This window comes from Schistocerca cancellata, chromosome 3 (genome assembly GCF_023864275.1).
Source record: "Schistocerca cancellata isolate TAMUIC-IGC-003103 chromosome 3, iqSchCanc2.1, whole genome shotgun sequence".
Lineage (NCBI taxonomy): Eukaryota > Metazoa > Arthropoda > Insecta > Orthoptera > Acrididae > Schistocerca > Schistocerca cancellata.
Window position 1 is genome coordinate 524,772,085 of NC_064628.1, and position 1,153,433 is coordinate 525,925,517.

At 40.6% G+C, this 1,153,433-nt stretch overlaps 7 protein-coding genes and 1 non-coding gene across 27 annotated transcripts; 4 read left to right on the forward strand and 4 right to left on the reverse strand.

The window, feature by feature from the left end:
- Positions 1 to 284: 284 nt before the first annotated feature.
- LOC126175349 (ubiquitin-conjugating enzyme E2 W) lies at positions 285 to 82,451 on the reverse strand. 3 transcript variants are annotated; one of them, XM_049922078.1, is made up of 6 exons: positions 82,320 to 82,451; positions 74,210 to 74,301; positions 55,429 to 55,531; positions 42,726 to 42,881; positions 13,821 to 13,896; positions 285 to 1,257 (listed from the first exon to the last, which is right to left on the reverse strand). In XM_049922078.1, the coding sequence occupies exons 1-6, from the start codon at positions 82,341 to 82,343 to the stop codon at positions 1,244 to 1,246; spliced, it is 465 nt and encodes a 154-aa protein (XP_049778035.1). In that variant the 5' UTR covers positions 82,344 to 82,451; the 3' UTR covers positions 285 to 1,243. The 3 variants fall into 3 exon arrangements, with proteins under 3 accessions (XP_049778035.1, XP_049778039.1, XP_049778036.1); XM_049922082.1 differs by lacking the exon at positions 82,320 to 82,451 and adding an exon at positions 82,243 to 82,265; XM_049922079.1 differs by lacking the exon at positions 82,320 to 82,451 and adding an exon at positions 81,884 to 82,089.
- Positions 82,452 to 82,610: 159 nt separating this feature from the next.
- LOC126175348 (inositol monophosphatase 3) lies at positions 82,611 to 123,548 on the forward strand. The gene is made up of 5 exons (XM_049922077.1): positions 82,611 to 82,967; positions 83,248 to 83,401; positions 109,381 to 109,535; positions 109,613 to 109,721; positions 122,376 to 123,548. Exons 1-5 carry the CDS (start codon positions 82,617 to 82,619, stop codon positions 122,621 to 122,623), a joined length of 1,017 nt encoding a protein of 338 aa, XP_049778034.1. The 5' UTR covers positions 82,611 to 82,616; the 3' UTR covers positions 122,624 to 123,548.
- Trnag-ucc (transfer RNA glycine (anticodon UCC)) lies at positions 103,147 to 103,218 on the forward strand. Its single transcript has one exon. It is a non-coding gene; the product is annotated as a tRNA-Gly (tRNA).
- A 127,832-nt stretch (positions 123,549 to 251,380) lies between the features above and the next one.
- Positions 251,381 to 522,515, reverse strand: LOC126175353 (disks large-associated protein 2-like). The gene is made up of 4 exons (XM_049922103.1): positions 522,356 to 522,515; positions 522,144 to 522,277; positions 271,746 to 271,850; positions 251,381 to 251,635 (listed from the first exon to the last, which is right to left on the reverse strand). Exons 1-4 carry the CDS (start codon positions 522,492 to 522,494, stop codon positions 251,471 to 251,473), a joined length of 543 nt encoding a protein of 180 aa, XP_049778060.1. The 5' UTR covers positions 522,495 to 522,515; the 3' UTR covers positions 251,381 to 251,470.
- On the forward strand, positions 522,209 to 548,062 carry LOC126175351 (mpv17-like protein 2). Of its 18 annotated transcripts, none has more exons than XM_049922089.1 (5): positions 522,209 to 522,338; positions 528,763 to 528,902; positions 530,655 to 530,918; positions 533,185 to 533,423; positions 547,135 to 548,062. In XM_049922089.1, exons 4-5 carry the CDS (start codon positions 533,404 to 533,406, stop codon positions 547,760 to 547,762), a joined length of 648 nt encoding a protein of 215 aa, XP_049778046.1. In that variant the 5' UTR covers positions 522,209 to 522,338; positions 528,763 to 528,902; positions 530,655 to 530,918; positions 533,185 to 533,403; the 3' UTR covers positions 547,763 to 548,062. The 18 variants fall into 18 exon arrangements, with proteins under 18 accessions (XP_049778046.1, XP_049778044.1, XP_049778043.1 ...); XM_049922087.1 differs by lacking the exon at positions 522,209 to 522,338 and adding an exon at positions 522,735 to 523,013; XM_049922086.1 differs by lacking the exon at positions 522,209 to 522,338 and adding an exon at positions 522,735 to 522,971.
- Positions 548,063 to 559,879: 11,817 nt separating this feature from the next.
- On the reverse strand, positions 559,880 to 829,775 carry LOC126175350 (N-acetylneuraminate 9-O-acetyltransferase). Its single transcript, XM_049922083.1, has 14 exons — positions 829,397 to 829,775; positions 768,810 to 768,906; positions 747,460 to 747,721; positions 732,933 to 733,052; positions 726,848 to 726,988; positions 724,528 to 724,647; positions 703,882 to 703,997; positions 686,975 to 687,163; positions 663,206 to 663,354; positions 623,348 to 623,517; positions 621,588 to 621,824; positions 599,375 to 599,481; positions 581,846 to 582,062; positions 559,880 to 566,335 (listed from the first exon to the last, which is right to left on the reverse strand). Exons 1-14 carry the CDS (start codon positions 829,536 to 829,538, stop codon positions 565,991 to 565,993), a joined length of 2,412 nt encoding a protein of 803 aa, XP_049778040.1. The 5' UTR covers positions 829,539 to 829,775; the 3' UTR covers positions 559,880 to 565,990.
- Positions 829,776 to 926,712: 96,937 nt separating this feature from the next.
- On the reverse strand, positions 926,713 to 1,019,950 carry LOC126175354 (protein phosphatase 1 regulatory subunit 16A). The gene is made up of 10 exons (XM_049922104.1): positions 1,019,510 to 1,019,950; positions 1,019,174 to 1,019,418; positions 1,018,757 to 1,018,827; positions 1,011,602 to 1,011,747; positions 989,362 to 989,590; positions 975,250 to 975,375; positions 948,937 to 949,012; positions 941,427 to 941,641; positions 941,085 to 941,289; positions 926,713 to 937,267 (listed from the first exon to the last, which is right to left on the reverse strand). The coding sequence occupies exons 2-10, from the start codon at positions 1,019,412 to 1,019,414 to the stop codon at positions 936,966 to 936,968; spliced, it is 1,611 nt and encodes a 536-aa protein (XP_049778061.1). The 5' UTR covers positions 1,019,415 to 1,019,418; positions 1,019,510 to 1,019,950; the 3' UTR covers positions 926,713 to 936,965.
- A 198-nt stretch (positions 1,019,951 to 1,020,148) lies between these two features.
- Positions 1,020,149 to 1,030,252, forward strand: LOC126175355 (transmembrane protein 42). The gene is made up of 3 exons (XM_049922105.1): positions 1,020,149 to 1,020,416; positions 1,029,487 to 1,029,633; positions 1,029,723 to 1,030,252. The coding sequence occupies exons 1-3, from the start codon at positions 1,020,309 to 1,020,311 to the stop codon at positions 1,029,855 to 1,029,857; spliced, it is 390 nt and encodes a 129-aa protein (XP_049778062.1). The 5' UTR covers positions 1,020,149 to 1,020,308; the 3' UTR covers positions 1,029,858 to 1,030,252.
- The last annotated feature ends 123,181 nt before the right edge of the window (positions 1,030,253 to 1,153,433 follow it).

Below are 1,153,433 nucleotides of genomic sequence, written 5' to 3' on the forward strand. Positions count from 1 at the left end.
TGTTGCCAGCAACTGACACGATCGACGGGTCAGAAAAACATCATACATGCACACAAAGGGTCGAGGTCAGCTCATGCAAGCACGCAAGATTCAAATCCATCAGGTGTTTACAAAAACAAACAAGGTCAGATTATTTTCTAACAGACCTTGTAAATGTGTACTTCCAGTTAGGAAGTGCTGAGCAGAACCAATTCACTTTATGGTATTTCATATCAGAATTTCTACTATTGACTACACACTGGAAAATCTGGGATCAATCAAACAAAGTGCAATACACAAGTAGATTAAAAATATGATTTCATTTATACCCTTAAAGTATTAAATATCTAGACAGAATTAGTGTATTTACAGTTTAAGAAATGTACAAAATTTAAAATAAATTTACACTGGACTTCTTTTTCCTCTTATACATCAGCAATCTTATTAGTTACAGTAATCATACAATTTGTAATAAGGCAATGAAGTATATTGAGAGTGCAAGAACTTCTTGACTTATCTGAAGTCACACATTTAGCCTAGGTACAAAACCAATAAAACAAGCAAATAATTCTGTATAAAATATAACTGGCTTCTGTAAGAAATTAAGTAACATGTCAATATTAAACCCACTGGTGCATCGTATGTTAACCAGGGTTCAAAATATGAGAACTTTTTACATCTTGAGCTTTCACACACCACAACATTGTGCAATGAATGCTGCTTATTATGTAAAACTGATTCTAATCCAACATCACGTGAACACAACATACATAATTCAAAAAGCAGCTCTCTGTGGGCTAGTGAAAACACTTCAAGATACCTTAGATACTAAAAATGGTGATTACTCTCAGTAAATGCAGAAGCTGTGGATTAAGTAATTCCAATTTCAGTCTTTTGAAACTGAACTGAATAAAATACAAACAACAACAATGAGAAACAACAAAGGTAAATCCACACAAAAGCCACTAATGTTCCTTAAATTATGAAAACGTCTTGCTAGTACATCACAACACAGATTTGTGGCAACATACACAAAAACCCTTCTCACTCAATGACCAAAGCTGTATTTTGTGACACAGGTCAGTTACTGTAGTATCACAAAAAACTGGTGAAATTTAAACGCAGACAGTTTCATGTTTTACACATTAGATATCCATGTTTGTCCACCAACTATTCACTTTTCATAGATGATCACAGACAAAAATCATCTGGTTTCACACTTTAGAGTGGTACTCTTTAATTTAAAGATGCTATAAAGTTCATCCTATACATCATCATCTGTAAAAAAAAAAAGAAAATAATGATGAGATAACCATATTAGCAGTAATAACTACATACTTTTAATATCAAGAAGCAAAAATCACACGCAACATACTCCAACCAGGGACAAAAAATCATTTATTTAAAAAAAAAAAAAAAGAGGAGCTGCTGCACCACAGAGGCACATGTAAGGCAGTTGAGAAATTAACCATTACCTTGAACCTAACAGAAGATAGCTGGTACAACAAACCATGTGAAACTACATGGCAGACAAGATGATATTTGCTGTGCCATAAAATAAGAATACCACAGCTGACAAGGGAATGCTCCAATCCCTGTCTTGAAATTTTTTATACAGGAAGAAAACATTGAGAGAAACATGATGTCTAAAGTTTAGCTGCTAAGACATACTGCAATTATTTTTAAACAATGCTGAAAATTGCCAAATTTGTAGTTCACCAGGTGGTGGGTGAAATGTACACCCCTACTGTAGTTTTAGCAGGTAGCACACGCACAACACGGCAGGCGCATATCCTGGGTTGTTGGTACGTTGTTGAATAGGTGACACAGCATTACACAATCATAATGTGTAAAGTGAATATCAGTTTTCATTGATAGTTTCCCTGTCACAACTCTTCAAAGTTACTATTCACTAGAATTTGCAATTCATGTAATATCCATAACACTCAGCAGTTCCCTTTGCAGTATTGCCAAGTGTTAACAATGGAGAGGAAACTGAATTAATTTTCTTTGTACATGTTTTCTAATAGCATCAGTCTTTGTGCAGCTTCCAGAGTTTCACACTAATGTGGAATCCAATACTGTTTTAAACCTTGCAAAGATGAAATATGAAGACTATGATATGCAATCAGAGTCACCTGGTTCTCCTGAAGACCTACATATGTGTCATTTATTAGTTAATTTGTGTCAACATGAGAAGAAAAAAAAATACAATACCTTTCTTTCAAGCCCAAAGAAAATATGTACAGTAAGAGCTTTCAGTGGCAAAGAAAAGGCCATACATTTTTTAGTTAAACAAAGGGGTGGAGAGGAGGAGAGACAGAAAGAGAGAGAGAGAGAGAGAGGGGGGGGGGGGAGGGGGGAGGGAGAGTGTTAATAGGTGATACTACAGAGAAATTTGTAGCTGACGTAAAGATGAAGCTTCTTGTAATCCCTTAGAATGCAGGGTATAATGCAAATCAGCCAGGTTTCATTGAAGATCTACATGCAAACCGCACTTTATCATTTCAAGTGAAAGAAAGACAAAGTCACTTGTGCAGTCGATGAATGCCATGACGCATTCGTATAAAATAATGCCAGTAATAAGTATCAGTGGAATAATTAATGTATTCACAGCTTTATATATGTCTTTGCAAAACTCACAGCAAATAATTAGGACCACAAATTAAAAAAAAAAGGACTATTTAGTTGCAAAAATCTGGCATAGCAAAACATGGGAAAAATGGGAGAGAATAATTTTCAATATTACTGCTGAAATGTCTTCTTTTCAGTTGCAGAAACTAATTCACTGCTTTTGTTGGACTCTTGGCCTGGACATAACACTCCTTTGTCTTTATGAGGATGGCAAAAAGACTGTTAATATAATTCTGATTCCACTCTGAACTAATAGCATGATTTAACCTCTACATAAAGACATGGTTCCACAGTGTAAAGCTTTTTTTTTAAATTATTGTCCAAATATAATTTCTGATAGTTCTGTTAAATGTCAGTCATTTGTGTATTGTCAGTTTGTACCACCATGTTTTACGAATTTGATCAAGTGTGCCTGGTACGGAGTACTATACGCAGGACGACCAGGACTTCACCCAGTTCTGCCTAAATAGGACTAATAATTACAGTGAAGTTCCTGAATGCATCAATTTTTCTTTTATCAGGTGTGCCTCATGTAAGTCTCTCTCTCTCTCTCTCTCTCTCTCTCTCTCTCTCTCTCTCTCTCTCTCTCTCTCTCTCTCCATCCAATAGATCAAAATTGGTCACTGGAATTAAAAATAAATAATTTATTACAATCTGGCTTTTTTAGTTAAAAATCATATACCATCAATAGAAAAACAATGTAACAGAAGTGAGATGAACTACTGAGCTGGAACTTATCTCATATCCACGAGTATTAAAAAGTTATATTATTACGAGTGATTGATGAATTTGAAGTGAAAGTAAATATATTGCTTGTTAAGCCAGGAATATGTGGGAAGTTTATTTTTAAAATGTGATGTAAATGAGAAAACATTTTTTTGATCTAAAGAAGTTATTACAGCTTTGGTGATACAAAGTCCTGAAGATCAATGTGGAAAGTACTGTTATACAAATATAACAACAAATGATGACTAACTGAAAACCCTCAGCTGCCGACAGGTGTTGATATACCTCGATGTGGACAGTTGAAAATGTGTGCCCCGACCGGGACTCGAACCCGGGATCTCCTGCTTACGTGGCAGACGGTGTTCATTGTAAATAAGTATTATAGCAGTCGTATTACACGTTTATTACCTTATAAATAAATAAAAAACTTTTTTATTTTAAATTCAGTGCATTAGTATTTGTAAAATGACTTTCATATAGTGTTCATTAAAAATGACGATCATTCCACTTGGAACCTGTGGAATGGTACATTAGCTTATTTGTTTTAGTTGTAAATATTTGTCATGTATTGTTGTTTTTCTGACATGTTCCACATCCTGGAGGACCTCCTCACTACAGATCAATTGGAATGAAAGTAAATCCAATCTTTTTAAAAAAAAAAAAAAAAAATTCTGAGGCCCCCCCCCCCCAGTTTTGTTTGTAAGCTCAGGAAGTTTTTTCTTTTTTTTTTTTTTCTTTATGTATCAATCCTCATTTACTGTCCTCAGTCCTAGTGAGATTGTTAGGATGTGTATGCAATCAAAGAAAGTACATAACACACAACCTGTTCTATCCGCTTTTCTCAGACCACATTTTCGGAAGATCAAGACATGATGTTCTCTTTATATCTGGTTAAAACAGCACAATCACATTTTGTCCCCACTTAAAATGTTGAATATCAGTTTCAATCCACCAGAATGAAATCTATTGCACAATAATTCTTCTGTTTCAAAATTTCTTGGTGTAGTATCCAATTAATGCAAATGTAAAGTCTTTCAACAAGGCTTTTACAGACAGCTGATATCACAGTCTCGACAGTACACTGAATGTGCTGGGAGGGGAAGTAGGCCAGCTTGACCATTCTCTCAAAGTGAAATTTGCATTATTCAACAGGATATGATGGTGACCAAGTGAATAGACTTTCATCTTATGAAGAACTGTTATGTTTATGTGTATGATCATAATGAAAGACTTAGGCTATGGAAATAGATTTTCTAAATTGCAGATGCAAATACCTAAGGTAATGATTCACACTAAGCTCCAATTTGAAATAATAAAACAAGGACTGCCCATCAATGTTAACATTTAAACTTTATGGAAGGAGATCATATGATTACTTCCAAAAGTCACAAATTAATGAAACTTGCAATAAAAGATTGGACTGGCTGATGCTATTACATGTCTTGTTTGAAAATGTGATCAATGAGTAGAAACAACATTGTAAAAAGTTTCACTGTTACCCTCCTAATTTTTGATGAGTAGACTATAGTGACAAATAATATTATCCAAATCTCTCAAATATTTTGCATTCTTAACAAAAAAGTGAGGTAAGAGAACACAGCCATCGAGAAGAGCAATAAACTATAAGCTTAATTTAAAAAATTAAAAATTTTTAAAAATTAAAAATAAAACCATTTTAAACTGAATTAACAAGCCACTGAAGTGGGCAAACAGGAAGATATAGCTAAGGGCAGGTAGTGCTAGAAAGGATTTGGTAAATGACAGGTGGGTGATGCTAGACAACTTGAGTGATCACTTAAGTTTGACCCTGAACAATGTGCAAGCAGTTAATGGATGTGTAAACACATACATGGTTGTGACATTTGTGGAAGGATTCTCAACTGGTGTTTGTTGAAGTTACATCAACATATGCAACAGGTGAATTATATGATTAATAATATAACCAGGAAAAATGTACTGTATAAATGGCAACTTTGACAGCACAGTGCACTTTAGTTATTGTCAATGATTCACACATAAACAGAAAATTTCCTCAATACTGCTTGCTGTTCCATGGATATCACAGCATACAATTTATAGTATATTTCAAACACATAAAACGCTGTATTATGTTCTGGCTGGTATGTGGCAGTTTTCTCGACAGCATGGAATATGATGATTCTTCCCTGGCCCACTACTGCCATTGATTAATAACGTATAGTGGAAGTCAAAGGAAATCATTTCCATGGTTAGGATGTTCTTTTATTTTGAAATAAACACTTTATCTCATTATTTAGCAATCAGTTAATTTCAGCCTCCTGTGCACTATGAAGCTACAATCACAATTACAATTTTTATGCTCACGGAATGTTATATTACACACATCAGAGTGTGTGGAGGGGGGGGAAGCAACATGTGATGGCAACCCTAGTAAGTTTCACACAACCATGATTGATATGAACACAACTATCACAGATGTGAAGTACATAAATGTAAAATGAGAGAAGTGCAACCTGTATGTAGGTTTCGTCATTGAATCAGCACTGTTTCTTTATAAATTTACAGCATATGTGGACCCATACATAAAAAGGAGGAGGTCAGTTGGCAGTGAGGCCACCAGTATTTCTAAGTACTTGGTAAAAATGACTTGTGATATGAAGAGAAACACAATAATTGTAATATCACTCGAAGTGACCAAACACATACCACCTCAATTTCTTGCTATTGCAGCTCAGTATGCAGACAGAAGATAGAACATTCCTACAGTATTGTACAATTTGTTTTATGTGGTATACACACTGTACTAGTCTGATGATTCCAGAAGGTATTTACTTTTTCCCCCCTGCTGCATATTATTTGAATAGTAATGTTGTGAGGACAGTCAATTTATACCATTTTCTGTTTACGTGTGTCTACAGTCCTGCAGTATTTTAGAAATGACAACTTTTCTGCCTAAACTCTTATTGAATGTATTTATTTCTTTAGAAGGAAGGAAGATTGGGTTTAATGTCCTGTCAACAACAAGGTCATAAGAAATGGAACACAAGCTCGGATTGTATCAAGGATGGTGGAGCAAATTGGACGTGCCCTTTCAAAGGAACCATCACTGCATTTTCCTGGAGAGATTTAGGGAAATCACGGAAAACCTACACCTGGATAGTCGGACACAGGTTTCAACCGTCGTCTTCCCAAATGTGAGTCCAGTGTGCTAACCAATGCACCACCTTATTTCTTTATGATAGTGATTTTAGGTATTGTGTCATTCTCAACCAACAGCTGTAACAACATTAAGTTGCTAAAAACAAGTACATATTAATGGGTTGCTGGACAGCATGAGTGTGGTGGTGGTGTTGTAGGGGGAGGGGGTAGGTGGGTGGGGAGGGGGGAATTAAGGGACCAAACTGTGAGGTCATCAGTCCCTTCATCCTATATATATAGAATGAGGAATAATCCTTAGAGGAAGGAAACATAAAGCAAATGCGAGGAAGCCTGACTGTAGCCAAGATACAAGAAGACAGAGATAAAAGAAAGGAGAAGTAGGAGCCAAGGAAGAGGTAGTAAGGTGGGCGTGTTGCTCTACTCTGAATGCAGCTGGAGAACCCCTGGGCATGGAACAAGGTGAGAGATGGAGAGACTCCATCTGACCATCAGTACTTTGCCCTCTCCCAAGAACATTGGCAGCACAGACAAGATATTAAAATTTTAGGAAAGACAAATATTAAAAATGGTGAATACAAAAGAATAAGGAGAATAAAAACGTGGGAAGGGTAGGAGACAGACTGGACCACCGATCTAAGGCCACCTTACGTGTCCTGGGACAGAGCAGGCCAAAACCACACCACCTCACAGAGACTAGTAGCAGAAATCACATTTGTGGGTAAAACATAAAACCAGGTCAGCCATTAGCACCAGAGGTAGCAATCATGAAGTTTAAGATACCGCTGGAAGGCATCTAAATTTGGGCAGTGTAATAGGGTGTAGGCCACCATTGGGTGGGCAACTCATTGGCAAAAGGGGGGAAGGGGGCAGCTTCACTTCGGAGAATGTGCCCATGGGTCAGCCAAGTAAGGCCAATGCATAGCTGAAAAAGGACAGTGGATTCCCTGCACAAAGGGAAGAATTGCCATGTCATCATGGTCTCCTTTATTGCCCTCAGTCTGTTGGGGAGTCCAGGGTGGACCATACTCAGTTCCATGCCGCTACAACTAATGGTGTAGAGTTGACTGAATGACCAGTTCTGAAACACCATTTCCAAAATTGACAACGTCCTGGTAGCCAACTTTGTCAACCAGTTGGCATGTACATTCCCTGAGATCCCAACATGACCAAGGTTGCAAAGACGAGCTGCTGTTGTTCAGCTTGGTGGACATCAGGAAGAAGATCCCAGAATGTTGTGACTAATGGGTGATGAGGGTAGCACTGGTCTACAGCCTGAAGGCTGGTCAGAGTGTTGCTGCACCTTAGAAGCATCTTGCCGATGCAAGAACAGCTTGTTTGATGGCTGCCAATTCAGCTGTGAAGACTTTGCATCTATTCAGCATACAGCATAGTTCACTGCATCCTGCACATGTGTATGCAAAACCGGTTGATCCATTGAACATTGAGCCATGAGTGTATACCACTTCAGAACCCAGAAAAAACATCGGGGACACCCCGGAACAGGTGATGAAAAACCAGATGTCAGCTGATCTTTCAGTTCAAAGGATAAATCGTGACAGATCCTAGGTCAAGATACATGCCATGGGGGCATATGCGATCGCTCCCTGGCAAAAAGCAACAGGGGGGGGGGGGGGGGGGTTCGATTAAGCAGAGACACTGTATTCAAACTGCAATTGTGACCCCAGTTCTGGGTCTCTGTTGTGGGAGGTGGATCTCCCCACTGGGGAAAAGTGCACAGTAGTTTCAATGCTTAGGGGAGTTGCAAATGTGTATAGCATAAGTGAGTAGCTGTTATTGGTGCCTGATCCATAATGGAGAGACCCTAGCCTCCTAAGTAGGCTGTTCACAGGTATAGTTCAAAAGGCTCCTGTTGCAAGCCGGACCCCACAGTGGTGTACCAGATCCAGTGACCACAATACTGAGGGCAATGCTGGACCATATGCCAGACTCCCATAATCAAGACAAGACAGGATCAAGGCTTTGTAAAGCTGCTGAAGAGTAGAACAGTCTGTGCCCCAGCTGGTGTTACTGAGGTAGTAAAGTATATTAAGATGTAGCCAGCACGTTTGCTTAATTTGATGAAGATGGGGAAACCAGGTCAGTAAGGCATCAAAGAACAGTTCCACAAAACAATAAATCTCCACCACATTGAGTAACTGGTCATCAACGTAAAGTTCTGATTGTGGGCGAACAGCAGAACATTGAGAAAAGTGCAGGACACCAGTCTTGGTGGCTGAAAACTCAACGCCATGGGTGAGGGCTCATGACTGCGCCTTTTGAATGGCACTGAGCAACACCCACGCAAGAGGAGCAATAGTAAAAGCAACAATCGTTAGCATATAAGTAGGGTGATACTGAGGACCCCACAGCTACTGCTAGACCATTGATGGCCACTAGAAAGAGAGGGACACTCAATACAGAGCCCTATGGCACCCCATTCTCTTGGATATGGATGGGGGGATGTTTCTGTGGGAAGCATTAACTTGAACCTGGAAAGTACAGTGCTACAAGAAATTCTGGGCAAAAACTGACAGCTATCCTACTCATGTAAGGTACTGAGGATATTGTGTTGCCATGTGGAGTCATAATCCTTCTGCACATCAAATAAGATGGCAATATGGAGTGGACATTGGTCACAAGCTGCCCAGATGGCAGAATCCAGGCAAACAATGTTGTCAGCAGTGGTAAGGCCTTGGCAAAAACCACCCTGGGAAAGAGCCAGAAGGCCCTGAGACTTAAGGAGCCAACGCAGCTGCCGGCTCACAATGCCTCAGAAAAGCTTACAGACAACACTGGTGAGACTAACTGGGTGATTAGCTGTCCATTTCTAGGGTACTGAGCAACACCCACGCAAGAGGAGCAATAGTAAAAGCAACAATCGTTAGCATATAAGTAGGGTGATACTGAGGACCCCACAGCTACTGCTAGACCATTGATGGCCACTAGAAAGAGAGGGACACTCAATACAGAGCCCTATGGCACCCCATTCTCTTGGATATGGATGGGGGGATGTTTCTGTGGGAAGCATTAACTTGAACCTGGAAAGTACAGTGCTACAAGAAATTCTGGGCAAAAACTGACAGCTATCCTACTCATGTAAGGTACTGAGGATATTGTGTTGCCATGTGGAGTCATAATCCTTCTGCACATCAAATAAGATGGCAATAAGGAGTGGACATTGGTCACAAGCTGCCCAGATGGCAGAATCCAGGCAAACAATGTTGTCAGCAGTGGTAAGGCCTTGGCAAAAACCACCCTGGGAAAGAGCCAGAAGGCCCTGAGACTTAAGGAGCCAACGCAGCTGCCGGCTCACAATGCATCAGAAAAGCTTACAGACAACACTGGTGAGACTAACTGGGTGATTAGCTGTCCATTTCTAGGGTGTTTCAGTACCGGGACAATGATGCTTTCTCGCTATTGAGATGGTAACTCATCCTCATTCTTTTTATGGTTGAAGATAGTAAGGAGATGATGCTGACAATCCACTGATAGGTGTTTTAGCATTTGGTTGGGGATGCAGTATGGCCCAAGAACCGATCAGTGCAAAAAGGGTAGGGCACTAATGGGTTCACACTCATTGAATGGAGCATTAGAGGGCTCCAGGTGGGTGTAGTGGAAGATAAGTGCATTCACTCCATCCACTGTTTGAAGACACAAAATGCAGATTGATAATTCTCAGACGCAGATGCTCAAGCATAATGCAGAGCAAAATGTTCTATGACAGTGTGTGGTTCAGTGAAGACAGTACCGTTCATGGAAGAAGCACATACACCTGTAGGGGGCTGTTATCTCTAGAGGAGGCTTACCTTTGCTGAACCTATGAAGGAGTGGTACATGGTCCAATGGTTGACACATACAGTTCCCTGCATTCTTGTTTGTGCCATTTTATTAGGCGGCACACCCAGGCATGGAGCCATTTACAGGCAATAAGGTGCTCTATAGATGGATTCCACTCAGGGCATTGGAGCCCTGCCTTTGATCTATAATAGCCTCTATGATTTCTGAGGTCCATCAAGGTACTGTCTTCCAACAGGAGGATCCCACAGAATAGGGGATCGATAAGTCAGCTGCCGACAGAACGTTTGCCCTTGTACTCTTGACAGCTGTGTTAATACCTCTATGTAGTGGAGAGCTAAAGGACAACAGTGGAGGTGAAAGTATCTCAGAACCATTGTTGAAAGCACATCTGGGAGGACATCTAGGGGAATGATACTGAGGGAAGAGCAGGAAGATCAGGAATTGGTCACCTACCACGCAGGTCATCACAGGCTCTCCATTGGATGGATGAGAGAAGACAAGGGCTGCAAATGGGAAGATCAACAGCTAAATAAGTTCCATGTGCAACACTGAAATGTGTGGAGGCATCAGTATACATGAGAAAAGTCACGACCTGCCAGTAAGTTTTCAATGTCTTTACCACGGTCAGTGATTGTGGTTCCACCCCACTAGAGGTTATGTGCTTTGAAGTCACCCAAGATTGGGAAAGGGGGCAGAGGGGGGGGGGGGGGGGGGGTGGGAGCTGAGAAACCAATGCAGACAATATGTTCTGTGACACACCACCACCACTGGGATGGACATAAACAGTACAGACAGAAAATCCTGAGACGCCCTTACCTGAACAGCCACAGCCTCCAAAACTGTACCAAGAGGCCCAAGTTTGCTAGATACAGAGCCCAAAACATATGAGCAAACTCCACTTGACACTCTACCATAGCCAGCGTGATTCTTAAAATATTTCTGGTAACCACAAAGTGCTTGGGTCTGCATTGCTAGAAACCAGGCTTCCTGAAAGGCAATGCAGAAAGTAGGAGAGGTGCTTAAAAGATGTCGTAGTTCAGCCAGGTGGTGGAAAGAACCACTATACTTCCTCTTGGGAATCTTTCTGTTAGTATAATGAGTGGGTGTGTAGGGAACAAGGAGGCAGGTTATACCCCACGATCAGCTGATGACACTCATTGAGAATTTATGGTTATCAAGATACATAGGTTCTGAACTCATTGCGTGGTGCAATCTGGAACCTCAGGGGCCACTAGAATCGCCACCTTGGCCACAAAAGCAGAACACAGAGGATTGGTGGCATGGGAGCCACCTGTATCTCCTCCTTCTTAGAAGACTTTTTTTTATCTTTGGTCTCCTTAAGGGGTTTAGATGATGGAGGGTTTTTCTGAATTAGTTTTAGGGACTGAAGTAGATTACAAACCCTTATGAACAGCAGCCTGTGTCTCCTTCAGCCACTGGTTGGTATCCTGCTGCAGACCGGCAGAAACTTTGGAGGGAAATGTTGTGAGGGACACCTTCCTGGCTTGAGAAGCCAGACGAGAGGGATGTATCTCTGGCCGGAGGATGGGGATTGATGGCCCTGGTGGATTGGCGAGCCACTGCTCCCAAAGTGACTGTGTAGGAAGCAGCAGCAGGAGGAGAGTCCCAGACCACGATGGATTCAGGCATGGTCAAGTGCCCCTGAGGGCCTGCTGTAAAAGGCATAATGGGTAAACATATCGTTGTCAGAGAGGGCGATGTCATCATAGCTGTAGCACACAACATTGTTCCGCATGGAGACTGTAGATGCTTGTACTTTTTCTTAGCCTCTTGGTACGCTAGTTTGTCCAGTCTTATATTCCCCTATTTTCTCTCTCTCTGAAAGACAGTGCAGTCTGGGGGGCAGGGAGAAAGTGCTCTCCACAAATGCCACAGTCGTTGTGAGGGACACATTTGCATGCAACTGTTGTCCACAATCCCTACAGACTGGGGTGGCACAGCAATGCAAAGACATGTACCTGACTTTTATGCTTCTGAAGCACTGCATGAGCAGGTGGGGGGACTTATGGCTTCACATCACATCAGTACACAATCACCATCTTTCCAGCAATGGATCATGTTAAAACAGGCCAAGAGGAGGACCCCAGTAGCAATACTATTGTCCCTTGGTCTCCAATAGACATAATGGACAATGTGTACACCCTGTTGCTCTAATTTGGAATGTAGCTCATCATCAGAGGAGGCCATGCAAGAAAATGATGCCCTGAACCATATTTAGACTACTATGGGATATGATAATCACTGGACTGTCACAAGCAAGCAATGCTCGTGCCTGGGCAAGGAATGTGTTTTAATCAAAACTGACCCACTCTTCATTTTGGAGATGGCTGCAGCTTCCCCAAATTTGTCCTCTATATTCTCCACAAAGAGTAACAGTTTTGTGACAAATCCCCATCAGTACTTATATAAACCAGGTATTGGGATTGAGTATTTCTCTGTTGCTTAATACAGAGTTCCTACCAGGGCATAGCCAGGGAAGGATACATTTCGGGGTCATATCTCTCTGTACTGAACAAATTGTTTCCTTCTGAAGAGACTGTTGGGATTGTATGACCACCAGCAGGAGAAACTCATCTGCTTCATATGCAAGTCATCTGTCATGGTGCCACCCATTGCAAACTAGGGTTCACCCCTTGGGAGCCACCCTTCCTCAGCAACAGCTACCTGGTCATCTATTACTCTGTTCCTGTGCCCCAGACATGATGAGCGCATACTCCTTGGGGAGTTTCCACTTCAGGCACCAACAGAGAGATCCCTGGGTAGTCCAGCAGGCTACCACCGTGCAGGTACTTGACGACGACACTCCCCCCCCCCCCCCCCCCCGTTCCCCCCCACACTGGGATGGCAACCAAATTGGGTTTTGGGCATACTACCTCACTAGAAAGGAAATGGTGCTAAGGTGGAAAGGCACAAAGGTCGAACATATACAATAATGGGCAACCTTTCCTGCATGATTCGTACTTCTGAAAAATTTGGGAAAGTGTTGGCAGGTCAGACCCAATAATGGGGACAATGTATTGATTACTGAGAAAGTGCAAAAAGCACAGGAAGTGAAACAAAAAAAAAATAGGGTGCAAAATAATGTACATGGTGCAAATGAGGTCTTCAGCAGGAAAAACCATCTGATGAAAAGACAGAGGGGGAAAGGGACAGTGGAAGTATAGGTTTGCAGCACAGGAAGGGAAGCAGTGCTGCAAAGGCTGAGGCCCTCTGGTAGCCAAGTACATACTTGCAAAAGAGTTGTGGGCTCCCTGTGGGACATCAGTGTTCAATGTAAACTGCTAAAAGACCATTTTTCATGTTGGTGGTCATGTAAACTGCTAAAATAATTCTACAAAATGGTCTCTCGAGTTTATGTTGTTACAGCTGTTGCTAGAAAATGGCACAATAACTGAGATCACAAACATAAATAAATACATTTAATAAAAGTCCTCGTAAAAAATCTTGTCACCTCCATTTGTCAAGTTATATTCCCACTGCAGAAGATGCAGCATGCAGTCAAGATTCTCAGTTTTCATACATACCATGATACCACCATTTTGTCTTCTTTGGATTCTTATTACACGTTTTGACATAAAATGAGTTGTCAGGCGGCCTTTTCTGAAAATAAAAGTACATAATCTTAGCTTCTTTTATTCTATGCATGGAATTCTAAGTACTACTACTACTACTACTACTAACAATAACAATAACAATAATAATACAAGCTACTGAGTTAGTTGTACAATTTGGAGTTAATTAGTCCTTAGCATGTGGAACAAGTCAGATTTATAGTTATAGTACGCTTTCTCATCAATAAACATGGCAACCTGCTGACCATTTACACGATTCCTAAAGTTGTGTGTGTATTTCCCTTCCCTTACAAATGATTTTTGATTCCTTTTGTAAGCTAGGGTTTTCTTGTGTCTTATTAGTGTCATATTTCATTGTTTTGTAATGAATGCAGCTGTTAAAGACTGATGGAAACCCATCAACAAATACACTGAATTTGGAATTGACAATGTGCCACATTATACACATTCATCTAGTCAGCTTCCTGTATGACTACCTTGAAACTTTCTGTTGTCTGTTCATTAATTATCCTGTTTTCCATAAACCACTTCATTGGAATGCGACAATTCATTTCGTATGGCTATGCTCTGATTAAAATTCAGGGTGTATACGTGGACAAGGAAAAAAAATTCCCGGATTTTTCCTGGATTTCCAAGTTAAAAATACACTTTCTCCCGGGTGAAAATACACTTTTTCTGTGTTAAGTGACAGTATACTCTTCCTAAACACTGTAAAACTCATCAATCCTGTGAATGTTTATGGTTTTATATACCGACATAGAATTTCCCAGCACTTTAGAAAACGAAACTCAGGGGGGAAAAACACATTTTGAAAGACCTTTGATATGCAGCAACATGTACGCTGCTTATATTCGTATTACGAAGGTATATATTTGAATTCCATCAAACACCGCATGTCACTTTCCGAAGCATTGAAATCGAGATTGCAATGCACTTTTGTAAGCCAGTCATAGCTCATGTCACGCGGTCTCACCAGCCGATGACAGCATACGACACATGATGTAGTCAGCCAATAGCAATATCACTCTTAAGTAGCGGGAAAACACAAGTAAGAAAAGGTAATGGTTTAAATTAATATACACAGCATCCACATATAATATTGGTCTCTAAGATTAATAATCTAGAAGAGAAGCTAAGCTTCCACATATAATGTTCATCTTTTTTGCGTGTGTTACACTTTAAGATACATCGTACAAATGTGCCAGTAAAATTTTTAATAACAACGTAATGTCTGATCTTCTGGGCTCGAAATTCTTCTAAATTGGCGTCCTCAAAGAGTTGATTTTTAAATGAGAGTCAAACACTTTGTGATTTACGAAATTCATTGTGCATTCTCACACATAATTCATCTTGTGTAAAATGAAATTTGCTTTGAATGTAATGCTTTTCAAACCACCATTCGCAATATTTTCCCGCGCCCTGTTAGAAATAGGTTCGTTTCAGCAATTTCAAGAGAGTGCTAGATAAGAGGCGTCACCGCACTGGCGCAGCTACGATGAAGCAGGAAGCCCATATGTTTGGACATGTAAAACATTAAAAGATCTTACATTATGTCATAAAGGAAACAAGACATCAGAGGATACTTCAAGAGCATCGGAATTTCGTGAAACGTACTAAAATGCATAATTCGGCTTAAAGTGCACATTCGTGTGTCCAGATTCGGATGTAAATTTTCTTGGAGAAGCAGTACTGCATTATGTCATGTTTGGTTCTCTGTTATGGCATAATGCCATACACGGACTTGAAATGCAGCAAACAGTTGAAAGTAGCCAGTGTGAATTTAACACTTTGTTTCAAATAAATTGACTGTCAGCAGAAAAGATTAATAAAAGCCAAATCTCTTTAGCAACTGACAAAAATAACTTCATTGTTCTGCAAGGCTGGCTGTGAGAAAGATGGAAATAAATTCTGAAACTAATAACATATTTTTGCCTTCCGTAATTATGCGAACGTATTTTAATTCATTTGATAGCTCCTGGCTACAGAAATCCGTTGTGTTTTCATTTAATGTAAGAGCAATAAATGAAGAGTAAACAACAAAATCACGAAACGTAAACACACGTCACGTGGAGACGACCCACCTCCCCACCACAACTCAGACTACTCTATGCATCAGCCCCAGATTTACTATATTTCCGAACCGGGGCAGTATGAGGTGATGGCACCCAGCCACACTTCCGTAACCAGAAGTGGGAGAAGGTACTTCTCATATGTGACTCAACTGCGAATGCGCAAGAGCCCGCCCGCAACTGCTCAAATGAATCTAATTTAAACAGTTGTCATGTCACGCTCATTGGAGGCAATTTGTTGTTAAGAAGCATTGCATAGTATTCCTAAAGCCTTTGACACATTTTGTTGTTGGCAGACACTTGTATGAGCACTGTATTTTGTTGTTGTATACGGCGCATTTCCTTTGCAACTTAAATTTTATTTTCATTTATTTTTCTTTTTTCCTCTCTCGTTGCTGCAGTATTATTTTTCAGTAGTGGGATACAGTAATTCCTTTTTTAGAGTATTGGTTCTTACCAGTCAAAATTACAAAAAATTAACTGAAAACTAAAACAATGAAAAATTCTCGGAATTCTAAACAATTCCCGGGCTTTTCCCGGATCTCCCGGTTGTCCCAGGTCGTATACACCCTGAAATTACTTTGTGACTGATGTTTCAGTGAGTCTAGTGGTAGGAGCCCTGAGTGTCAGGCAATCACACCTGCAACTCGGGCTCCATTTGCTTGCTGTGTTACCTGTTCTGCTGGCACGAACAGCAGAGCCTTACCAAGTGACACGGCTTGCAGGTTTTGGCCGGGGCCAGGCAGTAGACTGAATGGGCAGGAAAGGGGAGGAGAAGAAATGCCAAACATGCAGTGATTTTTACATTTTCTGTTGGGCCATTAAAATATATTTTTACGCAAATAAGACAAAACTACATCTACTGCTGAAGTTGGTATTTTGATAAGTGCTTTACGTTCTGCACAAATATACTGGAAAGAACATATCACACTCTCAATTTTTATCAAGTGATCAAAAATAAACAATTTGGTTAAAAACTTTGATTCTCTTGCATCTTATAGTCCCACGTTGTAGCTTGCCATTACTGGTCAACTGGTTACCATTAGATCACTGAATTTAAGTGCTATTGGACTTGACTAGCTCCTGGATGAGTGACTGTCTAGGCCTGCTGAGTGCGATGGGTGACTGTCTAGGTCTGCTGAGTGCTACTGGCAAGCGGAGCACACTCAGTCCTTGTAAGACCAAGTGATTAAGAAGTAATGGCTCACGTCACAAAACCTGACAATGGCTGACCACATGCCCCTCCATTTCCACATCTATACTACGTGATCAAAAGTATCCGAAAGCCCTCAAAAACATATTTTTTCATATGAGGTGCATTGTGCTGCCACCTAATGCCAGGTACTCCACACCAACGAACTCAGTAATCATTAGACATCGTAAGAGAGCAGAATGGAGTGCTCTGCGGAACTCACGGACTTCGAACGAGGTCAGGTGATCGGGTGTCACTTGTGTCATACATCTGTATGTGAGATTTCCACACTCACAAACATCCCTAGGTCCACTGTTTCCAATGTGATAGTGAATTGGACACATGAAGGGACACATACAGCACAAAAGTGTACTGGTCGACCTTGTCTGCTGACTGACAGAGACCGTCCAGACCATCACACAAGAATTCCAAACTGCATCTGGATATACTGCATGTACTATGAAATTAGGTGGGAAGTGAGAAAACTTGGGTTTCTTGGTTGAGCAGCTGCTCATAAGCCACACATCATGCTGGTGAATGCCAAATGACGCCTTGCTTGGTGTAAGGAGCGTAAACATTGGACGATCGTACAGTGGAAAAATGTTGTATGGAGTGATGAATCATGGTACACAATGTGGCCATCCGATGGCAGGGAGTGGGTATGGCGAATGCTTGGTAAACATCATCTGCCAGCATGTGTAGTGCCAACAGTAAAATTCGGAGGCAGCAGTGTTATTGTGTGGTCATGTTTTTCATTTGGGGGGGAGGGGGCTTGCACCCCTTGTTGTTTTGCAAGGCACTATCACAGCATAGGCCTACATCAATGTTTTAAGCACCTTCTTGCTTTCCACTGTTGAAGAGCAATTCGGGGATGGTGATTGCCTCTTTCAACACAATTGAGCACCTGTTCATAATGCACAGCCATTGGCGGAGCAGTTACACAACAATAACATCCCTGTAATGGACTGTCCTGCACAGAATCCTAATCTGAATCCTACAGCACACCTTTGGGATGTTTTGGAACACCGACTTCATGCTAGGCCTCACCGACCAACATCAATACCTCTCCTTAGTGCTAATCTCCGTGAAGAATGGATTGCCATTCCCCAAGTAACATTCCAGCACCTGACTGAACATATGCCTGTGAGAGTGGAAGCTGTCATCAAGGTTAAGGGTGGGCCGATACCGTATTGAATTCCCACATTACCGATGGAGGTTGCCACGAACTTTTAAGTCATCAGCCAACTGTCCAGACACTTTTGATCACATAATGTAGTAATGCCTATTGGCTGAGGACGACATGGCAGTCGGTTGGCACCATTGAGCCTTCAGAGGCCTGTGAAGACAGAGTTTAGTTTTTATTACTTTAGTGGTTATAGATATTATGATGTTTTGAAATTAAGAAATCTATGGCATTTAATTCAGGGAACTTGAAGTAAAAATGTGGTTACTTTATAATTTCTGTTCAGTGGACTTTATATCATATCTTACTGTACATGAAATGCAGCCATCCAACCAAAATTGTTTTTAAGGTGGAAAGAGAGCCATATCTCACTACAAAGTGAAGTAAATATAATTGATGTAGTTGTAATACACCACACGGTGCCACAATCATAGTTGTACCTGTGCACTGTGCCAAATTTATTTATTTGTTTGTGCTTCTTACACTATTTATCAAATCCATCAGTAATCTAAGTTGTCATCACAGTTACAATGTACTGTAATGAGATAAAATAAAACAAAACTTTTTGCGTGACACATTAGGATAAGAGTAAAGCATTGGAATGTGTTGCAAATCTCAGTCCCGCCAAACATATACATTAGAAAATTTGAAGATTATTCCACTGAGGCAGTCCAGAAATTGTTTACAGGGAAGCGAGGAAGCATTGTCTCAGTGTTTGAAATATGACAACAGCGCAAGCCAATCTCAAGGTACCTTGTGATAAACAGAATTACACTCAGGGCTAGATGACCAGCTGCAAGCCTAGACGCTGCCAAGAACGGGAAGGAGTCTCCAGACATGACCAAATATAGTAATGGAAGAAACACTAAGTACACCACCAACAGCTCAAGAGTGTTCTGGAAGCAGGTATTGGGACCATATAAGAAGCAGCACACAACACAAAGGTAAGAGTAGACACTGCAGTCTCCAGTCGACACAAACTCTGAGTCACGTGTCGCTGGATTTTTTTTTTTTTTTTTTTTTTTTTTTTTTGGGGTGGGGGGGCGTTAAGGGCACTCAACTACTGAGGTCATTAGCGCCCAGTCACAATTGTTAGACCACATAGAATCTAGTAAAACTCAAGGGGGGGTACACCAGAAAGTTCTTACTAAGAGGCAGATAAAATAAGTGAAAGAGTTAGATGTCTTTGGACAATCCAGTCAAAATAATGAAACGAAGAACACAAGCAGCTGCTCGAGCGTCATCTGCTAAAATATCCTGTAAAGTAGATGGCAGGGACAGGACAACACGAGATTGACTAAAACGGGGACACGACAATAAAACATGGCGCACTGTCAATGCATGACCACAAGAGCACTGCAGGGCTGGGTCACCGGAGAGCAGGTAGCAGTGGCTAAATCGGCAATGCCCAATCCGCAACCTGGTCAGAAGGACCTCTTCTTGCCGAGATGGTCGGGAGGAGGTTGTCCAAGCAGTTGGGAATGGTTTTACTGCCCGGAGCTTGTTTCCTTGAAGTGAGGACCAAGTATCCCACCACAAGGACACAAGCCTCTTACAAACAACCCCACTAACGTCAGATGACGGGACACAATGGGAGGCTGGCCGAGGCAGGACGACTGCAGCCTTGGCTGCAGCATCAGCAGCCTCATTCCCAGGCACTCCTACATGGCCGGGAACCCACAGAAAGCTGACAGGAGAGCCACCCTCAGCGAAAGAATGGAGGGACTGCTGGATCCGTTGCACCAAGGGATGGACCGGATATGGAGCTCCAAGGCTCTGAAGAGCACTGAGTGAATCAGAGCAGAGTACATACGATGAATGGTGGTGGCGGCGGGCATACTGAACGGCCTGATGGAGAGCAAAAAGCTCGGCCGTAAAGCTGGAACATTGGTCGAGGAGCCGGTATTTAAAGGTGACGGCCCCGACGACAAAGGCACAGCCGACACCATCGTCAGTTTTGAAGCCATCAGTGACTGGCAAGTCGCGCATGAAGTTCGACAAACCGTGAGCAATACATTGCAGCCGGAGTACCCTCCATCGGGAGTGAGCTGAGGTCGAGATAAACATGAACCGGAGCCTGCAGCCAAGGTGGTGTTGGGCTCTCCTCCCTCTCTGAAGGTGGTAGGGAGGGCAAAATCCAATTGTCGAAGCAGGCGACGAAAGCGGACTCCAGGGGGCAGCAGGGCAGACACATACAACCCATACTGACGGTCGACAGAATCGGCGAAAAAGGACCGATAAGAGGGGTGGTCGGGCATTGACAACAGCTAGCAGGCATACCGACAAAGCAGTACGTTGCGGCGGTAGGTCAATGGTAATTCGGCAGCTTCAGCATAAAGACTCTCGACGGGACTAGTGTAGAAAGCTCCGGTTGCAAGACATAACCCCCTATGGTGGATGGAGTTGAGACGGCGTAAGAGGGATGGCCGAGCAGACGAGTAGACGAGGCTCCCATAATCCATCTTTGATCGGACTATGGACCGATACAAGCGAAGCCGGACAGTGCGATCCGCTCCCCAAGATGAACCGCTAAGAACTCTGAGGACATTAAGGGAACATGTACAACGAGCAGCCAAATAAGAGACGTGCGGAGACCAACAAAGTTTCCTGTCCAGTGTGAGCCCTAGAAACTTAGTTGTTTCCACGAATGGGAGAACAACGGGACCGAGATGTAAGGATGGCGGAAGGAACACTTTATATCGCCAAAAGTTGATGCAAACCGTCTTCTCTTCAGAGAACCGGAAGCCATTTGCCACACTCCATGAGTATAGGCTGTCTAGACAACGCTGAAGGCAGCGCTCCAGGAGGCATGTTCGCTGGGCACTGCAGTAGATCGCGAAGTCATCGACAAAAAGAGAGCCTGAGACATTAGGTGGAATGCTATCCATAATTGGATTGATCGCTATGGCAAAAAGGGCTACGCTCAAGATGGAGTCCTGAGGCACTCCGTTCTCCTGGAGGAAGACGTCGGACAATACGGAACCCACACGTACCCTAAACTTTCAATCTGTTAAAAAGGAATCAATAAAAAGGGGCAGGTGACCGCGTAGACCCCACCTGTGCATAGTGCGGAGGATACCTCCTCTCCAACAGGTATCATAAGCCTTCTCCAAATCGAAGAACACGGCGACCGTTTGGCGCTTTCGCAAAAAGTTGTTCATGATGAATGTAGACAAGGTCACAAGGTGGTCAACCGCGGAGCGGCGACGACGAAAGCCGCATTGAACATTGGTAAGTAGCCATCGAGATTCAAGAATCCAAACTAACTGAGCGTTAACCATGCGCTCCATCACCTTACAGACACAGCTTGTAAGAGAAATTGGGCAGTAACTAGAAGGAAGGTGTCTATCCTTCCCGGGTTTGGGTATAGGAACAACGACGGCGTCACGCCAATGCATGGGGACTTGACCTTCGGTCCAGACGCGATTGTAGGTACGAAGAAGGAAGCTTTTGCCTGCTGGGGAAAGGTGTGCCAGCATCTGAACATGAATGGCATCTGGCCCCGGAGCAGAGGACCGGGACAGTGCAAGTGCACGTTCGAGTTCCCGCATAGTAAAGGGGGCATTATAATTTTCCAGATTCAGCGAGTGGAAGGAAGGTCGCTGAGCCTCTTCTGCCTCTTTCCTGGGAAGGAAGGCAGGGTGGTAATGGGCGGAGCTTGAAACCTCCGCGAAAAAGCGGCCGAAGGCGTTGGAGATATCCACAGGATAAACAAGGACCCCATCACCTGAAGTCAAGCCAGGTACCGAGGAGTGGGCCTTAATGCCCGTCAGCCGGCGCAGGCCACCCCAGACGACAGAAGAGGCATAAAACTGTTAAAGGAGCTGGTGAAAGAGGCCCAACAAGCTTTTTTGCTGTCTTTGATGACTCTACGGCATTGCGCTCACAGTCGTTTGTATCCAATACAATTCGCCAACGTAGGATGGCGGCGAAAGGTGCGTAAAGCACGTCGTCGAGCACGGATAGCGTCTTGACAAGCCTCATTCCACCAGGGGACGGAAACGCGACGTGAAGAAGAGGCAGTACGAGGAATGGAACGTTCGGCCGTGAGGTATTCGACCTGACTGTCACAACTGAGAAAATCGTGGTCCGGAAAGGTCGCCAGGGAGGAGTAAAGTCCCCAGTCAGCTTTCGGTATGTTCCAGCTCGAAGGACGTGGGGATGGGGTGTGGTGCAGGAGACGAACGACACAGGGGAAGTGGTCGCTCGAATAGGTGTCAGAAAGCACATACCACTCGAACCGACGGGCAAGAGTGGTAGAACAGATCGAGAGGTCCAAGTGGGAGTAGGTATGAGTAGAGTCCGAGAAGAAAGTCGGGGCGCCGGTACTGAGACAGATAAGATTGAGATGGTTGAAGACATCCGCCAAGAGGGAGCCTCTCTGACAGGATGCAGGAGAGCCCCAAAGGGGATGATGGGCATTGAAGTCGCCAAACAATAAAAACGGCGGAGGAAGCTGAACAATCAGGTGCATCATGTCAGCCCGACTAACTGCGGATGACGATGGAGTGTAGACGGTACAAACAGAAAAAGTAAAGGCAGAAAGAGTAATACGGACAGCTATTGCTTGGAGTGGGGTGGTCAATTGGAGGGGATGGTAATAGACATTGTCCCGAACGAGCAACATGACCCCACCATGAGCTGGAATACTGTCCACAGGGGGGAGGTCAGACCGCTCCGAGGTATAGTGGGTAAAAGCAATATGGTCAGTTGGGCGCAACTTGGTTTCCTGGAGATCAAGGACGAGCGGACAGTGAAGGCGGAGGAGCAGTTGTAATTCCTCCCGATTAGATCGAATACCTCTTATGTTCCAATGTAACAAAGCCATCGCTAGTCAGAAAAGAGGGGGAATGAAACGGGTGAAGAGCTGGTCACCTCGACGGCCGCGGAGGGCCAGGTGTCGAGGGAACAACGCTACAACCGGTGGGAGGCGGACCTGTTCCATCGAGTCGTCGGCAGTGGCGGCCGCTTTCCCGGGTTGTGTAGGAGGGGCAGCATCATTCGCCGACGAGAGGCCAGCTGAGCGCCTGGCAGCAGAGCGTCCCGGCGAAACTGAGGATGGCCGGGAGCAGCGACTCACGGATGGAGCGTCAGACGAAACGCGCCGGGGTGGAGAGGGGGATAAAGATTTCTTCTTGGAGGCCGATGAGGCAAGGGGATGGTGGGCTGGACCCAAAGAAGGTCCTCTCGCGCAGGGCCCGTTTTGGAACGCCGAACCTCGGAAGCTGGGGACCGGAACGTTTCCCCGACGGATGCCTGAGAAGAGGATCGCTTCTCAGGCGGCGGAGGGGGAGGAGGAGGAAGGGTGGCCCCCGGGGCAGAGGGGGCAGGGGCTGCGAGGGAGGAGGATTGGGAAGGGAGGGATTTGGGAGGCGGAGGCATAGACCCCGGATGGGGTGAGGAGGTGGAGGGGGGACAGGATAGGGGTGAGGATACTGTGGAAGGAGTGGACACGACTGAGGCAAACGAAGTTGTCAACGTCACGGGATGGAGGCGGTCATACTTCTTCCTGGCCTCAGAATAAGAGAGACGATCCAAAGTTTTTAATTCTTGAATCTTCTTCTCCTTCTGATACGTGGGGCAGTCTAAAGATCTAGGCAAGTGGATGCCAGGACAATTGACGCACCATTTGGTGGGGTGCATGTATGTTCCTCACGAAGAGGATGTCCGCAATCGCCACAAAGGGGCTCAGCCACACACCGTGATGACATGTGCCCAAAGTGCGAACACCGAAAGCAGCGCATAGGAGGTGGGACGTAAGGTCGCACGTCGCACTGGTAGCACACCACCTTTACCTTCTCCGGGAGAACGTCCCCCTCGAAGGCGAGGATAAAGACTCCGGTGTCGATGCGACGGTCTTTGGGGCCGCGCTGAACTCGCCGGACGAAATGCACGCCTCGGCGCTCCAGGTTGGCCCTGAGCTCCTCATCAGATTGCAGCAGGAGGTCCCGATGAAAAATAACCCCCTGCGTCCTATTCAGTGCCAGATGCGGGACAATAGACACTGGGATGTCCCCTAGTCGGTCGCACACCTGGAGCGCCGCCGACTGTGTGGCGGAGGCGGTCTTTATAAGAACGGACCCCTAACGCATTTTACTGAGAGCCTCGATTTATCCGAAGATGTCCTTGATGTGCTGGACAAAGAACATGGGCTTGGAGGTGGCGAACGTCCCCCCATCGGTCCGAGAACAGACTAAATAGCGGGGGAAGTACTTCGCCCCAAGCCGGCGGGCCTGTCCTTCCTCCCAGTGAGTGGCCAAGGGGGAAAGGGCAGGAGAACCAGAACCAGAGACAGTACCTTTCTTTTTAAAAGACTCGGCCGCAGAACGACCTGATACATGTTGACGTTTCATCTAGCAGGATGACTGTTGCCAGGAGTCCCGATGCCCCAAGGAGACGGGCATCTACTCCTTGGCCGACGTGGGGAGGGTGCAGCTCAGGTATCGGCAGTACGATCCCTGTTGTCAGGGGGCTACAACCTAGACAGTACATGACGACCCCACCACAACGGGCTGGCTACCGTGCTGGATTTCGGGTGCCATGGAAAGTCCATCGTGATCGTAGGTGCAGATGGGGATGCACTATGGGCGTAACTTGTGCAACCCATCAGGAGTTTAGGCCCAATCTGAGGAATAATGGGTGTGGTTACAACGCCGTTACAATGCTGAGTGCCAAGGTCGTAGTGCACTGAGGACCAATGATACACAACGTAAGGCGTCCTTCCCCAAAAGGCTCGTACTTCTGTAGAATTTTGAAAAAAGGAGGTCAAACCCCAAGGGGGACCATCACATGGAAGGCCGAAATGGTTGAAACTCCTTTTAGTTGCCTCTTACGACAGGCAGGAATACCTCGGGCCTATTCTTACCCCCGAACCCGCAGGGGGGATATCGCTGGATGTTGGACTTTGACTATTTGACTAGCCATGGCACCAGCCATTGGTATGGAGATTGGTTTTCAGAGCAGCAGATGGGCTACTGATGAGATGTTAGTTGGGAGATAATGCAAGACGAGTCTTCAGTGGTATGTAGCAAGTGTGGGCACTTAGCATTTACAACCTTATTATCCTCACCAAGTTCTGTACTCTGCAGTATTTATAGCTTACATCTAGCAGCTGTCAAGAGTTCTACAAGTGGCCCATGCAATCTTCCACTCATTGAGTATTCGCCTAAGGAAAGACCCCAGTAACTGTAACTGTGTGTCCCTTGCACTCCCTCTCAGGTCACAAGAGGAGCAGAGAAAAAAAAAAAAAAACTGGCTCCAGTTGTGGGGTGTTTTGTATATGGTGAAGCAGGGATGAGACACAGATGCGTAGGGAAGATTGGCAGGATCAGCCCAGCTCTGAGTGAGGAAGGGGTACCATTCAGGCATTGCCATCTGCAGCCAACATGGGCAAGAGGCCCGCTGTACCAGTGGCTTTGCTACTTACAACCGATGTTGTTGTCGTCGTCGTCGTCGTCGTCGTCGTCGTCGTCGTCGTCTTCAGTCCTGAGACTGGTTTGATGCAGCTCTTCATGCTACTCTATCCTGTGCAAGCTTCTTCATCTCCCAGTACCTACTGCAGTCTCAGGGTGTATACGTGGACGACGAAAAAAAATTCCCGGATTTTTCCCAGATTTCCCGGTCAAAAATACACTTTCTCCCGGATGAAAATACACGTTTTCCTTGTTAAGTAACAGTATACTTTTCCTCTGAACTGTAAAACTTATCAATCCTTTCAGTGGTTGTGGTCTTACACCGGTGTAGAATTTCCCGGCACTTTAGAAAACTAAACTTAGGGGGAAAAACACGTTTTGGAAAGATGTCTGACGTGCAGCAACATGTACACTGCATATTTCATATAACGAAAGTATAAATTCGAATTCCACCAAACACCACATGTTACTTCCTGTAGAATTGAAATCAAGATTGCAATGCACTTTTGTAAGCCGGTCTTAGCTCATGTCAAGCGATCTTGCCAGCTGATGACAGCGGATATTCAGAGCATAGGACACATGATGTAGTCAGCCAATAGCAACATCACTGTTAAGTAGCATGAACACACAAATCGGGAAAGGTAATGGTTTAAATTAATATACATAGTGTTGCTAAAAGAAAAGAAAAGAAAAGCTTTCACGTACCCTATAATATTGGCCTCTAAGATTAATAAGCTGCAAGAGAAGCTAGGCTTTCACATGTAATGTTGATCTTTTTTGCGCGTTTCACTTCAAGATACGAGCTGCATTCAAGTTCTAAGGCCTCCGATTTTTTTTCTCCGGTCTGGAAAGAGATAGAAATATGCGCATTGTTTTAAAATGAGGCCGCGTTCATTGTCAATACGTCCCAGAGATGGCAGCACCGTATGGCAGATGGAATTTTACCGCCAGCGGCGAGAATGAGAACTGTTTTAAATACTTAAAATGGCGACGTTTTCCTTACTTGAACAGCGTGCAATCATTCGTTTTCTGAATTTGCGTGGTGTGAAACCAATTGAAATTCATTGACAGTTGAAGGAGACATGTGGTGATGGAGTTATGGATATGTCGAAAGTGCGTTCGTGGGTGCGACAGTTTAATGAAGGCAGAATATCGTGTGAACAAACTGAAACAACCTCGGGCTCGCACAAGCTGGTCTGACGACATGATCGAGAAAGTGGAGAGAATTGTTTTGGGGGATCGCCGAATGACTGTTGAACAGATCGCCTCCAGAGTTGGCATTTCTGTGGGTTCTGTGCACACAATCCTGCATGACGACCTGAAAATGCGAAAAGTGTCATCCAGGTAGGTGCCACGAATGCTGACGGACGACCACACGGCTGCCCGTGTGGCATGTTGCCAAGCAATATTGACGCGCAACGACAGCATGAATGGGACTTTCTTTTTGTCGGTTGTGACAATGGATGAGACGTGGATGCCATTTTTCAATCCAGAAACAAAGCGCCAGTCAGCTCAATGGAAGCACACAGATTCACCGCCACCAAAAAAATTTCAAGTAACCGCCAGTGCTGGTACAGTGAGGGCGTAATCCTTACCCACTGCGTTCCAAAGGGCACTACGGTAACAGGTGCATCCTACGAAAATGTTTTGAAGAACAAATTCCTTCCTGCACTACAACAAAAACGTCCGGGAAGGGCTGCGCGTGTGCTGTTTCACCAAGACAATGCACCCGCACATCGAGCTAACGTTACGCAACAGTTTCTTCGTGATAACAACTTTGAAGTGATTCCTCATGCTCCCTACTCACCTGACCTGGCTCCTAGTGACTTTTGGCTTTTTCCAACAATGAAAGACACTCTCCGTGGCCGCACATTCACCAGCCGTGCTGCTATTGCCTCAGCGATTTTCCAGTGGTCAAAACAGACTCCTAAAGAAGCCTTCGCCGCTGCCATGGAATCATGGCGTCAGCGTTGTGAAAAATGTGTACGTCTGCAGGGCGATTACGTCGAGAAGTAACGCCAGGTTCATCGATTTCGGGTGAGTAGTTAATTATAAAAAAAATCAGAGGCCTTAGAACTTGAATGCACCTCGTACATCACAGAAATGTGCCAGTAAATTTTTTAACAACGACATAAATGTCTGACCTTCTGGGCTCGAAAATATTCTAAATGGTCGTTCTCAAAGATTTGAAATTTGAATGAGCTTCAAACGCTCTGTTTTAAGAAATTCATCGGACATTGACGCACAGAGTTCATCTTGTGTAAAAGGAAATTTACTTTACTTGAAAGTAACGCTTTTCAAACAACCATTCAGAATATTTTCCCGCAGCGTTATATTCGTTTCAGCAGTTACGCCAGATGACAAGGGTCGCCGTTCTTGTGCAGCTATGACGACGCAGGAAGCCCATACGTTCGTACGTGTAAAACATTAAAAGATATTACATTATGTCATAAAAGAAACAAGACGTTAGAGGGTACTCCAAGAGCATGGAAATTTTGTGAACCCTACTAAAAATGCATAATTCGGCTTAAAGTGCACATTCGTATGTCCAGATTCAGATGTACCAGTACCGTATTATCTCATAATTGGCTCTTTATTATGGCATAATGCCATACTTGCTAGACGATGAAAACGTGCACTTGAAACGTAGCGAACAGTTGGAACTATGCAATAGTGTGGAATTAAACACTTCGTTTCAAATAAATTGACTGCCTCAGCAGAAAAGATGAATTAAAGTCAAATTTCTTTAACAAACCGACAAAGATAACTTCATTGTTCTACAAGGCGATTAGCGCTTGACTGTCATAAAGGTAGAAACAAAATAAAATCTGAAACTAATAACTTATTTTAGCCTTCTGTAATTATGAGTATGTATTTTAATTCACTTGATAGCTCCCGACCACAGAAATCCATTTTGTTTTCATTTGATGTGAGAGCAATAAACGAAGAGGAAACAGCAAAATTACTTAACGTAAACACAGGTCACGTAGAGACTACCACCTCCCCACTAGAACTCAGCTGCTCTGTGCACCAGGTCCGGATCTACGATATTTCCCATCCCTCGAGCGTTTGAGGTAGGACGCCAAAAATTTAAAAAAACCGACTTTTCAAAAATATCTTCATATTGTAGCGCACGTCTTTCTGAAGTGTCTGATACATAAAACATACATGATCAAGGCAACGTAAGACACGTTATTTGGTCTTAAGCGTGTCGAAGTCCAGTGCCACGCCTCTTCATACAGCATTCTTCTACGGCACGTCACTGTATTTCGCTCTGTGGAATTCAAATGTGTAATATTTTGTAATGGATGTCATCAAACCTGTACTGAGGACAGTGGAAATTAAAATGCCCTGTGGTGCCTGTCCTGATCCCAGTTGACCGGTTTGACATCTTACCTCTCTTTTTTTAAAAAAAAAAAAACAAACAAAACTCGCAATTAATACTGGGTGGGATTATTTGTGACCGGCAGAACAAGAACTCTTCAGAAAATTTGCAGTCTCAACTGCCTATTAGCTAATAACTTGCTGTTCTGTGTGACATAAAATTATATATAGGATACATAAAACAAGTAAAGACAAGAGACAAGCAAGACAGTACACATTTCTTCAATCCTTACGTCCTAGCTTTTTTTTCCTCTCTAATCTTGCTGCAGCTTTATATGGCGTACTTTCCTTTCTGGGAAAGAATCTATTACACCATCAAAGTTCAGCAACGTTTTGCTACATGAAAAAAGGAAATGTCGTTGTCTTATATCAGAAAAGCTGTTAATACAAATAGTATCCAAGACTGGTGTGGTTTCTCGATCTGATTACGTGTATTTTGTCACTGTCTGCTAGATAAAACGAAATAGGCCTGCCTAATATTGCAGCAGTTGTTACACACATCAAATAAACGAGACTGTTTTGGCACAAATTGTCATTTTTATAACACGACAGAATATAATTCAGGAAGCACCAATATCAAAAGCCCATTAGACCTACTACAAGCAAAAAGTTTTATGTTAGGAAATAATTTCACATTTCATTCATACTCTCTAGCTTCAGAAGCACGAGATCAAAAAGGAGTAGTATGCAATTTTTATATAAATTTGGAATCGTCATATACTTCTGTAATTTGTGACAGTCTCTGTTTGTTCTCCTTCCTCGTTCTAACAATCTTGTCATCACTAATTCTGTAACTATTCCTGCCAGTGTCAAAATTTATCTCTGGTTAACTTCACTAACCCTGCCACAATCACCAGTTTAGTTATCCCGCATTTGTTCTCTGGTCACGCGTTATTAAGAGCTCGTACAACGCGTTTTCCGCGCTACTCCCAGAATAGAACTTTAGCAGCTGCTAGCCGGGGACTGTAGTGTACGGGTCTGGCCAAAAATTTTCTGTCAAAATTTCATTTTCTTGGATACACGGAGAAGACAACATGTAATCTTAGTTGCCTGTTATTCCTGTTAGTCGTTTATTTCCACTCTGGTAGCCTGAATCGATGTAATTCGCTAGTAATTATAACAACGCTGATGATTTGCAAACCCAGTCAACCAGGAACAGTTTACAGCGATTGTCATTCACCCTTCTGGCTTTATTCGCTCAGCTCGTATAGACCTGTCCCCTTTTGTCTGCAGGAAAGTATGTTTCTAGATGCGATGGGGATTCCCCTGGCAGAGACATCACGTACACTACGCACGCATTCAAAAATCAGTTTACGATTCATTCAGAAATCAACCTAGAATTTGATCACAAAAGGGATGCGTTCAAAATCATATGAGTAATCGATAAACCAACGTGCGCTGGATGCTAGGTGCTTTGTGAAACAAGGTCTTTTTCTTCAATAATATGAATTTGGTGCCCCCCCCCCCCCTCATCACCCCCTAAGTCAGATGTACACAGTGTAATTCACACCTGTTGTGTTGAATTACACTTTGTACATCTGACTTGGGGGTGGGGGAGGGGTGGGGGGCATCTCCTCTGTACTGTCGAACATCATTATCAGTAACAGCGCACGCGTGTACACGCTCATGTACACAAGCAAAGCCAGTTACTTGCTTTACATGTCACTGAACAGGGCATTATGCGAGAGACTGGAATGAGAGCTGGTGGGTGAACCTACACAGGAAGAACACATTGGGAAACAAACAGCGAGCACAGTGCAGCAGTCACATCACGCTGTGTTGGTGATAATATATACAGCAGACTGCACAGTAAAGAATACTGCATACAATTACAAAGTGTTAACACTAACAGTACTCAAGTGAATTTATGAATCAATAGTGGAGCCCACGTGAGTTTGATTACAGCCACCACTTTAGAAAGAAAAAATGGGGGCCTGAGAAAAACTGCAACAACTCAAAGTATAACAAACAAAGAGATCTGACCCAAAACACAAGTTAAGCTGAATCCACATAGCAAGATGGGCATTGAATATGCTCAGGATTTTCAGATTATAGGCGCACACACACAGATTTACCTTTTGAGAGATTACTAGGACAAGATTTCCTAGGAAGCCATAAAGTTGTAATTAACTATGAACACACGAGAATTAGATTATGGGAAAGATGGGTAGAGCTGAGGGAAGCCAAAAAGGCGGCAAAGATATCAAAACAGAATTGGCAATAAATACAACTGTTGAGACCTGGGGAACCAGTTACGCATTTGTAACCACACATGGACGTACAAGGGACTGCGAACCAATAGATAGCAAGACAGAGGCATTTTGAGACAGGAAAGTCAAATAGCCCAGGGTTCAATAACAGAGCCACCAGCTGCTACGAACCATATGAACTGAGTTTTACATAAGAGGACAAATATAGCTCCATTATGAGACCAGTCTACTCATGTGCTGTCACCTTCCACCATCAGCGAACAACAGAAGGAAAGCTCACAAGAGAATGCATTCTAGTCAATGATGACAAACAGAGAAATACGAATGCGAAGGATTCCAGCCAGCAGAATTTACCAGCAATTACACACAGAGGAGAAACTGTAATCTGATCTTGGGAAGAATGTTTAGTGAAGATGTGCATAGTGCAGGTACTAGTGGCAGAAGTTCCAATTCCCAAGCAAGAAATTCAACATGGTTTAAACATTTCAGAAGTGCTAGAGACTGTTCAATAAGAAACTCAGTGTATTTAACACTCGGGATCAAGACATTCGATTAGAGTTGCCTGAAGCATTCACAGAACAAACCCACCCACCCCCCCCCCCCCCACCCGACCCTTCCCCAGTAGTTACAAAATTCAATAAGTAGCAACCAAACAGAAGGTCATAACGAAGTCGGGACTCAGTCTGCTTAAGGAAAATATTTGACTCAAACATTTAAGTAGTGAATAAAAATCATCTTCGGTGGGGGTATTGTTTGATGGTTTCTGCTTTGGCAGGGTCAGGTTGTAATCCCGAAGCTGTTAATATGTGACCTAAGAAAGTGACTTTGATTTGCACGAATTTGCACTTATCTACTTGCGACTTCAAATACCCTTGCCTCAATCATATAACCTTGAGGGGATATGTGCTGCATACAATGATACATTTCACTTGCCTCGGGATGTGTTACATCACACCACATTGGTGAAACACAGCATACCTCCAATACAGGAGGCAGAAGACATGATCATAAATCAGAGGCCATACCAAATACCACAAGCTCAGCAAGACGTTCAGAGGATGCTAGCAAATGGGATAATATTCCATCATACCAGTCCCTGGTATTTTCCTCTTCTCATGGTACCTGAAAAATCAGACACCAGTGATCGACAAAAGTGGTGAGTAGTAGCTGATAAAAGAAGACTCAATGATATTTCCCTCAAAATGGTATTGAGGATCTGCATAGTAAAATTGAATCTCAGCAAAGAATTACTTTCTGAGGATGGTCAGTGAGTCACTGTTCCATATGGGGATATTCGCGATCTATTATGTGCTGTACAAAAATCTGCGTAACCAATACTGTCATGAACAGAAGTCCATCCAGGAAATTGCCCAGATATATGCACATGGATAACTCCAAAATCTATGAAGTTGCAGAGGAGGAAGAGAGATCTGTTAGACTTTCACCATTTCCAGTCAAAGAAATGTGGAGAGAGCGAAGTCAGACACCACAACCCTCCAGTGTGATGGAATCAGGTGTGCCAATGGAAGAATCCCCAAAACTGTGCACAGACAAAAGAAAAATCTCACTTTTAGCAGAATGAAACTAAACTGTGAGCGAAATGGACTCATCATGTAATACTGTAATGTAGTACATGTGTAAAATGATAACACAAAAAGTTTAACAATTATATACTCAAAAAGTTTAATAATTATATACTCAAAAAGTTTAATAGGTATATACCCAGTGGTAAAATGGAAATTAAACTCAGAGCAAAATGGACGCATCAAATACCAGTGTAACGTAATAAATATGTTAAGTGTTAACAAAAAGTGTAATGACTGTACACACACAGTGATAAAATTGAAATAACAATGATGGAAATGAATAAAACCGATAGTCAAGAATGACTCACTACATGAGCATAGAGTATTGCTGTTGCGTAAAATGTGTTAAATGTATTCAAGAAAGATTTTGCGTATATTTTATGAACTGTGTATCATGTGAAATGGACTTGCCACCAGGGTAGAACTATATAGTGTTTTTCAATGTACACTTTCACCATGTAAACAATGTAACTTGTTTTGTGGGTGCAATAAAAAGAAGACTGCTCCAATGGCACAGGAAACAGGAACAGAAATTTTATAAACTCTGAGGTCAGAGCTTATAAAATTTCCCCATGGGGATGGGAGGTGTTGCAAACCTCAGTTCCATCAAACATCTTCATTAGAAAATTTGAGAATGATTCCACTGAGACAGTCCAGAAATTGGTTACAAGGAAGCTCAGTGTTTGAAATATGACAACAGCGCAAGCCGACTTCGAGGCGCATTGTGACAAAGGCAGAGTTACACTCAGGGCTATTTGGCTGACCACATGCTGAGATGCAGTCAGCAACAGAAAGAAATCTCCAGACATGACCAAATATGGTAATGGAAGAACACTGTGTGTGTGACCAGTGGCTCGGGGTGTGCTGGAAGCAGGCCTAGGGGACATACAAATAGGAGCACATCAACACACAACTAAGAGTAGATACCTTAGGCTCCAGTCGACACCATCTCTGTGTCACATGTTGCCAGATATTAGACTTAGATTATTTGACTAGCTTCGGCACCAGTTGTTGCTACGAAGATAGGTTTTCTGAGCAGCAGATTGGCTACTGATGAGAAGTTAGGTTGGGAGATAGTGACAGAGGAGTCTTCAACTGTTATGTACCAAGTAGGGACACTTAGAATTTATACCCTGATTTCTTAATTATCTTCACTGAGTCCCATACTCTGCACCATTTATAGCTTGTATCCAACAGCTGTCAGAGTTCAACAAGCAGCCCATGCCATCTTCCACTTGTTGAGTACTCACCTGAGGTAAGACTCCAGTTACTGTAGCTACATGTCCTTGTAACACCTTCTCATGGGATGACAAACAGCAATGGAGTGCTTTATTTCCATGTGCATGAACATAAAAAACTGAGAATTTATATAAATCATTATTCCTTGGTTTTAGCTGTTGATTGATGTATTCACATCAAATGGAGATTTTTCTCAGCTAAAAGCAAACAGAATTGGAATCTGTGAATTATTCTGCAGATAATTGTAGAAAGAGAGAATAACTGGATCTCGTGCCTCAAAACAAGCTACCTTTACCTCTACTATGTTGCAGATGAAATTACATAAAAATATGGTCATAGGATCCTCAAACTGCCACCAAATCACTGCCACTTCAGTTCCACCAAACTCATAAGAGCTCCAGTTAAAAGTTAGAGCTCCAGTTAAAAGTTATGTAGAAAGAAACAACAAAACATATACATCAGCAGAGATGGAAAGATTGACAAAAGATGCTATAAACTTTGTTGTCATATTGGCAGACTCCTCTACGACATGCAAAGGAAGTAATAATGAAAGCATCGAAGAATGAAGAAACTGAAGATGTTATTTCATCAAATTCTGACAGCAGTTTCAATGACCACACAGTAAATATGGAAAATTATGAGATACAAGTGGCCTGCATCCATTAGTGGTATAATGTGTAACCAAAACTTCAACTGTGTACATCACCTACCATTTTCTCCACTTATTTAGATTATTTGTTACTTTGCAATGTGTGACAGAACGCTCATCTTATTGCAGTTACTCGCCTAAAACATATGATTTTGATATCTTAAAGCATCTCCACCCCTATAGCAGCAGCAGCCCCACCACTGCCCGCCCTACTGCCACAAAGATGTTTGCACAGTCATCAAGTAGACTGTGTGATCTTAGGCTTTCCAAGTGAATCAGATGTTTGTACCATTGTCAAGTGTCCAGCCAGGTGGAGTCCTTTTTATAACAAAAGGTTTCTACAGCACACCTTGCTGTCATCCTTAGATGATACCTATCGAGTAAGTATCTTGGCTATATCCTACCTCCTTTATACTCTAATCACCCACCACCCCTTCCTCCATTACCAGTTGCACATCACAACAGGTGGAGTTGTGAGTGGGATAGTGCTGCCAGATGCTGGGTGTGAAATCTGTTAAAAAAAAACCACCGGCCGGCAAATCTGTTTCCTCAGTATTCCTGTGGTTTACATTGGGTGCAGAAGTTGCTCTCAGCTGACATTGTGATTTTAGTTGGCTGAGTGCTGAGTCTCAAGTTTTGCTGATAGTGAACCTGGCATCTCTGTTGGCCAGCCCCTTGTACTGTGTGGAGAAGAAAGTCATCAACACTGATTTTTAGCTGCCAGCTGCCATCATTTTTCACAGTGTGAGGATGTGCTATGTACACTTGTACACAGGGCCCATACAATACTGGACCAAAAAAAGACTACGAAGGGAGCTCAACTATGTCAAGCATGTTTTCAAGAAGCACAGATACAATGAGAAACAAATCAATGTGCTTTCAGGTAGGAAGTACTAGCCCAGCAGACAGAAAACAATGAAAGACAATGTCTTATCTGCCATATGCTGGCAAACTATAAGAAGAATTGGTATAAAGGTTCAATGTAAACATTAAATGCATTTTCCATCCACTTCTGAAAATGTGTGCCCTATTGGGTATGGTACAAGATGATTTGGGGATCCGTAAACCAAGTAAACGCAGTAAGGCATGTGTCGAGGACACTGTACGGACAATCAAAGAAAGATGCAAGGAATGCAGAAAACACACCAAATTCAAGCAACCAGCAAAATCTGTTGTTACAGCACATGGCATGGCTACAGGGCACAAAATGAAGTATGAAGAAATTGAAGTGCTAAGACACACCACATTATTTTGGGACAGTATTCTGAAGGAGGCTATTGAAATGAGAGTGGCTGACAGGCTGAGCAACAGGTACTGTCCTCGCATCCAGTGGTACTGTCCTCCACCACTCCACCTGTGACCATCCTTGTGACCATCAGTGGATGGCAATAAGAGTATAAAGGAGGTCAGATGTAGCAAAGACACTCATTCTACAGGTATCACCTGAAGATGATGGCTAGGTACGCTGCTGAAATATCACGCTACGAAAAGGACTGCACCCAGCTGGACAACACTACAAACAATAAGTAGACGACTTGTTTCTTTTTTTGGTGCATGTGCAACCATTGAGTGCATGAACAAGTAGTATGTCATTTATGAGCTGCCAACTCTGCTCCCCAGCCCTGACATCTGTCAGTCACAAAGTAATTTTAATGGGAGTCTAGTGCAGTATCATGGGTAGAGAGGCCATTCAGTACTGGACAAACATTTATATCATTTGGGGTATAAAAAAAATGGTTCAAATGGCTCTTAGCAATATGGGACTCAACTTCTGAAGTCATTAGTCCCCTAGAACTAACCTAAGAACATCACACACATCCATGCCCGAGGCAGGATTCGAACCTGCAACTGTAGCGGTCTCACGGTTCCAGACTGCAGCGCCTAGAACCGCACGGCCATTTCAGCCGGCTCTTGGAGTATAGTTCAGTACAATGGATAGAGAGACCATTCAGTACTAGACAAACATTTATATCATAGATTATGTAACCATCTATAAAGAATGTTGAGTATTAATGTATTGCTTTCCTGAGTACTTCTGGCGAGAAAATTAACAACATAACTAATGTTGATTCTCTATTCCCAAACAACACAGTTTGTTTTTGAAGTGCTACTGCCAAGCATAGTTTTTCAAGTCTTTATTCTCCCTCATTAAAGTTTATATTGTGAGAGTTTTAACAGACTTAAAATTACTCTGTACAATATGTGTGCACATCAGCTTCTGTGTTAGTGATTAATGGGGAGCACATTACGTAAGAGAGAGAAAACTGTAGATAAAATGGAGGCAATACCACTACAAAAAGTAAACAATAACACAAGCTAGTAGTTTTATAGCACACACTTCAAACGTTTTGGTTGAAAAAGGAAACCTCACACTAAATCTAATGTCAATAATATTATAAACAATACTAAAAAGGACAGATTGCTACTCTCTTTGAAGATGACATGTTGAGTTGCAGACAGGCACAATGAAAAGATTGTTACATGTTTAACTTTTGGCCTAAGCCTTTTTCAGGAACCCCCTCCCCCCCCCCCCCCCCCCCCCCCACACACACACACACACATATGACCATCATCTCCAGCCACTCAGGCCAGAATGCAATTGTTGTGATGAACAAAAGCAGAAATCCAGAGAGCGGCGGGGAAGGGGCAAAGTTTCAGCCCTTCCCAGAACCTCTCCTCTGAATCAATTTGCCTCCTCATCCCTATGAACCACCATTCACTCACCTTCAACATGCTCCACAAACCAAACAATCCTGAACACCCCCCACTGTAGCAACCATCCCCACCTCTTTGTCTCCCGGATCCCTAATCTTCACTGTTGATGCCACTTCCCTATACACCAGTATCCCTCATGTCCATTGTCTTACTGCTATCTTTCTCAATGACCTTCACACTCCAAACTCACTCCCCCTTTCCTCTTACGCCCTATTAACTTTATCTTAACTCACAACTACTACCCCTTTGAAGGGAAGGTATACAGACAAATCAGCAGCACAGCCATGGGCACCCACATAGCATCATCCTATTCCAACCTGCTTATGGGCCATCCAGAGGGAATCTTCGTAGCCTCCAAAACCCCTGGTCTGGTTCAGGTTCACTGATGACATCTTCGTGAGCTGGACTCAGGGCCAAGACACCCTATTCTCTTTCCTTCACAACCCTAACTCATTCTCAGCCATCTGCTTCACCTGGTCCTCCTCAACTCAGTGTGCCATTTTCCTGACGACCTACTCTTTGATGGCTCCATTTGCACCTCTGTGCACATCAAACCCACCAACAGTACCTGCTTTTTGGCAGCTGCCATCCATTTCACATCCAAAAATCCATCCCATACCACCTGGCCACCCAGGAACAGTGTATCTGGGAAGATGAAAACTCCCCTGCCCAGTTTGCTGAAGGTCTCACTTCACAGACAGGCACTAACCCACCCACACACATCTGGTCCACAAACAGATCTCCTGTGCCATCTATACACACAACCCGAATCCCCCCACTACTCCCAAGAACCAGCTATAAAGGAGTGCACCATTCGTCACCCAACACCACTCTGGATTGGAACAACTGAATCAAATCCTTCATTAAGGTTTTGCTGATCTATAATTATTCCCTGAAATGAGGGACATTGTACCCAGGATCTCTGGCATTTGATATAACATGTAATTACAAACATTTGGACAAGGCTTTTTAGTAAGCTGCTGACAAATGCTGATCACTAATCTATAGAGCCAGAAGAACACTGACATGCTATATGATTTAAGTCACTGCCACAGGAGCATACTGTTTATAAATAGAGATTATTGTAAGTTAAAATGAAAGCTCTAAATTAATAATACATCTTGAAGTGCGTGCATGGAAAATTGAACATACAAGTGAAGATGAGGAGGTTCTGTTGTCCTTTCAACTGGTGAGTGGTAGATATAGAAACAATTTTTAATGGAGGATAAACAAATGTGTAAAATCCTTCAAAAATTAATTATTTTTGTAGCATATAAAATACTAACTGACCTACAGAAATCAGAAACATCAAAACAGAACACTTACACTACTGGCCATTACAATTGCTACACTACGAAGATGACGTGCTACAGATGCGAAATTTAACCAACAGGAAGAAGATGCTGTGAAATGCAAATGATTAGCTTTCCAGAGCATTCACACAAGGTTGGCGCCAGTGGCGACACCTACAACGTGCTGACATGAGGAAAGTTTCCAACCGATTTGTCACACACAAACAGCAGTTGACCGGCGTTTCCTGGTGAAACGTTGTTGTTATGACTCGTGTAAGGAGGAGAAATGCGTACCATCACGTTTCCGACTTTGATAAAGGTCAGATTGTAGCCTATCGTGATTGCAGTGTATCGTATCGCGACATTGCTGCTCGCATTGGTCAAGATCCAATGACTGTTAGCAGAATATAGAATCGGTGGTCTTCAGGAGGGTAATACGGAACGTCATGCTGGATCCCAACGGCCTCATATCACTAGCAGTCGAGGTGACAGGCGTTTGCAGCAGCATGGACTATCAGCTCGGAGACCATGGCTGCGGTTACCCTTGACGCTGCATCACAGAGACGAGCGCCTGCGACGGTGTACTCAATGACGAACCTGGGTGCACGAATGGCAAAAAGTCATTTTTTCGGATGAATCCAGGTTCTGTTTACAGCATCATGATGGTCGCATCCGTGTTTGGTGACATCGTGAACGCACATTGGAAGCATGTATTTGTCATCATCATACTGGCGTATCACCCAGCGTGATGGTATGGAGTGCCATTGGTTAATGTCTCGGTCACCTCTTGTTCGCATTGACGGTACTTTGAACAGTGGACGTTACGTTTCATATGTGTTACGACCCGTGACTCTTCCCTTCATTCAATCCCTGCGAAACCCTACATTTCAGCAGGATAATGCACGACCACATGTTACAGGTCCTGTACGGGCCTCTCTGGATACAGAAAATATTGAACTGCTGCCCTGGCCAGCACATTCTCAAGATCTCTCACCAACTGAATACGTCTGGTCAATGGTGGCCGAACAACTGGCTTGTCACAATACGCCAGTCACTACTCTTGATGAACTGTGGTATCATGTTGAAGCTGCATGGGCAACTGTACCTGTACACGCCATCCAAGCTGTGTTTGACTCAATGCCCAGGCATATCAAGGCTGTTATTACAGCCAGAGGTGGTTGTTCTGGGTACTGATTTCTCAGGAGTTATGGACCCAAACTGCGTGAAAATGAAATAACACATTTATCATCTGCATTTGTTCTTGGTGTAGCAATTTTAATGGCCAGTAGTGTAAATGTGAGAGGGCCTATCTATGGCGCATTGCCTGTCTGTGTGTGTGTTCAGGTCCGAAGTACTACGTACTACGTAAGAAGACTGTAGACACAAATGAGAATAATTATTGTGTGTGCTGCTCTGATACGTATTCGTGTAAATATATACAATTCACTTCACCACAGATTTCCCCCTTCATTATTTAACTATAACACAGCAAACATTCCAGAAATAAAAAATTATTAATGAACAATATAAAATTCAAATCAGCAATTAATTTTAAGTTTTTGAAAATAGTATGATTTACTGAATTAAACATTTAGTAAGATTCATAGAAAATGGAAAGAAATTGGTAAGCCAGTCAACATTCTAATGCTAAAAGAGAAAAGTGACCCTGGAATCAGAATGAATTCTTTTGCTTTTGCAGTACTTTTTTCAGTCACAGTAGGGTTATAAACACCATTCCACAATGAATAAAGCTTGACTTCAACAACTAATTAAAAAAAAGAGAATTTGCACTCATTTATTAACTAGACTAGGACTTTTGAGGAATATTTACAGTTGTTCCCATCAAATCACACACAAAAATGCTGTCTGACACAGTTTAATCTGATTTATTTATTTCTTTATTTTTTTAACTGATACGGGAAAATTGTGGACTGAACATAACAAATGGCACAAGGGAAGACACTTATTCAAACCTGTGACTGACACACGATACCACCAGAGTCTGGGTGACTTGTTAAGGTAGCCCCAACTTTTACTCCTTTGCTGAAAGTACTACACACACCTTTTTGCGTATGTGTTTAAATCATTGAAGAGCTACTGTCGAACAGTTTGACAAGTTTGGTGGCCCAGTTGCAGAGACTATGCAATTTTGCAACATTCTACATCATAATGTTTGACCTTGCTGTTTAATTATGTTTTTGGTTTTAGTCTCTGTGTATCTTCTTACTACAGTTTGGGGAGACAGCCTCTTATTCTGTTTTCCCTGTTATCCTTTACAGTGTTTTCCTAGCAGTCACCCTGGGTATTGCAACTTTCCCTCCACCTGGCTTCCTATGTGGAAGCTATCACAGACTAATCTTATTCCTGCATAAGCTGTCCTTATTCCCATATTCCTTATCATCCTCCTCTACTGTTCCTTCCTCTAACTATATTGTTCCATCCACATCCACATTTATTGATCATGGAAACCACACATTTTTGTTGTACCACCAAACATCGAGACCTTCAGAGGTGGTGGAACAGATTTCTGTACACAGTGGTACCTCTAATACCCAGTAGCATGTCTTCTTGCATTGGTGCATGCCTGTATTAATTGTGACATACTATCCACAAGTTCACCAAGGCACTGTTGGTCCAGATTGTTCCACCCCTCAACGGCGAATCGGTGTAGATTCCTCAAAGTGGTTGGTGGGTCATGTTGTCCATAAATAGCCCTTTTCAGTCTATCCCAGGCATGTTCAGTAGGATTCATGTGTGGCGAACATGTTGGCCACTCTAGTCCAGCGATGTCGTTACCCTGCAGAAAGTCATTCACAAGAGGTGCACGATGGGGGCATAAATTGTCGTCCATGAAGACAAATGCCTCACCAATATGCTGCTGATATGGTTGCACTATCGGTGAGAGGATGGTATTCACATATCACAGCCGATATGGCGGCTTCCATGACCACCAACGGTGTATGTCGGCCCCACATAATGCCACCCCAAAACATCAGGGAACCTCCACCTTGCACTCACCGGACAGTGTGTCTCTGACGATTGTCTGGTTGAAGGCATATGCGACACACATTGGTGAAGAGAACATGATCCCAGTCCCGAGTGGTCCATTTGGTATGTTGTTGGGCCCATCTGTACAGCGCTGCATGGTGTTTTGGTTGCAAAGGTGGACCTCGCCATGGGCATCGGGAGTGAAGTTGCACATTATGCAGCCTATTGCGCACAGCTTGAGTCGTAACATGAGGTCCTGTGACTGCACTAAAAGCATTATTCAACATGGTGGCGTTGGTGTCAGGATTCCTCCAAGCCATAATCTGTAGGTAGCGGTCATCCACTGCAGTAGTAGCCCTTGGACAGCCTGAGTAAGGCATGTAATCGACAGTTCCTGTCTCACTGTACCTCCTCCATGTCACAACAACACTCCGAGGTGCCTGGACACTTCCCTTGTTGAGAGCCCTTCCTGGCACAAAGTAATAATTTGGATGCGATCGAATTGCAGTACTGACTGTCTACGTATGGTTAACTACAGACAACACAAGCCGTGTACCTTCTTCCTGGTGGAATGACTGGAACTGATCAGATGTCGGACACCCTCTGTCTAATAGGCGCTGCTCATGCATGGTTGTTTACATCTTGGGTGGGTTTAGTGACATCTCTGAACAGTCAAAAGGACTGTGTCTGTGATACAAATCTCTTTAGCACAACACTTCCCTCTTTGCAATGCTTTTCTGCATAAAATTAGAGCCCACATCAAGAAAGATAATTAGAAGTTGTTGGTTGCTTTTATTCCTAGGTCCCATAAGGGTCAACAACTTATATGTTATGTGTAACACATTCCAATAGTAATCTCAAATATATTTCAAGAATGTTACACTGATTTTCAGTATGTGAGCTTATAAAGAAATGGTAAAAATGCTAGTGTTTACTACCTTCTCTTTACAACTGCTAAGCATGGAGACTATGCTAAGGCAGACCGACTGTACTGAAAGTGCTGGCGACCAGTCTTCAGTCAAAATTGACAAACAGATATGTCCGTTACTATACACATGTGGATGGACTGGAATATTTGGTCCTATGAATGTAACCTGCAAGAGAGCAATAAATTTACCAATATGTAAAATTTTTTAAATTTTTTTCCACAGTAAGACCCACAATATTTTTCCTGAATACATTATAAGAGTAAAGTCATTCAATATATCAAATGCAAGCATTACCTTAAATTTTTATAACTAAAACAATACCTAATTAATAAAAGAGTAAAGTACTAATTATCTATAAGGATTTCAGATCAATAACCAGTATGAATGAAGCAAGCCTATTTAAGTAACACAACTAAGTTAAAATGATTAATCAATTGAAAATTTGTCATAAGAACAAGAGTGTTGCAGAATGCAGCCAAATTACATTAAGAGAATATGATCACACAAAATTATGGGAATCGAAGATGTCAGTCCACAGAGAGGCATTACCATAATTTGACAATGAAGCATACAATTACTGAAAAAGTTTTTTTTATGCTGTCAGATGTGTGGCATTTAATTGGTGACCATAGTGCTGCAGGTTATTATTGAAATGCCCATTAGTAATTACAGCAAGTGTGAATCATGGTCATTATTCTTCATTTAAGTTTTCCTTAACTGCTTCTTTGAAACCCATTTTCCTATTTTTTTCTAAGGAAACACTGTTCAGTTCAAAATTAGCAGACTATTCTCAAGAAACACATCTCCTCCTCCTCCTCCTCAAGGTTTCATATTTTCATCAGTACTAAAATCAGACAAATCACTGTAATTTACATTTTATCCAGCAGAGAGTTATCTAAAAGAAAGTAACTTCTTGTCACTTACTGGTAAAACTTATACTGTTCCCATGTAACCTTCTTGACTTATCAAAGATGAATCAGAATATGGCAACAGCTGCTTCTTCTGCTACACAGACTTTTGGGAACTTGGCCATCCTGCCAACTACTGATATCCTTATTGTATGGATAGAGAGATTCTAAATAGAGTCAATCACAATTACAAAACAAAATGTGAAGCCTCAGAAAACAGTGTGGATCTCAAAATAAGAGTGATGATTAATCAACACTACTATATAGAGAATCTAAAGATAAATTTGTACTAACACGCTGATGGGAGAATTATCCTACCACCGTAAAATACTTCAAGTGCCAAAGTAAGTTTTTTCTCTCTTTTGAAAATGAAAGATGGTGTGTTACACCCAGCTAATGTAACTCACCCCAAACCCCCATCATGTCAAATCTCATCTCTAGCTATTCTTCTGCCCACTGATGGACAGCTGTAACTCCATAAGGACAAGAACGGATATGGAAATAGAACAGGCGAAAGCCTCCTGATTTCATATTAACTGGAGTGATCACATAGGCTCAGTAAAGCATGTGGCAGGCTTTGGTTCATTCGTAGGATACAGGGATAATATAAAAGTGTGACTACAGCCTAAAATAAGCAGAAAAAATTTCTGACGCATGTAGATATTGTGTTAGTTTTCTTATTTACGTGGCTGCGGTCTGCTGAGAGTCCAGGGAAACAAGAAAATATAAGAAAACTCCTCTCACAGTAATGCTTCATCTTCTTTGCTGACATGAGATTTGTATACATAATGGTGCCAAATATTGTAATATTTGTATGTAAGACAATTCCAGCATACATGGCCATGGAGGGGGGGGAGAGAGAGAGAGAGAGAGAGAGAGAGAGAGAGAGAGAGAGAGAGAGAGAATCAGTGAATAGTACATTTGCACTAATTATCTACAACACTACAAAATCAGGGCTTACAAACTATTATGGAGTGTTTTCCTTATTGTCAATGCAATTCTGGACTTCCTTCTCAAGTAGATGGTTGTGACTTCACCAACCTAATATTAAAAAAAGATATACAAATCTTTCTTGGAACCATGAAATTCAAAGACTTGCACAGAAAATGTAAGCTATGTTCTTCACTATAAAAATAATCTCCAGTGCTGCTGTGACTGAAAAGCAACATCTTGTTTACTTATTTTCATTTTATACTTTTCTATGACGATATTCTTTGGGGCATCTCTGTGCATTCATGAAGAATATTCTTTACCCATAAAAGGGCAATTCCAATGATCTGCAGGGTCAGTTAGCATACTACAAGCTTGATGTGGTTTAAGCATTTTGGAATTAACTCTACTGTTCTTGCACACATATCACTAGCCCCCCCCCTCTCCCCAATAGTATATAGTATAATATGGACTGATTTCTAACGGACTGGAGCACTTACTCAGTTCCATCAAAGTTCTATGGCCAAGGAACTTAACCATTCAATAACCTTTTGGAGCAGCCTTTACGAAGTCATTCCAGTTCCTTTCCAAATAATTCTGCTGGGCAAGATGTGTAAACCACCATGTCACTATCACACTCTTGGTTGTGTATAAAATACCCCATTTATGATGGGATACCTGGCTGGTATCTTGGGTACTTGTTCTTATGTTGTTGAACTGACTCCAGATTTTTCTTGGCAGTTGTATAGCTGTAGTGATTGTTTCTGTCTGATTCTTCAGGCCTTGTCCAGAAAACTGTGTCCAATTAGCTCTTCAGGCCACCCAGGCTTTCTAGATTTAAGCCCAGTAAATGGAAGATAAGAAATATATTTTTATTGCAATGTTTTTAGTAACCGGTCTGTAGCAAAAATTATTCCATTCTTAGTCCACTCTCTGTTGTTATACAAGATCTGGTGGTGCTATATTACACAAGACATGAAACATGGAAACTTGTGTTTATTTTATTTTATTTTATTTTCAATATGTTGTTTGGATGACATAAATCTCACTGAGAACTTGCTGCAGTCATATAGAAGCTCAGTATCTGCTTACAGAAAAAACAACTGATAATATTGCTGTATATTAAAGTGTCTGCTTGTGCTCACCCCCCCCCCCTCCCCCTGTTCCAGTAAACTTTTGATAATGCTATTTCCTCTAAACATTGGAGAGTGATCAAGTATTTCACCTAAATATTTAGTACATAGGTTGCAGTTTAGCTGTCAACTGCAGCAACTGATACTAAGTTTTATTTCAGTGACCTTGCTCTTTAAGTGGAATATACACATCTTCATTTTACTGGGGCTCGGACAGGGCCTTCACTGTTTATAATGTGCACTTTGTGTACCTTGATCTTTGGAGGGTTTTCTTCTCCTTCTTTTGAAATTACTTGTATGGCTAGAGCAATATCGTCTGCATCACAGTATTTTTGGCATGTTCTTGCCAATATCTTGGTTGTATGTAATTCGAACAATATGGGAACTGGAACCACCTTGTGGCAGTTCATTTTCTGTCTTACATGATTTACTTGAACATTTTCCTACAGCGATTCTGAATAAGAAATTTTTAAACAGATTCCAGTAGTTTAGTGAGTTCACAACACAAATGACTAAAATTACATAACTGTATGTGCAATGGAATAAGATGTTTATAGGGAGTCTCACTCCACGCAGTTATAGTCAAGGCCACAAAGCTGAGTAGTTGCGGAAGGACCATAACAAAGACATTGACCAACCACATCCACAGGCATTTAATGAACTACACATCAAGTAAATACGCACTTAAGCAAAGCAATGGAAGCAGTCTTTCTTTGAAAACAGCTTACAAATTCCTCATCATATATGCCAAGATATTCTCCTGCTGAAATATCGTAAATGAATTCAACTGACCTTTCTGTTGTAGTGGATGCTCTTCAGAATCCATCAATATTCAAGGTTCTATTCTATACTGAATCCAAACTCACTCAAAAGAGTCCACTAAGCTATTGAATGATACAGGCTACCAAATTGTAGTCAACATTATTGTATCTAACACCTACACAGTCATTGCTACACAACAGGTGAAAGCATGATTTGCCGGAAAATGACAAGAGGGGTCACATTAAGTTTTAATTACCACCTCAAACACATAGTGTTAAATAAGTAATATTTTGTTTGCTTGCAGGTGCATGTCTGCTCTCCTGGTACACACTGAAATCCCATGGCTCTGAGCTGTAGCACACTACTCTTAAGAGCCAAAAGAAAATGGTGCAGCCTACTGACAAAGTAGTGTGTCATGCAGAAATTCTTTTTCCATTTTTGAAGGGGAACAATACATGCTTAGTTGATAGCAACAGTGTAGCATCATATGACAAAGTGGTTAAATGGAAAAGACACTTCCAGTGTAGTCAACCACATTGGAATGATGAACAAGGAGGCAGACCATTTCTGTCAAGAACCAGGAAAAGTTGAGGTCCTGATGCTCGAAGATCAGAGTAACACAATCTAGGCAACAGTGAAAAAAAATGAAAGTCAGTCATAAACAGTTTTCAAACCTTGGACGACATTTTGAATATGATGCATGCTGTGAGCTCACATACATTAAAACTGTCAGTCGAACTGAGGTGGAAGTGGAAATTTTATGCTGTGTCAAGGAGCGGTCTTTTTTTAGCGATGTAATCACCACAGATAAATGCTGTATGTATCACCATAAACACAATGAATGAGTAAAGCAAGCATGGAAAAAACATGGATAACCACCACCATAAAAGGTGAAGACCCAAGCATCATGGGGCAAGGTGATATCGAGTATTTTTTGGGACTGCCACTGTGTGGTGCTGACAGATTATGTTCCAATGGGCAATCAGTCACAGGCACATACTACTGAATTACCCTGACAAGAATATAAGAGAGTGTCAAGATGTTGTATTGCTGGAAGCTGTCCAAGGGGGTGTTTTTGCTCCATAATGACACCCCATCTCATTATGCAAGGGCATAATTACACATGCTGTTTCTTTGGGCTATCAAATTTTGCCTCACCATCTTCACCTGACACAGCGCCTAGAGACTTTTTCCTCTTTCCTTGGATGAATAAACTATTGTGGCAGGCATGTATAGTAACCAAAATATAGATTTCTAAAAACAAATTCTCTACCATGTCATCAGTAAATGGGAAAATCTGTCACATTGAAGGATGAATACACAGATAAGAATTAAGGCATCATCAAGCTCCACAGCTGCAACTTGATCTTTTTGAGGTAGTAAATAAAACTTCATGGCCACCACTTGTACACTGTTCTACAAATTTACCCCGTTTGGACTCTGTCAGGTTATTCCTACCAGGTCTTGGAATTTTTCATTAAAGCATAACTGACATACACCAAGGTGACCAAAATCATGGGATAACAATATTTGTGCATGGTAGTGCCACATACACTAGGTAAAAGAGGGCAGTGTGTTGGAGGAGCTGTCTTATGTACTCACCTGATTCATGTGAAAAGGTTTCAGATGTGATTTGGCCATGCATGGAACATTTCATTTTGAAAATCATTAAAGAACTCAAGAGACTGCTGAGAATAACAGATTTCAGGCATTACCTCTAACCATGGACAATGCAGTGGCCAATGGCCTTCACTTAATGACAGAGCAACAGTGTTTGCATAAAGTTGTCAGTGCTACAAGCAATAATGCATGGAATAACCACAGAAATCAATGTCGGATGTACCACAAATGTATCGACTAGGACAGTGCGGTGAAATTTGGAGTTAATGGACTAATGCAGTAGACGACCAATTAGAGGGCCTTCACCAACAGCATGATATCGCATGCACCGCCTCTACTGCGCTCATGACCATAGCCGATATTCCCTACACATGACTGGAACACTGTGGCCTGGTAGGATGAGTCCCAATTTTAGTTGGTAAGGGCTGTTGGTATGGTTTGAGTGTGGTGCAGACCCCATGGATGGTAGTTGTCAACAAGGCACTATGCAAACTGGTGGTGGCTGTGCTAAAATGGTATGGATTGAACCAACCATTGACTGGAAACAGTTTGGCTACTCAGAGACCATCTACAGCCATTCATGGACTCCATATCTCCAAACAATGATTGAATTTTTATGTATGACAATGCACCATGTCACCAGGCCACAACTGTTCGCGACTGGTTTGAAGAACATTTTGAGCAATTTGTATGAACGATTTTGTCACCCATTAAACATATATGTGATATAATCGACATGTCAGTTTGTGCACAAAATTCTACATTGGAAACACTTTTGCAATTACGAACAGCTATAGAGGCAGCATGGCTCAATATTTCTGCAAGGACTTCCCACAAATTGTTGAGACCATGCCATGTCGAGTTGCTGCACTACAATGGACAAAAGAAGGTCTGACACGACATCATGATTTTAAATCACCACAGTGTACTTCTCTCCTGATGCTAAATGAATCCACCCTTAAACACTGGTTTTCTGACATAATTATAGTTTTAATCTCTGCAGTCCCAACCAAAATTAGGTACTGAACTCTGAAATCACTGAGTGATGTAATCACATTATGAAAAGGATAGTTGCTTCTCACCATATAGTGGAGATGCTGAGTCGCAGATAAGCACAAAAACAGACTTGGAAAATGAGGTTTTAGCCAACAATGCATTTGTTGGAAAAAATGAACCCATGCGCGCACGCGCGCACGCGTGCACACGCGCACGCACGCACCCACACAGTATCTGGCACCTGAGGTCTGACATTTTGGCTTCAGCTGCCAGAGACTGTCGTGTGTGTGTGTGTGTGTGTGTGTGTGTGTGTGTGCGCACGCATTTTCAACAAAGGCCTTGTTGGCCGAAACCACAGTTTCCAACAGCCTAGACTCAGCATCTCCTCTATACGGTGAGTAGCAACTATCTTTTTCGTAATATTATTACAGTCCATCCTGGATTTTCAATTGTTTGAGTTATGTAATCATCTTCAAATCAATTTAAAAGCTCCACTCTACAGGTCTAGAAAGGAATTTTTTTACCAGCAATTTCATGTTAATAATGACTGACTAATGCTTGCATCCACAATCACCAACAGAAGAATTACGTTGCTCCCATTGTAGGAGGAGACTTTAAAATCAGTTATGGTACCATGATACATGATCAATTTGACACTGTTCTGAACACATTTATACTTCAGAACTTAAAATTGGAATTGTCAATGTTGGTTTTTCTTTTTCATAACACAAACCAGACAAAATCATTAATATGTGAAAAACTCAAGGATCTAATGAATTACCTGTTTCAGCCATAATAATGTGGGCAAAACTGTGCTGGCTAAGTTCCAGTATGAAACAAATATTTCATTCTAAGTGGTAGATTGGGATATTTAACCGTATGATAAAACTGTAGCTTTTGGGATTGGCGTTTTTCAGACTATCATTAGTAAAGTTCACAGCTGTTTGACAAACAGCATGATATTTTGGCTTTGAGACACAACTTGAGGATGACTAAAACCGTTTTCAAATACATCCATCCTGGAATATCTGTAGGAAAAATATTACACTATGTTAATATTTTAATGCTATTAAATAAAGTGATGCACTGGGAGGATTTCCAATCATTCAGTACAGACTGACTGCTCAAGAAACGTCACTTTCTGAAACAAGCACATCACAATACCATATGCACTTCTTATCTCACACATCTATGTATACCACTAATTACAAGTATATCATATCATGGAAAGTCATTAAAAACAAAACAAAACAAAAAAAAATCTTCAGGCTACAGTTATAATGGAATGATTCTAAATGACCACAGCAGCACGACAATCAGTGCAGAGCAGGACTGGTGAAATAAATCAGTGATACTGCATGCATGTGTGCAACAAAGAGCAGAACGGTGTAGCAATGAAGGGATAAAACATGTTTGTCACAAAGCAGTGACAAGGGCAGCACCAGCAGCATTCCACTACAGACAATAGCTTGCTAGCAACTGTACTTTTTTTGCATGATTGTCAGAAAAAAAAGACATCAGCAGACATGTTAATATCAGTTGCTTTTACCTGGCATCCTATATAGGATCAGCAAGACGATTGTCAGAATAGATGAAATTTTTGGACAAATTGTTGGATTAGATGGCAGGAGAATCACTAACTATTTAACAGATCTCCGTTTTCACATTTCCTTAGTCTTTTACTTTTACTGACGTAAATCAAGAGTCAATAGTGAAGTTAAAAGTAGCATAGCTGGTAAACACACTGATATCATTTATTTTGTAACAAATTTTGGAATAGCATCTCTCACTTGGATAACTTCATTTGTCACAATATCAAAGTTGTTTCCTGTTTCAAAACTACCTTGCATGAATGCTTGATTTCTACTGCACATTGCTCTTTATGTTCCGGGATCCCTCTAGGATAATAAAAGCATTTTGCACAATATCACAAGTAAATTACAGTAAAGTTTCTACTGACTTCTAACATATTTTTCACTTAATATTCATTGTTTCAAAAGCATATTGTAGAAAGATATTTGTTGAATTTTTTTCTCTGAATCTAAACTCTACTGAGAAAATGCCATAACAATGACTATGCCTCATCTCCAATGAGCATGTAAGGCAGTACAACAGACATCTGTAGCAGTCAACATTATGGCAGTATATTAAAGTTCTCTCATTGCATCAAGTGACACTCACTTGAAGACCAAATGGTACTGTTGCTTTGTTTCCTATTTCTCCTATGGTGATTCTAATGAAACTCCTATGAACATTTGTAACTGTTTGTTCTATGATTGAGTAAAACTGTTTACAGTTGAAAAACAACTGTGTAGAATTTTATGGGCATTTTAATGAATGTTCATTTCTTCTTTTGAACTACATGGGTCACAAATAAAGTTAGTCCAAGTAGATTGTAGTTCGTGTCTTTTGTACTGCAAGCTGTAGTCAAACATGGTAGTTTACTTTCTGAAGTGATATCCACAAGTACAACATGATGAAACTTTCAATTTCTCTGACTGAAAACGCTGACTGGATGGATAGACGATACACTCAGTTCCTTTTAGACACACATTGACATAAATGATAAAATCTAACAGCACTGTATCCTAAGTACACTCATGATAGTAACACATTTCAAACTTCAAGGAACTGTAGATAACAACTCTTCCCACTCGTTGGGCAATTTTTTTGGTCAGGATAATGTACTGCCCTGCTCAGTTGCCCCACTATACATGGATGAGAAGTGCTGATGTGGTGCCAACCCAACACTGTGCTGCACTACTCTCGAGCATCACTCCACTACAACCTGGGGCTCAAGCATGGACTGAAATTATCTAACAAGGGGAGGCAGTCAATTGTGAAATTCAGATTCGATTCATACTGTGCATAATAAAAGCTCATGGCCAGAGGTGTAATGTGGCAAGCACCAAGATGCACTTCTCAGCCATTGTCGAGAAAATCGACAGTTAAAAGAAACCGTTGCGGTGAAATACTCTCTACGATTAACAATTTTCTACAGCGTTGTGGCGCAGCGGTAAGCGCTCGGGTTCGTAATTCGAAGGTCGCCCGATCGAGTCTCGTGCCATGCAACCTTTTATTTTAGTATTACACACACACACACACACACACACACACACACACACACACACACACACACACAGAGAGAGAGAGAGAGAGAGAGAGATAGATATCTTATATATTCCACGTGGGAAAAATATATCTAAAAAGAAAGATGATGAGACTTACCAAACAAAAGCGCTGGCAGGATTTGGGTTTTAAGGGAGAGGGTAAGGAGTCATTCCAATCCCGGGAGCGGAAAGACTTACCTTAGGGGGAAAAAAGGACAGGTATACACTCGCACACACACACACATATCCATCCGCATATACACAAACACAAGCAGACATTGTGGTGCTGGACGGACGTGTGAAGCTGACGTTTCCTTGACGTTGACCTCCACCTGTCCAATGGCCAGCTTCACACGTCCGCCCACATCAAACCCACCAACAAGCAACAGTATCTCCATTATGACAGCTGCCACCCATTCCACATCAAAGGGTCCCTTCCCTACAGCCGAGGTCTTCATGGCAAACGAATCTGCTCCAGTCCGGAATCCTTGAACCATTACACCAACAACCTGAAAACAGCTTTTGCATCCCGTAACTACCCTCCCGACATGGTACAGAAGCAAATAACCAGAGCCACTTCCTCATCTCCTCAAACCCAGAACCTTCCACAGAAGAACCCCAAAAGTGCCCCACTTGTGACAGGATACTTCCCAGGACTGGATCAGATTCTGAATGTGGCTCTCCAGCAGAGATACGACTTCCTCAAATCCTGCCCTGAAATGAGATCCATCCTTCATGAAATCCTCCCCACTCCACCGAGAGTGTCTTTCCGCCGTCCACCTAACCTTCGTAACCTCTTAGTTCATCCCTATGAAATCCCCAAACCACCTTCCCTACCCTCTGGCTCCTACCCTTGTAACCGCCCCCGGTGTAAAACCTGTCCCATGCACCCTCCCACTACCACCTACGCCAGTCCTGTAACCCGGAAGGTGTACACGATCAAAGGCAGAGCCACTTGCGAAAGCACCCACGTGATTTACCAACTGACCTGCCTACACTGTGAAGCCTTCTATGTGGGAATGACCAGCAACAAACTGTCCATTCGCATGAATGGACACAGGCAGACAGTGTTTGTTGGTAATGAGGATCACCCTGTGGCTAAACATGCCTTGGTGCACGGCCAGCACATCTTGGCACAGTGTTACACCGTCCGGGTTATCTGGATACTTCCCACTAACACCAACCTGTCAGAACTCCGGAGATGGGAACTTGCCCTTCAGCATATCCTCTCTTCTCGCTATCCGCCAGGCCTCAATCTCTGCTAATTTCTAATTTCAATTTGCCGCCGCTCGTACCTCACCTGTTTTTCAACAACATCTTTGCCTCTGTACTTCCGCCTCGACTGACATCTCTGCCCAAACTCTTTGCCTTTACAAATGTCTGCTTGTGTCTGTGTATATGCGGATGGATATGTGTGTGTGTGCACGAGTGTATACCTGTCCTTTTTTCCCCCTAAGGTAAGTCTTTCCGCTCCCGGGATTGGAATGACTCCTTACCCTCTCCCTTAAAACCCAAATCCTTTCGTCTTTCCCTCTCCTTCCCTCTTTCCTGATGAGGCAACCGTTGGTTGCGAAAGCTTGAATTTTGTGTGTATGTTTGTGTGTCTATCGACCTGCCAGCGCTTTTGTTTGGTAAGTCTCATCATCTTTCTTTTTAGATATATTTTTCCCACGTGGAATATTTCCCTCTGATTTTTTTTATATATATATATATATATATATATATATATATATATATATATATATATATATATATATATAAAAAAAAAAATCAGAGGGAAATATATATATATATAGGCACGTGTGTATATACATTTGAATTACAAAAAACAAATAATAAAAAAAATTGCATGGCGCGAGATCCGATCCGGCGACCTTCGGATTACGAACCCGAGCGCTTACCGCTGCGCCACAACGCTGTAGAAAATTATTAATCGCAGAGAGTATTTCACTGCAACGGTTTCTTTTAACTGTCAATTTTCTCGACAACGGCTGACAAATGCATCTTGGTCCTTTGCCACATTACACCTCTGGCCATGAGCTTTTATTATGCACAGCATAAATCGAATCTGAATTTCACAATTGGCGGTCTCCCCTTGTAAGACAGACAGTGCATTACAAATAAGTAATCATTCTACACTTCAATTTGGAATTTTTTGTGAAGTTCTAAACTACTCTGTTTTCTTGTGGAAATTGTTACCAGAGGCAGTTTTGCTTTTGGTGGAGGTGGTGATTGGGGGGCGGGGGGGGATACTGTTGGGGAGGTAGGGGGTGCTGGTGGTGGTGGTGATGGTGGTGTGGTTGGAAGCTGGCAGTGGTGGTGCTCATGGGGGAATGGTGGTGGTGGTGGCAGCAGCAGACATTATCACCTAGAACTCTCTTACCCATATATTTTACTTCATTTTTGCTTTCATTTTTTGACTGTCTATCTTCTATTAAAATTAAAAATTTGACTCACACACTCGTCTTGTATTTGGATGAAGTAGTGCCCCACCCCTACCAGCCATCCTCACTAATGCTTACCATGGGTTCTTCAAAATCTTCTCAGGTGATTACACCCTTACTCAGATCGCAGCTCTTCTGTATCTCTGTCCAGATTACTGAGTTATCCATTTGTATTGTAGGACTTTGGCAGAATTAGAAACCCAAATTGAGCTTCCTTTTACGTTACTTGTGACCTATCACATCTCACTTTATATACTATATGTAAAGTAAAGATTTTGTGATAGGACAATTCACACCTCTAATGACAGTGTCTTATGTTGTTGATTTCACTGCTTTTACTACTGTATTTTTCTGCAATAAGGAAGAATTGACTATTCAGTCACTGTTCTGACTGAACTGCTCTTCATCTCCATCTTCCATGCACTTTAGGTCTGATCCACTCTCTTAGAAAGAAACTTGCAGTTCCAAATCAATGAACTAAGTATTTATTTTCATGTTTTCTAGTCGACCTTACTACAGTTCCCTTCCAGCCTGATGGGCATTAATAATAAATAAAATTATTTTATTGTACTTCTGTACTGATGTTAAGTGAAGATTTCTCATGAAAGTTAAACCATCTTACTGACAACAATTACATATTGTCTCTGACACTGTAACTGGTGACCTTTGTTGTTATTAACTATATTTTATATAAATTAATTTTTCACATTCCTTCATGATCTTGAAATCTTTGCAAATATTAGCCTTTAAAGTGTTTAAATCAAGGTTATGAATGTCATATTTAGAAAAAGAACCCGAATGTTAAGTACCTCTGGTGAGTCAAAGGGGTATTTTGAACTAAATTTGAACTGGAGTTGGAACTGCTCGCCCTCATATAGTGTACCTTGTGCACCATCCATCTGAATAATCCATCTGGAAAAGAAAAGAGAGAAATACAAAAATAATGATTAATACAAATGTAACTGACTTCCAATGGCCCTTGCTGTCTATAATTCAACAAATATATTTCCAGCCTTAATACATAAAACACAGGAAAAAATATCTACAAGTAAGGATACATGAATATAAGAAACATTGTGTTTGCCATTCCACTCCAAATGGCCATTTCAAAAACAAATCATGTAACGGCTGATACAATAATGAGGTAGAAACAGTGAAGAATGAAAAAGCACTAGAATCCCATTGAAGTCACAGTACAGTGACATACACAAAAAAAACTGAATGCAAATCGAGGACTATAATATATATATTACTTAAGAATGATTCTTCTATGACATGGACGGAGTTGTCAAGCAGATATTGATTTATGTTAGTACTTTTGCTTTCAAACTGTAACTGATTGTTTTCAGCAAATTTCATAAGAAAGTCCTGTGAAGTTACGAAGAGAGAAAGGCTGGCCATTACTGCCAGTAACTACATTTAAAAGCAAACATCTGTTCCTAGCCTTTGGAACTATTAGTTCTTTCCTCAAGAAGGAAAGCAGGGTAGGTTGGGGACGGTCAGAAAGGAGAAACAGGTCACTCAGACCCATGCATGGGAGGAACCCACCTGTAGACCCACCTTTCCCTACAAGGAGAAACAAAAATCAAGATCACTTTTAAATGTGTTAATCGGCAGTACTGGAATTTCACCTCCTAAAGGTAAGCAGTGGCCAGCCACTCAGTCTCTTTGCAATTTTATTGATTTCTAATGCGAATTTTTCTTCTGATACTATTAATGTACTGTCACGCTTTATTTGGTATGCCAAATTATTTGAAAACCTATCCTCAAAAGATTCTAGAAAGAACATAATATATTATCATTATTATATGCTACTGTTGAATGAACACTTTCTTCCTCATCTATATCAACATACATTGTGCTCAGACACATGTAATACATCAAATCCCTTTTCAAGCAAAAAGAAAGGAGTGAAGCTCAGAATTCAGTAGCCCCCTCCTTCTAATCTACAAGACTAACACGACCTGTGCATGGAGATTCGATGCCATCTACTCCTGTCCACATACTACATGTGTGTAAAATCCATTATATCAAAAGGCACTACACTCAGATCAATGTTTTTCTAATGAACATATTTCATCCATGACATGAACTTCTGAATGCCTTGCAAACTACATCAGCTGACACTAAAACATAACTAATGGGTTCACAATGTTATCCAGACACAAATTTCTTACATGTGGAAAAAGGTGGAAGTCAGAGGGTACAAAATCTTGTAAATCAGATTAGTGTTCTAACAATTTGTATTTCAAACCCCTTTGCTTTACCACTACACTATATTCACTCCAGGCCTCTTCTCACACATTTTCATCCAGCTGAGGTAATAAATAAAAATAAATCCTTTTACATCCTAGGAAATACTGGCTACAAACTTTCTGGCAAAAGAAATCAACTTCATCTTTTATGACGGAGGTCCATCAGTTTCCAAAGTTATAATCACGAAGTTCATTCTGGTTGACTGATGCTTCAGCCACAGTTTTAAACTGGCACTAGAAACAACTTTAAAAAGTTTCAACGATGCTGATAAATTGGTCTCCACATATGCTTTTGGTCATATTTCAACAAATTTTGACACCCAGCTTGGGCAAAACTTTATCCTATTTCTAATTTGAAAACTAATATGCTATTTTTATTGATATGCCTATGGTTCAGCATGTCATACACATTCAGCAGCTGATCAAACAGATGTGTTTCAAGTATTGCCAGAATCAGAAACAAAATTCAGTGTCAATGCAAAATAAAACCTACTTTCAAATGTCTACTGCAGCTGCTTGTTTTACTGTACAATGACACTGAACTTTGGGTCTGACTATGGCAGTAACTGAAAGATGCCATGGCATAACATAATTAACAAAAAAATTGTGTTCTTGACTATGGGATTAAAAAATTAAATCACCTATCACTCATCCAGGTCTAGCATGTGGTGGGAGGCTCCCAACCCCAACCATATTTACCTCATCTCAAAAGCAGTTTAAAACATTAGAGCTGCAAATAAACCAGAGTTAGTGACCACAGACACAATACTAAGCAGTGTTCCAGAAGCCGATATCAAAAAATGTCGGTGCCAATGATGAAGGCACACCCGACACCATGATCAGTTCAAGAGCCATTAGTGTATACAAAGGTATTCCGCGAAGTTCCGTGCGAAGGTCGTGAAAGTGAAGGCGATAGAGCGAGGCTGGAGTAGTGTCCTTAGGAAGCAAATGATGGCCAAGGTGAGCACGAACCGCCGCACGAAGCCAAGGTGGTGAAGGGTTCATACCCATCAGGAAAGTGGAAGGCAGTGTGAAGTTAAGCTGCCGGAGCAACAGCCGAAAGCGAACTCCGGGAGGTAACAGAAGAGGGACGTGCCCCATACTGACGATCAAAGGAGTCGTCTAAGAAGGAGGTGTATGATGGGTAGCCACGCATGGCAGACAAATGGCATGCATATCTGCTGAGGAGAAAGTCATGGTGGTAGGACAGAGGTAGTTCGGCAGCTTCTGCGTACAGACTCTCAGCCCGACTAGTATAACAGGCACCAGTCGCCAAACGGATGCCACGGTGGTGCATAGAATGAGACGGCATAAGAGGGATTGATGTGTAGATGCACAAATGAAACAACCATAGTATAGTTTCCAATGGACAAGGGACCAGTACAAATGGAGGAGGGTGGTTTGATCTGCTCTTCAGGAAGTACCACAGAGGATACTTAGGACACTGAGGGACTGCGTACAGCAGGCTGCCAGGTACGACATATGGGAGGACCAAGAAAGTTTACTATTGAGCGTAACCCCCAGGAATTTCGTACTTTCAATGAATGGAAGAGCAACAGGCCCAAGATGTAAAGACGGTGGAAGAAACCAATTGCACCGACAGAAATTCATTCAAACGGTTTTGCCAGTGAAAATTGAAAGCCTCTGTCAATGCTCCACGAGTAAATATGATCAAGACATAGCTGAAGACGAAGCTCAATGAGACAGGTCAGTGGAGAACTGCAATAGATGGCAAAATCGTCAATGAAAAGGAATCAGGAGATACCTGGTGGGAGACAGGCCATAATAGGGTTACTGGCGACAGCAAATAGGATGACACACAGGATGGAACCCTGAGGCACACTATTTTCCTGGATAAAGGTGTCTGACAGTGCAGAACCTACACGTACCTTGACAAGTCGGTCTTTTAAAAATTCCTGATGGAAATGGGGCAGGCAGGCATGGAAGCCTGACTTGTAGAGAGTGCAGAGGATACCAGTCCTCCAGCAGGTATCGTAGGCTTTCTCCAAATCAGAAAACATGGCCACAATCTGAGATTTCCACATAAAACCATTCATGATATGGGTGGACAAAGTGACAAGATGGTCAACTGCAGAACAACACACTCGAAATCCACACTGTGCAGTGGTTAGTAAATTGCAAGGCTGAGCCATCATACCAGCCAAGCATGAATCATATGTTCCATCACCTTGCATACACAGCTGGTGAGAGAAATGAGGCGGCTGCTAGAAGGAAGGTGTTTGTCCTTACCAGGGTTAGGTATGGGTATGACAGTGGGTTCACACCATGGTCTGGGAAACACGCCCTCTGGCCAGATGCAGTTGTATGTATGAAACAGAAGATACTTGCCCATACGAGAAAGGTATTGCAACATCTGAAAGTGAACATCGTCTGGCCCTAGGGTGGAGGATCGGGATGAAGTGAGAGGATGATCTAGCTCCTTCATAGTTAAGGCGACATTGTAGCACTCATGATTCTGAGAAGAGAAGGGTATCGCCCGAGCCTCCTCCGCTCGTTTTCGATAGAGGACGGTGGGCTGATAGTTGGAGGAGCTCAAAATTTGCACAAAATGGCAGCTCAAGGTATTGGAGATAGCAGTAGGGTCCACTATGACATTGTCTGCTACTGTCAGGCCGGAAATTGGGGAATGGACCTTGGTCCCAGAGAGCCGTTGGAGGTTTGCCCACACAACAGAAGAGGGAGTGGAACTGTTGAAAGAACTAGTAAATAAAATCCAGCTAGCTTTTTTGCTATCACGATGACCGCGATGACACTGTGCACGCAACTGTTTATAACGAATGCAGTTTTCCATCGCAGGATGACGGTTACAACTGCGGGGAGCACATCTCCACACGCGAATTGCGTCGCGGCATGCCTCAGTTCACTGAGGGACCATTACATGATGCAGTAAAATGAAGTGTGAGGGATGGAACGTTCTGTGGCGGTACGGATAATGGTTGTAAGATATTCCACTTGGTCATCACAAATGGGGAAATGTTGTTCGTCAAAGGTCGCCAAGGAGGAGTAAAGCCTCCAGTTGGTTTTAGAAAGCTACCATTTGGGTGTGCATGTACGTGGGGTAGGAGTCAGCTAACAGATAGTACACGAGAAATGGTCGCTCGAGTATGTGTCAGAGAGAACAGATCACTCGAGATGATCGGCAAGCTGGGCAGTGCAGAAGGATAGGTCCAAATGGGAATAAGTGTACATGGAGTCTGAAAGAAAAATGGGTGACTCCCGTGTTAAGGCAGATGAGGCTAAAGTTGACTGAGAAGGTCAGCTGAAAGGGCAACTCTTCTAAGAGAAGCCACCAGGTTTGGCAGCGAAAACACGGCAGCCATCAGGCAAGGAATGCTGTTCAATATGTCCTCCATGGACATATGCGAATCCGATGTGAGCATCAGCCATTGAGCTGCTGGTGTAAACCACTTCGTGGCCTCGGTATTTGTCAAGAATCGAGTGGAAGTGGCAGCGGAAAGCCGCGGGGTTAACTGAGTCCTTAGGGCCATGCGAAACGACCAGGCGAAGTTGCGGCCCAGGTGTACGCCATGGAAATGTACATGAATGGACCTCAAATACACGTGGTAAAGGCAAGGACTCCAGTTCAGAAAGAAGGGATCGGACACGTACTGCAATTGGAAGCCGTGACTGGGCCTGTGGGAGGCATCAACTTGAAAGTATGAAGCAACAGGAAATTCTGGATAAAAATCAGGAGTGGGCTTCAGAGACCCCACTCGTATAATGTGGAAAGGATATGATGTCGCCAGGTTGTGTCGTACGCTTTTTGTAAATCAAAAAAGATGGCAACCAGGTGTTGATGTCTGGAAAAGGCTGTTCAGATGGCAAACTCTAGGGACATAAGATTATCATTGGTACAGCGACCATGGCGGAAGCTGCCCTGACATGGAGCCAGTAGGCCATGTGACTCCAGTACCCAACCCAACCGCCAACACACCATACACAGCATATAAAGAATGTTGGTGAGGCTAATGGGCCGATAGCTATCCACATCAAGTGGGTTTTTACCGGGTTTGAGCACCAGAATAATGGTGCTCTCCCGCCACTGCGATGGAAAGTTGCCATCGCACCAGATCTGGTTGAAGATGACAAGAAGATGTCGCTTGTAGTCAGATGATAGATGTTTAATCATTTGACTGTGAATCCGATCTGGTCCAGGAGCTGTTTTGGGGCAATGTGCAAGGGCATTGAGGAGCTCCCACTCAGTAAATTGTGCATTATAGGATTCACTGTGGCATGTAGTAAATGAGAGGACTTTCCCTTCCACCCACCGTTTGAGACAGCGAAAGGCTGGAGGGTAATTCTCCAACACAGAAGCTCGAGCAAAGTGCTCAGCAATCGTGTTTGCAATTTATGTTAACACCAGGAACACCTGTTGCGGTCTGGTACCCGAAAACACGTTTGATCTTTGCCCAGACTTTGGAAGGTGATGCATGGCAACCAATGGTCAAGACATCTCTCTCCCAACACTCCTGCTTAAATCATTTGATAAGTTGGTGAACACGAGCATGGAGCCGTTTAAAGGCTATGAGGTACTGCAGGGAAGAATGCCACTTATGCCACTGTAGAGCTCGTCAATGCTCCTTAATTGCTTCAGCGACTTCTGGAAACCACCAAGGGACTGTCTATCGCCGGAGGCACCCTAAAGAGCGAGGGATCATTTTCTGCCACAGAAACGATTGTAGTCACCTGCTCAACCATCACATTGATGTTCCCGTGTGGGAGGGATTCAACGGTGACAGCAGAGGTGAAAGTTTCCCAGTCTGCCTTGTCTAAAGTCCATCTGGGCAAGTGTACGTGAGCTTGACACCAGGGCAGTGACAGGAACAAGGGGAAGTGGTCACTACCCCACAGGTCGTCATGTGCACCCCAGTGGATAGATGGGAGAAGTCCTGGGCTGTAAACTGATAAATCAATGGCCGAGTAACTACCTTGAGCCACACTGAAATGTGTGGCCCCAGTATTTAAGAGACAGAGGTTGAACTGAGACAATAAAGTTTCGACATCTCTGCCTCGGCCAGTAAGCACGGTGCTACCCCACAAGGGGTTATGGACGTTAAAATCACCCGAAAGTAGGTAAGGTTTAGGGAGTTGATCAATCAGTGCAGCTAATACATTCAGGGGTACTTCACCATCTGGACGAAGAATACATTGCAGACAGTTATTTCCTCAGCTTCATCAAGAAGAGTTTGAAGGGGCGCAGGTTCACTACAGACTGAGTTTAGGACATAAACGCAAACTCTACCTGACTTTCGATTACAGTCACTACAGCTCCTGTAGTATCCCTTATAACTACGGAGGGCAGGGGGGTACATATTGCCAGCAACCAGGTCTCCTGGAGGGCAATGCAGAAAGCAGATGTAAAGCATAACAGTTGCCGTAGCTCAGCCAGGTGGTGGAAATACCACCACAATTCCCCTGGAGGATGGCATCATTGTGAGACTGGGAAGGCATGGAACATTCAATGAGGCAGTTTACGCCTCAGGGTCACCTGCTGCCACTGACTTTTTGCCTGCGCAGTCTATATCCATTTCGTCTGAGGGTCTGGCTAGATCTAGGTCGTCAGTGGACGCCAGAATCTCCACCTCATCCGCAGACGCAAAGCTTCGAGGTAGTGGTGGTGTGGGAGCCATGGCAATTCCCTTGGTATTGGGGGCCTTCTTTTTGGATTTCTCTTGCTGCTCCTTGGGTTTCCCTGGCTGGGAGGACTTCACTGATTCAGTCTCTGGGACTGAGGATGAGTGTGAAACCCTGCGACCAGCTGCTTTTGGGCTCTTCAGCCACTGGAGGGTGTCATCTTTCCCACTAGCAGAAACCTGGGAAGCGAATTACCCAAGAGACCCATTCCTAGCGAGAACAACTGAAGATGTACTCTTCTCTAGCTTAGAAGTGGGGACGGCCATTCCCGATGGTTGGAGGGGTGTTGCTCCCGAAATAGGTGGCGCAGGAGTAACAGGGAGGGAAGTGCTCCCCACCATCAAGGGTTGGAGCTGATGGGGCTAGAACTGTTGTAGCAGCGGCATAAGACGATGTCATGCATACAGGATGTAGGTGTTCAAATTTCTTCTTAGCCTCAGTATAGGTCAGTCGGTCCAGGATCTTGTACTCCATGATTTTCCTTTCTTTCTGGAGAATCTTGCAGTCTGACGAGCAAGGCGAATGGTGCTCTACACAGCTGACACAGACGGGAGGTGTGGCACATGGAGAATTGGGATGCGATGGGTGACGCAATCTCGACATGTGAAGCTGGTAGTACAGCAGGAAGACATATGACCAAACTTCCTACATTTAAAGCACTGCATTGGCGGGGGGATACAGGGTTTTACATCATAGCAGCAGGCCATCACGTTGATCTTCTTGGGTAATGTATCACCCTCGAAAGAAAAGATGAAGGCACTGGTGGCAACCAGATTATCCTTCGAACCCCAGTGGACACGCCAAACGAAATGTGCACCCCGCTGTTCTAAATTGGCGCAGCTCATCGTCGGACTGCAAAAGACAAATATGACCATATTTAAGCTCTTATGGGGTGTGATGGTTACAGAAACATCCACCAGCTTGTCACAAGCAATTAACACCCGTGACTGGATGCTGTTTTGATCCAGACTGATCCAGATCTCATTTTGGGCAAGCCCTCCATCTCCCAAAACTTGTCCTCTAAATGCTCAACAAAAAACTGAGGCTTCATCATCTTAAAAGATTCCCCATCAGCTCTCAAACATACAAGGTACAGGGCCAATAAGAGCTGCTGCCATGCTTAGCCTGACATTTCTCCCATGGTATGGCCAAAGAGGGGAACAATTTGGGATTGTACTTCTGTGCACTGAATTGAGCCCGTGAATGCTTAGAGACTGCTGGTGCTTGACCACCAGCAAGAGATGATGTACTACGCTTCAACCACCCTGATGCCACCCACTCCGACCAGGGGCCCTCCTTTGCTGGAGCCCCAATGCCCCAGGGGGGCCCCTGGCATATGTGGAGGGTTAACGGTGCAGGCATCACCAGAGTGATCCCTATGTGGTCAGGTAGCTACAACCAACAGGGTACTTGGCAGCCCAACCTTAAAGGGCTGGCTACCATGCTGGGTATCAGGTGCAACCAAGCAAACAAGTCCACTACCTTGCAACAGGTCTCAGCACATGATGGACACAATGCACCATGTAAGGTACCCTTCCCAATTGGCTCATTCTTCACGAAAATTTTGAAAATGGAGGCCAAACCCTACAGGGCACCACCACAAGCGCCGAAACGTGAGAGTCGCATCTTACACAGGCGTGAATACCTAGAGCCTATTCTAACCCCTGGACCCACAAGGGGCACACATACGGGCGATGGGCAGCAGCGAGAGGGGTGTGGCGCAACATGGGGATGGGGCGCAAGGGCGAGGTGGGAAGAAGGAGGCGGGAAGAGGGGGGGCAGAAAGGGCTGAGTGAGCCGGAGGGGGTAGGGGGTGAGCGACCGAGAGGAGGTAGGGGGTGAGCGAGCGAGAGAGAGGGGGTAGGGGGGGGTGCACGAGGGGCAGGGTGTGAGTGAGGGTAGGGGTTGGCAGAGGGGTATGGGTGTGGGCGGGGGGGGGAGTGGCAGAGACCGGCGGGGGGGGGGAGGTAGTGGCAGAGACCGGGAGGGGGGGAGTGGCAGAGACGAGGGGGGGGGGTAGTGGCAGAGACCGGCGGGGGGGAGTGGCAGAGACCGGCTGGGGGGGGGAGTGGCAGAGACCGGCGGGGGGGGGAGTGGCAGAGACCGGCGGGGGGGGGAGTGGCAGAGACCGGCGGGGGGGAGTGGCAGAGACCGGCGGGGGGGGGGGAGTGGCAGAGACCGGAGGGGGGGGGAGTGGCAGAGACCGGAGGGGGGGGAGAGACCGGCGGGGGGGAGAGAGACCGGCGGGGGGGAGAGAGACCGGCGGGGGGGAGAGAGACCGGCGGGGGGGAGAGAGACCGGCGGGGGGGAGAGAGACCGGCGGGGGGGAGAGAGACCGGCGGGGGGGAGAGAGACCGGCGGGGGGGAGACACCGGCGGGGTGGGAGAGACCAGTGGGGGGGGGGGACCGGCAAGTGTGTGTGTGGCAGAGGCCGGCGGGGGGGAGTGGCAGAGGCCGGCGGGGGGGGGGGGGGGGAGTGGCAGACTCCGGCGGGGGGGGGGGGAGTGGCAGAGGACGGCGGGGGGGGGGAGTGGCAGAGGACGGCGGGGGGGGGGGGAGTGGCAGGGACCGGCGGGGATGGGGGGGAGTGGCAGGGACCGGCGGGGGCGGAGTGGCAGGGACGGGCGGGGCTTGGGAGTGGCAGGGACCGGCGGGGGCGGAGTGGCAGGGACGGGCGGGGCTTGGGAGTGGCAGAGACCGGCGGGGGGGGGGGAGAGTGGCAGAGACCGGCGGGGGGGGGGAGAGTGGCAGAGTCCGGCGGGGGGGGGAGTGGCAGAGGCAGGTGGGGGGGGGGAGAGTGGCAGAGTCCGGCGGGGGGGGGAGTGGCAGAGAGCGGCGGGGGGGGGTGTGAGTGGCAGAGAGAGGCGTGGGGGGGAGTGGCAGAGAGAGGCAGGGGGGGGGAGGAGTGGCAGAGAGAGGCGGGGTTTTGGGAGAGAGAGGTGGTTGGTTGGTCAGTTTGGAGTGAAATGGGCTATACTGCAACGTCTTCAGTCCGATGAACCACTAAGTGAGGAAGCAAGTGTGGCCATCAAAATAAGGAAGTGAAAGGCAAATTCCGGAAAGGCTAAGTGTAACTAACACAAAAAAGACAGAGATAAAAGGTCAGAAAAAATACAGCACACAGAAAATCGGTCAAGACCTGGCATTAAAATCAAGAAATAAAAACGTCTAAAGAGAATAAAAAGATGGGAAGGGTATAGGTCAGGGTGGGCCACTGATCAAGGCTGACGAGACACCTGGGGCAGAGGGGGTAGGGAGGAGACTGGAGTGCCCCACCAACCCCTCAGGTAATCAATGCAGCCAAAAAGCCCTACCTTTGCAAGCAAAATGTAACACCAGATTAAGTATTAATAGCCCATCAGGAAGATTAAGATGCTGCATCAAATCACCCATGGGTCAGCCAAGTAGGGCTCATGAGAAGTCAACAGAGGATGGAGAATTTCTTTCGATAAGGACACGGGGGAAAATTTCAGGGGGTCATGGTCTCATAAATTGTTTTCAGTTTGGGGAGATCGGGGCAGCCCATTCTGAACTTCCATCTTTCAGCAATCATTGGCATATAAAACAAAGGTCAGTTGTGAGACCCCATTTTCCAGAACTGACATCCTTGTGGCCAGCTCATTCATTTCCCAAAGTCATAACATGACCGGGGGTGCAAATGATAATGACTGTCTATACAGTTTGATGGAGGTCAGAGACAAACTCCTGGATAACAGTAACCAGTGGGTGATTAGGGTAGTACTGGTCCATAGTCTGAAGTCCGCTAAGGAAGTCACTATGGATTAGGATACTCTTGTAAATGCAAGACTGTACATGGCTAAGGACTAGTCATCCATTTAGCAGTGAAGACACTATGGCCATTTGGCTGCAAGTGAAGTTCACTGCACCATGCATGTGTGTATGCAATGACTGTTCATCCATTGACTGTTGAACCATCTGTGAATACCACTTCCCATCTGGATGCATTTCAAGGGCAGGCAAGAATAGGCAGGGAAAAATTTTAAGTTCTATGAATCTTTTGGCCCAAATGAAACTTTGAGACAAATCCGAGGTTGGGGCACAAGCCATGGGGACAGATGCGATTGCTCACTGACCAGAGGCAACAGTTGAGGAAGTTGCAGTTCCAAACAGACACAATGGAGGTGTTGAGAGATTGTAAACCCAGTTCTGGGTCGCTGTTTTGGGAGGTGGAGCTTCCTTCCAGGAAAAAAGACATGGTAGTTGGGATGTTCAGAGATACAGAAAATACATGTAGCATAATTCAGCTGCTGTTACTGGCACTTGATAGGTAATGGAGGGACTCTACTGATAGGCTGTTCACAAGGCTAGTTTTCGACCGACCTCAAAATGATGAATGGTGTCCAGTACCCGCAATAATGAGGGTGATGCTGAACAATAGGCAAGATTCTTATAATCAAGTCGGGACAGAAACAGGGTTTTATAGGAGCCACAAAATGGTAGAGCGATCTGCACCCCAGCTAGTGTTATTGAGGCAGCAAAGTGTCTTGAGGTGTCGCCGGCACTTTAACTTAAGTTGGCGAAGGTGGGGAAGCCACATCAGCCAGGAATCAAAGACCAGCTGCAAACAGTGGTGCGTCTTAGCTACAAAAAATTGACTGGTTAGGTAAACTCTGGGTGTGGGTGGGCAGTATGATGGCGACCGAACAGCATGACACGAGTCTTGGCAGCTGAAACTGAAAGCCATGGGTAACAGCATATGACTGCACCTTTTGTATTGCGTCCTGTGGACACTGCTCAGCATCACCCATGTTGAAGGAGTAACAATGAAAGCAAAAGTCATTGGCCTGTAAGGGGGCAATACCGAAGACCCCACAGCTGCCACTAAACCACTGATGACCAGAAGGAGGGGGGCCGCTCAGCCCAGAGAAATGCAGGAGCCCGTTCTCTAGAATGTTGGGGGTACTGAGTAAAGCACCCAATTGAACATGTGAAGTTCTTGGAGGAGGAAAAAAAAAAAAAAAAGGGGGAGGGGGGGGGGCAGAGACCACACTCATGTTAACATAGTAAGGATGTCGTGTCATGAGCCTTCTGTAGGTAAAAAAAAAAACATAGTGATGAGGTGCTGATGAAGTGCAAAGGCCGTCCGGCTGGTTGACTCCAGCTGAATCAAATTATCAGCAGTGGAGTGGCCTTTGCCGAAACCGCCCTGAGATGCCGCCAAAAGGCACCGAGACTCAAAGAGCCAACACAGCTGCTTGCTCACCATGCAGCTTACAGAGAATGTCGGTAAGGCTGACTGGCTGATAACTATCTATGTCTAGGGGGTTCTTACCCTGTTTCTGTACCGAAACTATCCACTTCCTCACCACTGAGATGGGAACTCGGCCTCATTCCAGATCTGTTTAAAGAGGGCAAGGATCTGACACTGACAATCCACTGAGAGATGTTTCAACATTTAGATTTGGATGTAATCTGGCCCTAGGGCTGCATCAGGGCACTGGGCTAGGGTACTGGAGAGTTCCTACTCAAAGAATGGAGCATTATATGGCTCCAGGTGACAGGTAGTAAGAGAAAAGCACATTCGCACCAGCCTCAGTGTCATGAGCCGAAAGGTGGGGTCATAGTTTTCAGATGCAGATGCGCGAGCATAATGCTCAGCAAAACATTCGGCAATATGTCAGGATCAGTATAAACAGCACCTCTAAAGTACTTGATAGACCTGCAGGGGACTGGAAGCCGTAAAGGTGTCTGATCTTTGCCCATACCTATGATCCAATGATGGAAAGATACCATTCACAGGATTCTTGCTTTTGTTGTTTTATGAGGTAGCAGACATGGGCACAGAGCCCTTTAAAAGTAATGAGGTGCTCCAGTAAAGGGTGCCTCTCATGGAGTTGGAGAGCCTGCCTACGATCTCTAATGCCACAGCAATCTGTGGGATCCACCAGGGCACCATCTTCCAATAGTGGGATTCCTAGGAAGAGGGGATGGCTTGGTTGGCTGCCAAAAGAACAGCTGCTGTTGTATGCTGAACAGCTGCATTGATACTGCCTTGTGGTGGGGAGCTAACGATGACAGCGGTGATGAATACATCCCCATCAGCATTACAGAGAACACATATATGTAGGCATCCAGGGTTGCAATGCTGAGGGAGAGAAAAGATTGTTTAGTGGTCACTGCCACATAGGTCGTCATGGACCTTACAGTGGATAGATGGTAGAATACGAGGGCTGAAAAAGGAAAGGTCATTGGCCACCGAATAAATTCTGTGGGCCACACTGAAGTGCATGTTGGAACCAGAGTTCAAGAGGCAAAGATCAAGCCTTACCAGTAAAGATTCTATGTCTTTACCACACCAAGTGATCACTGTAGCACCAAACAAAGAGTTACGGGCTTTGAAGTCACCCAAGACAAGGAACGGTGGGGGGAGCTGAGAGAGTAATGTAGACCGTACGTCCTGGGACATGACAGCATAAGAGGGAGATTAACATTACAACGGTAAAATCCTGATGTGTCCTTACCGAAACAGCCACAGCCTCCAAAGGTGTATCTAGAGGCACAAGGTCACTGTATATAGGACCCAGCAGATACGAGGTGTGTTCAAAAAGAAACCGAACTTTTGAAATAGCGCACCAACCATCAAAGAGCGCACTGTGGATACTGAGACCACTTAGCAGCAGGTTTAGACAGCTAACTGCAATTTGCCTCGTGTCACTTGGACAATTAGCCGCTGAAGTAAGTAAGTGTACAGCCTGCTCGTCGGATTAGTGCAATGAAGGAACTTGAAGAACAAAGTGTATGTGTGAAGTTTTGCTACAAACTTTGCAAAACTTTCACAGAGACATTTCAAATGCTTAGCCAAGCATACAGGGAGGGCTGTGCGAGTTGCATGTAGTGCTACAAGCAGTTTAAACATTTTCAATAGGGCAGAATGTCGGTCTGTGCCAATTCCAAGTCTGGACGCCCATCCACAACAACAGATCACGGCTATGTGGATAGCATTTGTGCTGTGATTCACGGAAATCATCATTTAACAATTTGGGAAGTTGCTGAAGAGGTCGGCTTCAGTGAAGGATTATGCCACCAAGCTTTGAGTGAAAAACTGTAGATGCATCATGTCAGTGCAAAATTCATACCACGTTTGTTGACAAGATCAGAAACACATCCATGTTGAAATGTGCGAGGAACTGCTTGCCACTGTTAACGACAATAAAAACTTTCTTGAGAACATCGTAACAGGCGTAGAGACGTGGGTGTGATGAAAAACCTGCGCACTATCCGACAAAAGGTGGTCCAGGAGGCATTCCAAACCTGGAAGACACAATGGGGATGGTATACTGTCAGTAGAGGGGACTATTTTGAAAGGGACAGTGCTTAAAATGTTAATAAGCAATAAAGCTAATACAGCAAAAGTTCAGTTTCTTTTTAAACACACCTTGTACATAAAAACTCCACCTGATACCCTCTCACAGTCGGTATGATTCTTAAAATAATCTCAGTGGCCATGAAGGGCAGGGGTCAGAGTTGCTGGATGGCGATACAGAATACAGTGTAAGTGCTTAAAAGCTGCCATAGCTCAGCCAGTTGGTGGAAAAAATCTTTTGTAGTTCCACTGTCTGTTTACTGTAGGGGCATGAAGCGACCATGGAGGGAAGGCGGAGGGGGGGGGGGGGGAGGCATGACCCAGGGTCATGTGCTACCACCTGTTGAGATGTCAGAGGATCCCACTGACACAGGTTCTGCAGCACACCGCCTGGGGAGATCTGGTGCCTCAGGGGCCACTGGGATTGCCACATTAGGCACAGGGTCATGGGGGCCACCAGAGTTTCCTTCATCTCAGAGGACTACTTCTTGTCCTCCTCCTCCTCATAAGATGGGGACTGAAAAGGTCCCTTTCAGGGACCGAGGAAGAACGAGAAGCCCACAGCCAGCAGCCTGTGGTTCCTTCAGTCACTGGCTCCTGTCTGGCTATAGAGCAGTATAAACCATGGGAGGTAGAGGCCCTCTGGACCTCTTCTTAGCTAGAGAAGCCAGAGGAGGATGACACCTCCAGCTACGGGATGGGGACCAGAATCCCCGGCAGGTGGGGAGTCAATGCTCCTAAAGCGAGTGCAGTTTAAGCACCAGAGGGGCCTTCAGCCATAGGGGGGGGGGGGGGGGGGGGAGATATTAGCGGGCAGCTTTGAGGGCTCACTGTAAGAGGGGCAACAGATGAAAGCACTGTAAAAAGCTATAGCATACGACCGAGTCATTTGTATGGGATTAAGACACTCCTACTTTTTTCTGGCCTCTTGATATGTGAGCTTGTCCAGAGTCTTATACTCTTGGATTTTCTTTTTACAGTTAAAGATGGAGCATTCTGGTGAACAGAGAGAGTGGAGCTCACTGAGGTTTACACAGGTGGGGGACGGGCATATGGAATGTTCAAGTGCAGAAGACGTCCACAATCCCTGCAGACAGGGTTGCTGGCACAATGGGAAGACATAAGTCAGAAGTTTGTACATCCAAAGTGTTTCATAGGAGGAGGAAGATAAGGTTTCACATCACACTGGTAGACCATCACCTTGACCTTCTCAGGCAACTTATCACCCTCAAATGCCAATATGAAGGCCCCAGTACCATCTCTGTTTTCTCTTGGTCCCCAATGGACACGACAGATGAAGCGCACACCCTAGCTCTCTAAGTTGGCCCACAGCTAATTGTCATATTGTCAAAGATCACAGTGAAAGACGATGCCCTGGGCCTTATTGAGACACTCGTGGGGAGTGACACGTCACAGGAATGTTACCCAACTTTTCACAAGAGAGCAGTGCCTGTGACTGGGCAGGAGACAACATTTTAATCAGGAGGGAACCACCAGTTATCTTTGAGGTAGCTGCTACTTCCCATTATTTGCCCTAAACAAAAAGTAAAGATTTTGTTGCCAAAAAGGTGTCCTCGTCAGTCCTGGTACAAATGTGGTATTGGGGGGAGGATTTTGCCCCTTGTCATCTAGTCCTGTGTTCCTCCCACAGTGTTGCCAGGGAAGGGAACACAATGGAATCGTACTCCGTTGCATCATACGAGGCATTTCCAAGCGGAGACAGTGCTTGGGAAATGTGACAACCAGCAGGAGAAAGTTTAAGTCGCTTCATGTGCGAACTATCTGCCATGGTGTCACCCACTCTGAATGGGGGCACTCCCCAAGGGTGCCACCCAGCCACAGCAATGGCTACTTGGCCAGTAATCCACTGCCGGGATTCCGCGTGCCCCTGTCATGATGGGCACATACCGTATTTACTCGAATCTAAGACGCACTCGAATCTAAGCCGCACCCGAAAAATGAGACTCGAAATCGAGGAAAAAAATTTTCCCGAATCTAAGCCGCACCTGAAATTTGAGACTCGAAATTCAAGGGGAGAGAAAAGTTTTAGGCCGCACCTCCAAATCAAAACAAAGTTGGTCCATTGTAATACGAGACACAATTTAGGTCGAATGAATGACGATACAGCTACAGGAGTTTGGTTCGAGTCGTAAGCTTAACAGTTAAGTTTTACCAGGTAGCCATTGCTATACGTCAGGCGCTCCGTCCATATTTATACGGGTACCCTTCCTTTTCACGTGCTTCGTCTGGTTTGAATCGATTGCTTATTTTGCTTTGATCTGATAAGTGCCGTTTTCTTTGTTATAGGTGTTAACGTCACTCTGAGCTGAAAATGCATTACTGTACTGTGTCATGCATTGTTTGTCTCATTCTGATAGTGCGTGTTTACGGCCTGTCGCCGCGCGCGGCATGGCTTGCTTTTGTGCGCGCTACCGCCACTTACAATTAAAAAAAAAAAGAGAGGAATCGTCTCACTAGCGAAACAATGGCAAGAGACTGCTATTTGTTGTTACTTACACTGCTTTCTTTGATAATGATCAACAAGAACCAAATAATAGACTACATATGATAGAATATGTTCTGAACGAGAGTTAGGCGAAAATTTTTCTCCGTTTGAAAATCTTTGCGGCCGCTTCTCTAGTACGTCAAATTCTGCACAGGAATTAGTCATCTTAGATTTAAAAATCTAATCAGTTGCCGTGCTTAATTTCTGACTGTATCACTATTAGGCATAAGAAAAATACGAATGTAAACATGACACGATACGTATATTCTTCCGCGTTTGCTGTTGTCTCACTCTAGTTTCGTAGTTTATTAGGCAGATAGGATTTAAATGAAATAGCAGCAAACACGAAAGAATACGTGGCATAATGTTTACATTCATATTATTCTTATGGTGAAGAGAATACTGCATGTGATTCACATTTCGTCAGGTTCCTATTAGCAACCACCTCTTCTCACAGGTAGTAAAAAATTCAACACGTAGAGTTGGCCATACTGACAAACATCCCAAACAGTCTCGCCAGTCGGATTTTCGTAGTACATTGAAATTCTGCTACATTCGAAGATGAACAATACGGAATTTGTATTTACTTCGTTGGATAATGTACGAAAATGCAGTGGTCGAAACTCGGGGCGGAGAAAAAAGCTCGTCTTCCACCTTTTTTTTTTTTTTTTTTTTTAATTTATTTACTGACGCAGAGATTTTGGCGCCAGTATTTATCTCTGTGCCTACAAAGCATCCCCTTGTAGTGCTACATATATTCGACGGCAGAAGTTAGTTGTGGCGGCACCTACCAACATTTTTCAGAACTTCCGCTTGCTTTGCACTTGATTCTAAGCCGCAGGCGGTTTTTTGGATTACAAAAACCGGAAAAAAAGTGCGGCTTAGATTCGAGTAAATACGGTACTTCATGGCATATATGGGGGGAGTACAGTGGAGGCACCTACAGTATGAGCCCTGCACGTCAGGAGGCTACCATCGTGCAGGTTCTTGACAACCCTTCCCTCCCAATCACACAATGAGATGGCTACCATGCCAGGATTTGGGTGCATGACAACCAGAAGGAAGGGTGCCAGGGTGGAAGGTCATAGAGACAGAACACACACCACAGTGCGCAACCTTCACTGCACGATACACACTAATGTAAAATGTGGAAAAAATGGTAGGTGAAACCCAATAATGGGCACAATATAATGGTTAATGGAAGGTGAAGAGTGAAACTGGAAATCAAGTCCAAAATCATGAACAAAGTCCACGATGTGTCTGCACCAAAAGGACCATCTGATTGAAAGTAAGAGCTGGTAAGAGATGGTCTAAGTGTAGGTTTGCAGCAAAGAAAGAGGATGCAGTGCTGCAAAGGCTGGGGCACCATAGTAAGTGAGTGGGGAGGGGAGAGGAGCGGAGCAGAGGGGAGAGGAGGGCAGGGGAGGGGAGGGGAGGGGAGGGGGAGTTTGGTGGCAGCTCACAGAGAAAAAATAAGTGGTCATTTTCCACCATACTGATGAGCAGACGAGATGAAACGAAGTGATTTTTTATGTTAGAAAGGATAATATCACAATATATGTTGTGAGAGTTTTAAATCAGCAGTGTGTAGATTATTTAAACATTTCATTCGCTAATATAAAAAACTTGTAATTTGCACAAAGAAGAGAAGTTAAGAATACAGATCTCATGACAGAAGAGAAATGAATGTGATAGAAGATTACCTAGCAACTGGGAACAGTTTTTTCTACTTTTAAAAGTGGCTACTGGAAGTTCTTGGAATTGCATCTCTTGAAGAGAAGTACTGGGTTGTTGTAATAACTCCTCATGAAGTGTATTTTTGTTTTGTATTTTAATACATTTGAACTTACTGATTGAGGTTCTGTCCTGCTCCTTCAGCATCTACAGTAACTCCTGGAGGGGGCTCTTTCATAAGTGACATAAGTTCTTTCTGAAGGCGTCTCTGAAACAGAAGATGGGAGTCAACTTTAGATATTTTCTTAACAGTTTTTAAGACACATGATGAAAGTTAAGAAATTAATCATCACTCATACAGTATAAATAATATAAAAACAGAAAAATGGTTCTAACTATTAAAAATTGATTGTTTTACGTGGCTTCCCCAATTTGAGAAAGCCTGGTCCAAAAGATGGCATGTGAAAGTCAAATTTCTTATCCACCAGACTTCTGCCTCTATGAAGACTTCCATGTGCCTGCTAATCACTACTTCCCATATAAATATGGCAGGGAAGTCCTTCATGGAATATCACTACTTCCTGTGTTGCTGCAAACAAACAACGTTCTTGTCATCTGCATGTTTCATTTAATACCTCTAAATTCTTCACTATAATCCTCATTTTGCTTGGCTGTCTACATTTAACATCATGGGTGCCAGCTTGATAGAATTTTAAAATTTTGTTGATGAATAGAAAACTGTAGCACCTATAGGAGAACATGGAATAGTTGCCACATACGACCAATAGAATCACAACTAAATGACTGAAATTTGAAAAATTTGGACAAATCACTGCTACGAAAAGCATATTTTATGACACAACATAGATCTGAACTAAGAGCTTCCACACTTCAAAACATGGAATTGAATGTCTATTAATGAGACATTTTTGCCAATATATTTCTGTTCATACTAGCAGTCAAGTGACAAAAAGTGAAATGTCTGATAAGTGATGTGACAAACAAGTAGATCAAGCTTGTAGCATCACAAATATTGCATTGAGACTGACTATTCTGTAGTATGCAGACTATTCTACATAAATATATACTCTGCAAGCCACCTTAAAGTGTTGGTGGAGGGTATTTCTAGCACCACTATCTGTTCTTTCCTTACCGTGTTCCAGTTATGAATGGCATGCAGGAAGGTTTATTGTCAGTAAACATCAGTATTAGTTATAATTTCTCATGTTTCATATTGTGGTCATTTTGCAAGGAAGTAATATGACTGCCTAACTTTTCCCAAAACATGCTTTCTATGAATTTCAATAGGGAAACTCTCTGAGAAGCACAATTCCCCTCTTGTAGAGTCTCCCACTGGAGTTTGTTGAACATTTCCACAACATTCTTGCAACTACTACATGATTCAGTGACATAATGTTCTAGTCTTCATTGGATGTTGTCTATCTCTATTGATCCAACCCGTGAAGGGCCCCAGACTGGTGAACAATACATAAGAGTGGTTGAACACGTGTTTTATTTGATGAAGATTATTGCTACAAATCTTAGTCTGGCATGTTTTCTGACTACCTGTTTTATGTGGTCATTCCGACTCAACTGCCAATTCCTACAACAATCAAAAATTCTCTGCAGCTCTTTCAGTTCGCTATAGTCTTCTGGTGTTGCTACCTTCTTAAAGACAACAGCATCATCTGCAAAAAGCCTCACAGAGCTTCTGATATTATTCACAACATTAGCCAACATGTACAAAGTGTACATAAAGTCTGGGAACACTTTCAATCATTTATTGCACAAGAACCAAACATTGTTTAGATATCATACACATGTCCAACATGTACAAAGTGTACATAAAGTCTGGGAACACTTTCAATCATTTATTGCACAAGAACCAAACATTGTTTAGATATCATACACATGTCATTTTGAAGAGAAAACCTGAAAGTTTTTTTTTTTTTTTTATGTATACTGCCACAGCGTAGTTTGGTAATTTGTTGATAGTTAGTGCCAGTCGCAAACATCGCAGAATCAGGTGCGGAGCGAGTTTTCTGTGTGTCGGAGTTTGACAAAAACAAGTGTGCTACAGCTGTTCAATGGATGTTTAAACCAAGTATATTAAGAAGCCATCAACAAGGAAGGCCATTTACCATTGGCACAACAATTTTGTTAAGATGGGTTGCTTGTGCCCAGCAAAGAGAAGTGGATGTCCCAGTGTCACTGAAGTGAATGTGGAGTACATACAAGAGACATTCATAAGGAGTCCACAGAAACTGGTGCGTCATACATCCCATGAACTTTAAATGCCTCCAATGACAGTGTGTAAAGTCCTGTGACTTCATCTTTCAGCAGGATGGGACTCCACCCCATTATCATCGTGAAGTTCGTGGGTACCTGAACACAGAGCTGCCGCATCAATGGATCGGCTGTGCTACATAAGGGGACAGCTGTTTCACGAAATTTCCTCCCCAATCACCAGATCTCACTCCGTGTGACTTTTTTCTGTGGGGACAAATTAAAGAGCTGGTGTATGTATCACCTCTACCATGTGATGTAGCAGAGCTCCGGGAGAGAATATGGGAAGCGACTGCCACAGTCGATTATACCATGCTGGGACAGGTATGGCAAGAATTCGATTATCATACTGATATCTGCTGGGTCACTCATAGTTCACATAACAAATGTTTGTGAAAAACACTTTCAGAGTTTCTCTTCGAAATGCAATATGTATCTGTACAATGTTTAGTTCTTGTGCAATAAATAATTGAAAGTGCTCCTGGACTTTATGTACATCCTGTGTATTGTCAATAGTAATAGTCCTACAATCCTTCCCTGGGGTACTATTGAAATTACCTCTGTATTTGTCAATTTTGTTCTGTTGAGTGGCAAGTCGAGTTCTTTCTGCAGTGAAGTTCTGAATCCAGTCATAATTATGGTTAACTATTCAGTGAGCTTGTATTTTTTTCATTAAATGACTGTGTGGGAGCGTAGTAAGTGCCTTTCTGAAGTCAAGAAACATGGCATCAACATGAACACCAATATTTATGTTCCTCTGGATCTCATGGATGAAACAAGTGAGCTGAGTTTCACAACATCTTGTTGTTCTCCAAAAAGTCATAATACATGAACATAAAGTATGTTCCACAATTATAATACATGTTCTGTACAATGATATCCAATGCACAGCAGATAATGACCCCTGACTATGAACCTGGTCAGGAAAATCTTATTTATCTTATGGTAAAATTCACACTTCTGTGTACCACATAAGACAGGCATTACTGTATTTTATGATGTGCAGTTTATAAGTAGTAGCTACACCATACCACTTCCTATTCAATGACACTGGAAGTTTTGGTAAAGGTTCCTCCACAAGTCAGGGTCCAGTACCTTTAATTCTAGCACATCCTTTTTGGTAGCCTCTTTAACTAAATGATATGTGTGAGTTTGTTTCCTGCAATTCTGACATGGCTACACATCTGTAGAATTATGATCTACTTTCCCGTGTTTTAAAGCTAGGAGACAAACCATAATCCAGTGGCTGTTGGGGACAGCTGTAAGTTAAATCTTGTAAACAGCTCAGAGACTTGCTGTAAATAAGAAAGACTTGTGTACGCAGGACAGGAAGACTCCAAAAACTCGACTGTTGTTCACTACCGCATGTGCATGTAGGTATAGACCGTTTGGCCCTTAATACATGACTGATCATTGTAAATGATTTCTAAACTCTGGAATTAGTTCATCACTGAATAGTAATCATAAAATAATTGGGTCTTTTATGTCTTTTGGCCTGAAGCATAAATCTAAATGAAGTTGTTGGCTAGTGACCCTTCATGTAGATGTCCATAATAATACTTGTGAGAGACGATTGAATGAACTCATTAGCGATTTCATCTCAAATCGTACTGGTCAACAGTGAACGTGTCACATCACTATTTCAAAGTTTGCAGGAAAAAATGAAGTTCCACATGACACCTCTTGAAAAGTACAATATTTTGGTTTTCTGACGATTTGTTGAAATGCTACAAAACTCTCTAAATTAGGGTATTTGTGAAAATGTTGTAACGAAAGAGAAAATTGAAAAACTGTAATAAAGAAACCAAAAGTGATAGATATCTGAATTTATTTTCAATTAATACTTTGTTCCCAATACTGTGAGACGTGATTAATATATACACACACTTCTGAACTCTTTTTCATTTTTTGGAAAAATAAACTATGAAAATTTGTAACCTTTCGGAAAATTCAAAATTATAGTTTGAAAATACGGATAGTCACAAGATGTTAACTGTCTTGAGAAATGATAAAATGGAAGGACTGCTGTCAGCTATGACATTAATGCATGAAATTCTTGAACAGTCAAAATATCTGAACATAAAGATGAAAGAATGTGATATTTTTTGGCTATTTAGAAATTATTTTCTCCAAAGCCCCCATCCTAAATGCTCAAAAGTTTCATGGTACATTAGTTGGTCATTGTACTCAGGAAATGTACAATCAGAGTACAAAATGTTAGAAATTTTTTAGGTATACCTAGCTCTACTCTCAAGGTCAAAAAAAAAAAAAAATCATGGACATTTAAATATTTAAACTGACCACTCAATTTTAAGTAAATGTCAGGTAAAACTGGTATTTATGAATCAAAATAATTACTTTACAACATTAAAAAAGAGTGAGAAAATGTACAGTGCGGTCTCTGCCTTTCACACACAGTAACAGGTTGTGTTTAAGGGAGAACAGGTCTTGCAATGTATGTGATATTCTGGTATGCAACCCAGTAGTGACTTGATTGAATTCCTACCACAGGTTTCATAGCAGACCACTCTTTTCTCCTTTTTAAAACAGAAGTCCCTTAATGTACTTTCATTTAGAATTAAGAGTTTCATGTTTGTTACTAATGTTGATGTGGTGTGTACAAATCCAGTAGCATCTCTCAGTTCAACAGTTTCTTGCTGGAGATTAAATCTTGTTGCTAGATATCTACAGAGATCTCCTGCCCCATCACATGCACTTTTTCCATGGCCAATTGCTGAAAATATCAATTTTTTTTTGTCTTAATTCCAGTACTACAGTCTTCACCAAGCTCATAAGGCTGAAAGCAGTTTTTAAAATGAGATGCTACACCATCAGACACATACATGTTTACAAAATGCATGGTCTCTAGATTCTGTGTCATCAATCATCATGCTGACAGCGTAGCATGCATGTGGACTGTCATGAATGAGATCGTCACTGACAATAGCAAAACAGTGTGGTATTTCAAGGAAATGAGCATCCCATGAGAATACTGATATGTGTGATGTGTGCCAGTGGTAACTTTGAATTTCATTCTGCAAAGCAACTGACCAGTTCTCAGCAAAGTCGAAATGAAGAACTAATGTGTGGGTACAGTGACAGGGGCAGGAGCCATAAGGCTGGGGGTAATTATGTCCAATGAAGGCAAAGGTGAGGTGAGAATGGTGGTGTATCGTTGTACAGTATCTGCATCCGAACAAATATGTTTGCCTCGAATGTCAAGGCTGTATGGGAGGGAATGCCCGACATGGAAAGGATGGAAACATCGAAATGTAAGTACTGTTGTTTGTCAGTAGGTTTAATGTGGACAAAAGTGTATAGCTGGCACCTGGTGATGACGAGATCAACAGCAAGGAAAGTGGCATGGGATTCGGCATATGACCACATAAAATTTGAATGGGAGAAGGTATTTGGAGATTCAGGAATTTTAACAGGTCAGTCACACTGTGAGTCCATATGGTAAAGATGTCATGAATTGTACTATACCAAACCAGGGCCTGTAGACTTACGTATCCAATGAAAGTCCCTTTTCAAGCGACCCAGGAAAAGGTCGGCATAGGAAGGGGCCATCCTGGTTCCCATGGTCGTATCCCTGATCTGTTTGTAAGTCTGCCCCTCAAAGGTGAAGTAGTAGTTGGTCAATATAAAAAGTTGATTAAGATGAGTACGAAGGACTTCATGGGTTTGGAATACGGTGGCCTCTGACTGAGGAAATTTTCAGCAGCAGACAGATCATGTACATAGGGATGTTGGTATAGAGGGAGGTGGCATCACTGGTGAAAAACAAGGTGTGTGGAGGGAGTAGGACAGGCACGAATTTCAGACGACCTAGGAAGCGGTTGGTATCTCTGATATAGGAGGGAAGTCTTTGTACTATGGGTTGCAGCTGCTGATCAACTAAGGCAGACATATGTTTGGTGGGTGCTTTGAAGCCAGCAACTATAGGACGACCAGGATGATTGGGTTTGTCGATCTTAGGAAGAAGATGAAAGGTGGGTCTGCGGCATTGGGTGCGGTGAGGCATTGGAGACAAACATATTTGTTCGATGCAGAATCTTTACAGTAATACACCACCATTCTTAGCTCAGTGAAGGAAGTATGCACACATATTTACTGCACTAATTTCAAACTTGTTTCACCATCAGCAGTGTCACAAGAAAGAAGTACACAGCAGAGATGGATCTGATTCTTTTATGTATATGTCAAGAGCCGCAAGATAAATGTTGGTTACAGGAATGTGCAATGTGCCCTGGTGCTGAAATGACAACTGCTGAAGCATTAATGACATAACCTATGCACTGTGTGAGGAAGTAGAGTTGGTGAAGAACACAGTAGAGCCAGAGAAGTTTGTGAAGACATTGGGTCATCAAAGGAAGAGCTCACCTTCATATCTACAACAATGAAAGCAATCAATTTTTGACAAACTAATTTAATTGGATAGATATAATTAGGCCTATGACTTGTGCTTTTTTTCCAAGAAGTGTGCACCTTTTTTTCCTTCAAGGGATCTACAATAGATTATTGTTAGATGAAGGGCTAACTCAGCCGCAAATTCAGTATACAATCTTATAGAGATTCCATTGGGCCCTGGTGCTTTTTTCCCATTTCAATGATTTCAGCTTTTTCTCAATACCACTGACACTATTTCATCCATCTTTTCAGTACTATGAGGAATAAATTGGGGCAATTCTCCAGGTTTTTCCTTTGTAAAAGAACATTTGAAAATTGACTTAAGCATTTCAGTTTTTACTTTGCTACCCTCAATTCCAGTTCTTGTCTCATTCGCTAGGGACTACACACTAACTTTTGTGCCACTAACAGTCTTTACATATGACCAGAATTTCTTTGGGTTCTGTAAAAGATCATAACAGTTACTTGTCAAGAATAATACATATGTTGAAGAAATGTATCACTTTAAGAGTACATAAAAACATAATTTTTTCAGTGTGTTCAAATACATGGTTTAATACAGAGGGTAGCAAAGCAAGAAAATGATATTTTCGTAATTGACAAGAAGGTAGTCAGAGTAATGGCATTGGTAGACATTCTACAAATCTTTTATTCATTAAATACAAGATATTAATGGAAATAATTCATATATTTTTGAGAGTGTTAGTTACATATTTTGGAACTACATAATACAATTTTAACAATCCAAAGACAAGACTATTAGGGCTATATTAGAACTTGTACGCTTCCACCCTTCTCACACACTAAGGGAAAAAAGCAGCCATGTTTATATGAGAAAAAACAGTATAACAAATTATCTAATACACCGACGGTACCTGTGTGACGTAAATTGTTAAGGGAAAAGCCGCAACGCCTCTTTTCGCCAAACCCATTTTATTCGTTAGAAAAACTGCTACAAATAACCAACACAATCATGAATACGCAACAAATATATTATGTAAATTTTCCTATTAAAAATAATCAAAAAGTTAAGCATTCTGACAAAGTCTATTGGACTGAATCTGAGGAATCAAACAATGTCACTATAGCATTCATATTCGTTTGTGTAATTATTCACCCATAACGTATTTACTAACAAACCTATTATGACTCACATTGTTTGCAAAGTTTGCCTGTTACAATATAATGTGTTGCATCACAAACAAATCAGTTCTTACACAGTGCGAAACAGAGCAACACCTGGACGCAATTAGAACTTCGGGCATTTCGCCAACATTTTGAGAAATACGCTTCGAAGCCAAGCACCGATTAACTGGGAGATCATCAATTATTCCCCAACTTCACCAAGGGACACAAACTTGATATCTGCGAGGATTTTTGCACGAAAACATTCCAATAATATTAACCTTAACTTCACTTGTTTTCCCATATGCATCAAACATTCGCTTTTACGACATTCGCAATACATACTAACATTCGGGCAAACAACAAGAATTATAGTAAAATGCAATACCCAATGTTACCAAGTACAATACTTCGTATATCGGAACATCGAGTACGCGCTACTTTAATTGTAAATCACAACAGTACCTCCGACGGTGACATCGACGCCATGCTTCTCCTTCCGGTCAGCTGAGATCTGTGACAGAAGAATTGCCTATCACGCCGCGTTAAGTAAGTTGACGCGTATGCGTGTCATGTGTGATCAGAATTACTGTGAAACGTAACGTTAGACTTCTAGTAGTAAATGGTTTCATCCAGCGAAGTAATTTGTCAAGTGTACCGCCATTGAGTTTTCCATTCAAACTAATAAAATGTTTTTAAACTTTGAAATGAACATTTCAAAACTGATTTCGTTTAATATTTTTTAAGAGATACTACATAACAATGTTTGGTGGGACTGTAAGGCTCAATCCATTAGGAGTATTTATTATTGTGGCCTTGTCGATTTTATTCTTCGTATCATTAAACACGAATCTTCTGAGGTCTTATGACAGCAGTAAAAAAGAACCTACAGTGTCGCAAAACAATATTAGTCTTCGAAAACTCCTTAGTGATTGTATATTGCTGGCAGAAGGAGGAGGTAGAAAAGTTGCTGAAATCAGGAAGGACACTGACATTGGAGAAACAAGCAAAGGAAAAACCAAAGAAGGCGCAAAAAATGTTGTTACGAAAGCAGATTATAATTCCCACTGTGTAATGTATTATGGTTTAAAAGAAGAATATCCGACAATAAAGGTAAATGAGTCTTTTTATGAAAGAAGGGCCAGGAAAAGCAATGACTTAGTTACCAACGGTATAATTAGGTTAACTCACCGAATTTTTGAACAATGAAAAATTTTTATCTGTAGTTAGACTAGATTCATGTTATGTAGTCTACGCATTTTATGGAGCGAATTACTAAGTCTTGGACTTGGCAGGAAATAAATACAGTATAAAATTGTTGGGATAATTTTTGTACAGATATGTCTTTGTAATGGTGCTTAAAATTTTTAAATTCATATTTTATGCGTTACAGGTTATTTCTGAAGAGAAAAACAAAGACTGTACAGGTATCCCTTCGCTTGACAATTCGAAAATCTTAGAAACAGTTCCTTCGAGTGATGAGTATGTTCCTGCAACTGATATTTCCGTCTGGATTGATCCTCTGGATGCTACATTAGAATATACTGGTAAATAAAATTTCCATTTACGTTATCTATTTTCTAGTGGCAGTAGTAAACCTTTCATTGATTTACTGATTTTTATTATGCCACAGTTGATGGTTATGGACAGAATGTGTTACTCTCCCTACTCACAACAAATTTTAACTTTCAGCATAATCTGCAGCATTGCATCAGTCTTGTCACCACAGCCTTAATTCCTAACGAATAATATAAAGACAAAAAATATTTTCAGACTCCTGTTCACTTCCTGTTTTCCTGTGTATAATGTCTTGTGCCACATCATCAGTAAATCATCAGATGAAGCCCATAGAAATCGTAAACAAGGATTTCCACACTCAGCTGAATCTCCATCCACCTAAAACTGACATCAATGTCTTAACAAGTGCACTATGTACTTCTGTCAGTTATAACGAACATACGGTTCTTTTAATTTTGTATGTCTTAGGACAATTTAGTTTAGTAATATAAAAAAATAATTACACATTGTTCATTTAGCCTCTTCACATTTTTCACTGCACACAGTGCCATATACCTGCAGCTGACTCTAGGATAACAACCATGCTGCTACACCTCTGTTAGATTTCCATGTCTTCCTCTCAATCTGTCTGAAAAAGTGGTTTGGCATCTCCTCATGAGTGAGAGACTGAAATTGAAAAGAATGGTGAGGCATTAGCAGGTCTATTATGCACCAGCAATCACCTTTTTTGCACTATTAACCCTGCTTTGAATTCTGGAAGCAATCTTTAACTGTATAGATGCAATATTTAAGAGCTACACTTCGGCTGTCTTTTTAAGTAGCCTAAATGTATTTTTGCTTCTCTCATTTCCGTAGGCAAATTTTCATACAGTCTAATTCTTTGTAAAAGATACTGTTTAAAATTTTTTATGTGTTCTTTCGTGGCAAATGTAAGTCCAAACTAGCTCTTGTGCCACGGTTGTGTGTAGAACTATTTATGACTTTTGTACTAATGTTTTTTTCCACTGTGTACAACAGACTGGTAGATCAGTTCTCTTGGTACAGTAAAAATACCTAGGTTGTTTTTTTTTTTTTTTTTAATTCATGACAGTGAACCCAACTACAACTTTTAATTGTTTCCAGACAGTCCTTTTCTTCAATTGGAAAATTGTTCGTTTTGTGATTTTGATCCCCAGAACAGAACTCCATAGCTAAAAATTGAGTTACAAATTAATATAAAAATTGAGTTAAATTAATAGTATGTCACTGCAAGGCATAACATGCTGATGACATTCTCTTTGTCAATACCTTTATGCGTTCATTCAGTGCCAGTTGATAATTATTAATCTTCCTGTTTCTAAATTGTTTGTGAATGATGATAGTTCAGTATTGACCTTAGTGCTTCGTGTTACTTACTGTTGTGGGAGTTTGTTTTTTGCTGCCTTTGCAGTATGTTATTTCAGTGTCATTAGTTATTGACTACTGACTTATTTTTTGATTTGAAATTGTTAGTTTGTCATGTTGCTCATGGTTTGAAAGTTTTTTTTATACTACCTACAGATGTTACAGCAAAGTTTATTAGTCATTGGTTGGTTGCTTCTATGGGTGACAATATGGCCAGTCGACAGAATGTTTGAAGTATCAGCAGTGCACAGAAATTATGACATTGAGCCAAGTCTGTGCTTCTCAAACTAGGCATGAGTGTGTGTGGCAATGTTTTCAGCAATGGTTATTTTGGTTTTTGAGGTGGAAGAGGGGAAGGGGGGTGCCTGGTATCTTTGTTTTCCTTTGTGCTATGTAGGTCTAATATTCAGTTCCAGATTTTTTGGTACTTTTTGTTCGGTTTATTCTTAAGGATTTCGTGTTTGTAATTTTCTAGTGTCTGCAGGTCCACTTACTATCTCCAAATTACAATATGTAAACTCAGATAGCAACTGTGAACCACAAATAAAAAATGACAGTTGATAAATAAACCCATAACAACCAAAATACCAACATGTAAAACTTAAGCACCAACCTATTAATTAGTAAGTAAGTTACCAGAATCATTAGATTTTTGTGGAAGAGCCTTCCAAGGCAGCAGAGAAGAGTCAGGGGAAAACTTAAACTTGGAATCAATTTGTAAGCGTTATTTTTATTTATTTGCTGTGAGAATGTTCTGTAGGTCCTTACTAAGATCCTCTCACCATATATTATGACAAATGTTTACAATATATCATTATAATACCAGGGTCGTTCAATAATTAAACATACAAATAGCTGTACAGCAAAAAATGAAGTCAAAAGTATTATTGTCTGTTTTTCCACTAGTCCCTACCAACTTAAGTACATATCTCATCTTCTTATGAGTCGTCTTATCACTCCAGCAAAGAATTTATATTGATGTCATGATGACTTCTGTACTTTTTTTCTTTGGTCCTTTATTGTCATTGACGTTGATGCCACCCAAACTTTCATCAGACCAAACAGATAAATATCTGGAAGGGGAAGATCAGGGCTGTAAGCAGCATGAAGTAGAAACTGCCATCCCTCTTTGCTAATATTTCCAACATGATATGTGCCTTATGAGTCCAAGCATTATTTTTAAGAGGTACCACACCTTTCCCCTACCATCCCAATCGTCTTCCCTTCAGTTGACCCCCCAGGGGGACCACATTCCTTTTGTGGGTACATTTATGGTGCGCATGGGACCCCAAGCTATTGCAGTCTCCTTTCCTTTCCTTTGAAGGCTTTATTACCATCCCTGTTCCTCTCCCTCTCTACCCTTGCTCCTTTGTCCCTGACCCCTCTTTTCCCTCTTGGTGGACTTTTTTATGTTGGCGTGGCTATCCTCCTGGCTTTCTTTTGGTCTGTGCTCTTGTTTAGTTTGCTGTTTCCATGTTCTTTATGGCGGTTTTGGTCTCCTTGGGGTTTGATCTCCATTTCCAAAATTTTCCATTCAATGTGACCCATTTGGGGATGAACTCCCTTCCTAGCTTCCATGGTGCAGGTTCCTTTCCCCCTCCCCTCCCCTTTCCCTTTGCACCCTGGCTCGCGCCCTCCTGCTAGGTCACCAGCACGGTAGCCAGTCCATGTGGTGGGGCTGTTAAGTACCCACTTGGCTGAGCCCCCTGAAACTGCAGGGATCACACTACTAGTACTGGAGCTGTTAATGCCTCGTGTATGCCCAGGAGTCGATCCTAATCGTTTTGGGGCACCAGAACTCCCGGCAATGGCCGCTGTGCTAGACGGCTCTTGCTGTGGCTGGGTGGCGCCCGCGGGGCAAGTCCCTGATTGGAGTGGGTGGTACTAGGGCAGACGCCTTGTGCATGAAGTAACAAAAGCTTCACCATCCTGGCCATTCCATGGCCGTCTCTAAGAATGGTAGCAGATGTGACACTCCTTCTAATCGTTCGGCCTTCCCCTCCCTGGCAACCTCCTGGGAGGAGGGACAAGCTCACCAGCTTGGGTTGAAACCCTTCCCTCGGTACCTGGTTTGTACCAGGACGTATGGCGGTAGTTTTGCCATGACCAAGCCTTTGTTTTTTGTGGAGACGATTGAAGATAAGTATGGCAAAGTTGAATCGATGAGTAAAATGCGATCCGGTGCTTTGCTCATCAAGACATCTTGGGCTGCCCAATATGGCGTACGTGCTTGTGACCATCTCAGTGACGTCCCAGTCTCCGTCATGCCCCACCAATCTTTGAACTCTGTACAGGGCATTATTTTCCGCAGAGATCTTCTTCTACAAACTGACAAGGAGCTCCGTGCTAACCTCGAGCAGTGAGGGGTTCATTTTATCCGCCGTGAGCAGCGAGGCCCTCCAAACAATCGCATCACTACAGCCGCCTTTATCCTGGCCTTCAGGGGGGATGTCCTCCCAGAGACGGTCAAGGTAATGGTGTAGCAGTGTGATGTAAAACCTTATATTCCACCACTGATGAGATGTTTTAAATGCTTAAGGTTTGGACATGTCTTCCCGCTGCACCACCAATCCCCTCCATGAGGGGTGTGCCTGTGCTCCCCCGCCAATGGGTGTAAGTTGGAATGGACAGCATTCACCACGCTCATCTACATGCCTGGTGTTTGTGAAAGAAAGAAAGATTCAAGAGTACAAAACCTTAGATCGGCTCACCTAAACTGAGGCTGGTCAAAAATATGACCAGCTCCATCCTGTGTCTATGACCTTTACTTTTTCTTCAATTACGTCCATTCCCTCTGCTACTCCCTCCTCTTCCCAACCCCTCCCCATTCGCCCCATTCCTCCAGCCCCCCCTCTTCCCCTCCTCCCTCTTCCCCTCCTCCCTCTTCCCCTCCCCCCTCTTCCCCTCCCCCCTCTTCCCCTCCCCCCTCTTCCCCTCCCCCCTCTTCCCCTCCCCCCTCTTCCCCTCCCCCCTCTTCCCCTCCCCCCTCTTCCCCTCCCCCCTCTTCCCCTCCCCCCTCTTCCCCTCCCCCCTCTTCCCCTCCCCCCTCTTCCCCTCCCCCCTCTTCCCCTCCCCCCTCTTCCCCTCCCCCCTCTTCCCCTCCCCCCTCTTCCCCTCCCCCCTCTTCCCCTCCCCCCTCTTCCCCTCCCCCCTCTTCCCCTCCCCCCTCTTCCCCTCCCCCCTCTTCCCCTCCCCCCTCTTCCCCTCCCCCCTCTTCCCCTCCCCCTCAGTACCCATACCCACCCCTTCGGGTGCTGCTCCCCCGCCCCCGCCGGAGAAGTGGTCCCCTCCTTCGGTGGCCGCCAGTACTGGAGCTCCCTCCTGGGACTCCTCTTCCCGGCACCCCCCTGAAAGGTGATCTACTGCTCCACATCGGCAGCGTGATCTGCAGCTGGTGGGTGCCAAGATTGCCCGGTGTAATTCTGTGCCTGCCCTCACTTAAGTCTGCTCTTCTCTTCATTCCCAAGAGAAGAAGCAGAAACGCAGGAACAAGGGCAAGGCCCCTCTGGTACCCCCTGAGGTGCAGCCTTCCCCTCCTACAGTTAATGAACCAACAGTTTCTGACCCCACCTATATTGATATTACCCCATCCTTATTGGTGACGCAAAGCGACTCGGTGGCGTGACAGACTCCAGTCCATTCACTTCCACTTTGGTCTCCGGTCTGAGAATCCTCCAGTGGAATTTTAATGGATATTTGTGTCACCTTCCAGAGCTGCAGCTCCTTCTTTCCTTCTACTCTGCCACTTGTATTGTGCTCCAGGAGACCCATTTTGTCAATTCGTACTCACCCACCCTTCACGGGTTCCACACTTTGTCGGAACCGAATTGACCCCTTGCGGGCTTATGGTGGTGTTTGCACCTTGGTCTGCAAGGACGTTGTTAGTAAATGGGTTTCCCTCCATACCACTCTGGAAGCAATTGCTGTCAGGGTCCATCTGGCCACTCCAATCACAGTCTGTAATCTCTACCCCCCACCTGACAGGCCGCCCACATCCCATGCCCTCACCACCCTTCTTCAGCAACTCCCTTCTCCCTTCCAGTTATTAGGGGGCTTTAATGCCCACAACCCTCTTTGGGGTGTCATAAGACTAATGCCCTTGCCAGGACAGTTGAAGCTGTTCTGGCAGGGCTTGACCTCTGTTTACTTAACACAGGTGCTCCCACACACTTTAGTGTGGCGCATGGCACTTTCTCAACCATTGACCTCTCCATCTGCAGTCCCAACCTTCTTTCCTCCATTCAGTGGGGCGTCCACGATGACTTATGTGACAGCGACCCTTACCCAATTGTTTTGACCTTCCTTCAGTATCTCTCTCTCTCTCCGTCACCCTCCCAGGTAGGCAATATCTAAGGCTGATTGGGGTGCCGTCTCCTCTGTTCCCATCCCCCCTGTATTGCCACACAACAGTGTTGATGAATCTACTCAGACCTTGACTGCCTCTACCTTTTCACCAGCTGTTTCAGCAATCCCTTCTTCTACAGGCTTCCCCCCCGCCAGAAGATGGTCCCTTGGTGGACTCCAGAAATTGCTGCAGCCATAAAAGACTGTCCCCGTGCTCTTCAACACTTCAAGCGGCACCCTTCTACTGCTATTCTTCTGGTCTTTAAACAACTCCACGCCCGGGCCCGCTACCTAATCAAATTTCAGAAACGGATTTGCTGGGAACGATATATAGCTGTCACAGGACCCCACTCTCCCTCTTCACAAGTCTGGGGGAAACTCCAGCGAATTTTTGGCCACCATCCTCCCACCAGGGTTGCAGGAATTTCTGTGCATGGTGTTGTGCTTACCGGATGTTGTGGCAGAAAATTTCGCTCAACACTTTGCTCAAGCTTTGGCATCGGCTCAGTATCCGCCCATGTTCCTTCTCCTGGAAGAGTGTTCAGAATGACTCCCTTTGTCTTTTTTTTCTCGCTGCTCAGAACCATATAATGCCCCATTCAGTTAGTGGGGATTTGCCAATGTCCTTGCCCTTTGTCCTGACACGGCTCCTGGACCGGATCGGATACATAACCAAATGCTCCGACACTTATCAGTGGCTGGCCACCATGGTATACTGACCCAGGGTTCTGTGCTGAGCGTCCCTCTCTTTCTCATAGCCATTAATGGTCTGGTGACAGCTGTTGGAGCGACAGTGTCCCCCTTTTTTGTATGCTAACGATTTTTGTATCTACCACGCCTCCTCCGTAATGGGCACTGTAGAACGCTGTCTACAGGGGGCAATCTGTTGGGCCCACTCATGGGCTCTCTCCCATGGTTTTCAGTTTTCGGTGGCCAAGACTTGTGTTGTGCATTTCTGCCGTTGCCGTACAGTCCATCCCCGTTCGGAACTGTTCCTCGATGGTCAGCCCCTCGAGGTGGTGGACACTCATCACTTCTTGGGTATGGTCTTCGATGCCCGGTTGACATGGCTCCCTCACCTTCGCCAGCTGAAGAGGATGTGCTGGTCCCATCTCAGTGTTCTTAGATGTCTGTGCAATACCACCTGGGGTGCAGACCGCTCTGTTCTCCTGCAATTACATCAAGCATTGGTCCAGTCTTGTTTAGACTATGGAAGTCCTGTCTATGGTTCTGCATCACCTTCGAAACTGCAGATACTAGACCCCAACCACAACTGTGTGGTCCGACTTGCAACTGGTACCTTCCGGACTAGCTCCGTAATTAGCATTCTCGCAGAGACGGGGATTCCACCACTGCCAGTTTTGTGCCAACAACAGCTGATATCTTATGCGCTCCGCATTCGCTGCACCACAAAGCACCCTAATAATTGTCTCCTTTATCCAGACATTGAGATCACCCTGCCACAGCGGTGGCCACGATGTGGGTTTACCATGGCTGTCCGCATTCAGTTGCTATTTTCTGAGCTCTAGCAGTTTCCTTTTCCACCTCTCTTCTCCGCTCATGCATGTACCCCTCCATGGTGCGTCTCTCGGCCGCAACTCTGTCTTGACCTCTCAATCGATTCAAAGGATTTTGTCCCTCTGATGGCTCTTCGCCACCAGTTCTCTTGTCTCCTCAGTTCTTTTCAGGGTTCAGAAGTGATCTGTACTGATGGCTCCATGGTTGCTGGCTGCACTGGTTTTGCTTACACCTATGCGCGACTCGCGGAACTTCATTCCTTCCCAGATGGCTGTAGTGTTTTTACTGCAGAATTGGTAGCCATCTTGTGCACACTGGACCATATCTGCTTCAGCTCAGGACTATCCTTCACTATCTGTAGTGTCTCATTGAGCGGTTTGCACGCTATTGGCCAGTGCTTCCATCACCACCCGTTGGTCATCGCTATCCAGGACTCCTTTTCTCTCCTTGCTCAACATGGATGCTCGGTGGTTTTCATTTGGACCCCAGGCCATGTTGAGATTCCTGACAATGAACTTGCTGATCGACTGGCTAAATTAGCTACTACCCATAGCTAATAGCTATGCTATTGGCATTCTGGAAATAGTCCTTCACTCAGCATTATGTCAACAGGTTTCGGGCCTTTGGGATGCAGAATGGAGCACTTTTTCTTTGCCAAACAAGTTCATGGCAATTAAGGATTCTACAACTCCATGGTGGTCCTCCTTACGGGCCTCTCGTAGGGCCTCTGTCATCCTCTGCCAGCTCCGCATCGGCCATACTTTTTTGATTCACAGTTATCTCCTCCTTCATGAGGACCCCCCCCCTCTCTGTCGTTGTGGATCAATGTTGACTGTGGCTCACATCTTATTGGACTGCCCCAACTCAGCCACCCTACAATGGACTTTTAGCTCTCCAGAATCACTATCCCTGGTGTTGGCTGCCATTGCCTCAGCGGCGGATCTCGTTTTACGTTTTATTTGTGGTAGGGGGTTTTTATTGCTTTATTTAAGGGAGGGACCTTCCACATTATCAGTGAGTGGAGGGGATTACAGGCCCTCTTGTTCCCCTCTTCACCCCAACTGGACTGGCTTCAACTGGGCTTGGTGGTTTACCCCAGCCCTCTGCCTTCCCACTCCTTTCATTACGGGGTCTGTTATGTCTTGAGCGTCTCTCTTGTCTCCTGTGCTTCTTCCTTCCCACACCTGTCATTAAGCACTTTCTTTCCCTCACATCTTCTTCCGCCATTTTCCTTCCTTCCCTTAGTTTCTCATTTATGGACATTGTGGTTGCCTCTCCTAATGTGGGATTTTATCAGTTTTAGTTAATCCAAGGTCGGAGGGACTGATGACTGCATAGTTTGGTCCATTCTACAACCAACCAACCAATCTTCAGTTGAGGCATGACCTTGTTTTCAATCATGCCCGAGTTGTGGATGCTGTTAGAAGCACATTTCTCCTCCTCCCTCCCCCCCCCCCCCCCCCCCCAAAAAAAGAACAACAGAAAATGGTTAACATGACCTTACTAGTCAATGGTTGTGTTTTGAATTTTCTACAAAAAGTCCAGAAGTCAGAGACAGCAAAGGAGTGGTAAAAGCAGTTGAACAGAAGGGATGGCGTCTTGAAAGGAGGATACAGGATGAACAACAACAAAATCAAGACAAGGATAATGGAATATAGTCGAATTAAATCAGGTGATACCGAGGGAATTAATTAGGAAATGAGAAACTGAAAGTAGTAGACGAGTTTTGCTATTTGGGAAGCAAAATAACTGATGATGGCTGAAATAGAGAGGAAATAAAATGTAGACTGATAATGGCAAGGAAATATTTTCTGAAGATGAGAAATTTGTTAACATTGAGTACAAGTGTCAGGAAGTCTTGTTTGAAAGTATTTGTATGGAGTGTAGCAATGTATGGAAATGAAACACAGAAGATAAACAGTTTAGTCAAGAAGAGACTAGAAGCTTTAGAAACGTGGTGCTACAGAAGAATGTTGAAGATTAGATGGGTAGACCACATAACTAATAAGGAGGTACTGAATAGAATCGGGAGAAAAAAAATTTGTGGCACAACTTGACTAAAAGAAGGGATCGGTTGGTGGGACACATTCTGAGGCATCAGGGGATCACCAATCACCAATTTAGTACTGGAGGCAAGCATGGGGGGACCGGGGGGGGGGGGGGGGGGGGTGTATAAAATTGTAGAGGGAGACCAACAGGTGAACACAGTAAGCAGATTCAGAAGTATGTAGGTCACAGTAGAGATGAAGAGGCTTGCACAGCACAGAGTTGCCTGGAGAGCTGCAGCAAACCAGTTTTTGGACTGAAGAAGAAGAAGAAGAAGAAGAAGAAGAAGATGACGACAGGTGTTTCCACTACATGCTTTGACACCTGGAGTCTGGCTGAAACTGATGTATCCACCATTGGTTAAAATTATACCCAAAAATGCATCAACTTTGCTATGGAAATGATTTTTTTAGCTCGGTGCAAATGCGAAATCTCTGCCTCTTTAATGAACAGAAAGCTCTCTGGGAACCTAACTTGCGCAGTCTTGTGGTAGTTCAGTTTGTTTTGAGTGAGAGAATGAGTTATGCCAACAGTTACTCACCATTTATCAGCAATTTCTTCTACTGTAAGTCACCAGTCTTCTTCAGTAAGTGAAGTAATACAAGCTTGCAGTATCAACGTTGATATTGCTGTAGGACACCAAGAGCAGTGTTCATTGATTATGCTTTTATGGCCTGTTCTATACTTTTCCACCCATGTGTAAAAACTTGAGCCGATTGTGTAACCAATGCCCCATTGTGTGTTAATCCGAGATGATATTTCCAACAGTTGTACGCATTCCCAAAGTAAACACCTGATCACAGGATACTGTTTTTCAAAAGTATTTTTTGAGTGGACACACAGTTGACACTAAGACGTTAGATGTTATGTTTATGTATATGTTAATCAAACAAATGACTAAAACTCTTCACAAGGTTTGCAACTAACACAAAATTTTCAGTTTTCTTACAGTATGTATTACATTATTTAATGGCATGCCTATTTGACTAGAATCTCCTTGTACATACTGTTATATAACAAAAACAATGTATATATGGTGGCATTCAAAACCTCATGTATCAGTACAATAAAAGTGTGTACGGAATATGCAGTCATTCAATTACAATACCATCTACGTCTGCATTTCGGAAACTGCTGAGAAGTTTATGGAAGAGAGTACCAGATATTGGGGTTTCTTTCCATTCTGTTAACGTATGAAGTGTTGGAAAAATGATAGCTAAAATGTGTGTGTGAGTAATGGTGCTAGTCTTGCCTTGTTGGTACATATGAGAGCAATCTTTTGGGTGTTGCAGTATATTTCTAGATCCTCACTTAAAACTGGTTCTTGAAACTTAGTAACTAGGTTCTCATGGGATAGTTGGCATCTCTCTTTAAGTGTCTGTCAAGTTTTGGTTTTTCAGCAACTCTGTGACTCTCTCTCATATGTCAAACAAACTTGTGACTATTCATGTTTCCCTTTGTATACTCCCAGTACTCCTGTTAGACCTATGTAGTGTAAGTTTCACACAATTGAGCAATATTCTAGGATGGGTTGCACAAGTGTTTTGTAAGCAATCTCCTCCGTAGCCTGATTGCATTTCCAAGTGTCCTGCCAATGAACTGAAGTGACCCACCTCCTTTACCTATGCTGAATTATGTGATCATTCCATTTAATATCACTACAAACTGCTATACCCAAATATTTGTATGAGTTGCCCGATTCCATTCCATTTTGTGAAATGCAGCTTTATGTTTTTTGAACTTTTAAAGCATGTTGCTCACAAATTTTGTTTGCTACACACAAATATATTAACATATGAGAAGAATTACGTAACTTTATTGTGACTGTTTATTTCGTAAACTTATGTACACTCCTTGGCTTTGTCAGAAAGTGGAAACTCTGCAGTGGCTGGAGTTGATGTCATTGTTGAGCTTTCTTTGGTTGATTTGAGGAAGGTTAACTCTGATGGAGTTTGCTGCTGTAGTTGTTCAACCGATTGTTGGACGACTTTAGTGGTTCCCGTAACCAATATTCACCTGATCCAAGTCCAATGATATTTCATGAGTGTATCATAGCAAACTGCGTAGCTCAAAACAGTAATATAAATGTCTGACATAACAAGTTTCTTGTTGCCAGCTTTGTAGAGGGCACTAAATGTTTATTTTTACATGAAACTTGAAACAAGCATATGAAACAAATGTAGCATCACAAACTTTGGAAACAAACATGTTCATCATAAGGCAATGCAAGGACGTTATGAATAAATCCATAATCTTACATTCAGGCACCAGTCTTGCAGCACTGGATACAGAGGATGTCCAAAGAGTGAAACATACTAATCGTAATGAAAGGCGCACAGATATTGTAAGATAGGAGCATGTGTAAACACTGAAGTGGCTTAAGACACACTGTGGTCATTCTTTTATTGGCCAGGCAGCTGGCTCACAAGGTACATAGCCACATACCTCATGTCAAATGGTGTTCATGTCATCTGTTCTGCCACTTCCACATATCTATAATATATTTTGCATATTGATGTTCAGTTGGGCTATTAAGCTGATTTTCTGCTCCCAAAGTTGAAGCAGTTTGTCCCAAATTCAGTATCCTGTTTAAAGTGTCAACTTGAGGCATGCAAGAAATGTGTAACATGCAGGGAATGTGGTAGTGGAAAATCCTGGTGGACTGAAAATAAAGGTAGCAACTCACTGGATGTAGAGCCACAGAGTCTTACAAAAGCATGTTAAAGAAACTGTGAGCTTTGCTAGTTTTCAGCTGAATCTTTCTTCAGAACTATAGAGAGCAGGTGCAAACACCCCCCCCCCCCCCCCCACACACACACACACACTGTACTGGCTTACTATTTGGTGAATTGTGAGCTTAACATCCAGAAGAAAATGTATCCAATCTGCATTTGAAATGAAAGTTCATTTCCATTCCCTCTATTTTGTGTGAACTGTTCTAGTAAACATGAACTATGCTGTTTGGTAATCTAAGTGCCAGACATATAATGATTCATTGCAGAAAAGGGAACATCATTGTGCAATGCACACTTCATTGTCTGAAACTGGCTTTAATAGCTACATTTTTAGTGAGGAACTTGAGATAAAATCATTTTTTCCCCGTGTACCACCAACAAACATAATAGAATAACATATATCGCAAACTCCATGTTCATCACTAGAAACAGATGTGGAACCATCTCATTGTAAGGAAAACCTGTTGAATAACCAAAGATATAAAAGAATGAATCAAAAGTCATCAGATCACACATCATCTGTCCTATATGGTCAGTCTGAAGAAGAGACAAATGCCTGATGTAGACATTAATGTCTGCATAATGTAACAAGCATTGGTCTGTTACAAACCTGCTCCCACTGCAGCTTTTGATGGGAAAAAAGGGGAAATTAAATAAAGTGTCACTGTAATATGGCTTATGTTTTACAGAGAAACACACACAGATTTAGGATACATTTGGAAGAACTTGGATACCTAGTAGGTGGTAAACCTTTGTTCTCGTGTTTTATATTATCAGATGGCGTAGCGTTAAGGGGATAAAATTTCACAGGAAAGGTGACTGTAGTGAATAAGCAAGTTACAGGTAACAATAGATATCACTCGTCACCTCTCATCATTGCCACTTACTTGAGAGCATTCTGTATTTGTGTCCACACATCATACTGTGTGATGGATCATAATTCCTCTCATACAATGTTCCACGTATTAATTGGAATCCTTCTTTCGGTCAATTCATCCTTCTTTCGGTCAATTCATCATTCTTTGGCGTTTCTGTGGCGTTCAGTAGTGCTGGATCTTCCCTCTGTTCAGCAGTGATATGGTCTCCCTACCAAAGAATTCCTTAAAAGTAGTCGACGTCCTTGTGTTTGTGTCTTTTTTTGTATACAATTGTGACTTCATACTCCTTAAGTCTCCTTGCTCCCTCACCAGTCAACTCAATTTATCTTCAGGCTAGTCAACCAGTGCAGACAATGATGATATCTCACAATGTTGAATTATTTGCCAAATAAGTACTGTCAGAACTTGTTAATTGCCCAAACAACTTCAAAGTACTCCTTCTCAGTTGTATAGTAGTTCATCTCGAAATAGGAGAGGACCTGGAAGTTTAGCTGCCTCCTTCTTAGCACCTTCCTGAATTTTTATTAGAACTGATTCTAGTCCAAAGCTGCTGGCATCGGTGTGAAGTTCTGTCTCACCATTCTTGTCAGACAATACAAGAACCGGAGAGAATGTTAGTGTCTCCTTAAGGAGAAAACAGAGACCACTAGGAGCTATGAAGGCAGCCTTTCCCCAATCAGCCTCATCAACCTCCATTTGCCAATAGCCTTTCTGCAATTCAATAGTTGAGAAATACTTTCCCCTCTCAAGCAGTCCAAGTTTTCATCAATGCATGACAGTGGATAGATATCTTTTTTTTTTTTTTTTGTTCAGTCCTCAATAGTTGATGCAGAAATGCCACGCATGGTTCTCCTCCTTCACAAGCAGCACTAGAGGGGACCAAGAACTCTTTGAAGGTTCAGTGGTGCCGTCTTGCTGTTCTCCAATTTCAAGTTATGTATGCTTCAGCCAGTGATACCCTATACGAATGCTAGCTAATTGGGGAATGATCCTCCATGTTGACATGGTGTTTTACCATGGATTGCTTGGTCTCTCTTATCACCACTATCCTATTGCAGCACAATTCTTTGTTAAAGATACTAAGGTGCCCTTCCTGGGTAGGTTCGGCTGCCCTATGCATGATGATTAGGGAAGAGTTGTGGCTGCTCATGACATTTAGTGATCAAAAGTTCTCCCTGAACACCTGCAATGCTTATGATCATTGCTGACATGTAGGCAACTTGTGTGAGACATGCACAGCTTTTTGCATTCGAATGTTTAGTTGTTTAGTTGTGAATGTCAGTTAATGACTGGAACTCGTCTCATTGATGATGGCATGATAATAAAGCCTTCAGTGGCAAACAAAAAGTGCCCAAAGCAATCTTTGTTACTTGTGCGTATTGTAATTGCTTTGGGGATTTTTTGGGGAAAACTTCAGTGTGTATTGAAAGTATAGGATTATGGCAAATGGAGGTTGTGGGTTTGTCACATTAGACAAGACACTGTAATCCATTGAGTTAGAAATTGAAGCTGCATGCGAGATTGATTGGGCTAGATATATCATAATTTATTTTTTGTCCTCTGAATCAAAACTGTACATAACATGCACATGGTGATGTACATACATACATTTGATGTTGGACATTACAATAATTTGCTGGCAGGAAGTAATATGCTGAAAGTTTACACAAACATGAGTTTACTTACATATTTTCTGAGAAGTTATGAACACACAAATTACATACTCAGTTACACATTTGTATTTTAGTGCTGTATTCCTCTCACACTTACACACAACAGTAGCTGGTTGGATATTCTTTCTGCACGTAATTTGCTTAGTAGCAGATGATATAGCTGCAAGATTTTTGCACATACTTGCATTAATGTTTTACTCTTTACAAAAATCTTTGCTGCACTTCGTTTCATGTTTCTTTCCACCCATGTGGAGCAAAAACTCACTTGCACTGTAGAAAAAATGAACAAGTAGGAATGATTTTAATTTTTTATTAAATACAGTCAGGGACTTACTGTTTGTTATTTCTGATAGCAGCCTGATGATGTATATTTTAATGCCTTTGTTGAAAGGAAAGTTTTTAATGGCAGAGGTGCGCATGTCTTTAACATGGAGTTTCATTTTCTGCCTTGTACGATAGGCATGGGCATTTACATTTTTATTAAATTTTGTAATATTACTTTTTACAAATTTTCATAGGTCTAGTATACACAGGCTGCCAAGAGGTAAGATGAGCAACTTTTGGAAGAGAGGTTTGCAGCTATCAGTCGGCATTGCCTTATTCATTATTCTTATAGCTCTCTTTTGGGTGAGGAGAATGTTTGGGCTATGTGTAGAGCCTCCCCAGAATATAATACCATACTGCATTACACCGTGGAATTGTGCATAGTAGGCTGTGTGAACAGTTTCTGGGCTTGTGCAGTATGCAAGGATTCGTAGGGCTTAGCACACTTTGTTTAGCTTACTATTAGTTTTATTAATGTGTGTTTGCCATTTTAGATTTTCCTGGATCCATAGGCCTAGAAATCATGTTTCTGTATTTGGGGATATTTGGGAACTGTGTAATTTCATATCGGGCATAATTTTATTTGTTCTTAGGTGGAAGTTTAGGTAAGTGGTTTTCTTTGTGTTAACTATGAGCTTGTTTTTCTCAAACCAATCACCAAGTTCGTCTGTATTTCCATTTATGGCCTCTTGGAGTTCATGTTCATTTTTGCTTGTTATGAGGATACTGGTATCATCTACGAAGAGTGTACTGGTGCTGGCATTGATGTTTGACAGTAGGTCGTTTATCTACACAAGGAAGAGCACTGGTCCAAGTATTGAGCCTTGGGGCACACCTTGTGTAATATTGCAATAGTCAGAGTAGTATGTTTCGATATGTCCTTGATTGTTATGTTTTATTGACACTTTTTGTTTCCTATTTGTCAGGTGTGAGCTGAACCAGTTTAGTGGGGTGCCTCTTATGTCATATGACTCCAGAAGAATCTTGTGGTGTATGACATCAAATGCCTTGGACAAATCTAGGAAGATCCCAACTGCTTTTTGTTTTTTGTCTAGAGCATCAAGGGTGGAGTGTAAACACTCATATATGGAGGATGTCGTGGATTTGTTTTTTCTGAAACCGTGCTGGGCATCACATAGTATCTGGTTCTTATCAAGAAAATTTATTAGTCTTTGGTGAACTAATCTCTCCAGAAGCTTACCAAACACAGGTAACAGCGATACGGGTCTGTAATTTTCTGTGTTGAGTTTTTCACCTTTCTTAAAGATTGGGATGACTTTAGCAACTTTCGTGCAATTTGGAAATGTACCTGCCATCAACGAAGAGTTGTACATATTTGAGAGTGGGAGATTTATTTTGTTTATGCAGTGTTTGATGATAAAATCTGGGATGCCATTGATTCCAGAAGAATTTATTATTGAGGTACTTTGCACTTAATACAATTTCTTCAGCAGTAGTTTCCCAGAAGAATATAGATTCTACAGGAGTTGTTATTTTGTCTTGTCTTTTGGGTGTGGGTTTGTTGATGCTTTGTAACAGATTTTTAACAATATTTTCATAGTAATTGTTGAACATATTTGCAATTTCTTGTGGATTAGTAAATCTGGTGGTGTTGTGGATCAGAATAGCGTTTTCATGTCTAAGTGGCTGTTGATTTGTTACGTTCCTGGGATGTTCCACACTGCCTTGGTTTTGTTTGAGGATGTTGCCACATAGTTGTCATTTGCTATTTGCTTTGCTAGTGCTAGGACTTTAAGGATTTTGACATATTGCTTGATATATCTTTCTTGAGATGGGGTGGGGATGGGGTTGTTATTTTTTAGATAAATGTGTTTAGGAATGATTCCATTTTGTTGTCTGTATTGTCTGCTTCATATACTGTGTTCTATGTGTCTGCTGCTAAGGAATCATTGAAGATTTTCATGTTTTCATTGGTGTAATTTCTTACTTTAGTTGTGTATTTGTTGTTGCAGTCTAAGGGGAGAACATTTGTAAGGTATAGGACTTGGCCACAGTGATCACTATAGCCTGTGTCCAGAGGTTTGACTTCCTGATAGGGACAGTTTACAAATATCTGATCAAGTATGGTTTGGTGTTGTTTTTGCACCTTGTGGGGAATGTTACTGTGGGATTCAGACTGAATGAGTTAGTGAGATTCAGTCAACAACTGGAAATCAACATTGAAATAACCACATAAAATTAGTACCTTTTTGTTTTGGTGAAGTTTGTTTAGGATTATTTCAAGGTTTTTTAGGAAGACACATACATTGCCTGTTGGAGGTCGATAGATACATGTTATGATTATATTTGATTCTAGAATTTCGATTACAGCTGCCTCAAAATCGTTTTCTTTATTGAAGTGGTCAAACTGGTCAAAACTTCTATAGTTTATGGATTTTTTTTTTTATAAATATGACAGCACCTCCACCTTTTTGACCCGATGGTGTATGCTGGAGGGTACTTCTGGTACCATTAACTGATCCCCACTCCCTCCTGTAGTAAACCTCTCCGTGATGTGCAACACCTCTCTAGTAGCGTTTGCCACTGGAGTTTGTTGAGCATATCTATAACACTCTTATGCCAACTAAATGGTCTCGCTATGAAATGCAGCACTGGATCCCAGATTGATGACTAGTACTCAAGAATCGGTCGAGTTATACTTCCTTAAGATTCTTGCTATGAATCTCAGTCTGGCATTTGCTTTCATTACTGTTTGGTTTGTGTGCTCATTCCAATTAAGGTCACTCTGGATTAGTTAATCCTAGATATTTTAGAATATATACTCTTCCCAACAATTTTCCGTCAGTAGTGTAGTTGTGTAGTAGTGGATTTCTTTTCCTATGTACAAGTAATATTTTATGCTTGTGTTCAGTGTTAACTATCAGAGTCTGTACCATTCATCAATCTTCTGTAGGTCATTTTGCAGATTGATACTGTCTTGTGGCACTGCTACGTTCTTACAGACAACCATTTCATTCGCAAATGGTTTTACAGAGCTTTTGACACTTTCTACTTGAACATTTATATACATTGTAAACAGTAGCGTTCCTATCATACTACTTCGAAGTACTCCAGAAAACCTCTACATCTCTAGGTTTTGCTACATTAACAGCAACATGTTGAGTTCTATCTGTAAGAAAATCCTGAATCCAGTTGCAAATCTGTTCCGATACTTGGTAAGCTCACTAGAAAGTAGTGTGGGTGGAGTGTGGTACAGTTTCAAATGCCTTCCTGAAGTCAGGGAACACTGCATCAATCAGAGCAGTGCTGTGGCTCTCATTGTGGAACAGAGTGAGCCAAGTTTCCCAAGATCTCTGTTTGCAGACTATATGTTGGTTTGTATCGAGGAGATTTTTGTTCTCCAAAAACGTTATAATTCTTAAACATAAAACATGTTCCATAATTCTGCAACAGTTTGTTATCAATGATATTGGTCTATAATTATGTGCATCTATCATACGACTCCTCTTGGAAATGGGAATTTGCACTTTTTTTTCCAGTCGCTAGGTACCCTGTGTTGCTCCAGCAAATTACTATAAACTGCCGATTGAAGGGACGCAAGTTCTTTCACATAATGTTTCTACAATCTTACAGATATGTCATTTGGTCCTGATACCTTTCCATTACTAAGCGGTTGTAGGTGCCTTTCTGTTCTGCGATCTTTTCAATATCTGCCATTTTGATGTTCATATAATGATTAAAAGGAGGGACTGTTTCATGATCTTCATTGGTGAAACAACATCGGAATACCGAATTCAGTATTTTGTCCTTCTTTTGGTTATCTTCCACTTCTGAGTTTGTATGGTCACTTAGATTATTTTGAACCACTTACTGATCTTATGTAAGACCAAAACCTCTTAGGGTTTTCAGTCAGATTGGTCGACAAAATTTTACTTTCAGAGTCATTGAACACTTTTCTCAATGATCACGTTACGCACATTTTCGCTTTATTCAACTTTTGTTTGTCTCCTAGGTTTTGACTTCTCTTGAATATGTGATGAAACTCTCTCTGGTACCGTGCACTGCGGAATTTGAATCCGCGCCACACGTCCTGGACGTCGAAGACCCATAGAATCCTCTGCACCATTGCACCGTAAGCTGTGGCGGCATGCGCCTCCTGGCCCGCTTTTAGTGTGAGGGCGCCACAGTGAAACACGTGGTCCCAGTGGCCAATAGCAGTGCCCCCGATAGCATATTTAAGCGTCTGCCTCGCGCTCAGCCAGCAGTCTAACAACACGTGAGTCTCAGGACATATCGCCTCGGACAGCGTATTGACTTTCGTGTTTCTATTCCGGTGGACGTGGTTGTCTGGTTTGGTTTGTTACTCTGTTGTCTGTTCTTGTTGTGACGTAAGGTCCTCTGTTGGTCGTGTCTGTCCTCTCCTGTTGTGTTGTTGTTCGTGGGTCGCTCCGCGGGTCCCGCCGCGTTTCCGTCACTACTACCCTGCGACCATTCTGGTCACTGTTACAACACTCTCTTTGTTTACAGAAGTTTTTTAACATGCATATTAAACCACAGAGGGCATTTCTCATCCCTTTAGGCTTTACTCGGAACATAGTTATCGAAGGCGTATCGAATGATGCTTTTGAATTTTTTTCCATTTGTGCTCCACCTTGATCCTTAGCACTGCATATTTGTTGTTGACTACTCTGATACTCTACAATTTGTATCCTGTCATTTTTGCTAAGCAAAAATATTTATCTGCCTTTCTTAACAGTTCTTATAATACCCACAGTCATAGTTGCTATCGCGGCTTTATGATCAGTGATACCTTTCTCTTTGTTAACTGATTCAGTAAGTTCAGGGGTGTTTGTAGATAGGAGGTCTAAGACATTTCACACAGCGCGGCTCGCGAGGCGCGGAAGGAAACCGTGCGGTGGTGGTGTAATGGTCAGCATAGTTGCCTTCCAAGCAGTTGATCCGGGTTCGATTCCCGGCCACCGCAGCAGGCTTTTACTTTTGCGTATGAGTACTTTTGCCACGCGTCCTTAAATTAATGTTTCTTTCCCCATCTTACTCGCTGCAGGCCACCCTATAGCGTGTGCGTCGATTCTCCTTGAGTCTCGACTTGTCTGGCATGATCAGGAACGTTACTAATAATATTCTGCAAGTTTTCTCTGAAGTGCTTCTGAAGTGCTCTACTGCTGCAGCTCCTGACCCAAACAGCTTATGAAAGCATCGTATTACTGTTTTTGACTGACCTTTGCTGCCTAACTTCAGCAAGAGCTAGTCACATTCCGAATCCATGATAATCCCGCTAGATATTATTGAATTCTCGACTGCAGTGAATACGCGGCCATCATGGATGGTTAACCTATCAATCTGAACTTAGGACGTCATCAATCTGAACTTAGGACGTCATCCAAATTTTTGCTTTCTAACACTATCTGTGCGTTATAACTTTCAATAAGCAATATTAATTCTGGGACCTTTCTTTCGATAATCCCGCTATTTACAATTCTATTCATCTCTTCTATACCTTACCTGTGAGGAAGAGCATTCTCTGAGAACATGTAACTGATGTATCTTTGATTTTGGTAGTCTCTTTCATCTCTGGTCCCACGGACAGGTTCCTCAAACCTAAAAGTAGCCCCTGTGCACACCACACGTACTCCGCTACACTAGGAGCTGCTTCCTGTGTGTTGTACACCTGACCTGTTTAAGGGTACCCTACAGTTCTTCACCCTATAGTGGAGGTCGGGAAATTCGAATCCAATTCTGTAGCAGAATCTTAGAACTTGCACTCTGCTCAAAGTGAAGGATTGTGATTTACCCTGGTACAATGCATCAATTAGTCAGTTTAGCCTAAGTATAGAAAAACAAAATGAGAAATGCTTAACTCAATTTTCAAACATACCTTTACAAAGGAAAACCAGAACATTGCCTCAATTTAATCCTCATACCACTGAAAAGCTGAGTGATATAAGTGGTGTTGAGAAATAGCTGAAATCATTAAAACTGAACAAAGCTCCAGGACCCAATAGAATCTCTATCAGTTTCTGTACTGAATTTGTGCTTGAGTGAATCCCTCTTTTAACTATAATCTATCACAGACCCCTCGAACAAAGGCCCATGCCCAGTAGTTGGAAGAAAGCGTAGGTCACATCCGTTTGCAATAGGAGAAGTGATCCACAAAACTACTGTTGAATATCTTTGACACTGATTTGTTGTAGAGTCATAGAACACATTCTGAGCTCAAACATACTGAGGTATCTTGAACAGAATGATCTCCTCAATGCCAGCCAGCATCGATTATGAAAACATAGATCATGTGAAACCCAACTTGCACATTTCTCACTCGACATACTTAAAGCTTTATATCAAGGCAGTCAGGTAGACACAGGATTTCTCAATTTCCAAAAAGCATTTGACTCAGTACCACATCTATGCTTATTATCCAAAGTACAGTCATATGGGGCATTTAGGATCTCGTGGTAGGGAGGATGCAGTAAGTTATCTTGTATGGATAGTCACTGACAGAAGTAAAAGTAACTTCTGCCCCAAGGAATTGTGTTGGGATCTTTGCTGTTCATGTTGTCTGTTAATGATCTTGTGCTCAATTTGAAAATAGCAACATCAGACTCTTTGCAGTTGATGTAATTGCCGATAATGAAACAAGTCGAATAAATATTCAGTTAGATGTTGATAAGATTCAAAGTGGTGCAAAGATTGGCACTTTGCTTTAAATGTTTAGAAATGTAAAATTGTGTACTTCTTCACAAAATGAAGAAACCTGGTTATGATATCAGTCACAATTAGAATTGGTCAGCTCTTACAAATAGTTGGGTGTAACACTCTGTAGGGACATGAAATGGAATGATCGCATAGGCTCAGTTGTGGGTAAAGTAGGTGGTAAACTTTGGTTTATTGGCAGAATACTGTGGAAATGTCATCAGTCTACAAAGGAAATTGCTCGCAAATCACTTGTGTAACCCATCCTAAACCTTGGCTCAAGTGTTTGAGACCTGTACCAACTAGAACTAACAGGGGATATTGAACATATACAGAGGAGAACAGCACGAACTGTCACAGGTTTGTTTGATCCTTGGGGCAACCTCACAGAGTGCTGAAGAAACTGAACTGGCAGACTCTTGAAGACAGATATAAACTATCCCGACAAAACCTACTTACAAAATTCAAGAACTAGCTTTAAATGATAGCTCTAGGAATGTACTACAACCCCTTCATATCTTTCCTGTAGTGAACTTTAGGTCAAAATTAGATTAATTGCAGCATGCAAGGAGGCATCGAAGCAATCATTCTTCCCATGCTCCATATGTGAATGGAATGGGAAAAAGCCCTAGTAACTGGTACAGTGGGATGTACCCACTGGCTTGCACATCATATTGGTCTGCAGAGTATAGATTTAGATGAAGATTTGTGAAGCTCTGATCTTTCGCAGTATATGAATGCTTGTGATGCCAGCAAGTCCAATGTGAGATTATTATCATGATTAAATTATGTTCAAATGACAAATTCAAGGGTCTGTGCTTTATCCCAAATAGTTATTCTTGCAATGCATGTTCTTTATGGCTACGGCATTTTTGGGAACAACCTTGCCCGCTGTGCAGTGATGAGTTTTGCCCGCAGATCAGCTGTAATCATTTGCAGTTGGTTGGCATGAGTAGGACCGTTGTGATCGTTGAGGTCTTGCAGTGTAATAGCCTTGTGACAGTCATCTTTCTCTGCAGTTGCACACAGTGTGTTTAGGGATTCCCCAGTGAAAACAGATTAGTGTGTTGTCCTCTCTTAGCCGGCTGCTGTGGCCGAGTGGTTCTAGGCGCTTCAGTCTGGAACCACGCTGTTGCTATGGTCGCAGGTTCGAATTCTGCCTTGGGCTTGGATGTGCGTAATGTCCTTAGGTTAGTTAGGTTTAAGTAGTTCTAAGTCTAGGGGACCAATGACCTCCGATGTTAAGTCCCATAGTGCTTAGAGCCTTTTGAACCATTTGTCCTCTCTTCTCCAAACCTCAGTTTTTCTGCAGGTCATTTTACTTGATAGAGAAGTTGGTTATACTTGTATTCATCGGATGCTAGGTTGCATTTGACAGAGATGGCTTAAGTACAAGTTGGCTGAGTCCATTGTGGAGATCGCTGCGAAAAATCGATACACCTCTTCTTCAACATTCTGTATTACCTCATGATTTGTGAGGTCGATGTTCATGGCCATTACGTCTTCTGTACTCTGTCAGACATTTCTGGCTGCCATAAAATGCTGTATCTCTTGTCTTACACTCCAGCACATTGAGTTCTTGATAGTGGTAGTGGTTTAGAACTAACATAGGGATCAGATTTGTGAGTTGATCATACCTCTTTCTTCTGATGCTTTTTCTGTTTCATTTCCTAGATGTGCTGGCACCACTTGATGAATTCTTCTGTTGCATCATCCTTTCTCAGAAAAGCTTGGTACACATCTGCTGTGACTGTTTTTATCAAATACATGAAATATATTTACAGTTGCGAATATGGACAACCATCAGCTGTGTAATGGAATGACGACGAACAAGGACTTGAAAACGGATTTCCCCTTTATCGCAAGTTGTTGCCTTACCATTAAGCTATCTGAGCACATCTTACAACCAGACCCAAATTTCCATATGTCATCAACCATGTGTCTACAACCTGGACACGTACATCCATTATGTATGTTCTCATACAAGGGGGACATTTTACTTGAAACTTGCTCCCCCGGTATTGAACTGGCCGTGAGTTGTGCCCGGATAGCCTAATGGTAAGGCGACCTACTAGTAATAAGCGGAAAATCTGGGTTTGAGTTCTGGTCGGGCATAAATTTCATTGTTGCCATTCCTTTATACAGCAGATGGTTGTCTGTATTCACAACTATGAATACACTTCATGTATGTTATAACAGCTGTAGTTGCCATAGTGCCTGTTCCTTTGGACAAGCATGTATGTACGTCCGAAGGAACATTGCATTGTATTTCTGAACAACACGGGCACTGCAATTACTTTTGTCAAATGTGAGATTTTGTCAGCTTCTGTCACATTTGGCTTCACAGTGTTGCAAAGGGCCAAAACTTTCTGTGTATATATATAGCTGTATCATTTTGCCATGACATTGGCCCCTGTTCTTCAATTGTTCTACTATTAGTTGTCACCATATCTTATTTTCAGTTCATTCTGGAATTTGTCCAATATGTTGAGCCTGTGTTGTTCTCAAACCATATCTGGGCTGTTCCATCCTTGTAAAAGTATACATGCCAAACACATCTTTTCATCCCACTTGTTATCCGCCCCGATAGCTGAGTGGTCAGCGTGACGGATTGCCCTCCTACGGGCCTGGGTCCGATTTCCAGCTGGGTCGGGGATTTCCTCCACTCAGGGACTGGGTGTTGTGTTGTCTTCATCATCATTTCTTCCCCATCTGGCATGCAGGTCGCCCAATGTGGCGTCGAATGTAATAAGACCTGCACAAAGGTGGCCGGACTTGCCCCGCACTCAAGTGGCCTCCTGGCCAATGACGCCAAATGCTCATTTCTGTTTTCCATCCCACTTGTTGTACTTGGCAACTCAGTTGAATCATTTCAATCATTTTGTCAGGTCCTTACCAGCATCTCAAGATAACACTGAGGGATATCTGATGTGCAGCTGACTTACTGCTGTTTAGGAATCCAACTCTCCCCTCAATATACAGCTTTTGGGTGTGATGTACTGCTTGTATTTCAGTTCCTGTACATGTAGGTGATGGCTTTTATGTTGTTTAATCGGAGCCGTGTAAATGTTTTGAAGTTTCTGGTATCTCCACCAAACAGTATCATATTGAAACCAAAGTCAAGTCCAAATCTGAAGGCATGGTCATCAGTGAAGGACAGCACAGAACTGACCTCACTGATGGATAGTGCAGCTATTTATACAAACATTAAATAGTCCAGAATGTACAAATATTACAAACAAGATAATTTAAGAAAAAACGGAGACTTAAGTTTTATGGGCACATTATAATAATGGCACGCACTAGATTGACAAAACAAATAGTAGAATTCTACGAAAACAGAAGTAAGTCCAAAACTGAGCCAATGAAATGGATTGCTGCAATTAAGGAGGATCTTAAAGCAGCTGGCATAATTCAGGCAGACCTTACAGGTAGGAAAACATTCAGACAAAATATATTTGATTGGAAAATTGGTCAGAGGGATTAGAAAACAGACTGGAACACCGTGGTCTGGTGAAAGAAAAAGACTTCATTCTGAAAGGATGAAATAAATTTGGGCACAAAGAAAGGCCAACCATCAAACGTGACATTGATGGATTGTATCTTGCATGGTCCTACTGGGTCCATACGTAAATAATAATAAATAACAAATAATTACTGGTGGTTGGGTTTGAACTGGTGACCCGCAACTTGCCAGCCAACAATGCTAATAGTACGCAATACTACATGCACCACAATTTAAGGCTATATTTTGACAGATGACCATCTTGTCATCATTAGGAACTCTGATGAACAACTCACTGCTTAGGGGTGCAGGGCTTACATCTCCTTCCCCCTCCCTGCCTGGTGCTCTGTGGTCAATGCTCAGGCTTGGGTGTGCAAGCAGTTCTCCTCCTCCTCCCCCCCCCCCACACACACACACTTTCTTCCGCCCTCTCTCAGCACCACGTCGCTGACCTTCATTTGTGCCAAAGATGTAGACCATAGATGTAGCAAGTGTTGGTGAGAGAAGTAGGAAGAAGGTGCTAGTTGCTCAATAACACCGGGTGGGAGGGGAGGAGGGGTATAAGCACTGCACCAGCTCCTAGTCAATCAGAGCACCTGGACAACATGGGCACCTGCTAAAACATTCAATGGCACTTTCTTTAACCACATATAGTTTACCATTCTATTGGCCATCAGTATCTGCTGTAAATTTATGGCCTTATTTTAATGCAGAGCTTTAAAAATTGATCTGTTTTAGGTTTTCGTGCACATGTGTCTGGGGAGGGGGTCTGTTCACTTGTTTTTATAAGTGTACAACATTGTACTCCTATAGCTACGTCTGATAGGAGATTTTCATAACAGACATATGTTATATTTGTTGGTTTTTTGTATTACTATGTGAACTTATTCCATGTACAAGCTTTCTTCATTTTGTATGTTTATTTTGCAGAAAATTTGTTACAGTATGTGACAACAATGATATGTGTTGCTGTGAAGGGGAAACCCATCTTGGGTATTATCCACAAACCTTTTGAGCAGGAGCCGAACACGTACTGGGGTTGGGTTGGGAAAGGAACATCTTCCAACATTAAATATGTTCCTGATGTAAGTACAGAAACATTCATCAAACACTTCATCCTCTTTTTCAAGGCTTTATTATTAATGTTTTATTTAAATTCCAGAATAATTTGAACAAGATAATTATTTCTCGATCTCACACTGGAAATACAAAGAACATTACACGTTTGGCATTTGGAAATGATGCTGAAATTGTTGAAGCTGGAGGAGCAGGTATTTATTCACATAGAAATTAAGCTTAAGTTTTTTTTAAGTGATAGACATTGAATCGTAAGTTTTGAGTTACAGTTTGTTGTAATAAGGGCGATGAAAAAATAAGGGAAGGTGAAGTTGGATTATTGGGTCTTCAACTCCCTCAACTCAAGGGGGAAGACACCCCTTTCCTTATATTTTTCACCAGATTTCAAAGTTACTTTTACTTTCTTCTGTATTTTTAGTTGCAGTCTGCATGTTCTTGACATAAGTCTAACAAAGAGATATAAATTCTCTCTGAAAGTTTTACTATCTTTAGATATTCAGTATTTGCAATAATATTTTATGTTTGGTTCAGTTACATTACCCATTCAGGAAATATGTTTATTTGTCACTGATGCTATAAAGACAGTGTCTTTGTGTTTGGATCTACTTCTGACGTATATTCTTTTTAACTTCTTCATTTCACCATTACAGTTTCTATCAGATACTTTGCTTTCTCGTATGACTAACATATCTTCATACATAAATGTAAACTCAGCACCCATGAGTCGTCATTGGGGTTTGCAATGAATATATTATAATATAGGTTCCAATATTAAAAGCCAGAACTGAGCTACTGTTGTAGAAGAAACAATTTGGGACTTGACACAAGTTTTTGATGAGCAAATCAAATTTGGGTATGTAGATTATGGAGACTCTTTGGCTTCTTGTGTGCAATGCACACCTCAGGTATTGAAGAGAGCAGTGGGAGCAAGGACTGCAATTCTCGACACAAAAACTGAGATAAAAATATCAGTGTCATTACAGATCTTAAAACCAGAAGATTGCATCAGTTCTGTTGTCAGTGTGAACTTTTTTTTTTTTTTTTTTTTTTTTTTTTTTTTTTTTTTTTTTTTTTTTTTTTTTTTTTTTTAATATTTTCACATGAATGAGAAACCAATGATTCTCATTTATAGAAGGAAAAAATCATTAAATGAATTGTTACATTTACAAATAGAAAACAGGCTGGCCATAATTTGCCTGCAGGAGGTGCAGCTTGCACTACAGCTGATACAAACGTACGTAAAATACAAAAAATAGGTAATACAATCCTAGCTCTGGGAATCACATATTCCTATAATGTGAGGAGTGGCTGGGAGGGGGGGGGGCAGGCATTTGTGAGAGTAGAGGACAATGATAGTATATGAGGTAATGAATGCTAAGTGTGTACAGCAATTTAAATATGTAGGGAAAGGATAACAGAAGCAGGGCTATCAGCTAACGAATAATGAGTGTACAGATCAATTTAAATACAGAGGGGGAATGGATATCACCAGCTGGGCTATCAAGTACTGGATTACAGGGAAGAGCAAAAAAGATGTAAATGGTATACCAGTTTTATGAAAATATTTGTAACGAAAAACTAATTTCATCATAAAACTCTGGCACTACAATCCAATGATTAAACCAGAAAGTGAAGTCTGTATATAGTTTAATATATCCCATTAAAAAGAAGTGTCTGCTAAAGAACATGAAATTAAAGGAGAGACAAATTCTAGGGGTTTAAGAAAGACGATCAAGAATACAAATTATGACCAATTGAAGGACTGTATGAGAAAATTGAAAATCTCACAACATTCTTTAACAAGAGAGGACTAAACCTATATGGGAACAACAACACCATAGAAAATAGATCAAATCGTCTTGGATACATACAGATTGGAAGACCAAAATTAACTGGCTGAAAGAAGCAAAGGAGTATATTTACAGAAATTAACATCATACCAGAGGCAATAAACAACATAATAACATGTAATAGTACCAATGACAAAAATAATACAGTAGAATATAGGAGTATCATTAACAAACAAGATATTTCAAAGGCCACAAATGCTAGAAGATTTTGGAAACTGCTTGATTGCAGAAGCGCAATGAGGCCCACTCAGGAAAAATGGAGAAATATTGGATAGAACTCAAGAATAAAAATTAGATATGGTTGATGTGTAACATAGTCCATAGTAAATTTGAACAAAATAAATTCATTTGTGTCTCTAGAGTTTGACTGTAATGAGTGCTCAGCAACTCTGTACTAGATATCCCTTAGACCAGGCTGCTACCAGCAGTGGACAAATACCTGTTGTGTGGGTAGTCAGTCAGCTGGCCATAGCCTAAGCGATTGTATTGCATGATTGATCTCCCACGGGCAGGCCTGACCAAGTGGCTCATGTGGGCATAATACGGTGAAGCAGAACCACCTGGTTGGTTGTGTATACAACTTGTGCCTGCTTATGGGCAAGCTGATGGGTATTTGCAGGCACCCATGCCTTGTGGGGTACTGTTGGAACACCTGCCATAGTCAGTTGTCTGTTCAGGCATTGTGCCAGTTTTGTGGTGATCCATCCCCATGTAGAAAGCTGCACATGTCAGCTAGTAAACAACATGAGTAGTATTGCATATTGAACTACATTTAACATTGTATATATTGTCAGTGGTGAGGCTGGAAATGGAAGAATGTACTGCAGAGAATGTTGTAGGGTCAAGAACATTGAAGTAGGAATGGTGATCAGATTATCTCATATGGTTTCACAAGAGCATTGTCGGGGTGAGCAGGGCAACAGGAGCTGACCATAGGTGCCACAGGGAAGAAATTACAAAGACATATGGTGTGCCTTATTTGTTGTATACTCTCATCAGTGTGGCTTTCCTTTATCCGTGGCCTGATTCCTCTCAATATTATGTAAGTCATTCTTATCCCTGGTTCTGTGTCGATACTCTGACTACCATTTTGAAGTGCACGGCTGAGGATATTTCCCATTGTACCAGTTACTAATGCATTTGTCTGTTCTGTTCACATACAAAATATGGGAAGAACGATAGTTTAAACACCTCTTTGCACCCTGTAATTAAACCAATCTTGTCCTTGCTGCAGTCCCTGCAGGAGCAATACAAGAGAGGTTCTAGTACATTTATAGATTTATCATTTCAAGCTGGCTCTTGAAACTTTGTAAGTAGGCTTTTTCAGAATAGTTTTTGTCTATCTTTAAGTGTCTGTCAGTTCAGTTTCTCCCAAAGGCCAAACAAAACTGTGACTCTTTACTGAATATGTTCAATGTTCTGAGAATACCCATCCCCGTTCTCCCGTAAAACTTCCCCAATTCCTTTTACTTCTATTAAAAAAAGAAAGTGGTGTGTGCTGTTATCTATTTTTATGTGTTTCTTTCAGCTATACTAGAATATTCCCCTTCACAAGACAGGTACTGGCCTGCCCAGCTCCCAACTGTCTGACCATTTTTTGAGATTTGCTTTAGTGATGTTATTTGGTGTCAAACACTCAGTTTAATTCTCATAAAAAATCTGTTTCCAGAGAAGTAAATTTTGATGCTGGCTGTCCTTTGAGTGTTGAAACTCAAACCTGTAGTTGAATCTATGTAAGTTGATCCCTGGCAGCTAGTAATGCTGTTGCCAGCTTTCAACTATGAAGTGCAGAGGGATGCAGCACTGTGGCAACATTGAGGCATTATTATAGAGACATTCACAGAATCATATGATGTGACTGGTTGCAGTAGGCATATGGAGCTACTGCATGCAGCACACTGCAACCTGTCGGGGATCTTCTTACAGCAGCTCAACTGTAGGCCGCTCAGTTACATCCACCTCCAAATACTGACATGGAGTTAGTCTGGTCCATTTACCTCATATGACCAAACCACTTCAGTCTCGCAGCACTCATTCTTTCCTCCCTGGTCAAGGTCACCTGGAGATCTCTCATTACAAATTCATTCCTGACTCCCTCCCCCCCCCCCCCCCCCCCCGCCCCCTTCTCTCCCCCCTGGGTTTTTGAAGGAATGACCCAAGAAATGTTATTTCATATGCGTGTATTTAATCTCTTCTCTCTTATATCTACATCTACACCTACATACATACTCCGCAATCCACCATACAGTGCGTAGCGGAGGGTACCTCGTACCACAACTAGCATCTTCTCTCCCTGTTCCACTCCCAAACAGAACGAGGGAAAAATGACTGCCTATATGCCTCTGTACAAGCCCTAATCTCTCTTATCTTATCCTTGTGGTCTTTCCGCGAAATGTAAGTTGGTGGCAGTAAAATTGTACTGCAGTCAGCCTCATACGCCGGCTCCCCAAACCTCCCCAGCAGCGATTCATGAAAAGAACGCCCCCCCCCCCCCTCCTCTAGAGACCTCCACCTGAGCTCCTGAAGCACCCCCACAACACCCGCGTGATGATCAAACCTACCAGTAAAAAATCTAGCAGCCTGCCTCTGAATTGCTTCTATGTCCTCCCTCAATCTGACCTGATAGGGATCCCAAATGCTCGAGCAGTACTCGAGAATAGGTTGTAGTAGTGTTTTATAAGCGGTCACCTTTACAGATGAACCACATCTTCCCAAAATTCTACCAATGAACCGAAGATGACTATCCGCCTTCCCCGCAACTGCCATTACATGCTTGTCCCACTTCATATCGCTCTGCAATGTTACGCCCAAATATTAAATCGACGTGACACTGTCAAGCGCTACACTACTAATGAAGTATTCAAACATTACAGGATTCTTTTTCCTATTCATCTGCATTAATTTACATTTATCTATATTTAGAGTTAGCTGCCATTCTGTACACCAATCACAAATCCTGTCCAAGTCATCTTGTATCCTCCTACAGTCACTCACTGACGACACCTTCCCGTACACCACAGCATCATCAGCAAACAGCCGCACATTGCTATCCACCCTATCCAAAAGATCATTTATGTAGATATCCCTGACAGATATATACTATACATATCTCCAGACTATATGTCATGATTGGCAAGAGATATGTTTTATATATGGTTTGTTTAGCTCTTAGAGGAACTCCAATGTCCCAGATTAGGTTTCATAGTTGGTGGAAGAAGCTGGGTCCTTTTGTTACTCTATTTAAATCTTCTAATTGGGCGCTTCCATCACTTGAAATGACAGTACCCAGATAACTAAAACCTTCCACACATTCAACATTCTCTCCTTCCAGTATGATGTTGCAACTGTACTCGGGCTCGTTCACTACCTATTTTACTTGTGGCTCATCTGCGAAGTGGGATGGGTGATCGGTTGCATTTGCACCCCTAATAATGAGTCATATATTGGCTAGTCTTTGAACAGCATTGAACTGAATACCCAATTGTCTATACCACAACCTTGTGCAAAATGAGGTGCACTATACAATTTCAGATTGAAACTTATCTGTTAAACTTCTAACTTTGTGGCCATGCAAATTAAAGCTCACAAATAAATCCGATCTGGATAAATAATAATCGATGGAGTTTGTACACATGGTTTACTGTCTCGCGCCTACACACTTTCAGGTTGTTCCTTCACAGTTTATTTGCATACACCGGCATCCATGCTTACACTCGTGGCACTTTGCCGCTCCAAGCTTACTACCACAACAGACAACCACCAAAGACCTCACTTCCTGCTCATATCCTCAGTCCTGAGTCGGGTCACGTGACACTACATTAATCAAAATAATTCCTAAACATGGCCAAAATTCGTTTACAATTTTTATAAGATTTAAATACTTAAACCTAAATACATTGTATAATTTTACACACATTTATCACCACATAATTTTATAATTCGTTGCAGTTAAAAAAAAATGCACTATGCAATGGAACTATGACGCTCATCAAAACACAAAACAAGTATTTTCATGTCTATTTTGCATTACACTATTTTCAACTTGTAGTTAATACATACTTTTATTCTTAAGCATGGAAAATTAAAATCAGAACTAATTTGTGACATGCTATCGGATTTACATAATTAGAAATAATGCCATGTTTTGACACAGTTTCACCCTCTCACTTCATTTAATGACGTCTTTGCACGAAATATGGCACATGCAAATACTTGTCTGGCACTGCAAAGATCAAAACTGAATGGTGTCTTCTTAATAAAATAATGACTTACTTTGCAGATGTTCTAAACATCTTTATAACTTAACTCTACTATAAAACATTTTGATTGAAGTACACCAGCCCAACATACACTCCTGGAAATTGAAATAAGAACACCGTGAATTCATTGTCCCAGGAAGGGGAAACTTTATTGACACATTCCTGGGGTCAGATACATCACATGATCACACTGACAGAACCACAGGCACATAGACACAGGCAACAGAGCATGCACAATGTCGGCACTAGTACAGTGTATATCCACATTTCACAGCAATGCAGGCTGCTATTCTCCCATGGAGACGATCGTAGAGATGCTGGATGTAGTCCTGTGGAACGGCTTGCCATGCCATTTCCACCCGGCGCCTCAGTTGGACCAGCGTTCGTGCTGGACGTGCAGACCGCATGAGACGACGCTTCATCCAGTCCCAAACATGCTCAATGGGGGACAGATCCGGAGATCTTGCCGGCCAGGGTAGTTGACTTACACCTTCTAGAGCACGTTGGGTGGCACGGGATACATGCGGACGTGCATTGTCCTGTTGGAACAGCAACTTCCCTTGCCGGTCTAGGAATGGTTGAACGATGGGTTCGATGACGGTTTGGATGTACCGTGCACTATTCAGTGTCCCCTCGACGATCACCAGTGGTGTACGGCCAGTGTAGGAGATCGCTCCCCACACCATGATGCCAGGTGTTGGCCCTGTGTGCCTCGGTCGTATGCAGTCCTGATTGTGGCGCTCACCTGCACGGCGCCAAACACGCATACGACCATCATTGGCACCAAGGCAGAAGCGACTCTCATCGCTGAAGACGACACGTCTCCATTCGTCCCTCCATTCACGCCTGTCGCGACACCACTGGAGGCGGGCTGCACGATGTTGTGGCATGAGCGGAAGACGGCCTAACGGTGTGCGGGACCGTAGCCCAGCTTCATGGAGACGGTTGCGAATGGTCCTCGCCGATACCCCAGGAGCAACAGTGTCCCTAATTTGCTGGGAAGTGGCGGTGTGGTCCCCTACAGCACTGCGTAGGATCCTACGGTCTTGGCGTGCATCCGTGCGTCGCTGTGGTCCGGTCCCAGATCGACGGGCACGTGCACCTTCCGCCGACCACTGGCGACAACATCGATGTACTGTGTAGACCTCATGCCCCACGTGTTGAGCAATTCGGCGGTACGTCCACCCGGCCTCCCGCATGCCCACTATACGCCCTCACTCAAAGTCCGTCAACTGCACATACGGTTCACGTCCACGCTGTCGCGGCATGCTACCAGTGTTAAAGACTGCGATGGAGCTCCGTATGCCACGGCAAACTGGCTGACACTGACGGCGGCGGTGCACAAATGCTGCGCAGCTAGCGCCATTCGACGGCCAACACCGCGGTTCCTGGTGTGTCCGCTGTGCCGTGCGTGTGATCATTGCTTGTACAGCCCTCTCGCAGTGTCCGGAGCAAGTATGGTGGGTCTGACACACCGGTGTCAATGTGTTCTTTTTTCCATTTCCAGGAGTGTATTTCTGCTGCTGTGCTTTAAATTTAAATTACGAACTACTTGGAAGAGCTCGTTTTCACATGACTTTTATTTCAAGGACTCATTACAAGCACACCCTACATTTTTTACTTAAGTGCAAAGTCATGTACAGTAATTATATGCAGTTATGTAACCAAGTAATTTAAACCATCTGAAACTGCTGAATGCTGTCTTCTCTTTATCAGGGAAAGATGAGTCTATAAATATATGACTTGTCTTTGTGCTTTTCACATACCATCCATTTTTTCCATAGCTGTTATTTCCGTTGCCAGCAAAACTGCTGTATGGCCATATTATTCCCCGTTACCTTACAATGTTACGAGGTGTGGGTGTCCAAACATCTTCCTTATCACTGTCTTGCTCTTACTCACAGTCAACTTGAATTCTTGAAATCTTTTATTCCAGTAAACTAGTCTCCTCTGGACCTCCCATTTCCATCTCTCCCCAAATGGCAATGTCATCAGAAAATTCAAAAGTGCTGAGATCTTCTTTTTCTACTTTCTTGATTTTTTTATGATTGTGTCCATAAGTGTAACAAAGAGTAATGGGGAAAGCAAAGTGCCTTGCTGAACACCTCTCTTTGTTCTTCCACCTCCTACTTGTACAATGCTTTCACAACCTCCATACATTATCTGCTTTTTTAGTTAATGAATTAGGAACATTATGTTTTCTCAAACATTCTCATATTGTACCCATTGGTACACTATAATATGCTACGATCAGGTCCTTTCCTTTCCTCCAATTCTCCTCTTTAACTGATGAAGAGAAAAAAATGAGATCTATCATTCCCCTTTAGTTTGGAATCTATGCTGTTGTTCCTCAAATTGACATTCTAGGCTTTTCCTCAGTCTCTTTTCTATATCTTTTCCGCTGACAATGTGATATCAATGTGATTCTTCGGTGGTTGATGTATTTCTTTTTTCTTCCTTTTTTTAAACAATTATATTATAATTCCTTTTTTCCTATCATCCAGCACTTCGTACGCTTTTTGTATCACCCTCCAGCATCCGATGTAACCATTTGGTTCCAGGTGTCTTTAATTGTTTGCACTGTTAGCTCATCTACTCCTGCACTTTCCCACCTTTCATGTGTTGGAGGTTAATGTGAGTGTATTAAAAAAAAAAGAAAAAGAAAAATCTTGTATGAATCGGTTCAAACTTTGCATGAAGGTAGGTAAATGGATAAAGTTAAAATGATTTTTTAAATCCAATGATCTTTATCCATTGTTGAGATATGATAGTGTAAAGTCGAAGTACAGTGGAACTCCCATTAACCGAATTAATTGGGAATGGACCCATTCGGATAGTCAAAAATTCAGATAATTGGGTGCTTTTTGAAAAAAGGGTCTGCAAATTTTAATTGCAGTAATTACGTATTGTATGTACAGTACTGTATTTTAAAAATGGGAGGAAAAAATTTTTAAAGAAAAAGAGGTTTTAATTAATTAATTAATTAATTAATATGAAAATGCAACACTTTGACGTACATGTTATATAGCGAACTGTACAGTACAGGTGCTGAAAGAATTTCTTGCTGAACATTTTGGTCAGAGTAAGCAGTTTGACTGTCTTCATCCATTTTCAGGTAGCCAAGTCACACAGTAGGTTGACATTGAGAAGTTGCATATGGTCACATTTGAGCTGATGCTCCATCCACTTCAACGCAGTTTCAAGTCAGGCAAACACTTCACTATGTGATGGTCCCATGTCTGCTACAACTTCAACATTAAAATCATCTTGCTCAACACTTTCCTCTCTCATGTTTTCAATAAGTTCGTCATCATTTAGAATTTGAAACCCAGGATCTGACAAATCACACACTACTGACTTCGGAACATCCAGGAATTTTCAATAGAATGTTTCTTAATTCCTCAAGTGACAAGTCATCCTCATCTTCTCCTGTCACATCCATTTCCTTTTCTTGCGTTTCTTTTTCCTTTTTCTCCTTTTCCTTCTCTTCCTTCTCTTCCTTCTCTTCTTCATTTGGTATGCCTTTCAACTTGTTTCACATGCATCTTAATGTGACTGCTTTAACCAAGCTCCGAGCTTCCACCCCCATGTAAGCACAGTCTTTCAAATTTATTTTTTTTATCGTTACCCAACACACCTTCTTTGTCTTCGCTCTCTAACAAATGTTTCCTTAAAAGTTGCCTTCTGGAATGGTATTTCATGGTTTCGATAGCAGATTGGTCCAGTGGTTGCAACAAGCTTATGATGTTTGTCCGTAAAAAGATTGTTGTGAACTGGCCATTCCCTCTTTCCAACAATTCTCCAGTGGGCTTAGTTGCTGCATTATCAACAGTCTGAATCACTTTACTGCCTTCTTTTCCCAGAGATTTTTGTTGCTTTTTCACTTCAGGGATGAAAATTTTTTCGTACCACTCAGTAAACAATGGAAGCTTTTTCACATTTTGAAATGCTCTTGGCTTTTGACTTCCCTATCAACAGAAGGGGTATTTTGTGGCTTCCCGTACAGTTTGCTAAGGTAAGTACTGTAGCACGGTCTGTTGTAGCTTTATGTCCTGGAGCACTACACTCATTTTTAGATGTTAAGGTGGAGTTATGTAGAGCTTTCCAAACAAGACTAGTTTCATGTGTTGTAGCAGACTCCTATGATCCTGAGTTTTGTACAACTTCAATTTTTTTTTATAAAATTTTTGGCAGCCTTGCTGACAACTTCTTGCCACTTAAATCTAATTCATGGACAATGTGCCCGTTTTTAAAATTTCTTAGCCAGCCCGTACTTACTTTGAAGGATGAACAGTCAAGCTTCTGAGTTAAGATCTTAGCTTTCTCGCAAAGAATTAGACCCAAAATTGGTTTCCATAGAACATTACTGCAAAACCTATTGAAAATAGCATCTTCTACATTTTTGTTTGTTGCTGGCTTCATTATTTTCTTGAAGAATGCCCATCGTAGTTTTCAAGCACTAATACAAAGTTTAAAAGCATAGGTTTGCTCCTTCTGATGTCTGAAATCGTTACTTGTGCAACTCTGAACATCTCAGCCAGCTGTTTACTTGTAACTCCTTTGCTGTATAATTTTTAGATTATCCACTAATGATAACACAACACATTTTCTTTTGGAAGCCTTGGTGAATGATGAAATGCACTCACAAACAAAACAACATGTACAGTCAGCAGGTCCAAGACACACAGACTGCCTAGAAATCAAAAGGAGCAGTAACAGATGGGCCAGGCCAGCAACGTGGTGATGGTGACTCATTATCCCCATAATGTTCGCAGTGCGCTTACACTAGCTTCATGAAGGGAAGATCGATACTGCACGTTGACAGAATCACTATTTTGTGATTCAGATAATCAACGATACAGGTAGCCGGAGTTCAGATAATTGGAGTTCTACTGTTAATGTAGCACGTAAAATTAATTCTTATGCAAATTGAATATAAAGTTAATGGTTTAAAGTGATTCAAATTAATCATTTGAATCGCTTTAAACCATTAACTGTGCATTCAATTCATGAAAGAATGGATTTTACATGCTACATTTACCTCGATGTTACACCATCATATCATGACAATGGATAGAGATTATTGGATTAAAAAAAAATAAGTTTTGACTTCATCAATTTATCTATGTTCGTGCAAAGTTTGAACCAATTCATACTAGTATAAAGTATGGAAGTGGTACACTTCAAAAAGCTGCCAGAAAACTTGTTGTTTGCACATATTTACATTTGAAATCTGAATGGTACACATACAAATCGTGCCATTACCTGAGCATTAATTTCAGACTAATTAACATCTTTCGCAAGAGGAATTCATCGGTTCGCACAGTTTGCCTGATTGCTAGCATCGGTTCATCCTTCAAACCTTGCTTAGTGTACTGTAACATAGCTACAATAAGACAGATGGTTGAATGATTATACAATGGCCACTGCTCTGGACTAAACCAAAAACTTTTTACCCATCATTCCTAGCTAAAATAGGAACCAAGCACCAAGAGCAAGATCCCCCCACCCCCAAAAAAAAAAAAAAAACCACACACACACACACACACACACACACACACACACACACACACACACACACACACACACACACAGTCCCACACATGTCATTTCAAATATACTTGTTACAGCAGCTCCATGTTGTAACAATGATATCTTCATGATAGCATTTCTTGAAAACTAATGTTGACAGACAATTGAGCCGCCACTCTTTTATCTTGCATTAAGCATCTTTCTTGTCTGAAATTATCATGCAAAAATAATCCACTAACATATAAGGTACAAACTTTCTTTCATTGTGCCTTTTTATAATACATTTTATAACAGATGTTTCTTCTTCTTCTTCTTCTTCTTCTTCTTCCTCAGCTGACAAAGTCGTCTGTTACTTATTTAAACATACCATATATGCATTCTTTCATATGGAGTTTGCTGTGCTCCAAAATGTCATTCATCTGGAGCTCCTTAATTCCAGGACCCACAAAAACAACTTGCCATATCTATGCAATTTAGACATGAGGGAATTTGCCAGCAAGTTGTGCAAATGCTGTGCCTGTTGCACCAGTGGTTTTTATGAGTTGTTTTAGTAGCCAAATTTGGTGTGAAGTGGGTAAGGAAGTACATGTTCATGAGCAACCTGGCTATCACATTGCACATTTTTCATCCACTTTCCATTACTGCTCAATTCAGTTCTCTTTCTTATAGGGAGATTACTGGTCACAATTGTTCACTTGCAAAACAAATGTGCGTAGTTTCTTGTAACCTTACTACATTCCTAATGGTGTAGCAGTTGAAGTTACCTCATATTTTTCTTTTTCCATTATATTGCAATGAATTTAGCATATTCCTCCAAGATCTTGTAACCCTCTTTAATTAAGCTGGTGTATGCAGCTGAGACAGTAGGCATTTCGTTTTCATTGTAAAACAAAACACCACGACATCTATCAAAAGTCTCAATTCCTACAAACTGTACACAAAATAGTCCTGTCAACAAAATTACGTTTTCAGATTATAATTTCTCATTATAAACCTGTTTAGAATAAACCACTTTCATTTGACAATTGTAAACCAGTGTAATTTGTTAAGTTTGTAGATTGAAGTAGAAATGGGTAATTTATAGCCTTGTAGGTACATCTTAACTGCTTGTAAAACAGATGTTAGGAATATGAGTGTAATATTTTCTGCCTTGTAATGCTTCTTCCAGCATGCTGCTGTATATTAATCACAGAGAAATATGTTGCAGGTTACAAGTCATTACAAGTGGCTACTGGAAATTTTGACGCCTATGTTCATACCACTGCCATAAATAAATGGGACATTTGTGCTGGAAATGCTGTTATCAAAGCCCTTGGTGGACAAATGACAACATTAAGTAATGAATCAATAGATTATTCATGGGGCAGTCAAGCTGAAAACACTGCAGGCCTACTCGCTACTGTGAAGAACCACAACATCTTTTTAGAAAAGCTTAGTCGTGTGAAGAAACAGTAGCTTAAAATTTGTGAAAAGTAGAGAGGTACAAAGCTGAAAACAATTGCTCTCTATGGCAAAATAATTGTATAACATTATAAACTATTTGATATGTAATGTTTTAGTGGCCAAGAGAATGGAAAGTCTTGAGCAAAGTCTAAAGTAAAAAAGAAAAACCTGTAAACTAATGAGTTTGTACCTAACTTGGGATGGAGTTTAGGAGTACAATTATGCTGCCAGTTATGTATGATATTAATTAAAGTTTTGAAAGCACTACACTTTAAATAAATCTACAATGGTACTGTTCATCACTTTTAAAGTTCTAAAATGGAGTTCTTTGTACCATGCAAGTCTTAATGGACTTAAAAAGAACAAGGATTATATCTCTACTTCATATTTATTTTGTCTTCTTTTGAGACTGCCCCTTTATTCTCTCTTCTCTCCAGTAAGTACCATCCCCATCTTCTATTTATGTTTGCTCTTTCTCTGTCTTGACTTCTTTCAGGTCTTAATAATGTGTTTCGTCTAACATTTTCACAGGTTCTTTTTCACTTGTTTCTGTCCACTGTCATTTCAGTTCTGTGTGTGTGTTGACTGATAGTAGCTATTTGTGTTTGTTATCTCTTCTTCATCTCTTGACCCGAGACTTGATATATCTGTCTCCTTTGCATTTTCTCTTTCACACAGATTTTATCTCCTCTTTTTTTTGATAATTTTCATAGGATAAGGCTTTTGTACTAAAATATCAAGATTTGATACAGACAGCTGTGCTAGATTTTACTCTTTATGGGCAGCTATTTTTATTTATAAATATGTATGTAGTAGTCTTGTGGATGTGAGATGTGTATTATTTGTAATGTAATGTTGTGAAAACAAAAGTGATATACATTTATAGGTGGATGTTGCAATCTTTATTAATTGAAAATAAATATATGAACTATCATAATTTTTGTTATTTCTGGAGATGTTTGCAAAGCAATAACATTATTGATAACACATCCCACTATATGCATTGAATTTAGGCATTGAAAATGGTAAAGTGTAAGTCACCACCTGCAGGACAAAGGAAAAAAATAACCAGATGGAGATCAATATTGTGAAACAGATATGCTTATTAAAATGCACTATATATTACACAGAAATATGTATTTGGGATGTGTCAGCTTCAGATCTCAGTACAGCCCATATGGATGATTTAGATTTGTGTCTGATTCCCCTAAGAAAGAAAATTTTTGGATTGTTGAAAGAGTGGGACAGAATACAATTCCTTCTTCGTACACATCTTTGCCACTCACTCAGCCACTCACTCACCCCCACCCCCCACCCAACCCACCCACCCACCCTCCCACCCACCTGCCCACCCACCCACCTGCCCTCCCACACGCCCACCCACCCATCCACACACGCACGCACCCACCTTCCCTGTTGCACCTGTGGACAGTCCAGTGGTGGGAAGCACTGTGTATAATACAGTTTTACGCTGCAGTTCACAATATTCAAGATGTATTCGTGCTGTGGTAGAAAGCATAGTGAAAGTACATTTATCAGCCACTCACTTGTTTATAAAAGGAAGTGTCTTCAATAATCTCTAAGAATATACATTCTATTACAAAGTCTTTTGCTGATCGCACTCCACAGCAGAATTTTTAATTTTGGTATCAAGAGATACTTTCCCAAGTACCTCATTGCATTGACAGCTGCATACAAAATAATGGAACTAATTGCCCTACTTGACACCACTTTGCAGTAGGTGCCTTATTTTTTAAATTTTTGTTTTTATTTATTTATTTATTTATTTACTTTCATTATCAATTGGTTACAATCAATACACAAATCGCCATGTGCCTCAATTAATTAATGTGCTTGTATGATACTTTCACATCACCTGATGTCCAGCAATATCAGGTCATGTTATGGTTAGGATCCAAGTCTTTCTAGGTTTTGAGCACAGAATGCATAAAATCATTACAGTTCATCACACAATGAATACTGCATATTGGTGTGATAATGAGGGGAAAGGGGGAATTTTAGACCATCTCACAAAAAAATACATCTTTCAGTTATTAGTGCTACATTCAGACATCTGCTCAAGAACCACTTTTACCTTGCAACCAGGAGTAAGTTATGTGTATTTCTGAGCTAGTCTAAACAAACAGATGCAGAATTTTATTGAAAATGTCAGTATAACAGTTAATCTAAGCTAAGCAAATTCCACTTATTCTGAAGTAGGTGCACCAAATAAAAGATATCTACGTATGAATATGTTCTTGATATGAATATAATAGAGGGAAACATTCCACATGGGAAAAATGTATCTAAAAACAAAGATTTTGAGACTTACCAAACAAAAGCGCTGGCAGGTCGATAGACACACAAACAAACACAAACACAAACATACACACAAAATTCAAGCTTTCGCAACAAACAGTTGCTTCATCAGGAAAGAGGGAAGGAGAGGGAAAGACGAATTTGTGTGTATGTTTGTGTTTGTTTGTGTGTCTATCGACCTGCCAGCGCTTTTGTTTGTTAAGTCTCAAAGTCTTTGTTTTTTGAATATATTCTTGTAACAATGTGTTTGGTTTGTAAGTTTTTGGAGTGAATATATAGATGACATTACTGACATTACATTTAAGTGTCAGTTGTAACAGGGCCCTGAACGCTTCCACTGGTAAGAAACAACCAGTCAGCATGAACGGAGTCCACCCGGTCGAGTACAGTAGGCACTGGAGTGAAAAGGTACATTTGGGCCTGCAAACCAATGGTTAAATGTTAGGAAGTACCAGACACACACTAATGTGACCCACTGTGTGAAGGGCACTGGTCAAGAATTACACAATTACTTCTCTGTGCAAAAATTCTATACCAATGAATCAGACACACGAATTTCACCATGTGAAAGTGATGAATGCGGTGAAAGTAAGATTTCATCTGTACTCCCAAATCTCTGCAATGCTACAAACAATTTAATTTAATTGTGTATTATTTCTAACATTTGTATTTACCGGTCTACTGAATAATGATACAATATATGAACACAATCAGTAAAAATGAAGGATGTTAATCAACAATATGTATTCAACACAGCCTTGTAACAACTAGACCATGATAGAGGCTTTTAATTGAAGAGACACATGAATCATAGTATACCCCATTTTACAGGTAAGACACTACAGGCTTTAAGATGCACCATAATTTTTCTCATCATCATCATCACCATCATCATCATTTAAGACTGATTATGCCTTTCAGCGTTCAGTCTGGAGCATAGCCCCCTTATACAGTTCCTCCATGATCCCCGTATTCAGTGCTAACATTGGTGCCTCTTCTGATGTTAAACCTATTACTTCAAAATCATTCTTAACCGAATCCAGGTACCTTCTCCTCGGTCTGCCCCGACTCCTCCTACCCTCTACTGCTGAATCCATGAGTCTCTTGGGTAACCTTGCTTCTCCCATGCGTGTAACATGACCCCACCATCTAAGCCTGTTCGCCCTGACTGCTACATCTATAGAGTTCATTCCCAGTTTTTCTTTGATTTCCTCATTGAGGACACCCTCCTGCCATTGTTCCCATCTACTAGTACCTGCAATCATCCTAGCTACTTTCATATCCGTAACCTCAACCTTGTTGATAAGGTAACCTGAATCCACCCAGCTTTCGCTCCCATACAACAAGATTGGTCGAAAGATTGAACGGTGCACAGATAACTTAGTCTTGGTACTGACTTCCTTCTTGCAGAAGAGAGTAGATCGTAGCTGAGCGCTCACTGCATTAGCTTTGCTACACCTCGCTTCCAGTTCTTTCACTATGTTGCCATCCTGTGAGAATATGCATCCTAAGTACTTGAAACCGTCCACCTGTTCTAACTTTGTTCCTCCTATTTGGCACTCAATCCGTTTATATTTCTTTCCCACTGACATTACTTTCGTTTTGGAGTTGCTAATCTTCACACCATAGTCCTTACATTTCTGATCTAGCTCTGAAATATTACTTTGCAAACTTTCAATCGAATCTGCCATCACAACTAAGTCATCCGCATATGCAAGACTGCTTATTTTGTGTTCACATATCTTAATCTCACCTAGCCAGTCTATTGTTTTCAACATATGATCCATAAATAATATGAACAACAGTGGAGACAGGTTGCAGCCTTGTCTTACCCCTGAAACTACTCTGAACCATGAACTCAATTTACCGTCAACTCTAACTGCTGCCTGACTATCCATGTAAAGACCTTTAATTGCTTGCAAAAGTTTGCCTCCTATTCCATAATCTTGTAGAACAGACAATAACTTCCTCCTAGGAACCCGGTCATATGGCTTTTCTAGATCTATAAAGCATAGATACAATTCCCTGTTCCACTCATAACACTTCTCCATTATTTGCCGTAAGCTGAAGATCTGGTCCTGACAACCTCTAAGAGGCCTAAACCCACACTGATTTTCATCCAGTTTGTCCTCAACTAGTACTCGCACTTTCCTTTCAACAATACCTGAGAAGATTTTACCCACAATGCTGATTAAAGAGATACCTCTGTAGTTGTTACAATCTTTTCTGTTTCCATGTTTAAAGATTGGTGTGATTACCGCTTTTGTCCAGTCTGATGGAACCTGTCCCAACTCCCAGGCCATTTCAATTATCGTGTGTACCCATTTAAGACCTGACATTCCACTGTATTTGATGAGTTCCGACTTAATTTCATCCACCCCAGCCGCTTTATTGTACTGTAATCTATTGACCATTTTTTCCACTTCCTCAAATGTGATCCTGTTTCCATCATCATTCCTATCCCATTCTACCTCGAAATCTGAAACATTACTGATCGCATTTTCACCTACATTGAGCAACTCTTCAAAATATTCCCTCCATCTGCCCAAGGCATCCACAGGATTCACCAGCAGTTTTCCTGACCTGTCCAAAATACTTGTCATTTCCTTCTTACCTCCCTTTCGAAGGCTGCTAATTACACTCCAGAATGGTTTTCCAGCAGCTTGACCCATAGTCTCCAACCTGTTTCCAAAGTCTTCCCACGATTTCTTCTTGGATGCTGCAATTATCTGTTTGGCTTTGTTTCTTTCTTCAACATAACTTTCTCTGTCTACCTGGGTTCTGGTATGTAGCCATTTTTGATACGCCTTCTTTTTCCTTTTACAGGCTGCCTTGACTGTATCATTCCACCAAGCTGTTTGCTTCATCCTACTTTTACACACTACTGTTCCAAGACATTCTTTAGCCACTTCTAGTACTTTGTCCCTGTACCTTGTCCATTCCTTTTCCAATGACTGTAATTGACTACATTCAACTAACTGGTACCTTTCTGAGATCGCTGTTATGTACTTGTGCCTGATTTCCTTATCCTGAAGTTTCTCCACTCTTATCCTCCTACATATGGACCTGACCCCCTGCACTTTCGGCCTCACAATCCCAATTTCACTGCAGATTAAATAATGATCAGTGTCATCAAAGAACCCCCTGAATACACGTGTGTCCCTCACAGCCTTCCTGAATTCCTGATCTATTATTATATAGTCAATGACAGATCTGGTTCCCCTGCCTTCCCAAGTATACCGGTGAATGTTCTTATGTTTAAAAAAGGAGTTTGTGTTTACTAAGCCCATACTGGCACAGAAATCCAAGAGTTGTTTCCCGTACCTGTTGGCCTCCATATCCTCTCCAAATTTACCCATAACCTTTTCATACCCTTCTGTTCGATTTCCAATCCTGGCGTTAAAATCACCCATGAGCAGAACACTGTCCTTGTCCTTTACTCTAACAACTACATCACTGAGTGAGTGCCTCATAAAAACTATCCATCTTATCTTGATCTGTCCCTTCACAATGCGAATATACTGACACAATCCTAATTTTCTTGCTAGACACTGTCAAATCTATCCACATCAGTCGTTCGTTTACATACCTTATTGCAACTACGCTGGGTTCCATTTCTTTCCTGATGTACAGCCCTACACCCCATTGTGCTATTCCTGCTTTGACACCTGACAGGTAGACCTTGTATTCTCCCACTTCCTCTTCTCACCCCTTACCCGAATGTCACTAACAGCTAAAACGTCCAGCCCCATCTTACTTGCAGCCTCTGCCAGCTCTACCTTCTTCCGAGAGTAGCCCCCATTGATATTAATAGCTCCCCATCTCATTACCATTTGTTTGCCAAGTCGTATCTTAGGAGTCCCTGGTTTGTCAGTTAGAGGTGGGACTCCGTCACCTCCAAAGGTCCGAGGCATTTTGCTCTGACTGTTGCCAGCATCATATTTAAAGTACCAGGGAAGCAGGTTGCTAGCCTTACTTGCCCCGAGTCCCATTGGGTTTTACCTCTAACGGCTGAGGGACTAACCGGTGGATTTGCTAGTCTTTGCCGTATTTACCGGTCTACTGAATAATGATACAATATATGAACACAATCAGTAAAAATGAAGGATGTTAATCAACAATATGTATTCAACACAGTCTTGTAACAACTAGACCATGATAGAGGCTTTTAATTGAAGAGACACATGAATCATAGTATACCCCATTTTACAGGTAAGACACTACAGGCTTTAAGATGCACCATAATTTTTCTCTGAACGAATAATATGTAATCAATTAAAAAAGTACAATAAAGAAGGTAATATTATTCACAATAACCAATATGGGTTTAGGAAGTGACGAAACACTTTGTAAATGAGTTGTAAATGAACTAATCTCTGAATTAAGTAAATGCCTCGACAACAAACAAAGTGTATCTGGTATTTTTTGTGACCTCTCAAAGGCATTTGACACAGTAAACAATAAGCTACTGCTCCAAAAATTGAGTACCTATGTCTCCCATGGAAAATCTATAAGATGGTTTTCATCTTATCTCAAAAACAGATACCAAATGGTGGTGATACATCAAAAGGGAGAGAAAACTTGCTCTAGCTGGAAAGAAATTCAAGCAGGTGAGCCCCAGGGCTCGATATTAGGACCACTTCTGTTCTTATATCACATAAATGACATGCGTAGCAAAGTAAATACAGATACAACACTTTACACAGATGACTCAACTGGTGTAGTCTGCTGCAAAAACACTGATGAATTAGTATGGACTGTATACCATGTGTATTTCATAACAGTTATAAGATATGGAATAATTTTTTGGGGTGCTGAAAAGACAAACCTCCTTCGAATCTTCAAACTACATAATAATAATAATAATCATCATCATCAGAGCAATGACAGGAACCTATAGTAGACATTTGTGTAAACCACTATTCGAAAGCCTGGACTTCATGACAATCCCTTCCATCTTCATATATGAAGTACTTCTCTTTGAACAGAAAAACTCGCATCTGTTTGAAGGAAATACATTCACACATGGCTATGAAACTAGACATAAATTGAAATACATGCTACCTTGTCACCAACTCACATTATATGAAAATAATCCATATTACATGGCTCTGAAGATCAGAAATAAGATAAGGTCAATATTTGGGGAACCCACATTAGAGACCATTGGCACATGCCTAAAAAGCAAATGTTATTATAGTCTAGAAGAATTTCTAAATGAATAAAAAGCAAATGTTATAGTTTAGAAGAATTTATAAACAGGAATAGGGAGTAACGATACAAGTGCAAATGGTATATTTTCGAAGCCATATAGATACAAAGTATACATGTTCACTGTATATTCATGTTTATATATAGAATTATAGTTTGAATGGCAGTTTGTATTCCGTTCAATACATTCATACTTCATATAGGTGTGTAAAGTCTATGGTAATGATTTGATGAGTTACGAAAAGATTTAAAATATATGTTGTATTTTTATTATAATAAGCAATGTGTGTCACATTTCCTGTAGTATATAAAATATTGGGACAACTTAGGTTAAAGACTGACGAGTCACCAATGTTCTCAATCGAATGATTGTATAAAAACATGTTATGTGACAATAAAGTATCTTATCTTGTCCAAGCTTTTTTTTTTTAAACAAATAAAATTTTATTGTTAATCAATGAAAACTGCAGGTAGGAATATCAACAGTGTAGGGAAAGGCAGATTGTTACTTACCATAAAGAAGACACATTAAGTTGCAGACAGCACAATTAAAAGACCACATATATAAAGCTTTCAGTTACAGTAAAAGAAACACACACCATTTGTACACTCAAGCAAGCACACCTCATACACACATGACCACCAACTCTAGCATCTGGCCCTGGATGCTGGAGTTGGCGGTCATGTGTGCAGTGTGGTTGCATGTATGTATGTATGTATGTATGTATGTCTTCTATATGGTAAAACGCAATGTGTCTTTTCCTACATTTTTATTATTAGATTTCAAAGTGAGACTAAAAAAAAAAAAATTCTTTGTTTATAAAACCAAACTGACCTTTAAAATCACTGAAATTCGTCATCTGAACTTTCTCATTCTTCTTGCTCCTCTTTGTCATCATTGTTGTCCTCTTCATATATAGGAGGATTTTCACTGCCATCGAGAACATTACTTATGCCGCACTGCCTGAAAGATTTAACAATAATGTCTTCTTTTCATTCTAGACCACAGCTGTTACATTCGTTGACAAACTTGCTTGATTGTAGATTGTTTTAAAGCTCCCTTCAGCATGAATTCATGATGGGTTTCATCAATCATCCATTTTTTCCATTCCTCTCTCATACACACCTTAAATGGTTTATTTATACGAAGTGGATGCAATTGTGAAGTAAGTCCTCCCAGAATAACGGAAAGCTCTGTATTTCCTTTCTCAATTTCTCCTTCACAGAATTTTTCAAATGAGTTCTAAACTGATCTAACACAAGAAGAGAACTTTTCTTCAGTGAAGCACCTTTCCTTCTCTTCCAAACTCTGTTAATCCATAATTTCATACCAGCCTCCTCCATACAACACTTGTCATGTACGTGAACACCACCACCTGGTAGTATTTCAGAAGGTTTTGGCATTATTTAGCTCTTGAAAATGATCACTGGAGTAATTTTAGTACCATCAGCACAACATGAAAGACGTATTGAATCATATTTTTTCTTTCTATTCTTTTCCTGTATGTAAGCTGTATACAGGGCTATTACAAATGATTGAAGCGATTTCATAAATTCACTGTAGCTCCATTCATTGACATATGGTCACGACACACTACACATACGTAGAAAAACTCATAAAGTTTTGTTCGGCTGAAGCCGCACTTCAGGTTTCTGCCGCCAGAGCGCTCGAGAGCACAGTGAGACAAAATGGCGACAGGAGACGAGAAAGCGTATGTCGTGCTTGAAATGCACTCACATCAGTCAGTCATAACAGTGCAACGACACTTCAGGACGAAGTTCAACAAAGATCCACCAACTGCTAACTCCATTCGGCGATGGTATGTGCAGTTTAAAGCTTCTGGATGCCTCTGTAAGGGGAAATCAACGGGTTGGCCTGCAGTGAGCGAAGAAATGGTTGAACGCGTGTGAGCAAGTTTCACGCGTAGCCCGCGGAAGTCGACGAATAAAGCAAGCAGGGAGCTAAACGTACCACAGGATGGTGCTCCACCGCACTTCAATCATGATGTTCGGCATTTCTTAAACAGGAGATTGGAAAACCGATGGATCGGTCGTGGTGGAGATCATGATCAGCAATTCATGTCATGGCCTCCACGCTCTCCCGACTTAACCCCATGCGATTTCTTTCTGTGGGGTTATGTGAAAGATTCAGTGTTTAAACCTCCTCTACTAAGAAACGTGCCAGAACTGCGAGCTCGCATCAACGATGCTTTCGAACTCATTGATGGGGACATGCTGCACCGAGTGTGGGAGGAACTTGATTATCGGCTTGATGTCTGCCGAATCACTAAAGGGGCACATATCGAACATTTGTGAATGCCTAAAAAACCTTTTTGAGTTTTTGTATGTGTGTGCAAAGCATTGTGAAAATATCTCAAATAATAAAGTTATTGTAGAGCTGTGAAATCGCTTCAGTCATTTGTAATAACCCTGTATAAACAGAAAGAGCTATAAACCAGATGCCACTAAAAAGTAAATTAGCAAGTTGTTTTGTGGCAAGAAAATGTTTTGATACATCTTTAAATACCTGTATGAAACAAAGTAAGAAATACACTCTCCAATTTGTTAATTCATGTATTTTCCCCTTTTTGTTTTCGGGAAGTGACAGCGTCGGGACGTATGCTTGGATCTGTTGTACCAGAGTTTTTAAAAGTGTATTTTAACCATTCATTAAAAGCATTATAAAAAGTTATTAGTAAAGGAATATTTATTCGCGCAGTTATAAGTTCAACTCCTATCTGTTCATCATTTCACTCACCACTGAGATCCTGCATCAAGAGGTCCAGTGCAGACAATAATAATTAACACCCTATCTGGAGGAGCATTCCTGCATTGACATTGTCACACTCAAGACTAAACACAATGGGATTAATGTGAAGGTAATGACTCTAGACTTGATAGGCAAGTATTGAACTTGGTTTATTTATGCTAAAAATATTGTGCTTCGTGTGTTTAAGAACTTATAGATAGATGAGCAGTTTCAGTGGTTGCGGTGATTATTTGGTACCACACAGTACTGGAGCAGCAGTATGTAATGCAAATTATGTTTTTTGACCTTGAATGTAATGATATTCAAGTTAAAGTTCACCCAAGATTGTGCACTTTTTCATAAATTACCTTCAAAATTTCCTCAGCTATTCTTTCCGATCAATTTTTCCAATTATTCAAGCAATTATTATTCCATTTCCACATCCCTATTCAAAGGACAATATTGTAGTGCATTTGTTTGTGTCTACTTGTTTTTATAGCTACAGTTTTAGCACCTTTCATGGCAACAGTTCTGTTACTCGGCATATCAGATGTCAGGGAAGTTTCATCCATATTCACTATTTGGCTTAGATCCACACTGGTTTTCTTTCGCTGTTGAATAATAAAGTGATGGGAAGATAATATTTTCTCTTCATACTCTTGTGGCATTTTCTGAGATATTTTGGTTTTGGTTTGCATGTTAAGTCCACGATACTTCATGAACATGTAGCACCAACCAACTCAACCCTTAAAGTCTTTTTAAGTTCAACAGTAGCACTAGCTTACAAGTGTTTATTTGAATCATTTTTGTATTAATTCCAACATCATTTTGACAGTGTCCTTGAATTCATTTCACTACGTCATCTAGTTTTAGACATTTTGCATTCACCCCTCTATTTGCACATTTAGTCTTCCTAATTATTTTCAGTTCTTTATTGGCCCACCAATTGCGAATGGTTCTTTCCTGTTGGTGTAGGGCCAAAATGCCACTCAGCAGCTCCATTTCCAAGTTCTTCAGCATATGCTATTACCTTCAGTTTATAGCCCACATTGTATGAATTCGTTTTATTTCTTCCATTATAAAACAAGCTACTAACAAAAATATTGTACTGTTACCAATAACACAAATCACTTTCAATTCAAGTTCACTGGCACCGTAGGCTGCAATGATGCATCTTAGGCTAGACAGTGTTCTGGGTTTGTCATGCTGAGGTGGAGGGAGACAGTGTTGGCAAGCTTGTGAACCCCTGCAACTCGTGTTCATCGCATTGGTGGACTGCTGCTGTCAGTTGAATCCATTGTTGCCCGATAGAGACAGGTTTCCCAGAGCACCGAATATATGGCCATTTTTAAGGCTAGCAGGAATTTTAAATCAAAACACTGAATATTTTTACATTGAATTCGAGTATAAACACACCTGAATTTTGGAGGCAGTTTTTTGAAGGGGGAGAAAAAAAATATAGTATTAAGCCAATCGCGAGTGAATGTAGACACCAACAACCATGGCTTAAATCTCTCTCTCTCACACACACACACACACACACACACACACACACAACTGCAGTCTCAGACAACTGAAACCACACTGCGAGCAGCAGCACCAGTGCATGATGGGAGTGGCGACTGGAGGACAGTGACTAATGAAGGTTGAGACCAGGAGGCAGACTGTGAAACTAGTGATGTGATCTACAAGCTAAGCTGCAACCACTGTGCTACATTCCAACAAGCTCTCTGTCCATATGAATGGCCACTGACAAACTGTGGCCTAGAAACAAGTAGACCCCTGTTGCTGAACGCACTGCCAAACATGACATCCTTCATTTCAATGACTGCTTCACAGCCTGTGCTATATGGATCTTTCCCACCAACACCAGCATTTCTGAGCTGCGTAGGTGGGAACTTTCCCTACAATACATCCTATGTTCCCGTAACCCTCCTGATCTCAATCTTCGTCAGCCACTGTCCTCACCCATCCAGCCCGTTCCCTGTCCCCATTCCAGAACTACACAGCCGTCATTCCACAACCAACCACATCCAGTCTTTTTATTTCTCTCCTTTTCTGCTACTTCCCTCCCCACCTTTCCCCTGCCCTCTGTCTAACCTACGCTTTATTTGTGACAGTCTTTTTGTTGTGCCTATCTGCGACTCAGCACCTCTGCCATACGGTGAGTAGGAACTTCCCTTTTCATAATATTGTTACTTTCCATCCTGGATTTTCCATTGTTTAATAAGTGTAAGTAGCACCATTTAAATTTTAAGTGAATTGTGTGTCACTCAGATTAGATTACCTTTCATTTAAATTCAACAACAATATGGAAAGGATGCATTGCCCTTCACTGTATAGAGGAGGCGTTGCCGCAGACAGGCACAATCAGAAAGAATGCCAGATATATTCAGCTATTGGACTAAGTCTTTCATCAGGCATAGATAACCCTCATCATGCAAGCACAACTGTCACATGTGGTCACTGTTGTCTCCTGATGCTAAGTCCCAACTGCAACTGTGTATGAAAGAAGCAGCAATCTTTTCTGGTGTGGGTAATGGAGGTACTGAAGAGACCTGTGGTGAGAAGGGGGCAGGAGGGGGGGGGGGGGGATGGCAGAGTAGAGGTGGGAGAAGATGCTAGGAGTGCCTGTAGGGGCATGTAAGGATATGGTGAGGACAGGATAGGCTCGCACTGCCTTTGATCGTGTACACCTTCTGGGTTACAGGACTGGAATAGGTGGTGGTGGGAGGGTGCATGGGACAGGTTTTACACCGGAGGCTGTGCTGGGTGACTGGGGAAAGGAGAGGTGGAAATAGGTCAGGAGCGAAGTAGAGAAAGGGAAAGGACTAAGGACTATGAGTGTGCATTGCTGTGATAGAAGGTATGTATAATACTGAAGTGGGAGCAAGAAAGGGGATAAGCCAGTGGAGGACAGGGACCAGTGAAGGTTGAAGCCAAGGGGTTTACAGGAATGAAAGATACGTTCCAGGGAGACTTCCCACTTTTGTAATTCAGAAAATCTGATTGTGCAGGGAAGAATTCAGATTGCACAGGGTTTGAAGCAGTCATTAAGCTCAAGCACATTGTGCTGAGCTGCATGCTCAGGTACTGGGCTGTCTCTCGGCTGCCGGTGGCCATTCATGTGCACAGACAATTTGTTAGTTGTCATTCCCACATAGAATGTGGCCCCATTGTTGCAGCTAAGTTGGTGGATTACATGGCTGCTTTCACAAGTGGGCCCTGCCTGTGATGGGGAGATGCCAGTGACAGGATTGAAGTAGAGGTTAGCGGGGGATGTATGGACAGGTCTTGCATCTAGGTCTATTGCTGTTAATATGAGCCATGAGGTACAGAGTTGGGAGTATGGATGGACAAGGATGTTGCGTAGGTTGGCGGGGCAGTAAATACCACTGCAGGGAAGCAGGGACTGATATTCATGGCTCAATGAGTGGTAGTGGAAAACCTGGTAGAGAATGTGATTCTGTTTCTTCAGTAGTGGGTGGCATTGAGTCACAAGAACAGTGCACCTTTGTGGTCGGACAGCGAGTATGAGGGAAATGGTAGGTGACTGAGAAGACAAGGCATAGATCTGTTTCTGGACAAGGTGGGGAGGATAATTTTGGTGAAGTCCTCAGTAAAATTCATGGCATATTTAGGGAGAGCCTGATCATCACTAAACATGTGACGACGCTGGGTGGCTATGCTGTATGGAAGTGACTTTTTTTCTGTGGAATGTATAGCATCTGTTGAAGTGGAGGTATTGTTGGTGGTGGGTAGGTTTTATAAGGACAGAGGTACTGATGTAGCCATCCTTGAGATTGAGGTCAGCATCAAGGAAGATAGCTGGGCTGATGATAAACGGGTGAAATAAATGGGAAAGAATTGTTGAGGTCGTGGAGGGTTTCAGGTAGGGTTTCCTCACCATCACCCTCAGCCCAGATCACAGTGTCATTAATGAACCTGAACCAGGTGAGGGGTTTGGGTGATTAGGAAGGATTCCTCTGGATGACCCATGAAGAGAGTAATCAGCCACTGTGGAATGTGCTCGGTGGTCAGGTTTATGTACTTTCAGAAGCATTCAGAAGATAAAAGTTATGGGAGTGGTGAATATTAGGAGAGAGGCTCAAAGGAAAGTTTCTGGGATGGACTTAATTATTTTAGGAGGCACTGGAGGTCCTTCTGGATTTGTGGAATGGGTCATTGTGGCAGGGTAATGGGTGGATGTATCAGACAGCTGGTGGGATCCCTCCACCAGGTAATCGGTGCACTACAGGGGATTATTTGGGGGTGAATCAGGGATAGATGGAAGAGTAAACCTACCAGTAACAAATCTAACAGCCTGCCTCTGAATTGCTTCAATGCCATCCTTTAATCTGATCTGGTACGTATCCCAAACACCTCAAACATACTCAGCAATACGTCTCACTATTGTCCTATATGCTGTCTCCTTTTCTGATGAACAGCACTTTGCTAAAAGTCTCCCAATAAATCAAAGTTCAACATTTGCCTTCCATTCTACAATCCCCATATGCTTGTTCCATTTCATATTGCTTTGCAAAATTACACCAGGATGTTGAAATGGTGCAACTGTGTCAAGCAGGACACTACTAATGCTGTGTCTATACATTACGGGTTTGTTTTTCCTACTTATCTGCCATTCTTCACACCAACTAGAAATTTTACCTAATCATCTTGTATCAACCTACAGTTACTCATCTTCGACACCTTCCTGTACACCACAACATTGTCAGCAAACTTCAGACGTCTTATTCCTCTTCTTCTTCTTCTTCTTTTGCTTCTGCCTTTGTCCTGCAGTTTTCATAGGGTCAGCATGGTTACAATCAGATTTGCAAGGTTAGTTTGAAGGGGTGGCTGCACTTCCTGCTGCCACACCATACCACCCCCCCCCCCCCCCCCCCCCCCCCTCCCGGGATGGAAGGGTGGAATCAGTGCACCCCAGCTGTCTGCGTCTAGTGTAAATTGTGAAATAGTGCAAATGTGTTTCAAATCTCTGTGAATCATGTAACTGAGGTGAGACATGGGGACCAGCCTGGTATTCATGTAGCGGGATGTGAAAAACTGCATAAAAACCACAATTAGGCTGACTGGCACACCGGCCCTCGTCATTAATCTGCTAGGGGGATTCGATCCGGGGCTGGCGCGCCTACCCGAGTTCAGGTAGCAGAGCATTAGCGCTCTTGGCTAACCTGGTGGGTACTGCTGCCCACCCTGTCTGCCATATCATTTATGTATACAGTAAATAATAGTGGGAAAAATATATCTAAAAAGAAAGATGATGAGACTTACCAAACAAAAGCGCTGGCAGGTCGATAGACACACAAACAAACACAAACATACACACAAAATTCAAGCTTTCGCAACCAACAGTTGCCTCATCAGGAAAGAGGGAAAGAGAGGGAAAGACGAAAGGATTTGGGTTTTAAGGGAGAGGGTAAGGAGTCATTCCAATCCCGGGAGCGGAAAGACTTACCTTAGGGGGAAAAAAGGACAGGTATACATTCGCACACACACACACACACACACACACACACACACACACATATCTATCCGCATATACACAGACACAAGGAGACATTTGTAAAGGCAAAGAGTTTGGGCAGAGATGTCAGTCAAGGCGGAAGTACAGAGGCAAAGATGTTGTTGAAAGACAGGTGAGGTATGAGCGGCGGCAAATTGAAATTAGAAATTAGCGGAGATTGAGGCCTGGCGGATAGCGAGAAGAGAGGATATGCTGAAGGGCAAGTTCCCATCTCCAGAGTTCTGACAGGTTGGTGTTAGTGGGAAGTAGCCAGATAACCCGGACGGTATAACACTGTGCCAAGATGTGCTGGCCGTGCACCAAGGCATGTTTAGCCACAGGGTGATCCTCATTACCAACAAACACTGTCTGCCTGTGTCCATTCATGCGAATGGACAGTTTGTTGCTGGTCATTCCCACATAGAACGCTTCACAGTGTAGGCAGGTCAGTTGGTAAATCACGTGGATGCTTTCACACGTGGCTCTGCCTTTGATCGTGTACACCTTCTGGGTTACAGGACTGGAATAGGTGGTGGTGGGAGGGTGCATGGGACAGGTTTTACACCGGGGGCGGTTACAAGGGTAGGAGCCAGAGGGTAGGGAAGGTGGTTTGGGGATTTCATGGGGACAAACTAAGAGGTTACGAAGGTTAGGTGGACGGCGGAAAGACACTCTAGGTGGAGTGGGGAGGATTTCATGAAGGATGGATCTCATTTCAGGGTAGGATTTGAGGAAGTCGTATCCCTGCTGGAGAGCCACATTCAGAATCTGATCCAGTCCCGGAAAGTATCCTGTCACAAGTGGGGCACTTTTGGGGTTCTTCTGTGGAAGGTTCCAGGTTTGAGGAGATGAGGAAGTGGCTCTGGTTATTTGCTTCTGTACCAGGTTGGGAGGGTAGTTACAGGATGCAAAAGCTGTTTTCAGGTTGTTGGTGTAACGGTTCAAGGATTCCGGACTGGAGCAGATTCGTTTGCCACGAAGACCTAGGCTGTAGGGAATGGACCGTTTGATGTGGAATGGGTGGCAGCTGTCATAATGGAGGTACTGTTGCTTGTTGGTGGGTTTGATGTGGACGGACGTGTGAAGCTGGCCATTGGACAGGTGGAGGTCAACGTCAAGGAAAGTGGCATAGGATTTAGAGTAGGACCAGGTGAATCTGATGGAACCAAAGGAGTTGAGGTTGGAGAGGAAATTCTGGAGTTCTTCTTCACTGTGAGTCCAGATCATGAAAATGTCATCAATAAATCTGTACCAAACTTTGGGTTGGCAGGCCTGGGTAACCAAGAAGGCTTCCTCTAAGCAACCCATGAATAGGTTGGCATACGAGGGGGCCATCCTGGTACCCATGGCTGTTCCCTTTAATTGTTGGTATGTCTGGCCTTCGAAAGTGAAGAAGTTGTGGGTCAGGATGAAGCTGGCTAAGGTAATGAGGAAAGAGGTTTTAGGTAGGGTGGCAGGTGATCGGCGTGAAAGGAAGTGCTCCATCGCAGCGAGGCCCTGGACATGCGGAATATTTGTGTATAAGGAAGTGGCATCAATGGTTACAATGATGGTTTCCGGGGGTAACAGACTGGGTAAGGATTCCAGGTGTTCGAGAAAGTGGTTCGTGTCTTTGATGAAGGATGGGAGACTGCATGTAATGGGTTGAAGGTGTTGATCTACGTAGGCAGAGATGCGTTCTGTGGGGGCTTGGTAACCAGCTACAATGGGACGGCCAGGATGATTGGGTTTGTGAATTTTGGGAAGAAGGTAGAAGATAGGTGTGCGGGGTGTTGGTGGGGTCAGGAGGTTGATGGAGTCAGGTGAAAGGTTTTGTAGGGGGCCTAAGGTTCTGAGGGTTCCTTGAAGCTCCGCCTGGACATCAGGAATGGGATTAACTTGGCAAACTTTGTAAGTAGTGTTGTCTGAAAGCTGACGCAGTCCCTCAGCCACATACTCCCGACAATCAAGTACCACAGTCGTGGAACCCTTGTCCGCCGGAAGAATGACGATGGATTGGTCAGCCTTCAGATCACGGATAGCCTGGGCTTCAGCAGTGGTGATGTTGGGAGTAGGATTACATTTTTTTAAGAAGGATTGAGAGGCAAGGCTGGAAGTCAGGAATTCCTGGAAGGTTAGGAGAGGGTGATTTTGAGGAAGAGGAGGTGGGTCCCGCTGTGACGGAGGACGGAACTGTTCCAGGCATGGTTCAATTTGGATAGTGTCTTGGGGAGTTGGATCATTAGGAGTAGGATTAGGATCATTTTTCTTCGTGGCAAAGTGATATTTCCAGCAGAGAGTGCGGGTGTAGGACAGTAAATCTTTGACGAGGGCTCTTTGGTTAAATCTGGGAGTGGGACTGAAGGTGAAGCCTTTGGATAGGACAGAGGTTTCGGATTGGGAGAGAGGTTTGGAGGAAAGGTTAACTACTGAATTGGGGTGTTGTGGTTCCAGATTGTGTTGATTGGAATTTTGAGGTTTTGGAGGGAGTGGAGCTGGAAGTGGGAGATTGAGTAGATGGGAGAGACTGGGTTTGTGTGCAGTGAGAGGAGGTTGAGGTTTGCTGGAAAGGTTGTGAAGGGTGAGTGAGTTGCCTTTCCGGAGGTGGGAAACCAGGAGATTGGACAGTTTTTTAAGGTGGAGGGTGGCATGCTGTTCTAATTTGCGGTTGGCCTGTAGGAGGATGCTCTGAACAGCCGGTGTGGATGTGGGAGAGGAAAGATTGAGGACTTTTATTAAGGATAGGAGTTGATGGGTGTGTTGATTGGCTGCGTGGATGTGTAGGTGAAGGATTAGGTGGGTGAGGGCAATGGATTGTTCAGTTTGGAACTGGTATAGGGACTGATGGAAAGAAGGGTTGCAGCCAGAGATGGGAACTTTAAATGTGAGGCCTTTGGGGGTGATGCCAAATGTTAGACAAGCCTGAGAAAATAAAATATGGGAGTGTAATCTGGCTAGGGCGAAGGCATGTTTGCGGAGGGAATGTAAATAAAACTTAATGGGGTCGTTGTGGAGGTGTTGTGAGGGTGACATGGTACTAGAAGGTGGAAAGTCTAACACAAGGCTGAAATGAAAATGAAAATAAATATAAAAATACACTCCTGGAAATGGAAAAAAGAACACATTGACACCGGTGTGTCAGACCCACCATACTTTCTCCGGACACTGCGAGAGGGCTGTACAAGCAATGATCACACGCACGGCACAGCGGACACACCAGGAACCGCGGTGTTGGCCGTCGAATGGCGCTAGCTGTGCAGCATTTGTGCACCGCTGCCGTCAGTGTCAGCCAGTTTGCCGTGGCATACGGAGCTCCATCGCAGTCTTTAACACTGGTAGCATGCCGCGACAGCGTGGACGTGAACCGTATATGCAGTTGACGGACTTTGAGTGAGGGCGTATAGTGGGCATGCGGGAGGCCGGGTGGACGTACCGCCGAATTGCTCAACACGTGGGGCATGAGGTCTCCACAGTACATCAGTGTTGTCGCCAGTGGTCGGCGGAAGGTGCACGTGCCCGTCGACCTGGGACCAGACCACAGCGACGCACGGATGCACGCCAAGACCGTAGGATCCTACGCAGTGCTGTAGGGGACCGCACCACCACTTCCCAGCAAATTAGGGACACTGTTGCTCCTGGGGTATCGGCGAGGACCATTCGCATCCGTCTCCATGAAGCTGGGCTACGGTCCCGCACACCGTTAGGCCGTCTTCCGCTCATGCCACAACATCGTGCAGCCCGCCTCCAGTGGTGTCGCGACAGGCGTGAATGGAGGGATGAATGGAGACGTGTCGTCTTCTGCGATGAGAGTCGCTTCTGCCTTGGTGCCAATGATGGTCGTATGCGTGTTTGGCGCCGTGCAGGTGAGCGCCACAATTAGGACTGCATATGACCGAGGCACACAGGGCCAACACCCGGCATCATGGTGTGGGGAGCGATCTCCTACACTGGCCGTACACCACTGGTGATCGTCGAGGGGACACTGAATAGTGTACGGTACATCCAAACCGTCATCGAACCCATCGTTCTACCATTCCTAGACCGGCAAGGGAACTTGCTGTTCCAACAGGACAATGCACGTCCGCATGTATCCCGTGCCACCCAACGTGCTCTAGAAGGTGTAAGTCAACTACCCTGGCCAGCAAGATCTCCGGATCTGTCCCCCATTGAGCATGTTTGGGACTGGATGAAGCGTCGTCTCACACGGTCTGCACGTCCAGCACGAACGCTGGTCCAACTGAGGCGCCAGGTGGAAATGGCATGGCAAGCCGTTCCACAGGACTACATCCGGCATCTCTACGATCGTCTCCATGGGAGAATAGCAGCCTGCATTGCTGCGAAAGGTGGATATACACTGTACTAGTGCCGACATTGTGCATGCTCTGTTGCCTGTGTCTATGTGCCTGTGGTTCTGTCAGTGTGATCATGTGTTGTATCTGACCCCAGGAATGTGTCAATAAAGTTTCCCCTTCCTGGGACAATGAATTCACGGCGTTCTTATTTCAATTTCCAGGAGTGTATATGGGGAGAGATAAAGGTGAACTAGAAAGCAAATGGAGATCTGGTGTGAAAAAAGGCGAAAAAGGGTTGGTTAGAGCTGGGCTATGTTGATCCTGTGGTGAACTTGTGTAGGTAGATAATGATGTGCATAAAGGTTAGGTGGTTGTGTTGCCGCCAAAACACGTTAAAGGGTGGAGAAATTCGGGAAAATTTCGAAAAAACTGCGTGAGGATGTATTAAAAGGAGTGGTTTGGTGGTGGCAGATTATGGAAATGAGGCTAACAATTGTCTGATGAAGAAATAATGACGTTAAAACCTGTGGGAAGCGGCTAAAAATGATCCGTGATGTGAGAAAAACGAAAATGTAAATAAAGCAAAAGTTATTAAAACTAGCCGAAAAGGTTGTTTAATAGCTGAAAGGAACTATTTGTGAACTAGAAACGGTGGATTTTATAGCAGCGGTAGTGTTGAAAGCGGAAATTTTTTTTTTTTGGTTATGGTTTGGAAGTGGGTTACGTATTATTACGTATTATTGAGTATATATCGGCGGGATAAAATTGTGTACTGGATTACGGTAAAAAAGAAGAAGGTGAATACAAAGTGAAACTACTGGCAAAAACAGAAGGAGGAAATAAGACGACAGAAAAGATTACGAAATGTGACAGTGACAATAACAAACGTAATTGTTGGGTTCAAATTAATGATATGAATATAATAGAGGGAAATATTCCATGTGGGAAAAATATATCTAAAAAGAAAGATGATGAGACTTACCAAACAAAAGCGCTGGCAGGTCGATAGACAGACAAACAAACACAAACATACACACAAAATTCAAGCTTTCGCAACCAACGGTTGCCTCATCAGGAAAGAGGGAAAGAGAGGGAAAGACAAAAGGATTTGGGTTTTAAGGGAGAGGGTAAGGAGTCATTCCAATCCCGGGAGTGGAAGGACTTACCTTAGGAGGAAAAAAGGACAGGTATACATTCGCACACACACACACGTATCCATCCGCATATACACAGACACAAGGAGACATTTGTAAAGGCAAAGAGTTTGGGCAGAGATGTCAGTCGAGGCGGAAGTACAGAGGCAAAGATGTTGTTGAAAGACAGGTGAGGTATGAGCGGCGGCAAATTGAAATTAGAAATTAGCGGAGATTGAGGCCTGGCGGATAGCGAGAAGAGAGGATATGCTGAAGGGCAAGTTCCCATGTCCGGAGTTCTGACAGGTTGGTGTTAGTGGGAAGTAGCCAGATAACCCGGACGGTGTAACACTGTGCCAAGATGTGCTGGCCGTGCACCAAGGCATGTTTAGCCACAGGGTGATCCTCATTACCAACAAACACTGTCTGCCTGTGTCCATTCATGCGAATGGACAGTTTGTTGCTGGTCATTCCCACATAGAACGCTTCACAGTGTAGGCAGGTCAGTTGGTAAATCACGTGGATGCTTTCACACGTGGCTCTGCCTTTGATCGTGTACACCTTCTGGGTTACAGGACTGGAATAGGTGGTGGTGGGAGGGTGCATGGGACAGGTTTTACACCGGGGGCGGTTACAAGGGTAGGAACCAGAGGGTAGGGAAGGTGGCTTGGGGATTTCATAGGGACAAACTAAGAGGTTACGAAGGTTAGGTGGACGGCGGAAAGACACTCTAGGTGGAGTGGGGAGGATTTCATGAAGGATGGATCTCATTTCAGGGCAGGATTTGAGGAAGTCGTATCCCTACTGGAGAGCCACATTCAGAATCTGATCCAGTCCCGGAAAGTATCCTGTCACAAGTGGGGCACTTTTGGGGTTCTTCTGAGGAAGGTTCCGGGTTTTAGGAGATGAGGAAGTGGCTCTGGTTATTTGCTTCTGTACCAGGTCGGGAGGGTAGTTACGGGATGCAAAAGCTGTGGGGCCTGTCATACTTGCCTGGGGCATTCCTGACTATACCCATGTCTAATGAACGTGCACCATCGAGGACAACACATTGAGTTCTATTATTTAACAAGTCTACAGGTTGCTTGCACATCTGGGAACCTACTCCATATGCTTGTAGCATCATTAGCAGTACGCAGTGGGGTAGTGTGTCAAATGCTTTTCAGAACTCTAGAAATACAGAATCGACCTGTTGTCTTCATCCATAGCTTGTGGTATATCATGAGAAAAAGGCAAGCTGAGTTTCAAATGTGTGATGCTTTCTATAACTGGGCTGATTCGTGGACATAAGCTTTTCAGTCTTTAGGAAATTTATCTTATTCAAACTCAGAATATGTTCTAGAATTCTGCAGCAAAGCAGTGTTAAGGATATTGTGCAGGTCCATTCTTTTACCCTCCTTATTTACAGGAGTCATGTGCACTTTATTCCAGTTGCATGGGACTTCGTGCTGGGTGAGAGATTCACGATAAATGCAAGCTATGCAAAGGGCCAGTCCTTTAGAGCACTCTTTGTAAAACTGAAGTGAGATTCTGTTGGGACCTGGCAACATTTGTTTTCAACTTTTTCAGTTGTGTCCTGTTTGAACGATTTCTTAAACGCAGAGTTTAAAACTTCATTTTGGTGTCTTCAACTCCTGGTCAACAGGTGGCTGGATGGAAGTGTTAGATCTGCTTAGCAATTTTTCTTAGGACCAGAATTTTCATGGTTTCTTGGTCAGATCTCCTGCTAAGGTATGAGGGTGGTAGTTGTCATATGCTTCATGCATAGATCTTTTCACAGGTACACGAATCTCTACTAACCTTTGCCTGTTGTCATTTGTGCATTCACTTTTGAACTGAGAGTTCAGCAGCCACTGAGTCTTCAGCATTTTAAGAATTTTGTTGCTAAACAAAGGTGGGTCTTTTAAATCCTTACTGGGCACATAATTGTCCGGAGCAAAATTTATGATGTGTTTAAATTTTGCCCATAATTCCTCTATATTCATCATACTGTGACTAAATGTTCGCAATTCATTGTCTAAGTCAGACGCTAACAACTGCTTATTTGCTCTTTGTAGCAGAAACACACTCCTAACCTTCTTGATTGATTTATTAACTTTCATCATGGTCACTAATCCCCATCTCTGGACTGATACCATCAATAGATAAAGTCTGGCCTGCTTCTAGGAACAAGGCCTAAGACTTCCATTGCATGTGGGCTGCTGAACAATCTGCTCAAGACAGTTTTTGGAAAACACGTTCGAAAGTCTTCACAAGACTGTCTGTCTGCACACCCTGCAATTAATCCATACACATTCCAGTCTATACTCGATAGATTAAAGTTACCTGCAACTAGTATTGCATGATCTGGGTATTTTTGCACTACTGAGCATAGACTTCCTTTGACTGACTTTAGAACTGTCACAGCAGAATTGGTTGGGTGGTGAAAACATCCAACAATTAACTTGGTTTCATCTAGAGCTGTTTTATATGACCAGATAACTTCACTGTCACACTGAGTTCCAACCTCAATTGAAACAATGTTTTTATCACAGTGCACACTCCCCCTTCTGTGACATCTAATCTGTCCTTCAGATAAACATTCCATGACTTGCTAAATATCTCAAAGCTTTCTACTTCAGATTTTAGGCACATATTATACTACACTATACCTGGGCCAGTGAAACATGTCACTTGACAGCTCACATGTAGTTAGCTACACTGCGATTGTGAGGTTGCAATAGTTGCCACCGCACACGCCCACAGTTCTGAAGTACCGGGTGATCAAAAAGTCAGTATAAATTTGAAAACTTAATAAACCACGGAATAATGTAGATAGAGGGGTAAAAATTGACACACATGCTTGGAATGACATGGGGTTTTATTAGAACCAAAATGCAGGATGGCGTTCCACCCCATATTGATAGACGCGTGGAAGATCTCTTGCGCGCGCCATTTGGTGATGATCGTGTGCTCAGCCGCCACTTTCGTCATGCTTGGCCTCCCAGGTCCCCAGACCTCTGTCCATGCGATTATTGGCTTTGCGGTTACCTGAAGTTGCAAGCGTATCGTGATCGACCGATATCTCTAGGGATGCTGAAAGACAACATCCAACGCCAATGCCTCACCATAACTCCGGACATGCTTTACAGTGCTGTTCACAACATTATTCCTCGACTATAGCTATTGCTGAAGAATGATGGTGGACATATTGAGCATTTCCTGTAAAGAACATCACCTTTGCTTTGTCTTACTTTGTTGCGCTAATTATTGCTATTCTGATCAGATGAAGCACCATCTGTCGGACATTTTTTGAACTTTGGTATTTTTTTGGTTCTAATAAAACCCCATGTCATTCCAAGCATGTGTGTCAATTTGTACCTCTCTATCTACATTATTCCGTGATTTATTCAGTTTTCAAATTTATACTGACTTTTTGATCACCCAGTATATTTCATATATGTAAGCTACAATCAACATCTATAGGTAAGAACAACAAAGTACGTTTTTCTAACAATGGAGAGAATGATGATGACAAAGACTAAGTGTTTGATAGTGTATGAAACTGGGAAGTAAAAAGACCCAAAGTTTATGACAAAAACTATGAAAAGTCATTCCAAATTGTGACCATTATAGCTGCATGTAAAACATTGTACAATAATGTAAAACTAAGCATACCAAAGAACACACTATCCACACTCAGAGAAAATTATAGTGAAACATGCATAGCCTAGTCGATTGCAGAGAGAAAGAATTAATTCTGTATACATTTACACTCTCCAATTTACAATGACAATGGCGCAATTCCATCCAGTTCTCTTTCACTATCATGAGAATCAGCACCAAAACCAATGTCTTCATAATCGTCATTAAGAGAAATCATTAACTGTTCATTTTCATTTATAATCCTTTCTATAGTCTGTGCTTCTCTTATGAGTTTATCAATATGGTCTACTTTCTTCCTCCATGAGGCAGCATCTACAGTAGTAAGACCGTCATGTAGCTGTCTTTTCACTTATGTTATAGTAAAAGTCCTGTTACTTGTAATGTATGCCTTGACTTCACTTCAAACCAATTCAATTTGATTAAATTGACAGTGATAAGGTGGTAGCCTAATTACCAAGTGATCCTGTTTGCTTGCAATTTCATCTGCAACGTATTTAGGCATCACAGGCTTATTTTGTTTTACGACCGAGTATAAAAGCAGCTTTGTCATGCTCACATTCGCAGCAATGTCTCTCGCCTACGACCACTGCACCGTAGTTTTCTTATGGTCACAAATGGTGGGAGTTTGGTCTAAAATTATGGAATGGTACAGTGCATTGTCTATCACAAATACTGTTGGAACAATAAACTGGAGCAACAAATTTTTAAACCACTGTAGAAAACGTGGGTGGTCCATATCCTCATGATAGTCACCAGTTTTTCTCAATCGAAAAACTAGAAGTTGTTCAGGCACGAAACTGTCTGAAGATCCTGTATGAGCCACAATCAATCGGGACCCTCTTCCTGTTGGCTGATGACTGGTGTTATTCAGAGTATCATCTGTCCAGCATTTATCAACTGATTCTCCAGTGATGACCCATGTTTCATCTAACCACGGGACTGAGAGTATATTCTTTCGTACAATTTTGTGTAAGAAAATGCTACGAACTGTAATGATATGAGCTTTTCCACGTAACAGTTTTTGTCCATTTAACTTTTAGAAATGGAAGCCCATACTTTTTAATACCATCTTAGGCTGGCTGGCTGATGTTGGTTGGTTGGTTGGTTTAAAGAGGAGGGGAGGAGGGGGGGGGGGGGGAGGGACCAAACTGCTAGGTCATTGGTCCCTTGTTCCTATTAAAATAATTCCACAAGAGAAAGAAGAGAACAAATGACACTCACAGCACAAAACTGGGAGAAAAGGGAAAAACCACAACAACGACAAAAGGGCAACAAACACTACAATGAACAAAACAGGACAAGAAAATCAGAGAGAGATGCAAGAAACAGGTAGAATGGATTAAAACAAGAGAGCAGATGACTGTGGCTAGCTGACCATGAGAATAAAAAGAATAAGCGAGCCACTCTGCAACACATTGAAACCTCCAGCCTAAAAGCACTAGGGTGGAGGACACAGAGGGACAAACGACATGCACTAAAACTTAGATAGAAGGATGAAACCCCCCTTAGGCATAAAACGTAAAATTAAATCAGCCAATGAGACGTTGTCTGCTAAAATTAATGATAACGAGTCTGGTAACCAAAGATTTCATCGCAGGGCAGCCGGAGTAGGACAGCGCAACAGAATATCATTTTAAGTGACGTTTTCCCCCCTGAGAAAAGTTCACTTTCTTTTAAAGAAGTTAACAACTGCGCTATTGTGGGGTATTATTTCCTTCTATAGTATCTGTATATGTGTCAACGAATTGCACTGGTTTGGAAAGAATCAATATCTGTAACAGGACAAGGCTACTTTCTTTCCTTTCTTGGAGTACTTAAAAACACATTGTTTATCCCACAGGGGCATTGTTCCATACTGTTTAATTTAGTGTATAGTGAGTCTTGAAGTAGCACCCCTTTCCTTATAACTGTTCTTTGAATGAGTCCTACAGTTTTTGAGGTACACTCTAAGATTTTATTGGCAGGAATCCACGCATGCCCATGAACAGAAACAAATTCTTTTTCTTGCTCATAAAACTCACGCGTCCTCCATAGCAATTCCAAAGCCTGACTATTTAATGGCACTTGGTGAATGCCATCATTTTGTTGACATTGTTTAATAAACAGAAACTGTAGTTGAGTTGGTAACACAACACAATACAAATGCAGACGGTCGTGCACTAACATACAATGTTTACAAGGAAGCCGGCAACATGGTAGTGTCGACGCCGGAACTGGCTTTTGTTCGGTGCTGTTATTGGTTCAGAAGATGCAGCACCTCGCGTTCCTCACTTATTTGTCAGTTATATTGCCGACTTAACAGCGCTTGGGGAGTGACATTGAAGTGGCATGTTTCAGAGGCCCGGGTATACACTACACAAAACTACCCTACCCTATAGTATCGTTGCTCTAAACTATTGCTGGCAAATGACTGATATCAATAATTAATGAAAATAGAATAAACAGAAACTTTTCAAGTCTTTTTAATTAATCAAGAAGGGTTGATCAAGCTTTCCATGACAAACAAGAAATTAACTACACTCAGCAAAGATGTAAATAGTGAAGTGGAATCAAAGATACAGCTTCACAGAGTTGTGGAACAATTGGAGGAGCAAGTAATATCCTTCTCAAATAGAAAAAGAGCAGAACAATTAATGATCACACATGGTATAACTGTGAAACTGAAGGAAGAAAATAAATATAATTAGCACAATGTACATGTAATATGCAGTGCATGGTGGAGAACAAAGTGGAAACTGAAGACTAATGAGTATTTTGAAAAGGTACATCCCTACAAGGACCAGTAGTGTGAAGTCTATGGCTGGAAGTCTGGAGAAAAAAATTAATGAATTACTAAATGTATGTGATTATTATGGGCTCAACAGTTAGGCACCATGCAATGACGGCTATTTGTGATACTGTGTGGCACTACACCACCACCACCACATCCTAACACTGTTGGCTGCTGCCTGGGCAGTTAGGCATTGCTCATTATGAACATTATCTACTGCATGACCATGCTGCTGTGACAGACAGGAAGGTTCCTTGTGTTTAGGAGAGCTACGTAGAGTTCTTTGTTATTTAAGTTTATGAAAAATAGTTTTTAGAAGTTTGATGTTAGCTAATTATCAATAATATACATTGATGTAGCTTCAAGGAATACAGCAATGGCTGTTATTGAGCAGTCAGCAAGAATATTGCAAAAACTACTAAATAGTAGCTAGATACACAGTCCCATGGCCATGAGACATGCATTTGCATGTCCATCTGGTTGTGTGTGTGAAATGTGTGTACTATTGCCAGAAAAAGAGCTAGTGCTCAAAATCTAGTGAGAATGCTGTTTTTTGTTAGGTGTTTCTGTGACCCACACATTGATCCACGTAAGTGATTGGTTGCCTTTCTCGTATTTTACACACTGCCTCATCCAGGAATATTCATTATTGTTAACCAATAGCTAGAAAATTAGAGAATACAATAGATTGCTTCAAAAATTGTAGTTAATGATGGGTTGGAGGAAATGAAAGCACACTTTAATAACTGGATGGATCATTTAGGGAGCTGAAGTCTTTCTTTCTGAATAATTAATAGAATATTCCCCAGATGTTTAATTGATGCTAAAAGACATTAAGAATTTTCTCTGTGTAAATAAATCTGTAAAGCAAGGGGTGAGGGTCATGATTTAATACAGGGGATGCATTTTTGCACTGTTCCCACAAAGAATGTTCCAGGGAAATGTTTATATATCAGAACTTTTACTCTCTGTATAGCAAGTTGAAGGCAGTCACCGAGCAGGAGCTGTGAACGCTCTCTCTCTCTCTCTCTCTCTCTCTCTCTGCTCTTGTATCTGTAACCTTGGGTCAAATAATTACGTTAATTTAATTATAATAAGCATGTTTGAATCAAGAAACCTACTTTCCTCTTCCGTTAATGCCAGACCTCAATTTATTGTGTTGCATTTTAGAACTTTTTCAGGCTGCAGCAAAGGAGAGTTGCTGATGAATTGCTTCTTGGCCACAGCTAAACACTACTAGTGTTCAACTGGCATTTATGTTATCAAACTTCTATTTCAGTGTCCCTAAGATCTGTTTTACCAGACTTTTCTAGCAGTATGTGTCCAATTTAATTATGCAAACTGCATAATTTTGAAATTGATCGCTGGCGTCTGGACAATGCCATCCATCAACATTCTCATATGTCTGATGGGAATCTGATGCTGGATGGGAGAATACAAATCTACTAATAAGCAAGTAAAATTTTTCTATGTATCATTTCAGAAGCTTTACCACCAGCATAGATAATTTAAAAAGTTTTATAATACTTTTTTTTCAAATATCAGTAATATTTTATTGGTGCAGCCAATGTGCTGCTTGAACAAAAAATTGTATGATGTTAATTGTTGATTGTTTGTTCTATTTTTCATGAATCAACTGTATTGTTGGAGTCAAGGAAAAACTGACGTTGGCCACACAAAACATAAATGAAATTAACTATGTAACGGCAATTAACAGCAACATGGGAAAAAAGGGTATGGTTATCAACATGTTACCAGTTGCCACTGCTTTTGTAGTCTGCAATGTGTAGCTCATTTAATTCATGGTGAGTAATTTGCAGTAGGCATTATTACTAAATGCTATACCAAAATGGCTACTTTTGCACTGCCCGCAAGCAAGATGAAAACACGTGATAGTGGATTGTTTTAGTTTAAAGCATCCATCTTGTCATTTCAGTGATACAGAAATTAGTTTCTGGTCAATTTGAATACATAGATTCTGCAAATGATAGTGTTTCTGAAAATAACATCGATGGTGGTAACAGTAGTACTGATCTGACAGTGGCAGAATCCAATGCTCAAAATGTGGAGGCAGAAGCTAATACCCAGGCACAAGCAATTGAAAGTGCTAAGCAAATACCTCCTCCCATCATAGAGCCCTCTTCTGTATTAGTCAATAAAACTGCTGAGACGATTAATACTCATGAAGTGCTTGCTTCACATATTAACGACACCCATTCTGAAAGGGACAAACAACTGGCATTACAAATCTATATGCAGGGCACTACTACTCTTGGTGAGAGAGATGTAGCACTGACATCTCAAACAAATAACACCTTGGCTGAACGTGACAAACAGTTGGTCACTCAGATTCTCACTCAGGTAAATGAGGAATTAGTAAAAACAAATTAAACACTGGATTAGAAACAATAGCATCCAAAACTACCAGCCTAAAGGACGCATATAAGGATTTACCAGAAACAAGATGTGGAAACAATACAATCAGTACACAAGGTGATGGAAGATACAATGCATAAATAAGCACATCCTGTCGATAGCCTGTCCGTAGAACCACAAGAAGTAGTGTCAAAAACCAGGCTAGATGAGCAAGGCACAAAATTAAACCCGGAATTCACCAAGTGGCTTGAACAGGAAGACAAAATGCTCACCAATTAAATAAATTCAGAGTGGAAAGGCACAGTCCAATGCACTGGGAGCAAAGCGATGGTCAAACTCAGCACTGCACACCAGATGCTCCGCTTGGAAATAGATGACATGAAGCACATGATATATCACAACCTTCCACAATGGTGAGACAAAGTTTTGTAAAAGAGGAAAGAAGTGTACCGTGCAGTGGAAACAATACCACAGCCATCACGCAAAGCACTGACTATCAATACGCAAATGCAGGGGTGTATACAACTGAGATCGACAAAGCCCAGACAAAGCCCAGGGCCATACTTTGATGTGTATAAGCCTGTTACCCTGCAGTACAACAATCGCCTGATGAGATGGGGTCAGGTACAACCTTAACGTAGATCTTTCAGGAAGAAAGCCTGTTAAAACACTGACAATTTCAGGTCTTTATCCCAGTCAAAAGATGTGTCCATCCTGTAGTTTTTAAACATTCATACCACAACGTATTGCCTAGGTCATGGAATGAGAGGCAGAGAATACATTTGTTGCCTCTCATGTACAAGGAGATGGTGCCTGATGGGCTACTGATGCCGCAGAGAGCTGTATACGTTATGAACAATTTGAAAAGGCTTTTCTTGCTATGTACTGGTCAGTGGGCATACAACATCTTAGAAAACAGGTCTTCAGCCCAAAAATTTACAACTCAATGCAAGGTGGACTTAGGAAGCATTTTGAAAAATACAGTAATTTAACAAGATACTGGGATGAGCCAGTCAGGCACAAAGATGTATTACAGTTCTTGAAGGGAAATTTGCCTGTGCACAAAAGGAAAAGTTAATAACAGTCCCTGATTTTGACCTTGAACACTTTTTGTCAGTGCTCGATACTATGGACCCAATACAAGAAGATGCAAAAAGCAGCACTGGCAACAGTGGCTCACAGTCCACAAATAAGAACAGGCATGGCCACAATAATAGCCATAACGATGAGTTGTGGGGTAATGGAAGCATGTCGCAAACTGAACACACAAATCAGAATGACAACAATGGTGACCCACAAAGCAGACAGACATTCTTTCAAAGGCAGAGATGAAATAATAATCAGTACCATCACGGTTATCAAAGTAATCTAAATGCAAACTGACAAAACAACAATAGGAGTCAAAGCCACAATAATCAAGGGCAAGTTACACATGTAAACCAAAACAGGAATAACTATATTCAGGATGTCCAGATAATCAAGTTGGTTGAAGCACCACCAACAACAATGTCTGGGACATAAAACTAAACACAACTGTATTGAGCTCCCTGATGGTAGTCGCATGACGGAATGGGGGCAATAGTTTGAATGAACAAATAAGCATGCTCTGATATAACAATGAGACTGACATCAGTCAAGAGCTATTTAATGAGGTAGACAATAATATTGAAAGCCCCTCGGAGTATGTACAAGCTGCTGTTCAAGCATTTGTGGGAGGTATTCCCACAACATTGATTTTAGATACTACTGCAAGCATAAATGCAATAGAAGCTAATTACTTTAAGAAAATAGTGCAGTCTGTAAAAATTTCAACTTTGCCAGTTCAGAACTGCGTGGTATCTGGTGCTATTGGCACCAGAGGCCAGACTATTATGTTACAGGCACAGATAGGTGTTGAATTCGAGAACGGAGTGGATCGATGCACGTTTCTAGTCCTGAAAAATTTAAACATGTCCTGTCTCATAGGCATGGAATTCATTCAGTAATGAGATGTTAAGATCAATCTCCCATGTGGAAATACCATATAAAGGTACAAGGTGAAGAGTTTGTTTTGAATTTGATAAAGACAAAAGCAAAACGCAACAGAGTGTGCCAAGGAAAGCAAGTTAAAATTATTAAGAATAAAGTGCTGTGGGTGCAAGACCATTCACAGTACACAAAGATTTCACCTGAGCTGAAGAACAGTGGCCAAAATAAAATAGATTATTTGCTCATACGATGCAAATCCAATGAGACAGAAATCTTATCGGATGAACAGAAAATGAAATTATGTATGTTACTGGAGAAATGTATCCAGGTGTTTTCATTCAAGCCTGCTGTGATTGAGGATTATGTTTACTGAATGGAAGTTGTACTGCATAAAACTTATTGCCAAGAAACCTATTCCATCCCATGGTCCAAAAGGGAGGCTATCAAATGGAAGCTCCAGAAAATGGTGCAGTGGCATATTATAGAGTCTTCCCTTTCACCATACAGTAGCCCATTATTAGCTGTGGGCAAGGCAGGTGGAGGGGTGTACCTTGTTCTTTATGCATGATTCATCAACAAAATAAGTGTTATGGTAATAACCAGGCCAGAAGTTTTATTACCACCAAAAGGGTCTGAAGAAATATATTCAGTAAGGATGTTTGCCCAGCTGTAAAAGTCTGTTGTCTTTTATATTTTATCTACCACTCTGTATTGGGAATGTATACACCTTTTGAAGTTTTATGCTGAACCTGTCATACCGTGAAAGACTACTATACAATAAAGAATGTGTACTAGTGTACCAGAACTAATTGATATAAATATTAGCCTATAAGGTGCATAAGACTACTGACATTTGTTTGATATCACAAGCAGTAATGATCTTTTAGTTTTAAGTATTTTCTGACTATAAATAGTAGTCAGGAAGTTTTGCTGTGTGTTTTCATGGAAGTATGTTCATGTTGTCAAAGGTGATGGGAAAATATTTCACTGCAGCACTAGAAATGTGAAACATGAAAATGAGGACTGAGTATTTTGTTAGTAAAAAGAATATTTTCAGCATTAGTTATATGAACTCTAGAAGTCTGGCAAGTTTATTCTGGAAGATATTCCTGTACAGATCATTTAAAGTATAGGATACAGGAAATTGATGAACAAAAGCCAAATGAGAACTAAAGTTACGCTTTTATACTTTGTTGCCTAGTACAAATATAAACAGCTGAACTGTTACTCACAAATAAGTGTATATAGAGCAAGAGATAGTAATATTCAGTGTAACTACGTATCTTTTGATAAGCAATTTTTTAAAGTTTAATTTCTATGGCATAAATAGATGATACACATATACATTGAATACTACCAAGTAAAGAACAATTAGTAAAACCCGGTAGTGAACTGTATGTAAACAGAGCGCATTCTCTAGTTACACTTGTGCTGCATAGAGTGATAATAAATTGAGCTGATCATTCATTGAATGGAAGATGTAGAGGCCATGCAGTATAACTATATTTAGACTGTAAATATAAATATTTAACAGCAGAATGAAAATAGCATTTCTCTTTGATAAATCAAGGCGCTATTGGACTGATATTTTATTTTGTATGTAAATATTTATGTGCGTGCTAATCTCTTACTTATCTATTTCATGTGAGTTGATATGAATTCCATTTTGAATTAGTGAACTGCTACGCAAAGGTATACTGGCACAATTTAATCAGCTTGATTCCTTATGTATTAAGTGATGCAGGACCATGAGTTATGTGAGTTAATGCAGAGCAGGAGTTTAGATTTTTGCCACATGCGACATTGGAGACATGTGTTAATTTCGTGATAGTGGTCTGTGTTGTGTGGATTTTGTTTGTGTTTTTCTCTTTGCTGATCCATACCTACAATAGGATTATTTCATAGGTACATGGCAACATGACAATAACCTAGGTAATGGTACTCAATGTATCAACTATAAAAAAGAAAGCAGTAAAAAATTTTGTGAACATCATATCATGAGCAATGCATTGTAATGAACATGGGTAACAAACCAAAAATACATGAGTGACACATTATTCATGTAAAATACTCCATTCATAAGAAAGACAAATGAAAAAACTATATCAATTAATTTGTACAAGAAATAATGGGAACTAGGGAACAGACTGACTTGTGTGAGTAAGAAAAAGGGACTTATTTGTTTGTGAGTATCTTTATAAGTAAAGATTGCAACATGAATTGGTGGACAATGGTCACAATAGGACGCTTGAGAGAGTGACATTGTGAATCCAAAATGTATAAAGTGAATAAGTGCTATGTGAAGTGAACAGTTTGTTTGTCAAACCCACTGTTGTGAACTGCATGCCAGCTGGTGCAGTGGGAGGGTCCTGTGCACATGACTTGTCTTCGATTTATGCATGCACGGTGCTGCATGTACCTGCACACAGGATTGACTTAGTGAACTTGTAAAAGGTATTGTTGCGCTGGTGATGGATGGGTGAAGGACTGCCTTGTCAATGGATGAGTAACATGTGAAAGCATGATTCATTGTCAGCATGCACAAATTTTGCAATTGTACAATGAGTGAAAAAAAATTTTTTTTGTTTAACAACTCCAGGCAGTGACTATGCAAGGACATTCTTGAGGTGCCTGTGTTGAATGCTGCAATGCGTGAATGAGTGCTGTTTGTTGGCAGACTTAGCAGACAAGAACTCGACTCATTTAGTTTGAAAATATGACCTGTAGACAGTGATGCCAACTACAAGTTAGTGAGAATTAAAGTTCTCTAAAGATAGACCTTGATCACAAGAACAACACACAAAAGACAATAAAAAAGGAAACTCTGTTGTACCAATCAAATTTTTCCCTATGGCAGATCTGCAATATTGAACTATTTTTTGTATAGCTGATACTCATTTGCTTTGATTTTCATGTATCAAAGGAAGCAGCCTGTCATCATATGTATGGAGCAAGCAGGAGTGGGGGTGTGACCAGCCGCCAGAGTTGTTCACATACGTTCCAGCTATGATTTGACATTCAGCTGGGCTGCGGATTTCCTGCAATCCCCACCAGAGGTTATTGTGTGAGCTGACAGGCCTGCCTCCTCTTCAACAGTGCATCCCAAATTGAGAACGTGTTATGATGTGTCAATCAGATGCACCGCACATGTTTCATAGTTACAGACAAATCCGTCAAGATTCTTAAAGAAGAAAATTAGTTAAAAAAAAGACAAAAGATAAAAAAGGAGATAACAAAGTTAGAAAGAAATTATGTCTGTAATGTTGTATTGCTGTATACTTACTAAAAGTTTATGAACATTTTCTATAAAGACAAATGTATTTAAACAATCTTTAAGAAACAGCTGTACAAAGACAGTGAAATGTAAAGTATATGAACTGAACATTTTCTGTAAAAAAACTGCCATGCAAACGGTGTATTTTGTTAATGATTCTATTGGAATATGATATTTATTTACTCCTCTGCAGCACAATGCATGCTAATATTACCACAGTTGAACCCCTGTTCTGCATTTCCTAAGACAAAATAAGAAACAAGTGTTCAAGGTGGCAATGAAATTTTGTTTTCTGAATAATTAATGGAATATGCCACAAATGTTTAATTAATACTAAAAGACATTAAGAATAAATTTTCTCTGTGTAAATAAATCTGTAAAGTAAGGAGAGAGGGTCATGGTTTAATACATGGGATGTATTTTTGCACTGTTCCCACAAAGAATGTTCCAGGGAAATGTTCATATATCAAAATTTTTACTCTCTGTAAAGCAAGAAAGCAAGTTGAAGGCAGTCACCATAATTTGTTTTGGACTGTATAAAAGCAGGAGCTGTGAACTCTCTCTCTCATTTGTTTTCAATGGCTGTTTCATAAAATGTAAGTGTTGCTCTCTTATCTGTAACCGTTGGTTAAATAATTACGTTAATTTAACTATAATAGCCATGTTTGAATTAAGAAACCTACTTTCCTCTTCCATTAATGCCACATCTCAATTTATTATGTTGCATTTTAGAACTTTTTCAGGATGCAGTGAAGGAGAGTTGCTGACAAATTGTTTTGTGGCCACAGCCGAACACTACTAGTGTTCAGTTGGCATTTATGTTATCAAACTTGTATTTCAGTGTCCCTGAGATCTATTTTCCCAATCTTTTCAATCAGTATCTGTGCAATGTAATTATGCAAACTGCATAATTTTCTGATTGGTCACTGGTGTCTGAACGATGCCGTCAGTCAACATTCTCGTATGTCTGACGGGAATCTGATGTTGGATGGTGGAATGCAAATCAACTAATAAGCAAGTAAAATTTTTCTTTGTACCATTTCAGAAGCTTTGCCACCAGCAGATGTGATTAAAATAGTTTTACAATACTTTTTTTCAGATATCAGTAATATTCTAGAGTGAGTTACAGGATACCATCACTTGAGGAGAAAAGCTTTAATGAGAGATGAAAGGAAGTTGAATAAGTGGTATCTCACAAAATGGAACAGTTATGAGTATATTCTTTGATAACAGAAATTGGCAAATTCCAAAGTTATGGAACCTGTATTTTCTCTGATATGAACCAATGTGAAAATTGATGGGAAGAAATAAATACATGAGGGCATGCTGTAGATTAATGTCATTTTATGTGAAAAAGCTTTTTACATAAAACAAATGCTATTGTAATTCTATGTCTTTATTCTTCATATTTACATATTTATTTCTCAACATAGTCACCCTGGGGACAAATACATTTCTTTCAGTGAGAGAGCACTTTGTTGATACCATCACAGGAAAATATTTGACTTTGTCAACTGAGCAGAACCTCACTTCTGCTTGCACTACTTCATCACAATCAAAGTGAAGTCCTCAAAGGTATTTTTTAAAGTTTTGGAAACAGATGAAAGTTGGATGGGACCAAGTCTGGGCTGTATGGAGTATGTTTGACAATAGTGAACCCGAGTCACCAGAGTGTTGGAGATGTCACAGCACTTATGTGATCTGCCATTGTCATGCTGAAGGAGTGTGTGTTCCATGTGTGGATAAACTCTTCAAATTCAAAACTTGATTACAGCATGCTGCTTCTCATGTACCAACATAATTACGTTATACACCATTATGTTACATGCTACAATTCAGAGCCCTTTAGCAGCAGACAGCTGCAAATATGGAGAAATGAAGAATGAAGATGTAGAATGTTAATAATATTTGTTTTATTTAAAAAGCTTTAAGAGTTTTCCCATTAAAAACTCAGTGGCATTTTCTTTTTTTCAGCTTGCCCTTGTACTTACTTTGAGGGTAGATAATGGGGATACAAAGTTGCATGAAATTAGGGAACATGTATAATTGCAATTGAAGCAAATTGTGGATAAACTAGATATCATAGTAAACAGCAGAAACCAGAAAATATAGGTAGTCCTGAAAGCATTCAACAGCTGGTCCATAATGTGATAAAACAGGTAACAGAAAAAGTTTACACAAAAGTCTTGGATCAGGTTAAAGTGCATATAAATGTCCTCTGTGGACACTCATTGCCATTACCCATACTCAGAGAACAAATGAAAATTGATGATTGAAAAATTATTAATAGAGCTGCTGTTCTGGAAATAATTTAAATTAAAAATTGGCAGATGTGGTGCAAACACATTTCCTACTTTCAAACAAAATGAGGGTGATCATTCAGTGCTATTTTTAAAATCATTTGAGATACACTTTCCAAATATCTAACAATAGTAAGAAAATTAGTTAAATTCATTACAAGGCATTTGGAAGGTGTTGCAGCCATGGGGAATATTACAAAGAGATGAATTTAGAAAATCCTAATGATTTTGAGACCTGACTTAATAATACAAATCTTTTAGAGCCTGGCGTAGGCTAAGATTAAAATTGTTAAAGTTAACCCCTTAGTGTATGGAATGGGAAGATTTGTGCCATTTCCTTGAATGTGATTTCAATAATTAAAAATATTTAGTGGCAACTATTAGCAATAATATCTCATTGAGATATTACTAGTGTATTACCAGTTCCAGTACAGCAAAAACTTTTTTATTGGGGTGGGGGGGATAATGGGGAAAGATATCTTTGTTACTGAAATATTTACATTACTTGCACACCAGAGAAGCTGGAGAGTGGAAAAAAGAGGTTGATATGAGCACATAAGGAAATGAAAACTAAAAGAAGGAAGAAAGCCCCACTGTCGGTAGTGATGTGGGCAATGCCATTTATTGCCATACAGAAAACTAAAATCCATATGAGAAACACAAGTTGGTGGGAACTCATTAGGTCTGCAATATTACAGTCATAACAAAACAGCCTCATTTAAGAGTCATAATAATCTACTACATAGTAATAAGATAACTGTGTAGGTTTTTGCAGCCAGATTCAGTTAACATTCAAGTTTTCTGGCAATGGTACTGTGTCGTAATCTAATAACTATACTGGAGGAATTGAAGCTTTTGCCAAGGCTGCAGCGGCCTTCTTCTGGTTGTACTGGTGTGTTTCAGCCATGCAGAGATATTTACAACTTGACATTGCTGCTCACTGAGCATGACATTACATCACAGTTTTAAAGATCATTATTATAATTGGTCTTCTAGTACATTCCGCCACGGAAGTCAAACACGTGCCAGAACAAATGGACGTGGTCAGCCAATAGAGGGCTCTGTGTCAGCAGTGGCTATTCCGCGCAATGGCTCTCATGCAGCGAGGGCGCCACCGCTACGCTACGTGCAGACCGCGGTCAATAGCCGCTCCCTCCGGTTTTGTATATAGGAACCTGCTCTGCCCTAGTCCAGCCAGTCTGGTACTCGCTCTGGATTGCATCTCTATCTCGGCGATACTGCGTTCTGGTCGTTGCTCATTGTTGACATTTGCCTGGCTCTGGTTCTGAGTGGATTTACTGTTGGTGTTTGGTGTTGTGGTTTCTACAAGCCTCCGTTGTTTATCTCTTCCTGGTTGTGTCGGTCACTGTTGGTTGTTGTAGGTTGTCGTTGGTCTGTCATCCAACTCATCCTTGTGTTTACCCGGTGGTGCGTGCTCCACTGTCGGTGGCTTTCCTGCCTGGTGGCTCCGATCCGCAGCCCAAGGCGTTCCCGCAGTTGGTTTTTATTACTACAGGTCTCTTAAGGTGTGAGGATGGGAACTTTATTGTTATAGGTTACTTCAGTGGATGGAGTGGGCATCTATTGTTATCTTCAACTTCATTGATGAATGAGGTGTGGGTTACTGTTTTCCTCCTGCTGGCGCAGGCCGTATGGTGACAGTTACCTGCTGGTAGTGCTTGCATTTCATGTTGCTGGTGCAACCTCTTGAATTCGGAGGGTTGTCAACCAGGATGGGACAAAACTGAAGCCATCCTCTCTCTTCATGTTGTTAGGGTGTTTTAGTAATTCCATGGCTTCTCTGATTTTGCACTGTACCAAGCTCGGCCAGTTGGCAAGTACAGAGGTGTCATTACATTTTTTATTCTCTTGCCACAGTATTGCTAATATTTGGTCACTGCAGATCTGCTGTGTTGCTGTAGACAAATGCAGCACTCATGTTTCCATATGCACATTGCCATTGTCCTGTCAGTCTTGTCAGTGTAGACTTCTCCACACTGATATTCCACCTTGTACATACCCGCAGTGTGTAGAGCATTTACCCTGTCCTTGGTGAACCATAGCATTTCCTGGGTCTTGTGACTGCTGTAAAAGATAAGCTGGACCCGCAGCAGAGTGAAGGTGTGTACTAATGCAGTCACTGACATTCTTCATTTAGAGTAAGTGCACTGATGGCTGCAGTTCATTGATTTAATGCCTATCTTGCTTTCTTTTGTTTGTTGCCATGGCTGAGTGGATTGATTAATATTGGTAACAATTTGGCCAAGAACACTGCGTGCTGCTGTTTGAGCTCAGGTGTTAAATTGCGAGTGTCAGTTAGGTGCTGTGCATGGATAACTAAAGAACAAATAACTGAGTTGTTCTGCACTTCGTGGTGTTTGTATTGGGCATGCAAGTATCTGTCCACATGTGTAGACTTACAAAATACCCCTTGCCCTAGCATGCCCTCCACATCCTATAAACTTCCACATCTAGGAATGGAATTGTGCCGTTCTGCTCTACCTTAAGTGTGAACTCTTATCTTCTCATGCATTTCATTCAACTATTTGAGAAAGCTGTGTGTCTCAATTTCACCATGAGGCCACATAGCAAATGTACCATCTGTGAATCTGAACCAGCGCCTAAGTATAAAGGAATGCAACAAAGTGCAGTTGCTTCAAAGGCCTCCATGAGTATTTCACCTGCTAATGGGCACTGATGCCATTGCTACACTCTCTGTCTGCTTGTAGTATTTTCCTTACAATTTAAAGTATTTTGAAGACAAACATAACTCAGTGAGGTTGTGTAAGATTGGTGAGGTGTGCTCTTGTAGGATGTGAACGGTTTTATCTATTGGCACATTTGCAAATAGTGACTGTGCGTCAAAGCTAACATGATGTCTGTAGGTAAAATTGTTTTTTCCTTTGCATTCTATGAAGTGTGTTGATTTTGCCAACTAAAGATCTCAATTTGTAGATTTTTGCCATATTGTATGTAGAAGAGTTGATCCTGTTAATTATGGGCCTTCATGGATATTTTCCTCATGTATTTTTGGCAATCCTTAAATTCTAGGAGCAACTGGTACTCTGGGAATGAGTCTCTTGACTGTGTCAGCATCAATTCTTGAGTCCTCGATTGAGATAAAACACACCAGTAGACCAAGTAGAAGACCACTGCAACCACAGCCAAAATGTTGGTTTCTCTAGTATATTTTTTTACATGATGTGGTACCATATCCAGAAAACTTTTATGTTAATAGTAGAAAGATTGCAGAAGCTAGGAAGACTTGAAGGGAAGGTCATAACATACATTTGATTGATGTCAAGGAACATCCCATTAAGAGGCAAATTGCTTGAAAAACCAGTTACAAAAACCATAAAACAATACCTGCATCTACATACATACTTTGCAAGTTACCATATGGTGTATGGCAGAGAGTACCTTGTACTGCAGCTAGTCATTCCCTTTCCTGTTCCACTTGCAAATGGAGCAAGGCAAAAATGACTGTCTATAAGTTTTTGTATGAGCCCTGATTTCTTTTGTTGCTAACCATTCCACCAAAAACCTCAACTTCATGGAATTTTGGTCCTGTCCAAAGGCCTCAGCTTCTGCCCCAAACCCAAGTTTAACCAAGTTGGACTTGTCAAAGGTCTCCTCCTCTTTTCTCAGTCAAAGCCAACCTAATCTCACGACTTAACCTTGCCTTTCCCAGTGCATATGAAAATCCAACTGTAAACCTGCCTCCTCCCACTTAACCACCCCCTGGTCACCCCCCAGGGGACTCGCCACTCTTTAGCAGATTCGTGCTTGGCTACCACAGGGCCCCAGCCTTTGTAGCATTTTTCCCTTCCATGCTGCATGTTTATCCTCTTGCTATTCTTTTTCCCCTCCCTTGGGGAAAATGTCTGTGATTTTATTGGTAATGCTCTGCATTGTCTGTTGCTGATGTAAGAACAGTCTCACCATTGTTTTTTGCTCCCTTCTTCCTTTCATTGTTTCCCTTCTCCTCTCGTTTCTCCACTTCGGTTTTTGAGGTTCCTCTTTTTCTTCTTCCTCCCTGTGCACTCCTGAAGGCTGGCCCAGTTGTCTGACACATAACAGGTGACTGGGTAATGCATAATTCCCAACCCCAGGTTGACAGGTAGGGTTCGCACGTACCTGCTGGTACAGGCTAGGCCCAGGGAGGGGTGATTGCCTGAGCTGCAACCTTCCCAAATTACTGATTGGTCCCTCTGTCAGGTGTTCAGGAGGTGTGACCTGAGCTGCGAACAATGATCTAAGGCGGGTGCGCCCCCTTGGAAGGAATGCGCCCTCGAAGATGCTGGCAATCACGGGGGTTTTCTTGCAATGAGTCAATCATCTTCGCAATCAACATCTACGAAACATAAGTATAATGAGGCTAATAATTCAAAGACCCTTCCCACTGCACCAAGGTTCCTCGTGGTTTCACATGCTGAAGACGGTCAGTCCTTCACCATGGTAAATTTGCTTATTGTTCAGAAAGGTGTTGATGCAACTGCCGGGCCTGTGAAATCCTGCTCTTGTTTACAGAATGGCACTTTGCTTTTGGAGAACTTCCGATTCTCAAGCACAGCAACTGCTTGCCACCTCGCTTGTCCATGGTTACCCTGTTCGTGTCGAGGCCCATAGAACTTTGAATTCTTCCCGTGTTGTTATTTACACACTCAATGGCGTAACTGAGGCCAAAATCCAATCTTACCTCTCTGATCAGGGTGTCATTGTCATCCACCAGCTAATAAAAAAGATTCCTCCTTAGTGCCCACCAGCACTCTTTTTCTCACCTCTGATAGAGTGGTGCTTCTGTCCAAGATGAAAGCAGGCTATGAAATTATCACAGTCCAGCTGTACATTCTGAACTTGATGTGCTGCTACCAATATCATCATTCAACCACACTAGAATGACTTGTCGACACCCAGTCAAATGTGTAACCTGTGGTAGGGACACACATGTGAACAAATGTCCACCTCCTCCTCCCCACTGTGTCAACTGCAATGGCAGCCATGCCGCCTCCTCTTGGGATTGTCATGTGTATCTTGATGAGTGGGCTATGCAAGAGATCCAGGTAAAGGAAAAAGTGCCTTACCCAGTCGCTTGCAAGTTATTGGCTAATCACAAACCCTGCATTATATCATCTGGCACCTACAGTTCCATTCTTGTTACCCCCCACTCCATGAAGGACATGGCCACACAGACATGCTTCCGCCAATTCAGCTCTGAGGTGGTGAAATCACCCAGTGTCAAGGTAGCATCGCCATCCCCCTGTCCAGCTGTGGAACAAGCGATCAAACTCTCACCTCAAGAGGCTAAGCCACCAGCTACACAACCAGTAGACCGGAACTCCCATGAAGACCTCTTATGTCCCTCCACCCTCCAACAACCAAATAGTCTTCTAACTGGAAAAGCTCAAAGAAGTCCACCAAAGGCAAATGGTCTTCTCCTTCACTAACTCAAAGATCCCCTCCGATGCTGTCGCCACATGATACCTTAGCCCGGCCAATTTCTGTGTCACCGGCACACACTATCGAGCGTTTTTCAGCATTGGAGTCCACAGACTAACAGCACAAGGAAGCCATTGCTTCTGTGGACCCCATGGAGCAGGATCCTCCTACTTCTGTGCCCTGTAGCAGCGACGCTTCACAAGCTGTCACTTGCAGCTGTCAAGGTGACACCCCTACATCTATTTCTCATCATGACTCTCCTCCATTGGAACATTAATGGCGTTTGGTCCCGCAAAGAGGATTTACAGCTGCTTTTAGCATCACAGCATCCACTTGTACTCTGCCTTCAGGAAAGGAAATTGTGCCCTCATGACCACTTTAAACTTTCACATTTCTTCCTGGTTCGTTTTGACCTTCCCCCTGAAGTTGGCATCCCATCTCATGGGGGTGTCATGCTGCTCATACGGTATGATGTTCATAGTCAACCCATCTCCCTGACTGCCCATCTTCAAACTGTTGCATTTCACCTTTTCCTTCCCCACCTGACTTTTTTCCTCTGTACCATTTATGTCCCTCCGTCATTCAATGTCACCAGGGCAGACATCCATCAGCTTATTGGGCAGTTACCTCCCACATTTTTGCTACTCGGTGAATTTAATGTTCATCATCCCCTTTGGGGTTCTCCCAGGACCTGTCAGAGAGGTGCCATCTTGGCTGATCTTCTTAACCACCTTAACCTCTTCTGCCTTAACACTGGAGCACCCACTTTCCTTTCCAACTCCTCACACACCTATTCCCATTTGGACCTATCCTTTTACACCGCCCAGCTTGTCCATTATCTTGAGTGATCTGTTCTTTCTGACACCTACTTGAATGACCATTTCCCGTGTGCTATCTGTTTCCCGACTCCTACCCCACCTGTGTGCACACCCAAAGGGCAGCTTACTAAGGCTGACTGGCAGCTTTACTCCTCCCTGGCAACCTTCGAAGAACAAGATTTCCCCAGTTGCGATGACCAGGTAGAATATCTCATAAACATTATCCTAACTGCTGCAGAACTTTCCATTCCTTGCACTTCCTCTTTACCATGCCATGTCCTAGACCCTTGGTGGACTGAGGCATTTCGCAATGCAATTTGCACATGGAGACATGCTCTCCACGTTTTTAACTGTCATCCTATGATGGCAAACTGCATTCAATATAAACAGATGCATGCAAAGTGTCATTGCGTTCTTCAGGATAGCAAAAAAGCTTGCTGGATTTCATTCACTAGATATTTTAGCAGTTCCTCCCCTTCCTCTGTTGTGTGGACCAATATCCGATGGCTCTCTGGGACCAATGTCCATTACTCAATTTCTGGCCTGACAGTAACAGATGATGTCATTGTGGACCCTATTGCTATCTCCAACACCTCGGGCTGCCATTTTGCGGAAGTTTCGAGCTTTTCCCACTATCAACCTGCCTTCTTCCATCAGAAACGAGTGGAGGAGGCTCAGGCAATACCCTTCTCTTCTTCGAATCATGACTGCTACAGTACCGTCTTTACTATGAGGGAGCTAGTTCATGCTCTCAGTTCATCCCGATCCTCCACCCCAGTGCCAGACACCGTCCACATTCAGATGTTGCAGCACCTTTCTCTTGTGGGCAAGCTCTTTCTGCTTAACACGTACAACCACATCTGGGCAGAGGGTGCATTTCCCTGACATTGGCGTGAAGCCACCATCATACCCATATCTAAGCCTGGTAAGGACAAAAACCTTCCTCCTAGCTACCGTCTCATCTCTCTTACCAGCTGCATTTGCAAGGTGATGGAACTTATAATTCATGCCCAGCTGGTATGGTGGCTTGAGTCTCACAATTTACAACGAATGCACAGTGTGGATCTCAAGCACGGCGTTCTGCAGTTGACTATGTCATCACTTTTTCTACCCATGTCATGAATGGTTTTCTGCAGAAATCCCATACCACGGCCATGTTTCTTGATTTGGAGAAGGCCTTTGACACCTGCTGGAGAACAGGTATCCTCCATACTCTTTGCATGTGTCTACCTGCCCTGTTTCCTTCAGCAATTTTTAAAAGACTGAGTTTTCCAGGTGCATGTGGGTTCTGCCTTGTCGGACACCTTTATCCAGGAAAACGATGTGCCTCAGTGTTTTGTCTTGAGCATCATCCTCTTTGCTATCACCATTAATTCAGTCTGTCTCCTGCCAGGCATTTCTGGACCTTACGATTTTGCCATCTATTGCAGTTCTCCACGGACCTTTCTCACTGAGCAGTGTCTTCAGTTATGTCTTGATCATCTTTACTCCTGGAGCATCAACAATGGCTTTCGTGTTCCTACTGACAAAACTGTCTATATGAATTTCTGGTGGCGCAATTGGTTTTTCCCATTGTCTTTTCATCTTGGGCCTGTTGCCCTTCCGTTTGCTGAAACTATGAAATTCCTGGGGCTCATGCTCAATAGGAAACTCTCTTCATCTGCCCATGTGTCTTACTTGGCAGCCTGCTGCATGTGGTTCCTCAGTGTCCTCAACAGTACTTCCCAGTGTGCCAATCAAACTACCCTTGTCAGTTTGTACTGGCCCCTTCTCCGTTCAAAACTTGACTATGGGTGCTTTGTTTATGCATCTGCATGTCCATCCCTCTTACGCCGTCTCAACACCATCCATCATCATGGCATCCATTTGGCCACTGGCTCCTTTTACACTTGCCCAGTTGAGAGTCTGTATGCTGAAGCTGTGGAACTACCACAGTCTTACCGCCATGACTTTCTCCCCAGCAGGTATGCATGCTGTTTGTCTGCCATTTGTGGCCACCCATCATATGCCTCCTTCTTTGATGATTCGTTTGATCATCAGTTTGGGGCATGTCTCTCTTCTCTGTTATCTCTTGGAGTCCACTTTTGACTCTTGCTACAGCAGCTTAACTTCACACTACGTGAGGGTGTGAACCCTTCACCACCCCTTGGCTTTGTGAAGCAGCCCATGTTAACCTTGGCCTTCATTTGCTTCCTAAGAACACAACTCCACCCTTGCTCTATCACCTTCGGTTTCATGACCTTCACATGGAACTTCACGATAGTACCTTTGTATACATTGGTGGCTCTCAGACTGACGATGGGGTCAGGTTGCCTTTGTTATTGGCACCCATGTATTTTGATGTCAGCTTTCAGCACACTGCTCAGTATTTACAGCTGATCACTTTGCCCTGTATGAGGCCATGTGGTACATCAAGCAACACAGACTTTTCAACTGTGTCCTCTGCTCAGACTCACTCAGTGCCATTTAAAGTCTATATATGCAGTACACTGCCCATCCCTTAGTGCAGAGGGTCCAGGGTAACTGTCCCTTGCTCACTCTTGGTGGAGCCACTGTGATGTTTATGTGGGTACCTGACAGAATGCCCACTTTTTAACTGTTTACGTTCCTGTTTGGGTTTGCCATCTCAGTTATCGGCTATTTTAGCAAATGATGCATGGTCTGTTGACTGCGGTTTACTTTTCATCTGCAAAAGCAATATGGCAAATGCCATTTAATTTTTAGTTTTTGGACCTCTGTTTCTGTATGGTGTCTTTTTTAGCTCTTTCTCCACATCCCTGTTTGTAGCTGTCTTCTATTATATCATTTGGGACTGACATATTGTTTTTTAACTCCTTTCTGTCTTCATGTTGTAATGTAACAGACTACTGAAACTATCAATACCACTGGCTGGCAAGGTGTGCGGTGCCGTCAATCAACTTGAAGGAGCAAGTGAACTTTAACTACGTAAACATAAACTGAAATATTATTATTTTGTTACAAAGCTGTTAATATGAGGACAATCATGAGGTATATCGCCACAGAACTATATTTGAAACACTTTTCATTTTTCATACTATGTTTTTCATATATGTATACATGCAATGTGTAAAATATCAATATACAACCAAGGTTGGCAGTACCGCACAGTATGTAAGCTCTGTGAACAGGAGCCAGTTGTTGGTGGGTGTAGAGACAATGGGCAGTTGGTGTTGAGATGTCTTGTAATATGCTTGCTTTGAGGTCAAGAATAGAGGTAACAAAATGATGTATTGGAAAATCTGTTACATTGAAAATTATTGAATATCATCACAATCAGCATTTATAAAATAAAAGTTGGAAGTTTTAATATGTGTCAGTTCTTACGCAACAGAATACACATCCTGGACCTCAAATTGATTTAACAAACAGTGGATGGCGAGATTCATCACTGGACCACGAGCGTGCAACAACAACCACGAGCGTGCAACAACAACCAATAAAGGTAAGAAAGTTATATTACTCTAAATTCAAATTGTGATGATACCTTTCTTTCTCCATGTCTTCAACCCTGTATGTACTCTGTTAGAGTGAACAGTGTGACGGGGGCTTGTGGTCGATTAGGCACACCAGGGAGACAGACCACACAGGTTTAAAATGACAATTTGTAGCTTAATATATTACTACTGATAATAATTAATATTTGTCCCCTGGAGAAAGAGGTGCATTACAATGTTCTATAGTTTTGACTTGGGCACGAATGACCCCAGTTGTTTTTTGCGCCCTAAAGCAAAACCAAACCAAATCCCTTGGTCATCTTCGGGGTTCCTTTTCTTCAACTTAGCATCACCTTACTGCCCCAGGTCCATTCCTAAGAACACTAATCTTTCAGCAGGAGAAAGGACAGCCACACACAACTTCAAAACAGATCCTGACCTTATCACCCCTCCTACAGAAAAAGACTCCACTACAGTCATGATGAACTGCAATGACTGTCTGACAGAAGGCTTCCGCCAACTGTCTGGCTGCTCCAGCTACGAGTTCTGCCATAGTGACCCTATCCCAGAAGTCCAACATAAGCTCCAATCCCTACTGAAATCCTTAGGCCCATTCCTACTCTCTCTCCTGAATACATTTTGTTCCATGCCCCAACAACACAAGCACCTACTACGTGCTCCCTAAAATCTATAAACCCAACAATCCTGGACCCCAATTGCATCTTGTTATTGTGGTGGTACTGAAAGAATTTTCACTCCTGTTGACCAATACCTCTAACTAACTGCCTGAAACCTAACCTCACACATAAAAGATACTAACTGCTTCCTTCACTGACTCTCCATAATCTTCGCCCCTCCATCTCATAGATCCCTACTCGTCACTGTTAATACCACCTCCATAAACAGCAATACGCCTTATGTCCATGGCATTGCCACTATTGAATACTCTCTCTCCCAAATTCCTCCAGCCTATAAATTCATAAATCCAACAATCCTGGACACACCATTGTAGTTGGTTATTATGCTACTGCTGAAAGAATTTCCACTCCTGTTGAGCAATACCTCCAATCTATCACCCAAAACCTAACCTCTCATGGAAAAGATACCAACTGTTTCCTTCACAACTCTCCATACTCCCCACCTCATTAACTTCTGGATCCCTGCTCATAATTGTTGTTGCCATTTCCATAAACAGCAATATCTTTCATGCTCATGGAGTTGCCAATGTTGAATACTACCTCTCCTGATGCCCTTCAGACTGTAAACTAATACTTCCTTCCTCATACACTTTGCCAACTGTATCCTGACACATAGCTACTTCTCCTTTGAGAAGAAGGTATATAAACAAATTTGTGGCACAGCCATTGGCACATGCATGGCACCCTCCTATGCCAAACTTTGGTTAGTCTATCATGAGGAAATTTTTGAAACATTGTGTCAGGCAACAGAGAACTAAAGTAAGCACAGTCGTGGTTGCTTATAAGGTGTAGGTTTTGATTTCTGGATGATCTACTACAGGGATCATCATCAGATCAACATTCCTTGGTGGTAATGGGAATCCCTGGTGTGGATCATGCCTGTCCATGCTGGCACTGAGAACAAAGCAATGATAATGATCACTGCAGTAGATCAAAACTGGTCATCCTCAGATAAAAAAAGTAACAACTTACATGTGACCACAGCTGTGTTTATTAAATAATATGGAGGAAACCTTCCTAACATCCTAAAACCCCAAACCCATTGTCTGGTTTGGGTTCATTGATGATATCTTCATTATCTGGACTCAGGGTCATGATACCCTATCCTCATTCCTTCACAGCATTAACACCTTCTCTCCCCTCCACTTCTCCAAGTCATCCTCAATGTACTATACCACCTTCCCGGACATCAACCCCCACCTCTCTGATGGTTACACCCAAACCTCTGTCCATATTAAACCCACTAATCACCGACAGTACCTGCATTTTGATAGCTTTCATGTCTTTCACACCAAAAAGTTCCTCCCATACAGCTGGGCCACCCACAGATGGCGCATCTGCAGTGGTGAAAACTCCCTTGCCTGGTATTCTGGAGGTCTCATGAAGGCCTTCACAGACAGATGCTAACCACCAAAACAGGCTTTCCGTGCTATATCCTCAGACACCTCTAATCCTCCCACCAACCCCAAAGAGTCAGCTACAGGGGAACGTCCTTCTCATCATCCATTGTTACCTTGGATTGAAACAACTGAACCATATCCTACAACAGGGTCTGTTGTATCTATTCCCTGAAATGAGGGAGATCCTACCAAAGATCCTTTCTGCCACTCCTAAACTTGTATTCCATCACCCATCCAACCCCTACAACATCATAGTCCATCACTATGTCATAGGGATCATATCCCTGGGGAACATCCAGGTGGAAGATCTGCCCAATCCACTGACCCAGCAGTTCCTACTCCAGTTCTGTCACAGGCTTATCCTACCCCATCAGGTCCTGGGCTACCTGTGAAATCAGCTATGTTATATACCAGCTCAGCTGTAACCATCCAGGTGGAAGATCTGCCCAATCCACTGACCCAGCAGTTCCTACTCCAGTTCTGTCACAGGCTTATCCTACCCCATCAGGTCCTGGGCCACCTGTGAAATCAGCTATGTTATATACCAACTCAGCTGTAATCATTGCATAGCTTTTTATGGTGGTATAACTACCAAACAGCTGTCCACCGGATTGAAGATCACCATCAAACTGTGGCCAAGAATGATATTCACCAACCAATGGCACAAAATGTAGCTGAGCACAAAATGCTCATTTTCAATCGATGCTTCACAATTGAGGCCATTTGGGTGCTTCCCTCTTCCATAAACTTTTCTGAACTAAGTAGATGGGAGTAAAGTTGCAACACATCCTTTTCTTTGTAACCCTCCTGGCATCAATCTCCATTAACCCACAGTCCCCATACCCTCCATCCAACAACTTCCCCTTCCTCTGTCCTATCACCCTCTTCCAATACATAGCTTCATCATGCACCACACCCCACATGCTCTGGCACCTACATATCACAAGCCTGTTCTTGTGCACCTGACACTCCTCCCTCACACATTCCTAGCCAACACACCAGTTGCCTCACTCTGGGCCACTAGCTGCTCATCTGCAAACCCTTTCCTGCCTCACTCTCCCTCTACCTATTCCACCCCATCAGTCCACCTGCTGAACTGAAATCTCTGCATGGTGCATCCAGTTGGTATGACTGAGGGGCACAGGCATGTGTGTGCTTGTGTTTTGTTTGTGTATTAGACTCTAGCTTGAGAAAAGATTTATCCCAGATTGTTGAAAGTGTCCTTCTCTTTTGTGTGCCTGTTGATGACTCATTGTTTTGTTATTCACTGAGTGGTCTTTTTATTCCTAAATTATTTACTTTTTTACTGGAAACATCCTACTATATGCTGGTTACAATTACTCAGTGTTTTATTTGTGCAAGATTATACATACTTGTGCCAACATTCCTTGATCAGTTAGTGCACCATTTAGGTGCAGACTGGCATGCTCACTTCAGGTAGTGTGGAGAAACAAATGATAATTGTCATTTTATGAAATTGTCTGTGTGTCCAAGCAGAAATTCATGTGTTGTCTGTATTGTGTCTCCACAATTGTACTCTGCTCTCTAATTTCTGCGACAATGTGGCAGATGAGTCTGGATATGCATGAGCCAGTGACTGTTGCTTTGGTTGATGGTTACATACTGGACGTACAGTAGTGGTTGGCAGTTGCATGACATCTTAAGATTGTCAGATATGCCAGTTTACATTGGTGGTGCACACAACTTTCTTTCTCCTTTTACCTGGAGAGTCAGCATTTTGTCACCCCATTTATGAACAAATGGTTCAAATGGCTCTGAGCACTATGGGACTAACAGCTGAGGTCATCAGTCCCCTAGAACTTAGAACTACTTAAACCTAAGTAACCTAAGGACATCACACACATCCATGCCCGAGGCAGGATTCGAACCTGCGACCGAAGTGGTCACGCAGTTCCAGACTGTAGCGCCTAGAACCGCTCGGCCACTCCGGCCGGCATTTATGAACAGTCTGCCTCCATAGCTGAGTAGTCGCGTAGATGGCTACCATGCAGCAAACCCAGGTTTGATTCCTTGTACCGCCATAAATTTTTCCTTGGTGCGAGGATTGGTATGGGGTGCATTCAGCCTTGTAATGCCAATTGAGGTGCTTCTTGACTGTGTAATAGTGGCCCAACTGTTGCAAAATCTGCAAAATGATCAGAAGAGGTTTGCACTGACCACATGTCCCTCATACCAAATCCACATGATGCTGCAAGGCCAAGGGTGACACAGCAGCTGGTAGACTTTCCTTGGGCCTCCATGGCCTGGTGGGGAACTCATAAAAATTCACTGAACAGGTATGGGCCTTGTTATATAAAAGGTCTTGACACAAAAAGGCATGTTTGCCATGGCCAGATCTGAGATACAAAACACGCCTCATTTGTTATGTTCCATGACATGTATTGGTTGCAATTCTTCCTTGTTTTTCTGAAGGCTTGTTTCAAATCCAGATGCTGTGTAGGAAAATGTGGTGAACAGGAGAAATCACTTGTGTGACAACTGCAGAGGTTCACCATGCATGAACTCTGCTGCAGATGCCTGACGTTCCTCCTCCAATGCAGTAATCTGTCTGATGAGTACTTGTGCCACCCAAGAACCACTCACATGGCACATGATGGTAGCCATAAGCAAACAATGAAGGCATTCTACCGTACCACTAGAAGCTGCTTGATATGGTGTCATTCTTATGAGATGAATACCGGATAAATGCACCATGATATGTAACTCCTCTGCCTCCCACTGGTGACCTTGATTAACTATCACTTCCTAAAGTCAACTGAAACACACTACCCAATTGATTGTAAATGCCTGGCCCACACTCTCTGCTATTTGATCTTGAAGTGCTAAAACTTCTGATGTACTCTTGAACCTGTCAATCACTGTTGGGCAGTAGCAGAAGTTTGGAAAACAGGCAGCAGGCTGACAAAGTCCATACTTGGGTGTGTAAAACAAGTGTCAAGAATAATGAAGTTTCCATATCATACATGTACATTGTATGTCACCTTGTGCTTCTGGCAGGGTAGGGTTCCCATTGGTCTTGATTTTTCTAAGGCAGACCTGATCTTTGACAAAATATCTAGGTGTCCCCAAACTCTCTTGGGTGACAGCGAAATGTTCCACGTTTTCATCTTGCATAGTGTAATTTTTTTTTCCTTCTAAATTAATTACCTGTCCTGATACAATATTTTGTTCAGCTGCAGCTTTGGAATGTTGGCATTACACTTCATTTGCATGAAAAAACTAAACTGTATCATTTGTCAAGTTCAGTATAATATACAACTTCTTTCAGAAACTCTATGGTACCATGATCTTGTAAATAACTGCACATGTTCTGAATTCAGCGTGCTGTACTATAGTCTAACACTTCCATTACTTGCGGCGGTGACTTTGGTAAACTTTATTTGAATATTACTTACAACTAAAGAGATACCGAAATCCAAAAGCATTAATGTAAGAAGGGTAGCAACATGGAACGTCAACTCACTTCTTAAATGTGGTAAACTGAAAAACTTGAAAATGGAAATGAAACAAATGGATATTGATGTACTGGGAGTCTCAGAAGTGAGATGGCCAAACACTGGCGTCTTTTGGTCTGGGGATTACAGAATCATACACACTGGAACAGCACAAGACAATCCCAGGATTGCAGGAGTGGGAATTATCCTCAATAAAGAGATGGGGTTAAGAGTAAAAGGATTTGTTCAACATAGTGAAAGGATAATTTATGTCAGATTGGAAACTAAACCAAGAGACACAATCATAATCCAAGTATACATGCCAACTACGAGGCACGAGGATGATGAAATCGACATGATGTATGACCACCTTGAAGAAGTAATTGGCAGAATTAAAGGAGCTGAAAACCTTGTCATCATGGGAGATACGAATGCCATTGTTGGGGAAGGTAAAGAAGAGGATGTGGCAAAGAATTTTGGATTAGGATTAAGAAATGAAAGAGGGGATAAACTTGTAGAATTCCGCCAAAGAAATAAACTTTGCATTACAAATACCTTCTTTAATCATCATTCAAGAAGATATACTTGGAAAATGCCTGGTGACATTAACAGATATCAAATTTACTTCATATTAGTGAAGCAAAGATTTAAAAACCAAGTTAAGGACAGCAGATCATATCCAGACTGTGATGTGGAAAGTGACCACATACTCGTTATGATGATGACTGAACTAAAATTCAAGAACATTAAAAAAAGAAGTATATGTAAATGGGATTTGACAAACCTGAATAATGAAAATACACTGAAGCACTATCAACTAGAATCAGACAAGAAAACAAATACAGAGGGCTGCAATGACATCCAAAGCAGCTGGGAAAAAATAAAAACTGGTATTTTAGAAGCAGCAGAAGAAGTAATAGGAAAAGAAAGGACAGAGAAAAGGAAGGAATGGATCCCTAATGACCTACTAAATATGATGGAAGAAAGAAGGAAATTAAAAAATTCTGTGAAGAAGGAAGACCAAGAGAAATACAAGACTCTGAAAAACAGAATCAACAGAGAGGCAAAACAAGCAAGAGAAAAATACCTTGATGATCTCTGTATTTCAGTTGAGGACAACATGAGAAAGGGAAATATTGACAAGGCCTATAAATGTGTCAGACAGAAGAAACAAGTGTAGGGCTGTGATGGATGAAAATGGCAATATGTTGGATGACGATGATGAAGTTGCAAGAAGGTGGAAACAATATATAGGAAAACTGTACAGCAGACCAGAACTATCTGAACATCATGGAAGAAGAAACAGAAGTAGATGCACACAACATAGGTGAACCTATATTAAAGGAAGAGTTTGAACTAGCTTTGAAAAAATTGAAAAACAACAAATCGCCTGGTATAGACAATATCCCAGCTGAACTTCTGAAATCTGGAGTAGCAAAACTGAATCAGGAGTTGTATAATCTTGTATCCAACATGTACGAGCAGGGTAAAATTCCTACAGACTTTGAGAAAAACATTATGATCCCCATTCCAAAGAAGGCAAATGCTACAAGATGTGAAAATTATAGGACGCTCAGCCTAGTTACTCACGCCTCTAAAATAGTAACCTCCGTTATCCTAAAACATATAGAACAAAAAGTCGAAGCTACACTCTCCAAAGACCAGTTTGGATTCCAGAAAGATAGAGGAACCAGAGATGCAATATTTGCTCTAAAACTAATAACAGAGAAACGACTAGATAAGAACCTGACAACATACATAGCTTTCATAGATGTAGAGAAAGCCTTTGATAATGTTAAATGGGATAAGATGTTTGAGGTACTCAAAAAAGTAGGAATAGACTATAAAGATAGAAAAATGATATGGAACCTGTACAAAACTGAGACAGCAGTTATCCGTGGACGGACAAAACAAGAAGAGGTGCAAGGTTGTGCACTATCCCCTGTTATCTTTAACCTATACATTGAAGAGGCGGTGAAAAAAGTAAGCGAAAATTCACAGACAGGTGTAGTAATTCATGGCCAACGAATAGATATGATAAGATATGCCGATGATATAGCAGTCCTGGCTGAAAGTGAAGAAGATCTTGTAGTCCTACTGAATAGAATGGATGAAGTTATGGGGGAAGAATATAATATGAGAATTAATAAAGCAAAAACAAAAGTAATGGCATGTGACAAAAAAGATCAAGTGAAAGTCCAAGTTCATGTAGGCAATGAACTGCTTGAATAAGTTGATAAATTTACTTATCTGGGCAATAATATTACCAGGGATGGAAGGAGCAAGGCAGAAGTGAGAAGTAGAATTGCTCAAGCAAAGGCTGCTTTTAACAAGAAGAAAAACATCTTAACATCTAAGAGCATCAGCCTTGAAATCAGGAAAAGATTTTTGAGATCATATGTGTGGAGTGTGGCATGCTATGGGCATGAAACATGGACTCTCGGGACAGAGGAAGACCAGAAGCTAAATTCTTTTGAAATGTGGTGCTATAGACGCATGCTCAAAATAAAATGTATCGACAAGGTCACAAACAAAGTGGTTCTGGAAAGAGCAGGTGAGAAGAGAAGCTTCTGGAGTTTCATTGTTAAAAGAAGAGTGCAATTTACAGGCCATCTATTAAGACATAAAGGACTCCTGAACACAATCATAGAGGGATATGTCAAGGGGAAAAGACCAAGAGGAAGACCACGACTGAGGTACATGGATCAAATTGTGAAAGATGTGGGATGTAACACCTATAAAGAAATGAAGAGAAAAGCTGAAAGACACACAGAATGGAGACAAGTTACCATTGTAGCTGTTGCAAATCAATCCTTGGATTGACCACTACAGAAGAAGAAGACTTGTGTTAATTGTGGGAAAACACAAGTACAAACTTAAAACAGAAAGAGGCTGCAAAAATTCTCATTCCTTCAAGGACCCAGTAAGAATGGTGTGAAATTTAGGATTGCATCCCATGGATGCACTGACATTGTAGTTCAAATAAAGCCTGACAAATATAAAGCTGCACTTCAGATTAATTTTCAAGGTCAAAAATGAGGAATTTTATAAGGGGGCTATGCTCCAGACTGAACGCTGAAAGACATAATCAGTCTTAAATGATGATGATGATGATGATGATGATGATGGTCAAAAATTGATAACTACTTAGTGGTGAAGTTAGTTTCAGACATGGGAAAGCAACTTTTGATGTAGGAAGCCACATCTGCATACCACACATTGATGCACAACTAGAGTTTCAAGTCCATGGACTGCATAACTGACATAATTAACTCACTGTTCGATGAGTTGTTCTTGTGCTTGCAGATGAAAACTATATAATTATTACAAATTTACTGCACCATTTGCTGTGAGAAAATAATTTCAGTGGCGATGATGTGGACATCAGGCTGGTTCTTTTAGTTGTTAGGTTTTACCATCCATGTTGTTGTTGTTGTGCTCTTCAGTCCTGAGACTGGTTTGATGCAGCTCTCCATGCTACTCTATCCTGTGCAAGCTTCTTCATCTCCCAGTACCTACCGCAACCTACATCCCTCTGAATCTGCTTAGTGTATTCATTTCTTGGTCTCCCTCTACGATTTTTACCCTTCACGCTGCCCTCCAATACTAAATTGGTGATCCCTTGATGCCTCAGAACATGTCCTACCAACCGATCCCTTCTTCTGGTCAAGTTGTGCCACAAACTTCTCTTCTCCCCAATCCTATTCAATACTTCCTCATTAGTTATGTGATCTATCCATCTAATCTTCAGCATTCTTCTGTAGCACCACATTTCGAAAGCTTCCATTCTCTTCTTATCCAAACTATTTATCGTCCATGTTTCACTTCCATACATGGCTACACTCCATACAAATACTTTCAGAAATGACTTCCTGACACTTAAATCTATACTCGATGTTAACAAATTTCTCTTCCTCAGAAACGCTTTCCTTGCCATTGCCAGTCTACATTTTATATCCTCTCTACTTCGACCATCATAAGTTATTTTGCTCCCCAAATAGCAAAACTCCTTTACAACTTTTAAGTGTCTCATTTCCTAATCTAATTCCCTCAGCATCACCCGACTTAATTTGACTACATTGCATTATCCTCATTTTGCTTTTGTTGATGTTCATCTTATATCCTCCTTTCAAGACACTGTCCATTCCATTCAACTGCTCTTCCAAGTCCTTTGCTGTCTCTGACAGAATTACAATGTCATCGGCGAACCTCAAAGTTTTTATTTCTACTCCATGGATTTTAATACCTACTCCAAATTTTTCTTTTGTTTCCTTTACTGCTTGCTCAATATACAGATTGAATAACATCGGGGAGAGGCTACAACCCTGTCTTACTCCCTTCCCAACCACTACTTCCCTTTCATGTCCCTCAACTCTTATAACTGCCATCTGGTTTCTGTACAAATTGTAAATAGCCTTTTGTTCCCTGTATTTTACCCCTGCCACCTTTAGAATTTGAAAGAGAGTATTCCAGTCAACATTGTCAAAAGCTTTCTCTAAGTCTACAAATGCTAGAAACATAGGTTTGCCTTTCCTTAATCTTTCTTCTAAGATAAGTCGTAAGGTCAGTATTGTCTCACATGTTCCAGTGTTTCTGCGGAATCCAAACTGATCTTCCCCGAGGTCAGCTTCTACTAGTTTTTCCATTCGTCTGTAAAGAATTCATGTTAGTATTTTGCAGCTGTGGCTTATTAAACTGATAGTTCGGTAATTTTCACATCTGTCAACACCTGCTTTCTTTGGGATTGGAATTATTATATTCTTCTTGAAGTCTGAGGGTATTTCGCTTGTTTCATACATCTTGCTTACCAGATGGTAGAGTTTTGACAGGACTGGCTCTCCCAAGGCCGTCAGTAGTTCCAATGGAATGTTGTCTACTCTCAGGGCCTTGTTCCGACTCAGGTCTTTTAGCGCTCTGTCAAACTCTTCACGCAGTATCATACCTTCCATTTCATCTTCATCTACATCCTCTTCCATTTCCATAATATTGTCCTCAAGAACATTTCCCCTGTATAGACCCTCTATATACTCCTTCCACCTTTCTGCTTTCCCTTCTTTGCTTAGAACTGGGTTTCCTTCTGAGTTCTTGATGTTCATACAAATGGTTCTCTTATCTCCAAAGGTCTCTTTAATTTTCCTGTAGGCAGTATCTATCTTACCCCTAGTGAGATAAGCCTCTACATCCTTACATTTGTCCTCTAGCCATCCCTGCTTAGCCATTTTGCACTTCCTGTCGATCTCATTTTTGAGACGTTTGTATTCCTTTTTGCCTGCTTCATTTACTGCATTTTTATATTTTCTCCTTTCATCAATTAAATTCAATATTTCTTCACACACACCATTTATGGAATAAATAAAAGGCAAAGTAAAAAGAATATTTTATGTTGCAAGAAAAGTGTAAAAATGATTTAATAGGTGTAGGATGTTCTGCTCATATGGCTGTTCACTGGTACAAATGGCTTACATTGATACAAAGCTCATAATTGGTAAAATCAATTGGCATTTCAATATTTATGGTGCACATTTTGAAAAACTAAAACCATTTTATGAGTTTGCTGACTTGAAATATAACAAATGTTTAAGTTGTAGTGAAACTAGATGATTCTCTCTTACATCAGCTAATGAAAGACTCACTGATGTTTTCGAAACATTAAAGTCCTACTTCTGTTCCTTAACTAATGCCTTATCACCCTGAAGAATTTTAATGACAATCCTTTTACTTTCATCAACTTTCAGTTCCTTTCTAGCCAGTTAGGTATTTTCTCCACCAGTGTTCCGTGTAGTGAAAGAGAATATGCAACTATAATTTGCAGAAGAAATAGATGCATTGCTCAATAAATTAGACATAGAAAAACCAAAAGATTTTTGATATTTGCAGTAAAACAGTTAAATAAATTGAAAAGTGAGGGACTAGTGACATTTGATCAGTTTAGCTATAGCACCACAGCACTGCATGTATTCACGAATAATGAAACATTTCTGGAACTTCAGCCATTGGAGTGGATTGCCCTAAATAAAACCATCAGCTTGAGTAGTGTTCAGGAATTGTATTGGTCCTAAACAAAACCATCTACCAGACAAATGTTCAAGAACTGTATTGTATAGTTTTGTAAAATCTGTTGTAATTAACTGCACTGTGGATGAGGGAGAACTGTTTGATGAGTACTATTGTGTAAATAAATGGTGTGAAGATAACTGCAGGACCGGAATATGAAATCAAAAGTTAGTGTCAGTGAAAAACAGCAGGATATTTTTATTCATTTTAACAATGAGCAAGTATGTCTGAAACACATTAGAAGTTTGCTTGAATTGTTAGTAGAGATTCCAGGTTCTAAAATAAATAAAAAAGTGTTTCCAGTAATTAAATTTTCATGTACAGATGAGAAAAAGAGCCCCACATTAGATACAGTAAAACACAATTATAAAAAAACACATTTGTTAACCACCCATGTATGTACTTCTACAATTTCATACTTAATGGAAATAAACTTCTAGAGCAGGCACACACCACTACAAAATACAGCCCTAGTATCAGTGAGTCTGTATCATCACCTACTACGCAAAATGTGTGAACTCTGTGCTCATATTTACATCTAAATTGTATATTGTAATAAATCAAGCTGTGCTGAAATTTCTCTTTCCCTCCCTCCCTTCCCTCCAATAATTCATGGTTTTGGACATTTATAAAGTTTTCTAGTACTCGGGCGAAACTCTACCTCATAAAAAATTTTCTGTTTATATATTACTGGTAGCTTATGCTATGATATTATACCATGAAAATTATTTTTCCAATAAATGGAAGTAAAAATGTATAAAACAGAATATTATCACTTATTTATTTGTTGTCTGAGTCAAATGGCTGCATTTATTTTGTTATCAATTTACAGTCAATATCTGATTAAGGCATCAGTTTGACATAAACCCAATAACCTTAGAAATGTCAGCAGTATTAAGAAAACATAGCCTGCCAGAGATGGCAGACTTTGTGAAACCGTAATGGCAGACATTTCTCAGTTCATGTAGAAATTAATAATAGCCAGAGGAATAACGATGCCTTAAAAACAAGCAAGTACATTACCATTATTTGCACGACAAGTCTGATGCTGTAATCAGATTTTCAATATCTTTATTAGTTTAAAGTTTAGTATTTGACTGTAAATTATGCAAGTAACACCCAGCTATGAATTTCCAAAATCCAAACAGTTCATCTGATTTTGTCGATCGACATGTCTTTAGAAAGCTATTAGTGCAAACATAAATTGGTATGAATTACAGGCATGTAACTTGACTAGTACATGAGTTATTCAAAATCGAAGTGGCTGATTATTATTGATCGCATCAAGCCATAAGTACTCCACAGTTACACGAAAAAACGGTAGCAGCGTGCTTATAAATATATTTATTCATCTATGTCTTTGTTTATATCTGATATGTACTATTCATGAAGAAATTAGTCAAATATTTACTGCGTTTTAGAAAGCACAGAGACATTAGGCTACTGGCCTGCTCTAGTTTCTATTTACTTGATATATGTTTATTTGATTTGTTTATGTATTTAATAATGTGTGTAATAGCGTGTTTATGGTTCAGCCATAGGAATATTTATTTAATTTCAAATTATTTAAATGTAAATCCAGTATTTTGTATGCGTTTCAATATGTTTGTGAGTGCGCATTGGCTTGGAGACATGGCAGGAGCGCTCTAGTCAATCACAGTGCTCATTACTATGGTAGGCGATTACCGAAGTCAATGGAGGGGGAGTACTGAATGGGACGGCATGGCAGACGGTCACACAGGACACTGGGGAGTGCTGGATGGCAAGGCACAATGGATGGTTGCAGGAAATACTTGGGGAGTGTTGAGGAGTGGTAGCGGGAGAAATATTTCATAGTGCCGACTTGTGCAATTGTGAGATTTCTGTGGCTTCTACAGTGAAGATGTAGTATGCATTTAGAATTGAAAATCTCATGAGCTATGTTGTTGTTCGTAACTAATTATGTGAAGTAGGAATCTATTGTTTTCCTGTTTCAACTTATACTTTATTTAATTTCTGGGCCATTGACACCAATAAGTGATTTGCAGTAGTAAATGGCATTCTTAAAGGTACTTCTGTTTCTGTATTCATCATTTAAAGTTGTTGGAAATTGTACCTGCAGATTTTATTTAATTGCAATGTTTCATTTATAAATTTCTATGTTACATTCAAAATTCGCAGTTGCCGAGTGCTAGGAACCTTTGACCATTCAATTCATGTGTATATTCGTATTGTATACTGTAGACTCAGCACTATTTAGCTTGTAATGTGGCAACTATGTATCCCAGACGCTAGACAACGAAACCAGCCAAAACTTTTAATATTTCGACTCTGAGTCCACAATTGGAGGTTTCTCAACTGGGAGTTGTGTCCTGCAATGTGGTAATTCCTTTGCTCTCTGTTATTCGGCATACTATGTGAAGTGTGGAAACTTTTGCAAAACCAGTAGAGATTTCTGTAGAGTGAATCTTTCACAAAACACTGTGTGAGATTGGTCCCCTCCCACCCACAAGTAGGTTTCTGAAAATAGTGAAATTACACAGTAAATTTCACAACTAACACATGCTATCAATAAAGGTCCTAATCTATCATGTTAAATGCAATTTTCATAAGGCTCAGAGTCTAACTAAGTTGAGTGCAGGGAACAGTAGTGGTTAACACGTTTAATGGATAGCGGTATTGGAGATGGTTGGAACATGTGGTAGCTGGCAGCAGCTACAGTTACTTCAGGTGACTTGTCCAATGGGAGATGTAGTTCAACAGCAGTACAATGGCAGTGTCTTCAAGTACTCCAGGGCAGTCTTCAATGTCAACTTCCACTACAACCAACGACATCACCATGGCAGAGGGAACCATCTCAAATCAGATAAGTGCCTGTGCAAACAGTGAGATATTGTTTAACTCTGAAGTTCCAGCTCCACTTATAGATCTCATAAATATAAAACAGTCACCTAGTATGTGTAATTCTGAAAACAGAAGTAAGCCGGTTAGTCTGAATTCAGAGCGCAAAAGTGTAACTCGTAAGCATTCAGGCAAGGGGAATGAATATGGGGAGATACGATATATCAGCTAATGCAAATGATCCAGAGATTGGAAAATAATATGAATACGATGGCAAATAATATCAGTACAGTTCGAACAGATATGAGTACAATGCGAACTGACATAGGTTCTGCTATGAAAGAGGAAGTTGAAAAAATTATGGGTAATCTCGGAAAAGCAATTGGTGATAAATTAAAATGTGTCTGTGTGGATATGGGGAAAATTACAGACGAAGTTGTAATAGTAAAATCTAAAATCGAATCAGTGGAAAAAGATCTTGGGGAAAAAATGGATAAGATACAGATGTAAGTTGGGGGCAAGGTAAGCAACTGTATAAAAGCACAAGATGCTCATAAAAGTGATTTAAATTTAGCAATTAGTGACATTGCCAATCATGTAGGTGAGGGGGAGAAAGAAGTGGGCAAAATTAAAGATAAAATAGAATCCAGTATCACTAGTGAAAATGAATTTAAAAAACAAATGCAACAGATAAAAAGTGATTTAAATTCATTAGCCTCCCAACAGGCCATGCTGGTTATAAATATCCCTTGGGCAAATATTGGATCTGTGAAATGTTACACAGATGATGGAAGATATCACCCAGTAAATTTCTTGGCTCCATGTAGGGACACTTTTGTTCACGGCATATCGGATGAAGTGAAAATAAAATATGCTAAATGGCATTTGAAGGGAGACCCACAGCCTTGGGCAAATGTTTAATGTAGTTGATGTGAATCATACAAAGAGTTCAAAAAGTGTTTTTTGAATAAATTTTGGAGTGAGACAAAACAGACTTGGATCCAAAATTAACTTTTAAACGGGCCAAGTTACAGGCACAGTAAAGGGACGATGAGAGATTTTTGCAAGCGTGAACTTGACAAGCTTATGCATGTGAAACACCCATTGGGGGTTTTAACGGAAATCACCATGTTAAAAAGGCAATTACCCAAAAATTTTCAGTGGGATCTTGTCCATAGTCCATGTGATTCGGTGGACGAATTTCTAGATTTTGTAGAAAAATTAGAGAGAGCTTTGAAGCTCAAATCTCAGAGCAAACTGGGTGGTAGTTATCAAAATGGTAATCCAAATAATCATCACCAAAATAATAATCGTGAGAGAAATTGAAGGAATTCTCAGGGAGATAAAAGCCAGAATGAGCAGAAAGGTTGGAAAACAAATGGGATTGATAACTTCTGTGAAAGGGACCCAAGTAAAGAATGCAGATTTGACGGGGGAAATTCGCGCGTAGTGCAATCACATAGCAATGGGTCGGGAAACTGATGTTCACCACACCTCAAGTCCGGGGAAGGTGATCTAAACAGGCGATGAAAAGGACTGGAGATAATGGTAATGAAAGAAATTTTGATAGGTTTGGAGAAAGGCAACAAATATGTAATATGAAGTATGTTAAAGAGGAAGACTATATAGGCGGTTCTTTCAATAAAAGCAGGTGTGAACAGTGGAAGCATAGATTTGTGAGAGATGTAAGTAAAAGTAATGGGAATAAATTTGCAGGGAATGATGTAAGTTATGAATGTGTAATGAATGATTATGTGAATGATGATGAATAGAAAGATTCAGTGGTTTAAAAAGAAGTTAACGAGGAGATGAATTTTGTGAAAGCAAATTGTGTGGAGAGTTCTGAAGGGGTATTAGCAAGTAGTAGCAATGGCAGTAAGGAAGTTATTGTAGTAACAAGTATTTGTGAGTCGGCGAAAAGCATCGATGTCAGTGAAGGTGATGTAGCTTTGGTCTCGCCAGTTGCAAGTGGGGGTGATTGTGTTTTGGCGGAAAGCATCAATGCTACTAAGGGAGGCTTAGCATTGGTCTTGTCAGCAGTTGAAGTTAAAAAATGTATCGGCGGAGGTAGATGATTTCTGTTTAAAGGAAATGAGTAATGGTAATTTATGTAATGATGTAAAAGCTGCTGGTATTGATACTTTGGAGGAAGGAATTTACATGTTTCTAGTCACAAATGAAGGTGAAACAAAACTAATTGATGAATGTGTGGATCTAAAACATTTGTCAGAGTATGAATGTGAGAATGTATGTAAAGTAGGACTGGTGTTTAATCTGCATGAAAAGTGTGTAGAAATGGCAGTGTGTGCTGATTTTTGCCTGATCACAGTGGGATGTAGCAAGTCTGGAAGTCCCAGAATTATATGACAAGGTAGAAGCAATTTGTGTAATGCAGTGGCAGAGGATAAAGTTGTGTACGATTCACGTAAAGTTAATTTGTCAATGGAGGAAAGAGAGGTTTCTGATGCGAATTTATGTAGTGATTTAAATGGTGCATCATCAGATAAGGTTGCTGAGATGAATACTTATGGTAATGATGGCTTAGGCATTGATGTACTATTTCAGGAAGATAAAGTGTTTAACAGTGAATTGATATGTAATTTTGTTGAAGCTGCAAGTGTCGATATTTTGGAGGGGAAAAACAGTAAAATTGTGCATGCTGTGGGTAGTGAATTGACTAAAGGTGTGGAAGAACTAACAGAAAATTTAGAGAGGGCTGAAGTAAATAGTGTGGATGGAGGTAGTTTGTGTAATGAAGTTCATATGAATTGGTATATGAAGGAGGAGTGTGATTTTAGTGTGACTGATTGGCGTTGTTAAGGTAGAATGTTATGGTTATTACTGCTGCATATGTGGAAATGAGAGAAGTTTAAAATTGCTAGAGGTTTAGAAAATGGAAGGAATGAATTTGGGGTGAAGAAAATATTTAATGAATTATTTTAGGATGAACATGAGATTGAGGGATAGATAGAACAGGATGTATGTACGCTAGAATTGGAAGAGAGGGATGAGACATAGAAAATGCTTTATTAAGGGATAAATATTTAGAACAAAAGGAAGTGGCAAATGTACAGCCAATTATTGAAATTAAAATTGGCAAATAAATGGTAGATACACTTCTGGATTCAGGTAGTGATGTGTCAGCAGTGTCGGAAAGTTTTATGAGCATGATCAAAAATAGGAAACTAGTAATCTTCCCAGTCACTGGCATTCAGATTAAATCAGCAGTAGCCACACGGGATTAGCCAAGTGGTCTAAGGCGCTGCAGTCTTGGACTGTGCAGCTGGTCCCAGCGGAGGTTCGAGTCCTCCCTCGGGCATGGGTGTGTGTGTTTGTCCTTAGCATAGTTTAGGTTAAGTAGTGTGTAAGCTTAGAGACTGATGACCTTAGCAGTTAAGTCCCATAAGATTTCACACACATTTGAACACACACACAAAACAGCAGTTGGTGATATCAGTAAGCCAATAAGATAACAAATACTTTTAGAATTTAAATGTGGAGAAAATAAATTTGAGATAGAATGTTTTGTAGTGAGTGGTCTAGTAAAGGAGGTAGTTTTAGGTACTGACTTCCTGTGCAGATGCAATACTTAGCTTAATTGTGTAGGGAAATGCCTAGAATTTGAATTTTGGAATGAAAAAAGTCAAGTAAAATTTAAAAGACTTTTAACAGGTGAAAATCAGATTGCTTGTGCCATAGTTACTGAGGGTTCTAGTGAGGAAGTCGATATGCATAACAGAATTAAGGAAGTGATTGATGCAGTCAAGGGTGTATCAGAAGGGGAAAAGAAAGAGTAGTGTGGGTTGTTGTACTGCTACAAAGACGTATTCTCGGATCGACCTGGTAAAGTTACTGATTTTGTGTACTCTGTAGAAGTGAAACCTCACGAACCAATAAAGTGTGAACTGTATGCAATACCTATAGCCAATTGGGACGCCATCAGACTTCGATTAAAACAAATGTTGGATTGGGGTATAGTTGAACAATGTAGGAGCGATTACTGCAATCCTATCATTATTGTTAAAAAATGTGGTAACTCGGTCAGAATTGTATTATTGTGAGAAAAATAAATTAATTAATTGTAAGGGAATTAGATCAGCCTGGAAATATGGAGGAACTGCTGCAGAATTTTAATAATATCAATTTAATGTCCAGTGTTGATCTGGCCTCGGAATTTTGGCAGATCCCGTTGGCAGAGGAAAGCAGATGGTACACTTCTTTTCTTTTTGAAGGGCGAAGCTATCAGTTTAGGGTAGTACCATTTGGACTTACAGTTTCTGTGGCAGTTTTTGTAAGAGCGATGAGTTATGTTCTGGGGGAGAGTCTAATGAGCAAACTCATGATATAAGTAGATGATATACTGATCGCTACAGAAATGTGGAATGAGCATTGTTGAGTTTTGGAGGAGGTACTCATGGCTCTGAGACGAAGTGGAATGGCTTTAAAGATCACAAAATGTGAGTTTGTTTGAGCAGAAATTCAGTTCCTGTGACATATCCTTACTTTGGAAGGAATTTTACCTAGTTCTGAAAAATTAAAGTCCATTGCCGAATGTAATAGACCCAAAAGTGGGAAACAACTGAAGTCGTACCTGGGCTTGTGTGGTTTCTACAGAAAACTCTTGGGGGAGGGAGGAATGAATATTCCAAATTTAGGCAAATTGTTGAAGAAAAATGCAGCTTGGGGTGAACCGAGGAATGTGAAACAGAATTGCAGCGTGTAAAGGATAAATTGTGCAATAGTAAGATGTTGTACTACCCAGATATGAATCTCCCTTTCTGTTTCACATTGGACAGTTTGGACTATGCAGTAGGTTGTGAGCAAAATCAGGGAAAGCTAGTCAATGGAAAAACTGAACACCGTAGTGTGGCATTCTGCAGCCGCATGCTAAATAAGCACGAATGAGGATACAGCATATCACAGAAGGAGATGCTCATGATCATGCACAGACTTAAGAAATTCCACGTGTATTTAGAGGACAGAAAAGTGACATTGTTGTTGGACTGCAGGGCGCTGAGTTATCTGCAGGATGCTGAAGGACCACTTAATGCGTTGGGCAATGTTCATGCAGCAATTCGAATATGAAATCCACTACATTAAGGGCACAGAAAATTGTGTTGCCGATGCTCTGTCCAGATTACCAGTGGGAGCGGAAGATGATGGAAGGGAGGAGCTGAATGAATTTTAGTGTATGTGAAGGGGGTAGTGGGGCAGAAAGAAATTAATGCGGTGAGCAAAGATATGCGGCGAGCACAAAACAACAATCCTGAGCTGAAACACATTAAGGTGAATTTCGACAGCAAGGGATACGAGAAAGTACCTAAATATTTTAAGGTACACAAGGGAGACTTATTCCGGTGGAAAGATGAAGAGATGGACAAATAGAGACTGTGTTTTCCCAATAAGTATGTGAAACAGTTAATAGACTACCTCCATTTAAGTCACAGATATTACGGGGCCAAAAAGTGCACCGAAATCATTGAGGAATATGCCCACATAAATAACCTGGCCAGACAGGTCCAAATGCAGCTGGTGGTGTGCGACCATTGCCAATGGGTCAAATACTGCATGACCGCGCAACAGGGGGAAATGCAAAGCATTATATCTACTAAAGTGGGCAAGTTACTGGTTGTGGACAAGTTGGGCCCACTACCTACAGGACGCAGCAGCATGAAGTACATCTTTGTTGTAATGGACATGTTCTCTAAGTTCATTAAAATGTATCTGATACAGAAAATGAATACTAAAAATCTGATCACCAAACTGGGGAAGGATTTCTTCAAGAATATTGTAAAACCAGCAAGGCTATTGTCTGACAACAGATCACAGTTTACTTTAAATGATTGGAACACATTCTTGAGTGACCAGGGTGTGCAACAAATCCATATATCTGTCTACCACCCAGCGAGCAACCCATGTGAGCAGTGTATACTGGAAGTAGGATGTATGCCAGCAATCATCATTCCAAGTGGGTGGAATACATGAGCGCATTTGTGGACATACTCAACAGTATAAAAAGTAAAGCTACAGGGTACTCACCTTTGGAAGCCATGACCAGGGTTAAACCAATGTTCATACTCACAGAAACGGTAGAATTCCCACTGTGAAAAGCCGAATCAGCTGCTGAAAGAGAGCAGGCAGTAGTGGCCCATATGAAAAAGTTAGCCACTGAAAGGAAAAGGTGACATGATGGGTGATACAAACCAATGAAGTACAAAGTGGGGGACAAAGTGCTTGTACACACCAAAGAGCGTTTGAGCAAAGTGGCCAGGGAGATTAATACATTATTCGAGTTATACTATGGACCATTTGTTGTGGCATACTGCCCACACCCAAATGCATACCATTTAAAATACCCTGTCTCAGGAAAACCTTTGGGTCTAAGAAATGTAATGTAGTTGAGATTGTATATAGAGAAAGGGGAGAAATAAAAAGCTGTTCTAATTTGTAATTAGTGGTAGTAATTTTGGAAGGACGATTTTATATGTTTTACTTGGAGATTCAGTAGTAATTTGTTAGTTTATTGTGGCACTGTGTGTGTGCAAGAGGGGGAAGTTTAGGCACTGAGTGTGCGAAAAATCTAGTGGTCAATCTGAAGGGTATTAAAATTGTAATTGTATGCGCATGCATATTTTGGTGCGTGGAAGTAGGAAGGATTTATTAAAGTCAATTAAATAGAACTTGTGGGAATTTGAGCTTACTGTGATTCAGTTGTTTGCCGTATGAGTTTGTTCCTAAAGTATCATTTCCTGCTGGAGGGGATCTTTAGCAAGGATCCTGGTTGAGTTTGGGAAATGGTTTGTTGACGGGTTTCTACTTTTGGTTTTCGATGTGGTCAGATTTCTCATGATAAACAGTGGAGCTCAGAATTCAGAGGCAGACACAATTTCTATGAGGCACTTTGAATAAAGACTGATATGAGTTGATCTATATGTCATGCTAAAATCTGTGTGAGCATATGTAGTGCGACAGAATAATCAGTGCAAGAACGTGCCTTAGCACACAGTGAGTAGCACAAGCAGTGCTTACAAAATCGCACATAAGTGAAAGTGCTTTAAAAAAATTATTTCTTGTCCAAAACATTGTTTATGCATAACTGAAATTCAGGCATTTATTTAATATGCCACTTTGTTCATAATTTGTGTTAGTTTAAGTTTATTTCAAAATTCATTCTGCTCCCACACCACTACAAAAATTTGGTAAACACTATTGGCCTGACGTTTTAACCATTTAATTCTGTTCTTTGCAATTTGTTTTATATGTACTTGTATGAACTGAAGGGTGCTACTTCTGAACATTCTGGCAAGCCAGAATGTTAATAAGTGGAGGTGTGTGAGGTTACGGGCGAGTTGTGATGCCCAGAAAATATTCTAAGTTCAGAGTTGGCATGGCCGCTCGGCAAGCTGGGTCTTGTCAGCTACTGCGTGGTGCCAAATGTTACCCATAGCAAGAGGGGTAACCCCAGCAATTGGTCCAGGCCAACCATGTGACTGGGAATTCCATGTTGATGCTGTGACGGGGAGTGTGCTTTGTGTTGATGAAGGAGATTTGTATGCCAGGAGTGCCAGAGATGGCGGACTTTGTGAAACTGTAATGGCAGACATTTCTCAGTTCATGTAGAAATTAATAATAGCCATAGGAATCATGATACCTTAAAAAGAAACATGTACATTACCTTTATTTGCACGGCAAGTCTGATGCTGTAATCAGATTTTCAATATCTTTATTAGTTTAAAGTTTAGTATTTGACTGTAAATTATACAAGTAACACCTAGCAACAAATTTCCAAAATCTAAACAGTTCATCCAATTTTGTCAATCAACATATCTTTAGAAAGCTATTAGTGTAAACGTAAATTGGTATGAATTACAGGCATGTAACTTGAATAGTACATGAGTTATTGGAGATCAAAGTGGCTGATTACTATTGATCACATCAGGATATAAGTACTCCACAGTTATATATATATATATATAAAAAAAAAAAAACCGGTAGCAGCATGCTTATAAATATATTTATTCATCTATGTCTTTGTTTATATCTGATAGATACTATTTATGAAGAAATTGGTCAAATATTTACTGTGTTTTAGAAAGCACAGCGACATTAGGCTACTGGCCTGCTCTTGTTTCTATTCCTTTGATATATGTTTATTTGATTTGTTTATGTATTTAATAATGTGTGTTAGAACGTGTTTATGGTCCAGCCATAGGAATATTTATTTAATTTTAAGTTATTTATATGTGAATCCAGTACTTTGTATGTGTTTCAATATGTTTGTGAGTGTGTGTTGGCTTGTAGACATAGCGGGAGCACTCGAACTAATCACAGTGCTCGTTACTAAGGTAGGCGATTACTGAAGTCAATGGAGGGGTAGTACTGAACAAGATGGCTCAATGGAAAGTCGCACAGGACACAGGGAGTATGGAACAGGGTGGCATGATGGACGATCACACAGGACACATGGGAGTGCTGGACAGGAAGGCGTGATGGACGGTCACAGGAAATATGTGGAGAGTGTTGAGCAGTTTGCACATGGTCGCAGGAGATGGAAATATTTTGTAGTGCCGACTTGTGCATTTGTGAGGTTTCTGTGGCTTCTGCAGTGAAGATGTAGTATGCATTTAGAAGTGAAACTTTCACGAGCTATATTGTTGTTCATAACTAATTACGTGAAGTAGGAATCTATTGTTTTCCTGTTATTCAACATATATTTTATTTAATTTCTGGGCCATCGACACCAATAAGTGTTTTGCAGTAATAAACGGCATTCTTAAAGGTACTTCTGCTATTGTACTCATCATTTAAAGTTGTTAAAAGTAGTACCTGCAGATTTTATTTAATTGTAATATTTCATTTATAAATTTCTATGTTACATTCAAAATTCGCAATTGCCGAGTGCTAGGAACCTTTGACCATTCAATTCATGTGTATATTCATATTGTATACTGTAGGCTCAGCAGTATTTAGCTTGTAAAGTGGCAACTATGTATCCTAGCCTCTAGACAATGAAACCAGCCAAAACTTTTAATATTTCAACACTGAGTCTGAGGGTACACAGTTGAGGATCATATTTTTTTATTTGAAAGCCTGCAAGGAGGATGGTGGTGGGGAGGAGGGTTGGGGGACAGGGAGTGAGAAAAGAGAAGTGTAGGTAAGGGGAAAGATGATTTGGCAGAGGGTGGAACAGAAAGAGGGTTGGAGATGAGAATAGGTAGGAAGTGATAGGACAGAAGGGGTAGGAACTTTTGGGTGGAAGGTTATTGTAGATTGGGCCAGAATAATTTTGTGAGCAGATAATGTGTTGTAAGGGTAAGTCCCATCTGTGCAGTTCCGAAAGCTGTCGATGGGAGGGGGTGAGGGGAGGATCCAAATGCCACTTATAGAAAAAAAGCCATTGAAATCAAGTACTCTATGTTCAGCTACAGTTTGAGCCACAGGGCGGTCTACTTTGTTCTTGACCACAGTTTGGCAGTGGTCTTTCATCCTGGTGAGCAGCTGGTTGGCAGTCATACCAATATAAAAAGCTGTCCATTGATTGCAGCAAAGTTGGTATTTGACACTGGCATATGGATGGAGTAGGAGGTTGTGCAGGTTGGTGGACGATGGATCACCACTGTAGGAGGGGTGAGAAGGATCTTTTCAGGGATTGCTAGTAGATAATAAAGCCCTGGTGAAGGATGTCATTCAGTTGTTCCTGTCTTGTGTGGTATTATGTGGTGAAGGAGCATTCCTTTGTAGTGGGGTGCTTGGGATGTTGGGAGGATTGGGGGTGTGAGGGGAAGCAGCATGGAAAATCCACATGCAGACTACTTCTGGGGAATACTGAAGGCCTTGCCTCAGCATACTGGGCAAGGTAGTTCTTGTCACTGCGGATATGCTGCCCTGGGTGGTCAGGCTGTTTGGAGAGGTGGGATTTTCTGGTGTGGAAGGGATGATAGCTGTCAAAAAGGAAGTTACTATTGGTTGATGGGGGGAGGGGGCGAGGGGGAGGGGGAGGGGGTTATTGTGGACAGAGCAAACTCAGGGCCTTGATAGTCTTTCAGTATTACTTCAGTTATTTCAAATGTCTGTACTGAGGTTATGTTCACTAGCATAATAGACAATGATGTAGTTATATAGTGGTCTTATTATTCCCCAGTACCAAACAAATAAACTGAAATGACAAATTGTTTGGGGGTTGGAATGAAAGAAAATATTTATTATTGTTTGTGTTGGGTAACCTCTTACATATGAAACATTATTTGAGTTTTTGAAATTTTCACACCCCATGAACCGAGGACCTTCCCATTGCTGTGGTGGCTTGTGTTCCTCAGGAATGCGGTTAGCCACACTATGTGTGCAATCAGAATGGAGGGGTGTCTTTTGAGAGGCTAGACAGACATGTGGCTCCTGAAGAGGGCAAGGAGCCTTTTCAGTAGTTGCTGGGGCAACAGTCTGGATGGCTGACTGGTCTAGCCTTGTACCATCAACAAAAACCACTTTGTTGTGCTGATACTGTGAATGGCTGAAAGCAAGGGGAAACTGCAGCAGTAATTTTTCCTGAGGACATGCAGCTCTACTGTATGGTTAAATGATGGCAGCACCCTCTTGGGTAAAATATTATGGAGATAAAATGGTCCCCCATTTGAATCTCCAGGTGGTGCCTACTCGGGAGGACGTCATCATAAGGAGAAACAAAACTGGCATTCTACACATCAGAGTGTGGAATGTTAGAACCCTTGATCAGACAAGGATATTAGAAAATTCAAAAAGGGAAATGGCTATTTTGAAGTAAGATATAATGGGAATCAGTGAAGTCCAGGTGGGAGGAACAGGACTTCTGGTCAGGTGAATACAGGGTTAAAAATACAAAGTCAAATGGGTTAATACAGGAGTGGGTTTAATAATGAATAAGTAAACAGGAAATTAGGAAAGCTTCTATTAACAGCAACAGTGAATGCATTGTCATAGCCAAGATAGACAAAAAGCCCACACTAAGACAGTACTACAACATTACATGACAACTAGCTCTACAGATGATGAAGAGCTTGAAAAAGCGTATGATGAAAATCCTTCAGATAGTTAAGGGAAATTGAAATATAATTGTGATGTGGGACTGGAATTCGATAGTAGGAGGAAGAAGAGAAGGAAAATAGTAGGTGAAGACAAACAGGAGGAAAGAAATGAAGGAGGGAGCCACCTGGTAGAATTCTGCACAGAGCATAATTTAATTATCACAAACATTTGGTTTAAGAATCATGAAAGAAGGCTGTATTTGTGAAAAAGACCTGAAGACACTGGAAAGTTTCAGATTGATTATATAATAATAAAACAGAGATTTGTGAACCGGATTTTAAATTGTAAGACATTTCCAGAGGCAGATGTGGAATCTGAGCACAGTTTACTGGCTATGAACTGTTGATTAAAACTTTAGAAATTGCAAAAAGGCAGGAAATTAAGGAGATGGGACCTGGATAAGTTGAGAGAACCAGAAGTTGCTGAGAGTTTCACACAGAGCATCAGGCAATGGCTCACTAGAAAATGTATGGGTAGCTTTGAGAGATAAAATAGTGATGGCAGAAGAGGATCAAATAGGTAGAGAGACAAAGCCTAGTAGAAATTGTTGGATAAGACAGAAGATCTCCCATTCAATTGATGAAAGGAAAATATAAAACTGTAGCAAACAAGGGGATAAAGGGAATAAAAAATTTTAAAAATTAGATTAACAGAAAGTGCAAAATGGCTAAGCAGAAATTTCTAGAGGACAAATGTAAAGATTTAGAAGCATGTTTCACTAGAAAAAAGACAGGTACCGCCCACAGGAAAATTAAAGCAGCCTTTTGAGAAAAGAGAAGCAGCTGTGTGAATATCAAGAGCTCAGATGGAAAACCAGTATTAAGCAAAGAAGCGTGGAAGGACTATATAGTGGGGCTATACAAGAGAGATGAATTTTATGGCAGTATTACAGAGATAGAAGAGGGCATAGATAAATATGAGATTGGAGTTATGATAATGCAAGAAGGGTTTGATGAAGCACTAGAAGCACTAGAAGATGTAAGTTGAAACAAGGCCCCTGGAGTAGCAGATATTCCACCAGAACTACTGATAGCCATGGGAGAGTCAGCCAAGACAAAACTCTTCCATCTTGTGTGCCAGATGTATGAGACAGGTGAAATACCCCCAGACTTCAAGAAGAATGTAATAATTCCAGTTTCAAAGACAATAGATGCCAAAAGGTATGGATAATATCAAACTATCAGTTTCATAAATCATGGTTGCAAAATACTATCATGAATTCCTTACAGATGAATGGAAAAACTGGTGGAAGACGACCTTGGGAATGATCAGTTTGAGTTCTGGAGAAATATAGGAATATGCATGGCAATACTGATCCTGTAAGGCAATATTGACCACCTAGATGGAAGGTTAAGGAAAGGCAAACCTACATTTACAGCATTTGTAGATGTGGAGAAAGTTTTTAACAATCTTGACTGGAATACTCTCTTTGAAATTCTGAAGGTATCAGTTTTAAAATTCTGGAAGAAAAAGACTATTTACAACTTGTAAATGCACCCAACAGCAGTTATAAAGAGTTGAGGGGCATGGTAGTGAAGCACTGATTGATAAGGGAGTGAGATAGGCTTGTAGACTATCCCAGATGTTATTCTGTCTGTACATTGAGAAAGCAGTAAAAGAAATAAAGAAAAATTTTGAGTACTAACTATGGTTCATGGAGGGGAAATAAAAACTTTTTGGTTTTCTGATGACATTATGTCAGAGACAGCAAAGGACTTGGAAGAGCAGTTGAATGGAATGGACAGTGTCTTGAAAGGAGGACATAGACTGAACATCAACAAAAGTGCAACAAGGATAATAGAATGTAGTTGCTATTTGGGAAGGAAAATAACTGATGATGGTCCTAATAGAGAGGATATAAAATGTTGACTGGCAATGGCAAGAAAAGTGTTTCTGAAGAAGAGAAAGTTGTTAACGTCGAGTATAGGTTTCAATGTTAGGAAGTCATTTCTGAAAGTATTTGTCTGGAGTGTAGCCATGTGTGGAAGTGAAAATGGACACCAAACCATTTAGACAAGAAGAGAATAAAGGTTTCAAAATGTGGTGCTGCAGAAGAATGCTGAAGATTAGATGGGTAGATCACGTAACTAATGAGGAGATACTGAATACAACAAGGGAGACAGGAAATTTGTGTCACAGCTAGACTAGAAGAAGGAATCGGTTGATCCAACACATTCTGAGACATCAAGGGATCACCAAATTAGTACAGGAGAGAACTGTGGGAGTGAAAATCACGGAGGGAGACCAAGTGATGAATACAGTAAGCAGATTCAGAGGGATGTAAGTTGCAGTAGTTATTCGGAGATCAAGAGGCTTGCGTGGGATAGAAAAGCATGAAGAGCTGCACCAAAGCAGCAACTGAATTGCATGACATTTAACCAACAATGGAAATAGGAAAATCTTCATGGTCTTTTTGAACATCATTTATTTATTTTTAAACTGTATTATGTAAACTATGGTATGCCATGGTATATTAGTGCTGTTTTGAATAAGCTGACAGTAAACAGATTTGAATTACTGTCATTTTGGAAGCCTATGTGCATTTTGAAAAAAATGGACTTTTGCAGAAAGGAAAGTTAGACTGAAAATATTTTACTGGATATTATGATTACATTCAGTTGGTGATAGCAACATAAAAACCTCTAGCGTCTTAGTGCATGAAAATGTTTAACAGAAATGAAAATGTTACATTTTTGCAAGCTATGTTGACTCCATTACTGTTGTGGTGTCATTGTGAGAGAAAGGCTCAGTGGAGAATGTTGTTTGATGGACCAAAAGATAAACAAATTATGCAAACAAAAAGGTCGTATAAGATATTTGAAAGATCATTTATGGTTCAAAATACATTAATGTTATTATGGATGAGGTACATGGAGTATATTCAGATAACTTTTCTATTTGTGGTGTATTTACAAATTATGTGAAGCTTTTGGAGAGTCTGTGGCATTTATATTGAGATGATGTTTTGTTAAGTATTCTGCAATTATGAGGTTTATGATGATGATGATGATGATGATAGGGTGATGAGTATTAGGGAATTATTTTTTGCTCTGTTCTGTAATTTGTTATACTCTTTGTGATGGTATACTGTACATGATTCCAGTAAATGCCGAAGGTGAATATATGCTATATGCTGAGGTACAATTTCTCTCTGTGGTTATGCTGGTGATTATTATGAAGTGTAGGCAATGGCTCTGATAAATTGGTAGTATCTGAATTTCAGTTGACAGCTTTGTGATGAACTAGGCTTGGCAAGAGAAAAATTACTAAAATGAATTACTAAATATGATGTAATTTCTTATTATAAAATGTTAATATCTCATGAAAAAATTCCTACCCATTATCCTTCCCACTCCTCTGTCAGTGGTATTCCACCACCCACCGACCCTACACAGTATCCTTGTCTATCCGTACACAATCCCTGCTCCCGCTCCTTTGCCTCATGGCTCATATTCCTACAGGAATATGACATAGATTCAAGATCTGTCCCATACACCCTCCCACTACCATTTACTCCAGTCCAGTTCCTGCTCCCAGCCCCTTGCATCATGGCTCATATTCCTGTAACAGACATAGATGCAAGACCTGTCGCGTACATACTCCCGCTACTACCTACTCCAGTCCAGTCATGAGCATCACCTATGCCATCAAAGGCAGGGCTGCCTGTGAAATCTGTTATGTGATTTACCATATAAACTACAACCATTATGCTGCAATCTATGTGGACATGACAACCAACAAGCTGTCTGTATGCATGAATGGTCACCAACAAACTGTGACCAAGAAACAGCTGGACCACCTGAATACAACACCCAACACAACATTCTTCATTTCATTGACTGCTTCACAGTCTGTGCCATCTGGCTCCTTCCCACCAAAACTAGTTTTTCTGAACTGCACAGGTGGGGACTCTCCCTTCAATATATCCTATGTTCCCATAACCCTCCTGGTCTCAACCTTCGTTAGTCATTGTCCTTACTCATCTAGCCTCTAATGTTTTTTGGACGACACAAGACAGTGTGGTACTGGGATGCAAAACTCACACATCTCTCACAGTTGACTTACGTATTATATTCAGCCGATTCTCTTCTCTGGGTAATCAGCTACATCGATCTCTCAAAAGCTTCTTCTCCAAAGACTATAGCAGATTACAAGAATTTTTTAAGCTACTTCTCTATTCTTGAAGTAGTTTGTGTACTTTCAGTTCATTCCTGGTATATTTTCATCTGTCAACACAAAGCAACATTTACTCTTTTTGACATAAGTAAGTAAACCCTGGCCAGCCAACTGGTGTCTTTAAATGTCAGACTCAATAAAACACAAGTACAATATCATAGTAACAATCCAATAGTTTATGGACATTACATGCGTCCTGCCTCATGCTGAGCTAAGACATGAAAAAATAAAAAATAAAAGTCTCTAGTCTCAAGCGAAACCAATAAATGAATGTGCATAGAAATCTATATTCAATTGTTCATTAGTATTTTTACAATCAGCACAGACACCAACACATCAAAGAATACTACATAATTATTCCTTGAGTTCTCATCATGTCTTCTGTGGCACTGGCGGCAAACACTTGTCATTGTCAGTGACTCACCCTTCTTACAGAATTCTAATAAGAAACTTCTGACCTGCACATAGAAAAAGGTGGATCATTGGAAATGTTCTCAATCTCCTGCACTCATACCTAAAATATTGGGTGTTCAAGACAGTGGAAGGCTGAGAGGCACTACATATCCCTCCCCTTAGCTTGAACACACGATGTTTTATACATATTCATTATGTACAATAATATTACACAAGATAATTCTTTATCTTTTAACAGTACCTCTCTTTCTACTAATAACCATGCATATTTTATCACAATTATAAAATGTGAACCTTTCAATCCATGTTGGAGTTAGCTCTTTTCAATCTCCAAAAAATTTGTGAGTAACAAATTTTTCTTTTCTATTCCTCTTCCAATCACAAATTTCAGGTGTACGTAACTCATGAATACTCTACTGCTTTGTTCTTATTTCCCATACTACTTTTCCTAAGTATGTACTTACTCATTACTTATTGTCATTTGGAGGAACTCTGGGTAAAATAAAAGTGTTATCTTCTTGGACATTTGTGAACCTGAAACGTAGAAAGGCTATTGATGCATAGAATTCAAACCTACAAGACTCATCCCTTTAAACATATGACTTCTGTCACAATACTGCCCTTTTTCCCTTTAGGAACAGTACCTATATCTCACATGGGTTGGTCCTAGAAGTACCCTTTCTCCTTCTGTTTTGGTTGGTACGCCCCTTTCTTATTCCTATCCTCCTATGGTACAGGTCAATCCCCTTCTCAGTGCCCTGTCTGTGCAGTATAGGTCAGCCTTTCATAGGTCTGGCTATTCACCCTTTTTCTCATCCAGTAAATGTCGTGTGTGCCCTCCATATATTTCTTGAGTAAGCCTCCTGGTTCATTGCCCTAGCATACATCTTTATGTATATTATTCTTAAATTTTCTCTGGTAAAATTACAAATCTACTTCACACCTCAACTTCACTTTCCAATACTCCATCTAATACCCTACAGTCCTCTTTCACTCTTCACTCCTACTATATAGACAGATATCATGCCAACATGTTGTAGATGCTGTGTCTACCCGTATTTATCATCTGCCAGTAGGTACTATGCCTTTTCTCAGAGGACTAGCATGGCACATACATTGATTATACAAAAGCGTTGGTATGTTGATAGACACACTAACGAACACAAACACACACAAAAAAGCCTTTACATATGTCTGCTTGTATCTGTATATGTGCAGATGGATATGTGTGTGTGTGCGAGTGTATACCTGTCCTTTTTTCCCCCTAAGGTAAGTCTTTCTGCTCCCGGGATTGGAATGACTCTTTACCCTCTCCCTTAAAACCCACATCATTTCGTCTTTCCCTCTCCTTCCCACTGTCCTGATGAAGCAACCGTGGGTTGCGAAAGCTTGAATTTTGTGTGTGTGTTTGTGTGTGCTTTGGTGTATGTAGATGTATGTTTGTATATCCTGATTCTTCAGCCTACTTATACAAAATAACGTGAAGGTTATTGGAAACCACGGAAAATAAGAAGGACTTCAGTGATGAAGTATATGCATATGGAAAGAGGGAAAGATAGACTGGTACTCAGATGAGAAGTAAGAAAGGAAAAAGTAGAAACAGTTGCTAAGATCAAAGAAGAGAAAGAAAATAGCCCCAAAGACAGGAAAACCGTTCCCAGCCCCCTTTCCCAGGATCCCTACTTCGCCAGTACATGAGTGAGAAGCCAGAGGAGGTATGATGTTAAACGTCTCCTACAGAATGGACATTCTCACCTTCACCTTTGAAGCCCCTGAAGAAAAATCTTAGCGAAACTTATGGAACACCAAATGGTGAAGAATCAGTTACACTTGTTTTTTGAGGGTTGTCTAAAAGGTGGGGTGTGTGATTAGTGTTAGTCATGCTTGTACTTACACTACCCACCCCTTACAAAACTGTTACAAACCCTCCCATTTACATTATATCTCACAAAAGGTATCAAATATTCTATAAAAATAGAAAATTATACACTATGATAACATAGTTGTTTAGTTATTCACTTTACACTATATTTCATACTCACATAAAGTACTCCATTTAGTTTATGGCATCTAGATATTACTTTGTTTGAATAGTACCATGATATTATACTTCTCACTCAAATAATACTTTATCTGTTTCATTTCATGTCTAGAGATCACTGTCCATCTGTGATTCTCTTACATTTCTCTCAATCTTGTAGTCATATCTGGCTTCCTACATACTAAAATTATAGTATAGTTTAAGAATTCAAGAATAGATTACATATAGTTGAAGAATTGAAGGGAATTCGGTTTAGGAAAACTAAGTTTGAAGGAACACCAAAAACAACTAGGGATCTGACTTTCGTTACTCCGTCCGTTAACACCGAATGTTATCATCCTTGAGAGTAGATGTGACTCCACCCAGTTCGCACGGATCTGATATTAACCTCACTCGATTTCTTATGGACCAATAATTCTCATTAAATTTTGTTTGGAAGTCTCCCCATATCAACACAATCACCACTTTACTAGGTAACACAACATTAGGCAAAATTATTTTATGTTCTAATCTGTCCTGGATAAGTTTGAATTCTTTCCACGTGTCGTCTATAACCTTGTTAGTATCATTAGGTTTGGAAAAAGCAACAGTCACAACATTTCCAAAGATTATACTCTCAGCCATTTCTCGATCTATAATTAGCTCAAATGGTTCTGCTAGATTACTTACATTTATCATGACAATATTGGCTAATTTTTCCCTAACATTCCATACTACATTATTTACACATGAACTGACAGTTTTTGAAGTAATATCTCTTATAGTAACACCTGAAATTTTTGATTGAATAATTGATATTAATTCCTTGGGCTGCTCTGTGCTTCTTCCAAAGAATTTGTTTTCTGACTTACAGAATTAAATTAAACTTTACATAAATTTTTACAAAATTTTAACTTTTCACTAAATTCAGATTCTAACTTATTATTATTACATTTTTTAACATTGCATTCAATCTACAAAGTAACTATGCTTTTGCATCAGTTACTAGATTCTTTGCTTTGAGCATCTATTTTGACAGGCAACAAACCTATATTTGTCATTTGAATATTTAAAGTTTCATTCTGTCTCTTTCATCCTGTCAGTAAATAGTTGATTAACGTGGGTATTCAAAGAACTAGTGAGTTCACTCTTTAAATCTAACTTCAGATTCTCGACCTTATTATTAAGGGTGTCAAATTCAGTCTTTAACAAAATTATATTTGATTGAGTGTTCAAGTTTTCACTCTGAGCATTTAAACTAGAATGTACTAAATCCATTTCTTTTCTTAGAGCTTCATTCTGAGCATTTGAATCTGTTCTTTGATCATCTAACTTAGCACTTTGGTCATCTAATCTAGCATTCAGTTCTTGTCTTAAGGTGGTTGAATTTGCACTCTGTGCATCTAATTTTTCACTTAAAGTTGCAATTTGGGCGGTTTGAGCTTTGATTAAATTCACTACTTCAGACCCATCTGGCACTTCCCTAGTTACTCTAATGGCTGTGGTTGGTTCTGAAGTTGTTGCTGTTCATGATCCATAAGTTTATTTGTTTTAGACCTAGTAATCACCTAAAAGAAAATTCACCACTGAGTATGATAACTACACTAACAGTTTATCATTCCACCATCCCGTCAAATTTACCAAATAATTTGTGGGGATCGAGATGTTACATATGGTAATATTGAACCCAACATTAAGTATTTGCTCGTTTATAATGAATTGACTTTATTTTGATCATTTCAGTACAAACACATCCACTCAAATACAGAGTTCGGAACACACTGAGATCAACAGTTTTCAAAGAAGTTCATTCTCAAAGATGAGGCAGTTGACTTTTGCAATTGATAACTGCCACAGAGCCCCCGCCAGTAGTGCGGAGTATGGTAAGGATGATGACAGGTGTGTGTGCACCCGGCCGACTGATGGCGCAGGTATGCGTGACCGATCGTGTCGTGGCAGGTGTTAGTGCGAGGTGCGATCAGACCGTTTCTCGATTTCCTGGTAGGCACAAGCAGCTGAGGGAAGGAGGTGCAGAAGGCATCCACAGGTTGACCGTGCCATGCTGCTGATGGCACGGTGGAAGCAGAAGGCGGCAGCATGTCGGTGGGGAGAACGTCGTCGTGCCGAGGCCATGCGGCGCAGCGGAGTTTTGATCCGATTAAAGGCGCGGAGTGCGTCGAAGATGTGATGGTGATGTATTGCCAAAGTATTTGCTGGCGAGCGCTGCAGTAAGTGCAATGTGTCTGGTAACAGTTTGTTATTGGCTGTATGACATAAAGGAGCAAGCATGCTGTGGCTTAACAGGTTGCCGGATGAGCAACACTCTTGGTAATGATGGAGTTATAGAGGCGCTTGATGTCGCTGCAGGGGAGAAAACAGCAAGCTGCATATGACTGATCTTGGTGGCAGATGACTTCGGTGTAGACGGAAGTGCCACCTCAGAGTCCGTGGACGGTGAGTGTGTTACAGTGGTAGATGGCAGGATGTTCCAAGCGGAGTTGACAGTGTTGCTGTTTTGATGTGTGAAACAGCCATGATAGAAGGTTTGGGGGCCTTTCCATGAGCTCTGTGCATGAGGCATGGTGACAGCGAGAGGTGGTGGAAGGCGGACGTGGTCAGCAAAACCATGGTAGGAGCAAGAAGGCGACGAGATGTAATGTGAACATGAAGAAGTCGAATTGGTGGATGAACCACTGGTCCATGGTGGAGAGGCGACACAGTTCGATGGAACTGGAACTGCATGTGTTCTGTCACTGTTGGCGCTGCGGTCGAGTCATAAGGCTGCAAGCTGCTCACGTGAAACTGCTGCACAGTCAAATGTCGGAGTGGAAAGACGCTCACTCATCAAAGCAGAAATGGCAGATGTGTTGGTCATACATTGCGGAGGTAGTGAAGAGGGCGGCAAAGCAAGCAGCTCTGGAATGTGGCTGGTTATGCTGTGGTACAGAAACGAAGTGTCTGGAACTGCCAAGGAAAGGTGACAGCGGCGTAAATAAGTTGCTTGTATCACATCAATAATGTATAATTTACACTTGAGGTGGTGTGATGATGACAGTTGTGACATCTGGGACATAGATCCATGTGGCGTGATTGTCAGGGTATTAGTTGTAGCTGGTAGTAACAGTGAAGGACTGTCAGCAGTTGGAGATGGTACAATGACAGGAGCATCTCGTTGCATGTCGTGATCAGTCAGTGTCGACTGCAGCATGTGTAACTGATCTTGTACCAACATGTTGTATGTCGCAATTTGCTCACATAGCTGTCGCAATTGTTCAGGCAAAAATGTATGTCGTGAAGCAGTCTGCTGTGTATCACTGAGTAAGATGGGGTTGAAATCAGAAACTGTCTCTATCAAAGGGTAACCTGGCATACAAGACAAGGTCGGTGGCACAGTATTGACGTAACAGTTTGAGTAGAAGAGATCGTGTGTGCAATTGCAAATGTGAGACTCAGTACTCGGCGGCAGCAGAGTGAGAACACGTTCACTGCTGTATGAAGCATTGATACAGGTGAAATCATCTTCTGGAGTGGGTGAACAAGTTGCGGGCACAATCGAGTAGTGAACGGCCGGGCGGTAAGCGTGCATAGTGTCGGCGAGTTGTTGACAAGATGCGGGTGCGGTAGCAGTGGCAGGATCATATGTTGCGCAGCTGTTTGTTTTGACTGGGTCGAGGTCAGTGAGCCAGCAGGCGGCAGTCATGACGTTGCTGTCGTCAGCGGTCGAGCAGAGTTGGTGCGGCTCGGGTGCTGCGTAGAGGGAGGCGTGGCACATCCAGTGTTGCACTGAGAAACAGCTGGCATTGTTCTCAGAGTAATTGGTGCATTGTTGTTGATCGGTAGGATATTCCTGATGAAATTGTTCCTGTGATGTTGGTGACAGGCTCTGAATTTAAGCTTCTTTCACTCTGGTGTACTTGTCACTCAAATTGTCACTGATAATGTCCAAAATTATATAATGATAGTCTCTGTTTGTTGCAGTCCACTGTTTGGCATGATTGTCCAATGTCAAAGCACTGCACAAAGTTAATTCATTACACAAAAGCAAGTAAAAATTGTCCAAATTAATCAGCAAAGGAGCACTGCACTGTCCGGAAGTGAAATTACCGATGCGTTGAGCAGGTTTGACGGGCGATGTGTGTGCCTCGTTCGCATTGTTGATGTGTGAGAAGGAGACGAAAGTTACCAAAAAACACGATTCACACAAGAGTCAGGAATTTAAACACTAATTACACCTCCTGTACACTGCATCCAGATGCGGCGCGATGCCAAGTCAATGGATGTAGGAATTCGACAAAGGGTTGCTGCATTGTTGGTCCATGGCGATGTTCCAGTACACATTTCTGGCATTGTCAGTGGCGTTCATGAGCATTGGGGTCACCAGTATGGGGATTGAGATGTTACGTACAGTAATAATGTCCCCAACATTAAGTATTCGCTCATTTATAATGAATTAACTTTATTTTGATCATTTCGGTAAAAACACATCCGCTTGAATACAGAATTTGGAACACACTGAGATCAACAGTTTTCAAAGAAGTTCGTTCTCAAAGATGAGGCGGTTAACTCTTGCAGTCAGTAACTGCCACAAATTATTGGTTTTTTCTCACCCAGCGTAGAGTTCTAGCTGCTTTGGTGAGTGAATGTGTAATCAGTGCTGGTGGACAGCACTGGTACTGGCAGCATCGGATGTTGGTTTCAGCGATGTCATCAACGAGAGGATGCGGAGTCAGCACCAGTGAGCAGCAGTTGCTGCAGTCGGTGTTGGTGGCTAGTTATTGGGTTGGTGAAGATGCAATCTATGTATGTGGAGACTGCTTACTCTCCACCCCTGATCTTCTTAGTCGAAAAGTTGAGGTCTTCTCTCCAGTTTTCTCCACTATTACTTTCTCACATCTTTTGCTGCGTTGCACTCACACCTTTCTTACATTTGTTTATTGCACTCAATACGATTACTGGAAACAGTTCTCGTATCTTGTTATGCCTGGTTGCTATGGCAATGCCTAATATCTTCTTTCTGTTTCTGTCTTTAAATTCCTGTTTCCTTCGGGTCCTGTCGCTTAGGTCACCACAGTCTAAAGTTTTTCCGGATGACACGAGACAGTGTAGTACTGGGGTGCGAAACTAACGCGTCTCTCACAGTTGATTTATGTATTGTGTGCAGCCAATTCTCTTCTCTGGGTAATCAGCTATGTTGAACTCTCAAAAGCTTCTTCTATAGTGGATTACAGGAATTTATTAAGCTACTTCTCTATACTTGAAATAATTTGTGTACTCGTGGAACACTTTCAGTCCATTCTTGGTATACACTCCTGGAAATGGAAAAAAGAACACATTGACCCCGGTGTGTCAGACCCACCATACTTGCTCCGGACACTGCGAGAGGGCTGTACAAGCAATGATCACACGCACGGCACAGCAGACACACCAGGAACCGCGGTGTTGGCCGTCGAATGGCGCTAGCTGCGCAGCATTTGTGCACTGCCGCCGTCAGTGTCAGCCAGTTTGCCGTGGCATACGGAGCTCCATCGCAGTCTTTAACTATGGTAGCATGCCGCGACAGCGTGGACGTGAACCGTATGTGCAGTTGACGGACTTTGAGCGAGGGCGTATAGTGGGCATGCGGGAGGCCGGGTGGACGTACCGCCAAATTGCTCAACACGTGGGGCGTGAGGTCTCCACAATACATCGATGTTGTCACCAGTGGTCGGCGGAAGGTGCACGTGCCCGTCGACCTGGGACCGGACCGCAGCGACGCACGGATGCACGCCAAGACCGTAGGATCCTACGCAGTGCCGTAGGGGACCGCACCGCCACTTCCCAGCAAATTAGGGACACTGTTGCTCCTGGGGTATCGGCGAGGACCATTCGCAACCGTCTCCATGAAGCTGGGCTACGGTCCCGCACACCGTTAGGCCGTCTTCCACTCACGCCCCAACATCGTGCAGCCCGCCTCCAGTGGTGTCGCGACAGGCGTGAATGAAGGGACGAATGGAGACGTGTCGTCTTCAGCGATGAGAGTCGCTTCTGCCTTGGTGCCAATGATGGTCGTATGCGTGTTTGGCGCCGTGCAGGTGAGCGCCACAATCAGGACTGCATACGACCAAGGCACATAGGGCCAACACCCGGCATCATGGTGTGGGGAGCGATCTCCTACACTGGCCGTACACCACTGGTGATCGTCGAGGGAACACTGAATAGTGCACGGTACATCCAAACCGTCATTGAACCCATCGTTCTACCATTCCTAGACCGGCAAGGGAACTTGCTGTTCCAACAGGACAATGCACGTCCGCATGTATCCCGTGCCACCCAACGTGCTCTAGAAGGTGTAAGTCAACTACCCTGGCCAGCAAGATCTCCGGATCTGTCCCCCATTGAGCATGTTTGGGACTGGATGAAGCGTCGTCTCACGCGGTCTGCACGTCCAGCACGAACGCTGGTCCAACTGAGGCGCCAGGTGGAAATGGCATGGCAAGCCGTTCCACAGGACTACATCCAGCATCTCTACGATCGTCTCCATGGGAGAATAGCAGCCTGCATTGCTGCGAAAGGTGGATATACACTGTACTAGTGCCGACATTGTGCATGCTCTGTTGCCTGTGTCTATGTGCCTGTGGTTCTGTCAGTGTGATCATGTGATGTATCTGACCCCAGGAATGTGTCAATAAAGTTTCCCCTTCCTGGGACAATGAATTCATGGTGTTCTTATTTCAATTTCCAGGAGTGTATTTTCATCTCTCACCACAGAGCAACATTTACTCTTTTTCAAATAAGTAGGTAAACTCTGGCTAGCTAACTGGTTTCTTTAAATGTTGGACTCAATAAAACACAAGTACAATATCATAGTAACAATCCAATAATTTATGGACATTATATGCATCCTGCCTCATGCAGAGCTAAGACATGAAAAACAATAAAAGTCTCTAGTCTCAAGTGAGTCCAATACATGAATTTGCATAGAAATCTATTCAATTGTTCATTAGTCTTTTTACAATCAGCACAGACACAAGCACATCAAAGAATACTTCATAATTATTCCTTGAGTTTTCATCACATCTTCTGTGCCACTGGCAGCAGACACTTGTCATCATCAGTGACTTGCCCTTCTTACAGTCTCCTAATAACAAACTTCTGACCTGCACATAGAAACAAGTGGATTGGTAGAAACTTCTGACCTGCACATAGAAACAAGTGAATTGGTAGAACATTCTCACTCTTCTGCAATCATACCTAAAATATCAGGTTTTCGAGACAGTGGAAGGCCGAGTGTTTCTAGAATTTACACCGAAATTATTGAGGCACTACAAGCTCCTGTTCCCATTCCAGGACTACACAGTCTTCTGTTATATCAACCCACCCACAATCTTTTTATTTCTCTCTTTTTCCACTCCCTCAGCCACCCCCCCTCCCATTTGCCCACCATTTAACCTCCCAACTGCACCTAGCTGTCCTAACCTCTCTCCACCTCATCCCTGTATGCTCCCACAAGCAGCACTTTACTGTCCCTCACCCCTACCCTGCTATCCCTCCCCCTCCCTGCCCCAGCTGCGTCTTTACCTCCACCACCCAGTTGCTTCCCCCGTCATGCACTGCTGCTCATGGTCTGGCCTTAGCAGCCAAAGACTGTGGTCATGTGTGTGTAAGTGATGTTTGCATGAGAGAGAGAGAGAGAGAGAGAGAGAGAGAGAGAGAGAGAGAGAGATTGTATGTGTTTTTTGTCTGTTTCTAATGAAGGCCTTGTTGGCTGAAAGCTCAATTTCTGAGATTCTTTTTGTAGTGCCTCTCTGCAACTCAGCATCTCCACTACATGGTGAGTAGCAACTATCTGTTTCATTATATTGTTAAATATCACCCTGGATTTTCCATTGTTGACAATTCTTATAAGTGTGATATGAATGTGATGGAAAATGTAATTGAAATTAAAATGAATTGAGAATGTTCTTCATTATATTGAAATGTCTCCTCTGTATCTCCATGACAGTTTTCTTTGAGTCATGCTATATTTTAGCTGGAGGATAGACTGCTAATGTCAAAATGCCTTTTACCCCTTACCTGCATCCTGACTTGAAAGCATTTATCTCTCTCTCTCTCTTTCTTTATCACTCTCTAAATTGGCATCAGAGGCATTGGGGCCTGGAATTTCAGAAACTTGAATGTGGTAGTGGAGCTAGAGAATCAGAAAAGGGAAGTGCAAAGGCTCAATCGTGATATAGCAGTGGTCCATGAATTGAAATGGAAAGATGACAAGGTTCCTGGTCAGATGAGTATAGGGTAATATCAACAACAGCAGAAAATGGTATAATTGGTGTATAAAAAGGAAGGTAGGACAGAGAGTGTGTTGCAGTGACCTGTTCAATGATAGGGTTCTTCTAGACAGAATCAACAGCAAACCAACACCAACAACAATAGTTCAGGTATATATGCCAGCATTGCAAACTGAAGAGAACAGATAGAGTGTATGAGGATATTGAAAGGGTAATACATTACATAAAAGGAGATGAAAATCTAATAGTCATGGAGGACTGGAATGCAGTTTTAGGAGAAGGAGTAGAAGAAAAGGTTACAGGAGAACATGGACTTGAGACAAGGTATGAGAGAGGAGAAAGACTAATTGAGTTCTGTTATAAATTTCAGCTAGTAATAGCAAATAATCTGTTCAAGAATCACAAAAGGAGTAGGTATATTTGGAAAAGACCAGGTCATATGGGAAGGTCTCAGTTAGATTACATCATGGCCAGACAGAGATTCCAAAATGAGATACTGGACAGTTACACGTATCCAGGAGCAGATATAGACTCAGATCACAATGTAGTAGTGATGAAGAGGAGGCTGAAGTCCATGAGATTAGTCAGGAAGAATCAATACACAAAGAAGTGGGATACAGAAGTACTGAGGGATGACCAGACTCGTTTCAAGTTCTCTAAGGCTATAGATATGGCAGTAAGGAATAGCGCAGCAGGCAGTACAGTTGAAGAGGAATATAGATCTCTAAAAAGGGCAATCACAGAAGTTGGAAAGAAAAACGTAGGTACAAAGAAGTTAACTGCAAAGAAACTGTGGGTAACAGAAGAAGTACTTCAGCTGATTGATGAAAGAAAGAAATACAAAAATGTTCAGGGAAATTCAGGAATTCAGAAATACAAGTCACTGAGAAATGAGCTAAATAGGAAGTGCAGGGAAGCTAAGATGGAATGGCTGCATGAAAAATGTGAATAAATTGAAAAAGAAATGATTGTCAGAAGGACTGACTCAGCATACAGGAAAGACAAAACAAGCATCGGTGACACAAAAAGCAAGGTTGGTAACATTAAGAGTGCAACAGGAATTCCACTGTTAAATGCAGAGGAGAGAGTGGATAGGTGGAAAGAGTACATTGAAGGCCTCTATGAGGGGGAAAATTTGTCAGACATGAAAAGAAACAGAAGTCATTTTAGGAGAGATAGGGGATCCAGTATTAGAATCAGAATTTAAGAGAGTTTGGAGACTTAAGCTCAAATAGATAACATTCCATCAGAATTTCTAAAATCATTGGGAGAAGTGGCAACAAATGACTATTTATGCTGGTGTGTAGAATGTGTGAGTCTGAGGATATACCATCTGACTTTCACAGTTGTTTGCTTTCATTGTTCACAACCCCCTAATATACACAGTTATATGGCCAGTGCACTATTGTTTAACTTTCGATAAGCCTCATTAATAGGTTGCAGGTGAACATCCACATACTGCTACAATAGTTTACTGTTGAACATCTATGAGCAGTGAAAGCCTAACCACAAAGTTTGTGTTGGTTCCACCTGCCTTTAATTTCTTCATTGATCATTTGTTGTCCTCAGTGTCGATGTACTGGCTGAAATATCGGTTATGTAGATTCCGACACTGACTACTTTAAATGATGTAGCCGACAGATGTACAGCAGTATTTCATAGTACTTTAATTTCACTGTTCACAACCCCCCCCCCCCTCCCAATAATACACAGTTATATTGCCACTACACAATTATTTAACCTTTGATAAGCCTCATTAATACTTACCAGGCAAAACTCCACATATTGCTTCAATAGTTTCTTGTTGGACATCTATGAGCAGTAAAACCTAACCACAAAGTTCGCACTTCATGAAGAATAAGCAGGTATGTATGGAAACAGTAACTGTCATTGCTTTACACACAGCCTAATTATTGTAACAGTTATTTCAACTGTTAAGTCGATCATTGTTGTCATTCTAACCAACACAGGTTCCTAGTCTGAAACTTGGCCGTAGACTGACTGATTTGTGACCAAAATGAGGCACTTATATATCATCACAATAATAGGTGCTGAAACTACACATTGCTCAAAGTTAAATTTACAGAAATTACAATTAAAACTTACTTGATTAAACTAACTGAATACATTGAAAGATTGGTTCTTTTTAATAGTTTCTTCCACTGCAAGAGTTAGGCCGATTTTTTATTTAAATCATGAAATTAACAAGTATAGTCACACAAACAATACTTTTCACAACACTGTTAATTACTTTGGAATTAATGAAGGGCTGGTTTTGATAACATGTTTTTGAATAGAGCTAAATAGATACTTTAAGATTACTAGTATTTTGTCTTCCAAATGTTTACAATAATTACAGATTTTATATTTGTTTATACATCAACAATAGAATTTAAGTTATGAAACAATTACTGATTTCACCCTATAACAAAAGATACTAATGACAAATAATCAAAATAAATTAGAAAATCAATTACATACATAAAACTAAGCACAAAATTAGCTCTGGCATTATTTACTTGAAAACTAAGGGCCAATCTCTCTCTTTTATGAAAATACAGATTATATTCACGTATGTTAATGGTAAATTGTAAAAAGTGAAAAAATGAATTTAAGGAGGCAGATGGCAAAACTAGAGGGAATTAAAATTATTCCAGCTTGCTTTGTTACAAGTTCACTGTTCTTGTAAAATAATAAGGTACACATGGGACAGACACTACCTTCTTTTTTTAACACATGGCCTACTGGTGTAATGCTTATTTCACAGTTAAGTGGATGAATTTATGTTGATCTAACCTTCTCATCTGAAACTTGGCCATGGACTGGCTGTCTCGGGACCAAAAATTGGGCCCTTATATGTCCTCATAATAGTAGGTACTGAAACTACACATTGCTCAAAGTTAAATTTACAGAAATTACAATTAAAATTTTACTTGGTAAATTAACTGAATACATTGAAAGATTGGTTCTTTTTAACAGTTTCTTCCACTACAAGAGTTAGGCTGAATTATTTGTTTAAATGATGAAATTAACAAATATCATTATGCAAACAGTACTTTTGACAAAACTATTAATTATTTTGGAATTAACTGCTAACATGTTTTCAAGTAGAGCCAAATAGATCCTATAGGAATACTACTAGTTGTCCCCCCACATGTTTATAATTAGTACAGAATTTATATTTGTTTATAAGTCAACAATAGAATTTAAGTTACTAAGCAATTACTGCTTTTGCCCTATAATGAAAGATGCTAACTACAAATAGTCAAAATAAATTAGAAAATCAATGACATACATAAAACTAAGCACAAAATTAGATCTGGTGTTGTATTCTTTAAAACTGAGGGCCACCTTTTCTCTTTTTTGAAAATGCAGATTATACTTAATATGTTTATGGTAATTAGTTAAAAGTGAAAAAATGAATTTTAAGGAGGCATATGGCAAAACAAGAGGGGAAGTAAAAATATCCCAGCTTGCTTTATCACATCACCCCACTCACTGGATTGACCAGATAGATATTGCAAATGGCTAACTGGGCAATTCAGTGACCACAAGTGACCCCAGACAGTGGGTCCAAAATCTACATAAAAAAAATATTACTTAAGAAATCTTATCAAAACTACAGTACATACGTTTTTTTGTAATTTATACTTATATGAACTGGCCATATGAAAATCCCCATACAAAATATTTACATACAGTGTATTGTACATTTGCACAAAATATCTACAAGTTATACTTTTAATGAAAATTATGCATCTTCAATCTTCATCATAAGCGATGTCCTTTTTGGGTAAATAAGGATTACATTCAGAGATACATTTCACTTTATACAACTCCTGTCTTGCTTTTTTTTTTTTTTTTTTTTAAAAAAAAAAAAAAAGAACCTCATGGGTTGCAAAAAGTTAAATTAGACTGCGCACTGCAGTTTCATCTTTTAGACAGAAAATTTCACTTGCTCAGTCTTTAGTATTTTTCACAAGCACTTTCACACTTTTTATGAGCTTTTACACACTTTCTCACCAAGTTGTCCACACCTTCAACAGGTCCAAGTGGCAGTTAGTAAGGAAATGCACTGCTATCAGTTCCCTTGAGAGTGGTTCACCTCTGCCACAGTACATGAAAAAATCAGACAAAATACCGTACTTTAGTACACTTACTTTTACTTCTAACTTAATTTTAAGAAAAAATGTTTAACACTGATGGCAAATGATAGTCATTACATCATAAATAAATACATAGTTCTCATAACATTACAGTAATTAGCACTAAATTTGACTATAGTGCAAAAGGTGTGACTAAAAAAACTTTTTAAATCAAGTACATATTATACTACAAAACATTACTCCAAGTCATAAGTGTCTGAAACTGGTTAAACTTAAAAGATTTTTTTCCCCATTTGCAAAATAGCAAAAACTAAAGGTGTGGATAGCATAGATTTACTAATCATTACATTATGAAGAGAGAATAGAGTCACCCTCACATAACTTAATTACTATTCAAATCAAATTAAGGGAATGGAAGTTGTACCAAATCACTGACCTATTTCTCCACTCTGAGTACTACTCTCATTCAAACACAAAATTAAATCCTCACAAAATGTTATCAAATAATTGACCTGTCAGAACATCACATCAGTTTACCATCACAGTTATCAGTTAATCAGTAAAATTACTTTTCTTCCTTCCAGTATTACCATCTCAAGCTCATAATTCCACCAAACACAAATAGAAGTTTTCAGATAATCTATAGATCCAACAGTGCAGCATTACATTACTTGTACCTCACTAATATATTGTTCTTTTTGTTGAGCTCTCATTCCCAGCTGCAGTGTCATGAATTGCACAATGTACACAGTCCCCAATGTTGCCTAGTTCACAATTAGATCATCAGGGCAGTTACATCACATTTGTTTGTATATAGTTATCTTTTACATTACTCAACCATGTCAGTCATCTCCATTACTTTACTTACCTTTCTCACCTCGTTAGCTAGTGGAGTGCATTCTCAAAAAATATACCCACTGCAGAGAGAGGCTCCCTAAACATTGAGATCTGAACATTATTCATTGTTTTATTATTTCATTATTGCATGATTAACTAATAAGTAAAACCCTACTCTGCTTATCGAATGCAAAATTGTTTCTACTGAAAAACACTCCATAGTAACAGATCCTTATGCTAAGGCAAACTTAACTCTCATTACTGATCAGACAAAATTATCACTTAGAAAAACTATTATTTGCTTGCATTCTAACCTGAAGGGCAATATACATACAAATCTTGCTTAGTCTTTCCAAACACATTACCCCAAGTAACTATGTTTAAAGTTGTAATTCCTTAATGTTAGAAAAGGCTGTAGCATGACACTTCTATGGGTAGATAGTTATCTCCATATACTGATTGCACAGAACACAAACACTTCTATTATACTACAATTAATATTAAGATGTTTTATACTGCATATTGCCTCTGTTGCCACATCCATGAGCTGATTACTTCAGATGGTAATTATCCTCCACATAGGCTGACACCTTTCATTTTCAGTTTACCTTACATCTTTGACAGATATTCTTTAACCATGGTACTACTTGATTTTCTTCCATCCTCTTATGATTACATTACTTATCTCTAACACAACATAATATACATAAATAACATTGGAGAAACCTTTTTTCTAAAATATTCTTATATTAAAGAATCCTACTGTACAAAATCACATGAAAGTAGAAGATAGAATAATTCTGATTCACTTATAAACTACAGATAGGATAGTAAAAGAGTTTGACTGCCTTAGGAATCAAGAAAAATGAGACGACAGCTGGGTAAGCATTATAACCACATAACGAATCCTGAACTGAACACTGTAAACCACTATTTCAACAGCTAAAAATCCTGCCACTGCCATGCCTCTATATGTTGGAACTAGCTTGTTTTACAGTACAGCACTTGGACACCCTCAACAGAAATGCAGACCGCCATACACATAACACCAGAAACAAAACACAGTTACAAATTATAGCCCACAACACAAAATTATATACGAACGGGGTTAAATGTATGGGCATTAAAATATACATCCACCTCCCAACATACATAAAAAAACAAGCAAAAGCCCAAAAATAATGAGAATTAAATTAAAGGAATTGCTACTAAATCACTGTTTCTATTCCGTACATGAATTTCTTGAAACAAAATTTTAATTACTTGCAATAAGCTGTTTATTCAGTTGTAGATGTTTCTACTTAGTAAGATAATTTAATAATTGTATCTTATCTATATTCTGTCTGTACCTCATATAAGTATTCTGCCATGTGAACTATGTACCACAATATTTTAATTACTTGTAATAAGCTGTATATTCACTTGTAGATATTTCTAATTAGTAAGATAATTTAATTATTGTTTGTTACTCATATTCTGTCTGTATCTCTTATATGTATTCTGCTATGTGCAGTATGCACCACCATCATCTCTCATCACACACCACCTTTTTTATATTTTGTCTATATATCCTATATGTATTCTGCTATGTGAGTTATGTACCACTACTGTCATCTTTTGTCATATACCATCTTAACATAATTTTTCAAATTGACTTGTCCTATATCATGATCTGCTTTGCTGTACAAATTGTATGATCTACAGGACCAATAATAAGTCAAATAAAATCAACACAGAATGTTGAACACCCAACTTGCTAACTGCACAAGGAATTTGTTCCACATATTACATCAATGCTGAGATTTTGAATCACCAAGAAATTGCACCCCAACAGCTGTCCTGCCAATTCTACCGTTAACAGTATCTCTGGTTTCACACCCTTTGATAGCTTGCCAGTAGCACAAATAATTTTTGTTCCAGACATGTGAATCACCACTATACCCTCTGTGTTCGTAATAGTTTCAAAAAATGCCTGTGAAATTCCATTCAAGTTGCTACCACTGTCCGGTAAACACTTAACATGTATACTGTGTACACTTGCTGTTATTACAGGGTGCCACACTTCCTTCTTACTTACCATGTGATGTTCTTCATACAACAAATCCTCATTAATCCTTTCCCTGGAAAAACTATCATCCTGCGTATCAAAATGATTATCAGACACGCTCTCAAACACTAACTCTTCATTAGGCTTAATATTATCCTCCTTTATTCTTTCTTTACTTAACACATTGCCACATTATCAATTATAAATTCCAAGACATTGTCCTCATCACTACTGAATTCATCACTGCTATCATTATTACCACTACTGTCAGTATCAGACCCACTGTCACTTTCTCTATGCTTTAGAATTTGTATCTCTTCCACTTTTATCTCCCTTCAGTCAATTTTGAACCTATATTTTCATTTAATTTTTCCAGTTTTTCCTCTACCACTACTGCACACTTGGTTTCTAACTCTGTTTCCATGTCATTTCTAATGTGCTCGATTTGTTTCTCAAGTTTAACCCTCCTTTCAGTACAAAATTTCTCAGACTTATTAATGTTAATTTCTCATTAGTATTGTGTACTACTTTCTTTATACTATTTCCTAACCTACTAATGTCCTTTTTCATACTATTTTCCAACCTACTAATGTCTTCTTTTGTACATATACTACTCAAACAACAGAAACTACTCATAATTTGCATTAACATCACTTCCACTTTTCCATCTGCCATAAACTTTTGGACTTGCTAACTTTCACTACTAGGCTCCTTCCTCTTAACCTTAATGATTTCATCCACTTCAGTACTATTTTCATCCATTTCACTCACATCACCATACAATGTATATGACACTTTTATCACTCCATCTACAAAAGAACTTTCATCCCCACCATTCAAAGCTACATTCATGTTTGATTTATAATCAGTATCATCTACAGAACCGGTTCTTTCTGTTTGTTCAACAACTTAAACCTTTACAGCTTTGTTTTCAGTCACACTGTCTTGTTTGTTAAGGCCACTCATTATGTATCACTTAAAACAACTTTTGCTATGAAATTACGTTATTCTCATTCACTCTTTTTCTGCTGCTCTGTGTTTGTCATCTTAATCTGTACTGCTGCGGCAAGTTGTAATTCTCTTGGCGAGGCATCTTGTTTATCTCCAGTCAGCTGTGTCCACCTGTGTGCTGATTGGCTGCTCCTGTACTCAGTGGCTGCTTCCATAGATCCCACTCGCTGATTGGTTGCTGTTATCCTGTGGCCATGAAACCCATGTGCTGAATGGCTGTTGCATCACTGCACTGTAAACTGCTGTTGAGTTCACTGTTCAGAGTTTGCAAGTCCTATTTTATTGTGGCTACATACAATATTCCTCACCCGGGGCAGCAAATGGGGTGGTTCGCCTGCTTTATTTCTTCGTCTGTTGTCCTCAGTGTCAACGTACTATGTTGCTATACTGGCTGAAAAATGGTGGGTGGAAGTCAAACATGGACTGCTTTAAATGATGTAGCTGACATGTGCACCTTTGCATTGCACAGTTGTTTACTTTCACTGTTCACAACCCCCCAATATACACAGTTACATGGATATTGCACTATTGTTTAACTTTTGATAAACCTCATTAATAGGTTGAAGGTGAACATCCACATACTGCTACAATAGTTTACTGTTGAAAATCTATGAGCAGTAACAGCCTAACCACACAGTTCACTGTTCTTGTAGAATAACAAGATACGTATGGGACAGACACTGTCATTGTTTTAACACACGGCCTGTTGGTGTAACACTTATTTCACTGTTAAGTGGATGCATTGTTGTTAATCTAACCAATACGGGTTCCTCATCTGAAACTCAGCTGTGGACTGACTGTCTTCGCACCAAAAATAAAGCCGTTATATATTATCACAATAATAGGCACTGAAACTACACATTGTTTGATGATTAATTTACAGAAATTACAATTAACTTTCCACTACAAGAGTTAGGCTAAATTTTTGTTTAAATGATAAAATTAATGAATATTGTTATGCAAACAGTACTTCTGACAAAACTGTTAATTATTTTGGAATTAATTGCTGACATGTTTTCAAGTAGAGCCAAATAGATCCTTTAGGAATACTATTAGTTGTTTCCCCACATATTTATCATTAGTACAGAATTTATATTTGTGTATAAGTCAACAGTGGAATTTAAGCTACAAAACAATGACTAATTTCACCCTATAATTAAAGATACTAAATAGAAATTGTCAAAATAAATTAGAAAATCAATGATATACATAAAACTAAGCACAAAATTAGATCTGGTGTTATATTCTTTAAAACTGAGGGCTAACTTTTCTCTTTTATGAAAATGCAGATTATACTTATGTATGTTAATGGTAATTAGTCAAAAATGAATTTTAAGGAGACAGATGGCAAAACCAAGAGGGGAAGTAAAAATATCCCAGCCTGCTTCATCACATCTGCAAGAGCTAACAAGTGTGAGAATTATCACACAACTAGTTAAACAGCTCATGCATCCACATTGCTGACAAGAATAATGTACAGAAAAATGGAAAAGAAAATTGAGGAAGTGCTAAATGATGATCAGGTAAAGGAACCATAGAGGAAATTCTGACCTTGTGGTTGGTAATGGAAGCAAGACTAAAGAAAGATCAAGTCACGTTCATAGGATTTGTTGACTTGGAAAAAGCATTCGACATTGTAAAATGTTGCAAGATGTTCAAAATTCTGAGAAAAATAGGGGTAAGATATAGGGAGAGATGGGTAATATACAATAAGTACAAGAGCCAGGAGGGAATAAAAAGAGTGGATGACCAAGAAAAAAGTGCTCAGATTAAAAAGGATGTAAGACAGGCATATAGTCTTTCCCCTAATGTTCAATCTGTACATTTCAGGAGTGAAATTAAAATTCAAGGGGAAAGGAAATCAATGATATGATTCACTGATGACATTGCTATCCTGAATTAAATTGAAGAAGAATTGCATGATAAGCTGAATGGAATGAACAATCTATTGAGTACAGAATATGGACTGAGAGTAAATCAAAGAAAGATGAAAGTAATAAGACAATGAAAAACTTAGCATCAGGGTGGATGGTCATGAAGTAGATGAAGTTAAGGAATTCTGGTACTTAGGTAGCAAAATAACTAATGATGGTTGGGCAGATGGAGCAAGGAGGACAACAAAAGCAGACTAGCCCTGGCAAAAAGAGCATTTCTGGACAAGAGAAGTCTACTAGTATCAAACATAGACCTTAACTTGGGAAGAAATTTCTGAGAATGTACATCTGGAGCACAGCTTTGTGTGATAGTGACCCCATGAATTGTGAGAAAACTGGAACAGAAGAGAATCAGAGTGAGGTGGATGCTAGGATGCTATACACCAATCAACACCTTATAATCAGGAGTTCATTTATTCACATCTGTGACAAGAAAGGATTACACAGAACTGGATAGCAGAACTACACAAAGATAATGTTTTGCTTAGTCCAAAGATGATACTAAGATCGCAGTGCGGAGTACTTATGAGTGGCCAGGGGGGGTGGGGGGGGGGATGACTAAGGCGTCGGCAGGGGTGGTCCGCAGGAGCCAGACCATGGTCAGCTCGACAGCGTGGTCGGGGAGCTGTGTGGGTAGATGTCGTGAAGGAAGGTCCGGCCACCGAACCTGGAAGTCGTTGAAGCGCACCGGGCATCTTACTGGGCATGATGGTCATGTGGCAACAGGTAGACTGGCGGTTTGAGGGAGGAATAGAGCAACGATGATGATGTCTCCAGTGGGTGTGGCGAACACACGAAGCATGTACAGGTCAACATCAGGCGACAGGGGAACACATTTCACCAGGTGGCAGGGAATGGTGGAGGTTGTGTCATGAGCAGCAGTTGAAGGCAAACACACGACAAACAGTGTGTCATCGCGTAGTATTATACAGATGTCGTGGATTATGTCCGGGGGGACAGGCACAAACACCTCGAGTGAGGGCACGTTCAAAATGGGGGGGCATGAGAAACCTCGACAGGGCGAGGCAGGCAATGGTGGAGAGGTCAAAGGGACTGGAGACGGGCCCAGCGGTGAGGGTGTGATTGGAGAGAAGCTTGACGTGGGGGGCATGTGATCACTCGACGGAGTGCACGAGACCAGAGTAGAGGGTGAGGTCAGAGAAGAGCTCGACGATTGGAGCTGGAAGTCACTCGACTGTGTGAGTAAGTCTGACATGGAGGGAGTGGTCGGAGCGTTGTGAGCCATGACAGTGAGTGGAGTGGACGTGGCCTGAAGGGGGGTAGAAGCGGGTTCGATGTGAGCAGTCTTGTCTGTTGAGAGAGACTGTAACAGCTGCATCTTTTATCTGGATGTCATAGGTATTGGCTGAGCGCTGGAGAACTCGGTATGGGCTGGTATATGGGGGTTGTAGGGGAGCACGGACAGTGTCACCTCGGAGCATGATGTACTCGCAATTGTTCAGAGATTTCAGGACGTGAACCTTAGGGCGGGAACGGCTGGCAGGTGGAGGGATGTGGAGGTTGATAAAGTGGCGTCTGACGCAGTCCATGAAGGAAGGTAAATCAGACTGAGGGAGAGAAGCAGAAGGGCATATATGAACTCAGCTATTGTGCCTTTCAGATCTTCCTTATAGATTGCATGAATGCCGAGTAGTACAAGGGGAAGGGCCTCTATCCAAAGAGAGTCATGGCATCGAAGAGCCACCTTGAAAGTGCGGTGCCAGCACTCAACTAACACGTTACTTTGCGGGTCATATGCTGCAGTATGGATGCACCAGATGCCACAAATGTTACAAATCTCGTTGAACAGGGCTGACTCAAATTGTCTGCCCTGGTCAGACGTGATGATAGCTGGACATCTGAAACGCGATACCCATGACTTGTTGAATGCTCAAGCAACAGTTTCTGCCATGATATTGTGGAGGGGGACAGCCTTTACACAGCGAGTTTTTAGTCAATAGATGAGAGAACATAATGAAAGCCGTCAGAGGGGGGGAGAGGGCCAACAGCGTCAATGTGAATATGCAGGAAATGCCCAGGAGAGATCAAAAAGGCATCGAGGGGGGGTGAAGTGTGCTTGTGTACTTTGCAGCATTGGCACACGATGCAGGAGTGTGCCCATTGTTGACAGTCCCTTTCAATGTTTCTTCACACAAAGTACTCCGCTACAAGGTGGGCGGATGCACGAACACCGGGGTGGGCTAAATTATGCAGTGCGTTGAAGACAGCTCGACAGAGCGTGGTTGGGAGGAGGGGTTGTAATGTGCCCGTACTGTCATTGCACCAGATCTCACCAGAAATGCCAGGGAAGGTGGTGCGGACAAAGTGTAGTGAAGATGTAGAGTCGGAAATCAGGTTTTGTGTGTCCTCGTCAGCGGGTTGGAGGTTAGACAGTTCAGAGAGGTCTAACAGCGAATGAACGGCGTCGACTTGTGAAAGGAAATCAGCAACTATATTGTCGGCACCCTTTATGTGTCTGCCATCGGTGGTGAACTAAGATATGAAGTCCATGTATCTGAAGCGGAGGGGAGGCCGGTGAGCTGGTGGGTTTGAAATGACCGCAGCGAGGGGCTTACGGTCTGTTAAAACATAGAAAGGGCATCCCTCATCGTCAGTCTTAAAATGCTTGGTCGCTTTGTAGACCGTGAGCAACTCCCTGTCAAACACGGAATATTTCCATTGTGCATTGGTGAGCTTGCGCGAGAAGAACTGCAGAGGCGAAGTTTGGCTGTTGACTGTCTGGCTAAGGACAGCGCCGATGACAGTATCGCTTGCATCTGTGGTGGTGAAAAGCTGTGCATTGGGATGAGGATGTGCGATGGTGCTGGCCTCGGCAAGAAGACTTTTGAGGGCAGTGAAAGTGTCAGTCATAAAAGGGGTCCATGGAACAGGCCGAGATCCAGAAGTCTTGGTGCCTGCCAAGGCGTCTGTCAGTGGAGCCTGAATCTCCACAGCCCAAGGCAGATGACGGCGATAATAATTAACCATCCCCAGAAAGTGCTGGAGCTCTTTGAATGACGAAGGTCTGGGTAGGTTTAGTATTGTTTGTACTTTATCAGGGGGTGGTGAAATGCTGTCGGCAGAGACCCGAAAACCAAAAAAAGTGACAGCGTGTTGATGTAGCTGCAATTTGTCCTGGTTGGTCTTGATGCCTGCTGCTGCGAGAGTGTCCATAACAGTTTGCACATGTCGAATGTTGTCCTCAATGGAGGAGCTGAACACAAGAATATCATCAAGATATGCAAAGCAGAATTTTAGTTCAAATAGCACTTCGTTGATGAAGCGTTGCCAGGTCTGGGTTGCATTTTTCAGACCAAAGGACATGAATCGAAATTGAAATAACCAGATTTGGGTGGTGATTGCTGTCTTCTCAATGTCTTCAGGAGCCATGGGGATCTGGTGGTAGGCTCGTTTGGAATCAATGACAGAGAACATGGTCGCACCTGTGAGGGAACTGGTAAAGTCAGCAATGTTGGGTATCGGGTAGGTGTCCATTATTGTTCGTGCATTTAGTTAACGGTATTCTCCACACATGCACCAGGACCCGTCTTTCTTGGGTGTCATAGGAATGGGCATAGACCAGCTGCTGGCAGAGGGTTTGATGACGCCGGAGCTTAGAAGTTCAGAAATCTGCTTTTGAAGGTCGGAGAGGCGCTCGGGACAAAGTCGACGTGGTTTACTGGAGATCAGGGGGCCTGGCATCAGGTGAAGCTTGTGAACAGTGCCGTTGGTGATGACGGAAATGTTGCCGGCGGCACAGGAGGTGGTTTGTTTACAATGTGCAGTGGGCGGGGCGGGCGAGGCGAAGTTGTGGTGTTTGGAGACACTCGGCAGATCTGACGGGAGCCGAGACATCGTGTCCCAGGAGCCAACGTGACAAGATGGCCGTCAGCCTGAAGCAGTGGCACTGTGGTCGGGTGAGCCCGGTAGAGCTCGTGAAGCGTTAGTGAGTCCATTGTCCAAGGGCACAGCCTGTGACAGCACAGTCATGGACGAAGTGCTAGGCACAAGTGCACTGTTTGTATTGTCAGTGGAGGTTGCACAGCGGCGTGCCGGAGCCAAAGTTGCATAGTTTGAGATGCTGCCCGCAAGGGGAGGGGTAGGAGCTGTCAGTTCGGGAACATGTGACGCTCGTCGCACATGCACACTCGTGTCCGGCCGAGTATCAAATGCTGCCGTGTTAGGGGGGGTTGCGGTCCTGTGGAACTGTCAGTACACGTTAAGGTAGACTTGATAGCACAGTTGCGAGGGGCAGCAGGAGGTAAGCACACGGAGGCTCGATTGCTGGGACTACAAGCAGATTCAGCACACTTACTGACCTTGCTTCGTCCTTGCTGCAGTGTTTGTAATTCCTTTCCTGTGTCGGATAGCTGGAGCCGAGTTTCGTGGAGCCGGAGGGAGAGCTCAAATTTTTCATTGCTTAGGTGAGCAACATTTTCAAGCTCAACAAGGCACTTGTGCGTTGTTTCTTGTAACATCGTCGACAGAGCCGAGCATGTACGGATGAGATGAGCCCGGACCGACGTGTTATGAGGAGGTTTACTCGGTGGAGCACAGGGGAAGTGAGCTTTGGATGGGTGATGAAACAAGGTGTTTCACACTAGGTCCGGTGAAAGTTTGTGGTGTTGCAAGAAGTCAATGCCTAGTATAGGTTCCTCAATATTGCACGCTAAAAAAGTCCACTCGAGTTTGCAGTTTGCAGAGAGTGAAACGACGTGGGAGGTTGAACCCGAGCATTGTAGATTAGTAGAATTCACAGCTTGCAGTGAAGTATGATGAGGGCGGATGTTTGACAACACTAAGGACATAGGCAGCAGTGAAACATCTGCGCCTGTGTCCACTAGGAAAAAGTGTCCCGACAAAATGTCTTTAATGTAAATTCGTCTATAATTATGTGATTGTTCCCAGACAGATTGGAGCACTGGGAGGTGCCTGTCATGCTGTGCGCAGGAGGCGGCACCCAGACCTACCTGCGATTGGCATTTGGGTAGCAGCAGAGTGGTCTGCAGTTCTGTGCCACCTCACGAAACTGTGTGTGGAAGTAACAGTATGGGTAGTGCGGTTGCATTTCTGCGGAAAATTTGTTGCCAGAGGCAGTGGTTGAGGTTTGGTGGCCGCAGCCAGTTCGGTTTCAGGAGGGGGCGTGACTGAGGGTAGAGCTGGTGATATCCCAATTGCTTGTTTACTGCGTCCTGGAGCGAGTGGAACAGTAGGTACAGTATGGCCCCGACCGCGTCTGGCAGCGGGGTGAAGAGCCTGAACCTGAGACTTGCCAGGTAGGCAGTGGCTGGCAAAATAGAACAGTGAAGCATCATGTAGTTTGTCAGCAATTGTCATTCGTTGCTTGACAGGTTCGGGAGACCTCTGAGCCAGAGCAGAACGGATGTGAGGAGGTAGTTTATCTGTCCAGATGACGAGGAGGTCTGTGTCAGAGAATAGATCGTCGCTGATCAGGGCCCGTAGCCATGTCCAGAATTGTGAAGGTTTGTCATTGCCTAGTTGCTCAATGTGGAGCACTTGCCATATTTCTGTCTCGGTTGAGTGCGCAAGCCGACGTAGAGTTGCCTTTTTGGCTAGAGTGTACCAGGTAGCAGAGTCCGGGGCGTCGACCAGGCCAGCAACCATGTCCTCCTGGTCGTGCAGGTGGGTGATAAGGCACAAAAATCTGGTTGATTCATCGAGTTTGAAATGGTTGAACACTTCGTCCACAGGTTGTTGCCCTGTTGGGATTGAATGGCGGCAGTGTTGGTAAGCATTGTAGAACGTTCGGAAGAACAGGTTGAGTTGAATTCGTTGGGGCACTGACTGAGACGAGCTGTTGTTGCTGCAGTATTCCAGGAGAGTGTGTCTCCAGGGTATATGTCAATGATGGCTGGTCAGGTGGCAGTGTGAAGGTGACACATTGTGGTTGAGCATGATCTGTCATGACGCGGAAGGCCAATGTGGGTGAGACACCGTAATGTGTCAATTGCGGTTGTGGAACTTCGACTGGAGCCAGCGTGGGGGCAACAGGTGAGAAAAAGTTCAAAATTTGAAAACATGTGCTGGTCCACGGAAAACTCAATGTGTGATCAGAGTTGGAGCCACCTGTGTTGCAGGGAGGCTGCGGAGCTGCAGGCTGTCCAGAAGCACAGTGAGGAAAATGATGTCGAACGTCGGGTGGAATGTGTGAATGTTCACTGTTCATAGTCACTTCACTCAAAACTGTGTGCGGATAAGGTGAATATTGTTGCACAAAACAATGAGGCATAGCAGTAGGACAGAGATGGAGGTCAGGCACAGATAACAAGCCATTGTTCCTGTTGCAGGCCGAGGTATTGAAGCAGGAAGGCATGTGCTGATGCTGAACAGAGGCAGTCATGGACATGGTCGGATGCTGAGGAGGTGGACCTGTGAAGAAAGTAGTGCCAGCCACATGGCAGGAATCTGCATGGTACTGCACAGATTGCGGCATGGCAAACTGTTGTCTTGGCAGTGGTAGATTATCCAACAAAGCATTTGCAGAAATCGGCATTGATCCTGCACTGCACAGAGATCCGTAAGAGGTAGCTGCACCGTCGATGAGGGAGGGCACATGTGGCGGGAACAAAGGCATCTGATAGCCGGAGTCATGCACACTCCTAACCTCACTATTTGTTGCAGGCACGAAAACGTCCGGCGAAATCGGCATAACCGACGAGTGAGAGGCATCTTGTTGCAGTCCTGGCGGGTGTACATCGCCCGCAACACGATGCATGTCGATCACAAAATCCGGCGTTAGGCATTGGGCCAACACCATTGTTCGAATGTTGTGTTGATGTAATACATGTGAAAATAACCAATGCGGAGGCTGCGGACACAGTAAAATGGCAAAAACGGAAGACGTTACAACTTGGGGTCACCAGTGAGGTGGATGCTAGGGTGAGATACACCAAACAACACCTTGTAATCAGGAGTTCATTTATTCACATCTTCACACAAGAAAGGATTACACAGCACTGGATGGCAGAACTACACAAAGATAATTTTTTGCTTAGTCCAAAGATGATACTAAGATTGATACTGGTGTCAATCTCATCGGCGCCACAAGAGCATTTCAGAGATGGTGCTACAGGTGAATGTTGAAAATTAGGTGGACTCAAAAGGTAAGGAATGAAGAACCTCTGTGCAGAATCAGAGAGGAAAGGAATATGTGGAAAGCATTGATAAGGAGAAGAGACAGTGTGATAGGAGATCTGTTAATACATCAGGGAATGACTTCCATGGTACTAGAGGGAGCTGTAGAGGGCAAAAACTGTAGAGGAAGGCAGAGATTGGAATACATACAGTAAATAATTAAGGATGTAGGTTGCAAGTGCTACTCTGAGATGAAGAGGTTGGCACAAGAGAGGAAATCATGGCGGGCTACATCAAACCAGTCGGAAGACGGATGACCTGGGGGGAAAAAAAAATGTTGGTAGCCAGCTATATTGTGTATCCTCATATCAGTGACTTCTTCTCCTTTTTGAAAACTCGACAACAGATTACTACTTTTCTCAGTACTAACTGACAGTATTTTCTCCTTTTGGAAACCACATATATTATAACAACTTTTATACACAGGAAATACTTCAGAAAGTTCTGTATCTGCTTGGCAAATGTACTGAGCTACAGTCCATAGCACACCCTACTCTCAAATTTCTTTCATTCCGTGACTTTACTGTGCATTGTCATGGGCATCTTTTTCCTTGGAGGTTGGCACAACTCTGAGGCTGGATTCTGCTGCACAGAGTAAACATTAACAGCAGCAATTGTGGCTATACTTGAGCCACCACTAGTATCGCCCTATCCAATACCAGTACCATCACTTCAACAAAGTAATATGTTACACTATAATACCCTAAATATTCTTTCATATTTAAAAAACATTGAAAAAAATATTAATTGTAATGTCTGGCTTCTTTGTATTGGAAATTGGTTTTTACTTTGCAATCATTTTTATAGAAGAAGACAAGAATGTTATATAACTTCATATGTTTTATCAATGAAAATTTAAAAATATATATTAGTCTTAGATATTAAAAACTTTGATTGCAATCTGAGCCTATAATTTTTTTACAGTTGGTATTACAATTTTTTTCTGTAAATCTTCCCACTGTTTCCTGCAAAAGGTTTTCGATATCTTAGTTTCATGTAATTCCAATTTTCATGATGTTATCCTAGAAAGAAAGACCTTTCACACTCAAAAGAATTCAGAAAGTTCACAAACCATTAAAATTGCTCTTATGATAAGTAATTTTCTAGTTTATTGTATGACTTTCATACAAATTTTGTGTCCAATATTATTTGAGGGGGTACTGTAGTAAACAAAGCTCTATCGGAATTTCTCCTCTAACTAACATCTGCAATACCACCTGATCTTTGGTCATATTTAAATTTCTTTTTAATTATAAAGTACGTAATTCATGATCTTGGAGTAAGTTGTCTAGTAAAAGTACAAAACTTTGCCTCACATATACACTCCTGGAAATTGAAATAAGAACACCGTGAATTCATTGTCCCAGGAAGGGGAAACTTTATTGACACATTCCTGGGGTCAGATACATCACATGATCACAGTGACAGAACCACAGGCACATAGACACAGGCAACAGAGCATGCACAATGTCAGCACTAGTACAGTGTATATCCACCTTTCGCAGCAATGCAGGCTGCTATTCTCCCATGGAGACGATCGTAGAGATGCTGGATGTAGTCCTGTGAAACGGCTTGCCATGCCATTTCCACCTGGCGCCTCAGTTGGACCAGCGTTCGTGCTGGACGTGCAGACCGCGTGAGACGACGCTTCATCCAGTCCCAAACATGCTCAATGGGGGACAGATCCGGAGATCTTGCTGGCCAGGGTAGTTGACTTACACCTTCTAGAGCACGTTGTGTGGCACGGGATACATGCGGACGTGCATTGTCCTGTTGGAACAGCAAGTTCCCTTGCCGGTCTAGGAATGGTAGAACGATGGGTTCGATGACGGTTTGGATGTACCGTGCACTATTCAGTGTCCCCTCGACGATCACCAGTGGTGTACGGCCAGTGTAGGAGATCGCTCCCCACACCATGATGCCGGGTGTTGGCCCTGTGTGCCTCGGTCGTATGCAGTCCTAATTGTGGCGCTCACCTGCACGGTGCCAAACACGCATACGACAATCATTGGCACCAAGGCAGAAGTGACTCTCATCGCTGAAGACGACACGTCTCCATTCGTCCCTCCATTCATGCCTGTCGCGACACCACTGGAGGCGGGCTGCACGATGTTGGGGCGTGAGCGGAAGACGGCCTAACGGTGTGCGGGACCGTAGCCCAGCTTCATGGAGATGGTTGCGAATGGTCCTCGCCGATACCCCAGGAGCAACAGTGTCCCTAATTTGCTGGGAAGTGGCGGTGCGGTCCCCTACGGCACTGCGTAGGATCCTACGGTCTTGGCGTGCATCTGTGCGTCGCTGCGGTCCGGTCCCAGGTCGACGGGCACATGCACCTTCCGCCGACCACTGGCGACAACATCGATGTACTGTGGAGACCTCACGCCACACGTGTTGAGCAATTCGGCGGTATGTCCACCCGGCTTCCCGCATGCCCACTATACGCCCTCGCTCAAAGTCTGTCAACTGCACATACGGTTCACGTCCACACTGTCGCGGCATGCTGCCAGTGTTAAAGACTGCGATGGAGCTCCGTATGCCATGGCAAACTGGCTGACACTGATGGCGGCGGTGCACAAATGCTGCGCAGCTAGCGCCATTCGACGGCCAACACCGCGGTTCCTGGTGTGTCCGCTGTGCCGTGCGTGTGATCATTGCTTGTACAGCCCTCTCGCAGTGTCCGGAGCAAGTATGGTGGGTCTGACACACCGGTGTCAATGTGTTCTTTTTTCCATTTCCAGGAGTGTATTTTTCCATTTTTCCATTCATTTTCTACTATGAAAATTAGTTTTCCAATAAATGACAGTAAAAGACTGTAAGAAAGAGTATTATCACTTATTCTCATTTTGCAAAGTCATTTTGATGTTGTTCAAGACAATGCCCATATTTTTACTGATACTGATTTAAAATCAATATCTGATTAAGGTATCAACATAAAGCCAATTTTATAAATACTGTAACATGCCTGGGAGGAAAGGTGGTAGATATGGAGAACTAATAAAAGCTGGCATTAAGCACTTGAGCCTGTACAACACTCCCTAAACACAGGGAAAGGGCTGTTTATTGAATGACTGTGTGCCTAAACCCATGTACCTGGTCCTTCCTGCAGTGGTTGATTTGCTGCTGTCTGCACTGCTTGCTATTATATGTCCTGTAATAACTAGTGTCTAGCAGGGAGAGAAGCCACTAACACCAACAATATCAAGTTGATCTGGTAGAATTCACTGTATTCTGTCAAACATTTGCACTGGGTGGGGCTGCACTGTTCATGTTTAAAATTATTCCACAATGGACCTGATCAGTACTTGTAATCCATGTACATGTCTGTTGTGATGTATAAAATTGCTGTCTAAATGATGGCATCCAATGTAAAAAACGGTGCATGGAATACAAAATAATCACTGTTCAATGGATGTTTTATCAGCCAGAGATTTGCACAGTTCTTCCAACAGTACTAAACAATTCAATAGCTTATAACATGAGCGTGTGTGTGACGGTCTTGTGATGCGGATGGTCCACAAAATTTCAGGTAGGATATACGAAAGACAAAGTACCTCCACTCGTGATATTCAGCCAGTCAAAATGATATTTGTTTCTTTCACTTAGAACTTGCAATTAGGATCATACCAGTCCACATTATTTTCCCGTAACCATTGCGAAACAGTCGATTGTTGTTCTCCCGACACGACACACAAAACTGGAAACATCATCACCTTTTGTATAAACATTGATACTACATCATGAAAACTGAAATTAAACACAAAAAATGTATGGCAAACATTTTCAATTACTTCACTATAAATTGTAAGATACATGCTGCAGCCACAGCATCATGACAACACTCCACCCGTGCTTCATGAAAGCTACGCTACGACTCTCCGCTGTTGCTCTGCACTCAGCAGAGATGCAACTATCAATAGTCAATGATACAACTCTATGCTTACAATATGTACCCTAATTTTACAATACTGTTATTACCTGTTATTTTCATAAGTCTCAAAGAGAACAGAATTTGAGAAGCATAAAATTTAAATTTGATGATAAATGTTAAAAATGGAAATTACCTAGATAGTAATTAAATCAATACAACTCTCTGGAAGCTTTCAGAACAATCTGTGAAGTAGATACTACTCTTGCTTGGCATCAATTGCATCAGACTTGTTCTCCATCTGAGAGGTGAACACAACACAGGAGGAGCTGGCCACTGTTCGCAAACAGCTGAACGTGTTGATGGCCGCGGTCAGCCATCTTCAGGCTGCCTCAGAGTGTAGCGGCGGTGGGGAGTCTGGTGCATTGCATGGTACACCTCAGGTGTTACATGCTTCACCCACTGTCCCTGCTGTCGTGACATCTTCGTGGGTACTGGACGTGGTTGGGCCACCCTCTCCCCAAGGGGAGTGGCGGGTTCAGCAGCGTTCGCGGCGCACGAGGCGGAGGGTCAATGTGGAGGCTGGCTGTGTGGCATCGCCCACTCTGCCTGTGAGTGGACATGTGGCTGCTCCTTCAGCAAGGTCCATGCAGGCACACAGGAGGGGGGGGGGGCGTTATTAGTTACTGGGAGCTCCAACATTAGGCGGGTGATGGAGCCCCTTAGGGAAATAGCGGAAACGTCGGGAAAGAAAACCAGTGTTCACTATGTCTGCTTCCTGGGAGTTCTCATCTGAGATGTGGAGGAGGCCATGTCGACGGCGATAGAGAGCACTGGACGCACCCGACTGCAAATTGTTGCTCATGTTGGCACCAATGACTCCTGCCGTCTGGCTTCAGAGGTCATCCTCAGTTCATACAGGCGGTTGGCGGAGTTGGTGAAGGTGGAAAGCCTCACTCGCGGGGTGGAATCTGAGCTAACTATTTGTAGTATCGTTCCCAGAACCGATCGCAGTACTATGGTTTGGAGCCAAGTGGAAGGCTTAAACCAGAGGCTCAGACGTTTCTGCGGAGATCTGGGGTGCAAATTACTCGACCTCCTCTATCGGGTGGAGAAATGTGGGGTCCCACTGAATAGGTCAGGCGTGCACTACACAGAAGAAGTGGCTACAAAGGTAGCAGAGTATGTATGGAGTGCACATGTGGGTTTTTTAGGTTAGAGAATTCCCTCCCTAGGCCCAACAAGATGCCTCCAGAAACGCGGCAAGGTAGGAGTAGGCAAAATGCTACAGGGAGTAACAATATTAATGTGCTAATAGTAAACTGCAGGAGCGTCTATAGAAAGGTCCCAGAACTGCTCTCTTTAATAAACAGTCACAATGCCCACATAGTACTAGGTACAGAAAGTTGGCTGAAACCAGATGTAAACAGTAATGAAATTCTAAACTCAGATTGGAATGTATACTGCAGAGACAGGGTGGACAGTGAAGGGGGAGGCGTGTTTATAGCAATAAGAAGTTCAATAGTATCGAAGGAAATTGACAGAGATCCAAAATGTGAAATAATTTGGGTGAAGGTCACAGTTAAAGCAGGCTCAGACATGGTAATTGGATGTCTCCGTAGGCCCCCTGACTCAGCAGCTGTTGTGGTTGAGCACCTGAAGGATAATTTGGAAAGTATTTTGAGTAGATTTCCTCACCATGTTATAGTTCTGGGTGGAGATTTTAATTTGCCGGATATAGACTGGGAGACTCAAATGTTCATAACGGGTGGCAGGGACAAAGAATCCAGTGAAATTTTCTTAAGTGTTTTATCTGAAAACTACCTTGAGCAGTTAAACAGAGAACCGACTCATGGCAATAACGTATTAGACCTTCTGGTGACTAACAGACCCGAACTATTTGAAATAGTTACCGCAGAACACGGAATCAGCGATCATAAAGCGGTTACTGCATTGATGATTTCAGCCCTAAATAGAAATATTAAAAAAGGTAGGAAGATTTTTCTGTTTAGCAAAAGTGATAAAAAGCAGATTTCAGTGTACCTGATGGCTCAACACAAAAGTTTTTTCTCAAGTACAGATAGTGTTGAGGATCAGTGGACAAAGTTCAAAACCATCGTACAATATGCGTTAGATGATTATGTGCCAAGCAAGATCATAAGAGATGGAAAAGAGCCACCATGGTACAACAACTGAGTTATAAAACTGCTGCAGAAGCAAAGGGAACTTCACAGCAAACATAAACATAGCCAAAGCCTTGCAGACAAACAAAAATTACGCGAGGCGAAATGTAGTGTGAGGAGGGCTATGCGAGAGGTGTTCAATGAATTCAAAAGCAATGTTCTATGTACTGACTTCACAGAAAATCCTAAGAAATTTTGGTCTTATGTCAAAGCAGGAAGTGGATCAAAACAAAATGTCCAGACATTCTGTGACCAAAATGGTACTGAAACAGAGCATGACAGGCTAAAGACCAAAATACTAAATGTCTTTTTTCAAAGCTGTTTTAATGAGGAAGACTGCACTGTAGTTCCTTCTCTAGATGACAAAATGGTGGATATCGAAATAGATGACATGGATAGAAAAACAATTAAAATCGCTCAAAATAGGAAAGGCCACTAGACCTGATGGGATACCAGTTCAATTTTACACAGAGTACGTGAAGCAACTTGCCCCCCTACTTGCAGCGGTGTACTGTAGGTCTCTAGAAGAGCATAGCATTCCAAAAGATTGGAAAACGGCACAGGTAATCCCCGTTATCAAGAAGGGACGTCGAACAGATGTGCAGAACTATAGACCTATATCTCTAACATCGATCAGTTGTAGAATTTTGGAATACGTATTATGTTCTAGTATAATGACTTTTCTGGAGACTAGAAATCTACTCTGTAGGAATCAGCATGGGTTTTGAAAAAGATGATCGTGTGAAACCCAGCTCGCGCTATTCGTCCACGAGACTCAAAGGGCCATAGACACGGGTTCCCAGGTAGATGCTGTGTTTCTTGACTTCTGCAAGGTGTTCGATACAGTTCCCCACAGTCGTTTAATGAACAAAGTAAGAGCATATGGACTACCAGACCAATTGTGTGATTGGATTGAAGAGTTCCTAGATAACAGAACGCAGCATGTCATTCTCAATGGAGAGAAGTCTTCCGAAGTAAGAGTGATTTCAGGTGTGCCGCAGGGGAGTGTCGTAGGACCATTGCTATTCACAATATACATAAATGACCTTATGGATGACATCGGAGGTTCACTGAGGCTTTTTGCGGATGCTGCTGTGGTATATCGAGAGGTTGTAACACTGGAAAATTGTACTGAAATGCAGGCGGATCTGCAGCGAATTGACGCATGGTGCAGGGAATGGCAATTGAATCTCAATGTAGACAAGTGTAATGTGCTGCGAATACACAGAAAGAAAGATCCCTTATCATTTAGCTACAATATAGCAGGTCAGCAACTGGAAGCAGTTAATTCCATAAATTATTTGGGAGTTCTCATTCGGAGTGATTTAAAATGGAATGATCATATAAAGTTGATTGTCGGTAAAGCAGATGCCAGACTGAGATTCATTGGAAGAATCCTAAGGAAATGCAATCTGAAAACAAAGGAAGTAGGTTACAGTACACTTGTTCGCCCACTGCTTGAATACTGCTCAGCAGTGTGGGATCCATACCAGATAGGGTTGATAGAAGAGATAGAGAAGATCCAACAGAGAGCAGCGCACTTCATTGCAGGATCATTTAGTAATTGCGAAAGTGTTAGGGAGATGATTGATAAACTCCACTGGAAGACTCTGCAGGAGAGATGCTCAGTAGCTCGGTACGGGCTTTTGGTGAAGTTTCTAGAACATACCTTCACCGAGGAGTCAAGCAGTATATTGCTCCCTCCTACGTATATCTCGCGAAGAGACCATGAGGATAGAGACCATGAGGATAAATTCAGAGAGATTAGAGCTCACACAGAGGCATACCGACAATCATTCTTTCCATGAACGATATGAGACTGGAATAGAAGGGAGAACTGAGAGAGGTACGCAAGGTACCCTCTGCCACACACCGTCAGGTGGCTTGAGGAGTATGGATGCAGATGTAGAATGTGAAGGTCTTTGACTGGTGTGGTTAGAAAGGCAATGGATCTCTTTGTAACTTTTGTGTGCACTCTGAATGTATGTTTTCCTGGTGATTTTTGACAGTGTTTGTGACTGTATATTGAATAATGTTAAATTGTAGTAAATCATTGGATTCTGCAAATAAGTAGTTATGCTTCAAGCTTCTCATTCACAAATACCGGGACCTAATGAATTACATTTATACTACTAATATAACAACAAAAACAATCAATTATTGATACAATTAGTTAATTGGATAGATCAAAAATCTACTCTCAAAAGCAACAGCAGAACACACACATAAAATACTGTTGTGATTGGCAAGCTTTTGGAGCCAATGGCTCATTCTTCAGGTAGAAAGGTTGAAGAAGAAGGAAGAAGGGTGAAGGAAAAGGAATGGAGAGGTCTAGGAAAAGGGGTAAATTTTGCAAAGTCAACCAGGACAGTGGGTCAGAGGAGACTTACTATACAGGATGAGAAGGAAAGGCTGATTGTTGGGGACTGCATTGGATGAAATTTAACAACCTGAGAGCTTTAGGGTGGAATACAGCATAATATGCAAGACAGAGATTACCACTTAAACATCATGCATGAGTTAGTAAGAGTGAAAAGCTAAGTGCATTGTATGTAATAGCGGTGGTAGGGGGGCAGTGAAAAATAGACAGGAAAGACAATTAATGATGTAAAAGCTAAAATGGAGTGAAGAAAAGATTAGTTACAGTGAAAAAGAGCCAAGATGGAAGAAATTAATGTAAATTAAGGCCAGGTGGGTGGCAAAACCAAGGACATGTTGTAGTGCTAGTTACCACCTGCAGAGTTCTGAGAGACTGGTGTATAGGGGAAGAATCCAGATGGTGCATGTGGTGAAACAGTCGCCAAGGTCACAAGTGTCATGTTGTAGAGCAGGATTTGCAACAGGATAGTGTGAGTTGCCAGTATCCACCCTCTGTCTATACCCATTCATCCTAATTTTATATGTATCTTGAGTCCACAAACAACTTAATTTCACAAGTAGTTTGTACTTATCTTTCCTATTTGTTTTTTTATTTCCATCATTGTAGTTGTAAAGCCCTCTTTTGATTGATCCAGTCTGTCATTGTTGGTAGTACCTCATCACTGTTGATACAACTTTGTTGCACAATCCTCAGTCTTCTTTCTTTGTGTGATTGGAAAGTCATTTACATATAAACCACAATTGCACAAATCACTCTCCCTTCTTCTGCAACAGACAAAATTTCATTATCAGTCAACTGATCCGAGACAATGCCACCAATTGTAATCTTACCCTTCTTCACATGACCTATTGATTTTCGCTTATTTCATAATAGATTCTTTTAATAAGCTTCAAGAGAAGTAAGATTGACAAATAACTTTTTGACTTATTTTCTTTTCTCATAGTTGGCTCCAGTTTGTCATGTCTAGGGGTTGATTCTTAAGGCTGAAATTTTTGATATTGTAGGTTCCAAATGACATGATAATGCTGAAGAATTGCCTGTTTTTATCTTGATTTTTATTATTTTTTCACATTTTTCTATATCACACCATCTTTACAATATCCACTTCAATATTAAAAATGATATTGTTCCTGCCAAACATAAAACACATCCAATCACAACAGAGGCATACCCATTACTTCTTCATCCTGTGGTACTAACAGTATTCCAAAGAGTTTACAAACTTACTTGACAAAAGAAGAATCTTCACCAAGTTATGTCATTATTTTATAAATGAATCCAGAAATAAATTTAATAATTAGCTTAAGATTGTACAGTTAGTAATAGTGTGCTGAATATTTCATAATTTCAAATGTTTGTAAAAGAAAAGTAATTTTAGCTGCACATATAGAGCTAGTACATATCGACTGTAATAACAAAAATAAATTAATTTCTTTTTATACATTTTAACCTGAAATATAATACTTTGTATATAATATCACATTGAATTGTTTTAGAAAAACAACTGAGATAATATTAACCTGTTTAGAAGGTAGAAAGTACTTTTGGTATCAATAACTTCTGTTGAAGGTAGGTAATGCTAGGGGAGGGCATCCCTTTACAATATTCCCCTCACAAAAGTTGGAAACAATGTGTTTATACTACATTCATGACAAAGAAAACAATTATATAGTCTTATAAACCTGCAAATAAATTAAAACTCAGTCAGTAGATAAAACAGAACTCTAGAAATCACATCATCTTACATACAAAGCTCATGACAAATAAAAGCAGTTATACAGTCTTATAAATCTTCAGACAGCGTATATTTTCTTCCAGACTAGGAGTCATTATGCATCCATGTTCAGAGTCTTGTCCTCTACAATAAATGTTAACAGTGCTTGAGATTTTACCAATTTGCTTTTTTTACCAGTAGGTCCTCTTATCTTTACACCTACAAAGGGCATTTCCACAAAATTTTTACTATACATAATGTTGTCTCTAACTTGTTCAGATATACCATGATCAATCTTAATGTAAGTACACTCACAATCTGAATCATCATCTTAGTTATTAGAGATTTCATGGAAAAGATGACTTTCAATTTCATCAAATGCTACATTCACACTGTCTTTACAGGGTTTTATCAACTTTATTGGTACCTTAGCATTACTTTGGTTTCTCCTTTACTATATGGATCATTACTCTGCAAACTTCATTATTCATAAACTCTACAAATACCTGATATTCATCATCATCATCATATCCTTCCAAAATTACTTCATCAACAACATCATTAACAACACGTCTCATCCCCATCATCACCTCCATTCATTTGCAATAAGCTACCAGTCTCAGACTTACCAACATCAGTTATTTCACAGTTCTCATTCACATCTACATCAAATATATCATCTAGTTCAGATCCAATTCAGTTGTCACCTGACCTACATATATCAATAAGACCGTTTTCTGACCAAGAGAAGAAATCGTTACTACATACTACATCAAAATTCTCGTTAGTCTCAGTTTCTGGTTTGTAATAAGCACCTACATCACCATAATTAAAGATAGTATCCCAATATTTTTGATCAAAACATTAATGACAAATCTGATATTCCTTCTGTTCAACTTCAGATACCTGTGCCATATCCTTAACACTGTTATTACTGTCTAATTGCAAGTGTAAATTGGAGGTCCAGTCCTTGTTGTTTCCTCACCCCAAAATGGTGGACCTTCATTGAGGCAGACTGCCATTTCCCAAGTTGTTACTCTATGATTGTTTCTTCTATTAAATTGCCCATAGTTATCCCCATTATTCCTATTCTGCTGATGTTCAAAATTTCTGTCTCTATTAACATTCTGACACTGAGAGAAGTTACCACTATCTCTGTTTCTGTAGTTATTACCATTGTGACCTCTATCATTCTGATTGTTACTTCTCTCTACTGCCCCATCCAGTATGTCAATATATCATAAAAATTGTTCAATACAACCGTCAGGTCTGTGTACTAAATCCCACTGCAACCATTCAGCTAATCTCCTTTTAAGTGCATGAATCAATGTCATTTTGTCAAATGGTTTGTCAGGGTGTGTTAATTTTTTAAGCTGATTCTTACAAAACTCTCTCAGAGTACTGTCCCTATACCTGTAATTAGGACCATTCAAAAATTAACTTTTAATGCTCCCTTTTTCAGCTGCCAACCAAAATTTATTTAAAAAACTTTTTTTTAAAACTTTGATATGATTCCCACTGACTTAAATTTAAATTTACCTAAGATAGACATCTTTTAACAAATTTAATTTTTTGACTGTCACTTATGCCTGACACAAAACTATCTCTACAGTGGTGCAGAAAATCCACTGGATTAAAATTGTTTGATGGAAAACTTTTGATAGGGATGTTGGACCACACAATACCATGCTTTGAATACAGATTTTTGTGAATGCAATTTTCCTGAATGGCTGAAATTTTTTGACCTAAAACATTAGTTTCCGCATTGTTTTCAACATTTAAAATTTTTTGAGCTAAACTACGGAAGTTCTGTTCCATTACACATCAAAACATTCAATCAATCAATAACAAACTCTTAAACTTACAAGTAGCTATAGGACACATTGGTATAAGACCTACTGTTCTCTGTGAAACTGAACGTTGGCTAAAAAACAATGAAATAACTTGAATAAACATAGAAAATTATAAGTTAGTATCATAATTTTGCAAAAAGAATTTAAAAAATGGTGGTAGCTGCACGTTTGTTAGAGATTGCATCTCCTGCCCTGCAACTGCAATTCCATTGGAAAGGTATGCAACTGAAAAACATTTTGAGTGTAGTGGTATAAGAATTGAACTGCAAAATGTAACCTATGAAATAATGTCTTTATACAGAGCTCCAAGTGGTGATTTCAGTGTGTTCATAAAAAAACTTGATAGGCTGCTATCACAATTTTGGAAGAAGAAGATAATTTTATGCGGAGACTTGAGTATTGACTACCTATCTGAATAAAAATATAAAATGGAACTATAGAGCTTACTTTAATGTGTGGTTTATGTAACACAACTCAAAACTATACGAGAATAGGTATGAACATTCAAACTGCCATTGATTACATAATTACAAATATTCAGTCTGGCAGATATAATTGTCTTATAGAAGATATGAATTTATCAGATCATAACTTACAGACAGTAATAATAAAAGAAGTGGGGAAATTAGATTCACTCAGCTTTATCCCTTACAAAGATATGAGTTCTAACATAACAGACCTAAAGATAAAACTACAAAATGAAAAGTGGCCAGAAATGTACTTATCTAATAGTGTTAATGATAAATATAACAGTTTCCTAGGTATCTATTTAAAAATCATTGAAGAGTGTTTGCCAACCAAAACTAAATCAATAAAGAAAAAGTGAGGAAATCTGCCTTGGCTAACAAAAGGTCTATTAGTATGCTGTAAAAAGATGAAACTTCTTCATGCAATTTTGAAAGCTCCAGATAGGCCTATTCATTTTGTTGAATATTATAGAGCCTATAAAAAGATTTACAATAAAACTTTAATAGCTCCAAAAAACTGTATAATGGAAATGTTATTACAAAAGCTCCCAACAAAATCAGAAGCACTTGGAAGATAATAAATGGAGAAACAGGAAAGTCATCAGAAAATAACAATAAAAGTCTTAGCCTAAAAATCAATGATGTTGTAACAGAAGATCCAATAACCACTTTAAACCAATATTTTACTGGCATCTGACAATAACTTACACAGGGTAACAACAGTAATTCTCTGCAAGCCCAAAACTAGTTGAGAATAAAAATCACACAGTAACTCATGTTACCTGTCTCTGGCATCTGAACAAGAGATAAGAAAAATAACAGAGAAACTAAAAATAAAGCATCCACAGACATAAAAAGCTTAACAACCAATGAAATTCAGTTTAAGAGAAACCTAAAGGATTTATTGGTGGCCAACTCCTTCTACTCCATTGATGAATTTCTTAGTAAAACCAACTGATTTGTACATAAGTACAACATAACTTCTGCACAATTTCAGTGCAGTAATGTGTTCACTGAAAATTTGTGTGTCTGTGTGTGTGTGTGTGTGTGTGTGTGTGTGTGTGTGTGGTCGTGTGTAAGTAAAATCTAACTTCTGCACCATTTCAGTGCAGTGTGTTCATTGTAAATAAGTATTACAGTAGTTGTATTACATGTTTATTACCTTATAAATAAATAAAAAACTTTTTTATTTTAAATTCAGTGCATTAGTATTTGTAAAATGACTCTTAGTGTTCATTAAAAAATAACGATCATTCCACTTGGGACCTGTGGAATGGTACATTAGCTTATTTGTTTTAGTTGTAAATATTTGTCATGTATTGTTGTTTTTCTGACATGTTCCACATCCTGGAGGACCTCCTCACTACGGATCAATTGGAATGAAAGTAAATCTAATCTAATCTAATCTAATCTAATCTAATCTAATAAATGGCCTGTCAAATAAAATCTGGAAGCTAACTACTAGGGAAATTGCTAAACCCCTCTGTCACTTAGTCAACTCATGTCTCGAAAAAGGTATCTTCTCAGATAGAATGAAGATTGCCAGAGTACTACCACTATTCAAAAAAGGTGATCACATGTACCCTGATAATTATAGATCAGTTGGCCTCCTTCCCATTTGTCAAAGATCCTAGAAAGAAAAGTATCTGTTAGGTTAATGGCAGTTTTTGATAAAAACTGTATCATAAATGGTAGACAGTTTGGGTTCCGGAAGGAAAAATCTACAGTATCAGCTGTATTTGAACTTATTAATATAATCTCTGCAGGCCTAGGTCAAGGCCAAATCTTGGTTGGTGTTTTTTGTGACTTATCTAAAGCTTTTGATCTTGTCAATCACCATGTGAAGCTACACCACTATGGAATTAGAGAAACTGCTCTTGATATCATAAAGTCATTTCTGCAGAACAGAAAACAAACAGTGGAAGTGTCCCAAAATCAAGGGAAACAGCTATTAGAACTACAAGATATAAAACATGGGGTGCCACATGATAGTATTCTAGGACCCCTCCTTTTGCTTATATATGTAAATGATTTGCCTTGTAATGTAGACAGTGAATTGAAACTCTTCACAGATGACACAACAAGCATAACTGTGAGACCAAGCTTACAGGAGGCCATAAGTCAAAGTAATCAAACAGTTGAAATGATCACCCACTGGCTTGGAGTGAATAGGTTCATTCTCAATAATGAGAAAACTAATGAAATCCTATTTAGGAACAACAAAACAAAAAGAAGTGAAGTAACAAATCTGCAAGAGCTAGATGTAAGAATAGTTGAAAGTGCTAAATTTTTAGGGATCACCTTGGACAATTGTTTAGGATGGAAAGATCATATTACCAATATAAACAATAAACTTAGCAGTGCTGTTTTTGCTCTGAGACAAATTGAGCCACTAATAACTGAAGATGATGTGCACATAGTGTATTTTTCATATTTCAATGCTATAATGAGCTATGGTATAGAAATTAAAATATTCAAATTACAGAAGAGAGCAATTAGAATAATAGGAAACAAAAGAACAAGAGATTGTTGCAAGACTCTCTTCAAAAAATATAAGATTCTAACCTTCTACAGCTTGTACATATATAAAATTCTGCTCCTTGCTTGGGATCATAAAGTAAATTCAGCAAAAATGAAGATGTACACCACCACTACATCAGAAACGCCAAGAAATTAAGAATTCCACAGCATAACACAACTCAATATGAGAGATGCAGTGGTTACATGGCAGTAAAGTTGTAAACTCTTTACCACCACACATCACTAATGCCAAATCAAAGGATAGGCATAAACAGTCAATCAAAAAACTGCTATTAGAAACCCCTTTATATTCAATCAGGGAATTTCTTTCAAACAAAAATAACTGAAGCAAACAGGCATAGTACACTAACAAAAATGTACACAGGTATAGAGAAAAAGAAAAAGTACAATTTGTTAACTTCTTAACAGCATTGTTTTATCTAAATATTTTGTTTTCTACAGTATTTTTGCTGTTAAATTTTTTTATAAATGTAAACAAAATGGAATGTAGAATTTGTATGTGCTATATCATTGTATTGTACCATATATATAAAATGATGGACCCACAGTATAGAATTATTGCAATTAAATGTTCTGTAATTTAGGTACATAGATTATGTATGCCTCATAAAATCCATTCAGTTTACAGTATCTAAAATTTTGTAATTATGAGGTATCTTAGGAAAACTATAGTTAGAATAAATAAAAGTAATGTATTTTATTGAAAAACTGACACAGAAAGTATGTACTTGGACTTACTCCATGGATGTACATCATAAGCTGCTAAATAAATAAAAAAATTTTTTTTCCATGATGGCATTCTGTTCAACTCTGATGTCATTAACATTCTATGTCTATCTGGCAGTTCCAACAATGAACTTATTTTCCAAAACAATAAATTTATTTTCTAAGGCATCAACTGTTTCATTCCACTTTTTAATCCCTATGACAACCCATTTTTTAGATCTGAAACCTGTTTACTAAGTTGGTTTATTTGGTATTGTACCCTGTCCATTTTACTGTAGTTTCAGTTCTTATTTAAGCTAGCTAAATTTACCAGTCTTATCTGTCTTCATTCCCTCTAGTTTTGCCAAAATCAACTGCAAAACATCAGATTTTACTGTTTCTTTCCTGACTATGCTTTCACTCACCTTAAACATAACATGACTGGGTCCCACAGCTTTCACTTTGCATCACTTCTACCCTTGTCTCTATTTGTGATGTAGCAAGCTGGGTATTCTAACTTCCCCTCTTGTTTTGCCATCTGCCTCCTTAAAATTCATTTTTTCATTTTTAACTAGTTGCCATTAACATACATGAGTGCAATCTGCATTTTCATAAAAGATTGGCCCTCAGTTTTAAAGTATACAACACCAGTTATAATTTTGTGCTTAGTTTTATGTATGTAACTGATTTTCTAATTTCTTTTGACTGCGCCTAGTTAGTATCTTTTGTCATAGGGTGAAATCGTTTCATAACTTAGATTCTATTGTTGATTTATAAACAAATATAAATTATATAATAACTATAAACATTTTGAGGAACAACTAATGGTAATCTTAAAGGGTCTATTTGGCTCTATTCGAAAACATGTTAGCAAAGCAGCTTTTAATTATTTCCAAAATAATTACCAGTTTTTTCAAAAGTATTGTTTGCATAACTGTATCTGTTAATTTCATCATTTAAACAAATAATTCGGCCTAAACAAAGAAAGGTGCGAGGTCATCCACATAGGTACTAATGAAATATGATAAATTTTGGGTATACAATAAATCACACAAATCTAAGGGCTGTCAATTCGACTAAATACCAAATAATTACAATTAGGAGCAACATAAATTGGAAAGTCCACATGCATAATATTGTGGGGAAGGCGAAACAAACTGCACTTTGTTGGCAGAACACTTAGAAGATGCGACAAACCCACTAAAGAAACGGCTGTCCTCTGCTGGAATATTGCTGCACGGTGTGGGATCCTTACCAGGTAGGATAGACAGAGGATAATGAAAAAGTGCAAAGTAGGGCAGCTCATTTCATGTTATTATGCAATAGGGGCAAGAGTGTCACTGCTATGATCCGTGAGTTGGGGTGGCAGTCACTAAAACAAAGGCAGTTTTCTTTGCAGCAAGATCTATTTACGAAATTTCAATCACCAACTTTCTCTTCCGAATGCAAAAATATTTTGTTGACACCCACCAGCATGGGGAGAAATGATCATATAGTAAAATCAGAGAAAACAGAACTCGAACGGAAAGATTTAGGTGTTCCTATTTCCCACGCGCCATTCGAGAGTGGAATGGTAGAGAAGTAGTATGAAAATTGTTCATTGAACCCTCTGCAAGGCACTTAAGTGTGAATTGCAGAGTAACCACACTGATGTAGACCCTTGTAGGAGAAGAAACTGTTAGAAAGAAGCAATTTTTTGTTGTATTCAGTTAATTTAATGTTTTAAGTTTTAATTGTAATTTCTGTAAATTAATCAGCAAACAATTGGTAGTTTCAGTGCCTATTATTGTGATGATATATGAGGGCTCTATTTTTGGTCCCAAGACAGTCAGTCCACAGTTGAGTTTCAGACAAGAAACCTGTGTTAGTTAGATCAAAAATAATGCATCAATTAAACTGCGAAATAAGTGTTGCACCAGTAGGCCACATTTTAAAACAATGACAGTATTTATTCAGTTTATTTGAAAGACTGCAAAATGTGTCGCTAGGTTTTTACTGCTCACAGATGTTCATCAGTGAACTATTGTAGCAGTATGTGGATGTACACCTGTAACCTATTAATGAGGTTTATTGAAAGTTAAACTATATTGCACTGGACATATAACTGTGTATTATCGGGGGGAGGGGGGTTGTGAACAGTGAAAGTAAAGAACTTGAAACGCAAATGTGCACCTGTTGGCTACATCATTTAAAGTAGTCAGTCTTGAACTTCCACCCCCCATTTTTCATCCAGTGTAGCAATGCAGTACATCAACATGGAGGACAATCAACAAAGAAATAAAGCAGGCAAACATCACATATTCATTATCTTAACAATCACACAAGTCCACAAACAACTTAATTTCACAAATAGTTTGTACTTATCTTTCCCCTTTTTTATTTATTTTTATTTTTTGTCTCTCATCGTAGTTTTAAGGTCCTCTTTCAATTGATCTGGTCTGTGATTGTTGGTAGTACCTCATGCATAACCTAAAAATGGCACAAATTACTCTCCCTTCTTCAGCAACAGAAAAAACTTCACTATCAGTCAATTGATCCGGGACAATGCCACCAATTGTAATCTTACACCCCCCCCCTCCCCTGCCCCCCTCACCATATCTATTAATTTTCACTCATTTCATATTAGATTCTTACAATAAGCTTCAAGAGGGTTAATATTTACAAATAACTTCTTTACTCATCTTTTCTCATAGTTGGCTCCAGTTAGTCAAGTCTAGGAGTTGGTTCTTGAAGCTGAAATTTTTGATATTGTAGTTCCAAATGACATGCTAATACTGAAGAATTGCCTGTTTTTGTCTTGATTTTTATTTTGTTTCAGATTTTTCTATATCACACCTTCTTTGCAATTTCCATTTCATTATTAAAAATTACATTGTTATTGCCAATCATAAAACACATTGATAACATTAGAGGCATGCCCATTAGTACTTCATTCTGTGGTACTAACAGTATTTCAAAGAGTTTACAAACTTTCTTGACAAAAGAAGAATCTTCACCAAGTTATGTCATTATTTTATAAATGAATCCAGAAATAAATTTAATAATTAGCATCAGATTGTGCAATTAATAATAGGAATTTTAAGTGTGCTAAATATTTCACAATTTCAAATGTTTCTAAAAGAAAAGTAATTTTAACTGTACGTATAGAGCTAGTACATATTGATTGTAATAACAAAATAAATTAATTTCTGAAATATAATACTTTGTAGACTAAATCATATTGAAATCTTTTAGAAAAATAGCTGAGATAATATTAACCTGTTCAAAAGGTAGAAAGTACTTTTGGTATCGATAACTTCTGTTGAAGACAGGTAATGCTATGGGACGAGGTCCCTTTATAATATTTAGATGGCAGTGAGCTGGGAATTACAAAAGTGGTAAGTATTTCTGCCAGTGTTTGTCAAAGGAAGAGATATGTCATAATACAGGTCAGTGAAAAGAACTCTTTCTACATAAAGAAGCAGGTGATAAGTATACTTACCAGTAACTGATAGAGGATTACAGTTCTCAGTGCATTTTACATGGTCCAGAAAATACCATTTCACATTTATTTGCACATTTAGCAGTCAGTAATGATTACTTTGTATTACTTTGTAGGAGGATTAAATTTTCCACACTGTAGTTTTTTCCCCCATTATGTTGCTTGATATGACAGTGTAATAATCACTTGTCTGCATTTGTTTTCAAGTGGAATGTCAGTATATTTTTTCCATTCCTTTGATCAATATGACAATGTAATAATCACTTATCTGAATTCATTTTCAAGTGGAATGTCAGTGTGTTCTCATCAAAGTTAATTTTGTGATAATTCATTTCATTCTTTGTTTCCAAGCATTAACTGATGCAGCATTAAATCTGCAGATAAGTTGTGATAAATTGCTTATGGTCTCCTCAAATTGATACAGATAATCAAACATTTTCCTTGTCTCTTGGAACAATATAGCCTCATAAACTGAATCAGTTTAGGAAAAAGTTCACTTTTTGGTGGTGGTTTCTGGGCGGAATTGTGGCATAAGTATGTGCTTAACCTGTGAATCTGCTATAAAGTTGCACCATTGATAAGTTAGTAGGCTTTCATGGTCAGCGTCATTTTGGATAAAATAATTGTGGCTACTGGGCCATGTCAATGTAAATCACTATAACAACTATACTATCAAATTTTGACCAATTTGTTGCAGTCCTCTTCAGACAGTTCACTTCCATGTGCTGGTGAATATCTTCCTTTATATACTGTCATTTCTGTTTATCTGGTGACTACCAATGTTAATTTCTGAGATGTCATTGTACAATTTAAATAGGTTGTTATGGTAGGGAGGCTGTATGGTATACTATTGCCTGTGCTATCCTGGTGGCTAATTGGAAGGCAACTCTAGTAGGTGATAGGTAGAAGGTAGCATATTGGCTGTCTGTTGCCTGTGCCACTCTGGTGAGTGACATGGTGGAAGGTAGCGTATTGGCCGTCTGTTGCCTGTGACACTCTGGTGAGTGATTGGTAGGCATATGCTCATTGGTGATCGAAAGGCAATAGCAGATTGGCAGGTTGTATCCAGGGAACAGTGCTTTCCTGCAGCAAGGTGTTAAGGACACACAGCAGTTCTATTGTGGCTGCTGTATATACTGTTAGACCTGAGTCAAGTGGTGCTGTTGCCTGATGAACACACTTGATCCACTAGGCTGAAACTGTTGGCAGCTAGGCTGCAGGTGACTTGTGCCCATCCTCCCTGTTCATTTTGTTAGGGCATCTAATTATTTCAATAGTCTCTTATTTTCCCTTTCTGCATCCACCAGGAATGTGACTGGCTGTTAGTTGCTGCACTGGATAATGCTGCCTGATATTTAAGTGTGGTTTCTTGTTCTAGTATTTCAGATTTTCAAGTTATAATTCTCTTTGTGACTATAAGTGGACTACAAAATATATTGTGAAAATGTAGTGAGTTAACAACTGTTTTTTTTTCTCAAAAAGATTTAGCCTGTTGGATAGCCCAAATTTCATCCTTTACAGTAATCAGTTTACTTTTTCTGAAAATTTAATAATGAAGAAATTATTTTTAAATACAATTTTGACCCACCTGAATTACTTCAATTACTTTCAGTTTTAAGTTCATTCATTTCCCAGATTTTGAAATATACTTTTCCTGTCTCAATTTTTCTGATCCAAATAGCACATTTGGTCATCTTAATATTTCACTGATGGAGAAACTGAATAAATTAGAGAAATTAAGAACCTGCGAAACAGTTCCTTGAACTTTAACAGGTTTAGAAATATATAGCATACAGTTAAACAAAATAAGTACTTGATTCAATAGAGTGATACTACAAATAAATGTGATGCTTATTCACAAATTTTCCATACATGTGTCTTTTATACCTCTACCAAACAGCAAGTCAACTGTCCACACTTAGCTGTCATATGGGTAGCTTCTCCATGATGGAGTCTGCATTAACATCTCTGTATCAAAGTTCATGCTTAGCTTTCAATCAGTTAACATTTCTATATCAGTTTGTGTAATCATCAAGCAGCAGTCACTTTGTCTCCATTCGATATCTCTTTTTTTCAGTTTGTTTCCTGTTACATAAAAATTGGTCTTTAAAGTGAAATTTTAAGTGTCCATTTAAAAGATCAGTGCCACATTAGTCTAGTGCAATATTCATTTTTTAAATATGTATTAAGAGGGCAGTAAAACATGATGAATAACCAGTACTCCAGCGAGGGCTGAGCAGTGTTACTGCAAGGCATTAGCTGTCAGCATGGACCAGAGCGGCACTGTTGCTGCTGGAGTACTGGTTATTCTTCCTGTTTTACTGCCCCTATTAATATCTATTGATAAAACAAATATCACACTAGACACATTTGGGACCACTCTAACAAATGGACACACAAAATTCTGCTTTAAAAATCATATGTCAAAATAGGATTCAATCCAAGAGCTTTTTCATCCATCCCAAAGTGGTGTTCTTTTGCCCACCCACCCTCTGCAACATCCTAGCACATCCCTATGTCACTTTCAATCCCAACCCCTTGTCATAAGGATCATATCCCTGTGGAAGACCAGATACAAGACTTGACCTATCCATCCACCCACCCCAGCACTTCCTATTCCAGTACTGTCACAGGCTTACCCTACCCAATCAGAGTCTGGACCACCTGTAAAAGCAACCATACCTTATACCATCTCTACTGCAATCATAGCAAAGCTTTTTATGTTGGCATGACTACCAGACAACTGTCCAATAGGATGAATGGCCACAGCCAAACTGTGGCCATGAGCAAAGTAGACTACCTGAGGCACAACATGCAGCTGAACATAACATGCTTGATTTCAATGGCTGCTTCACAACCCAAGCCACTTGGATCCTCCCTTCCACCACTAGCTTTCCTGAACTGTGCAGATGGGAGGTATCCATGCAACGCACTCTCCATTTCCAAAATTATCCTAGCCTCAGCCTATAGCAACATACTACCCCACACCCTCCACCTAACACTTTCCACTCCCTCAGTCCTATCGCCTCCTCCCTACTCTTGTCTCCCACTGTCTTTGTGTGCCACCCTCTGCCAGTGCACCTGGCCATCTTTCCAAGCTCCTCTTCTTTTTCAATCTGTTCCCCCTCCCCTCCCTTTCCCTCCCCTCCCCACCACCCTGCCCCATAGCCTTCCAATGCTGCACCAGTTGGCAGTCTAAGGCCCTGCATGCTCTGCCAAACAGTATTCTTCTCTCCCAGCATCCATACACCCCTTGCCCTTCCCTGCCCCCTCCAGATTGCTGCTTCCATGCCATGTGACAGTTGCATTCTGGTCTGAGCTCCCAGAGATGATGGTCATGTGTGCATGAGGTGTGCTTGCTTGTGTGAGTAAAATGTGTGTGTGTTCCTCTTTCATTTTCTGATGAAGGTAAAAGTGTCTTTTAACTATGCCTGTCTTCAACTTAACGTGTCATCTTTATGGTGAGCAGCAGTCAGTCTTTTCCTTACACTGTAGATAGATTTAAAACAACACACACAATGTTCTATAAGGGTTGCTTATTGTTGTTATTGTCTGTTCTCAGATTTTCAGACTATTCTAGAAGCTCAGTTCCAGTTATCACTGTGATTTTACTGAAGTCATAATGTAAGTTCTCACTTTTTTTAATATTCACTGCTTAATGATTCATGCACAGGAGTTGGCAATGAGGGTATTTCACTGTTTATTGCTGATGCATTGTACCTATTTAAGCCATAAAAATGTGCTACTAGGTGTAAATTTCAGAGAAAGACACATTAAAACTGTAGTCAGTGAAACATTTATTTCAGTTTCCCATATCAGTATGATTTGGTACCTTTCATACCATTAACATTTTTAAACATTGGTTAAAAATATGATAGAATGACTTATAATATCTCAGTAATGTCTGGCAATTAATTAGTAAATATGTATGTTGAAATGAGTACTTGTATTCCCTTTTTAGACTAGAATAACGTCTACAAACCTTTCTCTGTAGCTTGAATTCATTCCACATTTACTTGCTTCTGAGTACTTAATGCACTCCTGCTTTCTTGAGCACTCAGTTCCTATTCTAAACTTAAAAATCTAATCAATATATCAATCCACTCTTGTTATCATCCATTATCTTTAGTATCAAAACAGTATCTCAACCCATTAACAAACAACCATGATGTGCTACAATACATTTAGGAGTTTGGTAAAAATAATGAATTCAGGGTGTACATAAAGTCTGGGAACACTTTCAATTATTTATTGCACAAGAACTAAACACTGAACAGAGGTCATACATATTGCATTTTTAAGGGAGACTCTGAAAGTTGTTTTTACAAACCATGAGTGACCCAGCAGATGTCAATATGGTAATCGAACTCTTGCCATACACCTCCCAGCATGGCATTATCTACTGTGGCAGTTGCTTCCTGTATTCTCTCCCGGAGTTCTGCTACATCATGTGGTTGAGTCAGTACATACACCTGATCTTTAATGTGTCCCCTCAGAAAAAAGTCACATGGAGTGAGATCTTGTGTTGGGGGAGTCTATTTCATGGAACAGCTGTCCCCTTCTGTAGCATGACCATGTTTGCGACTAGCACTGACTATCAGCAAATTTCCAAAATATGCTATGACGGTATACATGAAAAAAAAACTTTCAGGGTTTCTCTTCAGAATGACATATTTATGATATCTGTACAATGTTTGGTTCTTGTGCAGTAAATAATTGAAAGTGTTCCCATACTTTATATACACCCTTTATTGTTGAGCTTTTCCGGCATTACACTGAATGATGATGGAGTGCCCAAGTACTCAAAGATATTTAATGTACCAGGAAAGCCCCAAGCCAGTGAACTTCGTGAAACCAGATTGTGCATTTTATGTTTTATTTAATCAAGTGCTGTACTGTTTGATAAGATTGTACAAAAAAGTAATTAAAAATTTTGATATAAAGTATACCGTGGACAAAAGCTATAGCATTATGCATGTGAGATTTTTCCATTTCTTACATCTGATTTAACCTTTTTAATGATCTCCTTTTCTTCAACAAGGCTTTTCTTTACAGAAGTTGAACATATTCTTCTAGCTGATGTCTTGTTCAATTGCTCGAAGCTTCCACTTGTCGGTCTTAAAGTATTTTTCATCTGCAACAGTAAATTAAAATATAAATATGAATATTCCAGACAAGATGTGTGTTCTGTGAACCAAATCTGCAACAGCCTGCAATGATGTGGAAATTTGCCACAAGGCTCACAAATATTATACATCTTCACAGTGAAAATATGGCTATATGTTGATCAGTTAGATAACTGGATTTTTGCTTTAATCTTAACTTACAATAACCTTTGATGAGTACAACATAACCACACACAGATATTATCTAGTTACTAATTAATCTACAAAGCAAGAGGAGCAAGTAGGCAGAAATTATTTCATTTTTTTGAACTGATTTCATTGTCTGGTACCACCTTTAATTTACGTGGGAAATAGTAAAATATTTTTGTGGATATATATTTGGTTTCTTTCTGTGCTAGAATAAGGTGAAGCTGTGGAGAGTGGACTCCATGTTTGTTCCTAATGTTACATTCATCCATTCATGCAGTACGCTCCATAGATCCCAGAAATAAGGAGACTTTATTATATTTACTAATGCTACTACTGTTTTCAAATTGTGACTAGTTCTTCCTAATAAACTCAAAAAAGGGTAAGTGCATTATGAGGATGTTGTTAGTGCTGATTTTTAGTACAGTTGACTAGATGAGGTTTAAGAATGGGCACCAGCATGTTTCTGAGCAATGAGTACTATATGTCTTTGTGTGAAATAGCACCAAAAATTATTCCATATGATATTAATGAATAGAAGTATGCATATTAACCTACTTAATCTGATGCTCTCCTCAGCAAAATTGGACAGCTCTCACCGTGGTTGGCAGCCCTGCAGCCAGGCGACTAGTGCGAGTTTTGGTGTTCTTGTAAAGATAAGTCATTTTAGATTATAAAACATATAGATTAGTACTGATTACATTGTAAGTAGGTGTATTAGTGTGACTTTTAAGTGTACCATTAAAAGTTTCATTTTTTCTTTTCGTAATAAAGCAGAAAACGCGAAAAGACCGTACGGTCGTATTTTCTGTTTTCGTTCTCCTGCAGCAAATCTGTAGAATTTTGTTTAGTTGTTCCTTGCTCTCTCCAACAATTTAAATTAGCGTACCTCTTCATTATTTAACTAGCATTTCCAGAAAATTGCGTAAAGTTTAAGTTGTTGTTTCAGAAACTTTGCACTTATAGTTTTGTTTACACACAGTTGCGTATAGGCCAAATTTATGTAACCGAATTTTCGTGTTTATCTGTAATTTAACTGACTTATTCATAATAAACCATTACGTTTATCATGAGTGAAAAGTGTTTGACTTGCCATAGAATTGCTAGGTCGGGGCTTTGGTGTGATGGGTGCTGTAGTTTTTTCCATGTGGGTGACTGTAGTGGCATGGGTATAGGGGAAGTAAATGAGACTCATCATGGTTTTGTAGGATTTGTAGTAGAGATAGGAAGATACTAGAACAGGAGGCGAAAGTTGCCGCCCTTCAGGCTGAGTTAGACAAGGCTAGGGGAGATCTTGACAGGTTAAGGAGGGAGAAGGGTAAAGAGAGGTGGGAAGTGGCAACAGGCAACAGGCAACAGGAGGAACAGGCCTAGAAGTTTGTCTGACAGCTTCATGGTGAATGTGGAAAATAGATATGACCTGTTGCTTCAGTTAGAAGCTGGTAAGCCTCAAGCAGTTGCAGGTGCAGACAGGGCACAACAAACTTTCAGTAGCAAATTGAAAAGTAAGAATGTAAGGAAATCAGTAAAGAGAAAGAAAGTGTTGTTGTTAGGTAGTTCCTATGGAAGAGGTGTTGGCCAACTTTTGCAGGATGAACTAGGATCAGAATACCAGGTCACCAATTTTTTTAAACCTAGTGCTGGTCTGGAGCAGGTGACAGAGGATTTAGAATCACTTTGCAAAGATTTCACTAAGGAAGACACCGTGGTTATAGTGGGTGGGGCAGGTAACAGTATTGAATGAGATCCTGGGTACAGTATAGAGTGTGACCTGGCGAAGATTGCATCAGCATCGAAGCATACTAGTGTTGAGTTTGTATCTGTTCTTGGGCGCCATGACCGACCTCATTTGAACTCTTCTGTCAAGAGTTAATTTGGAGCTGGAACGGCTGCTTATGTCGGGTGCAGGGTCACACATTGGTGTGGTTCCTGCTGATTCTCTCAGTAGGTGGGATTATACTAGGCATGGCCTTCACCTCAACAGGGAGGGGAAGGGTAAATTGGCTGGGGAAATAGCAGGAAAGTTAAAGGGGGGAGGCACTGTCATGAGTGGTAAAATACCAGTGGTTATAGGGTTCAGAAAAGACCCTTTTTTAGCGTAGGGAGGACAGAAAGAAACCAAATTTTAAGAGAGGTTAGAACTGAGACAAACCTTAAGTTTGAGAAAGAAATCAAAAAACATAATTCCAGCTTATTACATCAGCATAAACAGCTATTGGTTAAGAATTTTCAACAGTCAGCAGATATTATAACTCTACCAAATTTTAACTCAGTCAATGTGAAATGTCAGCTATCTTTATTGCATCAAAATATTCGAGGACTGAGAAATAAAATTAATGAATTAACTATCTGCATAGATGAATTAGAGTCTTCAAACCCAGCTGACATAATCTGCCTCTCTGAACATCATGTGACCACTGGTATAGAACTTTTAAGTGTTACAGGGTTTAGGTTAGCATCTCACTTTTGTTGATCAGAAATGGAGAAAGGAGGAGTTGCCACATTCATTAGGAACTGTCATAAATTTAAGAACATAGACATTCATAAATTTTGCCTAGAACAGCATATGGAAGCGTGTGCAACAGAATTAGAATTTCACAACAGATCCTTCATAATATTAAGTGTATATCGGGCACCTGCAGGTAACTGTAATCTGTTTGTAAACCACATTGAAGCTGTACTGGTCCATTTAACAACCAAAAACAAAGAAATAGTGGTTGCTGGTGATTTCAATGTAGATTTCCTTAAAGACTTTCCCAATAAGAACTTACTTGAGTTAGTAACACTATCATTCAACTTCATTCCCACTGTAAAGTTCCCCACTAGGGTAGCCACTTGCTCACAAACAGCCATTGATAATATCTTTATACAAAAGTCCAATGAACAAAATTATATTACAAAACCCATAGTCAATGGCCTCTCAGACCATGACATGCAGTTCCTTCTGTTAAATGTTAATACTGAACAGGATATAAAATCTGTTAAATCTGAGCTCAAGAGGGTAATCAATAAGCCAAAAATTGATTATTTTAGGACACTCCTCAGAGACATTCACTGGACTAATGTTTACAGTGCTCATGGCACGAATGAAAAATATAACACTTTTGCTAATAAAGTGCTTACCTTGTTCGAACACTGTTTTCCCCCAAAACTTACCAAGGTTAGAGCAAAGTCTACAAAAAAGCCATGGATTACTCGAGGAATAGGGTTATCTTGTAAAACAAAAAGAAAACTGTATCTGTCAATCCGAAACAGTTCCGATGTTGATGCTATAGCACATTACAAGAAATACTGCAAAATATTAAAGACTGTAATACAGATGTCAAAGCAAGTATATTACAAAGAAAAGATAGTCATATCAGATAACAAAATAAAGAAATTATGGGATATAGTGAAGGAGGAGACCGGTAGAACCAGACATGAAGAGGAACAAATAGCATTAAGAGTAAATGATACATTGGTGACAGATGTGTATAGTGTTGTGGAACTTTTTAATAAACATTTTATAACTGTCACCAAAAAGATGGGGTTGTCAGGTTCGGTAGATGCTGCTATGGAATACCTCAGACCAGAAATTTCAAGCAACTTCCATAATATGAATTTAACCCTCACTACCCCAACAGCAATAACATCCATCATAAAATCTTTAAAATCAAAAACATCTATTGGGTATGATGAAATATCAACAAAGTTAATTAAAGAATGTGAGTCTGAGCTAAGTAACATATTAAGCTATCTGTGTAACCAGTCATTTATCAGTGGAATATTTCCTGAATGGCTGAAATATGCTGAAGTTAAGCCACTGTTTAAGAAGGGAGATAAAGAAATAGAATCAAATTTCTGTCCAATTTCACTGTTGCCATCATTCTCAAAAATTTTTGAAAAAGTAATGTACAGTCGGCATTATAACCATCTTATCTCAAATAACATACTGTTATAGTCACAGTTTGGATTTCTAAAATGTTCTGATATTGAGAAGGCTATCTACACTTACAGTGAAAATGTGCTTAATTCATTAGACAAAAAATTGCAGGCCACTGGTATATTTTGTGATCTGTCAAAGGCATTTGACTGTGTAAATCACAATATCCTTTTAAGTAAATTAGAGTATTATTGTGTAACAGGAAATGCTGCAAAATGGTTCAAATCTTATATCTCTGGCAGGAAACAAAGGGTGTTATTAGGAAAGAGACATGTATCAAGCTATCAGGCATCATCCAACTGGGAACTAATTACATGTGGTGTCCCACAAGGTTCCATTTTGGGGCCCTTACTTTTTCTTGTGTATATCAATGACCTTTCATCAGTAACTTTACCAGATGCCAAGTTCGTTTTGTTTGCTGATGATACAAACATTGCAATAAATAGCAAATCAAGTGTAGTCTTAGAAAGAACAGCTAATAAAATATTTGTGGACATTAATCACTGGTTCCTAGCCAATTCTTTGTCACTAAACCTTGAAAAAACACACTACATGTAGTTCACAACTTGTAAGGGGTGTCCCACGAGTATATGTCTAATATACAATGACAAGAAGATAGAAGAAGTGGACAGTGTTAAATTCTTGGGATTACAGCTTGATAATAAATTCAGCTGGGAGGAGCACACCACAGAACTGCTGAAGCATCTTAACAAATCTCTGTTTGCAATGCGAATTTTGTCAGACATAGGGGATACAAAAATGAAAAAGCTGGCATACTATGCTTACTTTCACTCCATAATGTCATCTGGGATTATTTTCTGGGGTAATTCATCAAGCCAAACTAAAGTTTTCCGGGCACAAAAATGTGCAGTAAGAGTTATATATGGTGTGAACTCAAGGACATCCTGCAGAAGCGTGTTTAGGGAACTAGGGATACTAACTACTGCTTCACAATATATTTATTCCTTAATGAAATTTGTCATTGAAAATATATCACTTTTTCAAAGCAACAGCTCAATTCATGGAATCAATACTAGAAATGAGAATAATCTTCACAAGGATTTAAAGTCACTTAGTCTTGTACAAAAAGGTGTGCATTATTCAGGAACACACATTTTCAATAACTTTCCAGCAGCCATAAAAAGCTTAACAACCAATGAAATTCAGTTTAAGAGAAGCCTAAAAGAGGGAAACATTCCACGTGGGAAAATATATCTAAAAACAAAGATGATGTGACTTACCAAACGAAAGTGAGGCAGGTCGATAGACACACAAACAAACAAACACAAACATACCCACAAAATTCATTTTTTCATCAATATGTTTCAATATTTTGTAGCAGAATGTTACAGTTTGGTACTCTAATTACCTCAATTACCTCGTTTTGAGTTTCACGTTTGCAACCATCTGCAAACTGAAGAACATTTTGAAAGGTCAAACAAAACTAAACTGGAAAAAATAAAAAAATCATATTGCATATTTGAAGAACAAGTTAAACAAAGACCCAAAGAGGGATAGAGTGATTATTGATAGACTGAACTAGAACAATAACACTGCACACAGCAAAAGGATAAGTACTCTTTACTTTTTTTTTTTCTTACTGAATTTTGTGCGTTGACCGGAGGGTTTTTTATTTTCAGCCAATTACTATTATCAAAACAGGAACTAAATAATGAGTTGGACTGTAATGAAAAAGGAACATTAAGATTGATGACTTAAAAAGGGAATTTAAAATCAATCTCTTGAATTACAGATCACAGAAATTAGGACTAAATTTTCAATTAAATCATACTTTCAAATTAGTGGAACCTCATTCAAAGGATGTACAAAATGATGATAAAAATGTTGATGTAGTTAAAGTTGACAATCATACAATCAATTTATGTAATGGTGTAGATTACATTGATGTCAAAAACTAGACAAAACCTGTATATAGTATGTGTGGAAAAAGCTGTCTGGATTTCATAAAAATTAATCTGCTTGGAAGATGTCAAAATTTTGTCATCAAATGCAGCTTGGCAGGAGTGAGATGTACTCAAATAAATTTTTTAGTCAGTTAAAATACAACTGAAAACTTTTTCTGATACTGTAATGAACAATGTAAACTTGTGGAAAATATTTGGTTCCAATGAGAAGATACAGAATGCTGTCTTTCCAAATTCATTCACTATTCAGAAGTTCAGAACTTTATTTCAAAACATATTTGTATGAGTAATGCTGTGAATGTAACTAAATTATGTGGGATTATTAACTTTGATCATCAAGTGGATGAACAGGTATGTGACTAACATAACACATATGATCACAGTGCATCAAGATTAAAGACATTAACGGAACCTACAACTTCAAATATAAAGTCAAATTGCTCTCAGAGGAATACAGACAGAGACAAACTACTTACTTTTCTACAAGTTAACATACGTTGTATTACAAAACAAAATTTTAGAATTAGAACATTTAAGTAACACTGAGCATGTAGATGTTATATGTGTATCTGAGCACTGGTTAACACAAGAACAAGTAAATATGTTCATTCCCCAAGGGAATGTTGTGGGAGACATTATATGTAGAAAACAAAGAAAGAATGGTGGGGCGGGAATTTTTGTCAAAGAAGGAATAATGTTTTCCAGAATTAATGTATCTACATACTCCTCAGAACAAGATGGGGAGTTTAGTTGTGTAAAACTAATGAATGAAAATATAGTGGTAGTTAGTCTATATACACTCCTGGAAATTGAAATAAGAACACCGTGAATTCATTGTCCCAGGAAGGGGAAACTTTATTGACACATTCCTGGGGTCAGATACATCACATGATCACACTGACAGAACCACAGACACATAGACACAGGCAACAGAGCATGCACAATGTCGGCACTAGTACAGTGTATATCCACCTTTCACAGCAATGCAGGCTGCTATTCTCCCATGGAGACGATTGTAGAGATGCTGGATATAGTCCTGTGGAACGGCTTGCCATGCCATTTCCACCTGGCGCCTCAGTTGGACCAGCGTTCGTGCTGGACGTGCAGACCGCGTGAGACGACGCTTCATCCAGTCCCAAACATGCTCAATGGGGGACAGATCCGGAGATCTTGCTGGCCAGGGTAGTTGACTTACACCTTCTAGAGCACGTTGGGTGGCACGGGATACATGCGGACGTGCATTGTCCTGTTGGAACAGCAAGTTCCCTTGCCGGTCTAGGAATGGTAGAACGATGGGTTCGATGACGGTTTGGATGTACCGTGCACTATTCAGTGTCCCCTCGACGATCACCAGTGGTGTACAGCCAGTGTAGGAGATCGCTCCCCACACCATGATGCCGGGTGTTGGCCCTGTGTGCCTCGGTCGTATGCAGTCCTGATTGTGGTGCTCACCTGCATGGCGCCAAACATGCATACGACCATCATTGGCACCAAGGCAGAAGCGACTGTCATCGCTGAAGACGACACGTCTCCATTCGTCCCTCCATTCACGCCTGTCACAACACCACTGGAGGCGGGCTGCACGATGTTGGGGCGTGAGCGGAAGACGGCCTAACGGTGTGCGGGACCATAGCCCAGCTTCATGGAGACGGTTGCGAATGGTCCTCGCCAATACCCCAGGAGCAACAGTGTCCCTAATTTGCTGGGAAGTGGCGGTGCGGTCCCCTACGGCACTGCGTAGGATCCTACGGTCTTGGCGTGCATCCGTGCGTCGCTGCGGTCCGGTCCCAGGTCGACGGGCACGTGCACCTTCCGCCGACCACTGGCGACAACATCGATGTACTGTGGAGACCTCACGCCCCACGTGTTGAGCAATTCGGCGGTACGTCCATCTGGCCTCCTGCATGCCCACTATACGCCCTCGCTCAAAGTCCGTCAACTGCACATACGGTTCACGTCCACGCTGTCGCGGCATGCTACCAGTGTTAAAGACTGCGATGGAGCTCCGTATGCCACGGCAAACTGGCTGACACTGACGGCGACGGTGCACAAATGCTGCGCAGCTAGCGCCATTCGACGGCCAACACCGCGGTTCCTGGTGTGTCCGCTGTGCCGTGCGTGTGATCATTGCTTGTACAGCCCTCTCGCAGTGTCCGGAGCAAGTATGGTGGATCTGACACACCGGTGTCAATGTGTTCTTTTTTCCATTTCCAGGAGTGTAGGTCGCGAGATGGTGATGTAAATTTGTTTATTGAAAAATGTGAATTAATCATTTAAAAAAATATTGAAGAGGAAAACGAGAATTGCTATATGCGGTGATTTCAACATAGAAATGGTAAACACACAGAGACCAGTTGCTACGACATTTTTGAATATGCTAAGATCATTAGACCTCTATTGTACAAGTAACTGTGCCACACGTAAGAATGCCTGTATAGACAATATTATTTTCATTTTGATTTTCATTTCATTTTCATTTTATTATCTTCCTGTATATCATTTACATGATGTAGGAATTGTCACAACAGTTATCATACTAGTACAAGTACTACAGACATAATAATGGAACATCACTTTCAAGGCATTTTTTAAAAGTACAAATTTAGACATATAAATTAAAATTTTTGGCAATAAATTTATACACAATCAAAGTACTCATCCACATCATAGAAAGTTTTGCTTAAAAGGTGATTTTTAAGCTCAGTCTTAAATTTTATTTCATCTGTTATTGCCTTCATGTACACTGGCAGAGCATTGTAGAGTTTTATTCCAAAATAACTTACATGCTTTTGGGTTTGTGTTGTCCTTACCCTTTCTACATACAAATTCTTACGAGTTCTAGTATTATAATTATGGCAGTCCTCATTTGTACGTAGATTTTTCATAAGTGCTCTTGTCATTTATATAAAGCAAGAATAATAAGGGACCAAGAACACTGCCCTGTGGGACACCTATTTCCAATTTCTTTGCATCTGAGACCCACTTGATTTTCTGATTTTTATGTTCTGCGATGACTTCCACTACCTGAGTTCTATCTTGAAGGTAAGATTCAAACCACTGCTTCACAACTCCCCTTACACCTATTGCCTCCATCTTGTTTAACAGAATTTTGTGATTTACTGTATCAAAAGCTTTAGATAAATCTAAGTTAATTCCCACTACACATTTTTTAGTGTTGAGACTCCTGACAATCTCTTTGGTATAGGCATGGATAGCTGATTCTGTGCTGTGGCCCGAGCAAAAGCCATGTTGATTGCAGTTTAGAAGTTTGTGAGCATCTAAGTAATTTATGAGTCTGGTTTTCATTAATTTCTCTAGAATTTTTGAAAATGATTGGAGAAGGGATATTGGTCTATAATTTTCTACCTGGTATGGATCTCCTTTTTTAAACAGAGGTCTAACCTTAGAGATTTTCAACCTCTCAGGAAACACACCTTCGCTGAAAGACAAATTGGCAATATGTAACAGGGGCTTTATAATTTGTTGGGTAACTTTTTTTATTATTGACACAGGCACTTCATCAACACCTGCAGACATTTTTGATTTTAGACTCTTTATCACCTTTAATATTTCATTATCATTTGTGGGAGTTAACAACATACTACTGTCTAGTTTTGGGGCTGTTAATTTCTCATGTTTAGTAAAGTTTTTACTTAATGACACTGGTACACTTAAAAAGTAATTATTAATGTAATTTGCCAGAGTTTCATCTTTTAATTCAATATTTTCACTATTTTTGAGTACTATTTCCTGATCCTTGAGGCCCTTACCTGTTTCCCTTTTCACAATTTCCCAAATAGTTTTTGATTTATTGCCTGATTTTCTTATTAATTTATCATTATTTAGTAATTTTGCTTTTGTAATTACTTTTCTATATATTTTTTTGTAATTTGTTACATATTCTTTAAACTTGGGGGCAGTCCAACTTTTCAGTCTATAGTTAAGCATTTTCATGGTCCTGGAGGAATTTCTAATACCTGTTGTGATCCAGGAGTTAGCATGTGTATGCCCATATGTGTTTGTTTTGACAAGTTTCTTAGAAAAACACATTTCAAAATTCAACATAAACAGGGAAGGAAAAACATTATATGCAGTGTTTTTGCTAGTTTGTAACAGTACTTCTGCCCATGATTGGTTAGTCAGTGTATTTATGAAGTGACTGCAACTATTTGTGGAGAAGGTTCTTTTGTACATTTAGTATGAACTATTTTTTGGTCACAGAGGCTATGGGAAGTTAAAGGATAAGTGCATTGTGATCAGATATTCCTAGGTCAACATTTATTACATATATATCTATGGCATCTATATTTGTGAAGATATTATCTATGAGACTTTTTGAAGAGTTGTTATTCTTGTAGGGTTAGTTATATGTGGATACAAATTGAAGCTATGTAAAACATTCAGAAACTGATCTTTGGATGCACCTTCAGTCAATAAGTTGACATTAAAATCTCCACTTATAATTATTGTTCATTTTTTATGATGTAATATTTTGAGCAATGCCTCTAACTTATTTCTAAAAATTTCAGGATCACCACATGGTGATCTGTACACTGACATTATTATTAATTTACTCTTTTGCATATTCAACTGTATTGCTGCAGCCTCAAAATGTTTTTCTGCATTCAAGGATTCAGTTACAGTCATATTTTTAACCTTTACTCCAGGTTTTACACAAATGCAAACACCACCATGTCTTGTTTCCTCCCTGCAAAAATGACTTACTAATTTGTATGGGGAAATGCAAATATTTTCTAGTTCATAACTCATAGACCAATGTTCTTGAATGCAAATACAATCTATACTAGCTTCACTGGCTGCAATCTCAAGTTCTAATATTTTATTTTTAATGCATTGTATGTTAAGGCTCATTATTTTTAAATTATTGAAATTAGATTGAGAGGAGTTTGTACTCATGCTTCCCAGTGTTACCGGCTGTTTGTTGCTGAGGCTGGGTACCAAAAATCCTTAAGAATTACACGTTTCCTGCTCCTTGTATTTCTTACCCCTGGACGTGCCACCATACTTGTTGTATCTGTAGTTGTAGCTGCTGTTTCAGTGGATGCTGGAGGTGTTTCTGAAGCTGATGATTCAGTGGATGTTGGAGCTGCTGCCAGTTTTGATGCTGAGTCTGGTTTTGTAAGTGATGTTCCAATTGATACTGGAACTTTTGCTGAAACTGTATTTTCGTTTAAATCTTGAACTACAGTTGGCACTGACGTTACTGTGGACGTTGAAGCTGCGTATGAAGCTGATAAATGATGCTCCGATGGTGTTGATTTTTCTTCTGTTGATGATATCTGAGTGGCATTTTGTACCACTGTTCTTGCCTCTGTTCTTCTGGTTGATGGACTAGTCACAGATTCTGGACTTGATTTTGAACCTGCTGGGGAGGGTGGTATATCTGCTGCTGATGATAATGGTTCAGCTGTTTTTGATGATTTCGACACTACTGACAATTTGGCTGATGTGGCTACTGTACTGGACGACACTTCAGATTTTTTTACTTCTTCTAACGTCAAAGAATCTTCTGTTGCTACCAATGATTGTGGGACATCAGCTCTTCCTATTTCCACTAATGTTGATACTTTAATAAGGCCGTTTTCAGACAGTGTAATAGTGTTTCGTTCTACTTTAGAGTCTTTAATAGCATTCGATATTTCAGCACTCATGGCTTCTTTCCCTTTCATGTTTCTGTGAAGTCCATTCTCTGTAAAATGCTCTCTGCAATCACTATTTATCCCAACATATGTAGTATTAGGATAACCTCGACATATCTTAGCGAAAAGTCTGTTGGCGGTAATAATCTCAGTATTCACGCAAGAGTTTTCCATGAGATCATACCTATGAGGGATACTGACAACAAAAAATTTCACTTCAGGCATTTTACAAATTACTTGCTTTAAAACTGTTGTAGCACGTCTAGTTTCATTATGGTATACATCGTTGGCGCCTCCAATTATCACAAATGTGCTGCCATTCGTCATAGATTGATTACAGCTATTTAAAACTTCACATAGTGGTGCTCCTGGTTTGATTACGCCAGTTACCTTCAATCCTGTTTTCTTAGAACTCATAATTTCGGCTACACCTCTTCCATGGCTGTCTGCTAGAATAAGGACTTCATGTCTATTTTCCAACGTGTGTTTTTTGTTTTGTTTACAAATAGCAGGCCGATTTGTTTTGCTCTGTGAGCGCAATTTAGCGTTGATTACAGAACTGTCCGTGTGGATGATGGTACGATTTGATTGTTCTTTCTCCTCTGTGCTATTTTCAAGCACACTAAATCTATTACTTAGTTTTAAAGTAAGTTCCGCTGTTTTTGTTTTTGGTCGTGTGCTGCTTATTTGACTGGTATTTGAGAACTCATGTAGGCTAGATTTTGAGGAATTTCTCACACTTATTACCAAGTTTTCAAGCATTTTTGCATATTTTATAATATAATCGAGTTCTTTCCTAAGTTCGTTCTCTACATTCACTTGCAAACCTGCCCTGTGCATTTCACTTGTGAATTTCCATAGGGAGGATTTTACAGTTAGACTTGTAGGAAGTGGACTTGCAGATCATGAGCCACTACACCTTTCACTCTGTAAGAGGCAGCCAGTTAAAACTGAAGAATCTAAAGTAGTAGTGGTACGAAGACAGAAGGAAGAGTACATAAATATGTTTGTTGATAGATTAGGAAGTGCAGATTGGGACTTTATATATAATTGTCAATCTGGAAAAAGGGAAGCTGAAATTAGCTTTGGTAACTTCTTTAAAAAGTACACAGATTTATGGTATTCTTGCTCACCAGTAAAAAAAAATTAGATATCCAAATGAAATGAAAAAGAAAAGTCTGAACTGGTTCACCCAAGAGCTAGTAGAAATTAGAGGAAACTTACATATGCTGTACCAGATGCATAAACAAGCCTCTGACCAATGGGCAGAACAGAGTGTGAACATTCATAGGTCAAATGTGAAATGCAAAAAATACTATAAAGCCAAACTTCTTCTGGCAAAAAAGCAAGCAGTGGAGAACTATATAGAAAGAGCTCCCAATAAATGCAAGGCAGCCTGGCAAATAATAAAACAAGAAAATACACTGAAACACACAGAAACAGCTCTGCTTCATCCTGAAGAATTAAATGAGTACTTTTTAAACTCAGTTACAGAAATAAGTAACAGTATCAAAGCAACAAATTCATCTGCAATGAACCTTGTTGGAACACCACTGTCTGTTAACCTGGCATTTCAATGGATGGCTGTCACACCTGCTGATGTTATAAAAGCAGTATCCAAATTTTCAGGTTCTAAAAGTATGGACTGTTATTGGTTATCAAATAACATAATTAAAAAGACAATACACTCAATCTCCAAACCATTAGCTTATATTTTTAATAAATGTGTAGAATTTGGAGTTTTTATGGATGCACTCAAGGTATCAAAAGTTGCCCCAGTTTTTAAAAAAGGAGACAAACATCTCCCCCAAAGCTACAGGCCAGTCTCCATCATTCCAATATTCTCAAAGGTATTTGAGGCACTGATACACACACAAATAAGCAACTTCTTTGGAAAACACAATATCGTATGTAACAATCAGTTTGGCTTTCGAAAGGGGAAGAACACAACAGGGGCCATCTTGGAAATCATTGACCAAACCTTAAAAGCTTTTGAAAACAATAACATGGTATCACTGGTATCATATGACCTAAGCAAAGCTTTCAACTGCATTCATGTTGACGTGCTACTGAGGAAACTAGAGTTTCATGGGTTTAGAGGGAGCACTTTATCTGTGATAAATTCTTATTTAAGTAACCTAAAACAATTCGTTTCAATCAGAAATTTAAATTCTTCCATCATGGAAATCAGCACAGGTGTACCACAAGGGTCTATCCTTGGACCCTTTTTCTTCATTGTTGCTATTAATGATTTACCTAAAAATATAGCTCACCCTGTTGTGTGTTATGCTGACTATACAACACTATTTACCACACATCAGAACAGTTCACATCTGAATAACCTAACAAAAGAAACACTAGATAAGGCCCTGGACTGGTTTGCAGCCAATAAGCTCTTATGCAGCCCTGACAAAACACAACAACAACTTTTAATGGGAACATCAAATGAAGTAGGCGATAAGTCAGTAAAACTCTTAGGTATTCACATTGACTCAGAACTATATTGGGAGGAACACGTCAATCATGTATGTGAAAAAATATCTCGGGTGGTATACCTTCTCTTGAAACTACGGGAGGTAGTGAGCTTGGAGTACCTCAGGGTGACATACTTTGGGCTATTCCAGTCACATATTTCATATGGTCTGATTATATGGGGGCACTCCCCTCACATCAAAAACGTATTGAAATTACAAAAAAAAGTCATATGTATAATATGTAAAAGAGGTCATAGGGTGCACTGTCGTCCTCTTTTTTACATTGCTGTAGTGTGAACATTAATTTTGTATCGCTATTCTCTACTTCACTGGTATTGTCTGTTTTTTGATATGATTAATATTGAGATATGAACTATAATTCCTGCATGCTTTTGCTTTGCTTGTAATAATAATGATTAGAGAATTTAATATGTTGTGGACAAAATTCATATAAAAAGACACTGACAAAGCAAATTCACATGAATATGACTTTGAATATGACATAGTCAAAGGCACAGCAAAATTCCTGACTTAAGAATAGGACTGAACATACAACTTCAAATATAGAGTCAAATTGCCCTCAGAGGAATACAGACAGTGACAAACGACTTACTTTTCTACAAGTTAACATATTTTGTATTATACATAAGATTTTAAAATTAGAACATTTATGTAACACTGAGCAAGTAGATATTATATGTGTATCTCAGCATTAGTTAGCCTAAGAAAAAAGTAAATACATTTGTTCCCCAATGGTATGTTGTGGGAGATGTGATATGTAGAAAATAGAGAAAGAATAGTGGGGCTGGAATTTTTGTCAAAGAAGGGACAAAATTTTCCTGAATAGATGTATCTATGTACTCCTCAGAACTAGATCGGGAGTTAAGTTGTGTAAAACTAATGAACGAATATATAGTGGTAGTTAGTCTATATAGGTTGCCTGATGGTGATGTAAATTTGTTTATTGAAAAATGTGAATTAATAGTTAAAAAGATATTGAAGAGTAAGAGAAGAATTGCTATCTGTGGTGATTTCAACATAGAAATGGCAAACACATGGAGACAAGTCAGTAGGCCATTCTTGAATATGCTAAGACCATTAGACCTGTATTGTACAAATAACTGTGCCACACGTAAGAATGCTTTCATAGATAATATTGTTATGAATTTTGAGAGGAAAGATTTTACAGACTTGCAGGGAGTGGACTTACAGATTATGAACCACTACTCCTTACACTCAGTAAGAGGCAATCAGTTAAAATTGAAGAACCTAAAGTAGTAATGGTATGAGGGCAAAAGGAAGAGTACATAAATATTTTGATTGATAGATTAGGAAGTGCAGATTGGGACTTTATCTATAACTGTCAATCTGGGAAAAGGGAAGCTGAAATTACCTTTGATAACTTCTTTAAAAATTACACAGATTTATGGTACTCCTGCTCATCAGTAAAAAAAATAGATAACCAAGTAAAATGAAACAGAAGAGACTGAACTGGTTTACAGAAAAGCTAGCAGAATCAGAGAAAACATGCATATGCTGTACCAGATGCATAAGCAAGCCTCTACCAAAGGGGTAGAACAGAGTGTGAACTTCTGGCAAAAAAGCAAACATTGGAAAACTATGTAGAAAGGCCCCCAACAAATGCAATGTGCATAGCAAATAATAAAACAAAGGAATACACCAAAATGCATAGCAACAGCTCTGCTTGAACCTGAGGAATTAAATCAGTACTTTTTAAACTCAGTTAAAGAAATAAGTAACAGTCTTAAAGCAACAAATTCATCTGCAATGGACCTTGTTGGAACACCACTGCCTGTTAACGTAGTATTTCAGTGGAGGGGTCTCACACCTGCTGATATTATAAAAGCTGTATCCAAAGTTTCAGGTCCTAAAAGTATGGACTGTTATTGGTTATCAAATAACATCATTAAAAAAGCAATACATACAATCACCAAGCCATTAGTTTTTATTTTTAATGAATTTGTGGAATTTGGAGGTTTTCTAGCTGTAATTAAGGTATCAAAAGTCATCCCAGTTTTTTAAAAAGCGGACAAATATCTTCCCCAAAGCTACAGACCAGTCTCTATTGTTCCAATATTCTCAAAGATATTTGAGGCAATAAAGACACACAAAAAAGCAGCTTGTTTGAAAAACACAATATCCTATGTAACAATCAATTTGGTTTTTGCAAGGGAAGAAACTCAACAGGGGCCATCTTGGAAATAATTTACCAAACCTTAAAAGCTTTTGAAAACAATAACATGGTATCACTGGTACCATGTGACCTAAGCAAAGCTTTCAACTGCATTCATGTTGACGTGCTACTGAGGAAACTAGAGTTTCATGGGTTGAGAGAGAGCACTTTAGCTGTTATAAGTTCTTATTTAAGTAACAGAAAACAATTTGTCTTAGTCAGAAATGCAAATTTTTCCGTAATGTGAATCAGCTTAGGTGTATGACAAGGGTCTATATGTGGACCCTTCATCTTCATTGTAGCTATCAATGATTTACCTAGTAATATAGCCCACCCTGTTGTATGTTATGCTGACGATTCAACACTACTTACCACACATCAGAATATTTCAGATCTGAATAGCCTACCAAAATAAACACTTGTTAAGGCCCTGGACTGGTTTGCAGCTAATAAGTTCCTGTGCAATCCTGATAAAACACAACAACTTTTGATGGGAATATCTAACAAAGTAGGCAATAAATCAGTAAAACTCTTAGGTATTTACACTGACTCAAAACTCTATTGGGAGGAACATATCAATCTTGCATTTGCAAAAATATCCCAGGTGGCATACCTTATCTTGAAACTAAGGGAGGTAGTGAGCTTGGAGTAACTTAGGGTGGTGTACTTTGGGCAATTCCAGTCACATATTTCATATGGTCTGATTATATGGGGGCATTCCCCTCACATCAAGAACATTTTGAAATTACACACACACACACACACACACACACACACACACACACACAAAAGAAAAAAAAACTCTTACACACAATATGTAAAAGGGGTTATATGGAGCACTGTTGCCTTCTTGTTTCCAGACTCAGAATACTCACAAAATTACAAAAAAGAACTCTTATGCATAATATGTAAAAGAGGTCATATGGAGCACTATCATCCTCTTTTCACCAGACTTACAATACTCACAATTACAAGTTTATAAATTTATGTGTTTTTGCTCTATATTAAAAATAATGTTTCAGAATTTGTTGCCAGAGGGGAAATATATGAACACAACACAAGAGCTAAGAGTAATTTAGACATACCACACCACAGATTAGCAAGAACAGGAAATTCTCACAAAGTAAACCCACTCAAAATGTTCAATAAACTGCTAGTTCATGTTCAGTCTATGGGCATAATATTTTTTTCAAATTAAGTGGTACAGATGGTGGTCAGATCACCCATTTTATGACATTAAAGAATTCTGTGAGATGCTTGAGGAGGATATTAGCATTTAAAAGTTTTCTTTAGTTAAACATATTATTGCGTGCTGTGGTTAAGTCATTTGTAATTGCATAGTGTATACAATACACAATACACGATGTACAGGGTATACTATACTATACCATACTACACTATATTATATTATAGTGTAGCTTATTCCATTAGCTTTTAGAAACATCCTGTTGTAATTTGGTACACTGCCATGCTTAAAATGTGTATTATAAAGTATTGACATTAGTTTATTTTATTATTATGTATGTACTACTACATCCTGTATGATGAAGCCAATATCATTGTAAAATGATCCATGGCAAATGAAATTCTTGATTCCTGCAGTTGCTGTGAAAGATAGAAATAAATGCAGCATGGTAATGTGGAACAGAGTGTGTTCAGAAGACATAATAAAACACTCAGGAAACCCTGCTGTTTACAGCATGTCCTGTGCTATATTAAAAACTACAATTGTGAAATTGTTCAACCACAGTGAGTAATAATAAATAAATGCCCCCATACCAGGGAATCTGTAGGCTTCCTGAAAGCAGCACTTATAGTACCAGTTTACAAAAAAAGTAATCCACATGAAGTCTCAAGCTACAGACCTATATCTACAACACCAATGCTAACTACAGTGATTGAGTCCATAATTAAAGCCCAGCTATTAAGTTATTTTGAAGGAAATAACCTCTTTTATCACAAACAGCATGGCTTTCATAAGGGCAAGTCAACTTCAATAGCAGTACTTGACTTATTTACATATACAGGGTGTTACAAAAAGGTACGGCCAAACTTTCAGGAAACATTCCTCACACACAAAGAAAGAAAATATGTTATGTGGACATGTGTCCGGAAACGCTTACTTTCCATGTGAGAGCTCATTTTATTACTTCTCTTCAAATCACATTAATTATGGAATGGAAACACACAGCAACAGAACGTACCAGCGTGACTTCAAACACTTTGTTACAGGAAATGTTCAAAATGTCCTCCGTTAGCGAGGATACATGCATCCACCCTCCATCGCATGGAATCCCTGATGCGCTGATACAGCCCTGGAGAATGGCGTATTGTATCACAGCCGTCCACAATACGAGCACGAAGAGTTTCTACATTTGGTACCGGGGTTGCGTAGGCAAGAGCTTTCAAATGAAATGAAAGTCAAGAGGGTTGAGGTCAGGAGAGCGTGGAGGCCATGGAATTGGTCCGCCTCTACCAATCCATCGGTCACCGAATCTGTTGTTGAGAAGCGTATGAACACTTCGACTGAAATGTGCAGGAGCTCCATCGTGCATGAACCACATGTTGTGTCGTACTTGTAAAGGCACATGTTCTAGCAGCACAGGTAGAGTATCCCGTATGAAATCATGGTGGTGAATCGAGGAAGTACAGTACATACTGACGAAACTAAAATGATATCTAACATGGAAATTAAGCATTTCCGGACACATGTCCACATAACATCTTTTCTCTATTTGTGTGTGAAGAATGTTTCCTGAAAGTTTGGCCGTACCTTTTTGTAACACCCTGTATAAGTCATATGGTATTGAGGAAGCTGTTCTACAAACTCTCAAGTCTTACCTAAATAAAAGGTGACAGATTGTATCAGTGCAAAGAGCAGACTCAGGTGAAATAAAGTTAAAACAGGGATCTGTTATAGGGCCCCGTTGTTCTTAATTTTTGTTACACCTTGTGGTTTAGAGGTGACCCAACTTTGTTCTGAAAAGGGGAAAATGTATTTCAAGCTGTTTAACAAGTGCGGGCCATATTTAGTGAGCCCAAGTTTTGTTCATCATCAACAAGATGAAAATTAATAAACACGAAACACAGAGGATGATATGTAGCCTAATTGATACTGGAGCTCTGGGTGACACAGCAACTGTTAAGCTGCTGCACTTTTTTCATTGTACCAAGTTAATTTGGCAACAGCACACTAAACATCTATGTTTAAAACCTCACAGGTTCTATACCTCTTGAAGAAACTAACAAAAAAAGCACTATATCACAGCAGTATACTATGCAACATTCCACAGGCCACATCAGCTATGGGCTGCACTATGAAGCCATTCTGCAGGCTGAAAGAATGTGCTTTTATTGCACAAGAAAGCAATGAGGTTCATTAACTTTTTTTTAAAAAAAAAAAAAAAAAAAAAAAAAAAAACCTTACCATTGCAAATCAGTTTTTCCCAGATTCTGACAAACACATAGTCAATAATAATGTTGTTTCTAGAAGTCTCTTCAATTTTATGGTGAATATGGAATGTTCTCACATTTCTTGCATTTAGAAATCAAATAACAGATCTCACACCTTAAGTAATGGGATTTTTAAAAGTATTTCAAATGCTGTATTAAACAAGTCTAAAAGTGATAACACAAATAACTAAGAGTCAAATTGTTCTTTAATAGCAGGTATTCAGTTCACAGACAGTATGACTTCTTCTTTCTGGAACTTTATTTCAATTCAGGTACACACTGATGTAGTTGTAATTTTACTTACACTTTTACACTGCATTGCTTTACTTGCCCCCTTTACACTGCACCAGTCCCTGTGGTTCTCACAGCACTGGCTGGAGCTTCCTCTCTCTGCTGCCAGTCCTTCCTTCTGAAAGTGGCAAAGAGAAAGTATGCAAATAATATATTAATATGGAGAAAAGTTAAGATACATACATACAAAGGTTGGTAAAATATAAAAAGATGGGAGCTATTACACACAGTGTACCTGAAACCTACTGACAAAATTTTTGGACTCTTTGGGAATATTTTCTGAATATTTTGGTATTAGGTACACATGATCTCCAGTGGCTCATTACACAGTAATAACATAATTTTATTTTTTTAATTTGTTACCAGAATTACTTTTGTTGTTGTGAAAATACCTTCACAGTGGCAGAAAAGCCTATATCTTCCAAAATAAATGTAATAATTTTCTTTCTCATAGTCACATATGTACAGATGCAATAGTACTGTTGTTGTCACTGTAGGAACAGCTCAAATAGTGCCATTCCATCATTCTTCCATTGCATTTATTGAAACTATAGTGTCATATGGCTAGCGTCTATAATCCTACTACCCTTCATACAGCCATTTATCATGAATGGCTGCATTCCTTACCCAGTCCCTATATGGACTGACATACAATCTGACATCCAAATAAATGGGGTGGATTGCTTTTCCCCCAGTCACCAGTGATTGTCCCATTTTCTGATGATGCGGTCTTGCCACATGAGTCACTGCCACTGCTGGCACCACATTGCTGCTGCGAATCACATACCTCCAAGTGTTGGTCTCTGTATTCTTCCATCAACCTGGTTATATCAGCTGCCACTTGGCCAGCCTATACCTGGGCAGGGGAAACATGTCACTTGACAGCTCGCATGTGGTTGGCTATACTGAGGTTGCAATGTTGCAATAGCTGCCACCGCACATGCCCGCAACTCCGATATACATTTCGTAAATCTAAGCTACAATCAACATTTATATGTTGAGTACAACAAAGTAAGTTTTTCTAACAACAGAGAGAATGATGAGGGAGACAAAGCATTTCATAGTATATGAAACTGGGAAATAAAAACACCCGAAGTTAATGACAATGTCTCTGAAAAGACATTCCTAATTGTTACCATGATAGCTGCACGTAAAACATCATATAATAAAGTAAACCTAAGTATACCAAAGAACACGCTATCCACACTCATAGAAAGAAATAAAGAAAAACATGCATAGCCTACCCAATTGCAGAGAGAAAGAATTAATTCTGTATATATTTAAACTCACCAATTTATTATGTCCATCCAGTTCTGCTTCACTATCATCATAACTGGTGCCAAAACCATTGTCCTCTTCCTCATCATCATCATTAATAGAAATCATTAATTGTTCATTTTCATTTATTATGTTGTCTGCAGTCTGTGCTTCTCTTAGGAGTTTAGCAACATGGTCTACTTTTTTCCTCCATGAGGTAGCATCTACAGTAGCAAGACCTTCACGTAGCAGTCTTTCAACTTCTGTTATAGTAAAAGTCTCTAACGTATACCTTGACTTCAAATTGATTAAAATGACAGTGATAAGGCTCTAGCATAATTACCAAGTGACCCTGTTTGCTTGCAATTTCACATAAAACGTATATAGGCGTCATAGGCTTATTTTGTTTTATGAGTGCGTATAAAAGCAGCTTTGTCATGCTCATGTCCACAGCAATGTCTCTCGCCTGCAACAACTGCACCATTGTTTCTTTATGGTCACTAGTGTTGGGAGTTTTATCTAAAATCACGGAATGGTATGGCGCATTGTCCGTCACAAATACTGTCGAAACACTAAACTGGAGCAACACATTTTTAAACCACTGTGAAAACCATGGGTGGTCCATATCCTCATGATAGTAACTGGACTTTTTAGATCAAAATACTATAAGTTCTTCAGGCACAAAGCCATTTGAAAATCTTGCATGGGCCACAATTAATCGAGATCCTCTTCCTGTTGGCTGATGACCACTGCTATTCAGAGTATCATTTGTCCAGCATTTCTCAACAGATTCTCCAGAGCTGACTTAGGTTTTGTCTAACCATATAATGTATGTCCTTTCCTACAATTTTGTGTAAGAAAATGGTATGAGCTGCAATGACATGAACTTTTTCGAGTAACAGTTTTCGTCCATGTATCTTTTTAAAACAGAAGCCCATACCTTTTAATATCATCTTAAGTGACATTTTCTGCCCTGAGAAAAGTTCATTTTCTTTTAAAGAAATTAGCAGCTTTGCTATTGTGGGGCATCCTTTGCTTTTATAGTATCTGTATTTGTGCTGAAGAATTGCATCAGATTGGAAAGAATCAATATCTGTAACAGGATGAGGCTGCTTTTTTTTCTTTCCCAGAGCACTTAAAAACACACGTTTCTCCCACAGGGGCTATCTTTGACATGGTTTACTTCACTGTCTTGTAAGTCTTGGAGTAGCACCCCTTTCCTTATAACAGTTGTTTCACTGAGTCCTAGAGTTTTCGAGGTACACTCTAAAACTTCATCGGCAGGAATCGATGTATGCCCATGAACAGAAACAAATTCTTTTTGTTGCTCATAAAAATCACTTGTCCTCCATAGCAATTCCAAAGCCTGACTATTTAATGGCACTCCATGGCCAAACAGATTGTTGCTTGGTGAACGACAATGTTTTGGTGACATTATCTAACAAACAAAAACTGTAGTCGAGGCAGTAACACAACACAACAGCAGGTGTTTGAACGCTAACATACAATGTTAACATGGAAGCTGGCAACATAGCAGCATCAATGCCGGAACTGGCTTTTGTTCAGTGCTGTTATTGGTTCAGAAGACGTGGTGCCTCGCATTCCTCACTTGTTTGTTAGTTATATTACCAACTCTATGGCGCTTGTGGAGTGACCTTGAAGTGACATGTTTCAGTGGCCCGGGCATAGACCAGTTGCAAATTGGGAGCCACGCCATGGCCAAGCACTAACCATCCATATTCCCTCAATATGGAACCCCCTTCACCTAGCACACCAGTCTCTCTGGATTGATGTTTGCCTTTAGCTAAAGATCAAGGAACGTACTGACAGCTGCTTGTCAGAACTCTGGGCCATCACTGAGTGTCTCCTCTGCACCATTTCATGGGACATCACCTGCAATGTCATCTCCAAGCCATGGGACACTACCTATTTCTGACACTGCTCACAACCAAAGACAGAAAATCACATTACAGTGGACATGTCACACTTCTGGGGCATCACCAGGTGCCTCCTCCGCATCTCTTCTTGGCTGCACCAAGTTACGTGCCTAGAGATTATTATCCTGCTTGTTCACTGTGCATCAAGTTATGCACCAAGAGACTGTTGTTGCATTTAACTTAATAAAATTCATTGTTCTGGCTGCCTGGGCTGATACCTAATAGTGTGTAGTTCCCACTTGATCATGATACCAAAAGAAATCATACACTAGGAACATATCAGCCAATGCTACCCCTTCAGCTGTTAATGTACAATCAACTCTACCAGAGAAACAAACCTATGACCAAACCAAGCAATAGTGAATGCAAGTTTTAAAGGTGAAGAGTAAAATGGGCACTACCAATGTCAGCAGCAAGTACTCTGGGTGAATGGAACCAGTTTGCTTCCAAACAGAACACACAGTGTATACTGCTGTCATTTGCACTGTTGGACAAATATTTTCAATGCAATAAAAATACAAAGATAATTGGGGTTAAGAAGCCATACAAAATGCAATTAACCTGTATGAGCCACTGGAGACCACAGGTTTCTGTCACCAAAAAACTCAGAAAATATTCCTGGATAAGCCCTGGAATTTCATTGGAGGAGTTAAAGGTCACACTGCATATATATATTCACCTCTAATAAATTATACAGAAAACTGCAAAACAATATGAAGTGGACAGAAGTACAGTATATCACTATTCTGGGATCTACTGAAATATTACTTAAATTCATCTAGCCCATAAAGTTAGTTACATAAAATGTTCTGTAAGTCTCACCTACAATAATACTGAGAATGCCAAGTGCACATTTTTACAAAAATTACATGTAGGCTGACAGACTCCATTTTGTACTCAACTGATGTGTTTCTTAAAAACAGCAGCAAATCATCATCCTCCATTTACAGTCATTATTTCCTTTTAATATATGCTTAATTTTGGTATGAGTCTCATACCTATAACTATCATATTCCAGCAAACTTTTTGTACTGTTCAGTAGGTAGATAAACAAACAGTTCTATGGGTGTGAACCTCTTGTATTCTAGTGTTGTGGCACTCTACACATGTGGGTAGCTATTTCAAATTATGGTTGTATAAGAAATGTGCTGGTGCCTATTAAAATTATGACACCATGAAGGCAGTGTGCAATAAGCACCAAGAATTGACATAAAATGTGCCACATGCTTGTTTATGCAAATAATTATCATTCAGTGCAACTGCATGAAATAACTAGAAGTAACACTATTTACATTCTGTATGTAAGGAAAAATTACACAGCAGATTTATAATTCATAACTCACATTTAAATGTTGTTTATTTGCAAGAAGATTGTGTTATTTCTCATGTAAGAAGGAGAAATGTCTACCAGCATGTGTTGCAATTAGACAGTGGCACGATTGTGGCCTATTGAGACTGTGGTTTATTTTTGAGTGGTACTGCTGCTCATAATTGGTCAAAATCCCTTGACTGTCATACAAATATGGAATTGATAGGTTCAGGAGGGCCATGCTGAAGCCATGCAACATCTTGGTGGCTCCACACAGCTAGCACCTGAGAGGAGAGACATATTGTTCACTCATCCATGCAGGATCATCAGCCACATCACCTACCGCTTGTCACATAATGTGATACAGCATCTGCAAATCTTCGGGGCCACAAGGCTGTACAGTTTACCTAAACTCCACAAAGAAAGCATTCCATTGTGAGCTACTGTTAATGCTATAGATTCTCCAACCTATAGGCTACCAAAAAATGTAGCCAAGTTGCTTAAGCCAATCATGGGTTGCTATGAATATCATACTAAAAACACTCACATTTTCATGGACATAATTAAAGAAATTAGAATCAGTCCAGATGAAATGGTCAGTTTGAATGTGGTCTCCTTATTCACAAAAGTGCTGTGGAAGCCACATTTGTACAGGTGGTTCAGTAGACTGTATGTAAAACAGATTTATTTTTAGTAAAACTGTCATTCATCATTGGATCTTACAAACAGTAGCTGGGTTTGGGATGGTTGGTACTAGATACTAGCTGGATGTCAGCATCAATACATGCCATGTTCATGTGCCTTGGCAAACTCCATTCACATGGCCGGCAATGTTGATGAGGTAATGTTTCCAGAACAAGTGTCAATAGGAACAACCAAACAATCAAGAGGTTGAAAGTGGTCATGTGAGGGCCGGGTACACACTTGGAAATGCAGTGGAGCCTAGAGCTTTGCCTTTTCTGTCAGCCAGCTCTCGACCTCAACAGGCAATCCTTTCCTGTCCTCTTGGACACCATGTCCACACAGTCTGTTAGTGGCCTCCCAAGGTGCTGCTGTATCCATTAATTATTAGGAATAAAGCTGGAGAATTAGCCAGTTTTAGAAAGGAAACACCTGGTTTTCATTTCAACTATCCTCACAAAATAGATGTCCACAGATTCTGATCACCTGACAACTGGTCAACTTGCAAAACTGCTGTTAGAACTTGGCGTAGTTCATAACATTTGGTCTGATATCCAAATTATTCATCCTTTGTGGATGGTTGCTGCATGAAATATCTCAGTCAAGAGCTGTGGTCTGCATGTTGTTCTAGCCTGTAGTCACTTTGTTTTAGCCTGTAGTCACAATTGGCTTCTGCAGTCAGTGTGATAAGTTTGGACTGACTTTGTCAGGAAGTATTTTCACTTCTTTTGTTGGCATTAAATGTGCCTATGTGCACCACTCTGTGTGAATACAAACATTGGTTGCACCACTGCAGGCACAGAGTTGCATTTGTCCACACCTTGCCCTTTCCTGCTCCCCTAGTAGATCCTTAGAGCCAGCCAACCAACGGCAACACACTGTCCATGCAGTACAATGTGTCTTTGCACCACCTGTGCCAATCACTGTTGATGCCAGAATCATGAGACAGCCGGTGCTGTCATCAGGGGTTGATGTCACATAACATAGGATCATCAGCATTGCAACTGCCATCATCTGCACTATTGCTGCTGAAGCTGCTGCCACATCACACCAACCTGCAGCTGACACCACCATCACCACAAGTCAAAAATTACTGTAAATGTCACTAGCACTGCACACTTGTTCTCTGCTGCCACCTTGTTGTGAGCATCCTTTGAGGATCATTGCAAATAGGAATAAGTTTTTTCTGTTGGTTATCACTGTCCTCTGTAAAGTCATTTCTTGTTATCATTACATAATTGTATTTCCCTGACTTGTAACCATGGCTGAATTATGTTCCCAGCAACAAGAAAGTAAGGAACTTGCTGCTGAAAGTGATAATGTGGCTCCTGGTGCTGTTATAAACAAAGAACAAGGTCTGGAGTAATTACACAAAAAGTGAGTCAGACTATTACAGAAGACCATAAGGGATCTGCAGTTTGTCCCATGACCTCTCTCACTTGTACTGTAATCAGTTTTCTTGCTGAAACTTTTATACTCACCTTCTCAGGGAAGACAAATAAAAATGTAGCTACTTTCTTGCAAAGTATCCATGATGTAGGATACGCTTGTTCCTGGATGGATGGATTATTACCAAATGTAGCCATATTGAAGCTATCATGAGATGCACATACAAATATCGAATCTGTAAACACCTTGAGAAATGCAGAAAAATTGAAAGTTCTGGTATGAGTGTTAGCAGAACACTACTCAGATAAGAGAGCAGTTAGTTACTACAGTGCCATTTGTGTACACTGTAGAAAAAACTGGGTGACAATTTTGAGGCTTTTGCTAACCGTATATGAACAGTTTTGTGTCACATGTATCTACTAGGATCAGATGCTACATGAAATGATGTACTAATTGAGGAGGCTGAAGCAGTTGGGACTGGCATTTTCTTTAGGGCAATGAGGCTAAAGTGGTTTCACAAACATCTTTACATGAAGTCGTAAGATTAGTTTTGTTGTGCAAAGAGGCAGTGCAAAGAGGCCTGGGCTACAATTTGTTTTCACAAATGATATGCTCTGTAGACACTTTAAAACACACCAACATCCTGCCAATCGGTGCCACACAACATATTGTCCTAATTGCCAGGAAGTAGGGTGCATTAGCAGTAGTTGATCCCAGATACAAAGACAGTACCATCAGCAGGGGCACTCTCCAAGAAGCTACAGGCAGTACGAGGGGTCTCAGTGGGGAGATGGAATGGGTACGTGTCCTGACACCTAGCTCCATCCCCAATAAAAATGCTCAGTTTTTTCTGTTATAGGGATATAAATAAGGTGGCAAATGTAATAGTAGAAGGAAAAATTCATGGGAGGACTATCAAAGTTTTAGTTGATAAATGTGCACACCTATTTGTGAAGCTTCTGGAGAAACTGATACTCTTGCTACTCAAATACAAAAACTACAGAGTACTAATATTTGGTGATATCAATATAGACATTAGGTTCAAGAATAGAAATGTTGATCACTTGCTAAATACATTAAGATCCCTTAACTTCATTTGTGTAAATGCAAGACAAACCCACAAGACAGGAAGCATGTCTAGGTAACATAATTTGTAATTTTCATCTAAAAAAAAAAAAACAGAATTCAACACAATCAAGCTAGGCAATTCAGATCATGAGGGACTATGGCTCAGACAAACTCTTAACAGTTAAGCAACTGAAACTTCCATAGACTGCAGAAAAATTATGAGACCAATTAATGAGTCAAAACTAAACAAGTTGATAACTAAATTGAATTTAATAAAATGTGATAAAATAATAACCACTGCAGGTGCAAATTAATCTACCAACAAATTTCTAGAACTGTTAACTGAAAAGTTTGAAGCATGTTATCCTAAAAAATGCAAGAAAATATAAAAGCAAAATTGTTACACCAAACCACAAAGTCTAAAAATCTGGTAACCCCACACCAAAGTAGAATAAGAATCATAAAGCCACTCTATCATGATAGGTCCAAGCATAATAATGCTGACAAGCAAATGTACATGAAAATGAAAAACATTTACAGGTCTGAAATCAAGGCAGCTAAGTGCAAAGTAAATGATGCATATATACTGAACTCAGTAAATAAATGCAAAGCTGCATTGGAAATTATTAACACAGAAACTAACTGTGATGATTAAGTATACCAGACACCAATTCCACCTGATATTCTAAATGAACATTTTGTTAGTCCTCAATCAAATAACAGCATAATGGAGAATGTGAGCAAGGCAGAGGCACTGCTCCCAGAAATGAACAGTAAGCAGACAGACAGCTTTCACTGGACATTTGTAACTGAGAATATGGTCAACGAATCAATAGCTAGGCTTGGTAATTCTAGAGCAGAGGATTCCTATGGTCTCTCATATTATGTTATTAAATACATTAGAAATCAAATTGTAACACCACTGACTAAAATAATCAACAAAATTTTAAATGAAGGTAATTATAGAGAATGTTTAAAAATATCTGTAGTTAAACCAGTACATAAGAAAGGAGATATAGCATCACCAGATAGCTATTGACCAATATCACTTATGCACATAATATAAAAAATAATAGAATACTGCATGCACAACCAGATGAGTCAATATTTTAGATTAGATCAGACTAGATTTACTTTCATTCCAATTGATCTGTAGTGAGGAGGTCCTCCAGGATGTAGAACATGTCAGAAAAACAACAATACCTGACAAATATTTACAACTAAAACAAATAAGCTAATGTACTATTCCACAGGTTCCAAGTGGAATGATCATTATTTTTTAATGAACACTATATGAAAGAGTCATTTTACAAATACTAATGCACTGAGTTTAAAATAAAAAAGGTTTTTTATTTATTTATAAGCTAATAAACGTGTAATACTTATTTACAATGACCACATTACAGCACTGAAATGGTGCAGAAGTTACACACACACACACACACACACATTTACAATGAACACATTACTGCACTGAAAATGTGCAGAAGTTATACACAAATCAGTTGGTTTTACTGAGAAATTCATCAATGGAGTAGAAGGAGTTGGCCACCAATAAACCCTTTAGGCTTCTCTTAAACTGAATTTCATTGGTTGTTTAGCTTTTTATGGCTGCTGGAAAGTTATTGAAAATGTGTGTTCCTGAATAATGCACAACTTTTTGTACAGGACTAAGTGACTTTAAATCCTTGTGAAGATTATTCTTGTTTCTAGTATTTATTCCATGAATTGAGCTGTTGGTTTGAAAAAGTGGTATATTTTTAATGACAAATTTCATTAAGGAATAACTATATTGGGAAGCAGTAGTTAGTATCCCTAGTTCCCTAAACATGCTTCTGCAGGATGTTCTTGAGTTCATACCATATATAACTCTTACTGCACGTATTTGTGCCCAGAAAACGTTAGCTTGGCTTGATGAATTACCCCAGAAAATAATCCCAGATGACATTATGGAGTGAAAGTAAGCATAGTATGCCAGCTTTTTCATTTTTATATCCCCTATGTCTGACAAAATTCGCATTGCAAACAGAGATTTGTTAAGATGCTTCAGCAGTTCTGTGGTGTGCTCATCCCAGCTGAATTTATTATCAAGCTGTAATCCCAAGAATTTAACACTGTCCACTTCTTCTATCTTCTTGTCATTGTATGTTAGACATATACTCGTGGGACACCCCTTACAAGTTGTGAACTGCATGTAGTGTGTTCTTTCAAGGTTTAGTGACAAAGAATTGGCTAGGACCCAGTGATTAATGTCCACAAATATTTTATTAGCTGTTCTTTGTAACACTACACTTGATTTGCTATTTATTGCAATGTTTGTATCATCAGCAAACAAAACGAACTTGGCATCTGGTAAAGTTACTGATGAAAGGTCATTGATATACACAAGAAAAAGTAAGGGCCCCAAAATGGAACCTTGTGGGACCTTACATGTAATTAGTTCCCAGGTAGATGATCCCTGATAGCTTGATACATGTCTATCTCCTAATAACACCCTTTGTTTCCTGCCAGAGATATAAGTTTTGAACCATTTTGCAGCATTTCCTGTTACACTATACTATTCTAATTTGTTTAAAAGGATATTGTGATTTACACAGTCAAATGCCTTTGACAGATCACAAAATATACCAGTGGCCTGCAATTTTTTCTCTAATAAATTAAGCACATTTTCATTGTAAGTGTATATAGCCTTCTCAATATCAGAACCCTTTAGAAATCCAAACTATGGCTTTGACAGTATGTTATTTGAGATAAGATGGTTATAAAGCCGATTGTATATTAGTTTTCCTAAAACTTTTGAGAAGGCTGGCAACAGTGAAATTGGTTGGAAATTTGATGCTATTTTTTTATCTCCCTTCTTAAACAGTGGCTTAACTTCAGCATATTTCAATCATTCAGGAAATATTCCACTGATAAACAACTGGTATTTCAACCATTCAGGAAATATTCCACTGATAAACAACTGGTTACACAGATAGCTTAATATGTTACTTAGCTCAGAATCACATTCTTTAATTAACTTTGTTGATATTTCATCATACCCACTAGATGTTTTTGATTTTAAAGATTTTATGATGGATGTTATTTCTGCTGGGGTAGTGAGGGTCAAATTTGTATTATGGAAGTTACTTGAAATGTCTGGTCTGAGGTATTCCATAGCAGCATCTACCAAACCTGACAGACCCATATTTTCAGTAACAGTTATAAAATGTTTGTTAAAAAGTTCTGCAACACTATACACATTTGTCACCAATGTATCATTTACTCTTATTGCTATTTGTTCCTCTTCATGTCTGGTTCTGCCGGTCTCCTCCTTCACTATATCCCGTATTGTCTTTATTTTGTTATCTGATATGACTATCTTTTCATTGTAATATATTTGCTTTGATGTCTGTATTACAGTATTTAATATTTTGCAGGACTTCTTGTAATGTGCTATAGCATCAACATCGGAACTGTTTTGGATTGACAGATACAGTTTTCTTTTTGTTTTACAAGAGATCCCTAATCCTTGAGTAATAATAATATACTCACCTCCTCACTGTATGGTTTCAGATATAGCCTTTCTACAGTCAAAGCAGTTGAGAGTGTGGTAGCAAAAATATACAATTGTTTTGAAAATAAAGATATTATCTGTGCAACATTGTTGGACCTCAGGAAAGCTTTTGATATGGTCTCCCACAACGTTCTCATAAAAAACTCTACCACTACAGAGTGAGAGAGAATGCTCTATGCCTAATTCAGTCATACTTGGACAGTAGAAGACAGTTAGTTAAGGTAAATTATCAAATGTTGAAATGGCTCCCAGTTGTAAAGGGTGTACCTCAAGGATCTGTTCTTGGACCTTCCTTTTTCATTATTTATATAAATGATTTACCTGCAGTTGTATCATGTGATGCAGTGCTATATTATGATGACACAACACTTATCACATGTGATACAAATATTGAAAATGTGCAACACAGCATTTCAGCGGCAATGGAGAGGTGCACTACTTGGTTTGAGGCAAATGTACTGCAGAAGAATGATAGTAAAACTGAAGCTATTGTATTCAATCTGAATGCTTCCAGTCATGGTAATAAAACAGTAAAATTAGCAGGATTTCATATAGATCAACAGCTCAGCTGGGATACTCATACAGGGAAGATATGTGGCAAATTGGCATGTGCCATATATCAGCTATACAAGCTGAGGAGCAGTGTCAGTAAAGAACTTCTGTTGTATGCATATTCTGCATTCTTCAATTCAATTCAATTTATTGTCATCCATTTTATCATATACATGATATAGGAATTGTCATATAGAAAGAAAGAGAGAAAGAGAGAGAGAGAGAGAGAGAAAGAGAGAGCATGATTTATATTTTTAACAATTAAGGGAAATAACATTTTGTTAGTTACACTTTACATATTTTGCCTTCTTTTTACATGAAAGATGAGCAAAAACAATTTACAAGGTTTATACAAAGAAAAATCCATTAAGGGGAATAACATTTTCTTAATTACACTTCAATATTTTTCTTAATTAAACTTCACATATTTTGTCTTCTATTTACACGCAAATTGGAAAAAAATGAAGGATTATGCAGAAAAATCAAAATATGATCACTGTCTGTTTAGATAACAAAGAAATTCATTAATGTTATAGAAACTCTGACCTAATAGTAGCCTCTTTAATTCTTTTTTAAATTAAAAAAAAATGTTGGTTTTGTATGCTTTTTATTTCTTTTGGTAAGGCATTGAACGTTATTTTGGGTAGATACATCACACTATTTTGGTACAGGGATTTTGAATGTGTGTTCCTATGGAAATCGTGCCTGTTTCTGGTCTGATAGTCGTGTACTTCACTGTTTAGAAGAGAATTCTTGATTTGACTTTAGGAAACATACTGATTCATAGATGAATAAACTAGGGAGAGTCAAAAATTTCAACTCCTTAAAGAGTCCTCTACATGGATCTCTGTGGGCAACACCCTTCAGAATCCAAATAGCTCTCTTTTGGAGCTTAAAACAACTTTTTGCAAAACCTGTATTCCCCGAAAATATAATACCATATATAATAATAATACCATATCTTAGATTACATTGGCACCTGAGTTGTGGAATACTATTATGAGGCAATTCTGTAGGCTCAAAATTAGTGTTTAAATGGTAAAAGAAAGCCATAAGGTGCATAGCAGAACTTAGCCCATATGAATCATGTCGAGATTACTTTAAGAAACTAAATATAATGACAGTGCCTTGCCTGTATATTTACAACTGTCTTGTCTTTGTTAAAGAAAATCTGAGTAAATTTGACTTAAGGAGAACAGTTCATGACAATAACATAAGAAGTGGACATACAATTAATATGCCGTATGCTACAAATATCTTGGTCCTGTCTACTTCAACAAATTACCTGAAAATGCCTACACAGAGCCAGTAAATAAATTTAAAACTAGTCTCTTGAGGTGGATCAAAAGTAAAGTAATTTACTTTGCTCAAGAGTTCCTTGAGTATGTAATAAATGACCCACTTTCCTTTTGACAATGAATTATAAATTAACTGAAAACTATACATATGCCATACTGTGCAACTATTGTATTACTGTTTCATGTACTTATTGTTAATTATCTGTATGATTATTTATTTGTCATTCACTGAACTATGTACTTCCTTTATCTTGTAATTGACCTATTAGGAAACTTCTTGTTGTTATTTACACTTGAACAAATATGTATTGCATCCATCCTGGATTATTATATTGTAGTTAGTAACATTTGTCCTGTCAAAGTCTATAGTATTATTATTGTTATTATTATTATGTAAACACTGACCATACCAATTGCATGTAAATATGCTCAACGGTGGAGTAAAGTATTTGTATTGTATTGCATGAGTGTTTTGTTTCTCACAGTATCCACTAACCACAATATGGGTCACTTTAAGGAAAACAACTAAAGAAACAGTATCATTTATACATTTTTTGCATTTATTGGTGATTACTGTTATTTCAATGAGCACTTTTTTCCTGTCATACAATTCTGGAAATGCAGACACCTGTTTCTACCAACCACTTAAGATATATGAAATTTGATGCATACTACTGATAAATTAAACTTGAGTTTAAATTATCTTGTCCTTGAGGACTCCATTTCCGAGAACATTACTGTTGACAATCTTGTCCTCCTACATGCGTGAAGAAACACCTCTTGAGAGTACATTGTACTCTGATCTGACACCAGTGTTGAGTCATCAGAGGCCCATGTATGTGCAAATAAATTTAAATACTCCATTTGTAAGACACTTTACTAGCTCCATTTATCCTTCCCTTGCTGCACAGTACAGATAAGTTTCATGCAGATCACACAGAAGCTTGAAGCTACATCGTTTTTGTGTATGTTGTCTACCACTTAGTGAATGCTTGGCAGTGCTGTAGTGCACTTTATCTTTTTGAGTGAGCAAGAAGGTACTCACATCACAGGACACATCACCAGATGCAGCATGACAGATACAAGTGCCCATGGATATATGATAAATTTTCAGTCTAATTACTCATTTATCACATTTATACCTGGGTACAAAGCAAGCTGTGACTTCACCTCTTGCACATTCACCACCTTACTGATCATCTTTACACTGTTACAGAAAAGTATCAGTTACTCTAGGACCACCTCTGTTTACAGCCTTTGAATGTGGTAATCAATACTAACAGTATATCATAAATACTTGGAGAAAAGAACAGGGGATAAAGAGACAATACACACAAAAGTATTTACAATGCTGATTGATTCTACACTCAATCCATAGGGAGGTACTAAGTTTTAGGTAAGTCAGTCATGAATGACTGCCACTGCGTTATGAGAGCTTCAACTCACCTGGGCTGTACTGCAACATTGTCTCACTCCTATTTTTACTCCGCAATTAAATGACATTTACTGGAAACAGAAAAGTAGCCCACTTGATGGAACCTCACATCAAGTCAACACTGTTTAAGATATAACACTGAGCTATTAGTAGATTGTTCTCTTTAAAGAAGGAATAAAGAATAATTGTGACAGATTAGGATCAAATTAGTAGGGAGTGTTGAAAACTAATGCCTCAATTTTTTTTTTTTTTTTTTTGTTCTGTTCTCAATATTGGATGAGGTATTACATGCCACACATATTACTCAGATAACTTTCCCACTTCATTTACAAGTTGCAACCCTCTGCTGCTAGAGGACTCCAAATTGTATTGCGTAACAAGGTAATATGTAACATAACTATGTCAGAGCATGAGAGACCCTCAGAATACTGAAAGCATGAATTCAAAGAATTCATCCATACATGGAACACCCAACCTTCAGCATGACAATGCCAGACCACACATGGGTGCTGTGACATGTGCCATAATCCAATGTCTTGGCTTCACTGTCATCTACCATCCTCCATACAACATTGACTTGGCCACATCTGATTTTCATCTACTTCCAAAACTTAAAGAACACCTTTGAGGACTTTACTTTGATAGAGATGAAGCAGTGCAATCAGAGGTGAGGTTATGGCTCAGTCAACAAAGTCAAACATTCTACAGTGATGATATAAATGTTCATAACATTTCTTTTATTTAGAAAGTTTGGGAGTTTTTAACAAAAAAAATTATGAGGTATTACTTTTCAGCATGCTCTTATATATGGAGAGTAAATGAAGTATGAAATTACAATGAAATCCAGACCATTAGCTGCTTACAGGCATTGATAAATATCAATGGGGACAGTTGAAAATGTGTGCTGCGACCGGGACTCGAACCCAGGATCTCCTGCTTATGTGGCAGGTGCTATATCTGATTGAGCCATCAAGGATACAGAGGATAGTGCAACTGCAGGCACTTATCTCTGGCACAATCCCTGTGAGACCCACATTTACAGCTTACTGTACACACACTATATTTGTAGTGCCCCTGCTTCAGTCTCTTTTCAATGCAAGTTTTTGTTTAGTGCCTAAGGTGCATTTATCTCAAAATTTCAATGTTTTGTGTGCTGGATTTGCCATGTTCTCTATTTGCTATTTTTTGTTATATTGCTGATTATGTTCAACATATGTACAAATGCGTAGGTCATGACAGTTCCTCCCATGAAGTTAGTTGAAGTTAAATCATGTAACTTGTGTGAGATGTATTTTAGTAGATGTCCACCATCTTCCTGGTATATTTTATTTGCAATATTTTGGGTCCATGTCTAGACATATTGATGTACCTTGGAAAATCAATATTAATAAATGGGCTACTGACAATTTCTCACCTTTTAGTAGCCAATTCAGCAATGATATTAAACAATCTATTTGGATTAATTTTTGTCACAGGAAGTACACCAGCACATATCATCACTTTAACAGGTCTTAACACATCAGTTACACACATCCCAGGGCCTTGCATTGGGTGCACTCTCGTGAATCACATTAATGTTGTTTTCTTTACTATGGTTATGCTTTTACTGTGTTGATCACCAGTCAGATGCCTTTAAGCACAGTTCTGCACACAAACTTTCATTTTGTTTTCATCAAGACTTGACAGAGGGGACCAGATCATGAACATGAGTCTTAAAAGTAGATACATCTTTTAAGTTACTTAATGAACTTCATTCTGGAATATTACACATTTACAGTGACATAGTTTTTATAATTTTGGCCAACTTTGCAACAATGTTTAATCATCTTAGTTCAGGCTTAACATAATTTTATCAGTCAATGATAGTAGCATCTATGATCATAAAGGATCAAGCTTTTGCCTTTCTCTTATGTCCCAACTTGTGATTAAAAGTGTATTAGCCACACAGGGTAGCCACACGGTCTGAGGCGCCTTGTCACGGTCCATGCAGCTCCCCCCGTCAGAGGTTCGAATCCTACCTCAGGCATGGGTGTGTGTGTGTTGTCCCTAGCATAAGTTAGTTTAAGTTAGATTAAGTAGTGTGTAAGCTTAGGGACTGAGGTCCTCAGCAGTTTCATCCCATAGGCTCTTACCACAAATTTCAATAAATGTTTTACTTATTATTCTCTTTACTAAAAGCACTTTAAGCAAGAGAGTTCACCTGGTCACTCTGAGCTTTAAAATTCATGAAGTTTCGTGTTTCCACTACAAATAGGCTACTTAAGTTTCTATAAGTCCTTTATGTACCTGTTGTTAACATTTCTATTTGTATGTTTCTCTCTTTTCAGGATTAATGTTGCTATGCTCTGCAAGATGTTCTTTTTCATATAATTTAATTAGTACTGATGTGGACTAATTAGGTGCATGGTTCAGTTACAAGAACAGTTTCCTTTTTGGACTGAACAGTGACTAAGTCACCTTAATTACCTCACACATTATTTCTCTGTTGTGGACACCTTTTCCCTGTTCATCACACATCGAGCTATTCAGGTGGCATGCAACATGCCAGACTGCCAAGGATGTTATGGGCTTGGACAGCTGATCAAAACTGTTTCCTCTGTATAATTCCAAATGACATTAATTCAGTTTTCATACATGCATGTGAGTGTTCAGTTCGCTCTTTATGTTTATGAACCCATGCATTAATTCTCTTAAACTGACAAGCTTTTTGGAGGATAGTGTAAATAACAAATTCTGTCTAAACTTCATAAGATATAGCTCAATAGAAGTGCCATATGCCTACATGGACATCTTGCTTGAACGTAGAATCTCTAAATTTCTCTGTTATATTACAAATTTTGCTGACCCACTACTAGGCCAAGAACTGATTGGACCCTACGTATACTGTTACAACTGCCATCACTCATGAGTGCTGGCTGTATAGAGTTGTAACATATTCAGTATGACAATGGACCCACTGCCCTTTATGAGGACTTGTTTCCTTTCATTGTATTAGAAATGACGTTCAATCCATGATCACTCAGTTGAGTGTTTAAGTGCAAGGTAACACACACGTTCCATCACTGTACCATGTTACTCATTTGCCATAATATATGACAGGTAATCACTAACATTCTTATTTACTTCCAGATGTCTTGTGTGGAACATACCATTTTACTGCTTTACAGCTAATTCAGCCATATGAGTCTCTCTTTATGTTTCAGCACTTGTGTTGCATTTCTAGGTGAACGGTTTATGGTAGTGACTCTATTAATGTACCCCAAACTTGTGATAGCCTCATCCATCAATTCAACTACTTGAGCTGCTGTGTCTTCACAAGTCATTGCCAGTCAACTGATATGAGGTTCTATATTCCATTTACTTTTTTGATCACTGTTGTTGGCACTCCATCATTCTGAAACCATTATTCAACTTCTGGTAAATGTTAGAGTGGCTGGACAATCTATTAATTCCCCTCACCAGGTTGTGATAACAGCTGCCATTAGTGATTAGATTAGATTCAGTTTTTGTTCCATAGACCCAAAAATGAGATGATCTCATGGGTGTGGAACATGTCAGAAATAATAACATAAAATACATAAAACATTTGAATACAGTACTCATGACCATGATAATTTGTCTGGAGAGTGTCACATTAGGCAAATACATTACAGTAAACTGGAACTGCTAATATTTACAGAATTAATACCCTGTCAGAATGAAACATTGTTATCCACTTTGAACAATTTTGTCAAACACAAAATACCTCATCTTGACTTTTGTGAGAAATCTAACAGTCATTTTTATTTAAGCTGGTCTAACAGTCCCAGTTAATATATTCATCTATACGAGATGCATTCAAGTTCTCAGGCCTCCGATTTTTTTCTCCAGACTGGAAAGAGATAGAAACATGCGCATTGTTTTAAAATGAGGCCGTGTTCATTGTCAAGACGTCCCAGAGATGGCAGCACCATATGGCAGATGGAATTTTACCGCCAGCGGCGAGAATGAGGACTGTTTCAAATACTTAAAATGGCGACATTTTCCTTACTTGAACAGTGTGCAATCATTCGTTTTCTGAATTTGCGTAGTGTGAAACCAATTGAAATTCATCGACAGTTGAAGGAGACATGTGGTGATGGAGTTGTGGATGTGTCAAAAGTATGTTCGTGGGTGTGACAGTTTAATGAAGGCAGAACATTGTGTGACAACAAACCGAAACAACCTCGGGCTCGCACAAGCCGGTCTGACGACACGATCGAGAAAGTGGAGAGAATTGTTTTGGGGGATCGCCGAATGACTGTTGAACAGATCGCCTCCAGAGTTGGCATTTCTGTGGGTTCTGTGCACACAATCCTGCATGACGACCTGAAAATGCAAAAAGTGTCATCCAGGTGGGTGCCACGAATGCTGACGGACGACCACATGGCTGCCCGTGTGGCATGTTGCCGAGCAATGTTGACGCGCAACGACAGCATGAATGGGACTTTCTTTTCGTCAGTTGTGACAATGGATAAGATGTGGATGCCAGTTTTCAATCCAGGAACAAAGTGCCAGTCAGCTCAATGGAAGCACACAGATTCACCGCCACAAAAAAAATTTTGGGTAACCGCCAGTGCTGAGAAAATGATGGTGTCCATGTTCTGGGACAGCGTGGGCGTAATCCTTATCCATTGTGTTCCAAAGGGCACTACGGTAACAGGTGCAAGATACGAAAATGTTTTGAAGAACAAATTCCTTCCTGCACTGCAACAAAAATGTCTGGGAAGGGCTGCGTGTGTGCTGTTTCACCAAGACAACGCACCCACACATTGAGCTAACGTTACGCAACAGTTTCTTCATGATAACAACTTTGAAGTGATTCCTCGTGCTCCCTACTCACCTGACCTGGCTCCTAGTGACTTTTTGCTTTTTCCAACAACAAAAGACACTCTCCGTGGCCGCACATTCACCAGCCATGCTGCTATTGCCTCAGCGATTTTCCAGTGGTCAAAACAGACTGCTAAAGAAGCCTTCGCTGCTGCCATGGAATCATGGCGTCAGCGTTGTGAAAAATGTGTACGTCTGCAGGGCAATTACGTTGAGAAGTAACGCCAGTTTCATCGATTTCGGGTGAGTAGTTAATTAGAAAAAAAATCGGAGGCCTTAGAACTTGAATGCACCTCGTAAAGTAGAAGGAGTTGCCTATCAAAAAGTCTTTCAAATTCTGTTTAAACTGCACTTTATCTGAAACCAAATTTTTAATGGTTGCTGACAGTTAATTGAAAATGTGTGTCCCTGAATATTGGACCCCTGTTTGGACCATGGTAAGTGATTTTAGGTCTATATGTAGATTTTTCTTATTCCTAGTATTGATACTTATACTGACCTATTGGTTGAAAGTAGAGGAATATTACTTGCACAAAATTTCATTAAGGAATAAATATACTCAGAAGCAATGATTAGAATACAAAGTTCCTTGAACATGTTTCTACATGGTGTTCTTGAATTTACAGCACAAATGATTCCATTAGACACTTTTACATGCTAAAAACTTTTGCTCGGTTTGATGAGTTATCCCAGAATATGATCCAGTATGACATAATAGAGTGAAAGTAAGCAAAGTATACAAGATTTTTGCATTTATGTCTTCTACATCTGTCATCATCCTCACTGCAAATCCAGACCTGGTTAAGCACTTCAGCAATTCTGTGGTATGCTCTTCCCAAGTGAATTTATTATCGAGCTGTAATTCCAGAAATTTCACACTAACAACCTTTTCAATCTGCATGTCTACATATGTTATACACATGCTGGAAGGAAATCTCTTACAGGTTTTGAACTGTATATAGTGGGTATTTTCAAAGTTTAATGACAGTGAATTAGCTTTATCTAATTTGTTAATGTCAGTGGAAATATGATTAGCAGCTATTTCAAAATCTGTACTTTTCTTGCTACTTTGTATCATCTGCAAACAAAACAAACTTCGCACCTGGCAACATAACAGACGAGAGGTCATTAGTGTACACAAGAAAAAGCAATGGACCCAAGATAGAATCTTGAGGAGCACTACATGTAATTAATTCCCCCTCAGATGAAGGCTGACTGCTTACTGCATGGGTGTTTGGCAATGACACCCTTTGTTTCCGGTTAGTTATATAATACTCAAACCTTTCTGCAGCATTGCTGGTGGCACCATAATATTCTAATTTACTTAAGAGAATGATATGCTTCATACAGTCAAAGGCTTTTGGCAGGTCACAGAAAATTCCAGTAGCCTGTAATTTATTATCTAATGAATTAAGTACATTCTCCTTTTTATTTAACAGAACCCTTAAGAAACCCAAATTGTGACTTGGACAATATATTATTTGCATTCAGATGCCTAAGGAGATGTTTGAACACAACTGTTTAAAATATTTTGAAAAAAAAAAAAAAAAAAAAACAGCAAAAGTGAAATTGGTGATAGTTTGATGGTATCTCTTTATCCATCTTCTTGTAAAAAAGCATAACTTCAGCATATGTTCCACCGATAAGAGATTGATTACACTAATAGCTTAAGATCAAACTCAACTCGCATTAGCACTCTTTGATTAGCTTAATTGATTTGTTATCACACCCACTAGAATACTTAGATTTTAAGCATTTTATGATGGATGCTACTTCTTTGGTATCATTTCCATTTTGCTGAAGTCGTTTTTAAACATTGGTCCTAATACCTTTATTATTATTACCTTTATTACCAATTCTATGTCATTCATCACCCACAGCTGGACAGAGAGCCTCAAGATACGACATTATCAAAATACATGAATACAACTCTACTATGATAATAATTTAGTATCACAAGACATATTTAAGTTATAAATTACATTACAATAATATCACAACTATAAAATAGATACAAGTATATAATGAAATTAAATATAACAGTTGCTTTTGGACTCATGGAACTGAGCTGTAGCTCAAGTAAACACAATGCTATTACTAGAGAAGAATTCTTCAATATTGTAGAAGGGTTGCTCTTTTAGCTTACACAAAATAGTAGTTTTAAACTGGTTCTATGGTAAAGACTGAATGTGATCAGGTAGAGCATTAAACAATTTTAGGGCCACCATTGAGAAGCTGTTTTGTGTCTTTGCTAATCGACACCTTGGCATGTCAATATGTGGAAGAGGTACTTCAGTATATACTGGCTGTTAACAGTCAGAACTCCTAACCTGGTGAAAACTGGTTTACAGTGGTCTGTTTTTTTGCTTGCAGTAATGATCCTCATTGCTTTCTTTTGCAGTAAAAGTGCTTTCTTGCAGCCTGCAGAATGGCCCCAAAACAACAGCCCATAACTGATGTGGCTGTGGAACACTGCATAGTACACAGTTAGAAGGTACTGTTCTGGTACTATACTTTTCAGTTTCCTCAAGAGGTACAGGACCCGTGAAAGTTTGGAACATACATGTATGGTGTGCTGTTGCCAGGTTAATTTGGTATCAATGAGAAAGCCCAGAAGTTTAACATCTGCTGTGTTACCCAATGCTCCAGTATTACTGAAGCTGCATATCATCCTCTGAGTTTTTTCTTCATTAATTTTCATTTTGTTCATGATAAACCAGGCCTTAACTTCACTGAACAAGACTTCTGCTTGTTGGACTGCCTGTTCAAGATTCTCTCCTTTTGAGAACAGGTTGTATCATACACAAACTGCAAGGTGTGCCCATCTGAGCCTATGTCATTTACAAAGATAAAGAACAGCAGGGGCCATATTACTGATACCTGTGTCATACCATGCTTTAGTGTCTTCTCACCTGAATCAGCTCCTTGCACAGAGACAATCTGTCGTCTGTTTCTCAGGTAGGATTCAAGAGTTTGCAGGACAGATCCCCCTATACCATATGTTTTTAGCTTTCTGAGCAGGGCCTTACGTGGGATGTAGTCAAATGCCTTACTAAGGTCACAGAGCACTAGTGCTATAGACTCTTTGTCTTCAAAACCCTGACTTATGTTTGTAACTAAGTCAAGTACAGCTGTTGTTGTTGACCTGCCCTTCCGAAAGCCATGTTACGCATCATAAAAGAGACTATTTCCTTCAAAGTAACTTAATAGTTGTTCTTTCATTGTTGATTCCATCACCTTTGCTAGTACTCGTGTTATAGATAATGGGCCTGTAGCTTGACACTTCATGTGGACTGCCTTTGTTGTAAACAGGCACTGTGTGTGCTACTTTCAGGAAGTCTGGAAATTCCCTTGCATGGAGGCTTTTATTTATTACTACTGCTAATGGCTGTGCAATTTCACTTGTTATAGTTTTTAACATAGTACAGGACATGCCATAAATATCAGGGCTCCCTGAAGATTTGTAGCTTTTTACAATTTTTATTATTTCTTTTGGATACACTCTCTTCCACATTACCATGCTGCATTTATTCTCAAATTACACAGCAGCTGCAGGATCTATTCCAAAGTCAGGAATTCCATCCACTATTTTTAAAAACAGTCATTAAACTCATCTGGACTGCAAGAATTGGAGCAAGAGGTGGGATTTTTCCTGTGCTCATTAACCAGGTCCCATGCTGCTTTACAAGGATTGTGAGCTTCTTCAATAAATCTGGCATTGCTTTCCATCTTTGCTTTTTCTACTTCCTTGCTGTAGATCCTTTTGGTCTGTAAATAACTAGAGTACAGTCTATCCTTAATATCTATATCTTTAACAGCTTTGACCTTATCATTTAGTATTTGGACAATACATTTTATTTTGGCTAGTCTAGGAGTATACCACCTCTTTATTATGTTAGGTTTTTGTCTACATTTTGATTTAGCATTTGAATATCTCTTGGGCTTTAATGGGAAATGTTCATCAAATTTCACTTTAAGAGTCTGGAACATGTGATTGAATGCAGTGTTGTACCTCGCTTAAGTTATATGGACCATAGGAAACGAAATGGCGGCCATTTGAAAAAAAAAAAAAAAAAAAGGGTTTTTTCATCGATTTTTTGACTTCATCGGCCAAGTAAAAATATTCATAGTTGATGGATCAGAATAAAAATGGTACAATACCTAGACAATTTAGTTAGCTTCATCAGAAACAAAGAATCATACCAATTAGTTCAGTAGATTTTAAGTTACCATACCGTACAATAACAAAAATGCCATTTCGAGAAAAACGCGTTTGAAGTTTTGACTACAAATAAATGCAATATTATGCAACATACATTCAATCTGCTATTCTGGGTCCATGAACTAGTCCTTCCTCTTCCTCATAGAGGGCGTTCTGCTCGATCTGGGCCATCCTGCACTGCTCCAGAGCCGCTCGTACTGCGGGTGACGAGCAATTTTCGGCTGCTTGAATCCGGTCACCCAAATGCTTGGCGAATTGCATCGAATAGAGTCCCAGGGTGACATTCATCATTGTCATTGTCTTCAGAATTGCTGAATATGCTTCACTGAAGCTGCTCACTGCCAGGAAAGTCACAATCTCCACAGTCTTTGCACCAGAATGCAAATGCTTGGGGATTAACTTCCAAACACACACGTTCAAACTTTCATTTGAATTTTGTGTTTCCTCCCAAGCACCAGTACAATAACTCGTCCTCGAAAGAAAAAAACTGGTGTGTGAAAAAGGCCAATTTCAGACAGGTGCATTTTTTTTGTTCAACTGTGAATAACAAACATTTCTGTTCTTCATTCAGAAAAACAGTTTCAGGGGTGGCTTCTAAACACTTTTATGGATCCAAAAATACAATTTTTAAAAAATTGATTTTTTGAATCAAAAGATAGTAATCCTCCCTTTAATTGGGGAAATGTATATAATGAGCCAAATACCAATGATAAATACAATACCTTCCTTGATGAATTTATATCCTTTTTGAACACTGGTGTCCCAAAAAGTTACTTAAAGTTACATCAAACAGTTTTCAAAGAAATGTTGGATTAATACAGGTATTAGAGACTCTTCACTAAGTAAAAGAAAATTGTATGAGGCAGCAAGAATTGGTAAAGTTCCAGAAGTAATTTTATACTATAAAAATTATTGTAACATACTGAGAAAAGTTGTCATACTAGAGATGAAATTAACAACTTGGCCAATAAAATAAAATCAGGATGGAATGTTGTTAGACGAGAGACAGGAAAAGTAACCACTGGAGTAGATAGTATTACTGTTAATGAGAATGAGACCACCTTAAGTAGTTAATGTATTTAACAACTATTTCTTAAGTGCAGGTGAATTTACTGGCGAGAATAGTTCAAAAGAAAAAGCCAAGTGATACATGGAAGAGTCAGTTTTGAGAAATCCTAGTCAGATCAACTTTCATCTAACAAACTCTTGTGAAATAAAGGAAATCATCAAATCTTTGAAAAAAAATGTTCTGTTGGAGTAGATGACATCTCTGACAAGATATTTATTTATTTTATTTTATTTTATTTTATTTTGATCCAACATCAACTGATTACAAAAAAAGTTTTTTTTTGTTCCAGTCTTCTGGATAAGTCAGAGCCTTACTTATTAGGGTTACATATTATTGGCTGGCACTTTTATCTATGCAACTTTTTCTAAATTTAGTTGAGAGAAAAGAGTTACATATATGGACTATACATAAAAAAATTGTTATTGCCATACTTAGATTAAGGAATCTACAGTTTGTAACACAGTTTCATATCTGACATTCAAATATTTACAGTTTGTGACACAGTCTAAGATCTGAGATTACATATATTTTTAGATAGATGGTCTTCCATCATACAAGTGTACTAAATCTAGAAACTCATCTATTGAATATACAGGATTGTTTAGGAGCCATAATTTTAATTTCATTTTTAGTTTTGTAATGGGCAATTTGGAGATATTAGGATGGAAGCAATTCAGTAGTTTTATGCCTGCATAGTGAGGGCTTTTCTCATAAAGTGTTGTTCTATAAGGGATGATGTGGGGTCTCTCTCTACCTCTAGTGTTGTGATTGTGTATTTCTTTATTAAGTGTTTTGTTACTGTTTACTGGCATAATGATTATCTTCAGCACATGCAGATTATGAACAGTTAGTATTTTAAATTCTTTAAACAAATTTCTGCAGGACTCCCTGGCACATTCCTTTCCCATAATTCTAAGTGCCTTCTTTTGTAAGGTAAGTACACTTCTCATATTACCTTTACTGCTGGATCCCCGTACCTCTATCCCATAACTTAGATGGGATTCAAATAGTGCAAAATATATTTGCCTCAGAGTGGTGATGTTACAAAAAGGTGTCAGTTTTCTTAGGACATATACAGTAGTACATAGCTTTTTGCAAATATCATTCAAGTGATCAGGCCGGTTTCACTCTGCACCTAGTCAAGTATTGTTTTTAAAGGTATTCGTCACCCATTAAGATTTAGTTTTCATGAGTTTTTTGCCTCCCAAGATCAAATTCAATATAGACAGGTTTATTTGTGTTTAATTTTAGTTTGTTTTCATTAAAATACTGCGGAATTAAGCCTGCTGCAGTATTGGATTCCACTTCGAGCTGTGAATAGCTTGGATTGCTGCATATTAACGTGTTATCATCTGCATATAAGATAGCTGTTGCATGGTTTGATATGGACTGAACATCATTTACATAGATAATAAAAAGAAGTGGTCCTAATATTGACCCCTGTGGAATACCAAAATTTATGTCAGTGGTGTTTGATTTATATGCTCCCTCTGTAGTGCTAATAGACACAGACTGCTTCCTATTTGTCAAGTAGGACCTCATCAGATTATGGGATGTGCCTCAAATGCCATAGCTCCACAGTTTGTCCAGCAATATGGTCGTATCAACACAGTCAAATGCTTCTTGTAAGTCTAGAAAGATGCCACATACATGTTATTTATTATCTATTGCTTGAGTGACACCTTCGATTAAGTTGGATGCTGCTGTAATGGTGGATGACCCCTTGACAAACCCATACTGCCCCTTAGAAATCACTTTTTTGCATACCAGGAAGTTCCAGATTCTTAAAGATTTCGGATATTATTGGAAGAACAGAAATGGGTCGAAAGTTTTCTACTAAATTCCTGTTTCCTTTTTTGAAAATAGGCACAACTCGGGCAATTTTCAACTCATCTGGAAATAGACCATCTTCCATATGAGAATTGATAACTGTTGATAAAGGTGATGCAATTTTATGTATACATTTCTTAAGAGTGTCCAGACTAAGATCATCATATCCTGCTGCATGGGAATTCTTTAAGCTACTCACTATTTTAATTATTTCTTCTTTACTTGTTGGCATCAAAAATATACTTCCTGACACTGGTGTTCCTCTGAATTTGTATTTATGATTTTTAAGCTTATTGTTTATGCTGGAGCCAACAGAAGCAACTTAATTGTTAAATAGATCTGCTATTTTATTCTGATCAGTTTCTATTGTGCCGTTTATCAGCAAGTGATTGTCAGTTGTATGGTTCCCAGATTTACCTATTTCTCTATTTACTAGTGACCATGATGTTTTGGAGATATTATTTGAGTTCTGAATGACACTTTCAAAATGTTTCTGTTTTTCTGAAATTAGGAGGTCTACATAGTATTTCTGATACCTTTTGAACTCTTCTTTTAATTCTTTATTGCTCAAGTCATTTAACATATCATACTTGTACCATCTTAGTTTTTCTCTAGCCTCAGTGATTGAACTTGATATCCAGTTTCGGGTTACAGCATGCGACTGAATTCTCTTTTTTATTAACGGGCAGGCTTGGTTAAGAATGTAGAATAGTTCACTTGAGAATTTGCCGTAACTATGAAGTGTCGTTAGAATACTGTTCCAATCCACATTCCTTAGCATATTATTCAACTGAGTTATATTTTGGTCTGTATTCATCCTAATATATCTATAGCAACTGTGTGTAGGTACCTTTTTTATGTGCACACTTAGTTCTACTGCATGGTGGTCTGACAAAGCACTTATAATAACAGAAGATGTAAGATCGTAAAGACCAATACCAGTGATTATGTTATCTATTGCAGACTGGCATGTTTCAGTCTCCCTGGTTGCAGTGTTTATCAGGTATCTTACATTATATTATTCTATTCTATTGTTGAATAGTCTAGTGTGTAACTTATCTTCTAATACATTTATGTTGTAATCTCCTATAATTACTAACTTGTTCAGGTGTGATATAAAAACATTCTCTATCATGTCACAAAACTTTGTTAAGAAAACTTCGAAGTTTCCACCTGACGGTCTATATAAACATATAACATAAATTTCATCATTTGGTATCTTTATACGTGCTGCACATAATTCAATTGTTCCTTCTAATGAATATTTACTTACATTTACAGAATTAAAATCAAATGTGCTCTTTACATACATTGATACACCCCCACCTCTGATAGTAGATCTGCAAAACTTATTAGCTAGTACCATGTTTAGAGGTTTAAAAAGTTCTAATTTGGCATCAGGTAGCCAGTGTTCACTAATACCAAGCACATCAGGCATGGTTTCATTTACAAACACGCCTAATTGTTCATATTTATTGCTCAAGTTGTAGATTTCTCTGCTTTACCGACTAAAAGAAGGTCAAATCTCTGTTTCTCTTGTGGGCTTCCTTTCTCTTATGTGCTTCCTCCTCTTTCTGGTTTCCACTAAAAAATCATTTAGATGGGATGGAGGCACTGGCTTCCGTCTGCTGTCTGAAGTTTTTTTAGTTGACAGTACTGGTTCTGCTAATGTTGGAGTTGATTCTGCTGCTATTGTGGATGGTTCTGCTGTTGCTAATGATGGTTCTGTTGCTTTTGCTGTTGATTTTCCAGCTGGTATTAGGGCTGGCTCTGCAGTTGACGGAGCTGTTACTGCATTTGTTGTTGTTAGTGTAACCGTTCTTGATGCTTTTACTACTTTTGGTGGAGTTGGTCCAGCTGCCACTGATTCTGTTGCCGTTGCTGGTAGCAGAGGTGGCTCTGCTGTTGATGTAGCTGCTGTTGCTGCTTTTCTTGTTGTTGTTGCTGTGATTGTTTCTGATGCTTTTAGCATTTTTTGTGGAAATACTTCTGCTGGTGCTTGCTTTAAAACTGTTGGAGCTAATGGTAATGACATGCTGATACTATGTTTGTTCAGTCTCTCTAACATTTCACTGATTTTCCCACACAAAAGTTTCTTGCCCTTTTTGTTCTGATGCATCCCATGTTTCATGAAGCAGTCTCTCTTAAGAAAATCTGTACAAAGAAAGTTTGTATTTGGATACATTTTGCATATTCCCTGAAATTGTGAGTTGACTTCCCTAATTTCAGCGTTTACACACGAAGTGGGGATAAGGTCATGTCTACAAGGAATGCTAGTGACAATCATGTTCTGCATCTTAGTACCATCCAGAAATTTCCATAAGTTGTGCACAGCATTCAGTAACTCATTCCTGTGCACATCATTGGTGCCTCCAATTAATAAAATATAATGATTTGTGCTTTTTTTGTTGTCTTTTATGACATCCTTTATAATTTCCTGTATTGGAGCACCTGGTTTTACACAACTGTAGGCTTTTAAGTCATGATGATTATTGAGAATTTCCGCAAGACCGCGTCCATGGCTATCAGAGTAAATATTTAGACCTACCTCATTTTCTGTGCTGTTGGCAGAGTACGGTGTTTTTGGCGTAAATACTGATGTTTCAGCGGGTTCAGTAAGAAGCTGAATCATGTTTTCTAATAGTTTAATGTACTTTCTAGCTGCTTTTAAGTCTTTGAGTACTTCATTTTTCACACTCTGTTTGAGTTCAGAGTTACACATCTCTGTGGCAGCTTCTCAGCCATTACATGGATGATTACAGTCACACAAAAATACATTATTGTGATTTACTTCCGCGAAGCAGCTTGAATGATACCATATATTAAAACAATGTGGAGCAGTTACAGCTGATGTTCAGAGTCAGATCTGTAATGCATCACTAACTCAAGGTATTTTCCCAGAAAGGTTAAAAGATGCCACTGTCAAGCCTCTCAGCAAAAAAGGGGATACCACAGATGTCTACAATTACTGGCCAGTATCCTTGCTTACAGCATTTTTAAAAATCATCAAGAAAATAATGTACTCAGGAGTGGTCAGCCATCTCAAAAGTTATGGGATACTTAGTAAATCACAGTTTGGATTTCAAAAATGCTGTTCCACTGAGACAGCAATATACAATTTCAGTGCCAACATAATAGAATCTTTAAATATTAAAATGTCACCAATAGAAATTTTCTATGTCTTACCCAAAGTGTTTGATTGTTGAACCATGACATTCTGTTACAGAAATTACAATTCTGTGGTATAAATGGAGCAGCATATGAGTGGTTTAAATAATATCTACAGAACAGGAGGCAAAAAGTTTCTTTATATGGTTTAAGTGATTTAAGGAAGTTTCTCACTTCATCTAAATGGAGTGAAATTACATTAGGTGTTCCACAGGGTTCAATCATTGGTCCCCTTCTGTTCTTGATACACCTTCCTTCTTATCTGAAACAAGAAGCTAAACTGACACTGTCTGCTGATGATACAAGTACCATTATTAACCCAGAAAAGAAACTCCATTAGAAAATTATACAAATAATGTCTTCAGAAAAGTTGTTGAGTGGTTTCCTGCGAATATGCTTGCTCTGAACTTTGAAAAAACACAGTACATCCAGTTTTCTACTGGAAGGAGTACAGTTCCCCCAATAAATATAACACACCAGTAGAAGTCAATAGCCGGGATAGAGCAAGTTTTTGGATAAATATATAGATGAGAATCTTAACTGGAAAATTCATATTTTGGATCTCCTAAAGTGACTAGGTTCTGAAACTTTTGCAATCAGAATAATTGCTAATTTTGAGGATACAGAATTTAGCAAGCTAACACACTTTGCATACTCTCACTCTCTGATGTCATACGTAATATCATCTAAGGGTAACTTAACACTTAGGTAAAATGTATTCACTGCTCAAAAGAAAGTGGTTAGAATAATGTGTGGGGCTCATAGTCTCACATCCTGTAGGCACCTGTTTAATAGGTTAGGAATTCTTAGAACAGCCTCACAGTAATAAAATTTGTTGTCAACAACATGGACCTGTTTAATAACAACAGTGACATTCATAATTATAATACCAGAAGAAACAAAGACTTACACTATTCTCTACTTAACCTATCTTTTGCACATAAAAGGGTAAAATATGCTGCTGTAAAACTTTTCAATAAATTACCAGATAAAATAAAATGTCTGCCAGACAGCAGTAATGCTTTTAAAAATAAATTGAAATCATATCTCTTTGACAACTCCTCTGTACCATAGATGAATTCTTGAATAGAATAAATAAATCTATAGGTATAATATATGTATTTTGTGCCACTTAGGGGAATGGAGTAGGTAGTAAAAATTTTAAACTTAAAAAGAAGCTTGATTCATGTGCGCATTTCTTATACACTTGACACATTCCACATCATAATGATTATCATGAGATTGATCAATGAAACATGTAACTAACTGGGATCTCCACTGTCTCCAGTACTAACTAATTTCTTTATGGAGCATTAAAAAAGACACACATTAAATTCAGCTCCTCTTCATCCATCACATGTCTTCCACTATGCTGGTGACATCTTTGTGATCTGGCCATAGAGAATAGAAGCTCTGTGAGTGTGATGAACAAAAATTAGATGGGCAAGTAAGCCACTCAATTTATTTGGTGCCAGCACATAATGACCAATAACTCAGTCTGCAAAGTTTTCATCATCCAACTGTAATGGTCGCCTGGTCGTAGATATAGCTAATTGCTATAATCGCACTATTTCACTCCCATTTATGGAGCTTGTTAGCACTTGATGTTAGGTTGGCGCCATTAAAATGCATTGTGTTTTGGTAATAGCTGCTACTTGCTGGATCGCTGCTGTGTCTCGATGCTGATGCTGGCTCTAAATCTGGTTGTCTAGGGTTAAAAACATGAGGTCCCATGTTTTTTATGTGCTTTTGATGATAAAGAACGAGCGAAACCAACAAACATGTAAACTTCAAATATTTATTACTCTGGTGGCCATCTTAATTCCACTGTCCACCAAAGACCATGACACAACACAAAGTAGTACTTTCTTTACATGTTCTTTGCATTGTTTATCCACCTCAAACAATAACACACAAACACACTTTACCAAAGTGACATTCCGACTGCCTCCCGACCGTTCTTGCTGCTTGTATTTATAACATTGTCAAAGAACTACTAAAAAGAGATATAGTTTACAAGTCACATGTACATCTGTTATCATAATTTGTGCAGAAAAGTTATTAATTTGCATCGAGTGACATAATTTAACATGTTATTAAAATGACAGACAGATTTGTTGACTTGACAGAATAATTCTTTGTTACAAAAAGCCCGTTTTTTAGAAATTTGTCAGTTGACTTCTCTAATTTGCATAAATAAGTAAATAACATGAATTATTAAGAATTACATTGGTTTTCGTCTAAAATAGGATTGCTTACGTGAATACTGAGTGAAAACGCTCCTAGTGAACAAATAGGTTTCACTGGGTAATTTTTATTTAAGGAGATCCAAAATACCTAAGTTGGCCACTATTTTTCGTACTTCATATTAATTATTTAAGATGAACTTAGTGTTTTTACATGATGACATTTGCTGTATCAGTGATCAAGTGATATAAACTTTTGTGTGGGTCAGTTATTCAGTATAATTTAATGGGTTGACTGTTTATGGAGACATGTTATGCAATCATTGTTAACATACACAATACCTTTGCTATAATCATAAATACTCGTTAAACAGGTTGAATTTGGAGGGTATTGCATACTTCGGTACAGTAAAGCCTTTAATATGTTCCGTTACACAACCCAAAGGAAAGCAGTTTTAAACACACTGACACATAGCGCTAAAGCCGACTGTGAAAGGAACACCTGGATTCTGAGATCAGATATCTAGGAAACTTGTTCCAGAAAAACAGGTATGTTGAAGGAAATGTTAAATTAACCACCTCTAAGAAAGAAAACAATAAAAGCTTATACCTCTCCTTCCTTCCTTTGGCACTACAATAAATAAGTTTTGGGCAGACATGGTGTTCAGTTCATTTTTTGATTATCTAAGGTAATGAAAGATACGCTGTGACCACTAAAAGACAGTCTTGTTCTTGGAGTTCCTGGAATTTAGAAAATTCCTTATGAACATGGTAGCAGTGTCATTGTTTAGTCAATATGAAAAATTTCAGAATGCTGCACAGAGCACCAATTCCACATCAAATACAACATTGAATACCACAATTTTGACAAATCTGATGTTGCCGAATGCAGTCTCATGAGTAAACATACTATTATTTTTGATGAAACTAGAATATTATCACATGTATCTATATACTGGGATTCTATCATCAAAGGAGCCATAGAATTCAGAATGTGCATCATCAGCATTAACTGGGACAGTTGCTAGAGCCTTAGTGGTACATGGAAACAGTGAGAATAATAAAAATGATTGTGAGACTATGGAGGAACAAAAATGCGAAGGAAAGTTGTAGCATGGTGTGTATGAAAGCCCTAAAGGAAGAGTTAAAGAAAGTTAAGACAGAAGCCATAAAGGAACACTGAGGATAATTCTAAACATTCAAGCAGAACATTGTCAGAAGATGCAGAGAAAGCAGATCTATTTATCTAGGAATACAGTAGTACAGTGCAGCATTTCTCAACCACTGCGTCACAACACAAAGGTGTGTCAAAAAAATGTATTGTACATACATTATGTTTTTGCTTTTCTACATCTAAAGAAATCATGTGAAAGAGCACCACAAAAGTTTGAAATGTACTTTGGCATGCTCCAAAGGGAAAAAGATTGAGAAACATGGGTGTACTGGTTATGGGCGGGGAAGGGCAGGGAGAAGAAGTAAGGGGGGAAGAGAGGGGTATAGTGAAAAGTTTCACAGTTTTTAAAAAGGAAATATATATAGCAATAAAATCAATAGAGTGAATGACAACTGCAGGGGTGGACAGAATAAGTGGAGTAATACTTAAAAATCATGTGCACTGTGCCTTACTTAACATACCAGTCTGACATTTGTATAACTATTAATGTGCTCCCAGATGAATGGGAAGTAGTAGTAGTAGTAGTAGTAACACCAGTCTACAGGGAAAAGGAGTATATCAGGAAGGATATAATAAATGGGCATGTATCTATTAACAACAAAAACTGGAAAAACAAGAAAATAGTAGACAATTTCTAGGAGGAGCTAGATGATACACTGAAAGGCATAACACAAAGACAAGTGAAGATACTTGTAGGTGATTATAGTGTACAGACTGAAAGGGAGAACCTACATAAGGGAATAGAGAACCTACACAAGGGAATAGTAGGCAAGTACCCAGTGCACCAGAAGGTAAATAAAAATGGTGAAAAGTTAACTGAAATGTGTTGAGAACACAAAATGAGATGCATGACAATGCACTCCAGGACCAAACCAAGTGAGAAACAGACAAAACCCAGCTCATGCTCCCATGTTGTGGAATTCCAGATTGACAATATAGCAATCAGTCAAGCAAACACAAAAGAGATAATGAACATGATGGTCACAAAGAACACTAGAATAGAATATGATCACTATCTTATAGAAATCAAATGCCATTGAATTCCAGACAGGTGTAGACAGCCACAGATGAATAGAGCAATAGGAAACATGAAGACAGACAGTGACAAATTTAGATGGAACCAAGCCAAATACAAGGAACAAATTGAAATGTACATTTTCATGGAGGAGCAGACTGAACTACAGGGAAAGAGAGAAAAGAAAAAGAGGTACTGCTGGTGGAACAAGGACTGTGAAGAAGACGTAAAGAACTGCAGAACTGCAGGAAAGCCTGGAGAAACTAGAGCAGCAAGGATGACCTGAAAAAATCAGAAGTTTTGCTAGGAGTAAGGAAAGAAGTGCCTAGGGACAGAAAAAAGAAGTTGAAGTGGGAACTGGACTTCATTGAGAAAACTTTCATGAAAAATAACAGCAGTGACCTCGTAAGTAAATTCAAAAAGAATCTAATTGAATACAAGGGCAGAGACCTGTTTATAAGAGATAAGAAAGGGGAGTTGGCCATTGGTGCAAATAATAACTGTAAAATACTTGCAGATTACATTCATGACCTGCTGAATTGTGAACCATCAGAAGACAAGCTGGAATTGGGAAAAAACACAGAGAAGAGGGAGTCATCCCTTCCAACCAGGGATTAGATAGCAGAGGCATAAGTCATATACGGAATCATAAGCCAACTGGAGAACAGAGGATAGCAGCCAATATGATAAATTGGGAAGGTGACAAGGCAAAAGATAACATGACCAAGGTTATATGTCAGATTTGGAGAACAAAGAAGTTTACCAAAGGATGGGAGAATGTGATCACAGGGACAATACATTACAAGTGAGGCAAGATGGATGCAAATAGCTTCAAAACATCACTACTAGAGGTTAGCTGCAAGATGCTGTTGAAAGTGCACCTGAAGAGATTAAAAGAAGGACAGAAAGTGCCACTGGAGACTCTCAAGTTGGATTTAGGGAGGGAAAATTATACACTGAACAGGTATTTACCCTGAAGCAAATGACAGAACATAGGGCTTTAAGAACAAAAAGATTGTAGTAATCTTCATGACTTTCATGAAGGAATATGACTCCATTGACAGACAGACTCTTGGAAGGATCCTGAAGAACATATGACTGGATGACTCTACACAGGAACTCAGAATGGAAATTCTGACAGACACAAAGACAAGAATGAGAGATTCAGAGGAGTACTGTCAGAAGAGTTTGAGATTGTCAGAAGAGTATGAGATCAAAACTAGTGTCAAACAGGGAGATGGACTGTCACCAATTTTGTTCAACATACCATTGAACTAAGTGGTTATGCAGTGAAAACAATAATATAGAAAATGGGGCAAAGTTGACTGCTTAGCCTTTGAAGACAACTTACTGACAATGAGACGGAAGAATGTGCAAAAATGCAATATGACAAACTAAGCAAGAAAACTAGGTGCCTGGGACTGAGGATCACCTACAAAAAAACAAAGGATCTGACCGCTGCTGAGGACAGGAAAACAACAGAAGGCACTGTGCAAAGGCTCTCATGGGATGACCATATCAGCTATCTGACAGGCAAACTTGCACGGGTGATATCCGTGAGGTATAAACTAACATATTCAGTCAGTAAAAGTTTATTAATGCTTTGCTACTATGCATTCTTTCAGTCACATCTGCAATACAGGATTCTGTTATGGGGTATTAAAAAAAAACAAAAAAAAAAAAAAAAAACAATTACATGTTTACAAAGATTGGGTCCAAGAGAAAGCTGTAAGGAGCACTTCAGTATATTAAACATAATGACACTCCCAAGTCTCTATATGTATAACTGATTAATCATACGTAAAAGAAAATATACATCAATTTACATATAGAATGAATTTACATTTGCACAGCACTTAAAACAACTGCATGCTTGATATACCATATTCTAGGCTTTCACTGACACACAACAGTCACAAACACCTAAGTCTAAAGTTATATAATAAACTGCCACAATCTGTCAAAACCCTCACCCACTTTAAATTTAAGAAGTTATTAGACACAAGTAATTTGAGAGGAATGTATAAACAATGAAATAATGTAACTATCATTAACTAAATGTGAAAAGCCTATAATTAATTCTTGAAAGTAAACCGCTATAATGATTTTTGCTTAAATTGTCTGATCAGTAAGAAGTTTATGTTGTTGTTGTTGTGGTCTCCAGTCCTGAGACTGGTTTGATGCAGCTTTCCATGCTACTCTATCCTGTGCAAGCTTCTTCATCTCCCAGTACCTACTGCAACCTACATTCTTCTGAATCTGCTTGGTGTATTCATCTCTTGGTCTCCCTCTACAATTTTTACCCTCCACGCTGCCCTCCAATGCTAAATTTGTGATCCCTTGATGCCTCAGGACATGTCCTACCAGCTGATCCCTTCTTCTAGTCAAGTTGTGCCACAAACTTCTCTTCTCCCCAATCCTATTCAATACCTCCTCATTAGTTACGTTACCTACCCACCTAATCTTCAACATTCTTCTGTAGCACCACATTTCGAAAGCTTCTATTCTCCTCTTGTCCAAACTATTTGTTGTCCATGTTTCACTTCCATACATGGCTACACTCCATACAAATACTTTCAGAGACGACTTCCTGACACTTAAATCTATACTCGATGTTAACAAATTTCTCTTCTTCAGAAACGCTTTCCTTGCCATTGCCAGTCTACATTTTATATCCTCTCTATTTCGACCATCATCAGTTATTTTGCTCTCCAAACAGCAAAACTCCTTTACTACTTTAAGTGTCTCATTTCCTAATCTAATTCCCTCAGCATCACCCGACTTAATTCGACTACATACCATTATCCTTGTTTTGCTTTTGTTGATGTTCATCTTATATCCTCCTTTCAAGACACTATCCATTCTGTTCAACTGTTCTTCCAAGTCCCTTGCTGTCTCTGACAGAATTACAATGTCATCATCAAACCTCAAAGTTTTTATTTCTTCTCCATGGATTTTAATACCTACTCCGAATTTTTCTTTTGTTTCCTTTACTGCTTGCTCAATATACAGATTGAATAACATCAGGGATAGGCTACAACACTGTCTCACCCCCTTCCCAACCACTGCTTCCCTTTCATGCCCCTCAACTGTTATAACTGCCATCTGGTCTCTATACAAATTGTAAATAGCTTTTCGCTCGCTGTATTTTACCCCTGCCAACTTCAGAATTTGAAAGAGAGTATTCCAGTCAACATTGTCAAAAGCTCAGATTCAGATTCAGATTCTTTATTAGTCATTCAGCATTATTACATGCAATAGACTTCGTCAGTTCACTTAACCTATTAATTTTATAAAATAAATGTTTACATATTTAAGTTGATATTGGGCATTTCTAAAAATTCTTCTAATGAATAGAATGGATTAGTTAACAAGAAGTTATGAACATTGTCTTTAAATAATTTGTCAGGCTCGTTTTACCCATTTTTAGACAATTTGTTATATATTTTAATTGCCATATACTTATGTTTACAAACGTACTTATGTTTACAAATGCTAGAAACGTAGGTTTGCCTTTTCTTAATCTAGCTTCTAAGATAAGTCATAGGGTCAGTATTGCCTCATGTGTTTCAATATTTCTACGGAATCCAAACTGATCTTCCCCAAGGTCGGCTTCTACTAGTTTTTCCATTTGTCTGCAAAGAATTCGCGTTAGTATTTTGAGGCTGTGACTTATTATGTATTTATATGTATTTATGTATATGTAAAATGATGATCTGAGTAAAATGTACAAATTACTAACTACTAAGAAGATGTATGTATATGTATGTGTAATGTATAATGTAAAAATTAGTAATGACTAGACTTTTATGAAATATGTAAAATGTATTCTGATGAAGTGAACTGTGTGGTAAACAAGCTGAGCAGCTAATAAATAAATAAACACATGAAACAAAGAAGGACAAATTTAAATACCAGAGGAATATGCAACAGGAAGTAACAGGATTAATGAGGGAATAATAGAGAGGACAAAGAATGAGATGCTACAAGGAAATTGCCAGGAGTGTGGTACTATATATGGCTGAGATACTTACACAAGGAAAAAAGGGTGCAAAGCAACTAGAAAAAGAAGAGGGAAAAGTACTGAGGACATTACTAGGTGACAAAAGACAAAGTGAGAAATGGATGCAAAGAGCTAGATAAGGACTGTTTCAATTTATTGCTCATAATGTGTAATTTTACATGCATGTGCTTGTCAACTAAGTACAAAGTTTATACAATTACATTTTTTAGTTCACATTATTTCTTATTACATTCAAATTCATGATAAATTCAAGTTATAAGGGCATTTTTGGATAAGTATCCCCTGTCAATATCTTAACTTCATTTCATAACAAGTTATTAAAACCAGCTCCTTTGACATAGGTGATTTTTTTGCTGTTAAAGTTAATCTTCTGTTAACCATATGAAAATCTATTCTATGCCTTGTTTTGTAGTTGTGAATATCCATGATTCTGTTTGTGATATTAGTGTCTTCTTTCACTAGGATTATAGTTTCTGGTATAAACATGGCATAAACTGTGAGAATATTGTGTCTAATGAATAGTGGTTTGCAAGAAGTTCCTGCTTTTGCTATTGCTCTGATCCTCAAGGCTTGCTTCTGCAGTATGAAAACTCTTTTCATATTAGCTTGGCATGTCCCACCCCACAGTACTATTCCATAAGACAAGAAAGGATGCACTAATCCATAATATACAGTCCTTAGGGTTTCAGAATTAAGATATGGTGATAATCTTCTTAATGCACATACACTGGGTGCTATTTTTTTTACAGACATAATCAGCTTGTTGCTTCCATGAAAGTTGATCATCTATGCATAAACCCAAGAATTTACAGTCAGTACAGGTTTTTGTAGAATTTCATCAATCACAGTATTTTGTCTGTTTGGACCACTTGGTTTAAAATGAATAATATTCGTTTTTTCCATGTTTATGTTTAGGTTCTCTTTTTCAAAGTGAGCTCTTGCCTTTTCAATAAAGTTATGTATCTCTTCAACTAGCATGGGCTCATTGTCTGCATAGCAGACACCAGGTTTATCATCTGCATACATAGTTATCAACTGCTTATTGTCAAGAGAACTTGGGAAATCATTTACATAGCATATGAATAAGACTGGATCTAAAATAGAGTCCTGTGGAACACCAAAATCTATATTTCTTATACTTGACCTTCTGCTCTTCAGTATTTCTCCGTTAGAGTACATAATCTCCGTGCACTGTTATCTGCCCTTTAAATATGTTTCTAGCAACTGCATGAGTTTTCCAGACACCACTCTTCACAATTTTTGATTACAGCATGTCATGATATACTCTTTCAAAAGCCGTTGAGAGGTCCAGGAATACTTCTGCTGCTTGAGATTTTTCATTGTTTTTTCAAGTACATTGTGGACAAATTGTACTGCTACTGACGTGGTACTTTGACATCTTCTGAAACCATGCTAAAAATCACTTAATATGTCAGCATTGTTGTAATGTTCCAAGATGTTTTTCGATATTATTTTCTCTATCAGTTTGCTTACAGTTGAGATTATGGCAATGGGTCTGTAGTTCTGTACATGCTTTACTTCCCCCTTTTTGTGTACTGGTTTTACCACAGATAGTTTCAACTTGTCAGGGAACACACATCTTTGAGAACACAGACTATTAGATGAATTAATGGTTTTATAAGTTCATGTTTACATTTTTTTCAATAAATATGGAGAAATTTCATCTAATCCTGCTGATTTTTTGTTTTTTAGATTATAAATAAGCTGCAGAATGTCATATGTGCTTTCTGCAGGTAGTGTACTGCAATTCTATTTGTTACAGGACACAAATGAGTGCTGTATATCCTGTTTCATAGAGACATCATTTCCAGTGGTATCTATGAAGTAATTATTAAAAATATTGCTGGCTAGAAGAGGATCAGAGATATGTTCATTATTCACAGTTATCTGGACAATATTAATTTTAGTTTCTGTTTCATTGTTTCTAATTTTATTTACAATTGACCAGCAAGTCTTTGAAACGTTATCTGAAACTTGCATCTGTTGGCTGATTCTTTCTGATTTTAATTTCCTGTCTTCTTTGCAGTACTCATATTTGTACTGCTTGTAGACTTCTTTACGTAACTCTGAGTTAGTCAGTGTGTGTAAGCTATACATGTTTTCCATTTTTTCTTTCAGATATTTTGTTTTAAAATCTAATGGCACAGGTTTTGATTTCAAAGATTGATTTTTCTGGATACTCACTTTTCTTAATGGCATGGCTCTATTTAAGTGCTCAGTCATAATTTCTGTGAACATGTTCCATTTATTGTTGACCCCAAAGGTAGTCATAACTGATTCCCATGATTCCTGGCTTAAGCAATGTTGTTTGCAGATAATATTCACTGGTGTTCATAAATTTTTCTTGGTTTTAATTTGATATTACATTTTAACACTAGTGTTTGCCCTACATGATCCGAGAGGTGGTCATTTATTACATCTGTTGAGATGATGTGGTCATAATTTGTGACAACATGATCAATTGAACTACTATGTGTGTTAGCTATTCTGGTGGTGACTAGTCCAAGGACACCTTTAGCCCCATAAGACAGGATACAATCTGTAAAACATTTGCTTTCCTGACCATAATGTAAAGTGTTGTTCAGATCTCCCAGTATGACAAGATTTATGCATCTACAACCTGACATTAATTTACTTAAAACTCCATCAAGCGATTTTAGAAAAACATCAGAATTTCCACAGGGGGATCTATATACACCTACGACATAGAAAACGAACAGTGCAAAATCTGAGTTTAAGAACTGCAATTTCAAAATCTTTGTAAACACAGAAATTGTTACACCATAACATCTGTTCCTTGGTGGTTATGGATCGCAGGCCTTCGAAGACACGCCAAACCCAACTTCGTCTCCACCTCCAGGCCACCTACCCAAGCTACCTTCCCTATATGAGGACAATCCAGTTTCATGGTTCACACTGGTGGAGCACCTCTTCGAGCTGCATCAAGTGACTGATGACAACTCCAAGTTCCTATGTTTGGTCATACACCTTCACGACCACTCGGATTTAATTTGTGATCTCCTACTTTCACCTCCACTGCCACTGAAGTACGAGTTCACCAAGAAAATGATATTGGACTGACTTGCCTGCTCGCCACAGGAATTGATAGTCAAGATTCTATATGAAGAGCACTTGGGGGACCACACTCTGTGACAACTTTGGCACTGACTCAGGTTACTCATGAGTTACGATGCCAGACATCACTCTGTGGGCGGTATGGTCTGCCAAGTTACCTACCGACCTACAGATACACCTACTCTTTCAAGTCTATCAGTTTTTGCCTACACATCGCAGATCAGCTGTATGCACTCCTGCACCAGAAACACCCAGCTCATCCACCATCGCTATGTGACACTACACCTCCAGTTTACCGGCCATCTGCAGGCAGGAGCAGGGCCCGTTCCACTTTCATGCCTTCTATGCCGCCAGGCAGTACTTGTTTGCTCTCTCCTCTTTCTGAGCACTCAAGAATCACCCACGCTCCATACATCCTGGTTTACATCCCAGAACAGATCAACAAGAACAAGGCTCCGCCACTATCACAGTCGCCACCACCGCCACATCCAGCACATCCATACTGTTGGTACCACAAGATTTTTGCTGCTGAGGCCAAGAAGTGCAGGTTACCTTGCCAACACCCAAACGCCAACCGCTGGAACTAAGTGATGCCGAGTCCTGCGGGGAACTTTACAGGTGTCCCCTAACATTGCACTCCGTCCACTCGCCCCTTGGCCGAGCGGTCGTTTATACTTGACAGACATTTCATCACAGTTTGTCTACCCAATTGACACTGGTGCTGATGTGTTTATCATACCTCGATCGTTGGCTCATACTGACCTTTCACTGATGAACTCTCTCCTATGAGATGTCAATGCATCAACGTTACAAACTGTTGGTTCTGTGAAAGTAATGGTGCACCTATCCCCTTCTCTGCATTTCCCATGGACCTTCTACATCGCCGACATTGATGAACCAATTCTTGGTATGGATTTTTTGTCCCATTACAAGCTCTCCCTGAACGTAGTCCAGTGTTCAGCATTACACCAACTGTCTAACATTCAGATACCATGCACCGGCACCCAATCTCCTCGTTCCATTTCCACAGCAACATGGGGCTTAGTTCACGAGTGTTTCACCCTCGTGGACAAGATTGTGACATGTGTCACAAACCTTCTTTCAGAATACGACTCAGTGGTGCACCACTGCTGGGAGAATGACGAGCGTGAACAATGCATTGCTCACACTTACAACGAGATTGCTGTGACCCACATCCTGCTGTTGAAACTGCAATCTGCAGTTCCTTCACCAGATTGAACTTCATCGTCAAGCATCAGTTCTAACACTCATCAGGTTAGTTCAAAACATTCATTGTGTGTGACGACTTGCGTTCAGTGATCTCCGCACTGCCCAAGTGCCCACTAAGCACAGTGCCTCATGTTTCAAACAGTGCCTCTAATAACAGTCGCTCATGCAGCACGACCAAGCCCACTACACAGGCAGCTGCCCCACTTGTTGATAAACATTCCCCTCTCCCAAGCACCAGGCAAGCAACTCGACAGCCATCACTTTCTTTCAAACAATGCCAGCACCTCTCTCACCTGCACTGGTTGCCCAAGGCAAAGTTAACAACAGACAGTTGCTGTGTGCCCCACTCCACATCCATGCTGTGAGCACAGCCGACCTCTACAAACAAGTGCATGCCACACTCATGTAATAGACATGTGACTTTGGTGCTGCCTTTCCCCACTCACACCAATGGTTATGTCTCATTGCGCCCCACTCATCCCAAAACTCCATGTCAGAATGGTACTCAGCCTCGTGTGGAGTTCGCAGTCTCTTCTATCACTGACGGAATGACACACACTGCCAGCCCTCATATCAGACACAAGGTTAGATGCCTCAACCCTATTAAGTTGCGCACAGCCCGGCAGCAAATTAATGAACTTCTGGAGGCAGGATCCTACAGCCATCAGATAGCAATTAGTCTTCTCCTGTTCACCTCATCACCAAACACAACAGTTCTTTTTGAATGTGTGGTGATTACAGACGTTTAAATGCTCGCACTGTCATGGACAATTACCCGGTGCCAAACATAAACAATTTCACTCATATGTTATCAGGCGCCACAATCTTCAGGGTGATTGACTGCAGACATGCTTATCACCAGATTCCTATAGCGCTGGAAGACATTCTGAAGACTGCAATCATCATGGCATTCAGTTTGTTCCAGTACAACTTCATGCCATTCAGTTTAAAGAATGTAGCACAAATGTGGCAATGTTTCATTGACTCAATCTTATGACGATTTGAGTTCTACTTCGCATACCTGGGTGACATACTCATTTTCAGAAAATCGACTGAAGACCACAGAGATCATTTATCCCAGGTCCTTCATACTTTGGCATCCAATAGTGTCGTGGTCAACAAAGAAAAATTCCAATTGCTTCAGCCTTCTATGTCATTTCTGTGTTACACTGTCTCCACAAATGGAATACAGCCTCCCAAATCCCATGTGCAGGCTATCACATCATTGCCACCCCCCAGCTATGTACAAAGAAGTCAGACGTTTCCTAGGTATTATAAATTACTACCGCTGTCATCTACCTTCTGCCGCTGCCATGCAGGCCCCTTTGACAGACTCATTCTCTGGCAAACAAACTTCGGGCATTAAACCAGTCCGTTGGACTGGACCCATGCTAGAGGCTTTCAGGGCTCTTAAAACAGCCTTAGCTCACATAGTTTTACTCGCCCACCCTGATCTGTCTGCCGATTTATTCATCACTACGGACACCAACAACATTGTGGTTGGGGCAGTATTATAACAGAGCAAAGGTGACACAGTTTCATCACTTCATTTTTTCTCCAAGAAACTGTCTACAGCACAGAAGAAATATTTCACTTTTGATGGAGAGCTTCTGGCAGTGTACAAGACCGTCAAACATTTCTGAACTGACATCGAGGGCCATACTTTCTTCATTCTTACTGATCACAAACTGCCAGAGGGTCCTCCTCCCCAACGCTTCCATGATTTTCACCTGGTCTCTCAATTTACTACAGATGTAAGCTACATCAAAGGCATGGAGAACATCACCGCTCATTTCCTCTCACGGATCAATGCCATTTCAAGTATCATCGATTTATCTGACCATGCCTCTCTACATACGGCAAAGACTACCAAATCCACTGGTTAGTCCCTCAGCTGTTAGGGGTAAAACCCAGTGGCTCTTGGGGCAAGTAAGGCTAGCAACCTGCTTCCCTGGTACTTTAAATATGATGCTGGCAACAATCAGAGCAAAATGCCTCGGACCTTTGGAGGTGACGGAGTCCCACCTCTAACTGACAAACCAGGGACTCCTAAGATACGACTTGGCAAACAAATGGTAATGAGATGGGGAGCTATTAATATCAATGGGGGCTACTCTGGGAAGAAGGTAGAGCTGGCAGAGGCTGCAAGTAAGATGGGGCTGGATGTTTTAGCTGCTAGTGACATTCGGGTAAGGGGTGAGAAAGAAGAGGAAGTGGGAGAATACAAGGTCTACCTGTCAGGAGTCAAAGCAGGAATAGCACAATGGGGTGTAGGGCTTTACATCAGGAAAGAAATAGAACCCAGCGTAGTTGCAATAAGGTATGTAAACTAACGACTGATGTGGATAGATTTGACAGTGTCTAGCAAGAAATTAGGATTGTGTCAGTATATTCACATTGTGAAGGGACAGATCAAGATAAGATGGATAGTTTTTATGAGGCACTCAGTGATGTAATTGTTAAAGTAAAGGACAAGGACAGTGTTCTGCTCATGGGTGATTTTAACGCCAGGATTGGAAATTGAACAGAAGGGTATGAAAAGGTTATGGGTAAATTTGGAGAGGATATGGAGGCCAACAGGAACGGGAAACAACTCTTGGATTTCTGTGCCAGTATGGGATTAGTAATCACAAACTCCTTTTTTAAATATAAGAACATTCACCGGTATACTTGGGAAGGCAGGGGAACCAGATCTGTCATTGACTATATAATAACAGATCAGGAATTCAGGAAGGCTGTGAGGGACACACGTGTATTCAGGGGATTCTTTGATGACACTGATCATTATTTAATCTGCAGTGAAACTGGGATTGTGAGGCCAAAAGTGCAGGAGGTCAGGTCCATATGTAGGAGGATAAGAGTGGAGAAACTTCAGGATAAGGAAATCAGGCACAAGTACATAACAACGATCTCAGAAAGGTACCAGTTAGTTGAATGTAGTCAATTACAGTCATTGAAAAAGGAATGGACAAGGTACAGGGACACAGTACTAGAAGTGGCTAAAGAATGTCTTGGAACAGTAGTGTGTAAAAGTAGGATGAAGCAAACAGCTTGGTGGAATGATACAGTCAAGGCAGCCTGTAAAAGCAAAAAGAAGGCATATCAAAAATGGCTACATACTAGAACTCTGGTAGACAGAGAAAGTTATGTTGAAGAAAGAAACAAAGCCAAACAGATAATTGCAGCATCCAAGAAGAAATCTTGGGAAGACTTTGGAAACAGGTTGGAGACTATGGGTCAAGCTGCTGGAAAACCATTCTGGAGTGTAATTAGCAGTCTTCGAAAGGGAGGTAAGAAGGAAATGACAAGTATTTTGGACAGGTCAGGAAAACTGCTGGTGAATCCTGTGGATGCCTTGGGTAGATGGAGGGAATATTTTGAAGAGTTGCTCAATGTAGATGAAAATGCGATCAGTAATGTTTCAGATTTCGAGGTAGAATGGGATAGGAATGATGAAGGAAATAGGATCACATTTGAGGAAGTGGAGAAAATGGTCAATAGATTGCAGTGCAATAAAGCGGCTGGGGTGGATGAAATTAAGTCGGAACTCATCAAATACAGTGGAATGTCAGGTCTTAAATGGCTACACAGGATAATTGAAATGGCCTGGGAGTCGGGACAGGTTCCATCAGACTGGACAAAAGCAGTAATCACACCAATCTTTAAACATGGAAACAGAAAAGATTGTAACAACTGCAGAGGTATCTCTTTAATCAGCGTTGTGGGTAAAATCTTCTCAGGTATTGTTGAAAGGAAAGTGCGAGTATTAGTTGAGGACCAATTGGATGAAAATCAGTGTGGGTTTAGGCCTCTTAGAGGTTGTCAGGACCAGATCTTTAGCTTACGGCAAATAATGGAGAAGTGTTATGAGTGGAACAGCTTTATAGATCTAGAAAAGGCATATGACCGGGTTCCTAGGAGGAAGTTATTGTCTGTTCTACAAGATTATGGAATAGGAGGCAAACTTTTGCAAGCAATTAAAGTTCTTTACATGGATAGTCAGGCAGCAGTTAGAGTTGACGGTAAGTTGAGTTCTGGTTCAGAGTAGTTTCAGGGGTAAGACAAGGCTGCAACCTGTCTAAACTGTTGTTCATATTATTTATGGATCATATGTTGAAAACAGTAGACTGGCTGGGTGAGATTAAGATATGTGAACACAAAATAAGCAGTCTTGCATATGCGGATGACTTAGTTGTGATGGCAGATTCGATTGAAAGTTTGCAGAGTAATATTTCAGAGCTAGATCAGAAATGTAAGGACTATGGTATGAAGATTAGCATCTCCAAAACGAAAGTAATGTCAGTGGGAAAGAAATATAAACGGATTGAGTGCCAAATAGGAGGAAGTTAGAACAGGTGGATGGTTTCAAGTACTTAGGATGCATATTCTCACAGGATGGCAACATAGTGAAAGAACTGGAAGCGAGGTGTAGCAAAGCTAATGCAGTGAGCGCTCAGCTATGATCTACTCTCTTCTGCAAAAAGGAAGTCAGTACCAAGACTAAGTTATCTGTGCACCGTTCAATCTTTCGACCAACTTTGTTGTATGGGAGCGAAAGCTGGGTGGATTCAGGTTACCTTATCAACAAGGTTGAGGTTACAGATATGAAAGTAGCTAGGATGATTGCAGGTACTAGTAGATGGGAACAATGGCAGGAGGGTGTCCACAATGAGGAAATCAAAGAAAAACTGGGAATGAACTCTATAGATGTAGCAGTCAGGGCAAACAGGCTTAGATGGTGGGGTCATGTTACACGCATGGGAGAAGTAAGGTTACCCAAGAGACTCATGGATTCAGCAGTAGAGGGTAGGAGGAGTCGGGGAAGACCAAGGAGAAGGTACCTGGATTCGGTTAAGAATGATTTTGAAGTAATAGGTTTAACATCAGAAGAGGCACCAATGTTAGCACTGAATAGGGGATCATGGAGGAATTGTATAAGGGGGGCTATGCTCCAGACTGAACGCTGAAAGGCATAATCAGTCTTAAATGATGATGATGATGATGATGATGCCTCTCTACAGGCTTTGGACGAGGACACTCAGGGTCTGCTCACAGACCCGCAGTCTTTGCTCATGTTTACCAAGGCTAAGTTCCGTGGCATTTTGGATGAAGTGTGGTGCGACTCTTCTACAGGTATTCTGTGGCCTTTGGTCCCACCCACCCTGTGCTGACAGGTTTTTGACACCTTGCATAATCTCCCCCACCCCAGCATCCAAGCCACCATTCACTTCATCACGGAGCATTTTCTGTGGAAAGATGTGAAACAGGACTGTCAAACATGGGCACGCAGCTGCATTTATTGTCAACAAAACAAAATAGGATGTCACACCTCTCCACCAACAGGCAAGTTTGAATCCCTAAAGGACGTTTCTGTCATGTAAATATTGACCTTATCAGTCCCCTGCCTCCGTCGGAGAGCCACAGGTATATCCTGTCCACAATAGACCGAATGTCTCGTTTGGTGGAAGCCGTCCCCTTACACAACATCACAGCAGAAACTGTGGCCAAAGGATTTGTTTCTTCTTGGATCATTAGGTTTGGCTGCCCATCCACCATCACAACCGACCAGGGTCGACAGTTCAAATCTGCACTTTTTACAATTCTCTGTAATCTTTGCGGTATTAAAAAGATCCATACAACAGTCTATCAACCACAAAGTGACGGGTTGGTGGAATGATGGCACCACACCCTTAAAATTGCACTATGGTGCCATAACTGTCTCTGGTCTGAGGTGCTTCCTTGGGTGTTGCTGGGCCTACGTTCTACATTAAACCAGATTTACATGGAACGATTTCTGAATTCATTTTTGTCAAAAACCTGGTTTTACATGGGGAACTAATTCTCCCTCAAGATCCTGGGGATTCCCCCTCCTTCCCAGACTTTATCAGAAGGATTCATGCACACTTTAGAAATGCCCAGCTACACCCATCTGCAAGCCATTCCCCACCTTACACTTACGTGCCAACTGCACTCAGCACGTGATCACACATCACGCTCAAGGACGACTCTGTCAGATAACCCTTACAATCCCCTTACCTCAGCCCCTTCGAAGTACTCTGGAGGGGTGAGACCATGTTCGACATTATGATAAAAGATTTCCCGCAAACTGTTTCTCTACACAGGCTCAAGCCTGCCTTTGTCGACTCTGACACCCCTCTGCCATCCCAGTCGGACTTCCCGAGCACATGTTCTTTTGATGAACCCGCTAACGAGTCCATTCAACCTATGGTTGGGTTTTCTCCATCCAACGTGTCACCGCAGCAGTTTGTGAGTTCCTCAGACATGTCATCATCATCCCCATTCACAGGTTTTGAAGACATTTCAGGTAATAGAGATGCAGACACCCCATCTTTCATTTTGCACTGCAGCGTACCACCTGACCGCATCGACAATGTGTCGATTATGGTGTTAGATAATCATGTGCTTTAACTGCTCACCAACAGCAAAGACCAGAGCCTCACTGAGGAACTCAACATCAAGATAGTGCACAGCTTGTCCCTCCAACAAGAGTGCGATCAGTCATGTGTTCGAGCTTTCATTTCTTCAGATGACTCAGTATGCATTCGGGAAAGGCATGCTCACATGCTGCCTCCTCTCCCATACTGCTACTCCCAAGTTCGCCAACGCATCATTCCCCCCCCCCCCCCTCTTCCCACCGCTGGTTTGCAGATTACGAGTTGGACTGGCGGCCACCAGTCGCACCTTCGCACGCCGACCCAACACAGATGGAGCTTCCAGTTGTGCGCCTGCCGCCTCACACCACTCACGCCGACGCTGACACCCACACGACCCCCTCCCCCCCCTCAGAACTCATAGGCCGTACTCCGTACTGCGGTGGAGCGGGACAGGGTGGGGGGAGGGGTGGGGGAGGTGGGTGTTGTGGTGTCAATAGGTCACATCGAGCACACAAATTACAATCTTTGGAACATTAACTGCTCTGACGAGCCGCCGTGCTTAATTCAGTCTGCCTTTGTACTTCATGCAGTGTTCACGTGTATTAGTCTTTATGGTAAAAATATATGTGTATATAGAAAACTTGGGAACTGTTTATTGCATATATTATGATCCATATCCTGAATCCCATAAGTTAATGAAGTTGTTGATACTGTTAAAGGGAATGTATAGCCTTTTAAACTGTTAATAAAGTAAACAGAATGCAATTATCTGAAACTAATGCAAACATAGTTGAGACAGAGTGTACGCAGGTAATGAAAGAAAGGTTAGGAAAGTTAAAGATTGACTCTTGCTAAATGCAAATTGTTGCTAAATATTCAGTATTAAATGTATCAAAAACATTAAAAAGTGAAACAAAATAGGCCTAAACCATTTGCAGAAGGTAGCTTTTAATGCGAATGTAATATTTAAGGGAAATGTATTTGTGAGTTGTAAAATGTTCAAAGGGTTAGATGTGCATTTTGTTGTTCTGACAGTTGAATTAAATGAAAGAAGCATAATTTCATCCAGCAATGAAGACTAGTATGTGGAGCAAAGTAATCTTGAAGAAATTAATAGCTGGGGGTTCACTGAACTTTAGTGAATGCACTACTTAGCAAGTAGTGCATCTCCAGATATGTGAATCCATCCTTATTTTTCTGGTTCAGATCTATCTACTACTCTATCTATGAATTGTAAGAGAATGTAGTCATCTTCTACCATTTTCACTGAAAATGTATAATAAAAAGTCTATTTTTGGTAATTGAATTCTTTTGTTCCAGTAATGTACGTACTAATATTATTCAAGAGGATAAATGTTTCTAATACATCATCCAAATTATGTGAAAATCATTTATTTTGCTTTTGGGTACATAGTAATGTTAAAAGAATAGGTCTCTTTCTGCTATAAATAACAAAAATTTGAGGGAAGCAAAAGAGGGAAGAATGTAAAAAATTTGTTAGAAAACATAGTTGGAAAATAATCAGAACTGTGAGTGGGTAGAATCACTGAACTTTATACAGAGTTAATAAGCTGTAATGTTATGAATAATGTGGTAGAAGATAAGAGGTGTAATATGCATTATTAAGAAATATCAGAAAAATATGATGTAGAGAAATACATAAGGTAAAAGAGAAAATTTTCTTACTCATGGACATCAGTGTAATTTAATGGCAACATATTTTGTCATATAAAAGCTATGGCACTCTGCCAAAACGCGCAATTTTCAGAAATATGGTCCTAATTATATTTCAATTATGTTGAATATATTAACAGTTCAACGAAATTCTTTAAACTGCAAAATGAAGTAAAGAATCACTCCTATTAAGGTAAGCTTTCAGAGTCAGTGGCTCCTTCTTCAGGTGGAAGGGTTGAAGGGTAAGGAAGAGGGGTGAAGGGAAAGGAACTTGAGAGGTTTAGCAAAAGGGGTGGAGTTTGGAAAAGTCTTCCAAAACCCCAGGTCAGGGGAAGCTCACAAAATCTACAACTTTTCCTATACCCCTCCAGTTCCTTTCCCCCCATCCCTCTTCCTACCCCCTCAACCCTTCTGCTGGAAGAACGAGCCACTGGTTCCAAATGCTCATATAAGTAAACCCTTAAAAAAATAGTAGAGCTTTTATATATCCATTTATGTAATATGAATATAATAGAGGGAAACATTCCACGTGGGAAAAATATATCTAAAAACAAAGATGATGTAACTTACCAAACAAAAGTGTTGGTATGTTGATAGATAGAGACACTAACAAACACAAACACACACACAAAATTCAAGCTTTCGCAACCCAGGGTTGCTTCATGAGGAAAGAGGGAAGGGGAGGGTAAGACGAAATGATGTGGGTTTTAAGGGAGAGGGTAAGGAGCCATTCCAAACCTGAGAGCTGAAAGACTTACCTTAGGGGGAAAAGGTACAAATATACACTCACAGACACACACATATCCATCCGCGCATATACAGACACAAACAGACATATGTAAAGGCAAAGAGTTTGGGGGTTGCAAAAGCTTGAATTTTGTATGTGTGTTTGTGTTTGTTAGTGTCTCTATCAACATACTAATGCTTTTGTTTGGTAAGTTACATCATCTTTGTTTTTAGATACATTTATGTAATAGATTGCTATTCACTGTAGACATGACACATTAACTTGCAGACAGGCATGGTGAAAAGACTGCTACCATATAAGCTTTCGGCCAAAGCCATCTTCAGGAAAGGACACACACACACACACACACACACACACACACACACACTAGCCATCTTCAGGAAAGGACACACACACACACACACACACACACACACACACACACACACACACTACTGCTACCTCCAGTTACACCACCCAGAGTCAGACCACATTGCCCACAGGTAGCAACATGTGTGTGTGAGGTCAAAACCAAAGAAAAACATATTGTCAGAAGCACCCAAGTGAAGGGTGATTGGTGTGCCATTTCTCTGGCACGTTGGGTATCCGGCACTATCGATAGCAACTTGTATTTCTGTTTCCATCTGGTTCAACCTGCGCAGGCACTGAGGCGGCTGCTGCCCTCTGGAGCATTTTTTGTGGGGGGGCACCTGCACACTCAGCTCGGCAGTTGTTTTTGCACCGAGCTTGTGGTATTTTGCCTTCCGCCTCAGCACAGAGGTGTGGTCTCGTTGTTGGTGGCCTCGTTGATTTGGGCATTGGACAGTGTGGTGTGTTGATGATGTGGTGTAGTGGACAACTGATGGATTCCCGCATGAGATCGCTCGAGGTTCTCAGCCTCTGAAAAGGGTGCCACGATATCGCTTGGGTTTCCGCACCCAGGAGTTGTAAGGACTGCAGGGCAGGTTTTTTGCATGTTTGCTCTGTCCGGTCTGCGTGGCGGGGTTCATTTCACCTTACTTCACCTTACTTCAGCTGTTGTTTATATTTTCTGCATGATTCTGTTTTAGCTGGAGTCTGGGTGTCGAGTTATCTGCTGGTGTGTACCCGGTCATCGCCCCTGTTTTCCCGCCCGGGGGGCTGTTGGTGGGAATTATTTATCAGTGTGTGTTTTGCGTGGACCCAGTGTGCTCATGTGCCCTGATTCTGAGTTGAAATTACTGTGGTCAGGCTAGCTCGGTTGCTGGAGTGTGTGTTATTGCTTTTCTGGCTTGCTAGGGACTGTGCCTGTTCCGTTTGTGATGTGGCAGCAGTCTGATATTTTTATGTGTGCTTGTTAAGTTGCTAGCAATTGCTTTTAGCCTTGTGCTTACTTATTTTATTTAAATTGCTGGGCATTGTCATTTGTCTGTTCTTTTACCTTTATTTATTTGTAGTGTCAATTAAGTCTAAGACGATGTCCAAGGTGCTAGCAATTGATTTTAGCCTCGTGTGTACCTAATCGTACTTAAATTCTTGGGCATTGGCATTTGCTTGTTCTTTTACTCTTATTTATTTGTTGTGCCAGTTAGCCCTAAGATGATGTCAGACCTTGGTATCTGTCAACCTTATTTTGCTCAGGTGCAATATTGCCTGGTCTATCCCGGATTTGTCATTAATTGAGAGCCTTTTTTATACTGTATTTTTAGTAGTAGGTTTGGCAAGTGCACTTGCATATGGTATTTATTGTGTTTAGCCCTCCCGTCTACCCCCCCCCCCCCCCCTTCTTACTACACCGTGTAAACGGATTTTGGCAAGATTGCTAGGTGGCTTGTGTTATTACCTATGTAAGTTTGCCCACTGATGTAGTCGTAACATGTTTTGCCTGGCAAGCGGCCCATGTTGGCGAAAGTTTGAATGTGTTTTGCGCTGTTGATGTTGGGCCTTACTGTACATATATTTAGTCATGTATGTGTTGTTGTGTTAAGGATTTTAGGGCAGTTTTAACTGAGATACCTGTTGAAAATTTTATCACTCTTTAAAGAAGGTATAGAAAGGAGTAACTTCAACTGAAAATTTAATTGTAAATTATACATTTGTGCTTCACATTTAAAAATTTAACTGTATTAGGTGAAAGTATGTAGTTTAATGCACAACGATTATTTGTTAGTGTATCAAATTGTGAACAGTTTTGAAGTTTCTCTGTTTACCTGTGGTATATAACATGTTTATTACCTCATTTTCTAAGCAGCTTGATTTGTTTGTGTCACTGTAATTTGTAAGCCACAGTGTAATTTATTACAATTAATTACTTGTTTTCGGGAAATAAACCTTGAATTGTATGTCCCCTTTTCATTAACCAAATCCCATCCAAATCGTCTGCTCAATAGGACTGTTGTTATTTTCTAGATACATAAATGACCTGGCGGATAAGGTAAGCAGCATTCTCTGGCTGTTTGCTGATGATGCTGCAGTGTACAGAGAAGTGTCAAAGTTCAGTTGCTGTAGGAGGATACTAGATGACTTAGACAAAATTTCTAGCTGCTGTGATGAATGGCAACTAGCTCTAAATGTAGAAAAATGTAAGTTAACACAGATGATCAAACATCTAGGCATAGCACTGCACAGCAATATGAAACGGAGTGAGTGTGTATGGATCATAGCAGAGAAGGTGATTGGTCAACTTTGGTTTATTAGGATGATTTTAGGAAAGTATGGTTCATCTGTAGAGGAGGCCGCATTTAAGACACTTGTGTGACCCATTTTTGAGTACTGTTGAAATGTTTGGTATCTGCACCAGGTTGGGGTAAAGGAAGACATCAAAGGAATTCAGAGGTGGGCTGCTGTATTTGTTACCAGTAAAGAACATGCAAGGCATTCAAATAGAAATCACTGGAGGAAAGGTGACATTCTTTTTGAGGAGCACTGTTGGGAACATTCAGAGAAACAACATTTGAAGCTGACTGCAAAATGATTCTACAGCTGCCAACATACATTTTGCATAAGTACCATGAAGATAAGACCAGTGAGATTAGAGCTCATATTGAGGGATATAGACAGTTGTTTTTCCCTCAGCCTTTTTGTGAGTGGAACAGGAAAGGATATGATTAGTAGTGGTACAGGGTACTCTCTACCACACACCATACAGTGGCTTGTGGAGTATGTATGTATATGTAGATGTAGATGTAGATGAGTTGTGCTTGCTTATGTGAATATGTGTATGATTCACTTTTCTGAAGAAGGCTATGGCCGAAATCTTTTATATAACAGACTTCTCATTGTGCCCATCTACAACGCAATGTGCCATCTTTACAGTGAGCAGCAGTCTATCCTTTCCAAGCATTGTTGATATTATAACCTGGTCTTCCCAAGGATTTCGGAAATGTACCTACAATTAATGTATGTGATGAAATAGTAAAATTAACAGACACCCTGACAGGAATGAATAACAAAGCCTAGTAATATTGAAAATGTTCAGTTTGCCTTGGTTGTGAGACTGTTTATGTCTTTGAGGTAGTTTTCAGCCACTTAATTTAGTTAATATTTCAATACTGAAATTTTGGTGTATATGTAAGAATTAGTCAAAATTTTTGCAGATTTTTTGCCAAACTTTTCTATAATTTACTAATGTAGAGTATTTTTTTTCATGTATGTCAGCCTTGAAGACTATGTTATTGGATAAAAAGACTGAATGACAGCAGCACCAAAAACTGGACCACATCCAAAGGACCAGTGAGTGCTGGAGGGACATACGGGAGGAATGGACAAGGAACAGAATATGCCTATAAGAGGTTGTGGGTTGTGAACAAAGTGATAGGTGAAAATACTGAGGCACTCAGAAACATAATTGGCCAGTGTAATAAAATACTCACAATATGTGCCAAAGCCTTCTTGAATAAGTATTGTGGAAAAATTTAATGTCCCTAAATTTTTCTGTAAATCTATATAAGTGAACAATGGTACTGTAATGGATGTTTCTTCAGGTATTGTACACTGTACAGCAAAATTAAAGGACCACTTTTCTGAAGCCTCACAACTATCTCCCTTTGGGATATATAAATTTGAATATTGGATTAAAGTTGCCTACAACCCTCCTATGTAATGGAACATAAGTGTGGCATCCTGTGATGTCACTCTTGGGCTCAGAAGTATTTCAAACCAATACATGCCAAAGAAGGCTACAACTCAGAAATTCATGTGGGTTAATGATGTCACATTGGCACAAATTTTCCCCACAGTTCTGCCCAGTGCTATTGTAGATGTGTCACACAATGGAAAGGTCATCACACACCCTCTTACCAATATTTTCCACTTCTTTTGATATCTCTGTGATGGAAGTCAGAACTGTAACACCCAGCATTGAAATTGTGCAGTTTTCTTATGGATGGTTGAAGAAAACATTTCAGACACACTGTCACTCAGAATCAACACAGAAGTCCTCAGGGGGGCATACAGGCCATCAATGAAACCACACCCTCCCTTGTGGCATTAATTCCCACACATTTTGCAGTGAAAAATGACAATTCACATTGTGATAAGCAGCAGAATCACATCGTTGGCAATGTTTGTGTTGTAACGGCGACTGGAATGGTCGTGGGGTTGAAGTGACAGAAAGTGTGGTGGGACACGCAGAGTGGCCCACAAACAACAACACAACGGGAGAGGATGGACGCGACCAAAGAAGGACAGAATGAACAACAAGATCAAAGCAATGGAGTCACAAGAAAACCTAACAACCACGTCTACTCATACACAGAACAAGAAAGTAAATAAGCTGTCTAAGGCGAGGCGATGTGTCCAGAGACGTATGCGTGGTTAGACTGGCTAGCTGAGCTACAGGCAGGCACTTAAATACTCTATCGGGGACATCACTCTTGGCCACTGGAACTACGTGTTCCACTGTGGCTCCATCACACTAAATGTGGGCCAGGAGGCGCGCACGGCCACAGCTTACAGCGTGACGGTGCAGAGACCTCTAGGGGTCTTCGACATCCATGACGTCTGGTGGGAATTCAAATTCCGTGGCACGCGGTACCAGAGTTTGACATTGCTGATACTCCCCCCCCTTTCCCCCATCCCCCCTTCCCTGACAGTTCAATCCTACTCTAACAACATTGTGAGACCCCACTGAATGTTATCTGACCACATTGGAGCATAGTGTAATTGCAGTTTTTGCTCTAGTGTATAGGGTGGAACCACTAAGGACTGTTCAAAACCATTTGACAAAATTTGAATGCAATCGAAAGCAGCAAATGGTGTTCATGCTATTTCAGTCCTCCTGTTTCACACCCTCCTGTGGCATGGCCATGGGGGGCTACAACATTGACATGTGCATGAATAAAATGGCAAAGGATCCCTCTAAGACCCCCTCCCTCCCAGTTCTGCAATGCCCTCAGTGCCTCTCAAACATTCCTTTGTTGAGCAGCTTAAAAATGTACCTGTACAGCGATGTTGACAACCATTCATCTGAGTGATGCCCCACTGCTGCTCTAGTTTTTGAGGGCAGGCAACTCCATCTGACAGGTGTCAAAGGGGTTGCCTGATCTCAGGCACTAGAGCAGCAGTGAGACTCCGCTCGATGAATGGGTGCCGAAGCATAGTAAAATGCCTACTAAGCCTACTAACATGCTCAACAGAAATTCATGGGTGAAATCGAGGGTATTGCTGAACTGGAGGGTCTTAGAGGGACCCTTGCAATTTTATTCACACATGTGTCAATGTTGTAGTCCCCCACAATCATGCCGCAGGTGGGTCTGATACAGAAGGTCTGAAAAAGCATAAACACCCTTTGCCACTTTGGATCACAGTAAAATTAAGTCAAATTTTTTTGAACAGTCCCTAGTGGTTACATAATGTATACCAGAGCAAAAACTGTGGTCACAGTATGCTCCAAAGGGGTCAGATATGTTCATTTGGGTTACTGGTCCATGATGAATTGTCCAAGGGTTGTCAGTAGTTTTGAAAGTTGCCAAGAATGTCATACTGTTACTCACTGCACTGTAAAGTGTGATTTTTGACCACAGGATATGTGGGAATCAATGCCCCAAGGGAAGGGGCGGTTCCATTGACACCCTTCTTGCAAACTCCTAAAGTTTCTTTGGGCTGATTAAGAGTGGTCATGCATTTGAAATGTTTTCCTCAGCCACCCATAACAAAACCATGTTATTTCAATGCTGGGTGTTGTGGTTCTGATCTCCATCACAGTCATCAAAAGAAGGGGTGAAATGTGGATAAGAGGGTGATTTTGCGTGATGCCAGAGATTTGCATCATTACAGAGAAAGACTATTGATGACATTGAGGCAGTTTTCAAACTTTTGCATTCCAGTGGGGGACAACTATGGGATTTGGAAAAGTTATTCTTTAATTGTGTTATGCAGTGTAATATACTTCTGCACAATGATAATCTGTTTTGTTTTGAGTTTTTTTTTTAATTGTTATGTACAGGACTGTTTAAGGCCTAACTGACACAAGCAGCCACTTGGAATACCAAGCTCAGAGGGGCTTCAAAATTGCCCAAGTGTGAAATTTCTGTGGAGGGTACATCATAATTAGAAGCAGAAACTGACAGGGATGAAAGTATACTGTCCAGTCACATTAATGTGATCATCTTTTGCAGTGCAGACCACTGCAAGACATGCAGGAAGAGAGTCAGAGAGATTCTGGAAGGCACTGACAGAGACATGGAGCCATACCAACTCCAGTGTCATGGCCAGCTGCAGTAAGTTTCTCAGCTGAGGACCCATGGTGCGAACATCCAATCAAGGTGGTCCCACAGATCATCAGTGGGTTTAAATCTACATCTACATCTACATCCATACTCCGCAAGCCACCTGACGGTGTGTGGTGGAGGGTACCTTGAGTACCTCTATCGGTTCTCCCTTCTATTCCAGTCTCATATTGTTCGTGGAAAGAAGGATTGTCGGTATGCCTCTGTATGGGCTCTAATCTCTCTGATTTTATTCTCATGGTCTCTTTGCAAGACATACGTAGGAGGCAGCAATATACTGCTCGACTCCCTGGTGAAGGTATGTTCTCAAAACTTCAACAAAAGCCCGTACCAAGCTACTGAGCCTCTCTCCTGCAGAGTCTTCCACTGGATTTTATCTATCATCTCCGTAATGCTTCCATGAATACTAAATGATCCTGCAACGAAGTGCACTGCTCTCTGTTGGATCTACTCTATCTCTTCTATCAACCCTATCTAGTACGGATCCCACACTGCTGAGCAGTATTCAAGCAGTGGGTGAACAAGTGTACTGTAACATACTTCCTTTGTTTTTGGATTGCATTTCCTTAGGATTCTTCCAATGAATCTCAGTCTGGCATCTGCTTTACCGACGATCATTCCATTTTAAATCACTCCTAATGCGTACTCCCAGATAATTTATGGAGTTAACTGCTTCCAGTTGCTGACTTGCTATATTGTAGCTAAATGATAGGGGATCTTTCTTTCTATGTATTCACAGCACATTACACTTGTCTACATTGAGATTCTATTGCCATTCCCTGCACCATGCGTCAATTCCCTGCAGATCATCCTGCATTTCAGTACAATTTTCCATAGTTACAACCTCTTGATATACCACAGCATCATCCGCAAAAAGCCTCAGTGAACTTCCAATGTCATCCATAAGGTCATTTATGTATATTGTGAATAGCAACAGTCCTACGGCACTCCCCTGTGGCACACCTGAAATCACTCTTATTCAGAAGACTTCTCTCCATTGAGAATGACATGCTGCATTCTGTTATCTAGGAACTCTTCAATCCAATCACACAATTGGTCTGATAGTCCATATGCTCTTACTTTGTTCATTAAATGACTGTGTGGAACTGTATCAAACGCCTTGCGGAAGTCAAGAAACATGGCATCTACCTGGGAACCTGTGTCTATGGCCCTCTGAGTCTCGTGGATGAATAGCGTGAGCTGGGTTTCACACGATCGTCTTTTTTAAAACCCATGCTGATTCCTACAGAGTAGATTTCTAGTCTCCAGAAAAGTCATTATACTCGAACATAATATGTGTTCCAAAATTCTACAACTGATAGATGTTAGAGATATAGGTCTATAGTTCTGCACATCTGTTCAACGTCCCTTCTTGAAAATAGGGGTGACCTGTGCCCTTTTCCAATCCTTTGGAATGCTACGCTCTTCTAGAGACCTACGGTACACCGCTGCAAGAAGGGGGGCAAGTTCCTTCGTGTACTCTGTGTAAAATTGAACTGGTATCCCATCAGGTCCAGTGGCCTTTCCTCTCTTGAGTGATTTTAATTGTTTCTCTATCCCTCTGTCATCTATTTTGATATCTACCATTTTGTCATCTGTGTGACAATCTTCCTCTGTGAAACAGCTTTGGAAAAAGATGATTAGTATTTCGGTCTTTAGTCTGTCATCCTCTGTTTCAGTACCATTTTGGTCACAGAGTGTCTGGACATTTTGTTTTGATCCACCTACCACTTTGACATAAGACCAAAATTTCTTAGGATTTTCTGCCAAGTCGGTACACAGAACTTTACTTTCAAATTCATTGAACGCCTCTCGCATAGCTCTCCTCACACTACATTTCACTTCACGAAATTATTGTTTGTCTGCAAGGCTTTGGCTATGTTTATATTTGCTGTGAAGTTCCCTTTGCTTCTGCAGCAGATTTCTAACTCGGTTGTTGTACCATGGTGGCTCTTTTCCATCTCTTATGATCTTGCTTGGCACATACTCATCTAACATATATTGTATGATGGTTTTGAACTTTGTCCACTGATCCTTCACACTATCTGTACTTGAGACAAAACTTTTGTGTTGAGCCATCAGGTACTCTGAAATCTGCTTTTTGTCACTTTTGCTAAACAGAAAAAGCTTCCAACCTTTTTTAATATCTCTATTTACAGCTGAAATCATCGATGCAATAACCGCTTTATGATTGCTGATTTCCTGTCCTGCATTAACTGTTTCAAATAGTTTGGGTCTGTTTCTCACCAGAAGGTCTAATATGTTATCGCCACAAGTCGGTTCCCTGTTTAACTGCTCAAGGTAGTTCTCAGATAAAGCACTTAAAAAAATTTCACTGGATTCTTTGTCCCTGCCACCCGTTGTGAACATCTGAGTCTCCCCAGTCTATATCCAGCAAATTAAAATCTCCACCCAGAACTATAACATGGTGGGGAAATCTTCTCGAAACATTTTCCAAATTATACTTCAGGTGCTCAGCCACAACAGCTGCTGAGCCAGGGGGCCTATAGAGACATCCAATTACTATGTCTGAGCCTGCTTTAACCAAGACCTTCACCCAAATTATTTCCCATTTTGGATCTCTGTCAATTGCCTTCGATACTATTGCACTTCTTATCGCTATAAACACACCTCCCCCTTCACTGTACAGCCTGTCTCTGTGGTATACATTCCAATCTGAGTTTAGAATTTCATTACTGTTTACATCTGGTTTCAGCCAACTTTCTGTCCCTGTGGGCATTGTGATCGTTTATTAATGAGAGCAGTCCTGGGAACTTTCTATAGATGCTCCTGCAGTTTACTATTAGTAGATTAATATTGTTATTCCCTGTTGCATTTTGCCTACTCTTACCTTGCCGCATCTCAGGAGGTGTCTTGTCGGGCCTAGGGAGGGTATTCTCTAACCCAAAAAACCCACATGTGCACTCCACATGTACTCCGCTACCCTTGTAGATGCTTCTTGCGTATAATACATGCCTGACCTATTCAGGGGGACCCTACATTTCTCCACCCAATAGCGGAGGTCGAGAAATTTGCACCCCAGATCTGCACAGAATCGTCTGAGCCTCTGGTTTAAGTCTTCCACTCGGCTCCAAACCAGAGGACCGTGATTGGTTCTGGGAATGATACTACAAATAGTTAGCTCAGATTCCACCCCACGAGCGAGGCTTTCCGCCTTCACCAACTCCGCCAACCATCTGTATGAACTGAGGATGACCTCTGAACCCAGACGGCAGGAGTCATTGGTGCCGACATGAGCAACAATTTGCAGTCGGGTGCACCCAGTGCTCTCTATCGCCGCCGGCAGGGCCTCCTCCACATCTCAGATGAGACCCCCCAGCAAGCAGACAGAGTGAACACTGGCCTTCTTCCCTGACCTTTCCGCTATTTCCCTAAGGGGCTCCATCACCCGCCAAATGTTGGAGCTCCCAATCACTAATAAACCCCTCCCTCCGTGTGCCTGCTCGGACTTTGCTGAAGGAGCAGCCACATGTCCACTCACAGTCAGAGTGGGCGATGCTGCACGGCCAGCCTCCATATTGACCCTCCGCCTCATGCGTGATCACAGGTGGCCTTTTCAGATGAATCTCAGGGAGTAGCCAGGGGAACTTGGTAAACTTATCCTGGTGCTCTTTGAACCACACACATGCACTGTGAGCTATGTGATGCATTGCACTGTCCTGCTGGTAGATGCATTTGTGCTGAAGAGAAACAAACTGCATGTAGTGGTTCACATGGTTCCCAAGGATAGATGCTTACTATTAATGATCCAATGTACCCTCCAGAATGATAGGGTCACCAGGGAATGCCACAAAAATATTCCCCAGACCATAATGCTCCCTCCTCCCATGAGGAACCTTGTGATGATTGTTGTTGGGTATTAGCTTTCAGAAGTTTCACATCATACATGCCAATGGCCATCTGTCTGATGGAACACAAAATGTGATTCATCTGAAAAGGCCACCTGTCATCACTCAGTAGACATCCAGTTGTGATGTCGGTAGACAAATTCCAGCCTTTGTCACCAATGAAATGCAGTTATCAGGGGTGGATGAACCAGGTGCCAGTTGTGTAGGCCCATATACACCAATATTTGCTGAACAGTCATTGAGGAGACACTGCTGGTATCCCCCTGGTTCATGATGTTGTTGTTGTGGTCTTCAGTCCTGAGACTGGTTTGATGCAGCTCTCCATGCTACTCTATCCTGTGCAAGCTGCTTCATCTCCCAGTACATACTGCAACCTACATTCTTCTGAATCTGCTTGGTGTATTCATCTCTTGGTCTCCCTCTACAATTTTTACCCTCCACGCTGCCCTTCAATACTAACTTGGTGATCCCTTGTTGCCTCGGAACATGTCATACCAACTGATCCCTTCTTCTAGTCAAGTTGTGCCAAAATCTCCTCTTCTCCCCAATTCTATTCAATACCTCCTCATTAGTTATGTGATCTACCCATCTAATCTTCAACATTCTTCTGTAGCACCATTTTTTGAAAGATTCTATTCTCTTCTTGTCCAAACTATTTATCATCCATGTTTCACTTCCATACATGGCTGCACTCCATACAAATACATTCAGAAACGACTTCCTGACACTTAAATGTATACTTGATGTTAAAAAAATTTCTCTTTTTCAGAAACGCTTTCCTTGCCATTGCCAGTCTACATTTTATATCCTCTTTACTTCGACCATCATCAGTTATTTTGCTCCCCAAATAGCAAAACTCCTTTACTACTTTAAGTGTCTCATTTCCTAATCTAATGCCCTCAGCATCACCCAACTTAATTCGACTACATTCCATTATCCTAGTTTTGCTTTAGTTGATGTTCATCTTATATCCTCCTTTCAAGACACTGTCTATTCCATTCAACTGCTCTTCCAGGTCCTTTGCAGTCTCTGGCAGAATTACAATGTCATCGGCGAACCTCAAAGTTTTTATTTCTTCTCCATGGATTTTAAAACCTACTCCAAATTTTTCTTTTGTTTCCTTCACTGCTTGCTCAATATGCAGGTTGAATAACGTTGGGGAGAGGCTACAAACCTGTCTCACCCCCTTCCCAACCAATGCTTCCCTTTCATGTCCGTCAACTGTTACAACTGCCATCTGGTTTCTGTACAAATTGTAAATAGCCTTTTACTCCCTGCATTTTATCCCTGCCACCTTCAGAATTTGAAAGAGAGTATTCCAGTCAACAATGTCAAAAGCTTTCTCTTAGTCTAAAAATGCTAGAAACATAGATTTGCCTTTTCTTAATCTAGCTTCTAAGATAAGTCACAGGGTCAGTATTGCCTCACGTGTTCCAACATTTCTGCAGAATCCAAACTGATCTTCTCTGAAGTTGGCTTCTACCAGTTTTTCCATTCATCTGTAAAGAACTCACATTAGTATTTTGCAGCCATGACTTATTAAACTTATTTTCACATCTGTCAACACCTGCTTTCTTTGGGATTGGAATTATTATATTCTTCTTGAAGTCTGAGGGTATTTCGCCTGTCTCATACATTTTTCTCACCAGGTGATAGAGTTTTGTCAGGACTGGCTCTCCCAAGGCTGTCAGTAGTTCTAATGGAATGTTGTCTACTCCCGGGGCCTTGTTTCAACTTAGATCTTGCAGTGCTCTGTCAAACTCTTCACGCAGTATCATATCTCCCATTTCATCTTCATCTACATCCTCTTCCATTTCCATAATATTGTCCTCATGTACATCACCCTGGTATAGACCCTCTATATACTCCTTCCACCTCTCTGATTTCCCTTCTTTGCTTAGAACTGGGTTTCCATCTGAGCTCTTGATATTCATACAAGTGGCTCTCTTTTCTCCAAAGGTCTCTTTAATTTTCCTGTAGGCAGTATCTATCTTATCCGTAGTGATATAAGCCTCTACATCCTTACATTTGTCCTCTAGCCATCCCTACTTAGCCATTTTGCACTTCCTGTCAATCTCAGTTTTGAGCCGTTTGTATTCCTTTTTGCTTGCTTCATTTATTGCATTTTTATATTTTCTCCTTTCATCAATTAAATTCATTTATTCTGTTACCCATGGATTTCTACTTGCCCTCATATTTTTACCTACTTGATCCTCTGCTGCCTTCACTACTTCATCCCTCAAAGCTACCCATTCTTCTTCTACTGTATTTCTTTCCCCCTTTCTTGTCAGTTGTTCCCTTATGCTCTACCTGAAACTCTGTACAACCTCTGGTTCATTCAGTTTATCCAGGTCCCATCTCCTTAAATTTCCATCTTTTTGCAGTTTCTTCAGTTTTCATCAACAATTCATAAACAATAGATTGTGGTCAGAGTCCACATCTGCCCCTGGAAATGTCTTACAGTTTAAAACCTGGTTACTAAATCTCTGTCTTACCATTATATAATCTATCTGATACCTTCTAGTATCTCCAGGCTTCTTCCATGTATACAACCTTCTTTCATTATTCTTGAACCAAGTCTTAGTTATGATTAAGTTATGCTCTGTGCAACATTCTACCAGGTGGCTTCCTCTTTCATTTCTTACCCTCAATCCATATTCACCTACTACATTTCCTTCTCTTCCTTTTCCTACTGTCAAATTCCAGTCACCCATGACTATTAAATTTTTGTCTCCCTTCACTATCTGAATAATTTCTTTTATTTCATCATGCATTTCTTTAATTTCTTCGTCATGTGCAGAGCTAGTTGGCATATAAACTTGTACTACTGTTGTAGGCGTGGGCTTTGTGTCTATCTTGGCCACAATAATGCGTTCACTATGCTGTTTGTAGTAGCTTACCCTCATTCCTATTTTTTTATTCATTATTAAACCTACTCCTGCATTACCCCTATTTGCTTTTGTATTTATAACCCGATATTCACCTGATCAAAAATCTTGTTCCTAATGCCATCAAACTTTGCTAATTCCCACTAAATCCAACTTTAAGCTATCCATTTCCCTGTTTAAATTTTCTAATCTACCTGCCAAATTAAGGGATCTGACATTCCATGCTCCAATCTGTAGAACGCCATTTTTCTTTCTACTGATAACGACATCCTCTTGAGTAGTCCCCACCCGGAGATCCAAATGGGGGACTATTTTACCTCCAGAATATTTTACTCAAGAGGATGCCATCATCATTTAACCATACAGTAAAGCTGCATGCCCTTGGGAAAAATTATGGTTCTAGTGTCCCCTTGCTTTGAGCTGTTCACAGTACCAGCAAAGCAAGGCCGTTTTGGTTAGTGTTACAAAGCCAGATCAGTCAATCATCCAGACTGATGCCCCTGCAACTACTGAAAAGGCTGCTGCCCCTCTTCAGGAGCCACATGTTTGTCTGGTCTCTCAAGAGATACCCCTCCGTTGTGGTTGCACCTATGGTATGGCTATCTGTATCACTGAGGCACGCAAGCCTCCCCACGAATGGCAAGGTCCATGGTTCATTGCGAGCTTGAGGGAGGGGGAGGGTGGGGGGGGGGGGGGGGTGGTGCCTTGGTTCATCTGGGTGGCCAATTGCTAAAACTTGCACATCTATTTGCCCGTGCACATCTCTGCAGCCACTGTTCAACCCCATCTTCTGTGGTCCATGGTCCAAGACATTTGCCTCAGTGCCATTTTTGGATAGTGCCATTTTACCATGCACAGTATTTGTTATTTATTGAGCATCCATTTTATATTATACAATGATACAGGAGTTGTAATGTTCCATTATATGAGTTTGTAATTATACAGTAAATTAATAACATAGGCCTATGGTGGTAAACCATATATAAATATATATCTCGTGCAGCGTATAGTAGAGAATAACAAAACAAACAATAATTAATTATTTATAGAGAATACTCTTTTCATACATTTGTTTTTCAGATATGATTTATCATTATCATTGACCACTATAGTAGAGAATAACAGAACAAACAATAATTAATTAATTATTGTGTGTGCAGACAGACTATTTTCATACATTTGTTCAAATATCATTGATCACTATGAATAACAGAACAAACAATAATTAATTAATTATAGTGTGTACAGGCAGACTATTTTCATACATTTGTTCGAATATGAATTATTATTATCATTGACCACTATGTCACTATGTTCTGAGAATCCATGCACTCTGTAACACTGTAAAAACATTCTCTTAATTACATTTTTTAAGCTCATTTTTAAAAATGTAAAACTTTTTCATCTTTTTGATGCTTAAGGGAAGAGCACTAAAAACGATTTTGGGGTGATATATTGCACTTTTGTGATATTGGGCTGTTTTGTGTGTTTCTCTGTGGAAATCATTCCTGTGTCTTGTTGGGTAGTCATGGCACTCAGTATTTAAAGAAGAAAATTGGGGGTGCGATTTGAAAAAGCAGATACTTTCATAGATATATAAAGATAAAAGTGGCATTATTTGAAATTCTTTGAAAATTTCCCTGCAGGGCTCTCTTGGTGCAGCCCCTGTCATTATTCGTAATGCCATTTTTGAATAATGAATGACTGGTTTGCCAGACTTGAATTACCCCAAAATAAGACACCATACCACAATAGACTATGCGTAAGAGCATAATAAGCACTTATTACTGTTTTTTCACTGCAGCAGTTTTTCAGCATTCTGAGTATACAGCAGCATTTACTTACCTTTTTATTTAGCATTTCAATATGTATATCCCACTTTAGATGCTCGTCTAACTAGATACCTAAAAATTTTGTGTTTGAAGTTTGTAAAATCCTCTGTTCACCAAGTTTCAAATTTATATTGGGCTTTACTTTATTCGATAGGTGGCTGAAATTCATCCATACTGTTTTTTTCTCATTTACAAGTAAACAGTTATCTCTAAACCATTTTCCTGCTTCTTCTTTTGTTGTTTCTACTTTGTGTTGCATGTCAGTCTCATTTTGAGCTTTAATAAAAATACTTGTATCATCCGCATACAATACAGCATTAGCTAGTGTTAAACAGTTTGGTAGGTCATTTATGAAAATCAAGAACAAGAGGGGTCCCAGTAAAGAACCTTGTGGCACTCCATTACTAACTTTCTTATATTTTGAAAAGTAAGAGGTTCCTTTGTGAACTATTTCTACTTTCTGGTATCTGTTTGACAAGTATGCTTCAAACCAGCTGTGAATAGTACCACATACACCATAGCAATATAGTTTCTCAAGCAATAATTCATGATCAACATCAAATGCCTTTGATAAATCTAAAAACACCCCACAGTTTACTTTGTTTTGATCTATAGAGATCAGGAGAAATTTTAGTGAATTATATACAACTGTTTCAGTTTACCTATTTTTTCTGAAGCCATATTGCTCACTGACTAAAATTCTACTTGTGTTCAGGGAAGTGGAGAGTCTTTCATGCATTATTCTTTCAATACCTTTTAAGAAGCAGGATAGCAAGGATATGGGTCTGAAGTTTTTTACATCATGAAGATCACCATTTTTATATAATGGTTTTATTATTGATAGCTTTAGTTCTTTAGGGAAAGTGCCAATGCTGAAAGAGGCATTAATTATGTCTGCAAGGAGACAAGCAATATTTATGCTACCTTTAAGTCCTTTATTTGGAATGCCATCAGTGCCATAAGACAATTTACTTTTTAGTTTGTTGATTGCATTCTGTACTTCTTGTACACTTATAGGGTATAAGAACACAGTTTTAGGATTTGTGGAGATGTTATGTTTAATCTTTGTTTGTCTGAGGCTTTGTACAATACTTGCATAATGAAGGTTGAATATATTGGCTATACGTAAAGGATCACTTATAGTTTTGTCCTTACTTTTAATAACAAAGCTGCTGTCTCTTACTTAACTTCTGCCTACAGTTGTGTTTATCACATTCCAAACTGATTTCATTTTCTTGTTACCTTTGCTTCTACTGATGTATTAGTCATTATGTAACTTTTTTGCTGCATTAATGACTTTCCTGTACAATTTTCTGTAACAGGTGACATACTGTTTCAGAGCTGGATTTGGCCTGGCTGATTTACTTAGCTTTCTAAGTCACTCTCCAGATTTCTGTATCCCCTGTGTTACCCAAGTATTAGGTTTGCTTTTTATTTTAATTTTCTTAAGAGGGAATGCAATTTCATAGTTATGTTTACAACAAGTTAAAAATGACTCAAATTTCATATCCACAGTGTCGAGTTTGTCTAAATCCCAGTCTGATTTTTTTTTAAAATAATTAAAAACCATAATATTGTCCTCATTGATACATATTCTGTAATATATTTCTCATGTATTCTAGAATTTGAACCCAGTACATTATTTATATAGAGTTTTATTGCTTTGTGGTCCGAGAACCCTGTGTCAGTTACTTCAATAACATGATCTAGATTTTGCAAGTCAAAAAATATTTGATCTATTATCATTTCAGAGCGTTTTCCATATCTAGTGCATTCATGGACAGATGGTGCTAAATTTTGTGAATATAACAAATTGTTAAGTTTTGATACTTTTTGACAGTTCATTTTAAAGTTGACATTGAAATCACCAAGTACAATAATGCTCTGTGTAAAATGTCTTAATTCACTAAAAAGCCTTTCAAGACTGTCTAAAAATGTCATAAATGATATATGCACACAATAATTATTTTGGGTTCTATAAGTTTGCACATATTGCATTCGAACTCTTTTTCATACTTTAACCATGGCAGTATGTGAACAATTTACAAACTTAGCCATTTTAAAAATGCTTCCACCCTTAACTCAAAAACCAATTATCATGCTTTTTTTGGTGTCAGATAAATTGTTCCATCATTTCAATGTTACAACAACAACTGTACTGTTTTACGTGTCCTCCCCCCCCCCCCCCCCCCTCCCAATGCACTTTATATACCCTCCACTGCTTGTGCTGCCACCTGTGAGAGGTTATTGGACATTGATGACAAACATAGATGGTGGTCATGTTAATGTGACTAGACCATGTATATAATAACACAAACAAAAACAAGGGTCTGCAAATGAGCCATTTGTGAGATAATTGCAGATGTATGGTTACGAGCCTCCACTGACTTCATTATCCAGTATTGTCCTCATTAGTATAAATGTATTTGGAACATAAATTTTCAATTACGTCTTCATTTCATTTGTTTTAAATTTCACCAAAGATCTATCTTAACAAGAAATACAATATCACTTCATCATGTTACATGTCACAATTTACTGTCCACTTGCATGTGTGAAAGGAGGTGTTCCACATATCATCCTCACATTTGTGGAAATACTGCACTCATCTCTGCAGTGAGTTACAGATTACTTCAAACATGTTGGATGATCTTGTACAGCTTGACAGGACTGTACAATTCATTGCTCCAGATATTCATCTGTGTCCATGGGCGTTCTGTATACTTCATATTTGAGATAATCCCTGACAGAAAAGTTCCAGAAGATTGAGGTAAGATTTCCTTGCATACCATGGTACAGGTTGTGCTTGACCTTTCCACCTTGGACCATACTGGTGTGCTATATGTCATTTTACATCAGAAGTAAAATGTGCCTTTGCCCCATCATGCATGTACTACATCCCCCAATGTTGCAAAAGGTAAAGTAAGCTAACCATATAAGGGCGTACCAATCATGGTGGGAATTACATTTATCTTTGGTGTAGGCAGAATGTTCGATGAAGAAAATCAGAGACTCTTCCAGGCTGAGACTGAACCCTGGAAAAATTGGCATTAATCTTTTTCGTTCTTTTTTTTCCACAACACAGTTCCTGTAGAAACAAGTGTTGCCATTTCAAGAAACAACAGTTATCTTCCTTTTTTAAAAAAGTTGGGAATCTCTTGAAATAATAGAACACATTGGCACTTTTGATGCATTGTTGAAAGAGCACTTGTAAAGAGGAAGTTCTCATGATACAAATGTTCATTCTCCCAATAAAGTTCACAAGATGAATTAATCACTCTGTTTTCAATACATATTCAAGAATACATATTAAATAAAAATAAGAAAGTGACATACCGCTCAGTTATCTTGGATTATATTTTTGGTGTGAGTCACACAGAGAGAATTTCAGTGGTCATTCATTTTGTTCAGACAGAAACTGATGAAGAAATTACTATCAAAGAACATTTCCTTGGCTTTATTATTATTTTTTAATTAGAAGGAAGAAGAAAACAGAGTGGAACCCTTCCATGCACCAGTGTGGTGACCAACTCAAAAGGTCTATTGTAGCCTCTGCATTTATTAGTAATACTAATGAAGAAGATCACATAAGAGGGGGAATTGACATTGTCCATATGTGTTGGTAGGACTACCCACTAATACGGTCCCTTTGGGAGATAGTAAGTGGTTAAAAAACTTGGAAAAAGAATGGGTTCAAGGGAAGACAAAAAAAGTGTGAAGGCAAGTGCCATGGGAAACAAACAAAAAAAAAAACCTCTGAGATAGTCTGGACAGATAGTAAGAGCAGTAGCTGATTTCTTACTCTCTGTCATAGATCATGCAAGGGTATGTTATGTTAGTAGTGAGTGTCATGCAGCTCAGTACTATGTCATGCCATCTGGTCTTTTTAAAGAGGTCAGTCTGAATCTGAGCTGGAGCACAACATGCTGGGATTAGACACACTAGCACACCCACTGTTGAGCAGCATTTTGTCTCCAGCAGTGCTGTTGCCTGCCTTTGCTGCCCCCTCACAACACCTGGTATGCAGTGGGGAAGTTCTGGCAATGCAACTATGCTGTCAGGCATCGCATTCCTCAGCTGTTGCTGCCTCACCGTGTGGTGCCCCCATCTGCCAGTGCTGCCTTGGTGGTCACATGTGAATTCTGTGTGCAGCTGCTGTAGTTGTTGGCAAGCCTCTGTTGTTTCTGCTGCAAGGGTGGCTTTGAAGGCTCTTTCTACCGCTATGGTTTTAGTTGTCTTCTCTGGAATGGTGTGAATGTCATCACTGGTTTGCCTCTCTGGAACAGGAGATGCTTTCCATCTGTCTGCTTTCAGCCAGTCCTGTTACAATGAGCCTTCAATCATGCAGCTCACTTGAAATTGCTGATTTGGCTAAAGAGATCTGAGAAGAAGAAACTCATATCCTTATCCCCCCTTTGTAAATTGAGTGCAAAGGCATTGGATGGTTAGAGCCATATACATGATAATGAGCTACTGCAAGAATGAAGCAGTCATTGAGTCTGTTTACACTGTCTCACTAAGACCCACTGTTGGTGGGCCATTCCAGCCATTGATGAGTGGGGGAAGTTGCTACCATGCCATCCCTCTGCTACACCAGTTTGGTGTTCACCCATTATCAGTGTTGACATCTTTGTCATTTTATCATTGTGGCCACAGCTGCAGCCACTGTGCTGCCATCAGCCTGGCAGTGGCTTGAGAAAGCCAGGCAGCCTTGCCAGTTGGTAGTATCAGGCCTGCCACTCCAAATGCTGGTCAACTTCTCTGCTGTCATGCAGCTGTCATGCTCTCCAGAGCACTTCATGCACTGTGCAGACTACAGTACTTGGCTACATGGCCCTCACCCTGGCACCTGAAGCACTGGGGCTGAGGGTCCATGCTGAAAGGGAGAGCTTCTGTAGTCACAGGGAAGGCCAGGAGCTTCCATAGAGAGAAGTCATCATCTAACCCACCTGCCATTTGCATGGCCACAGCAGTAGCAATGGTCTTCTCCTGTTGGTCTGATTATGCACCCTTACAGCCACTTTACTGAACCCAGCACATAGCAGTCCTTGTTAGACTGATCCTTCATCACAACATGGAGGTAGGCACCTTAGGAGCAACTTAGTCATCTTCTCTGGCTACTTTGCAGTTGTCTTTTCCCTTGCCTGTGGTGCGTCAATGGCAAGGGCAGCCACAGTGCTCTTGACAGCCTTGTGGTCAGCCATGCTAGTAGCTTGCATGGAATTCAGCAAGTCAGGGTCAACAGATTCAAATGGTTCAAATGGCTCTGAGCACTGTGGGACTTAACATCTATGGTCATCAGTCCCCTAGAACTTAGAACTACTTAAACCTAACTAACCTAAGGACATCATACAACACCCAGTCACCACGAGGCAGAGAAAATCCCTGACCTCGCCAGGAATCGAACCTGGGAACCTGGGCCAACAGATTCAATTACTGCTTTTTTCTTGTAGCCACTCAATATCTTACCATATAGCTCTGTCCACCCAATGCTTTTGCACTTGATGTACAAACAGGGGACAGGGATATGAGATTCTTCTTCTTGCTGAGTTAGATGATCAAGGACCCCTTCATAGTAGCAGCTTTCTTCTGCCTGCCTTTTCTTCCCATGCTGTGGCATGAAGAAATGTGATGTTGCTTTGCTGTGAAAACAATGTATGACAATTGCTGTGTTTGCCCACAAGCACAGTATGAAATTCTTCACAAGCTCTCCTTCAGCCCTAGTAGCAAGGTGCACAACAACAGCATTCTGCTCGCCATACTGACGCGGGTTGAACTACATGGGACTACTGGTGAATAAGAGTCTAACTGATGTTTTATTTAACAAGTTGCTAAGACAACTGGTTCCTTTGAAAAATATGTGTGATCAAGGATATGAAAGGCAAAAATATGGAAATCTAAAAAAGAATTAAAGAACTCAATTCTCAAACATATTTTGTTCCATGTGTATCTCATTTGTTAAACTTTATATTGAACAATAAAATGCTGTCAGGACCTGTTGCTGATGACTTTTACAGTACAATTCAAGAAGTTCTCAATTTCTTTTTTATGCATACCTATTGATGCGGTATTTCAAAGAAGCGTACATCTAATATGAACTAAAATTTCTCAGCAATACCCACTGAGAAAGCTGACTAAATGCCTTGGAGCATCTTAAGATATTATCTGCATTAACTATCTGATGCTATTTACGAAGCTAGCAAGAATGCTAAAGTAGATGCCTCTGAAAGAAACAGTGTCATTATTATTTGCAAGAAAGCTGCAAAAATTGAAGTTTCTTTGTTGTACAGTGGTCCAGCATGAAATAATGTTTAGGATCAAGTTTGTCAACAAAGCTCTCCAAATCATAATATAAACTTGCAGAGTGTTGTGGATCCAGTAGAAAGTGCTGCAGCTTTTTTAGGGAGATGAAATTAGAAGAGGACTTTAATAACATGGTAACAGATGCAAAGGTGGTTGCTGGTGAAGTTTAATCTCATTCAGAATTATTGAAGAAGCAGTTTACCTGTGACTGTAAGGATGAACCTATTGATGAATGCAAAGCAGAATGCACCCTTAAGGTAAAGGTTTTATATCTATCATGTATATAGCTATTTACTCTTACTCTCCTGGCCCCACAATCCACATTCACTTATTGGTCTCATTGAATAGCCCCCTCCACAGCATTCTTTTCTTGCCAAATTGTTCCCTTCCTCCAGGTGCCTAAAGATCCTTGGCCACCCAGTCTCCTCATCTTATTTTCGGCCTGCCTAAATGCCTTTGTCCTTCTGGTTTCTTCTCCAACACTTCTCTCAGTCTTGATCTCTCCTCTCTTCTACAGATGTGCCCAACTCAGCCTCCTCATCTTGGGTTCTGCAACAATATCACGTACACCTCTCTGAGCTCCCCGCTACTTTTTTTTTCTTCACCTTTCTTTATATATACTTATCTATTCTCCATATTTCTGTCCCATATAGTAATACTGGTCTGATTGTGGTTTTATATGTTCTTATTTTGGTTCCTCTTGATGATAGTAGTTTGTTGAGTAAATATGATGATCTGGATGCCACTTTTATTCTCACTTCTGTTTCTTGTTTCTCATCATTTCTGTTATTTACTCCAATCCCCACATATTTAAACTCTCCTGCTTCTTTAAACACATGGTCCCCAAATCTGTATGGTTTCCCATCTTTCTGTCTTGTATTTTTTCCCTATCCTCATGAATTTCTGTTTCTCATCATTTACATCTAATACAACTTCCTTCGCCTTTTGAAATAGCTTTCTTGCCAGCATTTTCTGGTCATCTAGACTCTTAGCAATTAAGGATACACACAAGGCTCAGTATTAGGACCTCTGTTATTTATCCTAATGACAAACGATCTACCATCTTACATAAATACTTACTCCATTCTCTATGCAGATGATACCACTTTTTTCAATATCAGCCCAGACATGAGTATGCTCCAAACTGTGGCAATTGACACAATATCACAAGCATCAGTCCGGTTTTGAGCTAATGTGTTCCTGCTTAATGAGAGTAAAACTCAAAATATTGTATTTAGTTTAAGAGATCTGCCAGTAGAAGACTTCATGGATATTGTTAAGTTCTTAGGTATTGTTATAGATAGTAAATTGACTTGGGAACCACATATTAAATACATTAGTGCAAGGCTGTCTAGAGTGGTGTATTTGTTAAGGGATTTAAAAAACCACGTACCTGTGGCCTATGTAAGATCGGCCTACTCTGCTTTTTTCCAAAACATTATATCTTATGGGCTTTTAATATGGGGCAATAGCTCACACTTTCAGGACATTTTGGTACTTAGGAAGAAAGTAATTTGAATTATACTGGCCCACTGCAAACCACTGTTTATCAACTTAAAAATATTAACTGTTATAAACATGTATATTTGCACTGCCCTACTGCATATAATGAGCAACTTATCAGAATATCGGTGTAGAAGAGATGTACACTCTCATGAACCAGAAATAAGAGCCATCTTGACATACCTTACTACAGATTATCCAAGTCACTGAACAGCTACAAAGTGGTGGATATGAAGACATTTAACAAACTGACACTAGAATGGATACAAGCTCCATTTGATTTATTTAAAGACAAATTATACAGTTGGTTAGCTGCAAATCCATGCTACTCACTTCAGGAATTTTATGAATGTAAAATATCATAGTGGTACAGTTTGGAGAGTGCAGCATAATATCTTTAACTGAGTAATTTATTATTCAATGTTTTTGTATTATTTCATTTTAAATATTGTATTTTATGGAAAACCAACAGTGACATATTGATCTTCAACCCACGTATGTATGCTGTATAACTTGTATATACGTAACTTGACTTTGTCAATTGCTGTAACAGCTAAAGGACAATAAAATTTCATTCAATTCAATTCAATTTGCAAAGGCCAGTACATCAATTTTTATTCTTAGGCTAATTCCCTACTCTGCTTCACTTGTTGCATCCAGTGCTTCTTGTATTATTGCACTGAGCAAGAGCGGTGATATTCCATCTCCTTGACTGAGTCCTGTTTTAATATCAAAAGTCATAGAATATTCTCCTTCCATTTTCATTAGTCCTTATCAGTCAGCCAGTGTAACTTTTACAAGATTTGTTATCATCTTTCGTATTTCAGGCTTCTACAACTTTTCTCTGTTTATGCTGTCACAGGCTTTCCTAAAATCAACAAACAATATTGCCATTGTTCTTTTTTTTTCTTTCTTTCTTTTTTTTTTTTAAATTCACAATATTTTGACATGGCTTTCTTCAGCATGAATATCTGATCAATGGTGGACTGATTCTTCATACACCCCAATTGCTTCCCATCTATTATCTTCTTTAAATCCAAGTATGGTCTTTTCTGGAGAATCTTGAAAGGCTGTTACTAATTAACAGGATGTCTCTATTATTTCTGCTTTCTTATTTATTTCCCTTTTTATGAGTTGGTACTATGATCACCTCTTTGCACTCAGATGATACTCTTTCTTTATTCAAAATGTTAGTCACAAGTTTGTGTGGTTGATTCATGACCGTATCTCCTCTCTCTTTAAAAAGTTCAGCTGTTATTCCATTTCTCAGTGGAGCTTTGTTGTTTTTAGAGTTTTGATTGCATCTGCAGTCGGTACAAACTAAGGGCTCTATGTTCTGATATTTATGTTGTTCCTGCCTTTCTGCACTTCTATCATCAGCATTTAAAAGCTCTTCAGACTATTCCTTCCACATTTCCATACTTTTGTCCATTCCAAAACCATATTGCCATTTTTATCTTTAATGCCCTACATCCATGGTATGCATCCTTTTCTGAAGAGCCTAATTGACCTGTAAAAATCTATTGCATTCCCTGAAGTTTTATCCTCTTCTGCTATTTTCACTAGACTTTTGACATGTTTTCTCCTGTTACTTCTGAGAAAATTTCTGACTTCTCCATTATCATTTTCATATACTTCTTTGCTCTCTTTGGAATTGTCTTGTAGGTGTTTTTGCTTTGTTACTCTTGCTCATATTCTTCCAAGAGCCTCTCTTCTTTTCTGTTTTTTCTGCACACTTATACTGCTGCTGCCTTCACACTTGTTTTTATCATTTCCCACAGGCTTTCTATGTCAAGGTTGTCTTCCATTGTAAGAAACTCAAACCTATTTTGAAACTTAATGATAGTTTCCTGTGACCTTTCAGTTTTTCTATGTCAATATTGCATTCTTTTATCTTTTATATTATCCCCCCCCCCCCCCCCCCCCTCCTGCTCATTGGTTTTTCTATATATAGCTGTCTGCTCACTAATATACAGATTTAGGATTATGGACAGCCATGATAAGAGCTTTAGATTAGATTTATAAACAATATTCATGAGCTTCAGACATGGGATGAAGGAAAACTGAGAGCCTGTGCAAATGATTACAATGAATGTGACAATAACAGAAAGGAACTAAATGATGAAGCCTGGATCTTAATGCCCATTCTTCCTGCTGGCAGTTCTCCATAAAGCTTATTATCTCATACTATGAGAAGCAATTTTATTGATGTTTATCCCAGTACTTTAGTAAACTAATGAATTCTATTGGTTTTAACTATATATATCTGTAGGTAGTGACATAAATACATTTTCAAAACTCAAAGTAATAACTTTCTCATGAATGACTATGTATTCTGCCAACTTCAACCACTGAAGGCAATATCTCAGAGACAATAAATTCTGATTGTATTTTAAAAGGTTTTGCTAAGTTATTGGCAAGAATAATGATTTTAGCCAAGGGAAACATTATCAGTACATATACTGAACAAATTCAACTCTGCACTATTTTAGAAGATGTGTTAACTAGAATGAACAGTCATGTGACTATCATAATTGATGCCATTGCATAGTTTATTGGATGATTTTATTATGAAATTTAACTCAAAACTGGTCATCAAGTAATAAAGAAAATTAATATTGCAGCTTTGATAGTTCTTTGCAGTTTATTGCATAATTTGGCAAATTATACATGACATTGATAGAACATTTCCCGTTTGCACCATTCACTAATTTGAGCTTTCCTTCTGAGTTGTATACATCAAAAGTTTGACCACGTTAATCATATTTCATGGTACATTTTCTAAAATTTAACTAATTACTGGTGAGTTTTCTGCACAGTTGAACACTGTCCTATGTGTAGTACGTTAATATAAAGTTAAATGATATAATGCATTACTGTTCCACTTTCTTTTTTATGGAAAGTAAAATAATATGTTAGTCATGGAAATAAAATGGTACATTCTTAAACTAAAAGAAACAGAAATTTTGTATTTTTTGTTTTCCGGTAAGTTCAATAGGCAGCACATTTTTACTAAAGCTGGAACAGCATAGTAGATCTATTTCATTTTGCTTTCACTAAAAACTTCTTTTACAGGCCTCAGAAATTACTTGGAATGGAAATGAATATATATATATATATATATATATATATATATATATATATATATATATATATATAAAAAGAAAGATGATGAGACTTACCAAACAAAAGCGCTGGCAGGTCGATAGACACACAAACATACACACAAAATTCTAGCTTTCGCAACCAACGGTTGCCTCATCAGGAAAGAGGGAAGGAGAGGGAAAGACGAAAGGATTTGGGTTTTAAGGGAGAGGGTAAGGAGTCATTCCAATCCCGGGAGTGGAAAGACTTACCTTAGGGGGAAAAAAGGACAGGTATACACTCGCACACACACACATATCCATCCGCATATACACAGACACAAGCAGACATTTGTAAAGGCAAAGAGTTTGGGCAGAGATGTCAGTCGAGGTGGAAGTAAAGAGGCAAAGATGTTGTTGAAAGACAGGTGAGGTATGGGTGGCGGCAACTTGAAATTAGCGGAGGTTGAGGCCTGTCGGATAACGAGAAGAGAGGATATACTTAAGGGCAAGTTCCCATCTCCGGAGTTCTGACAGGTTGGTGTTAGTGGGAAGTATCCAGATCACCCAGATGGTGTAACACTGTGCCAAGATGTGCTGGCCGTGCACCAAGGCATGTTTAGCCACAGGGTGATCCTCATTACCAACAAACACTGTCTGCCTGTGTCCATTCATGCGAATGGACAGTTTGTTGCTGGTCATTCCGACATAGAACGCTTCGCAGTGTAGGCAGATCAGTTGGTAAATCACGTGGGTGCTTTCACACGTGGCTCTGCCTTTGATCGTGTACACCTTCCGGGTTACAGGACTGGAGTAGGTGGTGGTGGGAGGGTGCATGGGGTAGGTTTTAACCGGGGGCAGTTACAAGGGTAGGAGCCAGAGGGTAGGGAAGGTGGATTGGGGATTTCATAGGGATGAACTAAGAGGTTATGAAGGTTAGGTGGACGGCGGAAAGACAGTCTTGGTGGAGTGGGGAGGATTTCATGAAGGATGGAACTCATTTCAAGGCAGGAAGTCGTATCCCTGCTGGAGAGCCACATTCAGAGTCTGATCCAGTCCTGGAAAGTATCCTGTCACAAGTGGGGCACTTTTGGGGTTCTTCTGTGGGAGGTTCTGGGTTTGAAGGGATGAGGAAGTGGCTCTGGTTATTTGCTTCGGGAGGGTAGTTGCGGGATGCGAAAGCTGTTTTCAGGTTGTTTGTGTAATGGTTCAGGGATTCCGAACTAATTTTTCAGGAGAAGCGCTTTAAACATTTAATTTGTGTAAAAACTGTATTTTACAAAATATTCACGTGTTTTTATGCCACATTTTAGCAAATAATGATAAACATCTAGATACTTCTAAATTCATCATAACACGAACAGTACAGATAATAAACAACTTCATATTGATAACTGCACAATTTTACACTAAGAGAATGGCTCATTGCACATTGTCACTTCTTTCATTTTAACTTTACATACCAGAAGTTAATGTACTAATAGATAAGCTTGTCATGAAGAACATTCAGTTAATTTTATTTCTGTTGAAGGTCTGAAAAGTACTCCTTGATTTCCTCTCCACAGAACTTCATTAACTGTTGTATGTCTCTATATTTCTCTGCACATAAGGGCAGAGACCCTACAAAGAAATTAGTTTATTAGTCAGATATCAAGTACCTACTCTAAATTAGCTTGGGGAACATTGGTTTTATATTAATGCTTTGCCTTAGAATTCAGGGGAATAATATTTTTGTCATTTTCAAGATATGAATGTCCTCATATAGGGAAGTTTACTTGACTGACTCCAGTTTTTCCCAGCTTTCACCAAATTACAAGTGAACTGCAAAAAAGTGAAGTACTTCTGCTGTCTGCTACATGAGTCACAGAACATACTCAGATGGGTCATATCATAAATGAGAAAGCTGTAGATGTAGTGATGCAACAAGGAGCAAACATTATTTCTTTCTTTCCCTTTGTGCTATATACATACATAAACTACACTTTGGGAACTGTACTGTATAAAGACACTGAATGCAAATGGGGATGGTTGCCTTTCATAGTAAATGTGTTAGTAAAAAGATTAGACACTGTAGAGTTTTTATCACAACTGAAGCAAACTGCTTCAATTTCCCTCTGTTTCTTTGATTTCTCATTAACAGATGTTTCCCTAGAGTAAAATACTTTGGCTGTTTTTCTTGTGCCAGCTGAGGAAACTCAGTTAATTTATTTTACAATCCAGTCTTCTCATTTCTTTTTGTGTAGACTTTAATTTCTTTTTTGCCCCTAAACTTTTCTTTTTACCAATGTACTCATTGCACACACTGCACATATCCATCCTTGGGGACTGGGACGCAATACTAAACTCTGCAGAAAATGTGCTCCTACATATCTTGTACCTCATTTTTATATCAGAATATTTTTCTTGGAATATTCAAAACATTTTTGTAATATGTTTTGAAGAATCATGCAATGATCTTTACAGGAATTTTATACTGCCACAGTCATTGCATTGTCATTATTAAGTTTGTGATGGTGATTGCCATGTTTTCCACACATCTTAGTTGGTGCACAGCCTGTTTTTTCATACACTATCTCACGAGATATTCAATTTTCTTCCTTTTTATTTCATTAATAGCAATAAAAGCTTTGTGACATACATGAAATTCTTTCACAGTTTCTATCATGTCTACATTTTCAGTTAGCCCATAACTTTGTAGAGGTAAGAAGCTGAGAAACTACTTCTTTTGAAGATCTGTTTATTAGCAACATGGAAATCAAACCAGCAAAGTAAATATTCTGGTCATAATTTGATTGAAGGCAATTGAACTGTTTTAAAATCCCATATCTTGTTTCTTTTGCTACGTATTCAAACAACTGACTCAGAGATTGGCAGTTATCTCCCATTTCACTTAACTGTAGATTAAGAGTTTTATCCATTGCAGACAACCTTCCATGTGATTTATGTTTTTTTTTTTTTTTTTGTTTTCATGCCCATATTGTATTTCACTTACACACAAACTATAAAATAATGTATTCTTACTAACTCTGCATAAGAAGCACTGGATAAGCAATGTAAACAATGTTGTACTACTGTTAAAACAGAAACAAAAATGTGGTATTACCTCACCACATGGCTGGATTGTTAGATAGAAGAAGAAAACAAGCCTATTATTTCTCTGAAAAAATGTTGGTAGGTCTCTTCTTCTTATGTATGAGTGTTTTTCTTATGCCATTTTCTCCACAAGGAACCCCTTTATTTCAAATTAAGAGTAGTCCTTACTGAAGTACACATTGACAGGAAAATGTGATACTCAAATTGGCAATTAGGAAAAAGATGTCAATCAGCCCCTTGCTCCATGCATTCTTTCATATTGTTATTAGTCATTTCCAAAATTTCAGTCTCATTAGTGATTTACTGTAACTTGTGATATGTAATATTCTCATCGTACTGTGCACACTCATCTGCATCACATGAATAGATTTTTTTTCTTTTTCCACATTGGATTATCCCATCAGATATTTTTAATACTTGTCTGTATAATCCTGTAGGGGAGGGAGGGGGGCAGGCAATTAAATGAAGCAAATGTAATGACTCCATTAGTAATATTTCTACTCCTTAGACAATTATGTTTTTTCTTTTCTCTGTTATACTGGTAATAACTGTCTGTCACATTTACTTAAAATGTTGAAATTCTTATCTACGCTATGTGATCAAAAGTATCCAGACACCTGGCTGAAAATTACTTACAAGTTCATGGTGACCTCCATGAGTAATGCTGGAATTCAGTATGGTGTTGGCCCACCCTTAGCCTTGATGACAGCTTTCACTCATGCAGGCATACATTCAATCAGGTGCTGGAAGGTTTCTAGTGGAATGGCAGCCCATTCTTCATTGAGTGGTGCACTGAGGAGAGATATCGATGTTGGCCAGTGAAGCCTGGCATGAAGTTGGCGTTCCAAAACATCCCAAAGGTGTCCTATAAGATTCAGGTCAGGACTCTGTGCAGGCCAGTTCATTACAGGGATGTTATTGTCATGTAACCACTCTGGCACAGGCTGTGCATTATGAAAAGGTGCTCGATCATGTTGCTCTTCAACAGTGGGAAGCAAGACGGTGCTTAAAACATAAATGTAGGCCTATGCTGTGATAATGCCATGCAAAACAACAAGGGGTGCAAGCCCCCTCCATGAGAAATGTGACCACACCATAACATCACCACCTCCAAATTGTACTGTTGGCACTACACAAGCTTGCAGATGATGTTCACTGGGCATTCACCATACCCACAACCTGCCATCAGATTGCCACATTGTGTACCATGATTTGTCAATCCACACACTGTTTTTCCACAGTTCAATCACCCAATGTTTATGCTCCTTACACCAAGCAACGTGTCGTTTGGCATTCAGTGGCATGATGTGTGGCTTATGAGCAGCCGATCAACCATGAAATCCAAGTTTTCTCATCTTCTGCCTAACTGTCATAGTACTTGCAGTGGATCCTGATACAGTTTGGAATTCTTGTGTGATGGTCTGGATAGATGTCTGCCTATTACACATTATGACCCTCTTCAACTGTCGGCGATCTCTGTCAGTTAACAGACGAGGTCAGCCCATACACGTATGTGCTTTACATGTCCCTTTGTGTTTCCACTTCACTATCACATTAGAAACAGTGGACTGAGGGATGTTTAGGAGTGTGGAAATCTTGCATGCAGACATATGACACAAGTGACATCCATTACCTGACCACGTTCGAAGTCTGTGAGTTCCACGGAGCACCCCATTCTACTCTCACGATGTCTAATGAATACTGAGGTCACTGATATGGAGTACCTGGCAATAGGTGGCAGCACAATGCACCTAATATGAAAAAACATATGTTTTTGGGGGTGTCTGGATACTTTTGATCACATAGTGTGTGTGATATTTCATTCAAAATGAAATACTCACTGGGTTACTTGAGCTCTGTTAAATCAAAGACTACAATTAATTTATCAGAAAACATTTTATTTTAAGAGACATCATTAATTTATGATGTTAAAAAACAATGTTCTCATTAAAATTTAGGAAGCTAATGATAGGTCAGTTGAAAGCCCCAATTTCACTTTTTTAAAGTAAATGTTTCACTTTTTCTGAAAAAGTCATTAACTAAAGAGTTATTGATAAGGAAGTTTTCCACCCTCTAGGACATATTTTTGTTATTTTGACCTTTGAGCATGTTTAATTAAAGTACTAATGTCACAATTTTTTGACCTAATTTTTCTGACCAAGGACATACCTTTAGTTATAGGAATAATGAGTTAATTGAGAAAGTAGGCAAATTAGGAAAATCAATCACCCTTGAAATTTATGTGGATCTTCATAAGCCTCTAAACACATGACAATTGCACTATAATAAAATAAAAGGTATTATTCAGTTCATTTTCTAAATACTCAGTGCTCAGTTTGCCCTTTCCTCACATGATATCCTACAAAGCATGAATGGGAGGCAATAGACAGGTGCCATATTCCTAGATTTAGAGAAATTGTTTGACATAGTGCCCTGCTGCTATATGTTGATCAAGGTTTAAGCATACAGATTAGGTTCCCAAATGCGTGAGTAGCTCAAACACCTTTTAAGTAATAGAACACAGTACATTGTCTCCAATGGTGAGTGTTTCTCAGAGACAAGGGAATCATAAGAATTGACCAAGGGAAATGTGATGGCACTGCTCTTATTCTCTAGATAAGCAAATTATCTAATGAACTGGGTGACCAGCGATCTAGAGTTATTTGCTGATGATGCTGCGTTGCATGGGAAGGTATCATGACTGAGTGATTGTAACAGGGTACAAGATAACTTAGGTAAAATTTCTAGTTGGTTTGGTGAATGGCAGCTATCTCTAAAGGTAGAAAAATGTTTTAAAGTTGAAATTTTATTGCCTTTGTTTGTCAAAAATGAAGTATACTTTCAGCTCTCCTTTTCAATAGCAACATGAAAGCATCTATTCTTGAGGTCTAGCATTCAAAACACTCAGTCATCTTGCAGTGCAGAATCTTACATAATGGGCAAAGAATGATTTATCATTACCATTTTGCTTGATGACTGACAGTTGTGATTCTGGTTTGGGGCTACATTTGTTCCAAGAAAATGAAATCAATGGGGAAATGGAATATCATTCTATAGTATCTGCAAGTAGAACCTTACAAAACATGAGAGAAAAAATATGATTACAGAAAAGGAACTTTTGGCAATATTATGGGGATTCAAAAAATTTAAAAATTATTTGTTTGGACATGAAGTCAAAGTCCGTACTGATCATAAAGCATTAACTTACATACAGGAATATAAATTGTATCATGGGAGAATTACCAGGTGGTCAATATTCTTACAGCAGTTTAGATATACAGTTCATTTCATAAAAGGAAAGGAAAATGTAATTGCTGATGACGTGTCAAGAATGCCGGTGGAAAATGTAAATGATAATGAAAATGATAGTCAAGGAAAGAATTTCAAAATTATATACTTTAAACATGTGAAAGAAGAAAATGACATGAGGAAAATCTGTAATCAGTTGAAAAGATACCAAAATGGTGATGATCATTGGAGCTTGTTAAAAGTTATTTAGGGAAGAAAGGACATGAGAAGGTACAAATGTACTATCAAGTCTTCAAAGGCATTCTGTTTTATAGACACAACCCAGACAGTGATGTATGGAAAGTTTCCTCACCAGATTCTCACATCAATACTTTGATAAAATATACACATGGAAGTTTCGGACACTGTGGTGCATTGAAATGTATTCCAAAAATCCAAGAATGTATATATTTTCATAACATGTCTAGGAGGGTTAGGACTTTACTTATCAGTTGTGATCAATGTCAAAGAACAAAAGTTAGTAACAAAACCAACAAGAGTCTTTTACAAAATGTGATACCTCATAAACAGTTGGATTTAGAGGGAATAGATTTATATGGCCAGCTTCCAAGAGCTAAAGGAGGGTTTCAGTATAGTTTTGTTATTGTACATTTATTTTATCCTTTAAAGAAAGCAACTAGCAAGAAAATAGCAACCAAATTTGTGAAAGACTACTTTATTAAAGTGGGTATATGAAAAGAAATTTTATCAGACAATGGGACTCAGTTTGCTTCAAAGTTTTGGAAGGAATTTGTAGAATAATATAATATCAGTCATATCCTAACTTCATCTTATTCACCAAAATGTAACCTGACTGATCATTATATGAGGGAAATTGGAAGATTATGTAGAACTTACTGTCAGAAAGATCATACTAACTGGTTAAATTATATCAATGATTTTGAAGATACTATGAATAGCCTACAGCATACTACCACAGGATACTCTCCTTTCGAGATCATGTTTGATCAAATGGCACCTTACTTAATTAAAGAACTTACAGAGTTTCCAGGCATAACAGCAGCTGAAAGAGAGGAAGTAGTTAGAAGAACCATGAATGACTATTATGAAAAGAGAAAGAAATGGCATGACAAACACATAAAAAACACAGAATTCAAAGTTGGAGATCTAGTTTTGACAAAAAGTTACACCAAATCTAAAGCTCTAAATAATGAAATTAAAAAGTTCTTTCATATTTATGTAGGACCATTTGAAATTGTTGAAAACCCACGTCCAAATGCATACAGGCTTGTATATCCAAAGTCCAAAAGGTTATTTGGACTTAGGAATGTTACACAGCTAAAATTGTACAGACAACCTTAATTACCCATTTAGCATCATGATATTTGTTCTTTGATATTTGACACACCATCATAAATTTATTTGAAATACATCTTACATTACACAGTCAAGATCATGCTGTATACTTTAGCAAACCCTACAGTGAGTACTTTTAACCAGTGTAAGTGAAATAACTAATAGAAAGAAATTTATCCTCATCTCTGTTATCACTGAATTTTTGAAAAAAATTTTAAATTCTAATATCCATCATGTATTACAAATTAAAAAGTGATTTGAGGAATTGAAATAGTTGAGACTACATTCTGTGCACTGTATAGTCAAGGCAAAATCCAGGGGTGAAGATCGTCTCAGAAACATTTTTTCTATAATTTTGTGATGAAATTTAACAGGTAGGGGATCTGTGGTACTTTCATGGATACACCATGTGGCATATGGTGCCTTGCCCCAGCCAGTGACTTCATATTTATTTTCTGGAATCACTCCTCTTCTACTATCCTACCAAGACAGTAAGAGCTGTTAGGTTTCTTGTACTATCTTAGGGTATATAGTGTGCAACATGAAGACACAAGACTATATCTTGGCCAGTCACTTAATGTACAGTGTGAGAAAAGTAAACAACACCAATTTCATTTTTTAGTAACCAGTGTTTTCAAAAATGATATCCATTTTCCTTATTAAGATTCAACATGTAGTAGCTTGCCACTGTTTACCAGTAAAATGTAACAGAGTAAGAAAGAATTTTGTGAGAAGTGGTGGTAAGATTTTATGCTAATTTTGTAAGCCATGCCTATGAAATGTAAGACAGGAGAACTATGATAACTATGTATGTTACTGCAGAAATTATTGAAATTCTGTAAGTCTATGAGAGATAATGATGTTGTTGTGGTAGCAGATTTGCAAATGAAGTGAATTACACATTGATATTTGCAATTTTGTTTGATGATGATGAAGCGTATATGAATGTAATGGATGTTTAGGTAGGTTAGGGCATGATATTGGGGCACTCTGTTTTTGCTGAAGTTTAATTTCTTTGACTAAGAAATATCTCATACAAGTTGCTTGGCAACCACCTTTGAGTAATATGATGCACGTGTAATCAACTGTTTAACTTGATCCATTTTAACTTCAGCAACTGTTGATGTTCTGTTCCATGTAATATAATTTACAATACTCATTTATTGTCTATGCATTCTCAAACTTATGGCTGTTTATCTACATGCTCTCCTGCTTGAAGTACCTTTACCTCTGCTATATACACTATTACTTGAAGTTGATTTTCTTACATGAACTATGTCACTGGACTTATACTTTACATATGCTTTGTCGATTGGAGGGAGAATGTATGTGATGTGTGGACCAGAATTCTGTAACTTGATTTTGTATCTCTCAGACCTGCCTCCTGACAGAAAATACAGGCCGGAAATGATACATGTTCATAAGGGAAACAAAAACATAACAAGCTCAATAAGATGAGATGTTATGATGACTCATGTCCATGTTATGCTGGAATATATTTAAAAAGAAAGATGATGAGACTTACCAAACAAAAGCGCTGGCAGGTCGATAGACACACAAACAAACACAAACATACACACAAAATTCTAGCTTTTGCAACCAACGGTTGCCTCGTCAGGAAAGAGGGAAGGAGAAGGAAAGACAAAAGGATATGGGTTTTAAGGGAGAGGGTAAGGAGTCATTCCAATCCCGGGAGTGGAAAGACTTACCTTAGGGGGAAAAAAGGACAGGTATACACTCGCACACACACACATATCCATCCACACATACACAGACACAAGCAGACATTTGTAAAGGCAAAGAGTTTGGGCAGAGATGTCAGTCGGGACGGAATTACAGAGGCAAAGATGATGTTGAAAGACAGGTGAGGTATGAGCGGCGGCAGATTGAAATTAGAAATTAGCGGAGATTGAGGCCTGGCGGATAGCGAGAAGAGAGGATATGCTGAAGGGCAAGTTCCCATCTCCGGAGTTCTGACAGGTTGGTGTTAGTGGGAAGTATCCAGATAACCCGGACGGTGTAACACTGTGCCAAGATGTGCTGGCCGTGCACCAAGGCATGTTTAGCCACAGGATGATCCTCATTACCAACAAACACTGTCTGCCTGTGTCCATTCATGCGAATGGACAGTTTGTTGCTGGTCATTCCCACATAGAAGGCTTCACAGTGTAGGCAGGTCAGTTGGTAAATCACGTGGGTGCTTTCACACGTGGCTCTGCCTTTGATCGTGTACACCTTCCGGGTTACAGGACTGGAATAGGTGGTGGTGGGAGGGTGCATGGGACAGGTTTTTCACCAGGGGCGGTTACAGGGGTAGGAGCCAGAGGGTAGGGAAGGTGGTTTGGGGATTTCATAGGGATGAACTAAGAGGTTACGAAGGTTAGGTGGACGGCGGAAAGACACTCTTGGTGGAGTGGGGAGGATTTCATTAACTTCTTAGTTCATCCCTATGAAATCCCCAAACCACCTTCCCTACCCTCTGGCTCCTACCCCTGTAACCGCCCCCGGTGAAAAACCTGTCCCATGCACCCTCCCACCACCACCTATTCCAGTCCTGTAACCCGGAAGGTGTACACGATCAAAGGCAGAGCCACGTGTGAAAGCACCCACGTGATTTACCAACTGACCTGCCTACACTGTGAAGCCTTCTATGTGGGAATGACCAGCAACAAACTGTCCATTCGCATGAATGGACACAGGCAGACAGTGTTTGTTGGTAATGAGGATCATCCTGTGGCTAAACATGCCTTGGTGCACGGCCAGCACATCTTGGCACAGTGTTACACCGTCCGGGTTATCTGGATACTTCCCACTAACACCAACCTGTCAGAACTCCGGAGATGGGAACTTGCCCTTCAGCATATCCTCTCTTCTCGCTATCCGCCAGGCCTCAATCTCCGCTAATTTCTAATTTCAATCTGCCGCCGCTCATACCTCACCTGTCTTTCGACATCTTCTTTGCCTCTGTACTTCCATCCCGACTGACATCTCTGCCCACACTCTTTGCTTTTACAAATGTCTCCTTGTGTCTGTGTATGTGTGGATGGATATATGTGTGTGTGCGAGTGTATACCTGTCCATTTTTCCCCCTAAGGTAAGTCTTTCCACTCCCGGGATTGGAATGACTCCTTACCCTCTCCCTTAAAACCCATATCCTTTTGTCTTTCCTTCTCCTTCCCTCTTTCCTGATGAGGCAACCATTGGTTGTGAAAGCTAGAATTTTGTGTGTATGTTTGTGTTTGTTTGTGTGTCTATCGACCTGCCAGCGCTTTTGTTTGGTAAGTCTCATCATCTTTCTTTTTAAATATATTTTTCCCACGTGGAATGTTTCCCTCTATTATATTTATGCTGGAATATTATAGATTATGGTTTGGCTCATCACAATTTCAACAAAAAAAAAAAAAAAAAACGTTATATAATTTTTCTTTGTCACTTTTCACACCTGGCTTTAAGGTGTCTAGCAATTATATGAAAGTTCATGAGTACTCCGTGACACATATTGCTAATTCTGACAAAGAGATATTCTTCAGATGTTGTTTCTTGTGGTAAACATACTATTCATTTAAAAAATAAAAATACAATAAAAAGAAGTAAATAAGTTTAGCTTACCTAATTATGTATGAGAAACTTCTTCTCAAAATGAGAGCATTTTTCAGACTTGGATGATCAGCCCAAAGAGGCATTCCACTTTGTTTATTTATTGATCTGAAACTTATAGTGATTTCATATGATATTTGTGTACCTTATTTCTATATTTCCATGTTTATGTGTTAATTATGTTTGATCTGAACCAGTTATCAGAGGAACTGCTTGTAAGTTAGCTGGTTATATCTAGCATTTGATACTTGTATTAACCAATGCAAAGTTAAATATTTCAATTACTCTGTCCAGCAGAATGTTATTGTTTACCCTTCATCAATCGGTTGATAGGGAGTGTTGGGGTTAATTTTCAGGGACTGGAAAGGTGAAGCTGTGGCAAGTCCATTCTGTAGGGAATGCTGAACACTCTTCTCTGTCTGGCAACACAGTGAAGTACTTGAACAGTATGGGGTCCTGGGTAGGGGGGTAGGGGGGTTTCCTGTCTTAGAGCTCTGTCATCTTTTCTTCTTCATCTCCAACACTCTGCATCTTCAATTTCATTTCTTACTTCTCACCAGAGTACCAAACTGTCCTTCCCTGTGTCCACATGCATATGTCCTTATTGCTGAGACCCTTCTCATTTGCCGTGTCAGTTCTTGTCTTTATGACTAAAGCCTATTGTATAGGAGGATCTGGGTACAAGTCAGCATTTCTGAATTATTAAATATACTGAGTTTCAAAGATGTCACATGTATAGATAACCTCTGATATAATTGGTGATACACTTTTGCTAATTTGAGAGCAAGTAATACAGTTTTCAGCCTGATGTACTGGTGGTTTTAGATAAGGATGATTTAAACATGTATTATGTATAGGTGTTTAACCATAGTTTCAAAGATGTCACATGTATAGATAATCTTTGTTATAACTGATGATACACTTTTGCTAATTTGAGAGCAAGTATACAGTTTTCAAATTGATGTACTGGTAGTTTCAGATAAGGATGATTTAAACATCTATTATGTATAGATGTATAACCATAGTTTCAAAGATGTCACATGTATAGATAATCTTTTATATAATTGATATATTACTCACTTATGTTTCATTTTGTTGTGTGTTGGAACCCAAAGTGGTGAAGAACCAAATTTCAAGAAACTTCTTGCATTATAAACTGTAGTGCCAAATTATAAAAATGTTTCTTGTAGTGGCCATTTTCACAGCAGCTGTATGTACATTGCAGTTGTGTCAAAGAAAATGCCTTTTGCATGCAGTACATCGAAATTTTTATTTTTGTTTATGCACCCAGATGCGTTTCACCTTTTTTACAAGGCATCTTCAGTGGGTATCCTGAAATATTATGTGATTTGTCCTTTTTACACATAGGTTATGGTTTCACATCTAGGTTATGGATTTAAAACGTTAAGGAACTATTTTCAAACCTATAACCTAGATGTGAAACCATAGCCTATGTATAAAAAGGACAAATCACGTAATATTACAGGACATCCACTGAAGATGCCTTGTAAAAAAGGTGAAACACATCTGGGTACATAAAGAAAAAGAAAAATTTCAATGTTCAGCATGCAAAAGGCATTTTCTTTGAAACAACTGCAATTTATTAAATTGTATTTGATGAACCAAAAATCTTGAAACAGTCTGTGTACTGTGACTTAATCAATATTTGTATATGTAGTCCAAGTGGACTCTGTGGAGAATTTTCTTTTAGTCAACCCCAGATGGCAATGTGTGGAAGTGTGATTATTCAGTAAGGTACACTCCTGGAAATTGAAATAAGAACACCGTGAATTCATTGTCCCAGGAAGGGGAAACTTTATTGACACATTCCTGGGGTCAGATACATCACATGATCACACTGACAGAACCACAGGCACATAGGCACAGGCAACAGAGCATGCACAATGTCGGCACTAGTACAGTGTATATCCACCTTTCGCAGCAATGCAGGCTGCTATTCTCCCATGGAGACGATCGTAGAGATGCTGGATGTAGTCCTGTGGAATGGCTTGCCATGCCATTTCCACCTGGCACCTCAGTTGGACCAGCGTTCGTGCTGGACATGCAGACCACGTGAGACGACGCTTCATCCAGTCCCAAACATGCTCAATGGGGGACAGATCCGGAGATCTTGCTGGCCAGGGTAGTTGACTTACACCTTCTAGAGCACGTTGGGTGGCACGGGATACATGCGGACGTGCATTGTCCTGTTGGAACAGCAAGTTCCCTTGCCGGTCTAGGAATGGTAGAACGATGGGTTCGATGACGGTTTGGATGTACCGTGCACTATTCAGTGTCCCCTCGACGATCACCAGTGGTGTACGGCCAGTGTAGGAGATCGCTCCCCACACCATGATGCCGGGTGTTGGCCCTGTGTGCCTCGGTCGAATGCAGTCCTGATTGTGGCGCTAACCTGCACGGCGCCAAAGACGCATACGACCATCATTGGCACCAAGGCAGAAACGACTCTCATCGCTGAAGACGACACGTCTCCATTCGTCCCTCCGATCACGCCTTTCGCGACACCACTGGAGGCGGGCTGCACGATGTTGGGGCGTGAGCGGAAGATGGCCTAACGGTGTGCGGGACCGTAGCCCAGCTTCATGGACACGGTTGCGAATGGTCCTCGCCGATACCCCAGGAGCAACAGTGTCCCTAATTTGCTGGGAAGTGGCGGTGCGGTCCCCTACGGCACTGCGTAGGATCCTACGGCCTTGGCGTTCATCCATGCATCGCTGCGGTCCGGTCCCAGGTCGACGGGCACATGCACCTTCCGCCGACCACTGGCGACAACATCGATGTACTGTGGAGACCTCACGCCCCACATGTTGAGCAATTCGGCGGTACGTCCACCCGGCCTCCCGCATGCCCACTATACGCCCTCGCTCAAAGTCCGTCAACTGCACATACGGTTCACGTCCACGCTGTCGCGGCATGCTACCAGTGTTAAAGACTGCGATGGAGCTCCATATGCCACGGCAAACTGGCTGACACTGACGGCGGCGGTGCACAAATGCTGCGCAGCTAGCGCCATTCGACGGCCAACACCGCGGTTCTTGGTGTGTCCGCTGTGCCGAGCGTGTGATCATTGCTTGTACAGCCCTCTCGCAGTGTCCGGAGCAAGTATGGTGGGTCTGACACACCAGTGTCAATGTGTTCTTCTTTCCATTTCCAGGAGTGTATGTGAACATTAGTGTAAAGTGCAGAGACTAGTGCAATAGCACTTGAGAATTTTGTACTAGTTATATAATTTGAAATCCAAAGTTACAATTTTACTTCATGAAGTTGATAAGAATATATTTTTAGTGATATGTTATCAAAGAACAAGTTAAAATTGCAAAATGAGATTTAAGACAGGAAATGTTTAAATATGATCAGTTGGAATTTTGCTGAATTGAACAATTCTGTTCAAAACAATCAATCACATGAAATATAATGGTCATAAAGAGTGGAATATGAACCTCATTCCAGGCTTTGCAACAAAGAACTCCCGACGAGCAGAGAACCACATTGTTCTTCAGTTCAGTGCTCCTCATTACACATGGAGGAGACTGAACACTTTGGTATATTATGGTCTAATGCTGTGCATTACTAAGAAGAATTTGGTGCACCTGCCTAAAATAGGAGGTTGCCAAGTGCAATCCAATATGGATTTTGAGTATTGTAGTATCTGATACTAATGCTTGTTCCACAATGTATCAACAGTATAGAGAAAGAGTTATGTACACCAGTGTCTCCATTGCACTCAGGAGAACCTGGAGGCTCTAATGACTGACATAATTATTCAGAAACAAGAGCAATTCAGCTAACTTCCATTCGAAAAATTTTATGATCGAAATAGATTTACCTCATTCCACTACAGACAATCCTGTGAATTAACTCGTTCCTTCTTTGTGCTATTAATCAATATTTTGTCTGTTCCAGTTGAAACTGATACAAAATAATTTATGATAATCTTACATATTTAGTTGAAAACACAGTTTAAATTTCACTGTGATGTATGTGTACACTTCATTTTTGAGGTTAAGCAGAAATTTGACCTAATATCGTATGTAAATTGCTAATCCATCTAACTGTTTGTAAAATGAGTACTGTTACATGGATCTGCCAGAAAAGGTTTTGTTCAACTTTTAGTTGCACACATACTTTTGTGGGTTGTTGAGATGTAACAGTCCATTGACACCCATTTAAAGCACGTATTTTTTGATCCAATTTGAAATAAACAGGAATCACTGATGTAAACAAAAGGTAGTGATATAGGTAAAACTATACTTATAAAATTGTTACAATGAAACTATTTACTAAATTATAATTGTATTGAAGTATATAAGTCCTGTAATTGGTAGGAAATTTAGGATTAACGTATTTAGGTGAAATCAGGAACAAATGATCGAGTACAATGGTCAAAGTCATTTCTTTGAAACTTAGATGGATTTGTGTTAAAACAGTATCTAAATTAAAGTCTGTGGTATTTAAATGGAAAACCAACTGAGAGAATCAAAATTGGTTAGAAAATTAAAACGTAATTAGCAAAGATGTTACAAGTGGTGTGTAAACATAGGCAGTTCTTTAGGTGTTTTGTCAATAATAAATAAAAGACCTATTTTGCCACATTCAGTGGGAGACTTGGAAACGTATATATTGGCAGGAACATTTTACAAACTATATATCTTCTGCATTTTATAAAAATCATAGAAGTATTGTTGATATTTCACATTTTGAGTATTTACACACTCCTAAAATGTTAAATGCATGAAAATCGATAAATGTATTTGCTCTATAAGAGTCAATGCAACTGTTGAAATATGTCATTAATTTTGAGGCAACAGTTTTAGTTGTAATTTTATTAAAAAAAACCTTTATAACAATACTGAGGATTGTTCAGATTTATATACAGGGTGGTCCATTGATCGTGACCGGGCCAAATATCGCACGAAATAAACATAAAACGATAAAACTACAAAGAAAGAAACTTGTCTAGCTTGAAGGGGGAAACCAGATGGCACTATGGTTGGCCTGCTAGATGGTACTGCCATAGGTCAAATGGATATCAACTGTGTATTTTTAAATACGAACCCCCATTTTTTATTACATATTCCTATAGTACGTAAAGAAATATCAATGTTTTAGTTGGACCACTTTTTTCACTTTGTGATGGATGGTGCTGCAATAGTCACAAACATATGTCTCACAATTTTAGATGAACAGTTGGTAACATGTAGGTTTTTTAAATTAAAATACAGAATGTAAGTATGTTTGAACATTTTATTTCAGTTGTTCCAATGTGATACATGTACCTTTGTGAACTTATCATTTCTGAGAACACACGCTGTTACAGTGTGATTACCTGTAAATACCACATTAATGCAATAAATGCTCAAAATGATGTCCGTCAACCTCAATGCATTTGGCAATAAGTGTAACGAGATTCCTCTCAACAGCGAGTAGTTCGTCTTCTGTAACGTTCACACGCGCATTGACAATGCGCTGATGCATGTTGTCAGGCATTGTCGGTGGATCACGATAGCAAATATCCTTCACATTTCCCACAGAAAGAAATCTGGGGACGTCAGATCCAGTGACCATGCAGGCCATGGTATGGTGCTTCAACGACCAATCCACCTGTCATGAAATATGCTATTCAATACCGCTTCAACCGAATACGAGCTGTGTGCTGGACATCCATCATGTTGGAAGTACATGGCCATTCTGTCATGCAGTGAAACATCTTGTAGTAACATCAGTAGAACATTACGTAGGAAATCAGCATACATTGCACCATTTAGATTGCCATCGATAAAATGGGGGCCAATTATACTTCCTCCCATAATGCCGCACCATTATGCCGGTTTACATTACCGCTGTTGGTGAATGATGCTTCATCGCTAAATAGAACGCGTGCAAAAAATCTGTCACTGTCCAGTAATTTCTCTTGTGCCCAATGGCAGAACTGTGCACTACATTCAAAATTGTCGCCATACAATTCCTGGCGCATAGAAATATGGTACGGGTGCAATCAATGTTGATGTAGCATTTTCAACACTGATGTTTTTGAGATTCCCAATTCTCATGCAGTTTGTCTGCTACTGATGTGCAGATTAGCCGTGACAGCAGATAAAACACCTACTTGGACATTATCATTTGTTGCAGGTCATGGTTGACATTTCACATGTGGCTGAACACTTCCTGTTTCCTTAAATAATGTAACTATCTGGCGAACAGTCCGGACACTTGGATGATGTCATCCAGGATACCAAGCAGCATACATAGCACACGGCCGTTGGGCATTTTGATCACAATAGCCATACATCAACACGATATCGACCTTTTCTGCAATTGGTAAACGGTCCATTTTAACATGCATAATGTATCACAAAGCAAATATCATCCGTACTGGCAGAACATTATGTGATACCACGTACTTATAAGTTTGTGATTATTACAGCGCCACCTATCACAAAGCAAAAAAAGTGGTCCAACTAAAACATTCATCTTTTTTACATACTACATGAATTTGTGAGCAAAATGGGGGTTCCCATTTTTAAAAAACGCAGTTGATATCCATTTGACCTATGGCAGTGCCATCTAGCGGGCCAACCATAGCGCCATCTGGTTTCCCCTTCAAGCTAAACGAGTTTTGTTCTTTGTAGTTTTTTTCATTTTATGCTTATTTCATGAGATATTTGGCCCGGTTACTATCAATGAACCACTTTGTGTAAAGGGGCAGCCATGTTGGCATTGGACGGCAGTGTCTTACGAGATGTTGTGCAAGAAGTGTGTAATTGCTTAAGTAAGACTATATGTCAGTGTTGTAAGCATGTCAGTATTTTTGAGTTTCGTCAATGTAACATAATAATTATGATGTGATATAGAATAAAGGTTCTGAAACATAATATTTGTATTGGTCATTCTTGGTGTAAGAACCAAGTTACAGTGGGCATGAAGGAACACAGTGCTTGTTGCATCAGCAGATAAAAAAGCAGTTGGATGAGTACACCCTACATAATTATAACAATTTTTAATAATAATTTCAGAAGATCCTTATAGCTTTTTGGGACTGTCATAGAGCAGAGTTGACAGATCATGCTCGTGAGAAGCAAATTTTCATGGGACTGTACTAAGAGGCTGATGAGACAGGTCCTGACCAAGGGTACAGATACACAGAGGGTTGTAATGGATCATATTATATTTCCTTTCTTCGTTCTTTTCTTTTTATACATACAAGCCATATATAACCAACGGTAAAGTAAAAGTTATTTTGTGCCAGCGATAATGTAGTGATACAAAAAAGAGAGAGTAGAGGTATGTTCTTCAATTGATTGGTTGGTTGGTTTGTTGGGGGAAGGAGACCAGACAGCGAGGTCATCGGTCTCATCAGATTAGGGAAGGATGGGGAAGGAAGTCGGCCGTGCCCTTGGAAAGGAACCATCCTGGCATTTGCCTGGAAGCGATTTAGGGAAATCACGGAAAACCTAAATCAGGATGGCCGGACACGGGATTGAACCGTCGTCCTTCCGAATGCGAGTCCAGTGTCTAACCACTGCGCCACCTCGCTCGGTCTCTTCAATTGATTGATTTCTGTATCTTTACCTATTTGTTCCCATAAGTGGTAGCGGGTGGACGTATGACTAGCTCCGCGTTGCCAGTATTGTTTAAAAATGTGTATTACGACCATATATTAAAAAGTGTTATAAAAGTTATTAGGAAGGTCAAGTTTATTTATATAGTGAATAATGAATAGTGTTTTATTCATCTCATAACATACAATTTCTAATCATATGATTAGTGTACAGGAGACATGTCAAAAAATGGATAACACAACTTAGTCCTAATTGGTACAAAGAATTTTGACATTAATATAAACTTTTATTTTTCTTTCCTCCCTTTTGTGAAGGACAGCTACATTTACACACAAGACTATATGTAAATTTATCCTGCTCAAATGTTCAGTTCATCATAGTTATGCTAATAAACCCATCTGTTCATCATTTCACCCATGCCAAGAATCCTGCATCAAGAGATTCGAAGCAGACAAGGGAAATTTGTGTGAGAAATGAAAGGCTGATCATATATCAGCATCATCATAAGCAGCACTAAGCACAATGGAATTAATGTGAAGAAGTATGTAAATTTAAGTGATGAATATTGATCTTAAAAGTATTGATATTGAAGGTCTGTTGATATTAGTACCAGTTAAAGCTCATCCAGGATATGTGTACCTTCCAGTTTCTTTCAGCTATTCTTTCCAATTAATTTTCTTTAATTATTCAAGCAGCAATTATTAATCAGTTTCTACTATATTATTTTGCCCTCCCCCCCCCCCCCTCCCCCCCACAAGCCACCATTTATATTCTGCCACTACTCAATGGCAACCATTTAATGGACAGTTTCAAATGGCTCTGAGCACTATGGGACTTAACTTCTGAGGTCATCAGTCCCCTAGAACTTACAAGGAAACCTCCCCATCGCACCCCCTCAGATTTAGTTATAAGTTGGCACAGTGGGTAGGCCTTGAAAAACTGAACACAGATCAGTCGAGAAAGCAGGAAGAAGTTTTGTGGAACTATGAAAAAAAATTAGTAAAATATACAAACTGAGTAGTCCATGTGATGATAGGCAACATCAAGGACAATGGGAGTCATGGAGCGCCGTGGTCGCGTGGTTAGCATGAGTAGCTGCGGAACGAGAGGTCCTTGGTTCAAGTCTTCCCTCGACTGAAAATTTTACTTTCTTTATTTTCGCAAAGTTATGATCTGTCCGTTCGTTCATTGATGTCTCTGTTCACTGTAATAAGTTTAGTGCCTGTGTTTTGCGACCACACCGCAAAACCGTGTGATTAGTAGACGAAAGGACGTGCCTCTCCAATGAGAACTGAAAACATTTGATCACAAGGTCATAGGTCAACCGATTCCTCCACAGGAAAACACGTCTGATATATTCTATACGACACTGGCAACGACATGTGCATCACATGACAGGAATATGTAGTCGACCCACCTAACTTGTACACTTAGCGAATGGGTAAAAAGATTCTTCTACCTTGCCCGATTTAGGTTTTCTTATGGATGTGATAATCACTTCCAAAAAAGTGATGAAAACATAAGAGTTTGTCACATAAACTGAAAAGAAAAAATTAAACTTTTCACTCAAGGGAAGACTTGAACCTAGGACCTTTCGTTCCGTAGCTGCTCTCCCTAACCAAGGGACCACGGTGCTCCTTGACTCCTATTGTCATTGATGTTGCCTATCATCCCATAGACTACTCAGTTTGTATATTTTACTAATTTTTTTCATAGTTCCACATAACTTCTTCCTGTTTTCTCGATTGATCTGTGTTCAGTTTTTCAAGGCCTATCCACTGTGCCAACTTATAACTAAATCTGAGGGGGGTGCGATGGGGAGGTTCCCTTGTTAGAACTACTTAAACCTAACTAATCTAAGGACATCACACACATCCATGCCAAAGGCAGGATTCGAACCTGTGACCATAGCAGTTGCGTGGTTCCAGACTGTAGCACCTAGAACTGCTCAGCCACCTTGGCTGGCCTAAAGGACGGTGCTGAGTGGAATATTAACAGACCTTTCAATTATTGAGATAAAAAAATTGAGATAAATGATCCATTTTATTGTCACAAGAAACTTATGAACCCTTTGTTGTATTTGTTACATGCTTGTGAGATTGGAAACAAGAAAAACATCGAAGGATCAAATTAAAATTAAATTCTGCCTAGAAATGAGATGCACTGGGCATGCTGAGTTTCAGTGGTAAAGGTAGGAAGCTGTATGCTTATATGGCCACGCTTGGCACAATCTCTCTGGCCATAGATAACCTCTTTTCCTTCCAATTAATATCTTTTATGGAAAGTGCATTTCTAGAGAAAGGACAAAAATTTGTACAAGGTCAACATTAAAGTGCAAGATAACTCATCAAGTTCTGTAAGACTATCAGAGAACAATCATTAGTGAATACACAGATAAATCTATTTTAGTGAAAAAGTTACTGATACAGACAAAATTTCAGTTTTGAAAAATTTTATTCCGAATTTTGTTAAACACTATTCAGAATGGAGTCAAAGGAAATGGCCATTGTTGAAAATTCATTACAAAATGCAATAAGCCAAGATGTCGGAAATCCGAGCTTGGCAACATTTGAACATAACACACCAACTTGTGAAATGGCTGATGGCTACCAAAACAATGAGGTTGGCATCCCACTATCAAAAAATGATGACATTGGTTATACAACTAACCATGATGTCACTGTTATGATGTTCGATGAGACAATTTCTCAGTTCTCACTGTGAAACATTTTTTCAGATAGTGAAACTGAGGCATGTGACAGTGAAAATTCCTTTGATTATTTGCCCATGACATCACAAACACAAGAACAGGAAACAGTTCATAAAAGCAATGTAAATACTAGCAAGACACACAATTTGACACAACTCATGCAACTAATAACACAACAGTTTATACAGCAGTTCACAAGACATAAGGAAAATATAGGACAACAGTTTACATGGCAAAATGAAGCATTTAATGATTTCAAGAATAGTATTAGTCAACAGTTCATAAAGGTGAACAAAACTAGATGCCCTCAATAACTGGACGAATTATCCCGGAAGTTGACAGAGCTAGATAAACAGCTGAAACAAGAAATAATTACTGATATGCCCTGCAATATAAGTACATTAACAGATAAAAGTGTCATTCCATAGATAATAAACAGGAACAACTTGCAGGTGAGTTACAAAACCTTAGTGAAGCATATTCTCAAATTCAGAAGATGCAGTCCAAAGTGGATGCATTGGTAAAAAGTGTGACAACCGCAGACAGCAAGCTGCAAGATGTATGCAAAAACTTACCTACAGAAATACAAAAGTTGAGTGTAAGAGTAGACCATTTAAGTTTAGAGTCAACTGAAAAAGCTGAAGCTGGGATGCCGGATAAGGGCAGCACCCTTGCTGAAAAGGTAGTGTCAGAGTGCAAAATTTATGTAGATACTGTAGAAGAAGCTCTAAAAGAGAAATAAAGTCAATTTCTAGCTAAAATAGGTTCAGGTATAAAGGAAGCAGGGGAAAGGTTATGAGGCAGTATTACTAAAACTACTGACATTCCTAAACAAAATTTGACAGAAAACAAACCCATGCTTTTAGAGAGGTTAGGTACTTTCACAGGTTATCCTTAATACAGGGCTAGCCTGTCAAAGGAAAATAGTGAGGGTTGTAGAATGCAACAACACTTTCTGGCAGCTGTGCTACACCACAAGCAAACATAAACATGCCTGTCACTGACAGCACAGCATGCTTGTCAACATTACTTGCAGATGAGGGATTCCTTAGGCATTGACAATTTCTGATGTTTACCTCTGAAGGGAAAAGAACATACCCTGTGATCTTTATCAGAGTATTTAAAAAAGTTTTACCTCATACCTGGACCAAAGCCCAGAAAATTAGAGTTGTTGTTAGATACACAGAGTGAAATTGTACTATTGGCTATGGACATGGTGAAACACTGCCACTACTATGACCAATTTGAGAAAGCCTTTTTGGATAAATATTGGACTGAGGGTGTACAAGAGAGGCTCAGACGTGAAGTCTTCAACCCAGCTCCATTCAATAGCAAACATGGAAGCTTAAGGGCCTTTTTTGAAAAATATTTGAACAAAACCTGATTTGGACAAACCTGGTATCTTGGGTAGATGTGCTGAAAATTTTAAAGAGCCATCTTCCTGCCCACATTAGGGAAAAACTCATTACCACTCTGGAGCATGACACTGAGTACTTTCTATTTGTTTTAGACTCAATATATTTGATATACAGAAGAGGCCAGTACAATCCAAGCCTGGTAATATGCAATTAGTCCCACTAAGATTTATGGACCAGCAAGTGAACAACAGATTCACAGCACAACACGGATGGTAACCTTACCCCACACAAAGCTATGGTTATGGTAACGGTTATGACAACAGCAACAGAGAAAGCTGTAAATTCAAAGGCAGATATAAAAAAATGGGAAAAAATTTAGCAAAAACAACTACAACATGCAGGTACCATATGGCCAACCTGTACAATATGTATAATCAGCCGATTGCTTGGCAAACAGAAAACAATTGCAGACAGCCAAATAACCCACAGACAGTGGGATTCAGCCAGCAAAATAACACATATATGTCAAATAGCAAACATGTAAATGTCGAATAACACACAAAGGCAAAGAGAATTTCAGTTGTGAGCCTCACAGGATACTAATTGGTGTCATCAAACACCAACAGTCCATATAGTGGAAGTTACACCTAACTCAGTGAGCGATGCCACTGTGATGCTGGAAACTTGAACCGACCGTGGAGGACCACTGTTTATGTCCAGGTGGAGCTTCAAGGAATCCTCAGAACCTTAGGCCCGCTACAAAACTTTTCATCTGACTCCATCAACCTCCTGACCCCCACCGACACCCCGCACCCCTACCTTCTACCTACTTCCTAAAATTCACAAACCCAAACATCCCAGGCACCCCATTGCAGCTGGTTACCAAGACCCCACAGAACATATCTCTGCCTACGTAGATCAACACCTTCAATCCATTACATGCAGTCTCCCATCCTTCATCAAAGACACCAAACACTTTCTCGAATGCCTGGAATCCTTACCCAATCTGTTACCCCCAGAAACCATCCCTGTAACCATTGATGCCACTTCATTATACACAAATATCCCGCATGTCCAGGGCCTCGCTGCGATGGAGCACTTCCTTTCATGACGATCACCTGCTGCCCTACCTAAAACCTCTTTCCTCATTACCTTAGCCAGCTTCATCCTAACCCACAACTCCTTCACTTTTGAAGGTCAGACATACCAACAATTAAAGGGGACAGCCATGGGTACCAGGATGGCACCCTTGTACACCAACTTATTTATGGGTCACTTAGAGGAAGCCTTCTTGGTTACCCAAGCCTGCCAACCCAAAGTTTGGTACAGATTTATTGATGAAATCTTCATGATCTGGACTCACAGTGAAGAAGAACTCTGGAATTTCCTCTCCAACCTCAACTCCTTTGGTTCCATCAGATTCACCTGGTCCTACTCCAAACCCCATGCCACTTTCTTTGACATTGACCTCCATCAGTCCAATGGACTGGTTCACACATCCGTCCACAACAAACCCACCAACAAGCAACAGTACCTCCATTTTGACAGCTGCCACCCATTCCACATTAAACAGTCCTTTACCTACAGCTTAGGTTTTCATGGCAAACGAATCTGCTCCAGTCCTGAATCCCTGAACCATTACACCAATAACCTGAAAACAGCTTTTGCATCCTGTAACTACCCTCCCGACCTGGTACAGAAGAAATAACCAGAGCCACTTCCTCATCCCCTCAAACTCAGAACCACCCACAGAAGAACCCCAAAAGTGCCCCACATGTGACAGGATACTTTCCAGGACTGGATCAGACTCTGAATGTGGCTCTCCAGCAGGGATATGACTTCCTCAAATCCTGCCCTGAAATGAGATCCATCCTTCATGAAATCCTCCCCACTCCACCAAGAGTGTCTTTCCGCCGTCCACCTAACCTTCGTAACCTCTTGGTTCATCCCTATGAAATCCCCAAACCACCTTCCCACCCTCTGGCTCCTACCCTTGTAACCATCCCCAGTGTAAAACCTGTCCCATGCACCCTCCCACCGCCACCTACTCCAGTCCTGTAACCCGGAAGGTGTACATGGTCAAAGGCAGAGCCATGTGTGAAAGCACCCACGTGATTTACCAACTGACATGCCTACACTGTGAAGCCTTCTATGTGGGAATGACCAGCAACAAACTGTCCATTCGCATGAACGGACACAGGCAGACAGTGTTTGTTGGTAATGAGGATCACCCTGTGGCTAAACATGCCTTGGTGCATGGCCAGCACATCTTAGCACAGTGTTACACCATCCGGGTTATCTGGGTACTTCCCACTAACACCAACCTATCAGAACTCTAGAGATGGGAACTTGCCCTTCAATATATTCTCTCTTCCCGTTACCCACCAGGCCTCAACCTGCGCTAATTTCAAGTTGCCGCCCCTTGTACATCACCTGTCATTCAACAACATCTTTGCCTCTGTACTTCCACCTCGACTGACATCTCTGCCCGAACTCTTTGCATTTACATATGTCTGCCTGTGTCTGTATATCTGCAGATAGATATGTGTGTGTGTGTGCGAGTGTATACCTGTCCTTTTTCTCCCTAAGGTAAGTCTTTCCACTCCCGGGTTGGAATGACTCCTTACCCTCTCCCTTAAAACCTACATCCTTTCATATTTCCCTCTCCTTCCCTCTTTCATGATGAAGCAACCTTGGGTTGCGAAAGCTTGAAATTTCTGTGAGTGTTTGTGTGTTTTTTATTGTATCTATCTACCAGCGCTTTCTTGTTTGGTAAGTTACAGCATCTTTGTTTTTTATATATATTTTTCCCACATGGAATGTTTCCCTCTTTTTTTTTATATGAAGCTGGAAAATAACATTCCAGAATTTATGTTAAAAATTTTTGTTTGTGTTTTTTTCTTATATGTCAAATTTTTAAACAATAAGATGAGTGGATGTATCAAGGAAAAATTTTACTTTTATGTGTCTAGAGACGATGACACTCTAAATACAACACTTTGCCTTGCAAGTGGCCCAGTTGTAAATAAATAAACGAACTTGTGAAATGCACAGTAGTGTGCAATGCAATAAACAACTCACCACAATATAAGTGGTAACAGAGCGATGCAGCACATGCACATCGGGGAATGAGTTAGTCATCAAACAGCAAGCACATGCATGCAAGACAGAAACAGTTGGGGGTGTTAGGGCACCGAAAACAAAGAAACCTTATGAGCTACAGCCTGTACTAGCATTCGTAAAGCCTATTGCATAAAGATGGACACAGAAAATTAAGGGAGAGTCTATTCTACCACTAGGACTATCTACACAATACACACATACAAAGATAAGCTGGGGGATGATGTACACATGAGAGAAATGCTAAATTATGAGATATTTACTGAAGTTACGCTACTATTACATTGTATCTATATATGTACAATATTTACAAATTTAAGTATTGAAAGTACATGCACTAATTATATTTGATGGACCAGAAAACTCTTGCTGCAGGTAAACAAGCAACTCCAGTATAAGTGACAAACTGAATAAGAGGTCACACTATGCCCATAATACACTTTATCTTTCAGATTTATAAGATAAGTAGAGATGCACACATCACAAGTTTTGTGATAGCACAACTGCACACTGAAGTGACTGAATACATGGTTGAATATATGAAAGAGGTATTAGTAGCCACTGAGCCACTCTACACTTATCTATGAAGATTTAGTTTTAAGTTAGTATTAAGTTTTTTCTTCCAGGGAACAATGCATTGACACATCCTAAAGTGAAGAGAGATAAATGCTTGTAGGGTATTAGGTACCATATAAGAATAAGAAAGGACTGCACCGCAAGATAAATATAGTTATGAGTTGAGAATACTTATGAATGAGATTGTATGAAAGTATGTGAAGAAGAAAATAGTTGCAGTACATCACATATCATGATACTAAACAAAGGTTGAGCACTGCCAAATAATCAATGGGTCAAAACCAAACTATTGTGAGTGTCAACTACCCATGACAGCATCAAACACCTGATTTACATTGAACTTTTTTGCACGTTTCTTACTTATGTAAACACTGTTTTACTCCCCTTTGTACATAACTTATCATATTGATGATACAACTCTGTACACCTCATCCAATGTAATGCTTATCCTTTATACAATGAACATCACAAGTAAATACTGAGCTGCACTTTAAAACACTGAATAAGTATTTGGTTATAATAGAAGGAAACATTCCACGTAGGAAAAATATACCTAAAAACAAAGTGATGTGACTTGCCAAATGAAGGTGCTGGCAGGTCGACAGACACACAAACGAACACAAACTTACACACAAAACTCAAGCTTTCGCAACAAACTGTTGCCTCATCAGGAAAGAGAGAAGGAGAGGGAAAGACGAAAGGATGTGGGTTTTAAGGGAGAGGGTAAGGAGTCATTCCAGTCCCGGGAGCAGAAAGACCTACCTTAGGGGGAAAAAAGGACGGGTATACACTCACACACACACACATATCCAACCACACATATACAGACACAAGCAGACATATTTAAAGACCAATATGTCTGCTTGTGTCTGTATATGTGTGGATGGATATGTGTGTGTGTGTCTTTCCATCGAATTTCCCCATCCCTGTAGTGTGTAGATCCTTCATGGAGAATGCTAGAAAGGCAAGGCCATACGTAGTTATTTGAGCATTGCATAGAATCTATCGTAGAGACCTTTGTTTACTTCTTTAATTCTTTGGAACTGATGAATATATTCTGTACATTTAAATGAAATGTCAATTTATGCCATAAAGGAAAACAGAATCTGTTATTGTAAGAATGTTATGCAAAGAATGTATAACCAAATGAGAGTAAAAAGGGTACTCATATAATTGGAGTTGAACAATGTAACAAAATTGTAATTTAACAAAATGTAATAAAACAAAATGACAAGCAGACTATAATGTGTATAAGTGACGATAATGGCAGATCAGCAAATGAATAGGATAAGTGTATTTTGCGACTGTATTTGTATTTTTTTCTTATGTGGATAGTATGTGAAAAGGACACTACAGAAATTTTATGTAATGCAACTGTATGAAAGATGCTCAAAAACAAAGTGCAAAAACATATGAAACCTGGCTGCAAAGTGTTAAGTGTGCATGTGATATATGTGGTGTGCATGTGATAAACTGAAGATGACAATACTTCATGTAACATGAATTTTGTGTGCTTGACAATGATGTAAAAACATGAATTTTCTGTGCTTGACAGTATCATAAACGGGGCAAGAAACTTACCTTGTCAATGGATGTTGGACATACTGCTGATGTCCCCACTGAATAAGTGAGAGCGACAAGTTGAAATAAATTCCTTGGGCTGCTGATATGCAAACCAGTTGTCACCATATTGAAGATTTCATAAAGAATCACACCACTGAACACAAACTTCATGAATTCGCGCAGTGAAAGTTACTGTAAATGCATGACACAGACACTCTGGGCCTCGTATTGAACACGTTAGCATGAACTGGGACAAAAATGGTCATTGATCTGCACGTCCATGCTTCACAAGCTACACACTGGACAGATACTGACTGACAACAATGGGACTATGCGGTCATGGCAAGCACATTGTTATGAGAGAAAACTTTTGTATCTATGTGTTAAAAGAAGCTGACATGCCCACATAAATTGATAACCATACAGTATAACTCTAATGGCCAAAAATAAAGGCGATTCCCATACCAGCCAGGGTTATCAACCCTCAAAAAGAGAAAAAAGCTCAGACACTGTGCACCTCTGTATGATGTCAGTGCACAGTGTGGGGCAATTGTAATGGATCTTATTGTTTTTTCTTTCTATGTTATTTTCTTTTTACACAAGTAAAGCCATATATAACCAATGGTAAAGTAACAAGTTATTTTGTGCCAGCAATAATGTAGTGATACAAAAAAAAAGAGAGAGTATTAGTTGTTGTTGTTGTTGTTGTTGTTGTTGTTGTCTTCAGTCCAGAGATTGGTTTGATGCAACTCTCCAGGCTACTCTATCCTGTGCAAGCTTCTTCATCTCCAAGTAACTGCTGCAACCTACATCCTTCCTTCTAATTCTGCTTAGTGTATTCATCTCTTGGCCTCCCTCTAAGATTTTTACCTTCCAAGCTGCCCTCCAGTAGTAAATTGACGATCCATTGATGCCTCAGAATATGTCCCACCAACCAATCCCTTATTCTTGTCAAGTTGTGCCACAAATTCCTCTTCTCCCCAATTCTGTTCAGTACCTCCTCATTAGTTATGTGATCCACCCACCTAATCTTCAACATTCTTCTGTAGCACCGTTCTTCTGTAGCATCACATTCTGAAAGCTTCTGTTCTCTTTTTCTCTCTTCAGTTGACTAATTTCTGTATCTTCACCTGTCTGTTCTTATAATTAGTAGCGGGCTGCAACAGTATTGTTTACAAATGTGTATTATGATCATATATTAAAAAGTGTTATAAAAGTTATCAGGAAGATCAAGTTTTTTTTCATATACACGTATGCCAATAACACCCGTCTGTTCATCATTTCACCCACACCGAGAATCCTACATCAAGAGGATCAAAGCAGACAAGAGGAATTTGCATGAGCTGTGGAGGGGCAATCATATATCAGCATTGTCATAAGCAGCACTATGCACAATGGAATTAATGTGAAGAAGTATGTAAATTTAAGTGATGAATACTGATCTTAAAAGTATTGATATTGAAGGTCTGTTGATATTAGTACCAGTTAAAGTTCACCCAAGACATGTGTACCTTCCAATTTCTTTCTATTATTCTTTACAATTAATTTTCTTTAATTATTAAAATACCAATTAGTAATCAGTTTCCATTATATTATTTTGCCTGCTCCAATTCTGCCACTACTCAAGGTTCAAGAACTGACCAAAAGAGGCAAAAAAGAGAGACAGTTTAACAATTAACTAAGAGTTCTCCTACCTTTTGTTTTCCCAACTTCTGCATATGAGAAGAAGCCTTTTCCTCAAACTGCAACTGTAAATGAAAGCTGCTGTCACAGTGTCATTCGTACAATGTCATTTTATCCAAGAAGGATAATAAGAAAAGAACTACTATCAGTGTAATTTCTACAATGCTGTTTCATGCAAGAAGCATAATAAAGAAACAACTACTACTAAAACAGTCATCTCTAACTAACATTGTCTACATGGCGACAGTGCATTTGGTTCACATACCTTCCACCTACATATCTCACTCATGTTTGAAAGTGGAATTCCTGCTGCTGCTTCTCAATAGTATTGTATGATATCAAAGGTTGGCAGGTGTGTGCTATAGCAATACTACTTGAACAAAGGACGGCTGTATGGTGATTTCTGCCAAGTGAGGATGCAATGGTGAGGAAGATACTGCTTTGAGGGCATGCCAGCGAGTACAGTATGTTGTGAACACAATTAGAGCAAATTAAGGATGACAAAAAATTACTTAAGCTCAAGTATGAGTGAAAGCACCTGTTAAATTTAGCTGTAGAATACAACACAGCTACTAAACTTGATTTCAATGATGTATAGAATGAGTTTTCTTCACTCAAAGCAAGAAAATGCAAAGTAAAATTACAATAATATTGTAATTTCTGGAAAGGAACATTTTCTGAAATTCTAATTATAGCCCTCGGGTAGTAGAAGTGCTCTGAGTACAGTGTAGACTCTTTGGTGGACATACTGTATCTCCATTTATCCCAAGCAACTCAGATAGCCTCTCCTTAGTAGTAGACACATTTATGTCTTGTACAGAGTGTGGGTTAATGCTGTGTATAAATTTACAAACAGTAATCAAGTTTAGTTTTTGTTCAGAATTTCTGTATATGTAATATAAGGAAAAAGATCGACTGCTACTCACTGTTAAGAAGACATGTTGAGCTGCCATCTCCAGCAGCTTGGACCAGAATGCAACTGTCATGCTGAATAGAAGCTGCAGTCTGGAAGAGGCAGGGAAGGGGAAGGAATGTAGCACAGTACAGGTTTGGGGAGAGAAGAGCTCTGTCTGTCAGATTGTGCAGGGACTAGAAGGAGGTATGATAAGACTGCCAAAAGGTGCAGTGTCAGGAGAGTGTGGGGCAGGGTGATGGGGAGATGGGAAGGGGGATAGGGACATGGAGCAGAAAAGGAGAGGAGCAGAGAATTCAAAAACATGTGGTTCATTGGCAGGGGCAGCACACAAAGAGGGTGAGCATATTTGAAGAGTGGGAGGCAATAGGACAGAGGGGGTGGAAACTGTTGTATGGAGAATATGAGGACAGTAGGTTACTGCAGATTGAGGCTGAGATAATTTCAGAAGCAGAAATTGTCTGGGATAATTTTGGAAGTGGAGAATGTATTGCAAGGATAACTCTCCCATCTGCACAGCTCAGAAAAGTTGATGGTGGAGGAGTGTATCCAGATGGCCTGGGTTGTGAAGCAACTATTGAAACCAAGCATGTTATGTTCAGCTGAATATTGTATTACAGGATGGTCTACTTTCGCTCTTGGCCACAATTTGGCAGTGCCTGATTTCATCCTGGTGGACAGCTAGCTGGTAGTCATACCAGTTTAAAAAACCGTGCAATGATTGTAGCAGAACTGGTTTGCAACATAATTGCTTTCCATTGTGGCTGTCGTCTGACGGGGTAGGATAAACCTATGACATGGCTGGAATAGAAAGTGCTGGATGGATGGATAGATCAGGTGTTTCATCCGGTCTTCCAGAGATATGATCCTTATGGCAAGGAGTTGGAATTGGGAGTGGCATAGGGATGGACTAGGATTGTGAGGTTGGATGGGTGACATTACACCACTTTAGGGATGGTGGGAAGGATGCTGGGTAATATGTCCCTCATTTCAGGCCATCATGATAAGCAATCAAAGCTCTGACAAAGGATGTGGTTCACTGGTTCCAGTCTGTGGTGGTACTGGGCATCCAAAGGGGCACTCCTGTGTAGTTGGCTCTTCGGGGTGGTGCCAGAATTGTGGGCACATGGGAAAATGGCACAGATCTGTTTCTGGATTAGGTGTGGGAGATAGTGCCTATCTGTGAAGGTCTTGGTGAGAGCCTTAGCTTACTGGGCAAGGGAATTCTTGTAACTGCAGCTATGCTGTCCCCAGGTGGCCACACTGTATGGGAGAGATTTATTGATGTGGAAGGCATGATAGCTGTCAAGCAGGTAGTATTGATGATTGGTGGGTTTAACAGGGACAGAGGTCTGGATGAAGCCATCAGAGAGGAGGAGGTCAACATCTAGGAAGTGGCACACCGTGTTGAAGAGGAGCAGGTGAAATGGAAGGGAGAGAAGGTGTTGAGGTTGTAAAGGAATGAAGATAGGGTGCCTTGGCACTGAGTTCAGTTCATGAACATATCATCTGTGAAACTGAACCAGACTAGGGTTTTAGCAATTTGGGAGGTTAGGAAAGTCTTCTCTAGATGGCCCATAAAAAGGTTAGCATAGAAAGGTGCCATGTAGTTGTCAATGGCTGTGCCACAGATTTGTTTCTATACCTTCTCTTCAAAGGAGAAGTAATTATGAATTAGGAAATAATTAGTAAGGTGTGCGAGGAATCAGGTAGTGAGTTTGGAGCTTGAAGGAGGTTGGAAAAAGTAGTGTTCAATAACGGCAAGAAAATGTGCATGAGTGATGTTGGTGTATACCAGAGTGGCATCAACAGTGACAAATAGGGACCCAGGAGGTAAAGAAGTGGGGATGGTGAAGAGTGGGGGAAGGAAGCAGTTTTTGTCTTTTACACGGGAGGCTAGATTACAGGCAACTGGTTGGAGGTCTTGGTCAACAAGGGCCAAATTTTTTTCATTGGGGGCACAATAACCAGCTACATTAAGGCATGCAGGATTGTTGGCTGTGTGGATTTTGGGGAGCATGTAGAAGGTAGGTGTACATAGTGTCATATGGGTGATGAGGGAAATGGATCCAGGGGACAGGTTCTGTGAAGGGCTTAAGGCTTTAAGCAGAGATTGGAGGTTATGTTTGACTTCTGGGATGGGATTGCTTTGGCAGAGTTTATAGGTGGAGGAGTTGGATATCTGGCAGATGCCTTCTGCTAGGTAGTTACTGAAATTCACAGCAGCGTTGATGGAACCTTTGTCTGCAGGTAGAGTTATTCTTTCTTCTGCTGAAAGATTGGTGTTCTTAGGAAGGGATCTGGGGAAGGATGGTGAGGCCAAGTATTAGGTAAGGATTTCCTGGAAGATGACCAGGGCATGGTTAGGTGGGAGGATGGGTTAGGTCACAATTGGATGGCAGTATGAACTGAGAGAGCCAGAGTTCAATGTTGGGATTAGGATAGTTTTGGTTGGAGGAACTGGTGGAAAGAATAGTTTCTGCTGTGCAGATTGGGTGCAGGAGAGTAGATCTTTGACAAGTCCAACGTGGTTAAATTTGGGTGTAGGGTTAAGGTGAGACCTTAGGAAAGGGCTGAATCTTCTGTAGGGCTAAGGGTTTTGGTGGAAAGGTTAAAAACAATGCTCCAAAAATGTTTCAGCTCTGGATTTGGTGGAGTGTAGGTAGGGAGTTTTGGGGAATGTGACATATTCATAATGTTAGCTAGGCAGGGTCTGGGAGTTAAGTCGGGTTGACCCAGAGCAACTCTGTGAGTAGGAGAGGGGTCAAATAGCATTGTCCTGAGGTGGCAATGGGATGTCAGGAGATTTCATAACTTATGGAGGTGGTATTCAAAATCCTGTTCCATGTGCTTTTTATTTATATATTATATTTTTTTGCATATAGTCACCAACTGGTGACTTTTACAAACGGCATAGCATTTTTATACAATTTTTTACAAACAGTAGGAATTTGCAACTCACATGTACAAGAAGCCACTTATGGGTGATGCACTTGGCAATATGCGGTACAGTACCTCATAATGCAACATACAGTTGTTACATAGTAGAGGTATTTGAATTTACAGCATGTTGTTACAAAAATAATATATATTACATTCACCTCAGAACAGTACATCGTATTGGTAGAGTTAGGCCTACATTTAAGAACAGCTATATTTTAATATCAGTATTCATTCAGTGAGTACAAACATTAGAGAGTTATAAATGATTTTAATTCCCTTTTGAATACTTTACCTCTGTGGCATCTTATAGCACTTGGTAGTTTCCAGAAATTCTGGAAACATCCCCCAGGCTGTGGCTAAGCCATGTCTCCGCAATATCCTCTCTTTCAGGAGTGCTAGTTCTGCAAGGTTCGCAGGAAAGCTTCTGAAAAGTTTGGAAGGTAGGAGACAAGTTACTGGCAGAAGTAAAGCTGTGAGGATGGGGCGTGAGTCGTGCTTGGGTGGCTCAGTTGGTAGAGCACTTGCCCGCGAAAGGCAAAGGTCCCGAGTTCGAGTCTCGGTCCGGCACACAGTTTTAATCTGCCAGGAAGTTTCACTTGGTAGTTTGTTAAACCATATCTGGCCATTAATCCAAAGGCTATGATCTGTTGTCTTTATTGTATATGAAATTGATATAGCCTACCCATCTAAGATTTTCATCTAGGTATATCCCCCAAAATTTACATTTGTCAGTGTCTACTTTTTTGATGCCACTTATATTATCAATACAGGTTTGGTATGAATTACCAAGTTTAAATGGTAATATCTGGGATTTGCTAACATTGACTTTTAGACCTTGATCATGGAAGTAAGTAGTTATTTGACTTAAGCCATCAGTTGCAGCCAATGTCAAGTCATTAGTTTGTTTGCAAAAGAACAAAAGTGAGTTATCATCTGCATAACTTACTAACTGGGAGTGCAGAGGTGCCTCTAAATTAATTAATGTAGACCAGGATAAGGAAAGGGCCCAATACAGATCCCTGAGGTACACTTTGTTTTACTGTTTCATAGCTGGATTGGAAATGTTTGTTCTGACCATTAATTTCATAACTCAGCTTTGTACACTGCTTACAATTGGTTAGATAAGTGATCAGTAGTTGTATGTATGTGGCATTTATATCCTATGTTTCCACTTTGCTTAGTAGTAGCTCATTGTTCACTGTGTCAAATGCTTTAGTAAGGTCTAGAAATATCTCTGCAGTCTGCATCCCCTCATCCAGGGCATCATACACATTGTGGAGAAATTTGGTAATTGCCATAATGGTAATGTGATGCTTTCTGAAGCCATGCTGTGTTTCTGCTGGTAAATTGTTCTTTGTGAAATAATCAGTAAGTTGTGTCAACAAAACAATTTCAAATATGTTACTGAAAATTGGTATTAGTGATATGGGCGTGAAGTTTGACAGCTCTTCTTTCAATCCTTTTTTATGCACAGGTTTACTGTACTTTCCTTCAATATATTTGGAAAAATGTGCTCCCTGATACTACTGTTAATCATATGGGTAATTATTCCAACTAATTCCTTATTGCATTTTTTAATTATAATACTACTCAGTCCATCACAGCCAGATGAGGTCTTATTCTTTAAGTTATTTATCATTTTTCCTATTTCCTCCACAGTCACTTCCTTAAATTCAAAAGCAATTTCCAGCCTAGGGTAAGGCTTCACCATTTGAGTCAGACCTGTGTTATTAACTGGATTCACAGCTGGAGATATAAAATATTCATTAAATATATTGCAGATTTTATCTGGATCATTAATATGGTTTCCTTCATGTTAGATTCTGTCAATATGAGCATCTAACTTAGGGATTGCTTTGCAATATCTATTTATTATATTCCATGAAGTCTTCCCTATATTTGTTGACTGAGCTATTTCCTTATCTAGGATCTGTTTTCTTAAATTTGAGAGCTGTTCCTGAAATTGTTTTTTAGCTTGATTGTACTTATCCTTAAATATTTGCAATTTAGTTGACTTATGTAGCACTCTTAGATACTCGATACTTTGCATGAGTTTGATAATGTAAGATGGAAGAGTCAGTCTAGTGTTTTTTACATTGTGGTTGTGAGTTACTACTTTCTTAATTTCTTTCACTGGGCAGCAAAAATTACGATATTGTAAAATAATATCATAAAATTTGACCCATTTGTATTCAGACCATTTTTGCTGAAGAACTAGTTGCCATTCCTCAGATGCTAGTTTACTTTTAAAAGCATTAATGTTTTTCTCTTTAAGCATTCTCTTATGTTCTATGACCTGAGTCCTTTCTTGGATGCTTGTGTGTTCATAGTCTACAAATTGACATTTGTGGTCTGAGTAGTGGAAGTCCACATTCCAGCAAAGGATTCAATTTCAGAGATGTGATGTATGCAGCAGGAACTGCACATTAGCAGTGTCTTGCAGAGGGAGCAGATGTGCTTCTGGGATGCCTGTGCCTGAAGAAGGTGTAGAGTACCAGTTTGTGACAGCCACAGCCTCTGGGATCTGAGAAGGTGAAGGTCATTGTGAAGGGAGGAGTTGGATCCAGAGAAATGAATTTTTATGGTTACAACTTTTTTGGGATTCCATGGTTTAGGCAGCATTTAAGAAACAGGCTGTGGGACTTGGTTTTAGCTGGGGAAAGGGATACTCTTTTGAACTGGTGAGAAAGGATGAGCAGCAGTCCATTGTGGCAAGGAGACAGCTTCTGCCTCTGTGCTATCACCTCTTCTGTATTCACGTCCCCTCACCCTCTTTGTGTCTTCTTGTTACAACCTCTGCCACCACACTCATTCATGTATCCTCTTCCCTGCTCCTCTCCTTTATTCCCTGCCCCACAGCCTCCTGACATTGCACCTGTTGGCAGTCTTGTCATACCTCCTTCTTGTCACTGCATGGTCCACCAGACAGGACTCCTCTCTCTCCCCTCCCCACCTGAACCCTGCCATCCCTTCCCCTTGCCCTTCCCTCCCCCCTCCAGGTTGCTGCTTCCATTCAACATGACAGCTACATTCTGGTCTGAGCTGTTGGAGATGGCAGACATGTGTGCATAAGGTGTGTGGTTTCTTGTGTGAATGAATGTTTGTGTGTTTCCTTTTCTGAAGAAGGCTTTGGCCAAAACGTAAATATGTAACAGTCTTTTCATTGTGTCTGTTTGCAACTCAATGTGTCATCTTCATGGTGAACAGCAATCTATATTTTTCCTTATAATTTTCATATTCAAACCTGGAGTTTCCATCGTTTGCTTTCTGTTAATATACCTACAAATCATTGTCTGCAAAAAGAGAAATGTACACTAAAAAGCAAGGAATTTAAAACAAATCAGTGATACCTACAACAAGAGACAATTTTATGCCAAATCACCTGTTTGGACAGCTTGATACAGCCGAACTTGGTGCATATGCTGACTTCAAATAGTGAAGGACAAATATTTTCCCAATTTCAAGATTTCCATACCAATGAAAAACACTGTGCCCATCATTTGCAGTGTGTCAACTGCACTGTGAAGCAAGTTGAATATTCTGTCATATTTACCAAAGCAACAATAATTATGGTTTCATGAGTTGGAATTTACTTTTGCCAGATATAGTGTTTTAAGTTTTTAAATGCAATTTATACTGACAATTGATTCCTGGGACTCACATACATGAATTTCAGTACAGGAACTGGAATCTAAAGGCCACCTTATTAAAAAGGGGTCTGTTAATCACAGGCTCAACACATTGAATAAGTGTTAAACAATGAACATACCAATGATAGAGCACCATCTGATTATTGGTGTTGCATAAGCTATTGTGGATTAATGAAAAGTGAAGTACACAACAGCACATAATATCTGGATCAACCAATGCCACCAGCTGTTAAAATGGCAGACACAATAAGCAAGTAAAATTACATTAACTCGCAGCTAGAAATTGCAGACAAGGTCTGTTGTATGTTTCACAATGAAAAAAAAAATGCACGGTTATATAATCCCAGGGAGATTTTCACCATAGTGGCACACTCTGCTGTCAAACAAAAATATTAACTGATGGTTTACAAGCAGCTTTGTACTTTTTAACACAGTCTGTGTGAGGGTACAGAACTTTTTGAATTAACTTCGAGATTTTTCCCACAAACATCAGAGGAGCAAAGTTTTCTGCACTTTCACTGTCCATGAATGAGTAAGCACTTTGATAGTAGATTTTATGTTGAAGGTTCTGCTTTATAAACAATACACAAGTGTATTTCCAGAATGACAACATAGTGACTTGACAGCCAAAATCCATATTTATACAGCCAATATCTCCCCCAAGTCATCCATCATCAGGAAAAAATGTGTTGCACTGATGGGTGAATTTGCAGAGGAGAACTGACACCTTCACAAAATTTCATGGTAACAGTTTAATTTTATCAAGATGATAACTAAAACTTTGTAACTCACCTTCTGTACATTCAGTAACCCCTGTTAGTCCTAAATGGTATTGCTACCACACATCTGAGCAACGTTTTAAGATGCCATGCACATGTGATTTGTAAGGAGTCAAATTTGTTCACTGACTGCATTTTGTTAGTGTATAGTGTCCCAAAAGTGATCAGAATTGTACTGCCTGCCTTACCTATGATTGAGCCTCTGTGTTTATTTAATTTTGTATCTCCATTAATAATTACTCCCATGTATTTATTAGTTGACTGATTCCAGTTGTGACTCATTGATGTTAAAGCCTGGGGATGCTATTTTCTGTTATTTGTGAAGTGCACAATGTCACATTTCTGATCATTTAAAACAGGCAGCCAGTCTGGGCACCACTTTGAAATTTTATCAAGATCAGTCTGGATAGTTGTGCAGCTTTTTTCAGATAGTATATCACTATAGATAGTTGTATCAACTATAAAACGTGCGAGGTTACTATTAATACTGTCTGGGAAGTCATTAATGTAGAAATCAACAACAATGTTCTCTACGCAATTTCCTGGGACACACCTAAAATTATGTAATTCTACTTCTGTCAATGACTCTAAACTCAAGAGAACACGCTGTGTCCTCCATACCCATAAATACTCAATCCAGTCACAAATATCATTTGATATCCCATATAATCATACTTTGGTCAAAAATTTTGGTCTTTTACCAATTCAAATGCTTTTAAGAAATCAAAAAATACTGCAGCCACTTGATTTCCTTGATCCATGGCTTTCAAGATGTCATTTGAGGAAAGCGCAAAAGCACAAATTGAGTTTTCCATACCAAGTGCCTTCAAAATTCAATGGTAGTTGCCTTGAAGGAGGTCATTCTGTTTGAGGTATATGATTATTTCTGAATTTGGAGTATGTTCTAGGATTCTGCAACAGATTGAGGCCAATGAAGTTGCACAGTAATTATGAGGATCACTTCTGTTACATTCCTTTCAGACAGGTGTGGCCCATGCTTTCTTCCCTCCACTGCACACAGTTTTCATGCTAGGTATGTATGGTACATTATGCTTAATAAAGAGCTAACACAGCTGCAAATTCTGTATGGACTCTAATGGGGATTCCATTGGGCCCTGGAGCCTGGTTTAATTACAGTGATTTTGACTGTTTCTCAATTCCACTGACACTAACATCCATGTCTTTGTTATGGTGTGATAAATAAACTGGAGTAGTTTGTTAGTAACTTAGTTAGCAACATGCTCCATGGATCATTTTGCATGATAGATCATAATGAGTGGAATGAGTCATTACACATTCACATCACAAATTAATTTGCACTTATAGCTACATTCTGAACATTTCTAATTTTTTCTTCTTTTCTTTACAAAAAGAGAAAAAAGATGAACAGATGTAATCTAGTAATTTCTACCCACAACCTTTTACACATTACAATAATAGAAATTATTCTATGGAATAAAAGGAGTTGTCAAGGAGAAACTTCCTCAGTCTGTTACCAAATTTTACTTTACTGTCTGTCACAAATTTTATATCACTGGGTAAAAAATAACTTGCCAGCAGCCATAAAAAGCTTAACAACCAATGAAATTCAGTTTAAGAGAAGCCTAAAGGATTTATTGGTGGCCAACTCCTTCTACTCCATTGATGAATTTCTTAGTAAAACCAACTGATTTGTATATAAGTACAACATAACTTCTGCACAATTTCAGTGCAGTAATGTGTTCACTGAAAATTTGTGTGTGTATGTGTGTGGTTGTGTGTAAGTATAATCTAACTTCTGCACCATTTCAGTGCAGTAATGTGTTCATTGTAAATAAGTATTTCAGTAGTTGTATTACATGTTTATTACCTTATAAATAAATAAAAAACTTTTTTATTTTAAATTCAGTGCATTAGTATTTGTAAAATGACTCTTAGTGTTCATTAAAAAATGACGATCATTCCACTTGGGACCTGTGGAATGGTACATTAGCTTATTTGTTTTAGTTGTAAATATTTGTCATGTATTGTTGTTTTCCTGACATGTTCCACATCCTGGAGGACCTCCTCACTACGGATCAATTGGAATGAAAGTAAATCTAATCTAATCTAATCTAAAATGATCAAAAATTTTTGTTGCAGCATTGTGCACCCTTTTTGTGCTAAAGACAATCTTAATGTGGAGTAAGGAATGCCATTTGCCTTCTGGTATTGTAATTATGTACCTCATTGTTCCTTTTGAACTGTAGTGGATTATTTACAACAAACTTCATGAGGAAATAAATATACTGTGAAGCAGTAGTCAGAATGTCCAACTCCTTAAGCAAATGTCTACAAGATGATCATGGGTGATCAATACATATTATTCTTACAGCTTGTTTCTGCACAATAAAGACTTTCTTTCTTAAAAATGAGCTACCCCATAACATTTTTCCATATGACATTATTGCATGAAAATATGCAAAATATGTCAAGTTACTGATTTGTCTCTCACCAAGATTTGCAATAATTCTAAGCGCAAATGTGGTTGAACTAATTTGTTTTAAAAGTTCCAAAATGTGGTTTCTCTATTTCAATTCTCATCAATATGGACCCCTTAGAATTTTGAAGTTTTCACCCTATTTATTATTTCCTCATCATGTGTTACACTTATCATTTGACTTCTCTGTCTGTCAGACATTTTATATCACTGGGTAATTGATCAAAAATTGTTGTTGCAGCATTGTGGATCCCTTTTGTGCACAAGTGTGGAACTGGGTCTTTTTAAAATTAAGAGTGAGACCATTCACAGAAAACCAGTCAGTGATACTTTTAAGAACTTTGTTTAACATATCTTCTATTTCTGTATGTATGCTTGGACTGATTACAATACTAGTGTCATATGCAAAAGGAACCAATCCAGCTTGTTGCATACTAAATGGAAGATTGTTCACATTTATGAGAAACAGTAGTGGACCTAAGATTGAACCCTGGGGAACTGCACACTTGATTTTTCCCCTGTCAGAATTATGTTCCTGGACTATTTTGGTTGAATTACTAAGTGCAACTTTCTGCATGCTTTTGGTTAGATATGACATTACCCATTGGTTGACTATACCATCAATCCCATACAATGTTAATTTATCTCAGAGCATACTGTGAGTCACACAGGCAAATGCCTTAGAGAGGTTGTAGAAAATACCAACAGGTGGTATTTTATTATTTAATGCTTGTAAAATTTGATTAGTGGACATGTAAATGGCATTCTCATTAAATGCATTTGTTATCTGTAACTCACCATTTATAGCCCATCCATTCAGTTCAGTAGAGCTGTTGTGTTGTGACTGGTTGTCCTGTCTCTCATTTCACTACATTCCATATTACCTTAAGTCTGTTGTCATGAGTACTGATTTCTGATATCATGTGCATGTCCTTTGATTTTTTAATAACCCTTCTTAGTAATTTCGAGTATTTTTTTTAGTGTGCAACTACTGCAGGATCCCTACTTGTTCTTGCTAAAAGATACATTTCCCTTTTCCCTTCGTAATGTATTTTAATCTGTCTAATGACCCATATTTTTTAAATTTCACTGTTGTGTTGTTTATATAATTACACCCAGGTTTTGGTCTTTTACGCAATTTTCAAGTGATTGAGTTTATGTCATCAACATTAGAAGTATTGAACTTCACCATACTCTTAGTAGTACCATGGGTGTCACATTTGACCCATAGTAGGAAACCACCATTTTATTCATTTTTGGGTGGTGCTTTGAATGTCACCATGTTGACAATACGTTCAGGAAGACTCTAAATTGTAACCAAAGGATGATTTGGTCTCTAAAATGAATAGTACACTATCAAACATAAATTTTCTGAGACAAACTTTTTTATTTTAAATTTTACACAAGAAATTCCACAGTCTTTCATCAATCATCGTTAAAACAATGTTACAACATTTTTCATTATATAAAGGTTGAAACAGAATCAATACATTTTGTTTCTTCGAGTACCAATAGCATTTTTAATTTTACAGACAAATTAAGTGCCAAGTATTTGTGAAAGATTTCAAAATGCACCAGGTGACTAAAATGCTCTTCATATTTTCTTACTTATTGTAATTGAGAAACTAAAACATGAGAACAAATAACTTCAATCCATAATTATAAATATTTTGAAATATTTAGGAGAAAAAACTTCACATAATTGCCTAAGCTGGGATGGACTCACAGTTCAGACACTCAACAAGTGTTTTTCATTGACAGCTTTTGCACGCATACTTGTTTCACTTGAAGCATATGTTCCATGTTTTACTCCCCTTTGTTGTTTTGTTGTTTACATGAAACATGAATTTGACAACACCTTCTATTTGCATATTGACCAGCACCAGCATCAAGTGCCTGCAAAGGGAGATTGGTTCCTATCTGCAGTTTGTAGAGGGCAGCAAGCTTGTCTGATACTCTGAGGATAAGGTCTTGGCGAAAAAAATTAGAGGGAAGTATAACTTGAAAATTGTGTGCTCGTTGATTATGGCGAGGTCAGGAATATTGTAAAAGACATGCGCAGCCCATCAGTGGGTGCCAGCTTGTACACCGTTTTATCTAGCCATTTGGTCAACTATATCGACTCCACCCTTAGTTTCATTATAAAACTTCAACTGGAAGTTTCTTCTCAGTATTCTCATTCACCTGACATCCAGAATGCATGTTACTCAGAAAAAGGATATTTTTTTTTCTTTTTCCCTTGGTATATTGTGAGAAGACTGTCGACTGTCTTGTGTCCTGCGTGCAGTGCATTGTCTCCACTTCACACCATAGGAGGGACCTCTTTGAGTGATCTCCAAAGAGTACCAACTAAACATGTTCCTTTTTGTTTCAGCTCATCTGCCAGTTTCACGTAGTTGTCAGTCCTGATGTTCCATAAGGGCAACGCGGCTGACATCTGCTGTCGTGTAAGAGAACTGTCCCAGACAGCAGTGTAGGAAGACGGGGTGGCCCAGTTTTCCCACTCTACAATATTTTACCCAGTAGTTTCCCTGTGTCATTCTGTAGGTCTGCATGCCAACAGTCCATAGATAATGGAAAGCCATGCTGATATAAAACATCGCCCGACCTCCGAATTCTTTGTATTTCACATTGTTTTTGGTCCAAAGTGTCACAATATAATCCACCATCTTGTGAATGTTGTAAAGGCATGCCCAGAAATTATTTATTGTCTGAATAGTGGTGTTGCTGATATCATATTGCTGTGTTAAAATGCGTGTGGGTCAAAAATGACCCACTTGATACTACTGGTATAACAAGTAACTTTTTCATACTTCCAGGTGTGCTAGGGGGATGAAATTTTGGTGAACTGTACAACCCCATAAATGATGAAAAGTCACAGGAACGTTTGGTCCTGGGACAATTATGGACAGGGCTAGGGCCCTCGAAAAGCCATCATGGGTCAAAAATGACACACATGGTACTTGTAGTGTTAACATATATTGCAGGACATCAAGCTCAAAATTGGCCATAAATTGAGCTTCGTGTCCTGCAACACACGTTAATCACTTGAAAATGGCATAAAAGGATAAAATATGGCTCATAATTAAATAAACAACAATACAGTGAAATGGAAGTGTGTTCATTTAAAAATTATTGTATGGCTGTTGCTCAGCAACATCAGAAACTGTTTAATGATCAATAGTTTTTTACCTGGCTAGTTTAGTGTCCTTTTTGACTAGCTTATTCAGGAAGCTATTTTCAAATAATTATATGAATTTATCATGGAATATATTTAATTTTGTCTTAACATTTGGTTAATTATAAATTACATCCCATGTCATCTACTGTAAACTATCATTAAAAACTTTGTTTGGAGTCATTAATTATTCTAACTGATTTCTACTGAGGAGTATCCATATTGTGAGGCACTAAATTATTATTCCTAACTAACTGTGCATCATGATTAGAGAGCCCATTTGTTAGTGGGTAAGCAGTTGTTTCCTTACACTGAGCTTCATCAAAGAAAATATTATCAATTAGGGTCCTACTATCTTTATCCACCCATGTTGGAAAGTTAATTACTGACACAAAACTTTAGCACCCAAATAAGGTTTCCACGTCATTTTTCCTATCAGAATACTTTAGAAAACCTACATTGAAATCACCTCAGACTATTAACTGCTTGTTGCTGTCTGACATAGTAAGGAATCTAGATTCCTCATAAACAGTTCAAAATTTCCGAGTGCAGATTTATAGATAGTTACAATTAAAAGTGAACTGCAGGGTGCCTCATGAAAGATGCCTGGGAGGGGTCCACAGGTCATGTGCCATGTTTGATGGCTGTCGCCACTGCATCTGCCAGTTGTCACCATGCGTAGTTCACGGACACCACTACTTTACATGTACCCCTACACGTTGTGACTGAGTATACTGGTGTTTTCTTTTAAGTTTGCTTGTCAAGTTTAATCACTTAAAATAATGTTGCTAGATGTCATTATTGCAACTGCACTAAGTCCATGACTTTCCCTGTCCATATGTTGCTGGACCTCACCCTCAGACAGAAACTCTGTGCGTGTCTTCTATACTGTACTCCTGAGTGTTCAGGTGTTTTGTTTTCAGTTTGCTGTTGAGTTTCCATTTGGTATGATATACACAAAGAATAATCAGTGTTTCTTGTGTTGAAATATCCAAAAACAGCATCATATGTGAAATGTCAGCTTGAATTCAGAGAGAAATTTTCCAGTGTGCATGTTCCCAATGATTCAATGAGACACAAATTAGTGAAGAAATTTCAAGAGACTGGATCTGTGTTACACAAAGGAATGCCTACAGAACCTACTGTTTTAACTGAAAATAAAGTAGATGTGACAAGGGAAACCTTGGAAAGAACTCTGAGAAAATCTTTGCATCATTTGGCACTTCAAACTGGTGTGTCAAAAACATTCGCTCACATGACTGTACACAAACAGAAATTGAAACCATACAAAATAATGGTGCTGCAAGAACTGGGGAACTCAAGATACTGTTGCTTGATGTAATTATTGCAACTGACTCTTACAGTTTGTGCAGGATGAAGAAGTTGATCCTGAGATGCTTTTTTTCTGATGAATCATGGCTGCATTTGTCAGGGTACATACATTCTCACAACAATCAATGTTGGAGCTCAAAAAACCTCATGAATTACATCAACAACCTCTGCATGACGTGAAAATGGGAGTGTGGTGTGCAATTAGTGCAAGATGAATTATTGGACCAATATTTTTCCAGAAAACAGTATGTTCTGACATGTGTATGAACAATATGCTGCATACTTTTTTTCAAGAACCAACACCTAACAAAAAGATGTACAATTATTTTTTTCAAGACAATGCAAGACCACACATCGTCAATGCTTATATGGCAGCAATACAAAGTGTTTTTGATGATAGGATAGTTGACTTTCCTCCTCATTCCCCTGATACAAATCTGTGTGATTTTTATCTTTGGGGTGTGTTAAAAGACAAGGTGTATGCAACCAATCTCCACATGCTCAAATAGTTGTAAGACAGGGTTCAGTTTGTCATTTCCCATATTGCAACAGACAAAATACATCAAGTGTTTGCTAATGTGTTCAGGAGATGTCAGGCTGCTCTTGTCACAGAGGGACATCATTTTGAACACCTACTGTAAATAAAGGTAAGCTTAAGTTAATCAGATAGCAACATTGTTTATGCTTAACTCAGGGGAAGCATGTGCACAGCCAACTACTGACAGATTAGTGTCCAAGAGTCGGGTGTGGTGATGGTTAGTAGATGCAGTGGTTGGTGGCCATGCTGCACAACTCACAGACCCCTCCCAGGCATCTTTCATGAGGCACCTCATCTACTAATCTGCAACTAGTAGTACTTCTGTATCTTCCTTAATAAATGACCATTTGAAAATTAAGTTCCAGACTGCAGTTCCTGTGGACACTAACTTTGCTGCTATTCCCTCCTTTTACATACGACCAGAATTTGTTGAGGTTTTGTAAGAGACCTCGGTGGACTTAGTTTTTATGGGGATGTAATTAGTCACTAAATATTTCATGTTTTTTTTTTTTTGTTATGCTGTTAATGGAGCTTTCAGTATCTACTTCTGGTTTGTTCCTATACACATACACATGAGAGGAGATTCCACTTCTGACTTCCTAATAGTAAACCATCCATTTTCATGAAAATTCACCTAGAGCAAGAAGATTTTTTCCAAGAATTATGTCAATACTTAGTGCCTCCAGAAACAATGTAAACATCTGTTTCACTTTAACACCACCAATCTTAAAATTACCTGTAAAATAACCTTTTTCCCATATTGTGTCTATATCTTGGCATCTTTGAATATCTGTTCCCTCATAAACATCTTGTCATAATAAATTGACTTCCAAATTCAATGATTGTCTTTACTTTTCAACCAGATATTCACAGATTTTTTTCAGTTAACAACTGTTTGTGCTCTTGTTAATAGCATTTACATTTGTTGTTGCTTCTTCAGTGTTTTTCTCCTCCTTTATGCATTCAGATGAAACATTCCCAAACTCAAAAATTAAGCATTGATTATCCTTGCTCAAGTAGTCACAGTCAGTTGCCAGTGACCACCAGGACCAAAGATGAGATGCTTTATATTTAGATTTGAGCTATGATTTTGGTGTTTTTGTTATCTGAATCTTTGTTATTAGAATTTCCAAAATATTCATTGATGTAACTTTTTCTTTTATTTTTGGAAATGACTTCACAGTACTTTTAAAATGCCTCAGCTTTTCATTAAATTCTTTTATATTTGCTATGGCATAAAGTAGAAGTTTTTGCATGATTTTCTTCCTCTCTCATCTGTCACATAATGTAACAGCGAGTCATTTTCAGTATCAGCATGGCTGGCAAGCTCTTTCATTACAAGATTCTTGAAGATATTCTTCTTTTTTCTTCTTTTACAATCATCATAATTTGTGAGACTCTGCAGTACTGGCCATGATACTGAATTCTTGTTGCGAGCTGTGTCAGGGCAGCCTATGATTTAAGAACCTTCTCACCCTGAATAAAATCTTGGGTAAGCCTTCAAATACCACCACCCCCCAAAATAAAATTAAAAAAATAAATAAAATAAAAAATAAAAGATGCAAGCATTTCAATTAGTTCCACATTATTAAAACTGCTGTTTTATCAAAGCCAAAGATTCACTTTTTAACTGGATAACCTCACTGCCACTCCATGTCTTAAGTGTACCCTCCATGTTATGAAACAACAGAGGAAAGGATGTAATGAAAACTGTGATTCACTTTTATCATCTGTTTCTGTTAGAGATTCTTTTTAAAAAAAAAAAAAAACTCAAACTTTTATCATTACCCTTTGGATTTCATCATCTTCATCGTCATCAGCATAATTATCTTCCTATTCACATTCTATCATTCTATATCATTGTTAATTTTCAATGCAAGTTATTCTATGTTGAATACATAATAACACATTTCAGTAATTATATATTTTTCCACTGTCTCTACACAGTACATTACAGATGTCTACAGCTTTTGGTCTAGTGGTTTGCAAACCTGCATCTGTATTATGGGGTCCTGTGTTTGATTCCCAGCTGGGTCAGCAATTTTCTTCTCTCAGGATCCAGGTGTTTGTGTTGCCCTTGTCATTTCATCTCACCTTCATTGATGTGCAAGATGCCAAAGTGGTGTCAGATTGAAAGACTTGCACCAGGCAACCAAAAAATCCCAGATGGGAACTCCCAGCTAATAATAACACACTATCATTTAAATTTTTTCCCCTCAGAATGTTCCCACTCTCACTTCTGAAAATGATCTTCAGTAATTATCTTCTCCTCTTCATATTCACCAGCTCTTGTTTGAAAAGCAAAGCTACAAAATTCTTTCATAAGATTTTTTTCTGTCATACAGAACTGTTTCAAAATTATTTTGTGTAAAGAGGTCATATGTTGATTTACTTTTTCTGATTTTGCCTAACATTACCATTTCTAGGTATTTTATCAACTTGTTTTCCTCTTGTCAACATTCCACAATACCCCCAACAAATATGTGATAAATCTCAAAATTAATGTGTAGGTAAACCTTTGATTGCAACTTTCAGCACAGCATTACAAGTCCACACTAGTTTCATCTAATAATTTTGTTTCATTGGTTATTTCTCCTTTCATGGCACTGTGCACAATTTCTCCATGCATTGTTCTGCTACTGCTAAACATAATTAAAATGTGAATCCTCAATGTAGAACTGAAACCCACACAACCACACATTGCTACATGTTCATTGGCAAAACTGCTCTCAAGAAAGATTGTCACAAATGTCATAGCTATGTACCCAAAAATAGACTTGTCAGTCACATCACTGGTAAAAGCAGAGGCCCCAAAATTGGTAGGAAAAATGGTTCCATGTTTCATGCAATTACTACCACAGTTACAAACTCTAGTGACATATTACATAAAAGAAACTAACAGAACAATGTGATTCATGTCTTCACAGTGAACATAGTTTCTCTGTGAACATAAAACCTATGCTACATTATTTGGTTTATTTTGTGTATCACTTACCCAGTTGGCAGAAAAAACTTTTAAATCACCATTAAAATTCAATATCATTATCCAAAAACATTGTAAACTATAGTAAATTATACTGGATACATGCATCCACGTTGTCAGAATGATCAAAACAACTCCATTTAAATATAAAAAGGAATAATATAAAACCATTATTTCAAAATTATAAGTATTTGAAAAATACAACAACTTGTAAATACACTCTAAGAGGGAAAAAAGAGAATGCACCACAGAGGAATTGTCAGAATGAGATGGAATCACAGTTTAAGAAAACCTAGATGATTTATTCAAGAAGAAGAGCATCACAGATTGAGCAAGTCTGTAACACATTGGCCCATCTCTGGCCCTTATGCAAGCAATAATTTGGCTTGGCATTGACTGACAGAATTGTTGAATTTCCTCCTGAGAGATATCATGCCAAATTCTATCTGGTATGTTTGACTGTCAACAACCGAAGCTGGTTGGAGGATCCTACTCATAACGCTCCAAACATTCTGAACTGGGGACCTTGCTGACCAAGGTAGGGATTGGCATGCATGAAGATGCAGGTGAACATTATCATGCTGAAACGTAAGCCAAGGATGAATTGTCATGAAGGACAACCAGATCAGGTATAGAATATCATCAACTTACTGCTGTGCTGTGAGGATGCCACAGATGATAACCAAAGGGATCCTGCTTTGAAATAAAATATAACTCAAGACATCACTCCTGGTTGTCAGGCTGTGTGGTGGAAAACAGTCAAACTGGTATCCACCACTGTCCAGAGCATCTCCAGACCCGTCTTTGCTGGTCACTGGGGCTCAACTCAAAGTGGGATTCATCACTGAAGACAATTCTACTCCAGTCAATGAGATTCTGGGCCAAAGCCATGTCTGGAGATCCCCCAGACATTAGTGGGATACCAACCTGACTGTCTCCTGTCATTCAGCCTGAGAACCAGGAGTGATGGTCTGGGATGCCATCATCTCTTTTTATAGCAGGACCCCTTAGTTCCTATTGCTTGTCTTCATGGTTGACAAACCCTACCTTGGCCAGCAAGGTTGTCAGATTTCTCACCAATTGAGAACATTTGGAGCATTATGAACAGGGCTCTCCAATCAGCTTGGGGTTTTGACAATCTAAAGTGCCAATTGGACAGAATTTGGCTCAATATTCCTTGGGAGAACACATAAAAACTCTATCAATCAGTACCACAATGAATAACTGCTTGCATAAGGCTCAGAATTGGACCAACATGTTACTCATGTGTTCAGTTTGTGAAGCTCCTTCTAAAATTGTTGTCATTTGTTTGTCTGTACATGTATGTCACATCTACCGACTTCCATCCCATTCAGAAAAGTCCTTCTTCATGTATCTTTCTTTCTTTCTTTTACTGTTTTGTCTCAGAGTGTATAAAAAACTAATACTGTTATAAGAAGATCAGTTGAAACAGATTTCTTTTTTTCTTGTTTTGTCAAGAGATATAGTAAATAGATGACAGTAAGTAGTGAGAGTTGGAGATCAGACACAAGTACAGCATGGTCACCAGTTTTATGTAACAAGAATTTAACCTGGTGTAGTTGTAACAAAAATAAATGAAATCTTACAAAAGAACTGCTAATAAATTATGAAACAAAATTGCTCACCATAACTTATCTTCAGGGAAAGAAATATGTTTGCTCACAGGCACATATAAAAGTAGAAGTTACACATTAATTAGCTTTTGGAACTAACAACTCTTTCATCAGGGAGGAGACAGAGAGAATTTGAGGAAGGTAACATGAGGATGCAGGATGTCCATGATGTACCATTGTGCTGTTATAGTTCCCTCAGTAACACATATTTGATGGCTCCCTACACCGTAATGCTGGGAATAACACCCTCTTGCCTCTCCAACACACTGTAAATATGGGACCTCTCCCCAGCCTGCCACCATACTCATCAGCAATTGTCATCCAGGGTAGTGAAAAACCATGATTCATGGCTGAAAACACTGCAATGTCATTCATCAGCAGTCAATGCTTTGCAGTCATTGTTTTACTGTAAACACAGTTGTTTGTGTTGTGACATTAATGGCAGCCTACGTATGGGTTGGGAGTTTCCTAGTTCAGCTGCTGTTAGGCTATGGCCTATGGTGCAAGATGATACACAAGGTTTCAGGGAGCCCAGGGAGTCATCCAATAGCAGGTGCAGATGTAAAGATATTAGGATATTCTTGGTGCATGGAATCCTCCTTTAAAGTGATCAAGTGTGGAACCTTGGCAATGAGTATGCCTGCCCTCAAGCTACCATGAAGCCTAACATCAGGTCACTGTCACATCTGAATGCCCCATAAATCTGGATATTGCATGATTTGACCAGATGGCCAAATGGAGTTGCACAATGAAGTGCCTTTCAAACTCTGCCAGGTGCTATAAGGGCCAGTGAAATGAAAATGAGACAGATGGCATAAAATAAGTACACTGCTTATTATCTTAATAGTAACTACCATAACTGTTAATAAATTTATCTTACTTTGAGAGAAGACTGTCAAAGCTTTCACAGAAAACTTTTTGCAGTTACCTACAGAACTGTGATTGTACCCAAGCATGCACCTCTTTGTCGAAATTAGATTAGATAAGATTTACTTTCATTCCAATTGATCTGTAGTGAGGAGGTCCTCCAGGATGTGGAACATGTCAGAAAAACAACAATACATGACAAATATTTACAACTAAAACAAATAAGCTAATGTACCATTCCACAGGTCCCAAGTGGAATGATCGTCATTTTTAATGAACACTATATGAAAGTCATTTTACAAATACTAATGCACTGAATTTAAAATAAAAAGTTTTTATTTATTTATAAGGTAATAAACATGCAATACAACTACTATAATACTTATTTACAATGAACACATTACTGCACTGAAATGGTGCAGAAGTTAGATTGTACTTACACACACACACACACACACACACACACACACACACACACACATTTACAATGAACACATTACTGCACTGAAATTGCACAGAAGTTATATTTTACTTATATACATATACACAAATCAGATGGTTTTACTGAGAAATTCATCAATGGAGTAGAAGGAGTTGGCCACCAATAAATCCTTTAGGCTTCTATTAAACTGAATTTCATTGGTTGTTAAGCTTTTTATGGCTGCTGGCAAGTTATTGAAAATGTGTGTTCCTGAATAATGCACACCTTTTTGTACAAGACTAAGTGACTTTAAATCCTTGTGAAGATTGTTCTTATTTCTAGTATTGATTCCATGAATTGAGCTGTTGGTTTGAAAAAGTGATATATTTTTAATGACAAATTTCATTAAGGAATAAATATATGGGGAAGCAGTAGTTAGTATCCCTAGTTCCCTAAACAGCCTTCTGCAGGATGTTCTTGAGTTCACACCACATATAACTCTTACTGCACGTTTTTGTGCCCGGAAAACTTTAGCTTGGCTTGATGAATTACCCCAAAAAATAATCCCATATGACGTTATGGAATGAAAGTAAGCATAGTATGCCAGCTTTTTCATTTTTATATCCCCTATGTCTGACAAAATTCGCATTGCAAATAGAGATTTGTTAAGACGCTTCAGCAGTTCTGTGGTGTGCTCCTCCCAGTTGAATTTATTATCAAGCTGTAATCCCAAAAATTTAACACTGTCCACTTCTTCTAACATCTTGTCATCGTATGTTAGACATATACTCGTGGGACACCCCTTACAAGTTATGAACTGCATGTAGTGTGTTTTTTCAAAGTTTAGTGACAAAGAATTGGCTAGGAACCAGTGATTAATGTCCACAGATATTTTATTAGCTGATCTTTCTAAGACTACACTTGATTTGCTATTTATTGCAATGTTTGTATCATCGGCAAACAAAACAAACTTGGCATCTGGTAATGTTACTGATGAAAGGTCATTGATATACACAAGAAAAAGTAAGGGGCCCAAAATGGAACCTTGTGGGACCCCCATGTAATTAGTTCCCAGTTGGATGATGCCTGATAGCTTGATACATGTCTCTTTCCTAATAACGCCCTTTGTTTCCTGCCAGAGATATAAGATTTGAACCATTTTGCAGCATTTCCTGTTACACTATTATACTCTAATTTACTTAAAAGGATATTGTGATTTACACAGTCAAATGCCTTTGACAGATCACAAAATACACCAGTTGCCTGCAGTTTTTTGTCTTGTCTCACAGTGGGATAAATGTATGAACAGTTATGGTGATTACTTTTAAAATAATAAACAATTTACTTACCTTTATTCCATCTGTGTCATTTTTATTTGACTGCCCCATAACATAATGCTCTCTCACATAAGTATGCTGCATCTCCCATGTTCTTCACACTGATCATTCAGTATCCAATGCTATTCATGCTCCTAATATACCCTAACAGTCCAGGTAACAATGCTAAACACTAACAACACTAATGCACTCTGTAGGCCATTCTTCCTGTCACACAGAATTGAGAAATGCAACTCTAATAATTTATACACCTGCCACTTGTGATCTGTCATATGCAAAGTTACACTGACAACCAACCATGTACTCTGGGTACTTAACTTTTTTTTCTCAGGCAATTTTATGTGTTTTTAATGTCTTTTTTACATGGCTCTTTATAATTTTAAACATTACCTCAATTTTTTGTATTATATGTGACATTATAAATCTTGAATAAATCATTGAAAAACTTCTGTGACTCTCAATAGAAACCAAGAAACTTGTATGATAGCATTTGCAGTAACTACAGTGACTTGTTTCTATGGCAATAGAGGAATTGCTTAATTTGTGAAACATATCACATGGGCTACAGAACTAAGACAGAATGCAGTAGTTGATGATGGTAATGAATCATTTATAACTTTATGACAAGTTTCTTAGTATACCTTATCGTAAAAAATATTGTTTTTCATTAGACTCCAGTTTTGCTTAGTGTATGTATTCCATGTATACTTATTCCATACCTTCTGTTTGCAACTGAAATTTGTCTTGGCACCAGTCCAGTTGTTCTGGAATAATTCTTGCAGGTCCTTGAATTTAGAATTAACATCATTTATCTAGAAAACATATTACAAAAGGCATTAATCTGCTGTTATTTGTTGGCACAAATACATTACAACAGAGCAAAAATGAAAGTAAAATACAATAATACTTTTGAATCTTGGTCACCAAACAAACACAGTAAGAAAAGTGGGCATATTTGTTAGCAATGATGACAATTAGTAAGTTACATTTTACTAAGCAGGTAGAAATTGGAGCAGCAGTAATCCACATTTCTTCAAAACTAAAAATACTTATGAGAATAAAATAAGATGAATATGTAACTATAACAGCAATATGATTCATTAAATTAAGCACATTCCCTGTTATCAGCAAAGACATTTAAATAAAATGTTGATTTTTAAGACAAATCTACAATGATGATACAGAAGGTGGAAAGAGTGAATGATATATCCAAACTACCTGTACCATAAACTAGTTAAAATATAACACTGCAGAACAGTAGTAAAACCATAATTCAAAATGTCTCACACTAAATTATAATAACTCAGAAGCATGATATTAGTACCCTTAAGAGTAAATATTCAAGGCGTTCCAGTCCGAGCTGCCAGAGATGATGGTCATACATGCTTCAGCTGTGCTTGCTTGTGTGAATCTGTGTGTTATTTCTTTTCTGAAGAAGGCTTTGACCAAAAGCTAATTGTGTAACAGTCTTTTTGTTGTGCCTGTCTGTAACTTCATGTGTCATCTTTACAATGAGTAGCAATCTATCCTTTCCTAGTATTTTTAACATTTAACAATGATTAGATAAATATTGAACTTTTCCTTCCAGTCAACTTAAACTGCTTTCAAGCACTTCCAAAGATAATTTTAAATAAAAGAGAGAGGATCCTAGCAAACTGAACAAGATACCTTAAAAATCTGTAGTAGTATTCTTCAGAATGAAGTCTACTTTAAACCTAATCTAAAAATAAATTTCTCATACTACATTTCCCTAACAACTCCCACACTGCTCCTAATCATCCACACTCTACATCATCCATTACTGCTCTGGAAGTGAAGAGATTAACTATAGGCTTTTCCAGGGTTTTAGCTGCTTTTCTGTAGAATTATCCTAGACTTTACTCAGCTCTTGAAGCTGTGGGTGTACTTCCGTCTTCTTGCTCTGTTTCCCTTTCCTCACTGTGGTTGAGGCACCCTTTCATGTACAGGTAAGTATTTCACTAATATTGTATACCCAAGAGGTAATGTGAAAGAGAAAGAATCAGAAAAGAGAGAGACAAAGGAGGTAAAAGGAGAAGAGAGAGAAACAGGGAGGAGAGTGCAAATAATCATAAGGATAGTCTGGATGGTATAGAGGAGGTACAGGATGAACATGAGGAGCAAAAGAAGTAATATTATCTGTGTTATTCATGCTTACCTGTAATCAGAAACATAATAGACATACTGCATGTTGAACTTCCTTTGACTGAGGTCTTTCAAGACTGTTAAGAGGGATCTACAGTACTGGTAGCTTTTAAGTTCACACAGATCAGTCATATCATTTGAGTGAGAGATAGAAAGAGAGATGTAGCTTGAGGTAACTTAATTTGTTACTAAAATGATTGCACGGATTGCCTTTAATCTGGTGTTTAGGACTATTGACTTCAAAAAGATTAATTTTACTGCACTGGCACTGACAGCCTCTCACAAACATGTATATTTGAATAATATATTTCAAGCAACTGCAGTTAAGTCACTGCAGGAACATTCACAAATCATCTAAACTTGACACCTGAGTGGTTGTCAGTGACTGCAGTATGCAGACAGAATAATTTATGTGATTCTTCTGTTTCTCCCAGCGTATTTGCTGCTTGAACAGTCCACGGGTATACTGCTGGTTCATAGTGTCCAACGGGCACAATATTTCAGCGATCAGACATGTCACCATCATCAGGTGTGCTGACGAACTGAGCTCCTGAGATGTAGCTCAGATGGAGCTCAGTTCGTCAGCGCACCTGACGATGGCGACATGTCTGATCGCCGAAATATTGCACCCATTGGACACTATGAACCGGCAGTATACCTGTGGACTGTTCAAGCAGAATAATTTATGTTAGAATGGATAAGTGTGAAAGTATTGCAGTCACATGTGTAAATGCAATGCAAAGATTGCTTTTATCATTTGTATGAAAGAAGTTGACAAACTTCATTGAGATAATCACTGTGAATCACCTTTGAGAGTTTACCAACTATGACCTACACAATTACTCAGAAGAACAGTAGATAACTGTAAAGAAAGAAGAGGTGAAAAACAAGCACTAGTTCATATCTCATATCATCAGGGATAAGTTATGTCACTGGATAAATATTAATCCAGCCCAATGAGGAAAGATTTAGAAGATGGTGACAAGCTACATTCAAATCCCATTATTTTGTTTTCAGTTGCTTTAATCACATGGGATACGGAAAATTTACTTGCAAACCATCAAGGATAAAATCCAGTTTGACTTAACAGATGTGAAGTACAGCAGAGCATGTTGCAACAAATAGTTAAAAATTGATTGCAAGAAGTATTGTAAAGGGCTCCAATCTGTTTTTAAAAAAGCAACATACATGCACCATACACAAAAAGAATAACAATCCAGAGAAACATTAATAAGTAATTAAAAATTGTGAGTTGATGGTAATTAAGTAACCAAATGATAGCTTTCACAGAAATTACAAAACACTAACATCATTGGACACCAGTTACAGTTACTGCCACCTCAAAAAAGCTTAGATATTGGACCCGCTAATAAACAACCAAATATACAAGCATTATATGTACGATGGCAGACATGGTTTATATGACCTCCAGGCATTAATTTCAAAAATACAATTTCTTAAAAAAAATTTAAAATAATCATTATCTTGCTAAAAGTTGTAATTTTATGGCCGTGATGATTTTCCTAGCAGAGTATTAAAATCTCACACTGTAGTGACAGAATCCATCTTGAGCTTTCTTTGTAATCAGTCCAACACCTAAGAGAAATTTCCTGGCAGATTTAAATAAACAGCATTGATAAAAATGTAGACAGAAAAATTTTCAATGGGGAAAGCTTGACATCATCTCACATATAAAGTGCTGGTAAAACTAACCAACAGAAACAATTATAATGAATTAGTAAATACCACTTGGACCACTATTTCTTTTATAAATGATTACCACTTTCAGTCTACCCAGCAGGTCATCTTCAGATCTGGAATCACAATGTGTGATTGTCAACAGTGGTATGAGCGACCTAAAAGTAAGCAATGGAAACTCCAGGTTACAGATCAACAATGTAGGAATAGATAGATTGCTACTTACCATAAAGATGATGTGATAAGTTGCAGATAGGCACAATTAAAAGACATTTACATATAAGCTTTTGGCCACAGGGAGAGAAACACACACCTTTCATTCACACAAACAAGCACACCTCACACACACATGACCACCATGGCAGCTCAGACCAGAATGCAACTATCACATGAAATGGAAGCTGCAATCTAGAGGGGCAGGGAAGGGGTAGGGATAACACTGTACAGGTGGGGATTGGTGGGGGGGGGAGGGAAGAGGTGTGCTGTCTGGTGGCATGTGCAGGGACTAGACTACCAACAGGCTCATTGTCAGAAGGCTGATGAACAGGGATGTGGGGAAAATGGAGTGAAGGAGGAAAGGAGCGGGAAAGATGGGTGAGTGCACTGGCAGAGGTCAACAAACATAGAGGGTGGAAGACAAGAATGGGGAGGAGGTGATAGGACAGACAGGGTGGAAACTGTTGGGTGGATGGTGTGGGGACAATATGTTACCATAGGTAGAGGCTGATATAATTATGGGAGCGGGACATGTGTTGTAAGGATAACACTCAGCTGCACAGTGCAGAAAGCTGGTAATGGAGGGAAGGATCCAGATGGCTTGGATAGAGAAGCAGTCACTGAAATCAAGCATGTTATGTTCAGCTGATTGTTGTGCCACAGGGTGGTCTGCTTTGCTCTTGGCCACAGTATGGCAGTGGCCATTCATCCTGGTGAACAGCTGGCTGGTAGTCTAGTCGTAACAATATAAAAATCTTTGCAATGAAATTACATATGTTGTTAAGGGTTTTAACTTCTAATTAGAATGATGTACAATACCATAATATTGAGCAGACTTTTAATTGTGCCTGTCTACATTTTAAGATGTCATCTTTACAGAAATTAGCAACTGATCTTTTCCTACATTGTTGGCCTAAAACTAAGCAACTTCTATGTCATTCATTCCACACTGATAAACTGCATCTTATGGCACCACATCTGAAGATTATCTGCTGGGCACATTGAAGCCAGTGGTCATTCATAGAAAAAACAGCAATCCAGAGGGTGTTTGTTCATTAATTTCCAACAAAAAAGATCAAGAAACTTCCTGGTAGGTTAAAACGGTGTGCTGGACTGAGACTTGAACTCAGGACCTTTGTCTGTAAAAGTTCTGTTGGTACATTTGTACTTGGCAGTCTAAAACAGTGTAATGGCACAATAGCAGTTTTATTATACTTTTTCATCATCAAATATTCACAAGTTACCTCACTCAAAAAGTTGATTATAATTGAAAGTGGTCAGCTTAACAATAAAAATAAAAAATTGTATTCCTTGTTGATTGTTAAAAAAAATAGATATTTGAGTGTGTGTGTTTCTTTTAATTTGTGTTGCAGAGTTTTTGGATTGCTGGGGTGAGACCACATAATGTAGCAGTGTGTCTCAAGATTTCACACAGGATGTGCCTGCCACAGAGTTAACAGTGCTCTGACCAACTCATCTCTGAGGTCTGAAAGCTCTACAACAATGATAATACAATGTAAAGAGTCTCAAAGTGAATGACAGATTCCAGAAATCCACCACCAGGTTGTGCAATCTGTCTGGAGATTGCACATGTCTAGACAAATCACAGTGTTTGATTGTTGGTTGCTTGAAATTCTCATGCAGTGTAATGAATTGCATGTGATGTGTGGCAATATGGCTACAACTTGTTTGTCTAATTACAGTATTAATCATGTTTCTATAGTTTTATTTTGTTTCATTCTGCTCAAGTTGAGTAGGGACTTTATGTAAGAATTTGTAGTTCTTCAATGACCACAAACCACTCTGAGAGGTGAAGTTGAGGCTGGAGTTGCCATTTATATTAAGAAGTACTGCAAATACAGAAATTACAGCAATATCAATAAAAAAATATCGATGACCTCCAATGTTGCAGTAGTTAGCACTTTTAATCTGCCAGGAAGTTTCATAGCATTTTGAGTGTTGCAGAATTAGAATTTGCAATGATTCACCTTCTTTGTTTATTCACTTGTTGTCCTTGGTGTTGATGTACTGGCTGAAAAAATAGTGGGTGGAAGTGCAGTTCTGTCTACTGCAAATGGTGAAGCCGACAGGGGCACATTTTCATTTCAGAGTTATTTACTTTCACTTTTCACAGCCGCCCAATTACACATTTAATATGGCCAGTGCACTATTGTTTAACTTTTGATAAGCCTCATTAATAGTTTTCACGCGAACATTCACATACTGCTTCAATAGTTTACTGTTGTACATCTATGAGCAGTAAAAATCTAACCACAAAGTTCATAATTCTTGAAGAATAGAAAGGTATGTATGTAGCAGACACTGTTATTGTTTTAACACACAGTCTAGTTGTGTAACACTTATTTAATAGTTAAGCTGAAGCACTGATGTTGTTCTAATCAACACAGATTTCTTGTCTGAAACTTAGCCATGGACTGACTGTCTCGGGACCAAAAATTGGGCCCTTATATATCCTCACAATAATAGGTACTGAAAATACACATTGTTAGAAAAGTTAAATTTACAGAAATTACAATTAAAACTTAACTCGTTAAATTAACTGAATACATTGAAAAATGGGTTTTTGAACAGTTTCTTCTACTACAAGAGTTAAGCCAAATTATTTGTTTAAATCATGAAATTAAGATATGTAGTTACACAAACAATACTTTTGACAAAACTGTTAATTACTTAGGAATTAATTAAGGGCTGGCTTTGCTAACATGTTTTCGAATAGAGCAAAATAGAGCCTTTAACATTACTCTTAGTTGCTTCCCCAAATGTTTATAATTAGTACAGAATTTATATTTGTTTATATGTCAACAATAGAATTTAAGTTATGAAACAATTACTGCTTTCAACCTATAATTAAAGATTCTAACTAGGAAGAGTCAAAATGAATTAGAAAATCAATTACATACATAAAACTAAGCACAAAATTAGATCTTTTGTTATATTCTTTAAAACTGAGGGCCAACCTTTCTCTTTTATGAAAATGCAGATTATATTCACATATGTTAATGGTAAATAGTTAAAAGTGAAAAATAGACTTTGAGGAGGCAGATGGCAAAAGAAGAGGGGAAGTAAAAATATCCCAGCTTGCTTCATCACAAATTGATGGAAGTTCATAATAATAGTCACTATACACTGAGTGCCATCTGATAATTTTTAATTATTTATGAAGTTACATACATTATTAATAGTTTTAACTCCTAATCAGAATGATGTACACTACTGTAATATTAAGTGGACAATTTAGTTTAAATGTTTAAGCCAAATCTATGAAACAGTTATACTAAAGTCACTTATCATTTAAAATTATCAACCTCTACCTCATTCAGCTTATAACAAGATTTATGGTAATCGAATTTATAACAAGAAGTATGGTAATCAGCAACATTGCTGTTGACAAAATTGTATAAATGCTTGTAGTTAAACTATAAAACTAATGAACAAAAAGGAATTGAGGACTAATAAACAAAAACAAATTGTATTATCATACTGAAAATGTGTACACAATCCACTTGAGATTGATTAAAAATGTGATATATTTTGAAAAGTAATCTATAATTCTCAACAATAGTGTTTCCAAATAAGTTTAATAAATTACAATTCCCAGTTTTTTAATTCATTTTTTGCAAGTATTTGTGGGGGTAAGGAGATCAACTGCCACTGCTGCTAAAAATAATTAATTTCCCATAGCAGAACTTCTTAACAAAGAGGCATTCATAAGATTTGTTAAAATTGCTTAGCAAATTGCACATGTGTAGTGGGGTCAAGTTGAATGACTGACTTGCAGCTGTACAGCTTGCGAAAGTCTGCTACAACCTGTTGGTCATGTGTGAGGCCCTAACCCTTTCAAGGACTCATAAGGATTGTAATAGTTGTTTTGGAGAATTTAGATCTTGGAAATAAGTTCGCAGATGCACTGGAAGCTCCATGATAAGCACCGCTACTGTACTACTGACCCCACCTCATTACTCCAAAAACCCTGCAACAGAAATTAACAAACACCCAAAATGTATAACCTTTTTTATAACAATAAACAATAAATGGAGTTTTTTCAGCTTTTGGAACAGCTCACTCAAATGAAGTCAAGGAAAAGTATTTTACACTCAATAACTGCATTAAATACATCTGCCAAGGAAGCTAGAGAAAAATTCTGGATAGCAGGAGTAAAGTTAGCAGAATACTTATGAGCCAGATATGACTTGTACAGAACTGCATGGCAATCACAAAACAAACTACAAATGGGCGTTGGCAAATCTAGGGGAAAGTTGGTGAAATGGGGATACTTATGGCAACCAACACTGTAAATGTGGAGAAGTACAGACAGTGAAACAACTGTTTCAGTACTTATGTTGCCCTGATCCATGCAACCAGAAGGAGTTGCTCAAAGCAAAAGAAAATTGCGTAGCAGCTGCTTGTTTCTGGTCAAAGACTGTTGCACTTCAGTTTTGTGTATGTATATACTCCTTCTACTTTCTTACCTGAAATCATAAATTTACAGATTCCTATACGGGGTTGGTTTAAGACACAAGCAACACAAGCCTCCGCTACCTCAAAGGACCCCGTCAAAGGACCACCTCACACCCGTTCATCAGAGGTATTTATCCAGTATTTTTGCCAATGTCACTAAGTTTTTAGGGTGGCGACTGACTCTTTGGTCATTAATCTATAACTCTCACATTGTGCCAAAACATGACCAATGTCAGCACATGTGTAGGCTTTCCACTGTTTTCCCCTATGCTGGTGTGGTCAGGCATTGCCCTGTCATCCCCTCTCCATCACCAGATATGTCACGCATGTGAGTTCAGTATGCTGACAGTTGCTGGAGCATTGACATCTGATGCGTGAACAGTGCTGGTCATTGTTCTCCTTGGAAGTATTGCCAATCTCCTTGGTCGCTGATCTGTCGATGTGCTGACTGCTGCTGCGCAAACTCCACTTCATCGGCCTTCTCACATTGGGCAGAAGCGTGACCAATGTCACACACGTGACGCCCTTTCTTGTTCAACTGCTGTCACTTCCAAATATTGTTGCTTAACGTGTCAAAAACTCTAAAATATTCGCTTAACCCATAATAATTCTTTGTGTATTTTTCTGCTTTGAATAACCATGAATAACACATAATTATTATACACAGTTATTATACATCCTATATTCCTTCTCCATTCAAAAGAATTCATACTCAAATTTTCTGTTATGTCCATCTACAAATGACTAACAAACAAGAAACAAAAACATAGTGGCAACCTTACTCTGTCAGGGAAATTATATAATAAATTCATTTTGTAATAACTTGAAATATATCAGCATTAAGAAAACTTTTGAAAATAATGTTAGAAATATGGTAGAATGAAGGTCAGTAACAATAGAATGAAGTAGCAAGCAACAATTATCTCTACATACATTTTAGCAGTACATGTATATGCTCAGGATCTTTGTAGCCATTCAACTGGAATTTGATGTAGTGATATGTTATTGTTTGTCTTGGGTTTTCATCTGATACACAGGAAAACAGTACAAAGTATAATTATGTACAAGAAAGTGCCAGAAATACCTGTTCCCAATATCATAATTCGCATTTTATGTTGCTTTTTAAACTGTACAATATGCTACATCATAGTGTTGGTATCAATCTTGCCTTGTTGTCCAGTGATATGAACATCTAATGACTGCAGGATGGAGGAATCAAAAGAGTTGTTTAGGTAAGGCAAATTTTGAGTAGTAATTTTATAGGTGTTTCTAGTCAGTAAATTAGTAGTAAATTTCATGCCTGAGAGACAACATAAATGTGCCTGTAATGCAAAAAATACACTCCTGGAAATTGAAATAAGAACACCGTGAATTTATTGTCCCAGGAAGGGGAAACTTTATTGACACATTCCTGGGGTCAGATACATCACATGATCACACTGACAGAACCGCAGGCACATAGACACAGGCAACAGAGCATGCACAATGTCGGCACTAGTACAGTGTATATCCACCTTTTGCAGCAATGCAGGCTGCTATTCTCCCATGGAGACGATCGTAGAGATGCTGGATGTAGTCCTGTGGAACGGCTTGCCATGCCATTTCCACCTGGCGCCTCAGTTGGACCAGCGTTCGTGCTGGACGTGCAGACCGCGTGAGACGACGCTTCATCCAGTCCCAAACATGCTCAATGGGGGACAGATCCGGAGATCTTGCTGGCCAGGGTAGTTGACTTACACCTTCTAGAGCACGTTGGGTGGCACGGGATACATGCGGACGTGCATTGTCCTGTTGGAACAGCAAGTTCCCTTGCCGGTCTAGGAATGGTAGAACGATGGGTTCGATGACGGTTTGGATGTACCGTGCACTATTCAGTGTCCCCTCAACGATCACCAGTGGTGTACGGCCAGTGTAGGAGATCGCTCCCCACACCATGATGCCGGGTGTTGGCCCTGTGTGCCTCGGTCGTATGCAGTCCTGATTGTGGCACTCACCTGCACGGCGCCAAACACACATACGACCATCATTGGCACCAAGGCAGAAGCGACTCTCATCGCTGAAGACGACACGTCTCCATTCGTCCCTCCATTCACGCCTGTCGCGACACCACTGGAGGCGGGCTGCACAATGTTGGGGCGTGAGTGGAAGACGGCCTAACGGTGTGCGGGACCGTAGCCCAGCTTCATGGAGACGGTTGCGAATGGTCCTTGCCGATACCCCAGGAGCAACAGTGTCCCTAATTTGCTGGGAAGTGGCGGTACGGTCCCCTACGGCACTGCGTAGGATCCTACGGTCTTGGCGTGGCGTGCATCCATGCGTCGCTGCGGTCCGGTCCCAGGTCGACGGGCACGTGCACCTTCCGCCGACCACTGGCGAAAACATCGGTGTACTGTGGAGACCTCACGCCCCACGTGTTGAGCAATTCAGCGGTACGTCCACCCGGCCTCCCGCATGCCCACTATACGCCCTCGCTCAAAGTCCGTCAACTGCACATACGGTTCACGTCCACGCTGTCGCGGCATGCTACCAGTGTTAAAGACTGCGATGGAGCTCCGTATGCCACGGAAAACTGGCTGACACTGACGGCGGCGGTGCACAAATGCTGCGCAGCTAGCGCCATTCGACGGGCAACACCGCGGTTCCTGGTGTGTCCGCTGTGCCGTGCGTGTGATCATTGCTTGTACAGCCCTCTCGCAGTGTCCGGAGCAAGTATGGTGGGTCTGACACACCGGTGTCAATGTGTTCTTTTTTCCTTTTCCAGGAGTGTAGTATTGCTAAGTGCAAACATCCACAATTGTGACTTTACGGCAAAAGAAAAATTATTTTGCTCTTTATATGACCTAGATATCCTTATCAATACATTCTGCTGAAGGACTCATACTTATTTACGCACACAGTGTCTAATCATATTTTGGTACACCCTGTTATTTAAAATCAGAATTCCCCTTTGCATATTTTGCTAATTTCCTTTTCGGTACCTGATTCCCTGTTAGTACATTATTGCTAGAATCTATAGTACACAAAGCTTATTTATATTTGCATTAGAATGGTTGATTTTGTATTGTGGATGCATAATTGACTGTGTGCTGTCAAAGTTTATATGGGGCTGAGTGTGTATTCTGTGCTGGTGATCAGTGGTCTTCTGTTTCTGAGGTCCAGCATGCTTCGGAACAGTATTTGCTACCATTGGTGGCAGCACATCTGTTACTCCCTTAAAAGGTTTCAAGCGACTCACATGAGCAATAGCTGTTTTCGTAGGTAACTGTAACTTGACAGTAACTGGTGAAGTGATTTCAATAACTTGGTAAGGACTCTGATAATGTGTCACAAATTTTTTCGTCTTTTCTTCAGCAACATATGGAGTGGATAAGACAACCAATTGTCCTATTTTGAAACCCAGATATTTAGCGTATGCATTGCCTAATTTCTCTTGCCATTCCAATGCTCTGGTATTTGCTTCCTGTACCTTTTTCCACACGTCCTTAATGATTCGAGGAAATTGCTTAACTGTTTCTCCATTCTTTCCTTCTTTGGACTTAATAACATTGAATGGCAATGGCATCTTCCCTCCATAAATAACTCCATAAAGTGACATGCCCATTCCTTCATGTGTTTTGGTGTTGTATGTGCTTACACAATACAGAAATGAGAATATCCCAGTAGTTGTGTTGGTCATTGATAAAATAGCTTAGCATTTTCCTGATATTGTGGTGGACCCTTTCTCTGTCCATTTGCCTGTGGGTGTAATAGGGTGGTGCCTAATTTTCTTGCTTTCAGGAAATGGCAAATTTGTTTCATGAGGTTGGACATGAAGTTACTACCTCGGTTAGTTATAAGTGCTTCTGGTAGGCTGGATTTTAGAATCCAATTATTAACCATAGCCTGTGCAATGGTGTTTGCTTGTTGATCAGGGAGACTTATCATGGCTAGATATCTTGAGAAATGATCTATAATCATTAGTATGTACCTATTCCCAGCTGGTGTTTTACAAAAAGTGCCGTATATGTCATCAATTCCTGTGACTTTAAATGGACATGACACCTCCAGGAGTCTTTGTAATGGTGTATGTTGATGGCAACAGTCTGCTCGCTGGACACATGGCATGCAATGCACACATATTGTGCTACATCATGCTTTCTTGTCTCCCACCAGAAACATTCAGCAATACTTCTTTTAGTAGCTCTTTGGCCACCGTAACCTGGAAGACAGACGGAAGTGTCCCCGATGATAATGGGTTGAGATGACAGGAGACGTGGGGGTCGAATCTGCTGGGAACCCATGCAGCAGCAGAAGAAGTCAGGAGTTTCCTCATCTGAGCCTTAAATGTGCGGACCAGTCATTCAGCCTCACCATTTGACTGTGGATGGAATGGAGGGGCCGTGACATGCATAACGCCATGACGGGCACAAAAATTCGCAAAATCAGAAGAGGCAAATTGTAGACCCTTATCAGTAACAAGAGTAGAGGGAAGGCCGTCCAAAGAAAAAATGCGAGCTAGAGCATTGGTGGTTGCCACGGTGGTAGGCGAATTGCAACAGACAATGAAAGGAAAGTTAGAGTAGGTGTCAATAACAAGAAGCCAATAAGTACCTAAAAAAGGTGCTGTGAAGTCAGCATGAATGCGCTCCCAGGGCTGCTCAGGCAAAGGCCACGGTGACAAAGATGACTTCGGGGTGGCGGCCTGTGACACACAAGGGCTGCAGGCAGCGACCATGTGTGCGATTTCAGAGTTGATGCCAGGCCAGTACATATGACGGCGTGCCAGAGATTCTGTGCAAGAGACACCCCAGTGCCCTTGGTGAAGGAGGCGCAAGACCGAAGACGCAAAGACGCAGGTACCACCACATGTGGCGAAGCATTGTCAGTGGAAAGGAGGATAACACCATCCCTAGCCATGAGGTGGTAGCGCTAAGCATAGTAGTTCCACAACGGGTCAGAAGTCTTAGCGGATGGACGAACTGGCCAACCCTTCTGAATACAGCGTAAAACCAGGGAGAGGGTAGGATTAGAACCCGCAGCAGCCGCCAGCCGGTCCCTGGTGATGGGGAATCCGTCTACAGCCCGCTGCTCGGCAACATCCAGGTGGAAACACAAAAGTTCATCCCTATCGAATGCCAGATCAGGACCCATGGGAAGGCGAGACAGTGCATCAGCATTCGCATGTTGAGCTGTCGGCCAGAAATGAATCTCATAATTGAAATGAGACAAGTAAAGAGCCCAACGCTGGAGGCAGGGTGCAGCCTTGTCGGGAAGTGATGATGATGGATGAAACAAGGAAACAAGTGGTTTGTGATCCGTAACAAGATGAAATTTGGATCCATAGAGAAAAACACCAAACTTATGAAGAGCATAAAAAATGGTCAAAGCTTCTTTTTCAATTTGAGAATACTTTTGTTGGGCATCCGTGAGAGGCATGAGCAATGGGTTGTTCAGAGCCGTCAGAAAAATGGTGCGCAAGGACTGCACCGCCCCCTTTTGAAAGGCGTCCATGGCAAGAACAAGATGTTGGCCAGGTCGATAAGTAGCCAGGCACGGGGCTTGTTTCAGCATAGTCTTCAATTTCTGGAAAGCTGCATTGCATGATGTGGACCAGTGAAAAGGCACATTTTTATGCAACAGTTGATGCAATGGCTGAGCCACTGATGCAGCAGATGGTAAAAACTTGTGATAGTATGCTATTTTCCCCAAGAAGGCCTGCAGTTCCTTAACAGATGTAGGGCGAGGAAGGGCATCGATCGCAGTGACAGTTTGCTGAAGCGGACGAACACCATCCCAAGAGAGTTGAAACCCCAAGTACATGATAGATGCCTGAAAAAATTTTGATTTCTGAAGATTACACTTAAGTCCTGGTAATTTATACACCAAGGGACAGCGAGCAATAATTGTTCCAATAATCGCTGAAAGAGAGCAGGGGCACTGGCAACCACAAATGGCAATAGTTGGTATTCATAGAGGCCGAAAGCTGCATTAAGGACCAGAAACTGCCGGGAACCAGCGTCAAGAGGAAGTTGATGATAAGCTTCTGACAGATTAAGTTTAGAAAAATACTGGCCTCCAGCAAGTTTAGTGAACAATTCTTTAGGTCAAGGCATAGGGTAAGTGTCGATAAGGCATTGAGCATTTACAGTGGCTCTGAAATCGCCACAGAGATGAATATCACCATTTGGCTTAGCAACGACAACGACAGGAGAGGACCACTCACTGGAAGTGACAGGAAGCAAGACCCCTGAAGCAGTGAGATGATCCAGTTCCTGTTGACCTGATCACGAAGGGCCACAGGAATGGGCCAAGCCTGAAAAAACTTAGGCCGAGCAGTGGGTTTGAGCGTGACATGTCGTTGGCAAGGAATCCAATTGAGCATAAGGAATAGCATCAGAGACAATATTGACAGAGTTATCTATGGAAAACCCAAAAATGCGAAAGTCATCGAAACCAAAAAGATTCTCCGCGTTACTATGGTTGACCACAAATATGGGAACAGTACGAACGACAGATTTGTAAGATACCTCAGCACCAAATTGTCCCAAGAGAGAAATCTTCTGTTTGTAAGTTCATAATTGCCTAGTGACAGGTGACAGGATTGGAGAACCCAACTGAAGATATTTCTGAGAATTGATGATAGTGGCAGCAGAACCAGTATCCACCTGCATGTAAACATCTCGACCAAGTATTTGGACAGTGAGGAATAACTTGCCTGAAAGGGAAGAAGTACAATTGACAGACAACACAGAATCACAATCAGCATCATGTTCATGAACATCATGTATGCGGTCAGATTTGCAAACGGATGACACATGACCCTTTTTTTTGCATTTGTGACACATGGCCCAACGGTGTGGACAATCTTCTCGTGAATGTTTCGTAAAACACCACAGACATGAAGGAAGTTGCCGTGGGTTTTGCTGCAGTTTCTTAGAGGTTTGTTTATGGTTAGGCCGAGGCTATGCTTGGGAGCGTACTGTGGCCACGTCAGCCAGCGGGGACACGCCACACGCTTCATCAACATCGCGCAGAGGTTTTATTTCCCCGATGTCGCCCCATGCCTCTATTTGCACTCCAGCAGCATGAGAAATTTCAAAAGACTGAATGATGGATAGGACTTCATCTAGAGTTGGATTTGACAACTGAAGGGCACGTTGCCTAACTTCTTTGCCGGGCGCCGATCGGATAATAGCATCCCGTACCATGGAATCAGCGTAGGATTCTTCATGAACTTTAGTAACAAATTGACACTTTCTAATGAGGCCGTGAAGTTCAGCAGCCCAAGCACGATAGGATTGATTCGGTTGTTTTTGACAACAATAAAAGGCAACACAAGAGGCTACCACATGCATTTTCTTTTGAAAATAGATGGACAGAAGTGAGCACATTTCAGCAAAGGACAAAGATGCAGGATCTTTCAAAGGAGCCAACTGCGACAACAATCGATACATTTGAGGTGAAATCCATGAAAGGAACAGAGACTTACACGTTTGTTCGTCCGCGACATGAAATGCCAAGAAGTGCTGTCGAAGACGTTTTTTGTAATCAGACCAGTCTTCCGCCGTCTCATCATAAGGAGGAAAAGGAGGTAGAGACAACGACGAGAGACGGCCCCGCATTTGATGCCACGACAACATCACGAATTGCATTTGTGAGAAGTGTCTGCTGTTCTATGAGACCTTGCAATAGTTGCTTTAAAGTAGCCATGGAAACATGTGAGTCAACTATGGAAAAGAAAAATCCCATCCTCGTCGCCAATTGTTATAACTTCAAGTTGAACAAATATACTTCAAGGAAGACACAATATATGAAAGTCACATATCAAGTAAACAGAGCGGGCACTGGCTGGCTGGCCGCTTAGGTGGCGCTGCTGCTGCATGGCTGGCAGACAGCGCCGCATGTAGAGGACACGCGTAGCTGCACGGCGGCACTTTGAAAGATCAGTGAGACACAACACTTCCTTCTTAGGAAAACCCACAAAAAATGTGGATTCTTTTTTTTTTCCCCAAAATGTCTGCAATGTGTGTGGCATTTGAGCCTGGACAACAATTTTATACTGAATGTGGCATGACTGAAGTTGGCCAGGGACATGCATTCCTGTGTAGAGTAGATTGAACTGTGAAAAATACTGAAAGATTTGAATCTTTGGCAAGAGGTTTAGTAGAGTGGTATCTCAATAAGTGATGTGTTAGTTACTATTGTGACAAACTATCTTTAGACAAAGGTTGGGAGATCTTGAACAGTTTGCAGTCGCATAATAGCTACCTCATGCAAAACTTATACCCCTGGTTGAAATACCACCTATAACAATGTCCTCCTAGAAGAAGTCAAAGTACGTATACTTTAATATTTTATTGCTTGGTACTTCAGTCGATAAAAACAGAGCCCTTATAGGAACCACTGTGTTGTCTGTCTGTCTGCCTCTGTCTGTCTTCCAACTGTTAAAAACACTTGTTCTCAGGTACAGATAGACATATCAAGTTGAAATGTATAGTACATACTGAGGTCTACAGTCCCTTAGCTGTGTAAAACATTGATGTTTCTAAGTCAGTGCAATCAAAAGATACAGTCATTTATGTCAAGTATTTTGATACTTGCAAACTCACTCATCAGAACCTATAGAGTACTTCCCACTGCCCTTGAATCATGAAATTAGGGAAAAAGGAAAGCTTGAGTGTACAAGCAAAGGAAAAAACCTGAAAAATATACATTTGTAATTGTATCACATGTAAACAAATTTTGTCATTTGATATCAGAATGTCTGTCTGCTCATACAATGTAAGCTTTCATGGTTGGTACTGACATCACTTAAAACTTCCTATGGTCAATGCATAAAACTATCTTCTAACATTGCCTCTCCAACTGCAGGACACATCTGCAGAGCTAAAATGGCGACCAGAACTTGAGGGAGCACCAAACATATAGGCAGTGTGGGAGAACACCACAGTCTATCATGTGATGTTGGCTATGAGATTATCACTGGTAATGCCAACATTCTTGATTGAAAGTAATCAATCATCATTCTTATGTTGCAATGTTGACATCCAAATTTTATCTAATTTAACACCTTCCTCTTTTCTGTTCAAATTATTATGGTGTGTATCAATCTCAATAGTCTCTCTATACATTCATGCATGATAATGCAATGTTTTTGATATGATACTCATCTCAATGAATTCTATTTCATGATCACCCTTTTGGTAAAGATGTTATGCCATGGCTGATTTATCCATGTGTCCCAGTTGGCAATTCCTCTTGTGTTCAATGAGACAGGTGTTAACATTTCTTTTTGTGATGCCAATATAAACTAGTCCACAACTACAAGAAATTTTATATACACCCAGAATAGTTAAAGGATGTTGTATATCTTTTGCAAATCTTATACATTCTTTTATCTTCCTGGGGGGTCCAGAGGTAGTTTCCACACCATACTTGTTCAATACTTTTCCAATGCAATCTGTTATCATACAGATGAATGAATGGAAACCTTTCCCCTTGGGTGGCCCTCATTCCTCATTGGTCCTGACTCTCTCCCTAGGGCAAAGTGCCATATCTATCCCCTCGTTAGAATAATCATTCTACTTGAATGTTGACTGTAGATGTTCAAGCTCATCTTTTAAGTAAGTCAATTCACAAATTATGTGCACCCTATTTATCGAAGTTTTAACAACCCCTCTTTTTTGCGTGGTGTGGTGGTTAGAATCTTTATGCAGGTAACAGTCAGTATGCATGACTTTGTTGTGTACTCTATGGCCCAATGTAGTATCCCCTTGCCTGATAACAGACACATATGAGAAATTCAGTTGGCAATTATTCTCTGTCTCCATAGTAAAATGTATTTTCAGATTGATACTGTTGAGATGTGTCAGCAAGGCACCCAGTTCCTCTGCACTGTGTGTCCATACTATGAAGGTATCATCAAAGTAGCAATATGATCTGGCTGGTATTTTCCTGGCATTCTGCAATGCCTGTTGTTTAAAGTTCTCCATAAAAAAATTGGTGACAGCCGGACTAATAGACCTACCCATAGTCACTCAATCAATCTATTCACAAAAATAATTATTGTATATAAAATAGGCTTTGGTGAGGCAGTGTCTGAACAGCTCTACAGTATCTGCTGGAAAAATATCAGCTATACATGAGATAGATTCATTCACTGGAATCGTGGTAAATGAAGACACAACATCAAAACTAACAAGAATATCGCCTTGGCCACATGCATTTCTTTTAATTTGTCTATGAAATTATAGGCTTTCCCACCCACAAATTAGCTGGACACCTTGACTCACTGCTGCAACCTTATGTTGGTGGAACTAATAGTCATATTAAAAATACATATCATTTCACTGAAATATGAAAATAAATGCATGTGGGCCAAGATGATATCCTTGTTAGTTTTGATGTTGTGTCAATATTTACCATGATTCCAGTGAATGAAGCTATCCCATATATAGCTAATATTTTTCCAGCAGAAACTGTAGACACTGCCTCACCACCAAGGGGTGGTCGAAAGATTTCTAGCCCAAGATAGTTACCATAATGTTTCACACAAATAACACCGCCTACTTTTATGGTGACACTTTTTGGGTATGCAAGTCAAATTTTGCATCTCCAGCTTTGTTAGTTTTGCTGCAAGGATGCATCATATACCGTAGTGTAAGCAAAATGGTGAATATCAAGAGAATCAAGATCGAAGCTGTGGTTGAATGTCTTAATTTGAATAGTATGACACCCAAGGAAATTGTGGAGGACATGCAGAATACACTTAAGGACAGTGCTCCGTCTTATGCAACTCAAAATCAAAGACCTTCTATCAGAATGGTTTGCAGAAATTATTTGAGTGTACCTGCAAGTGTATTAGTGTACATGAGTATTATATTGAAAAATAAATTGGTATTATGAAATTTCTGTCATTTTTTATTTGTTAGGCTAGAAACTTTTTGACCCCCCCCCCCCCCCCTCATATTTTCAATACAATAATAATTTTTATGAACAGATTGATGGAGTAACTATGGGTAGTGCTCTTAGTCTGGCTGTTGCCAGGACTATGAACAACAGGCATTGCATACTTTCATAGTATGGACACACAATGCAGAGGAACTGGATGCCTTCCTGACACATCTCAACAGCATCAATCTGAAAATACAATTTACTATGGAGACGGAGAATAATGGCCAACAGAATTTCTTGGATGTGTCTGTTATCAAGTGAGGGGTGGGACATTGGGCCATGGAGTACACAGGAAGGCCAAGCATACTGACCTTTACTTGTGTAAAGATTCTAACCACCACCCCACACAAAAAAGAGGGATGATTAAAACCTCAGTAGATAGGGCATACAGAATCTGTGAACTGACTTACTTGAAAGATGAGACTGAACATCAATGGTCAACAGTCAAGTAGAATGGTTTTTCTAGCAAGGAGATAGATGGAGCACTTTGCTCTAGGGAGAGAATCAGGACCAATGAGGAATGATGGCCACACAAAGGGAAAATTTTCCATCTATTCATCAGTATGATAGCAGATCACATTGGGAAAGTATTGAGCAAGTACAGTGTGGAAACTACCTTCAGATCTATCAGGCAGATAAAAGAATGTTTAAGATTGCCAGAAAATATACAACATCCTTTGCCTACTCTAGGTGTATATAAAATTCCTTGTAGTTGTGGACTAGTTTATATTGGTACCACAAAAAGAAGTATTAACACCTGTCTAGTTCAACAAAGAAGAATTGCCACCTGGAACATTTATTTCAAATCAGGCATAGCATAACATCTTTACCAAAGTGTGATCATGAAATACAATTCACTGAGATGAGTATCATATCAAAAACACATATAGGTGAGGAGAGGCTATTCAGATTGATAAACATCAAAAAAATTTGAACAGAAAATAGGAAGGTGTTAAATTAGATAAATAGGAATGATGATTGATTACTTTCATCAGGTTACCTTCCATTAGCAAAGTGGTATGTAATCTAATGTATAAGTCATAAAGGTTATGCCATGAGTTGTAACTTTTTATTGTATCACCTGACCATGTACTTCTTGTATGTTTTTGCATTCATAATGGCTAGGCACTAGCCAAAATCTGGATTTGCGAAATAAAACCTGCAAAAAAAGGACAACTGATTGCTGCACTCTACAAATTTATAAATATAAATGATTACTTTCAGTTGGTAAAAAGGAAAAGTTTCACTGTAAAACCAAAGCAAAAAATCAAAAAAACTGTAAATCTGTAATTATGTTCCATGAAAAAATTTCTTTGGTCATTTCTTATCTAACTCTCTTGCTGTTTATTCATCTGTTAAGGCTCCCTTTTCTCAGGAATGGGTAGATTTATTATGTTGAAACGTATGTCGCATACCGAGGTCTAAGGTCTCTTGCTGTTGTAAAAAGTTGAAGCTTCTAAGTCTGCACAATCAAAATATGAAGCCAATTATGTCACATATTTTGATACCCACAGACTCACTCATCAAAATCTCTAGGGCTGGCCCTACTTCCCATTGATCTAGAACAATAAAATTTAGCAAGAGTAAGATTTCACAGTACAAGTAAATGAAAAAATCTGAAAATTGTTAGTTTGTGATTATATTGCATGAAAAAAATATTTATTTTGTCATTTGTTACTCATGTCAAACTTGAAATTGAAACAAACAGTAGTTATGCAAACAGGCTGATAGGGCCACAGGGTCAAACATCAAGCAAGGAATAACTTTATTCCTCATATGTTGTATTCGAGAATTTATATCATCAGATATTCAGGAGCAAGTCCCTTTAGTCAGCTGTAGTGCCAGAACTGCCAGTGTTGTCATAACTGCCATCTGCTTCACATCTCCTATGCAGCAAGCTACATCAATTTAAGTATTAACTGTGTTTTTCGTACTTGTCACTTCTTTTTCTGTGTGTTTTTGCTTTTAGGAAGCTTTAATATTCAAGTACTAGCAATAGTGTTCCATAGATTTCATGTTTGTTTTGAATACAGTCAGAGAGAGTCCCTTTAGTCAGCTGTAGTGCCAATACTGTCAGTGTCATCGCAACTGCTATCTGCTTCATATCTCCTGTGCAACAAGCTTCATAAATCTAAGTATTAACTGTGTTTTTATTACTTGTCGTGTCTTTTTCCATGTGTTTTTGCTTTTAGGAAGCTTTATTTTCAATTACTAGTAATAGTGTTCCATGGATTTTGTGTTTGTTTTGAATACAGTCCAGAGACAGTTAGTGCTTACTTTCACTGTTTACAACAAGAAGTGTCTAGTAATCACAGCTTAGTCAGCTATCAGCTGCCTTTAGTGAATTAGCAGTCTAGTTAAAAGTTTATTACTTAACTCTCTAGAGTAAATTGTTGATTTCTTAGGATGGATAGGATGTGTGACTGCTGTGTATGGATGCAGGAGGGGATGACCACTGTTCGCGAACAGCTGAACGTGCTGATGGCCACAGTCAGACGTCTTCAGGCTGCTGCCTCAGAGTGTGGCGGCAGTGGGGAGTCTGATGCGTCGCATGGTACACCCCAGGTGTTACATGCTTCACCCACGGTCCCTGCTGTCGAGACATCTTCGCGGGTACTGGGCACGGTTGGGCCACCCTCTCCCCAAGGGGAGTGGAGGGGTTCAACAGCGTTCACCTCACACGAGATGGAGGGTCAATATGGAGGCTGGCCACGTGGCATCGCCCACTATGCCTGTGAGTGGACATGTGGTTGCTCCTTCAGAAAGGTACAAGCAGGAACACAGGGGGAGGGGTTTATTAGTGATTGGGAGCTCCAATGTTAGGGGGCTGATGGGGACCCTTAGGGAAATAGCGGAAAGGTAGGGGAATAAGGCCAGTGTTCACTCTGTCTGCTTGTCAGGGGGTCTCATCCGAGATGTGGAGGAGCCCTGTCAGTGGCAATAGAGAGCACAGGGTGCACCCGACTGCAAACTGTTGCTCATGTCGACACCAATGACTCCTGTCATCTGGGTTCAGAGGTCATCCCCAGTTCATACAGGCTGTTGGCAGAGTTGGTGAAGGCGGAAAGCCTCGCTCATGGGGTGGAATCTGAGCTAACTATTTGTAGTGTCGTTCCCAGAACCGATCTTGGTCCTCTGGTTTGGAGGCGAGTGGAAGGTTTAAACCAGAGTCTCAGATGATTCTGCAGAGATCTGAGGTGTAAATTTCTTGATCTCTGCTATCGGGTGGGGAAATGTAGGGTCCCCCTGAATAGGTCAGGCATGAACTACATGCAGGATGCGGCTACTAGGGTAGCATGCTCTAGATGCAGGAAGTGGCTACTAGGGTAGCAGAGTATGTGTGGAGTGCACATGTGGGTTTTTTAGATTAGAGAATTCCCTCCCTAGGCCCTACAAGATGCCTCCTGAGACGCTACAAGGCAGCAGTAGGCAAAACACAATAGGGAATGACAATATTAATGTGGTAATAGTAAACTGCAGGAGCAGCTAAAAAAGGTCTCAGAACTGCTCTCATTAATAAACGGTCACAATGCCCACATAGTACTAGGGACGGAAAGTTGGCTGAAAGCAAATGTAAACAGTAATGAAATTCTAAACTCAGATTGGAATGTATACTGCAGAGACAGGCTGGACAGTGAAGGGGGAGGCATGTTTACAGCAATAAAAAGTACAATAGTATCGAAGGAAATTGACAGAGATCCGAAATGTGAAATAATTTGGGTGAAGGTCAAGGTTAAAGCAGGCTGAAACATGGTAACTGGATGTCTCTATAGGCCCCCTGGCTCAGCAGCTGTTGTGGAAGAACACCTGAAGGAAAATTTGGAAAATACACTCCTGGAAATTGAAATAAGAACACCGTGAATTCATTGTCCCAGGAACGGGAAACTTTATTGACACATTCCTGGGGTCAGATACATCACATGATCACACTGACAGAACCACAGGCACATAGACACAGGCAACAGAGCATGCACAATGTCGGCACTAGTACAGTGTATACACCTTTCGCAGCAATGCAGGCTGCTATTCTCCCATGGAGACGATCGTAGAGATGCTGGATGTAGTCCTGTGGAACAGCTTGCCATGCCATTTCCACCTGGCGCCTCAGTTGGACCAGCGTTCGTGCTGGACGTGCAGACCGTGTGAGACGACGCTTCATCCAGTCCCAAACATGCTCAATGGGGGACAGATCCGGAGATCTTGCTGGCCAGGGTAGTTGACTTACACCTTCTAGAGCACGTTGGGTGGCACGGGATACATGCGGACGTGCATTGTCCTGTTGGAACAGCAAGTTCCCTTGCCGGTCTAGGAATGGTAGAACGATGGGTTCGATAACGGTTTGGATGTACCGTGCACTATTCAGTGTCCCCTCGACGATCACCAGTGGTGTACAGCCAGTGTAGGAGATCGCTCCCCACACCATGATGCCGGGTGTTGGCCCTGTGTTCCTCGGTCGTATGCAGTCCTGATTGTGGCGCTCACCTGCACGGCGCCAAACACGCATACGACCATCATTGTCACCAAGGCAGAAGCGACTCTCATCGCTGAAGACGACACGTCTCCATTCGTCCCTCCATTCACACCTGTCGCGACACCACTGGAGGCGGGCTGCACGATGTTGGGGTGTGAGCGGAAGACGGCCTAACGGTGTGCGGGACCGTAGCCCAGCTTCATGGAGACGGTTGCGAATGGTCCTCGCCGATACCCCAGGAGCAACAGTGTCCCTAATTTGCTTGGAAGTGGCGGTGCGGTCCCCTACGGCACTGCGTAGGATCCTACGGTCTTGGCGTGCATCCGTGCGTCGCTGCAGTCCGGTCCCAGGTCGACGGGCACGTGCACCTTCCGCCGACCACTGGCGACAACATTGATGTACTGTGGAGACCTCACGCCCCACGTGTTGAGCAATTCGGCAGTACGTCCACCCGGCTGGGAGACTCAAATATTTATAATGGGTGGCAGGGACAAAGAATCCAGTGAAATTTTAAGTGCTTTATCTGAAAACTACCTTGAGCAGTTAAACAGAGAACCAACTAGTGGCAATAACATATTAGACCTTCTGGTGACAAACAGACCCGAACTATTTGAAACAGTTAATGCAGAACAGGGAATCAGTGATCATAAAGTGGTTACAGCATCAGTGATTTCAGCCATATATAAAAATATCAAAAAAGGTAGGAAGATTTTTCTGTTTAGCAAACATGACAAAAAGCAGATTTCAGAGTACTTGACGGCTCAACACAAAAGTTTTGTCTCAAGTACAGATAGTGTTGAAGATCAGTGGACAAAGTTCAAAACCACTGTACAATACGCATTAGATGAGTATGTGCCAAGCAAGATCATAAGAGATGGAAAAGAGCCATTGTGGTACAACAACAAATTTAGAATGCTGCAGAAGCAAAGGGAACTTCACAGCAAACATAAACATAGCCAAAGCCTTGCAGACAAACAAAAATTACACAAAGCAAAATGTAGTATGAGGAGGGCTATGCGAGAGGCATTCAACAAATTTGAAAGTAAAGTTCTATGTACTGACTTGGCAGAAAATCCTAAGAAATTTTGGTCTTATGTCAAAGCAGGAGGTGGATCAAAACAAAATGTCCAGACATTCTGTGACCAAAATGGTACTGAAACAGAGCATGACAGGCTAAAGACCGAAATACTAAATGTCTTTTTTCAAAGCTGTTTCACTGAGGAAGACTGCACTGTAGTTCCTTCTCTAGATGACAAAATGGTGGATATCGAAATAGATGACATGGATAGAAAAACAATTAAAACCGCTCAAAATAGGAAAGGCCACTAGACCTGATGGGATACCAGTTCGATTTTACACATAGTACACGAAGCAACTTGCCCCCCTTCCTGCAGCGGTGTACTGTAGGTCTCTAGAAGAGCATAGCATTCCAAAAGATTGGAAAAGGGCACAGGTCATCCCCGTTATCAAGAAGGGACGTTGAACAGATGTGCAGAACTATAGACCTATATCTCTAACGTCGATCAGTTGTAGAATTTTGGAACACGTATTATGTTCGAGTATAATGACTTTTCTGGAGGCTAGAAATCTACTCTGTAGGAATCAACATTGGTTTGGAAAAAGACGATCGTGTGAAACCCAGCTCGCACATTTTGTTCACGAGACTCAAAGAGCCATAGACACGCGTTCCCAGGTAGAGGCCATGTTTCTTGACTTCCGCAAGGCATTTGATACAGTTCCCCACAGTTGTTTAATGAAGAAAGTAAGATCATATGGACTATCAGACCAATTGTGTGATTGGATTGAAGAGTTCCTAGGTAACAAACACAGCATGTCATTCTCAATGGAGAGAAGGCTTCCGAAGTAAGAGTGATTTCAGGTGTGCCGCAGGGAAATGTCATAGGACCATTGCTATTCACAATATATGTAAATGACATTGTGGATAACATCAGAAGTTCACTGAGGCTTTTTGTGGATGATGCTGTAGAATATTGAGAAGTTGTAACAATGGAAAATTTTACTGAAATGCAGGAGGATCTGCAATGAATTGACACATGGTGCAGCGAGTGGCAATTGAATCTTAATGTAGACAAGTGTAATGTGCTGCAAATACATAGAAAGAAAGATCCTACAATATAGCAGGTCAGCAACTGGAAACAGTCAATTCCATAAATTATCTGGGAGTAAGCATTAGGAGTGATTTAAAATGGAATGATCACATAAAATTAATCGTCAGTAAAGCAGATGTCAGACTGAGAGTCATTGAAAGAATCCTAAAGAAACGTATTCCAAAAACAAAGGAAGTAGGTTACAGTACAATTGTTCACCCACTGCGTGAATACTGCTCATCGGTGTGGGATCCGTACCAGATAGGGTTGATAGAAGAAAGAGTGAAGATCTAACAGAGAGCAGCATGCTTCATTACAGGATCATTTAGTAATCATGAAAGTGTTACAGGGATGATAGATAAACTCCAGTGGAAGACTCTACAAGAGAGATGCTCAGTAGCTTGGTACAGGCTCTTGTTGAAGTTTCGAGAACATACCTTCACCGAGGAGTCAAGCAGTAAATTGCTCCCTCCTACGTATATCTCATGTAGAGACCATGAGGATAAAAGCAGAGAGATTAGAGCCCACACACAATCTTTCTTTCCATGAACATTAGGAGACTGGAATAGGAGGGAGAACCGATAGAGGTACTCAAGGTACCCTTCGCCAAACACCGTCAGGTGGCTTGCGGAGTATGGATGTAGATGTAGATGTAGACATGGCATTTCAAGTTTCAACTTGAAATGCCATATCTACATGCAATAATTGCTTCTGGATATCTGATGATGGATAAATTCCAAAACACATCATATGAGCAATACAGTCATTCCTTATCTGATTTCTGACTTTTACCACTGTGACCCACTCAGCCTGAATGGAGAACTACTGATTGTTGTAATAATGGTTGCCTGCCTCCTGCATGGCTTAATGTCACATTTATATTATTGAAATTACAACATTCTCAAAAATCTTGGAATTCCTGGAACCAATATTTCACCAATATTGATCTTGATAACAGTCAAGACTCTCTATTCCTGGAATGGATGAACTGTCTATATACATAATTAAATTTGTTCAGATGCCTCATCCCATCAGTCCTACTCACACCTGGGCAGTTTTTATTCATGGTATCAAAATACAGATTGGAGGAGAGGTTAAAGTAGCCTCTCCCAACCCATACATTATGTTCTACTCACTGCCACCGCACATCACACCTCTTTGCCATTGACTAGATCACCAATCTGTGTGCACAAGGCAAGATGCAGTGACACCATAATTTTCCACTCAAGCAATACATTGGACTGACAGAAGGGCTCAGAACACAAACAAAAGAAAAAATTTAAACACATTGTAAAAATTATTTTTAGCTCTCTGTCAGATTTTTTTATCAAGCGGATTGAGTTATAAAATACACCCTCCTCCCCCTATTCATTTTAAATGAAATAATAATAATCCCCCAGTCAATAAAGCCTCATTTCGATGTTGCCTGTTCAAGGAAGATTTAACATTGAACTCCTGCAGGAAAGGATTGTGCAGGGATCACCTTGCTTCAAGAGGGTAAAGGCACTAGATTTTTAAAATTTTTATTGATAATTTTTATTTCCTTGCTACAAGCTTGGATATTGTGCAGATTGCCCACAGCTAACCTGGGCTCCAGCATGTACTGCTGAGCTGTTATTGTTCACATGGTAAGGACTGCTGAACAAAGGACTTCATTCACCATCCTTGATCAATGTGCAATTCGTACATTTATTTATATACAAAACTCAACTTCAGAATTTTCCTTTGTATGAGACCACACATACAAGATTCATGTGCTGATTTGAAATTCTAGATTTGCATATTTTGCTGTGCACATTGCTTCCATTTGCACTGTTATATATTGTGGAATTTTGAACATTTGTGAGCACCACAATAGATCCATACTGCTATTGTCAATTGTGACATAAACTTATCTCGGCTCTTTTAAAATTTTTGAGAACAGCATGCCTATCCTCATTCAAAGCAATCATTCTCTAATTTCATTGGATAATTAAGTAAGAAACAGGTTATTTTTGAGAATTTTTGGACATTTACAAAACAATATTTTCGTAAGCTGCCAGTACAAGTGTTTTGGATATGTAACTTATTTCATAACAAATCAGCATTTGTAGCTCACATTTACTGCCAAAGAATAGATCACCTCTAAATTTAATTGTATGAGGCCTTTCTAAAAAGTATCTAACCTTTGGCCAGAAAAAATATTTCGAATACCGGATGGAGTTGGGACCCTAATCCCCTTCAAAGTAGGCCCCTTGTGCTTGCACACACTTAGCCCACCAATCCTTCCACTACCGGAAACACCTCTGGAAGTCTTCTTTTGAACTGGTGTTCAGCTCCGTCGTCATGTTCTGCATTATCTCTTCTCTATTCTCAGAATCGGATCTTTTCAGTGGTGTCTTCAATTTTGGAAACAACCAGAAGTTGCAAGGAGCCATGTCTGGAGAGTAGGTAGGTTGGTGAACAGCTGTAATTCCATGTTCGGCCAAGAAATTTTTGATCAAGTGGGATGAATGTGTGGGGGCATTGTCGTGATACAGTTGTCAGTTTTTCACTGTCCACATGTCTGGTCTTTTTCGCCGAACCGTGTTATGGAGTCACTGGAGAACATCTTGATAATACTCCTTTGTCACTGTTTGTCCTTCCAGTGCATATTCATGATGCACAATTCCACGGACATCAAAGAAAACAGTCAGCTTCACCTTGATTTTGCTTCGTACCTGCCGCACTTTCTTCGGCCTTGGAGACTCGGGATGCTTCCTCTGGTATGACTGTCATTTTGTTTCTGGGTCGTACCCGTACACCCATGACTCATCTCCAGTTATCACAGTGTTCAGAAACACAGGATCAGTGTTGGTGGTGTCCAGAAGGTCATGTGTAATGTCAAAACAGAGGTCTTTTTGTTCCTGCAACAACAACTTGGCACGAATTTTACAGCCACTCGGTGCATGTTCAAATCATCATGCAAAATTGAATGTGCAGAATATTTACTCACTCCAACCTCTTGGTCAATCTCCAGCATGGTCAAATGACTATCTGCCATTGCCAAATTTTGCACCCTCTCAATAACGGCTGCACTCCAAGCAGTTTGGGGCCTGCCAGAATGCTTGTCACTCACGGCTGATGTGCAGCCACTTTTGAATCGGTTGAACCACTCCTTAATTTGTGTTACACCCATTGCATCTTCTCCAAACACCTGCTGAATCTTATGAATTGTTTTGCTTTGAGAATCATCAAGCTTTTGACAAAATTTGATGCAGTATCTTTGCTCAACACATTCAGTCATCTTGAGAGAATCGGTAATCCAATGAACATGTTGTGTAGCACCTCACTCAATGACCAACAGTCAGCAACTGACACGCTGGAAGGTAGCAACAAAATTCACGCGTGCGCATGAAGGTCTTTTCCTTTACTGTATACAGTGGCACCACACTATTGTCTCTATTTTATATGGGAAAATCAAAGGTCGTATACTTTTTAGACAGACCTCGTATGTCAGTGTAAATAAATTGAAATTTTTGAGAGTTTTTGGAAGCTACCATAGCCATGTCCACTATCTAATTTGTAGTAAATCATTGTTTGTGATTTAATTACTGTAGAAGATATTCTAACTAACATATCATATTATAACTAGTTTCCCTTAAAGAGGAGTACCCCCACACATTTACAGAGATTGTCTGTTAACTCTGCTTTCACATTTGCTAACAGCTATAATTTACCTCAAAATGTTTTAGGAAGCTAGTAATTTTTAACATAGGTTTTTCTGTTGCCTTAATAGAAATTACATTTTGTGTATTTGCTTAAATTCTTGTGGGGAATTAGCAACTTTTTAGCTCAACAAATTAAAAGATAATAAGGGGGCTTAATTTAAAGTTATTTGTTCACTGTTCTGTAATATATTGTTCTGGCTAAAATATAGCCCCAGTATGTTAGCTGTTCTTGAACACAGACTGAGTTGGTTGACATTTGTAAGTAGCCAGAAATTGCCCTCACTACTGTCAGGTGACTGACAGCTGCTGCAAGTCATTGTGTTGGAAGAGCTCCCAAGAGTCTTGTACCTGTGGTACCAGTACCAAAGCTACCTCAAATACTATCTGTTACTGTGGATCCTGTCTCCTCTGCTGGAAGTATGGCATATATTATTACTCATCCATTTGATTGCAAATGGTGTTTCAATGGGAGAGCTAGATATTGCCTACGGGCTGAAGAGGGACCATGGAGGACTCAGGATGTAGTACTGATCCCTCTAACCAACAAAATTGGGCTTGCTGTCTTTCACTGCAAGTGAGCCAAGGGGACTCACTTCACCTGTTTTGTTTTGGTGAGACCTGCTTTGTCAAGCGTCAAGAGGCATCAAATGGAAAAAGGTATGGTCTATTAATCAACAGCAGTTCAAATGTGTGGTGAATGATGGTACCACTTAGGACAATGGCAGCAAGGGACAGGAAGGGGGACCAGATGCACGCAGTGTGTATCCCCAAGGGCTTCATTCAAAATATTGAGAAGACTATTCTGGCAGCCATTGCAGAAGAAGGTGCAGCCAACTGCAGATTGTGATGCATGATGGAACAAATGATGCCTGCTGTCTGTGCTCTGAGGTCATTCCAGTGACTGTCAGAGAAGATTGAAAACACCAGCCTTGCACATGCAGTTTCAACGAAGCACACAATTTACAGCATTGTCAGCAAAACTGATCATTGCCCTTTTAATTCTGAGTCAAGTGGAAGAACTGAACCAGAGATGTTGAAGGTTCTGTGACATACTAGGCTGCAACTTCCTGCACTTGCGCCATAGGGTTGATAACTGTATTGTGCCCCTAAATGGTTCAGGTGTGCACTACATATCAGAGGCTGCTACTCAGGTAGCTGACTGTGTGTGTAGTGCACACAAGGGTTTTTTAGATTAGGCAACTCTCCACCCAATCCAGATAAAGACAGCTGTAGAAAACCCAGAAGTATCAGTGTAAGATCGAAAGAAATGATTCCCCCAGGTAACAGTATCAAAATCTTAATGGTTAACTGCTGAAATGTCTGCAACAAACTGCCTAAGCTTGAAGCAGTGAATATTACATAATTGTAGGTACAGAAAGCTGGTTGAAACCTGGAAATGAGAGCACTGAGATTTTTGGGAAAAATCTCAGAGCGTATCGAAAGGACAGGCAAATGGGAAATGGATGTGGTGTATTTGTCTCAGTAGACAAGAAACTCAGATACACCTAGATAGAAATTGAAGCTGTATGTGAAATTGTTTAGGCAAGACTTAGTATCAGGGGTGGGCATACAATGGTAATTGGATCCTTCTGTTGCCCACCACACACATCTGCTGAGGTAGCTGATAACTTTAGAGAAAACCTCACTTCACTTGCATGTAAGTTCCCCAATCATACTGTAATCATCGCTGGAGGCTTCAATTGTCCAACAATCAACTGGGTAAACAATAGTTCTGTTAGTGGTAGGTGTGATAAGATATCCTGTGAAACATTACTAAATGCCTTCTCTGAAAACTACTGAGAACAGAGAGTAGGGACCCACTCTAAAAAAATGGCTCTGAGCACTATGGGACTCAACATCTTAGGTCATAAGTCCCCTAGAACTTAGAACTACTTAAACCTAACTAACCTAAGGACAGCACACACACCCATGCCCGAGGCAGGATTCGAACCTGCGACCGTAGCAGTCCCGTGGTTCCGGACTGCAACGCCAGAACCGCTAGACCACCGTGGCCGGCCGGACCCACTCTCAATGGAAATAAATTGGATCTAATGGAAACAAACAGACCTGACTTCTTTCAGCATAGGGACCGATGGCCTTTGTAGTCTAGTCCCTTCAACCCCCACAAACCAACCAACCAGCCATTTTTCAGCATGTCCACATCAAAGCTGGTAACAATAACTGTAGCTCAGTAGTGGCAACAATTATTACCAAAGTACAAAGGATAACTAAAACACGCAGAGAGATATAAATGCTTAGTGAACTAGATAAAAAATTAGTAGTGTCATCTCTCAATGATGAACTTGAAACTTTTCATCATAGGACAGGAGCATGTAGAGGAACATCGAAACTAGTTACCAGTGACCATGATGCAGTTGTGGCAACAATTTTACCAATGTACAAAGGACAACTAAAACATACAGAAAGATATACATGTTCAGTAAACTAGATAAAAAAACCAGGAGCGTCATATCTCAGTGAGGAATTTGAAACTTCCAGCACAGGACAAGAGCATGTGGAGGAAATATAGCTCCAGTTTAAAAGAAGAATTGACTATGCACTGAATAGATATTACCCAATAGGACAGTTCATTATGGAACGGACATCTCATGGTATACAATCACCATAAAGGAACTTCTAAAGAAACAGAGATTACCACATAAAAGGTGCAAAATAAAGCATAGGGCTACAGACAGAGAGATGTTGGTTGAACATGTGTTGGCTGCCAAGAGAGCAATGCATGAAGCCTTCAACAACTGCCATAGCAGAATATTGTCAAATGATATTTCACAAAACCCAAGGAAATTCTGGTCATATGAAAATGCTGTTAGTGTCACCAAAGTTAGTGTCCAATACCTAGCGAATGAGACAGGAACTGAAACTGAGGTTAGCAAAACAAAAGCTGAAATGATTAACTCTATTTTCAAATCTTCCTTTACAAAGTAAAACCCATTATAATTGTCCCAATTTAAGCCTCACACCTCCAAAAAGGTGAGTGAAATAAGTATTAGTGTCAGTGGCATTGAGAAACAGCTAAAATCATTAAAACTGAAAAAAGCTCCAGGGCACATGGGATCCCTATCAGATTCTATATCGAATTTGTGGCTGAGTTAGCCCCTCTTCTTATGATAATCTATCACAGATCCCTGGAACAAAAAACTGTGCCCAGTTCTACCCTTCTACAGGAAGGGTAGTATATGTGATCCTCGAAACTACCCTCCAATAATCTTGACACTGATTTGTTGTAGAATCTTAGAAGATATTCTGATCCGAAAGACAACCAGGTATCTTGATAGAATGAACTCCTCCATGCAAACAAGTATGGAATCCAAAAACATTGATTTGTCAAACCCAACTCACGTTTTTCTCACATGATGTACAGAATGCTTTGGTTAAGACAGGCAGATAGGTGCAATATTTTTTTTTTTTTTTTAATTTCCAAAAAGCATTTGACTCAGTACCACACATATGCTTATTGTCAAAAGTATGATCACCAGGGGCATCAAGGGAATTTTTCAAAACAATCATTCTCTAATTTCATTGTATAATTAAGCAAGAAACAGGTTATCTCTGAGAATTTTTGGACACTTACAAAACTATATTCTCATAAGTTGCTGGTACAACAGTTCTGGATACATAACTTGTCTCATAGCAAATCAGAATTTGTGGTTCACAGTTGCTGCCAAAGAACAGATTGCCTCTGAACTTCATTATATATCAATGTAAATATATGTGCATTTTTCGGAATTTTTGGAAGCTACTACAGTTCTGTTCATAATCTAATTTGTAGTAAATCAGCATTTATGATTTAGTTATTGTAACAGGTATTCTAACTAACACACTGTGTTATATCTAGTTATCCCCACATATTATCTACATAGATCATCAATTAACTTTGTTTCCTAGTTTGCTAACAACTATAATTAACCACGAAAAGTTTTAGAAAACTAGTAGTATTTAACACAGGTTTATTTTATTATTTTATTATTATTTTTTTTAAATAGAAATCTTGTTTTGTGTATTAGCTTCAATTCTTATAAGGAATTAGCAACTTTTTAGCTCAAGAGATTTAAAAATAATCAGTGGACTTAAAAATATTTTGTTCACTGTTCTGTAAAACATCACACTGACTAAAATGCATTCCCACTATGATTGCTGTTCTCGAACATGAAATGAGTTGGTTGACATTCATAAGCAGCTAAAAAATTTCCCTCACTAATGTCAGACGATTGACAGCTGCTGTGAGTCATTCTGTTGCAAGAGCTCCTGAGAGTCCTGCATCTTAGTACAGGTATCAAAGGTGATTCAAGTACTATCTGCTCCTGTGGATCCTGTCTCCTCTGCAGAAAGTATGGCATCTGTCACTACTCATTCACTTAACTGCAAGTGATGTTTCAATAGTAGAGCTAGGCATCCTGTACAGGTTGGATGGAACCATGAAGGATTCAGGGTGTTGTACTAATACCTCTAACCAACAAAATTAATGTGCTGTCTTTCACTGCAATGGAGCCAACGGGACTCACTTCACCTGTTTTGGGGTAACCTGTTTTGTCTGGTGTCAAGAGGAGGCAAATGGGAAAGGGTAGAGATCTATCAATCATTGGCAGTTCAGAGATAGGGCAAATGATGGTACCACTTAGGGCAATGGTAGCAAGGGACAGGAATGGGCACCAGGTGCACTCTGTGTGTGTGGGCCCAAGGCCCTCATTCGGCATGTTGAAGAGGCTATTCTGGCAGCCATTGAAGGAACAGGGTGCAGCCAACTGCAGATTGTGGCACATATTGGAACAAATGATGCCTATCATCTGGGATTTGAGGTCATACTTGGGTCATTCCAGTGACTGGCAGAGAAGGTTGAAAACACCAGTCTTGCACATGGAGTTTCAACAAAGTTCACAACTTGCAGCATTGTCTGCAGAACTGATTATAGCCCTTTCAGTTCTGAGTAGAGTAGAAGGAGTGAACCAGAAACTTTGAAGTTTCTGTGATATGCTAGGCAGCAACTTCCTACACTTGCACCACAGGGTTGAGAGCTGAAGTGTACCCCTAAATGAGTCAGGTGTGCACTACATATTAGAGGCTGCTACTCAGGTAGCTGACTGTGTGCATTGTACACAGAAGGTTTTTTTTACATTAGATGACTCTCCACCCAATCCAGATAAAGATAGCTGTACGAAACCCAGAAGTATCAGTTTAAGTTGAAATGCCTCACCTAGGTGAGAGAATTAAAATTATAATGGTTAACTGCTGAAGCAATCACAACAAAGTGCCAGAGTTTGAAGCTCTCCTCATAAGCAGTGAAGCTCACATAATAGTAGGTATAGAAAGCTGTTTGGAACATGAAATTGACAGCAGTGTCATTTTTGGGGAAAATTTAACTGTGTGTCAAAAGGATGGACAAAATGCAATTGGAAGTGGTGTATTTGCCTCATACCCATCAAGACAGAAATTGAAGCTGCACATGAGATTGTTTGGGCAAGTCTCAGTACCAGGGGTGGGCATAAAATAACTGGATCCTTCTATGGCCCACCAGATTCATCTCCTGATGTAGTTGATAACTTTAGAGGCAACCTCAATTCAACTTGCACGTAAGTTCCCCAGTCACACTTTAATCATCAGTGGAGCATTTAATTATCTAACAATTAATTGGGATAATTTCAGTTTTGTTAGTGACGGGCTTGATAAGACATCCTATGAAACACTACTAAATGCTTTCTCTGAAAACTACCTACAATAGATAGTGAGAGACCCCGTTCATGATGGAAATATATTGGACCTAATGGCAATAAATAGACCTGTCTTTTTTGAGGTTGCCCAAATCAAAATCGGTATCAGTGACCATGACAAAGCTGCGGCAATAGTAATTACCAAAGTACAAAGGACAACTGTAAAAATACACACATCAAAAAAAGTTTAGCATCGCCCCAATTCCAAGGACTCCTGAAGACAGACATTGACTGTGGATATTGTATCACAGACACAGTCCCTTTGACTGTTCAGAGATGTCACTAAACCCAACCAAAGATGTAAACAACCATGCATGAGCAGTGCCTATTATACGGAGGGAGTTCAACAGCCAATCAGTTCCAGGCATTCCACCAGGAAGGAGATACACGGCTTGTGTTGTCTGTAGTTCAACCATGCCTAGACAGTCAATACCATAGTTTGATCATGTTCGTATTGTTACTTTGTGCCAGGAAGGGCTCTCAACAACGGAAGTGTTCAGGTGTCTCAGAGTGAACCAAAGCGATGTTGTACGGACATGGAGGAGATACAGAGGGATGGGAACTGCCAATGACATGCCTCACTCAGGCCACCAAAGGGCTACTACTGCAATGGATGACCACTGCCAATGGATTATGCCTCAGAGGAACCCTGACAGCAATGCCACCATGTTGAATAATGCTTTTCGCGCAACCACAGAACGTCGTGCTACGACTCAAACTGTGCACAATAGGCTGCACGATGCACAACTTCACTCCTGATGTCCATGGTGAGGTCCATCTTTGCAACCATGACACAATACAGTGTGGTACAGATGGGAGCAACAACATGCTGTATAGACCACTCAGGAGTGGCATCACCTTCTCTTCAACGATGAGTGTCGCATTTGGCTTCAAACAGACAATCGTCGGAGACGTGTTTGCAGGCAACCCGGTCAGGCTGAATGACTTATACACACTGTCCAGTGACTGCAGCAATGTGGGACCGATGTACACTACTGGTGGTCATGGAAGGTACCGCAACAGCTGTACAATACGTGAGTGCCATCCTCCGACCGATAGTGCAACCATATCAGCAGCATATTGGCGAGGCATTTGTCTTCATGGATGGCAATTTGCGCCCCCACTGTGCACATCTTGTGAATGACTTCCTTCAGGATAACAACATTGCTTGACTAGAGTTTTCCAGACATGAACTCTACTGAACATGTCTCAGATAGATTGAACCACCACTCTGTGGCGTCTACGCCAAAACGTCATTGAGTTGTGGGACAATCTGGACCAACAGTGCCTTGATGAACTTGTGGATAGTATGCCATGATGAATACAGGCATGCATCAATGCAAGAGGACATGCTACTGGGTATTATAGGTACCAGTGTGTACAGCAATCTGGTCCACCACCTCTGAAGGTCTCGCTGTATGGTGGTACAACATGCAATGTGTGGTTTTCATGACCAATAAATAGGTGTAGATTGTGAGATGTACAATGAAATAGTTTTGGTTGTCAAGAGAGCAATACATGAAGCCTTCAATGACTACCATAGAAGAATATTGTCAAATGATATTTCACAAAACCCAAAGAAATACTGGTCATATGATAATGCTGTTAGTGGCACCAAAGTTAGTGTCCAGTCCCTGGCGAATGAGACAGGAACTGAAATTGAGGGTAGCAAAGCAAAAGACGAAATGTTTAACTCCATTTTCAAATTTTCCTTTACAAAGGAAAAACCAAGATAAATGCTCCAATTTAAGCCTCATGCCACTGAAAAATGAGTGAGATATGGTAAGTATTCAAGTCAGTGGTGTTGAGAAACAGCTGAAATTGTTAAAATTGAACAAAGGTCCAGGGCTCATGGGATCCCTAATGACAATCTATCATAGATCCCCTGAACAAAAAATTGTGCCCAGTTCTGGGAAAAAAGAACTGGTCACACCCACCTAAATGAAGGGCAGTAGAAGTGACCCAGAAACTACCCTCTGATATCCTTGACACTTATTTGTTGTAGAATCTTAGAACTGATCTCAAACAGAATGAAGTATCTTGGAGAATGATCTCTTCCATGCCAAATGGCAAGGATTATGAAAAAAAAAACTTCATGTGAAACCCAACTCGCACTTTTCTCACACAATATACTGAAAGCTTTGGATTAAGGCAGATAGATAGACACAATATTTTTTGATTCCGAAAATCATTTGACTCAGTACCAACTCAAAACTTATTGTCAAAAGTATGATCATAATGGGTTTGATTGATTGATTGATTTCTTTATTAATCCATGTAACAATTTACATTGTGTGGATTTCGTCAGCAAAATCATATACAATACAATATACCTACAATTTATACACATAAAATTAATATTTACACACATTTTTAAGGTATCTTACATTAGTTTTATATCCTTATGTAATTTTCTTATAGTACTGAACAATTCTGGATTTCATATTATAATTTTTCCTTGTGTATTACAATGCACGCTTAATTACACTACGTGTTTTAATTCAGATAGTCCATTACTGTGTAATAACTTTTATTTAATAAAAATTTTTTTAGTTTTGTTTTGAACTTTCCAATTGCGTCAATATCTTTTATATTTTGGGGTAATTTATTACATAATTTAACGGCATTATACAACAAGCTCTGCTGAGTTTTAACTTTATTTTTCCTCCCTAGGTGCAGATTGTATTGGTTTCTAGTTTCATAGCTGTGTACTAAAGAATTTTTAACATAGCAGTCAATATTTTTTTTACATACATAATACTTTGAAAAATGTATTCACAGGGAACAGTTAGGATTTCCAGCTTTTGGAAATGTTCAAGGCAGTGAGCCCTACTGCCGCTCTTGGTTATTATACGAATTGCTCTTTTCTGTAATTTGAAAACTATTTGAATATTTTTACAGTTGACTCACCAAAATATTATTCCATAGGTATTAACAGAGTGGAAATAAGAAAAATATACAGATCTGACACATGTAGTATCACACACTGCAGTCAGAATTCTAAGAGCATGGCTGCTTTTAACAAGAAGAAAAACATATTAACATCTAAGAGCATCAGCCTTGAAACCAGGAAAAGATTTTTGAAATCATATGTGTTGAGTGTGGCATGCTATGGGTGTGAAACATGGACCCTCGGGACAGAGGAAGACCAGAAGCTAAATTCTTTTGAAATGTGGTGCTATAGACGCATGCTCAAGATAAAATGTATCGACAAGGTCACAAACAAAGTGGTTCTGGAAAGAGCAGGTGAGAAGAGAAGCTTCTGGAGTTTCATTGTTAAAAGAAGAGTGCAATTTACAGGCCATCTATTAAGACATAAAGGACTCCTGAACACAATCAGAGAGGGATATGTAGAGAGGAAAAGACCAAGAGGAAGACCATGACTGAGGTACATGGATCAAATCGTGAAAGATGTGGGATGTAACACCTATAAAGAAATGAATAGAAAAGCTGAAAGACGCACAGAATGGAGTCAGGCTGCCATTGTAACTGTTGCAAACCAATCCTTGGATTGACCACTACAGAAGAAGAAGCATGCAGTAGCATGTTACAAAGTATTTTAATATGTTCTTCCCACTTTAACTGACTGTCAATATGCATACCAAGAAATTTTGTGTAGTCTACACATTCTATAGCTTATTGTTTAACTTAAAGTTGTTATAGTGTGGTTTTTTGCAGACATAGAAGTTAACAGCATTTGTTTTTTTTTTTTTTTTTTAATTTAGTGTTAGTTTATTATTGGATGCCCACTCATGTACACTGTTTAGTGTTTGTTCGAATTTTTCTTTCAGTGCATCTGGTGATTTGTCACTGATTAGAACATTTGAGTCATCTGCAAACAATATTGTTTGTCCATGCTTGATGTTCTGTGAGAAGCCATTTATGTAAATGAGGAATAGTACTGGGCCAAGGACACTACCCTGTGGGACACCTATATTTACATAATTTGGGTCTGAAGTATACTTTACAATATAGTTTGAGCAACTTTAAATATGTGAGATTTCAGTTATCTGTCTTCTATGAAATATCGAATGCTATTAAAGACTCTAAAGTAGAACGAAACACTATTACACTGTCTGAAAACCACCTCATTCAAGTATGAACATTAGTGGAAATAGGAAGAGCTGGTGTCCCACAATGGTTGGTAGCAACAGAAGATTCTTTGACATTAGAAGAAGTAAAAAAAATCTCAAGTGTCGTCCAGTACAGCAGCCACATCAGCCAAATTGTCAGTAGTGTCAAAATCATCAAAAACAGCTGAACCATTATCATCAGCAGCAGATGTACCACCTTCCCCAGCAGGTTCAAAATCAAGTCCAGAATCTGTGACTAGTCCATCAATCAGAAGAACAGAGGCAAGACCAATGGTACAAAATGCCACTCAGATATCATCAACAGAAGAAAAATCAGCACCATCGAAGCATCATTTATCAGCTTCATACACAGCTTCAACATCCACAGTAACGTCAGTGCCAACTGTAGTTCAAGATTTAAACGAAAATACAATTTCAGCAAAAGTTCCAGTATCAACTGGAACATCAGTTAGAAAAACGGACTCACCATCAAAATTGGCAGCATCCACAGAATCTTCAGCTTCAGAAACACCTCCAGCATCCACTGAAACAGCAGCTACAACTACAGATACAACAAGAATGGTGGCACGTTCAGGGGTAAGAAATACAAGGAGCAGGAAACGTGTAATTCTTAAGGATTTTTGGTACCCAGCCTCAGCAAGGAAAAGCCAGTAACATTGGGAAACATAAGTACAAACTCCTCTCAATCTAATTTCAATAATTTAAAAATAATGAGCCTTAACATACAATGCATTAAAAATAAAATATTAGAACTTGAGATTGCAGCCAGTGAAGCTAGTATAGACTGTATTTGCATTCAAGAACATTGGTGCATGAGTTATGAACTAGAAAATATTTGCATTTCCCCATACAAATTAGTAAGTCATTATTGCAGGAAGGAAACAAGACATGGTGGTGTTTGCATTTATGTAAAACCTGGAGTAAAGGTTAAAAATATGACTGTAATTGAATCCTTGAGTGAAGAAAAACATTTTGAGGCTGCAGCAATACAGTTGAATATGCAAAAGAGTAAATTAATAATAATGTCAGTGTACAGATCACCATGTGGTGATCCTGAATTTTTTAGAAATAAGTTAGAGGCATTGCTCAAAATATTACATCATAAAAAATCAACAATAATTATAAGTGGATATTTTAATGTCAACTTATTGACTGAAGGTGCATCCAAAGATCAGTTCCTGAATGTTTTACAGAGCTTCAATTTGTATTCACATATAACTAACCCTACAAGAATAACAAACTCTTCAAAAAGTCTCATAGATAATATCTTCACAAATATAGATGCCATAGATATAGATGTAATAAATGTTGACCTAGGAATATCTGATCACAATGCACTTATCCTTAAATTTCCCATAGCCCCTGTGTCCAAAAATAGTTCATACCAAATGTACAAAAGAACCTTCTCCACAAATAGTTGCAGTCACTTCATAAATACACTGACTAACCAATCATGGGCAGAAGTACTGTTACAAACTAGCACAAATACTGCATATAATGTTTTTTCTTCCCTGTTTATGCTGAATTTTGAAATGTGTTTTCCTAAGAAACTTGTCAAAACAAACACATATGGGAAAAATATATTTAAAAAGAAAGATGATGAGACTTACCAAACAAAAGCGCTGGCAGGTCGATAGACACACAAACAAACACAAACATACACACAAATTTTGTGTGTATGTTTGTGTTTGTTTGTGTGTCTATCGACCTGCCAGTGCTTTTGTTTGGTAAGTCTCATCATCTTTCTTTTTAAATATATTTTTCCCACGTGGAATGTTTCCCTCTATTATATTCATATCATTAATTTGAACCCAACAATCACGTTTGTTATTGTTATTGTTATTGTCACTGTTACATTTCGTAGCCTTTTCTGTCATCTTATTTCCTCCTTCTGTTTTTGAATTTTGTGTGTATGTTTGTGTTTGTTTGTGTGTCTATCGACCTGCCAGCGCTTTTGTTTGGTAAGTCTCATCATCTTTCTTTTTAAATATATTTTTCCCACGTGGAATGTTTCCCTCTATTATATTCAAACACATATGGGCATACACATGCTAACTCCTGGATCAAAACAGGTATTAGAAATTCCTCCAGGACCATGAAAATGATTAACTATAGACTGAAAAGTTGGACTGGCCCCAAGTTTAAAGAACATGTAACAAATTACAAAAAAATATATATAAAAGTAATTACAAAAGCAAAATTACTAAGTAATGATAAATTAATAAGAAAATCAGGCAATAAATCAAAAACTATTTGGGAAATTGTGAAAATGGAAACAGGTAAGGGCCTCAAGGATCAGGAAATAGTACTAAAAATAGTGAAAATATTGAATTAAAAGATGAAACTCTGGCAAGTTAAATTAATAATTACTTTTTAAGTGTACCAGTGTCATTGAGTAAAAACTTTACTAAACATGAGAAATTAACAGCCCCAAAAGTAGATAGTAGTATGTTGTTAACTCCCACAAATGATAATGAAATATTAAAGGTGATAAAGAGTCTAAAATCAAAAATGTCTGCAGGTGTGGATGAAGTGCCTGTGTCAATAATAAAAAAAGTTGCCCAACAAATTATAAAGCCCCTGGTACATATTGCCAATTTGTCTTTCAGCAAAGGTGTGTTTCCTAAGAGGTTGAAAATCTCTAAGGTTAGACCTCTGTTTAGAACAGGAGATCCATACAAGGTAGAAAATTATACACCAATATCCCTTCTCCAATCATTTTCAAAAGTTCTAGAGAAATTAATGAAAACCAGACTCATAAATTACTTAGATGCTCACAAACTTCAAAACTGCAAACAACATGGTTTTTGCTCGGGCCACAGCACAGAATCAGCTATCCATGCCTATACCAAAGAGATTGTCAGGAGTCTCAACACTAAAAAATGTGTAGTGGGAATTAACTTAGATTTATCTAAAGCTTTTGATACAGTAAATCACAAAATTCTGTTAAACAACATGGAGGCAATAGGCGTAAGGGGAGTTGTGAAGTAGTGGTTTGAATCTTACCTTCAAGATAGAACTCAGGTGGTAGAAATCATCGCAGAACATGAAAATCAGAAAATCAAGTGGGTCTCAGATGCAAAGAAATTGGAAATAGGTGTCCCACAGGGCAGTGTTCTTGATCCTTTATTATTCTTGCTTTATATAAATGACATAAAAAATCCTAATATTTCTACCAAAATAATGTTGTTCACAGATGACACTAGCATAATTATAAGTGATGATAAAAAATCATTAACCACCACAACTGATATAGTCCTGAAATATATTCAACATTGGTTTAATGCTAATGAGTTAACACTTAATCTAAGTAAAACAAATTATATACAGTATGGCAAAGCAACTCAAGATATGGACCTTCAGTTAAAACTAATGGATAATAAGATAGAGAGTGTACAATCCATAAAGTTTTTGGGCATGCACATTGATCAAAACTTAAGCTGGAAAGACCATCTCAAGTACTTATCCCACAGGCTCAATTCGGCATGTTTTGCATTGAGGATATTATCTAGAGTATGCAGCACAGACTGTACTAGACTAGTGTATTTTGCTTACTTTCAGTCCATCGTGTCTTACGCCATAGTGTTCTGGGGTAAAACTAAATCAAGCTTAACAGATATCTTCAAACTTCAGAAAAGAGCTATACGAATCATAACACATAACTCTCCAAGAACTCACTGTAGGCCCCTTTTCAAAGAACTGCAAATACTCACAATACCATCACTGTATATTTTTAAAAGCATTCCGTGTACAAGAGCACATATGAAAAATCTACGTACAAATGAGAACTGCCATAATTATAATACTAGAACTCATAAGAATTTGTATGTAGAAAGTGTAAGGACAACACAAACTCAAAAGCATGTAAGTTACTTTGGAATAAAACTTTACAATGCTCTGCCAGTGTACATGAAGGAAATAATAGATGAAGTAAAATTTAAGACTGAGATTAAAAATTACCTTTTAAGCAAAACTTTCTATGACGTAGATGAGTACTTCGATTGTGTGTAAATTTATTGCCAAAAATTTTAATTTATATGTCTAAATTTGTGCTTTTAAAAAATGCCTTGAAAGTGATATTCCATTATTATGTCTGTAGTACTTGTACTAGTATGATAACTTTGTTGTGACAATTCCTGCATCATGTAAATGATTTACAGGAAGATAATAAAATGAAATTAAAATGAAATGGAATATTTTTTAGATATGACTGGAACCACTTTTTCACAAGCCCCCTTATTCCCAGTTCATCTAACTTATTTAACAATATGTTGTGGTCTACTGTATCAAACGCCTTAGTTAGATCAAGAAATATACCCGTTGTGTAGTTCCCTTTATCTAATGCTTCTAGAATGTGTTTTGTAAGGTGTGCTGTTGCTGATTCTGTGCTTTTCCCTGATCTAAATCCAAACTGGTCAACAGACAGTAAGTTGTATTTATTTAAATAATTCATTAGCCTATCTTTCATAATAGTTACTAATATTTTTGCAAAGCATGAGAGTAGAGAAATTGGCCTATAATTTTCAATTTTTCCTGCATCACCTTTTTTGAAGAGAGGTAGTAATTTAGCATATTTTAAATAGTCTGGAAAGGAGCCCTGCTTGAAAGATTGATTTATAATATCAACTAAAGGTGGAAGTAGGCTCTTGATACAGTCCTTAATTATGAAAATGGGGATTTCATCCAGACCAGCTGAGTTTTTGTTTTTCTGTTTGCTTTGTAGACTTCTTCTTGTGTTGTAGGGAACACAAGTGGACTTTGTGACTGGATTGAGGAGCTATTTGTAGGGAGGGTGCAGCATGTTATCTTGGATGGAAAGTCATCGTCAGATGTAGAAGTAACTTCAGGTGTGCCTTAGGGAAGTGTGTTGGGACCCTTGCTGTGCATGTTGAATATTAATGACACTGTAGACAATATTAATAGTAATCTCAATCTTTTTGCAGATGATGCAGTTATCTGTAATGAAGTTCTGTCTGAAAAAAGCTGCATAAATATTCACTCAGATCTTGTTAAGATTTGAAAGTGCTGCAAAGATTTTCAACTTGGTTCAAATGTTCAAAAATGTAAAATTGTACACTTCACAAAATGAAAAAACATAATATCTCTTGATTATAATATCACTGGAATCAGCCATCCCACATAAATACCTGGGTGTAACACTTTTTAGGGATATGAATTGGAATAGTCTCAGTCGTGAGTAAGGTGGGTGATGAAATGGAATAGCCTCAGTCATGAGTAAAGTGGGTGTTAGACTTTGTTTTATTGGTAGAATACTAGGGAAGTGCAATCAGTCTACAAAGGAGATCACTTGGAAATCACTTGTGTAACTGGTTTTAGAATATTGCTCAAGTGTACGGAACCCATACCAAATTGGACTAACAGGGGAAACTGAATGTATACAGAGAAGGACAGTATGAATGGTCACAGGTTTGTTTCACCCACGGCAGAGTGTCATTGACATGTTGAAAGAACTGAACTGGCAGACTCTTGAAGATAGCTGTAAACTATCCTGAGTAAGCCTACTAACAAATTTTCAAGAGCCGGCTTAAAATGATGACTCTAGGAATATACTACAACACCGTATGTATCGCTCACATAGGAATTGTGAGGATAAGATTAGAATAATTACTGCAAACACACTCATTCTTCCCATGCCTCATACGTGAATTGAATTGGAAGAAACTGTAATAATCAGTACAGTGGGACATACCCTCTGCCATGCATTTCATGGTGGTTTGCAGAGTATATATGTTGATGTAGATGTGAGTGTGAGAGAGGATAATGTGATGTAAAGCTAACCAGCTATGAATAAATAAAACATATACAGAGGAAATATATTTCAATCTAAGTGCACAAAACGAAGAGAATCAAAGTATCAAAGTGTTGGGCCTCATAATAGACCAACATAAAATATGTGCCCAGTAAACTTGCACATGTGATTTTCTACTGTATTACTGTATAAGCTAAGGTATTTTATCAACAAAAACATTACTGGTTCCCTGTTACTATGCATTCTTTCATTCAGAGCTGCAGTGTGGGATATTATTATGGGGAAATCCACTAGGTACAAACTGCCTTTTCAGATGGCAGAAAAAAGCAGTCAGATGAGTCCAAAGGTTAGGTCCTAGAGAATCCTGTAATGCACAGTACCAGAAACAACTCCATACTAGACATATCATATTCAAGGCAGTCACTGATACATAATAGCAACAAATATCTGACAAGTCTGAAGATGTATAATAAACTGTCACAGTTTCTAAAAATCCTGACTTTAAGTAAATTTAAGTTAGTATTAGAGATATAGTTTAAAGATGCAACATACTATTTAGTGGAAGAATACCTTCACAGTAACGTGAAGGGGAGTGAGGGAGAAATTCCTTAGTATTAGTAAATAAGAGTATCATAGCTGTGTAATCATATTATACTTCTTAATTCATGTAAAATATACATAATGTGATAGTAGAAGAAAATGTGTGTACCGCAGTTTTTTATCATTAACTTTTTTAATTAATGGGTGGAACCCCTCTACATCCACAATGACTTGGTGACCATCTCAGAAGATCTACTGTCACCTCTGTATTTGTTAATTACTAATCAAGTACTTCACAGGATGTGGGGTCATGATGTTACCTGTGCATTTGGGTAGGACTACCCACTAACATGGGGGTAGCATCGAGAAGATAGATAGTGGACAAAAAGCAAATGAAGGGTAGCAGTTTCAAGGGCAAAGGGAAAAAAGTGCCAATGCAAGCACCAAGGGAAAAAAACCTCTGCAACAGTCTGGTCAAGTAGTAAGAACAGAAACAGTTTTCTTGCCATCTGTGACAGATCATGCAAGGCTAGATTGGTTGTTAGTTTTGGGTATCATGCAATGTTCAGTACCGTTGTCATATCTTAGGTTGTCATAAAGAGTGTCAGTCCTTTTGAGATGGGGTACTGCTGGGCTGAACACCTATGAAGTCTCCTGGGCAAGCTGCAGTGTCTGTACCCGTAGCATGATCAAGAGTATCACATAAGTATTCAATTCATTCAAATGGTTCAAATGGCTCTGAGCACTGTGGGACTTAACATCTGAGGTCATCAGTCCCCTAGACCTTAGAATTACATAAACCTAACTAACCTAAGGACACACATCCACGCCCGAGGCAGGATTCGAACCTGTGACTGTAGCAATCAGGGGGTTCCAGACTGAAGCGCCTAGAGCTGCTCAGCCACAATGGCCGGCCATTCGATTGATCATAAAGCAATCACTGTGTAAAGGTTTTGGTTGGGTTTTTTTGCATTTAGTGTGCAAAAGGGCTTCCCTGCTTTGCTGGTTAGTTGGCTAGTTGACACCTGGAAATGCCAGTTAATTTTGCTGTGCTGCAGGGGTTCAACAGTATTTGGGGCTGTGTTGGTGTTATCCATAGGTGGTTAATTGTCCCTAACTAGTAGTGCTTTTGTGGTTGTGTTTCCATCTATGGTTGTTATCGTAGTTACCCAGCATCAGCAGAAAATGATTATTCAAGTGCCTAGTTTTCTTGTACAGTCATGTGGCAAGTGTTTTGAATACCTCCATGAGAGTCTTAAAACAGTTTCTCTGTGAAGGTCTGCATGTGTGTCTATCATGAAACATTGCTTATGATACATAGCACTTTGTTCTGTACGATCTGCTGGTGACACAGATGATTTGGAGCTGTGTGTCCCCAAACTGGAGCTGCATACATCATCAGTGGTCTAATTAGTCTTGTGCACATAGATCTCAACACCCTCCTATTAAGTGTGCTTTGCCTGTTGAGCATGGGGTAAAACTGTTTGAGCCTGGTGTTTTTTTGGTTGGGTACATATTCAACATGGTACATCCATGTAAGTTTCTGGTCAAGCCAGATACTGAGGTATCTGACTTTCTTATAGAAATGTATTTGAAATGTGTGTAGTGTTATTTGTCTGCAGTTTTGATTTTTGTGCACGTGTTTCGGTTTTTGCAGGTGTCAACATTTACTTTAACACGTCATCATTCGAACCAAGGCTTGGCAGCTCTGAGTACTCTCTAATTGTGAATTAATGTATGATAGATTCCAGTCTTGCACTAGGATGGCCATGTCATCTGCATACATGGCTGCCATCGTGTTTTGTGTGGCTGGGAAGTCATTGAAGTATAGGTTAAACAAGAGGGGCCACAGGATGCTGCCTAGGGGTCCTCCCGCTTATGTACCATGTTGTGTTGACTGTTTGCTCTGAATGTAAGTGTAAAAGCATCTGTTGATGTGATATAATTGTATGAGACAAATCAGTCCGTCAGGGAAACCAGCATCACTGAGTTAACAAATGAGACCATTGTGCCATAGGTGATCAAAGGCCTTTTCAATGTCCAGGAACAGGAACATAGCCCCTGTTGCTTTGCTGGCATTGTAGCTGTCTGTGACATATTCCACTATGCAAAGGAGATGTTGAGTTGTGGTTCCTGAATCCAAATTGCTTTGGGCTCAGGGTGTTATTGGTGATGTGGTGTCTAATGATATGTTTAAGACTTACCTTACCAGCAACCTTGCTGAGTGAGAACATCTGTCTGATGGATCAATAATTTTGTGGGAAGGAGAGGTCTTTCCCTGACTTCCTGAACATCAGAACCTTGGCTGCCTTCAAATAGTCAGGGAACTGATGGTGTCACAGGACGACATTCACAATGTGTGTTAGGTACTCATTAGCTTTATCTGTAAACACCTATAGGGCATAGTTTGAATCCATCTGGACCAGGAGCTTTTCTAGCTATGAAATGTTTGAAGATTCATGAGATTTCATGTGTACTAGTACATCTAATTTCATTGTGTGTGGGCTGGGCAACAAATCACGTGATCTCCTGGTCCTGGTCCATAGTTGTCTGTGTGGTTGGAGTTTTAGTTTCATTCACAAGAGTGAGCCGGATTCCCTTCTCTGCCATGAATGCAGCTAATTCAGCCCTTTTGTTGCCAAATCCATCTGCGTTCCACAAAAGGATCTATGTCAGTGTGTCATTGTTTGTGTGTTGGGGCAGTTGTGGTGTATTAGTCATGGAAGCGTGTAAGTAGTGCAGTGAAAGCTGCTTGTATGACAGCCATGCACTGGCCAGAAGAGCCCATTGCAAGCTTTGTGCCATATGTGATGACAAAGCTAATAACCTTGTGGAGGATATCTTGCCACATATGCATGGGGGCTAGTGCATGCACTGCACCTCCGATTGTTGTAAAGATGTTTCATTATTATGAAAAGGAAAGTTGCCACTCACCATATAGTGGAGATGTCGAGTCTAAGGTAGGCATCACAATGAGACTGTCACAAATAAAGCTTTCAGCCAGTAAGCACTTAATCAAAAATAGACGACAGACCCACACACACTCACGTAAATGCAACTCACACACATGACTGCAGGCTCAGGCAACTGAAGCCACATTGTGAGCAGCAGCACCAGTGCATGACAACTGGAAGGGCGTAAGGAGGAGGCTGGGGTGGGAAGGGGGAGGATAGTAGGGTAGGGGTGGCAGATAGTGAAGTGCTGCAGGTTAGACAGAGGACAGGAGGGGAGGGGGGGAGGGGGCGGGGAGGTAACGGAAAAGGAGAGAAGTAAAAAAACTGGGTGCAGTGGTGGAATGAGTGCTGTGTAGCGCTGGAATGGGAACAGGGAAGAGGCTGGATGGATGAAGACAATGACAAACGAAGGTTGAGGCCAGGAGGGTTATGGGAATGTAGGATATATTGTCATGTAGAAGAATGTGTAAGCAGATGAATGATGAGCACTAACTTCACTTAATGAAGGTTTATTTAGCACTTGCACATGTAAGAGCGTGGAGCAAACTGCTTCTGGCCAGAACACATATGGTATATATACAGTTACAGAACATTCCAGTACAATGATTCTTGACATTTGTGGATACTTCTAGAATCTACTTGAACCGAATATAGAAATTAAAATCTTACACTTCAAGTGAGTTTTGAACTCACGACCCTCCATGCAACAGTTTAGTATCATAACCACTACACCACAGTGACTGTGCTACTCAGCTTCTTCTATGACATTGCTCCTTCCTTAAGAGAGCAGCATGTCGGTGTTATGCCCTCCTAGTCCAGAAATGAGTCATCAGTTCTGCACACTCCGACTCCCAATGACTGATGTTCATCCTATCAGTGATCTTCTTAGAACTTCCTTTGCTGCTACACTCTTCATCACCTTTCTGTTGCTCAGAGCCATTTTAGCCATCACCTTTCTTATCGTTGGCTGTCGCTGGAGCTTCGAATTTACCCAGGGTTGCAGGACCCTTATAGGGCTTCATTCGAAGGACGTGGACCATACCTCTGATCTTTTGTCGTCTTGTGCTGAGGTTGAAATCTTCAACTTCATATGTAACATCAGACAACTGTTTTAAAACATTATAAGGTCCGAAGTAGCGCCTGAGGAGCTTCTCAGAGAGACCAACCTTCCGAACAGGAGTGAAGATCCAGAAGAGGTCATCAGGCTGGTAGACAACAGGGCGGTGGCTCACATCATACCTTTGGCGGTTGTTTTCTCGAGCCTGCAGCATGCGGAGTCGAGCTAACTGCCGAGCTTCCTCAGTTCTGGTTAACAGCTGGCTGATGTAGTCATTGTCCACTTCATCAGGATGTAACGGAAACACAGTGTCCATCATTGTAGTCGCCTTATGCCCATGCACCAGGGAAAATGGCGTAAATCCTGTGGTGACTTGTTTGGCGGTGTTGTAGGCAAACATCATGAACGATAGCACCTCATCCCAGTAGCTCTGCTCAACACTGATGAACACTGATAGCATGTCAGCCAAGGTCTTATTAAGGCATTCAATAAGCCCACTAGTTTGCGGATGATAGGCAGTCATCATGTGATGAGTAATGTTGCATCGACGGTTTATCTCTGTCACAAGATTTGATTGAAAAACTTTCCCTGGATCCGTAATTAACGACCTTGCAACACCATGTTTTAATACAATGTCTACCATGAGGAATTTGGCTACCTCTAATGCTTTGGATGTTTTCACAGCTTCTGTAATGGCATAGCATGTCAGATAATCAGTGTAAACAATAATCTGTCTATTGCCACTAGCAGACATTGGAAATTGTCTGAGGAAGTCAATCCCAACATGCTGAAAAGGCATTTCAGGTGGTGGAATTGATATGAGTCAGCCAGGTGGTTTCTGAGGAACTGCCTTTCTCCTCTGGTGCTCTCGACAGTGCGACACATAATGACGGACACTCCTAAATAAACCTGCCCCTAGACATCACTTGCTGATCCTATCGTATGTCTTAATAAATCCTAAATGTCCGGCCTCAGGTGTGCCATGGAATTTCTGTAGAACATCTAAGCGCATGTGTTTACGAATCACTGGTAGCCAGCTCTTTCCAAACGGATCAAAGTTTTTCTTGCAAAGTAATCCATTAACTACCTTAAATTGTCCTTTCACATCCTCTGACCAATTTAAGGCAAGCATCATTTGAGATATCTTGGCGTCCCTCTTCTGCTCAGCACAGAGATCCTGGAGTGCAGCGAGATTGTCACGATCTTCATCAAGGTCTTGATGGTCTCGCACAGAGTTTCTTGAGAGACAGTCAGCATCTTAGTGTTTTCTTCCACTTTTGTACACTATGGTACTGTCACACTCTTGAAGATGTAGTGCTCACCTGGCAAGTCATACTGCTGGATCCTTAAGGCCTGTCAATCAACAAAGTGAACGATGGTCTGTAACAACTGTGAATGGCCTTCCATAGAGATACTGTCAAAATTTTCACATGGCCCAGATCACAGCAAGACATTCTCTTTCTGTAGTTGAGTAGTTTCTCTCGGCTTTTGTAAGTGTCCTAGAAGCATAGGCTATAACCTTCTCTTTTCCATCTGAAATTTGCACCAGAACAGCACTGATCCCACACCCACTGGAATCTGTGTGTAGTTTTGTAGGTGCTCTCCCATCATACAGACCAAGTAGAGGGTCTGTCACCAGAGCTTTTTGCAGCACATTGAAAGAATCTGGTTGAGCACCACCACAGATAAATTTAGCATTGGCTTTTAACAACTCTTGAAGTGGCCTGGCTTTAATTCAAAAGTCTTTGATAAAATGACAGTAATAAGAACATTATCCAAGGAAGCTTCTCACATCTCTAATACTTTTTGGAATAGGAAATTCCGTTATAGATATCACATGTTCTGCATCTGGCCACACACCTTTGTTTGACACAAGGCATCCAAGTATTTTGATTTATTTTGCTCCAAAGTGACACTTTCTTGGATTAAGTTTCAATCCGCCTTGTTGGAGACACTTAAGAACAGCACTCAGTCTTTTACATTATCATCAAACGTCTCTGAGAACACTATAATGTCATCTAAATAATAAAGACACATCGTCCACTTCAGGTGACTTAGAAGATTATCCATCATCCATTCAAAAGTTGCTGGTGCATTCCACAAACCAAACGGCATTAGCTTAGACTCAGACAGGCCCTCAGGAGTGATGAATGCAATTTTCTCACAATCAGCCTCATCTACTTCAATCTGCCAGTATCCTGAGTACATGTCCATGGTTGAGAAAAACTTAGCCCACTTTAGACAATCTAGTGTATCGTCAGTTTGTGGAAGAGGGTAAATGTCCTTTTTAGTTATCTTATTAAGTTTCCTGTAATTAACACAAAAGCACCAATTGCCATCCTTCTTCCTGAAGAGAACCACTGGTAATGACCATGGGCTCCGTGATGGCTGAATGAAGTCATTCTTCATCATTTTCTCTACCCTGTCACGAATTATTTGACATTCTCTTGCTGACACATGGTATGCTCTCTGGCTTATTGGCTGATGGTCTCCAGTGTTAATCCAGTGCTTCACCATCAATTTGTCTAATTTTCTCTTCACCTATGGATTGAAGCATTCAGAGAACTCTTGAAAAATGGCAAGTAGCTTCTTCTGTTGTTCCTTAGTGAGATCTGGTGATAGTTGAACTAGAAAATCTTGTCTCATAGTGGTAGCGCCAATTTCGCTCACAGACTCGGCATGGGAGGTTTTCTATGATGCCCAGCTGTTCGTCAATTAACAGCTCAGCATTTTCTATGCACATGTGTCTTGGAAGGATCTGTGGTTCTCGGCAACAGTTAACTATCCACAATTCACCTAATCCGTTCTTAAGCGAGACAATAGAGCCTGGGATGACCAAGTTATTCTTCAGTGGTATGCTTCTCTTACATTCCACTGCAAGATCCATGGGTTGATGCATGGCATGACACAAGGCAGTTACCTTTCCAGAGCTGACTGCAGGAATGATCACTTCATCCAGCACACATAGTCTCCACACTCTTGGATGCACATCTTCCTGTCCACAGGATCTCATCTTGTATAGCATAATCTTTGAGTGACCACAATCTATAACAGCCTGTGAAGCTTTCAAAAAGTTCCATCCGAGAATGATGTCATGACTACACTCTTGTAAGATGATTAATTCTAAGGGCTGTGTATGGCCACTTATACCCGTACAAATTACACATCTTCCTGTCGGTTTGACATATTTCCCATTAGCCACCTTCATCAGAGATGTTTTGCTCTCAACGAATATGGTTTTCTGCAGCTGGCGATGGTACTTCTACGAAATGACTGATTTTGATTCTCCATATTCCACAAGAGCTTGGGCTGGTCAGACATCCATGAGGATATTGACACAGTTTCTTATAATTTTGTAGTGATCGACAGTGGAGGATATTTCTCTTCGGCGGCCTCACCTCCAAGGAAGGTCACACCCTTTAGTTTTCCGGGTTGTGGCGGCTAGGTGGCCGGCTGGAGCTTCTAAACGGTGATGGAGACCTTGATTGGCATGTTGGGGAGTGTCCTCTCCAGCGGCTAGCTTGCGGCAATGGTGACCTACGTTGCCCTGCATCTTCTTGTTCATCTTCGTCCTCCCGGAGTTGGCATCAGCTAAGATCACTCTAATGTGTTCTGGCACTAGTGTCATCAATGACCTCTTGAAGCATCTTGGTTTTTTGCTCGCCGTACTATCCAAGTGCCTTCTGAACTTCCTCTCTCACTATCTGACAAAGAACACTTGTGAAATCAGTTCCTTCCTCCATCACAGACATTGATACAATGTTTGGAAACCGCTCAAACTTCTTATGTGTAATTCTTTTTTGATGCATTGCCTCGATATACTGGCACCATTTTATGAAGTCTTCTGCTGTCGAAACCTCCTTCAGGAGTATGGCTTTATACATGTCCTCAGCAACACCCTTCATGAGAAGTGCAACCTTACCTTCCTCCTTCATTCTAGGATCCACTATTTTACACAGCTCCAAGATGTCTTGAATGTAGGTTGCTGTAGTTTCTCCTGGACACTGCACCCTGCACTTCAATTTATCTTCAGCCTTGCACTTCTGTCGTAGTGTGTCACCGAAATACTTGTGCAGTTCCACCTGGAATACTTCCCAGCTTGTGAACTCCTCCTCATTTTTCTCATACCATTGTTTGGCAGTGCCTTCCAATTAGAAAAATACGTTAGCTAAACACACAGTGTCATCCCATTTGTTAAATCTGACTATACGCTCATATACCTTCAGCCACTTGTTTGGTACTTGGCCATCATCACCAGAGAATCTGGAAGGTTGTCTCATGTGGCGGCACACAGTTGCTGTCATCATAACATCCTCTTCTTCTTCTGTCTCCGATTGATTGCGATCTGTTGAATATGGCTCAAACTTGGGTTTCTCGACACATAAACGGCGGCTCTGTCATGCGCTATCACAAGTTCCAATACCCAGCGTTTCCACCAGAATAATGTCACGTAGAAGAAGGTGTAATTAGATGAATGGTTTAAACTAACTTCACTTAACAAAGGTTTATTTAGCACTTGCACATACAGAACACATACAGTATATATACAGTTACAGAACATTCCAGTAAAATGATTCTTGACATTTGTGGATACTTCTAGAATGTACTCGAACTGAGTAAAGAAATTAAAATTTTTCATGACCCTCCATGCAACAGTCTAGCATCATAACCACTACACGACGATGACTGTGCTACTCAGCTTCTTCTGTGACAATATTGCAGAAAAAGTTCCTACCTGCACAATTCAGAAAAGCTGGTGTTGGTGGGAAGGATTCATATGGCAGAGGCTGTGAAGCAATCATTGGAATGAAGGATTTGGCAGCATGCTCAGCAACAGGATGGTCCATTTGTTTCTTGGCCACAGTTTGTCAGTGGCCATTCATGCGGACAGACAGCTTGCTGGTTGTCATGCCCACATAGAAAGTGGTTGCAGCTTAGATTACAGATCACGTGACTGGTTTCACAGGTAGCCCTGCCTTTGATGGGATAGGCGACATTTGTGACCGGACTGAAGTACGTGGTGTTGAGAGGAGGTATGGGACAGGCCTTGCATCTAGGCCTATTACAGGGGTATGAGCCATGAGGCACGGGGTTGGGAGCAGGGGTTGTGTAGGGATGGATGAGTATATTGTGTAGGTTCTGTGGACAGTGGAATACCACAGTGGGAGGGTTGCGAAAGATAGTGGCTAGGACATTTCCCATTTCACGGCACAATGAGAGGTAGTAGGAACCCTTGTGGAGAATGTAATTCAGTTGCTCCAGTCCTGGGTGATACTGAGTTACAAAAGAATGTTCCTCTGTGGATGCACAGTGGGACTTTTGGAGGTGATGGGAGACTGGAAAGATAAAACATGGGAGATTTGTTTTTGTACAAGGTTGGGAGGATAATTACAGTGTGTGCCCCAGCGGTACTGATGAAGCCATCTTTGAGGTGGAGGTCAACATCTAGGAATGTGGCTTGTTTCATTGAGTAGGATCAGTTAAAGCAAATGGGGGAGAATTTTTTGAGGTTCTGGAGAAATGTGGATAGGATGTCCTCACTCTCAATCCAGATCACAAAGATGTCATCAGTGAATCTGAACCAGGTGAGGGGATTAGGATTCTGGGTGTTTAGGAAGGATTCCTCTAGATGGCCCATGAATACATAGGATGATACCATGCAGATGCCCATAGCAGTATCCCAGATTTATTTGTAGGTACTGCCTTCAAAGGAGAAGTAATTGTGTGGTGAGGATATAATTGGTCTTGGTCACTAGGAAGGAGGTTGTTGGTTTGGAATCCACTGGGCATTGAGAAAGGTGGTGTTCAATAACAGTAAGGCCATGGGCATTAAGGATGTTAGTGCAAAGGGAGGTGGCATCAATAGTGACAGGCAGGGCACCATGTGGTAAAGGGACAGGAACTGTGGAGAGCCAGTGGAGGAAATGGTTGGTATCTTGTATATAGGAGGGTAGGTTCCATGTAATAAGTTGAAGGTGGTTGTCTATGAGAGCAGGGATTCTCTCATTGAGGGCAGGCACAGTAACCAGTCACAATGGTGTATCCCAGGAAGTATGTAGAAGGTAGGAGCACAGGGAGTGATAGTGGTGAGCAGAGAGATGGACTCTGGGGAGAGGTTCTGGGATGGACTAAGGATTTGACGAGTGACTGGAGATCTTGCTGGATTCCTTGAATAGGGTCACTGTGGCAAGGTTTGTAGGAGGAAGTATCTGACAGCTAGTGGAGTCCTCCTGCCAGGTAATCCTTACAGTTCAAAACAACAGTGGTGAAGCCTTTGTCGGCAGGTAGAAATATAAGGTTTGGATCTGGTTATAGATGGTAGACTGCAGTTCTTTCTGTGGATGTAAGGTTAGTTCGCATGTTGACGGATTTTGTGAATGAGTGAATGATGGTGAGGCAAGGTTCAAGGTTAAGAAATTCTGGAAAGTTAATAGGGGTGATTTTGGAGCAGTGAGGGTGGATCACAGTTGGATGGAGGAGTGAACTGAGTAAGGCAGCGTTCAACATTGGTCTCTGGTTGAGTCTGATTGGTAGGGTTGCTGGCGGAAAAGTGTTTCCACTGTAGGGACCGGGAGGAGGAGTGGAGGTCTCTAACAAGTCCTGCATTATTGAATCTGGGACTGGGGCAAAAGGTGAAGCTTTTGGAAAATACTGATATTTCTGAGGGGCTAAGGCTTCTGGAGGAAAGATTCATGACTGTGTTCGGGGTCTGTTTAGGTTCTGGATTCTGTGTGAGGGTAGGATGGTTTTGGAGGCTGGGGTAAATGTAGTAGGTCTGTGAGGCAGGGTTTTTCAGCTATGAGGGGACATGAGGGAGGCTTGAAGGTTGTTGTAGAGGAGGACAGTGAGCAGGATGGAGAGCTTTTTGAGGTAGTGATGTGCAAGTTGCTCCAGTTTCAGCTTATTTGTGACACAATTGTCCTCGGGCAGCTACGCCAAGTGCAAGGAACAGGTGTCCGCTCGGGTAGGATGCTTAGCTGCGAATCCTTCTCTATATAGAGGAGGAGATGATGTATTTATGTATGTATGGTAATGTAGGTATACAATGGGATGTACTACAATGTAAATTATGTAATGAGAATCATCAATTTTGTGTTAAAAATGTACTTGCGGACTGCAGTCACAAACGTGTTGGCGTGTACACAAAAATGTACATGTACGTGTATAACTTAAATTGACGAAGCCAATTTGCACATTATTACTCTTCGGTCGACTTCCTTATATTTTGCTACAGAAGTGAATGTGTTGAAGATTCTCGGGTGTAGTAGCTATTGCGGAATTGGTTTTTTTCTATTTTGGGATACAGTTTTATTGCTTTAGCACTCGTATTTCACGTACTTGACCATCTTGAGCTCAATTTACTGTCTGTCATTAATTTAATGACATCTCTGCTCTGGTTCGACTATTACTAATCGATATTTAAACATAAACAATTCTCATTTGGTAATTCCAGAGTACCTTTCATAAGAAGTGAAACTAGTTTTTTTGTTAGTATTTATGTAAAGAACACATGTACATGTTACGAACAATGTTCAACTAATAGTCTTCATGATATAAACAAGTTTATGAGAAACACTGTTGACAAATTGATTTTAGGAACTTCGTACTAAATCCTTACAGTCGTATAAGCCTACGTTGTAATGTGAGAGGAACGAGTTAATACCATACTATCAGTCTGTATACACTAGTAAGTTTTTGACTGTAATCCATAGAATATCTGTTTGTAATAACGGATGACGTAAATAGTGAATGTTAACACAATATACACTGAAGTGCCAAAGAACTAGTATAGACATGCGTGTTCAAACACAGAGATATGTAAGGAGGCAGAACATGGTGCTGCGCGCCCGGAGCAGCTGTTAGATCGGTTACTGCTGCTACAATAGCAGGTTATCAAGACTTAATTCAGTCAGAAATTGGTGTTATAATCGGCGCACGAGCGATGGGGCACAACATCTCCGAAATAGCAATGAAGCGGGGATTTTGCCGTACGACCATTTCACGAGTGTACCATGAATATCAGAATTCGGTAAAACATCAAAGCTCTGACATCACTGCGGCTGAAAAAAGATCCCGCAAGAACGGGACCAAGGATGACTGAAGAGAATCATTCAGCGAGACAGAAGTGCAACCGTTCCGAAAACTGCTGCAGATTTCAGTGCTGAGCCATCAACAAGTGTCAGCATGCGAACCATTCAACGAAACATCATCGATATGAGCTTTTGGAGCTGAAGGCCCACTCGTGTACCATTGATGACTGCACGACACAAAGCTTTATGCCTCACCTGGGCCTGTCAACACCAACTATGGACTGTTGATGACTGAAAACATGTTGCCTGGTTCGAACGACTCTCGTTCAAATTGTATCGCGCATATGGACATGTACTAATATGGAGACACCCTCACGAATCCATGGTTCCTGCATGTGAGCGGGGGACTGATCAAGCTGGTGGGGACTCTGTAATGGTATGGGGTGTATGCAGTTGGAGTGATATGGGACTCCTGATGCATCTAGATATGACTCTGACAGGTGATATGTACGAAAGCATCCTGTCTGATCATCTGCGTCCATTCATGTCCACTGTGTATTCCGACAGACTTGGACAATTCCAGCAGGACGATGCGACACCCACACGTTCATAATCGCTACAGAGTGGCTCCAGGAGCACTCTTCTGAGTTTAAACACTTCCGCTGGCCACCAGACTCCCCAGATATGATCATTATTGAGCATATGTGGGATGCCTTGCAACATGCTGTTCAGAAGAGATCTCCATCCCCTCGTACTCTTACAGATTTATAGAGAGTCCTGTAGGACTCACGGTGTAAATTTCTTCCAGCACTACTTCAGACATTAGTGGCGCGCCATGCCACATTGTGTTGCAGCATGTCTGTACGCCTTCGGGGGCTCTATCCGATATTAGGCAGGTGTACCAATTTCTTTGGCTCTTCAGTGTATAAGAAGTGGTGAAAGAGCCATCAGCGTTTTCCGATAGTTTCAATTTTGTTCCAGTATTAAGCAATAAACATTTAATTCTGAAAGAAGAACAACCTGTCAACCAAAATTTCTTGAAATTTCTCTTGGCACTGCCAAATCATAAGCTACACTATCAAAAACAGAAAGTTGCAGCAAATTTTAGTGGAACACATGCTCGCAAATTCTTTTACAAACTCTGCAGCAGCGGAGATCGTCGAGAAATGAAGATGAATATTTGGTATTAACAGTTATGCACTGTTGCATTTCTATTCTGGTAGAGGATCCTGGGATTACAGCTGTCCTGTTAATAAGGTTCTCATAACATAATTACGAGTTTCAGGTCGATTTATGCAATAATTGATTCTGAAATTTCGTGTGAAGACTGAATTTTTCATTTAAAGTGCTTAGAACTGCGTTTGTTTATCAATGTGGCAGGCGATAGTTCAAAATGGTTCAAATGGCTCTGAGCACTATGGGACTTAACTTCTGAGGTCATCAGTCCCCTAGAACTTAGAACTACTTAAACCTAACTAACCTAAGGACATCACACACATCCATGCCCGAGGCAGGATTCGAACCTGCGACCATAGTGGTCGCGCGGTTCCAGACTGTAGTGCCTAGAACCGCTCGGCCACCCCGGCCGGCGCAGGCAATAGTATCCAACATAGTGTACCAATAGAAAATCAGGAACATTTAGTAGACAATGTTGCGATTTCAAACAGCAGCATTACTGGCAATGAAAATGAAACGGAAGTAAACAGTGAAGTAGTACAGAACCAGATTTGTGACAATGAAGCAGTAGGACGTGTTAATGTGAGTCATCATTCACTATTCCTTGGTTTTGACGAGACTGAAGCTGCAGACTCGAACAGTAGAGTTGTAATATTGTTGTCTTGGTTATTAGCCGAAACAGCTAATTCTGTAACTAGTACCTTGGATGGCCAGATGTTGGAACAAACATTACTTTGAAGGATCTTAAAAAACAATTGGACAATAATAATACAAGAATAACGAAAAACGAAGAGGACATAACAAAGCTTAAAAATGAGATAGAAACAGATCGGAAACAGGTTGATACTCGAGTTGGGTCTGTGGAAACCGATGTAGGTACTCACAAAACAGACTGAACATAGGAATTACTCGTATCGAACATAATTTCAAAGCTGTACAGAAAGATGTAGTAGATAGCTCTGGTTCATTTGAAAAATAATGAATCACAAGCAGTCAGGCTTATATTTAAAATTTTAAAAAATGAGAAAATCATTGTAATAACAGGGTACTGGAGTTAGGCTCCAAAGACACTAATGTAGAAAAACTTGTAACTACCGATACAGATGCCTGAAGTAGTTAAATGAACAATATGAACAAGAAATTTACTGAGTAACAGAAAATTTTGTACCTAAAATCTTCAGCGATAATTTTTGTCCGTTTGTAAGGGAACATCTCAATTAAGAAATTTCCAGGTGACTGTAAGATTCATTCTGTTGATTTTTTAGACCAACGTAGCGACAACTTTGTAAGTGACATGACTGATAACTTTAAAATCAAATTTGTAAAGGATTTTTGGATGGGGAAGCAGTATCACGGACAAATCAGAAATGTCTTGTGATGAATCTGAGAGATGTTTCGTAAGTGAATTTTGACATGAAACAGAGCAAGCAAAAATAAAGGATGAATTTTTGAATGGGCTAATTTATAGAGAGGAAGAGGAAAGCATTTTGCAAAAAACAACTTATGAGACTAATTCATTTAAACAAGCCATTTGATGAACTCACTCAGATTGACACCTTGAAATAAAGACTTCTGAGCAGAGAGAAGTGGAGACTTATTATGGACCAGTTGAATATGTAGAGGAATTCCTGAAATACATGGACAAATCTGACAGGACCTTAGAATGAAGTGGAAATTGAGACAGTAAGTTTAGTAGGAAAAACATATATCAATCAAATGGATGGAATCAGATTAATAATTGGGATAACTATGTGAAAAGACATGGGAATAACTTCAGAAATGAATATCATGGGGAAGGCAATAGAAGAATAAATAAAACGGTAGTAGAGATTGGTATAGAAACAGATGACAGGAATATACCATGTGAGGGAAAGAGGGTAGGGAATATCATAACTTGAGACAAAACAACAAAGACAATGATTAGGTCATCTCAACAGGTACCTGTCAGTTTGGGGTGAGAGAATTAATTAGAATCAGGCAAAACACTGTAGGACTAGAGAAGGCAATGTGAAGTCTTACAGATTCAATAATAAGAGGACTCACCAGGTTGGCGAATTATGTTTTGTTAGAAAATTTTGGAGAGCAATGAAATTTAGTGAATACAATAGGAGGGATTTTAAAACTGGGAAAATATATGAATACAGAAAATGTAGAAGCTTTTTACAATCTATATAGTCAAGAGAGTAGCTAGAATGTTGGGGGAGAAAATGTTAGTGATAAATTTGATCTTTATCATATAAAAAAGTCTCATGAGTAATGAAGGCATGAGAAGTGTTAAGTGATCTGTAGTGCTGAGGCAGAGAAGGTTGATAATAATTGTATGAATTGTGAGGCTGAAGAAACTGTTAATGATACTATGATTTGTGAGAGGAGATTGATGATGTTTCTGTGATTTGCAAAAGTAATATGGAGAGTTTTTGTGATGATGTAAGTGATAACGTTATAGATGTCATTGGTAAAGATTTGAGAAGTGAAATCAGTTTTAATGATGAGTTATATGGCGAGATTAAAGATGACATTAAGAAGATTGGTTTGTGGGATTGAAGGGACCAGACTGCTACGGTCATCGGTCATTAAGAAGGGAGATGATGATGTAAGTAGGGATGATGATTCACTGGGAATGATGCTTATGATAGGGTGGCACAAGAGGACCAGATGTTGCAATTGATGTCAGAAAACCAAGAAGCACTGACAAAAAAGAAGAGTAAAGATTAACTTGCTGATGAGATTTTAAAAGTTGATTGGGCTCATTGCAAAAATATGGATTATAATATTGTTGAGAAAAAAGATGATTTGCAACCAATTACACCTAGTCCATAGGAAAGAGAAAAATTAGGGTAATTTAGAGAAACCTGAGATGCCTTTAGGAGCTTTCCAAACAGTTTCTGATAATGAATGTGATAATAATCAAAGTGTGGGTGGAATTAGCTATGAAGAAGTAGAAAATGATTTGTTATTTGAAGAAGAAGTTACAGGTGTTGCGCAGATACAGGGGAGTCCTTACAGCTTTGTTAAAATGGATAACTCGGAAAGGGCTGTTTGGTTGACACTGGCAGTCCAATCTGTGGAATTTCTGAGAAATTGAGAGACAGAATTAAATACAGTAAGAATTTTATTGAATTACCTGTTGTTGGTGTGAAGATTAAGAGAGCTTCTGGGAAGCATAGTGAACACTAAAGTTTCGAGTACAGTTAGACTTTGAAATTAGTGGTTTACTGAAGCGTCCTGGCAGATTAAAACTGTCTGTCAGACCAAGACTCAAACTCGAGAACTTTGCCTTTTGCAGCTAGTGCTCTACCATGTCAGCTGCCAAGCATGACACACAACCTGTCCTCACAGACCTAACTCCGCCAATACCTCATCTCCTACCTTCCAAACTTCACAGAAGCTCTACTTGCACACAGTTTTAATCTGCCATGAAGTTTCATACCTGCACACACTCTGCTGCAGAGTGAAAATTTCATTCTAGTGGTGTATTCTGTGTCCAAGACCGTCTTGTCACTTCTGAGTTTAATGAGGACTTAATTTAATTTTGGGGACTGATTGGATTGTTAAAGCAAACTTACGTTTTACTTTGGGAACTAAAGAACTCATTTTTACAGAGCTAAGGAATGGGATTACTGAAAAACGAAATTGTTAATGTTAAATTGCAATGGTGAAGCCAGTCAGATGAGAGAGATTGTTTGTAATGAGGAAAGGATTTATGTAATTGACAAAGAATACAGTACTGATGAGGAACAAGATGAGAATGGATATTATTAATTGATAAATTCAAATGTTAATGGTGCTAGTAAGCTTAACCAAGAATGAAATGGGGAACTGGAAGAATTTTTATTTGAATATGATGATGTGAGAAACCTAGAACAGTGAGGAACTGTGACTGTAAAACAAAGCTGACACCTCATAAGCCATTTTTTGTATTCCAGTTTCAAAGAGAGGAGCTATTGAGAGGGAATTACAGAAAATGAAGAGATGTTTGTTCATAGAAAGGTGTGGTAGTAAGGAAAGGGAAGAAATTATTAGGAGGAGAATGGAACAACAGTACAGTTTAAGAAAACTAAGGTAAGTCAGAAAAGTGAAAGTTACACAATTCAGAATTGATGACTGGATACTTGTGATGACCAGTGAAAAATCTAGATCATTAGCAACGAAATCAAATACGTTTATGACATATACACTGTGCCACTTGAAGTGATATCAAATCCTCATCCAAGTGCTTACAGATTAGTTTCTCCTAAAACAAGAAAATGGGTTAAGGAATGCAGTACAAGTAAAAGTTTACAGAAAAGGTAAGAGATAGTAAACCGTCAAGTGACGAGGAATGGGAAAGTTAGAAATCTTTTACCTACTGTTCTCTGAATACATAAAATGTGATATAAGACTTTTATTCTACACCAACATCATTATCACTCAGGGAAATGAGTTTACTTTGCAAATGAAGAGTGTGGCAACTTGTAGAGTCGCATTGCTGTACCATTTGCTTCTGTAACTTGGCCTTCTGATGGAACAGCTATATTCTGCATATACTTAATCTCATTTACCAGATATGATGAATGTTATGAATATTTCATTCCTGCGCTCATGGGATCAGAAGTGACCATGCTACATAAAATACTTTTTCTCGATACTGGAGACAGACTAAGACCTTTTCTCAAGGCCTCAGAAAGATTCAGTACCTTAGTTAAATTTCATTCGCAGAAACATATGGTGTAATATGAATCAAACGCAAAATCATAGCGGCCCCTATTTATCATTGTAACATTTTAGAATTTTGTTATTTATATAGTAAATATCGCACTAAATATGATCGTCATCGAAATGGCGGGCAGTCCACCATGAAGCTGTCATGTAAACCTACAAATAACATAGAAACCATATTTGCTTTACGGAATAGATGCTGTTAAATAGTTGAGAAAGATTGCAGGGGGTGCATCTCAATACTACCAATGTAGAAACTCACCAAACTTCAACTAAGCGCACTGCGGTCTTCTCTTTAGGTGATGGTGGTTTGATGCAGCTCATTAGTAAGTGGGTACGCTGAGTGCACTTGGCATATTTTTACTGTATAACCTTTTTATGAATTAATTATATTGTATTATGTATACCTTTTTATATGATAAAAAAATCACTTAACGAACACATCCCATGATGTGCAATTCGTGTAACGAGCAATACAAATTGCAAGAAAATGACTCGCTTAACGTGCGATGTTTCACATAACGAGTGACGACAATTTAGTGTCATGTCACAAGCTGTTTGAGAGCGGAGGGGGAGGGGGGGGGGGGACACATTCATCAATACGAACACGTTTCGTTATTGGCAGCGGCATATGAACAATGTCTTTTGCACGTACTGCAGTCTCAGTTTAGTGCTCTTTCTGATATCACCTTATTTTCCTTAACTTGTGCTCACACAGTGGTTTTTTGTGTGCAAAATTTAATAGCCTTCATAGAAATGTCCCCAAAGATAACGCTGCAAGAAGACAACCATAAGAGAAAGAAAATGATCTTAGAAATTAAACGTAAAATCATTTAAAAACGTGAACCTAATGTGAGCATTGCTCATTTAGCATGCACATGCTAAATGGTCTACATTTGCACTATGCTCAAGAACAAGGACAATATTAAGAAGATAGATACTTCAAAAGAAGTGACAAGAATATCTAAACCACGGTTTCGTATTCTGGACGATGTCGAAAGGTTGTTTGTTATATGGATAAATGAAAAGCAATCGCAAGGCGATACTATTAATAAGAACATCATCTGTGAGAAGGCGAGAATGATTTTCGCCGACCTTGTTAAGGGTGCCCCAGGATCATCAGCGACTGAAGAAGTGGTTAAGGGAAGCCATGGGTGGTTCAAGAAGTTTAAGAGAAGAACCAGCATCCACAGCATTGTGAGGCACAGCAAAGCGCTGACACAAAGGCCGCTGAGGACTTCATCAGCCACCTCAACATGCTCATAGATCCTGAGGGTAATCTGCTGCAACAGGTTTTTAATTATGACGAGACAGGGCTATTATATAAAAAGATGCTGAAGCATATAATTATGACGAGACAGGTCTATTCTGGAACAAGATACTGAAGCGTATCTTTATAACAGCAGAGGAGAATGCAGTGCCCTGTCACTAGCCAATGAAAGACTGTCTCACACTACTGTTCTATGCCAATGCAAGCAACGATTTGAAAATTAAACCGCTGCTTGCTTACCAGTCAGAAGCTACATGAGCCTCAAGAAGCACGAACTTCAAATGAGCAGGTTAAATGTGATGTGGAGGTCCAACAACAAGGCTTGGGTGACACATGATCTTTTTTGTGACTGGATCAATGAAGTGTTTGGTTACTTCAGTGAAAAAATATTTGCCTGAGATGAATCTGCCTCTCCATGTGTTGATCGATATAGATAACGCTCCTGTCCATTCTCCAAGTTGGTTGATATGGATAATGCTCCTGTCCATTCTCCAAGCCTGCATGACCACCTCCTTGAAGAATTTCATTTCATCAAAATCCAATTTCTGTTTACCAACACCACTCCATTACTCCAGCCTATGGACCAGCAGATTATCTCTAGCTTTAAGGCGCTCTATACTAAAACACTCTTCGAGCATTGCTTTGAGTTGACTGAAGGAGTTTTGGCAATCTCACTTCAATGTCATTGCCTGCATCAAGATGATCGAAAAGGCGTGATCAGGGTTTACCAAGAGAACTCTCACTTTGCTTGGAGAAAGCTTTGGACAGAGTGCGTTGTCGAATTCGACTCTGAGGAATTTGTGTGGAGCCTGTATTCAATGAGATTGTGCCTTTGGCCAAGAACGTGGGACTAGAAGTGGATAACAATGATATCGATAAGCTTGTGAAAGACCACAGCCACGAAATGACCACCAAAAAGCTTATGAAGTTGCAGTCTATTTCACAACAGGAAGTTGTGAAGAGCAGTTCTTCAGAGGAGGAAGAAAAGCAGTCTTCTGTGGAAATAAGGGAAACGCTGAAAGCATAGGATTTCGTTGCATTGTACATTGAAAAACATCGCCCCAATAAAGCAGTAGCTACGCGCACTACAAATTTATTTGACAATAATGCTCTGTCGCATTTTCGCCAAGTGTTGAAGCCTCAGCAGAAACAAATAACTGTAGATAGCTTCCTACTAAAGAAGAATTAGTTCTGTATCGTGAATAATAAAGTACATAATACTGTACATATAATTTTCTTTGAATAAATTACATGAACAAGAAAAACTTTTACTATTTTTTCTGCATAGCACTCATTATCGTATTTTACATTGATTCATATGGGATAAACTGTTCTGCTTAATGAGTATTTCGCACTGTGAGTCAGACTCTGGAATGAATAGTGCTGAATATGCAGTATTCCAATGTAATATAATATAATATACTTAGGAAGAAGGTTATGCAATAAAAGCTTGGTCAGAGCAAAAATCGTAGCTCATGAAATTCATTACCACTATTTACAAGTTTCTTCATTTCTATATATCTCAATTCAATATCAACTCCTCCAAAAAAATAAAATTCCCAGCTACAAATTAATTTCAAATATCTGTTTGGCAAAATAATTTTAATTCATTATTCAGTTTCAAGCACATTTTACCTCCAAGTATTTTGGTATTTACAACTGGTGATGTTATACAAAAATTTACTTTTGGCTCACTAAGCCTTTTAAACAAATTAATATTCTTAGCATTGTTAAGCTTCTTCAGTAAGACTTCCATTTATATTGAGTAAAAGTTTATTAACAAAATTTAAAATCCATATGGTACCGTATCATAATTTTCTAGAAAAATTCTTTTATCATACTGAAATTAGAATTATTTATTAACTGTTTTGTTTATTATATTTTTAGTATTTACATCACCAGTTTTCTGTGTACTCTAATTGCATTCACTTCATCCTTAATTAATCTTATCATAGATTCACCATTCAGCATTTGAATATTTTTGTAGTTTACAGAGCATCCCTTAATTTTCATCTATCTATTTTTATCAAAATAATAACTTTTAGGTCCAATTGAAGCCCAATCTGTAATCCACTTATTTCCTAATTTATCAGTCCATTCACCTAGCATACAACATGTTTCCACAGTATTTTCGCCACCATCAATACATTCTTTTCTTTCAGTATCAAAACATATAACAGCTTTTCCTAGCTTATCTAACAGATCATATAGTCTGAGTCTTTCATTTCATGTAGTGAATGCAACTATAAAATTATTTGCAGATGTGTTATTTTCCACATAATAATCCTTGAAACCATACTTCATCTGAACCATATTGTCAAGTAACACTAAAAGACCTGACTGCAGTGCCGTTTCAGACAGGAAATTCACATCACATGAACATACCAACCCAGCTAAAGCAAACACATTGCTGTATGTGCTCTACTATTCTGAAAGTAGCTGCTAAGACCTGTGCTGTGCATGGTTGCTCCCATATCACTTGCTTATTCGCAGTTTTCTTTGTTAGTTGTTTTGTTACTTATTTTTTATATAGTTTTTGCTGTTCAACAGATGAAAACAATAAACAGGTTCAAAATGATGTAAGGTGAAGTAGTTATTCGGAGATGATGAGGTATGATGGAGCAGATCAGGGTGGAGAGTTGCATCAAACCACTGTTTGAACTGCAGATAACTACAATAACACCACAATTTGATGATGATGATTGTCAATGTACAAATAGTGTTCTATTCCTTGCCCATTATGTTAGCTTTAAAGAACAAGAGTCACAGTAATGTAAATACACAGTAAAAGTGGAATAACTTAACTGTAAAACAGGCGCTCACAGAAGTTTCTAGGTTTACATCCCTTATGATTTCAATGGACTTTATTTGTATTCTGGAAACTCGTGTAGCTTCTGCCAAATTATGACCCCAAAATATGACCCCATGCGTAGATGGGACACAAAGTAGGAATAATAGGTACTTTTTTCACATTAACTCTATATTTTAAATGATATTTAAGGTGATGCTACTTATATTTTCCATCACAGACTCAGTGACGAAGATGCTCAGACAGCCAGTCATACACCTTGGTCTCAAACTGACATGGTAGGAACACACTCAGCAGGTTGCTATCAACCCTTCACAAAAGAGAAACCATTGTAAGGGAAAAACCTTTGATTATATACTACACTTTCTTCTACTAAAATTGTCTTGTTTGTATTAGTTTCTGTGGAAACTGTGCTATGCACTAACAGTATTCCTATGGCAAAAGAAAATGACCACGGCTATCAAAATAATACCGCATACAAGGCTGTGATTTACATCATTAACTGTATTACCACTGTCTGGTAGAAAAATGCCTTGTTCCGAAAGCAAGCGAAAGTTGGGTGAGTCATAATGACAAAGATGCAACGTACACCTACAAGACCCCACAAATGATACTAATAAAGATTTCGCTTTTAGGCTGAATAAAACATAATATTTTTAATTTTGCTGCAATGAAGATGTCAATGAGCTATCTTTACCAATGATACAGACACCCATAAAAATATAAGAGTTTCGCCTCATACACCAAGTGCTAACAGAGAAGTGTGTATGAGATTTGAAGGTTGTTTACTTGGCTTAGACAAACAGTTATATGACATTAAAGCAATTTATGGGCATAGAGTAATAACTACTTCTAAAATATGTCTATAAAAGTATTTAAAATAATCCCCAATGTGCCAGTAGTATATGGTATGCTCTTGTTGTATTAATTGTGTGACAAAAATTCAGAACCACCATAGCACATTTCTCAATATTTTATGCACAGTGATAATAACCTGAGCAAGTACGTTACTGGTACAACAAATGTTGACTATAATTTAATCTTGAATCTACTTGTATTAATGGAGCACACACTTGTGTTAGATACAAAAATGGCAATCACATGCTTTCTTCCTGTTTGAAGAAAGTTCTTAATCTCAATAGAAATGTAATTAGCACCATATTTTTCTTTTTAATAGTAGTCAGTTAATTTATCAAGTGCTTATGGATAACGAAGGGATCAGAATGAGGAAAAGTACAGGAATTTTATTGCTAGAAATGTACAATCATATTTCACTCGAGCATAGAATTCTGCATCGGCTGTCCATCTGTCATCGCAACCACTTATGTACAGCAGCTGTCTGTCTGTCCAAAACATCAACGCAGCCAGGCATTTTACTAGCATGTGATACTCCCTGCTGTCATTGGTCAAAATCCCGTTTCGATATCACTAACGACTTACGAAATATGAGGGATGTTATGTATATGCCATTCCTCCATTTATGTGATCAGAAGTGAACATGCTACTTAAAATCCATTTTCTCGAGATTGGAGACAGATAGAGACCTCCTCCCAACTCCAAAGAAAAATTCCATAATTTAGTTTAATTTCATTCATAGCAACATATCATGCAATATGTCCGCCCATGGTAGCTGAGTGGTCAGCGTGACAGAATGTCATACCTATAGGCCTGGGTTCGATTCCCAGCTGGGTTGGAGATTTTCTCTCTTCATGGACTGGGTATTGTGTTGTCTTTATCACCATCGTTTCATCCCCATAGACACGCAAGTCGCCGAAGTGATGTCAACTCGAAAGAGTTGCACCAGGTGACTGGTCTATCCGGTGGGAGGCTCTAGCCACATCATGCAATATGCACTATGCACCAAAACGCAAAATCATAGTGGCGCCTATTTTTCATAGCAAAAGTTCCCAAATTTGTTGTGTACTGACACCTGTAACTTGTGACTGAATGACTAGTATTAACTCATTCTGCTTATTCACATTGCACTGTATCCTGGAGCTAGAATATGATTGTCAATCATTAATATTGTAATTCCACAACCACTTGGAGATATTATAACACACTGAATAGAAGTAGTAAAAGCTTACCATCTCATTTTTTGATTTCTTCTCTGGAACTCTTCTTTTTGTCCCCTATATGAATTGAGTGGTAAGTCATCTGTTTAAAAAATGACTGTACCTATATGACAAAGTTTTAATAATGATACACTAGTTGGTTTATATACAACATTTGTAGCACCAAATATTACACGAAAAAGTAACTTATATTGTTATGGAGAAGGTGTCCAACATAGTTTGAAAAGCTTGGAAAAACTTATTCATTCAAAAAAGCCAAATATTCACATTAAAGCACAAGACATTTTCAGTAGTTAATAATTTAGAGTGATGTTAAATTGCATATAGATATAAAAGATAGTATGGCAAGTGTGCTTGGATTTTTGTAACCAAATCATTGAAGCTGATAAAAAAACTGTTGCTAGTGATCTTCCTAAATTTATTCACTTTGAATTAGTCTATAAGAATTTTAACCTAACTGATATAATGTTTGTGAAGTATACTGATCATTTTCATCAAGAAACTAATATGATTGCTTCATTCAAGCATAATGCTGAATATGGTGGTCCAATAATACATGAACTACATTGTCCTGTATATATTCCTATTTTTAAGATGGCACAGAAATTAGAAATAACTGTAACTGTTGAAGATGTTAAGTTGATTGATTTTAATGGTGCTACTGTAAAAGTTATTTTATAAATGGTTTTACCTTTCATAAATAATGAACAAAATAGAGAGTTATCAGTTCTACTTAATCCATGCGAATGAGAAATCAAAAAATAATCTAAATGTTCCTAACAAGGAGACAGAAGTTAACATCAACATATTAGATGGATGGCTTCATCCTAATCATTCTCAGCTGTAGATGAGCTTCAGTATTATTGAAGTTGATGGTGCAGACTATCCAATGTATGGTGGAAAATCTAATAAAAATGACTGATAATTATGAGGCAAAGCTATTTAATTTTGTAACCATAAAAAAAGGAAATCATTTTGTGTCTAAAATAGAGCATCCTCTTATTTCATTATCAGTTTTGTTGTGTTTGACTTCATGTCTGAATGATAAAATAAGTATGGAACGACATACACTTCATAACAGTAAAGAGTAAGCAAAATGAAGTGCTTTATCACTGAATATGCCTTTTGATTTGTTTAGGGACTATAAAGAAATATTATAACAAGTAAAGTTTGCTATAATTTTTACTTGGAGTTCCATTCATGCAGGTGCTTTTCTTAGATGTCCTGATTAGATTAGATTAGATCAGATTCAGTTTTCATTCCATAGACCCAAAAATGAGATAATTCTTGTGAGTGTGGAACAATATAAAAAAACATATAAAAATATGAATTTAATACTTACTACCATGGTCATTACAGTTGCTTAGATGTCCTGATTAGATTAGGTTAGATTAGATCAGATTCAGTTTTCGTTCCATAGACCCAAAAATGAGATAATTCTTGTGAGTGTGGAACAACATAAAAAACATATAAAAATATGAATTTAATACTCACTACCATGGTCATTTTCCAGGAGATAACCAAAATAGATCATTACATTGCAGTAAAATGGACCTGCTAATACTTACAGAATTAGTACTCTGTCAGAGTGGAAGACAGTTATGCACTTTTAATAAATTTATCACACACAAAATACCTAATCTTGACTCTTGTGACGAAGTAGTGTCAAAACTGAAATCTAACAGACATCTTTACTGAAGCTGGTCTAACAGTCCATGTCAAGATATTCATCTTTAGAGTAGAAGAATTTGCATATCAAAAAGTCTTTCAAACTCTGTTTAAGCCATGTCATGCATACCTGATACAAGGGTTTTTATGGCTACTAGCAATTTACTAAAAATGTGTATTCCTGCTGAATACTGGACAACGTTCTAGACCAAAGTAAGTGTTTCTAGCTCTTTATGCAGATTACTCTTATTCCTAGTGTTGATGCTATGTGTTGAGCTGTTGCCTGGAAGTAGAGACGTATTACTTGCATCAAATTTGATTGAACAATCAATATACTGATAAGCAGTGTTTATAATACAAAGTTCCTTGAAGAGGTTTCTACATGACTTTCTTGAATTTACACCACAAACGAGTCTTATTACATGCTTTTGCACACTAAAAACTTTTGCTCGGTTTGAGGAGTTACCCCAGAATAAGATCCCATATGACATAATAGAATGAAATTAAACAAAATATGGAAGTTTTTTATATTTATACCCTCTACATCTCACACCATTCTCACTACAAATACAGAATTGTTTAGGCACTCAGCAAATCTCTGGTATGCCCATCCCAGTGAATTTATTATTGAGTTATAATCCCAGAAATTTGATGCTGTCGTCCTCTCCGATTAGCATGTCTTCATATTTTATGCACTTGCTGGAAGGAAATCTCTTCCAGGTTCTGAACTGCATATAGTGAGTCTTTTCAATGAACTACTTTTAACCATTTATTAATGATAGTGAAAATTTGATTAGCAGCAATTTGTAAATCTGTACTTGAGTTCCTACTTATTGTGATTTTTGTATCATCTACAAACAAAACAAACTTAGCAGCTGGCAATGTAACAGATTAGAGGTCGTTAACGTACACAATAAAAACAATGGACCCAAGATGGAAACTTGAGGAACACCAAATGTAATTAATTCCCAATCAGATGAAGACTGACTGCTTACTGCACAGACATTTCGCAACAACACCCTTTGCTTCGTTTTAGTTAGGTAACACTCAAACCATTAAGCAGCACTGCTGATGACACCATAATATTCTAAATTACTTAAGATAGTGCTATGATTCACAAGGTCAAAGGCATTTGACATGTCACAGAAAATCCCAGTTGCCTTTAATTTGTCATCTACTGAATTAAGTACATTCTTATTTTACATGTAAATAGCTTTCTCTATATACGAACCCTTGAAGACCCGAACCATGACTTGGACCATATATTATTTCCAGTTTGATTCTTAAGGAGATGTTTGAACACAACCTTTTCAAATATTTTTGAAAAAGCTGGCAAAATCGACATTTGTCGATAGATATGCCCCTGCTTGTAAAGAGGCTTAATGTCAGCATATTTTAGGCAGTCTGGAAGTCTTCTGCTGATAAGAGATTGATTACACAAATAACTTAAGATAGAACTCAACTTGCATGAGTGCTCTTTGATTAACTTTGTTGATATATCGTAACAACCAGTAGAATACTTAGACTTTTATGAATTTATGATGGATGCTACTTCTTTGAGAGATGTGTCATTTCCATTTTACTGAAATTATTTCTAAAGATTGGTCTAGGTACTCCACTGCTCTGTTTACCAAACCAGATAACCCCAAGCTGTCAGTAACAGTAAGAAAGTAATTGTTAAGGAAGTTTGCAGCACTACATGCACCCTGTTACCAATGTCTCATTTATTTTATCTGTTCCTCTTGCTCTTCAGCCCCACTTGTATCTGTTTTCACTATATACCATACAGTTTTTATTTTGTTGCATGATGTAATTATCTTTTTCTCATAATGAAGCTGCTTGGATTTCTGGATTACTTGCTTCATATTTTGCAGTATTCTTCATAATGCATTACAATGCTAACATCAAAGCTATTTTTAGATATTAGATACAGCCTCCTTCTTGTCTCACATGATATCTTTATTGCTTGTGTAATCTATGGTTTATTTTTAGACTTCTGTTTGATTGGAATTAGCTTTAGGAGAAAAGGACTGCTTTGTATTTTCTATTTGAGTTAGAAGTACTGGAAATGTCTACCCAGTTCATTTCTTTGAGCAATCTCCTAAACTTCTGACTGATTTATTATCTTCCTGTAGCCAGATTTAATACATTATTTTTATCCTAAAACTTCTAATACAAGAAGCTGCATGTCATAATCAAGTAGCCCATTTACTATCGATTTTGTGATATGACCTTTTTGACTAGATTTGTGTATAAAGATATTATCAATGGAAGTCTCAGAGCATTTACATACCACAGTTGAACAGTTCACAATAGCAGTTAAATTGAATGACAGAGTTACTGATTGCATTAACTGTTCACTGACAGAGATTTTCAATAAATTCATATTAAAATCACCAGCAATCACTATTTCTACACAGAAGCAGGAGTTGAAATAAAAGATGTTTCCAAAATAAATTAAATTGGAGTAGAAAAGAATGAAAATTCGTGTACCTATTATTAAATATGAACCGAATTATGAGCTTGAAGAAGAAGGAAATATACTGAAAAATCATAAAGCTTCAATATCTTTCCACAGGCTACAAGCAGTTGAGGTAGCAGGATTCTATGGGAAGAAAAATTTCGAGCTAGATCTCCTGAACTGGTACACTAGAACAGAGCTTGATGTGCCTTATTTTATTTTTGTTGTGTATCGAACTAGTAGAAAAAATAACTAATTGGCTGATTCATCACTATATGATCACTTAGAGCTGTGTAATCTCTATTGGAAAAATGGAAGAAATGAAGTATTTTCTCAGGAAGCATGGTATTTAGTATCACCAGATAATTATTTGAAAGCTTATGGCGCTTTTCTCGATTTTAAACCAGTTATTCGACTGAAAGCATAATATTTCATAACAAATTATCCTTTACATGTGATTTTATTTATTTATATACACGCAAGTTCTGTAGGACCAAATCGAGGTGCAAATCTCCAAGATCATGGAGCATGTTAGTACATGCAATTACAACATAAAAGTAATAACACACAAAAATGTTTATGAACCCGAAAAAGAGTCATGCAATAAACAAATACAACAACAATTTTTCAAGGAACTCATTGACAGAATAGAAGGAGTGACCCATGAGGAAACTCTTCAGTATTGTTTTGAAAGCGCGTGGATTATTGCTAAGATTTTTGAATTCGAGTGGTAGCTTATTGAAAATGGAAGTAGCAGTATACTGCACACCTTTATGCACAAGAGTTATGAATTCCGATCGAAATGCAGGTTTGATTTCTGCCGAGTATTAACTGAGTGAAAGGTGCTTATTCTTGGGAATAAGCTATTACTGTTAACAAGTAATGACAGTAAGGAATATATAGAGGCCAATGTCAAAATACCCAGACTTGTGAACAGGGGTCGACAAGAGCTTCGTGAACTTACACCACTTATTGGTCAAACCGCTCGTTGTTGAGACAAAAATATGTTTTAGAATGGGTGGAGTTACCCCAAAATATAATACGATACGACATAAGAGAATGAAAATACGCAAAGTAGACTAATTTTCATGTTGAACGATGACTCACTTCAGACACCTTTCAAATAGTAAAAATGGCAGCATTAAGTCTTTAAACAAGATCCTGAATGTGGTCTTTCCATTACAGGTTACTATCTATCTGAACACCTAGAAATTTGAACTGTTCCATTCCCCTAACCATATGCCCATTCTGTGAAAACAAAACGTCGCGTTTTGTTGAATTGTGTGTTAGAAACTGAGTCTTACTATGATTTAGCGTTAATTTATTTTCTACAAGCTATTAACTTCGGTCACGAACTGCACTATTTGAAAACGAGCCAGTGTTACAAGCAACATCCTTTACTAACAAGGTAGTGTCATCAACAAACAGAAATATTTTATAGTTACCCATAATACTAGAGGGCATACCATTTATATACATAAGGAACAGGAGTGGCCCCAACACTGATCCCTGGGGAACCCCCTCTCCCAACTTGACCCATCCCGTAATACTAGAGGACATATCATTTATATAAATAAGGAACAGGAGTGGCCCCAACACTGATCCCTGGGGCACCCCCCCCCCCCCCCCATCCCATACTTGACCATACCCCACGACACAGCCTTTGTCACATTGTGAATAATGACCTTTTGCTGTCTGTTGCTAAAATCAGATGTCAACCAACTGTAAGCTACTCCCCGTATTCTATAATGGTCCAACTTCTGGTGCAATACTTTGTTATCAACACAATGAAATGTTTTAGTTAAATCAAAAAATATGCCTAGCGTCCAAAACCTCTTGTTTAACCCATCCAGTACCTCATAGAGAAAAGAGAATATAGCATTTTCAGCTGTTAAACGACTTCTAAGGCCGAACTGTACATTTTATAGCATATCGTGTGATATAGAATGATCAATTATCCTTACGTACACAGCCTTTTTGGCTACATAACATGAAGAAAAAATATTGTTGCAAGTCAAAATACAATGATGAAACTGGTGGGTGCATTTAAAGATAAAGTACTACACGACACACTTCGCTTTTTAGTCATGTACCGTAAGAAAATGTGACTTAGGGGTTTTTCAACTCGGAATATTAACTGTGAGTATTTGAACTGAAAAACTGCATATCTAATTATATCCAGTTATATTCATTGCTATTTTTCTGAATAGCTCTTTTCATGTGGATTATGTTACAATTTAAAATTTTTTAAATCAGTTGAAATTAGCACGAGAAATTAATGAAAATCGATCTATTCAGCAGGCCAGGTGGCGGTAAACATTGTGTAGTTCCCGCTTATAGAGTAACTCGTGACTTAATGAAGTTTTTATTGCTATCCAGCCCAGTGAGAAGGTTGCACTGCACTATCAAGCCATAGTCTCCTGGCGAATTTAGCCACTGGAGCTGGTTTAGGAAGCTGTTAACACTTGTCTCATATTTGTTCTCGAATCAGCTTCATTTCTCAAATACCAATACTTAGTCTACAGGAAGATTATGTGCCTGGATCTTTACCTTAAGGGGGTAGATTAGTACATAAATTTTAGTAGCCTAATTTTATTATTAGCCTAAAACCTTTCTTGGAGAACTTATTCTTAAGGTTAATTCATGCAAAGCACAATAGAAATTGGTATAGGCGTGCATATTCAAATACACAGATATGTAAACAGGAAGAATACGACGCTGCAGTCGGCAACGCCTATATAAGACAAGTGTCAGGTGCAGTTGTTAGACTGGTTACTGCTGCTACAATGGCAGATTATCAAGATTTAAGTGAGTTTTAATGTAGTCTTGTAGTCGGCGCACAAGTGATGGAATGCAGCATCTCCAAGGTAGTTATGAAGTGGGGAATTTCTAATATGACAATTTAACAATTGTACCATGAATATCAAGAATCAAGTAAAACGCCAAATCTCCAACAGTGCTGCGGCCGGAAAAAGATCCTGCAAGAATGACGACTGAAGAGAATCGTTCAATGTGACATGAGTGCATCCCTCCCGCAAACTGCTGCAGATTTCAATGCTGGACCATCAACAAATGTCAGCATGTGAACCATTCAATGAAACATCATCGATATGGGCTTTTGGAGCTGAAGGCCCACTCTTGTACCCTTGATGTCCGCATGACACAAATCTTTATGCCTCGCCTGGACCCATCAAAACCGACATTCGACTGTTGATGGCTGAGAACAAGTTGCATGGTCAGATGACTCTCCTTTCGAATTGAATCAAGCAGATGGACGTGTACGGGTATGGGGACAACCTTATGCATCCATGGACCCTGCATATCTGCAGGGGACTGTTCAAGCTGGTGGAGGCTCTGTAATGGTGTGGAGCATGTGCTGTTGGAAAGATATGGAACTCCTGATACATCTAGATACGACTCTGACAGGTGACACATATGTAAGCATCCTGTCTGACCACCTACATCCATTCATGTCCAATGTGCATTCCGTCGGATTTGGGCAATTCCAGTAGGACAATGCGATACCCCGCACGTCCAGAATTGCTATAGAGTGGCTCCAGGAACGCTCTTCTGAGTTTAACCACCTCCACTGACCACCAAACTCCCTAGATATGAACATTATTGGCCATATGTGGGACGCCTTGCGAAGTGCTGTCCAGAAGAGATCTCCTTGCCCTCATGCTCTTATGGATTCATGGTGCCAGTTCCCTCCAACACTACTTCAGACATTAGTTGAGTCCATGCCACGTCATATTGAGGCACTTCCGCATGCTTGCGGAGGCCCTAGACGATATTAGACAGTTGAACCAGTTTCTTTGGTTCTTCAGTGTATAATATAATGTAATATAATATAATTAATTTAATTAAATCGTAAAAAGATATGCAATAAAAGCTTGCCTAGTGCACACAACGTACCCATTTACTACTCAGCTCCGTGTGTTACTTCATCCCGTGGAAGCACCATCACCTCTGAATTACTACTGTAACCTACATCCTTCTGAATATGCTTATTGTATTCATCTCTTAGTCTCTCTCTACGCTTTTTACCCCCCATACATTCCACCAGTACTTAACTGGTTATCCCTTGATGTCTCAAAACGTGTCCTACCAACCGATCCCTTCTTGTACTCAGGTTGCACCATAAATTTCTAGTCTCTCCAGTTCTGTTCAGTAGTTCCTCATTAGTTATGTGATGCGCCCATTTAATCTTCAGTATTCTCTACCGCCACACTTCAAAATCTTATATTCTCTTCTTGCATAAATTGTTTATAGTCCATGTTTCACTTCCACATATGGCCACACACCAAATAAAAACATTCTGAAAAGAATCCCTGACACTTCCATTATCCTTGTTTTGATTTTGTTGGTGTTAATCTTGGATCCTGCTTTCAGAATACTGTCCATTCCGTTCAAGTGCTCTTCCAAGTCCTTTGCTGTCTCTGACAGAATTACAATGTTACTGGCAAATCTGAAATCTTTTATTTCTTCTCCATAAACTTCAATTCCTACTCCAAATTTTTCTTTGGTTTTTCTTTCATGCTTGCTCAATGTACAGGCTGAATAACATGAGGGATAGGATTCAACACCATGTCACTCCTTTCTCAACCACTGCTTTACTTCCAAGCCCATCGACTCTCATAACTGCTATTTGGTTTTTTAGAAGTTTTAAATAGCCTTTTGCTCCAAGTGTTTTACCCCTGATACCTTCAGAATTTCAAAAATATTACTCCAGTGAACATTGTCAAATGCTTTCTCCAAGTCTACACTGCCATAAATACAATTTTGCTTACCTTAACCTAAAAAACTAAATACTAATCTCCACCCGAGCATTTCATGGAGGCCCAACAGTAATGACCAGCCACCGTGTCATCCTCAGCCCACAAGCGTCACTGGATGTGGATATGGAAGAGCATGTGGTCAGCACACCACTCTCAGTTTACGAGACTGTTGTCCTTAACCTATCCTCTAAAATAAGTTACAGGGTCAGTATTGCCTCAAGTGTCCTACATTTCTCCGGAATCCAATCCGATTTTTCCTGAGGTTGGCTTCTACCAGTCTTTCCGTTCTTCTGTAGAGAATTAGTGTTAGTATTTTGCAACCAAGACTTATTTAAACTGATAGTTCGGTAATATTCACACCTGTTAGCACCTGCTTTCTTTGGAATTGGAATTATCATGTTCTTTTTTTTTAAGTCTGTGGGTATTTTGCCTTTCTCATACATCTTGCACACCAGATGGAAGAGTTTTGTCATGGCTGGGTTTCCCAAGCTTACCAGTAGTTCTGACGAAATGTCATCTACCCTGGGGCCTTGTTTAGACTTAGGTCTTTCACTGCTCTATCAAATTCTTCTCACAGTATCATTACTCTCATCTCATCTGCGTCTATGTTCTTCCAGTTCTATATTACTGTCTTCAAGATCACCTCCCTTGTACTTGCCCTCTACCCTATACTTCTTCCACTTTTCAGCTTTCCCTTTTTGCTTAGGACTGTTATTTTATGTGAGGTTTTGATATTCATACAGCTGCTTCCATTTTCTCTAAAAGCCACTTTAATTTTTCTGTAGGCAGTATCTATCTTTCCCTAATTAAATCCGTTTCCAAATCCTTACATTTGTCCTTTAGCTTTTGCTGTGTTTTGTGTGCGCATTTTGCACTTCCTTTGCTACATTTATATATTTTCTCCTTTTATCAGTAAAATTCAATATCTTTTGTATTATCCAAGGATTTCACTAGGCTTTGTCTTGTTAGTTATTTGATTCTCTGCTGCCCACACTATTTCATTTCTCAAAGCTACCCATTCGTCTTGTACTCTATTCCTTTCCCCTGATCTAGTCAATTGTCACCACATGTTCCCTCTGAAACTCTCAACAACCTCTATTCCTTTCAATTTTTCTATGTATCATCTCCTTAATTTCCTATCTTATTGCAATTTATTCAGTTTTAATCCACAGGTCACACCTAATAAATGATGGACAGAGTCCACATCTGTCCGTGAAAATGTGTATACAGTCTTCTTTCATGATTATTAAACCAAATGTTGGCGATGATTAAATTATGCTCTGTGCAGCTAATGGTCTTTCAATGTTCGTAACACAAGTCCCAGGTTGATCACTGAATTTAAGCAATGTAGTACTTGGATGAGTGACTGGCCAGGGAAAACTGGGTGCAGTTGGTTTTAAGAACACCCAAGTAGCCGATGTGGCGTCCAGTTAAGAGACTTGCACCAAGCTCTGGCACCAAATAACTTTTTTATGCTCTGTGCAAATTCCATCACACGGCTTCTTTCATTCCTTTCCCAAATTCACCTACTATTTTTTCTTCTCTACCTTTTCATAACCCATCACAATAAAATTTTCGTTTCCTTAACTATCTGAATAATTTCTTTTATCTCACCATAGGTTTCTTTAATCTCTTCATTATTCATGGAGCTAGTTGGCATATAGACTTGTACTACTGTGGTGAGTCTGTGCTTTATGTCTTTTCAAATCCTTGAGACTGTAACTGAACAAATATCTTAGTTGTCAAGAACACTAGCTACAAAATTAAACCATATTGCATTTGAAATGACGATATCATCCGGCTAACAGACAGAAACTGCAGGAAACTAGTGTATCACAGTTACTTTGAATCCTTAACTACATAGGGTTAAATTTTGGTGTGAATTCAAGCCAAATGTTATGAATCCTGCTACTTCAAAAAAGAAGTATTAGAAAAGTGTGTGTTGTCCCTCCAAAAACTTCCTGTCATCCGTTATTCAAGAACCTAAAAATAATAGGTGAATCAAGATGGGAGCTAGTGTTGATATACACAGTGCTCATGGAAAAAAAGTGAAAATTATACCGATAAAAACAGCGTGTGCACGAATTGTAGGGATGAAATCAGAATGTTAAATGATCGTGTAAGTAGTCTGCAACTAACCATTAATATTCTGATGAGCGAACTAAAAAAACTTAGATCTCGAAAGTGTAAACCTACAGCAAACTTGCCTCACAATAACCTCGAAATTCCAGGCAAGGTGAAGAACAAAGTGCCTCATTCTCAACGAAGCTTATTGTATGAACCTAATATCGTGTTTACAAGCAGATTCAGTGAGCAATCAACTGTGCAAAATAAGAAACATTGTGCATGTGACAAAATTAATTTCCGAGCTGAATATGAAACTACAAATACATGGAGTGATACATCCAAAAGAATGATAACAACTCAATTACTATTATGAAAGAAAAGGAGACTGAAAGACCTGATCACTTGCGTGACCTAAATATCAAGTGTTTGTTCAGCAGTAACACTAAATTGTTTGCCTATAGTGCCGGTGGGCCTTCTAAACATCCAGAAAAACCTAAACGATGAAAAGTAGTTGTGATGGCAGACAGGCATGGTCGTGGATTTGCTCACCTTATGAACGGTCAGTCCAGTGTACAAACAATCGCTTACATAAAGCCTGGTGCTTCTATGTCGAAAGTTTGCAATCCTGAACGATCCACAGATGTTGCTGACTTATCCTCTGAAGACTTTGTTGTGCTATTTGGTGGGCCAAATGACGTGTACAAAAACGAAACTCACAAAGCCAAACAAGAACAAAAAACGTGCTTAGGACAGCTGACACACACAAATGTTTTAGTGCTGAACATCCCACATCGACATGACTTACCGCCTTGGTCATGCATAAATAAAGAAATAATGAATGCCAACTAACAAATTTCATTACTTTGCAAACATTTCAGAAATGTAGAACTCGCAAATTTTAACAATATTGGGCGCAGATTCCATGCATTACATGGATTGCAAGTTAACAACATGGGGAAAAACTGCTCATCGGAAAAATTGAAGAAATTATCAACAAGAGGCATAAAACACTCAAAAGGTAAATCATCCTGGATTGCCCCCCCCCCCCCCAAATATTCGAAAGAAATAACGCCAGCAAGACCTCATTCAGCAACATCATCAACAACAAAAGAAGAAACAAGGTGCCTCCAATATTCAGGCACAACAACAACAATGAATGCAGTAACAGCTCCACCAATTGCAGACCCAACTCTAACACAAGCAGCAATATTATCAACAGTAGGATCAGCAGCAGAATCAACAACTGGAGCAGCTGAACAACTACCAGGGGAGCCAGACACAGAAGAAAATTCTGCTGCAGATGATAATAGAAGAATAGATGCAGTCGGGGAAAAAAAAAGTACTTCCAGCACACCTGAATGATTTATTATTGACAAGATAAAGGTAAGTAATCAATTAAATATGCCAAAATCTAACAATATGCCAAAGCTTAACAGATGTTTTAATTTAATGCTGATTCATCAAAATGCCCAATCATTGCTAAACAAATTAAGTGAACATGAAATTTTTTGTACTGATGAGCTAAAAAACGCTTCTGTAATGTGTATAACAGAACACTGGCTGCCTAAAGATGCAATGCCAGTCACAAAACGTGCAGACTTCAATTTTTCATCCTCATTCTCTAGAATTACATCCAGTTTTGGAAAGTCATGTATATTTGTGGCACTGATTATTATAACATAAAACCCATTGTACTGTTAGCTGAAGAGAAAGTTTTTGAAGTATCCAGAGTTTAACTCTCTGCATTAAAATTAATAATCATCTGTGTATATAGGAGCTCTGACGGGAACTTAAATGATTTCTGTCATCAACTGAAAGCAGCTTTAAATACTATAAAAAACTTCAACAAAACAGTGATCATATTTGGAGATTTTAATAATGATTTCCAAGAAATCTCAAAAGACCAGCAAAGCTTAATGGCCCTACTTGAAATATATAACATAAAAGTCACCACAGATTCTCCTACAAGAGTTACACCAACAACTAGCTCAACAATTGATCAGATATTAATAAACACAAATGTAAATCACAATTTCTGTGCTGGGAATCTTAATACTGACTTCAGTAATCACTATGCACAGTTTATTGCTTTACATACCCAAAGTGAAACTACTGAGAAAGAGGAACTTGTAAAAGAAACAAGAAAATTCACTAACCAACAAATAAACTTTTTTATACAGAGACTAAGTGAAGAAACCTGGTATGAAGTGTATACTTGTGAAAATACTGACAAAAAGTTTAAAAAATTCATCGAAATCTTCATGTCATACTTTGAAGCTGTGTTTCCATCAAAAAAACAAAAATGTCAACCTAACTTCAAAAAGAACAAATGGATTACAACAGGTATTAGAATCTCTTGTGCAGAGAAAAGAAGATTACACGATATAGCAAAGACACAGAACAAGCCTCATGAATTTCATTTGTACCTGAAGAATTAGAAGAGAATCCTCAAAAATGTTGTAAGGAACGCTAAAACAATGGCAATTGACAAATACATTGAAAATTCAAAAATGTAAAGCTATATGAGAAGTTATATTTTGCAAACGTAAGTGAACAGCTGGTGAGTGAACTGGAAGAACACAACAAAATATCACCTTCCATCATCCAATAGCGTGAGAAATGTGTCTACATCATTGTTCCTTTCACCCACAAATACTGAAGAAATTTTATAAGTCATAAAAACCTTGAAAACAGGATACTCATGTACTCATGAACTGATGGAATAGCAGATGTAATTATTAAAAAATGGTGTCTTGCCTTAGCTGCACCCTTGACACACATGTGCAACAGCTCACTGGCATCAGGAACCTTCCCTTCATGCTTAAAAACAGCAAAACTGAATCCACTGCTCAAAAAAGGAAATCCACAATATGTTTCAAACTATAAAATAATAGCCCTACTGCCTGTATTTTCAAAAATTTTAGAATTTTTTTATGAGAGATTGTCTGATTTCCTAAATAAAAATAAAATTCTCTCTCCCTCACAGCATGGCTTCAGGGAAGGCTATTCAACTGAAAGTGCAATATTTGAATGTCTTAATGAAATCTGTACTAAACTGGATGCAAGTGAATTTGTGACTGGATATGTCTTCATTTATCTAAAGCTTTTCACGTCATTGACAATAATGGCCTACTGCAGAAGCTTGACAAATTAGGAATTAGTGGTATATCCAATGAGTGGCTCAGGACATACCTATGTGGTCGCAAACAGGTGGTTGAAGTGCAATATACTAACCCTAACAAAATCAGCTACTACTATTCAGGATATGAAAATGTGAGATATGATGTCCCTCAAGGATTAGTATTATGACCCATTCTGTTTCTCGTCTATGTCAATGATATTATGTACAACAAGTATTGCCAAACTACCCTCCAATTTGCAGACGATATAAACTTCCTTATTAGTGGTAAAACAGAAGCAAAACTAAAAGACTCCACTGGCCAAACAATAAACAGTGTAGAACAGTGGTTCAGCTATAACAAGCTAATTATAAACAAAGAAAAGACAGTAGCACTGAACCTCTATAACATAAAAGGAAGACACCACCCAAACATACAAATAGAACTTAGGGACAAAGTTCTAGAAAGTGTTGACAGCACAAAATTTCTGGGACTCTGGCTCCAGGACAACATAAAATGGGAGGTACACATTGAATGTGTGCAAAGAAAACTAAGCAAAACCTGCTAAATGATAAGAATCTTAAAAACGTATTGCAGGAAAGCCAGCCTGATAAATGTATACTACTGCTATGTGCATTCTGTAATTAAATATGGCATCATCTTCTAGGGCAATGCAACAACAAATATTAAACTTTTCATGATGCAAAAGAGAATATTACGAATTATTGAAGGGGTAAGCAATACAAAATCATGCAGACCCATATTCAAAAAACAGTCAGTTCTTCTTCTTCCTTGCATTTTTATCTACAAAACATCAGTATTCATCAAACAATATATTGATAGACACCCAGATACCTTATTAAAAACTGAAGATATACATGCATACAATACAAGGCAAAAATCTGACCTTCATTTGAAACAGGTGAGACCATCATCGGGCCAAAAAGGCACACTACATACTGGGATAAAAATTTACAATAATCTGCCTAACCATATTAAATCAATAGGCAAACCCAGTAGTTTAAAGCTGAACTAAAGGCATATTTAACTGATCATTGCTTTTACAGTCTGACAGAGTACCTAGCAGCCAAACAACAAAAATAAAGATGCATTATGAATATTCTACTTTGTATGTTACATCTAATGTTTGTTGTATGTATGATTCTTTGCTAAATTACTTCAATATCTAGTTCTTAGGAATGCAATACAAACTGTATTTTATCTTGTAAATACCTAACCATGTCCAATATCCTTGTATGTATTCAATACATGTAGGGTTTGAAGGACTTAATAAGGAAAATAAATGAATATTACTTATCCTGAATTTTACACACTTCAGACTGTCATCTTTTTACAAAGTTATCTTGAGCTAACTAAAGAAAATCATTTCAACTGTATGTGCAACACTAGGCACAAAGAAAATGTCATGCTTCCAAAAATCACTTAAACTTTACCAAGACAGATGCCAGAACATGGGAATGAAAATCTACATACAATAAATTCAATGGTACAGATGTACTGAGCATGGAGATAGGTTCACTAAAGAGAAAGCTACATAATCTTCTGGTGGAAAAAAAATTTCTACTCAGTGGAGTAATTTATGAGTAACAAAACGATCGTATGAAAAGTGTGGATATTTAATATCATTATTCATAAAATAATATGTCGGAAATTTATAAGAAAACAATTTGGTTGTATTGTAGTGTTCAACATGAAACAGTGCTTGTAAAAAGTAGTGTTAAATAATTAAAGAACTATATGCATCATAAGACAAAAATTAACATGTCTGCTGTACAGTATGATCAGATGATCTATAACTTGTATATTATGAGACGAATAAAAAAACACAATACAAATAGAAGTGTAGGGAACAAAACTTCACGTTGTTCATCAGATAAACATAGGCCTTCCGCAAAAGGTCAGTTCTTAGATCTTCTGCTGTTTATTACACATTCATTGTTCTTAGAAGAAAATGACATTCTTCAGAAAATATCTGTAGGTTACAAGACAATCGTAAATAAACTGTACTGTAATGCGCCGTTTCATATCTCCCAGGTTCCTTAGGACACCAGAGAAAAATAAAAGTCGTATCCCTTCTTAGTTACTGCCAATCTTTATGGCACTATACACTCTCCTATTCGTAAAATCTGTGCCACAAAGCAAACTAATAATTAACATTAGAACTCATCTAATATTGTATGCAGAAATGTAGTTTGCATTCCGCTTGGAGCACTGCTACTGCAGCGTAAAACAAAAATGAAGAGAAATGTTGTGACTTAATGTGTTAGACTGTGGCGCTATGCAAGTAACAGCTAAAGGTGATTCAAGCCTGTACGAATAATGCAGCCAGTGGCGCCATTTCCATACTGTTGAAAAACACTTTATATGTGCCAAAACTCGCAATCAATCTCATTTTTCAATGGCAAAGGTTGTCAATAACAGAACAGATGGTGTTTTTTTTTTTTTTTTTTGAAAACCTTTGTGATTACACGAGATACTAACAGTAACATCAAAGTGATTGCAAACATCGTTGGTAACTTGTTTTCTTTACAAGGAAATTGTCAAAAGGCGTGCATAATTGCCAAAATGACAGTTACGAAAAGCTGTTTGCAAAATTGGCATGCTCGATTAGGCCACCTGAACTCGAGAGGTATTACCAAAATGCTCAAAAACGAGAATGTTACAGGTTTGAAATTCACTGATGTCGATGTCACTAGAAGCGCTACATGTCTTGAGGAAAAAGTCACATCCACTCTCTTCATCAAAGAGAAAGTAAGTCTAACGAACCTATAGAGTGAATCCGGTCTAATATCATTTAGAGGTGGTGTGAAATTTTTTGTGAGCGTTATTGACGACCACAGCAGATGGTGTCAAGTCTGTTTCCTTTGACATAAAAGAGAAGTTGTCGACAAATTTGTTGAATCAAAGAATCTAGTTGATCTAGTTGCAAATCAGACCAATCATAAAATTAAATTCTATCAGTATGACATCAGGTAGAATGAGAGAACGGTCTCCACTCTCAGAATGGCAAAAATACAACGATTTCTGACAGTTCTATACACACCACAGGAGAATGGTATCCTTAAATGAAAGAATCATTTGTTGCTCATAGAGAGTCATTGCATGCTGCTTTAGTCAGGACTATTTCCATTATTTTGGCTGAAGCCATCAACACAGCTAACTGCATCTGAAATCGTTGTGTAATTAAAGGACTGTGTGATGGATCTACATTTGAGAAGTGGCTGAAGAGAAAATCTGACATATCTCATCTTTGTACATTTGTCAAAATTTGGTCATCCATGATAACTCGTAAAAAAAAGGAAAGTTCGATCACAAAGGCAAAGGAACGATATTTGTAGTCTATTTCGACTGTTCGAAATCCTATCATATATGTGTACCAAGAGGTCATGTGATTCATACGTCAAGAGCTGAGATGTTCCCTGATCATGAGAGTTTTGAGCCCAAACGACCTTATGTAGACTGCTATGAGCATGAACAAGATCATCACCAAAGAGGAGGTATCGCTATGAATACGGTCAGGGGAGGATTCAGTGGTGAGTCAAACACAAAATCAGCGCCAAAGTCAGATCATAAACAATTCTACAGCTTTAAAGAAAATGGAATTCTAATCATACAGGCCAAGAATTCACGCCCACACTTGACTTACCATATGACAATGACAATAATTTTCAAGTGACACACCTGCTCAACAGTTTTTGCCAGGTGTAGACTCATCAGATGTTTTAATTCATGATGTTAACTTCATTTCAAATGCACGAGGTCAGTGTCAATGATGCAGATTATATTACATGTACTTTTCGTTTCAATTGATCCTTATTGAGGAGATCCTCTGATATGCGGAACATGTTAGAAAAGAAGAATGCACAACAAATATGTATAGAATAAGAATACATATGCTATGTACTTTCCACAGATACTAAATGAAATTGCCCTTGTGGATGTGGAATCGGTAAAAAAAAATCTTAAAAGTATTTATATTTAAAAGGATAAAAAACTTGTCGTTAAATATGAATTGATCCATACAATTGGGTGTATGTGATAATTTTTAGGCTATTGTAGCCATATATCATCACACTAAAAAAGTAAAATAAAAAAGCAATTATTTACAATGGTCGAATTACTGCACGAATTTGTACAGAAGTCTGATTGTATGTAATATTTCCATTATGTGATATTATTAAGCGCATCAATAGGTTCTGCTATGAAATTCTTCAAAGAAGTGCTTCGAGAATTTCGGAAGAAATTCTAGAATCCCTCAGCCTTCCACCGTTTCGAACACTCGACATTTCTCATATGAGTAGGAGAAACCAATCAGGCGACTGCGCATAGTTTATTTGTATGTGCTGGTCAAAAGGAACAGCCCCGAGGAAAAAGATGGATGAGGTGGCCGAACAGCTGCAGACAAGTACTTGCTGTGTGGTCCACAGTTTCGTGTACGGGCAAAGAAGAACAAGAAAAGTTCCTGTACTATTCTGTACTCTTTAATGTCTGTGATGATTGTAAAAAGACTAGTGAACAGTTGAATAGTAGTTATCTAAGGACACTAATAAATTGGTCACGTACTGAGACTAGATATTCTCGAATTACTCTATCTCTTGGTTATCGTGGAAGCGAGACACATGTAAGTTATTTTGAAGAAGTGTGAATGAGTCTAATGTTTGAAGAATGAGTTAGCTCGCCGAATTTATTGTTTATGAACGTTCAAAATATATTGTGACTGAACTAAAAAGTATTATACAAGTACTCAAATTAGTCCAAGAATAGAAAATTAGTTAGTTTAACCAGCACCATATCTTCAGAGAAGAAGATTTCGGGATATCGATGTGGCGGATTAACCAGAGAAGCGAATTGGCTACACACATTGGGCAAGTTAACTTAATTGAGAGATGTGTGAGTCTTGCACCCCAGCACCGCCCTGTCTCTTGATGTCGTCCAGCGAACGTTAGAACGTGGCGGCCTAAGTGACAGGATCCGAAGAAAACGGGAATTTTGCGACAGAAACGGGAAGAAGGTATTACGAGTTGCCATTGCAACCGCACAGAACAAGATACGAGAACTGTTTCCAATACTTGTATTGATTCCAATATACTAGTCGAAGAAAGTTGCGAGTGCAACGCAATAATACACTTGAGAAAGTAATAGCTGGAAAAAAAAAAACGTAGAGGAGACCTCAATTTTTCAACTAAGGAAATTGGGTGTGGAGAGTGAGCAGTTTTCACACCCGTACATCGAGCCGACGCCGTAACCAGACACTGACCCCAACTGTACCAGTTCCTGCTCACCAGTGCTGATTACGCATCAGCTCACTGACGCCGATGCTGAAACCAACATTCGTTGCCGTGTTTCTTGACTACCGCAAGGCGTTCAATACAGTTCCCCACAGCCGTTTAATGAACAAAGTAAGAGCATATGAACTATCAGACCAACTATGTGATTGGATTGAAGTGTTCCTAGATAACAGAACGCAGCACGTCATTCTCAATGGAGAGAAATCTTCCAAAGTAAGACTGATTTCAGCTGTGCCGCAGGGGAGTGTCGTAGGACCGTTGCTATTCACAATATACATAAATGACCTTGTGGATGACATCGGAAGTTCACTGAGGCTTTTTGCGGATGATGCTGTGGTATATCGAGAGGTTTTAACAATGGAAAATTGTACCGAAATGCAGGAGGATCTGCAGCAAATTGACGCATGGTGCAGGGAATGGCAACTGAATCTCAATGTAGACAAGTGTAATGTGCTGCGAATACACAGAAAGAAAGATCCCTTATTATTTAGCTACAATATAGCAGGTCAGCAACTGGAAGCAGTTAATTCCATAAATTATCTGGGAGTACGGATTGGGAGTGATATAAAATGGAATGATCATATAAATTTGATCGTCGGTAAAGCAGATGTCAGACTGAGATTCACTGGAAGAATCCTAAGGAAATGCAATCCGAAAACAAAGGAAGTAGGTCACAGTACACTTGTTCGCCCACTGCTTGAATACTGCTCAGCAGTGTGGGATCCCTATCAGATAGGGTTGATAGAAGAGATAGAGAAGATCCAACAGAGAGCAGTGCGCTTCATTACAGGATCATTTAGTAATAGCGAAAGCGTTACAGAGATGATAAACTCCAGTGGAAGACTCTGCAGGAGAGATGCTTAGTAGCTCGATACGGGCTTTTGTTGAAGTTTCGGGAACATACCTTCACTGAGGAGTCAAGGAGTACATTGCTCCCTCCTAAGTATATCTCGCGAAGAGACCATGAGGATAAAATCAGAGAGATTAGAGCCCACACAGAGGCATACCGACAATCCTTGTTTCCACTAACAATACGAGACTGGAATAGAAGGGAGAACCGATAGAGGTACTCAAGGTACCCTCCGCCACACACTGTCGTGTGGCTTGCGGAGTATGTATGTAGATGTAGATGTAGATTCGTCGTCGCCGGCGCCAGTGCTGTCCACTGGCATTGATTACACATCCGCTCACCATCGCATCACTCACCAACACAGTTAGAACTCTACACCAGGTGAGCGAAAACCAATAATTATTTGGTAAAGTTGGATAAACAGTTATTGCAGTTATTATATGTAGAGCTGATTTTTTTAATGATAACAAGACCAGGTATCAAGAACAACAACTAGCAAAACCAGTCACAGCTATCAGGGTGACTAGGGAAACGCCAGGCTTGCCTGAATTAGTAAATTTAATTAAAGCCCAGAATGAAGCTCTAACTTGATTAGATGCTAAGTTAGAAGCACAGAGTGTAACTTCCTCATTGAGGAATGAAATAAGTACTACTTTAAGTGAAAACATAGAAGCACAGGGTGAAGCTTTAGATTCTAGGTATGACGTATTAAATGATAAAATGGAGAATTTCCGATTAGATTTAAAGAATGAATTAAGTAATTTCTTAACTGACCAGATGAATCAAATGTTTACTGACCTGAGCCAAAAGCAGGATGACCAATTACAGAAGTTGATCCAAAAATTAGAATTTGACATTGAAGACAAGTGTAACAATATAGAGTCTGAATTTAGTGGAAACTTTGCATCATTTCAGAGTGTGTGTAATGTTACATTTGATGCAGTGAGACAAAGGCTGCATACTTGAAAAGATAGTGTGGAAAGACAGGATAAGCTGATCCCTATTGTCCAATCGCAAATTGCCGGCGTCAAAGAAATAAATTTTAAGGAAAGAAATTTTAAGTAAAAACTAGCAACTTCAGACACTATAAATATAAGCGGTCTGGAGCAACAGGCAGAGGAGATGATAGACAGAAAAGTTGCCGTGAAAGTAACCTCTGACACCGTGTCTACAACTCTCTCTTATGAACTCAGTGACACTAAGAGGAATGTCGAGGAATTATGGAAAGAATTCAAACTTATTCAGGCTAGAATAGATAAAAAAAAGTGACTTCTTCTAACGTCGTATTGACTAGTGAAGTCATGACAGATTTACAATGGGGAGCGAATTCAGGATTTTCTAGGCAGTTTCCAAAATTTAAGCCAGATGGGGATGAACAGCATCCCATTTTTAAAACGATTTAGCAAGTCTTGCCTAAAAACTGCGAACACTCGAAAATAATACAATTCGCGGTAGGATACCTTTAAGGAGGAGCTTCAGAATGGGGCACTGTGAACAGTGATAATTTTTCGTCTTGGGCCGACTTTCAGAAAACGTTTAAGGAGAAGTATTGGTCAGCGAGTGCCCAAGAAAAATTATTATCTGATTTCTGGGAGCCAATGTATTATAACAGTACGTGTGGAACAATGAGAAGATATTTTGACTGGCATCTGACACGAGCAAAGTACTTGGATAAACTCATGAAGGAAGAGGGATTAGTTAGAATCTTAATAAGGCTGTTACCTATCTATGCTAGAAAGGATATATTATGAAGTGGGTGGAAGACTGTAGAAGAATTGTTATCCTTTGTAGACGCACTGGATGCCTTGAATAAAGAGCGAAATGAGAACTTACATCAAAATGAAGGTCTGAATTACTGCAGAAGTAATAATAGTAGTAGTAATAATTTTAAGAGAAATGAGACTAATTTGGCTAGAGTATACCAGTGTAATCAGAGTGGTGGTGTCGAGAATTATCAAAAAGAGACATCCACCTTCGAATATAGGCCCAGTAACATCACAGGAATTTGCACCTAGTAGTAAGAGAGTACAAACTGGTAATGCAACATCCTGGTTTGGTAACCAGCTGGTGATTACAAATAACGAGGAAAACGTTGTGCGATCTGGATCCAGGGCCGTGGCCCAGGTCGTAAAGATACGTTAGGAGTCCTAGCTTATAATAAATATGTTGGCTTTACGCATTAAGTACCGATCAAAGAATGGTTGTTACTAGAAGAACCTAACTTAACTACAGTTAATCTACAACCAATTTTAGATGGAAAGGTAGAAGATTTTGAAGTCGACATATTTATTGATTCTGGTAGTGAAGTGTCAATTATTTCTAGTGGTTTCTTTAATACACTGCGAACTAAACATAACTTACCACATTACTGGTAACAGGAGTATATATAGTAGGCATTACTGGAACCAAAAGTAAAGTTGTGAAACACGAGATTCAGGTGAACTACACTGACGCCATGTCCAGTTGCATCCCAGATGTATTCGATCTTCATTTCTGGCGAGCTGAGGGGCCAGCACATCAATTTGTACTCGCCACTGTGTTCCCTCAACCACAGCATCCCACTCCTCACCTTGTGACATGGCACATTATCTTGTTGAAAAATGACTCTGCTCTTAGGAAACATGATTGTCATGAAGGGTTCATGTGGTCTGCAACCAGTGTGCGATACTCCTTGCCTGTCTTGGTGTCTTGCACAGACTCCATTGTATCCATGGATGCACATGTGAATGTTCCACAGAGCATATTGGAGCTGCTGCCAGCTTGTCTCCATCCCACAGTACAGGTGTCAAGGAGCTGTTCCCCTAGGAGACAATGGATTTGCGCCCTTCCATCTCCATGATGAGTAAGGTATCGTAATTCATCAAATGATGCAACGCTCTGCCACTGCACCAACATCCAGTGCCAATGGTCACGTGCCTATTTCAATCATAGATGCCGATATCATGGTGTTAACATTGGCACATGCATGGGTCATCAGCTGCAGAGGCCCATCGTTAGGAGAGTTCAGTGCACTGTGTGTGAACTCTGTCCAGCATTAAAGTGTGTAGTAAATACAGCCACAATTGGCCGCCTGTCTTATCAGTCTGCCCAGACTATTACAACAATTGAAATCTGTAATGATGGGTGGGCAGCAAATCCGAGGATGTCTGGAGGTGCTTTCATTTTGGTTTTGCCATACGTTGAAGACACACATCACAGTATCAGGTGACGCTGTTATGACCTGGTTCGGTTTATATTTATAGTAGGTCAGTGGTCACAATGTTCTGGTTGATCAGTGCATATCTTAAACCATTGGAAATGATGCTCTTGTTACTTTCCTGCCAATATATTTAATTAGTTAGCTATTTGCACGTTCCATCGACAATTTGAATGGTTAAGAGTAATTATTTGGAACGAGTCATTTTACTTTCTGATTATACATTGATATGTAAAAATGGCTACATGTTGATCATTTGCAGATAGTTTTTTAATACAGATGTTAATAATTCGTATTTTCCACATTTTCTGCATTACAAAATAAGAAATTTTTGTACAGAACAGGAGTAAGCACGGAGAAACTTTTTTATTTTTTTAGAGACTTAACTTTGCTATATATCAGATACTTTGTATCATTGGATTAGTGATTAAATACATTGTGCTCCCGCATCCGGCCATCCTGATTTAGGTTTTCGTGATTTCCCTAAATCACTCCAGGCAAATGCCGGGATGGTTCCTCTGAAAGGGCACGGTCGACTTCTTTCCCCATCCTTCCCTAATCCGATGAGACCGATGACCACGCTGCCTGGTCTCCTTCCCCAAACCAACCAACCAACCAACCAACCATCATTGTGCACCCCTTTTTGTGCTAAAGACAACCTTCATATGGAGTAGTCAATGTCATTTTTTCTTCTGGTAAGCTTACTGTAATTATGTACAGTTCCTTCTGAATTGCTATGGATTATTTACAACAACTTCATAAGGCCATAAATAAACTGTGAAGCAGTAGTGAAATGCCTAGCTCCTTAAATAGATGTCTGCAAGTTGATAATTCTTATATACTTCTTACAGGAAGTTCTTGAGCAACAAATATTTTCTTTCTTAAAGATGAGTTAGCGCAAAAACCTTATTACATATGATATTACTGAATGAAAATATGCAAAATATGTCAACTTACTAATTTGTCTGTCTGCAAGGTTTACAGTGAGTAGAAGGTCAAATGTGACTGGACTAAGTCATTTGAGAAGCTCCAAAACATGTTTTTTCCAATTTAAATTCTCACCTGTATGGACACCAAAAATTTTGAATTTTCTGCTATAGTTATTATTTCTTCATCATGTTACACTGGTCACTGATGTACTACCTCTAGATGTGCATGACTGAATATGTTGTGTCTTTTTCAAATTGAGTGTAAGACCATTCACAAAAAGCCATTCAGTATTACCTTTCAGAACTAAGTACAAGTCAATAAATTGTAGTGTCTGATGCCACCCATCAGCTTTGACCCATGATGCTATACCTAAGTCAAAAACGCTACATATGAGTGATATCTCAAGACAACGAGTCTTATTTGTAAACGAATGAATGTATCCTAAAAAAAATACGCATAAATATGATAAAATACAATCATAGTTCACACAGTTAATTACACAGTCACGAATTATATGACAGAGCCATTGAGTTGATCAAAATAAAAGCAACAACAACAAAAAAGGAAATAAACATGTGTGAAATAAATTATTATCATAGTGTATGAAAGTAATTGGAAGAACCACAGTCGACTTCCACTACAATATCACACATCTTGAATTACGGAATACAAGTAACTGTTAATAGTAAACGTTGAATCAAGAGAGACTACCACAGGAAAGTGGAGGACAAACTAAAATCGAACCCAACTGGAAAATGAAATAAATAGTAACATATACGAAATGTAAACAGGATATAAATAAGAAATAAAAGAGAAACTAACACAGAAATCCTGAAAGAAAATGTACTACACAAGTATCGAACATTCATGGAAAAAATAATGGTTCTTGGAATATGTCACTAGATTTGAGCTATATAAGACAACAGTAGTTACTGACAGTAAGGGGCATTATATGCAGCATTTCCAGTAGACATGTGAAGTTGTTTATTATATGATTTCTAATCTTGGTGTTGCTTTCTATAATATTGTAAAAAAAAAATACACACATGAAAAAAGTTTTACATCACCTCAGTTCCGAGAGTTCCTCTCTAATACCCAGTAGCACGTCCTCTTGCGTTGATGCAAGCCTGTATTCGTTGTGGCATACTATCCACAAGTTCATCAAGGCACTGTTGGCCCAGATTGTCCCACTCCTCGACGGCGATTTGATGTAGATCCCTCAGAATGGTTGGTGGGTCACGTCGTCCATAAACAGCCCTTTTCAATCTATCCCAGACATGTTCAACAGGGTTCGTGTCTGGGGAACATGCTGGCCACTCTAGTCGAGTGATGTCGTTATCCTGAAGGAAGTCATTCGCAAGATGTGCATGATGGGGACGCGAATTGTCGTCCATGAAGACGAAAGCCTTGCCAATATGCTTCTGATATGGTTGCACTAATGGTCGGAGGATGGCATTCACGTACTGTACAGCCGTTACAGCGCCTTCCATGACCACCAGCTGCATATGTTGGTCCCACATAATGCCAACCCAAAAGAGCAGCAGGGAACCTCCACTTTGGTGCATTCGCTGATCAGCGTGTCTTAAGGCGTTCAGCCATACCGAGTTGCCTCCAAACACTTCTCCAACCATTGTCTGGTTGAAGGCATATCGACACTCATTGGTGAAGAGAATGGGATGCCAATCCCAAGTGGTCCATTCGGCATGTTGATGGGGCCATCTGTACCGCGCTGCATGGTGTGGTGGTTGCAAAGGTGGCCTCTCCATGGATGTCGAGAGTGACATTGTGCATCATGCAGCCTGTTGCGCACAGTTTGAGTCGTGACACGACGTCCTGTGACTGCACGAAAAGCATCATTCAAGATGGTGGCATTGCTGTCAGGGTTCTTCCGAGCTGTAATCCGTAGGTAGCGGTCATCCACTGCAGTAGTATCCCTTGGACGGCCTCTGCAAGGCATGTCATCGACAGTTCCTGTCTCTCTGTATCTCCTCCATGTCTGAACAACATTGCTTTGGTTCACTCCAATACGCCTGGACACTTCTGTTGTTGAGAGCCCTTCCTGGCACAAAGTAACAATGAGGACGCGATCGAACCGCGGTACAGACCGTCTAGGCATGGTTGGACTACAAACAACATGAGCCATGTCCCTCCTTCCTGGTGGAATGACTGGAACTGATCGGCTGTTGGACCCCCTCTGTCTAACAGGCGCTGCCTATGCATGGTTGTTTACATCTCTGTGCGGGTTTAGTGACATCTATGGACAGTAAAAGGTGTAACGGATCCATGTCAGCCGCTACATGGCTCGACACAATCTTCTTATACTCAGAACACACCTGGGTGCCCTTCCGACACTCAGGGAAGAGCAATATGAGATTTGGTATTCGGAATTATGTTACATTATCACTCTTAGTATAGTCTGCAAGTGTGAATACGGGTTGTCTGCTGATGTATGCGTGGGTTGTCTACTGTGGGTTCGGTTCTGTGAATATGGAGATGCAGTTTACCAACCATTGTATTAAGTAGAGTGCAACTGCACTGGACCAGAGAGAGACGTTTCCTGCGTGTTAGCAGGCACCGTTAGGTTGGCAAATAGCCACTATGCAAATTCTCCAAGCCCTTCTGACCGCCATGTGTGGACCCCGGACCAGGGGAGACGATTACGCATATCCTGCTGAGACTCTTGTAAGTACAGACACTCTGCGTGATGGATCCTACAGTCATCTTAGTTAGGAGAGATAGTCAGGTTGGATAAAATTGCTATTTCGGTTTTGTATAACGGATGATGGGCTGCTATTCCATATAATCGTACTATTAATTAAAGTGAGTGATTAAGAAGTATTTTCATGAATTTTATTAAATAAATGTTATTGTTGCAGAAAATTTGTAACTTGGTTTCTCACAGCAAGGCCATATTTCCGTTACCATTCCAATAAAGTTATTCAAACTTTCGACTTAAAGTTAATCAGTAAGTAGAAATTTAGAAATTTTGTGCAGTGATGCATGTTTACACAAACGGTCGTAGGCGTCTTCCACAAAAGACAGGTACCATTTTCAAATTGAGGATACCTGCCAAAGCTTTGCAGAGAGCAAGTATCATGCATAATGGCGACCCTTTAGCCTAGGATCTCGTTCAAATTAGGAACCCTTTTTTGATACTGTGAAATTGCTACGATGTACTTAATAGATGATTAAATTTCCACAGGTGTCACAATTCCAGCTTGTGAATAATCAGCATTGCAAATAGTGCGTTGCATATACTGTGTTGCTTTGTGACTTTATTTGTGTAATTTTGGGGGCAATTTTCTTTGTGTGTTATATTCATGTATTTTGGGGAATGTTAAGTAACTTTGCGTGTGACAATAAATGTGTTAGGCTGCGTGAGAAGACTACGCTAGGTTGTGTGTAATTATAGCTTGCGCTAGGCTACGAAAAATAATCCGTCGTGATTCGCGTAGTCAAGCTAGGAAATTTGTTTTTCTGTCAGTGAAGTTCTATTAATTGCGTACTTCATGCAAAACTGTGATCCCAGTATCCAAAAATGGAGACACGTGGTCGCTCGAGGAGCGATGCGAGGATAAATAGGTCAGATACAGAGGAAGTTACCATTAATCAGGTAGCCGCGGTGAGAGAGAGAGACAGGCGCAGGTCAGACAAGCAACGGGAATATCCCCGATTTCAGTTGTGCTGCGGCAATGCTGAACTTAGAAAATGTGCACGCTATCTTCCAGACTGATAGCGGGACTTCTGACCCAAGTGCGAGCGCAGACGAAACCGAGACAATAGCGAGCAGACAAAGCACATCGGCTAACAACGACCCAAATAACATGTGGGTGGCCGAATTGGTCAGGTTGATGAAAGAAAGTATGGCGAAACAGGAAGACAATATTACGAAATTAAACTCAAAACTCGAGAACTTTATGCGTGGAGTAGACAAGGAATTAAACTCAAAACTCGAGGGCATTATGACTGGAGTAAGTGCGAGATTTGAAGAGGCTAAGGCGTTACTTGAAGAGGTTCGAAAGGACGCTGTAAACGAGGTCAACGAAAAATTTGAAGTAGTAGGTAGTAGATTAAGCGCTGCCGAGAAAGAACAGAAAAGAGTTCAGGTCGAAATGAGAACAAGTGTAGAAAAATTAGAGACTCCAAACATTAACAGACAGATGTAATAGCGAAAAGAAAAAGGTGATCAAACGTATAAAAGCTGTCGAAGCAATTCAAGAAAGGGTAGATGCAAACACTGGGACAATCGTGGAACTTGAGGGAAAAGTAGAAGCAGTAAAAATGCAAAATAGGGAGGAAATAAAGAAGGTAAAAGAAGAGTTAGAAAAACTCGCGGAAAAGGTTGCACATATTACAGTATCGGAGAGGAGCGAGAAGGCTTCGTTACTGAATGCAATAGATAAAGAAGAAACCAAATTATTAAGGAGATTTCAGGAAGGCCAATGCGAGCTCAAGAGGCGCAACGCGATGCTGCAAACGTGGCTCACGTGGAGAATCTTCGCGCATGCAGAACCGAAAAGGGAAACCTCGTGCGCAAAGCCGCACAAGACAGTGGCGAGGGATGTGATTCCGGACATGAGGGGGACTACAAAGAAACTAGCGAGCGTAGGAATATAGCGAAATGTCGGGAAGGACACAGATACCCATGGGTAGGTTCGTACAGGAGGGAAGCAGAAGGGTTTGACGACAAACACTTCCTCTCTGTGCGAAATTTCGAAGTCTGTACAACCCTTACAGTCCGGGCGAATTGGTAAGGCTGTGTATATTGAAACTTCCAACTCAGCTGCGCCATATCGTACTAGCTGGACGATGTAAGAACGATACAGAACCGTTTAAACTACTCTTACAGGATTGTGTGTATATTATGTGTTTGATGTTAAATTTTGTTGTATGAGGACCACTGGGTCGCTTAGTATAGAAAATTTGCTTCAGCTATGACACAAACAATATTTAGAAGTATTAGATTAATTATAGAAGGGGTTATCTTATGTAGATAACTTCGTATACAAAATTTTATGGCAAGGCTATTGGACAGGAGAACTTTCAGGACAAAATCTGGATCTGTGGTGGATGGATTTGGGGTGTGTTGAGCGTGTTGTGATGTGGTAGGTGGATATTGCGTCCCACCGAATGTGTTGCGTTTCTTGAGACGAGTGCAGGGTATGATGTCCGATGCGGTAGTGTTCAGGATCCACCCGTTGCGTTATCGGCATATGGCGATTGTGGGTGTTTCGGGTGATAATTATGAGGTGGTCTGTCCGACGCAGTAGTGTTAGAGACGCACCTGTAATCTCAATTGTGTTGATAGTGTGAGTACGGTGATCTAAACGATTAGCCGGTGGCCAGTGAATCGAAATTAGGCGATAGGGACGCACCAAACATGGATAATTCGTAATGGGTGCGATGAGGATGTTGTGTGAAAAGGCGAGTTTTGAGCCGTCATAGAAAGACGTAAATCAGGTGGCTGGTCGCACGCAATAGCGTGATCGACAGAGCTTATTGATGACTTGGGCCGTAGGAGTGTTGTAGAGACGTATTAGCGACGCTAGCCGAGTCTGGGCTTAACTATTTGAGTTAAGCAGAGACGCTAAAACAACACGCCAGTCAGTTTAAAGGATGATAATGAAGGTCACCACAAAAGATAGATACTCTCAAGTCCAGCTATGAACCTTGACCACTGTCACTGATTTTTACTTGCTGCAACGTGCAAAACTAACTCTTGTTTTGTTCAACAGATAAGCATGACGTTGAATTGAGCCTATCGTTACAGACGGAAGCAGACTAGGAGCGGAAGACCAATGCGATAACCAGTCAAACAAGCACAACATCAAAGGGGTATCGGAGAAATTCGGAGTTACAGTAACCCACAATAATGTGCAACAAATGTTTTTAATTGTTCACAGATAATAGCAGCAACTGAGCGACGCCAGGGAAAGGAGTTTACTATAAAAGGTCACGGCATGTAGTAGTAGCATGTTGACATCAACTGTAGAAAGTAGAAATAGAGAAATTATTAGTTAGAGACCATGTGGTGATGGGATGACTAAATTAATAAACGTTTATTTTATCCACAGGAACAGACCATCATGTTTGTTCTTATAATTTTTTTATGAAAATTTTGTTTAAGAAATGTATTTCTGTAAAATAATTATAATGTATTGTACATGATGACGTAAGAGGAAGTGGCTTAGGCAATAAGTAATCACATATAAAATATCGTATTCTTAGTGAGTGCAGTTACACTTTGTGGTAGTGACTGGCCAGCTGACGACGAGTGGGACACAGACGAGAACCACGAAGGAACTTCGTCCAAGTGAGCACGTTTGCTGCTGCTGCTGCTGTCACTGGCGGTTCGTGATCGTTTCATTTTTACACGTTTAATTACGAAGAGTGACAAGTACTGGACGAATGAAGTATACGAGCAGTGTGAGAGTGAGGTGGGCCGTGCACTGATTTATATAGGTCCTGCCTAGCACGTGTATGTAGGTGCGGGGTTGTGACATAGAGAGAGATAGCGCTAACTCTCTCTCTCTCTCACACCTCGCTACGGTAATAAAGACTAGAGAGGCAACACGTGCTGGATACACTGCGTGCGACCTTGTTGTTGTCGAATAACGATGCTTTGGAATGGTGGCGGTGTTATCAAAACAGTTCATAATGTCTCTGACGTCAAGGCCGCCATCATGGATAATGGTACTTTGGAATGGCACCGGCCTTGTTACAATACTTGCGATAACATGCTTTGAATACAAGTTCTAAGTACAGGAACTTAAAAAGTTTTTCGTGAAGCCGTACTCCATTCCATTAGCACAGAAACAAAAGGTGAGGGCAGAGGTCGTGAAGATGCTCGAGCAGGACTTAGTCAAACGCGTTGTGTTATGGGAACTGCTACCAATTTAAACAGCGTCCGTTCGGACTGAATGTTTCGGCGGCAGCGTTCATACGAGACCTGTAAGACCTGTGAGTCCGACTCACTCTGACGATGGCCGGACGATACGCAGCCGAAATATGAGTGAAATTAATTTTATTTGCATGGTTATGTGCCCGAAATTTAATGGACTGTGTTGACTTTTGTCTATTGGGGATTCTTATTGGCATACGTTACTACCCAACAAATTAAATTATACGTTATTACCTTCACAAGGGCACCTGTAAGAAAAGAGAGGTACAAGTGAACGCTATCGGCACTGCGCTGAAGTGATTACCAAATTTGCAAAAGTGAAATGTAGGAAGAGAGAGGAAAGGAAAAGGATGGGTGGGAAATCGTAGCGGCTAACCACACAGGGCACTGTGGTATTGTAAGGTAGCAGTATTTTGCACCCTACTGTAATATAATAATTGTTGCAAAGACGAGTTAGATACCGGTTATAATGTTGTTTATCAGGCAGTCAGCCTATTGAATCTACTATAGGGAGTATCAGACGGCATAAGATGCGTATTAACTTCAAGAAATTCGCATGTTGCATGAAGTTGGGGTTCAGGTAATATTTTCACGGAGTTTGGCTGGAGCGGACGAGCGGCACTGATCAAAGGCAGGGCAGAGAGGTACGGAAGTTTACAACCGACCATTACGAGTCGGCATGCGCAAGCATCCCACTGGGGGAGACGCGCCGCCGGAGGAGGTAGGCACCCATTGCGCGGACAACACAGGCAGGGCTTCGAGGGACGGCGCCTCGCTGGCGCTGGACGTCACGCCGACGCCACTATGTCGAGATGAGCTGGCGCCTAAGGGAGTCTCCCCACGAATCTTAACGTTTTCTGGGGCTTTCTAAGAAACGCGGTTAAGCTGGTGCAATGACCTATTCCCGCGCGAGGGCGAACAGAGAGACACGATTGGTGGGTTCAGTTCTGAACGGAGTTTCAGTTTGTTCCAGAACATTCTAGGCGCAGTAAGGAGCAGAATGTTTTAATTGCCTGGAAGAAGCCAGGAAATAATAGGGGGAGCAAACTGTGCTGGTCTAGAGTCACGGGATTGGCCAGCTTGAAAAATAGCGTGGGGGTGCTCATTTTTGCAGAAGGAGGCTTTTGGAGCTGTTATCGAGAGAAGCGTCTTAGCTCCTGTAACGAGCGGACGTCGTGCTTTAGGCTCTGCTGTAGGAGAGTAAATTATTTTCAGTGTGCTGTCTGTGTAGAACTTTGAATAAGTCTGCCAGCTGCAACTGAAACTAGTATTCAGTTAGGGGTACTGCCATGTTTTACTGTTAGTGACAGGCTGATTCCGCTAATTACGGTTGGGAAGACTGTCTCACAGGAAGCAGACAGGAGCAGAGCAATTTCCTTGAGCCACACTTTATTAAAGACGTTACTGGATTCCGCCTTTGGGCTGGTGAGTCCCCTCTTAACGAGTGCGAGAAGATTGGAAAGAAAGCAGAATTAGCTTTTGAATATGAGTTTACGAACAGGAGGCCGGTTCGCGAAAATAAATTCATTTTGTTGCAGTTGAGGCTCCTCGACGACGCAGACGCCATCGGCAGCTTGCTGACCTGTCCACGACGCTGCATTTGGTAACGTGATGCTCAGCTTCGGCATTTAATCCGATATTACGCACGTCTGTGATTACCAGAGCTCAGTTTTCCAGCCACGCTCTTACTGAAAATTTGGGAATTGAAGTAGGTTTGTCTGACGTATTTTATGCTGTCTGACAAGGTGAGAGAGTAGAAAATAACAAGTACAGATGCGTTATCCGACCTTAAGAGTTAGTTCTGGAATTTAAGGGCCAGTGCCATTACTAGCTTCATTTTATCAATTATAAAGGTATGTCTTTGTTCACTTTGATGTTAGGAAGATTATTGTTAAATAAATGTGTTCAACGCTATCCTTGTTTGTTTAGTAGTGATCAGTTCCCTGAACACTATTTAATTATTAAATATTAATCAAAATTAGTAAAGGGGCAGTTCTAATCAACAGGTTGGGTCTCATAACAGGCCTTCAGCCAGATCCAACGACCCGATCCAGTAGGCAAAGTGAACAAGTAAAAGCATTCTTGTTAAAACCCCCGACATTTGGCTGACCTGCCTAGGGTCCCTAATCAGCATTTTATTGGAAGAAACCCCTTCTACGTGGCTGACCCTGCCTAGGATGTGTAGACAGCTGTAATCTTCTGATCAGTAATCACGGCGGCAGTTATTTGTGCGCGGTAAATTCTTTATATTTGTGTTTGTGTATTTATGCTGTGTATTTGTTTCATTGTTTGTATGTATTGCTGGCGCGTCGTTAATTTGTTGTTGTTGGGATTACTGTGTAAGTAGGCTGTTAAGGTTTTTTTTATTGGTAACGCCACGTAGCGCTCTGTATGAAAATCACTGGCTGTGCTGTGTGCAGTCTGTGGCTGGTTTGCATTGTTGTTTGCTATTGTAGTGTTGAGCAGCTGGTTGTTAACAGCGCGTAGCGTTGCGCAGTTGGAGGTGAGCCGCCAGCAGTGGTGGATGTGGGGAGGGAAATGGCGGAGTTTTGGGAGCGGATGATCTGGACGTGTGTCCAGCAGAGACAGTAAATTTGTAAGACTGGATGTCATGAACTGCTATACATATTATGACTTTTGAACACTGCTAAGGTTAATACATTGTTTGTTCTCTATCAAAATCTTTCATTTGCTAACTATGCCTATCAGTAGTTAGTGCCTTCAGTAGTTTGAATTATTTAGCTAGCAGTAGTGGCGCTTCTTGTACTGCAGTAGTTCGAGTAACGAAGATTTTTGTGAGGTAAGTGATTTGTGAAAGGTATAGGTTAATGTTAGTCTGGGCCATTCTTTTGTAGGGATTACTGAAAGTCAGATTGCGTTGCGCTAAAAATATTGTGTGTCACTTTGGTGAATGTCTAAGTACGTTCAGTTTTGCTCAGTTGTTTGAAAAGCAAATAATGTGAGAGGTTTATCAGCACAGTAATTCATTAATTTTTCTAAGGGGACGTTACAAATGTGTTGTTTCGTGTTCTCTGTTTTGTCACAGATTGAATAAATATTTTGGATTAGGGAAATAATGAGAGTAATTGGTTAGGAATAGGATCCGCAGAGATCGGGAAGATTTGTGAGATTTGTTGGGTAACCTGTTTGTGAATATTGTAGAGGTATTGGGAGTTAATGATTATAGTGTGTATTTTGTGTGTGTAAAGTTTTGTTAGTGTATAACGTTAGTGGGTATGGAAACATTGATGATTACGAGGGCTAAGGCGCGCTTAATAGAGACAGTTCAGGGCGCAATAGGGGTTGACAGAATGGCAGTCATGAGAGGAAGCAGCGACAGCTTACACGAATTAGCGGCAGCGGAATTCGAAAGAGAAAACAGCTATTTTCGGGAACGAACAGAGCGCATGACGTCACCGGACAACATGGAGCATGATGCAGGGATTGGTGAGCCATTGGCGAGTCCGAGAGGTGCAATCAGGCCCATTGAACTGGTGATACTTACGCGCGAGTTCGGCAGTGTGTCACCGCGGGGGCAAACGTCGCCCACGAGAAGCATGAATGGGTTATGTACAGGAGGATCGGAACGGAATAGTCCGACACTGTCGTACCGAGCAGGGTTTGGACCTTACACGACAGGAGACGGAAGAATGGGCAGGGGATCACCTGCAAGTCATGACAGTAGTTATCATGCGGAAAGGGGAGACTTGGCTGTAGACGGTTCAGGTATCGCTGGATTCTTGGAATGTATGATGCAGAAGATAGACGCTAGTACGAAAGTGATGCAGGAAAGAATTGAAACGTGTAGAAAGGAGAGGCAAGCTAGTCTGGAAAGAATCAGCGAAGAAACACACAGCAGCATACAGGAGTGTAGAAAGGAAACCCGGGCGCAGCTTGCCATCATAAAGCGTGAAACATGCGGTGTGAAGGATGAAGTAAAAGCGTTGGGCGAGAAGTTAGAGCGAGAGAGAGCCGAAGCGAAAAGAACTGCCAATGAGACGAAATTAGTTGCGCGGAGAGCCAAGAGAATAGCGAGAGAAACGAAGGAGGTCACAGAGAACAAGACCAAGGTGGCAAAACTGTTATAAATAAGCTGCAGACACGAGTGAAAAAGATTGAGGAAACCGCTTCGAGCAGGAAGGAGGAAGCTGGAGAGGCATCACTGATGGCAGAATTTGCCGAATTTAAACGACAAATCGAGAGCAGGGTAGAGGCACTGTCAGTCGACAGAACTTCTACAAATACAGGACAAACTGGAGCCGATATTCAGACGGTATCCACGGAAGATGTAACCTCGGAAGTACGGCAACGGGACACAGTATCTGTCACAGGAGTTGTGTACCGACGTGATAATGAAGCACGCATGCTGGAAACCAGACCGTTAGAACGTCAGGGCAGCTATGAACCGCGAGTCACACGTGCGGAGGTACCGCGTGTAGTAAGTGATTTGCCGGAGGCGGAGTTCAGTAGCAGAACAACTGGCACAAGCAATTGCTACCCGCTTAGACGATCCACCTCGCACTTGCAAGAGCCACAGGATATCCAGGAGGCGCACACGGAGGTAGTTCATGAAAACATCGAAACGCCACCGCAGAAAGATGAAACTAGGCAGTTTGATTATAAACACTTTCTATCGGTACACAAGTTCCAGCACTATAAGGATGATAATAATACGTCACATCCAAAAACGTTCATTGGACAGTTTGATCTAACGTTACCACCACAGTGGCCGTTAATGTACAAACTTGACTTTGTGTGTGCGCACTTGGAAGGTGCATCAGCTGAAAATATGCGTAGTATTACTAAAGGTTGCAGAACATACCAAGAGTTCCGTGACGCATTTATGAGCAGATATTGGTCAAAGGAGACCCAAAACAGAATTAAACAAGAAATCCTTATGACACGCGACTTCGAGAGCTCAGGTTTCCGAAGTGTTGTGAAATTTTTTGAGAACATGCTGAAAAAGAATCAGTATCTGGACGAACCGTGCAGCCCTGGGGAGATTAAACGCGTATGCTATATGAAGTTGCCACTTACATATCAGCAGACGCTAGCTGGCAGATGCGGAAATGAAGTAGAAGCATTTAAGGGCATTCTTAGGGAACTGGAGTTTGCCTTTAACGAGCAGCAGGTGCGTGAGAAGAAGAAGCAAATGGAACCGCATGAGGAAGGCCAAGACGCGAATATATAGAGAAACAGAAACCAGATGAGGAATAACTATGCCGGTAACGGTAACAATAGGGGAAACAAACCACAGTGGCGCGATAATAGAGGACAAAAATTTTTCGTCACAGGAACGTAGGTGGAATCAGGGTAATAATAACTGGAACCCAGCCAATCAAAATGGAAGGGATCAACCAGTGCAGAACTGGAGAGCGAGTGAAGTCTGTAATCCAGAACCTGCACAAATAATCGAAATACGTCCGGCGAACCCTAGCCGTACGCAAACTGCGCAAAACAGACAAGAATGACTAGGGCGGCACACTCGGCAGCGGAAGAACGCGGCAGGGAACAAAGTAGCGTATAATTAGATTAGATTTTTGTGATTTGTTGGCGATGTTTATTTGTATTAGTATAGGCAGTGTTTTATTTGTGTTTTGTGATTATTTGTTTTATGTTGTGTGTATTTATTTTCCTATTTTTCATGTGCTTGTCTTATTTTGGTATGGATTGTGTGTATATTATGTGTTTGATGTTAAATTTTGTTGTATGAGGACCACTGGGTCGCTTAGTATAGAAAATTTGCTTCAGCTATGACACAAACAATATTTAGAAGTATTAGATTAATTATAGAAGGGGTTATCTTATGTAGATAACTTCGTATACAAAATTTTATGGCAAGGCTATTGGACAGGAGAACTTTCAGGACAAAATCTGGATCTGTGGTGGATGGATTTGGGGTGTGTTGAGCGTGTTGTGATGTGGTAGGTGAATATTGCGTCCCACCGAATGTGTTGCGTTTCTTGAGACGAGTGCAGGGTATGATGTCCGATGCGGTAGTGTTCAGGATCCACCCGTTGCGTTATCGGCATATGGCGATTGTGGATGTTTCGGGTGATAATTATGAGGTGGTCTGTCCGACGCAGTAGTGTTAGAGACGCACCTGTAATCTCAATTGTGTTGATAGTGTGAGTACGGTGATCAAAACGATTAGCCGGTGGCCAGTGAATCGAAATTAGGCGATAGGGATGCACCAAACATGGATAATTCGTAATGGGTGCGATGAGGATGTTGTGTGAAAAGGCGAGTTTTGAGCCGTCATAGAAAGACGTAAATCAGGTGGCTGGTCGCACGCAATAGCGTGATCGACAGAGCTTATTGATGACTTGGGCCGTAGGAGTGTTGTAGAGACGTATTAGCGACGCTAGCCGAGTCTGGGCTTAACTATTTGAGTTAAGCAGAGACGCTAAAACAACACGCCAGTCAGTTTAAAGGATGATAATGAAGGTCACCACAAAAGATAGATACTCTCAGGTCCAGCTATGAACCTTGACCACTGTCACTGATTTTTACTTGCTGTAACGTGCAAAACTAACTCTTGTTTTGTTCAACAGATAAGCATGACGTTGAATTGAGCCTACCGTTACAGACAGAAGCAGACTAGGAGCGGAAGACCAATGCGATAACCAGTCAAACAAGCACAACATCAAAGGGGTATCGGAGAAATTCGGAGTTACAGTAACCTACAATAATGTGCAACAAATGTTTTTAATTGTTCACAGATAATAGCAGCAACTGAGCGACGCCAGGGAAAGGAGTTTACTATAAGAGGTCACGGCATGTAGTAGTAGCATGTTGACATCAACTGTAGAAAGTAGAAATAGAGAAATTATTAGTTAGAGACCATGTGGTGATGGGATGACTAAATTAATAAACGTTTATTTTATCCACAGGAACAGACCATCATGTTTGTTTTTATAATTTTTTTATGAAAATTTTGTTTAAGAAATGTATTTCTGTAAAATAATTATAATGTATTGTACGTGATGACGTAAGAGGAAGTGGCTTAGGCAATAAGTAATCACATATAAAATATCGTATTCTTAGTGAGTGCAGTTACACTTTGTGGCGGTGACTGGCCAGCTGACGATGAGTGGGACACAGACGAGAACCACGAGGGAACTTCGTCCAAGTGAGCACGTTTGCTGCTGCTGCTGCTGTCACTGGCGGTTCGTGATCGTTTCATTTTTACACGTTTAATTACGAAGACGTGACAAGTACTGGACGAATGAAGTATACGAGCAGTGTGAGAGTGAGGTGGGCCGTGCACTGATTTATATAGGTCCTGCCTAGCGCGTGTATGTAGGTGCGGGGTTGTGACATAGAGAGAGATAGCGCTAACTCTCTCTCTCTCTCACACACCTCGCTACGGTAATAAAGACTAGAGAGGCAACACGTGCTGGATACACTGCGTGCAACCTTGTTGTTGTCGAATAACGATGCTTTGGAATGGTGGCGGTGTTATCAAAACAGTTCATAATGTCTCTGACGTCAAGGCCGCCATCATGGATAATGGTACTTTGGAATGGCACCGGCCTTGTTACAATACTTGCGATAACTTGCTTTGAATACAAGTTCTAAGTATGGGAACATAAAAAGTTTTTCGTGAAGCCGTACTCCATTCCATTAGCACAGAAACAAAAGGTGAGGGTAGAGGTCGTGAAGATGCTCGAGCAGGACTTAGTCAAACGCGTTGTGTTATGGGAACTGCTACCAATTTAAACAGCGTCCGTTCGGACTGAATGTTTCGGCGGCAGCGTTCATACGAGACCTGAAAAGCATCCTTCCTGAGGACCTACATGAGAGAATTACATTATACATTGACAATGTGCTAATAGCAGAAAAATCCTGGAAGAACACAATGAGGTGTTGAACCATTTATTAGACGCTTTTGAACGATCCAGTATAACAGTGAACCTAGATAAACCTCAATTTGGGCATAATAGAGTAAAGTTTCTAGATCACATAGTTTTGGTGATACAACCCGACCCTGAGAGAATTAAAGCGATTGCTGAATTTCCAAATCCAACAACGAAGAAATTTCAAGAAATTTATGAACTTAACCCTGCTGGCCACGCCACGTCTCAGCGCACTAACAGGAAAGAATACGATTTGGTATTGGGACACTCAAGCACAGGACTAATTCGAAATGTTGAAGGAGGCATTAGTAGAAAAGATCTGAGGATGGTCATTATGGCTGAAACCGGTCATCTTCAAAATAATTGATATTGTGATCAAAGATGAATAAAAAACATTTGACCATTAGTAAATGCAACTATTCTCGCACATCCAGACTTGAGTCGCGACTTCTACCACATGACGGACAGTTCGGCGAACGGCATTGGTGCGGCTCTGTTTCAAGGAGAAGATGCTAACGATTCATCGACCTGGAAGCCCGTTTCTTTCGCGAGCAAAGTGCAGTCGCAAGCAGAAAGAAACTACTCGGTCACGAAACTCGAGGATCTGTCAGTTGTCAGGGCATTCAGTAAATTTAGATTCTTCTTATACGGAAGGAACACGAAGGTATTTACCAACCATCAGGCACTACAATTCCTGATGTCGGCAAAATTGGCCCACGGCAGGTTATCTCACTCGGCTCTTTACCTACAAGAATATAACTTTACAATCGAGTATATACCAGGGGAAAAGAACCTGTTGCAGACGCTCTCTCTCGGGTCTAAGACATAGAGTAGAGGGTGACCCAGGCGGAAACAATTTCAGCATTTTGTATCTGAAAAAGTCACCTCCGATAGCTTTGTGACAATGTCACTAAAGAACGTCGGTCGCGAACAAGGCTAGGACCCCATACTCAAAGACGTGAAGGAAAAGTGGAGGGACAGAAATCAAGCTGCCATTCGGCAATATTATAGGGTAGAAAACGGGATTCTTTTCCGGAAACGGAGCATAGAAGTCCCGCAATGGCTAATGGTAATACCTGACGAAATGATCAATAAACTAGTATGGTACATCCACCTAAGCTTTGGTCATTTCGGGGCACAGAAGAGCTTTCAGAAGCTACGCGAGGCGTGCTATTTTAATAATATGCTAAAAAGAATACAACGGGTAATCAGAGTGTGTAAGCCGAGTCAAAGGACCAAGCCACTGACCATATCTTTCGCCGTTCCGATGTACCCGATAATTCCAAACAGGTTGCGAAAACTCACGGCGGTGGACTTGTTCGGGCCAATAACTCAGACAAAGTCTGGCTACATGTACGTTTTCGTAGCTGTGGAGCTAACATCAAAATTTGTCTGCTTTACTCCGCTGAGGAGAGCAACGGGTAAAACGGTGGAGGCGGCATTCTTAAACGATTTCGTGCAAGAGGTCGGGCTGGTCAAACGGGTAACCTCGGACAACAGGCCGCAATTCCGGTCTCATCATTGACTGCAGATGTTAAAGCGGAGAAAAATGAAGGCGAACTTTATCTCAATGTTCCACCCATCGTCTAAACCCGCAGAATGCATCATGAAAGAGTTAGGGTGGCTGTGTAGGTTATACTATTACTGCAAACACAATACGTGGGACGTGCATATAAAGGCATTCCAAGAAATTCTGAACAAGTTGCCGAATGCATCAACTATGTTGCCACCAGTATTAGTACTGAAAAATAGCGAGCCCCCAAATTGAATCAAAGAAGTGGTACCATGGCCAAACGAAAGAAAACTCCGACACAAGGAGATCATAGACATAGCTTTGAAGAACATCAAGTGTGCTGCCGAAATAAGGCAGAAGACACACCAAAAGAAAGTACGAAAAATCGACTTCTATATTGGACAAAAGGTGTGGGTTCAGTCACACAAGCTATCAAACAAGGGCAAAAGGATCTGGAAAAAAAAAATTCCTTAGCCTTTATAGTGGTCCTTACTGAGTGTGCCATATCCCTCACCCTAACGCTATCGAAGTCCAGACAGACCCTATGGACAAAGAAATCGAGAGGTCTGCATAATGTATCCAACGTGAAGCTCCTCATAGAATAGCAAACAGTGTATCAATGTACAATTTATGTACTATAGGTTCAAAATGGTTCAAATGGCTCTGAGCACTATGGGACTTAACTACTGAGGTCATCAGTCCCCTAGAACTTAGAACTACTTAAACCTAACTAACCTAAGGACATCACACACACATCCATGCCCAAGGCAGGATTCGAACCTGCGACCGTAGCGGTCACGCGGTTCCAAACTGACGCACTTAGAACCGCACGGCAACACTGGCCGGCTGTACTATAGCTCAATGGCGGTTTTTTTTTTTTGTATATTAAATATCACTCACAGATTTTGTGTCCTAGTATTATATTGTATACTGTCAACAAGGCAATGTAAGTCGTCTCTGAAAGAGTCAAAAGGGTGAGAACAAGATTTACCAGGAAGATTTAATTGTAGAAGAAAATTTGTGGAGCGAATTTATGTTGCAGCAAATAAGTCTTCAACAGCGCAAAGAGGAAGGAAGCAAGACGCCACATGAAGCGTGCCAGGGGCAAAAAAAGGAAAAACAAAAATAAGGAAGCCAGAAGAGTAAAAATGGTTCAAATGGCTCTCAGCACTATGGGACTTAACATCTTAGGTCATCAGTCCCCTAGAACTTAGAACTACTTAAACCTAACTAACCTGAGGACATCACACACATCCATGCCCGAGACAGGATTCGAACCTGCGACTGCAGCGCCAGAACCGCACGGCCACCGCGGCCGGCCAGAAGAGTAAATTACCATATAAATTAAGGTTGTAGAATGCATGGTAGACATTGAAGAGGGTACTTTGGGGCAATGGTTTGTATTTGTTAATGTAGCATTGATGTAGCCTGTAATCATTTAATATGTATGGTAGAAATTCTGTATGTTCTGTTACGTGTGAAAGTAGCTTGAAATGAACAGCTATGCATGTGGAAAATGTGACGTCACCTGGAATGCTTTCTGCGTAGTTAGTCAAGATTTTCTGTGTGTGTTAAGTTAATGTGTAAAAGAATGTGAAATTTGAAGCATGAATGACACGAGAGTGTAAAGAAATGAGAGGGTTCTTTTCATACTAGATATTCTAGCTTCCTAAGTAGTGCTGATAGGATACACAAAGGATCGCTAAACAGTTCATGGAATTAAAGTTCAATTCATTTCTTATTTGCCATTAAGTAAAAATCCTTTAAGTGTTGTAAAAAAAATTCCCTGTTGAAAAGCTATTGAGGGAATGATTAAGAAATGAGACTATTGTAAATTAGTGATAGAGTATTGGTTTACATAATAGTCGGCTGAATCACAAGCCATGGTAAATATAATTTGAAAGTTAACACCTATAAGGCACAATATGAAGAGATAAATGTTAAAAAATTATGATGAAGGGTGTAATGAGAACAGTGTTCCCCTGAGCACAGATTCCCATCAAGAAGCAGCTTGCAGCTGGAGAAAGTGGAGGCCACAGGTGAAGGCGGTTAGTGGTTGAGGATGGGGCGAGCGTGCCGCCTCTGGAATTCCCTGAGTGACGAACGATGCCCACGGCCGCCGAAGGCGATAACGTGGGCCCTCCCCCCTCCCCTCCCCCCATCCGGCAGAAGCGGCAGCCACTCCAGGCAGTCGAGAACAGCACGAGCAACACAGGGACGTGGCAAGAGGTAGCGACCCACACCTACTGAGCGCACACACTGACTGGCGACACGCTCCCCAATGCTGAAGGAGTCACACAGAAACATCAAGAGGGTCACAGGCAGTCCGTACAGACGAACAGTAAGGCGACACGCTGCCAGCTTGGCAGCTGTTGCCAAATACAGGATTGAAGAACTGCAGCACCCGCAAGAGGCGAGCTTGGCTTACCCTAGATCAGGCATTGCAATGCGGCAGGATGAATGAGAGAAGAGGGACAGGTGGAAGCAAGGTGCGTGGCACCAGTCGTGAAGCATCAGTAACACCACCACACCCACAATGTCTGCAGTACCGAATCAAGAGGCATGTCACACTCACCACTTGAGTTGGGCACGGTGGGACTTGCAGGAGGAAGGAAAGGGAATGATGCAACTGAGGGGGTGATGTCTGAGTAGTGGCTGTCAGCACAACACTTACTGATAAGGACACACTAGTATGAGACGTCAGCCAGGCAAGTCCAGGCATTCGCGACACAGCAAGAGGTGATGACAGCAGGGTCGAGTTTGTCCTGCCCTGGATGTCGATGGTCAGCTGACGCAGAAACGCAGGCAGCCGTGTCCTGATGCGGCTGCAAACACGGGGCACCGCAGGTCCTGTTGAGCTGCTGCCAAATCGTGAGGGAGAGGCCAGAGGCAAGGAGTTGATTGGCGTGACAGAGGGACAGTCTACAGTCCCTAACACCTGCACAAATTTCCTCCCCCAGCCCACCAAGAAGCCCAACACATATGTCCTCCGAATACCCCAAGCCCAATAGTGAAGTGAATAAAAGTGCTCGAAAGTGCCACATATGTAATAAAGGTAGAGAGTGGTTTTCTTTTGCAGCATAACTAATTTTATACGCTTATTATCTTTATGTAATTTTCCAGAAATGTACTTAGGTTAATAACAAGACTGATTTCTTAAAATCTGTAATTGTTGTAGTGGAAAGGAAATACTAATTTCAAACTGATATTTTGTTTTCTAATTAAAGAAGAATACGGACCAATCTTAAATAAAGGACTTAACCACATAAATCCGAAGTTCAGTAATGAAACTTAAAAGAATTTCAACGACTTTATGTAATCATGTTTGAATTTTGCAAGTCTAAAGATTCTATGTTTTCCTCTGTCTTGCAGATTTTTTTCAAAGGAGGACACCTACGTAAATATATTTATAATTTGAGTGCCTGAAAGTCGATTATCGATTTGTATGCACGTTTTATCAGAATTATGTATTTGTACACGAGTATGTGAAAGATTCTTGAGATTTCGAATGTTCAAAATATAGAAGATGATCATGTCTTTGTTAATAATTTCAAAATTGCACTCACATACATAACATTTAAAAATGGAATGCTTGGCCTAGGTAATACATGAAATGACTTGTGTTTAGTTTAAATGCTAAGTAAAATCATGTATGTTTTGGATATTGATATTTGAGAAGGGTATAGGCCTACATGTTACTGCGTTAGGGTTGTGTCGATATTCACTTAAGGAGAATAATTTGTTAATAGTGAATAATTTCTATATATTATGTTCTATATATTAGATGATTAGGATTCTATGTACTTAAAATTAGTGATCAATCACATATTTACATGACAGAGCTCTTGCCACTGTGATTGAAAAATTGTTTGAAAGTGCCCTTCCAAAGCAAGGACATTTACTGCTCATTTTTTTTCCAGAGGGGGAAGGTTACATAACAGCTCCATGTGAGCCGCTACATGGCTTGACACAATAGTCTTACACTCAGAACACACCTTGGTGCTCTCCCGACACTCATGGAAGAGCAATGTAAGATTTATTATTCAGAATTATGTTGCATTATCACTCTTAGTATAGTCTGCGGGTCGTCCGCTGATTTATGTGTGGCCTGTCTTGTGTGGGTTCTGTGAATGTGGAGATGCAGCTTAGCCAACCATTGTATTAAGTAGAGTGTGACTGAGACATGTTCCCCACGTGTTAGTTGGCCCCATTAGGTTGGCAAATAGCTGCTGTGCAGACTCTCTGAGCCCTTCTGGCCACCATGTGTGGACCCCAGGTGAGGGGAACAGTTAGGCATTCTCTGCTGAGACTGTTGTAAGTACGGACGCTTTGCGTGATAGCTCCTATAGTCATCTTAGGAGAGATAGTCAGGTTGGATAATATTGCTATTTCAGTTTTGTATTATGGATGATGGGCCAGTATTCCATATAATCGTACTATTAAGTAAAATGAGTGATTAAGAAGTATTTTCATGAATTTTAGGAAATAATGTTGTTGTTATAGAAAATTTGTAGCTTGGTTTCTCACAGCAAAGCCATATTTCCGTTACCATTCCAATAAAGTTATTCAAACTTTCAACTTAAAGCTAATCAATAAGCAGAAATTTAGAAATTTTGTGCAGTGATATATGCTCACACAAACGGTCACAGGCGTCTTTCACAAAAGACAGGTGCCATTTTCAAATTGAGGATGCCTGCCAAAGCTTTGCGGAGAGCAAACATCATGCAAAGGGACTGTGTCTGTGACACAATATCCACAATCAGTGTCTATCTTCAGGAGTTCTGGGAACTGGGTTGATGCTAAACTTTTTTTGATGTGTGTAGATCGGTAATTAGAATCAATGTGTGCAGATCAATTACAGTTGTTAATTATTTTTTTGTTGTAGTACAAGAAGCAATACCATACTGTCAAATCCTTGACGAATTAGAAGTCAACATCAATGAAAATGATGTAATAAAGGAACATGGAATCGACACTTATACACATACCACACATGAAAATTCTAGAAGGCTACACAGTAGATGTATGCAGTAGTTTGTTGTAGGATTTATAATTTTCCTGTTGCCTTCTGGACTATTTCGAAAAATAATAAACTTTTTAGTTTTGCTGCAGTATGTGTATGTAATTCTTCTTTACAAGAACCCTGTTTTTCATGTTGTTTTCTGCACTGAAATTGTCAAATCTTGGAATCAGTAGCTAGAACTGATCAATATAGTGATTCAATAGGTAAGTATTTTTCACGTTTTCAGAGTCGTTGTATGCTGTGGTTTGTTACAGGATTTCTGTTTTTGGAGTTAATTTCTGTACTACTGTTGTTGCCCTAGGGCTGTACTGTGCATTCTTTGAGAATATTCATACATGCTATCACTTTGTTTGCTGAATTGACAACCGTTATTATGCATAATTTTCATTAGGTGTGGACTGCTAATTCATTAAAAATTTAATTGTATGGTATCGCTTTCTATACTACTTCAGAATGTAATAAAAAGCAAACCTTGGAGTGGAAAAATGGAGTTGGCCTATATAGGACAACTGTAGTTACTGATAACTAGGTTCGTTATTTCTTGTCATAGTACAGAAACCAATATCAAAAATTGAAATGCAGAAAGAAAATGTTGTAGACATGTATTGCAAAAACTCATATATACACTGCAAGACATGCAAGAAGAGTCACTGAAGTTCTAAAAAGTACTGACAGAGGTGTGGAGAAATTTTGACACCAATGGCACAACCAGCTGTGCTAGGTTTCTTAGTTGAGGATCCATGGTGCAAACAGCCCAATCAAGGTGGTCCCACAGATTCTCAATCGGGTTTAAACTTGAGGAGTTTGATGGGGAGGGGAGTACAGTAAAATCATCCTGGTGGTCTTTGAACCACGCATATACATTGAGTACTGTGTGACACATTGCATTGTCATGCTGGTAAATGACATCATGTCAAAGAAAAATAAACTGTATATAGAGGTAGACATGGTTCCAAAGGTAGATGCATACTTGTGTTGATCCACTGTGCCTTCCACAATGATGACATCACCCATGGAACGCCACAAAAACATTTCCCAGACGATAATGCTCCAACGATTATTGCAGGGTGTTTTCTTTTGGGATATGTCATGCTTGCTGTACATGCCAGTGGAGATCTGTCCAATGGAGCATAAAACATGATTCATCTGGAAAAGCCACCTGTCGCACTCAGTGGACGTCTACTTCTGATACTGACTAGGATATTCCAGCCTTTGTTGTCGATGAACAGCAGTCAGCATGAGCATGTGAAACAGGAGCCTGCTACAGAGACCCCATATTGGCTGAACAGTCGTTGAAGAGTCACTGTCAGTAGCACCTTAGTTCATCAGGGTAGTGAGTTTCTCAACAGTTGCATGACTATTCACCCTTACACATCTCTCCAGCTATTTTTCACTCCTGTCATCTATGTCCCATGGCGCACTACAGTTGCCTCAGCACCCATTTTGACACGCCATTTTGGAATGTATTGTATACTTTAACCACAGAAGCATGCAAACAGTTTATAAATTTAGGAGATTCGGGACTGTTTCCACAGTAGGCCTGACAGCCAATGATCATGACCTTTCCAATGTCAGATAAATACTTCGCTTCTGCATTACAATAATGACTGCACTGTTTTCTACATCTTCTCAGCACAATTTACATACCCTCCAATGCCAGTGCTACCACCTACTGTCTGTGAGCTATAATTGCATGTTGATGTCGAACGTAGGTGGTGGTTACATTAATTTGACTGTACTATGTCACAGACTTAGAATCAACAAGTAGAATTCATGTACATGGATCACATCTACTCACCGATTACAATGTTCTTTATTGTTCACAACAGGTTCAAAAATGAAAATATTAAAAAATATCAGTATGCAGGCCAACTAAAATATGTGGAAAGTAACAAACGTAGAAACTGGTTACTTGAATTGATCTAGATAGGTTAATTCTAGTTGTCGATTCCAGGTGTTGCTGTTTTTCATATTTTTGCAGTAAGTCTGAGAAGTGTTTCCTTTTAAGATTTAAAATTTTTGCTATTAATGGCACTTCTATTGCCATTTTTATATCATGTTATCATTCGTGATCTGTATTGTGGGTTGTTATTTCATTAACGATTTAATTTCTTTGAATTGCTCTCTATCCTACTGCGAAAAATAACAAATGTTGGAATTGACCACTATTGCAGACTTCACATATATAGCTCAAGTACAGGGACCAGAATCACAAAAATAAATCCTAAAAAAATAACAATACATACTTATCGAAAAACCATGTACAGTGGGATGGAGAACTAAAATTGACCTATATAGCTGCCCAATTAAAGCGGGTCTTACACAACACACCTATAGCATACAAGTCTACTACAGCACCCCAAGTCCACAAATCTGCAACGGCGAACTTTTTTGTCAACGCTATTATGGTACACAATGTGTACGTCTGCACGAACTCTAACGTACATAGTCAGAACTCCAGGGTTGTTTACGTCACTGAGTGTGAATGTTCACATTTTTGTAACGCTGCTATTTACTGACACTGAAACGTCTGAGAGATATAATTTCCTATTTATTAAGCAGTTACTGTTGTCTTGTGTAGTCAGAATGAAAGTACTTTATTATTACACAGAATTGTGGATTAAAGTGTTCGTTTTATGTCATGCTGGTACAAGCAAGTGATTAATTTGCTTCTCAGCATTGTGGACATGAGGGACGCAATTACCTATGCAGCTCTTGCCGTGGCAGTGGCTAACCTAATCGTTAGTATGGCAGAACGACTATGTAATACTAGGAGTACGAATTGTGTTCAACCCTGGCTGGGCAGAACTGGTGAAGGCAGGGACATATACACGCCATTAACGAAGCAGGTCCAATGATGCACAGGAATTTAGGAACTTCGGCAGAAGTAATGTGTCTTGTTTTGACAGCTTAGTACGGATTTACTTGGATGAGTTTGCACAAATGGCACAGTGATGAGAGAACCACCACACACTTGTTTTATGCACTTTCTCCATGCCTGTGCTACTCCTCTCTGTCTGTCTTTTCGAGCTCTGTACAATAATGCGACCGTAAATATGCAAAACGACTTTTAACAGTCCTGACTGATCGTGGCTGGCAGATGTGCTCTGATTCTGGTTGGTGGCTATTCCCTCAACAGTGGCCATTCTGGTATGCTGAAATAATTCAAAAGATGCAATCACTTCAAACACACGCGGTAATAACCAGTTAAAGTGATACGTGCACACAGCGACCATAAACTTCGTGCACATTTACGTAAGACATATAAACTCAAGAATTAAACACTTGTAGACATACCTTATTACTGCACAGCTGTATGCCTCAATAAACACGCTTATACTTACTTTAATTCCTTTCCTTTTTGTAGAGTAAGACGCTATAATTAAATACATAGCTTCTCTCAATGGTAATATAAAAAAGAGAATTTTCGTTTGTTTCATTACTGAATTTGTAAAAAAATTACGCACTGAAAAATGTGTAGAATATCTCACGCAATAGCCAAAAGAGTCTTCAAGACTGCTGATCACAGATTCTTAGGTGAAAACAACAAATAGAAAGCCTGCTCTAAATGCTGTGTTCTGCACATGCTGTTACGTGGCAGGCTGTCGAACCTCATCCTCGGAAATCGTACCACATTCGGAAAAAACTGCCAAACATTTACGAAAACCAAGATTATAATTACCACTGCTAATTGATTCACTCGCAGCAATAAAAGCTCTGGACTTAGGTTCCTTCGTAACATGCTCTCGGAAATAGCGACATTTACATCTTTCGCATTTTCAAAAAAGGACGTCACTAATCAAAGCCGGCATGTGGAATCAACACTAGAATTGACTCGCACAGCTTTGTGCATTCTTTTAATTAGATAATACATTATCTATTCGTTGGCTATACCATCAGTTCCATAAAACCTCACTTGAGCAAAGAGAATATTGAGATCCCTCAGACAATGGCAACTGGTGCTATTTTATTATTTAATGCATGTAAAATTCGGTGAGTAAACATGTAAATGGCATTCCCAGTTGAGCAACTTTTCTGAAATCCAAAATGGCATTCCCAGTTGAGCATCTTTTCTGAAACCCAAACTATGATTTATTGATGATATTATATTATTGGTCAGGTTGATACTATTCTAGAGTAAGCTACATCGCAAAAATATCAGCACTGAAACGGATCGATAGTTAATGGCAGCTCTCCCATCACCTTTCTTGTAGATGGTCTACGAATACAAATGTGTTAAATAAATCATACGCTGATGTTATCTCAACGTGTAGGAATTTTATTTTACTTGAAAGACAACATGTTATACTGCAGAAATGTGCTATCTGAAGTCGAAATGATACTGATACATGTACCAACTGTTGAAAAGATTTATTTAATTAGTATTTACAAGTCTAGTGACTACGGCTGGGAATTATCTTAGTCATATAAGTAACTGATTAATCTTAAGAGTCTAATCAAGTCTATGTGTTCACTTTGTAGTGACTGATAAATAAATTTTCCTACATGAAAAAAAATACATGACTAAGGTATACTTACCTCAATTACGATTAAATCCCAGTACGCCTGCAGATCTTCGGGCGTAATTCTTCTTTCGCTATCTGTGTTGTCAGCCATGTCCAATAACTTGTGAAAAAATTGTATCTTGTCATTGATAAGTAATCGGGTTGAACCTTTTAGGAAGCAGAATGTTTCATGAATACTCTTTTTCACCGACAACGCCAAATTTGAAACGTAAGGTTAAGTCATACCAATAACAGAACGTATTTGGCCAACGATATCCTCACTGATATTGCGATTATCCTGCAAATTACCCCATTCTTGGCACTTCTGAGTTAACGTTTCTGTCTGTTCATTTGCTAAAGTTCGAAAGAGCTTCGTTTCACACATGACGTGCTTGATCACGAATCCAGATTTAGGGAAAAAAAAATGTTTGTGATGTCTCCGAAGTTGGGTCCGATGGTTTACTGCATAACATACAATCAACAATGTTATTCATCTATTTACAGTTCTTAACTTCCTGTGAAGATGATGCTCGACCCATATGATTTTCTGTGACAATTGACAAGTTTCCGCCACTGCTTTCCGTTGAAACTGACGAAATGCGAATTGGAAAGGGTTCCGGAGGGAGGTGGGATGATGAAATCTGAATGCCAATAGTTCGGAAGCCCAATTTTTACAACAGTAATGTTGTTGGACGTAATAAATTGCTACGTTGTGCTTCCCACAGATACTTACTAATGAACATCTATGACGGCTACAGTTGACAATTGACATAAACAGAGTGCACGTGGTTGAAGTGTGTGTTATAGACAATACTGCTCGCGGGATGTTTCGTAATGGTCGTCCTATAAAGTTTCAGACAAGGTGCTGAGATTTTACGTACTGTACATTTAGAGATATAGGAAAGTAAGTGAGTTGGTAATCATTTGTTAATAGGTTGTTATGGAAAAGTACATTTATTTGTTGTCACAAATTAACTAGCTACTCTGTAATTCGACTGAACGAAATTTGTGACGAAAATCTTGATAAGCTAATCGTGGAATATGGACATAGGTGTACATTAGCACCGTGAAATTGTGCCCCTTGAGTACACGCAGCGAGGAGACGCAGAATTGTAAATTGTCAGATTGCATACATCTTCCCAAATATTGTTCCTCTTCTGCGGTTCTTCACTGATGATGATAATCCATTCATTCGTGAAAGACACTTGCAGCCGCCACTAAGTGAAAGGGGGGGGGGGGGTTGCTTCTGATTTTTGCAGATTTCGTAGGAGAAAGACTTGTTTTTTCCAGTGTTATATAAATCATTAAATCTGATATTGGTTTTGCTTAACATGATCAGTGTCCTTGAATTTATTTAAATTAGCGACAGGAAGTGCTACCGACTTGCCGAACTGTGATGTAGCCCACAACTCCATCAAGGTTCTTGCCCACTTTGTATTGACTATACGATCATGAAGTTAAAATAAATAGGCCTATGGCATTTGTACTGATTAAACCTATCTTCTCGTTATGTGATCGTGTTCTTTAACAGATATCACTGTTCTTGTACAATTTGTTTACGTTGATTATTTTCCAACAAAATTTTTTCTTTCGTGTTATAGTATATATATATCAAATAACATTGAATTCATCGTCGTAATACAATGAAAATAAATTGATCTAAAATATATATATACAGAGATTTTACGAGGATAGTACAAGTGAGAGCTGTGGCCATGATGAAGGAACCGTCCTGGCATTTGCCTGTACATCTACATCTGTATTCTACAAACGACCATGAAGTGCATTGCAGAAGCTATGATCCATTGCTCCAGTTATTAGGACTTTCATTCCATTGATGATGTAAAGAACGATAGCTTAAATGCTTCTGTGCTTGCTGTAGTTATTCTAATTTTGCCTTGTTGATCCCTATGGAAGTGATACATAGAAAGTTGCAATATATTCATATATTCAACATTTAGTTTGTCCTAGAAACTTTCCAAGTTAGTTTTGACAGGATAATGTGCATCTATCATAAAGTGTTTGCAAGTTAATTTCCTTCAGCATTTTCATGACTTTAAGGGTCGAACAACCCTGTGAACTTTCGTGCTGTCCTTGTTGTGTATCTGTTCAATATATCCTGTTAGTCGGGTTTTGTATACAGTGATCTGAATACATTTTACCAGCGATCTGTAGGCTGACAAACATTTTACACACTTCCAATTCTTGAGTTTTAGTGTGCCAGAAAATTTCATATCAGCACACACTCTGCTGCAGAGTGAAAATCTCATTCTGCAAATAGGCAGTATTTGCACCACTTTGAAATATTAAGCTCTGACTGAAGATCTGCGGACTTTCTTCCAGTCAGTGCTTCATTACAGGTAACTGCTTTGTCGGTGAAAAGTCGGAGACTATTATTAATATTTCCTACAAAGCCATTAATATTCAGCATGGACGTCAAGGGTCCCGTCTCGCATCCATTGGGCATGCTTGTAGTTATTTCTGCACATGTCGAGGACTCTCCATCCAAGACAATGTACTGTATCTGTAAATGATGTATGAAAACGTAAATCGGGGTGGCTCGACAGTTCAAAATACATCCTCATAAATATTAGGTCAGTGTCTTAACTACTGACAAGCCTCATTTGGTTGGTCCCTAAATATTGTATGATCTTTGATAGAAACACAGTTTTACTCTGCATCACTGCACCTATAAAAGACACCTACTTCTGGCTCTGGCGTCATGCTCGTGCTGCTGTGCCCCTTTGTGGACAACTGACTGCAAGCTGATAGACATGCCACTATTTCCCAGTGATGATGTCTTCATGTTTTCCCCTCTATCCACATCGGAAACTGAGGCAAACAAGAAAGATATTGAACTGAGGATAATAACAAGGCTACTATAGTATACAGTAGAGGGTGGTATTAATCAAACCTTCGCTAATTGAGAGGACTCCATGAGAGAAGAGTGATCATAGGACAATGAATCTATGTGGAAAAATTTGTGAGGACATGTGGAAGAGAAACAATGAGTAAACCATTGTAGAAAACACACGTTAATTTCTGCCTGAGAGGGTAACATCTGTTAATTGTGGGCCACGTTTACGTTCCAGGTTACAAATATTGTGCAATGTGATGACCATATGCATACAAAGCAGCCTGGAACTGTGCTAGACACATCATTTCACAGTTGTTTACAGCACATTTTGAATGATGGAGTATGTAATGTTCAGCTGTCATGGCACAGCTCATCCACTGCTTGAAGGTTGCACATTGTGTGATGAACCCTCAGCCATGGCAACAGTAACTTCTTCAGCAATCTGTGATCCAGTTGGCTGTCGGCCTCTCCCGGGAGGAATTACCAAATCGCCAACTATTTCTAACTTCCAGATCATGTTCTTGGACCTCTCCAGCCTTATGATTAAGTCCTACTCACCTTGTCCAGACCCATGCAACTATAATTCACCCTGATGCTTGTGTTTCAACACTACGTCTCCATACCAATCCTGCCACTTAACAGCAAATCATGACACTAACGCTATTAACAATGCAAATCTTGCAGTGCACAGAGTGAACATCATTCCTATGAAGTTGGGTACCCATACAGTAAATAGGTTCCTGTCTACAATGGCTCACATAGCAAAACTTTAATTATGACCATTCTGCAGGTCTTGGCACCTGATTTTCTTATAAAAGTATTACATTGTGATCATGTATTGTAAAGTGACAGCATGTTGTAAATATCCCCTTTTATTATTAACGACTTCTCAGAGTCCTTTACGTAATGAGTCGTAACTCGCGAAGCACATTTTAACTTTCATTTTAAAGAGATATATTTTATTAACCTCTTTCTGTCTCCTTGGGCACCTTATTATACAATCCTAACATTTTGATGACAATCTTTTTGCCAGTATTTTATTTCACATTGTAAAATACTGTCTTGAGTTTTTTGTTTTTACTTGAAAAATCTAAGTCCAAATTAGCTCTTGTTCCATGATTGCATGTAGAACTATTCATAAAATACATGATAATGATTTCCCTGACATACATAACAAATTGATAGATGCACTCACTTGGTGCTATAAGGATATCTGCTTTTCCAAACAGCTCTGTACAATTAGCCAGACGCATACTTCAGAATATTTGTCTTATGGTCCTTTTTTGCAGTTTAAAAGCTGTGTCCTTGTTTTGTGCCTGTGATCTTGAGAAGAGAATCACATAGCTAAGAACTGGGTGAACATAAGAATAGTATGTCACAACAAGACATTGGCAGTTATAAACTAATGATAGAACCCTAAGAGCATAACATGTTGATTACATTCTTTTTGCCAGTAGCTTTGCATGTTCATTCAGTGTTAACTGATAATCAATATTCATCCCTAAAAAAATTTTTTTATACAATCTATAAATTTACCATCTGTGCATAATGTGACAGAATTGCTCCTTCTTTATGCTGAAGTAAACGTGTTTTATGTTTGGTTTTATTACATACCATTGAAATGTAAATGTTTGCTTTTTGTAATAGGAGTTCTGGTGTTCTATCAGTAACTAGGATGTTGCTGTCATCAGCAAAGAGAAGTTTTTCTCGTTATCTTTACTGTCTGAAAATTCATTGATATATATGGAGAATAGAATTTGACCTAATGCAGTATTGTGTGGAACACCTATGTTTATATTTATCTTGTCTGATAATTGTTTTACCAAACATTTGTCAGCCTTTCACACCACTTTTACCAACTAAGACTGGAAACATTCGTTTGCAGGTCCTCTTACTACTAATGTCTCTAACTTGTTTAATAGTATTTTAGTGTCAGCAATGTCAAAAGCTTTGGATCAGTCTAATAATATGCATGTAACACAGTCGTGCTTGTCAAGAACTTTAAATACCAGTCTTGTAAACTCTGTAATGGCCGGTGTTGTACTTCTCTCAGTTCCGAAACCAAGCTGCACTTGATTAAAAAAGTTGTGTGTGTTTAACTAGTGATTGATTCAGATTTTTGAGAAAGCTGACTGTAGTGACTGTCCTGTATACCTTCTTTTAGTAAGAGCACAATTAATGCTTGCTCACACTGGATTTGCATTAGGAGGATGACAGTTTAAATCTGCAGCCGATCATCCTGATTTAGGTTCTTCACGATTTCCTGAGGTTTTAAGACAAGTACTGGGATGGTTTCTTTGAAAGGCCGTGGTCAACTTCCTTAACAGTCCTTTGTGATCAGGGCTTGTGGTTTGTGTCCCTAATGACATCATTGTCAACAGGACATTGAACACTAGCAATCTTACTATCAAAAAATACCTGAACTAAAGGATTCATTTGCCATGTTTGTTAATGGGGTTTGTATGCTCTCAGAATGTCGCATCAGAATACGAGAATGGAACGTCAAGTATGCCTGCTGATTTCTTATGTCTTGCTGACTGCAAGCTCTGTTGTTGGAATCCTCATCATTGGGCTTGCTATGTAAAGCATTGAGAGTGCTACATGTCTCCAGTAATTTTTTTTTTTAGATACACCGTCCCTATCATTGCTTTTAAGCCTTGTTCCAGGCACTTTTAATACATTTGTTTTCTATTTGAATATTTAATCTTTTTAATCTACATTGTTGCGCTAAATGCTGAAATTCAATAATTTTTGACAATCTGAAATGTGATTAAAAGGAGGAAAAGGGCTAAAACCTCTGTTTAGCTGATCAATAGACAAACTGTGCAGGTTTTCCATGGTTTCCGCTAATCACTTTGAGTTCCTCGCCATTTTTTTTCTTCCAGAAATAAATCGGGTAATTCCTTGGTCTGTCTTCGTGAACCAACTTGTATTGCCCTGATACAGTTTTATAACCTAATAAAGCATACAGGTAATGTCGTTGGTGTAAACAACATTGTTATTATGTGGCTAGCTGAATATTTTGTTTGTAATTGACTTTTTGATTCCTTGATGTTACAGCACTTTCTTCTTTGCAATCTTTGCAGAATGAAATTTTCACTCTACAGCGGAGTGGGCGCTGATACGAAACTTCGTGGCGGATTAAAACTGTGTGCTGGACCGTGACTTGAATCTTTGTTTTGAAACATTATTATGATACCATTTTAGATACAAAATCATTTATTGGGTTTCTTGATGGCTGTTGGCCTCTCACAACTGCAGTTTTGTGATTTTTCTTAGTCCTGTCTGTTGAGTGCTCGGCAGTATTGTTTTCCCCAAATAGCATTTCAACTGCTTTTTGTAAAGTGTTTACTGTATGAAACATGCCATGTCTGCTCGTCATACTTCTGCCAGGCAGTCAGCTGAATGTTTATGATCATTATTTGTGGATTGGGTCTTTGGCGTCACCAGTGATAGTAAAACCATTTATGTCATGCCTTTAGTACATCTGAGTAACCTGAAGATATTCAGTGAAGGAAACTGATCATAACACAATCAATGTGTAACACTAAAGCTTATGTGGCTTTCTTTAATCACTAGCCAACCCATCATTGCTTCACAATTACTAAATATGTTTGGGAATTGGCTGTATGTCCTAATCTCCATCTCTTCTCTCTCTTTGTCCATCTTCTCCTCCTCTTCCCCCCTCCCCCATTTGACGATTTCCTCCTCGCTCTCTGCCACCTGCTCTCCCCCTGCCCCCCACCCCCCTTTTCTCTTTCTCTGACTTTGAGCCTTGTTTATTTGTGTTGCAAAGGAAATCTCAATTGGAAATGGATTAATGGGAAAATAAGTTGGGATCGTTGGTGTATGGGGTATAAGACACCTCTCCAGCTGCTAGATCAGAGGATAGTAGCTTCAGCAACAGTATTTCACATAGTTTTAAGCTGCAACCAGGTAGGACTACAAAGTTTCACACAATTCAGATTCTGTAGTCATATTTTAATCTTAACTTAATAAACCATATACGCAACTTTCCTGTTTTCAGCTGAAACTGTATGTGAGGAACAAAACGGAACAGCCACTGTTGTGTATGAGAATTTTGTTTAAAATTGTATGTAAAGAGTAGGGAATATGTATAGGGGAAACAATTTGTTTAAAGGTTTAAATGTCCCAATATCATAGTTAAAATTGAGTATGATAAAGAAAACTAAACCATACATTTTCATAGCATAGCGTTTTAGTTTTATTTCTCTTATTTTATTTTGTCCCTTAGCTTTTGGTTTTAACAGAAAACCTATACAGTGTTGTTTAAAAAAAATATATAGTCTATGTCCATCTGAATGTTTGTTAGAATATTGTGCAAAAATTAAAAGGAAATTAATCCACAACTTTTTAACTTTTTGCCAAAAATGTGTGCCTATGCATCAAGTATATAGTATATATTTAAAAATATATAGTCAGTTGCTGTGCAGATAAAAATTTGAAGTAAATCAGTGAAGAACTTTCTGAGGTTTTTGGTAGATGTGGACATATGCGCTATTTCAAATGGCTTCCAAGATAGAACACTTTTAATGTACATTTCTATAATTTTCTGTATTATTCATTGTCATTGCTTACAATGTACCACAGTAATATAGAGGAAGTTGAGACAAGCATTTTGAAACAGGACACTTGTGGTCTAACAAGTCGGAAAACTGCCTCAAATTGGCCTACAAAAAGTACCTAAGCTACAGAGTACACGCCTCGCGCAAGATTTTCAATATTCCTGCGATCTCTCTGCGCAAACTGTTAGTCCTATGCAAAAAATAAGTTGGACCTTTTTTGTAGAAAATTTAATTCAGTTTAATTATGTACTGAGACACGCTTTCGTCGGAAAGTGCAGTTTTCAAGTTATTAAAGAAAAACGCACAAAAGTGATATTAAACGTGCTCTATCTCGGAAACCGTTCGCAATAGGGCATATGCCCATATGAAGTTTTTTTGTGCAGAATCGCTAATGCTATTGCGTCTCGAAGCACGTACCTTTCCTCCTGACTTGCGCTGTTTGCGTGCGTGCACGCGTCACACACACACACACACACACACACACACACACACCTACTATAATATTAAAAGAATTTGTAGCCTATGTCCGTCTGAACATTATTAGGATAAAAATGATCAGTTGTGGACAATATAATGGAAATGAATAGATAAAAAAATACTCACCCAGCAGGGGAACACACACAAAAGGGTTTAATTTTTACATACGTTCGAAGCCTTCTTCTGGCAGAAGAGTTGAAGGGGAAGGAAGAGGGGCGAAGGAAATGGACTGCAACTGAGTCTTTCGTTCTCATCCCATCCGGTAAGTCTCCCCTGACCCAGGGTTCTGGATGAAGTTTCTAAGCTGTACCCCTTTCCCTAAATCTCTACAGTCCTTTTCCTTCAAACATCTTCCTTCCCCCACAACTCTCCTGCCAGGAGGAGGAGCCGCTGGCTCCAAAAACTTTTAAAGTTAAACCTTTTTGCTTGTCTGTTCCCCTGCTGCTGCATGGTGAGTAGATTTTTTTGTCTGATCATTATTAGAATAATGTGTGAAAATCTGAAATAACTCGGTCTAGAACTATTAGAGATTTTTGGTAACAACTTTAAACTATGACTTGTCTTTACATAGTAGTACAGATTAAAAATACTAGCAGATACTCACCTTGCCATGTTATCCCAACAGGCAGACCACAAGATATCAATCACTGCACCTTGATGGCAAAATCCTGTTATTGCATGAGAAATGGGTCAAAAAATCAGAAACTTAGTCAACTTTAAGGATAAAGGAAAACTTCAATCATTATTTGTTTCATAGATCACAAAGAAAGATAAATGGGTTCATCAAACCTGTGGAACTGGAAGCCAGCATATGGAAGACCACTTAACATTGGCATCAGAATGTTAAGGACTTCCTTGTAGAGACAAACAAAAAGGATGGTCTCAGTGGGTGAGTAGACTGAAAGTCGTGTGTCTACTTTTCTCAGTGATGTATGCCATTACTGCCTCTGTGTCCTCTTCATCTCTCATCGAATGAGCTAGTGCAGGCTTAAGACACTGGGCACGTATTTGCGAGGGCAGCAGTGCAAATTCTCATCATGTCAGCCAGATTTAGATTTTTCCATAACTGTTTAATCTGAATGCCAGAAAAGTTACTTGGACAGGGCATAGCCAATTTCCTTCCTTAGCTTACCTTACACCATTTGAAGCTGGAGCTCCACCTCAAATGACCTTAACATTGATGGAACATTAAACCGTAATTTACATTTCTTTTGTTATTCCCCTCTCACCTCCCTTTGGGCAAAGATGTTGTAGCGGTTCCGCCTGCTTTATTTATTTCGTTTGTTGTCCTCCGTGTCAACGTACTGCATTGCTACACTGGCTGAAAAATGGGGTTTGTAATTTGGACACTGACTACTGTAAATAATATAGCTGACAGATGCACAGTTGTGTTTCAGTGTCTTTTACTTTCACTTTTCACAACCCCCACCCCCATATACACATTTATATGGCCAGTGCACTGTTGTGTAACTTCCCATAAGCCTCATTAATAATTAGCTGGCAAACATCCACATACTGCTACAATAATTTCCTGTTGAACATCTAAGAGCAGTAAAAGCTAACCACAAAGCTCACAGTTCTTGAAGAATAATCAGGTACGTATGGAGCAGACACTGTCATTGATTTTACATGTCGCCTAATTGTTTAACATTTATTCCACGGTTAAGTTGAAGCATTGTTGTTCTAACCGACACTGGTTTCTCGTCTGAAACTCGGCCATGGACTGATTGTCTTGTGACCAAAAACCGGGCCCTTATATATCCTCACAATAATAGGTACATAACTTCAGATTGTTTGAAGTTAAATTTACAGAAATTACAATTAAAACTTAACTCATTAAATTAACTGAATACATCAAAAAATTGGTTCTTCTTAACAGTTTCTTCTGCTGTGAGGGTTAAGCCAAATTATTTGTTTAAATCATGAAATTAACATAATATAGTTATATAAACAATACTTTTCACAAAACTGTTACTTACTCTGGAATTGATTAAGATCTGGCTTTACTAACACGTTTTCCAATAGAACCAAATAAATACTTCAAGAATACTCTTAGTTGTTCTTCCAAATGTTTATAACTAGTACAGAATTTATATTTGTGTGTATGTCAAAAATAGAATTTAAGTTACAAAACAATTACTGATTTCGCCCTATAACAAAAGATGTTAACTACGAGTAGCTCAAATTAGAAAATCAATTACGTACATAAAACTAAGCACAAAATTAGATCTGGTGTTATATTCGTTAAAAATGATGGCCAACCTTTCTCTTTTATGAAAATGTAGATTAAATTCACATTTGTTAATGGTAAATTGTTTAAAGTGAAAAAACAATTTAAGGAGGCAGATGGCGAAACAGGAGGGGAATTAAAATTATCGCTACTTGCTTCGTCGGAATGTGACTTTATAAGCTCTCTCGGTGAAATAAATTGCAATACTCTTCTCGGGTTTCCAGACGAAGCTGAAGTTCCAGTTGCAAATTGAGAATGGTATCTCTGGACAAGAACATTTTTCCAGTGTGACACAGCTCATCTTAGCAGTGCTACTTTGGTATATCAACTTACACTAGACAGTGGGGTGCTGTTAGCACTTTCCCCTTGATCCAATCTGTTGTTATCCCTTTATTAGCAAAACTGTTTATTTGGTATGTGGTGTGTGTCAAAAACCCACAGCTGCACTGCTATGGGGTCATCCTATGATAGTTAGGTCTGTTATCCATTAGTTCATACACACTGAATGATGAAAAGTGGTCAGCACTTTGTACATCGATGATGTTAACTAATTAGAAAACCCGACCTATCAGAAACCAGCCAGACTGGAAACTTGGCAGTCTGTTATAGGTTAGTTATTTTCATGTTCAGTTTTAGATATTTGTTTTTAAAAAATGTGATATCATGTAAGGAGGAGTGTGTCATGTCCACTGGCGAGCTAGTATGTGAATATCACTCTGTCAGTCATGTTGGAAAGGAACCTGTTCCTGCTGGAGTGATGCTGCAATAAAGTTAATGAGCTACAAGTCCATATATCATTTGAATGATTATTTTATCAAATTAAATGAGTCAGTTTACAGGATTTGTGTACATGATTTTTAGGTAATGAACACACACTTTTTTTAGTCCTGCTCATATAACTGCACAAAAAAGTTTTTTCCTTCAGGCTACTAGCTCTTAACAGAAATTCCTCCATGGAATAGGAGTTGTCCAGAAGAAATGGCTTTGGTTTAGATTTAAAACGTGTTTTGCTTCCTGTTGGACACTATACTATTGTTGCTGTATATTGAACTCCTTTCTGAGCTGCTGAAAGCTTTAACAATGAAAGCTTTTAGTGTCGTAGGCATGGACATCATTATTCTTTGAAAAGTGTGATGGATTCTCTATGAAGAATTTCATTAGCAGGTAAGTGTGTATCATGATGGTGTAGTTACAATGCCTAACCTCTTGAAGAGGTACTTATGTGATGATCATGGTGAACACCACATATTATTCTTACCGGTAGCTTTTGTGTGGTTCATACTTTTTTTCTGAAGTAGCAAGTTATCCAAGAGAATTATTCCGTAAGACGTTGCTGAGGGTAAATATTCAAAATGCCAGGCAGTTGGAACTTTGTTTTCAAGACTAGCAGTTATATGAAGAGCAAAAGTAGCTGAAATTCATTGTTTGAAAAGTTTGGTAAGATGCTTCTTCCATTTCAAATTTTCATCAGTATGCCGCCCCCGGTAGCTGAGTGGTCAGTGTGACAGAATGTCAATCCTAAGGGCCAGGTTCGATTCCCGGCTGGGTCGGAGATGTTCTCCGCTCACGGACTGGGTGTTATGTTGTTCTAATCATCATTATTTCATCTCCATCAATGCGCAAGTCGCTGAAGTGCCGACAAATCGAAAAACTGCACCCGGCGAATGATCTACCTGACGGGAGGCCGTAGTCGGACGACATTTTTTATCAATACGCAAACCCAAAAATTTCTAGCGTTCAACCCTACTTACCGACTCCTGTTCGTAGGCTACCTCAGGTGTTGATATGTTTTTATTTGTTGTGCAGAACAGAATTTAGTGTGCTTTCTCAGAGTTAGGAAGAATCCATTTTCGGAGAACCACCACTTAATAATTCTCTAAAGAAAAAAAAAAATCAACAGTCTCTTCTGTGGCTTTCTCTATAATGAGCTTTATTATATCACTAAGCTTTTCCCCCACTGCTTTGCCCCTTACTTTCCATCTACACATCTCCCTTCCTTTTCCACCTGCCCACACTACCCCCTCTTTACTTTCCACCTGCCTCATGCATCTCCCGCTCCTCCTCTTTCTCTTGTTCTGTCCATTGTTTCCTCTGTGTCTGTCTATCTCCAGCCATGCTCGTGGACTTGTGCAGCCCCTGCAATACAGTTCAGGTAAGCAGGTCGATACTACTACAACACATCTGTCAAGCAGGGCTGGCTGCACATCAGGGCTCGAAAATCATTTATTTGCCTCTTACGTACAGGCTGCCGTGCAAAGCAGACTGAAACTATTCCAGCACAACACGCCTATCGTGCAGGGCAAGCTACATGTTGGGCCTAGAGAACACTTTCGTGCCTGACATGTAGTCTGCCTTGTAGAGCAGGTTGATTTGGCAAGCTGTTACTGTACCTACACAAGTTGCCTGTTGTGCAGGACAGCTTATACCCTACAGGCTGGAAGAAACACGTTTACCCAGAAACACGTTTACCCATATCCCCACTCTTATTGGATCTAGCAGCTTGTAACTCCCACAGTGCTCATCTTCATAAGGCCTGCTGTTTCTGTGCCAAATTTCGATGAAATTGATCCAAGGGTTTGGAAGAAGACATACGTACATACATACACTCTGCTTTATGTATATATACTTGTCTTTTCTGCGCGGCTTCCTCCACATGTGCTTTCAACACACATGAGGTTCATTCAAATGAAACCTGGTCAGTGCGTCTACCTTTGCCTTACACATACGGTGGCACCATGTAACTGCGTGTGCACCATTTGATGTTGCATAGCACCAGTGTGATTTCATGCCGAAGAGAAGATGGTCACACAAGTTATTGTCCACTACCGAACATGCAGGCGAGTAAGCAGGAACAACGAGGAGTGATTAGATTTTTGGCGGCAGAGAGTTGGAGGCCATGAAATGTATAGAAGGATGAAGGCAGCGTACGGTCTGAGTCGTTAAAGTGTTGTGGAATGGACAATTCGTTGAGGGGTGCGAGTTACTGGAAGGCAATGCTTGTCCTGGACAGGCTCATTGTGTCATCACACCGGAAATGATTGAAGAAATGAATGCTTTAGTCTTGGACAACTGCAGAATCACCGCGGAACAGATCCATTGGATACTGGGTAATGCGTGGGCACTGCCGACACCATAATGCATGACTTGAACTTTTGAAAAATCTGTGCGCAGTGGGTTCCCCACCAACTGACTGCAGAACAGTGCAATATTTGAATGGTGCGTCTGAGTCATCTGCAATGCTATCATGAGGAAGAATACGGCTTTCTGTTGCGTATTGTCACAGGTGATGAAACATGGTGTCACAATTTTGAACTGGAAAGCAAGTGTCAAAGCAAGCAGTGGAAATGTGTGATTTCACCACCTCCAAAGAAATCAAAGACTGTGCACACCAGTTCTGGTAAGGTCATGATGTCCTCCTTTTTTTGACCACAAGGGCCCACTGCTTGTCGAGTTCCTGGAATGGGGAACCACCATCAGTGCCCAGTGCTATCAAGCCACTTTACAAAACCTTAGACGAGCCATAAAGTCGAAATGCAGAGGCATGTTGTCCAATGGTGTTATCCTCCTGCATGATACTGCCCACTCACATACGGCCAATGTGGTAAAGACAACATTGCAGCAGTTTCGGTGGGAAACACTGGAACATCCACCGTACAGTTCTGACATTTCACTGTGTGACTTTCATATATTTCGACCTCTAAAACAAACTATTCGCGGACATTTATTCACAACGGACGAAAAGTGTGTGATTGGGTCCAGGCCTGGATCTGACAGCAACCTACTAGCTACTTCAAGGATGGAATTGACCGACTAGTGTCACAATGGGGTAAATATGTCAACTGTTTTGGCAACTATTTTTGAGTGTGTGTACTGAGTTAATAAAATCGTTACTGTTACTTTACACTAGTAATGCCCCTTATATATTGAACCCATCTCCTCCATCCTGTTTCTGTCCCCACTCATCTCCTCCCCCACCCACCCAAGGGGGCTCACATCCCTCTTGTGAGTACTTGCTTGCCCACAGTGGGCCCTAGGCTTTGTCTATCCTTCTACTTTTCCATTGGATAATTTTCTTCGTGCCGATTGTGCTTGGATCATGTTTGTGATTTTGGACACTCACTTTATTCCCTTCTGCCGTTCTACAACTTTTCATTCTTAATTATATGGTTTCCTTGTTGGGTTTGACTTTGTACTCCTTTTCCAAATTTTGCTGAAGTGTGGATGCTGAAGGGGAGGTCACCCAGTGCAGGGTATATTCTGCTTTCGTGCTTTTTCCCTCCTCTCTTTCTTCTTTTCTTGCAAGGTGACTACACACAAAACCTAGCAGGATTGCCATTCCATTGTGGGGGGGGGGGGGGGGGGGGGGGAGGGCGTCAAGTACCAGAATGGTGGTAGCTCTGACCACACAGGGTTCGCACTGTTGGTGCCTGAGCTGGAAACTCCCCACCATGACTGCCTGTCATGGTTGGGGCAGGGGACTGCAGGCAACAGTTTACTGGCCAGGTTGCTGTTGCTATAGATGAGTGAAGCCCATAGACAGGTCCCCTGTTTGGAGTGGGTGGTACCATGGCGGAAAATTCATACATGAAGCGAATTTAACTTTCTTCCTCTGGTGGCCGCAAGGCCCCAGCATTTTCTTCAGAGGGGTATATTATTATAATGAAGAGGGATATGCTCCCACAATGTTTCTTTCCTTGTTTACATTGTGGGAAGAGGGACTAACCAGATGTGTGGGAGTGAAATTCTTCACCAAATACTTACTACATATTTGGACTGATGGGGATACTTTTACTGCAAAGAAACCATTGTTTTTTGTCGAAAGCTTAGAAAACAAATTTGGGGAAGTTGAGTCTCTGGGAAAAATGTGAAATGGTTCATTATTAATTAAAACTTCCTCTGCTGTCCAATCTACAGCTTGTCAGGCATGTGATTGTCTAGGTGACTTACCTGTGAACAATATCCCACACAAAACTTTGGTTATGGCTTAAGGAATCATCTTCCACAAAGATCTTATGCTCCAGACACGTGAGGAGCTCTGGATCAATCTCCAGTGGCAAGGCAGACATTTTATCAGGCATGTACAAATAAGGCCCAAGGATAATTGTTCAGATACAGGCATTTTTATCTTAGCCATTGGATTCTGAGAGGACATTTGTGGATGTGGTTCCATCCCACTGGTGACACGCAATGATCCTGTGATGTGACTTGTCCTCCAGGCCCCTTCACACACAACCTGGCCACCAATCAAGTGGTTATTCAGTGGAATTGTAATGGGTACTACTATCACCTGCCAGAGCTACATCTTATATCCTCCTCTTCTATGATTTGCATTGCTCTTAAAGAAACACACTTCACAGATAACCATTCTCCAATAATCCGTGGTTGTCTTGCTTTTTGGCAGAATTGTACTGGTTCCAAGAGGACATCTGGTGGAGATTTGTATTTTGGTTCATACAGATGTTATCAGGGCATGGATTCCCCTTGATACCTCATTGGAAACCATAGCATTGTGGGTGCAAATGACCTCAGTAATTATTTGCAATGCTTATCCTTCTCCCAGCAGGCTCCTTCTGTTGTATTGACCACATTGGGAACCATATGGAGCCCACCATTCAGAACTTTTCAGCTATCAAACTAACAACCTCTTTCCCAAATCTTATGGCTTCACTAGATTGGTCACTACACGACGACTTTTATGACAGTGACTGCTTTCCGGTGACTGTCCTGTTTCCTTGCCATCACCAGACTGACTACCACATTGGACACTTCACAGAGCCTATTGGTCTTTGTATGCCTCTGCTGTTACATTTACTGCCTCTCTGTCAGTTTGTATTGGTGAGGAGGTTGTACAAGGCAACTCAGACGATATCATCCACACCACTGGAACTGCTATTCCCCTTTCAACAGGTCCTCCCATCATCAGCCAATGCCGTTTTGCACCAAAGACTTTGCAGTTTAGCAGTTTAAATTGCCGACAAGCCCCATAATGGTCATCGTCCTTTACAGTCCTGCCTTATCACTTTTAAATGACTTCGCATTAAGGTTCACTATCTAATCAAGCACAGTCAGAAGGAGTGCTGTCAACCCTATACCTCCTCCCTGGCCCAAGCTCCATGGTCTTTGGGTTTTGTACCAATCTTATCAGTTCAAGCAGAATACCTTGTGACCAACTTTGCAACAGCATTGCCATCCATTTCCTATCCAGCTACCTTTCTACTGCAGAAGCAACAAGTTGAAGACATCCCTTTATGTTTTACTCCCCTCCAAGCTCAATCCCATAATGGGCCTTTCACTGACTGGGAACTATTTCAGGCTCTTGCCTCATCCTTCTTGGATGGTGCCCAGGCCACAGAGTAGACTTATCTGTTCCAAGGGTCTAGTCTCTGTTGTCCCCCCCAAGATCCTTCAGTGTCTTGTTACGTCCAGTTTTTTGAAAGTTCAAAGGTGCTACATTTTTTACACTGATGGGTGTAAGACTGCGAATCAGATGGGATATGCTTTTACATCCCCTGCTGGTATGGAGCACCATTTGTTGATGGGAATGTGTAGTGTGTTTACTGTAGTGCTGACAGCTGTTAGCAAAGCCCTCCATTTTGTTAAACATGCATCCCTCGACTGTGTGTTAATATGTATCTGACTCAGGGAGCAGTCTTTAAGCTGTTGACTGACAGTATTCTTGTCACCCTTTGTCTTCCCTTAACTTCTCCCAGAAGGAATACACAGTCGCACATCATCTCTAAATCGGTCATACCAGATTAAACCATAGTTTTATTTTGTGTTGTAGCGGATCTGCCTGCTCTGTTTATTTCATTTGTTGTCCTCGGTGTTGACGTACTGCGTTGCTACACTGGCTGAATAATGGGTTATCGATTCCGACACGGACTCATGTAACTAATGTAGCCGACAGGTGCACAGTTGCGTTTCACAGTACTTTAATTTCACTTTTTACAACCCCCAAATGATACAGTTATATGGCCAGTGCACTATTTTTCAACTTTCGATAAGTCTCATTAATAGTGTGAAGGCAAACCTCCACATACTGCTACAATAGTTTACTATTGAACATTTATGAGCAGTAAAAACCTAACCAAAAAGTTCACAGTTCTTGAAGAATAGAAAGGTATGTATGCAGCAGACACTGTCATTGTTTTTACACACAGCCTAATTGTTTAATACTTATTCCACAGTTAAAGCAGTGTTGTTATCCCAACACAGGTTTCTCATCTGAAACTTGACCGTGGACTGACTGTCTAGTGACGAAAAATCGGGCTGTTATATATCATCACAATAATAGGTACTGAAACTACCCATTGTTCGAAGTTAAATTTACAGAAATTACAACTAAAACGTAACTCATTCAATTAACTGAATACGTTGAAAAATACCTTCCTTTTAACAGTTTCTTCTACTACAAGGTTTAGGCTGAATTATTTGTTTAAATCGTGAAATTAACAAATATAGTTACTCAAACAATACTTACGACAAAATTATTAATTACTTTGGAATTAATTCAGGGATGGTTTTGCTAACATGTTTTCAAATAGAGCCAAATAGATACATTAAGATTACTAGTATTTCGTCTTCCAAATGTTTATAATTAGTGCAGAATTTATATTTATACCCCAGCCGTGCAATAAAATTTAAGTTACGAAACAATTACTGATTTCACCATATAATGAAAGATACTAACTAGGAATAGTTAAAATAAGTTTGAAAATCAATTACATACATAAAACTAAGCACAAAATTAGATCTGGTGTTATATTCTTTAAAACTGAGGGCCAACCTTTTTCTTTTACGAAAGTACAGATTATATTCACGTATCCTAATGGTAAATAGTTAAAATTAGCAAAACGAATTTAAGGAGGCAGACGGCGAAACACGAGGGGAATTATCCCATCTTGCTTTGTCACAGTGCAATGAGCCGCTCCCACATTGCAGTTGTGGAGCCTTAGAGACAAGAACTCTTATCTTGGCAGAATACCCTCTCCTTTTTGCCCTCAGTGTTAAGGATGAACTTCCAGAATAATTGCCTCTAATATTGGAAGATGATTCAGGGATGGTTGAATTTCTCAGTTTTTTTCCATGAAAGTGATCTTTATTCTCAGTTAAAAGATTGCAATCTACTGCCAGAACAGAGGCAGGTGTCTGCTAGGTCTGGCACTTCCCCAACTCATACTCCTTGACCAGGCTTATCTTTCATCACTCTTTTACTCTGTGTAAATTACTTTTAAATTCAGTATGCCTCCTTCCCTCTGCACACAGTTTTCTATTCTGTGTGTCACACTGTGTTGAATAGGGGTTACTCTTGACTATAGTGAATCAAGGGTGGGACAGCTGTGGGTGTGTCATCTCCAGTCACATGTAGAGCCCCAGGGACACCCACCTTGTACTTCCCTATATTCTTCACATTGCTTTTGTTATTGACAGTACAAAAGATGTCCATTATGTTTGTAGCCTTCTTGTTTTTAGCATTATGAATCTCCTGACTAGGTCAGAAAACGTTGTGGGGTTGATGTCTCTGTCTGGATGCACCACTCGTGGGCTAAGGGAGTGATGATGACCTCGTTATTTGTTCCCTTAAACCTGTCCCCCACTCCCCCAATCAACCAGCCATCCACCTCTTCCTCCCTCCATTTGCCCACCTCATCCTCCCACCTTTACCTATTACCTCACTCCCCCTCTCTTCGTACATTCTCTTCACTCTTCTCTTCGACCATATCTTCCTAAACATCTCATTTTGCATCTATTACTCCACCTTCCACCTGCCTCATGCATCTCCCCCTCCTTCTCTCTCACTATCCATTTCCTCCTCCCCTCCCTCTTTCAATTCAGTGACCTGTCCAATTCAACCTGTCCCCAGCCGTGCTTATTACCACTTGTAGTGCCTGCGACACAGTTCAGTAAAGCAGGCCAGTACTGCTTCCACAACACACCTTTCATGCAGGGCCCCTGAGATATACAGGCTGCCCTGTAACCTGGATTTTAGATCTTCATTTTGAAACATTCATCACAGTTTCACTATAGCCTTCTGTGAAAGGTGTATGTAGGGTAATGTCATCAGCTATAAATAGTTTTCTCTTCCCTGTGTGGGACTTTTACCCAAACTGACTGTACAATATTTTGTAATGAACTGTAGTACAGTACAGAGGTACAAATGCATGTACAGTGTCATCACATTATCTTCTTCGGTTTGTAAATGTCCTCCAAGTATTTTTGGGGATATAGGCAGCAGAGAGAAGAGAGTAGATCATTAGGATTCCTTTCATCTTGTACAAAAGCAGAAGAGAAGTACATCAGTTTGATGTATAGGAGAACCCTGTTATCTAGGAAAACTGATTGTCATAGTAATTAGGCAAGGGGACATTGTTGCAAGTGGTCCCATGTTTTCCTCGGCCACCATCCCCATGTTGCTTGGGTGATTCATAGATCAGTGGGAGTAAGAATGGCCAAATCAACTTCAATATTGAGTATTCTTGCCTGGTCACATTGATGGTACAAACTGATCTACATGTACTTGTGTATGGGACATTGCTCTGTAATATATGCCCTTTTACTCTTGCAAGATAACCCACTATTTTATATTCTGTGTGCTGCCTTTTAACAAGGTACATTTTATATTTGGACTTGGTGTCAACTTTGAATATAACTGAGGATCTCAGTCCAGGTAATACAGGTTGAATGCTGTATGTGTGTTTTGATGGAGTGTATTATTGAAATTCGTTCTTTTCAGCCAGTTCTCGGTGAGCTGGAAGATTTCAGCACTTACCTTCCAACTGAGGGAAAACTCCTGTAAATGCTGGCTGGATGTAGAAGATAAGACCTGTATCAGTCGATTTGCTGGGATAATACTGCCTCGGGTAAAATAAAGTACGTGTGTGTGTGTGTGTGTGTTTTACATTTTTTGTGTTTTTTGATCAAAATTATTAAAATTTTAGCTGTTTAAATCACATTGTCAGACAGTAAATAGGTCTTCAAGCTTTGTTGGTCAGCACTCATAACACATACATTGTCATATTCATATCTACATTGCAAACAAGCAGCTCCTCACTGGTAAAGTATTCCAATGTGTCAAATGGTCAAGTATTTAATTTAAAATCATCAGAGTACTGGAACGTCCTTTTTGGAGAGGGGGGAAAAACCTGTTCTAGTACATTCTCACAAGTTTGAAAGCGGGGGAAAAGGCACATGTGTATATAAAAACATTTACACACTAGTGACAGTTTTATGATGATCATATTGATTCATTTAATGAGCTAAAGCTGTGTGCCAGATCTGTATTGCTCGAGTTTGCCCAACTTCCCACTTCAATGCGTTAGCTATTCAAACAGTATTACGAGGGGCGTTTGAAAAGTCCGTGCAAAAATAAAAACTACTTACGTGTTTGGGGTAAACCTTTTTTATTTATTGATGTAGTCTCCTTTTAGACTTCAACACTTCATCCAATGCTGTTCTAATTTGTTGATCCCTTCCGAATAATAGGAATTGTCCAAGTCTGCAAAATAGCTATTAGTTGCTGCAATCACCTCGTTTGAATAAAATCTTTGCCCTGCCAGCCATTTCTTCAAATTGGGGAACAAATAGTAGTCCAAGGGAGCCAACTATGGAGAATAGAGGGGGGGGGACAGAGAGTTGGAATCCTATTTCCATTAATTTTGCGACCACAACTGCTGAGGTGTGTGCTCTGGTGCAGTGTCGTGATGGAAAAGGACATTTTTGCGTTCCAGTCGCTGGCATTTTTCTTGTAGCTCAGTTTTCAAACGATCCAGTAACGATGAATAATATTCACCTGTAATAGTTTCTCTTTTCTAGATAGTCGATGACGATTATCCATTGCGAATCCCAAAAGACAGTCGCCGTAACCTTTCCGGCCGAAGGAATGGTCTTCGCCATTTTTGGTGCAGATTCTCCCTTGGTAACCCATTGTTTAGAATGTTGTTTGGTCTCAGGAGTATGTAATGTATCCATGTTTCATCCACAGTGACGAAACGACGCTTAGTCCTGCGGATTCTTCCTGAATAGCTACAAACCATCCTTGCAACACTTCATGAGAGTCCGTTTCTGGTCAAGCATGAGCAATTGCGGAAACCATCTTTTCTTATGTGCAAATGTTAATGCAAAATATTATGTACCCGTTCATTCGAGATGCCCACAGCACTAGCAGTCTCAAGCAACTTAACTCTTTGTCATCCATCACCATATCATGGATTTTATCAATGATTTATGGAGTCGTAACCTCCACAGGGCGTCCAGAACATTCAGCAACACTTGTGCCCATATGGCTACTCCAAAAATTTTGAAACCACTTATAAACTGTTCTAATTGAAGGTGCGCAGAGTCACCATAATGTTTATCTAGCTTCTCTTTAGTCTCCTGACGAGTTTTGCCTTTCATAAAGCAATGTTTAATCACCACACGAAATTATTTTTCATCCATTTTTTGACAATCACTCCACTGCTTTGATTCACATGAATGCCAAACACAAAGAAATACACCAATATAGCTGAAACTTGGTGTGTGTTTTTTCCAAAAATGCTACTAACTAAACATGACATCGATATGCGCCGGTGGTGCCATCTCTCGGACTTTCCAAATGCCACTCATAGTGCTTACTGTGGCCTCCTGTGGCACAGAGTCTTTGTATGGTGAGGCTCTGCTGTACACTTGACACCATAAAAAATGGCCATAGCCGAAACTTGCATTACCTGTCATGTTATGCAGGAGAGAGACATTACAGCATGTGCAGAACTGCTCACAAAAGTAAAGAACAGTTGTAAGTGTAAGAGAAGGATAAACACCTCTTTGACACTTAGCTTAAGGATACATCCTCTAAAAACACTCCAGAAAACTGCACAGTGTGATTCGTAGCATTGCAGGCCGCATAAAGGTGCTTTGTTTCATAATGTGAAGTCAAGAGTGGTAAGAAGTATCTAAACATTGGCAGAAATACCATAATGCATTCATAACTCAGTGGTCTCGTAGGCAACTACCTGGTAACTAGGTTTGGTTTGTATGTGACTTGATGCTTTTTTTTGCATTACTCTATCAACTTGTTTAATCTGTAGACATCATTGGGTTAATATAATTAACAGTTTATGGTGACGCATGCCCACTTCAGGACGACTCGTGGATGTATTTGGAGTTGAAATGGGCACATTGTAGCCTTTATCCCTTACTGGACCATCATGTGCTGAGGACAACACCAAATTGTTCAGTAATTTCACATTCTACCAGCCACCACTGACATTTTTGTTGGAAAACACTAATCAACAGACTTTACGATCATCATGGAGACTGTCCTTGATATCGCGTGCTAAATGGTCTGGCCTCCCAGACCTGGCACCGAACCATATCCATCGATCTGGGAAACTCAGAATTATGTATCAGCTGTACCACATATAAAAAAGGATTTTTCCATGACATATTGACACTTTCATTATCCTGGACAGGTTTTGTTACACACCAAAGTCCAGTTCCCAAATGCCCACTGGATTCTCCAGTGTCTTGATAACGTTTTATGCATTGTAAGCAGTGCGTGTTTGTACACAATAATGTGTGCCAGCCTCTGATGCCGATAAATTCCCTTCCTCCACAAGAACTGTAGCGTGGTCACAAACAGCTTGTTGACAATGAGATCTAGATATATGAGTACTGTGGTACAACTGAAAGCAGTGTGGTGCAGGTATTTATTTGACTTTGCTTGTGTACTGTTTTGGCTGTTGTAGAACAAGTGGTGTATCTACAGACCTAACTCACCATGACACATTGTCAGTTTGTTATCATGTAATATCTAGCAATGAAACTGAGAGAAATTCCCATGTATTATGTCAAAAACAGGTAGTAAATTGAAGTATTTGACTCCACAGACATCGTTTTCCACCAGAAGTGACTCATTAATTTATAGCCAAAATTCTGTCACATCTTTTGTGGGGAAATTTGTTGCACATCATCGAAATTTGTTTCCTATGATACAGTGGTGGGCTTCATATCAAAATTTTTTTTTCCTTCATAATATCTAGCCTGCCAGTTTTACTATTTCACACTGATTATTTAGATAAGTCATTAGTTTGTGTTAGTAACTTGTTCTATTGTTTCTGAGAAAATAATTTAACATTATTGTCTATCGTTATGTAATTCAAATTTTAGCCACACCTTTGTGGTGGATTGGCTCAATGTATCCAGCAGATAACTTTGACCAGATAAGACGTAACACCATTTGTGTCACACAAATGCAGGGCAAAGAGGGACTATTTTACTGGATTCTAGGACATGTGGATTGAGAGAAATTATATACCTGATAGAACAAGAAAAGCAGTCGGCCAGGAAAACACTATTTTTCAGTTTTATGTCCTACATAGTACTGCAGACAATTAAATGAAAAGCAGCTCATGAAAATGTTTGTGCTGACACTCTGAATACCATTGACAGTGATTACGTTTCTTGACAAAAGTGATTGCATGTGACACTTTTTTTTCCCACTTATGACCAGAAACTAAGAGCCAATCCACGCATTGGAAGGCCCCAACTTCATTGAGAGCGAAAAAAGCAAGAATGAGCAAATGAAGATTCAAAGAGATTAATGATTCTTCATTCTTCTTTCCTCCCCTCCGCCCCCCACCCCCTTTCAATATTCATGGACTTGTGTATCTACACTAGGTTTCTGAAGGTCAAACTCTTAATCAACATCACCATCTTGAACTTCTTGCTCAACTCCATGCCAAAATCAGAAAAAAGACCCAAATTGTGGAAGGAAAAAGTAATGGATCCTACATCAAGACAACACACTGGCTCATACCACATTGTCTGTTACAAGGTTATTAGCAAAGTGCAGCATCCCAGTGTTAGAGCGCGAGCGCGAGCGCGCGCGCGCGCGCGCACGCACACAGACAGACTCAAACAATGGAAAATTGGGGATGGAATGATGACAGTATTGTCCTATCCTGTTCATAAATAAAACGTCTTACAGCACTAGTAACGTTGTTGTATACACACACCTTGTTTGACCTGTTATGGGCTTCCCATCAATTTTAGGTTGTGCACGCACACACACAGACAGACTCAAACAATGGAAAATTGGGGATGGAATGATGACAGTATTATCCTATCCTGTTCATAAATAAAACGTCTTACAGCACTAGTAACGTTGTTGTATACACACACCTTGTTTGACCTGTTATGGGCTTCCCATCAATTTTAGGTTGTAATGAGATGATATTAAGACAATTTTCATGTCATCAGAACTCAACAGTTTGACTTTGTAGGCCTTTTTTGAATGTATTAAATGGTTGCTCGTCCCTCTTGTAAAGTGTATAATCAACCAGTTGTGTATACCTGCTAAATTCTATACAGCACATTTACAGTAACAAGAATATGCTTAACAGATACTCAGGAATGAGTCTGCTTCATTTTAATGATATCAGATACTAATTATATCACCAGTAATTAAATCAATCTACTAGTCCACTTTGTGATGCCCAAAGTGCATTACAAATGGCAGTCAAAATTTAATTTTTTTGCCTTTAGCAGCTTGTATTCTGTTTTGATCAAATGAAGTTTCTCTGTGCATTTGCCCAAGTGCTTAAAGAAAAAAATTGATTAGACGCTCGAGATAATGATGATGATGATGATGATGATGATGATGAATGTATAAATTTTTGGACTTTATTTCATATTAATAAAGGCATTACTGTTGCTTCATAGTTAACTGCTGAAGTAGTACTATTAATGACTGAAAATTTATTTTGTTCTGCCTTCTGTTACTTTAAGGCTTCTTACCCATAAGAATTGTAAGATTATTTAAATACATGCCTTTTGTGTATGGTTTACCTGAATGACTTGGAACAGAATGCATTACTTTTTGGTGTTTATTTCGTAGGTGGCAGCCAAAAATGCAGCTTATGAGACTTAGTAAAATCCATGTGATTAAGCAGTTGGCAAGTGGATGTCGAAATGTGGGACACACTATGTTCAACAAATACCTTCTTCTCACCAATGTTGGAATCTCCATGTGCCTCTCTGCTACTGGTGATGTCATCCAGCAACATTACGAGATGATGCATAATGAAAGAAAAAATGTGGAGTTAATAAGAACCCGAAACATGTCCATATCAGGAGTTACTGTTGGTGTTGTATGTCACTTTACATATAACTACTTAGATAAAAAGCTACCTGGAAGATCTCTGCAGACAGTTCTGAAAAAGGTTGTGGTGGATCAACTTGTATTTTCTCCCATATATTTAACTGTGTTTTTCTTCACTCTGGCCATATTAGAGGGTTCTAACTGGGTGACACTAAAGAAAGAAGTTACTCACAAGGCGTGGCGGCTGTACCTAGCAGAATGGCTAATTTGGCCTCCAGCACAAGTAATAAATTTCTATTTTTTACCAACAAAGTTTCGTGTGCTGTATGACAATACCATATCTCTTGGGTTTGATATATACACTTCATACATCAAACATAATATACCTATTGAGGAAGAAAAAGTGGCTCTAGAAGAAAAGTGATCAATATTTGTTGCTTAGATGCTGTAACAATAATATAGTGGCTGTGATAATAAAAGTATGTCATGTTCATTATGAAGGTGTTCCCTACTCTTATTTCATAAATGAGTCAAAAATACTCTTATTTATTGTTGTTTTGGTATTAGAACAGTCCTTGCAGAGAGATTAAGTAGTGACGTTTATATGTGAAATGAATTGTACATTCCATCCTGTTGATATTTCAACACAAGTGTACAAATAAACAATGACCAATAAACAATGCTTAAACTGAATAAAGAGCTACATATGTCCCATCAAACGTTGTATTCTTGGTTTCAATTTTAACTCTCCTCCCTTTTTTTTTTTATGTGCCTGTCTACAGCGACCCTTCTAATATCTAGTGAGTTCATTTGACAACTGTTATGTAGTGTGACTAAGTATTTGTCTCCTGGTTTGGAAATGACATTTTGTTTTACCTGATGACTGGACAAGATGTCGGGATGCACACAAGGTTTTTAGATTAGGTAACTCTCCATCCAATCCAGGTACCGATAACTGTAGGAAACACAGAAGTATCAGTGTAAGATTGAAAGAGGTGCTTCATATAGGTGATAGTATTAAAATACCAATGGTAAACTGCCAAAGCATTCACACTGAAGTACCAAAGTTTGAAGTACTCATGGAAAGCAGTGAAGCTCACATAATACAAGGTACAGAAAGCTAGTTGGAACCTGAAGTTGATACCAGTGAAACTTTTAGGGAAGATTCAGGTATATATTGAAAGGATAGGCAAAAGGGAAGGAGGTGTATTTGTCTCAGTACACAAGAAACTCAAATACACGTAGAAGGAAATTGAAACTGCATGTGAGATTGTTTGGGCAAGACTCAGTATTGGGTAGCATATAATAATTGGGTCCTTCTGTCACCCACTAAACTTGTCTCCTAATGGAACCGAAACCTTTACAGGAAACCTCATTTAACTTGCTTATAAGTTCCTCAATCAGTAGTGGGCGGCGTAATAAGACATCTGTGAAGTGTTAGTAAATGCCTTCTCTGGAAACTGCCTAGAACAGATAGTTAGGAACCCCACTCATGATGGAAATGTATTGGATCTAGTGGCAACAAATAGTGACCTCTTTGAGGTTGTGCACATCAAAGCTGGTATCAGTGACCATGAGTACCAACGCACAAAGGACTGCTGAAAAAAGCAGAATGATATATTTGTTCTGTAAACTAGCTAAAAAATCAGTAGTGTCATATCTCTGTGGGACTTGAAACTTTCAGTGCAGGGCAATGTTGGAACTATGACTCAAGCTTAAAAGCATAGTTGACCATGCACTGGATAGATATGTACCCAGTAGAACAGTGTTCATAAGGGGAGAAATTTCCATGGTATATAGTCACTGTAAAGAAACAGATTACTGCATAATAGGTGTAAAACAAAGCATGGTGTTATAGATAGAGATTCTGAATGAACTGTGTTTGGCTGTCAAGAGAGCAACATGTGATGTCTTCAGTGACTACTGTAGCAGAATATTGTCAAATGATCTTTTGCAGAGCCCAAAGAAATTCTGGTCGTATGTGAAGGCTGTTAGTGGTACCAAAGGTAGTGTCCAGTTCCTAGTGAACGAGACAAAAACTGAAATTAAGTGTAGTAAAGCAAAATCTGAAATGTTCCTTTACAAAGGAAAATCCAGGAGAATTGTCTCAATTTCATCCTCATACCACCAAAAAGATGAACAAAATAAGTATTAGTGTCAGTGTTGTTGAGAATCAGCAGAAACTGTTAAACTTGAGCAATGCTCCAAGGTCCGATGGTATCGCTGTCAGATTCTGTATTGAATTTGCGGCTGAGCAAACTCCAACTTCTAGTGATCATCTGTAATAGATTCCTTGAGAGAAAAACAGTGTCCAGTTCTTGGAAAAAACACAGGTCATGCCTGTTTGCAAGAAGGGCAGTAGAAGTGATCCACAAAATTACCATCCAATGTCCTTCACACTGATTTTTTTTATAGACTGAGCTCAAACGTAATGAGGTATCATGAACAGAATGATCTCAGTTCAAACCAGCATGGATTCCAGTCGTCTGAAACCCAACTCCGTTTTCTCACATTACATACTGAAAGCTTTGGATCAAGGCAGTCAGGAAGAGGCAGTATTTCTTGATTTCTGAAAAGCATTTGACTTGGTACCACACTTACGCTTATTGTCAGAAGTACGATCTTACGGTGTATCAAGAGAAATTTGCGACTGGACTGAGGACTTTGGTAGGGAGGATGCAGCATGTTATCTTTATAAGAGTGTCATCATCAGGTGTAGAAGTAACTTTGTGTGTGCCCCAGGGAAGTGTGTTTGGACTCTTCCTGCTCATATTGTAGATTAATGACCTTGCAGACTAAGTAACCTCATACTTTTTGCATTTATCTGCAATGAAGTACTACTAGAAAGAAGCTGTGTAAATATTAAAAGTCACAGCTTGATAAGTTTTCAAAATTGTGCAAAGATTGGCAGTTTGGTTTAAATGTTCAAAAATGCAAAATTGTGCACATCACAAAACGAAAAAGCTTAGTATTCTATGATTATGATATCAGTGAGTCACTGTTGGAATTGGCAAACTCGTACAAAAACCTGGGTGTAACACTTTATAGGTATGTTAGCAGAATACTGGGGAAGTGCATTCAGTCTAAAAGGGAGATTGCTAATAAGTCACTCGTGTGACTGATTCTAGAATATTACTCAGGTGTGTGGGACACGTATGAAATAGGACCAATGGAGGATAGTGAACGAATGCAGAGAAGGGCAGCACAAATGGTCACAGGTTTATTTGATCTGTAGGAGAGTGCTGCAGAGATACTGAACTCTCTTGAAGATAGATGTAAACTATCCTGAGAAAGCATTTTAACAAATTTTCAAGAACTGGCTTTAAATCATGGCTCTAGGGCTATACTACAATCCCCTACATATTGCTTACATAGGGATCGTGAGGGCAAGATTAAAATAATTACTGCATGCACAAAGGCATTCAATCACTCATTCTTCCTGCACTCTGTACTTGAATGGAACAATAAGAAACACTAATAACTGGTACAATGGAATGCACCATCTGCCACACATCTCATGGTTGGTTGCAGATGTAGATACATAAAACTCTTGTATTACATATAAAGGTTTTCCAATGTGTATTTATTTACAAAAGTTACATCAATGGAACATTGACTGTTGACAGTACTGCGACCAAAGTAGACTGAAAGAATGTCGACTGTGCTTGTTGCAGGAGTATAGTGTAAGTAGTTTACAAGATGATATAGTTTGAACACTGTAAACATTGACAGTTGTTTGTTCCATGTTGTAGCACAGACCAGTGTGAATTTCACATGCATACATAGATGCAGCCCTACACAGATGTTAATGTCTCAAGAGGTGTGATGATGTTAAATGGGGCATTGCCTAGGACAAACAAAAGTCAGAGGCGAATACAGTACCTTGGTGTAGTCTGACACATAAAGAACCAATGTACCCTCAAAGCCTGTGCTCAAAATGACCACCGCCAGCATCATTGCAAGTTTGCAGTCTGTCATTCCATGTCAGCTGCACACTTTCTAACATTTCAGTAGAAACTGAAATGCAGGCAGCAGTAACATGCAGTTTCATGTCATCTGTAATCATTAGAAGAGGTTGACATCTATTGGGATTCCTTCAGTGTACACAGTGAGTGAATGAATGGCATGCTTCCTACATTCACCGTAAACCATGATCATGTCTGCTTTTTTCGCATTGGGAAGTACCATCTTCCAAGCACATCCTTCTGTGACCACTATTGTACAATAAGTGACAGGACTGTTACAATACAATTGCAGTGTACACTCAACACAGTGTAAACAAATGTAACTTTGGTACCTAGCATCTGAGCAACATAATGGAACAAACAGCTGTCAGTGTTTATAATGTTCACAATACGATAACCCATATACTACTTGCACTGGCTTCCTCCAACAAACACAACTGACATTCTTGTTTGTGCTACTTTTAGTATTTTACTGTCAACAGGCATCATCCCATTTAAAAATTTGTAGCTGTTGTAAAAAAACTGCACTTTCGTTGACGTCTCAGAATCTGTGTGTTGGCTGCAAAAAAATGCCATTGCCTACAGTTCAGTTCTGTGAAAACCACATATCAATAGTGCCTCCATGTGTGAAATATTTGCAATGCAAATGTTAGATGATCTACCCCGTTTGTATATCAAACACTGGTTAAACTTGTTGGACACATTTATCGATTACATTGTCTCTCTATGAAAGCTTTTAGTTCACAAATATATAAAACAATGAAAAGGCAACCACTCACCTCTAACAAATCAATGCGTGGAGCATAGAAACTTGTAACAGGAAACAGCACTCAAACTAGCTTTCACTCACTCACTCTCTTTCTTGCAAAAGTACACACCTTCAGACACACAAATGCACACTCAGATGGCCATGGCAAGACTGACTGTATTAAAAACAGTTGCTTAAGCTGTTTGAAATGAGGAGGGAGTAGTGGGAAAGATGCAGTTCTTTGGATAGATTGTTCTGCAGCAACACAACAAAATAAGAAGAGCACAGGGGGCAGTGCAAAAAGATACGTAAGCAGAAAGAGGGGGGGAGTGGTTTAATTGGGTGTCCATAAATTTAGTTGTAGCATTGAAACCACACTGCTTGACAGGACATGACTGTTGGGTATGGCATGGCATTGCTGTCCTCCAATAATTGCATAGACGTACCCAGTGGGTTAGACTGGGACTTAAACTATGTAGTATCTAAAGCACGGTGCATCTGGCCATCCAAATTTAGTTTTCCTGTGGTTACCCTAAATTTCAGAATGCAAATGCTGATGTAGCTCATTTGAAGAGGATACAGTCAATTTTCTTCTGCAATTTATATGTGTACTCTTTCATAAAAAATCTCTGTGTTGATGGTGCATTAAATCTTATTTCTGAATAAATTAATTTGTTCCTTATTGACATATGCAAGTTGTATTTTGTTCAATTAATTCTCACCTGCAATTTCTTTGCCACAAAACTTCTTTTTTTTCATAAATTTACATTAATTTCATGTCCTCAGAAGTTGCATGTTGTGTGACAATAGCACTTCTATGTTTCAAATGTGTTACAAAGTCTGAAAGATGATCCAAGCTAACGAGGTAACGTTATGTTGATAAATGACTTGTTGATAAGGTTGCCATGGATAAGCCTTTATGTCCTCCCTCCCTTCTGCCATGGTGGCTGACCTTTTTTTATGTAGGGTTTTGAGGTAAACAGCCTTTGAATCAGCAGCCCCTAAACCAACAACTTTTTTCCCCTGTGGAGGTGTATTGGTTACACATTATGTAAGTCAGTCAGAGCTGTGACATGCAGATGTGTGCTCAGTTTTGTCACACTCGTTCTCCAGGTTGTTTTGTGAAGTTGACTGTAAATGTGTGTGTGTAGACTTTACACTTGAACATTTTGAGATGGCTGATCAAAACGTAGTAACAGTTTTAGAAACAAGGCAGAGCAAATATGGAACGACCAGGCAAAGTTAAGGGAAAACATCTTTCTCCTGTAGTTTACACTCATTATTTAAACAAGACCCAAACTTTTTCAATAGGAAAATATTTCTGGCGTTTTAAGAAAATAACAAAAAAAGTGTAAAGGGTTTAAATAAAAAAACATGTAGTGTGAACTACAGGCCTACTCAAGTGCTTGAGAAAGGTTTACAATTGCCTAATTCTTAAAGGAAGTATTAACCATTTTTTTAAAAAAAATTAAGAGACTCCCCAAGAAATGTGCTTTCTACTCAATTAGTAAATGCTTATAAATTGCGTTATGTAACTTGTGATTTGGTGAGCTATTTGCAGAGCTGCTCACAGAACAAGAAAAAAGAGAAACGCAACTCCCGTGTTAAAAGTGGGAAAAACAGACCGACATGGCATGGAGATGAACTAAAATATGTAAACATTGCGGGTTGCAATGCTATCCAGGCTCATTCTTTTGGAAATTCACATAAGCAGATAGCTAAGCCATCAATCAGAGATTTGTAACCAGGATCAAAATTTGTGTCCAGTATCACAGCCACTCCACTAAATTACAGAAGTTAAAGGTCATTCGGTAGTCAAAAAATATCTAGGGCAGAGAATGATCCCCTTCAACTGAATGCAAACACCCATGGGCATCTGTTCTCAAAACCAATGGGGCATCCCCCTGTCTGTTCTGGTAGTCTCATACTAACTAGCGTTGCCAGCCAGAGCTGCCCCACCAGACTACCTTGTACGATCACTCCATCCATTGTACTGCCAATTGTGCCCTCTCGTGGCCACCGTCACTGAAACTGAGTTGCTGCTGCAAGGCCAGCACCTCCACCAGAACAAGAACATCTCAAAAGCAAACAGCAGACAGAGCCCAGGAATTCAAAGGAAGCTGAGCCACACGGCTCACATTTTTTCTTAAAATGCGCTCTTTAGATCTTTCAGAATTCATCAACAACTTTGTTATGGAAGGGCAGATGCCAATGAAACTAGCCACTGAAACCAGGACACAGATATTTCGAAGTGCAATGCTGAAAATTGAGTGGGCAACTAGAATTGAAGAAATAGATGATGATATACTGAATTATGACCATCAAACGGATCCCAATACGGAACAGGGCATTCAATGTATCACGGAGCAAATTGATCTGAACATAGATCCAGAAGCATGTCTTCCATAGTCCCCTAAAATAATGACAAAAAGTAACATAGGTAACACATCCACTGCAGTAAAAACTTATGATACTAGCAAGTGTGACAAATACATTAAAGCAACTTAAGGTAACAGTGTACCAGCCACAAGCACTACTGAGCAGACTCTTCAAGCATACAATGTACCATCTAGCACTGTTGATGTGCAACATGATGAAATGACGAGGACAGAGTGAAGTCATCAAATACATAAAACAATGTGACCAAATCTACCATTACAGACACTACACAGCATTTACAGTAGATATCACTCAGATTTGTAAACATATCAACTTCAATTTAAAACTGAATAAATTAGAGGACAAAAGAATCCTACACATTGCCCTCCAATACATAACAAGAATAGGGTATGAAAAGGGGAAATCAATCACCTTCTCTACAACTGAGGCAGGACGTAGGTTAATACTGAAGATAAATAATGTGCCCATAGATTTTAAGGAATTATGTGACCTGCTTTGTCAAGTCTACAGAAAAAGATCAGATCCTATGGACATATAGCATGTGTAGACACACCTCTTACAAGCTCCAACCCACACCCCTCCAGCGGTACATTTGAAAAGACGTACTGTAATGGCCTTAAAAAGTTTTACAGAATAATGCAATGAGAAGCTCCTCTGTAATGGCGGAACTTTAAAAAGAGCAGAAGAAATGGGAGCTGGTGTGTTGCATATTCAGGAGCCATGTCTGAAAAATGGGGGACTCGCACATTTCCCTCCTTGAGCAACATTATGCATAAAACTGCCCCTGCCTGAACTGCAGACTACAAGCTACCACTGCCCACAGTGAGAACCTACCATGATGCAATTTCCACATCCATCACAGGATGTCCACAAAGTTATTTGAGTGCACAGATTTTGGTGCCTGCAAAACTGCACAGAGGGGTGTGCTTCTCAAACTCATAGAGGCCTTTGGCACTACACCAACCGATGCTTAACTGGTTTTGTTGCAGTCTCCTACTGGTTATGTAAAGGGTAGTTGACGAAAGTCCAAGACATCGTAGACCAAAGGCCCAACTCCTGAACTGGAATGTGGCCGTATGGCAGACCAATTGGGACAGCAGTGAAGGAGGTTGCCAAGAGTCTACCAACTAATCCCAAGCATTCAAGAATTTCTCACACTTCACCATGCAAACCTCAGTCAAGGTACAGTACATTACCTAACAGGATATGGGCCATACCCAATTTACCTGTACAAGTTTACCAGGAAAGAAATAACATCTGTCAGTATTGTCATACAGGAACACCAGATTGCATTACCTTTGACTGCGATACCTGTAATGGAATTAGGAAACCAGTAGAGACTAACCAACTATATTGATAAGTACTGGCGCCGTAAAGTGGTGTGAATTATGTGAATTATTTTTAATTGTGTGGCTGGCAGATACTTTCACCAGTAGCAGTTCACGCATCACATTTGCACCTCCATTGTCTTTCACTATGATTAGCACTGTAACAGTTCAAATTGATTGATACATTAACTCTCTTTTGAACAAAGTGATATTTACTTCTTTCTTGAAGTAAAAGATGCACTGTCAGGCTCTGTATAAAGAATGCAGTATAATACAATCATAAATAATGTTGCTGTGTTTTCCATACTTTACAGGCTATGGTGTATCTAGGTATCAATTTCAGGATGAGCAATTTAGAAATGAAAGAAACTGCCTCCATTTCCAAAAGATACATTGTAAAAGCTTTTACACAAATATATATTGTTGTCTGGCCTACACGCGATATGTCCCCCCCAAAATGACGGACAGGAAGAGGTAGATAGTTGATGAGTGAAAACTTTGATATCAGTTTAAGTAAACATTAGAACACAGATGTACATTCATCTTTCTTTATGTACATATCTCTTTTTTGGTGCAGGGCATGTTCATATTGCTTCTTTGTCCCACACAGTGTTCACATACTTATAAAATGACTAAACCAAAATAAGATCTACCACACAATTGTACAAACTTGGATTTGGATTGGATTGGGTTGTTGGAGGGAAGAGACCAAACAGCGAGGTCATCGGTCTCATCGGATTAGGGAAGGACGGGGAAGGAAGTTGGCCGTGCCCTTTCAAAGGAACCATCCTGGCATTTGCCTGGAACGATTTAGAGAAATCACGGAAAACCTAAATCAGGATGGCTGGATGCGGGACTGAACCGTCGTCCTCCCGAATGCGAGTCCAGTGCATTAACCACTGCGCCACCCCACTCGGTACTTGCAAGAAGCAAAGAATTGCTGGAATACGGCAATTGCAGAACCCCTCTCATCCTGCACAGCATCAGCGTAGGAGTGTCAATGTGAATAACGAAGTGTTAATGAGTGCATGTATTGTTGTGGAAGACGTGAATGCAAGTGCTGCATTACAGAATGAGTGTGTGCAACCAAGATTGCAGTGTCACACGAGGTAGAACACACAGTATCACATCGGTCCGACGTTGGAGCAACTTTCAGTTCCACCTAGGCAACAGAGATGAGAAGATGCACATCAAATGGAGGTACATAACACACAAAGTATAATGGTCCTGATGTTATTCTCAGACTTTTTCAAACACACTCACAAAAAAATTATAAAAACTAAAAGGTTAGTACTAATGCAGAGACAGAATGCTAATAACGTGCTCTGCTCCCATTCCAAATCATATTGGCATATTTATACAAATGCTCCAAAATTGGTACTGATACAGTTCATGGATATATAAATATATATTTCCTTCTTTTTTGTTTTTGTTCTTAATAAGTACTTACTATTATCAATATTATTATAATTTTTTGTTATGATATCACTATTAATGTTATTATTTCTATTTTTATGCTGAGAAATAACTTTGTAATCAATCAGAACATGTAACAACTTTAAAAAATAGTCAAACACGACTTATAATACAAGGAACTTTAAATAAGTAAGTTTCTTTAGGATTCCAGTACATCATATTCCCCACTCTTGTGGCTTCAAAACCCTATTTTTCAACATAATCTCCATTCAAAGCAGCAGCCTTACTCCACCGTACCGGGAAGGCCTGTATGCCCATGTGGTACTACTCTACTGGTCAACATTGGAGCCAACCTCTTGCTGCATCAATAACCTCCCCATCATCCACGTACTGCTTCCCATGGAGTGCATCCTTCATTGAGCCAAGCAAATGGAAGTCAGAAGGTGCAAGATCAGAGCTATAAGGTGGATGAGGGAGAACAGTCCAGTGAAGCTTTGTGAGCTCCTCTCAGGTGTGTGAATTTTTGTGAGGCCTGGCATTGTCATGGAGAAGGAGTTCATTTGTATTTTTGTGGCTATGATCAAGTTTAAGTCGTTTCTTCAATTTCCTGAGGGTAGCACAGTTCACTTCAGAGTTGATCGTCGCTCCATGAGGAAAGACATCAAAACAGAAAACCCCTTCAGAGTCCCAGAAGACTGTCACCATGAATTTACCGGCTGAGGCAGTGACTTTTAACTTTTTCCTTGGAGGAGAGGTACTGTGGCACCACTCCATCTATTGCCATTTTGTTTCATGTTAGAAGTGATGAACCTATGTGTCATTGCCTGTGATGATATTTGACAAGAAAATTCCACAATGAGCCTAACAACTTGCAAGCAACTCCATACAGGTGGTCCTTCATTGCTATTTATGTTCTGTTAGGCAGCTAGTAATGCAGTGGGCCCACACTTTTGAGTGCCCCAGCTGCTGGATGAATGTGTCAGCACTACCAACAGAAACATTGAGTTGGGCAGGGAGGTGTTTGATTGTGATCCATCAGTCATCTCAAATGAGTGTGTGTGCATGTTCCAACACTGCAGGAGGTGCATGCTGTGTGTGTCTGGCCGAGAAGCAGGAGATCAGACAAGTTTGCATGGCCTTGTTGTGAGATAACAGACGCCTTGTCCAATGACTCACTGTGCGTTTGTTTACTGCCAGATCTCCATAGATATTCTGCAAGCAGCTATGAATGTCTACAATGCTCTGATCTTCTGCTAAAAGAAATCAATGAGAGCTCTCTGTTTGGAATGCACCTCCATTACAGATGCCATTTTGAGGACTACATACAGTGCTGCTTTCTATCAGAACTTAAACTATAGGGGCTGAAACAGGAATATTCCATGAAGTCGCACAACAAATTCTGCATTGCTTCATCCAGAACTGGCCGAGAAAAAAAAGTATTGCATTATAGCCTGTGCAGAATGCTGTGGCCAGTAGATGTGCAGACAGCACGGCATGCATGGGGAGATCGGCAGTTGTGGGGGTTATGGGCAGGTGTTGTAGGAGAAATGCTGAGTACTGGAGAGAAAGTGCCATTCTAAACTGAAGCATACACTCATGTTTTTTTGTAAATCTTAAAAAATGAATTTTAAGGAGGCAGATGACAAAACAAGAGCAAAATAATAATAATAATAATAATAATAATAATAATCCCAGCTTGCTTTGTCACAGACTTCCAAACAACTACTGAGTTTTTGTGTAGGAAGTGGTTCTCATGCTTCTTAAGGACGAAATTACACTCTGTTGTTCTTTTCCAAATAGTGACACCATAACTTACAAAACATAGCAATTCACTTTTTGTGCCTTGATTTGAGGACAGAGAAAATGACTGACAAAACAAAATGCGGCATTTAGCATTAGTGCATACTATTAAACATCTGTGCAAAGAAAATAGAAACTGGGAAAGAATCATTTGTTCAATATGTCAATCAACTAGTTCATTTGCTTGTTATTCATGTACACATCAAGTGATAGGTCAGTGTTAACTTCATCATGCAATCCACTTCAAATGTATATGTTATATTTTTCAGTTTTAATATGGAATAATACAAAATTGTTTAACAAATTAAAATTATTTGCCATATGCCTATAACTGTATATAAGTTATTTTAATTTTATAAAATAAAGTCTAACTTTGGACTGATTCTGAAATTTGTCCGTCCTCTCTGGGTAGACTGAGAAAATTTTGGGTGGCCACTGCCACAACAACAGAGCCTTACATCTGATGCCATGTGCCCACTGATTGCCACAGCAGAGCCTCGTGCCTGATTCTGTCGCCTGGCCTGGCTGTGAAACATCCATCACTATGTGTGCAACAGTCAATGTGTTGGGTGTTCAGGAATGTAAAAATGTACACTTCACAAAATATAATATCCTATGATTATCATATCAATAAGAAGCAACTGGAAACAATCAACTCAAAAAATACCTGTGTGTAACAATTTGTGTGGGGTATGGAACGAGAGCCAACACACAGGCTCAGTTATCGATAAAGCAAGTGGCAGATTTCAGTTCACTGGTAAGATACTATTAAATGCAGCCACTCTACAAATGACACTTCTTACAAAACACTCTTGCCATCTCTCCTAGAATATTGCACAGGTGTGTGGACCCATGCCAACCCCCATCCAACACACAGGCTCAGTTATCGATAAAGCAAGTGGCAGATTTCAGTTCACTGGTAAGATACTATTAAATGCAGCCACTCTACAAATGACACTTCTTACAAAACACTCTTGCCATCTCTCCTAGAATATTGCACAGGTGTTTGGACCCATGCCAAACAATACCAACAGGGGATAAAGAACATATACAAAGAATACTGGATGGTTACAAGTTTGTCTGACCCACAGAAGACTCCTACAGAAATGCTGAAAAGCCTGAAAAATAAGACCAACTATCCTATGAAAGCCTGCTTACAAATTTTAAGTAACCAGAATTAAGTGAAGTATCTAGTGGGACTGTGAAAACAATCAGACTATTTATAATTATAGCACACAGTTCAGCATTTAAGCATTCGTTCTATGTGCACGCAATACGTGAATGGAAAGGGAAGGACCCTAATGAGTGGTACAAGGGAAGGGCTCTTTGTTATGAACTTCACAGTGTCTTGTGGAACATGGATGTAGTTGGAGATACGCAGGGGGATTCAAGAGTTATGTCCCATAGGACAGAGAGGGTGTATCAGAACTCTGACAAACTTTCAGAGACGGCAAATGAAGTGAAATGAAATAAGCATGTGGCTAGAACTTCTAGTCAGGTACACCAGTTGACTGGTGCAAGTCTTTGTAGCTGATGTCACTTTGGTGACTTGGGTGTTGATGAGGATGAAATGATGATGAATATAACACAGCACCCAGTCCCCAAGTGGAGAAAATCTGATTCAACTGGGAATTGAATCCAGGCCCCTTATATGGCATTGCACTGCACTGCCCACTCAGCTATGGGGTCGGACAGACAGGCGGGGAGACAGGACCTAAACAAATACACCTCATCTACTTAACAAGTGCTCATAACTCTTAAGGTATACATTTTAGAGTCCATCTTTACTGGATTTTTTTCTTTGTTTTGGTCCATATTACCACCTCTGAAAGTTTGTCGGTGGTGTTCTCTTTCACCCTATTTGTCCTATGGGACATGACTTTTGAATCATCCTGTAAGAAATTTGGCACTTAATGCAATTACAACAAGTCAGTCTCAGTACTACGAATATTCTTGTTATCTGTCCAAGTTTTCGAGGAATGAAAGAATTACACAGTAATGACAAAAATTAAAACTGTGACGTCTTCGATTTTATTATCTTTGAAATGTACTTTAAGAAAATTCAAGATATTCTTTACTATTTAAATTTGAAATAAAATTTAGAAAACTGTACAAAAGATACAAAAAATAAAGTTGTTACTCAAACCACTGTATTTTAATAGTGACAAAATTTCAATTTCACAGTACTGCAGGAGCTGAAGGCTGATTTATGAACATTGATTGAATTCAACAACGACAATGTGGCTTACTCAGTGACACTGTACTGCAGGATTGATAATAAAAACACGTGTAAGATTACAGCCTCGATGACTATATCAAGTCATGCTTTGCCGAGCTTTCAGATGAGGTGCTTCTTCAGAGCTAACTAGTACAGAAAAATAAATATCAAACACACACACACACACACACACACACACACACACACACACACACCTCCACTTTATCAGTACTGCAGCCCAGTCGAGGTGCAATGTCAGTACATGATGTTTATTGATTGACTGATTGAAACCCATTCATCTTGGATTGTGTCATCACAAATATATGGGGCTGACAAGAAGAAAATATTAAATACAAAATAAAAAAAATTACACAAAGGAAGCACACTCGCAACAACAACATCAACACCATGTTCAGTATTTGCAACAATGAAAGTAAATGTCTAGTCAATGCAGATAACACAAAAATTCTCCACACATTATGCAAAAAATGATAAAATATGCAGTGGATATGTTTCCATACAAAAATACAGACAATATTAACTAATACTTACATAGATTATGACACATAAATATAGACATATTTACTTATTTGGTCCATGCATTTGGTTGTTTATATGCCTGCTGACAATTGAAGTGTATGCTAAGTTGTCATCTTTGCTTCTTCCACTATGTATCATATTCCCCCAAGGACTTTTCATAACTATATTCAAAGATACCTAATCAATTTATGAACATCACTTGCTAAATAAATTTCATTCTGACAGTAACAAATATATTTATTTCATGATAAATAATAAATGATTGCATTATGGGGACACATATTAACTATGTATCACATCGTTATTAATATTTCTGTACACACTGCATTATATACTATGGATCATGATTGGTTCACTAACTTACTCTTATTGTTATTATGGCAAAGTGATTGAACAGACAATCTTTCTTTTAACAAAACCTAATCAGGAACTTAATGTAGTGTTTGCCTTCTGCTGCAGGGAATATACATAAACAAATAAATATTTTGTAAGTATCTCCTTTTGTATCAAATACTCTGAATTGTTTTTATTATTATTATCATTCAAGTACATAGTATGCCCAATTGATATCACAGTCATTGGAGAGGTAGTTTTCTGCACGAATGTTATAAGAATTATTCCTGGCATTTTAATGGATTTGTTTCAAGGTGTACTGAAAAATCTTAATCGCATGGGTACAGTGCCAATCAAATCCAAATACATATGCAAACAATTTTGTGCATGTGGCTTTCTGGAACTGTCTCAGATGACAATTAAAATTAGTGAAATTTAAGTGTGCATCTTTGATGTGCCATAAACATTACATAAATTATAATTTAAGAAATAGAACTACTTGTTAAAAGTTACATTGTGTAAGGCTTTCTTTTTAGTTATTTGCATACAACACATTAAATCACAATTTTTGTCAATTTATTAAACTATTGATCATTTTATCTTTTTATATTTTCCACGAGCATGTACAAAAACATTTAGCACATTGTTTTCTTTTATGTATAAAAGGGTAAAATCAACAAATATAAACAACACGATATTTTGCATATTATAAAGCACAACATTTTATCGATAGAAAAAACTATTATCTGTTCACAAGACAAATCACAAAACATTTACAAATATCTTCTTGCTGTTACATCTACAACTTTGCTCAGGCATGCAGTACTGAATACTTACATGAGCTCCAGAGTGTGTTTACACAATGCTAACAAGTGGATATATGTATCTTTATTATTTACAGCATTAATGAAACAACACTGTACCAATAAAACTGGTGATAGAGTAAACAGAAAAAAGATATTTTTCTATGCTTAAATGGCACTACAATTTAGAATGGGGTGATAGGAACACTGTCTTTTATGAATAAGATAAGGTAACTATAAAGCACATATAATTGAATAAACTCTACAGAGTGTTCCAGAAACTCTAATCTGTCAAATGAAACAACCATTCATGTATAAGACCTTGATAAATTGGCATTAATCTTTTCTAAAGCAAAACAATGTGACACTACAATATTAACATAAAGACAAAATTAAAAAAAAAGACTGTATCACTGATTGTGTTTACTCTCACTTTAGAAAATTGTAGGATAAGTGATAATAGTTTTCCTTGTTTATAAAGAACATACATTGCTTATTTTTAGCTTATATCACTGATAACTTCTGTATTAATTCTGTGTTTTTCATGTCTGGATTATGTAGCTATCTCTCTCTCTCTCTCTCTCTCTCTCTCTCTCTCCCCCCCTCTCCTTTCTCTCTCTCTCTCTCTCTCTCTCACACACACACACGTGCGCGCACTTGCACAGGAGTGTGTTATGCAACCAATACGGGATACATACACCTTTTCAGCATAAAATACACACTGAATCGACAGCCGTCAGAATACGGAGTACCAATAATGATGAAGGAAATGATATTGAAAACTGACAATAAAAATAAAAGGGTGTTTGTATCTTATTTGTGTAAAGGGCTATGACAACCACTATAATTATAATTAGGGAGGCAGGAAGAGCCAAAAATGCAATAATGAATCAAAATAAGAAAATACTGCAGAAACAACATGGTGAACAAACTTGAGCAAATACTTATGAATAATGAGTATGTTACATTTCAAAATGAATTTAAGAAAATGCTGTATACTATGACTATGTCAGAATGGAATAAATCCTTGTGAAAACAGAATCCAGCTCAAGTGCATGGGATGATCACAATGCAAAAAGGATCAGAACTGATGTTTATTCAGAATTGGTACAGAAGAAAATGTATCTTAACTTACAAGTCTTTCACCAGTCTTTATGCTATCATATTTAACTCGTCTAATATTTTGTTATTTCGTTCTCTCTTGAGAAGAGAGTCAGATTCAGTGTGTTTGAACAGCTAAAAATTTTAATTTATTTTCTATTTAAAACATAATCTGTTTTATCAGTTGCAATCCTGTCAACTTTCATCCAAATGATTAGAAAATTTTCACCGTTCTAGTCAAATTTATTTCATTTGGTCCCACTTCATCTTCAGCACACTGAGATAAGCAGTTATTCACCCATATATACATAATGTTCTTGGTTTGTATATGTTGAAAACTTTGTTGCTTGGATTTAGCTATCCAGAAACATGTAAAGGAAACTTTATTTAAAGCTTTTACGTACAGTTCCATGCAACTGAAGTGTTCTTATTTTAGTGAATAACTGATTATTATACAGAAATGATTATTGCAGATGTTGAGCAACTCTTATTATGATCCTGCCTAGCTTTCAGAGACAATACTGGTGAAGGTAACCAGTATTCTACATGCAAATAAGTGAATACAAAAATGAAGAGAAGACAAAAATTAGTGTTTTGTCTTCAGAAAATATGCTACGTATGTACCAATTTGCAAGGCAACGCAACAGTTCAGAATGAAGCACCAAGTGACCCAAAAGTCACACTTTGCTGCTCAGACATTTCAACATAGAGGAGTAGAAAGATTTTTTTAAAGTATAAAAGTCTTGGTTGTGCACTGCAGAAAGTGAAAGAATGTTAAAAAGAACTTTTGCTTACAGCAGTTTTCAAATTTGTAAGTTCTTTCTAAATTTGAACAATTCAGAAGTACATTTTCCCCCTTCCATAACCTTTGTTCATTTAACATTTCTGCAATTGCAAATCTCATTTCACTATTATCACAAGTGTTTGCATGTAGTACGCAAATAATAAATGTAAATACTGCATGACAAAATCACAGTAGAGGCATATAACACACACAGAGTAAGAAAATGACACTTCAAATTAATTAGTAAAAGAAGCACAGTGTAGCAAGGTAGTCTCAGTAACTACTAAAATATTTGTATAATCTAACAATGGAAAACCCAAGATGTTAATAATGATAATATTAAGTAAAGGGCAGATTGCTACTTTCCATGCAACGGAGATGCTGAGTCGCAGGTAGGCACAACAAAAAGACTGTCAAACAAGAAAGCTTTTGTCTGAAAAGGTCTTCACTGGAATTAAACAAACACACACACACACACACACACACACACACACACACACACACACACTCGACCACATCTCTGGTTACCAAGGGGAGACAGTACGGCCTTCCCAGCCAGACACTGTGCTTGTGTGTGTGTGTGTGTGTGTGTGTGTGTGTGTGTGTGTGTGTGTGTGTTTTGTCTAATTCTGATGAAGGCCTTTTCACCTGAAAGTTTACTTGTTTGACAGTCTTTGTTGTGCCTATCTGTGGCTCAGCACCTCCACTACAAGGTGAGTAGCAATCTATCCTTTTCATAATATTATCATATACAATCTGACAATGATAAGGACTAAGCTGTCAAGTACACTAAACCTATATATAAAATTGGTAAATATTCACACTGCTCTGAACCAAATTACACAAGATGAGCCACATTATCACATAGAAAAATGGTCCTAACAACAATGAAATGGCAGAAAATTTCATAGTTTCCTACTATCACGGAGCACTTTCCAATCCTCCTTTTTTGTTGCCATTTCTGATTTTTACATGTTTAATTCATGTTAAAACAGTAAGAATATTGTAAAAGCTGCCCATTTGATAGCATATGATAAATTTCATATGAAATTTGAAACATATTTAAACATATTTACACTCCTCCACACAAGTGAACTTTTATCAAGACAAAGGATCTGTGATATCTAATACAAATTTATGAACACAAAAATACAGCAGTCTTCCTGAGAGTTACTGAAATATCACAATATTCATCAGTTACACAGTAAATACAGATTCAAAACATTCCATCATGAATTCCTATTGGAACAAGCACAGCAAGAAAGAGCAACACATTTCGCAATACCAGACGCCAGTCGGCAGGTACAGCATAGGGTGTCAACACACGGGTCAATACATTCACTTCATGAGCCGCACATACAAAGATAAATGAAGTAATGATTAAATTAAGTACAGGATATCCAGGTAAAAGTACAAGCACACCATGTGTATCTGCTGCCAACCATATATGATACTGGCTAATAAACAGCTCCAAAGAAATACGTCCAAACCAAGCAAACAAACTTGAGTAGCGAGTGCGCAGAGCACCAGATATGTTACGAAGCACTATGTAACTCACAATCTGCAAAAGAAAGGGGAAAATACATGTAAATATTCGACCTTTTGCGCAGAAGGAAGGAGAAGATTCCAATACAGTTTACTATAACTATATTAAGCACTGTTCTCACATATTAATTCCTAAAATGAATACAGAGATCATTCTTTCATTCATTCAATCATTCATTTATTTATTCACTTTGACATTTCTGTCATTGTCGTCATCATCTGCAGTCTGAAAACTGGTTTGATGCAGCTCTCCATGCTGCTCTATTCTGTGCAAGCCTCTTCATCTCCAAATAAATACTTCAACCTACACCCATTTGAACCTGCTTATCATATTCGTCTCTGGGTCTTCCTTTACGATTTCTACCTGCCACACTTCCTTCTAATACCACACTGGAAATTCATCAACACTTTAGGATACAGGCATTCCTTCTTTTAATCAAGTTTAATCCAGCTACATTTCATTACTCCTGTTTTGATTTCATTGATATTAATATTATATACTCATTTCAAGACACTAATTCCTTCTCCAAATTTTTCTTTAGTTTCCTGCAGCGCTTGCTTAATATACAGATTGCGTAACATCAGGGATAGCCTACAGCCCTTGACCTCTCCTGTCTTACCCACTGCTTCCCTTTCATGCCCCTCGATTCTTACAGCTGCCATCTGGTTCCTACCCTTTGTCTTTTATAACTGCTGTCTGGTTTCTGTCTAAGTTGTATGTAACATTTTGCTCCTTGTATAGTATCCCTGCTATTTCAGGATTTCAGAGTGTATTTCAGTCAACACTGTCAGGAGATTTATCTGAATGTACAAAGGCTATAAACATAGGTTACCTTTTCATGCTCCTGTACTTCCCCATAACCAAAACAGACCTTCGCAGAGGTCAGCTTCTACCAGTTTTCCATTTGTATGTAAATAATGTGTGTCAGTATTTTGCAATCATGACTTATTAAAAGGATAGTTCAGTTATATTCACACCTGTCAGTGCCTGCTTTCTTTGGAATTTTGTGGGTATTTCCCATATCTCATACAGCTTTCACACCAGATGTAGTGGTTCTGTCATGAATGGCTCTCGCAAGGGTATCAGTAGTTTTGAGGTTATGTCATCTACTCCAGGAGCCTTGTTTCAACATATGTCTTTCAGTGCTCTCTCTCAGTATACTATTTCCTATCTCATGTTCATCTACTTCCCCTTCCCTTTTTATAATACTGCTTGTAAGTTCATTTCCCTTGTGAAGAACCTCTATATATTCATCCCACCTTTCAGTTTTCCCTTCCTTGCTTGCAAATTTTACTTTTACTCACCATTAGTGTCTACTTATTCATAAATTTTGTTCAATGTTTCTTCTCCTAATTATGATCTGAACTCCTTGCATACACATGGCCAGAAGTGTCTCTCTTTCTTATTCTTCCCTTGTGGTTCCCATTCCATGACCCATCATGGCAGTCTCTCCTCTGACATCCTTTTCATTGTGTATCCATCCACAAGAGTTGTTTTCTCCCTCAAAAGTAATAATAAAACTTGTGACCTCAATTTTCTTCCTGATTACTTTGTTTCTGATCCTTTCCCACCTGGATATCCCTGTAAACCATCTCTGTAAGTCCATTTCAGCTTTTCATTAATTGGAATTTAAATGCCATTCTTACGACCCATATATGAAGCTTATTCAGACAGTAAGGTCCAAATCACAGTAGCTAACCTAATGTCTTGCTAACACTGAAAGGTGCATACACACCAACTCCTGGCATGTCTTGCTTGTCAAACAATGCCATTTACATAGCAGCAATGTGCTGTTTACAATGTCAGTGCAAATGCTTAAAACAACTGATCAGCTTGCTGAGGGTGAAAAATGCTCTCAAAGATTCAGTGGAAATTCATCAACAGCCAAGTTAGGTGTATGACTGCAATACGATGAATGACTATAAAATGCGTAAGTGGGTGAGAGGTTCCAAGGACAGATGGGAAAATGTCCATGATAGCCCACGATCAGGCCAACCATCAGGTCTTTTGGATGGGGACAGACTGCCCATCCACCATTTTGTCCCGACTTTGCACCGAGTGATTTTCACTTGTTCCACAATGTAAAGGAGTTTCTTAGTGGCAAGCACTTCACAACAGATTGTAAGGTGAAAGAAGCAGTTAATGACTGTTTATCCTCACAGGTGGAAGCCGTCTATGACTCAGGGGTACAAAAGCTTGTGGAAACAAATAAAAATAGAGAAATGTGGAAGGAATTAAATAGAACCAATTTTTTGAAAAACTGTATAATGCTTTATGCTTTATAAGAAATCTGACCTTACTTTACAAATAACCCTCATAACATAATGCGTCTGATAATTGTTTTGAAGATTATTTTCTTTTGATCCCTTCCTAATTTGTTGATCCCACAAAACAACATTTAATTTTCCAATAGTGAGCTTTCCCGCATTTACCTTAATTTCCTCAAATTATATACCACCTTGTGCCAGTTTTACTCCTAGATACTTTTACTCTTCCACACATGTAATTGTTCCAATGCCTTCTTCCAGTGTCAAATCTTGATTTGTTCCTCCTATTACCATGTATTTTCTTTTATTCTTGTTGACTTGAAGGCCCCATTTTTTTATATTCCCCTATTAATTTTCTGGTGATATACTCAATGTCTTCTTCATTTTGTGCCCAAATTAGTTTGTCATCAGCAAACTGTAGTGATTAAATAATAATTTCATTTCTTGGAATTCCAATACTCTTATTTTTTCTTCCAATTTTCGTACACTACCTCTGTATATATAATGTAACGCTTTTATAGCTTTATATCCAGATTACAGAAAGTTTTGTACATTTATTCATTCTGCAGAGTTTTCATATCAATTCTGAATTGCTTTAATTAGGACAGGATTCATATGAGATGATTTTTGAGCCTTCCACAAATCACATGAAAGTATTTTATCATCAGCTTGTTATGTGTCTACATATACTAACTGAAGGAGCTAATCTTGAGTATTTTGCTTTTCAAGTATTTGTTTACAACAAAATATGTGATCTATCATTTATCTTTCTGTTCTGAAGTCAGCTGTTCCCTGCTCTCCATTTCCACAAATTCTTCCTCTAAAAAAATGTTAAATAATCCTCCTACAAAACTTGCTAAATATATTAGTCACAGTTATTCCTCTACAGTTCTTACATTCATCTTTCCTTTCTTATGAATTGATGAGATAAATCCTACTTCTCAGTCTTCTGGGATAGCCTTGCCATTTAAAAATTTTTCAAAAAGGTTACTCAAATGTTCACAAACTGTATCTGTACCATATTTCGATAGTTCAGTTGGTGTTCCTCCAATTCCTGTAGCAGTTCCAGTCTTTAATGTTTTAACTAAATCTTTTACTATTTCTATACCCACAGTAAAGCCTTCATTACTTTCTGTTATATCAGTTTCACTATTAACTGTACCCAAAAATTCTTTCCTATTTTCTGTCAACAATTTTTTAAAATATTTTTCCCAAGACTGAATACTAATACATTGTATTGCTCTGTTTCTTTAGAAATTTTCCTCAATATTTTCAATATCCTTCATGCTACTGAGCTGCTTTTTCACAAGTTTTACTTTTTGCTTCCATCACCATTTTTCTAATTTTTGACTATTGCTCTTTTTATTCCATCTTGTCCTGATCATTTAGAATATTCAGCTCCTTCTTAATTTGTATCTCTTTTTCTATATATGAATCAAAATACAATGACTTTTCCCCCACAAAATTAACTGCTTTGCCTAGAACTTCTTTAGCCACCCCGTATACAGTACTAACAATATATTCATGCTGTATTAACTTACATAAAGTATAAAAGTAACAACAAATTACAACTGGTGAAAATCTACCTACAATTATTATTGATTATGTCTAGATGGAAATATATACATTTTGCAAAAAAGCAGTTTTTTGAGGAAAAACCCCCCTTTCACTTACATTACTCAGCTGTGTTTTTATCTTATAGTGCATACTAAGCATTTATGTATTTTTACTGATTTCAGAGGACACTATTAACTTTCTACATACTCCTAAATCTTAAAGTTGGTAATACTGTAGGTACATTAATGTTACATCCCCAAGTCCAAATATTCTGATAAATTATAGAAAGAGTGAACGATAAGTTACTCTTTTACATTGCTCAGCATATCTGGAGTTTTCCAATCCCGTGCTTGATTCAATGATAATTGCAGACATGGAGCTAAGCAAAGACCCTGGGAGGATGCAAGCAATGAAAACTGACTAAACTCAGCTACTAATAGTTTGATGAGTGATAAAGTTCAAGAAGAGTGATAAACATGTGGCATGTGCATTAACTATTAAGTTTGGGATGTGATCCAATCTGGGACTTGACAATTAGGGTCAATATCATCACGAAATAGTGATGATGACAGAAAAACAGTACGAACATCTAGGAAAGGTAACAACACTGCCAGATGATGTAAACAATGGGGAGATCCAGAACCAGAAGGTAGCAGTAATAAAAAATGAAGGATTTCATGATGAGCAGAATGAACTAATCTTTGAAGAGGAGAAAACTGCGGAAAAGAAGTCCTCGCCCTTGTTATTCACACATAAGTATGTGGAGAAAATGCGAATATTCTTAGCAATTCTGGGAGCAATGTGCATGTCGTGTAGTAAACATTTTATGATAAAGTTTTGAAAATAGATGTAGATATTCCAGAACCTTCTGAGTGGATTTAAAGTTGTGGAAACTATGGGGATGCATAGCAAACCCATAAAGGAGCAGGCATTACTGAAACTGAGAAGGCTAATGCTTATATATAATGTGGATGCAACTGCCGTTCCATAACTCTGTGAAGCTGTAATTATATGTGCTGATTGACTATCAGAATATGGGTATGTTTGAATTTTGATTATGCAGTTATGGAAGTAAATCAAGGATAAAACAGGAAAGTGATTTCATTCTGCAGGAAAGCCATTGCTTTGAGATATCCTAAATTTGTGAAAGTATGTGAAGTACGGCTACAGGCTCTGCAGTTTGTTGGAGAGAAAGACCAAAATATGTTGCAAGCATACAACACAGAAAATAATGATCCAGGAGAAGAAATTCTACAAAGCATAAACAATGAAATTGTTAATTAGATTGCTAGTATAGAGGGAGTAGAGTACGAGATCAAAGATAAGCTTTCCAATCTGCTATTTACATACAAAGATTTGTTTCAAAAATGACAGGGAAGGTTAAATATAAAAACTTATTAGCCATTCTCATGCAATCTAATTCCTGAGGAAAAGAAGACAGCAGCAGAGAATAAATTACAGATGTTGGCATCTGGGACAAGAGACAGAAGTCGTAGCCAATATTCTAGTCCACTCTGTGTTGTAAATAAAAAGTGTGGTGACTATACAAGTGGATACTATACAAGTAATCAAATTATCTGAAGCACACAGGGGGCCAACTTGAGCCTACAAAACACTGATACAGGAATCTGAGGGAACAAAGATATTCAGCATTCTGGACATGATTGCCAATTACCACCAGATATAACTGGATGAGGAAACTTTTCAGTATACAAGGTTTGTATGTGATACAGATGCTACCAATATCAGAGATTTCCGTTTGGTCTGAAGATCCCCACATCAGCTTTTAAAAATTTTGGACAGAGTGCTATGACAGGAAACAGTAAAATTATGTTGTATGTGGACGACATTTTGCCATTACTTTTACTTTATAGTGCATAGAGTAACAACTGCTTTTGATTCTAATAAAAGATGATTTTATTTAACACACAACTGGTTTCAGGCTTGTGCCTATCTTCAGGCGGTTTACATACCGTACATCTCTGTTTAAATGAAAAACAAATTATGTCGAGATGACTAAATAGGTGTTTCTGAAACAGCTGGAAGTGGCTAAGCAACATGTGTTGCAAAATATTAATAGTACTTATATAAATGTGGTGTATGTATATCATTTTCACATTAAATTTATCACACTTAGTATCGCAAGTGAAGATATTCTTGATAATGCTGCTGAAGTAGTGCAAGCCTTAAATTTGGTAAAAGAAAAAAAAAAAAAAAAAATTATGCTACCTGTGATTACACTCGATGGCATACATTGACTGGTTAAAAGTATCCAGATACCTCTGTGTAAAGTGGAATTGACCACTAGATGTCATGAGAGCCAGATCTGCCACTATAAAAGGAGATGGGAGCATTGTGTTATTAGCAGAGGAGCACTAACAGCAGAATGCGTCAGTCAGGAGAACTCTGTGACTCTGCTGTATTCAGCAGAAGAAATCACTCATGAGTCCAAAGTGCTAACAGCAGTCCAGCTACCACAATGATTGTGCATACGGCATTTTTAAAAATGGGGTAAAATAGGCAAACAGCTCTTCATAAGCCACATATTTCTGTAGGCAATGCTAAGTGACACTTGCGATGCTGTAAAGCACAACTGCACTGGACAATGGATGACTGGAAATGAGTGATTTGGAGTAATAGATCAAGCTATAACCTGTGGTAATCCAATGGAAGGGTTTGGGTTTGGCAAATACCAAAGTACGGGAGGAGGTGGTCTTATGGTATGGGGGTGTTATTTGTGTTTAGGGTGTAGTCCCTTATTGCATTTAAGAAAACACTAAATGCAGAAGGATATGAACACTTTTTACAGCATTGGATACTGTGTATGGTAGAGAAACAGTTCAGAGATGATGATGATGATGTTTGATTGTATCAGCATGAAAAGCAGCATCTTTGAGCAATGGTTTGAGGACAATAACATTTCTGAAATGGACTGGCTTGCCTAGGGCCCCAACCTGAACCTAATGGAACACCTTTTGGATGTACTAGAATATTGGGTTTACTCTACACTCTAGTGTCCAACATCACTACCTTCTCTGGTTTCAGCTCTTGAGGAAGAATGTGTTGCAATTTTTCCTCAGATATTCAGACAGCTTACTGAGTGTCCCTGATATTCAGGCAGCTTACTGAGCGTACCCAGCAGAGTTCAAGCCGCCATAAAGGCAAAGGATCCACCAACAGGTGTCTAGCTACTTTTAATCAAATGGTGTATAACACAACCCAGCGATCATGGCAGTTATGAGATTTCTTGACACCCACTAACAGGAAATAGCTGAACGCATTTTTTTGGCTTATGGGATACTGCAGATGCTTGAATGGTTGTGTGTTGCACAGTCTATTGAAGAAGAACTGGGTTTGTGCTGAGGAAGAGAAGAGGACAACTTATTATTTGTTGACAAAAAGGTGTTATGCTACCAAATGAACATGTAATGTGAGAGCTGTAAACCTTTGTATTCCTGAACTTGTTAGATTGTTGCATAATGGTACACCCACTACAGTACTGAACAAAATAAATGCCTTGGAAAGTTTTGCCAGGAATGCCTCTTTAATAACACTATGAAGCAAAGAGTTAAAGCACCAAAAAACTTGTGATCCACGCCAAAAAAAGAGGAAGAGACAAGATTTTCATACACCTGGTGCTGACAGAAGCTGAAACAGGGGTTGGCCCATGGCACCAATACCTCAGTCTATTGGAGGTGCTATACGAATATTAGTTATTTTGGAGTTGGAGTTATTTGCTAAATGTATAAGACAGCACCCTTTGCAGAAAGCTAGTGGCACAGTTTTTGGAGCCAAGTTGAAGAATGATTATTTCCTGTACGTATGCCTACTCAAAGATTATCAGTGACAACAGGAGTCAATTAACTGGGGAAACAGCTGACTGTAGTATCCAGGGGACTGATACACTTTTCAGAGTGTATTGCCAAGGAAAAGATGGAAATGATGGCAGTACACAAACAGTTTGAAATGAGCTTGCTGCCCCACCCATCAGAACCTTCTGATCAGCAGAGTAATACTGCCACCCTGTCAGCATACACCTTGCGGAAAAAATGCAAATAGACAAGTAACATATGTTTTGTGTTGTTTTTTCTGTCTCAGGAGAATGTAAAACAACATGAGGTGAAGTGCCTGTATTTTCAGTGCAATGAGATGATGTGTTGCTAACACCTTTTTCTTTACATACGTAAAAATGAAATTATCATTTGGAAAATCCAGGATGGAATGAACATTTTCATAATACTGTTACAAATGATCATATGGCATTGTTGGCTAGGACATCCAGACTATGTCTGTTTGATGCATTTCCAGCAGACAGTATGAGGAATAAAAAAGATTCATACTTATGATTGTTTTTTTTTCCTCTTCAATTAAGAATAAATATTTTTTTCAGTGATAACACTTCCTCAAATGTGATCCTATTTCCATCATCATTCCTATCCCATTCTACCTCGAAATCTGAAACATTACTGATCGCATTTTCACCTACATTGAGCAACTCTTCAAAATATTCCCTCCATCTGCCCAAGGCATCCACAGGATTCACCAGCAGTTTTCCTGACCTGTCCAAAATACTTGTCATTTCCTTCTTACCTCCCTTTCGAAGACTGCTAATTACACTCCAGAATGGTTTTCCAGCAGCTTGACCCATAGTCTCCAACCTGTTTGCAAAGTCTTCCCACGATTTCTTCTTGCATGCTGCAATTATCTGTTTGGCTTTGTTTCTTTCTTCAACATAACTTTCTCTGTCTACCTGGGTTCTGGTATGTAGCCATTTTTGATACGCCTTCTTTTTCCTTTTACAGGCTGCCTTGACTGTATCATTCCACCAAGCTGTTTGCTTCATCCTACTTTTACACACTACTGTTCCAAGACATTCTTTAGCCACTTCTAGTACTGTGTCCCTGTACCCTGTCCATTCCTTTTCCAATGACTGTAATTGACTACATTCAACTAACTGGTACCTTTCTGAGATCGCTGTTATGTACTTGTGCCTGATTTCCTTATCCTGAAGTTTCTCCACTCTTATCCTCCTACATATGGACCTGACCTCCTGCACTTTCGGCCTCACAATCCCAATTTCACTGCAGATTAAATAATGATCAGTGTCATCAAAGAATCCCCTGAATACACGTGTGTCCCTCACAGCCTTCCTGAATTCCTGATCTGTTATTATATAGTCAATGACAGATCTGGTTCCCCTGCCTTCCCAAGTATACCGGTGAATGTTCTTATGTTTAAAAAAGCCCATACTGGCACAAATCCAAGAGTTGTTTCCCATTCCTGTTGGCCTCCATATCCTCTCCAAATTTATCCATAACCTTTTCATACCCTTCTGTTCGATTTCCAATCCTGGCGTTAAAATCACCCATGAGCAGAACACTGTCCTTGTCCTTTACTCTAACAATTACATCACTGAGTGTCTCATAAAAACTATCCATCTTATCTTGATCTGTCCCTTCACAATGCAAATATACTGACACAATCCTAATTTTCTTGCTAGACACTGTCAAATCTATCCACATCAGTCGTTCGTTTACATACCTTATTGCAACTATGCTGGGTTCCATTTCTTTCCTGATGTAAAGCCCTACACCCCATTGTGCTATTCCTGCTTTGACTCCTGACAGGTAGACCTTATATTCTCCCACTTCCTCTTTTTTCTCACCCCTTACCCGAATGTCACTAACAGCTAAAACGTCTAGCCCCATCTTACTTGCAGCCTCTGCCAGCTCTACCTTCTTCCCAGAGTAGCCCCCATTGATATTAATAGCTCCCCATCTCATTACCATTTGTTATGTTTGTTCTACAAGATTATGGAATAGGAGGCAAACTTTTGCAAGCAATTAAAGGTCTTTACATGGATAGTCAGGCAGCAGTTAGAGTTGACGGTAAATTGAGTTCATGGTTCAGAGTAGTTTCAGGGGTAAGACAAGGCTGCAACCTGTCTCCACTGTTGTTCATATTATTTATGGATCATATGTTGAAAACAATAGACTGGCGGGGTGAGATTAAGATATGTGAACACAAAATAAGCAGTCTTGCATATGCGGATGACTTAGTTGTGATGGCAGATTTGATTGAAAATTTGCAAAGTAATATTTCAGAGCTAGATCAGAAATGTAAGGACTATGGTATGAAGATTAGCATCTCCAAAACGAAAGTAATGTCAGTGGGAAAGAAATATAAACGGATTGAGTGCCAAATAGGAGGAACAAAGTTAGAACAGGTGGATGGTTTCAAGTACTTAGGATGCATATTCTCACGGGATGGCAACATAGTGAAAGAACTGGAAGCGAGGTGTAGCAAAGCTAATGCAGTGAGCGCTCAGCTACGATCTACTCTCTTCTGCAAGAAGGAAGTCAGTACCAAGGCTAAGTTATCTGTGCACCTTTCAATCTTTCGACCAACTTTGTTGTATGGGAGCGAAAGCTGGGTGGATTCAGGTTACCTTATCAACAAGGTTGAGGTTACGGATATGAAAGTAGCTAGGATGATTGCAGGTACTAGTAGATGGGAACAATGGCAGGAGGGTGTCCACAATGAGGAAATCAAAGAAAAACTGGGAATGAACTCTATAGATGTAGCAGTCAGGGCAAACAGGCTTAGATGGTGGGGTCATGTTACATGCATGGGAGAAGCAAGGTTACCCAAGAGACTCATGGATTCAGCAGTAGAGGGTAGGAGGAGTCGGGGCAGACCGAGGAGAAGGTACCTGGATTTGGTTAAGAAGTAATAGGTTTAACATCAGAAGAGGCACCAATGTTAGCACTGAATAGGGGATCATGGAGGAACTGTATAAGGGGGGCTATGCTCCAGACTGAACACTGAAAGGCATAATCAGTCTTAAATGATGATGATGATGATGATGATGATGATGATGATGTGATAACATAAAAGGTGATAATTTAAAAGAGCTATTGTCTCCACAAAGACAATCGTGTGCATAATTAAGCTCTGAAAATGCAGTAAAGTATGATATTTCCATGTTTCCAGCTTTTTGTTTTAAAAGGACATATTGAAGCTAAATTTTCATGAACATCAAATCTGAAGACATGAAGCAAAACATACAGTTTCTCTACATAATCCATGATTGAGAAATTTTAGCAGATAGATTTCAGATGTGATTGTTCTTGCCCAGGTTTTGGTTTCTATTAATGAAATTTCATTGATGCACAAGTGAAAACTAATTTACTATGTACACATTTTTGTTTGTTTTAGTTCTTTCAATATTTTTCACTTTCTTGATGTTCAGGAGTTACGTTGAAAGCATTATAAACATTCTGATCACTATGAGTTGTAAGTACAGAATGCATATAATTTCCTATTAAGTGATTTATATAAACTGTATTCCTATTTTTTGTTGTATGACAAGTTGTATCTGGTGTGTGTGTGTGTGTGTGTGTGTGTGTGTGTGTGTGTGTGTGTGTGTGTGTGTAAACTGAGGCACTCCCCTCCACTCCCCCCCCCCCCTCCCCCCAAAGCAAATTGAAATTTAATTCTACTGCCACCAATGTACATTCAGGTAAGGACTACAAAAATAAGAGGCAAGAAATTAGGACTCATACAGATGCATATAGACAGTCATTTCTCTCACCCTCTATTTCTGAGTGGAACAGGAAATGAGATCACTAGTAGTGACACACAAACCCTCCACCGTGTACCATATGGTGGCTTGCAGAGTAGGTACGTAAATGTAGATGTAAACCCATGAGTGAGATGGGTTTTGCATTTTTATTCTCCTGCTTATTTTGTCAAACTCTGCCAAAATGGGGAGGGTGGGGATGTAAGTATAGCACTATGAAATGCACAATCTACCTCATCATTTTATGAACATCAATTAACCATAGTTTCCTATTGCAGGAAGCAAGCACAGGTTGGTTACAGGCACAGGGCGAGAACAAATCACCCCCTATAATTTACATACCTAATTGCCGCATTTTAACTGTAAAGAGAGATAAGGCAGTGTTTCAAACACAGCCATCCTGTACAGAATAAGGCTCTGACCCACTATATGAACTTTCAACTAGCTATGCCTTAATACTATAGCCTTCTGCCAAGCCACAGTGGGAAGCTCAAACACTTGAAGTAATCCCACAGCTGGAAGTGCACATTTATACTGGCTTGAATCACAGGCATAAATCCTAACATACTGTATTTACTCGAATCTAAGCCGCACTCGAATCTAAGCTGCACCTGAAAAATGAGACTCGAAATCAAGGAAAAACAAATTTCCCAAATCTAAGCCGCACCTGAAATTTGAGACTCGAAATTCAAGGGGAGAGAAAACAAAACAAAACAAAGTTGGTCCATTGTAATATGAGACACAATTTCGGTCGAATGAATGACAATACAGCTACAGTAGTTTGGTTCGAGACGTAAGCTTAGCAGGTAGCCATTGCTGTGTGTCAGGCGCTACGTCCGTATTTATATGGGTGCCCTTCCTTTTTCACGTGCTTCGTCTGGTTTGAATTGATTGCTTATTTTTCTTTGATCTGATACTGATCTGTTCTCTTTGTTATAAGTTTTTACGTCACTCCAAGCAGAAGATGCATTACTGTACTGTGTCATGCACTGTTTGTCACATTCTGATAATGAGTGTTTACGGCCTGTTGCCGCTCGAGGCATGGCTTGCTTTTGTGAGTGCTACCGCCGCTTTAAAAAAAAGCAGAGAGAGAGAGAGAGAGGAATCGTCTCATTAGCGAAACAATGGCAAGAGACTGTTATTTGTTGTTACTTACACTGCTGCTTTCTTTGATAATGATCAACAAGAACCAAATAATAGACTGCGTATGATAGAAGATGTTCTGAACGAGAGTTAAGCGAAAATTTTTCTCCGGCTGAAAATCTTTGCAGACGCCTCTTTAGTATATTACATTCTGCACAGAAATTAGAGTCATCTTAGATTTAAAAATCTAGTCAATTGCCGTGCTTCATTTCTGACTGTATCACTATTACGCATAAGAATAGTAAGAATATAAACATGACATGATATGTCTTCCGCGTTTGCTGTTGTCTCACTCTAGTTTCTTAGTTTATTAGGCAGACAGAATTTAAATGAGATACCAGCAAAAACGAAAGAATATGTGACAAAATGTTTATATTCGTATTATTCTTATGGTGAAGAGAATACTGCATGTGATTCACAATTCATGAAAGTTCCTATTAGCAACCATCTCTTCTCACAGGTAGGAAAAAATTCAGAACGCAGAGTTGGCCATATTGACAAACATCCCTAACAGTCTTGCCAGTCGAATTTTCGTAGTACATGAAACGCTGCAACATTCTAAGATGAACAATACGGAATTTGTATTTACTTCGATGGATAGTGTATGAAAATGCAGTGATCGAAGCTCGGGGCGGAGGAAAAAAAGCTCTTCTTCCACCTTTTTTTAAAATTTATTTACTGACGCAGTGGTTTTGGTGCCAGTATTTATCTTTGTGCCTGCAAAGCATGCCTGTGTAGCGCTACATATATTCGACGGCAGAAGTTAGTTGTGGTGGCACCTACCAACATTTTTCAGAACTTCCGCTTACTTTGCACTCGATTCTAAGCCACAGGTGGTTTTTTGGATTACAAAAACCAGAAAAAAAGTGCGGCTTAGATTAAAGTAAATACGATATTTATTTACCATGTTCTGTTGAAACATGTGAGCCAAAGCTACCTATCAATAGAATGCTGATTAGAAAAATGAACAAACAATTAATAAAACAAAAAAGAAGAGATCATGAATAAATAACATATTACAGGGAAATGTTCTCAACCACTGCAACTCCTGTAGGACACTTCCTGAATAATCTTGTGTTGGTGCCTGAAGCAAGGCTCTCGTATCGTGGAACACCTTTCTCATGTGAGTGTGTGTGCTTTTTATGCCTCCAATATTCTGATAATACTGTTTGATTCTTGCTTTCCATAAAAGATTTAGTTTTGATTTCCAGTGCTACAGAGTGGGAAAAATAAAACTGGTCCGGAAGATATTTATAAAACTGACACGTAATTTATTGTTGTTATTGAACAGGAGAAATCCTCACCACAAAAACACTGGTAACTGTGACTTTGATGCACCAATTAGTTGCTGTCAAATAACTGAACATGCTCTGTCCCAAGTACTTTGCTGTGTCATTATATTTGACTAAGTGATTGGAGCAGATGCATTTAGTGATCAGTTGAACACAACACAAAATGGAGGTCACGATAAAATGGTATGCATTCCTTGTCTCATGTTATGCAAAGCACAATTCACAGAAAACCTGTACAGAACAGTTTGCACAAGAGTTAAAGGCTTTAAGTGTTTTGCAACAACTCCAGCAAGGTCAGTAATGGAAAACATAGTGGCAAAAATGGCATGAATTAGGTTCTGTAGTGAATAAAAAGTGTAACTACCCAAAGAAGAAATTGAACACCAGAAAGCATTGCTTGAGTGAAAGAAAGCCTGGAACAAAATCTGATGAAGTCTCATTGGCATTCATCTGTGCAAGTGTGAATCAAGAGATTGCCGTTTTGAATTAACATAAAAAATTACCCGCATCTGAATCCTTACAAATTTAGCGTTGTGCATGACAAAGTATCCAGATGAACTTTTGCATGTTGAGTTCTGCTGGTGGATTCTGAGTGAACTGGAATCTTGACCTTTGGCTCTTCAGTATTCCATTTCTTAGAAGAGACCAGTTTCAGAGCACAGAACATTCATCACATAATATGAATTACTCTAACGATATTTTCAGCAATATGGAGCAACAGCACATACAGCTTCAGCTAAGTTGTCCTGAGTGCATGAAGTGTTTGGTGAAGGGAAGACAATCAGTAGAGAAAGTGCAATCTCCTGACCATCTCAGTCAGCTGCTCTCTTTCCCTTGTGACTGTTACTTGTGGAAAAACTTAAAGGGTCAGTGGTACTCGAGTAATCCTCACACGTTGGAAGAGCTACAGATGAACACTGAAAATACTGTAATTGCTATTCCTCAGGCAGAGCTATTACACGTGTCTCACAGTCTGATAAATTGAACACAGTGCTGCACTGACATCAATTGTGGCTATTTATAGCATTTTCTGTGACGTTCATTAACAAGGATCAATCCAACATCAATCTTATTATAAATATTTTCTGATCTAGTTTTGTTTTGCCCACACTATATATATTTAAATTAGTTCCATGGACTGTTATACTGATGAAATTTTCACTCCAACTTTCGTTTATCTTTGAAAACTTACTAAGCCAAACTGTTCACATAATTGTCTTTAATGGCATGACAGAAGAACATCACTCCTTCACAGTTAGTTGCAGGTTTCTTCACTCAACTATTTATTTTCCACCCCCTGCCCCCTCCCCTAGCCACCCACAATCTGTATCTGCAAACATCACATATATATTTTGCCATTACATTCTGTCTTCAATTAATACATTCAGTGTCAAGTGCTTTTTCAAATGCAGAAATATACATAGCTATATAACAGTATGACATAAATACAAACATTTCTGTTTGAGGAATTCAGTTTTTAACTATACACAAATTTTCTATACACGAATTTTCTATAATAATAGATTTCTTTAAGTTTGCAAACATTAATGAAAATGTAATACTTTTCAATAAACTATACAAGTTATTATATTTGTAAGTTAGATTAGAGGCAATAATTTGAAAGTTACTGAAGAAGTAGAATATGATACATGAAAAATAATATACAAAATTTAAGTTTTCTTACGGGCACAAACACTGTGTAGGAATGTATTTCATTGCATTCTTGCTTGTTTCGACACAAAAATGAGAAACAAGCATAACTTCCAAGTCCAATTACAGCACCAAGAGTTGCTGAAAGAGATATTCCCCGAGAGAAGAGATTGCTGTGATTGTTGTCATCCAACAAATTGTATCGTTGTGACAGCATATACGCTGCAGCAAATACCATTCCATATGATATGCTGTAAAGTATTGTAAAACAAATTACTCTTACTCTTTATTGTATTCATCTCATTAAAGTATGAAACATGTGAAGTGTAAGTAAATAAATATTAATACAAATCTTATTCAGTTAGAGAAGAAAACAATGGGGGGAAAAAAGCCCTACTTAATGATTCAACTTTTAGTCACACTGGAAAAAGGAAAAATAAGAGATAGATGTACCACTGCTAGACAGAATGAGTAATCATTGTGAACTCCATATCAGAACATAGACAAGTTGCAGCAAACCGCAATCTTATTCTAAATGTCTAAAATTTGAATACATTACAAATTAAGTAATTTATTTCACATTACAAGGAAATTAAGGATTAATCTCCTATTATTCGTGAGATCACTGGAGGTGAAGCAGGAACCTGGATTGAGGAAGGAAATTGGTTATATCTTTTTCAAGGTAACCATCCCAAAATTGCCTTAAGTAATTCAGGACTGTGAAAATGTTCCCGAATGCAATTGCAGTGTCTTACCATTGCTGCCACCTCATACGATATTATTTTAAAATACAGTAGCTGTTCAAATTATGGCTACCATGATTCTGAAAAGTTGTATTGGAACAAATTATGAACTATCACACTGACATTAATACTTCAGTGAAATGGTGCATTTTGATCAGATGCACAGATCCTAGCATTAGTTTAATGGCAGTGTCATCTCTAGTCTAATAAAACAAGACTCTACACAGCAAAGAGTTTATTAGCATATATATCAAACAATGGAAAATCCAGAATGGAATGTAACAATTTTGCGAAAAGGATAGTTGTTACTCACGAGATAAAGGAGATGCTGAGTCACACACACACACACACACACACACACACACACACACATACACACACACACACACACACGACCGCAGTCTCAGACAACTGAAACCACACTGCAAACAGCAGCACCAGTGCATGATGGGAGTGGTGACTGGGTAGGGGTAAGGAGGAGGCTGGGATGGGGAGGGGGAGGGATAGTGTGGTGGGGGTACCATACAGTGAAGTGCTGCAGGTTAGATGCAGGGCAGGGGAGACGGGGGGGGGGGGGGGGGGGGGATCAGCGGAAAAGTAGAGAAGTTAAAAGACTGAGTGTGATGGTGCAATGACGCCAGTGTGTGCTGGAATGGGGACAGGGAAGGGGCTGGAGGGGTGAGGACAGTGACTTAATGAAGGTGAGAGTTTTTTTGTTGTGCCTATCTGTGACTCAGCATCTCTGCTATATGGTGAGTAGCAACTTTCCTTTTCGTAATATTGTTAGCATGATATCTGATAAGTGAGCTATCAATTCTAGGATTAAAACTAACACAAAACATCCATCTTTATATCAAACTGCAATTTAAGATCACCTATGCAGTGTTTTGGCTAAGTGTTCACAACAACAGGTCATCAGTGCCTTATTTTTCAGCACCTTCCTGAATTGCACTAGTTCTGTCTTGGCATTCTCGTCATACAAAATTAGGACTGGACAATACTCCTTAAGCACACAGACAGATTTTTCTTGCACCTTGTTATAGGACAGTTTGGTCTCTCCCTGCAGGGGCGTGCTTTGGAACAGAAGTCACTTACTGTTTTGGTGAAGAAGTCATTTATGAATCACTGGTAGTACATGCACATTACAAGAAAACTTCTCAGATCACAAATGTGCCAAAAAGTCAGAAAATCTGTGACTGCTCTTATTTTCTTGGCATTCTACATCTACATCTACATTTATACTCAGAAAGCCACCCAACAGTGTGTGGCAGAGGGCACTTTACATGCCACTGTCATTACCTCCCTTTCCTGTTCCAGTCACATATGGTTCGCGGGAAGAACGACTGCCGGAAAGCCTCCGTGCATGCTCAAATCTCTCTAATTTTACATTCGTGATCTCCTCGAGAGGAAGCAATATATTCGATACCTCATCCAGAAACGCACCCTCTCGAAACCTGGACAGCAAGCTACACTGCGATGCAGAGCGCCTCTCTTGCAGAGTCTGCCACTTGAGTTTGCTAAACATTTCCGTAACACTATCACACTTACCAAATAACCCTGTAAAAATGCACCGCTCTTCTTTGGATCTTCTTTATCTCCTCTGTCAACCCGACCTGGTACGGATCCCACACTGATGAGCAATACTCAAGTAGAGGTCGAACAAGTGTTTTGTAAGCCACCTCCTTTGTTGATGGACTACATTTTCTAAGGACTCTCCCAATGAATCTCAACCTGGCACCCGCCTTACCAACAATTAATTTTATATGATCATTCCACTTCAAATCGTTCCGTACGCATACTCCCAGATGTTTTACAGAAGAAACTGCTACCAGTGTTTGTTCTGCTATCATATAATCATACAATAAAGGATCCTTCTTTCTATGTATTCACAATACGTTACATTTGTCTATGTTAAGGGTCAGCTGCCACTCCCTGCACCAAGTGCCTATCCACTGCAGATCTTCCTGCATTTCGCTGCAATTTTCTAATGCTGCAACTTCTCTGTATACTACAGCATCATCCGCGAAAAGCGACATGGAACTTCTGACACTATCTACTAGGTCATTTATATATATTGTGAAAAGCAATGGTCCTATAACACTCTCCTGCGGCACGCCAGAGGTTACTGTAACGTCTGTGGACGTCTCTCCATTGATAACAACATGCTGTGTTCTGTTTGCTAAAAACTCTTCAATCCAGCCACACAGCTGGTCTGATATTCTGTAGGCTCTTACTTTGTTTATCAGGTGACAGTGCAGAACTGTATTGAACGCCTTCTGGAAGTCAAGGAAAATGGGATCTAGCTGGGAGCCTGTATCTAATATTTTCTGGGTCTCATGAAAAAATAAAGTGAGTTGGGTCTCACAGGATCGCTGTTTCCGGAAACCATGTTGTTTCCTACAGAGTAGATTCTGGGTTTCAAGAAATGACATGATATGCGAGCAAAAAACATGTTCTAAAATTCTACAACAGATCGATGTCAGAGATATAGGCCTATAGTTTTGCATATCTGCTCGACGACCCTTCTTGAAAACTGTAACTACCTGTGCTCTTTTCCAATCATTTGGAACCTTCCGTCCCTCTAGAGACTTGCGGTACATGGCTGTTAGAAGGGAGGTAAGTTCTTTCGCGTACTCTGTGTAGAATCGAATTGGTATCCCATCAAGTCCAGTGGACTTTCCTCTGTTGAGTGATTTCAGTTGCTTTTCTATTCCTTGGACACTTATTTTGATGTCAGCCATTTTTTCGTTCGAGAGAGGATTTAAAGAAGGAACTGCAATGTGGTCTTCCTCTGTGAAACAGCTTTGGAAAAAGGTATTCCAGCTTTACGCATGTCATCCTCTGTTTCAATGCCATTATCATCTCAGAGTGTCTGGATATGCTGTTTCGATCCATTTACTGATTTAATATAAGACCAGTACTTCCTACGATTTTCTGTCAAGTCGGTACATAGAATTTTGCTTTCGAATTCACTGAACGCTACACGCATAGCTCTACTTATGCTAACTTTAACATTGTTTAGCTCCTGTTTGTCTGAGAGGTTTTGGCTGCGTTTAAATTTGCAGTGAAGCTCTCTTTGCTTTCGCAGTAGTTTCCTAACTTTGTTGTTGAACCACAGTGGGTTTTTCCCATCCCTCACAGTTTTATTCGGCAGGTACCTGTCTAAAACACATTTTACGATTGCCTTGAACTTTTTCCATAAACACTCAACATTGTCAGTGTCGGAACAGAAATTTTCGTTTTGATCTGTTAGGTACTCTGAAATCTGCCTCCTATGACTCTTGCTAAACAGATAAACCTTCCTCCCCTTTTTTATATTCCTATTTACTTCCACATTCAGGGATGCTGCAACGGCCTTATGATCACTGGTTCTCTGTTCTGCACTTACAGAGTCGATAAGTCCAGGTCTGTTTGTTATCAGTAGGTCCAAGATATTATCTCCACGAGTCGGTTCTCTGTTTAATTGCTTGAGGTAATTTTCAGATAGTGCACTCAGTATAATGTCACTCAATGCTCTGTCCCTACCACCTGTCCTAAACATCTGAGTGTCCCAGTCTATATCTGGTAAATTGAAATGTATTCCAGATTTTCTCTCAGTTGTTCTGCCACTAATGCTGCCAAGTCGGGAGGTCGGTAAAACGAGCCAATTATTAACCTAGCTCGGTTGTTGAGTATAACCTCCACCCATAATAATTCACAGGAACTATCCACTTCTATTTCACTACAGGATAAACTACTACTAACAGCGACAAACACGCCACCACCGGTTGCATGCAATCTATCCTTTCTAAACACCGTCTGTGCCTTTGTAAAAATTTCAGCAGAATTTATCTCTGGCTTCAGCCAGCTTTCCATACCTATGATGATTTCAGCTTCGTGCTTTCTATCAGTGCTTGAAGTTCTGGTACTTTAGCAACACAGCTTCGACAGTTTACAATTACAATACCGATTGCTGCTTGGTCCCTGCATGTCCTGACTTAGCCCAACACCCTTGCCCTTTCTGTACTTGCCCAAGGCCATCTAACCTAAAAATCCGCCCAGTCCATGCCACACAACCCCTGCTACCTGTGTAGCCGCCTGATGTGTGTAGTGGACTCCTGACCTATCCAGAGGAACCCAAAACCCCACTACCCTATGGCGCAAGTCGAGGAATCTGCAGCCCACGTGGTCGCAGAACCGCCTCAGCCTCTGATTCAGACCCTCCACTTGGCCCTCTACCAAAGGTCCGCCGTCAGTCATGTCAACGATGCTGCAGTTGGTGAGCTCTGCTTTCATCCCGCTAGCGAGACTGGCAGTCTTCACCAAATCAGATAGCCGCCGGAAGCCAGAGGGGATTTCCTCCGATTCACAGCGACACACATCACTGGTGCCGACATGAGCGACCACCTGCAGATGGGTGCACCCTGTACATTGAGGTGGACTGAGTCATCATTAACTAAGTGCCACAAGATTTTTATTTTTTCAGTGATGAAGAGGCATTGGTTCAGATTGAAGTGGGGGCCTACAATGTGACCAAACTTCAACACTGTTGTCAGGTGGACTTAAGATGTTCTTCAAATGTCTTAAAAATTACAATGTCATCCAGATAACAAGGACATGCTGACCATTTAAGGTGCTGAAGCAGGTTGTCCATCACACAATCGAATGTAGCTAAAGCCTTACATACTCTAAATAGCGTAACTACGAACTCATCCTGCTCACCCATGTCAACCTTGATTTTCCAATACCCTGTCAGTATGTCAATAATTGAGAAAAACTTTGCTCCTCTTAACCTGCCTAGGGTGTCATCAATGATTTGTGACCTTGCTCACTTGCCAGTCCTTCTTGACGAGAAGCACAAGAGTGGACCGAGGACTCTCTGAAGATTCCATGATGTCATCTTGAGGCATCATCTTCTCCGCTTCCTCCTGGATTTACCATTGTTCAACCTATACAAATGCTGGCTAATTGGTGAATGATACCACTGTTGATACAAAGTTGAGCTGCTTGGTCTGTCTTTTCTCCACTCCAGATTCAAAAGCATTAAAAACTGACGCAGAATGCCTATCACTAGTAAACACTGTTCCTCGGTAAGGTAAGATCCTATTGGCAGTTTGATAGTAGCTTCCTCCCCTGCAAATATCTGTAGTGATAGTGGAGGACAATTCTTTGGCGATGGGACTAAGCTGCCTAACTTGGACTGGTTTGGCTGATCCTACACACATACCTTTACAGATGAGTTGTGGCTGTTCATAACAATTAGTGATACAAAGTTCTTCTTGGACATCAATAGTGCTTATGATTATTACTGGCACATAGATTTCTCTTGTGAGTATGAATATCTTTTTGCAGTCGATAAAAGGTTCACAGTTTAACTATGCATCTTGGTGATGAGTGGAACTCGTCTTGTTGATGATGATAGGATAATGTCTTCAACGGCAAACACTGCCCACAGCAATTTTTGTTATGTGTGCTTGTTATAATTGTTTTGTCAATCTGGAGCTCTCATATCTCACAGTCTATGACTGCTTGTGTCGCCTGTGAGAAGTCCCAGTAAAGAGCAACACTATGACTACATGCTGTAAATGACAAAATTGAAGGGTTGCATTCTCTCATTCATAGTTGTTCTTTCCATACCTTGACATCTTGATAAATGTCATCCACGGAGGATTTTCATCTTTGGCGACTTCACCTCCATGGATGGTCACCTCATTCAATTTTCCTGATTTTAGTGGCTAAGGGAGTGTCTGGTACTTCTGTATGGCAACAGGAAATGGCTAAAGCATACTGGGAAGCAACCATGTCTGGGGTACAGCTACAATAGTCTGCAGCTGACTGGTGTAAATAGGGCTGCCATCACCATTGACATCTTGTGGCTTAATAGTCGAATATTCACAATGTTTCTCTGCTGTAACATACAATGTGTCTAGGGCATCATATTTGCATTTAGGCCTCCTTTTTCCAAATGCCTGTTGTTCTGTGTTGTTTTATACTTGGTTGAGGAGTTGGTTATGTCTGTGTTGGTCTGGTACTTGGCCATTGTTTCACAGTTGAGGCATAGGTCCAAGTTGGCCAAACCTGTTCTTCATGGTGCACTTGACTATAGGCAGGGACTGGTGCCAAATGTCAATACATCTGTTCTTTGACATTCTTTGAATGGGATAGAGATTCATAGCTTTCACCTCTTGTGAACTCAGTCCCACATTTCTGGCCACCATACAGTGCTTTATCTCTTCTCTTACTACCTGGGGTATGAGAGAAAGCTGACAAGATCTTACATTTGATGAAAAGAGTCACAAAAGAGATGTACCATTGTCTTCTGGTAAATTATGCCACAGGAACAGAGGAATTCATGAAGTGGTACCAGCACATTGATGAATTGAAACAGAAGATAACTGAACAAAAGAGACATGACCACTTCCCAAACGGCGCCCCTGTAGCAGTTATGGCAGCTCTCATCTGACTAGTGACAGGGACTTCTCACAGGCAACACAACCAGTCATAGACTGTGAGAGATGAGAGCTCCTGCCTCTCTCATATGCCAGATAACAACAGAAGTGGCAACCAGAATAGCTTGACCAAGTACAAAAGAGATAGGAGCCATGAATATCGACTCCATCCATCAGGAGGGTATTGAGAATGTCAAAGAACAGGTGTTTTGACCTTTGGCTCAATTTCCACCACCTGTCAAACACACCAAAAAGAAGGGACCAATTATCTCTGACTTATTCTGCAACCGTCAAGCAACAATACAGTGTCTGACCAACACAGATCAAATCAATTCATCTCCCAAGTACAACATCCCCCCCCCCCCCCCCCAAAAAAAAGAGAAGATTTGGATGATACAGAACAAAAGATGGAATGTTTTCACAGTGGAGGTGATCTGGAGACCTTGTATGAGACTGCAGAGAGAGAAGATGAATGTTTGAGAACTAGTATCCTATTACAAGATGTCAATCACCATGACAGCCCTATTCACGCCAGTCAACTGGAGACGATTATAGTGAACTTGTGGGAGGAAGCCCATCACCATACCCTGAACAAAGTCAATCCCCAACACGCCACAGATGTTCCCCACAACCGTATGGAAGTACCAGTCCGTCTCCTAGCAGCAGAGTTCAGGAAAACCGATCAAAGTAACATAATATGAAGTTGACACCACCACAGGGCGAGAATCCTCCATAGACGACAGTGGGCAAGATTTTAGGAAATCTCACTGACATCGTTATCAAGACCCGGCCTATCCGAGCTCTTGTCATCAGCTAAATAAAACTATGTTCCATGAGATAAACTATGCTGAAACTCACAAACAGGAAAAACGTCCTGCCACCTGGAACATGTATTGCAAGAATAACTATCAGTGACAGAACACATCCCTTCGAATTCATCATTTTATCAGAATGTGGTCATAATGTTACTCTCTAAGGGGACTTCTTGTAGGCATCACGAGCAGTCACAGCAGATTGTGGAAGATAAGAACTCCAGACCGCCAAAGCTATTCCAACAAGTACCCTTAGCAAAGATTGCTCTGTGGAGGAGGAGGAGGAGGAGGAGGAGGAGGAGGAGATTAGTGCTTAATGTCTCATTGACAACGAGGTCATTACAGACAGAGCACAAGCTTCAAATAGGGAAAGATGGAGAAGGAAAGGCTGTTTTGAAGGAATCATCCTGGCATGTGCATTAAGCAATTTAGGGAGATCACGCAAAATCTAAATCAGGATGGCCAGATGCAGGTTTGAACCATCATCCTCCAGAATGCAAGTCCAGTGTGCTAACCACTGTGCTACCCTGCTCAGCTTGTTTACTGTTGGAGACATTTTTATCCCACCACTAGCAATGACAAAACTAGTTTCAATCATCAGTCAAGGTATTCAGTTAAACTGTGGAGCTTTTGTCAATTACAAAAACCAACAATGGTCTTAACCATTTTAGATGGTCAAGGAGCATTTTCAATTATTAATTGTTAAGAGCAACCAAAAGTCATCCTAAATATAATGATCCTGAAAGATAACCAAACTGTCCAGGAAGGGAAGCTTAGTATCATCAATGAAGAATCATGCGCTTCTATTTAACTGGGAATAGAATCTGGCCTGTCTGAGGGACAATGTCGATGACTGATAGCTGTTCCATGTCTGTTTTTGGATGCTTTCAAATCCAGGGTGGCGAAATGATAGAGCAAGCAGCTCATGATAAATCACCCACCATATCAACACACATTCACCGATTTGCCAGCATTCGTATACGGTAAGGTGTCTAAGGCTAAAGGAGACAATTTGGAAGTGGAGAAGATGCTGGAAGATGACATCACTGAACCTTCCAACAGTCCTTCATTCTCTCCTGTGGTCTTTATGAAGAAGTAGAATAGCACATGGTATTTCTGTATCAACTACCACCAACTGAACAAAATCACGAAGAAAGGTGTCTATCCATTGCCACATACTGATGACAGTCTACACTGCTTGCCATTTTTGAGGACATCTGAAGAATATCTAAGGTGCCTGACAACAGTGTTCAGACTGCTGGTCTCTACCTTAAACCAAAAAAAAGAGTATCTATGGTGCCCAAGAAATAAAAATCTTGGGGCACCTAGTTCACGGGAACTGAGCCCATCCCAACTCAGAGAAAATAAGAGGCAGCACATTTTTCAATTCCACAGCACATTCGTGATTTGAGAAGTTTTCTTGGAATGTGCTCATACTACCAGTGATTCATGAAGGTTTCTGTACCATGGCATGATCCTTGCAAGAACTACTGTAGGCAGACGGCAAATTTTCTTTGGATGAGGTACAAGAAACATCTTCCCTTTTCCTTAAGGAAGCCATATAATCACCTCCAATCCTAGCATCACATGGTGAGAATGCCTAACAGAACTTCATATCAACACTAGTGGTTTTGGAATTGGTGCAGTTTTAGTGCAAAATCAAGAAGGCGATGAGAAGGTGATACCTTATCCTTTCAGAGTATTCTCCAAGTCAGAGATGAATTACACTACAACTATCTATTGCTATGCACTAAAGATCTGGGTGGTATATGTCACCTACCCAATATTTACAGCCTTCTTCATTGGCCTACAATATATTACTATTTTATGAGTGTGCTAATGTGGATTGTTTAACAGTAGGTATACAGGATATATCTTCCTTATTGTAAATATTTTATTTATTGTGATTTAGATCAGCACAGCTTACAGAATATGTTATTTGGTACATTTGTTTAAATTAAATTTCCTCTGTAATGTATATACTGTACACACATTAAAAACAGATACAGTAACAATGGCATCAATTCTCTGCAAAGGAGATCAGTTATGTTCTGGCTGTTATGTTGGTGCAACTAATGAAGGTGAGTTGTACTTAACTGAAAATCCTGCCTTCAAAAGCTAATGCAAATACTGTTTCCCGTTACAAGTTTTTGTGCACCACACATCTGTTTGCTACAGATGAGGGGTTGCCTTTCCCTAATTTTATGTAATTGTTACAGTTGCATCAACACACCCTCTGCAACATCCTAAAAATAACAATACCAAATTTTATGCAGAGCATATCTAAGTGTGTGTGTGCGCAAAGACGTTTCTAATGGCATTTAGTAATAAAGGAGTTGTAGTCTACAAAATGTTCCTTAATGGAAGAGAAATCAAACTGTGTTAAGTCTGCAGATTTGAGGGCAGATGATGATGATGTTTGGTTTGTGGGGCGCTCAACTGCGTGGTTATCAGCGCCCGAAGTTGAGGGCAGATAAGCACTTCTTCACTGATATGATATCATAATAACATCAGTTTACTTCTGAAGTGAAATCATGTCTGTGAATTCACACAATCCTAGTAAGAATGAAGAAGTAGAAGCTCTCTTGCAAGAATACATGTGAATTATTTTAAATTGACTCATACGGTTTGAAAACAGTAGAATCTCACCATAAATTGTTATCTTCCTGACAAAAGGAAAAAATATTGAGATACTGGACCTTGGAAAATTTAAATTTCTGTTAAAGCTCACCAGAAGATATGGGAACTCTTCAAATGCCTCTATAATGATTCTTATGTTGTTCGCACCAATGCTGCTACCCTAGGTGCAAGTGTGAGTCAACTACTGCAAAATGTTGATACTAGCAAAAGAAACACTAGCAAAAAAACAGACAACCAGCTCTTTAAGGTGGGACTCATTGTCAGCATTTACAATGACTAAAATGACTCAAGCTATTAAAAAAATTGCAACAGAGGTTGTACACTTGGTCTCAACAATATTGCTTGTAACTCAGCATTGGCTGCTAAGTCTAAAATGTCTGCCTGATCTCAAATCTAATGCAGGTGATCTGGAGCAAAACCAAACTAACTGCAATACTTAATGAGGAAAGGCTCATCTGCTGCAAGAAATTCTGTCCACCTCTCCATTTTGCAACCTGTGTAAGGTATTTCAAAACATGGAGCTAAACAGCTCAAGTCCAATACTCAAACTGTAGCTCATCCCACGAGAAGCAGGTTTCAGCTCTTAACTGCAACAATGCTTCAACCTGAAATATCCTTGAGTCACCTTGGAGCATACACTTACACATGGTATCAAACCTTTTGGTCAAACTGACAGGTAATAGTGGGTCCACAACTGAATATATTGAGACAGGGAACCAATGGTCAGCAATCGATATTTATTATGTTATGAACATAGACCACGCACACTGCATAACAACAATGTAACTCATAGTAATTGTTTAAAGTGACAATCACTGGTCTCAATGCACGTGTAATAACAGTGCATAAAGTTCTTCTCTCAAAGATACCTGTTGTATGTTGTACCAGGGGAGAGGCAGTTTGAACTCTAGCAAACAGATATTCATCTGTTTCTATGGGGATTTCACACACCAATATCTCGACGTAACCCCACAGGAAAATTCCAGAGATGCAAGATCTGGCAACTGCGCTGGTTGTAGGACAGGACCTCTCCTTCCAATCCAACATTGAATGTATATGTTGTTCAGATGCTCACAGACATTAACATCAAAGTGGACTGGTACACCTTCATGTTGAAACCACATCCATTCGTGGACAAGTGGTACAGTTTCCAAGAACTGTGGCAACACATCTCGCAGGAACACAAGGTAACATGGAACAGTCAAAATGGGGAGGTGGCAAATAAGGTCCTATTACATGACCCTGGATAATGCCTGCCCATATATTGACAGAAAATCATTGCTGGCTGCCAGTGATGTAGGTGGCATAGGGTTGTCCTCACGATATGGGTATTACAGCTGTTGAAAACACCATTGCAGGTGAATGAGGTCTCATCTGTGAACAATACACATTGTACGAAGTTCAGCACTACAGCACTGCAGTGGATAATCCATTGACAGAAGTGAATTCAGGGCTCAAAATCTGCTGGTCCCAGTGCTTGCACACATTCTTTATGAGGGGTGTAATACCTGATCCACCAGTACTCTCCACACTGTATCCTTTGAAGCATTCATTTTGTGGGCAAGTTGATGGGTACTTATTTGCTGGGTGGTCAGCCACATGATCCAACACCATCTCCTCAGATTCTATCATTTTGAGTGTCTTTGGTGGGAACCCTGGCTGGCTCTCTGTGGTGTGAATGACACCTTCTCTCTTAAGTTGGTATCCACAGAGAGAAAAGTCTTCCAAGTAGGATTACACCTGTTGGGGGAAGGTATTCTCTGTACATTTGTGCTGCTTTATGAGCTCTACATCCAACTGCACTGTATATTAAATGCATGTCTGCCAACTCTAGTCAGGAATAATGTTCCATCTTTGAGCAGGTGTCACGCACTATGTATAGTATCACACCTCACCATGGACACATCTCAAGCTGTATGATGCAATGGAGAACTGACATCAGACATAGTGGTGTGTGGGGGAGGGGGGGGGGGAGACAGGTTAATGGGTTAATGTGCTGGTGCAATGCATGTAGTTGTCACATGACACACGTGCTATGAGCTAAGTTGTGTACATTATGGCTGTTTAGCGGTCAGGGGTTTGCACTGTTTATCATCTAATGCCTGTTCCAGTGTACAACAGATACCTGGGATCTTTGAACCATTGCACTACATGCATTGATATTGGTGATCATTGCTTTGAACAATTACTTGAGCTACTTTGTGGTTATGCGGTGTATGCTGTGTATGTCCACAATACAATAAATATGCATTTCTGGCCATTGTTTCCCTATTTCAATATAATTGGTTATTGACACACTATTGCCTTGATCAATTTCATCAAAAAAGTTTGAGATACCCTATCTACATACAACACCATATCATAAGAAAACAGGAAGAACCACTAGAAACACTGCTAAGGAGGCTTACAGGAAGCAAATGGAGTAAACAACCAGCATTACTACATCTATATCTGCATCTGCATTAATACTCTGAAGCCACTGTGAAGTGCATGACAGAGAGTGATTCCCATTGTATCAGTTATTAGTGCTTCTTCCAAATCTAGCTATCAGGTACGGCTCCCATACGCTTTAACACTATTCTAGGCTGTGTTGGACAGGTTTTTTGCAAGCAATCTCCTTTGTAGATTGACTGCATTTTCTATTATTCTACCAATAAACAAAAGTCTGCCACCTAGTTTATCTACAACCGTGCCTTGTGATTGTTTCATTTCATATCTTGCAAATAGTTAAAACCAAACAACACATTTTTGGCAATATAATGTTATCAGGTAGATAAAAAAATCTACTGACCAAACAGTGGCAGAACACGCACATAAAAGAAGGTTACAATTTGCAAGCTAAGTGCATTGTACATAACAGAGGTGGCAAGGGGAATGGTGGAAAATAGACAGGCCAGTAAACTAAAGATGTATAAAACTAAAAGGGAGTGAAAAAAGGAATAGTTACTGTGAAGAAATGCTTAAATGGAAGAAATTAACATAAATTAAGATCAAGTGGGTGGCGAGAACATATTGTAGTGCTAGCTCCCACCTGCGGAATTCTGAGAAACTGGTGTCTGGGGGAAGAATCCAGATGGCGTTTGTGGTGAAATAGGCACTGAGGTCACAATTGCCACGTTGTAGAGCACACTCTGCAGCAGCATATTGCATGTTGCCACTATGCACCCAATGCTTACGCCCATTCATCCTAATCAATAATTTGGTGGTAGTCATGTTGATGTAAAAGGCTGAACAGTGTTTACATATCAGCTGGTACATGACATATGTCTTTTCACAGGTGGCTGTCCCTTTGATGGTATATGTTTTGCCAGTTACATGGCTGGTGTATGTGGTGGTAGGTGGGTGCATAGGACAAGTCTTGCAGTGGGGACCACTACAGGGATAGGAGCCATAGGGTAGGGAGATGGGTGCAGAAGGAGCACAGGGTTTGACAAGGACATTGCAGAAACTGGGAGGGTAATGAAAAGCTATTCTAAGTTGGTGGGAAAATCTCAGACTACCACCAAATTAGCAGTTAGGATGAACGGGCATTGGCAGAGGGTGTAAACTGGTAACACACCTCACCCAGTTGCAAAGCATGCTCTGCAACATGACAGTCATGACCTCAATGCCTGTTTCACCATATGTGCCATTTGGATTCTTCCCCCGAACACCAGTTTTTCTGAACTCCACACGTTGGAACTAGCAATACAATATGTTCCTGGTTCTCTCCATCCACCTGGCCTTAATTTACATTAATTTCTTCCGTCTCAGGTTTTCTTCACTGTAACTACTCTTTGTTTCACTCTGTTTTAGTTTTCTACATCCTTCATGGTCTTTCCTGCCTATTTTTCACTGCCCCCCCCCCCCCAAACACTTCTGTTACGTACAATGCATTTAGCTTTTCACACATATTAACTTGTCTGCACTGTTTTAGCAGTAATCTCTGCCTTGCATATTACCCTGCCTTTAAGCTTTCAGGTTTTCAAATCCCATTCAGTGCAGTCCCCAGCAGTCAGTCTTTCATTATCATTCCATCTGGTAAGTCTCCCATGACCCATGGTTCTGGATGACTTTTTTGAAATCTGCCCTTTTCCCTAGACCTGTCCAGTCCTTTTCCTTCATCCCTCTCCCTTCCCTTTCAACCCCCATGCTGGAAGAAGGGGCCACTGGCTCTGAAAGCTTGGTTAATTATAACCTTCTTTTACGTACGTGTTCTGCCACCGCTTGGCTGAGTAGATTTTTTTATCTACCCAATTACATTACATATGAATATAATAGAGGGAAACATTCCACGTGGGAAAAATATATTTAAAAAGAAAGATTACATAGCTAAACACAGATATTTATACGAGTTGAAAGATCCAGTTATGACTCATTAACATTGTTGTCATAGGATATTATGATTTTTCATTTTGTGAAGGGCAAAATTTCATATTTGTGAACATTAAAAGCAAGCTGCTAATCTTCTTTCAGTAAGTACTCATTATAGGCAACTGCATCATTTGCAGAAAGTCTGAGTTACTATTAATATTGTCTACCAGATCATTAATATACAGCAAGAACACATTTCCCTGCTGCACACCAATCCTTTTTTATTCACATTTTTGCTGTGAGACATCACCACCCAAAGGGACTTTTGCCACAACAAACATCAGCCAACATGTACAACATAAGCTATTTGTTCTTAATAAATAGCATTATTAACTGTGGTCGCTTTCTGTTTACGCGGGTGCACAGCTATACTCTAGGGACAAAATAACAGTCAAAGCAATGGAAACATGCTCATTCTCTGCACCACCAAAGAAAGCAAAGACAATTCCTTTGGCGGGAAAGGTCATGGCATTAGTGTTCTGGGATGTGAAGGGGATTCTGTTTGTAGATTATCTCCCCACTCAAACAAATCTGGAGAATACTATGCTAACCTCATGGACAAATTGCAATGAAAGACATGTGAAGAAAGGCCAGATTCAGCAAGGAAGAAAGTCATCTCCCATCACGACAATGTGAGCCCACACACATGTGCTGTCACTACGGCAAAAATATATGAACTAAGGTATGAATTGTTGCCACACCTGCCTTATTCACCTTATACGGCTATGTCAGACTTCCATCTCTTCCCAAAACTGAATTTTTCGTGGTGGATGAAGACTCACTTCAAACAAAGATTTGATAGCCAGAGTTGACAACTATTTTGCAGGCCTGGAGGAAACTCATTTTTGAGATGGGATCAAGGCACTGGAAAATTGTTGGACCAAGTGCATTAATCTACAAGGAGACTACATTGAAAAATGAAAATAATTTGTGATGTAAGAACTTTTTTTCTATTCTGTTCCAAGAACTTTTCAAACCACCCTCATACTTTACTATATGAAATAACGCGTACAATTAATAGCACCCTCTGTACAGACACTATCCATCCACATAGAAATGGCAGTCCAGATGAAAAGTGTTTATTAGGAAAACTGTTAGATATCATATGTAGTGCATTCAGACACCAAACAGAAATTGATGCCACCTGGGGAAGCTCTGTCATCTGGTAGATAAGTAAACTGGAAGATTTACCAACTCCTAAACAGATTAAGGAGAGGAGTACAAAGAACAAATGTAATTCCTTAGAGGTTAAACCACTTGGTGTGACTGGAGGGCAATAAAATACCCAGCACTTTTACTTCTCTCGCTTTTGGTTGGCAACTTGTACACTGGCAGATCTCTTTCTGACAAAGAACAAAGATGTCAAGCATGCCAATTTCTAGGCTAAATAATTTTCAGACTAATAAATACTGATGTTTCATAATATGTCTCAACATTTAACAAGTGTAAACACCATTCTGGAGCACACAATGCATATCATTATTAGCTTATTACAAACAAATTATACTGATCAGTTTTTACCAACTTGTAGGGAAAATGTAAAGACAACTGGTGAAACATCAAGAAAACAAATGTCAGCTGAAGAATCTGAGACAGAAGCCAACAGGTCCAATGTCATTTGAGAAAACTGCAAAATTACAAGGAGAGAGAATGGGTGAAATGATTTTTCCTTTCATACAATTTATTGGCTCTGATTGTTGCCAGCATCATATTTAAAGTACCAGGGAAGCAGGTTGCTAGCCTTACTTGCCCCGAGTCCCATTGGGTTTTACCCCTAACGGCTGAGGGACTAACCGGTGGATTTGGTAGTCTTTGTCGTATGAGCACAAAGGTGACCACGACTCAGAATATGTCCGAGATGCCCAGCCTTATTCCAAAGTAACTGGTATCTCGACTGTCGGGACCACTTACTTGGCCACTCATACGCTGCCCATGGTTCATAAACTAGGACATGACTACAGGAACCCACACCATGAACAATGGCAGGAGGGTGTCCACAATGAGGAAATCAAAGAAAAACTGGGAATGAACTCTATAGATGTAGCAGTCAGGGCGAACAGGCTTAGATGGTGGGGTCATGTTACACGCATGGGAGAAGCAAGGTTACCCAAGAGACTCATGGATTCAGCAGTAGAGGGTAGGAGGAGTCGGGGCAGACCGAGGAGAAGGAACCTGGATTCGGTTAAGAATGATTTTGAAGTAATAGGTTTAACATCAGAAGAGGCACCAATGTTAGCACTGAATAGGGGTTCATGGAGGAACTGTATAAGGGGGGCTATGCTCCAGACTGAACGCTGAAAGGCATAATCAGTCTTATATGACGATGATGATGACAATTTATTGGCTTTCTTGGATTAGTCTTCCTGTTTTGTCCATATAGTATTTTTAGCTCTTGCCTATCATCTTTTTTCATCGTTTTGCAATTTCTTTTTTCCACTGTCACCTTTCCTGCTCTTAATTTATATTGACAGTGCAGATATTTCACTTCCTGCAAGTATGTACTTTCCAGCCATTTGGTCTCCTTGTACTTATTATTTATAAGCCTGGGTACGATTTAAATGTATGAGGTGACAAAACAGTTTCATACCTGTATCGGTCCAGCTTCCAACGAAACCACCATTCATGAATATCATCATCTGTTGTAACAAATAAGGCTTTCCATGGGCGTGTAACAAATACCTTTTCAAAGAAAACCTGCAACGAAAGAAAAAATTAACTAAGAGCTACATATGCAAACTGGAAAAATTAATGAAATTTCAGTATCCTATTACATTCATGAAACATGTATTATCATGAAGACATTGAGTGATTTTAGCTACCATCCCCTCCTTCCCTGCCCAATTTCGATACGTCCAATTACTAACATCACTTCATCTCATATGCTATACAGCTACAAAGAATTTTATTTGAAAAATGTACTTATAAAGATCATGACCTATGATCACTGGCCCCCATAACAGCCTCCCACTAAACCTCACACCTTGGAAAAGAAAGCACAGAAGAAACTGAGGCTATGCCAAATGAATCTGATGGTTATTATAAATAAATCTCTACCACACAAGTGAAGCTAGAGTTCCTGACACCTATTAAAGTAAGTGGAAAGTTAAGGTCACAAATTCTCAGTCAGGCACAGAAATGGCATTAATATAAGTGAAACACTTTTTTATGTTAGTATATGTTCTGTAATAACATAACTGAAGTGGCAAATTGATCTGGGAAATAATTTTGTTTACACAGTTTTTAAAAGTAACCATTATGTGTGTTTTGTGCAAATGAATAATGTACAGCACCGTAAAGTAATGAAATTACTTGTTTTGAGAGGTTTATTGCCGACAGATATTCATCCCAAGTTGGTGAAGGATTGTTTATAAGGAGCGCAAGATGCAGTGTTGGCTCAATGGTTACCTTGACTACTTTAGTTATTTATATTCTACTAAGGATTTGCCATTATCATACGAATTGTCAAATCATCCATACTCTTCTTTGGATCTGGCACCCTAATTACCACAGGGTTCTACACACAGTATATAAAAATTCGTGACTGGAAAACATTCAGACACTGGTGAAGAGGCTGTGACATCCACAGATAAATATTTTGCAGATCTTCCAGAACTGCACATTGGGGATGGAAACTACTCATTTGAAAACTGCTGGTCAAAAAGGGGTTTACAGCATTAAGTGCACTTTTGATCTAAAACTACAGTTCGTGCTGCCAGGCTGTGAATTTCTCATCTTTCTCTCATAATAAATAATTCACAACAAAAAATGACAAAAATATATTTGGGGTCTCTGCACTGATTAGCCAGAACATTATGACAACCTACCTAATAGCCGGTATTGGCCACCTTTGGAATGAATAACAGTGATGACACATTGTGGCAGGGAAGCAATGAGTAGGTTGCGCACACAGAAGTAACCTAACTCCAATAAATTCTGGAGAGAGGGCAATGAGTTCTGACACCACATTCAATCACATCCCAGATGTGTTCGATCAGGTTAGGGGAGGGGGGGGGGGGGGGGCAACATCATTTGGAACTCACCACTGTGTCTCTTAAACCACTCCGTCACATTATTGGCCTTGGGACATGGTACATTATCTTACCAAAAAATACCACTGCCCTCAGGAAACATGATCATCATGAAGGACGTATGTGGTCCGCAATCAGTGTAGAACACTCCTTGATCATCATGGCATCTTGCATGAGCTCCACTGGACCCATGGATGCCAACATGGATGTTCCCTAGAGAAAAATGGAGCCACCACCAGCTTGTCTCTGTCCAGCAGTACTCGTGTCATAGAGCTTTCCCCTTGAAGACGATGGATTCGCACCCTCCCAGCAGCATGATGAAGAAGGTATCAGGATTCACCAGACCGTGCAATGCTCTGCCACTGCACCAACATCCAGTGCCGATGGTCACGTGCCATTTTCAGCCATACTTGCCGATGTCGTGGTGTTAACATTGGCACATGCATGGGTCATCGGTTGCAGAGACACATCATTAGAGGTGTTCAATACACTTTGTGTTCACATACACTTGTAATTTGCCCAGCATTAAAGTCTGATGTTAGTTCTACGACAGTTCACCACCTGTTCTGTTTTTCCAGCCTGCCCAGCCTAACAGCTTACAATGTCCAACACCTGTAAGGAGGGGTGGTCGCCCAACCCCATGATGTCTAGGCATGGTTTCACCTTCGTTTTGCCACATGTTGAAGACATGCACCACAGTACTGCTCAAACACTCAACAAACTGTGCAGTTTCCGAAATGCTCCTGCTGAACCTATGGGCCATCACAATCTGCCCTCATCAAATATCACACAGATAGTGCGCCTTATCCATTATACACACCACAGAATACATACAGACAGCATGCTCACTGGAACTACATGCACCATGCATGTGTGTGACTAGCAGTCATTTCTCACAAGGTGACACTGCTACTGTCTGTATGGGTGTGGATAGGAGGTTGGTGGTCATAATGTTCTGGCTGGTCAGTGTATATAAACAAACTGGGAACTTTAAGCTTTCAGGTGACATGATTTACTGTTCTTCATGATACAATATTGCAAAAAGTGAGACAGGATTATAAAACTGTCAAAATCCACTGAGAAGATGTAAAAAAAAGCATACTGTGGTAACTCACTGTATTGTAAATCAGAAATATCCAAGTGACATAGTTTATTGTTCTTCATGCTACAAAATTGCAAAAAGCATGAGAGGATTATAAAACTGTCAAAAATCTGCTATTCACTAGAGTTGCTGTGACACAATTTCCTGTGAATAGGACAGCAAACTACTACATTGATGGAGAAACAGGGGGTTTTTATTGTCTGAAATAAAAATATAAAACACAATGGAATGCACTCTATCACACCTCTAACTGTGCTATGAAAGTACATACTCGAAGTACCACACAATGTATGCATCATACCGCCCTTATCATTTAAGGCCTTGGTATCTGTGGTTCTGAACTCAAGTTACATCTGTTTCCTTATCTGCATCTTACGTTACTGAGATCCTCTCTAGTCCAGCACTTTTTGGTGACAATGCCAAGACAGAAATACACACACTTGGTAGTGGTTATGGGATATGCACACCTTTAGTGCAAATAGGCAGGCACTGAGTGCTTTGCCTGCAGAGTACTCTCCAAGTCTGAGAAGAATTACTCTATGACTTGGGGTGTAACATAATGTTCCATCTATTCCTCGCAATCAGATGAAAAATGTTTGTGTAAAAACTTTCAATTGTGCACATTCTGGTTTGATGAATGAGTCAGAGTGAGATGTGGAAGCACAGAACATCACCAAGCCACGTCAGCAATTAGGCATCTCCATCTGCTGTGAAGGGTTCGCTTATGCTTTGGTGTTGTGAGTTGGCAGTGTTTTGGAAGGCAGAGAACAAGAGGTGCAGTCGAGAACAACAATGCCCAGAAACAGTTGAAAGAAGCTGATGAGGAATGCCTTTCTCTGCTCTTCTGTTCAGAGATTCGGTTTGGAGACACTGTTCTGATTAATAAGAGATCTGTTCTCTCAATGTTGTAATTGCTAAATAAGAGCAACAAAATAAAGAAGAGTTCTTTAAAAAGGCTGTTATGTCATTTTGTAACTTGACTCTACAAAGCTCTCTTCCACTTCTCGACCCTCCGCAGTTGAAGAAGTCACACAGCAAGAATTGGTGTTACTGCTTAGCAGGTTCACTGTATCAAGAGAATTCTGAACAGCACAATAAAATAGTTAAGGTAAAAAGTATTATTGATAGCATCATGGTAACAAATCATTTGGAAGGTAACAAGTATTCCAGACTCAATTCAGCTACAGAATGGCACTGCTGCAAGCCAAACTGAGAAAGAGTGCCTTATTGTTGTCTGGACAACCAGTCAGTCCAGACCCTATTTGTATGCCAGGCCATTCACTGTTGTGACTGATCACCATCCTTTATGTGAATGACAATCCAGAAGGATCGATTACTATGATTGGGAAGATGGATATTAATAATAACAATGATTTCGTGTAGCTCAATGGGCTGGGGCAAGTCTTCCAATTTGACAATGCTTCTGCGACTTGAGTGTGCCTACCCTACCCCAGTAATCCCACCAGGGAAAGGGGATCTACAGTTTAACATGGTTTCTGAACCATGTGTCATTCCTGGCAAATCTTCACATAAATGAGAGGTGAACTACAGCTTCAGGAATACGGCTGCCTTTCGTGGAATCAAGTGCCAGAACTTTACAGCACTAGTGCTTCCCAACTCATCACTGAACTTAAGAACACTGCAGCAAAACAAAGGGAATATCCAGCATTACTGAAGACCATGGAGGCCTTAAGGAAGGAAGAAGTTGCTGTAGAAAGAAAATTGTACAAATAGAATTATGACCCACTGATACAGAAATGGTTGCTTATCACTCCAGCTCACTTGCAGTGCACTTCGCTGAAGTGTGATCAGTCTTAGGGGGCTCAAGTGATGAGTTTTATGAGTTTTAACTGAGCCAACAACTTCACTAACAGTCTGTCACCCTGATGTTGTTCATGCACACTTTTACTTTATTCAAGATTTACAGTCACATTATTCTGCTTGTTTGGTGCAATGGACCTGCTATGCTGGCCTCTAATTGTACCACGAGACTACTTCACTGTCTGCACAAGATTGAGGTCTGTAAGAGAGCTTCAGACTAAGCTAGGTACGAAACCATGTAACCTCTAAGAAGAACTCTTCTGTATTTTGCTTCTCGTATTTAATATTTATGTTAGATGCCAAATATTTTATTACTCAGAAAAACGTATCTGAAGTGAATCTCAGAACAGAACATACAAGAATGACGTTTCATCTCTACTTCTTTGAATTGTTTCTAGCTATTGTCATTCTATATAGCTCCTTTTGTTCTCTGGCTTCCAAAAGCTGCAACACCAAAGCATAAGCAATCCTTCACAGCAGGTGGAGACGTTCAATCTGTGGCATGCTTTTGTAACATTCTGTGCTCGCGCATCTCACCCCAACTCTTGACTATCGATAAACCCAACATGTGTACAGTAAAAATTTCCTGCATGCCTAACAATGTTTTCACAAGGACATCTTTTGTCCGATTGTGAGGAAGAGATGGAATAATCTGTCACTCCACAACTATTTGCATGATGCTCTGACATCAGGTCTACTGTGTTCTTCGAAGGTTTTTGATATATTCAGAAGTATGTATCATTAGCCAGTTATCTAATGATCTGTCTGACATTATGTAAGCCACTATAGGGACTGCCAATGACTTGAGCATGTGCCGCCTCTTTTACCCCCAAAATATCTTGTACCAACTCATCCTGCAGTTGCCCCATTTCACTGGACTACAGTTTACCTTTTCCGAAGGTTTCTCAAGTTGGCCATTGTGAATAAATGGATAACAGTGTGCACTGGCTAGTTCATTCACTACACTTTCACCAAGGCTGTACATATTGATGGAGCTCTGAAACCACAATCTTTCTTGTGAAAGACAATTTCTATGCACTGAGCACTATAGCAATGATCTCTGATGGAAAAGTGGTTCAGTCAAGACTCATGTTTGACGTAATTTTAATGCGCAACACTGTTCACAGAATGATAGCTGCTGGCCTCGTAGAATGTTTTAGTAAAATGCTGGACACATACTCTCAAAGAATGTTGGAACCAAAGAGAGAAACTGGGATACAGCACTTCATATTGTGGCATTTGCACAACACAGCAATGGATGACGCCACAGATTTTATGTCACATTACCTGGTAAATGGTTTACAGGTCAAAACAACAATGGATACATTGTTTCAGTTTCAATCTATGAATAAGATGATAACATTACATAGCTCATCACTCACACTCAAGAGGCCACATGGGTGTCATTCACACACTTCTTGGATGTTCACAATAACATGTTAACATTTAATGACAGACTCCACCCTCTAAGCTGCAGCCCATGTAACTTAGCATGCATTTTCACACAATTATTAAAATTCTACTTTAGCATGAATGAATCCTATGTAACTGATCACATGTTACCTGCATAGTCTGAGCATAGGAGTCTACATTAAGGAGACAAAAGCACAGACACATTGTCGATGTCCTTCACATAAGCTCTATCATATTACTGCATGCATATCAAGGATAGGGGCTTCCCCTACAAGGAACATGAAGAACTGATGTATAACTGTGATGTCTCAGTGGAAGTAACTCCATTTAAACATCAGAATGAGTCTGTTTACGACTTCAGATTTGTAATTCCTGGAAGAGTCTGGGACTGATTTGTTTGTGGAATATTGAAATTTACTACAGCATTATACACATATACAGAGAGGAGCAACAATAATAGTATTAGCTGTAAGAGTAGTAGTAGTAGTAGTAGTAGTAGTAGTGGTAGTAGTAGTGGTAGTGGTTATCGTATCCTGCTATGTTAGCATATCATTTGTGTGTGTATTTCTGATAGTCCATTACTTCCTTCTAATAGCTGCAGTATATGCGTATATGCTGCCCATCATACAGGATGTCTAAACTCTTCCTCCCTCTCTTTCTCCACCCTTCCATATGCCCTTCTAAGACAGTTTCTTTTCTTTTTTTTATTTTTATATACTAATCTCTCTTTCCTCCTTGGTATATGTCTTATCTAGTTCCTTTCTGTATTTTTATTGAACTCAGTAATGGTCTCTCGTGTTCTTTGCAGTACCGGATAACTTTTCACCCTTCCATCCAGCTCATTCCATCCATCTTCCACTATGTCCATATCACAAAAGCCTCCAGCCTAGCGCTATGTTTCTCCCTCATTGGACACGTATCAGTAATGCAGTCTTTTCTTCAACTATTTATCCATTATCGATGCAGAAAACTCTGCTTTTCTTGCAAATGCCTCTTTTGCCATTGCTATAATGCTTTTAATTTCTGTGCTGCATTTTCAGTCACTATCCATCTTGCTTCCTAGGTGTAAAAAGCTTTTCACATGTTCTAATGTTTCTCCATTCAGCATTATGTTTACCATTTTACTTCCTCCACAATTTTTGTTTTCTCTGTGTTGATTTTCACTTCACCGTTCTTTCCTTTAGATTCATTGATATCCATTATTTCCTGCAGTTATTTTCCATCCACTGCTAGAAGCACTATCTCAAACACCACATTCTTCTTACTCAAAGTTTTGTCCCCTTCTCAGCCAGGGGATTTAAAATGTTGGGGGAAAGACAGTAGCCTTGTCTTAATCCTTATCCAATTTCATCTAGTTGATACTTTCTCCTCTCTTTTTTACTGACACTTTTTGATTTAAATATAGTGAGTTTATACACCATCAGCATTACTATTTCATTCTCTTTTCCCTAATTAAATTGCACACCTGTCCCAAGCCACACTGTCGAATACCTTTACCAGGTCTATGAAACACTTGTATAAGCATGTTGTCTTTTTCATTTTTAGACCTGCTTCTTCAGTCACACTCACACTAAAGAGCCGAAGAAACTGGTACGTGCTACAACACGTTGTGGCATGAACTCAACTAATGTCTGAAGTAGTGCTGGAGGGAACTGACATCATGAATCCTCGAGGGCTGTCCATAAATCCATAAGAGTATGAGACAGTGGAGATCTCTTCTGAACACTACATTGCAAGGCATCCAAGATATATTCAATAACGTTCACATCTGGGAAGTTTGGGTCAATTCTAGTGTCCGATACCACCCGTCGGCTTTGACCAATGACGTAATGCGTGATGTTATTTTGTTTATGCTGCAGATTGGAGTCGATGAATGACAAATGATTTCTCTGGATTTCCTCGTATGCACGTATATTAAAAATTCGATGTAGATTATTTTGTTTTCATCTCGTAATTTGTTTTCACCATCTTTTGTTAATGAAAGTAGTTGTGATTTATAAGTAGTCGTGATTTATAAGGTCTTGATTTCTCATGCTGTTCGTTATGGATGAGTCAGTTGTTTTTACTGTGAAAATTCTGCTTCAGAAAATGAGTGACCATAAATCAACAATACAATTTTTGCAATTATTGGGCATCATTGCTGGATTTTGCAAGTGCACTGTCTGTGGAAATTATAGGGTTTTGAAGAAAGGTTGGGTCATCACGAACTTCCGATGTATACATGTGGACGTGCAGAAAAAATAACATATGGAGATCCATATACAGGGGGATGTGGTTTGAAAGATCGAGGCTGAATTTAGAAGTAACTGTCATGCTAACCTATTTTTGCTATGAATAGGCCCTATTATTGCAAATCTGTCATGCACGAAGCAGGGGTTTCGTGTGGCACTGTAGTAGACTGGTTCTCATTTTGTAGAGAAGTCTGCGAGGAATTTATAAAGTCTAGGGGGTCATTTGGGAGGGGGGGGGGGGGGGGGGGGGGGGCAGGGGTTATAGTTGAAGTAGACGAGTCTGTCTCACTTTCGAAAGAGAAAGTACAAAAGGGGGAACGAGGTTGTTGGGCTTTAGGTTTTTGGAGTAGTAGTTTCTGGAGGAGATTGTGCTCATGTTGTATTTACGGTAGTACCAAATCAGACAAAGGAAGTCTTGACATCTTTAATAGAAGACTATGTGGAAGAAGGTTCTGTAGTCATGTTGGATGGGTTTGCTTAGTGCAAGGGGTTGAGTGAAAGGGGTTATCATCATTTGGTCGTGAATCACAATATTCAGTTTCAAGATTATAAGACGGGGGCATGTACTAATACTATCGCTGTAAAATCTGTTGTTGGGCGGGGAAAGAGAAGGATTTCAGTGTTGCAAGGCCATTTAGATCAATACTGATGGAGGAAGAGTATTCCTAAAGGTTATTATTTATTTCTTGCCTTTATGAAAGTAGTCAGCAAAATGTACAAGCCTCATTTTGTTAGTAAGGTGTTGGTGGGGCTGATACTTTTTTCTTGTTTTACGTTGCGTTTTTTTTATGTTCCTGTATTGTGCGAGCGCTACTTTTTTCATTTCTCTGGAGGGAGGTTTTTCTGTTTTAATATTTTCTGGTTACAATGGTGGGCCGAGGGGTATTGCTGTGTCTCTGCCAGAGGGTTTATGTGACTGACTCGTGGTTTCATTTTTTTTATTATTTTAAATTTCACGTCTGATTAAGGGCGGGTGGTAGGGAAGAACTGATTTGGGTGGTACCTCATCTGTGCCTTGCAGTTTCTATTTCTTATTATTTTTTCATTAGTTATTCTGGATTTTGCTTCTTTCATTACAGTTTGACATTCTAACATTATTATTTCTTGTTATGTCCTTATTTCGTTCTTGTCAGCCTTGGTCTTTGACTCCTTTGGAAGTTCATATGCGGTAAGTTTCTTTTTATATAGCCACGTTTATGTTTTCCTTTTCGATGTTTTTGCTATACTGCTCTACATTTTACTTTCATTCCTGATGTATCAGTTTTACTGAGTGTTGTTTTGGAGTTACTGTGCCTGTTGTGACTTTCGTGTAGTATAGTTATCAGTTCCAGGGCTTGGTCAGTTTTGCATTTCTAGTCGTATTCCGTAGTTCACTAAGAATATCATTTTTTAAGCACGTTTCAGATATGTTATAAGATTTTAGCGCAACAAACAGTAATATTGGAATCGCTAACTAGGAATGATCTCCTACGTAGGTTGCTTCTAGTTACAGATTCCAACTATTTGACGGTTCATTATTTAGATCGTTTTTGCAGTACATGTGGAAAATATAATATAATATATGCACTCATAATTGCTCTCGTGTTCTTATTTATTTCAGTTATTTTCAACTCGTTTAAATGAAATTCGCGTGTAAATAATAGCTGCATTAAGTGTATTATTTTACGGCATGCTACATTTGTTTGTTTATCAGTATGATCTGTTACATTCATACATTTTCCATTGCACCATCTTTGCCTTACGAATGACGTCACTGGTCAAAGCCGACGGGTGGTATAGGACACTAGAATTTATCCGGTAGTTTGGTGGCCAGCAGAAATGTTTACATTCAGAAGCGTGTTCCTGGAGCCACTCTGTAGAAATTCTGGACTTGTAGGGTGTCGTATTGTCCTGTTTGAATTGCCCAAGTCTGTCGGATTGCAAAGTGGACATGAATGGCTACAGGTGATCTGACAGGATGCTTGCTTACATGTCACCCGTCACAGTCACATCTAGACATGACAGGGGTCCCGTATCACTCCAACTGCACACGTCCCACACCATTATAGAGCCTCCACCAGCTTTAATAGTAAACTGCTGACATGCAGGTCCATGGATTCATGAGGTTGTCTCCATACCTGTACATGTCCATCTGCTCAATACAATTTTAAATGTGACTCGTCCAACCAGGCAACATGTTTCCAGTCATCAACAGTCCAATGTCGGTGTTGACAGGTCCAGGTGAGGCATAAAGCTTTGTGTCGTGCAGTCATCAAGGATACATGAGTGGGCCTGCGGTTCCGAAAGCCTACATCGATGATGTTTTTTTGAATGGTTTGCATGTTGACACTTGTTGATGGCCCAGCAATGAAATTTGCAGCAGTTTGCAGAAGGGATGCACTTCTGTTATACTGGATGATTCTCTTCACTCATTGTTGGTCCTGTTCTTGCAGAATCTTTTTTTGGCCACAGCAATGTCAAAGATTTGATGTTTTACCAGATTACCGATATTCACAATACACTCGTGAAATGGTCATATGGGGAAAACCCCACTTCATTGCTACCTGGCTCGTACTCCAACTATAACGCCATGTTCAAACTCACTTAAGTCTTGATAACTTGCAATTGTTCATTCTTTTACTCATGATTCTTAACACAACTTTAGCTGCATGTGAAATTAAACTAATGATCCTATGTTCACTGCATTTCTTGGTTCTCTGTTCCTCTGGTACTGGAATCATTACCTTTGTCAAAACTTCTATGGCCATTCTGTTTTGGTCCATAATCTCAGTATTCCTCTTATTCCTTCTTGGTCCTAAACCTATAAATATTTCTCCTGTTATTGTATTTACCATCTCCATTCCCATTTTTCATTGCAGATTTTGCACTCTTTACTTCACAAATCTATACAAACTTCAACAAACCCACTTTTCTCCATTTCATGTGAAGTACATTAGGGCACACAATGACCATGTACTGTCATTTGTCAAGTGACACTCCCATTCATTTGACAGCCATCTGTTACTGAGAGTGAGTGGCAGTAGTAGTAGCAGCAGCAGCAGCAGCAGCTTTATTCATCCATAGATATCTTTTTACAAGGATATAGGACATGTCAAAGTATTTACAAGTTTGGACCAATTAAAAATACGCCAATTCATATACACATATATTTACAGACTTCTAGTTAGACACAATCATTAGATTTACTTCTTGTGTACAATACTTTTTCTACAAATAACTTACTACTGTACAATACTTTTTCTACAAATAACTTACTAAATAATGTAGTGCTACACCATTAACTAACATCTCACTATCAGTCACTGCACACACACACACACACACACACACACACACACACACACACACACACACACACACACTGGTGATCTCTGGGCCATTTTCTGTACTGCAAATTCCCATTTGCTATCCAGAAAAACTGAGTCAGCATCCCTCCATAATTAGTGAGATGTTGTGCTCACAAAGAGGAAGAGGTGTTATAGTCAAGTAGGGTTAAACCTAAAACTTAGACAAATCGGAAATAATTGCTACGAAAGGTTTTATTGTTTCAATGGCTTCATTTGTGGCCCAATATAACTATCCTAGGTTTTCCCCATCGGCGAAGTTGTGGAAAAGTGGTAGGGGGCAAAAATGTAGCCGAAAAAGGGGTATTTTTTCAGTTTTGTGATTATATCTCATAAATGACTCACAATATCAAAAACATAGAGGAATTAAAAATTGTAGGGCATGAAATTCTGCACTGAATGAGACCATCCGCATATTTTTTGGACCACCCATTTCTATACTAGTGCTCTTCAAGAATGGACTAATTTTACATGTTCATGAAAAATTTCCATTTTAACCTCTGTTTTTTGGTAATATCGTTGAAACTAACCCACCTATCAATAATGTCGTTCATAAAAAAGATATGGAGAGATAAATTCTGCATTAAATGAAACCAAAAGTGAATTTATTGGACTACCCATTTGCGTACAGCTCCTCACTAAAGTTGGACCATTTCTCATCATCAATGAAGACAATTTCAAATGTAGTTCTTCAGTAATTCTTATGTACATGTTTTTAAATACAGAACTATAGCAACGCATTGTCTTGTACTTATTTAATATAGTAATAAAATAAAATATTAAAATTTTGTAAAATTTGAAAAATAATATTTAAAAGTTTTTCATATATTGAGGGCTAAGAACTGAGACCTTGTGTCTGACAGATGTCAGAAAAAGTCATGGCTCAAAAAAACTTTTAAGTGAAAAAAAAATGCTATAACAAAATGATGCAAAAAAGACAATGCACAACCTGAGAGTAATAAATGATTATGTTCTAAATAAAAAAAAATCAAAGCAATCAAAATTTTTATTAAAAAGTTACATTTTTTAGCTCCCCTGTAAAATTTGTCTTTTGTCAGATGCAGGGTCTCCATTCTTGACCCTCGATATAATATAGTGATACCCATTCAACTGATATGAAGGAGGAGGAAGGGAGAGACACTCCTTGAAATTAAGTAGTGGTTATTATATTTTGTAATTACAAAATTTTACATAAATGTATGAGAGGAAAAGGGTAAAAGTAGGTACATACACAAATTTCACATACAGCGACGTTTGACTGTCATTGCACCACTCGGCTCCTCAAAGTCTGTAATTTCCGAGTCCGACGCCCCATCATTCAGCTCCTACAAGTCGGTAATTTTTGTCACCTCATATATACAGTCCAGGTCTTCATCAACATCTGGTTCATCAGTTTCATCTGGTTGAAGGGAGTTAGTGCACAAGTTCCCCTTGCAGTTGACACAAATTAATGCACAATTAATACCAGCCTTCTGACACCCACAACAACCTGCACAGCCCTTGTTGCATTTGCAGGGAATTGTTGAGAGAAGAGACTGTGGAGCTGGTTCTTTGGAGGTAGGAACGGGGCCAAGACCAATCTCTGAAGTCTGCCACCTCCAGAGGAGCGGATCCATCTGGTGTCCTATCCACATTTGTATTTGTAAGTAGGTCCTCAAGCAATGCTGGCGAGCTGCTTCCGACGGTGGTGGCAGGGATACTAGGGTGAATCTCGATTTCACAAGTGCTTTGGAAAACAGGTTGAATCGCAGTTTGTCTAAAGCGTATTTTGCTGTACCTCCATAGAGGGTTGTTAAAAATCGGAGGCCAGCTTCGACAATAGCTTCAGCTTGAGTGTCATGCTCTACGAAAGGTTTGATGTCTTCCAGAAGACATTTATTTTTGATCAGTAGATTAACCACCTTCTTCTTGCCCTGACCAAGGAGTGCTGAAGTCGTGTCACATCCACTTACGGCATGGAGAAATCTGCGTGGCCTTCTGATGTTGTTTGCCAGTTTGAACTGCTGGAACCAAATACTTTTGATGAGGTCTTTCCTCTTCCAGGTTTCAAGAAATACATATTTGCTGATGGTGTGGCTGGGGCATCTAGCATGATGAGAAGGTCCATATCCTCACCAACAACCACAACCTTCTCATGTTCCTATGATACCTCAAGCGCAGTGGCAACAATTAGGTGGTCTGCATCTTCATTAGCTTGCTTTACTGAGAAACCTTCATCTTCAAGCCTCAAAATAAGCAAGCTAATGAGATGTTCTTTGTTTCTGTCATTGGAAAGGAATTGCTCCTGAGTCATAGTCACCATCATTAACTCAGTAAAGATGACCTCAGGAGTAGTGTGTCTTTTGCTTTGGTGGAGACGCTCAGCATATTTGATGCTCTTAGTGGGCAGGTCTTCTGGGTAGCCATCGAACACCACACTTGTCGCACTTCCACTGTAGTGTCTTTTTAAATATTCAACTTATCTGGTTAGCATTAACTGGAATGTTTCATCATTCTTCCATACAACCTGGTGGAGAAGAAATCCACCATCGATGACAAATGCTACTTCTTCCAGGTTTACATCACTCAGTGGTGTGAACAAGTCATATAACACTGACTTGGGAGTCTTCCTCATTCCAGATGCATCAAACAGAGAGAGAGGATAGCGTGCCAGCTCATATTGGAAGAATTCTTTAGGCTGTTCGTCAGATTTCTTGACAAGTGCTATCCGGTGGAATATGGTTTCAAGGTACACTGGTCCATACTACTGATGAATGGTCACCTTAGATTTAAATCCCTGTATACTCATCACTTCTTTTGGACAAACCTGATGTTGTCAAAGGTTTGACCAACTGGGGCGAGCATTGAGGATTTGCCCATTTCAGAGGCTCTGTGATGGTTGACTGAGTCATCTCTGATGATTCCTGTGCTGATAGACATAACAGATTTAGTAACAGGAAAAGGATCATGGGATTGAAACCACTCAACAAATTTCTGAAGACCTGCATTGTCACGCTGAACTCTAGCATCCCTCGCATCAACATGTTGCTCTGAGGTAGTGAGTGATACACCACAAAACTCTTCAATCTGCTGGGTCACTGTAGGAACAGTTGGCATGGTCAGAATCCATCTACTCAGAGTACTGTCTGAAATGCCGCGACCATGACTGAGCCCTCCGGTACTTTTCAACGGGGGCATTAGTGCTTGCTCAATTGTCATGTCAGACCATATCCCACTCCAAAACTTATCAGATCTTCTGATAGTAAACCAGTCTTTGAATGCAAACTGTGTATAGTCTTCTGATATTTTCTTTTCGAGGCCCATCATGTCTCGTAAATACAGCTGTGTAGATTTAGCATACAGACAATGTCCACTGTCATGAAAATAGGGTAACATTATCTTAACAGTGGTGAGGCGCAGTTCCCAGTCGCCACTCCTCTCAGCCTTAATGAACTGCTTCATCAGAGTAGTCATGTTGAATTAGAGAATCCACAACTTGGCAGTATGTTAAATAGGTACAAGACAATTCGTTGCTACAGTTCTGTATTTAAAAGTGTGTACATAAGAATTACTGAAGAACTACATTTGAAATTGTCTTCATTGATGATGAGAAATGGTCCAACTTTAATGAGGAGCTGTATGCAAATGCTAATTCTACTGGACTATTAGTATTGTGCCATGTATAGCTTGGGGGGTAAGTATTTCTAAAAAAAAAAAAAAAAAAGTGAAGGTGTTATGTGGAATGTTGGATGTTTTATAATAATCATCATCATCATCATTTATTTGTGCAACTTTTTTTTTTATCAAACCCCTACTCTGTTTTATCTACGTAATCCTTCATTGTATAAAATGTATTGCATAACAGGTACTTTTTAGCTGCCTTTTTTAAATAATTGTATTGTTTTATTGCTTTGTAGAAAATGCTGTTTTGAGTTTTATGTTTATTTTTTCTTGGTAAATGTAAGTTGAGTCTATCTCTTGTTGCATGGTCATGGACAGAGCTGTTTGTGCAGTAATTACCAATGTTATTTTTGATCTGTATAAATGATTGGTAAATGTATTCACATGGAGCAGTTAAAATCCCCAGTGTTTTGAACAGATCTTTACAATGGGCTCGACTAGTATTTTTGGTTGTTATTCATATGGCTCTTTCCTGGAGTTTGAAAATTGTGTTCATATTTTGTGCAATTGTTCCCCAAAAAAGAATGCCATAGCTAAGAATTGAGTGTACATATGAATAATATGTAACTAAAAGACACTGCATGTTACACACTGATGATAGGATTCTAAGGGCATAACATGCTGATGACATTCTGTTTGCAAGTACCTTTGTGTGTTCACACCACTTCAACTGAGAATCAATATTCATTCCTAGAAATTTTGCATTTGTTACACAGTCTATAGAGGTGCCATCTACATTTAATTTAACATTGCCATTTTTCCTCTTCAAACTGAAATTCATGGCATTAGTTTTCTTAATGTTCAATGTCACTTTATTGCCTATTGACCGATCATGAACTTGCTTGAGAGTTTCATTTGCTTTCTCGGCAAGGGGTTTTCTTGTTTTCTCCGTGACTATAATATTGCTGTCATCAGCGAAGAGAATTTTTCACCATGAGTAATACTAGTGGGACAATCATTGATTTATATCAGGAATAGTATTGGTCCCAATATGCTACCTTGCGGAACCCCTATATTAATATATTTTGGTTCTGATAAGCATTTTACTAAATGTTTGGATATATTTGAAGTATATGTAATCGCTACTCTTTGTAACCTCTCTGTTAGGTATGATCGAAACCAGTCATTAGCTACCCCTCTTATTCCTAATTCTTCTTTAATAGAATCTTGTGGTCAAATGTATCAACCGCCTTAGAAAGATCCAAGAAATATGTCTGTGACACACTCATCTTTATCAAGAGCATCAAGTACAATTTTTGTGAATTCTACTATGGTTGACTCGGTATTTTTGTCACTTTGGAAACCAAACTGTGATTCGCTTAAAAGATTGTATTTATTCAGATAATTCATTAATCTATCTTTCATTATTGCTTCATTATTTTTGAGAATGCTGACAGCAGGGAAATGGGCCGGTAATTTTCTATGTCTTCTGCATTACCTTTCCTAAGCAAAGGTACAACTCTTACCTGTTTTAACTGCTCTGGAAATGTCCCTGATGTGAAGGATTCATTTATTATATTTGTTAAGGCCCTCGTATAATCCCTATGCATTGTTTCAGTACCCACATTGGTACTTCATCTAAGTCTACTGAGTTTTTATTTTTTAGTTTTTGAACAGTTTTGTTGACTTCATTCTCTGTGGTTGGAAGTAACATCACTGTATTTACTGCAACATTATTTACAGGTGTTATATTTGTTTTGGGGAATTTTTGCTGAAACTTCTCTGCAATACTTGAAAAATGCTCATCTACATAGTTTGCTAAGTGTTGTGGATCATTTATTACCTTAACCCCGTCCCTTAGCAGTATGTTACTCTGCGAATGTTTGCCTCTCCCCATTTCCTTTTTTAGAACATCTCAGACTGTTTTGCTTTTATTCTCTGCATTATGCTTTTATTCTCTGCATTATATATTATTTTGTCATTAAATGACTTTTTTGCAGCAATAAGCACCTTCCTATAAATCTTTTTGTATCTGTGATAGAAATTTAAGAATTCTGGACCATTGCGAATCTTTTTCATGGAACTGAGGTGTTTAAGTGTTTGAGAGAATTTCTTAATACCTGCTGTTATCCATATGTTTTTGTGAGATGTCGATACGTACATACATATTTTTGGAAATGCCTTTTCAAAGTTCAATTTAAACAATGTGGAGAATTTAGAGAATTTCATATTCAAATTGGTTTCCTTATACACTTCGTCCCAACTTCTTGTTATTTGACAGAGGTAGTTTGATAGTCCGAGATCACAGCTACATCATATTTTTCCCTGCCCATATTTGTAGCCATATGGTCAATTACTGATGCAGTCACTGTAGTAACCCTTGTTGCACTATTGACCAATAGGGACATGCCAAAACTTTGAAGGATGTTTACGAAGGTGCTACTGGATTCATTTATGATATTAGTATCGATGTTAATGTCCTCACACAGAATTATGTTTACCTTTGTACTTGAGACTTTATCTAGAACTTCTGTTAATTTATTGAAAAAGTGTCCACACTACCACTGGGAGATGTATACACACACAAAATGATTAATTTCTTGGTGATACCAAGCCCTGTTAATGCAATAGCTGATATTTCAAAGTGTTTGTCTTTACTTACTGTACTAAGGTCACGTCTTGATTTGAATTGTGTTCCTTTTCTTACATAAATGCATGATCCTCCACCCCTTGAAGTAGTTCTGCAGTAAGAGTTTGCCCTTTCATACACTGATAATACTACATGTTGGATTTCTGTGTCTCTGTACCAGTGCTCAGTAATACAAACTACTGTGCAGTTCAAATATTTGAGCTCAACTTCTAATAGTTGTATTTTATTTTTTTGAAGATTGCATGTTCTGATGGAGGATTGTTAAGTCTGTGAAATGCCCCATGTTACTCTTTCCAATGATTTGTTTTTCTTTGTGACAATTGGCATGTGTGATATTTGAAGTGTTAAAATCTGTATTGTGAGTGATTGTTTCAGTATTTTTTAAACTGCTGGAGATACTCTTTAGGCAGGGGAACCTGTTGTCTGGATTTATCCTAAAAAAGATTAGACAATTCTCTGTTCTGCCATTACCACATGTGAGATACATTTTCATCTCAGAAGAAATGTGCAAAAGATTGAAATGGAGCATGGTAATACCACAATAAAAGTGCTGTTTGTATGGTAAAGTCAAAATTATTGGAATTTATATGGGAAACAGAGAACAAATGGAACCATATAGTGTGATATTTTACCTTGTGTTAATTATGTTTCAGGATTTAGATATCTAGTGAACTCATGGAAAAATGCTTCCACTGTCCTCTGATATACTGCCAGATCTAGTCATTCAAGCTCAATGACATTTTGGCAAATAACTCTTGAATAACTGCAGCAGACACATTATTCCACGAACCACCTGATGATGATGGAATGGTTATTCGCTAAAATACCATGGACCTTCAGTAAGTATCAGATGTTAATTTAAGATCTGTGTATGGGGGCAGCTGTAGTGCTCTGGTATGTATTCTGTATTTAATGTTGATATTTTTTTCCCTTAAGGAAATTCAATGTGCATTTGTAAGAGGTACGGGGTCAGTAATTTAGATCGATGTTTTCTAAATTGTGTGATAATTATATCTTTGAATTATTTATTATATGTTTTGGAGTGAGAGGGTGTTACAAGAGGTTGAGAAAAAGAGCAACTATTATTAAGTAGCTCAAAGAGTATCTGTGTTGCTTTACATGCTAAAGAAAATATCTGCAACCATCCTAAGACTGCTACCCGAATGTATTACTGAACTGAGGTAAGAGAATATTGGCTGATGAAATGATATGTGACACGATATTTAGCAGGCAAAGGTAAAATCTCATCATTCTTAGTTTTTCTGAGGACATTTTGCAGCTGTCTAGCAGAACTTATGCTATAATGAACAGTTGTCACAAATTAAAATTGTCATACCACGATTAAAACCAGCTTCCCAGTCTTTTGTGGATAATGTGGTATCACTTGCACTACTTATGCACATCTCATGGATGCCTCATTGTTTCAATTTGTCACTTACTTCCTACCATATCTTCCAAGCCCATCTCAGCAATGTCACTAACCCAGTGGTAAGTTAACTTCCCACTATCCTTCCTTCCTCCCAAAATTCTAAATCACCAGTGGACCAGTGAACCTTTGTGAAGCTTGGTACTTAATTGCCTACATAATTTCCAAGTTGAAACTTCAAGATGGGGACTGACGTGTGCATTGACAGATTATTAAGGTCAGAGATCTGGTTTCAGATATTGGGAAAGTATGCAATTTTGACACTAATATTTATTGTAGTTTTGGCACTGATTACTGTATGACAATCGCTTTGCGAACGAGTGCTGATATTATGTGGCTGTAATCCCTTTGCATCTCAGAGTAGTCAGTGATGATATTAATATACACTGACAGAAAAAAAATTGCAACACCAAAAATAATTAATGTGGGGGTAATGAAATTTTGGGAACACATTTGTCTAGATAACATACCGAAGTGATTAATATTGCAAGATCACAGGATAATATAAGGATGAGAAAAGCCACTTGAAATGTGAAATATGCTGGTACATTAATAACTGGTAGAGCACTCTGTAGAGCATGATTGGTTACATCAGTATGTGGGCAAGTGTTACCACTTTTCTGTTTACAAGGTATTTTTATCCCTTTAGTAAGCCTTCAATTCTTAGATGGTTTCTTACAATTATGTTTCACTGTTTTTTTCTAGAGAAACTGTTTTCAAATATACTCACAAGGGTACCATGAAATATATTAAATTTTAAGTTAGCATCACGTTCCCTGTACACCTTATCTGTCTAATGTTGCAAGTTTTCCCTAAAATTTGGTATTCTTAAATCATTAAGTGAACCCACCATTTTGGAGGACTGTTTTGCATTACTGTATGGAGTTATGCAGATATTGTAACTAGCTGTGCATCATAATCAGACAGATAATTCTTAACAGGAAGAGTTTTTAAGTTATTAAATTTATCTTGGTCTATAAAACATTATCTATCAGTGTGTTGCTTTTCTGTGCTACCCGAGCAGGAAAATCAATAAATGATGTCAAATTGAAAGAACCAAGTAATACTTTAAGGTCAAGCTCTTTCAGAAAATCTACATTGATTCCTCACAAACAATAATTTGCTGCCCTCTGTTTGACATAGCACAACAGAGAATCCAATTTTTTTCAAAAAAAAAAAAAAGCTGAAAATATCCCTATGGTGACCTATCCGCAGCTACAACTATAAAAGTACCGGTATTTAGTTTAAGCTCACATGCACATGCTTCTATTTGTTGCTCTACATAAATTTTTTTAGTTTCTAAATTTTTCAGATTATGATAAATTTTAATGTATATGGCAACCCCTCCTCTATATATAGTGTCTCTACTTGCATGTGCTGGAAGCTTATAGCCACCTACATTTAGGTTTTCCATGTCTGTGACTTTATGATGTTCACACAGGCATAGTCCTGCATCCACCCTCAGATTCTAAATCTTCCAACCAAACAAGAAGCCCATCTACTTCTTTTCTTGATATTCTGATGCAATATGCTACCATTTGTTTTTCCCTGTGCTTTTATGAGAATCTTGTAATAGCTTAACGTCTCTAGTATCTGCCAGTCTGAGCTTCTCATTAAGCTTAATTGCATTCAATGTTGGAGCTTAGCCTATTTAAAGCAAACCTGATTTGCAGCCTCGTAATGGCATTTACTAGTGCCACTCTTCTATGACTTGGGTGAAAGTTGAATAGACAATCTTTCACATGCAGAAACTTGCCTTCCAACTTTCATTTACATTGCACAACTCCTTCTTAGTGTTGTGATATTTTTCCCATCAGAGTAGTTTGTAAAAAGTATTCAGAGACAAAGATCATAAATTATGTTGTGAATATAAAATTAGTGAGAAATAAAGCACTCCTGGTAATAATTTTAAGTGAAGCCCAGTGGGGAGGTTTCTGGCATCAGTAGGTGTGTTTCAATAGGTGACATTCAATAGGTGGGTTTCTACAGTAGGAAACAGAAGTGAAAGTTTAGTATTCACTTATTTTTAAAATTTTATTCAGTCTAGTGGTAATAAGCAAACTTAAAGTTTGAAAATTATTTTATGACATATATCTTTCAACAGAGATTTATTTTGTGATTATAGATGTCCAAATTCATGAGTGGTAAAGAGCTGGAGAAACTTCATGTTTATAACATAAAAATGAAACAGAGTTTCTCCTGGCATACAGATTGTTCAAATAACTTAAGGGACTGCACCCAGGTGACATTCCTGACTGCCAAGATTTCAACAGGTACACCCCTGACATTTTCACCAAAACCAATGCCTCCAGAGTCAACTGCCATAACAAAGTACTGAAGGCAGTTACCACTGTCAAACATTACAGAGCAATGCTTGAACAACAACACCAAAAACAATGAAAAGCAACAACAATGGGTGAGCATCCACACTATCAAGAACCATCACCTTACTCTTGCGTACAGAAGATACTGATTTACTCATCTGCATATTGCACACTCCAACTCACAATGATTATTAAGACTGCAGGAAAACTGGTTTGGAACATTCTAAGTACGGAAAAAGTCTTCTAAGACTGATGAGCTGATGTACACATTGGTACATACAAATGACAAATTACAAGACTATAAAAGAATACATGGCATTATTTGTACAACAGGGCCTTGCTTGAGCAGGTGGTGCAGATATTCTTATGAGTAGGATGTCAACCTGGGCTGAAAAAGGGCCGCTGATACACTTGCTCTTGTCTCTCATTGGATAACATTACAGGCAATTATCGTTAACAATAGCAATCTGTTTTTTACCTACCATGCCCCATGAAAGACATGCACCACAAGAAAATCAATGCAGAGCCACATTAATCCTGAATTGGATAAAAGGACTTTGAAGAAAAACCCAAAGACATGAGGGTGCACCTGTCGCCTGATCTCTCCATCCTATCGAACACAATGGTACTACTGACTGTAATACGTGCATTCAGTATCCAGTTCTGGCCTATTTCCTCAAGTGGTGGACAGTAGGTCAGTGGTAACGGATCACGAAGACTTTACAGTCCTTTCAGTATCTCATGCCACAAGTCAATTCCATGCTGTATATGTGTGTCTAATTCAACTGTTTACGAATGAAGTAATACATAAAAACTTCTCTCACAATGTTGCTAAAGTGATGTAAAAAGGATTATACTTACCTCTGACATATAGAGTACTGTGATAACAGTAAAAAGACCCACCATCTTCAGAACCAAATACAAATAATGAAGGGGATTTGTTTCAGATGAAGCAGCTGTTATTTGGGGTGGCAGAGCCAGTACCAAATAAGCCATTAGAAACCAGAATGAAATTAAAGGCACAAAGTAGTAGAACTGGTATGGCCTGTTCATACAGAGACAAAGCATCACAGTCATGAAGTTGAGTCGAAACAGTACCTGAAACATTGTAAGTTGTATTAATAACTTATGCAACTGAAAGAAACTGTGATGAAATTGTATAAGTAATACTGGTGCCCAGAATAGTCTGATAATATAGGCTTTTCCAAAGAAACAGCCACTGGCTTTTGTTGTTGGATTTAACAAAATTGAATGCATGGCTGATATGATGTCCTTTAAAAATATCTATCTCATATGAAAGCCAAAAATATTACATTTTATCAATTTTTTAATTTGTTAATTTGGTTTTTATTCCTTGCTTCCAAAGTGTCATATTTCACATGAGAGCTGTAATACAAGGTAACACATTTCTACACCAAAAAACATTAAATATATCAAAGGGAAATCCACTTTCAGAAATTGCAATGAGACTGGCCCCAATTTTCTTCCAGGAGATAAAACTATAGTGTTGCTGATAACACATACAAAGTATAATCAACTATATCTTTTGGTATGTCCAGTTCCTTCCTCTTGGAGGAAAGAGAGATAGATTGGGAAAAGTTAAGAAGGAGATGCAGACCAATATGAACCCTAGGATGAGGGGAACCAAACTCTTCTGAGGAGAAGGGAGAAAACATTACTCTTGTTCATGTCCCAGAATGATTAAAAAATTAATTTTTCAGTATGCAGAAAAATGTGCACTATACTGAAGCTTTCTGAATGACTAAAATTAAGCTTCTGACAGGGACTTTTAACATGTAACCTCGTCTTTTGGCAGTAATGCTTTTACAAGTTTAACTATTACAGGCAGTGCGAAAAGTGAAGGATATTGATTCCAAGTGCCAGCCTGATTCACAATTTAATTCTAACTTGAGTTTTCATTAATGGGTTATCAAACAATGAAGTTGTTAAGTGTTGGTATTGTGAGCTGTATTCTCAGAAGAAGAAAACAGTTCAGTCATTTGTGTCCAGAATCACTAGGTTTTTACTTGTTGAGTATCAGTCCAACTGGCATACATATCATAACTAAACTCGTTCACAAGTGATATTTTCACCAGTACTGTCATCATCATCGTCATCATCATCATCATCATCATCATCATCATCATCATCATCATCATCATCATTTTAAAATAACTAGGAGTACTAGATTTCACAGATTCCTGCTATATAATTTGTGTGTAGTGCATATGAAGAAGAATGGCACCATTTTCTCCCATAGCTCTGGTTGTTATTTCCAACTGTAAATAAAAGTGCAGTTCCAAATATATCTGAAGCACAGAAGAGGGACTGCAATGGCCATTTCATACAGAATGTGTAGAATGGTTACATATAATGAAAAGGAAGAAACAAATGCAGAGGAAGAAACAAATGCAGAGGAAGAAACAAATGCAGAGGAAGAAACAAATGCAGAGGAAGAAACAAATGCAGAGGAAGAAACAAATGCAGAGGAAGAAACAAATGCAAAGGAATGAACAAAAAATTAAAAGAAAAAGTCATCAAGACATGGAATTAATTAAATCATCCAACAGTGTAAAACAATATGGAGATCAAGGCCCATAAAATTTTATTAAAATACAAACCTGGAAAAAGCGTACTATTCCTGCATCCCCTCTTTGCCAAAAGTAACAAAAATGACCATATCCAGATAGAAACAGATAGGCAGAAACAAGGACACGGATGTGCATATATATCGGTAATATACGACTTGCACCTGTCATGTGATAAATAAGTATCACCAACTGCATCCATCCTATAAAAGTAATAAACACACATTGTAAAGAAATATTAAGGTAGGAGACAAGTTTAAAAAATTCTCTATTTGCACAGAATAAAAGGTGTAGCAGACTGATGATAATAATGTAGGGGGGAGCATTTATGACCAGTAGATATCCAATTTTAGTATGTTATTGGTTACAGAAAAAGAGATTCATTTTGAAACAATTTTTCACTTGCATGAGAAAATTTAATTTTGCTCAGTTGCAATCCAAAATTTACCAACAATGTTTGGGGTTCCATTTCTGGCTTCTTCAGTATAGGTCTAAAAATAATTTGTTATAAAATGCAGAGATGAACACACAAAGCCTTGTTTGCATGATATATATATATAAAAATAGAGGGAAACATTCCACGCGGCAAAAATATATCCAAAAAGAAAGACGATGAGACTTACCAAACAAAAGCGCTGGCAGGTCGATAGACACACAAACAAACACACAAAATTCAAGCTTTCGCAACAAACGGTTGCTTCGTCAGGAAAGAGGGAAGGAGAGGGAAAGACGAAAGGATGTGAGTTTTAAGGGAGAGGGTAAGGAGTCATTCCAATCCCGGGAGCGGAAAGACTTACCTTAGGGGGGAAAAAAGGACAGGTATACACTTGCGCACACACACACACACACACACACACACACACACACACACACACACACACATATCCATCCGCATATACACAGACACAAGCAGACATTTGTAAAGGCAAAGAGTTTGGGCAGAGATGTCAGTCGAGGCGGAAGTACAGAGGCAAAGATGATGTTGAAAGACAGGTGAGGTATGAGCGGCGGCAAATTGAAATTAGAAATTAGCGGAGATTGAGGCCTAGCGGATAGCGAGAAGAGAGGATATGCTGAAGGGCAAGTTCCCATCTCCGGAGTTCTGACAGTTTGGTGTTAGTGGGAAGTATCCAGATAACCCGGACGGTGTAACACTGTGCCAAGATGTGCTGGCCGTGCACCAAGGCATGTTTAGCCACAAGGTGATCCTAATTACCAACAAACACTGTCTGCCTGTGTCCATTCATGCGAATGGACAGTTTGTTGCTGGTCATTCCCACATAGAAGGCTTCACAGTGTAGGCAGGTCAGTTGGTAAATCACATGGGTGCTTTCACACATGGCTCTGCCTTTGATCGTGTACACCTTCCGGGTTACAGGACTGGAGTAGGTGGTGGTGGGAGGGTGCATGGGACAGGTTTTACACCGGGGGCGGTTACAAGGGTAGGAGCCAGAGGGTAGGGAAGGTGGTTTGGGGATTTCATAGGGATGAACTAAGAGGTTACGAAGGTTAGGTGGACGGCGGAAAGACACTCTAGGTGGAGTGGGGAGGATTTCATGAAGGATGGATCTCATTTTAGGGCAGGATTTGAGGAAGTCGTATCCCTGCTGGAGAGCCACATTCAGAATCTGATCCAGTCCCGGAAAGTATCCTGTCACAAGTGGAGCACTTTTGGGGTTCTTCTGTGGAAGGTTTCGGGCTTGAGGAGATGAGGAAGTGGCTCTGGTTATTTGCCTCTGTACCAGGTCGGGAGGGTAGTTACGGGATGCGAAAGCTGTTTTCAGGTTGTTGGTGTAATGGTTCAAGGATTCCGGACTGGAGCAGATTCGTTTGCCACGAAGACCTAGGCTGTAGGGAAGGGACCGTTTGATGTGGAATGGGTGGCAGCTGTCATAATGGAGGTACTGTTGCTTGTTGGTGGGTTTGATGTGGACGGACGTGTGAAGCTGGCCATTGGACAGGTGGAGGTCAACGTCAAGGAAAGTGGCATGGGATTTAGAGTAGGACCAGGTGAATCTGATGGAACCAAAGGAGTTGAGGTTGGAGAGGAAATTCTAGAGTTCTTCTTCACTGTGAGTCCAGATCATGAAAATGTCATCAATAAATCTGTAATAAACTTTGGGTTGGCAGGCCTGGGTAAACAAGAAGGCTTCCTCTAAGCGACCCATGATTAGGTTGGCGTACGAGGGGGCCATCCTGGTACCCATGGCTGTTCCCTTTAATTGTTGGTATGTCTGGCCTTCGAAAGTGAAGAAGTTGTGGGTCAGGATGAAGCTGGCTAAGGTAATGAGGAAAGAGGTTTTAGGTAGGGTGGCAGGTGATCGGCGTGAAAGGAAGTGCTCCATCGAAGCGAGGCCCTGGACACGCAGAATATTTGTGTATAAGGAAGTGACATCAATGGTTACAAGGATGGTTTCCGGGGGGTAACAGACTGGGTAGGGATTCCAGGCGTTCGAGAAAGTGGTTGGTGTCTTTGATGAAGGATGGAAGACTGCATGTAATGGGTTGAAGGTGTTGATCTACGCAGGCAGAGATGCGTTCTGTGGGGGCTTGGTAACCAGCTACAATGTGACGGCCGGGATGATTGGGTTTGTGAATTTTGGGAAGAAGGTAGAAGGTAGGGGTGCGGGGTATTGTGTGGTTCCATCAGATTCACCTGGTCCTACTCTAAATCCCATGCCACTTTCCTTGACGTTGACCTCCACCTGTCCAATGGCCAGCTTCACACGTCCGTCCACATCAAACCCACCAACAAGCAACAGTACCTCCATTATGACAGCTGCCACCCATTCCACATCATACGGGCCCTTCCCTACAGCCTAGGTCTTCATGGCAAATGAATCTGCTCCAGTCCGGAATCCCTGAACCATTACACCAACAACCTGAAAACAGCTTTCGCATCCTGTAACCACCCTCCCGACTTGGTAGTAGTAGTAGTAGTAGTAGTAGTAGAAGGGTTTTGTGGGCGCAAGACAGCAAGGTCTTCAGCGCCCGTTCCGTATCATAGTGAGACAGGCGTCAAGAAAAAAACTCTGAACAGTTACATCAAACGGAACAAAACACAGGGAACAATCATGGAAAAATATGTGCTCACCCACACCGAAGCGAGGGATGAAGCAGGGCGTCCCGACCTGGTACAGAAGCAAATAACCAGAGCCACTTCCTCATCTCCTCAAACCCGGAACCTTCCACAGAAGAACCCCAAAAGTGCCCCACTTGTGACAGGATACTTTCCGGGACTGGATCAGATTCTGAATGTGGCTCTCCAGCAGGGATACGACTTCCTCAAATCCTGCCCTGAAATGAGATCCATCCTTCATGAAATCCTCCCCACTCCACCTAGAGTGTCTTTCCGCCGTCCACCTAACCTTCGTAACCTCTTAGTTCATCCCTATGAAATCCCCAAACCACCTTCCCTACCCTCTGGCTCCTACCCTTGTAACCGCCCCCGGTGTAAAACCTGTTCCATGCACACTCCCACCACCACCTACTCAAGTCCTGTAACCCGGAAGGTGTACACGATCAAAGGCAGAGCCACGTTGAAACCACCCACGTGATTTACCAAATGACCTGCCTGCACTGTGAAGCCTTCTATGTGGGAATGACCAGCAACAAACTGTCCATTCGCATGAATGGACACAGGCAGACAGTGTTTGTTGGTAATGAGGATCACCCTGTGGCTAAACATGCCTTGGTGCACGACAAGCACATCTTGGCACAGTGTTACACCGTCTGGGTTATCTGGATACTTCCCACTAACAACAGCCTGTCAGAACTCCGGAGATGGGAACTTGCCCTTCAGCATATCCTCTCTTCTCGCTATCCGCCAGGCCTCAATCTCTGCTAATTTCTAATTTCAATTTGCCGCCGCTCATACGTCACCTGTCTTTCAACATCATCTTTGCCTCTGTACTTCCGCCTCGACTGACATCTCTGCTCAAACTCTTTGCCTTTACAAATGTCTGCTTGTGTCTGTGTATATGCGGATGGATATGTGTGTGTGTGCGAGTGTATACCTGTCCTTTTTTCCCCCTAAGGTAAGTCTTTCCACTCCTGGGATTGGAATGACTCCTTACCCTCTCCCTTAAAAGCCAGATCCTTTCGTCTTTCCCTCTCCTTCCCTCTTTCCTGACGAAGCAACCGTTTGTTGCGAAAGCTTGAATTTTGTGTGTATGTTTGTGTGTCTATCGACCTGCCAGCGCTTTTGTTTGGTAAGTCTCATCATTTTTATATATATACACACTCCTGGAAATGGAAAAAAGAACACATTGACACCGGTGTGTCAGACCCACCATACTTGCTCCGGACACTGCGAGAGGGCTGTACAAGCAATGATCACACGCACGGCACAGCGGACGCACCAGGAACCGCGGTGTTGGCTATCGAATGGCGCTATCTGCGCAGCATTTGTGCACCACCGCCGTCAGTGTCAGCCAGTTTGCCGTGGCATACGGAGCTCCATCGCAGTCTTTAACACTGGTAGCATGACGCGACAGCGTGGACGTGAACCGTATGTGCAGTTGACGGACTTTGAGCGAGGGCGTATAGTGGGCATGCGGGAGGCCGGGTGGACGTACTGCCGAATTGCTGAACACATGGGGCGTGAGGTCTCCACAGTACATCGATGTTGTCACCAGTGGTCGGCGGAAGGTGCACGTGCCCGTCGACCTGGGACCGGACCGCAGCGACGCACGGATGCACTCCAAGACTGTAGGATCCTACGCAGTGCCGTAGGGGACCGCACCGCCACTTCCCAGCAAATTAGAGACACTGTTGCTCCTGGGGTATCGGCGAGGACCATTCGCAACCGTCTCCATGAAGCTGGGCTACGGTCCCGCACACCGTCAGGCCGTCTTCCGCTCACGCCCCAACATCGTGCAGCCCGCCTCCAGTGGTGTCGCGACAGGCGTGAATGGAGGGACGAATGGAGACGTGTCGTCTTCAGCGATGAGAGTCGCTTCTGCCTTGGTGCCAATGATGGTCGTATGCGTGTTTGGCGCCGTGCAGGTGAGTGCCACAATCAGGACTGCATACGATCGAGGCACACAGGGCCAACACCCGGCATCATGGTGTGGGGAGCGATCTCCTGCACTGGTCGTACACCACTGGTGATCGTCGAGGGGACACTGAATAGTGCACGGTACATCCAAACCGTCATCGAACCCATCGTTCTACCATTCCTAGACCGGCAAGGGAACTTGCTGTTCCAACAGGACAATGCACGTCCGCATGTATCCCGTGCCACCCAACGTGCTCTAGAAGGTGTAAGTCAACTACCCTGGCCGGCAAAATCTCCGGATCTGTCCCCCATTGAGCATGTTTGGGACTGGATGAAGCGTCGTCTCACGCGGTCTGCACGTCCAGCACGAACGCTGGTCCAACTGAGGTGCCAGGTGGAAATGGCATGGCAAGCCATTCCACAGGACTACATCCAGCATCTCTACGATCGTCTCCATGGGAGAATAGCAGCCTGCATTGCTGCGAAAGGTGGATATACACTGTACTAGTGCCGACATTGTGCATGCTCTGTTGCCTGTGTCTATGTGCCTGTGGTTCTGTCAGTGTGATCATGTGATGTATCTGACCCCAGGAATGTGTCAATAAAGTTTCCCATTCCTGGGACAATGAATTCACGGTGTTCTTATTTCAATTTCCAGGAGTGTATATAAAAAGAAAGATGATGAGACTTACCAAACAAAAGCGCTGGCAGGTCGATAGACACACAAACAAACACAATGCTTGTGTCTGTGTATATGCGGATGGATATGTGTGTGCGCGCGCGCGCGCGCGAGAGTGTATACCTGTCCTTTTTCCCCCCTAAGGTAAGTCTTTCCGCTCCCGGGATTGGAATGACTCCTTACCCTCTCCCTTAAAACCCAAATCCTTTCGTCTTTCCCTCTCCTTCCCTCTTTCCTGACGAAGCAACCGTTTGTTGCGAAAGCTTGAATTGTGTGTGTATGTTTCTGTTTGTTTGTGTATATATCGACAAGCCAGCGCTTTTGTTTGGTAAGTCTCATCATCTTTCTTTTTAGATATATTTTTCCCACGTGGAATGTTAATGATATATATATACACACACACTACTTAACAGATCTTTTCAAGATGTCTCAAGTCTGCAAGAGAGAATGGGATTTTTAATGTCAATAACTTCAGTAATTCCGAACTTTTATTTAAAGCAGAAAGAGACAGATAGAGATAGATAGATAGATAGATAGAGAGAGAGAGAGAGAGAGAGAGAGAGAGAGAGAGAGAAATACAAAAACATACTGGACAAGTATGTAATGCTGCCTCATTCATTTTATTTTTGAAAGTACTTTCTGTCTCCTTTATGCCCCTCGCTTACACATCACTCATCAGGTATTTTCTTCTATGTGTGGTCTGTCAGGTGGGCACATTCATCATTTCACAGTTGCCCACCTAAAGGTAAAATTACTGTCCATTCAATCAAAGCTTTAATTATGAAATGGAGGGAAAGTTACACTGTGTCTATGAATACCATGTGGAGGGTAATCAAGAACTTTCAAAGCCTACTGCAGGTCAACAGTCCATACAACTTTATGACTGATATACTAGGCAGAGACGGCCACGACGTGCCAAACTGCACGCGTGTACAGATGTGCTGCACGCGTGCCGTCCAGGGCTCGGTCCGCTGCGCCACTACTTGGCTTTCCTCGGTCTTTCGCAGCACTGCTCGGCACGGCGCGACATTAGACCAGCTGTGCGATGCAACATCTTTTCATTCGGCATAGGGTGCATTAGTTGATTCGTAGTGGCAGCCATGTTTATTCCTTGCTATTTGTTAGTGATTCGTAGGAAGTTTGTAAGTACTATACAGTGGTTGTTGCAATGGAACTCACACTCACAAAGAGGCGGGGTAGTGACAACGCCACGAGCCTTCAGAGCTGAATGGGAATTGCAATATTTTTTCGAAGAGAAGATGAAAATTCTCAATGTCTATTATGCAGTCGCATACTCGCCGGACACCACAAATTTGCAATGGAACAGCATTATAACACCACACACAAAGAACTTAATGATTTAGTTGGGGCTGATAGATCAAACAACTTGGCAGAATTAAGAAGACGTAGTGTTATGCAGCGCCATGGACCGAACGTGAGTACCCCTTACAAATCTGTGTTTTTCTGATGTTTGTATTCGTACATATTTGTCGTTAGAATTCGAATTTAGAGTTCACTCAATTTTTTGTTTCCTTTTTTTTTAGCCTGCAACCGAACCTGTCTTTAAGAGCAAGCTACAAAATAGAGCTCAAAACTGCAAGAGGGAATAAGCCTTTCAGTGATGGTGATTTCATCAAGGAGTGTATTGTTGAGGTGGCGGAACTCTTGATGCCACTGGAAGTAAAGACATTTAATGAAATTAGTTTTTCCAGACAGACAATAGCGGATGTCTACAGGCAGATAATTGATAGTGCCTGCAAGTTTATTGCATTCTCGATTGCTTTGGACGAGTCGACCGACATTTTGGACACAGCACAACTAGCAATTTATGTTCGTGGAGTCGACACAAATTTGCATGTGACGGAAGAATTGTTAGATTTAGTACCAATGAAAGACACAACGAGGGGTACCAACTTACTAAAAGCAGTTGAAGAGGCAGTTGAAGCCGTTGACCTGAACTGGAAAATGTTAGTTTCAGTCACCATGGATGGAGCGCCAGCAATTCGAAGGCTCAAAATAGGCTTGTAGCATTGTTGCATAAAAAACTAGGACGATTGACTAAGATTTGTATGGCATCATTGTTTTGTACACCAAGAAGCTCTTTGTGCTAAATATGCAAATTTGGAGCATGTGATGAAGTTGGTAGTCACCATAGTAAATTTTTTGAAGTCGCATGGCTTAGTACACCGTCAGTTTCAACAGTTTCTCATGAAACTGAACAAAGTGTACGGAGATGTTATTTACCATTGGGAAATACATTGGTTAAGTCGAGGGTCATGCCTCGAGAGATTTTTCAATTTAAGACTCGCTATTGTTGAGCTCCTGAAGGAAAAAGGAAAGGCAGAGTCAAAATTAGAAGATCCAAAATGGAATGCAGACCTCGCCTTTTCAGTTGATCTGACTGCGCACTTGAACGCTCCAATAAGACTTTGCAAGGTGAGAAGGAGCTTATTTTTGATCTGATGAAAAAAGTGGATGCATTTAATAAGAAACTTGCATTGTGGAAGGAACAACTCATGACAAAGAATATCACACATTTCCCTACGCTCTCTAAAGTCAGGGAAAATGCAACTTCTGACGAATTCGTTTCTGTGTTGGAGAAACTACAGGCACACTTTTGTAAACTTTTTCAGGACACTGCCAGTCTGACATCTGTTCTTGAACTATTTTCTAGACCCTTTGACGTTTCAGTTGAAAGTACCCCAGTGCATTTGCAAATGGAATTGATCGATCATCAGTGTAATTCCCGTTTAAAGGACAAATTTTTTTTACGAAGGTTTTCCTCGGGATGAGTTTCCCCATCTCCACAATGAGGCTGCTAAAGTTATATCAATGTTTTGATTGACATACATGTGCGAAAGGTTTTTTTTCGATTATGAAACTAAATAAGTCACGATTACGTGGCAATCTGAGTGACGAAAATATGAGAAACTGTCTACGTTTATCCGTGTGCCGTCAGTTTGTGCCGAATATGAACTTTATTATGTCTACAGCGAACCAAAAATAATTAAATTAATGGTGATAATTTTGTTGTATTTGTCATATGTTTTGTTGAGAATTGTAGTTATTGCAAATTCTGTACAGTAGTTCCAGATACTAAAATTTGCTTGTTTCACATGTAGTTGGAATCACTTATTTCACATCATACTGCATGCTGTCGACTACTTTTACGTCCGTTTCTATATCTCAGCTTAAATGTTGTAAAAATTTTATGAGGGACGATGTGAGAAGCACAATATTGTTGGTGTAATGTAGTTTCAAACACAGCATTATTGTTATTTTTCTGTAGGTGTACCAACAGCCAACAAAGATAAAGTATTGCTCAACATGATGTGTTGTACAGAGCTTAATATTATCAAATGTTGTAATATGAAACTAAGCCACATGCTACCAGGGTGGTATTCTTTACGCAAATGCACTGTCCCATGCGGCATGTCCGTAGTTCCGCGCATGTGCGCACTGTCAGCTGATGTGGTAGTGGGGGACATGTGACGTCAAAAGGGAGCGATCCGCACGCGTGTGAAAGCTCAGCACGCGTGCATGCACACGTGCCGCGTTCTTGGTCGTCGCTAGAGTGTACTCTGGAAGAACAAACAACTTGTTGAGCCTTCCATGGATAGATACATAAAAATGTTTTATCTGAATGTAGCTTGTAGCTACCAATTAGCAGTTATGTACAGAAAGATCACGTGCTGCTAACAGATTAGATTAGATTCAGTTTCCGTTCCACAGAGCCAAAAAATGAGATGATTCTTGTGGGTGTGGAACATGTCAGGAAGTATTACATGAAAACATAAAACATTTGAATATAATACTTACTACCCTGATCATTTGTCAGGAGATTGTTGAAATAGGTGAATACAATGCAGTAAATTGGAACAGCTAATATTTACAGAATTAACACACTGTCAGAATGAAACATTGTTATGCACAATTAATAAATTTATCATACACAAAATACCTAATCTTGACTGTTGTGAGCAAGTGCTGTCAAAACTGACATCCAACAGACATGTTCACGTAAGCTGGCTTAACAGTCTCATATTCATCTATAGAGTAGAAGGAGCTGCCTATCAAAAAGTCTTTCAAACTCTGTTTAAACCATGCTTTATCTGAAACCAAGTTTTAAAGATTGTTGGAAATTTATTGGAAATGTGTGTTCCTGAATATTGGACCCCTTTTTGGACCAAGGTAAGTGACTTTCGGTCTTTATGTAGATTGTTCTTATTCCTAGTATTGAGCTATCGGTTGGAAACAGAGATGTATTTCTTGCAACAAATTTCATTAAGGAATAAATATACTGAGAAGCAGTGGTTAGCAATAAAGTTCCTTGAACAAGTTTCTAAATGATATTCTTGATTTTACACCACAAATGATTCTTATCACACACTTCTGCACCCTAAAAACTTTTGCTCGGTTTACAACTGACATCATTCCCACTGCAAATACAGAAGTTTTTAGGCACTTAATCAATTCTGTGGTATGCCCTTCCCAACTAAATTTATTATCAAGTTGTAATCCCAGAAATTTAACACTGTCAACCTCTTTGATCTCTGATTGACAGCTTTGTTGTGAGAGAGTTACAGCTTTGGTGGCCCCTGAAATAAAACAAGACTGACTGTTTATTCAGGAATCTGTAATTCTGTTTTAAAAAACTGGCCAGGTACGAGTAGGACTCTCACACCGAGGGTTGAGTACAAACTTAATTATGTATGTAGACAGTTCATCCATAACAGGAATTAAGAATCTCTACCATTATTGCTTGTTATAAACATTGACACTGGCAAGATTTTGGTCCCAAGGATTCCAAAATTTTCGAGAATGTTTTAGTTTCAAGTCTGATGTCGAATAACAAATGAGAAAAGAAATATTTTTTGATGTGACACAATTACAAAGAACAATTTTTGGATTGTTTTCCTTTACTTGTACTTTGAAACTTTGCTTCTTGCCAAATTTCATAATTCTAGGTCAATGGGAAGTGCCCTACAGGTTTTGATGAGTTTGTTTTGGTAAGTATTAAAATATGTGCCCGTAGCCATATTGTTTCGTTGTACTGACTTAGAAACTTGCATTTATTGCTCTCCTAAGGACCTATAAACCTTAGTATGTAACAGAAATTTTAACTTCATATGTCTTCCCGGGTCTTAATAGTAGGATGAATGGACGGAGAGTCAGATACGAATTGACAAAGTCCCCCCCCCCCCCCCCCCTTTCATGGATGTAATTACAAACTTACAGTTTTCACATCTTTTTCTTTGATTTTACTGCAAAACCTTGTTTCTTACCAAATTTCATGATTCTATGCCAATGGGAAGCAGGGAAGAGTTAGATTAACTCGACAGGTCAGCTCAATTGGCGCTTGCTTGTCGCAATGGTAGTGAAAGTTTTTTCCTGTGCTTTCCACCAGATGGCTCAAGAATATCCCCAAATTGAACAACTTAAGCTCTTGGAAACAGGTTTGGTTTGGTTTGGTTTTAGGATGCAAAAACACCTTGGGTCATATCGAAGACAAAAAAAGGAGTTAAAAGTGACTACACATTAAGCCCAACCAATGGAACAAAAGACAGCTAAAAACAGGGACCTAAATAAAGATCCATTCAGTAAGCAGAGAGACAAAGAATGTCCTGAACTAAAGATTAAATGTCCTTTGCCATTTTGCTACGATGGATAAAAAGTAAAACACAGTCAACAGCCCAGGCGTCATTCGCTAAAATGGCCGATAACTCAGATGACGACTGTAAATAAGAAGCTATGTGGTTAAAAAAAAAGGGCATTCCATCAGGAAATTGTGAACCATCAAAGGTTGAGGGCAATGAGCACAAAGTGGCGAGGGATCACCACTTAACAAATTGTGGTTGCGAAAAAGAGACAGTTCTCAATACACAACCTAGCTAAAATGATCTCCTCACAGCAAGACAGCTGAGAAGAGGTTGGCCAAGCCACTGGGAGAGGTTTAAATCCTCAGAACTTGTACCCATGAAGGGCACACCAATGGTAATGCTAAAGTGATATCACCTACTGACATACATCAACACAGAGATCACTGGAAGGAATGGAGCAACTAGCTGGCCAAGGTACGAGGACTGTAGCCTAGGCAGCAGTTTCAGCAGCCTTGTTCCCCGTCAAACCAATGTGACCAAGGACCCACATAAACATCACAGTGAGCAAGTGAAAGCTTTCCTAGACCTGATGCACTATGGGATGGAAGGTGTACAGCACATAGAGGCTTTGAAGGGCACTGAAAGAGTTGGAGCAGATTACACAATTGAAAATCCTGTGTTGTTGTATGTATAGCATGGTCCGATACAGGGCAAAAAACTCCATGTAAATACTAAGCAGTGTTCTGGAAGCTTATACCGAAAATTGTCAGTGCCAATGATGGAGGCGCACCCAATACCACAGTCAATGCAAAAGCCATCAGTGTACACAAAGATACAATCATGAAGTTCTGCGCGAAGGTTGAGAAACTTAGGGCAATAGAGTGAGTCTGGAGTAGTGTCCTTAGGAAGTGAATAAAGTCCAAGGTGAGCATGGCCACTGCACAAAGCCAAAGTGGTGAACGGTTCGACCCCATTGGGAAAGTAGCAGGTACCGTGAAGTTAAGCTGTCCGAGAAATAGCCGAAAGTGAACTCCAGGAGGTAACAGAGAAAAAGGACATGTCCCATACTGGAATCAAAGGAGTCATTGAAGAATGAGGCATAAAATGGGTGTCCTGGTGTGGCAAACAAATGGCATGTGCATCTGCCAAGGAAAAAATTATGGCAGTATGACAGCGCTTGTTCGGCAGCTTCTGCATACAGACTCTGAACCGGGCTAGTGTAAAAGGCACCAGTAGCCAAATGGTTGCCACGATAGTGGATTGTATTGAGACAGCGTACGTTGGATGTACATGCAGATCCATAAATGAAACACTCATAGTCTAGTTTCGAATGGACAAGCGACCGGCACAAACGGAGAAGGATGGTTTGATCCACTCCCCAGGCAGTACTGCTGAGGACATGTAGGACAATGAGGGACTGCCTGCACCAGGTGGACAAGCAAGACACTTGGGAGGACCAAGAAACTTTCCTTCAAGCATGAGCCCCAGGAATTTCATAGTTTCAATGAATGGGAGAACAACACACCCAAAATATAAAGACTGTGGAAGAAACCAACTGCACTGCCAGAAATTCATACAAACAGTTTTCTCAGTGGAAAAGTGAAAGGTATTGTCGATACTCCACGAGTAAAGATGATTGAGACAAGGCTGAAGATGCTGCTCAAGGAGACAAGTCAGTAGAGAACTGTAATAGATGGCAAAACTGTCAATGAAAAGGAAACCGGAGATGCCTGGCAGGAGACAGGCCACAATAAGGTTAATGGTGATAGCAAAGAGGACGACGTTCAGGATGGAACCCTGAGGCACACTGTTTTCCTGGATAAAGGTGTCTGACAAGGCAGAACACATATCTACCTTAATAACTCAGTCTTTTAAAAATTCCTGAAGGAAACGCCGCATGCGGCCTCTGAAGTCCCATGTGTAGAGAGTATGGAGAATACCAGTCCTCCAGCAGTTGTTGTAGGCTTTCTCCAAATCGAAAAATACAGCCGCAATTGGTATTTCCACAGAAAACCATTCATGACATGGGTTGATGAAGTGACAAGATGGTTAAATGCAGAATGGTGAGCTTGAAATGCACATTGTGCAGTGGTTAGTAAAGTGTGAGACATCATACCACCTGGGCACGAATCGTATGGTCCATCACCTTGCAAACACAGCTCATGAAAGAAATGAGGTTGTAGCTACATGGCAGATATTTGCCCTTATAGGGGTTGGGTACGGTTATGACAGTGGCTTCACACCAGCACCTGGGAAACTTATTGTCTGCCCAGATGCCATTGTATGTACGAAGGAGAAAGTGCTTGCTCACAGGAGAAAAGTGCTGAACATCATCTGGCCCTGGGGCTGAGGATCGGGATGGAGTGAGACACATAGGCCAGCCTTCAGGAGTGCACAGGTACGAAGAAGAAAAAGAGGAACCTCAAACGCTGAAGCAGATGAAGGATGGGAGAAGGGGAATGAAGAAAGAAAAAAGGAATGAAAAACAGTGGAGATACTGTTCTGATTTCAGGCTATTGAAAAGTGCAAAAAACATTCCAAAAAACATCCCAGACATGTTCCTCTTCAGAGCGGAAAAAGAATAGCAAGAGAATTGATATGCACCACCGAAGGGAAAAACATGTTGCAAAGGCTGGGTCCCCGTGGTAGCCAAGCACGAACCCGCCAAAGAGTGGTGAGCCCCCTGCAGGGATTAGAAACAACCAAAAAGCAGTAAGCATTGTTTTTGTGTGGTTTTGTTTGTTTCCCGAGCTCAGAAGTTTTTTCCCCACTCATTTTGTTTATTGTTCATTTGTTATGTCAAGAAGAGCATTAGAGAAACCAAATACACCACAAGAAATTTAAGTGTTTTCTCTTTATAGAAGATTGTTTAACTAGGGTGAATCGAAAACTAAACAATATTTTAGTGACTCAGAAAGAAAAATGTGTGGTTAGTTTAACTGGGCACTAAAGCAGGTAGGTTATGTGGGCTGGTCAAGTTAACCCCAATATAATTATTTGCTTTTGTGATTAACAGATATTTTTAATTTCAAAAACATTTTACAAATCACAAATTGTACAAACTGTTATAAAGCATATTTTAGAACTATTTTAGTTGAATTACAAGTTTTTACTTTCAGATGCCATGTGTCAGACAAATGACCAAGCAAAGAAAAGCCTAAATTACTTATCGCTGACAATCATAAAAGGCACATCTGCCAAAGAAAATGGTACACTTTTATTAAAGATACCGCCATACTGCAGCTATAAACTATAACCTTGTGAAATTGCTGTTTACTGAAATTTCAAGTCCTACTACAACAAAGCTTTTGACAGGTGCAGGTCCAGCTCCTCCACCTTCTCTGGTGTCTGATACTGACCCAGCCCCTTTAGCTTCGGGTACCTCTGCTGGTTATGTCATTCCCTCTTGTTCTCATGAACCAGGACTCCAAGCAGAATTATTTGCGCCTCCTGAAGCCTTGCTTCCATTCCCACTGTACAGTCCTAGAAAAAGAGATACTGGTGGCTGAGTGAAAGGAGGATCTCTTATTTTTACAAGTTCCCCTATGAAGCCTACATATAAGAAGATGCCTCTGTCAGAAAATTAAAAAATATCAAAAATAAAAAATAAACCTACACTATAAGAACCAGATGCATCAACGGATGGAAGTGCTCACTTGGTATTACAAGAATCAGGCTGTTCCTGGAACGAGTTGCAATTTCATAGCTGCTGTAAAGCAGTCTCTACATTCTGATGTTCAAGTGGCTTTCTGCAAGTGACACATACCTTCCAATAGATTTTCCATAATGGATGAAAATGCATGTGTTGCTACTGCTGATATTATTACAAAACTTCCTCATCCCCTTAAAGAATCAAATGAAAGACTTTAAGAAAAGATTTATTTCAATGTTGATGTATGGATACAGCCTTCACTGAGACCATTCTTATTTAAAATTTCGATCAGTTATATTTGATGTATCAACAGCTAACAACTAAATGTTGTTACAGTGCATCTTTACAGTGTCTTGAAGTTAAATTTTAATTTATTCAATGCACTTTCACTGATTTTACTGGCCAGGACAGTTAACCTTACTAGCTCGGGCCAGTTAACCTTACTGGTTAGGTTAAGAGGTCACTTTGTGAATGAATTGACTAGCTCATATCTCACAAATATTGAAAGTAATATAGAGTCCTTGCACACGTCATTCTAAAAAAGAACATGTAACCCGGACTTCCCCAAAAATTTAATGAAGGTAAGTTACATAGATTCCAATAAAATTTAATGAAGGTAAATTACATAGATAATGATTCAGATCACTTTTCTTAAAAAAGTGGCCCAGTTGGCCGAAGTCTCCCATACCCTATAGGATTTGATGAGTGAGTTTCCAGGTATCAAAATATGTGAAATAATGGCCATATCTTTGGCTGAATTGACATAGAAACTTCAATTTTTTACACCGTAAAGGGACATAGGCCTTATTATGTGACTTAAATTTCAATTTGATATATCTACCTGTTCCTGAGAGAAAGGATTTTAACAGTTGGACAGACAGACAGACAATAAAGTGATCCTACAATGTTCCCCATTTTACCAACTGAGGCAGGGAATCCTAAAATACTTGTTCTACACTTTTTGTTATGTCTTGAAATCATATTACAAATGTATAGAAGTGAAAAAAAAAGTCAAGAAGACTGATGGGGACAAATCCCTTATATAATATAGAAAAATCTTAATTTTGAAAATTATTGGACCATATATAATTATTATAATTTTTATAAAACAGTGAAGCAACTTCTATTGACAAACATTACATGAAGTTGTAGACTTCAAGAACTAATTAAAATCAATTATTGATAAAAAGAAGCACTGCATCATAAAATTTATCTCAACTTCCAAAGCGTAACAAAAAACTACCTATCACCACAGTGCTTTTAACCAAGGAGTATATATATACATATATATATATGTGTGGATGGATATGTGTGTGTGTGCGCGAGTGTATACCCGTCCTTTTTTCCCCTTAAGGTAAGTCTTTCCGCTCCCGGGACTGGAATGACTCCTTACCCTCTCCCTTAAAACCCACATCCTTTCGTCTTTCCCTCTCCTTCCCTCTTTCCTGATGAGGCAACAGTTTGTTGCGAAAGCTTGAATTTTGTGTGTATGTTTGTGTTCGTTTGTGTGTCTGTCGACCTGCCAGCACTTTCATTTGGTAAGTCACATCGTCTTTGTTTTTAGGTATATATATATATATATATATATATATATATATATATAGAGAGAGAGAGAGAGAGAGAGAGAGACACACACACACACACACACACACACACACACACACACAGTTCTCGAAACCAAGAGGTATTGACTAACAAGAAATAGAAATGAAAATACGCTGCTGACATTGTGATATTCATAAACAACCAACTTGAAAATTCAAATAAAAGACAGCATATAACTAGATGCAATGAAGGATAAAATAATAGTACAGGCACAGTTAAAGAGGGGACAGATTACTGTGGCTAGGTGACTACTTTGGAAAAATGGGTGGCCAAGCCACTCTATAACACACAAAAATCTCACAGCCAATATTTGAGGAAGGAGCCTTGACATAACACATAACTTTGAAACACAAACCAGTCTCTCACCATTATCAGTTAAAATGGGGGGCAGTAGACCGAGATCTGCCATTGCGTCATCATATAAAACACATTCAATTACATTATGTTGTATCGAAAGCTGTATTGTGCATCTGACACACACTGTTGGCTTCTTGAAACATAAGAGAAAGCCATGTGTCAATAAGCAATGTCCCACCCTAAGCTTTGTCAGGGCTACTTCTTCAGCTTGTTGTGATCAAGAGGAGGTAACAGCAGCTTATTACTCCTTACTTTAGCCACAGAGCCTCCCACCAACACATGGTCACATATATGGTAACAGTCTGCAGGGGGACTGAACAATAAGCACAAGGTGGGAGGGAACAGGTGTCCTTGGCAGCTGCATGAGCTAGTTGATTTCTCTGGATTCCTTTATGCCCGGAACCCAGTAAAAAATTATTTTGTTTTCCCTACATTTGCAAGAGGAGGAGAGCATTATGGACTTGCTCCATCCTGTTCACTGGGTACATCTGAGAAGATGATGAATTTCATGCCATAATGCCATCTCTTCTGCCCCAGAGTCCTAATGTTAACAAAAAATCCTACATAGTAAAAGGAAAACAGCCATGGATGGCCTATCCTGAAGACAAATTTGGAGAACATGACAGAGCAACCAACAAAGTGCTTAGCTCCATTGTTGTAAACACTAATAAAATCCAGATGGTGATGTAAAATCTCGTAAAATTTAGTTTTAAAAATATAATCTGGCATAAAATTCTTCCTGTATCCATCCAATTCAAAAATTAAATTGGGTATCTTTAGTAGCCAGGGGGATCCCCTACTCAACACTACACTTTGGACCTTAATGCCCTCCACCTATAGTAACTCTCACAGATCTTCCTTTCATGGATCCCAAATTGTCTCAATACCTGTGGACAGTTATGCAACAGACACTGCAGTGGCATCTGAGGGACAGTGATGGATGCTGGTGATTTTGGTACAGGCAGAGTCTTGTATGCTGGGCATACTACAAGGAGAAGATTCAAATGGAGAGTGGAGGTTCACCAGACACTGCACACAAGTTACCACCTGGATTTGTGTTACAGGCTGCTCTTTACAGCCTAAGCCTTGTGGTGAACTGCATCTAGCATTCTGAGAGTTATGGGGGCCTCACTGAGCCATAAAGTTGGAAACCATATTCAAGCTCAGGTCACACGAAGACTTCATAAAATTGGAGATGCACCCTGTCAGCTCCAGGATCTATGACTGACACAGTTGAGGATGTTTGAAGCATGAGGCATGATAATTTCAGTACTTTAAGACAGAGGTTCTGAAACTTTTTCCACCATACCTCCCTTCTGAAACATATTATTTTGGCATGCCCCACCAACCATCTACTTTTCTTTCCTTCCTACTTCCTAAGCACTTCTCATACTTGTCATGGAATCATTCTATGATACCTGTTTACTTCTACATCTGTATCTACATCTACACCTATACTCTACAAACCAGTGAGAGGTGCATGGCAGAGGGCACGTCCCATTGTGCCAGTTATTAGGGTTTCTTTATGTTCTATTCACATATGGAGTGCAGGAAGAATGATAGTTTGAATGCCTCAATGCATGCAGTAATTACCATCCTCATATTCCCTAAGTGAGCAATACATAGTAATCATTTCAAGGAGGTTCAGCAAACTCGCTAGCAGACTTTCTCGGGGTAGTTTACGTCTCTCTTCAAAAGTCTTCCCGTTCAGTTACTTCAGTATTTCTATGACACTCTCCCGTGGATTAAACAAACTTGTGACTATTCATGCTGCCCTACTCTGCATACAATCAATATTCGCTGTTAGTCCTATCTGGTATCAGTCCCACACACATTAGCAATATTCTAGAACTGGTCAAATAAGTCATTTGTAAGCGATCTCCTTTTGTCAACTGATCGCACTGTCCCAGTATTCTACCAATAAATCAATGTCTACCATCTGCTTTACCTGTGACTGTGCCTATATGGTTATTCCATTTCATATCCCTACAAAGTGTTACACCCAGGTACTTTTATGAGTTGGTCGATTCCAACAGTGACTCACTAATATTACAGTCATAGGATACTACATTTTTATGAGAAGTTGCTGAGCATCTTTGCTATATGGTCAGTAGCAACTTTCCTCCTCATAATATTATTACATTAAATCCTGGATTTTCCATTGTTTCATACTACATTTTTTCGTTTCGTGAAGTGCAAAATTTTACTTTTCTGAACATTTAGAACATGTTGCCCATCTCTGCATCGCTTTGAAATCTTATCAAGATCTGACAGAATTCTTGCACACCTTCTTTCAGGTTGTACTTCATTATAGATACTTGCATTGTCTGAAAAAAAAACATGATATTACTATTAATATTGTCTGCAAGGTTATTAATATATATGAACAGCAATGGTTCCAACACACTTCTGTGGGGCACACCCAAAGTTATTTCTACATCTGATGATGACACCCTATCCAAGATAACATGCTGCATCTTCCCTACCAGTAAGTTCTAAATCCAGACACAAATTTGACTTGAAACTGCATGTGATCGAACTTTTGACAATAAGTGTAGGTGTGGCACCAAGTCAAATGCTTTTCGGAAATCGAGACATACAGTGTCTATCTGATTGTCTTGATCCAAAGCCTTCGGTATGTCATGTGAGAAAAGTGTGTGTTGGGTTTCACATGATTGAGATTTTCAAAATCCATGCTGGATAGCACTGAAGAGGTCATTTTGTTCAAGATACCTCATAATGCTTGAGCTCAGAATATGTTCCAAGACTCTACAACAACTCTATTGTTTTGTTTTGAAATGACTACACATTTAATACCAATCGATGGAAGAGAAGACAGCTAAAAACAGGGATGTGGAGAAATGTCTATAAAATACGCTATAGAGAAACAGAGGGCCTGAACTAAAAATTAAATGGCATAAAAAGTAAAATCCGGTCAACAGTGTGCGTGTATTTTGCCAAAACAGCCAATAACTCAGATGGCAAACAGAAACAAGAACATAAGTGGTTAAAAAAAGGGTATTCCATCAAAAAATGGATGACCATCAAAGGTTAAGTGCAATGAGCACAAAATGGTGGGGGAGCACCACTTAACAAATGGCAACGGTTAAAAAGACATTGCCCAATACACAACCTAGCTAAAATGATCTCCTCACGGCGGGAGGTCATCCAAGCTGGTCAGAGAGACTTAACAACCCAGAGCATGTTCCCATGAAGGGAGGACCAGTGGTGATGGCAAAGTCACACCACTTGCTGACAGACAGCAACACAGATCATCACAGGGAATGTAAGAAATAGTGGGCTGAGGTATGAGGACTGCAGCCTCGGCACAGCTTCAGCGGCCTCGTTTCCTGTCAGACCAATGTGAACAGGAACCCACATAAACATCAGAGTGGCTCCATCAAGAGTGAGCAAGTGACAGCTTCCGTGGACACGTTGCACTAAGGGATGGACGGTGTACGGCACATAGAGGCTTTGAAGGGCACTAAGAGAGTCAGAGCAGATGATGCGATTGAAAAAACTGTGTCGCCGGATGTACTGTGTGGCCTGATAGAGGGCGAAGAGCTCCACTGTAAATACTGAGCAGTGTTCCAGAAGCTGACACCGAAAAATGTCCGTGCCAATGAAGAAGACATACCCAACACCACGGTCACTCCGAGAGCCATCAGTATACACAAAGGTACTATTGCAAAGTTCCTTGCGAAAATCATGAAACAGAAGATGGTAGAGTGAGGTCGGAGTAGTGTCCTTAGGAAGTGAATGAAGGCCAAAGTGAACACAGGCCACTGCATGAAGCCAAAGTGGTGAAGGGTTCAACCCCACTGGGAAAGTAGCAGGTAGCTGGAGCAATAGCTGAAAGTGAACTCCAGGAGGTAACAGAGAAGAAGGATATGTCCCATATTGGCAATCAAAGGAGTCATCGAAGAAGGAGGCATAAGATGGGTGTCCTGGCATGGCAGACAAATGGCATGTGTGTCTGCTTAGGGAAAAAAATTACGGCACTATGACTGATTGTTCGGCAGCTTCTCTCAACTGGGCTAGTGTAAAGGGTGCCAGTAGCCGAACAGATGCCACGATGGTGGATAGTACTGAGACACCTAAGAGGGACGGATGTGTAGATGCATAAACAAAACACCCATCGTCTCATTCTGAATGGACAAGGGATTGGTACAAATGGAGGAGGATGGTGCAATCTGCTGCCCCGGAAGTACCACTGAGGACACATAGGGCACTGAGAAACCACATACAGTGGGCTGCCAGGTAAGACATGTGAAAGGACCAAGAAAGTTTCCTATTGAGAATGAGCCCTAGGAATTTTGTAGTTTCAATGAACAGAATTCCAAAAGGCCCAAGATGTAAAGCTGTTGGAAGAATCCAATTGCACCGCTAGAAATTCATACAATGGCTTGTCAGTGGAAAAACGAAAGCGATTGTCGATGCTCCATGAGTGAAGACTACTAAGACATCGCTGAAGATGCCGCTCAATGAGACAAGTCCTTGGAGAACCGCAATAGATGGCAAAATTGTCAATGAAACGGGAGCTGGAGGTTCCCGGTGGGAGAAAGGCTACAATGGGGTCAATGGCGATAACAAAGAGGAAGTCGCTCAGGACGGAACACTGTGACAAACAGTTTTCCTAGATAAAGGTGTCCAACAAGGCAGAACCCACATGTACCTTGAAAAATCTGTCTCTTAAAAATAAAATTCCTGAAGGAAATGGGGCATGTGGCTACAGAAGCCCCACATGTAGAGATTAAGGAGGATACCAATCCTCTAGCAGGTGTTTTAGGCTTTCTCCAAGTTTTGGATATCCACAGAAAACCATTCATGACATGGGTGGACAAAGTGATGTGATGGTCAACTGCACAATGGCATGCTCGAAATGCACACTTTTCAGTGATTAGTAAATTGCAAGACGTGGGCCACCATACTAGCTGCGCATGAATCATATGGTCCATCACCTTGCAAACACAGCTGAAGAGAGAAATTGGGCAGTAGCTAGAAGGAAGATGTTCGTCCTTATCAAGCTTAGGTATTGGTATGAAAGTGACCTCATGCTAGCATCTGGGAAACGTACACTCTGCCCAGATCCAGTTGTATGTATGAAGGAGAAACTGCTTGCCCACAAGAGGAAGTTGCTGCAAAATCTGAATGTGATCATCATCTGGACCTTGGGTGGAGGATCAAGATGAAGTGAGAGCATGATCTAGCTACCTCATAGAAAGGCAGCATTGTAGCACTCCCGATTCTGAGAAGAGAAGGGTGTTGCTTGAGCCTCCTCAGTTTGTTTCCAATGGAGCAGGGAGGGTGATAGTGGGAGGAGTTCAAAACCTTCGCAAAATGGTGGCCCAAGATGCTGAGGATAGCTATAGGGTCCACTATGATGTCGTCTGCTACTGTCAGGCTGGAAATTGGAGAATGGATCTTGGTCCCAGAGAGCCGTTGGAGGGTGGCCCACGTGACGGAAGAGGAAGTGGAACTGTTAAACAAACTAGTGAATGAAATCCAGCTAACCTTTTTGCTATCCTGAAGAATGCAACTACACTGTGCATGCATATGTTTATAATGAATGCAGTTTGCCATTTTAGGATGAGTGTTAAAAATGAGGACAGCTCATCTCTGTGCGCGACTTGTTTCGCACCATGCCTCAGTCCATCAAGGGCCCGGGACACTGAGCAGTACAGAGGAAGTCCGAGGATAAGGATAAAATGTTTCTAAGATATTTTACCTCATCATCACAACTGGGGAAATGTTGTTCACTGAAGGTCGTCAGGGAAGAGTAAAGCCTCCAGTCAGCCTTAGTAAGCTGCCATTTAGGGGTGCACATTAGTGGGGTAGGAGTCAGAAAATGGATAGCACAAGGAAAATGGTACTCTAGTATGTGTTAGAGAGAACTGACCACTTGAGATGATGGGCGTGCAGAAGGATAGGTCAAAATGGGAATAGGTGTGGTGTGCATGGAGTCTGAAAGGAATGTGGATGCTCCTGTGCTTAAAGTAGAGAATGTTAAGTTGATTGAGATGGTCAGCCAAGAGGGCACCTCTTTGGCATGTTCTGGGAGAACCCCAAAAGGGATAGTGCACATTAAAGTCACCGAGCAGCAGAAAAGGGTGAGGTAGCTGTCCAATAAGTCTACCCTGGTGAAATTGAATGACAGAGGGATGTGTACAGTACAAAGGAAAAGGTTAAGTGAGGAAGGAAAAGGCAAACTGCAACAGGTTGAAGATGGGTAGACAGGGAGATGGGTTGACTATGAACTTCATCCCATATGAGCAGCACGACTTCCCCACGAGATGGAATGCCGTCCTCAGGGGGATAGTCAAAATGGACCAGCAAGAAATGCAAGAGCTCAAACAGTAGTGAGGATGCAATTTTGTTTCCTGGAGGCAGAGAACACGCGGACACTGCCATTCTAAGAGCAGTCGTAAATCTTCTTTGTTTGACTAAAGGCCATGAACGTTCCATTGAAGGAGATTGATAATGAGGAAAGAGGAGGAGGGAAAAAATGAAGGGGTGTCACCTCAATGCCAGCCGAGTGCCAGCCTTCAAAGACTCACGGCTACAGGGCGCAGAGGCTGGAGGATCCTGATCCATGAGATCTACAGAGGCATTCTCCCTCTGTCAATCTGAGTCCAGGGCAGAAAAACAGTTTGTGATGTGCACTGGCGATACAGAGGTTGGCTGGGAGAGGGTATCGAGTAACAGCACCATCAGAGACGCTTTCCAAGTTGGCGATGAAGACTGTTTGACTTAGTTTGACTTCTTGAAGCCTTTTGGTTGGCAGAGGAAGACTCGTATGTTTGTTGGCTGGAGGGATGTAGGAAGACGTTACAGGAGTATTCTTTCTGTCCTTTTCGGCCTGCTGGTTGTGCAGGAGGTAACTTTGCCCCAGGTGATTGTTTGGTGGCTAGTTGCACAGCTGGACAAGGAAAAGGTGATGCTACCATGACACTGAGCGATTTCACAACCACAGCGCTGAATTTGAGGTCGCATGTCTGCATGGCCATGTCCTTCACAGAGCGAGATGTAGCAAGAACAGTACTGTAAGTGCCAGATGGTAGAACGCAGGGTTTGGGACTAGCCAATAACTTGCCAAGTGACTGGGTATCACACTCTTTCCTTTATCCAATTCTCCTGGACAGCCCTTTCATAGAGATACACGAGACAATCTTAAAGGAAGTGACATGGTCGCCGTTGCAGTTGATAAAGTGGGGAGAAGGAGGCAGCCAACTGCCCTTGGGCGCATCCCTATCATACATAGCACATTTGTCCGAGTTTCAACAGGACATTCGAGTGTGGTTGAAATCATGACATCTGGTTCAGAACATATGTTCAGACTGTGATAACTTCACAGCCAGCTTTGATTTTTGATGGAAGCACTACTCTATCAAATGTGAGAAATATTGTGTGTGGGAACTAAGGATTCATCCACCTTTTTCATCACTCAATGGATTACAATGATGCCCTGATCAAAGAGGTACGTTTGGATTTCTGCTTTGGTCAGACCATCGAGAAACCTGGTGTAAATAATGCCATAGGAAAAATTCAAAATTCTATGGGCTCAACATGAAAAGGATAGTTGTAGAGAAGCAAAGTGGCAAACAATTGTTGTGCTTGAGAATCAGAAGTAGTCTCCAAAAGCAAAGTACCATTGTGTAAATGAGAGCCCGATTTCACAGGGCTGGCAACTGCATCAAAATCTTTCTGAATAGGAAACTGATGTATGTTTGCTAAGAACTGATCATCTTCAGCATGTGAAACCACAAGAACCCACGGTGCACCTGGAAGGGTCTTTTAATCGGGAGCTTCCTTCCATTTATGTTTAGTAGGTGTGGACTGCGAAGATGATGAATGGCTCCTTGCGAGAAAACCCCCATGGCTGCCAGCATCTCTGGTGGCATGCTCCTTCCAATTGGGGACACCCCTCAGAGGGGGGCTCACCCACCTTAGGTTATTGTTCACATCTCTGGTCACAAACCCTAAACATCTGACAGAGGGACCAATCGGCAATTTGGGAAGATAATAGCTCAGGCAGTCACCCCTCCCTCGGCCTGGCCTGTACCAGGGGTAAGTGCAAACCCTCTCTGTTGACCAGGGGCTGGGAATTATGCATCACCGAGTCATCTATTATGTGTCAGACATGTGGGCCACACTTCAAGAGTGCACAGAGAGGAAGAAGAAAAAGAGGAGCCTCTCAAACACTGAAGCAGAGGAAGGAGAGGAGAAGGTGAATGAAGAAAGGAAAAAAGAAATGAGAAACAGTGGTGAGACTGTTCTTATGTCAGCTATTGAAAATGCAGAACACAGTCCCAAAAACACCCCAGAATGTTCCCAAGGGCGGGGAAAAGGATAGCAGGAGGATAGACATGCAACACGGAAAATGAAAAGGTGCTGCAAAGGTTGAGGCCCCGTGGGAGCTAAGCACGAACTCATGAAAGAGAGGTGAGCCCCCTGGGGAGTACAACAAATGTGTTAAGGATACTGGACCATAGTTTTGTGGATCACTTCTACTTTTCTGTCTACTTATCGCAACTGTTCATTACAACAATAAAAAATACAATAATAATAATAATAATAATAATAATAATAATAATAATAATGAGAGATGTCTTTGAGCACATCAGGGTTAAAATGTTTTCACAAATTTGTCATACATTTGTGTTATTCAAAGGTAGTGAAAGTTAACAATTAACCATGCAGTTAGAGGCTGAGAACATTTTATTAATTCATTTCACCATGAGAACTTGCAATCATGTATTACAACTACTTTATAAATAATCACAGCTGAGCAAATATTTATATTTCAATACCCATTTTCTTATTAAATTAGCTCACAAATCAGTTAGTTAAGGCTTAACTGTTTCCATCTATATTGCTTTCAACTCGCTTATAGTGTTTTAATAGAAAAATTACAATGTACAAATGCTGATACAATTGTCAATATTTCAATTCCCATACTTCAACTGATAATCCAAAAGGGAAATAAGCAAATGTAATACTGGACCCCGTTCAAAATCTGGAAATTTTTCTGACATTTGCACATTTAGTGTGACATGTATGCTTGAATTTATGAAGAAAGTAGATAAATTATTGGTTGGATCTTTGGAAAACCAATTATCAAATTCCCTTCCAGCTACAGTCAAGACCAATGTTTCATCCTGATTAATGCCAGTGTGGAAAATGTTGATTCACAGATGCAAGTTGAAGTGAGGGGTAATAATGCATCCACTGCACTTCTTGATATACTATACTAGGAAATTCATTTAGAGTCCACACCCAAAAATTTTCAGGAGACTTCGATTTAAATTCATTTCAAAATGTTCCATCACTTGAGAGTTCTGTTAGTTCCTCCTCTTCTTCTGTTGACACATGGTCTGTTATGATTCCATCAAACGGATTTTGGATCCAGACATACTAATAGGAAGGTTCTGGAAATTTACCCTCAAATTGATGATGAAAGTTTTAGATATGTACTATGCTGAATCTACTAATTTTACCAACATCCAACTCATTTTCCTGCACGAAATCATTCAGACAAAAAAACACCTCACAGTTACCCTTCTTCATCTGGGTTTTCCAAAGCCCAAGTTCTCTCTTAAATGCAAGCACTTTCTCACTTAGAAAGACGGTATCATTGCTTAACCCTTCAAGGCATCATTAAGATCAGTCAGTTGGCCAAAAATGTTGGCCAAGTCACACAGTATGATAAGTCATTTTCCATCTGGCTCCACAATGTGATGATGAATGTTACAATGAGACAACCAATGTACTCTCATGTCCAATGGAAGTGAATCATGAGTAGCCATCTACCCATAAAGAATGGAAAATAGCGTGCTGTTTAAGCTCCTGCTTTCACCAAAGTTATGACACTGACTGCATATTTCAGCACTTTACTGGCTTCTGACTGTACTACTTTAGAAGCAAGTGCCTCCCTGTGTATAACACAATGTGTGACTTGTACAAGAGGATTAACAGCACACACTCTTGCCATAAACGCCTTTTTAGTTTGAGTAAATGCTACCAGCCCATCGGTACATACACCACCACAACTCACTCATGACAGACTGTAGTCAACAAAAGAGCAATTCACAGAAAAGAAAATACCTCTGTATATAGTCTTCCCTTTCAGAGCTTTACAAAATGGGAAGTCCTTATGCATTTCATTTTCATGACAGTAGTGTACAAAAAGAAGGAAACAGAAAGATTTCCAATAACAGTACCGCCATCAAGTTGCAGGGCGAACTTTAGGCTCACGAAGATGTGGTAACAACTGATTTTTCATTTCAGCGGCTACTCCAACAATGGGATGAGCCACAGGATCTTATGAGAGTGGTATCAATGATTTCACCATTTTGATGGGAAGAACTAATTTTGCAGCAGTAATGATGGTGATTTGGATTTTGTGATATAAATAAAATACCTCTAGGGACGTTCTTAGTGTTTTAGCGGCAATGTGATGAAATATCACTCATGAATTTTCTCAGAATTCCTCCGATAGGTCAATTCTTGTGAAATAAGACAGCAAACTGACAATGGATCCATGGAAATGAGTATCTGACACTAGTAATATTTGTTCATGGGAAATTTTTTTCTTACATAATATGAAATATTTATATTTCAATGAAAGTCAGCATCCTCTTCTATTACTCTCTGTGCTGTGCCCCCCCCCCCCCCCCCCCCCACCTCCACTTTGAGGATGGCTGCTTTAAGGTGTGGAAGCCACATCAGCCTTTCATAATAAGTGAGGTTACGAAAATTCACCCTTTTCTTATAAGTGAGGATGGTATATCCCAGTTTTAAAACATGTAAATTAAAAACTGAGCAGGATTGATTAAAATCAACACTACCAGTTTTCTCTAAATAGAATTTAAAGCTTATGGTGTTTCCCCATTTCTTCAACTACCTAATCGTCAAAAGTAATTGTCAAGTAGCTGTTGGAAGGTTGGAGGATGCACATAAAATGGAGAAGTTGTCCATAAACAAGGAACATTGTACATGACTGCTTACTGTGGATTTAACATTGTTTATCACAATGGTAAACACCATTACAATTTAAGCACTTCCCCTTGAGGGTCACCAGCAGCACATTCCTGATCTTGTACCTAAAATACTTTGATAGGAAGGACTGTATGAAAGTGGGGAGAAACAGCACTGGGAGCGACTAAATAGTGTCCTGATTTTAAGAGCTGCAACTGTTGACCATACGTTCAAGTGTATTTCCTACATTGCTAAGATAACCACCAAGGTGAGTACAATACTTGCTTGGTTTTAAAAGTGGATTTAAATACTTTCTTTCCGTGAGTTGGGAAAACTTCTGACACATTAAATTTCATTAAAGAGCTGAAGGAGGACCTCCTCCAAATGCAGGTTCAACTGTTTCAAGATGTTTTACATTATCAGGTTGTGACAAGGCCTAGTAACATGAGCTACTGACAATGAAGGATCCAACTCCCAAAGAGATTAAGGCTAGCTGAATTAATCCATGTTGGTGGAAAGGAAATCCCAGACAGTCCTCTCGTGTACCATCTGATAAAGTCAGAAAGCTAGATCCTGGCTAGAATCAGTTTTAATGTTCTTATATGATTCTCCAATTGCCCAAGTGATTTCCTGGTGATGTTCTTGCACAGCTGCTGCCTGTAGCAGCTGTTCTTGCACAGCTGCTACAGGCAGTCCTGAGGGTCATCTGGAAATCATCCTAATGGCTTCCCATACTCAATTTGCAGATGTCGATCAAATGATGGAGTTCAGGAACTCTTGTGAAGACCTCTTCTTACTCTCTCTAATTATTCTCCTTGCCTTTGGTCTTGTTATTTGAAAGGCTGCAACATTCACAACTTCAGGGCACCAATTGAACCATCACAGAGCTACCCTCCTGCCCTTGATTGCAGAATAACACTCATCCTTCTACCAAGGGACAGACTATCTCCTTGTTGCTCCTGACGTCTTGGGGATGGATGCACCAACAGCTCTGTAAATCATGGCTTTAATGTGATACACACAGTTCTGGACATGTTCACAATGCTTGAAAACAGCTAACAAGCTGTAAACTATCCAGTCAGGTTCCTGAACAGGCAACTTGGGGGGTTCCCTTCAGTACCAGCTCCACCTGGTAGATGGATTCAGATGAGATAGTGGTCCAGATGGGACAGTGGTCACATCCATGAAGATCATCATCCACCTTCCACAGAGTAGCATCTGCAAGGACAGGTGAGCAGGAGGAGGAGAAGTCTATGGTTGTAGATGAACATGTAGCAGTTCTGAAATACGTAGCTTGACCCATTTTTGTCAGTATAATGCTTTTTGTTTGCGTTAAGATCCTCAATCACTCAATCCCTGGTGCAAGTGGTGTTTGATTCCCACAGCAAGTTGTATGCATTAAGAATTGCTAAGAGGAGAAAGGAAGGTTCAGCAATAAGCTGTTTGAGTCAGCAGCAGGTACACAGAGCAGACCATTACATTAACAAGGGTACTGATCATGATAGCCTACTGCTTATAGCATTGTGCTTAATGGCAAGGGGGGCGAGAGGAATGTGCCTTTAATGACCAGTCCCATCCCACCTTTCGCCCTGGAAATGCCTCATATGGTTAGGTATGTGGTTCAAGTTGGAGGAACCCTACCATGATCTGCACATGTTACAATGAAAATGGCAGTCTTCTCAATCTCTCCATTATTCCTTCATGCCCTTTGTTCAACATTCAACTATTGCCTGTGATGCCCATTCCTTTTACAGTTCCATGATAGGCATATCCATAATACACAGTCCGGCCACATGAATGTGGCAATGTTCAACATCAACATTCAACATAACAACTACTTATGGATGGCAGATGGCAGTACTAGAATGAAGAGTATATAAAGTGTGCCAGGGGACATGGAAAACGTGCAGTCATTGTCATAATGCAGAAACGAAGTGATTTATCTCATGTTGAAAAGGGCATCGTCAATGGGTTCCACGCCACAGGTGGAAGCATTTCTGTGCCACCACGGCAATATGGTGCTATATCAGAAACCAGCACCAAGGCAAATATGGTGCACCACGAGCCATAGAGGGCAGGGGTGAACAACAGCTGTGGAAGTGTGTACAGGAGAACAGACATGCATCTACTGAGCGAATGACAGTCCACATCCCAATAAATTGTTCAGTGAATGTTGCTGCAAATGGGCCTCCACAGCAGATGCCTGGTTCATGCACCCGTAATGGCTGTTTTTCTTCGGTGATGAAGGCTGGAATTTGCACACCAATACTGCAACTGGTTGTGCACTGAATGGTGACAGGTGGCATTTTCAGATGAATCAGGTTGTGTGTTCAGTCAGACAGATGGCCATTGGCATGTATGGTGTGAAACTTCTGGAAGCAAATACCCAGCAACAATCATCAGAAGAGGCCACATGAGAGGAGGGAGTGATGATGATGATGATGATGTTTGGTTTGTGGGGCGCTCAACTGTGTGGTTATCAGCGCCCGTACAATTACCCAATCTTTGCTCTGTCCAATTTCGCCACTTCCCTGAATGATGATGAAATGATGAGGACAGCACAAACACCCAGTCATCTTGAGGCAGGTGAAAATCCCTGACCCCGCCGGGAATCGAACCCGGGACCCCGTGCTCGGGAAGCGAGAACGCTACCGCGAGACCACGAGCGGCGGACGGGAGAGGAGGGAGTGTTATGGTCTGGGGAACATTTTTGAGGCATTCCTTGGGTGATCTCATCATTCTGTCTATCCCAATATCCCAATAATTGTTGCACTACAATATACAGTTTGTTTTTTTGTTGCCCGATTACATCAACCAGTAGGGCAATGCAAAATGTCACACAGCTCACAGTGTACGTGAGTGGCTCGAAGAACACCAGTGTCAGTTTACCATGCTCCCCTGGCCAACAAACTCCCCAGATTTACACACAATTGAGAATCTGTGGGACCTCCTTGACTGAGCTGTTCGTACCACGGATCCTCTAACAGAGGATCCTAGCACAGATGGCAACAGCAAGTCGAGTTGGCATGGCTCCACTTTCCTGTCCGTTACAGGTTTGCTATGGTGTTCCCATGAGCAGCTAAAGATATGAAGATCCAAGCAGACAGAGCCCCAGTCCCACATGCCTCAGTAAGTATTAAACAACCCACGTGTGGCAGGTTCCCCAGAGGTTGCCTGCTAACAACAGTTCTGACCTAACAATCTTATGTCTAATCAGTGTGCAGCGTACCTCGATACAGAGGATCCCTTTTCTAAAAGTGGGTTTCAGCATCCCTGCAATACAGGCAATCATGCTCCGATCCCCATTCCCTATGACATGTTATATTCCACCACTAACAGAGTAAAGATGGAGCAAACCAAGCACACTCTCAATTTTTCCTTTCCCCATCAATCTCTGTGGTAAGCAAGGCAGGGAAAAGATCACGACACTTGGGTCAAAAGCTGTCCAGGGTGACATAAGACGTCACATCGGCACATCTGAATAATGAGGAGTACATCATGGAGTTAGATGCCTCAACACCAGACCCAGACAGCCCCTATACTCACTCTCATGCTACCAGTGCTTCACCGTTTTTTTTTTTTTTTTGTGGTTTTAGGGCGCACAACTTCAATGGTCATTAGCGCCCTGACTACTCTAAGAATGCACCGCGAGGCACAAGTTGACAACAACAACTAAAAGGAAAAACACGATAAAAGACAGACTGACAGGCATAGGATTAAAAAACAGCATCATCAAATGTCCTTAGAGAGGTTTGTCAAATTGATAAAACGAAGAACACGAGCAGCTACTCGTGGGTCATCCGCTAAAATGGCATCGAAAGTACTTGGCAGGTTAAGATCTAGACGCAGTGCGTTAAAATCTGGACAGGACATTAAAATGTGTCGAACCGTCAGCAAGTGCCCACAAGGGCAGAACGGCACCGGCGCAGCCGTCAGCAGATGGCGATGGCTGAACCGGCAGTGTCCAATTCTTAACCGGGCCAAAACTACCTCCTCCCGCCGAGAAGGGCGTGAGGAGGACGTCCAAGCCACGGGAAGAGGTTTTAAGGCCCGAAGCTTGTTGTCTGTAAGTGCAGCCCAATCGGCATGCCACAGCGATAAAATACGCCGACAAATGACCCTGCTAAAATCGGACGAAGGGACACAACAAGAAGCTGTCCGAGGCTGGAGGACCGCAGCCTTGGCCGCGGCATCTGCAGCTTCGTTCCCAGGGATACCGACATGGCCAGGAACCCACATAAAGCTAACCGGAGAACCGACGTCCACCAGCTGCTGAAGAGAGCGTTGGATCCGGTGTACGAAAGGGTGAACCGGGTACGGATCACTGAGGCTCTGGATGGCGCTCAGGGAGTCGGAGCAGATGACATAAGCGGAATTTCGGTGGCGGCAGATGTAAAGAACAGCCTGGTAGAGGGCAAAGAGCTCAGCTGTGAAGACCGAACAATGGCCATGGAGCCGGTATTTGAAACTTTGTGCCCCGACAATAAAGGAACACCCGACCCCGTCATTGGTCTTAGAGCCATCTGTATAAATGAAAGTCATGTTGATGAACTTCGAACGAGGTTCCAAAAAACGGGAGTGGTAGACCGAACCGGGGGTAACCTCTTTCGGGAGCGAGCTGAGGTCAAGGTGAACGCGGACCTGAGCCTGGAGCCAAGGTGGCGTGTGGCTCTCGCCCACTCGAAAGGTTGCAGGGAGTGAAAAATTAAGGTGTTGAAGGAGGCGACGAAAGCGAACTCCAGGGGGTAGCAGGGCAGAGACATACAACCCGTATTGACGGTTGAGAGAGTCGTCAAAAAAGGAACGATAAGACGGATGGTCGGGCATTGACAGTAGCCGACAGGCATACCGACAAAGCAGTATATCGCGCCGGTAGGTGAGTGGCAATTCGCCAGCGTCAGCATGAAGACTCTCTACGGGACTAGTATAAAATGCTCCGATCGCAAGTCGTAAACCCCGATGTTGTATGGAGTTGAGGCGGCGTAAGATGGATGGCCGTGCAGAGGAGTATACGAAACTCCCATAATCCAGCTTGGAGCGGACGATCGACCGATATAGACGAAGTAGGATGGTTCGATCCGCTCCCCACGACATACCACTGAGAACACGGAGGACATTTAAAGAACGGGTACAACGGGCGGCCAAATATGACACATGTGGAGACCAGCTAAGTTTCCTGTCAAATGTAAGGCCTAAAAATTTGGTTGTCTCCACGATTGGGAGAGCAACGGGACCGAGTCGTAAGGACGGTGGGAAAAACTCTTTGTAGCACCAGAAGTTAATACAGACCGTCTTCTCGGCAGAAAAACGGAAGCCATTGGCGACACTCCAGGAGTAAAGACGGTCAAGAGAACGCTGAAGACAGCGCTCCAGGACACGTGTACACTGCGCGCTGCAATAGATGGTAAAATCGTCCACAAAAAGGGAGCCTGATACATCAGCTGGGAGGCAATCCATTATTGGATTGATCGCGATGGCGAAGAGAGCGACGCTCAAAACTGAGCCCTGTGGCACCCCATTCTCCTGGCGAAAGGTGTCGGACAGGACAGAACCCACACGTACCCTGAACTGTCGATCCATTAAAAAGGAACGAATAAAAAGAGGGAGGCGACCGCGAAAGCCCCATGTATGCACGGTGCGGAGAATGCCCGCCCTCCAACAGGTGTCGTAAGCCTTCTCCAAATCAAAGAACACAGCCGCGGTTGGGCGCTTTCGCAAGAAGTTATTCATAATGAAGGTCGACAAGGTAACCAGATGGTCAACAGCAGAGCGGCACCTATGAAATCCACATTGTACATTGGTAAGTAGGCGTCGAGACTCAAGCAGCCAAACCAATCGAGAGTTAACCATTCGCTCCATCACTTTACAGACACAGCTGGTAAGCGAGATAGGTCGATAACTGGAAGGCAAGTGCTTGTCCTTCCCCGGCTTAGGAATCGGGACAACAATAGACTCGCGCCAGCATGCGGGAACATGTCCCTCAATCCAGATGCGATTGTATGTACGAAGAAGGAAACCTTTACCCGCAGGAGAAAGGTTCTTCAGCATCTGAATATGAATAGAATCAGGCCCTGGAGCGGAGGACCGTGATCGGCCAGGTGCGTTTTCGAGTTCCGGCATGGTGAATGGGGCATTATAACTTTCACAATTCGAGGAGCGGAAGTTAGGTGGCCTAGCCTCCTCTGCCTGTTTGCGGGGGAGGAAGGCAAGGTGGTAATGAGCGGAGCTCGAAACCTCTGCGAAAAAGTGGCCGAAGGCATTGGAGACAGCCTCAGGGGCCACAAGGACGTCATTCGCGACCTTCAAGCCAGAAACTGGTGAGTGGACCTTAGTGCCAGACAGCCGGCGCAGGCTACCCCAGACAACAGAAGAAGGAGTAAAACTGTTGAAGGTGCTTGTGAAAGCAGCCCAGCTGGCTTTCTTGCTTTCTTTGATAATACGACGACACTGAGCACGTAATCGTTTATAATTGATACAATTCGCCACTGTAGGGTGGCGTTTAAATGTGCGTAAAGCACGTCGACGAGCACGTAAAGCGTCTCTACATGCTGCGGTACGCGACGTGGAGAAGAAGTAGGGTGAGGGGTGGAATATTCAGCAACAGCGAGAATGACTTCCGTGAGGTGTGCGACCTGACGATCGCAGCTTGTGAAGGTTTGATCCGGAAAGGTCGCCCTGGAAGAGAAGAGCCCCCAGTCTGCCTTGGAGATGGTCCAACTACAGGAGCACGGAGAGGGGGTATGCTGCAGGAGATGGATAACACACGGAAAGTGGTCGCTCGAATATGTATCAGAAAGTGCATACCACTCAAACCGGCGTGCAAGTTGGGGAGTACATATAGAGAGGTCTAAATGGGAATAGGTGTGAGATGTGTCCGAAAGAAAAGTAGGGGCGCCAGTATTGAGGCAGACAAGATTGAGCTGGTTGAAAAGGTCTGCTAACAAGGAGCCCCTCGGGCAGGATGCTGGAGAGCCCCAAAGGGGATGGTGGGCATTGACGTCTCCAGTTAACAAAAATGGTGCAGGTAGCTGAGCAATAAGTTGCATCATGTCTGCCCTCGTAACGGCAGATGACGATGGAGTGTAAACGGTACAAAAGGAAAACGTAAAAGTGGGGAGAGTAATGCGGATGGCAACTGCCTGCAGGCCGGTGTGCAACGTGATGGGATCGTAGTAAATATCATCCCGGACCAGCAACATAACCCCTCCATGAGCTGGGATACCTACCACAGGGGGTAGGTCAAAACGCACAGAGGTGTAGTGTGCCAAGGCAATTTGATTGCATGGGCGTAGCTTCGTTTCCTGGAGGGCTACGACGAGCGGACGGTGCAAGCGGAGCAGCAACTTCAAGTCCTCTCGGTTGGAGCGAATGCTGCGAATATTCCAGTTAATAAGTGCCATCGTAAGAAAAGGAAGATGAAAGAAGGGGTCACCTCGAAGGCCGCTGAGGGCCTGGCGTCGAGCGAGCACTGCCGCCGCTATCAGTAGGCGGACAGTCATCGTCCATTGGGTCTATAGGTTCATCGGCCATCTCGGGAGGATGGCCGGGAGGGGGAGCTTCCTCCGCCGGGGAAAGGCCAGATGTACGGCTACCAGCGGTGCGGCCAGGCGAAACGGATGACGGCCTGGGGCGGCAACCGCTGGGTGGCGCAGGAGAAGAAATGAGAAGAAATGCGCCATGGCGGAGAAGGAGAATTGTGCTTCCTATGAGCCTTTTTGGAAGGACGTTTGGTGGAAGTATCGGTCGAAGGCTGGGAGGTCAAGGTACGTAGGAAGTCTGCACGGGATGGTTCCTTCTTGAAGGCCCGTGCATCTGAATTCGGGGTCTTCGTCTTAGCAGAAGCTGATGAAGGGGCTGGTGTCTGCGGGGTGATGGGAGGAAGAGGAGACGTCGACCGCGCGATCTTAGCACTGGCCGAACGGACGACCGTGGTGCTGAAGGTCAGATCGCATGTCTGGGTTGCTACCTCCCTGGTAGTCCGAGGAGAGTACTGTATTTCCCCGCTGGGAGCAGCGCGGGCTTCCTACTAGCCAATAGCTTGCGAGCAGCCGAGGTGGACACTTTCTCTTTGACCCGAATTTCTTGGATACAGCGTTCTTCCTTATAGACAGGACAGTCGCGGGAGGATGCAGCATGGTCACCCTGACAGTTCACACAACGAGGAGACGGAGGTGGACAGTCACCCTCATGGGCATCCCTGCCACAAGTGACACATTTAGCCGCATTGGAACAAGACTGTCGAGTGTGATTGAAACGCTGACGCTGGTAGCAGCGCGTAGGTGTCGGGACATAGGGGCGAACAGAAATAACCTCGTAGCCCGCCTTGATGCGCGATGGCAGCTTAACACTATCGAAGGTCAAGAAAAGTGTCCGGGTCGGTACAAGGTCATTGTTGACCTTTTTCATGACCCTATGGACAGCCGTCACGCCCTGCTCAGCGAGGAAAGATTGAATCTCCTCGTCAGTCAATCCGTCGAGGGAGCTAGTATAGACTACACCACGAGACGAATTCAAAGTTCGGTGGGCCTCCACCCGGACAGGGAACGTGTACAGGAGTGTGGCCCGAAGCAGTTTTTGTGCCTGAAAGGCACTCTCAGTTTCTAGTAATAAGGTACCGTTACGCAACCTGGTACAAGATTTGACAGATCCGGCTATGGCATCTACGCCCTTCTGGATAACGAAAGGGTTGACAGAGGAAAAATCCTTTCCGTCCTCAGATCGAGAAACGACAGAAAGATAGATCCTTTATCATTTGGCTACAAAATAGCAGGTCAGCAACTGGAAGCAGTTAATACCATAAATTATCTGGGAGTACGCATTAGGAGTGATTTAAAATGGAATGATCATATAATGTTGATTGTCGGTAAAGCAGATGCCAGACAGATTCATTGGAAGAATCCTAAGGAAATGCAATCCGAAAACAAAGGAAGTAGGTTACAGTACGCTTGTTCGCCCACTGCTTGAATACTGCTCAGCAGTGTGGGATCCATACCAGATAGGGTTGATACAAGACATAGAGAAGATCCAACGGAGAGCAGCGCGCTTCGTTACAGGATCATTTAGTAATCGCGAAAGCATTACGGAGATGATAGATAAACTCCAGTGGAAGACTCTGCAGGATCGACGCTCAGTAGCTCGGTACGGGCTTTTGTCAAAGTTTCGAGAACATACCTTCACCGAAGAGTCAAGCAGTATATTGCTCCCTCCTACGTATATCTCGCGAAGAGACCATGAGGATAAAATCAGAGAGATTAGAGCCCACACAGAGGCATACCGACAATCCTTCTTTCCACGAACAATACGAGACTGGAATAGAAGGGAGAACCGATAGAGGTACTGAAGGTACCCTCCGCCACACACCGTCAGGTGGCTTGCGGAGTATGGATGTAGATGTAGATGTAGATGTGGGGCAGGCGGTAGTACTTTTGTCACTGGTGGCTGGTCACGTTTCCGTTTTTGGGCAGAAGTCGAGAGAGATGGAGTAGAATCCATTGCGGAGGAATCCCCCATGATTGCCAGCGTCTCCGATGGCGCGCTCCTTCCTTGTGGGGACCCTCTCAGAGGGCACTCCCGCCTTAGGTGAATGTTTACACCTCAGGTCACACCTCCCGAGAAACAGACGGAGGGACCAATCGGCATGGTCAGAAGGTATCAGCTCAGGCAATCACCCCTCCCCGGGCCTGGCCTTTACCAGGGGGTACGCGCGTGCCTTACATGTCTACCCAGGGCGGGGAATTACGCGTTACCCCGTCACCGGCTACGCGTGCGAACGCGTGGGTCGGCCTTCAGGCACGCACAGGGAGGAAGGAAGAAGAGGAAAAAGAAGAGAGAGAGGGAGAAAGAGGACAGACTGTCTCAAACGCCGAGGCGGAGACCAGAGAAGGCAAGGAGAAGAAGGCAAGGAGAAGAAGGCAAGGAGAAGAAGGCAAGGAGAAGAAGGCAAGGAGAAGGCAAGGAGAAGAAGGCAATGAGAAGGCAAGGAGAAGAAGGCAATGAGAAGGCAAGGAGAAGGCAAGGGAAAGAGTAAGGAAGACAGTGAGGTGGAGAAGAGCAAGGAAAGGAACCAACAAAAGGAAAGAAGAAACGAGAAGTGAAAAACCAAAAAGACCACAACTATAGGTCGTGGAACCGTCCGTCTCTGGACGCAGGCGCTAACTACCCCCGGGAGGGGGATGGACTCCTTTTAGTCGCCTCTTACGACAGGCAGGAATACCTCGGGCCTATTCTAATCCCCGGACCCGCAGGGGGTGTGCTTCACCGTACCAGCACAAAGATAGACGGGAAAATTAAAATATCGGCACTAAAATGGCTTCCATAGTTCAATGGAATATGAAAAGATATAGAACCCATTTTGAGGAATTCAGACTCCTCATACAGAACTAATCTCTATGCCTGAACAAAAGATGACCTTACTGGTGATGGTATGAATGTTTACAGAGGACTGGTGGCACTGAGCAAACCTCAGCTTGGAAAACCAGGGTTCCCCAAGTCCATACCCAGCTAACTAAATCTGAGCTCCATGACATGCTTGCCACTTAGCATGACCCAGGGGACATGTGGTTTATCCAAAGTCGCAATGCGGTGAACATTATCCCCTAATCAATATGAGTTTACTTGTAATACAAAATAACACTTATCATATATCAAATGTAAATTTAATGATTTCTCAATTTGTATTCTTATTCCTTTCAAAAATTCAGTTCTTCAGCTTTGAAACATACATCAAACTGTGTTTCTTACAACAAGATTTCAACAGTGTCATTTTTTTCTTGTTTTAATAAGCCTATTTGTTACATGATTCATTATACCTTCTACTCACTTTTAAATAAACATGCCTCCAAAATAAAAACCTGCCAAAATTAGGGATTTTAGAACAACTCAATCGTGGATTTATACAGAGTGTCCTAGGTCAATTTTCAGGAACATGATGGAACTATAATACGAAGTAATAAAAGTCAAGTAATCATGGACTCTAAAATGGGTAACTTAAAAGCTATGACCACTTATTCATCTTTGCTACTGTGAAACATCTCTTATACTGAGCAAGTACCGACAGCCCTTAAGGTATGCATTTTAGTGCCCTTGTTTACTTGACTCTTCTTGCTTCGAATGATCATTCCTACCATATCCCTGAATACTGACCATTCCTCCTCGGACACAAATGAGTACTAATAATAATGCTATAACCTGATAGTATTAAGTGATTTCATCATTTTTATCCACAATGTATTGTACAAAAACAGATGGATGAGGCACATCGGCCCATTAAATTGGATCCAATTCTACCTGAATCAGATCAGCAGCTGCAATTCAACCACAACTAATAACTTTTTTTATTGCAAATACACACTTCCAAATTTTTCGACCATGGAAATTTCCTGAGTTGATATTGTCATCTCTCTCCTCTTAGCACAGTATTTACAAAATCAATATTTTATTCCGTTGTTGTGTCTGAAACTTGTTCTAATTGTTCTATTCATCCTATCTGACAAGCTTTGTAACTGATGAAGTTGTTTCTTATTTTTCTCCAATGTTTTCAGTGTGGAGTTACACTCCAAGCATACCGAAAAACAGTTTATGCTGCATAGAGGTAGGCAATTGCTCCTTTTTTTTTAAAAAAAGCAGAAGTCATTATCAAAGAGGACTCTTCGAGTGAGGCTTTAGTTCTGTTTAAAATCATTTAGGTAAGTACTGAAAAGTATGAGCAGGTAAAACATGTAGTTGTGAGACTGACCTAATCATAAAGAATGAATTTAATTTCAAAATTAAACCATAGTCTACACTATGGTGGTAAATGTCTTGAGAAAGTAATTTCTACTAAATTATATGAAACATCACATATTGGGACTGTAGTACAGACCCCAACACGTAACAAAATATTGGCTCTCCAGGCACAGTCAATTACAACAATAAAATGTTAAAGAAACATTGGATTTTAAACAAGTATCACTTGATATTCTTAATAGAGAAAAAGAAGATGACAACAACAATGTTTTAGTAATAATAGCAACAACAATAATACCTTTCCACTCGTCTGTCTGATCCCGATGAAGAACTTTAGTATATTGGCTGTCTTCTGTGAAAAACAAACCCAGTGTAAACACATAACCAAATGGGAGCCAAAAGCTTAGCTGTGAGAAATATTTGTTTTCCTTCATAAAAAAATTTGTCCTGCAAAGAAAAAAAAACTTATTCACTGTTATATCAACAAGAAAAAGTCATTTTATAAGCAGCTGCACTGGTATTGAACAGCACATAAAATCTAAAAGAAGAGAGCACTACATTTATTAACACATGAACTGTGGAAAAACTATTTTCAAGTTCCTTTCCTTTTCTTTTCTTTTGATATATTTCATACTTCATTAATTATAAGTACATGCAGAGCAATGGTAATTTGAATCAGACATATAAACTCATTAAGTAATCTAAGCATGTTAAATTACTCTGAAGATGCTTAGTAAAATAACAAATCTTTTGAACCTTCATCATCATTTTGTAAGAACAGTTCTGACTAACTTGACAGTTTAGTGATCAGTCACAACATAAAATAATTGATATCTATGGTCTCTTGATAAAGTGATCTCACTCAATGACAAATAATGACAAGTTTAACTGTCAGTCCAGCATTACAAATGTGACTGCTACAGAAAATGAAAATAATAAATAACACTTCTCTGCTTGTATGAACCTCCTCTCCTTTCTGTCTACATGCCAAATAAGATTGTGCTGCCCTTGCATTTGAGAGGAGTCAGGTTCAAATTCCAACCAGGTCATTCAGGTTCGGGTTATTTAAGATTTTTGTAAATGACTTAAAGTGAATTACCAATTTGTTCCACTGGGGAGAGTGTGGCAGATCTACTTCCCCACCAGAGCTCAACCCCCCCTCCCCCCTCTCTCTCCCCCCTCCCCTCCCCCCCCCCCCCCTCTCTCTCTCTCTCTCTCAATCTTTCATTCATCTAGCTTCTACAGCATAAAAATTCCAGATCTGCTGTTTTGTACCAATTATTGGAAAAAAAATCTTTCCTGTTTACTGCAGCAGGTCATAATTTTCTTCTTTACTTTAGCATACTAAAAGTCACAAACCTATCACTCATCTGTTTATGTGTAAATATGTATTTTATTTACTTTTATCCGCTGAGAGAAAAATACTTTTTAATCATCAGAACAATTATTTAATAAATTGAGGCTTTGAACTGTGATTTAACTATTACAAATGGGTAAACATCAATATTTGAGAATAAAAACTGGTTCCTGAACTGGATAAAGAAAGGATAATACCATGAAGATCATGAGTCAAGTTTTTTTTGGCAAAGTTAGTGTGAGTACTAAAAGACTAACTAGTCTGTTGATATTATTACCTCCTGTGGACATTTACATTGTGCAACTGTCTTCATGCAAAAACACACACACACACACACACACACACACACACACACACACACACACACATACGATTACTTCTTGTCATTACTGTTACTGCTATTGTTCTTGTTGTTGTTGAATTCCAGTTGATTGTGTTAGCTATTACATCTTTCAAGCAAACTGCCAATAATCAGTAGAACAGAACCCGAAAACATAGTCCTGTAGAAACCCAGTAAACAATCAGGTCATGAAAGTATGGTGTAAGTGGGATAGGGACTTTAGCACAGCATAATTCAAAGTGTCTTGCATCAGCCAGGCAGCCAGGTTATCCATGGCTGGTTCCTCCTGCTGCCTGCCAGAGGAGACATTGATAGTAGACATCACAGAGTACCAACATTGCTACTGAATGACAGGTATCAAATTCCATCCCTCTTTAATTGGCATGTAAGGCTGGAAGTTTCCACATCGGTATCGTGATCACCATACCAGTAAGGGAGAGGCATGCTGTGTCCTCCACTTGCAGTGGGGACATAGTGCTGATGCTAGAGTTGGCTGCATCTGGTGTTCCAATCTCTGCATCCATGCTGAAGGTCAATGGTGTTGCAGGTGGTAAACGGTTTCTTTCCTTGGGAAAAAAGCTCCATGGCACTGAACCTGGTAATGGGACTGCCAGGTATTGGAAGTTGTATCAATCCGACTCCAGGAGCGCAGGTGATAGTCTGGAGGTGGAAGCATGGGTGCAGCTGGTTGGCATGTCATACCAACATGGTGCCATTGGATTATTACTGGGGGCCTTTCAATGGCTTTCCTCAAAATAGGGCTATGCAGTATCGACATTTAAAAACTTTTTGCTATTGTTAATATTTCTTCAAAAGTAGGATTTGTTAATTTCAGTGCCTATGCACAAACTTCTTTATCAGGTGCACACATATTTATTATATGATTCAGTACACAACTGTTTACAATTTTGCTTTTTACACAATAATCAACACTTCTAGATCTACACATATAGATAACTACATACTCCAAATGCAACCTTGTGGTGTATGGTGGAGATACCTGGTACTACTATTAGTCATTTCCTTTCCTATTCCACTTGTAAATGGAGTGAAAGGAAAATGACTGTCCAAATGCCTTCACTGTCCATATGAGCCCTAATTTCTCTCATCTCATCTTTGCTGCCCTTGCACAAAATGTACACTGGCGGTTGTGAATCGCTCTGCACTTGGCTGCAAATGACAGTTCTATGAATTTTTTCAATAGTGTTTCATGAGAACATCATCTTCCCCCCAGACATTCCCATTTGAGTTCACAAAGCATATCCATAATAAAACTGTGTTTTGATCAAACCTACCAGTAACAAATCTAACAGCATATCTCTCAATTGCTTCAATCTCCTTCTTCAACCAACTTCGTGGGGATGCCAAACATTTGAGCAGTACCCAAGAATGGTTCACTACTGATCTATATTGTCTCCCTCATAGAAAAGCTACATTTCCGTAAAATTCTGCCACTAAAACCAAGCTAACCATTCACTTTTCCTCATACCAACGTTATTCAATTTCATATCACTTTGCAACATTACATATAGATATTTAGTTGATAGATTTTAACATTTCATGATTGCTTTTTCTTCTCATCTTCATAGACTTGTGTTTTCTACATTTAGAGCAAGCTGCCATTCATCACACCGAACTGAAATTCTAAGTCATCCTATATCCTCTAACAATCACTCAATCAAAACATTTACCCATATACTACAGCAGTTCGCAGACTGTGCAGTGCGATCAAACTCTCTTTCTGGCGCTCCTGACAATAACTTTATCTCTGAAGGATACTCTCAGTCAAGGACAACACGTCGAGTTCTATAACTTAAGGGGACATTGTACATGAAATTCGTTGAAATTTGACATTTTCTGTTTTCTACTCCATAATGTATTTTGGACTTTCCTGAATATTTTGGTATATAATACATTAAAATCAGACAATTGTGAGATTTTCAAATAATATTTTGAATGTTGATGTGAGACTGTCAAATTTTGTGGCTACGCATATACTGCCACAGTTGAGCAGTCATACCTTGGAAACTACACAGTCTAGAAGGCTGTGAATTGCTTTGTTTTGTGCCTATTGCTACGTCTCAGAAGTTGGCATTACAAATAAACAAATCAGTGCTTTGTTTCGGATACTAATTTTCATTGAAAGTAATGTGATTATTGGCTATTTTTGTAGCAAGCTAACTTCTATTGCTTTTTATACATAAATAAAATAACTACGCATAAAAGTAACTTCAAGAAATGCATATTTTCAGGTAACAGATATGTGGGACCTACGTTTTCTTCTGGAGTACTTGAAAACACGTGTGCTAGCAGTGAAGGAAACCACAATAATGTTTATGAAGTGACCACGCCCCCTAGTGCATCGAAAAGGAAAGTAACTTTAGAAACATGTGACAGTGGTAAAAGTAATGATATTATGGACAACATCATCATTGATCTGCAAATCCTTGCACAAGTTCTTTCTGAAACTGTCTCTTGCTGTCTTTGTGGTGGTGAAGTTAAACTTTATGAGGATATTGGAACTAGAATAGATGTTGTGTCTAAATTAATTATTAAACCTCAAAAGTGCAAAAACGAAAAAGCATTTCATACTTCATCAAAGTGTTCATGTAGTGAATTGTAAGAAACTAATATGGAACTGTTCTATGGCCTTAGATGCATTGGTAAACATGCAAGGGCTGGTAATGTTCTCTGCACCATGTTGAATTTGCCAAAACCACCTTCTAGGCATATGAAATATCTAACAGCAATTGGAGAATCTATAAATGCTGTGGCTCAAGATTCAATGGTTGCTGCTACATCAGAAGCTGTTGAACAAAATGAGGGTGACACAGATATCAGCCATGCTGTGGATGGATCCCTGACAAAAGTATGGGTTTAGTTCTAAAAATGGTTTTACATCTGCAATAAGTATTGACATTGGAGAAGTTTTGGATTTTGAAGTTCTCAGTAAGTACTGCCAAGGTTTTACTGTGAACCATAACAACAGATTACTTCATAAGCAGCAATGTATACGAAATTATGATGGCACAAGTGGAGGAATGGAGGTAAAAGGAGCAGTTAACATTTTCCTGTGTTCACAGGAGAGCAGTGTCAGATATGTGAATTACTTAGGTGATGGAGACAGCAAGGCTTTCATTGCAGTACAAAACAGTAAGCCATATGATGTTCCTACACAAAAACTTTAATATGTAGGACACGTCAAGAAAAGGATAGGAACATGTCTGCGTAACCTAAAAACCAAGCTGGGTAACAAAAAGCTCTCTGATGGCAAGACAATAAAATGCGCTGGAAGACTAATGGACAAAATAATTGATGAATTACAGGAATATTATGGGAAGGCCATTAGAGATAACTGTGACAATTTAGAGAATAAGAAAATAGCTGTGTTGAGCACTTTCTTTCATTGAACACCAACTGATGAAAAGCCATGTCATGCTTTGTGTCCACCTCCACCAAACACTTGGTGGCAAGCTGAATTTTGTGACACCCTGCAAGAATTTACTCACAAACTTTCTCTTCCTTTGGCAGTAATGGGGGCAATCAAACTTGTTTACAGAGATATGGCAAATCCTGAGCTACTAAAGATGTGTTTACATGGGAAGATCCAGAATGTGAATGAGTACATCAATAATGTTTTGTGGTGCCATGTGCCTAAAAATGTATTTGTTGCCCTTATGACTCTAAAGTTAGCAGTGTCTGATGCTGTAATAACTTTTAATGGTGGGGACTATGAAAGACCTAAGGTTCTGGAAAAGTTAGGGGTAAGATTTGGACAGAACACAGCAAAACGACTGCAGGAGCTAGATGATCTTCGTGTACATGAAGCAGAGTTAGCTGCTCAGAAAATGACAAAAGACTCAATAAAGAAAAGGAGGAGGCAGGCACTGGGCTGTTGTGACACTGAAGAAGACACAGACTACAGGCCAGGGCAATTCTAGTGCATAAGAGACACAGAAATTTAACTTTGTATAAGAAATTGTAATAAAAAAAGTTTTAAACCTCAATATCTCTGAACTACATTTTTTGCAATAAATGACCCTTTTTCTAAAAAAGTACTAATGGTAGAGACATGAAATTTTCACAGTATGCCAAGTGAGATTCAACACATATGGAACTAGAATAATTAAAATATCCTGAGTTGTTTTGATTTCATGTTCATTTATTTACAAAATTCTGTCAAAAATTGAGTGTTCGAAAAAAAAAAAAAGAAAAGTTAACATGCCCCACAATACAGTTTTAGTAATAATTCTAGTTCAGTGTATCTAGAATGGAGCATTCAATAATTATGGAAAATTGTAAGTTGGTGTCTTAAAAAGTTTCCAAGATAATGAGTCTCAAAATGGGATAATTTGACATTGGCAGCATAGGACATACAATATCCCCTCAAGAAGTCTTTGAGCACTCGCACATTTGAACCTTTTCCATAGGCTCAAATCTTTGTTAATAATGTACAGTTGGACACTGTGTCCAATGCCTTCCAGAAATCAGGAATATGGAACCTGCCTCTTGCCCTCCATCCATGGTTCATGTGACACTGAGTAAAAAGAGAGCAACTTGTTCTCTCAGTGCTAATTTGTGGACAAAAGCTTTTCTGTCTCAAGGATAATTATTATATTTAAAATCAGAATAGGCTAAAGAATTCTGCAGCAAAGCAATGTTAAGGCTATTGGTATATAATTTTACCCTTCTTATACAAGAGTCACCTGCGCTTTTTGTCCAACTGCTTGAGACTTTGAGGTTCACCATAAAAGTATGAAAAATAAGAGGATAAATAAAATCTCAGTAAGGGGCCAATGCCACAGAGTACTCTGGGTAAAACTGAATTGACCTGATTACTATTTGTTTTCAACTCATTCAATTGCTTCTCAATGCCAGGGATGCCTATTTTAAGTTGTCTGCACAGGAACCTGTGTGACAGTCAAACAATGGTACATTGTCCACAAAGGAGGCTGTGTGACAGTCAAACAATGGTATGTTGTCCACAAAGGAGTTAGTGGGGCAATCAAATGATAAAATATTGCCCATACAGGAATGTGAGTGTAACAGTCAAACGATGGTATGTACTCTTTTGTGAATGAGTTTTTGAATTCACAATGTGAAACTTCAGCTTCCCTTCTGCTACTTTCTACTGCCTTACCTGGCTGATCAATGAGTGAGTGGGTTGAAGCCTTCACTAAGGCAAGACAGTTGCAGCTGTATGTTTCATGTATCTATCTTTTATAGACACACAAATTTTTACTAACTTTTTGCCTGTCGACATTTCCATATTCTTTTTTGGACTGAGAGTGCAACAATATCTTTTTCTTCAGCATTTTTCAAATTTTGTTATGTGGGTTTTTCCATCCTTAATCCGCTTACTCAACATGTACTTATCCACAGCTTGATTTCCAATTTGTTTAAACTTTGCCCACGATGCTTCTGTATCCATCATACTGGAACTAAATGATGTCAGGCTTTATCGAAGTATGACGCTAACAACTGGTTATTATCTCCCCTAGCATTAAAACTCCTCTAGCCTTCTTGACGATGTAGTAATCATTGTCACTACGACAACATCACGAACACTTACCCCTGTCTCCATAGTGACAGTGTTGAAAAGTGAGGCCTGTTCATAGCTACAAAGTCTTAAATATTTCCATTGTGTGTGGGTTATTTACCTAGATTTTCAAGACAGTTTTTGGAAAACTGTGTTGAGAATTACTACTCAAACCTGTCTGTCCATTCCACCAGGAACGAATCCGGTGAAGTCCAAGTCTATACTAAGTAGGTTTAAGTCACTTCCACACTACTGACCAGAGACTTTCTTTGCATGTTTCTACAACTGTTACCATGGAACTGGGTGGCCAGTAAAAACATCCAATGATTAATTTGAGTTCACCAAGGCTGGTTATTCATGTCCACATAAATTCACAGTCAGACTAAATTTTGACATTGACAAACGGTATTTTTAACCACTGCGATGAACACACCACGTCCTATGGTGTCTAACCTGTATTTTCAATATAGCTTTCAGCCTCATTAAATATTCTGGAGCTTTTTACTTCGGTTTTCACTCACCTCACTGTTCAGAGAATCGTTTGATTGTGGTATCTTTCCTAGAGGGAAGCAAAGTCACGAAATTTGTTATTACAGTCTGGGTATTTACTGTTAAAATTTTAACAGTCAATGAGTCTTTGTATAAGATCTGATTTTGCTCTCTGCATATCAACTGGCAAGCCTTCATCAGAAGAATATCATCTAGCATAAAAACCTTCATGTACTCTGCTAACCAAGTAACTGCTTCCTCTGTGTTGTGCACCCCTATCTATCAATGGAAGTCCTACAATTCTCCATCCCACAATGCAGGTCCAGAAACTAGCAGTCAAGACTGTTGCAGGATTGACGGTGCCTTTGGTTGAGACCCTTTACTTGACACCAAACCAAAGGACTTACAGGTCAAGCCCATTGAGATCAGCTGCCCACAAAGCATACAATTGATGCGAATGCTCATGACAACAAATAGTGAGTCCAGCTGCTACATATTTGTTGCTCATAATGCATAAGCATGGATTTCAAACAAATCTAAACACTTGAGTTTATCAGGAGGACTTAATTTCTGTTGAAGCTTCCATGTTATCAGATGACAGAAAAGCACCCTCTTCAGCAATCTTGGTTATTCTACTCACCCGGAAGTGGAGCTGCAGATTTTTGTAGTACGAGACCCAGTCTTCGTCTTCTGGGCAAAATTGCTCAAATGTTTCTGGTGGATGCTGTTCTGGCTTGATGAGCTGCCGCAGTATAAGCTGCATTTGCTGTTGTTGTTGCAAAATTGGCTTTTGTAGTTCTTCTTCTTGTTCTTGATGTTTCATTTGAGGTTTCAGTTGTTTCTGCTACAGATTCACGAACGCCAGACCCACGGTCACTGAACTTTGTTGTTCTTACACACAAAGTTCAAGTCCTCATCAGCAGTATTACACCAGCTACAGTGCAACACACTTTTTATTACATAGAAAATATAGATACATTGTAACCACTTTATACTTTACAATTCAAGTCCATGCCCGGTCGTTGAAAATTGCAGAACACACCAAGAGAATCATCCTGATAATACTAGTTCAAGGTAATCTGTCAGTCTGTAGAACAGTAATCCAAAACATAGTCCAACTGATATCCAATAAACGTCCAGGACACGAAAGCACAGTTTAAGTGCGGTGGAGACTTTAGAACAGCATAATTCAAAGTGTCTTGCAATGGCATGAAGCTGGGTTTTATCTCTGACTTGATTCAGTGGTCAGGCCCATACGACAGCTCTTCTCATTGATAACCGGAAATCGCAGGGCATTGGCTTTGCTGTCAGACGACAGAGATATAGCATTAGTCATGAAATTAAAGCAATTTTTCTCTTTGTTTCTTTACTGTGTTGCCTATTCCTGGGTGCATTTTTCTTGGTCACTTTATACCCTATTTCGGAATACTCACTATGGGTTGGTTTACTGCCTGTCTGTTTTTAACTTATGATGTCAGGAACACATTGCACGGGATTGTGTGTTTCACTATGAATGTATTACAAACCATTACTTTAGATCACACACTTATTAACAGAATATACATGAGCAGATGTTGTGCAACACTTCCTTTCACTTGGTAGGCTGCAGAGAAAAGTCTCAAAACTATAGGGCAGTGGAGTGTTTTAGACTAAAATTTAGTTGTACAATATCTCTCTCTAAATACTGTAATAGGTGCTCTTGAATGTGTCTGTAAACTTTCAAATATTCATAGCTTACTCTTCTATTAATTTCAATGCCCTACAACAGGCAGCACTGACATTCAACCATTATATGGTTCCTTACTACTACTAAACTTAACATGAAAAATACTATTTACATCCCTACTACTATTCATAACTTCTCCTCCACAGTCCTACCATTGGTTGGCAGCAAGATGGCCTCTCAGATGCTCTTCTGAAATTGCAACTTCTTGGTTTCGTGGAAAAGCTACCCTTCCATTCTTACAGGCATAAACAGACCTTTGTCTACTTCTTGCCCTTCTACCACCAGCTTTTCCCTCCTCAGTCAACATCGGCACACCAGCTGTAGAGGATAACCAATTAAGTTAAGTTTTCTTTTCCTTTGTTCTTTTCACATTGCTTCTTTTTGCTTACATTTTTCTCAAACCTCTTTATTTATAGCCCTGGCAGTCAAAGCTTTGTGGCACTTTCTGCCAGAATCACTTTCAAAAACATTCCAGTTTAGATATTTCATTTTTCTTGAGCCTTTCATTTTTTGGTGCCGTTCAGCTGTGGAACAAGCTGAGGAGTCACAGTGCATACAAATCTCAAATTAACAAAGTGACTCCTTAACTTACTATTAGGTGAGGATGGTATGGTATAAGTATTTTCTTTGTAAGGTTGTTTCCATGTCACCATCATGTTGTTGTTGTTGTGGTCTTCAGTCCTGAGACTGGTTTGATGCAGCTCTCCATGCTACTCTATCCTGTGCAAGCTTCTTCATCTCCCAGTACCTACTGCAACCTACATCCTTCTGAATCTGCTTAATGTATTCATCTCTTGGTCTCCCCCTACGATTTTTACCCTCCACGCTGCCCTCCAATACTAAATTTGTGATCCCTTGATGCCTCAGAACATGTCCTACCAACCGATCCCTTCTTCTGGTCAAGTTGTGCCACAAACTTCTCTTCTCCCCAATCCTATTTAATACTTCCTCATTAGTTATGTGATCTACCCATCTAATCTTCAGCATTCTTCTGTAGCACCACATTTCAAAAGCTTCTATTCTCTTCTTGTCCAAACTATTTATCGTCCATGTTTCACTTCCATACATGGCTACACTCCATACAAATACTTTCAGAAATGACTTCCTGACACTTAAATCTACACTCGATGTTAACAAATTTCTCTTCTTCAGAAACGCTTTCCTTGCCATTGCCAGTCTACATTTTATGTCCTCTCTACTTCGACCATCATCAGTTATTTTGCTCCCCAAATAGCAAAACTCCTTTACTACCTTAAGTGTCATTTCCTAATCTAATTCCCTCAGCATCACCCGACTTAATTAGACTACATTCCATTATCCTCGTTTTGCTTTTGTTGATGTTCATCTTATATCCTCCCTTCAAGACACCATCCATTCCGTTCAACTGCTCTTCCAAGTCCTTTGCTGTCTCTGACAGAATTACAATGTCATCGGCGAACCTCAAAGTTTTTATTTCTTCTCCATGGATTTTAATACCTACTCCAAATTTTTCTTTTGTTTCCTTTACTGCTTGCTCAAGATACAGATTGAATAACATTGGGGAGAGGCTACAACCCTGTCTCACTCCCTTCCCAACCGCTGCTTCCCTCTCATGCCCCTCGACTCTTATAACTGCCATCTGGTTTCTGTACAAATAGTAAATAGCCTTTCGCTCCCTGTATTTTACCCCTGCCACCTTTAGAATTTGAAAGAGAGTATTCCAGTCAACATTGTCAAAAGCTTTCTCTAAGTCTACTAATGCTATAAACGTAGGTTTGCCTTTCCTTAATCTTTCTTCTAAGATAAGTCGTAAGGTCAGTATTGCCTCACGTGTTCCAGTATTTCTACGGAATCCAAACTGATCTTCCCCGAGATCGGCTTCTACTAGTTTTTCCATTCGTCTGTAAAGAATTCGTGTTAGTATTTTGCAGCTGTGGCTTATTAAACTGATAGTTCGGTAATTTTCACATCTGTCAACACCTGCTTTCTTTGGGATTGGAATTATTACATTCTTCTTGAAGTCTGAGGGTATTTCGCCTGTTTCATACATCTTGCTCACCAGATGGTAGAGTTTTGTCAGGACTGGCTCTCCCAAGGCCGTCAGTAGTTCTACTGGAATGTTGTCTACTCCGGGGGCCATGTTTCGACTCAGGTCTTTCAGTGCTCTGTCAAACTCTTCATGCAGTATCGTATCTCCCATTTCATCTTCATCTACATCCTCTTCCATTTCCATAATATTGTCCTGCATCATAAGGGAGATAATGACTGGAACAAGACTACATGTTGCAGGTCCAATAACCTACCTCCTCAAGCTGCTCAAAATGGAACAATGATTTCATAAAATATGCACACATCTATAAAACTAGTTCTTGGTAGTAAGATCTTTAATTTTATTCAGGACCAAGACACTGCTTACAAATCATGATTTATAAAAGAACTGCATTTGCCATATTCTGTGCTCTCTTACTGACTGACATTTGACATTGCAAAGTTTTGCACTGCAAAACAACGTATCTCCCAACACTCTCTCACGCATACATCCCCTTCTGCGCCCCCCCCCCCCCCCCCCCTCATAACTCATAAACTAGTAAAAAGAATTGTTTACCATCTTCAGTTTCCTAATGCTTGTTGCAGAGCTGAGGTGCAAATATCTAAACTCAAATAGCAACAGTAAACTACAAATAAAATATGACAACAAATAAATTCACAGCAACTGGAATACCAACATGCAAGACAAAAACACTATGAATTTACGCACCAACCTAATATATTGTGAAAAGTATATGACAGTTCCTTCATTTACACCCAAAGTTACTTTTACGTTTGAATATTTCACTCCGATAAGAATGACTTGCAGTTACAATAATGAATGGAAAGTTCTGATTGAAAATTATGAATTATTTAGGAATAAAGGCAGGAGCACTGCATTGTCGATACGCACACAAACAAAAGGTACGGAGTTCGGCTAGCTTTCAGATTGCACTTTCTTTTTCTAGCTTTAAGAAACAAATTAAACAAACACACACACACACACACACACACACACACACACACACACACACACACCTGTCTGCCTACATTGTGCTCAGCTGACCGCCAGCTGGCAGTGGACTGAGCATAATGTATGGAGACAGGTGTGTGTGTGTGTGTGTGTGTGTGTGTGTGTGTGTGTGTTTTCCTACAGCTAGAAAAAGAAAGTGCATTCCAAAAGCTAGCCAAGTTCCATACCTTTCATTTGTGTGCCTACCGACAACGTACCGCTTCCTCTATTGAACACCTTCTGGAAACCAAGGACTATGGCATCAGCCTAAGCACTCATACACCATGTGATCAAAAGTATCTGAACACCTAGCTGAAACTGAATTACAAGTTCATGGCACCCTCCATCAGAAAAGCTGAAAGTCAGTATGGTATTGGCCCACCCTTAGCCTTGATGACATCATCCACTCTCACAGTCAGTAAGGCCTGGCACAAAGTCGGCACTCCAAAACATCCCAAAGGTGTTCTAAAGGGAGCAGGTCAGGACTCTGTGCAGGCCAGTCCATTACAGGGATGTTATTGTAGTGCAACCGCTCCTCCACAGGCCGTGCATTATGAACAAGTGCTCAATTGTGTTGAAAGATGCAATTACCATCCCTGAATTGTTCTTCAACAGTGGGAAGCAAGAAGGTGCTTAAAAAATCAATGTAGGCCTGTGCTGTGATAGTGCCACGCAAAAAAACAAGGGGTGCAAGCCCCCTCCATGAAAAACATGACCACACCATAACACCACTGCCTACGAATTTTACTGTTGGCAATACACACGCTGGTAGATGATTTTTACTGGGCATACGCCATACCCACACCCCGCCATGGGATTGCCACATTGTGTACCATGATTTGTCACTCCACACAGCATTTTTCCGCTGTTCAATCGTCCAATGTTTACTCTCCTTACACCAAGTGAGGCATCGTTTGGCATTTCCTGGCATGATGTGTGGCTTATGAGCAGCCACTCGACCATGAAATCCAAGTTTTCTCACCTCCCGCATAACTGTCACAGTACTTGCAGTGGATTCTGATGCAGTTTGGAATTCCTGTGTGATGGTCTGCATAGATGTCTGTCTGTTACACATTACAACCCTCTTCAACTGTTGGTGGTCTCAGTCAGTCAACAGACAAGGTCAGCCTGTATGCTTTTGTGCAGTACATGTCCCTTCATGTTTCCACTTCACTATCACATCCCCCCATGAACCATGGACCTTGCCACTGGTGGGGAGGCTTGCGTGCCTCAGCGATACAGATGGCCGTGCCATAGATGCAACCACAACGGAGTGGTATCTGTTGAGAGGCCAGACAAAAATGTGGTTCCTGAAGAGGGGCAGCAGCCTTTTCAGTAGTTGCAGGGGCAACAGTCTGGATGATTGACTGATCTAGCCATGTAACACAAACCAAAACGGCCTTGCTGTGCTGGTACTGCGAACAGCTCAAAGCAAGGGGAAACTACAACCGTAATTTTTCCTGAGAGCATGCAGCTTTACTGTATGATTAAATGATGATGGCATCCTCTTGGGTAAAATATTCCGGAGGTAAAATAGTTCCCCATTCGGATCTCCGGATGGGGACTACTCAGGAGGATGTCGTTATAAGGAGAAAGAAAACGTGTTCTACGGATCGGAGTGTGGAATGTCAGATCCCTTAATCGGGCAGGTAGGTTAGAAAATTTAAAAAGGGAAATGGATAGGTTAAAGTTAGATATAGTGGGAATTAGTGAAGTTCGATGGCAGGAGGAACAAGACTTTTGCTCAGGTGAATACAGAGTTATAAATACAAAATTACATAGGGGTAATGCAGGAGTAGGTTTAATAATGAATAAAAAAATAGGAGTGCGGATAAGCTACTACAAACAGCATAGTGAACGCATTACTGTGGCCAAGATAGACACGAAGCCCACGCCTACTACAGTAGTACAAGTTTATATGCCAACAAGCTCTGCAGATGAAGAAATTGATGAAATGTATGATGAGATAAAAGAAATTATTCAGGTAGTGAAGGGAGACAAAAATTTAATAGTCATGGGTGACTGGAATTCAAGAGCAGGAAAAGGGAGATAATTTTTTTTTTTTTCTTTTCTTTTAGGGCGCACAACTTCAATGGTCATTAGCGCCTGACTACTCTAAGAATGCACCGCGAGGCACAAGTTGACAACAACAACTAAAAGGGAAAACACGATAAAAGACAGACTGACAGGCATAGAATTAAAAAACAGCATCATCAAATGTCCTTAGAGAGGTTTGTCAAATTGATAAAACGAAGAACACGAGCAACTGCTCGTGGGTCATCCGCTAAAATGGCATCGAAAGTACTTGGCAGGTTAAGATCTAGACGCAGTGTGTTAAAATCTGGACAGGACGAGGGAGAGAATGAAACATAGTAGGTGAATACGGATTGGGGGTAAGAAATGAAAGAGGAAGCCATCTGGTACAATTTTGCACAGAGCATAACATAATCATAGCTAACACTTGGTTCAAGAATCATAAAAGAAGGTTGTACACATGGAAAAATCCTGGAGATACTAGAAGGTATCAGATAGATTATATAATGGGAAGACAGAAATTTAGGAACAAGGTTTTAAATTGTAAGACATTTCCAGTGGCAGATGTGGACTCTGACCACAATCTATTGGTTATGAACTGTAAATTAAAATTGAAGAAACTGCAAAAAGGTGGGAATTTAAGGAGATGGGCCCTGGATAAACTAACTAAACCAGAGGTTGTACAGAGTTTCAGGGACAGCATAAGGGAACAATTGACAGGAATGGGGGAAAGAAATACACTAGAAGAAGAATGGGTAGCTCTGAGGGATGTAGTAGTGAAGGCAGCAGAGGATCAAGTAGGTAAAAAGACCAGGGCTGGTAGAAATCCTTGGGTAACAGAAGAAATATTGAATTTAATTGATGAGAGGAGAAAATATAAAAATGCAGTAAATGAAGCAGGCAAAAAGGAATACAAACGTCTCAAAAAAGAGATTGACAGGAAGTGCAAAACTGCTAATCAGGAATGGCTAGAGGACAAATGTAAGGATTTAGAGGCTTATCTCACTAGGGGTAAGATAGATACTGCCTACAGGAAAATTAAAGAGACCTTTGGAGAAAAGAGAACCACTTGTATGAATATCAAGAGCTCAGATGGAAACCCAGTTCTAAGCAAAGAAGGGAAAGCAGAAAGAGGGTCTATACAAGGCCGATGTACTTGAGGACAATATTATGGAAATGGAAGAGGATGTAGATGAATATGAAATGGGAGATACGACACTGCGTGAAGAGTTTGACAGAGCACTGAAAGACCTGAGTTGAAACAAGGCCCCAGGAGTAGACAACATTCCATTAGAACTACTGACAGCCTTGGGAGAGCCAGTCATGATAAAACTCTACCATTTGGTGAGCAAGATGTACGAGACAGGCGAAATACCCTCAGACTTCAAGAAGAATATAATAATTCCAATCCCACAGAAAGCAGGTGTTGACAGATGTGAAAATTACCGAACTATCAGTTTAATAAGTCACAGCTGCAAAATTCTAACATGAATTCTTTACAGACGAATGGAAAAACTGGTAGAAGTCGACCTCGGGGATGATCAGTTTGGATTCCATAGAAATGCTGGAACACGTGAGGCAATACTAACCTTACGCCTTATCTTAGAATAAAGATTAAGGAAAGGCAAACCTACGTTTATAGCATTAGTAGACTTAGAGAAAGCTTTTGACAATGTTGACTGGAATACTCTCTTTCAAATTCTAAAGGTGACAGGGGTAAAATACAGGGAGCGAAAGGCTATTTACAATTTGTACAGAAACCAGATGGCAGTTATAAGAGTCGAAGAGCATGAAAGGGATGCAGCGGTTGAGAAGGGAGTGAAACAGGGTTGTAGCCTCTCCCCGATGTTATTCAATCTGTATATTGAACAAGCAGTAAAGGAAACAAAAGAAAAATTCAGAGCAGGTATTAAAGTCCATGGAGAAGAAATAAAAACTTTGAGGTTCACCAATGACATTGTAATTCTGTCAGAGACAGCAAAGGACTTGGAAGAGCAGTTGAACGGAATGGACAGTGTCTTGAAAGGAGGATATAAGATGAACATCAACAAAATTAAAACGAGGATAATGGAATGTAGTCAATTAAGTCGGGTGATGCTGAGGGAATTAGATTAGGAAATGAGACACTTAAAGTAGTAAAGGAGTTTTGCTATTTGGGGAGCAAAATAGCTGATGATGGTCAAAGTAGAGAGGATATGAAATGTAGACTGGCAATGGCAAGGAAAGCGTTTCTGAAGAAGAGAAATTTGTTAACATCGAGTATAGATTTAAGTGTCAGGAAGTCGTTTCTGAAAGTATTTGTATGGAGTGTAACCATGTATGGAAGTGAAACATGGACGATAAATAGTTTAGACAAGAAGAGAATAGAAGCTATCGAAATGTGATGCTACAGAAGAATGCTGAAGATTAGATGGGTAGATCACATAACTAATGAGGAGGTATTGAATAGGATTGGGGAGAAGAGAAGTTTGTGGCACAACTTGACTAGAAGAAGGGATCGGTTGGTAGGACATGTTCTGAGGCATCAAGGGATCACAAATTTAGTATTGGAGGGCAGCATGGAGGGTAAAAATCATAGAGGGAGACCAAGAGATGAATACACTATGCAGATTCAGAAGGATGTAGGTTGCAGTAAGTACTGGGAGATGAAGGAGCTTGCACAGAATAGAGTAGCATGGAGAGCTGCATCAGACCAGCCTCAGGACTGAAGACAACAACAACAACAACAACAACAACAACATCACATCGGAAACAGTGGACCTAAGGATGTTTAGGAATGTGGAAATCTCACGTACAGACATATGACAGAAGTGACACCCAATCACTTGACCACACTCGAAGTCTGTGAGTTATGCAGAGTGCCCCATTCTTCTCTCTCACAATGTCTAATGACTAATGAGGTTGCTGATATGGAGTACCAGGCAGTAGGTGGCAGGACAATGCACCTAATATGGAAAACATATGTTTTTGGGGATGTCCGGATAGTTTTGATCACAGATTAGATTAGATTAGATTAGATTAGATTAATACTTGTTCCATAGATCATGAATACGACACTTCGTAATGATGTGGAACGTGTCAGGTTAATAAAAGATGTCTGTACAAGATATTACATTACACAAAATATTGCATGACACAAAATATTGCATGACACTAATGTTTAAGTTGTTTTTTTCCCCTTAATTTATATCTAAAAATTCAGCCAATGAGTAGAAGGAGTTGTCATCCAGAAATTCTTTTAATTTATTTTTAAATGTTAGTTGGCTATCTGTCAGGCTTTTGATGCTGTTTGGTAGGTGACCAAAGACTTTTGTGGCAGCATAATTTACCCCTTTCTGTGCCATAGTCAGATTTAACCCTGCATAGTGAAGATCATCCTTTCTCCTGGTGTTATAGCTATGCACACTGCTATCACTTTTGAACTGGATTGGATTATTAACAACAAATTTCATAAGTGAATATATATACTGTGAGGTTACTGTGAGGATCCCTAGATCCTTAAATAGATGTCTGCAGGATGTCCATGGGTGGGCTCCAGCAATTATGCTGATTACATGTTTTTAGGCAATGAATACTTTTCTACTCAACGATGAATTACCCCAGAATATGATAACATACGAAAGCAGTGAATGAAAGTAGGCATAGTAAGCTAATTTACTGAGATTCTTATCACCAAAATTTGCAGTAACCCAAATAGCATACGTAGCTGAACTCAGACGTTTCAGCAGACCATTAATGTGTTGCTTCCAGTTTAACCTCTCGTCAATGGACACACCTAAAAATTTTGAAAATTCTACCTTAGCTACAGACTTCTGTTCAAAGTCTATATTTATTACTGGAGTTGTGCCATTTACTGTACGGAACTGTATATACTGTGTTTTATCAAAATTTATAGTGTATCTACTGCTTTTTGGACCTCGTTGACTAACAGAGTGAGCTGAGTTTCACATTATCATTGTTTCGGAATCCATGTTGATTCCTAGAAAGGGAATTTTCAGTCTCCAGAAGTATCTTAATATATGAGCATAAAAGATGTTCCAATATTCAACAACAGATTAACTTCAGAGATAAAGGCTTATAGTTTCCTGCATCTGTTTGGTGACCCTTCTTGAAAATGGGAATGACCTGCACTTTTCTCCAATCATTAAGAATGCTTTGCTCCTCCAGTGACCTATGCTACATTGCTGCTACAAGAGGAGAAAGTTCTTTCACATACTCGATGCAGCATATTTGTATTTCACCAGGTCCAGTAACCTTTCTTGTGTTGAGCAACATTAGCTGATTTTCTATCTTATGGTCACTTACTTTGATATCTGTCATTTTGACATTCATATGATGATTTAAAGGAGGCACCACAGTAGTATCTTTCTAAATGAAACAGTTTTGAACAAAGACATTTGTTATTTCAGCCTTCCCTGTGTCATCCTCTGTTTTGAAGCCATTATGGTCACAAAGTTTCTAGACAGACAGCTTCAATCCATTTAACGATTTAATGTCAGATCAAAACTTCTTATGATTTTCTTTCAAGTTGCTAGATAGGATTTTACTTTTGAGTTCACTGAATGCTTCACACATGGTGATATTTATACTATTTTCGGCTTAGTTCAGCTTTTCTTTGTATGAGAAGTTTTTTGCTTCTTTTTAAACTTGCAGTGAGGCTGTCTTTGCTTTTGTATCAGCTTTCTAACATGCCTATCAAACCAAAGTGGGCATTTCCCAATCCTCACAACTCAGTTGGTACATATCTGTCTAAAGTGTGTTGTACAATACTCTTTAACTTCAACTCTCTCATCATCTACATTTATTTGATCTATCATCTATTACAGAGCCTAAAAACAACTTCCTGGACAGTTTATGACAATTGTTTATCCTATCACTGTACTAATTTTTTTGCTACCTGCCCTCCTATCGGTCAAAAGTAAACAAATAATTCTGTTCTAATCAGTTCCAACAACCATCCAGTCACGATTCTCTATCCATCCACCCTCTAGCAAAATTTTGAACTTACCATTCCTTCCACTGCCAAAGGTTCCATGATGGTGGTCATGAATTACAGTGACTGGGTGGCTCGGGGACTCCCACCAATATCCCAACACCTCTGCTCACAAACCTAACCATTAACTATTATTTCCCACTGCAGAAGGCCAATACAACCTCCAGAGGCACATCAAAAAATTATGACCATTCAAAAACATTTCAGGGAAATCTTATACCTACCCCAGTCGTGCAACCTACTGTAAGCAGAGTTTCAACATGTTCCCGAAACTCCACAAGCTCACATGCTTTCATCTTCCAACTGGTTTCCCCAATGTGCCTGTTTAAAACCATGCCAAACAAATTTTCTCTTCCTTGTTTGACTAGTATCTCAAACAAATGTCCTACACTTTCCTTTTCTTATCCATGACACTAATAATTCTTCACTGCATTTCCACCGTTCCTGTCCTATTATTTTACCATCAGACTTCTTGCTTGTCACTGTAGATGCTATGTCCCTCTACTTCATCTCCATGTCGTTGAGTTTGCTGACAAGGAACATGAACTTTCCAAGCACCATATCTACAACCCATAATTATTTATCCTTTCAAGGTCACACCTATAGAATTGTCACTGATATTTGCATTTTCCTCCTCCTAATTTCAACATGATTATGGGCCACCTACAGGAATACTCCTTATCTATGTGACGTCTCCAAATATTTGCTTGCTTCAGATGAACCAGTAACATATTCATGCACTGAACTCAAGGCATGGATAGCCTCTGTCTTTGCTCCATTATCACAATATTTATTTTTCAAATCCACTTCAGCTGATCCTTCTCAACTTGACAAACTATTTTCTAGGATATTGATCTCCTCTTTTCTGATGGCTTCACACTGAAAAGTAAAGTTGCTACTCTCACTATATAGCGAAGATGCTGAGTTGCAGGTAGGCACAACAAAAAGACTCGCACAATTAAAGCTTTCGGCCACTAAGTCCTTCATCAACAACAGACACACTCACTCTCTCTCTCTCTCTCTCTCTCTCTCTCTCTCTCTCTCTCTCTCTCTCTCCCCCTCCCCCCTCCTCATGTAAACACAACTCATACACACAACTGCAGTCTCAGGCAACTGAAACCACACTAATCCACCAATGGTCCACAGTACTTCCACTTTGACAGCTGTTACCCATTCCAAATCACAAAGACCCTCTCCTTCAGGCTTGGCACCCATAGATTCCGCATCTTCACTGGGAAACAGATATTACCCAAAATGTTGATAGTTTTCCCCAGCTATTCCAGAAACAAGTTTTCAGGTCTATTTCTTCATGTGACACTACCAATCCTGCCAGCCACTAACTAGTGTTTGCTTTATCACACAATACCACACTGCCAATGAGAATTTCTTGTTGTAAACTGCCTGTATTTTACTGAATGTGATGCATTAATTTTATTTTTATAGAATGACATTTCTTCTTCTACAGCAGTGGCCTTCCAGGGCTAAAACTAATTACTTTTCTACGGACTTATGAAATGTCTTACAAGCTATTTTATAACTACTCACAACAACTTTCTCATAATTGACTTCCTCCAGTTTATTAACAATACGGAATAAAACGTGCTTTCACATAGTAGTTGATGTGTCAAGTGAATTTTTCAACAACTTCTAAGAGCCTAACTTTCTAATTTACAATGATTACAATGTTTTCAAACTATTAATAGTTGTGTTCTGTGGGCTTGCTCAATGTTTCCTTTTCCATAATAGTTGAAAGGCCTTTATCAGACAGAATGCAGCAGACAGCAGCAAAAGTTCTGCCATTTCCACCTGTATAAGTGCCCCAACCAGTATCAAATCTTAAAATATTACTTTACGACATGCCTTGGATCACAAAGTAACTAACAGTTTTGAGTTTTCACTACTCAGGACTGTACCCTTTCAAACTCAAGTATATCCTTGGCCAGGGTTTCAGATATCTCATTCTGAACTGAGGCAAATCCTATAAAAAATCCCACCCTCTTCCTCAAACGTAGTAGAACACACCCAATCTCTGAAAATTCTAATTCTCTGCTCCATATCCCACCCATCCTGCATTATTTTTCTATAGATGACTGGGGTCGAAGACTTGTCTCCTATTACCTACTGCAGTTGTCCCATCACAGACATTTCCTATCCAATCAAAGGCAGAGTCACATGTAAAACCAGCCACAAAATATACCAGCTACATAATAGTATGAATGTTAACAGTCTGACTGTGGCTAACCAATAATTCCACCATTATTACTGAACATGTCACATACTACTATAAAAGGTAATGTCACAAGGTGCTTTAATGCTAGTAGCATTTGGATTCTGTCCTTCACTATCAGCCCCTCAGAATTGCACTAGTGGGAAATACATATTCAGCAACTTGAATGTTATTATAATCACCTCAACCTAAACCTCAGCTAGTCCATATCCTCAACAGCTCCCTTCATACTGTTACATCTGCCACCAACCTTTCCCCCTCCTGGTGTTTCCCGCAGAACTCCTTTCTAGTCTTAGTATTGTAGATCCCTTTTCCATCCCCCCCCCCCCACCCCCCCCCCCCCAAAAAAAAGTCCTCTTGTGCTCTATCCCCATTATTATTTCTGGTTTTGTAATTAATACTTAAAGCCACCTAGCTTCCCTCATTTGTGTTCGCAATACTTTACATTGTCTTATACAATCTCCCCTCTTATTTGCCAAAATTCTTTCTTCTTCTGATACCACAAAATGACTAGATAGAGGGTGACAGCTCACTTTGAAGTTAGTACAATTTTCTATGCTATTATGTGTGCCTGCGTGCCACAAACTGATCAACCACAGGTGAGTCACCATTCTTTATCATAATGAAGTGGTGGAAGGGTTTCTCATGATCACTAATATCCAAACAGTGGAGGAGGTTCATCAATTACACTTCTATCTAAAAAGTAGCACTAAGCTTTATAAACAGTAACAGAAATTGAGAATTATTAGGACATTACTTTATTGATCTGAAATGTACAAGTTTTTCTGTGGACTGTTATGAACTGAGTCAGTTTCTTTTTCTTTAGTTTTGAACAGTCAAGTTGTCCTTAATATTGATTATTTTGAACACCCCAGTGCCTTAATAGGCATGATCTTACTGGAAGTGATGTAATGTTGCTTTCCTAAGAGCTCTGTACTGACTTAACAGTAGGATAGTATGACTACAGAATAATGTGGACTCCAGACCACTGTGCAGCCTGCAATTTCTTCCATTTTCACAAATCACAGCAAGAGGTACAGCAATAAACAACAACAAAGAAAAATCCTTTGACTGAGTAATGAACCCTGGACCTTAAGGTGTGTGGTCTGACACTCACTCAGTTCCAGAGATTATACACTGAAGCCTCAAAAAAACTGGTATTGGCATGCGTATTCAAATACAAAGGTATGTAAACAGGCAGAATACTGTGCTGAAGTTGGCAATGCCTATATAAGACAACAAGTGTCTGGTGCAGTTGTCAGATCACTTACTGCTGCTACAATGGCAAGTTATCAAGATTTAAGTGAGTTTGAATGTGGTGATATAGTTGGTGCACGAACGATAGGACACAGCATCTCTGAGGTACCGATGAAGTGGAGATTTTCCTGTACTACAATTTTAAGAGTGTACCGTGAATATCAGGAATCCGGTAAAACACCAAATCTCCAACATCGCTGCGGCCGGAAAACTGCAAGAACGGGACCAACAACGACTGAAGAGAATCGTTCAACGTGACTGATCACAGGCATCCATTCATGTCCATTGTGCATTCCAACGGACTTCGGCAATCCCAGCAGGACAATGCAACACTACACACATCCAGAATTGCTACAGAGTGACTCCGGGAACGTTCTTCTGAATTTAGACATTTCCGCTGGCCACCAAACTCCCCAGGCATGAGCATTATAGAGCATCTCTAGGATGACTTGCAATGCGCTGTTCGGAAGAGGTCTCCTATCCCTCATACTCTCACGGATTTATGAACAGCACTGCAGGATTCATGGTGACAGTTCCCTCCAGCACTACTTCAGACATCAGTCGAATCCATGCCATGTCATATTGCGGCACTTATGCATGCTCGCAGAGGTGTTACATGATATTAGGCAGGTGTACCAGTTTCTTTGGCTCTTCAGTGCTTATAACATACTAAAATGTCAATTCATCATCACATTTATAAATAATATTATATTTTTATTATTCTTGTAATTACAGTGCCACTAATACGTCAGCTTTTTAATACTTGTTTCCTACCATACAAATTGACATACAGTGTTCTCCAGGCTACTCACAATATGTCCTTACAGATTGCTTTATAAGTGAATACAAATGTGAAATAGGGTGCTGTATTATGCAGCCAGTAAGCATCAACATTTGTCTCATTCAGATGGCATTAAACTTTACTGCTTTAAATTACTAAAAACTTTTTTCCCCATTTCTCAGTTATTTGTGTTTGTTTCAAGAGGCTATAAAGATCTTTAGGCACTTATTTCACATTTGTAACCTACCGCTCTAAAAAATAATCTATCAGTTAGTTCATAATAAAGTGTAACACAACATACTAACCTGTCACAAAGAAAAAAATATGCCATAATAATCCCCATGCGTGCAAGTGAAGTGACTATTACGTACAAATCAGATTCAGCGGCAGCAACTTTTGCACTCTGTTCATTTAGCGGAGTGTAAGTAACTGGCGGTGAACTTTTCAACTGACGCAGCCACCGACGTGTCATTAATCCCAGACCAATAATGAAACTAAAAACACCACATAAAATCAATTAAATTGTTATAGGTAGCAATGGTTATTATGAATGGTAAAAAATAGGTTTTACGTCCTTAGTAAGACAAAGTAATTATGAACCATTTCTTTACCTTCCATGTAAAACAGACACCAAAAAATTACAATAATTATGACAATATCAATTATCTTTTTGCAATAAATATTATTATGAAACATTTTAAAATAATGAATTTATATAAGAAGGCTCCCCCTACGTAGTTAGCAAAGTGAGCATCACCTTACATCATGGGAGAGGGAAGAAGAGGGTGGTGCTGTGATACAGACAAAAATTGATACGAAAAAGTACAAACCCCCCCCACACACACACACACAATGGGGAACAGTTGGCAGAAAAGTTGTCTGTGTGGCAAAGTAAACATGCCAAGTGTCACACGAACAAGTAGGAATGAATTATTAATGGTATAAAGGAAAGAGCTAATTGTTGGTACAGCTGCTGTACAGCATACACGTATTAGCAGGGCAAGAACTCTGAAATATTAAACCTGCTGAGGAATGAGACTGGTTTCAGTATTGTAACCTCCTTATGGACTTAGTGTACTTTTCATGGTGACTGGTATTTCTTCACCTAACAGATCCTTTATAAAAAGCAAGTAAAATTTTCTTAAAAATTAGTTTCTGCAAATAGACTGTCACAAACTTAAGACAAAAATGGTAAATGCAATTCCAACCTGCACAAGGGCTAATTGTGAGCTGAAAGTAAATCAATAAATGAAACAATACTGTAAATTTTAGGAGTTTACATGACAAGAACCTGAAATGGAAGTCACATTTTACAGATCATATTAAACATCCAGGCATTTTCAAATTTTGCATTATGGATAAAAGCAGATTTTAAAGATGAAAATGTGAAAAAGTTCAGTTACGTTTTCAATTTTCATTCACTTAAGTCCCACGACACCATATTATGGAACAGCTCATCGTGCAAGAAAGTGTTCATCATACAAAAGCAAGTAATAAAAATAATATTTTGTGTCCCTTCTAGGACCTCTTATAAACAGTTCTTACAATATGATCTCTCAAGTTTTCTTGGTGCAATTAATTAATGGTGAGTTTCCAGACATTCTGCTTGCAGAACAACTGGAAGGAAACCATTAAGTTCTTTCAATAGTTGGGTATACTGACAACTACCTCACATTACATTTTTACAATGTTTGTTTTCCACAATCATCGTAATTCAAAAACAATAACATTCATAGATAGAATAGTACAAGGGGAAATGACTTACAATAACCACCACTCAGCCTTAGTGTGGCACAGAAAAAAAGTGAGGTATTCAGCTATAAAAATATCTTTGACCACCTACCCAGTATTGTAAGGAATTTTACAGATAATAAGATTAATTTCAAACCAAACTAAAATGACATCTGTATGACAAATCATCTTACTCCAAAAATTTTATGAGTACATAATAATATGGCACATGTGATACATATCAGTCCCTCATTTCAATGAAAATTCACGTAAAGTTATGGGAAACAAGAAAAGAAGAATTTTGAGCTCCAGGATCAGTGAACTTGTCTTCGTGTTTGAAATTATGCATGACAATGACTCCAGTCAGATGGATGAAAGTGAGGTAAAACTGAGGCACCTAAAAACTGTAGCCCATCACTGAAAAATACAACATGAAGTTTCATCATAGTCATTACAACCAAAATGATGTGAGTAAAAGAAGAGTATATGGACTGGAGCCCTAATTAGTTTAAACACTCCGGATTTTGTTGAAGATTGTAAGGAGGTGGCACTGGCAATCCACTAACAGATATTTAAGCATTTGGGAATGGATGTGGTCTGGACCAGGGGATGTGTCAGGACAATCAGAAAGGACACTGAGAAATTTCAAGTCACTGAAGAAGGCATTATATGGCTCAGGGTGGCGTGGAGCAAAAGACAGGTGTTGTCGTTCCACCCACTGTTTGAGGAGAGAAAAGGCGGGGCGGTAATTTTCAGATGCAGAGGTGCGAGCATAATACTCAGCAAGACGCTATGTGATTATGTCTGAATCGGCAGAGAGAGTTCCATGTGTAGAAATTGCAGGTACACCTGCAGGGGTCTGACAGCCATAAAGTCGTCAGAGCATGGTCCAAACCTGGGAAGGAGACATTTGTGTTCCAATGGTGGAGACGTAGTGTTCCCAACACTACTGCTTCCATTGTTTGATGAGTAGGTGGACCTGAGCACAGAGCCATTTAAAGGCAATGAGGTTCTCCAGGGGCTGGTGGCTCTTATGATGTTCGAGGGCCTGCCTACAGCTTCTAATGACCACAGCAATTTCCAGTGACTATTAAGGCACTTACTTGTACCAAAGGCAACCTGAGAAACAAGGTATTGCTGGTAGAATGAAATTTTCACTCTACAGCGGAGTGTGTGCTGATATGAAACTTCCTGGCAGATTAAAACTGTGTGCCGGACCAAGGCGAGGTACTGGCAGAAGTAAAAGCTGTGAGGACAGGGTGTGAGTCATGCTTGAATAGCTCAGTTAGTAGAGCACTTGCCCATGAAAGGCAAAAGGTCCCAAGTTCGAGTCTCGGTCCAGCACACAGTTTTAATCTGCTAGGAAGTTTCAAGGGATTGCTGATTCAGCAGCAGCAATGGTAATAGTGATGGTGCCGATCACCTCATCGATGTTGCCATGCAACAGAGATTCAACGGTGGTAGCAGAGGTGAAAGCATCCTAGTCAGCCTTGGGAAGAGCCCATCTGAGCAAGCGTCCAGAGGAGGGATGCTGAGGGAGAGACAGGAAGACTGGAAAGTGGACACCACCACACAAGTTGATGTGAACTCTCCAGCTGATAGACGGGATAAGGCCTGAACTGCAAACCAAGAGATCAATGGCCGAGTACGTACCATGTGCCACACAGAAATGTGTGGGGCACCTGTGTTTAGGAGACAATCGTCGAGTTGAGTTAGTAGGTCCTTGACACCTTTACCATGGGCAGTCACCTTCGTTCGACTCCACAAAGTGTTATGGGCGTTAAAATCACCTAGAAGCAGAAAAGGTGGAGGGAGTTGGGAAACTAGTGTAGCCAGTACATGGAGTGTCGCTTCACTATCTGATGGGAGGTAGACATTACATATGGTAATTTCCAGTGTCGTCCTCACAGCTTCTAAAGGTGTTTGAAGGGGCACAGATTGCTACAGATGGAGGTAAGGACATAGACACCAACACCACATGACAGTCTGGCACAGTCAGTACGGTTTTTGTAGTACTCCCAACAGCCACAAAGGGCGGGGGTCCGCATTGCAGGAAATCGGGTTTCCTGAAGGGCAATGCAATAAGCAAGTGTAACACTTAAGAGTTGTCATAACTCAGCCAGGCACGAGAAAAAACCACCACAGTTCTACTGGAGGATGCCGCTTTCTGGAGTCGGGGAAGGCATATAGTGACCAAGGAGGAAGGTTACGCCTCAGCATCATCTGCTGCCACTGGTTGAGTATTTGTATCCATTGCCATTGTGGGTGAGTAGTTGGCAAGATTCATGTCCTCAGGGGATGCTAAAATCGCCACCTTGTCCTCAGTCGCAGAACCGGTGGGGACTGGTGGTGCAGGGGCCAGTGGAGGGTCCTGTTTCGTAACAGACTACTACTTCATTTGCTTGCCCTCTTGCTTCTCTCTAGGAGCTTGCTGGGAGGACTCCTCTGAAGTAGCTTCAGGCACGGAGGAAGACCGTAAAGCCCTTCATCCAGCAGTTTGTGGCTCCTTTAGCCACTGGCGAGCGTCAACTGTGGCATTAGTGTAGATCTTGGAAGTGAAAGTCCCAAGGGACCCCTTCTATGCGAGAAGAGCCAGAGGAGGCAGTGCCTCTCTGGCTCTGGAGAGGGGATCAAAGACCCCGATGTTTAGGGGGATATTGCTCCCGAAGTAGGTGCTTTAGGAGCAACAGAAGAAGAGGTGCCTCCAACCGCCGAGGGGGTAGGTGAATTAGGGCAGCCCAGAGGGCCTACTGAATGCGGCAGTGTGTGGAACTACCAGCACTTGTGAGGGTGATGTCGAGCAAATGGGGTGCAACCATTCAAATTTACGTTTAACCTCTTGGTAAGTCAGCTGGTCCAAGGTCTTGTACTCTATAATTTTTCACTCCTTTTGGAGTACTGTGCAGTCTGCCAAGCAGACAGAATGGTGCTCTCCACAGTTGACACAAGTGGGAGGAGGTGCATGTGGAGTATTTGGATGCAGTGGACATCCACAGACTCAACATGTGGCAATGGAATTGCACCGGGAAGACATGTGCCCGAATTTCCAGTACTTAAAGCACCACATAGGGGGAGGGACATATAGTTTGACATCACAGCAGCAAACCATCACCTTGACCTTTTCAGGCAATGAATCACCCTCAAAGGCAAAGATGAACGCACCGGTACAAACCTTATTGTCTTTCGATACCACGTAGACGCGCTGGATGTAGTGAACATCCTGCTATTCTAAACTGTCATGGAGCTTGTCAACGGATTGCAAGAGGAGGTCGCGATGGAAAATAATCCCCTGAACCATGTTGAGGCTTTTACAGTGAGTGATGGAAATGGGAATATCACCCAGCTGGGCATAGGCAAGCAACCCCTGGGTCTGGACCAGCGATGCTGTCTCAATCGAGACTAACACATTTCTCATTTTGGACAGAGCTGTCACTTCCCCAAACTTATCCTCCAAATGTTCAACAAAAAATAGACGCTTTGTAGCTAGAAAGGAGTCCGCATCTGTTCTGCTACAGACTAAATACCAAGGCGACTATGGCTCTCTTCTTTCTGTAGCCCTACATTCCTCCCATTGTGTTGAAAGGGAGGGAAACGATTTAGAGTCATACCTGAGAGCATTACATTCGATACTTCCCTTCTCAGAGACAACTGGTGCTGTTCAGTCACCAGCAAGAGATGAATTGGTCTGCCTCATTGCGGGTCACTCTGATCAGAGGCTCTCTCCATAAGCACCTCGCAGCCACAGCAAAGGCCACCTGGCATGATGACTGTTGCTGGGAGTCCTGATGCCCCAAGAAGATGGGCATCTACTCCTTGGCATACATGGGGAGTTTGCAGTTGAGGCATCAGCAGTGCAATCCCTGTGTTGTCAGGGAGCTACCACCAAATTGGTACATGATGGTCCCACCACAAAGGACTGGCTACTGAGCTGAATATTGGGTGCAGAGAAATACAATATCGTCATGGGAGCGAAAGAGGACAGCAGCAAATGGAAGAAGGGGATGTAACCCGGAAGGCGCCCTCGCCCAAATAGCTGAACTGTGGATGGAGTTGCAGATCCATGACAATAAGAGGCGCAGGACAGCTACCAGCACGATGGATATCTGATGCACTGCATAAGGCATCCTTCCCCAAATGGCCAGCACTTTGGAAAAATTTGGAAACATGGATGTCAAACCTGGAAAGGTTAAGCCAAAAGGTTGTAGACTCCTTTTAGTCACCTCTTACGACAGGCAGGAATACCTCGGGCCTATTCTAATCCCCGGACCCGCAGGGGAGGGGGATGACTGACAGGTCAAGTGTGAGCTTTTTTCCATAAACAAACTGTCAATGCATCAGTATGCAAAAAAGGACAGCATTTGTAGGGGAGAGATACGTTAGCTGCAGAAACATCATCAATACAGTTACTTCACAGATTTGTACAATCATAGTGAACCATTACCAGTGACACTTGTGACACAATACAGGGTTCCGATGGGAGGAATAATCCTCCTGACCAAAAAAGCTGTACAGATTACTACTTTACCTGCAGTCAATATTGGAGGAGTTTATTACTCAACAGCTGAAATTGAAATTTGGGTAAGTTACTATGGGACCAAACTGCTGAGGTCATCAGTCCCTAGGCTTATACACTACTTAATCTAACTTAAACTAACTTATGCTAAGGGCAAAAGGACAAACACACACACACACACACACACACACACACACACACACACACACACACGCGCGCGCACGAGCACACGCGCACGAGCACTCGCGCAGGGAGGACTCGAACCTCCGACAGGGGGGAGCCGCGCAAACCATGTGGCAAGGCACCTCAGACTGCGTGGCTACTCCACATGGCTCAACAGTTGAATGATGGCATTATTAAAGAGAGTGATAGCCGCTGGGGCCAGTTGTTGTCATCATGCCCAAACAAAAAATCATCAGATGAGATAAGAAAATACAGTTTCTGTTGCAACTATGGTTACTTAAATACAAGAACTATTATGGATGTATGAGGCCTCTTCAAAAAATTCCAAAACATTTGTAATCTCATACCAATAGTGTGTTGGAGCAAAATGCAGTTGGTATTCCTGCACAAGCCTGTGTTTAATGTGTAACTGCCTGAATTTTCATTGTTGTATGACTGTTATTGTTCAGTGCTGCATTGAGTAGAATGCCATCTCAAAATTTGCAAACTGTATGACATGACAGAGTTAGAGGAGCAACACGTCTACATTAAATGTTTTGTGAAACTCAAGTAAACCTTTACAGAGATAGACTAAATGATACAGGAAGCCTACAGTGATGAGTGCTTATGCTGTACTCAGTATTGTGAATGGTTCACATGGTTTAAAAATGGCCAGACAGAACTTAAACATGACTATCGTTCAAGATACCCTTTGATGTCTACCGATGATGCTCAGGAACGTCAATGAAATTGTACATGTCAATCAAAGACTGACAGAGATTGCAGAAGAATATAACATTTCAGTTGGATCATATCATGAAATCCTGACACAGCATCTTGGAATGCATCATGTTGTCGCGTAGTTTGTACCACAGCTCATGAGTCAAGACCAGAAAGACCTCTGCCTCTCAATCTGTGAAGAGCTTTTGGATCGTGCAAATGAGAACAAGATGTTCCTCAAGAGCATCACAACTGGTGATATGTGGGTCTATGGTTATGACGTTCAATCTCTGCAATGAGTCAGGAAAGATTCTCCATGACCAAAAAACTTCTTGTCCGGTTAGGTCAAATGTCAAAGCCATGCTGATAGTTTTCTTTGACTTTGAAGGATTAGTTCATCACGAATTCATACCAAGAGACAAACTGTTAATCGATGGTACTATTGGGACATGTTGCGATGCCTACAAGAAAATGTGAGAAGGAAATGACCTGAAATGTTGAGAGACAATTCGTGGCTTTTGCATCATGATAACACACCCGTACATTCATCCCTGTTGGTGAATGACTATTGCACAAAAAATGAAATCACTGTCCTACCTCATCCTCTGTAATCTCCAGATATGGCCCCTATTTACTTTTTTTTTATTTCCAAAATTGTAAACCCCACTGAAAGAACGAAGATTTGCAATGGTAGACAAGATAAAAGAAAATTCACACATGGCGCTTGGTGAGATCCGGCAAGAGGCATACCAAGGTTGCTTCTGGAAGTGGAAATGGCACTGAGAGTGATATACCAATTGTAGAGGGGGTGTTTTGAAGCAGACCATGCACAATAAGTAAAAGGTAAGCGTAGAAAAATTTTGTGGAGAAAGTTCCCAATTTTTTGGACAAACCTCTCATATCATATACCGAATATCACAGATACAATGGACAAACTGGATCAATGCAAGTATTTTAGAACAAAGGATCTGAAATGTGGTTCCAACCAGTTAGATGTAGTGTCAGAGGACCGGCTGAAGACATAAATTACCAATATCAGCAGATGACTTTTGACTTAAAGAATATACCAGCCACATTTCAGTGATCATTGTATGTGTTTTGAGAGGGTTAAAACCATACTAATGTATGGCCTACTTAGACAACACTGTTCTAGAGATCTGAAAGAGCAGTTGCAGCAGCTGGAAGAACTGTTTACAAGGTTACGTTCAGTGCACTTAACACTACATACTGGAAAGTTTCATTTTGCGTTGGCAGTAGTGAGCTATCTAGGGAATTTAATTCATCATGACAGCATACAGAACAAACCAAGGTTGGTATGTGCCATCCATGGTTTCAATCTGTGAAAAACCTGCATTCATTTTTAGGGTTATGTAATTATTATATGTGTCACACATACTGTGCACATCCTCCCCTCCCCTCTTAGTTCATCCCCTCCTTCCCCCATTCCATCCATCTCTCCTGCCACCATGTGTAAGTTTTTCAACCCTAAATGTCAAGGAAGAAATTGAAAATAAAATATTTTGGGAGAAAATAAGCCGCAAACTGATTGAGAGGAGAAATATTACCAGAAATTTAGTTGTACTTACACGTAAGACATAGTTATATGTCATAAACATTTGTTTTAACATATACAACACATTGGCACCTAACATACCGGTACCATGTTTTGTCTTATTCATTCTCAGATGTCCCTTAAAAGCATCCAAAGCAAGCATGGCTCAGTTAGCAAGCAATGCCTCAGGTCTGCGATTACAAACAGTGGGCAGTCGCTCTATAATCAGTTGCATTGTCATCTAGCCCTTTACTTGGCAAGGAATCACTAAGCCCTTAGGAGAGTTTTCTTTGGGCATAATTTTTCCTCTTCACAATAATGTAAGGGGGTAACTTTTCCCCATCAGCTATAACATCATAGTTATTAAATTTTTTTCATTCCAGTTCCTCTTAATGGGATACTTTTTGCCCCTTCATGTCTACTGTCATATTATTCAACATGCCAAAAAAAATACTGGCACTCTGGCATCATTCTCAATTTGACATAAAGGGTATGAGTGACGCTTCCACAACTGGATGATGTACCACTGGTAGTTAATCAGTTTCTCCTACAAATCTTCTGGCATTCTCTGTGCAGGCATATTATTTTGTCACAGAACGTGGCCATTTCTCCACACAGACCAATGAGACCAGTCAAAGTTAGTGCAGAATTCTTCCTGTGGCACATTTAACACTCTTCTGCATTAGAAGGCTTTCCTTGGATTATTTATTACCAGGTAGGCATCCCATCTTTCCTCTGATCTTGCACAATGGAAAGAACCTTAGTTTCAAGTTACAGATACTTGCTGCATTTTGGTCCACTGAATGATTTTCTCATTGAAACTGCCTTCTTCCATTTTTCTCCTGAAGCAACCCAACATCACACATTAGATTCATCCAGTCCATACTTTCTCCAGGGCTCTCCGTTGGTTGAGGTTTTGGCATAAAACGCAATTGTTTTAAGCTTGCTTCGTAACTGTGCCAAATTTCTTGGCTTGATGCTTTTCACTCTACGTGATTGTTCATATTAGCATAAATCAGGCTGTTATACCATTATCCAACTGAAAATAAATTATGAGCTAACGATACAATACTGGCAGACCTATACAGCATTAATGCCAATAAAAAAAATTGTTAGAAAGTTTGCACTGTTGCATAATAAAATGCCTTGCTGCCAGTTTTGGTTACAGATCATAGTTGTATTGCTGCAAATGAGCATAATTTTAAAACAGCAAGGGTATGTAAATAGACAATGTAGTGAATATAAGCTGCACCTTGACTTCTTGAGTGTGAGATTTGGATAAAAAGTTCACCTTATTTTTGGGCCAATACAGTATCATACATAACTAGTCCATTAACACATTTGTTGAAGGCTGTGAAATTTCAGGCTGTGGCTGACTGTCAATCTACATTCAAGGGATTGAAAATGGCACTAAACAAGCAGCCCTGTGTTAATATTTCGGCGATAGGAGCAACCAACTGGAGCGATGCACTGCGAATCAGGAAGTAGATGCCAATGAGCACACCGTAGTGCATCAAGGCAGTTAAGTGGAATAGAGTCACTCAACTACGGAGAAGGCGTTGTTGAGCTGTATCAGTGGAACTAGAACCTTCCACCCTCAGGCGAACAGGAGAACTGAGGGCATTCACCATATCGTCAGTAAAATGTTGAGTTATATCTGAAAAAGTCACCACAAGGACTGGGACATTTACCTAGCATGTCAGCATAAGGCCTTCCTGTATGTGGTGGTAGATGGTTGGGAGATGCTATCACCTTTTGAAATTATTAAACTCACAATTAGGAAAAATGAGGAATCAATACAAAATTCTGCCAGAACATTAAAGGATGTGAGGAAGTGGCTGAAGAAGGCAAATACTAAATCCCTCAAAAGGGAGAAAAGAAGTTACCTGAGTATATTACTGCCCAATGGGTCAAGTTAGAAAGACCCTAAACACCACAGGCAAAACAAAGAAATTTCTTACCCATTACCAGGAGCCATAATGAAGTCATAGAGATGGCAATGCCTGTAAATGTGAAGTTTCAGCATGAACTTCCTGTGTCCACTTAGGAAGCATCAAACCATTCAAGGGTACCCTGGGCACATTAACACAAGTGTCAGTGCCATCAACTATAAAAAAAAGCAAAAAAGTAAAAAAAGAGAATCAAGGAGACAGAAGCTAGAACACAGAATGGACAAGCAGTGCCGTATGCGTTTGGGTTGCACCAGTGAGTTTAGGGTTTTACAATATATAGAACAGCTTTGTGGTAAACATGTAAAACCTATCTCATTATACTAGTTTAATGGAGCTATTATAATTTGTTAGTATGGGGTAATTTCTTTTATAATTGTTGTTACAATTTCTTGTGATGGGATTGACAGACAGTATGGTGTGTAATTGGAATGCTACAGTAATGGGGTGCTCTGTATGATTATGAATTATGTATAAGCATTCTTGAGGAAGGGGGAGGGAGAGTAAAAACAATTCCTTTCCCTTATGGGGAGGCTACCATACAGGACAACAATGATGTGTGCAGTAATTTCAATGATACTACAGTTCTTCAGAGGAGTAATAGTGGACACAGTATAGGATGAGCAACTCCATGAACGAGTGCTGTTTTCCAGGCTGGAGGATGCTCTGTTCTGCTGTGGATGATGAGACTAGTAAGGAATGAGATATGGAGGCTGAAAGAGGCATTCCCAAGATTGCATCTTAAAGCCAGACAGAAGGGAGTATTAAGAGAGATTTAATGGAAGTATTACGGTTTGCGGCTCTCCTACAAATGGCTACGAGTGCAGTTGCACCAAGTAACAGATTCAGCACCACACTTATTACTGTGTCAAAAGATAGGGGCAGCTAAACACAGGTGGGAAATTATTGAATACAATATTCAGAAAGGCAGATACCGATGATATGAGGGAATGTACGTGCATGTAGGGACAAGTGTAAAAATAATGAACAGCAACATGGCAGATATGGACTGGCATCCCACACAATTGATAAATCTAGAGCAAGGCATATTGAACAATACTAAGACAGCATGGGAATTAACTACTGAACTAATGGGATATATGAGGAAACCACGGGCAGTCAGCCAAGATCTGGACACAATACAAACCCAACTAAGTTTACTAGATGTGAGACTTGCCATAACAAGACTTCTTTCACTAGTGGATAGCATACAGAATGCAAGAGCGGAAGTGACATCATTACAAGAAGCGGTCCACCATGCCGTATATGGACAACTGAGTCCTACACTGTTACTACCAAGGCAGTTCTTAGCTGGTCTGCAAAGGGTGCAGAAGGAACTAACAGTAGATCTACAGTATATGGTGAAACTTACAGAACAGAGCTCGTCATTCATTGCTTTACTACAAGTCAACAGTTGAAGTCAACACCTGCAGAGCCAGACTTCGTACATAAATCTGATTCCCATTAGCAAATGGTGATGCACATTACAAGTTCTTTACGATCCAACCCTATCCATAAATATGAGAAAATATGAAGAAATATATGCAGGTGAAGACAATGGACATATTGTTAATCTCTCTGGATGCTATGTGCTGATGTTGATGCATGAGCTCTGGTTATGCTAAAAAGAAAGAATTACCATGCCCAGCCTATAAGGTACAGATTGAAATGAAAGCATGCGAGATAGAGTTATTCTTATGTAAAACAGATGCCGAAGAAATATTCTGATGCTGCTCTTGTAATTCTGAAGAGTTGGTATGCAGTGGATTTAGTCTGCTCTGGAGAAGTCACACCCATGCCCGAGGGAGGACTCGAACCTCTGGCGGGGCAGCCGCACAGACTGAGTGGGATATTAATTAATGCTACAACCTGTGTTATAGCAGGGACTACACATTCAAGCTCCCAGTTACTATCACTGGGACAACTATAATGTATCTGACAGAGCCTTCATTGTACTGACTGGAGAAATCATTAGATGTATTCCTGACTCAAAACCTACCTTATTTAAATAACATCCTAATACCACAACACCTACATTCACTGGATGAACTAATAGCCATACGGAAAGGTTGCATTACTGCTGAGCAAATTTTGTCGCATGTGCTGTAGTACCATAAGGAACAGTGCAATAGGATTATGACCATAAGTGTCTCAACATCTGGTACCACTGTGGTTCTGACCCTGCTTTGTGTAATCTGTGTCTACTTCAAGTGGAAAACCACCAGTGCTATCCAGCTTCCAGTGCACCAGTTGCCAACAGACTCTGCTAACCATAGAAAATAACGTTTAGTTAAGCAACAGCCAATGAATAATGTGGCTTATGCTAAGAATTAGAGTAAGAGTGTAAGAGGAAAAATGTTTTATAAATTAAGATAGAAATAAAATATATGTTAAGGTATTTGCTGCCCAGAAATAAACAGGTCACAATCCAGAGACCAGACTTCCTCAGAGGTGCACCAGCAGCCACCTACAATAGAGGCAATAGCCCCCCATCTGCTGAAATCCTGTCTCTGTATCACTGTTAAAAGGAATGTTTTATTAATGGCTTGCTGATCAGTTCCAGTCACCACAACCTCTTCAGCCCACATCCAGACAAGGAAGTAGCACCATTTCCTGACCTACAAATGGCCAATTCCTCCACCACTGTTTGGGGTCAACTTCCAGTTCCAACAAATAGGCCTTCCCTTCAGTGCTAATGGAGAGAGAAAATTTCTACATTACTTTCATCAAACTAGTCTTGCCTTTCTTCTTTCTGAAGCCAAGAATCTTATCTATGGTTCTACACTGATATTTGACAAAGTGATCAATTTTTTGATCTGTCCAGCAGTCATAAGTGTACTGTGCAGCATTTGTTATGAGGACATCTTGCTCATTGCTTTGCCATATTTTGAAACATCTGCATCTACATCTACATGGATATTCTGGCAAAACACATTTAAGTCCTGGTAGAGGGTTCATCATATCACCTTCACAATTCTCTTTTATTCCAATCATGTATAGCGTGTGGAAAAAACGAACACCTATATCTTTCTGTACAAACTCTGATTTCCCTTATTTTATTATGATGATCATTTCTCCCTATATTGGTCAGCAACAGCAATATTTGGAGGAGAAAGTTGGTGATTCCAATTTCATGAGAAGATTCTGCCGCAATAAAAAACACCTTTCTTTTAATGATGCCCACCCCAAATCCTGTATCATTTCAGTGACACTCTCCCCCTCATTTCACGATGATACAAAACGTGCTCTCGTTTTTTGAACTTTTTTGGTGTACTCCGTCAATCCTACCTGATAAGGGTCCCACACCATACAGCAGTATTCTAAAAGAGGACGGAGAACCTTAGTGTAGACAGTCTCTTAAGTAGATCTGTTACATTTTCTAAGAACCCTGCCAATAAAACGCAGTCTTTGGTTAGCCTCCCTGCAACATTTTCTGTGTATTCTTTCCAATTTAAGTTGTTCGTGATTGTAATTTCAAGGTATTTGGTTGAATTTACAGCCTTTAGATTTGACTGATTTATCGTGTAACCGCATGTGGATGACCTCACACTTTTCGTTATTTAGGGGACAATTGCCAATTTTTGCACCATACAGATATCTTTTCTAAATAATTTTGCATTTTGTTTCGATCTTCTGATACTTTACTAGTCAATAAATGACAGTGTCATCTGCAAACAACCTAAGACAGCTGCTCCCATATCGTTATATAGATAAGGAATAGCAAAGGGCCTATAACACTACCTTGAGAAATGCCAGAAATCACTCTTGTTTTACTTGATGACCTTCCATCAGTTACTATGACTTGTGACCTCTCTGACAAAAAATCATAAATTCAGTTACATAACTACAAGCCACTTGTGTGGTACAGTGTCAAAAGCCTTTTGGAAATCCAGAAATACAGAATAAATTTGAAATCCCTTGTCAATAGCACTCAACAGTTTGGGTGAGTAAAGAGCTAGTTGTGTTTCAAAAGAATGATGCTTTCTAAATCTGTGTTGACTGTGTGTCAATAGACCATTTTCTTCGAAGTAATTCATAATGTTCAAACACAACATATGTTCCAAAATACTGCAGCAAATCAACATTAATGATATGGGTTCTACTGCTACCTTTCTTGAATACTGGTGTGACCTGTACAACTTTTCAGTCTTTGGGTACGGATCATTTGTCGAGTGAACGGTTGTATATGATTGTTAAGTATGGAGCAACTGTATTAGCATATGCTGAAAGGAATGTAACTGGTATACAATCTGGACCAGAAGACTTGCTTTTGTTAAGTGATTTAAGTTGCTTCACCACTCCAAGGACATCTACTTCTACGTTACTCATGTTGGCAGCTGTTCTTGATTCAAATTCTGGAATATTTACTTAGTCTTCTTTAGTGAAGGAATTTTGGAAGGTTGTGCTAAGTAACTCTGCTTTGGCAGCACTGTCTTTGATAGTATCTCCATTGCTATCACGCAGAGAAGGCACTGATTGCGACTTCACATATGACCAGAATCTCTTTGGATTTTCAGTCAGGTTTCGAGACAAAGTTTCATTGTGGAAAGTATTAAGCATCTTGCATTGAATTCTGCACTAAATAATTAATTAGATGTAGACTAAACCTGGTGTTAACAATGAATAGCTCTGAGTGCACATTCTGGACACAAACAGAAAAGATGTAATCTTTCAGCACTGCAGTTCCTTACTCCTTGTTCGCCCATGTCATTCCCCACTGTCTTTCTCTGCTCTAACTATTAACAGAATCTTTACTGTTCTTTGACACGGGACATATGAAGAAATAAGTTTCCTGAAGTAGTTTCCAGACAGATGTATTTCTTTATGGCTTCCTGTACAAAAAAAACTGTGTATATTTACCATAATGAGATTTTCACTCTGCAGCGGAGGTTTGTTGAATATTTAGTATAGCTAAGAATCTTGCAGTTTGAAGGCAACGATGGTTTGTATGCTTCAAACAGATTTATTTCCATGTGTCCCATTCCTGAAGAGTTTGAGACTCAGGTGATTAAATCTGCCAGGAAGTTTCATATCAGCGCACACTCCGCTGCAGAGTGAAAATCTCATTCTGGAAACATCCCCCAGGCTGTGGCTAAGCCATGTCTCCGCAATATCCTTTCTTTCAGGAGTGCTAGTTCTGCATGGTTCGCAGGAGAGCTTCTGTAAAGTTTGGAAGGTAGGAGATGAGGTACTGGCAGAAGTAAAGCTGTGAGGACGGGGCGTGAGTCGTGCTTGGGTAGCTCAGTTGGTAGAGCACTTGCCCACGAAAGGCAAAGGTCCCGAGTTCGAGTCTCGGTCCAGCACACAGTTTTAATCTGCCAGGAAGTTTTATATTTACCATCTTAAACAAATCTTTTCTTCACCTAACCTTGCTTCTCTCCGAGCAGCAATATTAATCTTAAAGCATGCTAACTTCAGTGTTACACAAGAGTTTTTGTTCATTCTTGTCTATTGTAGTTGTTACTCAGATTCAATACTGTCTTTATGTTCCATGGTTTGATGTCATTCCAATTAAATTTTTTTGCTTTTCAACCACACAGTGGGATCATGAAATGTGATTTCTGATATTAGTTGACATTTCCTAGAGCCTGTCCCATACAAGGGAAATAGATCTGCTTGGATTCAGATGCTGTATTGGACCACAGTGCAGCCAACATGGATTCTAGGAAGCAACCACCACACATCTGCCACTAAATGTGTAGATCCAGAGGAAATATCCCAGTTTTACACACAGCCATCGGTCACCCTTCCTTGAAAAACATCAAATAAAGGAAAACACAAAAAGCAGGTAAAATTGTTAAGGGTTTTATTGAGTTTAAGATGGATCCAAGGTTGCCTTAAGATGATCAACACACTGTGACTTTGGAACCACTGACTCATACAAAGATAGAATCAGTCTCCAAAACAGTAACAGATTGGTAACAAATCAAGTACACTTGAATTATGCCTTCATAGCCAGTCCGTCTAGCATCACCTCATTTACCCCTGCAGCTGCTGAGAACCAAAATGAAGCCAACCAAGTCTTCCGTCTGCATAGACATTGGGCATTTCTTACTTTGTCTCAGTTAATCCCTGTATGCCCATTGGGTACCATTCCTGTATATCTACAGGAGGCCCCTTATTAGTCTCCGAGATGTGTTATGTTGAAGTTGAGACTCCATTCCCCAGACTCTGAATTAGGGTTATGTCCAATATCTCTTAATTTAGAGCCAAACTCACATGCAATCTGACTGGGCCCTGTAATCTGTAGTTCATGTACTAGAATGTCACTTAACTACAGTTATTTCAGTTTTGATGGTTTTTGCCTTGGAAATTAAACATAGCTATACCTATTGCTTGAAATTGATCAACAGTAAAATGGCACCCATGATTTTCCTCAATTCACATGTTTCCTCTCCCAGATTTTTAGCTCAATTTCACATTTACTCTCATCTGAAACGAGTTGATTGCCAATTACTCTCCACATTGTTTAGGGTATTACCTGATTACAGTCAAGCCCAATACTTAATGGGTATCTGCTGCTTGAAAAATATTTTACTTAAACACAAGTCAGAAAGGGAGCATATCAAGTTTCATGACTCTTACCAAACACCTAAAACGGAAAATGTAACAACCTGCAGCGTAGTGTATGGCTCAGCACTACTGCAACAGCTCCCATCATTGAAGTTCATATGATCGTTGCAGTACATGTTCAGCAGCATCTGTAAAAACAGTAAACACCATTGGTAGTTTAAATGCTTAGATCTGCCAACAAATCTTAACATTCTTTCTGACCTGTAAGATATTTGCTTCTAAAACAAATATAATTGGTTCAAATGGCTCTGAGCACTATGTGACTTAACTTCTTAGGTCATCAGTCACCTAGAACTTAGAACTACTTAAACCTAACTAACCTAAGGACAGTACACACATCCATGCCCGAGGCAGGATTCGAACCAGCGACCGGAGCAGTCGCTCGGCTCTAGACTGTAGCGCCTAGAACCGCACGGCCACTCCGGCCAGCACAAATATAATTAGTTAACAAGAGAAACTGACTGCTCATATTATTACAGAACTATTTCATGTGTGCAACTGTTTTACAACCTGTAACTGTCTTTGTTCTATGACAAATTACATCGACATTTACAAACTCATTTACTAACATTCCATCACAAGTAGTTCTTAAGACAAGCAAACAGCCTTGTTTCTTTGGCTAGACATAGTGTGATATTTCAACAGTATTTAATTATTACATTATATTTACTTTTAATGTTCATGTACTAGGTTTGTGGTAATAAACATATGGAGTTCATAGCAAGATTTAAAAAAAAAATTCTAGAAAGAAGAATAACACAACAGGTTGATAAAACCAGGAGAAACTATTAAAACATTTGTGCAATTTTTCCTTCTAAAATTTGACATTATTGATTACACGAACCTAGTTATTCTAACAACAATTTGGAAAGAGGCAGTATTGAGTCATCAACTTGATGATTAATAATCTATCCTTCCTATACTGCTGTTACTGCATCCTGGATTTTTCATTGTTTAGTCTACTTACTTTATCATCATACTGTATAAAATAATGTCAATACTGATGTTAATTCTTATTTCCATTAAACATTTCACTGTTAGATTTTTAATGTGACATCTTTACAATGTTACTTTCTATTTATTTCAACAGTAGTCTCTGAATTTATTTATAATTGTCTCTTTATTCCTCATTTTGGAACTTTGAGTAAGAAGCAGGCTAATACTGGTAATATACAACAATTTATTTTATACTTACTATCTAGTAAAGAAGAGTATGCCTCTCCCCCCCCCCCCTCCTGCCCCTGTCCCTCAACACTGCAACATAGTGACAATCCGAAACTAATGACTGGGCATATGAAGCCTTGGCTACAATCTCCTTTGTTAATGCACTACACTTTCCCACAAACTACCCAAGCTACCTATATGCTTCCCCTACAGCTTATTTCATGTTTGTAATTCATAACAATGCCCAAGAATGTGCCTAGATATTTAATCTCTGTGGAAGACTGCAGCACACACTACTAATTCTTCTTGCTACATTTTTTCTCCTCCTTACATAGTTTTTCTGGAAGTCATACACATTTCAGGAAATCTGTCATTCATTAGATGAAATATATAAATAAAGTTGTTCCTGATTTTGCCTACAGTTCAATGAACAGTTATACTTGCTTGTACCAGTACTGCTACAAGCAAATACTGTGTGTTCTTCACACTGTCTTATAAACCATTTCTACATGTCAATAAAAAGAGCAGTTGCTACTTTCTGACACTCCCAATAGTGTTTCTGTTCTTAACCAACATCTATGATCACAATGTACCAGGGCTGTATCAGAGCTACTCACATATTACTGATGATTTAAAGTATGCTAGTATCTGTCACCATTGTGGGACGGTGTCACATGGTTTTTGGAAGTATTCTGAACTACTTCTAGGAACTCCTATACAGAATAGAAGAAGTATGCTACAAGAAAAGCTTTCAACACAGGTGTGAAGACTTGGAGTTGATCAGTCAATTTTTGCAGGTCTGCTGGAAGCCTACTGAAAATAAAACACCCTAAATACCTTTCTGTGCAATGCTTGAGAAAGAGTTATCCAAGTGAGTATCGTTTTCCTGTCTAGTGTACACTGAATGAATGTTGGATTACTTCTGAATGAATCAATATTGTTGACACTAAATCCCTTGGTGGAACATATGTTCAATGGTGGCAGAAATTCTGAAACACCTCAACAATGACCTGCATGAAACTTGTGAACTGACAGTGCTGATCAGTATTATCACCCTTTTTTAGGCTAAAATTATTCTTGCCGAGTGCACAGAGCTACCCCAAAATATACCATCACATTAGATAATGGAGTGAAAGCAAGCAAAATAAAAATAATCTTAAAGTTTCAGTATAAGAGACCATGGAGATTACTCTTATAGTGAAGACAGTAGCACTCAGTTTCTGGCATTACAATTTCACTTTTACAATAGTTCCACACCTGGAATTTTATGAATTACAGTTCAGTCTGTCCTCTGAAAACCATGTGCTGATGCTACTGACTGCCATATTATAATGACAAGAACAATTAATTGTTGACAGTGTAATGTAATTAGATACATAATTCATTTGCAAAGAGAAAAATTTTTGTGTCTTTTGTTACATTTTGAGGCAGATCACTGATATATGTCAAGGAAAACTGGACAACAGAGGATACCCTTCTGCTTCCTACTTTCTGGACAGGAGGCAAATCAATGTTGACCTTCTTCCTCACTCTTATAATGTTCCAACTTATGCAGAAGTATTGTATGGTCCACACAATCAAATGACTCTGCTAAGTCAAAGGAAATACCTACTGGCCTCAACCTATTCTGTAGCCTTGCTATTACCTCCCACACAAAAGAACACATAGCATTTCCAGTATATTCTTCATTCCCAAAGCCAAACTCAGAGTCTGAGAGCAAACTGTGAGTGCAGAGATGTGCCGCTGCTATCCTATAAATTGCTTCCTCAAAAAGTTTCAAAAACATCTGCACTAAAGAAATTGAATGGTAACTGTCTATGTTATCACTCCCCCCTTTTACTGATTTGGTTTCAGTAATGAGTCTTTCAAAAAATTAGGAACTGTCACATTACATAGTCCAGAATTAACATTTGGTGCAATCATATTCATGATCATACCTGCTGCTTCATCACATCCACGAGAGTTTTCACTCTCTAATGATTTAACAGTTGATTGAATTTCATCTCTGCTTGTTTCCTGCAACTGCATGTAATACAGTTGTCTTGGAACACCAGCTTTTAAGAGTTCCTCATCAATCTTTTCACAACTCTGGTGTATCAAGTTTCAATCTCTTACACGAAAAGTGTATTCTGTTGAGTACCACATTCTGTCTTCATATTCCTTTCACAATTGATCATGTAGTTTCTAGTAGCCATGATTTATGAGGTATTATCTACAAGAAATAAGGAATGTGTAATATTAAATATGCTTTCACACTGATACTTCACTTGCAGAACTTACTGATCTTTGACACAAAGGAAACAATTTTTAACTGTCACACCTAACAACACTATCACAGGATGTTGCAACTAATGGACTCCAAGGCACCTGACATTTGTGAAGTGATGCTCCAACTGGACTATGTTTTCTTTGTATGTTCTTACTACGTTTCAGTGAATGGGTAAAAATTGCTTACATTTCAAGTATGTTTTGTATATTAAAAATTAAGACACAAACAACAGAAATTATCTTACAATAAAGTATTTACATTTAAATTTCTCTGCAGTCTGCTCTCATCTTTGATACATTGCTCTCCATATCAACCTCTCGCTCTTCACTCTTCTCAGCATGTTTCATCAATCAGAATTGCTGTTCATAAACCAGGCAAAATGTGGAAAGCCATAGATTGCAAAATTCAAATGGATATACATGTGTTATTATAAACGAGATTTGGCACTACTTTAATGGATGAAAATAGCAACTTTGATTTTCTCCATCATCAACTGCAAACAGAGGTCCATCCAGCATTATAATTTTCCACTACTGTCTGACATGTTTCCATTAATGTGATTTCCATCTGCTCCATTGTAGCAGTTCACTAGGCACATGGAAGCACTTAGTACAAAGATCTGACAACGCAACGTGTGTTGCATTCACATGTTTATAGCATGACACTGCCCAGAAGAAAACTACACATTGATGATGATATTGCAAGGTAGCTTCTCGAAGAAACTGAGGGCAAAGGACAGCTTAGTGATGAAAGTGATTGGGAAGAAACTTCTGCTATGAGCAGTTGTACAAGTTCTCGTGAATCAGAATCTACTGATGGAGCGGATAGTGATGAAGAGACATGACCTGTGGCAAATACCTGGAAAGTTTATTGTGTTGGCAACATGGTGTTTAACCAAAATTAGAACTTTATTATTACGAACTCTTATCCACTGACGATCTTACTAGTGAAACTGTGAATGCTACAAATGTGTATGCTCTAAGGAAAAGCTACAAAAAAATCACTCCATCACTCGATGCGGCACTCATGGAAGGACGTTTCATTACAAATTATGAAGGATATTTTTGGTGTAATTTTGAACATTGCCTTGAATTTGAAGGCAGAATTTGTTGAGTATTTTACATAAAGTGCTGCTAGAAGCAGCTCCATTATTTCAAGCACATTTTTCTCATCTTTTTTTTCTTCCATATTTCGGATGCTGCATTTGAAGAATTGAATTCAAGTGCCGCAATCCAAAGAAGCCTACAATGTGTGAATTAGGAGTTTTCTGAGAGTGTATGTGTCTGCATATATATATATATGTGTGTGTGTGTGTGTGTGTGTGTGTGTGTGTGTGTGTGTGTGTGTGTGTGTGTGTGGGGGAGAGGGGGGAGATGGGGAGAGGGGGGAGATGGGGAGAGGGGGGGAGATGGGGAGAGGGGGGGAGATGGGGAGAGGGGGGGAGATGGGGAGAGGGGGGAGATGGGGAGAGGGGGGGAGATGGGGAGAGGGGGGAGATGGGGAGAGGGGGGAGATGGGGAGAGGGGGGAGATGGGGAGAGGGGGGAGATGGGGAGAGGGGGGAGATGGGGAGAGGGGGGGAGATGGGGAGAGGGGGGGAGATGGGGAGAGGGGGGGAGATGGGGAGAGGGGGGGAGATGGGGAGAGGGGGGGAGATGGGGAGAGGGGGGGAGATGGGGAGAGGGGGGAGATGGGGAGAGGGGGGGGAGATGGGGAGAGGGGGGGAGATGGGAGAGGGGGGAGATGGGGAGAGGGGGGGAGATGGGGAGAGGGGGGGAGATGGGGAGAGGGGGGAGATGGGGAGAGGGGGGAGATGGGGAGAGGGGGGAGATGGGGGGTGATGGGGATATGGGGAGAGGGGGGGATATGGGGAGAGGGGGGGTATGGGGAGAGGGGGGGGGGTATGGGGAGAGGGGGGGGTATGGGGAGAGGGGGGGATATGGGGAGAGGGGGGGATATGGGGGAGAGGGGGGGATATGGGGAGAGGGGGGGATATGGGGAGAGGGGGGGATATGGGGAGAGGGGGGGATATGGGAGGAGGGGGGGATATGGGGAGAGGGGGGGATATGGGGAGAGGGGGGGATATGGGGAGAGGGGGGGATATGGGGAGAGGGGGGGATATGGGGAGAGGGGGGGATATGGGGAGAGGGGGGGATATGGGGAGAGGGGGGGATATGGGGAGAGGGGGGGATATGGGGAGAGGGGGGGATATGGGGAGAGGGGGGGATATGGGGAGAGGGGGGGGATATGGGGAGAGGGGGGGATATGGGGAGAGGGGGGGATATGGGGAGAGGGGGGGATATGGGGAGAGGGGGGGATATGGGGAGAGGGGGGGATATGGGGAGAGGGGGGGATATGGGGAGAGGGGGGGATATGGGGAGAGGGGGGGATATGGGGAGAGGGGGGGGATATGGGGAGAGGGGGGGATATGGGGAGAGGGGGGGATATGGGGAGAGGGGGGGATATGGGGAGAGGGGGGGATATGGGGAGAGGGGGGGATATGGGGAGAGGGGGGGATATGGGGAGAGGGGGGATATGGGGAGAGGGGGGGATATGGGGAGAGGGGGGGATGGGGAGAGGGGGGGATATGGGGAGAGGGGGGATATGGGGAGAGGGGGGATATGGGGAGAGGGGGGGATATGGGGAGAGGGGGGGGATATGGGGAGAGGGGGGGATATGGGGAGAGGGGGGGAGATGGGGAGAGGGGGGAGATGGGGAGAGGGGGGAGATGGGGAGAGGGGGGAGATGGGGAGAGGGGGGAGATGGGGAGAGGGGGGAGATGGGAGAGGGGGAGATGGGGAGAGGGGGGAGATGGGGAGAGGGGGGAGATGGGGAGAGGGGGGAGATGGGGAGAGGGGGGAGATGGGGAGAGGGGGGAGATGGGGAGAGGGGGGAGATGGGGGGAGATGGGGAGATGGGGAGAGGGGGGAGATGGGGGAGAGGGGGGGTGATGGGGAGAGGGGGGAGATGGGGAGAGGGGGGAGATGGGGGAGAGGGGGGAGATGGGGAGAGGGGGGTGATGGGGAGAGGGGGGGTGTTGGGGTGAGGGGGGAGATGGGGGAGTGGGGGAGTGGGGTGAGGGGGGAGTGGGGGAGGGGGGTGATGGGGGTGTGGGGGTGTGGGTGTGGGGGTGATGGGGTGAGGGGGGGAGAGGGGGTGTGGGGGAGTGGGGGAGTGGGGGAGTGGGGGAGTGGGGTGTGGGGGAGTGGGGTGAGGGGGTGTTGGGGAGTGGGGGTGATGGGGGTGTGGGGGAGATGGGGAGAGGGGGAGTTGGGGAGAGGGGGAGATGGGGAGTGGGGGTGTGGGGAGATGGGGAGTGGGGGTGATGGGGGAGTGGGGGTGTGGGGTGGGAGTGGGGGTGTTGGGGAGTGGGGGGAGATGGGGGAGTGGGGGGAGTGGGGGAGAGGGGGGAGATGGGGGAGTGGGGGGAGATGGGGTGAGGGGGGGTGATGGGGTGAGGGGGGAGATGGGGAGATGGGGGAGATGGGGGTGGGGGAGATGGGGAGAGGGGGGGATATGGGGAAATTATGGAGGGGAGAGGGGGGAGATGGGGAGAGGGGGGAGATGGGGAGATGGGGAGAGGGGGGGAGATGGGGAGAGGGGGGGATATGGGGAAATTATGGAAAGACTGCTACAGAAAGTCTAATTCGTCCTGATTTATCTTTAGCAACACAAATAGTGGTTCATTTGGTACAGCAATTGATAGCTTGTGTACTTGCTTCAGGCTACCACATCTTTACTGACAGGTTCTGCACAAGCCCTCAACTTGCTCAGAAATGGCATAAAATGAAATTTCATCTAACAGGTACAATTATGCATTCTAGGACGGATTTTCCAAGCAATTTGATGGCAACGAGACTTGCTGAATATGACTTATGTGCCTGTCAAAGTGTGATGAAAATTATGTGGCTTTCATTCCATGACAAGAGGATAGTGACTGTTTTGACTGTATTCCTTGGTCCCCAAACCCAACTGATCACTGATTATAGGAAGAAACAGCCTGTGTTGTTCCTGAAACCCATTTTTATTTTAGTATACATGAAGTTTATGAATTGACAGGGCTAATCAGTACTGTGGTTGCTATGGTTTTACAAAATGATCATAGAAGTGGGGGGAAAATCATTTTTCTGGCTGATTGAAACTGTTGTAGTAAACAATTATAGTCTTTACTCAATAGTCAAAAATGAGTGTGGAAAACAACTGCAGACTCACCTTTCCTACAGAAGAAATCTAATCAGACAGCTCTTTGACCAGGTGAGAAATACAAATTCAAACAAAAGAGGAAGACCCTCCATCATCTGAACTAAGGAAAGAGACTAAATGGGAATAGCATATATTCAACATAGGATGGCAGGGTCTGCAGAATATGCAAGGAGAAAGGAGGAAGAAGATAAACAATTTTCTACTGCAAAACATTGAAGAGGAAGCCTGGTCTTCACCCAGAAGAATGTTTTTAGAAGTACCACACAGAAAAAATTATAAACAACCATAACCAAACACCAATTTAGTTTCAAAAACTACTGTAAAGAAAATAAAGTTTTCCAGTGACCTCATATTACATTTTATTTTTTAAAAACAGTCACACAATAACCTTACATCCTTTGCCATGTAAAATAATTAAGAGTTGGGAAGAATGCACCAAGTACAAGAATTGGATTGGAAGGGTTAAACTCTAGCACTGCCCAAAATCTAACAGACTGTTTCTAGTCAACATACCAAATATAACAAGCAAACAGATAAGCAAGCAGGAAGTGCACTGATGGAAAAGAATTTTCTGAAAACCATGAAAGTATATGTATTGAAGAATGCATGACTACGCTTCATTATTTACAATCTATTGGAACATACATGACAGTATACTGAAGGATTTTCACTTAGCAATTACAGGAGTGAGCATTCACTACTTGCTGATCTCTCTACCCTGGAAATCCCTACAGACCATTTACGAGTGTCACAGGCTCCTCAGCGGTAAGTGTTGAGCTAGTCCATGAGAACACTCACTTGCATTTGACTACGTGCAACATTATTTTCTGCTTATGTTATTTTCAGTGGTTTAACATATTTTGCTGCATCTAAGAATTTCCAGTCCAGTCACATTTTTAATGAGATGAAAAGATGTAAGCAGCAATCACAAATTGGTCCACACCCCAGGAAACAGATTCCTATATCATAGGAAAACAAAGTTTGGTATATCAATATGACAAGTATAAATTCTGGTATTTAATGTATTACCCACATTTACATCTGTACCCTGCAAACCACTGTGAAGTGCATGGCAGAGGGTACGTTGAATTGTACCAGTTATTAGGGTTTCTTCATTTTCCATTCACACGTGGAGTTTGGGAAGAATGATTGTTTAAATACCTCTGTAATTCATTTAATCTTGTCTTCACAGTCCCACAATGGGGCAATAAGTAGGAGGTTGTAGTATATTCCTAGGATAATCATTCAAAACTGGTTCTTGGAACTTGTAAGTGGGCTTTCTTGGGATAGTTTATGTTCAGCTTCAAGAGTCTGCTAGTTCAGTTTCTTCAGTATCTTTGTGACACATTCCCAAGGGTGAATCAAACCTGTGACCATTCATGCTGCCCCTCTGCATACATTCAACACCCCTGATAGTTCTGTCTGGTACACACTTAAGCAATATTCCATGATGTGTTGCATGAGTGATTTGTAGTAATCTCCTTTGTTGACTGATAGCATTTCCCAAGTATTCTACCAACAAACCGAAGTCTACTACCTGCTTTACCCATGATTGACCCTATGTGATCATTCCATTTCATATCCCCAGAAAGAGTTATAACCTATTATTTGTAGGAGTTGGCAAATTCAACCTGTGACTAATCAACATTATAGTCAAACGATACTATTTTTTTTATTTTGTGAAGTGCACAATTTTACATTTCTCAACATTTAACACAAGTTACCAATCTCTGCATCACTTTAACTCTTATCAAGATTTGAATGAATATTTATGCAGCTTCTTTCACACTGGACTTCACTCTAGACAGCTGCACCATCTGTAAAAAGTCTGAGGTCACTATAAATATTGTTCACAAGGTCATTAATACACAATATGAATAGCAAGGGTTCCAACACACTTGCCTAGAGCACACCCAAAATTACTTGTACACGTGACAATGACTCTCCAACCAACATAAAATCTCCATACCAAAGCCTTCTCAATCCAGTACAAATGTTGTTTGATACCTCATCTGAACATACTTTTGACAAGAAGCACAGATGTGGTACTGAGCCAAACACCTTTTTGGAAATCAAGAAATACTGTGTCTACCTGACTGCCTTGGTCCTGGCTTTCAATGTGTCACACAAGAAAAATGCGAGTTGGGTTTTGCATGATCAGTGTTTTCAAAATCCATCCTGATTTGCATGGAGGTCATTCTGTTTGAGATACTTCATTATTTTAGAGCTCAGAGCATGTTCTCAGATTCTACAACAACTGCATGTCAAGGATACTGGACAGTCGTTTTGTGGATCACTTTTACTACCCTTCTTGTAAACACATGTGACCTGTGCCTTCTTTCAAATAATGGGCACCGAGTTTTTTGCTCAAGGGATTTACAATAAATTATAGTTAGAACAGGGGCTAACTCAAACACAAATTCATTACCAAATCTGAAAGGGGTTCCATTTGGCCCTGGAGCTTTGTTCAGTCTTAACAATTTCAGCTGTGTCAACATCACTGACACTAACAATTAATTCACTCATTTAAGTGGCATGTGGGTTAAATTGGGGCAATTGTATTGGGGTTTTCCTTTGTAAAGGAAAATTTGAAAACAGAGTTAAGCATTTCAGCTTTTGCTTTACTAATCTCAATTTTTGTTCCTGTCTCATTCATGAGTGACTGGACACTAACATTGGTGCTTTTTACATATGACTAGAGTTTACTTGGGTTTTGTGAAAGAGCATTTCATAATATTCTGCTATAGTAGTCATTACAAATTACCTCAGTGATCACTGTAATTTAAACTTTTTAACAGATGAACACTATATATAGAACTGGGACACTAACACAAACACTGACCTTTTGCAGCAATGCTCTTGCTGACAAAATTATCCAGGCACAATTCATTACCAGCTTTTAGTTATTCAAATATGCCAGTACTTCCCTACTTGATGTAAGACCTTATGCACAGCTTTATCGATTAGCACTTCAAGATAAAAAGCTTCTGTTCTGTGAAGTATGGCAAGACAGTGCAGTCGATAAGAATATTGCCCATGAAAGCTGGCGGCCAGGTCTTAATATCAATCTGACATGAAGTTCCAATCTGCCCAAGTTCCACATCAGCACACACTATGCTGCAGAATGGATTGCTCTAGCTGCTCAAATAAATGCTTTCAGGAAACTATTTCAGTGCTGAGAACATTAAGAAGTAGCAAGATGACTGCGTATCTGTTCCATTTAACAATTATAAGCAACTATTTTATATTATATTTAGGGTCCTTCAAGAAAATAACTTTATGGATCAATTCAGTACAAGCGTAAAGACAGTTATATGTACTCAGACATTTTACTATTGGTAGAATTGTACCAAATGTCTCAGAGAAAAAGACTGCAGGTTTGGAGGCATACTGTTTTCCAAAGTATACAGAATTCAGAAGCAACCATGCACTCTACAGATGCTAATACAAATTAGATGGAAAACCATCACTAATACTTAAAACTAATTTAAGAGAACCACCAGACTTAAGTAATCAATTATCGAAGCAAAGTTGATTGCAACACCTTATAACACACTCTTTGATCCTCACATCACACAAGACATGTATTTAACAACAACAACAACACAACACTGCTGATTCCTGAGATACCAAACAAACCTTCTGAAATTTTATTTTCAGATTCCTGTAATAAACTGTATTTTGAATGTTGAAACCAGATAAATCCATTACCCTGCATTTTGCTATCATAAACTGACAATTTATAACAACTACAGATCACAACAGGATAAGAGCTACTCTTTTTGACTAATTACAAAACTGTAACACAAACCTGTACTGACAAAGGACTTTTCTATGCAATTCAATTAATTTGTCGGAGGACATTATTCCACTATGCTGTGTTTAAAATATTTTATTTGCACTAATAGTTTCAGGCACTGTAGTGCAAATAAAATATTTTAAACATAGGCAACCAGAAGAAAATGAACCCAATTAAATGATGCTTTCAAAAGTAAAGTTTATCCAAGTGTAATGTTGAAGGAAAAAAAAATGTTTTATACATTCAAGTGGATCCCAATCACAACACTGAATTAATATTAATAAAATATTAATTTCTCCTGAACTTAATAAATATGGCAGTCTCACAAAGTCAAAAACCAGTTTTGGAATCAGTATGACAATTCCTTTAAAATGGGACACTTCACAAATTATTCAATGTCTTTCTAAAGTTTGTAAAAATTACATTTATTTTATTTTGACAATGTTGCAGAACAATTCATGGAAGGAATAACTAACTAACACTTATTGCTGCTGTCACATTTGTATACATTCCAACTGACTTAACATCCAAGTGACAAACTCTCTTGTGTTCAAATGGCTCTGAGCACTATGGGACTTAACATCTATGGTCATCAGCCCCCTAGAACTTAGAACTACTTAAACCTAACTAACCTAAGGACATCACACAACACCCAGTCATCACGAGGCAGAGAAAATCCCTGACCCCGCCGGGAATCGAACCCGGGAACCCGGGCGCGGGAAGCGAGAACGCTACCGCACGACCACGAGCTGCGGACAAACTCTCTTGTGTGAAACGGACTGTAAATTGAAGAACTGCTTGACACTAGGCAGCTTACATCTTCTAAAAAGTAGATATTTTTACTTTGTTTTTGTGACCTTATGTCTCCTAAACTGGGGAGGAGAGAAATGTCTGTTAAAAATCTTCACTGTATGGCACTATCAGAAATTAATGTTGGGGTAGGTCATGTGACCAGCAACAAGTGTGTTTCTGGGATTTCCTACCAAAGTTACAGAGGCAACAGTGAAAAAGACATGGCTGATGGTTTTTATTATTATAAGAGAATCGTGAATTTTGTGAACTGCATTTACTAATAAACCACATACTCTATTCAACTTATTTATTGATAAGTGGAACATAGGCCCTTTGGCATAAGTGATCTCCTGGACCAATCTCCTGAAATGGATTGCAGCCAGCTCAATTCACTGTGTTATTGATGTAATCTGTTTCATGGACTTGTGGCATCATTTCATTTATGTTTCATTTATGTGGACTCAGAGTTTAATCGTTTATAGACATCAAGTGATAGGAAACATCACAAAGTGCAGATGGATGATAAAGATGTTAAGTGCAGATGGATGATAAAGATGTTAAGATATGTATAACATCATAGACATATAGCGAGAGTGTCTGTGGCAGGAACACGGCTGATATTACAAGCCAGTGACATGAGCTTTCACAGCGGGCCAAATATGTGGACATCCAGAGTCTATCTCTGCCACTAGCTGTTATCTAACTTATCTCTATAATTGGATTCTACAACACTGCAACTGTTACTGTGTGTACAGTGCTACAAATTATGAACTTGTAGTTTCGACCACCATTAGCCTGTATGGAACTTTTATTACGAAATATGTATTATTCGGCCAAAAAAGAGAGGCCCCAGGGGTGGGATCGATTTTCTGAAACCCTCTATACAATTATGTGGGTTGGGGTTCTAGGTATCAAACAATGCTGCCATTCATCTTGGTGTGCCCTCATTCGCAGATAATAATAATAATAATAATAATAAAATCAGAAGTTTTCATCCATTTTTAGAACCTTAAAAAAGGTAACAACACACAGAGCAGTGTTGAAGTGTTGTGGTTAAAATGTTTCTGACATACAGAAGGTTGTGGGTTGAAACACCATTATCTGCTTCAAAATTTATTTTCAAGTCTTTAGCAAAATGACTCTATTATTTTTATTCAATTAACTGGTTTAAATGTAATTATTTAAATGTCTAATAATTTGTCACATCATTTTAATCCTCATATTAACTATTTCATTTGCTCTTATTTTATCTTCCAATCATTCTTTTTACACTTGGAATCTTTGTGCATGTGACTTTACTTATTTGTATGTATTAATTTTGATTTAATTTCCTCCATTTTACCATTTTATATTTTCATCCATGTCATTGCTTTCACTGTATCTACTTTGCTCAAATTTAGTTTTATTTATAACCCCTTCTTTTGTTTAAATCTTCATTTGCATTATTTTGTCCAGAGTGCAACAAGAATTTATGTTTTAATTTATATGATGATTCAATGTTTGTCTGATGATTATCATCCCAAAAAAAATGTACATCTTTTAATAAGAAACACATTTAGGAACCATTGCATAACCAATACAAATACATTATTTCATCTTTTGTTATGATGGATAATTAAAAATAATTAAAATCAGATGCACAAAGATAACAATTCTCCTGTTTTCAAGACAGCAAATGAAATACTTTATATGATGATTAAAATGATGTGACAAAGGACTCAGAAATTTTAAAAAAATATTTTTAAACCAATTAACTGAATAAAAATGACGATTGAAGTCATTTTAATAAAGATTTGAAAATAAAAAAATAAAAAATTGAGCACCTAACAAGATTCGCACTCACACATTTCTGTACATTGTATCTTAACCACTACGCCACAATGGCACTCCGTCTACAATTATCATTCTCATGGCTCTAGAATATAACATGAAATTAAGAATTTTTTTTTCCATTGATTACTCACAAACAAGGGCCCACCAGTGTAAATGGCTGCAAAGTGTGTTACCTGTGACCTTAATCTACATCACTGCACAGATGGTTTCAAAAAATTGACCCCATCCCTGGGGACCTCTCCTTACAAGCCACACATGGGCTTCATCCTACTGCTTTGGAAAAAACTCGTGATAATTTTTGTTTGTAGCTTAGATTAATATTCCATGAAGAACTTTTAGTGTTTAGTACATGGACACACAGACAGTTTTCTCTATAGTCACAGAAGTTATTTATGTTCAAACAGAGGGTTACAAAAGAATTAATAAGAGACTTATTTCACACCAAGTTTTCTGTCTGTATGTTCAGGCTAATCTCTGGAACTACTGCAGGGATCTTAATATGGTTTTGACTAATAGATGGTCTGATTCATGAGGAAAGTTTGTGTACATAATTTACAAGTATTTAATGGAAATAGGCTGAACTATGATGAACTGAAGGTCCGTGCCACTGTGAAAATTGTGTCATTACCACCTAATAGTAGAACTGCAGCAACTCTAGAGAGTAGCAGAACTTCACTAAAATCCGTGCTGGGCCTGCTGCTCTAGCGGTAAAGTGCATCACTGGAAACAAAGTTTTAGGGACTCAAGTGCCCTGGTGGACGACTTACTTTTCACTCTGCCTTCTAACCTAACACTTACCTCTCAATGATGAGGATATTGGCCAGAATATAAACGTCACTTAGATTCACCATTAAGCTGAAGGTCCTCCTTTCCTAAGTGCAAAATTTGTTTAGACATGAAAGTTACCAAAGTGGTATCTGCTATAACGTCAAGTTGAACACACATTTCAAAACGACACAACACATATAAGTCACTGAGCAAGTTGACAAAGCAAGATGTGTGAACACGGTAACATTCGAATGAGCACCGAGTCCAAGCCTAGCGGCCGCTGGCTGGTTGGCCGCTTAGGTGGCGCAGCTGCTGCATGGTTGGCAGATGCACGTAATTGCTCAGTGGCACTTTGAATGATCGGCGAGACATGACACTTTTCCCCCTTTGAAATTTTGGCACTGGTCTTGATGGTGGTGGCCTGTAGATTGCTAACGTCCATAGGCGTTGTTTGACTGGCCGTAAAGTCTCGAGGAGGAGGCTTCCCGTACGGACGGAAGTGTCCCCGATGATAACGGGTCGAGATGACAGGAGACGTAGGGGTCGAATCTGCTAGGGCCCCGTGCACCAATCCGCCTACTGCGGCAAGTCCAGTTGATATAACAGGAGACATGGGCAATGTGTCGGCGTCCATAGGAGAAGGAGGCGAGTAGATTGGCTCTGACAGATGATGGTCATCCGGTTCCTGCATGGGCACGTCTCCTGGTGGCGACCGTTCTTGTACCGGCACTGAGATGACGGTGAGAGGGCTGCATTGTGAGTAATGAGAGATGAAAAGATCCCGAGCATCAGGTAGAGCCGAAGGTGGTGTAGCGGCATTCGGAACAGGTGTTGCCGGCACACGAGGCCAAAGCTGGTCCGAATGACGCACTGCAATACCCGTGTCCGTCTGGATTTCATACAGGCGTCGGCCAAGGTGTCATAAGATGCGGCCAGGACTCCATTTTGGCCACCTGCCATATCCCCATACCCAGGGAAGGTCATCGGTGGTGAACTGGCCAAGTGAAGGCGCCCGCGGCCGTGAGGTGGAATGCCGCAGAAGATGAAGTAGCGTGCGGGGCTGTCGGCCATGTAAGAGCTAAGCCGGGCTGTGGTCGCCCATGGGGGTGAAACGGTAAGAAGTCAGAAACTGGAGAAGTGCATCATCTGCAGCAGAAGAAGTCAGGAGTTTCCGCATCTGAGCCTTAAATGTGTGGACCAGTTGTTCAGCCTCACCGTTTGATTGTGGATGGAATGGAGGGACCATGACATGCATGACACCGTGACGAGCACAAAAATCCACAAATTTGGAAGAGGCAAATTGCGGACCATTATCAGTAACAAGAGTAGAGGGAAGGCCTTCCAAAGAAAAAATGCGGGTGAGAGCACTTGTGGTTGCCACGGTGGAAGGCGACGTGCAACGGACAATGAAAGGAAAGTTAGAGTAGGCGTCAATGACGAGGAGCCAATAAGTACCTAAAAAAGGTCCCATGAAGTCAGCATGAATGCAGTCCCAGGGTGTCTGAGGCAAAGGCCACGGTGACAAAGATGACTTTGCGGCAGCGGCCTGTGACGCACAAGGGCCGCAGGCAGCGACCATGTGTGCTATTTCAGAGTCGATGCCAGGCCAGTACATATGACGGCAAGCCAGAGATTTTGTGCGAGAGACACCCTAGTGCCCTTGGTGAAGGAGGCGCAAGACCGAAGCACGCAAAGACGCAGGTACCACCACATGTGGTGAAGCATTGTCGGTGGAAAGGAGGATAACACCATCCCTAGCCATGAGTTGGTAGCGCAAAGCGTAGTAGTTCCACAACGGGTCAGAAGTCTTAGCGGATGGACGATCTGGCCAATCCTTCTGAATACAGCATAAAACCCGGGAGAGGGTAGGATCAGAACCCGCAGCAGCCGCCAGCTGGTCCCCGGTGATGGGGAATCCGTCCACAACCCGCTGATCGGCAACATCCAGGTGGAAACACAAAAGTTCGTCCCTATCGAATGACAGATCAGCACCCATGGAAAGGCGAGAGAGTGCATCAGCATTCGCATGTTGAGCCGTCAGCCAGAAATGAATCTCATTATTGAAACGAGACAAGTAAAGAGCCCAACGTTGGAGGCGGTGTCCAGCCTTGTCGGGAAATGACGATGATGGATGAAACAAGAAAACAAGTGGTTTGTGATCCGTAACAAGATGAAATTTGGATTCATAGAGAAAAACACCAAACTTACGAAGAGCATAAATAATGGCCAAAGCTTCTTTTTCAATTTGAGAATACTTTTGTTGGGCATCCGTGAGTGTTTTGGAGGCATAAGCAATGGGTTGTTCAGAGCCATCAGAAAAACGGTGTGCAAGGACTGCACCAACCCCGTATTGAGAGGCGTCCGTGGCAAGAACAAGATGTTGGCCTGGTCGATAAGTAGCCAGGCACGGGGCCTGTTTCAGCATAGTCTTCAATTTCTGGAAAGCCGCATCGCATGACGCGGACCAGTGAAAAGGCACATTTTTATGCAACAGGTGATGCAACGGCTGAGCCACTGACGCACCAGACGGTAAAAACTTGTGATAGTACGCATTTTCCCCAAGAAGGCCTGCAGTTCCTTAACAGATGTAGGGCGAGGAAGGGCATCGACCGCAGCAACAGTTTGCTGAAGCTGACGAATACCATCCCAAGAGAGTTGAAACCCCAAGTACATGATAGATGCCTGAAAAAATTTTGATTTCTGAAGATTACACTTAAGACCGGCAGTCTGTAAGATATGAAAAAGTGTGCGGTGATTTTGAAGACGTTCGTCTGTGGTGGAGCCAGTGACAACAATGTCGTCCTGGTAATTTATACACCAAGGGACAGTGAGCAATAATTGTTCCAAGAATCGTTGAAAGAGAGCAGTGGCGCTGGCAACCCCGAATGGCAATTGTTGGTATTGATAGAGGCTGAAAGGCGTGTTAAGGACCAGAAACTGCCAGGAAGCAGTGTCAAGACGAAGTTTATGATAAGCTTCTGACAGGTCAAGTTTAGAAAAATACTGGCCTCCAACAAGTTTAGTGAACAATTCTTCAGGTCGGGGCATAGGGTAAGTGTCAATAAGGCATTGCGCATTTAGAGTGGCTTTAAAATTGCCACAGAGACGAATATCACCATTGGGCTTAGCAACGACAACGACAGGAGAGGACCACTCACTGGAAGTGACAGGAAGCAAGACCCCTGAAGCAGTAGGACGATCCAGCTCCCGTTTTACCCGATCACGTAGGGCCACAGGAATGGGCCGAGCCCGAAAAAACTTAGGCCGAGCAGTGGGTTTGAGCATATGAGCTTCAAAGTCGTTTGCACGGCCTAACCCAGGAGAAAAAAGGGACGAAAATGTCATCAACAAGGAATCCAATTGAGCATAAGGAACAGCATCAGAGACGATATTGACAGAGTCATCTATGGAGAACCCAAAAACGCGAAAAGCATCAAAACCAAAAAGATTCTCTGCATTACTCTGGTCGACCACAAATATGGGAACAGTGCGAACGACGGATTTGTAAGATACTTCAGCATTAAATTGTCCCAAGAGAGAAATCTTCTGTTTATTGTACGTCCGTAATTGCCGAGTGACAGGTGATAGGAGTGGTGAACCCACCTGAAGATATGTCTGAGAATTAATGATAGTGGCAGCAGAACCAGTATCCACCTGCATGCGAACATCTCGACCAAGTATTTGGACAGTGAGGAATAACTTCCCTGAAAGGGAAGAAGTAAAATTGACAGACAACACAGAATCAGAATCAGCGTCATGTTCATGATCATCATGTATGCAGTCGGATTTGCAAACGGATGACACATGACCCTTCTTTTTGAAATTGTGAAACACAGCCCAACGTTGGGAACAATACTCGCGTGAATGTTTCCTAAAACACCGTGGACATGAAGGAAGTTGCCGGGGGTTTTGCTGCAGTTTCTTAGAGGGTTGTTTATGGTTAGGCCGAGGCTGCGTGTGGGAGCGTACTGCGGCCACGTCGTCCAGCAGGGACGCACCGCACGCGTCGTCAATGGCGCACAGAGGTTGTATTTCCCTGACGTCACCCCATGCCTCTATTTGCGCCCCAGCGGCGTGAGAAATTTCAAAAGACAGCGCGATGGATAGGTCTTCATCTAGAGTCAGATTCGCCAACTGAAGGGCACATTGCAGAACTTCTTTGTCAGGCGCCGACCGGATAATAGCATCCCGTACCATGGAATCAGCATAGGTTTCTTTGTGAACGTCAGTAACAAATTGACACTTTCGACTGAGGCCGTGAAGTTCAGCAGCCCAAGCACGATAGGAGGATTGATGTGGTTGTTTTTGACAACGATAAAAGGCAACACAAGAGGCTACCACATGCGTTTGCTTTTGAAAATAGACAGACAGAAGTGAGCACATTTCAGCAAAGGACAAAGACGCAGGATCTTTCAAAGGAGCCAACTGCGACAACAACCGATACATTTGAGGTGAAATCTAGGAAAGGAACAGAGACTTACATGTTTGTTCATCCGTGACCTGAAATGCCAAGAAGTGCTGTCGAAGACGTTTTTCATAATCAGACCAGTCTTCCGCAGTCATGTCGTAAGGAGGAAAAGGAGGTATAGGCAATGACGAGAAACGCCCCGGACGTGATGCCGCGACGAAATCGCGAATCGCCGATGTTAGAGGCGTTTGCTGTTCAATGAGACCTTGTAACAGTTGCTCAACAGTAGCCATGGAAACCTGTGGGTCACGATGAAAAGGAAAAATCCACTACCTCGTCGCAAATTGCTAGAACGTCAAGTTGAACACATATATTTCAAAACGACACAACACATATAAGTCACTGAGCAAGTTGACAAAGCAGGACATGTGAATACGGCAACATTTGAATGAGCACTGAGTCCAAGTCTAGCGGCCGCTGGCTGGCTGGCCGCTTAGGTGGCATGGCTGGCAGACAGCGCCGCATATAGAGGACGCGCGTAATTGCGCGGCGGCGCTTTGAATGATTGGCGAGTCACAACAGTATCCAATTGAAATACTTGCTCCACGCCACTGAGCATCACAAGATTATTATTAATATGATCTATACATCTACATATATATTCTCCTTCCTTACATATTATAAACTGAAGTCTCTCACTGTCTTTTTCTATCTGTATGTGATGACTGAGATTGGTAACTACTGCAGATATTTTGATACTGACACCAGACTGGCACTGGAATTGCCGAGTTCTAAGAAGGTACGTATGTTATCTGTTCCATATTTAATTTGCATTTGGAGTGACAGCTAGTGGTGACAATGGGAGCTGCGACCTACTATGCCAGCTGCAGTGGTGATTTCCAGTTACTGGGCAGCTCCGAAAGTCAGTATAGGATAAAAAGCAGGCCAGCAATCACCCTACAAACAAACGGCCACAACTGCATGGAGGTTTTGATGCCCAGTTTGCATCGTTAAGCGGGTTGCAGGTGTAAGTTGTATGAAAATGTTGATATTCAGTCACCTAATATAGTTTTCTGCATTTTAATCAAAACTTTATCCATTGGGCCATTAACAAAATTACTGCTATGCCAGAGAAGTCATCTGACCATAAATACTTAGTGCTACTCGTGCGAAGCCAGGGCGATTGCTAGTTCAACATATGTAAAATATTAACATATATTATCACATTGTTAATAAAGAAGCTGACATTTACAAGAGAAGAGTTTTCAGACTGAGCAAGCAAACATTTCAGATGTCACCTGACAATGTTTCCTTTATAAATTGAATACTAAATAAATTAACAACATATAGAGCACACAAACTGTCTTCAAAAGTAATCTACCCATAATTTTTGTCCACAAATTTTTAATTATAGAAAACCTACCTGAGTATCATATTTCAGAGCTGTTGGTCCAAGATGAATCCCATCAGTAGTTTCATCGGGACTTCCTTGTGCGACAAGTTTTGTACTGGACCAAAGCAGGGCTCTGCTGTGTAATAGAATCTGAAAGAAGTCAATCATTTAGTTAGTCCTCACCTTTATAAAAAGACTAATCTCCCAGATGTACATTCAGTACCAAATTATGGATTGACAGTTCAACTTTCCATTCCCTGCACATAGCGTAAGACAGAGGTAATTTTTTTATCTACAAAAGTGTTGTTGAAATACTAGCAAAACAGATTTAAAAAAATAAAATAAAATAAAATATGCACATTGACATAATATTTAAAAATATGGGATAGAAAGCCAACAGGGGGAAAAGATAAGGACGCATTGAGATTTGAATAAAGCAATTAGATTAAATGATAGGTTTACATGAAAAGCAATTAGATGCAGATAAAAGGAAAGGAAAAAAGAATTACTAAGAAATGAGAATACTGGAAAACAGATTTGCTATAATCAGTGAGAATACAATCATGATTTATTTTGTTAAAGAACTTGACTGACAAGATTTACAGTACTATGCAGGGAAGAAACTGAACAAAATGACAATTTAGTTTCAACCTTCACAGTTACTAATATGAAAAAGGTAATTGGCAAACAGCAATATATTTGTTTGTGTCTTTTTACTTAAAATTTCAAAGTAATGGACCAGTACAACGCTAAATAATGATATTTTATCTAGTGACATAAAGATCTTTATCCAACGCACTACATTAAGAAGTATCAGAACTTGCTATTCTAGCTCAAACTGTATTCATATGATAATCCTCCTCTTCCTTGTCCTCACCACCACCCATCTTTGTCATTTGACATTACTACTTCCTGTTGACCACTCTAGACCTTTCCACACATTTTGGTCTTCACATATATATAATCATGCTGCTACTGGATATTTTTTAATGTAATCTACCCACATTCCATTGGGTAGTAACATCAATTTTTCTTTTAGTCTTAGATTTCAGGACAAATCTTCCTTCATCCATCTACACTACATTTATCTGACTACACATATTGTAAGCATTCATTTTACTTTCATTACAGTCAGAATTATGCCTTTCACACCATTCTGTTTCCTGTACCATCTGCTTAATCCCCTGCCTCTCCATGCAGTATTGCAACCATTGTCTTCAGGTGCCTCAAACAATGATGTTTAGTGAACTCACTCTTTGAACTCAAACCAGACTGCAGGACACTGTTGGCATCATGTCTCTGGCTCTTAATGCCATATGATAAAATTAGTTTTAAACAATGGAAAGTATAGTTTCAGCTCTCTGATACTGCAGACGTGTGTGCAAGTTGCACTTGCATGGGTGTATGTGTGTGTCTACTGCTGACAAAGGCCTTAATGGCCGAAAGCTATGATAGTGTGAATCTTTTTATTGTGCCTATCGCGTCTCAGCATCTCTGCTATATGGCGAGTAGCAACGATCTTTCTCTTGTATTGTAAAATTAGTTTTAATGTTCACATGCCATTATTCACAAAATCTTACAAAAAGGGACGACTTATGGAAGGCTTGTAATAAGACATTCAGTTTATTAAGATCTTATAAGACATCTCAACAGCCAGAGCAGAAAACACTGAAAAGATGTTACTTTCATTGGATAACAGCACATGTGCAGGAATAGTGACATGCATCAAATGGCCTAGTACACCTGGGAGTTGAACTCTGCTACAAATATGTGAGCAATGTCAATAATAACAGGCAATTGGTTTGAAACCGACCAGTAAGATATATATGACCACTGTTTGGGCCATCTGAAGCTGATAATCATCCCAGTAGTCAAAATAAATATGCCAATAACTTGAATGAGATTTTCACTCTGCAGCGGAGTGTGCGCTGATATGAAACTTCCTGGCAGATTAAAACTGTGTGCCAGACCGAGACTCGAACTCCAGACCTTGGCCTTTCGTGGGAAAGTGCTCTACCAACTGAGCTACCCAAGCATGACTCATGCCCCATCCTCACAGCTTTGCTTCTGCCTGTACTTCGCCTCGGTCTGGCACACAGTTTTAATTTGCCAGGAAGTTTCATATCAGCGCACACTCCGCTGCAGAGTGAAAATCTCATTCTGGAAACATTGGATAGTCCTTATTCAGATGGTTTTTGTTCTAAACACTTTAATTTGTGATACAAAATAAATAAATTGACAGAGTCTCTGCATACCACAGTTCACAGCAAACATTCTGCTAACAGCTACATATAAAACCTAAATTAACAAATGTGGACATCATATTGAATACCAAGTTACAGATGATTACCTGAGAAGCGGCCTTGTTATAGAGTTCAATTTGTTCATTTGTTATCATGGATCTATGTGGCTGAAGTTTCTCAGCATTTACAGGTGCCTGGAGAACCCACAGAACTTGAGTCTTTGTCTTATCCGAGAGTGTGTTTATTGCCTGTAAATATAGAACAAAAAATGTAAAAATGGAAAATCCAGGACACAATGTCACAATATTATGAAAAAAGATACTTGCTATTCACTAGCTGAGTCACAGATAGGCACAACAAAAAAGACTGTCAAAAATGAGCTTTCGCCAACAAGGCTATACGGTGAGTAGCAACCACAATTCTCTTGGGTTTCCAGGTGATTAAGTGGTTTAAAATCCACAGCTTTTGAGCAAAAACTCCTGGACCACTGCCAAGTGGCAACTCATGTTGTTATTGCTGCCATCCTTACATAGCTGTATTACTGTCTGTGATGTTACTGGTACCCAGTCTGGTGGCTTATAAGGTAATGTTTTGGATGCAAGGCCACCGTGCCAAATTCCACATTCCAATGGCAGCATCTCACGCTGTGTTTAACTGCTGACAGCTGTCTTTACTGAGGGTGTTTTCATAAATATATCTTTCCATCACTTCTTTTATGATACTATCCCAGAAACTTTTTGCCTTTTAATAATGCAGTTTGGTTTCCACTTTCAAGAGCATTCTCTGCCATTGGTGATTTCTCAGGATACCATTAGGGGAATCACCTTTCTTTTTATATGTGGCACAGTTCAGTAGCATGCACACACTGTCTAACATAAAACTGTCCACACCCACACCATATTCTGTATATTCCTGTCATCCTAAGGCCTACATCATATTTGACCGTCCTCACAAGCTGTCAAATTTTTGCTGGGGCCCGAAGACTGGATTGATTTTATGCTTCTTTAGGAGGTGGCTAAGGAGACAAAAAACTTCTGAAAACATCTTCAATAAAGATAGTGCTCTACAGTTAAGCACAGCTTGGGACCCAACCATGGGAAGGTTAAGGTGGGTGCAGCAATCTTGCAATCAAAATATTACCTTATATGGCACTGGATTGGGCCACAGTGATGACACATGCGGTAGCACCACTGCGTAAGGACAACAGCAGCAACCACATGACAGTCACCACTTGAAAATGGGCAAGAAGTTTGCAGTTGAAAGCTCTTGGATTTTAACCAAGTTGATGTGGCTGGAAGCTCAAGAGAATTTTATCTATATACATATATATTTGCAAGATATACAAAAACTATTTACCCTGAAAAAGGAAACCAAAACATTTAATATTTTCTCAAGCTTCCAGCTGTGGCAAGTGGAATGAACAATTGACCGAGTGCTCTTTGGCCTTTGTCATGTGGTGACCGACTGCTGAACTGCAGAGAGGCAAAAAATCAAGCTTTTTTCTCTTCTCCTCATTAGTATCCTGCTTGCACAAGTCTTCTGAAATTACTTGTGGTATCTGTTGGTTGTTGTAGCCATTCCCATGGAATGGCTGGTTCAGTTCAGCCATTCCATGAAAGACATTTTGTAAGGTGTTCAGTTCCTGTGTGAATGCATCACAGAAGTTCCTCTATCAACCAAGATCCTTAATACACTGTGGCTGTGACACCCATTCGTTTTTCAGTAGACGAGGATGTGAAGAAAGACTATGGCACTATCTTTTTTTAATCTCCACAGTCATCCTGATGTGGTAACAGATGCTACTGAAGTTATAACTATCACCAACGAAGATGAAAGCAAGTAGCTTCCTGTTGTTAGACGAAGTACCAACAGCCCCCACCCCCCCCCCACCCCCTCTCCCAATAATCATGGAGTAATGCCACAAGGTATTAACTGCACAACAATGACTGAAGTCTCTGCAAAATGCTCTATTATGAGGTGCTATCCAAAATTTTCGGGACTGGTGCTGCCATCTGTTGAAAACCTTACCTTTGGACTAATAGTCACCATCACCCTCGAAGTAGTTCTCATCCGCACACACACACCGCTTCTGCTACTGGTCAAATGTTTTCTGGAAGTCCTGTTCTTTAAGGGTGTTTATCACCACCAGCGATGCTTCTTGAATCCTCTCTAGAGTGTCGAATCAAAGGCCTTTCAACTTGAGTTTCAGTTTTGGGAATAGTGCGAAGTCGCAAGGTGCCAAATCTGGCGAGTACCATGGGTGGGGTACAAACGCCACGTTGTTTTTTGAAGGGGGGGGAGGGGGTGGGGAATGGTTCTGGTGAGCAAGGACGTGTGACAGGGTGCGTTGTCATGATGCAGCAGCCAGTTCCCTTGACACCAAAGTTTGGGCCGTTGTTCCCGTATGTTTTCACATAGCCGTCGCAAAATGTCACAGTAGTACGCGGAATTCACTGTTTGGTTGGGTGGAATGAATTCTTTGTGCACAATTCCCTTGGTATCAAAGAAAATGATGATCATGCTCTTATCTTTGCTCTTCACCTGTTTCGCTTTTTTGGGTCTTCGAGAGCTTGGGCTCTTCCAATTGGACGATTGTTGCTTTGTCTCTGGGTCATAACCATAAATCCAGATTTCATCACTGGTGATGCCCGTGACAAGAAGGTTAAATCATCAGATGCGGTCTGACGAAGGTCCGTGCACACTTCAACATGCTGTCCCTTCTGATCGGCAGTCAAGATCCTTGGCATAAATTTTTCTGCATCACGATGCATGCCCAATTCATCAATCATCATTCGTTGACATGTCCCATAACCAATACCCACTTCATCCGCAAGGTCTTGAATGGTTCGATGGCGATCCGCACGAACCAATTGTTGAAGTTTGGCAACAATGTCTGGCATTCTGCGGCTTATAGGCATTCCAGTGTGATCATCATCTTCGACGTCTGTACGACTGGCCCTGAACCGAACATGCCACTCAAACACACACATACTGCTCATGCTCTGTCCCCCAAGCACTTGTTGAATCATTGCAAGGGTCTCCGTAGCATTTTTCTCGAGATTCGCACAGAATTTGATACACACGAGCTGTTCTGTTCGCCGATCCATGGTAAAATCGCCACACACAAAACAGAGTATTACTGAAATCACTGTGGACACCCAACACGTCCTCCCAGCTGAATGGCACTCCGCACACTGACTCATCAGATATGCAGCTCTTGCCACCTAGCGGTGCAAATATCTACTACCCCTACTTTCCAGATGGCAGCACCATTCCCAAAAATTTTGGATTCCACCTCATATTTCTAATAACGGAAAATCCAGGATGGAATGTAACAATATTATGAAAAGGAAACACAAACACACACACACACACACACACACACACACACACACACAGTCTAAGGCAACTACAGCAACACTGCGAGCAGCAGCACCAGTACATGATGGGAGTGGCGGCTGCATGGGGGTAAGGAGGAGGGTAGGGGTGGTGGACAGTGCAATCCTGCTAGGGAGCATGCAGGGATGAGATGGAGAGGGTAGGGCAGCTATGTGCAGTCGGGGGGTTGGACGGAGGGGAGAGGTGGGGAGAGAGGGTAGCAGAAAGAGATAAGTAAAAAGACTGAGTGCGATGGTGGAATAAGGGCTGTATAGTGCTGGAATGGCAACCGGGAGGCTGGATGGGTTTAGACAATGACTAACGAAGGTTGAGGCCAGGAGGGTTACAGGAACGTAGGATATATTGAAGGGAATGTTCTCACCTGCAAAATTCAGAAAAGCTGGTTTTAGTGGGAAGGATCCATATGGCACAGGCTGTGAAGCAATCACAGAAATGAAGAATGTTACGTTTGGTAGTGTGTTCAGCAACAGAGTGGTCCACTTGTTTCTTGGCCACAGTTTGTCAGTGACCACTCATGTGAACAGACAGCTTGTTGGTTGTCATGCCTACGTAGAATGCGGCACAGTGGTTGCAGCTTAGCTTATAGCTCACGTGTCTGGTTACACAGGTAGCCCTGCCTTTGATGGGATTGGTGATGTTTGTGATCGGACTGGAGTAGGTGTTGGTGTTGGTGGTGGTTGTGGTGGTGGGAGCATGTGTGTGACTGGTCTTACATCTTGGTCTATTACAGGGGTATATGCCATGAGGTAAGGGGTATGGAGCAGGGGTTGTGTAGGGATGGATGAGTATATTGTGTAGGTTCGATGGACAGTGGAATACCACTGTTGAAGGGGTGGGAAGGATAGTGGGCAGGACAATTCTCATTTCACGGCACGACGAGAGGTAGTCGAAACCCTGGTGAAGAAAGTAATTCAGTTGCTCCAGTCCTGGGTTGTACTGAGGTATGAGGGGAATGCTCCTTCGTGGCCGGATGGTGGGACCTTGAGAGGTGGTGGGAGACTGGAAAGATAAGGCAGGGGAGATTAGTTTCTGTACAAGGTTGGGAGGATAATCATGGTCTGTGAAGGCCTCAGCAAGACCCTCGGTATATTTGAGAGGGGCCGCTCATCACTGCAGATGCGACGAGCATGGATTACTAGGCTGTGTGGAAGGGACTTCTTGGTATGGAAAGCACTGTAAGGTGGCTTGCAGAGTATAAATGTAGATATCGATCATAGGTCATGATGCAATTGTAGCAGCAAAAAGCACAAGATTTAAAAAAGTAAGCAGGAAAGTCTGTGCATACTGTAAAATGGATATGGAATACGTTATCTCATTTCTTTGACAACAGTTAGAAACATTTGATTCAGGAAGGGAATATAATGAATTATGCCTCAAGTTCAAACAAACAGTTGACAATAATTAAAGAAGGTAGTGATCTCCCTTGGTCTACAGCCTGACAATCCTTGAAGTCTTGATTAACTGTTACGGCAAAATATTAGCCAAGTATCGCCCTCTCAGCCCCAGAACCTCATGAGATGTAGGCCGTCACTGGGAGAAATAATGATGATGATGATGATGATGATGATACAGATGCTACCACCACCACCACTAATAATAACAATAATAATAATAATAATAATAATAATAAACTGTGCATACTCCTGTGGATGGGATAGGAAATGAAAAAGAAAATAGAAACGCAGAAGCTAGAATGCTGAATACTATGTCCTAATGTTCCCAAGCAAAGGAAAAAATGAAGGAATGTAGCCATCATTTGACATCCATGCTGCTGCTATGATTAGTGGCATTGTAGTCAGTACTACTAGTGTTACAAAGCAGCTTAAAATCTCAGAACTCAGCTATGTACCAAGCCATTAAGGAGTCCCTGTCAAAAAGTATTTCCATGTGAATTAGCTCTAGTATTGATAATAATTTACCACAAACTCTTTGAGCTGAGAAAAGTTCTCTGCTGCTGGAACAGGGCATGTATCACACCCATCTACAAAAAAGTAAATAGAACTGATCACAGGGCTTCTGACCGGTTCAAATGAAAACTACAAAAACACGCTCTCAAGTCATACATTATGACTGTCCTACCATAAAACAACCTTCTTCATGGAAATCAGCAGGGGTAGCGAAAACATCGCTCATGCATAACCCTACTCTCCTTCTTCACACGACACCCTTAGTGCGAATCACAGAGTATTTTTAGACTTTTAGAAAGCTTTCGATTCAGTACCATATTGACATGTCCTAAAAAAGTACCTTCCTGTGGTATGTATGACTAGGTTTGTGACTAGACTGAAAATTTTCTGACATATGTGACAAGCCAAGTCATCCAGAATAGAGAATCATCTACAGACACAGAAGTAATATTTGAAGTTTCCCAAGAGAGTGTAATAGAACTGTTGCTGTCCATGTTGTACATTACAATTTAGCTGAGAACGCTTCTGAAATTAACCGCTTTCTGCTGAATTACTTCAGCTGTTGTTACCCTCAACAGAAAGCTATTAGCTGCAATTTCAGGCTTCTCATAGCTGATGCAATTATCTAAGGGAAAACTGAATTAAGAAACAGTACGATAATATCCAATTACACCTTAACATAATACCAGCAGAGTGCAAAGACTGACAAGTAGTTCTACATAGGGTATACAAAGTTGTGCATTTCACAAAATATAAAAATGTGGTACCAATTGCTTAGATGATGAGTGAGTGAAATGCTATCTACATATAATCTTGGAAATTCCTTTATATTTTATATCAATGTTACATTATGACTATCAAAATGCTCTTTTTGGAAGATACGTACCTGTGCGAGGTAAGTTAAATTATTTTTATACTCTTCTAATGCCTGAACAGATGCATTAGATGCTCTAATGGACCATAAGGCATTGCCAGCAACAATCACATTTGGTGGATCATCTTCATCCTGCAACAATATTTACATAGCCATCACAACGAAACATTGCAGACAATGAAAAAATAATAAACATTCCTAACCACGCAGAACTGTAGTCCTCCACAGAAACTCAGAAATTTCCTGTGTGACTACTTGAGGTTTAAAATTTAAAAGACCCTGCAAGCACAATACCAGCTACTTCGAAATCTTTGAACTGTCAGCTGCTGTGTATATTTCCAAGCTTCAGGAAGAGTGCTTTTCCTCTGCAGGTAACAGTTTACTAACTGAACCCATAAACAAATGCTGAGAAATAACACCACAAATGTGTTGAGAAATTTATTAGACCACATGGCTACATTATTGATGTTTATACTTAACTTGACTGGAAATGTATAGGAGGTTACATGGAATTTGTAAATATACTTCCTCCAGTCAAATATATAGCGACATTACACTGTCAGTCTTAGGTGCTTTGAGTTTTAGGTTATCAACATACAGTCATGCTCACCTGGACTGCCTCATCTCTCAATACTCTGCCATTGGCTTTTGATACTATTTCCCCATTCTCCTATGCTGTTACCTGCTACCCTCTCCACATTTGTAAGACTGGTTCACACTTGCTCTGAGCACATCCCACTGTATATTACAAGTTGTTTTTGTTTCTTTAACTCTAGTCTATGATCATAAACACTATCATCAGACAATCAATATTGGTCTATAGTGACCATCTTCAAATATTTTTAGAACACATCCCACTATACTATAGTTGTTATACTATGATATGTTATTAACAGATCTTTGTCATCAAAGAGTGGAACTATATAAACAAATTCGATATTTCCTGGATCACTTTTTTTTCCTCACGACTGTTGTACCTTGTACAGCACCTGTGCGTAGCTTGTACGAGTACATAACATTGCTGCTTTCACATGTGACCCTGTCTTTTATTGGGTAGGACTGCAGTAGGAGATGGTGGGTAGGCGTATGGGACAGGTCATGCACCTGGGCCGATCACAAGGGAATGACCCACGAGGTGCAAGGTTGGGAGCAGGATTGCAGTAGAGATGGACAATGATATTCTGCAGGTTAGATAGGTGGTGGGCCAGGAGGAATTTCAACCTTTATATATCAGTCACTCAATCTGATGAAACACCAGAAAAATAATAAAAAAGTTATTTCTCTCTTCACAAATCAATTCTATAGAACACAAATCATCTCATTTGCCACTACTAAGATTACAAGGACTATTCCATAATCAGCAGACTTAGTTTAATGTCCAAAGGAGTAATTTAGCTCTTTAAGCAAGCTGTGCACAATGTAGGAAGACAGGCAGCAACAACATACAAGTACAAACAAATGTGGGATATTCATGCTGACAGCTACTTCCAAAATATGTAATACGATTAAGTATTTTGGGATTGTGATGAAGACAGCTGAGCTGATATTCAGAGGTCAATTTTTAAATCTTTATCCAAACATGCTTATTGTGATTGCCTTTGGCAAAGACAAGCGCAATTCTTCCCCCCAGTCTTGTTCAATTCAAACTAATTCGCCATTCACTTAGATTCAAATTGTGAAATGAAATTAAGCTCTCTCCATTCAAGGTGTGTACACAAAGCAACAATAGCACGAAAATGCAAGTCAGCAACAGATGCTTTTCTTTATGCAAATTTCTTTACCCAACCAAAGACAGTTTGTATGTCTAGCCTTCCTCTACAATTTTAAACCCCCCACACATCAATCCATTACCAAGTTGGCTATCTCCTGATGCCTCAGGTTGTGTCCTATCAACAGAACCCATCTTTTAGTAAAGTTGTGCCTTAACACTCACTGCTACCCAATTTGATTCAGTACCTTTCATTAGTTATTCAATCCACAGACCTAATCTTCACCATTCTTCTGCATCATCACATTTCAAAAGCATCTATTTGCTACCTGTCTATACCGCATATCAGATAAATTTCATTTCAATGTAAGGCTGCACTCCAGTCAAATGCTTTCAGAAAGAACTTCCTAAAATTTATATTATTAGTTAAAATATTTCTCTTCCTCAGAAAGATTTTCTTGATATTGCCAGTCTGCATTTTAGATCATCTCTACTTCATCCACCCCTCTTGACGCCCTAATGGTAGATGTTTTCTACTATTATTAGTGTTTCATTACCATATTAATTTCTTAAAATTAATCTGTTATAACTTTACTACACTCCATTAACCTCACTTTACTTATGTTTATGTTCATCTTACAGCTGTTCAACTGATGATCTAAGTGCTTTGCCATCTCTACCAGAATTACAATATCACTGACAACTCTCTATGTTATTATTTCTTATCCTGGAACTTGAATTTCCTTTCCAAATTTGTCTTTGGTTTCCATTGATGCTCACTCAATTTATAGACAGAACAACATTGTCTCATTCTCTTCTGAACAACTGCTTCCCTTTCCTGTCCTCTGTGTCTTGTAACTACAGTCTGGTTTCTGTAAAAGTTGTGCATTATCTTTTGCTCCTTGAACATAATGACAGTACCATGCAGGATCCCACACCAAGTGACACACTGATGTTAATTAAGCAATGCAATCAGACACAGAGATGTGAATGGTATAAATACAAATAAAATAATATAATTATAATACAATAATACCAGTATAACAATAAAATATATAAATAAATATAAACTCTGGGAGTATACTTTACTAACATGTAAATTTTATCCAATTGCTGACTGGCTGTAATCTGACAAATGTTAGCAATGCATTAGCTGGCCACAGAGTCCTATGTGATCTGACGTGGTTGTTGTCTATTTGCTGGCAAGCCATGAATTGCAGACTTTGGGATAGGGGCTGCTACACGAAGGCTGGGATAAGAGCATTATATGAATTCTTAAATTACATGATGCTCTGTGATTCTGTTATGTTAGATTCTACTATCTGCCATGGAATCTTAAGACTTTGCTATTGTTTGGTTTAAAATATTTGTTTCACAATAATAATTCACAAAGTACATGGAACATTATTAGCAAACAGTTTTTGAAATCTTCTACTTCTGTGTATGGCATTCATCGTGAAATAAAAACTTTAAGACCCTAAATTATTTGAAATCATAATTACTGACTGCATTAATTAATAAGTGGTGTTGTCTGATATAGAAAAAATACAGCAATAAAAGTCTATTATTAAAGTTTAGAATCTTGCAGTCATTAAAGCAAAATACGTGATTGAAAGTTCGAGGGTCCGAACTTTTGATGTCAAATATTTTGTAAGGTAATTACTTTTCGATGATTCCAAATACATTCTCAAAAAATTGAGAGTACCTGCTTTCAAACGAGTGGTAACAATAGCTCCTCTGTTGCTTATTCGGTCACCATGTTTTTCCTATTATATAATGTAATCAAAACTTTAAATAGGTATCACTTTAATTACTCAGGTTTCCAGTAAAACCAACTGCATCATTATACTCATGAACATAAATGTAAACAACTGAGCAATATATTTAAATAAGATTTTGCATACATAACAATTTCGTGTAGTTATGGTGTATTGCACGTGCACTGCATTAGACACAGAATCAAAAAGCAAAACAATTTAGTTGTTCTTGGGAGCAGAAAATATAGCAGATGGATCAAATCCCAATTTGTTAAATCTCGGCATGCACACACAGCTGTGTACCTGCATTGTGCTGGCTGACAAATAATACCAGGATTGCATGTTTGGCATAAGGACTGGTGTGGGGATGAATTGGGTGGGATGAGTAGTAGGAAAAAGGTGTGGGAAGCAAAAGAAGAGATTGGAGACAGATAACCAGCTAGTGGCTCAGAGGGAGGCAGCAGGTGTGAAGGATAGGAATGTGTGAGGGAAGAGTAGCAGGTGCACGGGCTATGCAACCAACATATGAGCAGCACAGCCAATTAGGCGCAGTGCATGGTGAAGATTATGCAGAACCATGAATTGGGAAAGGTGAAAGGACAGAGGAAGAGAAAACAGCTGGTTAGAGGGTATGGTGACAGTGGGTTACCGGAGACTGTCTGGGAGGATTACGAGAGTGAAGGACACATCGCCAGGATAGCTCCCATCTAAACAGTTCAGAAAAGCTGGTGCTGGAGGGACGAATGCAGACAACATGGGTTATGATACAGTCTTTGAATTCAAGCATGTTGTGCTCAGCAATGTTTTTTACCACTGGATGGTCAACTCTGCTTTTGGTCATAGTTTGGCAGTGGCCATTCTTTCTGGTGAACAGCTGCTTGGTGGTCATGCCCACATAAAATAATATGCAGAATTGTAGTAGAGCTGATGTGAGCAATGGATGCTTTCATAGGTCATCCTGCATCTGATGGGAAAGGATAAGTGTGTGACAGGAATTGAGTAGGATGGGCTGGTTGGGTGAATAGGGATATGACCTCAGTGGCAAGGGATTGGGAGTGGAAATGGCATAGGGATGGACGACAATGTTGTGTAGGTTCAGTGGGTGACAGACTGCCACTTTTGGGACAGTCAGAAACATCATGGGCACGATGTGTCTAATTTCCAGGTATGATAACATAATTAAAGCCTGGTGAATGATATGGTTCACTTGTTGTAATCCAGGTTGATACTGGATACAAAGAGGGCAGTCCTCTACAGCTGGTTCTTGGGGAGTGGTAAGATGATCAGGAGTGTGTGGTGACATGGCATGGGAAATCTGTTTGCAGACTAGGTATGAGGGTCATTTCCTGTCTGTTAAGTCATCCTTGAGGCCTTGAATATATTGGGTAAAGGAATTCTCATCCTCATAGACACACTGTACATGGGTGCCCAGGCTACATGGGACCAGTTTTCTGGTGTCAATGGGGTCACAGGTACCAAAATAAACATACTTTTGGTGGTTAGTGGGCTTAATACGGACAGAGGTAAGGCTGGAGTCAGACAGGTGGAGGTTAACATCCAGGAAAGAGGCACATTGCCTGAGAAGGACCAGCAGAAGCGAATGGGAGAGAAGGGATGATGATGTGGAGGAATAAGGATGGGGTCTTCAGCCTGGGTCCACAACATGACGATATCAATGATGCTGAACCAGACAAGGGGTCTGGGATTTTGCGAGTCTAAGAAGATGTCCTCTAAATGGAGGTTAGCACAGGAGGGTGTCATTTTGGTGCCTGTGGTTGTGCAATGGATTTATTTTGTATACTTTCCCCTCAAAGGAGAAGTAGTTGTGTGTGAGATATAACTGGTAAGGCGTATAAGGACTGAGATAGTGGGTTTGGAGTCAGAAGGTTGTTAGGAGAGACAGCATTCAATAGTGTCTAGAGGAATATTAATAGTGTCAAGGGGAATGCTGATGTATAGGGAGGTGGAATCAACAGAAACGAGAAGAAGTGGGAGCTCAATAACCAGTTACATGGATGTATACAGGATTGTCAGGTTTATGTATTTTGGGAAGCATGAAGAAGGTGGGTGTTAGGAGGGAGATGGACTCAGTAGAGAGACTCTGGGATGGGAATAAGGGATTTCAATAGGAATTGGAGGTTACGTTGAACTTCTGGGATGGGGTCACTATGGCAGGGCTTGTATGTAGAGGAGTCAGACAGTTAGTGGAAGCATTCTGCTAAGCAGTCACTGTGATTCATCATGGCACTGGTTGGTTTGGTTTGTTTTGCTTCAGGGTGCAAAAAACAATTGGGGTCATATGCGGCCAAGTCAAAACTAGAGAAAACGAAGACAGGGAGCAGTTAAAAATGACTATATGTCAGTACTAATTGAGGTAATAGAAGAAAGCTAAAAACAGGCACATGCAGAAATGGAGGTTCAAAACTAAAAATTAAACGGCCTTCACCATATTGCTTTGGCAGACAAAAAGCAAAACGCAGTCTACAACCTACGCGTCATTTGCTACAACGGCTGCTAACTCAGATGACAAACCCAAGCGGGAATGTAAACGGGTAAGAAATGGGCATTTTATCAGGAAGTGGCAGACAGATAAATCTTGGGCGCACTGTGTACAAAGTGGTGGGGTAGCGCCACTTACCAAATTACAATGGCTACCCAAATCTTAGGCGCACTGTGTACAAAGTGGTGGGGTAGCACCACTTACCAAATTACAATGGCTAAAAAGCAGTGCCCAATACATAGCCTAGTTAAAATAACCTCCTCCCGGTGGGAGGGCCGAGAGGAGGTCCTCCAAGCTGCTGGGAGAGGCTTGATAAGCTAGAGCTTATCCCTGTGAAGGCAGGACCATTGACAATGCCAGAGGGACACCACCTCCTGCAGACAGCAACACAGAAATCATCGTATGGAATACAGGAACTCGAGGGCTGAGGTACGAGGACTGCAGCCTTGGCAGCAGCATCAGCAGCCTCGTTTACTGGCAGAACAACATGACCAGGAACCCATAGAAACATCACACTGGCTCCACCAAGAATGAGCAAGTGACAGTTTTCCTGGACCCACTGCACTAAGGGATGGCTGGTGCACAGTGCACATCAACTTTGAAGGATGCTGAGTGAGTCTGAGAAAAAGGACACAACTGAAATTCTGGGACGCTGGATGTACTCCATGGCCTGATACAGGACAAAGAGCTTGGCTGTAAATACTGAACAGTGAGCCGGAAGCAGACATCGAAAGACATGGGTGCCAATGTCGAAGGTACACTTGACCCCACGGTCAGTCCGAGAGCGAAGTTCCATGCAAAGGTCATGAAACTGAAGGCAATAGACCAAGGCTCAAGTAGTGAATGAAGGCCAAGGTTAACATGAGTCGCTTCATGAAGCCAAAGTGATGAAGCGCTTACTCACCGGGATGACAGTGGTGGAGACTTTGCCTGCAGTGAGGATGATTAAATCAAATCTCTTTTCAGGTTTCAAATTTCTGTCATTATTCCTGCTGAAAGGGTTGTGTTCTTGGGAAGGGACCTGGAGAAAGGATGGTGAGGTCAACTTGTAGGTAAGAAATTCCTGGAACATTATCATGGGGTAGATGGGTGGGGTGGGGGTGGGGGGCATGGATGGTGGTATGAACTGGGCGATGCAAAGGGATTAGACTGGCTTTGGTTAGAGGGATTGGTAGAAAAGAAGTGTTTCCACCGTAGGGATATGGAGAAGGATAGCAGATCTTTGATGAGTTTCAAACAGCCAAATTTGGGTGTGGGGCTGAGGGTAAGGCCTTTGGATAGGACTGGAACTTCTGAATGATTAAGGTTTTTAGTGGGAAGGTAAACAAGAGCGTTTGGTTATTTGTTTGGGTTCTGGATTTTGTGGGACCTTGGAAGAGTCTTATCAAGGATAATCGTAAATTGAAAAGATCAGCAGGACACTGTCCGAGTGCTGTGAGGGTTTAACGAGGAGGTTCAATGTGGGTAGGTTAGGTGTTGATGGGTTGTGATGCTCAAAGTGGTGAATAGGATGTCGACAAGTTTGATAATTTATGGATGTAGTATCTTGAGTGCTCTTCAAGGGCAAATGTTTCCATTTGGGAGACGTGGTGTAGGTGGTTGGGACCTCACAGTAACAACATCACACACAAGGAGAAGAGATGGTTCTGGGGGGCCCGTGCCATGGAAGTATGTTTCTGTAGTACCAGGTTTGTGGGTGAGAGGGACTGGCAGAATCTGAAAACATTAAGGTCATTATGAAAGGAGGGAGATGGACTCAGTAGAGAGACTTTGGGATGGGAACATTAAGGTCATTATGAAAGGAGGTGTGGTAGCTACAGAAAGGAATTTTTATGGTTAGGCCATCAGAGGTGCGGGGATTCCATGCTTAGCCAGCAATTAAGGAACAGATTGTGGGACTGGGTTTTAGCTAGGGATACTTTTCTGAACTGACGCAAACAGATCAAGCAGGGTTCCATTTCAGACAGGATTTTTTTTTTTTTTTTTTTTTTTTTTGGGTTTAAGGGCGCTCAACTACTGTGGTCATTAGCGCCCAGTCACAATTTTTAGAGCACATAGAATCTAGTAAAACTCAAGGGGGGGTACACCAGAAAGTTCTTACAAAGAGGCAGATAAAATAAGTGAAAGAGTTAGATGTCTTTGGACAATCCAGTCAAAGTAATGAAATGAAGAACACGAGCAGCTGCTCGAGCGTCATCCGTTAAAATATCCTGTAAAGTAGATGGCAGAGACAGGACAATACGAGATTGACTAAAACGGGGATACGACAATAAAACATGGCACACTGTTAATGCATGACCACAAGGGCACTGCGGGGCTGGGTCACCGGAGAGCAGGTAGCGGTGGCTAAACCGGCAATGCCCAATCTGCAACCTGGTCAGAAGGACCTCTTCTCGCCGAGATGGTCGGGAGAAGGTTGTCCAAGCAGTTGGGAACGGTTTTACTGCCCAGAGCTTGTTTCCTTGAAGTGAGGACCAAGTATCCCACCACAAGGACACAAGCCTCTTACAAACAACCCCACTAACGTCAGATGACAGGACACAATGGGAGGCTGGCCGAGGCAGGAGGACTGCAGCCTTGGCTGCAGCATCAGCAGCCTCATTCCCAGGCACTCCTACATGGCCGGGAACTCATAGAAAGCTGACAGGAGAACCACCCTCAGCGAAAGAATGGAGGGACTGCTGGATCCGTTGCACCCAGGGATGGAACGGATATGGAGCTCCAAGGCTCTGAAGAGCACTGAGTGAATCAGAGCAGAGTACATACGATGAATGGCGGTGGCGGCGGGCATACTGAACGGCCTGATGGAGAGCAAAAAGCTCGGCCATAAAGCTAGAACATTGGTCGAGGAGCCGGTATTTAAAGGTGATGGCCCCGATGACAAAGGCACAGCCGACACCATCGTCAGTTTTGGAGCCATCAGCGTAAATAAAGGTGTGACTGGCAAGTCACACACGAAGTTCGACAAACTGTGAGCAATACACTGCAGCCGGAGTACCCTCCTTCGGGAGCGAGCTGAGGTCGAGATAAACATGAACCGGAGCCTGGAGCCAAGGTGGTGTCGGGCTCTCACCCTCTCTGAAGGTGGTAGGGAGGGCAAAATCCAATTGTCGAAGCAGGCGATGAAAGCGGACTCCAGGGGGCAGCAGGGCAGACACATACAACCCATACTGACGGTCGAGAGAACCGGCGAAGAAGACTGATAAGAGGGGTGGTCGGGCATTGACAACAGCCGGCAGGCATACCGACAAAGCAGTACGTCGCGCCGGTAGGTCAATGGTAATTCGGCAGCTTCAGCATAAAGACTCTCGACGGGACTAGTGTAGAAAGCTCCGGTCGCAAGACGTAACCCCCTATGGTGGATGGAGTTGAGACGGCGTAAGAGGGATGGCCGAGCAGACGAGTAGATGAGGCTCCCATAATCCAGCTTTGATCGGACTATGGACCGATACAAGCGAAGCAGGACAGTGCGATCCGCTCCCCAAGATGAACCACTAAGAACTCTGAGGGCATTAAGGGAACATGTACATCGAGCAGCCAAATAAGAGATGTGCGGAGACCAACAAAGTTTCCTGTCCATTGTGAGCCCTAGAAACTTAGTTGTTTCCACGAATGGGAGAACAACGGGACCGAGATGTAAGGATGGCGGAAGGAACACTTTATATCGCCAAAAGTTGATGCAAACCGTCTTCTCTTCAGAGAACCGGAAGCCATTTGCCACACTCCATGAGTATAGGCTGTATAGACAACGCTGAAGGCAGCGCTCCAGGAGGCATGTTCGCTGGGCACTGCAGTAGATCGCAAAGTCATCGACAAAAAGAGAGCATGAGAGATTAGGTGGAATGCAATCCATAATTGGATTGATCGCTATGGCAAAAAGGGCTACACTCAAGACGGAGCCCTGAGGCACTCCGTTCTCCTGGAGGAAGACGTCGGACAATACGGAACCCACACGTACCCTAAACTTTCGATCTGTTAAAAAGGAATCAATAAAAAGGGGCAGGCGACCGCGTAGACCTCACCTGTGCATAGTGCGGAGGATACCTCCTCTCCAACAGGTATCATAAGCCTTCTCCAAATCGAAGAACACGGCGACTGTTTGGCGCTTTCGCAAAAAGTTGTTCATGATGAATGTCGACAAGGTCACAAGGTGGTCAACAGCGGAGCGGCAGCAAAGAAAGCCGCATTAAACATTGGTAAGTAGCCGTCGAGATTCAAGAATTCAAACTAACTGAGCGTTAACCATGCGCTCCATCACCTTACAGACACAGCTTGTAAGAGAAATTGGGCGGTAACTAGAAGGAAGGTGTCTATCCTTCCCGGGTTTGGGTATACGAACAACGACGGCGTCACGCCAACACATGGGGACTTTACCTTCGGTCCAGACGCAATTGTAGGTACGAAGAAGGAAGCTTTTGCCTGCCGGAGAAAGGTGTGCCAGCATCTGAATGTGAATGGCGTCTGGCCCCGAAGCAGAGGACCGGGACAGTGCAAGTGCACGTTCGAGTTCCCGCATAGTAAAGGGGGCATTATAGTTTTCCAGATTCAGCGAGTGGAAGGAAGGTCGCTGAGCCTCTTCTGCCTCTTTCCTGGGAAGGAAGGCAGGGTGGTAATGGGCGAAAAAGCGGCCAAAGGCGTTGGAGATATCCACAGGATCAACAAGGACCTCATCACCTGAAGTCAGTCCAGGTACCGAGGAGTGGGCCTTAATGCCCGACAGCTGGCGCAGGCCACCCCAGACGACAGAAGAGGGAGTAAAACTGTTAAAGGAGCTGGTGAAACAGGCTCAACAAGCTTTTTTGCTGTCTTTGATGACTCTACAGCATTGAGCTCGGAGTCGTTTGTATCCAATACAATTCGCCAACGTAGGATGGCGGCGAAAGGTGCGTAAAGCACGTCGTCGAGCACGGATAGCGTCTCGACAAGCCTCATTCCACCAGGGGACGGAAACGCGATGTGAAGAAGAGGCAGTACGAGGAATGGAACGTTCGACAGCATTGATGATAACAGCCGTGAGGTATTCGACCTGACTGTCACAACTGAGAAAATCGTGGTCCGGAAAGGTCGCCAGGGAGGAGTAAAGTCCCCAGTCAGCTCTCGGTATGTTCCAGCTCGAAGGACGTGGGGATGGGGTGTGGTGCAGGAGACGAACGACACAGGGGAGGTGGTCGCTCAAATAGGTGTCAGAAAGGACATACCACTCGAACCGACGGGCAAGAGTGGGAGAACAGATTGAGAGGTCCAAGTGGGAGTAGGTATGAGTAGAGTCCGAGAGGAAAGTCGGGGCGCCAGTATTGAGGCAGACAAGATTGAGATGGTTGAAGACATCCACCACGAGGGAGCCTCTCTGACAGGATGCAGGAGAGCCCCAAAGGGGATGATGGGCATTGAAGTCGCCAAACAATAAAAACGGCGGAGGAAGCTGATCAATCAGGTGCATCATGTCAGCCCGACTAATTGTGGATGACGATGGAGTGTAGACGGTACAAACAGAAAAAGTAAAGGCAGAAAGAGTAATACGGACAGCTATTGCTTGGAGTGGGGTGGTCAATGGGAGGGGATGGTAATAGACATCGTCCCGAGCGAGCAACATGACCCCACCATGAGCTTGAATACCGTCCACAGGGGGGAGGTCAGAGCGCTCCGAGGTATAGTGGGTAACAGCAATACGGTCAGTTGGACGCAACTTTGTTTCCTGGAGACCAAGGACAAGCGGACAGTGCAGGCGGAGGAGCAGTTGTAATTCCACCCGATTAGATCGAATACCTCTTATGTTCCAATGTAACAAAGCCATCGCTAGTCAGAAAGGAGGGGGAACGAAACGGGTGAAGAGCTGGTCACCTCGACGGCCGCAGAGGGCCAGGTGTCGAGGGAACAACGCTACAACCGGCGGGAGGCGGATCCTGTTCCATCGAGTCATCGCCAGCAGCGGCCGCTTTCCCGGGTTGCGTAGGAGGGGCAGCATCATTTGCCGACGAGAGGTCAGCTGAGCGCCTGGCAGCAGAGCGTCCCGGCGAAACTGAGGACGGCCGGGAGCAGCGACTCATGGATGGAGCGTCAGACGAAACCCGCCAGGGTGGAGAGGGGAATAAAGATTTCTTCTTGGAGGCCTTCTTGGAAGGCCGATGAGGCACGGGGATGGTGGGCTGGACCCGAAGAAGGTCCTCACGCGCGGGGTCCATTTTGGGACGCCGGACCTCAGAAGCCGGGGTCCAGAACGTTTCCCCAATGGACGCCTGAGAAGAGGATCGCTTCTCAGGCGGCGGAGGGGGAGGAGGGGGAGGAGGAGGAGGAGGAGGAGGAGGAGGAGGAGGAAGGGTGGCCCCCGAGGCAGAGGGGGCAGGGGCCGCGAGGGAGGAGGATTTGGAAGGGAGGGATTTGGGAGGCGGAGGCGTAGACCCCGGATGGGGTGAGGAGGTGGAGGGGGGGACAGGATAGGGGTGAGGACACTGTGGAAGGAGTGGACACGACTGAGGCAAACGAAGTTGTCAACGTCACGGGACGGAGGCGGTCATACTTCTTCCTGGCCTCAGAATAAGAGAGACGATCCAAAGTTTTTAATTCTTGAATCTTCTTCCCCTTCTGATACGCGGGGCAGTCTAAAGATCTAGGCGAGTGGATGCCAGGACAATTGACACACCGAGGTGGTGGGGTGCATGTATGTTCCTCACGAAGAGGACGTCTGCAATCGCCACAAAGGGGCTCAGCCTCACACCGTGACGACATGTGCCCAAAGCGCAAACACGGGAAGCAGCGCATAGGAGGCGGGACGTAAGGTCGCATGTCGCACCGGTAGCACATCACCTTTACCTTCTCTGGGAGAACGTCCCCCTCGAAGGTGAGGATAATGGCTCCGGTGTCGATGCGACGGTCTTTGGGGCCGCGCTGAACTCGCCGGACGAAATGCACGCCTCGGCGCTCCAGGTTGGCCCTGAGCTCCTCATCAGATTGCAGCAGGAGGTCCCGATGAAAAATAACCCCCTGTGTCCTATTCAGTGCCAGATGCGGGACAATAGACATTGGGATGTCCCCTAGTCGGTCGCACGCCTGGAGCGCCGCCGACTGTGTGGCGGAGGCGGTCTTTATAAGAACGGACCCCGAACGCATTTTACTGAGAGCCTCGATTTCCCCGAAGATGTCCTTGATGTGCTGGACAAAGAATATGGGCTTGGAGGTGGCGAACGTCCCCCCATCGGTCCGAGAACAGACTAAATAGTGGGGGAAGTACTTCGCCCCAAGCCGGCGGGCCTGTCCTTCCTCCCAGTGAGTGGCCAAGAGGGAAAGGGCAGGAGAACCAGAACCAGAGACAGTACCTTTCTTTTTAAAAGACTCGGCCGCAGAGCGACCTGATACATGTTGACGTTTCATCTGCAAAACATCCGCCCCGATACCACCCACTCCGACCAGGGGCTCTCCCCACGGGCGCCACCCAGCCTCAGCAAAGGCCACCTGGCAGGATGACCATTGCCGGGAGTCCCGATGCCCCAAGGAGACGGGCATCTACTCCTTGGCCGACGTGGGGAGGGTGCAGCTCAGATATCGGCAGTACGATCCCTGTGTTGTCAGGGGGCTACAACCTAGAGGGTACATGACGACCCCACCACAACGGGCTGGCTACCATGCTGGATTTTGGGTGCCATGGAAAGTCCATCATAATCGTAGGTGCAGATGGGCATGCACTATGGGCGTAACTTGTGCAACCCATCAGGCGCTTAGGCCCAATTTGAGGAATAGGGGGTGTGGTTACAACACCGTTACAATGCTGAGTGCCAAGGTCTTAGTGCACTGAGGACCAGTGATACACCACGTAAGGCGTCCTTCCCCAAAAGGCTCGTACTTCTGTAGAATTTTGGAAAAAGGAGGTCAAACCCCAAGGGGGACCATCACATGGAAGGCCGAAATGGTTGAAACTCCTTTTAGTTGCCTCTTACGACAGGCAGGAATACCTCGGGCCTATTCTTACCCCGGACCCGCAGGGGGGCCAGACAGGATGACATAAGTATGTGATACACTCACTGAACTGAAGGCCAGTGGGTGGAACAACAAAACAGTTCTTTCTCGGATTCCCTACGAGGAAAAATAAGCACACTAACACAGGATTTTTTTTTTTTTTAACAACATACGCACTCTGAACTTTTGTCTGAATTGCACAAAAGATACATTAAAAGTTACTATTGACATCGGTACTGAGGAAATGGATATTATATTTATAATTCAGCAACAGATCATCCAGTGCTATACTTGATCGTCCAATATATAAGAACAAATATTAACGTTTGCTACATGAGCTGAAAGCTCCAAGCCACAAGTAATATGGTTATTAATAGTAAGAAGTTAGTGAACTTTACGATCACATGAATTTTGACTTCTCTATATAAATTAATTAGCACTAATATACATAAAAAATTCCACAGTTCATAAAATTTTAATGAGTTGCTTGTAATGAAGTTTCATTAAGTTAGTTCTGCAGGGAAAGCTATCAAAGACAAATACTCTGCTCTTCCACTCATATTTAAAGAGACAGAACACAGAGTTTTATCTTTAACCATGAAATACTGAAACATAATTACTTACCTTCCACTTGCGAAATTCATCTACCATGATCTGAGAAACAAAAGTGCTCCAAACAAATTCCACCCGCAGTCTTAACTTTGCATCAGTGAAAGCCATATCAGAATGCATTTGTTCAGGATGAAGAGTTGTCCGCGAAGAATCTTGTGGCTCAACTTGTTCCAAGAATGCTAGATACAATTGACGAATTCTAGAATCACCGATAAATACAAAATGGCTATGTTCACCCCAGAATGCTAAATATCTCAAACAGCGTCTTGTATCCCTGCAACAGCAAAAGTTACAATGTTAAATATTCAATGTACACAAAAACAAGCACAAACCTACAGTACCTTTGAGACAATCTATGTAATTTTTCAATAAGTTCCATTGTTTTCATTAAGGAAAATAATGTGGCATCTTTTGACGATTTTATGCTTAAGGCCACACAGTAACAAATGCATCATACATAATAGTTCACAGGAACAAAGGAAGTTCAGTATAGAAAGTCACAGTCTATGGAACATTAATAGAAAATTCAGAATCACATGTACTCTAGTAGCAGTAGTATTCACACGACAAATGACACTGAGATTCAACATTAAGCAAATGTTGATACATTTAAATAAACCAAGATAGTAAGCTTTTCCATACTGATGCTCTGTTGTATGTAGTGACTGTCAAGCTTCATAGTTGTGAAGTTGTTTTTAATGTGAGACAACTATCTCTTTGATAGCAGCAAAATATTACACATCCATAACAATGTGTCAGTGTTTGGAATGCAGCTGCTAACGAATGGCCTTTGCCATTAGTGATAGTCTTCAGTTGTCAACAGACGGCAAGAGATTTTATTAAAAATCATTTAGTTTTCAAATAGCTCTTAAGATTTTAAGAGGTCGGTGGCCTATGGTTGTTTGCAAGAAGTACGCAAATATTTGGGAGAGGAATTTTCTGTACTCATTTGAAAGGAACAGTTAATAACCTGCCAAATGACTCCTGATGTCTCTTATGGTGGTGAAAAAATATCAGTATGACTTGGTTTTCATAGATCAAAGGGAGTAGTCTCAGAACTAATTTCTTTTCCTCAGAGAATAACATTACTATCCAGGAAAGCTTATATTTATTATTATTATTATTATTATTATTATTATTATTATTATTATTATTATTATTATTTATTATCATGTCTGCACATTGCATTATAAAATTATATCCAGTTACTAAGGGAAAAGATATAAAAAGAGAGATTTTTTTATTTTAGATCCCAAAATTCTGCTTCCTGAGTGACTTTTTCAGAGCTTTTAGGAGGTAATACTCTATACAAATTCTGTAGAGTTTCCTGCAATCAGAAAAGAGCTTCATTTACCTATCATCACCTCTCAAGTGATTTATCCACAATCGCTTCACATAGGTACTTGACCTTATCAATGGCTTACACATATGATAAGATGTCAACATATCCAAGAACTGAGAACATAGATCTTGTCTCGCTTGGCAAAAATGAACACACATCTGAGAATCCTGACGTGTGAACCTCAAGAACCAAGAATCCCAAGGAGGGAGAATTGAGAATCCTGATGAGTGAGAACGAGAAGGAAGGTTGGTTCTCAGGAACTGGAAACTGTGGTTAGTTCTTGGGAACTTCACAGTTCTCAGATTGTCCATCACTACAGTAGAGGTCCAGCTGCTAAGGTAGAGCAATCAGCAGCTCCAGGGAGGAAGGGGGTAGGAGGGGTGCTTTAGTTCATGTGTTTCTATGAATAAGTGAATATGATCTGTGTAATTATCTATGTCAAGTACTGTTTATTAACTTTTTTCTATGTGCTGGTGTGTCATATCAGCTGAATCTGTAGCATAGCAGTACCAACAAGCAGTGTAGCAGCATCACTTAGATTGTATCTAGTAACTGGGTGCATTAGTTTTGAAGATGAAAGTAAGGTACTATGGATGTTGTGTACAGGTGCAGAGAGTATTTTCTACTGTCCAGTTACACTTTGCAGTTGCAATGGTGAACAGTGTTCAGACTGTTGTCCTGATTTGTGACGGTGTTGAGGCAACTGCGCCATAAGCCGTGGCATCTATGATGTCTATTGTCTTCCCTAAAATCTCTGATATTGCTAAGTCTTCTGATAAGCTTGATCTAGCCAGCCCACATTCATCAGACTCAAACCAGGTACTCAGGCGATTCTGTGATAATCCTGGACACAGATTTTTCAAACTCTGTTACTGGGTGGAGGACTGTGCAACCCTTTTTAATAGATCTGGCATGCAATACACACAGGCGGTGACTACCAAAGTAGCCAGGTACCTGTGGTAGGCACATTTGGATTTTTGAGATAGAAAGATTATTTTACAGGCTTAAATGTTCTCATTTCAGAGAGTGAAAATAGCAGACCTCATAAATGCAGATAGAAGTACTCATGGCAGACCAGATAAACAGAATGTGCACATATTAAAATTGCAGAAACAACCATGAAAATGTTCTAAACTTATCGCCGGCCGCGGTGGTCTTGCGGTTCTAGGCGCTGCAGTCCGGAACCGCGGGACAGCTACGGTCGCAGGTTCGAATCCTGCCTCGGGCATGGATGTGTGTGATGTCCTTAGGTTAGTTAGGTTTAAGTAGTTCTAAGTTATAGGGGACTGATGACCTAAGATGTTAAGTCCCATAGTGCTCAGAGCCATTTGAACCATTTTTTTCTAAACTTATCTTCCTTGTAAATGGTAATAATGCTCACACAATACTAGAGACAGAATGCTAGCAGAAACCAGATGTTAATAGTAATGAAATCTTACATCCTGACTGGAATATATGAGGGTGGTTTAAAAGTTCTTGGAACGAAATAAAAAAAAAAAGGTACTTACTTCACTGAATTTTTTTTTTTACTTTTCAAAGTAGTCTCCTTGTAGAGTAATATACTTGGTCCAACGATGTTCCAGTGCCTTGACCCCATCTCTAAAATGAGTTTCCTCCATGCCTGCAAAACAGTTGTCAACTCCAGCTATCAATTCTTCGTTTGAAGTGAATCTTCGTCCACCAAGAAAAATTTTCAGTTTTGGGAAGAGATGGAAGTCTTACGGAGCCGTATCAGGTGGATAAGGTGGGAGCGGCAACAATTCATACCTTAGTTCGTGTAATTTTGCCATGGCAACAGCACGGACATGCATCAAGGGTTGTGGCACCCATCTTGCAGATAGTTTTTCATTTCTAATTCTTCAGTTAAAATGTGAAATACCCTTTCAGATGACATCTGGCAAGCCTGAGCACTTTCACGCACTTTCAATGTGCGATCCTCCAAGACCATTTTGTGCACTTTTGCAATGATTTCTGGAGTAGTGGCACATTTTGGCTGACCACTACACGGATCATCATCTAAGCTCTCCCGACCAAATTTAAATTCATTTGTCCACTTGGCAACAGTTGAATATGAGGGAGCAGAGTCCCCCAGTGTATTCTGGAAACCGGCGTTAATTTTTTTCATCTTTGCAAATCACTACGCAAGAACAACAACATAGCCATGTCACTGCCACAGCTCTCTTCCAAGAGCATTGAAGTGGCATGTGTTTGCAGACAACAGTCCAATGAATATCACATGAACAACTCGTTGCGCTAGCGCTGACCTCTCATGGTGATTCCGAGAACTTTTCAAACCACACTTGTACATTGCAAAGATAGGTTGGACACTGATGTTGGTTAAGTTTCTATGGCCACAAGTAATACAATAACATCAGGTGCAGGTTTTAAGATTTTGAATGGGAAATAAACCGGATGAGGATAAGTGTTGTAGATGGTTCAAACCCATTAATCAGATCCTTTTCTAAACCATTTGCCTCAGGAAAAATCTTGAGAAGGTAGCGAGTAAATTTCCTGCTCATGTTGTAAGTATGAGAGATTTCAAATCACTGGCAATGGAATTGTGATTTGTGTGGACAGTAAGCACAGAGAATAATGCAAAATTGTTCTAAAAATCTTACCCTAAAATTACCCTGTAAAATATAGCCAAAGTTTCATTTAAAAAAGCTGAACATGGCCTAAATTAGTGCAAGGAGAGGCATTTATGAAGAGTTAAATGAACTGACTAGTAAAATTCTATCTACCAATCTAACAGCAATCTGACAGAAACCCCTACGAAATTATGGTCTAATGTCAAACCACTGAACAGATCCAAGTCATCTGTTCAGACACTTAGGGTCCATAATAGCAATGATACAGAAGAGGACAGAAAGAAGGCCAAAATACCGACTTTTCCAAAAACTTTTCGCCAAGGAAGACTGAATTACAGCTCCTCATTTGCACTGTTGCACAAACACTAGAATCAGAAATCACTAAACAAGTGAATGTTTGATAGAAAATTGCTTGAAATCATCCAAAAGAGGAAGGGCAACTGGACCTGATTGGATATGTATGTGATTCTACATAATGTATGCAAAAGAACTTGCTCCTCTTCTAGTAACAGTCTACTTTTGGTAGCTGGAAGGAAAAGACAAAGAATGCAGTAGGTACCAACGCCCAGATTGATGCCTTGTTCAGTGAATTCCAGAAGGTATGTTACAGTTCTGCAGTTGGAACTTGGTAAAATTATGTTTGACTATCAGTGCTACCCAATTGAAGCTCTTTACTAATTGTTGTTAAATCTAAAAGGAACAGATATGACATCTGCTCAGTACCAGTTTCAGTAACTTGAATGCTAAAGTACATTGCTATTTATTAGGCTTGTGAAGGCAACATATTAACAGAACAACCACATACTATAGGTCCTGCACATGTCTTAACACTGACAGCACAGCACTTAAAGTAACTGTAGTAGCATCCAAGTGTAACCCCACTACCGCACCCTTACTGATACATGCTGCAATTATCCTTTCTAGAACAAAGACGTGAACAGGGAAGGGATTGGATAGCCACTGGAATAATGTTTCTGAGATTATGAGGAAGATAGTTTTTAACTAGTGAGGCAAGTAGTTCTCTGATCAATAGCAATACACTTATAAGGGAAATAGACAAATAAAGTCATGTTCATTATGTAAGCCGCAAGAGTACATGAATTAAATTTAACTTGGACAACCACTTCACCACTCATGCCTTTAAGTGATGTGTAATTTCACAATTTAATACAAACAATTTCTTAGTAAAATGACTGTTTGATAATGTGTGATTTATGTAGGAATCAAAGATGCTATAATCTTGCACAGAGATATGAACATCTCTGATTTATATATAATTTTTGTTGTTATATGGAATGCTAATTCTTCTGACTATTGTTCTCATCAAGATTACCTTGAAACTACTGCAGCCCTATAGATATACTGTACTGAATCAGAAGAGATAAAAGAGCTCATCTCATCTGACTGATAAGTGAGACTCTAAATTAATTATTCTTCTACAATTACAGTCTCATAAATATCTAGAGAGTTCCAGGTATCTACATTGACGTGCATTTGAAGCAATGTTGGAGATGTGGTGACTGAACCTGCAATCACACGGCGATTCTTCACAGACTCAAGAACTTGCAGTTAAATAGTGTTAACAGTGTTTTACCAAGATTTCTTCGCTAGAAGTTTAGCTAACATTACATCAGTTGAAAACAACAGTACAAACCAAAATCTCATCCAAATAATATTTCAACACAACATAAAACACCACAACAAATAAAATAACAGATGGCAGCCTATTCGTGTCTTTACATGGTGGCAGTCAATCATGTATATACAAGAAACAACAGTGATTATAGTGTTCACATGGGGGTAAAATTATAAGTTAGCCAGAATATGGCCACATTTGTAATTCTTTAACTTAATATAATTATGAAGTGAACTTGAATTCCTGAAAAAGAAAACTCTAAATGTAACTGCCACACAGAACATTTCATCATTCCTGCAAAATGGAATGTGGACTTGAGCTTGAGCTACAAACTTTTGGACTTGATAACATTTTGGAAATTCAAACTTCATTATGCAACTGACAAGTCATCAGCTTGTGTGAAAGCTAAGCACCTAGGAAAGAAACATACAAATACAAATCTACGTGCACACTAACTTAGCCATGTTGCAGCAGCTGTGTCATGACTAAAGAAAGCTAACTACTGTCATTCGGTATATTCGCACAGTGAAAAATGTACTCATACCAGACAAAGTCACTCCCTGACTGACATGTAACTGGCATTTATAAACACATATACACAGATCTAAAACTTGCGTTGCTAACCTAACACAGCTTGAAAAATTTTGTGTACTGTCCAAACTTCATTAGAAGATATGAAAGTTCATTACTTACAACAAGGCTAGTATTTTGTGTAATGATGCTTGTCATGTTTGCATGTTGTGTATGTGGCTCATCGAATGCTGATGGAATGTGCACCAAAGCATTAGCACCCGTTTCTTCTCCAAGATGTACAATTGTGTTCAAAAAGTTCTGAGACATTTTATTTCTGGCATATAAGCAACATCACTGCATTGACTATGGCAACAGCTTGAGCTAACAAATGTAAACAATGGATGTCCACTTCACCAGTCACTTGTGGGTAGGTAATGTTAAACAGTGGATGTGTAGTCATAGTGTGTCATTTTTGAAGAAGAGAAAAGTGTCTGAAAAATTTGTCCCACACACCTTGACTCCCGAAGGAAAACAACAATTCACTAACACCTGCCGCAACTTGGTTGAAAGGCTAAATGCAGACAATTTTTTCTGCAAAAAATTCATCAGATGTGACGAAACTTGGCATTATCAATACCAATCTACCACAAAATTGCAAAGTGCAGAGATTCACATGTAGGGTCAACATTTTGACGCCACAACTGACATTCAAGTCCGAGTTGAACAACATCCCAAAGAAGGACTTTCCTGAAAGTTTCATGTGATGGTATGAAGGTTCTGTACATTGTACTCAAGTTGGGGGAGATAATGTACATCATCTGAACCATTAAAGCCACCAACTTCATTTTTCACCATTGTTTATTAATCTAGTCACAAAATTATTTGGACTGGTGGGGTATGCCTTTTTGTGGTTACATGCACATGCCAATATCAAATTTATTAACTAATGATTTGATATTGACTGTTAACGTGTATTCACCCTACTGGGGTCACTTCCCACATTTCTTGCTTTATTTTGGAATTAAATAAATTCTTGTTAATTTGAAGAGTTAGTTAATCCTGTGTACTATTTCTTGCCGTCATCAATACCTCAACATCTTGTTCTGTAGATGTCTACAGGGGATTTCCCTATGCCCAAGCCATAACTATCATCTCTCTCATCCTATGGTGGGTCTACATGTGCCACGAAGGATCTAGAACATTTGGGAAAGTACATGATTACCCTGCACATCACATACTCAAACATCTTAAAGACAATTGTGCTCATGATAGATTTTCCACCTTTTAGTGGCCTACATCTTCTCTAAGTAAAGTTTGGTGCATACCTGGATCTGACAGATTTCAGTGCTATACCTCAATCCCTCAGTGGAAATTTAAGAAACCCGTGTGGGGTTTGCTAGTCCCCCATCGGGCGCCTCCCCAGGTGGCAGATAGGGGAATGCTCTCTAGATAAAATAAAATACCCGGGGTGGACCAAAACTAGCACGGGCAGGAGAGGCTCGCTCAGCCGCGGTGAAGGCAACCCTCCTAGGGGGAGAGTACCCCAAAATCAAGACTCCTGGTCCTCCAGGTTGGGGGTTGTGCAGAGGGCTACCAACCCACTCATGTAAAAAAAAAAAAAAAAAAAAAAAAAAAAAAAACGAAACGGTCAGGATACTCAATGCCAGCCTTGGAAACCAGACAGGATTCACTGGAACAAAAACTGGCAAACCTACAAGGATTTCTCTTTTGAATCATGGAATATTAGAAGCCTGTATCGTCCTGGAACTGCCCAAATACTAGCAAATGAATTAAGAAAATATAGAGTGCAACTGGTAGCTCTCCAAGAAGTAAGATGGCAGGGAACAGGTTCACTGAAAATAGCAGATGGGACAATAATGTATGGAGACTGCAGTCAGCACCATGAATTTGGAACCGGTTTCTACATTCATAAATCAATAGATGACTCAGTAAGGGAGTTCAAACATTTTAATAACCGTATATCATACATAACTATTCAGATGTAGTGGTTAGACATTACATTTCTAAGTGCACACGCACCCACAGAAGATAAGGATGATAACACGAAAGAAGAATTCTACAAGCCAACTTATTAAGTAGGCACAATGTGAAAATAGTGTTAGGAGATTTTAATGCCACAGTAGGAAAGGAAGAAATCTACAAGCCAACCATTAGAAATTTTAGCTTACACGAGGAAAGTTTAGAGAATGGGGTTCAACTTATAAACTTTGCAATGACAAATTCAACATAAACACATTCATTTAGGAACATGGATATCACCGGATGGAAAGGTATTCAATCAAATAGATCATGTAGCTATCGAGAAACGATTCCAAAACAGCATTAAAGATGTCAGAACCTTTAGGGGAGTGGATTGTGACACAGACCACATGTTAATAATATCAAAAATGAAAGTGAAACTCAAAAGGAAAGTAAATAGAAATCGAGAAGAAATTACAAAATATAACATAGGAAACCTGGCGAAAGTAGATATAAAAGAAAATTTTACAAAAGAAATTAAAAGCAACCTAACAAAACCGAGACTGAATAAGGCAGAAACCCAGGATGTCGAAAGCAGATGGAGACACCTGAAGGGCTGTATTCAAGAAGCAGTTTCCAAAATCATAGGTGAAAGAAAACGACTTAATAAAAGAAAAGTGCTGGAAAGAAGAAATGCGAGGAATGCATGGATTAAAGAAAGGGACAATGTGACATTGATGGAAAGATACTATAAACTCCGCCAAGAAACGCAAAGAACCCTAAGACAAGAGAAAAGGGAATACTATAACAATATGATAAGAGAAGCAGAGGATGATTTCCGACATCACAGGACAAGGCAGATGTATCAAAATACAAGAAAATCCTTTGGTAAATTCAATAAAATGGAACAGTTTATAAATGATCAGTATGGGAAAATATTGACGAACAAAATTGACATACAAAACAGATGGAAGACATACTTTTCACAACTTCTCATCTGCAATGACCCACACTCTTACTTTAAATTGGAAGAACCTGATACAATTGATACAGCTGATACAGTTACTACCCCATCAGTAAACGAAATACAGCAAGCAACAAAGAAATTAAAGAATAACAAGGCTTGTGGCGAGGACAAGATATACGCCGAGTTATTAAAGAATGGAGGCCCACAACTGGAATTAGAAATAAAGGCATTAATAGAAACAATTTGGGAGACGGAAACCATTCCTGCAGATTGGAAAACTGCAATTGTGTGCCCCATATTTAAGAAGAATGATCCACTAGTTTGTGATAACTACAGAGGAATTGCCTTATTGGATATCACTTACAAAATCTTATCAAGCTGAAACTTCCCGGCAGATTAAAACTGTGTGCCCGACCGAGACTAGAACTCGGGACCTTTGCCTTTCGCGGGCAAGCGCTCTACCATCTGAGCTACCGAAGCACGACTCACGCCCGGTACTCACAGCTTTACTTCTGCCAGTATCTCGTCTCCTACCTTCCAAACTTTACAGAAGCTCTCCTGCGAAACTTGCAGAACTGCAGGAGTGCTAGTTCTGCAAGTTTTGCAGGAGAGCTTCTGTAAAGTTTGGAAGGTAGGAGACGAGATACTGGCAGAAGTAAAGCTGTGAGTACCGGGCGTGAGTCGTGCTTCGGTAGCTCAGATGGTAGAGCGCTTGCCTGCGGAAGGCAAAGGTCCCGAGTTCGAGTCTCGGTCGGGCACACAGTTTTAATCTGCCAGGAAGTTTCATATCAGCGCACACTCTGCTGCAGAGTGAAAATCTCATTCTGGAAACCTCCCCCAGGCTGTGGCTAAGCCATGTCTCCGCAATATCCTTTCTTTCAGGAGTGCTAGTTCTTCAAGTTTCGCAGGAGAGCTTCTGTAAAGTTTGGAAGGTAGGAGACGAGATACTGGCAGAAGTAAAGCTGTGAGTAACGGGCGTGAGTCGTGCTTCGGTAGCTCAGATGGTAGAGTGCTTGCCCGCGAAAGGCAAAGGTCCCAAGTTCGAGTCTCGGTCGAGCACACAGCTTTAATCTGCCAGGAAGTTTCATATCAGCGCACACTCCGCTGCAGAGTGAAATCTCATTCTGGAAATCTTATCAAGCTGCCTATTAAACAGGATGATACCAATATCAGAAGAACTTATTGGGGACTACCAATGCGGTTTCCGCAGAAACAGATCCACATTAAATCATTTATTCACCCTAAGACAAGTAACTGAGAAGGCATGGGAATTCAATGTAGTTGTCCACATATTATTTGTAGATTTTAAAAAGGCCTATGATAGCATACACCGACATATACTCCTAAATATAATGAAGAAATTTAAAATACCATCAAAATTAATCAGATTAGTTAAAATGTGCATCGATGAAACTTTATGTCGCATAAAGACACCGGTAGGAGAAACTGAAGATTTTAAGGTGTATACTGGACTGAGACAAGGGGATGCCATTTCACCTATTTTCTTTAACCTAGTCACAGAGAATAATGATAGAGAATTTTCTAAAACCAGTCCACAAGGGATCCAGCTACAGGATATGAACATTACAAGACTTGCCTATGCAGATGATGTAGCACTAACAAGTAGTTCCAAAAGAGAATGCAAAAAGAGATGCAAAATTACTACAAAATTGCTGAGAGAACAGGATTACATGTTGATGTTGTTGTTGTTGTTGTTGTTGTTGTTGTTGTTGTTGTGGTCTTCAGTCCTGAGACTGGTTTGATGCAGCTCTCCATGCTACTCTATCCTGTGCAAGCATCTTCATCTCCCAGTACCTACTGCAACCTACATCCTTCTGAATCTGCTTAGTGTATTCATCTCTTGGTCTCCCCCTCCAATTTTTACCCTCAACGCTGCCCTCCAATACTAAATTGGTGATCCCTTGATGCCTCAGAACATGTCCTACCAACCGATCTGTTCTTCTGGTCAAGTTGTGCCACAAACTTCTCTTCTCCCCAATCCTATTCAATACTTCCTCATTAGTTATGTGATCTGCCCATCTAATCTTCAGCATTCTTCTGTAGCACCACATTTCGAAAGCTTCTATTCTCTTCTTGTCCAAACTATTTATCGTCCACGTTTCACTTCCATACATGGCTACACTCCATACAAATACTTTCAGAAACGATTTCCTGACACTTAAATCTATACTCGATGTTAACAAATTTCTCTTCTTCAGAAACGCTTTCCTTGCCATTGCCAGTCTACATTTTATATCCTCTCTACTTCGACCATCATCAGTTATTTTGCTCCCCAAATAGCAAAACTCCTTTACTACTTTAAGTGTCTCATTTCCTAATCTAATTCCCTCAGCATCACCCGACTTAATTGACTACATCCCATTATTCTCGTTTTAATTTTGTTGATGTTCATCTTATATCCTCCTTTCAAGACACTGTCCATTCCGTTCAACTGCCCTTCCAAGTCCTTTGCTGTCTCTGACAGAATTACAATGTCATCGGTGAACCTCAAAGTTTTTATTTCTTCTCCATGGACTTTAATACCTGCTCTGAATTTTTCTTTTGTTTCCTTTACTGCTTGTTCAATATACAGATTGAATAACATCGGGGAGAGGCTACAACCCTGTTTCACTCCCTTCCCAACCGCTGCTTCCCTTTCATGCTCTTCGACTCTTATAACTGCCATCTGGTTTCTGTACAAATTGTAAATAGCCTTTCGCTCCCTGTATTTTACCCCTGCCACCTTTAGAATTTGAAAGAGAGTATTCCAGTCAACATTGTGAAAAGCTTTCTCTAAGTCTACAAACGCTAGAAACGTAGGTTTGTCTTTCCTTAATCTTTCTTCTAAGATAAGTCGTAACGTCAGTATTGCCTCACGTGTTCCAGTATTTCTACGGAATCCAAACTGATCTTCCCCGAGGTCGGCTTCTACTAGTTTTTCCATTCGTCTGTAAAGAATTCGTGTTAGTATTTTGCAGCTGTGACGTATTAAACTGATTGTTTGGTAATTTTCACATCTGTCAACACCTGCTTTCTTTTGGATTGGAATTATTATATTCTTCTTGAAGTCTGAGGGTATTTCGCCTGTTTCATACATCTTGCTCACCAGATGGTAGAGTTTTGTCAGGACTGGCTCTCCCAAGGCCGTCAGTAGTTCCAATGGAATGTTGTCTACTCCAGGGGCCTTGTTTTGACTTAGGTCTTTCAGTGCTCTGTCAAACTCTTCACGCAGTATCGTATCTCCCATTTCATCTTCATCTACATCCTCTTCCATTTCCATAATGCTGTCCTCAAGTACATCGCCCTTGTATAGACCCTCTATATACTCCTTCGACCTTTCTGCTATCCCTTCTTTGCTTAGAACTGGGTTTCCATCTGAGCTCTTTATATTCATACAAGTGGTTCTCTTATCTCGAAAGGTCTCTTTAATTTTCCTGTAGGCAGTATCTATCTTACCCCTAGTGAGATAAGCCTCTACATCCTTACATTTGTCCTCTAGCCATCGCTGCTTAGCCATTTTGCACTTCCTGTCGATCTCATTTTTGAGACGTTTGTATTCCTTTTTGCCTGCTTCATTTACTGCATTTTTATATTTTCTCCTTTCATCAATTAAATTCAATATTTCTTCTTTTACCGAAGGATTTCTACCAGCCCACGTCTTTTTACCTACTTGATCCTCTGCTGCCTTCACTACTACATCCCTCAAAGCTACCCATTCTTCTTCTACTGTATTTCTTTCCCCCATTCCTGTCAATTGTTCCCTTATGCTCTCCCTGAAACTCTGTAAAACTTCTGGTTCTTTCAGTTTATCCAGGTCCCATCGCCTTAAATTCCAACCTTTTTGCAGTTTCTTCAGTTTTAATCTACAGGTCATAACCAATAGATTGTGGTCAGAGTCCACATCTGCCCCTGGAAATGTCTTACAATTTAAAACCTGGTTCCTAAATCTCTGTCTTACCATTATGTAATCTATCTGATACCTTTTAATATCTCCAGGGTTCTTCCATTTATACAACCTTCTATCATGATTCTTAAACCAAGTGTTAGCTATGATTAAGTTGTGCTGTGCAAAATTCTACCAGGCGGCTTCCTCTTTCATTTCTTAGTCCTAATCTATATTCACCTACTACGTTTCCTTCTCTCCCTTTTCCTACACTCGAATTCCAGTCACCCATGACTATTAAATTTTCGTCTCCCTTCACTATCTGAATAATTTCTTTTATCTCATCATACATTTCTTCAATTTCTTCGTCATCTGCAGAGCTAGCTGGCATATAAACTTGTACTATTGTAGTAGGTGTGGGCTTCGTATCTATCTTGGCCACAATAATGTGTTCACTATGCTGTTTGTAGTAGCTTACCCGCATTCCTATTTTCCTATTCATTATTAAACCTACTCCTGCATTACCCCTATTTGACTTTGTGTTTATAACCCTGTAGTCACCTGACCAGAAGTCTTGTTCCTCCTGCCACCGAACTTCACTAATTCCCACTATATCTAACTTTAACCTATCCATTTCCCTTTTTAAATTTTCTAACCTACCTGCCCGATTAAGGGATCGGGCATTCCACGCTCCGATCCGCAGAACGCCAGTTTTCTTTCTCCTGATAACGACATCCTCTTGAGTAGTCCCCGCCCGGAGATCCGAATGGGGGACTATTTTACCTCCGGAATATTTTACCCAAGAGGACGCCATCATCATTTAATCATACAGTAAAGCTGCATGCCCTCGGGAAAAATTATGGCCGTAGTTTCCCCTTGCTTTCAGCTGTTCGCAGTACCAGCACAGCAAGGCCGTTTTGGTTATTGTTACAAGGTCAGATCAGTCAATCATCCAGACTGTTGCCCTTGCAACTACTGAAAAGGCTGCTGCCCCTCTTCAGGAACCACATGTTTGTCTGGCCTCTCAACAGATACCCCTCCGTTATGGTTGTACCTACGGTACGGCTATCTGTATCGCTGAGGCACGCAAGCCTCCCCACCAACGGCAAGGTCCATGGTTCATGAGGGGAAGCAGGATTACATGTTAATGAAGAAAAGACAGAATACCTGCCCATAAGTAAGAAAACCAGAAAAGATACACCTCCGACTGTAGATGGATTCAATTTCAAGACTGTTGACCACTTCAAGTACCTAGGAAGTATTTTTAGTAATAACAACAGAACAGATATAGAAATAGATGCCCATTTATCAACAGCAAACAAGTCACTTTTTAGTTTCATCAAAATTCTAAGAAAATATCACTTAGCAATAACTTCAAAATCCGCTTAAATCAATTGACCATTATACCTATGATGTTATATGGATGTGAAACAATATATTTAGAAAAAATGATGAAGAAAAACTGTTAATATTTGAAAGAAAAGTACTACGGAAAATTTTTGGACCTGTATACGACGAAAATAACATGGAATGGAGAATAAGAAGAAATGAAGAATTAAGAGGGCTGTACAAACACTGTAACATCGTCGAAGTGCTCAAGAGGAGAAGGCTGAATTGGGCAGGCCATATAGCAAGAATGACAGAGAATAGACTACTTAGAAAGGCATTCAGCAAAACAATACAAGGAACGAGAAGAAGAGGGAGACCCAGAATCAAATGGCGGGATAACATTCGGGAGGACACGACGAGGATGAACAGCAGCAGCAACTGGACAAACAGTGCATTGGACAGGCAGGAGTGGAAGAGGCTCATAGAGCAGGCATATGGTCGATAAGGCCCTTGCCATATGTAAAGTAAAGTAAAGTAAAGTAAGTTAATCTATAGAGCAACATTTTTTGTAACTGGAACACGTCATCTTATGGGAGGCACAAGTCTTTCAGTATAAATTTTAGGTGAAGCCTTTATGAAATCTATTATTAATGTGAATCAAATAAATCAAAATTATTCGGAACAAATTCTAGATGGAGAAAAATATTTTACATAACCAAATTTATGCACAGTTGCTAAGCTGCATTGTCATCTGATGAAGAAAACATAAGTGTACGGAATTTTAGACCAATTATAATTGATTTGAAGAGTTCCTACCCAATAGGACACAGCATATCAATAGAAACAAATACCAGGTGTACCGTTATAAAATGAGCGTTAAGATACAAATGTGTTGATAGGGAACATTTGTTGTGAACGAGCCTTAATTTTTTTTGTTTGGTTGGTATGATATCTGTCAAAGATATTTAGTATACATCAAGTCATGGAACAAACAACATCATACGTTTTCATTGTGTTAACAATGTCGAATTTTGTACCAGAAAGTGATGATATGCGGAAAGCATTAATTTTTTGTTTTCATTGCAAAAAAAGTGCTGCAGAGTCGCATCGAATGCTTGTCGAGGCATATGGTGATCATGCCCTATCAGAAGCAACATGCAAAACATGGTTTCAACAGTTCAGAAATAATGATTTTGATGTAAGAAATGAAGAACGTGGAAGACCACCAACAAAGTTCGAAGACACCGAATTGCAAGCAATATTGGATGAAGATGATACTTTGAGTCAGAAGCAAATGGTAGCAATGTTAAATGTTGCACAACAAACAATTTATGACGGTTTGAAAGCCATAGAAAAGATCCAAAAGTGTGGAAAATGGGTGCCACATGAATAGAATGAAAGACAGATGGAAAACCGAAAAACCATTTGTCAAATTTTGCTTCAAAAACATGAAAAAAAATCAATTTTGCATCGAATTGTTACTGGTGATGAAAAATGGATTTATTTTAAGAATCCTAAATGGGAAAAATCATGGGTTAATCTGGCACAACCATCAACATCGACTGCAAAACCAGATCGATTCAGCAAGAAGACAATGCTCTGTTTGGTGGGATCAGAAAGGTGTGGTGTATCATGAGCTTCTAAAACCCGGTGAAACTGTGAATACTAATTGCTACAGACAACAAATGATCAATTTGAACTATGCATTGATCGAAAAAAGACCAGAATGGGCCAGAAAACATGACAAAGTAATTTTTTTTACACGAGAATGCACCTGCACACAAAGCAAAACTGGTGCAGGATACAATCAAAACACTTGGCTGGGAGCTGCTACCCCACCCGATGTATTCACCAGATTTTGCCCCTTCTGATTACCATCTGTTTTCATCAATGGGACACGCACTGGCTGAGGAACACTTCAATTCCTACGAAGAAGTTGAAAATTGGGTGTCTGATTGGTTTGCTTCAAAAGACGAACATGTCTATTGGCGTGGTGTCCACAAATTGCCAGAAAGGTGGTCAAAATGTATAGAAAGCAATGGTCAGTACTTTAAATAAAATGTTTTTACTTTTCGTTTCAAAATTAGTGTTTCATTTTCACAAAAAACGCTCATTTCATACCGGTACACCTGGTACAACGTATTCCATACAAATACAAATGGTTGGAAAGAGCTATTATTAGTGGTGATACATACCAAAAGTTATAAAATATTGTAAAATAACAATGTAAAGTTACAGATATTGTTTGTGTGTGTGTGTGTGTGTGTGTGTGTGTGTGTGTGTGTGTGTGTGTGTGTGTGTAACGGGGGAGAGGATTTTTATTTTGTACGTGGTCAGCAAAATGGGATGGCAATTGTAGTGACTTATTGAAAGGAAATACCTGCTAGGGTGGACAAATACAGTATGTGGTAAAGAATATCAAATGCACCTATTAGTGGACATCAGTATAAGTTGTGTCCACCCTTCATCTTCATGACAAATTGAACTCTGCTGGGGACACTTAATGACCTATGTGAATGTCTGGAAGAATGGCAACTGTTTCTTCCTCAATAGTCAAAACCAGAGAAGGTAATGATGTTGGACGCTGGGGTCTGGGGTGAAATCAACATTCTGTCTCATCCTAAATGTCTTTCATTGGTTTCCAATTGGAACTCTGGGTGAGCTATTCCATTTCAGTGATGTTACTGTCCACAGACCATTGCCCAAAAGATGGTGCTTTATGGCTGGGTGCCCTTTTATTGTTTGTCAGTCTGGCACCTTTACCAGATAGATCTGACACAGGAAATAGAGAAGATCCACACAGGAATAGCATCACAGATTATTCTCCACAGTGTGAAAATGGACAGATATGATCATCAGACTCCAGTGGTAGACTACAAGTGAGGTGTGCTTTACTGACAAAATTTTGAGAACAGTTTTTCCTAGGAAAGTCAACTAACACACTGTTTTATATGTATTTCCCAAAAAGACCTTGAGAGTAAAATTAGAGAGATCCAAGATCAGACAGAGCCTTGCTTACTATCATTCTTTCTGTGCACAATCTGCAACTAGAACAGGGAAGAGAGAATAGGAGTGACAGGAACATGTTCCACCATGTACCATAAGCTAGCTCTTAATGTATAGATGTACATCCAAATGTTGACAAAGGTAAAGTCACGAGTGTCGCAGGAAAAGTGTAATACAACTATTCTGTACAGAAGAAATACAGTATTAATGGGATATTGCTCAATTAAGTCATGTCAGATACGTATCTAGGCATTGTGAAATAATATGAACTGGAATGAAATCACAAGGTCTCTTGTAGGGAAAATAACTTGTGTATTACAGTTTATTGAGAGCATTCTGGGAAATTTTTGTACAATAATAAAGGATTGTACTGAAAGCTTGTCTCATCAATTCTTAATTGTCAGGAATTCCTAAACAGTTCAATTAAAGGAAGACCTCAAAGCAATTCACAGGCATGCTGCTATATTTATTATCGATTTGATCATCGGTGTTATGGAAATGCTCCATGATCTTAGATGTAAATTCTTGGAGGCAAGAAGATGATACTCACGAGGAAGTGAAGGGGGAGGTATGTTTATAGCAATCAAAAGTGCAATAGTATCAAATGAAATTGATGGAGATCCGAAATGTGAAATAATTTGGGTGAAGGTCACGGTTAAAGCAGGCTCAAACATGGTAATTGGATGTATCTATAGGCCCCTTGGCTCAACAGCTGTTGTGGCAGAACACTTGAAGGAAAATTTGGAAAATATTTCGAGCAGATTTCCCAACTATGTTATAGTTTTGGGTGGAGATTTTAATTTACCAGATATAGACAGGAGGACTCAAACATTTGTAACAGGTGGCAGGGACAAAGAATCCAGTGAATTTTTTTTAAGTGCATTATCTGAAAACTACCTTGAACAGTTAAACAGAGAACTGACTCGTGGCAATAACATATTAGACCTTCTGGTGACAAACAGACCCGAACTATTTGAAACAGTTAATGCAGAACAGGGAATCAGCAATCATAAAGCGGTTACAGTAACGGTGATTTCAGCCGTAAACAGAAATATTAAAAAAGGTAGGAAGATTTTTCTGTTTAGCAAAAGTGACAAAAAGCAGATTTCAGAGTACTTGACAGCTCAACACAAAAGTTTTATCCCAAGTACAAATAGTGTTGAGGATCAGTGGACAAAGTATGTGCCAAGCAAGATCATAAGAGATGGAAAAGAGCCACCATGGTACAACAACAAATTTAGAATGCTACAGAAGCAAATGGAACTTCACAGCAAACATAAACATAGCCAAAGCCTTGTAGACAAACAAAAATTATATGAAGCGAAACGTAGTGTGAGGAGGGCTATAAGAGAGGCATTCAACGAATTATAAAGTAAAGTTCTATGTACTGACTTGGCAGAAAATCCTAAGAAATTTTGGTCTTATGTCAAAGCGGTAAGTGGAACAAACCAAAATGTCCAGACACACTGTGACCAAAATGGTACTGAAACAGAGGATGACAGACTACAGGCCGAAATACTAAATGTCTTTTTCCAAAGCTGTTTCACAGAGGAAGACTGCACTGTAGTTCCTTCTCTAGATTGTCACACAGATGACAAAATGGTAGATATTGAAATAGATGACAGAGAGACAGAGAAACAATTAAAATCGCTCAAAAGAGGAAAGGTCGCTGGACCTGATGGGATACCAGTTCGATTTTACACAGACTATGCAAAGGAACTTGCCTCCCCCTTCTTGCAGCGGTGTACCGTAGGACTCTAGAAGAGCATAGCGTTCCAAAAGATTGAAAAAGGGCACAGGTCATCCCCATTTTCAAGAAGGGATGTTGAACAGATGTGCAGAACTATAGTCCTATATCTCTAATGCCGATCAGTTGTAGAATTTTGGAACACGTATTATGTTCTAGTATAATGACTTTTCTGAAGACTAAAAATCTACTCTGTAGGAATCAGCATGGGTTTCGAAAAAGACGATCATGTGAAACCCAGCTCGCACTATTTGTCCACTGGGCTCAGAGGGCCACAGACACGAGTTGCCAGGTAGATGCCGTGTTTCTTGACTTCCACAAGGTGTTTGATACAGTTCCCCACAGTCATTTAATGAACAAATTAAGAGCATATGGACTATCAGACCAACTATGTGATTGGATTGAAGAGTTCCTAGATAACAGAACGCAGCATGTCATTCTCGATGGAGTGAAGTCTTCCGAAGTACGAGTGATTTCAGGTGTGCCACAGGGGAATGTCATAGGACCGTTGCTATTCACAAAAAAAAAAAAATATAAAACCTTGTGGATAACATCAGAAGTTCACCGACGCTTTTTGCAGATGATGCTGTAGTATATCGAGAGGTTGTAACAATGGAAAATTGTACTGAAATGCAGGAGGATCTGCAACGAATTGATGCATGGTGCAGGGAATGGCAACTGAATCTCAATGTAGACAAGTGTAATGTGCTGCGAATACATAGAAAGAAAGATCCTTTATCATTTAGCTACAATATATCAGGTCAGCAACTGGAAGCAGTTAATTCCATAAATTATCTGGGAGTAGGCCTTACGAGTGATTTAAAATGGTATGACCATATAAAATTAATCATCGGTAAAGCAGATGCCAGGCAGATTCATTGGAAAAATCCTAAGGAAATGCAGTCTGAAAACAAAGGAAGTAGGTTACAGTACACGTTTTCACCCCCTGCTTGGATACTGCTCACTGGTGTGGGGTCCGTACCAGATAGGGTTGATAGAAGAGATAGAAATGATCCAACGGAGAGCAGCGCGCTTCGTTACAGGATAATTTAGTAATCGTGAAAGCATTATGAAGATGACAGATAAACTCCAGTGGAAGACTTTGCAGGAGAGACGCTCAGTAGCTTGGTACGGGCTTTTGTTGAAGTTTCGAGAACATACCTTCACCGAGGAGTCAAGCAGTATATTGCTCCCTCCTACATATATCTCGTGAAGAGACCATGAGGGTAAAATCAGAGAGATTAGAGCCCACACAGAGGCATACTGACAATCTTTCTTTCCATGAACCATACGAGACTGGAATAGAAGGGAGAACTGATAGAGGTACTCACGGTACCCTCCGCCACACACCATCAGGTGGCTTGCGGAGTATGGATGTAGATGTAGATGTAGATGTAGAAACTTAGAAAGCCAGTGTTTGTGACAAACCATGAAACAATTCTGCTGCCTCAAATTTCATCTTGTGCAAAGACAAAGAAATTAGGGCTTATAAAGATATGCACAGGAATGACTATCAATGGTTCAAAGTAACATCTGCTACATATTGGACAGTGGCTTGCAGAGGCATAAATGCACAATTACGCATGTAGCTATCTTTTCACTTACTATGACTTGCTATTCTCAACATAGTGGGATACCACTCATAAAAATGTTGGAAATTTTCAGGTCTTGGCTAGAGCAAATTTTAATCACATGTGTGCACTATCATGTAGGCTATCAGTTAAAATTATTTAAAGTTTTGACTGTCAAGATTACACAATGATTGTTGTGGATAATAGGCACAGTCTGAATAATGTTTTATATCCCATTTTGCACAGGGAGTGATCTTACAGCATTTTTAACTACAGTTCAGGACCACCACTTATTTTGCAGGATCCAGTGGACAATTTTGTTAATGGGTAAGATAACGTGTACCATGTACTCTGTAATATATTTATTAGTGCTGAAGGTGTTATATGCTGACACTGGATTAATGAATGTGATACTGCCTCTTTCAAGTTTATTCTTGAAATGCTGTATTACCCTATGAGCAACTTTCACACTGCTTATTTATAAGCCTCTGAGTGATGTTTGAAAATAAAGTTAAGGATCACTCTTTCCAGTCATCTGTCTACAAGGAAGTGCAACAAAATTAAATAGAAAATTTGCAACCTGACATCTGCTTACCTGGCATCAATAAGATTAAAACTTTAGGTTTTGAACCACGACTTCAGTATGTTAAATTGTGAAACAGTTAACAAATTGGAAGACTTCCTCTTCGGTTGCAAGCATAAAATTTTGCATGATTTTATTAATGGAAACTCATTAAATATGAATGAGATATCATTTTATTATTTGCTGAAAATAGCTGCTTTAGTCTAAATGTACTTACGTCTGACTGTAATGGTGCATCATGCAACCGTATGGCTGCCACTCCTGGTTACCTTTAAATCTACCATCAGAAAGAAGCCACTTGCAGGAATCAATTCCTAAAACAAAGAGAAAGAGAGCTGTCATCATTTTCAAAAATGAATTACAGTATTATTTTCTAGTTGGAGGCACAGTGATACAAAAACAACTAAAAAAATTATGTATGTCAAAAAGTGGGGGGGGGGGGGGGGGGGGGCGGTGACTGTAGACACTGGACAAAATGTTCACTAGAGTTATTAACAAATTCACAAAGAAAAAGAAGTGAACTTTAATCAAGCAAAAGACCATGCTGACTTTAGTTGTGAATATGGGGCAACTAACTAGTTGTAGAACAGACCAGTTAGGGTGAATTGCGTCTTGAGTTACGTACTTTGAGAAGGCTTTCACTAAAATCTGTACTGAAGGCCACTGATAACATGTTACCATCATAATCAGCTATTTGTCACCTACAGCTGGATAAGAGCCTTGACTCCTTTCCCAAGCTTTACAATCTTCAACAATATGCACTGATGTCTTTTAATATCATCTACTCAGCTTCCATAATGTTGCCACTTGGTCTTTCTGTACGGATAGATCCAGAGCAGACAACATAAGCACAGGTAAAACTAGTCTACAAGTAGGGTAGCAGAAGCGATCCACAAAACTACTGCTGTAGAATCCTAGAACATATTCCGAGCTCAAACATAATAAAATTACTTGAAAAGAATGACCTCCTCAATGCTACAGGAATTTCGAAAACACCAATCTTGTGAAACTCAACTTGCATTTTTCTCACATGATACACTGAAAGCTTCGGATCAAGGCAACCAGGCAGAAACAATATTTCTTGATTTCCAAAAGGCATTTGACTCTGCACCATACCTACGCTTATTGTCAAAAGTATGATCGTTTGGGATATCAAATGAAATTTTCACTGAATTGAGGGCTTTTTGGTACAGAGGACACAGTATATTACCTTGGATGGGTAGTCATCATCAAATGTAGAAGTAAATCTGGGCGTGCCTCAGGGAACTGTGTTGGGACCCTTGCTGTTCATGTTGTATATTAATGACCTTGCCGACAATATTAGCAGCACAAATCAGGGTTTTTTAGATGATGCAGTTATCTGTAATGAAATACTATCTGTAAGAAGAGGCATAAATATTTGGTCAGATCTTCGGTAAGATATCAAAGTGGTGAAGAGATTAGCAACTTGCTCTAAATGTTTGGAAATGTAAGATTTTGAACTTCACAAAACAAAAAAGTAGTATCCTATGACTCTCATATCAATGAGTCTCTGTTGTAATCAGTCAACTCATATAAATATCTAGATGCAACACTTTGTAGGGATATAAAATGGAATGATCACATAGGTTCAGTCATGGGTGAAGCCGGTGGCAGACTTTGTTTATTGGTAGAATACTGGGGAAGTGCAATCAGTTTACATAAGAGATTGCTTACAAATCACTCATGCGACCGGTTCTCAATATTTCTCAAGTGTATGGGAACCATACCAGATATGACTAAAAGGGGCATTTAAAACATACAGAGAAGGGCAGCAAGAATGATCACAGGTTTGTTTAATCCATGGGAGAGTGTCACAGAGATACTGAAGGAACTGAACTGGAAGACACTTGAAGACAGACGTTCTCAGGATAGTTTATATCTATTAATAAAGTTTCTAGAAATGGCTTTAAATGGTTATTCTAGGAATATAATACAAACTGCTAGGAATCACTCATGTATGGATTAGAATAATTACTGTGCCCCCCCCCCCCCCCCACACACACACACAGCCATTCAAACGATTAACACTCCATGTGTTAACGGAACAGGAAGAAACCCTAATAACTGGTGCTATGGGATATTCCCTCTGTCATGCATCTCATGGTGGTTTGTGGGGTATAAATGTAGATGTAGGTCATCCGTTCATCTGGCTACATGTCCTGTCAACCATCACTCCATGTTCATCACGGCCATTACATCTGCCATTTCAGTTCATTTTTTATCCATTTACTTACATCCCAGGGTTCCCTAATAATTCATTACAAACATCTCTACACTGGGTACTGAGCAATTGTTGGTTTTTGAATACTTTTCATATTAATAATGTGGTGTCACCGCCAGACACCACACTTGCTAGGTGGTAGCTTAAATCGGCCGCGGTCCATTAGTACATGTCGGACCCGCGTGTCGCCGCCATCAGTACTTGCAGACCTAGCGCCACCACATGGCAGGTCTAGAAAGACGGACTAGCACTCGCCCCAGTTGTACGGACGACATTGCTAGCGACTAGACGTACGAAGCCTTCCTCTCATTTGCCGAGAGACAGTTAGAATAGCCTTCAGCTAAGCACATGACTACGACCTAGCAAGGCGCCATTAGCCTTACCTACTTTGAGAGTTATAGTATAAATGTCTCAAGAAGAACGCTGTATTCATCAGAGAATAAAAGTTAAGTATAAAGCAACTACGTACTTTTCTTGCTACCATTCAATAGTTATCCTGTTTCAGACTTCACGATATTCTGGGTGAGATTATAGCGTGCCTATTCGGCCCGTCTAAATAACACTGTGTCGGCACTTCTGTCGACACATAACATTGGCGACGAGGATGGGATTGCCGCCGCTTCGTCGCTGCCGCCGCCACCACCTGCTGTTGCACCGCAATTCAGACCCTTTGATTCCACTCACGAATCGTGGCCGGAATGGTCACGACAGTTCGGCTTTCATCTCGCAGCCTACAGAATTCAAGGTAATGAGCGGCAGCCGTTTTTGCTTTCTTGTGTCGGTGTGTCCACCTACCGTGTGATAGTGAAATTGTTTCCCCGACGTGACGTAGCTACACTGTCCTACGAAGAAATTGTGTCGGCTTTAGATGCCTATTTCAAAGAAACAGTTAATGTAGTTGCAAAAAGGTATACGTTCTTTCGTACAAAACGTACGGCCGGTCAAACTAATAGGGAGTGGGTTGCAACTTTGCAAGGCCTTACTAGGGACTGCGCATTTGAATGTGACTGTGGCCTTCCTTATTCAGATACAATGGTGCGTGATGCAATAGCACAGAACGTTTCTGATGTTCGCATAAGGGAACAGATTTTGAAACTAGTTAATCCCTCCCTTCAACAAGTGATAGACATATTGGATAGGCAAGACACACTTGACTGTGCTCAGGAATCTTTTGAAACTTCGCCAGCAGTGTGTAACATTAACCGGCCCGCTGGACGCGCTGCGCGGCCCGGTAACCTGCCCTCGCGCACTTCGACGCAGCTGCCGCCGCGCTCTAAACCAGGTGTGCCTCGCCAGCACACAAATGCAGTGAAATCATGCCCGCGGTGTGCTACTAGACATTCGCGTGAAAATTGCCCGTCACGCCAAGCTATTTGCTTTTTCTGCAATAGGAAAGGACATGTTCAAAGTGTTTGCCAGAAAAAGCTCAGATCAGACAATCACAACCGTTCCAGGCCCTTTGCTTCGCGCCGGAATCGAACCAAGGACACTCAGGCTCGGGAACCTTCGCCCATGGACATTCATGTAGTTAATGCCACTCCGCCCAGTGTTCCTCTCTCTAACAGTGACTGTGTTCGTCCCACAAAAAGTGTGCGTCGACGTCGGCGGCGGGCCCGTCACGTCGCACGTGATTCTGTCCCAGTGTCTGTTCAAGTTGCACAAAACAGTCGCTCTTGTCGTCAGCAGGACAATAAACTCTTTGTAGATTTGGACTTTGCCGGACAAGTGATACCATTCCAGCTCGATACTGGAGCTGCAGTTTCATTGCTCAATCACGCCACGTACAAACAACTGGGCGCACCGCCGTTGCGTGCCGCAAAAGTTCAGCTCACTAGTTATTCAGGACAGCATATCCCTGTGTTAGGACAGTGCAGCCTTCTTGCAACATACAAGGGACAAACAAAACTTGTGTCGTTTTACGTTCTTCGTTCTTCTGCTGCAGTGAACTTGTTTGGTTTAGATTTATTTCAATTGTTTAACTTGTCTATTGTGAATCAGGTTCTCTCAGTGAACCAGACTGTGCCTTCAGCCAGTGTTTCTAGTCTATGTGAGGAATTTGCAGACATTTTTGCACCGGGCCTTGGTTGCGCTAAGAACTATGAAGCACATTTGGAACTAAAAGTCAACGCGCAACCGAAATTTTTCAGAGCGCGCAATGTTCCTCACGCATTGCGTGATGAGGTCACAAGAACATTAAAAGATTTAGAATCGCAAGGTGTCATTGAACGTGTGCAGGCTTCTCTCTGGGCCTCACCCTTAGTGATTTTGCAAAAACCTTCCGGAAAATTGAGACTTTGCGTGGACTTCAAAGCAACAGTGAATCCACAACTAGTGACTGCTACTTTTCCTTTGCCCCGCCCGGAAGATCTTTTTGACAAACTGTGCCCGGGAAAATATTTTTCAAAGTTGGACCTAGCAGATGCGTACTTGCAAATACCGGTGGACGAAGAATCCCAGCGCGTATTGGTGGTTAACACGCATCTTGGATTGTACAGATTCAAAAGACTGCCATTCGGGTGTGCATCCGCCCCTGCATTGTTTCAGCAATATTTACAAACTATTTGTGCGTCGGTCCCTACTGCAGCAAACTATCTGGACGATATAGTGATCTCAGGAAAGACAGAAGCGGAACATTTACAAAATCTCCGAACATTATTTCAGGTCTTGCGACAGAATGGTCTTCGCTTGAGGAAGGACAAATGTGTGTTTTTTGCTCGTGACTTGCCTTATCTGGGCCATGTCATTAATGCCCAAGGCATACATCCGAGTCCGGAGCACCTCCGTGCCATACAGGACTTGCCTTCGCCGCAAAATGTGAAGCAGCTACAGAGTGTGTTGGGAAAAATTAACTATTATCATAAATTTCTTCCTCATGCCTCTTCCATTTCAGCTCCGCTTCATCGCTTACGCCGTAAAGGTGTTCCGTTCGTCTGGTCGACGGAATGCGAACGCGCCTTTCGCCAATTGAAATCGGCGTTGCTTTCAAATACTTGCCTTACGCCATTCGATCCCCAGAAACCCCTTTTGTTGATGGTAGATGCATCGGATTTCGGGATCGGTGCTGTGCTTGCGCACAAAGATGGTTCGCATGATCGCCCTATTGCCTTTGCGTCCAAATTGCTCTCGTCAGCGCAAAGAAATTTTTCCCAGATAGAGAAAGAAGCTTTGGCTCTCGTGTTTGGTGTTACAAAGTTTCACGATTTCTTGTATGGTCGTCACTTTACCATCATCACGGACCACAAACCTTTGACATCGCTTTTTCATCCGAACAAGCCTGTACCTCCACGTACAGCGCAGAAATTCATTCGCTGGTCTATTTTCCTCTCGCAGTACCGCTACGATATCTTGTACCGGTCCACTGCTAAGCACGGCAACGCTGATGCGTTGTCCCGTTTGCCTGTTGCCGAGGATAAAGCATTCGATTCTTCCGAACTTGCTTGCATGTTCATTGATGCGGAAACGGATGACGTGGTCGAATCGTTTCCGATTGATTTTCGTCGTGTAGCTACAGCCACAGCTGCTGACCCTGTCCTTGCTACCGTTTTGCGTTTTGTTGCTACGCAATGGCCCTTGTCGAAGTCGCGGATCGAGGATCCGATGGTTCGCCGATTTTTTGCTCACGAGGAGAGACTTTTTGTACGACGTGGTGTTTTGTTGTTGCGTTCTGATAATGATCAGTCTAGGGTCGTGGTCCCACGTTCGTTACAGTCATCTGTCTTAAAGCTTCTCCACCAAGGACATTGGGGTATAGTGCGTACGAAACAACTTGCTCGTCAGCACTGTACTTGGTTCGGAATCGATGCTGCGATTACGAATATGTGCTCTTCTTGCATGGCGTGTGCCGAACGACAATCCGCACCGCCGCGGAAATTCTTTGCTTGGCCGAAAGCCGCTTCCCCTTGGCAACGCTTACACATAGATTTTGCTGGTCCATTCTGGAATGCTCGATGGTTGGTTGTTGTCGATTCCTTCAGTAATTTTCCTTTTGTTGTCCGGATGTCTTCCACGACGTCCTCTGCCACCATCCAAGCGTTGTCTGCTATCTTTTGCATTGAAGGTCTTCCGCAGACTATTGTTTCTGACAATGGTCCACAATTCATGTCCGCAGAATTTCAGTCATTCTGCAAGGCCAATGGTATTCAACATCTGACATCCGCGCCGTTTTCGCCTCAGTCAAACGGTGCCGCTGAACGTTTGGTCCGGACTTTCAAGTCACAGATGTTGAAGTTGAAAGAGTCGCATTCTCGGGAGGACGCGTTGTTGCTCTTTTTGTCTTCGTATCGCTCTCAGCCCCGCGATGGTCGCTCGCCGGCTGAGTTGCTTCACGGTCGTCCTCATCGAACCTTGATGTCTTTGCTGCATCCGCCGCATCAGGTTCCTGTGCAGCGGCAGACTCCTGCTTTTGCTCCTGGCGACGCTGTATTATATCGCAACTATCGCGGTTCACGGCGTTGGCTCGCAGGGCGCATTCTTCGCTGCCTCGGCCGCGCGATGTATTTGGTTTTGGGGGCCTCTGGTGAGGTGCGTCGGCATCTCAATCAGCTGCGCCTCTGTCGTCGCCTGGGTTCTGCCGCTCCCCGTCTGCTTTCAGCGACGGAGCCGTCCGGTCAGCGCCCTGGGGACCCATCTACTGGCTCGCCTCATCCCCAGGTGTTACCGACGATGCCTTCCATTCTGCCCCATGGCGTCGCGCCGCCGCAGCCGCCGCAGCAGCCGCCGACGGCGCAGCCCGCAGAGGACGCTTCGCTGCAGCCGCCAACCGCCTCCCTGGGTCACGCGCCGCCGATCGCCTCCCGTGACCAGCTGTCCTCCGCCATGGACCTCTTGCCCGCTCCGGACCACATGGCGTCATCGCGCGTCGGATACCCCGACGCAATGGAGGTCGACCCTTCGGACACCCCTGTCTCATTACGGGCGCATACGCCGCATGTTGACGTGCACCCTGGAGTAGGTTTCCAGGCGTTTCCTAGCTCCCCTCGGACCGAATGGCCGGGTGCGGGTGGCACAGCCTCGCCTGTTGTTAGGCTCCCCACCTCATCGCATACGTCAACATGGGGCCCTCCCCACGGCGGGCGGAAGCCTTATAACACGACCGTTCGCCGATTTGCGGGGGAGGAATGTGGTGTCACCGCCAGACACCACACTTGCTAGGTGGTAGCTTAAATCGGCCGCGGTCCATTAGTACATGTCAGACCCGCGTGTCGCCGCCATCAGTACTTGCAGACCTAGCGCCACCACATGGCAGGTCTAGAAAGACGGACTAGCACTCGCCCCAGTTGTACGGACGACATTGCTAGCGACTAGACGTACGAAGCCTTCCTCTCATTTGCCGAGAGACAGTTAGAATAGCCTTCAGCTAAGCACATGACTACGACCTAGCAAGGCGCCATTAGCCTTACCTACTTTGAGAGTTATAGTATAAATGTCTCAAGAAGAACGCTGTATTCATCAGAGAATAAAAGTTAAGTATAAAGCAACTACGTACTTTTCTTGCTACCATTCAATAGTTATCCTGTTTCAGACTTCACGATATTCTGGGTGAGATTATAGCGTGCCTATTCGGCCCGTCTAAATAACACTGTGTCGGCACTTCTGTCGACACATAACAAATAATCCATGTCTCACTATCTTAAGTCCAAAATGGTAACACACACTAAATGTAAACTTTCCATTTCAGGAACACCCAGAACTTCATTTTCTTTCTATTTTGTTATTCATACTGATGTCTGGTTTAAATTGGTCCGATAGATTAATAGTGTCAATGTATTTGAAAATTGTAGGAGAAACTGGTAAAAGACCATTTGAGTGAAATAATGATGATATATAATAGCAATGTAAGTGAATTTATAAATGATAAAAATTGAAGATTCATATTTTACAACTATTGATAAGAATGCCAATCAAAATTATTGAGGAACTACTGAACTCCAACATCAAACAAAATAGATCGTAACTATGTTTTGACACTAGTTAGTTATAATCATAAAATTATCACACTATCCATGTGTGGCAGAAGCATAGATCAACATACTAAGAAACAAGACATGATGTAGCTAATGAAAAAATGAAAATATGAAATCACAAGATTGTGTTACATGACATCAAGAGTCTAGTTAGTCAGTGAGGAGAGGGGGAGGGGGGGAGGGGGAGGGGAAGCTTAAATAACAGTGCAATGGATAGTTTGCAGCAATGAGTAGTTAAAATGTTGCATTCAATGTCCTGACCATCATGAAACCTGCTAAATGAAATATGTAATGAGATCTGTTAATAGCATGCATACTGAATCAAGCAACCAAATCTTTACATTTCTTAAGAGTAATTATATAGAATTACATATTGCTAAAGGAATCATGAGACCAGACAACATTATTTTTCTAATCCAATATTTGGAGGGCAATCCATGTACTTTCACTGTAGCAATCTGACTCGGTTTTTCAGGTGGACTGAAAGGACATGAACGGTAATGGGCATGGAGTCAGTTTTATTAACAGACTGGAATTAGTGCAAGAGGAACTGCAGGATTTTCACGGTCCAAGAGACACCAATGGATATCCTTAGTGTGTACTGCAATGAATAAAACTATGTTTTATATTATGAGTTACCTGAAACAAACTGTGTTTAAATCAAAGAACACTGTACAATAGGGACCATCCAAATGAAGCAGTGCAGCTTTTAAGACACTGTCCTAATATTTGGGAGGATGGAATTCCTCTGTCCGGCAAGCCTGATTTAGATTTTCCTTATCACTTCAGGCAAATGTCAGTATGGTTGCTTTGTCAAGGCCACAACTGACCACCTGTCATATCCTCATAAAGCATAATTATGTATTCTGTGTGTAAGTATATTTTGAGATGTTGGTTTTCACTGTATTACCGTGACAATTCCTGTATCATCATAATATGATCCTTGGATGAATAAAATTAAATAAATAAACCTATAATTGGAAGCTAAGAACCAATACTGAAATCAAGATTCCAAGCATAATTACTACAAATATGGGTAGTAAAAAAATTTGAAACCGACCATGATTTTTTGTAGTTTTATTTCTACAGCTTGTGTACTTTGAAATTGCAACATTTCTATGTATTGTGTTCATTGGGGGCTGCACTGTCATTCCACTCTGCTGGCAGCAATATTTTGAATTTACACACAGTAAAATTAAAGTGACAGGAGCAACAGTAAGCAGGTGTCCACTTCAACTGCACAGAATTAATTACTGAAAGTTCTAACACACAGTCAGTCAATCTCTTTGTTACAGTAGGCATCGCTACAGTCCTTCAGTGGTAGAGCAATTGTTCTCCTGGAACTCGTCACTAATTATGAGTGATAGCTGTATCATTGTGGCCTAATGGAAAACAATGAGAAAAACACCAAGTTTTCAACCATCAAAATATGTGAAAGCCATTTCTTTTGCAGGGACGATGTTGGTGACTACTTGTCAGTTGTAAGGGATTTACTATTATTCTACTATTATTACAAGAGCATACTACATAGGCCTACACACTGTCCAGTCACATTAATGTGACCACCTGTCAAAAGTCTGGAAAATCACCTTTTGCAGTGCAGGCCACTGTGAGATATGCAAGAAGAGTGTCACGGAGATGAAGAGCTATGCCAACTCCAATGCCATTCCCAGTTGCACTAGTTTTCATGGGTGAGGACCCATGGTGTTAACAGTCTCACTGAGGTGATACCACAGTGTCTCGATTAGATTTAAATCCGGGGAATTTGCTGGCCAGGGGAGCATGGTAAATTCATCCTGGTGCTCTTCGAAGCACACACATATGCTGTGTGCAGTGTAGCACATTGTGTTGTCCAGCTGGTAGATGCCATCATGCTGAGGAAGAACAAACTGCGTGTAGAGGTGGACATGATCCCCAAAGATAGACACGCACTTCTATTGATGCATCATGCCTTCCAGAATGACAAGGTCTCCTAGGGAATGCCACAAAAACATTCCCCAGACAATAACGCTACCTCTTTGTTTGCTTTCAGATGTTTCATGCCATACAGATCAATGGCCACCTGTCCAGTGGAGCATAAAACATGATTCATGTGAAATGGCCACCTGTTGCCACTCAATGGATGTCCAGTTGCAGTACTGGCGTGCAAATTCCAGTCATTGTGGCTAATGGACAGTAATCATTATGGGTGCATGAACCAGGCACCTGCTGCAGAGGCCCATATGCAGCAACATCTGCTAAATGGTTGTTGAAGGGACGCTGTTGGTAGCCTCTTGGTTCATCTGTTGGTCAATTGCTCAGAAGTTGCCCTTTTATTCATCCACACACATTTCCTGACCCAGAGTTCACCCACGTCATCTATGGCCTGTGGTGCACTACCACTGCCTTGACACCAGTTTTGGACAGTGCCATTTTGCCATACATGGTATACTTTAACTACAGTGGCACATAAACAGTTTACAAACTTAACCATTTTGAAAATGCTCCCACCCTTGGGCTGAAACCCAATGATCAGGCCCTTTTGGATGTCAGATAAATTAGTCCATTTCTGCATTATAACAATGACAGCTCTATCACCCACATTCTCTCCCCCTCCCCCCCCCCCCCCCCCCCCCCCCCCCCCCACACACACAAAAAACACACACTCACTTTATATACCCTCCACTGCTAGTGCTGCTACCTACTGTCTGAGTGGTTATTGCACATTGACATAGGGCATAGGCAGTGGCCATATTAATCTGACTGGACCATGTACAATTTTGCAAGAATAAGGAAACCTGTTGCTATGTAGTGATCAGAACTTCAGTGTGATAACTTCATGACAGCACATTGTTCCACATCATTAATCAAGACATTACATATTGATATGGGGAGCTATATTGTTGATTATATAATAGCAAGGTACAGGAACGAAATAAAATATTTTTTTGCACAATTAACCTGGTGCTAATATATGTAGTTACTATACACTTGTTGTGGAAAAGTGCAACATCAGATTTGAGAAACACTAGCCGAAATAGCCAAAGAAATGGACTATATATAAATCGGAGGAAGCAACGTTATGCGGGAATTCAAGCACGCAGCAATCACAACAATGAAATTGCACAGGGAAGAAAATGGTTGAGGTGCTATCAAGTCAAATATAAAAAATGCAGCCACACATGTTAGAAATAAGGAAGCATTTCGTGACCTCAAAAACACACAAATTCACTGAAAAAAGGAACAGACTACAAAAAAAAGGAACACGAGGAAGTTTATTCCAAAATCAAATTGTTGCAGCACAGACAGAGAACCAAGAATAACACAGTGAGAGGTATAAAATGGGAACTGCTGTTTGACATAGAAGATGTTAGTGATAAATGGAAGGAGTCTGCTGAAGATCAGTACAGTGGTGCTGAAATTTGAAGTTTACATGAATATACTATAGATGAAAAGCTGACTGATAAACTGAAAAGGGACCATTAATAACAAATCAAAGCAATGGGTATAGGTGGCATTCCTGTAGTAGTGCCAACATCACAAGTAAATAGTTCACTGTGGTATCTAAATGTTATGAAGAGGGTGTCATACCACTTGACTTCACAAAAAGTGTAACTATTACATTAGGCAAGATGGCGAATGTAAAGCATGTCACAAATTATACAACAGAAGCCCTTCTGTCATGTTGATCAAAAATATTACTGTCAACTGTTAAAAGAGAGGATTGAAAAGAAAATAGGACTGTAGCTTAGCCAATGATCAATTTGGCTTCAAATCAGAGAAAGGAACGAGGGAAACAATTTTGGTACTACATCGAATTTTAGAACAAAGATTAGAAGTAAACAGAAAAATGTACAAAGCATCTGTTGATCTAGAAAAGACATTTGATGTGACTGATTGAAAGCTATTATTTAAAGGAATGTGCAATGTGGGACTTTGCTGTAAGGGCAGGAGACTAATTCCGGGTATACACAAAAGTCAAGGTACTGAACTGTATCTTAATGGTAGCAAGAAAAAAGCAAAAATCAGAAGAGGAGTTAAACAGGAGTGCTCTCTATCACCTTATTTATTTAGTATGTTTATCAAGAAGGTAATAATAAGAGTGAAAGAAAAGATGACTGGAATCAACATTAACTGTATGCATATTCACTGCATCAGATTTGCCAATGACATTGCAGTTACAACAGATTCATGGAAGGAACACACAAAATGGTTAGGGTCTTAAGCCAAGAGATAAGAAACTAAGAATAATTCCTATGAAAATAAAAGTCATGGTTACAGACAAGAAAAGAGGTTGAATAAGACTGATATAAGAATAGGTAGTGAACAACTTGAGGTCATCACCAATTTCACTGCCTCAGTGGCAATGTGGAGGAAAACAATAGATGTCTTAAGAAAAGAATAGCACTAGCCAAGAGCACTTTCCAAAATAAGAACCTTCTGGTGTACAAGCACATCAGTTTTCACACCAAGAAAAGATTTATAAAGATCATTGTTCATTTTCAGTGTATCCTGACATACAGATGTGAACCTGGACACTAGCAAAACAGGTGAAAACCCGTCTCAAAGTTGAGGAAAGTTGGTCCTGAAGGAGAATTACGAGAACTTACTGGACTGACAGAAAAACAAATGAAAGAACTACTGAAAGCTATAGTCCAATGCAAACCAAAACTCACTGGACATGTAACTTGACACTGTATGCCTTTTTTTTTTCTTTTTTCTAGGCAAGATCACATGGAAGAAAACAAGATGACTTTTTACAGAATATGATTAGGGAGATATTCTTCCTACATGGAGATGAAAAGGGCTGCTGAAGAGAAGAAGTTGGAGCTGCAGATACACAGCTTAACCTTTTAGAAGAAGAAGAAGAAGAAGAAGAAGAAGAAGAAATTTCTAACAATGTTCAATACAATCTGCATACTATAATTACCTTACGACCCGTGTCACTCCATTGTCAATTTCTGTTATGTGAAGTTAAGGCTCTGATGTGTTCATCTGAAGCAGTATTAATAAAATGGGAAGGAATTTGGTGTGGTCTGACAGTGAATAATCTCATCAAATATTGATGGACTGCATGTATAATGTAGAAACTCAAGATTCTCAATAAGATCATACACTCCTGGAAATGGAAAAAAAGAACACATTGACACCGGTGTGTCAGACCCACCATACTTGCTCCGGACACTGCGAGAGGGCTGTACAAGCAATGATCACACGCACGGCACAGCGGACACACCAGGAACCGCGGTGTTGACCGTCGAATGGCGCTAGCTGCGCAGCATTTGTGCACCGCCGCCGTCAGTGTCAGCCAGTTTGCCGTGGCATACGGAGCTCCAACGCAGTCTTTAACACTGGTAGCATGCCGCGACAGTGTGGACGTGAACCGTATGTGCAGTTGACGGACTTTGAGCGAGGGCATATAGTGGGCATGCGGGAGGCCGGGTGGACGTACCACCGAATTGCTCAACACGTGGGGCGTGAGGTCTCCACAGTACATCGATGTTGTCGCCAGTGGTCGGCGGAAGGTGCACGTGCCCGTCGACCTAGGACCGGACCGCAGCGACACACGGATGCACGCCAAGACCGTAGGATCCTACGCAGCGCCGTAGGGGACCGCACCGCCACTTCCCAGCAAATTAGGGACACTGTTGCTCCTGGGGTATCGGCGAGGACCATTCGCAACCGTCTCCATGAAGCTGGGCTACGGTCCCGCACACCGTTAGGACGTCTTCCGCTCACGCCCCAACATCGTGCAGCCCGCCTACAGTGGTGTCGCAACAGGCGTGAATGAAGGGATGAATGGAGACGTGTCGTCTTCAGCGATGAGAGTCGCTTCTGCCTTGGTGCCAATGATGGTCGTATGCGTGTTTGGCGCCGTGCAGGTGAGCGCCACAATCAGGACTGCATACGACCGAGGCACACAGGGCCAACACCCGGCATCATGGTGTGGGCAGCGATCTCCTACACTGGCCGTACACCACTGGTGATCGTCGAGGGGACACTGAATAGTGCACGGTACATCCAAACCGTCATCGAACCCATCGTTCTACCATTCCTAGACCGGCAAGGGAACTTGCTGTTCCAACAGGACAATGCACGTCCGCATGTATCCCGTGCCACCCAACGTGCTCTAGAAGGTGTAAGTCAACTACCCTGGCCAGCAAGATCTCCGGATCTGTCCCCCATTGAGCATGTTTGGGACTGGATGAAGCGTTGTCTCACGCGGTCTGCACATCCAGCACGAACGCTGGTCCAACTGAGGCGCCAGGTGGAAATGGCATGGCAAGCCATTCCACAGGACTACATCCAGCATCTCTACGATCGTCTCCATGGGAGAATAGCAGCCTGCATTGCTGCGAAAGGTGGATATACACTGTACTAGTGCCGACATTGTGCATGCTCTGTTGCCTGTGTCTATGTGCCTGTGGTTCTGTCAGTGTGATCATGTGATGTATCTGACCCCAGGAATGTGTCAATAAAGTTTCCCCTTCATAGGACAATGAATTCACGGTGTTCTTATTTCAATTTCCAGGAGTGTATTATACAATGGAGCTTCTAGAAACATTTTAACCACCTCACTGCCTCCTAAGTCAGATAATGCATTGTCAATATGCAAAATGGCAATTTTTCAGATTACAAAACAGCTGCATTATATAGATCACAAGTTTCTTTTTAAAATTTGTTAATATCACATAAAGGTATTATTTACTAATGTTTGGCTCTTTGAATATATGTTTTGCAGGCATGGTCAGTTCTGACACACATGTAGGAACCATAATGAGATGTTTGAAATAATTATAACAAGCTAAGTATACAACACATACAAAGATAAGGAAATTAACAAAATTATAATTGTCTGTATCATGCTATAAACATGTTAATATGCACAGAGCACACTGATGTACTATAATCATCATCATCTTGGACAGTTTCCAGCCTCTGGCTGGGTCTGTATGGAACATAGGCCTCTCCGTCTTCACCTTGGTCCAGTCTTCTCCTTTCTTCTGGAAGCATTCCTCTACTCCTTTCAGCCATCTGTCTCTCGGTCTTCCTCTTGGTCTCTTTCCTTCCAGTTTCATCTTGTGTATCCTCCTTGGTATTCTCTTTTCCTCAACTCTCTTAACGTGTCCAAACCATCTCAGCCTTGATTTCTCTACCTCTTCCTGTAATGGTTCCACCTTCACTAACTCTCTGATCCTATCATTTCTTAACCTGTCTACCTTTGTCACTCCAATACTGTTTCTCAAGAATTTCATCTCACAAGCTTGTTCTTTGCTTTTCTCTCTTACTTTCATACCCCAGGTTTCTGATGCAAACGTCAGGATCGGGACATAGTATGACTGGTATATAATCTTTTTACTGATGTACTATAATCACAGTATTATATTCATGATTACCATTACACTTTTTATTTTTTGTACGATTTCCGTAGTGCATACCACTAACAGATTGCTCCCTCAGTAAAAGTTCACTTGTGTGTGAGATGGCACACTTTCTCCATGTGATCTTAGGTGATCAGATGAGTGGTGGCATCGACTTGTCACAATGTTTTGTACCTATCATCTTCAGGTGACATACTGGGACACACTGTTCTGCGTATCCATATAGCCACTGAACTTCTGACCTCTTCTGTGGGTAGACCAATCACGTGCCTTTGGAAGAGGCTACCACACTGGTGGTGGAGGAATGCTGCACAGCGCTAGTGCTGTCATTGAACCACAGTGCTTATCAATTCTGTCCATGGATACAGCATCCTTTAGAAGGGAGTGTTCCTGTTTTATTTTCTCAACTCCTGGATCTCACTCTGTGCCCAGTTGAAGTCCACTATGCTAGTTTATTAGGTTGTTCCGCAGACATATTTCTACTGCCTCTCTGATACTCAAGACCTAGAACCCATTTGTGGTGCATAGTTTCTTCGTTTGTTCAAAATCAAAGGTGAGTTCCTCATTGCTGCTTTGCCTTGCAAACATGGACTTGTTGTCTGCCCTAGTCAAACATTTCTGTTGTGTTCTGTATGGCAGTGAGAGGTGCATTACTGTCTCTGTCCAATATACTGCATCCCACATTCGTACACAATATTATAAATTCACAGCGTCTGCAGTTCCAGCCAGTCTTTGGTTGAGCCAAGAATGCCCTTCATTTTCTACGTTGCATGGAAAAGGGTCTTTATTTCATGCCTCTTCATTCTTCTCGCAACCTCGGCTGTAGGCCTACATATGGCAGGAAAGCCACACTTTTGTGTCTCCTCTTTGTTTGTCATGCTTCCTCCTGCCAGTCCATGACACTCATCTTATTTGCACCTCATTGTAACCATTTTTGCACAAAGTTTCCCACACATGCTATAACTCCTACAGCAAGCTCTTCCTAGTGCAAGTAGAACTGGCTCTAAATATGAAGGTTGTCTTGCACCAGATGGTGGTGGCAACTCCAAGCATTAAGGGCGTAGACCAGGGAATGGTGGCACTATGAAAGATTCGTAATAAAAACATTCACAAAAAATGAAATTAAAATATATCACTAAAACACTATGTACTATCGTAGAAAAAAAATACTGACTCATAAGTTACAAAAATTGCATGTCATATTTCACAAGTTATAGCTCCTGCCAACTTGCAAAATGTTTTTTTTGAAAAGACAAGTGTATAACAGTTAAACTTTTTTTGTTAATACTGAAACTAAACAAACCTTTAACTGACAATGCCACCATCAAACAGTTGGCCTTTCTATCACCAATGTCAAAGCACACTCATTTTGATGAAGTTATATAGATTAACTGGCTTTCAATTACCAAACTAAATGTTTTTTGCACAATTTGGATTACTTTTTGAACCTTTCCTATCCATGAAAATGCATTTGTTTGTCATTTTTAAGCATTTGTGTTTTACTTCACACAAAAAACAAGTAAAATGACAAGCTAAGCACATAATAATAATAATAATAATAATAATAATGTTGTGTGACAATGGTCTCCCGTCGGGTAGACCGTTCGCCTGATGCAAGTCTTTCGATTTGACGCCACTACGGCGACTTGTGCGTCGATGGGGATGAAATGATGATGATTAGGACAACACAACACCCAGTCCCTGAGCGGAGAAAATCTCCGACCCAGCCGGGAATCGAACCCGGGCCCTTAGGATTTACAGTCTGTCACGCTGACCACTTAGGTACCGGGGGCGGCCAAGCTAAGCACATGCAAGACAAGTACATGGTTTCAGAATATTTACCATAAACAAATCACGCTATGAAGAGAATAGCAGTTTACTTGATACTACTGTCCTCTATGATACTATCGGAAACTAAAAAGACCCTTATTCCATAGTTAACTATTATAATATTACATCAGTTGCATTCAATTGCTCACATCCCCTAGACCCCCGTCCAATATATTGTGGTTTTAACATATTAAAATACACTGAAGAGCCAAAGAAATTGGTACACCTGCCTAATATCATGTACGACTCTTGTGAGCACACAGAAGTGCCGCAACACAATGTGGCATGGACTCGACTAACGTCTAAAGTAGTGCTGGAGGGAATTGACACCATGAATCCTGCAGAGCTGTCCATAAATCCATAAGAGTACAAGGGTGTGGAGATGGCTTCTCAACAGCATGTTGCAAGACATCCCAGATATGCTCAATACTGTTCATGTCTGGAGAGTTTTGTGGCCAGCAGAAACATTTAAAGTCAGAAGAGTGTTCCTGGAGCCCTTCTGTACCAATTATGGACTTGTGGGATGTCGCACTGTCCTGCTGGAATGTTTGTCTGAATGTACAATGGACAAGAATGGATGCAGGTGATCAGACAGGATGCTTACGTACATATCACTTGTCAGAGTTGTATCTAGATGTATTAGGGGTCCCATATCACTCAAACTGCACCACAGAGCCTCCACGTGCTTCAACAGTCTCCTGCTGACATGCAGGGTCCATGGATTCATGAGGTTGTCTCCATACCCGTACAAGTCCATCCGCTCGATACAATTTGAAACAAGACTCGCCTGACCAGGCAACTTGTTTGCAGTCAACAGTCCAATGTTGGTGTTGACGGGCCCAGTTTAGGGATAAAGCTTTGCGTCATTCAGTCATCAAGGGTACACGAGCGGGTCTTTGGTTCTAAATGCCCATATCAATTATGTTTCGTTGAATGGTTTGCACAGTGACACTTGCTAATGCCCCAGCACTGAAATCTGCAGCAATTTGTTGAAGGGTTGCACTTATCTCACGTTGAATAATTCTCTTCAGTCGTCGTTTGTCCCATTCTTGCAGGATCTTTTTTCAGCCGCAGGTATGTTGAAGATTTGATGTTTAACCAGATTCCTGATACTCAAAGTACACCATGAAATGGTTCTATGGGAAAATCCCACTTCATTGCAATCTTGGAGATGCTGTGTCCCATCGCTCATGTGCTGACTATAACACCACATTCAAACTCACTTAAATCTTGATAACCTGCCACTGTAGCAGCAATAACCAATCCAACAACAGTACCAGACACTTGTCTTGTTTAGGCGTTGTCGACTGCAGCACCGTATGCCGCCTGTTTACATATCTCTGTTTTTAAATATGCATGCCTATACCAGTTTCTATGGTGCTTTGGATGAATTAATCAATTAGGCTAATAAAAAATTCTATACTAATCTACCCCCTTAAGGTAAAGATCCATGCACATCATCCTCCTGTAGATTAAGTATTCCAATGTTCCATCCAAACTCCTCTTGATCAAGATCTCCAAGAAGGGTTGGCTCCCAATCTCTTCTACCTCCACAATCAATTTGATGCTGCCATGTGTGCCTGTGAGATGATGTAGGAGCTCCTGTAGGTTTTCTCTGCCATGGGACCACCCCACAAAGCTGTCATCTACATATTTGTAGAACACCTTTGGTTTTAGGTGGGCGGTATTCAGTGCTACGTCCTCGAGGTGCTACATGTATAGGTTAGCCATACCCAGAGCTAAGGGAGAATGGTCCATGAAAGAGGAGGGGATGGGACAGATGTATATGTCCACTATAGTGGACATGTCAGTTGAAACACTGATGTTCAGTTTCCACCGAGAGCACTAAGCTGTAATTTTTTACGTACTTAATGATTACATACAAAAGTTACTTGATATTGCTCCCCTCTCAAATACATCAGACTGCTTGTGCCTAAGGTCTTCATTCATGGTTGCATCATCTTAAATTCACCACTGGGATTCACTATTCCCAGAACAAGGAGAGAACCATCAAACCACTTAAATGATTTTACTTTAAATGTGAAGATTTTAGGCTAGGCTTTACAGAGACTATTATTGACATTAAATGAAACAACAAGTTTACTGTTCCAGTCACTGTTTATTTATCTCCACGACGCGTTTCAAAGGTTTAAACCTTCATCATATCAGATAGATTTACATTTGTTAATATGACATTTATGTGTGCGTTGTGTTGTGTTACAGTTCCACAAGTTTTTCCAAAAAATTGTAACATAACACACACACAAATGTCATATTAACAAATAAATCCACCTAATGATGGAGGTTTAAAACTTTGAAATATGTCGTGGAGATAAATAAACAGTGACTGGAAACAGTAAACTTGTTGTTTCACTTAATTAACACTTAAATGATTGTTAATTCACCATAAAAATTCCATTAAAAAGCAAAAATTCAAAGGAAAAAAAGTCGGCACTGGCATATCCTGACCTGCTATCAACTAACTGATCTGTGTCTCAGGGAGTTGGATGGAACGTTTCAATCCTCCCTGTGTCACACAGCGAGTGATGAGGGCGGAAGCGGCTACTCCATTAGATTCAGAATAGTAGACAACTATCTTTATTTCCCATAAAATGCTGAGCCTACAATAAAAAGTCACATACATTAAAATTAAGCAGGTTGAATGATCTCTTTAGAGAGTTCACAGATTGTTCAAAGCTCAACTTCTTCTCTGTCCAACAGCATAATGCTAAACTGTTTCCAGAATTTACAATCAGTTAACAGTCTCTGTCACTGTCATCTGTCAATTGACAATTACTGGATAAACGCCTTGTTCAAACTTTTCCATGCACTACTAGCTTCAGAAAACACAGACACACAAAAGCACACGCTTACAGCATTTCCGCATGTTTTCCAATTCGACTGATCCACCTTCTGTTATGTCATTCTCTCTGACTTTTCTATCTCCGAATCCAGCAGAGAAATTCCTTATTCCATCTTCCATTCATTCACCTGTGTACTTGCCTTTCCATTTGTTATAATTTTGTCTTTTTCTCCAATCTGTTCCCTGATCTATTTATTTTCTCCTTTTTAATAATTCCCAAAATGCACCTCACCAGAACATATCAACTGCTTCTACAATTTTACTAGTAGTTTATTTTCTTATAGGTATGGTTCTTTTAACGGAAGCCTGTATTTTGCTATGTTATCTTGGTCTCCTCGAAGTACCTGTCCATATCACCATAAACAGCTTCTCCTTGTCTTCTCAACGATAGATGCTACTCCTTATTGCCTGGTATTTAACCATTGGTAACATGATCATGAAGTGTCAGGTCAAATGCTTAAGTGGACATCTGACCTGACACTTCATTTCATGTGAGCAAGGATGAAATATGTAGGTTGTATGGAGTGGCACATATCATCGGGATGATGAAGAAAAGCCATCTACTGTTGTATGGACACATACTTGGAGCAGATATAGTAGCAAAACTTTCATTAAATGTTTGTGGTGAGTATCCTACAGGGAGACAGACATTGTTGGCTTGATACCCTCCATACACCTCAAGATGGGGGACCTCCATCTGGACCAAGCACAAGATCGCAGCAAATGGAGACGGAGAGTCAAAAGAGCAGACATTGCTATATTGAGAGATATATCCTCTGGAAGAAGGAGGTATGTTGATTTTATGTAACTTCAGTTTTGTTATAAAAATATCAAATCTCTGGTGGCTATAGCTGAAGTCACAATCTACAGCGGCAGAGTTTAGACTGCTTCTGTGCACATATGTCATGCTTTCTTCAACAGCCAATGAGTGTTCAGTAGTGTTCTGAACAGTCTGTTCTGAAAGTGGTAGCCAATGCAAGCATTAAACGTGATCATAGCGAGTTATTTAGTGAAATTTTATTTTACATGTTCTGAGTTGTCGTGGCTGCTCGTGGTGGTAAGTGAAAAATTCTTAAATAGCAAGTGAGACACATAATTTACATGATACACGTTTTCACCCAGTGCAAAACACGGCTATGTGCATACCGCAACTGTTGTTTGAAACGGGCAACAATGCAATCTCCGATCGTTTCTCGGCCTGTGTGAACAATCTGTAAGCATTTGACAGGTCATGCAGTACAGTGTTTGACGAAAGTAGTTGTGGCACAATTTAGCGCGACGTTCCACGTGGTACAGAAACATGTCTGCAAGACATAATTTGAGTGCTTATGATTGTGGACGAGTAGCTGGATGGCTTTTAGGTGGTCAGAGTATCTCTACTGTGACCACAGTGATGAGTGTGGCCAAAAGTGTCATTTCACAGTTAGAAATGGCTGCTGAAGGTGGCAATAGAAAAACCACCACACCACAAGAGGATCAATAGGGGGTAGCCATAGTGGCAAAAAGGAATAGCCATCTCACTTTTAGGCAGATCACTGCTGACCTTACAACCACTATTGGTACTTGTGCCTCTGCCAGAACCATTTTGTAGTGATTAAATCAGGCTGGTTTGTACACTCGGAAGCCTGTTAAATGCATCCCACTTCAACCACACCATTGTCAAGCAAAAAGTTCACTGATGTTGGGAGCATGTTGCTTGGGGTCTTCCGATGAATCCTGCATGACTGTGGCAAGTGATTCTGACCACCAGTTAATATGGAGAAAGGTTGGTTGGTTTAAAAGAGGGGGAAAGGGACTAAACTATGAGGTCATCAGTCCCTTGTTCCTAATAAAACAATGCCATAAGTGTGAGAATAAAACAGACGAGACATATAACACAAAACAGAAAGAAAGGAAAGACCACAACAACAAATGAAAGGCAACAAACATTAAAAGGAACAAAAGGACAAGAAAACAAGAGAGAGATGCAAGAAACAGTTATAAGAGAGTAAAACAAGGAAGTAGATTACAGTGGTTGGCCGATCACGAAAATAAAAAGGAAAAGCCAGCCACCCTGCAACACATTAAAACCTCCACCCTAAAAGCACTAGGGTGGAGGACACAGAGGGACAAAGGACATGTGCTAAAACTCAGATCCAATGATAAAACCCACCCTCATGGATGAAACGTAAAACCAAGTCAGCCGATGAGGTGTTGTCTGCTAAAATCAATGATAACGAGTCCGGCAACCGAAGATCAAGTCACAGGGTAGCCAAAGAAGGACAGAGCAGAAGAATATGGGCCACTGTCAACTGGGCGCTGCACTGATACTCAGGCGGGTCTTCACGGCACAGGAGATAGCTGTGGGTCGCCCAGGCATGGCCAATGCGGAGCCGGCAGAGAACCACAGAGTCCCTGCGAGAGGCCCTCATCGAGGAATTCCACACATTCGTGGTCCCCTTAATGGCTCGCAGTTTGTTGTGTGTACTGAGATTTTGCCATTCCATCTCCCAAAACTGAAAAACCTTTTGGCCTAATAACGAACGCAGGTCAGTTGCAGGGATGCCCATCTCCAGAAGTAGTTTCCGTGAAGCCTGTCAGCAAGTTCATTTCCTGGGATTCTGACGGGACAAAGGGTCCAGACAAATACCACTGAACGACTGGGCCATTCCAGGATATGGATGGACTCCTGGATGGAAACTACCAAAGGATGACGAGGGTAGCACTGTTCAATAGTTTTCAGACTGCTCAAGGAGTCAGTACATAAAAGAAAAGACTCCCCAGGGCATGAACGGAGATACTGAGGAGCACGAGAAATGGCCACCAGCTCTGCAGTGAATACACTGCATCCATCAGGTAAGGAATGCTGTTCAATATGGCCACCGTGAACGTAGGCAAAGCCAACATGACCACCAGCCATCGAGCCATTGGTGTAAATCACTTCAGAGCTCCGGAACACGTCAAGAATCAAAAGGAAGTGACAGCAGAGAGCTGCAGGGTTAACAGAGTCCTTAGGGCCACATGAAAGGTCCACACAGAGCTGCAGCCAAGGCGTGCACCATGAAGATGTACGTGAACAGACCGCAAGTAGAGGTGGTGAAGGGAAGGACTCCAGTTCGGAGAGAAGGGACTGAACACGAACTGTAATCATTAGCCCCAACCTGGGCCGTTGATGTGGGAGATGGACTGCCGAGGGCAGGAAAAGGAGACGGTAATTCAGATGTTCAGGAGAACTACAAATGTGTGCTACGTAACTGGTGAGCAGTTGTGCACGTCTGATTTGCAATGGAGGGACCCCAGCCTCCACCAGTACGCTGGTCACTGGACTCATCCTAAAAGCTCCGGTCACTAGTCAAACCCCGCAGTGGTGCACAGGATCGAGTAAATGCAATGGTGAGGGCGCTGCCAAACCATAAACCACATTCCCATAGTCAATTCGGGATTGGACAAGGACTCTGTAGAGCCGCAGCAGCGTAGAGCTTTTGCATTTGGTGAAATATGTACCACTTTTCATTATAAATATACAACTCCACCTCTGTACTGTGTTTTATGTCATCCATCATTGTCTGTGATTACTCCTGTGATGGCCCTCAACTATGTACCCTCCGACTCAGAGTTGCAATATTAAAAGTTTTGGCTGGTTTTGTTGTCTAGGGACTGGGATACGTAGTTGCCACATTACAAGCCCAATACTGCTGAGTCTACAGTATACAATATGAATACACACATGAATTGAATGGTCAAAGGTTCTTATCACTTGGCAATTGTGAATTAATATAGAAATTTATAAATGGAAGATTGAAATTAAATAAAGTCTGCATGTACTATTTTAATGACTTTAAATGATGAGTACGATAGTAGAAGTACTTTTGAGAATGCAGTATATTTCTGCGAAACATTTGCTGGTGTCAATGGTCCAGCAATTAAATAAAACATAAGTTGAATACCAGGGAAACGATAGATTTCTACAGCACACAATTAGTTATGAACAACAACACAGCTTGCAAGATATTCACTTCTAAATGCACACTACATCTTCACTGAAGAAGCCACAGAAATCTCACAAGTGCACAAGTCGGCACTCAAAAGTATTTCTATCTGCTGCGACCACGTGCAAACCGCTCCACTCTCTCCAAGTCTCTGCCACGACCGAGCATCCGTCGCGCCGTCACATCCAGCACTTTCTGTGTCCTGTGCCATCTTGTCCAGAACTGCCGCACAGGAAGTACTACCCACTCCATGCACTTCAGTAGTCGCCTCCCTTAGTAACAAGCGCTGGGGATTGGCTAGAGTGCTCCCTCCATGTCTCCAAGTCAATGTACACTCACAAACATTTTGAAACCCGTGCGAAATACTGGATTTACATTTAAATAACTTGAAATTAAATAAATATTTCTATGGCTGGACCATAAACACGCTCTAACACTCATTATTAAATACATAAACAATTAAATAAACATATATCGAAAGAAAAGAAGCAAAAGGTAGGCCAGGAGCCTAATGTCTCTGTGCTTTCTAACACACAGTAAATATAAACCAATTTCTTCATGAATAGTATATATCAGATATAAACAAAGACGTAGATGAATAACTATATTTACAAGCATGCTGCTACCATTTTTTTGTGTAACTGTGGAGTACTTATGGCCTGACGCGATCGATAGTAATCTGCCACTTTGACCTCCAATAACTCATGTACTATTTAAGTTACATACCTGTAATTCATACTAATTTAGGTTTACACTAATAGCTTTCTAAAGACACGTGGAGCGACGAAATTGGATGAAGCATTTAGATTTTGGAAATTGGTTGCTGGGTGTTACTTGTATAATTTATTGTCACATACTAAAATTTAAACTAATAAATATATTCAAATTCCGATTACACCATCAGAATCATCGTGCAAATAATGGTAATGAACATGTTTCTTTTTGAGGTATCATGATTCATCTGGCTACTATTAATTTATATATGAACTGTGAAATGTCTGCCATTAAGGTTCCACAAAGTCCACCATCTTTGGCACTCCCAGCATGTCTCCTTCATCGCTGTAGCATCACAATGGAATTCCCAACCATGCAGCTGGACCATGCGCTGGGGCTACCCCTCTCGTTTGGCTAATGTTCGGCACCATGTGTTTGCTGCCCTGCCCCAGCTGGCCGAGCGGCCACACCAACTCCGAAATTAGAATATTTTAAGGCACCACAATTCGCTCTTTACCTCACAATGTTATACAGTTTTACAGCCTCCTGGGTACGTTGTAGCTGGCAGTGCCAGCACTGGTAATTTTGTGCACGATTTTAACTGCCATTGGTCAGATTGTACTGAAAAGTTTTTCCTGTCATCAAGGAAAACTCCTAAACACCAGCATACAGTGCTACGTTAGGTTAATAGGTTTATTACCTAGCTTATGGACTGGTTTGCCCCAGAAACTTCACCAAGATGCAGTCACAACTTCATCAGTCTCATCTAACAATTCCAGCAGCAGCTCAACTGTCAGATCACAGAATACTGGGGAGCCCTCGGTAATCATTTTTATTACCTCCTGGTTCCAAGCAAGCCATTTGACTTTGGGACTCTTACAGTGGTCCATGAAACTACAATAAAGGCATTCTGGGACCCAGAGACATCTGTGGCAACAAAACTGAGCAGGTCACCATAAATTGTCAGAGGTGCTTGCAATGTCCATCACAACTGCTGCACAATGTTTTTTGTTTGCCAGGTCTACAGTTTGCAGAGCCTGCTGAATGGCCTCATTGATTTATTTACACCTACAGAAGCCCTAGTAGCTCTCTGCGCCATAGTAAGAGTCACGATTCATCACATAATTTTAAAAACTGAGCCACATTTGTTCAACTGTCATTCACAACAGAGTTCATGTCTCAATCCAAACCACTTGACGTCTTCGTATCAGCACACAAACAATATTTAGTTACAATATGGTGTACTGTTCCACTGACACCACATGCACTGAAGTCTAGAGGGTTGTTAAGCAGGAGGAAGGCACTGGGTGAAGAGAAATGAAGAAAGTTTATTTTCACTTATTTTCAACCACTTTCACTACATACTGATGACTGTCCTCTTCATCACCACTGATATAATTGACTGTAGGTAGATCACACATGAGGTCACTGAATTTTCATCACAAGCATACTTGGCTGCTGCATCTACGATCTCACTGCCATTAATTCTGATATGCCCTGTGTAAGGGGGGGGGGGGGGGGGGGGGGGAACACTTCTTTACCCTGATTCTGTAGAGAAAACAGGGTGTTCTTGATATTCTGGACAAGATTCTCAACTACATACATTTCCTAGAATTTCTGCAGGATGCTCTTCAAGTCAAAGCAGGGGAAGAAAATCCCAGTATGGACGCATCACGTATGTTTGAGAATCATCAAGATTACCTGTAATCCAGAACTGAAGATGCTGAATTTTGCTGGTGAGGTAATCCCAGGGGCACTGGCTGGGAAAACAATGGAACAGTCCAATAAAACCATTGCTTGGCAATATGTGTTTCATTACACATTCATTTAAAATACAATGGAATGTACACTGATAGGTAAAATTTATCTTGATCAGTTCTTTTGTACACAATAAATTCAAAATTTTTCCTGGATTTCCTTACCAGCCGTGGTGTCTGCTTGCTGCAATACCGGGTCCCTTGATATTTATCGTGTCATTCTAAGAGCTGTTTTTTCCAGTCCATAATGGCTTTGTAGCTCATGAGTAATTCAGGATTAATCACTTGAAGGGATGATGAGCAATGAAGATTGACACTATTGTCTCTTCGGTTGACTTTGCCTTGGTCAGGAGCTGCCGTCAGAAACTAAGTGGCAGCCCAGTAGCTACGCCACACTGAATACATATAGCACTTGCTCTGTGCACCTCTTTTGTATATATGACTGCATAATGTACTGCATTGAACATCTTTAGATATGAAGTTTGGGCTAAAGCATACACGGAACTCTCACAGTCAAAATGGATCTTATTAAAGGGGTAATTTTTTTAAAGGGTGGAAAACAAATTGCATTTTGATTCAGTTAACGTTATTCTAGACAGCACCTGTCTGCATCCCAGAGCTTCCCACTGAGGCACTTTAAAATTATAAAGATTTTAAGTGATCTTGCTTGAAGACTGATCAGAGGATCACATGGCTACCACACTTGGGCAAATATGAGACCCAGGAAACAGACCAACTGACGAAAATGAAGAACTGCATCATTTAAATGCAACTATATTTTGATTTATTGAAACTGTGTTGGAAACAATCAAAACGAATGCACAATTTTTATGAACTAAAAATGTAAAACCTGTATTTTATTCCAATCTGTGAAGCAACTGACGAGCTGTGAATGCAAAGTACTAAGAGAAGCAATTTGTTTGTAAGTGACTATAGTGATATTAAAACAAAGTCTTCATTGTGCTAATTACACTGTAGATAGCAATAGTAAAGAGAATGATTCAATGTTCCCTTAGGGGGGACAATTCTCTTGTTTAAAATTGCTTGAGGGTGTCTCTTCAATTCAGTAATGTGAGGACAGTTCTGAAAGACTTTATTTTTTTCTTTTTACTGTGTAGCTCATGAGTGTGACAGTACAGAAACTGCTGCTGGTGGAAATATTGGTACTTTCCTATTTTTATGAGGGGTACCATAATGGCTTCCCTTGATGAATCTGGATTCAATCTCTGTGACAACATCTGGTGAACAGATCAAGCTATAAAAAAAGGACACTTACATTCTTATTGGTCCTACTGCACCTGCTCTACAACGTGAGGACAGATTAAAAGAAGGAAAGGTTAATGGCTAAGAAAAACCTTTCGATGGAGCTGAAATACATTTCTTGTCCTCTGTTAAGAAGGAGGATCTCTTCTTATACATTGAGACTCTCAAGAACTCTGTCCCTGGAGCAGGAGGTATTGCAACCCGGAGAACACAATACACATATTTAAAAAAAGATAACTTTAGGAGAGGTGGGAAGTATCTCAGGTAGAGTGTCCCTCATTTCAGGTCACAATGATAGGTAATCAAAGCCCTGGTGTAGGATGTGGTTCAGTTGTTACAGACTGGGTTGACATTGGGTGATAATGGAGACTCTTTCGATAGCTGGTTTCTGGAGATGGTGCGAGGGTTGGGTTGTGAGGGGAAATATACGGGAGATCTGTTTGAGGACTAGGTCTGGGGATAGTGCCTCTCTGTGAAGGTGTTGGTGAGAACCTCAACATACTAACCAAGGGAGTTTTTGTCACTGCACACATCTAGATGTTGACCACCTAGCTCCAACTGCACCTCTGTCCACATTAAACACACCAACCAACAACAGTACCAGCATTTTGAGAGCTGTCATCCCTTTCACACCAAAAAATCCCTCCCATATAGCCTGGCTACCCAAGAACGACATATCCGCAGTGACAAAAACTCACTTGCCCAGCATGCTGAGGGTCTCATAAAGGGCTTCACAGACAAGCACTATCTCCCAGACCTAGTCCATAAACAGATTTCCCATACTATTTCCCCCTCACAACCCCAGTCCTCCCACTACCCCCAAAAACCAGCCACAAAGGAGTGTCCCCATTATTACCCAGTACCATCCCAGACTGGAACAACTGAATCACATCCTTCGCCAGGGCTTTCATTGCCTATCATCATGCCCTGAAATGAGGGACATCCTACCTCAGATACTTCCCAACCTTCCTAAAATGCTGTTCTGTTGCCCACCCAACCTCCACAACATACCTGTGCCACTCTCAATCCCAACCCCTTGGCACAAAGATCATATCCCTGTGGAAGACCGACGTACAAAACCTGCCCAATCCACCCACCCAGCACTTCCTTCTCCAGTCCTGTCATAGGTTTATCCTACCCCATCAGGGGCCGGGCCACCTGTGAAAGCAGCCATATCATTTACCACCTCTGTTGCAATCAATGCACTGCTTTTTATTAGGTATAACTACCCACCAGCTGTTCACCAGGACAAATGGCCACTGCCAAACTGTGGCCAAGAGGAAAGAAGGCCATCTGGTGGCACAACATGCAGCTGAACATAATACACTTTATTTCAGTAGCTGCTTCACTACCTGAGCCACCTGGATCCCTCTCTCCAACACCAGCTTTTCAGAACTGCGCAGATGGGAGTTATCCTTAACACACATTCTCCACTCCTGTAATTATCCTGGCCTCAACCTACGGTAACATACTACCCCCACACTCTCCACCCAACAGTTTCCACTCCCTCAGTCCTTTCATCTCCTCCCCCCCCATTCATGTCTCCCAAGCTCTTTGTTTGCCACCTTCTGCCAATTTACTTGCCTATCTTTCCCCACTCCTCTCTTTTTTTGTGCCTTTTTTCCCACCTCCCTGCCCCACAACTTCCTGACACTGTCACTGTTGGAGTCTAGTCCCTGCACACTCCACCAGACAGCATTCATCTCTATCCCCACCTGTACACTACTATCCCTTCCCCTTCACCACCCCCCCTCTAGGTTGTTGTTTGCATCCCACGTGATGATGCATTCTGGTACAAGATGCCAAAGTTGGACGTCGTTTGTGCGTGGGGTTTGGCACTGAATTATGGACACTATCAATCTGTGAGGGTTTTCCTTTCCCCATTTTTTCTGCCATAGAGTTGTTCACCTTATGATAGGGGAGATGGCAGTTGAGTTTTTGTATTTTTCAGGGGTCCTTCAATGTCTAAACCATTGAAAAGTTGCTGAACTTTTAAATTCCTGACACTATATGTTCTTCTTTAGAAGGCCTGTTGTTTCAGACATGTATTAGGGTTCAGAGGAAGCTTTGCCATTGCATATATAATATGAAGTACATGTACTCATGCCTGATTCGGATGTACGTAATGAGACATTGCTTTTGATGACTTTTTTTAACAAATGGCTGTGAGAGACAAGGCATATGCTGGTGATGTGTATGATAATTTCTGTCGCAAACTTTGGTAACCTATCACTTCTTTAATTAATGCAAAAAAATTAAGTCAGTTGACAATATGGCATCTATTACCATAGAAGATTTAGACAATCTGTTGCCAAATGTAACAAAACGACTAGGAAGATTAAATGGATAACTCAGGGTATAAAAATTTCTAGGGGCAGAAAGAGGCAACTACATAATAAACTGAAATATAACAAAAACAGACATTCTGCTGTGTATCTGAAACATTATAAAGCCATATTCAAAAAAGTTGTAAAGGCAGCAAAACAAATGGCAAACAATAAGTTTATTTTACAACATAATAGTAAGACAAAGGCAGTGTGGTCTGTTGTCAAATCAGAGTTAGGTGTTAAAAGTCAGTAGTAATGAAATAACTAAGATTAAAGTAGATGATAATGTTGTTGTAAACCCAGCTCAAATATCAGAATGTTTAAATGAATTCTTCATAAATGTAGCAAAGTCAGAAGTTGATGTAGCAGGATATTAGAGTAAAGTAAATCCCTTTGGACTCGACAAAGAAGCTGAGTATCTCACAGACTTTAAAAAACTCACATTAAAGGATGTGAAAAATGTTATATTGTCATTAAAAAATAAAAATTCTGCTGGGTGGGATGGGACACCAAGTAAAGTGATTAAAGCAGTATATGACATAATAGCACCCCCGCGAGCTAAAATAATCAACCAATCTTTTGAACAGGGGTGCTTTCCTGATGTGTTAAAATATGCCGAAGTGAGACCTCTGTTCAAGAAAGGGTCGAGGGAAGATATGGGAAACTATCACCCTATTTCTATTCTCCCAATCCTGTCAAAAGTGTTAGAGAAAGTAGCTGCAAATCAGATCAAAATTTTTATCATAAAAAATGATATTATTGTAAGCAACCAATTTGGATTCCAACAAGGAAAAAACTCACTGGATGCGGTAAATAACTTTATTGAAAAGATATGCAAATCATTGGATCAGAGGAGTAAAGTCGCAGGTATCTTCTGCGATCTTTCAAAAGCATTTGACTCTGTGAACCATGACTTGCTTATCTACAAATTAAACAAATATGGGATTAAGGACAAAGCTCTGAAATGGCTCACATCATACTTGCACAACAGAAAGCAAAGGGTGTCACATCAAATGCAGTGAATTATTATTCTATATGGAGTACAGTATCACAAGGTGTGCCTCAAGGCTCCATTTTGGGGCCAATCCTATTCCTATTCTATGTAAATGACTCGCTCATAAATATAAATTCCCCGTCAGTTCTGTTTGCGGATGCTGTTATAATTGAAGATGATGCAGAAAAAATTCGGAGCTCCATTGTGAGCACAATGGGTTCTCTAGAAAACTGGTTCCAGTTAAATGGCAAACTGAACATTGCAAAAACCAATATGGTACATTTCAAAACCAAACATTTGAAATGTGTGGATTTGCATTTGCAATGCAAATACTAGCAAACTCTACTGACATGAGTACACGAAAAATAGCATATCATAGTTATTTTGAATCTGTTATTAGATATGGTATCATTTTCTGGGGAAATTCAATTAGTGTATCTCGAATACTGAAACTGCAAAAGAAAATTATAAGATACATGTGTAGTGCACAACAAACAGAATCTTGTTGCCCATTATTTCGGAACCTGCAAATCCTAACAGTTCCCTCCATATACATTTATGAAATTATAATCTTTGTACACAGCAGACAAAAATTATTTGAGGAAAATCATTTTAACCACACATGCAACACAAGAAATAAAAATAATTTTATGTTACCCACACAGCATTTGAAATTATATGCACGAACTCCACAGTATATGGGGATGACTATATATAACAAGCTAATGGGCAAAAATATATTTAATATGAAGCCATCATCATCATCATCATCATCATCATCATCATCATCATCATCATTTAAGACTGATTATGCCTTTCAGTGTTCAGTCTGGAGCATAGCCCCCCTTACACAGTTCCTCCATGATCCCCTATTCAGTGCTAACATTGGTGCCTCTTCTGATGTTAAACCTATTACTTCAAAATCATTCTTAACCGAATCCAGGTACCTTCTCCTCGGTCTGCCCCGACTCCTCCTACCCTCTACTGCTGAATCCATGAGTCTCTTGGGTAACCTTGCTTCTCCCATTCGTGTAACATGACCCCACCATCTAAGCCTGTTCGCCCTGACTGCTACATCTATAGAGTTCATTCCCAGTTTTTCTTTGATTTCCTCATTGTGGACACCCTCCTGCCATTGTTCCCACCTACTAGTACCTGCAATCATCCTAGCTACTTTCATATCCGTAACCTCAACCTTGTTGATAAGGTAACCTGAATTCACCCAGCTTTCGCTCCCATACAACAAAGTTGGTCGAAAGATTGAACGGTGCACAGATAACTTAGCCTTGGTACTGACTTCCTTCTTGCAGAAGAGAGTAGATCGTAGCTGAGCGCTCACTGCATTAGCTTTGCTACACCTCGCTTCCAGTTCTTTCACTATGTTGCCATCCTGTGAGAATATGCATCCTAAATACTTGAAACCGTCCACCTGTTCTAACTTTGTTCCTCCTATTTGGCACTCCATCCGTTTATATTTCTTTCCCACTGACATTACTTTCGTTTTGGAGTTGCTAATCTTCACACCATAGTCCTTACATTTCTGATCTAGCTCTGAAATATTACTTTGCAAACTTTCAATCGAATCTGCCATCACAACTAAGTCATCCGCATATGCAAGACTGCTTATTTTGTGTTCACATATCTTAATCTCACCCAGCCAGTTTATTGTTTTCAACATATGATCCATAAATAATATGAACAACAGTGGAGACAGGTTGCAGCCTTGTCTTACCCCTGAAACTACTGTGAACCATGAACTCAATTTACCGTCAACTCTAACTGCTGCCTGACTATCCATGTAAAGACCTTTAATTGCTTGCAAAAGTTTGCCTCCTATTCCATAATCTTGTAGAACAGACAATAACTTCCTCCTAGGAACCCGGTCATATGCCTTTTCTAGATCTATAAAGCATAGATACAATTCTCTGTTCCACTCATAACACTTCTCCATTATTTGCCGTAAGCTAAAGATCTGGTCCTGACAACCTCTAAGAGGCCTAAACCCACACTGATTTTCATCCAATTGGTCCTCAACTAATACTCGCACTTTCCTTTCAACAATACCTGAGAAGATTTTACCCACAACGCTGATTAAAGAGATACCCCTGTAGTTGTTACAATCTTTTCTGTTTCCATGTTTAAAGATTGGTGTGATTACTGCTTTTGTCCAGTCTGATGGAACCTGTCCCGACTCCCAGGCCATTTCAATTATCCTGTGTAGCCATTTAAGACCTGACATTCCACTGTATTTGATGAGTTCCGACTTAATTTCATCCACCCCAGCCGCTTTATTGCACTGCAGTCTATTGACCATTTTTTCCACTTCCTCAAATGTGATCCTAATTCCATCATCATTCCTATCCCATTCTACCTCGAAATCTGAAACATTACTGATCGCATTTTCACCTACATTGAGCAACTCTTCAAAATATTCCCTCCATCTGCCCAAGGCATCCACAGGATTCACCAGCAGTTTTCCTGACCTGTCCAAAATACTTGTCATTTCCTTCTTACCTCCCTTTCGAAGACTGCTAATTACACTCCAGAATGGTTTTCCAGCAGCTTGACCCATAGTCTCCAACCTGTTTCCAAAGTCTTCCCACGATTTCTTCTTGGATGCTGCAATTATCTGTTTGGCTTTGTTTCTTTCTACAACATAACTTTCTCTGTCTACCTGGGTTCTGGTATGTAGCCATTTTTGATACGCCTTCTTTTTCCTTTTACAGGCTGCCTTGACTGTATCATTCCACCAAGCTGTTTGCTTCATCCTACTTTTACACACTACTGTTCCAAGACATTCTTTAGCCACTTCTAGTACTGTGTCCCTGTACCTTGTCCATTCCTTTTCCAATGACTGTAATTGACTACATTCAACTAACTGGTACCTTTCTGAGATCGCTGTTATGTACTTGTGCCTGATTTCCTTATCCTGAAGTTTCTCCACTCTTATCCTCCTACATATGGACCTGACCTCCTGCACTTTCGGCCTCACAATCCCAATTTCACTGCAGATTAAATAATGATCAGTGTCATCAAAGAACCCCCTGAATACACGTGTGTCCCTCACAGCCTTCCTGAATTCCTGATCTGTTATTATATAGTCAATGACAGATCTGGTTCCCCTGCCTTCCCAGGTATACCGGTGAATGTTCTTATGTTTAAAAAAGGAGTTTGTGATTACTAAGCCCATACTGGCACAGATATCCAAGAGTTGTTTCCCGTTCCTGTTGGCCTCCATATCCTCTCCAAATTTACCCATAACCTTTTCATACCCTTCTGTTCGATTTCCAATCCTGGCGTTAAAATCACCCATGAGCAGAACACTGTCCATGTCCTTTACTCTAACAACTACATCACTGAGTGCCTCATAAAAACTATCCATCTTATCTTGATCTGTCCCTTCACAATGCGAATATACTGACACAATCCTAATTTTCTTGCTAGACACTGTCAAATCTATCCACATCAGTCGTTCGTTTACATACCTTATTGCAACTATGCTGGGTTCCATTTCTTTCCTGATGTAAAGCCCTACACCCCATTGTGCTATTCCTGCTTTGACTCCTGACAGGTAGGCCTTGTATTCTCCCATTTCCTCTTCTTTCTCACCCCTTACCCAAATGTCACTAACAGCTAAAACGTCCAGCCCCATCTTACTTGCAGCCTCTGCCAGCTCTACCTTCTTCCCAGAGTAGCCCCCATTGATATTAATAGCTCCCCATCTCATTACCATTTGTTTGCCAAGTCATATCTTAGGAGTCCCTGGTTTGTCAGTTAGAGGTGGGACTCCGTCACCTCCAAAGGTCCGAGGCATTTTGCTCTGATTGTTGCCAGCATCATATTTAAAGTACCCGGGAAGCAGGTTGCTAGCCTTACTTGCCCCGAGTCCCATTGGGTTTTACCCCTAACGGCTGAGGGACTAACCGGTGGATTTGGTAGTCTTTGCCGTATGAGCACAAAGGTGACCACGACTCAGAATATGTCCGAGATGCCCAGCCTTATTCCAAAGTAACTGGTATCCCGACTGTCGGGACCACTTACTTGGCCACTCATACGTTGCCCGTGGTTCATGAACTAGGACATGACTACAGGAACCCACACCATGAACACAATATGAAGCCAGAGAGCCTAAAAATAAGGCTACAGCAGATTCTGTGGGAGAAATGCTACTATTCAGTAGAAGAATTCATAGAGGATGACATGATAATTTGAGCAAGGGGTAATTAATTGTTTGTCTTTTATTGTAAGTGTAACAAAATTGTATTATTATTATTATTATTATTATTATTATTATTATACCATTTGTTAAAATCAGTTGTTTTAATTAATTGTTAGTTTTTTATTGTATGTGTATTTTTATATTGTATTATTGTTATGGTACCATTTGTTAAAATCAGGTCTTGTATGTATATGATAAAACTTTACCAAAATTTTGACGTGTCTCCTGTACCTGAATCAAATGATTTAGATTATGTATGTTATGAGACTAATAAACCACAATTCACAATATCCTGTGAAACAAAGTGTCATCCTATTATGATCTTACAAGTGCTGCATTTCTTTCTTAGGTGTGAAGGACAATACGATTTACCCTTGATTATAAGGACTTTGGTAAATGGCTCTGGTGGATGATGCATGCTACACCCCTGTTTACCAAACTTCTTGATTCTCATTTGGGAATAGATGGTGAGCAATAAGGTTAAGTGCTCAATGAGCAGAGCTGTGGCTCCACACGATAGACACTGCCATCACAAATTACTCTAAGAACTCTGTGGATGGCACTAGCAACACATGCACCTCCTAAAGATCATGTATGCATAGCAGACAGGGCAATGCTTTCACATGCTGTAGTTAGCATACTGGATGTAGGGGGTCTGCAACTGATATATCCCACCTGCTTTCTGAATAAGCTCCTTGCACCAACACTGAACATTGTTAACTCTACGGTTTTCTCAGTGTGATTCGTTAATGGTATGCTGTGGGTGTTTATTCCATTTTAAGCATAATATTTTGACAAGCAATGACATCTCTGTACAGGTGCTGCAAGCTGTGCTGTTATGCATACTTACAGCCTGGATACCAACCAGCACCCGAAAGTGCACCAGTAATGAACATTTTGTGGCAGATGAGGCTACAAGCTCTAACACATCTCAGCGAGTCGATGACAGTCAAGCATTGAGCTTTCTTCACCATGTACTGTAATTTATGTACCCAAAATGATGCAACCTTAGACGCCATGTCTGATGTCTCAACACCACTGGGTTAACTACTGAAGGGGTACACAACAATTTGACATTCCTGATGAGTCTCATCCCTGATGGCAGATCAGATGATGAACAGATGCAGGTCAACTTAAATCTGATTAAGTGACTCTCACCAGTTAAAAGGTCTGTTGCCACCTCTGGCTTGTAACAATGCCATTCATTCATAGCTGTACTGATCAAATAAAAATGTGTTACCTTCCAAACTATCTACCACTGTGATGCCACTGCTGATGTTTCTATCTTAACTATTTTCTTATACTGTCATCTTTCCAGAATTCTCTTGAGGCAGTAGACATGCTATGCAGTCCCACCAACTCTTGTTGTCTGACTTCTTCACCGTCTGCAGCGGGTCGAGGAAGGGAAGAGCTTTGTAGTATTCAAGATACGAAATGACATAACTGCTCTGTACTTTTGCTGCTATTATGTAAGAATTACAACACAGTAAGAACAGATCTCTTATTAATCAGAACATCTCCAAACCAAACCACTGAACAGAATAGAAGAAAACAATAATTTTCTTCAGCTTCTTTCAACTGTTTCCGGGCGTTATCATCATAGGTAAAACCTCTTGTTTCTGCCTTCCAAAACATCACCAAGCTCCAACACCAAACCGTAACTGACCCGTTCACAGTAGGTGGAGACACCCAATCGCTGTCACATCTTGGTGACATTCTGTGCTTTTGTATCTCGCTCCGACTCTGTACATTCATCAAATCGGCAAACACACAGTGGAAAGTTCTCTACATGCTAACTCTCTAAACAATGTTTTTAGATGAACATATTCCACCTGATTGTGAGGAAGAGGTGGAACAACATGTTACACCACACCTCAACTAAAGTGCACGGAAAGAGTGCATGCAACTAAAAGCTTCATGGAAAATGGTAAGGGCCTAAGTATCACCTGAGGCAGAGAATGAGGAAGAATTTATGAAACCTAAACAAAGGCACAGTCAAAGAGATGACATTCATGCAACCTAAACGTATGATAACTGGGAACTGCTTTTCCAAATTGTGTGTCACTGTCGAAGAAGCATGGCTAGAGTAGCAGAAAATGATGGCACTGCCTCCACTTCCCATTGTGATACATGATAATTGTTTTGTTGTTGTTGTTGTTGTTGAAGATTATTATTATTATTATGAAAATAGAGATTCCAATTTAAGGAGACTAAACTAGGAATTTATCATTCCTTCAGTTCTCATGGATCTGGGAAAGAGAAATAAAGCAAGAGAGAATGTTGTTAAAAAAAAAAGAATGGTTGCTTCATACTTCTAGTTAATATCAGTAATATGTCACACAAGATAGGATTAGAAAAGAGGAACAAGATATCTAAGAATACTGTGAAAATTGGTTGGTTGGTTGGTTGGTTTGGCGAAGGAGACCAGACAGCGTGGTCATCGGTCTCATCGGATTAGGGAAGGATTGGAAAGTAAGTCGGCCGTGCCCTTTCAGAGGAACCATCCCGGCATTTGCCTGGAGCGATTTAGGGAAATCACGGAAAACCTAAATCAGGATGGCCGGACGCGGGATTGAACCGTCGTCCTCCCGAATGCGAGTCCAGTGTGCTAACCACTGCGCCACCCCGCTCGGTGAAAATTGGTTTTGAGATAGATAGAAAGAGAGAGAGAGAGAGAGAGAGAGAGAGAGAGAGAGAGAGAGAGAGAATGGTATACCAGCATGAAAACCATCACAGCTGCAGATCCCCTGGGAGCAGCACCTATGTTAAAAAGTGCATCACCCCTCCCCCTCTGACATCACACATAAAGTACTTTGAGGAGTTGTCTTAATAGACTGACAGAGGTAAAATTCATCATATCGGTTAAGAGACAGAGCACAGCCAGTGGTACCCAGGTCTAGAATTGCTACCAAAGACAACCTCTGTGCTTGCCCCTGTACTGACACAGGAGTTGGCATTAGATTTTGTTATAAAGACTATTTCTTGTAAAAATGTAAAATGCAGTTTGCAACTGGTATGTTGTTGCCTAGTATCTAAGGTAATGAATGATATATCTAGCTTTAACTGAAGACACATATCATCTAGAGCAATTTACTCTTCAAGGATGTGAAAGACTAGAAGGGATGCTCTGTGGGTACACTGAGAAGGATACACTTATAACTGGATGAATCCAGGGGCAAATCTGGTGTGACTGATGCATAGGCAACAGTAGACAATGACTTCTTTTCAAGAGGTTCTGAGTAAAGTTTGTCACTGCATAGGAGTCTCTCTGATTGCAACAATAGGTGGAACACTACTCCAATCTCTACTCAAATGTGGCTAATATCAACCCAAAAACAGTAGGAGAAATTTCTCAATTGTGAACTGACCATAAGATGGTCACCATGCTCACCAAGGAGGAGATTCAGAGAGCTGTTTGCACAGCTTAAATGTGAGGAAATGTTCTTGTAGGCAACAGCCAAACTCAACTTCTCACACTGATGCTGCTCCTCCCAGAGCTCTGTAACCATTTATTGAAATGTTGGGCTGAGTGTACTGTGTCACAGGGCATGCACGATGCCAACATCATCACTCTATACAAAGGTAAAAGCAATCACCATGACTGCAATTGCCAGTGTTGTATTTCACTGCTGAGTATCACCAGTAAAGTTTTTGCCCATGTGGTGCTGTGCAACTGGAGGTCCTTGATGAGCATGCATGCCCTGTGTCTCAATGGGGGTTTCAAGTTTAGCAATAACCTATTGAAATGATATTCACATTCCGAAAACTGAGAAAAAGTGCCGCAAGCTGAAGGCCCCACTGTTCATTGCTTTTTTCAATTTAAATAAGGAATTTGACACAATTGGCATGGATGGACTGCACACTTCACTAGTGAAACTCCTGCTGGGGCTTTTCACAACCATATGGAAGAAGCCCATCAAATCCATTTGTTATGCAAAGAGGTCTAGGTTGTGTACTGGCACCTAACTTGTTTGGTATATTCATTTCCTCACTTTCCAAACTTCGTTTGGGCAAAACAAACTGGTAACTTTACACCATCTCATCACTTATATCCAAGTGCTATCATGAGGATTTACGTATAAGCAGCCTTTATTCACTGATGATTCAGCATTCTTTGCACATACTCATGACAACCTTCAAATGTTTATTGTTCTAAAGGCTTATCTACATCTGTGAATATGAAGAAGACTGATTATTGTGCAAGAATACATGGGAACACCTGCCATAAGAATAGGATGGCTCCTTGTTGTGTAGTCAACAAATTTTGCTCTTGTCTCATTAGTGTGGAAAGATTTCTCTCTAGATGACAAAATAAATGTGAATATTGTGAAAGCAGCAAATACTTTTCAGAAGTTCTGCATGAGAGTATAGGACATCCAGTACCTTTAGGTGACCACAAAAATACTCACTTATCAAGCATGTGTGCTAACCACCCTGTTGTATGGTGCTGAGGCCTGGACACCATATGCTAAACAAGAACGTAAGCTCAATGCCTTTGATTTGTGGCACTTACAAAATATTCTACACATAACATGAAGGGACCATGTGACAAAGGAGATTGTCATAATTCCTCCAAAGCTCCTGAGTATCACTACCACTATCCAGGAACATTGCCTGCAGCGGTTAAGACACTTATATTATGTGGACCTCTCCCGTCTTCCCCAATACTCACTACGTAGTGAAGCAGTACTTACCAAGAGACTACCTGGAAGACCTGCATTGTGCTTTAAAGACTTCAACAAGTATGATATGAATGCATTTAACATTGACTGTGGCAATCAAGCAGCTCACTGACGACCACACAGCAGTCGGAGAAAACTCATTAAGGATGACTGCAAGTTCCATGAAGCACGTGGCTCAACAACTTATCTGTGAAACAAGGGTGGAGACAAGCACTTATGATGAACTCCTCTTTCAGGATGATATATGCTTGCCCCACCTGCTGGCACAAATTTGGCTCTCGCATTGGACTCCCAGGTCATCAACGACAGCACCATAATGATGCTATTTGAATCTTCTGCTAGGAAATAGAGGATTTAAAGAAAAAGTTCGTTCAGGGAGGTCAAAGCCAAGAAATCTGTGCATTTGGATATACAATGTTTCACAGCAGCACACAGTGGTTGCCGAAGCACACCCAGAACTTATTCATAAAGGACTGGTAGCATTCAACAATTGCATTTCAGCAACCCCATGTTCGCCTATCCTGTATCCAGCTGAGATTGGCCAAATCTCTAAGGTGCTCACCATCCAGCACGAGTTAGAGCATACACAGTTTATTGAATTATGTTAGTATTGGCCTGGGCAGCACAGTGGTTGAACATACAGTTTCTCTTAAAAATTGTGTATTCACAATATAACCCTTGCATAAAACATAACATATACAATTCTGATGTATAATAGTCTCCCTAAACCACAGACATTGCATTAATAATGAAGTAAGGATTGTACAAAAATTTGTCAGAATCTGAACCTGTGCACCCTGTTACATTTCTTAGTCACTATCCTTGTTAAGAGGCTAATATGTGAACACAATTATGACCAAAGATGGATGATGACCATACAGAGGATGTCAAAAGTCCCATTTCTTTCTTTCTTTCTGCCTCTGCAGCCAACTTGTTTTCTATGTAAGGTGATGTGATGTGATGTGATGATAGAAAGATAGTATGGCTATGAGTGGTGTCTTCATACAGTCTCAAGAAATACAGAAATTAGACACGATTTGCTACATCACAGTTTTTTGTACGAGATGGTGCACAATGAACACAAACAGTTGGCTGCACTGAAGAAGACACTGTAAGTAATTTGTGCTGTACACATCCTCTTTCAAATTTTTCCTATTACATTTTGTGGAACATTTGTGCCTAGATTTGAGGAGTGTTGACAGCATGCCCAAGATCTGCCCAAATTCACTACAAGATATTTCTGACAGAAGTTGTGTTATATGTCCTGATGACACAAAACTGTTCAGCACACTAATTGCTTCATAGCTGTACAGATGGTAACCCCACTCTTGATACTTTGACAGATTAGCTTCAGGAAATTTAATAATTCATAAGCTCATCTCTATCTTGGCAGTTTCTGCTCAACTTTTATAAAATTCAGCCTTTATGGCATTTCTAGTTACCCCATTTATGGGAGTACATGACATTGCAGTACCAGAGAATACTGTGGTTTAAAAAGTGTAGCTTGTTCAGGAAATCCTATAGAATAACTAATCTCTTCAGTCGGATCAGAATTCACGTCTAGAATGACCTGTCCTAAAGAATTCCCAAATTTGTTTGTCGAAATATTGGTATTATTAATCAAAACCAGGGATTGCGAACATGGGACTTTCTTGCTCTCTTTAACAATTTTGTTACACACATTTTGCAACATGAAATACCGTAGAGTTCTCTCTAAGTGCCACTCCTCTAATCTCTGGAGCACAGCAACAATTTTCCCGTAAGTGAGAACTGACAATCAACACCTGAAAATGGGCCAGCATGCATTTTGGTTTGCTTTGAATGCTTTCATGTGGGTTCATATGTAATCACACTTTTCATGTGGTCAATTATACTTGAAAGTATAACAGGGGTGCCAGAGTTTCCCCAAAGTGAAATGCCCAGACAAGTCCCCAATTTCCAGACAGTTTTAGCATTTTTCTCTTACAAATTTTGAGATCTGAAGATTAAGTAAAAACGCTAAGATGACAAAAAATGTAAGGACTTCTGTATGTCTGAACATGTTATTAACTCTAATTTTGAATTACCAGCAAGTTATATTCTCCCTTACAGGATTTATGGTCTGAAGGGTAAGTAACAGGTAAGATGCGTAAATAAAAGCCAATTTTAGATAAAGAATTTCTGTGTTTATTAATGAGTTAACTCTACCTTTGAATTAAAGGAAAGTTTTTTCATCCTCCCATACAGGATTTATAAACTTTCCAGGCAAGATAATGCATCACATTGGACAAGAAACACAAAAGGAATATACTGTATAACAAAGTTTCAAGAATAAGAACAACAGTACTGAGGTACATACAGTGATATTTTCTCTGCCAAATAATACTTAGTGCTTTGTAAAACAATAAAAAGTCAAACAAACAATTAAAATCGATCAATGAAAAAAAAGTCAAAACTCTGGAATTGGTGAAGAGATCACATCCCTCACACTCAGTTCACTGGATCTCTCAGTCTGTATCCATGACTTTTTTGCCTTCAATTCATTAACTTCCTGGACAATGGACCTCTTCCATCTAGCTCTTTCGGCTTCTTGATCTTCTTCACATTGCTTCTGCTTTGAAGCCTTGCCACGTAAATCTGTATCACCAGTCCAGATTCATTCTCTTCTTAACAATCTTGAAGAAACTGGTGGCCGATTTCAGACTGTTGTATGCCATGGCTACCAATGACTTGGTTTCTTGGTTGACTATCATACACTCTTTATTAGTGGAAAAACCTTGCTCTACAAAGGCTTGACCACAGCTTAAAAGAAGAAAGCTGTACAAAGGATGACAGGTGGTTTAGTAAGCTAAGTCTCTCCAAAAGTGACTGATTTCTGTCTCGCAACTCTTGAACTTGTGCAGAGATCTAAAAATTCTTACTTACCAAAAAGTTGCGTGAACACATTCTCAACTTTATCACAGTCCTTAGCACTCATCTAATTCTGTGAAAAAAAATTCTGTAAGGCATCTGAGATTTTACTCTTGCTAGTTCTTGGGCTGCTATTTATCAAGGCTAGATTACAAAAGCTTGTGTATCTATAAATGCTAGACTTAAAAGCTGACTTTGGAAGGACATTTTGATCATAAGACCCTGCACTCTATCCTGAAAGTTATAATATCTTCAGCAGGCTCTTTGACCTTTCTCAGTTCAGACCATACAGAATTATCTAAGTTAATTTCTTTGGCAGGAAGAAGGGTAGTTTTATCATCAAGGTTTTTACCACAAACCTATTTTATTGCAGACAGTACATCAGGCTTAACTACTATAGACAGCACATAAGCATGAATAAAAGAAAAAGCACTGTAAAGGATAGCTGCCATGGAAGTCACACATTGGAAGTCCCACAGAAAGGGTGTGACCTGCCCTGAGAGACAGAGAGAGAGAGAGAGAGAGAGAGAGAGAGAGAGAGAGAGAGAGAGAGAGAGAGAGAGAGAGAGAGAGAGATTTTAGCAGGCAGCAAATGGCCTTCAAGGTACTTCACAATCAAATATTCCAAAAAGCGAATAACATCACCACTTTGATATTATCAGGGAAGAACAGTGTCCATCCACAGAAGGGTATGTCCTGTTTCAGCACACACATGTGGTGAGGAAGGAATTAATTAAATCAACACCCTCATCTAAAGAGAGAACGATAAGAACAAAAATGTTGGGAAACTGGAGCAGCATAGCTTGGTACCTTGCTGTTCCTCCCTCTTCACTGCAAAACCAATTGCAAGTTTCCATAAGGAACACTAAAACTCGACATTATAAAAGTAAAATGTAGGTGTTACATTAAATCCTGTCAGGGTACACTGAGAATGTCAATGCCTCGCAATTACTTTGGAGCACCCCTTGCTGGCAAGGTTCCCAGCTTCCCTGACATTCCTGTTCTTATCACTTATGTTTTAAAGCATTATTGTAACATCATTCTAATGGCCTAACACATCACCAAAATGGAAAAGTAAAAACAATGCACTCATTGAAAATAAAACCCATTAGGGTGAACGAGGGTGTACAGAACACTGATTAAGAATAAAAACACAATAGAGTTAGTTTACATTAACCTTAGACCGTGAGGTGCTACACAAATACATGGCAATGAGAGATGACAAACTTACTCAAAACTTGTCGCTAAAGGTCAGTCCTGGTTTCAAATACCAGTTCTGGAGTGCTGCTTTTTCTTTCCTTTAACTTTTTTCACACTCACTGATCCTAAGTATTGTGTTACACAGGCAAACACTAAGAGTGTATGTGTCACTTAATGATTGTAGCACTTCATTTACCGAGGACTGGCGAAAAATACAAATATCTGCTTTCTTCCTGACTGTCACAACTATCTTGGAGTGCTTAGGTGCTTCCACATAGCTGATGAGGGCAATCTCCCCCATGTTGCTGACAATGAAAGGGTTTTTGCATGGTGTGCAATGCGACTGGAGCTCTGATGTCTTTTTGACCTTTATGCCCTCAAACTGCACGTCATTCAGTCATTCAGCACTGAATTTCCCCTTGCCTGGTTTCACCACTATCCACAAGCCAAACACTATAAGAGCTACCACAGGACTGAGGACAGAAGTTGTCTGCTGACAATGCTTTTGCAGCAAGCAAAAGCTGATACACATTCGAAGGCAAGTCGAAACACAAGTTGAGGGGACAAACAGCAACCACATCAAAGGAGAATACCCCTGCTGTTGCAGAAAACATAATGAGATGCAAGGGCTCTGGTTCAAGTTACAACCTATCTCCACATTAGCTGGTCACACACAAGGAGGTCTTCCTGATAGGGACACGGATATTTCCACCGGATTCTTGGATACCTGCAGTCCCTGCCTGTGCGTCTGTGGAAGTCTGACCTTGAGACACATTCACAGTTCTCTGGGCTGACAGCCAGAAACACGTGTGCGGACTTTGCGACAGGCCACAGTCAGCAAGTCTGCTGAGCCAGTCTTCCAGTACACTGGTTTCCGTCATTCTCACAGCACTGCACTCATTTTGGTTACCCTGCAACCTCTCTCACATGATTTTAAGGAAATTATTTGGTAAAGAAAAAAGTTTTTACATTAGTTATAGGTTTATATGTCACGCTAATGATGAAATACCTATCATTTTGTTAATGGCTATAGTGATTGTGCTATTTTGGAAAATGAGCATTCTGTCACAGTTGTCGTGGTGTATTTGCTGCTGTACACTATTCAGTTTCAGCTTTTTTAAGTGAAAACAATGGTTGGCAGGTACATTTTTACAACCTCTAGAACTACAAGACATTTGATTTCCTGCAGTAGAGAGTGAGTGAGTGTGAGTGTGTGTGTGTGTGTGTGTGTGTGTGTGTGTGTGTGTGTGTGTGTGTGTGTGTGTGTGTGTGTGTGCGCGCGCGTGCGCGTGTGTGGGGGGGCGGGGGTGGAGGGGGGGGTCAATAGTTGCAAACTAATGACACATCCACAGTCTTAAAAGATTTGTGAATGAATAAAAAAACTTAATATACGCAACCAAAAAAGCAGCCGTATAAACTTCGTAATCTGTGAGACCAAGCATTGTGTAAATTGTGGATTATATTCAGGAAACAGTTCCAGAGTGTGATGCGGTAGTGGTTAAACTAGCAATTAGTTATTTGAAACGACTGTATCAACCAATATAATAAGATTCTAAAATCCTGGAAGAGTGGTATGTCTGCCACTATTTCACTTTTTCTTTTTAAATCTATTTTTTTTCTATTTCTGAAAAAATACATTGTGGTCCTAGTTGTACTTCGAGTGCTGAATTCAAAACTGTATCTAGCTTTTGTCAGGAATAGTTTATGAGTAATCGCAATTTTATTTCTCTTTTCTGTTTCTGATATAGTGCAGCAAACATGAGGTGAAATTCAATAAACAAATTCACGTTTTTATGATGTCATAAGTTCGTCACATTAATGGAGGTTGAGATCTAACATATTACACAGTAACCTTTGTGTATACAATTTGAAGCATTTATTTGACATGAGAAATTACAGAAAACTGACAAAAAAATGAGCCACTGTATTGTATTGTATTGCATTGCACATCACTTTGTTCACTTGTATTGTGAATCTTTCTTCCCTTGAATGATATTCCAGCAATAATCTGCTAACATAGAAGGTACCCCACTTCCCTTCATATCGCATTTCTGTGGTAGAAATGTCTTTATGGAATCTTTCGCCATGTTCGTCTGATACGTCACTACAACTCTCTGTAAAGTAGTCTAGTTGACAGTCCATCATATGTACCTTCAAAGACATATTGCACCCTAGATCTTGATAAGCTCTGATCATGCCATTCACCATTGCTTTGTAGTTAGTAGCTCCTCTTCTTCTGAGGAAGTTTTCTGACACCATCTTGAAACAGTCACACGCTGTCTTTTCTTTGTCAGTTAAATGTGCTTAAAATTTGCATCTTTCTGCAGTTCCACGATTTGTGAGCCCACAAACACAGCTTCCTTTATTTTTGCAGCTGAAAGATGGGGGAATCTGGTAGCTAGATATGCAAACCTACTGCCTGTTGAATCCATGGCCTTTACGAATTGTTTCATTAGACCAAGTTTGATGTCAAGCAGTGGAAGTAGTATATGTTCAGGAGCTACCAGACTTTCACATTGTACATTCTTTTCACCCACTTTCCATTACCACCTAGACTACTCTTTTTCACATAGTGAGAATTTCTGTCTTGACTATCCCACTCGCAAAGAAAACAGGCATACTTCGTGTAGCCTTGTTGCATTCCCAGTACCATAGCAATTACTTTGAAATCTGCACACATTTTCCATTTGTATTCACTGTATTGTAATGAATTTAGCACCCTTTGTACGAATTTGTAATTCTCTTTGGACAAGCTGGCGTAAGCTACTGAAACTGAGGGTATTTTATTTCTGTTAGGGAGCAAAACAGCCTTGAGACTTGTTTTCAATGCATCTATGGAAAGTCTCCACTCTGCGAAATATAGGTGAAGTTCAGCACTTTCATTAGGCCAGCAACATCATGCAAAATGTCAGTGCTCCATCAGCTGCAAAATAGGAAATAAAGGCATGTTCTGTGTGCCTGAGCACCCTGATTTCAGTACTTTGGTGGAGTAGATTATACTTTTCTAATCTCGAACCAAGCAGCTGCGCCTTTTGTTTACTTAGTCTTCGATCACGTACTAAATCATTTAAACCTGCTTGTGTTAACAAATGTGGCAATGACTCAGATGTGCAGTGATATAAAGTATCACCATCTGCGATTTCTTCAGTACTACTTACTTCACTGTCACTCCGAATTTGACCTGGAGCTCTTGAAGGTACTGGAAGGCTGTCAGAATGTTGCACTGGCATTCTCGCTGAAGGCAGATCTGGGTAAACAATGTGCCTCTTCGATTTTTTGTTTGTAAAACCCTGAATTTTTTTTAGACAGAAATAACAATCAGTAACGTGGTCCTTGAGCTCTCTCCATGGGCACAATGAACAACGCCACATTTTCTTTACCTTTCCACCACTGAATTAGTTTGCAGTAACATGTAGCACAACAGAAATGTGGAGCTAATTCTTTATCTTGGTTTCCTACCTCTACTCCGAAGTAATGTTTATATGCTTTCTTTATGACTGTCGAAATTTTCTTCCTATTTCTGACAAAGGTGAACTTCCCACAGACGTAACAGAAGTTGTCTGGCTTACATAGACATCCACAATGACGTGGCATTTCTGAAAATTTAAAGATACCTCTTCAGTAATACACCTGTACTACATTAATACTAGAGAACTAGAGAAACGCTGATATGTAAAAACAAGCAGTCAATTTACCTCCAGCACCAGGCGAAATCAGTTTAAACACAAAAACTTATAAGCTCAACTTTGTTGACAGTTACTTGTCAGCCAAAAAACCTACTTGTTAAGACTGACACAAATTACGGCTAACACCACTGTTGTAAACTCGATGCACCTGCCACTAGGAAGTGTGAAGGTTTACTGCCAAGGCTGCGACCAGCTGTCTCCGTTCGGTTTAAAGCTATTGCAGGTGGTCTTAATGACATGGGTGTGGCGGGGGATAACTCAATGACGTCCAATTCTTCCCACTTGCTGTTGAACAAGAAAGTGTTACTTTCCGTCACTACTGGATGCGGCAAAACACAAAACCCTCGATGAACAGAGTATTTACATGCCAGCTGTTTGTTAGTTTCACTGTAACATTCATACTGACCCTAAGATTTCAATTGACACTATATTGAAAGCTTTGCAAACTACATAGAATTTGTGGTGTCCTGTGTGAATGGTAGCTTACGATGCCACTACACTAAGCCACAAGCTGTGGCACCACATTAGATGCTTGTGTGAAACCTGGCTTAATAGTAAAAGGTTTCTTTAATTAAACATTAAAGCTTATTTATTTAAACAACATGCTCCATTACATAGTAACATTACACATTTTCAGTTTTCTTTTAATAACACATCTCATTTTAACATCAATAGTGAATTAAACACACAGTTTAAGAGCTCAATCTCAGCATGTTACAGTACAGGCATTCAAACAAGCATTCTTTCCATGCTTCATACGTGATTAGAAGAGGAATGAAATCTACTAACTGGTACATGGGACGCATCCTATGCCATGCACCTCAAGGTCATTTACGAAATATAGATGCAGATACGCATAAATGAACATTAATGAATACAGAAACAATGAGCATTGTAGAGGCTGGCGTACACATTGTCAGAGTATGTGCTGACCAGGAAATGTTCTAGTTTTGGTTTGTACATGACTCTTTGCATTACTAATTGTTAAATTGTTGTTATGACTGTTGTGAAATCCAGTGTTATTGAAGCTAGTATAGTCAAATTTTGATTTTGTGTGCTAAGACATGGCATCACAAAACCAAAATGTGGAAACATTTTGAACTACTTCTCCAAAATACAAGAAGAAGAAACTGTCCTCTCAGCACAGGAAAATGGATTATCCACCACAGCTACCATCATAGCTGTTTTTGAACAATTGGACCAGTATTGGTAATTCAAGTCGTCTTTGTTGGGTCCTGAAGCAAAATCAATACATTTTATTGACACATCAAGCTCTGACAGCCCATCATCAGGCTGCAACTGTGACTTAAGTTATTGTTTCCTATCATATAATGGAAAAGTTGATGACCCTATGAAGCTACACCATTTGCAAATCCATTTTGTGCCTGACACAACTTATAAATTTCCCCTCACTTTGCAAAGCAGCCAATATCATAAGTTCAACCTAAATTGGATGGAGTAAAAAAGGGTGGTACCTTCTCTACGTACTGTGCACTTTTCACAGAGACAATTTTGGGTAAAGGAAGCCACAAAAATGTTGGAGTCCTGGTAACCTCCAGGTTTTCAAAGTGGAAGCATGCTCTCACATATTTCAACTTCTGTGGGAGCCACTCTTGCCATAACGCTGCTGTAATCATCAATGGTGACAATTTTGTTCACATGATCATGAACAAGACAAAAGATATAAAAAACTGCCTGGACCAAGACTTGGTGGAGCAGGTGGAAAGAAAAGAAAGTATACAGTCATTATCATCAAAGTGGTGATTCTCTGTGGACATCAGGAGGCCTATCGAAATTGACAAAAAAGATGACAAGAACATGGGTAACTTTCAAGCCATTCTAAAATACTACACGAAAGGTGATGAAAACCTATGTGCAATTTTGGACGTAACTGGTAAACACGACAATTATATTAGAGCGCCAATCCAAAATCAGATCATAAATTTCATCACAAACCATCTCCTGAGAAGGCTTTCAGCACACTGATGATGCCAATAGCTTCATGGTTCCTGCAGATGAAACTGCTGATGGTGCTAGAATAAAGTAACTCTCTCTTTGTGCCAATTATATTTCCCTGGATCTCAAGATATGTGAAGATTTCACACAATTTGTTACAGTGTGACACGAGTGGCAATGGATTAGCTGGATCTTTATATGATAACTTGTAAAATTTGGTCTTGATGTGTCATTTTTACAAGGATAGGGCTATGACAGTACTGCATCTGTGGCTGTAAAAGCCCGTGGGGCTCATGTATTCATACAACAGTACTACCCTTCAGCTGTATAATCCCATTGTCCAGCTCTTAATTTTAATCTGGTAGTCACCAAAACGTGCAACATTCCACTTTTCCGGTATTTACTAGAAATGCTGGAAATGGTACTAATTTCTTTGGACCACCAAAGCGTAGGCAAATATTAAATGATGTCCTTGAATCATTAAATGATGTTCAAGTCAGGAATTTGAAGTGTACCACACTCACTAGATGGACTGAGCATCTTTACAGCACAGAAGACAAAATAAATTGTTGTGTAGTTTTGGCTATGAGGACAAGTCAAGAATTTGTTAGTAGCCATCACAAATGAACATTCTGTCATTTGCTCCGTTATACTTTCCGAATTGTTTATGCTGGGTGAATCCCTCCGTCATCAACTTCAGCGACAAGATATATATTTTGCAGAGTTAATCAACACTGCCAGGAATCTCAAAAGGGAACTGCTGGCAATGAGAGAAAACGTTGACAATATTCTGAGCCAGCATTTCTTAGAAGCCAAGAACTTAGCTACGGCCAATGGAGTTGAAATCAAAAAACCATGCATTTTTACCAAGCAAGCACATCGTGCAAATCAAGATAGCAGTGATGATGTTGATGGTTCTCGACACTTTGTGAACTTCCTAACAGCTTTTATTGTCTTCTACCATCAAACACTGAAAACATAGATATCTTTGATTAAGTTGTGAAACTGTATTCATTTTAAGCTTCAGATCCATTAGTCACAGATGTAACAATGACAACAGTAAAGTTGAAATTCTTTCATCAATGTCTGAGATGACTGGAGCAGTTGCCCCAAAATGCACTGGAAGCTTCTATGAGCATCAAATCTATCTACATGTTTTGTGACTCTACCCCAAGCGACAACGGCCACAAATGAGCACAGTTTCTACACCCTTAACAGAATCAAAACGTGTCTAACAGGGGGAACCTCCCCATCGCACCCCCCTCAGATTTAGCTATAAGTTGGCACAGTGGATAGGCCTTGAAAAACTGAACATAGATCAATCGATAAAACAGGAAGAAGTTGTGTGGAACTATGAAAAAAATAAGCAAAATATACAAACTGAGTAGTCCATGCGCAAGATAGGCAACTTCAAGGATAGTGTGAGCTCAGGAGCGCCATGGTCCTGTGGTTAGCGTGAGCAGCTGCGGAACGAGAGGTCCTTGGTTCAGATCTTCCCTCGAGTGAGAAGCTTTTTATTTTCAGACAATTATTATCTGTCCATCCGTCCGTCCGATGCGAGGTAACTGCGCCATAGTATGGGGACGCTACACCTAAACAAACATCGAAACATCTAAATCGGGCAAGGTAGGAAAATATTTTTACCCATTCGCCAAGTGTACAAGTTAGGTGGGTCGACAACAGATTCCTGTCATGTGACGCACATGCCGTCACCAGTGTCGTATAGAACATATCAGACGTGTTTTCCTGTGGAGGAATCGATTGACCTATGACCTTGCGTTCAAATGTTTTCAGTTCCCATTGGAGAGGCACGTCCTTTCGTCTACTAATCGCACGGTTTTGCGGTGGGGTCACAAAACACAGACACTAAACTTATTACAGTGAACAGAGAAGTCAATGAACGAACGGACAGATCATAACTTTGCGAAAATAAAGAAAGTAAATTTTTCACTTGAGGGAAGACTTGAACCAAGGACCTTCCACTCCGCAGCTGCTCACGCTAACCACGACGCTCCTGAGCTACTCTCCTTGGTGTTGCCCATCTTGCGCACGGACTACTCAGTTTGTATATTTTGCTTATTTTTTTCATAGCTCCACACAACTTCTTCCTGTTTTCTCGATTGATTTGTGTTCAGTTTTTCAAGGCCTATCCAATGTGCCAACTTGTAACTAAATCTGAGGGGGGGTGCGATGGGGAGGTTCCCTTGTAAGGAATACAAAAAGGTATATCTGAATACACTCTCCGTGACAATTCATCGAGAAGAGAGAGGATTGATGTCCAAACAGTGATAAGTGAGATGTTGAAACAAAGAGACCGCCATTGTCGTTTGGTGCTTTAAATTTCTAGTAAAAGCTTTAATCATTTGTTCTACTTATGTGTATTAAAATACCGGACGAAAGCATGTTTTATACACTTCAAAGTAAATTAATATGGGCCTACATTACAAAAATAGGCAAGTAATAGAATTGGTGCAGAAATTCTCTTAGAAACTGGATTATGTTTCATTAAGTTATTCAAACTTCATAACACTATAAAACTGATTTCATGATGTAATTCGTAACCTCAATAAATCGTTTTCATAGTGTCATTAATGTTCTGATTGAAGAAATGTAAACCAATAACACACTTTATGACGTGAGACATTAAATTAGTATGGATCAATAAAATTAATTTGGAACTATTGTAAAATTAAAGTGATAGTGGCCCACCTTCCCCCCAGAAGGAAAAGCAAAGACTCACCCTCACACACTCACACTCACACTCTCTCTCCCCCATGTCCAAGTTATGTTTGAAGGTAAGAATTTGGTTGAGACTACACAAATCTAATGAATGTGAATACAGATTAAAGGCTGTGGGAGGAGACCAACACACTTTGCATTTTAAATATCTTAAATTGTGAGGTGAATTTAAAAATGCTGTGTTATATAACTGCAAAATCTTAATAATGTTAAACATGAAAGATTTTTTATACAAAATTCTTTATAGTCTATTGTTGTTGTTGTCTTCAGTCCTGAGACTGGTTTGATGCAGCTCTCCATGCTACTCTATCCTGTGCAAGCATCTTCATCTCCCAGTACCTACTGCAACCTACATCCTTCTGAATCTGCTTAGTGTATTCATCTCTTGGTCTCCCTCTACGATTTTTACCCTCCACGTTGCCTTCCAATGCTAAATTTGTGATCCCTTGATGCCTCAGAACATGTCCTATCAATCGGTCCCTTCTTCTTGTCAAGTTGTGCCACAAACTCCTCTTCTCCCCAATCCTATTCAATACCTCCTCATTAGTTATGTGATCTACCCATCTAATCTTCAGCATTTTTCTGTAGCACCACATTTCAAAAGCTTCTATTCTCTTCTTGTCCAAACTATTTATCGTCCATGTTTCACTTCCATACATGGCTACACTCCATACAAATACTTTCAGAAACGACTTCCTGACACTTAAATCTATACTCGATGTTAACAAATTTTTCCTTCTTCAGAAACGCTTTCCTTCCCATTGCCAGTCTACATTTTATATCCTCTCTACTTCGACCATCATCAGTTATTTTGCTCCCCAAATAGCAAAACTCCTTTACTGCTTTAAGTGTCTCATTTCCTAATCTAATTCCCTCAGCATCACCCGACTTAATTGACTACATTCCATTATCCTCGTTTTAATTTTGTTGATGTTCATCTTATATCCTCCTTTCAAGACACTGTCCATTCCGTTCAACTGCTCTTCCAAGTCCTTTGCTGTCTCTGACAGAATTACAATGTCATCGGCGAACCTCAAAGTTTTTATTTCTTCTCCATGGATTTTAATACCTACTCCGAACTTTTCTTTTGTTTCCTTTATTGCTTGCTCAATATACAGATTGAATAACATCGGGGATAAGCTACAACCCTGTCTCACTCCCTTCCCAACGACTGCTTGCCTTTCATATCCCTCGAGTCTTGTAACTGCAATCTGGTTTCTGTACAAATTGTAAATACCCTTTTGCTCCCTGTATTTTACCCCTGCCACCTTCAGAATTTGAAAGAGATTATTCCAATTAACGTTGTCAAAAGCTTTCTCTAAGTCTACAAATGCTAGAAACGTAGGTTTGTCTTTCCTTAATCTTTCTTCTAAGATAAGTCGTAAGGTCAGTATTCCCTCACGCTTTCCAACATTTCTACGGAATCCAAACTGATCTTCCCTGAGGTCGGCTTCTATCAGTTTTTCCATTCGTCTGTAAAGAATTCGCGTTAGTATTTTGCAGCTGTGACGTATTAAACTGATAGTTTGGTAATTTTCACATCTGTCAACACCTGCTTTCTTTGGAATTGGAATTATTATATTCTTCTTGAAGTCTGAGGGTATTTCGCCTGTCTCGTACATCTTGCTCATCAGATGGTAGAGTTTTGTCAGGACTGGCTCTCCCAAGGCTATCAGTAGTTCTAATGGAATGATGTCTACTCCGGGGGCCTTGTTTCGACTCAGGTCTTTCAGTGCTCTGTCAAACTCTTCACACAGTATCGTATCTCCCATTTCATCTTCATCTACATCCTCTTCCATTTCCATAATATTGCCCTCAAGTACATCGCCCTTGTATAGACCCTCTATATACTCCTACCACCTTTCTGCTTTCCCTTCTTTGCGTAGAACTGGGTTTCCATCAAAGCTCTTGATATTCATGCAAGTGGTTCTCCTTTCTCCAAAGGTCTCTTTAATTTTCCTGTAGGCAGTATCTATCTTACCCCTAGTGAGATAAGCCTCTACATCCTTACATTTGTCCTCTAGCCATGCCTGTTAAGCCATTTTGCACTTCATGTCGATATCATTTTTGAAACGTTTGTATTCCTTTTTGCCTGCTTCATTTATTGCATTTTTATATTTTCTCCTCTCATCAATTAAATTCAATAATTCTTCTGTTACCCAAGGGTTTCTACCAGCCCTCGTCTTTTTACCTATTTGATCCTCCGCTGCCTTCACTATTTCATCCCTCAATGCTACCCATTCCTCTTCTACTGTATTTCTTTCCCCCATTCCTGTCAATTGTTCCCTTATGCTCTCCCTGAAACTCTGTACAACCTCTGGTTCTTTCAGTTTATCCAGGTCCCATCTCCTTAAATTCCCACCTTTTTGCAGTTTCTTCAGTTTTAATCTACAGTTCATAACCAATAGATTGTGGTCAGAGTCCACATCTGCCCCTGGAAATGTCTTACAATTTAAAACCTGGTTCCTAAATCTCTGTCTTACCATTATATAAACAATCTGATACCTTTTAGTATCTCCAGGGTTCTTCCATGTATACAACCTTCTTTCATGATTCTTGAACCAAGTGTTAGCTATTATTAAGTTATGCTCTGCACAAAATTCTACCAGGCGGCTTCCTCTTTCATTTCTTAGCCCCAAGCCATATTCACCTACTACGTTTCCTTCTCTCCCTTTTCCTACACTTGAATTCCAGTCACCCATGACTATCAAATTTTCATCTCGCTTCACTATCTGAATAATTTCTTTTATTTCATCATACATTTCTTCAATTTCTTCGTCATCTGCAGAGCTAGTTGGCATATAAACTTGTACTACTGTAGTAGGCATGGGCTTCGCGTATATCTTGGCCACAATAATGAATTCACTATGCTGTTTGTAGTAGCTTACCCTTACTCCTATTTTTTTATTCATTATTAAACCTACTCCTGCATTACCCCTATTTGATTTTGTATTTATAACCCTGTATTCACCTAACCAAAAGTCTTGTTCCTCCCGCCACCGAACTTCACTAATTCCCACTATATCTAACTTTAACCTATCCATTTCCCTTTTTAAATTTTCTAACCTACCTGCCCGATTAAGGGATCTGACATTCCACGCTCCGATCCGTAGAACACCAGTTTCCTTTCTCCTGATAACGACGTCCTCTTGAGTAGTCTCCGCCCGGAGATCCGAATGGGGGACTATTTTACCTCCGGAATATTTTACTCAAGAGGACGCCATCATCATTTAATCATACAGTAAAGCTGCATGCCCTCGAGAAAAATTACGGCTGTATTTTCCCTTTGCTTTCAGCCGTTCGCAGTACGAGAACAGCAAGGCCATTTTGGTTAGTGTTACAAGGCCACATCAGTCAATCATCCAGACTATTGCCCCTGCAACTACTGAAAAGGCTGCTGCCCCTCTTCAGGAACCACACGTTTGTCTGGCCTCTCAACAGATACCCCTCCGTTGAGGTTGCACCTACGGTACGGCTATCTGTATCGTTGATGCACGCAAGCATTACATAATAAAATAGTGCCGGTTGGTATTTTCTGTGTAGCTATCTCGGGCATTTGACTTTGTGAACCACAGTATTATAAGAGGATTATTATATTCCACGCAGGATTTTCCATTGTTTGACTATATTATAACAGGTGGAGACATAGTCACCCCCACTGGGTGCCAAAATGTAGTGGACCAGAGATACCTATTGGGAAACAGTAGTGCAACATGCGCAGTTCTTGCTTGTCAGGATGGGTTCTAGTCTTCCTGTGGGTGTGGTAAGCTCCTTTGGTGGTTTGGAAGACAGGCGAGACTATGGGGAAACAGCACACAGATCAGCGGTGCACATATGCACAGCCCTTTGTTCCATCATTCAACTTGATTCCTTCATGAACATGAACAAGGCTTTAATTGTTCTATACAACTAGTAGTCATTTAAGTATAGTTTCTTCTTCATATAATATTCCATCCTGAGCAGCAGGTGAAGTAACTGCAAAAGGTGCAGGGATGCGAGTTGCTTACACTGAGGAATTCAGACACATTGTGCTGACTCGATAGCGACAGCACAGACTCAACATGCGGCAAAGCTGCAATTGCAGTGCGGAGCAAGGTAGTGACATCCTGTATTTTGTTGTAGAATGCAGTGCCCCAGTGGTGTAGCAATGGCACTGCCCGGTGTCAAAGACTGTGCCAAGAGCTGGAGGGTAGTGGTGCTATTCAAGCTGTCCAGACTGGATGGTCTATGGATCACAATTTGGCGGTTGCACAGTTACAGTGAAGACTTCAGGGCAGCTTCAATAGACTCGTAGCGATGACTGTCACACAGAAGGATTAATGGGTGGCCTTACCATGCTGAACATAATGTACTTAGTAGGGCCAGGGTTTAAATGATTTTTCTTGGTGCTAAATTCGTAAAAGGGCTACATTCATGAACCACTGTGAACCCTCTAGGACAGGGCAATGGCCAGGGTCTGGCAAAACAAACAGCACGCGTTGACAACACAGAAGTCAATCAAGCCAAAGTGACTTTTCAAAGGCTGACCCCACGACACTGACGCATAGAATTGTGTCAAAGTCTGCTGCTGCTGACCAGGCATGGACGATGACTAGCTGCGGTCAATGTCCATGGCTTGTAGCCCAATTCCGGCATTAACTGCAGTTCTGTACTCTGACTTCTGCTTCGTGTTTCCCTATAGTTTTGTCCATGAGAGTATTGTCCTAGATAAACTGAAGTTTTATTGGGACTGATGGTACAGTCAACCAATGAATAATATCACACCTCAAATAATTCAGAAGTTATACTTATATTTAAAAAGAAAGATGATGAGACTTACCAAACAAAAGCGCTGGCAGGTCGATAGACACACAAACAAACACAAACATACATACAAAATCTAGCTTTCGCAACCAACGGTTGCCTCGTCAGGAAAGAGGGAAGGAGAAGGAAAGACAAAAGGATATGGGTTTTAAGGGAGAGGGTAAGGAGTCATTCCAATCCCGGGAGCGGAAAGACTTACCTTAGGGGGAAAAAAGGACAGGTATACACTCACACACACACACATATCCATCCATACATACATACAAGACACAAGCAGACATTTGTAAAGGCAAATGTCTGCTTGTGTCTTGTATGTATGTATGGATGGATGTGTGTGTGTGTGCGCGCGAGTGTATACCTGTCCTTTTTTCCCCCTAAGGTAAGTCTTTCCGCTCCCGGGATTGGAATGACTCCTTACCCTCTCCCTTACAACCCATATCCTTTTGTCTTTCCTTCTCCTTCCCTCTTTCCTGACGAGGCAACCGTTGGTTGCGAAAGCTAGATTTTGTGTGTATGTTTGTGTTTGTTTGTGTGTCTATCGACCTGCCAGCACTTTTGTTTGGTAAGTCTCATCATCTTTCTTTTTAAATATATTTTTCCCACGTGGAATGTTTCCCTCTATTATATTCATATCAGAAGTTATACTTAGTAATTCAACCAATGCTGTCCATGAACATTATTCTGGCTGGAGAGAAATCGTGTTCCCAAGACTCAACCTTAGGTCCACTATTGTTCCTCATAGGCCTATATGTAAATGATCTCCCATCTAACATACAACAAGTGCAATTAGTTCTTTTTGCAAATGAAACTAGTGGCAGAAGAGATGGTAAACAAGTTTCTTCAAGTGTTATTGGCTGGTTTTCTGTGAATGGCCTCATCCTCAATTTTAAAAAGACAACATATTCAGTTCTGCACATCTAGGGGTACTACACCAATAATAAGTCTAACAACATGGTGAGGAAAACTTCAAATGTCTTTGGTGTCCATACTGACAAGAATTTAAACTGGAAAAAGTACATTTTATAGCACCTAAAGCAACTCAGCTGAGACACATCTGCACTTTGAATAAAAGTTATCATATTCTGCATATGTTCATTCAATAATGTCATATGGAATACTGTTCTGGGTTGACTCATCTTCAAGAAAGTATTTATTGCTCAAAAATGAGCTGTAATAATAATAATAATGTGGTGCTCGCTCAAAATCATCTTGTCGACATCCGTGTAAGGGACTGAGCATTCTGACTACTGCTTCACAGTACATTTATTCCCTGATGAAGTTTGCTGTAATTAATCCACTGCAGTTCAAAAAGGACAATAACTTACGTAATTTCAATACTAGAGGGAAAAAATGATGTTTATTATTCCACAGTAAGGTTGTCTTAAGCATAAAAAGGGTGCACAATGCTGCAATTACAATTTCTGATCACTCGCCCTGGGACAGAAAATGTCTAACAAAGTAAAATTTGAAAACTAAGTGAAAAAGCTTCTCCTGAATAACTCTTTATTCTATACAAAAATTTCTATTATTGCCATGTGTGAAGCATTGGGAGCGGGGAAAAACCACTTATAAATGTTCAGCATTTAGCTTTATTTACAAATCAGTTTGTGATGTGAATGTAAAATGGCTCATTCCACATTACTACGACTTATTCTGTAAATGGCTCGTGGAACAAGAACTAACTACCTACCTCACTGATTACTAATTCCAGATGAGCAATAAGCCATCTTCAGATCGATTAATAAGATGAGTATAGTGTTTAATTACAAGACTGAATAAAGACATTAAGTGATATAATATTGCTGTGCAGTGTGTATGACATTCTTAAGTGTTTGAATATGAAAGGTATTTCTTACATCATGTTTCGTCGATTTGTAACATGTAAAACTTTTCCTGTCGTTAGGGGGTTTGGGGACAAGAATGTGTTGTATTGATGACAATCTGTCTGCATCCAATCTTGTGATTAGACACTGCACTCATTTTATTCATTTATCTGAAGATGGATGTTTCTTCAGCCAAATCTAGTAATCAATGATTGTTAAAATATTGTGGTCTGGACTGTTAAGGGATTTTATACACAAAATCTTTAAGATATAGCACTTTCTTAGATTTCTTGTCACCATCCTTGCCATGTCAGGAAACAGCTCAAATCTTAACAATGTGTTCCGTTGTTTGTCATGTACTGTTACGTAAGTCATACATCAACTATGCATGTGGGGCAAGGGCATTCAAAACTCTTACTGGGACAACCGATCAATAGTCATTCAAATACAGAGTGATGGTTTTCCACTGATTAATATTATCTATGAGGAAGCAATGGCTTTCTTTAACAAAAAAACAATAAATGAATTTGCAGTTATGTCGGAAAACATCTTCACATTATGATGGTGGAAGGAACACCCACATTGTAATGGACTCAGTAACTTGAACCTTGGGATAAGTAAGTGGCAAGCCCCAAAGCACATTATGTGCATCTGAATACGAGAAAGTTTGACAATATCGGCAGCTGGACTTATAGAAATTTGCTAAAAAAAACATGGATCACAAAATCCCTGCACCTAAATTAATGCTCTACAATGGGCACTATAATCAGAAGACTGTGCAATAAGTAATGCCTTATTAGTAACAGCAGAATGCAACAGCATACCTCGATTTGACAAAACATTGCCTAGGTCTGTACTGCTTTCCGAAATAAAATCCAAAAGATGTCTCTGATAAAGAACTTGGTCGCACCGTTGAACAAAAATGTTTGCTGAGACATTAATGAAAACCTAGGTGGATGCAAACCCTATGCTAGTGTATGTGTACACAGAGTGCTTCTTGACAGTAAACGGCTGTCTGAGAACAGATATAGGCCTAAATAGAAACGAGGCAATAAAAACACAATTATAACCGAACAGCTTCAGTAAAAGAATGGTCATCTGGGAAGAATGTATAATGAAAGACTATTACTAAATGCGAAAAATTAGAAACGTCAAGGCAGAATAATTGGGGAGACGAGGCAAAAACTGTGTATTCCCAGCAGCCAACTTGCCTGATTATTGAAATGAGGAAAACGAGTCATCACACACGTTTTCGTTGCTAACCCTGTCTCAGAATGTACACACTGCCGACTTACTCCAAAATATTTACAGGTACCAAAAGATAATGTTTTTACTGACAGCCAACTATTCTGTAGTCTAGGTGGTTTAATTTACTAAAAATTTATTGGTTCAGGTCTTACTGTTATGTTAGACCATTAACACAATGTACGAAAGAAACTGAAGTATCGACAGAAAATCCAGTGTCTCATCTACGATCTCATGAAATGCATACCTAATATAGTCAATGTTTAAGAGACACACTTACCGTATCTCCAATGCAGTAAACCGTGATACACAATGAATCCAATAACGAGAATACACGCAAGTATTTTTGTATTTTTTGCGTTAATCTGTTGTATAATCTCGGTTGCTGACTTTCCATGCTCACTAAATGAATCGGACGACATAGTATTTGATCACTATAAATGAGGCAGGTGTTTATTAGCAACCGTAACAAGCATGCTATTCATCGTCCCTCTTCCTAAATTTGAGACTATCTCGTTTCACTCGTCTATTCATGACCACCGACCATAACTTACAGTTCCCATACCACAACTGTCATAACAACGAACCACAGACAGACTGTAGGAAGATAGCATTATTTACTATTTATCTGCTACACTGTACAGCTGCTCAAAGATGCAGCGAAAGACGAGCCTTTCACTCGCTGTCTTCGTATGTCTTGTCGAACTGTAGTTCCTCATTAAATATTACTGATGCAAAGAGATTTTTAAAATGTAACACATATTTGATGTTCTAAACTGGCGTTCATTTTGTAATAAAGTACGAAGATATTTCTGATTGGGTAAATACATAGAGTGGAAATACGTATACGGTGCGCATCTGACATTCGCCGGCACTAGCAAAGTCTATGGTAGCCGGCGTCCATGATGTGTTTGTTTTGATCTGGATTGTATTGGCTACGTTTGAAATGATTGGGATGTTGTAGAGTTTGATTCCAGTGTTTCATTAAAGGAACATTTGGTCTCGTGTAATTTGCAGACAACTTTTCTAACAGAAATGCCATACGTAATTGTACGTGGAACTCTAGGAATGGCTAACACTAAAGTGTATGGTCTCCCTTTGCAAGAAGCTGATCTAATAAGTTCGCATATGCGACCAGGTCCAACGAATTCAAATAAAGATGAAATAACCTTATATAACTCTGCAGTTTATGTGTTAAATCAGTTGGAATATTATTTCGGCTACAGAGTAATTACCTCTGCTTGCCAGGGCGATTCCGGTCAACCAATCTGGACAATGTCTAAACACCATTAATCGAGGTGAGTCGTTTCTTCCCCCGCATGTAATTATTTCACTCTTATTTCATTTCATGACATGTGAGGTAGTAATTCAGTTGCAATAACGCACCAGGCCCCGTAACGATACATTAAGGCTGCTACGGTACAAAGCACGTCATTCGTAATATATGCGCATGAAATTTTTCATAGTCTTGATCGCAATAATTGCTTAGTGTTTATTGAGATCAAGACGGTAAAACTCCAGAGAATTGCATCCGCATTCCTCATTTGTAGTCCTATATAAGGAAAACAACGGGAAGGTAACCTGTATTAGTGCACTGAACATTAGATCGATCCTTCAAGTCTCATAAACATGTTGTGGAAAGTGAACACGGTTAGCTCATGACCGTGGTTGCTTCATTACCTTAAACTATCGATTTGTGTATTGTGACAATTACTGTCCGGCGAATGTTAATGTCTAACCCTTGACTCATAATTTGCAATCTCCAATGTTCATTTTTTTGTTTTATCACGTTGAGTGGTGCATTTACGTTATGGATTCCCATAGAGAGCTGGTGAAAATTATGAGATAAGTGCTGGAATTGTTCCTTAAAAAAGATCATACCAAACTTCATTTACTATCTTCGTCCAAGGCCGTATTGAACTCCATCTCTAATAACCTTGTTATTATTTTGTCATTAAACTCTAATCACAGGTACTTATGAGGCTATACTTCTTATCAGCAAATATTTTATTCTTACATTCTATTTATTGCTTTCACAAAACTTTGTTACATCTTCCAGTAGAGGTGTTACATTTCCAAAAGGAAAAAAAGAGTTTGTTCATTTTCATAGGTCATTTGAATCCATTCATTGATAAAGACCTCCAAGAGACTTCTCCTTACATCAGTTCTTAGCTATAAATGTCCATATTACTCCTGCACATTTTCTAGTCTATCCTCATACCAGTAGGCCATAACTTTTGTCTTTGTTGTTGTTGTTGTTTATGTCGGAGGTGGTGGTGGTGGTCTTCACTCCAGAGACTTCATTGCTGCAGCTCTCCATGTTACTGTATCGTGTGCAAACCTCATCATCTTCAAATAACTGCTGCAACCTACATCCTTCTGAATCTGCTTGCATTTAACTAGCTAGTTAGTTACACATTCCATAGATAATTTGAATGATTCTCTTATCAAAATGAAGCAGAATGAGTCAGCTTACAGGAGACACACACACACACACACATATATATATATATATATACCCGGGAGCGGAAAGACTTACCTTTGGAATGACTCCTTACCCTCTCCCTTAAAACCCATATCCTTTTGTCTTTCCTTCTCCTTCCCTCTTTCCTGACGAGGCAACCGTTGGTTGCGAAAGCTAGATTTTGTGTGTATGTTTGTGTTCGTTTGTGTGTCTATCGACCTGCCAGCGCTTTTGTTTGGTAAGTCTCATAATCTTTCTTTTTAAATATATATATATATAGCATTAACATTATTTACACATTATTTATTTACACATCATGTTCCGTAGTACCAAATTGAGGAGCAAATCTCCACGGTCAGCAAACGTGTCAGTACATGAAATTACAACATAAAAGTAATAACAGATAAAAATAAATGTTTCTGAACCTGAAAAAAGTCAGTCCATAAGTTTAAGTAAACTCAATCAGCAATACAGTAAGAATCAGCTTAATTTTTCAAGGAACACCTCAACAGACTAGAAGGAGTGACCCATGAGGAAACTCTTCAGTTTCAATTTGAAAGCACGTATTTTTTGAGAGGCCAATGTCAACATACCCAGACTCGTGAACAGGGGTCGACAAGAGGTTTATGAACTAGCACCAGTTTTTGCTCGAACCACCTGTTTCTTAGCCAAAAATATCCTTTCAGAATGGGAAAAGTTACCTCAAAATATAATACCATTCGATATAAGTGAATGTAAATAAGCAAAGTAGACTACTTTTCGTGTCGAATGATCACTCCTTCTGATACCATTCGAATAGTAAAAATGGCAGTATTAAGTCTTTGAACAAGACCCTGAACGTGGGTTTTCCATGGCAGCTTACTGTCTATCTGAACACCTAGAAACTTGAACTGTTCATTTTCACTAATCATATGCCCTTTCTGTGAAATTAAAACGTCAGGTTTTGTTGAATTGTGTGTTAGAAACTGTAAAACCTGAGTCCTACTGTGATTTAGTTTTAGTTTATTTTCTACAAGCACTATTTGACACCAAGCCTATGCTGCACACAACATCCTTTACTACCAAGCTAGTGTCATCAGCAAACAGAAGTATTATAGAGTTACCCGTAATACTAGAGGGCATATCATTTATATAAATAAGGAAAAGGAGTGGCCCCAACACTGATCCCTGGGGCACCCCCCCTCCCCCCCCCCCCAATCCCACTTGACAGTACTCTACTCAGGCCCCACATCACAGCTGTTATCAACATTCTGAATAATGACATTTTTTACTGCCTGTTGCTAAAGTAACAGGTGAACCAATTGTGAACCACTCCCTGTATACTGTAATGGACCAAGTTCTGGAGCAAGTGTTTGAAACCTTTTGTTTAGCCCATCCAGTACCTCACAGAGAAAAGAGAATGTAGCATTTTCAATTGTTAAACGACTTCTAAAGTCAAACTGTGCATTTAATAGCAAATCGTGTGATATAAAATGATCAATTATCCTTACATACATAGCCTTTTCAGTAACTTTTGCAAACACTGATGCCATAGAAATAGGTCTAAAAATATCTGCATTATCCCTTTCTCCCTTTTTATAAAGCAGCTTTATTACTGAGTGCTACAATTGCTCAGGAAACTGACCATTCCTAAAGGAAAAATTACAAATATGGCTAAATACAGAGCTAACATGTGCAGCACAGTATATTCTGCTAGATGCTCCATCGTATCCATGAGAGTCCTTAGTCTTCAGTGATTTAATTATTGACTCAATCTCCCTCTTGTCTGTATCACAGATGAGTATTTCAGACATAAATCTTGGAAAGGCATTTGCCAAGAAAGTTATATTATTTCCTGTAGAAACTAAATTTTTATTTAATTCACCAGGAATGCTCAGAAAATGATTGTTAAATACTGTACATATATTTGATTTTATCAGTAACACAAATATCTTTAACAGCCAACTGACTTTATATCATTGACCTTGTGCTGCTGACCAGACACTTCATTTACAACTGACCATATGGTTTTAATTTTATCCTGTGAATTAGCTATTCTATTTGCCTACCACATACCCTTTGCCTTCCTAATAACATTTTTAAGGACCTTACAATACTGTTTGTAATGGGCTAGTGTAACTTGCTTGTGACTACTTCTAACATTTTGATATAATTCCCACTTTGTTCTACAGGATATCCTGATCCCACTTGTCAGCCATCCAGGCTGCCTGTTACTGCTAGTACCCCGTTTAGAACATTCTAATGGAAAGCAACTCTCAAAGAGCATGAGAAATGTGTTAAGGAAAGCATTGTATTTATCATCTATGTTATCGGCACTATAAACATCCTGCCACTCTTGTTCCTTGACAAAACTCTCTATTGCTGTTGGATTAACTTTCCTACATAGTTTGTAATTAAATATGATGTTGGTTTGAGTACAAAAGCCTTTTAGTGTTAAAATTTGTGCATCATGGTCTGAAAGGCCATTCACACTTTTACTAACAGAATGCCCATCTAGTAATGAAGAATGGGTAAAAATATTGTCTATAGCTGTGCTACTGTTCCCCTGCACCCTAGTTGGAAAAAAACTCATATGAGTTTAGGAGATCTACCAACATCCTTTTTCCTGCACCATCATATACAAAATTAATATTGAAGTCACCATATATAGCCTAACTAATTTCTGGTACTTCCTGCAAAGTGACTCAAGAACCCCCTCTAGGTTGAGCAGAAATGTCCTGAAGTCAGAGTTAGGGATCTGTAAACAACAACAATTAGAAGTTTAGTTTCACTAAATTCAACTGTCCCTGCACAACATTCAAATATCTGTTTGGTGCAGTGTTGTGATACGTCTCTGGACTCGAATGGAATACTGTTTTTTATGTACATAGCCACTCCCCCACCCCACAATGAACTCCTTGAGAAACAGCCAACTAATCTATATCCTGGAAAGGAAGCCTCTGAATTGTCAAATTATGTAAGTGGTGCTCTGATTTACCAATAATTCCAGAGTCAACATCTATAACCAGGTCACTAATATTATCTCTAATCCCTATTATATTTTGATGAAATATGCTAATTCTTTCTCTACTTGGAAACATTACATCCTCAGAAGGTGCGCCCTTAGTTAGAGGGACTACCTTCAAGCAGGTATACCTATCAGCTGACTTCAATCTAAAAAAGGTGCAGCTCTAACACCAACTACTACAGGAATTTTTCCATGAGTGACATCACCACCACCACCGCTTCTTCCAGTTCAGGTTTTCATTGGTATGCACACCCAAAAAATTTGGAGCATTCTACTCCATTTACTGAATCCTGCTCATGTGCTGCATCAATTGTTGATATGACTTTGTTTGTTGTACAGAACTGAATGAATCACTTAATAATTCTTTGGAAAATACCATTTACCAACTCTTCTGTTGTTTTCTCTCTAATTCGATTTATTATAACACTAGTATCATCTGCAAAATGTACCAGTTTTGCTTGTTGGCCTTTAAGTGGAAGGTCATTCACATATGTAATGAATAGAAGTGGACCAAAAATTGAACCTTGTGGGATCTTTTTGTGATCTCCCCCCTTTCCCCAGTCATTGAAATTTTCTATCTTTTTGACATTTTCTGAGTTATTCAGTACAACCTTTTGCATTCTGTTTGTTAAGTATAATCTAAACCAGCTGTGCATAAAGCCATCAATCAATTACATAAACGTCAAATTTGCTAAGAGAGTAATGTATTTGTCTCTTGGTGTCCCTCTGTGATTTTTACCCCCACTCTTCCCTGCAGAACTAAATTGGTGAGGCTTTGATGTCCTATCAACTGATACCTCCTTTGAGTCAAGCTGTGCCACAGATTTCTTTTCTCCTCAATTATGGTCCATACCTTCTCATTAGTTACGTGAACTACCCATCCTTTTTCCTGCTTCAGCATTCCTGTGTAGAACCACAGGTCGAAAACTTCTTGTATTCTTGTCTAAACTGTTTATTGTCCATGTTTCAGTTCCATAATGGCAGCACGTCAGACAAATATCTTCAGAAAAGACTCCCTTACACTTAAATCTATATTCGATATTAATAAATAGTTTTCTTTCCATTGCCAGTATACATTTTGTATTTTATATCCTTTCCAATTCGGCTATCAGTTATTTTGCTGCCCAGATAGCAAAACTCATCCACTGCTTTCAGTGTCTTGTTTCATAATCTAATTCTCTCAGCACAACTGATTTAATTCAACTACGTTCCATTATCCTTGTTTTGCTTTTGTTGACGTTTATCTTATACCCTCCTATCTAGATGCTGTCTGTTCCATTCAACTGCTCTTCCAAGTCCTTTGCTGTCTCTGACAGTATTATGTTCTCATCAGCAAACCTCAAAGTTTCAGCTTAGGTCTTTCAGTACTCTGTCATATTCTTCTTGCAGTATCATATCTCCCATCTCATCTTCAGTTGTGTCCTCATGTCTGTCTCTCTCTCTCTCTTTTTTAAATATTGCCTTAAAGTTCATCTATAGATCCACTGTATACTTTCAACATTACCCTTTTCTAAATGTGGTTTTTCTGTCTAAGCTCTTAATATTCATACAGCTGCTTGTCCTGTAGGTGGTATCTATCTTTCCTGTAATGTAATATTCTTCTAAATCCTTACATTTGTGCTCAAGCCCAGTTTGCACTTCCTGTCAGTGCCATTTTTTAGACATTTGTATACCTTTTAATTTGCTGCATTTTTATATTTTCTCCTTTCTTCAAAATAAATTCAGTATCTCCTGTGATATCCAAGGATTTCTACTAGGCCTTGTCCTTTTGCCTATTTGATCCTCTACTGCCTTCATTATTTTGTCTCTGAAATCAACACATTCATCTTCTGCTGTATTCCTTTCCTCTATTCTAGACAGTCATTGCCTAATGCTGCCTCTGCAACTCACATGTTCTTTCAACTTATCCAGGTCCCATCTCTTTAACGTCCTACCTTTGTTTTCAGTTTTAATCTACAATTCATAACTAGTAAATTGTTCCCAGAGTTCACATCTGCCCCTGGAAATGTCTTACAGTTTAAAATCTGTTTCTGAAATCTCTGATTTGCAATTAAATAATGAATCTGAAACCGTGTGGTGTCTCCAGATCTCTTCCACGTATACAATGTTCTTTTATGATTTGTAGACCAAGTTTTAGCAGTGATTAAATTATGTTCTGTGCAAAATTCTGCCAGGCAGATTCCTCTTTCATTGCTTTCCCACATACCATGTTCACATACTATTTTTGCTTCTCTTCCTTTTCCTACTGTCAAATTCCAGTCCCCCGTCACAATTAAATTTTTGTCTCCCTTAACTATGTGAATAATTTCTTTTATTTCATCATACATTTCTTGAATCTCCTCATCATCTGCAGAGCTTGTCATCATCATCATCATCATCAGGATTTCCTTCTAGCAAGTTGGGTAGGAACTTGGTGAACAATATGCCTCCATTGGTTTCTGTCCTGCTATAGCTTTTCTCTCTCCACTACATCCCATGTTACTCCTCTCCTCTTGAGATCCTCTCTTTCTAGGCTGCCTAATAGATCTCCTTCCTGGTGCCTCCATCTCCAAATATTGGCGTGGTGTTCGAGTCGGGTGCATTCACTTCACATGACTGAACCACTTCAATCTCAAAGCACTCGTCCTCTCCTCTGTAATCAATGTCACCTGCAGATCTCTCCTTACATAATCATTCCTGACTCTGTCTGTCCTAGTTTTTTGTAGAGCTGACCTAAGGAACTTCATTTCACATGCTTGTATTTGACTCCTGCCTCTCTTATTTATGACACAAGCCTCTAGACTATACATCATCATTGGCAGGAGATAAGTTTTATACATGGTCTGTTTGGCTCTTTGAGGAACTTCCTTGTCCCAGATTAGATTTCGTACTTTGTTATTCTGTTTAAGACTTCTAGTTTGGAACTTCCACCGCGTGATATGATGCTACCCAGATAATTGAAACTTTTCACACAATTCTCCCCCTCCAGTATGATTTGACAAGCTGTGGGTTCCTGCTCATCTTCATTGCCACTGTCTTGTTCCTACTCACAGTTAACTTGAATTTTTTAAATTTTGTGTTCCAGTAATTTAGTCTCCTCAGAACCTCCATTTCCGTCTCTCCCCAAATGGTTAAGTCATCAGCAAAAACAAAAGCATTGAGCTCTTCATTTTCTTCTTCCTTGATTTCTTTCATGATTGTGTCCAGAAGTGTAATGAAGAGTAAGGGGGAGAGCGAACTGCCTTGCTGAACACCTCTCTTTGTCTCTTTTTTTATCTTCCACCTCCTACTTGTACACTGCTCTCTCAGCCATCTGGACTTTTTTAATTAATGAATCAGGAACATTCCCATATTTTATCTCTTGGTACTCTGTCATAAGCTTTTTCCAAATCCTCGAATACTACTATCAAGTCCTTTCCTTTTTTCCCAATACTTCTCCATGAACTCATGGAGGAAGAAAATGAGATCTATTGTTCCCCTATTGCTTCTGAACCCATGCTGCTGTTCCTCTAATTGGTGTTCTAGAATTTTCCTCAGTGTTTTTTCTATGATCTTTTCCATTATCTTAAGGCAGTGTGATAACAGTGTGATTCCTTGGTAGTTGGTGCATTTCTTTCTACTACCTTTCTTGAACAATGGTATTATAATTTCTGTTTTCCATTCATCTGGCACTTTGTTTTCTTTCCTTATCATCCCCAGCACCTGATGTAACCATTGTATTCCATGGATTCCTGTGGATTTAATCATATCCGCTGTCAGCTCATCTACTCCAGCCGCCTTCCCACTTTTCATCTGTTTCAGGGAATTCTCAGTTTCTAACCAAGAGATTGGATCCTGTTCCTCCACAAATTCAATGACTTCGGTGTCACTTTCTTGTGCACCTTCCCCAATCAGTAAGATTTCAAAATAATTCTTCATCTCTTCTCTGATACCTTCCATGTCCCTGATAATATCCCCATCCTCTGTTTCAATCGCTTTTCTATCAGATCTTTTACTTTTCAATAACCCATATAGCAGTTTTTGGTTCCCTTTGCTCTCCTGCTCTAATTTCTGGGTGAATATTTCCCAACTCTTCTCCTTTTCTTCTTTCACAATTCTCTTTGCTTGGAGTTTCTTTTGTCGGTATTCCTTCTCCAGTGTTGTCACCTTGTGTTCATCTTTTGGCACCAGCCCCTGGTTCTGATTTCTTTTTTCAAACTCCATGTGTTTCTTTGCCATATTACGTTTTTTAACTGCGTCTTTTACTCTATCTTTCCACCGACTGGTTTCTTTGTCTTTCACTTTACCCTTTGTTTTGCTGCATATCTGCACACCACTGTTAACTATTGATGTTTTAAATAGGTTCCACCCTTCCTCTACACTACCCCTTTCAGTTTTTGGCAGTTTCTGTGCTACTATATTTTGGAAACTTTTCTTATTTTCTTCTTCTTTCAACTTCCACTCCTTAATTTTTGGCATTCTTTGTACAGCATTCAAACTTTTCATTTTGTAATTTAGATCAGCTACTAGTAACCAGCGGTCACTATCCAAGTGCTCACTTGGTGTGACTTGAGTGTCCCTTACTTTTCCTCTAATTAATTTGTGCATTGATATATAGTCTATCACTGTCTTCGATTTGCCATCCCAGCCATATCTAGTAATCTTATGGCTATCTTGTTTCTTGAAAAATGTATTCTTCACTAAAAGATGATTCCTTATGCACAGATTTAGAATTTCTTCATCCTCAACATTTCGTCTTCCGTATCCAAAAGGGCCCATCACCACCCCATATCCATTTCTGTCCGTGCCGATCTTAGCATTCAGATCCCCAATTATCATAATGTTATCTTCTCTTACTTGGTCTTCCATTTCTTCAAGGAATTTCAGTTTTTCTTCCTCACTGCAATCTTGCTGAGGTGCGTACACCTGGAGTATAGTAAAGCTATTCTTTCCCAAGTTCACTCTTGCTCTAATTATCCTTCCACTTACAAAGCTCACATCTGTAAATGGGTCAATGTCTTTGTGAAAGACAAATCCCACTCCATATTTTGCCTCTTTATTGTGACCCTGCCAGTATTATTTGTACCCACATATCAGCAATATAGAGTTTTTTCTCTTCCACTTGGTCTCACTCAATCCAAGGATATGAATCTTTCTCCTCTCCATCGTGTCTACACCTCTTCAGTCTTTCCTGTCATGCTTATTAGATTTAATGTTCCCACTCTCAGCTCATTTTTGTCTTTTTGTTGGGTTCTAGTTTTCTGTTCTTGTTTTGTGTATCTTCTTGCATTCCTTCGTTTTTCTTCAGGCTGTGAAGAGCTGTCATTCGTTGCAGGGGTACAAGAAGTGCTGTCTACATAAGGTATTTTTAATCTGAGGCTCGTTCCTTGATTGAAAACAATAACAACTTTTTCTCGTATGCTGGCTTGCTAAGCCTAACGCATCTGAGGATTTTCTTTCAGGGTTTACTCCCTCAGCCTTTGAAGATCCCTCTTCACCACAAGACAGTGGTTCCACTTCTCATTTGCCCTTAGGGGGGAAAGGGTGCCTCCTCCACCAACTGCGCCATACCAAAGATGTTCTCCGTTGTAGCTGCCTTAAGGACTTTGCCATATCCCTGGCAAGGGTTGGTAATGATAAGGTAAAAGGGGTGGTTGAGGATAGGATAGGATAGGATAGGAGACGGGCCAATGACAGATCATTGTGGTACACACTTCATCTGGCTCCTCCCCTTTGGCCTGCCCGGCATGGCTGACCCTGCTGGTAGTTACGCTACCGCCAGCATAGCCCTCCAGATCCAGAGCACGCAAACATTCTCTCCTGCACGATAGTGCTACGTTAAGGCAATGTCCCCTGAGGAGTTCTGCAGAACTAGTTGGCATATACTAAAATCTTCAGATCCAGCAAAAAGATCATTTTCTCATACATCTGTTATCACTCACAGAAGTATTCACATTTTGTTCAAGGGCAGTACACTGAAATTTCCCAAGTAGCATTACAGTACAAAATTGTTGATCTCTTTTTTAATACTTGTTGCTGAATTGTCTGTTGGCTTCTATCTTATGATCTTTGGCCAACATCTCTTTAGTGCCTTTCCTGACATCTTGCTGGCGCATTATATGTATGTGTCCCGCTACCGTCTGAGGGCTTTTCCTTGGGTGCTCATTACGAGTGTGATTCTTCCCTCATTTTGTGCAGTAGTTGCTCATTGCAAAACAGGAATCCAGGATTTCTTTACCTTGGGTCTTTCTTCTTTCTTGTTAAAACTGTTGTCATGTTCATAAATTTCAAAGGTTTCCCAGAAAACAGTGGTTGTAGTAGAACTTCTCCACAGTGAGAACCTGTGTGTCAGAGAATTTTATTACATAGTTGGCTCTACATCATGATCAGTTTCTTCACCTTTCATGTTGTGCAATGCCATTTATGTTTAATAATCCAGATACTGATGGATCATCCAGTCATTCCAATATAAACTTTTCCACGGGTACGGGGTATATTGTATACTCCTGACATTGCAAGTGGGGTCCCCATCTTCCTTTGCCATTTTGAGACCATGTATGATTTTCTTGGTCAGTTTGGAAATAGTCTTTATGCTGTGTTTGTGCAATATACAGTGGATTCTGTACATCAGATGTTGAGTTTTGTGAAACTTCTTATATAACTGGAGAAGTACTCAAGTGTTCCTTAGAATGCATAGTTGTTACGTACTGCAGCCAAGGTACTGTGGCTCACATATTTAATTTGAGCACATTAAGAATTTAATAATCATATCACTTTTTTGACTTGGGTGATGATTTGAATGTTTGTGAAGGTGTCATTTTATGTGTGTCATTTTTTGTACATGCTGTGGCCCACGTTCTCACCAATGCAGAAGCTCTACTGCCTCAGCTGTATGGGCTGCCAAAAATTACAAAGCTGGTGTACCATTAAGACCAATGACAAATGTTCCTGTCTCACCTAAAAAATAGTGAAACACTTGGCCTCTCTGCCTTAGCCATGCATGAGGAAGACTGATATATATTGGCTGAAGCAGAGAGGCCAGCTATATGCCAGTGGGCCATGAACTTTTACCATTGGTCCTAATGGTATGCCGTCTTTGTGAATTTTTGGCAGCCCATACAGCTGAGGTGGTAGGGCTTCTGCATTGGTGAGAACTTGGGTCACAGCTTGTATGGAATACGACTTGCGTGGACTGATACCATCATAAACATTCAAATCATCACTCAGGACAGAAAGAGGTATGATTAATAAGTTCCTAATGTGCACAAGCTGAATATGTTAGCCACTACACCTTGAATGCAAGGTAGAACACCTGGAATGCATTCTAGGGAACAATGAGTACTCAGGTACAATAGAACTCAGGTCATTTCAATGAGAAGTTGAAGAAATAAAAACTTTACCAGATGATATCCTGGTCAGCTTCGATACCATTTCTTTGTTTAGCAAAGTGCCAGTCAATGACTCTTTGGAGCACATTGATTCAATTTTTCCGCCAGACATCACCAAGCCACGTCATGCATGTTTTACCATGAGCTACTTTATGTGGAATGTCAGTTTCAGTAAACAACTGGAAGGCATCACTATGGGTATTCCACTAAGTCTGATGGTTGCCAATTTCTTCATGAACCATTTTAAAAGACAGGCACCGGACTTACCGCATTGTAAACATAATATGTGGTACAGGTACATTGATGACACCTTCATCATGTCAAGCCACAGTGAGGAACAGCGCTGCAGCTCACTAAGACACATAGTCGATCCCCTTGTCAATTTTAAGTTTACTGTGGAGATAGAAAAGAAGCAACAGTTACCCTGTCTAGTCATGATGGTTATGAGGAAAGGTGAGAATGTGGACCACAATGACTATCATAGACTGACACAAATATGCCAATACTTGCACAGACTTTCAGATCATCACCCAAGCAAGAAAAGAGATGTCATTAATATGCTCATAACACACATGACAAATATGAAAGCTGCAGCTCATTGGATGTTGATGCAACACTTGAAATGCATTCTTCCTGTATGTATACATACATACTCCACAGGCCACCATATGGTGCATGGCAGCGTATACCCTGTAACACTGCTGATCAGTCCATTTCCTGTTCCACTCACAGATGAAGCGAGGGAAGAGCGACTGCCTATATCCTTCTGTACGAGTCCTGATTTCTCGTATCTTGTCTTCTCGATCCTTACACAAAATGTATGTTGGTGGCAGTATCATCACTCTGCAGTGTCGCCATGCCAGTTCTCTAAACTTTCTCAGTAGTGTTTCTCAAAAAGAACTTTTTCTTCCCTTTCAGGGATTCCCATTTGAGTTCTTGCAGCATTTCCTTAATGCTTGAATGTTGATCAAACCTACTGGTGAAAATCTAGCAGCATTCCTCTGAATTGCTATGGTGTTTTTCCTTGAATTTGACCTGGTGGGAATCCCAAACCCTTGAACAGTACTCCAGGAAGGGTCACACAAGTGTTCTGTATGCAGTCTCCTTTATAGATGCGTTAAATTTTCCTAGAATTCTCGTAGTAAATGAAGTTTGTCATTCACCATTCCAGCGTCCGACTTTAGGGCCATATATTGGGCAGACGTGGTGTAAAGACTATTTATAAACAGGTGAAGATAATAAGAGAATGTCGCAGTTCATGAAATTTATGAACATGACAATACTTTCATCAAGAAAGAAGAAAGCTTCAAGGAAAATGGAATGCCACAATTTTATAGGGATGGATTTATCACGTGTGTTTAATTTTAACTTTTTATTTTTCTGCCAATGGGGTTAGTTTTACTACTTGGTTAAATAAATACCATCGTTTGTGTTAGTATGATGAGCAGAACTACAAAACGATTTACATACTGACATTTAGGATGAAGTTATGACATTTATAAATTATACACATTTCGATTTTAGAATATGTAATACATCTGGATCTGTGGTTCATAATAAAGTCAAGACATAGAGTTATGCAGATCAAAATGTGTTTAACCTGAGTGTTGGTGGGATTTTGTCAATATCATAACAGAAAAAAAGAGTTTGCACTTACATGCTGAACAAAACATTGAAATAACTTCTCAGCTTCTCTGTGCAGTTGAAGATATTGTTCTTGGGATAACATTTTATAAAAAAAATTGTAAATTCGTGAATGGAACAAAATGATCATTGATCTGGGTGGTACACTTTATGTCAATCAGCTCAAGTGGGAAATACCTAACGAGGTACATTAGCAGCAAAAAATTAAGGCAGTCTGATAAATAAATCAAAATCTGTCATCCGTCATGCAATGTGTTAGAATCTCTTTGAGGATTTGTGACGAAATGTTTCAAGTACTGAAATGTTAGTCAGTCACGTCTTGTCCGCAAATGGCTGTCTTGAGTTACTGGAAATGTTCCATGTCATGAACTTTCCACAGGATTACTTTTTGTTTGATAGTGTCAACCTTATCTGCCTTATCCATCACCAAATGATTTCCCCGTTGCCTCAAGACTCTTAATGAATTAAAATTATCAGTGTTGTTGCCACTTTAGTTACCCTAAAGTCAGTTTCTTCCCTAACAGCCACCATCAGTTCAGCCAGCATTAACAGTTGTTCATCACAAAAGTGCATCACATTGTTTTTGTGGCTGGTGGTGTAATGACAGAATCCTGAATTCCTGTGCTGCAACAAAAAACTTTTCCAGGTAACAAGGGGAGAACTATAGTGCTAATGACCAGGGATAATATTGTAATCATGGTATCTTTTATATTATGATTTCACAAATAAATTTTAAGAGTGTGTGGAAGGATGTTCTTTTGTGGAGCAGGAACAGGTAGCTGATTAATTTAGTATTATGCACATCATAACATAAAGATATTTAATGTCATTTGATGAGTCTGGGGGTTGTTGATTACATTTGTAACCCTGTAATGGACTCCTTTCTGTTCTAAAGTTAAACTAATGAAGTCATTGTAGATTTCGATTTTGCTCCTAATTGTATATAATAGTAATAATGAATGTTACATAGTTGCTTTATTTCATTGTTCAACTAGTTACATACACATGTTGTGGAGTTCCTTGTTAAGTAATATATTGAATGCACATCTTAGACTTACCAAAAATGGAATGATAAGCCATTTGCCTGCAATAATGTGTTTATATTTTCAAATACAGCAAGATTTGATTTTTCATTTTAATACAGGCCCAATTGTGCAAATACAACCGAAAAACACAGATAATACCAAATATAAATTTCTTTTACCTAAACTTACTGTTCGTTGTATTTATAAAACATACTACATGTCACATTTTACTCACTGGTTTTTCTGTCTGTTTTTCATTTGTTTTTCCCCTGATAAAGGTTCTTATTTTCTGGAGAGTCAAAATATTGGTATAGTCAAATGAATTGTGTCCTACATAATCAAATAGCAGACTAGTGCATTTCAGTGCCTCAGTAGGTGTAATATCAGGCTCTTTGATTACCTTGTCTCCCTGTACCAAATGCACTTGGTTCACTGCATCTTTATTACTCAGCTGCTCAAGACCCTGTTCATAGGCATCATTGTTTTTGTTTTTTTAGCAATCCATGAACTGTTTGGATAATCTACAAACCATATAATTGTGAGCTCTCTGTATTTCATTGTCTGTCTTTTCATAAGAAACGTGGCATTATTTGTTATTCATATATATATATATATATATATATATATATATATATATAATAGAGGGAAACGTTCCACGTGGGAAAAATATATATTTAAAAAGAAAGATGATGAGACTTACCAAACAAAAGCGCTGGCAGGTCGATAGACACACAAACAAACACAAACATACACACAAAATCTAGCTTTCGCAACCAATGGTTGCCTCGTCAGGAAAGAGGGAAGGAGAGGGAAAGACAAAAGGATTTGGGTTTTAAGGGAGAGGGTAAGGAGTCATTCCAATCCCGGGAGCGGAAAGACTTACCTTAGGGGGGAAAAAGGAGGGAAAAAAGGACAGGTATACACTCGCACACACACACATATCCATCCTCATATACACAGACACAAGCAGACATTTGTAAAGGCCAAGGAGGAAATAAGATGACAGAAAAGACTACGAAATGTAACAGTGACAATAACAATAACAAATGTGATTGTTGGGTTCAAATTAATGATATGAATATAATAGAGGGAAACGTTCCACGTGGGAAAAATATATATTTAAAAAGAAAGATGATGAGACTTACCAAACAAAAGCGCTGGCAGGTCGATAGACACACAAACAAACACAAACATACACACAAAATCTAGCTTTCGCAACCAATGGTTGCCTCGTCAGGAAAGAGGGAAGGAGAGGGAAAGACAAAAGGATTTGGGTTTTAAGGGAGAGGGTAAGGAGTCATTCCAATCCCGGGAGCGGAAAGACTTACCTTAGGGGGAAAAAAGGAGGGAAAAAAGGACAGGTATACACTCGCACACACACACATATCCATCCTCATATACACAGACACAAGCAGACATTTGTAAAGGCCAAGGAGGAAATAAGATGACAGAAAAGACTACGAAATGTAACAGTGACAATAACAATAACAAACGTGATTGTTGGGTTCAAATTAATGATATGAATATAATAGAGGGAAACGTTCCACGTGGGAAAAATATATATTTAAAAAGAAAGATGATGAGACTTACCAAACAAAAGCGCTGGCAGGTCGATAGACACACAAACAAACACAAACATACACACAAAATCTAGCTTTCGCAACCAATGGTTGCCTCGTCAGGAAAGAGGGAAGGAGAGGGAAAGACAAAAGGATTTGGGTTTTAAGGGAGAGGGTAAGGAGTCATTCCAATCCCGGGAGCGGAAAGACTTACCTTAGGGGGAAAAAAGGAGGGAAAAAAGGACAGGTATACACTCGCACACACACACATATCCATCCTCATATACACAGACACAAGCAGACATTTGATGAGGTCTAAACCTTAATATAATTATTGAAAGTAGTCAGTCTGCATATTCCATGCACTGAATGAGTACTTTCATTGCTTAATTACAGTGTTGTAGTAGGACAACAGTATCAAATTGTAAGTTTGTTCAAGCCTATTAGAGGACTCAACCAGGAGACAGCAAATATTTCAGTCATAAATTGCTCATAAGTATCACAAAGTTGATCAGTTTTGATGAAACTTGTGACAGCGTAAGTGGACATTGCGAGATAAAAGTAGCCTTACACACTAATAAGCGATAGCTAACAATTCCATAGTAATGCGAGCAGTCCAGTTCCTTTGTGTCAGTGCAGTACATATACCTTCAGCCTTTCAGATAGATCTTTCCCCAGATTCACTTCAATACTCAATGGAGATGTCTCTTTACAAGAAATGGGAGTAGACAAAATTTATAGCTACTCATTAGAATAATTTTTGTCTGTAGCCTCCTTTCTCTCTCTATTGCCCCCATGGTCTATTTTTTACAGTAGCAACAATATGGAAAGAAAAGATTGCTACTCACCCTATAGAGGAGATGTTGAGTCACAAGCAAGCACAATGAAAAAGACTGCTAAAATATTAAAGCTTTCGGATAAAATCTTTCTTCTGCAGTAGAAAACACACACACATTCACACAAGCACAGCTCACATACACATGGCCACTGCCTCAGGGGACTAGAGCCCAATTGTGACTGCATCTGATAGAGCAGCAATCAGAGATGGGTTCTGGGGATAAGGAGAAGGCATGAGGCAGGGAAGGTGATAGCAGTGTTAGTTATTTACAATGATCTGTTTACAGTAGAGTATATGTCACTAAGCATAACTTGCCAATAGACTTGCAGCTGGCCTCATAAATTTCTCAATTGATGGCAGTTATCTCTTTGCCTGAAAAATATTAATGTTATCAAAATAAAAAATTGCAGACATTTGTTACCTTTTAATACTTAATAAAAACTTTTGACCATGTAGATCACGGTAAACTACTAATTAAATATCAAAAGTAATAAAACAGAAAATGGTGTCATGATGTGTGAATCAGTTTATAAAAGGAACCATCTTCACACTGACTGGTAACAATAGTAAGAATCCCTGCAATCCGCATACATACGGTACTCTGTAAACCAATGTGAAGTACATAGAAGGGGTACTTCCCATTATACCACACTTAGGGATTTTTTCTTTAATTGTGTATTGAACACAGGAAGAATGACTGCTTAAATGCCTCTGTGCATGTTGTAATTAGTCTAATTGTGTCTTCATCCCGCTACAGGAGAGATACATAGGGGTTGAAATATATTTCTTGATTCTTCTCTTAACATACCTGTGCCCATTTTTGATATCTTTTTTTTAAATGCTCAGGATCCCCTGTTAGTCTTATTTCATATAACCTCAAGATATAGGATTGGGATATCCTCACCATAAAGGTAACAATTTCTTATTATGTGAAAGTTATTTCTCCAACAACCTGCCTGCAAAGCAGCTTTCTGTTTCATCAACATTACCACTTAAACAGGTGTTCCTCCCTCTTATCTTCTGTATTGTTAAGTAACAGAGAGCTTCTGAGTCTTCCAACAGAATCACTAAATTAAATGTAACATCTTCCCACTAAACACGAGAATTAGGAAGTGAAATCTAAATGCACACACATACTCTGAAAATCACTATGAATTGATGGCAGAAGATACTTAGCACAGTACCACTTTAATGTTTTTTCCCATTACAGCTGCTTATGGAACATGGGAAGAATACTATGTAAGTGCCTCTCTGTGTACTGCAATTATTCAAATTTTGTGTTAAAGATCCATACAGGAGTGAAACATAGGGGGCTCAGGAATGTCTCTACATTTTTCAATTAATACTAGTCCTTGCAACTTTGTGAGTACACTTCACATCTTCTAATGATTTGACGATTAGTACTTGGCGGTGCTGTTTGACCGCCATGTCTATAGTCTTCTCACAACAAACGTCAAACCTGCACACAAACATGCAACGCACAGTAGGTGGGCTTCTACCATCCCACTCTCACATCTAAAATATCGTGTGTTTGAGATGGTAGAAGGCTGAGTGGTTCTATAATTTACGCTGAAATTCTCGAAACACTACAATCTGTCTTCGAAAGTTTGCCAATTCTGATTTTTTGGCATTCCTGTGATGTTCTCCCATGAGTCAAACAAGACCTATGAAACTTTTTGCCACCATTCTGTGTGTATGTTCAGTATCCTTTGTTAATCATATTTGGTATGAGTCCCACTTGTTTAAGCAATATTCTAAAACAGGACAAACAAGTATTTTGTAAACCATCTCCTTTGCAGACTGACTGTACCTTTCTAGTATCCTACCAGTGGAGTGAAATCAGCCACTTATTTGATTTAAGGCTGAACCTATGTGGTCATTCCATGGTGACTCCCAACTGGACCATGGAATATACACAATTATTTGTATAAGTTGCCTGATTCCTAATTGCACTCATTAATATTGGAGACATGGATACTTCATGTTTTCTTTTTGTGAAGTGCAAAATATTATTTCGTGTAAAATTTAAAGCAAGTTGTCAGCTTTAGCGCCACTTCAAAACCTTATCAACATTACTCCAAAGGAGTACTAAAAAAAGGAAAAAATGCATTAAAGTTTGATTCACATAAATTTAAAGAGTTGTCAATTCACCTAAATACTGAGGGATTAGGATCACAAACAACAGGAATTGGCACTATCACATAGAAAATGTTGTTCGTAAGGCAAACCAAAGACTGTGTTTTATTGACAGAACACTTAGAAGATGCAACAAACCTACTAAAGAGATTTCCTGCACTACGCTCTTCCATCTTCTTCTGGAGTGTTGCTGTACAGTATGGTATTTGTAGCAGATAAGGTTGATGGAGAATGCCGAAAAAATTCAAAGAAAGGTAACTGACTTTCTATTATTGTTAAGTAGGGGATAGAGTGCCACGGATTTGATTCATCAGTTGGGAGTCACCATTCTTAAAATGAAGGTGTTTTTCATTGCAGCGAGATCTTTTCACAAAATTTCATTTACCAACTTTCTCCTCCAAAAGTGAAACTATTATGTTGACTTCCACCTACATAGAGTAATTGGCCACTGTAGCAAAATAAGGGCAATCAGAGCTCACACAAAAAGGCTTAGGTGTTCATGTTTTCCACTTGGTATTTGACAGTGGAGTCATCAAGAAATGCGGTGAATGTGGTTCTGATAACACTCTGCCAAGCACTTAAGTGTTTGTTGCAAATTAGTCATGTACCTGTAGATGTAGATAACTGCATCATCTCCCTAAAGCCTGGAGTTATTATTAATATTGTCTGCTAGGTAAACATGAACAGCAATACTCCCAGTACATTTCGCTGGGGTATTTCTGTCAATGACTCTCATCCAAGGTAACATGGTGTGTTCTCCCTACCAAGAAATCCTCAGTCAAGTCACAGATTACATCAGGTACTTACTGACCAATACTCTTAACTTTGGTTTGCTGCAGATTACTGGAACACATTCTGAGTTTCAGCATAATGAATTTCCTTGAGACAGAACAGCTGCAGTCCCCAGATCAGCATGGATTTAGAAAGCAGCACTTGTGTGAAACTCAGCATACCCTTTTCTTACATGATATCTTACAAACCGTGGACTGAGAGCAACAGGCAGATTCCATATTCGTAGATTTCCGGAAAGCATTTGACACATTGCCCCACTGCAGAATGTTGATGAAGGCCTGAGCATATTTGACGAAGGTCCGAGCATACAGATTAGGTTCCCAAATATGTGAGTGACTCGAAGGCATTTTAAGTAATAGAATCTAGTACATGAGAATATATGAGAAAAAGTATCACCACACATGTTTCTTGAGAATGTCTTTATACTACCACACATCTAGTTTCGGAGGCACATTACCACCATCCTCAGGCCCACTGCCAGAAGAGAATTTGATTTCCATGGTAGATTTACTGTGGGATACTTGTTACTAGTCCATGTGTGCTAGTAACAAGGATCCCACAGTAAATGCGCCAAGGAAATTAAATACTCTTTTGGCAGTGTGCCTGAGGATGGTCGGAAATGTGCTGCTGAAACTAGTCGTTTGATAATATAAAGACATTCTCAAAATATATCTGTGGTGGTACTTTTTCTCATATATATCATCAGCTGAATCCCTTGCCCATGCAATAAGATCAACAGCTGTAAATAGAACCCTGTATGTTGTCCTCGATGGAGAGTGTTCATCAGGTGTGACCTAGGGAATTGTAATAGCATAGCTCGTATTCTCTGTGTATATAAATGATCTGACATGCAGGGTGAGCAGCAATTTACAGCTGCTTACTAATGATGCTGTGGTGTATGGGAAGGTGCTGTCATTGAGCGACTGTAGGAAGATACAAGATGACTTAGACAAAATTAATAGTTGGTGTGATGAATGGCAGCTAGCTCTAAATGTTGAAAAATGTAAGTTAATGCAGATGAGTAGGAAAAACAATTCTGTAGCATCGTAATAAATCACTGGTAATGTGCTGCTTGACACAATCACATTGATTAAATATCTAGACATTATGTTGCAGAGTGATATGAAATAGAATGAGCAGATCAGGTTGACAGTAGGTAAGGCAAATGCTTGGCTTTGTTTTATTGAGAGAATTTTGGGAAATTGTTGCTCATCGATAAAGGAGACAGGGTAGAGGATGCTAGTGCAAACCATTCTTGAATATTACTCGAGTGTTTGGGATTCCCATCAGATCAGATTGAAGGAAGACTTCAAAGCAGTTCAGTGGTGTGCTGCTAGATTTGTGACCAGTAGGATCAATCAGCACCAAGTATTACAGAAATATGTTGTGAACCAAAATGGAATCCCTGAAGGGAAGAAAAAGCCTGAGGAAATTTAGAGAACTGCCAGTTGATGCCAGCTGCAGAACAATTCTAGTGCTGCCAAAGTACATTTCACATAAGGACCATGAAGGTGTGAGAAATTAGGGCTTGTATGGAGAGTTATAGACAGTTGCTTTTCCCTTGCTCTGTTTGCAGGTTAAACTGGGAAAGTAACAACTAATAGTGGTACATGGTTCCTTCTCCCAAGCACAATATAGTGGCTTGCTGAGTACCTATGTAGATTTAGATACTCCAAACATTTATAAACATCGGTGTGGTATGAAGTTCAACTCTATATTCACCTGCTTCCTGGGTTTCAGGATGTCATCTTTCGCTTGACCAATGTGTTTGGAAGCCATGTATGTTGGAATCAAGAAGGTCATTGTAAACAGGTGTGACTTGTGCTTTCTTCTAATGATTGGGTAAAATTTTTTGTTTATGGTACCCACTATATGTTATGGTTAAAATGCAAGCTAAGTCAGATGCAAATTCTGTTTATAATCTGACAGGGATTCCATTCAGCCCTGGATTCTTGTTTAATTTTACCAATTTCTTCTGACTCTCAATGTCATTGATACTAGTACCTGTATCACTCATATTTTCAGTGGGATGAGAATTAAATTGTGCATTACTTCTTTGTATTACTTTGTAAAGGAACATTTTAATGCAGTGTTCAGTATTTGTGCTTATATGTTTTGCTACCCAATTAGCGTTAATCTTGCCTTTGAGGTGCCTGTATAATCTATAGATAGGGGGCTTGTAATATATTAAAACTGGTTTGGGAAACTTGGTAAGTGGGCCTTAATGGGGTACATATTTGGCATCTATTTTGAAGCATCTGCCAGTTCAAATTGTTTGCCTTTTTGGGTGCCTCAAACAAACCTGTAACCAATTGTGCTGCGTTCTTTGTACACATTCAGTATACCCTGTTTCTCATATTTTCTAGGTGTCTCAGATGCGTGAGTGATATTTTTGGGTGTGAACAGTGAGTTGTCTTTAAGCACCTACTTTGATCCATTATAAGGATGTTCTACTTTCAAAAAAATAATTTCAAAGAAAATATTTTGGGACAATTTGGTGCTTAAAATTCATTGCTCTTAACTCACATTAAGACTAATAATTCCCTGACTGTCCGTATACAACTATTTAGACAATTGCACCTATTAACAACTGCTCTAAATACATATGTGTGAATACTAACTTGGTTTACAGCAGAAAAATAATATTTACGAATCAGGCACAAAAACATGAACAACTGGAGCACAACAGTGAAAAAGAGATAGAATATAATGAATGGAATATACAGTTAAATCCTCTCATTGGGATGAAGATGACCAACAGTAAACAGGCTGGGTAAAAAAAAGAGGTGCTGAAAGGATACCAAAATCACCCCAAGAATGGATCCAAAGAAGCACACTATACAAACAAAATTTTGCAAAAAAAAAGTGAAACAACATTTTTAATCAAAGTAGTACTCCTAATGTGGATGTAAGTTACAGTGAGTGTTGAACTCCAAGGAAACAAATAGGTTCAAAGTTGAAGCCTCTTAGACTAGCCTAGTCTTTTCAAATTTATATTTTTGTGAAGTCCTCATAAGACTCATAGACCATATGAAAAGTCTCTGTAGCAGGTCAGGTTCGTTTACTTAAAGCTGGATATTTGATGGCACAGCCTTGATTTGCTACATTTTGATTATGCACTGTATGACACAACCAGGGTGGTGCACTATAATTATGATGATAAGCTGCCTTTCTCAGTTCCATACATTAAGAGACAGATAAAATCCAATCATTGATGCTTTGAGGAAGCAGATAATGATGGGTACTATGAAGAATAGCAATGTAAAGTTTCAGTGTGAAATTGATCACTGAGGAAGAGCCCTTTTGTATATAGGAAAGACACAACAGAATGAAAATATGTTCATTTACATTGACAGAGTTTTAAAATATTCACTTTGTGTTGGTTGCAACCACAAAGAAAAAGTGTCACTAACTTAAAAGGCAAATCTGTAGTGCACAATTTTTTATCTCTTTGTTTTTATCAAAAATGCATATTTCATTTAGTAAAAAAGTTATTATTGACTCAACCATGTTTTTGACTAATGATGTATCAACTAATTGCAATTAAAATGTTTTCTCACTGAAGAACTCATATGCATATCTCACTATATTTTGTCTGTTACTCTAAATCTACATCTACTCATTAAAGAATTTTCATGAAAATTAACTAGCTTTGTCTGAGTTAGAACAAACATTCATATTTTTCCTAATCACATGAAAATACTAAATGTTGACATGGTAATCATAATGATTACACAGACAAATAAATACAGGTATGTACAGAAAGATCAATGTTTCCAATCAAAATACACTAAAGTTAAAAACTAATGAAAAAAGAGATGTAAAAAAAGAAATATAAGAGGAGGAGACATCATTTGGTAAGTGTCATGCAGTGCACACGTCCAATTACATGAATACATAAGTACCTTTACATTTGACATATACAAATATTCACATTTTTACATTGCACCTTTGTATAACACTCTTTCACTGCACTTGCAGATTACTTTTTATAATCCTAACTGACACCATAAACATGTCACATGAACTCGCAAATTCACATTGCCTCTCCGACACGTGTGGCAGTGTTGATAGGGCCACAAGGCTGCTTGCTGGGGGCAGGGGGGGGGGGGGCACAATTGTGGCACTGGTTGCATACAGTGGTGGCCATGTCATGGCGCACTGCCCTGCGGAAAACTCATGCACTGTTGATGTCACATGCTATAATGTTGGTCATCTCCCAGGCCATGAGCCACTTGCTTGCATGCTCTGACATAGCAGTGATGTAGCATTGCCTGCGGCTACTTCATGAACATAGAAAGAAAACACATGGCAGAATCACTCCAAACCAAAGCTCGCCCCACTGCATCATAAAATTAACAGTCACGTGCAAATGTCAGTTTGAAATACGAGGTGCATTCAAGTTCTAAGGCCTCCGATTTTTTTTCTAATTAACTACTCACCCGAAATCGATGAAACAGGCATTACTTCTCGACGTAATTGCCCTGCAGATGTACACATTTTTCACAGCGCTGATGCCATGATTCCATGGCAGCGGCAAAGGCTTCTTTAGGAGACTGTTTTGACCACTGGAAAATCGCTGAGGCAACAGCAACACGGCTGGTGAATGTGCGGCCACGGAGAGTGTCTTTCATTGTTGGAAAAAGCCAAAAGTCACTAGTAGTTAGGTCAGGTGAGTAGGGAGCATGAGGAATCACTTCAAAGTTGTTATCACGAAGAAACTGTTGCGTAACATTAGTTCGATGTGCGGGTGCGTTGTCTTGGTGAAACAGCACACGCGCAGCCCTTCCCGGACAGTTTTGTTGCAGTGCAGGAAGGAATTTGTTCTTCAAAACATTTTCGTAGGGTGCACCTGTTACCTTAGTGCCCTTTGGAACGCAATGGGTAAGGATTACGCCCTCGCTGTCCCAGAACATGGACACCATCATTCTTTTAGCACTGGCGGTTACCCGAAATTTTTTTGGTGGCGGTGAATCTGTGTGCTTCCATTGAGCTGACTGGCGCTTTGTTTCTGAATTGCAAAATGGCATCCATATCTCATCCATTGTCACATCTGACGAAAAGAAAGTCTCATTCATGCTGTCATTGCGCGTCAACATTGCTTGGCAACATGCCACACGGGCAGCCATGTGGTCGTCCGTCAGCATTCGTGGCACCCACCTGGATGACACTTTTTGCATTTTCAGGTTGTCATGCAGGATTGTGTGCACAGAACCCACAGAAATGCCAACTCTGGAGGCGATCTGTTCAACAGTCATTCGGCGATCCCCCAAAACAATCCTCTCCACTTTCTCGATCATGTCATCAGACCAACTTGTGCGAGCCCGAGGTTGTTTTGGTTTGTTGTCACACGATGTTCTGCCTTCATTAAACTGTCGCACTCACGAATGCACTTTCGACACATCCATAACTCCATCACCACATGTCTCCTTCAACTGTCGATGAATTTCAATTGGTTTCACACCACGCAAATTCAGAAAACGAATGATTGCATGCTGTTCAAGTAAGGAAAACGTCGCCATTTTAAGTATTTAAAACAGTTCTCATTCTCGCTGCTGGCGGTAAAATTCCATCTGCCATACGGTGCTGCCATCTCTGGGACGTATTGACAATGAACGCGGCCTCATTTTAAAACAATGCACATGTTTCTATCTCTTTCCAGTCCGGAGAAAAAAAATCGGAGGCCTTAGAACTTGAATACACCTCGTAGTGCAACAATGTGACTTTAAATGAACACACTTAAGAAAACATCAATAAACTGATACAGAATTCAAAAGTTTTGAAAATCATCACTACATGATATCACTTGAGAGTAAACATGGAATTTCTTCCTCTTCCATATCCAGTCATTTTTGTGTCTCTTCCTCTTCTTCACAAAGTGATCATACATGTCTTCATTTTCCTCTTCGCATGCTGTTCTACCTACTGTTCCAGTTTAAATTATTCTTCATATCGGCAGTAAAGTTCCGATCGCAATCCCATACATAGTCTCCATGACTGAATAAATTATGTGCATTGTTCTACTGGTCCATTGATAAATATTCACTTGAAAACGCTATTTTGAACTGTGTAAAAGTTTTAACGTCTGCCACGCCAAACTTGTATGCCATGTAGCCATGAGCAAGCATCTGCTGTGCACAAAAACCAATCTTTCTTACATCATTCAGATTTTAACATAAAACTTTAAAATGTCCATTGCTAGCAAAATTCATCACTTTGAAATAACAGTACTCATTGTAAATTTTTTGTATCAACAGATCGATATCGCCTTGTTTCAATATTTGATAACTGTCAGCATTGTAGTTACACTTGGCCTTGACAAACTGACATGGCTCATTAACGTTAATTTCAAACTTTGTAGAACATCATCGTACACCAAAAATCAACAAAGCTTCCACACTGCTTTCTTCATATGACGTTTGCACGTCAACGATGCATCATGAATTACAGTCGTCATTTCTTTAGACTGATGAATCTATTGTTGCTCTAAGATTACTTGAGAATGAACTTCAGCTATTCTGATTTCTTTATCTTTGTCTTGTTATTTACTGTCCTGAACATCATCATCATAATTATCAGTTTTCTTTGGTCCTATAATCTTGTTTCTGAAAACTGTGAACAGTTCTTGCAAGTCATTACTAATATCTGCTATTTGATCTAACACTTTGTCCAGTTTCACACTGTGTTCAAGTTTTTTGTTCAGTTTTTGCTTATGATCATTAAGTTTTTTGTTCAAGTTTTGAATACTGTCATTGAGTGTTTTACTCAAATTCGAGTGCATTTTTTTGTAAAAACTATACTGAAACAAGCTTATCTTCCTACGGCATGTACAGGATTATTATCTCTTGCTGCCGCTTGTTGTTCAACACCTGTGTTCAAAGTTGACTGTACATTTGCCACCGTAGTTACATTTTGAATTCTACTGATTAGTTCTGATTTGTTAACAAGCTCCGTATCAACACTATCCTGATTAACACTGTCCTCACCATGAATAATGCTACTATTATCTGTTTGACTAGCCTTTGTTACTAAAATGTATACTGCACATACACAATTTACAGTCAGAATAATTGTTCACTGTCTATAATCCTTTTGCTGCCCAGTGTTGCTGGAAATTAGGTGCAATTGAAAAATGTCCGATTCACTTACCATACGTTGATGTTGGCAATTGGGCTCCGGATCCGAAGACGATTGCAGGATGTGAAGCCCGTGTCACTAGGCTTCATGTATAACATGGCCTGGGTGGTGCACTATAATTACAGTGATACTGCTGTTGCTCTCAGCTCCATTCATTAAGAGACAGACATAATCCAATGATAGATCCTTTGAGGAAGCAGGTACTGACAGGTACTATGAAGAACAGCTTTTGTTATGAGGTCACAAATGGTATAGTTTATTGTTGAAGCAAATACTTTGAAACATTTACAATTAATTAACATTCCACATGCTGATATATGACTTGTGTCATTCCACTATGAAACTCTCGAATGAAATAACACGGCGCAAATAATCATACACCAAACAGATGAGCAACTGTATCCGAACAATGCCGGCAAGTACATAGTTGAGTTGAGAAGCTCTACTACCCAGCTCATACAGCACTGCACTGCTTTTTTACTGCAGACTGTCACCTGCCGCCCAACACTGGTGCTCAGCAACAACAATCAGACTTTATTCAAAACATTGTCAGTTGGCAGTTTAAAATTCTAACTTGGTGAAACCAGTGGTTGTTGTTACATAGTCACTTTGATTAAAGCAGTTCCATAAATTCTCTCTCAACTTTCAGAAATAATAGTGAATAAATTGACATGTGATAATACAGGATCCTTACAACGTGCACACTAAGTAAAGTGTTGCTGTTAGTGTTACAGACAGTTTATCTGTAGCAATTCATTTTGGCAGAGATTGGTGGCAACAATGTCAATTCACAGTATTGGAAAAACTTACAGGGGTTCGGCAGGTCTGTTGTGTCCATTCATAGTGCACCTATACTGTGACCTATATTTTGCAAGTAATGGTAGTGGAATGTGTGAAACTGGCAGACCGCATTAAACTGTGATTCCGAGAGGCTAATGCCTTGGAGTAACTGATTACAGCGAGAGGACAGATTGCCACTCAACGTTTCATCTTTACGGTGAGTAGCAGTCTATCCTTTTTCTAATATTGTTGATATTCCAACCCGGAATTTCAATTGTTTGGACACAATTAAGGGCATTTTTGAACCTAACAAGTATATAGCAAAGGTCATGGAGATGGCGGATGATCTTCTGGGAGGATTTCACTATTAGGTGGTGCAATACTGATAATGGACGTGTCGGCAGCATGATTCCATCCATCTGGCACCATACAGTATTTAAGTTTACATTTGATTATGAAATCTTTCTAACAAAAATATTCATAGCCTGGTTTATTGTTCCTGAAACAAAGTGACTGCATCCACCATTTTGGTTCTTTGATAGGATACTGGGAAAATGTAACAGTCTTTAAAGTTTTACAAATGTCCCATCTTAAAATACTGCACAAATGTGTGGGACCCATACCAGATGGGACTAATAGGGGATACTGGATGCTCCAATTCAACAAAAGTAAGGTTTATTACAACACAACAGTATGCTAGCTAAACAGAAAACTGCTTCTTACAAACTTAATATCAAATTCTCATAGAAATTGATCAGGCATTCATCTAGAAGACATCAAAGTTAATTAAGATGAATGGACATAAAGACTAATCCAATGAAGTTTCCCACTGGGCAGAAGGAGAGAGTACTTGGCAACAGCTGGCTGAAGATACTTCTTGGGGGCAATGTTGGAGAGATCCAAAGTCCCACTGCAGTGGCTTCAACCAGGTTGTGATTGAAGGACTATTATTAGTCGGCACATGAGTTGTCCCAAAGTGTTGGCGGAGAACTGCTGATGGTTGGAGCTGTGGTGCTACAAATAGCTGATGTGCAGAGTTGTACTTCTGGATCTACTACTGTGCATGTGACTTGGCAGAGGGAAGTAGTTCCCCAGCAAGGAGGACCGCTGGTTACCATTGCCCCGCTGTTTATCATTTGTGATATGACACTCACCGGTGGCTGAAATCCTGGGAGGCGACGCCTTGGAGGTATGCAGGTGCGCAATACTTCTCAATCTGCAGGTTGCTGGTCCATCAGACTTACTGCTGGTATATGACAGAATGTATACAAAGAAAGGTGGCACAAATGATCACAGATTTCTTTGACTTATGGGAGAGTATTCCTGGAATGTTGAAAAACAATGCATTGACAGACTCTTGACAATGGGTACTAATATACCATGATAGCACACATGCAAAATTTCTTCAAGAACCAGTAATAATTGTAGAATCTAGAAATATTCTTGATGTGTCACTCATATAAAGAGCATAAAAATAAAATTTGGTGAATCACAGTATGCACAGACACATTTAAGCAGTCATTCTTCCCAGGCTGCATATGGAATTGAAATGGAAAAATGTTGCTCTATTACACTTAATCATATCCATTATAATCATATGCCACTGTCTTCCACCAAACTACAATGCAACTAGGCTCTTTTTACATGTACAAATTATTGCAAGTCGTGAAGAAAGCAAACAAGTGTGGGAAAAATTTTAGGAAAGTCAGAGAACTTTGGGCCATTGAATTTTTAGTCTGATGCTTACTAGAGAATAATAATTTGTTATTATTATTATTATTATTATTATTATTATTATTATTACACACATTACAGGCCTTTTATCAAACCACATGAAACATTAATGACTACTTGTTCTTCCAGTACTCCTTCATTCATTCACTAAAGGCTCTCTTCCTTTCTTTCATCCACTTTGGCCTTTGGGCTTTAGGTGCTGTTTTCTCTGACATCACTTCCCACATGTACACCTTGTGTCTTTGTCCATGATGTCTGCTGAATCTATCTGAGCTCTTTCCAGATCAATTTTGACTTGTGTAATCCAGGGTGTAGTGGTCTCTGGATGTACCTGAGGATTCTGTTGGTGAGTTTGGTCTGTAGGAATCTGCTTATGTGTCCATGAACTTTTAGTTGCTTCTTTCTAATGCCCGCTGCAATGTTGGAGAACTTCTCTGTAATGTTCCTATTTATTATTATTATTATTATTATTTTGATATACAGTTGCCTGGAGAAGTCCAAATTCATTGCTTGCTGCCTTCTTTCAGAATCAAAACTGTAACTGCTTCTTGGTTTAGAGTTGTCTTCTGAACAGAAATATACAATACTTCAGGTTTTTACTACATCATTTGGCCACGTTTGTAATCCAAGCTGACTCAATCAGCAGAGCAAGTCTTACCCTCCATTCAGTCAGCATTGTCCACATCACCTACAGTGTGGATATTGCTGGAATCTTATCTGGCTAATTCAGATTTACTGTTCCAATAATATTGGCACTTGCTTTAATCTCACTCTGGAGCAAGGGGAAAAATAATTGTTTGACTTTTATGATGTCTTCAAATACCGTGAGACAGGCAAAATGACTGCACATACTTCTGTACTTTAGTGCATTCTCAACCCACCATCCAAGGTATAATAGTGTAACCATGTAATGCCATACTGACTGTTAATCAACCATGACTGTTTCAAAAATGTGAAAAAACGTTTCAGAGACTGCTACTAGTCACAAAATTTGTTGACTATTTAAATTATTTCATGAAGCAACACATTTCGAGGAGAAATCTGATCTTCAGGCTATACAAAAACATTTAACAAAAGTACACTTCAGTATTAAAGTTGTTCTGTACAGTCTTGGCATTTGCTGTATTTATCTTGTGGAGAGAGAAGGTAATCTAATGTGAGAGAAGATTCACTCAATATGTTGGGCTGCGATTCACAAAAAAATTATTAAATTCGCTCACTTTGTTCACATGAAATGGGTGTCTTTTTGTGATACTTTCGTTACCTGCATTTCTTTGGCACCTTGGCAGTAGAAATAAATGAAAAAGATGAGTAAAATGAAAATATAAAAAGGAAAGAGCATTGTTTTAATGACAAAAAGTGTCCTAAATAAGATGAAATAAAGTAGGTAAATGAAGAAATGAGGACAGGAAATATTATCTATGAATATCTGCATTTAACAAGGGAAATGAATAGAAAGTGAAGATAATGCTGCAAGGAAGGGAGGGAGGTGCAGGGGAGCAGAGACAGAAAGATGACAGGGATTTGCAGAAGTTCTTGATAGGAGAACTTCTGTGGAGTTAGGAAGGTAGGAGATGAGGTATTGGTGGAATTAAAGCTGTGAGAGGACAGATCATGAGTAGTAGCTGAGTTGGCAGAGCACTTGCCTGCGAAAGGCCAAGGTCCTGAGTTTGAGTCTCGCTCCAGCACACAATTTTAATCTGCCAGGAAGTTTCATATCAGTGCATACTCAATTGCAGAGTAAAAATTTCATTCTATTAATTTTTATTATTCTCTAAACACTTGTGGAGTGTCCCTTGTATTTAACAAAACTTATCAAACCAAAATTATGCTCCTTTAAACTACAGAAACAGCATTAATGAAAAAAAAAAAAATCTGTAGAACATAGTTTCGTAGAAGTATTTATTTTCAGTTTTCATTTGGGACATGTGGAGGACCCAAAACTAATTGTGATTGTTTAATTACATATTTCATATTTAATGTATATATTCATTTAGCTGCATTGCCAACAAAATTCGCCATTGGACATAATGCACTGAGCCCGTTGTTTGACTCATTGAAAGAACTGTTTATTTTAAGTGTGAAGTCATTCCGCTTAGTGCCCTCTGCTGATTTTTGTTTTACACCCTCTGTGCCATGAAAAATGTTCCTTTTATGTCCTTCTTCATTATAGGGAATGCATAAAGGCACAAGATATGGTGAAAAACTGCCTGGTACTAAGTGCTGTGTTATTGACGGGTAATTTCATGTTAAATCACCCAGTGGCCATTGCCCTTATGTCACAGACTTTTCTGAAAATTTGGTGTAAGAACGTACATAATGAGTTAGGGTTAAAATATTTTTTCTGGAATTTTTTGACCAAAATTGTAATTAGGAGACCATTTTGAAATGTGGGCCCCTTCTACCAACTGGCGTTGAGAAACGAAGTACCTTGTAAATTTTTTTATTTATGAATCAATGTTATTCTATTTGGTGTCATTGGAAAGTAAAAGAATAGAGCTATAATAAAAAATATTTAAGTGCTTTGTCTAAGCAACAAATGTTTGAAAACTTGTAATTAATGTAATGTCTCGCCTTTTTTTTCAAATTTCAGGAATTTTTTTTCAGCAGAATCACAAGTTTCACCATCTGAATTTTTGTTTCAAATAATTCCTACTGCCATACTTTTCAACATAAAAAAAATCAGAAGGGTGTTTGTCCTCTATTGTTAGATCTTATACTTTTTCAATAATGCTGTAATAATTAATTGCTTCAAATAGCGAATCAACAATACATGAAACAACAATGAAAAATTCAGCCTAGCAGCAACGCTCACATGCAACACAGGCTGTGTGTGTTAGGTTTTTGTGTGTCTGTGCACTTTATATATCTGAAGGACTTTTTTGTCTTGATTTTATTCTTCTTACATAAGCAGCCATTCTGTCTGGTAATTAGAGAACAAGATAAAGTTTCAAACTATCCAGTTGTTTTCTGCAACATACACAGTTGATTAAAAATCACAATGGAAAACAATTGTTCTTTAGGTTTTGTGTCAGCAGTTGTGTGTCAGAAGAAAAGTAGCAGCAGTGAAGAACTTGATTTAATAGATATGTCAAGCCTGAATCAAGCCGGTATTGAACTATTGAAGCCAAGAAGCACCTGTGAAAATACTGAGTGTGTGTGTTCTTCTCACAAGAGGCTCTATTTGGAAACATTTGAAGACAGACAAAGAATTTACTGTGACCCTTTTAAGAAGAATGATAAAAAGACTGTTAAGAAGTCTTTGAAACCTATTTCTTTAACCATGGCAAGGAGATATAAAACCCTTGGACTTAGCCCAGGTACCAAGCTGTGCATAACATGCTGTAACGACATTTTATCCCCCCGGGGGATAGCCTTCCAGGGATGGAAGAATGTGAAGTTGAAGATCAAGAATATACACCAGATCCATCTAGAGCTCTTCAAAAACTTAATGAAAGTTGTGAACTACATGAAATTTCACCATTTAAGGTTACCAAGAGAGCACAAGACAGGTGTCCAGAATACATTTGATCCAAGTCTCGTCACTTAGCTTTAAAATTCCAGCAAACAGCAATAGAAGTGCTGCATGTTCCAGTGAAAAATCTGTCTGAAGAAACTGGCAGTGCTGGATGTAGAGACTGTAATATTTTAATGCAAAAGCTTAAAGAGAAATTCAGCAGAAGTTCTGTTAAAGAAAAACTACAAATGCTAAAAGAAGATGGTATTTTGTCAAAAGGGAGTTATAAAGTGGGAAACAGAATAGGTAAGGATGTGGGAAAACGTGTCCAGAATGTTTACTGTGAAGATGATATAAGTCGCAATTGTGCTAATAAAAAAGACTGTCTGTCTGTCCCTTCAGAAAATGGCAAAAGAGTGTATAAGACAAAAAGACTAATTTTACATAATCTGAAAGATGTATACTTAGCTTTCAGAGAAAAATACCCTGAAGATAAAATTGTTTTTACTAAATTTTGTGAACTTAGGCCAATGTATGTGTATGCATGTATCACCAGAACATAAAACTGTTAATGCGTGCTGCACATGTGAAAAAACCGTACACTGAACTTCTACAGAAACTTGTTTGCAATCTGGAAAACGAGGAGTGCAATCTGGAAAATGAGGAGTGCATGCTGTATTGCTGTTCTCAGTGTCCTGACGAATATGAACTGCACAATTTTTTAATAGAGCTGGAGTCCTTACAAGATTGTGAAAATCTTGTATTCAAACAATGGATACAAACTGATCGACCTACACTGGAGACATTAATGAAGATGACCGATGAATTTGTTGTGTATCTCATGCAAAAACTTCAAAACTTAACACATCATTATTATGTATCAAAATCTCAGAGTCATTACTTCATATCAAGCAAAGAAACCCTTTCATATACTACATGCATCATCATAGTGGATTTTGCAGAGAACTATATCTGTTTGATTCAGGATGCCGCACAAGGATTTCACTGGCAGAACATTCAAGTCACCCTTCATCCTTTTGTGGTGTACTTTAAAACAGATGACCGCATTAAGTCGATGTCATTGTGTTGTATAAGTGACTGTTTCCAGCATGATAGAAACACATTCTGTTTTCCAGAAAACTGCTCTCACTTACGTATTGGAGCAATTACCACACATCCAGCATGTTATGTACTTCAGTGATGGCAGTTCTGCACAATATAAAAACTTTAAGAACTTTTTTAATTTGTGCCATTACAAGCAAGATCATGGAGTAACTGCAGAATGGATTTTTTTTGCCACTAGTCATGGCAAAAATGCAAATATGATGGAGTTGGTGGTACTATTAAACATTCAACAACAAGAGCAAGTTTACAGCGTCCATATGAAAGTCACATTTTAAGTACAAAAGATCTATTTACATCTGCCAAAACTAATGTTCCAGGAATAGAAACCTTTTATGTTACAAGAGAGGAGATAACAAAGTTCACAAACATGTTACAAAAACGATGTGAGACTGGTTCTACCATTCCTGGGACAAGAGTGAATCATTTTTTCAAACCACTGAATGAAAACAAGTTGCTGATAAAGTGTATTTCATCGTCTACTAAATTCATTCAAGTTTCTCATGGAATTCAAAACACTGCCTCTAACACAATTAAAGAAGAAACATTTCTCGCAGCTATCTACGATAACCAGTGGTGGCTTGGAAAAATTCTAGAGATAAGTGAAGAACACAGAGATGCAAAAGTCAAGTTCATGAGTTCAAGTGGCCATTCCTAAAGTTATTCATGGCCACTTCACACTGATGTTTGCTGGATACCTTATGAAAACATGTTAATGAGTTTGCCTGCTCCTAGTGCAAGTACAATTACTGGTCATTTATATGCTTTTGAATCAGACATAATATTGTCCATTGAAAACTTGTTTGACAGAATCAATGCTTTTTAGAATTTTATGAATGTGTTTTATGAGAGCTGATCATCATTTGTGACCTCTAAGTAAGCGTCACAAAATGAAACGTGTATATTATTATTTATGTTCTTTATGTTTTAAATGATTAAACAGAACAAACACCCTTCTGATTTTTATTTATGTTGAAATGTATGACAATAGGAATTCTTTGAGACAAAATTTAAAATGTGAAACTTATGATTTTGACGAAAAAAATTCATGAAGTTCGTAAAAAAAAAAAATTTGAAAAATGACATTAATTACAGATTTGCACGTATTTATATGCACAGTTGCAGCATTTTTATAGTTTAGTGATATAGTTGGTCCTTTTATCTTTCTAATGACGCCAAATTGACTAAAATTGATTTATAAATAATGGAGTTATAGTAGCTAAAAACTTTCAACCTACCTTTCGTACTGATGCCAGATGGAGAAAATGCTAGACATTTCAAAATAGCCCCCTGACTGCTGTTTTGATCTAAAATGTCTGAAAAAATTATTTTATTGCTTCCTATTTATGTACTTTCTTACACTAAATTTTTACAAATATCTGTGACATGATGGTAACGAGATTTCTTTATTTTGGGTGATTTTAAATGAAATGAGCCTGACAGCATTAGCATGGTGGAGGAGCCAGTCCATTGATTGCCACAGCTTAGGGAATTTTTTACAGTACATGGTGGTTATAATTGAACTTTTGCTCTTTAAGCCAGATATAGACTGGGACACTCAGATGTTTAGGACGGGTGGTAGGGACAGAGCATCGAGTGACATTATACTGAGTGCACTATCCGAAAATTACCTCGAGCAATTAAACAGAGAACCGACTCGTGGAGATAACATCTTGGACCTACTGATAACAAACAGACCCGAACTTTTCGACTCTGTAAGAGCAGAACAGGGAATCAGTGATCATAAGGCCGTTGCAGCATCCCTGAATATGGAAGTTAATAGGAATATAAAAAAAGGGAGGAAGGTTTATCTGTTTAGCAAGAGTAATAGAAGGCAGATTTCAGACTACCTAACAGATCAAAACGAAAATTTCTGTTCAGACACTGACAATGTTGAGTGTTTATGGAAAAAGTTCAAGGCAATCGTAAAATGCGTTTTAGACAGGTACGTGCCGAGCAAAACTGTGAGGGACGGGAAAAACCCACCGTGGTACAACAACAAAGTTAGGAAACTACTGCGAAAGCAAAGAGAGCTTCACTCCAAGTTTAAACGCAGCCAAAACCTCTCAGACAAACAGAAGCTAAACGATGTCAAAGTTAGCGTAAGGAGGGCTATGCGTGAAGCGTTCAGTGAATTCGAAAGTAAAATACTAGGTACCGACTTGACAGAAAATCCTAGGAAGTTCTGGTCTTACGTTAAATCAGTAAGTGGCTCGAAACATCATGTCCAGACACTCCGGGATGATGATGGCATTGAAACAGAGGATGACAAGCGTAAAGCTGAAATACTAAACACCTTTTTCCAAAGCTGTTTCACAGAGGAAGACCGCACTGCAGTTCCTTCTCTAAATCCTCGCACCAACGAAAAAATGGCTGACATTGAAATAAGTGTCCAAGGAATAGAAAAGCAACTGGAATCACTCAACAGAGGAAAGTCCACTGGACCTGACGGGATACCAATTCGATTCTACACAGAGTACGCGAAAGAACTTGCCCCCCTTCTAACAGCCGTGTACCGCAAGTCTCTAGAGGAACGGAAGGTTCCAAATGATTGGAAAAGAGCACAGGTAGTCCCAGTCTTCAAGAAGGGTCGTCGAGCAGATGCGCAAAACTATAGACCTATCTCTCTGACGTCGATCTGTTGTAGAATTTTAGAACATGTCTTTTGCTCGAGTATCATGTCGTTTTTGGAAACTCAGAATCTACTATGTAGGAATCAACATGGATTCCGGAAACAGCGATCGTGTGAAACCCAACTCGCTTTATTTGTTCATGAGACCCAGAAAATATTAGATACAGGCTCCCAGGTAGATGCCATTTTCCTTGACTTCCGGAAGGCGTTCGATACAGTTCCGCACTGTCGCCTGATAAACAAAGTAAGAGCCTACGGAATATCAGACCAGCTGTGTGGCTGGATTGAAGAGTTTTTAGCAAACAGAACACAGCATGTTGTTCTCAATGGAGAGACATCTACAGACGTTAAAGTAACCTCTGGCGTGCCACAGGGGAGTGTTATGGGACCATTGCTTTTCACAATATATATAAATGACCTAGTAGATAGTGTCGGAATTTCCATGCGGCTTTTCGCGGATGATGCTGTAGTATACAGGGAAGTTGCAGCATTAGAAAATTGTAGCGAAATGCAGGAAGATCTGCAGCGGATAGGCACTTGGTGCAGGGAGTGGCAACTGACCCTTAACATAGACAAATGTAATGTATTGCGAATACATAGAAAGAAGGATCCTTTATTGTATGATTATATGATAGCGGAACAAACACTGGTAGCAGTTACTTCTGTAAAATATCTGGGAGTATGCGTGCGGAACGATTTGAAGTGGAATGATCATATAAAATTAATTGTTGGTAAGGCGGGTACCAGGTTGAGATTCATTGGGAGAGTCCTTAGAAAATGTAGTCCATCAACAAAGGAGGTGGCTTACAAAACACTCGTTCGACCTATACTTGAGTATTGCTCATCAGTGTGGGATCCGTACCAGATCGGGTTGACGGAGGAGATAGAGAAGATCCAAAGAAGAGCGGCGCGTTTCGTCACAGGGTTATTTGGTAACCGTGATAGCGTTACGGACATGTTTAGCAAACTCAAGTGGCAGACTCTGCAAGAGAGGCGCTCTGCATCGCGGTGTAGCTTGCTCGCCAGGTTTCGAGAGGGTGCGTTTCTGGATGAGGTATCGAATATATTGCTTCCCCCTACTTATACCTCCCGAGGAGATCACGAATGTAAAATTAGAGAGATTAGAGCGCGCACAGAGGCTTTCAGACAGTCGTTCTTCCCGCGAACCATACGCGACTGGAACAGGAAAGGGAGATAATGACAGTGGCACGTAAAGTGCCCTCCGCCACACACCGTTGGGTGGCTTGCGGAGTATAAATGTAGATGTAGATGTAGATGTAGATGTAGATGTACGAGGTGCATTCAAGTGCTAAGGCCTCTGATTTTTTTTCTCCGAACTGGAAAGAGATAGAAACATGTGCATTGTTTTAAAATGAGGCCGTGTTCATCGTCAATATGTCCCAGAGATGGCAGCACCGTACGGCAGATGGAATTTTACCGCCAGCAGCGAGAATGAGAACTGTTTTAAATACTTAAAATGGCGACGTTTTCCTTACTTGAACAGCGTGCAATCATTCGTTTTCTGAATTTGCGTGGTGTGAAACCAATTGAAATTCATCGACAGTTGAAGGAGACATGTGGTGATGGAGTTATGGATGTGTCGAAAGTGCATTCGTGAGTGCGACAGTTTAATGAAGGCAGAACATCGTGTGACAACAAACCGAAACAACCTCGGGCTCGCACAAGCTGGTCTGACGACATGATCGAGAAAGTGAAGAGGATTGTTTTGGGGGATCGCCGAATGACTGTTGAACAGATCGCCTCCAGAGTTGGCATTTCTGTGGGTTCTGTGCACACAATCCTGCATGACAACCTGAAAATGCGAAAAGTGTCATCCAGGTGGGTGCCACGAATGCTGACGGACGACCACATGGCTGCCCGTGTGGCATGTTGCCAAGCAATGTTGACGCGCAACGACAGCATGAATGGGACTTTCTTTTCGTCGGTTGTGGCAATGGATGAGACGTGGATGCCATTTTTCAATCCAGAAACAAAGCGCCAGTCAGCTCAATGGAAGCACACAGATTCACCGCCACCAAAAAAATTTCGGGTAACCGCCAGTGCTAAAAGAATGATGGTGTCCATGTTCTGGGACAGCGAGGGCATAATCCTTACCCATTGCGTTCCAAAGGGCACTACGGTAACAGGTGCATCCTACGAAAATGTTTTGAAGAACAAATTCCTTCCTACACTGCAACAAAAATGTCCGGGAAGGGCTGCGCGTGTGCTGTTTCACCAAGACAACGCACCCGCACATCGAGCTAACATTACGCAACAGTTTCTTCGTGATAACAACTTTGAAGTGATTCCTCATGCTCCCTACTCACCTGACCTGGCTCCTAGTAACTTTTGGCTTTTTCCAACAATGAAAGACACTCTCCATGGCCGCACATTCACCAGCCGTGCTGCTATTGCCTCAGCGATTTTCCAGTGGTCAAAACAGACTCCTAAAGAAGCCTTCGCTGCTGCCATGGAATCATGGCGTCAGCGTTGTGAAAAATGTGTACGTTTGCAGGGCGATTACGTCGATAAGTAACGCCAGTTTCATCGATTTCGGGTGAGTAGTTAATTAGAAAAAAAATCGGAGGCCTTAGAACTTGAATGCACCTCGTATATGGAAAACTATTCACCGTATGGGTGCCCAACGTTATAGGAATGACGTTCAAACTGTCCACTGCAGGATTTGCATTGTTAGTAGTGTTAGTGTCATAACTTGCCATTAGGTGCCGGTACTGGTATGGCAACGTAGGATTGAAACACAAGCATTTGTATGCAGTCAACATGATCTGGACAAGGCGAGCAGGAGTTTACTTGTAAATCTGTTTTAACAAAACAATAGCAATAATGTTGCTGCTTTTCGTGAGTTTTGCCACTCTAGGGTTGATGAACATGATGCGGAAGTTCAAATTAGCTGGCAATTTGGGAATTGCTCCGGGGAGAGACCAACAGCGAATTGCGCCACAAATTGTTGAAGAAGTTACTGTTGCCATGGCTGAGAATGCTGTATGCAATGTGTGATTTTCAAGCAGTGAACGAGCTGTGTCACGACAGCTGAACATTTCATGGTCAGCTGTTCATAAAGCGATGCGAACAGTAGTGAAAAACTATCTCTAGTGCAGCACTAAGCTGTCATAGATGTAGAGACTCATCACATTGAGCAACTTTTGTAACCTGGAACATAAAAAGCACACAGTTGACAAATGGTACCATCTCATATGGGAATTAGAATGTGTTTCTTTCAATGGTTTATTCGTCATTTGTCTTATATGTTCTTACAAATGTTTCCACAAAGTTTCACTGTCCTGCAATCACTTGCATTTCATGGGAGCCCTCTCAAGTAGAGAAAGTTTAATAATAATCACCCTATACTTCAAAGAGTTGCCTTAGAATTTGAAGGTATTAATGGTGGTTAACTTTGATACCATAGGTAACTAATTCTGGTGGACTGTTAGCTTCATGTTGAAAAAGCAAACCAGCATTTGTTCTCAAAAGTCCTGGTTTCTTCAGTTGTAGTGATGAAACAGTCTTTCACTGGCTCATTTGTTGTTCCATCTCTGGGTCATACCAAGCAATTGATGCTGCTCAGTTTTCCAAACAGGAAACGGATCTTCACGTAAGGATGTCATTTTGTCATCCCTGCAAATGAAAAAGTTGTTGAGCACATGAAACAGTGTTTGCAAAAAGCAAGTACTTTGATCTAATTGATTCTTCACCATGGATGATCCAGGACAATGTATTGTAGAGGTGGGGGAAAAATTTAAAAAAATTATGGGGGGGGGGGGGGGGGGGGGGGGGAACATGTCACTACTGTTCTTCCAGCCACACTCTTGACACCCTTTGATTCTCACTAGTGTGTGTGTTTTCTAATCATTGCTTTTCCATCATTTGTGTTTCAGCTATTATGTTTCATCAGAGCGGATTCTGAGAGTATATCTATATTACACTTAGAAGGCTCCTGACTGCAGAGTGCAGAAAATCCTGATGAGGAGGAGAATATTACTGCTGTAAATAAAGTGAAGTTTGTGTGTTCACCAGAGACAGTCTTACTACACTGTACCACATAATAAGATACAAGCAAATCATAAACTCCTGGACTCATTTGAGAAGTATCCTTAATGTGACCCCAATAAGGATTTAAACAATATGTTGTAGAAATTATGCTCAAAACATAGTAATAGTTAAACAAATTGCATAGGAATTCTTGTTTCCTTTAGAAAATAGTGTATAATAATTAGAAAAATAGCCATTTATGAAGTTTGTGCAAATTACACTGACCGTATTTCCATTTTTTTAGTCTTTTGTCTCATTCTAGAATTGTAACATCAATAATGTTAAATAAGTAAGATTCCATATAGTGAATATTGTGGAATATTGTAAACCATATTTCTTATAAATAAGTAAAGTCTTATTTTCTGTTTTATGATTTATTTCTCAGTGAATAGAGTTATAATGAGGCAGAGTTGTGCCTGTAACTTGGTTCAGCATCTCATTACAGAACTCTTGTTGAAGAAAGAATGTCCTAAAACTACTGTCAGGTAAAGAAAGATTAAGTGTATATCTGCTATTTGATACTATATACATTATTTGATACCAGATCACAATTTCTGTAAGTCCTTATGCTAATTAGTCATTACTAGTGTAACAAAGAGATGATGTGGTCATACTTAATTGAAGCTTTATTGAAGGAATCATTCTGGAATTTGAAACTGCTACGTATATCGACAAGGGTTTGAACTACGATTTTATTTTATTATTTTTTTTTTTAAGTTACTAGTTTAGCATTTTATGACTGCACAAGGTTTCTCATTAGATGGACAGGAATAGATTTGTTGAGCTGGCTTCTCTTCACCATAAAATACACAGCTATAGCTGATGTGCACAATATGAAAGGCATTGACAGCATCTTTCTGGTCTCATCTTATTTTAGTATTTAGTTGTAAAAGCCATAATTTAAAAAAATTATCTGGCAATGGTGGCACAATACTAACCACAAAACATTCCAATTATGAAAGAAAAATGTATAAAACAGAATAATAACTAATTACACTCTCAAAGTATTAAGAGAGAACTTGAAAGAGAACTTCAAAGTAGGTACTGTTAATGGAAAATTTAACATCTTCGTAAACATATTCCTTCAGTACTTAGTCATCCCATAAAATGACTAGGATAAAGTTAAAAGGAATTAGGGAAAAAGAATATTTCACCTGGGTTTAAAGTATTCTGCCATAGCAAAATAGAACATGTAATTCAGAGGACCGGCTGTAATTCAGAGTTGAATCTACTATACCACCTGTACTTTAAAGTCCTATATTGTTGTTAAAAATTACTGTAATCTAAAGTAATAAAAACACTTTTACAGTTACTGCATTTACTGCCCATCAAACACTGATACAATATAAATCATCCAGGAAACATTAAAGTCTTCCAGAAAATAAAGTAGAAGTAACTGACACTTGAAACTCCGGAATTTCTGTGTTTATCACAGGACACAATCAGTGACATTGGACTTAACTCTAGCAAGTTCAGCATGTTTCAAATGATGTAGGCAATGGTAGGACTGATAACAAGAGGAAATATTTTTGAGTCTGTCACCTATAGTCGAGATCTACCGACAGAGAGAAAGTTTCACATCAGCAAAGTAGGATGAGGCGACAGATTTAACAGTCTTCCGAAAACAGTATGATGCTATAATGTAATCAACTGTCCAGCAGCAGTGCCGTTGAGAAGAATGAGGCTTAGCATTGCTGGTGATGAGCTGTTTAAGGCAGCTACCCTCAAGGAACTCACTGCCACCTGTTTTGCAGCGAGTTATATTGCCAGTTTTATAGTTCCCCAGGAAGTATTAATAGTAACTTTAGATTTTTTGCAGATGCTGTTATCAATAATGAAGAACTGCCTGAATAGAGCTGTCAAAATATTAAACAGAATCTTGATAAGATTTCAAAGTGATGCTAGATTGGCAGTTTTTTTTTAAAGATCAGAAATGTAAAAATGAGCACAGTATCCATGCGTACAGCATCAGCAGTTGGTATCAGGCAACTCACATAAATACTCAGGTGTAACACTGTAGTACTGTGAAGTGGAATATCCACATAGGCTCAGTTGTAAGTAAAGCAAGTGGCAGACTTTTGATTCATTGCTAGAGTACTAGGGAAATGCAATCAGTCTACAAAGGAAACTGCTTAAAAATCACATCCCATCATACAATATTGCTTAAATTTGTGGGACCCATACCAAATATGACTAAAAGGAGATATTAAACGTATACAGAGAAGGGCAGTGTGAATGGTCACAAATTTATTTGACCCATGGAGAGTGTTACACAGATACTGAAGAAACTGAACTGGCAGATGCTTGAAAACAGATGCAAACTATTCTGGGAAAGCCTACTTACAAAATTTCAAAAACCATTTTTAAATGCTAAATCCAGGATATACTACAGTTCCCTGTGTATCACTCATATAGGGACCTTAAGGACAAGATTAGGCTAATTACAGAATGTGCAGAAACATTTAAACGGTAGTTCTTTCCACATTCCACACATAAATGAAATGGGATGCAGTCCTAATAGCTGGCGCTATGAGAAGTACCCCCTGCTATGCAGCTCACGGTGATTTGAAGAGTATTATCGTAGATGCAGACTGATGTAGCTGACTTGTGTGGCCAGTGTGAGTGCCACTTGTGGTAGTGCCGTTAAACCCACAATACCCATGGCATCTGACTTTAATAAATCTTTGTCTTTTTATGGCAAGGGTATCAGAAAAATGCATTTATTTTTCACAGAGAAATGTCTGACAAAAATAAAGTAGAAACAATTTAGTGCTTTGTTAAACAAAAAACAAACAAAATATTGAAACAAATGTGATGGATATCATACACAATAGTTGTGATTGTTGTGTTGGTATTGATTCGAGGTGACACAGAACACCACAAACTTTTAATAAATGAATAAATCATGACCATAGTTACTTACACTGTGTACAAAGTTGTCTGTTCCACACTGGTTCTTGTCACTGAATTGCCTGTACAGTGCTGATCACTTGCTAACATTTTCAATCACTGAATATCAATAGCATCATACTAGTATGTAGTTGTCTCACTGCAAGTCTTCTGAGATCTGGGGGCAGAGCTCAATGTGCGACACCTTAAAATGTCACATGGCAGACATTGCATGCAGTAGGTAGAAGCATAGATGATGTCTTCTGGTGGCGTCTGTAGCACTACCCATAGGAAAATGGTGAACCCTGGAGAGAATGTGGCATACTGGTGTTCTGTTTAAATGCGTCTTCATCTATGGAGATGCGAATGATGCTCCATGTGTGATGCGAGCGATGCCCCATGTACAGTCAACAATGACACTGTTGATACTGCATTCCAGTGCCCCCACCCCTCACTCCCCCCCCCCCCCCCCCCCCCCCCCTGCCCTGGAAATTGTGCACTATTGTCACATATTTGTGTGGAGATGAGGACACGGGGAAGGTCTCTGCCATGGTGCAGCTGATGAAGTCAGATGTGGTGTGGTGGCAGGTGGCAATAACCAACCTGCATCCTGACATTCATCTTGCAAACCACCTGTGGTAGGATGTCCATCCAGTGACACAGGTGGGTGTATTAATGATTCTGTGGAGGATGTGAAAAACTGTGAGGCTGATGGAGGCTCGATGTCCATGACTGATTTTGCTGTGAGCAGTGACAGACGCAGTGGCTGCAACAAGGCTGCTTAGGGGAGCAGGAGTCAACCTCCAAGGCAGAGTCATCGGTTGACCAATGTACCTGAATGTCAGGCACCAGCAAAGACTGCTTGGGAACAACAGTTAGGGATGCAGACAGCACTTCTGAAAATTGAAAATGTATCGTAGGATCACAGTAATCTTTAGTGCAAAGTTAGTTTAATATGTGCCTGTTTTGTCACAAATGCTATAATGAACTTCGCCAGCCATCTGAGTGACAATGCCAAATTCCCATTTGTGAGGCATGTTACAGACACAATAGACAACTTTGTCCTTCATGCTGAACTTCTTAGTGAAGTTGGCATCTGAAGCAGGGCGTCGAGGGTGAAATAGATGCACCAAAATATGGTGACAATGACTGTGTAATAATTCTGCTGGTGGAGTGCCCTGAAAAGGCAATGTGCAATACGTGCTGAGAAACAGCAACAAAAGCATTTTTCCCTGAGTACGAAGCATGATATTGGACATCTGAGCCTTGAAGTTGTGAACAAAATGTTCAGCTTAACCATTCAATTAAGGAGAGACAGCGATGTTTGGACATGTTGAATCCCACTTTGTTGACAAAACTGTTGAAATTCCAATAAAGAACACTGCCAACCATTTTCCAAAATGATAGTTTGTGGCAATCTTCTAAACAAAAGGCAGAAATGAGTGCACTAGTTGTTGAATTCACAGGAATGACAAAAGGATAACTGACATATGCATCAATGATAATTACTCACTGTGTGTTCGAGAAAGGACCAGCAAAATCAATGTGGATGTATTGCCAAGGACTATCAGGTCATGGCCATTTGAAAAATTCTTGGCACAGGGTTGCATGGTTGTCCGCACATGCATGGCAGTGAACAGTCATATGTTTGGTCTCCTTATCCAAACCAAACCATGTATAATGCTGGAGCACTGGCTGCTTAGCTTTAATGATTCCCCAATGTGCTGTGTATAAAAGTTTCAAAACATTTTGCTACAGTGATACGGATTTCACGATTTGTTCATTATCAGTGTGCAATAAAATTACACCATCCTGAATAGAAAGGTGGTTGTGATGAGCATAGTATTTTCATACTATTGCACCTGAAATTGAGTTTGGATTAAGAGGCTATGTAGTACTTGACCAGTTGTAGTAACTGATCCCATTCAGTAGTTTGTGCAACCTGCCAACAACCAGCGTGAAAGCAGTGCTTGTGAATCGCATCGATGAATTTGAAGACAAAGAAGATTCTGATGCATCAAATTCCGGATCACTTCCCATAGGCAAGCAAGACAGTGTGTCTGTGTTTGCATGATGTGCCATAAGATATAAAGAATTTCATACTAGTAATTCAAAAGAAGTAATGCCCAATATTACAGATTCCATGCAGTATGGTCAGATACACCTTTCACTGAGTGAAACAGCAATCAGCTACTTATGATCACTTATGAGAAAAAAATTTTCTCCTGTGCAGATATTGATGGAATTTTGTTTTGCCACATATGGTTGAGGCTTTCCTTTATCAGCTGACTGTAGTTGACTTGGCCCTTGTTCAACATCTTGGATGTGAATGCTTTGGGGCATTGAGAGTTTCCAACTTTGTGTGTTAAAACTGTCCTTATTACATGTCATGCAGTATTAACTGCAAGCATTACCAGTTTCTGCTGATCAAATTGAATAACACGTGGATGACTAAAATGACTGAAATGATTGTTCACATTCTCCAGTCCATTGGAAAGGAACCATTTTACACAGGAGATGACGCAAAGTAGCAGCAGTTTGTGCTATGTTTGTATAAATTTATTTTAATAAATAGGTTTTCCAAGAACTGCTTGTAGTTCCTGTATATTTTTAGGAGATGGTAATCTACAAACGGCCTTGGCCCCTAAATGCATAATCAAAGGATGAGTATCATGGGCACGTTGATATGTCCCAAACAGTCAATTTCAATATTTAAAAAAAATAAACATTTTTGCAGATTCCACTTGAGTCCTATGTCAAAACTTGAAAAAGGAATTCTAAGTTTTTGAGACGCTGTCTCGGTGTTTGGTCCAAGATGCCATCGAAATAGTTTGAATAGGACAGAAATTTTGATGTCACTTGTTTCAGAAAGAGCTGAAACAAAGTCGGAGCAGGATACTGACCAAAAAAATTTTTTTTTTGTTTCCTCATTGATGTAATGTTGAATATCAGTATCAGCTGAATCAAATCCGTAAGCTCCTCAATGCAGGAAGTGGTAAAAAATCAATAACTGTGTTTAAAATCTGCACAAAGTCTGATTTTTCTATTCAATTTTCTCATTATAAGTAGAAGAGATGCCCATTGGCTGACAGAAATTGGCTTCAAAATACTGACTTGTTCCAATCTGTGGAGCTCAGAAGTGACTTCACCACAAATGGCATACAGTACTGGATGTGCACACTAAAATTTTGGTTGAGCATTGTCTTTGAACGTAATGTGCACTTCAAAATTCTTTGCCTGTCCCAATTTACCATTGAACAAATATCCATATTTATCACACAGGTATTGTCTGCTGGCATGGGAAACTAGAGTATTTATAGCTGGCAAATTACCTTGAATATCTAAACAAAACAAATCAAACACGTGCATTCTGAAAATATTGGGACTAGAGTGTGATTGAAGCAGCTTGAAGGGCATTAATGTAGTTGTATTTTTATATTTTGCATACAAAGTGCATGTCCCAAGAACAGACATACTTTCGCCATTGTAGGCCGCAAGATACAGACATAATGTCTGTAGCTTGGGCATCCCAATTGCTCATATGTATTCTGATTAAATAATGTGACTGATGCACCCATTCTACTTGAAACTGTGCAGTTTGATTGCAAATCTGTAAAGTGTATGGCTATTCTGCTGAATGTGTTTGTCAGTTCTGACCTTGTCTGATTTGTGAATGACAAATATTTTGCTGTTTGTCTATTTGAGGTGAGCTGATTTGAATAAGCAAAACTTTTCACTGTGCATGTAGATTTGCAATGCATCTACGGTTCCTATGAGTATTGCTAGGAATGTTAGTTGTCAAATCAGAATGTGAGGTATTGATTTCCATTTTCTCAGTTTTAGGTTTACGTGGAACAGATTCTACTTTGTGGGCCTTTTTCAGGCACACTTCATGTGTCGATATTCCACGTATTGGGAAAATCTATGTTTGCAGTCATGTGTTTCATAGCACTCAACACTACACTTCAGAATGTGTAAACTTGCTGAGAAACTGGCTGGCTGCCTTGTGCATGTCTTACGCTGTTGCTTGCAGCCATTATGAACATTTGCCTACCAGGACTGGGGTAACTTAGAATTAACTGTGGTCAGCACTGCAACTACAGGTACATCAGAGTCTAGTTCCACAAAGTCTTGCACTTCCTGAGATTTAGTTACATTAAGTACAGCAGCAAGACCAGGATCACGATGCTTGAAAGTCTGTCATCAATAAGGTTCTGAATAACTACATCACAAACGATTTTGTCATGAAAAGAAGTTCCACAAGCATTTAAAATTTACTATTGCTACCCATATTCTTGAGTTCAGTGATCCATGCTTTGTAATAGTGATTACTGTGATGATACTTATGAAAGATTTTGAAACGAGCAGCAGATAAATGAATCTGAGCTTCAAAAAATTCATCTACATTCTGTATGACTTCCTTATAGGGTAGGGTTTGGGGCAGGAACAATTTGCTACACAAATGAAAAATATGCATTCCTATCCAAGAAAAAAAGAAAGAACGCCATGTGTCACGTATGATTCTGTAAGCTGTGAAGTGCTGCTCCATCTACAGTTTATATTCTGCCCACACCTCTTGTTTTAATCAAAGTAATAGTAGGAAAGAGGCGGCTCCTGTCCTCTGGTATTCTATGCTTCACTCATAGATGGCTGCTGGGCCTGTGGTGAACTCAGCAGTCGAGTTGTGTGTGGCAATAATTCTTGAATTTGTTGATTCTGAAACTGAGTAAGTGCAGTGAGTGTTTGCTCTCCAGTGGTTGCCATTACATACAAAAAAATAGACAAATAGAAAAGATCAGTTATTTTGACAATGCTCTGAAATCTGACCTCATTGCTGGAAATGTCTGAGATTTCTTTGTTGTCAGTTCCACGTGTTTCTCATACAATCAATCATTGAATTGTGTGTACAATAATCTTAATCACTTGGTAATAGTTTTAATGGCTGAATGTCAGTAGCTTTGTACTAGTACGTAGTTGTGTCACTGCAAGTCTTTCAAGATCTGGAGGCAGAACTCAGTGTGCAACGTCTTAAAATGATGTGAGCAGATACATTGCATGCAGTGAGTAGAAATGGAAGATGGCATCCACAGAATTGCTAATAGGAAAATGGCAAGCCCTAGAGAGTGCGTGGCTTGCATTGGCACACTGGCAGCCTGTTTGATTTGATTTATGGAGGGAGACAAAAACAACAGTGGTCTTAACCCACTGTTGCCCACACTGAAACTGAATCTATTGGTTGGTTTCATGTCCTGTGATTGTAGGAAAGACAACCAATACCCTTAATAAATAAATGGAGATCCTTTACTGGTTCGTTATTAGACTATAGGCTCTACTGAACCGAATATCCTATGTGTCTGCCCTCCAGAGCTTTCTGTTGGAAGATTGTTGTGATCCGATTTCATCCTCCTCACCACATAGTCTGTACTGAAGGTCTTCTTCCTCTGTATCCTTCACATATAGGTGTTTTTTAAAGTTTACATGGCAAGACATGAGTCCTAACATGCGTTTGATCTATTTCCTGGTCAAGTTCAGAATTACAGAATTTCTCTTGAAACGTGACCTCACCTTCATTATGTGGTCATATTTCGTTTTTTGACTGTAGTCCAATATTTGATGTGTTCCCTCCTGATCTAACTACATAGTTTTAATTTTACCACTGTTCTGGACAGGTTTTCTGGTCCAATAAATGGAGGCTTGCACCTGTTCTGTCCAGTCTATCAGCTTGTTCATTGCTGCTAATTCCTGAGTGACCAGGGACTCTCAGCAGTTTAACCTGATGTTTTCCAACAGTTTCCCAAGGACCTCTTGGCATTCTGCAACAATCTCTGACCTCATTGCAGGGGCTTATAGAGATTTCAGAGCTGCTGGGCTGTCTGAGTAATTGTAGATGCTACAATCTTAGTAGCACTTATGCAAATTCTCCTCTGCATACACTCTGATGGCAGATATTTGTGTCTGAAATGCTGTGGCCAGTTTTGCTAGAGAGACTGCTCTCTCTAGTCTAGGCTGTACTCTGTATACTCTGGGCTCAGCACTTTCATCAGTTTCAACCTGTCAGTAAACCATACTACATCTCCTGAATGGCATCGGTGTTCATTCTTCCACTGCTCCCTTCTTCTAGTTGTTACACTGAAAGGTTTATCGAAGCAGCTGGCAGCCTGTTTAAATGTATCTTCTTTTGTGGAGATGCAAGCAGCCCACAATGTGTGGTCAACAAATACATTGTCAGTACCCCAGTGATGATAATGATGAGACATTAAAACCATTGGTCACCAAATACAGTGACACAGAAAATATGGGACATAACAATAAAAATGTAATGTATACAGGGTGAAGAGAAAAAGCCCATTTGGAGGCCACCTTTTGATTCCTCATCCAGATTCAGGACAAAAATTTATCTAGCAAAATGAGATTGGATGCATTTTGAAAACACATGTTGTCACATCCTGCACTGGAATGTACAGACGAAAGTGTATCCCCTTGAACTACCATATCAGCTCTTATACTTCCCTGTATAGACTTCTAGGACATCAAACCCACCATGGAGCTATGATTCGAATCCTCATCAGGTCCCAAGTCCATTCCCTAATTCTCATTGTTTATAAGTAGGACATCATTTTGTCACATGACAGTAGCCTATCACAAGACCCATGTCTATTAACTGCACAGTGCACATCCATAATTGGTCCTGTCAAGTTCAAGTAGGACATCTTCCTGATGGAGTACACAAACGGTGAATATGTCAATATGCTTTTGGTGCTGGGTGCATCATGCAACCGTGCTGCCGCTGCTGCTGCTCATGCGTATGCTGCATGATATTCTCAAATGCGCCTCCTGATAAGAATGTTTTTCTTCGCCTGGAGCAACGCCTTCAGGAAACTGGTAATCTTTGTCTACAAGTAATGGACACAGTGGACAGATGTTGTCCAAAGACTAGATGTATTCTACAGAATGCAGTTCTTGAAACCATTCACCAGTCATCTTGGCAAATACCCGTGATATGGTAAGGCAGTTCCAGACATCTCAAAGATTAACTCCATGCCATTGACGAGTACAGTTTTGTGAGTGGCTTTTGCATCAAAAGGAAAATAACAAACATTTTATAAACAACATAATATGAAGTGATGAATCTAATGTCACTTCTGAGGGTGTTTTCAGCCTCCACTACAACAAAACCCACATGTCATCCATGAATGTGGCTTTCAGGCACTCTTTGGCATAAACTTGTGGGCTGGAATTATGGGAGGAGTGCTTTTGCACCCTTACTTATTGCCAAATAAGTTGAATGCGACACTGTATCACATATTTCTTTGCAAGACTTTGCTTGATGCATTAGAAAACATTGCACTTGGTGTTTGGCAACAGCTGTGGTTTCAGCATGGTGGTGCACCGCCACACTTTGGAATGAATGCGCATAACGATATAAATGGTTATAATAGAAGGAAACATTTCACATAGGAAAAATATAGCTAAAAACAAAGATGATGTGACTTACCAAATGAAAGTGCTGGCAGGTCGACAGACACACAAACGAACACAAACATACACACAAAATTCAAGCTTTCGCAACAAACTGTTGCCTCATCAGGAAAGAGAGAAGGAGAGGGAAAGACGAAAGGATGTGGGTTTTAAGGGAGAGGGTAAGAAGTCATTCCAGTCCCGGGAGTGGAAAGACTTACCTTAGGGGGAAAAAAGGACGGGTATACACTCGCGCACACACACACATATCCATCCACACATATCCATCCACACATATACAGACACAAGCAGACATATTTAAAGACCCTTTAAATATGTCTGCGAATGGTGAAGTCTTTGCAGATGCAAGGTGATTCTTTTGAACATGTGTGTGTGTGCGCGAGTGTATACCTGTCCTTTTTTCCCCCTAAGGTAAGTCTTTCGGCTCCCGGGACTGGAATGACTCCTTACCCTCTACCTTAAAACCCACATCCTTTTGTCTTTCCCTCTCCTTCCCTCTTTCCTGATGAGGCAACAGTTTGTTGCGAAAGCTTGAATTTTGTGTGTATGTTTGTGTTCGTTTGTGTGTCTGTCGACCTGCCAGCACTTTCATTTGGTAAGTCACATCATCTTTGTTTTTAGTTATAACTATATAAATGTGTTTCCAGGAAAATGGATTAGTCATGGAGTTCAAATGTTCTGGCCTCCACAACCCCCAGACCTTAATCTACTAGATTTTTATTTGTGGGGATACTTAAAAGGAACAAGTTTATAGTACTCCACCCAAGCATGTATATTACCTAATAGATCATAAGCTTGCCGCTTTGGCAGTAGTGGATGTAGGTGTGTTGCATAGGGTCCAGCAAAGTATTATCCAGCGAATGGTGAAGTCTTTGCAGATGCAAGGTGATTCTTTTGAACATCTCTAAAGTGAATTTTGCTCATACCTGTATGTGCCAAACCTGTAAAGATAAGCCTGGATGTCAAACATATGGAATGGCATTATTGTGCATAGCATAATGTGCAATCTAATGTAGCCTACCTTTTGTGTTTCTTGTACCTCATTGGAAATGGACAATGTTATTGTATCCACTATTATTTTCTATTAGCTTGATTTCTGTTATGGACAAAATGGTCATTTATGTCTGTAAAAAGTTCATGTTTTGCTTTAATGTTTAGATGAACATAACATTAACAGAAAGAAGTACACAAGATACCGCATTTTGGAGGTGCAAATTGAACATAGTTTGATACTTTAAGTGAGAAAAAAATGTTTGGTGGGAACGCAATTCTGACACTAGTGAGTCTGCATATCTGCTACCCATGGCATTGCCTGATGTCGCTGAGCTAATTTGACAGCTCCATCACAACACAGACTTCATGCTGCCTGTTCTTGGCCACCATGCACACAGTTACAACATTGCCAGAGCCTCATTTTCTAAAATTGTATTTCTATTAAACCTATTGATGGGACTGGGTTTTGAAAGATACACTTTTCTCTTCAGTTGAGATGAGGAATCGCATGTCGACCACCAAATATGGCATTTTTTTCTTCACTCTGTAGACATTAGATTTTCTCTAGCAGATGCCATATACACTATTGACAGGCATTCATTTCAGAACTACAGCCAATAATGAGTCACAAAAATCATTAGAGCAATGAGAAAAATGGTAACTCCTCTAACTACGGTACTAACTGGGTACTAAAATACTGTCTTGACTCAACAGGACTACACGTGCGCTGTTGTAGTCATGTACAGGGTTATTACAAATGATTGAAGCGATTTCACAGCTCTACAATAACTTTATTATTTGAGATATTTTCACAATGCTTTGCACACACATACAAAAACTCAAAAAGTTTTTTTAGGCATTCACAAATGTTCGATGTGTGCCCCTTTAGTGATTCTGCAGACATCAAGCCGATAATCAAGTTCCTCTCACACTCAGCGCAGCATGTCCCCATCAATGAGTTCGAAAGCATCGTTGATGCGAGCTCGCAGTTCTGGCACGTTTCTTGGTAGAGGAGGTTTAAACACTGAATCTTTCACATAACCCCACAGAAAGAAATCGCATGGGTTTAAGTCGGGAGAGCGTGGAGGCCATGACATGAATTGCTGATCATGATCTCCATCACGACCGATCCATCGGTTTTCCAATCTCCTGTTTAAGAAATGCCGAACATCATGATGCAAGTGCGGTGGAGCACCATCCTGTTGAAAGATGAAGTCGGCGCTATCGGTCTCCAGTTGTGGCATGAGCCAATTTTGCAGCATGTCCAGATACACGTGTCCTGTAACATTTTTTTCACAGAAGAAAAAGGGGCCATAAACTTTAAACCGTGAGATTGCACAAAACACGTTAACTTTTGGTGAATTGCGAATTTGCTGCACGAATGCGTGAGGATTCTCTACCGCCCAGATTCGCACATTGTGTCTGTTCACTTCACCATTAAGAAAAAATATTGCTTCATCACTGAAAACAAGTTTCGCACTGAACGCATCCTCTTCCATGAGCTGTTGCAACCGCGCCGAAAATTCAAAGCGTTTGACTTTGTCATCGGGTGTCAGGGCTTGTAGCAATTGTAAACGGTAAGGCTTCTGCTTTAGCCTTTTCCGTAAGATTTTCCAAACCGTCGGCTGTGGTACATTTAGCTCCCTGCTTGCTTTATTCGTTGACTTCCGCGGGCTACGCGTGAAACTTGCCCGCACGCGTTCAACCGTTTCTTCGCTCACTGCAGGCCGACCCGTTGATTTCCTCTTACAGAGGCATCCAGAAGCTTTAAACTGCGCATACCATCGCCGACTGGAGTTAGCAGTTGGTGGATCTTTGTTGAACTTCGTCCTGAAGTGTCGTTGCACTGTTATGACTGACTGATGTGAATGCATTTCAAGCACGACATACACTTTCTCGGCTCCTGTCGCCATTTTGTCTTACTGCGCTCTCGAGCGCTCTGGCGGCAGAAACCTGAAGTGCGGCTTCAGCCGAACAAAACTTTATGAGTTTTTCTACGTATCTGTAGTGTGTCGTGACCATATGTCAATGAATGGAGCTACAGTGAATTTATGAAATCGCTTCAATCATTTGTAATAGCCCTGTACACTTACTTCCTGTCAAAGATTGTGACTATGAGCTGAATAATTTTGCAACAAATTTCAGGAGTCATGTCCATTGTTGAAACAATGTATCGGGTGGGAAAGATTATGATGACAGGTAATACTAACATTAATCTAGTAAAAGGGCAATGCATGAGGCCTTCAATGACTTCTGTAACAGCGTCTTATCAAAAGGCCTCTCTCAAAACCAAAAGAAATACAGGTCAATTGCAAAGGCTATTAGTAGCACCACACGCTTGTGGATGATACAGGAAATGAAATTAAGGATAGAAAAGCAAAAGCAGAAATGCAGAACCCCATTTTCAAAAGTTCTTTTGAAAGGAAAATCCAGATTTATTGGCCCGGTTTAATATTTGCACCAGTGCATAAATGGGTGATATAGATATTGTGTCAGTGATGTTGAGAAACATCTGAATTTGCTAAAATTGAACAAAACTCCTGTGTCATAATTTGTGACTCAATCAGTCATCTTTAACCATAATATGCAACAGATCCGTCAAAATAAAATAAAAAAGACCATGCTCTGTAGTTGGACAAAAGCATATAACACAGTCATCTACAACAGGGATACAGACATGATCTTCAAATCTACCATGCAAGATCCTTTACATATATCTGTAATAGAATCTTAGAATGTATACTAGGCACAAAATACTGCAAGTCATGAATCAAGGCAGTCAGGTACATGCAGTATGTCTTGACTTCCAAACAGCATTTGACTCTACCACATGTATGCTTTAAATTATAAGTATGCTCTAAGGCAGCGGCTGCATGCAGCCCAAATCAGTTCTTTATGCAGCCCATGGTTCTCACCTGTATTTGATAATTATATGCATTTAGCAGTTAACAGCTGAATCATAACCATCGACTAATGTTAAGAACTTGTAAAGAGTGTAGTTCTCCTGCTTACAAACAAAAATACTTACAGAGAGAGTAACATTTTTAAATGTGCTTAATTTAAATTGACATTTGTGTTCAGCCATGAGCTAAGCAAAGTTAAAGTTGACAGTTTACTTCGGGGACAGTAGGGTAAGTAGTGTGATCACTGGAGCATTATAGGATGTGAGAGGGGGAACGTTTTATTCTTTGTCTTCCAGTGCTGACAACTCATGGGCATGAGTGGCCCTAACCAATCAGCTGCTGTGTAACATGAGTTTGTGACTGTGGATCGTAGAGACACTCAGTTTCAAATGCACACTTATTTGTAGCAAGGAACATTAAATTAATTAAGGCTGTTGCAGTACAACACAATGAGTAGAAGAAAAATGAATTTAGTAATGTCTGTGACTGTGTCTCATACTGCATGACACATTTAAATTAAATGTAATAATTAATCATTTAATCACTTGCTCACACAGAAAACACAACACCACATCATCAGGCAGTTACAGTATCGCAGCTTTGGGTTACTGAGGGTGGCAGCAAAATGAAACAGAAAACAGTCGACATGAAATGTTCGAAATGGTACCGACTTTTAACATTGTACACTTACAATAGCTAGTGTATCTGGGGCTCAGAACATACTAATTTATGTACATTACCAATTAGTAATAAAATAAGTACATATGCAACTCCATCAATGTCAGCATTGGCTCTACAACATAAAAAAGTTTGATGACTAGTGCTCTAATGTCATCAAGCAAAATTTGTGATTAGATTTCTTTGTAAAGAGTACCCAGAATGACAGATGTATTAGTAAATTCAGGTGTGCCCAGGGGAAATGTATTTGGATCACGCTGCTCTTTTTTTATATTAATCACTTTGCAGTCAATATTAATGGTGTAGGATTTGGGTAACAAACACAATGTTCATGATGTGTAATGACTATCAATGTTACCGATTCACATATACAATATTTTTTTGTACACATTATATGGACAGATACAACTTAAACACATGGCATCTCAGAACACACTGCCCAAGCAGCGATATTCATGGGAATGGAAGTTCATAGAGCTTGTGTCCCCACATGGCTGCCCCCCACCCCGCAAAGGCATTCTGTCTAGCTCATACTTGTGTAGATATCTTGGTTGGCGGAGCAGTCTGCCTGTTTGTGACGCCAGTACTGGCTGAGTAAGTGGTACCGAAGGTGCCATCGTTAGGTCGTACCGTGTGTCCCCACAGGGCTCGCTTCCCTCCCCCTTCCCCTCCCTGAAGGCATGGAATGCTGAAGTTGTGTGGCAGTGTGGTGCAGGTCATCTCTGGAGATGCTGCCTAACTCACACTCATCTAGATGCCTTGGTCGGCACAGTAGTCTGGATATTCAGGACCAGGTAGCTATCTGTAATTGTTCTGGTGTTGAGGTACTGTAATCGCACAGAAGCACCCTGTACTGATATTCTTTGGGCACCTAGTGATAGGTGATGCCCATGCACTGTCTGAAGGTCTGATTATACCGTCCTGGAGAAATTCTTTAATGACTGCCTTTGCTGCCTTAAGTTTGTGGGGGGCTAGGGGGTGGGGGCAGCGGTGTACAGGCGTTCCTGGAGTTGTATTAATTATGTGCACGGTGCCATCCATAACTATGCTAAATGTTTTGTAGGGGTGGTTCAGGGGGGGGCGGAACCTTGTTGTCTGATCAGTCCACAGGGGTTGTGCCTTGTTGCTAGGTAACCCGTTCATGAGAACAGAAACACTGTCACTATTCGACCTGCTCACGAGAATGTAAACACTGTCACTGTTCAACCCGCTCAGGAGAGCTGTGTCAACATGTATAATAGGCACAGTACTAACCTGTGTATCCATGCTAGTGGTTGTACAGTTATCCTGTCACTCTCGGGTACGCCGGGCTGTCTGTTGTTGCTGCTGCTGGATACATTGCAGTTGGCTATCCAGTTCGTGATGGCGGCTGTGTAGCTGCTCATTCTCTGTACATGTTTTGTTGTTCTCTTTGCAGGTGTTCTTGTAGGCCATGATCTTTTCATGAAGTTCGACACAAAGTGTTGCATGTTGAAATGCAAGATCCGCTGCGGTCTCCATGTCTGGCGGTGGAGCTGGAGGGTCTGTGGTGGACGACAGACTGTCACTGCAGATGTCCCCTATAGGGTGTAGTCTGTCGCCTTGTAATAACACAGCCCTGCTGAGATCCGGGATGAGGTGGTAATGATGAAGGAAGTCTGCTTCGAGAACCAGCTCCACTGTTTTGACTACAAGGAAAGACCATGGACATGGTGTGTGGTTGTCTAGCCAGAGTGTCACTGAGGTTGTCCCCATTACCAGTGTTATTGAATCATTTGCCATTCGGGGTTGTGTGGTTGAGGGCGTGTAACCTCCTGTGGTGAGATGTGGAGTAGCGTGCTGATGTCTGTGCTCTTATCGACCAGGAGGTAGTGATGTAGCTGGTGGTCATAAACAAATAGTTGTGTGCTGTCTGCTCATATGTGTGACATGTTACGTGCTTTGGTATCTCCAGTAGAAAGGCAGCTTGTTGTAGGGAGGTGGGCTGGCACACCTAAGCCAGTCTGCCGGTCTAGTTTGGGTAGCCACACGGCTGTCAGCAGTGGTGTGCATTGGCGTCAAATCACACATGAAACCAGTGGTAGCCGCTTGTCATATTGTTTTGGCTGGGCAAGACCGCTACGGTCGCAGGTTCGAATCCTGCCTCGGGCATGGATGTTTGTGATGTCCTTAGGTTAGTTAGGTTTAACTAGTTCTAAGTTCTAGGGGACTAATGACCTCAGCAGTTGAGTCCCATAGTGCTCAGAGCCATTTGAACTTTTTTTTTTTTTTTTTTTTAGCTGGGCTGTGTTGTGGCGGCACATGGGTTGGCCATCTCCTTTGTTTATTTCCTGCAGGAGTTGGATTCATGCGCCTTGTTGTTGCAGCACTGCAGTGGTCGTGGCTGGCAAGGTGACTGGAGTCCAGTTGCGGAGGGGAGGAGGGAGTTGCCTGGAGTCTGCGCGCAGTGTTTTGCGCTGTGTCTGCCACTGCTGCCACCCTTGTCTGTTGTGCACCATATCCGTCGCTGGCATGGCAGTCGTATATAGGTGTCCTGGCACTGATCAGTATCCGGTGGCGTGCAAGCGCTAGCACCCTATCAGCCAGTTGTAGGCACAATTCCAATGGTGTGTCCGCATGTACTAGAAGTGCTGTCTGTATTTGCTCTGGGAGCTTGAGTAATCGTTATGACCATAGGGCCCAGTCTGGTAGTAGGTTATTATCAATTTCCAGGTCCAGTTTACTCCATAATGCTGATGGTGTGTCGTCACCCAGCATCGTCTCGTTTATGGCAAAGAGCAGCTGTTGCTGTGATGTGTGTGATATTCATTGTAATATTAGTGACTTCACCATCTCATACTTGGGTGCAGTTGGAGCATTTAGCAGTAAATTGCTTACGAGATCCACTTGTTCACCAAGATGGTTAAGAAGTATTAACAGCTTGCTCTGTTCATCCTCGGTCCCTGCTGTCCTCATCAGACATTTGCATAAAGCAAACCACACTTCTGTTGAGTCTGCTTGAATGGGCAATCTATCTCATTTGACGGCAACTGAGAAATGGATTGGCACTTGTCGAACAGATGTTGGTCATCTCTCTCAATGGACACATGGGGTCCCCACACTGCCATTTTTCCACCCTATATTCACTGTTTCAGCTTAACCACTCCACCAATGTTTAGCCATCCTTTTTGGTACGCCACCCCTTTGATAGATGATGGGTGGTTCCGATAGTGGTCATTTTGTGTTGGTCCCACTGAGTTGTTGGCATGCAATAGTTGTATCACATTGTTCGGACCAACTGTGGTGGCTTGATGAGGTGTGGCCACTGTTTGTTGTACCTGTTGGTATGGTATGGTGTGGTGTAATATTCCGATTGGAGCTGTGGTTCAGCTTGCAGTGCAGCCATCCAGCTGTTGACATCACACCCATCGAGTGGCGAGTGTCATGGCATGGCTGATATCCCTGTTTCGTCACCCTTGTGGCGTATAGAGGCATTGGCGGACTGCAGAGAAATATAGCTCTGTTGGATGTCACAGTTTTCTGGCGGTGTTTATCCGTGTGTCCACTGTGCACACTGTTCCATTAGTAGCATCACAGCCACTGTGGTTACTATGGTGGCATTGATGTAACAAAACATAGTGTGCTGGTGGTGTAGACAGTTAGCCTGTGTTAAAGGTGTCACACCCCTTTGTTGTAACATGCATCACGGTAGGTGGGGTGAAGTCACGGTTGGTCGGAGGCCATCACGGTGTGGTAGGTCCATGCAGTGAGCCCATAGGATCAGTGGTGTGTCGTGTAATAATCGCCAACTGGCTGAGTTCGTGCTAGATTGTCAGCCCACGTGGTATGGGGTTCATTGTAGGTGCGGTGGTGACGTCTGGCTTGAACTTGATGCCCTTTGTTGCCAGTGCAGCTGGTGTAGCATTCAGGTTGTAATTCTGATATCCATCTTGTGGTTGTAGTGCTGTTGATGCATCTGTTGTAGCATCCTAGTAGCTGTTGATGTTGTGTGGTCATGGTAAAATGGTCATGCTGTGCATCCTTGCCAGCATGCGGTAGGTATCAGCATATCCCAGTGCGAGCTGGGGTGTGGGGAGTGGTGTGGCCAGTGAGGCTGTTACGTCATGCCCAAGGTGTACCATGTTACACAGCGTAGCTGCCATGACATCACCCTTATGACATGTGAGAGTGAAAGCAGTTTGCGGAAATATATCATACTGTTTGAAATCACTGTGAACCAGTACTATCTGTCCCTGAGACCACTAAATACACTTACCTACATGTTTGTTTGTTGTCACTGATTGTTCAGCATTTGTTATATCACTGTAGTTGGTGTCCTTAATTAGTCTATCAATGCCTGACATCTCAATAATGGAAGAGTCACTCGGTTGATAGGGATACTTGTGAGTAGCATTAGTACTAGCTGAATGTATGTATATCAATTGTAATATTGCACTTGAGAATGGTGGGGGCGGCAGGGTAGCACCATTGTTCATTACCGCCGATCGTCGTCATCCTTTTGTTATGTACTATGACGAGGTTAGTGTCCACATAAGCACTCGTAGCACTATTTTCAGTGTTCGTTAAAGCCACTGTGGTCGATGGGAGTTCAATATCATAGTCAGTTTGTGTGCACTGATGTGACAATGGTTGCATTGTTGTGCAGGTATTAAACACAGAAGTATTGCAATTTCTGTCTTGTAGCAGTGAAAAGTTGTTAGACAAACACTCGCAACAATTGCTATCATTGACTGTAGCTGACTAACTGTCAGTGTGTGTAGGATTCATGTTGGCAAGGTGTTGGAGTCTCACATCAGGTGGAAGTGGAGCAAAGTGTCACACAAAAATGTCGCGGCGTGGTTGTCAAAAAACTCGTGGCACCAATGTAGGATTTGGGTAACAAACACAATGTTCATGATGTGTAATGACTGTCAACGTTACCAATTCACATACACAATATTTATTTATACACATTATATGGACACATACAACTTAAACACTTTGTGTCTCAGAACACACTACCCAAGATCGAGAGATACTGTTTTTGCAGCAATATTCTTGGGGACGGAAGCTTGTGTCCCCACAATAGCAACACCAATTGCAGTTACCTGTAATGGAGTACTGTCTCTAAAAAAAAACTGCACAGATATTTAGTCAAATTGTTGTACTACACACATAAAAAAAAGTTTTGCAGCATCTCGGTTCCAAGAGTTCTGGAACCTGTACAGAAAATAGGAATAGAGATCAGCATAAACATCATTTCTGCCCTTTTTATTGCTCATGAAAACCACACATTTATGTTGTACCACCATACAGTGAGACCTTCAGAGGTTGTGGTCCAGATTGCTGTACACACCGGTATCTCTAGTACCCAGTAGCAGGTCCTCTTGCATTGATGCATGCCTGTATTCATCGTGGCATACTATCCACAAGTTCATCATCCACAAACAGCCCTTTTCAATCTATCCCAGGCATATTCGATAGGGTTCATGTCTAGAAAACATGCTGGCCACTCTAGTCTACCGATGTCGTTATCCTGAAGGAAGTCATTCACAAGATGTGCACGATGGTAGCATGAATTGTTGTCTATGAAGATGAATGCCTCGCTGATATGCTGCCGATACAGTTGCACTATTGGTCAGAGGATGGCATTCACGTATTGTACAGCCGTTAGGGTAGCTTCCATGGCCACCAGCAGTGTATGTCAGCCCCACATAATGCCACCCCACAACATCAGGGAACCTCCACCTTGCTGCACTCACTGGACTGTGTGTCTAAGGCGTTCTGCCTGACCAAGTTGCTTCTGGTTGAAGGCGACATTCATCAATGAGAGAACATGATGCCAATCCTGAGCGGTCCATTTGGCATATTGTTGACCCCATGTGTACCACACTGTATGGTGTCATAGTTGCAAAGATGGACCTCGCCATGGACGTTGAGAGTGAAGTTGCACATCATGCAGCCTATTGTGCACAGTTTGAGTCGTAACACGACGTCCTGTGGCTGCATGAAAAGCTTTATTCAACATGGTGGCTTTGCTGTCAGGGTTCCTCCGAGCCATAATCCATAGGTAGTGGTCATCCACTGCAGTAGGAGCCTTTGGGCGGCCTGAGCGAGGGATGTCATCGACAGTTCATGTCTCTCTGTATATCCTCCACGTTTGAACAACATCGCTTTGGTTCACTCCAAGACGCCGCACACTTCCTGTGTTGAGTGACCTTCTTGGCACAAAGTAACAATGTGGACATGATTGAACCGCAGTATTGACCGTCTAGGCATGGTTGAACCACAGACAACACGAGCCGTATACCTCCTTCCTGATGGAATGACTGGAACTGATCACCTGTTGGAGCCCTTCCATCTAATAGGCACTGCTCATGCATGCATGGTTGTTTACATCTTTGGGCAGGTTTAGTGACATCTCTGAACAATCAAAAGGACTGTGTCTGTGATGCAATATCCACAGTCAGCGTCTATCTTCAGGGGTTCTGGGAACCAGGGTGATGCAAAACTTTTTTTGATGTGTGTATTTATAGGTGGAGCAAAAATTGCAACCCTACCTTAAAAATTCAGACTTTTAAAATTGTGAACTACAGCATCAGTGAGTCAACTCTACAAACACCTGGGTGTAGAAGTTTGTAGGGATGTGGATGGATATCACATAGACTGAGTCATAGTTGAGGTAGATAGTAGACTTTGATTAATGGATAGAATACTTGGAAAATGCAACCAGTGAATAAAGAAGATAGTAAAGCAAAACATTTATGTATCACAGTCTGGAATGTTGCTGTGTGTGTGTGTGGAACCCATACCAAATAGGACTAATGTGGGATACTGAACATGTACAAAGAATGGCATTACAAATGGTCATTGATTTGTTTGACTCATGGGAGAGCATCACAGAGTTGCTGAAAAATCTGAACTTTTATATGCTTGAAGATAGATGCAAACTATTCAGTGAAAGCCTACATACAAAGTTCAAGAATTAGCTTCAAGTTAAGAATCTAGGAATAAACTTCAACCCCCAATGTATCATCCTGTAGGGATTGTGAAGACACAATTAGACTGTCACAAATACATATTCACGTATGAGCTTTTGGGTGAACTCTACCAAACTAACTGCTGCAATATTCTGTGCCTACAAGAAACCCAAAGAGATGATCAAATGTGTCGCCCCAAAATACGAGGGTAATCCCAAAAGTAAGGTCTCCTATTTTTTTATAAGTACAAAAAACTGTGTGGCAGTTTGTCACACTGTTATGAAGAGTGCTTCACGTGCTGCATGCAAACGTGCACACGCCGCGCTGAGGTGCTGTCTTGGCTTGGCAGCCGATGAGAATGGAGCCTCCGTTGGATGTTACTGCCAAGTGCGAATTGTGTGCAGTTATTTGGTTTTTGAATGCAAAGGGCACTGCACCAATTGAAATCCATCGCTAATTGATGGAAGTGTATGGTGAGTCGTGCATGGATGTCAAAAATGTTCATAAGTGGTGTAGAGAGTTTGAAGCTGGTCAGACCAAAATTTATGATGAACAAAGGAGTGGGAGACCGTCAGTTTCTGAGGAGACAGTGTTGAAGGTTGAGCAAAGCATGTGTTAAGATCAGTGGATTACCCTGGATGATCTCTGCACATTGGTTCCTGAGATTTCCCGAAGAGGACCACATGCAGCAACGAGTTGATGGTTCCCACACATTTCTTCACTACCTTGCAGCCGAACAGGACAACTTTCTGGACTCAATTGGCAGGGGTGACGAAACCTGGGCATACCACTTTACACCTGAGACCAAGCAACAATCACGCCAGTGGCGGCATCCTTCTTCGCCAAAGCTGCGGACATTCAAACAAACACAGTCTGCCAGTAAAGTCATGAGAACTGTTGGGATTGGAAAGGGGTATTGTTGGTCGACTTCATGCCCACTGGGATCACAATTAACGCTGACAGGTACTGTGAGACTCTGAAAAAACTCAGACGGGCAATTCAGAACCAGAGAAGAGGAATGTTGAACAAGGGCATGCACATTCTCCATGACAACGTTCGCCCACACATCACTCGGCACACCATAGCTCTCCTGCAACAGTTTCAGTGGAACATAATCTCCCACCCACCCTATAGCCCTGATGTGGCACAGAGTGACTATCACCTGTTCCCTAAGTTAAAAGATACTAGAAAGAATGATTCTTCACCGCTTAACTGCGGTAGTTGATCCACTTCTTACCTAGCAGCAAGCTGGCTTTAAACCAGGCAAGAATTGCACCTCACAAATCCTTTATCTTTCTCAGTTCATAGAAGATGGCTTTGAGCAGAGAAAGATATCAGGTGTAGATTTTGTTGACCTTTCGGCGGCCTTTGACACCATAAACCACAGAGTGTTGCTGCACAAAATCTACAACCTGACTAACAACTACACACTGACGAGGATAATTTTAACACTCCTACAGAATTGATGTTTTTTCGTGTACTTCCAAGGAAAACACAGCCAATGGAGAACTCAAAAGAGCGGTCTCCCTCAAGGAAGTGTACTGTCACCCATTTTATTTAATGTGTACACTAACGATCAACCACATCCTCAAGGATGTGAAAGTGTCATATATGCTGATGACCTGGGCTCTTGCTGCCCAGGGCAATCGGCTTGAAGATGTAGAGATAATGCTTACACACGGTCTACAACAGCTTGGTACTTACTACGAAAAGAATCAACTCACACCCAACCCTAAGAAAACGTAAGCGTGTTCATTCCATCTGAAACATAAACTAGCTGACAGGAAACTTGAAATATTTTTGAATGGAGTTACACTAGAATATTGTTCCCACCCCAGGTATTTGGGTGTCACTCTCGACCATACACTGACCTACAAGGAACATTGTCTGAAGCTGAAGCAGAAAGTATCCTCCAGAAACTGCCTTCTTCAGAAACTGGTGGGGTCGAACTGGGGTACACATCCACAAACATTAAGAACAACAGCTCTTGCCTTATGCTGTTCTGCAGAAGAGTATGCTAGCCCAGTGTGGTAAAATTCAGTACATTCAAAGCAAGTTGATGTAGCCTTAAATGACAGCTGTAGGATTGTTACAGGTTGCTTAAGGCCAACCCCCATGGACAAAGTTCAATGTCTCGCTGGGATTGCTCCATGTGACATCAGAAGAGAGGTCGCTGCTAACATCGAGAGGCATAAATCAAATACAGTGACCTCACATCCACTCTTTGGACATTAACCTGCCAAGCCAAGACCGAAGTCCAGGAAGAGTTTCCTAACAACTTCGCAGCCCTTAGAAGGATCAGCTGCGGCTACCCAACTTACGAAGTGGAAAGAAAGATGCCAAAATCTGTCAAACTGGATGACACCACAAGAATCTCTGCCTCCTGGACACATGGAGAAGTGGGTCATCTGAAAATCCTTGAACAGACTACAGACCAAAATTGCAAGATCGAGGGACAATCTCATTAAATGGAAATTCCAACTGCCAAATGCCAACACAACACTGTGCAAATGCAGTGAATTGCAGACAACCCGACATCTCTTCAAATGTAACTCATGCCCAACCAGCTGTAGCATGAAGGACTTAACGTCTGCAACACCCAATGCTATCAAAGTTACCTATTCTGGGTGAATACTGTATAGTTTTCTTTGTATGTATTGTATATGTGTTCATTTTAGTGTACCTCTGACACGGATAAAGAAGAAAGATGTGGAAATCTGTATATCACATATCATTCTGTCAACAGTCAAATAGTTGAATGTGTGTCATGCATTTCTATATTGTCACACTAGTTACCAGGTGGTGATTATGTTCTAATAGTGAGAGCAGTTTCTAGTGGTACACTGCAACATTCTTCAGTAATTAAATTATGGAATTTGACTCAGTGTCAAGGCGACTTCATATTCAAACATTAATATTAACCATGTAAAGGGTCATGTCATAGTAACTTATAATACTAAAACTGAACTATTTAGATGTCTGTGAAGCAGCCCTGACTAAAATTTATTGCAATTCTGTGTATAGGGTTATAAGTTAATACCAGCACAATAAATGTCCATAATCAACACATATAGTAAGTAAATTACAGTGTGTCAGTGAAGAATTGTTCCTGAAATAAAGATTCTCAAATTGCATTACAAAAATATGGGACACATATATCTTGCACAGTCTGCATAGATGTCCGAAATTCTAAACTAACATTCACGTTTTAAATATTAATTACATTATTTGAGAATTCTTAAGCATAATTAACATTTCATGCTCACTAGACTCTGCTAACTTGCGACTGATAATCATTACAGCCAGTGAGCTCAAGTCTTGGAGTGGACATCATGCATTCATAAGGATTGGTGGCGAGACAGTCATGATGGAACTGTTTGTTGCATCATTGATGATACTTATGATTTTTAGAGGCATCCCAGTCATACCTAACAAACAAAAAGATCTAACAAATAACTTTTATCAAATTGCAAAGAATATTTAAACAAACTGCTTAGAAAATTAATATGTCCATCCTTAATGTATTTTTCCAGAAGAAAACGAATAAAAAATGGAATTATCAGAGACCAAATGGAACTAGAAATTAAATTAATTATATTTTATCACATGATAAAGAAATTATGCTGGATGTGATAGATGTAAGTAAATTTCAAATGATCATATAATCAGAAGATGAAGTAAATAAAAAGTTGGTGGCAATAACAGACTGTCTGGAGGAAACCAAGAAATGTGGGCCACAATAATTCATTTAAGAATAGGGAACTATAATACATTAAATTAAGCATTTCATTCAGTATTGTAGAATATGATTGTGCAGATGTAGATGAAAGGGGAAACTATTTAATAAAGGTACGTATAAGATGTGCTGGTACGAAGAAAGCAAAAGAAAAGAAAATCACAAATAAAATAAGGAAACTATGAAAGAGAAAGTTGAAGTTCCAAGAGAATAACAATATATTCTTTTTAGAGGTATCTTTGATTGGATTTAAAGAAATACAAGGTAAATTTGGTAAGAGAAAAGTAGAAAACAAAACAGAAAACTTATGTAGTGTAAACACTACATTTCATCTATTAAGAAGGCACAGTAACAGACAATGGAGGTAAAATTTTCTTTACTGTTTGTTTAATTCAAGAAATGAATCAGAAAAACTAATCAGAAGGTGCAGACTAAAATTAAATAAAAAGTTGGTGGCAAAAACAGACATTCCGGAAGTAAAGGGAGATGATGTATATAAAGCTATCTGAAGTGAGAAGAAAGGAGAGGCACGTGGAGATGATAGTATTTCTGGAAGTGAAGGGTGTGTCGCAAGGCTAATTCCCACCTACGTAGTTCAGAGAAGCTAGTGCTGGGGGAAGGATCCAGAAAGTATGGACTGTTGATCATGTACTCAGCAATGTTATCCACCATTCGGTGGTTGATCCTGCTCTTGGCAATGCCCATTCATTCAAGTGGGCAGTTGGTTGGTGGTTGTGTCCACATAAAATGTCATGCAGAAATTGCTGCAGTGCTTATAGATGATGTGGTTGCTTTTATAAGTGACCTTGCATCTGGTGGGATAGAATAAGCCTATACTGGAACTGAAGTAGGATGTGCTGGGTGGGTGAACTGAGTAGGTCTTGCACCTGGGTCTTCCACGGGGATATGACCCATGTGAAAAGGGGTTGAGAGTGTGAGTGTCATAGAGATGGATCAGAACTTTTTTAAGTCTGATGGGGTATTATTTAAGTTAGATAAGCAGCAGAATGCCACTTGAGAAGGAGTAGGGAGGATTGTGGGTAGCATGACCTCATTTCTCACCATGATGATAGATAGTCAGAGCTCCGGCAAAGGACATGACTTAGTTGCTCCAGTCTGGGACGATACTCAGTTAAGAGGCGATGCTTCTTTGCAGCTTGTTGCCACCCATGGAACACTATCAGTCCATTTCCATGTGAAAGAGTTAAAATTACTGATCAGTTGTAAACATTGTTTAAATACCATATATATCTGACTCCAAGATCACTCCGAATGCAAGACAAACCCTCTTCTAGGTCTATTTTGAAAACTTACAAATGGTCACTTTATTACAGGTAACTGAAGGAAATAAAAGTACTGGTGCACAGAAAATAAAATCAGACAGAAATCTCCCTTAATCAGATGCAGATGCCATTTTGTCCTCCTCACTGGTATGGTCCAAAGAATCTGCAGTGTCACTGCCTCTGTCATGGTTATCTTGCATTTCTTCCCATACTGGACTGTCTTCACTCTTGCTTAATGCATTTGTTACACAACACTTCTTAAAGCTGTTCACAATTTATGTTTCCATTCAGCCTGGATCCATTCCATGATAAGAGATACTGAAGACTTCCTCAGCTTGCCGGCAGGGGTTCAGGGCTTGACCAACTTGAAGTGACCTGTTGCTGTACAGCTGCTTCATGTATCCTTTAAATTGCTTATTCACCACCACATCTAGCAGTTGTTATGAAGTCATGCCTCCTGGAATGACAACAAGACCTGTGTTTTAAGTCCAGGATTTCTGCCTTCACTGCTGTTGTCAGATGCCCCTTGAAAGCATCAGGGATCAATATCCCATGAATCTTTGGAAGAGCACCTGGCCTCCTGTTCCAGACTGTGTGGAGACAATCACTGGTCATCTACACTTTTCTGTTGCAGTGAAATATGATGCCAGGTCCCAGCTTTTCTTTTGGCATAGTTTTATGACTGACAATGACATAGTGTCACATCCTTGTCCCTTTGGCAAGTGCATTCATCATCACAGTGACTGATGATTTCTCATTGCCCTTAGTGCAAACCAGTACACATTTGGCACCTTTCTCTTCAACTGTTGTACTGGATGGCATGTTAAAAGAAAAAGAAGTCTTGTCAAAATTTCTGATCTGTTCTAGAGTGTAGGCATTTTCCTTTCCTAGTTTTATAACCTGTTTCTGATACTTGACCAACTTCTCCACATACAGTGCTGGAAGACTCTGACAAAGGTAATGCTATATTTGTCCTTACCCACAAGGACTCACACTTAGAGAGGTAGGCACTACTATATGACAACACCTACATGAAGACTAATGCTGGCCCCATCAAGAAGCTGGAGAACAAGACCAGGATATCTCTGAAGGACTAATATTATTAGAAGGGGTTATCAAGACATTGTTACCACAAGGATCTGTACCACTGTGCCTTTATGGACTCACAAAGGTCAAAGGAGAGGGGGTACCATTGTGCTTCTCTGTCAGAAAAATCAGGTGTCTTACATATTAACTGGCAAAATACGAAGACATACTAAGGCCATGTCTGGGTAACTAAGCCCCTATGTGGGTAAATGTCCACTTTGTGTCCACAATTCTGTGGATTTTGTGAAATGCCTCAACAACTTCAGGCTGAAGAACTCAGGCATTCTGATGAGCTTTGATGCCAGATATCTATTTGCCAGTGTGCCTCTACGATAGTCATTAGAACTCACTGGTCAGCAGTTTCACACGAAGACCACCAACCTTTTCAGACACGTCCTGACCTCCACTGTGAAGGAGGCAAAGGGTGTTGCAATGGGCAGCTCACTTTCACTTGTAGTTGCATATCTGTACATGGAAACTTTAAGGAAGAAGCCCTGAAGTCATCCAAATGGAAACCAACTTGCTTTTTCCAAAATGTAATGACATGTTTGTCATTTGGCCCCATGGAAGAGACAAATTTCATGACTTCCTCACACATTCAAACACCAAGCATCACAACACCAGATTCACTATGGAGATTGAGGCAGAAGGAGGACTATCAATATTGGATGTCATGGTCAAAAGAAAAGCAGAGGGCACCTAGGCCACAATGTACGAGTATATTGGAAGGAAATACAAACTGACCTGTACTTGCATGCAGATAGATACTGCCACTGTGCACACAGGAATAGGGTGCTTAAAACACTAATAAACAGTTATTGAAGCATATCAGTTGCATAGAGTCTCCCCCTAGGAACTGAAACTCTTCAGGACAGTGTTCCATAAAAACAGTTACTCAGAATACCAGATTAGGCATGCTCTGGGCCCTATCACTACATTATAACCTCTGGAGACGTACAAAGCTATGGAGCTTTCCCTACCAGACCCTGGCCACTATCAGGAAAAATCAGGTGCATACTGAAATAGCACCAAGAACTGTCTTTTGCCTGTCAATGAAACATGAGCGTTACTGAAGTGTGTCAAAGATGACCTCAGTTTATGGAAGGCAGAGGTATACTCAATTCCACGCCAATGTGGTGAGGCCTATATTTGAAAAACAGTGTGCATCATCAAAGACTGATCCCAAGACTGCCGACAGCATGATCAACTATTGTACCCTAACAAGTTTGTGGTCACAGAGCACTGCTTGTCCAAGGCTCATGCAATGGAATACTAACACACCAGGAGTTTAGAACAAATGTTGAAATACTGGAACAGTGTCATGAGGTGGTCAGGGACAATCTCATCAAGAGAGATGCGGCTTTAATCACAGCAAAGCTTGGAAGCTAGCACTGAGTATAATTAAGAAGGCACCTAGGAAACACAATGAGCTTGCACCCATGACAAACCCAATGCCTCCATGCATGCATCTGCAGTCAGATCACCAAACTGGGCATCACTTGCCATTGATGCCGACACAATGGTCTTCTATGTCTCCAATGGCTGCCCTTGGTTGCTGACCACATGTGGATTTGTTGGAGGGGGCAAGTGAGTGTCCCCAGGAGGTCAGTATGCCAGTGCATCTGACAATGGTGACATATCTGATCATCAAAATATTGTGCACATTGGATTCTATGACCTTTGCCTGCTTTCAGCATTGCAACTATGATCATATGCTTCCATGGTGTTTTGTTCCAGGTTTCACATAATGTGCCACTCTCTGTTGAGACAGTTGCATTCCTGTATAAGTTGGGTGATTTCCTGTGGAAGTACAGGGCGGCTCTTTTGGGCATGTGTTTCAACATAGTCACATGGTACAGAGAGTTGGTGATTGGTGATGACTCTTGAGGGTGGTGACAGCTTCTTTAACATTTGTGTCTTCTGCAGTCAGCACTATTGTGATTTATCAAGAGACATTTAAAAAAAAAAAGTAGTTTCCATTTGGTTCTTCTATAATTAGGCACAACTGCATGTACAGTGTCTCCATCATGAGTCTGAAGACCCCAGGTAGATGGTCTGAAGAAAATGCATGAATGTAAGTGCCAATGACCAGTTAATTGTCAATTGCAATATCAAGGATATCTGGTCTTCCTCTAACAAAGGAGTATATAATTGGCTCATTAGTTCTATAAACTTGAGCTTGATGTCTGCTAACAGCTCTCAGGAGTTTACTGTCACTGATGTTGGTATGTGTGAAAGCCACCCCAGGTTTTTCATGATCAAGTCTCCTGAATGAAGATCTTGCCTTGGAACTGCAGGAGTGCGTCTGTGACTTTTATTGTGAGGTGTATCTTGGAGGCCAGTACACAGCAATAAAGCATGAGTAGTCATGCATAGTCCACAATTCAAGTGCATTTCAATGGCAAGACATATGTTTATTTGATTGTCATTGAGAAAGTGTCAAAATTCCAATAAGAAAGAATAAATGCCATTGACATTCCACATCACTGTTAGCAGATTTGCACTCTTCTAGTGTTGGCCATATTTAGGTTGAATTTCATTTCGTTGGAATTCTTACTACTTGAAAGGTTGGATTGCACAGCAGCAGAAAGTGTTATTGGCTGGTTTTCCATGGCTGCAGCAGCTCATATTCATAGCCTTGAGTAGTGTTGCATTGCCAGACTCCTCAGTTGCTATCAGTTGGACAGTGCTATGGCAAATTTACAGTTGGGTTTTGGATAGGCTAGCTAACTATTGAGGCTGTGTGGGTGCAGCAATCCAGCTAGGAAAAACTGAGGTTCTGTTGGTGACTGAGAAGGCAATGTTATGCAAGCTGTTGCTCAAGGGTGGCAGATTCCATGATCTCTTTCATACCTGATTGGTGCTGTCTTTCCATCTTGTCTGAGACAGGGATGGAAGTCTGTGTTAGCTTCAGCAGGCATGTTTATGATTTTTGCCCCCTGGCAGCTCACTGAATTGTGCCTGTTGACATAGCACACATTGTGCAGGTGCTTCCTTATGTAACTAGCATTACTGGCTGTCATGCTTCTCGTTGCATTTTAACAAGCATATTACGATGGCAAGAGCTGTGACCAGGCTTCTAGAAATGGACACAGTGCACTGATCCTTCTCCACACTTACAACAAGAGTGGAAGAAAGTGAGTTAATAAATCTCTCTGTGCTTGCTGGTGTCATTTAAAATGGCCACCTTTAGCAGAATCATGCACTGAGTGCCAGACATAATCATACATTGTACTATCATTGCAGTAAATCCAATACCTTCAGTTTCCTCCTTTACTACATCTTCAGTAATTTTGAATGGTATACCTCAGATGGTGACATCAGGAAAAAGTTAAAGCTCATTATGCTTTTGGTGCCAACTGTGTTCATGATGGTTACATATTCCTACACGGTGAGAGTTGATCCCCTTCACCATGCTTATTGGTAAAGGGTGATTTGCAGTTATTTTTTAAACACTCATGCTGTTGTGTTTTTGTTCTATTTTTGGCACTGTTCTTCTTCCTAAAATTGCCATTTGAAATTCTCCAGTGCTATTCCAAAAGTAAAAATTATCACCATACCATAATGTTATAGACAACAGAGGCTGACAGGACTACAAAAACTAAAAAATAATGTAGGATTTTGTAGTCTTGATGGAGTTTCAGCGGTAACTTCTGAAGGTCGCTTTGTTGTTGTTATTGCTTCTTCTGCTGGAGATTCAAGACCTTTTATGGCTTCAAAAGTGTTTCTCATCTGCACTGCTGCTGTTGGTACTGCACAGCATATGGTCTGTAGTAAATTAACGAAACCTCAATTTCTAGGCCTGGTGTGTCAAATCTACAGCACCAGTAACACAGATATAAGCAGAGCAAGAAGCAGTGGCAATAGTTGTAAGCTGTAGGATGTGTTTAGTCTACCATCATATCACTGCATTTACAGTGACTCTGCCTGCTTTTGGACTATATGGTTATTTCTGTGGGTGTACATTCAGGGTGCAGTTAACTTGTTTGGTTTATATTTTCTATTGGGAGTGAACAGAAAAGTGGTGACAAAGACTTACTCTGTTATGTATTAGTCTTACAGTCACACTCAGTGCCGATACTATGGATGCCAAATTTCTCACTCTTTGCAACAATAGCTTTTACTGCAGAAGCAGCAGCACCAGGAATAACTGAAGCTGTAACAGCAAGAATAAGATGCTGCTGTCCTGCAAATCTTGTGTTGCAGTTTACAGCTAGGTCCCACCATCACTCACTTGCTTTGATCTGGCTTCAGAGAACTGGGAAACATACTTCCAGCATAGTCATCCACCTCAGTAGTTACATGGCCAGCGCAGCAGGTCACTAACTGAAGGGTTTGATTCCCGACGGGGTCAGAAATTTTCTCAACTTGGAGACTGGGTGTTGTGTTGTCCTTACATTCTTATTGTCATAATTGACATTCCACTGTCGAGATGGCTGCATGGGCATAAAACCTGGGAAATTAAAAAAACTGCATTGACTTGCTTGTAGCATTTCAGGTAGGCAGAAAAGTACTTCTCTCTTGTCTTCTAGCAGTCATTTGTACAAAGTGGTGCAGAAATTGCAATCACTTGTGGACTCTGGTGTTTTATCTTCCAATGAATTATGTGCTCTGTTAACCAAATATTACAGTTTCAGATTCATCTTGTAGCAGCTAGGTTAAAGTTTAATCAGTATCAGAAACAACAGGGACAATCCTATGCAGCATGCTCTGCTGATTTACATGGTCTCACATGAGAGTGCAGTTTCATTTGTTAGAGTTGGAAAATTTCCTATGCAGAATCATTGATTCTTAATGTGATTGTGTGCCTAGTCCTGACTGGTATGTCATTGCTGCAGCATTGACACATCCAATCTCTGCCTCAGTGAAGTTCTTAAGATTGGCAAACCTTTTGATGTTGTTTCCAAAGTTCAGTGTTATCTCCACTGATGAAATGCATATATCAAAAGTAGTTAAACACAGTTGTGAGCAGCAGCCAGCTGATGATTCTGGCTCATCATCTTTTTGTTATGACCCCAAGTCTAATCAGAGTTCAAATTGTCAGACTGCCACATCTTATGAGAGACTTAAGTACATTGATCATAATGATTCCCCCTTAGTGTCAAGTAAACCCCATTTTTAATACTACATGGGTGAGTCAGAAATGCCCTTCCAATCTTGACTTTAAAGCATGCATCACACATGTCAATGAAGCTCCAGTCATGCTGAGAGTATGGACTTCATACAGAAACAGCTGCCCAAAACACACTGCTCACTGTTGGGCTTGTGGCAAATGTGGTCACCTGGCAGCTGTCTGTCTATAAGCCACACCCTGGTCTCACTTAACAACATGTCCCGGTGAAGGTGTGCCTCTTCACCTGGTCAGATAAGCTGAGCAGATAGTCCAGTGAGCACCATAGAAGCTAATGTTGGCTCTCACCATTTGTAGTCAATCAGAGGAGTTCCAGATACACACTGGAGGTGTCATTAATCAATGAAGACATGCATATGTAGCTCAGCTCACCTCCTCTAAAATGGACTCAGTGACAGGTCTCATCTTACTACTAAAGGACAATTTTCACTTAAGAGAACTGTCACTTACAGCTAAGTGCAAAAATTTTGAACACTTACTAAGATTCTTAGTTGAAGATTCACCTAAGACCGTTAACATTTTTGGCTTAATGCCTGTACAAAATTTGAATTCAAAATACTATATAACATGAACTTAGTGTCTGAAGCAGTGCCGTTTACTGATTTCGATCCTCTCTCTGAGAGGAGATTACTGAAGCATCACTAGGTTGTGCAACAAATGTTACTGTTTATGTATCTATGAAACCATCGGCATTACTGAAATTTTGTGGAGATTGGCCTCTACCATTTGCTGTTAAGAATGGTGTTCAGGCTGAGTGTAAACAGCTCTGGGAACTAGGCATCATTTGACCTCTGTTAATCGGTCAATGCGCAATACCAAAGACTGTCATTAAAAAACTTAATGCTTCCATGGCCACATTAGAGCAAATATGAATGTTCAATCCAATGTTGATTTCAGTCTTGTATCACATGCAGAAGATTTGTTAATGATACTATCTGGAGGTCAATATTATTAAAAAATTGATTTTTAAAATTTTTGGAAATTTGTGGTAAGGTCTTATGGGACCAAACTGCTGAGGTCATCGGTACCTAAGCTTACGCATTACTTAACCTAACTTAAACTAACTTACGCTAAGGACAACACACACATCCATGCCTGAGAGAGGACTCGAACCTCCATCGGGGAAAGCCGTGTGGACCATGACAAGTCACCTCAGACTGAGCAGCTGATTTTTAAAGTTGCATATTAACAACTCCCATTAAATAGTGAACCAGAACAGTAACTAATCTTAAATAAACCATTCAGCAAATAACAGTATAATGGCTTACCTTACTGGGTTGCTAGCACCTGAGCCATATTTCAGAAATACTTAGTACAACTGATTCATGGTATTCCACAGTGTGCTAACTATTGTTAGATGACATCACTGCAAAAGGGGGTGAAACATGTAAAACACATTAAGAACCTAGAATCTCTTTTCAAATGGCCCTCAGAAAATGCCTTACACTGTCAATTAGACAACGGTAACATTTTTTAAATACCTGGGGCACATTCACAGCAGCACACTCCTGAGTGACCATGTGGATGTGGTAACAAACTTGCTGACACCCACTAACCTGAAACCACTGCAGTCTGTTATCAACAAAATCACCTACTATGCTAAGTTTATACCACAGGCAGCACAAATTGCATGCCTGCTAAATCAGCTGGGAAAAAAAGAAAGAAAAGAAAAGAGAAATCGAATTTGTGTTGTCAACAGCATGTCAGTAAACTTTTCAGCACATTAAAGACTATCTAATAATAACATAACGCTTATACTGTATATACCAGGGTTGTGGCTGATGCTTGGATTCATGCATCACAATGAGGTATTGGAATCTTTCTGTTTCATAAAATGTTGTATGAGCTCAAAAGACCAGTTGCTTGTGCCTCACAAACATTAATGGCAATGCAATTATACAATTCCCAGATTGAAAAAAGGGTGAAAATTTATGGTGTAAAGAAGGTTCATGTATGGTCTTAGTCATAAAAAGAGCTGCACCCAGAAGGACAAAGTGGATTGTGATCATTGTTGGTAGGCATGTAGATGGTACCAAACATGCAAAATGATTACACTTTCAACTTGGACGGACCAACATTTATTGTGCTACATGTCCACAAAATGTACATGCTAGTACTGTGTTGGGCACCCATCATGTGAATACAAGCATCAAGATGTGTGGCATGGAAATGGCCAGGCGCTGAATGTAGATGTGTGATGATACTCTATCCAATGATGCATGCACCTGCGCATGCAGAATCTACAGATTTATGGGTGGAGATGTAATCCTGACAAAACACTTCATGGCATTCGACAAATCCTCAATTGGGAAGAGATTACACCGTGTGGCTGGCCATGCCAGAGTATCCACAGGTGCAAGGTAGTAGTATGAGGATGAGAGTTGTCCTGTTGAAAGAAGGCATTGGTGTAGGCATTCATGAAGTAGAGCTACCACTTGCAGGATATCATCCACGTGCCATGTGGCTGTCATGGAGGCTGTTAAGAACCCTAACAGTGAATGAGAACCACAGGATAATGCTCCCTACACCATCGCACCAGGCTGGCAGGACATGTGATGGAAGACCACAAACTGCTGTTAGTGGCTCTCTCTACTGTGCCTCCAGACACAGACCTGCAGTTCGACACATCCAAGACAGAAGTGGGACTCATCACTAAAGATGACCTGCTGCCAGTCTGCAGGGCCCCATGTCTCTTGTTGCCAACACCAAGATAGTTGGACATGATGCTGTGGGGATGTGAGTGGCAGGCAACATAAAAGTTGGCCAGAAAACAACATAAAAGTTGGTCAGAAAAGACAGTGCAGCCACCTGCCAATGGCACTAACTCTTATAGGATATTGCGTAGAAGGCAGGACAGCCCACTAAATGGGCCCCACTGTTGTCATTGGATCTGCTTGCATGTGATGGACAATTCTTTGATGCCCCCTCCTTGTGGTGCATCTCAGATATCCACATCCTGCATGTCATGCATGTGTGCCTTCCTATATCCATTGCCACCAACAACAGGCAATGATGCTGTCCTTGGTGCACAATATGATGACGGGACCACCCGACTTCCTGCAGCCCCATAATGCAGACCCTCCGGAACTTGTCCAGCTGGGCAACCTGCAGTCAGACACCTAGGCATTGTGCATTTTCAGGTGATGCTTTAATGATGCTACCTGCTGTCACAGTGACCGGCACAGACATTTGGGGCCCTGTTATATCAACCAATGCACATGACACCATGATCTCATCCACAATGTCTTAGTGCATGGCCAACCATACAAAAGAAATCATTGGCATAGCTGATGGTGTGCACTGGTTGCAGCTACTTATGGCAATGAGTGTATATTTGTACGGCTGCAAACTCCACCTACTAATCAATGACAAATCATTAATAACATTGCTTTTTGGGCATTGTTCTAAGCTCCCAGAAAAGACAGTGCAGCACCTGCGGGGGTGGGTGTTGTTTTTGAGTGGGTGTATGAAACCCATTTTTGCCCCATCAATACGCCCCGTGCCACCTTGTTGTTGGTAATGATGTTGAGTTTGATCACTAGGAAACAGTTTGTTTGTGCATATGCAAGACCTGCAACAGTATCTGGATGTTTTTTCACTGACTGCACAAAATGGCCACGGTACTGAACTGTGACTCAGTACTGTGCAAAGCTTTGTCAGTGGTGTTGACAGAGAGGTCAGAGCACACATCTGACATTTTGTAAAAAAACAAATCTGACATATTGTAGTTACTTTACAATGTGGCATGGGTTCAATGCAATAAAAGACAACTTACTATCAGCTGCGGCACATGTATTGAGCTGGTATCAACATTGCAATTGAACATGCATGTTGCTCCTGCCATGCCTTCACCCTGAACCAAGCAGCCTTGGCACTGCACATCTCGTCATGACACACCCGCCCAGACCACCCAAGTGACGAAGCACACATTGATTTTGCCAGGTCATTTGATATAGCTGTGTGTGGGGTGGTTATCATTAAAGTGCAGCTACTCACAGAGATCCAATGTGGGCTGTAATTATCATACAGCAGCAAAACTTGGTAGATATGCTAATGCATTAACATGGAATGGATTTTTGCTGAAAAAAAAAGAAAAAGAATTCTAGTTTTGGCCACCAGGCGAATCTGGCGCTGTACATGGTATGTGTGCTGTATGACATCCACGATGTCATTTGACAACCCATAATGTGAATGAACAGTATGGCTACCTAGAAGAGAGGCAGTGGACTGATAGTGAAACTTTTTTTATGTCAACAGCAGCAATTACAGAGTTGCATTGAGAGAGCATTGATGACTGAAACATCTGACTAGAGCCTGATGTCATTAAATGGTTTAAAGAAGATTTGAAAAGTTGCTGTTGCTCTAACTGAACATGCAGTATGTGCCACAGGTAATGCTACTTCTATTTCTCATGCAGTGTCGTGGGAATTGTAGATCCCATGGTCAACAGTAGGAAAAGTTTTGTGGTCTGTATTACAATAGTACCTGTACAAGAAATCGACGGTGCAGCAAGTGAAACCTCATAATTTGCAGCAATGTTCTGAATTCGCTCTTTGGTTACTGGCACAGATCAAAGTTGATCACATGTGGCCCAGTGATTTGGGATAATGTTAAACCATGTGTTGTGCACAAATAGCCATTTCAATCACCATCTGTGACTTTGTGGTGTGGATTCATAAGCACCTTTTTTCCTCAGTCCATTCTTCTTTGAAGAGAATACACCCAGAAGGTCTGTCAGGTATATTGTGATGTCTGCATGTTATCGAGTCTTCATTGTACAACATGTGATTCCTGATTTGGAAGAGGGCTACGGTATGTTTCATGCAAGACAAGGCAACACCTCATGCTGCTCACCCAATGAAAGATCCTGCTTAATACAAGCTTCCACGAATGTATTGTCTCCAGAGGTTTTCCAGATGCATGTCTTGCAAGATCATCTGATCTGAATCCATATGACTTTTGACTCTGGGAATACCCTAAAGTCCACATTTACCAGGGAAACATTTGGTCTCTCCCTGATTTGAAGGCCAGCCAGTATACAAGAACACATTACTCAGATTCCACTAAACTGATAAGGGCAACTGTTGATCATGTTGTTTTGTGAATTTGTCATTTATTGATGCCCCGGTTCTCATACCGAACAAATTGTGTAAGCAATGGTTAATAATAAAATTAACATTATGCCCTTCTCATTTGTTTCATCTTTTCTGCTTACATTGCATCCCTAATCCATTACATATGGCAACATTTCTATATGTTTTCCGTGCATTCACAGCACCATGTTTGCACTTGCTGGCCAAGACTGAACTAACTTTTTTGCAATATAAATCGGTTCTGCATTTAGGGGGGACAGGCATGAACACGACCAAAACTATGAAAATTTTTTTAATGGCTGTTCATTTACTACAAGGCATTGAAATTTCACTCCTAAGTGTGATAAAAAGAATAACTGGCAAAAGCTTGCATGGGACCGCACCCCTTTCTTGTTCTGTATTTCTTCATATTATTTATTGCTATGGTGTTTTCTTCCAATTATATGCAATCACTATGTGGGGAATATTTAGATGTTTAGCAGATCCAGAATTTCTACAAAAGTGTGTGCATGGAAAAACTCTAAATCCTAACTAAAATTACAGATCTCTGACATGTAAACCATACCCAAAAACATTTGTTTCCACAGCAGCTGTTGAAATTGCAGCATTTGATACTTGTTTAGTTTTTAACTGTGAACTCTGCAGTGGTTTGGATTTGATCCAGGAGCTTTCACACTGTCGATATAGAAGGAAAACAATAACAGGAGACTTGCTGCAGCTGACATTAATGCTACCCAGTTTGTGTGGTAGCTGGCATTAATACTACCCAGTCTGAAAATCAGGTTAACCAAAGAATACAAGCAAAGAAAAGACCACATGAGGATGAAGAGGATTACGCATACAATTTGCACCAGTTCACCCAGATAATGTATGGCATATACAAATGCTGCCAAACATTTGATTTAGGTTTCCTGTAACTTACATTCTGGGAACTTTATGTGCCTTTATGTAAATGAACTACGTTTATGTAACTGAAGTTAGAGTACTTAAATTTGACAGGCAACTAGTCAGTACTATAGTGAAATATGCTGTGAAAGGAATTTTCACTTAACACAATAATCAAGCATTTATGTAAGAGAAAAGCCCTAAAATTTGGTGCTTTTTTCACAGATGTTTGGGGAACTGTAAAAATTTAGCAAAATAAGATATCAGAATTCTATTCTACACTATAAATGGTATATCAGACTCTGTACAAAAATGCAATAATTCTGTTCTGAAAGGTTTTTCAAAAAATGAGCTTTTGTGCTCACCCCATAGAAAAAATTTCAATTGTTTCTAATTGAGGAGGAGGTATTTTGGCTGACGGCTTATTTGTTTAGCAGTTTTTTTGTTGTGACTATCTGCAACTCAGTATCTCCATTACATGGTGAGTAGCAATCTACCCTCATAATAGTATCGTTTCTTATCAACTGTGCCAAATTTAGTTACATTGTCTTGAAAATTTTGGCGTTTATAAGGTTTTTTTCAAAGACCACAATTTCACATGCATTCTCTCCCTAATGTATTAGAATATCTACCGAGTTTCACTGTCATATGATAATGACAGCCCACACTGGACCTCCGTGAGCAGCTGGGGGGGAAAAAAAAGAGCTGTACTGTATTATAGCTGCCCAATAGTTGTTTGTGGTGGGTGCTTTCTCCAACATCCCTTTTTTGCAATGAAGGGAGTGGAACACACAATAGTGTCTGACAGTAGTCCTCAGTTTATGTCATCACAGTTCATGACCTTCTGTTTCTGTGACAGCATTAACACCTGACCACCACCATTTTCAAACTCAGAAGTTGAGTGAATGGTCAGGACATTCAATACACAAATGCACAAAGCCTTTGTGACGACATCGATTGAGGAAGGACTACATAGTTACTTCACCATGTTAACAGAACAATTCTGGCTGAAATATTGCACTGGGGATGGTATTGAACCCTGCTAGCCCTCCATGCAGCTTCCCCAGATCAAGGACAATTCCACATATGCTAAGGTGCTTGCATCTGGGTTCGTGCATTTGGCTGGTACCTAGGGTGGACCTAAGGAAGCCATGGAAGGTGTCAGCTGTTTGACCTTGTGAATGGCCACAAGACTATGACCCACCACTAAAACCAGCTCCAGCCACGACTGCATTCACAAACAGTTGCACCCCCCCCCCCCCCCTCTTTCCACTTCTGACAAAGGGACATGACACCTGCATAACACCTATTGTGCTGCCAACTGCAGTCCTATGCTGCCTCCACCATCCACTCCCTTGCAAGCCCATAGATAAGTGGGCTAAGTTATTGGAATCTATAGGTAGAGAATCACTCCCACCAATCTGGATCATTCTAGCCCCTGTTGTACCATTCCAGCTGTTTGTGTCTGAGACATTGCTGCAACATCTGCAAATACAAGATCATCTATCTCTAGTTTTGCCTAATGGGACTGGTGGGTTAAGGTTGAGAAAGTATTAGGTAACAAATACTGGAGAAACTCTGTTTCTTGTCTTTTCCTCAGATAAAGAGATACCATTAGTGAAGCATGAGGTTGCAACTTTCCAATTTTACAACTATTGGACCAATAATCTAAAATTAGTGCATTATTCGAAACAGTAAAGCATATGTAGAATGCTATGTAAAAGAAATTAACTGAGAGAAGTGGGAATACAGTCATATTTTAATTGTGTAGTCATCCAGAACAATCGTCATTGTTTGAATTCCATTATAATCCTTTATTGGATCAATGTCCCACAGTATTAAGATCATCCACTAGTCCTTGCTATTTAAAAGAATAATTTCCTCCTAACACATTTTTTGGTTTAAAGTCACTTTTTGTCAAATTTGATTGTTATATGTATGATTCGGTACACTGATGACCATTCTCCACATTACATCTGCTCTCCATGAACTCCTGCACACCTCCCTCTCGACTTGAGCAAATCTACTTTACAAAGCACACATCAGCTTCTTTGCAGAGTATGGATGTAAGCATACATGCAAACTGGTGGTAATGAACCACTTGAAGGGCTGTTCTGCTCTCACCTGACTGGGTGGGGGTAAGGAGGAGTGTGGTGCAGAGAGGGGCAGGGATAGTATGGTGAGTATGGTGGACTGCAGTTTAGACGGAGGGCAGGTGGGGAGGGGAGGGGAGGAGAAAGTAGCAGAAAGGAGAGAAATAAAAAGAAATTAAAAGACTGGGTGTGGCGGTGAAATGACGGCTGTGTAGTGCTGCAATGGGAACAGGGATGGGGCTGGATGTCTGAGTACAGTGACTAACGAAGGATGAGACCAGGAGAGTTACGGGAATGTATAATCTATTGCAGGGAAAGGTCCCACCTGCGCAGTTCAGAAAAGCTGGTGTTGGTGGGAAGGATCCACATGGTGCAGGCTATGAAGCAGTCATTGAGATGAGGGATATCATGTTTGACAGCGTGTTAAACAACAGGGTGGTCCACTTGCTTTTTGGCCACAGTTTGTCGGTGGCCATTCATGTGGACAGACAGCTTCTTGGTTGTGATGCCTACATAGAATGCAGCACAGTGGTTGCAGCTTAGCTTGTAAATCACATGACTGGTTTCGCACGTAGCCCTGCCTTTGATGGGATAGGTGATGTTAGTGACTGGACTAGAGTAGGTGGTGGTAGGAGGATGTATGGGACAGGTCTTGCGTCTAGGTCTATTACAGGGGTATGAGCCATGAGGTAAGGGATTGGGAGCAGGGGTTGTGTAAGGTGGTTGTTGTGTTCAGTACTGAGACTGGTTTGATGCAGCTCTCCATGCTACTCTATCCTGTGCAAGCTTCTTCATCTCCCAATACATACTGCAGCCTACATCCTTCTGAATCTGTTTAGTGTATTCATCTATTGGTCTCCCTAACGATTTTTACCCTCCACACTGCCTTCCAATACTAAATTGGTGATCCCTTGATGCCTCAGAACATGTCCTACCAACCGATCCCTTCCTCTTGTCAAGTTGTGCCACAAACTCCTCTTCTCCCCAATACTATTCAATACTTCCTCATTAGTTATGTGATCTACCCATCTAATCTTCAGCATTCTTCTGTAGCACCACATTTCAAAGGCTTCTATTCTGTTCTTGTCTAAACTATTTATCGTCCACATTTTACTTCCATACATGGCTACACTCCATACAAATATTTTCAGAAACAACTTCCTGACATTTAAATCTATACTCGATGTTAACAAATTTCTCTTCTTCAGAAACATTTTCCTTGCCATTGCAAGTCTACATTTTATATCCTCTCTACTTTGACCATCATCAGTTTCTTTGCTCCCCAAATAGCAAAACTCCTTTACTACTTTAAGTGTCTCATTTCCTAATCTAATTCCCTCAGCATCACCCGACTTAACCTTCTGCCGGGCGCGGTGTTTGTCGCAGCGAGATCGGGCGCGGTGTATCAAATTGATCACACCGTTTATTCACGTGATCATTTATTAAATTCTGTTCACAAAACATATTATAAGTGCCAAATACATTTAAAGAAAGACAAAGATGACATACGAGCACAACTGCAGTAGAAATATTCATCATTCAGATTTTTTATCGTCAATGTTGGGCTTTAGTAACAAATGATAAAAACGTCGCTTTTTCATTTGCTTCTTTATTATATTTCACTATAAACACATTACAAATGACAATTATCTTTACAGAAAGGCTATTATGACACTGGAGCAGAACAACAATGATATTACAACTCATTCATTTGTTTCATCGTCACTTTTTGACTGTGGTAACAAATGCGGAATTTTTCCGTATTCAGAGCAAAAAGGTTCAATGTGTATCAAACAGATAGACTTCTGACAGATTTTGCAACAATATTTTGTCAGTCTTTTTTTTTCTGTGCCTTTTCCTGTTGATCCCAGTCCCTTGTTCTACATTTCTGCTAGTGTCTTCTGCTTCTTCTTCACACGTTGGCCTATATTGTTGTAGCCACAGTTGAAGATCTCTGTGAATTCCTGAGGTAGAACTAATGCATGTGAGAGTTCCTTCAGGAATCCTTTTATTTGGATAAAATTCTCATTGTTGCCATAGTAAATTACTTGTGAATTGATTCCACTCATATTGATCATTGCAAAAAATATGACCATGGGCCAACGGCTCACATTTCTTGCTACATTGTATGAAACAGTCAACTTATCTGTAGTGTCGACTCCACCTTTGGTGCTATTGTAAAATGTTACAATGGATGGCTTCTGTTTATCTCCAGTGTCAGCATCTACTGAATTATCTTCATGCAAACTTGATGCCAAGGTAACACACTTCCCCTTTTTAGGAACGTAGGAAACTAGAGTACAGCCTTTCTTGAAGCCAAAAAGTGAACTATGGACAGCCCTGCCTTTACTGGTAGCAAACTCCAGAGGAATCTCACGCTTGTTTTTCTTCATCGTCCCAACAAAAGAAAGATTTTTTTCTTCTCAGCTCTTCTATCAAACCAATACTAGTAAACCAATTGTCTACTGTCACATTTCGACCTGACTGATAAATTGGTTCACATAGTTGCAGAACAACATCTGAAGGTTTATTGCTAATGTGGTACAATCCTTCTGGCTGCAGCCCAGCGTATATTTCCAGATTATAGAAATAAACTACTTGGGAATCCACTAGAGCATATATATCTTAATTCCATATTTGTTTCGTTTGCTAGGTACGTATTGGCGAAAACTGCACCTTCCACGGAATCCTTCAAGTTTCTCATCTACTGTAAGGTTTTCTCTGAGGGTGTAGGATTTCTGGCAATTCTGTACAAACAGAGAAAATATTTCCCGAATCACTGTTATCTTGTCTAATTTTCTCCTTTCATCGCGAGTCACACGATTGTCAAATCTAAGGCACTGCACGATGAATTTGAAACATTTTATGTTCATAACGAGACGAAATTTTTCAATTCCATTCCCATCACTTCCCCACAGATCTTCTAAACTTTGTCTGTTACTTTTGTTAACACCAGCCAAAAACAGAAGACCAATGAAAGCTTTTAATTCAATAATATCTATAGGTTTTACGCCTCTCTCTCGCTGAAAAGAAGCTTTCATGCTCTCAGTATACTGATTGGTATACAGAACTATAATCGATAAAATGTCGTCATCTATGAGGCAATTCCAACATTCCAAAGGGGTTCTCAATGCTTTTGCCGCACCTATAGGATCAGGTAACTTTCGATAAATATTGTGGGCCCTGAAACGTATTCTCTGCGATGGTGGAACTATATTCCATTTTGTCTCATTGTCCCTTCCAGTATGATAATGCTGGCTTTCTTCAAGTACTTCCTCGTCATTTTCACTGTCGTTTTCCTCTGTTTCTGAATCTTGCTGCCGAACTTCAACTTCGTCATCACAATCTGTGTCTACTTCATCTTCAAAATCCTCTTGAACTGTACCATTATCCTCTTCGAACAACATTTTTTGTATTTCTGCAACTGATTTGGGGATAAAATTCCTATAAAATAACGCAGTCAGGCGCAGTGTGTCAATTTGATACATGATACTCAAACATTCTTAACTGATGATTAAATGACCCAAAAATAAAATAAGTGCATTACACATTGTTTATTAACATTGTACTACTTACAATTCCAATCCCAAATAAAGCAGGTGTTGACAGATGTGAAAATTACCGAACAATCAGTTTAATAAGCCACAGCTGCAAAATACTAACACGTATTCTTTACAGACGAATGGAAAAATTAGTAGAAGCCGACCTTGGGGAAGATCAGTTTGGATTCCGTAGAAATACTGGAACACGTGAGGCAATACTGACCTTACGACTTATCTTAGAAGAAAGATTAAGGAAAGGCAAACCTACGTTTGTAGACTTAGAGAAAGCTTTTCACAATGTTGACTGGAATACTCTCTTTCAAATTCTAAAGGTGGCAGGGGTAAAATACAGGGAGCGAAAGGCTATTTACAATTTGTACAGAAACCAGATGGCAGTTATAAGAGTCGAGGGACATGAAAGGGAAGCAATGGTTGGGAAGGGAGTAAGACAGGGTTGTAGCCTCTCCCCGATGCTATTCAATCTGTATATTGAGCAAGCAGTAAAGGAAACAAAAGAAAAATTTGGAGTAGGTATTAAAATCCAAGGAGAAGAAATCAAACCTTTGAGGTTCGCCGATGACATTGTAATTCTGTCAGAGACAGCAAAGGACTTGGAAGAGCAGTTGAACGGAATGGATGGTGTCTTGAAGGGAGGATATAAGATGAACATCAACAAAAACAAAATGAGGATAATGGAATATAGTCGAATTAAGTCGGGTGATGTTGAGGGTATTAGATTAGGAAATGAGACACTTAAAGTAGTAAAGGAGTTTTGCTATTTGGGGAGTAAAATAACTGATGATGGTCGATGTAGAGAGGATATAAAATGTAGACTGGCAATGGCAAGGAAAGCGTTTCTGAAGAAGAGAAATTTGTTAACATCGAGTATAGATTTAAGTGTCAGGAAGTCATTTCTGAAAGTATTTGTATGGAGTGTAGCCATGTATGGAAGTGAAACATGGACGGTAAATAGTTTGGACAAGAAGAGAATAGAAGCTTTCGAAATGTGGTGCTACAGAAGAATGCTGAAGATTAGATGGGTAGATCACATAACTAATGAGGAAGTATTGAATAGGATTGGGGAGAAGAGAAGTTTGTGGCACAACTTGACCAGAAGAAGGGATCGGCTGGTAGGACATGTTCTGAGGCATCAAGGAATCACCAATTTAGTATTGGAGGGCAGCGTGGAGGGTAAAAATCGTAGGGGGAGACCAAGAGATGAATACACTAAGCAGATTCAGAAGGATGTAGGTTGCAGTAGGTACTGGGAGATGAAGAAGCTTGCACAGGATAGAGTAGCATGGAGAGTTGCATCAAACCAGTCTCAGGACTGAAGACCACAACAACAACAACATACTTACTAAGTTATGTTAATAACCAAAGAAATGAATTGTTGAAATGCAACACGAATGAGCGCAGTGTATCAAACTGATCAATCAGCACATATATTGACAACAGAGCAGTCGTATCGACACTGAAGCGCACAACAATTACAAGCGTTCGGGAAAGGCTAGCTACTAGCGAGTAGGTGTCAGTGGTGCCCCTCGTAGACAAATAATTTACAGTAAACTTCGAGGTGTATCAATTTGAACAGCTGCGCCCGACGGAAGGTTAATTCGACTACATTCCATTATCCTCGTTTTGCTTTTGTTGATGTTCATCTTATATCCTCCTTTCAAGACACTGTCCATTCCGTTCAACTGCTCTTCCAAGTCCTTTGCTGTCTCTGACAGAATTACAATGTCATCGGCGAACTTCAAAGTTCTTATTTCTTCTCCGTGGGTTTTAATACCTACTCCGAATTTTTCTTTTGTTTCCTTTACTGCTTGCTCAAAGAGGGAGAGGCTACAACCCTGTCTCACTCCCTTCCCAACCACTGCTTCCCTTTCATGTCCCTCGACTCTTATAACTGCCATCTGGTTTCTATACAAATTGTAAATAGCCTTTCGCTCCCTGTATTTTACCCCTGCAACCTTCAGAATTTGAGAGATTATTCCAGTCAACATTGTCAAAAGCTTTCTCCAAGTCTACAACTGCTAGAAACGTAGGTTTGCCTTTTCTTAATCTAGCTTCTAAGATAAGTCGTAGAGTCAGTACTGCCTCACGTGTTCCCGTATTTCTACGGAATCCAAACTGATGTTCCCAGAGGTCGGCTTCTACCAGTTTTTCCATTCGTCTGTACAGAATTCGCGTTAGTATTTTGCAGCCGTGACTTATTAAACTGATAGTTCAGTAATTTTCACATCTGTCAACGCCTGCTTTCTTTGGGATTGGAATTATTATATTCTTCTTGAAGTCTGAGGGTATTTCGCCTGTCTCATACATCTTGCTCACCAGATGGTAGAGTTTTGTCAGGACTGGCTCTCTCAAGGCTGTCAATAGTTCTAATGGAATGTTGTCTACTCCCGGAGCCTTGTTTCAACTTACGTCTTTCAGTGCTCTATCGAATTCGTCACGCTGTATCATATCTCCCATTTCATCTTCATCTACATCCTCTTCCATTTCCATAATATTGTCCTCAAGAACATCACCATTGTATAGTCCCTCTATATACTCCTTCCACCTTTCTGCTTTCCCTTCTTTGCTTAGAACTGGGTTTCCATCTGAACCCTTGATATTCATACAAGTGGTTATCTTTCCTCCAAAGGTCTCTTTAATTTTCCTGTAGGCAGTATCTATCTTACCCCTAGTGAGATAAGCCTCTGTATCCTTACATTTGTCCTCTAGCCATCCCTGCTTAGCCATTTTGCACTTCCTGTCGATCTCATTTTTTAAACGTTTGTATCCCTTTTTGCCTCCTTCATTTACTGCATTTTTATATTTTCTCCTTTCATCAATTAAATTCAGTATTTCTTCTGTCACCCAAGGATTTCTACTAGCCCTCGTCTTTTTACCTACTTGATCCTCTGCTGCCTTCACCACTTCATCCCTCAAAGCTATCCACTCTTCTTCTACTGTATTTCTTTCCTCCATTCTTGTCAATTGTTCCTTTATGCTCTTCCTGAAACTCTCTACAACCTCTGGTTCTTTCAGTTTATCCAGGTCCCATCTCTTCAAATTCCCACCTTTTTGCAGTTTCTTCAGTTTTAATCTACAGTTCATGGTTCATGGTAGGTGTAAGTAGAGAGATGGACTCTGGGGAGAGGTTCTGGGATGGGCCTAAGGATTTGAGAAGTGGCTGGAGATCCTGCCGGATTACTGTAATGGGATTACTGTGGCAAGTTTTGTAGGTGGAAGTATCTGACAGCTGACGGAGTCCTTCCACCAGGTAATCCTTGCGGTTCAAACCAACAGTGGTGAAGCCTTTGTCTGCAGGTAGGATCATAAGGTCGGGATCAGGTTTTAGATGGTGGACTACGGTTCTTTCTGCAGATGTAAGGTTAGTTTGCATATTGGGGGATTTGGGGAATGATGGTGAGGCAAGGTTTGAGGTTAAGAAACTCTGGAAAGTCTTGTAAATAATAAGCTTTCAGGTAGAAACTAGCCATCCTCAATGCACTATTATTTTTGATCAATGCACGTAATGCCTGTTGGTCAGGCTTCATGCACAGTTCATTGAATTTCAGCTAGAAACTAGCTATCCTCAATGCACTATCATTTTTGATCAATGCATGTAATGCCTGTTGGTCGGGCTTCATCACAGCTCAATGAACTGTGATGAAGCCTGACCAACAGGCATTACATGCATTGATAAAAAATGATAGTGCATTGAGGATGGCTAGTTTCTAGCTGAAATCTAGATCTGCCAATAAAATTTCAAAAGGACAACTGATAGCTGAAATCTGTTATTTACAAGTCAATATAAAAGTCGCTGGGTGCAACAGCCTCTGAATGGAAGGTAACCTGACGAAACACCGGAAAGTTAACAGGGGTGGTTTGGAGGTACTGGGGGTCGATCACAGTTAGATAGAGGAGTTAACTGAGTTAGGCAAGGTTCAATATTGGTCTTTGGTTGAGTCTGGCTATTCGGGTTGGTGGCGAAAAAGTGTTTCCACTGTAGGGGCCGGGAGAAGGAGAGAAGGTCTTTAACAAGTCCTGCATAATTGAATTTGGGAGTGGGACAAAAGGTGAGGCCTTTGGAAGGGACTGATATTTCTGCGGACTAAGGCTTCTGGAGGAAAGGTTCATGACTGTGTTGCGGGTCTGTTTAGGTTCTAGGTTCTGTGTGGTGGTGAGAGTGAGTTTTGGATGGTGGGGTAAGTGTAGTAGGTCTGCAAGACAGGGTTTTGTCAGCTATGGGGGATGTGGGGGAGGTTTGGAGGTTGTTGTAGAGGTGGTGGACAGTGGTACTCTGAGGCGGGAATAGGAAGTGAGCAGGATGGAGAGCTTTTTTGAGATGGCATCGTGCATGTTGCTCAAGTTCCTGCAGGGCAAGAGTTTCAATGTGTGTTACGCGTTCCAGGAATTTGGGATTACACAGCAGGAGAATTTTGCAGATGAGAGGCGGTACTGCAAGGTGGATGGGGTGTGGTTGATATGGTTTTGCAGGACTATGTTGGTGAGAGCTAAGGATTGGCGGAATCTGAACAAGTGGAGGTCATTGTGAAAGGAGGGGTGGCAACCAGAGATGGGTAACTTGGTGGTAAGGCTATTAGGGGGGATTTCATGAGCCAAGCAACAAATCAGGAACATTATGTGGGACTGGGACCTGGCTATGGATAAGGAAACTTTTCTGTATTGACGCAGATGGAAGGAGCAAGGATCCATGGTGGTGAAAAAAATGCGAAAAATTACGTAAAAAAGAAGAGTTACGACCGAAAAATTACGCAAAAATACACCCAAATACATGTGAAAAATCACGGAAAAGGTGAAATGGATGCGCAAGGGGGAAAAATGAGATGAAATCTGATGAGGGCGACGATAGCGGAAGATGACAACTCGCTAAAATTGGCGAGACAAAACAGAGAACAATTAATAAATATATGAATATTACTGGGGATAGCAGGTAAGGAGGGCTACAGATGTGACTGGATGAGGTGGATTTAGTGAGTGCGAACAGAGATAGAACGGAGAAAGTGTGGGGAGTGAGGAGGGTTTCGTAGGTAGAAATACAAGATCGTGTGGCACCGGAAGGTTTTGGAGATAACATGCAAAAATACGGTAACTGACGCAGGGAGAGTGATTAGTTTGAAAGTATAGGATTAATTATATCGGTGGGAGTAATGTGGGACAAAAGATGCTGCATGAGGCTATAAGTTACACGCGGTCGAGACAGTTGATACAGTGTGGTTCATAAGTAGAGCGTGCAGTGCGGTTTGTAAGGCAACAAGAGAAACACAGAAAAGAAAAGAAGGATGGACATTGAGTATAGCGATGCAAAAGATAGTAGTGACAAAGGAAAACAGCACAGGGTTAGGATCGAAGAATAGTCATCAGGCAAAAATCAAACAATGGAAAATCCATGATGGAATGTAACAATTTTATGAAATGGCAGTTGTCACTCACCATACAACGGAGACGCTGAATCGCAGATACGCACAACAAGAAGACTGTCACAAATAAAGCTTTTGGCCCATAAGGCCTTTGTCAAAATTAGACGCCCCCCCCCCCCCCCACACACACACGCACACACAATTGCAGTCTCCAGCAACTGTAGCCACACTACGAGCAGCAGCACCAGTGCATGATGGGAGTGGCAATTCGGTGGGGGTAAGGAGGAGGCTGGCGTGGAAGGGGGAGGGATAGTATGGTGGGAATGGCAGACAGTGAACTGCTGCAGTGTAGACGGACGGCAGGAGAGAAGGTGTGGTGGGGAGGGGGGGGGCGGGGAGTAGCGGAAAGGAGAGAAATAAAAAGAAATTAAAAGACTCGGTGTGGCAGTGAAACGATGTCTGTTTAGTGCTGTAATGGGAACAGGGATGGGGCTGGATGGATGAGGATAGTGACTAACGAAGGTTGGAACCAGGAGGGTTACGGGAACATAGGATGTATTGTAGGGGAAGTTCCCACCTGCACAATTCAGAAAAGCAGGTGTTGGTGGGAAGGATCCACATGGCACAGGCTGTGAAGCAGTCATTAAAATGAAGGATATCATTTTTGGCAGCATATTAAGCAACTGGGTGGTCTACTTGCTCCTTGACCACAGTTTGTCTGTGGCCATTCATATGGACAGACAGCTTGTTGGTCGTGATGCCCACATAGAATGCAGCACAGTGGTTGCAGCTTAGCTTGCAGACCATATGACTGGTTTCACAGGTAGCCCTGCCTTTGATGGGATAGGTGACGTTAATTGACTGGATTGGAGTAGGTGGTGGTGGGAGGATGTGTGGGACAGGTCTTGCACTGAGGTCTACTACAGGGGTATGGGCCATGAAGTAAGGGATTGGGAGCAGGGGTTGTGTAAGGATGGACAAGTATATTGTGTAGGTTCGGTGGATGGCGGGATACCACTGCCCTACGTCTAACCTGCAGCACTTCACTTCACTGTTCGTCCCCTCCCCCCACCATACTATCCCTCCCCCTCCCCACACAAGCTTCCTCCTTACCCCCACCCAGTCACCATTCCCATCATGCACTGGTGCTGCTGCTCGCAGTGTGGTTTCAGTTGCCTGAATTTGCAGTTGTGTGTGTGAGTTCCGTTTGTGAGGGGTGTGTGTGTGTGTGTGTGTGTGTGTGTGTGTGTGTGTGTGTGTGTGTGTGTGTGTGCGCGCGCACAACTTTCCTTCTCGTAATGTTGTTATTTAGGAAAAAGCAAGACTGAAAATGATATAAGAAAATGTTTAAGAAAGAGCTACATTTCCATCTACAAAGTGTACTTTATAAATTTCTCTATAAATACCATGATTGAATAATTGTTTATATTCAGCGATACAAAACTTTTCCTTGATGATATGCCCTAACTGATAAATATATTTTATTAACATTGAATAAGTTATTGAATGTTGTTTTTACAACTAAAATGCTGCAGGTTCTTGAGTCTCAAAACAAAGTGTAAATGGCTGTTGCGCCATGTCCTTCCATTGTCATTAGGAACTGTACTGCGGAAAAAATCCGAAACTAGACATCAACTAAGTACTTGCAATCAGCACTTTCTGACAGAAAATCAACATTAAAGTATTCTCAGGCAATTATTTCCCAGTAAAATCTGCAGATCTTTATTGAAATTGTCTCTACCTGCTTTATGAAGTTAAAGATACTTTCTGTTGGTGGCCTAGTTTTGAAGCATAGATTCTTTGATCATAAAAAATTAGTTTCGGTTTCTGAATTTGCTCTGGGAAATATCAGTTTGGTGAAAAATATATAGTCAAGCCATATTACAAGAATAAAGGTAATTCACTTCAGTCACGCCCTAACAGCAACTATTGAGTGCAAAATGTATCAAGTATGTGGTGCTTGTTGCATCAGGCATGCTGTCTGATGAATTTACTAATCCCACAAGTATATGTTTTGATGGTAGAGAAGTTCTAGAGGCATCAGTTTTTTCTATAGCATGTTGAGATGTTTTGTGTGTAATTTTGGTATAGAAACTTTTTTCACTTCTGATCGTTCAAACCAATTTCTGAGTCAACTGGAGCAATGATTAATAAATTAAAATTGTATTCAGGAAGAGTACGATTTAAATTACTATTAAGCTGTTCTCAATTAGTTTTACCACTATTTCCATGTATCAATACAGGAGAATATCACAGGGATTTTTGAAACACTATTTTGTTTATCATCCACATTTAATTTGAATTTCTACTTCGATTCTAGTGGCCTAATAGTATGTTTAGGAGTGTCTTGTCTTTCTCCTCAAAAGCATCACATTTTTTCACAATAGTCGATGTGTTTGATTTTGTTGGTTCATATATACCGTATTTACTCGAATCTAAGCTGCACTTTTTTTCCGGTTTTTGTAATCCAAAAAACCGCCTGCGGCTTAGAATCGAGTGCAAAGTAAGTGGAAGTTCTGTAAAATGTTGGTAGGTGCCGCCATAACTAACTTCTGCCATCGAATATATGTAGCGCTACAGAGGCATGCTTTGCAGGCACAAAGATAAATACTGGCGCCGAAACCTCTGCGTCAGTAAAAAAAAACCGCTGGAAGACGAGATTTTTTCTTCGCCCCAAGTTTCGACCACTGCATTTTCATACATTATCCAACGAAGTAAATACAAAGTCCGTATTGTTCATCTTCGAATGTAGCAGCCTTTCAAAGTACTACGAAAATCTGACTGGCAAGACTGTTTGGGATGTTTGTCAATAAGGCCAACTCTATGTTCTGAATTTTTTCCTACCTGTGACAAGAGATGGTTGCTAATAGGAACTTTTATGAATTGTGAATCACATGCAGTATTCACTTCACCATAAGAATAATATGAATATAAACATTTTGCCATGTATTCTTTCGTGTTTGCTGCTATCTCATTTAAATCCTGTCTGCCTAATAAACTACGAAACTAGAGTGAGACAACAGCAAACGCGGAAGAATATACATATCATGCCATGTTTATATTTGCATTGTTCTTACGCCGAATAGTGATACAGTCAGAAATGAAGCACAACAACTGACTAGATTTTTAAATTTAAGATGACTAATTTCTGTGCAGAATGTAATGTACTAAAGAGGCGTCTGCAAAGATTTTCAAACGGAGAAAAATTTTCGCTAAACTCTCCTTCACAACATCTTCTATCACACACAGTATATTATTTGGTTGATTATGATCAAAGAAAGCAGCAGTGTAAGTAACAACAAATAGCAGTCTCTTGTCATTGTTTTGCTAATGAGAAAATATATTTAAAAAGAAAGATGATGAGACTTACCAAACAAAAGCGCTGGCAGGTCGATAGACACACAAACATACACACAAAATTCTAGCTTTCGCAACCAACGGTTGCCTCGTCAGGAAAGAGGGAAGGAGAAGGAAAGACAAAAGGATATGGGTTTTAAGGGAGAGGGTAAGGAGTCATTCCAATCCCGGGAGCGGAAAGACTTACCTTAGGGGGAAAAAAGGACAGGTATACACTCGCACACACACACATATCCATCCACACATACACAGACACAAGCAGACATTTGTAAAGGCCTTTACATGATAAAGTTAGAAAAGTTTTGTGTATTCTTGCAAAATAGAGATTATTTGCATACGGAGACTAGGCTCTGTCTGCGGAATTGTTCCAGAAATTCAATGCACTTATTTTATTTATAATTCAACATTACACTTTTTTCCAAAGAGAAACTATGTTTTAACCTTCTTATAACACATTTATAGTTCTTCAAATGACAAATTATATTTTAACCTTTTTATAATACATTTATATTGCACAATTACAGCAAATTAATGCCTTACACCATACAAATTCGAATTTGATTGTACTTTATACAAGAGCCACACACCAAGTTTACAATTATAAAACTAATTCAAACTTTTAGGCAAGCTGCCACTGGAATGTATTTTTAAGACTAAATCTTGAACTATACAAAAATATGTATTGCATGATAATAACAATAATGAGCAATAATGAGAGCCAAGTGATTGGAATAAGAGCCATAGATTTCATAATAAGACAAACTGTTGAGGACTGATAACCTGAGAAACACTTCTGCATAATATTAACCTTACATGTTTAAAACTCTGGAACATTTCATGTAATTCCTAAAACTAGATTCAATATGTCTGAAAAATGTGAATTCAGTAACAAAACCTGTACAATGCATATTTTCCATTATTATCAGTCAACTTGTATAAAGCAGTCTGTATATATTAGTTGTGGATTTAAAACAACAGAGTACCAGGACTGCAGAATTTGATAAAAATAGTACATCCAAAGTGAATCTCTGCAACTTCTGGTATATTTGAAAGTCTCCTTTTTGAAATAACAAAGGAATGTGGATTAAAATGACCAGTTCTACCTGTTTTTGTCAATAATATTATACATAGTTTGGAAGTGGTAAAATACTGTTTTCATGTACTTAGACAGCAGTAGTTTACATTGAGATTCTGATGTCATTTTATTATGAGTGGATTTGTTCATCCATAATTTTATTGTATTATACCATTTTTGTTAAAAACCATCTTCCAAGATATGCTGTACTATGAATAGTGTTACATGCAGACTTTACAACAGCGAGCTGAGACTTACATTTATTTACACACACTGAAGACTCCATCTTAGACTGTGTAACATAAGATCGCTGATAAAACAATATAAACAGAATGAATTGTGGAATATGAACAAACCAGCAGTTTAGTTACACATACAAACAGTTTCTTTCTTTTGCCCATTCTTGATTCTGAAAGGTGATAACAAGCTTTTGGGTTAAGAAATGCAATATATGCTTACTTAAGGTACAAAACAGTATTCTGCAAAAAATGGGATGTACAAATAACATCTGAAATTCATCAGATGTAGTTGGATGAAGTTTTCTACTTTTAACTACCTAATTTTTGCAATATCTGCTACTGTCTTCTACGGCATGTATTGACAACTGGCTTTGCTAGCTTGTAGGTTATTGCACATTTTGTTAAATAATATTGTGCATTTACGTCTCACATTAGCATCTGTACAAAGCAAATACTGTTATTTAGTACATAGAAATAAAAGTACTGTAACTAAATCAATTTAGAAAAATTTTAGACACAAATTGGCTTATACTTTACATTACAGCTAGTAACAACCACTTAATGCAGCCCTAGACAGGCATTGTTGTGACATTACACATGTGCATTTTCATTAAGGACAAATCAGACTTTAAGATTTAATACAAGACAAAGATTACCTGTGTGACTATACAAAAACGACAATAATATTAAGATTGTTATAATTCTCTCAAATGAAGAGAGGAAATGAAATTAAAGGCACAGATGACATTTAGAGCCTTATGATAGCAATCTTGAAATGGATCGGCTGTATAGTAAACACCACCTATAATCAAAATGTATGGTGGCTGACAATACTTAGTACTCCTTATTTTGTTCGTTAGGAAGCTTTGTTTGCAAGGCCTTTTTTTTAGACTTGAATTTTTATGTTCTATCAAAGATTACATGTTTTGGAATGTTCAATTGCACTTGCACAGTGTGCTGTGCTTCATTTCCTCCGTATTATCACATATTAGGGATTTCTTGCTATTTTCCTTTTCCATCATTCTGCAAAACTATTTACTATATAAGAGCACATTTATCTTGTGGAGCAAATCAGTTAATTCTAGTACTGTGTCATCATACTTGCAGAAAGGTTCTTTTAGGTTACTGTGCTTTTTTTTTTCTTCTCCATCAATAAAACACTCACAGGAAACATTTTAACTGCACGTAAATTAAAAAATACAATATGATATGTCCAGTAGGAAGACTTAAATTTAGCATTTACAAAAATATTAAATCAGAGCTCCTGTATCATTTTGCTATATATAAAAAGAAAGATGATGAGACTTACCAAACAAAAGCGCTGGCAGGTCTGTTTGGTAAGTCTCATCATCTTTCTTTTTAGATATATTCTTCCCACGTGGAATGTCTCCCTCTATTATATATGTGTGTGTGTGTGTGTGTGTGTACACCAAGTCACAAATATTTTTTTATTCTGGCTTCCAAAAAATATAGCAGTGTCTGCAATCTAGGCCAATGTGTTACAATTTAGAACTGGTGAGTGCAAACAAAATACGGAACTAAAATCGTACAGCAGAAAATTATGCTGTCTCGTACTTTTTTTAAAATTGCATGAGTTTATATAACTAATCTGTTACTGTACAATAAACTTGTTTTATGAGTAACTCTTCTGTCACATATAAAGGAACATCTTAGCAGTACACTAGACTTATTCTTAATACACAATGACAGTCTTTTCAGGTTTGGTAGTTTTCTATGGTCATCTGTGACTCAATACATATCTACTAAATGCAGCTTATTCTTGTATTTATTTTCTGTTAGAAAACTTGTACATTACAACAAATTTTAAACACAAACACTGTTGGCCTCCAACAGCAATTATTCACTTAGTTCTGGTCACTTTCTCTACTCTATAAGAAAATATTTTTTAAAAAAATGGGATGCATTACAATTTAAACTCTTAACAACTAGTAACAGTATTACTATTTGCTGAAAAAATAAATTGTGCAAGTTCATTTTTCTGTATTGGGATAATGTTATTTAGAACCAGCAGTGTTCTCTTTTCCACAAGATCAAGAGGAAATAGCTACTTGCAACCACTTTTTTATTGTTTGCAAAATGTATTCCATGATCTGAAATCCCCTTTCCTGCATACTATTTCACTATCAAAAGTAATAAGTTACTTCTAAAATGGACTATCATTTCTGCACACTATAATATTCCATAAGGCAATCTTTTAATGTCATGTAAATGGATCCTATAATAGAAAATTTCGGGCCAGTTCTAAATCAGATTTCAATTATGACTGGTTATGCTATTTAGGATCTGTTGTCACTGATACTGGAGACAGAGATCAGTAGGTGCATTTTGATTGCAAGGAACTCTACAGCAAAACTTGGTTGCATCTATATCACCTCCACCACTGACAAGACAAAGCTCACCCTTGTCCGAATGCTAAACTTCTCGATCAAGACAAATGCGGCAGAAACTTGGATGATGAAGATGGCAGATTGCTGCAAGACTGATAACTCTGGAAATGTAGTGCTACAGAAGATTACTTCAAATAACATGGATAGCACATTGTACTAATGAATTGATCCTGAAGCAGTTCAGCATCAAAACAAGACTGTTGACCCTTGTCAACCAAAACAAACTGAAATATTTTGGTCAATCACCAGAAGGGAACAGTCAATAGAATAACAATGATAGAGTAACAGTCGACAGCTGAAGACTCTGAGGAAGTGCACTATTAAGGTGGATAGGCCAGATTAAAATCTTGACCAGGATGGGCTTGCAGCAAGCAGGTCACCTTGCCAAGACAGACCTTCATGTAGATGGGTCATCAGGTTGCTTACCATGTAATGGCACTACACCCTTGCACAGGGTTAGACCAGAGAGATAGAAAGACATGCTGTCATCTCAGATCTAATTTGTAACTAACCTCCATGATCTGCTCACTTATCTAGTTCTGCCTCAAATATTTATTTTACAAGTGCAACGGAAGGTTTATACACTACATTGACTGATCATCTTTACATGTTAAGATACCACAAATACTGACTGCGTCTCATATGAAATACTCCAAAAGTAACAACAAAGCAGTAACATATAAATAAGACAGTAACGGCTGAATATAAATCAGTATTTGAACATCTGGAATGAGAACAATGAGGATTCAATATTGTATTACAAGTCTGGAATCTGCACAAGGAATGTACACTTGTCAGTGTGCTATTACAAGTGTTTACAATGCAGTTGGGGACACTTTCTGGAAAGTGGCAGGAAAACATATAGGTTGCATTAGTGCTAAGGCTTATCAGCTTAGTTTTGGGCAGTGCTCATCAAATAAGAAATGATAATTAAGACTGGGATAATATCTTGAAATACTTCACACAAAAATCTCTGATTGGGAGCAGCATTTCTTTTGAAAAAACACACTACATTAAGTTAGCACTGTTATAGACCACTAGTGCAACTCCTGTATTCCAATTGCACTTTTTTAATGTGAGAGTCATACATTCTTAAGAAAGTGTCCAAAATATTTTTCTGATGTCTCGAACAGGAACTCTAAATATTTTTTTTAAAATGTCTAGACTGAAGGATCTGAGTTTTTCTTTTTTGTTACAAATCCTACCACTGCTTTTCCTTTGCAGGTATCATTATCTGCAGAATACAAACTAAAACAGTGAAGTGAAATAACAACTACAAACAAGAAAACCAAATGACATACACATGTGTGTAGTGAAAAATATATGTCCAAATCAACAGTAACAATGAGTACATTGCTTTCACGCCTGTGTTTACTTTCTTCACGGGATCGGTGACTAACATGAAGCAGACAGACAATAAAGAAGGTACAAACAGGCAATAGATCTATGAAAAGAATGTAAATGTAAATCTGTATGTGTAAACAGCCAACCTTCATAGTTTAATATTAATTTCATTATTTAACCACAGCACTTACAACATTTGCTAAATGTGCCACAAAAACGAAATTTTTGTGTTTGATGTTCCAATTTTGACCATGCATCAATGTTCTGTGAAATACAGCCGTGGCCAGCAGAACATAAATTATATGAGGAAAAAAGAAAAAAAGTGTATAATACAAGATATTTAAATTATTCGATAAAAATGCATGTTTTCTGTAATCACTGCCCATGTCTTACACTGTATGTTCCATAATTTATCATTAAATACTGTTTTTCTTTAATAATACTGTATGCAGTACAAATAAAACATTTAAGTGGAATGTTTATATAAAATCACAGTTTGGACAGTGTTATTTTGTATTAGAAGAAATGAAACCCATTCCATACAAATAAAGGTAAATAATTAACACTCTTGCAGTCTTCTTGAAATATTATTTCATCTTCAGTTTAAAATGTGTCAACATGCGCACATGCACACACACACACACACACACACACACACACACACACACACACACACACACTCTTCTCTCCTTTTTTTGTTGTGTCGCTTCTATTCAAAGGAGTCAATTACTACATATGATATACATATGATGTATGATATAATAAAAAAATTAAATTAGGCCTGTAACATTTATGCATCTTCTATATAGATCTCTGTTAACATCAGTTCTTTACTTAGGCCTTCAGACCTTGAAAAATATAAAAAATAAATAAGTAAAAATAGCCACAACTTTATCCAGTCACAGTAAGTACAATCCACAACCAATAGTACAAATTAGAAAACAATAGTAATAAGTACACAAAATCTTATATAAAAATATTATCTAGCTGTTCCATGAATCTAACACTCAAAACTATCTATGAGAGATAAACAGTCAACTTTATAACAAACTATACATTTGTTTCAACTGTGACAAAGTCACAAACAATACTCTCGGAACTGTAGCATGGACACATGAAAAGCATTTACTCTGCAATGTTACAGCAATCAAATATTGTGGTTTTCAAGGAGGTAAACATCTTTTTGAAGTTCAGACTACAAACTGGTATTAAGGCAAAGAAGTCACACAGCACTGAGTCTCTAACAAAATATATGCTTCCACACAAACTGTCTAAAGCTTTCAGAAGATTCAATGCTGTCATTATATTCTTCTCTCCCAAGCTAGATCTATATATTTCTCTTGTGAGTCATAAAATGAGTTAGCCTTACTTATTTCTGTATTCCTCCAATCACAGAAATTAATGGAGTACTTTGAAATTTCAAAGAAACATGTTTATCAACCTGATAATTATTTTAACTTTTCATTAACGTGATAACATTTGTGTATAGTATTGATAACTGTGAGTTCTATGACATCATTTTCTTCCATTTGCCCTCAATAAAATACGAGGTATGTCTAAAAAGTATCCGACCTTCGATTTTCCAGAGCAAAATAGAGACAACAGCACAGCACCACTGTACACAGTAAAAGAAGATACCTTTATGCGAATGCGTGAATTTTGTCCTTGCCTTCCAGCGCATCAATCGCTGCGTATCGGTCGCTGAGTGAGGTGCTACACAACATGTTCGTCGGATTACCGATTCTCTCAAGATGACTGAATGTGTTGAGCAAAGATACTGTATCAAATTTTGTCAAAAGCTTGGCGATTCTCAAAGCAAAACAATTCTTAAGATTCAGCAGGTGTTTGGAGAAGACGCGATGGGTGTAACACAAATTAAGGAGTGGTTCAACCAATTCAAAAATGGCTGCACATCAGCGGAGAGTGACCAGCATTCTGGCAGGCCTTAAACCGCTCGGAGTGCAGCTGTTGCTGAGAAGGTGCAAAATTTGGTGATGGCAGATCGTTGTTTGACTGTGCGGGAGGTTGCCCAATAGGTTGGAGTGAGTAAAGATTCTGCATATGCAATTTTTCATGACGATTTGAACTTGCTCCGACTGGCTGTGAAATTTGTGCCCAAGTTGTTGTCGCCAGAACAAAAATACCTCTGTTTTGACATTGCACAGGACCTCCTGGACACCACAAACACTGATCCTTGGTTTATGAACACTGTGATAACTGGAGATGAGTCATAGGTGTACGGATACTACCCAGAAAAAGAAAAATAGTCATCGCAATGGAAGCATCACAAGTCTCCAAGGCCGAAAAAAGGGTGGCAGGTGCGAAGCAAAATCAAGGTGATGCTGACTGTCTTCTTTGATGTCCGTGGACTTGTGCATTACGAATATGCACCGGAAGGACAAACAGTGACAAAGGAGTATTATCAAGATGTTCTCTGTCGACTCCGTGACGCAGTTCAGCACAAAAGATCAGACACGTGGACAGCGAAAAACCAGCAACTGCATCACAACAACGCCCCCACACATTCATCCCACTTGATCCAAAATTTCTTGGCCAAACATGGAATTACAGCCATTCGCCAATCTCCCTACTCTTCAGACATGGCTCCTTGCAACTTCAGGTTGTTTCCAAAATTGAAGACGCCACTGAAAGGATCCCATTTTGAGAGTAGAGAAGAGATAATGCAGAACACGATGACAGAGCTGAACACCATTCCAAAGAAAGACTTCCAGAGGTGTTTCTGGCAGTGGAAGGATTGGTGGGCTAAGTGTGTGCAAGCACAAGGGGCCTACTTTGAAGGCGATTAGGATCCCAACCCCGTCATGTTCTCGAAATATTTTTTCAGCCAAAGGTCAGATACTTTTTAGACATGTCTCATTTGTGCATATTTATAGACATGTTATTGCATAGTTATTAATACTTCTGAGAATGACTCATTTCTTTTAAACAAAAAAACTCAAAATGATTAAAAATAAGAAAGAACAGGCAGGTCTTTCAACACACAATGAACAAGGGGCTCTTTATTTTGAACTATTAAGAATTTTGTTTGTAATTAATCATTTAATGATAAACTGTGCTTGCCCATGAAAACAATGATATTAGTTATGGGAGCAGAACATATGCCAAATACACACACACACACACACACACACACACACACACACACACACAAATTTGGTTTTATTTTGAACTATTAAGAATTTTGTTTGTAATTAATGATTTAATGATAAACTGTGCTTGCCCATGAAAACAATGATATTAGTTATGGGAGCGGAACATATGCCACACACACACACACACACACACACACACACACACACACACACACACAAAATGGTTTTAATGTACTGTACTTAATGAAACTTAAGTCAGCTAATGAGAAATTTCTCTTAGGATAATGAAACAACCAATGAAAGAGAATTTACATGCCAGGGATTGCTGAAAATAAATTTCAATGCATCTGGACAACTTCATACCTCATTATTTAAAAGTTCCATTACTTTATCTCCTCACTATAACACCAGTTTAGCTTCAATTAAATACAGAAAGAGAACATAACTGTTTAGAGTAGCAATAGAGAAACTGAGTGGTTCTTTTCCAGGGGGAGGAAGAAAGATTAGGGATTAACATCCCATCAATGACAAAGTTGTCACAGATGAAGCATTAGGTCTGATTGGACAAGAAAGAAGAAGGAAATCAACTAGGGCCTTTACAAAAGAACCATAATTGACTTCAGCTTAAATGATTTACAAAAACCAAAGAAAACCTAAATTTTGTGTGATCTGATTTCTGCTTCTCCCGAATGGGAATCAGGGCCTTATAACCACTGCACCACTTTCCTTTGTGCTTAATTTGATTAAAAGAGAAAGGTCGCTATTTATGTCCAGTTTTTTTTTTACTGTAAATAATATTACCGAATGTCTGTATAATTTAATAGTTAAAGGTTCCATATTCAAATAAAACTGGATTGAATTTAACATACTGGGAACAAAACATAGTGACAAAAAATTGTGCTAAAACTTTGCATAAATGTGATATTAGACAGACAGATATAATTAATATAATAGTTATACCTTATTACGCATTACAAAAATATGTTAATCTTCCTTCATAACTTCTTTCTATTAACATATGACGTTCTATGGAATGTGAGTGTAGCACAGCGAAAACCATGCAAGGAAACACAGCTTGAAAAAAAATCTTAGCTGCAACCATGTGTTAGACTTCTGCAGCAACATGTAACTGTTTATGATGACTGTCTTGCAAATTTTTCTCTGTGGTTACAGATCTCGAAATTATAAAGTACCCTCACCAAGATAGATATTACATTCATTTCATTTCTCAGATTAGTACTAGAAATAGGCAATGGAACCTGCTTAAAATGTTAACAACACTAGCAGCTTAATGCCAATACCTTGAAATTAGATATGAAATTTCTTATGTAAAAAATTGTCTGATCTTTTTATGAAAGTTTGCGACAGATTACAATTGTGTGCCAGACTGAGTATGGAACTCAAATTTTTACTTTTTATAAGCCTAATGTACTTATGACACACCATACTCTACAATGCAGCTTTGATCTGCATTGTTCATGATGTTGACTTAAATGTGAAAAAACAAGTATCCTTAGTCTAACCCCTATCCATTGAAAACCACTACACCACCTGTACAAAACAGTCTATGAGAACTAAATCTTTCATTTAGTAAGGAATGCTGTCATACTTCTTCCTGATAGGTTAAAATTGTGTACTGCACTTGTACTTTAATCTGTTCCTCTTGCCCTTGACAAAGCTCTTACTGAGTGAGCTATTTAGATATCTCTCATGGCCCACAACACAGGAAAAATGTTCAAATCCTGATTATGATCTAGTTTTCACAACAGTGTACACAAAGTAAAAATTCACATTCAGGAGTATACGATTCACGTTCTTGACTTGAACATAACAAAACACATTTCCTTAGTCTAATGACTATGCACTGAAAACTACTACACCCCATCATGAAATTACCAAGACAAAAGTTTCCACAAGATTGCAGAAAAAATGACAAACTTAAGCAGAAAGAAATAAACAAATTTTTCTCTGAAAAATTCCTTATTTTAAATAGAGGAAACAGGCATATTTCTATTATAGTAAGTCGTTCAAAATATTTTGCCACCTAGAAATTATCTTAAGAAACTTTGGAATTATATGGGCATGAAGTTAAAAGTCATATGATGGTGTGATATCCAGCTATTTCACTGTGAATTTAAAATCCAGAAATAAATCTGTGTAAAAGATAAGATATTTAGAATCCCTTCCTCTCATGTACATCATCATCTCTAGCTAAGGCAATGTACAAGTGTGTATGTTTGTTCTCTACCTACATAAGTCATTAATTAAAGTGTGAGTGTGTGTGTTTTTCACTAACACAATATTTACTCCCAGCCTCATTGTGAGCCTTTAACATCCTGCATATGAGATCTCAGTATTTCCAACTGTATGTCTTAGAGAGGTCATACCACATTCACAAGGATGGCAACAAATTTCAGATTTTTGTAAACCCAAGTGAGTCTTCCTTCTCATCCTGTGTGGTACGTCTCCCCTGACCCATGGTTCTGGGTGACTTTTACCAAAATCTACCCCCTTTTCCTAAACCTCTCCAGTCCTTTTCCTTCTCCCCTCTTCCTTCCCCTTCAACCCTTCGGCCTGAAGGCGGAGCCACCAGCTCCAAAAGCCTTCCAATCACAACTGTTTTTTTATGTGTGTGTTATGCCACCGCTTGGTGAGTAGATTTTTTATCTATCCAGTTAAATTATTTTGACAATAATCGATTGTTTTCGTTGTTATATTGGAATTTATTAATTTTTTTTGTGAATTTGGCATAATCTATGTCAAAGAGAAAACTAGGTGATGAGGAAGACAAAAAAGACACATGAGCCTCATAGTGTCTAGCAAATAGGCTGTAGCAGAGCATTGCCTTCAACTACAACATGAGATGAAGGAAGGAAAATTAGTCTTAATATCCTATTAGCAGCACAGTCATCAGAGAGAGAACATGAGACAAGTTATAACGAGACTCAAATTTTGGCTCACATCTGACAGTTATAATATACCGTAATAAGGGATACCATAGAATAAAAACTGACAGAAAAGCTTCTTAACAGAGAGGCTGGACACCAACTCTGTACAACCGGCTAGCAAACACATAGCCCAGTAGGATAGCAGTTGTGGCAGGTTTTAGGTTCAACAATAAGGAAATCAATGCAAAAGAGACCAGCTGTTTTAATTATAACAACAGAAGCATAAATTAAGATCAATATGGATAAGCATTTAATGCCAGTTCCAACACTCAGGAGCACATTGAGAATTTTAACATTCTCAACTACTGGCACTTTGAATCAGACTAGACTATGCACAGACTGCCGTTATACTACCTACACTCCCTACATTTGCAGTGTGAGCAGTCTTCATAAAGAAACAACAAGATATCTAAATCAGACTGAAAAGTGAATGCCTGGAATCTCACCACCAGCTATAGAAGTGAAATGTTTACTGAAGACCTGGATGAGAAGGTAGGAAACAAACAGTGCACACCATTGATTGATTGACTGATTCATTCATTCATTCATTCATTTGTCATGTTCTGTCCATCTCATCAAGAAGGAAAACCTTCAGGAATGTAGAACGACTTGAGGTATACATTAAAAAAATATGTTAATGGACCATACAAGGTGTATTTTGAGACAACAAGAATTGTACAGATTATCAAACGCAGTACAAGGGAGGGGCTAACTACACTGTGAATATATGGGGCACTTTCTTGTGATCTCGGTACTACTTGATGATGGCAACAAACTAAATAACACAAATATTGCCAATAAGATATTTGCACATGGCCCTGAGTCCGAGGCCTGGTTCTGCAGGAAAACTTGAAAATTAATATTTCTATCTGCAGGTAATTACATCCATCATTTTCGGTACCTTAAACATACTGTTTACAAAGATCAAAAATAATTTTCTCCTACTGATGTATACAGGTATTTCTACTCTGAAGAGTATAGCTGAAAGTCACTTAAGATATTTTGCACTCTTGTATGTTCTAGTTCTAATTAATTAATGGTCATCATTTACTCGATCATGACTTTGCTACTGAGAAAGGGTAAACGGGTTTCAAGAGATGAGATGACAAAGTGAATGAAAGATGTGAATTACTAAAGAACATACATCATGTGTTCTTGCATCCCTATTTCACATGTACAAAAATCAGTAACCTCTATAACACATTCTTCTTCCATGTAAAAATTATTTCCTTAAACAGGTAAACATGAATGTGTTCAAGAACAACAGTAAATACACACGGAACAGCTAGATTAACATCATACCATGACAAGTATTCAACTTTTGTGTATAATTTCTTATAACAGTAATATAAATAACATTTAAAAAAATAGATGTTGGTTTTGAAATACATCAATACAGCTGCATATGAACACAACATTCAGATATTTCTGCATCACAATGCAATCACAATCTCACAATCTCTCTCTCTCTCTCTCTCTCTCTCTCTCTCTCTCTCTCTCTCTCTCTCTCTCTCTGCTGCCTAAACACACAAGGTCATTCCTTACGAGATGATGCAGCAACGGCGGGTACGTGGATCACCAACAATTTCACTAGTGTTACCAGTGAAACGCCTCACAGGTGGTGAGGCAGAGCTGTCAGTCAGTAGCATGTCAGATCCTGTCACTGATGAAGGAGATAGTAACAGTGGTGCAGAACCACCAGTCACTTCTGTTGGACTGCTGTTTCTAATCTGTGCCCGTTGTTTCTTTAAGTCAGCCAATGTTCCTGCATTGATTGTCACTGTGACGTTTATGTTTATTTTACCATTTCCTTCAGTCACGTAACTAGTTTCTGCAGGTATTTCTGAAAATAAATTGTAGCACACTTATGTAATTTATCCTTTGTAATAATAGTTTTATTTCTGTTTTCTCAAAGATAATGCAACAAATGCAATACATTGTGATTATGAAATATTTTGGCACTTGCAATTTATGCACTAGTAATAAAATGTATTCAAGTAATCCATACAAACAGAAGCAAACAGAGGCATGAACTATATATTTTGAACATTCAGAAGCTCTAAATACAGCATGACCTACAGGAAACAGTCGGTTTTCAAATGAAATTATTTATCCAAAATCATGGGTTAATATCTTCTATTTTGTTTACAGGGTCACTTACGAAAGATCATATCAACCAAGTGATGGCCATTCTCTTGAATGCAATTTAAGCTCTCTACTACAAGTTACTCACAATTCAGAAAAGCAGGCAATTGTCAATCAAACCTATCTAGTCTGTGATGGCAGCTTTCAATTCTATTAAATTTTAGGTTTTGTCAACAAAGAAAAACTCTTTCAGCCTCACAACACAAATCTGATGGCTTTGGTGACCAGGGCACATTACTGAAATGATGCATCCAGATAAAATGTTCCACACAAGTGCCATGGATGTATTTTCAGTGTGTAATGTTGCATTATCCTGTTGAAAATAAACACTGCTCATGTTCATCCATAGCTTCCACAAATCTGGCACAGGCCATGTGTACTGCATGCAACACAGTCACAAATGGAGAGAGGTGAGGCTATTAAGTAGCCTGAAAATAGTAGTTCTTTTGTTAACAGATCCTTTTAAGTGAAAACGTGCTCTTATAAGCAGTATTGCATTTGGACTGTCTTTAAATATGCACAGAAAAGTCTTCTTATTGTTGGAAGTCTTACTTCGATCTGCTGAAACTCCAGTATTTTATATGCATAGAGTTTTAAAACCAAACTTAACTTTCTTATCACATACTCATGGCTCATCTGTAGACAGTGTGCATGATGATGGCAAATCATCTCTGGCCTCTTGACAGCTCTTTCACAGGGGCAATATTTTCATGTGTCCTCATTTTTTATCGGGTCCTGAGAGCTGCTTATTAAGAATGTTCCCTGTTGTTCTGAAAACTGTACTGATACGTGTAGTTGTGCAATTAAATTAGTGATGAAATGCCTGCTCTGTTGTATACCACATTCAGCAATTACAATAAAGATATTGAACAGGAAAACACAATGCTCTGTTGTTCCATTGCTGCTGAAATGGCGGACAATCCTGAAGTGAATCACATATGCGACAGCTACCTTCCACCCCCGACGTGGTGTAGTAGCCAAACAAAAATGTTGTTTCCCACAGGTCCCACATTATCATTTATTATGGAAAAATGATTCCAGCAAACCATAAATTTTTAATAGGTACAACAGCTGAACAGTGCACACACAAATCCAAAGAGACAGTATGGTTGGCTAGTGCACCTTTTGGAGTTGAAATCCCAATACTGCTGACAGACAAGTTTAAAGGTATAAAAAACTATCCTATTTTTGGAAATCGATTCCTTCTCGGGGAGGTTATAAAAGAGGGACAGATCACTCACTCAGTCCCCATGATGAGAGGGGCCACCTGTTGGGGGGACAAGGGGAGGCAAAGTGTCTGAGTGGCCAACTTCTCCTTTCTAGCCTTCCTCAATACACCTCTCTTCTCCTTCTAAGGAAGGAAATAATAGTTCTGAAAGCAAAGGTATTTTTTGTACTTTTATTTGTGTCTATTGGGATCACTGAAGGTAGGTTCTGGCCAGGCATTCTGTCTATTTGTAATTATGACAGTAAAGCACAATATCAGAGCACTACCTACGTTACTGGATTCCATATAAACTGTCTTAATTTTCACCCAGCAAAGAATACACATTAAATACCTTTAATCTACAAAGGGCATTCAATAAGTAATGCAATGCATTTTTTTCTGAAAGCAGGTTGATTTTATTCAGGATTCCAAAACATCTTTCTCCACTCTTATGGCTACAAAACCCTATTTTTCAACAGAATATAGACAGTTGTTTTCCCTCATTCTATTTGTGAGTGGAATAGGAAAGCATATAACTAGTAGTGGTATGGGACACCCTCCACGACATGCCATAAGGTGGACTGTGGTGTATCAATGTAGATGTAAATAATCTCTGTTCAATGTGATGCCTTGTATGCCCGCATGGTACCAGTCTACTGATTGACATCAGGTCCAACATCTTACTGCTTCAATAACTTCCCCATCATCCATGTACTTCTCCCCATTGAGTGCAGCCATCGTTGGGAAAAACAGATGGAAGTCAGATGGTGCAAGATCCGGGCTGTAGGGCGGATGAGGAAGAATGGTCCAATGAAGTTTTGTGAGCTCCTCTCGGATGTGCAGTCTTCTGTGAGGACTGCTGATGTCATGGAGAAGGAGCTCATTTGCATTTTTGTGGTGACTAACATACTGAAGTTGTTTCTTCAATTTCCTGAAGGTAGCACAATACACCTTAGAGTTTATTGTAGCAATAGAATAGTCCCTTCAGAGTCCCAGAAGACCGTGGGCAGGACTTTACCAGCTGAGAATATGGCTTTGACCTCTTTCTGCAGAGGAGAGGTGTGTGGCATCATACTATAGATTGTGATTTTGGTTCCAGTTTGAAACTATGAACCCATGTTTCACCATCTGTGATGACGTTCAACAAAGAATTGTCCCGATCAGCCTTGTAACATGCAAGCAATTCTGCACAGATGGTCCTTCACTGCTCTTTATGATTTTCTGTTAGGTAGTGAGGAACCCAGTGGAACACACTTTTGAGGTCCACGACTGGTGGACAAGCTTGTCAGTAATACCAACAGGAACGTCCAGCAGTGCAGTGAGATGTTTGTGACCCATCAGTCATCTCAAATGAGAGTGTCTGTCTGCACATTCCAACATTGCAGGAGTTACAGCTGTTGCAACCATCTGGCACACAGGAGACCGGACAAATTTGCGCAACCTTGTTGCGATGATGATAAATGGCTCACATAGCAACTCACCACGCTTTTGTTCACTGACAGGTCTCCACAGACAAACTGCAAATCCCTATGAATATCTGAGATGCTCTGGTTTTCTCCCAAAAGGAACTCAATGACGGCTCTCTGCTTGGAATACACCTCCATTACAGACACTATTTTGAAGGCTATGTGTAGTGCTGCCACCTATCAAAACTTCCTGAAGCTATTGGGATTGAAGTGGGAATATTCCACTATGTTCCACAAAAAATTCCACACTTTTTCGAAATTGGCTGGAAAAACAAGTGTTGCATTACTTACTGAATGCCCCTCATAAATGACCCATGTTTATAGAATCTTGCTGTACACCTACAAAGGAGCACAGAGGACAAGAAATTGGCTACACCGATGGAAAGAATAGAAACAACAAATACAAAAAATTATTATATGTAGTTTACTCTCCCGCTAAAATTAAGATTTCAGCACACTGCACAGCTGCTTGTGAAGACTGAGCCCTATGTAATCAGAAAAAACATCCATGTGCATGTTATCTGCATTTGGAGGTGAAAATTGTGGTCTGATGACTTACATTGACACTGTGAATCATTATTCATACCATTTTCCTCTCATTAAGCAATTTTAACATGAAGTAACTGACGAAATATTAATGTACTGATTTGCATTTAACTACTAAAACTGATTTAGCCCAACATAGTATTAAAAGAAGCCAATAAATGACATACAAGTTCACAGTAATTTAAAATTTTAATTGTTAATTCTTTAGTCCAAGGAACATGATGTACATAGAATTCTCTATTAATGGAAATTTTATAAACATTTCAAAAGGCATAGGTAAACAGAGAAATTCAAACCTAGAGCTGATGGAGGACCTTTCACATCTTGGGCTTCTACAACAGCAGTCATTCCACTAGAATCATCCTTGCCATCAGGTGCATGTCGAGCAGCATTTGGCACAACTTCTTGTCCCGGGCGTGCTACATTGCCATTGACAAAGTTTTCTGTTGATACATCAGAAGCTGCACGTGAGTCCCCATCATCCGGTTGAGGAGCAAACACCTATACAACCAGATCATTGCAGAAATAAGCTGAATTTTTTACCAAACAAAATCAACTGAAAAGTGAACTAGCAGCTACTTTTTCCTCTCTACTCAATTGGATTAATAAGCAACAGTAAATATGATCATTGTACTTACTTCCCGGGCTTGTAACCTCAACCTAGCTTCTTCAACAGCGTCTTTCTTTGTGGTAAGAACTTTATCACGGATGGATGTTCTTCTCACAGACTGTGTACGCGTATTCGACTGTGAACGTTTTACACGACCCTTCTTTGCTTCTTGCATTCGTTTTGTTTCTTGTTCAGTACGTAACTGAAGGATGCGTTCTCGGAGTTCTGGGTCTTCACAGATATCTAGAGAGAGAATTAACTGTTTAGATTTGCAGTAATTCAGAATGATGTATGAGAGTAACTCAATTTTAAACTGAATTGTTTTTGAAATACTTATTGGCTACAGATAAAATTACAAATGTAATATGTTATTTCTGTATGTAGTTTCCTTTGAGAAACATACATTTCTCCCTTATTGCAATGAAAGAAATAACAGCTGAAAGTTAAATGCACATTCGATACATAACAGACTCCACAAGGGGTGGGGGGTGGGGGTGGAGGGGTGGGTGGGTGGGAGAAATACATTTCTCCCATCAGACTGGCAATTTCCAGCTCTTTCTTTGGATGCAGAGGATTAAGAATATTTAAAATGGGTTCATATAATACATATTTATTCAGTGTTACACTATTGATAATATCTGCTGGAGAACTGATATTCCAACGAAAATCTAAGTTTTCTATAGTATTCTTATGAACAACTGGACAGATTCATTGTTGCTGAAGTTAACTGAGTTAAAGATCAACAGTAATGGTAATTCTTGGGTGGAGTCATGAAGTCAAACTTCAATACATCGAATCTCTAAGGAAGGCAGAATTCATTCTATATATCGAGGGTTCAACATAATGAGGTTTCCAGGTGGAAGGGGAGGGGAGGAGGAGGGGGAGGGGGTGATGGTGAATTTGTTTACAACCCATGATTTTCTTTTATTACTGTGCTGCTGTACTGTGATCTTTTTTTTTGCATTTGTGTGTGATATAAGCCTAGATTTAGTTCTGATAACACAAAGAAGAAATTGAGATATATTGTCATGCATATTTTTTTTCTTTTGAAACAGAAAACAATTTATAAGTTTTAAATAAAATATTTATCATAAATAAATTAAATTCAGTAGCAGAATACACTGTACATAAATAAAAATTTCCAGAAGTTAAAAGTAATCCATCATTTTGGCCTGCTTTAAACTTTTGGTCACCTGTGAGTCAATTTCACTGTCTATGAATAAGACGGTTCAGAACACATTATCCTCTACCTCCTACTTCTCCACAAACACTTTGGTTGTGTTGAAGACCAGTTTGATCTGGCTGGCCATCATTGCCAGTGCTTTCTTCGACATCCCCCTCACCCTCTTCCCCTTCCTCTTCATGATCATTGCCGCCTTCTTTTTCGTTCACCGTCTTCACAGAATCAACACTCTCAGCTTCTGTTAGTGATCCTGCTACTGTGACATCACTGTCCACATCCAGGAAATCTTCAAAACGAACATGAATGGTGTTAAAGTGAGTCATCACTTTCGCCCATTTGGAGTCAAGGATACTGACAGGGTGTCTCGTGTAAATACTGTATAAAATAAAAGCTTTAATCAAAATCCCCATAAACCAGTGACAGAATCAAACTAAGATTTTACATGCTCATATATTAAACCCACCAGCTGCTAATTTTCATCTCTTGTCGAAAATCCACATGTTCAGAAACAACTGATGACTCTTTGCTCCTCCATCATGTTTCCCCACACTTTATATAGCTTTCTCACCGCATCTAAAATGTTTATACTTTTAGGGTTGTCATCGTCAATATTGTGGATTGTCATTTGAACCGCTTCATACCTGCAGTTTTCTCTGGCATTTTTTATTATTCCTTGATCTAAGGGCTACAATTTCTGCATAGGTGGCAAAAATTGTACTGCCAGAGATTTTAATGGAGAGATAGCATTGTGCACACTGCAATTGTCCACAAACAAGACAACTTGTTGATTTTCTTAAGTGATTTTCCTATTAAAAATATTTAACTATTTGGAAAACACTTTTGAAGTCATCTAGGCTTTCTTGTTCACAGTGTACAATACTCCACACAGAGAACAACTTACACCTGGAAAAACATTGCGGTTTCTTAGGTGGCTTGAGTTTTTATGTGCTGGTCACATTTTCTGTTAAAAGAATGGCGACATGGTCTTTGTTCAGCTTCTCCCATGACATTTTTCTCCTTGAAAGTCAAAGTTTTGTCTGGAAGACATTTGTAAAGAAGTCCAAGTTTGTCTGCATTAAAAACATCATCCAGTTTGTAATCCTGAAGGATCCTCTGCAATTATAATTTTCACTCATCACGAATTTTGCTATATACACTGGCACTTTCCCCACTCGCTTTGTGGAAGACAATACCATGTCTTTTCCTAAAATTTTCTAACCATGTGTTACTCACACAAAATGTATTGTACCCAACACTGCTGCAAAATAATCTGACTTTTCTTTCAAAATAACTCCACCAATGTTCACATCATTGTTCCTCTGTTGTCGGGACCACTGTATCAAATACTCTTCTAAATCTGGAAATAACCCTTCTTTCATTGTTTCTGACCTGTCCCTTCATCTGTGGTAACCATGCAGTCTCCATTCTTGATTACTGTCGACAGTGCACTTGTCGGAATCCCAAACTCTGCAGCTGTGTCTTTTAATTGATTGCTTGATTGAGAGATTATGGGACCAAACGGCGAGGTCATCAGTCTTGCGATTCCAAAGGGGGTTACATAATAAAGAGTCTGCTAAAAGTGTACGGATTCAGTCAGAGGAGTCACATTATAAAAGAATGAACATTAAACACACAAAGTGTAAGCATAAAAGGTGAGACCAAATACAAAAACTGGAAATAGGGGTTGTGGTCATGGGGTCACAGACCGTGATGACTGCAAAAGGAGCCCTAATTACAACCAACCTGCCCCTGCTTCAAGACGAAAGGAGAACCTTATATCTGGAAATAAAAACCATTTTCATGGAGGAAACCAAGGACCAGGACCACCATCCTTGGATCGTCCGCTACTATTAAATTTAAGGAAACAGGAAGGCTACACTTTGCTTGAAGGGTCGAAAGAAGGGGACATGCCACCAATATGTGAGATATCATCAGTCTGGCGCCACAACCACATTGTGGGGATGGGTCGTTACGTAGGAGGAAACAATGGGTGAGCGGGGTATAGCCATTATGTAAATGACATAAAACAGTGGACTCCTTCCGAGAGGGGCGGAAAGAAGTGCCCCAAACTGCAGTAGACTCCTTGACTGTGCAGAGTTTATTACTATGAGCAGTAGTGCTCCAGATGGCATTCGACTGCTGGGCAAAGAGAGATTTGACGTAGATCCGCATATCTGCAGCTGGAATCGTTAAAGGAAAAGGGGTAAGTATCCGCTTCTCTAGCCAAATGGTCAGCCAATTCATTCCCTGGGATAACCACATGACTCGGGACCCAGGGAAAGATGACTGAACACGCGGCACGCTTGAGAGCTGAGAAAAGGTCATGGATGGTAGAGACCAGGGGATGACGAGAGTAGCATCGATCGATAGCCTGAAGGATGTTCTTAGAGTCGAAACAAATTAAAACACTATGGAGAGAGGCCTCTGAGAAACAAAAAGGAGAGCCCTGTAAATGGCTAGAAGCTCTGCTGTAAATACACTACATGATCCAGGCAACAAATGGTGCTCGAAGCTGGAAGGAGATGTGAAAGCGTATCCCACCTTATCAGTAGTCTTAGAACAATCAGTATAAAGGATGGTGGCACCCTGGAACTCTGCAAGGATGGCACATACAAGATGCCAGTAAATCATAGGAGCAACGGAGACCTTAGGACCCTGGAAGAGAGCGGTCCTAATCCGTGGTCTAGGCACCATCCAAGGGGGGGTATGGGAGGAAAGACACAGGGCGCAGTCCAGTGAGTGCAGATGGAGATTCCGGCAGAGGGTAGTGAGACACATGCCAACTGGCAATCCCACCCATGGGCGGGTGTTAGGAGGGTGACGTCCCTCATTGGCAAAGAGTACAGGGTATACAGGATGGTCAGGGAATTGGCAAATGGCTACTGCGTAAGAAACAAGGAGTTGGCTCCATCGGATGTGTAGAGGGGGAACCCTGCTTCTGTGAGGAGACTATCAACAGGACTAGTGCGAAAGGCACCAATATCCAGATGCACCCCACAATGATGGACAGGGTCAAGGAGTTTGAAAGTGGTAGGAGCTGTTGAGCCATAAATGTGACAACCATAATCGAGTCTGGACAAAACCAGAGCATGGTAAAGATGGAGAAGAGTGGAACAGTGTGCACCCAAAGACGTGTGGGCTAGGAGGCAGAGAGCATTAAGCTTCCGCATGCGTGCACCCAAAGACGTGTGGGCTAGGAGGCGGAGAGCATTAAGCTTCCGCATGCATGTAGTCTTTAAGTGATAAATGTGGGGCTGCCATGTCAGCTTGTTATCAAAAATAAGGCCCAAGAAACAGAACTCTGTTACAACCACAAGGAGCTGGTTGCCTAAATAAAGTTCTGGATCAGGGTGTACTGTGGGTTGACAACAAAAATGCAGAACCTGCGTTTTGGAGGAGGAAAACTGGAAGCCATGGGTGGTGGCCCACGTAGAGGCCCGTCGGGTGGTGCCTTGGAGCTGGCACTCAGCAGACGCCACCGAGTGGGAGCTGCACCAGATGCAAAAACTGTCAACGTACAATGCCAGGGTAACCAGAGGCCCAATAGAGGTCACAAGCCCATTTATGGCAATGAGGAAGAGCGTGACACATAGCACTGGGGGATTTCGTTCTCCTGAATCTGAGGGGTGCTGAGTGAAGTGCCAACTCGAACACGGAAGAGCCGGTAAGATACAAACTCGCAGATAAAAATTGGAGGCGGACCACGGAAGCCCCAGTCATGGAGGGCAACTAAAATGTGATGGTGCCAAGCCATGTCATACGTCTTATGTAGGTCAAAGAACACTGTGGCAAGGTGCCGGCAGTGAGTGAAAGCCTGTCGGATGGCTGATTCCAATCAGAGTAAATGGTCATTTGGAGATTGCCCTGCCCGGAAACCACACTGACATGGTGATATAAGGCCCCGACATTCGAGTACCCAACAAAATCTCGAGTTGACCATCCTTTCAAGCAGTTTACAAAGCACATTTATAAGGCTAACAGGGCGGTAGCTGTCAAGAGACATAGGGATTTTCCCGGGTTTAAGGACAGGGATCATTATACTGTCTCGCCATTGTGACAAAAAACACCTGTGAGCCAGATGTGATTGAAGACCCAGAGGGGCTGTTGCCTCTCGGGAACGCCAAAGTGTTGAATCATCTGATTGTGAATGGAGTCTGCCCTGTGGCTGAGTCTCGTGAAGAGCTAATAGCCTGCACCAATTCCCATTCAGTGAAAGGAGCGTTGTAGGGCTCAACGTGGTGCAGGATGAAATGGAGGGTGGCCTGTTCAACTCTTGTGTTTCTGCTGGCAAAAATCAGGATGATAGGAAGCGGACGACGATGCCATCACAAAGTGTGTCGCAAGGTGTTCTGCGAGGACCAATGGATCAGTGCACAGAGCTCCTTGGATGTTCAGAACCTGGACAGTGGACTGTTGCTGGTGGCCCAGAACGCTACAGACCTTTGACCAAACCTGAGATAAAGAGGCATATGTCCCCAAAAGTGCTCCCAACATTCCTTTTTATTCTGCTTAATAATGTAATGAGCCTTAGCACAAGATGCTTAAAAATGAGGAGGTTGGTCTGGGAGGCGTGTGGCTTAAATCATTGCAGCACCCGTCGGTGGTCCTGGGCAGCTAATGCAACGTCCTTGGTCCACCACGGTACCGGACAATGACGACAAAATCGAAGTCCGTGATAAGTTGGTCGATTAGGATACCCCGAGTCGTCGATGTAACACTCCCCCACAGTGGATGGGGGGCATTGAAATCCGCAAGGAGAGAAACGGGGTAGGGAGTTGCTGAAGTAAGGTAGATAGTGCAACATAAGCAAGTAGCCCATCTAGAGGGAGGTAGACACTGCAAATGGTGATTGCCGGAGTTGTTTGCATTCTAAACGCTATCACTTCCAAGGTGGTACATAGGGGGATCCAGTCACTAAGGACATTGGAGCGAACCAAAGAGCAGTCCCCACCAGATGCTATCCCAGGGTCAGCACAGTTCCAACAGAACGCTCGATAACCACGTAAAGTGGGAGAGTGGTCATCACGGAAATGTATTTTTTGGAGAAGACACATTGCAGAATGAGAGAGAGACAAGATGTTGCATTTCTGGTAGGTGAAAATAGCAGCCGTTGTAGTTGCACTGGATGATCGTGTGGCGCGAGTCCAAGGTACCAGCTGTGTTTATCTTTTTCTTCATTCCTCCTTTCACTTTGTCACTTAAAGTTTTGCTTTTCGGCGACTGTCAGACATTTCCACTTAGAGCCCATGGCTGATACTCACAGCTCACTCTCAATCAAAATAAACACTACCTAAAATCATACCTGCTTGGAGGGCATGGGAACTGCATTGCGACACAGATTTCATTGACGTATCGATGCAGCGAAGGGAGGAACTGGGATTTCCCTACTTGTGCGCATTTCGGTATACAGAGGTACCGTATGAAAGACTTCGATAAATATGGTGACTTCTATATATAGAGTTTCTGTCCATTGAACTTCGAGGTACAGAGGTAAAATCAGTCCTTCTCAGGCCTTCCAGAAACTTTGACATAATGACAGGTTTTCTTTGAAAAATCATGGTTTTGGGCTTCCAAGGGGAATGAAGAAAAAATTCAATACAGACAGGTCTTCGATATATTTAGGGTCGATATATCAAAGTTTGACTGTACATAAAATAAGCGAAAGGCACCCACTCCCCTCTAGCAAATCGATGCGTGGAGCACAGAGACAAGTAATACAAAACAGCATTCACACTAGCTTTTGAGCTCTTGGTCTTTTTCTGTATAAAGTACAGACATTCACACACACAACCACATAGACATCCAAACGCGCACTTGCTATGATCATGGCAAATAACTCCATTACGTTCTTTTTGATGTGACAATGGCGTGCTGCTCTCACTATCTGCCTCCAGTAGTTTATGTCTTGCAGCACTTCCTTGATCACTTATTGCTTTTGTAAATTTCTGCTGATTATAACTGTCTGTTACACAGCATTGTTTCATGAGCAACTAATGCTCCTGTAGTCTTAAGATTAATTAGCCTCTAAACTTCAATTGTACCAAAGCACAGTGTTTTACTGGTCAATGGCCCTGGCTGTAAAATGGACAACTCCATATTTTAAAATAATCTTTCTTCTACTTTATCCACTTGAGAAGGATATATCCCATGTCAGGAGCCTTGATTTCTAGGGCTCATTTGATTAAGAGATAGAAGATATTACGAAACTACTATATTGTTTTAGTGCTTTCGGTTAGTTTCAGACCTATTGCATATTGTTTACAACATAAGCCATTTTATCTACTACAGAAAGTATTCTCTTCCCCATGCACAAATATGAGAAAATGAAGAGTATGCAGAAGTAATCTTTTCATACCTGCAGGAGTTTCATCATGGTGTGTTTTCGCATTCAGATCAGCGCCATTCTGTACCAGCATTTCCAGAACCTCCAGCTGAAATTAAAAGCACATTCTAGCCATTTTCCTTTATTCATCATAACTTCTACACTTAACATATAACATGGCAGCTGAGGGACAGAGTTAAATACACCATTAACACTGAGATCATCTGAGGTAGAGAAGTAATTCATTGAGATAAGATGGGAGAGGTATCTGACCATCATTTTATTGAAGGAGTTACAATGGTATTCACTTGATGTCATTTCGGGGTGCCCGATGGTTTGAATTTCATTTGTTCCAAATATGGTTCTGTGTTGTAACCACTGTGCTATTTCATATGATAGTACATATGGTGAACTGAGGACATCTAAGACAGAGGGCTAGCAAATATCGTCCATTGCAGATGTACTATAAGAATTGACAAACTGCCTATTGGCTTCTGTCTCGGGTTCTTCAGCCAACGTTCATCTGATGATTTTACTGACATTTCGCCAGCACGAGTGGCTGGCAATGTCGAAGGTTCACCCTCCATTGCCGGTGGTGAACTGGAACCGAGCTTGCGGCCACAGACTATACATACCTGGCACGAAAATGTCTGAGGGCTCCACCGCGGTCATTTCTGGTGCAGTTCTCCTCTTGCTACCTGTGGCTGTCGTTCACCGCAGTACGGGAAGCCAGGATCCGTTTACCTTAAGGCTTTACTCTTTCTTGTTGAAGCCGTTCACGTGTTTATGTATTTCTACAGCTTCTCTGAACAAGCAGGTGTGATAGTGCTTCTCTACAGTCAGAACTTCCGTGTCAGTGAATTTTATTATGTGGCCAGTCTCACTCAGTGCATTCTCTGCCACGGCTGATTTCTCCACCTGCCCCAGCCTGCAATGTTACTTACATTCTTTGATTCTGGTGTTGATTGATCGTCCAGTCATTCTGACATAAACTTTTCCGCATGTGCTTGGTATACAGTATATTCCTGACATTGCAAGGAGTATACCACATACCATGCACATTCAGAAAAGTTTATGTTGGAATGACTGGACAATCGATCACTACGATCAAAGAACATAAGCGACATTGCAGATTGGGGAGGTGGAGAAATTGGCCGTGGCAGAGCAAGCACTGAGTGAGACTGAACATGTAATAAAATTTGCCAACACAGAAGTTCTGGCTGTAGAGAAGCACTATCACACCCGCTTGTTCAGAGAAGCTGTAGAAATACAAAAACACATGAACAGCTTCAACAAAAAAGAGGAAAGCCTTAAGGTAAACGGATCCTGGCTTCCCGTACTGCAGCGAATGACCGTCGCAGGTAGCAAGAGGAGAACCACACCCAAAATTACCGCGGAGAAGCCCTCGGACGTTGGCGCGCCAGGTACTATAGTCTGCGGCTGTGAGCTCGGCTCCAGTTCACCGCCAGCAATGGAGGGTGAAGCTTTGACAATGCCAGCCATTCATGCCAGCGGAACGTCAGTAAAATCATGAGATGAACGTCGGCCGAAGAACCAGAGACAGAAGCCAATAGGCAGTTTGTCAACAAGTGGCCATGAAAGCCTTAACAATACTGTAATAATTGCTGAAAAACACTGAAATGTGTAATTATAAGTCACAGAAATTCTACTGTGCCACAATACCAGGTCAAATTTTTGGAATTGAACCCAGCAACAATAAAAAATCGAAATAAGCATATATATATATATATATATATTACATCTAGATGTGCATCTACAGCTGTGTTCTGTAACATATTTATTGCATGGTGTGTGATGGAGGATAAATAGTAATTCAGTATCACTAGTTCCCTTCATATTCAGCTCACAAATGATTTGTGGGCTTTACCTAGCACAGTCAGAATGGTTAAAGCAACATAGTTAAGCAGTGCTTTATATGACATACAGGGTGAAGTGTAATTCGTGCACTCGGGCTTTGCAGCGCAACTCCTCACATGCCAGCGATTAAAAAAATTTGTCTGTCACAAAATTTCGGCCTGCGAGTACCGTATTTACTCAAATCTAAGCCGCACTCGAATCTAAGCCGCACTCGAATCTAAGCCGCACCTGAAAAATGAGATTCGAAATAAAGGGGAAAAAAAAAAAAAAAAAAAATTCCCAAATCTAAGCCGCACCTGAAATTTGAGACTCGATATTCAAGGGGAGAGAAACGTTTTAGGCTGCACCTCCAAATCGAAACAAAGTTGGTCCATTGTAATATGAGATACAATTTAGGTTGAATGAATGACGATACAGCTACAGTCGTTTGGTTCGAGTCGTAAGCTTAGCAGTTAAGCTTTACCAGGTAGCCATTGCTATGCGTCAGGCGCTCCGTCCGTATTTACACGGATACCCTTCCTTTTTCACGTGCTTCATCTGGTTTGAATCGATTGCTATTTTGCTTTGATCTGATAAGTGCCGTTTTCTATGTTATAGGTGTTTACGTCAGTCACTCTAAGCTGAAAATGCATTACTATACTGTGTCACGCATTGTTTGTCGCATTCCGATAGTGCGTGTTTACGGCCTGTCGCTGCTCGCGGCATGGCTTGCTTTTGTGCGCGCTACCGCCGCCTACAATTAAAAAAAGAGAGGAATCGTCTCATTAGCGAAACAATGGCAAGAGACTGCTATTTGTAGTTACTTACACTACTGCTTTCTTTGATAATGATCAACAAGAACCAAATAATAGACTGCGTATGATACAACATGTTCTGAACGAGAGTTGAAAATCTTTACGGCCGCTTCTTTAGTACATCAAATGCTGCACAGAAATTAGTCATCTTAGATTTAAAAATCTAGTCAGTTGCCGTGCTTCATTTCTGACTGTATCACTATTAGGCATAAGAGTAATACGAATATAAACATGACACGATACGTATATTCTTCCGCGTTTGCTGTTGTCTCACTCTAGTTTCGTCGTTTATTAGGCAGACAGGGTTTAAATGAGATAGAAGCAAACATGAAAGAATACATGGCAAAATGTTTATATTCGTATTATTCTTATGGTGAAGTGAATACTGCACGTAATTCACATTTCATCAGGTTCCTATTAGCAACCATCTCTTCTCACAGGTAGGAAAAAATTCAGAACGTAGAGTTGGCCATATTGACAAAAATCCCAATCTTTCCAGTCGGATTTTCGTAGTACATTGAAATTCTGCTACATTCGAAGATGAACAATGCGGAATTTGTATTTACTTTGTTGGATAATGTATGAAAATGCAGTGGTCGAAACTCGGGCGGAGAAAAAAGCTCGTCTTCCAATTTTTTTTAAATTTTATTTACTGATTCAGAGTTTTTGGCGCCAGTATTTATCTTTGTGCCTACAAAGGATGCCTGTGTAGCACTACATATATAAGCGACGGCAGAAGTTAGTTGTGGCGGCACGTACCAACATTTTTCAGAACTTCCGCTTGCTTTGCACTTGAGTCTAAGCCGCAGGCGGTTTATTGGATTACAAAAACCGGAAAAAAAGTGTGGCTTAGATTCGAGTAAATACGGTACATCCGGGAGAAAAAAGACGTTAAAGTGAGGCAATCTGGCAACACTATAACCAAATGTATGGTAACTATCTCCGTCAGCACACAGTGTTTTTGCTGTACAGTTGGTGCAGTGGATAGAGTTTTGGGTTAGCATGCAGCAGGTTGATGGTTCGATCCTGGGTTGAGGCATATGTATTGTATTTGGTAAATGTAGTGCATGTGGTACGGTATCTGGCATCTTAATCATCAACAGTGATTGCAGCGTGTCCTTTAGAAAACACTTGAGCATACTACAATCATAGAAATGGAAGGTTGGTCAGATTTGAAAGAAGCCCTTTTCATGTCATGGAATTTCACAATTACCTCATCCACTAGATGCGAAACCTCTTTTCTTTGTATCCTCCTCCAGTGGTTCCAGAGTTTAGTAGCAACTATTATTCTTGTCTCATTCAGGTTCATACATTTTGTTAGGGCATTATGTTACCAATAGGACTACCAATGTGCTTTGCGAATAATGTCCAAACTCAGTTACTACTTGTATGTGTTATCACCATGGTCCTATGCCTTTCAACACTGAGTCTGGTAACCACATGCTGTTTAGTACATATTTCAATGCATTATTATTATTGACTTTTTTTTTTCTCAGACTTAAGTCTGGTTAAAAATGGAACGTGACGCGGACCTCGGTCAAGCGTGACTTCCTTGTAACTGTATGGTATATGTTATATTGCATTTAGGAACTTTCGGGTAATTGAACATGTATCAATAATTACAGATTTTTGTAGTTTTATATATATGTTTGGATGTAGCTGTATTGCAGTGATGTACTGGTGAACATTGTGAGGTATGACTCCTGTAGTTGATAGTATAATTGGGATAATGTCGACTTTATCCTGATGCCACATGTCCTTGACTTCCTCAGCCAGTTGGATGTATTTTTCAATTTTTTCTCCTGTTTTCTTCTGTATATTTGTTGTGTTGGGTATGGATATTTCAATTAGTTGTGTTAATTTCTTCTTTTTATTGGTGAGTATGATGTCAGGTTTGTTATGTGGTGTTGTTTTATCTGTTATAATCGTTCTGTTCCAGTATAATTTGTATTCATCATTCTCCAGTACATTTTGTGGTGTGTACTTGTATGTGGGAACGTGTTGTTTTATTAGTTTATGTTTTACGGCAAGTTGTTGATGTATTATTTTTGCTACATTGTCATGTCTTCTGGGGTATTCTGTATTTGCTAGTATTGTACATCCACTTGTGATGTGATCTACTGTTTCTATTTGTTGTTTGCAAAGTCTGCATTTATCTGTTGTGGTATTGGGATCTTTAATAATATGCTTGCTGTAATATCTGGTGTTTATTGTTTGATCCTGTATTGCGATCATGAATCCTTCCGTCTCACTGTATATATTGCCGTTTCTTAGCCATGTGTTGGATGCGTCTTGATCTATGTGTGGCTGTGTTAGATGATACGGGTGCTTGCCGTGTAGTGTTTTCTTTTTCCAATTTACTTTCTTTGTATCTGTTGATGTTATGTGATCTAAAGGATTGTAGAAGTGGTTATGAAATTGCAATGGTGTAGCTGATGTATTTATATGAGTGATTGCTTTGTGTATTTTGCTAGTTTCTGCTCGTTCTAGAAAGAATTTTCTTAAATTGTCTACCTGTCCATAATGTAGGTTTTTTATATCTATAAATCCCCTTCCACCTTCCTTTCTGCTTAATGTGAATCTTTCTGTCGCTGAATGTATGTGATGTATTCTATATTTGTGGCATTGTGATCGTGTAAGTGTATTGAGTGCTTCTAGGTCTGTGTCACTCCATTTCACTACTCCAAATGAGTAGGTCAATACTGGTATAGCATAAGTATTCATAGCTTTTGTCTTGTTTCTTGCTGTCAATTCTGTTTTCAGTGTTTTTGTTAGTCTTTGTCTATATTTTTCTTTTAGTTCTTCTTTAATATTTGTATTATCTATTCCTATTTTTGTCTGTATCCTAGGTATTTATAGGCATCTGTTTTTTCCATCGCTTCTATGCAGTCGCTGTGGTTATCCAATATGTAATCTTCTTGTTTAGTGTGTTTGCCCTTGACTATGCTATTTTTCTTACATTTGTCTGTTCCAAAAGCCATATTTATATCATTGCTGAATACTTCTGTTATCTTTAGTAATTGGTTGAGTTGTTGATTTGTTGCTGCCAGTAGTTTTAGATCATCCATGTATAGCAAATGTGTGATTTTGTGTGGGTATGTTCCAGTAATATTGTATCCATAATTTGTATTATTTAGCATGTTGGATAGTGGGTTCAGAGCAAGACAGAACCAGAAAGGACTTAATGAGTCTCCTTGGTATATTCCACGCTTAATCTGTATTGGCTGTGATGTGATGTTATCTGAATTTGTTTGGATATTAAGTGTGGTTTTCCAGTTTTTCATTACTGTGTTTAGAAACTGTATCAATTTAGGATCTACTTTGTATATTTCCAAAATCTGCAGTAACCATGAGTGGGGTACACTATCAAAGGCTTTTTGGTAATCAATGTATGCGTAGTGTAGGGACCTTTGTTTAGTTTTAGCTTGATATGTCACCTCTGTATCTATTATCAGTTGCTCTTTACATCCTCGTGCTCCTTTGCAGCAGCCTTTTTGTTCTTCATTTATAATTTTGTTCTGTGTTGTATGTTCATTAGTTTCTGTGTGATGACTGAAGTTAATATTTTGTATATTGTTGGTAGGCATGTTATGGGGCGATATTTAGCTGGGTTTGCTGTGTCTGCTTGATCTTTAGGTTTCAGATAGGTTATTCCATGTGCAAGTGTATCAGGGAATGTGTATGGGTCTGCAATGTAACTGTTAAATAATTTAGTTAGATGTGAATGTGTTGAGGTGAACTTCTTTAGCCAGTAATTTGCTATTTTATCATTTCCAGGGGCTTTCCAATTGTGTGTAGAATTAATTGCTCGGGTGACTTCATGTTGCAAAATTATCACTTCAGGCATTTGTGGTATCATCTTGTATGTGTCTGTTTCTGCTTGTATCCACCGTGCATGCCTGTTATGTTGTACCGGGTTTGACCATATGCTGCTCCAGAAGTGTTCCATGTCTGTTATGTTTGGTGGATTGTCTATTTTAATGTGTGTGTTATCCATTGTTTGGTAAAATCTCTTTTGGTTTGTGTTGAATGTTTGGTTTTGTTTCCTTCTATTTTCACTTTTTTTGTATCTTCTAAGTCGTTTGGCCAATGCTTGCAATTTCTGCTTTTTTTCATCTAATTGCTCTATTGCTTCTTGTTGCGAGATTTTACCTAACCTTTTTCGTTTTTTGTCTGATATTTCATTTCTTATAAATTGTGTTAGCTGTCCGATGTCTTTTCTCAGTTTTTCTATTCTGATCTGTAACCTGTGTTGCCATGCTGGTTTTGTGCGTTTCTTCTGTGTGTTGGTTTGTTCTGATCTCTGCCTAGTGTGTATATTTAGTGTAGTGAGTGCTCCTATATAAATCAGTAATTGTAACTCTTCCATAGTTGTGTTTTCATTTATTTTGTTGTGTATGATTGTGTTGATAGTTTTTATTGTTGTTTCGACTTGTGGGTTATTTGGCGGTCTATGCAAGAATGGTCTAATGTCTGTATTTGTGTCTTTGTATTCTATATATGTCAGCTGAAATTTCTCTTCTATATCTAACACGTGTCTCTGTTCGTGTTCTATTTGTGCTTGTTCTGGTGGCTGTCTTAAGATTTCGTTTTCCTCTGACTGTTTAATTGATGCGTGTTGGTCTTTGTTTGTTTGCTCTGGGATGTTTGAGTCCATTACTGTGTTTTCTTCCTCTTCTGATTGCACATTATTTTGTTCCAGTATTTGTTGTACTTGTTGTTTGATGTTTTCTAATTCTGACTGGGGTATCCTGTTATTTTTGATTATTACACGGATCTGATCAGCTAGTCGTTGTTCTGTTAAAAATTTTAATTCCGGGTATCTGGTAATAAATGTTGTGTATACTTGTGATCTGTATCCAGTTGTGTTGGTTCCTAGGTTTGTTGCTTGGTAATAACAGAACATGAGGTGTCGATTAACTTCATCTGACCATCTCATCCTCTGTCTTTGTTTTCCTTCTAGGGTGGTTGCAGGAAGCATATCCTGCAAAACACCTCTATTCGGATTTAAATCCTTTTCCAATTGGCTAGCAGTGTCGTTACCATTGTGGGCGGGCATAGGGTTCAAGCGTCGTCCCCGACCATGACGGCACTTGTCCGAGGCTTCTTTAGTTCTGTCCTGAACCAAGTAATCACACTAAAAGGGGGGTTAGCCCTATTAGTGGTTTGTTCTTTTCGTCGCCTTTTACGACTGGCAGAACATACCGGAGGCCTATTCTTTTCCCGGGCCTCCACGGGGTTTATTATTATTATTATTATTATTACTACTATTCTATCAATGGGACTGTGGAAACATCACATCTATTACCATTAGAGACACAGTGTAATTCCAAACAGAACATTTCACAATTAGAAATGTCAGTACGAATGATGCAGAACAATTTCTGTCAGAAAGGTAATGCGCATTACATGGAACAGGCGCAGCTTTGTTGTTGTTGTTGTTGTGGTCTTCAGTCCAGAGACTGGTTTGATGCAGCTCTCCATGCTAATCTATCCTGTGCAAGCTCCTTCATCTCCCAGTAACTACTGCAACCTACATCCTTCTGAATCTGTTTAGTGTATTCATCTCTTGGTCTCCCTCTACGATTTTTACCCTCCACGCTGCCCTCCAATGCTAAATTTGTGATCTCTTGATGCCTCAGGACATGTCCTACCAACCGATCCCTTCTTCTAGTCAAGTTGTGCCACAAACTTCTCTTCTCCCCAATCCTATTCGGTACCTCCTTATTAGTTACGTAACCTACTCACCTAATCTTCAGCATTCTTCTGTAGCACCACATTTCGAAAGCTTCGATTCTCTTCTCGTCCAAACTATTTATCGTCCATGTTTCACGTCCATACATGGCTACACTACATACAAATACTTTCAAAAACGACTTCCTGACACTTAAATCTATACACGATGTTAACAAATTTCTCTTCTTCAGAAACACTTTCCTTGCCATTGCCAGTCTACATTTTATATCCTCTCTACTTCGACCATCATCAGTTATTTTGCTCCCCAAATAGCAAAACTCCTTTACTACTTTAAGTGTCTCATTTCCTAATCTAATTCCCGCAGCATCACCTGACTTAATTCGACTACATTCCATTATCCTCGTTTTACTTTTGTTGATGTTCATCTTATATCCTCCTTTCAAGACACTGTCCATTCCGTTCAACTGCTCTTCCAAGTCCTTTGCTATCTCTGACAGAATTACAATGTCATCGGCGAACCTCAAAGTTTTTATTTCTTCTCCCTGGATTTTAATACCTACTCCAAATTTTTCTTTTGTTTCCTTTACTGCTTGCTCAATATACAGATTGAATAACATCGGAGAGAGGCTACAACCCTGTCTCACTCCCTTCCCAACCGCTGCTTCCCTTTCATGCCCCTCAACTCTTATAACTGCCATCTGGTTTCTGTACAAATTGTAAATAGCCTTTCGCTCCCTGTATTTTACCCCTGCCACCGTCAGAATTTGAAAGAGAGTATTCCAGTCAACATTGTCAAAACCTTTCTCTAAGTCTTCAAATGCTAGAAACGTAGGTTTGCCTTTCCTTAATCTTTCTTCTAAGAGAAGTCGTAAGGTCAGTATTGCCTCACGTGTTCCAACATTTCTACGGAATCCACACTGATCTTCCCCGAGGTCGGCTTCTACCAGTTTTTCCATTCGTCTGTAAATAATTCGCGTTAGTATTTTGCAGCTGTGGCTTATTAAACTGATAGTTCGGTAATTTTCGCATCTGTCAACACCTGCTTTCTTTGGGATTGGAATTATTATATTCTTCTTGAAGTCTGAGAGTATTTCACCTGTCTCATACATCTTGCTCACCAGATGGTAGAGTTTTGTCAGAACTGGCTCTCCCAAGGCCGTCAGTAGCTCCAATGGAATGTTGTCTACTCCCGGGGCCTTGTTTCGACTCAGGTCTTTCAGTGCTCTGTCAAACTCTTCACGCAGTATCGTATCTCCCAATTCATCTTCATCTACATCCTCTTCCATTTCCATAATATTGTCCTCAAGTACATCACCCTTGTATAGACCCTCTATATACTCCTTCCACCTTTCCGCTTTCCCCTCTTTGCTTAGAACTGGGTTTCCATCTGAGCTCTTGATATTCATACAAGTGGTTCTCTTTTCTCCAAAGGTATCTTTAATTTTCCTGTAGGCTGTATCTATCTTACCCCTAGTGAGATAAGCCTCTACATCCTTACATTTGTCCTCTATCCATGCCTGCTTAGCCATTTTGCACTTCCTGTCGATCTCGTTTTTGAGACATCTGTATTCCTTTTTGCCTGCTTCATTTACTACATTTTTATATTTTCTCCTTTCATCAATTAAATTCAATATTTCTTCTGTTACCCAAGGATTTCTACTAGCCCTCGTCTTTTTACCTACTTGATCCTCTGCTGCCTACACTATTTCATTCTACCGTATTTCTTTCCCCCATTCCTGTCAATTGTTCCCTTATGCTGTCCCTGAAACTCTGTACAACCTCTGGTTTAGTCAGTTTATCCAGGTCCCATCTCCTTAAATTCCCACCTTTTTGCAATTTCTTCAGTTTTAATCTACAGTTCATAACCAATAGATTGCGATCAGAGTCCACATCTGCCCCTGGAAATGTCTTACAATTTAAAACCTGGTTCCCAAATCTCTGTCTTACCATTATAAAATCTATCTGATACCTTTTAGTGTCTCCAGGATTCATCCATGTATACAACCTTCTTTTATGATTCTTGAACCAAGTGTTAGCTACGATTAAGTTATGCTCTGTGCAAAATTCTACCAGACGGCTTCCTCTTTCATTTCTTAGCCCCAAGCCATATTCACCTACTAAGTTTCCTTCTCTCCCTTTTCCTACTGTCGAATTCCAGTCACCCATGACTATTAAATTTTCATCTCCCTTCACTACCTGGATAATTTCTTTTATCTCATCATACATTTCTTCAATTTCTTCGTCATCTGCAGAGCTAGTTGGCATATAAACATGTACTACTGTAGTAGGCATGGGCTTCGCGTCTATCTTGGCCACTATAATGCGTTCACTATGCTGTTTGTAGTAGCTTACCCGCACTCCTATTTTTTTATTCATTATTAAACCTACTCCTGCATTACCCCTATTTGATTTTGTATTTATAACCCTGTATTCACCTGACCAGAAGTCTTGTTCCTCCTGCCACCGAACTTCACTAATTCCCACTATATCTAACTTTAACCTATCCGTTTCCCTTTTTAAATTTTCTAACCTACCTGCCTGATTAAGGGATCTGACATTCCATGCTCCGATCCTTAGAAAGCCAGTTTTCTTTCTCCTGATAACGACGTCCTCTTGAGTAGTCCCCGCCCGGAGATCCAAATGGGGGACTATTTTACCCAAGAGGACGCCATCATCATTTAACCATACAGTAAAGCTGCATGCCCTTGGGAAAAATTACGGCTGTAGTTTCCCCCTTGCTTTCAGCCGTTCGCAGTACCAGCACAGCAAGGCCGTTTTGGTTAGTGTTACAAGGCCAGATCAGTCAATCATCCAGACTGTTGCCCCTGCAACTACTGAAAAGGCTGCTGCCCCTCTTCAGGAACCACACGTTTGTCTGGCCTCTCAACAGATACCCCTCCATTGTGGTTGCACCTACGATACGGCTATCTGTATCGTTGCGGCACGCAAGCCTCCCCACCAACGGCAAGGTCCATGGTTCATGGGGGAAGGGGCACAGCTTTAGCATCTTGAAATTGATATTGTTTTTGTAGTTATTCTGTCCTATGACATGTCATTTGCTCGAACTGTCTATTTCTTATTTGTCTAACCACGTATTTGTTACGTTCAGACTACAAAATGTTGTAAATTTAGGATACATGTGACCTAAGAAACGGCATATATTACAGTATGGAATGTCAGAATTAAATTAGCAAATAAAAAAAAAAATGCATCCCAACCCAGGATTGAACCCATGACCTCCTGCATGCTAAGCCAACAATCTATCCCCTGCACCAACTATGCATGACAGCTAACATGTGCAAGTGACGAAAGGAACAAAATATCAGTTTAAACCCTAGATTAGAACAGAATCAAAGTGCAAGAAATAAGCTGGAATGAGAATGAATTAAAACCCTTGTGGAACATTATAAAATAAGTTTTCAGCGTGATTACAACTGAACTCACTGGAAAAAAGATGGAAGAAAAACTGGCTGCTGTGAATGGTCCCTTACGTAACATAACTGCATATTGAACAATCCTGGCAGTAGGAAAAGTCTATAGGGAACTGGGGAAGAAAAATGAGAAGAAAGAATGCTACAATGCAACCATGATTTTAACACCTGGTAAATTTTATCAGTTTCCACCACGGTACTCACAGATGAAACAAAACTGTACATAGCAGTGAGCATCAGTAACAAATGATGTACTGGCAAGAAAACTCATTTTCTATACAGCTTGATCTGAAACTGACTGAAAAACACATAAGGGTGTTGACAGACAGGCTTTGCTGAGAAATAATTGTTAAGTAAAAAATTTGATACAGCGTGCCATTTCCAAGTTAATTCATACTGAAGTTAGCTTGTCACACTACTGTGCGCGCAAATTCAAGCTGCCCGCCAGAGAAGGTGCCGCTAAATGTGTTCGTCATTTAGTTTCCTAAAACCGAATAAGAGTGTGATACAAAAATTGGACATGGGTTGACAGTAAGTATTGAACCCAAACCAAAAGCTGTGTAGCCTCATGCACCATCACCCACGCTGTGAGAACAACTGACACTTATTGCATCTGGTGGGCCGCTTCAATTTGCATACGCACTGTCCTGATTGGCTAACTTCAATGGTAATTAACTGGAAAATGGTGAGGCGTACTGAATTTTTCCTTAACAATTATTTCCCAGCACAATCTACACTGCAATGACATTACATACTTTTCGAACTGTTTCTGACCACCCTTCCACTCGGAAGAGGAAAATGACAATATTATGAAAAGGATAGACTGCTAATCACTATATAGCGGAGATGCTGAGTCGCAGATAGGCACAACAAAAAGATTGTCACACAAGTAAACTTTCAGCAAAAAACGCCTTCATCGGAAGCAGACACACACACACACACACACACACACACACACACACACACAGTCTCTGGCTGCTGAAGCCAGACTGCAAGCAGCAGCATATGATTGGAGAAGCAATCTGGGTGGTGGTGGTGGTAAGAAAGAGACTGCAGCGGGGAGGGAGAGGAATAACAGGATAGGGGTGGGGGACAGCAAAGTGCTGCTTGTGGGAGCATACAGGGATGAGGTGGAGAAATGGCAGGGTAGCTAAGTTCAATCAGGAGGTTAGACAGAGGGCAGAGGGATGGGAAGCTGACAAAGAGAAAAGTACAAAAACTGTGGGTGCATTGGTGGAACAGAGGGCTGCATAGTACTGGAATGGAAACAAGGAAGAGGGTAGGTGGTAATGGACAGTGACTAACAAAGGTTGAGGCCAGGAGGGTTACGGGAATGTAGGCTATACTGCAGGGAGAGTTCCCACCCACACAATTCACAAAAGCTGGTGTTGGTAGGAAGGATTTAGATGGCACAGGCTGTGAAGCAGTAATAAAAATGAAGAATGTGTTGGGGAGCATGCTCAGCAACTGAGTGGTCCAGCTGTTTCTTGACCACAACTTGTCAGTGGTCATTCATGCAGACAGCTTGTTGTTTATCATACGCTCATAGAACACAGCACAGTGGTTGCAGGTAAGCTTGTATATCACATAACTGGCTTCATAGGTAGACCCGCCTCCAATGGGATAAGTGAAGCTTGTGACCGGACTGGAGTAGGTGGTGGTGGGAGGATGTACGGGACAGGTCTTGCATATAGTCTATTACACGGATATGAGCTGTGAAGCAAGGGGTTTGGAGAAGGAGTTGCGTAGAGATGAACGAGGATATTGTGTTGTGTAGGTTTGATAGGCAGCGGAATGCCACTGTGGGAGGGGTGGGAAGGATAGTGGTAGGACATTCCTCATTTCAGGGCACAATGAGAAGTAGTCAAAAGCCTGGCAGAGAATGTGATACATTTGCTACAAGTCCTGGTGGCACTAAGTCACAAGGGGAATGCTCCTCTGTGACCGGACAGTGGGACTTTGGGAAGTGGCAAGTGACTGGAGAGATAAGCCAAGAGGGATCTGTTTCTGTACAAGGTTGAGAGAGTAATTACAGTCTATGAAGAACTCAGTGAGACACTTGGTATATTTCAAGAGGGACTGCTCATCACTACAGATGCACCAGCCATACATGGCTAGGTTGTATAGAATGGGTGACAGCTGTCAAAGAGGAGATATTATATGTTTGATATGGACAGAGGTACTGATGTAGTAACCATCTCTGAGCTGAAGGTCAACACGGAGGAAGGTGGCTAGTTGGGGTGAGGAGCACCAGGTCAAGCAAATGGGGGAGAAGGTGGTGTTGTTCTGGAGGAATGTGGATAGGTTGTCCTCACCCTTGATCTAGATCACGAAGACGTCATCAGTGAATCTGAAGCAGGTGAGGGGTTTGGGATTCTGGGTGCTGCCCACTGCTACACCCCGGATTTGTTTGTAGGTGATGCCTTCAAAAGAGAAGTAATTGTGACTGAGGATATAGTTGGTCATGGCGACTAGGAGGGAATTTGTGGTGTGCGTACTGTAAGACCTTCGGTACACACACCATCAGATTATTTGACTTGTCGCTCTAACGAAATAGGCGAGTGTCAGCAATATGTCTCGTGGTCTTATCGTGGCGTGTTTATCTTCTGCCGTTAGGTCAGACGATAGAAATGCCACTTGCACGCTTAGAGTAGCAGATTGACGGTGACCAACTTTAAACAGAACTTCATTAATTTTCACACATATTTATTAAAATAATAAAAAGCATAGAAATTACTTAACTTGATTCTGGATGCTGTTTACAATTGACAATCTGAAGTTCCTTTGGTCTTGGTACGTTAATCTTATTCTCACATATCTCTGATACTTGACAAAGTGTCTATACATTTATCTTCATGGCTATGTACAGGAATATGATAATCTTATTAGGCGCAGACTGAAACTTAACTATAGACTAATGCAGACTGACTAATCGGAGGTCTGTACACTTGTTATAATACCTCGCGCGTTCAGGTATCACTGCGCGAGTGTGATCCGCGAGGAGAAAAGGTTCTACGTTAGCAGCAATCTCATTGGCTGCGTTACATATTAATACGCGGATCGGCGGAAGCAGAATTTGGTCTGTCTCTAAGACAGCGCCACCTCGTAGTGCGGAGACGGACGAGCGCTGCGCCTGCACTGTTGTACTTAGCAGGGCGCGCTCTAGTGGGAAAGTTGTGTATGCACTGACTACGCAGAACTATGTACACAACAGAATCGATCAGGCATTGGCAAAAGTTAAGTATTCAGAAGGAGCAAGGCCATGGGCATTAGGTAGGTTACAGTAAACGGAGGTGCATCAGTAGTGACGAGCAGGGTAACACGTGGTAAAGAAACAGGAACAGTGGAGAGTCAGTGGAGAAAATGGTTGATATCTTTTATACAGGAGTGTAGGTTGCGGGTAACAAGCTGAAGGTGTTGGTCTAAGAGGGCAGAGATTCTCTCATTGGGGGCACAGTACGGGCATCCTGGGTAGTTAGGTTTATGCACTTTAGGAAGCATGTAGAAGGTAGGAGTGTGGGGAGCAGTAGGGTTGAGGAGAGAAATGGACACTGGGGGGGAGGTTCTGGGATGGGCCTAACTGGTAGAGTCATTCTGCCAGGTAATACTTATGGTTCAAAATAACAGTGGCAGAGCGTTTGTCAGCAAGTAGGATTATAAGGTTGAGATCAGTTTTTAGGTAGTGGATTGTGGTTCTTTCTGCGAATGTAAGGTCAGCTTGCATGTTCAGGGATTTGGAGGGTGTTGGTGAGGCAAGGTTCAACATCAAGAAATTCTGGAAAGTTAACAGGGGGTATTTTGGGGGCAGTGGGGATGGATATGGTTGGAGGGAGGAATGAAGTGAGTCAGGCAGGATTCACAATGGTCTTTAGTTGAGTCTGACTTGTAGGGTTGATGGTGAAAAAGTGTTTCCATTGTAGGGACCGGGAGAAGGAGAGGTGGTCTTGAATAAGTCCTGCATGACTGAATTTGGGAATGGGAAAGGACTGATACTTCTGTTGGGCTAAGGCATTTGGAGGAAAAGTTCATAACTGTGTTGTGTGTCTGTTTAGGTTCTGGATTCTGTATGGTAATGGGTGAGAATGTATGAGAGTGGGGTAAATGTAGTAGGACTGCAAGGCAAGGTTTGTCAGCTATATTTGGGGGGGGGGGGGGGGGGGGTTTGCAGGTTGTTGTAGAGGTGGTGGATAGTAGTAGTTCAAGGCGGGAGTAGGAAGTGAACAGGTTGGAGCGTTTTTTTGAGGTGGCATTGTGTATGCTGCTCTAGTTCCTGCAGGGCAAGAGTTTCAATGTGTGATATGGTATCCAGGAATTTGGGACTGCATAGCAGGAGAATTTTACAGCCAGAGGGGACATATTTCAAGGAGGTTTAGGCCTCACTGACATGGTTTTGCAGGACCCTCACCAACATAGGTGAGGGTTAATGACTGGTGGAATCTGAACAGATGGAGGTCATTGTGAAAGGAGGAATTGCAGGCTGTGATGGGTAATTTGATGGTAAGGCCATCGGGGAGGGGGGGCACATGAGCCAAGCAACACTGCAGGAACAGTATGTAGGACTGGGTTCTAGCTAGTGACAAGGAAACTTTTTCTGTATTGACGCAGATGGAAGGAGCAAAGATTCATGGTGGAGGACACAAACGCGACTGCACCTAGCTGCCCTACCCTCTCTCCAACTTGAACCTGTATGCTCCCACAAGCAGTTACCATGCCCCACCCCTACCCTGCTACCCCTCCCCTCCTTGCCGAAGTCTCTTCCCTACGCCCACCACGCAGACTGCTTCTCCCATCACGTGCTGCAGCCCGCAGTCTGGCCTCTGCAGCCAGAGACTGTGGTCATGTATATGTGAGTTGCATTTGTGTGTGTAGAGACTGTGGTCATGTATATGTGAGTTGCATTTGTGTGTGTGTGTGTGTGTGTGTGTGTGTGTGTGTGTGTGTGTGTGTGGGTGGAGGAGGGAGGGGGGGTCTAATTCCGATGAAGGCCTTTTTGTCCGAAAACTTACTTGTTTGACAATCTTTTTGGTTGTGCCTATCTGCAACTAAGCAACTCTGCTATATAGTGAGTAGCAATCTGTGCTTTTCATAATACTGTCATTATTCCATCCTGGATTTTCCATTGGGAGAGGAAAATAGCAAATATGAATATGACAAGTCTGATTATCTTGTGTGAACAGTGCTTTCCTAAGAAGTTCAGCAATATTGGATTATGGTATGAAACTCTGCGATGGAGAAGCGGGAGCTGTCTAGCTTTGTATTATAATAGAAAGCAGCAACAGTGGACATCAACACCTGAAGAGAAGAGGATCTAGTGCACTTATATTGTATGTTTGTAACACACACTTCTTTCCCAGAGGCAGGCTATGACAATGAGGGCCACTCTAGCATGATAAGAGATTCTAGCGTATGCACTTTTACATCTAGGCACTTCTTAGACTGGCTTGTCCAGGTTCAGCTATAAAATCATCATGGCCTGTGGCCTACTGTCACATTGTGTAGGCTTTCAGCCTATACCTTCAGATGTGTACCAAGTCTCTGGAGCTATGGCCTCAGCTGAGTGCAACACTGAGCCACCAAAGGCAGCCAACTGCAGCTCTCTAGTGAGGGAGGAGTTGGAATCTACATCACCTTACTTGTGGCTGTTGTTGTTGTTTGCTAATTTTGTTTGATTTACAGAGTCTTATTTTGGTCAGATTTTTTATTTATTCTTTTTCTGTAGGATATGAAAGTCTATTTATACTACTTGTTACATTCTCAGTGAATTGTTAAAGTCTTGTGACATTAGGGAAGAGCTTTCCATTCCTATTGGGTAGATTTTGAAATGAGATTAATATTGTATTCTAACAAGACCTTAGGATACAGACAGCCATAAAAGTAGTTGTGGCTAGTCACTTTGGCATTTATTATGCGACAATGGAACTATGTTATGATTAGATCCAAAATATGAACTGGATGAGGAAAAAAATTTGCAAATGAATGGTATGGGAGAAAATATCTATTTGCTAATAGACCACCAGAGCTAGCAGTCAGCTCATTGAAGATCTCTGAGTAGCCTTGTGTCTGTGGCCATCTCAATAAATTACTGAACATGTACTATTAACCGCCAAAATAGCAAAAAGAGACTCTTCACATCAAAATCAGTAACACTTTATTTAAATACACAGAGTGTTGGTTATGACAAATGTCAGATTGATGAGTTTTAGATGGAAACTAGAACATGCAATAGTCAAAAACAATCCTGTAACTAATAAACAATGGAATGCAACAACTACTCTAACCGTAAGCACACTAGCATCATAGAATTCAGTGCTTCTGGCAGCTGATGCACATGCACTTTTACAGTGTTAAAAAATTACGCTTGAAAACCACACAAACTGCACTACACTGTAGTGCCACTTCCATCTGCTACATCAGCCCTCACAGGGAAAGCAGAGCAGTGCCCAAAAACCTTGTAGGGAAATGGACTCATTGACCTGATTGTGTCGTGTGTCCAGGAGGTTTCTTTGTATTGACTGTTGTCGGAACCGGCAGTGACGAAGCAGTGGGAACTGGGTCAGGACTATATTGTGTTGTCCTTGTTGGAATTTCTTCTTCAAAGAGGTAGCAGGTTTCATGTGGTCCAATGTCACAGTAGTGGTTTCGCCATTAAATTTAACACCGAAGGTGTGATTTCCTTGTGCAAAACTTTATGTGCTCATGAGTAAGGCGATAGTAACGGGGGTTTAAAGGCATCAGAGCATGGCGTTATATGTGTGCACTTGTGAATGTCTTGATGTACATACATAGCCCCAGTCCTATAACTGGATGGTTGCCAGGGCCGGATGTGGGAGATATGTTCTCTCAACGGGCAAATAAAATGACGAATGAAGTTGGGTAGCTGCAATGACTGTGGATCCCCAAACTCCCCTGGTAGGCATAACATTTCACAGCACACAAGTTCGGCAGCTGAAGCATCCAAATCCAGCTTGTAAGTGTTCCTCAGATCGAGCAGTTCGGCAGCTGAAGCATCCAAATCCAGCTTGTAAGTGTTCCTCAGATCGAGCAAACCTATTGGCAGGGCTGTTCTCCAACTTGCATCATGGTACATCAAGGACTGCTTTCAGTGATACATGCCAGCATTGTATCATCCCACTGCTGGTGGGGTGATAGCTTACCATTCTATGATGCACAGTACCACAATATGTAGTCGGCTGTGCAAACAGGTTGCACTGAATTCGATAGCACTCAGATTTTTGGGGAAAATTTAAGTGTATATTGAAAGGAGAGGGAAATCGGAAATGGGGTGGTGCATTTGTGGCAGTATACAGGAAACTCAAATCCATTGAGACAAAAATTGAAGCTGCATGTGCGATTCATTTGGTCAAGACTCATTATCAGAGGTGGGCATAAAATGGCAATCAGATACTTCTATTGCCCACCAGACTAATCCCCTAATGTAATCAAAAGCTTTAGAGAGAGAACCTCAGTTCACTTGTATATAAGTTCCCCAATAACACTGTAATCATTGTTGGAGACTTTAATCATCCAACAATCAACTGGGAAAATTACACTTTTATTAGGCATAATAAGACATCCTGTGAAACAGTAACAAATGTCTTCTCTGAAAACTACCCAGAACAGATAGATCAGAATCCCGCTCGTGACAGAAATACACTCCTGGAAATGGAAAAAAGAACACATTGACACCGGTGTGTCAGACCCACCATACTTGCTCCGGACACTGTGAGAGGGCTGTACAAGCAATGATCACACGCATGGCACAGCGGACACACCAGGAACTGCGGTGTTGGCCGTCGAATGGCGCTAGCTGCGCAGCATTTGTGCACCGCCGCCGTCAGTGTCAGCCAGTTTGCCGTGGCATACGGAGCTCCATCGCAGTCTTTAACACTGGTAGCATGCCGCGACAGCGTGGACGTAAACCGTATGTGCAGTTGACGGACTTTGAGCGAGGGCGTATAGTGGGCATGCGGGAGGCCGGGTGGACGTACCGCCGAATTGCTCAACACGTGGGGCGTGAGGTCTCCACAGTACATCGTCGTCTCACGCGGTCTGCACGTCCAGCACGAACGCTGGTCCAACTGAGGCGCCAGGTGGAAATGGCATGGCAAGCCGTTCCACAGGACTACATCCAGCATCTCTACGATCGTCTCCATGGGAGAATAGCAGCCTGCATTGCTGCGAAAGGTGGATATACACTGTACTAGTGCCGACATTGTGCATGCTCTGTTGCCTGTGTCTATGTGCCTGTGGTTCTGTCAGTGTGATCATGTGATGTATCTGACCCCAGGAATGTGTCAATAAAGTTTCCCCTTCCTGGGACAACGAATTCACGGTGTTCTTATTTCAATTTCCAGGAGTGTATATTGGATCTAATGGCAACAAATAGACCTGACCTCTTTGAGGATGTCCATGTCAGTATGGATATCAGTGGCAAAACAAGCAGAAAGATATGTACATTCAGCAAGTTCGATAAAAAAATCATTAGTGTCATCTCTCAATGAGGAACCTGAAACTTTCATCACAGGGCAGGAGTATGCAGAGCAGTGGTTCCAACCTTTCCCTTAGAGCAATCATATATTACCTAGTACCCCCTCCCCATCCCCACTGCTCACCCACCTCCACCACTATCAACAACCAACATAAGCACCTAACTAATCTTCTTTTAAACAGTTCCATATCTAAATGACGAAAGATAAATGATATTTAGTGTTTGTAGCTGTTTCATTAAACCATGAACTAATGAGTCAATAAGACAATTGGTACTTCTTATTTATGACACCGCTATTTTATAAAATACTGAAGGAATTTTCAGTGCATTGCAATTGCTACCTACAACTCCATCTCAGAAAAGAAAGCTACTAGTCCACATTGAGGGTAGGCACTTGTTATAAAACTTGCTCGCTGTGCACTACATCTCTCCCTAGCAACACTTGCTTCACCCACACCATCCTGCAACCCCATTTAAAACCAAACAAATTAAAATTCATGTGCTAAATGTGGTCACAGCCAGACACCACACTTGCTAGGTGGTAGCCTTTAAATCGGCCGCGGTCCGTTAGTATACGTCGGCCCCGCGTGTCGCCACTATCAGTGATTGCAGACCGAGCGCCGCCACACGGCAGGTCTAGAGACACTTCCTAGCACTCGCCCCAGTTGTACAGCCGACTTTGCTAGCGATGGTTCACTGACAAAATACGCTCTCATTTGCCGAGACGATAGTTAGCATTGCCTTCAGCTACGTCATTTGCTACGACCTAGCAAGGCGCCATTACCAATTACTATTGATGCTGTAAAACATGTACCGTCAAGAGCGATGTTCACCATTTATGGATTAAAGTTAAGTATTCCAGCAGCTACGTACGTTTTTTGCTAGTCTAATTTCCTTGACCTGTTCCAGACCTCACGCCAGCCTGCGTGAGCTAAAACGCGTGCCTTTCAGCTTCCTCTCAAAAACCGGGTTGGCTCTCTTGCCAATCCACAACACTAAACTTACTGCTTGAAAATCACTTGATTGCTGGACTCCCTACTTCTGCATTGGCAGAAAATGGACAACTTCAGGCTGTGAGTGCTTTGTGCCTGAAGATTGCCACTAATAATAATAATAATAATAATAATACTGTGTAAGCACTACAGCAGTGAAGTGGATAGTGCTTCCTTTTCAGTCTGGCTTTATCTGGCCTGATGTTTATCTATTTAAGGCTTGGAAGCAAAGGCGGTGGTTTTTTCTGCTCCATCTGAATACTTGAGAGACAATACCATATGAAGATGCACTAATTTAGTTTCCTCGATAAATTTTTTCTTGGGCTTAAAAAATTCCTCTTGTTGCTTGGTCCATGTATACTGTCTTCTTTTCGTTTTGAGCTGATTCAACAGTCCGAAAATTACAACAAATCCGTTGATGAATTTGTTGTGGTAATTTACTTGTCCAATGAAAGATTCATGTTCCTGAATATTCTTCAGATGAAGCAGCTTTTTCACTGCTTCCACACTTGCTTCAGATGGTTGGATTCCACCTGCAACAATGATGTGACCTAGGTATTCTACTTTGTTTTTTAACAATTCACATTTCTTTCTATTACATCTGAGGCAATTTCCTTCCAATTACGTGAAAAGCATGCCCAAATTCTTCACAAGCTCATCCACATTTGTGGCTGTGACAATTATATTGTTCAAGTAATTGGCAAATCCAGATTTTGTACTTGTGATTTGTTCCACAAACTGAGGGTACACTGCAGGACCACTTGCTATACCAAGTGGTAACCTCTGGTATTCCAACAGTCCAATTGGAGTATAGACATCTCTCATTATCTTGGATTCTTCGACCAGTTCCAACTGGATATATGCATCTGATAAGTCTATTTCTGTGAACAACTGCCAATCTGATTTTCTGAAAGAGCTCCTCAATGCCTTTTCAGCTGTAGATTTACAGTCAATATGAAATCTCCGCATTTCCTTACCAATTCATTTGGTTCTGATGCAGCCACAACTCGTGCAGTCCATTCGCTGGGCTTCCAGATTGTGTCTTTGGTCAATTTTTCAATTTCTTATTTAACTTTACCCATCACAGCAAACTGTAATTGTCTGGACCTGAAAAAATTTTGGTGTGTCTCTCGACTTTAATTTCAGGACTGCTTTGTAGCTTTTTCCCGTGCCTAAGCCAGGCTGGAAAAGATATTCATGATCCTGCCATAGTTGCTTCTTGGCTTTTATTTTGATCCATCATGTTTGCAATCATTGACTTAATTTCACTAATATTGAAACTGAAGGTACCAAACCAGTTCATGTCAAAGAGACTGGCTGTTTTTTATGAGTTGACCGTCTTCAATGGATGCATTTTGGTTGTTCCATTGTAATTTACCACTTCACTTCAATAATTTTTCCCTTTAAGTTAATCTGGGCTCGAATGAATGTTTTCAGTGATGAACTTGAACTGAAGTATCTGCTGATCCCAACTATTCATAAGCATCCAGGTTTAGTGAGCAAGCTGTACCAGTATCCAAAAGGTATTTCACTGTACAGCCATTGATTTCCAGCAATATATAAATTTTTCTGCTACCATACTTAGGCCAAGACTTATGTTTACCCTGATTAGGGTTCATTTATTTTGAAGAGTTTCCTGATTATGTCCTTCTCTATTCGTAGTGGCAGGTCATTTGAAAAACTTACAGTGACACTCCTGTATTTTCACACTTGTTTGTTTTCACAGTTCAATGAACAGCTTCGTATGCTTCATCAATTTTCGAAACATCATCAAGTGAAGAACTGGTGTATTGCAGAGCTGCGTTCCACATGGTATTATGAGGGGTATGCAGTATAATGACAACTGTGATTGATCTGCCAGTATAAGTAATCTCTTGGCAGTCATGTTCAAATATGAAAGTGCATCTCTTGCGCCACCACGCAAATCAGTCGTCCACTCTGAATATGTCTGCATAGGTTTCTTTTTTGTTTTAAAATGGGCTGATGATTCTTTAACCAGCTTGGTATATTTTTCCTTACTGACATAATTTTCTCAAAAGAGTTGTCAGCAGGCCGAACATATCATTGACGGCCCATGACAGGACACACACCTGTTTCTGGCAGTGATTAGTTAATAGGTGTGCCTCAAAATGTTGATCTAGATGGCCCATATGTGTGTCCCTTCGTTCCTTTCTTCTTTCTAATGTGGGAAATGCTGGTGCACTTTATTTTTGATCTAACAATGTAATGCTGCATTTTTTTCAGCAGTTTTTACAAACCATGTCATTCTTTTGATGCTTCCTGTCATCGTTCCAAAAACTACTGCTCTTGGTGCATCAACATCTGATTCAGTTCCGTGTGTTTTGCCTTTGCTTTTCTGGATCATCATAATGATTCTTTGAATTCTCGTTGCCAGGCAATATGTTATTTGGTTAGTGGCTGCATAAAGTAATTCTTAAAATAGCTGGTATATAAAAATACAAAACACAAAGCAGAAATCTTGTACAGTAATAGTTTAACATACGTGAATGTAACACATAAACAACTGAACACGGAACGGAATTATGGCACTTCTATATAAGCATGAAAATTCTATTAAAATGTAGAAATGTTCAAACATAAAAGTCAGTAAAGTTAATACGAATCTTTCACAGTGTCAGGGCAAGAAGTAGATGGGTTGGATAAACTTTTTGGGGCCTCAGGGAGAAAAGCTTAATAAAGGGTGATGAACACCACTCCTCTGGCCCTCAATCAAGCTTTTCTGCAGGAGGTGTCCTGGGATGGGTGGTGGAGTGGGGACTACTTTCTATCTTTATTTGGTTTTAACTCCCTCAATATCTAATTTTCTTTTCCTTGTATCATAGGTATCATGCTAGTTTACTACCTTTCTCTCTCTTTCGCAAATCTCTTACACTACTGGCCATTAAAATTGCTACACCACGAAGATGACGTGCTACAGACGCAAAATTTAACTGACAGGAAGAAGATGCTGTGATATGCAAATGATTAGCTTTTCAGAGCATTCACACAAGGTTGGCGCCAGTGGCGACACCTACAACGTGCTGACAAGAGGAAAGTTTCCAACCGATTTCTCATACACAAACAGCAGTTGACTGGCGTTGCCTGGTGAAACATTGTTGTGATGCCTTGTGTAAGGAGGAGAAATGCGAACCATACGTTCCGACTTTGATAAAGGTCAGATTGTAGCCTATCATGATTGCAGTGTATCGTATCACGACACTGCCACTCTCGTTGGTCAAGATCCAATGACTGTTAGCAGAATATGGAATCGGTGGGTTCAGGAGGGTAATACGGAACCCCGTGCTGGATCCCAACGGCCTCATATCATTAGCAGTCAAGATGACAGGCATCTTATCTGCATGGCTGTAATGGATCGTGCAGCCACGTCTTGACCCCTGAGTCAAAAGATGGGGACCTTAGCAGGACAACAACCATCTGCCCGAACAGTTCGACGACGTTTGCAGCAGCATGGACTATCATGAACCTGGGTGCACGAATGGCAAAACATGATCTTTTTGGATGAATCGAGGTTCTGTTTACAGCATCATCATGGTCGCATCCGTGTTTGGCGACATTGTGGTGAACGCATGTTGGAGGCGTGTATTCGTCATCGCCATACTGGCGTATCACCCGGCATGATGGTATGGGGTGCCATTGGTTACACGTCTCTGTCACCTCTTGTTCACCTTGACGGCACTTTGAACAGTAGACGCTACATTTCAGATGTGTTACAACCTGTGCCTCTACCCTTCATTCGATCCCTGCGAAACCCTACATTTCAGCAGGATAATGCACAACCGCATGTCGCAGGTCCTGTACGGGCCTTTCTGCATACACAAAAAGTTCGACTGCTGCCCTGGCCACCACATTCTCCAGATCTCTCACCAACTGAAAATGTCTGCTCAATGGTGACTGAGCAACTGGTTCATCACAATACACCAGTCATTACTCTTGATGAACTGTGGTATCGTGTTGAAGTTGCATGGGCAGCTGTACCTGTACATGCCATCCAAGCTCTGTTTGACTCAATGCCCAGGCGTATCAAGGCCTTTATTACGGCCAGAGATGGTTGTTCTGGGCACTGATTTCTCAGGATCTATGCATCCAAATTGCGTGAAAATGTAATCCCATGTCAGTTCTAGTATAATATATTTGTCCAATGAATACCCGTTTATCATCTGCATTTCTTCTTGGTGTAGCAATTTTAATGGCCAGTAGTGTATGTAGCTATTCCAATTTCCATGAATCAACTGACTCCCGAAACGTTGTAATTTATTATAAAAGTGAAGTGAAAACACACACACACACACACACACACACACACACACACACACACACACACACACACACACACACACACACACGCCACTGCCCCCCCCCCTCCCCCCACACACACACAAACACAAACACACACACGTATGTTAGGAGACATGCATTCAGAATCAACAGGAATTAGTAAATTAGTATAGAGTGAAATTCAACAATGTACACACGACATATAATGATGTGAAACAAATACTAAGAAAGAGATAGAGGGGCTGGCCAGTACTTACCTCAGCTCAGTACAGCCGATAGATACACATAAAACAGAACCGAAAATTTACATTCCTAGCTTTTGGAACAAATGTTCCTTCATCAGGGAGGAGAGAGGGGAAAGAAAGGGAAGAAGGGAAAGGAGATTCAGTTACTCACAACCCAGGCTATGAAGCAACAGGGAAAGGAAAATAGGGAGGGTAACAAGGATGGAGGCATGGTTGTCAGACAACCATGCCTCCATCATTGTTACCCTCCCTATTTTCCTTTCCCTGTTGCTTCATAGCCTGGGTTGTGAGTAACTGAATCTCCTTTCCCTTCTTCCCTTTCTTTCCCCTCTCTCCTCCCTGATGAAGGAACATTTGTTCCGAAAGCTAGGAATGTAAATTTTCGGTTCTGTTTTATGTGTATCTATCGGCTGTACTGAGCTGAGGTAAGTACTGGCCAGCCCCTCTATCTCTTTGTTAGTATTTGTTACACGACATATAATATTCTACTTAAGTACCCAACACCACTTGTCAGGAGGAACTTACATGACCCCAGCAGGCTGCTGCATGGACAGGCTGCCACCCATCATTGTCTCGGACTTCTGTTGAAACATGTTGATCTAGGAGATATTCCACCACTCTTAGATATCCATTGGCCGCAGCAATGTGTAGCTATAACAAAAGTTCCTCTGTCTATAAAACAAAAATCTCTGTAAAGTAGTACTATATTAAACATTTATTTGAAAGGCAATGTCAATAAAGATTAAAAACATACATGCAAAATTTAGTATCTGAAAGTAACGTAGACAACCTGCCAAGCCTTACCAGGGTGTATACATGGACAAGGAAAAAAAAAAATTCCCAGATTTCCCGGTTAAAAATACACTTTCTCCCGGGTGAAAACACACTTTTTCCATGTTAAGTGAGAGTATACTTTTTCCTCGGAACAGTAAAATTTATCAATTTATAGAGATTGCAACGCGCTTTTGTAAGCCAGTCGTAGTTCATGTCACGTGATCTCGCCAGCCGATACAGCGGATATTCAAAGCAAAGGACACGTCATGTCATCTGCCAATAGCATTATTACTGTTAAGTAGCGCGTACACACAAACAGGAAAAGTTAATGGTTTAAATTAATATACACAGTGTTGCTACAAGAAAAGAAAAGATTTCACATACAATATTGGTATCAACGATTAATAAGCAGCAAGAGAAGCTTAACTTTCACGTATAACGTTGATCTTCTTTGCGTCTGTTACACTTTAAGATACATCACATAAATGTGCCAGTAAAATTTTTAATAACGGGCTCGAAATTTTTCTAAATGGTCATCCTCAAAGAGTTGATTTTTAAATGAGAGTCAAACGCTCTGAGATTAAAGAAATTCATCGCACATAGTTCATCTTGGGTAAAAGGAAGTTTACTTTGAAAGAAACGCTTTTCAGTCAATCACTCACAATATTTTCCCGCGACCTGTTAGAAAGAGGTTCGTTTCAGCAGTTGCCAGAGAGTGCCAATTACAGATGTCACACCACTTGAGCAGCTACGATGACGCAAGAAGCCCGTATGTTCGTACATGTAAAACATTAAAAGATCTTACGTTACGTCATAAAAGAAACAAGACATCAGAGGATATTCCAAGAGCATCGGAATTTCGTGAACCATAATAACATGCATAATTCGGTTTGAAGTGCACATTCGTACGTCCAGATTCGGTTGTAAATTTTCTTGGAATACCAGTACTGTATTATTTCATTTTTGGTTCTTTATTATGGCATAATGCCATACTTGCAAGAAGACGAAAATATGCTCTTTTGAAATGCAGAGAACAGTTGAAACTAGCCAATAGTGTGGAATTAAGCATTTCGTTACAAATAAATTGACTGCCTCAGCGGAAAAGATGAATAAAAACCACTTTTCTTTAGCAAACAGGCAAAAATAACTTCATTGTTCTGCAAGGCGATTAATGCCTGACTGAAGTTGCCACCCGGGGCAGATACCCCGATTCGGTCCTAGTGAATATGGCAGCTTGTGTGCGACAGTAAAATTTTTCCGAATAGCATCTTGATCTTGCTGCTACTGCTTATATAGCTAACAGACACACTTTAGTAGCCAGAAGCGGGAGAAAGTACTACACACATGCGATGCAACTGCGCATGCGCATGGGCCCGTACGCAACTGCTCACACGAATCTAATGTAAACAGTTGCGACGTCACACTCATCGGAGGCGATTTGTTGTTATGAAGCACTGCATAGTCTTCCCAAAGCCTCTGACACATTTTGCTGCTGGCAGATGGTTGTATCAGCACTGTGTTTTGTTGTTGTACATGGCACATTTCCTTTGCAACTTAAGTTTTATTTTAGTTTTTTTTCTCTCGTTCATGTTTTATTGCTGCAGTATTATTCTGCAGTAGCAGGATACAGTAATATCCTTTGTTTGAATATTATTTCTTACCAGTCAAAATGACAAATTTAACTGAAAACTAAAACAAAAAAATCCCGGAATTCTAAAAAATTCCCGGGTTTTTCCCGGATCTCCTGGGTCGTATACACCCTGCTTACGATTTAGAGGAAAAGTCAAAGATACCCATGTTTTCTAACTTGGTCGCAGCTCACTCCCACTGGGGACTCTGTCATTATGGGCATGTCATGTGGGCCCACCCACTGACATGAATACCAGAATACACTGTGGCCCCGCACTTGTCCCTAAATTCCTCATTATTCCCTCAAGCCTTTGGTACATGCCACTGATAGTAGAGTGAGTGACCTTGCTTGTGTTTATGTTTTTGATTTGGATTGCTCCCTGAACTGTCTGTGCGTGCTTACAATTGCTTTTGCTATTCTATGAACTTTGCTTCTAGCTAGTAATTTGCTTTGAAAACTCCATCGTCATCAACAACAGGAACCACCTTTTGTTCCACATCTCCATGTCACTGCCGTTGCTTCTAGCTAGTCATTTGCTTCATAAACTCCATTGTCTTTGACGACAGGAACCACCTTTTGCTCCAAGTCCCCATGTCACTGCCAGTGCGATTGCTCATAAATTGTGTTTCACATATGCCGAGTAGCATGGAAAAGTTATGACTATTACTGTGAAGGATGGATCCTGATTTCCTAAAGTTGTAGCAGCAGCTGCCACAGAAGCGGTGAGAATGCCTAAAGCAATAGCAGAAACTGCCATTATAACTACTGCAAAATGACACTCAGTCTGCAGAAGAAGTATGATCGAGTGTGCGGGGTGCAGCCAGCTGCAGATTGTTGCACATGTAGGCACCAACGATGCCTGTCGTCGGGGTTCCGAGGAAATCCTTGGGTCCTTTCGATGGTTGGCTACATTGGCGAAGGTGGCCTCCATCTCTCGAGGAGTGGAAGCCAAGCTGACGATCTTCAGCATTGTACCCAGGGTGGACCGGGGTCCTCTCGTTTGGAGTCAAGCGGGTACATCGACTCTGTGACGAAAATGGTTGTAGATTTCTCAACATACACTATGGGGTCGAAGGTTACAGGACACCCCTCGACAGATCAGGGGTGCACTACACACAGGAAGCAGCTACATAGGTAGCACAGTACTTGTGGCACGCACATGGTTTTTTTTTTTTTTTTTTTAGATTAGGTTCCTCCCCACGCGAAACAAACCATTGTCCTGAAAAATTACCAGTTCATGTCACTGATGTGGGTGTGCCAACAGTAAAAATTGTTAGTTTTCCTAAACAGGTCATTCCAAAGGATTTAAATATTCTTAATCTCATGTTAGTAAATTGTCAAAGTGTCTGTAGCAAGATCCCTGAGTTACTCTCCGAAATAAACAGTAGCAATGCCAATATTGTATTACGTACTGAAAGCTGGTTGAAACCATACATAAAAAGCAGTGAAATTTTAAACTCGGATTGGACAATGTTTAGGAAGGATAGGACTGATTCTATGGGAGGTGGTGTGTTCATTGCAGTTAAACGCTGTTTAAACGCAGTTGAAATTGATACTGGGTCGGACTGTGAAACAGTCTGGATAAAGCTGTCAATCAGACAAGGATTGACCATTGCATTAGGATGTTTTTATAGACCACCAGCATCCGCAACAAATGTCGCAGGACGTTTCAGGGATGGTCTTCAGTACATAGGAAGTAAATATCCAAATTATCCATTAGTTATAGGTGGAGACTTTAATCTGGCATCCATTGACTGGGAAAATTACACGTTTCTCACAGGGGGCAGAAGCAAAGATTCGTATGAAGTTATTCTAGGAATGCTCTCAACATACAACCTTGAGCAATTGGTTAGAAAACCAACTTGAGATGGGAACATATTAGAAATCTTGGCAACAAACAGAACTGATCTTTTTGAGAAAGTTAATCTAGAAGAAGGTATTAGCGACCATAATGTTGTTGTGGCTTCTACGTCAGTGGAAGTTGCAAAAAAACCAAACAAACAGCATAGAGTTTTCTTGTTTGGGAAAGCAAATAAAAGTGTCATTAATGAACATCTTCATAGTCAGCTCCAAGCATTCACCACAGGACACAAACATACTGAGCATCTTTGGTCGGAATTTAAAGGTATTGTCCACCATATGCTAGAGAAGTATGTGCCTAGCTAAAATGTAGGGAAAGGATCCACCTTGGTACAACAAACATATTAGGAAGTTGCTGAGAAAGCAGAGAATTTTGCACAGTCATTTTAAACACAGTCACTGCCCCACTGGCAAACAGATTCTTTTAACAAATTTGAAAGCAATATTTTATCTGCAGATTCTAAAAATAACCCCAAAAAATTTTGGTTGTACGTAAAATCTATGAACACAACAAATAATTCAATACCTTTTCTTGCTGACAGTATGGGTAATATAACTGATGATGATAAACAAAAGGCCGAAATTCTAAAACTAGCTTTCAAAAACTCGTTTACGGTAGAGGACTGCAGCACCATTCCCCCTTTCAATTATCGAACAAACACATGGGTGGCTGACATAGTGTTTGGTGTATCTGGGACTGTAAAACAGTTAAGATCCTTAGATGCTAAGAAGGCATCTGGCCCAGACGGTTTCCCCGTAAGATTTTATGTTGACTATGCTACAAATATAGCACCACTCTTATCCATAATCTATTAGAGATCATTGGAACAGCGGAAAGCTCCATGGGACTAGAAGAAGGCCCAGGTCATAGCAATCTATAAAAATGGTAGAAAATCGGATGCACATAATTACTGGCCAATTTCACTGACATCAATTTGTTGTAGAATCATGGAACATATTTTGTGTTCAGACATAATGACCTTCATATACACTGAGAAGCTCATCTGCAGAAATCAGCTAGGTTTTGGGGAACAGTGGCCATGCTAGACACAGCTGGCCCTCTTTGTGCATGATATACAACACGCTCTAGATACCGGCTCCCAGGTTGATGCCATATTTCTCGACTTTCGAAAGGCGTTTGACTCAGTTCTGCACTGCCGCTTGCTCCAAAAAGTGCGCACTTATGGTCTATCTGATGGCATATGTGGTTGGACACTAAGTTTTCTAACAGACAAGGAGCAGTATGTTGTCCTGAAAGGAGTGACTTCAACAGAAACAAGCGTAACTTCAGGTGTGCCCTAGGGCAGCATAATGGGTCCACTGCTTTTTACAATTTACATGAATGATCTGGTTGATGGTATTGACAGCAGCATTAGACTGTTTGCCGATGATGCTGTAGTCTACAGGAAAGTAGTAGCACACAGAAGTTGTGAACAAATCAATGAGGATTTGCAGAAAATAAATGCGTGGTGTAATGACTGGCAGTTATCTTTCAATATCAGTAAGTGTAACCTACTGCGTATAACAAGGCAAAAATCCCCATTAATGTACAAGCACAAAATAAATGCCCAGTCTTTGGAAGCGGTAACATCCATCAAGTATCTGGGTGTGACTATTCGAAATTATCTCAAACGGAATGATCAGACTGCACAAGTAACGGGTAAGGCGATCTCTAGATTGTGATCTATTGGTAGAATCCTGAAGCGATGCAGTCCTTCAACAATGGAAATAGCTTACAATAAGTTAGTTCGTCCAGTCTTAGAGTACTGTGTCTGTATGGGACCTTTACCAGTTGAGTCTGATTCAAGAGATTGAGGAAGTCCAAAGAAGAGCAGCAAGATTCATGACCGGTACATTTAGCCATCGCGAGAGCGTTACAAATCTCATAGAAAGTTTGAAGTGGGACGGACTTGTAGATAGATGGCACGCTAAAGGGAAGGGGCTGCTCACTAAATTCCATAATCCGATCTTCACTGAGGATTTAGAGGCACATATTATTACCACCTACTTTCAAAACGTGCAATGATCACCATTCAAAGACAAGGGAAATTAGAGCTCATACTGAGGCGTTCAGACAGTTGTTTTTCCCTCGCGCGATCTGCGAGTGGAACAGAGGGGGAGAAATATGACTTTGGCACAAATTGTGCCCTCCGCCACACACCGCTTGGTGGCTAGCAGAGTATATATGTAGATGTAGATCACTTTGCCCTCAGTCAATCACCTGCTTTGACAAGACAAACAGAAGTTGGGAAGTACATTTACGTTGTTTTGTTCTTCACTGCAAGATGAATCAAATAACAAAGCTTTAATATCAGCGTGCACTTTTACTGTCTTCTGGTGATAAATTGTGTGAAGTGATGCAAAAGCTACATGCATTCTTCCACTCTTGGACCCCAGTAGTTTGAGCCTTTCTGATGTTTGTATTTTGCTGACTGACTATTGCAGTCACCAAACTCTAAGCTTAAATTTAACCGATATGTTAAGCAATGTAAGCAAACATGTGCAGCAAGCACTGCTTAATTTTTTGCAGGGCTTAACAAGCAAGTGAGATTTTTCCTGTAAAGAGTATTACACATTGTAAATGGAATCATTAATCTGTTACATTATTATACATCTAGCTCCCGATAGATAACTTAGTGAGAAGGATTTAGAGTCATCTGATACAATCCTTAGCTATTTGCTAAACCTGTCAAAGGTCTTGAAGTAACAGCATTAATGCAAGCTATGTTTAACAATATTACTGGTGTTTACTTCCTTCTTAGCAGTAGTCACCACTGTGATATACAATATCAAGCACTCAATCGTCTATTAGTCTGACGAGATGGGATTCAGTAATTAGAGCACCAGTTAAGCAGTAAGCAACCTATACCCCTTATCGTTGGTAGATGCACACATACAGATGCACTTTGTTTGCTGTTAGCATGTTCCAAAGTGAGTAGAAGGTCATGTTTAAGTTTCCTCCATATCACTTTCTAAGAGTCTCAGAAAAGTTAGTGAAACAAATCATGTCCAGATTGTGGTCCAATGCATCAACAATGTCACTGCCTGTTCCGTGACATTACCTCTTTTTCATTCGACAAACTGGAGCATCTAGCAAGTGTCTGCCTTGGCCAGTGAGCAACAACAACAGCCACCAGCTTGCTGCACTCTTATCTTGCCTATACCAATAGCAGCAGCAGACATGCTGGAGAAACTATCTGAAACTGGAAATTGGAGAAACTATCTGAAACTGGAAATTAGGGGAGAAATGGCACAATTCCAGTTGGATACTGCAATCACATCTGATTAATGTAGACATATACCAAAGCATCGGCTCATCACAGCTGTGGTATCCTCAGCACAGAGTGGGGACGTACAACAGTCAGTCTATCCCACTGTGGAGTTGGCTCATAGTCCAAGTTCAGTATAAAGATTTAACTAGGCAACTAAAGCTGTTAGAAATAATCTTGGACAAGAACTAAAATTTTTGGCTCCGATATTTTGGGGCATTTTCATTTCCAAATTCAAGCACAAATGGGTCTAGCTTTAATCAGGATTCCATTCAAAGAACTTAGTTATATGCACAGCACAATCAACTGTTTGAACCTACATTAGGTTGTGAAACAGGGTTTCAAGTCCATATATTTTTTAAAGAAATCAGCAGTACCTAAATTTTGTAGAGCACGCCCAGTGTCTTTCACCATGCATGATTAAGCAAAAGGAGAAATGGATAGCTCGGAAAGTGTGGGAGTAAAATCCTCAGTACCATCTAGCCAGTGAGGACTAGATGCATTGTTAGCTACAACAGCAGGGTGTATATGCGAACAAGGAAAAAAAAAATCCTGGATTTTTCCCAGATTTCCCGGTTAAAAATGCCCTTTCTCCCGGGCGAAAACTCACTTTTTCCGTGTTAAGTGACAGTATATTTTCCCTCGAAACTGCAGAACTTATCAATCCTTTGAATGGTTATGGTTTTATACACGGGCGTGGAATTTCCTGGCACTTAGAAACATAGGGAAAAAGACACGTTTTGGAAATATCTTTGATGTGCAGCAACATGCACACTGTGTATTTTCGTATTACGAAAGTATACATTGGAATTCCACCAAACACAGCATATTACTTTCCAAATCATTGAGATCAAGATTGTGATGCGCTGTTGTAAGCCAGTCATAGCTCATGGCGCGTGATCTTGCCAGTCGATGGACAGCGGATATTCAGAGCATAGGACAAGTGATGTAGTCAGCTAACAGCAACATCACTGTTAAGTAGCACAAACACACAAACAGGGAAAGTTAATAGTTTAAATTAATATACATAGTGTTGTTACAAGAAAAGTAAAGCTTTCACATATAAAATTGGTCTCTAAGGTTAATAAGCTGTAAGAGAAGCTAAGCTTTCACATATAATGTTAATTTTTTTGCATGTGTTACACTTTAAGATATATCACACAAATGTGCCAGTAAAATTTTTAATAATGACATAAATGTCTGATCTCCAGGGTTCGAAATTCTTCTAAATGGCTCGTCATCAAAGAGTTGATTTTTAAATGAGAGTCAAACGCTCTTTGATTTAAGAAATTCATGGTACAATCTCACACATAGTTCAACTTACATAAAAGGATATTTACTTTGGAAGTAACGCTTTTCAAACTACCATTCGCAATATTTTCCCGCGATCTGTTAGGAATACGTTTGTTTCAGCAGTTGCTAGAAAGTGCAGATAACAGGCGACACTGTGCTTGCGCAGCTACCACGACGTAGAAAGCCCGTATGTACGTACGTGTAAAACAGTGAAAGATCATACATTAGTCACAAAAGAAACAAGACATCAGAGGAGCATCGGAATTTCGTGAACAATACCAAAATGTGCACATTTAAAGTGCACATTCGTATGACCAGATTCCCAATGAAGTAGGACTGATGACCATAGATGTTAAGTCCCATAGTGCTCAGAGCCATTCCCAATGAAGTAGACCTCAACCTGATATTAAGCTTTTCAGTGCAGTTTTCAGGATGTAAATTTTATTGGAGCACCAGTACTGTATTCTATCATGTTTGGTTCTTTATTGTGGCATAATGCCATATGTGCTAGAAGATGAAAACGTGCACTTGAAATGCAGCAAACAGTTGAAACTAGCCAGTACTGTGGAACTGAACATTTTGTTTCAAATACATTGACTGCCTCTACAGAAAAGGTTAGTAAAAGTCAAATTTCTTTAGCAAACAGACAAACATAACTTCATTGTTGTACAAGGCAGTTAATGCTTGACTGTCAGAAAGGTGGAAATAAAATAAAATCTGGAACTAACATATTTTAGCCTTCCGTAATTACGTGAATGTATTTTAATTCACTTGATAGCTCCCGGCCACAGACATCAATTTTGTTTTCATTTGACGCGAGAGTAAACGAAGAGGTTACAGCAGAATCATGAAATGTAGACACGGGTCTCATGGATAATACCCACTATAACTTAGACTGCTCTGTGCATCAGCCCCATATCTACGATATTTGCGAACCGGGTCAATACTAAAAAAAAAAAAAATTTCAAGAATATGTTCATCTTGTAGCACACATCTTTCTGAAAAATATGTGTTCGAGGAAATGTAAGACATGTTATTTGGTCTTAAGTGTGCCAAAGTGCAGTGCCACACCTCTTCATACAGTGTTGTTCTATAGCACGTCACTATTTCGCTCCATGGAATTGAAACGTGTATATTTTGTCATGGAGGCCATCAAAGCTACACAGGACACTGGAAATTGAAATGTCCTGTGGTGCCTACCCTACTCTCAGTCAGCCCGTTTGACAGCCTGCCCCTCTCCTCTCTCTCTCTCTCTCTCTATATATATATATATATATAATAGAGGGAAACATTCCACGTGGGAAAAATATAATTAAAAAGGAAGATGATGAGACTTACCAAACAAAAGCGCTGGCAGGTCGATAGACACACAAACAAACACAAACATACACACAAAAATCTAGCTTTCGCAACCAACGGTTGCCTCGTCAGGAAAGAGGGAAGGAGAAGGGAAGACAAAAGGATATGGGTTTTAAGGGAGAGGGTAAGGAGTCATTCCAATCCCGGGAGCGGAAAGACTTACCTTAGGGGGAAAAAAGGACACAGGCAGACAGTGTTTGTTGGCAATGAGGATCACCCTGTGGCTAAACATGCCTTGGTGCACGGCCAGCACATCTTGGCACAGTGTTACACCATCCGGGTTATCTGGATACTTCCCACTAACACCAACCTGTCTGAACTCCGGAGATGGGAACTTGCCCTTCAGCATATCCTCTCTTCTCGCTATCCGCCAGGCCTCAATCTCCGCTAATTTCTAATTTCAATCTGCCGCCGCTCATACCTCACCTGTCTTTCAACATCATCTTTGCCTCTGTACTTCCGTCCCGACTGACATCTCTGCCCAAACTCTTTGCCTTTACAAATGTCTGCTTGTGTATATGCGGATGGATGTGTGTGTGTGTGCGCGAGTGTATACCTGTCCTTTTTTCCCCCTAAGGTAAGTCTTTCCGCTCCCGGGATTGGAATGACTCCTTACCCTCTCCCTTAAAACCCATATCCTTTTGTCTTCCCTTCTCCTTCCCTCTTTCCTGACGAGGCAACCGTTGGTTGCGAAAGCTAGATTTTTGTGTGTCTATCGACCTGCCAGCGCTTTTGTTTGGTAAGTCTCATCATCTTTCTTTTTAATTTTATATATATATATATATATATATATATATATATATATATATATATATATATATATATAAAGACCCTTGCAATTAATAGCGAATGGGATTATTTGTAATCGGGAGAACAAGAACTCTTCAGAAAAATTGCACTCTTTACTGTCTATTAGCTAATAAATTGCTGTTTTGTGTGACTTAAAATTAAATATAGGATACGTAAAAACAATAAAGACAAGAGGCAAGCAAGAAAGTGCACATTTCTTTAATCCTTAGCTCCTAGAATTTTTTCCTATCTAGCTACAGCTTTACATGGCGAGCTTTCCTTTCTGCAAAAGAATCTATTACCTCATCAAAGGTCATCAAACGTTTTGCTACATGAAAAATCGAAATGTCATTATCAAAGACTGAAAAAGCTGTTAATACATAATATACCCAAGACTGGTGTGGTTTCTCATTCTGATTACATCTATTTTGTCACTGTCTGCTAGATAAAACAAAATAGGCCTTTCTAATATTCCAGCAATTTTGTAACACACACCAAATAAACGAGACTGTTTAGGCACAAATGATCTTTTTTATAACACTACAGAATATAATTCACGAAGTACCAATATCAAATGCCTATACGGCCTACTACAAGCAAAAAGCTTTATGTTAGGAAATAGTTTCACATTTCATTCATACACACCAGTTTCTCAGGCACGAGATCGAAAAGTAGTATTTCGAAATTTTTATCTAAATTTGTAATTGTCTTATTCTTCCATAATTTGTGTGATGTCGCCGTTTCCTCTCCTTCCTGGTCCTAACAATCTTGTCATCAAGAATTCTGTAGCTGTTTCCTGCCATTGTCAAAGTTTGTTCGCCGATTAACTTCACAAACCCTGTCAGAATCACAGGTTTAGTTACCCAGCGATTATTCTCCGGTTAGGTGTTGTTACATATTCGTACCAAACGTTTTCCGCATTACTTCCAGAATAGAACTTAAGCGGCTGCTAGCCGGGGACTGTACAACTGGTCCTTACTAGTGTAGCGATCTGGCCAAAAATTTTCTGTCAAAATTTCATTTTCTTGGATACACCAAGAAGATAATACATAATCTTTCTCATCTGTTATTCCTGTTAGTCATTTATTTCCACTCTGGTAGTCTGAATCTATGGATTTCACTAGTAATTATAACAACGCTGAACATTTGCAAACCCAATCAACCACATAATCAGACAGCGATTGGCGTTCATCCGCTCAGCTCGTATGGCCCCACCCCTTTTGTATGCGGAAAGTTTATTTCTAGATGCGACGTGGAATCTCCTGACAGTGACATCACATACACTATGCATGCATTCAAAAATCAACTTATGATTCATTCATAAATCAACTTAAAATGTGTTCAAAAATGTTCAAAAACCTACAGGGATGCATTTCAAAATCATATGAATAATCAATAGACCAACGTGCACTGGATGCTAGGTGCTTTGTGAAACAAGGTTTTTCCCCCCACAATAATATGAATTTGGCACCCTCTTTTTCCCTGTAGCATCTAGCTGCTTGCTGTGACTGCTTGTACAGCCAAGAGCCACATTCCTGTAGCCAGAAGCGGGAGAATATACTGCTCAAACGCAACTCGACTGCGCATGCGCATGAGCCCGTTTTAACTGCTAAAACGAATCTAATGTAAACAGTTGTCGCTTCACATTCATCGGAGGCAGTTTGTTGCTATGAAGTACTGCATAGTCTTCCTAAAGCCTTTGACACATTTTGCTGTTGGCACACGCTTGCATGAACACTGTGTCGTCGTCGTATATGGCACATTTCCTTTGCAATTTAAGTTATTTTTGTTTTTTTCTCTCGGTTATGTTTTATTGTTGAAGTGTTATTCTGCAGAAGCAGGATACAGTAATATCCTTTGTTAGAGTATCTGTTCTTACCAGTCAAAGTTACAAAAATTTAACAGAAAACTAAAACACTGAAAAAACAAAACACTAAAAAATTCCCAGTTTTCTCCCAGATGAAAAAATTCCCGGATCTCCTGGGATCGTATACACCGTGTGTATTTTACTGCATGCTCTAAGCCAAAATCACAAAAAACAGCTGGTGATCATATATGCATCTCTGCTTGCTCATCATCAGGTGGCATGTAAACAACACTCACCATTCCTATCCTGTATTGTTACTGGTAATGAGAAATGGTGTCTTTATGCTAGCATACCAAAAAGAATGAAATGATTGAGCCCAAACAAAGCAGCAACATCCCATACTAAGACTTGTGTGCATTCACAAAAAATAATGCTATGCATCTAGTGGAACAGCAGTGGTGTGGTGTACAACGAATTGCTTCCTGAGATGTAACCATCACTGTTGACATTTATTGTCAACAACTGAGACGTCTTGCAGATGCAGTCCAAGAACAATGACCAGGAAGACAGCCTTTGTGACGCTACTCCACGATAACGACTGCCCACTTTCTGCAAAACTGACAAAAAACACAATACAGATATGGGATGGGAAGTCACTCTGCACCCATATTATTCACCTGATCTTGTGCTCTCCGATTTTCATCTTTTCTACTCTCTACTGAATGACCTTCAACGGACTTGCTTTCTAGATGAAAACATGCTCTGAACAGGACTCTAGTTCTTCACCTCAAAATCACACAATTTCTACAGTAAATTGAAAAATTACCCCAGCATTGGCAGATTGATGTAAATAGTGAAGGGGAATATATTATTGATGCCTGAAGTCTCTGTTATATGTATCTGTTGTGTTTATTAAATGTATGGAAAAATGCTACGAACTTATGCACCAACATAATACATAGTTGTTGATAAGCAGTTTGATTTTGTTAATTCAGAACATATATCGGCGTTTGTAGATTTTTTTTATTAAACAAACATAACATGTTTCTTTTCAATTTGATAAAGAAAATTAGTAACTTTCTCGTCAGCCCAATCTTCTTTTCCCTCGTTATGCTCAATATCACTTCATCCATATTAATCAATATTTTAAAAAGCAAGTAGAAATTCAAGAACCTAATCATGAGGCAAATGTGGTACAGAATTTACACAGACAGAAAACTGGGAGCTGAAATTCAGCAACCAAATCTACATTTCCACAATTTTAATTGGTGTCTTTGCTTGACCAACACACAAAACAAGGTTTAGTAGCCAATGTAACAATGTAATCATAGTCTCTCTCTCTCTCTCTCTCTCTCTCTCTCTCTCTCTCTGTCTGTCTGTCTGTCAGCAGCATCCAATATTGATTTATAAATGAGAGGTTGAGTTCCATCACTTTTTACTTTTTGTCCCCATACTGAAATCAGTTGTTTGTAACTGCTTTTTATAACTGATTTGTACTTAACCAACACAGAAAACAAGATTTAGTAGCCAATGTAACAACGTAATCATAGTCTCTTTCTCTGTCTGTCTATCTGTCTGTCTGTCCGTCAGCAGCATCCAATATTGATTTACAAATGAGAGGTTGAGTTCCATCACTTTTTATTTTTTGTCCCCATATTGAAATCAGTTGTTTGTAACTGCTTTTTATAAATGATTTGTAAGCAAAGCTCATCAAGTACACCACGTGAGCTAGAAAGTGTAGGGCAGAAAATGTTGGTATGCGACTAAAAAGATTACTGTATTAGGATCAAAGCTTTGAGTGAAAACCTTTTTTCCATATTAGTAAGATTTCAGGACTTATCTTCTGTTAAACTTACAGGTGTGGCTCCTTGCTGATCAGCAGCTTCAATATCCAGGTCAAGGGCAACAGCTTCCTGCAGATCTTGTAGCATTTGAGTTTCAGTGGAAGCACGTGTTTCATCAATAAGTTCTTGCGTAACACCTCTTCGTGCCATCTCACTCTCTATATAGTCCAGTGCAGCTTCATCTTCACAAATGTCATATGGCATATTTCCATCTGCATTGACAGCCAGTAAATTGGCACCCCTGAAAAGTAATACCTTTATCTTTGACAATACCTCAAGATATTGTTACTAAAAATACACACATCACTTACTCATGTCAATAAATTACTGGATGGAAAGTATTATTCTATCATCAAGATGTGTCAAGAGTAATCAATTTCTTGTGACTTTGTAATGTGTGTATTGCTGATCAGTTTTTTTGCAAGCACGTAAATGTTCTTGAATTACACTGTCAGCTCTGATAGATTTCATTTTATCATTACCGTATATATTTACTACATAAAACTGCATACTACTGCTCTTTTGCCCTTCTTCAAATTTCCCCACTTCCTTAGTAGGTCAGACTCTTAGAAATGGATCCAAGTCCGATCTACCATAAAAGTTGAAGACAGGAAGTAAATTATCTTTAAAAATCAGATTCTACAGCAATAAAACATTGTTAACTGCAGTCTAAGTTGGATTATGAAGGACACGCTTCTGCTAAATTTTATAAGGTTGGAGATTTCAGTTGTCAAAAGAAAAGTGGGTAATAACAATACTGTGTGTACATTGTAGTAGCCATTATTATTTGTAGTGAAGGGCTTTGTGTGCTGTCTAGACTGGCAGTGGGTCATACAAGAAACCAACAGCGTGAAATTTTATGACTACTAGTAAGCTCTACTGATTCAGAACTAGGGAGTGCTTGCACCAAGGAAAAGGATACCAACTATTAATTCTTAAGATTTCATGACTCTTTGTGTTAGGAGTGCCTCCTGTTGCATCGGAATTATTATCTAAATTAAGATCTTGGATTTCAATGGGTGATACTTTCACTATAGATGGCAACAATGCTTTATATCAAGCATGCAATACAAAAATCAGGTACTCTGTGAAGTCCCAATGTTTGCACTATATGAGGCCTCTTGTCTTTTGTTTTCTTTTTTAGAAAATGTCTAGTGGGTCATGATAAGTGAAAATAAAAAATGTTTTAAATGCAACACATAGCTACACCTTACAGTGACTACTCTACACAGTTGCCACTTCAACTTTAACACATTTGTCAAAGGGTGGTACCAACTTTCCTACCCTCATCGTCAAAGGTGGCTGCCTGTTAATTGTCTGCAGCTCATTGTTTGTGTCAAAATTTTGTGCTCCTAACCAGCATTTTGTGTGGGCAAAGAGATGAAAATCAGAGGGAGCTAAATCTGGACTAGGTGGTGGGTAAACAAATACTTACCATTGAAAATGCTGCGGGAGCATCTTTGTTGCAGCTTCCACAGCTGGGCACTGTCATGAAGAAGGACAATACCTGATGACAACATTCAACTTTGCTTGTTCTGAATTGCCCTTCGTAGACACTGAAGAGTTGCACATGTTTGAGGCTGCAGTGATGGTCGTACCAGGTTACATGAATTCCAACAACAAAATGCCCTTTTGGTCCCAGGTAGCCATACACTTTTTGATTGAGAAGGTTTGCTTGCACTTCTTTACTTTACTCATGGAATGAGATCGCATCCATTGTTTGGATTGCATTTCTGTTTCTTCATTTTTAAATGGACTTATGTTTAGTTCCCTGTGACAATTTTGTTCAAAAAATCTTCTTCTCCATCATGTTGCTGGAGAAACATTAAGCTTGCACCCATTCACTGTGTTTTATGTCGACAGACAGCATCCCGTAAACCCACCTCATAAGGAGTTTGTGGTATTGTAGTCTCTCACTCATGATGGTATAGAGCACTGGCCTTGAAATGTTAGGAAACAAATCAGTCAACAAAGAAATTGTGAACAGATAATTTTCTCAAATCATACAATCGGCTTGCTGAACAAGATCATTGGTTGACACTTCATGGCTGGTGGAAAGATTATTGTTCTACACATGTTTATGTGCTCACTGCATGCCCAGAAAAGACATGTGCAAGGTGATGTGACTGACGGGCATACCAGAGACACTAAGCAACACACTGACACAAATCTCCATTGGATTTTCACTGTGGTTTTAATTTCATGACCAATCGGAACTTTTGGGAGTGAAGCTGGAGGTGAAAAGGGGGAGGGGGATTCGTCCTGATATATGTATTGATGAGCACACAAAGAACATAGCAGTGCAATCTTCTAAGAAGCAAAAGTTATTGACACAAATGCAAAATTGCAAACTCAGCAGATGAATTTTTTCCAAGATATATGCTCTGCTGTACTTGCTGAGAACATCTTATGGTATAAACTTCAAGTGCCTGAAGATTGTGCATTTCCACTAGAGTACTGCGGGCAACAAATTCCTAATGAATCGGCATGAAGGAAAAATTTATGAGATTTTTAGTACCAGGAGGCCCTGAAAAGCATGCGGCACTATATATGAACCACTATGTAAGATATCCGTGAATGAGACAAAGGGCATATATGGATATTTCACTGGCAATCTAAATTGTTGGAATCTTGATGGAGAAAACCCCTCAAAGCCAATATCGATTCCTTGCAAAGTGTTGGAACACATACATCATTCAACAGTGGCTTGTTTTGTGAATGATAGTCTTAAAGCCCAAGATAAGTCAAGAAGAGTAAGTTCCTATCATGCATTTGGATCCTTTGGCCTACATGCTGAAGACAACATCTGCCCTACACTTAAATCCACTTCACCTCTCTGGCTCATGCACAGCAACATATTGCAAAGATGTGTGCAGCAGCTACCAAGGATTAAATAAAATTCTTTCCAACACCAAGATTATGTTTCTCAAAGTTCCACATTGTGTGTTGCTTTATAGATAACTGCTCCCTCAAATGGCAGAATAAAGGCACCAGTATCAATGTGATTGTCCTTACGGCCTTTCTGAACACATCAAACAAATTTAATGCCCTGCCATTCTAGATTGGCCTGGAGTCCCTCATCAGTTTTAAGGACGAGGTCCCTATGAAAAATGACTCCCCGAGGAGTAACAGACACCGTTAGGTTGCCAAGACAGTTACAGGTACATGTGGCTGCAGTAGAAGTTTTGATCAACAGCAAACCTAACTGCATCTCATTCACAATGTCTATTTTGTCAAACTTGTCTTCAATAGTTTCCACAAAAAATAGCAGCTTGGTGGCAGTGAAAGTGTCCACATCAGTCCTGGTGTGGACAAGGTAGAAGGGAAAGGGTTTCACACCAAACCAGCATGCCTGGCCCTGCTCCCAGGGTGTAGCCAGGTAAGGGAAGGTCACCGGCCTATAAGAAGCAGCATTAAAAGATCCATTCCCAACTAAAGAGACGGCCATAGAGGAATGGCCAGCTTGTAGCTTATTGTGTTTAATATGCAAAGTGCCTTCCTTGATAACACTTACTCTGATCAGGGGTTCTCCCTCTGAACGTCACAGCAACAACAAAGGTCATCTGGCATGGGGCCACTGCCGGGAATTCTGATGCTTCACACTGATAAGCAACTAGTCCTAGGCATACATGGGGAGGTATCAGCTCAGGTATCAGAAGTGTGAGCTCTGTGTTATCAGGAGGCTCAATCAAAATGGTACATAATGACCCCATTACACCGACTGACTAAAAGACAATGGCGCTGAGGAGAATATGGAAGAGGCAGTAAGGACACACGCTGATGGTGCTTCATTGGCTCTCATCAGAGAGAAAGTTTAGAAGGGGAGTTCAAACTCCAAAGGGGGGCCAAAAATGCCAAAAAGGGAAGGTGAAAGCAAAATAGTAAGAGGGAAAAAAGTGTAAGGAATGCCAGAAACCAGGAGGATTGCTGGGCTGACGTAAACAGGGACACGGAGAGGGGAAGGAGGGGGCTGAGGAGAAGGACAGAGGATAGGGAGGGAAGGGTATGGGGAAGGGAATGCAGGTCTGGAAGGGAAAAAGGACCACAATAACTCGAGACTCCATGTGCAGCACGCACAAAATCTTGAAAGAGCCATGAGCCCCATGGGTGGGATGAAACTTAAGATGAAGATTTACACATACAGTAATAATGAATTGGCTTATGATGTCTATTTTACCATTCTTGGATTTCTTGAACACCACCTTTCCACACAAACTACATTAAGAGGATCACTAATGACTTTTGTAGTTAACTAGTGGCAATCACATACCAGAAAGTGTAAATCATACTAGATGAATTACAAAGGTCACTGTCACATTAAAGACCAATTTCAACTATCTCAAGCGGAGAAGAACTCTTTACGAAGAAAATGTTTATTTCTTGCTTGACTGTACTTACAAGCTGGGCTTCTGGCATAAAAAGCAGTTAAATCATCTTAATCTGGTTCCGGTTCATGATCCAACTGATAAATTATCAGAATGTTCCTGCAAATCTGTAAGGCTGCTGCAGGGAGGGAAGAAAAAACCTTCCCAGTCATCTCTAGTATGTCCCTGAAACTGTGACATCATTATTTGATGCTGATAAACTGTGACATCAACATTTGATGCTTATGTTCCAACAGCAGTCAAGGCAAACATGGCACAAGTTATGGTGCAAGCAGACAAAGGTGAAGAAGAATGAGAAACATGTAACCTGAAGATGCACAATATTAGTACAAGTGATTCTTTTTGTCTTTTGTATGGGTAAAGCAACTTTCAACAGCAGATTTTTTATCATCATCTACTTCTTCGACAAGGAATTTAAAAAAGTCAGAAAATGGTACTGTGTGGAGATCGGTATCAAACTCATCCACAGGTCTCACAAATGATCAAACTGTAGCGACCACAATGAGCATTGCAGCGCAATGCAGTTCGGTTCACGAGTGCATCCCCCATGTGTCACATCTCAAGTATTTTATTTTGCACGGATAAACTAGTTTTGCGCCGGCCACCAGGAGCGCTGTGTCGTGCCCATTACTCTGTGCCGTTTATTCTTAGTATATAGTTTTTCCCATGTTCTTGTTTTCTACATGTTAATTCTTAAGAACTACTTCATACTTGGTTCTTTAGTAACCAGCCAACAAGTCACTTGTTCGTTTTTATGCGAGTCTTGCCTTGACGTTAAAGATCTTGTCATCTCAGCATTGGAGATATCGTTGTGCGTTATTGATTGCAAACTAGCAAGCTAACCAGTCAGACAGACCAGTACCTAGCCCTATGGCCAAACTGGTGACCCCGACATCATTTATCGCCTGCATTATGCACAAAATAAAGTGATACTGTAAGATGACAGAAAATCTGACCGCAACCGACCCTGCTGTGTCCAGACTCACCGTTAGACTACCACTCTTTTGGCCTCAGAATCCAGCGCTGTGGTTTGTGCAAGTTGAAGCTAGTTTCTTTTACTCAGGAATAACCGCTGATGCTACCAAGTTTGCACTAGTCATGAGCCAGCTCGATCGTCAGTATGCAGTGGAAATGCAAGACGTGATTACTGCGCCGTCAGCGACTAATACCTACGACCGGCTCAAGGCAGAACTTATCCGCAGAGAATCAGCTTCGCGAGAAGAACAACTCCACCAAGTTCTGACCCAGGAGGACATTGGAGATCGTAAACTGCCACAGTACTTGCAGCACCTACGAAGTAAGATCAACGCTGGTACTATGATAGCCTGCTGAGAACCATCTGGAGCTGTGGGTTGCCTCCTGCCATCAAAGCAATAATAGCGTTGCAGTCGGAAATGCCTTCAGACACAGTGGCAGAGCTAGCAGACAAGGTACAGGACGCTATCTCACCTGCGCCTATTAGTGCAGCAACTGTGCAATGCGTGAGCACGTCAGCCACAGTTTCGTGCGCCGACTATGATGCTCTGACAGCAAAGGTTGATATGTTGACACAACAGATCAGCCAACTGATGTCTCGGTGTAACACCAACAGTGATTGTGGCAGATCATCAATGGCCTCATCTGCGCCTGTGACTGAAACACAGCAGGAGATATGCTGGTATCACGGAAGATTTGGTGATCAAGCTCATCACTGTACCAAACTCTGCACATACCCAAATGCCACTGGGTGTAGACACTTCATCTGATTGCCAGTCTGTGCCACAGCATCTGTTTGTGAGTGATCAGCACACAGGCAAGAAATATTTGATTGACACTGGCTCTGTGTATTTTCCTGCGAACAATGTTACAATGGTATAGGCCTCGTACATCATTCTGTCTAGCTGCCGCAAACAATTCTTCTATTGTAACCTATGGTACACATCATTTAGAAATAGATTTAGGCCTATGCCGAGCGTTTGCATGGGACTTCATGATCGTGGACGTCGCCGAGCCAATAATAGGAGTGGACTACCTGGCTCATTACAACCTTATGCTTGACATTGCCAACAACACCTGGTCGACCAAATCACTGGACTGATGGCTGCTGGATTCCGGTGCCACGCAACCATCCAATCTGCCAAGCTGACTGAAGCAGCAGACAGTGAGTACACCGCCTTACTTCGGGATTTTCCAGTGCTGACAAAACCTCCAGGTACGCCTAAAGTAGTGAAGCATAGCACAGTGCACTATATAAAGACCACAGATGGGCCACTATTATCCTATAGAATTTAAAAGTTAGCCCCGGATCGGTTAGCTATCGCCAAGACCGAGTTTGATAGTACAATTCGAGAGGGTATCATGTGACTCTCCAGTAGTCCTTGGTCATCACTGTTACATCTTGTGCCTAAGAAGTGTGGTGCGTGGCGTCCAAGTGGGGACTATGGAGCACTTAACGCCTGTACAGTACCCGATCGTTACCCAGTTCCGTTGCTCTGCGATTATAACTACGCGTTGAGCGGTGCCCGCCTTTACAGCGTGTTGGACTGTGCCAAGGCATACACACTGATACCTGTCACCGAAGAAGTCGCCATACGGGCTATTTGAAAGTAAATTCATGACTTTTGGCCTCAGAAACGCTGCACAGACATGGCAGAGATTTATTGACTCACTGTTGCATGGTCTGCCATTCAGTTTTGCCTACCTTGATGGCATATTGGTATTTCCAGTCTCTCCAGAAGAACATTGCCAGCATCTCTTACAAGTTTTTAAACGGCTAGACGAATAAGGCACCATTTTCAACACAGCAAAATTTATTTTTGGTCAACCAAAAGTAGATTTCCTTGGCCACCGAATCTATCTGTCTGGCTCACTACCATTACCTGACAAAGTGGAAGCCATCCTACAGATCTCACATCCATCCACAGTTAGGGAGCTGTGGCAATTTTTGGGGATGTGTAATTTTTACTGCAGACTTTTACCTCATGCAGCAGATATTCAGGAACAACAATGACGCGTGGTAACCTGTAGCCTTCTTTTCGAAGAAATTGTCGCCAGCTCAATGTAAGTTGAGCACCTATGATCGAGAACTCTTAGCGATATACGAGGCAATCAAATACTTCCGTTCTCAGCTGGAAGCCCGTGATTTCGCCATATTCACAGATCATAAGCCGCTGACATACGCCTTTTGATAGAACAATAGTAACTGTTCACCAAGGCAGCACAACCAATTACTGTATATCGCATAATTCAGCAAGAACATCCTGCATATATCCGGGATCGAGAATGTAGTAGCAGATTGTCTCTCCCTTGTCAGCAGCGTCTCCACCATAGACTGCATGGAACTTGCAGAAGCACAACTTACAGATCCGGAAATACAAGAGCTGTTGCAGGAAAACAAGTCTACATTGGATCTGCAGTTAGTCAACATTCCTGGCACAGGCATCAAGTTGCACTGTGGCGTGTCTGCAGCCAAACCATTACCATTTTTACCCGCAAGATTCAGGAAAAACACATTTCCATTTTTGCGTAGCCTGTGCCATCCTGGAGCACGAACTACAATACGCCTAATCTCAGATCACTTCGTGTGGCCAGGGATGAAGAAAGACTGCCGCTGAGTCGGCCCGATGTTGTATACAGTGTCAGCGCTGGAAAGTCAGCTGGCATGTGCACGCGCCTATCGGAAACTTTCCTGAAACCACCACCCGTTTTACGCACGTACACATCGGTATCATGGAACTGTTACCACCTTCAAATGGCCATCAATCTTTGCTGACAATGATCGACTGATTCATGCGTTGGCCAGAAGCGGCCCCAGTGGACAATGTCTCAGCAGAAACCTTCGAGTGTGCCTTCACATTAAACTGGGTGTCATGATTTGGCTGTACTTTGTCCATCACCACATATTGTGGTAAACAATTTGAATCTGATTTGTTCGCAAAGCTAACAGCATTCTGTGGGATGATCCACCACAACACAACCAGCTACCACCCAGCCAGTAATGGCATGACAGAGCATTGGCACTGCACTTTGAAAGCAGCCCTGACGTGCCACGATACCAGGTGGACAGAAGCTCTCCTGATGGTCCTGCTTGGCTTACGAAAATTATACAAGTCTGATCTAGACAGTTCCCCTGCAGAACTAAAGTAAGGAGAGTCATTACAACTTCCTGGTGAGTTTGTAGATATGACTCCACAGCCTGATATAGACCTGTCTACCTTCGTCAGTTACCTTCGTGATCATGTCAGAAAAATCCGATCTCCGCAACCGTCCAGGCATAGAACTGTTGGTACCTTTAAGACATGAGGACATGCACTCATGTTATGTTATGAACTAATGGCATCAAACCGGCCCTCCCGGCACCTTACACCAGGCCACATCGAATCATCACTAAGGGGAGATTGCACCCTGGATGTTCTTGTGAATGGAAAATGAGCCACTATCACAACTGACAGGGTCAAACCAGCCTACATCTTCAATGAGCCATCCCCCACTGAGACTCGGCGAACACAGCTTTGCCCAGAACTTGGTCTGGCAACACTGACTCCAGCACCACCACCAACCAGGATGTCAGCTCCAGGGGACCAGCACACCACAGCTCCAGGGGACCAGCACACCATAAGGTCTGGTTGACGTGTCCACTTCCTGGTGCACTTACTGGATGGCACCCCGAGGGGGCTGTTGTAGCTACCACAATTAGCAGTGCAGTGCAGATCGGTTCATGAGTGCATCACCCATTGTCACATAGCAAGTATTTTATTTTGCACAGATAAATCAGTTTCACGCGGGCCACCAGGAGCACTGTGTTGTGTCCGTTACTTCGTGTCATTTATTTTTAGTATACAGTTTTTTCCATGTTCTTGTTTTCTCCATGTTAATTCTTAAGTACTTTTTTATACTTAGTTCTTTAGTAACCAGCAAAGAAGTCACTTGTTCATTTTCGCACGAACCTTGCCTTGTCGTACAATGAGTCTAAAAGATGTCCTGCATTAATTGCCGAACGGGCGAATGAATATCGTGTCATCTCAGTATTGATGATATCGTTGTGCATTATTTATAGCAAACTAGCAGGCTAACCGGTCGGACGGGCCAGAACCTAGTCCTACGGCCAAAAAACTGAAGAACAAGTTGTTTGATCGATTTTTGCTGGAGAAAGAAAAACGCAGTTGCTATCAAATCCTTACTTAGATACTATAATGTTCATTTTCTGTTGTTAACACCGTGTTTTGTTTCAACAGAAACAGTAAATAAAAATTCATTTCTCTTATAGAAGTTGTGTCGATTATAAACAAAACATTTATTTTTTTGAAATTTTTAGAATTTTATGAAAATAGCTACTGAAAAATTATATTGAGGTTTTTAAGAACTGTGGTGCGGTTTACATTTCCCAAAACATTTCTCTTAGAACAAAAAAGAGAATGGCAGAGATTAAACATGGATGCCACCTTGCAGTTCTCTAATTCAGTAATAATTATTCACAGACCCTTCTTTTTTAATGACTGGAACAGCATTATGGGGTGGAAGTGTGCCCCTCCTTGCAGATGTATAGGCATGCATATATGTGTGGGTGTATAAAAGATAACTCCAAAATATAGCAAATTTTCTCTCCTCTGTGTGAGCCTATCGACAACTCAACGTTTCTCCTTTTCGGTGAGCGGTCTTCTTTAGTCCTTAAGTATTTAAATTCCAGAGAGAAGAATCTAAAATAATAAATCAAGAAAACATGGTTGCCCGATCTTTTTTTAAAAAAGGATGAACCAGTTACTCTGCAGCAAGACATTACAATAATAATCAGCAAAAAGCCTCTGACTGAAATCTGGACAATACACAAAACTTTAAAAGTGTTATCGTACACTCACTCATCAAGTGAAATTTAGAGTAGTCCCCCACTTAAACTTTCTTCTGCTCTCATGAAAACATAAAGCACACACTGTGAAAATGTGACACACTGTGAGCACAATAAAGTAAGGATCCTTCTGCCGGAGAAGAAAGGCATGCATAAATGGACAGCATCCAATTCAGATGATGGTCAGGTCAACTTCGCTCCTCTGGAGTGACCAGTAAGAAGCATGTTGCTGCTGGAAGCTGGCTTCACCAACCAAGGATTCTTGTCCTCCAGTGCCAATCCCCATCATACAGATGCTCAGCTCTTTGATTCAACGGCAAGTGTGATACAATATGTGACATTAATATTCCTGTAAGCTTTCTCGTCTACTGCTTCCTCATACAATTTTGCACTATATAAAATCAATTCAGTGGAAGGTAAATCCTGATATTTGGGTGTAGGGGTGGGGGCGAAGGGGTCCATTACAAACCTGGTTACTGTCTAAAATATCATGGAATATTTATATTGTGTATGAAGCAATTGGTGTACAACAAAAACTGCCACCATGCAGGCACAACCGACCACCTGGCACCTCTCGGTCCTGTGCACAGACTCCAGATGGCACTCACAAGCCTGCACCTCTTTCTGCTTCACACCACTTCTTACAGCGCATTGTACTCATCCGCCGATAGAGTGAACAGCAGCCAATAGTGAACGCTGTTAGCTGTGGACTATTTTGCTTCCGCTTTTTATGAGTGGACATGGTTATTCTTCTGCCAACAGGCACAAAACATGAGGCACCATGGATGCTCAGACAGTTACAAACCAGCAGTCAATTTACTTCAGTGCCTGCAGATAGCTCAGTACAGTTCCCCGATGACTTTTGTGAGTACGAGGATGAATTGCCACAGTTACCCTGGCCACCACAATCACCAGATTCCTATAGTGTTGAACATTTGTGGCATACTCTGGAGAGAAGGGTGCATGATCGCTATCCACATCCACCATCATTCTCTGAACTTGTCACTGTTTTGCAAGAATGGTAAAAGATTCCCTTGAAAACCATACATGACATGTATTTACCCATTCTGATACAGCTCTAGTTTGTTTTGAATGCCAGTGGTTTTCTTACAACATACAAGGCATGGTAATGTGTTGCATTTTTTGGTGTTTCTTATTTTTGTCCACCTCTTCAATTCTGGTCTTGTAAATTGTTCAAGTGGTCATCTGCTTCAAGCTTGATGTAAAACATTAACATAAACTACATCTTCGTTAAAAGGTAACATTCTCACAGATATTTCAAAAGGTCACATTGCTTGCAGATGATTATCAAAAATTCATTTCATTGGTGGGTGAGCAATAGTATTATTTGCAGATGTAGAGGTGTGGGTAGTATTTAATAAGCTTGCAAGGTCATGATGAAATGTTTCCTGTTGTTGAGTGGCAGCTCACCAGTCTCCCTGCTGGGAACAAGGTTGATCTTGCGAGTCCCAGGGGACAGCCTCATGCTGCACCATATTCAAAGTTTTTAAATAGGGAGGTCTGGTGGACCCATAGATCATATATCTATAAAAACCTGAGGTCACACACAATCTTTATGAAACTGGAGCAGCTGCCATGTGTCTGCTCATCAAATACGAGGGTTGGAACTTAAATAGTGGCAACTATTTATTCACAACCGATACAAAAGAGTTACATGTTTGCAACTGTTACTGTCCTTCAAAGTAGTCACCAGCATTGTGTAGAACCTGTTGCCAGTGATGTGGAAGGTGTAGTATACCATTAGCAGAGCCTGTTCTGTTGAAGGTGCGAATGGAGCGGTCTAAAGTTACGGTGATTCTCGTGTACGACTGTGATGGTGTTATCCTAACGTATTATGTTCCTCCACATCAGATCGAATGCACTGTATTACTGTTGGTTTTTGGAGCATCACCTGTGACTAGGTTTGCGAAAGAAACGGCGATACTTTTCTGCACAACCTACCCATCATTTTGCAGGAGAATGCGCAGGCGCATACAGCGCAAGGTGTGGCTGCTCTGTTCGGTTGATGGGGCTGGTAAGTACTGTATCATACTCCCCAGACTTAAATCCTTGTAACTTTGATTTTATTCCAAAGATGAAGGAACCACTTCGTGGTATTCGCTTCAGAACTGTTCCAGAGATTCATTAGGCAGTAGACTGCTCTATTCGCACCATCATCAGAACAGGCACTGCTAACGGTGTACTACACCTTCCACATTGCTGGCAACGGGTTCTACACACCGCTGGTGACTACTTTGAAGGACAGTACCAGGTGCAAACACATAACTCTTTTGTATTGGTTGTGAATAAATAGTTGCCACTATTTACGTTCCAACCCTCGTATTACTCACATTTTGAAAATATTTACAGCTTTTAGAAACAATGTTTTCAAGTCCCTAAAATACAGCAAACAGATAACATTAAAATCAAATAAAAACATCCTGGAAACTCACAATTTCTTTGAAATGTAGAATAATGTCTACTATTCTCAGTTGAGACAACTCAAACAAGGGGAAGGAGGGGGGCGGGGGCAGTGAATGAATTCTGTTGGAAAGACATACCTCTGTACAAAACTCAAAATGTCTGTTCTCAGTCTATTCTTCCAGCAATCCATCTGTCAAGTACAACTGACATATTGTTGTTGCACGGATGGAGGAAGATCAGCAAATGGAGAAATCAGCTGCAAATAAAGAACAGTGAACAGAACTACTAAATGTGGAGGTTTTGCTGTTCATGTTGTTGTTGTTGTCTTCAGTCCTGAGACTGGTTTGGTGCAGCTCTCAATGCTACTCCATCCTGTGCAAGCTGCTTCATCTCCCAGTACATACTGCAACAGACATCCCTCTGAATCTGCTTAGTGTATTCATCTCTTGGTCTCCTTCTACGATTTTTACCCTCCACACTTGCTGTTAATAGGAATATCAAATACAGTCTCGCTTCAACCACTAGTTTTGATCTCTCGTTCAAAGCAATCAGACATGATATTTCTATTTTGATATTTGAAATATAATGTGGCAGGGGAGAACCTATCAAGACTGAAAAAGTCCTTGGAGACCCATTCATGGAGCTGCACAAAGATATTACGCTTCCAAGTAGTAGATACACATTCATAACGTAAAAAACAAATACTTATGAGGTGATGCCTGTACAGAAAAGTCAGTTGTACAGCTACCTCCAACAGGATAAGGTTATCAATGGTGGAGTCAAAGTCCCTCAAGCCAACCTGAAAGCGATTACGTCTACGTCTACATCTATATATACATATAAACTCCGCCAGCCGTTGTACAGTGTGTGGCAGAGGGTACCCTGTACCACTACTAATCACTTCCACACGCAAAGCGAGGCACAAAAGACTGTCTGGGTGCCGAGGGAGGGAGGGAGAAAGAAAGATGGGATTTAATGGAAGAAAGGAAGGAAGGAAGGAAGATTAGGTTTAATGTTCCATTAACTATATGCCTCTATATGAGCCCTAATTTTTCATATCTTATCTTCATGGTCCTTACGCAAAATGTATATTGACAGCAATAGGATCATTCTACAGCAAGCTTCAAGTGCCAATTCTCTAAATATTCTCAATTGTGTTCCTTGAAAAGAATGTTAAGATCCCTCCAGGGATTTCCATTTGAGTTCCGAAGCATCTCTGTAACACTTGTGTGCCATTCGAACCTACCAATAACAAATCTAGCTGCCCACCTCTGAATTGCTTTTATGTTTTCCTTTAATCCAACCTCATGCAGATCCCAAACATTTGAACAGTACTCAAGAATAGGTTCCACTAGTGTCCTACATGCGGTCTCCTTTATAGATAGACCACACAATCCCAAAATTATCCTAATAAACTAAAGTTGACCATTCGCCTTCCCCACCGCAATCCTCACATTCTCGTTCCATTTCAAATCACTTTGCTACATTACGCCCAGGTATTTAAATGACCTGACTGTGTCAAGCAGGACACTACTAATGCTGTATCTGAACATTACGGGTTTGTTTCCCCTACTCATTCACATTTTTCTACAACTGGAGATACCTGCCAAAGAAATTTTGTCTTTAAGTCATCTTGTATGCTCCTTCTGTCATCCAACTTCGACACCTTTCCACACCGCACACCATCATCCTAAACAACTGCCGATTGCTGCCATCCTGTCTACCAGATCGTTCATGTATACAGAAAATAACATTGGTCCTATCAGATTTCCCTGGGGCACTCCTCACGATACCCTTGTCTCTGATGAACATGAACACTCGCTATCGGGAGCAACATACTGAGTTCTATTATTTAAGAAGTCTTCGAGCCACTAGCATATCTGGGAACCTATTGTTTATGCTGTTATCTTCGTTAACAGTCTGCAGTGGAGTATTGTATCAAATGCTTTTTGGAAATATAGAAATATGGAATCTGCCTTTCATCCATAGTTCGCAGTGTATCATGTGAGAAAAGGGCAAGCAGATTTCACATGAGTGATGCTTTCTAAAACTGTGCTAATTCACGGATATAAGCTTTTCAGTCTCTAGGAAATTCATTATGTTCCAACTCAGAATATGTTCCAGAATTCTACAGCACACCAATGTTGAGGACATTGGTCTGTAATTTTGTCAGTCCATTCTTTTACACTTTATACGTACAGGAGTCACCTGCACTTTTTTTCTAGTCACTTAGACCTTTGTGCTAGGCAAAAGATTCACAATAAATGCAAGCTAAGTAAGAGACCAATGCCACAGACAATCTTTGTAAAACCGAATTGGGATTTTTTCCAGATCTGGTTACTGCTTTGTTTTCAACTCTTTCAGTTGTTTCTCTATGCCTAGTGTGCTTATTACTATATCACCCATAAAGGACTGTGTAATGGTCAAATGACTGTATGTTTGTATGATTCTTCTGTCTGAATGATTTCTTACACATGGAATTTAAAACTTCAGCTTTTGTTTTGCTATCTTCAACTGCCATACCAGACTGGTCAATGTGCGACATGGGAGGGAAGCCTTAGACCCATTTAGCAATTTTAAATAGGCCCCGAATTTTCTTGGATTCTTAGCCAGAAATTTCTCTACGGTATGACGGTGGTAGCTGTTGGATGCTTGGCACATAGATGTATTCACAGATGCACGAATCTCTAACTTTTGCCTGTTGTCATTTGCGCGTTCTCTTTTGAATTGAGAGTATACTCAGCATTTCCCTAATTTCATCAGTAAACCACAGCGGGTTTTTTCTGTTCTTAATCTATATACTAGGCACATACATGTCTAAGGCATGATTTATAACCTGTTTAAACTCTGCCCACAATTCCTCTATGTCTATCATCATGAAGTAAATGACTGCAGTTCATCGTCTAAATGAGATACTAACAACTGCTGATCTGCTCTTTCAAGCAGAAACACTCTCCTAGCCTTCTTGACAGATTTATTAACTTTCGTAGCCACAGTCACTATGGTGACATGATGATCACTAATCTCCCTTCCCTATAATGGTGCTATCGATATTGTCTAGACTGTTTGTAGCTATAAGGTCTAAGTTATTTCCATTGCATCTGGGCTGCCGATCTAGCTGCTCAAGACAGTTTTCAGAAAACGTGTTCAAGAGCAGTTGATGATTTTCACAGGTATGCAGCAGCTGGATTTCATCATCCTGAAGAAACGATACTTTGATGGTCCAACTAGCTGCCATCTCCAGGTGAGATGCATCTGTACAGTCGCACTGGAACTGAGATAACATCAGATATGGTGGCTACTTTATACCCCGGGAATCGGCCGCTGCACATGCGCGAGAAGCAGAAGGTCTGCCCTCTCATTTAAGTACAAATCCCACTAACAGGAAGCTGTAACAATAATTTATTTATCTTGAAAAGACATTGAGACTATGATTGGCGATGGTATGGAAGGCAGTATCTTCAAAATCTTCCATGAAAAGATTGGCAGCAACAGGAAGCTTTTGAAGGTACCACTTTCATGACTACTACTCTTAAATTAAAATGTTTTTTGAGATTGATAATGACATTTTTATCACTTGGAAACAAGGAACATAAGCTCCTCATAGGTATTTAGATTAACTGCCTTCATCCACACAACGAGTTTTCAATGGAAATTGAAAAAGATGGCAATTAATTAATTTTTTTTTTTGGAGGTTTTAGCATACAAAAAAAGAAAATGTGACTTTGGGATACAATGCATCCCCTAAACCTATGCATACAGAGTGCTATCTCCATGCTACTAACTGTCATCCACCATATCAACGCATGGGAGTTTTACGTACACTGGTCAAGAGAGCTTATGCTGTTTCAGATTCTGAAACTGGATTATCTTAAGGTTGTTTTCTGGCAAAATGCATATACTAATCACCAAACTGTTCATGCATTCCAATTTGGACCACCATGTGAAAAAAAATGAGCACTTTTAAGTCAGTTGCTTTTTTATTCTCTGTGGGCAGTATTTCTTCAAAAATTTCAAAACCCCCAGAAAACACAACATTAAAAGTGTCCTTTTGCCTTCGGCCAAAATTAGAGCCTTTCTTGGATGTCTTAAAGACAATCTGGGATTGAGGAAGCCTGGAGTGTATAAAATTCCATGTCACTGCAGAAAGGTTTATACTGGACAGACCATTTATACGATTCATGACTGATGTGCAGAACATCAACGACACACGTTTGCTCCAGGCTGAAGAAAATCTGCCATTTCTGAACACTATCTCAATGAAGGGCATAATATGTGATTTAAAGAGATGCAAATTATTGCTCTGGCTTTCCATTACTAGGATTGTGTACTTAAGGAAGCCATCAAAATATGATTATCCGAAGACATTATTAGTAGAGATACAGGTATCCCTTTAAACAAAATGTGGAATCCTATTTTATTAGATAGAAAACAAAAATGGCCTGGTTTTCGACTGGCTGCATCTTAATTTGCAATTCATCACTTTTGTTAGTTTCTCCTTCACCGGTACTGCAATTCTTTGCTTTGCAGAGGGCAGCCCTTCCTCTTCTCATGCAGGCGCTGAGCCTGTTCCGAGAATATAAAGGAGCTACCATTATCTGATGTTACCTTATTTCTGGTGTGAGTGTGCAGCTGTAGTCTCACCTGCCAGTTGGACCATTGGAATATTGTGTCATAAGGGTGATGAAATCCAGCTGCACACCCGTGAAGAGCATTAACATTTATTACACCAGGAAAATATACATACTCAAACGCTCAAAAGTCTATCTACGTTCCCTCAATGTTGACTATCCACTCCATATCATCCATATGCAAATGACAAGAGCAAAACTATAACAGCTATGAGCATCTCTACACTCCTCTCAGCTTTGAAGAGGAGTATTGAAATTGCTTTCCTCCTCTAGGCAGGAATTATCTCACCACCCATATAAATTTAAAAAGTGTGGAGCAGAATTCTGTACTTCTCCCTCTGAGGTGGACAACACGCTGCAATGTATGTTATCAAAACCTACACTCATGTTCAGAAAAAACAGAACACCTTGAATCACTAGAGATAGGGTGTTCATATTCACATGACATGTACATTAATATGTTCTGCAGGAATGATTAGCATTTCAGTCACGTCGGTCCAGCATGTGTCCTGCTGCCTAGTGGGCACAGGGTTCGCCATGGGCCCTGATAACTTGTTCTATGTGTGACGACATCAATGCATATAAAGTGCGAATGGCATCCTGTGGTATAGCCATCCAGGCTGCATTCACTTGGTTCCAAAATTCATCTGTCATAGTTGGCAATGGGTCACTGTACTGCACCCATTGTTTCACCATACCCCACACATTTTCGACTGGTGTCAAGTCTGGTGATCTGGCGGGCCAGGGAAAAAGGCTGACATCCTGTGACACCAACAAGCAAGTGTTCGTGCAGAACATGGTTGTGCGTTGTCTTACTGAAAAATGGCATCTGGGATGTTGTGCAGAAAGGGTATGGCTAAAGTGTCGCAGGACGTCATTCACATAGGTCAAACTGGTCACAGTGCCCTGGACAAGAAGAAAAAAAAATGTGATTTGTGGTTTTACCAAACAGCACCCCACAACATAAGACCTTGAGGTGGTATTGTATGTACTGTACAAATGTAATCACTGTGATGTCGCTCCCCTGTCTGTGGCGAACCAAAATGCAGCCATCATTTTCAAACAAACAGAACATGGATTCATCTGAAAGCACTATCTGATGTCATTCCTGACCCCAGTGACATCATTCCAAACACCATTGTCATCTAGCCTGTTTCTACACACTCATCAAAGATAGACGGAGAAGTGGACGATGCACATACAGCTCATGCAGTAATAAATGGTGACGGTAAGTCACCCCTGATAGTGTACAATGTGTTCCATTGTTGCACCAGAGATGATGAGGACACAGATCTGTCCTGCAATGTCATTCATATGAGGTGTTGATATTCTTGAGAGTGGCAGGTCTGGGTGGTGCAACCTGACCCATCTCATTGTGTTCTACGGCCTTCCATAAACCATTCTACACACACTCATTGCACTGCTGAAACACAACGTCCCACATGGGCAGAAATTTCCTGGATGGATCCAGCACATTCTCTCATGCCAATAATGCACCTTCTTTCAAACTCTTTGATTTGATAGTATGTTTCGTGCATATGACACACTGATCCATAACCTTCAGTTTACAGCAACAGGCACATTTTATTGGAAGGCAGTGTTGCATTGCAATGTCAATGCTGACCTTGAACCTGCAGGCCGATATGGCTCAAATGCTAATCATTTCGGCAGAACATACTAATGTACATGTCCTCCGAATATGAACATTCTATCTCTAGTCATTCAAGGTGTTCGGTTTTTCTGAACATGAGTGTAAATGTGAGATGGGCTCCAGATCTTGCAGACCCAGTTTCCACATGGGCAAAGGGCACCTGTATACATCAGAACTGGTGGAGCCAAAGCCCCAACTGCATCTCTCAGTGGCAACTTTGTAATACTAGAACACTATACTCCAACTGCTGAAATGATCTGCTATCATATGAACTATGTCTCTTGCAGTGGTCTGCAGACTTACACTGAATTTAACATTTCCGCAGAAACTGGGCACCTTCCACTTCTCTCATGTATTCCCATGACTGTTTCTCAAACTGTGGTGTCACCGCCAGACACCACACTTGCTAGGTGGTAGCTTTAAATCGGCCGCGGTCCATTAGTACATGTCGGACCCGCGTGTCACCACTGTCAGTGATCACAGACCGAGCGCCACCACACGGCAGGTCTAGAGAGACGTACTAGGACTCGTCCCAGTTGTATGTACGACTTTGCTAGCGACTACACTGACGAAGCCTTTCTCTCATTTGCTGAGAGATAGTTAGAATAGCCTTCAGCTAAGTCCATGGCTACGACCTAGCAAGGCGCCATTAACCATTTCTAGAGAGAGTCTCACTTGTATCATCAAGAATGCTGTATACAAATGATGGATTAGTTAAGTATTCCTGCAGCTACGTACTTCTCTTTATAGCATTCATTACGTATCCTGTTTCAGACCCTGCGTGAGTTAAGAGCGTGCCCTTTCGGCTTCCTCGCCTTGTGTCTAGACTGTCTTGTCTAGACACAACACGAACAACTGTACACATTACAAGATCTTAGTTTTTGATGGCCAACTGAAATATAATCTCCTAACAATAACGTTGAATGTCGTGGAAAACTCGAGATTAACTAATCTGCCACAGCAAGAATCTGTGAAGCATTTATTCAATACCACGCTGTAGCAGAATAGTTTATTGTATTCACAAACTGTTGCCACAATTTTATTTTGCTTGAGTTGGTAATTAGATAACTGATGCACTGATAAAGCAACTGATTGGAGCTGGTGATGAGGGATTCACAAGGAGTAGTACACATAATTAACAAGAATAGTCTCTTCTCATTTAGAGACGTATATGCATGAATTTTCTGTATGTTAGACGTTTCAGTTAGTCCACTTGTGACTTGACCTTGGTGATTGTCCACTGTCATACAGATACTACTTGTAGTTAGTGGAAAGGTGTTTGTTTTTCTACCCTCATGTCTTCACGTTTAGTTAGGGAGTGAACCTACCTTTAAACTGTCAGCAAGCACCCCAGAAAAAAAATGGCAAATCCTGCTCAAGTGGGATGGCATCAATGAATCTGGACTGCAAGCTATTGGGAGATGATATTGCTACAGCCAACTTTCTCATGTATGTAAATTGTACGTACTCCTGTAAATTGCGTGAAAATTTAATATATATTTCCAAAGTGAACTATTTTTGGAGTTGTGTATGTAATTAACCCAAGTCATTTTCTATTTGTCACCAGTCCTAGTCAGTAATGTATTATAAATTAACCTTTACTATTCTTGAAAATAGTGATTTAAAACTGGCAATTCAGAAACTAAATTAACTTTCATTTGCCTACCTTAATGCCTGAATCCTGCACCACACAGAAGTAGCTTTTTCTAAATGATTTTCTCCTGATTAATTGAAAACTGTGATCTACAAGCTAAGCTGCAACCAATGTGCTGCATTCTATGTGGACTTGAGAACCAACAAACTGTCTTGTCCGCGTGAATGGCCACCAACAAACTGTGGCCAAGAAACAAGTGGACCACCTGGTTGCCGAGCATGCTGCCAACCTTCATTTCAATGACTGCTTCACAGCCTGTGCCATATAGATCCTTCCCAAAACACCAGCTTTTCTGAACTGCGCAGGTGGGAACTTTCCCTGCAATAACTCAATATATCCTATGTTTCCGTAACCTTTCTGGCCTAAAACTTCATTAGTCATTGTCCTCACCCATCCAGCCTCCCTGTCCCTATTCCAGCACCATACAGTCCTCATTCCACCAATGCACCCAGTCTTTTTACTTATCTCATTATCCGGTTCTCCCTCCCCCCCCCCCCCCCCCACCTCACCCCTGCCATCTGCCTAACCTCCCGACTGCACATAGCTGCCCTACCCTCTCTCCACCTCATCCCTGCATGCTCTCCAGCAGCACTACACTGTCTGGCACCCCTACCCTACTATCTATCCCCCTCCAGACCCCAGCCTCCTCCTTACCCCACCAAGTCATAACTCCCATCATGTACTGTTGCTGCTGCTCGCAGTGTGGCTACAGTTGCCGGAGACTGCAGTCGTGTGTGTGTGTGTGTGTGTGTGTGTGTGTGTGTGTGTGTGTGTGTGTGTGTGATCTAATTTTGACAAAGGCCTTATGGGCTAAAAGCTTTATTCATGCCAAGCTTCTTGTTGTGCCTATCTGTGACTCAGCATCTCTGTTGTATGGTGAGTGACAACTGCCTTTTCATAATATTGTTACATTCCATCCTGGATTTTCCATTGTTTGATTTCATTATTTTTTCAGTGTTATTTTCCATTTCTTTCTACAAGATGCTATGTCGATAAAACTGTAATTTACGTATTAATGAATTACAATTCTTTAAACACAAAATGCAGTGTAATTTTTCTATGAGACCACAGCTTAAAATAATTATGACTAGTTCCAGAAAATTTCTGTAATAACAGTGCATGCATTTCTGACTCCTACTTATGTCTAGATAGTATGATGATGATGTTTGGTTTGTGGGGCGCTCAACTGCGTGGTTATCAGCGCCCGTACAATTGCCCAACGTTTGCTCAGTCCAATTTCTCCACTTTCCTGGATGATGATGAAATGATGAGGACAACACAAACACCCAGTCATCTCGAGTCTAGATAGTATGTTGACATTTACCACTTCAAGCATTTTAACTTTAACAGAACACAATGAAAATTGTATTTGGATTTGTTTTGCTTATGAGGTGACGGTAAGAGGTGGCAGTGGAAAAATTCCTAAACTATATTATAAAATATACTCTCTGCAACCAAGCCTAGGCATCCCAAAATTTTGTGTACACAGGGAACAATGCACATTTCTCATGATCTATATCTCAAATTTTGATGAAACAAAAGATTAAATTTGTACAATTGCCCAAGGTGACAAGATATCACTCAAGTACCAAAGTAACATACATATACTGCTAAACATAAAGTGTCTTGTACAGTTTAAAATATTCTGATCATAATCAATATCCAAAATTAAAGACACAAACTTACCTACTAATGAGATATCTAACAAGATGTAAGTGGCCACAAGTAGCTGCGGCATGAAGAGGAGTCCATTTTTCACTATCTTCTGCATTCACATTTGCTCCATACTCTATAAGCAGTTTCATCATTTCCTCATTGTCATCTATGCAGCACTAAAATACAAATGAACTTATTCCAGTATAACATTTTATTTCAATAAGTAAAAGAGTAACTAACATATTTTTTTCTTATTTCAAATGTTTTTGTTAAGCAAAAGCAACTCACTGTGAAGTAGTGACATGAAAAATGTACTTAGTACAGGCAACTTAATCAGTAAAATGACAGATCTAACAACAGAGAACTGAAAGCAAAAGTACACAGCTTAATCCAGACTGAATTATTCAATCTGCAGTGGAGTATGCATTGTCATGAAACTTCCTGGCATATTAAATCTGTGTGCTAGACTGAGACTTGAACTTGAAACCTTTGCCCAACTGAGCTACCCAAGCACAACTCACGACCCATCCTCACAGCTTTACTTCCATCAGTACCTCGTCTCCACTCCAGTCTGAAAAATTCATTTTGGAAACATTCCCCATGGTATGGCCAAGTCATGTGTCCGCAATATCTTTTCTTCCAGGGGTGCTAGTCTTGAAAAATTTTCGGGAGAACTTCTATGATGTTTGGAAGATAGAAGATGAAGTACGGGCGGAAATACAGCTGTGAAGACGGGTTGTGACTTGTGCTTGGGTAGCTCAGTCTGTAAAGCACTTGCCTCTGAAAGGCAAAGGTCTCAAGTTTGTGTCTCAGTCTGGCACACAGTTTTAATCTGGCAGGAAGTTTCATATGCAGCTTAATATTCCCTTAGGGACAGGCTCAGATTCAGTCCATCACGTAACTCACAGACCAGTAAGCAATAAGCCTGGATGGTTTTCTGGTAGCTTCCCATACTCATTTCGCAAAATTCAGGGCTCTTTACTACGTCTACTTATTGTATTACTATTTGTCATGTTTTCACTTTTACCCAAGTGATTTCATTCGTAAAATTCATTACTACTTTTCTCAAAGCATAGTTTTCACCTACGAGGTGCATACAAGTGTCGTTTTTTAAAAATTGTATTTTGGGATGATAATGTTAAAGGAAATATTAGAGAGAGCAAACACTCAAGATGTTGCAATAGTGCCTGAAGCTCTTTTTCATGCTATTGATGGCTGGGAAATACTCAGGCTAACAATGTGCCTGAAGCACCTGAGGATTATGAGAGGTACATCTGATTTAATGACAAAGAGAGCCGATCTCAAAAGAAGACCTGCTCCCAGATACAAGGAAATAAGCTAGTGGCATTGAGAAAAGTGATACAGAAAACGATGAAGAAATGAAAGAAGATGATAAATTGAACAAAACAACTTACAAAGCTTGTAAAAATGTGGAAAAGGAGAGTCACAGATACCTTACAATGGAAGAGGAAACTGCTGCATGCAACAAGAAAGAAAAATGCTTAGCAAAAACATCATCCTGGTGTGAAAGGTTAACTGAAGATGTAGAAACAGTCCTTGCTACTTGGCACTGTCTTGTGAATGAGTCAGTGTTCAACAGACTACTAACAATCACTGCTCAATTTGTCAATTTTCTAAAAGAGCAATTTTCTAGGTCCCAAAATGTTCTTCCTACTGACCACATTGAGATCTAAGCATTTATCGGTCTCTTGTGTCTGGCCTTTTGAAGATCTTGGATGAATTCACATGATATATGAGACACCAGCAGAAATGAGGTTGGGAAATACTCAGGCTAACAACGTGCCTGAAGCACCTGAGGATTATGAGAGGTACATCAGATTTAATGAGAAAGAGAGCCGATCTCAAAAGAAGAAATCTGATAATTTGGCAGCTATCCAGGACCACCAGAGCTGCTGCTATTCTCGAACAACTGACAAAAAGCTTGAGTTTTGTGGAAAATGTTCCTTTCACCAATATACCCCTTCCAAAACTGTGAAATGTGGTGTTAAAATATTTGCCTTGGTGTTTGTCAAACTTTCTTATATCCATAACTTAGAAGTTTATACAGGGTGTTACAAAAACTTTCAGTAAACATTCCTCACACACAAATAAAGAAAAGATGTTATGTGGACATGTGTCTGGAAACGCTTAATTTCCATGTTAGAGCTCATTTTAGTTTTATCGGTATGTACTGTACATCAACAGGTTAGTGTTCATCACAAACGTGGTTTTGCAGTCAGTGCAATGTTTACAAATGCGGAGTTCGCAGATGCCCATTTGATGTATGGATTAGGAAGGGGCACTAGCCGTGGCGCGGTACGATTGTATCGAGACAGATTTCCAGAACGAAGGTGTCCCGACAGGAAGACATTCGAAGCAATTGATCGACATCTTAGAGAGCACGGAACATTCCAGCCTATGACTCGCGACTGGGGAAGACCTAGAACGACGATGACACCTGCAATGGACGAGGCAATTATTCGTGCTGTTGACGATAACCCTAATGTCAGCGTCAGAGAAGTTGCTGTTGCACAAGGTAATGTTGACCACTTCACTGTATGGAGAGTGCTACGGGAGAACCAGTTGTTTCCATACCATGTACAGCGTGTGCAAGCACTATCAGCAGCTGATTGGCCTCCACAGGTACACTTCTGCGAATGGTTCATACAACAATGTGTCAATCCTCATTTCAGTGCAAATGTTCTCTTTACAGATGAGGCTTCGTTCCAAAGTGATCAAATTGTAAATTTTCACAATCAACGTGTGGGCTGACGAGAATCCGCACGCAATAGTGCAATCACGTCATCAACACAGATTTTCTGTGAACGTTTGGGCAGGCATTGTTGGTGATTGCTTGATTGGGCCCCATGTTCTTCCACCTACGCTCAATGGAGCACATTATCATTATTTCATACGGGATACTCTACCTGTTCTGCTAGAACATGTGCCTTTACAAGTACGACACAACATGTGGTTCATGCACGATGGAGCTCCTGCACATTTCAGTCGAAGTGTTCCTACGCTTCTCAACAACAGATTCGGTGACCAATGGATTGGTAGACGTGGACCAATTCCATGGCCTCCATGCTCTCCTGACCTCAACCCTCTTGACTTTCATTTATGGGGGCATTTGAAAGCTCTTGTCTACGCAACCCCGGTACCAAATGTAGAGACTCTTCGTGCTCGTATTGTGGACGGCTGTGATACAATACGCCATTCTCCAGGGCTGCATCAGCGCATCAGGGATTCCATGCGACGGAGGGTGGATGCATGTATCCTCGCTAATGGAGGACATTTTGAACATTTCCTGTAACAAAGTGTTTGAAGTCACGCTGGTACGTTCTTTTGCTGTGCGTTTGCATTCCATGATTAATGTGATTTGAAGAGAAGTAATAAAATGAGCTCTAACATGTAAAGTAAGCGTTTCCGGACACATGTCCACATAACATATTTTCTTTCTTTGTGTGTGAAGAATGTTTCCTGAAAGTTTGGCCGTACCTGTATTGGTAAGCAACCAGAAAGACCTTTTGTTGTTACTAAAAGAACATTGACAATGTAAGGTGGTTCTCTGCACCAATATTCAACACAGGGCATCATATTACATTGGATAATTGGTTCTATAATGTGGGCCAAGAAAAACGAATTTGCAGATACCCACAGAGTGGAAATAGGTGGGCTAGCAAGAAGAAAAAGCATTTTCAGCTTCACAAAGGAAAATACATTGTTGGCCTACATTCTTAAAAATACGACAAACAATGCATTTCAATGACCAGAGTGTCACTAGAATTGGAGAAGCAAAGAAGCCAGAAACTGTGACTTTTACAATCAAATTAAAGAACAGATTGACACTGCCAGCAGCTTTGTGCTACAAGCCTGGAGGACACAACACTGCCCAATTGTAGTTTGCTTCTGTGGGATCAACGTGGATGGCATAAAAAACAAATACTTTTTGCTGGTAATAATGACACAGTAAAAAGTAATCTGTGTCCTTTCATTGGCTTGCAATGCAGATTATCAATCTTTCACAATACAGCAAGGGCATTTATGTGATGTCTAAGTCATGTGCCAAAAATTCTGCCTGTTGTTCAGAAGTTTCTGATGAATTCTGGTGCAGTTATATGCACGCTCTGCACATGTTTATATCACTCGCAAACATGTTACTAATTATGAACTTGTCTGGATTATACTTTTGTTATTGTACATTGAGAAATTGTTCAAAAACAAAATAAAATTCACAAAATAAATGATTTTTTCCATTATACTTGTTTTAAAAAATAGTTAAAAATAGAAAGGGGGAAAAAACCAGATGGAAAAATTGAGTATTCACCCGTCAGGTTCAAATGATGGATTAATTTCATCCACTCTCAACTGAAGTGTCATCTTTCAATATAACCTAGATCTCAGGATATGCAACAGATGTTGGCTTTGCTAACTCACAACCAAACTGTCACCTTCCAACCTACCCTAACATACACTTCACTACAGATAAACTTATCACCACAACCTACGTTTCAAAAAACAATATACACGCAAAAGAAATATTATGTTTTCTATTCTCTCTCCGTTTGAGTGCTTATAACTTTACATGTTCAGTTTCATTACCCATTTACATCGTGAGGTGCATGGCAGAGGTTATGTCTCATTGTACCAGCTATTAGGGTTTCTTCCTGTTCCATTCATGTTTGGAGTGTGGAAAGAGTAACTGACTGAATGCCTCTAAGCATGCAGTAATTAATCTACTCTTATCCTCATGATCCCTAAGTGATTGATATGTAGGGCATTTTAGTGTATTCCTAGAGTTATCATTTAAAGCCAGTTCTTGAGACTCTGTTGACACTTTCTCAGGATGGTAAACATCTCTCTTCAAGAGTCTTCCAGTCCAGTTCCTTCAGTATCTCTGTGACACTCTCCCACGGATAAAACAAACCTGTGACCATTCATGCTGCCCTTCTCTGTATATGTTCAATATCCCCTGTTATTCCAATTTGGTGCAGATACCACGCACTTGAGCAATATTCTAGAACCAGTCACACAAGTGATCTGTAAGCAATCTCGGGTCGACCGAAGCGTCCGATCCCACCCGTCGGCTTTGACCCGTGACGTAAGGCTGTTGTGGTGTGTGACGCCACGACGGCACGGAATTTAGTTTGTAAGAGTGGCGTGTTTGTAGGTGTCGTTTTGATGCGATCGGTGGTGCTCTCTGGTGGTGTGTTAGGTGATGTTTTTGGTTTAGTTTGCGAGTGTGGTCTCATGTGTGAATTTTGGTAAATTGCTTTTTTTATGTCTTTGGTAGGTATGGATATGACTGACAGGGTCAACAGTTTTCGGTTGTCGGCTATGATGAGGGACAGTGCGTTTTCTCTAATAAAATTTCTTCAGCTATTCAGATTTTGGATGAAGTCGTGAAATGTTCAGTATATTGTGAAGAAATGAGGCTTACTTAAAGTTCCGGCGTCTCTGAACAGGGACGGCTGTATGTGGAGATGTCGTAATGATAACAGGTCAAGGGAAATGTTCGATCCCAATTTACAGGATCGGGAGCTGCTGTTGAGCTATATAGGTCAAGGAAAGTGTCCAATTTCAGATGATATTGTGTTTAGTGGTATTTGGGGAGTTTTGTGATGTCGGTTTTTTTCATCGTTTTGTGTGGTTTTGTATGGGGGTGGGTGTTTAAATTTGTTTATATTTAGCTTGTCCCCACCCAAAAATCCCCTATTTCCCGCACTTGTCCCGTTAGTGTCATTAGGCTTTTTGTGGAACGTGTGCGTGTTTGTTTTTCGATGTATTTTCGTCCTCATAATATGTATGTAACGACTTTACATGCGCCATATTGGAATCGTGGTTTATGGTCGTTTCCGCCATATTTGTGATGTCATGGGTCAAAGTAGTCGGGCGGGATCGGACGCTTCTGTATTTCCGCAATCTCCTTTGTAGACTTACTCCACTTCCCCAGTATTCTACCAATAAACCGAAGTCTACCACATGCTTCACCCACAACTGAGTCTAAGTGATCACTACATTCATACAGTACAAGTAGTTTCAAATGACCCTTATATTCTTGTGAAGAAGCCTCATCAGCCAAGCCCCAAATAATTTATCTAAATATTTGTATTTGGGGGGAGTATGGTGGGTGAAGAATGTAAATTTCAGTTAACACTAGTGTTCATATTAAACAGTGTTTTTAATTTTACAGGCCACAGACAGTAGACAGCAGTTTCTGAAATTAGTAAAGTTACACAAGTGTGTAGTATGAAATAGTAGATGAAAACAGCAGCTGAGAAGTGTCAAATACAAAGCAGTGACATATTTTTCTCCTTTTTTTTTCTTTTTCAAAGTAGCTCCTTTTCTCTTAACAAAGTAATTCCCACAATTATTAGTGTGATAGGTTAACACGAGTCATAATTTGATGTATTTTACATGGGTTTTCTAAAGTGGCCTGTTAATATAGAGTGTGTCGTGATGAGATTATGGAGCACAATATGTGAATGCCCACACCATCTACTGCAAAGCACAATGCCTTAAACTAGCTGTTACAGAGTTTTGTCACGGGGGAAGAAGAAAATAAATTCTAAGACCACCGGAGGAAAGTGTGTTAAACATACATGTTGCATGGGTTTAGTTACTAAGTGACAGTAGTAACAACAGATGTCTCCTTAGTACTACAGTACAAACACAAGTTATATCAATATTGGGAGCTTGCTGGCTTCACAGATCTTTTCTGAAATGATTTAAAAAAATGCAGAATGAGCCCAGAAAACACCTTTATTGGAACGTGTGCTGGAAGAAAAAGCTACTTCCAAGTCATTTAATAGGTTCTGTCTGGTCATCCTGACATGACATGTTTTTCTAATTCATTTGAGGTAATTTGAGGTAAATGCCAAGATGGATCCTCCAACAAGACCATCACAGACCACACTTGTTCTACCCTCATGAAAGTTCAATATATATTATTATTAAGATGATAAATTCTGTGTCTCTGTGAGAATGGCCCAAAGGCTATTAAATTACTATAGTATACTACGCTAAACTACCAGTCATGACCAGAGAGTGGATTTAATCTTCATCTAATTTGACCACCGAGGCTTGATATGAAGCACTTTGTTCACTCACTTCACATGATAATGTAGACCAACAATGTACAAAATACATGGAAAATACTGGGTGAAGGAGGACATGGTTAATTACCTGATGCAAAGCAGTAAGGCCATCTTCATTTGTTGAGTCAGGACTGACACCTTTCATTAAAAGTCTTCTCACTGCAAAACAAATGATCACATTACCTCAAATTCAAACTGGTACGAATTTTTGTGCTAAGGAGTCAAGTCAAAAAGATGTCCCAAGCTGTCCTTCATACATTGTAGTATAGTATCCTGCTTTACATGAATTATCTAGTTTTCTGACAGATTAATGACCCCCGAGTTTTCAGATATTCACAGCTAAAGCTATTTACAATATAATTCTCCAATGACAGTACAATTTGGGTTTACTATAACAGATGCTGGATCATTTGATTTGCCTACTTCGTTCGAACGAAGTAATTTTGGATTAAAAAGAAGAATTGAAACAGACATGTCTTCATCTACAATGTCTGATATGGTATACCTTCATCTATATCATTTCTGGCTGCTGCTTCTAGCAGCATTACACTGTCACTAAAATATATATGCCGCTTTGATGACTTGCTGATTTCTCTGGAGTTTCCCCTGTGCCTCATCCATTCTTTCTCGCGCTGGCTCCATAGTTTCAGCTGTTGTAGCCTCCGCCGACGAGCCAGATGGAGGCGTTCCTGAGTGCTCAAGTGCTCCACATGAGCCATTTCGGCAACAAGATCTGCATGCTCCATCTTTCTAAAGACCATATAAACATAAACGAATGCGATGAAAAAATCTTGACTTATGAAATTCTTAAATATAACTAGTATACAAACCAAAACAATACCTGTATCTGGGAGTTCACTGCAATTGTTGAACGTTATTTAAATTTGTTGTCATTTGAAGTCCACGAAATGTACGGGCGCTTCTGCCCATATAAAGCATAGGCGTTTTTATGTCAGGTACACATTGCTGTTATTAGGCCGACTTATCTGGTCATTCTTTCGTGGCTTATGCTTCCTACCTGTTGTTCCTGGGAAACAATGATAAGATACCGCTTCCCATTTTAATTTCTTGTCGTTGTGAATGAAAAGTATATTTTGACTACGCACGACTTTGTTCGACTTAGCTTCCACATCACGTATTCCTGTCACTTGAAGTTTATTTTGCGAAAGTTATGGAATTATCGCGACTTCTACAAGTGTTACATCTTCCACGCACGGCAGTCTGCATAATGTAGGTCACTGCTGGGAGTGGGAGCTCGGCGAACCGATGTTTTTAGTTGCAGAAACGCAGCGGCATGCTAGTTAATCGAAAATAACAGTCTGATTCTCTAGAAAATTTCATCAACACGCGAAAAATTACGTTGAAAATTGTTTCACTGTTGTTTTTCATTTAGGTTGTACCAACGGATTAAAAAAACTGCACTTTCAAAGAACTTCCATGTAACCTTGTTGATGTGACAGGTAAACTGTCTGCCAGCAGTGTGAGTGCAGTCAGCTGCTTTCCGCAAAGTGGAATACAGAAAGGAGGTGGCAGGAGAGATAAGAAATGTATGTCCATGGCTCACAGATGATGACGTTACGGTAGCGAGACAACTGTTGTGGCCGCCTCCGATCTAGCATTAAAGCAGATGGATTTGTAAAATGCTACGCGATCGTGAAAGCGCTTTTTATGCAGTATGTTCTGGCTGCTGTGCTTGCGCAGCCAGTCTATTTGGAAAATTGGCCGGGAAGGAAGACCTACACTCGATGGTTTGCTTCATTTTGAAGTTCTGGTTGTGTGTAAACTTAATAATCGTTTTCAAAGGTTCCTGAAAATATGTTAGCAACACACTTGTAGTTTGAACAAATTTTCGATCAAGAATGTAAATGCGTATGTACATTTTGATTTAACTATTACATGTTTTTATAGTGACCGATAGCAAAGTTGATATACTCTACATTATGAACCTGCAAAGTAACCAAAACGCTTGTGTGATACATGTGCGTCATTAAAGACATGAAGCACATGCACCTAATTGAAATACAATGCCAATTGAACCGACGTTATATTATCTCCACTGGCAATGTATTTACAAATTGGGATGTATTGTATAGTAGACCCTACCATTCCAGGTTTATGACAGACATTGAATAACAAATTACTACCTTTCTAATACATAAACACACTTCCTGCCCCCGATGTACGATTTTATTTACAAATAAAGGAGAAGAATGAAGTACATGGTCACGTTCAGTACTTGGAGTAACAGAATCCCTCCCACCCAGATTCGTTTCATATGGGAATCACAAACAGTTTCCTTTTTGTCAACTGTTACTCATCTTTATGTAAGTTGTCAGACTTTGTCAAAAAAGTTGAGTAGCCCCCCCCCCCCCCCCCAAAAAAAAAAATAAAATAAAATAATAATAATAATCAGAAAGCTACACTGTGAAAGGAAGCCTGTAGCAGCTGTTTATGGTATAGCACCTATAAGAAGTCATAACCATAGATAACAACCTTGGAAATATTTTGTTTGCTAAGAGCTCTTCAGTTACACAACTGGCCTGATATTTCGTAGCCTCATACTTTTTCTAGGCTGCAGTAAGAAACTGTATCAAATGTTTTCTGGAAGTCAAGGAACATGGTGTCATGCTGAGCACCAATATCTTCTTATGTATGAATGGAGAGAACTGGGTTTCATTCAGTCATTGTAGAATTCTTGTTGTTCTCCACAGAAAATATTTTCAATCTCCAGAGATGTCATAATGTGCAAATGTAAAAGATGTTGCAAAATTCTGCAACAAACTGAAACAGGCGTATCATTTTGTGTTGGATTATCTTTTCTTGAAAACGGGAATGTCTAGTGCTTTTAGGAATGCTTGAGTCCGCTGATTGCCCGTAGTACACTGGTGATAGAGGAGGAGCTAATTCACATACTCTTTAGAGACTCTTAATGGTATTGTTTCACCAGATCCCACGGTCTTTCCTCTGTTGAGCAATTTCAGTTGATTTTCTGTGCTGTTTTCACTTATTTTGATATTTCATTTTGATGTTTGAGCAACAATCTAAAGGAAGCTGCTCAGTACAATCTTCCTCAGTAAAACAGTTGTAGAAAAATGAGTCTCAGTATTCTGACCTCTTGTCATCCTTGTTTTGATGCCATTATGGTCGCTGAGAGTCTGGACGCATGGATCTGATTTTTTTACTGATTTAACATAAGATCAAAACTTCTGAAGATTTTCTGTCAGGTCAGTATATAGAATTTTACTTTCAGATTCGTTGAATGCTTCTCCCATAGCTCTCATTACACCATTTTGTCTCTTTTTCTGTTTTTGTTTGTAAGAATTTGGCTGCGCATATCATACAGTACCATTGAGCACTGTTCATTTATGATCAGCATTTGCAGTTCTGGAGATTTATATTTCGTGTTGATTGCTCAGGTAATATGATATCCATTTCTTGTTGCATTTGCAAACAAGAAATACCTTCCTGCCTTTCTTTACTTTTCAATTTACAGCTGTGTTTAATGGTGCCATAACAACCTAATGATAATTGATTCCCTGTTCTGTGCTAACTGAGTAGAAAAGTTTGGAAACTGAGTCAAAAAGTTAGGGCCTTTTGTTCATCAAGATATATGAGATGTTATCTTCATGGGATGGTTTTCAGATTGAATAATTAAGCTAATTAAGCTATTTGTACAATTCCCTGTTTCCATGACTCACCCATATCACTTGTGACTTCCATGCTGTAGCTGGTAGGTTTAAATCTCCACCTAATACTTTAACATGACCAGGAAATGTATGTGAAATCTTCTCTAAACCTTTCCTCAAATGTTTGACCTCTGCTGCTCCTGAGGCATGGGATCTAGAAAGGCATCCAATTACCATTTTTCATGCACCTTTAATTTATAATCACCCAAATTATTTTGCATTTGTAATCTGTACTAACATCACTGCAACTATTGGATTTTCTTACAGTTGCAAACATGCCTCCACTACCAGCATTCAACTCATGTTTGTGATATAAATTCCAGTTGGAGTTCAGAATTTCATTGCTAGTACATCTGGTTTCAGCCAGCTTTCTGCCTATGGTACTATGTGGGAATTATTACCATTTATAAATGAACTAGTACTCAGACCAGTTCATGGATGCTTGTACAGTTAATTAATACCATATTAACATTTTTGTTCTGTGATCATAAGTCCTTTGCTTTAATCATTTCAGTCAGTTCCAAAACAGAGGACTGTGATTGGTTATGGGAACGATGTTCTTTCCAACTTCCTCTGCATGTAGCAACCAAGGATGGAAACAGGCATTTGCACTGACATGAGCCACAGTGTGCAGTGACATGTGAGCAATGTTCTCAATTGCTACTTTTCCACATGTGATGCCTCTACCCCCCCCCCTTCCCCCCCCCCCCCCTCCTCCTCCTCCTCCTCCTGCCCTCCGCCACTACGGTAAGCAGACAGAGTGGAAACTGGCCTTCCTTCCCAACCCACCCACTGTCCCTGTCAGGGGTTATGGCTTGTTAGGTTTACAAATTTACCTTGTATATAAAGTATTTTTAACTAAAATGTAACTTGACAAGAAGTACACAATTCTGTCATGGCTGAAAATAGAGATTAAAATATGATCATAAAATACTGCAGTTGGGCTTGTAGATTAAATGTGTAACTCTGAAGTATGAAATCGTAAGCTGTATTGGAAGTCACACTAGGCTATAGTGCACAAGTGAGGTTACTCAGCTCTTAAATTCTTGGGATTACAGCTTGACAATAAATTTAGTTGGGAGTAGCATACGAGAAGTGCTGAAGTGCCTAAACAAATCTTCATATTTAAAATGTGTATGGTGTCAGATAGCTGTGATATTAAAAAAAAAGCTAGTGTGTTTCACTTACTTTCATTAATTTTTCAGGGTAACTTTTTGAATCAAGCTAAATTTTTCAGAGTACATAAGCATGGAATACAAATTATTTGTGGTCTGAACTCCTGAATGTCCTGTAAAGACATTTTCAAAGAAAATGAAAATATGCTTCAGGTTTTTTTGACTTAATCTACATTCCCAAGAACCAATTTACTTAGGACCTATGGAAGAAACACTAGCATATCTCTTCATTTTTAAAATATGTTCAGTTTAATATTATGTATTATTTCTCGATAACATGTTCTACATCCTTAAGGATCTTCTCGTTGTGAACATCTAGAACAAATAGTATTTAATCTAATCATACCAGTTCATTGTATCTTGCTTTTATACACTGTAACTTAAATCTCAGTCATTACTTTTCACTTGCTGGATACCTCGCTTGACCTGGACACCTGTAGTCGAGAAAGCGTAATATGGTCTCTGACAGCTCACAGTGCTGTTCTCAGCTTTCAGTGGCTACAAGCAAAAACAGTAGCAATCTACAGAGCTGTGACAACAATGAGGTATTGCCATAGATATGTTTATAAAATCATATTGTGTTGTTATTGAGGTAGGTGGATGAAGCTGCCGTGCCAAGCCCATGGTAACTGTCAGGGATCAGCTTAGACTATTTCAGCTATAGTGTCTTTTCTCTCTGTGCTATACTTGTTTATCATTCACATATTTTTCATTTTGCTTCTTACTCTTTTATTTCTTTTGGAGGAACCAACTGCTTTCAAAGTCTGAGTTTCAACATCAGTTCTGTTGTGGTTTTACAAGCAATCTCCCAATTTTAGAAATTCCATGGCAATTAAGCTTTCAAGTAAAACTTGTGAAGTAAATGTAAGTAATTTTAGTAGAGCATTGTTTACTAACCAAGGCATGAACTGAAACAAGTCATGCGAAAAAAATTAGGTAGCCTTTTAAATACAGCAATTATAGAAGAAGGAAAAAAATAACACACAGCCAGAACTTACTTGCCTTAAATGGCTCCAGCAGTCTCATCAGGTTAATTCACGGACATAAAATATCCTAAGCGAAACAGTTAACAATGAGTCTATTCTTCCAGAGCCATCAGACACTTTTTCAGGTGCAACTTTGAATTTTCATCAAATACCAGAGTATTTACAATCCTTTATCAAAATATAATAGGCCTCGCAAGTAAAGGAAATGAAATTTTTGTTCTCTTAGAGGATCTACCATGATGTTTTATGCTGCTCAGAACATTTTGTTGCAACCATCACCAGCTCCCACCACACTAACTAACTAATTACGTAGTAATATATCTAAAAACAAAGATGATGTGACTTACCAAACGAAAGCACTGGCAGGTTGATAGACACACAAACAAACACAAACATACACACAAAATTCAAGCTTTCGCAACCAATGGTTGCTTCATGAGGAAAGAGGGAAGGAGAGCGAAAGACGAAAGGATGTGGGTTTTAAGGGAGAGGGTCTCCGCTCCCGGGATTGGAACGACTCCCCACCCCCTCCCCCAAAACGCACATGTTGTGTGTATGTTTGTGTTTGTTTGTGTGTCTATCAACCTGCCAGCGCTTTCGTTTGGTAAGTCACATCATCTTTGTTTTTAGATATATTTTTCACACGTGGAATGTTTCCCTCTATTATATAACTACCTAGTAAAATGATCATGGTGTTTTGACAATACTAGCATTCAACAACTCTTCAAATAGTTTTGGAAACAACAGTAAGAAATGAAATCAGTCTGTAATTACTCACATTTGAGTTATCATCATTTTTTTTAATGGGTTTACACTGACATATTTCAACATCTCTGTCAATAACCTTTGTGTACATGATAATGGTATAAGTCAGTATGCTACATATTTTGCTACCACAGGGTTTCAGTTGTATGCTTTAGAGATTGTCAAAACATATTTAAGTTTATTTTTTAGCAAAACAATGATGATTGTAAGCTTCGTGGTTATGAGATATGACATCATTTCACCAAAAGTATTTGGAAATTGCTGTACAAGAATATTCATTGCCTCATGCAGATCTTACCTATAGCCTTTGTGCTCAGGGACACTTAGGAAGCATCCACCATAGGTCTTGACAGTTTTCCACTTATCACTAACTTCACTATTTTTGTGGTTAAGAACAATAAATGAAGCTTTGAGGGAAACAACACCTGTCTCACTTTTTATAACACTCCACATACATTTTATTTTTTTGCCTGAATTATTGATTTTGTCCTAGTAGTAGTTTTTCTTTTTTTCACCCACTTTGTTTAGAATTTTACTGTACATTTTGTGTAAGTTCTGTTTAGCAGGGTTTTTGAAGATCAGTGTTCTACGACTAGATCTCATTCGATTTTTAAAGGATATTTGGATGCTCTAAGTGTTCTGTGACTTCTTCACAAGTTATGTAGGCACACTATGGGTTATTTTTAGGAATATGTTTTCAAACTGTAATGCATTTCATCAGTAAACATATTAAATTTAGTGATGGCTTTAGGCTCTTGATAAATAGGCTCCCAATCAACTTCCTGAATGCAGTTTTTAAATTTCTGAATTGCAACACTTTTTATGAGCCTGCTTGTTCTCCAGCAGGGTTCAGGTGTTTCCTGCTATGCACGGTGGGTTTGTCCATCACTGTCAGAAAGGCCATCTTTGACTTGCCTGACACAAGTGTTAGTCACTGTCCACAAAGATATTGTCAATTAGTGTGCTAACACATACAGTGAAAATTAACTACTCATACTAGATTAAAGGAATGTATAACCTGTTCGAGTACAGTTTTGTGTAAGGAGAGCAATGAGAGAAGCATTAATGACTTTCAAAGTAAAATTTTGTCAACTGATCTGAACATTTGTCAAATGTCTGCTTGTGTCTGTGTATGCGTGGATGGATATGTGTATGTGTGCGAGTGTATACATGTCCTTTTTTTCCCCTAAGGTAAGTCTTTCCTCTCCCGGGATTGGAATGACTCCTTACCCTCTCCCTTAAAACCCACATCCTTTCATCTTTCCCTCTCCTTCCCTCTTTCCTGACGAAGCAACCGTTGGTTGCGAAAGCTTGAATTTTGTGTGTATGTTTGTGTTTGTTTGTGTGTCTATCGACCTGCCAGCACTTTCGTTCGGTAAGTCACATCATCCACTTTCGTTCGGTAAGTCACATCATCTTTGTTTTTAGATATATTTTTCCCACGTCCCTGTCTGCAACTCAACAGGTCATCTTTTCAGCGAGTAAAATAATTTCAAATCTGATCTAGCAACTGACCTGCCTACACTGTGACGCATTCTATGTGGGAATGACCAGCAACAAACTGTCCATTCGCATGAATGGACACAGGCAGACAGTGTTTGTTGGTAATGAGGATCACCCTGTGGCTAAACATGCCTTGGTGCACGGCCAGCACATCTTGGCACAGTGTTACGCCGTCCGGGTTATCTGGATACTTCCCACTAACACCAACCTATCCGAACTCCGGAGATGGGAACTTGCTCTTCAATATATCCTCTCTTCCCGTTATCCACCAGGCCTCAATCTCCGCTAATTTCAAGTTGCTGCCACTCATACCTCACCTGTCATTCAACAACATCTTTGCCTCTGTACTTCCGCCTCGACTGACATCTCTGCCCAACCTCTTTGCATTTACATATGTCCGCCTGTGTCTGTATATGTGCGGATGGATATGTGTGTGTGCACGCGAGTGTATACCTGTCCTTTTTCCCCCTAAGGCAAGTCTTTCCGCTCCCGGGATTGGAATGACTCCTTACCCTCTGCCTTAAAACCCACATCCTTTCGTCTTTCCCTCTCCTTCCCTCTTTCCTGACGAAGCAACCGTTGGTTGCGAAAGCTTGAATTTTGTGTGTATGTTTGTGTTTGTTTGTGTGTCTATCGACGTGCCAGCGCTTTCGTTTGGTAAGTCACATCATCTTTGTTTTTAGATATATTTTTTCCCACGTGGAATGTTTCCCTATATGTATAAAAATCTGCAGCACAACCATGTGCACCTGCTGATGGCTCCATCCACACCTCTGTCCACATTAAATCCACCAACTACCAACAGTACCTGCATTTTGACAGCTGCCATCCCTTCCACACCAAAAAATCCCTCCCATACAGCCTGGCCACTTGGGGATGGTATATCTGCAGCAATATGGTCTCCCTTTCCCATTTTGCTGAAAGTCTTACCAAGGCCTTCACAGACAGGTTCTATCCCTCAGACCTAATCCACAACGCTGTGCCATTTCCCCATACACCCACAACCCTCCCATAACCTCTAACAAGAGTCAGCTGCAAAAGTGTGTCCCGTTCATCACCCAGTGCCATCCTGAACTGGAACAACTGAACCACATCCTTCATCAAGGCTTTGATTATCTATCATCATTCCCTGGAATGAGATATATCCTACCCAAGATCCTTCCCACCCCCTCCTAAAGTAGTGTTCTGCCACCCATTCAACATCCCAGTCCACCCCTCTGCCACTCCCAATCCTAATGCCTTGTCAGAGGGATCATATTCCTGTGGAAGATTCTGGTGCAATATCTTCTCAATCCACGCACCCAGCATTTCCTATTCCAGTTCTGTCACAAGCTTATCTTATCCCATCAAAGGCTGGGTCATCTGTAACGCATCCATTTGTATACTAGCTCTGCTGAACCCATTGCACAACTTTTTTGTTCATATGACTATCAACCAGCTGTTCACCAGGATGAATAGCCACTGCCAAACAGTGGCCAAGAGCAAAGTAGACCACCCTGTGGCACAACAGGTAGCTGGAAATGACATGTTTGATTTCAGTGGCTGCTTCAAAACCCGGGTCATGTGAGCCCTCCCTTCCACCACCAACTTTCCAAACTGTGCAGATAGGAGTTATCCGTACAACACATTCTTCTCTCCCATGATTATCATGGCCTCAATCTACAGTAACCTACTGTCCCCACACCCTCTACCCAACAGTTTCTGCCCCCTCTGTGCTATTACCTCCTCCTTTTTCATGTCCCCTACTCTCAGTGTGTGCTGCTCCTTTTCCACTCCCCCTTTCCCCCCTCCCCTTCATCCCCCTCCCCATCAAACCCTACCTCCTAATACTGCACATGGCAGTCTCATCAGCCCATGATCTAGTCCTTCCATGCCCCACCAGACAACACTTCCCTCTGCCCCCACCTGTATCCTGCTATGCCCTTCACCCATTCCCCACTCCCCTCCACATCGCAATTTATGTAACAGTTGCATTCTGGTCGGAACTGCTGGTGGTCATGCTCATGCATGTTGAGGTGTGTTTGCTTGTGTGAATGTGTGTATTTTCTTTGCTGAAGAAGGTTTTGGCTGAAAGCTATAAATGTAACACTCTTTTTGTTGTTCCTGTCTGCAACTCAACAGGTCATCTTTACAGCGAGTAAAATAATTTCAAATCTGTTGATTTTTCATGTAAATTTGGTTACTTCACTCAATCATTATGTAGTGTGGACATGTATTTTATTGTAATGTGTTGCTGAACTGACTGGCCAATAACTGTCAAATGTTAATATCATTAGGTTATGTAGATCTTGTAATTTTCATTCAGGCAATCTGTAGTGTGTATATGTATTTTTACTGTAATTATATTGCTGGACTGATTGCCCAGTAGTATGACAACAAATGTATGTTAAATTGTTATAAACATGCTGATGATGGCGATTGAAGGTTATAACGATTTATTGTTTTATTAGTAATACTGTAATATTCGTTAAGTTGTGGGTTATAATTAATATACATATAAATATATGTAATCTTAATTGTCTCTCACTCCACATCATCTTAGTTGGTTATGCATTTATTATTATTATTATTATTATTATTATTATTATTATTCTTTTATTTGCCTGATTATTCTCATATGTTTGTTCTGAATGAATTACTGTCATGTAGTTATTATCTTCACAATTGACCTTTTTTGTGCTATAGGATACATTGTATTTACAGGTTTCTGTAGTTACAGCAACAGTGTTTATGGTTTTAATGATTGTGACTAATGCTGCAGTATGGACATTTTTTGTGAAAGCCCTCCGTTCTTCAGACACATCATTGTTTCCTACTGTGGCAAGTTCAGCAACAAATTACATATGTTCTGTAAGTCATTTCACAGTTCTCACAGAGAAAATGTACAGAAATGTGCATTCTTCTTGTTATATTAATGCTTCGTTTTATTCTCTTCATAGGCCATGGCAGGATTCTGGTTCTTTGGTGAAATTACCTCATTAATGTGGTGGACAGGTACATTTCTTGTTCTGGTGGGCTTGTTGCTCATATGCCAGTATGAAAGTAATGAGAATTTGCAGAGTAAACTAAAATAATAACTTGTTAGAGAAATTTATGTCTTTCGTTTTTGTAATATGAGGATGAAAGTTTTCCTTTAGTGGTTATTAAGTAACTCGGTAATTGTGTGAAATAACTGAAATCAGGATATGCTAATACTTTGTAAGTCTAGTAATTGCACATGCCCAATAGTGTTGAGAGTTGTCAGATGTAAACAGATTTTCCATGAAAAAGATGTACAGCATTCCAGAGGATTTTTACAGTCAAAAACAAAAAAAAAAAAAAAAAAAAATGATTGTACTTGTTTCATATGTGCCTCCACATTACCACTTCATGGTTTCACCATGTACCTCATGATCTGACATAAAATTCTCCCAAATGGATATACATTTAGTAACTGAATCTTGTTTTCTTGAGAGTAAATATTTTTTTTCACTTCAGGTGCATATTAACTAGTGTAATGATTTGATACTATCATATTTTGAATTAGCAGCATAGTTTTACAATTTTTTTACATCTTGTTAAATCCAAGCAGGATATACTTTGAAAGTAGTTCAACACTTTGTATCATTGCTAGCTTTGGGTTTATTGTTTGTATATGTACATTTTCAATGAAATTACAAAATTGTCAAAATTGCACAAAAGTTTACTTTTATGTAAATGGTGACCAGTTCCGGACCTTACTCTATTATTAATCTGTCCTGTCGAACAGAATTATCTTATTGCAATTAACATATACAATATATACGGTCAATAAATGTACAAATAAGTTTGACAAAATGATTCCATACCACAAGAGTTCTATCATAACACCATAATGTGTGTATACTGGCCACTTTGCTTGTAATAGTGGCTAAGTGCAAGGTACTATTTGCATATGACAATGTAGTGCTGTGTGCGGCAAAACAATGTTGTGTGAGCATTAAACGTCGTTATAGTAAACTGAGGTAGGGGGTGCTGTAGGGAGTGGATCATGAAGAGGTTGTTTGTGTGTTTTTTTTTCTCCTTTTTTTATGAAATTACAGAATAACGATTACATATGACCGTAGATAGATAATATCTATTTTAGCTTGATGTTAAAACATAATCACAGTATAAAACATGCATGTACAAAAAAATCTTGCAAACACATAAGCATCATGCTATTAATACCCTACTAACAATCTTCCAACCATTGTCAAAAATAAAATAGGCCAGAACAAGTATTAAAAATGTATGAAGAATGCCTTGGAGTCCATCTGTCTGTGTATCATACATTCATTTATTGTTATACTGACAGGCCACTTGCGGCGCTATGAAGTATGGCATGGAACTGTTCGTAAAATTGTTTTTGTTCTTGCTACCTTTCATATTGTGACTTAAATATTTAGTTTTTTGTATAAAAATGTGAATTGTGTACTATTATGTAAGCTGCAGTCCTTTTAGTGTTATGTTGACTGGCCACTGGTGGCGCTGTGAGGTGTGATGCTTACATGTTTACTAGATTTCTTTTGTACATGTATCATTTATTTTGTGACTGTGTTTAACATCAAGCTAAAAGGGACATTATGTATGGTCATACATAACCATTATCCTTTAACTTCGTAAAATAAAACGAACAACCTCCCTGTGGCACACTCCCTTCAGCACCCCCACCTCGGTTTATCTAATGATGTTCTATGTTCACTCAACATCATATTGCTGCATGCAGCACTGGACTGTCATATGCAAGTACTATCTTGCATTTAGCCACTCATACAAGCAATGTGGCCAGCATACTCACATTATAGTTCTATGGGAGGACTTACATGGTATGTAATCATCTTGTCAAATGTTCTTGTACTTCGGTTGACTTTATGTATTGTATATTTAATTGTAACATGATACTATCAGTCCTGCAGGATGACGTGACTGTGGAGTTAGATCCAACACTGGTCACCATATAAGTATAAGCAAACCCCTGTGCAACTCTGATAGTTTTGTAATTCCGTGGAATCATAGTAAGATGCCGCGTATTGCCATCTGGCATACTAGAAATCAGTCAATATGTATCTTTCATTGGATTTTTGATTTTTTTTCTGTGGGTACAGCTGCACAGATATCATAATATACAATAATTAAAACATCAAAACACAAGCAGTTGCCTACCCACTATTCCTGATGCAGTTAGTAGTTGAATAAAAACCCCTGGTACATACTGGGAGTTTGTACGTGCATGCTTTTACAAGTAATGTGGTGAATTACTACAATGTACAATCTCATCCACTTGCCTCGCCCTCTCTGTTTCTTGCCCGCACCACCTATCATCCACACTCTATAATCTCCAGTCTTAAAAAGAAAACATTTCAGTACATGACCAATATTCCAAATAACGTTGTTAGGACTATCAAACAACTAGCCAATAGATAACTTTTGTAAAGTATACTAACCACCAGTTGTGAGATGGTGTGGGACCACCATTGGATTGCAATCAGAGTTCAAATGCTCCACTGGGCTGCCATCCAAGAATTTTTTTTTTTTTTTTTAAATCGAGGTCAGGAAGTTTGGCACCCTGTAATGAAAACTGACAGGATGGACTTACCCAGTGTCACTTGTTTATTGGGGGACATTGCAAATTTAGCCCACCAATGACAAGACTGTGACGTTGGGCAGTGACATTCATGGGTTCTTTCTGAAGACTTCATCCACGATTCTTTCAGAGGACAGATTCAGTTGATAGGATATTGACTAATTCACATGCTTTTTTTGTACAGAGCATTCAGACTTTTCATTCTGGAGACATGTCAGTCTGTCCTCTACTCGATTTTCAGACCGAGTCTAATACCATATTCATCCAGATGTCCATTTTTTTGTTGTCACATACTCAGTTTCCATTCTGTCAGAAGGTCTTTGGTTTGGTTCAGTGTTCGAATACATGAACATTTGACTTTGTTCCCACCACCTGACCTACACCTCCAAATGCAAGTTAGGTGAAAGGCAAAAATGATAAATAATTAACCAGTTAGGTAAACAACAATAATTACAAGGCAACGATGCACCAAGGTGACAAAAATCATGAGATAGCAATATGAACATATACAGATTGTGGTAGTATCGCATATACAAGGTATAAAAGGGCAGTGCCTTGGTTGAGCTGTCATTTGCACTTGGGTGATTCATGTGGAAAGGTATCTGATGTGATTATGGCCACACAATGTGAATTAACAGACTTTGAATGCAGAATGATAGTTGGAGCTAGACACTTGGGACATTCCATTTCAGAAATCATTAGGGAATTCAGTATTCTGAGAGCCAATGGCCTTCACTTAACTATTGAGAGCAATGATGTTAGCATCGAGTTGTCATTACTAACAGACAAGCAACACTGCATGAAATTACCACAAAAATCAATGTGAGACAATGAGCATATTTCATTACGGCAATTAGGTGAAATTTGGTGTTAATGGGCTATGGCAGCACACATTGGATGCAGTTCCCTTTGCTAGCAGCATGACACTGCCCGCAGTGCCTCTCTTGGGACTGTGACCATGGTGGTTGGACCCTAGATGACTGGAACACGTTGGCCTTTGGTTGTGGCTCAATAGTGGTATGGACTATGTTTACGTGGAATGAACTGGGTCCTCTGTCCCAACAGAACCGATCATTGACTGGAAATGGTTATGTTCGGCTACTTGGAGACCATTTGCAGCTCTTCATGGACTTCATGTTCCCAAACAATAATGGAATTTTATGGATGACAGTGTTCCTTGTGACTGTGCCACAATTACTTGCAATTCATTTAAAGAACAGTCTGGACAATTTGGGTGAATGATTTGCCCACTCAGACTGCCCCATATGAATCCCATGAAACATTTATGGGATATAATCAAGAGGTTAGTTTGTGCACAAAATTGTGCAGAGGCAACACTTTTGCAATTATGGATGGCTATAGAGGCAGAATGGCTCAATATATCTTCAGGGAACTTCCAACAACTTGTTGAGTTCATGCCATGTTTGATTGGTGCACTACACAGTTCAAAAGGAGGTCCGACATTATGTTAGGAAGTATTTCATGAATTCTGTAAAGTCGTTGTATAAAATAGATATATAGCCTGAATTAAGATTATTTATAGTTAATTTTCATCAGAAATGTAGATAAATTGTGTCACACACTAGGAATGCATGAGCAGAGAAAAAATTCTTTACCTTTCATACATTTTGCAAATGCTAGTTTTAAATTTATTTATTGGCACCCTGTAGGCACTATCAGTCAATGTGTTGAAGTAAACAAGACCAAGATATTCCTAGCTGTTATGTGTCTTTGGTGCTTTGCAGCAGGACTCATCAGCAGAAGCAGCATTTCCTGAAGATGGCGAACCGTAGGATCGCCGAAATATTGAGTCAAGTTGATTTTAGGATCCAGCAGTAAACCCGAAGAGACTTTCATGACTTCTGGCCTGTTGGTTACTAGGTCTAAGGCACTTAGAGATAACTTAAAGAATTTTTGAGAAAAATTATTGAGAACTTCTTACTCGAATTCATGACATTTTCATTCATTGAGATTATTTTACATTCAGAACATGTAATAACTACACTAGATGTTACTGAGTTCCTTATGGTGACGAATATGTTAACTCCATTTGCATCCCCTCCACTCCCCAAGGGCTCATGGTTCTTTTGAGAGTTCGTGCATGGTGTGCACAGGGTCCCAAGCTATTGCAGCCCATGCTTCCTTCCCTGGCTGCATTTCCTTCACCCTGCCCTCCCTCCCTCTTATAACTCCTTTCCTGTTGCCCCCTCCTTTCCCTCTCTCGACGTTCTGATTTATGTTGACCTGGCTGTGCACCTGATTTCCTGTATTGGTTACAATTTTGTTCCTTTTCCCTGTTCTTTCATCCTTTTTTAGCATTTAAGTCCCTGCTTGAGGTTTGACCTCCACTTCAAAATTTCCTGTTTTTAGTCTGAGCCATTTGGGGAAGAACTCCCTCCCTAGCATCTACAGTGTGGATTCCTTTTCCCCCTTCCTTCTCCTCTCCCTTGCCCATTGTAGCCCCCTTCAACCCGGCTAGGTCACCAGCACATGTAGTCAGTCCGTGTGGTGGGGTTGTTATGTACCCATATGGTGAGCCCCCTGACAATACATGGATTACGCTACTGATACCTGAGGTGTTCTCTCCCCATGAATGCCAAGGAGTGGTCGCTTATCTTCTTGGAGCATTGGAACTCCTGGGAATGGCCGCTGTGCCAGACAGCCCTTGCTGTGGCTGGCTGGTGCCCTTGAGGAGATCCCCTGGTCAGAGTGAGTGGTATCACGGCAGATGCTTGGTGCATGAAGCGTATCAAGCTGCAAAAATTTTGCTGTTCTCAAACATCCGTTTCTTCGAATGGTGAAGGATCATTGAATGCTGCTTTGTAAGACCTGGCAACCTTCCCTTCCCTGGTTACACCGTGGAAGGAGGGCCAGGCTCACCATGTTTGGATGAAACCCTTTCCCCGTTACCTCATCTGTACTGGACAGATGGAGACACATTCACCGTCACTAAGCCATTGTTTTTTGTGGAGAAGGTCGAGGACAAGTTTGGTGAAATGGAGCCTCTTAGTAAGATGCGATCAGGCGCCCTTTTGATCAAAGCTTCTCCTGCCACCCAATCCATAGCTCTTTGGGCCTGTGATAGTCGTGGCAATGTCCCAGTGTCTGTTATGCATCACTGATCTTATTTTTCATGGGGACCTCATCCTGCAAACAGATGAGGAAATCCGGGCTAATGTGGAGTTGCGAGGCATTCATTTTGTTCGACTCTTGCAGAAGGATCACAAAGACAACTGCACCAATACTGATGCCTCCATTCTGGCTTTCGAGGGGGATACCATCCCATAGAAGGTCAAGGTTATGTGCTATGGATGTGACGTGAAGTGGTGCTTTTGGTGCTTGTGTTTTTGACATGTGTCTTCCTGCTGTATGCCAGACCCTCTGTGTGTTGACTGGCCACTCACTCCATGAGGGAAACCCCTGTGTTCCACCACCTATCTGTGTCAGTTGTGCTGACTGCTATTCCCGTCGCATGCCAGATTGCCCAGCTTACAAGAGAGAAAGAATATTCAAGTATACAAGTCCCTGGGTCATCTGTCTTATGCTGAGGCCCACCAAAAGTATGAGAGACTCCATCCAGTGTAACTATCTTTAACTTTTGTCTCTGTTACTTCATTTCGTCCTCCTACCTCTTCCTTACCTCAGCCCCATCCCCCCCTCCCCCCTCTCCTCCCCCTTCCCTACAGTTCCCATGACCTCCTGTCCAGGAGCCGCTCACCCTCCCCGGCCGAAGAAGTGCCCCCCTTCTTCAGCACCTGCCAGTGATTGGGCTCCCTCCCAGGACCCCTCTCCCCAGTGTCTCTCAGGCTGGAAGACTCTTACCTCCATGCTGCCACGAGACACACTGTCTGTGCATCCCAAGGTCGCCCGCTCTCCTTCGGTTCCAGATCTTGCAGAAGCCTGTACTCCCCCTGTGCCCTGCCCTCCTCAACCTCTGAAAGAGAAGAAGAAGAAATATAAATCATAAGACAAGCACCCCCACCCCCCCCCCCTCCCCCCGGTGCCCCCGGAGGTGCCATCTCCCGCCTTGAAACCTGAGTCTGACATATTATTTATGGATGTCACACCACCCTTGTTGGTGATGACTACTGACTAAGTGATATGACCTCCTCTTGGCTTCTTGATGTCTAACCTAGACTCTCTCCACACGATCATTCTGTGGAATTGCAACAGATACTATTGTCACCTGCTGGAAATACACTGTCTTGTCTCCTCCTATTCTGCATTCTATCTTGTTCTTCAAGAAACGCATTTCTCTGGTAACCACTCTCCAACATTTTGTGGTTTGTGGGCGTTCTGTCAGAACAATGCTGGCCCGGGGGAATATTGCTGTGTGGTGTGGGATGCGCACCAGGTGGGACTGATGAATGACATCAAAAAAGTATAAAGAAGGGCAGCTCGTTTTGTGTTATCGCAAAATAGGGGAGATAATGCCACAGACAAGATACATTGATTGGAGTGGCAGTCATTAAATCAAAGTTGTTTTTCATTGCGACGGGATCTTCTCATGAAATTTCAACCACCAGTTTTCTCCTCTGATTGTGAAAACATACTATTGTCACCCACCTACATAGGGCAAAATGAGAGAAATCAGGGCTCGCACAGAAAAATTTAAGTGCTCATTTTCCCCTCGTGCTGTTTGAGAGTGTAATGGTAGAGAGACAGCTTGAAGGTGGTCCATTGAACCCTCTGCCAGGCACTTTATTGTGAATAGCACAGTAATCATGTAGATGTAGATGGGTTAGGATCTGGTGGGGTCTGGACTCTGGTTTGCTCCGATGTCTTTAGTGACTGGATCCCCTCTACATACGAACTTGGAAGCACTAGTGGTTAGAGTGCGAATGACTATGGCAATCACCATTTGCAATGTCTACCTCCCTCCAGGCAGGCCACTTCCTTACGTTGCACTGTCTACCTTAATCCAGCAATTCCTGTCCCCCAATTCTGCTCATGGGGACTTCAGTGCCCACCATCCACTGTGGTGGAGTGTCACTTCAACATGTAGGGGTATCCTAATTGACCAAACTATCATGGAACTCGATTTGTGTCTCGTCAGTGATTGTTCTCCTACCCACTTCAGTGCCGCTCATGGCATCTTCTCTGCTATCAATCCCATGATCTCCTCTCCTGCCCTCTTGGCTTTCCTGCATTGGTCATCGTATGATGACCTTTGTGACAGTGACAACTTTCCAGAGATTCTATCATTCCCCTGCTGCTGCCAGGCATACAGGCCCCCACTTTGGGCATTCCGCAGGTACACTTGGACAACTCCCTCCCGAATTCCATTGATGTAGTCGTGCAAGGCATCTCTGCCACTATTCTTCATGCTGCTGGCACTGCTGTCCCCCTAGCCACAGGTTCCCTTTGTCATCGACTGATACCGTGATGGACAAAGGATGTCACACTCGTTGTCCAGGACTGCCGATGGGTGCTGCAGTGATTTAAGTGACACCCTTCATAGACCAACCCACTCACTTTTAAGTGTCTCTGTGCTAAGGCTCATAACCTTATTAAGCAGAGTAAAAGGAATCCTGGGAGTGCTATGTTTCCTCTGTGGGGGATGTATACCTGTTCATCACAGGTTTGGTCCAAGCTCCATAGCCTTCTGAGCCACCAGCGACAGTCAACTGTCCAGGACCTTAACCTCCAAGGCGCTCTGTGCACTGATCCATGGGTCCTTGCAGAACACCTTGTGACACACTTTGTGATGACATTGGCTTCCTCTTCCTACCCTACTACCTTTCTCCGGCAGAAATGCAGAGTTGAACAGACCCCTCTCTGTTTCATCCTGCACCATGCTGAGCCCTATAATGAATCCTTCACTGAATGGGAATTGTTGCAGGCTCTTAGATCTTCGTGAGACACAGCTCCAGACCCGGATTCCATCCACATCCAGACAATCCTACACTTGGACATTGTGCAGAGACATCATCTCCTTAGGGTCTTCAAGTGCATGTGGCTCACGGGCGTTTTTCTGTCACAATGGTGAGACAGTAAAGTTATCCCTGTTCTTAAGCCTGGGAAGAACCCATCATCTCTAGACAGCTACTGCCCACTTAGCCTGATGAATGTACTTTGTAAACTGCTCGAAAGGATTGTCAGCTTCAGATTAAGATGGGTACTTGAATCTCGGTGCCTTTTGTCCCCATATCAGTGTGGCTTCCGGGCAGGATGATCTCCAACTGAGCATGTACGCCGATTGGAACCGGCCATCTGACAGGCTTTTAATCACCACCAGCACTTTGTCACAGTCTTCTTTGATCAACATACAGCATACGACATGGCTTGGTGTCATCACATTTTAGTTACCCACCATGACTGGGGCTTCCATGGTCCCCTTGCAATTTTTATCCATGAGTTTTTCTCACACGAGCTCTTCCAGGTTCAAGTTGGCACTTCACTCAGTGGCCTACAGATTCAGAAGAATGGTATCCCATAGGGATCTGTGCTAAGTGTCACACACTTCCTCATTGCCATCAATGGGCTTGTGACCTCTGTTAGGCCTCTGGTTACCCCGGAATTTTATGTTGACGATTTTTGCATCTGGTGCAGCTCCTACTCAGTAGCATCTGCTGAGCGCTGCATCCAAGGTGCCATCAGATGGGCCTCTGTGTGGGCCACCTCCCATGGCTTCCAGTTTTCTCCCTCCAAAATGTGGGTTATGCATTTTTGTCATTGACCCTCAGTATATCCTGATGACCAGCACAGTTGTAGCACAGTCCTGTCTCTTGGGTCTTATTTTTGATAACAAGCTGACAGGGCTGCCCCACATTCACCACCTAAAGACTACATGTATGTGGAAGCTTAATACTCTCTGCCTCATGGCCCACACATCTTCTCCATCTTTATCATGCTGTGGTCTTGTCCAGACTAGATCATGGTAGTCAGGTTTATGGCACAGCAGCTCCTTCCACTTTAAAACTGCTTGACCCTGTTCACCATTGTGGGGTGCGTCTGGCTTGGCTATTGGTGGTTTTCGCACTAGTCCTGTTGATAGTCTCCTCATAAAAATGGGGATTCCCCCTCTACACATACAGTGGAGCCAACTCCTGGTTTCTTACATAACTGCCATTCGCCAATTCCCTGTGGGATATACTTTCATGTTTTCTACTGGCTTCAAACACCATTTATTGCTAGGATCATGTAGTGTGTTCACAGCAGAGCGTCTAGCCACTCACAGGGCCTGCCTCTGTTTCTCAGGCCTCCCTCCACAGTGTTTTAATTTGTTCAGACTCCATTTATGCATTCATCATACCCGGCTCACCCATTGTTACCTCCTACGCAACAACCCACCCCCACAATCTGGTGGTGGAATGTCCCATTCTTTTGGCCCTTCATGTTAAGTATAGCCTTCCCAATTCTTTAAATTTACTGTTAGCATCTGATGGTTGAACTGGTCCTCAGTTTTCTTTGTGAAAGTGATTTTTATTTCCATGTACAAGGTTCTACTTTAGTCCTGGAGCAGGGGCCGGTTGGTTGTGGTTAGGACTTCTTTTCCAGTCTTCTCGGTCTGTGACCCCATGACTGCCCCCTTTTTTCCAGTTTTTTGGTTTGGTCTCACCTTTTATACCTTTACTGTGTGTGTTTAATGATCGTTATTTTATAATTTGATTCCCCTGACTGGATCTGACCACTTTTAACAGACCCTCTTTCTTTTGTGACTCACTTTGGAATCACAGGACTGATGATCTCACCGTTTGGTCCCAGCATTCCAGGGAATGAGCTTGCTGACAGTTTGGCGAGAGAAGCAGATACTTACCCCCAATTTCCTTTCATGATTCCAGCTGTGGATATGCGGATCTACATAAAATCTCTCTTTGCCCAAAAATCGAATGCGCTACACTTCACAGTAGTAAACTCTGCACAATCAAGGAGTATACTGCAATTTGGCACTCTTTCTTCCTCTCCTCTCAGAAGGAGTTCACTGTTTTATGCTGTCTACACATTCATAATACCAGGCTCACCTACTGTTTCCCCCTATGTCATGACCCACCCCCACAATGTTGTTGTGGAGCCAGACTGACAGTATCCCATTATTGGCGGTGTGTCCCCTTCCCTTGAACCTTTGTGCTATGTATCGTTTTCCCAATAGCTTAAATTTAATATCAGCAGATGATTCATGGATGGTTGAACTGGTCCGCAGTTTCCTTTATGAAAGTGGTTTTTATTTCCAGGTATAAGGTTCTACATCAGTCTTGGAGCAGGGGCAGGTTTGTTCTGGTTGGGACCTTTTTTCCAGTATTCTTGGTCTTTGACCCCATGACTGCCCATTTCTTCCAGTTTTTAGATTTGGTCTCACCTTGTATGCCTTTTACTGTGTGTGTTTAATGGTTATTTTTTATAATTTGACTCCACTGACTGGATCTGTCCACTTTTAGCGGACCTTCTTCTTCTGTGACTAACTTCGGAATCACAGGACTGATGATGCTAGCTGTTTGGTCCCATAACCCCTCTCAGTTAATCAATAAGTCACTTAACCATTAGCATCCAGCCTCTTTTTATAATGTATATTCCAATCTGAATTTAGGATTTTATTGTTTTTTACTTCTGTTATCAGACAGCTTTCTGTTCCTAATATTGTGTGGGCATTAGTAATTTTCACAAGCGAGACTAATTCTGGGACATTACTATGGATGTTCCGATAGTTATAACACCACATTAAAATTTTCTCATACTAATCAAATAGGATGAAAGTTCCCAGAATGAGATTTTCACTCTGCAGCGGAGTATGCGCTGATATGAAACTTCCTGGCAGATTAAAACTGTGTGCTGAACCGAGACTCGAACTCAGGACCTTTGCTTTTCACGTGCAAGTGCTATACCATCTGAGCTACCCAAGCAGGAGAAGAGCTACTGGCAGAAGTAAAGCTGTGAGGACGGGGCATGAGTCGTGCTTGGGTAGCTCAGATGGTAGAGCACTTGCCTGTGAAAGGCAAAGGTCCCGAGTTCGAGTCTCAGTCCGGCACACAGTTTTAATCTGCCAGGAAGTTTCATATCAGCACACACTCTGCTGCAGAGTGAAAATCTCATTCTGGAAACATCTCCCAGGCTGTGGCTAAGCCATGTCTCTGCAATATCCTTTCTTCCAGGAGTGCCAGTTCTGAAAGGTTCACAGGAGAGCTTCTGTGAAGTTTGGAAAGTGGGAGACGAGGTACTGGCGGAAGTAAAGCTGTGAGGACAGGGCACGAGTCGTGCCTGGGTAGCTCAGATGGTAGAGAAATTGCCCGCGAAAGGCAAAGGTCCCGAGTTCAAGTCTCAATCCAGCACACAGTTTTAATCTGCCAGGAAGTTTCAGGATGAAAGTTCTCTTCCAAGAATAATTTGGCTGATCTTTCTCCAATTACAATGGGTAATTCATCATTGATTCTGTGGAGGGATTCCTCTAACCTAAGTAACTGCTCCCCTGACCTACTGAGGGGAGCACTAAAATTTTCCACCTAATAAGAGAGATGGAGAAATCTGGTATCAGCATGGGGCTGGATGTGAATGGGGCAAAATCTTTGATTTCCTAGAAGAGGGTCTGTCATTCCGTGATTCTCATGCAGGATATGATGCAGTGACAGTGACACATGTTCTAATGTTACTTCCCTCCTTTCAGTGTTGATTTTTGAAATTTATGCGAAAAAGTAAAATGTTGATGGAGGAAGGTCGCATTGTGTTGCCAACAAGAAGAGGGAGAAAACATTTAATTAAATATGAGAAGTTCTGCAAAGTACCATTTCTTTTATCCAGTAATCAAAGCCAGAAGTCGTTGGAATGTAGTGAGCTTGGTGACACGAGACCATATTATTGTTATGTTTCATTGGAAAGATTTACATAATAATAATAAATATGTTGATGACAACACCAACACCAACACCACTGATGATGATTGGACTCCATTAAGAACATGGTTTACAGGCTAGACTCACAAGAATTATAGTGTGAAAAACAATGGCACACTTTTGGTATGCAGTTGTTGCCTCACAAAACTGACCATTTTCGACAACTTTAAAGGGCTGAAAAACATACAAAAATCTTGGTTATTGGTGTAGAACAACTACTAAATAAATTCGAAGTATTGTATTTTGAAAGATGTGTGTTACAGTTTTCGCATATATAACGTTTTCCAGTAGCTACCTTTGAGAAAGACACAAGTAGTGAGACCAGTCAATAACTATCTTTCTCATAAAGGAGTCAAACAGTGCCATGTTTTAGCCACTTTGGCACTGTACCTTCTGTGGTACAACCATGTCTGCAGGGCTTGCAAGCCAGTGCCCCACAAATTGACTTAGATTCTGAGAAGAGTAAACTGCTTGTTTATGACTAAGTGATTATTAGTTGAATTGTGGGTTTTACTTGAATACTCATCATAAGAGTTAAAACTGTATCTACCATACTTGTAGTAAACATGTTGACTTTGATTCAGTTCTGTCTCTTATAAGGGAACATTCTCAAGTGTCTATAAATGATCTTGATGAAACTTGTTGGGTGTGTAGAGGGGGAAAAAAAGTACAATACATATTTTTGTCTGTTTGTGCACAGTTTCATTTTGAGGGGTAAAACACACCCTGAAAGGGAATTTGACATTTTAGTTTTAGAAATGATGATACATAAAAAATGATTTCACATAAAAGTTGATAAGTAAGTAATGTTCTTGAAAACTGTATAATCAGCTTTTGCAATAATCTAACAACAAAAACAATCAATTATTGACAAAATTTTAATTGGATAGATAAAAGGATCTACTCACCAAGTGACAGCAGAACACACACACATAAAACACGGTTGTAAATGAATGGATTTTCACATACGGTAAAAAACAGTAATAATAAGTGTAATAATTTGAAATTTTGGAAAATGCCACACCACCATTAATTAATTCTGAAAAATGAAAATTCTTTTTAGAACTTATATTAAAGAAGCTTTCAAGCCACATACATTCTTGTGTAATAAAGCTGATTTCTAATTTTTGGCTGCTTGGGGTTGCCGCGCGGTCTGAGACACCTTGTTCTGCTTCAAGCGGCTCCCCCTGTCAGAGGTTTGGGTCCTCCCTCGGGCTTGGGTGTGTGTGCTGACCTTAGCGTAAGTTAGTTTAAGTTATGTTAAGTAGTGTGTAAGCTTAGGGACCGGTGACCTCAGCAATTGAGTCCCATAGAACTTACCACAAATTTCCATTTTTTTCTGATTTTTGGGAAAATAAGCTGTACACAATGTGCTGCCAGAGTATTTTCAACATTTAAAATATCGGAATATTTGTTACTATTCTAATTACTTGTTTTACTTATATTTCTTTTAAGTTTTAAATTCTTACTTTACATTTTACATTCATCATCTTTTAGTTTACCATTTTACATGTGTATTTTATTAACTGAAAATAATAAGTAACTCATTAATGTGACAGGAAATAATTTCAATAATGATAATCTGTAAGGAAATGCTTAAAACATAACAATATTTTACCTCATGCACATAAAATGAGCGAAATTTCTTCGTTACATGACGGAGAAGACAATATAAAAGTTATCATGGGTGATCCTCTAAATATCCTGATTTGTATCAGGCATATTTTAGTACATTGTCAAGCTCTGGTGAAGAGAATTGATTACATACGAGTGACTGTCACTTGATTGTATTGTTTCTCAATTGGAGATTGACATCATAATCATTCAACAGAACTCAATTTGAAAATCTTCTCACAACGTTCTTCCAACATCGAAAGCCATAAATGTTCCAAGTTCACAAGTGAACTAGTGCGGACAATTGATATGAAGTGATGAACCATGCTATACCCTGTAGCAATCCAGTGGAATGGTTTGGGTTTGATGAATGGCTGGAAAATGTTCCCTGCCATCTTGTGTTGTGCTGACATTGAAGTACTGAGGAGGTGGTATTGTGGTATGGGATCGTGGTTAGGGTATGGTCTCCTTACTGCACTTAAGAAAACACTAGATGCAGAAGTATATGAATACATTTTACGCCATTGTGTACTGTGTAGACTAGAGGAAGAGTCTGGAGATGATGATTGACTGTAGCTGCATGACAATGCACCGTGTCATATAAAACAGCATCACACCCCATCATAAATCAGCATCTGTGAGGCAACAACATCCCTCAAATGGACAAGACTTCCAGGGACCCAACTTGAACGTAATGGGACAACTTTGGGATGGATTAAAATGTCTACTTCACTCCAGGCTCATTATCCAGAATCACTACCTTCTCTGATTTTGACATCTGCAGCTCATGGTCTGGTGGCTAGCGTTGCTACCTCAGGGTCACGAGTTCCCGGGTTCGATTCCCAGCCAGGTTGGGGGTTTTCTCTGCCCCGAGACTGGGTGTTTGTGTTGCCCTCATCATTTTATCATCATCATCATCATCATCATCATCATCATTTGTGACAGTGGCTAGATTGGGCTGTGTAAAAAATTGGGACTTTGTATGGGTACTGATGACTGCGCAGTTGAACACCCCACAAACCAAACATCATCATCTCATTTTGACTCATGAGGAAGAATGGGCTGCCATTCCTCCACAGACATTCAGACTCCTCATTGAAAGAGCCCTCACCAGATTTCAAGCCTTCATAAAGGTGAAGGGTGGACAAATTCAGTATTAATGACCACTAATAAATATTTGGATACTTTTGATCAGATAATGTAGGAGCATCATAATTCTTATTTTCCTTAGATATGTACTGTTTGTTATTTATTATTAATTGGCCATATAGATCATAAGTGTTCAGTACAGGTTCAGCTTGTTTTACTAGTAGACTTTGTCTGACCCATAGTCCCTTATAATCAACTAAGCTTAGTATGACCAAGTGAAATTGTATTTTATTTTGATGAAAATTGCATATTGACGGTTGGCAATGAAAGCCTCATTACCCCATCTGTCTATGAAAACTCGTAATTCCAGTGACCAGTAAGTCAGTAATCAAAGAGAGAGTCAAAAGTGTATGGGTTTCTCTAATTTGTCAATAAGTAGGTGTCTACTATACAGTTACATATGTAGCAGCTTTCTGTATCACTTTATATTATTTTTTAAGAAACTATTTTTGCTTCACCTGCAAAATGTAACAAAATGGAGGTGCAAGGTTCTCACTTCCTGCCATTGATATGATGGCAGGAAGTGAGAACCTTGCCTGCTTTGAGAGCCTGTTATTTAAGCAACAGAAGTTAAGAGATTTTAATGTAATTAGCATATATTTAATATTTCTATTCTCAGACTGTCTGTATTGATATCAAACATCAATGTAATCCAGTCTTTAAGTTGCAAGAGTATCAGGGGTTGGGAAGAGGGAGGATATACCAGGTATAATTTCCAGCTTCAGGAGCATTAACCCTCACAGCACCAAGGTGGGGGTAGGATACTTTTTGCCTATCTTTTGCAAACATCATTATCTAGCCATGTACTTCATATTTTAAAATTTTGAATAAAAATATTTATTGTTTTTAATGATTTCTTATACCAAATTATGCAATTGTTTTGAATTTTTCAGTAATATGTAACCCAAAAATTTAAGTCTTAGCTGGAGATGTGACTTTTCACAATAAATGTCATAGTCATATTTTCAAGTTCGGTACCCTACTTCCCATCTAGATATTTTGAAAGGTATGTTGTGAATAAAATTCAATGACAATTAGTGAAATTGGTAGTGTTTTTTAATTTTTGGTGGTGGTCATAAAGTACCTCTTCTCTCATAACATTATGGAAAATACTAAAAGATATTTTCTAGTTCTGGACCCTACTTATACATCAGTACTTATGTAAAAAGTGTGTTGTTAATGAAAGTTAACAAAACATAACTTTTTTTTTCTTTAGTGGGCCAAAGTGCTGCTTCCTCACCCCCCCCCTTCCCCCTCCTTTGTAGTACACATTGATATTGCTAAGGTTAAGCCACAGCAGCCCACTACACAGAGCTGCACAAAATTGCACAGACGGGAGCAGTGTGTTCATAGGTGTGCAGCAATATTCCTTTGTTTACTTGTGTGTGTGGGGGGGGGGGGAGGGGGGGAGGCAGATGATTGTGCATGCCTGGCCGCTCACCAATAATAATGGAAAACTAGAAATGCCGCCCAAACAGAGCCACGACCGAACCAATCATTTCCTTTGCTGTACCAACACTGCAAGGAAATCGTTCATTGTTGCACAGATCAGTGCAGTTTGACAACCACACCAGCAGTGCCCCCGCTGCGCAGAACCTCTTATTGGTCTTATGCAGCACAGCTGGTTTGGATGTGGTTTTATGTCTGCAACTTCAGATATTGCCTTTTCCTGTAGCCCACTTACATTCATAACTTCAAAGTTGTTCACATCATTTTTAACATACAAAAGATACAGTATTATATTTAACACTTGTTCTGCAGTAACTAGTTGCCAATATATACACATATGGGATGCTTAATTGTAAACCTTCATGTCTAAGACTGTGTTAATCAACCCTCAAAGGAAGTTCTCAGACTTGAATTAGTATGCTGGAGCCAAAAAAATACCGTAAGTATATAACTGTTTCAAAACAGTTTCTAGATTAGTCTATGCAGCATCTTTCAGGATTAAATTTAAATTGTGGCTTGATTCTTTTTTGCACAACATTGTATGTGGCAACTGTAACAGTTGCTCACATCTAGTTCCCTTCGTTGTAAAGATTCAACAGTTGTTCAAGCCCTATGGTTTGTTGGCCTCCAACCTGGATAAATTAGCTTGTCTCTGAAGGGCCACCAGAACCATTATTGACCATTTTAGCGTCAAGAAGACTTCACTTGACTGGATTTTATTAATATATCCACTTTCTCTCCTTTTTCATTTTTCGTTTCTCTTCCTTCGCTTTCTTTGAGTGCTATAGCCCCTTGGCATGAGGGAGTACTGGGCACTGTCTCGGTTATCCTAGCCTGTGCAATTATTCTGCAGTGTTACTCCCAAGCATCGTCGTGCAAAATCTAGCGCCAGTAATCAAGAGACCTCTTTCCTTGCTTTAAATGTTGCCTCTCAGTTTCCTTAATACCTCACAGTCTGTACAGATCCAATTTTCCCTTCCACATTCCATAAAATTCACAAATTAGATTTCTTTAGTGTCCAAAAACAAGGTAGCAATTATTTTCTGATGAACAAGACTACAGTGTCCTTTTTTGACTTGAAAAAAGTGGAGTGTGTCCACACTACTGACTGCTGTTTTTTCTACACTTTAGCATAGGGAACGTATGTATTGCCACCAGTCGTTATTCTGTTTGGCAGGTTTTTTACTTCCACACGGCAACAAAATAGAAAGGTTAGAGAAGCATCCATCCATTATGTTCTGTGATTCTCAGAAAGGTGTTAGGAAATCTTAGTATGTTTAGTGAACTGTCAACAATATCCCCAGCACTATAAATGTGAGAAGATTGAAGGCACCAGTGTAAAGACCTGGCAGTGTTAACACCCAAACACTGATTGAATTATCTACTTAACAGCATTTTTTAAAAGCATATTATTTAACATCAAAATTATTTGAAAGTGCCAGTAACTGGAACGGAAGTCACTATTAACAAAGTACCACCACCCCCTCCCCCCAAAAAACACATTATTACCATACCATTACATCCAAAAATGACATAAAATTTAAGAGAAGGTATTAGTTTTGCATCTCTAGCACACTTTGACAATATAAATGCAATTATCCAAATCAGTATGGTCCATACTTAACTACAAGGGCACTATGGCCGAGACACAACGATTAAACTCCATGTCAGCTCAGGCAGCTTAACACGAAAGCCATTTAGGGAAAGATACCAGCCAGGTGGTGCAAGAGATACAGATAAATTTAAATTGCCCAAACACAAACACCAGTACAATGTTCACTAGCCTTTGGGCCAACTAAGTAGTACAACAGATGGGAGCTCACTATTAATGGCCATTGTACCATGATATTTTGGTTCTTGCAGCAGACACTTCTCAGTAAAGTACTCTTATGGCAGCATTCCTCCTGGAAATGATCCAAACCAGCAATGGAAATGCCATGAAGGAACTGACGACTTTATGCATGGCCACTCAGCATACAGCCACCTCAGAAGAGGAAAACCTGCCACCTTCCCGCTTTAGCACTCGCCACGCCATGGACAATCTCCATGTACTTTCGGCTGCTAGGAGTCACTTTGGTCCAATCTACTGGTTACAACCCTCTTCCCTCATACTGCACTTGCACGTGGTCTTCAAAGGTGGCACATGCAGAAATCACATCCATTGGCAGTGCACTGTCGAAGCTCCAACTCAAAGGACCGCCACTAGCTTAACCCAAAACATTGATACGACCATACTGATGATGATTTCACTGCAGTTAATAATTTAGAACATACTAGAACAGTGTTAAGCTAAACTCTTTTGCATTTCAAACCGTAGGAGTAAATTCATATTTTTATCGCTTGATGCGCAAATGTAATGTGCATACAGCAATAGAGATTTTCTTGCAGTTAATAGAGGTATGACCTCAGTACAAATATAGTTTGATACACACAGACAGTTTGTGAGAATTTTAATAAATTCAACATCATATTTTTGATCCACTTGAGATTGGTTATATCATAATGTCAACACTTAGTGGCATTGCTTAAATGTAGAAGTTGATCGCATCCACTAAATACATAATTAAACTTTATTGTAATTCTTTACTTCTGGTTTTGTTGTATACTTGTTTTGTGAAGGTGGCCACCTTTGAAGCAATACAATTATGGGCAAGGTTGTTTAAGAAATTGTATGTAATGGGGAAAATATAAGCATTTTAAATACATCATGCAGAGCATCACAGAGGCATGCAGTGATGCCTGTAGGCTGAGAATGATATGGCGGCTGGTCAGTGCTGATGGGCCTCATGGCCTATTCGGGCAGAGTTTAGTTGCACTCACATATCAATAGTTTTTTATGAAGAGTGATGGTGTGTAAGTAAGTTACTGTATGCGCAATAACATCAGCTGCCCTCATGTTTTTGCCTGTTCGGGTAAGTATAGCTCGTGACGTGTGCCCCACTTTCCCTCCTACCTAGGATGCTCCAATGCAAAGTGCGTTGCGTGCACAGTGTCGCTGCTGAGCAGTGCCTACAGAGGGGCGTGGGCAGGAGCCTGCGTCTATGCATCATGGTACTGAAGTAACCATACATTATGCAGTCTTTACATTGTGCAACAAATAAAGTAGGGGTTGAACACAATGAAGATTGTATAAGCATTGTATTCCTTATTTTGAATCATATCACCAAGCAGCTTATCAACCAATAAAAGCATTTTCACAAATCTGACAAAAATTGAAAAGTAAATGTGTTTCCCTAATTCTCATAAAAATATTTTCAAATGAATAAGTATCTTGTACATTGCACTTTTGAAAGTAGTCTGTGTTCTTTCTCTGGACACAAGCTATCTCTATGCCAAATTTCATCAAAATCGATTCTCCAGGTTAGTTGTGAAAACGTAACTGATAGAGTTAGTTCCACATTTATAATATTACTACTTATAGTATGGATAAAACTTTCATTCACATTATCATTTATTCTGTGATCCAATTTTGATGAAATAAAGTCTATACGATGCCCCCACACTATGCTGAATTTACCTGCAAAAACCCTATGGAAATTCGTCTAGTGGTTTGGAGAAGCATGTTCAGAGAAACAGATAGACATGATACTCTTATTACGAGGGGCGTTTAGTAAGTAATGCTTCATATTTTTTTTTTCTACAAGCAGGGTAGTTTTTATTCTGCATTCCATACTCTTTTGGCTACAAAATCTATTTCTCAACATAATCTCCGTTCAATGCGGTGGCCTTAAGTCACCTTACCAGGAGGGCCTGTATACCTGCATGGTACTATTCTACTGGTCGACATCATAGCCAATGCCTTGCTACATCAGTAACCTCCCCATCATCAACATACTGCTTCCTGTAGACTGCATCATTCAGTGGGCCAAATAGATGGAATTCAGTAGACGCGAGATCTGGGCTGTAGGATGAATGAGGAAGAACAGTACAATGAAGTTTTGTGAGCTCCTCTCGGTTGCACAGTCTAGTGTCAGGCCTCGTGTTGTGAAGGAGAAGGAGGGGTTCGTTTGCATTTTTGTGGTGATGAACACACTGAAGTCGTTTCTTCAATTTCCTGAGGATAGCATAATACATTTCAGAGTTGATTATTTCCGCACCATGAGAGAGGACATCAAACAAAATAACCCCTTAGTCCCAGAAGAATGCCTGGTGGTGAGGAACCCAGTGGGCACTTCTGAGTATCCCTACTGGTGGATGAGTGTGTCAGCACTACCAACAGAGACGTCCAGTTGTGCAGCTATGTGTTTGATTGTGAACCTTCGATCACCTCGAATGGGAGAGTCCGCTCGTTCCAAAAGTGCAGGAGTGACAGCAGTGTGCAGCTGACTGAGACATGGGAGATCAGACAGGATTATGCGACATTGTTGCGATGATGAGAAACGCCTCGCCCAATGATTCTACATGCTTCTGTTCATTGCCAAGTCTCTGTGTACATTCTGCAAACACTTATGAATGTCTGCAGTGGTCTGGTTTTCCTCCAAAAGAAACTCAATGACAGCACTCTGCTTGGAACACACTTCGTTACAGGTGCCATTTCGAAGGCTATGTATAGCACCGCCACCTGCAGGATCTGCAAGAAACTATAGGGGCTGAAGCAGGAATATTACACGATGTCCCGCAACAAATTCTACAGTTTTTTCAATTGAAATTGGCCGAGAAAAAAAAAAGCGTTGCTTTACTTATTGAACGCCCCTCATACTGGCGTAGAAGAAGATGTAGGGTTGGTGACAACTTTAATCCTGTCTTACAGGTCAAAGCACGGATGACGACCCTTATTTAGGTTGATTAACTGTGTGAAAACGATGTGGATTAATCTGGACGCGCCAATAATCGTTTCTGTGTAAATCTTGCGGAGCAATACGTAGCGTAATTTGCCTCGTGCGCCGCATATCGCCGAGAATACACGGTTTCTGATCGATGCTGCGACAGGGGACTTTGCGCGGTGGTACGGAAGCTCCGAGAACGAGAAGGAAGGAAAATCTTCAATAGTGGTGACGTGGCAATCTGCTGCTGACTAACATTCAATACTGTACGAGAATCAAAAACTTTCTCGGTGACTTTCATGTCTTTTTCTCGGGCTGGCAGCAGAGTGACAGTCTCACGAAGTAGCAACATTTCAACGAGTTTCCTACTCGTCATCTTCGCCTGAAGGTCACAAGAAGGAAATCCATGTAAAATGTTTCTACAAGATGAAGCTGTCCCTCGGCTGATATCCCGAGGAGGTCATCGGTTCAATATGTAGCTCCACTCAGTGCACATCTACTTCTACATCTACATCATATTCCGCAAGCCCTTTTGGTCCCACTGAATGAGCCCTCTCTGCCTTTTGAACTCGCGAGGAGCACATGGGAAGAATGGTTGTCAGTAAGGTCTGTATTAGTTCGAATTTCTTGAATTTTCTCAACATGGTCATTATGCGATAAGTATGTTGGTGGAAGCAATATTCTCGAAATTTCGATAGTAAACCACTCTGTGATGCACAACGCCTCTCTTGTAACATCTGGGGCACTGGAGTTTGTTGAGCATCTCTGTAACACTCTCGCGGCGACTAAACGAACTCAGTCCTACCTGGTAAGGATCCCATATTGATGAACAATTCTCAAGACCCAGTCTAACAATCTCTTGGTGAGAGACCTTTGTGGATGAGTTACATTTCTATAAGAGTCTTCCTTCGAATCTCGGTCTGGCATTTGCTTTTCCTACTGTTTGAATGGTCATTCCACTTAAGGTCGCTCTGGATAGTTACTCCTAGATACTTTACGATAGATACTGTTTCCAGAAATTTGTCATCAATAGTCTAGTTGTACAGTAGTAGATTTCCTTTTATATATATGGACAATATGTTACATTTATTTACGTTCATGGTCAACTGCCAGAGCCTGCACCATTCAGCTATCCTCTGCAGGTCATTCTGCGACTCGATATTGTCTTCTGGCGTTACTGCTTTCTTATAGAGAACCACATCATCTTCGAAGAGTCTTAAAGGGCTTCCGATGCTTTCTACTAGATCACTTATATACACTGTAAACAGTACCGGTCATAAGGGTACAGCAATGAGTCGCAAATAAAATGTACCTTTTACTACCTGAAATAAATACAGCCGCTTGGCACAAGTGCTTCCCCGTGGAATCAAACCTAAGTAATGGTCCTATCATACTTCCTTGCAGTGCTCCAGACATTATCTTACTTTCCTAGATTTTGTTCCATTAAGAACAACGTGTCGAGTTCAGTCTGCAAGGATGTCTTGAGTCCAGTCGCAAATCCGTTCTGATACTCGGTAAGCTCATATTTGTTTTCACTAAACGGCAGTACAGGACGGTGTCAAATGCCTTCCTGAAGTCAAAGAACACGGTTTCAACGTGAGCGCCGTTGTCTACAGCGCTATGGAACTCTTGGAGTAACAGAGCAAGTTCAGTTTTGCAGGTTCTGTGTTTGTGAAATCCATATTGATTTGTATGGAAGAGATTTTCCATAAACGTTCATAAGGTGGTTGAGATGTTGCCGCTCTCCTACTTTGCGACTAAGGTCCTCCTGAGGCCACCTAGTGTGTGAGGAGGATTCCTGCAATGGCAGGGATTAGTACTATTGTTTGTGATGGACGCTTGGTGGCCAAGTTGATGGCATGGCCTGGAGACGGTTGCTCACTGCATGGTCGACACAGTCCTCTAAGTTGCCTCCAAAAAGAGAACCTGTATTTCTGTTGCAGTTTCCTTGGGACACATACGACACACAGTCTGCAGTTAGCATCTGTCAGCTGGTGTTGAAATGATCATAGGACCTTACTGACTGGGAGACCACATGCGGGGTTGTTTGGTCACCTGGTGCAAGTCTTTCTAACTGACGTCACTTCGTCGAATTGCGCGTCGATTAAGATGAGATGAAATGATGAGAACGACGCGAACACCCAGTCCCACAAGTGAAGAAAATCTCAGAACTGGCAGAGAATCGAACTGGGGACCCTGTGATCAAGAGGCAGCAGCAATAACCACTAGAGCTCGAGCTGTGGTCAGCAGGTGTTGTTGACCTCAGGCAACCACTACAATGCTGATCTTCAGTGCCTTGTGCCTTGTGGTAGAAGTCGAATGTCTCAGGTATGTCATTCCAGCAGGTAGCTGTCTGATTTGAGGAGTGTAACTCGTTTAAAATCGAGAAATACTTTGAGAAAATTATTTGGAGGATTAATATTCCACATCTCCTTTAGAAAATTTCGTGTCTTCCATATTTCAAATACATATATTCTGTAGATCAACAAAAGTAAAGCGACTTTTATGATTTGTCTGAAACATAACAAATATGAAATATGGCTTATCAAATTCTGCAGAGTTATAGTAATTTTTGATATCAAGTTCACAATTTTGCTTAACACTCAATCCTGCAACTTATACAGTTTGTAATTCATAATAAGATATCATGATTTTTGGATGTTTCAGGATATGTTCTCGTTGTTTTATTTCGTAATTTGTTTCGTACTTACTCCATATTTTTTCCATTATTAAGAACATGTCCTTCCAAGTTCATTTAATTGTCAAGACATGACGTCAAATTCAACAGAACTGATGAAGAAGTAAAAAGATATTCAATTCTAGATAAAATATTATTTCCCTTCTTTATGATTATAAAATCAAACAGTTTTGCCACATAATTATCCATTAATTTTTTATTGTATTTTCCATCATACATTGCATAGTATGATTCTGAACCATCAGGATTAGCTGCAGTAGTTCTAAAGTTCATGTATAACTGTGCGTGATTATGATGAAGACATCTGTCGCCATATGTACCATATTTCAATCTCTGTTCCCTTGCTGGGTGCACTTAAATTATTTGTTGTTTCGATATTGTTCATGATTTATTAAGGATAAAATTTATTACGACATTTTTAAAGCAACTGCCACACAAGCACCATTAAAGTCAATCAGACTGTCATTTTCATCGGTTATAGTAATTTCTAAATTTTGAATAGGATCAAAAATAGGCATATTTACAAGTTAATGTGGTTCATGAATTATTGGTTAACCAAATTCTGCATCACCCAATTGGTCTCTTTATTCATCCATTAACAATATACATTGTACGGATGTAGTCAATTACAATATAATTTCTTATAATTGATCTGTCTCAAAAATTGGGCAATAAATACAAATATTTCGTATCAGTGTATGTAGATAATATTACTTTTCCATATTCAGATATTCTTCAATGTTATGAAAACTATGTGTTAGTAAAAATTGTTTAACGTCTAACTTGAAATTATGAAATTCTTTACTTTTCTTTATTGTAGCAGGCAATGCACTAAAAAGTATTTTGGGCTGGTAGTTTACACTTTTTTGGAAGAGCCCTGCTTTGTGGGTGTCTCTGTGAAAATCATCTCTGTTCCTTGTTTCATGTTTATGAACCTGATTATTTAATGTTGAAAATTCCAGGTGAGTTTTCAGAAAGTGGACACATTCATAGATGTATAAGCTAGGAAGAGTCATTATTTTATATTATTTAAATATTTCCCTGCATGACACTCTACAGGGAACCCCTTTAATTATTCTAATAGTCCTTTTTTGAAGTTTGAAAGCTTATTTTGTCATACCTGTATTTCCCCAGAACATCTAAGCAAACTGTTGATGTAAGCATAATAGGAACACAGCAATGATTCAGTGTTGCAAATTATTCTTAGCACATAGCAGCATTTATTTAGCTTTTTACTCAAAACTTCTAGATACTTTTCCCATATCAAGTGCTCATCCACCCATATACCTAGGAATTTTGTGTATGGAGCTTGTGCAATAACATAGTTCTCTAACTCAGCTTTTACACTTCTTCTAGCTTTACTTTTAATATTACTGAAATTCATCAATACCATTTTATCCGTACTTATGATCAAAGCATTATGGTTAAACCATTTTCCTGTCTCATTTATTGTCCTAGAGACACTCTGCTGTAGATTATCCATGGTGCATCCTTTTATGAAAATTCTAGTGTCATCAGCGAACACCACTGTTTCTGCGATTATCAGATGGTTTGGCAAATCGTTTATATGCACCAAGAACAACAGAGGGCCTTACACGGAACCCTGGGGCACTCCATAGCCAGTTTTTTGAAATCTGAAAGACACTCTTTGCCTTCATGAAATATTTGTATTTTCTGTTGTCTATCAGAGAGATAAGACTTGAACCATATGAAGACAAGTCCCTGGACACCATAAAATTCTAGTTTCATAAGCAATACGTCATGGCTGATTAGATCAAATGCTTTAGATAAATCTAAGAATATCCTGCAGCTTAATTCATTCTTGTGAAAGGCATTTAGGACCATTTTCACGAATTGGAAGACTGCTGTTTCTGTGGATCTGTTCTTTCTAAACCCATTTTGAGCATTAGTAAGTATTTTATTTTTATTCAGGAAGTCAGCTAGCCTGTCATACATTACCCTTTAAATTACTTTAAATAATCATTAGGCTTGAATGAGGCAATAATATTAGTTTCTCGATGAAAGTGATTGGTATGCTTTACAAACATTCAGCCACCTAGATTAAAATTTATATTAATTAATTTGAATGCAATAATTTTAAGAACATTGTTACCAACAGTCTTTTTGTTGGCTTCAACAATTTGTCCACTAAGTCCAAGCACGCTTCCAATGCTATCCTTTATAACCATATACAACTTTAGATCACTTTAAATAGTAATTCTATTTAAAATTTCATTGGCTATAATGTGAATATTTGGATTTTTCGTATGAATAAATTTTTCTAAGTTTTTTAAGGTATGCTGATCAACAGAAATTGTTATTGTTTCTCCAGCACAATACAGTTTATTATTTTTTGATGTAATGTTTGGAGTTAAAAAAGTACTGTAAAACCAATGAATTTAATATTTTTATAAGTTTCTCTTATTGGAACAATTAACCTTTTTTAAAAGTAGATGACTTATCACTTACCTGAAATAGACAAATCATTTGTGCTAATAAAGATTTATTTAAGTAAATGACATATTGGGAACGAAAAATAAGAATTCAAGAGAATAAATAAAAAATAAACATGGTAAACTGTTACCAAATTCTATTCGATATGCAATAGTTGGACCAAGTGGTAGTGGAAAAACTATATTAATGATTGACAATTATATTTGAGCTCCTGGATGGTTGGATTGGAATAAAATTAAGCATCTGTATGTTTATTCAAACAGTTTAGATCAGCCAAAATACTCAGAATTTATAAAAAGGGGTAAAAAATTGAATATAAGCATAACAAAAAATTGCTACTTTTATTGAAAATAATAATGAAATTATTCCATCAGATCAATGTCTAGGTAATTCAGTAGTAGTATTTGATAATTTCACTCTCGAAAATCAAGATGTAGTTAGAGAACATTTTAGTAGAGGTAGACATAAAGGAATATATTTTTTTATTTTTCAGAAACATATTCAAAAATACCAAAATAATTAATTTTAAAATCTCTTCAGACAAGATGACACAAATTTAAATCATATTTATCATCAGTTTGTTGGTGATGATTTAAAATTTGATGATTGTTAAAGAAATATGTAGTTAATGTTGGAATGATCAATTTGGATTTTGTATGTTAGACAACCAACGTTAGAAAACCAAATGAAGGTAAGTTCAGAAATAGAATGTAACATTTCATAAATGTTAAACAAGAAGGTTAAATATAACTTAAGCGTCAAACAAGTATGTTAAACATAACATAATCGTTAATCATGAATGTTAAACGTGAACATTAAATGATAAAATATTTAATTAATGTTTTTTCATCTCTAATAAATGTTCGCAAAATAGCCAGAAGTTGTTAAAAAAGCTAAACAAGATAGAAAAGAAGCTGAAGAATTGAAAGAACAATTCAGGCTTTGGACAAAACAAGAACAGAATATGAAAAACATAAAAAAGATCAACCAGTTATCAATGTTATTGAACAAATAAGACAACGAATCGAGGGATTAGGTGATAATGTATTAAAAGCTATGAAGAAAATAGAGAAGTTGAAAAGCAAATGATTCGATATCGCCATCATACAGCAGATTTTGGAGATCTATCACCAATTAGACAACTACATGATTGGTCTTGAAATGATATTAGTAAATATGGCTATACATTGAGTGAATCAGAAATACAAGATGCAATGAATAAATATGAAGAAGGGAGAAAGGTGCTGCTAAAAAAATAAAACGTGATGATGTTAAAAATAAAGACAAGTAAAGTATATCAACATTTGTGAAGATACTACTCCTGGATTACAACCTATTGGTCAATTTAAATTTCTTGGTAGTTTACCAGTTAATTTCAGTTATGATAAAAAACTATTGGTCATAAATTATATGTAGCTACAGATTGATTAATGAATCTTTTAAGTAATTACTGTAGATGATATGGATAAAAAATTTGATGTTGATTTATCTAATTATACAGATGTAATGTACCATTCAGGTGCATTATATTCTGATAACAATCCAAATAAAATAAAATCAAGTAGAGGTAAAAACACATAAAAGTTTGATAAAACAAATTCTGGATGACAAATTCTGAAACTTAAGAAGAGAAAAAATAGCTGATACAGATTCAAGTGCAGACGAAAAAATGGGTGAATGTTTATTAAAGAAACAAAGAAAAACCAGTATGTTTTGATGAATGACGTTAGAGATTTAATAATTAGATTGGCACTAACTAGCCCTCTTCCATTCACGCCACAGCATCCGCGTGCGCGACTCGAATGGTGCCGTCAGAGGATTGCTTGGAAGATGGAATGGCGCGCCATGGTTTTCAGTGATGAAAGCAGATTCTGCCTGCAAGCATGTATGGTCTTTTCTGCATGTGACACATCACTGTCTCGTAGAGTGCATTCGTCCACAACACACTGGCCTCTGCCCAGGCCTTATGGTGTTTGTGAAGAGGACATTAACTAGCACTCTGTTAGCGCAGAATGTTGCCATTATTGCAACGGAAGATGATGTGTTGTTCCAGCAGGATAATGCTCGCACACACACTGCCAGTGAAACTCAATGTGCTCTGTAAGACCTGTAGCAACTTCCCCACCCAGCATGATTACTGGACTTGTCTCCATTCGAGCACGTGTGGGACATGATGGGATAAGAAGTGACTCGTCAAACAACAACTATTACAGAACTACGTAAACAGGTTGAGCGGGCATGGCGTAACATATCCCAGGACAGCATTCACCATCTGTACGATCAACTGGATGACAGAATCAGCGCCTGCATTGCTGCTGATGGGGGCTACACCATGTTCTAATAAGGATGTCTCACCGTGGGTCGAGACTTGGTATCTCAGAACCGCTTGCGCTATTGATCTTAAAATTAATATCATCATCTTCTCCATATGCACTGTTGCAATAATAAATCTTGAATGAAGTGGAAACGTCTCACGGGGTATACTAATTTTTTCTGGCAGTGTATAAGTACAGTTATTGTTATTAATAAATTAATTATCTGGTCACATGGACAAAACAACACCAGCTCGTCAGACAATTATAGGGGTGGCAGCAATCAAACAGAGAACAGTTGACACGGTACGTTCCAAATGGTGCTGGCATTTAATGATCAGTACTTGGGGGCTCACGGTCAGCTTATCACGCCATTACAACAGCTAGTCTGTTGGGGCTCATAATATACTAATTTATGTAGTTTACTAATCAACAAATAAGATTGGCACGGTACTCATGCAAATTGAGGTGCTGCCACACAAAGTAAGTATTGTCTCTGGAACAGCAAAGTTTGACGAACACTAGTGTAAAGTATATGATACAGTTAGGCAGAACGAGTGTAGCTTAATCCATGAGACAGAAAAAAATATTTGTTGGTTGGTTCGGGGAAGGGGATCAAACAGCGAGGTCATCAGTCCCATCAGATTAGGGAAGGATGGGGAGGGAAGTCAGCCGTGCCCTTTCAAAGGAACCATCCTAGCATTTGTCTGAAGCACTTTAGGGAAACCACGGAAAACCTAAATCAGGATGGCCAGACGCGGGTTTGGACTGTCGTCCTCCCAAATGCGAGTCCACTGTGTTAACCACTGCTCCACCTCGCTCGGTAGAAAAAAAAAAAAAATGTAATTTGGGTGGAGCATGTACAGGGTATTAGGAAACCCCCACTACAAACCTATAGTGCTTGTAAAGGGGAGTGAGTACATGTTCTGAATAGAAACCCATGTCAAAAAGAAACTTTCATTTATCACTTAATCAAACATGTTTTTATTAACACTTAAACATTACGTGTTTAAGTTACCCCCCCCCCCCCCCAAAAAAAAGCGCCCAGCATACTGTACGTACAGAACAGTACAGATTCATTACAAAAGCGGGTCGATGTGGCGACCGGCCAGAACTCGTGCATACAAATCTTCCTATGTCACTACAGACAAACGTTAAGCGACATCAGATGACCGTTTGAGATAGTGCATGTCATACTGTGTATCCTATTGCAGACCAGAACAAGCAACTCTGAGACTTTTCTTTTTCCCTCAGCAGACACGGACGGCATAGAATGGAAATGGTACGTTTCCGGACATAGATTCCTATTCAAAACATTATGTACTCTCTCCCCTCTACGTATAACAGATTTCCGAACGCTCTTTATGCTTGATAAGGACTGAGGAGCTTAATACTACTTAAAGTGAAAAAGAAACCAGACTAGGCGTAATTCCACCTACATTTTGCACTGATTACGCTGCAGAATGTGTTGCTTTTCCGTCTCTTACTTATTGGGAATCTCTTACGCAGTGAACAGTCCTGTGCAGCAGTAATACATCGCTGGTCATTCCTATTTACAAAAAGAATGAAAGAGATAAAAGATAAGATGCACAAATTTTCAGACCGTATCGCTGGAGTTGGTCTGTTGCAGGTGCTTATAGTTGAGTAGCGGAAGTTGATGCTGCAGCGGGCTGGGCGCGGCAACTTCACAGGACTACCTCAACCAATAACGTACCGCGATTTTGTAAACGTCTCTGTGGCAGTGCTTCAGTGTTGCGATGGATACTGCTTTCGCTTACAGCCGTTAATACTTCACAAATGAAAACTGGCAAAAGCACTGCGAGCTCTCAGGGATCTTCTTCACCTTCTTAACTACACAGAGGTGACAAAAGTCATGGGGTACCCCCTAATGACGTGTCGGAGCTCCTTTTGCCCGGTGTAGTGCGGCAACTCGGCGTGGCATCGAGTTTACAGTGCTGAAATATTGAGCCATGCTGCCTCGATAGCCGTCCGTAATTGCGAGAGTGTTCCCGGTGCACGATTTTCTGCATGAACCGACCTCTGGATTACATCCATAAGTGTTTGGTGAGATTCATGTTGGAGATTTTGGGTGGCCAAATCATTCGCTCGAATTGTGCAGGATGTTCTTCAAATCAGTTGCGAGCAATTGTGGCACAGTGACATGGCGCAGTGTCATCCATAAAAATTCCATCGTTGTGAAGGAACATGAAGTCCATGAATGGTTGCAAATGGTCTCCAAATAGTCAAACATAACCATGTGCAATCAACGACCGGTTTAGTTAGACAAGAGGATCCAGTCCATTCCATGTGAACACAGCCCACACCATAATGGAGCCACCAACAGCTTGCACAGTGCCTTGTTGGCAACTTAGGTCCGTGGCTTCGTGGGATCTGCATCACTCTATATCGCTATCATCAGCTCCTACCCACTGAAATCAGAACTCATCCCACAAGGCCACGATTTTCCAGTCGCCTAGGGTCAACCGATATGGTCATGAACCCAGGAGCAGCACTGTTAGCAAAGATAATCATGTCAGTCGCCTGGTGTCAAAGCCCATCAACGTCAAATTTCGCCGCACTGTCCTAACAGATACGCTCGTCCTGCATCCCACATTGATTTCTGCAGTTATTCCACGAAATGTTCCTTGTCTGTTAGCACTGACTATGCAAATGCGTTGTAAGAGCAAACATTATGACGTTGCCGGTCAAAAACAAGGTTCTCTCAAAGAAGCAGCGAGGTTTAAGGGGAAACTACTCGTGTGAAATATAGCTTGCTCTGTTCATACGCGAGATCTCTCATAGAGAGATGAAGCGGTAGATTCCGTCTTCCTAGACTTCCGCATTCTCGCCTACTGACTATATGACCATACAGAGCATCCCCGCTAATATGTGATTTGCTCGAGGAACAGTTTTTTGATAATTCCCAGTACCTTGTACTCTTTCAAAGAAAGGAAAGTGATACCAGGCACGCCTCTAAAAAAAGATGCGTTATACGATCTTCAATGTTCTCAATGTATTATAATTAAAATGACGGTATTCCGAGTGTGCAGTGGAGGGTGAGGGGGCGGTAGTAAACATCGCAGGACACTGAAATATCGTAAGTATGCTCGTTAATCGTTGCGCTTGCGGAGTATCCTGAAAAAAATAGTTCAGCTTTCCGCCACCGTCTGGATATATGGTTCTTTAAGCTGTCAGAACGTGTTGTGGGTGCAGGAAAAGGGGAGAAATGATCAAACACACAATAGTGGTGGTTCTGGCACGTTTATTAGGTTATGGTTACAACTTAAAACGTGTTTTGTATGGCTTTCCTAATCAGCAACATACTGCATACATCATACGGCATGGTCGACAGTTGCTTGCAGCATATCTGGTGTGAACAAAGCGATATGTCGTTGTGTGCTTTCCATCAGATCCGATACTTCATTGATAGACACGTTCTTTCAGATATCTCGACAACCAGAAGTAACATACGTTTATGTCTAGGCATCTGAAAGGCCATACATCCTGAAACTGCCTAGAAAGGGTGCGGACATTACCGAAAGTTTCTCGAAGCAAATCTTTCAACTGGCAAGCGACATCTGATATCGTTCCATCTTGCATGGAAATAGTGCTGTGGACACAATTGCATTCTTGCAACGCTAGAACAACTTGTTCGACGAGGAGATCTTTATAATGTGCAGATATCATTGTACACCTAACAGGCCCACAAGGTGTCATCTCCTCGGGAAAAATACTAGACCGCGAATGAAGGAGCTTGTGGAACCGCACCACGCCACATAAGATGAGTGCAGTGGACGTTTCTAAACAATATGTAAAGGAGTAGAACCCCACATGTGACAGTTCTCCGCATTCACGGCACCATGTAGAATAAAATGTTCCTCGTCCATCGAAGGAATATTCCTCGGCCACATGTCATGCTAAAAAAAGAAAAGTCGCAGTGTAGTAGCCTAACTTGTGGCTTCACCTGGGGTACATTCTGAATCTTGTAGGGATAGCAATGTAAATTGCTTCGCGAAACCTTTTGGACTGCAGACTGGGGGAGAAACAATTCCCATGACACAGCCCCATCACTGGCTGCAGAATTTGAAGCATGTGCTGAACCATCGGCTATAGTTACAGCAACTTCAACAACTGCTATGGGAATGGGCCACCTCCTTCTCCCTGCTGCAACACCTAACTCAACTGTTTCTTTAAATTCCTTGATCATATTCTTCAGCTCGTTTATTGACATGGAGCCTATTCGGAGCTGTTTCTGTTGGTGATATTCCCGCAGTGCAGCACTGCTATTTGCTGCCGTTCTGATAAAGCAACGTTATCAGCAGTGCACGGTCTTTCTTCTCAATAACCGTTGCGCTTCGTACCGAAAACTTCTACCTTCTTAATCCTTTACACCAACAGTCAGTTCACAAAAGAAATCAATATGCGCCACGAAGCGACAAACATCACACTGAAGTCAAAACAGGAAACAGTTCACATTCTGACTGCTGACAGCGTTATATTTTCACCTGGTGGCAGTAAGTGCAACCATTTTTTTTTAAGCATACTCCATAGCGCATCGATTAATGAACATACATATCATATTTCAGTGTCCTGTGGTGTATACAGTCCGCATTGAAGCTCTCGGAACACCGTTAGTTAAATTATAACCACCCGATTCTTGAACGAATAGTCAGACAGGATCACTAGCAGTATAAGATTGGTGGATGACTATACTGTTGTGTAAGGAGAAAGAACCCAACGGCATCTGAGTATAAGACGAGCAGTGGATACCTTGAGCTCTTTGCATCGTATAAGTACTTAGTAGCAATAACACTAACAAGCGGTACGAAATGGGTCAATCATGTGAACTCAGCCTTAGGGCAGAGAAATAAAAGAATCAGAATGGCACTGGAAAAATTAAATGCAGCTATAATGAAAATCGCATACAAGACCCTAGAGCGATCAGTACTACTGCAATGCTCCAGTGTTTGTAGTCCTTATCAAGTAGACATGGCAATAGACATCAAACGAATTCGGAGACGTGCTACTAGAATCGAAACAGGTTGGCGTAGCTCATGCGTAAACGGTAAGAGTTGCAGAAAAGATCGGGGGACTTAAGGTGGACCACTATCCTGCCTCAAACGCGCAGGGACCAGGAGAACAAGGTGAGAGCGATTAGCGAAAATACAAAGGCATACAGAAAATCATGTTTCCTTCGCTCAGTAAGTGACCGGAATATGAAAGAACATCTGTAACATTTTTACAATGTATCCTCTGCCATACATTGTGTAGCATCTTGCAATTTATGTAGTGTGGAAAAGTCACTAAAAATACATAAGGAAACCGTAATGAAGTATCTGAATATAATGACCTCCTCCACGCCAACCCATCTGGATTCCGAGAACCTAAATTCGCACTTTTCTCACTTGACCTCTTGCAAACCATTTATCAAGGCAGCTAGATGTAATATTCCCTGACGTCCAAAAAAATCTGACTCATTATCACACGTGCTCACGTTATTGAAACTACGATTGTATGTGATATCAAGCGAAATTTTGGACTGGATTCATTACTTGGAGAATCGGATGAAGCATGTCAGCTTGGATGGAGAATCGTCGAAAGATGTAGAAGTAACGTCAGGTGTGTTCCAGGGATGTGTGTTGGGATCCTTGCTGTTCATGTTGTCAGTTATTGGCCATCTTGCTATATTAATAATAATTTGAGACTTTTCATATCTAATGCAGTTATCTACCGGGTGTTTCAAAATTCATGTTACACACTTCTAGAGGTTGTAGAGGGTACTTAGTACATCAAGTTTTACATAGGAATTCGCGTCCAGAAACGGTTCGTTTCCATGTTACAAGGAAAACATGAGCTACTCATTCGCGTGATAGATGTTTCTTACACAGTTTGCCTGCTATAGTAGGCTATCCACACTAGTGAATGGAACGGTGACGCGATGTCATGTGATGTCCACTGTTTTTATCTGTCTTCTTTTCATCCTTCCTGGTGATGCGTCAGTGGACATTATGGTGACTAGTACTTCAGTAACAGGATGTCTGAGTACAAGTTCGCAGAGTACACCGATATGTTGTTAAATTTTTGGTGAAGCTCGTCGTAATGGAAAAGAAGAGTACTTTCCAAATGGTGTGACTCCATTTCATCCAACGTTTTCCAGAGCTGAACAGCAGCTACGGGAAAGTGTGAAATTCACAAACAATAGACTAAAACGTGGTGTTCCAAGAAGGCGTCGCACTGTCGTCTTGGAAAAAAAGTGCTTCATCAAGCTGAAGAGAACCCATCGACGAGTGCTCGAGCCAATGTACATGTCTCACTCCTCTGTCTGGCATGTTCTGCACAAACTACAATTCCACCCATGTCGCCCTCAGATGCTATAAGCCAAGCTCCTGATGGATTTTGTGCCATGTGTCAATTTCTGTACTTGATTTTTACAGTGATGTGTGGATTTTCCTCAGTTTCCAAGGTGAAGTTTGTTCACCGACGAAGTGCATTTCAACAGGGAAGGTGTTATGAACGTACAAAATAGTCATATTTCGGATCAAGAAAACCCCAAAGCCAGGTGGACACGAATGTACGAGTATCAGCGTCTTGTCATCAATGTCATCAATGTCTGGGCAGGTATTTGCATTGGTCGTGTGACTGGGCCATACATCCTTTCTCCGCATCTGATGGGCGCCAGGTGCTTGATATTCCTGAAATAAGTGCTGGCGCAGTTTTTGTGGGGCAACAAGGAAAGTTTTGTTTACGAGACCCCTGTCGAATCGGAGGAAGATATGATTCCACGGATCATGGCTTTGGCAGAAGTGATTAACCGTACACTATGCATGTTGGACAGAGTTTATGCAAACTTACTGCACTGATACACTGTGTGCACCGAAATCGGTGGTCATCACATCGAACAGATGTTGTAATATCACAGTAAATAAGAGTGAAATATGTACATCTTTGAGTGTAGGCCTTTTCGGCGAATTTCATATATGAAGTCTGGTCAGCCGCGTAGCGTTGTCGTCTCGTAGCAACATTTCGATGGAATGCGTCTCCATCATCTCCAGGTGAAGTGTCGGGATATCTGTTGCTCTCATCTTTTACTTTGCCCTCTCTGGGGAAGTGTGGGGGGGAGTTTGTAGCCTTTCGGCTTTTTCTCCCCTGTGCACTTGTGTGTGTGATTATTTCTGCAGTTTTTTTGGCGTCTGTGATATGTGATGACTGTTCTGTATGTGTCTGGTATTTGCCTGAGGTTGGCGAGATGTTTGGTATTATATGGGAAGGAGCAGGATTTGGGATTGGGTATTGGGATTTTATCTTTGACTTAATCGTCAAAGATCGTCATCGGGCACTTGAGCTTGTCGCGGGACATGTCATACCGACCTAGGAAGTGGATGAGGGCGTCTCCTGATCTGGAAGAACCCTCATAGAAGGCCCTTGCCAGATCTTGGAAACGCTCCCTCAGGAGTGGGATTTCAGCTGCGGCGTGCAGATCGTCTATGGGGAATCCAAGGGGTAAATGCAATGCCCTCCTGAGGGCGCGGTTCTGCAGCCTCTGGAGTTTGTCCAGGTGCTGCTTCACCGCATATCCCAGACAGGGCACGCATACTCCATTACTGGCCGGATCAGGGCCTGGTACACATTTACTGCTACTGGGCAGGGAAGGGAGCTGGTTGAGTTCAGGATTGGGTATAGAATGGACATTCTGGCGCAGACCTTCCTGTGGACCTCGTCTATGTGGGGTTTCCACGTAAGACGAGAGTCCAAGGTTACACCAAGGTACTTGGCGGTTCTGCGCCAGGGGAGGTGGGTTCCGTTTAGGTGAAGGTGGAGGGGGGACGTTGAGGAGGTTCGCGCCTTCCGAGCCTGGGGGTAATCAACATAGCCTGCGTCTTTTCAGAGTTGATGGTAATGCGCCAGCGACGGGCCCAGGTTTCTTGTCGTCTAAAACCCTTTGTAACTTACGAAAGACCAGGTCCTTGTTCGCATTTCTCATGTAGAAGGCTGTGTCGTCCGCGTACTGTGCGGTGTGCACCAAGGGGGGACATTGGAGTGTCCGCAGTGTACAGACTGTACAAAACGGGCTCAAGACCGATCCCTGTGGCACCCCAGCACGAATATGCCTTTTGGTGGAGGTGGCAGTTTCTACTTTGACGGAGAAAGTTCTGTTCATGAGATAGCTTTTGATCAGCTGAACTATGCTCCCGGGAAACCCTTGTGTGTACAGCTTGTATAGTAGCCCTCTATGCCATACTGAATCAAAGGCTTTGGCTACGTCTAGGAGCACTATCCCGCAGTAGCCTCTGTGGTTGAAGCCCTCTGTGGCTGTTTCAACCATTCTCATGACCTGTTGTGGGGCAGAGTGGTTCTGCCGGAACCCGAATTGGAAATCCCTCAGAATTTGCTCTCTGGTAATATGTTCATGTATGGGTCTTAGCAAGAGGCGCTCATAGATCTTGCTGAGAGTTGGCAAGGGGCTAATCGGCCTGTAGTGCTGTGGGAATAGAGGGTCTTTCCCTGGTTTGTGTATCGCGCCCATTTCCACATGTTTCCAGCAAGCTGGGAACTCGCAGGAACGAGTAATCTCGTTGAGGACGTTCGCGAGGTGTGTGATCGCTGTGGATGAAAGATTTTTGACTAAATGGTTAGTGACACTGTCGTGCCTTGGCGCCTTTTATGTTGGGATGGACCTGATTACTCTTGCCATGTCCTTGGGGGCAAAAAGTATGGGTTCGTCGTCAGGGTCCTCCTCAGCATTGAGGAAGACAGCCAGTTGCGACTGACTACCTCTTCATGCTCTTCATCCTTAAAACTGCTTCTCGAAGGAGTCGGCGAGGGCGTTGGCCTTCCCAGTATGGATGTAGACCAGTCCCTGCTTGCCGTGCAGTGGCGGCATCCTAGCGCGTCTTTTTGTGAACTGTTTGGTTGCTTGCCATAGTGTATGATCGTCTACTTTGAGAGCTGTGAGGCGGTTTTGCCATTGCTCGTTTCTGCGCTCATTGAGCGCTACCTTCAGTTTTGCCTGTAGACGATTGAGCAGCCTCCTGGTGGTCTGGTTTCTGGTGATCTTCCACTCTGTTCTTATGTCGACTTTGAGCTAGCAAATGTTCTGGGAGCTGTATTTGCGGCGGTGGGCCATCCCTTTGTGGAGGGGTGGCCTCTTCCGCTGCCTGCAAGATGGTGCCTGTTAAGTCTTGTAGCGCTTGTTCTACTGTTTCGGCAATAGGTGGCGGAGCGCGAGCGATATCAGAGGCCACAGTTTCTCGGTAACGCTCCCAGTCTGTACGTTTGTAAGACGTCTGGTACCATGGGAGTGCTACCCATTATCCCTCATCGGTCTCTAGCATCACTGGGTTGTGGTCGGAGGACATTCTGTTGATTGTCCTTGCGGCCACAAACCCTGCGATCCTCCTAGTGAGAGCTATGTCTAACACATCGGGCCTGCCTCCATTTTTCGGAAAATGTGTGGGCTCGACTGGACCCTATGTTTCGAAGTGGTGGGTGTACGCTAGTTGTTGCAGCTTGGCGCCTGCTCTGGAGGTTACTCTAGAATTCCAATCAGGGTGTTTAGCATTGAAGTCTCCCCCTATTACGAGTTTGCCTTCAATTTACCCTAGAGCAGCTATGTCTCCCTCATCTATCTGGTCATGTGGGGGTCGGTAGACTGCAACAATTGTTAGGTGTCTGGTGGCAATGGTTGCTTCCATCGCCACTGCTTCGACTTTATTTGTAGCTGGTAAGAATACCTGGTGGTGGGGGATCCCTCTTTTTATGTATATGGCCACTCCTCCGCCTTGGGTTGGCCTGGCTTTGTGATAGCTAACATAGTTGGGGACTGTCGCTTTTATTCCCAGTTTAGGTGGGTTTCCCCCATCAAGCATATGTCGATGGAGAACTCCTTCATGAGTTCTCTGAACTCGACCTCTTGATTAACAATGCCGTCTGCAATGAAGACGCACATTGTCAGGCCTTGGATGTTTGGTTGTCTATTCATGATGGGGTTTTGGAACTACTGAGGAAGTCGCAGAGGGGAGCGACTGCTGGACTGCTGCCTGGAAGGCAACGAGGATCTGTGTGTTCTCCCTCTGGGTTTCCCTGAATTCCTTCATCATTTCCATGATGAGGTTCATGGTCTGCACCATAATGCCTAACAACTGATCCGAGGGTGTGCGCTGTGTGTGGGGTTCCCTAGAGTTTTCTCTGTCATGGTGGACCTGGTCGTTGTTGCTGTGTGTTTCCCGGTGTTGTTCTTGTGATGGTGTATGGTGTTGTGGTGATGGGGCTACGTTTCCGTGGCTTCTTGAAGGAGAGACCACTTCTACATAAGTTGCCCTTGGTGTGTCCGACCTTGGTTTTACCCAGGCCTTGTCCGTGTGTGTTGTCGTGTTTTGTTTTCTTGTGTGGCTGGATGGGATCGTGGTGTTTTGTTTGCGTGTGTGGGGGGCTGCCTTTGCGCCCTTTGCCTGCTGTGTGTGTCGTTTACGGACCTCACAACCTTGGTAACCCGCTGTGTGGTTTTTGCCACACAGCGTGCACCTTATTTGTGGGTCCATGTGTTGTAGTGTGCATGTCCTTGTGTCATGGGCCTCGGTGCACTTTCTGCATCTTATTGGCATGGTGCAGTAGGCGGCGATGTGGTTTAGGCCCTGACACCTGAAGCACTGCACCGTCTTGTTTTTGCGGCTCAGTGGTTCAGTGGTCACAGGGACAGCCAGGATCATCTTTATTTCCCTTTTGTTTTGCGGGATATCTGGCAGTGTGATCTGATACAGGAGCCATTTGCTCCCTATGTTGCCCATCTGCTGGACCGCCTTGACAATGTACCCCTGGATTGTCAAGTCTGTTTTGATCCCCTGGGGGGGGGGGGGATATTCGTCTTGGTAGGTCTCGGATGACAATGTTCTTTTGATTGTGGTGTAGTGCTCAAGTGTGTGTACTGTTATTTTGATTTTATCACGATCAGCAGGTTTTGCCTGGAAACTGCCTCCCCCAATTTCTGTTTTTAGCATCTCGAAGAGCTCCTCACAATTCTGGGTAAACTCTGCGACAGTCGAAGGGAGGTGGTGGGTGACCTGATTTTGTGTTTGTGTTGTGTTATGTGATGTCTCTGGCTCATCGGCCACCGCCTGAAACCTGTTCGGGGTGGGTTCCACTCCCTGAGCAGCCAGAAGCCTTGGCTGGCGAAAGGTTTTCTTCGCCAGCTCGAAACCACACTAGTCTTGCCCGGTTACGTTGTTCCCTTCCAGTGCAGTTGTTTCCTGGTCCCTTCTCAGGGTGACGACAGGTGCTGTCGGGAGCACAGTTTCCTCACAGGGAGTGGTTGGGGTAGGGGTGGTGGAGTATTTCTTTCCCTTGGTGTGCTTCTCCTTCCTGTCCTTTCTTGCACGCCGCTGTTTGGATGAGGTGGACTTGAGTGTGGGGGATTTGAGGAACTGTGATCGGGTAGGGGATTCAGTAGCAGTTGCTGGTTTGGGAAGGATTTTGGTCGGTTGACGGGACTTCTGCTTGCCACTTAGGTTGACGATGTGTTCGGCGAGGTGATTACGGCCGTTGGCAAGCAGGAGAGAGGAGGGAGGGGGGGATCGCAAATACTGACAATGTATTTGTTTGTTTGTGTTTGGAGTGTGTTTGCTATGTCAGGAGCGGAAAAGGGGCTTGCTGCCAGGTGATTGTCAGTTGCAACTTTTGTTCTCACCGTTGGGTTTTCCGGTTGCGTTGCTGACCCTAAGAGAACGATGGCAGACGCGGAATTCTGGACGGAGGTGGCGGACAACCTTTTTGTGGTTCCGCGGCCCGCTTCCAGGTTATGGCCTACTTTTTCCCTATTCTTGGGGGGGGGGGGGGGGGGCAGAGACTAACTCTGTGGCAGACGAAGTGCTCGAAACGGCCGGCCGTGCGGCCCGCGGCAACAAGAAAACGCGCCTCGTGTCGTCAGCGGAAAGAGACCGCCGCGACCCCAAGGCACCACCCAAGCTCGGCATACCACCTCGACGAAAAGACACGACAATTCTGCTGTCAGGCGACGCCATGCTAAGACCTCAGTGCAAGTGCCCGTCAGTGTTTTAATAAAAACAGAGCCGTAAAACACTTCTGTTTGTACTCCCGTGGAAGCGGGGGCCTATGGCTGACAGTGCGCTAGTTAGAGGAGCGATCGGGATATCGTCGGTCGCGGGCTGATATCTCTTCTGGACCGCTCTCCGCTTCCCGCCGCCGGCCACTCACGAGCCCGCGGAATCGCCCGATGCGCCTGGAGCAGCCGGTGGTGGGGGGCGAGTGTGCGGGGTTCGTGTCCTGGCGTCCGTCTCTGTCTGCTCCGTCCGTGGCCCTTGATGGAACGGAACGTTCTTCTCTGATTTTCCTGATTGCAGGCTCCCAGGCTGTGCTGAGATGGTACTCATTGTCGTGGTTGATTAGGTTGTCGTGTAACCGTATTGCTATGGACTCTTTGATTGCTGAGTCCCAAAATTTGTTTGTACTGCATATTTTCTTTGTGTCCTCGAAATCGAAGGTGTGCTTCTCGTCAATACTATGTTCCAACTCAGCATATTTGTTGGTCTGACCCAAGCGTACATGCCTGATGTGTCCATTGTGGCGCTGTGAGATGCAACGCTGTGTCTGTCCTATATATTGCATGCCACATCCGCATCCAATCTTATATACACTAGGTGCCGTCAGACCTAGTGGATCCTTGGTTGAACCGAGAAGATCTTTCCTTTATGTTTCTTGAGAATTCTCGCGATCTTGGCCATTTGGAGGACCATGTATGGCAAGAACGCACAGCCCATTGCTTCGTCTTCATCCGGTCTCTCTTCAATCTTCTTGTGGTCGGTCTTCAGAGCTCTCCTTATTTGTGTCTCACTGTATCCATTTTTCTTGAAGGTGTCCTTGAGGCGTTGCAATTCTCCTGGCGAACTTGGCTTATCGCAGATGGACCTGGCTCTGTGCACTAATGTGTTGAGTACAGAATTGCGTTGCGCAGGGTAGAGGCAGCTGTTGACATTAAGATAGAGGTCCCTGTGTGTTTTATTTCTGTACACTGTGTGTCCCAGCATTCTGTCCATGTTCCTTGTGATCAGGATATCCAGAAAAAGTAAGCTTCTGTTCTCTTCTGCCAATGGCGAATGGTCCAAGAAGAAAGCCAGAGAAAGGCAGTGCAAGAAATTCCTTTGACTTCTGGAAGTGCGACAACAGGAAGAAAAAACATCTCCCAACAAGGTGGTCATTAATCTAACAAACAAGGAACTGGATGTGCCAACACAAGAGGTGCTGTTCAAGGGCCTAAACTTTGTCCCAGTTCCGAGAACCCTTCTCTGTCAAGGTAGAATCAACCACCTCTACCAAAAGGCGTATTCGTGCTAGGGTGCCACAGGGATCGGTCCTGGGGACCGCTTTGTACAGTCTGTACCCTGTGTACACTCCCACAGCCCCCCTGGTGCACACCGCACAGTACGCTGACGTCACCGCCTTTCATGCTTGTAATGCGAATAAGGACTTGGTCATTCGTAGGCTACAAAGGGTTTTAGATAACACAGAAATCTGAGCCCATCGCTGGCGCTTCACTATCAATCCTGAAAAGACACAGACTATGCTGATCACACGGAGACTCAGGAGATGTGGACCCCTCAACGCCGCCGCTCCCCCCCCCCCCCCCCCCCACCCTTCCCTCCTAGATCCACCAAGTATCTCGGCGTAACCTTGGACTCGAGACTAACGTGGAAACCCCATATAGACGAGATTCACGGGAAGGTCTGCGCCAGAATGTCCATCCTATACGCAGTCCTCAACACAACCAGCTCTCTTCCCTGCTCTGTAGGAATAAATGTCATCAGGCCCTCATACGGCCAGTAATGGAGTATGCGTGCCCTATCTGGGGATGCGCAGCGAAGCAGTACCTGGACAAATTCCAGAGGCTGCAGAACTGCGCCCTTAGGAGGACACTGCACCTACTCATGGGTTTCCCCACTGACGATCTGCACGCCGCTGCCGAAATCCTACTCCTCAAAGAAAGATTCCAAAATCTAGCAAGGGCTTTCTATGAGAGCTCTTCCAGATCTGGAAATGACCTCATCCACTCCTTAGGTCAGTATGACATGTCCCACAGTAAGCACAAACGCCCCATGACGATCTTCGACGACTAAGTCGAAGAGAAAAATCCCAAAAATCCCCAAATCCTAATACTTAATCCTTAAAATACTCAACATCTTGCCAACCTCAGGCAAGTACTAGACACCTGCAGAACACCAACACAACATACAGACAGCGAAAACAGTCAAAGACAATCACATGCTCATAACACACATTGTGGAGTAAAAGCCAACAGGCTACATACTCCTCCATACACTTCCCCAAGGAGGGGAAAGTAAAAGGTGAGAGAGAGCGATATCCCGACACTTCGTCTGAAGATGATGGAGACGCATTCCATCGAAACGTTGCTACAAGACGACGACGCTACTTCGCTGACAACCCATGAAGACTTCATATATGTACGTCTTGTTTTTCTTGTAACATGGAAACAAACCATTTCCATACATGGGTTCATAAGTAAAACTTTATATACCAAGCCCCCTCTACAACCTCTAGAAGTGTTTAACATGGATTGTGTAACGCCCTGTGTGTCTAAGACTCTCTCATCACTTAAGGTACTGTCAGCATATCTCTCACTTGCATGGTGTCTGTATTCTGCATCTGTTTTGTTAGGTGGTGCCTCATCTATTTGTATAAGATAACCTGAAACATATTGAACTAACACTTAGATCATGCATACATAAACAATGAAAAGCATAACAACAGTAACAGCTGTATGTACGTGGGGTATTATCTTCAGCTCCATGTTGCTGCTGTAATTCTTCTTCCTGTACCGCCTAATCTGACATTTCAACTGTAACGTATATGAAATGGTGCCTTAGATGATGGTTGCGTAGGAGCTGGAGGGGAAAAAACAGAAAGAGATCAATGATGCTCTTGATCTTGGATGTATGCTACAGATAGAAGAGGGCTGGTATAAACATTGCTGATAGTTATAACTGTGGCATAAAAAAGCTTCTTCAAAATCGCGTAACATTCAGAATAAGAAAATCACATTTCAGATGAGAGGCCATTACTGATGACGAGGAATCGAGATGTCTTCTGATTCTCATGCCAGCTTTGGTAGTGCGTTTGCAAATGCTTCTGCGAATGCTTGATGATGAAATTTCTCTCTGTCCACAAGCAGATCGACTGTAACATGCATGAGAAGATATTAATTACAGGAATTTGCATATAATATGTATATACAGGGTGTATCTGAAATAAATGTAGGAAATTAAAGGGCCAGTAGAGTGGATGATAAGTGAAAAACTGTAGGTCATGTGATTCCCAAGAAGCGACAAATCTGTGTTGGAGCACACACATAGAAAACATATACTTACAAATTGACTCCTAATGATGACCTCTTACACTATCACATGTGCATCATTACATGTTGATGCATATATGGTAATTACCACTTCCAGCACGTGTCTTATATGGCTACACTACTTTCTGTGAACATTCGTACTGAAAGTTCGTACATAAAGCAGTACATGACACAGCAATTTCTTACACAGATGTTGTCTGATGCCGGCACTATGTGAAATATGACAAGCACCAGAGGTGCCACCGCTGGCACTCGTGTCAGTTACAGGTTTCATGTAAGTAGTAAGTAGGGAAACATCTCCAATGGCTAACAACAATAAAGTGCTGGCTTTTCAGACAACATGCATCTCACTTTAAACTGGGTTGGCACCTAGCTAGGAAGATGTGTGTAAATACCATTAGTTTATGCAGTAAACAACTTAATTTTTTCTTAATTTTTTTTACTTCATCTCCACCTCGTCCTCTTCCACCTCTACTTTCACGAGTAATTCATTTAATTCATTTTCCATAAACTCCATGTTTTCATTCCCCACCTCATCGTCCATATATATATATATATATATATATATATATATATATATATATATATATATATATATATATACTCCTGGAAATTGAAATAAGAACACCGTGAATTCATTGTCCCAGGAAAGGGAAACTTTATTGACACATTCCTGGGGTCAGATACATCACATGATCACACTGACAGAACCACAGGCACATAGACACAGGCAACAGAGCATGCACAATGTCGGCACTAGTACAGTGTATATCCACCTTTCGCAGCAATGCAGGCTGCTATTCTCCCATGGAGACGATCGTAGAGATGCTGGATGTAGTCCTGTGGAACGGCTTGCCATGCCATTTCCACCTGGTGCCTCAGTTGGACCAGCGTTCGTGCTGGACGTGCAGACCGCGTGAGACGACGCTTCATCCAGTCCCAAACATGCTCAATGGGGGACAGATCCGGAGATCTTGCTGGCCAGGGTAGTTGACTTACACCTTCTAGAGCACGTTGGGTGGCACGGGATACATGCGGACGTGCATTGTCCTGTTGGAACAGCAAGTTCCCTTGCCGGTCTAGGAATGGTAGAACGATGGGTTCGATGACGGTTTGGATGTACCGTGCACTATTCAGTGTCCCCTCGACGATCACCAGTGGTGTACGGCCAGTGTAGGAGATCGCTCCCCACACCATGATGCCGGGTGTTGGCCCTGTGTGCCTCGGTCGTATGCAGTCCTGATTGTGGCGCTCACCTGCACGGCGCCAAACACGCATACGACCATCATTGGCACCAAGGCAGAAGCGACTCTCATCGCTGAAGACGACACGTCTCCATTCGTCCCTCCATTCACGCCTGTCGCGACACCACTGGAGGCGGGCTGCACGATGTTGGGGCGTGAGCGGAAGACGGCCTAACGGTGTGCGGGACCGTAGCCCAGCTTCATGGAGACGGTTGCGAATGGTCCTCGCCGATACCCCAGGAGCAACAGTGTCCCTAATTTGCTGGGAAGTGGCGGTGCGGTCCCCTACGGCACTGCGTAGGATCCTACGGTCTTGGCGTGCATCCGTGCGTCGCTGCGGTCCGGTCCCAGGTCGACGGGCACGTGCACCTTCCGCCGACCACTGGCGACAACATCGATGTACTGTGGAGACCTCACGCCCCACGTGTTGAGCAATTCGGCGGTACGTCCACCCGGCCTCCCGCATGCCCACTATACGCCCTCGCTCAAAGTCCGTCAACTGCACATACGGTTCACGTCCACGCTGTCGCGGCATGCTACCAGTGTTAAAGACTGCGATGGAGCTCCGTATGCTACGGCAAACTGGCTGACACTGACGGCGGCGGTGCACAAATGCTGCGCAGCTAGCGCCATTCGACGGCCAACACCGCGGTTCCTGGTGTGTCCGCTGTGCCGTGCGTGTGATCATTGCTTGTACAGCTCTCTCGCAGTGTCCGGAGCAAGTATGGTGGGTCTGACACACCGGTGTCAATGTGTTCTTTTTTCCATTTCCAGGAGTGTATATATATAGAATGAGCGCAAATTTCTCGTATTTTATCCTCGTGGTCCCTATGCAAAATGTATGTTGGCAGCGGTAGAATCCTTCTGCAGTCAGCTTCAAGTGTCTGTTCTCAATAGCGTTCCTTGAAAAGAACATCGTCTTCCCTCCTGGGATTTCCATTTGAGCTACCTGGCGAGCGTCATCCGACTGTTTCAAAAAAATTACTCGCCATGCAAAGTGACTCTCATGATCAGTTTAATTAATTAGGCAATTAATTTGACATCAATGATGTTCTGCCAGGTGGGCGGAGGTGAGAGCTAGAGTACCACTGATATAATTCGGGAGTTGGAGTGGTAATTAGGTGTTTTTTCGTTGCGGCAATATCTTGTAACGATATTTCAATCTCCCATCTACACAAGGAGAGATGACTATCGTAATAAAGTCAGCTATATTACCGAATTTATAAAGTGATGTGTAGTGTAAACCTGATATTTACAACGTCTCTGTGCTGTTATCTGAAGAGACTTCGTATGTGGCGAAACATTTGGTTACTTTAAGAGAGTTTGAAAGTGAGAAAGCATCCTGTGACAGAGGTAGATCTTAGCAATCCGTCATGAGCCAAAAACGAGTTTAATTTTCCAGTCCTATGATGCAGTATGTAACAGATATTAAGCAGCTTAACAGAGTTTTACCTGGTGAGAGAGTACTTAGAGGAAGTATAGCCTATGCCATGCTGTTACAGGATTTTCGCAACAAGTAACGATACTTCAGGGATGTGAAAACGTGAGTATGCCTCGATTTCTTCTGTCTCCGAAAATAACTCGTATAAAAGGGAGAAATCTACATTTCGCTTGACAAATTCGAGGTGTATGTTGGACAATATCCCAGTCTCAGATTGGGTAAAGTGGATTTTTTAACCTGGGGAGAGTCTATGTAGGAGTGGAATTGCAATTAAAACTGTATGTCCAAGCCACGCCTGCTTGTCTCGGAGTGTGCTGTGGCCAGTGGCATGAGTGGGCATGAGGCTTCGGTCGGCTAGAAATAGTGGATTAGCTTAGCTTCCGGGGAGCACAAAGAAAAAAGGTTCCAGCTGCTAGCTAGTTGGCTCTTGACAGCAGTTGGGAACAGTCCCGATGGTGGCTCTCGCAGTGCCCTCAGGGTAGCTGGATAGAGAACTAGCCAGTATGCTGGCAGAGCGGCGACAGAAGCGGACGTGTGTGTGTGTGTTGTTGTTGTTGTTGTTGTTGTGGTCTTCAGTCCTGAGACTGGTTTGTTGCAGCTCTCCATGCTACTCTATCCTGTGCAAGCTGCTTCATCTCCTAGTACGTACTGCAGCCTACATCCTTCTGAATCTGCTTAGTGTATTCATCTCTTGGTCTCCCTCTACGATTTTTATCCTCCACGCTGCCCTCCAATGCTAAATGGGTGATCCCTCGATGCCTCAGAACATGTCCTACCAACTGATCCATCTTCTAGTCAAGTTGCGCCACAAACTCCTCTTCTCCCTAATTCTATTCAATACCACCTCATTAGTTACGTAATCTACCCATCTAATCTTCAGCATTCTTCTGTAGCACCACATTTCAAAAGCTTCTATTCTCTTCTTGTCCAAACTATTTATCGTCCATGTTTCACTTCCATACATGGCTACACTCCATACAAATACATTCAGAAACGACTTCCTGATGTTAACAAATTTCTCTTCTTCAGAAACGCTTTCCTTGCCGTTGCCAGTCTACATTTTATATCCTCTCTACTTCGACCATCATTAGTTATTTTGCTCCCCAAATAGCAAAACTCTTTTACTACTTTAAGTGTCTCATTTCCTAATCTAATTCCCTCAGCATCACCCGACTTAATTCGACTACATTCCATTGTCCTCGTTTTGCTTTTGTTGATGTTCATCTTATATACTCCTTTCAAGACACTGTCCAATCCATTCAACTGCTCTTCCAAGTCCTTTGCTGTCTCTGACAGAATTACAATGTCATCGGCGAACATCAAAATTTTAATTTCTTCTCCATGGATTCTAATACCTACTCCGAATTTTTCTTTTGTTTCTTTTACTGCTTGCTCAATATACAGATTGAATAACATCGGAGAGAGGCTACAACCCTGTCTCACTCCCATCCCAACCACTGCTTCCCTTTCATGCCCCTCGACTCTTATAACTGCCATCTGGTTTCTGTACAAATTGTAAATAGCCTTTCGCTCCCTGTATTTTACCGCTGCCACCTTCTCAAATTGAAAGAGAATATTCCAGTCAACATTGTCAAAAGCTTTCTCTAAGTCTACAAATGCTAGAAACGAAGGTTTGCCTTTTCTTAATCTAGCTTCTAAGATAAGTCGTAGGTTCAGTATTGCCTCACGTGTTCCAATATTTCTATGGAATCCAAACTGATCTACCCTCAGGTCGGCTTCTACCAGTTTTTCCATTCGCCTGTAAAGGCGAATTTGCTGACGTGGCTTATTAAACTGATAGTTCGGTAATTTTTACATCTGTCAACGCCTGCTTTCTTTATTATTATGTTCTTCTTGGCGTCTAAGGATATTTCACCTGTCTCATACATCTTGCTCAACAGATGGTAGAGTTTTGTCAGGACTGGCTCTCCCAAGGCTGTCAGGAGTTCTAATGGAATGTTGTCTACTCCCAGGGCCTTGTTTCGACTCAGGTCTTTCAGCACTGTGTCAAACTCTTTATGCAGTATCATATCTCCCATTTCATCTTCGTCTACATCCTCTTCCATTCCCATAATATTGTCCTCAAGTACATCGCCCTTGTATAGACTCTCTATATACTCCTTCCACCTTTCTGCTTTCCCTCCTTTGCTTAGAACTGGGTTTCCATCTGAGCTCCTGATATTCGTACAAGTGGTTCTCTTTCCTCCAAAGGTCTCTCTAATTTTCCTGTAGGCAGTATCTATCTTACCCCTTGTGAGATAAGTCTCTACATTCTTACATTTGTCCTCTAGCCATGCCTTCTTAGCCATTTTGCACTTCCTGTCGATCTCAGTTTTGAGACATTTGTATTCCTTTTTGACTGCTTCATTTACTGCATTTTTATATTTCCTCCTTTCATCAATTAAATTCAGTATTTCTTCTGTTATCCAAGGATTTCTACTAGCCCTCGTCTTTTTTCGTACTTGATCCTCTGCTGCCTTCACTACTTTATTCCTCAAAGCTACCCATTCTTCTTCTACTGTATTTCTTTCCCCCATTCCCGTCAATTGTTCCCTTATGCTCTCCCTGAAACCCTGTACAACCTCTAGTTCTTTCAGTTTATCCAGGTCCCATCTCCTTAAATTCCCACCTTTTTGCAATTTCTTCAGTTTTAATCTACATTTCATAACCAATAGATTGTGGTCAGAGTCCACATCTGCACCTGGAAATGTCTTACAATTTAAAACCTGTGTTGCGTGAGAAAAATCAATATGCCGAATGTTTGCGCTAGACAATTATTTCCCTTCATTTAAATTTATTTTTTGATGGCTCTGCGGCCACACTGATACTCTCTCTGGCCCCTGAGCATCTGATGAGGCAGGCATAAGAATTTTTGATTACCTGCCAGTGCGGTCACCACTGGAGGCACAGCTGTTTCTCCGCAGTGTGCTCTGGTCGCGGCGGTAGATGACACGCTCTTCGTGATCGCAAGTGTGTGTGATTCATAGGATTTTTTCACCAGATATGCTTAGTGGAAGCATTTTGCTGGAGAAGGGGGCTTCTGTTGTCAAATGTCGGGCGTCAAAAAATGTATACACACTTTGAAGCGTCATAGAAAATTTATTTCCCGTTCTACAATTTTAAATTTCTGGAAATGGAAAGCTTAAAGTCCAATTGGAAAAATAAATGTACTTTTCAAATGTGATTAATGTTCAAACTGGTGGCCTTCAGCATCAATACATTTCTGAGTACGAGTCACCACTGCTTCTGTACATCATACCAAAGTGTCCAATGAGATTTCTGCGCACACCGCCTGAATCTCATTCCAAAGTGTGTCCAGGTTACGTGGTTTACGTTTGTACGCCTCATCTTTTACTGTGCCCCATAAGAAGAAATACAGCGGCGTGAGGTCCGGGGAGCGTGCAGGAAACTCGATTGGTCCCCTGCGTCCTATCCACTGGCCTGGCACATTGTGATCCAGGTATGCTCGTCCGTTCCTATGATAGTGCGGCAGGGCGCCATCTTGTTGGAAATAAAACTCATCATTACCGTATAATGCACGAATGGCAGGGAATATGGAGTCAGCAAGCACTGTTAGGTACGTTTCTCCAGTAAAAGTACCTTCAAAGCAGAAAGGCCCAGTGAGTCCCCTTGCAGACAAACCACACCACAGATTTACACCAGGCAAATTCACAGCCTTTTCAACTGTAATGTGAGGATTATCTTCAGCCCAGTACACACAATTATGCCTATTGACAGTTCGATTGAGTTTGAATTGGGCTTATGCTACCCATAAATCCCGGTTCACGCCTCACCATCTCCTGAACCCATTCACAAAATTCTAACCTTCGATCTGGATCGTCATCACTTAGCTGTTGCACCAGCTTTGGAATATACACGCGAAACTTGCTTTTCTTCAGAATGTGTAGCACACTACTAGCACTTACATTACTCTCACGCGCCTCTTGCCTTGAAGATTTTTGAGGCGAACGCTGAAACAGTTCCAAGACCGCAGTTATGGAATCATCACTTGTAGCTGTACGCGGTCGCCCTGATCGACCTTTATGCACATCACACACTGTTCCACAAATTTCGAATTTGTCTCATAGACGCGTAATTGTTAATCTTGAAGGTGGTTCTGTACCATACTCACTTCTCCACTGTCTTCGAACCGCAGCTACATTCTCAAAATTCCAGTACCTGCCACTTAATTATCTGCTTCCGCGCTTCAAAGCTCGAACGCACGTCAGCCACGTTGCAGTTACTTCCTTGCCACTGCTGCCACCTGTTGAAGAAACATAACATTACTTTCTCACAGATATTTAACCTTGTAGAATGAGAAATAAATGGTCTATGACAGTTCAAAGTGTGTATACATTTTTTTGACGCACCCTGTATTTAGCACTACGATCTATTTGTGGCGGAAATTTAATTACTTGATTTGCAAAATGTTTGTGTGTGATTCTCAGACATTGAAAATGTATGTTAACTACACTCCTGGAAATGGAAAAAAGAACACATTGACACCGGTGTGTCAGACCCACCATACTTGCTCCGGACACTGCGAGAGAGCTGTACAAGCAATGATCACACGCACGGCACAGCGGACACACCAGGAACCGCGGTGTTGGCCGTCGAATGGCGCTAGCTGCGCAGCATTTGTGCACCGCCGCCGTCAGTGTCAGCCAGTTTGCCGTGGCATACGGAGCTCCATCGCAGTCTTTAACACTGGTAGCATGCCGCGACAGCGTGGACGTGAACCGTATGTGCAGTTGACGGACTTTAAGCGAGGGCGTATAGTGGGCATGCGGGAGGCCGGGTGGACGTACCGCCGAATTGCTCAACACGTGGGGCGTGAGGTCTCCACAGTACATCGATGTTGTCGCCAGTGGTCGGCGGAAGGTGCACGTGCCCGTCGACCTGGGACCGGACCGCAGCGACGCACGGATGCACGCCAAGACCGTAGGATCCTACGCAGTGCCGTAGGGGACCGCACCGCCACTTCCCAGCAAATTAGGGACACTGTTGCTCCTGGGGTATCGGCGAGGACCATTCGCAACCATGGAGGGACAAATGGAGACGTGTCGTCTTCAGCGATGAGAGTCGCTTCTGCCTTGGTGCCAATGATGGTCGTATGCGTATTTGGCGCCGTGCATGTGAGCGCCACAATCAGGACTGCATACGACCGAGGCACACAGAGCCAACACCCGGCATCATGGTGTGGGGAGCGATCTCCTACACTGGCCGTACACCACTGGTGATCGTCGAGAGGACACTGAATAGTGCACGGTACATCCAAACCGTCATCGAACCCATCGTTCTACCATTCCTAGACCGGCAAGGGAACTTGCTGTTCCAACAGGACAATGCACGTCCGCATGTATCCTGTGCCACCCAACGTGCTCTAGAAGGTGTAAGTCAACTACCCTGGCCAGCAAGATCTCCGGATCTGTCCCCCATTGAGCATGTTTTGGACTGGATGAAGCGTCGTCTCACGCGGTCTGCACGTCCAGCATGAACGCTGGTCCAACTGAGGCACCAGGTGGAAATGGCATGGCAAGCCGTTCCACAGGACTACATCCAGCATCTCTACGATCGTCTCCATGGGAGAATAGCAGCCTGCATTGCTGCGAAAGGTGGATATACACTGTACTAGTGCCGACATTGTGCATGCTCTGTTGCCTGTGTCTATGTGCCTGTGGTTCTGTCAGTGTGATCATGTGATGTATCTGACCCCAGGAATGTGTCAATAAAGTTTCCCCTTCCTGGGACAATGAATTCACGGTGTTCTTATTTCAATTTCCAGGAGTGTATAAAGAAATATCATCCTAATGTGGTGGTGAGTGTTCTAAGTGATCTATTTGACTCCTGTAAATAGTTAAGTAATTAATTTGAAAGGGTAGTGCAAATGGGCTATTTCCCTCTATTTTTGATATCGAAATTGTATCAGCCCTGTCTTTGTCCCCAGGACTAGCCAGTGGGAACGCAGTATTCTGAGGAGAGGTGAAAACCTCTGTCTGCCTATTTGGAGACATTGGTTCGCCCACACAAACAGGAAGTAGCCTCTTGAGAGAGACAGAAACAGGAAGCGAGTCTGGAATTTCCCAATCAACAGAATGCCGCCACTGGATTCTTATAATTAGGACATTGGACGGTCTTTGACCTCCGTGGCAGCAACCGAACGATCGACACACGAGCGGGAGACTCCAAAGGGCGGCTACTATATGAGGTGCATTCAAGTTCTAAGGCCTCTGATTTTTTTTCTCCGGACTGGAAAGAGATAGAAACATGCGCATTGTTTTAAAATGAGGCCGCGTTCATTGTCAATACGTCCCAGAGATGGCAGCACCGCACGGCAGATGGAATTTTACCGCCAGCAGCGAGAATGAGAACTGTTTTAAATACTTAAAATGGCGACGGTTTCCTTACTTGAACAGTGTGCAATCATTCGTTTTCTGAATTTGCTTGGTGTGAAACCAATTGAAATTCATTGACAGTTGAAGGAGACATGTGGTGATGGAGTTATTGATGTGTCAAAAGTGTGTTCATGGGTGCGACAGTTTAATGAAGGCAGAACATCATGTGACTACAAACCGAAACAACCTCGGGCTTGCACAAGCCGGTCTGACGAAATGATCGAGAAAGTGGAGAGAATTGTTTTGGGGGATCGCCGAATGACTGTTGAACAGATCGCCTCCAGAGTTGGCATCTCTGTGGGTTCAGTGCACACAATCCTGCATGACGACCTGAAAATGCGAAAAGTGTCATCCAGGTGGGTGCCACAAATGCTGACGGACGACCACATGGCTGCCCACGTGGCATGTTGCCAAGCAATGTTGACGCGCAATGACAGCATGAATGGGACTTTCTTTTCATCAGTTGTGACAATGGATGAGACGTGGATGCCATTTTTCAATCCAGAAACAAAGCGCCAGTCAGCTCAATGGAAGCACACAGATTCACTGCCACCAAAAACATTTCGGGTAACCGCCAGTGCTGAAAAAATGATGGTGTCCATGTTCTGGGACAGCGAGGGCGTAATCCTTACCCATTGCGTTCCAAAGGGCACTACGGTAACAGGTGCATCCTACAAAAATGTTTTGAAGAACAAATTCCTTCCTGCACTGCAACAAAAACGTCCGGGAAGGGCTGCGCGTTTGCTGTTTCACCAAGACAATGCACCCGCACATCGAGCTAACATTACGCAACAGTTTCTTCGTGATAACAACTTTGAAGTGATTCCTCATGCTCCCTACTCACCTGACCTGGCTCCTAGTGACTTTTGGATTTTTTCAACAATGAAATACACTCTCCATGGCCGCACATTCACCAGCCGTGCTGCTATTGCCTCAGCGATTTTCCAGTGGTCAAAACAGACTCCTAAAGAAGCCTTCGCCGCTGCCATGGAATCATGGCGTCAGCATTGTGAAAAATGTGTACGTTTGCAGGGCGATTACGTCGAGAAGCAACGCCAGTTTCATCAATTTCGGGTGAGTAGTTAATCAGAAAAAAAGCGGAGGCCTTAGAACTTGAATGCACCTCGTACTCCACTTCATTCCATTTCTCAGTGCTTACAGTTATTATGTCATGGAAAGAAGGGCTGGGGGGGTGCAGAAGTGAGTTCTACCCAAGTGATGGAGCTCTGTATCCTGCAAACTGATTAAATAAAGAATATGCAATTATTGACATTGATTTGAATTTCATGTGAGTCTTTTTCTCGCCACTTTACAGATGGGAGAGAGGAGGTGGATTGGGGGAGGGGAGGTGAGTTCAAATGGTTCAAATGGCTCTGAGCACTATGGGGCTTAACATCTGAGGTCATCGGTCCCCTAGAACTTAGAACTACCTAAACCTAACTAACCTAAGGGCATCACACCCAACCATGCACTAGGCGGGATTCGAACCCGCAGCAGTCACGCGGTTCCGGACAGAAGCGCCTAGAACTGTTCGGCCGCCACGGCCAGTGGGGTGGGGGTTGGGGTGCTGGGCGATTTTCCCAGAGGGTGAGGTGGTAATTAATTGATTAATTAATTAGTCAATTAATTTTGATATCAAAAGTGTGTTTATATCGGCGAGGGGAAGGGGAGAATGGTTGGGGATTTCCCAGAGGGGTGGGTAGGAGGATGGAGAGGGGGAGGGACAGAGGTTTCTCAGAAAGATGGATTATCCTCAGGGGTTCATAAATTAACCCCCAGGGGTTCATATGTCAGTCAGCATAACAATAGGTTATGCGGGGAGGAGAGGGGTCATAAATAAATCAAACTTACCCCTGAATAACTGCTTGCCTCTGAATGTATGTAATCCATAATGTGAGGTGACACCCTTGTTGACCAACTACTACCAGTCACTGTTTAATTTATTTCCACTATCTATTTCAAAGGTGTACACGTCCAGCATCAGGTGCTTTTATGTGTATCGAAATGATGTGTGTGTTGTATTACGATTTTGGGGTAACCTATGGCACTGTCTTGTAGAGAAACAAAACGCTTCTTCAGAACATGGCTCTGTGAAGGTTTCTGAATAAAAACGGAACATAAATGCAAATGTGCAAATTAAACAATTGAACAACTTCAGTGCTCACAGTCTCATTTCTCTGTCATAATACTTCACATGTAGGCGGTGTGTAGAAACTGATAGCTGCAGAGAACATACAGCAAAAACAGAAACACTGTTTTGAAGTGCAAAGAAACATAGAGCAATGCAAAACTATACTTTCAGAGTTAGTCTTAAAAAACAGATGAACAGATATTTTGGGATAAGTATTTCAAGTGGTAACGAAATCTTTTCTGTCAGGTTTATATCGCTTAATATTTGTACTCATTTATGTAATCAGGTGACATGTTGTAAACATTAAGTGCAATAATTATGTTGCCAACAGTGGTAAAATTATACATAAATAAGTAATTAGAATGGGATTCAGAGATAGAGGATGAAAGGTGTGACAGAAGGAGAGCAAAGTTTTTGTTATCCCAGAGCTGTGGATTTGTTAAGCTTAAATCTGTTACATGTTGTAACTGCGTAAATGTTGAGGGTACAAACTATTGCTTTTTGGGCGGATCTACTGAGTTTTGTGAGTTAGAAAAGTCAACTGTTCATTTAGGAAATATCAAAGAAACATGCAAATTACTAAAATAATTAATGGTGAATATGAAGGGAAGGATAGAGGCAGTGTGTGTGTGTGTGTGTGTGTGTGTGTGTGTGTGTGTGTGCGCTTCCAGGAGCACTAATCTTGCAAGTTTCACAGGAGAACTTCTGTGGAGTTTGGAAGGTAGGAGATCTGTACCAGATCGGATTAAAGGAAGACATCGAAGCAATTGAGAGGAGGACTGTTAGATATATTACTGATAGGTTTGAACAACATTCAACTGTTACAGTCGGGAACTCAAATGGGAATCCCTGGAGGGAACGCGAAATTCTTTTCGAGGAACACTACCGAGAAAATTTGTAGAACTGGCATTTGAAGCTGGCTGAAGAACGGTTCTGTTGCCTCCAGCATACATTTTGCCTAACGACCACGAATATAAGATACGAGAAATTAGGGCTCATACGAAGGCACATAGACAGTCGTTTTTCCCTCGTTCTATTTGAGAGTGAAACAGGAAAGAAGATGAGTAGTTGTGGTACGGGGTACAATCCGCCACGCACCGTAGGGTCGATTGATTGTGGAGTACCGAAGTAGATATAGCTGTGGATAGTTGTGGAAGTAAAGCTGTGAGGACAGGTCGTGTGTCGTGCTTGGGTTGGGGTTGGATTGTTTGGGGAAGAGACCAAACAGCGATGCCATTGGTCTCATCGGATTAGGGAAGGACGGGGAAGGCAGTCAGCCGTGCTGCCCTTTCAAAGGAACCATCCCGGCATTTGCCTGAAGCGATTAAAAGAAATCACGGAAAACCTAAATCAGGATGGCCGGACGCGGGATAGAACGGTCCAGTGTGCTAACCACTCCGCCACCTCGCTCGGTAGTCGTGCTTGGGTAGCTCAGTCGGTAGAGAACTTACCTTTCCCCCGAAAGGTAAAGGTCCTGAGCTGCAGTCTCCGTCCGGTGTACAGTTTTCATCTGCCAGGAAGTAGGGTGACTGAACGCGTGAAAGCTGTAAAAACCAGCATTCAGCTTCATGTCGTCTTACTTGACTTCCTCATATCAGACCAACCGTGTGAGAGAATCTTCGAAATGTGAAAGTAACCCAAGGGAGTAAGGTGAAAATTTTGCGGATAATATTTGGCAGAACAAGGATTCAGAAATTACTGCAAGGGATACAGCTAATATTAAACCCCCATCAAATCTTCTGAAAGCAGCATCAGCACTCCATGTAACTGTGGAAACTTCCAGCAATGCTCACCTGTGTAAACTCTGCTTCGAGGAAGGAGTGATATTCACCTGTGTGTAGACATATCACTGCTTATGATAAATCTGAACCTTCGCTTTCCTGGTGTGTCTTTTGCCAGAGACCTGTTCCAGCTAGAGTAACAGGATTTTTGTAGGCATCACCATTATTTTATTATATACATCGTGAGAAAGTAGACATATACCCAGAGAAACAGTAACAAACACATATTACACTACTGGCCATTAAAATTGCTACACCAAGAAGAAATGCAGATGATAAACGGGTATTCATTGGACAAATATATTATACTAGAACTGACGTGTGGTTACATTTTCACGCAATTTGGGTGGGGTGCATAGATCCTGACAAATCAGTACCCAGAACAACCACATCTGACCGCAATAACGGCCTTGATACGCCTGGGCATTGAGTCAAACAGAGCTTGGATGGCGTGTGCAGGTACAGCTGCCAATGCAGCTTCAACACAATACCACAGTTCGTCAAGAGTAGTGACTGGCGTATTGTGACGAGCCAGTTGCTCGGCCACGATTGACCAGACGTTTTCAGTTGGTGAGAGATCTGGAGAATGTGCTGGCCAGGGCAGCAGTCGAGCATTTTCTGTATCCAGAAAGACCCGTACAGGACCTGCAACATGTGGTCGTGCATTATCCTGCTGAAATGTAGGGTTTCGCAGGGATCGAATGAAGGGTAGAGCCACGGGTCGTAACACATCTGAAGTGTAACGTCCACTGTTCAAAGTGCCGTCAATGCGAACAAGAGGTGACCGAGACGTGTAACCAATGGCACCCCATACCATCACGCCGGGTGATACGCCAGTATGGCGATGACGAATACACGCTTCCAATGTGCGTTCACCACGATGTCGCCAAACACGGTTGTGACCATCATGATGCTGTAAACAGAATCTGGATTCATCTGAAAAAAAATGACGTTTTGCCATTCGTGCACCCATGTTCGTTGTTGAGTACACCATCGCAGGCGCTCCTGTCTGTGATGCAGCGGCAAGGGTAACCGCAGCCATGGTCTCCGAGCTGATAGTCCATGTTGCTGCGCCGACCGCGGTGGCCACGCGGTTTCGGCGCTGCAGTCCGGAACCGCGCAACTGCTACGGTCGCAGGTTCGAATCCTGCCTCGGGCATGGATGTGTGTGATGTCCTTAGGTTAGTTAGGTTTAAGTAGTTCTAAGTTCTAGGGGACTGCTGACCTCAGATGTTAAGTCCCATAGTGCTCAGAGCCATTTCCATGTTGCTGCAAACGTCGTCGAACTGTTCGTGCAGATGGTTGTTGTCTTGCAAACGTCCCCATCTGTTGACTCAGGGATCGAGACGTGGCTGCACGACCCATTACAGCCATGCGGATAAGATGCTTGTCATCTCGACTGCTAGTGGTACGAGGCCGTTGGGATCCAGCACGGCGTTCCGTATTACCCTCCTGAAGCCACCGATTCCATATTCTGCTAACAGTCATTGGATCTCGACCAACGCGAACAGCAATGTCGCGATACGATAAACCGCAATCGCGATAGGCTACAATCCGACCTTTATCAAAGTCGGAAACGTGATGGTACGCATTTGTCCTCCTTACACGAAGCATCACAACAACATTTCACCAGGCAACGCCGGTCAACTGCTGTTTGTGTATGAGAAATCGCTTGGAAACTTTCATCATGTCAGCACGTTGTAGGTGTCTCCACCGGCGCCAATCTTGTGTGAATGCTCTGAAAAGCTAATCATTTGTATATCACAGCATCTTCTTCCTGTCGGTTAAATTTCATGTCTGTAGCACGTCGTTTTCGTGATGTAGCAATTTTAATGGCCAGTAGTGTACATTGATAACCTTTGTAAACATGTTGAACATAGCGGTGAACACAATGAATAGTAATAAAATATTATATAGCACACTCTTGGTAGTACAAAAACGGTTTTATAAATAACTGGTGATCGGTTTTAACGTACCATAGATTATCTTCAGGCCATACTCCAGTGATGAAAGATTGACATGATGACATGGAGTAGGAACTATGGATACCACCCACTGATGTCGCATCTGTTACCTTGATGTCGAATCAGTGGGTGGTATCCACAGTTCCTGCTCCATGGCATCATCTCCACCTGTCATCACTAGAGTATGGTCTGAAGATGATCCACAGCAGGTCAAAACCGATCACCACTTATGAATAAAAATGTTTTTATGTGTTCATGACTGTTGTATATAAATATGAAGACATTAACTGTTCTCGAAAGAACAGATACCATTGATGACCGTGCAGCTTCTCTAGAATAAATGATAATTAATTAAAACCCACAGCTGCCGACAGTTGTTGATATACCTCGATGGGGACAGCTGAAAACGTGTGCCCCGACCGGGACTCGAACCCGGCAAACGCTCTATCCAGCTGAGCCAAATTAATTCAAATGGCTCTGAGCACTACGGGCCTTAACATCTGAGGTCATCAGTCCCCTAGAACTTAGAACTACTTAAACCTATTGCATTGTAGAAATGACGGAGAAGCTCCGTCCCAGCCGCAGCTGCAATGGTTCACAGCCTCATGACGACTACCGCAGGTTCGAATCCTGCCTCGGGCATGGATGTGTGTGATGTCCTTAGGTTAGTTAGGTTTAATTAGTTCTAAGTTCTAGGCGACTGATGACCTCAGAAGTTAAGTCGCATTGTGCTCAGAGCCATTGGAACCATTTGATTACCGCAGTCCACTTCACCCCTCCGCCGCCCCACGCCGAACCCAGGGTTATTGTGCGGTTCAGCCCCGGTGGACACCCCAGGGAACGTCTCACACCAGACGAGTGTAACCCCTATGTTTGCGTGGTAGAGTAATGGTGGTGTACGCGTACATGGAGAACTTGTTTGCGCAGCAATCGTCGACATAGTGTAACTGAGGCGGAATAAGGGGAACCAGCCCGCATTCGCCGATGCAGATGGAAAACCGCCTAAAAACCATCCACAGACTGGCCGGTTCACCGGACCTCGACACAAGTCCGCCGGGCAGATTCGTGCTGGGGACCAGGCGCTCCTTTCCGCCTTGAAAGCCATGCGCTAGACTTCACGGCCAACCGGGCGGGCTACTTAAACGTAACTAACCTAAGGACATCACACACATCCATGCCTGAGGCAGGATTCGAACCTGCGACCTTAGCAGTCGCACGGTTCCAGACTGAAGCGCCTAGAACCGCTCTTTCACCGCGACCGGCCCAGCTGAGCCACCGAGGACACAGATGAATAGCGCGACTGCAGGGACTTATCCCTTGCACGGTTTCCGTGAGATCCACATTCCCAACTATCCACTATCTACATACGTAATGTACCTGTTAGACATTTGCCCATCCACTCATTACTCGCACATACTAAGGTGACGATTCCCGTAAGAGTTCGAGCAATCTGTGCGCGTTCGCATTAATTATCATTTATTCTAGAGCGGCTGCACGGTCATCAATGATATCTGTTCTTTCGAGAACAATTACTATTTTCATATATATAGTTAAAGGCTACCCAGCCATTGACCTTCGTCTGTGCGAATGCGTACAAGTTGCCCGAACTCTTATGGGAATCGTCACCTTAGTGGGCGTGAGTAATGAGTGGATGGGAAAATATCTATTAGGTACATTATGTATGTAGATCGTGGGAAGTTGGGAATGTGGGTCTCACGGGAAGCGTTCAAGGGATAAGTCCCTGTAGTTGCGCTATTAATCTGTGTCGTCTGTGGCTCAGATGGATAGAGCGTCTGCCATGTAAGCAGAAGATCCCAGGTTCGAGTCCCAGTTGGGGCACACATTTTCCGCTGTCCCCGTCGAGGTATATCAACAACACCTGTCGGTAGCTGACGTTTTCAATTAATTATCGTTTATTACATATAATATTTTATTACATATTACAACTTGTAGAAAGAAATATTGATTTATTACAGCTTCATAATGCAGGATTCTCATGTCAGTAACACATTTAGGCTACTCTCCACAGAGTTAAACTTGGACAACCGATATTCCGTAGTTACAAGTCACAGCTTAAAACGTATGTTCTTTTTAATGAAGGAAATTATACAGGTACTGTAACTTTTAAAAAAGATGGTAATTTATTACATTTTTCCACGTATGAGGGCTTTTTTAACACATGCTTATTTTTCCTACGTTAAAACCATCTGCCACATGGCAGTATTTACCAAACAGTTATTTTTATATACACTAAATTCAACATGTATGGAATTCTGTCATGCACTTTTATGAGACCAACCAACACATGGGCGATGTTGCACAATGTATCGAACACATTCTTTACATCTTCACTTAATGGTTGTATCTGATCGGCAGCAAAACATATCGCACCCCATAACAACCAAATGCTTAAAACACTTCGCTGTTTTAACAATACTGTATACATTGTCACACAATCCAGTAGTTTAAGTGCTTTGGTGAACAGCAGCATTGCTCTGGCGACTAGATGAGATGGTGGGTTTATATGTATACGTGTAGACCCATCCCTACACCAGCTGCTGTTGTCTCCCAGTCACCCCCTTCCAGATCCCCCCCCCCCCCCCCCACACACACACCTACATAAATGATGTTTTACCGTGTGAAACAAGCCTAGGATTGTTCTTCATGACAAATGATTTTTTTGTATAAAAAATAAATAAAAAAATTAATACTGTATTAATAGACGTAACTCCAAATCATTACAGTGTGTGTGTGTGTGTGTGTGTGTGTGTGTGTGTGTGTGTGTGCGTGCGTGCTTGCGGGCGTGCGTGAGTGTGTTTCTTGACTTGTGTGTATGCGCCATATCTACCCTCGACATTAGGCTCATAGGTCTTCAGTTGTCTATAGAATGACAGTACAATATGCTCAGCACCATCGCTGTGAACGATGGTAGAGAGCGGACTGAGAGGTATTTTTTGAATGCAGGGCTTTGTGCCACAGACTGGTTGTTGTAATATTTCGTGTCATGCGCTGCAGACCTTACTGTCTGTAGCGTTTTGCACACTAGGTGTGGCAGCAGAGTAAGGTTTGTGCGAGGAATATGATGTTGAGGGTAGAATTATCGCGAGAATTGCTTTGACTTCCTTCCATGGATAACCAGAAACAGACATATACATTGATCGGACAGAACATTATGACCACTGACCTACTATCGATATAAACCCGTCCAGGCGATAACAGCTTCACCTGGCGAAGAATGACTGCTGGTCAGACACACACACGCAGTTCATGAAGTACCAGTGACTGAGCTGTCTGCAATCTGCCTGAGTTTGACTGAGGACAGATTGTGATAGCCCAGAGGCTCAGCACGAGCATTTCAGAAACTACATGACTTGTCGGGTGTTTAAGGAGTGCTGTGGTGAGTGTCTTCAACACGTGGCGACACCAAGGTGAAACCATGTCAAGATATCGTGGGGTTGGACGGCCACCCCTCATTACAGATGTCAGATGTCGTAGGCTGGGCGGAATGATGAAATAGAATAGGCAGAAAACTGTAGCGGAACTAACGTCACACTTTAATGCTCGGCAGAGTACATGTGTGTCGGAACATGCAGTGCACTGAACACTCCTAAAGATGGGCCTCGACAGCCGACAACCCATGCATCTGCCAATGTTAACATCACAACATCAGCAACTACAACTGAAACGGGCACATGACCGTCGGCACTGGATGTTGCGTAGTGGCAGAGCTTTGCATGATCTGATGAATTCCGATACCTTCCTCATTAAGCTGATAGAAGGGCGCGAATCCATCGTCTTCCAGGGAAGCAGTTTCTTGACACCCATACTGCAGGACGGAGAGAAGCTGGCGTCGGTTCCATTATGCTGTGGGGAACATTCACGTGGGCATACATGGGTCCAGTGAAACTCGTGCAAGGCACCAGGACGGCCAAGGAGTGTCATCCACTGGTTGTAGACCACGTATATCCCTCCACGTCGATCATGTTTCGCAACTGCAGTGCCATTTTTCAACAAGATAGTGCGCCATGTCACAAGGCCAGCTGTGTGATGGAATGGTCTGAGGAACACAGTGGCGAGTTCCAATTGATGTACTGGTTCCCCACATTCCCAGAGTTGAACCATATTGAACACATTTGGGATGTGATTGTACGTGGTGTCAGAGCTCATTGCCGCCCTCCACGGAATTTAGGGGAATTAGGTGACTTTCGTGTGCAGGTTTGGTGCTAGCACTGTCCAGCGACTTATCTAGGCCTCACATTGCTTTCATGCCATGTTGTGTCGCTTCTGCTATCTGTAACAAAGGTGGACATTCCAGCTATTAGGTAGGTGGTCATAATGTTCTGGCTGACCAGCGTAGGTTGGTAGTCTTACAGGTAATATACTAGTGTGGTTCTAAATCTCCAAATCACTATGACATTATTAGCATTACGGAATTTAAACGAGGAAAAACCGGATCAAATGTGAATGAGCTTTTTTATTTTAGGTGGTTGGCTTACACTTATGACCCAAAAAATAACGTCTCATTGCTGAGAGAATTACGAGCAATTAAGAAACTACATACAGGTCTTCGTTGACTATGCATGTGTGGCCTTTCCGCACTAGATCACATGTAGGGCAATGCCTTCTGTTAAGAGATCTCATATTAATGTCCATATCATGTATTGTTTATAGGATAGGGTTTGCATTCTATTACAGATGGTTATTCCTTCCGTTGAACACACATTATGTTGTAAGCAGCACGAAAGCAGAAGATGAACTGTGATATTCTGCACAATGCTGTAGAAATAAATCTGAAAACTCTGAATATTGGAAGCCTGTTGGCTACAGCTTCTGTTGTTTGATACAAGAGGAAATCTTTTGTCATAGGGGTTTATACCTTGATGAAAAGGTACTGGGTAGTAGTTGCTATTCATACTGCAGTGTGCTTTGACTAAGTTAACGCCACAACACAGGAAATGTTTAATCAGCGAGGAGGGGGGAGCCTCTTTTATTAATGTCCACTAGTAGAATTTTCTCTTTGTACTGCATGAAGTGGAACAAGAGACGAGCGGTGGCCTTATCACTCCAGCAGATGGATCAGGTATCACAATATGCTGCCACATGTGTTGTGTGTGTTGCCTCACAGACGCACACGCACGTTGTGTGGTGTGTATGTAAATATGATGATGGACAGTTATCATAGCATATTATATAAAAAAATTACGACGGTATTCCACCGCAGTACATTATTTAAAACAAACAGTTCGAGTACTTTGACAGTTTATGCTGAATGATTTTATTTTCACATTGGCGAACAACAGTGAATCTGGTGGAAGACAGCTGTTGACACATTCGTCTGCATGCACTAGATATATCAGAGGTTCTGCGACGCATGTGTATGGTACCTCACCAAACCCATTGTGGTGACGATCATAGGCCGTCTCTCAGAGGTCTGCTAGGAGGAGAGATGAACACACAACATGCGACATTGCAGCAGAGCCGGAGCAAGTTGCAGAAAGCTTATGATGCAACTTGAGAGCTGGTACATAGCCTCTTTTTTTTGGTAAAAGTTATATTTACTGTCATTTTACTGAACAGTCACAAGTTCGAACCCTTATTATAAATTGATTGTGCTGTGTACACTTGGCTTCAAGTAGCATTCAAATCTACGGATGTATGAAGGTGAATACATTCTGTATTCACCAGCTAGAAAAACTGTACTGTGCGACCGCCAGAAGCTGATAGAAGTCTCTGATGCTGCACAGCCTCTCGTGTCAAATTCAACAAGTTATTACTGCTGGCACACACAGGTTCGTACTTGAAGGCACAACGTATATTGGCAGGTGTTTATTATGTCTATTTGCTTCATATCTTAATTTCATCAACATACATAGATCGATTGCAGCAGCAACTAAACCGGTATTTTCTGTCCACTTTTCCTTGCAAAGTTATTATTATTGGACATACTGCTGTGGCCGTGCGGTTCTAGGCACTTCAGTCTGGAACCGCGTGACCGCTACGGTCGCAGGTTCGAATCCTGCTTCGGGCATGGATGTGTGTGATGTCCTTAGGTTAGTTAGGTTTAAGTAGTTCTAAGTTCTAGGGGACTGATGACCACAGATGTTAAGTCCCATAGTGCTCAGAGCCATTTGAACCATTTTTTGGACATACTGCATCAATAGAGGGGGTTTGATCTAAAATTGATTGCACTGAGTGTGTCTACTTGTCTTCTAGCATTCAAATTTATTAGTCCTTCTAACTATTTTATTGAACGATATTGATCCTGATTGCCTGGGAGTTCAAATAAATTCTCATGTTCTGGTACAGAAGACTGTAAATACGTACTTACGGACTGTTGCTGCTGCTGTGATGTGTACATTAGATGTGGAACACCTTTGTGACCTGCTAGCATTGTAATAACAACAAAGCCATAAGTATAACGGCCTACACACATAGTAATGAAGGTGGACGAATAGTTATTGACAGGTATTGGAATTAATTGTCTAGGGGGGCTCAAGACTGATGCGTTATGTTGACGATAGACGGCACAAATTTGCATTTCGGTCTATCCCAACAATTTTATAGCCAGTTTACGTATGGTAACCTTTATGCCGTTCTGATCCTCTCTCTAGACTCATGCAATCGCTCTGTTTCATTGATATTCATACAAGGTGTTCGGAAATTCCCGTTTCAAATTTCTGGGACTTGTAGAGAGGAGTGAGCACTTAAAATTTTGAATTGGAAACCATGTCCGGAAATGCACTTTTTCCGTGCTACAACCATTTGTAAACATGTTGGTAACGCGACCATTTCAGAAGTAATTGGTTAGGCGTGACCCTATAAATCACTTGTTTTACAGTCCCACTCATTAATATCCAAATAAATTGCTCGTGTACTCGTTGACGGATTCTCTCCAATGTGACACAGCACGGCCTCTTTCAATCCGGTGTGCAGCGTCTTCTTGGAGCACCACAGTCACGCCTACTGACAGTGAAGGTATCCTTTCTCGAAACTGTTGTGTAATTATGGGGAAGAGTGTATGCGATGGAGTTGGACGTTGTGAAGAACGATCTTAATGAAGACGACGAGCAGCTCCTCCATTACCGTGAGCTTCGCCGTTCAGGAGAATCATGTCGATGTATTCTGCAAACGTATACTCCACCACGCTGCCCTAACACTAGAGACACGTGAATGAGGTTCAAACCAGTTCAGAGAGGTGGAAAAAATGTCAAATGGCATCAACTGATCCGACGTAACCGCCCCAACCATGACTACCCTGTTGCATACCTATCTAGCAAAAATGTTTTCAAACAGCTGTAGCACCGATATGGCGCGTCTCTGGACATGGGTTTCAATTCAAAATATTACATACTCACTCTCCTCTACAAGTCTTAGAAGTTTGTAACGGGAATTACCGAACACCCTGTATGTCAGCTGTTTGCTAAGGATAGTTAATGAATGACTAATCATTTTATTATTATAATCCCTTCACAGAGCTACTGTCTACAGGATGGGGTTGAGGGAGATAATACAATTTTATACAAAAATACTATATTATTAATGTTATTTGATACACTTGTAACAACCATACACTGGTTGCAGTAATTCATCATCTCTAAAATACATCCACTGACTTATTTTCACTGACAAATGGTAATCGTGCGAACAGTTGTTGTTCCACTGAATGTCCTGGTTCTGTAGTTTCACTGCTGGGGAAGAAACAATAACATAAGTATAAGGAAATATATTATTAATAATAATAGTAACAATAATAATGGATGGAGGGAGCTACTTACTTTTCAGATGGTAGTAGGAGCCACTGTCTGTGTTGCAAAATTCACTCATTTCAAAAGGCAGAGGTAGCTTCAGCAAATGCAACTCATTGTCTTTGATGATCCATGCATCTTCACTTCCAGGTAATCCGAATAAACAGTCACAATCGTGTCTTTCGCTTCTCAGTGTAGTCACTATAGCTTCTTGCATGGTGGAAGATGTAGATTCGGTGGAGATTTCAAATGTAGGCAATTCCAGCAAATGTAACTCATTGTCTAGCAAAGCCTAACTAGGTAATGCAAAGTCATACAGGAATGGGGCATTGCAATTATTTGCTGAACAACGTTCCAGGTTGTACATCTCTTGAATGCTGTGTAATCTAATAACCTATCAGATAAGTAGTAGGGCAAGGTTCATTTCAGCGCATTTTGTTAGTGCAGCTTGCATACATCAGGGACAGGTATGCACTCAGGGGCAAACCAATTGTTCTTCTTTGATTGACAGGTACTTAACCTATTGTTCTCCTTTGACTGACAGGTACCTAACCTATTGTTCTCCTTTGATTGACAGGTCCTTAACCTTTTGTTCTGCTAAAAGGATACTTCCTCTTGATTGACAGGTCCTTAACCTGCACCTTCCCATTCCCTCCCCCAGGAAACATCCAACCCACACACCCACCCACTCCCTCCCCCCTCGCTGCTACATGTACACTTTCATGTCTGAGTTATTGGAATAGCCCCTTTCACTCTTATAAGTTTGAATGACTATTTAATTAGATTGATCAATTAATTAACCCCTCCTCTCTAGTAACTCCACCCACCTCTCTCTCCACCCCTACCTGGAAATTGGCTGCTCTGTGGTGGAGAGGAAGGATCTCATAACAGGAAATTCGAGGGCATATTGTTTATTTGCAAAAATTCAGTTTGCAGGGGTTCGATTTCTGTCACTCATTATTCTTTGCTGTTTATAGAGAAATAACTACATCGATGGCTACTTTTTTTTTATTCCGATTGTGCAAGGGATACCATCATGAAACACCTATCACACATAATTACACTGCAAATCTTTTGATCGCAAAGCACGCACCACCCGCCATCCCCTGTCCACTAGACTGCACGGAACACCACCACACAAGCTGCTAAGAGTCGGGATGCACCAGCGGCCCCCAGGAATTGAAGATGCGGCTGTCAGCTGCCGAACCACTTGCAGGTGTCAGTTCGGGTCCCGCGAGCATGAGGCAGCGGCATCCCTTTCATACTTGACACCTGAGAAATTCCTTTCGAAACATGTGTCCACATAGAAACTGTTGCTAGCGCGATGACACATGTCCTTTGTAGGTGCGGTCCAGCGAGATGTTTGCATAGTGGATCACCCTCAGCAAACTGTTCCATAGCGCGCACGTGCTGATGCCGCAAGCCACCGCCAGACAGATGAATACAGGGGTGCAAGCTATTGCTCTCAGGCTGTTGCCAATGGCAGCCAGCAGGCGATAGTCGCATCTGTTTTTGGGTATACAGTTAGAGTCCTTTGAGTGTTATACTGACATCTCATGTTTATGTAAATAAGAGCCGAGTCACCCTCTGGGTCAAGCGCACGTGTTTACCATTGCTGTCACTTGCCTCTCTACCTGTGGATACTGACGTCACAGGTTGTGCTGTAGAAATCTATTCCAATGCTTCCCAGAATAGCACAGGGTGCATTGTTCCTAGCGATCCTAATGGGACATGCGAGCTGCATCTAGCTGTGCACGCGTGTTTACCCACCCAGCAAGGCTGGCTCATCATTGCGAAATGTTTGGGTAGTGACTCACCAGCACAAGCGCATCTAAAAGGTTCTCAATTTTATATGGACGTCATATGGCTATGTAAATAACAGCCAAGTCGACTCTCGGAAACTGTAAAGTTTCATACGGGACACTCTACCTGTGCTGCTAGAACAGAAATAGTTAAGAATCGCTTTTGTAGGAGCTTTCGTGATGTCTCTACTTGTCTGCATGGAAGGTCTTGTCCTAACAGGACCTGTTTATGAAAATAGCTCACAATAACACTGAATGCATTCTTCCTGATGGTCCTAACGAGACATCACATGTTCGCTTCCTGGAAATTGTGATGTCCTGCTTTCAACATACATCTCAGAAGCGGTAAACGTGGTCACCACTAAAAGCCCTCATCATGTCTGTGCACACTCGAGAAATTACCGTTAATCATAAAAGCATTCTTGTTGTTTGGAAAGACAGCACTGTCTAAGCACAGATGGGAAACAATTACGCAAACAGAATTTGAAGCACTGTCCTATAGAGGAGAAAAATGGCTTGAATTTTTGGTGTCCTACAGCTTATGGTCTGGAGATGGTCCAATTCCACAGAGGCAGATGAGTGATGGCATCCCCACCATAGATAGATGGTCTGCTTCAACATGTCCTTGAACACATGCTTTCTCATAACTTTCCATGAGATACCTTGCCCCCATCTTGTTTGAATCATCTTGTAGACACTCCTATGCCCCAGCATGAAGGATGTCTTGTGAATGAATGGAGCATTCTGATTGGATCTTACTTAATTTACCTTCCAAATACTAATGCTGCAGTTGTGGAAGCACTGCCCACCTTTTTTTCTGCAGACGAAACTCTCAGCGGCAATTAACTATTTTTTACAAATCCCCATATTGCACTGAGAATTAAACCCTGCAAAGTGGCCTACAGATCGTTAAATATGGAAAGACTCTGACTCAATTATACAGCTCTGCCACTGAGGACAAAGCTTGTATATTAGAGCGTGAAACCAATTTCCAACCCAACAATATATCATCACATACCATGTCGATGTAGTAAACACACAGTTCATATCCTGCACCATTCAAAATAACCCTTTTTGCATAATGTATATAGCTATAGACCGCCAGACACTCGTACATATACCGTGAAGACAGGCAGCATATGCACATGCACTGTAGGTATACTCCTTGCTGCACTAGATACTTCCCGCATGTGACTAATCTCTCAATAAATTGTGGCTCACATATAACCTTTCAATAATTAAGTGACTGTGAATCTAAACTGGTAAATCTGGACGTCAGCAATGATGCGTCATGGCCCTGAAAATTCATTCTGAATAAATTGAAAAATCTTACCTCAGTGAAGTCGCCGGATAACGTGTATATATCTGCTCCTATAAGAAATTTTTCTGGCACAGCCCAGTGCAATGCTGGCCAGTAGATCTGATATGTATAAAAAGAAACAACCGATTTTTCTTTACGACAGTAGGGATGACCATGGATTGGAGAAAATAGTAAATTCTTTATATTCAGATGAATGATTGTCAAAAAGTTAATTTTATAAAAAAGATTATTATTACAAGATTTTTAAAACATATACATGGTACTTGATATAACAATAGTACAAATTTAGTTGTAACAAATTAGATATGCACACAGTGGTTTTTGCCTTATATTACATCGCTCAGGCATGACCAGCCCAACTGCGAGCTACCACCACTACTGTCGACACTGCTCCTACTGCAGCCGACACTGCTGTCTGGTCTGCAATTCTATTATAGCTTACATATCGCAGGCAGTGCGTGAGCAATCACCGAAATTACATCTGCTCAAGTGTGCTAGCAATAAATTCCTTAGTCATGGACCTCTTACATAACCCTCCACTGGGGGAGGGGGTGGTAAAAATTTGGCAATGATGGTGAGTCAATTGGGCTTGCCATGAGCAACAAATTTTACTATAATCTATTTAGTTTACTGAGTCTACAGTCACAGAGTATATATATATATATATATATATATATATATATATATATATATATATATATATATATATATACAGAGTGTTACAAAAGGGTACGGCCAAACTTTCAGGAAACATTCCTCACACACAAAGAAAGAAAATATGTTATGTGGACATGTGTCCGGAAACGCTTCCTTTCCATGTTAGAGCTCATTTTATTACTTCTCTTCAAATCACATTAATCATGGAATGGAAACACACAGCAACAGAACGTACCAGCGTGACTTCAAACTCTTTGTTACAGGAAATGTTCAAAATGTCCTCTGTTAACGAGGATACATGCATCCACCCTCCGTCGCATGGAATCCCTGATGCGCTGATGCAGCCCTGGAGAATGGCGTATTGTATCACAGCCGTCCACAATACGAACATGAAGAGTCTCTACATTTGGTACCGGGGTTGCATAGACAAGAGCTTTCAAATGCCCCCATAAATGAAAGTCAAGAGGGCTGAGGTCAGGAGAGCGTGGAGGCGATGGAATTGGTCCGCCTCTGCCAATCCATCAGTCACCGAATCTGTTGTTGAGAAGCGTATGAACACTTCGACTGAAATGTGCAGGAGCTCCATCGTGCATGAACCACATGTTGTGTCGTACTTGTAAAGGCACATGTTCTAGCAGCACAGGTAGAGTATCCCGTATGAAATCATGATAATGTACTCCTTTGAGCGTACAATCTGACGAAACTAAAATGAGCTCTAACATGGAAATTAAGCATTTCCGGACACATGTCCACATAACATCTTTTCTTTATTTGTGTGTGAGGAATGTTTCCTGAAAATATGTTTCCTGTATATATATATATATATATATATATATATATATATATATATATATATATATATATATATATATATTATTATTATTATTATTGGTGTTTGCCCTTAAAGAGCGCATTTGGACTAAACTACATGGCCAGTTCCTTTTGCTGCCTTCCTTGCTGCCCAAACTTCCCTCATTCGCTCGCTGTGTTTCTGTTTCCGGTCCTCTGTCCATGCTTCTTGTCGGCTTCGTGTCTTCGGCTTCATCTTGATTGCCTTTTTGGTTGCCCATATTTCTTTCATCTTCTGGCTGTGATCTTGCTTTCGTTCTTCGGTCCATTTTATGCCTGTTCGTTTGTCGCATTGTATCTCATGTAGTTTACTTTTCTTAATGATGTTTCTGAACTTTATTCTGTCGTTTATTGTGTCTGCTGTTATGTTGAGCTGGTTCAGGTCGTTTTCTACCTCTGCCACCCATTTGTTGTTTCTAGTGGTTACCCAGTCAAAGATCTGTTTGGTCAGCCTGTGTGATGGCATTCTGTATAGGTGTCCATAGAATTGTAGTCTGCGTTTTCTAATATTTTCTGTGATTGTCTCCGTATGTTTGTACAGTTCCTCTGTAGGTTTCTTGATCCATATTCCATTGTTGTTAGTTGCGCCAAATATTTTCCTAAGTATTTTCCTTTCTACTTTTTCTAATTGTCTGATACGTGTATGCCCTCGGATTAGTGTGGTCTCTGCTGCATATAGTGCCTCGGGGAGCACCACCGTGTCGTAATGGCGTAATTTGGCTTTTTGTGAGATAGACTTCTTGTTGTAATGATTCCACACTACTTTGTATGCCTTGTCCAGTTTAGTCTTTCTTTCTTCATTTGAGTCTCTGTTATGTCCACTCATTTGTAGTGTTTCACCGAGGTATTTGAAGTTTGCTGTTTTGTAAATCGTGCCATACTTTGTGTTCAGAGATGAGAGTTTCTTTGGGCTCATAAACTGTGTCTTTTCGTAAGAGATCTGTAGTCCAGTTTTGGAAGCGATTTCGTGCAGTTTTTCAATAGCGTCTTTTGTTTCCTTTATACCTTTCGTGACAATCGCCAAATCATCTGCAAAAGCCAGGCATTTAATCTGTAGGTTTCCTAAGGTTATCCCCTGTTGTGATGTTTCCCATTCTTTTATGACCTTATCTAACACCAGATTGAAAAGGAGAGGTGAGAGGCCATCGCCTTGTCGGACACCTGTGCGAATTTCGAAGGGCTCTGATAGTTCCCCACAGAACTTTACTTTGGAGGTCGTGTTGGTTAAAGTTTGGTCTATGATAGCTCGTGTTTTGTTGTCTACTTTGTATTCTGCTAGAATTTTGAAGAGAGTTTTCCGGTCGATAGAGTCGTACGCCTTTTTGAAGTCAACAAAGGTAATGATCAGGTTCTGTTTGTGTTGTAAAATCATTTTCAGGTTCCAAATTTGTTCCGCACAAGACCGCCCTTTACGGAAGCCTGCTTGGTATTCCCCAATCAAGTGGTGGGTTTGGCATTCTAGTCTGTTCAGTAAAGCTGAAAGACTTATTCATTTCTTAGTATGTTCTGTACTCATTGTCTTTACACTTTGTCATTTCTTAATACATTCTGTACTTATATTATTTATCAATAATTATATATATATATATATATATATATATATATATATATATATATGTGTGTGTGTGTGTGTGTGTGTGTGTGTGTGTGTATATATATATATATATATATATATATATATATATATATATACACACACATATATATATATATAATTATTGATAAATAATATAAGTACAGAATGTATTAAGAAATGACAAAGTGTAAAGACAATGAGTACAGAACATACTAAGAAATGAATAAGTCTTTACCATTTTACAAGAATTTAAAGGTATTGAGAAATGAAATATAAGTGCACACACACTGTATAGGTCTTTAGCATTTTATAAGAACTAGGAAAGAAATGGGATGGATAGCATCATGGTTGTAGCACAGTGGGTTGCACATAGCTGTGCACTGAAAGTCCGTATCTTTCTACAGAAGCACAACACCAAGTGAGACTATCTGAAGTTCTCTTCCCTGAAGTATATATCAGTGTAGCCAAGACACTGAAATGTATTAATATTGTATGTTATTATTTTGGTAGTACAGTAGGTGCACCAAACAGTAGGACCATGATGACATCTCCTTTGGTCAGAGTGGTGGACAGCTTGATGTCAACACCACATTCTTGTAGAATCCATACTCTTACATCAACGTAGAATTATTGCAAAAAACAAATATAGTGCTCCATGAGCATGAGGATGGACATACATGTATTGCAGTAATTGCTGGTAATTAGGTCAGAATGTTAAGGATACATTAAATCTTATGCTAGTCATCATTCAGAACTAAACTAGTGTATCATCCAACTTGAATAATTATTGGCACTCATTGTCTAGTTACAAAGCATTTGTGTAGTATTATAAAACATTACTCATAAGTCATCTCATTACATTAATTATTGGCATCATAAGTCATCTCAGTACAGTAATTATTGGCATTTGTTGGCCAGTTACAAAGCATTTATTATGTATTATTCAGAAGTCATCATTCAAAACAGGAGTTAATGCTTGTAGCATCAAGCAGCTAGTGATTATATTTGATATCAAGCAAGTGACATAAGACATATACAGGGTGTTACAAAAAGGTATGGCCAAACTTTCAGGAAACATTCCTCACACACAAAGAAAGAAAATATGTTATGTGGACATGTGTCCGGAAATGCTTACTTTCCATGTTAGAGCTCATTTTATTACTTCTCTTCAAATCACATATCATGGAATGGAAACGCACAGCAACAGAATGTACTAGCGTGACTTCAAACACTTTGTTACAGGAAATGTTCAAAATGTCCTCCGTTAGCGAGGATACATGCATCCACCCTCTGTCGCATGGAATCCCTGATGCGCTGATGCAGCCCTGGAGAATGGCGTATTGTATCACAGCCATCCACAATACGTGCATGAAGAGACTCTACATTTGGTAACGGGGTTGCGTAGACAAGAGCTTTCAAATGCCCTCATAAATGAAAGTCAAGAGGGTTGAGGTCAGGAGAGCGTGGAGGCCATGGAATTGGTCCACTGCGGCTGGTCCCGGCGTAGGTTCGAGTCCTCCCTCGGGCATGGGTGTGTGTGTTTGTCCTTAGGATAATTTAGGTTAAGTAGTGTGTAATCTTAGGGACTGATGGCCTTAGCAGTTAAGTCCCATAAGATTTGACACACAAACAATTGGTCTGCCTCTACCAATCCATCAGTCACCGAATCTGTTGTTGAGAAGCATAAGAACACTTCAACTGAAATGTGCAGGAGCTCCATCGTGCATGAACCACATGTTGTGTCGTACTCGTAAAGGAACATGTTCTAGCAGCACAGGTAGAGTATCCCATATGAAATCATGGCGGTGAGTCGAGGAAGTACAGTACATACTGACGAAACTAAAATGAGCTCTAACATGGAAATTAAGCGTTTCTGGACACATGTCCACATAACATCTTTTCTTTATTTGTGTGTGAGGAATGTTTCCTGAAAGTTTGGCCGTACCTTTTTGTAACACCTTGTATAAAATGTAAGACATTGTAACTAGTATTCAAGGTGTTTAGTCCAATAATACATAGACATAATGGAATCAATACATCAGAAAAATTTACATTATATTTAGGACTAGAAATATATATTAAACTGGTAGCATTATTTAGTTGTATACTGGTAATAGTTGGGACTGGTAATAATAATTCTTTTTTGGGCAAGCAATGCATTGCATTGGGATTGATAGTCAATTGCTGGGGCATGAAAAAATTTTCTTCTGACTTATTGCTGGAAATAAGGATTAATAACGTCATTCGTCATGAGTCAGCTGTAGCAAAGTTATGAAACAAGTAGAGTATATGTGATCACATTCATGAATGATACATACAACTGGGTAAAAAAAAATGCAAGTACTAGAACAGGTTTCATAACTAAGTGCTTGTAGCATATTAATATCATGAAAAGCTTCTCCTGGAAAAATACAACGTGGATTATTGAGCTGAAGGAAGAAATGTATATTATGCTGTAAAGTAGTTAACTTCGAATTAACAGGTAATGAAACGTGTACTTAATATGTATATACTCTAGCTGTCTTTCCCAAAACATTCAGTCATTATACAATGCAACATATGACATACTGTCAAAAAGAACTGCAACAAATACTCAGATAACTACATAGCATCGCTTAACTAATAGAAAATATATAAAATTCATCATTATCATCATCTGCAAAGAAAAACTTCATTATTCATATTACCATATTCTTCATACAACTATTCATCAACATTTATTATCATCTGCAAAAATAGACACTTCATTATTCATATTCATATTACTATTTTCCTCATACAACTATTCATTATGATTAATTATTTCATATATTACAGAGTTTCTTACTTCTAGCATATTTCATCATTAAAATTAACAAGTGTTGTTTTGTCTGACAGCCTGAAACAATGGCTCTTATCCTGAAAGAAAAATAATTAGTCAAGACTGCTATCATATGGTGTGTGTAGTATATTCTTGTCAATTCGGATCCACTTACTTTTCATGAAAAGGTATTGCATTTTCTTTCGTTCATTCCGATGGTGAAATTTCCATTTCATAGTAAACCACTGTGGTTTATTTAATTTATTTCTTTTACACATTAGTGCTTTCTGAAAATGATGAATATGGATTAATATCTTGCATTTAATTCATATAACCATTAAATGAAAACTTGTTTCTAGTGATATGACTAAGCATTCAGCATAGCATGACAGGAAACGTATTAGGTCAAAACCATAGACCATTTTCAAGTGCAAAAATGTACATACACTATCATAATGTGGTAGCAAAAATAAAATTGTAGAACAGTCAAGATATTGGGATATCGTAAGGCAAAATGTCAAAGTCAACTGATGTTTGTTATATCTTAAAGATTTCATAGTCCATACAGAAAAAATTCTACTTTCGATAGGAAAACCATCATATATACATAAGAAGAATGGAAAATATGCACGGTCTGATATATAACGACAAGAAAAGCACCTGCTAACCTTATCTTGCTGGGCACTTGCCAAGAAAAATATGATCATCATCAATAAGTGTTCATGTAAATATCTGCAAATGGCATTACAGTGTGATAAATCATAAAGTATGTTTATTCAATAAAGAGTTTAGTAAGAGAAATATGGTGATTGCCCTTGGTTTTTCTGGTTCTCAGAGTTTCGGCATGTGCTACATTGGGGTGAGGAATGCTGCGAATTCTGTATGGACCTGCGTATAGAAGCTCAAATTTACTGCATCTACTCTTTCCTCTGTTGGATAAATAGTGTGTGCGTACTAATACGTTCTGTCCAATGTAAAAGTCACGGCGTGTACAAACCTGTTTTTGCTGTCTTCTCCGGCGCTCTGCGGCACGTTTCATGTTGTTGAGCGCAATGTCAATTATTTCATGGTGGCGTAGTCGACGAGATGTAGGAAACGATTTTGTTGGGTGGTTCAAAATTTTTCAATATAACAGTCGGAGATAGCACAGTAGATTCATTTGGTATGGAGTTAATTACATCCTGGGATGAGAGTATGTGTGTGTCCCAATCAATATGTCTTTTATGGCAGTATATTCTACATAGTTTACTAATTTCTTTCATCAGTCGTTCAGAAGGGTAGGCACAAAATCAAACAAAGACAAAGCAAAAACGGAACATGTACAATAACAACAAGGAGAAATAAATTGCCGATGATCTGTGAAAGAAGGAATGACAAATTAGTAAATGCGTTGCGCCAGATGCAAACTGCATGTAACATTAAGTAAATAAGAGTAGATATATAACTGACTACTTCTCAGAAATTCACAAAAAAATACGATCCTGGCCGGCTGTCGCCAAGTGTAACCTCCCAACAGATAAATACCGTAACATACCAATAATAAAATGTGACTAATTTCTCAATAAAATTGTGACTCACATATAACCTTTCAATAATTAACTGACTGTGAACCTAAACTGGTAAATCTGGACGTCAGCAATGCTGCGTCATGGTCCTGGAAATTCATTCTGAATAAATTGAAAAATCTTACCTCAATGAAGTCGCCAGATAACGCGTATATATCTGCTCCTATAAGATGTTTTTCTGGCACGGCCCAGTGCAATGCTGGCCACTAGATTTGTTATGTATAAAAAGAAACAACTGATTTTTCTTTACGACAATAGGGATGACCATGGATTGGAGAAAATAGTAAATTCTTTATATTCAGATGAATGATTGTCAAAAAGTTAACTTTATAAAAAAGATTATTATTAAAATAATTTTTTAAAACATTTCCATGGGACTTGATATAAGATAGTACAAATTTAGCTGTAACAAATTAGATATGCGCGCGGCTGTTTTTACTTTATACTACATCGCTCAGGCACGACCAGCCCAACCGCCCGATTGCGAGCTACCACCACTACTGCCGACACTGCTCCTAATGCAGCCGACATTGCTGTCTGGTCTGCGATTCTATTATAGCTTAAATATCGCAGGCAGCGCGTGAGCAATCCATCGAAATTACATCTGCTCGAGCTCGCTAGCAATAAATTCCTTAGTCATGGACCTCTTACAACCGCGAAGACAGGCAGCATAAGCACATGCACTGTAGGTATACTCCTTGCTGCACTAGATAGACGTTTGGAGAGCCGCTGCAGTGTTGTTCGAGTTTGTGAGGAACACATAGTGGGTTGAAGTGTGAATGGGAATTCGGTTTGAGGAGGGAAGCGTGGTAGGGTAGTCCGTGCAATTGTGGAGAGCCACTGTGCCAAGGTTGTGTAGTGATTAGTGTATCTACCTCGTGAGAAGGGGACCTGAGTTCGATTACCCACCTTGGTACAAATTTTCATTCGTTGCTTCAGTCTGCAAATACACATCATAAATTTAAATGTTAGCAAGGGAGCACAGGTCACAACCGTTTACAAGAAGGGTACTAGAAGGGATCGACAAAACTACTGACAGTCATTTGTTGTACAATCTTAGAACATAGGCCTATTTGTCTGGAGTGTAGCCTGGTATGGAAGTGAAACGTGGACAATAAGCCTATTGTTCAGACAAGAAGAGAATAGAAGCTTTTGTAATGTGATGCTACAGAAGAATACTGAAGATTAGATGGGTACTGACTAGAACTGAGGAAAAAAGAACGTTATGGTGCAACTTCACTGAAAGATGGGGTCGGTAGACAGAACACGTTCTGAAGACTAGTATTTTTACTTCCGCCAGTACCTCGTCTCCTACCTTCCAAACTTCGCAGAAGCTCTCCTGCAAGGTAGGAGACGAGGTACTGGCGGAATTAAAGCTGTGAGGACGGGTCATGAGCCGTGCTTGGGCAGCTCAGTTGGTAGAGCATTCGCCCGCGAAAGGCGAAGGTCCCGAGTTCGAGTCTCGGTCCGGCACACAGTTTTAATCTGTCAGGAAGTTTCATATCAGCGCACACTCTGCTGCAGAGTGAAAATTTCATTCTGGGATCAATGATTTACTGTTGGAATCGGCTAGCTCATAGAAATACCTGGATGTAAGACTTCACAGGCTCAGTCGTGGGTAAAGGTCACAAGTTTGTTTGATCTGTGGGCGAATGTCACCGAGATGCTGAAGAAACTAAACTGGCGGAGTTTTGAAGATAAACTATCCTGAGAAAGTCTACTACCATAGATTCAAGAACCGGATTTAAATGATGACTCTAGGAGTATACTACAATCCCTTACGTATCGCTTACATAGGGGCCGTGAGGTCAGCATTACATTAATTGCAGCATGCACAAAGGCATTTGAACAATCCTTCTTCCCGTGCTCAAAACATGAATGGAACGGGCAGCACTGGTACAGTGGGACGCACTCTCTGTCATGCACTTCACAGAGGCTTCCAGAGTACAGATGGATATGTAGAAAACTTTGGCCACGTCTGTTGTTAAGGGAATTGCTTTGTGGTCAACGCTGGTGGAGTACGGATGGCGGTTATCGCTGAAACAACCGGTTTTCGCTTGCGTCGGTTTTTTTCAGCACCGGTTTAACTCGTGTTCAAACCGCTCAAAATAACCGTTTCTGAAGTAACCGATTTTCGATTATTCCTGTTTTTTCCTGTAATAAACGTAGAAATCGTATGAGGATTGAAAAATTCTGACTACTGTAGTTTGAAGACACACAGAACCAAAATATTAAATTAAACGCGCAAATAAAAGAAAACTTAGACTGTCCACTGTTCTCTGCTTTTCTCGAAAAGTGATAAGTGGTTGAATAGTACAAGAAATCACCAGTATTCTCCTATTGATTCATATTTTTTGGAAGTCTACTCAAAAACCATGTTGTAATTGAAGACCATACCAGTATTTGGGCATTACGAATAGTGAGTGCTAAAGGGTGAAAACTGATATTACAGGACTATGTTTTCCTGTTAATTTGTCCGTAGTCAAGAGCTACAAGTAGATAAAGGCATATTATGTAGACACAGGCAACTGATCAGCTACTTTCTATTTTTATTGTGAACTATAGTATATTGTTAAATTTTAAGTTTTCTCCTTATATGACGTCGCAGGTTTGTCGTGGCTCCTCCCATTCTTGATCTGTTAAAGCAAATGGAGCATTGTACTTTACTGATACTGCACGTTATATAATACTTACAGGCAAGGGTGACACAATTCTGCAATACAACTAATGTCCGTCGACAACAGCGAGAAATTATCATATAGACCAGATGGGGCAAGTCTTGCACACTGGATGTACACACGTTACACGTACCATCCAACCGGCCACGCCACATGGTAACAGGTGCAGTACTGTCTCAGCCGTGCTGTACCAATTGTTAAACTAGGCGTGTTTATTTCTATGTGTTCGGCATTGTTATTAAAATAGCTCTGATGATTTTACCAATTTTCTACGGAACGCAACGTTTCAAAACAATGAAAATTTTATTAATAAAAATTACTGGTTTTTTCAAAATGTTTACTTAAAAACCAAAAATCTCAGCACTGCCGCTATGGCTAGTTGGTATTTCGTTTTTTAGCCAGTTATTAGAAAAAAAGAACAAAAAAGATGCTTGTTATAATCGAGACCAAACGAATAACGAAAAATACCAGTTGCTCAGAATTACAATACAGGTATCGGTTTTAACCGATCGATTTTCTCCTCCGTACACTAGAGCGACTGCTTCCTTGGAATAATGCTAATTTTACTAATAAAAATTACTTGTGTTTTTTTTTCAAGAACGTTTACTTAAATACGAAGAATCTGCTGCTATGGCTATCGATATTTCAGCTATTTTTCCGATTATTATAAAAAAACTAAAAAATACCTGTTATAATCGAGACGCCACGAATACCGAAAAATACCAGTCAGTAAGAACCAAAATACCGGTATCGGTTTCAACCGATCGGTTTTTCCCGTCCCTATGTCTGACTGACTGCTTCCTTGGAGCAATGCAAGTTCTGCAAATAAAAATTACTTTTTTCCTAAAAAGGCTGAGTTAAAAACGAAAAATCTTAGCACTGTTGCTATGGCTAATCGATATTTCGGTTTAATTAAGCGGTTATTAGAGAAAAAAAAGAACGCCTGTTATAACCAAGACCAAATGAATACCGAAAAATGCGGTAATTCAGAACTACAATACCGATATCCGTTTTAACAGGTCGGTTTTTCCCCTCCATACACTAGAGTAACTGCCTCCATGGAATTGCTTTTCTTCAAAATTTTTACTTAAAAACCAAAAATCTCAGCACTGATGCTGATATATATATATCTTACATCCAGGTATTTCTATGAGCTAACCGATTCCAACATATTTAGCATTGGAGGGCAGCGTGGAGGGTAAAAATCGTAGAGGGAGACCAAGAGATGAATACACTAAGCAGATTCAGAAGGATGTTGGTTGCAGTAAGTACTGGGAGATGAAGAACCTTGCACAGGATCGAGTAGCATGGAGAGCTGCATCAAACCAGTCTCAGGACTGAAGACAACAACACACTTATATATATATATCGGGGCGGTTAATAGACCCGCAACCGAGCGCCTCCCCAGGTGGCGGATAGGGGAATGCCTCCTAGATATAGGTGGTACCGAGGAAATGAAATACTCGGGGCGGACCAAAACTACTAGTAGCGTCTGTTCCCACAGTGGGCGGCTACAAAAGGCGTCTGCTCCACATGTCAGTGCCGGCCTCAACCAACCTCCTGATCTGGAAAGTCAGGTTGTAGTCGGCAGCATGCCATACATCCAACTACTAAACATCATGATGGTACAACGAGAAAAATCTCATTACCCCGTGCCCCAGTCAATAGACTAGGATCGTCGTGAGTATCGGATTCCGGGGGCTCACGGACATCATGAGAAGAATCGGAGCTTCTCAAACTCCCTCAAGACCAAACGCAAACACTACATCGGCACACTCAACGTGAACACACTGATGAAGACAGGAAAGATGAAACAACTGACAGACACTCTCGAAAAATTTCAAATCAAAATATGTGCACTGCAAGAAACACGATTCACAGACGAAGACCATTTCAACACGGAGAATTTCAGAATATACGAAGGAAAACCATCGAGACAACTGAAAAACCTAAGGCTTTTTGGCACAGGATTTGCAGTACACACGTCCATCACGGACAGCATAATCGACTTTTCGTCACCAAACGAAAGAATCAGCACCATCACAGTGAAATCAGCCAATAAATCCTACACAATAATCAACGCACATGCACTGACTAATGACTACAACAGGAAAAACCCGGACGAAATTGATGACTTCTGGACGACAATGGAAGAAACTATCAGAAAAATTCCTGCACATAGAGTCAAAATAATACTGGGAGACTTCAACGCTAAACTCGGAAAAGAAAAGATATACAGACATATCACAGGAAAACATACTCCACACAAGGACACCAACAAAAACTGAAAACATCTGATAGACTTTTGCAAAAGCCACGACCTCGCCATTATGTCAACAAAATTCAAGAAACCAACACGAAAACTTACCACATGGAAATTCCCCAGCGGAAAGCAAGAACTACAAATCGACCACGTAATAGTCCAGAAAGACTCACAAAAAGAAATTTTGAACATAGACACCCGTAAAGGCTACTTCGACTCAGACCACCACCTACTACAGATCAGGATTCGTCTTTTGCCAAAGAAAAAGCTCCATAAGAACAAAATTGTTAGACCAGATCCAGAATACGTTACTTTAAACCAGACACAAATATTACACAAAATTAAAATGGAGAAAACGACTGACTGGACACAACTTTCACGAAGAATCCGAGAGGCCATGAAACTAGCACAAGCACCACGCACACGGAAACAGCGTTGGTGGAACCACACTATTGACCAGCTATTGACCAACGAATCATTGCATGGAAAAAATTTAGTAGCCATAAATCCCAAGAGAATTGGATGAACTTCTTGAAAACACAGAAGCAATCAAGCAAAATCATTCGCAGTGAAAAACGACAGTATGACAAACGGCGACTGACAGAGAGATCGAATCGGACTTCATGAAGAACAATACAAGAAACTTCTACAGAACGTTCAGAGAAAATATGGCTGGATATCAACCACCCAACTAGTGCTTCAGAAGACCGGATGGAACCCTAGAAACCAATACCAAAAACAATTGTGACATTCTGGCAAAGTACTTTGAAAAACTGCTCAACACGGACCCCCCTATGGAAGAAATGATGACAGAAACGAGCACATACAATCCAGATAATGAACCTCCAACTCTAGAAGAAGTTAAAGAAATAATCAAGTCACTCAAGAATCGTAGAGCACCAGGAGAAGATGGCATCATCGCGGAAATCTGGAAGTTACAAGACCCAGAACTCACCAAAGACATCCACAGGATCTTGGAAGACATCTGGAAGACCATGAAAATTCCTCACGACTGGAAAACTGCCCTGATACACCCACTACACAAAAAGGTGACAAGACTGATCCGAACAACTACAGAGGAATATCCCTACTACCGGTCACATACAAGATCCTCTCTAAAGCTTTACTGAACAGACTACAATGCCAGACGGACTACTTGATTGGGGAATACCAAACAGGCTTCCGTAAAGGGCGGTCTTGTGCGGAACAAATTTGGAACCTGAAAATGATTTTACAACACAAACAGAACCTGATCATTACAAGTCAAGTCAAGTCAAGTCAACAAGACTTCAAAAAGGCGTACGACTCTATCGACCGGAAAACTCTCTTCAAAATTCTAGCAGAATACAAAGTAGACAACAGAACACGGGCTATCATAGACCAAACTTTAACCAACACAACCTCCAAAGTAAAGTTCTGTGGGGAACTATCAGAGCCCTTTGAAATTCGCACAGGTGTCCGACAAGGCGATGGCCTCTCACCTCTCCTTTTCAATCTGGTGTTAGATAAGGTCATAAAAGAATGGGAAACATCACAACAGGGGATAACCTTAGGAAACCTACAGATTAAATGCCTGGCTTTTGCAGACGATTTGGCGATTGTCACGAAAGGTATAAAGGAAACAAAAGACGCTATTGAAAAACTGCACGAAATCGCTCCCAAAACTGGACTACAGATCTCTTACGAAAAGACACAGTTTATGAGCACAAAGAAACTCTCATCTCTGAACACAAAGTATGGCACGATTTACAAAACGGCAAACTTCAAATGCCTCGGTGAAACACTACAAATGAGTGGACGTAACAGAGACTCAAACGAAGAAAGAAAGACTAAACTGGACAAGGCATACAAAGTAGTGTGGAATCATTACAACAAGAAGTCTATCTCACAAAAAGCCAAATTACGCCATTACGACACGGTGGTGCTCCCCGAGGCACTATATGCAGCAGAGACCACACTAATCCTAGGGCATACACGTATCAGACAATTAGAAAAAGTAGAACGGAAAATACTTAGGAAAATATTTGGCGCAACTAACAACAATGGAATATGGATCAAGAGACCTACAGAGGAACTGTACAAACATACGGAGACAATCACAGAAAATATTAGAAAACGCAGACTACAATTCTATGGACACCTATACAGATTGCCATCACACAGGCTGACCAAACAGATCTTTGACTGGGTAACCACTAAAAACAACAAATGGGTGGCAGAGGTAGAAAACGACCTGAACCAACTCAAAATAACAGCAGACACAATAAACGACAGAATAAAACTCAGAAACATCATTAAGAAAAGTAAACTACATGAGATACAATGTGACAAACGAACAGGCATAAAATAGACCGAAGAACGCAAGCAAGATCACAGCCAGAAGATGAAAGAAATATGGGCAACCAAAAAGGCAATCAAGATGAAGCTGAAGACACAAAGCCGACAAAAAGCATGGACAGAGGACCGGAAACAGAAACACAGCGAGCGAATGAGGGAAGTTTGGGCAGCAAGGAAGGCAGCAAAAGGAACTGGCCATGTAGTTAAGTCCAAATGCGCTCTTTAAGGGCATATATATATATAAAACAAATATGCTGTAACATACCAAACGAAAGCATTGGTATGTTGATAGAGACGATAAAAAACACACAAACACACACACAAATTTCATGGTTTCGCAATCCAATGTTGCTTCATCAGGAAAGAGGGAATGGACACAGGCAGACAGTGTTTGTTGGTAATGAGGATCACCCTGTGGCTAAACATGCCTTGGTGCACGGGCAGCACATCTTGGCACAATGTTACACCGTCTGGGTTATCTGGATACTTCCCACTGACACCAACCTATCAGAACTTCGGAGATGGGAACTTGCCCTTCAATATATTCTCTCTTCCCGTTACCCACCAGGCCTTAACCTCCGCTAATTTCAAGTTGTCGCCGCTCCTACCTCACCTGTCATTCAACAACATCTTTGCCTCTGTACTTCCGCCTCGACTGACATCTCTGCCCAACCTCTTTGCATTTACATATGTCTACCTGTGTCTGTATATGTGCGGATGGATATGTGTGTGTGCGCGCGAGTGTATACCTGTCCTTTTTCCCCCTAAGGCAAGTCTTTCCGCTCCCGTTATTGGAATGACTCCTTTACCCTCTCCCTTAAAACCCACATCCTTTCATCTTTCCGTCTCCTTCCCTCTTTCGTGATGAAGCAACCTTGGGTCGCGAAAGCTTGAAATTTGTGTGTGTGTGTTTTTTATTGTCTCTATCAACATACCAACGCTTTCGTTTAGTAAGTTACAGCATCTTTGTTTTTTAATATATTTTTCCCACGTGGAATGTTCCCCCCCCCCTCTCTCCCTATCTCTCTCTCTCTCTCTCTCTCTCTCTCTCTCTCTCTCTCTCTCTCTCTCTCTCTATATATATATATATATATATATAACCTATTGCCGCGCGGGTAGTCGCACGATCTAAGGCATCTTGTCACGGTTCGCGCGGCTGCCCCCGTCGGAGGTTCGAGTCCTCCCTCGGGCATGGGTGTCTGTGTTGTCCTTAGCGTAAGTTAGATTAAGTAGTGTGTAAGTCTAGGGATCGATGACCTCAGCAGTTTGGTCCCATTGAAGCTTACCACAAATTTTCAAAATTTAGCCTGTTATTAGAAAAAACAAAAAAGGAAACACCTGTTACAATCGAGATCAAACGAAAAATATCGGTTATTCAGAACTACGATACAAGTATCGATTTTAACCGATCGGTTTCTCCCTTCCCTGCACTAAATTGCCTGCTTCCATGGAACGACGCTAATTTTACGAATAATTATTTGTTTTTTCGTTTTTCAAAAAGGTTTACTTGTAAACGAAGACTCTGCACTGCTGCTATGGCTAGTCTATATTTCGTTTTTTTAGTCGGTTATTAAAAAAAACACCTTTTGTAATCGAGACCAAACGAATACCGAAAAGTACCAGTTATTCAGGACTGCAGTACAGGTATCGGTTATTCCCACCCCTAAGGTAGAGTGACTGCTTCCGCGGAGTGACTAGCCGACGGCCGGTGCGAGCGCCGAGGAGTCGGCCGGCGCACTGACCAGGCGCGCGTGTCCCGTGTGCCGTGGTCGCGGAGCGCCCAGCGCTGCCGCAGTATCGAGCGGCGGCCGCCGGGCTGGCGAGGAGAGGCGAGGCGAGGCGCAGCCGGCGGGCCGGCCAGCCGGCAGTCGCCCGCCTGCCATGTGAGCGGCCGCCGGCAGCGCGCGCACCGCCCCCGCCGCCGCCGCCGCCGCCATGGGGAACGGCATGAACAAAGTGAGTCCGCCGCCGCTGCAGCCGCTGGGGGGCGTGCACTGCCGGCGCCACTGCCGGATCCTCGCCGCGCTCGCTGCTGCGAAATACCGAGCTGGCAATGGCTTTTTTTCACATATTCGTCGAATGTACGCGACCTGTCTGGTGGTGATGTGCTGGTAATGCATTTTGTGACGGTACGATTTACATAGAGGGTCAACTGATTTGAGAGGCGGACATTCGCTGGGCGTTGTCGTGTTGACAATGTGAGCTTGTCAGAGTGAGCACCAGTGCAATTTCAAGTAAGAAAATAGTAAAGAGAGGAGTGTAGGACGGGGAACCAGTAGGTCGTCTCGAGAGCGAATGTATGCAGTACCGTAACTGGAACGAAGTTGTCTCCTAACCCACCAGGTGTGGTCTTCAGTCCGAAGAGTGTTTTGATGCAGCTCTCCACGCTGCTTTATCCTGTGCGGGCCTCTTCGTTTCCGAATAACTACTGCAACCTAAATCCTTCTGAATCTGGTTACTGTATTCATCTCTTGGTCTTCCTCTACAGTCCCCCCCCACACACACACACTTCCCTCCAGTACCAATTGGTAATCCCTGGTTGCCTCAGAATGTGTCCCCTATCAACTGATCGCTTCTTTTTGTCAAGTTCTCTCCTCAGTTCTATTCAGTACCTTCACATTAGTTACGTGGTCTATCTCAACTAATCTTCAACATTCTTCTGTAGCACCACATTTCGAAAGCTGTTGCTCTCTGCCTGTCTAAGCTGTTTATCGTCCATGTTTCACTTCCATACATGGCTACAGTCCAGACAAATACAATCGGAAAAGACTTCCTACCACTCAAATCTACATTCTATGTTAACAAATTTTATCGTCCATGTTTCACTTCCATACAGTCCAGACAAATACCATCATAAAAGACTTCCTACCACTCAAATCTACATTAGATGTTAACAAATTCCTCTCCTTGAGAAATGCTTATGTTGCCATTGCCAGTCTACATTTTGTATCCTCTCTACTTCGGACATCATCAGTTATTTTGCTGCCCAAATAATAAAACTCATTCATTACTTTAAGTGTCTCGTTTTCCAATTTAATTCCCTCGGCATTACCTGATTTGACTACATACCATTATCATTGTTTTGCTTTTGTCTCTGAGGGGGCGCAAAAATTTTCGAACTCGTTCTCCAAGATCTTTCTGGCGGAAAGCTTCTATAAACCCCCCCCCCCTCTCCTCCCTTAAGCCACCAACCCTATAATGTCTTTTTTCGGCTGCATTATCGCCTTCCTTGTTTGTTGTCGTCACTTGTTACTGGCACGTGTTTGTGGTCTCTTACACCGCGCCTCGTGAACTACGTACCTGTTTTCTTCGGTGTACTACAAAATGTGCCGCAGCAATATGTCAGTTTTAATGATCCTAAGCCTTTAGAAATTGTTAGTCCTTGAATGGAGGAAGGTAGTGATAAAGATCAAGAAATAGACGGAAAATACACCTATTTCACAGTAGTCCTGCTAGCGCAATATTATTCAGAGGAACAACTTCAGGACAACTGTATGGGACCTTTCTATTTCTCCAATAAGATACTTAAAGTGTTAGCTACAATCAGACGTGGTCTGAACGGTGATAAAGGATAATGCAAATCCCTGCATTTAATATCAGTATTGCAAACTTTCTTTTTGTATCAACTTTAAGCCTTGGAAATTAGTTTTATGTGTAAATTTACTTGCTACAAATATATTTTAATGTTTCAGAATGTATAATTCAGCTCTCTGACAGTTTGTTTATGTGTACTATTTAAAAACCATACAAAAGTATGTGATTTGATGTGATGAAAAGTAAAATACTGCGGCTTCAGCTGGTTCAGTAAAACCAACACGGAGTATTGAAACAACACTTATATGATTTCGAAAATATGTATTACAGGTTTAAACATAGAAGTACCAGGGACCGACCACAGCACATTGCGCAAGTCACCGAAAAGGGACCACGTGAGTTAAGTGCTAAATTAAATACTAGTAATATCAAATCGAGATAAACGTCGACGGAAGGTAAAAAATGGAACTACGATAAGAGGAATAAATCGGGAGATAAAGAGAGCAATAAGAAGTCATTACGATAGTTCATTTATATCCAAGTGCCTTAAGTGTTTAACTATCGCATGTACACGAGGAGAAACAGTAATTAAGCTATACGATATTTCAGCTGAAATTTGGCAATTTTCCTGGTGTATTTTCCTGAATGACACTAACCTGGGGCATATCGTACTGCAACAGAAATGGCGAGTTCGAGTACGGACTGGAATATTGCTACATCGAAATTGTTGTCTAATAAACAGTGGCTATCATCAAAATAAATGAATGTGAACTATGTACATCATACCATTTATGAAACTGCAATATAATCGGGCAGCGTTAGAATCGAAACATAGACGTGGGATTGTTACTCGCGACAGCGTCGCAGAGCTTGGCCTTCGTTGTTTGCCTGTATGTCGGGTCTCCGCCCCAACCAAATAACACCCAATTACCTTTAATTAAATTTCCAGACCGCTAATAAGCATAGAAATTTAGCGAAAGGTATGCATTTCAGCTTCTGTTATTGTTTTGTTAACTGTGAGAATATTAGGAACTATTATTGCTAATGTTTGAATCATTCGTACCGATATTTTAGAAGCCTGTGGCTCGTAAACACGTGATTAAAACTCTGGAGAGCTGAATATTATTTTGCTCATAAAGAACGGCGTCTTGAAGACTACGACTGGTAATTACATCGAAATAAAACAGTTATCTGCGACAGTCACCCGCTTATTGTACCTCTACGCGCTTCGATTGCTTCCAAAGATAATGATGGCACAAAAAAAGCTCTTGTAGTTATACCAGGAGTAATCTCCTAGTCACATAACTTCATTAAATGTTGCCCACAGTTTGTAGATATTTATTGTCAGCAGCTTCAATTGGCATTAATCACTGTCAGACACAGGAAGTTTTTCAGTCACAGTAATTGTGTGGATACCGACATGGCGTTCAGCCCCACTGCACTTAACGTCACAAATGCAAACTGAACATCAGAATCTAATACAGAAAAGCAAATATAGGACTTCAAGATTTTTTGTTTATATAGCTTTGATCTTCAGTTTGCGTTTCAGACGGTATGTAAACCAGGGCTGAACGACATAAAGGGTGTCCTAGAAGCAGTGGCCAATATTGAGGGACACGACAGGAACGATCATTCTAAGCAAACAATATGTGCTCCAAAATGCGTACTTTTCAAGCTATCAGCACTTGTTCAGCAGAAGAGATGTGTTTCACCGTAGGAAGACGAACAAGCTCATGCATTTTAGAGCCTATGTTCAATAGATTTTTATGCTTCGAATGATCGTTCCTGCAATATCGCTGAATACTGACTGTTACCCCTGTACAGGAATGCACACAAATACATTTGTTGCAGTTGCTCACCATGAACGAGAAATTCCCCAGTAAGCGCGACTCATTAAGCTTACTCTGCATGATGACGATTTGTGATAATCCAAAACCGTAGCATCGCGAAGCTTTTTCGTAGCAGCTGATGGCAGTACAATACGATTATCGCAGTCATTTAAAGTTGAAATCACGCGAATGTATTGGTCTTGAGTCACAGATTTTTGCAAACCGGAACCTTCTCTGCGACTGCATATTTTCCAATCGCGTTTGAAGCGTATAGGTAAGCATCTCGCTTCAAGTGACAATATAATTTTGAGTATTTTTGACATCAAAGAATTTTTCGGTAGGCACATTTTACTACGGTTGAAATACCTCCCAGAGGAGTTGAGTCTCAAGATTTTTATTGAGTCTTAGTTACAAATTTCTGTGTCGAATTTGGACTGTTTGTTGTTGGTGTGTACAAGTTTCCTTTGCTGTACAAAACAACCGGAAGCGAAAAAAGAATTGTAAAAATGGTCGTAAACAGACAAAATTTAAAAATTCGACAGGAAGTTGCTTATAACCGACAAAAAAACGGGTTGTCTGGGGGACGGTGGCCATATAAAAAAGAAAGACTCAGGAACGGACAACAGACGCACACTAATTATTTTGGACTTATCTCACTTATTTTTGAATTCTGGAGACATTCCTAGACCTCTGTGTAATGCATGACTAATTAAAAGTTGGTGTAATTCTCACACTGTTTGAAAGCGTGCAGCGCCACATTTATGTCAAAAGACGTACTGGCCTTTCTGTTTCTTCGTTGATGGTAAAGGCAAAGTGCTATGTTTGTAGTACCCGTCTTTTATCCAGCGGATGAATTAATACTAACCCTCAGATTTATCTCAAGATTTATGACCAGTGACGATATGTGTTGCTCCTGCCTCGTATCGGCATTAGCTGGTTAGAGCTTTTCACTGACACCGAATATATTGCACCATTATAAGTGGAGTTTTGAATTAGCTAGGTCGCGCTACACTTAACGACGCCAGCTACGCGTCAATTAATTTGCGCTTTCCTCTGAGTTCTTAAATTTCTTGACTCGTCTGTGTATGTTTCAGAAACCAGCCTGCATCAAAACATCAAAGCCTGTGGTAATTTTTTGTAGGCAAATAAACTGTGCAGCATACTACTACCGCCTGTAAGCTTATAGCCTGTAGCGCAGCCAGCTTGAAGTGAAATGCGGGGTGGGTGGGACACAGATCATGACTGGAACGCTTTCACAATAAAACGCGAAATGCTTTTGGCGCAATCGTATGTGCTTTCTTAGTTGCACAAATGGCAATCTTTTAAAGGTAACAGTGTATTAAAGATAGAAATATTTATGTATCCACAATTGCAGAGATCTATAATTTACTCAGAATACAACTTATTAATAAATTCGAAGTGTAAAGAAACACGTGAGTCCCACTTTGCAGTAAGATCTCTCGGCAAAATTTTACATGTGGCTAATTCCTTTTTATTTTAGTACAGAACATCTCCACATGAAACTTCAAGGAACGTGATTACCAGACCCTACCTTAACGAGAGGATATACGAGGGTTGGAGCTTTAATAGTGGCAACTATTTATTTACAGCTCCTACAAAATAGACACGTGTTTCAAAGTTTTAGTGACCTTCAAAGTAGTCACCAGCAATGTGAACAACCCGTTGCCAGCGATGTGGAAGTCGAAGGATACTCTTTGTAGTGCCAGTTGTGTTGACAATTCGAGGGGCGCGGTCTATTACCCGAATAATTTGTAGCAGTTCTGAAGCGGATACAGTGAAGTGTTTCCTTCAGTTTAGAAATCGAGTTGAACTTAACTCAGGGGAGTGCAGTAGGTGGTATAGCACTTAGCAGCCCCATCAGTCAAACAAATCAGTAACAGCTCGCACTGTACGGGCTTGAGCATTGTCCTACAAAATGATGGTCAGGTCCTGCAGAAAGTGTCGCCACTTCTGTCTCTAAGCTGGTCGTAGGTTGTGTTCCAAAAATGAACAGCAGAGAGACAGAAGTGATGACCCTTTCTGCAGGACCTGACCATCATTTTGCAGGACAATGCTCAAGCACGAACAGTGCAAGCTGTTGCTGATTTGTTTGACTGTTGGGGCTGCTAAGTGCTGTACCATCTACTGCACTCCCCTGACTTAAGCCCTCGTACATTCAACTCGATTTCTAAAGTGGAGGAGCCGGCCGGAGTGGCCGTGCGGTTCTAGGCGCTACAGTCTGGAACCTTCGACCCTTCGAACCTGCGACCGCTACGGTCGCAGGTTCGAATCCTGCCTCGGGCATGGATGTGTATGATGTCCTTAGGTTAGTTAGGTTTAATTAGTTCTAAGTTCTAGGCGACTGATGACCTCAGAAGTTAAGTCACATAGTGCTCAGAGCCATCTGAACCATCTAAAGTGAAGGAAACTCTTCACGGCATTCGCTTCAGAACTGCTACAAATTCGTCAGGCAGTAGACCGCGTAGCTCGAACTGTCAACACAACTGCCACTGCTAAGAGTATCCTACGACTTCCACATCGCTGGCAACGGGTTGTACACAATGCTGGTGACTACTCTGAAGGTCAGTAAAACTTTGAAACACGTATCTATTTTGTAGGAGCTGTAAATAAATAGTTGCCTTATTAAAGTTCCAATCCTCGTATTTTACTAGCAGTCCCACTGCACCACTTTGTTGAAAAGGTGTAGCACTAATAATCACCTTTAATGAAAGGTATGGTACATTAAGTATATGTAGTGATAATAATAATAATAAAATTATTACAATATGTATAGTAATTATGTGGAATCTGAGAAATGCAAATTTTATTGACATTTGCCAATTTTGTTACGTGCGTGCACGTAGTCATTTATGCAAGTAATTACTTGGAACTAAACGGAAATGGATACAGAGATGAATTTTTCTGCGTGGAAGATTGTAATACAGTTCTCCCTATCAGATATAACATAATTTAAACTAATTGTAGGAAAAAACAGAAGCCAGGCTGAAATTCATTGCAAGAAACCGATGTAAGTGTAATATTCAACGACGAAAGAGATAGCCTACAAACCCTGCTCAAGGATGTAGCCTAAGTGAAATAACACACGATATAGTTGCCGTGTAGTGAAACTGAAAGATATAAGGGGCGATCAAAAGTTTCCGTTTGAAGGCACTGCTGCTGCGTTTGTGACGTAGTGCGACTCCGATGCGGGTGTATCAACACCGACATGAAAAAAAGGGGTTAGTATGGCATTCGTATCTTTTCGACGGGCGTACAGTAAACCGTGAACGATGGTGACGTTATTATCACATGCGTCCAAACAAGACCAACGTGCTGTTATTCTTTTTTTGGCTGCCGAAGTGCGAACACCGGTAGACATCCATCTGAGGATGTGTATGGGCAGCATGTCTGTCGAAAACTGCTGTTGTGGAGAGATGTGACAAGGGGTGTTGCTGCTTCACGATGACGCACATCCCCACATAGCAAATGTCGTAAGGCAGAAGTTACGCCGACCTAAGTGGGAGGCACTCGAGCACCCGCCCTCCAGTCCCGACCCCTCTCCACGCGATTATCACGCCTTTGATCCTTAAGAAAGGCCTCGGAGGTTCGACGATTCCTGTAGAACGAGGATGTGCAGTAAGCAATTACAGACCTCTTCACGCAGCAGGGCACTTTGTTTTACCAAACGGGTATCTTCAACCTGGTGCGTCGGTGGCATGATTGCCTCAATGCCCATGACGATTTTGCCTGATTGGCAACCAGTGCTGGAATGTACGGCCTTGGAACGGAGATTTTTTGATCGTCCTTACATTCTGATTTTCAATCATACGACATTGAAAGGGTATAGTCGATAGTCACATGGTTATCGATGTATTTAAACTACCGGTCTTACGATATCACTATCGACTATCGCGTGTACCTGCTTCAGCCAAGACCAACTATTGTACATTGATAGCCTTACTTGAGTTTAATTGTTGTTTTGTTAATCAGTTCAGTTCTTACTTACAGCTGAATTTAATATAAGTGCTGCCATTTATTGTTTTCGTTCTGTGTTCTGTGCTGATAGCTTCTAATTATGGATAAGTCTGTAACAAAAAAGGAGTGAAAAAGCGATTTTGATTCGTCCGCTAGCGTTTTGCTAAGTTAAAAGAATGTAGGTACTATTACAATAGCCCAATTACTTATCTACAGCAGTTTACTGTTAGCACTGGAGTCATCATTTGGAAACAGGGGAATGGTAAAGATCATTTCAAATAATATTAAATTAAAATCAGTGCATAAAAATAGAACTGTATCGCTCAAAAACTGCTATGATCGACAAAAATATCACCCAAACGACGATGGTGCCTTTTAAAGAAAAACTGCTCAAAATTCTATCATTATTCCCCCAAACGGCAGAACATTGCCCAATCTGGTCACCCGAGCGGTACTCAATTATGAAAATTGGTTCCGATAGGGAAAGATTGGGAGGGGTTTTGCGAAGAGCAGAAGGGGTAAGTGTGACAGCACATTCTATAGTTCGTTTCTAAAAGATTTTTTCATCACACTGCTTCAGTTCGTCCGAGCCGACTGAGCCCTGCATCCCTCCCACCCCCTCCCCCTTTCCGTCCAAAATGTATTTTCGCCCTTGTAATACTACAATAACTGGAACCACGAATTCCCTGCACAATTAAATCTTAAAATATGCATGGATTCATGCACTATCAATAACGAAACATGCGCAATTAAAGGAAAAATATGTAATATCAGAATTTCATCATTTGTTGTGGTGCATTTTATTTTATTTGAAAAAGTGTACAACAACCAGTTTTTCCGAAGTTTCCACCGACTGGGGTAGCTCTGCGCCTTGAAGCGCTGAGCTGCCAATCCATGGATTCAGGAGACAAGGTGGTTCGAATCCATCCGTTGGTAACCTTGAAAATGGTTTTATGTGGTTTCCCATTTTCAGTTTAGTCAAATGCCGGGATTGGTCCCTTACTATAGGCTAGAGCCAATTCCTTCTGAATTTCTTCCCTAGCAGCTAAAAGCTATATTTACAGTAGAAGGCGGCTAGCGATCGTCATTTTGTGCTCTGTATCTGTGCATAAGGATGGCTCACTTGTGGAACGGCGATATGGTGACAGTTATTGAACTATACGAAATAAAATCGTCATAACTTCCAAAAGGGTTTGCGTTAGGACGTTCAAACTGCACGGTTGGCCACGGGGCGTGATGGGAATTAGCATGAGCAGGAGTGGTTTGGTTTAGCGAAGAAGTCCACTTTCATTTGGATGGTTTCGTCAATAAGCAAAACTGGCGCATTTGAGGGACTGAGAATCCGCGTTTCACGTTCGAGAAGTCTCTTCACCCTCTACGAGTGACTGTGTGGTGTGCAATGTCCAGTCACGGAATAATCGGTGCGATATTCCTTGATGGCACGGTGACTACCGAACGGTATGTGAAGGTTTTGGAACCCCATTATCCAAAGTGACCCTGATTTCGAAAAGATGTGGTTCATGCAAGATGGAGCTCGACTCCATCGAAGCAGGAGAGTGTTTGATGTACTGGAGGAGCACTTTTGGGACCTCATTCTGGCTCTGGGGTTCCCAAAGCCCATTGGTGTTGGCCTCGATTGGTCGCCATACTCTCCGGATCCGAACACATGGGACTCCTTTTTGTGGGGCTATATTGAAGAGAAGGTGTACAGCAATAACTCGAAAACCATTGCTGAGCAGAAAACAACCATTCATGAGATCACCGACAGCATCAATGTTCCGACACTTCAGCGCGTCATGCAATATTTCGCTATTCGTCTGGCCACATCATCGCCTGTGTTGGCAGGCATACCGAACATGTGATAATCTAAATCCGAATATCTGTTGTGACGTTTACGTGTTGACTAAAGTATGTGCACGCCGTAGTTTGTAACTAATTTACGTTTTTTCATATAGTTCAATAATTGTCACCCTGTAGCATGTATTCAAGTTTTAGTACAAGAACGATATTCTATTGTGAATTGTCTTATTCGTAATGTTCTTGCAGTGCATTCAGCCGTTAAAAGTCTGTTGTTGTTGTTGTGGTCTTCAGTCCTGAGACTGGCTTGATGCAGCTCTCCATGCTACTCTATCTTGTGCAAGCTTCTTCATCTCCCAGTACCTACTGCAACCTACATCCTTCTGAATCTGCTTAGTGTATTCATCTCTTGGTCTCCCTCTACGTTTTTTACCCTCCACGCTGCCCTCCAATACTAAATTGGTGATCCCTTGATGCCTCAGAACATGTCCTACCAAACGATCCCTTCTTCTAGTCAAGTTGTGCCACAAACTTCTCTTCTCCCCAATCCTATTCAATACCACCTCATTAGTTATGTGATCTACCCATCTAATCTTCAGCATTCTTTGTAAATAAAAATGTAAACGACAACGTATGTTTTATATCGTAGAGGAGTTTATTGGCATCGAAAACTGTAGTGCCATATTATCAGGGACAAAAACAAAATCATTTATAAGGTCCCATATATTGCAAGTCTAGATGAAATTAATACATGAACTAATCTTAAGATCTCAATACTGAACCTCATAGTATTTGAGTACTCCTTTTACTGTATAAATAAATTTAGTTGCTGTAGTTTCAAGTTGACTGCTGAAATAATAATTTAAAAAAATATTCTTGATCAATTAGGGGAACTGAAGAATTTTAATGCATTTAATAAAATATAAATTTGAATTGAGGTACTGGAATTCTTTAATGTGTTGAAGAAATTCTGACTTCGTTTCAGTCGTAAAATTCTAAATTGTAGTAGGAGAAAGACAGCTATTGAAAAAGTAGATCTGAATGCGTTTAACTTCCGAAGTTATTCAACCCACCAATAAGGTTCTTCTGCTCTGCTGCAGTGAAACTTGTGTTAGAAGGCTGGCCTGTGTTATGTTGGCAAAGAATTTTAGTTCGTTTGGCAATACAATGAAGTTACCATATTTTCAAATAAATAAGTATTTAATTGCACTTTCGGTAAGGTGTTTTCAGAATAAAATGAAAAACATGTGTGTATTTAAGGCCCTCTTTAACAAATCGGACCCCTCCTTTGACAAAATCTTGACTACATCCTTGCCCTGTGTGATTCTTGTATTTCACTCGTCAGAGTGTGACCCTTATTAGGAATAAGTCATAGAGAAGACAGAGAGGATGCAAAAGAGCTCAGCGCGTTTATTCGGGAGTTGGTTGAGAAACCGCGAGATCGTCACTGAGATGGTCATCAGACTCCAACACGACAAGAGGGGCTGCACGCCAGGGAGCGGTTGACTCCAGTGGAGAAGAAAATGTATGGTACATGTTTGAAATACGGTTTAAAGTTTGTTTCAAGTCGCTAAGTGCTCTCATAAATTTGCTTGAAGCTGAAAAACTTAGAAAGGTGTGATGAATGTCCACGAATTAGCACGGTTTTAGGAAGTATCGCTCGTGCGAAGTGTTACACGACCATTACTTTTCATGGAGTAAATGAGCTGATGGATGACGTCAGAAGCTCTGTGATGCTCTTCGCGAGTGATATTGTTAAACACTGCTGTCTGTGAAAATTGTAACACCGAGAAGGAGACATATGATTACACTGAAATTTATTCCACACTTTAGGAACATGACGGTGTACAAATGATTGGAATTACAGAACTATACATGCACTATGATAGAGAGAATTCAGTGCAGAATGAAATCACAGGTGCTTTAATCTGAAGCCCTAGACGTCTTTCCATAGAATCAAAAGGGACTGGACACGCTGCTAGGAACGCACTGCCATGCGTTTTCTAGGTGCATCCACAAAACATTGTCAGTAGCTGCTGGAGAACGAGAACGACAACTTGCTAATGATCATATCCCACGTATTTTTCTTGGATGATATATCTGGCGAACGTGTATCCCCGAGAAGCTGGGGTAGCCATTGTTCTTTCGAGGAAGGCTGGTATCGGCCACGTGGACAAGATGGTAAACATTACGCGCTGAGGTCACATTCTGTAGACCGGTATCTGCTCGTCGCCGTGTACGACCTCATCTGCATGCGGCTTCCACATACGCATCACTGTCTTTGTAACGTGCCCCGTACGAGCAGCAAAGTCACGGTACGACAAATTCGTTTTCCAGAGACCAGTCACCTGTCCCGTTAGAACTTACTCAGGTGCTGACATTCCGCCCTTTGACGTCGACGAGGCGCTTTGTTGACAAAGTACAGGGTGTACCAAAAAGAATCATCCGATTTGAAACGTCTACATTTTTGAAATTAATAAATATATAAAACGAATTTTGTTTTTTGATGAACGAGAAACTCAAGAAGTTTTTTTCATACCTTTTCACAGGTGTTCAATATGCCCCCCTTGAGATAAATGGCTTATGTCAGTGCGGTATTCAAATTGTTCCCACACTGCAGCGAACCTGTCTTTAGCTACAGCTTCCACTGGCGCTGTTATGCGATGTCTCAGATCATTCAATGTTGTTGGTAACGGAGGCAAATAAACGGAGCCATTTATAAACCCCCATAAGTAATAATCATATACAGTCAGGTCTGGTGACCTTGGAGGCCAGTAATGTAAGGCTGAATCATTTGATCCAGTCCGACCGATCCATCGTTCAGTAATTCAAAATTTCTGCACTTCCAGATGCCAGCGGGGCGGTGCTCCACTCTGTTGTAAATGAAGTGGTTCGAATCAGTCTCCAACTGTGGGAAAGGAAAATTCTCAAGCATATCAAGATGTGCGCTTTCTGTAACAGTGTTCTCGGCAAAGAAAAATGGACCGTACACCTTTTCCCATGAAACTGCACAAATCACATTAAATTTTGGAGATATATGTACCGAGTTTGGATGAAACCGGTCCGGTGGTTTAGGAGGAGATGTGGAACTTACACACATACACGTACGGCACATATTTCCATTTTTATAATGTGTGTGGCTTACTGTTATGATTATTTCGTGCGCGGGGTAGCCGCGCGTTCTAGGGCACCTTGTCACGTTTCGCGCGGCTGCCCCCGTCGGAAGTTCGAGTCCTCCCTCGGGTATGGGTGTGTGTGTTGTCCTTAGCGTAAGTTAGTTTAAGTTAGATTAAGTAGTGTATAAACCGACTACCTCAGCAGTTTGGTCCCATAGGATCTTAACACAAATTTCCAAATTTTCTTTATTTCGTAAGAATGTAATACTGATTACGTAACTTAACAATCATTGCTTTTTTGTTTTTCAAATACTAGCATTAATATGTGACACGATGTGGTGGAGGATATAGCTTGTGAAATGAATGTATGAAGAACATCTTCCCCATATGGTGCACCAGCTACACACGTACGTAGTACTTTGTACCATGCATCTATGATAGTAAAATTGAGATATATCCTTCAATATGAAATTATCTTCTCCGAGTTGTAGATAGTTCCTGCAGTAGGTCTGGTATTGTTTCATTGTTCATTTCGTTACAATAAATGAACCGACAGCACATCATAACAGAAACCGTATAATATACTACACTGCTGTTGGTTCCACGCTGTATTATTATCATTACCATTATTAGCAATGGTCAGACACAAAGCATTGGCAGACGGCAGTCTTCCAGTTTCTACCAGTTTAGAAGTAAGGAGATCAGTAATCACGAGATTTACAAACATAGGCTCAAAAATAATGCAAAACATTTTAATATCGTTGATTTTAAATGGATGTGCATGATGGTGGGCGAAGCAGTGGTGCGGAAGAAGCATATTTTGTAACAAGTGTCTGCCGTCAATGCGGGTAGCTAGCTTTCTTCTCTGACAAGGAGTTGAAGGTAGCAGCTGTGATGCATTGAGAATTGCTTCACCACTCTATGAAAAATAGCTGGAAATGATCAGTAGCGATTGTCTTATTGGGTCATTAGTTCGAGGTTTAATAAAACACTTACAAAAATTATATGTCATTTACCTTACATAATTTTAAAAGTGGAAATATTCAAAGAAAATTCTTTTTGATTTTAAAATTTAGTTACGTGCTCATGTTGATGATAGTGGGTTGGGGGGGGGGGGGGAGGGGAGGAGAGGGTAGTAGCTAATAATTGATTGCACTTTGGGTAATGGTCTCAGAAATGTTAGGAACCACTGTACTAGGAGAATTAAATGACGCACTTGGGAAGAGATTTTCAGAACACTCGATCGACCTATTCTTAAGTATTGTTCGTCAGTCTGACACCATCACAAAGCAAGGTTAATAGAGAAGATCCAAAGAAGGGCGGTGCGTTTCATCACGGTTTCATTAAGCAAGCGCGAGGGTTTTACGGAACTATTCTTCAAATTATAGTGGCAGACTCCACAAGACAGGCGTTGTGAATCACTGAGACGTTTGCTATTAAAAATACGAGAGCGCACGTCCTTAGAAGAGTAAGAGCACATATTAGTTAATGCCACATACGTCTCGTGAAATAACCATCACTGCTAAATCAAAGAATTTCGAGCTCATAAGGAGATTACCGATTGAAACTTCCTAGAAAATTAAAATTATGTGCCGCACCGAGATTCGAACTCGCGACTTTTGGCTTTCTTATGCACGTACTCTACCAACCTTTTTTTCTGATCTCATTATGTTCGTTGTATTTGTTCGTGGCGGACGTCCCATGTCACCTGTTCAAGTTCTTCGTTGATCCGTTCACTCAGTTTTTTAAAATTATTATTAGAGAGGGCAGCTAACCCTCTGACTGAACACGCTGAACTACCCGCGCACGACTCACGACCCCTTCTCGCAGCTTTGCTTCTGCCAATGCCTCACCTGCCTTCCACACTTCACAGAACACTTGCCTACGAAAGGCAAATGTCCCGGGTTCAAATCTCGGTCCGGTATACAGTTTTAAACTGCCAGGAAGCCTCATATCAGCGCACACTCCGCTTCAGAGTGAAATTCATTCTGGAGGTTACCGATTGTCGTACTCCCCATGTACTTTTCGAGAATGGGACAGCAAAGTTGGGAAATTAACTAGACACCACAAGCACCCTTCGCCACATATTGTAAAGTAAATAGAAACTGACTGCTAGCTAACAACGGTGATGACAGTTAGGGAACCTAGTCTTTTCGTTTTAAAATAGTCGCTCCTCATTCCCTTTAATGTAAGACACCTACTGGAACCCCGAACTGCTATGGCAGACGGGGATTTAACTGCACTTTCCCCGACTGGCAGCGTAGAAGGTTGCGATGGCGCGAGATGAGATATGTTGGTTACATCTTCATCTTCAGAAACTTTATTCTCTTTTGAGTGTAATTAACAAGGAAACCATCAGATCTGTTAACCACTGATTTCGATGACTCTTTAGGTACATTGTAGAGTGACCTGTCCTGAGTACCTGGACAGAGGCTTTTTATGCGACGACCCCTAGTTCCCAAGAAAATCGATGTTGAACTTTTATGCATACCTTCTATACCTGTAACGTTGGTAATGTCTCGACCGAGCGACAGTAGCGCATTGGCTAAGGATCGCAGCTACCACGCTGACAGTACGGGTTCAAATCCTCCACATATCCTATTTCTTCACTTTCATGGTGTACAGTATGTCATGCAAATTATTCAAAAGGAGTCATTTTCGCTGTAGTGACTTCGTTCTTGAATCGACCGCTACAGCAAACTTTCTTCAAATGTGTAATCCGTTTGTTACAGAATAGACTAAGGAATCGTCTCACTCACTATCGCTTGCTGTGATGGAACAGAATTACAGACAGTATTTGTCGTAGATGCAACCGAAACACAAATTCGTGGAGCACCATGCAATTTAATCAAAGCTATTGCCTTGCAGGCAAAGGGATTTTTCAAAAGTGATACTGGGAAGCACAGTTTGTTGAAATTACAAAAAAAATGTTGTTCTATATTCGAGCAACTTCCATGCGAACCATGAGTATTTGATCATCCCTGGGAAAACAGGTGCACAAAAGTCATGTAACAATTAAAGCATGTATTTTTATGGAATCTTCACTCGAAGCGACTTGTCTAGTAGTCTTTATCAAGTCAGGAGCATTTTGAATTCTTTCGTAAAAACTTTAACCTATCCGTAAAAACAAATATTACAGGTTTGGAAAAGTGGAGTATATTTGGCTGGGATAATTTTTACGGCGCAGGCACATGCTTTCCTTTCGTCTACAAAGATTTGATCGTAAAGTGTCTGATCAGTCTGCCCTTCCCACAAACCAATAAGACAGAGAAATTTTTCTTGACTCGCGTTCGGAAGAACCACTCATTTTAAATATCTTCGTACGATATTTTCGTGAACTTCGCTGCCATCGTGCATGTCACAATTACATTTCTTTTTTTCTTTTTTTTGAACAATCCGATCAAATTTCGTAAATGGTTCTAGCGTACACAAGAAACACTAAAGGCATACCTCTCCTGACGCAGCTATACTATGTTATGCTGTGAAGGAATGAATAATTTCGTTCAAAAATTTTTTCTGCGCGGGGACGGTTATCGCTCTTTGTTCTGCAAGCGGTCTGTTGTATGCCAAGTGGCACTGGCAGCCGGTTTGGTCGGTATTAATTACATAATCCAGAACAAAATCGGGAATGAGTACTTTCGTCTGTATCTGCAATGACGTATATTGTTTGACACTCTGACGATGAAACTGAAAAATAGGTACACAGGCAGGATTTGAGCACGTACTGCCAGTGTGGTAGCCGTAAATCTTAGCCACTGCGCCACTTTCCATTTGGTAGGAGTAATTTTAACATTGCTGTCCATAAAACTTCAACACTGATGTTCTCGGAAACTAGGGGCTGAGGTATAAAAAGCAGCTACCCAGATATTATGGACAGGTTCCTTTAAAACATACCTATGATTCATTAAAATCCGTGATTAACAGATCTGATGATCCCTTTGTAGTCCGCAGCTCGTGGTCGTGCGGTAGCGTTCTCGCTTCCCACGCCCGGGTTCCCGGGTTCGATTCCCGGCGGGGTCAGGGATTTTCTCTGCCTCGTGATGGCTGGGTGTTGTGTGCTGTCTTTAGGTTAGTTAGGTTTAAGTAGTTCTAAGTTCTAGGGGACTGATGACCATAGATGTTAAGTCCCATAGTGCTCAGAGCCATTTTATCCCTTTGTAAGAGGAAACCGCTGTATGGAGAAACGATAGCTACAGTTTCTACGACCAAGTCTGTCATTAAATGTAATTTATTTTTCGTGATTTGGGGCGTTTAGTCACTCACTGACACACACTATCTTCCAGCATTCTCTGGTGCGAATGACAAAGTTTCAAATGTGCTGCTTCAGCTGTAATATTTTGCCACTGTTTGCGTCTGTCTTCTTGTTTCGGTACGAAATTGGCTTTTGGACTCCTTCCAGCCAGTGCTGCTGCCAACACGATCCGTATTTATCGCGCTTGTTGCAGCTTTTGCCGTCCACGTCGCCATTGTGAAGCGTCCAGTGGGGACTATTCTTCAAAGCCGTTGTTAACACACGAAACTGGGACGAATGTTTGTCCCCATAATGTGTAAAAAGGGCTCGCCACACTGAACTGTTCCCATTCCTTCGCAATAATCTCGCAGAAACGTATTTAGAAAATTCGTGAGCGAAATCTACGAGCGTTACAGTACTCGTTATTATCCCTCCCTTAGAGACTGCGAAGATAAAATAAGGCAAATAATACATCGTATACACTCGGGAAAGAAATGATTCTTCTCGTGTTTTATATGTAAATGGAATCGAAAGGAATTTTAATGTACCCATACTAGTACTATAAACGCGAAAGTAACTCACACTTTCACGAGTAAACTGCTGAACCGATTTGCTATGGAGACACGCTATGTGATCCAAAGTATCCTGGTGAAAAATGACTTACAAGTTCGCGGCGCCCTCCATCGGTAACTTTGGACTTCAATATGGTGTTGGCCCACCCTTAGCCTTGAGACAGCTTCCATAGTCTGAGGCATACGTTCAATCAGGTGCTGAAAGGTTTCTTGGGGAATGGCAGCCCATTCTTCACGGAGTGCTGCACAGAGGAGAGGTAAAACATCAGTGTAGGCCTGTGCTCTGATAGTGCCACGCAAAACAACAAGGCGTGCAATCCCTCTCCACGGAAAACAGGACCACACCGTAACACAACCGCCTCCGAATTTTACTGTTGGCACTACATGCGCTAGCAGATGACGTTCACCGGGCATTCACTATACCCACACCCTGCCATCGGATCGCCACATTGTGTACCGTGATTCGTCACTCCACACGTTTTTCCACTGTTCAATCGTCCAATCGTCAGTCGCTCCTTACACCAAGCGAGGCGTCGTTTGGCATTTACCGGCGTGATGTGTGGCTTATGAGCAGTCGCTCGACCATAAAATCCAAGTTTTCTCGCCTCCTGCCTGTCATAGTACTTGCAGTGGATCCTGATGCCGTTTGGTATTCCTGTGTGATCGTGTAATTAGATGTCTGCTTATTACACATTACAACCACCTTCAACTGTTGGCAGTCTCTGTCAGTCAACAAACGAGGTCGGCCTGTACGCTTTTGTGATGTACGTGTCCCTTCACGGTTCCAATTCACTGTCACATCGGAAAAAGTGGACCGAGGGGTGTTTACGAGTGTGGAAATCTCTCGTACAGACGTATGACACAAGTGACACCCAATCACCTGTCCACATTCGAAGTCCGTGAGTTTCGTGGAGCACCACATTCTGCTCTCTAACGGTGTCTAATGACTACTGAGGTCGCTGATATGGAGTACCTGGCAGTACGTGGCAGCACAATGCACCTAATATGAAAAACGTTTGTTTTTGAGGGTGTCCGTATACTTTTGATCACATAGTGTAACTTAAACGCTGAGTAAGAACACTGGCTACTTTAGAGACTGTGTAGTACATGATATTTATTGATTTGACCGATGTTACGCAAAGTAGAGAAGCATATTTACCCTTTGAAAAAGCAATTTACTCTTTGACTTTTGAACTTCTCGTATTTGTGGAAATACACTCCTGGAAATGGAAAAAAGAACACATTGACACCGGTGTGTCAGACCCACCATACTTGCTCCGGACACTGCGAGAGGGCTGTAAAAGCAATGATCACACGCACGGCACAGCGGACACACCAGGAACCGCGGTGTTGGCCGTCGAATGGCGCTAGCTGCGCAGCATTTGTGCACCGCCGCCGTCAGTGTCAGCCAGTTTGCCGTGGCATACGGAGCTCCATCGCAGTCTTTAACACTGGTAGCATGCCGCGACAGCGTGGACGTGAACCGTATGTGCAGTTGACGGACTTTGAGCGAGGGCGTATAGTGGGCATGCGGGAGGCCGGGTGGACGTACCGCCGAACTGCTCAACACGTGGGGCGTGAGGTCTCCACAGTACATCGATGTTGTCGCCAGTGGTCGGCGGAAGGTGCACGTGCCCGTCGACCTGGGACCGGACCGCAGCGACGCACGGATGCACGCCAAGACCGTAGGATCCTACGCAGTGCCGTAGGGGACCGCACCGCCACTTCCCAGCAAATTAGGGACACTGTTGCTCCTGGGCTATCGGCGAGGACCATTCGCAACCGTCTCCATGAAGCTGGGCTACGGTCCCGCACACCGTTAGGCCGTCTTCCACTCACGCCCCAACATCGTGCAGCCCGCCTCCAGTGGTGTCGCGACAGGCGTGAATGGAGGGACGAATGGAGACGTGTCGTCTTCAGCGATGAGAGTCGCTTCTGCCTTGGTGCCAATGATGGTCGTATGCGTGTTTGGCGCCGTGCAGGTGAGCGCCACAATCACGACTGCATACGACCGAGGCACACAGGGCCAACACCCGGCATAATGGTGTGGGGAGCGATCTCCTACACTGGCCGTACACCACTGGTGATCGTCGAGGGGACACTGAATAGTGCACGGTACATCCAAACCGTCATCGAACCCATCGTTCTACCATTCCTAGACCGGCAAGGGAACTTGCTGTTCCAACAGGACAATGCACGTCCGCATGTATCCCGTACCACCCAACGTGCTCTAGAAGGTGTAAGTCAACTACCCTGGCCAGCAAGATCTCCGGATCTGTCCCCCATTGAGCATGTTTGGGACTGGATGAAGCGTCGTCTCACGCGGTCTGCACGTCCAGCACGAACGCTGGTCCAACTGAGGCGCCAGGTGGAAATGGCATGGCAAGCCGTTCCACAGGACTATATCCAGCATCTCTACGATCGTCTCCATGGGAGAATAGCAGCCTGCATTGCTGCGAAAGGTGAATATACACTGTACTAGTGCCGACATTGTGCATGCTCTGTTGCCTGTGTCTATGTGCCTGTGGTTCTGTCAGTGTGATCATGTGATGTATCTGACCCCAGGAATGTGTCAATAAAGTTTCCCCTTCCTGGGACAATGAATTCACGGTGTTCTTATTTCAATTTCCAGGAGTGTATTTTTATTGGGTGATACCTGTATGTTCTACGCACACGGCGAGGATTTCTACTGCTTGTCTTCGTGCTTGCCAAACCCTACCTTGGCCAGCAATGTCATCGAATCTCCCCCTCCCCCCTCCCTCCGCCACCCTTTGACGACGTTAGGAGCATTATGGGCAGGGGCCTACAGCCAGCTCTCAATTTGCGCAAATTTGGCGTGATGTCCCTCAGAAGGGCATCCAACAACTCTGTCAGTCAATGCTAAGCCGAATAACTGCTTGCATAAGAGCCACAGGTGGACCAACGCGTTATTTACTTGCTCAGTTTGTGAAGCTCTTTCTCTTGAATAAATCAACCATTTTTTCTGAAGCTGTAATCATTTTCTGTCGGTACATGTACGCCACATTTACTGATTTCCATCCCATTCCGGTAATTCCTTCGTGGTGCATCGTTTTCTTTTTTTTTTCTCTTGGAATGTATTATTAAATGCGTCAATAACTCCGTTTGTTACGTTTTCACGACTAAACGGTTGAACCGTTTTCGTTGAAATTCGGTATGGAGATAGCTTGATCTCAGAAGATGGGCATAGGATAAAAAATAAAAAAAAATCGGCACCTAAGACGGTGAAGTAGGGGTGGAACAGCTTTTTTCCTTTACATCAGTGAACTGCAGCCATATTAAAAAGTATTAAATTAGCTGCGTAATGTACAGCTGATATAATGTGTAGCCACTGCAACAGCAAACTGCATAGGTGCATGTTTCTGCCCACGCCTCTTTGCACGCACTTCTCACCAGCGACACTGCGCGCGTCGCCACGTCGTGCGTTGTGACACATGGGGGAGAGGGGTGGGGGGTGAAAGGGGAGGGGGTCCGCGCGCATCACGAGCTATGCTTACCCAAACAGACTGACACGTGAGGGCAACTGACGTTATTGCAAGTGCAATTGTTTACTCACCATCATTCATCATAACGAAACTACTGATATGTGAGCACAACCGCAGTTAATGGCTAGTGATTCAATAAAATCTACTCCCCGTCATGCACTTTACAGTGACTGCAGAATATGGAGGTAGATACAGGTGTTGAACGAAGAATTCTGAACACACGACCGGTAAAAATTTAGTTATCGACTATGTTCGTGCATGTTCTGTTTTGTATGTGAATTCTTTTGTGGGGTCGCCTAAGAAAAACATAGAGCGATGTGGATATGTTGCTGATATTTGGTCAAGTAATGATATAACTTTTTTCATTTTTAATACGAGCAGTCATATTCCATCAGCCTTAGTATAGATATGCCCTGATATGTTTCTAAGTATGTTTCTTTGTTTCGTATCAGCTTCCTATAACAGATGTTGCAACGTTTGGACGACTGAGTGTGCATAAATGGTTCAAACGGCTCTGAGCACTATGGGACTTAACATCTGAGGTCATCAGTCCCTTAGAACTTAGAACTACTTAAACCTAACTAACCTAAGCACATCACACACATCCATGCCCGAGGCAGGATTCGAACCTGCGACCGTAGCAGTCGCGCGGTTCCGGACTGAAGCGCCTAGAACCGCTTGGCCACAGCGGCCGGCGAGTGTGCATGGAAGTGTTTCTGGACTTGCTGTTTTATTTCTGAGTGCCGTATGTTTTCTCATTTCATCTGATTTTCTCATATCTTCACCAGGCTCACAAAAGCAGTGTACACAACACTCGCATAAACTAGCATGGAGAAACGGCAGAAAACCAATACCCAGTTTATCAGAGTTTAACACGGAGGAGCAATATGCCGACACATGGTTTCCGTTCTGTTCGGTTTTTTCTCTGTCTGAGATATGATCCATTGCAGATGCCAGTTCTTTTCAGCCAAATGTCAGCGAGCTGAGATCGGAGCAGAGGGGCTTCCAACAGGGGATATGTGGGAGGGGTTTCCCAGCTGTAATTCTTCCTTCTCTTTCATAAGTTAGCAGTCGACCTGTAATGCGTCTGACCCTCGCCAGGATGCCTTCTGTTGGTGAAATAAAACAAGAGGAACATCTTTTTCTTGTTTTGGAATCGAATTGCGGTGGAAACGTTTTAGATGGTGAAACGTGTTTATCCTGTAGAATATAGTTTCAACATAAATTCCTTACATGCACCCAAATTAACTCTCGAGAAATGTAGTTTATGTTGATCGAAGTTTTTACGATATTTTTCTCCACACGAATAAAGACGAATTAAGAAAGAACGTATTTCAGAACTGTGTGTATGTGTGCTTTTTTTTCTTGGAATTTACTCACTTATATCATTGGGCTGTTTAGAATCATTGCCTGCCCTGAAGCGACGTGTAATGTGGTTCAACCAGGAAAAGTTGTTTAAAAGAAAGGCTTCACTATACGTGTGAGCTGGTTGCATAAAACGCTGTATTTTATAACTGAAAAGAAGTTTCTTTCTGTTTGGCCCGACTAAAGCTACAAAATGAAACCAGTTTTTGGCTAAAATTGCAGTGACGTGTTATTACTTTAACGATACTCAAGCCACTACTAAGTCCGCCCTGACATAAAACCATACCTACTCATAGTTAGTAATTTCCGTCCACACCTGATGTCCAAAGAATTGCAGCTTTAAACATTACATTTATCAGTTTAGAATTCTCACTCAGTACTATACAGTTCACCATTAATTAGTAATGTGAAGTTTCTGAATTACAACTACACTCCTGGAAATGGAAAAAAGAACACATTGACACCGGTGTGTCAGACCCACCATGCTTGCTCCGGACACTGCGAGAGGGCTGTACAAGCAATGATCACACGCACGGCACAGCGGACACACCAGGAACCGCGGTGTTGACCTTCGAATGGCGCTAGCTGCGCAGCATTTGTGCACCGCCGCCGTCAGTGTCAGCCAGTTTGCCGTGGCATACGGAGCTCCATCGCAGTCAACTGGTAGCATGCCGCGACAGCGTGGACGTGAACCGTATGTGCAGTTGACGGACTTTGAGCGAGGGCGTGTAGTGGGCATGCGGGAGGCCGGGTGGACGTACCGCCGAATTGCTCAACACCTGGGGCGTGAGGTCTCCACAGTACATCGATGTTGTCGCCAGTGGTCGGCGGAAGGTGCACGTGCCCGTCGACCTGGGACCGGACCGCAGCGACGCTCGGATGCACGCCAAGACCGTAGGATCCTACGCAGTGCCGTAGGCGACCGCACCGCCACTTCCCAGCAAATTAGGGACACTGTTGCTCCTGGGGTATCGGCGAGGACCATTCGCAACCGTCTCCATGAAGCTGGGCTACGGTCCCGCACACCGTTAGGCCATCTTCCGCTCACGCCCCAACATCGTGCAGCCCGCCTCCAGTGGTGTCGCGACAGGCGTGAATGGAGGGACGAATGGAGACGTGTCGTCTTCAGCGATGAAAGTCGCTTCTGCCTTGGTGCCAATGATGGTCGTATGCGTGTTTGGCGCCGTGCAGGTGAGCGCCACAATCAGGACTGCGTACGACCGAGGCACACAGGGCCAACACCCGGCATCATGGTGTGGGGAGCGATCTCCTACACTGGCCGTACACCACTGGTGATCGTCGAGGGGACACTGAATAGTGCACGGTACATCCAAACCGTCATCGAACCCATCGTTCTACCATTCCTAGACCGGCAAGGGCACTTGCTGTTCCAACAGGACAATGCACGTCCGCATGTATCCCGTGCCACCCAACGTGCTCTAGAAGGTGTAAGTCAACTACCCTGGCCAGCAAGATCTCCGGATCTGTCCCCCATTGAGCATGTTTGGGACTGGATGAAGCGTCGTCTCACGCGTTCTGCACGTCCAGCACGAACGCTGGTCCAACTGAGGCGCCAGGTGGAAATGACATGGCAAGCCGTTCCACAGGACTACATCCAACATCTCTACGATTGTCTCCATGGGAGAATAGCAGCCTGCATTGCTGCGAAAGGTGGATATACATTGTACTAGTGCCGACATTGTGCATGCTCTGTTGCCTGTGCCTATGTGCCTGTGGTTCTGTCAGTGTGATCATGTGATGTATCTGACCCCAGGAATGTGTCAATATAGTTTCCCCTTCCTGGGACAATGAATTCACGGTGTTCTTATTTCAATTTCCAGGAGTGTACATAGTATGCCATGAGGAATTTTTTAGCTCACAGGAAGGAAGTAACAATTTTCTGTAAAAATCCCAAAACTTCCGAAAATGTTATTTACAACAGATCTCATTAGTTTCTAAACCACTAAGCTTCTCAGCAAGAGCGAATTAAAACATTTTTACAAAATTACTGTAGCACCTGATAATGAGCAGCGAATTTCTCTTCTTCCAGAACGTGAACGCGGTCGTGAAGAAGGCCTATCATCTTTCAAAACTTTGTTAGCTCGTCAGATTACTTCGTTCTACAAGATTTGCTCTTTTTGAATCTGTGAAATACAGATTGATCATCGACTGAATACAAGTAAACGTATTCAAACACTTAAAATAAGGATAAACTAATTTCTGTCAGAAAAAAACATACGAATAGAAATAAAAATATAAAATTACATTTACACATTCAGTTTCAGTCAAAATTATTGCATGTGAAATTATCAAATATGTTTAAACTAATTTTCACCACGCTGTCATATTTAAATGAATGTCTGCTTTCCACAATTTGCTATCGAAGGCTCATTAGGCTGTTTCTGCTGAAGTCTACTATTCTCTTCCTTATAACAACATGGAAGGGAAAAGTCGACCATCGGAAATGTGGAGAAGAAGGAACTGGAGCCATCTGATATGTGTTACTATCGAAGAATGTCACAAAATAGGTGGTCAGATAAAGTATGCAGTAAAGAAAAACTAAAAACAATAATTCAGAAGGAGTCTGTGGAAGGTCCTTACTAGAGGAAGGCCGGCCGCTGTGGCCAAGCGGTTGTAGGCGCTTTAGTCCGGAACGGCGTTGCTGCTATGGTCGCAGGTTCCAATCCTGTCTCGGGCATGGATGTGTGTGATGTTCTTAGGTTAGTTAGGTTTAAGTAGTTCTAAGTCTAGGGGACTGATGACCTCAGATGTTAAGTCTCATACTGCTTAGAGCCATTTGAAGAATTTGAATTAGAGGAAGTTATTAGTTACCACGACAACTGATGCAGCATCCAAGAATAGTTACTTTTGCGTTTCAGGGAGCAGCAGTGGAGTAGACAAACTATTGAATATCCGAAATAAATTACACACGATGATGGGTATAGTAGTTGCATAGCGACGAAAAGATTAGAAAAAGATAGGAGAGATGGAGGACAGCATCGTACGACTCGACAGACTAGTTAAAAAAAAACACTGTATCCATTTCTATGTTTCACTGTGTTTTTCATTCAATGACCCACACGGTCGGATGGGTGTTCCCTGCCCAATCGTATATAGCCACGCTACCAGTGTGCACAAAGGTCACTGCCACCGGCAGAACTTCGCCCAAGTCTTCACTTGTTCACTTGTTTCTCGAACCTCTGAGCAAGGTAGTGCAGTGGTACGACAATGGATGGAACTGCATGCGAGACGGCGGTTTAAATTCCCGTCCTATCATCCAGATTTATATTTCCCGTGATTTCCGTAAGCAGTCAAGGTAAAAGTCAGATTGATTCCTTCGGAAAGTACACGGCCCATTTACTACTCTCTCCATTACCCTGAGAGAGGTTGTACTCCATTATAGTCTTTCCGACCGGACCGTGGGTGATGAGAAAATTCATCTGGTGCGGTTGGTATATTTTCCAGGGTACCTGTTACAGTGTTTGGGTTCCCCGTACTCGTTAAAATACTACGCAATGCCGGCAAGAACATGAGCTAACTCTAAGTCCAGATTATTTAGAAATTCTTTTGGGTTCTCATGCAACAGTAGTTACCAGCGTAAAAACAGGTGTTCCACTTTATTTCCACTTCTCGATTGACGTTCCCTTGCGATTTCTAGAGGCACCTTAATTGCGTACAAAAAAATGGTTCAAATGGCTCTGAGCACTATGGGACTTAACATCTATGGTCATCAGTCCCCTAGAACTTAGAACTACTTAAACCTAACTAACCTAAGGACAGCACACAACACCCAGCCATCACGAGGCAGAGAAAATCCCTGACCCCGCCGGGAATTGAACCCGGGAACCCGGGCGTGGGAAGCGAGCACGCTACCGCATGACCACGAGATGCGGGCTTAATTGCGTACACCTATCATATGACAGTAATATGTAAAATTAGAACTGGTAATGTTTCGTAGATATTATAGTATCTGCAAAACTTGAACAGAAAAGAAAAGCAGCTCAGTTTCATGGCAGAAAGGACTCCTTCTTTCTAGCATATTTTCACCTCATCTTAAGAAGGTGTGACTGAGTGAAGGAAGCGCAGTAGTTAGGGGTATACGGAAAGCCCTATCCTTACGATGTTAAATTGAGCCAAAAGTTAGGAACATTTTTCTCGTGAGTTACTGAAACTATAATATTGATTTTTTTCAAAAAAATGCGGACAAATATTCATGTTTTGTACAGAATTAATCATTTTTGAAAAAGAAAATTTAGTTTTCGAGATATCGTACTTTTTTCTAGTGTTGGGGGCAAAAATCGTAGAGGGAGACCAAGAGATTTATACGGGAAGCAGATTCATAAGGATGTAGGTTGCAGTAGTTACTCGGAGATGAAGAGGCTTGCACGGGATACAGTAACCTGGAGAGCTGCATCAAACCAGACTTCGCACTGAAACCACCACAACAACATTTTTTTTTTCTAAATGTTGGAGGACCTTAAGGAACAATTCCCGAAAATTTCATCTTTTTGCTATAAATAGACTCTGAGAAAATATACCTTAATGCAAAAAAATTAAAGTTATGGGAAAAGAGCTTCAAAGTTTTTACCCCGATGTATACCTGATCCATAGCTAGTATCACCAGAATTGTCCAACATCTTCCTCTCCTATGCTGTCTAGTCGTCGTTGAATAGATTCTTTCTGCATTATTTGAAGACATGAGCCGTTCCTTGTCTAAACAAAGCACAGCTGCAATAGTTCGTAAACCTACGCAGAGCCCCATCTTCTGCAAAACTTTGCACGCTGTTATACTGCCCTGATTGATGAAACAGCATCATAAACGCCGAAGTGAAGAGTGTTTACACCAATAAACATAGTTTTAGATAGTCTGTTCCACATCACAGAGTTCACACATTCATTTGGCTTTTGAGTCCGTCCTTGAAGTCATTTCTGTAGTAGACAAATATCTGCGAGGTCTCGGAATATTGGTTTTATTTCTTCCATTATGGCAGGTGCAAGTGTTAAGGTTGATTGTGTTTTTGATTAGTTACCTTGCCTGTATTCTATTTGCACCATCTATCTTCCACCTTGTGCACATAGCCCACGTGGGGTTTCTCCATAGCACTTCTGAATGGGGTTTACGCCAGAATTTGTCAGTCTGTTTTTCCTATCTAAAGTTTTTCCATCTCTCAGTTTTTCGCCTTTCATATTAGCATCGAGCCACCGAAGTCTTGATACCATTCTTTTCTGAACGTGGCCAACACACTCTAGTTTGCAACTGTTCACATTGCTCCCATAGGGCCTCAGTTCCTAAATTTCTTTGAATGCCTGTGAGTCATCATCTCCAAGACAATTTGTGTATGTGACGTTGTACTACTTTACTGAGTGCTGATAAATAATTCTTACTCCAGCAACTTCCATACCACCACTTAAGCCATAATAATTTATTATGCACTCTTTTTCATGTTCATTTTCATTTTATCCTTGCATGTGCAGTGCTTGGAAAATACTGCCACATCAACTACCTTGCCAGTGTCCACACTTGCAGCTATTGCAACACTATTCAGAGACATGTGATCTCTCTTCTGCTAGCTTCCAAATAAAGCTATAGATAAGTCCAGTTGGTATTAATTTCAACATCAGCTTGCTCACTAGCATCTATCATATTTTCCTGTGCGTCTTCAACAGCAGACTATTGCAATGATGTATTTATCAAATGTTGAGGGTGGAGCAGGGAGATCCATCACACAACATAACATGGAGCCTCCAGCACTGCCCCTACATATAGACTGTAATCCATAAACCAATCTAATGTTATATCATACAGTTTACCTGTATTGCACTAACATGTGAGGAACAGAAAAAAAACCTCTGTGTTTGCAATACTTGCATGTGAACTCTAATTCACAAGCAAGTCCTTGATGTACGTTCGTTTTCAGTGAAAACCCATATTTTCCACATTGTTTGCAGCACACATTGCTCTCCAAAATAATAGATAATGAAGACATTAATTATCTCATGTTTGGTAGTCATTGTGTTTATGCTTAAGGGTTATTTTTTGTCTTCCCCTGTGGTCTATGACATCTACAGCTTTCTCTAGTGCCATAGAAGCTATTCCTGTCCTTTTTTTTAGTCAGTGTTATTCACATATACCTTTCCTGACAGATTCTGCGGACAATCCCCTATCTTATCAGTTTATCAATGGGCTTATCTGTCAGCATTCTTCTGTAACACAACACTTCAAGCTCTTCAATTCTTTCAGTTTACGATTTTTCCACAGTCCGTGATTCACTTCCATACAATGCTGTACTCCACACTTACTTTCTCAGAAATTTCTTCTTCAAATTAAACAGTAATCTTCTTTTAGCGAGAACTGCTGTCTTTGTCTGTGCCAGCCTGCTTTTTATATACTGCCAGCTTCGTTCGTCATTTTATTTTGCTTCATTTCGTCTGTTTCGTCGTCTCCAATTTCACATTGTTTGCTCTTTGGACTGTTCATTCCATTTCACAGGTCTTGTAAGTTATTCAACGCTTTTACGGGGTAGCAATGTCATCAGCGAACCTGGATAAGGGCTTCCAGACCTTCTCTTCATCTAACTTATCACAGATATCCTTCTACGCTTTTGTCTGCGTATAGAGCGTGGCATTGTGTATGTGACAGCGATGAGAGAAGAGAGAAGACATAAAGTCTACACCTTTCGCTTAGCTTGATGGTTTCTAGACATACACTGAATGACGTAAGTCATGAGATACCTCCTAATACCACGGTGGACGTCCTTTTGCCCGGCGTAGTGCAGAGACTCGATGTGGCACGGATTCAACAAGTCGTTGGAAGTCCCTTTCAGAAATCTAAACCACTATAGCTGTCCATAACTGCGAAAGTGTTGGCTGTGTAGGATTTTGTGTACCAACTGACCTCTTGATTACGCCCCATAAATGTTCGATGGGATTCATGTCGGGCGATCCAGGTGCCAAAATCATTCACCTGAACTGTCCGGAATGTTCTTCAAACCAGTCGCGAACAGATGTGGCCCAGTGATATGGCGCATTGTCATCCATAAAAATGAAGTCCATGAAGGGCTGCAAAAGGTCTCAAAATAGCCGAACATAAACATTTCTAGTTCATGATCGGTTCAGTTTGACCAGAAGACCCAGTCCATTCCATGTAAACACAGCCCACACCAATATGGAACCACCTTCAGCTCGCACAGTGACTTGTTTACAACTTGGGTCCATGGCTTCGTGGGGCTGTGCCACACTCGAACCCTACCATTAGCTCTTACGAACTAAAATCGGTACTCATCTGACCAGTCCGTGGTTTCCAGTCGTATAGGGGACAACCGAAATGGTCACGAGCCCAAAAAAGGTGGTGCAGGCGATGTCGTGCTGTTATCAAGGGCACTCGCGTCGATCGTCTGATGCCCACAGCCCATTAACGCCAAATTTTGCCACACTGTCCTAACGGATACGTTCGCCGTACGTTCCACATATATTTCTGCGGTTATTTCCAAACAGTGTAGCTCGTCTGTTACCACTGACAACTCCACGCCAACGTCGCTGCTCTCGGTCGTAAAGTGTAGGTCGTCGGCCACTGCGTTGTCCATGGTGAGAGCTAGTGCCAGCAGTTTGCTATTCCGGCACATTCTTCATACAGTGGATCTCGGAATATTGAATTCCGTAACGATTTCCGAAATGGAATGTCCAGTGCGTCTAGCTCCAACTACCATTCCGCGTTCAAAGCCTGTTAATTCCCATCGTGTGGCCATAATCATGTCTGAAACCTTTTCGCATGAATCACCTGAGTACAAATGAAAGCTCCGCCAATGCACTGCTCTTTTATACTTCGTGTACGCGATACTACCGCCATCTGTATACATTCATGTCTCTATCCCATAACTTTTGTCACTTCAGTGTAAATTCTGCTTCGCACTGACATTTAATCGTCACTATATTAACTCAATGTGTGAAGCATTTCGAAATGTTTCTGTTTTATCCTAGGACTTGAGGTCGAACTAGCCAAACACCACTAAGAAAAATTTCTTACAAAACTGAAATTCCAAGAGGATACCTGTGAGTCGAGGATCGCCACACTAACGTGGCTTATATTCTGAGCTGGATTATTAACACTGTTCAAATTTTGAAGTTTCGATTAGCGTGAGATATCACGCGTGTGCGTATCGGCCTGTGAACGTCGCAATAAATGTGCTCAAGTTGGAAAAGCAGTCTCCTGATAAGAAACATGACGCGGGTACTGATCGTTGGATGTGCTTCTAACATTAAATACTCCTTGGATCAAACTGATGAAAACGTCAGAGCACTGCGAAATAAAAGGCCGCTAACGTTAAGCCAGAGCGCCTGTGAATCTGAACTGGCTGGCGACGTGCCGGCGAGGCGGAGCGACGCGTTTGCGCTGGTGGTGCTTGCCTTCTGTCACGTTGGGAAAAAACATCATTTCATCTGCAAAAGCTCTGGAACCTACATGTTTAGTCTCTGAGAAAGTTCTGAACCACAAGCAAATCAACAGACGCCGGACCCTGCAGTTTCTACGGCATCTACACTGCCAGTCATAAGTTTTCGATCACCCATGATAAAAGTTACGGTGTATACTTCATTTTAGTGTACAAACACATCGTACAAACTAAACAGACCAACAAAATAAATATTTTCTCTCACTGTCATTAAGGAAAATATAAAATGGTTTAGATTTTATCCTCTTCAAAGTATCCACCATTTGTCCTTAGAACAACTGCACGAACTCTTGACATTATGGAGATTAGATTCTGCAGTGTTTTTGCAGATACTGCAGTCCAACCAGTGGCGGATTTAAATATAGGCCCACTAGGCACGGGCCCAGGGACGGCACCTTAAGGGTGGGGGGCGGCATTTTTTGCTCTGTACTCATTTTAACCTTTCACGTTTTAAAATAACTGCGCTTACAAATGACAAAAATTTTTAATATTGTTCAACAACTTGCTAGTTTAAATGAGCATTAAGAACGAAATTCGACAGTACAAGTTTGGAAATATAAATAGTTTACTTGGTGAGTGAATAGAAATTTAACATTGGGTTTCTGTCTGGTATCATCTGTTCAAAATATTTTGAAGTGAGCTGTCAGGACGGCAATCTACAATACAATGTTTTAAACGTTATTGTTCCGAGAATGTTGTCGGCTGCTACTTAACCCTACCATATTTTCCCCGTGAAAAGATCGGGGCCCCTGAAAATCTGTGATAAACTGATCAGCAGTTTCTTAAATACTGTAACATGCGTGGGCCACAGTATGTAAAACCCTACTCTACGTAAATTTCTTGTAGAAATTACGGGGAAGTATCAAGTCAACCCTTCACTACTGTAATTAATGTGAAAGTTCTGTGGTCTTCAACATCTGACCTTTGATTTAATGACACCCGTTTAACAAAAAATGTTGATACTGGGAATGTTTTACATTTTTAAACACATGTTTGTACGAAAATAACATAAGAAGGACATATAATAATGTGTGAAATACACTTCATAACACTTTGAAAATATTATTTATTTACTTAGTTACTTTTTTTGGCAAAAAAGAAGAAGAAACCAAGTTTCGTTCGTCTCTTTTATTGTACTGGAGCCTGCACAATATCAAAGTTCCCGCTCTGTGCTATCGAATAGTACGTGGCATTGCAAATTTTATGTTAAACTTCTTAACTAAGCTTTTTCTTCGAGGAACGGTTATTTTAATTTTATGTTGGAGCAAAAGGTGCATTTGTGTTCACACACATGTGTTCACACACATGACAACACACCACATCAACTGCCAACAAGACTACTTAAAGTTTGTAGCTGTCTTCTCTGCCCACAGAAACCACTAAAATGTTATAAGAATATCTGGGATAAGAGTCGATCCAGCACACCTCACTGCAAGAAATTTCAAAAATTATTAGCTTTTTAAATTAGAAAGACAGTGTCAAGAACATTCATAACATATTTGCGTTCCATCTAAAATTCCGGCGACGCGAGAAACTTAAGCCAAAAATGGGACTGTCCCGTTTTCTTTAACGAGACGAATTCCAGCCGGCAGGTGTGCTTCTACTGTTCACTGACAACAGAGAAACAGGCGACAATGAAATTAAGTTATTCTGCATTGTCGTTCTTTCATAGCACAGTTACGTCGAGTAATCAGAGTTGGTCAGTTCATTGCTCCGTGTTTAAAGAGAAAATTTTTTGCGCCCATGTGGCGTGTAGTACGATTGGAACTGGATACAGTCTTTTCTTCTTTCCTTATACAATTTTTTTCTTTTGTTTTGACTGTTGGTTGATAATTCTGTACGTGACTTAACATGAGTAACAGTGAAAAAAGGAAACGTGAAAAATTAAGTGGGGAGGCATTTCGGAAATTATCGAAGGAAAGGCTAGATCGAGAAGCCAATGTTCTAAAAACGGTTGGCAGAGTAGATAAGTTTTTCGCAAAAATGTTGCTGGTTAGGTTTCGAGTTCAAATAGTACGGATGATATTTCTGGCACTGCAGCTGTTGTAAAAGAAGTAAATACAGATGAAACAAAAATTAAAAATGAAGAAAAGCAAATTGTCCCCGATTTCCAGTTTCACGAAAAACTAAGTGTCGAGTAAGACATTACAAAAAGAAATAACCTCGTTAGTGATGATCCTGCAGAATGGTGTGTCAATGAATCAACAATCGACATTCTCTTACAACGTGGTATTAATCAAAACTGTAACGGTGATTTTTCTAATTCAAGAAGATCAATAGGCCACAAAACTAGACATTTGAACAAAAATGTATTTTGCCTTAAACTTTATAATGGTGAATCTGCTTTTCGTGGTTTTCTAGTATACTCTTGTAGCACCGGTACTGTTTTTTGAGCACCATGTACATTGTTCAGAGATAAGGCTGCGATTGCTACTAATGGTATTGCAGATTGGAAAAATATTTCTAACATTTTCTCTCATCATGAGCATGAGAATTCACTTGAACACAAAAATTCTGAGTTATCATTCTTAACAAAAAAAAGGTCACTTGGAACAATGGAATCATATGTTGAGACAGAAAAAATGTACCAGTGCAGTGTGTTGAAAAGGGTGTTTGCAGTAGTGATTAAGCTATTGAGTCGTGGACTTCCCCTACGTGGACACGTTGAAAGATTCAATTCATTGCATAATGGTCAATTTATGATGTCTCTTGAACTTATAGCCGAGTTTGATCCTTTTCTCGCAGAGCACATTGAACGATATGGAAATCCAGGGCAGGGACATACAAGTTATCTTTCTTCAACAATCTGTGATGAAATAATAGAGATTCTTTCTGAATGAATAAAAAGAATAATCATAAGTGAAGTAAAACAGGCCAAATATTTCTCTATAATAGTAAATTCTAACGCAAGCATTTCACATATTGAACAATTATCTTTCAAATTAAGATATGTGAACGAGAATGGTGAACCTGTTGTACGTTTCCTTCTGTTTTTACCAAACCCGGGACACAAGTCCGAAAACTTAGCTGAGGCTGTACTAAAAGTCGTGTCTACAAATTCCATTGATATTACTGACTGTAGTAAGCAATATGTCAGGAACCTGCACTGGTTAGCAGGCACACATTAAAGGAAACGTTAGCGACAGCCCCGGACATTTGCACAAGCCCCACCCATTTACCCCCTTCCATACCTAGCCCCCCAGCCCCCCCCCGCCACCCCAATCAAGAGCACATCAATATGATCTTTGGTAGTCCTCGTCGCTGTTGTGTTTTTGTTCGTCGTTTTTTGTTTTACCGGTTTTACCCATAGAGTAAATATCTCTGGAGTGAGCGCTCACATGCGCAGAACAGATTTTGTGTTATCAACATACATTGCCGGCCTGGTCACGTGATCTCGGGACGTCGTGTGTTTGTTCGTATAGCGCCCTGTATATTTAGAATGGCACTACATCCCTAGTACAGACGGATTCTTTTCGTACGTGTCGTGGATTATTTATATACACTCCTGGAAATTGAAATAAGAACACCGTGAATTCATTGTCCCAGGAAGGGGAAACTTTATTGACACATTCCTGGGGTCAGATACATCACATGATCACACTGACAGAACCACAGGCACATAGACACAGGCAACAGAGCATGCACAATGTCGGCACTAGTACAGTGTATATCCACCTTTCGCAGCAATGCAGGCTGCTATTCTCCCAAGGAGACGATCGTAGAGATGCTGGATGTAGTCCTGTGGAACGGCTTGCCATGCCATTTCCACCTGGCGCCTCAGTTGGACCAGCGTTCGTGCTGGACGTGCAGACCGCGTGAGACGACGCTTCATCCAGTCCCAAACATGCTCAATGGGGGACAGATCCGGAGATCTTGCTGGCCAGGGTAGTTGACTTACACCTTCTAGAGCACGTTGGGTGGCACGGGATACATGCGGACGTGCATTGTCCTGTTGGAACAGCAAGTTCCCTTGCCGGTCTAGGAATGGTAGAACAATGGGTTCGATGACGGTTTGGATGTACCGTGCACTATTCAGTGTCCCCTCGACGATCACCAGTGGTGTACGGCCAGTGTAGGAGATCGCTCCCCACACCATGATGCCGGGTGTTGGCCCTGTGCGCCTCGGTCGTATGCAGTCCTGATTGTGGCGCTCACCTGCACGGCGCCAAACACGCATATGACCATCATCGGCACCAAGGCAGAAGCGACTCTCATCGCTGAAGACGACACGTCTCCATTCGTCGCTCCATTCACGCCTGTCACGACACCACTGGAGGCGGGCTGCACGATGTTGGGGCGTGAGCGGAAGATGGCCTAACGGTGTGCGGGACCGTAGCCCAGCTTCATGGAGACGGTTGCGAATGGTCCTCGCCGATACCCCAGGAGCAACAGTGTCCCTAATTTGCTGGGAAGTGGCGGTGCGGTCCCCTACGGCACTGCGTAGGATCCTACGGTCTTGGCGTGCATCCGTGCGTCACTGCGGTCCAGTCCCAGGTCGACGGGCACGTGCACCTTCCGCCGACCACTGGCGACAACATCGATGTACTGTGGAGACCTCACGCCCCACGTGTTGAGCAATTCGGCGGTACGTCCACCCGGCCTCCCGCATGCCCACTATACGCCCTCGCTCAAAGTCCGTCAACTGCACATACGGTTCACGTCCACGCTGTCGCGGCATGCTACCAGTGTTAAAAGACTGCGATGGAGCTCCGTATGCCACGGCAAACTGGCTGACACTGACGGCGGCGGTGCACAAATGCTGCGCAGCTAGCGCCATTCGACGGCCAACACCGCGGTTCCTGGTGTGTCCGCTGTGCCGTGCGTGTGATCATTGCTTGTACAGCCCTCTCGCAGTGTCCGGAGCAAGTATGGTGGGTCTGACACACCGGTGTCAATGTGTTCTTTTTTCCATTTCCAGGAGTGTATGTTGCGCAGACATTTTAACAGTATCCATTTGATACCGGGAATAAACCAGCTACATAACTTTTAAGGGCAAGTGATATTACATTCAGCATCTTTGCGATAGGTGTCATAGATCAGATGCACTCGATTTTTGGTATGATACCGCACTTTATAGTATCACAGAGCCTGAAGTACATTTTTGCAGTGATAGTCCTGCAAAACGACTTGACAGTACGTTAGTACTTTCGCATGAATTTACCACACATTAGCGATTATATCCCTGCTAATTCGTCCTTTTTTCTTGTATTTCTGCGTATTTATTTTCTCGTTTTTGCGACCTAAAGCACAATTTTTCTTACTGGTGGCACTTTGAGGTATTTATTCAACGCATTTTAAGTACTTTCTCCCAGTTCATTAAATAAATAGTCTTCTTCTTCTTCTTTAGTTGCCAATCCTAAGATTGATTTGCAGCAGCTCTCCATTCAGTGCGATTGTCGGCCAGCCTCTTCAATTCCGTGAAACTTCGCATCCTAGGCCCTGCATTATCTGGCTTATGTACTTTCTTCTAGGTCTGCCTCTTGCCCTTTTGCCCTCCACAAGGCCTTCCGTTATAGTGTGGAGAAGACTTTCATGTCTCAGAATGTGTCCCATCCATATATCTCTCCTCTTCTTGACCGTCTTCCAAAGAACTGGAACTTCCTCCGCTCTCTGCAGGACTTCTTCATTTGTCATCCTGGCCGTCCACGGAATTTTTAACATCCTTCGCAGACACCACATTTCGAATCCTTCAATCCTTCTTCTTTCGTCCTCTCCAAGTGTCCAGGTTTCGCTTCCGTAGAGAAGCACACTCCCAACAAAGGTCTTTATTAACCGCTTCCTTAACGACAGACTTATCATATTTGATGTGAGGAGTCCTTTCCTTTTATAGAATGCAATCTTTGCCTGATTTATTCTACTTATTATATCTTTCCTACTACGACCATCTGATGTTATTCTGCTTCCCAAGTAGACAAAGTCTTGTATTTCTTTCAGCTTCTCTCCATTCAGCCTCATATTCGTAATTGCTTGATTATTTTGTTTGCTTGCAACTAAGATTTTTGTTTTTGACTTATTAATTTTCATGTTGTACCGTGTAGCAAGAGTGTTTTCCATTTCCTCCAACACTACTTGTAATTCTTCCTCATTTTCCGCTAGGACAGCAATGTCATCCGCAAAACGCAGCATATCAACTATTTTTCCCTGGATCCTGATTCCATTAGCTTGTCCTAACTTTTCTCTGACCTCGTCCATTGCTTTCTGTATGTACATATTAAAGAGGACAGGGGAGAGTGCACATCCCTGTCTCACACCCTGTTTAATTTTTGCTTGTTGTTGATGTTCCCCACATCTCACTATTGCCACCTCTTCTTTGTATATGTTCCATATCGTTCTCCTGTCCTTATACTTAGCTCCAGTTTCCCTCAATATCTGGAATAGCTTTTTCCATTCAACCTTATCAAATGATTTTTCGAGGTCAATAAATGCTATGTAGGTGTCCTTTCCTTTTTCCATTCTTTTTTCTATTATGAGCCTTAGGGCCATAATGGCTTCTCGCGTACCTCTCC

Coding starts and splice junctions, on each gene's coding strand:
- LOC126175349 (XM_049922078.1), bottom strand. CDS start 82,343: ATGGCGTCGATGTCACCGTCGGAG. Junction 74,302..82,319: donor CGTCGATGTCACCGTCGGAG/GTACTGTTGTGA, acceptor CTTCTGTTTCAG/AGACGCCTTCAGAAAGAACT. Junction 42,882..55,428: donor ACCCCTTTGACTCACCAGAG/GTACTTAACATT, acceptor GCTCTCTTGCAG/GTTACATTCATAGGACCAAA.
- LOC126175348 (XM_049922077.1), top strand. CDS start 82,617: ATGTTTGGTGGGACTGTAAGGCTCAATCCATTAGGAGTATTTATTATT. Junction 83,402..109,380: donor TGCTACATTAGAATATACTG/GTAAATAAAATT, acceptor TTTATTTTGCAG/AAAATTTGTTACAGTATGTG. Junction 109,536..109,612: donor ACATTAAATATGTTCCTGAT/GTAAGTACAGAA, acceptor TTTAAATTCCAG/AATAATTTGAACAAGATAAT.
- LOC126175353 (XM_049922103.1), bottom strand. CDS start 522,494: ATGTGTGAAACGAAGCTCTTTCGAACTTTAGCAAATGAACAGACAGAA. Junction 522,278..522,355: donor CCAAATACGTTCTGTTATTG/GTATGACTTAAC, acceptor GCTTCCTAAAAG/GTTCAACCCGATTACTTATC. Junction 271,851..522,143: donor GGGATTTAATCGTAATTGAG/GTAAGTATACCT, acceptor TGCCACTTTCAG/AAGGAAGGACTGGCAGCAGA.
- LOC126175351 (XM_049922084.1), top strand. CDS start 522,934: ATGTTTCGTAATGGTCGTCCTATAAAGTTTCAGACAAG. Junction 522,972..547,134: donor CCTATAAAGTTTCAGACAAG/GTGCTGAGATTT, acceptor TTTATTTCGTAG/GTGGCAGCCAAAAATGCAGC.
- LOC126175350 (XM_049922083.1), bottom strand. CDS start 829,538: ATGTCGTCCGATTCATTTAGTGAGCATGGAAAGTCAGCAACCGAGATT. Junction 768,907..829,396: donor TTTACTGCATTGGAGATACG/GTAAGTGTGTCT, acceptor TCTTTGTTTTAG/GAATTGATTCCTGCAAGTGG. Junction 724,648..726,847: donor ATAACAAGGCCGCTTCTCAG/GTAATCATCTGT, acceptor GACTTCTTTCAG/ATTCTATTACACAGCAGAGC.
- LOC126175354 (XM_049922104.1), bottom strand. CDS start 1,019,414: ATGGAGCATGCAGATCTTGTTGCCGAAATGGCTCATGTGGAGCACTTG. Junction 975,376..989,361: donor ATCAGCAAGGAGCCACACCT/GTAAGTTTAACA, acceptor CTTTTGTTATAG/CTACACATTGCTGCGGCCAA. Junction 941,290..941,426: donor TGAGGTTACAAGCCCGGGAA/GTAAGTACAATG, acceptor CTGGTTGTATAG/GTGTTTGCTCCTCAACCGGA.
- LOC126175355 (XM_049922105.1), top strand. CDS start 1,020,309: ATGCTACGCGATCGTGAAAGCGCTTTTTATGCAGTATGTTCTGGCTGC. Junction 1,020,417..1,029,486: donor AGGAAGACCTACACTCGATG/GTTTGCTTCATT, acceptor TTGTATTTACAG/GTTTCTGTAGTTACAGCAAC. Junction 1,029,634..1,029,722: donor CAACAAATTACATATGTTCT/GTAAGTCATTTC, acceptor TTCTCTTCATAG/GCCATGGCAGGATTCTGGTT.